This window comes from Lepus europaeus, chromosome 1 (assembly GCF_033115175.1).
Source record: "Lepus europaeus isolate LE1 chromosome 1, mLepTim1.pri, whole genome shotgun sequence".
NCBI lineage: Eukaryota > Metazoa > Chordata > Mammalia > Lagomorpha > Leporidae > Lepus > Lepus europaeus.
This window is the reverse complement of record NC_084827.1, coordinates 89419196-90546478: the sequence shown is the minus strand read 5'-3', so window position 1 is coordinate 90546478 and position 1127283 is coordinate 89419196. Positions and strand designations below refer to the sequence as shown.

The 1127283-nt window shown below is 39.6% G+C and overlaps 4 protein-coding genes and 1 long non-coding RNA gene across 17 annotated transcripts; 1 reads left to right on the top strand and 4 right to left on the bottom strand.

Moving 5' to 3' along the window:
* Positions 1-38646: 38646 nt before the first annotated feature.
* EPC2 (enhancer of polycomb homolog 2) lies at positions 38647-175298 on the bottom strand. 3 transcript variants are annotated; one of them, XM_062186536.1, is made up of 15 exons: positions 175097-175167; positions 129288-129386; positions 114976-115135; positions 80884-81029; positions 70469-70675; positions 65027-65175; positions 64113-64245; positions 61685-61876; positions 56000-56089; positions 54607-54752; positions 54157-54500; positions 44498-44634; positions 42032-42191; positions 40800-41133; positions 38647-39911 (listed from the first exon to the last, which is right to left on the bottom strand). In XM_062186536.1, exons 3-15 carry the CDS (start codon positions 115073-115075, stop codon positions 39839-39841), a joined length of 2211 nt encoding a protein of 736 aa, XP_062042520.1. In that variant the 5' UTR covers positions 115076-115135; positions 129288-129386; positions 175097-175167; the 3' UTR covers positions 38647-39838. The 3 variants fall into 3 exon arrangements, with proteins under 3 accessions (XP_062042520.1, XP_062042502.1, XP_062042511.1); XM_062186518.1 differs by lacking the exon at positions 129288-129386 and having other exon boundaries at positions 175097-175298; XM_062186527.1 differs by lacking the exons at positions 61685-61876; positions 129288-129386 and having other exon boundaries at positions 175097-175298.
* Positions 175299-302198: 126900 nt separating this feature from the next.
* MBD5 (methyl-CpG binding domain protein 5) lies at positions 302199-567008 on the bottom strand. Of its 5 annotated transcripts, none has more exons than XM_062186379.1 (14): positions 566906-567008; positions 542616-542711; positions 474777-474897; positions 379379-379552; positions 365679-366351; positions 362247-362349; positions 361046-361226; positions 353809-355944; positions 340475-341500; positions 338706-338914; positions 328733-329941; positions 316436-316509; positions 306400-306475; positions 302199-302942 (listed from the first exon to the last, which is right to left on the bottom strand). In XM_062186379.1, exons 5-14 carry the CDS (start codon positions 365789-365791, stop codon positions 302871-302873), a joined length of 5199 nt encoding a protein of 1732 aa, XP_062042363.1. In that variant the 5' UTR covers positions 365792-366351; positions 379379-379552; positions 474777-474897; positions 542616-542711; positions 566906-567008; the 3' UTR covers positions 302199-302870. The 5 variants fall into 5 exon arrangements, with proteins under 5 accessions (XP_062042363.1, XP_062042374.1, XP_062042354.1 ...); XM_062186390.1 differs by lacking the exon at positions 542616-542711 and adding an exon at positions 379789-379914; XM_062186370.1 differs by lacking the exon at positions 542616-542711.
* A 7730-nt stretch (positions 567009-574738) lies between these two features.
* LOC133756053 (uncharacterized) lies at positions 574739-803416 on the bottom strand. Of its 2 annotated transcripts, XR_009865507.1 has the most exons (4): positions 803299-803416; positions 749798-749840; positions 630179-630271; positions 574739-574882 (listed from the first exon to the last, which is right to left on the bottom strand). It is a non-coding gene; the product is annotated as an uncharacterized LOC133756053 (long non-coding RNA). The 2 variants fall into 2 exon arrangements; XR_009865508.1 differs by lacking the exon at positions 749798-749840.
* A 40-nt stretch (positions 803417-803456) lies between these two features.
* On the top strand, positions 803457-880615 carry ORC4 (origin recognition complex subunit 4). 6 transcript variants are annotated; one of them, XM_062186455.1, is made up of 15 exons: positions 804273-804387; positions 819223-819302; positions 829044-829117; positions 832679-832755; positions 833331-833421; positions 848943-849018; positions 850421-850506; positions 853381-853429; positions 854669-854820; positions 859481-859654; positions 868660-868746; positions 874092-874200; positions 875264-875359; positions 875433-875500; positions 879256-880615. In XM_062186455.1, the coding sequence occupies exons 3-15, from the start codon at positions 829061-829063 to the stop codon at positions 879442-879444; spliced, it is 1311 nt and encodes a 436-aa protein (XP_062042439.1). In that variant the 5' UTR covers positions 804273-804387; positions 819223-819302; positions 829044-829060; the 3' UTR covers positions 879445-880615. The 6 variants fall into 6 exon arrangements, with proteins under 6 accessions (XP_062042456.1, XP_062042465.1, XP_062042439.1 ...); XM_062186464.1 differs by lacking the exon at positions 819223-819302 and adding an exon at positions 804618-804802; XM_062186472.1 differs by lacking the exons at positions 804273-804387; positions 819223-819302 and adding an exon at positions 803457-803562.
* A 1328-nt stretch (positions 880616-881943) lies between these two features.
* Positions 881944-984048, bottom strand: ACVR2A (activin A receptor type 2A). Its single transcript, XM_062186421.1, has 11 exons — positions 983367-984048; positions 916575-916782; positions 913592-913701; positions 913238-913392; positions 898034-898177; positions 895677-895820; positions 894790-894935; positions 892206-892320; positions 889439-889577; positions 886437-886567; positions 881944-885658 (listed from the first exon to the last, which is right to left on the bottom strand). Exons 1-11 carry the CDS (start codon positions 983419-983421, stop codon positions 885464-885466), a joined length of 1542 nt encoding a protein of 513 aa, XP_062042405.1. The 5' UTR covers positions 983422-984048; the 3' UTR covers positions 881944-885463.
* Positions 984049-1127283: the final 143235 nt, after the last annotated feature.

Genomic DNA, 1127283 nt, shown 5'->3' with positions numbered 1-1127283 from the left:
ATCAGCCCTTAAGGCATTTGGATATGGCTGAGGAGCCCATGAAAGCATTATAGGCATGGAAAGCCAAGACAATCTGGGGAAAAAAAAAAAAGAAGACCTAAATGAAAGATCTCTGCGAGTGAGATCCCAGTGGAAAGAACGGGGCCATCAAAGAAGGAAGTACCTTTCTCTGAAGGGAGGAGAGAACTTCCACTTTGACTATGACCCTGTCGGAATAAGATCGAAGTCGGCGAACACTAAAGGCTTCCATAGCCTTGGCAACTCATGACTAGAGCCTAGGGAGATTACTGACGCCATAAACAAGAGTGTCAAATTGTTAAATCAACAACAGGAGTCACTGTGTACTTACGTCTCATGTGGGATCTGTCCTTAATGTGTTGTCCAATGTGAAGTAATGCTATAACTAGTACTGAAACAGTATTTTTACACCTTGTGTTTCTGTGTGGGTGCAAACTGATGAAATCTTTACTTAGTATATACTGAATTGATCTTCTGTATATAAAGATAATTGAAAATGAAAAAAAAAACTTGGTGTTAAATTGGAAATTGCACAGAAAATTAATCAATTCTTAAAAAAGTATCATGTAGGATCTCTGTCCTTAATTTGCTATACATTGTGATTTAATGCTATAACTAGTACTCCAACAGTATTTTTCACTTGGTGTTGCTATGTGAGGGCAAACTGTTGAAATCTTTACTTAATATATACTAAACTGATCTTCTGTATATAAAGAGAATTGAAAATGAATCTTGATATGAATGGAAGGGGAGAGGGAGTTGGAAAGGGGAGGGTTGTGGGTGGGAGGGAAGTTATGGGGGAGGGGGGGGGCCATTGTAATCCATAGCTGTACTTTTGAAATTTGTATTCATTAAATAAAAGTTTTAAAAAAAAAGGAGTGGGTATTTAACCTAGGGGTTGAGACACCAGTTAAGATGCCCACATTCCACACTGGAGTATCTGCATTAAATTCCCAGCTCCAACTCTGACTCTAGCTTCCTGCTAATGCAGACCCTGGGAGGCAGTGGTGATGGCTCTTGCCACCTACATATGAGACCTGGATTGGGTTCACATTTCCTGGCTTCAGCCCTGACCCAGACCTAGTCATGTGGTCATTTGGGGATTGAACAAGAGGATGAGAGGCACCCCAACTCTTCTGCCTCTTAAATAAAAGGTAAATAAATAAATATATATAAATTTTTAAGATTTATTTATTTATTTGAAAGTCAGAGTTATACAGAGAGAGAAAGAGAGACAGAGAGAGAGAGAGAGAGAGTGAGCTTGCATCTACTGGTTCGCTCCCCAACTGGCCACAACGGCCAGAGCTGCGTGATCCAAAGCCAGGAGTCCAGAGCTTCCTCCAGATCTCCCACGCAGGTGCAGGGGTCCAAGCACTTGGGTCATCTACAGGCCATAGCAGAGAGCTGGATCAGAAGTGGAGCAGCTGGGTCTCAAACCGGCGCCCATATGGGATGCCAGCACTGCAGGCAGCGGCTTTACCCGCTGTGCCACAGCGCCAGCCCCAAATATATTTTTTTAAGATTAGTGGTTTACAGGTCAGCGTTGTGGTACAGTGGATTAAAGCCCCAGCCTGCTGCACCAGCATCCCATATGGGTGGCACTAGTTCAAGTACTGGCTGTTCCACTTCCAGTCCAGCTCCCTGCTAATGCACCTGAGAAAGCATCAGAGGATGGCCCAAGGCCTTGGGCAGTTGTACCCACGTGGGAAACCCAGAAGAAGCTCCTAGCTCCTGGCTTCAGCCTGGCCCAGCCCCAGTCATTGAGGCATTTGGGGAGTGAAACAACAGATGGAAGACCTCTCTCTGTCTGTCTCTACTTCTCTATCTTTCAAATAAATTAAATAAATCTTAAAAAAAAAGATTAGTGGTTTAAAGGCTATTATTTTTTGTAAGTTTGGTCTGTATATACACATTTTGTTTTCTATAAGAGTAAGAAGACTAATCAATTTAAAATTGTGAGTTTATGTTTTCAAACACACAATGTATAAAGATGTGTGACATCAGCAACTGGAAAGAATGGGGGTGGAGTCATTAAAGCAGCAGAATTTTTGTGTGGTATATACGTTAAATTGGTGTAAATTCACATTAGAGGGTTGTAACATAAAGGATGAGGTGTTAGTCCATTGGTGATGCTGCTATAACAAAATTCCACAGGCTGCACAATTCTTAAAGAACAGTGACTTATTCTTTACACTTCTGGAGGCTGGAAGATGCTAGCAGTTTGGTGTGTGGTGAGTGCCCAACTCTCTGCTACCACGGTAGTGCCTTGTTTCCGTGTCCTTACATGGTGGTAGGTGGAGGGGCAGGAGCTGAATTGTCTCTGAAGCCTCTTTTATAAGGGTATTCATTCATTCGTTGGGGCTCTGCCACTTAGAGCCCAGGCACTGTGATGTGGGAAGCCCCATCTATTCAGGCTACCCCAATGGGAAATAAGTTGCAACCTGAATTTTGGAGGGGACACATTCAAATCATAACAGACATTAAATGTAATCTCCATAGTAACCACAAAGGAAGTAGTCAAGGAATATATACAGAAGGAAATGTGAAAGGAACTTAATGTTTCACTACTGAAAATTCAACAAAGTATAAAAGAGGACAGTAATGTAGGAAATTAGAGGGGAAAAAAACTAAAAATAATAGCTGGGATCAGGCCGGTGCCGCGGCTCAAAAGGCTAATTCTCCACCTGCGGCGCCGGCACACTGGGTTCTAGTCTTGGTTGGGGCACCGGAGTCTGTCCCGGTTGCCCCTCTTCCAGGCCAGCTCTCTGCTGTGGTCCGGGAGTGCCGTGGAGGATGGCCTAAGTGCTTGGGCCCTGCACCCCATGGGAGACCAGGAGAGGCACTTGGCTCCTGCCATCGGATCAGCGCGGTGCGCCGGCTGCGGTGTGCCGGCCGCGGTGCGCCGGCCGCGGCGGCCATTGGAGGGTGAACCAACGGCAAAGGAAGACCTTTCTCTCTCTCTCTCTCTCTCTCTCTCTCTCTCACTGTCCACTCCGCCTGTCAAAAAAAAAAAAAAAAAATAGCTGGGACCAGTGCTGTGGTGTAGCGGGTATAGCCACCGCCTCCAGTGCTGGCATCCCAAACAGGCGCTGGTTTGAATCCCGGCTGCTCCACTTCCAGTCCAGCTCTCTGCTGTGGCCTGGGAAAGCAGTAGAAGATGGCCCAAGTCCCTGAGCCCCTGCACCTGCATGGGAGACCTGGAAGAAGCTCTTGGTTCCTGGCTTTGGATCTGCCCAGCTCTGGCCTTTGCAGCCATTTGGGGAGTGAACCAGCAGATGAAAGACCTCTTTCTCTGTCTCTCTTTGCCTCTGCCTGTCTGTGGCTCTGCCTTTCAAATAAATAAAATAAATTTTTAAAAAAAGAAAATAAATAGCAAAATGACAGAAGTAAATCTCTCCTAATCAGTAAGTGCTTTAAATGTAAGTATATTAAATGTTCTAATTGGGGCCTGCATTGTAGCAGAGTGGGTAAAGCTGTCACCTGGAAGACATTGGCATCCCCTATGGGCAGCAGTTTGAATCTCTCTGTATCTCTCTCTGTATCTATTCTCTCTTTCTTTCTCTGTAACTCTGCCTTTTAAATAAATTAAAAAATCTTTAAGATAGATAGAGAAAGAGAGAGAGAGAGAGAGAGAGAGAGACAGAGATCTTCCATCTGCTGGTTCACTCCTAAATGGCTGCAAAGGCCAGGGCTGGGCCAGGACAAAGCCAGGATCCAGGAGCTTCTTCCAGGTCCCCCACACGGGTGCAGGGGCACAAGGACTTGGGCCATCTTCTACTTTCCCAAATGCATTAGCAGGAAGCTGCACTGGAAGTGGAGCAACCAGGACATGAACCAGCACCCATATGGGGTGCTGGCATTGCAGACTGCAGTTTAAACCACTGCACTAGAGCACTGTCTCCAAATAAATAAATCTTTATTTAAAAAAAGTTCAATCAAAAGAGAAACATTGGCATGGTGGGTCTAAAATATCCAATTAACAGGGCCAATGCTGTGGTGACCTAGGCTAAGCTTCAACCTGTGGAGCTGGCATCCCATAGGGGCACCAGTTCGTGTTCCGGCTGCTCCTCCTCTGATCCAGCCCTCTGATTATGGTCTGGGAAAGCAGAAGAAGATGGCCTAAGTGCTTGGGGTCCTGCACCCACATGGGAGACCCGAAAGACATTCCTGGCTCCTTCTTCAGCCTGATCCAACTCTGCCATTGCAGCCATTTGGGGAGTGAACCGATGGATGGAAGACCTTTATCTCCGTTTCTCCCTCTCTCTGTCTGTAACTCTATCTCTCAAATACATAAACAAAATCTTCACAAAAATCCAATTAACTGTGATATCTAAAAGAGACTCACTTTATTCTTCAAATTTTTATTTATTTTCTTTTATTTTATTTGAAAGGAAGCCAAGAGCCAAGAACTGCACCTGAGCTGACCACATGTGTGGCAGGACCCAAGCACTTGAGTTATCACCTGCTGCCTTCCTGGATACACATTAGCAGGAAACTGGAGCAGAAGGGGCAGAACTGAAACTTGGTTTTATTTATTTATTTATTTATTTGAAAGCGTTACACGGAGAGGAGAAGCAGAGAGAGAGAGAGAGAGAGGTCTTCCAACTGCTGGTTCACTCCCCAGTTGACCACAACGGCCGGAGCTGCGCCAATCCAAACCCAGGAGCTAGAAGCTTCTTCCGGGTCTCCCATGCAGGTGCAAGGGCCCAAGGACTTGGGGCCATCTTCTACTGCTTTTTCAGGCCATAGCAGAGAGCTGGATTGGAAGTGGAGCAGCCAGGCCTCAAACTGGCACCCATATGGGATGCTGGCCCCAGAACTGAAACTTGAACCAGGCACTGAGATAAGGGATGCAGGCATACCAAGTCACATCTTAATCACTGCTCCAAATGCCTACCCCAGGGACTCATTCTAGGCCAAGACCCAAATAGGTTGAAAGTTAAAGGGTGGAAAAGGACATTTCATGCAAATAATAACCAAAAAAGAGCAGAGGTGGTTAATCTCAGACAAAACAGACTTTAAATAAACAAGGTTATGAAAGAAAGAAATTTTATACTAATTTAACACAGCAAGATGATATAAAAATATAAATATTTATGTGTATAATAACAGACCATCAAAATAAGAGCAAAATTGGCAGAATTTAAATAAATGGTTAGTTCTACAATAATTGGAGACATCAATACTTCATTCCAAATGACAGCTATGACAACCAGATGGAAGGTACATAAGGAAATGGAGGCCCTGAACAGCACAATAAACCAACTAGATCTAACAGATAGACATGGAACAGTCTACCCTACAACAGAATATCTTCTCAAGTGTGTGTGGCACATTTCCCAGCTCTAACCATGTGCAAGGCTTCACATTTATTTGCAACAGATTTAAAATGATATCATACAGAGTATCTTCTCTGATAACAAGAAAGTGAAGTTAGAAATTAACAACAGAAGGAAATTTGAAACCTCCAGATTTGTGGAAACTAAACAATGCACTATTAAGCAACCACTGGATTAAAGAAGTCAAAAGGAAATTGGGAAATACAGATAAATGAAAACAAAAGCACAGCACATCAAAGTTAAGGCACATGGTGAAGACAGTGTTAAGAACAAAATTTATAACTACTAACATATTACACAAAAGAGGGATCTTAAATCAACACTCTAACTTTACAACTTGAGGAACTATAACACAAACTATATCAATAGCTAGCAGAAGGCAGGAAATCAAGAGAGATACATAAAATAGAGAATTGAAAACACAAGAGAAAGTCAAGGTAACCAAATGTTGGTTCTTTAGAAAAGATGTACACCATTAACAAAACTTCAGCTATATGGACCAAGAAAAAGAGAGAGAAGATTCAAATGAAAAATGAGGACATTGGTACTGATCCTACAGAAATACAAAAAATTATAAGAGAATATTATGAGTGATTGTGTGCCAACAAGCTGGATAACTTAGCTGAAATGGACAAATTTCTAATACACAATTTATCAAGACTAATCTAGAAAGAAATATAAAGTCTGAATAGATCTCTAACTAGTGAAGAGATTGAGTTGGTTATCAAAAATCTCTCAACAACAACAAAGCCTTGGACCTGAAGACTTCACTGAAATATTCCACCAAATATTTAAAGAAGAACTAACACCAATCCTTCTCAGTCTCTTAATTGAAACAGGAATAACACTCCATAACTCATTCTATTAAAGTTATCTAAGGATTGGGGCTGGCGCTGTGGCATAGAGGGGAAAGTCACCACCTGCAGTGCTGGCATCCCATATGGGTGCTGGTTCGAGCCACAGCTGCTCCACTTCCTATCCAGCTCTCTGGTATGGCCTGGGAAAAAGATGGCCCAAGTCCTTGTGCCCCTGCACCTGTGTGGGAGACCCAGAGGAAGCTCCTGCCTTCTAGCTTCGGATCAGCACAGCTCCAGCCGTTACAGCCAATTGGGGAGTGAATCAGCAGATAGAAGACCTCTCTCTCTGCCTCTCCTTCTCTCTCTGTGTAACTCTTTCAAATAAATAAATGAATGTTTTTTTAAAAAGTTGGACAAGGATAAAACAAGAAAAATACAGATCAATACCCCTTATGAATATAGATGCAATAATCCTTAACAAAATAGTAGGAAACAGGGTTCAGTAAATGCTATATACAAGGACTAAGTGGGGTTTATTCCTGGAATGCAAGGATGATTCAGTATATGAAACATAATACATCACAATAATAGAAGGAAGGACAAAGACCACATGACCATCTCAACTGATGTAAAAGTATATGAAAAAACTCAAAATGCTTTTGTGATCAAAAAAATTCCATACACTAGGCGTGGAAAAAAACTACCCAACGTTATAAAATCCACATGCAAAATATGTGTACATTGTCAAAGAGAAAACATTGTGTTCAATGGTGAAAGACTAAACATTCTTCTAAGAGCAGGAACAAGGCAAGGATGCCCACTTTGCTACTTCTATTCAATATATTACTGAAAGTTCTCTCTGGCATAATTAGGAAAGAAACAGAAATAAAAGTCATCAAAATTGTAAAGGAGGAATAAAATTATCTTTGTTTACAGATAGTAGGATTTTATATGCAACATACTCCCTAAAGATTTCACATAAGAACAGTTATAACTGGGGTTGGTGCTGTGGCGTAGCGGTAAAGCCACTGCCTGTAGTGCCAGCATCCCATATGAGTGCTGGTTCGAGCCCTAGTTGCTCCACTTCTGATCCAGCTCTCTGCTATGGCCTGGGAAATCAGTAGAAGATGGCCCAAGTTCTTGGGCTGCTGCACCCATGTGGGAGACCTGGAAGAAGCTCCTGGCTTCGGATTGGCGCAGCCAGGTCTCGAACCAGTACCCATCTGGGATGCCAGCACTGCAGGCACTGCTTTATCTACTATGCTATAGCACAGCCGTGCACGTACTCATTTCAAAGCAGTAATCAAAACAATGCGATATGGCATAAAGGCAGATATATAGACCATAGAATAGAATAGAGAAAACCCTCCCACACATGTCAATAAACATTACAAAAACAAAAAAAAATGCATTAAATATTTATATAATGAAATTGCCATTTTTGGTGTTAAGAATATTAGAATATTCACTGTAAGGAGTGATATTGCAAATATGAGATAAATACTGCATTACAGAGTTGACCATATACTCTCAGATTAAAATGACTACATACTTAAAAGACAAAAAAAAAAAAAACAAGTCTCACCAGAATTCAATTGGCTCTATTGAAAAATACAATAGAGTGGCCGGTGCTCACTCAGCTAATCCTCTGCCTGTGGCGCCGGCACTCCAGGTTGGGGCGCCGGTTCTGTCTCGGTTGCTCCTCTTCCAGTCCAACTCTCTGCTGTGGCCCAGGAGTGCAGTGGAGGATGGCCCAAGTGCTTGGGCCCTGCACCTGCATGGGAGACCAGGAGAAGCACCTGGCTCCTGGCTTCAGATTGGCACAGCGCCGGCCGCAGTGGCCATTTGGGGTTGAACCAACGGAAGGAAGACCTTTCTCTGTGTGTGTGTCTCTCTCTCACTGTCTAACCCTGCCTGTCAAAAAAAAAAAAAAAAAAAAAAAAAGAAAGAAAGAAAGAAAAGAAAAATACAATAGAGCAAATACAATAATCAGCCAGTCATTATTAGAATCTGAGGCAGACAGCTTAACAGAGAGATCAAGAAAAGAGTTGGTCAAAGAGAGCCCTGCTGAAAGTTCTCTCATCTCAGGAACACTGTGTGCATGCCCAGAGCTGTGCCCTCCAGGGAACAACACCACAGGCTTCACATCGATGAGTAAATAGACTTACGAAAACAGCCCAGCCAAGTCCCAGAACAATAAAACAAAGCACTACAAAAACAAGCCCGGGAGAGTAAGGACAGGAATCAATATTCAGCATTACTGTATACATATTACCTAAAATGTCCAATTTTCAATGAAAAGTTATGAGATATGCAAAGATCCAGTGAAGTATGACCCATGTTTTTTTCCATGTACAGGAGAAAAAAATCAGGCAACAGAAATTTTTTTGTGGGAGAGACCAGATGTCAGATCTAACAAAGACTTCAAAGAAGTCCTAAGAAATAAAGTAAAAGAACAAAAGTAAATCGTGCTTAAAGAAGTGAAGAAGATATAAAGACAATGTCTGATAAAAAATGTCCATAGAAAGATAGAAACTATTTTTACAAAATGGAAACCCTGGAGTTGAAATGTACAACAACCTAAATGAAAAATTTATTAGAAGGGCACAACAGAAAGTTTGGAGTAGCAGAAGAATCAGTGAACTTGAAGATAGACTGATAGAGATTATACAATGTGAAGAACAAAGTGAACCTACAATGGAAAAATAATTGAACAGAGCCTCAGAGAAATATGAGGCCTGGTCTTTAAGCACATATGTATAATGGAAATACAGAGGAAGCGAAGAAAGAGAAAGGAGCACAGAAACACTCAGAAAAAAATGGTGAAACCTCCCAAGTTTGCTGGAAAATACTTATCTACACATCCAATAAGCTCAAAGATCCCTAAGCAGGCTAAATACAGAGATCCATATGAAAACACATCATATTAAAAGTCCAAAAAGTTCAGGCCAGCACTGTGGCATAGTGGGTAAAGCCACTGTCTGCAGTGCTGGCATTCCATATGGGTACCGGTTCAAGTCCCCGCTGTTCCACTTCTGATCCAGCTCTCTGCTGTGGCCTGGGAAAGCAGTGGAGGATGGCCCAAGTCCTTGGGCTCCTGCACCCATGTGGGAGACCTGGAGGAGGCTCCTAGCTCCTAACTTCCGATCAGCACAGCTCTGACAATGTGGCCATCTGGGAAGTGAACCAGCGAATGGAAGACCTCTCTCTCTCTTTCTTTCTCTCTGAATCTCCTTCTCTGTGTGTGTGTAATTATGACTTTCAAATAAATAAATAAATCTTTTTAAAAAAAAAAGTCCAGAAAGTCAAAGATGAAGACAAGAACTTGAAGGTAACAAGAGAAAAACAACTCACCACACGTACGGGAACACCAGTGAGGCTAGCAACTGGACTTCTCAGCACAACCAAGGAAGGCCAGATGGCAGTGGGATGATATTTTCAATATTCTGAAAGAAAAAAGTCTATCAGCCAAGAATCTACAAGAGCAAAACTCCCTTTCAAAAACAGAGGCAAAATAAAGATTCTAGACGGCAAATAATGAGACTTAACCCTCAGCATAACTGCCTTACAGGGCTGGCACTGTGGCACAGGAGGCGAAGCTGCTGCCTGCAATGCCCGCACCCCTTATCGGAGCGCCAGTTCGAGTCCTGGCTGCTCTGCTTCCAATCCAGTTCCCTGACCCTACCATCCATGTGGCAGATCAGGAGGGAGGAGGTAGTTCCTGGCCCCAGACCTGTGGTCATTTGGAGAATGAACTGGTGGGTGGAAGATCTTTCTCTCTCTCTCTCTTTCTCTGTCACTTTGCCTTTCAAATAAATAAATATTTTAAAACTCAAATCATAAGATAATAATACATATATGGTAAGTCTTAGGAAGTAGAGGAAAGTACAAAAACAGAGAAAAATTGAAGAAACCAAAACTTTGTTCTTTGAAAAGGTCAACAGAATAGATAAACCTTTAGCTAGGCTAACCTAGAAAAAGAGAAAAAACTCAAATTAATAAAATCCAGAATGAAAGAGAAGACAATACCACTGACCTTGGAGAAATAAAAAGAATATATGGAAACATGATGAATAACTGTATGCCTACTAATTAGTTAATTTACATAGAATGACAAATTCCCATGGAAACATAAACTGCCTAAATAGATCCAAGAAGAAATAAAACCATGTGTGATATATCCACACAATGCAATATTATTCAGCAATAAAAAGAAAGGAAACGTTGATAAATCCTACAACATGGATTTATCTTGAAAGTAAGCAAGCAAAGGAGCCACTCACAAAGGAGCACACGTCACATGATTTGTATAAAATGATTAGAATAGGCAAACCGAGTGAGGCAGAAAGTGGATCAGGGATCGCCTAGGGCTGGGGAAGGTGGAGGATGAGACGGGATGTGAGGCCAAAGGGTTATGTGCTTTCTTTGGGGATAATAAAAATATCCTAAAATTGTCATGATGGTTGCACATATTTGTGAGTATACTAAGAGCCAATAAGCTTTCCACTTGAAATGGATGGCAGTATTGTATGTGAATTTTTTAAGGAAAAAAACCTGGTTTTGAGGCCAGTATTATGACACAGCAGGTGCAAGCTGCTTCTTACAAGGAAGGCCAGCACCCCCTGGCAGAGGGCCAGTTCAAGCCCCAGCTGTTCTGCTTCCAATCCAGCTCCCTGCCAATGTACCTGGGAAAGCAAAGTGGCCCAGGTACTTGGCCCACTGCCATTCACAGGGGAGACAAGGCTTGAGCTCCTGGCTCCTGACATTAGCCTGGTTCAGTCAGAGTTAAAATAGCAATTTGGGGAATGAACCAACAGATGGAAGATTGATCTCTCTCTCTCTCTGTCTCCTCTGTGTGTGTGTGTGTGTATGTCACTCTGCTTTTCCAATACATAAATAAATCTTCTTTTTAAAAAATGGCTTAATTTTTCAGATTCATTTGGAAGAATCTGAGTGCTGGAGGTTATTGCAATGGTTCAGAGACGAGATCAAAGTCCGAAACTGGAGAGAAGAAGGACAATAGAAATCAAGAGAAGGGGACAGCTGGTAGCCCTGGGGTAGGTAACAGAAGTGAACCACTAAGTAATAGTGATCCTAGACTTTAAAATCTAACTCTTACAGAATCTTTTTTTATTTGACAGATAGAGTTAGACAGTGAGAGAGAGAGAGACAGAGAGAAAGGTCTTCCTTCCACTGGTTCACCCCCCAAATGGCCGCTACGGCCTATCCGAAGCCAGGAGCCAGGTGCTTCCTCCTGGTCTCTCATGCGGGTGCAGGGGCCCAAGCACTTGGGCCATCCTCCATTGCCCTCCCAGGCCACAGCAGAGAGATGGACTGGAAGAGGAGCAACTGGGACTAGAACCCGGTGCCCATATGGGATGCTGACGCTGCAGGTGGAGGATTAACCAAGTGAGCCAAGAGTTGGCGGCCCCAACTCTTACAGAATTTTTAAAGGTAAACAAACTATAAGAAGATTGAAAACTGCTTCAAAAATCTCTTTGGAAGTACAAGAAAATGCCTATTAAAGGTACACACATACACACATACACACACACACACCATGCATGTGTAGTCACTCACTACCTGGTTAACTGATACTGGGGAAAAGGAGAGAGGTGCTGCATCACAAAGGAAAATACGGCTGTGGTGAAGAACGTAGGGCAGCTGGCCAGGTGAGACGGTGCATTCGCTCACTCGCCAGGCACTGAGCGTCTGATACACTCTGAATGCAGCCACGCTGAAGAGCCGCCTTTCGGGCATCTCATGGCTGGAGGGGGAAGACAATGCACAGGTGCACAGAGCTGCAGTACATGACATCCCATAGAGACAAGTGCTATGGAGAAAAGGAGGCGAGATAAGAAAATGAACCTGTGGCATTGCTTACACAAACACAGAATACTCCGAGGAGGTGGCACCCAAGAAGTCAAGACTTTAACGGTTCCAAATGTGCCCCTCGTGAGTGTGGGGGTGAGAGCACCCTACAGAGGGGCTGCTGCTGGCAAGAAGCCTGGGCGACAGCAAGAACAGTGAGAAGATGAGAGGAGCACAGCGCGCGGAGTTGAAGATGTTGAAGACGTTGATGGGGTTAGAACGCTCATCAGGATGATGCAGTCAGAGTGTGAAGCTTATGGTAAAAGTAATGGGAGCCACAGGAAGGTGTTAAACAAGGACATGACCGGATTCGCATTATAAAAAGATGGTGGAGAATGAGGAGGTTCTAGGTAAGCCCGGAGGCAGGATATCATGAGTTGAATTGTGTCTCCCAAGAAGATGGGTTGAAGTCATAACACCCCATTACCTCTGAATATGACTTTATTTGGAAGCCTGTTCTTTGCAGATTTAACCAAATTCAAATGAGGTCACTGAGGTGAACGCTAATCCAATGTGACTTGCGTCCTTGTAAGAAGAGGGAAATTTGCTCAGAGACAGACACACAGGGAAGACACAAAGAGCAGGTGGCCATGTGAAAATGGAGGCAGATACTGGACTTACAGTGCCTCCACCCAAAAGCAGCCAGGGGCTACTTGAATCCAGAGGAGGCAAGGAAGGATCCTGCCCCCACCGCTATCAGAAGCAGCATGAGCCTGTTGATACCCTCCAGCCTCCAAGGCTGTGAGACAGTAAACTTGCATTGTTTAAGCCACCCAGTTGGTAGCACCATGCTAGAGCAGCCCAAGGAAGTTAAGGCTCAGGGAAACCAGGAGGTGCCTCTTGCTGAAGTCCAAGGGCAGTAGGTCTGCAGACAGGGAGGCAGCAAGACAAGTTCTGATTCCCGACCTGACTGTGGCTGCTCCTCTGCTGGGCCTTACAGGCAAGAGCAAAACAGGAATGAGTTAGCTAGGAGCATGCTTGAGGGACACTCTGCAAGGAACTCCACAACCAAGAAGTCTGCAAATTCCAAAATCAAAGGGAAGCAATCCATCAGTGGAATCTCTTGGGGTTCTGGCATGTACCCAAGAATCAACAAGACTGGGTAACAGGTCACACACACTTTGCCTCTGTTTCTACGGGGGCAGAATGAAGACTCTTGTCAGGCTGAGATGTGTTTCAAGCCAAATGACAAGTTAGCCCTGGTCCATCATTGCATAAAGTATTCCTGCTCATCTTGAGAATTTAAGGAGAAGGCTGGAAAGAAGTTGGTCAGAGTGCACCTGCAGTGCGAGAGAGAACTGTACTCTTGTGCATGAGAGGCCGCCTGAGGGTGCAGGGGTTACACAGAGAGCGAGGGCTGCCTATTTAGGCACCACAGCAGTTAGGGCCTCATTCAACTCAAGAAGGTAGCCCCAGTCCACAATGGGAATGTTTAATCCAAAGGATTAAACTATGGCGCAGTAGGTTAATCCTCTGCCTGTGGCACCAGCATCCCATGTGGGCGCCCGTTCTAGTCCCAGCTGCTCCTCTTCCAATCTAGCTCCTGGCTTCAGATCGGCCCAGCTCTGGCTGTTGCGGCCATTTGGGGAGTGAACTAGCAGATGGAAGACCTTTCTCTCTGTTTCTCTCTCACTCACTGTCTATAACTCTACCTCTCATATAAATAAATAAAATACTTAAAAAACAAGCAAAAAAACCAAAGGAGCTTTGGGCAGATGCAAAGCTATCACTCATGCACCCAGCCAGAGCAACTTCACCCAGCAGGCATGAGAAATTAATTAGATTTTTTAAGAAGTGATTGGCATGGGTTTCTTTTTTTTTTTTTTTTTTTTTGACAGGCAGAGTGGATAGTGAGAGAGAGAGACAGAGAGAAAGGTCTTCCTTTTTGCCGTTGGTTCACCCTCCAATGGCCGCTGCAGCTGGCGCATTGTGCTGATCCGAAGCCAGGAGCTTCTCCTGGTCTCCCATGGGGTGCAGGGCCCAAGCACTTGGGCCATCCTCCACTGCACTCCCGGGCCATAGCAGAGAGCTGGCCTGGAAGAGGGGCAACCAGGATAGAATCCAGCGCCCCAACCGGGACTAGAACCCGGTGTGCCGGTGCTGCAAGGTGGAGGATTATCCTGTTAAGCCACGGCGCCGTCCGGCATGGGTTTCTAAAAGTCCAAGCAGGCAGAGTCAGTTAGTTGTTGAATATTTGCTGCATGTTAATATCACACCACCTATTTTGCAAACGTCATCTAATTTACCCCTCATCAAGTAGAGTAGCATTGTCCCGTTTTATAGACAAGGAAACTGAGACTTAGTGAAGTGAAGGAACCTGTCCCAAACCACAGAATAGCAGCACTGGACTTCTAACCCTGCAATAGCCTGGGAAAGCAGTGGAGGATGGCCCAAGTCCTTGGGTCCCTGCAGCCGCTTGGGAGACCTGGAAGAAGCTCCTGGCTCCTGGCTTTGGATCGGCCCAGCTCTGGTTGTTGTGACCATTTAGGGAGTGAACCAGCAGATGGAAGACTTTTCTCTTTCTCTGCCTCTGCTTCTGCCTCTCTGTAACTCTGCCTTACAAATAAACAAATCTTTTTTTTAAATGCAGACTACCAGGCCCATGCTGATCCTGCTTGAGTTCATTACAAAGCATCAAACTACTTCAGCAACTCTTGGACTTTTTCAAATTCTCTATCAGGAGCGCTATAACCTAAGCCTGCCAGCACTTCACTTTCTTGCACTGACCCATCTCTTCAATATCATGATTATGGTGGAAGCTGCCAAGGCACCTTGGCTCTGAGCGCTAATGGACACTGGGCAGCTGAGCAGCAAAGGATCAGCAAAAACACTTTTTTGGAGCACAGTGGGCCCTGGAACCCAGCCCTCTCCACCCTTCTGCCCCCTAGGCCTTGATTCCACCTGCTGTATGCACCTGCCAGCCATCTTCCTGTAAAGTCTTCCCACCCCTAGACAGAAGTGTGACTGGCAGATAGTGAGTCACCCAGGAAGCTCCTCCATCGTTGTGAGGTCTCACGGAGTGATCGTCAAACCAACATGACCAAGCGGGAAGAGCCAAGAAGACAAAAGACTGCAGCACCTCATGCCCAGCCCACCCTCCTCTCTGCTGAGTCAAGAGTGTCCTCAGAGCTCAGCCTGCCCTTGTGGAGGAGGGAGCACAAGTGAGGGGGCCTCTGCCTGGGCCTGGGCTGTTGAGCCCCGTCTTTCATCTGCTTGTGCTTGACTGTTTCTAAGGTGGCCCTAGATTCTGAATTCAACTCCAGCTGCAACCATTGGGATCCTTCTGTCACCTCCTTCTTGGTCTCAAACCCTGAATTCAGCCTCCAGGACTTAGACAGCTTTATACCAGTCCTCCCCATCCACAGATTCCATATCCCTGGAGTCAACCAATCATGGATTGAAAATATTTTGTAAAAAATTGCACTTGTCAGGGGCCAGCACTGTGGTGTAACAGGTAAAGCTGCAGCCTGCAACACCGGGCATGCCATATGGGTGCGGTTCAAGTCCCGACTGCTCCACTTCTGATCCAGCCCCCTGCCAATCAATGTGCCTGAGAAAGCAATGGAATGGCCCAAGTGCTTGGGCCCCTGCACTCATGTGGGAGATCTGGAAGAAGATCCTGGCTCCTGGCTTTGCATTGGCCCAGCTCTGGCAATTGTGACCATCTGGGGAGTGAACCAGTGGATGGAAGATCTTGCGCGCTCTCTCTCTCTCTCTTTCTCTCTGTGACTTTGCCTTTCAAATAAATAAATAAAAATAACTACAATGTTTACAGACTTTTGTCTTCATTCCTTAGGTGATATAGTATAACAACTAATTACATAGGATATATATTGTATTGAGTGCTATAGTCTAGAGATGACTCAAGGTATATGGGAAGTTGTGCACTGATTATATGCAAATACTACATCATTTCATACAGGGGGCTTGAGCATCCATGGATCTCAGTAGTCTGAAGAAGGAGAGTCCTGGAGCCAACCCTCTATAGACACTAGGCAATGCCTGGATATTGTTCTCCAAGTTTCTGGGCTTTCTTTTTTTAAGATTATTTATTTATTTGAAAGGCAGAGTTGCAGACAGAGAGACAGAGAAAGAGAGACAGAGATCTTCCGTCCACTGGTTCACTCCCCAAATGGCCGCAATGGCCAGAGCTGGGCTGATCTGGAGCCAGGACTCAGGAGCTTCTTCTGGGGCTCCCATGTGGGTGCAGGTGCCCAAGTACTTGGACTGTGTTCCTTTGCTTTCACAGGCACATTAGCAGGGAGTTGGATTGGAAGTGGAGCAGCCAAGGCTTGAATCAGTGCCCATATGGGATACCGGCAACACAGGCAGTGGCTTTACTAGCTACTCCACAGCGCCTGCCCCCATTCTGGGCTTTCATACTGCAATTCCATATTGCCCAGTCATCAGTTGCCCCCAACCAACCATCTGCCCAAGTCCAGTAGACAGCATCACCCATACCTGTTCATCTTCTTGGCCAGTGGCTATGACACAGGAGGCTGACAACCCTCTCCTCATCCACGTATATGCAGATCTCACCATCAGTCACATTTTGGTGACTGGAAAAGAAAGAACAAAATACTTGGCCATTTATCTCAAGCTGTTCATTAAAGTCATATCTTGGAAAACAGCAAGACATAGCTGCATGTACAAGCTCATACCTTGTCACATTTGTTGATTGAAAATAGCCCTCCTGGACTGTACCTCTGTCCACTCTTTTTTTTTTTTTTTTTTTTTTTTTTTTTTAAGATTTAGTCGCCAGCGCCGTGGCTTAACAGGCTAATCCTCTGCCTTGCGGCGCCGGCACACTGGGTTCTAGTCCCGGTTGGGGTGCTGGATTCTATCCCGGTTGCCCCTCTTCCAGGCCAGTTCTCTGCTATGGCCCAGGAAGGCAGTGAAGGATGGCCCAAGTGTTTGGGCCCTGCACCCGCATGGGAGACCAGGAGAAGCACCTGGCTCCTGGCTTAGGATCAGCATGATGCGCCGGCCACAGCGGCCATTGGAGGGTGAACCAATGGCAAAAAGGAAGACCTTTCTCTCTGTCTCTCTCCCTCACTATCCACTCTGCCTGTCAAAAAAAAAAAAAAAAAAAAGATTTAGTTTTATTTTCTTGAGAGGCAGAGTTACAGACAGAGAGAGGGAGAGACAGGAAGAAAGGTCATCCATCTGCTGGTTTACTCCCCAAATGGCTGCAATGGCTGAAGCTGAGCCAATTCAAAGCCAGGAGACAGGAACCAGGAGCTTCTTCCAGGTCTCCAACACAGGTGCAGGAGCCCAAGCACTTGGGCCATCTTCCACTGTATTCCTAGACCATCAGCAGGGAGCTGTATCAGAAGTGGAGCAGCCAGGACTCAAACGGGCACCCATATGGAATGTTGGTGCCACAGGTGGATGCTTAACTGGCTACGCCATGGCAGTGGCACCTGTCCATTCATTTTTTACCCAACCTGGTTAGTTACCTAGCTGCATGGTCCATCATCAAGATTTTCCCCATGACTCTCACGTCAGCTGCACAGAGGAGGCCCTAACATCTAGGAATAGGGGACTCCAAATAGATAAGTGGACAAAGGCCAGTTGACTAAGAGACATCAGACAGAAGCCACCCATGCTGGTTAGATTTGACACCACACATGCTTAGGGTGGGTGGATAATGTAAACCAGTCTCTGGGCCATCTACAAATGAGGCTGTGGGAGCTCCATGTGTAACCTGATTTGGGTGAAGGAAAACTTGTGAGCTCCTCTTCTTTATTGCAAACTCAACAACAAACAGCATGTCCTGGGTGGGATATCAGAAGCTGTTTCCTGGATGAGCGACAGACTGGCTAAGGTGGAGTGAGAGGGAAAGGAGCCCTTCAGTCATGTGACACCACATTGAGATTCAAAGGCAGACAGATAAAGCAAGAGGGCCTCTGCCAAGCAAGCAGTGATGAGTGAGGGCACAGGACAAGGAAAAGCACACCAAGAGGAGAGTATTGAAGGCAACCCATAAAGAGGAGGAAGACACAACATTGCTCCCATTACAGCTTAGAGAGCAGGCAGGAGCGTAAGCTGTAAGGTATGGTCTGACTTAAGTGCACCGCCTAAGTGATGATCTGGCTGTACCTGACTAGCTGGACAACCTTGGATACATTCTCTTATCTCTCTGAGCCCCATTTGCGTCATCTGGAAATCAAGGATGCTGCTGAGACTGTCACAGAGATTTCAGTGCCTGCTCACAGCCTGCGGCCGGCTGTTGATGTGGATGGTTTTGTGTGCACTCCCACTCCTGCTAACAACATGGCCCCTGAGCGGCAGGCCAGGTGCTTCTCTGAAGAGGACAACTGCTCTGGGAGCGTTGGGGAAGTTAGTGCCCATCAGCAACCCCGACCATGGGCAGACAGGAGCTGGGGGCATCACTGGGGGTGTGGGGTAGTTACCTCCCAGGCTTGGGACAGGAGATCCAGGATGCTCTGTGTTCTCCTTAGAGTCCTAAGGGGCTCAGGCCATACCCTCCATGACGGTCGCTGGATTGGCCCTCTCTCCTCCTCGACACCTCCCTGTGCTGCCCACGCTGCTGCCTGGTCTCACCTGTCCATAGACAAGGCCTAGCCACACCTGTGTCCCAGGCTGTCTGTTCCAGTGAGCCCAAAGGAAAGCAAATGCCTTCCTTACACAGCAGTTGAAAAGACTAAAGGTGATAATCCATGCAAAACTCTTGGGAGAAAAAGAGAGCAAAGAAAAAGGCAGCTCCCAACAGCCTTCCTCTGGTCTGGCACTCACAGTTGGGCTGTGTTATTCTCCCATGGCACATAAACCTCCTCACAGAACACAGCATCAGACAGGGTCACGTTGATACCAAGACACAGTGAAGTGAAAACAATGTCACTGTGCAAGCCGTAACCTGCCAAACCAATCTCTTGCTCTCGCTCTTCTGATTCCCTACCGATTACAGGGTTAGCTTCACTGGAGTCCGCCTTTCTGAGATAAGACTTGGAGATCCCAGGCAGAGAACTGCTTCAGTGCCTGACGCACCCACCCCATAGCACAGCCCCAAGTCCTTGGCCTTGCTGGAATTACAAGCCCAACGCTCACACCCTACCCCTGTCTGTTCTCCATACTACCCGAGACGTCCCAGCCAGCAGAGATGTGCCTGACAGCACAGGGAAGAAGGGCCAGGAGGAAGCCAAGCCCTCCCTCATCCCAGACCATTAGGTAGGCACCTACTTGACTATTTACCATGCATACATTGAGCACCTAGTGTGGGTAGAGTTCCAAGCAGCCTAGGGTTTGTGCAAAGAGGCAGGAAGATGGATTCAGAGATGTGATCTCCATTTTGGAGGATTTTGTGACCTAATCACGGAAAAGAACACATGAGAAACAGCTGGGGTTGATCTGGGTGGTAGGAGGGGCACAGCTCCTTGTGCTGAGCAGACTTTGATGTTATTCTTTTTACTAACCTCTGTGGAGCCGCAAAGCATTTGTAACTACATCACACTTAGTGCAATGTTTGCTGTCTACTTTTTAGACTTGCTTTAAAAAAGACATTCTACACTATTGATAAACATATTTAGGATTCTCTTCTGGAAATATGAGGACGCTTCAAAAAGTGCATGGGAAAATGAAATTAAAACAATGCACGGGGCCAGTGCCATGGTGCAAAGGGTTAAGCTACAGCTTGCAACACCAGGGTCCCTTATTGGAGTCGGGGTTCAAGCCTCAGCTGCTGTACTTCCAATCCAGCTCGCTGCTAATGTGCCTGGGAAAGGAGCAAATGATGGCCTGAGTACTTTGGCCCCAGCTACCCATGTGGGAGACACAGATGGAGTTCCAGGTTCTTGGATTTGGCCTATCCAGCCCTAGCCATTGTAACCATTTAGGGAATGAATCAGTGGGTGGAGGATCTTTTTCTCTCTCCACCATCTGTCTCTGTTATTCTGCCTTTCAAATAAATAAATAAATCTTTTCAAAAAATTTAAACATTTATTTATTTGAGAGGTAGAGTTACAGATAGTGAGAGGGAGAGACAGAGAAAGGTCTTCCATCTGCTGATTCACTCCCTAAATGGCTGCAATGGCTGGAGCTGGGCCAATCTGAAGCTAGGAGCCAGGAGCTTCTTCTGGGTCCCCCACTTGGGTACAGGGCCCCAAGCACTTGGGCCTTCCTCTGCTGCTTTCCCAGGTGCATTAGTAGGGAGCTGGATCAGAAGTAGAGCAGCTGGAACTTGAACTGGTGCCCATATGTGTTGCCGGCATTGCAGCTGGCAGCTTAACCCATTACACCACAATGCTGGCCCCCAATTTTTTTTTTAAGATTTACTTATTGGGAGCCGGTGCGATGGTGCAGTAGGTTAATCCTCTGCCTGCAGCACCAGCATCCCATACAGGTTGCAGTTCAAGTCCCAGCTGCCCACCTTCTGATCCAGCTCTCTACTATGGCCTAGGAAAGCAGTGGAAGATGGCCCAACTGCTTGGGCCCCTGCACCCACGTGGGAGATCCGGAAGAGGCTCCTGGCTCCAGCTGTGGTTGTTGCCATCATTTAGGGAGTGAACCAGCGGAATGGAAAACCTCTCTCTCTCTCTCTCTCTCTTGCTGTACCTCTCTCTCTGTAGCTCTACCTTTCAAATAAATAAGTAAACCTTTTTTAAAAAAGAAATATAATCATGTTTTTTTTTAAAGAATAGAACAAGAAGGATAGAGATAGGATTACTATTAGCACAGATACTGCCAATTGGACCAAAGGGAACAGAGATGGGACAAAATAAGAGAGAGCTTTCAGGCACTAGAATACAAGATGGCTGCTCCTCCATTTTCCAATGACATGTTCCTCGTTTCTGTCTGAGATCTCACCAGAATCACCTGTAGCCATCGTATTTCTTCTGTTAGTCCCTTCAAGGCAATTCACGCTTTTAAAAACTAACACCTCAAACCTCTTGTAACCTCGTCCCATCACCTAGTTCCAAAGCTAATTCACACTTTAGGGATTTGTAAGCAGCATCTTGTCTCTTGGTAACAAAATCTGCCTTAGGGTTATCCAGAGAAACAGACCAATAACATGTGCACAAGAGTACTTGGAAAAGTTTGTGAAAAAATGGAATTAAAAGATATTTACTTTGGGGCAAATAATTTTTGAAATTTATGCACAATTTTTCCATACTGAGCATTTCTTATGAAGTTTTTGAATTATTTCATCTATATCTATCTATCTATCTATCTATCTATCTATCTAAGAGAGGGAGAGAGAAATACATGTATTATACAGAATTGACTCACACAATTATGGAGGCTGGAAAGTCCCAAAACTTGCATGGTGAAGACACAGAAGTCAATGGTTTAATTCCAGTTTGAATCCAAATGTCTGAGAGCCGGCAGAGCTGAGGGTAGAGATCCCACTCGAAGGTCAGCAGGCTCAACACCAGGGAACAGCTGGTGTTTCAGGTTGAGTCTGAAGTCAGGAAAAACTCTCTCCCTCTTAGAGAAGGGTCAGTCTTTGTTCTCCTCAGGCTTCCAGCTCACTGAATGAGGGTTATGCACACTAAGAAAGGCAACCTGCTTTATTTAAATGTGAATTTAAATGTGAATCTCATCAGAAAATATGATCACAAAAACATTCAGAATAGCATTAGACCAAATACCCAGGAATTCTTTGGCTCACTCAAGTTGACACACAAAATTAGCCATCACAAAATTCCATGGACTTTTCCAAAGCAAACATGGAATTGGCCATCTAAGGAGTCCAAGACTCAAACTCCGAATTATAGATGTCATCCAACCTCCCATAATCTTTTTACAAATTAATTAGTTAATAACGAGGGACAGAGAGCAGACAGAGACAGACAGTAAGTTCCCTTAACTGGCTCACTCCCGCAGACACATGCAACAGCCAGCACTGGACCTTGCCACGGCTGGGAGTCAGAACTCAATCCAGGTCCTACACATGGGTGGCAGGAACTAAATTACTTTAGCCATTACCTGCTGTTTCCCAGAATCTGCATTGGCAGGAAGTTGGAGTTATGAGCCAGAGCTGGGACTCAGACCCAAGTACTCTGATTTGGAATACAGGCATTGTAATGGCTAGGCTAAGCCCCGCCTCTCTCCTGTAATCCTAATAAGCTCAATCATTGGAAGAAGGATGCAGAGTCAGAAGAATTTTGATTTCAGTGTCACTGAGGATCAGAGATTGGTGAGGATGAAGGATGGGATGAGAGGAACCACCCATGTTTTTCCAAGCATTGATTCCACCTAGACAGCTAACCAATGTCTGGCATTCCCCCAACATACAAAAGAGACGTTCCTCCACGGCAAGCCTCTTTGGGAGCAGGATGACCTGCTGTGGTCTAAAGGCTTTATTTAAAGTTCCTCGTCTTTGGCTGCTGTCATTCAGCTCTGTTACTTCTTGTCTGAAATGCTACCACCTACAGACCTCCTGTACATTTACTGAGGACTCAGACATTCAGTTTAGCATTTTACTGATAATACAAACCATAGTGCTAAGTATAATAATAGAGAGAATGTGAGTGACACAGACATTGTTCATATAAATGTCCATATAAGATGCATATGTTTTCCTCACAAGACCTATGATGTAGATCTAGCTGTCTTTGTTTCACGGATGGAAACTTCTTGCTATAATGTTGACAGTTTTCTGTCAATGATTTCCACACCATGTGTTTTTTTGTTTGTTTGTTTTTGTTTGTTTGTTTGTTTGTTTTGACAGGCAGAGTGGACAGTGAGAGAGTGAGACAGAGAGAAAGGTCTTCCTTTCGCCGTTGGTTCACCCTCCAATGGCCGCTGCGGCTGGCGCACTGCGTCCGGCGCACCGCGCTGATCTGAAGACAGGAGCCAGGTGCTTCTCCTGGTCTCCCATGGGGTGCAGGGCCCAAGCACTTGGGCCAACCTCCACTGCACTCCTGGGCCACAGCAGAGAGCTGGCCTGGAAGAGGGGCAACCGGGACAAAATCCGGCGCCCCGACCAGGACTAGAACCCAGTGTGCTGGCGCCACAGGCGGAGGATTAGCCTACTGAGTCGCGGCGCCGGCCTCCACACCATGTTAACCTCTTCAACTCTAATCCTTTCACCTGTACTCAGCAGCTCCCTCTCCATCTCTATTCTGGAAATTGTGATCCCTTACAATTCCCATTCATTTGTTCAATTCTTCACTCATTTATTCATATAGGCAATAAATGTCTGGTTTCATTCTGTCAAGAGATTTTATTGGCACAAACCTCTGCGAATGGAAAGCTTTTGAACCTGCAAGAGGACTGCATTAGCAGGGTGCTTGTTCTTGATGGAGGCACATTTTTTTTTAAACTATTTATTTATTTGAAAGGCAGAGTTACAGAGAGGCAGAGGCAGTTACAGAAAGAGAGAGAGGTCTTCTAACCGCTGGTTCACTCCCCAGATGGCAGCAACAGCTAGAGCTGTGCTGATCCGAAGCCAGGAGCCAGGAGTTTCCTCCAGGTCTCCCACGTGGGTGGCAGAGGCCCAAGGACTTGGACAATCTTTCACTGCTTTCCCAGGTATATCAGCAAGGAGCTGGATCAGAAGTGGAGCAGCCAGGACTTGAACCTGTTTAAGTTTATGAGAAATTACCAGATTTGCAAAGAGATTGGGCAATGTTACACTTCTACCACAGTGTGTGAGCATTCTAATTGCTCTACATACTCACCAACACTTGTGAAAAACCTGAGGGACCCTTACTCTGGTGTTTGGTGTGCTTTATGGCGAGTGTGGCTAAGAGCTAATTGCAGATCTCTTGCTTCTGTACACATCAGCTTTGCTTGCTAACGCTTGGGGGTAAGAATGTTGCCAACTAAAACCAAGGAACTGGGCCTGAGAACAAGAAACAGGGCCCGATCTCAGGCAGGTTTCACAGACGCCCTTCCCAGATGTTCCACCGAGATTAACGGGCAGAACATTCCGCGGGTATTCTGAGAAAATAGCCCCCTTACCCCTGCCCGGGGCAGCCACTCCCCATCTAAAAGGACCCAGTGAGTACCCATGGTAACCTTTAAACTAGCCAATCAAGCCAAACCCCGCGAAATATGTTAATCCTGTGGTTTTTGCCTTTAAAAGATGCTTGTAACTGCTGCTCCGGGCTTCTCTTTGCCTCTGGTGACAGGGAGCCCGTTTGCGCAAACACCTAATAAAAATCCTCTTGCTTTTGCATCTACCGGTCTGGAGTTTGAATCTTTGGGCGACCACCCGAGCACATTGGAACCCCAAACTTGGGGTCCATCACTTGGTATTGTCAATCTTTTGAATCCAGCTGTTAAAATGAAGGTGGAGTGATCTCTCATTATGGTCTTAACTTGCATTTCCCTAATATCCAATGATGTGTTGAACATCTTTTTCATAAACATGTTGGCCAATTGTATATCTTCTTTCATGAAATGTCTATGTCTTTTGACTCTTGTTGATTGTTCATCTTTTTATCATTAATTTATAGAAATTCTATATTCTAGGTATAAGCTCTTCATTAGATGTTTGTATTAAAAATATTTTCTCCTAATCTCAGTGCTTGCCATTTCATGTCCTTACATTTTGTTTTCAATTTTATTTCTCACTTCATATCTACAATCCAGGGTCTTCCCTCAATTGCTAACTGAAGCTCAAATAGAATATTCCATTTATTGAGCGCTAGCTCTGGGTCATCCACAGTGCTAAGCTCTCTATTCTCATTGGCCTCCCCTGCTATTCAGCACAATCCTAGGAGACAAATAACCCTCACCACAATGAACCCGTAGTGAAACAGAAACCAAACAGCTCCCTAGCATCCCCCAGCTCGACTTCAACAATGGTGCCAGTGCTGGCCTGATGTTTGAGTTACATGCCGGGCCCCCACCTCAGGAATTCTGATGTAATTGATCTGGGGAGTGTGGCCCAGGCACAAGCATTTAAGATGCATTTTACTTTGGAACACACAATAACTGGACATATATATGGGTACATCACAATAGTTCAATATATATGAGGGGTCTTCAAAAGGTTCATGAAAAATGTGTATTGTGAAAAAGCTGTGTGGATTTCAAAATCTGCACCAAATTAAATGTATCTGTTAATTCCATTCTCCACTAATTGTTTGAAAAACACTCTGTACAATGTGTAATGAGCAGATCAGACTGACAGCCATCACCATCACGCAAACGTTTGGCACTTTGTGCTAGGAGCTTTCAAAATCCTCTCTACTAGCTACTTTGAAATACACAATTAATTGTGATCCTCTGTAGTCACCCTACTAAGCAGGGGTATTTTTAACAAGCTCCTCTACTGATTCTAATGAATCAAATGTTGGATTCTAAAGGCGGTCTGTGTCTCCCGCTGTGGTGCTCACGGTTTGACTCCTGAAGACTGCCCTGGCTGCCGGCACAGAAAGAGTTAAACAGGCCATCCCAGAGGCCAGCACAGCTCAGCAGCTCCAGGCTGAGTGCAGAGAAAAGCAGCCACTGACGTACTTCTCACTGTGTGGAGATGCTTCGGGTTTTCATCTAAATCTGCTCTCTCCTCCACCCCCATCCTCCCAGGAGGCAGCCTACCCAGACGTCAGCTCACAAAAGCAGGTCCAATTCTGGAGGCTGCAGCAGCCTGGGGAAGCAGCCAAGGTGTCCTTGCAGACAGGCAGTCACAACTCGGAAATGACGACTGCACAGGGGTTTCACTGTTGCATGCAAATTGGTTCTTTGGCTGGCAATTTTCAACTTGCTGTCTTTTAATGAGGCTTTCTCGGCTCTCCCAGGAAAGCTGGTACCCGGTGGGGGAGGGGGCGCAGCTTTTTCTTTCCTGTTTCCACTGATACTGTTCTGGCCTGCAGAAGCTGAGCCCGGGGTTCCTGAAAAGCCAGCATTATCAGGAGGAGATGGAAAGAGAGCCAGGCAAGGGGGTTTTTCTGCAGACCCTTCTTGATTTTCTTCCCTGTGATGTTTATAGCTTGTAGCAATGAGCCCAGAAGATCCTTATTTGTTCTGGAATCAGAACCCTCGTCTCACTCAGTGGAGGATGGAGGAGAGGAGGAACTTAATGGATGCTTCTGCAATGCTTTGAAAATTACCATCATCACTTGAGTGTCAAAAACACACAGAGTGTGCAAAATAATATTGGATATTTGTTCCTAGCCAGCAAGCTTTTGCAGAGCAAAAGGGAAACAAAATGGTCCACCTCTGGACATCATATATCCCCAGAAATCTCAGGTGATTTTACTCTGCAGAACAGGGAGTGGAGCCAGGGGCTAGGGCATCTCCAGGGGTGGCTGAGGGCTGCAACACTGCATTTAGAGCGGTGGTTCTGGAAGTGTGGGCCCTGGGCCAACAATGTCAGCATCACCTGGGCCATGGTAGATGGGTAGATTCATAGGCCCTGTCCTGCACCTACCCAGCCCTCCACGTGATCCTCATGCTCCTTAAGGCTTGAGGATCACTGATGGAGAAGCTGAGCCCTGCTGGGTTACAGGCAACAGACAGGCAGGGAGGGCAGGGATCAAGCTATTTTCAGTCCCTTCTTTCCTGGTGTAAGTAGAGGTGGGGATGGGATTGGAAGAGGCCCTGGGGGCAACCCCACCTAGAAGCAGATGGAAAAAGTCTTGTAGGCCAGTTTCCTTTTGTTTCTTCCGGCACAATAACAGAGCAGCCACAGCAGTAGACTCCCGCCTTCAGTGTTGGAGGAACACACTTCTGGAAGGGCCACCTGGGAATGCCACAGTGAGAAGGTTTCTCAGGAACAGTCTTACAGCCCATGGACATGGTGGCCTCCCTTGGTCAGCCCAGGGCAGGTAGATCTTAGCCTACTATAGGCTGCTGTCTACAACCTGAACAGCTGTACCTGGTGGCCCTGCCCCGGAAACAGGAGCTTGAACCAACCAACAATATGTTTTCATCTTCAGAGCAAAGAAGAGATATGATGAGGTGGGCATTTGGCCTGGAGGGTAAGAAGAGATCCTGAGTTTGAGTCCTGGCTCTGCTCTAGTTTCCTGCTAATGCGCATTCAGGGAGACAGCAGGTGGTGGCTCAAGGAGTTAGGTCTCTACTACCCTGGCTCCTGGCTTTGGCATGGCCCAAACCCAGCTGTTGCAGGCACCTGAAGAGTAAACCAGCAGGTGGAAAATCTCTGTCTTTCTCTTTGTCTCTCTTTCTTTCAAATGAAATAAGTGATTGCTTAAGTATGTTTTTCACTAAGGAACTCTTTAAGATCTGCTCCAAGATTTGGTTGTTAATGAAGCAAAGCACTGTCCAAGCCTCCCTCATTGGTGGACTTTTTTCTACTAAGGGTTTGGCACACACTCATCGGGAAGTTGAAGAGAGTGTTGGGGTAGTCAGGAGATGCTGGCAAGGCTGAAAAACAAAATCATGCCCCAATTTCTTGAGAGAGAAACGAACCTGAGTTCCTGCAACCCAGCAACAGCCACGGGGCCAGAAGCAATCTGCAACACGTTGGAGCTGTTGCCGTCCGTGAGGCTCCTCCAAGGCTGCCCACGACCCCCAGCATGTCTTCCCTGCCTGGCACTGGCTGCTCGCTTGGAGACAAAGCCCAGGCAGGAGGAGGGAGCGGCCGGAGGCTTTCTCATGGCTCACTGTTGCTGTGCCGAGTGTCCGCTCCCACCACTCAGCCTCTGCGCTGTGTGTTCTTGCGTCCCTGCCAGTCCTGCAAAGTGTGTGTGACTCACAGCCTTCCTCAAGGTTAGACATTTTGGGCCTGGTGGTTATAAATTAGGACAAGAGGGTTCTTGGCACGGGATCCAGGAACGCTGGCCCCATGTCAGTGCAGGAAAGCTTCTCAGCTAATTGAGGCACAGGGGGAGCGGGAAGGCATTAGGGGCCAAGGCTTCTGTGCCAAGGACAGATGCAAAGCGGTCACCAGGCTCACTAATGGAAACCCTGAGGCTGGGCTGGGCTGGGGCGGGGCACCGAGGCAGGAAGAGTGACCTGGCAGAGAGCAGCAGAGGGAGAGGAGTCCGGGCGCTGCATCTGCACCCAGGTGCTGTGGTCAGGGTGTGAGGTGCACTGGCCCATGGGCAAACAGGATCTGTGAGCCTGGGTCAGGTCTGCAGTAGAGGGATTCAGGATGGGAAAGAGAACCCTCTGCAGAGCCCAGCAAAGGGACTATCTTGAAAAGAGCAACGATTTCTCTGTCCTGTTGTTAGGGACCATCTTACTCATTCGGTCCTGCAAGTTGCATTTCATGCCTGGTGTGCAGGTACCTGTGGCAGCAAGGTCCTTGTGTAGTGACCCGCAGGACAAGTATTGAGAAAGGGAAGCACATGTAAGGTAGCCTCCTTGAAAAGCTCAGAATGTTAGCAGCCAAGGGGTGACTGAGGGCAGAGGCCACTGTTTCTAGCTGGAGGATTTGCATACCTGAAGGTCAAGAGGCAAAACAGTCTGGAGGGTGGGCATCGTGGCGCAGCCAGTCAAGTTACCCCTGGGAATCCCCACTTCCCATGTTTAAGTCCCACTGGCTCTGCTTCCTTCCCATCCGTCTTCCTGCTAACGCACCTGGGAGGCAGTAGATGTCTTCCCTACTTGGATCCCTGGCGCCTATGTGGAAGACCCAGATGGTGCTTCCCGCGCCTAGTCTCAGCCTGGCTCAACCCCAGCTAATGCGAGCATCTGAGAATGAACCATTGGATGGAAGATCTCTCCCTCTGCCTGTCTCTTCCTCCTCTGCCTTTCAAATAAATAAATCTTAAAAAAAAAAAAAAGCAGCAAACAAAAAACAATGTGCCTGGCTCACCATGAGTTCAACACAGTCAATAATAATAATATGTGGATTTATTAACCACACTGGTGCCACATTTGTTTGGGGGCATGACTTTACCATCCTGACGTGTTCCAGGCAGCAAACATAGTAACATGAAAAACTCTCATCTAGTCACACAGCATTTGTGGGGCAAGTACAGTGCTGAGCTCACTGTGAGCAGGCAGCAGACAGCCCGGGAATCCAGGGAATGGCAGGACCGTACTGGCAGAATTACTCAATGGTAAAAGACTGAAATCTTTCCCTAGGATTAGGAACTTGACTCTGCTTCTGGCCATGGAATTCTAGTTTTCACCTCTGCTATTCAACATTGTACTGGAAGTTATAGCCAGAGCAAACAGGTATGAAAAAGAAGTAAAAGTTCTTTCAATTAGAAAGGGAAAAGTAAAACGTTGTCTTTCTACAAGTGATAGTTCTACATATAAAAAGTTCCAAAGAATCCATAAAAATAACGACTAGACCTAATAAATTCAGCAACGTTACAAGATACAAGATCAACATGCAAAAGTGAATTGTACAAAGAACAATCCATAAAGGAAAGTAAATAATTCCAGGAACCAGCATTGTGGTTCCGTGGGTTAAGCCTCAGCTTGAAATGCCAGTATCACATATAAGGGTGCTGGGTCCAATCCTGGCTGCTCTGATTCCAACCCAGCTTCTTGCTAATGCACCTGGGAAAGCAGCAGAAGGTGGCTCAAGTCCCTGCCACCCATGTGTGAGATGAGGATGGAATTCCTGGCTGCTGGCAACCCTTGGGAAGCACTGAATATGGCTCAAGGGATTGGGTTCCCGCCATCCACACAGGAGATCTAGATTCAATGGTATTTGCATTTTTGGGCAAACAAATGATGTGGCTTTTGATGTGAGCAAAGCATCCCCCCTTCCAAATGGCTTAATTGGAAAGCTTTGATAATCCATTCACTACCCGATCACTGCGATGTGGGAGCAAAGTCATGCTGAAAGCATGACGCAGGAAGGAACGCCGACTAGCCACGGCAACCTCTGCTGAGCAAGGCTCTCAGCTCACAAAGCCCTTGACAAAACCAGCAGCCATCCAACTGCGCCGATGTTTTTATGCTGGAGTACAACTGCTAATTCCAAATAAAGATAAGTGGAAAAATAGTTTTTGGGAATCTTAAAGCCTATTTTCTGCCACTGCCCGCCCACATGCATCTGCCGGACGGTGGCTGAGAGCCCTCTGAGAGGATGGCCACCGCATGAGGACGCCTCACAGGAAAATGAGTTTCTAAAGCTAGAGGGCAAGCAGTTTCAACATCACTTTTAAACATTTATTATTTATTTATTTATTATTTGAAAGGCAGAATGACAGAGAGGGTGAGAGAGAGAGAGAGAATTTTCCAATTGCTTGTTCATTCCCCAAATGGCTGCAACAGCCAGGTCCGAGCCAGGCTGAAGCCAGGCACCAGGAACTCCAGGTCTTCCAAGCGGGTGGCAAAGATCCACACACTTGGGCAGTTTTCTTTTTCTATTTTTGTTTTTCCCTGTGGGTTTGCAGCAAGGGCCTGGCAGTTGGGAGACAGGATCCAGTCTGAGTCTTTCCCTAACCCATCCTGTGATCAAACCTCTCCCCTCTCCGTACCATCACCTTTTTTTTAAAAAAATAAGATTTATTTATTTTACTTGAAAGTCAGAGTTACACACACACACACACACACAGAGAGGTCTTCCATCTGCTGGTTCACTTTCCAATTGGCCACAACGGCTGGAGCTGTGCTGATCTGAAGCCAGGAGTCAGGAGCTTCTTCCAGGTCTACCACGTGGGTGCAGGGGCCCAAGGACTTGGGCCATCTTCTACTGCTTTCCCAGGCCACAGCAGAGAGCTGGATTGGAAGTGGAGCAGCCAGCACTTGAACGGGTGCCCATATGGGATGCTGGCACTGCAGGCAGCGGCTTTACCTGCTATGCCACAGCGCCGGCCCTGGTACCATCACTTTAAGACTTTGGGACGTGAGTACAGGAGTTATATCCTATTCAAATCAGAGTGGTTTGCTAAAGTCAAGGACTCTGCACCTAACTCAATTGTGGTGAGTCAGGTGGGGAGAAGTAATAAGAGAAGAATGCAGAGAGGAGAGGAAGACAGGGCAAGACTATGGAAGATCTTACAGCCATGGTATGGTGCAACAGAAAGCAACAGAAGCTTTTTTTTTTTTTTTTTTTTTTTTTTTTTTTTTTTTTTTGACAGGCAGAGTGGACAGTGAGAGAGAGAGACAGAGAGAAAGGTCTTCCTTTGCCATTGGTTCACCCTCCAATGGCCGCCGTGGCCGGCGCGCCGCGCTGATCCAAAGGCAGGAGCCAGGTGCTTCTCCCGGTCTCCCATGGGGTGCAGGGCCCAAGGACTTGGGCCATCCTCCACTGCCTTCCCGGGCCACAGCAGAGAGCTGGATTGGAAGAGGGGCAACCGGGACAGAATCCGGCACCCCGACTGGGACTAGAACCCGGTGTGCTGGCGCCACAAGGCGGAGGATTAGCCTAGTGAGCCGCGGCGCCGGCAACAGAAGCTTTTTTAAAAGCAAAACAGTAACTCTGTTAAAGGATCACATTTGCTACCATGCGAACTGATTGGAAATGGACAAGAACGGAGTAGGGAGAAGTGTCATGACACCGCCGCAGTGCAAGGACACGGTGGCGACAAGATGCTGACAAGGACAAGGTGGTGACAGCCTTGACAAGGAGAAAAATGGAGGGATTCAGTATGTTTGGAGTGCCTGTCAAGAGACTGGTTAATCGGGGTGGGCGTTTGGCTTAGTGATTGAGACACTGGTTGAGACCTCCCTCATCCCACGTGAGAGTACCTGAGCTGAATACCTGGCTCCGGCTCCTGATTCCAGCTTCCCGCTAATGCAGACTCTGCAGGGCAGTCGTGATGGCTCATATAGTGTTAGGGTCACCCGCATGGGAGACTTGGGTTAGATTCCTGGCCCCTGGTTTTGGTCTGGTCTGGCCCTGACCACTGTAGGGACTTGGGGAGTGGAATCGTTGATGGGACCACTCTTGTCTCTTAAATTAAAAAAAAAAAAAAAAAAAGGGTTGTGGATGGATTATAATGGAGGTGAGATATTGGTTTGGCAAGGAAAGGAGAAATCAAGATCCCGAGGTGGGAAAGATAAGACTAGAGTGAGTGGTGTGGGATGGTCAGGAGGCAGTCACATGTTAGGGAAAATGCAGGAAAAAAAAAATCATTCCATTTTGCACATGCTACACTGTGGCTTGTGTGTGAAACTTCCAAGTAGAGGTGTCAACAGAGCAGCACATACAGGAGACTGGCTATCAAAGCCAAGTTCTGGGCTGAAGTCACCAGGACCCAGATGGTATAGAGGCCCAGAGGACCTAGGGAAACTGTGAGAAGTGTATCACGTGGGGTAAATGTTAGGCAAGCAAAATTCTCCCAGACGGGTACTCTGTCCTTGCAGTCAAGTACTACAGTAATAAACTGTGACTGGAAGCTTGCACTGACAGCTGTGGTCTAGAGCTGGAAACCTCCAGCTCTGGCAATGAATGGGCACTTGAAAAGTGGCTATCAGACGGCCAGGAGGATGACTCCTAGGATGACCTTCTAGGGGTAATCTGGGAACTGAGACTGCTGGAGATGGACACTTGTGAGGTATACTTAGAGAATCGAAATAACCACACTTTTATTCCATAATGAACTGCCAAAATAGAATCCCTCCCCCCTTTTATTTTGACAGGCAGTTAGACAGTGAGAGAGAAAGGTCTTCCTTCTGTTGGTTCACCCCCCAAGTGGCCGCTACGGCTGGCGCTGCGCTGATCCGAAGCCAGGAGCCAGGTGTCTCCTCCTGGTCTCCCATGCGGGTGCAAGCACTTGGGCCATCCTCCACTGCCTTCCTGGGCCACAGCAGAGAGCTGGACTGGGAGAGGAGCAACTGGGACAGAACCAGCGCCCTACCAGGACTAGAACCTGGGGTACCGGCGCCGCAGGCAGAGGATTAGCCTAGTGAGCCACGGCGCCGGCAGAATCCCCGTTTTTAAAGCATCCAATCTCAGACCTTTGAAATGGCAGAGAGCAGCATTTTGCTGCAAGTTCTTCCTAACCGTGGTGGGTTCCAGTGGTCCTGGAGCCTTTTCAGTGAGTGGCATTCTCCGTTATTTCCTTGGAGCGAATGACCCTGGGGAAATAATTTCCTCTCCCTTCCTTGACAGGTGGTGAGAAAGTAAATTCTGAACTTTTCAGTCCAGCCACTTGTTCACAGTCACAGCGACAGAACACAAAGTGTAGGCCAGTCACTTCCAACCTCTGTGGTAATCACCGCCTGGTGAGTGAGTGTCGGAGCAACGACAGCAGTAAACAAAAGAACTGAAATAAACTCCAAATACTAGCAGCTTCACTTTTGGAGATCCCGACTCCAACAGCCTGCGAGAGACTGACACACGTGTATTTTGAACAGCACTCTGGCGATTTTGCTGGGACTGGGTAGGATGTGTCCTCGGGCTTTCTTTCGTGTCCTTGATATTCTGCTTTTCACCTGGTCACTGGCAAGCTCTCACCACCATGCTTATTACGCATCTGTGCCTCCCTGGAGTGGCTCTTCTGGGCGGAATGCAACCCCACATGAACAGCCCCACCCCACCCCCACCCGGTCTCCCCTTTGCTCCTGTCTTCCCCTGCCCACAGATATGTCACTCTTCTTTTCCTCAGTCTCCTCCTTCTCCAGCAGATTTCAGCCATCCCAGCATCCACAAAGGCTTTGGGGCTGCTGCTACCAGTCTTCCCTCTAGGCCTGACTAGACATCCAAAATAGCAAAATGTCTGCACTGCACAGCTCTCTAAATTGTTCATTAAAAACATGTGAGTTCTACTGAAGCAGAGTTAATCCAAGATCCTGAGCTGGAACACTGGGGTGAGTGGTGGCGGCATGGAGGTAATCCAATTACACGGATGTTGCAGCACACATCCTACGGGGTTCCTGTGACTCCTATTGCCTAGTATCTATGCCTTGCATAATCCTGCTCTTGAGTGTGGGCAAGGCTGATGATCTGCATCTACCCAACAGACTATGGCAACAGTGAGACTTTGCAGATTCAGTCTGTAATCAGTTGACTGAATTCAACAATTATGCACCAAGGACCAAGGTCTTCCTTGAAGCAAGAGCCTCAAAGTAACAAACTCTCCCTTACTGGCTTCAACGCAATTACTGAGATCTGTAGCTGTAAGAAAAAGAATTCTGTCCCAACGAAGGAGCTTGAAAGTGGATGCCACCCCCTTGAGCCACCAGGTGAGCAAGGATTCCAGGCATCACCTTGATTTCAGCCTTGCACTAGATTCCTAACCCATATAATACATGTGCTGTTACCTAAATTTTGCAGTTTTTACTCAGCAGTAGGTAACTAACATAAATCTTTTGCAGTTTTTACTCAGCAGTAGGTAACTAACATAAATATCCTTTGCTGAAAGCTGAAATCCTGCATTGTCGCTAACCTGAGCTCATGTGCTCATGACAAAAGCTACTTCTAGCAGTAGGAAGGAGCACATGAGGCAGGTATTAAAAAAAGGAGCTGTGTGTGCCCTTGACCCACAGTGGCCCTGGGACTGAGCAGAGGAACACAGTGTCCTTCTGTACACTACTGATTAAATGTTTCCAACATTGCTAAATGGCAACATCATTGCTCTAGAATGTGCTATTTGGATACTTATGGTGCAATTGTGTGTGTGTGTGTGTGTCTGTGGTTGGAGGGAAAGTAAAGGTTGAATCTACGCTTGCCTGTGGTGTTCTCTGAGGGAGGATCAATGTTCAGAAAGATGTTATCTGCCGTGTTACTCTAATGAGTCAGCCAGTGTAGTGGGGGTTTTGTTCAAATATGCAGTGACAAAAGAGTTTCATGAGAATAAAAAAAGACATCTTTAAGTACACAAATGACTCAAGACTCATTTTGGAGGAGTCTAAGCTTAAAAATTCGGTACCAAACACATCACTACTGAGAAACTTGTGGCTTATTGTCTTCTTCCCAATATCAAAATTTCAAGCTTTGCAGTGTTACAGGAAAGAAGAAAAAATAAGTAGTCCCTTTTCAAACAGCAGGAAAACAAAAAGGAGTGTAGAAAGGTGCATAGGATTTGCTGTTACTGATGCTTTTGAATGGGGCAGTAAGTTGATGGAAACTGACAATGGTAAGGAAGGTGACTTTCTGGGGAAAAAAAAAAAAAAAAAAAAGAGCCACTTGGGAGACAGGGGTGCAGATTAGATTTCTATGTCATTGTAGCTAGAAGAGTTAAAGGTTATCTAATGCCACCATTTATTGTGTATGTGGACACAAGTTCAGATACACAGAGGTGATAAAATCAGCAGCCAATCAAGTGGTAGTGAAGGGATTCAAACGCAGCTCAACAAATTCTCTTGCTACTCTACCACATTGTATTTTCTCTCATGTTCCCTACTGTCCCATCCTCTAAAAATTAACATGAGTCTTGTATCCTTCCTTTTGAAACTTGCAATCACTGGTTAAAATAATTACTGCTGTACCATGAAGCTACACTACAAGATGCAATACAAATGCCCACATTAATGACTTAAAAAAAGATATCTAGAATACCTATATGCTCAGCCTTGGATCCCAGTTCATTTATTTCCTTGTTCAACAAGTGCCACTGGGGCCCTTTGCATCACTCCACCATGTTTCTCAGAGTAGCTCCTTTGATGGAGTTTCAGGAACTTCCAGATGGGGAAATTAAGGTTCACTAAATCCTGGTCCAGACTCAGCTTCCACTGCCTTATACTGACTGAGAGCTTTAGTACTTACTGGCTAGGCCTGACACACAGAGGAAGATTAACTGGTTTGGTTTGCTTGGATGGAAGGCACTCAGCATGGTGGTCTTCTAAATGAAATTTAAAACTCTGCTAGAGATGCCAAGAAGTAGACTGAGAAGCAAAGCACCTATGTGAAGAGGGCTTCTTTCATATTAAAGATGGGAGGCAGTAGTTACAAGAGTGATGACTATCCCGGTTTCTTTATCTTAACTTTCTCTGACCTGGAAAATGGCAAAAATAGTAATGAGGAGTAGGCATTTGACACAGTGGTTAAGACGCTGCTTGGCTGACGCCGTGGCTCAATTGGGCTAATCCTCTGCCTGCGGCCGGCACCCTGAGTTCTAGTCCCAGTTGGGGTGCCAGGTACTAGTCCTGGTTGCTCCTCTTTCAGTCCAGCTCTCTGCTGTGGCCTGGGAGGGCAGTGGAGGATGGCTCAAATGCTTGGGTCCCTGCACCCGCATGGGAGACCAGGAGGAAGCACCTGGCTCCTGGCTTCAGATCAGCACAGCGCTGGCAGTGGCAGCCATTAAGGGAGTGAACCAACGGAAGGAAGGCCTTTCTGTCTCTCTCTATTAACTCTCTCTCTCACTGTCTAACTCTGCCTGGCAAAAAAAAAAAAAAAAAAAAAAAAAAAAAAAAAAAAAAAAAGATGCTGCTTGGGAAGCCAGCATCCCATTATCAAGTGCCTGGGATTAGAGTCCTGACTCCACTTGTAATTCAGTTTCCTGCTAATGTCACACCCTAAGAGGCAAAAGTTGATGGCTCAAATACTTTGGTGCATGGACTGAACTCTGGGTTCCTGGCCCAGTCTCCACTATTATGGGCATTTGGGGAATGAACCAGAGAATGGGAGAGCTCAAATAAAGGAAAACAAATAAATTTAAAACTTAAACTTAGCAATAGTAAAAAATAAAGGCTAGTACTCCAGAACTGTTTGGACTAAAAAAAAAAAAAGTCACTATGAGAATCATCCAACTATAAGCAGAATGAACAGTTTGCTGCTGTCAGTGATGGTCAGTGATGAAAAACCTCTCTTTTTTACAGGATATAATATTCAGAATTACCTGAGATACCCTTACTTGTTAAGCTTTAGTAGTTTTTCAAGTCAACGAAGGGATGAAGGTCATTGTAGTCAAAGGTATATTACAGCCCAGTAACATCTGCTGCAAAGTATGGCATGATACTCAAATACCGGGGGTACTGTACATGAGGGAAGCTTCCAACTGTCAGTCTTATTACTTTCTGCCTGCCCACCCCTCAAACAACCTTGGGAGTAGTTAAGAAAAACAAGAAAACAAACAAAAAAACACTAGGCACAGTGGTAAATACTATATTCCTTAAAAAAAAAAAAAAAAAATCCGAACGTGCATGTATGTGTATTTTTAAAACATACACACTCAAGGGGCCGGTGCTGTGGCATAGTGAGTTAACGCCCTGGCCTGAAGTGCCGGCATCCCATGTGGATGCCAGTTCGAGGCCCGGCTGTTCCACTTCTGATCTAGCTCTCTGCTACAGCCTGGGGAAGCAGTGGAGAATGACCCAGGTCCTTGGGCCCCTGTACCCACGTGGCTCCTGGCTCCGGATTGGCACAGCTCTGGCCGTAACAGCCAATTGGGGAGTGAACCATCCATCAGATGGAAGACCTCTCTCTCTTCTCTCTGCCTCTCCTCTGTGTACTCTGACTTTCAAATAAATAAATCTTAAAGCAAAAAACACTCCAAATATTTTTGTTTCCCTTTGTCTTCTGTACAAGAAAAATACACAACATATCTCAAATGTTCTTATGAGTTCCACACTAATAATTACCTTGGAATACTGGGAGCAGAAGTGGGATGCTCTTTAGGAAGGTAGAAACATGCAGCTTATATATGCCAGTTTTTATATATTCTAAAGTAAAGGGTGTGCTAGCCATGAGTTGTATATTTATTAATTTTAGAAAAACTTTCCACCCTCACCCCCCTCCAAAGAAACTCCTTTTCCAAAGCTTCTAAATGCTTACTGGACTCCAAGTACCAATACTCATTTCTTCAGAAAACCAAGATATGGTGGTACTGACCAGTGTACAGCCAGTGTAAACGTAAGCTCTTTTTCCATTTAATGATATGAAAACAAGTATCTGTCACTTAAGTTTTTGAAAGCATTGAAAGAATGTATATGCAAGTAAATGAAATGCCATCCATGAAACAGTTACAACCACCAAAATAAGGAAGGCTTCTTTTTCTATTTTTACTTCAAATGGAACAAAGAAATTGGTCATCAGTTTTTGATAAGTTCTGGATTTGCCAACATCTCCAGAAACTGTACACATGGGTAGTTCTTTTGTTTTACTCATTTATGACATATATATCACATAAGGCAAATTCACGTCATGCTTTACTTCAGTAAAATGGGGGAAGCTTTCTCTGAAATTGGCACTAAAGTCGTAAGTTCTTAACAGCAAGGACACACATCCAACTATAAGCAGAATGAACACAGTCATCAAACATCAAATCAAATCACTTCCTTTATAGAATCAGCAACGAGGAACTCCAGAGGTAGTATGGCAGAAACGAGCATGGATCTATCAGGTCACAACCCATGAAGAAATGAAATTTATTTTTTTCCTATGCTTTTGACCATAAATTGCATTACACATATAGGACCTGAATAAAAAAAAAATCACTCGGAGCAGAAATCTTGGCCCATTAATTCAACTGACATATCAATTTACAACTCTCAGGACTGCAGGTATAAAAAAGATGATGTATAAAATTATGTAAGTTTGAAATGGTTTTCATCTCATTAAAAATATGTACATTTCCCAGTACTTGCTTCACAAACCCCCCCAGCAATAAATTCTAAACTTTTATTTATAAAATGAGGCTCATTTATGAGATTTCAATGACTGCTATACTGCAAAGTACTTACATTCTGTAAAATATTTTAAGAACTTTTCATATCAAAGGTAGTTTATATTGGATTATCTGAAACCCAATAATGCCCACAGCTGAGCTTATACTTCTTTTCTTTAATGCTTGGAAAGCACTATGAAAATGCAAAGTGCTGTTAAGTGCTATCACCTCCCTTGAATCTTCACTTTCACTGTGTGCACATTGTGAAATAAACACATATGCAGCATGTCCATGTTTGATATGTATTTTTTATTTCCCTGCAGTTTTCACTTATCAAGAACAAGTAACAGGGAAAGTTGTCTGAACTAGTGCATAAACAAACATTCTGAAACACCACTACACGTATCTAATTTACAAGAACCGTATAAAAAAAGTCACTAAAACACTACACTATGAAGGTGTCCAACGCTTACAGTCAGACTTTTTCCAACCCGTTACTTGCCTTGTAGCCACAGGAAAACTCTCCAAAATTGAAAAGACAATCTTGCCACAACCCTCCCCCCCTCCCAACACCTGGGATGGCTCGATAGCTAGACTTCCAGTAATTATTGCAATGATATAATGCAATACATACCTGGTAAAATATCTTTATGTGATGTGTTACAGTTTTAAAGCCAGTTAAAATATGTAGTCTTCAGATAAAATGTAATCCTTGAAAAATTTTCATATCCGCACAGTTTAAATGTGCTAGATGCATAATTTTTCCTAGTCCATTTTTCTGTGTAATTATTTTTTATAAACTGGTATTATAAATAGAAATATACATTCAAAATATATGGAAAAGTGAGTTACTACATTAAATTTGCATGTATCGATCCATCCCTTTCCCCTGCACAGTAATAGAAAATACTATTTTGCCTTGAACTTCATATTTGACAGTGAAATGCCACTAAAGTATTTACCAAAAAGTCCATCTAGTCAAATTGTGAAACAAAATGAACCAAGTGAAAACTTTACAGTTCCTTTAGAAAAAAATTACAAGAATTTCATTTCCTAGCTATGAATCTTTAACTTTTTAGACACAAAGTTGGATTTATTTTTACAAGATACAAAATGTAAACATGGCAAAATAAATAGTTAAAACAAGTGATGCAGGATCCCATTTCATGCTCATGATCCCATTAAAGAATTATTTTTTAAAATCCATTCAGTTGCAAATTCAAGTGCAAAAGCATGATGATGAATATCTACTATTCAAGTAACAGAAATAATATTGATGATACAAATAAACTATTTTACAAGGTAGTGATTTTCCCAATTTTACAAAATATACATTATATATCGATTTAACATCCGATATACTGTAGTCCATTTAGGTCCATTGGTACACTCTGTGACCTACAGAGTGTCGCCTTTTGCATTCAGCTGGAATATGAATGACTGCACACCATCAGCACAGGTCAAAGCCACATGTTTTAGGTTATGTCACTTCCATAGCTACTGTTGTCTCTGCTATTCCATTTAAACCCAATCTTTCTGGTTCATGGTTCTCTCTATAACAAGGCAAAGAGTGAAATAAACATTAATAGTCTCTACAATGTGATGTCACCACTTAATATTTACAGAAACATTTTTATGTAACTATAAATAAACATGACTTCTAAAGAACATTTCTCATTTTTCTAGAAAGGAATGAGGAGTCTTTCCTCAGCTTAGAAAATCCACTAACTCCTAATTACTTACTTGATTATCACTATTTACTCAGGGAAGGTTATAATTTAACATAGTATCTCAGGTGAATTCAATAATAAATTATTTATTAACTATTAGCACATAGGACAATCCAAGAGTTTTACAATAGATGGAGCATATAATACTCAAAGAGAATAATCATTAAGGTCACAATATTACTTAAATTAATTTCAGTGGAGTTTAGTCTTAAGGTCATCTACTTACTAAGCCTTGTGCGTGATTCACTGTTCACCTTTCAATAGTTACAGAAAGAAATATAAAAACACTTTATAAAGTTCATTGTTATAGATTTAGCTAATTCTGGAATATTCTCAATTTTAATATGCTACTAGAATAATTTTCTTTTTGTTTGTATGTAATGCTAAAGAACACATAAATTTTGATTTGAAATCTAAACTCTAGCACGGAATAATACCAAATCTAGTCTTCCAGACTGCATAAACTGCCAAAAAAAAAAAAAATAATAACAGAAGAGTAACTGGAGCTTCTAAAACATCCTCTGATGTATTTGCCATTTTTTTTAAAGGATTCTAGCTGGCATTTAAGAATATCCTTAACATCTGCTGCAAAGCAAGTCTGTCAACAGACTCGATTACTTGAGCAGTAAAAAAAGTCTTCCTCCTACAGGAAAGCCGGCATACACCCGAGAAAATGATACCTCTCACACTCACACACACATGAACACACACCTTGTTATGCTGCTGATGGCGCTGCTAGGAGTAACCTTTGGCACTCTGTCCATACTGGCAGCCACTGTGGCGAGTTTTAAGGCTGTTGGCGAGGGTGCTGAAGTCCGTGTATTGATATGCACATTGACTGGAGAAACAACGCTGACATTATTGAGGTGCACTGCATTTGTCAGGCAGGAATTGTTCATGGGAAGTGTTTGAGGACTGCTTGTGCACAACGCTGGGATTAAGTGGTTTGTTGTGGTGTGACCAACTGTCCTTACAAGCTGTACAGCTGAAATCCCTGGGCTAGATGATAAAGCCATATTGGTGGAATACAATGTTTTAGACGTTCCTGAAAGAGAAAAAAAAAATTAGTGTAATGGGCAGTTATACAACTTTGGAAAATTAGGAGTTATATATATATATGTTAATGTCAACATTTATATTATAATTAAATACCAAGTTAACTTTCTACATACAGGTCTCTCCAAAGAGTTTGTGACCATTAAGTACAATGCATTCACCTGTGACAACCCCCAAAACATCCTCTTTCTGTTTGCTTACCAAAGAGGTTTTGCTGCCTTCATGCCTACGCTTTGGAGGACCTTATCATACAACAGATGAAAATGACAGCTGAATTTCCTTAAGAATTTACATATGCATAGACACTGGTAAGAAAAGAAATTCAGGATCATGGGTATCTATCAAAGCAACTGGAAAATCCTAGATTCTGAGAGGCAGCCGAAGTTATGATGGCACAGCAAGTCATTGAGGACTCAGTAGTTCTAAGAAGCAGACAAAGGCTGACAGCAATACTGGATCTCAATAGAAGGAGTCAGAAGTATGCATGTGAATATGTAAGGGTGGGAAAGTAAACCAAATTTCAAACTTATTATTATAGACTGTCCTGGATTAAATATCACCTTTTAAATCAATGCTTGGATGATTCAACAGTAACCAGCCTGAAGGATTTCCTAAGATGTGAGGTAACTGACAGTCTGTGAGTGAAAACAGAAAAGATGTTCTACAGGTAGATATTCAATGTACACAGAAGAAACAGGGAACAGGTTCCACATGAATTCTATAGAACACCCAGCCATTCTCCTTTATCTTTCCAAAGAAATTCTGAAGCATACCGAATGACTTCTTAGATATATTTTTCCCAAGGATATAAAAGAACAAAGACCATACCACAACTCAGTGAGTTACAACTTCAAGTGAGTTAGTACACATGAAAACTGCAGCCATACCTGAAGGCTGGACAACACCGTTTATGTTGTTGTGGCCAGGGTTCTGTTCCTTGACTACCTCACTGCGACTTGGAACAGGTGCACTGACCACTGCAGATGCAGCAAAGTGGGCGCTGGCTGAGTCAAGTGTTTTGGACATACAGTCAGAGGTGCTTGAGCCCTATAAAATGGACAAAGTTAAATTCTCATTTTTTTAGATGCAATTTCATAAGCCTATTAAGGAATGAGGCAAGCCCAAGAGGTTACTGACTTCCTAATCTTTAACTGGTACACGTGTTTAGACTTACAGACTACAAAAACAGACTTATTTTTGGCATACGGAGCAGGAAGTAGCTAAAAACTGGCAAGAATTATTTCTAAGAATTAGGGGATCAAAAAACTGAAACCCTTCATGGTTTATTAATTTTTCCAATATATGTCAATGAGTGTTTATTTTTTCCCTGAAGATTTTATTTATTTGGAAGAGTTAATGAGATAAAGGGAGCCAGATCATCCACCTGCTGGTTCATTCCCTAAATGGTCACAACAGATGGGGCTGGATCAGGCCAAAGCCAAGAACCTGGATATCCATCCAAGTCTCTCAAATGGGTGGTAGGGGCACAAGTATTCAGGCCACCTTCTGCTGCTTTCCCAGGTACTTTAGCAAGGAGCTGGATCAGAAGCACAGTATCCTGGACTTAAACTGGCACTCAGATATAAGATGCCAGAGCTGCAGGTGGCAGCTCACCCACTGTGTCACAACAATGGCCTATTCTCAAGTACTTTTAAAAGCACTTCTTGGCTGGCGCAGTGGCTTAACAGGCTAATCCTCCGCCTTGTGGCGCCAGCACACCGGGTTCTAGTCCCGGTTGGGGCGCCGGATTCTATCCTGGTTGCCCCTCTTCCAGGCCAGCTCTTTGCTATGGCCCGGGGAAGGCAGTGGAGGATGGCCCAAATCCTTGGGCCCTGCACCCGCATGGGAGACCGGGAGAAGCACCTGGCTCCTGGCTTTGGATCAGCGAGATGCACCAGCCGCAGCGGCCATTGGAGGGTGAACCAATGGCAAAAAGGAAGACCTTTCTCTCTGTCTCTCTCTCTCACTCTCCACTCTGCCTGTCAAAAAAAAAAAAAAAAAAAAAAAAAAAAAAAAAAAAAAAGCACTTCTTGGGGCCAGTACTGTGGTACTGTGCGTTAGGCTGCCACCTGTGATGCAGACATTCCATATGAGCACTGGATAGAGTCCCAGCTGTTCCACTTCTGATCCAACTCCCTGCTAATGTGCCTGGAAAAGCAGAAGATGGCTTGAGTAACTGGGCTCCTTCCACCCACGTGGGAGAACTGGATGAAGTTTCTGGCTTCTGGTTTCAGCCTACCCAGCCTCAACCATCATAGCCATGTGGGGAGTGAACCAGCAGATGAAAAATCTTTTTCTCCTTGTTTCTCCCTGTCACTCTGCCTTTCAAATAAATAAAATAAATGTTCAAAAATGTGTGATAGGCTTGCTACTACAGGTAAAATGAAATCAGAGATGGCTAATCATCATTTTTGTCAGAGTAAAAACCTGACTTGGTCTAACCTTGTGAAGTAGGCTGAAAATGCTTTAGGCTGGTTATCCAAGAAAAAGCTAACACAGCTAAGTTTAATGTCCAGTCTTCCTTTATTCTGTATAAAGCTGTCTGTTACTATGCCAACAACCCAGGTCTGTACACGTCACAGTCACTGACGTTTTCATGGTGCTGGACTCAGGATCTTCAAGGAAGGTATATTCACTCTACAAATGAAATGGCTTGAGCTCTCAGAATATAACCAAGATTGAGTTAAGCTCAGTCACTACTTTACAAGTATTTCCAGTATTATTGAAAAACAAAACTGAAGACCTAAAATGCAAGGTTTGCTTATCTTTTTCAGGCGATTCAAACGTGAAACACATTCAGTTTTGTTTTTAGGGGCTTAAGACAACAGAAATTTATTCTATAAAGCTCTGAAGGCCCAAGTCCACAGCGAGTCTTGCATGAATAATATAAAGGTGGTGGCAGAGCTAGATCCTTCTGGCAACTAGGTGCTATGTAGTGTTTTTATTCTTATCCTTAGTGTCATGTCTTCATTTAATGTTGTCTATGGACAACTTCCTCTAGTGGTAATTATTTTCTACAGGGAAATGTGATTCACTGTTTATAATAGTTTAGGAAGGTGACAGGCAAGGTATATCTTTGAACAAAATCTTTTTTAGGGAAATGGAGGTAAGAGATGATGGTTTTAACAATATATAATTAGACACATACTCAATAACCCTGTCCCCAAAAACAGTTAACATTCAGAGATTACTCTATAAAAATTAGTTATTTAAAATTACATAAATCAAAGAAATCCAGGTTAGATTCCCCAAATTAAGATATCAAGGTTATTACCTGCTCCTTGATTAAAACTGAACAAAACTACACTATCACAAAAGAAAGGAACATAACCATGATTAAAAGACAGGCTCACCTGTGCTTTTGGATGTGTCTGTTGCGAGGAATGCTGAGATTGCTGTTTCTGCTGAAGCTGAGCAAGTTGCTGCCTTTGCATTTGAACTAACTGCTGTTGATGTGTCTGAAACTGCTCTTCTGTGATACCCCCTGTTACTGGTAAAGGACATTAATTTCAGAAATAAATATGTTTTAAAGTATTTTTAACAACTCTAGTAGAAAATGACAAACACTACATAATTAACATGAAAAATAATGAAATACACATTATCAGCAAAGAACCCAAGAGACATGACAAATCTTTCATTTGTTATAAGCTTTCATATACTGATATTCAAGACGTCCTTACTATCACATGCTTTGGGGGCTGGTGTTATGGTGCAGTGGACTGAGTCACTGCCTTTGACATCAATGTCTCATAGGAGCACCAGTTCAAGTCCTGGCTGCTCCCCTTCTGGTCCAGCCACCTGCTAATGCACATGGGAAAGCAGCAGCAGATGGCCCAACCGCTTGGACCCTTGCCACCTACATGGGAGACCCAGATGGAGTTCCAGGATCCTGGTTTCAGCTTGGCCAAGTCTGTCTGTTGTGGCCACTTGAGGACTGAGGTAGCAGATGAGATATTTCTGTCTTTCATTCTACCTTTCAAATAAATAAATACATAAATCTTAAAAAATAATTGCATGCTTAAAAAAGTTTCTGTATATGGTTTTATTGTACCATAAAGTACTACCATGAGGATTTTGTCATTCATTCAGACTTGGTATCTTTGAGATTGCTCTTAATTCTGTACATTACAGTGACCACATAATGAGAAAAACATTGATTAAAATAAATAATATTATTAGGTTACAGCCTTAATAATAAAACAGGACTGCTGGTTTTCATGACAGTGAAAACACTTTTCTGATTACAAATTGGAGAGCAAAGATGTTCACTTAATATAACCATAGGCCATAGTTTAAGCCAAGTCAATGCCTGAAAGAAATCCTATCTGTAAAAATATGAACTAGAATTCAAAGAAGCTTCATACAATTAAATATGCAATGCATTCTTGAATATAATCAACTACAAGGGTTTTAAAAGTTAATGAGAGGTAGAGGGTAGACATATGAACCAGAAGTTACGATGTGGTTTAAAACTCCCATGTCATATACATCAGAGTGTGTGGGTTCAAGATCCATCTTCCTTCCTGACTCTAGCTTCTTAATAATGTGGACTCCAGAAGAAAACAGTGACAGGATTCTTGCCACCCACAGGGGAGACCTGCATTGAGTCCATGCCTCCTGGATTTGGCTCCAGTTGGGGAGCTATTGCAATAATTTGAGGAGTGAACTAGCCAATGGGAGAACTTTAGAGAGAGAGTTCTCTCAAATAAAAAAAAGTTTTAAATAAAAATAACACATCTAAAATTTTCAATTAAAAGATCAGCTAATAATAGTTGTAATATGGAGAATTTCTCTTAAATATAAACAAAATTTATTTATCAATGTTTAAGTAGTCCACGGATAAGCTAATTACATAGAAGTACATTGTTAGAGTTAGGCAACAGTGAAACACTCCAGAGTAATTCTGTTCTATTTTTCTTTACTGTCTCCTTTCCTCTCTCCCAGCTACTTCACCCAATACATATTTATTGCCAATTATAATACAGAGGACTATGCCAAGAGTCCCAGTGAATACAGGAAAAAGTCAATCAAGAGGAAAGTCCTGCAGTAGCTGTGAAGCAGAGATACATGTAAAAACAATACCAAGTAATTTGTGTCAACCTCTACATGCAATGGAAGAATGCAATCTATATGACCTAAGGGAATTTATCCTAACTTAAGCTATTTAATTTCCCCAAATTTTTATATTTACTAGTCACAAATTAAAAAAAAAAAGTGATGACAAATTAGACATCTAACAAGTTATGCTTAGTATAGTCTATTTTCTGTGAAGTGTTGATTAACCCTCATAGATGAATAAAGCTTTATATATACTTCCATTTTTGCTCCACAACATTAAATTTGTATTGGACTATGACGGAAAAACAGTTCTTAATTTTCAGAAGTGTCAACAAATATGGGGTTACTGTCTGCTGACTTTAATACCAAAAATTTGATCCCTGATCCCATTTCTGGTGGAGAACCACTGACACAAACTTTATTCTCTAACATGGATATACTTTTAAAACTCGTTTTCATTTTTTCTCTTCCCCAACGGCTCAAGTTCTGTATGTTATATTTATTCTTGACATCCAGCTCTTTCATTACTATAAAGGTATTTTGTGCTGAAAACAAGAAAATTTCTAGAGAATTGTTCAGCATTATTTCAAATCCTTTGACAAAAATAGCAAATAGTAATCATGGCACAAAACTGGAACACACACTAGAATATCCTTTCTGACTCCTTTATCATTGTGAGATGAAAACAAAGTGGTAAGAAATGTATGGTTTTATTGAATTGCTGTTTTCAGAGTTGACTTACTGGCAAGTGCAGGGTAGAAATCTGACTGAAAGCACTTTCTCTATTAATTATTTTTTCCTTCATAAGTTACTGAAATACTTCCATAAGAGATTGGTTTGGGTCATCAAAAGGCAAAAGAAAGATTTCATAGAGTAGAATAAACCTGTTTAGGATTGAGATGTAGGATAGGGACTGTATGGGATGGGAGAGTACTGGCACAAAAGAGATGCTCCGATGTACAAAAGAGAAATCTCTGCTTCTCTTGCTTAGGGCCAAGCTTAGTTCTTTGAACTAACTGATCTTAAATCTACTATATCTCATGCCCCCAAATCTTATCAGTTTAAAAGTAACCATACATTTGATCACTTTGTAAGGTGATAATATTTCACTACTGTAGCTAGATGGGAAGTACAAATATAACCAGGTAATATATTCTAACAAACTAGTATAGTTATTACAGCATTTTCTCTTCTAGGGGCTGGCACTGTGGCACAGCAGGTTAAAGCCCAGGCCTGCAGCACCAGCATCCCATATGGGTGCTGGTTCAAGTCCCTGCTGCTCCACTTCCAATCCAGCTCTCTGCTTATGGCCTGGGAAAGCAGAAGATGGCTCAAGTCTTTGGGCCCCTGCATCCCCATGGGAGACCAAGGAGAGGCGCCTAGCCATTGTGGTCATTTGGGGAGTGAACGAGAGGATCAAAGAACTCTGTCTCTGGCTCTGCTTCTCTCTGTAGTTCTTTCAAATAAACAAAATAAATCTTAAATTTTTTTTCTCTTTTGTATATCCAAATATGTCACTCTGTACTAAGTAACATTTGAATACTTTTCCAACAGTCTTTTTTCTTTTCTTTTCTTTTTTTTTTTTTTTTAAGAGAAAGGGTTTATTGGTGGAGGAAACTAGACAGACCAAAGGGAAGGGGCGAAGAAGGAAAAGAGTGTAAGAGAGAGATCAAGAGAGAAAGAGAAGGAGAGATCAAGAGACAGAGACCAGTCTACTTTACACAATAGCCCTTGACCTCTCCATCTTCTATATATCTGACTCATTACATATCTTGTTAGATTTTCAGTTTGCTTTTATCCCTCAGATGAATCCATGTTCCTTTTCTTAGAATACTTGTCACCATCCTTGGAATGTTGATTTTGTTCTCCAAGGTCCCAGTCATCATTTCATCCATTATGTTTCAGATTGTGGTCTCTATATGGTACTCTGCCTAGGGTGACCTCTTACCATCTTTCCCTCTGATAGTGATACACCAAAAACTAACTCTGGGCAATTTCACAGATTCTACATTAATTTCATAATCATAGAGCTCTTGATTACTATTTTTTAAGCTTGGGCCCACACAGGCTTTCTTGAGTATATGTGAAATTTTTAGAAATATTTGCTAAACTATATTGCTGTTTCATTGATAAACAAAAAATAAAAACCTAATGGAAATACACATTGGATGATGACTTTTGTGCTTATGCCTGCCTTTGTTTTTTGGGGCTTTTTTTTTTTCTTCACAATCATTTAACTTTTAATGTAGTGTTTCTCAACCTAGGCTAAGATGATATATGCTTGGGAAGCCATGATTTTTTTTTTTCCCCCCAAAATACTGGTCCATATGAAATTTTCACAGTTTAATGAAGAATACCTAATGTTGATAGTAGAGATTATCAAAGAGTCAAAATGAATGTATTCTCCAGCATTTCTTCATCTATCAGGTAGGTCTTTATTACATTTAAACTTTTTTGCTTGTTTTAAAAGACAGATCTAGAAATACTCTGGGAAATGGAGAAGGCAGAATTCTATTTCAAATATTCCAGGTTATAGTGGGGAGTCAGGTGCAAAGTTTGCATAAACCAGTAGAGCCAAAGATAAACCTTCTAATTCAGGCTAGTTGACACTACCTGTCTAGGACTACATATATCCTGTAAATCTAACTCTTACAGCTGAAGGCAAAACTGCCCATATGGAGAGTGGGAAGGTGAGAGGGGCCAGGACTAAGAAACAACTGTATGTCAAGATAATGAAAACAGACTAAAGATCCAATTAAATTTCTGACACTCAAGTTAAATAGTTAAAATTGGAGCTTCATCACAATTTCCTTTAGTAATCAAACAAAAATCTTTTGATTCCTTAGGCCTGAATTTCTCATCTTTGGAAGCAACCCTAAATTCCTCCAAATAAATCCTTTTGAGTACATTAGCTATTCATTAAAGCAGTTTTAATCATTCTAAAACTTTTATGCTTGCAAATATTTTCTGACAAAAAAGAACAGGAAAAGAAACAATTAAATTAAAAGTCAGGAATTTCTCTAGAAAAATTGTATAGGCTGTTGATAATTTTACAAATTGGTGACTGACAATAACTGGAATTAATTTAAAAAAAGGTTGCTAGTATTAATCCAGTATATTAAGACAGATGAGAAAAAGAAAAAATACACTAATTTGCAACTGTGTATTAGTGAATACCAAGATTAGATGTAAATTAATCTGGCCCTACCAGTCTGAACAATCAAAGTACTTTTAGTTAAGAACTCTGAAATAGATTTTCTTGAACTTTGTATTTAAAAACATCACCTCAAAGAATAGTTAAAGAATACTGTAGTTTGAAATGACTAAAGACTATAAAGAATGCTGTATTTGCCATGTACCTTAAGTTTCTTGAAGGTAAGGATTTCTGTCTAGTAAAACTTTGCAACTTTTAAGCATTTAACAGTACTTTGTATATAATACATTCTAAATAATTATGTATAAAATTAATTTTCCTTGGCTATTCAGTGCAATCTACCTTTTCCTTTGTCTTGTTTTTATTTGAGAAGAGTTTCTCAATTAAGAAGATACACCTTTATTTTATTTACTAGTTAAGAGTACTTTTACTTTGAAATCAAAGACTTTGTAAGACATACAGTTCAATTTTCCTTTAAGTATATAAAAAATAATAAAATGTATTTTGGACATGATGTTTATGGCTTGGAAAATATTTTTCAGGGTTATTAACAACATGAAAGTAAGAAAATTCTTTTAACCAGCCCTCAAAAGTTCACATATGATGCAAACCTCTGGTTTTTAAGAATTAAAGAGCTTATGATATAAACAAATTTTATTATCAAATATATTAGGTTTCTATTTCTGATTAAACCTTTCATTTGCTGCAATTTCCTAGCTGTGAACAAAAATCAGTAAGAGGGGCTGGCGTTGTGGCACAGTGTTTGTTAAAGCGGCTGCCTGTGACACTGGCATCCCATATAGGCGCTGGTTTGAGTTCCCGCTGCTCCACTTCTGGTCTAGTTCCCTGTTAATGCACCTAGGAAAGCAGAAGACAGCCCAAGTGCTTGGGCCCTTGAATCCATGTGGAAGACCTGGAAGAAGCTCCTGGCTCTTGGCTTTGGCCTAGCCCAGCCCTGGTCATTATGTCTATTTGGGGAGTGAACCAGAGGATGGAAAAGTTCTGTGTCTCTCCCTCTAACTCCTTCAAATAAATAAAATAAATCTTTTTCAAAAAAAAATTCAGTATGAATAATTTGTATAACTCAGTGATATTCTGCCATGTCAAACTATGGTCCTGTGTCAGACTTATTACTCTTAAAAACACACATGCTTTCATAATCAAGCACACTAAGAATAAATGGAAGACAAAAGTCTTAAAGACATCTAGATTAAAAGAAAGCAAATACAGAAAATAAACCAAATACATGAGGATTCCATTCTTCTATGTGTGCATCAAAAGTAAAAATAAAACTTTCTAAAAAAAAAAAACCACAAAACTCCTACATCCTTCTTTTTATGTAAATGAGGAAATTCATAAAGATTTACTGAGCTGTAACTGAATTCTCTCAAAATTATCTGAGAAAACTATGTAATGAACACAACTGATAAAATGGAGACTTAAAATTACCATGGCTTTTCAGTTGTTACCAAATGCTGTTCAAAGTTTTTTCATCATGTATTTATACTCTGATGCCTGTATTTTTAAATAGGTTTATTAAAAACAAAAATCTTGTGGCCACAAGGACTAGCAGGGCCCGGCATGCAGAAAAGATAGCCTTTAAACAAAATCTTTTATTCTAGTAACAAATGATTAAATATGAAAGACTTGATTTCAAAATAGACTTCTAGTTGACCTCGGTTGTTTGCTGAAGCTTAGAATTTTTCAAATGAAGGAAATGATACAATTTTGAAGACATTAAAAAAAACACAGGAAAGATTAAACAGACAAAAAAGATTATTTTTTTCTGATGACAAGGGAAAGGCAAACATGCAAAAACCCCTTACTGTCTATGATGTTAACACTGTGCATTCATGATTTAAGTTCACCTAAGTAGTGCATGCATGATCAAAATGGTATTTTAAATGCATATTTTATGTTGATATATGTGTGGTAGTGTCAGAGAATTATAGAACTGATTATCATGGAGTTATTTAATTTACATTGTTATATTTTACATCAATACATATGTAATATTGATGATACAATAACAGACAACATATGTACATTTTCTGCAAAAGTCAAGTTAAATCTAGAGTTCATCTGGAGTATATAGTAGAAAGCTGCAAATATCTGGCCGTGTTCAAATTGAAAAGGAAAATACCAAACCATTTTTAAAATATGGTATGCATTAGTAGGGAAAAAATTCAGCCTATGACCAAATATAATTACAAATGCCTCTAATTATTTTGAGCAATGTTTGGTACAGGAATTCTTGTTTAAATAATTTGAGGTATGTTTTAGCGTTGGCTGAATATAAATTTGACCTAGTTATCTGTCAACTTCCTACTATCTTCAGAATTCTAAGAATCTTGTCATCTCTGCTCATATTAGGTATTTATCTACTTCAGCTTCAAAATCTCATTAAACTTCACAGACTCATGAACTTTATATAATGGGATGCCATTTTCCTTACCTAAGTTCGTTTGGGAGAAAATTAACCAACTAATATGGAGAAATGATATGCCAACTTCCAATCATTCAAACAAATCCAATTTTCCATTATAACCTTTAAACAGATAAATGTCTAAGTCAAGTTGGAAAACAGGCAGTTCAGTAACTAAAAAAGACTGAAAACTACTGAGATGAGAGTTCAAGTAAAAATGATTTAAAATCACTGTATAAAGAAGTTTAATATAATTTCACATCCTAAAGTGCATCATCCAGGAAATAATTCTAAAACACATGCTTTATAAAGAAAGGAAGGACATAAGTAGTTAGTCATGTCATATCTACTTTTGTCTGGATACCACACATTATTTATAATGTGCATGTAATAAGGACATTTAAAAGTTGTACACACTTGTATATATGTGATTAAGATTAACTACACAGAAAAGCAAATTAAATTTATATGTAAGATTCCCTTGATACTACACATTATCTACAACATACATAACATAAAAATACAATTGTTCCTAGGTATCCTTGGGTTCCAAATCCCGACTCAACCAATCTCAAAATATTTGAGAAAAAGAAAACAGAGTTTGTAAAGAACACATAGGTCATTTGGGGGCCACTATTCTATAAACAATATACTATACTGACTATTTTTGGAAAACATTTATATTGTGTTAGGTATTATATATAACCTGGCAATGATTTAAAGTATATCCAAAGATGTATGTGGATCATATACAAACACTACACCATTTTACATAAGGGAATTCCATGGATTTTAGTACCTGGTGGGGGGTCCTGGAACCAATTTCCTGAAGATACCAAGGATAACTGTATTAAATTCATTTGAGTAGAATGTCTCTTAAAATAGGAGGAAAAAATTTTTGATCTCAGTTGGAGAAGTAAGCTTTCCGACAAAAAGTACACCTATTCATAAGGAGCCTACTAAAAATCATTTTTTCAGAGAGGAAACTTTCAATGGTTCTCTCAAGGAACAATCCTTACATTTAAGCAAGTTAATACACAAAAGGGAAAATTTTGTACTATAATGATTTGGAGGCAAATTGTAAGTAGTTTACCCATGGAGAATTTTTAGGATTCTGTCTACACATACACCATACTAGGCACACACACTCAATAGGCAGATGGTGACTTATGACAGGGTTACCATCCCAACAAACTCATCATTAAACTAAAATGCATGTAATACACCAATATCTCAGCTTGGTCACACAAGGCTCTCTAGAGTATTGTCTGTTTATCCTCATGATTGGATAAACATTCTTTCAGTGGGAGCCGCTGTCACTGGTACTGCCCAGCATTTCAAGAGCTCATCCATCCACATAATGCTATTCCTGGAAAAGTCCAAAATTCAGGGGCCAGTGTGGTGGCATAGCAACAAAGCCACTGCCTGTGACGCCAGCATCCCATATGGGTGCCACTTTGTGTACCAGCTGCTCCACTTCTGATTCAGCTCCCTGTTAATGGCCTGGGAAAAGCAGCAGAAGATGGTCCAAGTGTTTGGGCCTCTGCTTCCCACGTGGAGACCTAGATGAAGCTCCTGGCTTTGGGTTGGCCCAGTACTAGCTATTGTGGCCATCTGGGGAGTGAACCCATGGATGGAAGATCTGTCAGTGTGTCTCCCTCTGTGTAACTCTTATTTTCAAATAAACAAATCTTTAAAGACCAAAATTCAAAATTCACAGTATACTTTCTGCTGAATGCATATTGCTTTCACCCCACCCTAAAGTTGGAATATCGTAAATCAATCTCAGTTGGGGACCAGCCATATATGTCAGTGGTTCTACAGACATCAGGACATTTTGGTTAAAATGTGAACCACAATAGGATTTGGATTTTTTTTTTTTTTCTGACAGGCAGAGTGGATAGTGAGAGAGAGAAACAGAGAGAAAGGTCTTCCTTTTTGCCATTGGTTCACCCTCCAATGGCCGCTGCGGCTGGCGCATCCCACCGATCCGAAGCCAGGAGCCAGGTGCTTCTCCTGGTCTCCCATGGAGTGCAGGGCCCAAGCACTTGGGCCATCCTCCACTGCCTTCCCGGGCCATAGCAGAGAGCTGGCCTGGAAGAGGGGCAACCGGGATAGAATCCCGTGCCCCAACCGGGACTAGAACCCGGTGTGCCAACGCCGCAAGGTGGAGGATTAGCCTGTTAAGCCACGGCGCCGGCCAAGGATTTGGATTTTTAGGCTGAAAAAAGAATACACTAAGTTAAGGTAAGATCCCTCCCGTGAGTGATGTTATAAAAATAAACCTTTGAAATTTATCATGAGTTTATTTAGTATATAATGAAAATTAAGGAGAAAATAGTTGATATACTCTTAGGAAAATGACAGCTTACCTGATATGCCATTCTTGCTGGTGTTCAATAAAGCTACAGATGCCGCAGAAACTCTTTTATTGTTCACAGTCTGCCCTGGTTTTCTTGAGGTACATTCTTCACTATCACTGTCCTGTAAATTTAGTAGCCTTGGCTGGAAACACTGTAGTCGACATGATCTGATATTGCTTAGTATTTCAGAAAGGGAAAGTCTATTTTCACAATGTTTACTGGAAGCATTGGTCCGAGAGAAATTAGAAGAAAAGTCTATAGTTTGGGAAGAGCTTGAAAAACCATTCAGCATTTCAGGGTCTATCTGTTTCAAGACAGGATCATGTTCTGTAGATATTCGGTCCATTATGACCCTGGAAAAGAACATAAAACCAAATATTAACTGGAATGGCCTAACATTTTTCCCTACCCTTTCTGGCAGCTTGTAAGCAAAAAGCCATGTCAAAACAAATGGTTTACCTTCCACCTCTGCCAATTCGCCTCCTTGCAAATCCTATACATCTTCTTGGGACTGTAAGTGTTGTAAGGCAATGCCTATACCTCAATTTATCCAATTCTGCCAATTCTGAGTTTTCACATGAATGGTTAGCCTGATCCAAACGAGGCTGCAAAGTAAAAAAAAAAAAAGAAAAACTCAAGAAGTAAATTTCAAGTAAATACAGTTAAATTATGATAAAAATAAACTAACAGCAGGAGTAGCTGAACAAACAATTTGCATCTAGATGTAAAACTGTAAACTGGGGCTTAAATTATTTTAAACAGATCAAATTTTACAAAATTGAATCAAAAGTACATCATACCAAAATTACCCAAACTGAATTAGCTTAAATATATCTAGGGTATATTATAAAAGATATGTATCTTTAAAGAATAACATGGCTTTTAATATCAATGTACAAAGTAGAGATGGTAAAATTAGTAATTTATAGGCTTCCTATTGAGGTAAATCAGAAGAAAAAACTTTTGGACTGAAAATTGCACTTCAAACACACACAGAAGTGTTAGAGTTTGAACTTCAAGTTGAAGTTTCCTTATTTTTTAAGAAACATTCAGCCTACTTCTTTGCCTTCCCATTCCTTTCATCATTCCATTTTTCTGTATCTTATCACTTCTTCCTTTCAGAATAATTCCCCCCTTTTTCATCAGCATGACCTATAAAGAAATTCCAAAAAAGAATTTCCTGTATCTCCTATACTAAAGACACACATCCTGAAAAAGTTGTCAATGTATATATTTACAAAATTCAACATGACAAATGGTCTCCATAAGCCATAAGTCATCCTTTGTAACTCTACAGTTGTAGTTTACTTGAAAATCTGGTCATTAGGAAGTAAGAGTCATTTCCCCATATAATGCTGCACAGAAACTTAATAATAGCACAGAGCAATTTGTAAATGTGTCAAGGAGTTGTAAACATAATTGCTAGACAAAATATTGCCATGAGGGAAGTTTAAAATTATTGTGTTCATTTGATATTTACTGAGTATGTATGCACAAGACAGGCTTGTATAATAATAAATTTCAATAAACATTCAGCAGTCATCAAATGTTTCTTCCAGGGCAAGCTTAGAGAATCCAGGTATCTCTAACAATGACACACTGAGCAATCTTTGCAAACTGCAGAAGCTATAATTAAAGCCTTCGAAGCTACATTTCTGAAATATGAGGAATTATCAATTTCCAAGTAAAGAACTCCATACCTTTCAGCATCTTTTACTGACATCCACTTAGGGGAGGTAAAATAAAAAATGCTGGTGCACTTCCCATTTTTAGATTAAGACTAAGTTATCAAATATGAGTTACCAGTTGATTCTAGTTCACAAAAACACCACAAAAAAAATTAAGTTCTTACAGCATAATACTGGCATCCTGCCCGTCTTCTGAAAGCACAGGGACCATCAGGATCATTTTCTTCTTCAGGTTCTGATACTGGGGATGGTACCTAGCCAGAAAAGGCATTCCATTTAGGGGTTACCAAAAGCCAAAAGATCAATGTGTGTAATGATCTAAAATTAAAAACTGATCACAAACAGTAAATCATTCCTATATTACATATAGTAAGCAGTGAACTTCCCAAAATATTTAATGATTAGCAAACATTTTTTATGGCCAAAAATCCTTATTTTTAATGGATTCATTTTTGCAGGTAAAGACACATGGTATTGCTTAATTGCTTCTGAACATGAAGTGGTACAGACTTAAAAATAATCAGTACAGTTTTTATATATCCCACCTATTTTTTTTGTAAATAATGTACATGGCCATATACACATACACACATTGATAATAACAATTAGGATTCTTCTATCAATTAACTTCACCTATTAGCAATAAAGCCAAAAGCTGGAAGTAAAAAAAGGACTATGAATACCACCTCCCCACCAAAGCCATAAAAGACATAGATTTTACTCAAGAGACGGTTTTTAAAAATTTCTTCAAAGATTTTACTTAGATGTTTATTGTTGAGGTAGAAAGATAGACAGGGCTCTCATCCACTGGCTCACTCTCCAAATGCCCACCAACTACTGGGACTGGGCCAGGGAAAGCTGAAAGCTAGGAATTCAGTCAAGATCTCCCTTGAGGGTGGCAGGAATCCAACTGCTTCAGTCATTACCTGCTGCCTGCCAGGGTCTGCATTAGTAGGAAGCTGGAGTCAGAAACTGGAATCAGGGATCAAATTCTGGCACTGTGATATTGGATTCAGGTGTCTTAAACACTAAGCTCAATGCCTACCCCTCCCTACTCATTTTTTTAAAAATTGGTTTTTAAATCTAGCAAATCCGAAGCAGAAAATCAGAAAAGAAGACTTGCTGAAGATAAGAAAACTGGCTACAGAAAGAAGAAAAAGAATAAACATTTTCAAAAGGTGTCACATAATCAAAAAAGCATTCTGCCCAGGCCATGGGATATCAGGCCAAACAGCCTATATAATCTGAGTGCACTGCTGGAACATCACGGATACATGAAAGCAGACTTTATAAATACCATAAAAACAGATTAAGGGCTAGTGTTGTGGCGGAGTGGGTAAAGCTGCTGCTGTGATGCCAGCACTCCATATGGGTATCAGTTCAAGTTCCAGCTTCTCCACTTCCCATTCAGCTCCCTGCTAATGGCTTGGAAAAAGCAATGGAAGATGGCCTAAATGTCTGGGTCGCTGCCATCCATGCAGGAGATGCAGATGAAGCTTCTGCCTGGCCCAGGCCTAGCCATTGTGGCCATCTGGGGAGTGAACCAGTTTATCTGTTCCTCTCTAACTCTGTTTTTCAAATAAATAAATAAACCTTTAAAAATATATAATCAAATACAGATTAAATGATAGACAAATATTTTATACTTGGCTGGCACTGCGGCTCACTAGGCTAATCCTCCGCCTATGGCACCGGCACCCTGGGTTCTAGTCCCAGTTGGGGTGCCGGATTCTGTCCCGGTTGCTCCTCTTCCAGCCCAGCTCTCTCCTGTGGCCCGGGAGTGCAGTGGAGGATGGCCCAAGTCCTTGGGCCCTGCACCCACATGGGAGACCAGGAGGATGCATCTGGCTCCTGGCTTCAGATCGGCGCAGCGTGCCAGCCGCAACACACTGGCCATAGCGGCCACTTGGGGGATGAACCAATGGAAAAAGGAAGACCTTTCTCTCTCTCTCTCTCTCTCTCACTGTCTAACTATGCCTGTCAAAAAAAAAAAAAAAATTTTTATACTCAAGTTTTAGTTAAGTTTACACTTATGGGTTAAAATTTTTTTAAAAGTTGTGGTACTGGGGCTGGCGCTATGGCATAGCAAGTAAAGCTGCCGCCTGCAGTGCTGGCATCCCATATGGGTGCCGGTTCAAGTCCTGGCTATTCCACTTCTGATCCAGCTCTCTGCTATGGTTTGGGAAAGCAGTGGAAGATGGTCCAAGTCCTTGAGTCCGTACACCCACGTGGGAGTCCTGGAAGTAGCTCCTGGCTCCTGGCTTCAGATTAGCGCAGCTCCTGCCATTGCGGCCATCTTGGGAGTGATCCAGAGCTCGCTCTTTCTCTCTTTGCCTCTCTGTAACTCTACTTTCAAATAAATAAATAAATCTTAAAAAAAAAAAAAAAAAACAACAACAACAACAAAAAAACACTGTACTTAAGCTTTAGTTATCTCACAATTTTACATTGCAGTATATATTCTTTCTGAAAAACGTTGGCTCAGCCATTTTTACTTGCCAATTTTTAAACCTCATAAATCCCTCTCTTCCTATTTTAACAGGAGAAATGGTTTCTTCACATTTTCAAACTGTGGTAATTACTAATGAGCAGGGTCATCAAAGGGAGAAAGGTATTTATTTGAGGTCCCAATACACCTCACCAACACTATGGGGAGACTCAGAACAGTAAGTTGAGGCTGACTCATTCCTGGGGAACCAATCCTCAAACCTGGAATTTTAAAAGAAATCCCAAATGTGAATTTCATCCTTGGGTTCCTTTGCAAATCACCCACCTTTTCTAAAATATACATAGGAAATACCACAAAGTTTCAGAAATTCTTTACATAAAATATTATCACCCCTTCTACCTGACTACCATTCCCCAAGGATGGGTTCTAGGAGATACAGGAAATGTGAGACACAAGGAAAAAGAACTGATGTCAAGAGAATCAAAGCAGGATTCAGAAGTGACAAGTTGGGGTGGGTGATGTGGTGCAGTGGGTAAAGCTGTGGCCTGTGATGCCAGAATCCCATTGGGGCACCGATTCACTTCTTGGCTGCTCCACTTCTCATCCAGCTCCTTGCTAAAATGCCTGGGAAAGGAGAGTAGGATGGCCCAAGTACTTGGGTCCCCGCATCCATGTGGGAGACTCATTAGAAGCTCTTGGCTTCCGCCTGGACCAGCACTGGCCATTGCGGCCATTTGGGGAGTAAATCAGTTGATGGGAAGATCTCTCTTCCTCTCTCTCTCTCTCTTTGTAACTCTGCCTTTGAAAAGAAGAAGGAAGAAGGAAGAAGGAAGAAGGAAGAAGGAAGAAGGAAGAAGGAAGAAGGAAGAAGAAGAAGAAGAAGAAGAAGAAGAAGAAGAAGAAGAAGAAGAAGAAAGCTTTTAGTTTTCAGTTCTGTTCTGCTGCAAACCAACTAGCTAAGTCTGGTTAAATGTTTGTTCCCTTGGGGCTACCTATTCCCTTGTTTCTTGTTCACTGGTCAGAGAAAAAGCATATGATTACTTTAACAATCTTTTTAGCAACACATGCCTAGTAAGAGCTACGTTCTAAGTAGCTGTATTACTAAATGATGCCAACTATTTGTAAGTACTTACTCTTTAGCAACAGGAGGTTACCATAAAGACCAATGAGGGTTGTCTGAGACCTCATACAAGGACTCAGAGGAATCTAAGAGCTTCAAAATTCAACTTTCATTTGGGGTACAGGGTTTCAAGACTATAAAATGAATTAGCAAAAAGAATTTGCAGCAGAAATGAAGCTCTCTTAATGCATGAGGAATACATGTCTAGTTAAACCTGAGGGAGCCCTACTCAGAATGGATGGGTGGAGTCTAGAATTAAAAGTTTCTACAGATCTTAGTATCCCAATGGTTGGGAATGTAAAGCAAAAACATCCCAGGTTCTCATTCGTTCCAGCAATTTTCTCTATATATTTACCTAATCATGCCATTTTCTTAAATTTTAAAATAATTTCCCAGTATGGTTAATGCAGAGAGGCCATCTGCCATTCCTTTTACCCCTCCTCTTCTGTGCTTTGTTCTCCAATAATGCCAGACTGTCAGCTGTTCCTTCTAATAATGCTGCTTTCTCTGCCTGGAGCCCTACTTTACACCTTCTATCTGGCAAAGTACTCTGTTAGGGTACCATATCCTGCATGCCTTCAAAATGGTCATCTGATGAAATGTTCCACTGTACTTGAAATCTCAGCCTGAGTTTAATTGGATGATCCTCTGACAAGTAATGGTCTTATTAAGTACTACTGAACAGCTTACAAAAAGAAACACATCTTTGTTCATTTGTTTAGTGTATATGAATGCCACAATATTATTCAGGGCAGAAAAACTAAATAAATCAGAGACAAAAATGTAAAAATAATACAAGCTAACCAAGGGGGGGCACATTTTATGCAAACTCTAAATTTTAAATGATTATAGCAATAAAGGATTTTTTAAAGTCTTATTTCTAAACACTATCTGTGATGCTGGTTTTTAAAAGAAAATTTCCTTTGGGGGTGGACATTTAGCCTACTGAACAATGCCTGTGTCCCACACATCAGAGTATGAGTTCAATGTCTGGCTCCAGCTCCTGACTTCAGCTTCCTGCTAATATAGACCCTGGAAGGCAGCAGGGATGGCTCAAGAAATTCCAGCACTCACGTGGAAGACCTGGATTGAGTTCCTGGCTCCCAGCTTGGCCCTAGTAGACATTTGGGGGAATGAATCAGGGAATGAGAGCTCTCTCTGTCTCTGTCTGCCTCTCAAATAAAACAAGTCTTTTAAAAATGTTTAAAATAGAAAATTTCCTTTAAAGAAAGTAAGTCAAAATATTAAAATAAGATAAAGCTGGTGGTTGGTTCAAGGTCTTTGTTAAAAGTATTTTTTAAGTTTCATATGTCATACAGGAAAAAAAGAAAGCATTGCCAGATTAGGTGATAAACAATATTGTTTCTTAAAAAATACCTTTTAGTAGACAAAATTCTTATTTTACAAATAGCACTTACAAAAATAAAATTTAAAAAATTATTCTGAAAGGCAGAGTGATGGAGAGCAAGGAGATAGAGAAAGATGTTCTATCTGCTGGTTCACTCCCACATGGCTGCCAATAACCAGGGTGGACCAGACTGAAACCAGGAGCCTAGAACTCCATCAGGATCCTCCACATGGGTGGCAGGGACCCAAGTACCTGAGCCACCTTCCACTGCATTCCCAGGCACATTAGCAGGGAGCTGGATCGAAGTGGAGCAGCCTGGACTCATACAAGGGATCTGATATGGGATGCCAGTGCAAGTGGTGGCTTAAACCACTGCACCTTAACACTGACCCCAATTAAAAAATTTTAAATTGCAAACATTTTTGCTGTCAAACTATTGTAATATTCATCAAAGACTTATTTTCATGAGTTAAAATCAATCAATTTTAAATAAACTTTAAATCTTTAGAATCAAATATCTAACAAACTAGTAGTATTTATGTTAAAAATTCTAAAATATAATGCTGGTAGAATGTGGTAAACAGGGAATTATTGTTGGTCAATATTTACAATTATGATTTAAAGGTATTAAAATACTGATAACCTTTGGTATAGTAATTCTATTTCTATTTTAAATACCAAAGGAAAGGAATATAATGTTCATTTGGGAAAAATGGAAAATCATCTAAATGTTGTACAATAGAAAAAATTCCATCCAACTGATGGAAAATAATAGAAATAAATATCATTTCAGAGCTACACATATAATGTGGGAAATGTTTATGTTATAACATTAGATGAATAAAAGTAAGAATCCAAACTCTAAGATGTCGATTATGTTTTAAAAACATAACAATATGAAAAACTAGGAGGAAATGTTTTAAAACCAGCACCTGTGGAAATTCATCTTCATCTGAGCTGTGAAAGTCATATTGCTTAATGTCACTCTTATTGATCACAGGCAATGTCTCAGGAGTGGGTTGCTGAGATGTTATCAAAGCCTCTGCTTTAGGCTTCTTTGGGTACTTCTTCTTTTGACGAACCACATCAGAAGCCTCTTCTTTCAAAGACAAATGATGAGAGTGCTGTTTACATGACGATTTTTCCCCCAAAAGGAAGAAATGAAAATCATTTTAGAAATCATAAAAACTATACTGTTCTTTAAAAAAACATACATTTTTATCTAGGAGGTGATTTTATTGTTTTTAATATGAAAAATTATTCTGTGATCATAAAATCAAACATGTTTTACTTTGTGCAAGTTGTGAAAAATAATTATGGTATTTAAATTTGCTTTTTTATACCATTAATAATACTTAAACTGTTTTCTAGATTGCTGTGATCACTTTGCAATCCAATGTGTAAGAATGATTTAAATTCAATTTTTATTTAAATCTACTGTATTAATTAATGATTAAAATTAGTAACTTATTATCGTTAAAAATAATTAAACTTGAATCATCAATTCATTTCAATGCTTATTTCCAATTTTTAAAAATGTTTGTGGGTGATAATTTTTTGAGACAAATAAGCTTATTGACTAGGAATAAAACTTCACTTTCTCAATCGTACAATTAATACCTCAACTGAACAACAATCAAAACTGTTTCCAAGTACTCTAGAGTTCTATGGAAGTACTTGAGAGGCCACAAACAAGGGGACTGACTGAAAGGGCAGGTTCCAGCCACCACCTCTAATTCCACAAAAGACTGTTTTTGTTTGAACATACCAGCATTCCTTTTAATAAAAATAAATTTACCACTTAAAAAAGTTGGAAATGGCTGTCCCAAGCACCAAGATACTAACAATATGATATGAAAAAATATAAAAATATTTAAGTTATACATTTCTTCATGTAGTCCAGATATTAAAATACATTAGAGTGAAAAACAGCACATACAATAAAAATGCTGCTTGAAAGGCAAATTATATTTAGTGATATAAATTGTCTCATACCATGGGTGTAATTATGGTATCATAAAAGAAAAACCCAACTTCTTAGAAGTTCATATTTTAAGGTGGGATGTATGACAAAGTAAATAGTTAACTCTATGTAATGAAATAAGACAAGAATGGATCCAATCTTATCTAAAATCATTATTTAGATAGGCTGAGAAATATCTAAAATAACAATTAACTCGGATAATAGAGAATGATTATCAATAACCATGGATTAAAATTTTCATATTCTAATGCATAATATTGGCTACTATAAAATGGATATTTACAAACAAAATACATGGCTGTTTCTGACTATAGAGGCCAGTATGATTTAAAGGAAATCAAGTGGGTGGGCTAGATGCCTGTGATTAATAAGAACTCATGCTTAAATCGACAGGAGTTGAATAAAGGAGGAGTCTTCCTGCTCCACATTCCATGCCCTTAAGAACAAACCCATGAAAAATATTCTGTACATTTTTAAAAGATGAATTTTCCACAAACATCCTAAGTCACTTTTTAAATCTTTCTACAGAGTGAGGCCCATCTGTCTAGATGCTTTAAGCTCCTTAAAATTAAAGGGTTCATTAATTTTCATTTAACCAAATGGAATACTTTAATGTACCAAAGAGTACTGAATAAATATTATTATTTAGTTCAAGAGATTAAATGACCACTGAGTCAAGATTTCAGGTTTTTTTTTTTTAGAAATTGTTTTTGAACTTTATTTTTAGTATGCTGGACAACATTCAGGAAGGATAGACTAGTTGACTGTACTAGTACTATTCTTATAAGAGTAAAGTCTGCATAACCATTGCCACAATTTCAGAGTGTTCCCCTCTCCACCCCATTTTTTTCCTCATCAATTCTCATCTTTTATTATGAAGAAACTGATCCAGAACTTAGAGGATTTTCTCAAGTCACTTAAAGGATATAACAATTGATAAGTGCTGATCTGGCAATGATGACGACAAAGAATAACTTCAAATAGTCTCAATGAAGAAAGCTTTAATTTTAGTTTGATGCTTGCCACCATGATGCAGGATTTGCTAAGGTTAATGACAACTAAGCTTTATTTATCTTTATTCTCTAGGGAAGCAGAAAGAATATTGGAAAGTGACATACTTTGGTATCAGACCTGGATTCAAACCTTGAAGGTGCCACTTACTAGCTCCAACACAGAAGTCACACAAAGGTAAAACCAACTTCAAAGGACTATTGTGAAGATTAATGAGTCAATATGTATATAAAAACACTTAGCAAAGCAGTTGGCAAATAATAAGAACTAAATGAATGTTAATTACTTTTTTCCTTAACCAACTGTATTCAGACAACTGCAGAAATTAATATTACCATACTTCCTTTTCCACAGAGGATATTCACCTTAGTTTTACATTCTTGGACTTTGTGATGGTTTCCATTATGAAGAGTTGCTGGAGTGGCATATAACTCTTTTTCTGACCTGCTGATTTTCACTTCATTAAGGATTTCACCACCATAGTCTCCTAAATGATATCTTAAAAAGTAAAAAAAAAAATAAAAATAAAAATACAAAGTTGCATAGTTTAACAATAATGGGAAAAAAGATATCTCAATTAGAACACGCCTGAACAAATACAGCTAAACATTAATTAGATTTTTAAAAGAGAAAATGTGTGAGAGTAAAGCAACACAGATTTGGGATTCAGTAAAAAATAAATAAATAAATAAAACAAACAACTTTAAAAAATGCTTAAGGTACAGAGAAAATGAATTTGTCATATATTTTATATTACCAAGTATTGAGAAATGATGTTTAATTACTTGCTTAGGGAATCACACAAAATTTTGTTAGATCTGGTTTAGTGTTTTTTTAATTATGCAGGAAAATGCCATTAGAAAACATATCCCGAAAAGAGCTGAAACAAAAAGCTTTGTCCACTTAGTCAGAAAACAAAAATCAAAACTTCATTTACTTGAAGTTTTCTTTAATAGAAATTTTTGATAGAGAGAACTGAACAACAGAATCTCTAAGTTCTTTTCTAAATAAAATTCAGTGATTCTTCCAAAAAGCAAAAATACTTAAGTGCATTAGAGGATCTATACTATATGCATAAGTATTTCAAATTAAAATTTTCATCTGGCAAAAAAAAATCAGTGCCACAAGTCTTTAAAAAATATTAAGTCGTTAGAGAATCAATATTAATTATCATAAAGCTTAGCCAAAATAAACTTAAAAAAAAAAAAAGTTCTTTTGGTTATATTTTGCCCATCATTTGGTTAAAACTTCTACTAATATGTAATAGTAGCAACGTTACCTTTTCTCCACAACTTCTAAGGTTAAGTGCAACAATTCTCGTTTTGTTTTCTCTCTTCTCTTAATCATTTCCAAAATTGTTATGGCTCTACTGAACTCTCGTCTCAGTTTCAACATCTTTTCATAAGAGGCTTCATCGTTCTTACGATTCTATTAAAAACAATAATTTTAGAATAAACAAACCATTTATCCATATTTCTAGCTCCACTCAACAAAATCTTATCCAAACCAAATCTATCCAATAAGGATGAAATGTTAAAAGCGGCAACATTAGAAAATCATCTAACAGCAACTATATAAGAGAACCTACTTAACTCTGAAAATAGAAGTAAAAGCAAGTAACTTTTTTTTTTTTTTTTTTTTTGACAGGCAGAGTTAGGCAGTGAGAGAGAGACAGAGAGAAAGGTCTTCCTTCCGTTGGTTCACTCCCCAAATGGCTGCTACGGCCAGTGCGCTGAGTCGATCTGAAGCCAGGAGCCAGGTGCTTCTCCTGGTCTCCCATGTGGGTGTAGGGCCCAAACACTTGGGCCATCCTCCACTGCCTTCTCGGGCCACAGCAGAGAGTTGCACTGGAAGAGGAGCAACCGGGACAGAATTTGGTGCCCCAACTGGGATTAGAACCCGGGGTGCCAGCGCCGCAGGCAGAGGATTAGCCAAGTGAGCCACGGCACTGGCCAATCAAGTAACTTTTGATTAATATTCAGAATACTACCACTTCACCAGCTGTTGAGAAGATGCAATGAGGCCGGCGCCGTGGCTTAACAGGCTAATCCTCCACCTTGCGGCACCCGCACACCGGGTTCTAGTCCTGGTTGGGGTGCCGGATTCTGTCCCGGTTGCTCCTCTTCCAGCCCAGCTCTCTCCTGTGGCCCGGGAGTGCAGTGGAGGATGGCCCAAGTCCTTGGGCCCTGCACCCGCATGGGAGACCAGGAGAAGCACCTGGCTCCTGGCTTCGGATCAGCGAGATGCGCCGGCCGCAGCGGCCACTGGAGGGTGAACCAATGGCAAAAAGGAAGACCTTTCTCTCTGTCTCTCTATCCACTCTGCCTGTAAAAAAAAAAAAAAAAAAAAAGAGAGAGAGAGAGAGAGAGAGAGAGAGAGAGAAGACGCAATGGCATGGAAAAGATAATTCTAATGGAAAGCTGTTAAAAAAAAATTTACCTGAAAAAAATCTACTACATCAGAAAATGTATTTCACTCTTATTGTAGAGTGAGGTATTTTTTAACGACAGAGATCAATGTACCCAAAAATAGCCAAAATCCTCCCTCTATCCAGCTCTGCAACTGGGCAATGGAAGGTCAAACATTCTACAATGTAAACATGAGCAATGCAAAGCCTTACTTCAGAAATTGACCTAAATACTGAAAGTAGGTTATCAAGCATCTCAAGATATGGGATTATCAGGCTTCAACATAATAATACCTCACTGTAGAGTAGAAAAGACATTTAGTTAAAATTATGAATTTCAGAATAGTGTTAAGTAGTTCTTATTCTCAAGCATAAGAAATAACCTCAGGGGCCAGCACTGTGGTGCAATGGGTTAACACCCTGGCCTGAAGCACCGGCATCCCATGTGAGCACCGGTTTGAGACCAGGCTGCCGTGGCCTGAAACACCGGCATCCCATATGGGCGCTGGTTGAGACTTGGCTGCCCTGGCCTGAAACACCGGCATCCCATATGGGCGCCAGTTCGAGACCCAGCTGCTCCATTTCTGATCCAGCTCTCTGCTATGGCCTGAGAAAGCAGTGGAAGATGGCCCAAGTCCTTGGGCCCCTGCACCCACGTGGGAGACCCAGAAGAATCTCCTGTCTCCTGGCTTTGGATCAGCACAGCTCCGGCCGTTGTGGCCAATTTGGGAGTGAACCATCAGATGGAAGACCTCTCTCTCTACCTCTCCTCTCTCTGTGTAACTCTGACTTTCAAATAAATAAATAAATCTTAACAAAAAAAAAAAAGAACTTCAACTAACTATAAGTGAAAGCCTATTAACTGAAGGTTCAGCTATAATTAGCAGCATCCATATGACTATAAAAATTACTATTAATACAAACTATCTTTTTTAAAATCAAACATTCGCGAGTACTTAACAATATAGCAGGCACAGAACTATTGGTTCAAAAATAGACCACTACCACACCTCAATTTATGTGCTCAGACAGACCTTCACTTAAATAATCCTTCTGTCTTTGAGTTAATAATTTAATATGGCATTAAAAAGAACCTGAAGAATGCCAGAGGTTGCCATTGGAGGCCACAAAGGAGAAATACTGAGGAAAAACTTTGTTTTGCATTTTTTTCTTTTGTGTATCTTACATTTGAAAAAAATCATCTACTGAAGATAAACTAAATAAAGTCCCTTATGGTACTACATACAGAATATTTTAAAATGCTAACTTAGTAAGTCATCCTTTTATCAAACCAAAAGCAAATTCGTCTTTCCCCTTCCCACTCAGTACTATGTGGCAACAGGCAAAACTGAAAGCTTAGTTGTAAGCAATCTGATTTTGGTGAACAGGCAGCAATAGCACTTTCCAATCTAAGACAATTTCACATCCACAGCAGCAAATATTAAAGTGGCTACTTTATTCAGGGTACTATTCATGCTTCCCACCCTCAAAAGGCACAAAGTCTAAGAATGACAGACACAGAATCCAAAGGTGACAAGCAATATGAGAAAAAAGGACACTGGCAGTTAGACACTGAACAACATTCCCAAGTGCAACAGAAGCTTTTCAGACTGGCCTCTTCCTCTATAATCACTGCTCCTCCTGTACACTGTTCTTTTGCCTTGTCTTACACATTTTCTGATCTCTTTAAGCCAAACTCACCACTGTGCCTAACTTCTCCTATCACCAGTCTTGTCCTTTCTACTCCTTTTTAAAAGTTACAAAAATAATATAAACAATTCCCATGTCTTTACCCAGATTCCTCAAAGGGTAGTATTTTACACTTGCTTTATCTCCATCTTTCTCTATGTATACACAAGGAAGGTGCTTTGAAAACTTCATGGAAAAAATGAATAAAAGCATGAGTTTATTTTGGTGCAAAAAAGGGTATGAACTACACACATAGGTTCTTCATAATATAATTATATCATACAAAAAATTCTTGTACCAAAGGAAACTAATACTTCTATTTTTATTTACAAGTTTTCTGAAATGCTTTCGTATACACATATAAATTACTAGCAGCTGTATTTTTAAATTTCCCAAGAAAAGTTGAAGATATCCTATCCCTTTTCCCCTAAACACTTTAGTATGTATTCTTTCTTTCTTTAAGATTTATTTATCTATTTGAAAGGCAGAGTTATAGAGAGAGACAGGGAGAAATAATCTTCCATCCACTGGTTCAATTCCCAGAAAACTCCCAACTGCCAGGGCTGAGCCAGGCGCTTCATCCAGGTCTCCCACACAGGTAGCAGGGTCCCAAGCACTTGGGCCACCTTCTGCTGCTTTTCCCAGGCCATTAAGCAGGAGCTGGATTGGAAATGGGAGCAGCCAGAACAGGAACCAGTGCCCAAGTGGGATGCCAACTTCGCAGGAGGTGGCTTTACTGGCTATGCCATTACGTTGGCTCCAATACATATTTTCTTTTCTTTTTTTTTCTTTTCCTTTCTTGACAGGCAGAGTAAGACAGAGAGACAGAGAGAGAGAGAGAGAGAGAGAGAGAGAGATCTTCCTTTTTCTGTTGGTTCACCCCCCAAGTGGCTGCTACGGCTGGCGCGTTGTGGCTGGCGCTGCACTGATCCAAAGCCAGGAGCCAGGTGCTTCCTCCTGGTCTCCCATGCGGGTGCAGGGCCCAAGGACCTGGGCCATCCTCCACTGCACTTCCGGGCCACAGCAGAGAGCTGGACTGGAAGAGGAGCAACTGGGACAGAATCTGGCGCCCCAATTGGGACTAGAACCCAGGGTGCCGGCGCCACAGGTGGAGGATTAGCCTAGTGAGCCGCAGCGCCGGCCTAAAAAAAAAAAAAAATAATAATATTCTCTTATATAACCACAGTGCAGCTATTAAGATCTGGAAGTTAATACTGACACAACTCAAGGCTCACGTTGTGACATAGTGGGTAAAGACACAACCTGCAAGCTGGCACCCCATATGGGTGCCAGTTTCTGTCTGGCTGCTCCATATTTGATCCAGCTCTCTGCTAATGGCCTGGGAAAAGCAGTGGAAGATGGCCCAAGTGCCTAGGTCCCTGCTAGCCACATGGCAGACCTGGATGAAGCTCCTGGCTTCGACCTTGCTCAGCCCTGGCCATTGTGATCATCTGGGAATTAACCAACAGATGGAAGATCTCTCTCTCTCTCTCTCTCTGTCTGTAGCTCTTTCTTAAAAAAACAAAACAGGCCAGCGCCACGGCTCAATAGGCTAATCCTCTCCCTATGGTGCCGGCACCCTGGGTTCTAGTCTTGGTCGGAGCGCCAGATTCTTTCCCTGTTGCTCCTCTTCCAGTCCAACTCTCTAGTGTGGCCTAGGAGTGCAGTGGAGGATGGCCCAGGTCCTTGGGCCCTGCACCCGCATGGGAGACCAGGAGGAAGCACTTGGCTCCTGGCTTCAGATTGGCACAGTGTGCTGGCCGTAGCAGCCATTTGGGGGGTGACCCAACGGAAGGAAGACCTTTCTCTCTCTCTCTCTCACTGTCTAACTCTGCCTGTCAAAAACAAAACAAAACAAACAAAAAAGCCCACATCCTTTGATGTTTAAGAAAATTGTATCCATAGAAAAGTGTTAGGGAAATTTTGGTTATTAACTAATAAGATAGGTCCTCCTAAAATATACGAGCCCTGACAGCTGTTATACTCCACAGCTGTCACATTAACAGCTGAGAAGCTTTCAGTGTTGTTAGAAACAAGAAACAAGTAGAAAACACTTAGCCTCCAATTATAATTCTTCATGCTTTTTACCTTTATATGTTCCTATAACTTTGCAATGTTAGAGAATTTATTCTCATGTGTGGTATTACTGTGAGTTATTAGAAACAGGAGGCAGGGAACACCTCCCTGTAACAATGCTTTGCTTCACAGTGTAGCATTCCACAGTAAGAGATTCTGTTTCTTTTACTTAAAATGCTAACTTACACTGCTTTTGAAAGCCAGATGGAGACAAGTCCATCAATTTAAGTCTGACACAACTGACAAATAAGATTCTACTGTCACTTTTGACTGCTGCCAGAACAGGCCTGAAAAACGAACCTTCTACTTCCCATGACCTCATTGTAGCTACTAGCAAGATCTACTTTTAAATTGCTTGCACAGTGGATACAAACTATAAACAACTGGCCAATAGAAGCTACTAAAGAACAGGATTTCTCACATGAAGTTCATCGCTGTCCTTAGTTTCCATTATATTCAAATTGGTCAAATTATTCAAGTTACTAGAAAAACTATTGGTCTTAAAAATACTACTAAGTTATACTTTATTAAATCTAATTTGTACACTACCTTTCGAGTTTGCATTTTCTCTGTTCTTCTCCGGAAGGCAACATAGGGATCATTGTTGGTTGAGCCATCTCTTTTCTCTTGCTTTATCTGAGGAATGAGGGAGGGCCCCCTGCAGTTTTTTCGTTTTCTCACCCAGTAGTCATATACAGCTTTAATAAGGTAATCATCTTCATTTAGCAGCAATTTTGCTTCTTGAAGTGTTACAAGCTAAATAAAAAATACAAAATGTTATCTATTATAGTGTTTGAAAAGGAGAAACCAAAGTTAAACAGCTACAGGAAAAAACATGACTACTTCTAACAATGACTAGATATTATGTGCCAGTTGAGAACACAATTGAACATAACACAGGACTCATTAATGAAAAAATTCATTCCTGGGGCCAATGTTGTAGCTTAGTGGGGTAAGCCCATATAGGCACTAGTCCAAGACCCACCTGCTCCAGTTCTGATCCAGCTCCCTGAAAACGCACCTGGGAAAGCAATGGAACGTGGCCCCCAGTGCGCTTGGGACCCTGCACCCACGTGAGAGATCCAGAACTCCCGGCTTTGGTCACCCCAGCCATGCCGTTGTAGTCATTTGAGGAGTGAACCAGCAGACAGAAGCACACTCTCTCTCTTTCTCTCTCTGTCTACACCTCTCTCAGTATAACTCTTTCAAATAAATAAAACTCCAGCAAAAAAAAAAAAAAAAGAAATTTGCCCCTAAATTAGTATTTTACCCCAAGAAGTAGTAAGTTCCAACCGCTTAAGATATTCTAGAAGACATCCGTGGTCCCTCAAAATTTTGATATTCTGTGCTTCTACATATTTGAGGATCACTAGTTTTCAAGTTTAGTAGTTACTACTTTTCAATAGAAACTACAAGCTACATAAATTTTTTTATCTGTTGCCAAACTGAAAGATGCATATTCTCTAATAAACTGCAGCTTACTTACTACACTGTGCCTCTTTTGGTACTGACAAAGGACAAGTAGCATGTTTCTTGAAGTTTCAATTATGTAAATTTAAATTACATATAAAACCAATTTCTCTAACCAAGCTGGTTAAGTACTATAGAATCTTTGTTAACACTCATTCTGTTAATGACACTGTCATGTTGGGGTCAATGGCCCAAGGATGGTTCTCCTGGGGGCTCTTACATGACATCACAGGGACTCACCTCACATTTCTCAAAGCAGCCAGCCAGCATAATGCTGACACACCTCAAACTAAAGTTCATAAAGATTTGGTCACATTTGTTGCCTTGCTCCTTCAGAAGATCAGGTAAGCTAATCGGCTTAGCAGGATTAGAGGGTTACAGAACTGTTGACACTGAACTTTAGAAAAAGATCATGTTATTTTATGACTGAGAAGCTTCACTGAAGGAATGTGATCCCAATCTTGTATATCTGTATTTTAGAGATAGATTCATTTTCACAACAAGTAGACACATTTCACAAGAAATGTTTCCCTACAACTTGGAAATGAAGGGGAAACTTTCCTCACTAAAATTATAATATTCAAATTGATCTGTATATTGTATAAAGTAATCTGAAGAAGCCAAGACTCACCAATACATTTCTCATGATTTGACTAATCCTGTTAGTACAACATCACAGAATAAACTGATCACTGGACTTCAAATCCTATTATGGTGATTTCTATGGTTAATTAACTGGTTTCTTATTATAATTTGGTTGCTAGATAACTTGAATTAACTATGTCAACTTAAGTTTTCTAGTCCATGTGACAATTATATTTACTGCTGTAAAATAGTAAGTGGTATTCTTTGGTTATTCAACATCTCAGTAGAGGAAGCTTAAATGCATCTGAGAAGGTAAATAACTGGGTCTTAAAAGTAGAGAGCCAGGGACCAGTGCTGTGGCATTACAGTATATAAGCTAAGCTTCCACCTGTGGTGCCGGCATCAGTTCATGTCCCTGCTTCTCCTCTTCCTATCCATCTCTCTGTTGACGGCCTAGGAGAGTAGTGGAAGATGGCCCAAGTGCTTGAGCCCCTGCACCTGTGCAAGATCTGGAAGAAGCTCCTGGCTCCTGATCAGCTCAGCTCTGGCCCTTGTCACTGCAGCCATTTGGGGAGTGAACCAGCAGTTGGAAGACCTTTCTCTCTGTCTCTTCCTTTCTCTGTAACTCTCTCTCTCAAATAAATAATATCTTAAAAAAAAAAAAAAAAAAAAGACATTGGAAGGCCAGTGCCTGGAACATGAAATCAAACCCAAAAAAAAAAAAAAAACAATTATTTCCAAACATTATCTTTAAGTGGATTATCTTCCTACTATTAGCTGAAATTTGTTGGAATGGTGATGTACACTCTAGTGTCTACAAGGACAGCAGAACTGCTTTCTGGATATAAAAATCCCGTTTCATGCTGACAGCAGCGCAGCGCCAGCTCTGAGGTGTTCTGAAGATCAAAGCAAACAATGCTGTGATATGGTACATGTGCTTCAGGTGTTTTAATTATGCTTCTGATAAAATTTTATAATCTTCACTAATTCAAGAACTTAACCTAACCTTAGACTGTGAAGGACAGTAAGGGATCTTTCCACCAATCGGAACAATAGCAAGTTTAGTTTCTTATATAACTACACTATCAAATTAACACTGCTTTCTAAGCTCCCACATGACATGTCTGGGATTAAAACACCCGCTCAGATTTCCTTCTCTGGTGTTCATTGTTCCACCTTGCCACACCTTTTTGCCTTAAGTACTCTCTTTATATCACAAGTAATAAGAATTTAATACCCACTCTACAGTTAAACATCCTGAGATTTCTTTTCAGTGTGAACTGTATTTTTTAAGTTAGCTACTCTTTTTATGTTAGATAAGAACCTTCTATTTTATGGGATAATATTTACAGATTGATTAAAATCAAGAGTATCTTTAGCTATCTTCAGGTAACAAGTAACCTTGCATCTCTATAGAGTATGGTGATGGTATCAATTTCAATGAGCAAGAACTATATCTACACAAAATAGTGACAAATTATGTCACATGATTAAAAATCCCCAAAGTCAGAACTGTACTGTGGTTTTTTTTTTTTTTAAAGATTTATTTATTTATTTGAAAAGCAGAGCTACAGAGAAACAGAGGCAGAGAGAGAGAGACAGAGAGAGGTTTTCCATCTGCTGGTTCACTCCCCAAATGACCACAACAGCCAGGGCTGAGCCGATCAGGAGCCAAGACCCTAGAGCTTTCCCTGGGTCTCCCACATTGAGTGCAGGTGCCCAAGGACTTGGGCCATCTTCCACTGTTTTACCAGGCCATAGCAGAGAGCTGGATCAGAAGTGGAACAGCAGAGACTCAAACAGTAGCAGCTTTACCCACTATACCACAGCGCTGGCCCAGACTGTACTACTTCTACACACACACACACACACACACAAAAGTTCTGGGGGCCAGCACTGTGGCATAGTAGGAAAAGCCACCACCTGCAGAGCTGGCATCCCATATGGGCCCCCGTTCGAGTTTCAGCCACTCCACTTCTGATCCAGGTCCCTGATAATGGCCTGGGAAAGCAGCGAAGATGGCACAAGTCAATGAGCCCATGTACCCATGTGGGACACCCGAAGAAGCTCCTGGCTCCTGGTTCCTTAGCTACAGCTGTTGTGGCCAATTGGGGAGTGAACCAATAGATGAAAGACCTCTCTAATTCTGTCTTTCAAATAATTAAATAAATTTTTAAAAAAAGTTTTGTCATTTTGTGTGTACTTTATCTAATAGAAAGCAGTAGAAACCCCAGTATTTGATAGAGTCTGAGGTAAATATTATTTCTAAGACAGCTCTGAGATATTTTGATTTACTTCATTTACTTATTTAAAAATATCATACTATTATCACAGAAATTATCATACTATATGTTTTTTTCTTCTAGATTACTAATAGCTTTATAATAAGGACAGGACTATTTAGTTTGCTCAGAGACAAAATCCCCAGTCTAGCAATTTCAATAAATAATTTTGAACGCACAAATGAAAAGTTACATATAAAAACTTTAAATTCATGAAACAATCAATTCTTAGCAGCTCATAGTTAGGTTCCAGCTTGAGAACAGATGAATTCATTACCTAAAGAAACTGACCTGACAATATGACAATAAAGGTAAGAAAAATTACAAATTAAGCAATAAGAGAACAATGTGAGGACTTGGGAAATGAGCATAGTGCAATGAAATTTATGGCAGAGTAGCAAAAGTCTTTCTCTGGAATTGCCTGAATTTCTTTCCAGTAAGGATAAATGATTCTCTTTCTGCTATTTTCCTTCTGTCCCTACTTCTTTCAAATATGATGGTTTATTATTTGTGTAATAACCCGAAATACTACTATAGGCAGGTTTCCAAATAACTATAATAAATACATTAAATTCAAAACAAGCAAATTGATTACTTTTCAACTTGGTTCTCCAAGAATGAATGATAGTTCAAAATCTGGTGAAATTATGATTCTAAATAGATAACACAGCAAACACTGACTTTTCAAATGATCCCTAACTTATACCATGCCACAAAATTATAGCAAATTAATCAGAAGAGAAAATATCAGCACTCAATTCAACCAAAAAATATATATCTATTGCATACTTTACATTTATTAAATTAAGGAGAACACATTATCTTCACCAAAGATCTGAAAAATGGAAATGGTCTTCAATAAGATTTAGTAGAATTACAAAATCGTGTCATTGGACAAGCACCCAAAAATTAAACCATGCACTATTTTTAAAAGGACATATACCCAAATCAAAGAAGAAAATATTTGTTTAAATTTTAAGGCTGCTAATGTCACAGTTAAATAAAATAATACTCTACTCTTTCATGCAGAAGTAACAGTAATCCATTAAAATATTATTCCACTTATCTTCGTGCTTGAGATAATATTTCAGAAAATCTGTGCTTTTTTTTTTAAAGATTTATGTTTTTATTTGAAAGGCAGAGTTACAGAGAGGCAGAAAGAGAGAAAGAGAGAGAGAGAGAGAGAGAGAGAGAGAGAGAGGGAGGGAGGGAGGGAGGGAGGGAGGGAGGGAAGGAGGTCTTCCATCCGCTAGTTCACTCCGCAATTGACCACAACGGCCTGGAGCTGCGCTAATTCAAAGCCAGGAGCCAGGAGCTTCTTCCTGGTCTCCCACGTGGGTGCAGGGGCCCAAGAACTTGGGCCATCTTCTACTGCCTTCCCAGGCCATAGCAGAGAGCTGGATTGGAAATGGAGCAGCAGGGACTCAAATCAACATCCATATGGGATGCCGGCGCTGTAGGCCCTATATGGCAAAAGAGCCAGCTAAGAGTGCAGCTGGCATTACCAGTTCTTATAGGGAAGCGGGTTCTGTCTTGCACCAAGATTCATCAAATGGAAGATTCTCCAAATATAGAATGGGATCAGTGAAGAGCAGCCTAGGAAAATACTACATGTCTATCCTTTTTACCTACTCTATTATCAACCTATGCCTTTCTTCAGTAGCTGTTCTAGGAAAAATTCATAGCTCTGGTTTCCCTTCTACTCCTGTCCCCAAGACAGGCAGAAATCTGGCACCAGGAAATAGAGGTGCCGCAAGTCACAGACCCTAAAACAGCTGGTAGTAGAACAGTAGTGGTCCAGATAAGAGGTAATAAAACTGGGAAAGTAGCACAGAGATGACAATCATGGTATTTTAGAACAAAAAACTGATTTAATAATACTCAGAAATGGATAATTACAAAGAGGACAAGCATTAAGGTGCAAGGTTGGTCTACTGAGTGAAAGCTGATAATGTCATTACTTGAGAAATAGAAAGCAAGCTTGGGAGAGCAGAGGTGTGTTTGGAAAAGCTGAACCTGAAATAAGTGCTCAGGGGGAGAGATTCCACAAACAGTTCTGGAGCTTAGTAGGTACAGGCATGGAATTCAGAACCAACAATCAACTGCTGGTAGGTTATAAGAAATGCTAATAACAGATAACAAAGGAAATTTTACCATATAAGACAAAGAGGAGCTGCCGGCACCGTGGCTTAACAGGCTAATCCTCCGCCTAGCAGCGCCGGTACACAGGGTTCTACTCCCGGTCGGGTGCCGGATTCTATCCTGGTTGCCCCTCTTCCAGGCCAGCTCTTTGCTATGGCCCGGGAAGGCAGTGGAGGATGGCCCAAGTCCTTGGGCCCTGCACCCGCATGGGAGACCAGGAGAAGCACCTGGCTCCTGGCTTCGGAACAGTGTGATGCGCCGGCCGCAGTGGCCACTGGAGGGTGAACCAATGGCAAAAAGGAAGACCTTTCTCTCTGTCTCTCTCTCTCTCTCTCACTATCCACTCTGCCTGTCCAAAAAAAAAAAAAAAAAAAAAAGACAAAGAGGAGCAAGAAGAGGTAATCAAGAAGAAAGGATCAGGAAAATGTAGTGATCAACACCATCCTATAGTATGCGGATATGAATTAGCACACAGGCTGAAAAAAGACTCTTCTTTTCTTAATCACAGTAGTCAATTTTTGTAAATTTAACAGCAGGAATTTTATCTAATCTACCATCCATTTTAAAATTTTGTCATCGGACTCAAAATCATCTACCCCTTGACCCAAAGATTCAGTCTCAAGTTAGGCAATGCAATTAGTTGTCACATCTGAAAGAAGATATTTTAAAGATTAACTCAAAATAATAACTTCAAAAGAAATTAGAACAGATGATTCCGAGTTTGGGGAGTCACTGGAGAGAGACAGATAAGTAATTTGGAATCATCTAGGGTAGCAGGGTAAGTTCAGATTTGGAAAACTTCAACTTAACAGATCTCCAAACAAAAAGCACCAAAAGAGAGGAAAAAAATTCTGGAGCTAAAAGTATATAATTAGTCTATACAAAAATGCTCACTGAGGTGATAATACCCAGAAAAACATAAAGTACTGAATTTCAAGGAACCATGGTGTTTACAGGAATTCAATGAAAAGAAGCCAGCAAAAGAAAGAAGTAAAGGCATAGGAAACAATAAAAACAGAAGGGAATAAATTGCATCCTAAAAAAAAAAAAAGATGAAGACACTTTCAATATATAAAGAGAGCAGAAATAAAATAGACAGATGGGGACTAAAAATAATCACAGCATTTCAGCATTTGGCAATAGAGATTTTCAATAATGACTTCAATGAATCAGTTTCCCACAATGATGGAGGCAGAACATTTACCTCACTCCATCTTTCATGTCTTTCTCTATGAACCTAATAAATACAGTTTAGTCACAAACTTAATTCCTAGCTCTAGGATCTGGTATTATGACAGCCCAAAAGGAAAAAAGATCCATGAACAGATCAAGGACTTGTAACAAAGATAGCCGTGTAGTGTCTTCAATCCTTGCTTCTAACAGGACCACCATCTACTCCCACGGGAAAACCTCCACGTTCATCTCTACCGCTGAAAGCAGCCGTTATCATGCTCTGTGCCTAGTCAATTGCTTGTCTCAGGGCAAATAGCTTATCCCCGAGTAAAGAGAACTAAAACAAAATGGTGCTGATCATAGGTGAACAGTTAACCATAATGTTTACATGTTTTTCTGCTTATGGGCCCCTACTTGGATAATATGTTCTATAGGGCAGAACTTCTTTCATCTGCCTTAGTCAACACATCACCTGTCTTGTTCACATGGGCATTAAATAAATATTACTCACTGAAACAGAGTAAATTACAGAACAGGAAGCTGAAGGCATCTGATGATAAATCTTAGCAACCAAGAGTAAATTCTGAATAATCACTAGAAAAATGTGCACCTAGTGGCTGGCACTGTAGCAAAGTGGATTAAACAGCTTGCAATGTGGCATCTCATTATTGGAGTGCTTGCTCAAGTTCTGGTTTCTTTGCTTCCCATCCAGCTTCCTGCTAATCCACCTGGGAAACCCATGGGAGATGGTCCAGTACTTGGGGCCCTGCCTCCCATGTAGAAGAACAAGGATGGAGTTCTTGACTCCTGGCTTCAGCCTGGCCCAGTCGTGGTTTTGCAGCCATTTGGAGAATGAACCAGCAGATGTAAGAGCTTTCTCTTCCTGTCTCCCTCACTCTAATGCTCCACCTTTCAAATAAATAAGTACACCTTGAAAAAAAGAAAAAAAATTTGCTTAAATCAAAAAAACCTGAAACTATATCTGATGCCACCGACCAAAATCCCAGGAAAACTGTGAGTACTAATTATAAAATAAATATCAATTTGAAAAAATTTCAAATTCCCAACTAAAAGACCAAGTACAATAATCTCTCAACAAACAGTAAGCTGAATTTTAGAAAATTCAGTTTTCAAAGTGTCTGTCTTTGGATAACACACTGGATATTGTTTCCCATCAAAGTGGGAGTGGGAAGTTGGGGGTAAGGAACTGGTGGCAAAGGCTAACTAACTAGCATGTATGTTTTAAGGATTTAAAGGACTTAAAGTTTTACACTGTTTTACCTATACAATTTATTATTCTCCCTTACCTACATTACAACTTAACAGTCTACTGTAAACAGTTTATTGTCACTCTATTATATCTATACTTCTTGAATATTAACAATTATCATATTAACACAACACAGGTACACCGAAAATTATTCTTTAAAATAGTTTATATTTTAAATATAATTATAATATCGGCACATGGTTATTAGAGTATATTTAGAAAACACAGTAGAACTAAAGACATAAAAATCACTAGTAATTTCAGCCTTCAGATATAACCATTGTTGGCACTCTGTTGTATTTTCTTATTTTTATTTTTTTAATTATCTATTTATTTGCAAGGCAGAGTTACAGAGAGGCAGAAGCAGAGAGAGAGAGAGAGGTTGTCCATCTGCTGGTTCACTCTCCAGATGGCCACAATGGCCAGAGTTGCGCATATCCGAAGCCAGGAGCCAGGAGCTTTCCCTGGGTCTCCCACACAAATGCAGGGGCCCAAGGACTTGGGCCATCTTCCACTGCTTTCCCAGGCTACAGCAGAAAGCTGGATTGGAAATGGAGCAGCTGGGATTCAAACCGGCAACCACAGGGGATACTGGCACTGCAGGTGTAGCCCCAGCAGCTACACCACTGCACTGGCCCCTTTTTATTTTTAATGCACATGTATAAACATTAATGCTTTAAACAAACCTCAAAATTTTCTAAATAAACAATTCTGTATCTCTTTTGAAAAGTAGTATTATATAATGAAAAATTTTCTATGGCATTAGGATGGAATTCAAAATGATGATTTTTAAGGAATGTATTCCATCCTACAATTTAAAATTTTCTCTGAACATACCTGTTCAAGAATCTGTTACATTTTCAGTAATTATTTTTATTACGAATGATTATCGGGCTGGCGATGTGGCGTAGCAGGTAAAGCCGCCGCCTACAGGGCTGGCATCCCATATGGTCGCCAGTTCAAGTCCCGGCTGCTCCTCTTCTGATCCAGCTCTCTGCTATGGCCTGGAAAAGCAGTGGAAGATGGCCCAAGTCCTTGGGCTCCTGCACCCACATGGGAGACCTGGAAGAAGCTCTTGGCTTTGAATCGGCGCAGCTCTGGCCATTGCAGCCAACTGGGAAGTGAACCAGCGGATGGAAGACCTCTCTTTCTCTCTGCCTCTCCTTCTCTCTGTGTAACTCTTTCAAATAAATAAATCTTAAAAAAAAAGATTACCAGAGTTGGGATTACTAATTACCTTCCAGAAAGACTACCATTTTTTGTCATATATAGAATGTCTCACTAAAAAAATTTTTCTATTACTTTGTGAATAATTTCTTCTCACTTAAAAATCGAAATGTTAGTAAAAACTGAAGTCCAAGGGCCAGTGCTGTGGTGTAGTGGATAAAGCCACTGTCTTTGGTGCCAGCATCCCATATGGGTACCAGCCTGAGTCCTGGCAGCTCCACTTCAAATCCAGCTCCCTGCTAATGTGCCTAAGTACTTGGGCCCCAGGACCCACGTGGGAAACCCAGAAGAAAAGCCCAGGCTCCAGGCTCCTGGGTTCAGATCAGCACAGCTCCAGCTGTTGTGGCCATTTGGCCATTCCACTGGATGGAAGGCTTCTCTCTGTCTTTACCTCTCTCTGTGTATAACTTTACCTCTCAAATAAATAAATAATAAATCTTTAAAAAAAATAAAAGCCCTAAATTCCACTTGAAATGATTAGTTTTTAACATATATTTGAACAACTGAGCAGGATTTGATATGACTGTCTTCCAGACCCAATCAACCAAATTTAATTAGTAAAGCATCATAAAGACAGTCCTTATAAAAAGGTCGAAGAAATATTTTTATCTAAAAAGGAAAAATAACAGTACTCTTCATACTCCTATTCAAGGAAATTATGCTTAAGTACTCAGTTCAATGAATATTATAAATAGAAATTCTAGGAAATTCAACAAACAGTAAAATATCACACACTCAGGTATAAAGAAAATGCAAAATAAAGGAGCAAACTGAGTTAACTATAAGCCAAGAGACATTTTTACACAGTACTGTACCTGATTAGAACTGGCTTTTTCAAGTCTGTCAATCATAATTTCAAATTGCAAAGGCTTAATTTCCATCTTTCTGTTAAGTCTATTTAATAAGGTCTCATCTTCTGAATCCATATCATAATCTGGTTGTTCGTTGTCTAGATTAAAAGCTAGGAAAGAAAAAGAAAAATACTTCAAACTGAGGAGAAATCATGAAGCTACATAGTGTTTATAGTACTTGATGACAGAATATCTTTAAATTCATATTCACTGACAAGTTCATTAACAAGTATCTGAAGAATAGTTTCAGAGATTGCACAATTGAAGAAAAAATAAATTTTGTTCTACGTATGATGTAAAGTTTAATAGAAAAGTAAAAATGTTAACTAAGAAATTAATGTATTATAAAAACAAAGTATCACAGTTATATGCTAAAATATAGAACAGCAATTATAAAAAATGTTGATATGTGGATATATCAACATGCTAGTCTGGAAGCATGAGAAGCTATGGAACAAAATGAAGAATTCAGAAATAAAGCACATAAGATATGACAGAAATGATGTTTCAACTCATTAAGGATAAAACATTATTTTTTAAGAAAGTGTTAGGGATGGCATTTGTCCCAAAAAGGAGCTGCTAGGCATGCCTGTATCCTGTATCAGAGCACCTGGGTTCAAGTCCCAGATCAACTTTTGATTCCAGCTTCCCACTAATAAGCACCATGAGAGGCAACAGGTGATGGGACTCAAGTAGTTGAGTCTCTGCTACCCATGTGGGAGACCTGGAGTGAGTTCGGGGCGCCTGGCTTTGGCTTAGCCTTGCTCTGGCTATTGTGTGCATTTGGAGAATGAACTGGCAGATGGGATCTCTTTGTCTCTCTCAGTCTCAGTCTCTGTCTCTCTCCCCCTCTCTGTCTTCCAAATAAATACATGTAAATTTATTAAAAATGGTGTTGGCATGGCTAAAAAAAAATTAGGCTGGAGTCCCACCCTATTCCTACCATCAACAACTGACATATTCAACAAAAGTTTATGGTAAAAATAAAATATAAAATTACTACAAGAAAATTGGAGAGAAAATGTTATAACAGCAAGTAGAAACTAGACACCACAAGAGTGATTAAAATTATATCAATTTTACTATCTAAAAATTTTAAATTTCTACATAGAAATTTAATAAACTAAGCCAAAAGACAAAGAATTGAGAAAAAATGTAACACATACATAAAGGGTTTATTTCCTTAAAGATTTCTTACAAAATTGTTAAGAAAAAAATCAGAAACTACAAAAACTGGCAAAGGATCTGAATTGTATTTTAGTAGAGAATAAATATCAATGATTTTTTAAGTCTGAAAAAAAAAACTTTGACCTTATTCATAATTAAATAAATGAAAATGTAATAAGCTGAGTTCCATTCACCACATAGACTATGATCTAAAACTTGATAATATACTATTTTGGAATGAATAGGTGTAGAAGCCCTGTGAAATACTTTGAAGATGAAACTACAAAGTGGTATTTAATTAAAAATACATTCTCTTGGACTTTCCAAATCTGCTTCTAGGAACTTATGCTATAGATAAATTTTAATTGCACAGAAACAAAGATACATACACATCTTCTACTTGTGACATTGTAAGAAATAAAAAAATATAAAATAAGCAATGTACATAGGGTAAGATAAATGGTTCATCCATACATGGGATATACACTGAAGCCCTGAGAAAGAATGACACTGACCTAAGTATACTGATCAAAAAACTGATCTTTGCAAACATTTAAGTGAAAAAAGCTCAAATGTAGAACACTAGAGATGTGCACTAAGGAATGTGCTTTTAAAAAGGTGAAGACGTATACACGCATGCATCTGCAAAGATACAGAATGTTTTTGAAAGGAAACAAAGTTGGTAATTTTCTACTTCTGGATAAGGGAACTATGGAAGCAGGGGTATGGTAGAAGGAATTAAAACTCTCTTTATTCCCTTTTGACATTTTAAAAAGTTATGGTTAGTCACTAAAATATAAAGAGGGAACACTAAACTGCCACACATTATGTACTAAAATTACAAGATTCACAACAAGACAATAAAAGAGAAACTAGTCACCAACAAGTTGGTTATCTAAAGGTTGCCTGCACAGCAATGTCCAAGTGAATATTCTACATTCACATCATATGAAATGTCCTAGCGTTCTCAGATTCACTATGACTTTCTTAAGGCAGTACAGAACACAGTAATAAGACTAGATATGTATATATTTATAATTTTAGTAAAATCAGCTTCCTTCTATAGGCAGTACTTACAGTCAAGGACTACATCTCATAAATCTGAACTCTGCTTCATTTTTTAAAAATTATCACTAGATAACAACAAAAACAAAAATAAATGGTAGCTAGCAATTACTAGGGACTAAGCAATGTTCAAAGTGCTTTTATATACATATTAACTGTCACAACTATACTATGTGATAGGTATTCAATGAATCTTACACTTTCTAAACTTCAAAAATGTCACTGTAATTAGCTTCTATTAAATATCAGACAATAAAGTTAATAAATCAGGGAAGTCAGTTAATGGTGAACTAGTAACAAGATTACTCTGTAAATATGATTCAATTAAAATATTCATTAATATAAAACATATTTCCTTATACTGCATACAGTTTTTATTACATGACTATCAATAACTCAAAAGTATGCTTTTAAAATGTCAATCCACTCTGCATTAAACTGATTATGTAAAACCCATTAACTATATATTACTAAAAATTACTCTTCTTTCCACAAAGGGATATATTTATAAATACACATACTGACAGTCCAATAATCTGTGTTTAGTTCACAGACTAACAATGCATAGTCAATAAAATCAGGTAGTTGATACAACTAGATGACATTTTAGAGAAAAATTTTTAAAAGTATTAAGCAGAGTTAACCCAACTGAATTTCTAGTTAAACAGATGTCTTCCTAAGTTCAAGGACAAGGCTTTACAAATTTTGCATGACCATCTTTTACATACCTACCTAATCTTACTCACCTCGTGTTCCTCCACCTCCTATCTGCTCTATCTTCTTATTCTATTCTTACAAAAGCCAGCACCCCAGCTTGTGAGGCACAGGAAAGGACAAGAAAAGCTGGGAAATAGTTTAGAAAAATTAACAGTGAGAATTGATAGGAGATCTGACAATGACCTCATATTATATCTATCATCCAAACAATCAAAAAAATTCCTTAAAAAGCTACGATCACTTTAGTCATTCTTTTTTTTTTTTTTTTTTTTTTTTTTTTTTTTTTTTTTGACAGGCAGAGTGGACAGTGAGAGAGAGACAGAGAGAAAGGTCTTCCTTTGCCGTTGGTTCACCCTCCAATGGCCGCCGCGGTAGCGCGCTGCGGCCGGCACACCACGCTGTTCCGATGGCAGGAGCCAGGTGCTTATCCTGGTCTCCCATGGGGTGCAGAGCCCAAGCACTTGGGCCATCCTCCACTGCACTCCCTGGCCACAGCAGAGAGCTGGCCTGGAAGAGGGGCAACCGGGACAGGATCGGTGCCCCGACCGGGACTAGAACCCGGTGTGCCGGCGCCGCAAGGCGGAGGATTAGCCTGTTGAGCCATGGCGCCGGCCCACTTTAGTCATTCTTGTATACCCTCTACACAGTACTTAGAAGAAAAGTGTGGGTTCTAAAAGTCATGAATAAAAATATCACTTCTTGGTGCCCGTGCTGTGGTGCAGCAGGTTATGTCCCAGCCTGAAGCTCTGGCATCCCATATGGGCGCCAGTTCGAGGCCTGGCTGCTCCAGTTCCGATCCAGCTCTCTGCTATGGCCTGGAAAGCGGTAGAGGGTGGCCCAAGTCCTTGGGCCCCTGCACCCGCGTGGGAGACCTGGAAGAGGCTCCTGGCTCTTGGCTTCGGATTGGAGCAGCTCTGGCCATCGTGGCCAATTGGGGAGTGAACCATCGGATGGAGGACACCCCTCTTCTCTACCTCTCCTCTCTCTGTGTAGCTCTTTCAAACAGATAAATCTTTAAAAAAAAAAATCACTTCTTAAGTATATAAATTTAAGAGATTCTTTTGAATTACAAGTAAAATGTCTTCTGTAAGCTTACCGCTACCTCATTTTTGAAAATCAGAAAGCTTTTTCCTGCTAAAAAATACATCTCAGGGGCCAGCACTGTGGCGCAGTAGGTTAAAGCCCTGGCCTGAAGCACCAGCATCCCATATGGGCACCGGTTCTAGTCCTGGCTGCTCCTCTTCCAATCCAGCTCTCTGCTATGGCCTGGAAAAGCAGTAGAAGATGGCCCAAGTCCTTGGGCCACTGCACCTGCATGGGAGACCCAGAAGAAGCTCCTGGCTCCTGGCTTTGGATTGGCACAGCTCTGGCTGTTGCAGCCATCTGGGAAGTGAACCATCGGATGGAAGACCTCTCTCTCTCTGTCTCTACCCCTCTCTGTAACTCTGTCTTTCAAACAAATAAAAATAAATCTTTTTAAAAAAATACATCTCAGAAAAAGATGGTCAGTTTTACAGACCAGTTATCCAAACAAAATAAGTAACCTCATCTCCCCCCCCACCTCCCCCCAAAAAAGAAGGGGAAGAAGGCAGGAGGGTTGAAAATTGCTGATGTAGTGGATCTACAGAATTCATGTTAGAATACGGTTAACAGGGAGCATGTCTGTGTGTGCATACCAGACCTCCCATTAACTCAGCAGTAAACAAAGAAAAATGAAGGAAGTTAACACTGTGTATGATCACTATGACAAAGGAAAAGGAAGTGAGAAAAAAGGTAGATCACAAAGTTCCTTGCAGTAGCCATCAAGGTATGAGATAGCTAAGGCTTCTGTTTAAGGAAATGGGTACTAATAGTTTAAATATTTAAAGTATTCACAAAGTTGACTGGCTATAGCTTAGAAAATATATATAGTTTAAAATCGGCTGGTAAAGCAGACATTACTTTTAAATTAAAGCAACTTTCAGAGATCTTCAGTATTTGGCCATATTTATTTGTAAGTTTCAAATAAGCATAGCTATTCTAGTGAAATATAGAGAAATCAGGAGAAGAAAGAATACAAGAAAATTGCACAGAACCAAAAAATGCCAAGATGATTTCAGACTAAAAGGAGCTTACCAAGCATGGTGCAAAATTGAGTAGCCAGCAATAAAATGCAGTACATAAGGATGGGCCAGTTACTGCCTATTTTTTCATTTTATTATGGATATTAATTACTACTACTACTACTACTACTACAACTACAACATAATATTATGCCTGTTACATGTTGCATGTTAAGGGGAAAAACACTTATTCCCCACATTTTACTCAAATCTCCAGGAGAGAAAAGAATGGAAAGGATACTTTCAGTTTCCCCCTGTTGTTTCTTCACTGTCAGCCAATGAAGAAGTGACTTAAATTGACTGGAGCACCTAAACACTACAACACCTTTTGGATGGACATCACATTTTCTCTGGTTCTTCCTTCCTTCATGGAGACTGCATTTTTTTTCTCTTAAAAACTTTATTTATTTGAAAGGCAGAGGCAGAAAGAAAGAGGGAGGGAGGGAGGAAGGGAGGGAGGGAGAGGGGGGTGGGGAGAGAGAGAGAGAGAGAGAGAAAGTCTTTCACTTGCTGGTTCACTCCCCAGATGGCTGTCAACAGCCTGAGCTGGGCAAATCTGAAGCCAGGAGCTTCTTCCAGATCTCCCACACAGGTGCAGGTGGGCCCAAGGACTTGGGCCATCTTCCACTGCTTTCCCAGGCCATAGCAGAGAGCTGGATCAAAAGTGGAGCAGCCAGGACTCGAATTGGCGCCCATATTGGGATGCCGCACTGCAGGCGGTGGCTTTACCCGATATGCCACAGAGCCGGCCCCAGAGACTGCATTTTCATCAGTCCTCCACTACAGGATAGACACAGCAGTTGACCCTACCTCTGGAAGGGGAAGACCCATTGTGAGCAAAAATCGGTAGGGCAAGTTTGTCTAATTCATAAGTTAAATATTAACAAAGTCCAGTGAGGCCATATAACTATATCTTACCCTCTAAAAGTACTTTCATTAATAATAAAGCTGATAGTGTACATGTCTATGTGTTTCTCAGTTACAAAGTAGAAAACGAAAAGAACGCTCTTGCCATCCTAAATCACCAATATTTTATTTTATAAGTGGCTATACTCTTTATTTTTACTCCAGAACAATCTATACTTCAGTTCCTAAGACATGGCCTCTGGACAATATGCACCCAACACCCAGAGTTTATTTCATTCATCCTCTTTTCTCTGGTTATTTACATAGCTAACCAATAGTATATGTAACAAAGTACTATATGTAAGCCAATAAAAAGCACTTTTAATTCAAGTGAGTTCTATAGCCCTCAAATGAGTTCTATAGTAACAACAACAACAACAACAACAACAACAAAAAACAAAACCCACAGCTAATAATTTCCCTATTTTGTGAGTTTAGAACTCCACATAAACCCAAATCTTCATCTAAAGATGTTATTCATTGTATCTGGACCATCCTCTCAGCCATGTTTGATACCACGTGACATTCCATTCCACAAAGAATTATACCACAGATGAGCAACTGATCCTCAAATTGCCAAAGTTTATGCCTGGGCAACATTTCCTTTAACAAAAATGTAACACAGAGATGGCTTCTGGTTAAGTAAGTCAGAATGCTTGTCTTACACATGCTTGTCTCAAAATCTCATTAAAACAAAAGCAATTTTTTTAGATGTCATAAATCCTCAGAGGTGATAGGAATTAAGAGAAAATTATAATCAAATATTCAGTTTAAAGTACATGGCTTAGCAGACAAGAAAATACTAAAATATAAAATGGCTGGGCAGGTGGGGAGGCAGACAGGTAACAAGAAGTGGGACACTTCTTCCCATCCAACGACAGAATTGCGGGGTCGGCCATAAGGCGTAGTGGGTAAAGCCACTGCCAGCAGTGCCGGCATCCCATATGGATGCCGGTTTGAGTACTGGCTGTCTCCACTTTCGTGGGAGACCCGAAAGAAGCTCCAGGCTCCCAGCTTCAGATCAGCCCAGCTCCGGCCACTGTGGAGTGAACCAGCGGATGGAATACATTTCTCTCTGCCTCTGCCTTTCAAATAAATCTTTAAAAAGACAGAATTGAAATCAACAGTTTCAACCCTGAAAGGGAGGTAGGATACTTCTGAAAACAGGGAGTTTGGCTGGAATTTTTTATACAAAAAGTAGACCTTTTCCTCATGCTGGCTATACAGAAAACTACTTTTCCTCCCATTGGTATCACATCAAAGGTTTAACCTACGAAAGTTGTTCCAGAAAGCCTGTGGTCTCTAGAGCCATTAGGCATGTTGAGGGCAAGTACACAGCTATTTATCAATGGAGAAAGTGCAGAGTAAGTCAAAATGCACAAGTTAAACAATGGAATCTCTCACCACGGCCATCCTACTCCTCCATCTCTCAACTCAGATACAAAGACAAAACATTGTTAGTCACTTAGAAATAAGACTGAAGAATTCCTCTATAGGAAAACCAGTCAATATCCTAAAAAAGATCAGATTAGGGGTTTCCTTCAAATACAAATAGCCAAGTAATACATATTTTCAGAAAAGATGGCAAAACAAATATTAAAAAGGATCAGAGAGAAAATGAGGACAATGCATGGGGGAGAAAAAATCCTCAAAGAGATTGTACTGAATTCTAAAGAACATCAGAATTTTTAACAGCAATACTGAAGTTAGAAGACAATGACACATGTCCAAAATTCTGAAGGATGAAAGTCTCCAGCCTAACATTTTTTTTTCCAGGAGAAAAGCTTTATTTATTTGAATGGCAGCCTAATACTCTTCACCCAGCTGAACTATCAATCAAGTATGAGGCTAGAATAAAAGTAATTTCACAAATATACAAGCCTTCAAAAAAAATTCACCTTTCATATAACCTTTCTTAGAAGCCACTGGAGATGTGTTCCATTTGAATGGAGTAAATCTAAAGGAAGAAAGCACAGTATCCAAGAATAGGAAAATTAAGCATGAGAAAAATAAGGACATTTTCAAGATGATGGATAACAACTATATAGCAAGTCTCAGAGCAACCAGTCCACAACAGAACAATGAAATGAATGGTTCCAGGGAAAAGAAGCCCATAGAAATCAAACTGATATACTTCTGTTAGAATACTTGGGGTAAATTTAACAATATATTTAGAAAAATTTAGAAAAAGCAGAAACAAAAATAATGAAACAATTGTCTTTGAGAATAAAACCTAGACAAGAAAGGAAACTACTGTCTCAGTTGTTAATATTTGCATAATACTGTACACATTGAACACAACTTTAATTAAGTGATCATTTTTTAAAAGATTATTTTATTTATTTGAAAGGCAGAGTCAGAGAGAAAAATGGAGGGAGAGAGATCCATCCCCTGGCTCACTCCCCAAATGGCCACAATGGTGGGGCTGGGCCAAGTCAAAGCCAGGAGCCGGGAACTCCGTCTGGGTCTCCCATGTGAGTGGCAGGGGCCCAACCACTTGGGCCATCTTCTGCTGCTTCCCCAGACACATTAGCAGGGGGCTGGATGCAGAAGTAGAGTAGCCAGGACCTTAAGCTGGTATTCACATGGGATGCTGGTGTGGTGTGTTGTGGCTTAACCCACAGTGCCATAATGCCAGCCCCAATTATGTAACTGTAGCCCTAAAATGAGGATAGACGTATGCCGAGTGGATACGAAATCTTGAGAACTAAACTCTCATTTTAAATAGTGAGAAATCAAGAGATGGGTCACTTTATGGGTCGGAGCTGTAGCATAGTAGGTTAAGCCTCCGCCTACAACAGCAGAGTGCCCACGTGGGCACTGGCTCGAGGCCCAGCTATTCCACTTCTGATCCAGCTCCCTGCTAACACCTGGGAAAGTAGTGAAAGATGGCCCAAGTGTTTGGGCCCCTGTACCCACATGGGAGACCCGGAAGAAGCTCCAAGCTTTGGATTGGCCCAGCTCCTGACACTGTGGTTATCTGGAGAGTGAAACAGCAGACTGAAGACCTCTTTCTCCCACCTCTCTCTGTATTTCGGGATGTCAAATAAATCTTTAAATGCTTTGATTAAGAACAAAAGGTACATTTTAAAATGAAACCCAAAAAATAAAACAGACAATAAGGTAGTTAGTGATGTAAATGAAGAGGTAAAAAAGTTATGAAAATATGGGCCATGGAAGACCACATCTGAAAGTAGAAGAGAAAAAAGTAAAATGTTAAGAATTCTAGTTTAATTTCACAGGCAGTAAGAATTCTTACTATAATCCATCTTTTCCCATTTTTTTGGCTTTAATTATTTGAGTGGTCTCCAACTTATGCTCAAAAGTATCTAAAACACTTCACCCTTTGCAAAAAATAAATTTCCCTGAGTTGATTTCAAGTCTCAAAGTTTATTTCAAAGCTGTAAATTTTAAGGCAGAACTATATTTTAAGTGTTTGTAATCCTAACTCTTTTCAGTGACTTTCAAGTAGCTTCATATTACCTTAATTCAGTTGCTGCTTACAAGTACTAAAATTCAACGCAATTCAAACTATTTCCAAACAGGCAGTTTTATATAAGCTTTCTCTAATCTTCATAAAACCCTGAGAAACCTAAGGCATTCTTCACTTAGCATACAATGAAAATCAGACTTCAGGGGTGCTTTCATTAATCTGTAGTAAACCACATGGAATTTGAATCCAAGCCTATTAGACTCTGAAACTCATGTTTTCCTTCTATTCCACCTTGCCTAAAATAAATATATTTCTATCTTTGACCAGCCTATGGTTTCTCAAACTTTAACACTAAACAGAAACCTGCTCACCATTTTCTGATCCAATGACAAGTGATGTTGGACCATCTTTTGAGAACCACTGCTCTAAATTCACAGTCTCTGCTATAAAACATTATAACTTTTACTTGTGCCTAATAGAAAACTTTGGAATTTTATAAATCTTTGTGGTTCTTGGGCTTCAGATAACTTTGAAAGATTATGAAAGAGCCAGAGTATCTCAAAGTTCAAAAAGCAACAATCTCTGCCTCCGTACGGAGCTCTCCAAGGTTCTGACTCTACCAAAAGGTCTAGATTAGAGATGCCACACCATGAGATTAGATTCTGAATGCTGGTAATTCTCCCAGACTTCCTAGAATTATAAAACCTGGCCACTCATAACCCTCACCCCCACCAATAAAAAAAAAGTGCAGAAAAATTCAAGGTCATATTTTCTACCAGGGCACACAGTGATCAAAGTCTTTCTTTTAACTAACTTAATCTTTATAAAGTTCCAGGTCTAAAACATAACCAAGATTACTCCTACTCTTTTTGATTAGTCAACTAACTATGCTCTTCTCCCACCTTGAAATATTCACATTTTACACAAATAACAAATATTAATGGCTAAAACTCATGACATTAATGATAGTTATAAGAACCACTGGTCTCAAGAATGGGCAAATATATCCTCTGAATCTTTCTAATAGAGATTTTCATCATTACAGAGGAGATAGAGCCCAAAGTATTAGACAGCATATAGGGTTTACAATAATTTTTAAAATAGTGATTTTTTTTTAATTAAGTAAATATAAATTAAAATAGTGATTCTTTTAAGAAGTCCAAGTATGTAAAAATGTACGTCATTCTCCCTCTATGCTTTTTCTTAATGTTTCTCTTCCTCCAGATTTTTACTCTCTTGTTCCTTTCTAGCAACCTGGCAGAAAACTAGGTAAAATACAGTAAGAGTTCAGAAGATAAAAATGCAAATGACCCCTAAATATTTGAAAACACACCCAATCTTATTTATAGAAAGAAATCCGAACTAAAACCATTTCAATGGAAACCAGAATAAAGTCTTGGAGTTTAATTAATAATAACGTACCAACACTGGCTTCTTAAATTTGACACAGGTATCATAGAAGCAGGAAATTTAAAAATTACATTGAAGGGGCCAGGGCTATGTGGCACAGTGGGTTAAATCTCCAGCCTGAAGTGCTGGCATCACAAATGGGCGCCAGTTCCAGTCTTGGCTGCTCCTCTTCTGGTCCAGCTCTCTGCTATGGCCTGGGAAAGCACGCGCATGGGAGAGCCAAAGGAAAATCCTGGCTCTTGACTTTGGATCAGCTCAGCTCTGGCTGTTGTGGCCATTTGAGGAGTGAACCAGCAGATGGAAGACCTCTCTCTCTCTCTCTCTAGCTCTGTATTTCAAATAAATAAATATAAATCTTTTAAAAAAATTACATTGAGGTATATCATTTCTCATCTATCAGATTAGTAAAATTCCAAAAACTAAAATCAATCCTTTGCTCAGGATGTGGCGAAACAACCAGTCTCAGTCATGCTGTTTTGCAAATTCTATACAGATACAACAATACCATTATGAATTCTGTATGTTCATGGGTTATTCACTGTAGTACCATTTGTAATAACTAGACTGGAACCAAACCAAATTTTCTTTTATAAGAAATTGGATCAAGATTGGCAAAATCAGGCCGGCGCCGCAGCTCAATAGGCTAATCCTCCGCCTTGCGGCGCCGGCACACCAGGTTCTAGTCCCGGTCGGGGAGCTGGATTCTGTCCCGGTTGCCCCTCTTCCAGGCCAGCTCTCTGCTGTGGCCCGGGAGTGCGGTGGAGGATGGCCCAAGTGCTTGGGCCCTGCACCCCATGGGAGACCAGGAGAAGCACCTGGCTCCTGCCATCGGATCAGCAAGATGCGCCGGCCGCAGGGCGCTACCGTGGCGGCCATTGGAGGGTGAACCAACAGCAAAAGGAAGACCTTTCTCTCTGTCTCTCTCTTTCACTGTCCACTCTGCCTGTCAAAAAAAAAAAAAAAAAAAAGAAAGAAAGAAAGATTGGCAAAATCAGACAATAGGTCATCATGCAGGAGCCAAAAAAAAAGAATGAGGACACACTGTACATGCTAATATGGGATGCTTCTCAGACTATATTCCTAAGTGCAAAAGGGGAAAAAAACTCAGGGTACCAAAAAGTACAGTTAGTGTGTTTTTGTGTAATAGGGAGTACCAAAATAGGAATTTCTGGGTTTGAATTTCCATAATGAAACCCTAAAAGAACATATGAACTAACAAAAGTGGTTCTTTAAAAGCAGAGGGTAGCTGGAGCAGAGTGGACAGGAGTTAGGTTGTTTTTACATACTTTTTTCTTTCATAATCATTTGAATTCATTACCTATTTTTAATAAAATAAGGTCACATTATTTTATAAATCAAAAACAACTTTGTGTTTTAAAAAAAATGTTTCTGGGGACCGGCACTGTGGTGAAGTAGGTTAAAGCCTCTGCCTGCGGTGCTGACATCCATATGGCTGCAGGTTCGCATTCTGGCTGATGCACTTTGAATCCAGCTCCTTGCTGATGGCCTGGGAAGGCAATAGAAGACGGATCAAGTGCTTGGGCCCCTGCACTCACAAAGGAGACCCAGAAGAAGCTCCTGTCTTCGGAATGGCTCAGCTCCAGCTGTTGAGGCCATCTGGGGATTAGATGGAAGACCTCTCTCTCTGTTGGGGCGCCGGGTACTAGTCCTGGTTGCTCCTCTTCCAATCCAGCTCTCTCCTGTGGCCTGGGAAAGCAGAAGATGGCCCAAGTCCTTGGGCCCCTGCACCCACGTGGGAGACCAGGAAAAAGCTCCTGGATCCTGACTTCGGATCAGCACAGCTCCAGCTGTTGCAGCTATTTGGGGAGTGAACCAACAGAAGGAAGACCTTTCTCTCTGTCTCTTCCTCTCAGTGTCTGTATAACTCTACCTCTCAAATAAAAAAATAAAATCTTAAAAAAAAAAAAAAAAAAAAAAAGGTGAACTATGTCATGAGGAAACAAGTAATCCCAGATTAAGGACTTTTCCACAAATTAGTTGGCCTAAGAAGCACAAAAGACTTAGGAATGTAGTCTGAAGGCCCATGACAAATGAAGGCAGTGCAATATTTTCTTTTCCTATAAAGTGCATTGTTAGCACAATTATTAAATTATGCATAAGGTCAGCCGGCGCCGCGGCTCACTAGGCTAATCCTCCGCCTTGCGGCGCCGGCACACCGGGTTCTAGTCCCGGTCGGGGCACCGATCCTGTCCCGGTTGCCCCTCTTCCAGGCCAGCTCTCTGCTGTGGCCAGGGAGTGCAGTGGAGGATGGCCCAAGTGCTTGGGCCCTGCACCCCATGGGAGACCAGGATAAGCCCCTGGCTCCTGCCATCGGAACAGCGCGGTGTGCCGGCCGCAGCGCGCTACCGCGGCGGCCATTGGAGGGTGAACCAACGGCAAAAGGAAGACCTTTCTCTCTGTCTCTCTCTCTCTCACTGTCCACTCTACCTGTCAATAAAAAAAAAAAAAAAATTATGCATAAGGTCAACAGTTTAGACAGATAATCATAACAATAACAATTTACTGGTTTTGGTAACCACCATGGTTATGCAAGAGAATGGCTGTGGCTCTAAGAAATATACAGGGCAGTATTCAGAAGTAAAGGAGCATGACACATACAACCAACTCTAGAATACAGTTCAGAGAATCAAATAGGAGAGACAGGAGAAAGAGAACAGAAGGACATATAGTCAGAGAGGGAGAAATAACCACTGTGAAATCTTAGCATTTTGTGAATCATGGAGAAGGATATACAGAATGCATTACACTCTTCTGGCAACTTTTCTATAATCTGGAAATTAGGCCAAATTTTTAAAAATGCAATTAAAGTCATGTCAAAATAAAAAATGAAAAAAAGCACAACTTTCTCAGAACTCATCTCTTACAGTATAAAATAAATCCAAGCCAATTCTACCATATCTGTAGATATCTAATATAGCTGTTCTCAAAGATTAAATTCTATATCCCAGAAAATCAGAAATTTTATGAATGTTTTGTCTCTTTTAACAACACATACAAAGTTGGGACCAGCACTGTGGCTTAGCAGGTGAAGCAGCTTGCAGTGCTGGTATCCCATGTGGGCGCCAGTTCGAGTCCTGGCTGCTCCACTTCCTATCCAGCTTTCTGTTATGGCTTAGGGAAGCAGTGGAAGATGGCCCAAGTCCTTGGGCTCTTGAACTCATGTGGGAGACCCAGAAGAAGCTCTTGGCTCCTGGCTTCGGATTGGCACAGCTCTGGCTGTTGCAGACTTCTGGGGAGTGGTCCAGCAGATGAAGGACCTTCTCTCTTTCTGCCTCTGCCTGTCTATAACTCTGTCTTTCAAATAAAATCTTAAAAAAAAATACATACAAAGTAGTAGTAAAAAAGAGATCAAAGAGATGAAAAATATTTCTTGACGTTTAATAAACTAACATAATTATGGTCAAAAGCGTTTCAGGAAGAGGTGAATCTGCTGACAAGGTCTCAATCATAAACTATGTTATCCTCCCAGAACCACCCATGTTCTCTTCAAAATAACTTAACGTTGCAATTCTGGATCCATCACAAATAGTTTCATTTTTCAGCATTAAGATTCCTATATTTCTCATATAACATCTTGGTTGACAGTTCTGCTTCAGTATCATCAGCCTAAAAGTTCACTAAAAATGTCTCTAGAAAGAGCAGCCAAATAATTGTCAGTTACTATATAAGAAGTCAAATTTTTAACTGAGGTTGGAATAAAAAATTTACTTTCTTTGTATCATCTAAACTGATATTATTTACACATTCTGGGCCAACTACTATTGATGAATAAACAAATAAGCTGCAATAAAATATTCTCTAATTTTTAAACTATTGTCCTAAAACTTTATATTTCAGAACATAATATAGCACCTGCTCAGATAATTTTCCTTTAAATGATGTGAAAAACAAAACTGAAAAGAAATTGAAAGGAAAAATTAAGTGGCAGGCAAACATTTGGCATGGCAGTTAAGCTACCCCTTGAGCTTCCCACATCCCATATCACAGTGCCTGGTTTGAGTCACAGCTCCACTCCCAATTTCAGCTTCCTGCTAATGTTCAACCTGTGAGACAATAAATGATGGCACAGGTGCTTGTGCCTTGCCATCCATGTGGAAAAACTTGAGAGTTATGGGCTACTGGCTTCAGCCTGGCCCAGTCCTGGCTGTTGTGGTCTCTTGGGAAATGAACTAGCAGATGAAAAATCCCTGTCTGCCTTTGAGGTAGATGGAAATAAATAAATAAACACTAAAAAAATAATATGTAAGTGTCACATGTGCCTCTGAATGGATTTTCTAAAATTCAATAAAATCCATAATATCAAAAGGTAAATCTTTATTACTACTGAAGACATTTATGAAAGTCATAAAAAAACAAACAAGAATAATTTTAAAGTTTTCTTTTTAGAAATCTTCAAGAATTAAAAAGACAAAGCCATAAATGAAAATAGTATTACAGCCCCTCCAAAAAATTAAAAATCCATTTCAATTAGAAGAAATCTATCATTACTGTGTTATCAGCCTCAGAAAATATGCAACCAATAAAAAATTATGAAGTTACAGATATTGAAAAACACATAAGCATTAAATTGTTATTAAAATTATAATGAGCAAATTTAAAAATTAAAAAGTCTCAGATCTGTTAGAGAATAAAGGTCACACAGCAAACCATTACCTCTGAAACTGGAGAGAGATAGGTGAATTCAGGGAATCACAACTCATGGGAACAGAAATCCACTAGCACAAACTTCCATGCGAATCAATAGGGAAAAGATGGGAGGCTGGAAAGCCAACTGCAAAGAACAAATTGCTGGAGGCTCAGTATGGACATGTCTGAGGGAAAAAAATTCCAGACATCCCAGTCATTAGGGGGCCCTCACATTTTTGAGTTTTACCTTCAGAAACTCACTCAGATCCTCAGAGTGAATATGGGGTGGGGGTGGGGGTCCCCTTGTGTTTCTAGTGGGTAGAAAGGAAAACTAAGCATTTTAAAATATGCTAGAGATACTCTATTCTAAACAAAGCCTGCTCTAAAGATAAATACTTTTATCAGAGCCTACTTGACCTGGGAGAAAAGAAAACTCCAGCTGCCTTTAGTTTTCCATGGGGGGGTGAGAGAGGAGGACAAGTGAAACACCAGTGAAGTTCACAGTTCAAAGACACAGGCTCACAAAGACAGATCCAATCAAAGATCATAAAAATGCTCTCCTTCCTACAAACAACTTGTAACTACATCATTAAAGTCCTATTGGCTGTAATTCCTTTTATTCAGTACCTCATGTCTACTTCTCAAGAAAAAAATTGCAAGGCAAGAAAACAGTTTGAAGAGACTAAACAAACAACAGAAAGACTCAGATATGACAAAAATGCTATACTCTGCCAACAAGAAAATCTTAAAGGCTATAATTAATATGCTTAAAGCTTCATAGAAAATGTAGCCAAAATATCAGGTCAGATCAAGCAATATAAGCAAAAATACAGGAATTCTAAAAATTAATAAAAAGAAATTACAGAGACCAAAATTACTACACTAAAACTGAAGAAGGCTTCTGATGGGCTCAACAGACAGGACAAGCTGAGAAAAGAAATCTCTAAGCTTGAGGTTACGACAACAGGAACTTTTAAAAATAAAAATCAGGGGCCAGTGTTGTGGCATAGTGCCTGCAGTTTGGGCATCCCATATGGGCACTGGTTTGAGACCCGGCTGCTCCACCTCCAATCCAGCTCACTGGGAGAGCAGTGGCATAGGATGGCCCAAATGCTTGGGACCCTGCACCCACGTGGAAGACCCTGAGAAAGCTCCTGGCTCTTGAATTCAGACTGGCCAAGCTCCAGCCGTTGTGGTCTTTTGGGAAGAGAACCAGAAGGTGGAAGACCTCTCCCTAACTCTGCCTTTCAAATAAACAAAATAAATCTTTAAATATAAAATAAAATAAATAAAATAAAAATCAAAGAAAGAAAAGATTAGGTAACGAACAATATTTCCAGTTACAAAAGTTGTAAACATGCCCAATAGGAATACCAGAAAGAGAAAGACTGAAGCAGTATTTGAAGCCAAAAAAAAAAAAAAAAAAAAAAAAAATTTAATAGAAAACTTTTATTTAATAAATATAAATTTCAAAAGTACAACTTTTGGATTATAGTGGTTCTTCCCCTCAATAACCACCCTCCCACCTGCAAACCATCCATCTCCTATTCCTTCTCTCAGCCCATTCTTTATTAAGGTTCATTTTTATTTATTTATTTTTTAAAGATTTATTTTTTATTTATTTGAAAGAGTTACAGGGAGAGGTAGAGACAGAGACAGAGGTCTTCCATCCGATGGTTCACTCCCCAGAGGGCCACGATGGCTGGAGCTGCACCGATCCAAAGCTAGGAGCAAGGAGCTTCTTCTGGGTCTCCCATGTGGGGTGCAGGGGCCCATGGACTTGGGCCATCTTGTACTGCTCTCCCAGGCCATAACAGAGAGCCAGATTGGAAGAGGAGCAGCCCGGACTAGAACCAGCACCCATATGGGATGCCAGTGCTTCAGGCCAGGGCTTTAACCTGCTGCGCCACAGCACTGTCCCCAAGGTTCATTTTAAATTATCTTTATATACAAAAGATTAAGTCTATACTGAGTAAGTTTCAACAGTTTGCACCCACAATGAAACACAAAGTATAAAGTACTGTTTGAAGATTAGTTTTGAAGGACCCTTACGGGGGGAGGGACAAGAAACTAGGCCTGGGCAAATATCAGGGGCTTCTTAAGAGGTTAGATGTTCCCCAGAGTCTAGCAGGCAGGACATTCTCTGGGAAGGAAAAGTCAATCCCCTTCAGAGAATCTCTAGGCACGCCCAGAGCAGAACTGCCCCTCCCCTCCGGGAAACCTCTGGGCGTGCCCAGAGCAGAGCTGCCCCTCCCCTTCGGAGTCTCTAGGCGCGCACTTATGATGTCACTGCGACCAGCCAATCCTGTAACACCTCAGCACTCTCCCTCAGCAGTCTCCGTCAGCATTCTCCGGTATGCTAATTGTCCCTCTGAACCAGCCAATCCCGTGCCACCTCCGCATTCTCCACCAGCATTCTTCGCCAGCATTCCCCCATATGCTAATGGTCCCTCTGAACTGACCAATCCTGTAACACCTCTGCATTCTCCGCCAGCATTTCACGCATGCGCATTAGGAATATGCTAATTCGTTGCCTATATAACCTGTGTGAAACTGCCGCTCAGGGCTCCTCACCACCTGAGGTGGGGGTCCGTTTGCGCAAACGTTCAATAAAAACCTTGTGCTTTTTGCATCAACTCGTCTGGAGTCTGGATCTTTGGGCGTCCTCCCGAGCAAGTGGGCATCTCTGCAACTGAGAGGTCCAACAGTTTTACCATTAATTCTCATAGTACACCACATTAAGGACAGAGGTCCTACATGGGGAGCAAGTGCAGTGACTCCTGTTGTTGATTTAACAATTGACACTCTTATTTATGACATCAATAATCACCCAAGGCTCTTGTCATGGGTTGCCAAGGCTATGGAAGCCTCTTAAGTTCACAAACCCCGACGTTATTTAGACAACACCATAACCAAAGTGGAAGCTCTCTCCTCCCTTCAGAGAAAGGTATCTCCTTCTTTGATGGCCCCTGCTTTCCACCAAGATCTCACTCACAGAGATTTTTCATTTAGGTCATTTCTTGCCACAGTTTCTTGGCTTTCCATGCCTGAGATACTTTCATGGGCTTTTTAGCCAGATCTGAATGCCTTAAGGGCTGATTCTGAGGCCAGAGTGTGAAGCCACAAAATTAATATCAGATACCAAACCACAGATTCAGGAAGCTCAAAAACACCAAACAGGATAAAAGTTGTATAAAAAACAAAAAACAAAAAACAGCACATAGACATACCATATTCAAACATCAGAAAAGCAAACATGAAAAAAAAATTGGGGTGGAAATTGAAGTTTTAATCCAAGGGGGAAACTCTATCTAAAAAGAAACAATATTTTTCTCAGAATGGAGTAAAACATTTGAAGTGCTATGAGAAAAAAAAATACCAACTTAAAATTCTGTACCCTGGTAAAGTTATCTTTCAAGAGTGAAGGAGAAATAAAAACTTTCTCAGATAAATACTGAGAGAATCTGTTGCCACTAAGCAAATCAATTTTCTTGCTTTGTAAGAAAAAATTTTTAAAGTTCTTTGGAAAGAAGAAAATACAGGCCAGAAATTCAGATCTAAATAGAGGAATCTCATCAGAGAATGAAAAAATTATTACCTAACAGGTAACAGTTTTTTCAATACAGCAGTCAGAGCAACAACATATTCAGTTATGCATGCTTACATGAACAAGCATTTTGCTTACACATAAGCATACCTACTTATAATGAATGACAGCAATGATACAGGGATAAGAGGGAGAAATTAGTAATACTGCATTATTATAAAGTACTTGGAACTATCTTTACAATGGCAAAATGTTACCTGTAAGCAGACTTGGATGAATTGTGTAAAGGTATAGTAGAAACTCTAGTACAACTACTAAAAAATGAAAGAAAAGTATAGTTGACTTTAAGAAGTAGGAGAAAACAGAATCGTAAAATTCCCAATTAAAACCACAAAAGACAAAACACAAAAACCAAGAATAAAGGCAATAGATTGTGTCTGGGAAGGCAGCAGATGGTGGCCCAAGTATCTGGGCCCCTGGCACCCATGTGAGGGACACCCAGATTGAGTTCCTGGTTCCTGGGTTAGGCCTGGCCCAGACCTGGCTGTTGCTGCTATTGGGAGAGTGAACTAGCGGATGGGTATCTATCCATCTCCCTCTCTCCCTCCCACCCTATCCCTCTCTCACTCTGACATTATGCCTTTCAAATAAGCATTTTAAAAAGAAAACAGTAGCAGATATATGGTAGATATTAATCCAACCATACCAATAATGAAATAAAATAGCAATGGCCTAAATACATTAACTAAGAGATTATCAGATCGGGTCAAAAACAAGACTCAGTTGTCTCTAAGAAATCTACTTTAAATATGAAGACATACAGATTAAAGAAAAGATACAGAAGGATATATTATGCTAATAAAAAACTAAGCTGGAGTAGCTACAAGAACTTAAGTTATATCAGACTTCAAAGTAAGGAAAGAGCTCTATTACATAATGATAAAAGAGTCAATACTCCAAAGAGGACATAACAATCCTTAACAGACACGTGTATCATGCACAACGTCTTGACCACTAAATGCTTACAACTGGGGCCATCGCTGTGGCATAGAAAGAAGGTGAAGCCTCTGCCTGCAGTATCTTCATCTCATATGGACATTGGTTGAGTCCCAGCTGCTGAACTTCAGCTCCCTGTATCTGGGAAAGCAGGAGGAGATGGTCCAAGTACTTGGGCTCCTCTACCCACATGGGAGATAGGGAAGAAGCTCCTGGCTCCTGGCTTTGGCCTGGCCCAACCCTGGCCGTTGCAGTCATTTGGGGAGTGAACCATAGGATGGAAGGTATCTCCCCCACCCCAATTTCTCTTTCTCTGCCTCTGGCTCTCCTTCTCTGCCAGTCTGCCTTTCATATAAATAAATAAAATATTTTGAAAAAAATGCTTAAAAATCATAGAAAGTATGAGCAGGCTTCAAGGAAAGGACTTGTGGCCTTGTTTTATCACTTTCATCCAACAGGTGTGGTCCCTTATACAAGTCATTTAGTCTAGTCTCTAACCACTGATTTGTAAAATCAGAGTATTAGGCCTTCCGTATAGTCCTCCACTGCAGAGGATTAGCATGGTTAAAAATTACCTGGATAATTTGTTAAAAATCCAGATTCAGGGTGCAGCATTGTGGCACAGCAGCTTAAGCCTCCACCTTTGACACCAGCATCCCATATGAGTGACAGTTCGAGTCCCGGCCGCACCACTTCCAACCAGCTCCCCGCTAATGCCCTGAGAAGGCAGCGGAAAGGGCCCCTGCAAATCCACGTGACAGACCCAGATGGAGTTCCTGGCTCCTGGCTTCAGCCTTGCCTAGCCCCAGCAGATGAGGTAATTTGGGGGTAAACCAGGAAATGGAAGATCTCTTTGTCTCTGTCTCTTCTTCTCTATCATTCTGCCTTTCAAAAAAAAAAAAAATACATATATATATATAAAAAATTCAGATTGCTTGGTCCCTACTCACAAAGTTGTTCATTGATCATTAGTCCTCAGAGCTAGAGAATCTGGGGTTTGAGAAGCACCACAGGGGCCAGACTATACAATTCCTTGGATCTGTAAAATTGTTTTATGGAGAACTATGAAGGGGGGGGGGGCACTGCAAAGTTTCATCTTCTAAATCCAAGATAAAGCTATTTTAACATTAGGCAAGCTTATCAACACAAGATTTTGGTTTTTTACTTTGCTGTTATATTGACAAAAGCTTACCTAGGTAGGATTGCAAACTTTTAACACTCCCAAAATGATGTTTTAAATGTGTAATTACCAAAGTACAAAACCTTCCAAAACTTTAGAATTTCTAAAACAATAAAAAAATATAGTTAATAAAAATAAGCTGGCTGGCTTTTTGAAAAGGTAATACTGATAAACCTCTACCCAGGCTAACCAAGAAAAGACAAACTATCAATATAAAAAACGAAACAGGGGTCATCATTAATGATCCTATGGACATTAAATGGATAATAAGAGTATACTTTGCTAAATATACAACTCCATGACCACAAACTGATAATGTGAACAAAATGGGCAAAAACATAAACTACCAAAACTGACTCAAGAATAAAAAACCTTTTCAATCCATGGGAAATAAAGAGATTAAAGAAAAGAAAAAAAAAAAAAACTTCACCCTCGAAAAGTACATTTAAAGAAAAAATTATATCAACCTCTACAATTGCTGCCAGAAAATAGAAGCCTTGCAAACACTTCTTCTCATTCCAATACCAGAATTACTCTAATATCAAAACAAAAAACAGACATTGTAAGACAGGAAAACTAGAACATGGCTCTCATGATCAGAGATGAAAAAATTCTCACCAAAATGATAGCAAACAATGCTATAATGAAGTATACAATAAAATCAAGTGGGATTTATTCCAGGGATGCAAAGCTCATTCAATATTTGGAAAATCAATTAATGTAATCTACTGTATCACCAGGCTAAAGAAGAAAAATCACATGAACACATCAACAGATCATAAAAAGCACTTGAGGGGGCTGGCACTGTGGTGTAGCAGGTAAAGCCTTATCCCATGTGGATGCTGGTTCGAGTGCTAGCTACTCTACTTCCAAACCAGCTAGCTCCCTGCTGATTTACCTGGGAAAGCAGTGGAAGATGGCCCAAGTGCTTGGGCCAATGCACCCACAAGGGAGACCCAGGAGAACCTCCTGGCTCCTGGCTTTGGACTGGCCCAGTTCCAGCCACTGTGGCCATCTGGGGAGTGAACCAGTGGATAGAAGATTTCTGTTCCTCTCTCTCTCTTTCAAAATAAATAAATATATCATTTTTTAAAAGCATTTGACAAAATCTAATGACCTTTTTAATCAAAAACTTTCAACAGAGAATTTCTTCAAGAACATTTATTTAAAAAAAAAAAACTACAGCTAACATTGTAATTGTAATAAACTAGATGCTCTCTTGCTAAGAAGAGGAATTAAGAGCACAGATATCCCTATCACCACTCTACTAAACATTGTGCTGGAAGTCTCAGCCAATGCAGTAAGGCAAAAGATGGAAATAAAAAATATACAGAGAAGGGAGACATGAAACTCTGCAGATGACAAGACTATGCAGAAAATTCCAAAGAACCAGCAAAAAAAATTTCCTATAAATAATGAAGTATGGCAAGCTTGCAGTATACAACGGTCAACTGCTTTTCTATAGAACAAGAATGCACACTTGGAATTTGAAATTTAAAACATATCATTTACATTAGCAACAACAAAATGAAATGGCATAAAATATAACATACATAGGATTTGTATGAGGAAAACTGCAAAACTCTAATGAACAAAATATCTAAATTAATGCAGAAATGTTCATGGATAAGATATCAACTGTTCTCAACACAATCTATACTTTCAAAACAATTTTCATAAAAATCTCAGAAAGTTATTCGGTGGACAGTGATGCACTGATCCTAAAGTTTATATAGAAAGGCAAGAGACCCAGAAGAGCGGAAATAATAGTGAAGAATAAAGTCAGAGGACTGACATTACTTGATTTCAAGACTTACAATGAAGCTACAAAAGTCAAGACAGCATACTGACAAAAGAAGAGATATAAAGATGAATGGAACAGATAATGAACCCAGAAATACACCCATATAAATCAGCCAACTGATCTTTAGAAGATTTAATGATAAAAGAATAGTCTTTTCAACACCTGGAGCTGGAATAACAGAACATTCATATGTAAAAAATGCAATCTAGACACTTCACAAACTAAACACTTCACAAACTAAGTGTCCACAATGGCCAGATTGGAGCCAGTCCAAAGCCAGGAGCCAGGAGCTTCACCCAGGTCTCCTTTGTACCTGGCAGGAGCACAAGCACTTAGGCCATCTTTCACTGCTTTCCCCAGATCATTAGCAGAGGGCTGGATCAGAAGTGGAGCAGCTGGAACATAAAACAGCACCTACATGGGATACTGACATTGCAGGTGGTGGCTTTACCCAGTGTGCACAATGCCTGCCCAGAAAAGTAAAATTTAAACTCTTCACAAAACTAACTCAAAATGGATTAGAGAAGTAAATGTAAAATGCAATCTATAAAACTTAACAGAAAGTAACAAGGGAGGAAATCTCAGTGATCTCAAGTTTGTGATGAGCTTGCCATAAAAGAAGAAAATTGATTAAGTAGACTTCACTAAAACTGGAAACTTCTGCTCTGTCAAAAACACCATGAGGGAATGCAAAGGCAGCTATAAGCATCGAGAAAGATATGCAAAACATCAAATAAAAAGGACGTGTATCTAAAATACAGAAAGAACACTTAAAGCTCAACATTGTTTAAAAACAAATAATCCAATTAAGAAATGGGCAAAAGATCTGAACAGACACCTCACCAAAGATACATAAAGGCTATTAATCATTTGAAAAGATGCCCAACATCCTGTGTCATTAGAGAATAGCACATTAAAACAACATTACCTCACATCTGTTATAATGGCAAAAATCCAATACCAAATGCTGATAAGGAAAGAGGGCAACAGAACTCTAATTCACTGTCAGTGGGAAGGCAAATGGTACAGCCACTTTGGAAGACAGTTCACCTCACACTGAAATAAAAACCTGTCCACAAATGTCTAGAGCAGTTTTATTCACAATCATGTAAAACTGTTAACCAACAAGATGTCTTTCAATGGATGAATGGATAAACAAACTGGTACATTCACATATATTCAACGAGCAAAAGAAATAAAGAAGGTGTTGTGGTACAGCAGGTTAAACTACTGCTTGGGATGCCTGCTTCCCAAGTTTTGAATCCTGCCCACATCCCAGGTTTGAATCCTGGTTGCTGAGGTTCTGATCCAGCTCTCTCTGCTAATGCACTTGAGAAGCAGCAGATGATGGCTCAAGTGCTTTGAGTCCTGCCACTACATGCGTTCCTGGTTTTGGTCTGGTCCAGCCCCTGCTGTTGTGTGTGTTTGCGGGGTGAACCAACAAATAGAAGATCTTTCTTTTTCTTTCTTTCTCACTCTGCCTTCAAATAAGTAAATGTTTTTAAATGAGTTATCAAACAATGAAAAGACATAGAGAAACTTGAATGTGTACTAGTCAAAGAAGCCAGTTTGAAAAGGCTATGCATTGTACGATTCCAACTATCTGACATTCTGGAAAGGTAAAATTAAAGAAATAGAAAAATGATCAATGGCTGCCAAGGAGTTTTAGGGTGGTAAAACTATCCTACAGGATACTGAACTGGCAGATCAAAATTCAAACTGCATGGACACAGAGTAAATACAGAGAGTAAACTGCAATGTTGACAATAGACTTCTGTTAATTTATTATAATAAATATGCCAACTAATGCAAGATATTATATAACAGCAGAGAAAAATGTGTGTTGAATGGAGTGTGTGTGTGTGTGTGTGTAATAGGATAAAAACTGTTCCTTTTCTTATAAATTTAAAATTCTTTGTAAAAATAATGTAAGCTTTTTAAAAGTCTAAGTTTTATTTTTTCTAGAGATGCATATTTCACCTCTTATTAATATAACAAAAGTATAAATACTCTTGGTCTAAATTCCTATTAAGGTAGAAACAAAAATCTTCAATTTCAGCCTTCTTAGAGATTCTTGCAGACTATGAAATGTTATAAAACTAATTATTTGTACTATTTTATAACTTTCAAAAATTATTAAGACTATTTACCTGGCAAATTGTTTATTCTGGTTAGTAAAAAATAAAAACACATGTCACAAATACCCACATATACAGAAGCACACATATAGTATAATGTGTAGGTAATCTTTGGGAGATAGGATTATTAATTTTTTCTGCAATTAACATTTTACTTTTCTGGGCGGGCATTGTGCACACTGGGTAAAGCCACCACCACCTGCGATGTCAGTATCCCATGTAGGTGCTGTTTTATGTTCCAGCTGCTCCACTTCTGATCCAGCCCTCTGCTAATGATCTGGGGAAAGCAGTGAAAGATGGCCTAAGTGCTTGTGCTCCTGCCAGGTACAAAGGAGACCCGGATGAAGCTCCTGGCTCCAGACTGGCTCCAATCTGGCCATTGTGGACACTTAGGAAGTAAACCAGTAGATCACAGATCTCTCTCTCTGTGTAATTCTTTCAAATAAATAAATAAATCTTTAAAATTTTTTTTTACTTTTCATTATAATCAGAAAAAAACTCAACTGCTCAAATCTTTCCCCTCTACTTTCTTAGTTGCTAGTTTCTAACAGAGAAACTGAAGAGCCAGTAATAAGAAATTAATATTTTGGGGGGTGATTATTTACCCTAGTGATTAAGATAGCCACACCCCATACTGCAGTGGCTGTGTTTGATGCCCAGCTCCAGCTTCTGACTTGTCTCCCTGCTAATACAGAGCACTGGAGGAAGCAGTGATGGCTCAGCTGGATCCCTGCTACCTACATGGGAGACCAGGATTGAGTTTGCAGCTTCTGGCTTCAGTTCAGTTACAGCCAGGGGCCATTAGGGGATCTAAGTGAACCAGATTAGAGTTCTCCCTCTCTCTGCCTCAAAAATAAAAATCAATCAATCAAAGAAATGCCTACTTTTGAACAAGATCCAAGTGTGTGTGTGGGGGTGTTCCTATGAGGAATAATCAGTCCAGTAAATAAAAAATACACATAACACACTTATGAACCTGTACACAGAGGTCAAAAACATTATTTGACTTTCTCACCATGTCTTTCATCCCTAACTGTGGAAGAAAATGTTTGTTTTATTAAAATTTCCAAGAAATAAGCCTAAGAAAATTATTTTTATAGGTAAGCAGTAAGTGGGGTATAGTAGAACAAATTTTCTTTATTCTGTTATGGAGAAGACAAGGAGACATACAAGATGTTGAAAGGTGTCAACACTCAAGACGACATGGTTATCACTGGACAACATCCCATGAAGATGTTTGTTGTTAGGCCTATTTCTGGTAACACCAACTAGAACAATCAGGTGCACTGGGTTATATCACAGGCTTTGAGAAGCCATATGGGGAAGGTTCTAAATACTTTAATGCCACGAAACATGTACCTTTATGACCAATCCTGCTTTTGTGCTATTAATCACATACCTAAAACATGTGCCATGATACATCAAATTTGCCTCTTATTTTTTATTTCTTTAACAAGGATCTTTACTGGGCTATATGTTTACTCAGTGACTGCAAACTCATTTCGTTTTTGGAATGTGGACATAAATAAATGAACACTGGCTGAAGGGGCGCTCTCCCTGAACTCGGACTTCTGTTATCTTTCTACCATATACCACCAAATGTTTTACTTTAACCCAAAATGCCTGGCATTACTTTAATATGTACTGTTTTCTGGGTCTGAGAACTTCTCTTTTTTCCTAGATTATAGCTACGGACACTGTTCTACCACTTCAGCCGCGCTGCCGCACTCACACTCTTGTCCTGGGAAAGGAGGCGATCACAGCTTCTGCACAACTTGAGAGAGGAAGACCCTTAGAGTCAGTGAATCTGAATGTAGGTTGCCTTGAGTGCCTGGCCTTGCTCACGGTCCCTCTGATCAGCTCCACCTGGGATCCAGTTTCACCTGGAATATATTCTCCACAAACTGATACAATTTGCTTTTATATTCATAGCTCAATACTTATTTGAATGTGTGATGTCATTTCATGGTATCTGTGTTCAGATTTTTTGATGCACATATGGCATTTTTACAACAAAATGATATTCCTGGAATGCATCCTTTTCATTAAGAAGTTTTACTATATAAATAATGACCATCACTTATTTTTTTCCATTTGAAAGGCGGGGGGGGGTATGGGGAGGGGGAGAGAGGGAGGAGGAGAGAGAAGAGGAGGAGGGAGAGGAAGAGGAAGAGGAAGAGAAAGGGAAAGAGAAAAACAAAGAGAAAGAGAAAATCTCTCATATACTGGTTTACTCCCCAAATGGCTGCAATGGCCAGGGGCTGGCCAGGCTGAAGCCAGGAACTTGGACCTTCATCCTGGTCTACCACATGGGTGGCAGGGGCCCAAGTACTTGGGCCATCCTTCATTGACCTCTCAGGCACACCAGCAGGAAGCTGGATCAGAAGTAGAGTAGCCAGGACTTAAACTTGTGTTCTGATATAGAATACAGGCATCACAGGTGACAGCTTAACTTACAACACTGGCCTGTTATGGATTTTTCTTCAACTCTTTCCAATCAAAACATGCTTTTCCAGGGCAAAAGGTCAATTGGTCATCTTTGTTTACGGAACAAAATATCAAGGGAAATCCCAGGGGTAATGAGAATGAAGTTGCATATTATACCAGCATCTAATTCACTCTTGTGGAAAACACAATGGAATATATGGGTCCACTGTACATTGAAGAAGTACAGCTTTTCCTCTTTCCAGTGCAATTTGACAGTGGTCAGCTTTATCAAACTGAGAAGCTAGCCTCAAGTATACAGCAGAATTCACAGACAGACAGGCATTTTCCCAGGGCTTCAGATCTTGGGAGGAAAACAAAACACAGAATTCAATTCCCTCTCTGTGAATTCCTCTTCTTGCCTTACATCATCATAATACAGAGGTGCTATCCCACCTATCCTTTTTCCTGAACTCTCAACTTAGGTGGTGAGGCAGTTCACTAATAAAGGAGTAAGAACAAGAGTGATTCTTTATTTCAAAACAAAAGACAAGGTTCCTGCTACCAATAATCATACTGAGGTCAAAACTGGACACAAATTAGCTTTAGAACACTTGTCCAGCATTTATTTCACTCTTATCTCAAATTCCCTCTTTTCTAGAATTCTAAGATACTTAAAACTTTAAAATATTATCACATTAAACAAAAAGGGTAATGAGAAATTAAGGAAAGAACTTATTCAAATATAAGCAAAGTCATTTCCTTAAGAAGAAAGTTTGGATCCTGCATTTAAAGAAGTTAATTAAACTCCAAAAGAAATGAAAGAATTATAAATATCTGGGTTGAGGTACACAAACTGTGTGTAATAGTAAAATGGCACATTTTCTGTGTGCAGTACTCAACTAACTAGTGTGTACAATCAGCCTAAATGAGAAAGGACTGGAGAGTCTTGGGTCATCAGAGACTATGTGCCTTCAAGATGCTTCCAACATGGTAAGAGTACACAGATATACTGTGATTAAGTTCTTCAGAATATCAATACAATAACGTGGAGAAATAGTGCTGAAAGGAGCAAAACCATTTATCTCACATCCATATCACCCCATTCCCTATAATCTCTGGCACTTTTTATCCTAAAATGATATTGCTGATGAAAAAGAGAACTCACCTTCTAATTTCTAACTTGGATACCACAGCAGGTCTCTTACTTTTCACTGTAGTACAAACTAATAATTTCAGGTTTATATTTGATTCTACGTATAATTTTAAGTACTATAAGACTGCCGTCTTTAAAATGCCAAAGTACATTTTTTGTCTTTAATCATCAATTCATTCACTAATTTAACTATTTAGCAAATAACCAAGCACCTACCTAATCATATGCTAGGTACTGAAACAGGCTGTGAAATTCAAAGATTAAAAAAGTGCAGCTCTCAATGAGCTTTGTAGCCCAGTGAGGTAATAAATGGCAAACAATCACAATTTAAGGTGGTCAGTGCCATAGGAAGGTGAGCACATGACAGAAGGCCTTCACACAAACAACGCCTAGAACTCTGCTGAAAGCACTCAGGAAGAAGCTTCTAAAGATCATTCTGGAGGCAAGTTGTACTTGAACAAGTAAATAAGTAAAGGGCCAGGTAAAAGCATGAGAAAACAAAGATTAAGAAAGGCTGGGGCCAGCACTGTGGTGCAGTGGGTTAATGCCCTGACCTGAAGCGCCAGCATCCCATATGGGTGCTGGTTCTAGTTCCGGCTGCTCCACTTCCAATCCAGCTCTCTGCTATGGCCTGTGAAAGCAGTACAAAGAAGGCCCAAATCCCGGAAGAAGCTCCTGGCCCCTGGCCTCGGATTGGCGCAGCTCCGGCCGTTGCGGCCAATTGGGGAGTGAACCATCGGATGGAAGACCTCTCTCTCTCTCTTCCTCTCCTCTCTCTGTGTAACTCTGACTTTCATATAAATAAAATCTTAAAAAAAAAAAAAAAAACAAAGAAAGGCTACAAGGAGCTTATTATTGTAGCTTAAAGCATTAGGGTCAGACAAAATAGGAGGAAAATGTGAATTGAGACTAAAATCTGGGACTGTACTAGGTAAACAAAAGTACTAAAGTGAATAAGATGAAGATACTGCTCCTGAGCTTACAAGCAAGGGGAGGAAAAAGACCCTTACACCATTCATTTCAGAAAGGTTGGTATTGTAGTGAAGAACACGATGTGGCTAGGCAAGTACAAAGTATGGCCTTATATCTCATACAAAGAAGTTAAAATTGTACCTCATGGGAAAGAGTTGAGAAATTCTGAAATGAGTAGTAATCACAACAGTGGCAGTACAGATGATGGACGGAACAGTACCAGAGCAATAAGGAGATTTTTGCCAAAGCTCAAACAATGTGAGGAGCCTTAAAAATTAACAAGATCACTGTATTCTGGTTAATTTTATTGTGTGTTTTCCTTGCCAACTAAATGGAAATTCTTTCAAATCCATCATTGAAAGATGAAAAGGGCGGGGCCAGTACTGTGGCGAAGCAGGTTAACACCCTGGCCTAAAGCGCTAGCATCCCATAATGGGTGCAAGTTCATGTCCCGGCTGCTCCACTTCCAATCCAACTCTCTGCTATGGCCTGCGAAAGCAGTAGAAGATGGCCCAAGTCCTTGGGCCCTGCTCCTGTGTGGGAGACCCGGAAGAAGCACCTGGCTCCTGACTTTGGATTGGCGCAGCTCCAGCCATTGCAGCCAATTGGGGAGTGAACCATTGGATGGAAGACCTCTCTCTCTCTCTCTCTCTGCCTCTCCTCTCTCTATGTAACTCTGACTTGCAAATAAACACATAAATCTTTAAAAAAAAAAAAGAAAAGATGAAAAGGGAAAGCATTTAACCTAGTGGTTAAGACACCTACATCCTTTATCATATCAGAGTGCTTAGGATTGAAGCAGCTTGGCTCCCAACTCCACCTTCTCTCATTAGCAGACTCTAAAGAGGTTCAAGTGGTTGTGTCCCTGATACCCATGGGGAAGACCTGTACTAAGTTCCCAGCTCCATTTGGCCTGGCCCAGCCCCAGATGCTGTGAACATTTGGAGAGTAAACCATCAGATGGAAACTTTGTCTCTCAAATTTAAATATTAGTAAGTAGGGGCCAGCACCGTGGCGCAGCAGATTAAGGCACTACCTACAGTTCTGGCATCCCATATGGGCACTGGTTCAAGTCCCGGCTCCACTTCTGATCCAACTTTCTGCTATGGCCTAGGAAAGCAGTATAAGATGGCCCAAGTCCTTGGGCCCCTGTACCCACGTCCTTGGGCCCCTGTACCCACATGTGAGACCAGGAAGAAGCTCCAGGCTCCTGGTTTCAGATTAGCACAGCTCCAGCTGTTGCAGCCATTTGGGGAGTGAACCAGTAGGTGGAAGAATTCTCCCTCTCTCTGCCTCTGCATCTCTGTAACTCTGCCTTTCAAATAAATTAAATAAATCTTTTTAAAAAATTAATAAGTAAATCATGAAATAGCAGTTTGATGGAATCTTTTATATACATAATGACAGACTATATCTACAGCATTTAAACACAAGTGGAAAAATAAAACTAAAAACTGCTGTAAGGGTTGGTATTATGACACAGCAGGTAAAGCTGCCACCTCATGTGGGCACTGCTCCAATCCAGCTCCCTGTTGATAGACTGGAAAAAAGCAGAAGATGGCCCAGATCTGAGCTCCTGCCACCCAGGTGGGAAACTAGAACGAAGCTCTTGGCAGCGGCCTGGTCTAGAGCTGGCTGTTGCGGCCATCTGGGGAATGAACCAGCAGATGGAAGATCTCTCTTTGTGTAACTCTGAGTCTCAAAAATCAATCAATCTTTAAAATAATGTTTAAAAAACTGCACATATTCTATGATATCATATAGTTAGACAGGGCATTTGCTGGCGGACTAGAAGAAAAACAAAGGTTAAAATAATTTCTATTAATTTTATTCTATTTTTTACAATAGAAAAAGATGAAATTTAAAACTGTTTATTTTATGATTGATTAATGTTTGATTATCCAATGTGCCTGACCCAGGTGAGTTACACCCAATTTTTGCTTCTCTTGGTTTCCTAGAAAAGTTTTAAGATGATCCTGACATCTAGCTCTACTGTTTATTAAATAAATAAAACTGGTTTAAGAGAATCCCTTAAAATTCCTATTATGAACATCTGTCTCCTTTCAAAACTGATACAAAGGCAAAGACAAATATAATATGCTAAAGGGAATCAAAGTCAAGGAGTACAGAGGAAATGAATTAAAGAATAACTTCTGTATGTGCCTCTCCTGAATGTGTCAGAGAGTCTCTGGAAAATGTTTCTACCACCAAAGGCCTTTTTAAAAGCCATTTGAAAACAACTCGGTCAGTCAACAAATATGAGTATCTACAGCCAAGTACTATACTCTGAAAAGAGAAAATATAGTCCTTGCAACAGAGTACAGTGAGTACTCTAACAGACGTATGGACAAGAAGATACTGTGATAAGCATACAGAGACAGAATGAGAAAGTCAAGATAAGTTCTGTAAGTAAGTTAGGTCTTAAATGAGCTATAAGAAGTGAAAGATAACTTGAACATAACATGTAAGGAAGTGTGAAATGTGAAACATGGCAATGTGCATAATTTCCAGTAGTTAATACAGCACAGAGTTGGGGAAGAGCCAAAGGAAATGATGAAAGGAAAAAGGCAGGGAACAAATCACAAGAGATCTTATATTTGTAACAGAGATTTTGATTATTACTGAATTCTATCAAATCTAAACCACCATGAATTACAAGATGCACCATTACTATTGTACTATAAGAAAAGAAAAAAAGCTTTATATTTGGGTCTTTAATAAATTTAACAAAAGGTCCAGCATTATTCAACAGTGAGCTAAGTTACTGTCTTACAACACAGGCATCCCGTATCGGAGCACAGGTTCAAGTCCTGACTGTTCCACTTCCAACCCAGTTAATGGCTAATGCACCTGAGAAGGCAATGGAAGATGGTCCAAGTGCTTGGACCCCTGCCACTACATAGGAAATCCAGATAGAGTTCTGGGCTCCTGCTTTGGCCTGGTCCAGCCCCAGCCATTGCAGCCATTTGGGGAGTGAGCCAAAGAATGGAAAACTATCTCTCACTCACTCACCCTGCCTATCAAATAAATAAATCTTTTTTTTTTTTTAAAGTTAGAGTTAAAAGTTTAATAGAATACTACTTTATAAACCTACATTACAAAGGGCTATCTCTTCACTGTAAGATAAAAAAGCAAACCAGCCATGGAGAAAGAGACAGCAAAGAATTTTTTACTTCTCAACTTGCCCTTAGGTGGAAGGAAGGAGATATGAACTCCTAGAAAGTCTGCAGCCTGAATTAAAGCTAATGCTATGGTCCAAAAACAAACGAAATAAAAAAACTAAGCAAATGAAGACTTTCAAGTGGTCTCAGGTTGATAGTGTCTCCAGGTGCCCAGCAGAAACATATACAAATCCTTCTCAGATGAGTAAGATTTCAATCCAAGACAGCAGCAATTTAAGATGTAATCTCATTTCAGAGGTGAAAAATATCTATCTTACTATCAATATGAAATAGTTGATCTTAGAGGCAGTCTTCAATCTGTGACGTTTCAGAATTACCTAGGTAATTTTTAAAAATACACATCACCAGGCTGTATATCCAAAGAATCTCAGGTAGGTAGATTGTAAAACAGAATCCTAGAATCTCTATTTTTGAGCAAGTTATTCTCTCTCTCTCTCTGTCCTCTTTCTCTTTCTACCTATCTACCTACCTACCTACCACAATCAGAAGATACCAAGACATTATTTATTCAAGGAGACAAGATACCCAGACACTAGCATCTATGTGAAGAATCAGTTGGAAACTTCTACTGTATTTATACAACACAGAACATTAAGTAGGATTTTAATCAGTATCAGACTTGATTAAATTTTAGTTTGATCAGGCTGACAATTCAGTAAGACCACTTGGGTGCAGGCAGACTTTGTAGAAATGACAGATTAGAGGAGAGCCAGGATGGGAAATAGAGGGCAGTAAATAACAGATTACTGAAATAGTTTTAAGGGTAGAGACAATGAGAGTTTAAATAGTAACAATGGAAGGAGGCAGAGAGATTTTTATAAAAAGCAGATGAAGGCAGAGGAGTAGGATGTAATCATGAAAAACTTCAGAAGACTCACCCCTATTCCTGGGCTTTAGAGCCACTGGGCCTCTGAAAATAAACTTCATTCAATATGATAATCCACCACCTTTTGGCTATATGATAAAGTATAAGTTCCATACAAAATCCCAAACTACATAAACAGCAAATGTTCCAAATGCTACTGAAAATCAAATGATCTTCAAGTTCAGATGTAAGCATTAAAGGATTTCAAACTTTAATGTTTAACATTTCTATAAAATAGTGTGTATGAATTGAAAAATTAAAATCTCTGGGCAACAGAAGATAAAGGATTTTCATTGGTTGATAAGTTTAAATTACAAACAGAAAACAATGAATTAAAACACTTACGCTGAATATGAATGAACTGTTTGGGCTGTTTAAACTCTCCTTTGTACAAGCGATTGTAATAGTTGACGTTGCTCTCTGCCTCAGGAACAGGAATGACCATGCTCTCTTTTTTTTCTCTAAACACTTGCTGTGCTGAAATAGCTCGCTGTAAATGATGTTCCTAGAAAATGTAAAGCAGGCAACATAAGTTGTTTTAGTAATATTAAATCAATGCATAATTCTTTAAAGTTACTTGCTTAGTAATTGCACAGTGCTCTAAGAGTCAATTATAAATAATCCCTTTATCACAGACTTATAGAAAACCTTGTCGGCTATCCTTTAAAATTTATGGCTCAGAATAATATCACCTCAGACTAGTGCAATTTTCATAAGAGAAATTTTTCAAGATTAAGCATATGCATTTAGAAACTAGAATTTAAAATTTCAATGAAAAGAAAATTGATTTCTCATTTGCTAAATTAATTAGGGTGTTTGTCACCACTGCCAGGTTGAGGAAAAGTATGCAAGTCATGGCAAATGAATTTATTTCACAGATTTTTAGTATTTTCTTTATCTATATACTTGAAATTTTATTAGTACAAAATGCCTAACAGTTCAAATACAGATACAATTATTTCAAAAGCTTATCAGGACATGAATACTATCAGGACATGAATATTTTAAATAAAGAATAAACAAAAAGTTCTTATAAAATACATTCAGGTTCTAGTTACCATTCATTATTTTCACAATTTATTGCAACAGGCTCCTAAGTGTTTTCCCTATTTCCTCCCTTGCCCCACTATGGCTCATTCTCAACAAAGCAGCTTTACCTTTTGAAAGGTAAATCATTCCCGGCCAAGATCATCACTCAAGTACCTACAAGACCCTGTATCTCTGACCTCATCTCCCAACTCTCAACTTCCCCATCCTTTACTTTAGCTACACTGCTGCTTTTTGCTGTTCTCAAATGGCCTGCTTACAAAATCCTTCACGTCTCATATACTTAGTAACATCTGACATATTAAAGATCTCACTTATTTATAACTCATCTTCCTCTAGCATAAAGCTCCAAGATGCCAATAATTTTTGCTCATTTTGTTAACTTTCATATATCCCTAGTGCCTCAATAAAGTAGCTGACACAAAGATGCTGCTCGAAACATTAACTAAATGAATAAGTGAAATCCTTACTACATATCTACTATAAATATAAGCTATGCACAACAATGTACATATAAAAGAAATGAAGGGCAAGCACTGGGCATGGTGGTAGAGATGCTGTTTGGAAAGAACACATCCTCACATGGAAAGATGTGGGTTGAACCCTGGCTTCACTCTTGATTCCAGCTTTGAGTACAGACCCTAGCAGGTAGCAGGTGATGGAGGGGTAAAGTAGCTGAGTCCCTGCCACCTATACGGGAGATTTTTACTGAGTTCCTGGCTCCTGGTTTTGGCCTGGCCCAGTTCCAGCCAGTTTAGGCATTTGGGAAATGAACCAAAAGATGGGAGCTCTGTCTGTCTCTCCCTTTCAAGTTTAAAAAAAAGAAAGAAAAGAACAAAACTAACATAAAAACAGGGACAAAACAAAGATACAAATCTAGGTTATTTATATTCACGTGTATATATATTCACAGGTATATTTGAGTATTCATATTCACATACATATTCACATACAAATTCACACATATAAATATATATACACAAAGTCCAAATTCTTTTCCTTTTTTTTATTTATTTGACAGATAGAGTTAGACAGTGAGAGAGAGAAACAGAAAGGTCTTCCTTCCGTTGGTTCACCCCCCAAATGGCCAGAGCTATGCCAATCTGAGGCCAGGAGCCAGATGCTCCTTCCTGGTCTCCCATACAGGAGCAGGCACCCAAGTACTTGGGCCATCCTCCGCTGCCTTCCCAGGCCACAGCAGAGAGCTGGACTGGAAGAAGAGCAACCAGGACTAGAACCAGGCACCCACATGGGATGCTGGCGCCGCTGGCGGAGGATAAACCAAGTGAGCCACGGCTCAGGCATCAAAGTTCAAATTCTTAACTCTATCATATTATTCCAATTTTTTTTTAAGTTCTACAGAGTCTAAGAAATTAGATGATTTTAATTTCATTCAAGCCTTTAGGGTATGAAAAAAGTTTGTGTTATTCAAAGAGAATCAGTACAATGATTCAAGATGAAAAGTTTATTTGCAGTAAGATATAAATAAAATTAAACTGAAGGTTCATTATATGTAAAACTATGCACTAGATTAATTTGATTAGAAGTCTTACTTTAAAAGGAAGGTAGGAGGTCGGCGCTTGGTATAGCAGTTAAGTTCTTGCTTGGGACACCTGTATCCCCTATCACAGTGCCTGGTTGAAATCCTAGTTCCTCCACTTTTGATCCAGCTTTCTGCTAATGTGTATCCAGGGAAGCAGCGGATGATGGCTCAAGTACTTGGGTCCCTGCCACTCATCTGGGGGTCCCAGATCAAGTACTGAGCTCCAGGCTTCAGTCTGGCCCAATCTGGCTGTTGTGGAAATTAGGGTAGAGAACTATTAGATGGAAGATCTCTCTGTCCACCTCTGTCTCTTCCTTTCTGTCTGCCTTTCAAATAAAATGAAAATATTTTTTAAAACAAAAAATAATAAAAAATAGTATGATGGAGAACAGATATCAAATAATAACAACAAAAGATCATTAATTTTATGATCTGCTAGTCATTATCAGTAAAGTAAGCAGAGAAGCAGAGGAGACAAAAACAAAAGAGAAAGAAAAAAAACACATTATGAGAAAGTGGGGAAACAACCTTCTGAAGACAAATGAACGTGAAGGCAGGGTAACTACTGAGACTCTCACCAACAGCATCAAGCCTCATTTGAGCCAATCAAATCGTATCTGTTTTCCCCCAAAATAATGTTATCCTATCTCACAGCATCTCCTTGACATTTTGCCTCAATAATTTACATCAAGAAAACACTAGCACAGTGAAGAAAAATGTTCTGCAATTTAAATGGAAGAACAAAAGTTCAGGAATAGGTAAATCAGGTAAGAAGCATGAAATGAGGCATAAGAAACCACAAAATATTGGTAACAAAGAAGTATAGTTTATCCAAAGAAGAAATAATTTACACATACGTATGTTTTAACAAACACTATATAACAATTACTATCCAATAACAGGTATTTTGAAATTCTTAACTTTGGGCACACTTTGGTCCAGCAGTTAAGAAACCACTTGGGATACTGGCATCCCTATGAGAGTACTTGATTTGGCCAGCGCCGTGGCTCAATAGGCTAATCCTCTGCCTGCAACGCTGGTACCTGGGGTTCTAGTCCCAGTCGGGGCGCCGGATTCTGTCCTGGTTGCCCCTCTTCGAGGCCAGCTCTCTGCTATGCCCTGGGAGTGCAGTGGAGGATGGCCCAAGTGCTTGGGCCCTGCACCCGCATGGGAGACCAGAAGTAGCACCTGGCTCCTGGCTTCAGATCAGTGCGATGTGCCGGCCGCAGCACACCGGCAGTGGTGGCCATTGGAGGGTGAACCAATGGCAAAAAGGAAGACCTTTCTCTCTGTCTGTCTCTCTCACTGTCCACTCTGTCAAAAAAAAAAAAAAAATTAAAAAAAAGAAAAAATTTTTTTAAAAAAGAAGAGAGTACTTGATTTGCATCCCAGCTCCTTTGCTTCTGATCCAGCTTCCTACACTGTGGGAGGCAACAGAAGATGGCTCAAGTACTTGGGTCCCTGACACCCACTTGGGAGATCTGGATTGAGTTGAGAGCTCCTGGCTTTAGCGAGGCCCAGATCTGGCTGTTGCAGTCATTTGAAGAGTGAACTGGTGAATTTAAGATCTCTGACTTTCATATAAAATGAAAAAAAGTTTAATCTTAACTTATTTAAGTTTCCTAACAACCTTGTGAGATAGGTAACATCACATTTCTTACACAAGTTAACTGATTTGCCCAAGCTTATTAGCTTGCTAATAAACAGCAGAGCCAGAATTGAAGCTATTAACCACATTACGCTGCCTCTCAAATAAATCAATGTAATAAGAGAGCTGAGACAGATCTATGTATAAATAAGAATTCAAGATAAAGACAGCACCACAAAATTAATGGGCACAGTCCAAACTGCTCAAGATATAAAGATGATAAAGGAAATGGCTACCTTATGCTCATATGCAAAAGGGGATTCCTTATAGGTTATATGTCTAAATGTGAAAGATAAAGCCATAAAGTTAACCAAACCAAACAACTGAAAGTATTTTTCTGGTACAGAAGCAGAAAAGAACTTATTAAAATTTTTAAGTACCAAACTATACGGCAAAAAAAAGATGACACTTATATAAAAAAAGATTTATTAAAACAGAATGTATTAAATTTATTAAATAATTTTATTTAATAATTAAATGACTAGAAATTTATTAAAGCAGAAATAAATTAATGAATTTATGACTAAATGGAAGAAGCTACTTTCAATGTATAATACCTAGAATTTGTAAGAAACTTCCAAAAAGCAAGAAAAGGAGAACTATTCCAAAGAAAAATGGATAAAAGACATAAACAGGCAACTTACAGAAAAGAAAACCCAAAAGGCTAACAAACATGTTAAGAGATATTCAAATTCATTACTGATCAAATAAATGCAAAATGAGATAAATTATACTTGTTAAATTGGGAAAAACCTGAAATTGGGATAATGCTTCCTAGCATCAGCAGGAATGGAAGTACACAAATTCCCACATGCATGACTATGGAAGCATAGACTGCCGCTACCATTTAAAGAGCAAAGTAATCTCACTGCCTATAACAAAATTGAACCAACACTGCCTTCAAGAGATTCATAAATGTTGAAATAGTAACATGAATGTTATCCCTCTTGCGGGCCACTCTCCACAGCTCCACTCTCCACACTCCCTTGAACTGTTCTCTACTTCTCCTAGATAATAAGGCATTCAGGTCCACACTGCTACTTACTCAGTAAACCTGACCATCTTTCTTTCTTTCTTTTTTTTTGACAGGCAGAGCTAGACAGTGAGAGAGAGACAGAGAGAAAGGTCTTCCTTCCGTTGGTTCACCCCCCAAACGGCCGCTACAGCCGGCGCACTGCGCCAATCCGAAGCCAGGAGCCAGGTGTTTCCTCCTGGAAACCTGACCATCTTAAGTAAAAAAAATAATAATAATAAATTATTTTTTAGAAATCCCTTTTATTAGTTCTCACGACCATGTATCTTTCCAGTGTAAGGCTTTTAAAACTTGTAGGTTTCATGCAGTTTTGTAATCAAACGGCTACTGACTTCTTTCTCCCACTGGACTGCATGCAAAATCTGTCTGTGTTGCATCCACTGCTCTGTCTCCAAACCTGGTGCACAGAAAGTTCAGACTTCTATATAATACTGAACCAAAAGAAGGCAGGCTGCCCACTACACATAACATAAAGTCTCGGGGCTGGCACTGTGAAATAGAGAGTAAAGCCACTGCCTGCACTGCTGGCATCCCATACAGATGCTGGTTGAAGTCCCGGCTGCTCCATTTCCAATCCAGCTCTCTGCTATGGCCTGGGAAAGCAGTAGAGGATGGCCAAGTCCTTGGGCCCCTGCACCTGTATGGAAGACCCGGAAGAAGCTTAGGGCTCCTGGCTTGCGACAGGTGTAGTTCCGGCCATTGTGACCATCTGGAGAGTGAACCAGCAGATAGAAGACCTCTCTCTCTCTCTGCCTGTCAAATAAATAAATAAATCTTAAAAAAAAAAAAAAGATAAAGTCTCATTCTGAGCCTGATAAACATGTCTCCTCTTCAATAGTCCAATCTATCATTCTAACACTGTATGTCTGCCAAGCATACTTCTTTAGAATTACAACAAACTTTTTGGCTATACTCCAATAACAGCATACAGGTTCTTGCTTTGTCTCTTAAAATGCTGGTCCTCTGCTGAATATAACTTCTATTTTCTTTTCCTGAATTCACACTCATCTTCCCACTAAGCTTGTTCTTCTACCTCATGAAAACCTCTAGAGGTTCAACTTTTCCATTTTGTTTACCAAAGTCCCTTGTTGCCCTCATTTCTTTATCCAGGTCTGGATTATACCTGTATGGTTAATACAACTGATCTTCTCTCCAGTGCCCTCGATTCCTCTGTGTTTATGACAATCAATCTGACTCCACAAATATTCCTATCCTTAAGCACCATGGAAATTTTTTAAGTGAACATTTGTCAACCCTCAGAAGAAAGAAATATTTGGTCTAGAGATACAAAAATGCACCAGAGTAAAACAAAGAATGGCTGACTATGCTGCAATGCATAAATGTAAAATTATCAGCAGTCATCCTTTCGACACATTTTAGAGCACCTGTTTGACACCAGATATTAGCCTGTCACTTAGAAATGTAACAGTGAATGAGAAACAGTCATTGTTATTAAGGAACTTACCTAGTAGAAGAGAAATATATCCAAGTATGCAATCATGTTTGAACATGACAAGTATGTCTCTTCTCAATGAGACCACTCATCTTGGAAGGACAGAGAAAGATGCCCAATTTCAATGGAGACTTTTAGGAACACCAAGGATTTAGCAGGACAAAACAAAAAACAACCCAGGCAGAGAAAACACTTGTCCAAAATGGACAAAGGTTCATTTAGAAAAAGGCAAGTAATGGAGGAAAGGACCCAGATTCATGAGATTTCCCAGTTTCAGTACCAGACAGAAATTATAAAGTTTTTAAAATAGGATTCCAAGTTTGAGCACCAAACAGATTTTTCCCAAACAATAAGAAAAACTTTTGAGCTAACTAAGAAATTATGAACATCACATAAAAACAACACAAAAATAGCATTAAGAAGCTAAGAAACTAGGCTTTTAATGAATAACTTCCAGCATTAAGCCTGTATTTTCACATCATTTTGCTGCCATCCTTGTTGCTACAGAAAATGCTGCAATATGCAATGCCACCTTAGAGTTATATAATGTTTTACAGTTCTCAGGGTACATCCACAATCCCATGCTTATTACCTTCTCACAATCTTGAGACGTATGGGTAGATATGTATCCCATTTTGTATATGATTCCCAAGAAACAATACACTCTCAGTTGTGGTATAATTGTATGAAACAATCAAATTTCAGAATTCTGATTGCAGTATTCTTTGTCTAGTCCATCCTTACTAGAAAAGGGTATAAAGTAAAGATGAAACATCATGTTCTTCTAATGCTAATAGCTACAGATTTGGATACTAAGAGGAAATCAGGTCAACTGGCTAACTGAAGAGATCCTTTGAAATACACTTCACTTTTTCTCAAGTGGAAAACATGTTTAGATATTATACAATTAGCAAAATGCATTTTTAATAGATGAGGATTTGATATTATTTGAATTTCATGAATGATAAAATTTAAAAACAGATCATTGGGTCTGGTATTCTGACACAGCAAGTTAAGTTACTACCTGCAATGCTGGTATCCCATATGTGAGCCACTAGTTCAAGTCCTAGCCGCTCTGCTTCTGACACAGCTTCCTGAATGTGCCTAGGAAAGCAGTGGAAAATGGCCCAGGCGCTTGGGCCCATGCCACCCATGTGGGAGACCAGGATGGAGTTCCTAGCTCCTGGATTTGGCCTGGCCCAGACCAGGCTGTTTCAGCCATTTAGGAAGTAAGACAGCACATGAGAATCTCTGTCGCCCTTTCCCACTCCCACCTCCATTCCCTAACCCTGTCACTCAGCTTTCAATTCATTTTTTTTTTTTTTTAAAGTCGGATGATTCTCTTCTTAACAAAACTAGCAGTTGCCAGAACTGCAGCCAAAAATTAAGAAGCCATGAAATCTTCCCACATTTTAACTTACAGATCAAATCTAGTGCTAAAAATAAACTCGGTTAGTTTCCATTGCCAGATACAATCTCTTAACTTTCCAAAAAAATCAACAGAAAACAAGAACAATCTGTTTTGTAAAAGACTATGTTTCATATAATAAATAGAACCAGTTGTAAATATATAGAGGAAAGGTAACTCCTGGCAGTAGATACTAGAGCTTTGGTCTATCTTTTTAGAGGACAGAGACAGACAGGGATAATGTCAATTCCTCATGACTTTGTGAATTAGTTAAAAATAGCTTAATTTTCTTTTCTTTAGAAAGCATTCTTTGGCCCACCAATTCAATTTACAGAATTCGCCCAAAGAAAATAAGTGAGCAGCAACAACTATTAAAAAAAAAAAACAAAAAAAACCCACTCATGGGGCACCACTCGAGCCTCAGGTGTTCCACTTTTTTTTTTTTTTTTTGACAGGCAGAGTAGAGAGAAAGAGAGAGAAACAGAGAGAAAGGTCTTCCTTTACATTGGTTCACCCCCCAAATGGCTGCTACAGCCAGCGCACTGCGCCAATCCGAAGCCAGGAGCCAGCTGCTTCCTCCTGGACTCCCATGCAGGTGCAGGGCCCAAGCACTTGGGCCATCCTCCACTGCCTTCCCGGGCCACGGCAGAGAGCTGGACTGGAAGAGGAGCAACCAGGACAGAATCCGGTGCCCCAACCGGAGTAGAACCCAGGGTGCTGGCGCTGTAGGCAGAGGATTAGCCAAGTGAGCTGCGGCGCCGGCCAGGTGTTCCACTTCTGATTCAGCTTTTTGTTAATGTGCCTGCAAAAGCAGTAGAAGATGATGGTTCAAGTGCCTAAGCTCCTTCTACCCATGTGGGTGACCCCCCACAGAGTTCTAGTCTCCTGGCTTGAGCTTGATCCAGCTCCGGCTGTCACGGCTATTGGAGGAAGACTGATCTCTCTCTCTCCCTAACTCTGACTTTTAAATAAATAAAATAAATCTTTTTTAAAAAAATGCTCTTCAGGCCGGCGCCACGGCTTAATAGGCTAATTCTCTGCCTAGCGGCACCGGCACACCAGGTTCTAGCCCCAGTCGGGTGCCGGATTCTGTCCCAGTTGCCCCTCTTCCAGGCCAGCTCTCTGCTATGGCCCGGGAGTGCAGTGGAGGATGGCCCAAGTGCTTGGGCCCTGCACCCCATGGGAGACCAGGAGAAGCACCTGGCTCCTGGCTTCAGATCAGCGAGATGCGCCGGCCGCAGCGGCCATTGGAGGGTGAACCAACGGCAAAAGAAGACCTTTCTCTCTCTCTCTCTCACTGTCCACTCTACCTGTCAAAAAATAAATAAATAAATAAAGGCTCTTCATGGGGGCCAGCGCTGTGGTGCTGCAGGTTAAAGCCCCAGCCTGCAGCACCAGCATCCCACATGGGCATTAATTCAAGTCACGGCTACTCCACTACCTATCCAGCTCCCTGTTAATGCCCTTGGGAAAGCAGTGGAAGACGGCCCAAGTGTTTGGCCCCTGCACCCACATGGAAGATTCGGAAGAAGGTCCTGGCTCCTGCCTTCGGCCTGGTCCAGCCTCAGTTGTTGTGGCCATTTGGGCAGTGAACCAGCGGATGGAAGATTTCCCTCTCTATCTCTACTTCCCTCTGTAATTCCGGCTCTCAAATAAATAACAAATTAAGAAAAAAAATTCTCATCATGGCATCACTCATAGGACCCACCCCCCCAAAAAAAAGAAAGCCTAAATGTCAATAAACAGGAACTTAGTTACATAAATACACACACACATACACACACACACGATCAAAAATTTTCACTAGGGGCTGGCGCTGTGGCATAGCCAGTAAAACCACTACCTGTAGGGCCCATATTCCATATGGATGCCGGTTCAAGTACTGGTTGCTCCACTTCCGATCCAACTCCCTGCTAATATGCCTGGGAAAGCAGTGGAAGAAGGGCCCCTGCCACATACATGGGAGACCAGGAATTAACTCCTGGCACCTGGCTTTGGATCGGCCCAGCTCAGGCCACTGAGGACATTTCAGGAGTGAACCAGCAGATGGAAGATCTCTGTTTCTCCCTCTAACTTTTTCAAATGAATAAATAAATCCTAAAAAAAAAATTCTAGTGAGACAACAGTCAAAAACCAACATAAGAGAGCTCTACTTACTCAGGGGGAAAAATGCTATGTATTAAAAATCAATTTGGGCCGGCGCCGCAGCTCACTAGGCTAATCCTCCGTCTTGCAGCGCCAGCACACCGGGTTCTAGTCCCGGTCGGGGCACCGATCCTGTCCCGGTTGCCCCTCTTCCAGGCCAGCTCTCTGCTGTGGCCCGGGAGTGCAGTGGAGGATGGCCCAAGTCCTTGGGCCCTGCACCCCATGGGAGACCAGGAGAAGCACCTGGCTCCTGCCATCGGATCAGCACGGTGCGCCGGCCGCAGCACGCATACCGCGGCGGCCATTGGAGGGTGAACCAACGGCAAAAGGAAGACCTTTCTCTCTGTCTCTCTCTCACTGTCCACTCTGCCTGTCAAAAAAAAAAAAAAAAAGAAAAAGAAAAAAAAAAAAAGAATCAATTTGGGGGCCACTGCAGTGGCACAGTGGGTTAACGCCCTGGCCTGAAGAGCCAGCATCCCATATGGGCACCGGTTGGAGACCTGGCTGCTCCTCTTGCATCCAGCTCTCTGCTATGACCTGAGAAAGCAATAGAACATGGCCCAAGTCCTTGGGCCTCTGCACCTGCCTGGGACACCTGAAGAAGCTCCTGGCTCCTGCTTTCAGATCGGTGCAGCTCTGACTGTTGCAGCCATCTGGGGAGTGAACCAGCGGATGAAAGACCTCTCTCTGCCTCTCCTCTTTCTGTGTAACTCTTTCAAATAAATAAATCTTTAATAAAATTAATTTTTAAAAAATTCTGCATTTTTAAATGAATGGAATCTCCATCAAAATATACAAAATCACTTTTATGGCTATTTGATTTTCTGAAAGTTTCCCTCAAAACCTACTATAAATACACTCAGCTTCTCCCATGGGAGGTAAAGAGAAAAGCAGAACATATAGCTCATGTTCCGGCTTTTCTAGGGTCCAAGGGACTGGGATACTTCAAATTCCTAGGGTCCACTGAAAGCAAAAGAAAGCACCTTGTAGCACCAAAGAATCTGCACTACTACAGATAGTAGCTGGCACAACTCAGTGGAGTCAGAAGTGCCAATTTGTGGCTTCTCCCTTTGGAAGGAAATAAAGAACATTAACATGTATCCAACATTCTGCCATCTAAGACTTGAAGCACTGACTTAACCAATGTACTTGCACAGCTGGGGGCAATGGAAAATAAAGAATTCAATAGCTTCTTGTAGCACCAAAGAATTGCAGGCAGACAGCACAACAAAGCAAGAGAATACAAATGTTTAAAAGAGTAGAATCAATATTTCTTTTTTAAAAAAACTCTATTTATTTGAGAGGCAGAGTAACAGAGACAAGACAGAGGTCTTCCATCCATTGGTTCACTCCACAAATGGCCACAACAGCCGGAACTGAGCCAATGCAAGCTGATCAGAAACCAGGAGCCTGGAGCTTCTTCTGGGTCTCCCACGTTGGTGCAGGGGCCCAAACACTTGGGCCATCCTAAACTGCTTTCCCAGACAAGATTAGCAGGGTTTGGAAGTGGAGCAAATGGCCAAGAAGCATAAAATAGAATGCTTCAACACCAGTAATCATCAGGGTAATGAAAATCAATCATAATGAGATATCACCTCCCATGTATTAAGATGGTCACTATCAAGCAAACACAAGATTACACATATTGGCAAAGATATGGAAAAATCAAAGTTTTGTGTTCTGTTGGTAGGAAAATAACATGGTTCAGCTGCTATAGAAAACAGAATGACTGTTCCTCAAAAAATTTAAAAATGCAACTACCCTATGATACAGCAAACCCACTTCTGAATATATATCTAAAAGAATCCAACAAAACAAGACTTTGAAAAGGGTATGTGCCCCCCAGATTCACTGAAGCATTATTCACAACAACCAAGAGGTGGAAGGAACCTAAATGTTCATGGAATGGATCAATGAATGGATAAAGAAAATGTGGTATTCTTATTCAGTCTCAAAAAAAGAAGGCAGTTCTGTCATATCTTGTAATATAGATGAGTCCTGAGGCTATCATGCTAAGTGAAATAAGCCAGCCACAAAAGACAGCTACTCCATGATACCATTATAAGGTATCTGAAGTAATCAAACTCATTAAAAAAGAGAATAGTGGCTGCAGGGACCAGGGATACAGGGATAACAGGGAGTTGTTGTTCAATGGGTACAGAATTTCAGTATTAAAAGATAGTTTTAGAAATCTGTTGTACTGTGTATATATAGTTTACACATCTGCCATGTACACACAAAGATGGTTAAGATGGCAAATTGTGGTTTTTATACACCGTCCCTTACCCAGAGCAAAAGTTACCCATATCAACTCTAAGACATATTTGGATAAAATTATTTCAAAATTGGGGCCGATGCTGTGGCACAGCGGGTTAACGCCCTGGCCTGAAGCGCTGGCATCCCATATGGGTGCTGGTTCGCATCCCAGCTGCTCCACTTCTGATCCAGCTCTCTGCTATGGCCTGGGAAAGCAGTAGAAGATGGCCCAGGTCCTTAGGCCCCTGCACCCGTTTGGGAGATCCGGAAGAAGCTGCTGACTCATGGCTTCGGATCAGCGCAGCTACGGCTGTTGGGGCCAAATTGTGGAGTGAACCATCAGATGGAAGAACTCTCTCTCTCTCTCTCTCTCAGCCTCTCCTCTCTCTGTGTAACTCTTTCAAATAAATAAATAAATCTAAAAAAATTATTTCAAAATTAATGTAAAATCATCAAAGCCTCCAACCAAGCAATAATCATGTTTTCCATTACAAATTAATGATAGCTACATATCATTTTATTTATTTTTTAAGATTTATTTTATGTATTTGAAAGACAAGAGTTACAGAGAGAGGTAGAGCCAGAGAGAGAAAGGTCTCCATCCACTGGTTCACTCCCCAATTGGCCGCAACAGCCAGAGCTGAACTGATCTGAAGCCAGGAGCTTCTTCTGGGTCTCCCACATGGGTGCAAGGGCCCAAGGACTTGGGCCATCTTCTGCTTTCCCAGGCCACAGCAGAGAGCTGGATCAAAAGCAGAACAGCCAGGGCTCAAACTGGCGCCCATATGGGATGCCAGCGGTGAAGGCCAGGGCTTTAACCTGCTGTGCCACTGCGCAGGTCCCAATATGTCATTATTTTTACAATAACTTACAGGCCAAAAGAATCATATTTCAAAAAACAAAATAAAAAGTAGCAATATGGGGCCAGTGCTGTGACACAATGGGTTAAGCTGCTGCCTGCAGTGCTAAAATCCCATATGGGTGCCAGTTTGTGTAGCTCCCTGCTAACACAGCTGGGAAAGCAGCGGAAGATGGTCCAAGTGCTTGGGAGCCTGCACCCACATGAGAGACCCAGATGAAGCTCTTGGCTTCTGCCTGGCCCAGTCCTGGTGGCTGCGGCCATTTAGGGAAGTGAACCAGAGGATGGAAGATCCCTCTGACTCTGCCTCTTCCTCTTTCTCTGTAACTCTGCCTTTCAAATAAATAAATATTAAAAAAAAAAAAAAAAAAAGGCAGCATTTCCAGAAACCTCAGTGAAACAAAAGAATGAGCATAGATTTTATATTCAGTTAAAGTGTCCATCTAGTATCAACAGTACAGAAAAAATTTATAATTCTGGAAGTAATTCTTGAGGGATCTAAGAACAGTGCTGTGCAACAGAAATGTAACACATGCCAGATCTGAAACACACATTTTAGATGTTCTAGTGGCAACATTTCAAAAATTAAAACATACCTATTTTAACTCAATGTACATATCCAAAACATATCATTTCAACATGTAATCAACCTGAAAACATACTGAGATATTTTATATTTTACTATGCCTAGTCTACAAAATCCAGGGAGTGCTTTCCATGCACAGAACATACCCATTTAGAGTATTCATATTTCAATTGCTCAATAGCCAGAAGTGACTAAGTGGTTACAAAAAGGATAGTGTAGTCCATTTTGATCTTAACCCTAACAAAGAGATGATGAAAAACTTCAGCAGTTTATTATATATTTCTCTCAAAGATAGGGAAAGGTCTGGAAAACTGACATACAAACATCTGCATAAAATCAAATATCAGAGGAGCAAGAGGGGAAAAGAAAAACAGAATGAATAAATGGTCACATGAAAGCTATGTAAATAGCAGTTATTGTATAGCAAGTTAAAGTATGTGGCTAAAAACTAACAGGCCAGGAAATAAAAGATTAACAGAAAACTAAAGACTTAAGAAAAAAAATTTAACACAAAAGTAACCACTACAGCAAAAATACAAACCTTCCCAAATAATACAACTATACATTGTAACATCTAAAACATAGCAAATATAACATAATACACAAAATTGTAAAATATGAAAAAGCTAAGTTTGCACATTTTCAGTCCTATCAATAAATGTGAATGGACTTAACTCACCTACTGATCTCAATTTTGTCCTGTAACTAGCATATAGTTGATTATATGCTGTATACAACAGAAGTGATCCCCACTCCCACCAAAAGTGGTTCAGAAAGGCTAAAAATAAAGGGATAGGCAAAAGTTTATCAGGTAAATAGAAACAATAAGAAATACAAGCAGATTTTAACACCATACAAGCAGAAATTCAATCCAAAAAGCATCAAAAATGACCCAAAAGACCACTTTTAATGCTAATATCCATGATTCACAACAAAGATTAAGCATTTAAGACTGTACATATACATCAAATAACACAGCAACCATTTTATGAAGCAAATCTTACAGGATATGCAAAGTCCAACAGATAAAAACACCCTAATAAGAGAAACTTTCATAAATACTCTCAGCACAAAACAAATCAAATATTCAAAAAAGCAAGGAGCTAAACAGCTTAGATAGATCTTAAAGCTATGCAAAGAGTTTTCACAAAGTTCACAGAAAATGTGCATTATCCTTTTAACTCATTTTCCACAAACTTTTTGAATTACCCCTTGTAAATCGAATTTTATACCCAATGTCCCACTTTCCTAAGTACCCATGAAATAGTCATCAAAACTGTTAATATATTAGTTAAGAATTAGAATGAGTAAGGTATTAAGGAACGGAATAGAAAGGATAAGGAAGGAGTGAAAACTCTAAATTTATGCTTTGGATAGTTCAAAGTTTTAGAACAACATTAATGTGTCACATGCTGAAAAAATAAATAATTAATATCAACAGGGATGTGAGAGAATCCAATATGGAAAATAAAGAGAAACCACAAATAAAACCCTGTATTATTCAAAATGAAAATTCATTCACATAGCAACAATCAAGGAGATAGGAAAGAACTTAAGTTCCTTCGGAAAAAAATGCCTTAAGGTTCGTCTATAAAACTCGGGTAATAATATAGTACCCATAGGAGTACTGCGATTACCATGTAAGTTAATTAATAAAGTATTCAGAATAGTTCAGGGCACACGCTAAAGGATGTTTTTTACTAAGAAAGGTATAATAATCAAAATAGTGGGGTTTAAGAAAAAGCAACAGGACTGCAAAAGTATCAAAGTTTGAGAATTAAAAAAAGCTTTCTTTAAACACTTACTTATAACTAAAAATTCCCAGAAAGCAACAAAGAACTTCCTCAACCCAATAAAGGGCAGGCAGCCATGGAAAACCTACAGCTAACATCATATTTAAAGGCCAAAGACAGAATGCTTTCATTCTAAGATCAAGAACAAGCCAAAGATGTCTATTTTCATCTTTATGAGTCAACATTCTACTTAAGATTCTAGCCAGTGTAGTTATGAAATAAAAAGAACTAAAGTCATACAGATCGGAAAGGAGTAGTATATCTTCTGCAGATAACATGGTCACGCAGCAGTAAATCCTAAGGAATCTCAACAAAGCTGTTAGAATTATAAAGTGAATGTAATAAGATTACAGTTTAATATTCAAAACTCAATTGTATTTCTGTATTCTATCAACTGGAAAATGAAAATATGGCATATACAACAATCAAAAATCACTAAATACTTGGAAACAGGTTAAGGAAGTGTATCAAGAAACTCCAAAGCATCGGCGCAGCACACTGGCCGTAGCAGCCATTTGCGGGGTGAACCAATGGAAAAGGAAGACCTTTCTGTCTCTCTCTCTCTAACTCTGCCCATCAAAAAAAAAAAAAAAAAAAAAAGAATCTCCAAAGCAACATCAAGGTAACATGCTCATGGACTGGAACATTGAAGACTGTTAAATTGTCCATTATCCTGAAAACTGATAAAGATCCAACACAATTCTAATCAAAACTTCCAACAGTGGGACAGGCATGTGGCACAGCAGGTTAGGCTGTCACTTGGAACATCTAAATCCCGTATCTGAGTGCCTGTTTGAATCTCAAACACTCCACTTCTGATTCTGCTAATGCACCCTGGAGGACAGCAGATGATGGTTCAAGTCTTTGAGCCCCTGCCACCTATGTGCCAGGCTCCTGGCTTCAGCTTGGCCTTGCTACTGTTTTTTCCTGTTTATTTATTTGAATAGCAAGGCAAGGACAAAGAAAGATTTTCCATCTGCTGGTTCACTCCCCAAATGGCAGCAACAGCTAAAGCTAAGCCAGGCTGAAGCCAGGAATCTGGAACTGCATTCAGGTTTCCCACATGTGTGGCAGCAACTCATGTACTTACAGCTATCTTTTTTTTTTTTTAAGATTTTATTTATTTGAAAGGCAGAGTTAAAGAAAGACAGAGCCTGAAAGAGAGGTCTTCCATCCACTGGTTCACTCCTCTAATGGCTGCAATGACAAGGGCTGGGCCCGACCAAAGCCAAAAGCCAGGAGCTTCTTCCACAGTCTCCTATATGGACGCAGGGGCCCAAGCACTTGGGTCCATCTTCTGCTTTCCCAGGCGCATTAACAGGGAGCAAGATCAGCTGGAACCGCTAGAGGTGCCACAGGCAGCTGTCAGCTGCTTTACCTGCTACACCACACACTGGCCTCTGGGCTGGCTTCTACTGCCTTCCCAAGTGCATTAGACAGGAGCTGGATTGACAGCAGAGCACCCAGGACTCCAGGAGGCACTCAGATATGGAATGCTTAGTCTGCTGCACCACACCACCAGTGGCATGACACTCTGCCTTTCGAAATAAATCTTAAAAAAAGAAAACAGCCAGAAAAATCTTGGAAAATTTTGATGAACTTACACATTATGATTTTAAGACATAAAAAGCAGACTACAGACTATAAATAAAAGAGTTGATAAACTAGACTTCATCAAAATTTAAGAGTTGTGCTTTTCAAAAAATCTATTCTAAGAAAATGAAAAACTGAACTTGAAAAAAATATTTACAATACATTATGTGAGAGGCCTTGTATGCAAAAAAAAGGATGAAATTTATTTATTTATTTCAAAGTCAGAACTAGAGAGAGACAGAGTTCTTCCATCGACTGATTCTTTCCCCAGATGGCTGCTGCAGCTAGAGTAAGGCCAAATCAAAGCCAGGAACAAGGAACTAAGAGCTTCTTCCAGGTCTCCCACATGGGTTGCATAAGCCTGGGCACTTGGGCCATCTCCTGCTGTCTGTACCAGGCAATCAGCACGGAACTGGATGGAAAGAAGAGCAGCTGGGACACAAACTGTACCCATATGAGATGCCAGCATCACAGGTGGCAGCTTCACCCTCAATACCACAACATATATGAAATTCTTGTAATTCAAAAAGAAAACCCAAATTTTTAAAAAATGAGCCAATGATATGAACAGAAACTTCACAAAAGATAGAGGACTGATCAGTAAGAACCTGAAAAGATGTTCAACATCTTTATTACATCAGGAAAAAGCAAAATAGAATCATAATAGGTTTTCACTATAAGCCCATTATAACTACTAAAATTTAAACTGACAATACCACCTGCTCTTGGGAGTGCCACGTAACGTAAGTACTCTAGAAAGCTGTTGGGAAGTTTCTTATAAACTAAATATATGCTTATCAAAAACTCCATGGGGGCCGGCGCCGTGGCTTAACAGGCTAATCCTCCACCTTGTGGCGCCGGCACACTGGGTTCTAGTCCCGGTTGGGGTGCCGGATTCTATCCCGGTTGCCCCTCTTCCAGGCCAGCTCTCTGCTATGGCCCGAGAGTGCAGTGGAGGATGGCCCAAGTCCTTGGGCCCTGCACCCCATGGGAGACCAGGAGAAGCACCTGGCTCCTGGCTTCGGATCAGCGAGATGCACCAGCCGCAGCGGCCATTGGAGGGTGGACCAACGGCAAAAAGGAAGACCTTTCTCTCTGTCTCTCTCTCTCTCACTATCCACTCTGCCTGTCAAAAACAAAAAACAAAAAAAACAAAAAACTTTATGGGGCTGGTACTGTGGTGTAGTGGGTTAAGCCGCCGCCTGTAGTGCCAGCATCCCATATGGGTGCCGGTTCAAGTCCTGGCTATTCCACTTCCAATCCCGCTCTCTGCTATGGCCTGTGAAAGCAGTAGATGATGACCCCAAGTCCTTGGGCCTCTGCACCTGTGTAGGAGACCCAGAAGAAGCTCCAGGCTCCTGGCTTCCGACTTGCCCAGCTCTGGCATTTGGGGAGTGAACCAGCAGATGGAAGATGTCTCTTTCTCTCCCTGTTTCTGTCTCTGTGTAACTCTACCTTTCAAATAAATAAATAAATAAATAATCTTTTTAAAAAATTAACTTATATAAAAAAATTCTAGCAATCACTGCTAAGTATTTACCTCAGAGAAATAAAACCATGTCCACATACAACTTGCATTTTCAGTGGAATTCTACTCAGCCAAAAACATGAAGTGGATATGGGCAGAGCATGGGGGGAGGACACCAAACTGCTGATATATAAATCATGGACGAATCTCAAAAGAATGTTAAGCAACAACCAGACACATGCTCTTACATAATATACAGTTCAATTTATATGAAGATATAAAACAGAGAACTAACCTATAGAGGGCAACACTGTGGTGGGATAAACCACTACTTCAACACCAGTATCCCATATCAGAACACCGGTTCCAGTCCAGGCTACTCTGCTTCAGATCCAGCTTCCTGCTAAAGTACCTGGGAAGGCAGTGCAGAGGATGGTCCAAGTGCTTGAGTTCCTGTCACCCATGTAGGAAACCAGGATATAGTTCTTTTACCCTGGCTTTGGCCTGTCCCAGCCAAAGATGGCTGTTGCAAACATCTAGAGAGTGAACTAGTAGATGGAAATCTCTGTCTCTCTCTCTGTTGTTCTGCCTTTCAAATAAATAGATAGACAGATAGATAGATAGATAGATAAATACATCTTTCAAAAAATTATTCTGGGGCTGGCGTTGTAGCGTAGTGACCCGGTATCCTGTGTAGGTGCCAGTTTAGGTGCTGACTGCTCCACTTCCAATCCAGCTTCCTGCTGGTGCACCTAGGGAAGCAGCAGAGAATGGCCTGGTGCTCAGGCCCCTACAACCCACATGGAAGACTTAGAGGAAGCTCCTGGCTCCAGCCTGGCAAAGCCCCAACCACTATAGTCATTATCCACTGGGGAAATGGTACAGCAGATGGAAGATCAATCTCCCTCTCTCTATGTAACTCTTTCAAGTAAGTAAATAAAATCTTAAAAAAATTAATCTATATTGATCAAAATTAGATCTGTGAATGCCTGAAACGGAAGTCAGAGAATATGCTTGCAAAAAGGTTAAAGGAAATTTTTGTGGGGAATGAAAACGTTTTGTGGCAAGCACTGTGGCATAATGGGTTAAGTCTCTCCACCTGTGGCACTGGCATCCCATATGGGCACTGGTTCGAGTCCCAGCTGCTCCACTTCCAGTCCAGCTCCCTGATAATGGCCTGGGAAAACAGCAGAAGATGGCCTAAGTGTTTGGACCACTGCACCCACATGGGAAACCTTGAAGAAGCTCTTGGCTCCTGGCTTCTGTCTGGCCCAGCCCTGGCCATTGCGGCCATTTGGGGAGTGAACCAGTAGATAGAAGACTTCTTTCTGTCTCTCCCTCTCTAACTCTGCTTGTCAAATGAATAAATGAATTTAAAAAAAAAATAGCATAAGAAGAAAGTATAGTTTGGAAAATAGAATTTTTTTTATTAAAACACAGACCTGGAGCCGGCATAGTAGCGCAATGGGTGAAGCCGCTGCCTGCAGTGCAGGCATCCCATATGGGTGATGGCTTGAGCCCGGGCTGCTCCACTTCCTATCCAGCTCTCTGCTATGGCCTGGGAAAGCAGAAGATGGCCCAAGTCCTTGGGCCCCTGCACTCACGTGGGAGACCCAGAAGATGATCCTGGCTCCTGGCTTCAGATTGGCCCAGCTCTGGCAGTTGCAGCCATTTGGGAAGTGAACCAGTGGATGGAAGACCTCTTTCTGTCTCTGTCTCTGCCTCTGCCTCTCTGTAACTCTGCCTTTCCAATAAATAAATAAATTTTAAAAAAACCACAGACCTGTGTATCATATAAATGTATTGTACTTTATGAAATTATACTTCAATAAAGTTTAAAGATTCAGAAAAACTGTGATATGAACAAAATAGAAACAAAAATGTTGGAAGGACGTATACACAATGCTGATGGAACTGTGACAAGCTAAACAGGCACTTCCAAAATTGAATGACAAAGTGAAAACTGGTATATTCTGGAGGAGAATTTGGTAATATATGTTTCCAAGGCTTACTAAACTTTCTAACAGTTATAACTTGAAACAACCTATCTCTAATGCTGAAGCAATTGTATTTTAATATATACATATCGGGGCCAGCACTGCAGTATAGCGGGTAAAACCACTGCCTGTGGTGCCAGCATCCCATATGGGCATCAGTTCAAGACCCGGCTGCTCCATTTTTGATCCAGCTCTCTGCTATGGCCTAGGAATGCAGTACAAGATGGCCCAAGTCCTTGGGCCCCTGCATCTGTGTGGGAGACCAGGAAGAAGCTCCTGGTTCCTGGCTTTGGATCCATGCAGCTCTGGCTGCTGCAGCCAATTGAGGAGTGACCCAGTGGATGGAAGACTTCTCTCTCTCTCTCTCTCTCTTTCTCTCTTTCTCTCTGCCTCTCCTTCTCTTTGTGTAACTCTGACTTTTAAATAAATAAATCTTAAAAGAAATATATATATACACATATCATGAATATAATAAACTGTCATTTAACACATTTGGGAAGATAATGTAATGATGTTTGAAACCGCTTATACACTAGGTAGAAAAAGCAGGAAATAAAATCAAATATCCAAAATAATCCCAAATATAGGAAAAGAAGTAGAATGACAGGTGAAAACACATATAGACATAGAATTTTTAAAAAGGCAGAAAATGCTGGAAAGAAATGTACCAAAATACTAAGTTGAGAAATTGTAAGTAGTTTTTATTTTCTTGTCTTAAGCTTTTCAGTGTTTTCTGCAATTTACTACAAGGGTACATACCACAAAAAGCAAACAGTACCAACCTTTAAAATCACTTACATTGATCTTGCAGTTCTTTCAGAATCAAAGAAGAGATAGAAGACAAAGAAGGCAGAAGAAACACTCCTAGGAAAGTCCGGATACTATTCTAACTAAACCTGCAGTTTTCTAGCACAAACTTTCTACACCTCACTTTCAGCCCCTGTAGCATAATAAAATTAACTGGAAAGGTCGAATATGGACTATATGGGAGACCAAAACGGCAGCAGGAATCAATTATAAAGCTTCTGCAGATGACTTCCACTCCAAGAAATATGAAGTAAATACAATGGAGTATCATTCAACCATAAATCAGAATGAAGTACGGATACATGGTACAACATGGACGAACCTTGAAAACACTATGCTAAACTCAAAGAAGTTAGGTAAAAATTTCATATATTGAATTACATCTTTGTAGGAAATATCCACAAATCCATAGAAAGTACATTAGTGATTGCCAAGGACTGGTGGGTGGGGTGCATAGGGTGGGACGTGCATAAAGAGATGGGGTTTCTCGAGGCCGGTGCCGCATCTCAATAGGCTAATCCTCCGCCCTGGGTTCTAGTCTCAGTCGGGGCGCCGGGATTCTATCCTGGTTGCTCCTCTTCCAGTCCAGCTCTCTGCTGTAGCCCAGGAGAGCAGTGCAGGATGGCGTAAGTCCTTGGGCCCTGCACCCGCATGGGAGACCAGGAGAAGCACCTGGCTCCTGGCTTTGGATCAGTGCGGTGCTCTGGCCGCAGCGGCCATTGCAGGGTGAACTAAGGGAAAAGGAAGACCTTTCTCTCTGTCTCTTTCTCACTGTCCACTCTGCCTGTCAAAAAAAAAAAAAAAGAGAGAGAGAGAGAGAGAGAGATGGGGTTTCTTTTTGGAATGATTGGAGCAAAATAGTGGTGATGGTTAGACAACACTCTGAATATACTGAAAACAGAGAAGTGAATACTTTAAAGGGGTGAATTTCATGTTATGTAAATTTTAGCTCAATTTTAAAATTGCAAAAAAAAAAATTAAAACCAAACCTACTGAAGCAACCAAAATAACCTGACAAAATAGATGAAACAATGGGTTTAAAGGACTACAAATAACAGGCAATGAAAAAACCGTGTTTTTTTTTTTAAGAAAAGGAAAACAAATGAGGTAAGCCTACAACCGCCTCACTTGACTGCCTTAAAAAGAGTTTCTATACCATGTTGCAGGAGAGTAAACTGGAGAGGACTTCATAAAACCCAGTAGACTTCATGAACTGACACAGAAATCAGAGAGTCCAAGAGGACCAAGGTAGCTAACATTTACAGGACAGAGTACCAAAAGAAAGAACTACTCAAGAAAGAACTCAAGACCTGCAGTATTCAGCAATGTACTGATCAGCACAGGTCTGTAAAGAACCAACCCAAAGCTGGAAAAAGAACCAACCATCCAGGAATGGTAGATTAACCCCTCAGCCTACACGCCAGCACCCCATACGGACATCAGTTTCTGTCCTGGCTACTCCTCTTCTGATTCAGCTCTCTGCTAATGGCCTGGGAAAGCAATGGAAGATGGCCCAAGTGCTTAGGCTCCTGCACCCACATGGGAGACCAGGCAAAACTCCAGGCTCCTGGCTTCGGATCAGCCCAGCTCAAGCCATCTGTCTCTTCTACTCTATGTAGTTATGCCTCTCAAATAAATAATTAAAAATAAAAAATAAAAGAACCAACCAAACATCCAAAAGGGTTAGAAGGCATCCAGAGCCAGGTAGTGTCTGTTGCCAGTAAGACTGGAGATGGGAGGGATGCCCAAATTCAAAGAACACTAGACAGAGTATTAGGCATGGGGTGGGCGGGGAGGACTTGACACACTACTGGAAAATAATTAACCCATGAATGACCACTAACTCCCTAACAAATCAAAAGAACAAAACCATCAAACTACTTCCATGTAACTTAACTGCATCCCAAAACCAAGCTCAAGGACAATTATAGGAATACAAAAATAACCAGCAAGCAAGAAGGTAAAATTGAATAGGTAAAAAGAATCATAAAAAGTAGTCATTTCAAAAGAAGGCAGAAAAAGAGGAAATAGGAACAAGAACAGAAGAAACACAGTATGATGACAGAGTCAACCATAACCATATAAAAATATTAAATATAAATGTTCTAAACATCACAATTTAGAGGCAAGACTGTCATACTGGAAAAAAAATCTAAGACTCAATTATAAGCTGCCTATAAGAAATGTAACTAAATTTGAAGGCACAAATATATATTTATTTATTCATGTGTATAATAGTACATAAATTTATTATAGATGTAGATATACTATGCTAACACTAGTCAACAAACAGTGACAGTGACCACCATGTTAACATCAAACATAGCTTTCATGCCACAGAATATCATCAGGGATAAAGAAGTATATCTTGGCCGGCGCTGCGGCTCAATAGACTAATCCTCCGCCTGCGGTGCCGGCACACCGGGTTCTAGTCCTGGTAGGGGCACCAGATTCTGTCCTGGTTGCTCCTCTTCCAGTCCAGCTCTCTGCTGTAGCCCTGGAGTGCAGTGGAGGATGGCCCAAGTCCTTGGGCCCTACACCCGCGTGGGAGACCAGGACCTGGCTCCTGGCTGCGGATCAGCGTGGTGTGCCGGCCACAGCGCACCAGCCGCAGTGGCCACTGAGGGGTGAACCAACGGAAAAGGAAGACCTTTCTCTCTGTCTATCTCACTCTCCACTCTGCCTGTCAAAAAAAAAAAAAGTATATCTTGTAATGCTAGGGGCCAATTTATCATAAAGATGTAACTCAACGCATTTATGCAAACTAAAAACAGAGTTTCAAAATACACGAAGCAAAAATTTATGGCTTCAAGTAAATACAGACAAATCCACAGTAACAGTCCAATGCTTTAATATTAAGCTTTCAGAAACAAATATAATTGTGAGAGAGAAAATAAGAATACTGTAGACTTTAACAACACTACCAACTTTACATTTCATAGACTGCTCCACATATCAAAAGCAATTACACCTTCTTTTCACATTTACAAAGAACACTCACCAAGACAGAGTATACTCTGATTCATACTACATATTTAAACAATAATTTAAAAGGATTCAAGTAATACAAAGTATGTTCTCAGACACAGTGGAATTAAATTATAAATTGGTAACACATCTTTGTGAAATCACTAAGTATTTAGAAACCAAGTAACATACTTCTAAATAACACATGGGTCAAAAAAGAAACCAAAAGGAAAATCAGAAAGCATTTTTGAACTACATAAAAATGAAAACACAATAGTTTACAAAATGTCAATAAAGCAGCACTCAGAAGAACTTACAGCACTAAACACCTATATTAAAATAGAAGAAAAAGCCTGAAATCAATGTCCTTCATGTCTACCTCTAGAAAGCTGTAAAAAAGAAAATTAAACCAAAAGTAAGCAAATCAAGATCAAAGAGGAAATCAATGAATACAAAACAGAAAAATCAATAGAGAAAAAAATGAAATCAAAAGCAATTCTTTAAGAAAATCTCTAACTGATAAGCTTCTAGCCAGATCGAGGAAGGGGAAAAAAGTGATAATAATTTGCAGTATCGGCAACAGGTGACATCATTTCAGAGACTGTTCCATACAACTCTAAGCCAATAAATTTGATACATTTAGCTAAAAAGGACAAACTCTTTGAAAGGAACAAACTACCAAAGCTCACTCAGGAAGAAATAGATAACCTGAATACCTCTGCAATTATTAAAGAAATCAGTTGTAGTTTAAAATCTCACATTAAAAAAAAAAAAAAAAACCCTCCAGGGACAGATGGCTTTGCCAGTGAATTTCACCAATGTTTGAGGAAGAAATATTTCCCAATTCATTCTATTAGTTCAGGGTTACTCTGATCCTAAAATTAGAAAAGACATTGGGAAAGGAAAACAAATATCCCTCTGAATACAGATGAAATCACTCTACCCAAAAAGTTAGCAAACACAATCCAGCATTAAATTAAAAGAACACATGACAAAATGGAGTTTATCCTAAGAATGCAGAAATGGCTTACATTCAGAGCAATAATTCACCATGCTAATACATTGTTAAAAAGAAAAGCTGAAACAGACTCAGAAACAGCATGAAAAAAGCCAACATCCATACTAAGAATTCCCAGAAAACTAAAAGGGAATTTCTTCAATCTGCTAAAGGGCATCTACAAAAATAAAGTCACAACTATATCACATTTAAGTGAAATACTAAGTATTTTTCTCCTAAAATTAGAAAGAAAACAAGAATATCAACTGTAACACTACAATACTATATGAAGGTTCTAGTCAGTGGAATCAGAAGACAAAATGAAGAGAAACAGAAAGGTAGGCAAAAACAACAGAGAAAACAGTGGGAGAACATTCAACTTGAGAGAGAAAGAAGTAAAAATTACCTTGTTTTTTTTTTTAACAGATCACATGATTTTCCCATATGGACACTGGTTCAAATCCCAGCTGCTCCACTTCCTATCCAGCTCTCTGCTAATGTGGGAAAGCTTCCCAAGTCCCTGGGCCCCTGCCACCCACATGGGAGACCTGGAAGAAGCTCCTGGCTCCTGGATTTGGTCTGGCCCAACCCAGGTCATTGCAGCCATTTGAGAAGTAAACCAGCAGATGGAAGATTTCTCACTCTGTCTCTCCCTTCTCTCTGTAACTCTGCCTTCCAAATAAATAAATAAATCTTTAAAAAAGAAAGAAAAAAGCCAGGATCATCAAGACAAATTTCTGAAACGTAATAGCATGGTAGTTTCTTTTAATATGCACTGAAACACCTGTCAAACATCCAACTTAGAGCAGTCTGATTCACTGGCTCTGGGAGCCCTGACATCTCATAGCTACAAAGAGTTCTGAAATATACATGTGCATTTATCTGGGCAATAGCAAAATCAGGCTTCTTGACTCTTATCAACAGATTTTTTTAATTATGTGACCAATACTTGTGGTAGCTAAAACACCAGAATCTTCCTTTTCATTTAGCACATATTTCACCTATATCAATCTTTTTACATTTTTCCTATTTAAGGATCTCTGAAATATTTAACTTTATAACCAACCTTGTCTTTTAGTCTTACTTACATAGTTGGCACTCAAAGAAAGTTTAGGGTTTATAAGAGTTAAAAGCAAAAGTAAACTACTTTAAAAACCCCAGACTGGGGCCAGCATTGTAGTACAGCTGATTAAGCTGATGCCTTCATCACCAGAGTCTCATGGGTGAGTCCCTGCTCCTCCTGCTAATGCACCTAGGAAGGCAGTGGAAGATGATGGTTCAGGGCTTGGGCCCCTGCCACCCAACAGGAAGACGCAGATGGTGTTCCAGGCTCCTGGCTTCCACCTGGCCTAGCCCCAGTCATTACAGTCATATGGGGAGTGAACCACCAGGTTAAAGATTTTTCAGTCTCTCTCCATCACTCTGTGTAATTCTGCCCTTTCAACTAAATTTAAAATGTCTTTTAAATAAATAAATAACCCAGATAATCAGCATATAGAATGAAAGTCCAACAGTAGCCCTCAAATTTTAGGGTACTTCAGTATCCCCTGAAAGCCTTGATTCAACACAGTGCTAAGCTAACTAATTCAGTAGTCTAAGATGAAATCAGCCAATTTGTTTTCTTTTCTCTGTTACTGTTTCAACTTAAAATTAAAACCAGACCATTTGTATTTCTAACAAGTTCCCATGGGATAATGATGCGGTGGATCTGAGACTACATACTTTGAGAACCGTTTAAAACACAATTTAAGGCAGCACTATTCAAACTGTGGTCTTTTATTTTCTCTTTTATTTAGTATTCCTAGTAATGTATTTTCATTATACTTGACAAAAGTATTGGTACTCAGTAAATTAAAATTTTTTATTTTTATTTATTTTATTACTCGAAAGAGAGACTGATTTTCCAAACACTGACTCCCTCTCCAAATGCTGTCAACAGCCAAGGCTGAGCTAGGTCAAAGCTAGGAGCTGGAACTCAATCCAGGACTCCTGCATGGTTGACAGGGACCCATGTACTTCAGCCATCATCTGCTGCCTCCCAGACTGCACACTAGCAGGAAGCTGGAATCAGGAGCAGACAGGACTTGAACCAAGTACTCCAATATGGGACTATGGGCGTCCCAAGTGGTATCTTTTTTTTTTTTTTTTTTTGACAGGCAGAGTGGACAGTGAGAGAGACAGAGAAAAAGGTCTTCCTTTTGCTGTTGGTTCACCCTCCAATGGCCACCGCGGTAGCGCCCCGCGGCCGGCGCACTGCGCTGATCCGATGGCAGGAGCCAGGTGCTTCTCCTGGTCTCCCATGGGGTGCAGGGCCCAAGCATTTGGGCCATCCTCCACCGCACTCCCTGGCCACAGCAGAGAGCTGGCCTGGAAGAGGGGCAACCGGGACAGGATCAGTGCCCCGACCGGGACTAGAACCCGGTGTGCTGGTGCCGCAAGGCGGAGGATTAGCCTAGTGAGCCGCGGCGCCGGCCCAAGTGGTATCTTAACCATTACACCAAGTAATGCCTCTAAAATTTTTTTAAAGATTGGTCTTCCACGGAGGTCAGAGTTGTAGTGCAGCAGGTTAAAGCCCCGGCTTGCAGTGCCGGCAACCCATTTGAGCAGTGGTTTGAGTTCCAGCTGCTCCACTTCTGATCTAACTCCCTGCTAATGCACCTGGGAAAGCTGCAGAAGATGGCCCAAGTCTTTGGGCCCCAGTACCCATGTGAGAGACCTGGAAGAAGCTCCTGGCTCCTGGCAATGGATCAGCTCAGTTCTGGCCACTGCAGCCATTTAGGGAGTGAACTAGCAGAAGACTTTCTCTGTGTCTCCACCTCTCTTTGTAACTTCCAAATAAATAAAAATAAATCTTAAAAAAAAGATTGGTCTTTCACCACAATTTCAGAACACACCAACATGAAGAACATGCGATCATATACTTCTTAAATATTTTAAGTACATAACTGTCTTTGTAAATGTTATATAATTAACTTTGCATCCCCCAAAACACATTTAAGCTTTTAGTTAAAATCAAGTAAACACATTTTAAAGCTTTTTTTTTTTTCCGGTAAAACCGTCTTTAAAGACATTTATCAACCAAATAATTAAGTGCCCATTTGCAATAAATTCCTTTTAGAATTTAATAGCAGGGTGAAGAGTTGATTCTTGTAAAGGAACAGCTGTGTTAAACTGTAAATGACTAAAAAGAACTGAATAACCCATGGTTTTAGTATCTTAACTACCTGGGAGGAGTCTGAAGAAAAAGTGGGAGTGGGAGGCTTAAATGGACTGAGTAACTAATATCTTAAACAGAAATATAAAAGTGAAAGCAGTCTTATCGTGTAGAAATATTTTATCATAAGCATTTTAACTACAGGAAGTTTGACTTACAAATCAATTTTTGGAATGAACTCAATTATAAGTTGTAAAACCCTTACTCCACAATGTTTACTCTTTTGTCCACATATTTAATTGCTGAGTTTTGAGAACTTGTTTCGAATTGTTAATTTCCTAATGCGGACTTCAAGATTTTCAAACACCTAGACTAATTCAGAAAAGTGACACCAAGAACATCAATGTAGTTTACTCTTAAATATTCACTCAACAATGAAAATTAGAGAACATTCAAAACAGACTAACATTTATCAGTATTATATTTCAGACTCAAAAAAACAAAACAATCCTACAACTCCCAATCCCTATTTGAGAATTTTATAGAATCATATCAAAGAACTCAGGAGTCTACAGCCAGAAAAAACACTGACAACTCCATCTCTCAGCTAGAGCTTCAAATGTGCATGTGAATAACTGGGATTTTTTGTTTAATATTTATTTGAAAGGCAGAGTTACAGAGAGAGCATCAGGGCGTCAACTCTTCCATCTGCTGGTTAAACTCCCCAAATGGCCACATCAGCTGGGGTTGGGAGACCAGAAGACCAAAACCTTGGGACATCTGCTGCTTCCTGCTGGATTAGAAGCGGAGCAACAGGGGCTCAAACCAGTGCCAATATGGGATGCTCATTTACAGATGGCAGCTTTACACACTGTGCCACAACACCAGCTACCTGGGATCTTTTTTTTAAATGCATGTTTCCATTTCACTTATCTAGAAGACACTTAAGGTTCAGCATTTTAATAAACTCTCAGCAGATGTCAAATAACACATAAAACCTTTGAGTACCAAGGCCCTAAACCATGTACATGAGTCAATAAAAGGTTATCTTTATGGAGAGCCACTCTAGAATATATTTTGACAGTTTTTAAAAAAGTTAAACCTGGCTAATGTAACTACCATACAATCAAGCCACTTCACCTTCAGGTGGAATTTATCTAACCAAAATAAATGAATGTAGATGTCCACATACAGATGTTCATTGTAGCTTTATTTTTAACTGTTAAAAAATCAGAAGAGTAAATGGTCAAACTGTGAAATAGCCATAAAATGGAAGACTACCAAACAATAAAAAGAAATCATTATTGATACATGATACAATATGTATGGATTTCAAAAAAAATATTGAGTGAAACAGGCCAGAACAAAGTATATACTGCATGATCCCATTTGTACAAATTTCTAAAACATGCACACTACTCATCTACAATGGCAGAAGGCAGATCAGTACTTGCCTGAAGACCGTGAAGGTGAGGGATGGGATCCATTCATTATCCTAACTATGGTAATGGTTTCACAGGAATGCACATATGTCAACAGTTCATTTTAATTAATATACACTTTAAATATCTACAGTCTGTGGTCAATTACACTAGCTCTAGGATGTATTTTTTTAAAAATATATTTTCTATAAATGGATGAATGAATAAACAGATTTGGGTATATACACATAATGATTATTTAGCCCATAAAAGAATGAAATTCTGTCATCTGTAGCAACATGGATGGAATTGGAGGACACGGTGTTAAGTGAAATAAATCAAGGCACAGAAAGACAAATACTGAATGTTCTTACTTACATGTGGAATCTAAAAAAGTTGATGTCAAAGAAGTAGAAAACAGAGCCTAGAATGGGTGTGGGGGAGGGAACCTGGAGAGAGGATAGTTAATGGGTACAGCTGAATAGAAGAATAACTTCTAATGATATGAATGACAACACTTAATTAAATATTTCAAAATTATGATGGTGGCATCTCATCCCAGTGAGAAAAATGAGTTTCAGACCAAAAAATGGCATTTTTACAACTGATACCTATTTGAGTGAAAAATCTGGATAAACAGAGCAGTGTATACTAAAACAAATCATAAAAACTGTAGGAAAAAACCTGAGGTACCTAGTGACTTGAGAAAGGGGGGAGTCATCTTAACTTTGATTCACAAAACAGCAACACTTTTAAAGGCTGAAACTATCAATATGAAACTCACTATATTATGCAATAAAAATATGCACTAGACCACCCCCAGTCACAGCAGTAACAAATTAGAATTGAAGCTGAGCCCACAGGAATTTCTTTAATGATCGTATCAATGCTTTAAATTCCCTTGCTCTATGCAACCACTATTCTTTCCTCTCAAGCTCCCTTTAATCAATGATCCACATGCAAACTGCCATTTTCTTATACCACCCATGTCACAGTCTACACTGACTAGGACTAATCCAATAATTGACAAGAGATTCTCTCCACAAATTTTTTTCACTCTGAGGGGAACTGATTAAAAATCTCTCTCCCTCCCTCACACACATACATGTACAGATGCCTACTCCTCATGTAAACCTATAGAGAAAAGCATGGAAGGATGGATATTCACCCAAAGGTTGGCCATAAACATCTCTAAGTGGTGTCTGTGTCTTCTTCACACTTTTCCTGCATAGTCTGAATTTTGTACAAATGAGCACACAGGATACTGTTATAAGGATATAGGTTGTGTATCACTAATCTGAAATTGCAAAATCCAAAAACACTTCTAATCCCAAGCATTATGGGTAAGAGATAACTCAACCTGGGAACTAGCACTGTGGTACAGCAGGTGAAGCCACCACCTGCAGCACTGGCATCCCATATGGGCACCAATTCAAGTCCTGGCTACTCCACTTCTGATCCAGCTCCTAACACCTGAGAAAGCAATGGAGGATGGCTCAAGTACTTGCGCCCCTGCATCAATGTGGGAGACCTAGAAAAAGCTCTTGGCTCCTCCTTTCAGATTAGCCCAGCTCTAGCCATTGCAGCCATTTGGGAAACGAACAAGCGGATGGAAGATTCTATCTCTCCATTCACCCCTGTCTCTCTCTCTCTGTAACTCTACCTTTCAAATAAATAAATCTTTAAAAAACTGTATTATTAAAAAGAGAGAGAGAGAGAGAGAGAGAGAGATCCTCAACCAATATTTCCAAAACCAGAATAAAACACACTGGATTTTAGGGGGATTCATTTTTCTGATTTTCAGAAAAATTATCTCAAAATATGGTCAGGCGGCTGAACACATTTCCAGTGATAATTGTGTGTTGCTTTACCACCCTACAGAACAAACACCTTCCTATGCTGCTTTAATGTCCTAACAGTAATAAAGGGAACCACAAATCAGCCAACTGCTTTAAAAAAAAAAAAAAACTTATTTATTTGAAAAACAGAGCAACATAGAAAGAGATGGGGGGGGGGGGCAGATAGACACACACACACACAAATTGTGGATCCACTGGTCCACTCCCCAAATGGCAGCAACTGCCAGGTCTGGACCAGGCCAAAGCTAGGAGCCAAGAACTCTATTCCGACTTCCCAAATGGGTAGCAGTGGCCCAAGTACTTAGACTATCCTCTACTGCATTCCCAGGTGTATTAGTATGGAGCTGAGCAGTGGGACTCAAACTAGAACTTCCAAATGGGAGGCCACCATCACAAGCAGTACTTAACCCACTGCACCACAACACCAGCCCAAGTCAGGCAACTTTTAATTATGCCATCATTTTGAAACACAATCCCACATGCAGACCAGATGAAGTACCCAACTCCTTGCTTTGGCCTGGCCCAGCCCCAGCCACTGCAGCCATTTGGGGACTGAATCAGTGGATGGAAAAATAAAAATAAATAAAATTAATAATCAGTAAGGAAAACTGCTCTCCACATCAGTGTAAATTCAGTCTAAAGCTCTAAATACCTCCCCAGACTGCTCAGAAAATTCAGGACTTTGTGATTCATATGCAATGAAGATGAACAATTAAAAAGGGTTATCTGCATTATCAACTAAAATATGATTCCTAACCCCCTCTGTCATTTACTCCCCAGTAAGAGTCCTCACAGTTAATTACTCTAAGCCTGATGATTTTCTGGAAGGGAAAGGGGAAATAGACATAAAAACTATGGTTACAAACAAATAACAACAAAAAACTCCAAGAATTTCACAGACCCAATTAAGTCTATCTACATACTATAGACCTCAGTTAAGAAACCCTGACATAAAGAGGACTTAAAAGAAATTTTTTCACAAGATATCCAGATTGTTTTTACTGTCATTAAGTGTGCTGAAAATATACAGCTAGAAATCACATTTCCAGTGTACTTGTAACTAGCTTTGTCTCTAGTCTTCTGCCATCACCACCACACCCCACAATCCACTCAATACAAGTATGATGACGTACCTTGAAAACTCTAGCTCTCCAGCAAGATTAAACCCTGTATACTCCAAAATGAATGGGGAAAAGAATACACACACACCATATATAGTTTAATATAACTTGGCACTTATTATGTTGTTGAACTAGTTAGAGTAGTGTTTTTCAAACTGTGGGCTGGACCACTAGTGAAAGATAAAATCAATTTCGTACATCACGACCAAAATTATTTTTTTTAAAGATTTATTTATTGGGGCTGGTGCTGTGGCGCAGTGGGTTAACATGGTAGCCTGAAGCTCCAGCATCCCATAGGGGCACCAGTTCATGTCCTGGCTGCTCCATTTCCTATCCAGCTCTCTGTTATGGCCTGAGAAAGCAGGAGAAGATGGCCCGAGTCCTTGGGCCCCCGTACTGGTATGGAAAGACCCAGAGGAGGCTCATAGCTCCTGGCTTTGGGTCGGCGCAGCTCCAGCCGTTGCGGCCAATTGGAGAGTGAACCAACGGATGGAAGACCGCTCTCTCTCTCTGCCTCTCCTCTCTCTGTGTAACTCTGACTCTCAAATAAATAAATAAATCTTAGAGAAGTCTTCCATCTGCTGGTTCACTTCCCAATTGGCTGCAACGGCCAGAGCTGCGCTGATCCAAAGCCAGGAGCCAGGAGCCTCCTCTGGGTCTTCCCACACAGGTACAGGGGCCCAAGGACTCTGGCCATCTTCCACTGCTTTCCCAGGCCACAGCAGAGAGCTGGATCGGAAGTGGAACAGCCGGGACTTGAACAGGCGCCCATATGGGTTGCTGGCACTGCAGGTGGCAGCTTTACCTGCTACACCACAGCGCCAGCTCCCGACCAAAATTATTTTTAACAAAACAGAACTAAAATGGGATAAAACACACAAGTACAGTTGATCTTCATTTATCTACAAAATCACCTATTTGCTAAATGTTATTTATGACACCAGAATTAATACTAGCAGCATCTTTGTGGTCACTCACAGACATGCACAGTAGAAAAAAAAAATAGAATAAAATCACCAAACACATATGTTCCCAGCAAAGGTAAAATTAAGGTGACACTCTGACTTCTTGTTTCAGCTGTTATGCTGTAAATAAGTAGCCTCTTCACATTCTATCTAGTGCCATGTTTTCCTATTTTTGTGTCTTTTGTGTTGTGATTTCACTGTTGATATGGGCCTCCAAGCGTAGTTAAGTGCAGTCAAGTGTTCCAAAGCACAAAGTGATTCGTCTTACAGAGAAAACATTACATAAGCTTCATTCAGATGTGAGTTTCAGTGCTGCTGGCTGTGAGTTCAATGTCCATGAATCAACCATATGTTATTTTTAAGTAGAAACACAGATAAAACAAAGACATGTATTAATCAGTTTAAAAAAAACTGTTGGGGACCAGAGGCTCATAGGAACATAACTCTGTATTTCCCCTAGGAACAATAGCTTAGTACTCAGTAGTTCTGTGCCCATGGTGATTTAATAGACAGTAACTACCTCAAATAGTGAAAAGTCACGTATCAGTGCATGTATATGTGTGTGTGTCAATGTGTACTTCATTGTGGTTATACATATACACATAAATCACAGTCAAAAAAAGTCTGAAAGCCAATGAATTAAGAGCACAAGGAAAGAAACACCAAAAGGACTGGTAAAATGGTAAGGCAGAAGACACAAATTATGGGCACATATGCCATTCTTTTTCTACCTAGATCAATCAATCCTGCTGAATTACAATCACCCATAAATTGTGATTGGTTGGTATATCAAGATAAAACCCACAGGTGTATTTTATAAAATCATTCCAGATATTCTGATGTGTGGCCATGGTAAAAGTCACTACTCTACGTCTTAAACTGGTAGTCCTCAAAGTTGGATCCCTAGACAAGCAGTATCACTATCATCTGGGAACTGAAAACTAGACCTATGGAATCAGACACTAGCAAGCCCAGTGATCTGTGTTTTAAACAGGCCTTCCTGTCTAAGTCTGATGCACACTCAAGTTTGAGAACCACTGACCTAATAAATCTTTTGATATTTCTTTTAGCGTTATTTTGAAAGCCCCAATGAATTCTACTGAAGTGGCTGAGTTATTTCAAACAAAGCTGAAGGGTATCTCTTCCTGACTGAGTATAGACAACCTTCTTCCAAGTACTTTGTAATTTATGGAAAGTGATTCCTGCAACTTAAATCAAAATAAGTAAAAATCAATGCATTACTTGTATAACAATCAAGCAACACTGTTTCTTTAGGCCACCCTTCAAAACAATTTCTTCTCAGAACTCTTAATAGGCTCTGTTTACAACACAATTCTGAAATGTCCAGAAAGACTAACCTACACTAAACTACAGAAATGTTTCAGTCCTCTAACTGGGTACCACATACTTCTCTACATGAAAGTAATGAGACACATCTAAAAATTCATGTCCCCCGCCCTCCCCCCCAAAAAAAACCACCTCATGGCATTCTGGTATACAGAAATCTTGATAAGACAAAATTGTAAAAACTAATTCATAACATAAATTTCCACGCAATCATGACTTTCACATTAACACATTACACCTCATACGAAGTTATCTCTGTACAACTCCTCACTCTCCTTTGGGACTATAAGTTGTTTAAAGAAAGGCACCACATCTTACTCCTTCTGGGTATAAAGCATATAGCAGGTTACTGCTCTCTCAGTCAACAAATATTTAGTGAGAAGCTACCATAGGCCATTCTGTGTACCACATGATAGAAAATATAAAGGTAACACTCACTCTGTGTTCCTGGAGCTACTACTAATTAAAATCAGAAATAACAGTGAACGTCAGAGAACGAAGTCTGCATGAATATCTGGCTTTCCAACATATTATCTGAAATAAGATAGTTTCCTTTAGCAAGAAACCCTGTTGTTGCCCTTCCAATTCAAGTTGCTACTTGAGGCTATAAATGTTGGCAAAACTAAATGACAAGTCTCTTAATCAATAGTTAAACTGACTTTGTTATTTCTATACATAATTATATAAACAAAATCCTATGCACAATTCAAGGCTTTACTAAGAATCGAATTCCACACAGGAGTAACAGGTTAAAGTTGGCTATCCAAACTCAAAAAAATCCAACAGAAAGCTACATTCTATCAATTCTCAATTCCTGAGACATTTTAAAGATTTTAAATCAAAATTGACTGACTTTTCAACCTCAGATTAAGAAACTAACTTGAAGATAACATATTACTCGTAAAATAAGTACAACAGAAATATTAGCCATTTTACCAAGTAAAAAACATTTATCTAGAAATTTTCTATAATTCTTTCCCTCTCTTACTTCTCCCCCTCCTCTCTCTCTGCAGTCACTGCCACTACTGAGTGTCTGTGGACCTGATTAAAGAAGGATGCTTCCTTTCTATGTATAACCTTTTGTGCTATTAAATTTTTTTTCTTTAAATAAATCATGTGGATCTACTATTTTTTAATTTTAAAAAGCTAGTAGAAAATATCTTAAACATGAAAATAAAATTTTCTACAATGGCATCTCCTTTACCGTGATGGGAATAAAAATCTACAACCTGCCTATATATTTGCGGCAAGGATGACACAGAAACAGTATCACCATTTGGACCATGGAAATTCTTGTGAAGGGTTCTGAATCTGAGATAACAGATCCCCAAAACATCTAAAGAAAGAACTGACAGGGTCCATGAATTTGGATGGGAAAACAATAATTTCTTTAATGTCACTAACTTCTAACAAATTTAACATTTCCTAAGGTCATTAATGTAAGCTAGACTGAAGTAGTGCTAACGACATCTATGACTAGCAATACCAATAGAAATCATAGATCTTTTAACATCATTATAGTGGTTCCACTTGTCAAAATAGTATTTGCATTCATCAGCACTTTGAATTTAAGATAACTGGACCCAATTCTAGATCCTGGGTTTGGTTTGTTTTGAAAGGCAGAGAGACAGAGAGACTTTCCACCTTCTGCTTCAGTCCCCAAATATCTGCAATAGACAAAGCCGGTCTAGACTGAAGTCAGGAGTAAGAACTCAGTCTGGGTCTCCCATATGGGTGGCAAGTACTTGAACCGTCAAAGCTGCCTCTCAGTGTTCACATTAGCAGGAAGCTGCAACTGGAAAGAGTTAGACCTTGAACATAAGCACTCCAATACAGAATGCAGGTGTCTCAGTGTTGTCTCAAATGCTGTGCCAAATGCCCATCCCTCTAGGTTCTGTTTTTTTGTTTTTTTTTTTTAAACTTTTATTTAATGAATATAAATTTCCAAAGTACAGCTTATGGATTACAATGGCTTCCCCCCCATAACTTCCCTCCCACCCGCAACCCTCCCCTTTCCCACTCCCTCTCCCCTTCCATTCACATCGAGATTCATTTTCAATTCTCTTTATATACAGAAAATCAGTTTAGCATATATAAAGTAAAGATTTCAACAGTTTGCCCTCACATAGGAACACAAAGTGAAAAAATATTGTTGGAGTACTAGTTATAGCATTAAATCACAGTGTACAGCACATAAATGACAGAGAGCCTACATGATATTTTTTTTAAAAAATTGATTAATTTTCTATGTAATTTCCAATTTAACACCAAGGTTTTTTTTTCATTTTCTATCTTTATATACAGAAGATCGATTCAGTATATACTAAGTAAGATTTCATCAGTTTGCACCCACATAGAAACACAAAGTGTAAAAATACTGTTTCAGTACTAGCTATATCATTACTTCACATTGGACAACCCATTAAGGACAGATCCCACATGGGATGTAAGTACACAGTGACTCTTGATGTTGATTTAACAATTTAATACTCTTGTTTATGGTGTCAGTAATCTCCCTAGGCTCTAGTCATGAGTTGCCGAGGCTATGGAAGCCTTTAGGGTTCGCCGACTTTGATCTTATTCCGATAGGGTCATAGTCAAAGTGGAAGTTCTCTCCTCCCTTCAGAGAAAGGTACCTCCTACCTTGATGGCCCCATTCTTTCCACTGGGATCACACTCGCGGAGATCTTTCATTTAGGTCTTCTTTTTTTTTTTCCCAGAGTGTCTTGGCTCTCCATGCCTAAAATACTCTCATGGGCTCTTCAGCCAGATCTGAATGCCTTAAGGACTAATTCTGAGGCCAGAGTGCTATTTAGGACATCTGCCATTCTATGAGTCTGCTGTGTATCCCACTTCCCATGTTGGATCGTTCTATTCCTTTTTGATTTTATCAGTTAGTATTAGCAGACATTAGTCTTGTTTGTGTGATCCCTTTAACTCTTAGATCTATCAGTGTGATCAATTGTGAACTGAAATTGATCACATGGACTAGTGAGATGGCATTGGTACCTGCCACCTTGATGGGATTGTATTGGAATCCCCTGGTACGTTTCTAATTCTACCATTTGGGGCAAGTCCGATTGAGCATGTCCCCAATTGTACATCTCCTCCCTCTCTTTTTCTCACTCTTATATTTAACTGGGATCACTTTTCAGTTAAAATTTAAACACCTAAGAATAATTGTGTGTTAATTACAGAGTTCAACCACTAGTACTAGAACAAAAAAATACTAAGAGGGATAAAGTATTACATTGTACAACAACAGTCAGCACAAGAGCTGATCAAGTTACTGTTTCTCATAGTGTCCATTTCACTTCCACAGGTTTCCCCTTTGGTGCTCAGTTAGTTGTCACCGATCAGGGAAAACAAATGATATTTGTCTCTTTGGGACTGGCTTAATTCACTCAGCATGATGTTTTTCAGATTGCTCCATCTTGTTGCAAATGACCGGGTTTCATTGTTTTTGACTGCTGTATAGTATTCTATAGAGTAAATGTCCCATAATTTCTTTATCCAGTCTACTGTTGATGGGCATTTGGGTTGGTTCCAGGTCTTAGCTATTGTGAATTGAGCTGCAATAAACATTAATGTGCAGACGGCTTTTTTGTTTGCCAATTTAATTTCCTTTGGGTAAATTCCAAGGAGTGGGATGGCTGGGTTGAATGGTAGGGTCATATTCAGGTTTCTGAGGAATCTCCAGACTGACTTCCATAGTGGCTTAACCAATTTGCATTCCCACCAACAGTGGGTTAGTGTCCCTTTTTCCCCACATCCTCGCCAGCATCTATTGTTGGTAGATTTCTGAATGTGAGCCATTCTCACCGGGGTGAGGTGAAACCTCATTGTGGTTTTGATTTGCATTTCCCTGATGGCTAGTGATCTTGAACATTTTCTCATGTGTCTGTTGGCCATTTGGATTTCCTCTTTGGAAAGATGTCTATTGAGGTGTTTGGCCCATCTCTTAAGTGGGTTGTTTGTTTTGATGTTGTGGAGTTTCTTGATTTCTTTGTACATTCTGGTTATCAACCCTTTATCTGTTGCATAGTTTGCAAATATTTTTTCCCATTCTTTCGGTTGCCTATTCACTTTCCTGACTGTTTCTTTTGAAGTACAGAAACTTCTCAATTTGATGCAATCCCAATAGTTAAATTTGGCTTTGACTGCCTGTGCTCCTGGGGTATTTTCCAAGAAGTCTTTACCTGTGCCTATATCTTGCAGGGTTTCTCCAATGCTCTCTAATAATTTGATGGTGTCGGGTCGTAGATTTAAGTCTTTAATCCATGTTGAGTGGCTGGGCCTCTGTGGCTGGGCTCACTTGGTTCCCTGCTCTTGCGGCTTCGCTCTCGCAGCTCCGCTCCTGCGGCGCAGCGTGGCGTGGCAGTGGGCGACCTTGCTCTCCCTGTAGGTCTTCTGTGTCACATCCACTAGATCTGGATGAGTTTCCTCTGCAGTTTTTTTTTCTGAGTCTCTTCCTGAGGGTACAGTAACTCCACTTTTGTTAAACTATCTTTTCCCGGACTGTTGGTGCGCACCCTCACTCTTCCACCATCTTGGCTCCCAGCTCTAGCTTCTGTTTTTAATATATTTTATAATAAAGCTCATATATTAAGAAATATTTTAATTTGATAATTATGTTTTAAAGGCTTTTTTAATATATGTTTACTCATTTGTTTTTATTTGAAAGACAAAGTAACAGTGAGAGAATCAGAGATTTTCTATCTACTGCTTCCTTTCCCTAAATGCCTTCCACAGCCAGAGTTGGTCCAGATTGTAGCCAAGAGCTCAGATCTCCATCCAGGTCTCCCACAAGGCAGCAGGAACTCATGTACCCCAGTCATCATCTGCTACCCTCCAGGTGCATTAGCAGGATGCTGGGTCAGAAGTGGATATGGTCTAAGATGTGGTCATCCCAAGCAGCAGCTTAACCCACAGCATCACAAAGCCCACGACTGAGAACCATGTTAATAATTAGTTTATCTGATTTTATTTTCTATATTTAAGAAATCATTCTGAATAGTTACACTAGATCACCAAAAGAGTGCCTGTCACAAAAAGTGTTAAAAAAAAAAAAAATAGGGGCCAGCACTGTGGCATAGCGAGTAAAGCCACCGCCTGCAGAGCCAGCATACCATATGGGCACTGGTTAGAGTTCCAGCTGCTCCACTTCCAATCCAGCTCTCTGCTATGGCCTGGGGAAGCAGTGGAAGATGGCCCAAGTCCTTGGGCCCCTGCACCCACATGGGAGACCCAGAAGAAGCTCTTGGCTCCTGGCTTCAGATCGGTGCAGCTCTGGCCATTGCAGCCATCTGGGGAGTGAACCAGCAGATGACGACCTCTCTCTCTCTCTCTCTGCCTCTCCTTCTCTGTGTAACTCTGACTTTCAAATAAATAAATAAATCTTAACAAAAAAAATGTCTTGAAGTGCAAGTAATAGAAAACATTAAAAAAAAAAAAAAGAAAAAGAAAAAAATAGGCCCATGGCGAGGGAGTCCTGGTGATGTAGGTAAAGCTAACATTTGTTCAAGTACCAGCTCCTCTGCTTCCCATCCAGCTTCCTGCTAATACATCCTGGGAGTCAGCAGATGATGGCCTGAATTCTTGGATTCTTGCCACCCACCCAGCCACCCACCCATCCATTTCTCTCCCTCTCTGTGACTCTGCTTTTCAAATAAATAAATAAACTTTTTAAAAACCTTTTTTAAAAAATAGGTCCCATTTAATTGAGAGAGAAAGCACTTCTGCATTATCCCAACTGGAATGCTGCTAAAAATTAACAGGCAGGAGACTGCCTGTTTTGCCCATTACTATCCCAACCATTACCAACCGACTACTGATGGAATGCTAATGGTGTCCCAGTTACTACGCTCTCATCAGTATCATACCTTCCAAAATTTCCAACCTTAAGTATTCACTTATATCTCTTTTCAATGACTTCTCTAGTGTGTGTACACTACCCACTGAACAGATTTATCACTAAAATACATTTCTCTCCCATGATTAACTAACCTATCTAATCTTAAAAAAAAAAAAGCAACTCTGAAAAACAAAATGCTTAATTATCAATTATTCAGGACCTTCTTACTATTCTAAGGTTAGTTGAAGATTTAGTTTCTTAGCCACTAATGTTCAGGGTCTTTAATTTTTTAAATCAAATTGATCATTAACTCCTCTTCCAGAAAACAGAAGGAGGGAAATAACATATTAATTTGTTAATGTCTGACAACTATGAAAATATTTAATTGGCATATGAAAAACTGTGATACCATATCTTGGAATAATTTTACTCTTCCAAACTTCCTATTTATAATCCTGTATAACTGAAAATTATCAGTAATAATAAAAGTATAGCAATTGTCTGTATTAGTTTTTATAAAAAAGTTATTTAAACCTCTGAAAGTACTCTTTGAGATGCTTCTCATTAAACAGATAAAAAATTAGGTCTAAGTGAAGTCAAGTAACTTATCTTGCTCACAGAAAAAGTGGCAGAGGACACCACTGGACCCTAAGTCACAATTTCAAAACTGCATCAACTTCATCAAATCAGTAATACAATGGACTGCTGCTCGTGATTCCTCATGTCCTCTGCTCACCAAAATTTAAACAAATAAAGAAAGTAGGGAAGCAAACACATGAGTTAGTGAGCTGTCCAGACAAACTGACTCTTCTACTCTGCATTCCTTTGACTTTACAGCAATACTTGCTGTCAGCCTAGAAGCTAACAGATACAAGGTAATGGTAATGAGAAGAATCTGGAAGTGACTGCCATCTTACTTCAGTATTAATTCCAGACAAAACAATCTTGCATGATGGAGTGGGCAAATTTGAAGTTCTGCTCCATTAAGCAATATAGACAAAGCAAATAATCAAAGATCAGCTTTACTATTAAAACCAAATAATCATGAGAGACTTTGTGCTATCTACATTGTGCTCCTTCATGGCTTACTGCCAACAGTCTCTCTTCATCTGTCCCCTAAGCACCCGTTACCAATTTTCTACTCCGACTCTAAAAACTAAGTGAAGATGCAGAACTCTGTTTAGGAAAAAAAAAAAAAAAAAAACCCTCAATCAAAATGGCCAAAGTCACACAGTAAATGCCTTATCATTCAAGAGGGAAAGTGATAAATGCCTGGATCACTATCCTGCCAGTCTTAGGAACTAAATAAAAACAAAAAGTGAAAAACATGAAGTATGAGAAAGTTAACTCAAGTGATATAGACCAAAACTAATACAAATGCCCACTTTCACCAATGCTACTCAATAAAGTTTGGGAAGTTTCAGCCAGAGCCATTAGGCAAGAAAAAGAAATCAAAGGGATATAAATTGGAAAGGAGGAAGTCAAATTATTCCTATTTGTAGATGGCATGATCTTATCTATAAGGGAACCAAAAGACTCCACTAAGAAGCAACCGGAACTCATAAGAGAGTTTGGTAAAGTTGCAAAGTATAAAATCAACACACAAAAATCAATAGCCGTGGGGCCAGCGCTGTAGCGTAGTGGGTTAAAGCCCCAGCCTGCACGCTAGCATTCCACATGGGCGCTGGTTCAAGTCCCGGCTGCTCCTCTTCCAATCCAGCTCTTTGCTATGGCCTGGGAAAGCAGTAGAAGACGGCCCAACTCCTTGGGCCCCTGTACCCACATGGGAGACCTGGAGGAAGCTCCTGGCTCCGGATCAGCTCAGCTCTGGCTGTTGCAGTCATTTGGGGAGTGAAACAGAGGAATGGAAGACCTCTCTCTCTCTTTCTCTGGCTCTACCTCTATCAGTAACTCTGTCTTTAAAATAAAATAAAATAAATCTTTAAAAAAAAAAATCAACAGCCTATGTTTACACAAGTAATGCTATGGCTGAGAAATAACTTGGAAGATCAGTACCATTCACAATAGCCACAAAAAAAATTTTAATATCTTGGAATAAGTATAACCAATGAGGTAAAGGATCAATTTTACACTACAGTGAAAATTACAAAATATTAAAAAAATAGAAGACACACACACACAAAAATGGAAATATCATGCATGTTCATGTATTGGAAGAATCAGTACTAAAACACCATATTACCCAAAACAATTTACAGATTCAATGCATTCCCAATCAAAATATCAAGGATATTCTTCTAAAATCTAGAAAAAAACTATGTCAAAATTCATATGGAAACACAAGAAACCCCAAATATTTAAAGCAATCCTATTTTTTTAATTTTTTTTTTTTTTACAGGCAGAGTTAGACAGTAAGAGAGACAGAGAAAGGTCTTTCTTTTTTCAATTGGCTTACCCCCCAAGTGGCCGCTACGGCCAGCATGCTACGCTGATCCGAAGCCAGGAGCCAGATGCTTCCTCCTGGTCTCCCATGCGGGTGTAGGGCCCAAACATTTGGAGCATCCTCCACTGCCTTCCTGGGCCATAGCAGAGCTGGACTGGAAGAGGAGCAACCGGGACAGAACCGGCGTCCGAACCAGGACTAGAACCCGGGGTGCTGGCGCCACAGACAGAGGATTAGCCTAGTGAGCCGCGGTGCCGGCCTAAAGCAATCTTAAACAACAAAAACAAAGCAAGAAGCATTACAATACTGGACTTAAAGACATACTACAGGACAGTTATAATCAAAACAGCCTGATAGTGGCAAAGATAGGCATGTACACCAATGGAACAGAATAGAGACCTTAGAAATTAATCTATGCATCTCCAACCAACTGATCTTTGACAAATGGTTAAAATCAATTCCTGGAAAAAGGACAATCTATTCAACAAATGGTGCTGGGAAAATAGGCTCTATGCATGTAGAAGTATGAAACAAGACCCCTACCTTACACCTTAAAATCAACTCGAAATGGATCCAGGATCTAAATCTACAATATGATACCATCAAATTGCTAGAGGAAAATGTTGGGTAAACTCTGCAAGACACAGGCATAGGCAAAGCCTTCTTGGAAAACACCCAAGAAGCACAAGCAATAAAAGCAAAAAAAAGGCAAATGGGATTACATCAAGCTAAGAGACTTCTGCACTGCAAAGGGAACACTCAACAAAGTCAAGAGGCAACCTACAGAATGGGAGAAACTATATAACTGATAAAGGATTAATATCCAAGATCTATAAAGAGCTCAAGAAACTCAACAACAAAACAAACAATTCAGTTAAGAAATGGACAATGACATGAATAGTCATTTTTCAAAGAATGAAACTCAAATGACCAACAGATACATGAAAAGACACTCAGGATCACTAGCCATCAGGGAAATGCAAATAAAAACCACAATGAAGTTTCACTTCACCCCAATTAGAAATGCTATCAGCAAAAACGAAAAAACAATAAATGCTGGCAAGGATGTAGGAGAAAAGATTTCCTAATGAACTGCTGGCAGGGATGTAAACTAGTACAACTGTTCTGAAAGACAGCATGGAAATTGCTCAGAAATCTGAAAATAGATCTATCATATGAACCCAGCCTTCCAGCCCTGGAAATTTACCAAAATGAAACAAAACCGGCATATTAAGAAGTTATCTGTAACCCCATGTTTATTACAGCTCAATTCACAACAGCTAAGAAATGGAATCAACCCAGCTTTCCATCAACAGATGAATGGATAAAGAAAACTTGGTATATATATACACTACAGAATACTACTGAGTCATAAAAAAGAATGAAATGCTGTCTTTTGCAACAAGACGAATGCAACTGGAAGCCATTATGCTTAGTGAAATAAGCCATTCTGAAAAAGACAAGTATCAATGTTTTCTCTGACGTGTGGCAGGTAACACAGAATACAAAAAAAAAAAAAAAAAAAGTACAGGAATGAAACGGACATCTTGTGATAAGACTGTCGTTGTTAGCCCTTGTTTATACTCTGGTGGTACTGTGGTCTTCTTACTTTTTACTTGTTGAATATTATGGTTAGTGGTGAGTTAAGCTTGTGATTATAGAGTGTATTGAAATTATTTCTTTGCAAAAATTAAAGAAAAAAAAGAAAGGAAGGAGACTGCGAGATGGAGAGGATGAAGGAAGGAAGTATTATTATCTTCCTAGAACTGTACCTATGAAACACATGAAATGTGTTCTCTTCATTTTGATAAAAAAAAATTTTAAGGACTTAAAGAATTCAGGAGACTTGCAACAGTGATTAAAAGTAGCAAAGATAAAGAAAATTTTATCAAAGAAAGGGAAATGGTCATATCCAAAACACAGACTGTATTGCTGATCTCTAGGAAAAATTAGTATTAGGTGGCAGATAAATGCAATCCTCAGAAAAAAGAACTCTAAGCCAAACTCACAGCATTTTGGCATTGTTAAAGAGTTAAGCCTAACTAATAATTTCCGAATATCTAGTGTCATATGTCAGTTCTTTTCCTCTACTTAACATTCCGGACAATATACTCAGTATACAGACATGTGGATTCAGATACAAGTAACTTCTGGAGCCAAAGGCATCTGTAAGGTCAATCTATTTCTATTTCACAAAAAAGAAATAATTTCTTCAAGGCCACACAAAACTCATCCCTGACTACTCTAAATAGTTAATACGTGGCCGGTGCCGTGGCTTAACAGGCTAATCCTCCGCCTTGCGGCGCCGGCACACTGGGTTCTAGTCCCAGTCGGGGCGCCGGATTCTATCCCGGTTGCCCCTCTTCCAGGCCAGCTCTCTGCTATGGCCCGGGAAGGCAGTGGAGGATGGCCCAAGTACTTGGGCCCTGCACCCACATGGGAGACCAGGAGAAGCACCTGGCTCCTGGCTTCGAATCAGCGAGATGCGCCGGCTGCAGCGGCCATTGGAGGGTGAACTAATGGCAAAAAGGAAGACCTTTCTCTCTGTCTCTCTCTCACTATCCACTCTGCCTGTCAAAAAAAAAGTTAACACGTACTGAATGCTACTACATGCCACTAACCGTTCCAAACACACAATTCATCTTTCCAAGAACCCCTTGAGATTTTGCAGATGACGATACACTACCCAAAGAACCTATGTAGTCTAACTCCAAAACAATGAACATACCCACTCCTTTATACTGCTTCTCAAATGATTGTAAATTGTTAGAGTTGAGGGGGAATAATTTCACTTGCTGCTGACAGCCTTTGGCTGCCCTGTTTCCTGGCCTTCCCACAACTTCATTACTCAATCCTTCTTTGGAGTCTGTGAGACAGTGCCCAGGATCTTCACTTGATCTTAGCCAAAAGGCCGAGAAGCGATAGTGCCCAGGATCTTAAAGTAACCAGACTTGATTTCTGTTACTTGAAACTAACCTACTCATCCCACCTACCAAATATTATAAGGCCTCATTTCTAGAGAACTGACACAGATGTATGTAACCTTCTACCAAAGATAAGTCATTTCTTTACATTTTTAATAGGAATGTGTTTACAAAAAGAATTCATCACAGTTTCTTTCAAAATATTCTTTTAAGCAAAAAATGTCATGCCTATCACACAATAAATCATAGAACAGTAAAGTTATAAAGGACCTCAGACATCATCTGGCTCTTATCCCTCTCATTTTACTGATGAAGCAGTGCAATGGTGAACCTCAGAACCCTAAAGTCAATCAGTCATGGGACCCGAGTTCAAAACTTGGCTCTACCATCTTCTATTCTAGGTGGGTGATCTTGGGCAGGTTACATATTCTCTTAAGTCTCAAGTTCTACCTCTGGAAGACAGACAATAGCACCAACACATCCTACCATTAGAAAGAGCTCTAAACCATCTACAAGTTTAACAAAATGTCTGGCACACAACACGCTAATATATACCAATAAATGTCAGGTGTGGTGATAGTGATAAACAACCTGAGACCCAAAGGCGGCAGGTTAAGTTCCCAAAGCATACAGGCCACTTAATTAAAGAACCAGAACTAGCAATAAAGACTACACACTCCTACCCAAGTGGTATTTCTTCTACACCACTCTAAACTCCTGAATCTAACACTGAAAACTATTATCTGGTATAATTCTACCTTTTTTTCAATCTAATATAATGTTTGTTTATTCATTCTGTAAATATTTACCAAGTGCCTTTTATGTTTTAAACAATATCTGTGCTTAAGAATACAGCAGGGAACAAAGGAGGGGGAAGAAAAGTAATAGATGTCTGTGTGGGCCCCTGCACCTGCATGGGTCACCCAGAGGAAGCTCCTGGCTTCGGATTGGCACAGCTCTGATTGCTGCAGCCATTTGGGGAATAAACCAGCGTGTAGAAGAGCTCTCTCTCTCTCTTCCTCTCTTTTTTCCCTCTCTCTCTCTGTCTCTCTGTAACTCTGCCTTTCAAAAAAAATAATAATTCTTAAAAAAAAAAAGATGTCTGTGTGTCCAAAAGAATAGGCAATGACAGAAGGATACCCTCTGGAAGTTCTTTCCATGAGGAAAGGATAGGTAAGGATTATAGGAAACATATACCATGAATAACCTTACTTTGTCTACTTAAATCTGCAAAACTTGTTGGAAATATCCCCAAACTCAATCAAACACTTGTTTCAGTATACACCTGACAACCAAATCTGAAAGCCCAAGCTTTTATTCTTCTCACCAAGACCCTTATTCCAGTACATTCCAGTAAGCTGTCTCTCAGCCCTCTCAAATATACTGACATTTAACTTTTTCTAATGCTCTTTTGATGTCTGTCAAGTTGACTTAACCCAGTAGTTTTTGTTAACTTTCCATAAACTGTGTTTTTGACCTGAATGACTCACTTAAGTTCTGTGAAATAAAGGTCTCTATCTTCTTTTAATCCTAACAACACTTCAGTACACAGCCTTACATACACTTTTGATATACTGACCCCTTTAAATTGTATCCCAGTATCTTATCTATGTGTCATCCGGCATTTAAGATAACACCTGACATGTCATTTGCTTTTGTTGAAAAAACACATCTGGGCCAGTGCTATGGTACAGCAGGTAAAGCTGCTTCCTGCCGTACTGGCATCCTATATGGGTGCCTGTTCAAATCCCAGCTGTTTCACTTCTGATTCAGCTCCCTGCTAATTTATCTGGCAAGGTAGTGGAGGATGGCCTAGGTACTTGGGCCCCTGCACCTATGTGGGAGACCTAGAAAAGGCTCCTGGCTTTGGATTGGCCTACCTCCAGCCACTGTGGCCAATTGGGGAGCGAACCAGTGGATGTAAGACCTCTCTTTCTCTCTCTCTGCCTCTCTGTAACTGTGCCTTCCAAATGAATAAATAAATCTTAAATTTTTTTCACTTTTATTTAATAAATATAAATTTCCAAAGTACAGTTTATGGATTCCAAAGGCTTCTCCTTCCCCCATAACTTCCCTCCCATCCACCACTCCCTCTCCCATTCCATTCACATCAAGATTCATTTTCAATTCTCTTTATATACAGATCAATTTAGTATATACTAAGTAAAGATTTCAACAGTTTGCACCCACACAGAAACATAAAGTGTAAAATATTGTTTGAGTACTAGTTATAGCACTAATTCACATTGTACAACACATTAAGGACACAGATCCTACATGAGGAGTAAGTGCACAGTGACTCCTGTTGTTGACTTAACAAATTGACACTCTTGTTTATGACATCAGTAATCTCCCTAGGCTCTTGTCATGAGTTGCCAAGGCTATGGAAGCCTTTTGAGTTCATGGACATCGATCTTATTTAGACAAGGTCATAGTCAAAGTGGAAGTTCTCTCCTCCCTTTAGAGAAAGGTACCTCCTTTGATGGCCCATTCTTTCCACTGGGATCTCACTCACAGAGATCTTTCATTTAGGTCTTTTTTTTTTTTTTTTTTTTCTTGCCAGAGAGTCATGGCTTTCCATGCCTATAATGCTCTCATGGGCTTTTTAGCCAGATCCGAATGCCTTAAGGGCTGATTCTGAGGCCAGAGTGCTGTTTAGGACATCTGCCCTTCTATGAGTCTGCTGTGTATCCCGCTTCCCATGTTGGATCATTCTCTCACTTTTTAATTCTATCAGTTTGTATTAGCAAACATTAGTCTTGTTTATGTGATCCCTTTGACTCTTAGACCTATCATTATGATCAATTGTGAATTGAAATTGATCACTTAGACTACTGAGATGGCATTCGTACATGCCACCTTGATGGGATTGAACTAGAATCCCCAGGCACGTTTCTAACTCTACCATATGGGGCAAGTCAGCTTGAGCTTGTCCCAAATTGTACATCTTCTCCCTCTCTTATTCCCACTCTTATATTTAAGAGATCACTTTTCAGTTAAATTTAAACACCTAAGAATAATTGTATGTTAATTACAGAGTTCAACCAATAGTATTAAGTAGAACAAAAAAAAAATTAAAAGGGATAAAGTATTAAGTTGTACATCAACAGGGCTGATCAAGTCATTGTTTCTCATAGTGTCCATTTCACTTCAACAGGTTTCCCCTTTGGTGCTCGATTAGTTGTCACCGATCAGGGAGAACAAATGATATCTGTCCCTTTGGGACTGGCTTATTTCACTCAGCATGATGTTTTTCAGATTCCTCCATTTTGTACCAAATGACTGGATTTCATTGTTTTTACTGCTGTATAGTATTCTATAGAGTACATGTCTCATAACTTCTTTATCAAGTCTACTGTTGATGGGCATTTAGGTTGATTCCAGGTCTTAGCTATTGTGAATTGAGCTGCAGTAAACATTAAGGTGCAGACAGCTTTTTGTTTGCCAATTTATAAATAAAATAAATAAATCTTTAAAAATTTTTAATGTAAAAAAATAGTGAAAGAAAAGAACACATCAGATTTTTACATTATCAATTTACAAAACTTCATTTTATATCCTTTTTAGAAACTCTATTATAAAACATGAGTTTTGTTTGCCAAAAGTAATGTTTTTAAATGTTAAGAATGAATATATTCCTCTGTACCCCATAATTCAAATTACTGATTAAGGGGCCGGCCCTGTGGCATAGTGGGTAAGCCACAGCCTGCAGTGCCAGCATCCCATATGAGCGCCAGTTTGAGTCCTGGCTGCTCCACTTCCGATTCAGCTCTATGCTATGGCCTGGGAAAGCAGTAGAAGATGGCCCAAGTCCTTGGGCCCCTGTACCCCTGTGGGATACCAGGAAGAAGCTCTTGGCTCCTTCAGATAGGCCCAGCTCTGGTCATTTGGGGAGGGAACCAGTAGAAGGAAGATTCTCTCTCTCTCCCTTTCTCTCTCTCTCTCTCTGCCTCAGCCTCTCTGTAACTATGCCTTATAAATAAATAAATCTTTTAAAAAATATACTGATTAAAATATTAAATGGGATGGGTGTTTGTTTTAGTCGTTAAGACACCAGTTGTGATACCCACATACCATATAGAATATCTGGGATCAATTTCTTGCTCTGACTCTGGCTCCTGATTCCAGTTTATGGCTATTGTAGATCCTGGGAGGTAGCAGTATGATTCAAGGGTTTGGTCCCAGCTGCCCATGTAGGAGACTTGGATTGAATTCCCATCTCCCAGCTCTGCCCCCAACTCCCATCCCCTCATTCCTCCACCCCCTGCTGCAGCCCCCACCACAGCAGGCACTGGGGAGCAAACCAGCAGATGAGAGCTCTGACTCTCTCTCCTCAAAGTAAAAATGTAAAGATAATGAAAAAACTAGGCAATACTTGGGGGAGAAATGGCAATTCACACCATTCATGATCTTTTCTTTGAAAATAAGTTGAATCACATAATTCACGTAGACATTTGTTCATTCTGGTATAAAGAAATTTCTCACACATATCTATATACATCTATGAGAATTAACACAAAAAAAGATTACTATTGCAGCCATACGTGTGTGTAAAAATAATTCCTATATTTAAAAAGGCCTCTGACTCAAGGGGGAGAAACAATTTAATATTTCAGCATTCACTGCACCAAAGTAAGCAGCCAAAGAGAATTCTTAGAAGAAGAGTTTACCAAATTCTGCTAATGAATTATACCTACAAACCCACGGTATGCACTAAGGTTTTTCAAAAAGTTCATGGAAAAGTATTAGTAACTCCATTTTCCCAAAAACTCATTGAAGTCCTCATGGATACACACACACACAGATATGCATACAAAGTTATATACACAGAGAGAGAAAAAGCAAACATAGCTCTGTGTGTAGAAAAAGAAACAAGTCCATTCAATACTCTTTTATCAAGCATATATTCAGGCACAGTTCCAGGTACTTGAAATATACAAAACACACAAAGATCTTTGTCCTTACAGAAATCAATTCTAGTAGAAGATAAACCTAAATAGTAAAGTAAAATAGTTTCCCACAAATTCCTGATATGCTTAAGATGACAAAAACACTTATAGTGGTGCAAAAACAGGAATAAACCAAGTTGAAAGACTGCTAAAAAAGAGAGATGCTCCAAAAATCTAAGAGTAGAAGTCAGAGTTAAGTGATAAGAAAACTATACTTCTTAATAATTTAATGGTCTGACCAAATCAATATAATCCTTTAAGGTTCCTAAAATCACAAAAAGTATTACTTATAAAAACCATAACAAACTTAACAGTTCATATGATAACCTTGCATTCTGTTAAAAATGATGAATATGGAGCATGGCGATTATGAGAACAGGCTTTTGTGATACTAAAAAATAGGCAAAGTTTTGAATTCTAGCCCTTCCAATTACTAGCACTAAGACATTTCAGTTTCTTCATTTATTAAAAAAAAAAAATTATCTCATTGGGCTGTTATAGGATTAAATGATAACCTGAAGCTGGAAACAATTCAAATATCCAACATGGTTGAATACACTGGAATACTATTGAGCAATAAAAAGGAATCAACACACAACACCACAAATCTTAAATGTGTTTCATGATGAACACAAGAAGACAGTAAAAAAGGGGGAAAAAAAAATAGGAAGAGACACTAAGATGACAGAATAGCGAGGGAGCTTACTGCTCTAGTCTAAGGGAAGATAGTTTAAAAAAAAAAAAAAAGCATGAAGAGAGTGCAATCTCAGGAAAGAGTTAGGGAGAAAACAGCAGAGAAACACTGTTCATCTTCATGGAGGGTGTGGACTCACACAGTTCCAGACCCCAGCAGCCAGGAGCTTCAGCACCAGCTTTGAAGAGTGAGGTAAGACCAGACTGCAGCATCCCAAGCCACTGGCGATAAAGCTGCAGGAAAAGCCTGCCATGAGTCCGGCTTGGGACCCTGTAGGGGACAGTATACCTGCCAACCTATAGAGAAAAAAGGAGGGACACGTTTCTCTCTCCTCAACCACTCAGCACCAATGTCCTGTAATTAGCCGAGAGGGTGCAGGTGCCATTTTGGACATACATTAACAGTTGTGCCAGCTCATGTCCACACCCCCAGCAACCAGCCAAAAGGAGATGATTGAGACTGGCTGGGAAAATTGACAGGGGACTAGGTGCTCAAGTGCTGGGACTATGAAACCACTGTGGTTGCTTGGAAAAATGTAAGGTATGGCTGGATCTTTGGAAAGTCACTGTGGGAGGCACCACATGCTCAGAGCTCCCTGACTGCCTGGTGAGGGTAAATGCTGCAAGATCCATGCTTACCCTGAGGACTGCACAGATATTTTGTGTAGTTCTTGTGGAAGTACCAACGTATGTCATACCCACTGTGGCTAGGCTAGTGACCAGGAATTGGTCTCCTTGGAGAAGAGGTTTAAAAAAAAAAAAAAAAAAGAAAGAAAGAGAAAAAGATTCACCACTCCCAATATGGATGCCAACTTAGACACTTCCCTCACCCTGGTGATACCCTGCACACGCCTCAGGGTATTCACTGAAAGAACAGACATTCCACTAAGCCACAGAGGCATAGTCCAAAGGTAAACACACCATCACATGGGTTAAAACAAAACAAAACAAAACCAACAAGTATCTCCACAAATGCCTAAAAATAAATGCAGCCATTCAAGAAACAAGAATAAAGAAGACAACATGATGCCTTCAAAGGAACATTACACTTCAATACTAGAATGTGAAAATAAAGAAACTGAAGAAATGTCAGAAACAATTCAAAAAACTGATCGTAGGAAGTAATCAGAAGTCCACAAATTAAATAAATACATAGATGACATGAAAGAACATTTTTCTCATGAAATTGAGATTTTAAAGAATCAAAATGAAATACTGGAAATGAAGAATTCAATAGAATAAATAAAAATTACAGTGGAAAGCCTTAACAAACTCAGTGAGGCAGAAGAAAGAATATTCAAGTTCAAAGACAAATCTCTGGAAACTCTATCAGACCAAAAAAGAAAAAAAGAAGAAGAAATTAGAAAACTAAAAAACAGTGTTGGAGATTTATGGGATACTATCAAACAACCCAACATACGGGTCTTAGGAGTTCCTGAAGGCTGGAGAGAATGGATTAGAAAATCTTTTCAGTGAAATAATTAAAGAAAATTTCCATAATTTGGAGAAAGAAAGGGGCATTCAAGTACAGAAAGCACATAAGAACTCCTAATAGACATGACCAGAAAAGATCTTCACCACAACACATTGTAGTCAAACTCTCCAAAGTAAAACATGAAAGAAGCTAAAACGTGTAAGAGAAAAACGGCAGATTATTTTCAAAGGATCTCCAATTAGACTCACAGCTGACATCTCATCAGAAATCTTACAGGCTTAGGAGAAAATGGTGAGATATATTCCAAGTCTTAAGAGAAAAAAACTGTCAGCTCAGAATACTGTACCCTGCAAAGCTCTCATTTACGAATGAAGGTGAAATAAAGACCTTCCATAACAAACAATTAGTCATCACTTATCCAGCCTTATAAAGAATGCTAAAGGATGTGCTAAACAGAAACACAGAACCATAGTCATCACTATGAAAGATGGAGAAGGCAGAACATCTCCAGTAAAAGTACAAAGGAAATCCAAAAGAAACAATAGAAATATTCATGGGAAAACAGCAGGGCCAAGATATTATTTATCAATAGTAAGCTTGAATGTAAATGGCCTCAACTCTTGAGTTAAAAGATACAGACTGAGGCCTTCAGTTTGGCACAACAGGTTACAGCCCTGGCCTGCAGCACCAGCATTCCATATGGGCATTAGTTGAAGTCCCAGCTGCTCCACTTCCAATCCAGCTCTCTGCTATGCCTTGAGCTTGCAGTAGAAGATGGCCCAAGTCCTTGGGCCCCTGCACCCTTCATGGGAGACCAAGAAGCTCCTGGCTCCTGGCTTCAAATCGGCCCAGCTCCGGACCGTTGCAGCCATTTGAGGAGTGAACCAGCAGATGGAAGATCTCTCTCTCTGCCTCTTCCTCTCTGTAACTATATCTTCCCAATAAATTAATTTTTTAAAAAGATACAGACAGGCTGAATGGAAAAAAAAATCCATCTATTTGCTGCCTACAAGAAACACAGCTCACCAACAAAGATGCATGCAGACTGAAAAGGGGGAAAGGATGGAAAAAGATATTCCACGCTAACAGAAAACAAAAAAAAAGCTGGGGTAGCCATTCTAATATCAAACAAAATAGACTTTAACACAAAAACTGTTAAGAGAGACAAAGAAGGGCCGGCGCTGCGGCTCAATAGGCTAATCCTCCACCTGCGGCGCTGGCACACCCGGTTCTAGTCCCGGTCGGGGAGCCGGATTCTGTCCCGGTTGCTCCTCTTCCAGGCCAGCTCTCTGCTATGGCCCAAGAGTGCAGTGGAGGATGGCCCAAGTGCTTGGGCCCTGCACCCACATGGGAGACCAGGAGAAACACCTGGCTCCTGGCTTCAGATCAGCGCAGTGCTCCAGCCGCAGCGCGCCGGCCACAGCAGCCATTGGGGGGTGAACCAATGGCAAAAAGGAAGACCTTTCTCTCTGTCTCTCTCTCAATGTCCACTCTGCCTGTTAAAAAAATAAAAAATAAAAAAAAAAAAGAGACAAAGAAGGGCACTACACAATGATTAAAGGATCAATTCAACAAGAAGATGTGACCATAATAAACGTATATGCACACAATTACAGAGAACCTGGCTATTTAAAAGAAATGTTAATGGATCTAAAGGCAGACATAGACTCCCACACAATAGTAATGGGGGACGTCAATACCCCACTTTCAGCAATGGACCAATCAGACAGACAGTCAGCCAGGAAACAAGAGTTAATCTACACCATAGATCAAATGGACCTAACAAATATCTATATAACTTTTTATCCTACAGTTGTAGAATACACATTCTTATCACCAGTGCGTGGAACTTTCTCTAGAGTACACCACATGTTAGGCCATAAAGCAAGTCTCAGCAAATTCAAAATCATCAAAATCATACCATGCAACTTCTCTGATCACAATGGAACAAAGTTGGAAATCAACAACTCAAGAATTTCTAGAACATATGCAAACACATAGAGACTAAACAACATGCTCCCAAATGAACAGTGGGTCATAGAAAAAATCAAAAGAGAAATAAAGAAAAACTGTTGGGGAACAGTTTTTTTTTTTTTCATACTATTTGTTGAACTCTTCAGTTAGTATAATCTTCTGTATATAGTTAATTAAAATAATTTTAGTAAAAAGTAAGCATGGGAATAGGAAAGGGAGGAAGAAAAAGGGTGGGAGAGCAGATGGGAGGGCAGGTACTGTGGGAAAAATCACTAAGCTCTTAACGTTTTATTTATGAAATGCAAAAAAACACCCTCAAAAAATAGGTTTGATTTAATTTATATGGACTTCTGGAAATGGCAAAACTGGTTTACAGTGAAAGAAAACAAATCATTTAGTTGCTTGGAACTAGCAGTTGAGAGAGACTGAAAAGGATATTTCCAGTATTGGAAATATTCTATATCTTGCTTCCATAGGTGTTCACTTTTGTCAAATCTCATTAAACTCTGTGTTCTAAATGAATACATTTTATTATATGGAAGTTGTACTTCAAAAACTATTTTAAAAAGATTAAATGAAAATGTATTTGGGGCATAATAAGTATCAATGAATGATAGACATTATCAGAAACATCGACTGCAGCTATGCAACACTTCATGGGGAGGTGGGCAGAATCACTGATTATCTGACTTTTCTGGTTTAGATTCTAAACAGAAATAAGTTTATAGTATTCGACCTACACCAAGTGCCACGAGGAGCAGTGCAGAAACAAAGCAGACCTTAGGAAGAAGACAATGAAAATATGGAAGAAGAAGTAAAATATGCAGACATGTTCAAAAGCTCAGATCAGCTCTTAGGACTGTTAGCAATGATAGTATAGACAAAACCTGGCCGGCGCCGCGGCTCACTAGGCTAATCCTCCGCCTTGCGGCGCCAGCACACCGGGTTCTAGTCCTGGTCAGGGCACCGATCCTGTCCCGGTTGCCCCTCTTCCAGGCCAGCTCTCTGCTGTGGCCCGAGAGTGCAGTGGAGGATGGCCCAAGTCCTTGGGCCCTGCACCCCATGGGAGACCAGGAGAAGCACCTGGCTCCTGCCATCGGATCAGCACGGTGCGCCGGCCGCAGCGCGCTACCGCGGTGGCCATTGGAGGGTGAACCAACGGCAAAAGGAAGACCTTTCTCTCTGTCTCTCTCTCTCTCACTGTCCACTCTGCCTGTCAAAAAAAAAAAAGACAAAACCTAGGTATTGTCAGAATGTAACTCAACATTGGGTCAACGACTATCTATACAAAGTCTTAATTATAGTCCAATAGCTACACAAGAGTCTTTAATTTTATTGGGGGGGGGGGTGTGGAGAGGGATGCAGGGAACTATCCACAAAGGCTTCAAAATGAAGCCAAAGGATTTTTGTCAATCAAGCAGGAAAGGATAGTTTAGTAACACCAACCAACAATTATAAATCCTTATGATTGTTAAAAAAATTCCAGGGGCCAGTGCTGTGGCTTAAGAGGTGCCACTATCTCATATGGGTACACGTTGGAGTCCCAGCTGCTCCACTTGTGATCCACCTCCCTATTAATGTGTCTGGGAAAGCAGTAGAAGATGGCCCAAGTATTTGGGCCTCTGCACCCACTCATGTGGGAGACCGGGATGAAGCTCCTAGCTCCTGACTTCCACCTGGCCCAGCCCTGGCAGTTGAGGCCATGTGGAGAGTGAACCAGGTGATGGAGGATTCTCTCTCTCTCTCTCTCTCTCTCTCTCTCAACTCTGCCCTTCAAATAAATGAATCTTAAAAAAATAATAAAAAAAAAAACTTATAAAGGTAAGTAAGGAGAACGCCTAGATCCTCGAAGTTGAACTGAAATACAACTCAAGCGAAATGCAAAAACATTTGTGAAATTTATGACATTTTACTGCAGCTTAGAACTGTTTATATCAAGGCAGTCATGACAGTGCCAAGTCTTCGATACACATGGTAACTTTAAAAAGAAAAATGAAAAATAAGATTCTAACTAGACATTCTAGGAAGCAAAAATCTTAGCCAAGGTTAGTTTAGCTTTCTTTTGGTTTTAAGAAACTCCACTTGAAACATTACAAAGCAGAAAGAATAGGACAGAGAAAAGTCCTCTGTTTCAACTCAAGTTCTATCCAAATCTGGATTTCTTCTTCCTTAAAACTGAGCAGACTTTAGAAGCAGACTTCTAAAAAGAATACAAGCACTAATGCCCTGGATTGAAAACCAAGTTTTATCGAAAAAGTTAATGACCAAACTGTGACAGGGCTTGTTAAGTGCTTATTTTTAAAAGAACATTTTAAAAATCTGCAAGTTTTCTCCTAAATTAAAATAATAAAACATATGTGACAAGCTTAAGACCAAGTAGGAGCTGACAGCAAAAAGCAATGTACCTTCCAGGGATTAACTGTTCATTCTAGAACAGGTTTCCTGACTCAGGTTCTAAAATAATAGGATCCAAGTAATTATGTACCCTAGCAGTTCTTTTTTTTTTTTTTTTTAAGATTTATTTATTTGAAAGGTAGAATTACAGAGAGGCAGAAGCAAGGGGGGAGGGGGGGAGGGGAGAGAGACAGAGGCAGCTCTTCCATCTGCTGGTTCACTCCCCTGACAGCCACAACAGGAGACTCAGACCCGAAACCAGGAACCAGAAGCTTCTTCTGGGCCTCCCACACGGGTGCAGGGGCCCAAGGACTTGGGCCATCCTCCACTGCTTTCCCAGGCCATAGCAGAAAGCTGGATGGGAAGTGGAACAGCCAGGACTCCAACCAGCACCAATATGGGATGCCGGCGCTGCAACCGGCGGCTTTACCCGCTACACCACAGCGCTGGCCCCATTATTGGTTCTTTTAAGCCTGAAAACCAACAAAAACTTTCAAATTTTGTTTTTGTTTTTGTTTTTTAAAGATTTATTTATTTATTTGAAAGAGTTACACAGAGAGAGGAGAGGCAGAGAGAGAGAGAGAGAAAGGAGAGAGAGCTCTTCCATCCACTGGTTCACTCCCCAATTGGCCGCAACGGCCGGAGCTGCGCGGATCAGAAGCCAGGAGCCAGGAGCCAGGAGCCAGGAGCTTCTTCCGGGTCTCCTGCGTCGGTGCAGGGGCCCAAAGACTTGGGCCATCTTCTACTGCTTTCCCAGGCCATAGCAGAGAGCTGGATCGGAAGAGGAGCAGCCGGGACTAGAACCGGTGCCCAAATGGGATGCCAGCGCTTTAGGCCAGGGCGTTAACCCGCTGTGTCACAGCGCCGGTAATATGTATAATTCTTATACATATTATCCTCTTATTTCAATCATCTTTCCCATGAAAAACTGAGCTTAGTTAGGAACAAATTTTATTTTAAAAAACAAAATTCTCTTATTCAGCTCTAAACCTTACGCTTAAATTTTGGGCTTTTATCCTATTTACTTTTTAATTTTAAAAACTGATCGTGCATCCTGATGTCACAGCTATATTCATTTTCTGCTGAAAATGTAAGACTTCCAGGTGATCAAACACCAAGGAGAAATGTGATTAAAATCACAGAGGAAAGTAGTAATAACAGGGTAACGTAATGAGGTCAGAACTCAAGCAGCCAATCAAAGGCATAAAAGCATTTCCTGCAATCTTAACAGTCAAAAGAGAAAACCAATCACGGAAACCTAGAGCTTTCTTTTGACAGTTACAGAGGCAAGAGAACCAATCCACACAGACCCGAGGTTGACAATAAGGCGGGACTGTGGGTTCATTGAAGAAATTCTTGAAGGTGCAGTTACTATGAACTTCGCATGCAAGGAACACCACTCCAGAGTCATAAACACTGTCAACCCAGAGCAAAAATTCAACCTTACGCAAAATTTAACCCAGAGGTGGGGGAAACAGCTTTTATGCTACAAGGCATATTATCAAAAACACAGCTGTCAACTTATATGCAGTAAATCCTCTACTTCTAAAAGGACCACCCTCCTCCAACCAAGGCCATGTCGCAGGGTCACAGCGCGGGGACAGCGCCGCGCCGGCGGCTCGTTTCGAGCATCCCCGGTTCCTCTCGAACGCGGCGCAGTGAGCGGAGGCCGCACCGGCGACGCCGGCAGAGCCCGGCCGCCCCGCGCCCCACATCCCGCATCCCGCATCCCGCGTCCGGCTCCAGCTGGCTAACCCGGCGTCCCGCTCGGGAGTCGAGGCCTCGGCCCTTTCCCCTCCGCAGGGCCGCACTCGCTGCAACAGCCCTGGTAGGGGCAGCGACATGACCTTCCTAGGAGGGGGAAGATGTTTGTTTTGAAAGCACTTTACTTTCCGTAAGTCATTTCAAACAGCACTCAATGCTAAACCAAACTTAAAACTAGAAGGAACTATACACAGACACACACACACACGCATATCTGTACCAGCCAAAGACACCCTCGCAATTAACTAATCCCGTGCCAGGGGACACTTTTTTTTTTTTTTGAAAGGTAAACAGAGGCCGTACGCCAAGTGCGCCCAGCGCAGCCCCTGCGCCATTCCCGGCCGCCGCTTACGGCAAGGCCCCCTTACGGCAGCGTAAGCGGCGCTGCGAGCTAATCACAACACTGGGACGCAACAACATGGCGGCCGCGGGCGGGCGCTGCGCCGGCCGAGAGGGTTTACGCTACTCCGCCAGCGTAGGGTCCCATGCGTTGGAGCGACAGCGGCGCCCTCCAGCGAGCGTAAAGCGCTCTGTGAATGGCGAGGCCCGACTGACAAAGGGGAGGGGGGAGGAGGGAGAGGGGGGGTAATAAACACTCGAGTCCCTACCGATTCCTCCTCCTTCTCCATCCCGGTGGGCATCTGGGGCACGGCCCGGTTGATGGAGACGCAGTCGTTGAGATCAGGCATGTCCTTGCCGCGGTAGATAGGCAGCGGTTTGGCGGCGTCCAGCGCCCGCGCTCGGAAGGAGAGTTTACTCATTGTCTCCCCGCCTTACAGGAACAGCCCGGGCGGCGGCGGCGGGGCGGGCGGGGAGGGGGGGAGGACTCCCGCCGCCTCCTCCACCTCCTTCCTCAGTGCAGCGCGGCCGGCCCGCTCCTCCTCCTCCTCCTCACTGCCCCCGGCCACAGCATGAGCGCCCACCCCGCCCGAAAACAGCCCCCCGCCGCCCGCGGCCGCTTCCACACACTAGATCCGCCGCTCGCCCGCCCGATCCGCTCCCTGCGCCATGGCCAACATGGCGGACATTACCACAGCGGCGGCGAGCGATCCCGGCAGCCCGCGCGAGAGCGCGCCCCCGCCGCGGGGACGCGCCTCGCCCTCTCCCTCCCTCCCTCCCTCCTTCCTCTCCCTTCCCCTCCCTCGCCTGCCCACCCACTCTCTCCGCCGCGCCGCCGGCCCGCGGGAACGTGCTCGGCCTCGGGCCGCTCCAGGGAGAGGGGGCGGCAAGCGGCGGCGGCGGCGGCGGCGCCTTCGGCTCACCGGCCGGCGCTCCCGAGGTGTGGCAGGTGCCAGGTGCGCGAGTTCACCCGCGCCCCAAAGCGTGCGCCTCTGCCTTCCCCGGCGCCGTCAGCGGGCTCGCTGAGTGCCCCTGAGGAAGGCGCCGGGCAAAAGGCGGCCGCGCCCCGCTGCGCCTGAGTGCAGAAGTCTGTGAGCGGGAAAAGATGTCGACCAGGGCCCCAGCAGCCACCGCCGGAGCCTGTGCTTTGGCAGCGCTCCGGGCGTCTCCGGGAGGTGCGAAAGGTCGGTCCCCTCGGCCCGCTCTGAGGGGCGCAGCTCTGCACCGTCTCGCCGGCTCTGAGGGTGCTTAGGCGCCCCAGCCCCTGTTCTCCGCATCCGCCCTCCAGTACCTGTCCGGAAGAGCTCTCCAAGGTATGGCATCCTCTCTCGTCCTCGCCTGCTCGGGCAGGATGCTCATGGCAGCCGTGAGGGCGCTGGATGGAGGCTTGCCGAATGCAACAAGTGAACTTGAACCTGTCCCTCAAACTTGAGTTATTTAGTGGATGATAGGTATTTCTCCGATTTCGAAAATAGCAGGGGTCGTCAAAGTTCAACTTAGAACGTTTGACCAAGGCAGCACACGTTTCCGAAGCGGCGGATGTGTGCGTGTGCTCCGCTGTGTTGCGGGGTCTGAAAGTTCTTGCCCTCATGATGCTTTCACGTCAGGGCAGATGGGAAGAGGAGTAGCAGTAAGAGACTTCATTAACTGAAGAAAAGCGCAGGGAAAGGGGGGGAAGGCATCCACAAAAAGTTCAAATTATTGAAAACTGTCCGGAGTTGACACACCAGTGCATGATTAATTACATCTACAGGCAATAATTGCTGTGAAAGTTCAGAGAAAGGAGACATTCACTTAAACAGGTTAGAGAAAGATCTCAGGCGGAAAGACAAGTTGACTCAATTAAATACCAGCTGTTACGGACAGCAATCTCTTTTAGCCAAGAATTTCTTGGTTAGTCTTCAAGCATTACAGATTCCTTTAAACATTGCCATAAACAGTATAACACATGTCCCATTTTCTAACAATCAATATTCTGCTTAGCTCAGAGAAACATGGTTGGTCTGCTAAAGTCCAACAATGAAAATGTTGATTCCTAAGGTGATTTCTATATGACATCAAAACTCTCATCTCTTCCTCCAGTACCTCCTCCTCCACTTCCTCCGTCTCTTTATTTCCATCTCCTCTGATGGCAGAGTGGTGAATAGGACTTGATGATAGTACCAGTTTGGCCCAGCAAAACTTGGAGCACTGTTTAGTGAGGGTTGAGTGTTTTACATGCACTTTGTTGTAGGGAACATGGAGATGTTGTGACTCACATCTTGTAATACCTTCCTCAAGCTTATGTGCATGTCTTACTCTGAGTGCTACCCTCTGGAGCCGGTCCATTCCTCTACAAGGAAGAGCAAGAATTTCTTGGTAGGGGGTTAGCACCAGGGTTTAAGCCTGAAAGGGAGGAAAAAAAAAAAAAGTAATGATTGAAAAAAATGAATGATCCAGACTTTTCTCTGGATGCCCAGCTCTTCTCAGGTTCAGTAAGGGTAGCTTTCTTTTAGTCCTTTCTCTTACTGTTCTGCTCACTCAGTAAAAGAAATACTAAACAGCTAATATACGCCAGCCATTATAGTAGCTTATATGCACTCACTCAATTAATTGAATTCCACTTCATTCTTAATATAACCTTATGAAGAAATATTCTAATTTTACCAATAAGGAAACATTCAAACAGGTAATTCAAGTTTCATTACTAATATTAAGTTTCATTGCTAATATACTAATACTACTAATAATATGTAGGTTCAGATCCAGGTACATGCTAACCTATAAAACTATTTTCAATGCTCTTTAGCCTATTAACCATTTAATGTCCCAAAGTTGCTGATCCAAAGTTAATTTCTGAGACCTTCCAACCAATGGGTAATAATGTGCATAACTCAGAGCCTAAAAATGCAGTAGCCCCGGGAAGGCAGGAACAACATCTGCTCTGCTAATCACTGTATCTCCAGTCCTCTGCTTCACATAGCAACCTTCTAATACTGTATTTGTTGACTGATACTCTTGAAGAAATGCAGTCATACTGACCCCATCCCACTCCAGTTTGGACTTCACATATCTTGCTGGCCTGTCATCTCACCTAAACATTGCCACCCGTATTTACTGTTGTGATGACCTACCTTGTTCAATTTCTTGCCTTTGGCCATAGGAATTTTAGAACAAAGTAACTAAATTGAAAGAAAAATTTTTGAAGCCTGAAATTCAAAATTCAACTATAGGGACTGTTTTTGCCATAGTCACTGTTTTATTGTTCTTTTACAATGACTGTGCAACAAATTTCTTCCCCAAAACTCCATTTTCTTCTTGCCCTTTAGGCAATGATTATAGAACTGGGAATAGGAACAGTTTAAGGCAAATAACACAATATTGTTCTCAACCAGGACAAGGCCTGTGTTTTCTTGGCTTCTAATTCAGGGCCCAAACCAGAATGGCTCTGTTTCACCTTCAGAGAGTAACTTTTATTTGTACATAAATACTGTTTTTCATAAATGTTATAATCTGCTTGTTGAATGCCTACATAATTGTTTGTGTTAAAAATAGAAAATATCTTTCCAACTTTTGAAGTGTAAAATGTCTTTATTAAAAATTGTTTCAAATAATTGTTCAGCCTAACAGCCTATTTTAGTTTCCACATACAATACACTGAGTATAGTCATTTTAAAATCAATCCACTTCAAATACGCTCTGGACCAATTCCAAATGGTATGCATGTAGCCCAGCAAATGTAATATATAAACACCCAAGAATTAATTAGAACCAGTTTTAAAGCCATATCAAAAATAAAAGCAGTGTCTAGATGTAGTCAAAATTAGAATAAATGTCAAGTAACTATAAGGATTGAGATTATATTCCAGTTTCCATTTCCCAGTACTATATTCAGTGCAGGCAGCTTCCAAATAATGGACAAATTGCTTTTTGAAAGGAACCTTAAAACTAGTCAACACAGTTGCTATTCAACTATTTCAGAGTTTTGTAAATGTCACGTTCTTTCTAATTGGCTCCCTATTTCAGCAAACCCAATTGAAACTTAATTGGGTTGGTATGTGCTCTGCATCTCCACCCCTCCCCCCTATGTTCTCAGGAATGAGCCTAGTACCAATAAAGCTTCCTTGTTTTCCATATGTAATTTGGATGTGGGGGTCTGTATTCATTACAATCAATTGGAATTAGTCACGTGGTTCCAGTGCCCTTTTACGGAGGCAGCTCTGATGTTTGAGATTTAGGGACAAAGACTGCACAGAAAGGTGACTTGCCAAACATCTACTTGCACCTCTACATTCAGCACAGTGGGAATACCAGATGGTAAATAAAAATTTGTAGCTGTGGCTCAGTGTTTCAGCAGCCTCTCTCCTCTCAGACCTGGTTGGAATCACAGGGTGCCACCTTGTGTATAAGCTGACGATTTACTTCCCAGTTCCACAAAGGATCCAGATAGACTCAAAAATAATCAGCCCCAAAGCTCTGCATTTTATTAACCAAGGAAAACTGAGATGTAATTGAAGGAAACAGATTGGAAAACACACAGCTCCAGAGAGTCCACCACACTCAATTTTGAATCACACCGACACCCCTTCCCATTTGTTGCCCCACCCCTGACTGGAAAATAGCACCCGATGCCTCACACATGGAATAGATTGATGCCACTCACTCCAGCTCTTAGAAGGGATACCAGAAATAAGTAAACCCCTGTGACAGAGCTAATGAAGCAGAGTTGGACAATTCTCTGTCCAAACAATAAGCAACCTCTAAAGATTTAATTTCAGAACGTTAGATTTCTGAGAGGCACAGAAATGAATCTGATTACTTAGTTTAGTAAAGTGCATGATAGGTTTTAAAAGTGGCTGAATATGAAATGGGAAAATGCAGTTGTTAGAGCAAGACTGTGGGAGGTAAAATGGAATCCTTTCTAATCCAGCTACCTTGCCCTTGAGGAATTCCAGACTTGGAGGAAACCAGCTTTCAATTCAGAGCAGTTGCCACTCAGTCACAGTCACTGTTGACTCATGGCACTAGCTGGACCTCTCATGTGTAAGTTTCAATAGGGAATTGGAGTGCAGATCTTGGAGCTTTGGGGGCTATGAGTGCACACCTGGGTTGGTCTTGTATAATGTATATGAAGGGACTTCAAAATGTGGAAAAATGGAATTATAAGATTATTTGGGGGCAAAATATTGTGGAAAAGCCATGCATAATGTTTTTATAGCACACATTTCCATGAACTCTTGAAAGACCCCTTTGCATTCTTCTCTGCTGCCTTCTCTGGCCTTGTCCACTGGCTCATCCTTTTCTCTTGAAGCATCTCTGAAAGGTAACTTGGAAGGTGGTTTCTCATTGTGAAAGCAATTTCACCTCACTGATTCGCTGGCACAGCTAAGACACAAGCAGGCTCAGAGCAGTGAGCTCACCGAGGTCCAAAGTGTTAGCTGAGAGGAGTCTATTGCTAGGAAACCTGGGCTGCCATTCAATCTATGGTTCCCCTCACCTATTTTTTTCTCTCTCCCATCAACAACGGGCTAAAGCTGATAAGCACAGATTTCTGATGGAATATGCAGCTGGAATCCTGGATTTTAAAAAACAATTGGTGAATTGATTTAGTAACAGTGTAACAGTATTGATCCTATAACTTTGTCCCCCCTGGGGCCAGCACTGTGGCGCAGCAGGTTAACGCCCTGGCCTGAAGTGCCAGCATCCCATGTGGGCGCCGGTTCAAGTCTCGGCTGCTTAACTTCCGATCTAGCTCTCTGCTATGGCCTGGGAAAGCAGTAGAAGATGGCCCAAGTCCTTGGGCCCCTGCACCTGCATGGGAGACCTGGAAGACACTCCTGGCTCCTGGCTTCAGATTGGTGCAGCTCCAGCCCTTGCAGCCAATTGGGGAGTGAACCATCATATGGAAGACCTGTCTCTCTCTCTGCCTCTCCTCTCTGTGTAACTCTGACTTTCAAATAAATAATAAATCTTAAAAAAAAAAAAAAAAAAGAAATGTCCATAAAATTACTATTGTGGATTCTGGAATTAAAAAAAAAAAAATTCCTCTCCTAGAACAAAATAGACCTGGTATTAACATATTGAGAGCCCCCTAAATTCCAGAGTGACTTGTTAGGAAGGAGGAAAGCAACTTTGTGTCTCCAGATTGGAAAACAGGTTTACTTATCTTGTCAGCTATTAAAGGTGACTTTGGCAAGGGAAGAAACAAACTGTTGGAATAAAACACGGCAATTACGTAGATATTTTCTGGCTCACCACACTGCTTACCTTGTCTCAGAATTCCAGGTAACTTGTGAGAGTACTGTAATGTGTTTGAAAGGCATTTGGTCTCCAAATTTCCTAGCATGGAATTAGAAAACCTTGTCAGCCTCATAGTTCATTGGATAAAACGGCTGCCCTAAACGGAATGTGCAAGTCTTCATGAATAGAGCAACTAGGTGATGTAACAGATATCTCTATAGTATCCTTACAGTAGATACAAAAGGGGCTTCCCAGCGCTGTTTCTGGTAGTGATCTTCCATCTAAACCGATGGCATCATAGTCAGTCCGGCCTGGATGTCTGAGCCTGCTAGCTCCACCCCCTGCAGAGCTGAGAGAGTGAAGGGATGTCATGGCCTTCAGGCACTCCTCCCTGAATAGTCTCAGCTGTCTGCAAATCAACTGTGCTGCTGAGAGCTCAAAATTGTGCTCTATTACAATGGCCTGAAGTGTGGCTTTTCTAAGGCTCAATTAATGGCACAGCTATATGCATTAAATGACCAAATGCTTTTAATGACCATGTTGTAGAGGATAGAGTAAACGGACTTTTCTGAAAAGAAAGTAACTTGGCTGGCGCCCTGGCTCACTTGGCTAATCCTCCGCCTCCGGGCTCTAGTCTCGGTTGCTCCTCTTCCAGTCCAGCTCTCTGCTGTGGCCCTGGAGGGCAGTGGAGGATGGCCCAGGGCTTGAGTCCCTGCACCCGCATGGGGGAAGGGGACGGGGGGGGGGGGGGGGGGGGGACGCGGGGCGCGGGGGGGGGGGGGAGGGGGGCGGGTAACCCGGCTGCTGGCTTCGGATCGGTGTAGCGCCGGCCGTAGCAGCCATTAGGGGAGTGAACCAATGGAAGGAAGACCTTTCTCTCTGTCTCACTCTCACTGTCTAACTCTGCCTGGCAGAAAAAAAAAAAAGTAACTTAACAAACACCAATGACTGAAAAGAAAGCTGTCCCTCCTGCTCTTGCAATGAGCAAAGGGTGTATCCACAGGTAGAGCCAAGAGGTAACGTGACCTTTGCAAAAGCAAGGTATGCATTGCTATCTCAGGTGAAGGTACTGGGTGCTGGGGCGCAGGGGAAAGGTGTTCTTGTACATGCTGTCCTCCATTTGATGGCAAATTTCTAGTTGTGGCTGTGCTTCTACTGCTTATGTCAGCCCCATCCTTGACTGTTCCTTGTTGTGGGCAGCTTTTGTAGTGCAGTTGGCCTTGCCCAGGCTGGTTCTGAATGACACTGAGTTTAGAGTCCACTGTGCCCTGGACCGGAGTCATACAGGAGCTCTTCTGTACCAAGTCCCCATCTTGGCCCACACTTACCAGCTCCTTCTAGGGCTGGTACACAAACCATGCATGCAGATGACCCAGCCCCACCAATTGAAGATAACTGCAGTGGATGTTGGTTTGAAGACCAGTTTTTACCACCATGTTGATTGACGCATTCCACTGAGCTCGGGACCACAATAGCTTGCTGCTCTGCTGACTTTTACAGCTCTTTCTCCTATTATTTCTCTATTTTGCAGGTAGGAAATGCCTAAATAGTATGTTTCAGCCTAGGTATGAATAGCCCCAGTCATTTAAAATGTGCCCATGTGGCTAATCAAAGAAAACAGCATTGAAAAATCTATTTTAGACATAAGGATAAGTCTGGAATATTTCACTAACATATTCTGCTTAGGGAGAGAAATGAGATTGCAGGGGAAAGGATGGTAATAAAGCAAAATCCTCACTTTTCAGTTTAAAAACCTCTGGATTGGTTAAATAATGATTCTAGAAAGATGCTTAAAAATTCGTGTTAGTTTTAAAGACTGGCAATACATCGTGCTTGAGCTGTGGAGAAAGACAAAGCTACTGGGCTCTCTGTGTCCTGTGACCCTTGTTTTGTTGCTTAATCTCTGTGAACCTCTGTGACTGCACAGTGCATGTAATATGCCTATCTCACAAGTTCCTTATGAGAAGCAAATGAAATAACATCATACTAATTGGCAAACATAGCCTGGCAAATAGTGGAGACCCAATCAGCATTAGAGCCACTGTTTCTGTTCCCTTCCTTCTACCTTATTTACATGGCTTGGGGTGATTAAAATTAGATAAAATTAGAACTGTAACACATATAAGATGAAATCCTGAGTTTCTACTCAGGTTTATGGTTCATCTTAAGTTTTTTAATTTAAAAATAAATTAAATGGAATGTCTTCTCCCTCCCCTCCCTCCCCCTCCCCAAGTTAACACCTCATGCCCTGGCCCTGTTTGGATCTCATCAACTACCCATGCAGAGTTGGAGTGGAACTGTTAACTCAAGTCATCATTGGCCGTAAGACTATACCAAAGAAATAAAATTAGATCTGCAAAATGGGAAGTGCATATATTTTTTTTTAATTATTTATTTACTTATTTGAAAGACCGAGAGTTCCATCCTCTAGTTCATTTGTCAAATGCTCACAATGACTGGGGCTAGGCTAGGCTGAAGCTAGGAGCCATGTCTCCCACATGGGTGGCCGGAACCCCCTCACTTGACCCAGTACTGTTGCCTCCCAGGATCCACAATAGCAGGAAGCTGAAGTCAAGAGCTGGAGCCAGGAATTGAACCCAAGTACTATGGTGTGAGAGGTGGATCTCTTTCCTGCTGTCTTCACTGCTAGGCCAAATACCACTGGTAGGTCATAGTTTTATTAAGAGAGATACGGGGGCCAGTGCTGTGGCACAGTAGGGTAATCCTCCAACTGAGGTGCTGGCATCCCATATGGCCATGGGTTCTAGTCCCAGCTGCTCCTCTTCTGATCCAGCTCTCTGTTACAGCCTGGGAAAGTAGTGGAAGATGGCCCAAGCACTTGAACCCCTGTACCTGGCTCCTGGCTTCAGATCAGTTCAGCTCTGGCCGTTGTGACCATTTAGGGAGTGAACCAGTGGAAGGAAGACATTTGTCTCTGTCTCTCCCTCTCACTGTACTCTCTCAAATAAATAAATAAAATCTTTTTAAAAAAAGAAGATACATATATCTAAATCTTAAATAAACTCTAAACTCTAAAACGTCAGATTTGTTTCCTATTTTCTTTTTCTTTTTTTTTTTTTTTTTGACAGGCAGAGTGGACAGTGAGAGAGAGAGACAGAGAGAAAGGTCTTCCTTTGCCGTTGGTTCACCCTCCAATGGCCACCGCGGCTGGCACGCTGCGGCCGACACACCGTGCTGATCCGATGGCAGGAGCCAGGTGCTTTTCCTGGTCTCCCCTGGGGTGCAGGGCCCAAGCACTTGGGCCATCCTCCACTGCACTCCCGGGCCACAGCAGAAAGCTGGCCTGGAAGAGGGGCAACCGGGACAGAATCCGGTGTGCCGGCACCGCAAGGTGGAGGATTAGCCTATTGAGCCACAGCGCCGGCCTGTTTCCTATTTTCTAAAAAGTTTCAACAGTAACTATGAGAGGAATCACATGACCTAAAACAAGATTTGCAGGAAGGAATCCCTCCTTTCCTCTATTCTTTTCTTTTTCCACTCTCCTTTCTTCTTCCCCTTCCATTCTCCTCTGATTTTAGGAAATTGTAAAGCTAATTTTAAAAGTTTAAGTTTCTGTCTGAATAGCAACATGTTTAGTTCCTGTTCAAAATCAGAAAAATATGGGCTACATACCCATGAAAAGTCTCATCATAATTCATGAACTGGTTGTGTCCAAGTTGAGTTCACCTGTGAAATAAGGCTTCTGTGTTCATAAGTGATAGCATAAAGGATATACCAGGGGTCATAAGACAGCACCTGTAACATGCTGTCCTCTCAGCGGAGGACTTATGAAGTAATGTACAAATGACTTAAAATGTACAAATGTTTAAATTTTAAAACAGGTCATTGCTATGTCCCCTTCTACACATCCACCTTGGTTTTAGAAAGAGCCAGACATCCCTTGCACCAAGCTGGATGACTAACATGAGTGAGCCACTTGAGTTAAGGTTTCTCTGCTATTGGAGGAGTCATAAAAAAAAAACAAAAGCAGGCAATGACACTGACTTTCTTCTCACTTGATTTCCCAAATACCATAAGCTTGCCCACGTGTCCACCTTGAACAGGGTCACAGTGATTTGGATGTGTGTATACTGGTGTGCTTAAACTGGGCCCATCACTTATGATCTTTTTGTTTATCATCCACTGATATCTCTATGGAAACTTAAGACTGGTAGTCTTGGTTTTCTGATTGCTGAGAGGTAAGAAAATTCTCGAAACAAGAGTTTAGTTAAAAAAAAAAAATTAAACATGTCCTGGGCTCTCTGACAAGATATTTATTCTTTATTATTTTTATGGATGTATGAACAACTCTGAAGACATTCTATTTGAACAAATTTGAATCAAGCTTGATTTCATTTGTTAATTTTAAGAAAGCCTTCAAGTCTGTATAGGGTTCATCACTTTTAGTATCATTGTAATTACAAATTATTTGCCACTACATCAAATAGAAGAAAGGGAATTGCCCCCAAATACTTAGAATTGAAAATGTCAACTTCATTTCCATCTCTAAACAAATATTTGTTTCCCACTTTCACAGTGGATGCTTATTTTCCATAGTCCAGCTAACAGCCCCAACCAAGAACAATTATTGGCTTCTCTTCTGCTCTGTCTGCCTGATCTATATCAATAAATTCCCAGAGAAGAGGTGCAATTACACACAATATAATCACTATCACAGCAAGCCCAGCAAGATATGGATACACAACCTGATCACCTGTAGAACACTGCCAATGTGGTTGGACAACATGATCGCTACACAGCAGAACCTTTCTGATGTGGATTACTAACCAGGCCATGACTAACTCACCAGGCAACTTGCATACATGCAAACTGCAACCTCCATCCCTGCAGGAACAGTCTTTTGGGGACACATCATATAATACCTACCTTCACACATGCGCTCAGATGTAGACATCACAAAGAAGGTCATTTAGCACTGCAGGTTCTGCCATAGAGAAATGTAGGACCCAGTGGGAACAGATTTGGCCTTGCAGACAAGATGTGATTGGACCTCCCAATGGGACTAGTAGCATGGCAGACTGCAGTCTAACTTTTACAAAATGCCATAAGAAAGATCCTAATGATGAAGGAAAGATCTATAACTGAGAAAAACACCTAACAAAGGAACCCTAAAGGAAAAGACAGGGAGCACCCTGTCTTCTGCTGAGTGTGGATTTTCTTGCATCCACACCACAGTGCCTGAGGCAGGAGAGAACATATTTCACATTATCCTGCTACTCTCATTAGGGCAGATCTTTTTGATGGAAGGTGCTATGTCTCAGCTGCTTTGATGTGTGTGAAAATACGCCCACTTTTTTCACGTAAAGTAATGCTATCAACTGTTGTATAGAATAAAAAAGAAAAGCCTTTTAGGCAAATAAGTGCAGTATTTCTTTTCTGCCAGCTTAAAGAAGCAAATGGATTTGCAAATTTGAAATAAAAATCACAAAATTTGAAACAAAATTAACAAAAAGGGGAGTAATCATTTTATTAAAAAAGCCTTTTATTTACTTTTAAATGATGCTACTCCCATTGATGCCAATTTGGCTGATCTGGAATGTGGCCCAGAAATGTACATTCAACAAATACGCCAGGTGATTTTATATCAGAATATTTTACAGGGCTTCACCCTATTGGTTCCTCTTCCTGCTTTGTCTTTAAGTTTCATCTTCTTCTTGCTCTCTCTGTGTCTCTCATCTCCTTTATTCCTCTGGCTCTACTCTCTTCCCTTAATTTTTTCCTTTTTCCTCCAGGTATGGGCAGGAGGATGCTGGGGGGATGACAGGCGGCAGGGATGTGGAGGTTGGTTGGAGAAGAAAGAAAATTCTGCCAATTTCATGAGCCTCAAGCTGTGTTCCAAAAACAGTAAAAGCTCTCACTGTATTCCCCAAGCCCTTTCATTGTGGCACAGAGATCATGCCACCCAATTTTCTACAGTCATGGTTAGTGAAGGTCATTGGAGCCAAAAGAAGATGGACAGAGATGCTGGATTGTGGGTGCAATTGTCCAAGTTGGGTTCAATCAACTAAAAGATACTGCATTTCAAATATTTATGGCAAACCCGAGATTAGAACAACTATTTTCTTAATTTCTCACCAATGCTCTTTTTTAAATTTTTTTTTATTTATTTTTAATTTTTATTTTTTTGACAGGCAGAGTGGACAGTGAGAGAGAGAGACAGAGAGAAAGTCTTCCTTTTTGCCGTTGGTTCACCCTCCAATGGCCGCTGTGGCCGGTGCGCTGCAGCCAGCGCACCGCGCTGATCCAAAGGCAGGAGCCAGGTGCTTCTCCTGGTCTCCCATGGGGTGCAGGGCCCATGCACTTGGGCCATCCTCCACTGCACTCCCTGGCCACAGCAGAAAGCTGGCCTGGAAGAGGGGCAACCGGGACAGAATCCGGCACCCCGACCGGGACTAGAACCTGGTGTGCTGGCGCCGCAAGGTGGAGGATTAGCCTATTGAGCCACGGCGCCGGCCACCAATGCTCTTTTTAAAAAAAATTTATTTATGTATTTGAGAGGTAGGGCCACCAACAGAGAGAGGGACATAGAGAGCAAGAAAGGCCTTCAGTCTGCTGGTTTACTCCCCAAATGGCTGCAACGACTGGAGCTGGGCCAATCCGAAGCCAGGAGCCAGGAGCTTCTTCCAAGTTTCCGACATGGGTGCTGATGCCTAAGCCCTTGGGCCATCCTCCACTGCATTCCCAGGCCATAACAGAGAGCTGGATCAGAAGAGGAGCAGCCAGGACACGAACCAGCACCCATATGGGATGTCTCTCTGTCTCTCTCTCTGTCTGCCTTTCCTCTCTCTGTGTAACTCTGACTTTCAAATAAATAAATAAAGATTTAAAGATTTATTTATTAAAAAGGCAAAGTGACAGAGAGATATCCCATTTACTGGTTCATTCTCTCCACATGGCTGCAACAGATTGGGCCAGACCAAATTCAGGGGCCAGGAACTCCATCCTGGTCTTCCACATGGTTGGCCAGGACCCAAGCACTTGGACCATTTTCTGCTACTTTCCCAGGAGCATTAGCAGAGAGCTGGATCAGAAGTAGAGCAGCAGTACTCCAATGTGCACTCATATGGGATGTGTGTCACAAGCTGTGGCTTACCCAACTGCACTACAGTCCGTGTTTAGATGTCCCTTGCATAACATAAGTAAAAAATATAGTTTTTAAATTTTTTTCTGAGTTCTTATTTTATTTTTTATTTTTTTATTTTTTTACTTTTATTTAATGAATATAAATTTCCAATGTACAGCGTATGGATTACAATGGCTACCCCCTCCCATAACTTCCCTCCCACCTGCAACCCTGCCCTCTCCCGCTCCCTCTCCCCTTCCAGTCACATCAAAATTCATTTTCAATTCTCTTTATAAACAGGAGATCAATTTAGTATATATTAAGTAAAGATTTCAACAGTTTGCACCCACATAGAAACACAAAATGAAACATACTGTTTGAGTACTAGTTATAGCATTAAATCACAATGCTGAGTTCTTATTTTAAACATATAAGAATTCATCAAAAGAATTAAGGCAAACACAATTCTTAGAACAGAAAATCTTTTCTCTTGGGCATAAAGCATCAGCCTTTGGTGACACAGAAAGAAGAAAGAAAAGAAAGGGAGCTGAAGCTAGGGAGTGGGGAGGGGGGAGAATAATGATCTAATCACCAGGCACTATCTAGGCATGTTAAATTGATTTGAGGCTGGCATTGTGGCGCAGGGGGTTAGGCCACTGCTTGATCTACACATATCCTATATCAGAGTACCAGTTTGAGTGCTGGCTATGCCACTTCCAATCCAAGATGCTGATACATCTGGGAAAGATAGATGATCATCCAAGTACTTGGGCCCTTGCCACCCTTGTGGGAGATGCAAATGGAGTTCCTGGCTCCTGGTTTCAGCCTGGCCCAGCCCTGGCTATAGAGGCCATTTAGGGGGTGATCCAGTGGATAGATTTGTCTCTGTCTTTGCTTTTCAAATAAATAAATAAATCTCTTTTTAAAAAAGATTTATTTATTTATTTAAAAGTCAGAGTCACACAGAGAGAAGGGGAGGCAGAGAGAGAGAGGTCCTCCTTCTGCTGGTTCACTCCTCAGTTGGCCGCAATGGCCAGAACTGTTCCAATCTGAAGCCAGGAGCCAGGAGCCTCCTCCGGGTCTCCCATGCAGGTGCAGGGATCCAAGGGCCCTGGCCATCCTCCACTGCCTTCCCAGGCCATAGCAGAGAACTGGATTGGAAGTGGAGCAGCCAGGACTAGAACCATCGCCCATATGGTATGCCAGCACTGCAGGCAGCGGCTTTTCCCGCTACGCCACAGCGCCAGCCACGAAGTAAGTAAATAAATCTTTTAAAAAAATATTTTAAAGAGGCCAGCACTGTGTCCTAGCAGGTAAATCTGCCACCTGTGACACTGGCATCTCATTTGGGCACCGGTTCAAGTCCCAGCTGCTCCACTTCCAATCTAGCTCCCTGCTAATGGCCTGGGAGAAGCAGCAGAGGATGGCCCAAGTGTTTGGGCCTCTGCCATCCATGTGGGAGGCCCAGATGAAGCTTCTGGCTCCTTCCTAGCTTTGGCCTGGCCCAGCCCCAGCTTTTATGGCCATTTGGGAAGTGAACCAGCAGATGGAAGGCCTCTCTCTCTCTGTCTCCCCACCCCTCCTTGTAACTCTGTCTTTCAAATAAATAAATAAATCTTTTAAAAGAGTTCTATCACCTCATAGAACATAAACATAACCTTTCTTTCTTTCTTTCTTTCTTTTTTTGACAGGTAGAGTGGACAGTGAGAGAGAGAGACAGAGAGAAAGGTCTTCCTTTTTCCGTTGGCTCACCCCCCAGTGGCCGCTACTATGGCAGCGCACTGCGGCCAGCGCACCGTGCTGATCCGTAGCCAGGAGCCAGGTGCTTCTCCTGGTCTCCCATGCGGGTGCAGGGCCCAAGGACTTGGGCCATCCTGCACTGCACTCCCGGGCCATAGCAGAGAGCTAGACTGGAAGAGGGGCAACCGGGACAGAATCCGGCGCCCCAACCGGGACTAAAACCCGGAGTGCCAGTGCTGCAGGCAGAGGATTAGCCTAGTGAGCCGCGGCGCCAGCCATAACTTTTCTTTTCTAACCCACACCTGATATTGGTGATGAATTAAATGTTGCCTATTAGAGAGATATTCAGAATGTGTAAAGCAGGTGTTATCCTCTTGTTCTGGGTAGAGGAAGACAAATTTTCTGGTGTCTTGGGAACCTAATCCCAACCTCCATGTCCCACTGCACTATACACATTTTCTTTTCCCAGGTATCAGAACCTGAAAGCTGTTGTCAATAGGAATCTTTATTCAAACTACGAGACAGACCTCCTCATAGAACTTCAGCCCGAATACTGAAGAAGGTGAAAAGAGGAAGCAGTGGGAAGAAACCCCAGAAAATGCCGTCAGACTTTCCTATCATGGCCCCATGATCATTATTCTTTTTTGTTTATTTTTAATTTTATTTGAAACTCACAGAGAGGGAGAGAGGGAAAAAGAAGTGGAGGGAGGGATGGAGGAAGAGAGAGAGGGAGGGAAAGAAGAAGGGAGGGAGGGAGGGAGGGAGAGAGAAAGAGAGAGAGAGAGAGAGAGAGAGAGAGAGAGAGAGAGAGAGAGAGAGAGTTCTTACCCATTGGTTCACTCGAGAAATGTGCAACTTCCAGGTCCAAGACAAAGCCAGGAGCTGGGGCCTCAATCCAGCAATCCACATGGTGGCAGAGACAAAGTACTTCAGCCATCACCTGCTGCCTTCCAGGGTGTACATTAGCAGGAAGTTGGATCAAAAGTTGAAGTAGAACTCAAATGCAGGCACTTTGATATGCAATGTGGGCATCGTATTAACCACTGTGCCAAATGCTCATCTTAGTCATTGCTCTTATTCAGAGATGATAGATATTAAAGGTACAAGATTCGCATAACACTGATGTACCAAATATATTTACTCAATTTTGATATCTATGCCACACTGACTTTATGTAAGAATTTAGATGACTCCTCCATCAGAACTGAACAGGAGATACACAGCTGAACATATTCAAACCTCTATTTTTCTGTTATCAACTCCAGGATAAAGAGAAGTTACTGGGGGCTGGCAATGTGGCTTAGTGGGTAAAGCTATAGCCTGAAGTGCCAGCATCCCATATGGGCAGCAGTTGGAGTCCCAGCTGCTCCTCTTCTGATCCAGCTCTCTGCTGTGGCCTGAGAAAGTAGTGGAAGATGGCCCAAGTCCTTGAGCCCCTGTGCTTGCATGGGAGACCTGGAAGAATCTCCTGGCTCCTGGCTTCGGATAGGCACAGCTCTGGCTGTTGCAGCCATCTGGGGAGTGAGCCAGCAGATGGAAGACCTCTCTCTCTCTCTCTCTCTCTCTCTCTCTCTCTCTCTCTCTGCCTCTCTGTAACTCTGCCTGTCAAATAAATAAATTTTTAAAATCTAAAAAAAGAGAAGTTACTGAAGAGAGAATATGTTAGAAACATTTCTTTTCCAAGGATACTGTTCCTTGAACTTTGTTCTCACTTCATTCATTCATTCAAACATTTCATAATGCCTACTATGTTTTCTGCTAAAAAAGGCTCTCAACTAAGTGCTTTGAAGATTCAACGATGAGAAATGTATTAGTCCATCTTTTCATTACTTTAACTAATATGCCTGAGATGAGTTTCTTCTCAAAAGAAAAGATTTATTTCAGCTTACAGTTGAAAGTTACATGATTGCGTATCCCCATAGTCCGGTATCTGATGGAGGCTGGTCATTGCAGGTGCAGAGGCATGATCACGTGATGGAGCAGGACGCAGAGAGAGAACAGCTAGGCAGAACTGGAACTCAAATAACCAAACCTTTTGCAAGAATCACCTCCCAAAGGCACACCCCCAATTAACCAAAGACCTCTCGTCAGCCTCTTCTTTCAGATGCCATCATTAGATCAAGTCTCTATCCTTAATCCATCAACAATTACCATTAAAACATCTGAGTTTAAGCAGCTGCATGGGCTTGGGGGGAGATAAGTCCTGCTGTACCCTTCACAAAAAAGCACCTGTCCTTAAGTGCCCAGTGCCCAGTGGAGGAAAGAAGACAAGTACAACATTACCAGTGTGCTATATAGAAAGTGATACATATCTACAGAGATGCCCAGGAAAATGCTATGGAGAGATTGCTTCTGGCTGATCACTTTGGGAGTGTGTCAGAGAAAGCTTTGGAGAGGAAGTACTGTGTGAGCCCTGAAAAAATGTGAACAGGTGGGAACAAGGCAAGAAGTTCATTCTTGGCAGAAAGAAAAGTGTGAGCAAACACACAAAGGAAGGAAGGAAGGAAGGAAGGATGCATTCCATTATCAGGAAGCTGAAGGATGGAGCATGGTGAGTGCAAAGATCTAGAAAATGAGTTGACAAAGCTCCCAGTCCTCGCTCTACCTATTAATGGCTATTTGGTCAAAGTAATGTATTTAGTTCCTCTCATTCTCAGTTTTTATTGTTGCAGATGGCAGAATAACTACCTGCCAACCCCATGGGGTTATTGTGAATATAAAATAGAGTGATTACGTTAGTGGGTGTATATGTCCAGAACAGGGAATCTTCACAGGTGGAATTAGAACTGTTCCACCCTTTGAGGACACAGCATCCTTTCTGGAGGATGCAGCAGCAAGGTGCCATCTCAGAAGCAAAACCAGCCCTCATCAGACACCAAGCCTGCCAGCACCTGGTTTGGGACTTCCTAGACACAAGAACAGTGAGAAAAAAACTTGCACTATTTTGTAAACTACTCAGTCTCAGGTATAGCAGCACAAACGGACTAAGACACAACTATAAGGAGTTTTTATTGATAGGTTGGGGGCCAATGATGGAGGGCCTTGCACAATCATGTTAAGGGGTTTGCATGAGTTACCTGCATCAGACCAAACAAGATTCTTCACCAAGTGTTCCCATTGCCGAGGGAAAGTCCAGTTATTTCTTTTATGCCATGGGATGTAAACTGGTATATCAGCTGTAAACACATTTGGTAAAGGACATACTCATCATTTATTTTATTAAATCAGCTTGCTTCAGATTCTTTTTTTTTTTTTAAAAAGGAGATTTATTTATTTACTTGAAAGTCAGAGTTACACAGAGAGAGGAGAGGCAGAGAGAGGGAAAGAGGTCACCCCTAAATGGCCGCAACGGCTGGAGCTGTGCCAATCCGAAACCAGGAACCAGAAGCTTCTTCTGGGTCTCCATACAGCTATTTGGTCAAAGTAATGTATTTAGTTCCTCTCATTCTCAGTTTTTATTGTTGCAGATGGCAGAATAACTACAGGGGCCCTTGGGAAGGGGCCCAAGGACTTGGGCCATCTTCTACTGCTTTCCCAGGCCATAGCAGAGAGCTGGATCAGAAGCGGAGCAGCTGGGACACGAACTGGCGCCCATATGGGATGCTGGCACCGCAGGCAGTGGCTTTACCTGCTACACCACAGCAGTGGCCCTCTTCAGATTCAATTCTAACGTAACGTTTTAGATTCCCCTGTTTTCCTCTCCTGTGGGCTGATATGAATGTCCTCTGTTCTGGATGTTGGGGCTATCATTTCAGTGTTCTACTCTCAGATCTCACTAGGTTATTCTTCCCAGCTCCGTAGATGCCTAAAGAATTCGATTCATTCCTGGTCTGGGGCCCACAATCTACTGCTTACCTCAGCTTACAGCCAATGCCCCTTCACACAGGTGAAAACAATTTACACTGATTAAGGGTAAGCATATTTATACAAGACAACATCTCAAAGGATCTTCAGTAGGAGTTTACCTCTCATTAGCTCTAGATTTTTGTTGGTTTTTATTTTATGCTTGGCTTTCGGGCTGTCATTAGCAATAGATTATTTGTAAAATTGAAACCATTCAAAATGAAGGTAAAATGAATTCCTTGTGCATGTGAATGTATTCCACTTCCTTCCTCTGGCCCACCCACTCACTGCTCTGTCTTGCAGCACCGTTTCTCTATGTTCAGATACTTTTACCTGTACCCCTGCTGATCTCCTAATTACACTGCTCTCCTAACTAGCCACCCTTGCCCAGTCTTGCCTTCCTCCCAACCAGCGTCCATAACAATGTCAGGATAGTCATTGGGACATGCAGATCCTTAGCTTCCTAAGCATGGCACACAGCTGTCCACACCTCCATGCCCTTATCCCCCTCCCTCACACCCCATGTTCCAGTGACCACATCCTTTATGTCATACCACACCCACTGCTCGCCAAGTGGGCCATGTTCTTTCACAGTTTCCTTTATCTTTCATATGCTATTCCCAGGAACTTCTGTTTGGTATCTTCATATTCCACCTGTAAGTCTCAGATCTGTCAACCCCTTTTCCATGACAGGAATGTCGTGCCATCCTCCCCCACCTCAGTCATCACTGATTCCTGCCTTCTCTCAGTGTTTCCTGCAGAATTCACTCGACTATCCATTATTCATATTGCATTATCCTTGTTTGTTTGATCATCTGTCTCCTTACTTCATCCTTGTGTTTTTACTTTTCCAAGCTCTGGCATTGAGGACAATTAAGCCTAATAAATACTTGTGTGTTTTTAAAAATAAGCATTTATTTGAAAGGCAGAAGGATAGAGAAAGGGAGAAACAGAAAGTAAAGGTCTTCTATCTGCTGGCTCACTCCCCAAATAGCTGTAGCAGCTGGGATAGAGCCAAGCCGAAGCCAGGAACCCAAACTCCAGAGGTCTCCCATGTGGAAGGCAGGGACCCAAGTTCTTGGGCAACTTGTGCTGCTTTCCAGGCGCCGTAACAGGGAACTGAATCAGGGCTTGAACTGGCACGCCAATATGGAATGCCAGCATCAAAGCAGCAACTTATCCCCCTGTACCACAATGTTGGTTGGTTGGTTGGTTGGTTCCCCCACTATAATAAATACTTGTTATGAAGGAATGATGTTCCCATGGTCCTCAACTTCTGAGAATACTCCACAAATCTTCTCTCTTTCATTGTTTCTCCTATACTCTCTTCTGTTTTGCTCTTAAAAATCACTGTTTCCATTTCAGCTCAACTCAGGTAGCCGTAAGGGGAACACAATCACAAATGTCCACTTTCAGGGAATCACATTACCAGTGGAGACAAAGTGGCCATTTTCTGTTTTCAAGCAATATTAGTATAGAGTGAAAGGAAAATCTTCACATCCATCAACTATATTTCACTCTGTTGCTTGAGCCAAGCTTTCAGTTATGTATACATTTTGGAGAGAAATTGTTTTGTTATATTCTTTCCTCCCTCTGCCTTGTAAAACAGAAGTAATGACAGAGGAGAAAAATAATGATGATATCCCAAGCAATTTCAACCAGAAATCCAGTTCAAATTTGGATGCATTCTCTGTGTCTAGCTAGGCATAACCTAGGTCTTGGCATGTGTTCCCTTTGGCTGCACTCATTTACCTGGTTCGTGTTTCTCAGCCTTGGCACCACTGACATTTATAGCCAGGTCATTGTGGTGGGCGGCTTTCCAGTGCATCTCAGCATGTTTCAGAGCATCCTTTGTCTCTACTCACTATATTCCAGGAGCATCCCCAAGTCATGATAACCAAAAATGTATCCAGACTTTGCCAAATGTCCCCTGGGGAGCAAAACCACCCCTGAGCTAACTGATTCCTGCTCACTCTTCAGATTTTAGCTAGTGTGTCCCCACCTCTTGGAGTCCTTCCTTGAGCCCACTGTGTAAACCACATGGCCTGGGACATGTTCTTGTAACATTGTATACCTTTCTTTCATAGCATGTATCAAGGTTTGCTGATGCCTGTGTGTTAGGATTCTCCAGGTAGGTAGATCCAATAGGTGATACAGATACAGACATGGATAGAGACATAGAAATGGATATAGATAGATACAGCTAGATGAGACAGAATTGGGTACAGAGCATTGGCTTATGTGATTATGGAGGCTGAGAAGTCCCAAGAGAAGCTGTGTGCAGGCTGGAGGTCCTGGAATATCAGTAGCAGGGCTCAGTCCAGCTCTGAGAGCTGAAGGGGTAATTATCAGTCTGATGCTGAGGTCTGAGGACCTGGCAGCAGAGGGGGTAGCTGCTGGTGTAAGCACTGGAACTACAAGGCTGGAGAGTCTGGAGTTCTGATGTCCGAGGGCTGGAGGACAAGAGAGCATCCTGCTTGCAGGAGAGGGAGAGGAAATCCTTTACTCTGCCTTTTTTTGTTCCATGGAACCCCCAGCTGATGGAGCCTTTGCACAAAGAGATGCTCCCCACTCAGTACCCTGACTCACATGCCAGTCTCCACTGCAAACTCCCTACAGACACACCCTGCAGGAATGCCTTCCCAGTTTTCTGGATATTATTGCTGAACCAAGTCAAATTGACACAAAGCTTATTGTTTTACTCCCAGGCAGAGACCTGTGCAAGCAGCAGCTGGGTCTGTTCTGCTCACTGTTATACTCCTTGCCCTTAGCACAATATCTGGCTGATACTATGTACCCCATAAACAAGCTATAATCTCTGCCCTTAATAGCCACCTTTTAAAAAATTTAGGGGAAACATAGGTGTGAGCCACTGGCCAGGCCTCTAAGGCAAAGTCATGTGGGAGCTTTTAATGGTCTTTTTTCTCTATAACTGAAGACAGCAGAGAGCAATCATGAAAATAACATGATAGGAAAGTCTCTGATGGGACCTGAAGCAAGGACAAAGGGATGGGAAGAGAGGCTTTGCTTCTGCAAGAATTGTTCTGGGGGGCTAACACTAGGCAGGAGCTGAGGTCACAGAGGCCCCAGACCCCAGGAACACACTTAGCATGTTCAGAGGCAGGACTTCACCGGCAAGTTAGGTGGCGGCAGCAGCAGCAGCTGTGGCCCTTAGAAGACCCCAGGACAAGCCAAAGGAGCACCTAGGAGATCTACCCCTGGCTTCTTTATCCAGGACTCAGTTTGAAGCAAAGTAAACATTTGTTTCTGTCCTTTAATGAATGAAAAACAGATCATTCTCCCTCAAGTAGATGTAAACAAAATAGGAACTAACCTATTTCCTCTTATCTGTCTGCTGGCAACATTTTTTCAAAACCAAGGGTCTTAAATTGTTCTCTTCTTCTCTTGGCTCTAAACTGTTTTTGTTTGGATTTGTTTGTTGTTTGTTTGAGGAGTGGTAGAGCCAGGATCTGGGTAGGAAAAAGACAAAGTTGATAAGGAATTGTTTACAGGGTGTGGTGGGAAAGCACAAGGGCTGTTCACTATCTGGGGTCTGCTAAGAGCGCGGCACTTTTGTCACCTCTAGGCCTCAATGTGGAAAGTAGGGGGGAGGAACTGTAGGGGTGGGTGGAGGAGGCTGGAAGGAAGGCTGCCTTCAAAGAATTGTGGCCTTCAGAAGAGATTGAGTGACCAGCCACTGAGGGAGCACAGAAGATAAATCAGTAGGAAACTTCTCCTCCTGGCCCTGCGCACCTTACAGCTGCTCTTGCTATTCATTGGTCGCAATCAAGTCCCAATGCAGACAAGGTCGCTGCTGATTCAGCCCACAAATGTGAGAACCCCCAGGGGTCCCAGGCAGGGAGAAGGGTGCAAACAGGATGAGAAGGAGAAGCAGAAACACCCAGCCCTGTATGTATATCGTTAGCCACCATGTCCAGGGGGTGGACTGTAAACTTATTTCAGATGTAACACTAATGCATTGACTTCGCAACATCGTTTTGTTGTTAACTGGAAGATGATGTACAGTATACTTTGAAAATAGACACAACAGAGAACCTGTGCATGGCCATATCAGAGACTTGATCATTTTCATAGTCATTAAAGTGGCTCAGACTAAAAACTAGGGCAGCACTAGCTTCTAAGCTCCCACTACACTCTCAAGTCTGACTGCATGAAACAGACGAATGCATGAAAGTTGCCTCTTCTGTAGGGATGTGAGAGGGCCACACAATGCTGCTATAAGCCTACTCCTTGTAGAAGGAAGTAGAAGAGGCAGAACTGAGAAGAACCACCCAGGCCTGAAGTATGAGCAAGAGTTTGAGGAAGAGTGTGTGTGTGTGTGTGTGTTCTGAAGGGAAGTTGGAGTAGAAGAAGCCGCGGCTCTTGAGATGAGAGAGAACTTCTGGCATGAGATGAGTCAAAAGGAATACTAAGATGTTATGTTGCCTGTGTGCCTTGCAATATTACACCCCTCCCCTTTGGAATTTTCTGAAATATCTAAGAGAAGATTTCCGTTGCTTCCCAATATCTATTTCAATGTGAAGCTGTTTGGACAGAGACCTCAAGTCATCCCAGCCTTTGTGTAGGCTACAGAGGCAAAGGATAGATGCCAACTAGACAAACAGCATGGGCACTCAAAGGTGCGGCTTCAATGCAATACCTTGAGAACTCTCTTACCTTCATCCCCATTTCCCAGGATCAAGGGCAATACAGAGCACAGCTAATACCAACATTGTAATAAATGTGTTGGCAGCCACACTTACAAATAGATTGTATTAGTCAGCTTTTCATCACTATAACAAAATACTTAAAGTCAGTTACTTGTGAAGGAAAAAGAGGTTCATTTTGTCTCAAGATCCTAGAAGTTCAAGTCCAAGATCAGGCATCCAATTAGTTTGACCTCTGATGAGGGTAACAATGGTAGAGTGTGGAGCGCAGGTGGAACAAGGCTCCCACCAGGAGCCAGGAAGCACAGCAACTAGTTTTATAAACCAACTCTGTAATGGCAGTGCGGCTCGCCTTCCAAGCACCGTGACTGAATTAAGTTTCAACCCTTCTATTACCAGTAACTTACAATGTCAGCGTTTGAAGTTCTGCATGTTTTAGGAGCCAAATCCTGTTCAAATTGTAGCAAAGACCCCCCTACAAGATAACAAAGCCTGCTGGGGATTCTAGTGCTGTCCAAGACCAGGACTTGGCTTCTGCTTGTCCCATGTCTCCAGTCCTGACCTGTGCCCCCATCTGTCCAGTTCACTGCTTTGCACTCTTTCCTGTTCATAACCTCAGCCTCTACCTGGCTGTGCCTTTGATGAGTCTTTTTTGCAAACCCTTGCCCTAGTGTGCCTATGCATTATAAAATGGCTTTTCTCAATGGTTTATTTATTTGAATGTTGTTTGGATTTTTTTTTTTTTACATTGTCTTGGCTCTAGACATATGAGGGAACCTCAACAAATTCATGGAACATTGAGTTAAAAGATATGTTTATTTTGTGAATCTTAATGAAGAATGAGATGGGAGAAGGAGTAGGAGGTGGGATGGTTTGGGGGTGGGAGTGCAGGTATAGGGGGAAGAACCACTATATTCTGAAAGCTGTACCCATGAAATTTATGTTTATTAAATAAAAGCTTTCTTAAAAAAGAGATATATTTATTTTGGTGCAAAAGCTTTGAAATCCATGCATTATTTTCCATATTATGCATTTCTATGAACTTTTTGAAGACCCTTTGTATACCATTCTGTATTATAACCAGGATCAGTCTGGGGCCTAATGTTAAACTAAGTTAAGGACACTGTCCTTTGGACACTTCAGCCTGGCCAATGCCAATATAGTACTGCTGGCATTTATTGTGTTTACTTCCTGTAAGCCCACTACTTTGCAGGAATTATCTCATGTAATCCACAGTACATATCTATATGAAAGGGAATACTACTTTTTCTATTTTACTGATGAAAATACCAAGACCAGGAAGGTTGAGTGATTTCCAGGCAGACAGCTGGCTGGTGGTAAAGCTGGGATTAGAAGCCAGGCAATCAGAGTCCCTAGCCCGTGGCTCTCCACTACGATGCTACATATGCCCAGAATATTTCTAACCTTCCAGGAAGAGAGTGACCCAAAACCTTCACATAAGTTATGCTCTCAGCTAAAGCACCCTCCCTCATTCTCTACACAGGGCGCTCCTTCTCAGGAGTCTCCATGTTTCCACTTCCGATTGTTCACCATTCTAAAGACTGCCTCCCCTATTTATATTCCCTCAGGCTTCCTGTTCTTCTGCTGGGTTGCATTTATCCCAATAAGCATTGCTTTGTATGTTTACTTCTTTAATGTCTTGTCTTGCTCTCTAGAGCTGGGCCTAGTCTGTTGCTTAGCACCAGATCTCTAACACTCAGATCAGTGATTTACCCCTAACAGGCCCTCAGTCAACATCTTTCAAATGAAGGAATAAATGCATAGACTCCCTCTGGCATTCTTCTCGTCTTAGAACTTTCCAAAGTTCCATACACTACCTAAACTGCTGAGTCCATGGCAAATGCTCTTTACTGTTTGCTTGTGGCTGAAAAAGCAAACCTTCTGCCTTTGATGGTAGATTTTATTGTCAGACATAGATAAACATCTTTTGAGGTCAATTTTGCATTGGGCATGTCTTAATTAGATAACACAACTGGACTTTGTCTCAAAATATCTTGTGATGAGAAAGTGATAAGATTGTGTATGTGTGTGTATGTCCTCGATAAGCTGCAGTGGGATTCTGACGGGTGCTGGATGGTGGCAGTCCAAAGCAGTGTACAACCTACAGTGAACAGCAGCGCTCTGTTGTTGGTTGCATAGGTTCTACCACATCTGGTCAAAATTAGCTTTATTGCTTCTAATTACATCTCCAATGTGCCTTGTTTAGCCTATGTCCTCAAACATTTCAGGCCTATGACTGCTGCATGTTTTTAAAAAATTTTTCATACAGGGAGAGTAACAGAGAAAGGAAGGAGGGAAAGAGGAAAATGAAAAGAGAGAGATAGCCATCAAGGTGGACTCTGAAGAGGGAAACAGGCCATCTTCATCACAACAAGGCAGTTTGGCTGTTGTCAGAATCACATTTTTCTGTCCTTCTGCCATCCTTTCTGGCTTTGAACAATGCAGGCAGAGTTCATCCCATCCCCCAGGAAGAGCACACACTACCCTGAGAATTAGGCTCACACCAAAACCTCACACCTGCATCAAGCAGTCTGCCTGAAACAGTGAAAGATACTGCTGACCAGCAGGCGTTGCCTGGAGACAGCAGAGGGCAAGCCATGGGGTGGACACAGTGATGAGATCCCAGAAAAGAATCAGCTCTTCCTCTGGTGCTGTCCCTTTGGTGATGACAAGAACCCTGCTGGAAACCCTGGTTGGTGAGATGAAATCAAGAGAATGTACTCAATCTGCCGTGCCAATGGCTAAGGGGGAAAAAAAATTATGAAACATGACCAAAGCAGTAGACGAGGAAAGGGAACCAAAATGCTTTTTCTCTCCTGAGGAAAGGCTTGTTGAAGAAAGCTGACCCCAGCAGAGGCTGCTCACTATTGCAAACATCATGGTGGCTTACATTTTAGAGTGCACCATCCTGGTGGGGGGTAGTTCCTCCTTTCATATTCGCCAGAGTTGCACCCCCTGCAGCCAAGTGAGGTGAGCAGAAGGCAAAGGTAAGCACCCCACTTGCAGAAATGCTGGGGGGCATTTTTAGCAAAAGGAAATGTGCACGTTGTGAAACTGTCCATACAGGTGCTCCACAAGGCTGTCCCTTGGTATAAAGCTGCAAGTAGGAGTGAAGGTGAATGTGGGCATTTTTAGAAAAATCTTTTTGATGTCACAGAAAACAAGAAGAATCTAACCTTTCTTTCAAATGTAGAACATTCACCATGAGAACATAAGGTATTCTGTTTTGGATGTTCCTGATGAGATTTTTGCATTTTTCTTTTCTTTTTTCTTTCCTTCAAAACAAGAATAAAGGCTTCTGCTGACTTTCAGGTTGCCTTAGTCTTCATTACTACAAAGGCACTGAGACTTGATGGTACACCTGACTCTAGTAACCACTATTTCATGGGTGCCTGGGTAACACCAACAGCATCTTGGACAATCTCAGCCCCGTGTGTCCCCAGAGCCAGAACTGGGCTGTCATCTACAACAATCAGAAAGACTCAACCCCTTCCAGCCCAGACTTCCAATCTGTAAAATGTGATAATAATATCTATTTCATGAGGTGTTGTAAAAATTGGTTGAAGGAAATATCACAGAGTTATGTACAGCATAAGTACCTGGCACATTAGTATAGGTTGAGCATCCTTTATTAAAAAATCCAGTGTATGGCCGGTGCCGCGGCTCACTAGGCTAATCCTCCGCCTTGCGGCGCCGGCACACCAGGTTCTAGTCCCGGTCAGGGCGCCGGATTCTGTCCCGGTTGCCCCTCTTCCAGGCCAGCTCTCTGCTATGGCCAGGGAGTGCAGTGGAGGATGGCCCAAGTGCTTGGGCCCTGCACCCCATGGGAGACCAGGAGAAGCACCTGGCTCCTGCCATCGGAACAGCGCGGTGCGCCGGCCGCAGCGCGCCAGCCGCGGCGGCCATTGGAGGGTGAACCAACGGCAAAGGAAGACCTTTCTCTCTGTCTCTCTCTCTCTCTCACTGTCCACTCTGCCTGTCAAAAAAAAAAAAAAATTCAGTGTATGAAATGATCCAAAATCTGAAACTTTTTGAGTACCAACATGAAGCCACAGGTGGAAAATTCCATACCATGAACCTTTGTTTCATCCATAAACTATTTAAAATGTTGTATAAAATTAAGCTCAGCCTATAAGGTGTATATGAAACATAAATAAGTTCCATTGGTTAGACTTGGAGCTCATCCCAAACATTTCATTATGTATATGCAAATATTCCAAAAGAAAAAAAAAGCTTGAAACCTGAAACACTCCTAGTCCCATGCATTTTGAGTAAGGACCTGTATAAGGTCTGATTAGAGCAGATGCATTTAGTGTTATGCTGGAGTTGATCAGTGTGAGCTCACAAGACCTGTTAGATTTTCAGAAATTTTGCCAACCAGTTGTTAAACCATTTTTAGCTTGGAGGGAATGTGCACACCACAGAAATCAGCAACCATAAATCAGGGTTCTTCCCCAGCTGGTGGCTAAAGATTTGTATCACACCATTTGCTCGCAATAAATAGGTGTGGTTCTCTTGGTTTTCAGTTTCCTATTTGCTATGCTTCTAAAAAATGTGATGAATTAAGCATTTGTTCTGTATCAATGTCTTCAAAATAATTTTTTTTTCACTTGGGCAGTGCCTCTGTTGGGTTAAAGCATCAGTGAAGAGATCGTGGGATTTGTTCCAACCATCAGCAAGCTTAGTGGTTATGGTGGATACTTTGTGCTGCTTACTCAACAAGTAAAGAACAACAATCATTCCCTCTTCCTGCCTCTCTCTCTCCCCATCAAAAAAACTAGATTCCTGGATTGCAGAAAAGGTGGGACCCAACCCTAATTCACAGCCCCACGGATAGACCATTGCTCTGGTTAATCACAGGGATGTCATTCTTCTCTACCAGCTACTGGTTTAGCAGTGGGCACTCAACTGAGTTCTGGCTTCCATTCTCAGATAGAAAAAAGTCCTTGGGGCATGGGCAAGGCATTTGGTTTAGTGGTTAAGCCACTGGTTGAAACCATCTGCATCACTTAACAGAATACCTGGTTGGAGTCCTTGCTCCATTTCCAATTGTAGCTTCTTCCTAATGCACAAGCTGGGCAACAGCAGGTAATGGCTCGAGGAGTTGGGTCCCTGCCACCTGCTGGTTGACCTGGATTGAGTTCCTGGTTCTCAGCTTTAGCCTGGCCCTGTCCCAGTCATTGTGGGCATTTGAAGAGTGAACCAGCAATGAAAACTCTGTCTGTCTGTTCTCTCTCTCTCAAATAAAAATCAAAATTAAGTTAAAACATTTTTTAAATAAAAAAGTTCCTAAATCCTCTTTCTGTCCATCTACTGTGAGATAAGGCTGCAATACCACATGACTATTAGGCAACAGGCAGGCAGGGAAAAAGCCAACTCCTGTGGCTATCTAAGCAGAAGTTAAGAATGTTTATTTCTGTGACATCATTGAGCCTTTGATTGAACCCTGGGCCTGCCTTTTTCCAGTAAAAAGTAGTGTAAACCATAGTGTTATCTTCTTGTTCTTTGCAGTCAAAAGCATTCCTGTCTAATACAGGGAGGGCAATATGTTGCAAGAGCAGCTATCTTTTCAGAGTTCTCCAGATTATTACTTATAATTGATACCTACTTATAAAGCCAGTCCTGGCTCTAATCTCAAAGAGCACAAGGCTCAGCACGAGAAAGGACATATCATGTGAAGGAGCAGATAGGTAAAGAATGTGGACTTCTCCCCACCCCTGTGTGGGTTTGTTTAGGGATTGCAACCGTGTTGAGCATGGCTGGATCACTCTGAAGCCCTTAAAGAGACCCATACATTGATATCTTCAGATCACACTCTCGGGATATCCCTCTTGCTATAACATCATAGGAATTTTTATATTATTCCCAGACTTATTTTTTCCTGAGTTATTTTGAATGCTTAGCATGAAGGATAACAGAAATTCACTCACAGCATTCAAAACAATGAGAGAGCATTTGAAAGAGACTGGAGATGGTAGTGGGATGCTCTAAAAGCTTTTCCCAGCACTCGGTCAGAGACAGAAAAAGCACACGTCATCATACATGTAAGACACTAAGACCCTGAAGAGGATGAGGTGTTCCCAGCCGAGGAAACAGGAAATGAAGCCATGGAGTACCAGGCCGTGTCGGAAGAAGCTGTGATTCCCCAGAGGGCTGGAGACTCTTGCAGCCACGTCCTGGAATGCGAGCAGCAACAGGGCAGGCAGGAGGAGGGCATTTTGGAGGCGGCAGCAATGTAGGCTGTGTTTCTGGAAGCAGAGGCAGAGAAACCCCTACACATCCAGATGCTACCCCAGCAGGTGGCTTTTCCAGACTTGCTATGGGAGCACTGGGCACAGGAGGCAGGACCTGGGCTTCAGGAGGGTGTGGAAATTGCCCCAGGATCGCCATCTCTCACTGCCTTGGTTGCTGGCCCATTTCCTCTGTGTGCAGCCTGTGATCCTGTCTGGTGCTGACTCCTTCCCGGACCCCAGAGACTGTCCATTTCGGAGGGCTCAGCTGCCAGGCTGGTGCCCAAGAGGGACAATGACGATAGTGAGAAGCCATACCAGGGCCTCAGCACTGGGAAATGGCAGGGAATGCGAGAAAGTCTCTGAATGGCCTCAGAGACTGCTGAGCGCTTATGAAGCCTGCCTTTCTCCTTGAGCTGAAAACTCCCACGGAAGTGAAAGGAACCTCTGTCTGATTTAGTTCAAAGGAGGGTTTGTAAAAAAAAAAAAAAGAAAAGAAAAAAGAAAAAGAAAGAAAGAAAAAATACTGAACTACTGACCATTATCCAAGTAGCTCCTTACTGGCTGATTTTCAGAGCTAAATATCTCAACTGCTTCCAAACATTTCTTTTTCATATTACTCAGAAATACTGGGGCAGGGGGCTGACATCTGATGCATTTTCAGTTTATCCATTCTGCTTCTCTCTGTTTAGGGAGGGAGCCAGCACTCAGGCCCTTTGAAAAGTATTTTTAGGGAACAACCTCTCTCTGAGAAGACTGTGCGAGATGAAATCAGCCTCAGGAAGGAGCAGGGGAAGGCACAGGATGCTTGCTACGTGGGGTTAATGAGCTCCATTTCTTGCTGCTGCAGGCCCACAAAAGCAGCCTGGCCCCTTGCTCACTGACAGGTAGAAAAATGGGCACCAGAGCCGGGCCTCTATTCTGGGGGTGTGAGTGGAATTTCAGAAGTGATGTGCAAATGATTAAGTATGACACTGCCTCACTTCTCTCACATCCGGGAAGCAGGCACAAAAAGTGTGTGTGTGTGTTTAAGCTATAATCATGCTACAATTACATCATTCAAAAAGAGACTATAAATAGTCTCAGTGAAAGAGACACATTCAAGTTACCTCAAACACACACACACACACACAAAGTGTATGGAGAGCACTTCTCCTATTCCTGCTGCTAGTGATCTAAGAAATTAGGGAGCTTGGGGTCAGTGCCATAGCACAGCAGGCTAAGCTGCCACCTGCAATGCTGGCACTACATATTGGAGCACCAGTTCAAGTCCTGCTCCCTGCTAATGCTCCTGGGAAGGCATCAGATGATGGCTTAAGTACTTAGGCCCATACTACCCATGTGGAAGATCCAGATGGAGTTCTTGGCTCCTGGCTTTGGACTGGCCCTGCCCTGGCCATTGCAGCCATTTGGGGAGTGAACCAGCAGATGGAACATCTCTCTCTGTCCCTCCCTCCCTTTCTGCCTTTATTTTTTCTTTTCTTTTTTAAAGATTTATTTATTTATTTGAAAGGCAGATTTACACACACATACAGAGAAGGAGAGACAGAAGCCAGAAGCTTCTTCTGGGTCTCCCACGTGGGTGCAGGGGCCCAAGCACTTGGGCCATCTTCCATTGCTTTCCCAGGCACATTAGCAGGGAGTTGGATCAGAAGTAGAGCAGCTGGGATTTGAACCGACGCCCTGTGGGATGCCAGAGAGACAAGCAGTGGCTTTACCCTCTGTGCCACAGCGCCAGCCCCTCTGCCTTTCAAATAAAAGAAAAAAAATCTTTAAAAAATATTTAAAAACAAAACAATTTGGGAGCCCAGGAAAAGCCTCATAGCCTAGCCACAGGTAGAGTAGGAACTGGAAAGGAGCCAGGGGGCTTGTGTGACACGAAGCTCCTCTTGGTGGGCTGCTGCCACCACCTCATTATTTCTGCTTTCTCTTATGTTTTGCTTTGTCATCCCAGTAACAGTTTCTGTGTTCCCTAAACTTCTCTGGCATGTGTGGCTCCGACTGTATCTCACAGTCTTCTCAGTGCACCATTCTGGCCCCAGAACTTGCTTCTCTCAGCCTCATTCACCAAGTGTTTCCTTACTCTGGTTTCTGGGAAGGAATTTGATGACCAGTTCATCGTTTGCCAAACAGCAGTCTTTTCTTATCTGTAGTTTCACTTTCCGTGGTTTCATTTACCCATGTTCAAACACAGTCCGAAAATATTAAATGGAAAAACCTGTTTTAAACAACAACATATTTTATTTTATTTTTTAAAGATTTATTTATTTGAAAGGCAGAGTTACAGAGAGGCCAAGGTAGAGAGAGAGTCTTCCATCCACTGATTCACTCCCCAGATGGCTGCAACAACTGGAGCTGTGCCAATCCGAAGCCAGGAGCCAGGAGTGTCTTCCAGGTCCCCCATGCGGGTGCAGGGGCCCAAGATTTGAGCCATCCTCTACTGCTTTCCCAGGCCATAGCAGAGAGCTGGATCAGAAGTGGAGCAGTCAGGTCTCAAACTGGTGCCCATATGGGAGGCTGGCACTGGAGGCAGTGGCTTTACCTACTATGCCACAGCTCTGGCCTCCCCATACCTTTTAAATGTCATGATGTCCTGAATAGTTTAATGAAATCTTGCACCATCCTGCTTCATCTCTTCTGGGATGTGAATCATTTCTTTGTCCAGCGTATCCATGCTATATACACTACCCACCTTTAGCAGCCTTTAGCAGTCCTTTAGCAGCCATCTCAGTTATCAAGTTGACTGTCAGAACATTGCAGTGCCTGGGTTTAAGTAACTCTTATTTTACTTAATGAGGTTCAGAGCACAAAACTCATGATGTTGGAAATTCAGATATGCCAAAAAGAAGCTAGACAAAGTGCTTTCAAGTGAAAAGATAAAAGTTCTTAACTTAAGAAACAAAGAAATCCCATGTTGAATTTGCTAAGATCTATAGTAAGAATGAATCTTGTGTTATGAAATTGTGAAAAAGAAAAAAGAAATTCTTGCTAGCTTTGCTTCCATGCTTTAAACAGCAAAAGTTATGACCCAGTGTGTGATAAGTGCTTAGTTAAGATGGAAAAGGCCGGGCTGGCACTGTGGTGTAATGGGCTAGGCCTCTGCCTGCAGTGCCAGCATCCCATACGGGTGCCGTTTTGTGTCCCGGCTGCTCCTCTTCCAATCCATCTCTCTGCTGGTGGCCTGGGAAAGCAGTGAAAGATGGTCCAAGATGCACCCATGTGGGAGACCTGGAAGGGGCTCTTGGCTCCTGGCTTCGGATCAACCCAGCTCTGGCCACTGTGACCATTTGGGGAGAAGATCAACAGATGGAAGACCTTTCTCTCTGTCTTTCCCTCTCTCTTTTCTGAACTCTGCTTCTCAAATAAATAAATAAAATCTTTAAAAAAAAGATGAAAAAAGGCCTTAAATCATAGAGTTTGTTCTTACGCATGGTTTTAGGCATCCACTGGGGGTCCTGGAACATATCTCCCGTGCGTAAGAGGTAACTCCCGAACTGCTGACCATACTGAGAACTGGTTGCTGTTGGGCACAGACAGCTGTGACCTGGGAATACAGAGATTCAAAATGTGGTAGTCTTCAACAGTCTCTTGCTTCAATTCAATGGGTAGAGCAGTTCCTAATCATAGAGGTGGGCCTCATGGTTGACATGTCCGCTACAAATCTGTGTCTGTGCAGTTAAAACATCTTCTTGGGACCGGTGCTGTGGCACAGTGGGTTAAAGCCCGTCTGCAGTGCCCCCATCCCATATGGGCGCCAGTTCAAGTCCCAGCTGCTCCTTTTCTGATCCAGCTCTCTGCTGTGGCCTGGGAAAGCAGTAAAAGATGGCCTGATTCCTTGGGCCCCTGCACCCGCCTGGGAGACCTGGAAGAAGCTCCTGGCTCCAGCTCAGCTCTGGCTGTTGCGGTCATTTGGGGAGTGAATCAGTGAATGGAAGACCTCTCTCTGGCTCTTCCTCTCTCTGTAACTCTGTCTTTCAAATAAATAAAATAATTCTTAAAAAAAAAAATCCTCTTAACTAATCGTAAGGATTTTCACTTGTTTTGTCTCACAGGACTAAAGATATGCATATGTATACATGAGTCTTATCCTGAGCATGAATAAAATAAGTGCCACAGAACATGCATCTCACTTGAAAGGTTACCACCTCACTGAGCCTTTCTTGACTGCTCAATATAAAGGTCCCGTTGCTGCTTGCTTCCCACTCCACTCTCCATTGCTTGATTTCCATCACAGTTCGTATTATCTGAAATTACATTATTTGTATTATAATTTATTGCCTCTCTTTCCCTCTACATCTCAAAAAAGGCCCCAGCAGCAGGGACTTGGCTGATCTTATTCACTACTTTATTCCACAGCATCTCAGACAATGATTGACACAGATAAATACTTGTTAAATAAACAAGTTAATAAATGAATGGAGTCAGTGATGAATGTGTAACAGATATGTAGTCTTCAGATCCCCAGTTTTAGTGTACATTAGCATTACTGGGTGCTTGTTAAAAATGCGGATTCCTTGCAAACATTCTGACTGAGTATTTGGGGAGTAAAGTCCAGGATTCATCATTGTAAACAACTCCTGTGAGTGATTCTTACGTGAGTATCCAAAGACAACATTTTGATGAACACTGCTGTAGTTGAACTTGCAAGGTCTTCAATTTGAAATTCCTCACCCAATCAATACAAGGACAAACATGAGATTATCAGGGGTTAGGGGGCAGATTAGAAGGAGCTCCATCTGTCATCAAGGACAGAAGAGATCTATGTCCCATCAACTGGTCTGTTGCTCCCAATTAAATTAGAAATTAGTGATCAAAAAAAGGTATTAAGTCCTCTTCGCAAATACCAGCAACTTACATTGCTTAGAATCTTCAGAGCACACCACCAGAATTTTTAATTTTGCAATTCACCAACAGATTTTATGCAAGTTAAGATTTTATAAGGATATATCTTTCCCTTAACAATAATTAAACTCGTTTTTATAGGATGCCCTCATATTAATTTTTCATTTTTTTATAAAATAACATAGCTTCCTAAAAAGAGAAAGTCCTTATAGTAGAAAATCCTCACAAAAGCCCACGAGGAGGGAATTCTTATTATTCCCACTTAATGGATGGAGAAGTTGAAGTACAGAGAAGTTGACTGACTTACAAGGTGATATGTATGGCTAGCAAGTGATGGAGCTTGGCTATGATACCAGGTAATTAGACTGTAGAAACTGTACATTTATTCCTTCAAGTACAAAAGAAAGATCTGATTGCTGGTGATTTCTTTTTAGCATCAAAGCAGTACTTAACGTCAGCCCTAGGCATTTGGCTGTGGTTAAGATCCGGGTTGGGATGCCTGCATCGCATACTGGAGTGCCTGGGTTCCAGCCCCAGTTCTGCTCTCCATTCCATTTTCCTGCTAACATGCACGTTAGGAGGCAGCTGGTGATGACTCAAGTACCTGAGTCCTTTCCATCCACATTAAGGCCCTGGATTGAGTTCCTGGCTTCTGGCTTAGATCTGGCCCTGGCCCTGCCATTGTATTTGGAAAGTAAACCAGTGCATGAGTGCTGTCTTTCTCTGTCTCTTCTTCTGAAATACACACACACACACACACACCATTTTTTTTTTTAAAGCTGACTCTAACCAGGAATTTCTGGTTATTTGAGCCAATGGTCCTCTTTTTGTTTAAGACTGAAGGGTTGTGATTAGTTGGAAGACTACTAATACCTACCTCAAGCCCATTTTTTTCTTTAGAAACAGATTCCTTTCTTACTATAAACCGTAACTATAAATTTCTGTGCCATATTGACATCTTTAATCAAGATACTCAGAACATCTAGTATATCATTGGCACTATGTAAACATGCTAGGTAAGTAAACACATTTATTTCTCTTACTGTTGAGCCCCTCCTCCTGTCCCTTCGTATTAGTCATCAGACTAATGGCTTATGCCCTGATTTTCCTTCTGGGTATGGTTTATTATTTGAGAAAGTTCTAGAGAAACAGAATTTATGGTCTGGAGCATGTCTTGGATTGAATCTTACAGCACTTTGTGTTACACTTGTATATTATTAGCCACAGAGAAAATTGAGTTTCTTTTTCCATAGGTTAGTGGCATTTTTGAATCTTTGAGTGTGCGTTTATGATCATTGCAGGGCTTTGACAATGTGCTGGTTAATCGCTACCCCTCCCCATCCATGCTAAGCGGCCTCACCTTGCATCATGGATGGGGGCACTCCCCTAGGCACTGCTTTATGGCGCTCCTCTGTCCTGCAGTTTCCTGATGCAAAGCATCAATACAAGGTCAGAAAGCCAGAGAACACAGGAATTGGGTTATTACTTATCATGAGTATTTGTAAAGTAAACCAGTGCATGAATGCTGCCCTTGGTAGTATAGTCTGTCAGTGTTTTTATCCCTGTAGACCATAGCTCCTATCAGTCTGGCTCTTTTCCACTGGTTTGGTTCTGTTTCCTGTCCTTGGACTTCAGGCCAAACTAAGGGTGAAACTATCTTCCCATTATTGCTGGTCCTTGGGTGCTTCAACATGGTAGACTGTATTTTCCAAAATGGCCACCACAAAATTTATCATCCCATATGCTCTTCCAGAACCTTTCTGCACCAAGAAATGGAATCTATGTACCCTCTTAAACCTGAGCTGAGGGGCCAGGGCTGTGGTGTAGCAGATTAAACCTCCGCCTGTGATGTCAGCATCCCATATGGGCACGAGTTCGAGTTCTGGCTGCTCAACTTCCAATCCAGCTCCCTGCTAATGCACCTGGGAAAGCAGCATAAGATGGCCCAACTCCTTGGGCCCCTGCACCCACACTGGAGACCCAGATGAAGCTCCTGTCTCCTAGTTTCAGCCTGGCCCAGCCCCAGCCCCCTGGGGCTATTTGAAGAGTGAACCAGCAGACTGAAGATCTCTTATCTCTCCCTGTCTTTCCTCCTCTCCCTATAAATAAAATCTTGAAAAAAAAGCAAAACTGAGCTGTTTCTTGTGTCTGCCTTGACAAAGACAATAGGAAACCAATGCAACTTCCCAGGTCAGGTCATCAAAGGAAATTGTTATGGTTTGAATATGTCCCCCCAAAAGTTCATATGTTGGAAGCCTAATCCCCAAATTCATATATGAATGGTATTTGGACAAGGGTCTTTGGGGAGATAATTAGGGCCAGATGAGCTCATGAGTGTACAGCCTCCATGACAGTGTTAGTGGCTTCATATGAAGAGAAATAGCAACCCAACCCAAATGGCCAAACAGGCCAGAGCTAGGCCAATCCAAAGCCAGGAGCCTGGAGCTTTATCTGGGTCTCCCATGTGGGTGTAGGGGCCCAAGCACTTGGGCCATCTTCTACTGCTTTCCCAGGCCATAGCAGAGAGCTGGATCGGAAGAGGAGCAGCCGGGACTAGAACTGGCGCCCATATGGGACGCTGGCACTGCAGGAGGAGGCTTAGCCCACTATGCCATAGCACCAGCCCATGAGATGGGATTTCTGATAGCACATTAGGACTCTCATCTTCAGGAGACTGCAGTTCAACACAATCTGGCAGAAAAGAAAATGTATAGTTTTATATAATTGAGAGGTCCTGTTGGAGAATGATTGAACTGAGGTATTAAAATGATGTCATCTCTTTCAGCATCTCCAGCATACTTTCCTTACCACTGGCTTCAATCTCTGGTGGGCTCCCTACTCAGGGTGGTAGAATGGCCAGTAGTTCCAGACTGAGCCACCCCAGTAGAAAGAGCACATCTCTTTCCTTCCAGCTCCAGCACAAAAACCAAGACTGTCTTTCATTTCACTCTCATGGCCATGGAGAATAGAATCCATTGATTAGGCAAAATTGGGCTATCAGCCTACCCTGAAACCATAAGAATGGACAGTAGGAGTAGAGAGCTCCCAAGAGGAACACTGGACTCCTTTAACAGAATGAAGAGGAAAGGATGTTGGGCAGGCATAAGCAACAATGTCCACTAAAATACCTCGGCAAGATAGCGTCACTCCCAGTTCCATGGAGTAGGAGGCATTTCATGACCTGATCTCTGCTGACTCACCCAGCCATGCCTCTGACAGTTTCCCCAGGTGAACATGTTCTTTGTTACCTCCCAGCACTGGTGTATTATTGGTCAATATTTATCAACTTCAGGGGCAAAAGAAGCCTAGATAGTGATTGCTAATTCCTGTTGTGTAAGTGCTCTCACCATGACTTCAAGAGATTGTGACCCTGTGAGTGTGGAGTTGGGACAACAGGGACTTGATTAGCTCTTCCAACCAGTACAGGCAGTTTCTGGCACACCACTTCCTTATGAGTCTTCACTCTTCCTGTTCTTTCTTCCTAAAATGACCTCCTCTATTCTCTCCGCTTCCCCACAAACAATCCAGGCCAATTCCTACAGGTCTTAAACCCATGGTCCAGCTGTTTCCATTTCTCCTGGAAACAGGGCTGCTCCTATCTGCTTCCATGTCCCCTGCACTTCCCTCAAGTACGGACACTCTGAGTATTTCCCATTATATGACAAACTGTGGCAACTACACATGTTATACAGGACCTGGAACATAGTAAGTAAGTATTCATGTCTATTGAATGAATGAATGAATGAATGCACTCTTTGAGTCTCATAAAATCTCTTCATGTGGCAACTGTTGACAGGACCTGGTATGAGGCCAGGTGGTACATATTCACTAAAGTTGTAAACAATGCAGCTTGGAAATGACTTTGCAAGGGGTGGGCTAGCTGTTCATTTTCACATCAGTAAGATGCTTATGCCCAAGTGATCAATAATTCACTTGTTGGCCCCAGCCTTGCTTTTGCCTTTGCTATCTGTGAATCTCCAGGCATTCAACAGTGAGTAACATGTCTGTGCGAACTGGATGTACTGCTTATTTTTGTGAGAAATCCTCACCAGAGGAACAACAAAGCCATTGGGATGATGTCACGTGCCCAGGGATGCTGGAGTGGTCAGGGGAGTGAGATAGAGATAAGGAGAATTCAGGAGGAAAACTGGAGGGATATTAATTTACTCCCAACATATTTTCTGAATTTGTAGAAGGTGAACATTCTATACTCCAAAGTTCTTTGAAGGATGGTATAATTCTGTACCCTTTTTATTGGAAATTATAGATAACAGTAGTTATCTATAGTTACCTATAATTATAATAATAATTATAATATAATATCTATAATTATAATAATATATATCAATAGTTATCTATAGAACATTCTGACTTTCACCAAAAACAAAAATGAAACCCAGGCATCAAAACTGATCAGTACCTCAAAGAAGGAGTCAGTTTCTACTTGTACAGGAGGTAGAGAGTAGAGCTTCTCTGCCTCCTGGCTACCCTAGGGAAAATACCCAAATGCACCTGTCCCTCTCTTACCTGGTGCCTCCACCCAAAGGGAGAGTTAGGGTGGGTGTACATGCACTGGAACACATTCGTGTGCACACTGGCTCTGGCAACAACATAGATAAGAAGTGGAGGACCAACAGCCACTGCCCTGTGAATGTGCCTCTCCACAAGCAGGGTCTCTGTGGAAAGAGAAGGGAAGGATTACTCCTTAAGCCTTAATATGCTCTGTAGCATCACTGTCACTGGGAGGGCTTTCTCTTTCCTCTTCTCAGTTTCACTGACTCCTCACACGTCTCTGACAGTTTCTAAAGCAAATGTACATAAGAACACTGGGGGCCAGCGCCGTGGCTCACTTGGTTAATCCTCCGCCTGCGGTGCCGGCATCCCCTATGGGCGCTGGGTTCTAGTTCCAGTTGCTCCTCTTCCAGTCCAACTCTCTGCTGTGGCCCGGGAAGGCAGTGGAGGATGGCCCAAGTGCTTGGGCCCTGCACCCGCATGGGAGACCAGGAGGAAGCACCTGGCTCCTGGCTTCAGATCGGTGCAGCTCTGGCCGTAGAGGCTATTTGGGGGGTGAACCAACGGAAGGAAGACCTTTTTCTCTGTCTCTCTCTCTCACTGTCTAATTCTATCTATCAAAAAAAAAAAAAAAAAAAAAAAAAAAAAAAAAAAGAAGAAGAAGAACGAACACTTCCAGAGCTCTATCACTGACAAGCCACACAGTTAGGTGGAGATAGAAAGCAGAAGTCATGAACTCAGTCTTTAAGATTTTCTAGCCCAAAGAAGTGGCTTTTTACTTAGGCCCATGATCCCCAAGGGCATCCAGGGGTATGCACTTCAGGGATCTTACGCATGCCTTAACATTTTTTAAAAGACTTATTTTATTCATTTGAAAGGCAGAGATACAGGGGGAGAGAGGGACAGAGAGAGCGAGAGAGCTCTTTATCCATTAGCTTAACCCCTCACTACAGATGGCTACAGTTGCCAGGGCCGGGCCAGGCCAAAGCCGGGAGCCAGGAACTTCATTCAGGTCTCTCACATGGGTTTAGGGGCCTCAGCACTTGGGCCATTTCTGTTGCTTTCCAGATACATTAGTAGGGAGCTGGATCAGAACTGGAGCAGCTGGAACTCAAACATGCATCCATGTAGGATGCCAGCTTTGCAGGCAACAGCTTAACCCATTGTGCCACAGTGCCAGATCATATGCTTTAACATTGAGTGAAAAATTTCAATTGTCTGAGGAGAGGGTCCATAACCTTCACTGGTGTGTCTCCTATAGATTTCCTCAGCATCAAGAGATGGGCCCAGTATTTAATATATTCATGCTATAGTCAAGGTGTCAAGGAAGTACCTTGATCTTGTAACAACCCTGCGTGGTGGTCACAGCTCAAAGGTATTAATGGCCTGAAGGATGAAACAGGTGAGCTTGGGCCTCAGATGAGGGAAGTTCATTTTTTAATTAATTAGAGGCAGAGAGAGAAAAGTTCACTTCCTAAGTGTCCACAGCAGTTGTGGTTGTGCTGGGACCAAAGTTGGAGCCAGGAATGCAATCCAAGACTTCCACATGGGTGCCAGGGACATAACTGTTTGAGCTATCATGGGCTGCGTCCTAGGGTCTGCGTTAACAGCAAGCTGGCTTCAGGAGTTAAAGCCAAAAACTGAACCCAGGGGCCGGTGCTGTGGTGCAGTGGGTTAACGCCCTGGCCTAAAGTGCCGGCATCCCATATGGGTGCCATTTGTAGTCCTGGCTGCTCCTCTTCCATTCCAGCTCTCTGCTATGGCCTGGGAAAGCAGTAGAAGATGGCTCAAGTGCTTGGGCCCCTGAACCCATGTGGGAGACCCGGAAGAAGCTCCTGGATCCTGGCTTCGGATCAGCGCAGCTCCGGCCGTTGCGACCATCTGGGGAGTGAAGCAGCAGATGGAAGACCTTTCTCTCTGTCTCTACCTCTCTGTGTAACTCTGTCTTTCAAGTAAATAAAAACAAAACAAAACAAAACAAACAAACAAACAAAAACACCTGAGCCCAGGTACTCTGATGTGGGACATGAAAATCTTGCCCCTTAGGCTGGATGCTTGCTCCCAGACAGGTAAAGTTTAAATCCAGACTCTGCCACTGAGTTGTTGGGAGACCTTGAACAAGTTATGTAACCTCCTTGACCTCCATGGACTTAGTTGTTTTTAGAGTTAAATCAATAATACACAGGGTTTTCGAAAAGTTAGCACACATGAGATAAACTTTTTTTTTTAAGTTTATGCTTTTGAAGTGGAGGAGGGGAGAGAGAGAGAGGGAAGAACTGAAATTTGCTTTCATCTGCTGACCCACTCCACAAATTGCCTCAGTGGCCCCCAGCAGGGGCTAAACAGGGAATACAGGTCTCCCAAGTGGGTGGCAGTGACACAGTAACCCAAGCTATCATTGCTGCCTGTGAAAAGCCACATAAACAGGAAGCTGGAGCCAGAAGTGGGTTTTCAATCCAGGCACTTAGATATGGGATGTGGGTGTCTTAACTGGCACCTTAACAGCTACACCAAACACCTGCCCTGGAACTGACTCATTTTTAAACAGTATCAATTATACTTTCCAGTGCTGTGTTCTATTTTCTTTTCTTCTATACTCAGCTACCTTTTCAGGTGAAGAATTTCTCCACTTAAAGCAATAAGGGGGGCCAGTGCTGCGGCATAGTGGGTAAAGTCGCGGGCCTGTAGTGCTGGCATCCCTTATGGGTGCCAGTTCGAGTCCTGGATACTCCACCTCTGATCCAACTCTCTGCCATGGCCTGGGAAAGCAGTAGTGGATGACCCAAGTGCTTGGGCCCCTGAACCCATGTAGGAGACCTGGAAGAAGCTCCTGGATCCTGGCTTCCCTTTGGGGCAGCTCCCACCATTGTGGCCTACTGAGGAGTAAACCAGCAGGTGGAGGATCTCTCTCTCTCTTTCTCTCTCTCTCTCTCTCTGCCTCTGCCTCTCAAATAAATAAATCTTTAAAAAAAATAAAGCAATAGGTCTAATTGTTCATCTGAAAATACCTAGTAAGTATTTATTTTCACTGTTTCTGAACTTTTTTGAGTCTCTGTAGTGTACTGAAATTTGGAAGAATTTTACTTGAGCAGCTGTTTAGAGGTTGAAGAAAAAGAATATGATCATATCATTTGAAAATCCAGTTGCATACTGTTCAAAAATAGCTTTATTCTATTCCCAGAGTTTTTGGACACCTTCTCTGTACAAGATATTGAAACATCATTATTTAATTTTTTCCTGTGGGAGAAACAGAGATATGTGAATCCCAAAGATATCAGCTAGCAACACAGCTGGGGGGCGAGGAACTCTGAAATCAAGTCCTTTGTCCATTGGGTGTCATAAAGCCAATAACAAAGTCAAAGTAGAGCATCAACACCACAAGCTTTATTCAGTGGCCAAAGATGGAGAAGCAAGAGCTTAGCTCCCAGCTGGGGTTGAGGAGTCACAGGATTGGGACAACAGGAACGAGGGGGAGGAAGATGCTATAAGTGGAGGGATACTTGGATTTTCTGGGAAGGAGGAAGTGTAATTCTCTTTTTGTCCTTTTATGATCTCTCCTGCTAGTTGTCATGATGATTGTCAACTGTCATGCCCTCATTGGGAGTGATTTGTAGCAAGGAAATGAGATAATACAACTGCAGATCTGCTTGAGGTCATATTGGCTGCCATCTTGAATCTTACCCATTCAAACCAGCTGGACTGGGTAGGAACTTTTGCCCTTAAGCCATCCTGTTCTTGAAGTGAAACAATGTTAGGATGGAGTAGAAATTTGACTAGGCTTGTGCAGGCACTGCCCTAGGTAACATAGCTAGGGGCCTTGATTCCATCAATTGTTGACAACCATCCTTCCAGTGTGCAGGCCACCACATGCACCTGTCCTGTCACCTATCCCTCCATCCCTGTCAACTCTACTGGCAGTCCAGCATCCAGCACTCCTCCTACAGGCATTCATCACTGACAGATGACTACGCTGGGTCTCACCTGTGGGGAAAGACTGCTTGTCCAAGAAGAATTTAGGGGCTACCATTGTGGCACAGTAGGTACAACTACCACCTGCAATGCTGGCATTGCATATGGATGCTGGTTTCAGTCCCGACTGCTCCATTTCTGATCCAGCTCCCTGCTAATGGCCTGGGAAAAGCAGAGGAAGATGGCCCATGTCTTTGGGTTCCTGCCACCCATGTAGGAGACCTGAATGAAGCTCTTGGTTCCTGGCTTTGGCCTGGCCCGGAGCAGGCCATTGTAGCCACCCAGGGAGTAAACCAGCAAATGGAAGACCTCGCTCTCTCTCTGTCTCTCCCTTTCACTAACTCTGCCTTTCAAAATAAATAAAGAAATCTTTAAAAATATAAATTAAATTGACTGTATCAGATACTTTTTTAAAAAAAGAATTCAGTTACATCTATTCTTTTGAACATGCTCTCTAAAAAGTGAGGGTACTTAGGGCAGTCTGTCCCTTCTCTGTTAGGTAAGGTGTCCAGAGGGGCTTCACACTGAGCTCTGGATTGTAATCCTTTGTTACTGGCCCATCTTCATCTCTAGCTGCCAGGGCTCACACTGTATCATGGTGCCTGGTATATATCAGATGATCCTCTATAAATTTTCAAAGAATTACTTCTTAAAGAAACTTAATATCTTCCCAAAATTTGAAAGAGATTGTGACTTGAGATGACTGAGCTACATTTGGAGAGAAAAGTTTCTTGAATCAAAAGTAGATCTGGGAGCTGGTGCAGTGGCATAGCAGGTAAAGACCCTCCTGCAGTGCCGGCATCCCATATGGGTGCTCCAGCTGCTCAACTTCCGATCCAGCTCTCTGCCATGGCCTGGGAAAGCACTAGAAGATGGCCCAAGTCCTTGGGCCCCTGAACCCATGTGGGAGACCTGGAAGAGGCTTCTGGCTCCTGGCTTTGGACTGGTCTAGCTCTGGCTGTTGCAGCCATTTGGGAAGTGAACTAGCGGATGAAAGACCTTTTCTCTTTCTCTTTCTCTCTGCCTCTCTGTAACTCTGGCTTTCAAATAAACAAATAAATCTGGGAAAAAAAAAAAAAAAAGATCTGGGGCCAGTGCTGTGGCACAGTAGGCTAAGCCTCTGCCTGCAGCACTGGCATCCCATATGAGCACCAGTTCATGTCTCAGCTGCCCCTCTTCTAATCCAGCTCTCTGCCTATAGCCTGGGAAAGCAGCAGAAGATGGCCCAAACACTTGGACCCCTGCACCCACATGGGAGACCTGGAAGAAGTTCCTTGCTCCTGGCTTCTGAACAGCCTAGTTCTGGCGTTGCGGCCATCTGGGGGAGTGAACCAGGGAGATCTTTCTCTCTGTCTTTCCTTCACTCTGACTGTAACTCTACCTCCCAAATAAATAAATAAATAAAACAAATAAATAGATTTTTGGGGCTGATATTGTGGTACAACAGATTCGGTGACTGCAAGGCTGGCATCCCGTATCCGAACACTGGTTCAAGTCCTAGCTGCTCCTCTCTGATCCAACTTCCTGTTAATGCACCTGGGCAGGTGGGAGATGGCTCAAGTGCTTGGGCTTCTGTCCCCAACGTGTGAGACCAAGGTGAAGTTCTCGGCTACTGGCTTTGGCCTGGGCCACGCTGGCTGTTGCAGCCATTTGATCAGTGAGCAAGCAGATGGAGGATTTCTCTCTGTGTGTCTCCCTCTCTCTGTCATTCTGTCTTTCATGTGAATAAACAAATCATAGAAAAAAAAAAAAAAGGAAAGAAGTCTTACTAAAGCCACACATCTGAGCTGTAATTCCCCAAATCTTTTCTCCTATGAAGTTGTATCATTAATATAAGAGACCCAAGTAAGGAAATAAGCCCTCCTGCTCACAGATGCTATGAATAAAGCAGGCAAGAGCTACAGTGTCACGGCAGAGTCCCAGCCCCATGTCACGGTATGACAGCACAATAAAGGCACTTCGGAGTCTTGAAGCAGTGAAGGCACCAGTTCCCTATCTCAGCAGTTCAAAGACACCTAACGGGCTTTCAAAAATACAAAGCCCCACAATATACCCCTAGAGATGTTGACTAACAAGGTCTGAAGTAGGGCACAGAAGTGTCTTGTGAGCCGATGGATCACTGGTGTGGCGACTTACTTCTGAGGGACCTGTAACAAGAGCTGAGAAGTCATGGGCAGTCTCTCTGAGACTCACTTCTAAGGCAGTGGTTGAATATGTATAAAGATCACCCACAGAACTCATTAAAATGCACATCCCATGCCCAGGTAGAAAGTGGTTAAGATGACAAAGGCAGGCACCAGCAAATATTGATGAAGATGTGGAACAGCTGGAACTCTCATTACATTGCTGACAGGAGCATAAAACTAAAAAACCTTTTGGAAAAACTGGCATTTTTCTTATAAAACTAAACATATACCTACCCAGGAATCATGCAATTCCACTCCAAAGTATTTACCCAGGAGAAGTGGAAGCATAAATTTACACAAAGACTTGTGCAATGCTTCTAGCAGCTGAAAAGTAGAGACAACTTCTGGTGGACACATCCCCCGACAATCCTCAGCCTGTATAATCCCCTCGAGTGTGGCTGACACTTGTGCCTCGCTTCTAACCAACACAGCAGAGGAGATGCGCTGTCACTTGTGTGAGTCCGCTCCATTCTGTGACGCCACGAGAACAGTCTGAAGGATTCTTTCCTGCTGACCCTGAAGGAGCAGCAGCCATACCCTGACTGCCTGTGGAGAGGGCCACATGGCAGGGATCTGCAGAGGGCAGGCTCCAGATGACGCCAGGAAGAAGCCAAGCTCCACAGTCCTTCAGCTGCAAGGGTCTGAATTCTGTCAGCAACCGTGTGAGTTTGGAAGAGGACCTGGAGCTCCAGTGCAGTGCAGCCTGCCTCACAGCATGGTTGCATCTTTCTGAGACCCTGGCAGAGGGACCCATGAAGCCAGTCACGGATACTGTGAGATAAGTCTGTTGTTTTAAGCTGCTAAGTCTGCAGGAATTTGTTGCACAACAAAGAAAACTAATAGACAACCCAAATTCCTCATTAGATTTTATTTTTAAAGATTTATTTTATTTATTTATTATTTGACAGTCAGAGTTACAGAGAGAGGTAGAGACAGAGAGAGAGGTGTTCCACCCGCTGGTTCACTCCCCAGATGGCCTCAACGGCCGGAGCTGCGCTGATCTGAAGCCAGGATCCAGGAGCTTCTTCCAGGTCTCCCACGTGGGTGCAGGGGCCCAAGGACTTGGCCCATCTTCCACTGCTTTCCCAGGCCACAGCAGAGAGCTGGATCGGGAGAGGAGCAGCCAGGACTAGAACCAGTGCCCCTATGGGATGCTGGAGCTTCAGGCCAGGGCGTTAACCCGCTGCGTCACAGCACCGGCCCCCCTCATTAGATTTTTAAATAACTTTTTTCATTTTATTTCAAAGGCAGAGAGACAAAGAAAGGAAGATCTTCCATCTGCTGGTTCACTCCCCAAATGCCTGCAACACCAGGGCTGGGCCAGGCTGAAGCCAGAAGTCAGGAACTCATTCCAATTCTCCCGTCTGGATGGCAGGGCCCTAAGCTCTTGAGCTATCATGCACTGCCTCCCAGAATACACATTAGCAAGAAGCTGATTTAGAACCCGACACTCCTACACCACACGCTGGCATTCCACGCAGCCTTGACTGCTGCACCAAACGATCACCCCCAAATTCCTTATTTGTGACAAGCATCTCCATAGCGTTCTAATGCAGAAGTCCTTTGACCACACTTTGAAAAACATCCCAGAGCAGCAGGTTATTTAGGGAAGAAGAAGCGAGGAATCAGGAACATATGGTTCCTTCTGACTCAACCAAGCTTTCTCCTAAGGGATCTGTATTATAATTAGAACAACAATGTCTCCCTTCCTTACTCAATCAACAAGCAACTTCATTCAGTCCGACGAATTATTTCTGATTACTTGCTATTAATCCTATTCAAAAAATTCACAAGTCAGCCATTCTTCCAAAAGTGCTAACATTTAATTGAACGAAAATGTCCATATATGTATGAAACTGTTCACAATACAAAGCAAATAAGATGCTTCCTCAAACTAGTTTTTTAATCTAGTTTTTCTTGATCACTTTCCAAAGTACTCCTGAAATTTAGAATTTCTTATGTCTGTGTATTTTAAAGTCACTTTTAATGGAATACTTAATAATTTTTTAAAAAGATTTTAATTATTTGAGATGTAGAATTACAGACAGAGAGAGGGAAAGACAGAGAGAAGGGTCTTCCATCCACTGGTTCATTCCCTAAATGGCTGCAATAGCCAGAGCTCAGCTGATCTGAAGCCAGGAGCCAGGAGCTTCTCTCAGGTCTCCCACATGGAAGAAGCCCAAGCTCTTGGGCCATCCTCCACTGCTTTCCCAGACCATTAACAGAGAGCTGGACTGGAAGAGGAGGAACTGGGACAAGATCCAGCACCCATATGGGAAGCCAGCGCTGCAGGCAGAGGCTCAGCCTACTATGCCACAGAGCCAGTCTTACTTCATAATAATCATTCATAGATTGTTCCTCCAGTCTTAAGGATTTTTTTCCTCTTGTATTCGTTGTTCTTTGTTAGCCATGAATCACACTGCTGAGAGACTTCAGCAGCTCTGGGTTGAGGATCATGGCAATAATGGTCCCCAGTTGCCTTTCCGATGCCTTTAGCAAAACCCTTGGTACTGTCCTGTGTTAAAGAACCAACGAAAAAATGTTATTGTAACCAGAGGTCCAACTGAACAGATGGAACACAGCAACCAATTCCCAGAGGCCGTTGGTTTTCATTGAGTTTATTTCACACAAGGAACTTTCTGTTAACTAAGCCCTGAATTTTAATCCTACTCAAAATATCTCAACCACTAGCATTCACATAAATTCACATTGGAAAACTTCTCAAAAATTTTCTACTTCATTTTCCTTAATTCCAGGTCACTCTCGGTATTTTATTATTATTATTTGACAGGTAGAGTTACAGAGAGAGAGAGAGAGAGAGGTCTTCCTTCCATTGGTTCACTCCCCCAAATGGTTGCTATGGCCAGCACTGTGCTGATCCGAAGCCAGAAGCCAGGTGCTTCTTCCTGGTCTTCCATGCAGGTGCAGGGGCCCAAGCACTTGGGCCATTCTCCACTGCCCTCCCAGGTCTCAGCAGAGAGCTGAACTGGAAGAGGAGTAACCGGGACTAGAACCCAGTGCCCATATGGGATGCCAGCACCTCAGGTGGAGGATTAACCAAGTGGGCCACAGCCCTGGACCCCTCAAAGGTATTTTTTGTTTGTTTGTTTGTTTGTAACAATGGGCAATAGAATGGTTGATGGTCTAAAAAATTATGTGAATAGGTTACCCTACTTTGGGGCTGGTGTTGCAACATAGTAGTGTAGTAGGTATGGAAGCTGCCTGCTACACTGGCATCCCATATGGGCGCCTGTTTGAGTCCTAGCTGCTCTATTTCCATGCCAGCTCCCTACTAATGTGCCTGGGAAAGCAGCAGAGGCCAGTGCAAGTTCTTGGGCCTCTGAACCTACATGGGAGACCTGGAAGAAGCTCCTGGCTCCTGGCTTCTGTCTGGCCTTGCCCTGGCTGTTGTGGCCATTTGACAAGTGGATGGAGGATCTCTCTAAGTTTGCCTTTCAAATAAATAAAATAAATCTTTAAAGCAAATGAACAAAAGATATCCTACTTTTCAAGCTGATTTTATTGGTAAATTCCCATTTATCTAGAATGCAAATCCAGGGACGTAAATGAAACAACATGTGAACAAAAAGGTATCCAGGGTAGAGAATACAAAGGGAATCTCAGGTCTAGAGAAAGGGAGGCCCTGGGGCCAGTGCTGTGATGCAGTGGGTTAATCCTCTGCTTGTAGCGCAGGCATCCCACATGGATGCCGGTTCAAGTCCTGGCTGCTCCTCTTCCAATCCAACTCTCTGCTATGGCCTGGGAAAGCAATAAAATATGGCCCAAGTGCTTGGGCCCCTGCACCCATGTGGGAGACCCGGAAGAAACTCCTAGCTCCTAGCTCCTGGCTTCTGGCTTTGGATCAGCCCAGCTCCAGCCATTGTGGCCTTTTGGGGAGTGAAACAGCGGATGGAAGACCTCTCCTTCTCTCTCTCCCTCTCTCTGTCTGTAACTCTGCCTCTCAAATAAATAATAAATAAAATCTTTAAAAAAAAGAAAGAGAGGCCCACATGGGCTTCAGTATGTACTGTTAGCTTTCTACATGGCTGCCAGAAGTAAAATTAGGTCTATGGTGGAAGGCACAGAGAGACTTTCTCAGTGCAATGAATAAGGAAATAGTTCCTTACAGTGTGAGCTACTGAAAGATATCATAAACTTCTTGGAAGGCTGTATGAGCTTTCTTAACTTCCATTAAAAATTACCACAAATTAGCAGCTTAAAACAACAGCCAGAGGTGGACATTTGGTGCAGCTGAAAAGATGCCACTTGGGACATCAGCACCCCATAACTAAGTACCTGGATTCAAGTTTTAGCTCTACTCCCAATTCAGCTTCCCGCCAATATACACCCTGTGAAAATGTGGTGATGAGTCAAGGACTTAGGTCCCTGCCACTCCTGTGGGAGACCCAGGTTGAGTTTGAGGCTCCTGGCTTTGGGCTGGCCCAGCCCAGGCTATTGTAGGTATTTGGGGAGTAGCTAAAAGATGAAAGATCTCTCCCTCTCTCTCTTTCCTTGTCTCCCCACCTTTCATATACATTAAAAGATGTCTTTAATGACAGTACTCTTCCCTTGCAGTTCTGTTGGTCAGAGTTCCGGGACAGTGCAGGTCTGCTGGGTGCTCTGCTCAGGCTCTCACAAGGTTGAAGTCAAGGCATCGGCAAGGCTGTGTTCTAGTCTGAAAGCTCTGACAAAGAATCTGCTTCCAACCTCATTCTGGTTGTTGGCCAAATTCGCTTCCTTGTGGTTGTAGGACTGAGGTCCTGGTTTCCTTGCTGGCTGCCTGCCGAGGTCTGGTCTTTTCTCTCAGAGGCTGCTTCTGACTTTGGGAAAAATCCCAGCCAGCACCAACACGACAAATGACAGAGCAGGGCCTGGACTCTACAGCTGCAGCCTTCATTTCCAGAGCTGAGGCCACAGCACCAGGGCCCACCTGCGTGTGCCCCGGTCTGTGAAGCATTCCTTCACACTTTCCATGAGCTCCACCCACCTACTTCCTTCCTTCAAGATTCATTTATTTGAAAGGCAGAATTAGAGAGAGGCAGAGAGAGAGGCAGAGAGAGAGAGAAGTCTTTCATCTGCTGGTTCACTCCCCAAATGGCCACACCAGGCTAATCCAAAGCCAGGAGCTTCTTCTGGGTCTCCCACATGGATGCAGGGGCCCAAGGACTTGGAGCATCTTCTACTGCTTTCCCAGGCCATAGCAGAGAGCTGGATTGGAAATGGAGCAGCTGGGACTCGAACTGGCGCCCATATGGGATGCCAGCAGCTTTACCCACTATACCGTAATGCTGGCTCCTGACCTTAACCTTTCAGTATAAATCCTCCTCATGCTTCAAAGGTCCCTGATAAATCTTCTGCCTCTTCTCTGATTTTCCACCTCCTACTGCTGCCTTTAAGGCCTCTTATCATTACATTGGCCCATGAATAATCCAGGATAATCTCCCTATTGTAAATTCAGCTGGCTAATCACCTTAATTGCATCTGCAAAGTCCTTACACACAAGTATCTAGATTAGTATTTAATAGCCAGAGACTAGAGACCTTGGGGGACATCTTTAGAATTCTGTGTATCACCTGAGTTCCTTGTTCTCAATGACAAAAATAATACTGGGGAGTGGGTGTTTGGCATAGTGGTTAAGACACTGGTTGGGACACCCACAATGCATTTCAGGAGTGCCTGGGTTGATCCCCATCTCTAGCTCTGTACTCCAGCTCCTTCCTAATACAGACTCTGGGAGGCAAGAGATGATGGCTTAAGTAATTGTGATTCTGCCACCAACTTGGGAGACTTAAATTGAGTTCCCAGATTCCAGCTTTGGCTTAGCTCAAAATATATCCACTGAAGTCCCTTTGGAGCCAGCCTTGGTGCCTTCTGATTTTGGGAAAAATCCCAGCCAGCAGCACAGAAGCCAACACGACAAATGACAGAGCCTGAACTGGGACTGGACTCTACAGCTGCAGCCTTTTGTGGGCATTTGGGGAATGAACCAGTGGATGGTAATTCTCTCTCTATATCCATTGCTTTATCTCAAAAGCAAACAAACAATAAATAAAAAATAATGCTAAGGAGAGAAGATCACTAGAGGAAGAGAAGTCAGCCCAGCTGTTGCTCTTTATGGGGCAGGATTACGTGGATAAGTACAGGGAAGCTTGCAGGTGTCACAGGGATTGGTGGTCGTTATTGGTATTGGTACAGGGCTTCAGTATGTAGCACTGGGGCAGGGATATTAATTTTCCTGCAGTGCCTGGGACAATCCTGCATAATGGAGATCTGTCCTTCCCGAAATTGTTAATGGAGCCCCACAGAGATACACTGGGCTAGGCAGAGCAGGCAGGTAGATCAGCACACACCTCTGAGTATAAGCCCTAACCATTAGCATTGAACGTTAACCTGTGCAACCTCACTGATTCCTAGGTGCTTTGTTTGTATCTTCCTCTCTTTGATAAAGAAAAGGAGAAACACAATGCAGTTGTCAGGGTAACCAAGCCTAAGCAGACTTCCTTGCTGGAACTGGCTCCTTTCAAAAAGGCTAAATGGCGAACTAGCAACCTAGGCATAGAGCAGGTGGGCCCTGGTGCTGTGGCCTCAGCTCTGGACATGAGGAGTCCAGGCCCAGTCCAGGCTGTGTCATTTGTCGTGTTGGCTTCTGTGCTGCTGGCTGGGATTTTTCCCAAAGTTAGAAGGCAGCAAAGCTGGCTCCAAAGGGACTTCAGAGGATACGTTTTGTCAGGGAGTGCCGTGCAAAAGGAAATCCTTGAAGGTAGAACTTGCTACGGTGGTGGCAACTATAGTGACAGCAGTGAAAATATGTCATTCCAGGAAGGCTGTCCTACCTAGCATGCTTTATTGTGAGATGCATGAAGGGTAAATGGGAATTACTAGAGCAAATAACAACAGTGGAGGCAAGGTGAGCGAGAGATTCTGGGGCAGAGGGGGTCAAAAAAGGAAGTAAGAGGAAACCAAAGGAGAGAGTTCGACACTGAGCCACACAAGGAGACAATTGCATGGTCCTCTGGTCCACTACAAGTGAGTCTGTGCCCATTTAGGAGTTAGACTGAGCCTGCACACTTCCTAGCTAATGCAAGGGTAATGGCAGTGTGACATTAGAAACTGTAGGAAACCTTGTGGAGTATAACATAAGGGGACTGATTTGCATGTGTGCATCACGGAACTATTCTTATTCCTTTTCAGTCATACCATGATTTCTTTTCTGGTGCCTCCTCATTTTCTTGACATCCAAATGCTGGAGAGCCTCTTTTATTTTTTCATCTTTATGTACACCCAGTGCCTTGGTGAGTTTATCCCAATTTGAATTTTTAAATGTCACCTATACACAGAAAACTCCCAAATTTATATATCTAGTCCAGACGTTGTCTCTGAACTCAAGCTTTTCATATTCAATTGTATACTCGAAATTTCTACTTTGAAGTCCAATTGTCATTTCAAATTGAACATACCTAAGATTGTCTCTTGATTGATCATCCCTCTTAAACTTGTTTCTACTCCTGTCTTCCCCATCTTAGTAAATGACACTCCATTCATTTGTGGTTAGATGACAGGATTCTGGATTTGGAATCCACCATATAAAAGTGTGAGACTTCAGGGAGGGTTTGGGAGGGCTGGGGTGATTTTGCATGTCAGGGAGGTATGAATGAATGAGGGTCAGAGGACACACTGTGGTAGCCAGCCTCCAGCATGGTCTTAACAATCTCTGTCCCCTGGTAAGTTCCTCTCATTTGTCCCTTCCCATATTGAATATGGCTACCTGCATAACTAATAAGATTTGTGTAATGATAGAAATGATCGTGTGTGATTAGACTAGATCTTACAGGATATAGCTACTCTCACCTTGGTTGTTTTGGAGAATTTGCTCTAGGGAAAGCCAGCTGTCATGGTATGAGGATACTCAGACAGCCCTATGAAGAAGTTCACATGGCCAGGAGGTGAAGCCCTTGCCAACAGCCAGCACCAACTGACAAGTGTGAGATCTTCTAGCCCCCATCAAGCCCTTAGATGACCATATCCATGGCCTATATCTGGACTGCAATACCCTGACTGAATCATCCAAACTAGCCACTTCTAAATTCCTGACCCACTGAAAACATACAAGATAATACATGTTTTTTGTTTTAAGCTACTAAGTTTGGGGTAATTCGTTATGGAGGAATGGAGAACGAACACACTTAGCTTTATCCTAATGCTTCTTTTTTTTTTTTTTTTTTCCACATTCCATGTCTAATCCATCAGAAAATCTTATTGGCTTTGCCTTGGACTCCATCCAGAATCTAGCCACTTCTCCCCCTCTCCACTGCCACCACTTGGACCACTGTCTCATGTGAGAACTTTGCCAATAGTCCTCCTGTTCTCCCTGCCTTCACTTCAGCCCTACCTCAGTCTATTTTATTTTCTTAAAGACTTATTTATCTGCTTATTTGAAAGTCAGAATTACAGAGAGAGAGGGAGAGAGACAGAGAGAGCAATCTTCCTTCTGTTGGCTCACTCCCCAAATGACCACCATGGCTGGAGCTGGGCCTGATCTGAAGCCAGGAGCCTTCAGGTCTCCCATGTGGGTGCAGGGACCTAAGCACTTTGGCCATCTTCCACTGCTTTCCCAGGCCATTAGCAGGGAGCTGGATCAGAAGTGGAGTAGCTGGGACTAGAACTGGTGCCCATATGGGATGCCGAAGCTGCAGGCAGAGGCTTAGCCCACTACGCCACAGTGCCAGCCTCTCCTTCCATCCTTAACATTTATCACCATCTGACACTGTTTAGGCTCAGGTCATTTCGGCCTCACCTCGGACTGTCAGACTGTTCTGATGGGCAGTTTTACCCAGAGTTAGCTAACAGGATGGCAGAGATTCTGTCAGATCTGCATGGTCGCCTAAAGGTTTCACCAGCCCAGTCTTGTTTCCCCTTTCTTTTATCATTTAAGAGTTTATTCCCAAATATTCTTTGGTGCTTCTAATTCTATCTCAGTGTCTGCTTCCCCAGAGACCAAACATGAAATATTGCTGTAAGCCCTTTGCATACATTAACTAACTTAAATGCTTGCTCTCACCAACCCTTAGCTTCAACTCATTAAACTTTCAAAATTTTTTATTAACTAAGTGTCCTAAATCCCTACTCTTTTTTTTTTTTTTTTTTTGACAGGTGGAGTTATAGACAGTGAGAGAGAGAGAGAGAAAGGTCTTTCTTCCGTTGGTTCACCCCCAAATGGCTGCTACGGCCGGCACTGTGCTGATTTGAAGCCAGGAGCCAGGTGCTTCCTCCTGGTCTCCCACGTGGGTGCGGGGGCCCAAGCACTTGGGCCACCCTTCACTGCCTTCCCGGGCCACAGCAGAGAGCTGGACTGGAAGAGGAGCAACCGGGACTAGAACCCAGTGCCCATATGGGATGCCGGTGCCGCAGGCGGAGGATTAACCAAGTGAGCCACATAAATCCCTACTCTTATCAGTAACACCATTCCTGGTTCTTAACCTTAAATCATGCCAAAACGCCCCAACTTTTTGTCTCCTAGAATTAGACAGTGGTGACAATGGCGCAGTCAGATGAATACACTGAAACCACTGAATTATTCACTTTAAAATGCTGAATTTTAGGGGCAGTCATTGTGGTGTAGCGGGTAAAGCTGCTGCATGTGATGCTGCATCCATACGGGTGCCGATTCAGATTCAGGCTGCTCCACTTCCTATCCAGCTCCATGCTAATGGCCTGGGGAAAGCAGCAGAAGATGGTCCAAGTGCTTGGGCTCTTGGACACACGTGGAGACTGGGAAGAAGCTCCTGGTTCCTCGCTTCAGCCTGACCCAGCCCTGGCCGTTGCGGCCATTTGAGGAGTGAACCAGTGGATGGAAGATCTCTCTCTTTCTGTAACTTTGCCTTTCAAATAAATAAAATACATCGCAAAAAATGCTGAATTTTAAAGAATGTGAATTATAGTTTTATTACAAAAAAATTCTTAAAAAGCAAGTAGTCAATAAACTTGGGAATAGATGATCACACTCACTAGCAATATTAGACATGCAGATGAAAACAACAGTATTCATTTGATTCATTTGATTCATCATTTGATTAGCAAAGATCTAAAAATTCATAATATATAACATTTCACAGTTGTAGAGAAACTCTTATATTTTAGTAGAAGAAGAGTAATCTGGTATAATGTGTTTCTAACTTTGAAAAACAACCTCACTTCCGGGAATTATTTATGTGCTTATACTTGCACATTTGCATAAAAACAAATGTTTAAAGCTATTGACGGTAGCACTGTTACCAAGAGTATAAAAACTGGAAACAATTTAATTGTACAGTCATATAATGGAAAGTTAAGCTAATGCTAAAACAATAAGGAAGGTTTATATGGAAATATTCCCACAATACACTGTAACGTTAAAAAGTCATCACAATTACACATGTATAATAACTACATATATAAAAATAAAAGTTATCTTAGTGCAAAACTTTTTGAAATCCATGCAGTTTTTTCATGGTACACATTTTCTTGAACTTTTTGAAGATCCCTTATATGCATGGATTTGGTTTTTTTAACCAAAGTAAATGTATTATTTAATTCCATTTTCCACAAACCTTTTAAAGTGCATTCAAATACACTTTCAAATACACTTACAAATCTTGTTCTTGTTCAAAATATCTGTATGTGTATACTTCTATTTGTAAAAATAAAGATTAGAGAAACAAACTGAAATGTTAAATGATGGTTGAGGGAGACAAAAACAGGATGAGATTTGGGAAAATGTTTAGTTCCTATTTATCTTTATTGTTTATAGTTTTAAAAATGATTGAATCTTCTGTAATCAAAAAATATCATGTTCACTAAAATTTAATGTCTTAGCAGCTCAAAACATGTATAAATTAGGGAATATATACAAATATTTAAAAAGATTTATTTATTTATTTGAAAGGCAAAGTTAAAGAGAGAGAGAGAGAGAATCTTCTAACCTATGGTTCATTCCCCAAATGGACAAAACATCCAGCACTGGGCCAAGTTGTAGCCAACAGCCCAGAACTCAATCTGGGTCTCCCTCATGGGGTGGCCAGGTCCCAACTTGGGACTTCTTCCGATGCTTTCCCAGGCATCAGAAGTGGATCAGAAGTGGGGCAGCCAGGACTCAAACCAGTGCTCATTTGGGACACTGGAGTGGTAGGCAGTGGCTTAATTCATTGTACCACAACACCATCCCAGGAATATTTTAAGATATTTTAAAGAGATCATATTAGAGAAGAAACTAAGACTTCTTAGGCTCTACTGTGTAGGTTATCCTGGAATCTTTTTTTTTTTTTTAAGATTTATTTTATTTGAGAAGCAGAAGGAGAGGAGCGAGGGAAGGGGGTGAGGGAAAGAAAGATGCTGGTTCACTCCCCAAATGGCCACAAGAGCCAGAGCTGGGCCAGACTGAAGCCAGGAGCATCATCTGGGTCTCCTACATGAGTGGCAGGGGCCCAAGCACTCAGGCCATCTTCTACTGCTTTCTCAGGCCATTAGCAGGGAGCTGGATTAGAAATGAAGCAACTGAGACTCAAATCTGTGCTCTGATATGAGATGCAGGTGTGAGAAGCAGCAGCTTAACCCACTGCTGCATGATGCTGGCCCCAGAATCTTTTTCTCTAGTACTGCTATATAACTGTTTATCACGGATAAATTTATAAGATTTTTTTCTCTAATGCAGTTATAAGAGTGTATGTCTTTTGTACCTAAAGTAAAAAGAGCTGGGGCTTAAGGAATGAAGAGGCTGCTGGTGGGCTGAAGGTAATCCTGTTCAGCATAGGATGGCCATGCTGGTGATGAATGATTGATTACTTACATCATGACAATTATCCATGACTTCACAGCTCCCAGAGACATTCTGCACATCCCAACTCACCGAACAAGAGGACCCAATGCTAGTCTATGCTTCTGAAGAGCAGGTTCCCATCGCATAAACCACTGTATGCCCAGAAACTAGCTCAGGCACTGCTTGCAATAGAGGTTTTCTAAACTGAACTGAACTGAACTGACATTGAGGAGAGAAAGGAGCAGAAAGATCCCTGCCATTCACATACCCTGGGTGGAAAGTGGGCACGGGGAGCAGAAAGGTGAAAACAGAGATACGGGCAGGGTATAGCCCAGCAGTTATGGCACCAGTTAGGGCACCTGCATCCCACATTGGAGTGCCTGGGTTTGATTCCAGCTCTCGCTTCCGACTCCAGCTTCCTGCTAATGCAGACCCTGGAAGGTAGCAGGTAAAGAATTGAGTAGTTGGATCCCTGTCACACATGTTGGAGATTTAGAATCAGTTCCATACTCTGATTTTGGCCTGGCCCAGTTCCAGCTTTGTGGACATTTGGGGGACAAATCAGCAGATGGGAAATCTCTCTCCTGCCTTCTCAAATAAATAAAGAATAAAAATAATAATCAAAAAAAGAAAGTAGGGATAGACATGAAGTCTTAATAGGATTTCAAGTTGCTCTTTCTCTGCTTCCCTCATCCTACCTTTACAATCTAGATAGAAATGCAAAAGTAGGGGGCCAGAGAAGAGTGACAGGAGAGAAATGGACAATGGGAAATGACAGGCAAGTGTCATCTAGTCTCTGTTTTCCAGTCCCAACTCTTTGAAGTGCAAGTCGAAGAGTATGAAATGCCGTCCCCCACTGGAATAAAGTTGCCAGGCATTTGATTTTTTGTCCTCCAATCACATTGAACTCCGTAAAAATAAAGAAATAAAGCCAACCACGATCTGGTCTATTATAATATTTAGCTGTGGTGCACCAGGAGGTTACTATCTGAAATTGTCACACTTTTCAAATACCTCAGCTGGTGACAAACATGGCTATCATGCAAACGGTCCAAAGTCTTCTCATAGCTGCCAAACGGGAGGTTTCAGGCTGGGGCTTGCTGTCGCTTTGAATTCTCACTTCATCTGAATTCTGCTCAGCTCACGTGAAATGCAGGCATCACACATCAAGAAAGACAGGGAGCCATGTGAGATTCTCTACAACACCTGGTGCCAGGCAGGTTGAGGCAGGCAGTTCTGTCACGCTGCCCTTGACAGGTTTGTGATAGCATCTTTTTTTGGTCCTTATGTTATTTACTGGCAAATTCGAAGAAACTTCGGCATTGATGAATACAAAAGAGCCACTGAGACTATCACACCACCACCACCACCCAGAACACAGACTTCGGTCCACCTAGAGCAGTGGAGGTGCTGGAGGTGGCTGACCCACCGCAGGTGTTCCGTGGATCGCAACAACATTTTAAAACAAAAGTACCTACAAGAAAATGAAAAATATCAGAGTTCATAGTTCATAGAAAATTCAAGAAATGTTTTCATGCAACCTAAGATTTAATTATACAAGCAAGGGCACTTCAAGAAGTTTGTGGAAAACAGAATTTAAAAATAAGCTTATTTTGGTGCAAAAATTTTTTTGAAATCCATATTTAGTTTTTTACATAATGTCCATTTTCCACACACTTTTTAGAAGATCCTTCATATAGGACCATGTATGTGTGTTAATGCATGCTGTAGTTTTTTCAAAACAATTTTTCTGAGGGAGCGTGAGCAGCAGAAATGCCATCTGCTGGTTCACTCCCCAAACACCTGCAACAGCCGGGGTTGGAACGGAGCCGGAAGCTCCGAGCTGGGAACTCAGTGTAGGTCTCCCATGTGTGGCAGGGACTCATCAACAGCCTTCATCTGCTGCTGCCCAGAGTCTACGTTAGCAAGAAACCGGAATCAGGAGCAGGAGTCGGGAACTGTACCCAGGTCCTCCAGTGTAAGATGCAGCCATCTCCACCAGTGTCTTAATTGCTAGGGCAAATGACTGCCCCTGTTCTAGGCTTGATATAAAATTAAATACCTTTCGTATAGTCACTACCAAAACAGTCTGAAAATCAACAGCCTTAGAGCAGAGGTTGGCCAACTACTGTCTACAGGCCAAATCCAGCTCACTGCCTGTGGTCAGCCTGCAGCTGAGATGAGTCTTTTGCATTTTTAAGCATTTAGAAAAAATTCACAAGACTATTTCATGTTGCAAAAAAATTACGTGAATTTCAGGTGTCAGTGTCCATGAAGCGCTCCTGGAACACAACAACACCCACGTGCTGGTGCATGGTGTGTGGCTGCCCTGGCAAAGGCTTGCTCATGGCAGCAGGCACTTTGTGACCCATGAAGCTTGAGCCCTTTACTAGCTTTATGAAGAAAGTACCAGCCCACCAGCCCCAGGTCTTCAGAACTCATTTTTATGATGTTTTCTCAAGGCCCTGTATCTGGTTGGTTGCTAGACAAAATAGGGAAAAGATCTTTCAGAGAAATGGACTATAGTACTTGGAGGTGCCATGGGCACTGCTCCCCACCTCCCTGGCTCCCCTTCTCCTGTCCAATGTGCCATGTCCTGGCGTCTATGTCTCCTATGGCCTGCCCTCTGGCTCCAGAAGCAGCTCTACCTTCTGGGGGTACCCAGGATCTCAGCAGCTGCAGGCAGACCCTTGCCTAAAACAAAGGGTCAGAAGAACTAATTCTCTTGCCTCAAGTCATAAGGACAAAACAGGGAAGTGTACCTTCCACACTCGAGGTTCCCCATGGGATCAGGCTAGGGTTCCCTTCCTCTGGAGTTTGCCTCAAACGTACCATTGATTGGCTTCTCTCCTTTTTCAGTCATGCTTGCCCTGTTCTCTCTTGGGTTTTCTGCAGCACTTTCTTAATGGTAGCACAGGATCCTAGTCTCAGGGTCCTCTCCGGGAAGCCAGAGGGAGAGGTTCATAAAAGGCAATTCTTTTTGACGAACCTCTGGCTTAGTGGGTGCCATTTACCACATCTTGCTGAAACTGACAAAGGGAAAAATGATAATCTCATTTCAGACAAATTTGCAATGCACTGTAATTTCAAATTATCTTGGAATCAGTCAAGAGAATTGGATTCTAATTCCAACTGATCCACTGGGGAAGTGATAATCACCATGAGACCCATTTTCCACTGTCTGCAAGAGTTAGACTAGCTAATTTTAAGGTTTCCTCTAACTCTCTGAGTCTTCTTGTGATGTGGGTGGCTTAAAACATCTTCTAGATGCTGACTAATCCTGATCAGGCCATCTAGCCAGCAGACCTGGCTGGGGCCCAAAATCGAGACTGGAACACATTATCCACGAGCAGAGGTGGTAGACCCATCCTTGGTGGGGTGGGGCAGGGGAGGCAGCAGCCTGCTCCCCAGTTGCAAGCAGACATTGGTAGCCAGTCAACAGTGCTTAAAGACTCTTCTCCCCTAATTTGGAGCCTTGAAGTATGATTTTAGTCTTTAAAACCTTGAGCCCTTTCCCATTTCCCAATCCTAGCCAGGACTCTATGCTGTATTGAAATTCTTACTGGGCACCCACTCTTTGGCTTACTGTTATTTTCTTGGCCTTGGCCATGACCACTGTGGCCCTTTCTGCACTGTTCTGTCAGGGAATCACAGCCCCTCTTTGTGAGACAAGAAAATCTCACAGATCACCAGCAGAGGATCTAGGTAGACATACAAGGGATTGGAAAATTCTGAAAAAGGAGTGAGAGTGATGAGAAGGCAAGTGACTGGAAGATGGCACCACTTTATTTTTGTCTTGCTTAGGTTTTTCTTTTTAAAGCTAATTTTAAAAACAGAGAGACAGAGACAGATGAAGATCTTCAAATCCCTTGGTTCACTGACCAGATGCTTCCAATCAGGGTGTGCGTTAACAGGAAGCTGGAACTGGGAACACAGGTAGCATTTGAAACCAGGTCCTCTGGTGGGCATCCCATGTAGCATCTTTTTTTTTTTTTTTTTGACAGATAGATAGTGAGAGACAGAGACAGAGAGGAAGATCTGCCTTCCGTTGGTTCACCCCCCAAATGGCCGCCACGGCCAGAACCACACCGATCTGAAGCCAGGAGCCAGGTGCTTCCTCCTGGTCTCCCATGCAGGTGCAGGAGACCAAACACTTGGGCCATCCTCCACTGCCTTCCCTGGCCACAGCAGAGAGCTGGACTAGAAGAGGAGCAACTGGGACTAGAACCCGGTGCCCATATGGGATGCTGGCATCGCAGGTGGAGGATTAATCAAGTGAGCCACAGCGCTGGCTCCTTTTTTTTTTTTTTTTTTTTATTAAAGATGTACCTATTTATTTATAGAGAGAGAGGGAAAGAGAGAGAAACAGATCAGATCTTCCATCTGTTGGTTCACTTACCAAATGGCCTCAATGGCTGGAGTTGGGCCAGTCCAAAGCCAGGAGCCAGGAGCTTACTCTGGGTCTCCCATGTGGGTGTACCTGGGCCATCCTCAGCTGCTTTCCCAGGCTGTCAGCAGGGAGCTGGATTGGAAGTGTAGCAGCCAGGGCTTGAACAAACACAGCACTGGGCCCCCCACCTGGCATCTTAACCCCTGTAGCCAACACCTGCACTATAAAAAATTTTAAACAACATAGAAGGATAGAAAATATTTTTTAAACCAGAGATTCTGGATATATTGCTTGAAGCCCATGAGTTCTTTACACAATTATTTTTAATTTTATCTATTCATCAGACTAGCCATGTCTACAAAGTTTTAAATGTCAGATGAAAGGACAAGGGAAAGTAAAAATCACTCAAAGTCCTGCATCTCATGCTGTGGCCTTTTGGCCATCCTCCTCTGGTTTTTGACCTCTGCTGAGCAGGGAAGCAGATGGGACTGCTGTAAAGCTGGTGAGTCAGAACACCAAAATGATGCTGTCACCCTCATGGTGAAGTCTTTACTAGTTATCAAGAAACATTTCTCTGGGGCTGACTCTGTGGCACAGTGGGTTATGCCCCTGACTGCAATGCTGGCATCCCACATGAGTGTCGATCTGAGTCCTGGCTATTCCACTGCTGACCCAGCTACCTGCTATTGCATCTGGGAAAGCAGTGAAAGATGGCTCAACTTCTTGGGCCAACGCCACTCATGTGGGAGACCTGGATGGAACCCCAGGCTCCTGCTTTTGGTCTGGTCCAGCCCTGGCATTTACAGCCATTTGGGAAGTGAACCAGTGGATGGAAGATCTCTCCATCTCTCTGTAACTCTGCCATTCAAATAAATAAATAATCTTTAAATAAATAAAAAAGGAAACTTCCATTTGGCTGTATTAATTTGCAATTGAGTGGAATTTTCATATACAAAGACTTAAGGTTTTGAAATTATTTAATGAATTGAGAATTCAAGTTGACATCCTGAACATTCACATAATTAAAATGAGTAATGCACTACTTTAATTAATGAGGGGTAATGAGAAAAGACCAAAAGCAGATTTAATATAAAGATGATTCATTGGAGCCACAAAACATGTTGGTGGTAGTGGTTTGAAACAAAGATAAAACTTGAATTATGGTGGTTTTCTAAATGATACAAATGATTCATTTTCAGTTTTTACCATTTATTTTTCAAACCTTGACTGTCAACTCTATATTGAAATATGCTTTCAATATCTGTGATAAAATAAAGCAGGTTCAGATAATTCCTGTTCCTCAAAATATTTAAAACTCAAAACAGCCAATCATAATTTATCAACCTTAATTGTAAGGTAATAAAGCCATTGTAGAGTTATCAAATGCCATAGCATTAAAACTGATCCACAGTTCTGGGTAAATGTTGTCTGGTTCCCTTAAATTTCAAACATATGCTTGAAGGTTTTCAGACTTTTGGAGCATAATGACAATACAAAGAGTACTATCAAAGCTAAATGTAAATGGGTTAATGTAGACTGGCATCTGAGGTTACATCTTTCTACAATCTTAACTTCATCAGAGACCTCATTTTAGTACAACATCATTTGTCAACCTGAGCTTTTATTGCATAGTTCTCTTGGCGTTTAATGTATAAATTGTCTTTGAATTTATATTTCTATTAGAGAGTACGCATTTCAGGCAGCAGTTAAACCTACCCACATCCCATATCAGAGTACCTTTGTTAGATTCTGGCTCTGGCTCCTAACTCCAGCGTCATGCTAAATCAGACACTGAGAGACAACAATGATGACTCAAGCAATTGGGTTCCTGTTAACCCACATGGAAGACCTGGATTGTGTTCTGGTTCCTGGCTGTGGTCCCAGCCAGCCCTAGTCATTGCAGGCATTCGAGGTGTGAGCCAGCATGAGACCTTCCTGAAAGTCTTTTTTTTTTTTTTCTTAGATGAGTAAAAAAATTACATTTTCTCTTTTCAGTTTCCAAGTTCCAGGGTCTTAATTCCCACTATTGTGGAGGCAGTATAAATGGATAATACCTTAAGCAAACAAAATGCAGCCCAGCCCATTTACCCAGATGACATGAAAGGGAAGCCCAGCTGTGCCCTGCCCTTCACCCTCTTTGGCAGCACACGACATGCCCAACACATCCTTGCATCCCCCAGAACCTGGCAGAGTGCTTGGCACACACATGAATGAGTGAGCAGGGACCATTCTTCTATGCGTTACAAACATGAGCAGGGTGACTATTCTATTATTTTTTAAAATTATTTATTTATTTGAAAGTCAGAGTTACACAGAGAGAGGAGAGGCAGAGGCAGAGAAAGAGAGAGAGAGGTCTCCATCCACTGGTTCACTCCCCAGATGACTGCAACCGCCGGAGCTGTGTTGATCTGAAGCCTAGAGCCAGGAGCTTCTTTCGGGTCTCCCATGTGGGTGCAGGGGCCCAATAACTTGGGTCATCTTCTACTGCTTTCCCAGGTCATAGCAGAGAGCTGGAATGGAAGAGGAGCAGCCAGGACTACAACCGGCACCCATATGGGATGCCAGCATTGCAGGCGGCGGCTTTACCTGCTACGCCACAGCACTGGCCCATATTCTATTATTTTTCTAATTCTTATTCCTAATTGGGCTTTAGCTTTAAGAGAAATCCTTTTACTGGGATAAATGCTTCTGTTTAGTCTTTCCATGGGAATGGTGACAAAATATTTTAAAAGATGAATACAAATTCTCTTTGAAGACACAATTGACTAACTTCTTGAAAATTAAGCTTCCCATTACCAAATATATTAGTCATCTTCATCCAGAGAAAAAAGCTTCAATTCCTGTTAGTAACTCTATTATTAAGTGAATGAGCACATTGAACTCCAAATTCTGATGAACTTGAAAACTCCATAATGTAGGGGACAAACACAAGGGAAATCCAAAAATGACTAATAAGAGAAATCTCTCTGAAATATCATCTGACCCCTTGTTATTTATATCCTTTAAACATTTTTTTTAAAAAGATTTATTTATTTACTTGAGAGGCAGAATTAACAGGGAGAGGTCTCCCATCCACTGGTTCACTCCCCAGTCTGAAGCCAGGAGCCAAGAGCTTCTTCTGGGTCTCCCATAGTGGTGCAGGGGCCCTAGTCCTTGGATCATCTTATACTGCTTTCCCAGGCCATCAGCAGGGATGCTGATCAGAAGTGGAGCACAGATGACCCAAACTGGAACCCCCTATGGGATGCAGGCACCGCAGGCGGAGGCTTAGCCCACTAAGCCACAGCACCGGCTCCTCCTTTAAATATTTTAAAATTCACATACCATCACATTCATTCCTCTGAGTTAAAAAGTAAATAGTGGTTAGTATCTTCACAAACTTGTACTATCACCACTAACTCCAATCACCCCAAAAGATCTTACCCCCAGCTCCTAGAAACCAGTAATCTAACTCCAGTTCCTTCTACATACCTCTAGTTAACAGTGCCTATATTTTCAATTGTGCTTCCAGTCACTTCTCTCTTCCATCCTTGGTAAGTTTTCTTGACTAAGCACAGAGAATCCAGGACAATCACTCTTGGTCATATTAATAAACAGGTGTGGATGTGAGAGATGGCTGAGACCATTGCCCTTGACCCTCTTTGGCAGCACACGGCATGCCCAACACATCCTTGTATCCCCCAGAACCTGCTGCAGAGGAGCGCTGATTGACAAGGAGGCTCCTGATTACAATGCCTGCAAGAGAGAAAACAGCAGAGCAGTTACTTTCAGAGTTAAGTGAAGTCCAAGACTGGTCTTAAGTTTGTTAGCGTAATACAAAACTCCACCTGCTGGCAATTTGTATCCAGTATTTCGGCTAGAACTGGAGCATGATGATTCAGGAGAGAGCTGCATAGGGAGGCGTGAGAAGGAAAAGCAGCTTCGGTGTCCGGGACTCTCATCAAGGTCTCCTTCGCTGTTGAACCTAAACAGTTTCACAGAACACTGACATCAGATAAGACCACTCTGTGATCCTGATGGATCAAGACAAAGACCTGACCACTCTCTTATGACTGAGATGGACCAAAACACTAACAACACCCAAAGCACAAAAATGACCAAACGTTCCCTTACCCTGCTTCTTCCTTAACAAACCTAGCGTTAGCTTACCTTCATTTCTCTCCCTTTCTAGAGAAGAGTTATGAGTGTGCTCAATCACAGAATTACCTCTGCCTCTTGACAGCATCTAATCCAGAGAGAAGACCAGCTCCTCACCCTTCCTCAAAACCGCACAGTACAAGCCCAGATCCTATACGCATCCTTTCTAATACCATGTGTTAAGATGCCCCATAGCCCTCCTTTATGTACCGAGTAATGAATCTCGCCTGTTCATTTATCTGTGAGTTACTGTGGGTTCTTGGCTAGAGGATATTGGCAAGGAAATACATCTTCTACAATGGAAATTTCAGAAGGCCTTGAGAGGGCTCCTGTTTGAAACTATTTTTTTTGGGTGATAGCTGTAGTTCCAAATAAGGATGTTATTCCTGAGGCTGGCATTGTGGTGTAATGGGTTAAGCTGCTACCTGCAAAGCTTGCATCCTATATTGGAGTCCCAGCAAGTTTGAGTCCTGGCTGTTCTGCTTCCAGTTGGGCTCCCTGTTGATGTGCCTGGGAAAGCAACTGAGGGTGGTCCAAGTATTTGGGACCTGGATGAAGTTCCTGTCCCCTGGCCTGGCCCAGTCTCAGCCACTGCAGGCATCTGGGGGAATGAACCAGCAGATTTGGAAGATACTTTCTCTCTCTCCTTCTCCCCTCTCCATTCTCTCTCTCTCTCTCTCTCTCTCTCTCTCTGTGTGTGTGTGTGTGTGTATGTTTCTTCTCTATTGGTCTGTATCCCAAAAACAGATGTTTTAAAAATTAAAAATGAAACACATACATAACTACAAAAACTTAGGTTTGTTAGTATTCCACCTAAAACCATTTCATCTACCCGCAGTGGCTGCTGTGTTATGCTTGGACGACTCTGAATTAGCTGATTCTTGTGTCTCCTTAGCTCCTGTTGTGGCGTTTCTGTGGCTCTAAGTCACAGGCACATAATCTGTCCCCTGAAGTTTAAAATCTAAGGGTCAAGGCTGCCAGGGATAAATAGCAGTACATACAATGATAAACACAAAAGCAGACCACAAAAATAGACCAATTCCTGTGGCTTTTAAGTAAGGATAACTGTTGCTATTCCTGAAGCTTGAAGTTTAATAAGTGTTGCTGGCAAAAAGCATCAGAACTTTTGAAACTTGGAAACATACATGGGGGATTTCAGATATGTTCTTTGCTCCAAACACACTTTCAAAAATTTTGTTTAGGAAATAAAGAGTGCAGATGTGTTCTGAATAGCCTGGGAAAAGCCTCTTGTGAAATATTCTAGAAATGACATGACCTCATCCCTTTGCTACCTCCACCCTGAGCCCTTTTGACTCAAAGCATTGTTGGTGGACATTGGGTGAGCCTGGTAACTTGTTGGAAAGGCAAGCTGTCAGGTCCCCATGGTAGCCCTGCTCACTTGCAACCTGTAGTTTCCTTTATCCCAAGTGCTCTGTGTGTATAAGTTTGCAAAACAATATTAAAAGCCACTCGGGCTTTGGCTTGTCTAAAAATAGTCCTTCACAGAGATATCCTAGGGCAGGTAGGAGGGAGACCAGAGGTCCCTGGTTGATCGAAAATGTTCGAATTTCAGGTGCCTCCCTGCCATGATCTTTGAAGGACAGCACATTACACAGAAAACTGAGAACCTGAAAGTTTCCATTATTTAGGTGGGGTGGAGGGGACCAGAGAGGAACAAACATCAGTTGAAACTAAAAATCAAAACCCCAAACCATAATTTGTGATCCTTCAGCTAACTGAGGGACCCAGGCTAAGACTAAGATAGCACTTATTGTTTTTCCTTTCTTCCCACCAGATCTCTGTTACCTCATCCCCCTGCACCTGCTGGCCTGGAAACACATCTGTCCCACATTGCAAAACAGCAAGAGCCACATGAAGGGAAAGATGCTTGGGTGGATTTATCCACATGAAAAAGACAATGAGCACTTTTACCTAGGGAAGAGAAACGCATTTCTGTGGGGGACCACTTTCCCTGGAAAACATTACCCAGAGGACCCTCTGATTGACCTTAGGACCCTGTTCCTTCTTTCCTTTAACTGATACTCAACAAATAGTGAATGAATGAATGAATGAATGAATGAAATCCCACCCTGTCATGGGCAGCAGCTCAAAAGCCTTCTAGCCCTCTAAGCTCCTGCAGAATTGTTAGATTCTTGCCAAAGACAATTTGATATTATGTTTTCTGCCATCTTAACAGCAGAATAAAACATTTTTAACAACTTCTATGGGCCAAGCAGAAATTGATTATAAAGAAGACCAAATGAAACCAGGTAATTAGAAAACAGAAAGTAAAAAACAAAAAGCCAGTTGTTGCTCCTAACCATGGAAATGCTGTTGTATTATATAAGCCATGATCTGATCCTTAGACACAAGAGAATCTTGTCTATTCTTAGCTTATTAATTCCTGTTCTATAAAGGGTGAATGTTATTACTGGATTATTATTTCTTGTAATTATATATAATAGGTGATTTTGATCAATCTGTATAAGAATAATATTTATTTGAAATTAAAGTCCCCTCAGCAAGCATGAGGGAAGGTCTCAAAAACATCATGGAAAATGCATATTAGGAAAAGATATGCTTAGTTTTCAAATGTCTTACACCAAAATAATCAAATATTTGAACTCCTTTTTCCATGAACTTATTGACATGTCCATACACATTTTGATGAGCACAGTTCAAACTCTAATTATTAATGCACTTTTGTTTTTTCCAGATACTTTCTAGCAAGGAGGAAGAGTGGGAGAGATCAGCAGCTGCTGTGTCCCTATCCTGTGCCAGGCACTCCTTGCTAAGAAATAAAGGTGGTTAAAACAATGAAGTTAAAATAGATTACAGATGAGCATGCTATGTGCCTGGCACTGTTTTGGACTAGTTTAACCCAGATATTCTAATGCAATGGTCCTCAGCTCCTGCTGTACTTTGGAATCCCTTGGGGGTCTTTAAAATTATTATTTTTTTATTAAAAACTTTTATTTAATGAATATAAATTTCCAAAGTACAGCTTATGAATTACTTTGGCTTCCCCCCTCCCATAACTTCCCTCCCATCCGCAACCCTCCCCTTTCCCTCTCCCTCTTCCCTTCCATTCACATCAAGATTCATTTTCAATTCTCTTTATATACAGAAGATCAGTTCAGTATATATTAAGTAAAGATTTCAACAGTTTGTCCCCACATAGCAACACAAAGTGAAAAAATACTGTTGGAATACTAGTTATAGCATTAAATAACAGTGTACAGCACAGTAAGGACAGAGATCCTACATGATATTTTTTAAAAATTAATTAATTTTCTATGCCATTTCCAATTTAACACCAGGTTTTTTTTTTTCATTTCCAATTATCTTTATATACAGAAGATCGATTCTGCATATACTTAGTAAAGATTTCATCAGTTTGCACCCACACAGAAACACAAAGTGTAAAAATACTGTTTCAGTACTAGTTATAGCATCACTTCACATTAGACAACACATTAAGGACAGATCCCACATGAGATGTAAGTACACAGTGACTCCTGTTGCTGACTTAACAATTTAACACTCTTGTTTATGGCGTCAGTAATCTCCCTAGGCTCTAGTCATGAGTTGCCAAGGCTATGGAAGCCTTTAGAGTTCGCCGACTTTGATCTTATTCCGACAGGGTCATAGTCAAAGTGGAAGTTCTCTCCTCCCTTCAGAGAAAGGTACCTCCATCTTTGATGGCCCCGTTCTTCCCACTGGGATCTCACTCGCAGAGATCTTTCATTTAGGTCTTCTTCTTTTTTTTTTTTTTTTCTTTTCCATGGTATCTTGGCTTTCCATGCCTACAATACTCTCATGGGCTCTTGAGCCAGATCCGAATGCCTTAAGGGCTGATTCTGAGGCCAGAGTGCTGTTTAGGACATCTGCCAATAATGCTTAGATCCCATTTTCAGATTTTGATTCAGTTGGTTGAAGTGGAACTCAGGACATCGAGATTTTTAAAAAACTCCCTACATGTGGGCCATGGTTGAAAACCACTGCTTTTAAACATATGAATTTATAGTATTGTACTAAAATCATCAGCATGTAGTTAGAATGGTAGATTTATTAAGAATTCAGTGTAATTATTGATTGAAAACATCATTCCTTATGTTTCTTTTTAAGATTTATTTATTTATTTGAAAATCAGAGTTACATAGAGGAGAGGTAGAGGTAGAGGTAGAGGTAGAGAGAGAGAGAGAGAGAGAAAGAGAGAGAGGGGTCTTCTATCTGATGGTTCACTCCCCAATTGGCTGCAATGGCCGAAGCTGTGCTGATCCGAAGCCAGGAGCCAGGAGCTTCTTCTGGGTCTCCCACGCGGGTGCAAGGGCCCAAGGACTTGAGCCATCTTCCACTGCCTTCCCAGGCCATAGAAGAGAGCTGGATTGGAAGAGGAGTGGCCGGGACACAAACTAGCGCCCATATGGGATGTCAGAGCTTAAGGCCAGGGTGTTAATCTGCTGTGCCACAGCGCCAGCCCCTCCTATGTTCCTTAAGAAATTTAATTAGACTTTGCTTTTCAGTCTGGTTTCCAACCTAATTGAGCAACTAGACTTCAACATTTTTGGAACTCACTAGCATGTGGTTAACATACCTTATCTATTGAGTATAATTTTTATGAGGTTCATTTTACTCTTCCCTTCAAGTAAGCATGTGAAACTAAGAAAAATTCTCTTTGTATGGTAATAAACCATGTGATTCATAACATTTCTTTGATTATCTCCTATTCCTACCATCCACAACAGGTACCATAGCACCGTATCATTTCCTCAAAACTAGGAAGTCATGAAACTCCACTGGCTTCACTGGTCTGTGACCATAGGTTACAGTGAGTCAGTCAGAACCTAGCACCTCACTAGCAGGTGAGTCTTAGCATAGAATGCCACTGTCCATCTCTGCAAAGCTGTGGAGATCCTTGGACCACCTCTCAACTCTCTGTACCCCTCACTTCATCCAAGGGTCCTCATTGCCAACGTTAAGTTATAACCAGATAGGGAGGTCAGGCAGGGAACATTCAATGGGGGGTTAGACACAACATTAGCCATGGGAGAAGAGAGCTCTGTGGACTTAAGTAGCCAGGGACTAAATTCTACTGTGAGAGTAACTGTCTTTACTTTGTACTTACAGTCAAACAATTGCCCTTCAAAGATTCTGCCCTCTTTGATATACTTGGCTATGTGGCACTGAACTCTTAGGAACTGAATGGAATTCTTATGGTGCGAGTATATTCTGCAAATATGTGTGTGTAAGTCTAAGTTGTGTTTAGATGTCACATTCTATGAAAGAGTTCCTTTGAAAAATTTGTGTTATCAGAAACTATGTAATGTACCTTGCTGTCTTGGTATGTACTATACAAGGTGTATTAGGTTGTGTTCTTACTACAGCATCAACTCACTACAACATAATCATTTATTAGTTAGGTTTCAATATACTGGGGACCAACTTGTTTTATGAAGCCTATAATACAATAGAAGATGGGGTTTGGCCTGATCAGACTCTTTGGTGGATGTCAGTCTCTTCCCCCAATATCGACATTTGACATTAGTTTTGGTAGCTGGTGTAAAAGGCTATAGGCAGGGTGCTATGGGAGGATGCTACTTGCTTCAGCACCAGCCTTTTCAGTTCTCAAGTATCTTACCTGGAAAGATTCTCACTCAAAGGGAAGCATCCTCTGTTTATCAGAGGGACACACAAAGAACAAGAACAAGCTGTGGGGACTCACACAAAGTGGCAGAATGTTTTTCAGAATCCTGGGGGACCCAGGTGCACTCCGATCTGTTCTATGACACAGAAATGAGGACACTGACAGGAAGAGGATCGCTTCAGTAGAAGGACATATTTGCAGAATTCTATCCACAAATTCACCTCCTCCTCAACTTGGCCCATCTCTCACAGATTCTCTTCCAAACCTTCTCTTTGTGATCTTGATTACATTTTGAAAATGCACCTGACTTCTAGAGTGAAGACGTAGGGCACAAATATATATCTATGCTATACAACATATAAAAAGACACAGATCCAAACATCTCGTCTTTTTGTTACTTATCATATCTCACCCCATTTCACCTGCAACCAAATAGCCTTTATCAATTTCCATCCTTTTTCTTTGCTCCTTCTTCATGTGATTTTGTAATAAGTTTTTCCTTGCTGTTCTAAAATCTCCAAAATTTTCAACCACTCATGTATCAAACCAACTCTTTCCTGCTATGAATATTTATCTTCCAGGGAATAATGATGGTGAGGAAAATTAGATGAGGTGACAACCATATTGCATTCATTTTCTTTTAAAGATTTACATTGTCTATATGAAAAGCAGAGTTGGAGAGGGAGAGGGAGAGCGGGAGGGGGAAGAAGGTAGCGTGGGAGAACGGGAGGGAGGGAGGCAGGGAGAGAGAGGGAGAAAGAGGAGAGGGGAGAGGGGAGAGGAGAGAGGGGAGAGGGAGAGATATTGAGATATTGAGGTTGAGATTCCATCTGCTGGTTCATTCCCCAAATGGCCACAACAGCCAGGGCTGGGCCAGGCTGAAGCCAGGAGCTTCTTCTGGGTCTCCCACATGGGTGGCAGGGGCCCAAGGACTTGGACCATCTTCTGCTGCTTTTCCAGGTGCATTCGCAGGGAGCTGGATTGGAAGTGGAGCAGCCAGGGCTCCAACCGGTTCCCACTTGGGATTCTGGCATTGCAGGTGGTGGTGTAACCCGCTAGGCCACAGTGTTGGCCCTGCCTTCATTTTGATATTAAACTTTCTCAGGCGTTTGTGGATAAAATACTGACCACATTGTTCACAGTTGGATATGCTTTTCCTTCATATTCCTAAAGCTCTGAGTTTCCTCACTAAAAGAAAATGATCACAATCCCCTCAGGAAACACCAAGGGTCTTAAAAAAAGTTCACAGAAAATGCATGTTATGAAAAAACCATGCACAGACTTCAAATATTTTTTTGTACCAAATTTATCATTTAATTTTCAACAAACCTTTTGAAGTCCCTCTTGTGCTCGAGAATTAGAGTTGGATACCACAGGAGATATAATAGTTTTCCAAGACTGCTTCAACAAAGTACTACAGACTGAGTGGTTGAAACCAACAGGCCTTTGCTGTCTCACAGTTCTGGAGGCTAGCAGTCCAAGATCAAGGTGTCATCCAGCGTGGTTCCTTCTCAGGGCTGTCAGGAAGAACCTGTCTATGCCTCTGCCCTAGCTTCTGGTGGTTGGCTGGCCAACCTGACCTCTGCTTTCATCTTCCCATGGTGCTCTCCTTATGTGTGCTTTCATCTCTAAATTTCTTCTTTTTCTAAGGATACAGTCCTATGGAATTAGAGTCCCCACTAATGACTTCAGTTTAATTTGATTAGCTCTGTAATCCAAATAAGATTATACTCAGAAGTACTGTTGGTTAGGACTTCAACCTACAACAGGGGATGACCTTCCGGGCTGTGTATGTGGCTGAACTGTGACTTGCTTCCTCAGCAGCTGACTTGACAAACAACGGGTAGTTCCTCCCAGGTTCATTCTGCCCTTTGAATACATGACATTGGTTCTCACTTGGTATCATCACCCTTTAAAGGGGACAGCCATGGCCAAAGAGAGTGGAAATAGTGACTTGGTTTCAAAGAACCTGCCCATCATCACGATGGGAGAACAAAAACACACTCATACCTTCCTTGTCTTTGTTCCTGACCCTCCTCCTCCCTCCACACTGCCTCCAACCCACCCCTTCTCCGAAGCCGTCTCTCCATTTTCTTCCGAGCCTCCTCAGAAGTCACTGTGGCTTCAGTCACTACCTGCTGCTTTGCAGAATGCGTCTTTCCCGAACACTCCAGTGCTGAGCCTTCCTGCTGTGAGCTCTTTGTCCTTCCTAGCAAACCCTGCCAGGAAGACACTCATGGACCCAGAGATGAACAGCAGGCCTACCTGTGAGTAAAGAGGTCGGTGTCAGGAGCTGACAATGCCACACCTGGGGGAAACATGCTGCAGTGAGGCGGAGAATCAGTGGAAGAGTCACTGTGGCCATCCAGAAACTCTGCTGCAGTGTTAGTTCATTTTTCACACCTGCTCGTGAGGTTTCTTTCTTGACTTCTCTGCCACAAAGGGCACCCGCCCTAATCACCTCACAGACAAAGCTGCCAAGCTGACTGGTGGTTGAAGTGGTTCTTTTGATCTTCAGACCCCCAGCAATTCAGCCACAACTGAACACTACGTAAGCACATGTTCTTGGTGCTCCAACATCAACCAATCTAAAAGCTAATTTTTGTATCCAGGAAACTTTTGTAAGCTAATACTGAGACCAAGCAAAGCAGAATGAAAATCATCTCCCCAAACGTCAGGGTATTAGACCTTCCAAAAAGGCAGTTAGGAGAGGAGTCAGAGAGACTAAGAACAGATGGAAGTGGGAAAGCACATTTGTTTGAGAAGATTCTAGTAAAGGGAAAAACAGAATGAGAGTAGTGAAAAGGGCACCCATTTTGGTGTAAAAGCCGTGACTTAGCCTGTCTGTACTTTGTCAATTTGTAACACAGGGAGAATAATTCCTGTCTCCAAGGTGAATATTAAGCGATATGCAGAATTCCAATATTTTTGCCCATATAGGTCATTTGGAGGCAAATTCTCCTGCCCGTTTCCACAGAAAGTATCCCAATGAAGTCTTGGTTCTAAGGCAGGAAAGGAAGAGACAGGAAATGATAAAGAACCAAAGTGAGAAGAGGAAATTAGCTGCTTAACGTGGGGGCATCTCTGTGCATGGGATTGGCCATAGTAAGACTGCGGCAGCAGGCATGTCCCAGCCTGAGGCTGCTATGGCCTCAGCTCTCTAATCCAGACCCTGTGCAGAGACATATCTGTCTGCATCTACACCTTGACAAGGAGTCAGTGTTACCATTCTGGTGCACAGGCGGAGGAACAGAGGAAACGGACCACTACGGCTCACTCTGTCTCCCTTCTCTCCTAATTATGTACTCCTTGTGTAGGGTGCTACAGTTGTTCCAGTATTGTCTTGTTTCCCCGTATGAATGATGAGCAGGGGGACTTTTATTTCTGTTATATGCGCTGCAGCTCCACAAAGATGAGGAGATAGTAGAGGATCCAAATATACTCTATTAACTGTATTTCCACTCTGCTCTCTGTCACTTGAATTAAACCCATTCTCTATTGAAAACTTGAATAACTGGATTTAATAGAAAAAAAGAGGGCTGGTTTGGAGGCAGTAGAGGTGAACTTTGGGGCTGCTGACCTACCCACACCTGCTGCCCATCACATGTAGTGGTCTGTGGCCATCAGCCTCTGCTAGCATTGTGGTGCAACACTTGACATAGTCTCCAACTGTTGATGTCCCCTGCTAGAAGTATCACATCTCCAAAGAGCTGAGGCCCCAGGACCAGCTGCAGAGGCAGGTGTTGGAGGAGATGATGCTGTAGTACATGGAAAAGTCAGATCTTCCCTCAATGTTGGCCCAGAAACTACAAGCTGAAAAGCATGACACAACAGAGAGGCACAAGATAACTCTTGAATATGATGGCTCACAGAATGACAGTCAGCTACAAGAACATTCCTGCTGAGAACTAAGCATCGAGAAGGACCGACTGGTGTGCATAAGAATCATAGGGACTTAGCACCACTGGTGACCAGCGCAAATGACCAAATGCAGCAGAAGGGCAGGAGCATGCAGGTGAAAGAAGCAAAAGTGGCCGAAACTTGCAGATTCTCTGACCCAGAGACCAAGTGCCTAGTACTGTACTGTGAACTTTGGGATGTAAGGACAGTCAGCCCAACCCTGGAGGCTGAATAGTAAGCCTCTTCCTGGGGGAAAACTACTGAAGAGAATCAGGAACTGGGCACTGGGTGGTGGTTAAGAAAGCACAGGATGCAGTTGCCTCAACATAGACAGTGAAAAGGACTCCAGGAGGCAGCAAGCCCTGATACAGGAGAACTTGAAGCAACAGCAAAGGAACAGGATGTTAATGAAGTCATTGTGGGCAAAAATCTCTGACCACAATGTGGAGAGCTCTCCCCTGAGAGTCAACAGTAGAGCAACCATGAGATGTTCTCTCTCTTCCTGCCCAGTTCCCTAGGAAGATGTGGGGACTCACCCTAATTCTTGTCTAGAAATGAGGGTATCTACTCCTGCCTTGTGTGTCTTTGATGCACATGACTGGCAAGTCAATACCAGCCATTCAGTCAGGCTCCCAGTTCATGGCCAAAGAAAGCATGGACTTAGGGTCAAGCTTTGGGAAGTATTTGGGGGCAAATGTGAGCGCAAGGGTTCCCTATCTGGCAGTAACTCAGAAATTATAAGCATTGAATTTGATCGTGCTAGGTCTTACCTCTTAACAGTAGCTTCAAATAATTTTGCAAGATGAATCTGTGAGATTATCAATTACTGCACATACTCGTGCGACAAGTTGGAAAGTGTTCTCTATTGCATTCCTATTGGACAAGGTGAGGATTGTTTTGGGAACTCACTACTGAAGCATGAAGCCCCGGAATTTGTGTAGTAGAGTCTACATAAAGACAGCACTTGCAGTTGCACATTGCAACACCACTTGCAATGATCCTGACTGTACAGAGCATTGTGTAATGAGTGGACACTTTGACAACAAATCTGTTTCTTAGAGTCTGGTCAGAGAGTGTATTCTGAGTAATGGAGCTGTTGGGAAAGAATACTGCCTTGGACTTAAATCTGGACAGGGCTGAACTCCTGAGTTGCTTCCGCATTGACCTGCTGGAAGTTATCAATCTACCAGTGAACCAGACATTTCCTGGATTCAAGTGCCATCTTCAGTAACAGGCCTGGTGAGGACCTGCAGTGCACTCGTGGGGAGTGGAGAAGGTTCTTTCAGAGCAGTGCAGCTCTTCCATCCACAGGGTGACGTGGTCCTCCTCCAGCTTGCACGTGCCCAGAAAAAGGCAGCAAAGCCATGTTGTGGGTGCACCCTTGACAGCCCCTTCAGGAAGAGCATGGAGAGTCCTGAAGTTCTGCCCTGGCAGGTGGTGGTATGACCTCCCAGGAAGAGTTCAAGCTATATGGTATGATGGCCTTTTTCTGAACAAGATTTCTAAGAATTTCGACCATTCTCTTTAACATCCCGGAGGAGGTATACTAAAACCACCTCACCCTGCAGGCATTTAGCAGAGGTTCAGGTTCTTCCCTTGATTTGGGTGAGAAACACGGGTGCTCTGATCTGCATCTCACGGGGGAGTACTGCTGGTCTCTTCACTGGGCAGCAATGCCCCAAACATCCCATACACGGAGCAGGCATTTGGCACAGTGATTAAGACACCACCTGGGACACCCACATCCCATTCAGAATGCCTGCTTTCGATCCTGGCTCCTCTGCTCCCAATTCCAGCTTTTTGCTCACAGATCTTTTTACTTTCTCTATGGTTCAACTTTTCCAGAATTTCACAAAGTTGGAATTACAGGGATATAGCCTTTTCAGATTGGCTTCTTTCACTCAGTAGCATGCATTTAAGCTTCCTCCATGTCTTGGTAGCTCATTTCCTTTCAGTGCTGAATATTCCATTGTTTGGATGCATCAGTGTATTTATCCATTCACCTACTGAAGGGCATATTTTTGTTTCCAAGCTTTGGCAATCAAAAACCTGCATCCAGCTGACTTTTTTTTTAAAGATTTATTTTATTTGGAAGCAGAGTGACAGAGAGAGGGGAGATCCTCCATCTACTGGTTCACACCCCAAATGGCCGCAACAGCCAGAGTCAGGCCAGTCTGAAGCCAGGAGTCCAGAACTCCATCCAGGTCTCCCACAAGGATATCAGGGGCCCAAGCATTTGGGTCACTTTCTGCTGTTTCCCAGTTGCATTAGCAGGGAGCCGGATCAGAAGTAGAACAGCTGGGACTTGTTGAACTGGCACTCTAATACGGAATGGTGTCACTGCAGATGGTGGCTTAACCTGCTGTGCCACCATGCCAGCCCCTCAGCTGACTTTCTGCCTGGAAACGAACTTTTCTGGGCCGGACAGGTCAAATGAGACCAGTGAAAGTCCCAGTGCAAACGTGCATCACTGAGCGCTGTTGTGTGGAGTCTGTGTTTGACAGACTCTGTCACTGAGGGCACGGAAGCTGGAGAACTGGCGAAGGAATCTCAGAAACACACCTTCTCCTCCTTGGCTAGCTGTGGGCTCTTTAGGGCAACAGCAGCAGCAAGCAGCAGGCGTGAAGGCAGAAGGCATACAGCTGGGACATTTTCTTCTCTCAGCTACTCTCACAGAGCCTGAAGACGGAAGACCCTTCCTCTCAGGACATTTTTGCTTTGGTCTTAAGTATGCCTCTTGCAGCATCTTTGGAAGACATCTTGTTAAACAATCCGTGGTTAACTACTGCCAGGAATGAAAACAAGAGTGTTCCTTCCACTCAATTCCTCCATGTCTCCTCACTGAGAGACTAAGGAACATTTCCTAGGCAGGATATGGCTTGACATCTGTCTTTTAAAATACACTTTAGCAGCCTACAGGAAAAGGTAGCTTTATCCGAAAGGAAGCTTTACTAACCTCAAAAGTCAATTCATCACATTTCAATTCTCTTCACCTTCTTTAATGTATCCTGATCAAGATCTATTACAGGGGCCAGTATTGTGGTGTAGCAGGTTAAGCCTCTGCCTGCAACGCTGGCATCCCACATAGGTGCTGGTTTGAGTTCTGGCTACTCCACTTCCAGTCCAGCTCTGGGATAATGTGTCTGGGAAAACAGCGGAAGATGGTCTAAGTGCTTGGACTCCTGTACCCACTGGGAAACCTGGATGAAGCTCCTGGCATCAGTTGGTCCAACCCTGGCCATTGTGGCTATTTTGGGAGTGAACCTGTGGATGGAAGATCTCACTACCTCTCCTCCTTTCTCTGTAACTCAGCCTTTCAAATAAATAAAAAATAAATCTTTGTTTTTTAAAGATCTGTTAGTCACCAAAAAAAGACACTGAGAGCAGGCAAGAAACGAAGTAAGAGAGAAAATGAATGAATCCGATGATGTCCCTTTGTGGATGTGGAGCCCAGCACAAATTGAGAAATTTCATATGTATATTTTAGCCAGATTTTCCACAGTGGGAAATGTAGAATCTCCATGATTTAATGTCAGTATTAGGGAAAGGGAAAAAGAGCAAGTAGGATATATAAAGTTAAATGAAGGATTGCAGATGCTTCTTCCCCATCATCCCGCAATCAGGCCAAAGCAGTAGAAAGAACAGGTCCCTCTCACAGGCAGGTTCAAGGACTTGGCTGCTGGTATCCTCTGCCCCTCCCCCAGTCAGAGCCTTCTCTGTGGGCAAGGAAGCAATGACAGGAAGCAACAGCACTTGTTCTATATTACAATCTATCCCTTCCCTACCCCCACCCTTAGACTAGTGTGTATCTCAGGCCAGAAAGTGTGACACCGTGAGTGTCAAGTGGGGCATAGAAGGGATGGCTGGATATACTTACTTCAGTCCTTCCATGCTGCTTGTCACACATGGGCAGGGTTGACCTGTCGGATGGAAGCTGCCTGTGTCACCTGGGAGTTTTCAGGTGGCTAAAGGACAAAGTGACCAAATATGCATCAGTGCAGTGGCCCATTGGCTGCATGGTTAGTTTTAGAGTAATCAGATTGCCTCATTCTCTCTTCCCTGCTGGTTCCAGAGGCCACATTATGAAGTGTGCTTTTCCTATTATAGACAACTTTACATCTCCAGACTGGAACAAGGGAGCAGAGGGCAGTCCTGCATGGTTCCCCCACCTCCTCCCTTCTGCTCCCTCTCCTTGCCATCACTCTCAGACTCCTTTTCTGAGTGCTTGGGGTTGGAGGAGGGATGTTTGTAGAAGGCCCAGGAGCCTTCTTGGACCAAGTTAGTTCCATGGAGGTACCATGTTGCCCTTACGAGTACTGACTGAGCCAGAATGTGGTAGTGCTGCATAACCCACCACATGCCAACAAGGTGCACAGTGGTGCACAGCTACCGACATAATCACACACCCACACTGCTGCCACCAGCTCAGGTCTGGGCCACATTGGTTTCACAGGGGACATTTTCAATGACAACTCACGTCTAGAAACTTTCAATCAATGAGGACAAACGTGCCCACACTCAGGCTCAGGGAGCACTCTGGTCTAACCAAAGGACAGCATGAACTGTGCTCTGTCATGGCATGGATAATTTTCTGGAACATTCTGCCATGCCTTGACCTAACTTGCCCTGTCCTTCCATTGGAAGCTGCTGCTGCTGCTGCTGCTGCTGCTTCTTCTTCTTCTTCTTCTTCTTCTTTTTAAGATTTATTTATTTGAGAGGTAGAGTTACAGACAACGAGAGAGAGAGAGAGAGAGAAAGGTCTTCTGTCCGCTGTTTCACTCTCCAAAATGGCCAGAGCTGTGCCGATCCAAAGCCAGGAGCCAGGAGCTTCCTCTGGTCTCCCACACGGGTGCAGGGGCCCAAGGACTTGGCCCATCTTCCACTGCTTTCCCAGGCCACAGCAGAGAGCTGGATCGGAACAGGAGCAGCCAGGACATGAACTGGCACCCATATGGGATGCCGGTGCTGCAGGCGGAGGATTAACCTACCGCGCCACAGCACTGGCACCTGGAAGCTTCTTCATCTACAAGCCCAGTGATCTCTTTTGGTCCCTGCCGTCTGGAAGAGGTGCAAAAGGACTAGATGCAGTGGAATGAGCAACAGTTATTGTCCCAAGATTAGACTGTTTCTGGAAAAATGTCCCCTCCTGGACAAGCTTCTGTGCACCAGGCCCTTAGGCTAGGCAAATGGCTGCAAAGGTGCGGTCCTGAAGCCCCACCATTAGGGGGTGGCATAGGCAATAATAAGAGCAGCTGCAGAGGCTGGCGCTGTGGCATAGTGGGTAAAGCTGCTGCCTGCAGTGCCAGCATCCCCATATGGGTACCAGTTCGAGTCCTGGCTGCTCCGCTTCCGCTCCAGCTCTCTGCTATGGCCTGGGAAAGCAATAGAAGATGGTCCAAGTTCTTGGGCCCCTGAACCCGTGTGGAAGACCCTGAAGAAGCTCCTGGTTTTGGATCAGTGTAGCTCCGGCCATTGCAGCCACCTGGGGAGTGAACCAGTGGATGGAAGACCTCTTTCTCTCTATGCCTCTGCCTCTCTGTAACTGCTTTTCAAATAAATAAATAGCAGCTGCAGATACAGCACAGAGGAGAAAGCAATGTTCTTTCCCCCCCACTTTTTTCTTTTCACAACAATGTTCCTCTTTGATGTAGAGGTGGTATGAGAGCCCCACCCCCCCACCCCGAGTAGACATCTATGTGGGACATGTGGGTGGAGAATGGTTTTGAGAATATGTTGATCAGATTATGGGTAAAAATACTAGGGACCCATTGCAACGGTTCCAGTAGGATGGCTGAAGGCCGGAGTGGAAGTGGCAGGAAGGCAGGGATATTGCCATGTGTCACATGAAACTGCTGCAGGACTCTCCAGTGAGGGCCCTGTGTGCCCTGGAGTTAGATGCTGAGGTTGAATTCTTTTTTTTTTTTTTTAAAAAGGTTTGAAAGGCAGATTGACAGAGAGAAAGAGAAGCAGAGAGATAACTGATCCATCTTCTATTCATTGGTTCAGGCCCCAAATGGTTTCAGTGACTGGGTCTGGGCCACACTGAAGCCAGGAACCTGGAAGTCCCTCCAGGTCTCCCATGTGGGTGCCAGGGACTCAAGTTCTTGGGCAGTCATATGCTGCTTTCCTAGGCCCATCAGCAGAGAGCTGGATCTGAAGCAGAGCAGCTGAGACTCAACTGGCTCTCTGATTATGGGATGCCAGCATCGCAAGCAGCAGCTTTACCTGCCGTGCCACAACACGGGCCTCTCAAGGTCACTGGCCTTTGCTAGCTGTGAGGCCTTGGTTAAGTAACTTAAGCTCTCTGGACCACAGATTCTTTATCTATAAAAGCAGAAACACAAGAACCTATCTTGCAGGCATCCCAAAAGGCAGTTTAACACACTGCGCCACAACGCCCACCCCTTGAGTTTTGTCTTTTCTTGCACTTCTATGTCTACTGGGCAAAATGGAAAGATTTCCATCACAGGAAGGGTAAAAGCAGATGTCCTAAAATTGTCACCTAGCCCCGATTTATTGATCACTTAATATACACCAGGGACTGGGCTGGTTTGAGCCCTGGCTATTCTACTTCCAATCCAAATCCCCAGTAGTGCACCTGGGAAGGCAGCAGAAGATGGACCAAATACTTGGACCTCTGCCACACACATGGGAGACCAGTTTGGAGTTACTGGCTCCTGGCTTCAGCCTGGCTCAGACATAGCTATTGTGACCATTTGGGGAGTAAACTGGCTGATGGAAGATCGATTCCTGCCCCGCTCCCTCTCCCCCCAGCCTTACTCTCTCCCTCTCTCTCTTGCTCTGCCACAGCAACCAGTCAATCAATCTTAAGCAACAACAGTAAAAAAAGACCCAAGAGAAGAAGAAGGAGGACAAAGATAGGGCTGGCAGAGTAAAGAGAAGGGGAGGGCCGGCGCTGCGGCTCAATAGGCTAATCCTCCGCCTCCTGCGGCGCTGGCACCCGGGGTTCTAGTCCCGGTCGGGGTGCCAAATTCTGTCCCGGTTGCTCCACTTCCAGTCCAGTTCTCTGCTGTGGCCCGGGAGGGCAGTGGAGGATGGCCCAAGTGCTTGGGCCCTGCACCCGCATGGGAGACCAGGAGAAGCACCTGGCTCCTGGCTTCAGATCAGCACGGTGCGCCGGCCGCAGCAGCCATTGGAGGGTAAACCAATGGAAAAGGAAGACCTTTCTCTGTCTCTCTCTCTCTCACTGTCCACTCTGCCTGTCAAAATAAAAAAAAAAAAAAAAGAGAGAGAGAGAGAGAGAGAGAGAGAAGGGGAGAGTTGAGAGGCATATTTCCAAGCCTCTGTGTGTCCAGGGAGCTTCTCCTTTCGAGAGGAAAGGAGTTCTTTATTCCAGAAAGCTGCATTTCCAAGAGTCTCACAGGAACCAAAATCTGAGGATTTCCAAGCAAGGCTACCATGCTGGAGGACATGCACCTCACCCAAACATGTCATATGTCAATCTAGGAAATGAATATTGTGTCCACGGAGGGGAAGAGGGGCCAGTGCTGTGGCACACTGGGTTAAAGCCGCCACCTGCTGTGCTTGCATCCCATATGGGCGCCAGTTCAAGTCCCAGTTGCTCCACTTCCGATCCAGCTCTCTGCTATGGCCTGGGAAAGCAGCAGCAGATGGCCCAAGTCTTGAGCCCCTGCAACTGAGTAGGAGACCTGGAAGAAGCTCCTGGTTCCTGGCTTCAGATAAGCTCAGCTCTGGTCATTGCAGTCATTTGGGGAGTGAACCAGCAGATGGAAGACCTCTTTCTCTGGCTCTGTTTGTCTCTGTAATTCTTTCCAATAAATAAAATAAATCCTTAAAAAAAAAAACAGATGGGAAGAGGTAAATGGGTGCTTGAAGAGGTCAGTGAACACACTCACACTTGTGTGTGCTATATGTGTTGCTATGTACAACACAGAATTTTTGTTGATTACATTTCTTAAGGTAAACTTGAAGATAATTTATCCAGCACTTCCTATATTCTCAGGGATGTCATCTACCATTTGACTGTGTTCCATACCCTTGATTACCTAGTATGCCTTGAAGGGGCTGCCACCAAAGAACAAAGAAAAGTTTCTTGGTAGACTAGCAGGAAGGAGATGGGCATTCCAAGCAGCCAACCTGTGGGCTCAGATCTGAGCACCAGCAAGTGAGTATTATCCAAGCATACAGTGCAAGGAGGGGGAGATAAAACTGAGAGCAAGGGCTCTGTCAATATGTGTTTCTTGCCCGGATACTGAACTTAAGAAGTCACAAGATGGTGTCGAGCCATGTAAGAACACAGTGGAGAAGGTTCAGAAAGGACTGTGATTAGATGATGGGGAAGCTACTAGGGACCTGCTGCTGAAGTGGATGGAAGAAGGCCTGAGCTGAAAGGGAAGGAAGCCAGACTATGGAGAGATTCACCTTTGAGAAGCAAAATGCGCAGAACCTGGAGACCTTGTTGAGGGTTAGGATTCCCTGGTTTCTAGCCTGGGTGGTTGGAGTGGATGATGGAGATCTGAGAGACAGAGGATGTGCAAGTGGGGGCACCCCTTCCTTCCCGGAAGGGGGGGGGGCTGCATGCACAGGGGAATGTGTATAGCTCTGAGTAAAAGGAATGCAGTCAAAGGCTCTTTGCAGAACCAACTGAAGAGACATTTAGCTTATCTGCTGTTTTATGTAACCTTGCCACCTCTCTTTTTCAGAGTGTGAATATTTAAAGACACTCCAAAGGCAGAATAAACAACCAGCATTTACTAAACGTTTCCTTGGTGACTTCTTTGGTTGGTTAAGTACTTTACCTTTATTACCTCATTTGAGTCTAAAGAGATTAAGCAATCTGCTTTAAAAACCTCTAGTTGATGAACGGTAGGACTGATACCACTCTAGGAGAATACAGGAAATTTCCAGAAAGAGGGAAGAAATTTACATTCTTGCCATTTCTGGTTGGTGGAAGACAGGCTGATAAAGCCTATAACACCTTACATGTATTTTATATGCTAATGATGTCAAAACAGGGTCCCAGTTTTTACCTCAAATTTCTTTCAAAACTTCTGCATTAGCAGCCAGGGCAGATGCTAGGATCTCTATCAACCTCTACTGATGGACGCACAAGCATCTGTTGGGCATCCCACCCGGCAAGCCTCTGCTCACAGGGAGGGTTTCCTCATGGTGCCCACACAAGGGGGGTACGGTTTACACAGGGGCCGCTGCAGGGGCTGTGTAACCACGTACCGTGCAAGTCCAAGTGCTGCCTGAAGGCTCTGAACTATGTTCTTCGGAAGCCCAGCTCCTAGTGTCCAGGGCCTCCCAAAGGGTGGGATGATTTTGTCCCCTAGGGGACATCTGGCAATGTGTGGAGATGTTTTTGATTCTCACAACTTTGGAGCCGGGGTGAGTGTGTTGCTAGCAGCAGAGGGCAGGGCTACTGCTCAACACCCCACGTGTGTGGACAGGACCTCCACAGAGAACAATCCAGCCCAACGTGCCAGTGGTGTTAACGATGGAGGAAACTGCTCTAGGGTGGTACTCATGCAACTACTTGATTTGGGTTTCATTTTTAAAACTCACCTCTAACAAAATAGTCACAAAAACAACAGATACACTTGAAATTACTACATATTAAATTTAACACACTGTACTCACCAAAGGATTAAGCTGTGCTGTGCTACCAAATTAAATAGTTTGTGGCAAACTCAGACTGAATATTCCTGGCATAATGATTGTAAAAGAGAACGATGTCTAGTAAGATTACTGACGATGAAAAACATCCAGGTGAGTTATTATTTTTAAAAACTAACCGCTTCAGGGGTCAGCATGTGGCACGGTGTGTTAAGCCACCACTTGGGATGATGGTATCCCATGTAGGAATCCTGATTTGAGTCCCAGCTGCTCCACCCCTGATCCAGCTCCCTGCTCATGCACCTGGGAAAGCAGTGGAAGATGGCCCAAGTATTTGGGCCTCTGTCATTCATGTGGGAGACGGAGTTCCCAGCTCCTGGTTTTGACCTGGTTCAGCCCTGGCTTTTGTGGCCATTTGGAGTGTGAACCAGCAGGGAGAAAACTTTCTTTGTCACTCTGCCTTTGAATTAAATAAACAGAAAACAAAAAACAAAAAAAGATCATTTCCAATTATTCATCACTGTGTATCAGAGTTTTCTCAATAACATAAAGAAATAAACCTGGAAATGGAAGCTGATGTAAGACTGCAGACACAGCTGGCGCTGTGGCTCAGTAGGTTAATCCTCTGCCTGTGGCCCCAGCATCCCATATGGGCGCTGGTTCTAGTCCTGGCTGCTCCTTTTCCAGTCCAGCTCTCTGCTGTGGTCTGGGAAAGCAATGAAGGATGGCCCAAGTGCTTGGGCCCCTGCACCCAGATGGGAGACCTGGAAGAAGTTCCTGGATCTTGGCTTCAGATTAGAGCAATTCCAGCTGTTGTGGCCATTTGGAGAGTGAACCAGAGGATGGAAGACCTTTCTCTGTGTCTCTCCCTCTCACTGTCTATAACTCTAGCTCTCAAATAAATAACTAAAATATTTTTTAAAAAAAGACTGAAGTCATCTATAATACTCAGTTTCACATTTTTTTAATTTATCAAAGTCTCACTTCACTAATAAATGGTAAATTTGAACCTGCCCACTTGAATTAATGAACTACTGATTCCATTTAAGGGTTAACAGACAAATACAGACCTGTGCTACCCAAATAGAGTCTGAGGTGCCCTGAAGAAGGCCTGGGACCCCAGGTCTGCCCCTCAGCCCAGCAGCACCTGAGAGCTACAGTCTACATGCAGAGTCTCAGCCCCCAGCCCACACTGTCTGGGTCAGGATGTGCCTCTCCAGCAGATCTCACCAGCAGTGGAGCTGGGAAAGTGCTGGTGCCTAGGCCCGCTCAGGAGCAGGAGCTGTTTAAACAGTTAAGGAGCATGAGCGAAGCAGGATTTCTGCAGGGCACGACCCAAATAAATTAGGCAGACGTATGGGGAGGCATACCAGGTGAGGAAAGGAGCAATAAGCCGAGTCCAGGAATAGACCCTGGCCAGAGGGTTCTAGAAGCACAGCACCCAGGAGTAATGTGGCAGCGCAGGGGTACTTGCGCAGAGAGGCCCCAGCAACTACCAGCTCCCCACGGGGGCTGCTGCTTCATTGAGGCAGCTTCAGGCCCGCCAGGCCGACTCTTTACCTTGTGGACAGAGCAGCCTCCGCCTGGATTCCAGGCCAGGATTGCCAGCCACTTCACCACCACGAGTCAATTAAGCCTTCCATGGCTGCAAGAAGTTGGGGCTCATTATCTCCAATTTCTAGATGGGGAGCCAACCACTTCCGAAGCTGCAATTACTGGAGGTCAGAGGGCACCGGAGGCAGGAAGTCTGGACTGTAGCTGCACATTCTCGGCGCCCCTTCTCCCCCCGGGGTCTCCCTCCTGAGGGGCGCAGAGGAGAGCTGCTTCCATAGCGGAGGGCAGGGCTGACAGGAGCCCCAGCAGCAACAAAGGGGCTGTGGCCGACACTGGACAGAAAGGAAAAAAAAGAACATGGCTTGTTCTACCCTCAGAGAAGAACCAGGCTGCGGGAGAGAAGTTGGTGGGCAACCTTATGGAGAGCAGGCGCCGAGCTGGGGAGGGCGGAAGGGGAGGCGGCTACCGAGGGAGGCTGCACAAGAGGCCCGCCGAGGCTGGAACTACGAAAGCCGTCCAATGGAGCAATGAGGGAACTTCAGCTGAGTCAAGAAACCCGGACGCTTTGTCAAGGATACCGACAGGCCTACTCGAAGCCCCGCGTGTCTGCCGAATTCTTTACAGGCCCACGCGGAAGACCCTGGAAACAGGCGTTGCAGCAGGGCGGGTGGTCTGAAGTGGCAGCCCTGACTGCCCCAGGAGCCTGTGCAGGCCGCTTGAAGGGCCAGTGAGGTTCTGAGCTAAGGCAGTGGGGCTGGCTCCAGTGGCGGGACAAGTGCCCAAGCGATGAAGGGGACATGCAGGGGCCAGGAGTGCCATCCCTCAGGGCACCTCAACCTCCCCAGTCTAAACATGGTACCTACAGCGGGGACCACCCCTCCTCCCCCCAGGCCTGTGCAGAGCCTGTGTTAACTCCAGTCGGGGCCCCTTAGCTCTGTCTCCAGGCTGATTCATCACCCACCCACCCCCCTCACCCCACCCCCGCCCAGGCCAAGTGTGAGGTTTCTGGGCCAGCTTGAGGCCCTGCCTCCCCTTGACGCTGCCCTTTGATTCCTGGTTAATGACTCCCAGCTGTGCGGGGGTCCCGAGTTTGTTCAGATTTTCTGGGCAGAAAAGGCTCTGAAATCTGAGCCCTTCTAGGGGGCTGTGGACACCTCTGGGATCACAGCAAGTGCTGCTGGTCTGCATCGGGGGCTGCACCATGGCCTGGGGCATGTGCTTGAAAGGTGGGCGAGGGGGCTGAGGTTGCTTGTGGCAAGACCACGGAGAGCCCCACCATGTCTTGGGTGCCTAGGCCTCCTGGCCAGGCTTCAGGCATGAGGTCAGTCCCCAACTTCAAGGACTGATTTGGGGAGCTGGTTTCAGTGTAAGGAGCCCGGGACTTCGCCAGAGCAGAGGGACATAGATTTCTTGCTTCTCCCCCAAATTATTGAAATTGCTTTTCAGGAATTGTGAAAACTTTCTAACAGCTGCAAAAATCCAGGGAGGGGGAGATACTAAGCTGAGACACCTGAGTATAGGAAGCACGTTGGGGGCCTTCTGCAAGATTCAGCTAGTGAGGCGGGAAGAGGAAGCAGTCATGGTAGAGAGACAACGGGGAGGAGCCAAGTTCATTGTTATATAAGGGGTGCTCCTCAGGCAGGAGCTGGTGAGGAACTTCTAGAATCCTTGGTGAAGGGGGGGAAACGGAAAAGGACACAATGAAGCTCCAACCTGATAGATTAGCTCAGCCCAAGCCCAGGCACCTGCTCCTGGTTCCTTTGGAGAAGCCACCAACCCTGGCGGGCTTGACTGGACTCCCAGCTGCCGAGACGGGCAGGCAACAGGACGAGGAGACTTGCCAGCTTGACCTTTCCAGGGGTCAGAGCCGCAGCAGGGCCTGGGTGATGTTTAACCTGACATCCTAGACAAGTTTGGTATTGCCATATGATAGAATGCTAGGCAGCCCTTTAAAATCAAACTCTAAGACTATTTAAGTAATGGGAAAAGTCTCATGATGTATTTGTAACTGAAAAAACTAGCATCTCAAACAGTAGACACAGTCCGGTTATATTGCTGACTGCACACATGTCCACACTGGAAGCACAGTATACTTGGCATTGCCCTGCATACCAGCACTGGTTCTCTGTGTAGTAGCACTGTTGGAAAAACCTGTTTTTGTGACTTTTTTTGTGCATTACAAATGTCCTGTAATTCACATGCCTGGCTTTTGTGAACAGTTGAGGACAATTGTAGCCCTGGTTCCATTTAAATTGATGGTTCTCTTAAGCTGGTAGTTCCATGTGACGTCTCAGAGCTCTGGACAGGTGAGAGGGGGGCTTGGTGGGCTCTGCCACTTGCCTGCCAGCGTCCATTCCCTTCTCTTTCTTTCTGCCAGAGCTCAGTGTTGGGCTCTGTGTCTGCTGTCGGCCCCCACACCTCTGCACTTCTCTCTTCATCACTCTGCAGCCTGGGAGGGAGGTTGGCTTCTCCAGACAACATCAAAAGCACTGGGTGGGTTTTCTAGTAGGGGATGGCAGCAAGAGATCAAAGAGAGACAAGAGCATGAGGCTGGGGTATTGATCCCTCTGACTTCCTCCCATTGGGCTAGCTGTGTCTCTCTTTTGAAGGCTATGGCTCCATCAGGCAGCCCTCTCCACAAAGCTGTCTCCGTCTCTGGAGAGGGGTGTTAATGGTAGCCCTCCATGTCCTAAAAAGTGTCCTAAAAAGACACCTCCATGTCCTAATCTCCCAACCCTGTGAACGTGACTTATTTGTAAACAGGGTCTCTGCAGATATAATCGAGCTAAGGATTTTAAGATGAAGAGAGCACATTGTATTATCCAGGTGGACCCTAAACCCAATGACAAGTGTCCCTGTAAGAGACATGAAGGGAGATTGACATATTAAACGTGTGACATTGTAAACATGGTTGCAGAGATTGAGCGATATGGCCACACGTCTAGGAGTGCCAACCACCACCAGGCACTGGAAGAGACCAAGAACAATTCTCCCCAGGGCCCCCAAAGGAGTGTGGCCCCTTGGGCCTCTAGAGGCAGTTCTGGAATTCCAGCCTCCTGTAAGTGGGAGAAGAAACATCTCTTTTTTTAAAAAAAGATTATTTATTTGACAGGTAGAGTTACAGACATGAAAGGGAGAGACAGAGAGAAAGGTCTTCCTTCCGTTGGTTCACTTCCCAGGTTGCGGCCGGCGCTGTGCCAATCCAAAGCCAGGAGTCAGGTGTTTCCTCCAGGTCTCCCATGCAGGTGCAGGGGCCCAAGCACTTGGGCCGTCCTCCACTGCTTTCCCAGGCCACAGCAGAGAGCTGGATTGGAAATGGAGCAGCTGGGACTCGAACCGGCGCCCATTTGGGATACAAGTGCTTCAGGCCAGGACTTTAACCCTCTGCGCCACAGTGCCAGCCCAACTCTCTTTAAAATCCTAACACCTTTGGAAGTGAATCAAATTAATTCACAACAATGAGTGATTCCTTTAGTTTTTCAAAGACCTCCAAGAGAAAGAGACAGAGGAATGACAATGAAAATGACAAGAAAATGTTATTTGGAAACGAGGGGTCTTGGAGACAAACAGAGTACTTTTGCCTCCCTCCTGGGTCCTGTTTCCTGTCTCTCCTGAGCCTTCCCATCTTAGAAAATGCTTCAATAGCAGCCAACTTCATCCAGTGAGATTTTCCAGGGTTGCTCCATGGAGCACTTTTTCCCTTGGAAAATTTTGTGTTCCAATAATTTGGAGAAAAGCTGTAAACTGAAAGCCCTTGGAGGTTAGCGTTTTAATGCCTCTGATAAGTCCTGCAGTCAGGAATCCTAATGTTGTATTCCCATGAGCCAGCGTTTTCCAACCTTTTTTGTGCCAAAAAAACCTCTTTAGTGCATATGTCTTAACACGTTCTAAGAAATGTTTACCTGATGCTCATGATTTTCCGTGAGTGTTAACGAGTTTTTAGATAAGACGGTCTCAATATTTCCTTTTGCTGTCTCCCTGCCTAATTGCAACCTCTGGCATATGAGCAAGGAAAGGAAGAGGCAAAGAGGCCACTCAGTGGTTTCTCGGGTTGTTTAGCAACCCACTGGGATGGGAGCAGATTTGTACCATTCCCTACCTTAGAGTCAGCAGAGAAGCCGTGGCTTTCAATAATCTAGGGTCTCTTTTCTTTATTAACCTGAAAACTTGGAAGTCGGCTTCTGCTGAGTTGTTTTCAGCACAACTTGGCCTCCTTTAAAGCAGTAACTTCCACAACAAACCCCTGTTCATTATTCTGTAATCTTTAGGAAGAGCCCAAACATCTCTCTTCCCCAAAGGGAGCTCATTATTGTCACTACCCAGAAAATATTTCAAATGGAATCATCGCATATAGCTGGATGTTCTGGATGTTGTCTGGAAGTCACCAAATTGACCAAGTATTTGAGACTACAAGACACAACACCCAAGGTCTCACAGAACTGGTCACAGACCTCAAAGCGGGTGTTCAAACTTGCTAAGCAGTATTGTTGTGTTGAAACCAGCATTCATTCTGGATGACTTTTTCATCATTTTTATCTTTAAATCTCCCACAACCCTCCCCTGCTTAAAAGGACACTATTAGGTATGAACACTCTCACTTTCCTGCCTGAAGTCTATAAGCACATCCAAACTTGCTGGCTCTTCCCTCTGCTCGGCGCTGTCCACCCCCCACCAAAGACCACCACCCTGCCACTGGACCTCTGAGAGGTCCCTTCTCATTCATGATTTATCAGCATCTCCCTCTCTGGGGGGTCATTCCAATTGCCACACACATGCTTTAGTAGCTCTCAAATGTTTCCTCTCTAATTTATATCTGTGTATTTAAATAATGTGACTATTTTTAGGTTATTTAATTTTAGACTCTTCCTATTATCTTCCTGTACCCCCTTCATACACATTTCTCTTCTTTCCATTCTCCCCATGTGTTTCCATCACTACTTCTAGCTAACATAATGCTCTGTGTTAGCATTACTATCAGTACATACAGTTGACCCATCTAGGCCAATACTCTTCTATGGATCAATTTTGGTTTTCTTGGGGTTATTGATTATCTCACTTCTCCATTGCTTGGTTTTCTAAGAATCTATTACTAACTTTTTAATAAGCATTCCAATCAAATTTTGAAAATCCTTCTCATGAGTCACAGGTAACCAATCACAATAACTCCTTCATTGTCAAGTCTGGTACCCTGGCTGTTAGGGCTAAGGAGCAGCTTAGCTGAGGCTGTGAAGTGTGATCTCTCCAGCGTGGTGGTTGTAGGGGAGTTGGACTTACCACATTACAGCTCATAATTCCAAGAGTGAGTGTCCCAGCAAACAAGGTAAAAGCCTCATGGCCTTTTAGAACTTGTCATATGTCACTTTCACTGTATTGAAATGGTTGAAGCAGTCAAAAGCCCATTCAGATTAAAGAGTTAGCAACACAAACCTTTCCTCTTACGGGAGGAATGCCAGAGAAGAGTGGCAGCCATATTTTAAAACTGCCACAGAGGTGTACACATACTTGCATTTGAATGGAAAATCTTTACAGGGAATCACAAGAAACCAGTAAGGGGAGAAACTGGGTGATGGGAGAGAGAGGCAGGAAGAAGACTTTCTCCTATAAATCATTTTATATATTTTTAATCGTGTCTTGTGCTTGAACTACCTTTTTAAAAATATTGGATAATGAAATCATCTTGACTATATCAGCTTTTCCTGGAGCTACACCTGCCCTTGAGGCTATGTGTGTTCCCAGGATATTCTAGAACTTTCTGTGATGATGAAATATCTTGGATTTTCACCATACAATATGGCAGCCAGTAGCCCCATGTGGCTACTTAGCACTTGAAACATGGCTAATGTGATTAAGGAACTGAACTTTTGACTTAGTTTAAATGATAATAGCCACATGTGACTAGTGGCTTCCTATCAAATAGCACAGCTCCAGAAGAAAGAGCTTATAAGAATGAGACTTGAGGCCAGCGCCGTGGCTCAATAGGCTAATCCTCCGCCTTGCGGCGCCGGCACACCGGGTTCTAGTCCCGGTCGGGGTGCCGGATTCTGTCCCAGTTGCCCCTCTTCCAGGCTAGCCCTCTGCTATGGCCCGGGAGTGCAGTGGAGGATGGCCCAAGTCCTTGGGCCCTGCACCCCATGGGAGACCAGGAGAAGCACCTGGCTCCTGCCTTCAGATCAGCGCGGTGTGCCGGCTGTGGCGGCCATTGGAGGGTGAACCAATGGAAAAGGAAGACCTTTCTCTCTCTCTCTCTCTCTGTCTCTCTCTCTCTCACTATCCACTCTGACTGTCCAAAAAAAAAAAAAAAAAAAAAAGAGAGAGAGAGAGAGAGAGACCTGAGATGGGGAGCTAAGATTCCTTGGGCCATGGTTGCCAAATATTTTTGCCCAGGTGCTTCTCGGGACACTCTTAAACAACTGTATGCCCCCTTGCACAAACTGAAGTTGACATCTAAATGCTTCATGCTTAGTTTCAAAATTTATTTTGTTTGGAGTTATAAAAGATTAAACATTTCATGAGAAGAAATAAGAAGAGGACTAGCTATAATTAGAATAAATATTTCATGAGCTGGTTTGATAAAATAAGTTTTAATTACTGAATAATGCAGACTGACTCAGAAAGAAACCATGTAAAAAATCCTCTCATCACTAACCTATATGGCTTCACTTGTTCTAAATATAGAGCCCTCACTGAGGGCCACGCTGCACCCTTGACAGAAAAACATATGAGACGGGGAAAGACAGGAAGCCCTGACGGGGAGAAACCTTGATGAATCATTAAAGAAGCCCCCAGAAACCAATATATCAATCCCCCCTGTTTTGGCTCCAGGAGGTTTTTTACACCCCTGAGAGCACTCCACAGCAAGATCATGATGGGTGAGGGGTGCGGGAACTGTTAGGAGATAGTTTTTGGAATCAGGACTTTGGAAATTAAGCCTCCAGAACTGGATTCCCTTTCTTTTTCTTTTCTTTTCTTTTCTTTTTTTTTTTTTTTTTAGAGATTTATTTATTTATTTATTTGAAAGTCAGAGTTACACAGAGAGAGAAGGAGAGGCAGAGAGAGAGAGAGAGAGAGAGAGAGAGGTCTTCCATTCGCTGATTCACTCCCCAGATGGCCGCAACGGCCAGAGCTGCACTGATCTGAAGGCAGGAGCCTGGAGCTTCTTCTGGGTCTCCCACGCAGGTGCAGGGGCCCAAGCACTTGGGCCATCTTCTGCTGCTTTCCCAGGCCATAGCAGAGAGCTGGATCAGAAGTGGAGCAGCCGGGACTCGAACTGGCGCCTATATAGGATGCCTTCCATTTGGAAGGCAAAGCTGGCCTTGGCATTCAGGTTCCATTGGCTGTTGCTGCTGGAGCTTCAAGAGAGACTTGCCCAGAAGGAAAAAAGGACGGTTCCCTGGTGCCTGGAGCTAAGGCAGGTTGTCCTGTCAGCGTCACTGCCACAGGTTTCTGGCTTCTTCTTCTTCTTCTTCTTCTTCTTCTTCTTCTTCTTCTTCCTCTTCCTCTTCCTCTTCCTCTTCCTCTTCCTCTTCCTCTTCTTTTTTAACAAGGCTTACTTTTGCTTGGGACTTTCAGGTCTGTTTGGAATGGAAGGAGGCAAACACAGGGCTGCATTCTTGTAGGACCTGGAGAGAATCAGCCAAGACAGATTTAGTTCCTCCTTACCAGCCTTACCTTCTCCTTCCCACGCCTCCCTCTCCATCCTCCAGGTCAGGTGGAAGAGAGAATGGGCACAGGGTTGGAGACCACTGTTCCCTAGGGAGGTGGGGCTGGATGGTTGGCACAGGACAGTGTTCTAAGTCATGAAGTGCTGAAGAGAGCACCCTCTGGGTGGGGCTGTTGTGTCTGACTTGGGTTTTCTCAGAATATGAAACCCGCGTGTGGTCAAAATTACTCTTAAAGATCCTTGAAACCAACCACTGAAGTGGCTCACAGGGTGGTATTTGTGTGCCACACTGGGGGCCAACATACTGTCTGCCAGCACATTCAGCTCAAGTTCGTGGTTTTTCTTCTGGATGAGTATGGATAAATCACTACTTTTTTGTTTGTTTACTTATTTGCTTGAGTTCTAGATGTGTAGGTGACACACATCCACGAGCCATATTGTATAAAAAGGATATTTCTTTAAACCTGAGAATCACACTTGGTACATAGGTATCCATACGAAGTCCTTAGGATTATGGACAAACTGAGGACTAGGAGCCCTCAGAGCCTTCCCAACACCAGTGAAAAACTCTCCCCTGCTCCTCTTCCTTGTCCCAGCAATCTGTGGCCGAATGTAAGTTGGACTTGCATGTGTCTGCATCTGCGTGGGACCTAGCTCTGTGACTATCCTCCGGTCATCTCAGGAAGGCGATGTTGATTAATTGCCGCTCCATGCCAGGTACTGTGCCAAGCAGTCTGCACATGTCTATCCAACAAGAGTTAACACAAAAGTCTCTCCATCCCACCGCACTCCCCCCTTTTAAAGCCCCCACTCCACCTGCAAAGTATTCAAGAAGACACCTTTGGCCCACTTCCTAACAATGGCGGGCTGGACACTGCCAGGAAGGGGCAAAAATGGCAGTATAATTGAGCACCTAATTGTCAGATAAGTATCTAAATGGTGCCTGTCCTGGGGGGAGGCAGAGGGACCCAGAAATACACAGTGGCTGAGTAAGCTGGGTTGACAAGGAAGATGGATGAGTTAAGTCTGGGAAAAGCAAGGCATTTCATTTGACAAGATCTTGATGACCCTAGGGGAAGATGCTGCAGCCAGCAATATATTTTCTTTAATTTTGTGCCTGGGGGTGACATATAGAACATCAATTAATAACTTCTACAGCATGTTATCAACTTGCATGTAATTGTCATTATAAAGAAAAGCAATTGCCTACTATAAACGTGGTTGGCTTAATAGTCTTTGAGACTTGTATCCTCTTATTCCATTGTGTTAACCTTGGTGGTTAATACTGATCCCTTCGTGGAAATCGATTCTACATTAACAGTGTCACGAGATAATTCACACACTACTGACTCTCTAACCCCATTAGGGCTCCCTCATTAAACTTTCACTGTCCATTTTCCAAAATACCACACAGGAGGGTGTGGCCTTGGCATTCAGGTTCCATTGGCTGCTACTGCTGGAGCTGCCTAAATAGCCCATCACTCTGCAGGGGAGAAGCAAAGACAAACAAGAGACAGGCCCCTCTACCATCCCATAGATGATGTCAGCTCCTCAGGGGAACCGTATTTCTGGTCCAACTCTGTCCAGTAACCATCTTCTGTGATAACTTGACTGGATGCTATATCACCTCTGTCGCTATATTTTACCTCCAGTTCCCATTATCAGGCTATCAGGAAGTTATTTATCTAAGTAGGAAGAAGGCTGATGTTTCCCTCTGTAACTCAAAGCCCAATGCTTTTGCCCTTTTCTTGGCATCAGGACACACTTGTTGCCAGGTGAGAAGGTCCAAGTACGATCTGCCTCACTATAGTTTTTGTGGGTTTATTAAATGGCTGGACCACTCTGCTTCTGCATGGGCAGTCATATCTTCTAAACGTATTCCCACACCCAAGCCTTTGCTCACACTATTCCTCGTGAAATGCTCTCCCACTCTTCCCTTTCCTTCAAGGTCTTAGTCTAGGCCCTGGCCATCTACCTACCACCTGCTCTCCTCACCCACATTGATGTCCTCTTTTTCTAAACTCTGAAAGCCACACACCTTCCAAGCTACCCAATTCCATGGCACCTGTTTCTGCCTTGGAGCTGTTAATGTGTTTCATGGATAAGCCTCAGCCACACCTTGCGATAGGCTTTACTGCCTATATAGCAATCAAGCTCAGAGCGTGTTTGGCCTCCAAACATGCAACTTTGTGAGCTCCGTGACTGCTCCGGGACTCTGTCCTGAACCATCAGATCCCTGGGTTTTGTTGACCAAAGTGGCTCTTGGAGACCCCACACTAGGTTGGTTCTGCTAGCAGAGAACTAGAGAAGCCCTCAACCAGCAGAGAAATTGAACTCACAGCATGGAAAAGAACCAGTGTAGGCCCTGCCTTCATTCTCTCTCTCACCTGCTTCCTCAGACAAAGGAAAAGTGATCTTTTCTTCGTCCTCTACCCGCTGACCACTGTATTCACTATTTCCAGCCCTGTCGTCCCCTCCTCCACCACTGCCAGAGTAGAGGAGTTTTAGCTCCTCCATGTGGGCAGGAGTGGAAAGGTGATCATTTAGCTATTTTATTCAGCAGTTTACTGGGTGTATGCTTTATGCGGGTGATCAATACAGAGCCTTGTCCTCAAGGAGCTTGCATGCTAGTGAAGGGAGCACGGGCGCCAACAATGGCCATTAGCAATACGAACACTATCCAGGCTGCTAGGGGGTGACTGAGTGCTATGGCAAATGACACCTGCCCTGGAGGAACACATAGGTGTGCAGTGAGGGCCACCAAACTACTGGAAGCTTTGTGAGTCACACAGTTCAAACCCCTAAAGCTCTTCCCCTTGGGGAAACATCACCTTTATCAGAGTCAAGGAGATTTTCAAGCAGGAACTGGGAGCTGGGTAAGGGTCATGGCGGGTGAAGGAAGAGACTTTCAGAAACAAAGTCCTGGGATATCCCCATCTTGCTGGTCTGTGCTCCAGGGGAATTCAGCCACAGTTCCTGCAGGGAAAGCGCGAGTGGTGGGAGGAGCGGATTTCTCCCTTTGGAGCACCACGTGACTCCTCCTTCCAGACACAAGTTCGTGCCCTTGAGCAGATCTTTGTGAAACACTGAACCATTCTTCAGGGGCATCCCCCAGCAAACTTGGAAAGGAAGTGAGAGTTCTTTCATCACCCCAAGTCCCCAGCTCCCGGGTTAACACACCAGACCTGCAGGTCCTGGCAGGGGGTGTCCACAGCCCTGAGCCTCTCAGGTCCACAGCGGTGTTTGCCTGATCGGAGAGTGGCACTCACACGTGCTGCAGTGGATTGCCTTTGGGGCATTGACGGTACTCTTTCCTTGGAGGAGAATTTATTTATTTATTTTTAGAACATCTGTGAGATGCTGAGAAAGGCCATTAGCGGCAGCAGGAGGCTGGACTATAGCTTTGCCACTGGACCGAGAGTTCTGGTGGCAGGGGCAGGAGGTAGCCTGTTGAGGACTCTGACTGGTGCCATGTATGAGAGATGGGATTGCTGGTCTCCTGCCTTATTCAAGTCTCCCATTTCTCCCATGCTTCTTAAGTAGCCTCGAAAACCAGCAGATGGTGCCCTGGAATTGAGCCTGAACAAGGCTGAATTGATTGGTCACTCATAAAGCAGACAGCTTCCGCTTAGTTTTCCAGTAGTGGCTGGTGTTGAACATTTAAGGAAGTGGCCAGTACGTAACTTTGGGGAAATCAAGTAGGGGTGTCCTGGGTTCTGCCGTCTCCTGCCCCCGCCACATGCAGTCAAGCCCCAACATTTCATCCTATCACCATCTTGGTCTCTGGTTGAATCGCCTTCCCCTTGCTACCTTCTCTGACCCTCCCTCCCACCTACACACACACTGCAAGTCATCACTGGGACAATCACAATAGCCCTCAACAGTCTCCCTGAATGGATTCCTGCAGCTCTCCATCTCCATTCTCCCTACAACAGCAAAGGTGACCCTTTAAAAATGCAAGCCTGGGGCAAAGAGGGTAAAGCCACTGGCTGAGATACTAGCAGCATCCCCTATGGGTGCTGGTTCGTGTCCCAGGTGCTCCACCTCTCCTTTTTTTTTTTTTTTTTAAAGATTTATTTATTTATTTGAAAGGCAGAGTTACAGAGAGGCAGAGGCAGACATAGAGAAAGAGAGAGAGGTCTTCCATCTGCTGGTTCACTCCCCAGTAGGCCACAGCTGCTGGAGCTGTGCCAATCTGAAGCCAGGAGCCAGGAGCTTCTTCTGGGTCTCCCATGAGGGTGCAGGGGCCTAAGGACTTGGGCCAACTCCTACTGCTTTCCCAGGCCATAGCAGAGCACTGGATCAGATGTGGATGCTGGCACTACAGGTGGTGGCTTTACCCACTAGGCCACAGTGCCGGCCCTGGCTGCTCCACTTCTGATCCAGCTCCCTGCTACTGGCCTGGGAAGAGCAGCAGAAGATGGCTCTAGTGCTTGGGCCCTTGTTACCCACATGGGAGACCCGGAAGAAGGTCTTGGCTCCTGGCTTCACCCTGGTCCAGCCCTGGCCATTGCAGCCATCTGGGGAGTAAACCAGCAGATGGAAGCTCTCTCTTTCTCTCTCCCTCTCTGAAACTCTCACGTTCAAGTAAATCAATCTTTAAAAACAAATGCAAGCCTGAACAGGTCTTTTTCTTCCCTGTAACCTATTGACTGCTACCTACGATGTTTCCAGTGCCTTTTGTCTACTTCTGAGTCCCCTCTAAGCTCCCAGTTCACCTTGAGTTGGGTAAACACACCCCATTCGCCCACCTCCGGCTCCTGCTTGAGCTCGTCCCTCAGTATGGAGCTGTCTGCTCCCCTCCCCTCCCCTCTTCTCCATGCAGCTGACTCCTTTCTGTCTGATCAGACATCGCTTCCCCAGGGAGGTTTCTGACCCTGCCTCCCCAGTTCCGTCCTATTGATGAGCTTGCGTGCAGTATCCAGCTCAGTTCCTACAAATACTCAGTATCACTGGAAACTTCTGCTTCGTGTGAGGGTACATCAAAAGGTGCATGGAAAATAGAATTAAAAGATGTTTATTTTGGTGAAAAAAGTTCAGAAATCCATGGGTAGTTTTTTTTATAATACCCATTCTCTATGTACTTTTGAAGGCCCCTCATGTCTTTCTTCCCCATTAGATTTGAAGAGAGCAGAGATTTTGTCCATTCTACTACTCACCCCATCCCAAGCACATCACCAAAGATCAGTAGCCAAACGCTGGGTGGAGGCCTGTGGAGCGCAGCACCTGCTGAGACTGCAGAGAATGGTGGCCCCAATTACGCCCTGGAGAACTAGCTGGCCTCTAAGCATCATGGGGCATCACACCTCCCCAAGTTCCTGGGGGAGACAGAACAGCGAGAGGACAGGTGTAGACAAAAATCAGGGTCCAATTTGGAACCTGGAAGCACGGCTGTTGCCTTGCAGAGAGAAAATGACTTATTAGAATTCAGGACATTCGCCTAGCCTGCAGACTTATTTCTTACTGTTTGTTCTGAAACGTGTGTGACTCAGAGACACAGATTACAGACTTGAAACAGAAAGCAAAGGCCAAGAAGAAGCCAGGCTGGGCCTGTTTCCTGTTTCCCAACAGTGGTAAGAGCACTCTCGCCACCTCCTTCTTCCTCAGTAGAGGCTGTCCAAGTCCCCAGGTCAGCACCATGTCCTGGGCTGCAGGCAGGGGTCTGGTGGGAGAAGCCACAGCTCTGACACCCAGGGGATGGGGACCACATGGAGCCCCTGGGTGGGCACTGTTGCTTCCCTTCCCTGGAGACAATGTGGGTATTTGGAGCTGTTCAATTGCCTACAAGATGTGGCCATAGAGGGGGGTGCCTCCCTCTTCAGGGCCACAGCAGCCTCCTCTGCACTCAAGGCCCCCTTCTCTTGACTAAGCCACAACCACCTGCAAATCCCTTCTACATGTCTCTCTGGAGAAACCAAGAGCTCACGTTAGCCTGGGGTTAGACATGAATGGGTGAAGCTGTTCTGTCAGGGAATGAATGGCTCACTCACTGGGTGGGTGGCAGTAAGGGCCAGGGAGGGGGTAGCCTGGAGTTAAGAGGACCCAGACCGAGATCATGGCCTCCTTCAGGTCAGCTTAGCCACCAGGACCCCGGGTGCCCTTCTACAGGGTAGATGGGGAAGGCTAGGGATGCACAGCTTAGGGACGGTCTGTCGGCAGGTGCAGGGGTGGTGAGTCGGAGCCCAGGCAATGTGACTCAGAGCTCTTTGCCTCTCTGAGGCTGGTTTTTCTATGGCATGTTGGATCTGGTTGTGGGACCCAACAAGGCATCATGGGGATCCCCTAGGACACAGGATACTTGGCATCAAGAGGCAACTGGCAAAGTCGTAAGCTCAAGGGCTGTGCTCAGGAACCTGCCCTTGTTCCTGCCTGACCCTGCAGCCTTCAGAGTGGCATCTCTCGTGCTGTCAGTCCTCCCTAAAGAAGCTTCCAGTGGTGCCCCCAGGGCCCACGTCAGAACTTCTCAGACTTTTCTGCTGAAGTGTCCCTAACAAGAGCGAATGCATGCCCTGAAGCTCCAGATATGAAATTTCTTTTAAGTTCCTTGCTCTATCTTAAAAATTCATGAGACTTTTGCATCTCACTCCATAATCTATTCATGCTTATTTAATATGAATATATTCTTCCCCTCAAATATTCAAATAAAACCTAACCGTTCTAGGAGGCTATGGCTGGGAAGCAGAGGCAGAGTTTGCCCCCTCACATCTGAAGCTTTGGTTAATTCTCCCCACAACCCTGTGAGGTAGAGACCTTTGTCAGTGGAAACAATCTTTACTATAAAAGAATTCGAGTGTTACAGAGGTTGGGGCAGGCATTTGGTCCAATAGTTAAGATGCAAGCTTGGGCACCCACATCCTGTATCCGAGGATTTGGGTTGGAGTCCCAGCTGCACTCAACTTCCTTCTAATACACACCTTGGGGCTCAAGTGGTTGGGTCCCTGACAACCATGTGGGATTCCGGATTAAGTTCCCAGCCCCTAGCTTTGGACTGGGCCTGTTTTGGCCATTGAAGACATTTGGGAAGTGAACCAGCAGATGAGAGATCTTTGTCTTTTTCTGTCTCTGTATTTCTATAGGTTTGCCTCTCAGATAAACAACTAAAAACTTTTAAAAACATGAAAAGCTTGGGGTCAGTGTAGCTTGTGGTGTAGCTGGTTAAGCCACTGCCCACAATGCCAGCATCCCATATGGGCACTGGTTCATGTCCTGGCTGCTCCAGTTCTGCTCCAGCTCCTTAATGATGTACCTGGGAAAGCAGTGGAAGATGGCTCAAGCAGCTGGGCCCTTGCACCCATGTGGGAGACCCGGATGAAGCTCCTGGCTTTGGCCTGGCCCAGTCCTGGATGTTGTAGTCTTTTAGGGGGTGAACCAGCAGATGAGATTTCTCACTTTTCTTTCTCTCCCTTTGTAATTCTGACTTTCAAATAAATAAATAAATCTTTAATAAACAATCAAAAATCATGAAAGGCTTTATAAGGCAGATTGTGAACATCCCCTACAATCTCCCTAAAAGAAACACTGGAAAACAGCAGCTGCAGTGTCTTTATTTCCACTGGCTTTGCCAAGCTGTTGAGCACCTCTGCGCATGGGTCTCTACTGTATGGTCACTTGCAGACATTGTCCCTGCCCTGGACACAGACAACCTCATGCCCAGATCCCATCCTGTTAATTAAATGTAAGATTTGGCCTGGAGCCAGCTCTGTCAGAAACCAAGAGAGGCAATAGGACAGCATCTAACTCCTTAAGGCCTTTGGTCTTTCTTTTGTAAGTAGCTGAGGTCCTGGTTGAATCTGACAGGATATTTATCATCTAGTGTGGCCACAGTCTGATAGCCAGGCACTCAGGGATCTGTTTGCATAAAGAGATGAGGTCATGTGGACTTCAATTCAGAGACTGGTAGGAAGGAAGGATGGAGCAGGCCATTATGAATTTTGCCCCCCTGCTCTGGATTGGGAGTGGAATTAAAAAGAAGCAACACACAAAAGGCAATGAGCCCCTCACAGTAGGTGAGACAGGAAAGAGTGGGACTTAGTATCAAGCTCCTCTTACGCCAATGTGTATCCATCTCCCATGGAGCACAGGTTGTTCCACCCAGCTCCAAACTTTACAGGAGCCAGAAGCATACCCATCCTTCTCCATGGAAAACCCCCTGCTGCCTGCATGCACAGCCGGAGCAGCCCAGTGCAACCTATGTGTGAGATTCCTGGGGTGGCGGTGGTGAGCAACCCCACCACTTTGAGCATGTCGTGTGCAAGAGGAATGACAGGCCACAGCTCAATAGGCTAATCCTCCGCCTGCGGTGCTGGCACCCTGGGTTCTAGTCCCGGTCGGGGCGCTGGATTCTGTCCCGGTTGCCCCTCTTCCAGGCCAACTCTCTGCTGTGGCCCAGGAGGGCAGTGGAGGATGGCCCAAGTCCTTGGGCCCTGCACCCCATGGGAGACCAGGAGAAGCACCTGGCTCCAGGCTTCAGATCAGTGTGGTGCGCTGGCCGCAGCGGCCATTGGAGGGTGAACCAATGGAAAAGGAAGATCATGGAAAAGGAAGACCTTTCTCTCCGTCTCTCTCTCTCACTCTCCACTCTGCCTGTCAAAAAAAAAAAAAAAAAAAAAAAAAAAGGAATGACAGCCGCTGTGTAGAGCACCAAGCTGGGTGCAAATCGAGGTGATGTGTGCTGGGTGGGGGGTGCCACCACACACCCCCACTGCATAAAAACCTCTGCCAGCTCTGCTCATTAGTGGGACCTCTTTCCACTGTGCTGTCCCTTGTGCTCCAACCTAAGCCCCCTAAGTAAACCTTGTCTGGGTTGCATGTCATTCTCTGATCAATGCCTAGTGAAAGGGAGTTAAAGTACCTGGGGTTGGTATCATAGGTCTACAGGTTAAAATACAACATGGGGCTGGGGTACAGGTCCTTCTCTCATGTCTGCAGAGTGAACAGGGGCTCAGGGGAAGCGACATGCCAGAGACCCTGGCCGACGGAGGCCTAGGTAGTCCTAGCTTCCTGGGTAGTGGTTAGTAGCTGGGGGTCTCTGCAGAGGATCCTGAAAGAGAAGTCGGTTCTTTTACTCAGAGGAGATCCTACCGGTACCCTCAGGGGGCTCAGAGGTGATGCCAGGGCAGAGGCAGTGAACAAGCATTGCTTAATGTTAATATGTGTGCGGCCTAACAAATATCTGCACCCCAGGAAAGGCTTGGGGAAATTGAGTTTAGAGGAAAATTCCATCAACCAAGCATTTCATCACATGATCTGTTTTGCCTATATATGTTTCTAAAAACAAAAACACATTGCAACGTACACCTTGTATCGAATGAATTTGCCCCTTCAGAGTGGCATTTCAGGAGACTGCACATGCATCCCAAGATGCTCGTGATACTTTCAGACATCGTCTTTGGGGAGCGACTTCAGAGCCATTTTCTGAGTCATCAGTTAGAGTCACCTGGGTTGATCACCCAAGTTATTCTTTAGCTTTGCATTTGAATACTTTCTGTTTGATTCCAAAAATAAAACCCTCTGTCAAATCATTACGCTCTTTTTTTACCCAGCCTACTTCTCTACAGACTGTAAATTTCTTGAACCAGTGGAGCATGTCTGGTTCATCTACAGCCACCCAAACCCTAGCCAGGCACATCAGAAATGTCTGATGAATATTCATGTCCGTGGTGTCCACGCCGCGGCACTATTTTCATCACTGTGATGTCTCATACACATTACAGACCCCAGGCATCACAGCATGCCTTCCTTTCTCAGCTGGCTTTTTGATATTAAGTAGCTAATATTTACTCCAGAAATGGAAGGGTTATTCTAAATCTACGCCCACCAAAACCCACGATAGAAATGCCTTCTGGAGCAAGCATCAACCGTTCTGCTTTTTTTGTTGGCTAACGTCGCAGAGAACAGTCTGTCAACAGTTTTCCCTACATTGCTTTTCTTTTTGGGGGCAGAGAAAAAAGATGAAAAAGCACAGCTCTGGGAGCACACAGCACAGAGAGCTGGCACTCCAGGGACTGATTATGTATTCACTTATTTATTACAATTTTTTAAAAATGGCCCAGCTGCTTTGGCTTACACAAGCTGGGCTGAGATATTCTACTCCATAGTGTTCTCATCTGTTGGTTACAACACTGAGTGAATTAACACAGTTTTTTTTTTTTTAAACTCTAAAAGAAGAGAATAAAAATGAAGTAAAAAATAATGTTTGTGCCTAATACTGGAATTTAGGCATTCAAGTGTCTCCCTGGCACGTCCATTGCTTGCTCTGCCTCCCCTGTGAGTTGGTCAATGGCAGCTCCTCCTGGTAGGGCTGTAGTTGAGAACCAGCTCACCTGGAATGTGCCAAGAGCGCACAGGTGTCCCTCATGTGACCCAGAAGGCGGGGTCTGGCCCTGTTCACCTGTATGCCATCAAACCTCCTGGGGGCTGTATGTGATTGGTAACCTTCTTACACGGCTGCCACATGGTTTCTATCCTTTCGCTATTGTGCCCCGTAAGTTATGATTTGGGTGGATGAGAGCAGCCCAGCTCCAACTGTCTTTGACAGAAGGCAGAATTTTATGGCTCATGGAACTGTGAGGTCCAGGGGTAGGTTGGCACACTCTGTGGCTTGGGTCTGCTAGGCAAATGGTGTCAAGATGGGCTTCTGTCATCTCTTGCCTTGGTCCTTGTTGTGTTGGTTTTTCTCTCAGATGTGCTCTTGTGGGAAGGCAAGATGGCCACCAGCTGCTCTGGTTGATATACTGCAAATCCACCAGAAAGTTAGCCTTCATTTCCCAATTGTGTGAATGAAATTCTGTGGTCTCACTGTCCTGGCTCCAAGCTGGATTTCAAGTGCCCATCTCATCCGCACCAGGCAGGTTCCACTTGGGCAATACAGAAACCTCTGTAGACACTGAAAGCAGAGAAGGAGTTAAGGCCAGTTTTGGATGCTTGCAAAATTGTTGGGTGGTTTGAAGAAGTGATTCAGGTGGACTCTTCAGAAATGACTTCCAAAGCACAGCAGAGCTGACCTGCTGTGGCGAGCTAGCGCCATGCCCCTCAAAAACACAGCAAGGTGGGGAGGGGATCAGCAGGCTACCATGGGAACAATGGAGTTAGGGATTGTGTGCCATGTTTATGACCCAGGGATCAGGAAGCCAGGAAGCTCAGGGCCCGTTGCCATTGCCACCAAACTGCTTCTCAAACCCAAGACACATGAGCAGGTGCTGGACTGCTGCTGTGGGGCCGAGGGTCTGCATGAGTCTTTGCCACAGAAAATGCTAAAGTCAAGGGAAGCCATCTCTGAGGCACATCTGCCTTCTAAATCTCATCTGAGTAGAACATTTTGGACAATAATCGACAGTAGGATTATTGCCTACGGAAGCGTTGGGAAAAGGTAGTTTATAGCTGTACAGCCCTTGTAAGTGTTGCTACACAGGAGAGGGTGTTGGAGAGGGATTGGCAACCATTTTAAGAGCCAATTTTCCGGCTGGCACCACGGCTCAATAGGCTAATCCTCTGCCTGCGGCGCTGGCACACCAGGTTCTAGTCCCGGTCGGGGCACCGGATTCTGTCCCGGTTGCCCCTCTTCCAGGCCAGCTCTCTGCTGTGGCCAGGGAGTGCAGTGGAGGATGGCCCAAGTGCTTGGGCCCTGCACCTCATGGGAGGGTGAACCAACGGCAAAGGAAGACCTTTCTCTCTGTCTCTCTCTCTCACTGTCCACTCTGCCTGTAAAAAAAAAAAAAAAAAAAAAAAAGCCAATTTTCCACAGGAAGAGGCTGGGACACTCCAAGGCCTTCATGGCTCCTGGGCCAGGGAAAGTTTCAGTCCACCTGTAGCCCAGGGGCTAATAGTGGGATGTGGTTGGTTGTCCAGTGGGAATTTGGATTGAAGGATAGCCATCAAACTCTTGCTAGAGGGAGAGGTAAAAAATTCTGGATGACAAAACTAAAAAGAGTCCCCTGCAAGACATACGATGATGTATCTTGTGGGGAACCGCAGGCTGGCCACCTGTGGGAACCTCCTCATCTACATGGTTTACAGCAATCGGTCGACCACAAGGCCTACGAAAACAACCAGGTGAAACAGATGAAACAGAATGGACTCTGCATAAACAACTAGGAAGAAGCAGGTGAAACAGATGAACTTTCAACCTGAGGCTATACGCGCCCTTTCATCTGATTGGACGATATCAGCATAAAGGGACATTGGGATCTGGGTGGGCCGGCGCGGCCCCTCCTCTTCTTTTCTCCTCTCCCCACTTTCCTTTTACCCCCACAAGTAAAAGTTCCTTGAGAACCGATGAACAGTGACTGTGTCGTGACTACGTGGGACCTTCTTTTACGAAGATACTCACCTACACTACTCTATTTGACTTTCATAAAAACCTCAGGAAGGAGGAAGGTTAAATACTACTACTCCCATTGTATACATGAAGAAGTCCAGACTCAGCGATCAAGAGCTCATCCCCGGAAATCCCTAAAGCTGGTGGGTGGCATTGTTTAGGTCCAGGCCCAGTCCGCCAGCTCAAATTCCATGCCCTTAGTTTGGGTGAGGATGCAGAAGACACTTCTTTCTGACACAAAGGGGCCAGCCCCAGCCCTTGTGTGCAGAGCCTGGGCATTCTGGCAGCTATGAACACACTGGAACCTGGGGGCATGGAGGACTCCTGTGTGAGGTGGGAAGTACGCACAGCTCATGGGTCTTTGCCTTCTCTTTATTATTTGAAGAATAAAACAAAGTATTTCATCATTGTTTGCTTGCTTAATGATGAGTGTTCCAAGATGACATGGTATCATTGTAAATATCTAAATTTAGAGCAGAGATGGGCCCCTGGTGTTCCCAAGCAGCAATATTTTTAGCATTAGCCATTCCCATATAAATGCAAAATCTTCTTTGATAATAGATCAAAGCAGACCCCTCCTCTCTGTCTTCCCCTAGAGCTGCTAACTTTCTGGGTTTGCATAAACCAGATTAGCACAGCATGGAGCTGTTAGCAAAAGGCCTCCTGGGGCAGCACCCGGGAAGCCAGCTCTTCCTCTGCACCCTTCTCACAGACAGACCACAACAGTGACAGATCCCACAACTGGACCACATGGCCTCCCAGAGCACCACATCTTGAAGAAGAGAGTTTGCAGGGGGTGGGGGCAGTGTTGTGGCGCAGCAGGTAAAGCTGCTGCCTGCAGTGCCGGCATCCCATATGGGCACCCTTCGGGTCCCAGCTGCTCCACTTCTGATCCAGATCCCTGCGAATGCACCTGGGAAAGCAGTAGAGGTTGGCCCAAGTACTTGGGCCCCTGCACACATGTGGGAAATCCAGAAGAGGCTCCTGGCTCCTGGCTTTGGCCTCACTCAGCCCCGGCTGTTGTGGCCACGTGGGAAGTGAACCAGTGGATGGAAGATTCTCTCTTTTTCTTTCTCTCTCTCATCCTCTTTCCCTCTCTTTCTGTAATTCTGCCTAGTGGGTCAGTAGGAATCTGGGGCACATTCTAGGGAAAAAGGGGAGGCCTAGGTCCTGTCCCCTGGAAGTTCTGCCTGTAGGTCTAACTGTAGACTGCCCGCAGCTGCTATGGGTAGATGACACGAATCCATGGGGTGAGAAGACACCTGCACAAGCAGCTTTTACTATACCCTTATTATCCATTATAATAGTGCTAGAAAATATTATCATTATTTTAATGTAACCTAAAGTGTAACCACATTAGCTTATTAGGCAACTAGTAGTAATAATAAGCAATGCTAAGTGTCTTTGACTTTATATATGTATTATGTTAGATGTTGAGCTAAGTAATCCAGTAACTACATTAAGTTGATTATTGTACGACCTGCACCACTGCCCGTTCCGGGCCCTCGCTATCGTACACTCCCCCTTTCCTCCACCTGGCCAGATGTGACCCTACCCTGACCCAGGTCCAGGAATGTAAAAGGGAGGTTTAAAGCTTGAGATAACAACCAGCCCCTACCCTGGAGTCTGCGGCGATGTTGGGACTTATCAGAAGTGTCAACTTGACCTAAGCATTCTCCTAAAGCCTGCTTGTACATGATAATAAAAGCTCTGTAAGAATTGGGCTCGGGGCTTCTCGGGGGGGCTTCCTCTCCTGGAGGCACTGAGAGGCCTGGGTTCGAACTCGGATTTTTGGGGGACCAGGGACTGCGTTCATAACAGGGGCAGTTGGGGTTAAGTCATGTTTGGGATTAAAGAGGTTCTTCCTTTGCATGCATGTGGTTGTGATGTAGGCAGGCATGCAGTTAAAACGGATTAGGTTTGTGAGCTGGAAGACCATGCCTTCACCATGCCCCTGTGTGACCACATGCCCCTACCTGGCCACACCTGTGCACCCACCGGCCAATTAGTTTTTTTTTTTTTTAATATTTATTTATTTGAAAGTCAGAGTTACAGAGAGAGGAGAGCAGAGAGAGAGAGAGACAGAGAGGTCTTCCATCCGGTGGTTCACTCTCCAATTGGCCACAATGGCAGGAGCTGTGCCTATCCAAAGCCAGGAGCCAGGAGCTTCTTCTGGGTCTCCCACGTGGGTGCAGGGTCCAAGGACTTGGGCCATCTTCTATTGCCTTCCCAGGCCATAGCAGAAAGCTGATCGAAAGTGGAGCAGCCGGGTCTCAAACTGGTGCCCATATGGGATGCTGGTGCTTTAGGCCAGGGTGTTAACCCATCGTGCTACAGTGCCAGCCCCCTCAGCCAATTAGTTTAATTAACCACTCCTTTGTGGAAGCGGATTAAAAGCCTGGGACACGGTGTGCCCGTCTCTTGCTTGCTTTGACCTTTTGCCAGTACAGGCTTGCTGCAGCCCTGCGCCTCCAGGGTGCCTGGCCTTTGGGCCACCCGCCCCATGCTTCCTGGCCTAGATGCTCCTCCACATGGCTGGTTCCTGGTACTCGGTATGAACCCAGATCTACCTCTCTCCTCTCTACCTCTACCTCACTACCTCTCTACCTCACTTTCCTATGCATCTTTTGCACTGAATAAAAGCTTAAAAATGTACCATGCTCCTTGTTCATTTATGCTGGTATTCAGAATTCTTCTCTTAATATTAGGCAAGAACCCACACTGGCTTATTAATATTGGGAATTTATTTTATTTATTTATTTATTTTTTTGGCTTTTTTTTTTTTTTTGTGACAGGCAGAGTGGACAGTGAGAGAGAGAGAGAGACAGAGAGAGAGAGAGAGAGAAAGGTCTTCCTTTGTAGTTGGTTCACCCTCCAATGGCCGCTGCGGCCGGCGCACTGCAGCCGGCGCACCGTGCTGATCCGAAGGCAGGAGCCAGGTGCTTCTCCTGGTCTCCCATGGGGTGCAGGGCCCAAGCACTTGGGCCATCCCCACTGCACTCCCGGGCCATAGCAGAGAGCTGGCCTGGAAGAGGGGCAACCGGGACAGAATCCGGCGCCCCGACTGGGACTAGAACCCGGTGTGCCAGCGCCGCAAGGCGGAGGATTAGCCTGTTAAGCCACGGCGCCGGCCATATTGGGAATTTATTAATAAGCATACGGTGCTATCATATGGCACCCCAAATTCCGGTTTCATATGGCGACCCAGATGGGACTTTCGGGGAACTGGCATCATATTTTAGGGAGCCAATCCTGATATCAGTTGGGCCTTCATGCTCCTAGAAACTTCACCATCCTGCAGGAGAGGGGCGTTTGTGAGAGATCCTGAGGTCTTGGGCAAGAATGCCCAAGGTGGACCAGTTTTCTCGTCATCCCTGGTGAGGCCTTCATAACATTCCACGCAGTGACAGGGTTGGTTCTCTTTTCTCTCACTGCTCCGTTATACCAAAGTTGAGAAAATACTCTGTCCTGAGCAGAATTCTGTCTTCCTTCCCCCAAACCTCAGGACCTCAGAATGTGACTGTATTTGGTGACAGGGGCTTTAGAGAGATAATTATAGTTAAATGAGGTCACCAGAGTTGGCCCTGATCCAACATGACCAATGAACTTAGAAAAAGAAATTAGGACACAGCCACATACAGAGGGAAGACGTGAGAAGACAGCTGTATAAAGAGATTTATTTATTTGAAAGGCAGAATGTCAGAGAGAGAGGGAGGGAGAGGGAGAGGGAGAGACAGAGTAAGAGTAAGAGAGAGTGGGACAGGACTTTCATCTACTGGTTCATTCTCCAAACAGCCAAGACAGTCAGGTCTGGGACAGGCGGAAACCAGGAGTCGGGAAATCCATCCAGGTCTCCCACATGGGCAAGGGCCCAAGTACTTGGGCTATCACCTGCACATTATCAGGAAGCTGGATAGGGAGCAAAGGAGCCAGAACTCAACCTAGCACTCCGAAACGGGATGCAGGCATCCCTAGTGGTGCTACAACATCCTGCTGTGCTGCAACACTGGTCCTAGATGTTCCTATCTAACAGGCACCCGATACTTCAAAGTTTCTTTAAACTATTTTTCTTGCTTGAGCCTAATTGCCTCCACTTAGAACATGGCTATGGAAACATTGTCACCAAGTGCTGCAGTCTCAGAAGAAGCCATGCTCTTGGTGATCTAGCCCAGAGCCTGGAGTGTCACACAGCAGTAGAACTTTCTCCAAAGCCTCCTGTTAGATCTTAAAAGCCCATGTGGGTTGTGCATTGTACTCTACAACATAGCTGTGTTCACGTCTATATTACAGCAGGTTGAATTACTTGTAATTCAGTTAAGCTGAGTAAATCTGATGCTCTGTGAAGATGTGTCATGTCTATTGAGGCTTCCAGTGCCTCCGACACATTACTGTGTCCCTTCAGGAGTCTACATACCCTGAGGGATTGGCAAAGATGTTGCCCAGGAATGTATAAGTCGGTTCACCTGTGTAGGAATAAAATATTACAGCTCCTCTTGCATGTATTTGAATGTTGCCATTTTAGTGTATGTTTTACATTATTACTATGCTATATATTGTAGTATGTAATTTAGTGCATGCACTTACATGTCACTAAATAAACATTCATGTAATACAGGTGCCTGCTCAACCAATTTTCACCTGAAAATCAGCACTACCAGAAATATTTGATGACCTTAGCCAGACCAAGTACCTGCAGCCAGACTTGGGTTTGGGCTGCCTGTGCTTATTTGGTGTGCTTGCTCTGTCCTTTCTTTTCTTTTTCTTCCTTCTTTTCTTTCTCTCTCTCTTTCTTTCTCTCTTTCTTTCTTTCTTTCTTTCTTTCTTTCTTTCTTTCTATATTTATTTACTTGAAAGTCAGAGTTATAGCCGGCGCCGTGGCTCAATAGGCTAATCCTCTGCCTTGCGGCGCCAGCACACCAGGTTCTAGTCCCGGTCGGGGCGCCGGATTCTGTCCCGGTTGCCCCTCTTCCAGGCCAGCTCTCTGCTGTGGCTAGGGAGTGCAGTGGAGGATGGCCCAAGTCCTTGGGCCCTGCACCCCATGGGAGACCAGGAGAAGCACCTGGCTCCTGCCTTCAGATCAGCGTGGTGCGCCAGCCGCGGTGGCCACTGGAGGGTGAACCAACTACAAAGGAAGACCTTTCTCTCTCTCTCTCTCTCTCTCACTGTCCACTCTGTCAAAAAAAAAAAAAAAAAAGTCAGAGTTACACAGAAAGAAAAGGAGAGGCAGAGAAAGAGAGTGGTCTTCCATCCACTGGTTCACTCCCCAATTGGCCACAACAGCTGGAGCTGTGCTGATCTGAAGCCAGGAGCTTCTTCTGGGTCTCCCACGTGGGTGCAGGGACCCAAGCCCTTGGGCCATCTTCTACTGCTTTCCCAGGCTATAGCAGAGAGCTGTATTGGAAGAGGAGCAGCCGGACTCGAACTGGCACTCATATGGGATGCTGGCACTGTATGTGGCAGCTTTACCCGTTATACCACAGCACCGGCCCCTCTCCATCCTTTCACCTTCCCTCCCTTCCCCATACCCCCCCACTCTCCATCTTCTCCTTTCTCCCATCCCTCTTCTCTCCACCCCACCCCCTTCACTTCTGTCACTTGCAGGTGAGCTGGGAGAGACAATGGGAAGCAGTTGCAGAGAAGCCCATATCTACCTGGAATCTGGAGGGTTTGCTTCTTCTGTCCGAAGAAGTCCTCAGAGACAGGCCCTCAGAAACCCTCCTAACTCTGTTCCTGGGCTGAGGTCTCGTGGCCACTCCACACCCCGTCCCTGCCACACTGGTCACCAGGAGGTGGCTGGAAGGACCCTGCTGTGCCCCTGGGTGGGTAAGAAAGGGGGTCTTAGGGCTCCTGCTGTCACCCTCTGGGTGGCAGAGCTGCTGCTCGTGGAGAGCTGGGCTCTGGTCTATCCCACATAAGCCAGGTGTACTTTGGGTACCAAAAGAGTGGACTTTAGCATCAGACAGTTCTGAGCTCAAATCTTGCCTTCTGCTCTCGAGAGCTCATTCATTTTCTGGCAAGCTGCTGGTGTTATGCTTCTGTGGGCCTTGTTTCCTTCCTGTGAAGCAGTGTGCAACCTGGGCTCACTGCCAGCTCTGCCACTCACTCACTGCCCTGGGCCTGGCAAAGCCACAGGAGCTGCAAGGGATAAAAACAGCTTCTGCCGTCTTGAGCGGCTGCAGACTCACCTGAGGTGAAGCATGCGATGCCCTGAGTCCAGCCCCTGGACACAGGGACCCTCCCAGGAGCACCGTCATCTCGGCTGCCCAGAGCGCCCACAAAGGCACTTGCGAGCTGCTGGGTCCCAGCCGTGGGGCGCTAAGGAGGAGCCTCAGCACCACCCTGTGCTGGGCTGTGAGAACCCCAGGGAGTGAGGCGGAGGGGCTGATTCCTGCCATCTGCTCCTTTTAGGGTCTGAGAAGCTGATGCAGGGGAGAAACTCCATGTGGGTGTTGGGTGACTTCCTCATCCACCTCAACTGATGGTGGTGCCTCTCTCCCAGGCTCTCTCAGAGACACGAGGGGCTGGCTCCCCATAATGTAGGGGCCATGGGGCCATGGCTGTGTGGCCAGGCACGCAAAAGAGCCCTTCTGTGGAAGGCTCAATGCCATTCCTTTAACTCAGTCCTGGGGGCCTCCCACGAGAGGGGGTTCAAGACCAACGGGGTGATCTCTCAGGTAAATGTATGCTGTGGAAGTGGCCATCTGTCCCCCTATGCTTCCATCTGTTAACCAGGCCACTGCTCAAAACCAACACACGAATCACAGCAGTGATGCCATGGCAGGCCTCCTCCTCCCAGAACAGGGCTTCCTGAAGTCCATCTTGCAGCGCCAGGAAAAGTCGGGACTCCCCATCCGCAAGCAGTGGCAGTGGGGCAGAGCCGCACCCAGGGAGAGCAGAGCCACAAGGCCACAGCGAGGCCAGACTGCTGGATCCCAAGCAGCACGGGCCCAGCTGCTGGAAGAGGGGCCTGTTCATGGTGAGGGCTTCTTCAGGAAGTCTGTTTGGCCCCAGATGTTCCGACAAACAACCAAGTTGACGGTTAGATCTGCTTTCCCAGAGGGCGTCCGGTCACAGGATAGGATGAGCAGACATGGAAGATTCTGGGCCTGGTTGCCCTAGCAGGGACCCCAGCTGGCAAACTTCAGCAAGACAGCTCCGACCTGTGGGCCCCACGCATTCCTGCTCTGCCAGAGCCCTGTGTGGCCAAAGCACACCCACCGTCCCTCACTGCCTGGCCTTGCACTTCCCTTATTGAACTGGTGCTGCTTTGCATGTGCAGATTCAAGATTCAGTTGGCAATGGTACCCCAGTACTTCTTTGCTAGGGGGGTACAGTGTGCTTGCATGTGTATCTGGCTGTGCTTCACAGTGCCTGGGACAAAGAACTTCCCTCAGGGGAAGTCTAGAGTATGTTGGGGAGGAACCAAGAGATTGCAGAGCCCGACTCCTGCCCATATACATGGAGAAACTGAAGCACAAAGTGACACTTGTCCAAGATTACGCAATTAGCTAATGGCAGAGTTTCTAACACTTCCTTACAAACAGCTTGGTTTAATAAAAATTAAAGACAGAAAGTGGTATAAGAATTGGAGATTTATGATATCAAAATGAACATCTACAACATTTTCTAAGGGTTCCATCATTTAAAATTGTTGCCCTGGGCTGGCACTGTGGCATAGTAGGTTAAGATTCCTCCTGTGGCACTGGCATCCCACATGGGCATCAGTTCATGTCCCAGCTGCTCCTTTTCCTATCCAGCTCTCTGCTATGGCCGGGGAAAGCAGTGGAGGGTGGCCTAAGTGCTTGGGCCCCTGCACCCATGAGACCCTGAGGAAGCTCCTGGCTCCCGGCTTCAGATCGGCCCAGCTCTGGCTGTTGTGGCCATTTGGGGAGTGAATCAGCAGGTGGAAGACCTCTTTCTCTGTCCCTCCCTTTCTCTGTCTGTAACTTTGCCTCTCATATCAATAAATACATCTTTAAAAAATAAACATAAATTGTTGCCCCTTTTCCCCCTTTGATTCTTGTGGTGAGTCAAATTACATCCACGAAGGCCCTACTTCCAAATAGTCACGTGGGGGCATCAATATATGAATTTGGGTACAATTTCGTCCAGGACATTCCCTGCACTCCCCAAAGTAGCGTTGCTTTGGCACAGATTTATCTTTGCCCACATGTTGTCAGAGGTCCTGGGATCAAGCCTGCCCCGACCCTGACTTGTCCAACAGGCCCTGTGTGGGCGGGGAGCACGCGAGGCCTTTTCTCTCTAACACCTTCAGTCTCTCCCACTCAGGGAGCTTGGTTCTCACCTGGTCTGGTAGGGTTCCTTGGGTCGCCAGGCCCTGAGACCCATTCAGGATAATGAGCTCAGTAAAATCCAGTGAAACTGAAAGGCCTGAGCCGAGCAGGGGCTGCACCCCAGCTGGCTTCAGGGCGCACTTCCCTCTCACGCCCTCGGCGAGGCAGGAAGGCCGGCAGCTGAAGCCAGGACTTGGCGCCTGCTTGTGTGGTTTCCATCACGGCTTTGTTGCAAGTCTTCTTGGTATAACTGGGCCTTGGCATCTTCATCTGCAAAACTGAGGATGATCATAGCACCCACCTCACAGGCTGGATGTGAGAAACGAGTGAGGCGATTCCAACGGAAAGGGCTTCATACCGCACTTGGCATGGAGTTAGCACTACAGGGTGCTTGTTAACGCTTACTCGCGGCCCCTCCGCTCTCTCCTTGAAGCTGTTCGCTCCTGCCCAGTTACTGCCTGACTTCCTCACGGCTGAGGCACGCACACGACCCAGTAACAGCCACATTCTTCTCATCAACTTGATTTTCAGCTCAAGGATCTGTTGTTGACGACATCTTTTGTCTGTGCCCCTGGGTTTGAAATCCCTAAAAGAAGGAATCTGATTGTTCCCTATTCATCTTGTTGAACCCAATCAGTCAAGGAAACTTGAGTTGCCCCCCTCCAATCAGGCCCCTGCCCAGGCCAATCATCTGGGGCTAGAAGAGTGGAGGGTAACCAATTCCCTCTGTTCCCAGCAGGCACTTGGGTGTGACTAGACTCTGTGAAGGGAGTGAAGAGAGGCAGACACCCTGTTCCTACGGCATCATCCTAGAAACAACCCCAACCTGTGGGCTTTCCCATCTGTGTGGGTTATTTCACTGTACACCATATTGAAAGAGAAGTCTCTCTCTTTTCTTTAAAAACAATTTATTTATTTATTTGAAAGTCAGAGAGAGAAGGAGAGACAGAGATGTTTTCCATCCGCTAGTTCACTCCCCAGATGGCCACAACGGCTGGAGCTGTGCATGCGGATCCAAAGCCAGGAGCTTCTTCTGGGTCTCCCACGTGGGTGCAGGGTCCCATGGACTTGGACCATCTTCTACTGCTTTCCCAGGCCATAGCAGAGAGCTGGATGGGAAGTGGATACGCCACTGCGCCGAACCCAAGAGAAGTCTCTTTTAATGGCCTTTCTAAACCCGCCCTAACCCCAGCCTCTGCCTTCCCACTCTAACCACACCTCCGAAGTATTTCCTTGAAGTCTCTAAATACTTCCTGGAAAGAAAATCCTCAGTTCCTTTTCTACTTGGACTCCCTGAGTCTTTGAGTGCATCCCACATGAAATTTCTTTTCCCATTTTCCATGCTGCTAACAGCTTACTTACTTCAGCCACTTCAACAGGGGCTTGGGTGTCTGATCTTCTGTCTCAGATTGTAAGCTTCTAGAAGATTGTGACAGATTGTCACAAAATGACTAAACTGTACCATTCAAGTGACCATTAGCAGAGAGAGGCTTAAAGGTATGCTGTAGGAAGTGTCATGGCAACCATAATTCCACACAGGGAGGGAACCCTGTTAAATGAATCCAATCCACACATAACCAATTCTTCCTATGACAAGGGGCATAAAGCCTTTGCTCCTTTTGGTGCTGTGAATGCGTCTGCATCTCCAGTGGGAAAACCAACCATCACCAGAATGGGAGCAATGGAGATAGGAGGCTACAGAAACCACCATGCAGGGCCAGGCTTTTCAGAGTTTTGTAGAGGGCATAAAAGGATTTTGTAGAAGATCATTAACACTGTGCATTTAAGGGCTATGTTTGTGCAAAGGCTGAGACTTATCAACAAGAATGCATGGCAAGAGGCAGCAGATGATACCAGAAAAGAACATGGGAAACCGAAAGTTGACCTAGATGAGACCAGAGCTATGCCTTCAACTAGACAGTGTGAGTAACTGCCACTTCCTTTTATGGAGGGACGCCAAAGGTAATCCTCAAGGTTATTTGTTGTTAAGTACAGAAAAAAAAATATAATATATCTATGTATATATATCTCATTCTCACCACAGATTGACCCAACAAATATTTGGAATAGATTTCAAAGATACACTGAGGCGTTGTTATATATCTGGACTGAATGGGCTCTCTTGGGGCTGGCGTGGTGGCACAACATCTAAAGCTGACACCTATGGCACCGGTTTGAGTCCCAGGTATTCTACTTCTGATCCAGCTCCCTGCTAAAGGCCTGGGAAATGCAACGGAAGATGGCTCAAGTGCTTCAGTCCCTGCATCCATGTGGGAGACCCGGAAGAAGCTCCTTGCTCCAGGCTTTGGCCTGGCCCAGCCTGGAAAATTTTAGCCATCTGGGGGAGTGCACCAGCAGATGGATGATCTCTCTCTCTCTTTCTCTCTCTTGGTGTCTCACTCTCTCTGTAACTCTTTCAAAATAAATAAACCTTAAAAAATGGGATCTCCACTCCCAATAGACTCCTAAATGAAGTTATTAAGAGGCCCTCGATGTAGAATTTTGTCTCACTGAAGTCTGTTTGTACCTGTGTACTATAAATGTAGTAGGTTCTCAGTCAGTCTTTGCTCCATGGACAGGATTCCTGGAACAAATCTGGTCCTTCATGCAGGACATTTTGCCACAGTGTCTTGACTTTCCATGCCGGAAATGCTCTCACGGGCTTTTCAGCCAGACCAGAATGCCGTAAGGGCTGATTCTGGCTAATTTGCTGCTGATTCAGTCTTCTGCCAGTGCACCCTGGGAGGCAGCAGGTGAGAGATCAAATTCTTGGTCCCCACCACCCACATGGGAGAACAGGATGAAATTCTGGGCTCCTGGCTTTGGCCTGATCCAGCCCTGGCTGTTGTGGGCACTTGGAGGGTGAGTCAGCAGATGGAGGACCTCTGTTTGTCTTGTTTTGTTGCTCCTCCTTTCAAGTAAAGGAAAATAAGTAACTAAACATTAAACACACACACACACGCACGCACACACACACACAGAGAAGTCTCAGTTTATCAGCATGAGCTGACTCTGCACTACCCTTGGTACAAAACTCAGCCCCTAAAATAACTCTAACAATAAATCCAATTATAAAAAACCCTTCATGATTCTTTGCAATTTCACTGAAGATTTTTGGAGGCACACAGGGAGATTGTGCCTCTGTGCAGCAGGGAGCATCTTTCTTACAAATCTTGAAAAAAAAAGATTTATTTATTTGAAAGGCAGAGATACAGAGAGAAGGAGAGAGAAAGAAAGATCTTCCATGTGCTGCTTCACTCCCCAGATGGCTGCAACAGCCGGGGGTGGACCAGACCAAAGCCTGTAGCTCCACCTGGCTCTTCCTCATGGGTGGCAGGGGCCCAAGCGCTTGAGCCATCATCTGCTGCCTCCTAGGATGCAGGAGGCTGGATCAGAAGCCAAGGTGGACTAAATCCCAGGCACTCCAACTCAGGATGCAGGCATTCTACTCAGGGGCTTAATCCACTATGCCACAGTGCCCATCCCTAGAAGCGTGGAAATGTACCCAATTGTTTTATCAAAATTGTCTGTCCACCTGGTGTATTCTTCATGTTAAAAAAAAATTCAGGTCAGAAACTTACCATGACCCAGAATTCTTGACTTTAAAGAAGGTTGGAAACAATTACTCTTCGAAAGGAAAGCTGTTCTCTGAAGCAGGCAGCACTTTGTTCTCCACTCGGAGAGCTCACGGCCCCTCATGACGGCAACTGCGTCGGCCTGGTCTCCTTGGGCTGATCTGGATGCCTTAAAAGCCGCCACACACACACACACACACACACGCTTGCCCTCTTCCTAGGATGCCTCATCCCCTGCCTGATGCCCTCGGACATCTGGGAAGAGCCACGAAGCCTAGAGAAAGGAGAGCAAGCAGCCTCTCCTCGGCTTTGCTGATTTAAGCGGACGATGGCCTGTCCAGACAGTGTTGTTTCCTTCACACTTGCTTTCCTCCAGCTCCAGTGATTTTTTGCTTCCCACTCTTTGCCAAATAAACCAGGCCAGTGAGGATCAGCAGGAAGGCACAAGCCCCTGACACCCTTGCTTATTTGGAAATCTGAAGGAACCGCCCCATTCTAAGTAATCCCTGTTGGATTGGAAAATGGAGACAGAGTCTGTGAGAGGTCAGAGGAGATTACCAAGGCCATCTTCCACGAAAGCTGTTTAAAATTAACTTGGCAGGGAGGCCCAGGTTCTGGGGAGACGCACCACAGTCCGGGGCCCAAAGCCTAGGGCATCCAGTGCTTCTGGCTATGCCCCCACAGGCGTGAAGCAGAGCAGCCCAGGGCCGGATCAACAGGCACTTCGCAGAGGCCCCGCCCCTGGGAGCTCAGTGTTCAGCTGCACCCGCCCCTCCACCAGGGTTCAACACACCCAGCCCCGTGTTTTAGCAAGATGTGTCCAAGTCGTCATCAGAGTCTGGAAAAGCCTAAGTAGAGGATTTGGACATACACTTTAAATAAATGGTAATCCTCCCCAGCACTGTCAAATATTACCACTTCAGAATCTAAGTCCTTCTCCTCCCTTTTTCAAAGCACTCCTTGGGATATTATCTATTTTCTTTTTCATGCTGCGCTTTTGAGTACAGCTAATCCTAGGATAGTGATGAACACTGACCCTTCCACCTCCCACCACTGCTCCCCATACTCCCAAGTCTTCTGGGAGTTTCCTGACTCTGGGTTGGGGAAACATTGTTCTTCTCTCAAGACTACCCGTGTCTAAATCAGGGAGGAGCACCTATGGTTAAATGTGAACAGCAGGACCCTCTTACAGCCCCACGGAAGACTGGTTTTCTCTAAGATGCACAAGGGCCTTGTCATTTCCCACCTGGGCAGGAAAGAGCACAGTAAGGCTTCGCCTGTATTTCTGCTAGTAACAACATCTAAGCATACATCACTCTTTATGCCTGAAGCTCTTCTAAATACTTCATCTACATTAACCTACACAATCCCCAAGCAATTTTACGAGACAGGTTTTGTTATCATTCCCGTTAGTTGGCCAACAAAGCTGAGACACTAACGAGGTAACCTACATAGCTACAGAATAGCTGAATTCACATCCTGGGAATCTGGTCCCAGGACTTTTTAAAGTCATCTTTCCTAAATCATGGGAGCCACTCAGTGGCAAAAAACAAGACCCCAAGTTTCTGTCTCTGAAGTTGAACATGCTTTTCCTTGCCCTGCCCCCTGCACCCCCTGGTTTGAGGGATGGTAGGTTGTGCACCCTTTTCACATCTTAAGCTACTTATTTGTAGGGCCAGTTCCAGATCCACTGAGAGCCTGAAGGTTGAAAGTTCCCCAATTCCACCTGATTTCCATTCTACTATGGTTACCACAGCCAACCCACTTCACATCTTGGGAGAAACAACTTTTTGATTTACTGGGAAATACTTTTGCTGGTCCACTTGTGCACGAGGCACAACAGAATCTCCCCAGGAACTACCCTTGGGCATGGATCCAGGAACCTGGGGCTGAAAGGAGAATCATCGCAGGCCTCTGCGAAGCTGGTTCTTCTGGTAGCACCCGTCCTGGGCAGGCAACCACTCTGCTGCTTTTCACGGCTTCCCTGGGAAGCACAGCAGCTCTGGACACAATACTTCCTTAGGTTTGTGGACATCTTCACTGGCAGGAGGCTCCCTTCGCTGATCTCAGTCTTTGGCACTATGGTTTAATAAACATTCCCAGAGTGCCTGCTAGGTGCTAATTGTGAAGAGCTTTATCTACACGATCTCATCCGATCCTTCACAGATTTATCTGAAGCTGGTGCCGTGATTCAGTGGGGTAAGACGTTGCTTGTGACACCAGCAGCCCAGAGTGCTGGTGTTGAGTTCTGGATGCTCTGCTTCCGATCCAGCTTCCTGTTGATGTTCCCGGGAGGCGACGGATGAAGGCTCAAGTTCTTGGGTTCCTGCCACCCATGTGGGAGATTCAGATGCAGTTCCTGGCTCCTGGCTTTGGCCTGGCCTAGACCTGGCTGTTGTGGTCAATTGGGGAATGTGTGAACCAGCAGACGGATGATCTCAGTCTGTCTCTTTCTCTCTTCGTGGCTCTTACAAATAATAAATTAAAAAAAAAAAAGTTATCTGTAGCATCTCATGCTTTATCAAGTTCACGAGGGAAGTGCTATTATTATCTGCCTTTTGTAGTTGAGGAAGCTGAGCACACCAAGGTTAAGTAACTTGCCCAAAGTAAAGCAAAACAAAAACGAAGCACAGACAAAACAAAACTAGTTAGTGGCACAGACTAGATTTGAATGTGTCTAGGTTGGGACCCTGCAGGGCCCAGTTCGTTATAATGAGCAGTCCTCCCCTCTCCCAGTAAGCGTCCAGTTCCTGTGGACAGGTCCCTGTGCTGGAGGGAAGGGCTATTTGCTGGCCTCTGGATCACTGGATTGAATGCTTTTTATTTCATTGCATCTGTGTTTTTAGTGCATAATTAGCTTTAAAACCCCCCATTGTTCGCTGAGTGTAGGAGGTGACTAACTGTTGTTGGGGATACTTTGGAGAGGCTGTATATAATCACAGGCTGGAAGGGATGAGGGAAGGCCACTGTGGTCCCCTCTTCTGGGAGGCAGAAATCCCTGCAGCCAGATGGCTTTGTTCTGTGCCCTGACCCCTGTGGGCCTGCTTTCCTGTGTTCCATAATCCTCAGTGCTCACCTGGCGCCTCCAGCACCTCGCACACGGCGGCGCTGCAGCTCCTCGTTTGCATGGGAAGAAGCGATCATGCCAAAGGCCCAAGCCTGGCCTCCACTTATCTGGGCATTCTGGTGAGGAGGCCTTGCTTCCTATTGCTTTAGCAAGATGCTCCGGGATTTTAAACTTTCCCAAATTTTGACTATCAAAGTAGAAACACTACTGCTTTCTCATAGGTACAGAAAAAACAGGAAATGATGTTGTTGGCAGCTAAAGATGTACTGAGTAGCATTTCTTTAGGACTACAGGTTGAATATCCTTTGTATGAAATTCTTGAAACCAGAGGTGTGGGGATTTCTGATTTGTTTTGGATGTGGGGATATTTGCATATACATAATGAGTTATCATGATGATGGGGCCAAAGTTTAAATATGAAATTCATTTATGCTTTCATATACACACGACACACATAACTTGAAGGTAATTTTATACACTTTTTTAGTGTGCCTGCATTTTGACTGGCCTGTCACATACATAAGGCCAGTTGTCACTTGTGGTGCCATGTCAGTACTTAAATGTTTCCAGATTTTTGGTTTTCAGACCAAGGATATTCAATCTGTAAAAAACTGAATTTATATACAGATAAACACACGTACCTCAAGACCAGGATAGAACTTGCTCAACAATATAATACAAAGAATTATGGAGGGTTTGGAATTTTTAAAAAAATTTTTTGAGGAAGTACATGCTTTTTAGAACTGCTGTACTTCCCATGATATATATATATATATATATATATATATATATATATATATATGTTCTTCAGTCTTATCCCCATCAAGATGCCCATTTTCAACACTGGCTAGAATAATCTTTCTAAAACACAAACCTGCTCATAACACCTTTACCTGAAAACCCTACAATAATTTCCCACTACTATACATTAAGTGCAAAGTCTTGAGATGACTTACCCAGACCTGTGACCTACAGCCATTCTTCCATGCTTCCTCTCACCTCCAAGACTTTGCACTTGCTGTTCTCTATGTCCTTACCATACTCTCAACCCTCCCCTACGCCATGCCACAAACATCCTTTGTCTAACTAGTTCCCAGTCATCTTTCTCTGATTCTTTGCCAAGCCCCATCCCCATTAAACTCAGTCAGCAGCCCCACGATGTGCTTCCATATCTTTTCCTTATTGTCGATCATACTTACACATTTATTTGGCTGTCTCCACCATCAGCTTGACAAGGGCAGAGAATGGACCTGTCTCATTTACCTTTTTTTTTTTTTTTTTTTGACAGGCAGAGTGGACAGTGAGAGAGACAGAGAGAAAGGTCTTCTTTGCCGTTGGTTCACCCTCCAATGGCCGCCGCGGCCGGCTCACTGCGGCCAGCGCACCGCGCTGATCCGAAGACAGGAGCCAGGTACTTCTCCTGGTCTCCCATCAGGTGCAGGGCCCAAGGACTTGGGCCATCCTCCACTGCACTCCTGGGCCACAGCAGAGAGCTGGCCTGGAAGAGGGGCAACCGGGACAGAATCTGGCGCCCCGACCGGGACTAGAACCCAGTGTGCCGACGCCGCAAGGTGGAGGATTAGCTTATTGAGCCGCGGCGCCGGCCTCATTCACCTTTGTATCATTATTGCTGTACACAAGGCATGGCACTCTGTCAATATTTACTGAGTGAATAAATATATCAATGATACCCACAACCTCTCCTAAATTGCTTCTTTCAGAACTCACAAGATGTTCATACAAAAACTGATGTATGAGCCAGACTGCTATTGATAGCTATTAGAATACACACATAACATGGTCCCCTTTGCCAAATTTGTCACCCTGGCTCAGAGCAGGCAGCTGTGCTATCATCTGGAAGTCTTCCATTACCTGAAGCTCCCTATCTGACCCGAAATGGGCTAGCAGTTTTCCCCAAACTCTGGCCCACATGCAATCAAGGAATGCTCTGAAGCCGTTACCTGGGAGTTCTCAAAACATGAGTGCATCAAATGAGTTCAAGGTGAAGCTGATGGCTAATGTATTTATTTCTTGAACCATGAGCTGAGACTACTCCATTGGCATAGATTTTGGCTAGCTGTAGGCATGAGTTTCCTGTCATTGACAACATACAAATACGCTTGTATTTTACACAGACACGTGTTCCTTCACTGATTCTGGGGTTTCTGAATCCCATTTTGTCCTCTGCCCCCATTCCTCACCACAGGAGACATTTGGTAACACCTCAAGTCATTTTTGACCATCATGATTGGGAAGAGTTCTACTGGCATTTAGTGGATTGAGGCCAGAGATGCTGCCAAACATCCTATGATGCACAGGACTGTCCCTAACGCAAAACTGATCTCGTCTCAAATGTCAGAGAGCCAGGGTTGAGAAGCTCTGAACTGAAGTGGCACTCTGTAGCCACCTGGGCTCAGAAGAAAAAGCTCTATTTCTGTGTGTAGTGTTTTCCAAGACATGTGGAATCAAAGTAGAAAAGAAGTTAAAAAGCAGTCAGAATGCTGGGGCTCTTCCCAGCTTAGACAGAGAGACGTGCAGCTTGACTCAAGTAGGACCACTCACTCTGGGTAGTTTTCCTAAGTAGATTCCTGGCATAGATCAATAAATGTGCTATGGAAATCTCACAGTGAAAGGCATTTAGCATGGGCTAGAACAGATTCTCGAGTGTGGAAAGGAGTTCTGGAGAAATCAAAACCATATTTGTTTTTCACATTGCAAACACCCAGGTCGCCTTTTTTCCTAATAGTATAACCATTTGAATAAAAATATCCACTTGCAATATGGGTGAAATGTAAACTGCTACTCTTCTAAACAGACAATCCAGTATATTTGTACTTAATCCATAAAGGCATGATGTTACAAAACACATTTGTATATTATGAAGCCATCTGGCATCAAATTTTCCAATTTATAGACAACTTTGTATTTACATAACAAATTATTAAATCAACCATTTTTCCGGTTTATAAAAGGTCACTGAGGTACACACACAGTGTGTATAAAAGCAGATAAGGCTGATAATACATATTTACAGCAGATACAAATTAATCTTTCATATTTGAAGATAATGCTTTTTATATATTTTTTCTATACCATACTCCCCATTGTTAGCAGGATTTCTCATGCTTGAGTTGATTATTGCTTTTGGCTCACTGATTTAATATTCACTTCTGGGTTGTTTACACGTACGCACGACTAATGTTCTTACCTCTTTGGCTAATGCAAATGTGATAGAGTGAATGAAAGAAAAAAATAAACAAAGTCAACATTACAGTTCTGGCTGGCTGATACTTTTTGTCTATATCCCCCAAATGAATCAAGTAATGCACAACTCGATTTATACACTACTCTGGAGAGTCTTGGTCTTGCATTACACCATTTGGGCATAAATGGGCAAAGTCAATAAGATACTAATAGATTTTCAGTAAGGTCTGGAATCTTGGCTTTCTTTTCATAAACAGCAATGCGATCAGCATCACAAGCATCTTAGATTTTGAAATTTTAACTCAACAATGCTTGTGATTCACAAGAGAACACTGCAAACTCCATGGCAGACGATCCAAGTTAACGATAACCTGCTGTCATGGTCCGAAATAACAAGGAATCATATCGTGTGCTGGAGAATCTTCAGAAAACTCACAGAAGGTGAAATAATCTCCCTCAGCTCTTCCCATGATTCTGCAGTGTTACGTTCAAATAAGAAGGCATTGTTTACTTAAGACATAGACATAGCAAAAACTTAAAGCCAGTATCCAAATAAAAAACTACAAGTGGCCCATGATATCACAAGGGATGGAGCTCTCCCATTCACAATGGGACTGAAAACTACAAACCAAACATGTTCCTTTAAATAAATAATAATCCTAGATTGCTTTTAATGCTACAAACAAGACAAATTACACAAGAGCTGCTCAGTTAATTTCATGTATTTGAAATATTTGGAAACTACGTAGAGATGCAGTTTATTCTACTTGTGCTTCCTAGGATTGTTAGGGATACAAAATAAAGTCAGATTTCCTTTTCCAGCAGGCACTATTATGTCCTTTAAAGCAGCAAAAAATTTTTCACTGTTTCCATTCTTGGATTTGTTTTAAAAAAGTTTATTTTGGGGAATAAAAAATTGCTAACATAGAAGTGCTAGACTTCATTTAAAAAAAATGAATTGGCTTCAGTACAGTGAGAAAGAAATGGCTCTATGGGCAAAACTGAAGTATGAGTGACCAATCTTTTAATTGTAAAGTAGGTGCAACATTTAAAAAAAATGTTACAGCACTGCATGACCTATAATGCTAACAATATTTACATTAACTGCTTACATGAAACCGTAAAACTGTAAGAGAGGGGAAAAGCCCCACGTGGACTGCAACAACTATACCTAGCACCCACATCAAAGCCATTAGGAACCAGTGAAATCATGGGCACAAACATACTTTACATGCTCTACTGATGTAAAGTACACAATGGCAGGGAAGCACAAACCAAATTCACTCAAAGTACCAAAAAGAAGGCTTGGACAACACAAACTCAGCCTGAAGACAAAGAATCAAAGACTAGAAAGTCTTCTAGATATCACACATCACACACAAACACACACATACAAACCCAACATACAAACACACATGTGGATCTATCTGAATAAACACAACTGTAAAGAAAAAAAACGTAGAAAAGCAGGTTGGTGCAAAAAAAAAAAAAAGGACATTAACGGTTTAAACATATCAAATACATCAACTTATAATTAAAAATGCATAAATAAAATACCCAAAAGATGCCTTCACGGGGCTGTATGAAGGGCTGGGCAGGCAATCCTACCATTACATAAAAGGCAAAGTGAAACTACCCTCTGAAGGAAGGGTTCCTGCTTCCAGGCCGTGAAGCCCAGTGTGGCCAGTTGCACTTCATGGGCCTTGGGGGGATAGGGGTGAAGGTGGGAACCGCAGGGACAGAGACACACAGGAGACCCAGAAAAGAACTAAGGAGGAGCTGTGGCTATCAAAAGTGAGCCCAGGTGGCATGTTCTGTGCTGTGGCCCCAGGAAACCAACTTGAGGGATGACCTTGGTCTCCTTTTTCCTGAGTTACTGGAACTCTGCTACATGACAGGGCTGAGGAGCTGGGGGTGGATGGGTGGGGAGGTGGTAGTCTTCAGGAGAGGCGGGGTGGTTTCAGAACCTGCTAGGGGAGAGACTCCCAGCAGCCTGAGAATGAGGCTGTTGAGTGAGTCCCCAGCTAAAGGACAAGGCAGTGTTCTCTCTCCAGGGGCTGGAGCATTTGGGGTGGAGGACTACGAATCCCATCTTTTGACCATCACCAGTGGAAGTCAGGCCGGAGACCTGAAACTTCGCTACCTGTGTAGGAGATAGGGTCACACCGCCACCACCAAAGCTGGGAACAAAAGACGGAAAAGTTTGTTGTGCTACATTTCTTATTAATTACCTTGTACTTTACAATGGCTCACAGTTTTAGGGTTGTATACTTGTAGTATTTTTCTTTCTACATTTGTTTCACATTTTTCCTTAATATAATATAAATAATTTGGTTAATAGATTTAACCTGCACATTTCAGCCACATGAATATATATAAGAATCTGTTAATGGTATAAATAATTCTTTAAATAAAATAAATCTGATATGTTACATAATACTGATAAAAAATTACCACTGCTAACAATTTTGTAAGCCACCTTAACTTCTGGGGTTAAGTAATATGGATCAATGGATTTGAAACTTGCTTTGATGATTTGTATTTATTTTTACTACTACAAAAAAAAAAAGAATTACAATCAACCTGCCTCTGATAATGGTTTCAAAGTGGGGCTTTTGCCTCCTTGTACGGAAACAGAAAGTTTTCCCTTGTCAGGTACAATTTGTAAGAGAACCCCTTTGTAATTCTGACCATCAGTGGTGATACGCTATCTAGTTCAACAGGTGGCTATCAAACACTAACTACAGAAATGGCTGAGCAAAATATTCCATCTAAGATTTTTTTTTATAAAACCTATTCTGTTTTAAAACTTAGGTAAAAAAAATATGCAACAAATGGTTGCAGCTTCTGCATTCTTGATTTAGACCTGTGAGCCCTCATCCCTTTAGAAATCCGCAAGGTTGCGATTTCCGAGACACCCAAAATTGAGTCCAGTGCTTCCAGGTAAGGTTCATTCCAAACAGACAATATAAATGGACACGCAGTGGTGTGCAGTGTACGTCGTAATTCAGGTATTACATCATCATGCCTTTTCTCTGCTGTTAAATACAAAAACAGCATCTTTTACATTATCATAGAAAAGCATTTAGGTTGTATTTTTATTTATCACTTTACACTGGTAGTCTCTGGTAGGTGTACTCCATAGAAACCAAAGAATTTTGTACACTATTTCTTTGTACAATAAAAGATAAAGTGTGCATTAGGTACGCTTGTACATGACAATATTGTACAATATTTACATTTCTGATATCACCATGAAATTCTGTATTTTTATATACAACATTGAAAATTCTTCAGAAACATCTGGACTATTTCTTATAATCACAATTTTAGCATTATAGAAAAAGAGTTTCTCCGTAATCTCTTGACCATTTCTCACTCTCATCATACAGGGGTTTTGATTGGTTTTCCAGCATTCATTATCCTTCCTGATCAAAAAAATCTGTATCACTATTTCTTTTAGCACCCTGTGGTGGTGGTAGCTATCTGCCATAGTTTAAATATTGATATAACATGGGCCATATCAATACCTATATACAGATATATCTGTGCCTGTTCCTTTGATAAACACTGCACATTAGTGGAGTAGTCTCTGTTATCTGGAGATCTTCCTCCTCTTGGGTTTGGGGGGTCTCATCTGTCTGTCTCCCTGTGGGATTTGGTGAACCTGGAAGTTAAAAGGCAGAAAAAAAAAAAAAAAGAAGTTGAAATCACAAGCAGCATCTAATTTCTGACCAACAAACAGGGTAGGTAACAGATTCTAGCTTCTACTTTCATCTCTGATATCCTGAGGCATTTAAAATTTTTACTGAGACATTAGTGAGCCCACAGTCACTGCAAAGAAATTGATAAGCTGAGCACCAGTCTGCGGACTCTGATAAACAACTGGAGGAAATCAGAAGCGGGAGACAGGCAGTTGCTATCCTCACCGCACATTTAAGAAAAAAAGTAAAGCCTTCCTTGTCATACATTCCTAGATCACCAATTCGTTAGACCGGAAAAGTAGGTAAAAACAAACACACTCTACTTAACTTCACAACTATGAAGAAGGGGCAAAGACAGTAAAAACAGCACACACAGCTCAGCCTGAGGATATTTATTTACCAGAAGAATCAGGATGGAAAAGAAACTGCCACCACCATCTGTTAGCAGATCTCAGAGTGGCATTCCAGGGCAATTTTAGACACTACAGCAGGAATTAGAGGCCTGGAGCAGGGATGAGCGCTACTGGAACATTACACAGCAGGTATGGTTTTGAGAGGCAGGGAGGAGATGAGCAGGTGCCTCACATTGTATTATGGCCACTGAGGAGTGGGCAATGTCACGACTCAGGAAAGGCGGAATGGGCCCAAGGCAGTGGTGTAGCAAATGCTTATCAACCTGCATTTGAAAACAAGCCTTCTGTAGCATTTGCCAATTTATGTGGTATAATTACTTGCACTATTGTCAATTTCAGCCTCCCTTCGCCATGTCACAGAACTTAGAGTTAGGAAAAGATGTGCACAACTAGCTCTTGGGATCCCCTTCAAGTTCAATTATGTTTAAATTCAATTATGTTTAAAATTCAATGTTCAAATTCAATTATGTTTAAAAAATAATGTCTAGAGGCCAGCGCTGTGGCTCAATAGGCTAATCTTCCACCTGCGGCACAGCACACTAGGTTCTAGTCCTGGTTGGGGTGCCGGATTCTGCCCCGGTTGCTCCTCTTCCAGTCCAGCTCTCTGCTGTGGCCCAGGAGTGCAGTGGAGGATGGCCCAAGTCCTTGGGCCCTGTACCCCATGGGAGACCAGGAGAAGCACCTGGCTCCTGCCTTCGGATCAGCGCGGTGCGCTGGCCGCAGCGCACTGGCCGCAGCGGCCATTGGAGGGTGAACCAACGGCAAAGGAAGACCTTTCTCTCTGTCTCTCTCTCTCACTGTCCACTCTGCCTGTCAAAAATAATAATAATAATAATAATAATGTCTAGAGGCCGGTGCTGTGGCAGAGTGGGTAAAGCTGCCGTCTGCTGTGCCAGCATCCCATGAGGGCGCTGGTTCAAGTCCTAGCTGTTCCACTTCTGATCCAGCTCTCTGCTATGGCCTGGGAAGCAGTGGAAGATGCCCAAGTCCTTGGGTCCCTGCACCTGTGTGGGAGACCCAGAAGAAGCTCCTGGCTTCGGACTGGCGCAGCTGGGAACCAGCGGATGGAAGACCTCTTTCTCTCTCTCTGCCTCTGCCTCTTCGTAACTCTGCCTTTCAAATAAATAAATAAATCTTTCAAAAAAAAATGTCTAGACAACAGTAAAGGCCAAGGCTATTTTGTCAAATGCAGAACTCATTTTAAAAAATAATAGCTGAAATTTTAAAATAATGCTTATGAGTTTCTCAAACTCACCTCTTCCTTCTAATCCACTCCATATATGTTAGAAGAAAAAAAAAAAAAAAACAAACACTACTGGGCTCTGGTAAAAAGCCATAACTGAAAACATTTTATAATTGAGGAAAGAAGGCTGCAAACTAGTAATCTTGGATCAAACATGGTCTGCAAAGGCATCTGGCATTTTGATATTGTTAAAATAGTTGCAAAATGAGAATCTGACTTCTAGATTTCTAGCCTCTCCTGAAAAATAAGGAGATATTACAACAGCAGAACAATTCCCAACACAGTGAAAGCACAGAGGGACCTCCTAGGGAGCACCCACAGCCCCTAGGTTGTTATCCTCATCACTCTCAACTGCCTGTGGGCCACTAGGGCCCAGGGTCCTGAGGCAGAGAAGTGAGATGATAGCCAAACCCATTCTCCACTTTTCCTTGGCAGGCATATTGTAAACTGTATTTCCTCATTAGTTAAGGAGGCCTTGTGACTGGGTCAGGCCAGTGGGAGAGTCACTAGAGGTTATAAGCTTCTAGATGGGTCCCTAAGGTTATAAGCTTCTAGGTGGGCAGTCTCCAGCATTCTCTTCTTTCACCTAGTAGGCTGGATGCAAAGGATATACAGAATAATCTAAGGTTGGAAGCCATGGTGGACATTAGATATAGAACGATTCTGGGCTTCTCAACCAGCACCGGACTCAGGTTAGCAATGGCCTTTACTGCGGTGAGTCCCCAAGACTGGGAGTTGGTAGGTAGCCCACCTGACAGCACATCTCCTTGGCATTTGTTAGTTCACTCAAATTAATGTTTTTCTTAATACTCAAACCACTCTACTTATTGATAATATTTGCCTGGCCCGAGAAGACATTTCAGGTTCACAATTTCTGCTATAGGCATTTCTGATCATTCTGACAGGACGTATCACATCCCAGGGCTTCAATCTACCCAATTCAATGGGAAATGATGAGTTGGATTACATAACCTCCGTACCAGTTCCAACGCTCTGTGAATCTATAACATACTCATCCATTAGCTACCGGAAGAGTTGTTTGAGATAACCTTTGCTCTACTTAACACAAAATGACATGTAAAAGAATTTATCTTTTGTTGCCTTAGATAATTCCCATTTTTAGAGATTACTGAAATTTTATTTTGTGTATTTACATTAGTCAATATGTAAATTACAAGCTAATGATTAAATTTATCACATTCAATATTATTAAATGCTTAGTTCAATAAAAGTGATAAGAAAAAGTAGACATCAGAGCATACATAGAGTATTAAATAATTTAACAACAGAAGTTTGTGCCAAATACTTAATTTCTAAGGTAACAAGAGAGGGAAAATGATAAGTGCCTATTCTCTAGATCCTGACCCTACTGTTCAATTTCATTTTTTATTCAATGGACAGGGTTAAATTTGCATTATTGAATATATAGGCAACAGGGTTTAAAAATATTTTTGAACTATAGTGGCACACAGAGTCAAATGCAGAAAAGTATAGTTTGAATATTTTGCTGTTTACATTTTAAAAGAATGTGATGTGTGAAAACTAAAGTTTCTTATTGCAGAAAAAAGACATAGTTAATACTGCTAGATTATTTTTTCTTAAATGACTTTCAATCATTTATGAATTCAGTCTTTTTTCTCCAACCTAGTAATTTAGTATTGCTAACGCCAGTTGCTTGACAATATTCAAGAGACTTTACCTCAAAAGTGTAATACAATTTATTTTCAAAGAAACATAGTATAATGGAAAAATAAATTAACTTACAGTCCCAGACATTTTGTCCAGTTCACTCATGGCCTCATGAATAGCAGCTTCTAAATGGTTATTTAGCTTTCCACTTCTGGAATTAACGAAATAACACATCAGATTAATAAATTAAAGAAATAAAATCATCTCAATTTAATTCCCTAATCAGAAAACAAAAGTGCCAGTTCTACCAGAGAAAGTCAATTTGTATTCACATTTGGAAAATTTAGATGACAAAACATCACTCTGGGATTCTCACCGCTGAATACTAATGATTACATTGACAAAAGTACTAAAAAAAATTGAACACATGGGGGTAGGGGGATGGATTCTTTCCCTTTCCACATGCTTATTCCACAATCTGGTGATTCTGGAAGAAAGTTGGAGCCAGGGTCTCTTTTTGCACCTGTGCAGTTCATTCTTCCTGATACCAACTTGGCCTGCTTTGCCTCTTGTCTGGCTTGGCTCTTAAGCAGCCAGGCTGTGTGCAAAAGGGTGGAGGGGCTGAACTGCGGGCTCTGGCCACTAGGGAGCTCCCTCTGCCCTCTTTGGAGCATCCCAGCTTCTGGAGTCAGTGAAGGCTGAAATCCTGGTGCACTTCCTATGTGGGAAACAGCTTAGCTGCACATGCAGCTCTGTGCCTTTCTCAAAGACCAAAAGGATGCAACTACTTGAACAACGAATGACCATTTCGGAGTGCCTGCTCTCCTCAACCTTTTCTCTCCACCCAGCCTTCCGTCACCAGAGTTTGGCCTGAGGAACACACATGGTACATCTGCCATTTTTGGAACTTACCCCATGAACTCCTGAACTAATTACTAAAGCCATGCAAACCTACACTCTCCACCTCTGTGGTTATATGCACTGCCCCTCCCAATTGTTCACTGGTTTTCCTCCTTTATGCATATGCATAATTACCCAACTGTTCTGAGTATTAGGGTCATTCATTTCATTCACCATGTTGCAATTACTAGAAACGCTGAAGAATTACTGGAAACCTTTCCATATCAGACTGTCAGCTTGGCTTTCCAAGAGTAAAGTCAGCAGCGACATGGAGATGGAGATTTGTGGAAGGATTTGGCTCACAGTCCCATTTAGTTTGGGTAGTGCAGTGTTCAAAAACACTTTGGAACTGTAGTGGGATGCGTTTAGGTGAAACTTTTTGGTTTACCAAAGTGCTCTGTAGGTTTTATCCTCATATATCAGGACCAGACATTCCTAAGTTGACTTTCTGTCTACACCTTACAATTCTGAGATTTCCTCTCCTAAGTACTATATTGGAGGCACATGATAAATGCTCCATGTATTTGCTAAACAAAAATTTTTGTCCAAAGCTAGCACAGATGGTCCTATGCTTTAGAAAACATGTATGTAGCAAACATGTATTTCAGTTTAACTGAAAGGAAAGATCAATGTATTGGTTTCAACCAAATTGTAAGGGCAACAGGACACCAGACCTCTTTTGTGGTTCTCCTACACAAGCCCCAGTTTTTAAATTGTTATTTATTTCCAGAAATTTAATACAGAGAAGTACACAGAATAAAAAAAAAACACTCTAACATATCTAACTTTCCAGAATGAACTGTCACTGAATTCTGTATTTCATTTGTCTTTCTTTACAAAGAAATCAAGAGTTCCCATTTGTTAACAATTCTTAGTCACATTCTCTCCCACCCTCCTCCTCAATTTCTAGTCTGTTTTTATATTTTAAAACTTATTTGAAATATCCATGAACAGTACAGTTCGTGTGTTTTATGTGCTTTTATATATACACAAAAGGTGTCACAATACACACACGTCTTTTTTCCACTAGCCACCATTTCTGAGCCCTGTTCAAGTTGCTAGAGTTTCATCCATTTCTTCTCACATCATCATGTGTGTATCGTCACTTATCCACCCTTTTTAGTTTTAAGGGAGCCTGGTCATCTTGTGGAGTCAGTCTAAGTTGTTTTCCCCTAGACAAGTTTCCTAAGCACGATCCTGTATGACAGGGTGGAAATCTAATCCCAGGACTCTGTGGGGCCATCTATGTTTGGTTGAGGCTGGACTGGGCCCCTTTTGTGGGGGGCTTGGTGAGGGGCTAGGCAGTATCTTTTATACATGGCCAAGTTGTTCAACATATCACACTTTGTTTAATGTGTTAAACAGATTTATCCCTAATATTTTTTTCAAAAGAAGATTTATTTATTTATTTGAATGGCTGAGTTAGAGAGAGAGAGAGAGAGAGAGAGAGATCTTTCATTCACTGGCTCACTCCCCAAAGGACTACAAGGGCTGGAACTGGGCCAGGCAGAAGCCAGGAGCCAGGAGTTTCTTCCAGGTCTCTCATGTGGGTGCAGGGGCCCAAGCACTTGGGCCATCTTCTGCTACTTTCCCAGGTGCATTAGCAGGGAGCTGGACTGGAAGTGGAGCAGCATATGGGATGTTGGGCTGCAGGCTCACTGGCTACGCCACAGCACCAACCCCCTAAAATGTCTTCTGTATTAAGAAGTATGATCGTTAAGTTTTAAAATAAATTTATTCATTATTTGTTTTTATTATAAGATCTATGGGTGTAAATTTATTATACATATCATGTTCTAACTATCTAAAAAGAGGGTAAAATATTTCAACGAAAAAACAATCAGAAAACATTGGGTTTCTCACCTTTAATCTTTATAACAAAAATTGCTTTGGAGAAGGCATTTAGCCTAGCATTTAAGACACCCATATTCCACACTGGAGTACCTGAGGTCAATTCCTGATTCTGGAATTCCTGTTGTCAGCCTTCTGCTAATGGTGCCTTGGAAGGAGGTGGTGTTGGCTGAATAAATTAGGCTCCTGCTGCCCACAAGCGGGGAACTGGATTGCAATCTTGGCCTAATGCAGGCACTTGGGGGGCGGTGAACCAGCAAGTGGGAGCTGTCTTTTTGTCTGTATGTCCCTCTGCCTCTCAAATAATAAAAAAACTTATTTATTGAATTTTTCTATGTGCCAAGAATTGTGTTAATTCTTTAAATACACTATCTCATTTAATCCTTACAACTAAACTAACTTAGTATAATGTTCTGCCTATAATAAACTTAAGCACTTAGTACAGGAAGAAATGAATACTTTGACAAAAAAAATACAAAATATGTGGGCATGAAGTTATCTGAGTGCATCATGAGAATCAAGAGGTGCCGAGAGATTCCCAGACTCACATCTGCTGGGCAAGTTTTACACTGGCTGGGTCGATAAAGAACAAACTTAAAAGAGGAGAAAAAAGCTCCATGGGTTCCTAAAATGAACAATTAGTCAAAATTCAGTCTTGCAGTCCAGAGGGCCCCCCTGTGGCATTCCCTTTACTATTTACTATTCCCCGCTGGCATTTATTAATAAACATTTTTACTAATGGACACTCTAAAACCTACTTGATTAAGCAATAAATGTTCATATAATCACATTTCTAATTATGAATGGAGATAATTGCCACTTCTCATCATCATTGCCTATATTGTCACAATTACCCTTATCTTCACTAATTAAAAAAAAAACCAGGTACACATCTATGAATGATACAAGAAATAAGAGGGAAACAAGAACTTGCATGTTGCTCTATACTGTCAGTTCAGAATTTAAATGATTTACTTTGTGAGATCTAAATAAGAACCCTGCATTCCAAAAATGCATGCAGATTTAAGAAATTTACGGACCAGTGTTGTAGCGTAGTGGGTTAAGCTGCAGCTTGCAACTCTGGCACCCCATATCAGAAGGCTGGTTTGAGTCCTACTACTCTATTCCTGATCTGCTCCCTGCTAATGCATCTGGAAAATAAAATTATCTTTTAATTTTTTTTTTTTTTTTTTGACAGGCAGAGTGGATAGTGAGAAAGAGAGACAGAGACAAAGGTCTTCCTTTTTGCCGTTGGTTCACCCTCCAAAGGCCGCTGCGGCCGGCGCATCTCGCTGATCTGAAACCAGGAGCCAGGTGCTTCTCCTGGTCTCCCATGCGGGTGCAGGGCCCAAGGACTTGGGCCATCCTCCACTGCCTTCCCGGGCCACAGCAGAGAGCTGGCCTGGAAGAGGGGCAACCGGGATAGAATCCGGCGCCCCGACTAGGACTAGAACCTGGTGTGCCGGCGCTGCTAGGCGGAGGATTAGCCTGTTAAGCCACGGTGCCGGCCCTTTTAATTTTTTTTCCAAAAACTTTTTGAAGTCCATCGTACACAAAAATTTCTTCGGTGACCTGATTTTTTTTGAAGTAGGAAAGTGATAAAATTATAAACTAAATTTTCACTTTAAAACCAAGAAGTAACACTGGGCACATTAAATTTCCTTTTTTTTTTTTAAATTACTTATTCAGGAGCTAGCATGATGACATAATAGGTTAAGCCACTGCTGCAATCCTGGCATCCCATATGGGTACCAGTTCGTGTCCCAGCTGTTCCACTTGCGATCAAGCTCCCTGCTAATGTGTCTGGGAAAGCAGCATTAGATGACCTAAGTTCTTGGGCCCCTGCACCCATGTAGGAGACCCAGATGAAGCTCCTGGCTCCTGGGTTTGGCCTAGCCAAGCTCTCCCTGGCCATTGTGGCTATCTGGGGAGTGAACCGACAGACAGAGATCTTTCTCTCTCTGTATCTCCCTCTCTCTCTCTGCCTCTGAAATAAATAAAAATAAATATTTTTTAAAAATAAAATAATTACTTATTCATGTATGTGAAAGAGCAACACAGAGAGTCGGAGAGACAGGGAGAGATTTTCTGTCTGCTGGTTCACTTCTCAAATGTCTGCAACAGCCAGTGCTGGACTAGGTCAAAGTCAGGAGCCAGGAACTTCATCCAGGTCTCCCACATGGGTGGCAGAGACCCAAGCACTTGAGTCATCATCCACTGTTTTCCCAGGCAGATTAGCGGGGGCTGGATTGGAAATGGAGTAGCTGGGACTTGAACCAACACTCTGATATGGAGTGCTGGTGTCACAAGTAGTGGCTTAACTTGCTGTGCCACATGCCAGCCCCTAACTTTGCCTTTTAATTCCATTCTCCAGAACATTTAGAAGTGCTCCCAGACAACATGTAGACAGATCTGGTCCTCACTTAAATGAAAATCATATCTAAAACTACAGGCTTTTTTTTTTTTCTAATAAAGCTATTTCTGCTTTTAAGTACAAAATTGTCCTGAATAATGTGTTAAATATATGTTAATATTTCTTAGGTGATTAGGATGCAATTAGCATATCAATTCAAAGATGTTTATTTATCATACAGTTTGATTGGAGTAAACTAACTAAACATCTAATATGGTGGTAGAATGTTTCAAGTAGCAAAAATATCAGATAATGTTATGTCTTTTATCCGTATGAGAAAAGAACTATTTACCAAATACCATTGCCAAGTACTATATTAAGGTTCTGTTTATATTATCTATATTATAACATACCCAAAAGCAGGCTCAGGAAGGCTAAACAACACATTCAAGGGCACACAGCTATGACATGGTGGAATAGGACGAGCACACAGGTCAAAAAGCAATCTCTTGGGGCCAGCATTGTGATAGCAGGTGAAGCTGCTGCCTGTAACGCTGGCATCCCATATGGACACCAGCTTGAGTCATGGCTGCTCCACTTCCCATCCAGCTCCCTGCTAACAGCCTGAGAAAAGCAGCACAAGGTGACCCATGTGTTTGGGCTCCTGCTACCCACATGGGAGATCCAGATGAAGCTCCTGGCTTGGCCCTGGCTGTTGCAGCCATCTGGGGAGTGAATCAGCAGATGGAAGTTTCCCTCTCTCTCTCTCTATTTGTATGTGTGTCTCTCCCCTCCTATCTTTCAAATAAATAAAAAAAGAAATAAAAAATAATTAACCTCGTAACCATCTTGCTCCAAATGCCACCTTTCTTTTTTCAGTCTTTCCCTCTTTTCTTTTTCCACTTAGTCTACAAAAGCAGTCAAGTATTTGTCATCTGAAAATTCTTCTGCTGTTTTTCAGAAACTTCTCGCCTTAAGGGTAGAAAAGAGAGTAAATAATTTCTACCTGTCCTGTCTACTTCCTTATTCTTATTCACTCCTCAACTCAAGGCCATTTTTTATACCTACAACTTTATTTGGCCAGCTGGTCTCCCTAAGGTTACCAGTGGCCTCCAAACTGACCAAGGCACTGGAGATTTTTCAATTCTTGTCTTACTGGACCTCTGTTGGTCATTTTATCATCCTGAAATTTTTCAGTCTTTTGCTTCTCAGATCCTACCCCTTTGTCCTGATTCTCCTCCTTTCTGACCATCCCCTCCCATCTTCCTCATTCTATTAAATGCTCAATTGTCCTCAGCCCATTGTTCTCTGAATTGGGTAAAGCACCTCTGTGTGGCAGTAGCCACTTTTACACTGTCAAATGCCTCTTTTTCCCATTTGCAGACTTACATGTCCAGCCTATCCCACGGGTACGCCATACTGCACTTGACCATTTCCCCCTTTAGTTCTCCAATTCAGTCAGTGTTTCCACCGCCCACCAAGTCGCCAGAGCTAAACACTAGGGCAGCTGTCCTTGATTGTTTACTCTCCTTCACATTGCATAGATTTTAACTCCTAAACATTTCTCGACCCCGTGCTTTCTCTTTCATTCTCAGTGCCTGCCTATTGGTTTGGATCCTCTTCCTTCCCGTCTTCTGCGGGCAGTCTCCCAGACGGCCTCTTTGTCTCCAGTACTATTTCCTTAAACCTCATCTTCCTACATCATCGTGTCTCAAAAGACAATCCAATCCCCACCCAGATGCTTCCAGTAGGATAAAAGATCCTGTTGGCTGTTAGGCGATTCCTGATCTTGTTTCTGCTTTACCTCTGACCACATCACTTGTAACTCCCTGTCTGATACTTCATATTCCCCCAAGCCCACCTGCTGATCTTATCCCACCCTACCTCATCTTAGTTTTTGCTTCCTCTCTCCAGCTAATACCTATGTGGCGTGGAGGGCCCGGATCATAGGAACCCTTCCTTTTTTTTTTTTTTTTTTTTTTTGGCAGGCAGAGTGGACAGTGAGAGAGAGAGACAGAGAGAAAGGTCTTCCTTTGCCGTTGGTTCACCCTCCAATGGCCGCCGTGGCCGGCGCGCTGCGGCCGGCGCACCGTGCTGATCCAATGGCAGGAGCCAGGTGCTTCTCCTGGTCTCCTATGGGGTGCAGGACCCAAGCACTTGGGCCATCCTCCACTGCACTCCCTGGCCACAGCAGAGAGCTGGCCTGGAAGAGGGGCTACCGGGACAGAATCCGGAGCCCCGACCAGGACTAGAATCTGGTGTGCCGGCACCGCAAGGCGGAGGATTAGCCTATTGAGCCACGGCGCTGGCAGGAACCCTTCCTTTACCTAGGTATAATACCATTTCTCCATGATCCCCAAATACACTACACATACAAAGGGTCTTCAAAAAGCTCACGGAAAATGTGTATTATGAAGGGTCCTGTGCCGTGGCTCACTTGGTTAATCCTCTGCCTGCGGCGCCTGCATCCCATATGGGCACCGGGTTCTAGTCCAGGCCATTCTACTTCCGATCCAGCTCTCTGCTATGACTTGGGAAAGCAGTGGAAGATGGCCCAAGGCCTTGGGCCCCTGCACCCACATGGGAAACCAAGAAGAAGCACCTGGCTCCTGGCTTCGGATTGGCACAGCGCTGGCCGAAGCAGCCATCTGGGGGGTGAACCAATGGAAGGAAGACCTTTCTCTCTGTCTCTCTATCACTGTCTAGCTCTACCTGTCAAATAAATAAAAAAAGTGTATTATGAAAAAATTATGCATGGATCTCAATATTTGATACACCAAAGTAGACATTTTATTTAATTCCATTTTTTTCCATGAGCCTTCTGGAGTTCCCTCATAATGCTGTCATTTTACATTTTAAATACTTGTTTGTGGATCTCTTTCACTAAAGTGTGAGCTCCAGGGACTGCAGCACTGTGCCTGACACAGATCTTTCCTTTATTTTGTAAAATTAATCTTCTTAAATTGGGAATAATAAAAAATGAGTAGGTTCAACACATTATTTATCAGTCATGTAACTTTCAACTAACTACTTAGGCTACTTGGGTCTGAGTGTCTTCATTTGTAAGTGGGCTCAGTGAATCTGGCACATCTTATGGTTTGGAGAATAAAATAATGAGCTTAAAATCATACATGCAAAACATAAATCATTGTACTGGACATCCACAAGGCAAGTCAGTCTACTACTTAGACAACAGTATCATACTTCAAGCTGCTTTCACTACCTCTTACTTCCTGTTTCTTCTTTTACCTCTCTGATCTGTACTGCAAAGGGGATTCCTTTACAGAGTGATCATATTATCTCACCAAGAACAGTAAGCTGTCTTTGAAGGAAGAATTTTTAAATTGTGGTTTGCTACTCATTACCTTTCAGAAACTGCTGGACAGCAAGTGTACAAGGGGAGATCCAGTTCATTTCAAGGAAGTGGGTCTAAATACTTGCAGGAGTAATTTCATTTCTGTGTTCACCCTGTTTTGCACATAATCCAGAAAACTGGTATACTTCCTTGGAGGAAACATTCTGGGAATCTTTTACACCAAAGAAATGGGTGCTGTTGAATGTTCTACAGCAATGAGTGCTCTGCAAATCTGTGACATAAGTAATTCATAATGCCCTTCCTCTCATCCATACCTTCTACTCATTTCACAGGCCTTACTCTATTGCTGATCCCTGCATAAGAAGTGTCATTTCAGGGGCCAGCGCTGTGGTATAGTGGGCTAAGCCTCCACCTGTGGTGCCAGCACCCTATATGGGCACCAGTTCTTATTCAGGCTGCTCCTCTTCTGATCCAATTTTCTACTGTGGGCTGGGAAAGCAGTGGAAGATGGACCAAGTCCTTGGGTCCCTGTACTCATGTGGGAGACTCAGGAGAAGCTCCTGGCTCCTGGCTTTGGATCGGACCATCTCTGGCCATTGCAGCCATTTGGGGGAATGAAACCAGTGGATGGAAGACCCCTTTCTGTGTCTCCCTCTCTCTGCAAAAAAATGTCTCTCAGGGATATCTTTTCATGGGACATGCTATTCATGGGAAGACAGTCTCCCTAAGATTTGGTGCCTTCTAAAACTTGGGGTAAAAACACTCCAAAGGGAAAAAGGGTGTCCTTCAACATATTATTGATACTATTATATAAGCTCTTTATGCAAGATATGCTGTTAACCAGTCTGGTCTCTGTTATAAATCTTGATGCACAAACATAAGTTAAAATAATATTTAAAAATGATTAAATACAAAAACACTAAGCCTATGTGTGGATATTAGAGGGGGGTAGAATGTGAGGGTCATTTTACAAATGAACAAAAATCAACATGGAATTCTTGATTGTTTGATAATGTGGAGTTAGCCACTGAATAGGTCTGTGAATAATATACTCTTAAATAATTTCCTATGTACATTTACAGAAGCATATTTATAGTTTTCCACCTTAATGTGAAATAACAGTTACAATATAAGGCTACATTTCATTACAGCAAAAACTGTGTTTCTAATATCATCTGCTTGTCCATACTACATCTACACAGAAAATAAAATTTTAAAAGACCCATGAATAACAATGGCCCAAAGTTCAACTTATTGTTATAATTACAAAGCAAAGTCTATACCCCTGCTGCAACAGAAAGTCATTAGTTGGCGTCACTTTGACTAATAGTAAATCTGTCAAAATTATTTACATGTGTACAACTGGGTGTATTTCCCTTCCCAAGTATCCGAATTGCAAGTAGAGAGACTTGCCACATTTCTAGAGCCTATTTAATTGCTACATGTAGAGAATATTGATTATACTTTCTTTCCCACTAAATGAGAGGGGTGGAGATGGAAGGAACGAAGAAAAAGCTGTTGAAGAAGCAAATCCCCACACACATGTAAGCATAACATAATTAAGAACAGAAAATCTTTTCTGTTGTAGCTAATTTGGCCTGTCTATAACGTCTTCCTTGGTGACAAGTCTTAAACTCCACTAGGGCAGGCTACAGCATGGACAAAATCAATGAGGCTGCATGGTCCCTTTTAAGGAAAACCAGTAAACTACATCCTTGAAAAAGAAAATGGAAAGAAAACCAAGTGCTTACTTTCTGTTCCTTTTCCGGGCTCGGTTGTAGGCTTCCAAACCTTCTGTTAGTGTCTTCAGCTTCTCGGGCTCCACCTGAGTGAAGGTATGAAGACCAAACCACATTACCCAGACCTGCAATATTAAGCACGGTTTTCACTTTCCTGCTGTACGAGCAGGAGCTGCACTGGGGAGGGGAGCCTTAACCTTCCCTGCCCCATCAGATGCTCTGTCCTGGCTTGAGAGAGGGCAATTCTGTGGCTCCAGGTGGCAGCAACACCGGTGGGAATGAAAGGCTGTTTGGCTTGGAAATTGTCAACATTTTGAAAATAATGTTGGGAACAAAACCTGGAATTTAAATAAGCTTCAATGAACAGAATCATATAAATCACAGCTCCTGGCTCACTTTCTCCACATCTGATGGCCAGCAACTGCACACGTACACTGCTTCTGAGGAAGACAAGAGTGCTGGTTAGTGAAGGGGAAAGCCTTTGGAGCCAGCAGAGTCTGAATCCCACCGTCTCGTGTCTGAGCATGAGTAAAGCACTTCAATGATCTGAGCCTCAGTTTTTTCCTCTTTAAAACAAGGGCAAAAACACCTACCTTCCTACTAGAGTCGCTTGAGCATGTAAATGACACAAGTCAAACTGAACACAGCCTGCCATGGAGCACCTGTTGTTACCTAGTGCTCTGTGGAGGCCACAAGACAAGTGTGGCAGTAGGCCATGCACAGCCACACTGAGTGGGGAGGGGTTGCTGCTGTGCCTCGAGGTCCTTTCTCCCGTCCTGCTTCACACTTCTAGCCCGTGAGATCTCAACAGAGTTTGGCCACCAAGTGAGCTTGTGTGTATGTACGTGAGAGGGGTGCCTGTATAAACGCCTTTGCCACAGGTACCCCCAAGGATCTCTGTCATGGGTCCTGAAGCCATGCCCTCCCAAGGAAAACAATAAATAGGAATAACTTGCATGTGACTTGCAAATAAAAACACCTTTAGAAAAACACTGCCATTTTTTATTGATCAATGTAAGTGAAACCAGTGTTGCTGGCTGTATAAACCCAGCTTCAAGACAAGGACCCTGGTTATACCCCAGTTTCTCCCTTCACCCCTAAGTCACTTCTATCTAAAAATCCAGAGGTTAGCTAAATGTCTCATGGATAAGAAAATAAACACCAATGAACAAAAAAGCTTGCTAATTTTTGCCATCATATTTTTGTGACTGATTTGTGAATAACATGTATGATTGCTTAAAATCTAGAAAACACTGATTAAAAAGGGGTTCCATTATCAAATCTGTAAGCAAGCATTTCTCATTATTCAATGAAAAAGAAGTCAAATAATGGAAATGTTTCATTTTTCATATTTTTATATTTTGTCCTAAAGAACCCAAAAATCTTTTTATTTTTTATTTTTTGACAGGCAGAGTGGACAGAGAGAGAGAGACAGAGAGAAAGGTCTTCCTTTTGCCGTTGGTTCACCCTCCAATGGCCGCCGTGGCTGGCACACTGTGGCTGGCGCACCGCACTGATCCGAAGGCAGGAGCCAGGTGCTTCTCCTGGTCTCCCATCGGGTGCAGGGCCCAAGGACTTGGGCCATCCTCCACTGCCTTCCCGGGCCATAGCAGAGAGCTGGCCTGGAAGAGGGGCAATCGGGACAGAATCTGGTGCCCCGACCGGGACTAGAACCCGGTGTGCCGGCGCTGCTAGGCAGAGGATTAGTCTGTTGAGCCACGGCGCCGGCCCCCCAAAATCTTAAACACACAAATTCAGTGGGGCACCTGATCCACTGCATGCTAGAACATGAAACAATGGTGCTGCAATGTCACATAGAGAAAAATGCCCTGTTGTGATGTCTAGAAAAGCTTAAGTAAGTTGAATGCATCCATACACTGGTAAACAAGAAAGGTGTCTGTATATTTTCACATTTCATGTTGGAAAGGAAGCTCCATCTTGTATTCACTTACATGAATGGACTATAAGAAAGTTTTGCATATTATTTGTATGTAATCAATAACTAATTCCACTTATATTTAAATGATCTTCTTGGTAATAGGAAGGGAGCTCTCTTTTAATACAAGGTTCTGTTAGACACAAATGATATAATAGTTGTGAGAGATCTCAGGATCTCTCAGGATCAGGCCATTGGATGGAGATTCACACTGAAACAAAGCATGCCATAGCAATGAAAACTTATCCCAGTTCAGGCTTATCCTTAATTAAAAAAACTAAGTTAGTTTGTTGGTGGGAGCATGAAATTAGTGAAGCCATTATGGAGAACAGTATAGAGGTTCCTCAAAAAACTAAAAATAGAATTACCATATGATCCAGCTATCCCACTTCTGGGTATATATCCAAAAGAAATGAAATTAGTATATCAAAAAGGTATCTGCACTCCTAGGTTTATCCTAGGTTTACTTGCAGCAATATTTACCATAGCCAACATATGGAATCAACCAAGGTACCCACTGATGGATGAATGGATAAAGAAAATGTGGCATATACACACATAGAACATTATTCAGTCATAAAAAACATGAAATCCTGTTATTTGTGGTAACATGGATGGAACTGGAGGTCATTATGCTAAGTGAAATAAAAGCCAGGCACAAAATGACAAATAAAAATGTCAATTTCATAGAAGTAGTATGCAGAATAGTGGTCACTAGAGGTTAGGAGAGGCAGAAGGAGGGGCAGAGAGGGAGCCTGGATAACAGGTGGCAAATACAGTCACAGAAGAGCAATGATTTCTAATGTTCCACAGCACAGAAAGGGAACTCAGTTCACAACAATCTACTATATGTTTTAAATAGAACTAGAAAAGAGAAACCCAAAGGTTCCTAACACAAAGAGATTAGCCTGATTTGATCATTATATACATAAATCAAATTATCACACTGTACATGGTAAATATGTACAATTATAATATGTTAATAAAAACTGAGATCAATTTTAGCCTATGTGCGTGTGAGAGGGGCCTAAGGAAACTGGCATCTGCAAAAGCCCAGCATCTACACGTCAAAGTCCTGCCCAGGCCCTGATAACCTCCCAGGTGGTCCCAGCCCTTCCCCATGGGGAAGCTCTCTCCTCAGCACCAAATGGGTCATCTGGCCTGATAACATAGAGCAATGAAACCACTACATCCTACCTCCATGTCAGGCATCCTAGTGGGGAGGCCCCTCTGCCAGGTGCTAGCAAACCTGGGGAGGAATTTCCCAATTTACACTCAGCAAACCTTTGTCCAGGAGGGTGGGGATGGGAAGGGGGGGAAGGAGGAAACTGGACCCTTTTCCTCTTATAGGCTTAGTCTAAACAAAGACTGCACACTCAGCTCTCCACTGAGCCGCCCACCTTGCCTGCCAGGTGTATTCTCTCCATTCAACCCTAGTCTGAGTGATGGGCACTCTCTGTTGGTTACATTCTGACAGATGCCCCGCCCCCAGTAAAACCTTGCTACCTTGCTCTCTCACGCCTGAATTCTTTTTTGCACAAAGACAAGAATCCCACGACTTCTCTCCGGTGACAAAACTATTTTTGTCTTCAATATTTATTTTAAATTAAATAAGAAATAAGGGACAGCAAAAGCATTTCTTGTGCATTTATTATACTTTATCCATCATTACAAACTAATATTTTTATTAAACTGCAAACTATTCTTATTGTTGTTATTTTACAGATGTGGCTCAATGAGTTTAAGTAACATGGTCAGAATTGAAGCTCAGGTCTAACTTCAAAGTGCTTAACCTATCTTCACCATACTAATTCTGACATATATTGAAATATACATTTTATATATGAATGGTTTACACTTACCACACACAAAATACAACCACACATGCACATTCAAAAACTTAGGTCAAATGATTTAAAATTAAGTTACATTTTTAAAGAACATTTAGATGATAACTAACTCAAATTTCTCTTCAAAATTTTTATGCTCGGATAATTTCCTAGTCATTTTTTTCTGAAATAATTCTCTACTATTCTTTCTTCATTTAAATCTTTCCTAAGGCTTTAAGGTACTCTCACAATGAAATATATTATTTAGGAAATATTCAATGGCCTTGAAAGAGAAGGCAATGATGGTGTTTTCTGAAACTAAATATAAATAGGATACACATCACTGTGCATTACTGACATAACAAGGTCATACATATCCAAAAGAAAATGCTTATTTTATTTCAGAATTTTAGTACTTTACCATAAAATATATATTAAGAGTGTGTGTTGTTTCTGGAAAATATTCAGATACATGAACAATATTCAGACAACTCTTTAAAGATACCCCAAAAATGGTATCATGGAAAAACAAAATGAACTCAATTTCTAGTCAAACAGAAATCATGTTTAATGGTTTAAAAATGGAAAACCACTCAGCTACTTTGCAAATCAAAAAAGTACTAGGAAATCAAATATATACATACAACATTAAAAAGTGTAAACACACACAAGTATTTTTAAGTCACACTAGAGGAGCAAGTCATTCAAGGTATGTAATAATTTTGTAATTATAATCTTGGATAGGAATTCCAGAAATTATTTAATTACTATCTTTGTGAGAAATTGGGAGAAGAATTTATCTTTACTCATAATCTGCCCACAAGGTCTCGTCTACTAATGATGATGCTGAGAGTGATGCCCATCATGGTATATGCTCTTTACACACATTATATATAAGAATCATAAAACGATGCCAGGAAATTATGTGCATTTATAGATCAAAATATAGCTCTATTGAAAATATACACATATACTGAACTTTCTGAATGTTAAAACTCTTCTTTCATTGAACTCTTTCAGATTCTTTAGCTATAATGATTCTTCAGCATTAACAGTCACATAGGCTGATTAATGGGGTCAGAAATGTACTCAGAAAGCCAGACTCTATTATATGGTGGAGGATTTAGCATTTTCCTGACAAAGGCTGAGTCTCCTGTCTGCTTATTTTGTCCACAAGGCACATACTAAAGATTTGGCAATTTAATTTTTATATGGGGCCAGCACCATGGCTTGTAGTATATCTCAGAAGTAACTTAAAGTCTATGACAAAAAGACACAAAGCTCACAGAGCCAAACTAACCCTCTAAAGTGAGCACATATTAGAAAACCTTGTATCAAGGATGCTAGATCACGTTTGTATGGAGCTAGTTAACTGGAGAGGATGTCAAAATTCCCTGCGGGCTTTCATCGGGATAACACCTCTTTTTGTGAATTCTTTGCTGCTATTTAATGCTGAGGTAAAGCTGTCACACAAAGGTCAAAGGATGGAGCACAAGCCCCATCACAGCTTCCATAACAGACAAGATGAATGCCTTCAAGCTCTCCTTCTCATTCTTCACTTCCCATTCCATCTGGACAATGCCCTGTTGTTGGGGGATTTATAAGGCAGCAAGTACCAAGTTTAGAGTTAGAGGACCAGGGTTGAGGCTGGCTCACGTGCCTATGAGTTGGGTCCTTAGGAACGTACTTCACTGAGCTTCCATTCTCTCATTTGTAAAAGGGGGATCATTACGCACATCATTGTGGGTCATTGACAGGACCTAAGAACACCATGAACATGAAGGTTCTCTATAGACACCAAAGCAGCCTTTCTCCCAAAGTGCTGTGGGTATTAGCGAAATTATTTTAGGTGGAACACAGACAGACGTTTTAAACATTTTAAATAAGAGTTATATCTTCACTTAAATTTATATTAGGGAAATATAAGTAATATATTTGAGTTCACACATTATATCTTAAGATAAGACTAAAGATGTTATTTAAATTTAAAAATTAGTTTGAAGAGTGCCCAGTAAATATGTGTTCAAAAAATACTTGTTGAATGAATAAATAAACTGGTAAATGAATTGAAGGAAAAGTGTTAGGTAAGTAACAGCATAAATAATACACAGTTTAACTGAAGCCTGGAAAATACAGCTCTATAGTAATAAGGAAATATGAGGCAAATATTAGATTTATTATTAGCGAACATTTATTAAATAGTAAATGTTAAAATAATAGTAAATATTTCAAAAATAACAACTCCAAACTGTAAAATCCTTCCAACTTAAGTGCAATATTTCACTATGTTTGAAATAGGAATTAATGATAAATAAAAAATTTAGGGTAAACATCTGATACAACTATAACAGAACAGATGAACCTAATTTTCCAAATGTAGTACAACAAAAATACTCATAGAGAAGTCCCTTAAAGAAATCCCCGACTTTTCAAACAAACTAACCAAATCCACAGCATCACAGAGTTAGGGGCACTATTGGAGGCAATTTTTGCTTTTGTTTTTTTTTTGGGGGGGGCTCCCGATTCTCTTCACTTTGGAGAAGAGTATTTTTGGGGCACCAAAAAACCGCATTTCAGTTGGAAGGTATATCTATTCTAAATGTGATGGCAAATTGCATAAAAATCCACAACATACAAATAGAACTAAATGTTTTGGGTGAACTATTTCTAAAAGTTCATGGAACAGAAGCCTGTATTTACCCTGGACCTGAGGTTCCACTTGTTGCTATCTACATGAAAACTGTACTGACAAGATCATGAACTCTGCGCTGTGTCTCGGTTTACCTGTGTGAAGAGAGATGCTCCTCTTCCTCCTTAATCTCACTTAGGAGACAAAAAGTTCACAGTAATGCACAACTCACGACAGTAAAGTTTATTCTCACCCAAGCTCTTTACTCAGCATAGTCTTTTTTCTTGATATCACATTTTTGATTTTTAAACTTATCTTTTAAGTTTTCATCAGGAACTGATTTTGTTAGCTGGGATTTTAACCTTCTTACTTTCCAAAATCATTTTGCCTCCCTTCTCTAGAAGATTCTGGTGCTGACAACCATTAACGGCACCTGTCAGCCAAAATGCAGCCCAAATACTGCAAATATTGATTGGGTACAATAAAAGGACTTGTTCCCAGTGGTCGTTAGGAAAAGGTATAAGGCAAAATAAATACAGAAAGAAGACAGAGAACGATAACACCAAAGAACACAATCAGCTAACTCTGTAATGAAGCACAGAAAGAACATTCTTCAAAGTAAAATGTTTCAGCATCACAGGAAGGCACACCTCTCAGAGTTAGTCTCAGAGTCTTAAGTTACACAAGCCCAGAGCAAGGCAAGCTGTCTCTGGTTATGCTCCACGCTGTCAAAATGTGTATGTCTGTGATGCAGCACTGATATACAGAAACCGAACGGCTCCCAAATAAATTTGGTTATGATTTTTTAAAACAATGACAAATTCTGTCAGTTTTGAAAGACTATTCAGAGAGTTACTTTTATCTCTAACTGCTAAATATTACAGTGTGGGAAAAATTAAAAATGTGATTCTAACCAGGAGCAACCCTACCCACTGACCCTTGGAAACTCATGTCTCCATTGAATCAAGTGGTACTGCACCAAAGCGTAGACCCTCTCTCCATATTCAGGAGCTGTCTCTCTACCTGTCCAACAACAAATGTTACATCGAAAAAAAAAGTTCTTTGATACCAAACCAGCAATAAGTTCTTTTTCAGTTTTGCCCCAGGTGCAAATACACATCAAAGGGAAGAGCAACAAAATGTGAAGACCAATGGGATAATGTTCAAAAAGAGCAAAAATTATCTACACAGAAAAAAAAGAATTTTAGTTTTTGATTATTATTACTTGAGAAGCAACTTTTTAGAGTAGTTAACGTAAGATCAAAGATGGTAATTATAAATATATTTTAGAAAACAAGCACTTCCCCATATTTTTAATAATTATTGAATAAGTACATGAAGATGACTGTTTTCCCTCATAGTTGCATATACTGAAACATGACTGCACATTATGGCTCGTAGGTGCAATAGGAGGGGTAGTGAAATCCTTCTCAAGATTTCTCTAACCTGATGCCAAGATTGAAAGTGCATCTATCTGACCATGACCAGGTACGGGAGCACAGCACTGAGCGCTTATTCTTGGCCACTGAGCCACAAAAAATGCAAGACTCATAGTTCAGAAGGAAATACGCACCAATTATGCAGAACAAATATAGCTACCTCCCAGAACGTGTTCCATTATAAACTGATAAGGAGTAGAAAAAAGCCTGAGAGTAGGGAGAGACCACTTCCTGAACAGCATGATGACAGGCACATATCCTTTAGTGTGTCACGTAGCTTCACTGCCAGGACAGTAATATATACATGACTCAGCCCAACTTTTGACAGACTGTTAACAATTCTTGCTAATTAATATTGTGCTTGTGGGGGGAAAGTAGAAAGGCAGAGGAAGTTAACACTCCTTAGAAACACTGAGGTAAGAGGGACTTTCAAGCTCACTCAATAAACAGTGCTTTAAACACTTTCAAATACAACTCTTGCTTGAAATTAATGGCTAATATTAACTTACAATCAGCTATATCAATCTGTATACAATATGCTGCAGAAAAATAATCATGAGCTATTTCATTCACTGAATATTAGTCCTTATAACCCTTCCATTCTCAACTTGGTTAATAAGAACTTTTTGCCAGGATAATGCATGGGTAAAGAATAGCTAAGGTCAAATGACTACAATTCCATAATGGTGGCATTAAAATTCATCAGACTGCCTAACCAAATAGTGTGAGGAGGCCAGTTTTTTTTTTTTTTTTTTTTTTTTTTTTTCCTGAAAGGAGTAGAGAGAGGTCTCCTGTCAGCTGATTTCCTCCCAAAATGCCTGCAACTGCCAGGGCTGGGCTAAGCCAAAGCCAAGAGACCAGTTCTCAATCTGAGTCTCTCATATGGCTGGCAGGGACCCAAGTGCTTGAGCCATCGTCTGCTACCTCCCAGGGTATGCATTAGCAGGAAGCTGTAATCAGAATTGGAACCAGAGCTTGGACCTAAGAATTCCAGACATGGGATATGGGTGTTCTCAGGCAGCTTTTCAACCACTGCACAACATGCTTGTCTCAAGACTAAAGTTTACTGAGCCTCTTTTGTGTGCTGAATAATCTTATCTATGGAGTCTCGTTTAATCTTAAAACATCATTCTGAGGAGGAATTAACATGTGACTTGAGAAGCAAGGACCCTGCAGCTCCTGGGAGATTAACAGACCTACAAAGGACCACTTAGGTAAGTGGAATTGGGATTCAGTTCCCATGAACCCCCAGAGCCCACACCTCTTTCTCCTACACTCTCCTTTCTCTCTGATTCTCTGTAGACTGTGCTTGTACGGCACCTGCTGCTCATACCTCCTGGGAAATCATCTCAGAAAGTGCTGACCTTTTCTAATGCTATCAGTGGCTCTGCTACATAAAATTCCCCACCAAAGATGAAATGCCCAAGTCATTTACTATCACGACCAACAATGTCTGCTAAAATAACTTCTAAACACTGTGGAGATCTCAGCTCTTGCTCTGGTCACTGCACTGGCCTCTCTTAGACCAGAGACCACTTGTGCAACCTGCAAGCTCGAGAAGTTCCCAGTTTGCTTTGAAATAGTAAATGTGCAATATTGCTAATTAATTATTTAGCTTTTCTACTTCAACTCTTCGAAAAACAAATCGAATTGGAAGTGTTGCTAAGAGCAGAGATTGCAACTGAAAATAATAAATGATAGGCTGGTGGATGGAGGGAGCTAATAAATGCATTCTAAAACCTGAGTTAACATAGATTTTGTCTGGTGGGATCTGGCAGGAGTTTGAATTAATTTTCTTTGATGGCCACAGAAATAGTACAGAAGTTGGGAGGCTAAAAATGGTTTTAAAATGATAACATGTAAGGAAATTGTTTGGCAAACTTTTTCTCCTGAGAAACTACAAAAACATAATAAACACTAGGGGATATGATCCCATATCCCTCATTAATAAGGTGGAATTAATAAGGTTTTACTGTAATAAACAAATTATTTATGGAGTTTAGTCTCTTTCTTTCTAGGCTTTATTAAAATGTTACAAATGGCCACAATATACGCAAGGGAACCTAAGGCACTGTTTAACTTTTTAAAACAGAAGTCTGGTTATTAAGGTACAAGGATCTCCTTATCCGACACTGTGCTGAGCCTTAAGGGCTCTATATAAATAAAATGTATATCATAATTGGTTCACTTGAACAATTTTTAAAAAATGTTCTCCTACAGGTCTTTCCCACACAGATCATGCTTTACCTTACAAGATAGTGAACACAGTTTTATCTTTCCTTGATGAACCAGGGACATTAATACAGCAAACAAAGGTCACCAGGCCTGAAATCAGACAAACCTGTGTTTGAATGTTTTTGGAGACCACTATTGGACTCACTGGGCATCATTTAATAAGGCATGAAGGAGTCTTTCCTTTGCTTTGTGAAAGACAGAAGGAAAAAAAGTGTCCGTGAAGTGGTACTTGGGTTTTTCAAGTGCAAAAGTGAGGGAGCTCCTGAAGAGACCAGAAGCTTCTAAGAATGTTAGAATGTTCACTAGAATTTTTAAGGCTGTTAAACCTTGCTTTCTAATGATAGGTAAATATGTCATGAATAATTTTTTAACACTTTATTACATGTTTTCAGTTTTTACTTCTAATGTGTATTTTATATCATGTTTTTGAATTACTAAAGATATTTTAAATGTATTTTGATAGCAAGGTTTTTACTTGACAATGTAAAATAAGGATGTCAGTCAAAGGGTGGAGGAATACATGAACTTACAGGCGCAATCTGATACTCTGCATTAGACATTAGTCATTAAGGAAGAAGACTCTGGATTTTAAAAACACTTGCTTATCTTATGGCAAATGAAAAACAGCTGCTTATTTAAATGAAGCAAAATAAATATTCCTTGGACTCTCAGATAATATATACATTTTTAAAATCATCTCTCCTAACAAGACTGGATAACTCAGTCACAGGAGTTTCCAGACACAAACTAATCAGAAGATTCAGACCACTGCTTAGTGTGAAATGTGTTTCAAATACACACCTTTATTCCCCCGACAGCAAAATATTGTTATTTAGACAAGCCACACAGGACAGAAGGAATGTTTCCAGGGAAAGGAGGCTGTAATCTTTAGTTAGGCTTTTTGTAAAATGGCCCATGAAAAATACTTGGTGTGTCTGCCTAGAGGTAGTAAAACTGTTCAGTGTCTACATCTAGTCTTTGCAGCAGTTCCATTCGCATCATAAAAGACCACTTTTGCTGTTTCTAATTATTTCTTGAATAAACTATCAAAATATTTAGGTTTATCAACTTAAAGAATGTTTGTCTGATCTCAGAAAGTACAGAGAGCAAAATGTTTGGAGAATAGGAGTATGGAATTAATTTTCTTATCAAACGCAGAGACATTATGCTCAGGGTGTATCCTGACAAGTATATATTAGGCATTATAAGCAAAGGTTTAAGGACCTCCTGGTCATCTGGAGAAAGACAATCCTTTCATTGTGCTGGCAAAAACGTTTTTGGTTTCCTGCCATTAAACCCAAGTGCCAGAGAAAGTCTAAGCGGAGTTGGACTAGTATTACACAACATACTCTTTAAGAGAATAATGTATACCTGTAAGAGTAATTTTTATTACCTAAGAAAATAAAAAACTACATTCGCTCTCAACATAGGAGGAGAATGTACATAATTATCTGCTTCTGGTAAGATGTAAATTTTTCAACCTATTTTAAACATTCTGTTTATTTCTTGCCTAGTGAGTCAATTTTACCATTTGTAAGGGAGGAAAAAAAAGGAAACCCAGAAAACCCCTACTAATTTCTTCTAAATTGAATGGTAGTTTCATGGAGCAGTTTTCATTTAATTTATATGATCAGATTGTGTTAAGTAGAACCAGACTAGGGGGTTAAACATTTCCATGTGTTACAAAGGCCCAGAACTTTTCCTGAAATGAGACACCATGTTGAACTTAGACCTTACCTGTTGATTCCAGAAACAGCTGCAACTCCGCCTAGATTTTATCCCCTCTCCAGCCCTCTGTGTCACATTTAAGCACACGTAGAAGTTGCTGTCCCCTGTCACCTTCTGTCATCTGGGAGGGCCCCTCCCTCTGCCACATTCCTGGACCACCAACAACTCCCAGATTCCCCCCCAACCCCCATTCATCACCACTGCCTTCCTCCTCTGTGTACGGAATGAAGAATTAATACATGCAGGGAAGGAAGGCAGCATTGACAAAATTCAGGAAACCTGACTGCAGGACTGGAACCTCCCTGGGCCTAGTAGGATCTGTACTTTCACAACTCACCCCTTGGGCACAGGACATTTTGGTGACCACAATCACCACTCCTCTCCATTTCATGCTCAGTGAGTCATGAAGAATCCTAACTTCAAATCCAAAGACTCCAGTGTGATGATAACAACATACAAATACCGATACCTGAACAAAGATTAGTATTTGACAATGGATAAAGATTGGTATACCTTCCCTTCCTCGGGGCTTTGTTGACATGAATTGTGAACGTCGTCTTCTCTTACTAATTTTCCAGGCCAGGAAGTCAGTCCCTTGATTTGGCCCCAGACCAAGTCGCCAACATTGAACGTCCTTGGTCTGTAATGTATCAACTCATTGGCAGAGGGGGAGTCTGGATTCCTCAGGTCATCTTCACTACTACTGCTTTTAGCGTCTGAAGGGCTAGGCACACACCCATTAATGCTTTTGGCATTGAAGTCTCCATTGTAATGGATGTAGTCTTTGACCAGAGAACTTTCCAAACTATTTGAGGAACTTGGAGACTGCTCCTCTAGGATCAGGTCTTGCTTTGCAGTGCTGAGCAGCTCTCCAAACGCCCGACTCTGTCGGGGTCTGTTCCCATTAATGTGTGCACATCTTTCCACAGTGTTCTCCAGTCTCTCCTTAAAACTCATCATAGTTCTTTTGTAGTTATTATACCTGAAATTTTCCTCCAGAATTTTATCCCCTTGACAGTTTCTTGGTGGTAACAGTATTGGGTGCTGCTCCCCAGGCAGAAATGGCAGTGTGGAGACATTGTTGGACCTTTCATGACAAGGACTACTGTGGATATGGCCTGGGTGATCTAAAAATTCCTCATACTTCCACCTGTTTCGTTCTCCTCTGGGGCTCTGCTCCCCATCCCACTGCTTTTTGGATGCGTGGCAACTTGCTGACTTGAAATACTCAAACCCATCGCCTTCGTTTGAGTTTTTCCCATGGTCTAGATTCTTGGGCAGCCGAGCCCCTCTTGCATTCCTCAGTCTACCATCATGATCAACACCTCCCATGTTTCGTCCATGAATGACAGCACTGACAGCACTGGAGAGATTTAATGGGTCACCAATTGAGGCAGTGAAGGCACTCATGGCACTCAGGGCGGGAATCGGGCTGATCTGGGTTGTACTGTTGACCGCAGTGGTGATGACAACCTGCATTCCTTTGCTGGCTGCATCGACAACTGCTTTGTAAATGGCATCTACAGAAGCATCACCTTGGCCACCCACAACGAGGCCATCCTTCATTTGCTGACCAAGAGATGGGTCAATCCTTGGTTGCAACTCACAAGGTGTCTCTTGGAAAGGTGGAAGCGCAGTGTTTGGATTCTCAGGAAGTGCTGTGAGCCCCGGCTGAGTGTTTATTCTTTTATTTAGAAGAGCTGCATCTTCCTGCATTCTCACCTTAAAGAAATAGACAGTAAGCAGTGAGAGAAGGAGAGAAAAATATAAAGCCCTTAAGGAAAAAGACAATTTTAAGATTTATCAAGAGATAAATATAAGGAGGAAATATAAAGAACAAGCTTCAAAAAATGAAATAAAAAGTCACTTGGCATACATCTTGATTATTTTCCCACTGTTTCTTTGGATGAAATCATTCGGCAGATTTAATTCACTTATTTTGTCCCCATCACTGCTAAACATTTTGTAATTCTGCTAAATAAAATTTGAGGCAGCTAGACATAAAAAGTTCTCAGGGGATGATTCCACCTATTCAGTGTCATTATAGGTCTTTGTAACTTGAGATTCAAAGAGAGAGTCAAGTCACAGATGGTCAAACCAAGGAACTGGATTAGGAAAATGATTTCTAATTTACTGATGTTTCTACTTAATGAAGTGAAATATAACATAAAACAAAACACATATACTCCATTCTCAACAGTTAAGTATTCTGATATGAGGTTATGGTTTTGAAGTCTTTAGATGGGACAGTAACACCTGCTCCTTAGCTTTATTAGGTGACTGGTGTAGGGACAGGCCCAATAATGACAATGGCTCTCTAGGAAGTGATTCTTAATGGGAAGAGGTAAAGGAAGACAATGGATGCTTCTCAGTGGAGCATGTCAGAATTTCAGTACAGGAAGGAGGAGTGCAGTCTGAAAACATCCTTGAGATTATTCTGACTTCATTAATATCCATTTAAGAATTATTGTTCCAGACCCTTGATATTTTGAATTTTCCTCCCAAGGATAATTTTCTTCCTGACTTTACATCTTTCCCTATTAAAGCAGAACCTGGGATCCATCAGCCTATCAACCACTCTTCTGCTACTCTCCCCTTGTCTACACCTACCAGATAAAATCCCCACATTGGATTAATTCAATTGCCTGTCTTACCTGCATCTACAGTGAGGGTGCTGAGTGTCTGTCTATAGGAATTATAGCTTCTAACCTCATCTGGGGGCTTGTGGCTGCTCATCAATCCTGTGATCCTCTAGTCAGATATCATTCTCATTCTCCATAACTATTCACATCTTCATCCGTTTCTTCAAGCCGGCTGCTATACCATCTCTGGCACTATTCTTAGTAGATGACCTTACTTAACAGAGAAAATGGAGCTCATCAGGTAAGAATTCTAATTTCTATGTTCTGATAGTTTCCTGACAGCACACACTTTTCTGCAAATGGACTTGTTTTAAATCCAGTCCTGAATCCCAATGTAAGAGTCCCCCACGTAGTCTGAGGCCTACATTTATGCTCTGGATCCCAAGTTCCTCCTTAGAGATCTTGCTTCATCTGTTCTCACTTTTTTCCTTTATGTTCAACCTCTTACACATTTAGCATAATGACTATATACTTGGCTTTCACATATTAAAAGTTCAATTAAAAGTTCACACTCAAAGTGATAATCCCCTCATGGCACTGCCCTATTTCTTTTATGTTCTTCATAATTAAATTTTAGAAAAAATAACCCACTCTTTTTAATTCATCACCTTTCATTCACCATTCCATCCACTGCAATCTGGCTTCCCACCACTCCACCAAAGCTGCCTCTCCCCAGTCACTAGTGATGACTTTGCTGCTAAGACTAATGGGCTATCTGGGGCCGGCACCATGGCTCACTTGTTTAATCCTCCACTTGCAGGTGCCGGCATCCCATATGGGCACCGGGTTCTTGTCCCAGTTGCTCTTCTTCCAGTCCAGCTCTCTGCTGTGGCCCGGGAAGGCAGTGGAGGATGGCCCAAGTGTTTGGGCCCCTGCACCCACATGGGAGACCAGGAGGAAGCACCTGGCTCCTGGCTTCAGATAGGCACAGCACTGGCCGTGGCGGCCATTTGGGGAGTGAACCAGTAGAAGGAAGACCTTTCTCTCTGTCTCTCTCTCTCACTGTCTGTAACTCTACCTGTCAAATAAATAAATAAATAAAGACTAATGGGCTCTCTTTAGCCTTTTTTCTTATTTTTCTCTTTGGTGACTTGGTTTAGTGTTTCCTCTTGCATTCTAAATTGCTTTATTACAAATACATAAGAACATTTTGTAATTGTCAAAAGATAAAAACATTTTCTGCACCACTATTCCTCACTCAAACCTACATTTTCCTACCCCACTGAAACCCTTTTCTTGTCTCATAGGCAGCCAGTGCTGGATTGCATCCTTGCAGAGACTTCTAACACATTGAAATGTGTAGGTATATACCTAGTGTTCCTCTCTCCCTCCCTCCCTTCCTATCTTCCTTCCTCCCCTTCTTTCTTCTGTTCAACAAAAATGAGATTCTACCATAGCACTGTTCTGCAATACTACATTATTGAAATCGTGTGATCTTACACATTTTTCATATAAGATTATGTATATCTGCCTAATATTTTCAATGGCCATACCATAACATATTTAACTATTTCACTTCTGATGGCAAGTAAATGGTTCAAATTTTTGATACCACGAATCATGCTATAATGAAATTCAGGTATGAGCTCTTTTGCCTTTGCTTTTCTAATTTTTTTTACTTATGAAAAGGGAACAAATTTCATGTATTTTATATATACATTTTTAAGAGCATAATGATACTTCCCACCCTATCCTCTCTCCTTCCCTCCTTCATGGACTGTTTTGCTTTCATTTGAAGATTTCTCTGAAATAGACAAAGAAGTTGAACTTCTTGGCCAAAGGACATGTGTATTTAAAAGTCTATCCAGGGACTGATTCCAAGATAGTGGAACAGGGAGGGAGCTTACTGCTCTCGTCTAGGGGAAGATAGTTAAAAAAAGGAAAGCGAGATAATGCAATCTCAGGGAAGAGTTAGGGAGAAAATGGCACATGAAACTCCATGCAAATTAGACAGACATTGTAGATCTACGTGGAGGGTGTGGATACACACAACTCAGGATACTAGCAGCTGAGAGCCTCAGCACAAGCTATGGAGAGTGAGGTGAGACCAGACCATAGTAGATCAACCCACTGGTGATAAAGCTGTGGGAAGAGTCTAGCATGAGTCCAGCTTAGAGTCCAGTAGGGGGTGGGGTGTATCTGCCAACACAGACAGTACAAAAAAGGGGGCACATCTCTCTCTCCCTGACTACCTTGACACTGGTGTCCTGTAACTAGCTGAGAGAGGGCAGGCACCATTTTGGACACATGTAACAGCTGCGCCAGCTTGTATCTGAATGTACAGCAACCAGCTGAGAGGAGAGTCTGGTTGGAGAACTGACAGAGGGCTGGGTGCTTGTGACTGTAGGAACTTTGTGTGCTGGACAGACTGTGAAAAGACTGCTTGCATGGGAGGGTGCAGGGTGTAGCTGAGTAGCTGAGTAATCACTGTGGGCAGCTCTAAACGCTCAGGGTTCCCTGACTGCCTGGTGAGAGACATTGCTGAGAGATCCGTGCTCACACTAAGGACTGCTCAGATCCTTTATGTGGTTCTTGCACAGTGTGAATGAATACTGTACCCACTGGGGCTAGAGCCTTTGTCTTCTTGGAGTAGAGGAGATAAGCGTGAGACTACACCAACAGAGCTGATCAAATCTACTCCTCTGCTAAAAAAAAAAAAAAAAAAAGGGCCGGCGCCGTGGCTCAACAGGCTAATCCTCCACCTTGTGGCGCCGGCACACCGGGTTCTAGTCCCGGTTGGGGTGCTGGATTCTATCCTGGTTGCCCCTCTTCCAGGCCAGCTCTCTGCTATGGCCTGGGAAGGCAGTGGAGGATGGCCCAAGTCCTTGGGCCCTGCACCCGCATGGGAGACCAGGAGAAGCACCTGGCTCCTGCCATCGGATCAGCGCAATGTGCCGACCGCAGTGGCCATTGGAGGGTGAACCAACGGCAAAAAGGAAGACCTTTCTCTCTGTCTCTCTCTCTCACTATCCACTCTGCCTCTCAAAAAAAAAAAAAAAAAAAAGGCATTTACCACACCCAACTTAGGTGGCACGTTGGACAGTCCCCTCATCCTGGCACTGAACAGAGCTCCCTGACCACACCCAGCACACAGCTCTGGGTAGTCACAGAAAGAGCAGACACTCCACTAACACACAGATGCATAATCCAAAGATAAAAGCCATAAAAGCCATCATAGGAAAAGAAAAAAAACAACAAGTATCTCTACAAATGCCTAAAAATAAACACAGAAACTCAAGCAACAAGAATAAGGAAGACAACATGATGCCTGCAAAGGAACGCAACAACATTTCAATACTAGAATGTGAAGATGAAGAGATTGAAGAAATGCTGGAAACAGAACTCAAAAAAATTGATCATAGGATTACTTAGAAGTAATCAGAAGCAAATCCATAAATTAAATAAATACACATATGACATGAATCAATTTTTTCCCATGAAATAGAGATTTTAAAGAGAAATCAAAATGAAATATTGGAAATGAAGAATTCAAAAGATCAAATAAAAAGTGTGCTAGAAAGCCTTAACAATAGACTTAGTAAGGCAGAAGAAAGAATATCCAAGTTAGAAGACAAATCTCTGGAAATTATACAGTCAGACCAAAAAAAAGAAAAGAAGAAGAAATTAGAAAACTATAAAACAGTGTTAGAGATTTACGGTATACTGTCAAACAACCCAACATATGAGTCTTAGGAGTTCCTGAAGGTGTGGAAAGACAGAATGGATTAGAAGGACTTTGTAGTAAAATAATTACAGAAAACTTCCCTAATTTGGAGAAAGAAAGGAACATTAAAGTATAGCACATAGAACTCCTAATAGACATGACCAGAGAAGATCTTTACCACAATACATCATAGTCAAATTCTCCAAAGTAAAACATAAAGGCAGCTAAAATGTGTAAGAGAAAAATGGCAGATTACTCTCAGAGAATCTCCAATTAGACTCACAGCCGGCATCTCATCAGAAACCCTATAGGCTAGGAGAGAATGGTGAGATACACTGAACGTCTTAAGAGAAAAAAAACTGTCAACCCAGAATACTGTACCATGCAAAGCTCTCATTTATGAATGAAGGTGAAATAAAGACCTTCCATAACAAACTGAAATTGAAAGAATTTGTCACCACTCATCCAGCCTTACAAAAGATGCTTAAGGATGTGCTACACATAGAGACACAGAAACATAGTCATCGCTATGAAAGAAGGTGAAGGCAGAAAATCTCCCAGCAAAAGTACAAAGGAAATCCAGAGTAAAAAATAGGATTATTTATGTAAAAATGGCAGGGCCAAGATGTTATTTATCAGTAGTCACCTTAAAAACTCTCCTGTTGGGGCCGGCGCCACAGCTCACTTGGTTAACCCTCTGCCTGCAGCGCCAGCATCCCATATGGGTGCCGGGTTATGGTCCCAGTTGCTCCTCTTCAAGTCCAGCTCTCTGCTGTGGCCCAGGAGGGCAGTGGAGGATGGCCCAAGTGCTGGGGCCCTGCACTTGCATGAGAGACCAGGAAGAAGCACCTGGCTCCTGGCTTTGGGTCGGCACAGTGCTGGCCATGGCGGTCATTTTGGGGGTGAACCAACAGAACGAGGACCTTTCTCTCTCTCTCTCTCTCTCTCTCACTGCCTCACTCTATCTGTTAAATAAAAACAAAAACAAACAAACAAACAAAAAAACCAAAAACCAAACACTCTCCTGTTAAGAGATACAGACTGGCTGAATGAAGTAAAAAACAAAACCCATCTATTTGCTGTCTATAAGCAACACATCTCACCAACAAAGATACATGCAGACTGAAAGCGAAAGGAATGGAAAAAGATAATCCATACTAACACAAACCAAAAAAGAGCTGGTGTAGCGACTGTTAACACAAAAACTGTTAAAAGAGATAAAGAATGGCACTATGTAATGATTAGGGGTTAATTCAACAGGAAGATTTGACAATAATAAACATATACACCTCCAATTACAGGTAACTTGGCTATTTAAAAGAAATATTAATGGGTCTAAAGCAGACATAAACTCGAATACAATAGCAATGGGTGACTTCAGTAGCCCACTTTCAGCAATGGACAGATCACTAGACAGAAAATCAGCCAGGAAACAACAAGAGTTAATTGATACTATAGACCAAATGGACCTAATGATACGTACAGAACTTTTCACCCTACAGTTGCAGAATACACATTCTGCTCAGCAGTGCATGGAACTTTCTCTAGGATTGACCACACACTAGGCCATAAAGCAAGTCTCAGCAAATTAAAAAAAAAAAAATCAAAATCATACCACATGCATCTTCTCTGACCACAATGGAATGAAGTTGGAAATCAACAACTCAAGACTCTCTAGAACATACGCAAACACATGGAGACTAAACAACATGCTCCTGAATGAACAGTGGGTGATAGAGAAATAAAAAAAAAAATTTCTGGAAACACATGAAGATGACAATACAACATATTAAAACTTATGGGATACAGCAAAAGCTGTGTTAAGAGGAAAGTTTATAGCAATTGGTTCTTACATCAAGCAACTGGAAGAGCACCAAGTAAATGAGCTATCAGTGAATGTCAAGGACCTAGAAAAACAACAGCAAATCAAACCCAAAACAGTAGGTGAAAAGAAATAATTAAAACTAGAGAAGGAATAAACAAACAAAAAAAACCCAATAGAAATGATCAGCAAAATGAAGAGCTGGTTTTTTGAAAAAAAAAAAAAAAAAAAAAAAAAAAAAAAAAAAAAAACCAGACACACGAAAAAGTGTTCAGGATCACTAGCCTTCAGGTAAATGCAAATCAAAACCACAATGAGGTTTCACCTCACCCATGTTAAAATGGTTTTTATACAGAAATCAACAAACAACAAATGCTGGCAGGATTTGGGGGAAAAGGTACTCTAATTCACTGTTGGTGGGAATGTAAACTGGTCCAGCCACTGTGGAAGACAGTATGGAGATATCTCAGAAATCTTAATATAGACCTACCATATGACCCAGCCATGCCATTCCTGGGAATTTACCCAGGGGAAATGAAATCAGCATATCTGTACCCATGTTTATTTCAGGTAAATTCACAATAGCTAAGATATGGAAACAATCCAAATGTTCTCAACTAAAGACTAGAGAAAGAAATTATGGTACATGTACACCATGGAATACTACATAACAGTAAAAAAAAAAAAAAAGAAATCTTGTCTTTTGCAACCAAATGGATGCAACTGGAAAACATCATATTTAGTGAAATAAACCAGTCCCAAAAGGCCAAATACCATATGTTCTCCCTGATTTGTGGTAACTAACAGAATACCTAAAAGGTAATCTATAGAAGTGAAATTGATACTTTGTGATGCAATGAATTTGAATAACACTTGTCTCAACTGTTGAGGAACAGTTTTTTTTTTTTTCATGCTATTTGCTGAACTTTTTACTTATTATAGAGTTAATCATATGTGTATACAGTTAATTGAAAATTTATCTTAGTAAAAAAATAAGAATGGGAATAGGTGAGGGAAGAGGAAGAAGGGTGATAGTGTAGGTGGGAGGGTGGGGTCTGTGGGAAGAATCACTGTGTTCCTAAATTTGTATTTATGAAATACATGAAGTTTGTATACCTTAAATAAAAGGTTTCCAACCCAACCAAAAATATCCATTTCCCTACACCTTTGTCAGTAATAGACAGAATCAGTCTAATGGACATATTAGTGCTGTAATTTGTGTAAATGCTCATTGTTTCATGTTTATTAATAGTTTATCTTGATTTTCTGTGAATTGTCTGTTCATATTGATTTCTCATTTTTCTATTCATTTGCTATTTATTTTTCTGATTTGCAAGAAGTCTTTTTATATTACAGGTGTAAAATATTTGGTATGTATTATGCAAATATTTTCTGCCAGGTTGCTACTTGTTTTTAATTGTTTGAAATATCTTTGATCCTTCTAGGTATTCAACTCTATTAACTTTTCCTTTTGACATTGTGGTTTTGTGTCTGCTTAGAAAGCATTCTCTACCTCAGGATTATATATATATTTTTTAAATTTTTTATTTTTTTATTTTTGACAGGCAGAGTGGACAGTGAGACAGGGACAGAGAGAAAGGTCTTCCTTTTGCTGTTGGTTCACCCTCCAATGGCAACCGCGGTAGGTGTGCTGCAGCTGGCGCACCGCACTGATCCGATGGCAGGAGCCAGGTGCTTCTCCTGGTGTCCCATGGGGTGCAGGGCCCAAGCACTTGGGCCATCCTCCACTGCACTCCCTGGCCACAGCAGAGAGCTGGCCTGGAAGAGGGGCAACCGGGACAGAATCCGGCACCCCGACTGGGATTAGAACCCGGTGTGCCGGCGCTGCAAGGCGGAGGATTAGCCTAGTGAGCCGCGGCACCGGCCCAGGATTATGTTTTTTAAAACCTTCTATATTTTCTTATATTTATTTAATGTTGTTTTCATTTAGCTCCTTAATCTATCAGAAATTTATTCACTTTGTAGAACCCAGGAAGACCATGTGGCTGAAGCCAGGAGGAGAGTGGTGAGAGCTTGGGCTGGAAATGCTGGAAGTGGGTGTGCTAAGGATGTGGGTCTTAGTCTGACAGCAATGAAAAACTGGAACTCATCAAGTAAGAATTCAGGATAAAATTTCAGTTTTTACCAACAGCTCAAAAAGGACTACTGAGATGCTTCAATCAAAATGAAATAACCTTCACACCAAAACCTGAAATTTTTATCAATGATTATGATTGAGAATTAACAATAAATAGAAGGAAAGAACACATAATCTTTTTCCTCTTTGCCTCAAATTAAGCATTTAAACAAATCCAGCCATTGTTTTTTTTACTGACGTGATCCTGAAAAGGAGAATACCTGAAAGTTCTGAAACAGACAAGCCATGGGATTACTGTTAGCTGGGCAAGGCATTGTGGTCTGTCCTTGGAATGCCTGGAGATTCTGGTACCCCTGGAGAAGTTGCTGTTGTTGCTGATTTGGAGGAAACATTTGATTGTTGTTTAACAGCGACTGTAGATGAGTCAGTTGATGGTTATTCAAAGTATTGTTTATTGATGACATATCACCTACAGTTTGGAAAACATAAAATATAAATCAATATGATTCTTTTGAAGTCCTACACCTATCTTTGTACCTGAAAATTCCTGAAACAAAAACTAAAAGCTAAACTTACTTGGGTAATACTTTTTCTTTTCTCCTGAATGTCTTATTAAGTGGTAAGGAAAGAGTAGTTTTATTAATTAGTTTTCCTTGCATAATTAGTTTTTTAATTTTATATAATGGAAGGGCTAACTATTCTTTGTTTTTTTTCTGTTAACCAATCTTTATATATTCAGCTTCAGTATTATATGGTTCCTTAAATCTATTTTTATTAAATCACCAAAATTAAAGGTTGAAATTATTCCCAAAGTGTTCTAAAAATTATAACTATTTGACAATTAAAATAAGTTGGCTTAATTAGGCTTTGTTTACAAAGTTCAGCTCTCAAGCCACAGTCATCAGTAAGTACCACCAAATAAATTGAGAGATTTGGTCAGAAACATGCACTTTGTTTTCCAGTAAAAAGTTGGTTACCTAATATTAAATTTGTAAGGAAAGCTAGCAACACAAAATAATTGCTGTCATAATTATTAAAAGCAAATATTGTATAACCATCATAATAATTACATTTATATTCAAAGTTATTGTGAAATTGTTTGAAGGGTAATGTCATAAAAATTGTCCTATAACTTGAAATATGTAAATCTGTAATGCTTTTCCGGTTATTTCACTGCAATGATTTGAATGCAAAATAGGACTAATCATGCTATACTTCAAAGGTATCCATTAAATCTGGAAATCTAAGAATTAACAAGGTTTTCACTTTTTTCTTTTTGTTTAACATATTGAAAATGCCCTTGACACCATAATGTACATTTGTCTCTTTCTAGACTTCATGACAGCCTCTTCACATTTTGTGTTCTTGTTATCAGCACCCACCAGTCAAAATGATTTTAACTTTTTTGTGATAAGATGATCTAAATGAAGAACTTCGTTTTTAAGACACAAAGGATTAAAAAAAAATAGTATCTCAGAAAACCTAGCAGCAGCTGGAGGGGCTGTTTCATTGATCTTGGGCAAGGTTCAGGTTTCAGTGTTTTATGTCTTGTTTCTTGTTTTGCTGGACAAGCATTTAGTTGTTTATTTAGGATTCACCTGGAAAATGCTTCCTCAAACCGTCTCCATCCACTGTGCAGCTGCTCATACTAACCCTGTGATGCCACATCAACTAAAATTCAAATAAAAGTTAGTTTTAAGATGTACCTGTGCTTCGTTATTTGAAAAATAAGACTCAGTTTAAGAGAATGATGGGTAGGTTAGGTTTAGGTGGCATCAGAATTAGAAGGCAAGAAAAAGCAGGTTAAAACGAGTTAGAATTGCTAGAATAGAGGGAAAGGGAAAAGTCATTCTCATGTTTGTATAACTACGGTTGTGTGTGGGTGTTGTTATATTTAGTTCCTTAAGCAATCTGTGACATAACGAAAACATTTTTAAAAATGGTGTGACAAAATGGAGTTTTTAAAAAGGAGAAAATAGAATTAGAAAAACGTTTCTTTTGTAACAATTTGTGAAAAAATTTAACTTACCAAGCAGACCTGTCCCCAGTAGAGGGTTAAGTAGCTGTGGCACCACAGAGTTACTGTTGAGTTTAGCTGGACCAGGTGTATTCCCAGCATTATTAGATATATTCAGCAATGTTTCTGCCATTGACACCACTGCTGTCCCACCAAGTGTTGAGACAGTCAGTGCTGCCACTGCTGATGATGTAGTGGTTGTGGTAGTGGTTGCCTGGGAGGAGGTTGCTATGGAAACCTCTGGATGATTAGCGGTGTTGGCCGATGCCGAGTTCAGGACACCTCCCAACAGCTGGGGATTCAAGGCCATTAATCCCGAGGCCCCAGTGACAGCTGGGAGGAACAGGGGGTTAAAAGTAGTGTCACTGCCTGCAAAGCTTGGTAAAGGGTTCCCCATGGGGCTGGTTAAAAGGGTCTCAGCTCGGCTGTTGTCTGACTGATTGCTTGGCAAATGGTCTGGCGGGACTGACATCTGTGTTAATGAGGGTAGAGGGGTATTTTGCTGTTGCAAAAGATCTGAGATGGTCAGGTTGAAAGATGGCAGGGGAAGCCTGGCTGCTGCTTGGGCTTGGTTCTGAAGCAGGGCTGCTAAGAGCTGAAAGTGAACAGGTTGTAATACCTGCCCATCCATGTCACCGGAGAGAAAGGCTAAAGCAGCGTTTACATGTGGATTGAGAAAACCTAAAGGGTGGAGGTTGATCTCAGACTTGCCTTCTCCTGCTGAAGGCTGGAGGATATTTAATAGATTCTGGTTTAGGAGATGCTGTTGATTCACTGGCAAAGAGATAGGTAGAGAACTGAGGAGGCTGGGGTTCAAGGGGTGTGGAAGATGGTTGTTTGAAGTGCTGTTGGATGGAAAATGAAGTGCGTGCTCCTGGCCAACAAAAGGAAAATCACTCCCAATGGGCAGCTGACTCTGCAGTGGGTTTCCAGCTGCGGTGGTAACTATGACGCCATCTTGAAGAACAGATGTTGTCTTTGTGATGGCAGGGTGGTTGGTGCCAGCTATGGCTATGGAAGATGATGGTCCTGGACCGCCTAAAAAGGAAAAACAAACAAACAATTATTCATTGTGGCTTTTAATCAAGGTTACTCATAAAAATGCATTAAGATACATTGCAATTTGTTAAATGTCACCCTGCTTGATTGTAACTAGATTAACTGTAACCAAAGATGGTTTGACATTTGCTAATGGGATGGGACTTAGGTTTAAATGTATTCTTCTTCACCTACTTTGCAAATAAATAAATTGAAGAAGTTTAGTATATTAAGACACAGCTGTTAACTATCAAATAGCTTTTCATAGCTGGATGAGGGGGAGATGTGATAATCAGTGTTGCACATTACATATATGTAACAAAGCATCATAAAATACATATTTTTTTCACTTAAAAATGCTTTTCATCTTGGTTTTACTAACCCCCCAAAAATATAAACACAAAAATAGAATGTGCACAAAAGCACAAGAAAATAAAAATCATCCATGAAGAAAACTACTATTAATATTTTAGTGTATAGCATTCTAGGTTTTTCCTATTTATCTATCTATCTATCTATCTATCTATCTATATACATATGGAGACATTTATTTATATAGAATGATATATATACGTAGCATATATATATATAAAACATGTATTTTTAAACAAACATAATATTACATGTATTTTAAAATCATAGTGCTATTTTGTAACTTTTCATTTATCCATGTATTATGAATATCTTTACATCTTAACTTCTATATACAGAACCCTTTTACTAGTGGCATGTATGGATCTATTGTAATTTAATAAATCCACAATCATATGTTGATGGTTTCCAATCCTTCACTGTTGTAATACTAACTATTGTTACCGACACTATTTTGTCCAATTATTTTCTAAGGACAAATACTTAAATGAGACATTTTGGAATTCCAGTGACAAAAGAGTTACATATTTTAAATACTCTGAGTACATATTGTCAAACCAGTCTTCAGTAAAATTGATCAATACACATTCAATTTACATTCCTATAAATAGTGTATGAGTGGTAATTTCTCATCAATACTCTTACTATACTTATAAGTATAATAGTATGAGTTTTATAGTACTATTATATTTAACAGTGAATAAAAATGATTAAGAATCTCTGTCGTTCTGATAGTATAAAGACACTTTGTACTTTATGATTCCTTACATTAGACCTAAATAGCATTTTTATTCTTGAAAGTCTTATACTAGAGGTGAAAATTTCAGGGAATTTATTTCAAAACATAAAATTTCAGCTGCTATTGTATTAGTGGTTCTCAACCTGGACACAGAATTATCTAGAGAAATAAAAACAAACCTGGGTCCTAACCCAGACCAGCTGGAAACTCATCTCTTGGGGTACAGAGTAGCCAGTACATTCTTTGAAATCACCCCTCATGCTGCAGATGCACACAGGGTGAGCTAGAGAAGGGCAGAATCATATTCTATTTTTTTTTGTAAAAGGTATTCCCCTAAAGAGGTGCATTATTTTATGTCATACATTTGATAAATATATTATTAAAAGTATATGCATTTAATTTCATTTAAAAATATTAAACATGTATATGATATCATGAACACCACCAATGACACTGGAAATCTCAAATGATTCAAACATCTTTGACCATGTTACCATGGAAGCCTTGTTCAAATACACAGCAGTGTTCTCACAGTTGTAATAGCAGTGCCAATATGATTTCATATCCCTCTTATTTTCACCTAATAGGATACCATAGGATTTTTCCTTTTAATATACAGACTTTGTATCCATATTTTAATTGTGTAATATATAAATTGACCACATTTATTCAATCATTATGTTAAAGTTAGGCATTTATATTTTGGCTTTTTTTATTATATACAACAGCAAGATGAACATCTTTTACAGATATTTTGTTAGAACCAAAAATAGTAAGTGAAAGATTTGTAATATGTCAAAATCTATACAAACAAAAGAGTTATAATCACGCCTATTGATATTAGTCATCAGTTTGTGTTGCTATGGTAACAACAGTAAGTATAAATCAGAACATTCATCACACCTTGCCAAATATCTCTATAACAAGAATTTGTAATTGTTCCAGTGTCTTCTTTAAGCTCTCACTTAAAGAATGAGATTTTTAAAAAAACCTTATCTTTGAAAATATATAAATATTTATGAAATATTAACATGAAATAATGACTATGTCCACCAAGAGTGGGGTAAGACATACCAAATGCTGAAGTAGGCAATTCTTTAAAGATTAATTCAGATTTGTTACAAAATAATCAACACCTTAAACATTTCATTGCTTCTCAAATCTTGCTGCTATTTCCATAAATACTTACTGTGCCTTATTTGCATTTGGAAATCATCTTTTTAAATGAGCTAATAAAAAGTGCTTACTAGCAATTGCTCTCAGTGGCAAGTTTTCCTATCTGCCAAATAATAATGACAGATTTAAATGCAGAGATCCCCATTCCTCTAACCACAGGCAGAGTACATTTTCAAAACACACTAGCATGTATTTGTACTAGCCATTAGCATGGCTTTGTAGGATGAATGTTTTCCTTAAGGTTATTAATACTTTTTATAATCTTTAACTTGCAATGGAGAAGCATCCAAATTTATGATTTAAGGAAGTTGCCATTTTGGGATAACATTATTTTAATCTAAATATTTTCAAGGAATTACATCGTGTTGCTAGTCTGAGCGAATTTTTTTTTTTTTTTTTGACAGGCAGAGTGGACAGTGAGAGAGAGAGACAGAGAGAAAGGTCTTCCTTTTGCCTTTGGTTCACCCTCCAATGGCCGCCGTGGTAGGCACACTGCGGCTGGCGCACCGCGCTGATCCGATGGCAGGAGCCAGGTGTTTCTCCTGGTCTCCCATCGGGTGCAGGGCCCAAGGACTTGGGCCATCCTCCACTGCACTCCCTGGCCACAGCAGAGAGCTGGCCTGGAAGAGGGGCAACCGGGACAGGATCGGTGCCCCGACCAGGATTAGAATCCAGTGTGCTGGCGCCGCAAGGCGGAGGATTAGCCTGTTAAGCCACGGCGCCGGCCCCTGAGCGAATTTTTGATTTACCAACAAGAAAGTAGCAAATACTCCAAACTTCTTAAAGGTACTACAAATATGTGGATTAAGATGCATTTTATTTTTTCTAATTTTCAGCAAATCAGTTCTACAAACAGTTACATCCTTCTTGCTAGACAACAGGATAGAAATGGTACAATAATAAAGTGCTTTCCTTTCCCACAGGAACTCAGAGTTTAGGCCAAGTGATAATCATGGAAATCTCCCTTAAATACTTATCAACAGCTTATTATGAACCAGGAAATTTTAAGACTCTTCACATATTAGCTAGTGCAAGTACAATACAATATGCAAAGAGCTGTGACAGATATGTTACAAGGGACAATTTAAAACTGAAGGAGTCAGGAAAACTACATAAGTGACAACATTTCACCTGGGAGATAAACAGGACTTGTAAGTAGAGACAAAAAAAAAATTAAAGACAAAGAAATAACAAAGTGGAAGCAGCATAATGAAGAGCTCTATTTCTCCCAGAGAAGTAAGACTGCAGACATCAGGTACTCTTTGCCCCATGCTTGCCACTCCCTCTAGCCATGATTAAACTTGCTGCCTTAAGCAAGCAGTGAAGAAATTTGAAATCATCTTTCTAAATCATTAAAGGCAAGAATCATTCATTTTCCTCTGTTTCTAAGACCTAACACTGTCTCTAACACGTGGTTGGCATTCAGAAGGTGTGTATTGGTTGAATGAATTGTGCAGTGATAAAACTTGTGCCTAACTTCTAGGAATCAGATAAACTTAATGCTGTGTGTGGGGGGGCACCTATATGGCAAGGTGAAAAGCTCTTTTCTAGTAGATTTGAGGGGCCTATTGCCAAAGAGATAAGGGACACTGGACAGGAGATGGCTGGAAGATGTTAAATTCCTTTAGAAGGCTTCCAGAGAACCCAAAAGGTTAAATAAATGTATAGAGGAAGAGGTTCACCCCAAGGTACCCAGCATTCGTATGAATTTTTACAGCTAACGATAAACTTGGAGATTGCTAATTTCTGAGTTACTTAATTTTGAATACACACTCTCTGGTGAAACCTACTTCATAGTCATGCATAAAACCTGCATGGCCTGTTGAAATATGGGCAGAAAAATGTTTTGCGAAAGCTGTTAACATTTTTTTTTTTTTTTTTAGCCAAGATGTTTTGTGCTTAATCCAATGAAAGGGATAGTTGCTAAGTTTTTAAAAAAGGCAAACTGTTCACTAAACATTAAGCAGTTATATAATCAAAAGGCAGCTGGGAGACTGGATCAGGTTAGTAAGTCAGAGAAACCCTTTAACTGGAAATAACAATTATTTCACACCAGCCAGCAGCATCATGAACTGGTGTAATTTCTTTCAAAAAGGACATAAGACTGGAAAAGCCCTAAAGCAAACTTGGTTGGTGAGAGATCACATGACTGCCTCAACATCCAGAGACAGATCATCCAGCAAGTTTGGAACTAGATTGCCCAGTTGGGTAGATTTATATAAATAGAACTCTGCACACATTTGTAATTTAAGGTATTTATTTATGTATGTGTGTTTTTGTATTTTAGTTGTGTGTAGCATCAGTAAACATTATTTAAAGAAATTTTCCTAATATTATTACATTTTTGAGATGTTTTATCTGCCTCATTTTAGAACTTGCTTTGCAATAAAGGTAATGTGGACCTCTTCACATTTACTTCTCTTCTGGGTCACCAATTTGCTTTGAGAAAAGTCATCGTTCATATTGTAGTAAAATCTTATTATGAAATTCTTATGTAGCTCTTATATATTAACGATATTGTTATACATATCTTTGCTTGTCTTATAAGAAACAGCATGTAGCTCAGACCAATGAAGGGTTTTAAAAATGCCATTTTACCAGCTTGATTTAGATCTCCACTTTGGAAGAAACACTACTTTATGCTTGGAAGCTTTTTCTAAATGAATATGCCCAAATGCAGATTTTTATCCATAAAACCCAAGAACTGAAGGCATGAGTCTTATATGAAGGTATTCCTTCACCATTTGGCCTTTACTATTTGCTTTGGTGAAGTGTACTTTCATTGCAAATAGGGTCAATGGTAATCTTTAATACAAATAAATGCTGTTAGAGATAAAACAAAAAATATCATGGTCTAGTGGGTCTAACAAATGTGATTCACATTTCAATCCCATTGAAATAGTGAAAATTTCTATTCTCTAAAATACTACCTTCTAATAACAACAAAAACCTGAAAGATAACTTTCATGAGAAGGTTGGATCTCTCAAAACTACCTTCTCAAACCTTTGTAATAGAGCATGGTAATGGGTATTTATAAAAATGTATCAATCTCTACCTTTGTGCTTTGGACTCTGATGTGAATTCCTAACATTCCTTTATCAGCAGGGCAAGGGAAGCCCCAGGACAAGTGGCTATTTGGTACCTACAAGGCAGGGAGGGAGGGACCCAAAACCCAACACACTCAGGAGGAGGTGGTGAAGCTGGTGAAGGGCACAGTGGCAGAATCTGAAGAAATGCTCTCCCTCCTGGACAGGGCCAAGTTGCTGGGAGGATGGCAGAGCAGTGGAAGAGACGCAGTGCACATCTTGGGGATGATCTCTGTGCGGTTGACTGTGGCAGGGTGGTCAGTCGTGCCAGTCTGGTGGTGGTAATGCAGGCAGAAAAGAGATTTTTCTTTCTTTTTTTTTTTCTACCAATCATGTTTTGTTTTTTTTTCTTAATACACAAAATTATTCTGAAGACTACTGGAATTTGAAAATGGTTCAGATTTGTTACTAAAGTAACAAAGATTCTCCTTTTTAAAAGCAAATGTATTTTTATCTCATGTTATTTAACCTGAAGAAACAAATACTAAGAAGAGCTGTTGCTCAGTAGGATTTCTGTTCTTCGAATATGCACCAAAATGCATATTGGTTAAAATGTTTCAACAATGTTTCAGCTGGAAATTTATCTCATTTTAATGGCCAGGGCAAGCTGAGTTTCTAGATTAATTCTGTAACCTTCTATTAAAGCATTTGACCTGCAGTACTAACAGTGTATTTAGTATAGCCTAAGTGCTCAATAAGTGCTTGCTCAACTGATTTCATTATGAATTTTTTAAAACAGTATTGAGACCTTGAGCGGGCTGCAAAAATATTTAGTAGCCCTGGCCAGTATTTTTTGACAAGTGAAACAGAACAGAATTTAAAAAAAATAAAAATAAAAAAAAGAAGAAAAGAGAACACTGTTTAGGTAGGGTATTATTTTACTGAAAATCTGTTTTTCGTAAGCTATGTATGTGACTACTTGGTCATATCTGTTAGTGGGAGATAAAATAATTTCATTGGGCCATGACTATTATTAAAAAAAAAAAAGAAAGAAATGGAATAAGATAGAAGGAGATTGAAAATATACCAGAGTACATCACATATAGTAAGGATTTTTTTTCATGAAATGTTTATTGTTACACATTAAAAACATGTTTAATGAATTATAATGAAATTTAATTACTTATTGTGGGAAGTAAAAACAGTTGAAGACCCTGCTTTAGGATCAGATATTTGAGTTGCTCAGTTTGTGGGGGTGGTCTAAGAAGCTGTGCACCAAGCAGCATGTTTATCAGACGGCAGGGCGCAAGGGGCCCCTGTGCCGTTGCGTAGCACAGCAGCTCTGCTCCAGCTTACCAGTGAATAATACTCCTAGACCCATGTCCATGGGTCAACAGACGCTATGCATTTCCAACCCCAGGAATACCTCAGTGACTCCTCCAGACCTCTGTTGTCTAGTTCCACATTTAATCTGTAAAAAGGTGAACTGTTACTTTGAATTTGTAAGATGTAGAGTTCTTAGGAAATAATTTTTAGTCTACTCTTTGCTTGACTGGTGTTAATGTTTTTAAGTTCTTGGATGGTAAGACCTTTATTTATGATTTGAGTTACTTTGTACTCTGGATATGTGGAACTGAAATCTATTTTGATGACACCACAAGAAAATTTTTTAGCACTATTTTTTAAGAGTCAAATTTCTGTAGAGTTAACATTACTCCACCGAATCTGAGAACTTTTTGAAACTGTTTAAAATGTTTTCAGATCATTTGATTTTAGTAAACAGCAGCTAGGCATCTCCCTAGAACTGAAGAATTTCTTTTACAAATAAGCTTAATGTATTGCAATGGAATAAATTTCTCCCAATCTTCACGCTGGGACAATTTATTTCTTGAAAGGTACAAAATAGATCAATGAATCAGCAAACATATCACACCACTCTGAGTTCTGTTATCACCTCTGATTACACAGACTCAATTTCTGAAGTCAAACAATCTTAACTCCTTTTGTACACAAAGAAACATTAACCCTGGAATATGTAAACAAAGTAAGTGGTGTAACCCTGATATTAAAAGACCTTCTTAAACAGCAAGACATTGTCTGTAGTAAAAATATCTTACAGCAAAGAAGAAATGGCTCATTTTGCAAAATTTTTGAAAAGACATAGATTGTTATCATACAGTCCTGAATTCAATATAGCTTTGTTGTTTGGTTAGAAAACAAGAACAAAGGGCAGCTTTTAACCTATATATCTTATGTTTCAGATAGGCTATATGATTTAGGCATTTAAAACTTTGGGGGGAAGTTTTTCTAAAAGCAACTGTTATTTTTTTCAGTCAAAACCTTCAACAGGCTTCTGCCTTTTTTTCCAGTCTACTTCAGCGTATATAAGACTAGATTATTTCTATATAATCTCCCCATATTTTGAGAGAACTTACATAGTACAATCCACCATTGAGCATTTTCACCCTGTAATCTTTCCACACATGTAGTCTCAAATTGAAATTAGAGCACGACAACTCCCTTTATTTTCTTTACTTGCAAATTCTGAGGATAAACAAACACATAGAACAAAAAACTCCTAAACTCATTACTTTGTAGTCTTTTACCAAAAAGTGTTCTTTCGTGAACTATTTCATTGTCTTATACCTACCATTTCAATGGCTGTCCTGAGTTTCAACCAAAGGTATTTTGTGCTGAAAGAAAACACTTTCTCTTGTAGAGCTAAAAAAATAGTTTTATATTTATATATATAAATACTCATGAACATATACTTATTTGTAGGTTTATTTATATTCTTGTTAGTCAATGTATATCTTTAAGAGTTAAGGCAAATAAATGTTTAAATTATTTTCTCTTCTGGCACAAACCCAACCTCTGCCCTCTCAGATGATGATATTTTCATTTGTTCAGAAGAGTTAATTAAATGTTTTCATTAGGAAAAAAGACTATAAAAAGCATTTTAAAGTGAAAAAACTATATTATAATCGATGATTATCATATTAAAAGGAGGTAGGGTTTTTATTAAGTATGTTAGCAGAATAATCTAAATCTTTTTTTCTTTGAAAACTGTGAAAAACTACAAGGCCACGGGATGGATGGGTTTTGAGAATATTGATGGGGCTGAGTTCTCAGTACTGGACTTAGTTACTGGCACAGGTGTTTTTGCTATACAGTAAGCAGGTGTGCAGTAGTCAGATGCCCCACAAGGCATCTGCCTTTTGAAATATGCCAGTCAAGGGCACTTGATTTTGTATTCCTCTCTAAACCAGAAAACCACAAGGCATGTGCTGGAACTACTTACACACTGAAGGTTATCACTCTGAAAACTGAAAGTTGCTTGAAATATAAACTACTGAAGGAGTTCCAGAACATATCTGCATTTGAGTGTTTTGAGTGAGAACCTGGAATTCTGGGGTTTGGCTGCCAGATCCACCAGAGCTTTGGTTTACACTTTGAGGAATGTCATCAACTATCCTACTGGTCAGATTCTAAATCTGTTATTATTAAATTTTACTTGCAACTTGATATTCAAAGAGCTAATAGAAACCTATAAACTTTACAAGACAAAGTATTTAGAATCTTTAGTAGAAAGGCGATATGAAAATACGTTAAAAACAATAGGGCCCTATATATTTTTAAGTTTCAGAAAAATTTTCTAAGTATTTCATATTTTTATCTGATTTTGATTTTATCTGCTTCCAATTTCCATACCTAAGTTGTTCATTTTCAATGTGTTCCACAGAATTCACGTATACATCCCCAAATTAATATATGAGTTGAGATAGAAAAATTCTCTCTAAAACAAGTTTTGAAAATATGTTATTTAATTAAGCCTTTTCAGAGCAGGTTATTTCTTGTCTTAATGCAGTGTTTTTGAATTATTGCTTAGGAGTAGCAAAAGGCACTGGATTGAGCAGCAAGTTGCCTGAGTTGTGTCTACAATTACCAGAGTAGGCCTGGACCATGTTACCAGTGGGTCTCTTTCACCCTCACCATCCTATCTCTCATTCTTGCACTGGCAAGACTAGAAAATCTGCAGTCATCTCTTTCAAAAGTGTTTTGACATGTCTTCTACCAGGAGACCCATTCTTATCTGAGTGAGGTGATAATTCCTTAAAAGAAAGATTTACAAATGCAATTCACAAATAATGAGTGGTTCTCTTGATATTCTGGACATTTCAATTGCACTGCAACAAACATTCTAATCATTATATGCTATAAAATCAGAGTCCAAAGGGGGAAGGCAAAACAACTGACTTTTGTCTAAAAGTACATCAGAAGTTTACAAATGTGACTTTAAACATGGATTAATGTGCTTTAATTTATTATCTATTGAGCAATTTAAAAGATTTAGAAAGGGTAAGCAATACTTCTCAGGATTTTCAATTAGCAATGTTTCAGATGCAGAACTTAATGCAACTGGGAAGAAAAATGGATTTCAGAATCAGATGAGCCTAAGTTTAGATTCTAAGTCAATTATGGATGATCCTAGATAATTATTCAAGTTCTCCAAGGCTCAATTTCCTCATCAGTGTAACGGAGACAAGAATACCTTAAGCTCTGGAAAACTGCCAGAGTGCAAATAATTTAGGCAAATCCCTTGACACATAATAAGTAGTCAGTGATAGCAATAAGCAACATTTTAAGAATAAAACGTGTTTTTCTTTCAATGTCTTACTGGTACACTAAGAATACCAAATAAAATTCTTATATGGAAAGCCATGACTGTCATCTACTGTTTTATTCTGAATTCCTGTTCTCCAGCACTCAATGATTATCTGATGGATGAATAAATGTCAGTGTAAATAGATATTTAGTCTGGGGAATTAGTACACTCAATTGACACAGTTCACTATATAGCAAAGAGAAACATGACATTAGAGACCTCTTCAATATTTGCTTCATGAAAAGAGTAACATTAATTAATCAGTCCATTTTTATAACCAGCTGCAAATCAGACCTATGCATGTTAATTAGCATTTAATTTTAATAAGTTTAATATTTTAAAAATTCTTACTGACCTAGATTTTTATTAAGTATACACTTCCTGTTAGCACACACATAATTGGTCACATCCCTATCATTACTAGACATTTATTCTTGCCCCTTTTAGCTATTTATATGCTAATGCATTTTAAATATTAATAAATTTTAACCTATGTGCTCTGACACCTCCAGTACCAGCAATCCAGGTCATATGTTTTACAGAGATACATGGAACAAGAAAATAAATGACCAAGACTAGATGAAATAAGTCTAAACTTGAAAATCAGAATATAAATAAATGTTGGTCTCTTCCATTATAGATGAATTGAAGTATATCATTATACTAAAATTCATACACTTTGCTCCTATGAACTTAGACCTGCAATGAAATAAACTGAGGTAAAGGGTATCATAATTATATAATATAAGGAGACTAAGAATGTCTCATCAAGATGACTGAAAATATACTCAATGAGTATGGTGTATTTTTAAATAGTTATAGGCGTTTTGTAACTTTAATGTGTGAAATGCATAAAATTAAATTTTTATTTGTGTCTAATTATTAAAAAAAAAGGAATGTGAATCAATGAAAACTTGGAAGTCCCTCTGATAAGCATCCTGCTAAACACACAAAAAATAAAGTTTTTTAAGATCCCTTAAACTAAAATTATCAAGAAGGCACTAAGCATTTCAAATATCTTCTAAACCTTATATTCTTTTTTAACAAAAGAGGTCACTGAACAGTTCATTAAATACTAGCATCAAAACATAAAATGTAACACAAATTGTGAAGGATGGTATAGGTATAAGTTGGCAACATTAGGAAAGAAAACTCTTGATTTTACTATCAGTAATAGACATGTAGGTTATAATGCTTTCCCAGAACAATGGTATAATACAATCTACACAAATCTACACAACAGCTTATTAGTAGAAGCCTCAGCAGTTTTCTCATTTCCAGTAGCAATCTGGGTTTTAAAGCCTGCTGTTTTCATAGATGCATAATAAGATCTCTACAATCATCTTTTATTTCCTCCCTGTCATTTCCCACAAATCTGGAATCATTAGTGTTGAGTTCTGAGTATTTTTCCTAATGTTTTCAAGGTCATACTTCTTACAACTCAATGAATTTACCTCTTCATGTTTCTGTACAGTTTTTGACAACAATTTCTGAGGACTCTTGCACAAAACATAGTTCTTTCTCTAATGTGTCTAGTTTTAAAATAAATTTGTCTTGGGTGAAGAGATATAATAAATTTGGGTTCAAATCCTTAAGGTCAATGGTAAAAATAATGATTTTGTTCTAGAAGAAAATTGTAAAACAATTTCAAGATCAAAAATTCTAGAAATCAGGTTGACAAGCCTTTTTTTATTAGAAAACTTAAATTATTACCTTTTTTTTTTAAAAAAGGAGTAGCCAATAACCATTTTTGAATTTTCTCAGACAAATAATAATAAAGTATAGCAAACTAGGATAAAAGAACACATTAGAAAGACAGTTTTCTACTTCATACAACTTCTAGTTACCTTTTCCTATCCATTTACCTATTTCTGTTCAGCAGCAAGAAAAAATATCCATTTATTTTTGCTTTTTTTTTGGGTTTTCCAAGATGAGCTTCATTTACCTGAATACAAACAAAAGCTAGGGGAAACGGCTTTAATATTGTCATAGACCAAGGTCATGTCTCATGAGCCAGGAAACCCTGCTTTCTATGGCTTCTTTTGCAGTCTAGAGACCAATGAATACACAACCAACTGAAAGTCGAACAATATTCAAAATGACATAGATTGACAACAAATAATGGAAGCGCTGAATTCCCTTAGCTGTTATTCTTTCCAAAGACAAAACCCTAGCATTCTGTAAATAAAATTATAAATACTAAAGAAACAGAGAATTTCACAAAGGGGAAAGGATCATTTCTCATCATAATAAATATTTTGGTACAAATTTTAAAAAAACGTAGAAAAGTTTAGTACCTTTGGGTACTTTTTTCTAATAAAACCATACCTGCTTCAGAACTTGTTTGATTATAGCTGCTAACAATGCTGTTTGGTATCACTGGAGTGGAGGACGTTGAAATTCTTGACTGAGGTGGATTGGGATGTAATGAATTTCCTAAAGCCATGCCCGACTGACTGAGCATCCCACAGTTCCCGCTAGCCTGAATCTGATTTATTAAACCTGCAAGATGGTGGTTAGGGACTGGACTGTTACTGTGAACAAAGTTAGTGTTTGCATTGTGGCAGTGCATGGTTTCCCCTCTTAAAGGTATGTTCTGTGTCAGTGAATTCTGAAGAACACTGGAGTTCATATTGGGATCTGGAAAATGCAGCTGGTTAGCAGAGCAAGGCAAAGCAGTATTTGAGCCCCCACAACCCGGGGTACTATTGCTACTCAAGTGAGAGCTTTGACAACTCATAGACTGTAGTAACTGAGACATTGAACTGATGGGAAATGAACCCTGACCCTGCTTCCTTAGCAAGTCGGGTGCAGGTTTAGGAACTGCAGAACTATCCATTTGAGACTGTCTGAGCAAACTCAACACTGTGGTAGGTGGCTGTTTTCTTTTCCGTAATGAGTCTTTTTGCTGAGACATCAGCTTATCTCTTAGTGCTGCTCGACCACTTTGCCCTTCACCTGTTGGGAGAAGCATGTTGGCAGTAGGAGGGAACATGGTGTTTAAAGTGCTATGTCCTTCAGTGTTGCCACTGCCGGCAACAGCTCCAGAATTGCTACTGCTGCTACTGTTGTTACCAGCAAGTTTGTTTTGATTTGCTAGCTGTGCTTTGGCTGCTGCTGAGAGTAAACTACTTGCTGGAAAGGAGGCAGCATTGTGCTGGTTCAAGATCTGATTTAAAGGCATTCCCAGCAAACCAGGCTGACTCTTTACAGAACCACTTCCGGCAGATGCAGTAGGAAAAGCTGCACTGCTTGGGGTGTTTAGTACATTACTCATTCCAGCAATTAATGGGTTAGGGATATCCTTGTACTGATGATGTCCATCGGACTTGGTAGAAGGGCTTGATGGCATTGATGGCCTTGGGGACCCTATTGTTGACCTTGGTGACCTGGGTGGAACCTTAATACCACTACAAGTGGCCTGGGGTCCTACAGGTGGCATCATGAAATTTCCATGATCTGATGATGTGGAAGATGAGCGTGATCTTTGGGGCGATGCCTCAATCCTTCCAATTCCAGTCCCCATCATGTGCACTGGGGATGTCACTGGAGAAGGGGACAGGGAGGTTGAAGCTGAATGCTGAACTCTTTGTACATGACTCCCGTGATTCATGTGGCCAGGTTTTACAGTTGGCAAAGGGAGATTACTTGGCAAAGGAACAACAGCAGGAGGCATGCTTACATTCATCACAGGTACCTGAGAGTGGACATTTGAATGGAAACTGGTTGGATTAATGATAACAGGGTTCTGATTCACTGGTTTACTAGGAATCGGGTCAAGAATGCCAAGTGGATCTTTCTCAGATGTTAATGGCTTTTTCTGAAGAGCACAAGAAGGTGGAGGTGGGGGGGGTGGGCCTTGGGGTGGTTTGTGGTGGAACATTGCTCGCGGTATTTCCATATTAGTCGAAAAATTACACATTGGTTTTTTCATTACTGGACTCTTTGTAGTCAAGGTTGGGGAAAGAGGTATATTAGTCCTTCCAGCCATTGCACAGGATGACTGTACAGGAGAACCGTGTAGCATTACTGAAGGTGGAGAAAGAGGAGTCCTATTCAGGTGAATGGGACTAGAATTGGGAGCTCCATGGAAACCAGGATTATTTCTCGTGAAAACATCAGGGCTTCCAAGCGGGTCAGTCCTTGGAGAGATTGAGCCATCTCCATATATCTGGGAACCTGATGATGCAGGGCTGGGCAGGCCTCCATGGCTGCCACGGAATGGAGATTTCTGTCCGTGTTCACTGCTGCCCAATCTCTGCCGGGGGTAGACAGGGTGGAGTTCTTGTTGCTGGCTTCCAGGCAGTTCTTGTACATATAACCTTCCCATGGCATTCGATGATCCAATCATTAACTTGAAAGGATTCTTACATTCTGGCATTACAGAATTTGTAATCCCTTCGTGAGACTTATTTCTCACTGATCTTGGAGTTGCTGCCCGTGAAGGTACTACTGGAGTTGCATCTGATGTGAAAGAAAAAACAAAAATCTGTTAATAGTCTTCTTTTGTGTTGGGGGAGAGAAGGAGAGAAGGAGATTGGGAAGACAGAGGGAGGAAGAACATCTGAAACAGAAATTTGAAAATAAAAGCTGTGATTCTATGCTATTAAAATTTTGCATTCTATATTGATGAATATTATTCTCCCTTAGTTGAACAAAGGTTCTTAGAAATTGCTCATTTTTCTTGTTTACCTGTTGAGAGAGCATAGGCATCTAAATCAAGACATAGTGAGTTAACCATTTAATAGCACTTAGAATATGAAAAATCAAGATTGACAGCTCAGATGGAAATGGTGATGTTACTACCTTGTTGGATTTGGGAATTTTAAGAACTGTTACAACAGAAAATCATAGTCTCTGTGGCACAATATATTTTTGGGTGCTTTACATGAATTGCTATTTCTACAATTTGTAACTCTATAAATGTTACCTCATTGAAACCCTCTCAGGCAAATACAAGTAATCTTTCCTTATCCCAACATTTTCACTTCAGTTTGCTCTCACTATGACAGTAAGACTTAATTTTTGTGAATTAAGTTAATGGAACTCCAAAACTTTTATAGTGGGAGTGGTAACAGAAACAAATGTAGTGATAATGCAATCATGCATAGCTTCACATCATGTCTGCAACACTGTAATTTATTTTCTCCTAATTAGTCATTATTGTGAAAACAACCTTAGTCAACCAACTTAGATAAAAGACTGCAATTCTTTTATTAGGACAGAATTCTCATGTAAAATTTAGTCAGAGTGTAAAACCTTCAATACTGGATTCCAATTGAGTATTCTCTTTTTACATGAGTGTATTTTGTCCTGTCTGGTTTTATGGAATCCCTTCAGTTCTTCTGGAGATCAGACAGAATATAGGCAACAAAAGCAAGCTGGCTCATCATACAGAATTTTCACTCTATCATGTCAGAACTCTTGGTTTCAGTTTTTTTTTTTTTTTAAACCCCTACAGATATTTAACTCTTTTATAAAGTTGTGCCTTCTTGGAGATGGCAAATAAAATTCACTTCAGATTAGAAGTACTAGCTATTGGTATTGATTGTTTAGAGAGCTGTGAGGAAAAAGATGCTGAGCTCTAGGTGGACTCCATGAGAAGATGCTAATGAGCCCATCATTACCAGGAGATGATAGTAGTACCATTCACACTATATATTTGCACCATTCATACTATATACTTTGTGTAACTATTTTATAACATATTTGCAAGTATGCAACAGGATTTATTTATTTTTTTTTTTGACAGGCAGAGTGGACAGTGAGAGAGAGAGATAGAGAGAAAGGTCTTTTCCGTTGGTTCATCCCCCAATGGCGCACTGATCCGAAGCCAGAAGCCAGGTGCTTCTAACAGGATTCATTTGTAATCAGAGGTATGCTTACTTACATGAATAAATATACATTTAAGATAAACTTCTATCTGCTAGACAGTATACTGGTCAAATAATAACAGTTTCTAAGGTAGTCGTTTTCACTAGCTAGGGAGTATTGAAGGAGTAAGAGAATGCAATGAATATTATGTGTTCGTGGGAAACACAGACTCTAATTCTAGCATGGTAGAGGTTCTTTGACAGAGTGATTTCTGGATATACTAAATGAAAAGTTCAGAACTCAAGATGTAAGAGAATACAGCAGATAAACTCAACTGAAGCTTATTTTTTAAAGAGAGATTTTTGAGGACTGTACTTAAAGAAGTAATACACAAAAAACATGCAGGACACTGTGTATGGCATATACTGAGAGCATAGTTACACCCATGAGCATCACTGGAATTATCACAGGATTGACTGTGCTCTTTAGTGACAAAATCATCTACCGGTATTTTTTTCTTGGGTATCGATGTATTTATATGGTTATCTACAACTCAGTGATTAAAAATTAGACATTAGGGGGACAGCATTGTGACGTAGAGGTAAAGCTGCTGCCTGGGACGCTGGCATCCCATATGGGTGTTCACATCCTGGCTGCTCTACTTCTGATCCAGCTCCCTGCTAATGTGCCTGGGAAATTAGTGCAGGGTGGTCCAAATACTTGGGCCTCTGCACCCACGTGGGAGACCCAGAAGAGCTCCTGGCTCCTGGATTTGGCCTGGCTCAGCCTTAGCTGTTGTGGCTATTTCGGGAGTGAACCAGTGGATGGAAGATCGATCTCTCTCTCTTCCTCTTTCTCCCCCCCCCCCCATCTCTCTTAACTGTGCCTTTCAAATAAATAAAATAAATCTAATAAAAAGACATTAGCATTTTTATGTTCAACTAACAATTTAGACACTAGAAAGGACTTCTTCCATACCTGGAAGAAAATAATAGACTACTGAATAAACAAACAAAAGTCAGGCTGATGTTATGTTACATTAGGAGTTAAGTATACAAGAGTTTGCAAGTGTAAATGCTACACATTTATGCTTTTGTGTATATTCAAGAAGACGTTTCAAAAGCACACACAGAAATAAAATAAGTGTTTATGATTTAAAGGAAGAGGCATGGAAACTACTATGTGAGGCTTCTGAATTTTAACTATTCCAGTCTCAACTTTATAACACAGAATTAGGAAATGGAATTAAATGCTATGTATGTAGCTAGTAAAATAATCATTATTAATCCAATAAACTATCATTTTAAAGGGAATGGAAACATATGCATTACTACCTGTACTAGTTAAATGTTTACATTTAATTTTTGTAATTAAACTTGTATGTATACACAGGGAAAAGGACCTACATCTAGATTCTTCTAGAGATTTTAGAAAGGCAACAAGAGATGATGAGCATTGTGGATCAGCAGGATAATCCACCATCTGCAGTGATAGCATCCTAAACGGGCACCTGTTCAAGTCTTGGCTGCTTTACTTCTGAGCCAGCCTCCTGCTAATGCACCTGGAGAAGCAGTGGAAAATGGTCCAAATGCTTGGGCCACTGCACCTGTGTGGGAGACAGGGCCGGAGTTCTAGGCTCCTGGCTTGGGCCTGACTCAGCCATGGCTGTTGTGGCCATTTGGGGGTGAACCAACAGATGTTGAGATCTCCATTCTCTTTCTCTAACTCTGCCTTTCAAATAAATAAATAAATAAATAAATTCTTTAAAGAAAAAAGAAGAAGCAACAAGGCATATTTTGCAGACACAAGTGAAACTCTTTGATGTTATGTTATATGAGAATAGCAGCAGATTAGATTTTGTAGAGACACAGATGCAAGATAATATGGAAAAATGGAAGCATAGCTCTATCAAGGTGGTAGAATAATGGTAATTTTAAAATAATTTATCACTTTAACTGAAAAAAATATACCTCACTAGAAGAAAAAAGTTTCCTAGAAGATTTTTTTTTCTTACATACCTTAGTGGAGCAAATTTTTCAGATTATTCCTGTTAAAGTTTAAAGGTTAGAGAGTTACTGGAAAGGAGCTCTATGTTGGCAACTCCAAATCTGTCTCTGCCTGCCATTCTCCCAGGAGTTCTAAGTTTGAATCTTCAATCACCTCTATTACCTGAATGATGTGGGAGCTGTTCTTCTTTCCATCCACAGCTCTCAACAATTTGGCCCTAATTTATCTCCACAGGTTTAATTTTCCACTGAAGTCAGATTGGTTTCCACATAATCCTTAATTATTCTACATAAATTCCAGTGGAGAATTTTCCTATTCTCCTCATTTGTCTGCATCCTGTTGTTTTCCAAGGCTGGTCCAAATCTGCCTTCTGCCAGAAAGGCTTCTCTGCTTGTTGCAGGTTTCACTCATCATCCCTATTTTTTAGATTTCTGCAGACTAGTATCACTGTCCTCCTACACAAATGCTTTGATGCTTAGACCCATTGTATTCTGATTATTATTTAAGTATCAAATTTATATTTATTAAGTAGTATTTTGGAGAGCTTCCATTTTCTAGCCCTTCCAAAAAAGGAGTTCTTCTGTCTCAAAGTATACTTCCACATAGTATACTTTAATCATAAAGGACAAAAGGTAACTTAACACTGGAAAACTCAGGTGGATACAAGCTTATCCAAGTAAACAATGTATCCAAGTGTGATAAAATGACTTCATGCGGCTCCTGAAGAGGACACATCAACACCAGTGTAAAATGTGTTTAATCCAGGCATAAGGATGGGGGAAAATCCAGCAGATCAACATTTAGGAACATCCTACAAAGCTGGCTTGAGCTCTTTAAAAGAAACTTCAATGTCATGAAAGATAGAAAAACATGGAGAAATTGATATAAAAACAACTAAATGCAGTGCACAACTTCTGATTGCATACTAGAGTTAAAAAGCCTGAATTTTAAAAAAGCTAGAGGACACATTCTAGGATAGGCACGGGGATTGAAATATAGACTGCATATAAGTAATAATATAGTATCTGTCAAATTTCCTGAATGTGGTGAGGTTGTGGTTATGTAAGAGAATGTCCATGCATACCAAATTACTTAGGGGTGAATTGTCAAAATATCTCTAACTTATGAAAAAAAATGTTAATTGGCCAATCTAGGTGAAGGGTATACAGATACTCCATGAAGTATTCTTGTGATTTTTCTGCAGCTTTGAAAATTTTATAAAAAAGAAAACTTGTGTGTGCATGTGTATGTGTGGCTCTGGGGAGAGGTACAGAATAAAAAATTCCCACCAAGATTTCTCTCTAGTAGGTGTTCAATGAATAAAGAGCTATTAAATGGCTCAAAGAATAAGAACTGCTAGTTCCTGAGAACACTGCTAAGTTGGCTTTGGGGACCTGATACCACACATTCTGTTTCAGCCCTAGAAAAGAGACTACATTTGTTTCCTAAAAACCTATGACAATTTTTCTTTTGTTAGCATACCTCTACACACCTTCACAGCATTTGTACGTGCTAATTAGTGTTTATTCTGATAACTAGATGATCTGGATGGGAAATAACCTCATGACAATTTTTCAGAGCTAATTTGTTATTTGTAGTAAAATGATAGAAGATTCAGATCCTTTAAAGCATTGTGCATGTTTGAAAAGTGGAATGGGAAAAAGCTTGGCAAAGGGATTGGTAGCGATTCCTAGAAGAGCAGAGTGGGGAGGAGGATTCCTAAATCCTGCACCATGTTACATACTTGTTCCTCCTCCGGGACTTGTGAGCACCAGAGAAGGATGTGGGGCTTCCATGCTTTTATGAAGTGTGGCCACTGCAATGATTTTTCTTTTATGTATGCATAGCTTTGTGACATCTTCATCTGCCTTAACATCTTCAGCAGTTCTCTGTTTCACAGCAGCTCCAGGATCAAAATTAAACACCTGGAAAAAGCACAGCCTTTGTTTAGAATATGAGAACATTTAACAAAAAGATTCTCTTGTTTAAAAAGAAAAAAAGTTGTGCATCAACTAAGCCATAAATTTCAATAAAACTTTCTCAAGTTTTTAAATGTATGAAATGTAACTTTATTTAACTTAATAAATACTTTTGCTGAACTCATGGGTTTTTGTGGCAAAGTTACATAATGAAAATTATCCTAATTCTAAGATAGCCAATATAAATATATGGAGAGGTATATTATCTGGTAATGTTCCCAATTTTAGATACCTCCTGATGTTAAAACAGCACAAAAACAAATGAGGTACAATTAAAAAAAAAAAAAGCAATAACATTTCTACATGCTTTTTCTTTGGTTTCATTTTATAACTATGTTTATATTACCTTTTCACTGATTTGAAAAAATCTAGTACTCTATTTAAAAGTAAACTTTACTTATTTATAAATCTTTTTTTTTAGAATGCAGTGACATAGAAATAAAAAAGGAAAACAATGTCTATTAATCTTTAGTTTTTCAATTAGCATTATGGTAGCGATTTAGAGACTAATGATCTATTTCTGTAGCAAATAATAGTTTAGAATTTTAAATGATTTTCTATGAGGGCTCAGGTTTGTGATTTTAGGATTATTTGTGGCAGATTTACCAACACCAGTGCTTACATTAACACTGAGAATTTGAGTGGTTATAGTAGTAAAAGAAAATATGCTCTATTAAATGCTGAGCATAATATAGCTCTAACAAAAAGGTACAATGGTAGTTTTAATGAAATATTCAATATGAATATAAGTTTATCACCTCTGAAAATGATTCTTGGATTTAACTATTTTCCACATCTTTAAGCATTCAAAAATGCACATGAAAGAGGTTTAATTAGATAAAGAATATGATGCATATGTGATTGGAGAAGTAATATAAAAATGAAATGCTAAATGAGAGAAGTCAATATATAAAATACTTAAAAATTAAAAAAAAAACTGCTGTAGCTCTATTGTGAAATGGTTACCTTGGGAAGAATAAGAGGACATTCCAAGCCACACTTGCATGTTCCATCAGTAAGCAGGTATGTTTTAACCTGCTCCAAGCAAGATAACAAAGACCCACTGGGACTGTAAAATAGTTTAAAAAAACATCAGGAAATAATTTTGACTGCACATATTATATGAAAAAGGCATAATTTATAGTCTTACTGTCCTTCACAGGATAATATTTTCCCTCTAGGGAAGAGTGCTTTCTTTGTCAATATTATGTTAGCTACTTAATTATAGCCTTTCACACTATCACTCTTTCTTGTGAACCAAAATATTTCTCAGGAAACTACAGATCTCCATAGAAAATTAAACAAAAGTATTTTGAAAACCAAAGGTGGAGTAAACATGTGAAAAATGCTATTCTTAAGAAAGGACAGAAGCTTGGCAAGATAAGAACAGGGAACAAGAAAAACTACATAAAAGTAATCACTGTCATTTTAAACCAAAAGATCTACTTTTGAAGCTCTTTAGGGAGAAGTGGAAATTTAGGAACACTTTGGGGTTCAACTCAGAAAGTTGGCAAGTCTATAAAAGCTGGTGCTAACAATTATTTCCCTATTTATCTTGGAGTCTAAAACCAAGTTGTCCCTATGTAAAAGCAAGTTTCTCTTTTTTCCTCCTCACTGTGTTCCTTTGAAGATAGATCAGTGTGGTCTAATTTAAAATATACAGAAAAGCCAAATAGTACAAAGGAGAGAGGAATCAGGCAGAGCTGACCTAAGATGGGGAACTTCTGAGGAAACAGGGTTTTAGGAGGCAGAGAGGTGATTTACATGTCTTTGGGCTAGTATTTGGGTAGGTGTTTTGATGTCACCACTCTTCAGATCATAAAAGTCAGTATGATATGTGAACACTGGTCAATTTCAATTCCACAGCTGAGTTACTAGTTGAGATGGCACCATTACTCTTTTGTTTTTACATACAGTGGGAGTTAGTTTAAAATGAGTAATTTGCATTTTAGGATTTCTATTTTTATTTTTACAACTTAAGTGCATATTATGCTTTGAAATTATTATATAGTTTTCACTTGAGATTATGTTTTACTTATGATTATTTACCAAACCTTCACTTAAGTCTTCTGGTCGAATATATCCAGAAACAGCACTCTCCATTTCATATAACAAGCACTAAGCTACTAGACATAGACCATTCTGCCTCTACAAAAACACAGGTAGTAGTAGTTTTGTATGTATAAATGAACTGTATTTTGTTTATGGGCAGTTATACAAATGACTTATGCATGTAAAAAATCTAAATGAAAATCTTCAACTTGGGCCAAATTATTTACTTTGCCATTTTCTTTGTTGCAAAGAATAATAATTTACATGTTTCAGACTGGAGTTTCACCACGGCATGTAGGGGCAACACGTTGCTTCTAGAAGTCTGGTAATTCAAATCAATAGTCACCAAAAGTTATCTTACTAATTTTTCACATGAAGAACTCATGAATTTGGTGAACAGAAACTGTGCAACATTTTACTTAAGAATGTATATGATAAATCCTTAGAGGAATTTGACTGCAACTCAAACCTAAAGACAAAAATTCGTAATCCCATTACAGTACTCTACTCAAAAATGCCTTCTCTTCAGTTGTAGCTCTTTAATTAACTTTCGGGAGCATTAATTAATGTAAAGAATAGTTTACAAGTCTTATGCATCAAGTTTAGAAGACTGGAAGCAGGTGGAAAATTTAATGTGTAGCTTCAATGCCACCAGGAGGGAAGAGCAGCTGGAGATTAACCTAAAAATTACAATCGAACTGTATGTTGAGACAGGAGCTACAGATGGAAGGCTAGCTTCCTATATATGTTTAAGTAGTAATATAACCAGTTATGTATAAACAAATCAAACCGTGCTGCTTTTAATTTAATTTGTAAATGTTTTATCTTATCTGAGAGAGTTAGTACACAGATTTGGATTTGGAGAACTCATGGTAACAGGGTTATCAGTTAGGGAATTCTAGTCAGATGTGGAAAATCATGAACAAGATAACTGACAGATTCTTAGACCTTAACTTGGTTTTTGATTCCCAGATTTAATTTGGATTTTGCCCTCAGCAATCTAAAAAACTGATTTATCTTTCATAGGATGGAGATGAAGTAAAAAAAAGCATCAAGATTTTAGAATCATTGCTCAATGCTGAATATCCATTTGCTGTTTACCAATTTGAACAACTATAAATACAAATAAATGACACTGGTATCTTGTTCTATTATAACAAAATATTTCTGTCTTTGTTAACACTGTTGGCAATAGGATTGCTTTGAGAAAGTTATCCGGAGAGCCACATTCTCTGCTTTCTTAGCCCTTCTTCTCAATTAACAATAGAGCACCTCTTTAATACTGCAGAAACATAAGACTTGACAAAAGAATTGGTAACTAAATTTACCTCATGACACACCTTACATAAAACCAGCCAACCAGACCAGGAGAGAATCTGAACTCTCTGAGTTGTTATGGCATGAAATTGGGTTTATGTAACCTAATTCATACAAATATGTCTTTGCAGAACTGAAGAATTCTATTGAAGTTGAGATATGAACGGCCACACTGAAAGTAATAACATCAATTTAATGGCAATATGATATCTTTTCAAAAGTTTGCAGTCTATCTACTTCTAAAAGTTTTTTATTACATTGCAAAGAAAGATTGATGGGATACTGACTTGTGACACATATACTGGAAAAGTACAAAGTAAGAAACTTATATGCCAATATTTTAAATAAACAAGACTCAAACTTCTTGCCAACAATATAGTTATGCCATTCAACTTGTTCTATAGGAGCTATACACCATCAAAATGTAAAAGAGCAGGCATTTGCATTTTATTTGTATGATTTTTTTACTTGTAAGATAAATAATCATCTCCATCATGACTTTTTCATTTTTACTATTACATAGAAATGGATACATTAAAAACTGTGCAGAAAAAACTAGGAAATTATTTTTAGTTAATATCAGGCATTAGGAAGTCTAATAGTTGAAACTGCCTATAGATAAATTACGATCTATTTCAGGAAAGCTAGTTGAAGCACTGTGAAGGAGATGTTAGTACTATGCAGGGATGCAGGTCTATTACCCTGTGACTATGGCAGTGACGCTTGTTTCTTTTAGAAATCTTCATGTTTTCTTTATCCTTGTTACAGAGATAAGCAGAATCATATATTATGTTCACACAATTAATACATGAAAATTCTCTCTGTTCATCTAAAGTACTTTACATTGCAAAAATAGAACAAAGAGTACTTATAGTTCTAGCACAGAGGTCATTTATTCAAATTTATTCCAGGTGCTGTCAGTCGCAATATTTTGTTCTCTCAAAAAAAAAAAAAAAAAAAAAACAACACTGCTTCCTTAACCTTGGGACTGAGACTTTGGAAGTAACACAGGTAATAATAAGAGCTCACCTGACATAATGCACTCCATTCTGATCCACACGACGCTGCCAACCCACAGGAACTTGTATAGCTGGAAGACCTCCTTCCTTGTCCCCTCCGTCACACTCTTTGCCTCCATTCATTTTCTGTGTCTGCTTGGGACTCTCCAAAGATATCAGCAATAAGATGATATCCTTATGTTATAGAGCATGATGGCCTTCAAAAATAGGCCAATGCAGCACAGTTTCCCCCAGACTCTACGAAAGACATTGGGAGGCTTCGGCTCAGTTTGGAACCAAGTCCTTGAAATCTGCCATCGGGAAAAATCAGTTTCCCATTATAATCTACATTAAATAACCAATATTTACTTCCTAAGGATGGCCTACATGGGTAAAAATGAATGTTTCCAACTAAAGAAAATCATAATTCACCAAGGCTGGTACCTGTCTGAAGCTGGGGAGGGAGGAGTGTAAAGTTTTTAGTTGTACATTTTGTCTTGAACCTTGACGTTGGACTAAAATAAATTCTATTGTTTGGAAACCTGTCTCATTTTTACAGTGTGAGTCGGTTAATATTTCCAGGTACTACCGGCTTTTATAGGCCACATTCTTTAAACTTTCTCTTTATCTTCCAATCTGAATCCAAGGTGTTGCAAGTTGGTTCATCTGATGTTTTCATGACTTCAAAATCCCAATAATGTAGCCTGAAACATATGTAAATATATAAACTGTACATTCAATGCTATAAAACTGAGAAGCTGTACAACTTTAAAACACAATAAGCTGTGAAGTGTGTACCTAACCAATCGGTGTTCCCTGCCATCAAAATCACGTCAAATAGAATCTGTTTTCTATTTCCCACTTGTTTCATTTACTCCAGTTAAGCCTATTTATTTGCTCTTTACTATGTAAAACTTTGTAATTACTAGAGACCTGTAATCATAGCATTACACATACACACACATACACACACACAGACAATCTCATTCAAACTTGAAATGTCTATTACCTCTTATGACCCATAAACAGCAAAGCTGTATGTTCACACCCATTCACTCTTTTTGATGGCTTCTTAATACTACATATACCCCAGTGAGTCAGTTTTCTTTTCTAGTCATTATTTTGGCCTACAGAAGAAAGGGGCTCTTTGGTGTTTTGTTATTTTTAGTAAGAGTCAAAAGGACATAAACTTACAGTATATTTCCAAATAAAAAAGGCTTTTCCTCAAAGTTATTGAACATTAAGAATAGGAGTTGCTTTTACAGTCAGTCACTAATTTTATAGGCTATTGTCTTAATTTATTAAGTCAGAAATTGCTATCTAGGGAAGTTACACCAGCTTGAAGTAGCAGTAATCAAGGCTAACGTGGAAGACTTACAGAGGTCCTCTTGATGGAACTGATTAAAAAAAGACAGGAGTAAAATTTTTAAAAGATTTACTGTTGAACACTGTGGAGAATGTGATGTTACTATTGCTAGTATTATTTTTTTGTTATAAACAAGCCTTTTTCTGAACAATTTAATATCTAGCATGTAGTCACATTGTTGGACTCATAAAATTGCACTATAGATTAAATGAAAAAAAATTATCTTAGTGTTTTCTGAGTGAGACTTGTGGTTTGTGATGAAAATTTTCAATGAGAGCATCATCTACAAATGAAAAGAAATGCATAAAAGTTTCCCAAATAACTTAAATGAAAGCTCTGGAAAACTTTGTTAAATAGCTTCTGATTCAAATGGAATTAGTAAAAGTTTCATAAAATTCAATAAAAAAGTTAACATTATTTTAGACAATGTGCTTTAAATATGCACTTATAACTTAACTGATGAGCAAATTAACTGTATAAACAGACATGTAACTAAAGGAAAAGCCTTCATGGATTCAGACATAAAGCTTAGTCATAACCTTGGCCCTTGAGAAAGGTTAAGAGTATTGTACTGAAGCAAATCCTTATTTTACTGGAAGACCAGGAAGTGTGGGGAAGGTAGGACAAACACTGCCAGCCAATGGGAAAAGGAGCAGAAATTTATTGGGTAAAATTTGGGATATAAAGAAAGGTACCAAGTAGTAAGAGTCCCAGTGGGTCTCCAGGTGATAATTTGCATCATTGGACCCACTCCACTATGTTTTCTGCTTCTTAGAGAAATAACTCACTTGCAGGCATAACCTGTTATTTCTATTTTCCTTTCATGTGCTTTTGATTGTGACTCCTGCTGTTTGCATGTGTGTTTACCTATGTGTCATTCAACGGCTAGTTAAGGACTCCACTATGTTCTAGGTTCTGTGCTAACTGCTAGGAGCACAAAGATGGTAAGTGCTGAGGTCTGAATGCTGTGTTCCCTGCCCCGTTCATGGGTTAAAATCCTAACCCCCCAGAGGATGGCATTAGGAGGTGTGGCCTTGGGGGAGGTAGAGTCTCCTGAGTGGGACTAGTGTTCTCTTCCTCTAGGTGGGGTTGTAGTCATGAGATGGCTATCTATGAACCAGAAAGTGAGCCCTAACTAGACACTAGATCTGCTGGTGCCTTGACTGTGACTTCTCAGCCTTGAAATTGGGAGAAATATCTTTGTTTTCATGAGCCATCTAGTTTGTGGTATTTTGTTTTGGCAGCCCAAACAATCTAAGACAGAAAGATATCATTTTGTCGAAGTCCAGTATGTTTGGCACTAATGAGCTCTTTGATGTGGAAGAACAGAAATGAAAGAGGAAGAAAGGAAGGATTAGTTCTTTTTCTCAAGGAGTTCCTGGCTTAGTGGAATTCCTAGTGATTGTGCAAGAGTTATGAATTTTCTGCCATCCTGGACTTCCAGTTTTGCCAAAGAGCAAAATCCTGATGACTGAACCTCTTTTGTTATATTACCTTTGTATGCTTCCATTACTATGTTGCTATTCCAAAGAAATCTCTTCACTGGTCTCTGATCATTAGACTAGGCCCACTTCTATTTTCTCTGCTTTTGAGTTTTTTGACCATTTTATGCCTACCCCCTTCTTGCTTTATTTATTTATTTATTTTTATTATTATTATTTTTTTAGTTTGCTTGCTCTTGAATGTGGCTGGCTCTTTCCGTTAAGTACTTTGAGGATCTGCTAGGCAACATTAGATTAATTCCTGCCAAATGTCTCCCTCACATTTCAGTAATCAAAAATACAAATATCTGACGCTGGGTTTTGCTTAACCCAGTGGTTCTCAAACATGATCCTGGGACAAGCATCATTATTGCCAGGAACATTTGGGAATTTCCAGGCTCAACCTCAAACTTAACTGCATCAGAGACTAAGGAGGCAAAGTGTGTGTATGTGTGTGTGTGTGTGTTTTAAACAAGTCCTTTGGGTGATTGACTCAAGTTTGACCCTCTAATGCTCCTGTCTCCCTTTTCAAGACAGGGCTAGTTTTACATCTTAACATTTCATGGGCAACCAGTGCTCTATTTTCCTTGTCCGGGACTTGGAGGCGAGATGAGAGACAGAGTCATCCCTCTTTGCTGATAGCACTTCAGCTTTTCAGTGGCAGCCCAGTTGTAAGGGCCTTAGGAACTGTGCACAGAGCAGAGGTCCATTAACTATACCATTGTGATTTATCTATAAGTTGGCATTGTTTTCCTCAACATTCATTTTGTGAATTTGGAAAACAGGAGTGTGAAGATAAAAATAATTGAATTGTAATGTCACTGCTGAATAATAACCACAGCAAACATTGATATATTTTCTTTTAAATAATTTGTTTTTAGAAAGTTATCAAAGGATGAATAAAAATGAGTTAAATATAATAAATAACAAGGTATCAGCATTTTAAACTCACAATCTAAGAATTTTGTCTTTTTTTCCTGATTTTTAAAAATAAGAAACACAGAAAATTTTAAAGACAAAGTTCCATACTTTCTCTACCCTGCCCCCACCCCTCCCTTCTGCCCCAGAAGCAACCACTATCATGACTTTGGTTTGGATACTTATTTTCCATGAACTTTCCGAAAACCTCACATATGTAAGTATTTCAATATTTTTTACACCAAAATAAACATCTTTTAATTCCAATTTCCACAATCTTTTTGAAATTCCCTTGGATATATAACTTATTTACTTTCTTTTTGTGGGTATAGCTTTTTCTCTCAGACTTCTGCAATCACAAACAAATCAGAGAGCTATTTCTATACATAAATCTGTGTCAGTCCTGATAATTCACTCTGAATTATTTGCTAAAATAGAACCATATAATTTTAGGGCCCTTGACAGATTTCTTAAAGTGCCAGGAGGGTGTCATTTTCAGAAAGCATTTCAGGCCATGCTTCCAGAATCCTGACACGCATGCATGCCTTTTTTTTTTTTTTTTTTTTTTTTTTTTTTGCTAAACATGCACATTAAAATCTATTCTATTCACCTCTAAGAGTCAGATGACTTTATTTGCTATTTAGGCCCATCATCCAAGATATAGTCTTTTTTTTTTAATAGTTTATATTATAAAAACTGAACAATATCTTCCCCTTACTTCCTCTGAAGACCCATTTTGTTTATATAGCATCATTTAAGTTTAATAAACACACTATCAAAAATATTGTGATATGATAGGCACCTCCATCTTACTAACAACACAAAGGATCCAGGGTACGTCTTATACTTAGTACCTAATTTATATTTTTTCACAAGCAGTTCTGTAGCAATAATAATGAAATTCAGAAAGTATGGGTGTGTGTTTATAGATGTTGAGATATTTGCCACAATTCTACCAATGCTTTCATTTTTCCTATTTTGTTTCAACATGCAAATTAATCTCTGAAAACTGGCTTTTAGTAAATTGAATTTCAGTTACTTGATTTTCTTCTTTATATTGATTGGCTCCTTCTGATCATTCAGAATTCAAATTATATGTCACCTACTCAAAAACACTATAATGTGAGGTGGGCATTTGGCCTACCAGTTGGGATGTTCACATCCCCTGTTGGAGTGCCTGGGTTTGAGCTGCAGCTCCATTCTTGATTATAGCTTCCTGCTAATTTGCACCCTGGGAGGCAGCAGTGATGGCTCGAATAGTTGCCTCCCTGCCACCCATGTATGCAACCTTAATGCAGTTCCTGGCTCCCAGCTTTGGTCCCAGTCAGGGGTCACTGTGAACAATTGGGGGGTGGATCAGTGATGGGCGGTTTACATGTTACTCTCTGGCTTTCAAATAAAGAAGATTTATCTAAATATCAATAGATATAGATAGACAGCAGACAAAGACTGACTGCAATGTAACACTAAGGACTGTTTCACACTTTGTTAATTTACTGATATTTCTTATTATCTGATTATTATCCCTTATCATTTGTTTACTTATTGACTACCTCCTCTCACAGGAATGTAAACATTCTCAGAGCAGGGAACTTGTCTCTCCAAGTCCCCCTTATATTCCCAGTTCCTGGAACAGTCCCTGGCATAGAGTAGGTACTTAAGTATTTTCTGATGATGTGCATATTCCAATTTGTCAACCTAATTTTATATTCTGATTTTTACCATTACAAAATTTCAGAAATACATATATCTAAAATGGGAGGTTTAAAAAAGAAGACAGTAAGTATGCATGTTGAAAAATAAAAAGGATCTTTGATCAAGATTTATGTCTAATGATTTTACAAACTCTGAGTGATTATTTCTGTATAGTAGAGTGTGATGGGGGCTGGCATTGTGGTATAGCCAGTAAAGCTTCGGCCTGCAACATTAGCATCCCAAATGGGCACCGGTTCATGTCTTAGCTGCCCCATTTTCCATACAAATCCCTGCTAATGGCCTGCGAAAAGCAGCAGAAGAGGGCCCAACTGCAACAAATAAACAAGTATGACAGGGCTTCGGAGTAAATTGATGTGGTAATGTTAAATTTTATTTGTTGGCCGGCGCCACGGCTAATCCTCCGCCTGAGGTGCCGGCATCCCGGGTTCTAGTCCTGGTTGGGGCGCTGGATTCTGTCCTGGTTGCTCCTCTTCCAGTCCAGTTCTCTGCTGTGGCCCAGGAAGGCAGGGGAGGATGGCCCAAGTGCTTGGGTGCCTACACCCGCATGGGAGACCAGGAGAAGCACCTGGCTCCTGGCTTCGGATCGGTGCAGCACACCACCCGTGGCGGCCATTTGGGGAGTCTACCAACAGAAAAAGGAAAACCTTTCTCTCTCTCTCTCTCTCTCTCTCTCTGTCTAACTCTGCCTGTCAAAAAAAATTTATTTGTTAACTGTATTAGAATTTTATTTAAGTGGTTCACATAAATATTTTAATTGGATTAATAAAGGAATCACTAAAATAAATAATACAGCATGAAAATTAAACATATTTCAACAGAATGCTAATTAATGCAATAGACATTTTTTTCAGTATGCTTTCCTGATATTCTTGTCAATTTAAGAACAAACTCATGGGGCCAGCACTGTGGTATAGTGGGTTAAGCTGCCGCTTGTAGAATTGGCATTCCACATGAGCACTGGTTTGATTCCCAGCTGCTCCACTTCCAATCCAGCTCCCTGCTACTGTGTCTGGGAAAGCAGTGGAAAATGGTCCAAGTTTTTAGGTCCCTGTCACCCACGTGGGAGATCCGGAAGAAGCTCTTGGCTACTGTCCCTTGGTTTCGGGTCAGCCCATCTCCAGGTTTTGTGGCCATTTGGGGAATAAATCAGTGGATGAAAGATTCTCTGTCTCTCCCCTTTCTCTATAACTCTGCCTTTCACATAAAATAAATAAATCTTAAAAAAGAACAAACTCACAAATTTTTGCAGTGTTAAATATTTTAAAAGTTATATCCAAACACCATGAAAACTAAATATCAGAGAATATTATATCATGAAAATAAGTAAATAGCTATTTGTCAACAATCTTTCTGAATAAAATCAAATGCCATAAGTTCTTCTGAATAATATCAAACAAATTTGATTAATGGTAAAAATAATGAGTTGGTTTTTGAGTCATGTGGTGTTAGGAGTATTTCTATTAAAAAATTTACAAATACATCACACAATCATCTTGTACTGAGTGGAGGATGCTTAGATACATAGTGGGATAGAATTAACACCAATGAGTCAAGATGACACTATGTAAATTAGGAAAAACACGGATATTTCATATGTTATAAGAGTCTAAATAATCACGTATACTTCTTATACTGTGATTATAACACTTAGCTCACAAAGTAATTACAGATAATGAAGAATTCCATTCTACTCTTATATTTCCAAGAGTGGACATCTCATATTCTGTCATGGAGAACAAGTTCCACATAAAACCTATCTCCATACTTAACATCCAAAACAATATATACTGACAACAACAGATACGATTGAATTAAAATACTAGCATTTGCACTTTGGAGGGTAAAGTCTGAACAGCTACAACCTATCATTTGATTGGATAATAAATGAATATACTTATAATCTTTCCACCATTATTACTTAAATTATGGTTGTGAGAGTAACCCTACATGGCATTTCCCATTCCTAGCTATCTTTCATCCACATGTAAATGATGCAAGCAGCTCCTTTACAGTACCTTGTTCATCCCCATGCAATCTTCCCTCAACTCTTTCACACTTTACCTATTTTATTTATGAACATACTTTGCAGTTATGTCATTTATTTTTTGGTTTTTACTTTGCAACAGATTAGTCCTATTTTTACTGTTCCCCCACTATGCTCCAATTTGTTTATCTTCCCTGAGCAGCCAGCACTGTGAAACCCCCCTCTTAGATATCTTTTGTAAGAGATCCATTACCTCTGCCAGTCTCCACTTACACTCCCAAACTAGCCCCAGTACATCTGTATTTGTTTCATACAGCTGTGTTGGGATTCCCTGGGTAACCATATGTTTCCTGATAACTGAAGTTCTGTAGTTTCAGATGGTTTTGCACCATCAGTGCAGAAGACTAAAAAAATTAACAACTTGCAAATGAGGGATCACATTTACGTAAAAAGGATACATTTTTCACAAACTCTGAAGGAATAGGGACAGGTTCCTAAGAGTGAGTCAGGGTAACAAGCATCCTGGCCTGTGACCATGTACACTTAGGAAGATTCTTTATACTACAGAATTCAGCAACTTATATCTTCTAGTCACATAAGTCTTCAGAGATGTACATGCTGAGCATGGTAGACTGCAAACAGCCACAACTATTTTGCAGTTCCTTCCATCAGGAGGTGGGATTATTACCCCAAATTGAATCTAGGCTGGCCTCGTGATGTGCTCTGACCAACAGAAGGTGATGGATGTGTCACTGTTCCAAGTTTTGAGTCTAAACCTCAGAAGGCCTTGCATCTTCTACTCTTGTTTCTCAGAATGCCATTGCAGTGTGAACAACCTGAGCTCACTCCCTTGAGGGTGACAGACCATGTGGAAACAGAGAAGTCCAGTGGTGCAGCCAGTCCAGTTGAAGCCCCAGACACATTACTGAGTGTGGACAACACCTTGTGGGGTGGGGAAGAGTTGGCACCGCTGAGCAAGTCTAAACTGTCAGCTCACAGAATTAAAAGTATTATTTCAAGTAGCCAAACACTATACTAGAAATAACATGGAAGTCTAAAACAGGATTATTTAACTTAAAGTAAATTATAACATGGAGAAGCTACGTAACATCACTGGTTAACAGCACCAGCCCTGGGGTTGGCACTGTGGTGTAGCGGGTAAACCCGCTGCCTCCAGTGCCGGCATCCCATGTGGGCGCCAGTTTGAGTCTCAGCTGCTCCACTTCCGATCCAGCTCTCTGCTATAGCCTGGGAAAGCAGTAGAAGATGGCCCAAGTGCTTGGGCCCCTGTGTCCGCATGGGAGACCCGGAAGAAGCTCCTGGCTTTGTATTGGCACAGCTCCGGCTGCTGCGGCCAATTGGGAAGTGAACCAGTGGATGGAAGACATCTCTCTCTCTCTCTCTCTCTCGATAAATATATATATGTAATATATATATACATTATATATGTATACATATATATAACATATATATATATATATATATATGTAACTCTGACTTTCCAGTAAATAAATAAATCTTAAAAAAAAAAAAGAGCACCAGCCTTAGAATCCAAGTGTCAGGGTTTGAATCTTGGATCTTGGCCCATATCCTTTATTAACTTGTAAATGTGGTAAAGTTTAAACATTGTTTTCATTATAAAATGGAGATAAAAATCTCATAGGATTTTTCTGGGAAAAATAGTAAGTTAATATTTATGTGAATAGCACATAGTAAATATCCACATTGCTATTATTTGTATATACTGATTAAAATCATGTTATAGAAAACTTAATGGCACTGGAAAGTACCGTGATATTATGTGGAAAAACATACAACAAAGCTGAATATATAATTATAATCTTAATTTACAAAAATGCTATTATGTAGCTATACGAACATAGTAGCACTATCCTTCCAGTGACTAGTTTATGTTCTCACATTCTCTTACATTTTCTTCATTGATACTTCAGATTTTCAAAATTTTCTTTAATAAAAATATATTGGCTCTGTAATAACAAAAATATTATTTCCAAAAAATTAAGTTATATATCTATAGAAGTGCTATTAATGTTTCCTTGATCCTTATACGAATCAAGGAAGCTTTTTATTAGAAATAATCACAGACTTAGTGTCCAGTATTCTGCTATTATTTCTTTCTGTTTTAGCCAAATAGAGAAAAAGACAGAGACTCAGAAAGAACCCTGTATTAACATGGATGACCTAAATACTAAAAAGAAAAAATTAAGGCTATCCCTTTTAATGGGTCTAAAATTTTTCAACTTGGAATACTAACTCCCATTCCCAAGCTCTTTTTCTTCATTAAGATAGCTCCTACTGATCTCAGTGTACTTGTCACTTTCTCAGAGAGGTCTTCCCTGGTTTCCCCAGTCTTTAATTGCCTTAAGTCTAAATTAGATTCACACTTATAATTCTCCCATCTATTATCCAGTTCTCTTCTTTCATGTGAATTATGACATATTACCGAATTTTCTGTTTGCCCTTGCCATCCAATATGATTGCAAAGAAAAAGGAGATGAGACAGAGAACTGCAAATTAAGACTTCCCTTTGTGACCTTGAAAAACATAAAGAAGTAGAAAGTGAGGCTCTGTATGCATTTGTAGAAAGTACTTACTATGCTTCCTTTCTTAAAAGCCAAAGAGTGAATAATCACTAGCTCTCAAATACATATTCTTAACATATTTTCAAAAAACTTTGAAAACTGTTTTAAGGAACAGTAATACTTCATACTAGAACATCTCTAAAGTAATCAATAAAATGTATGTTATGAAGGAAAAATTATTTCTGATTTATTTCTGTATGTTGGCCCTCAGCACATTTTATTTATTTATTTACTTATTTTTGATTTTCTGTACTATAGTGAAATTCCTCATAGGAAATATTAATAAAAATACTTGTATTTATTTACATAATCTATTTAACAGTATACTAAGCAAGTTTAAGGGCAATTTTAACATCTTATCCTTGCATTGCTAGTATTTTGGCTACTCCAGATAGAAGTTACAATATGCAGTTCAAGTCTCATACACACACACATACACACACACAGTTTCCTTCTTAAAATTGTACTGTAAGAAAATCATTGTGAAATACATGTGTGCCCACTTCAGGTTCTGCAATAAATCACACATTGCCCAGGGACAATAATACAGTCAGAGAAATGCATGGTTGAGATGATTTGATCATTGTGCAAACATCACAGAGTATGGTCACCCAAACAAGACTGTATGAGGCTGCTGCTGACTGAATACTGTTTTACAATAACCTAATTTTTTTAATGAGTAGGAGTACTTGAACACCAATAAAAAATAGTAAACATATAAAAGGTAGCAGTTGTTTGCTTTCCTTATCTAGTGTTATGTTCTCTAAAAAGTTTATGTGCTATACTTGCATAGAACTGGCAGTACAGTAGCCTTGGTTATACCAGCATCACCAGAAATATGTGAGTAATGTGTTGTGCTGTGATATTATAATGGCTACGATGTGAGTAGCTGATAGGAATTAATCAGTTCCATTTTACTTTTGAAAAAGAGATTTGTTTACTTGAAAGGTAGAGTGACAGAGAGGGAGAAACAGAGAAAGAGATCTTCTTTCTGTTGGTTTACTTCCCAGATGGTTGCAGCAAGGCTAGGCCATGTTGAAGCCAAGAGCACGGAACTCCATCTGGGTCCACAATGTGTTGGCAGGGACCCAACTACTTTGTCCATCATCTGCTGCCTTACCTTAGCAGGAAACTGGATCAGAAATGGAGGAGCCAGTACTCCAATGGGCATTCTGATACAATATACTGGTGTCCCAAGTAATGGCTTAACCCGTTGTGCCACAACACCCCCTTCACTATTGTACTCATAAGATGCAACTATCCACATGGTCCATTCTTAATGAAACTGCTATTATGCAGCACATGACTATATGTAGAAACAACTAATATCTACATATTCTTTTCCTTCAAAAACGTTTAGCACTCTTCAATTCATTTGGCAGTGGACACAAATTCTTACTTGAAGAAATCAGTAGCAAATAGAAGCAACATATACCCCCATGACCTTCAAAATTACATTACTATGAGTATCTGATTTTTAAATTTTATTTATTTATTTTATTTATTTTATTTGAAAGGAGGAGAGACAGAGAGAAAGAGACTTCCATCTGCTGGTTCACTCCCCAAATGTCCACAATAGCCAGGACCGGGCCATACTGAAGCCAGGAACCCAGAATGCAATCTGGTCTCCCACATAGGTGGCAGGGACCCATCTACTTGAGCCATCGCCTGCTGCCTCCTAGGGTGCATGTTAGCAGGAAGGTGAGTTTGAGGAAGAGTAGCTGGGATTCAAACCAGACACCTGGATGTGAGATGGAAGCCTTCCAAGCAGAGACTTAACTGCTGTGCCAAACACTCACTCTACTACGTCTACTTAAAATTTATTTTTTAAATTGACAGATAACATTCTATGTCTTTATCTGATCTAAAGTATGTATACACTGTGGATTAGTTAGATTTAACTAATTCTAACTAAAGTTTGGATTTCCCTAAAATAATTACTTCACATAGTTATTTTTTGGGTCACAGCATATAGTACAAAACAATCTTTACATTTTTCAATATTGCCAAATATTTCCATTAACTGTAGTAACTTTTCTATACAGGAGATCTCCTGATATTTATTCTTCCTGTCTACTTGGTAATTATGTATCCTTTGGCCAATTTCTCCCCATCTTCCCTTCCATCTAATCACTCCAGTTTCTGGTAACCACCATTATATTCTCTACTTGTAAAAGATCAATATTTAAAGATTCCATATATGAGTGAGACCATCTTTCTCTGCGTGTCTTATTTCATTTAACATAATGCCACTGAAGTTCATCCATGCTGTCACAAAAGGCATGATTTCATTCTTTTTTAAATGGCGGAATAGTATCCTATTTGTAAATACACCAATTTTCTTTATCCATTCATCAGTTGATATATGCTCAGACTCATTTCACATGTTAGCTATTGTGAACAGTGTTGCAATAAATGTAGGAGAGAAGATATCTCTTTGACATATCAGTTTCATTTCCTTTGGATAAATATAACTAGAAGCAAGATTGCTGGATCATGTGGTAGCTCTATTTTTAGTTTCTTGAGGCATCTCCATACTTTGTTCCATAATGGATATGCTGATTTACATTTCCACCAACAGTGTATAAGGATTCTCTTTTTTCTACCTTCTCTCCAACACTTATCTTTCTGATAAAAGCCATGCTAATCGGGGTGAGAAGATATCTCATTGTGCTTTTGATTTACATTTCCCTAATGGTGAGTATTTTTATAAACCTTGTAGGCCATTTGTATGTCTTCTTCAGAGAAATGTCTATTCAGGTCTTTTGTCCATTTTACAATCGGGTTATTCGGGTTTTTGCTTTGGAGTTTCTTACATAGTTTAGATATTATACACCCTTGCCAGGTGTATAGTTTTCAAATATTTTCTCCTATTCTGTAAGTTGTAACCTCATTCTGTTGGTTGTCTTCTCAGTTGTTCCTGCTTTTGAGGTCTTATCCAAAACATGTTTTCCCAGACCAATATCATCAAGCACTTCCTCTGATAATTTCAAACTCTTGGGTCTTACATTTAAATCTTTAATTTATAAGCCACGAAAATCAGGTTTCTCTCAAAATTAAAATAGGGCAACTCCTTAGTCTGAAGACACACCCAAAGACTTTGTCTCTGAGTATGAATAAACTTTTAGGAATGCTCAGGTCCAATCAGTGTTTGGTGAGGAGGAAAAGTGTCTTCCTGTGGATTTTAGCAAAGGGAGCCTACTAAGTTCCATGAAATGAGTGATCTTTTATTGTGTTTATGCAACTCACAAATCAGGAACAAAAGGAATAAATGGTTAGCAGTATCATATTTCAAGTGTCTCAAGGAGACTTCATGTAATATTTGAGTGATTGCAATCTGGAATACTGAGGGTGGCAGAGAAAATATAACAGCTAAGGAACACTTATGTCCTTGGGGTGGAGGGCAGGAGTTTCAATATCATAAAACAAGGCATAAAGTATTTAAGTAGACATATTGAAGAAAAGCAAAACCTGTAGAAAATAAAGTCTCTAATTTAACAGATAAGCAAAATATAAGAGCAGTTATAAACCAGAGGACTTTGTACCAAATCTCACTTCCAGAGTGTTTGGCTTATCTATGGTTTAAAATAATAATGTAAGTGAATTAATTGACAATATTTACATCAAAATATTTCACATGAAAATTTGCATTTCCTGCTTTACCTGAGAAACTGGACAATGTGGAAACACTAGGTCAACATTCCTGCCTTGCAACAATTATCTGGAATAGAGCAGTGGCTGCTCCTCCAGAAAGGACTTGGCTCTCCAGGTCACTGCAGTGGCTTCCTGCTTCATTCCCATCAGCCTGGCCTCTGTAGGCATTTGGGTTTCCAACTTCTGGAATAGAAAGGACCTTCAGATAAGGGTTGAAGGACTTGTTGTAGCCCTTGACAAGAGGTACAACCCATTTTTTTTTAAAAAATGACCACTTAACCTATACTTCACAGTTTCTTCCAAAATGTGGAGGATGAACTCTCATTAGATCACCACACATTACTAGTATAAGTAAGAGTGACATAAGCCAGCTACAACCACAAGCACACAGGTGACTATCTCAGTAAAATTGAACTGACCCAGAGTTCAGTGATTCCTGAGTTAGAGGAGATAAAGGGGTACACAGAAGTCTCACTGGAGTTCAACAGTCTTCCTTTCTTAACACCATCATTGGCAATATCACATTACCATTATCATAATTCATCCTGCAATGAAGGAATTATTAAACCAAATTGTACTATTACTTATTATTAAGATATGAACAATGCCACTGATTTTTTTCCCCCAGATTTAAATTATTTTCTTGTAGCAAATAAGAAAAATATTTCTGAAGGTCTTTGAAAGGTGTACCTGAGACCTTATAACCCCTTACTCCATCTTCTGGTCTTCAGGGAGGTATTGCTGCTCAGTTGTGTTAGAATGCTGCTACTCAGCCTGGGCAAATTAATCGGACAGTCTAATTCATTTTACTGTTTCCATGGCTACTGAACACTCTTCTGATTATTTGATGGATTTTATAGATAGATATTCTGATATTATTAGGTTGGTAACCTGGAGAGCAGGTACAAGTATTTCAGTTACTGAAAACAAATACACAAAAATAAATAAATAGATCATCTGGTATATAAATTATCTTTTCAAGGATAGAGGGTCTGTGATAGGCTTCAGAGGTCCACCACTCTCGAGAGCACTAGCAAAGTAAAATTAACTTGGAGGATTTAGGGGCCACATATTCTGTCTCATAGTTTCTCCACGGAGTACTCCTTCATCTCCTAGGTCTTTCCTGATAGAGAACCTAGTGTTCAAGGTTTTATCTGCTTTTGGTGCTACCTTCCTCTGACTACATTATTATGAGAATATTAGGAATGATTTTGGGCTGGAGCGGGACAGGTAAATGTGCAAGATGTGATGTGGCAGCATGCTTGAGCAGTGATACCTTCAGAAAGCAGCCAAGAGAGACAAAGGAGCAACTAAGGGAAACATCAGTAAGATTAAATGAGCACATTTCTATAATTCTCATACTAAAGCTATCCCAGGAATTATATTTTATGTGTTGAGTATTTACTGGGAACCAGCTATGTGTGAGGCACTATGACAGATACTGGGACACCAAACTTGAAAAAACCACAGCTCCCATCTCAAGGAGATTTATTATCAGAGAAATGGAGGATGGGAAACATAATTATAACATTGATTGGAACTGGGTATGAAAGGACCATGTATAAAATGCTAAGTGAGCACAAAGACACAGTTAATCTAGTTTTTAAGATGAGAGGTGTGGGTCTTGAAAAATTTCATGGCAAATGTGCAATTTTAATTCCATTTGTCCACAGACTTTTTGAAATAATCTAATATACCTAGGGATGTAAATAGCTAACAAGGGTAATATAAAGAGTAGTTACTGGCCAGCGCTGCGGCTCAATAGGCTAATCCTCCGCCTTGCAGCGCCGGCACACCGGGTTCTAGTCCCAGTTGGGGTGCCAGATTCTGTCCTGGTTGCCCCTCTTCCAGGCCTGCTCTCTGCTGTGGCCCGGGAGTGCAGTGGAGGATGGCCCAAGTCCCTGGGCCCTGCACCCCATGGGAGACCAGGATAAGTACCTGGCTCCTGCCTTCTCTCTCTCACTATCCACTCTGCCTGTCCAAAAAAAAAAAAAAAAAAAAGAGTAGTTACTAGGAGGGCTGACACATCACCTAACCCTTGCAAACAGCCTTAGTTCCAAAAGATTAAAATCAGAGATTTTACATTTCTGTCTGTTAATAACATTTTCAAAATTGCCATCATTTTTAGTTGGTAAACATAAAGGTTTCTTTTCTCCGACCCTTTAACCTTGATATGTGATAAGTGATGAAGCATTAATGAATATTTTCCACAGGAAGACGTAGGTGCCGGCCTCATGCCTGAAATAGAAAATGATGAGCTGACATCTAGATAAGCAAATATTGTTTTCTAGAAAAGGAATCAAAGAATGATGATTCACTTCAATAAGAAAGGAATATTAGATTGAGTGCTAAGAAGCAGGAGCCAAAATGAACGGATAAGGGTGAAGGAGTATCACCCTTGGATAAAGCAGTTTAAAACTGTTCGAAAGTACATCCTTTAATGAAAGAAGTCCATCAGTGAGGAAAAGATGACTATAGTGCCAAAGTGATTTCAGCCAAATGTATAAACAATGTTAACTAACATTTCTCTTGTCATCTTCTCTGAACTAAACTGAGTAGTTTATGTACACATGGATATACTCATTTCATCATCGTCACAACCCTGCAAGTCACGTGCTTTCATTTTTTCTATCCTAGAGTTGAGGAAACCAATGTAAGAAAAATTATGTAACTTTACCTTCTATTTTCCTTTCTAATAATTTGTCCCCTTGTATTTTTTCTACTGTAGTATTTATCATTATCTAACATAACTGATACAGTTTACTATTTATCCTATAATTATCTGTCTCCTCTGACAAGGATGCAAGCTCCATGAGCACATGGGGTTTAGCAGCCATCATAACAGACAAAAATTCCTGCTATTTTTGCTTTGGATTCAATAGCCTCTTGCAGGCTTTGCATTACATCTTATTTTTATTTCCCAAAAGATGAAGTACAGAACCTTACAAATGCTGGATCCAAAAATATTTGTTGATATTTATTGATACATTTATTTATTGATATATCACAATTCACCAGTAAGCATATACTAAGCCCTTGCCATGCTTAGCATTGAGTGTTAGTTACCACAAGATAGGGAAGTATAAAACGTGGGACTATATTTCCAAACTTAACACTTAGGAATAGAATTAAAATCAAAAAGGAATACCTACAGCATAAAATAAGAAGTCTTCACATTTCATTACTTCCATTCTTCAATCATTCGAAGCCTAAAACTGCCTATTCATCATTCCTCCTAAAACACCAGAGTATTCTCTGCATTTAACTCCTGGAAATGTCTGATCTGCTCACAACTCTATGCCTATTTATGTGCTGTTCTCTGGGCGTAAGAAGATTTCTTCCCACTTTTTAAAATATATTTATGTTATTTTCTAAGAATTTAATCAATTAATTAACTGTTCCTTTATTTGAAAGGCAGAGATACAGAAAGAGAGGAATGAAGAGAGATCTCCCCTCTGCTAGAGCACTCCCTGAAAGACTGTAAGAAGTGTGGCTGGGTTAAACCAAACCAGGAGCTGGGAATCAATCCAGTTCTCCTGTGGATGGCAGAGTCCAAATAAATACATGCAAATTAGTAGGAAAGCTTTCAGTCAGTAGTGCATAAAAATATAAACTACCAAAATAGTTTTATGATCTCTCAAGTAATATATTTCAAAAAGTTAAATGTTGTGTCCAACACTTGGAAAACCTTGAGGAAACTCCTATAAAATCAATGTTCTTTCGGGTTCTTCTAATCTATAATTTCTATATAAACTAGAAAAGCAAGACTTTATAAAAGTTCAATCTTGTACATATTTATTAATATTAAGATGTACCTGGAGGGGCCGGCGCTGTGGCATAGTGAGTAAAGCCGCTGCCTGCAGTGCCGGCATCCCTTTTGAGTGCTGGTTGGAGTCCCAGCTGTTCCACTTCTGATCTAGTTCTCTGCTATGGCCTGGGAAAGCAATGGAAGATGGTCCAAGTCCTTGGGCCTCTGCCCCCACATGGGAGACCTGGAAGAATCTCCTGGCTTTGGATCAGCGCAGCTCCGGCCGTTATGGCCAATTGGGTAGTGAACCAGTGGATGGAAGACCTCTCTCTCTGCCTCTCCTCTCTGTGTGTAACTCTGACTTTCAAATAAATAAATAAATAAATAAATCTTAAAAAAAAAAAAAAAGATTGTACACGCGGCAGGGAAGAGCCTAATCAGACAGAAGTAGAGAACTTGGGGCTGGCATTGTGGTGGAGTGGGTAAAGCCGCTGTCTACAACGCTGGCATATCACATGGACACTGGTTCCTGTTCTGACTGCTCCTCTTTTGATCCGGCTCTGCTAATGGCCTGGAAAAAGCAGTGGAAGAGTGCTTGGGCCTCTGCCACCCACATGGGAGACCTGGAAAAAGCTGTGGGGAACCGCAGGCTGGCCACCTGTGAGAACCTCCTTATCTGCATAGCTTGCAGCAATCGGCTGACCACAAGGCCCAGGAAAACAGCCAGGTGAAACAGATGAAACAGAATGGACTCTGCATAAACAACTAGGAGGAACCCGGTAAAACAGATGAAGTTGAGGCAGGATGGACTCTGCATAAACAACGAGGAAGAACCAGGTGAAACAGATGAACTTTCGACCTGAGACTATACGCGTCCTTTCATCTGATTGGACGATACCAGTGTGAACTGCACATGAAGAGAGCCGCTATTGGCTGTGGAGCGGATGCTCCACGGACTTGGGGTATACAGAAACATTGGGAATTGGGCTTGGAGCTGCTCCTCCTTCTCTTTTCTTCTCTTCCCCCCCACTCTTTCTTTCTGCCCCCATAAGTAAAAGTTCCTTGAGAACCGAGAAACAGTGACCATGTCGTGATTGCGTTGGACCCTTGTTGGCGAGGGTCCGACAAAAAGCTCCTGGCTCTTGGCTTTGGCAAGTCCCATCCCTGTCTGTTGTGGCCAAATAGGGAATGAACCAGTGGATGGAAGATACCTCATTCTCTCTCTCTCCCTCTCTAAGTAACTCTTTCAAACAAATAAATCTTTTTAAAAAGAGAACTAATGTAAGAATATCAAGCAATACAGCTTTTAAAAATTCTGTTTTTAGAAACTTTGCTAGCATGTCTACTGCTAAAAAATTATTTTTATTGTTAAAAAAAAAATCCCATCTCTCTGGTACAGGATGAGCTCAGAGGCACACAGCCTAAAAATTGCTTTGGTATCATGGATTCCTGACATCTCTGACATAAATATTGCTTGCTATAGGTATCTTATAATGCAATTTCACTCATATGTAGTTACTTGCAGATCATTAGATCTGTGGGATATAAAAATAACTTAGGATTTTTACTTTTATTTACTTGAATAGCATATTCTGATATGAACTCTCAAAGAAATTCCCTTAAGCCTCATTTAAATATTAACTGACTTGATCAAGGGGTTGGCATTGTGGTGCAGCCATATTGGAGTTTTAGCTGCTCTGTTTCTGATACAGCCCCCTGCCAATGTGCCTGAGAAAGCTGTGGAAGATGGCTCAAGTACTTGGGTCCCTGTCACCCACACATGGAACTGGGCTGGGGTACCTGGCTTCTGGTGTTGGCCTGGCCCAGCCCTGGCGGTTGCTCCATCTGAGGAGTGAACCAGTGGATGGAACATCTCTCCCTCTTTCCTCCTGTCTGCCTGTTTCTCTCTCTGTCAAATAAATAAATTGCCTTTCAAATACATAAACCTTGAAAAAAAATCCTGCATTTCCTTTTGGAAACAGTAAGAAATTTACCTCTGGTCTTACCAGCTGTAGGATTTTCAGTATCAGCTATACTGTTTCCAAAGCTGTCTGAGTCATAACATTTGGTGGTCTAACTTAGAAATTTAATAAAGTATTTTGTTAATGCATAAAACATAAGTATAAAAAGTAAATTATTATTTCCATGCAAATTATGGTGAAAGCAGACTTGTAACACCAGGCTCTTACTGCTCTGTAGCATGACTGTAAGTGATAATCATATACTGGATAGTTCTGTAAACAAAAATATCAACAAGTAGAAGAAAAGATTTTGAATGTTTTCAACATAAAGAAATGTTAAATAGAAGACAGATATCTTTATTCTGATTGGACATTATGCAATGTATACATGTGTCAAAACATCACGTGCACATATATAAATTATATGGGTCAGTTAAAAATTTCAAATTATTAAAAACAAGGTTGAATGAGATGAGAAATAGGAGAATGGGGGAGGGGTTAACATTTTTGAATAATTCTGCATTCAGACAATTTTGCAAGTTACCTTTGAGTTCTTATTCTCCTCCAAAGTAAAAAAAAAAAAAAAACAAAAACAAAAGGAAATATTTGATGCTATATATTTTGTGAAAAGATAATGCTGTACTTCAATCAGTAAAGTCATAAGGAAAGGCCTTGATCTATGACACAGCTTGTGAATGTTTCGTGTGCTGCTGTTCTGTGTACATAAACAAAGTCATCAAAGTGGGGTACAGTAAAGAGGCTTCCAAGCATTACTTTAACCTCCCTCAACAAGGTATACCTCAGTTCCACGGTTGCTAAATTATAAAATTGAAAACACTAACAAAATTTGAATAATAAACCGATCCATGTTTTGTAACAAGGTAAAAAAAAAAAAAAGACTGTTGACTGAACATATATTTAAAATATCATAAACTAAAGAAAGTTCAATTGTGGGACCAGTGCTGTGGTGCAGTAGGTTAAGCCGCTGTCTGTAGTATTGGCATCCCATATGGGCGCCAATTCGAGTCCCAACTGCTCTGCTTCTGATCCATCTCCCTGCTAATGTGCCTGGGAAAGCAGTGGCTCACTTGGCTAATCCTCCGCCTGCAGCACCAGCATCCCATATGGGCACCGGGTTCTAGTCCCGGTTGCTCCTCTTCCAGTCGAGCTCTCTGCTGTGGCCCGGGAAGGCAGTGGAGGATGGCCCAAGTCCTTGGGCCCTTGCACCCATGCAGGAGACCCAGAAGAAGCTTTTGGCTCTTGGCTTTGGCCTGGCCCAGTACGGGCCTTTGCAGCCATTTGGGGAATGAACCAGTTGATGAAACTTAGAGGATACTGTCTAAGTGTCTACAGTGAGGCCATTGCCTCCTGAATATTGGACCTGGCTGTGGTCCTGCTTCTGCCTAAGGAGGCCTTGTGAAGGTACACCTTCCTAAATGGAACATGGTGGCTACAGTAAGCAGAAGGCTATTGGGTTATTACTGGGTATTACTTTAAGGAAAATTCGTTATCATACTTCAAGAGCCTAGAAAATGAGCCAAGAACAACATGATCACCAGGAGCAACATGAATTTTTGCTTCCCACCATAAATATGTAACGTGATGCTTATACCTCCCCTTGCTTGTGCCTGCTTGTAATTTATTTTTACAATGATTAGTACAGCTATACATTGCTTATTGTTATGTTACTAGCTGAACCCTACACTAAATAATAAAAGCGCCGGCTGGAGCTATCTTAGCACTTATCTACAGCACTCTTCTGAAGAAGGCTCCCGGCTCATCATTTGAAACTCCACATGAAAGATCTTTCTCTCTCTCCTTTTTCTCTCTGTAACTCTGACTTTCAAATAAATAAATACATCTAAAAGAAAGGTTTAATTGTGAATACTTTCTATGGTTTTCTACTTTAAAAACTGTTTTAGTCAATAAAATAACTACAGGTTCAGATTGTGTTGTGTAAGAGTCCTTCTCTTTTGTTGGTGACTGAGAGTGAATTTCATGGTGGAATGATGATGTAATTTAGAATTTAAGGTTTATGTTCATTTCATTATCTTATTATTTAAAAAATAGTTATAAAAAGTTTTTCTCTGTTAGATAGATGATCTATTAGAGAGAAATAATAACTAAGAACAGATATATGTTAAAATGTCCATAAAATAAAAATGGGAGAATTACAATGAAAAACTGATCAATCTCAGTTTGAAAAAATGTTGGGGTCAGTGCTGTGGAATAGTGAGCTAATAAGCCTCTGCCTGCAATGCTGGCATCTCATATGGGTGCTGGTTCATGTCCTGGCTGCTCCTCTTCTGATCCAGCTCTCTGTGATGGCCTAGGAAAGCAGTAGAAGATGGTCCAAGTACTTGGACCCCTGCACCCGTGTGGGAGATCTGGAAGAAGCTCTTGGCTCCTGGCTTTGGATCAGCCCAGTTCTGACCATTGCTGCCATCTGGGAAGTGAACCAGCAGATAGAAGATCTTTCTCTGTGTGTTTCTTTCTCTCTGTAACTCTACCTCTCATAAATAAGTAAAAAAATCTTTAAAAAACGTCAACAAACATTTCTGATGGATAAGTCAACCGAGCTAGAATTAATAAATATGTACAAGATCTGAAATATACAATTAACACAATCTATGGGAAATATACAGGTAATTACATAAATCTATAAGAATTATAGACACACATTTTTAAAAAGTAGCATGAAATTGGGAAAATTAACATAATATATTGGTTAAGAGCATGCATTCTAGATCCACACTACTGGGATTAAAATTCTACCTCTCTAGGGTAGATACTGAGTATATCAGCTTAGTTGTCTGCATCCTATATTGGAATGCCTGGGTTTGAGTCCCAGCTCTGCTCCTAATTCCAGCTTCTTGCTAACACACACTATGGGAGACAGCAGGTGATGGCTCAAGTTCTAGAGACCCCGCTACTCAGGTGGGAGACCTAGACTGATTTCCAGGTCTTAGTATTAGGTTGGCCCAGCTATGGCTGTTGTGGGCATCTAGGGAGTTAACCAGCAGATGGAAATCTCAGTAAACCTACCTGTCTCCATCTCCTCCCCCCACCCCCCATGTGTGTTTTTTCAAATAAACTAAATAACTAAATAAAAATTAAAAGAAAAAACATTAACTCTGGTACCTGGTGTGTGACTTAGGACATGATACTTCACTATCCCTCAGTTTGTTTATCTCCAAAATGAATATAATAATAGTACCCACCATATGGTGTTGTTGAGAGAATTAAATACATTAAGATTTATAAAGTGTTCAGTGCCTGGCCTGAAGTAAGCACTAAATAAATTAATGGTAAATAAGTAAATAAATCAGTCAAATTGCTTGACCATAAATGAAAGTCTAATGACTCCAAACAAATGAAATCACGTAAGATATATTGTTTGATCAAATTCTCATAAAAATAGAACACCATAAGGAAATGATATCGACTAATACTCATGTGTTTGCAAATTTGGAAAATATTCATATGCTAGCAATATTGAAAGCCATTTTGATGTCAGTGATTTTAAATTATGGCAGAATGCCAAGTGTGACCTTATCTTGTAGAACATGACTTATCAGACAACACTATGGATAGAGTTGGACCTTCTGGCTTATTGAGTATAGGCATGGAAAAAGCAAAAAACAAAACAGATCATGTGATGCTTGCAACCTAATATTAAAATGTTCTAAACATATACACATATACACAGAGAGGGGAAGAAAGGTAGGATGACAAAATGTTAACTACTGTTGAATTTGTGTGAATTGAGTCCTTTGCACTATTGAAATGATTTCAAAATAAAAAGTTCTCAGACTGTAAGAAAAAACAAAAACAAAAACAAAAGAAGGCTAAGGTTTGCAAGCTGGGTGAGCAAAGACAAAGGGGCAGTGATGTTTGAGATACAATAACTTTGTTATTGAAGATATGAAAAATAGAATCTAATAATAAATAAATGCATGTAAGAAGTTTAAAAATATGCAGTAGTGGTACGAGGGGAGGAAGGAAAGGAACTGTGGGTATAAACAGGCAGAAAAAATAATGTGACCTGAAGTAGTTAAGATGTTGTAGAGATAATCATAGACCCATGAAAAACATAACACACAAAAATGATTAAATGTTGAGCCGGTGCCATGGTGCAGTAGGTTAATCTTCTGCTTGCAGCGCTGGTTCTAGTCCTGGCTGCTCCTCTTCCGATACAGCTCTCTGCTATGACCCGGGAAAGCAGGATCCTTACTTGGAATGCTTGGGCTCCTGCACTCACATGGGAGACTGAGAAAATGGTAAGGGAGCTATAGACATTTGGAAAAATAGCTCAAGTTCATCTTAAATTAATGGAGAAGGACTGAATTGGGTGGGAGATGAATAGGAACAGATAAAATCTTACGAAAAGTTCAAAGAAATGGGTCACCTCACAGGTGTTTCTGTAGAACTGGAGGAGATTGTTTTCGAATATTTAGAAAGACAAATAATTCTTATAGGAGACATGGTTAACAGACATAAAGAGATAAAACTATCAGTCAGTATGATCATTTACTTAGAAAATTCAAACTGAAAAATTAGAACCATTGAGAAAGCTAGCTAGATGGTGGCTGGATATAATACTAACTTATAAAACAAGAAGGGGAAATTGCCTTATCCAATATTATAGTATGTTAAAAAGTACTGCTGCAGGAATAGGCAAGTAGTTTCATAGAAGAGAGTAGCCAAAAAATAAACCCATATAAATGCAAATTTACTTCATGATAGTGGTAGTATTTTAAATCAGTGGGAAAAGGATGTCCAATTCAGTATTGCCATTATAGCAATTGGAAGAAACAGAGTCACTTCCATAACATATAGTTTACAAAATACATCCCAGCTGATTCAAAACTTAAATCAAAACCAAAAACTAAACCAAACAAAAATATTATATATTAAGAAAACACAAAAGAATATGTTTAATTCTGACATATTTATGATGGCCTTCTAAAAGAGATATGAAAAGCAAATACCACAATGAACAAAATTTGCAGTTGACTACATAAAACTTTAAAGCTTCTACTCAGTTAAGGAACCACTAACAAAACCTTGAAAGTCAGCTGATAGCCTGCAATGTATATAAAAGTGAAAGTGTTAATATGTGGAATGTATAAAAAGTACCTCTGAATCCACAGCTAGTGTTGTGATGTAGCAGGTAACACCACCACCTGTGACACTGGCATCCAACTTGGGTACCGGTTTGTATCCTGGCTGCTCCTTCTATCCAGTTCCTTGCTGGTGGCCTGGGAAGGCAGGGGAAGATGGCCCAAGTGTTTGGGACCCTGCTGCCCATGTAAGAGACTCAGTGAAGCTCCTCATTCCTGGCTTTGGCCTGGTCCAACCCTGGCCGTTGTGGCCATCTGGGAGTGAACCAGTGGATGGAAGATTTCTCTTTCTCTGTCTCTACCTTGCTTTTTTGTAACTCTGATTTTCAAATAAATGAATCTTAAAAAAAAAAAGCAAACCTATGAATCAATTCAGAACAAGACAAAAGAACCCAAAAGAAAAAATGGACAGAGAAGAGGACATACAAAAATGCCAGTAAGCATGAGAAATGATATTCAATCTTATAGTAATCAAAATATGAAATAAAGCCATAAAGAATTATAGATCTTAAAAGTTATTTATTTATATTTATTTGAAAGGCAGAGAAAGAGACAGAAGGGAGATCTGCCTACTGGTTTACTTCCCAAATGCCCCCAACAGCTAGGGCTGCACCAGACTAAAGTCAGGAGCATGGAATGCAGTCTCTTGTGGGTAGCAGGAACCCAAGCACTTGACCCATCATCTGCTGCCTCCCTGGGTGCACGTAAGATGGAAGCACCTGCAGTTGAACCTAGACATTCTGGTATGGGATATGGGCATCCCAAGCAGCTTCTTAACCGCTACGCCAAATGCTGGCCCTAGGAATACTGCTTTCCACTGAGATTTGTACAAATTTGAAAAAGATTGCTAAATTAAAGTTTTGTCAAAGGTATAGGAAAACAGTGTTATAGACTACTGGCAGAAGGACCAACTGTTTTATCTTTTTGGAAAGTAATATATCTTATCTATATGAATTTAAGATGTGCCTATATTTTGAAACAATAATCTGTCTTCTTCATCATGTCTGGAGAAATAATCAAGTATGCACTCAGAGGATTATAAAAATTGACACTCACATTTGACTTATTATTGTGAAAAATACAAAATCATCTAAATTTTATTATTTGTGTCTTAATCTTTAGACACTAAAATTATATATTCAAAAAACACATATTGACTATCTAGTACATGTCTAAGTGCTCAAAAAAAAAGGGTACATGGTATCTTCCTTTAAAAAATATGGAATAACTTTAGAAACCATATGGAAGATTTGCTTAAGTGGCATGAAGCAATCCTAACACTTAGAAAGAACAAAATTAAGCTTATTTTATCAATCTACACAAGTTGATTATTTACTCTCAAATATAGATTTTAACATACAACATAAAGGTATCTGAAGCCAATTACTCAAATTGAAAGCTGTTTTCTATGTACATTATCATGGGTTTGGATATTTCATAGCAAAAGGGCCTAGAACAATACATAGAAGTCATTATGAAAGCATTTGACTTTGTGCCTTTATTTTTATTATGTAAATGTCCTTGGAATTCTTAAGCTTATAATTCAAAGTTTTTCCTTGATGCATTCTTTAAAAAAATATTTTTTGCACCATTATAGAATGAAAACATGACAGTGACCTTGATACTAACATTGAACACATCAATGTGTTATATTTCAGTTTCAAGAACACTCAGCATGGCAGGAACTCTTGGGAATCTGGAATGACTTGGAGGTTAAAACACTATAAAGTTGACTTAGGAGGCTTTAGGAACATTAGAAGATGAAATGATGCAAGCAATTTTATCTCTGGGCAAGTCAATCTAATGCTAATGAAAAAATTTCCATGGCAACTCAATACAGAAGCAAAGGTGCAGAATAAAATGATAAGGATTTCTTTATTTCTAACTATAGTTATCATCTGAAAACTTTACTCTTAATTATAGTTTCTGTTTTTAAACTTCAATTGGGATATATTTTGATGCTTTAATTTTTATAGTTCTCAAGATAGATACTGAAGAATCAGACTAACCAATCTTCGCTGACAAATCAGTCTCAAATGACCTGCACACTCAATGTCTCTGAGACAGGTTACATAACATTTGGGAATATATAGTAATTTTAGTTCATAGCTAAGCAGCACTACTAGCTATTGATTCATTATTTTTGTCAGAAAGATATAAAAAATGGAATAAGAAAACAGATGTTGACATATAAATCATCTATTAAACACAGCACGCTAAAACATAACAATAAATTTTCACAGCAAAAACAACAGCAGATGAAAGGAATTTGGCAAATTAGTAAGAAAATAATTCTGAAAAGCTCAAAATTTCAAATTTAAAATAAATAATTATGTTATTTATTAGTAATAAATCCCAAGATGGGTCTGCAATGGTAATTCTAATATTGTAAGCATGATTATTCCAATAGATAATTGCAGTATAATCTGTATATTTTAAACATGAACACTTAATAGACAATACAATTTTTGAAAAAAAGTCAGGATATTCTAAGTGCTGTGATGTAACACTAGTATGAGACCAATGCTGAATGATAAAGACAAAAATCTCATTCTATTTCATATTTTCAACCTTGGTTTCCTATCAAGTATTATCAAATATCTGACTGCCATATAAATTCTATTTTTCTAATAAAATCCTGGCAGCTTTAATCTAATTCATATAGATGAGTCACTGGGAACATTTACATAACTAAGTCTTATTAATTTTATAAAATTATAAATTATAAATAATTAAAAATGAAATTTTATTTAGCAAAATGCTTGATACACAATACTGTTCATGTTAATCACCTTCACATTTTCAGCCACAGATTTATGAGAGTAAATGGGTACACTGAATCAATAATTCAGATAAAGAAGATTTCACAACACCTAGATGAACTCTATATGGATTTTAAATACTTTATTATTAAGAAAAATATTCATTGAAAAGTTACTTTTAAGTTTTATGATTTTCCTCCCTCCCTTCCTCCCTTCCTTCCTAATTAAAGATTTATTTACTTATTTATTTGAAAGAGTTACAGCAAGAGATGAGGAGACAGAGAGACAGAGAGGTCTTCCATCTGCTGGTTCACTCCCCAAAATGCTGCATTGGCTGGAGCTGGGTCAGGTCAAAGCCAAGAGCTTCATCCAGGTCTCCCATGTGGGTGACAGGGACCCAAGCATTTGGGCCATATTCCACTGATTTTCCCAGGCCATTAGCAGGGAGCTGGATTGCAAGTGGAGCAGCCTGGACTCAAACCAGAGCCTATGTGATTACAGCATCACAGGTGGTAGTTTTACCAGTTATGCAAGCTATGCAACAATGCCAGCCCATCTTTTTCTTTTTCTTTTTTCCCCTTTCCTTTCCATTTTTTTTTAAAGCAAGTTCTGGCAAGTTTTACTAAAGAAACATCTGTTCTGGCATGCTCCCAAATGATACCAGAATCATCTGGACAATGATAGTCAGTGTGCAAACTCTACTGTTTTCCACACACTGTGCCCAATTCAAAATTATTGCCACTGCAATGATAAATGCCAGTTTTGATCAACATGGTGTTGATCTGAATTTCTGTCTTCTTTGCTGCTACCATATTCTTGTCTTATGTGCAGGATGGCCCTCAAACAAAAGTAGCCACAAAAATGGCCAGGGAGCGAGAAAGTTGATTTTGTTTCTAATATACTTATTCACTCATCCACTCAAAAATACATAATTTAAGTATAAACTCAAATGTCAATATTTCATTACAGTGTACTATACATCATAGCGCAATGCACCAGGGCAACTGTAAGAAACAAGAGACCTGGATCCTTCTTTCCTGCATGTCACACTGTAGTGATGGACACAGGTAAAAAACCAATAAACATATACAAAAATAAAAGAATTGCAGGTCACATAAAGTACAACGGACTATGAGAGAATAAGGGTGCGGGGTAGGATGGATGGGAAGTTTGAGAGATGACCTGATGGAGTAGAAAGAAGCTGGTCATGAGAAGACATTCAGAGGAAGAGTATTCTAGGCAAAGGAAGCAGCATACAAAATGGTTAGAACTAGACAAGTGCATAGTGTGTTCCAGAAACTGAAGGAAGACCGCGGCACCAGATGAAGTTGGAGAAATGGGCAGGGAAGGAATCATGTAAGGCCTCAACAGCCATAATTATGTTTTTTAGTTTTATTTTTATTGCAATCAGAAAAGCCATCAAAAGAGTATAACAGAGGAGTGACAAACCTTATTTGTACTTAACAAGGGTATCTCATACTGCTGTGTTGAGAATGGACTGGGAGAAGTAATCTGCTAGAAGTCTTTATTACAAAAGCTGGTAGAATGACACAATTTTGGAGGCCTTGCTCAGAATTATGTTAGAACTGCTTCTCTGCATTTAACCTTGACAAATAACAGTACCCAAAATAGGAATAACGATCATGTTATCTTGAATACTGTAACACCCTGAAGTGCACACTGGGAATGGTAATGCAGTTATTTAAGATTTTGAAAAAGTATGCTTCAAATATTCAAATGTATATGGCCAGCATCTGTCATACAAAGACCAAAAGGATGTGAGGTTAAAAGTAAGAAAGAAATAAAAAGGACACTCTGAACATAAAGTAATTATTCAGCCCAATGTTGAAGAAACCAAAGATACTTGTACTGGCTCAAGAGGTTGTACAGGCAGTTTTCTAAATGGCTCAGGTAAAAGAAGCCATGCTTCAAAAGTAAGAGGAAAGGCATACAAGTGAAGAGGCAGCCCTTTAGCCTTAGGTAATTTGATGTTTGAATACTTCTCTGACTTCATTTTGTTCTACTTTCCCCTTAACAAATGACTCTCCCTCCAGTCACGGTGTCTTTCTCCCCTTGAGCACGTCAACCTGAGTCCTGAGTTTGGGCTTTTGCAGGAGTTCACTGTTCCTGGAATACTCTTGCAGCTTTTCTCACAGCTGCTCTGCTCATACTTCATACTCCATGGAGTACAGCATATAATATTGAGAAGCATCTTGCTTGGTAGTAAGCAATAAGTTAGTGTACACTAAAGACTGTTCTGGTATTCATTACTAATAGTAGCTCAAATATCTCCTTAAAATTCATGCTGTTTTCTTCATAGCACATATACTAAACTGAAATGATCTTATGTGTTATTGCCCTTCCACTAGAATTTTTTTTTTTTTTTGGACAGGCAGAGTGGACAGTGAGAGAGAGAAAGAGACAGAGAGAAAGGCCCCTCTTTACTGCTGGTTCACTCTCCAATGGCTGCTGCGGCCAGCGCACCCCGCCGATCGGAAGCCAGGAGCCAGGCGCCTCTCCTGGTCTCCCATGCTGGTGCAGGGCCCAAGCACCTGGGCCATCCTCCACTGCACTCCCGGGCCACAGCAGAGAGCTGGACTGCAAGAGGGCAACTGGGACAGAATCCGGCGCCCCAACCGGGACTAGAACCTGGTGTGCCGGCGCTGCTAGGTGGAGGATTAGCCTAGTGAGCCGCAGCACCGGCCCCTTCCACTAGAATTTAAGCTAAAGATCAAGGATTTTGTCTACCCTTCTTGTGACATTATCACTGATGCTTAGCATAACATCTGGCACATTATGTGCTTTCATAAATTATTAAATGGAAAGAAAGAGGAGAAATCAAAAAGATAAAGAAAGAGAAAATGAAAAGAGACATGACAAAAATGGTAAAAAGTCCGGAATGATACTCAGAAAATCCTAGGGGCTGGCATTGTGGCACAGTGGGTTGGGCTGCCACCTGTGATGCTGGCATCCCATATGAATGCCTGTTTGAATCCTGGCTACTCTGCTTCTGATCTAGTCCCCTGCAAATGTGCATGGGAAGGCAGCGGAAGATGGGCCCCTGCCATCCATGTGAGAGATCAGGATGGAGTTTCTGGATCCTGGCTTCAGCCTGGTCCAGTCCCTGCCGTTGCAGACATTTGGGTGGTGAACCAACGCATGGAAAATCTCTCACTCTCTCCATCTAACTCTGTCTTCTGTTCAAATAAATAAAAAGAAAAAAGAAAATCCTAAAGACACAAAAAGAAACTTTAAAGTTATAATTGAAACAAGAAGAGAAAGACTTTTACTTGGTCGGTAACTGTTAATAATAAAATGAAAATAAGAGAAAAAGCCCAGCTTTGTCTCTATCTTATTGATCAAAGAGAATAAATCTTATGTCAAAATGATAAAAATCAATTTTATTAAGAATAAATCACAGAGGACTTTGGCTTCTTGTCAAGATGGAAGAATATGAGTCAGATTTTCTCTCTTGCCTGAAGCGACCAAAAAAAAAAAAAAAAAAAAAGACAGACAAAATATGTGAAATGGTGATTTTTCTTCTTTTTTTTTTTTTTAACACACCACTGAAAGGCTGTGGTCTCTAAGGAAGAGCTAACAAATGAGGTGAGCCCCAAAACTCCCCTTGCTTACTACCTTGAGAGTTTCTAGGCTGCATACAGGTAAGGGGAACCAGCAGATTCCTTTATGTTGAGGAAATGTATCTGAATAATCAAGGGAGACAAAGGCAGTGCAGGTTTGCAGGACAGAGTGTGGCAGAAGAGATAACCACACAGAGAGAAACGTAGACATCTCCAGAGGGTTCTCTTTGAGTATTCATTAGAATATTGATTAGCACATACATGTAAGGAAAGTAATTCAGGTTGAAGAAAGATCACTTGAAAGGTCAGAGGGCATAATCCTGAGAAATAAAATACTCATCCTAACACATGGATATAGGATAGAATACTCAGAAGTATCTCACTCAGTAGTGGAGAATAAGTAGACTTAGACTAAAACACTGTTCTGGTAATGCCTAACAGGTCTTAGAAGCACGACCTGAAATGATCAAATAGTTTTTTTTCCTCATAACTGAAATGCAGTTCAGGATAAAGATTAAGAATATTTAAAGTCATAAATATCCACATCTCATTAAGAAAAAAACAATTACAATTGTTTAGAATTCAAAAAAAAAAAACAACAAAAAACCAAAAAATAGAGTTCCCAAAAAAAAAATCACATTTGCAAAGAAGTAGGAACATATACCACATATTGAGAAAGAAAATCAATCAATCAGGGAATAATGATGAATGGAAAAAGCCAATCCTGAGAGGTTATATACTCTGTGATTTTACTATATAATAGTTTTGATATGATAAAGTTTAGAAATTGATAACAAATTAGTTATTGATATGGTTAGAGATGGAGGGTGGGATAGGGACAAGTAAGAGGCGAGTGTGTTTATAGAAGGGCACCATGAGGGATTCTTTTGGTGATGCAACTAATTTTAACTTCGACTATGGAGAAAGATGCATGAACCAACTCATGGCATAGAACTGTACTGAACAAAACACACACACAAATAAATATAAGTAAAATTAGAGAAATTTGAACAAGAAGAACATATTGTATAAATATGTTTTGGCTGTGATCTATTACTACAGTTTTTTTTTTTAAAGATATTTTATTTATTTATTTGAGATGTAGAGTTAGAGAGAGACACACAGAGAGAGGTCTTCCAACCACTGGTTCACTCCCCAAAAGGCCGAAAGGGCTGGAGCTGAGCTGATCTGAAGTAAGGATCTAGGAACTTCTTCCAGGTCTCCCACATGAGTGCAAGGGCCTAAGCACTTGGGCCATCTTCTACTGCTTTCCCAGGCCATAGCAGAGAGCTAGATTTTAAGAGGAGCAGCTGGGACATGATCAGCATCCATATGAGATGCTGGCACCTCAGGATGAGGTTTAGCCTGCTATGCCGCAGTGCGAGACCCTTTTACTGCAGGTTTACAAAATGTTACCAGTGGGAGGAATCTCATAAAGGTACCCAAGATGTCTGTGTAGTATTCCTTACAATTGCATGCAAATCTGCAATTAAATCAATAAAAATTTCAATTAAAAATGATTGGAATTGGGGCTGGCACTGTGATGTAGCAGCTAAAGTGGGTAAAGCCTGTGGTGCTGGCATCCCATATGGGCACCAGTTTGTGTCCTGGCTGCTCCACTTCTGGTCCAGCTCCCTGGTGATGGTCTGGGAAAAGCAGCAGAGGATGGGCCCACGTATTTGGGTCCCTGCTACCCTCAAGGGAAGACCGGAAAGATGCTCCTGGCTCTTCACTTTGGATTGACCCAGCTCTGCCTTTTGCAGTCATTTTGGGAGTAAACCAGTGGATAGGAGATCTCTCTCTCTCTGCTTCTCCCTCTCCCTCTCCCTTTCTCCTTCTCTCTCTGCAACTCTGGCTTTCAAATAAATAAAAAAAATCTTAAAAAAAAAAGATTGACCCAGAACTGGCCCAGATTTCATAATTAGGAGATAAGAACATTAGTAATTATCATAACTATATTCTGTATGCTTGAAAATACAGACACATGCAAGATACTAAGAAAAAGATTCAAGTTGAACTTTCAGAGATGAAAACTATAATGCCTAAGATGAAAAATACATGGGATGGAATTAACAGATTAGATACTACTGAAGAAAAGATTAGTAAAACTGAGGACATAACAATAGAAACTATTTAAAATGAGACAAAGGTTAAAAAAGCAACAGAAAACAAATGAATAGAAAATGATCTATGTTCAAATGATGTGCTTTGTAATTCAAAAAAATGCAGTTAATATTGAGGGACAGAAACCATATAGTTGCTTGGGGACAGGAAGGGAAACAGAAGTGGTGTGAGGGGTTAAAAAGAAATATGTGGCCTGGCGCCGTGGCTCACTAGGCTAATCCTCCGCCTTGCGGCGCCGGCACACCGGGTTCTAGTCCCGGTCGGGGTGCCGGATTCTGTCCCGGTTGCCCCCCTTCCAGGCCAGCTCTCTGCTGTGGTCTGGGAGTGCAGTGGAGGATGGCCCAAGTGCTTGGGCCCTGCACCCCATGGGAGACCAGGAGAAGTACCTGGCTCCTGCCATCGGATCAGCGCAGTGCGCCAGTCGCAGTGCGCTGGCCGCGGCGGCCATTGGAGGGTGAACCAACGGCAAAAAGGAAGACCTTTCTCTCTGTCTCTCTCACTATCCACCCTGCCTGTCAAAAAAAAAAAAAAAAAAAAAAAGAAATATGTGGAAATCTCTTGTGGTTATGTATATGTTTACCTTGATTGTAGTGATGGTTTCACATGTATTAAAAACAGCCAAATGTACTTTTAAATATGTGCTGTTCATTGTATGTCAATTATATTTCAATGAAGCTATCAAATATGCAAATAAATAAAAACGCATAAATCTATCTTATACAAAAATTTCTATTAGTAAATGTGAAAGGATTGAGGAAAATGGAAAATCATTATTATAACACAAAGACTAATAACTGTAGTGGCTATGATACATGAATGATTACTTAAAATAGCTGGTGAAAGTTTAAGAAGAAAGAATAGTTGCAATTTCTTTAAGTATTTCCTTTCAAATACTTATAATTATGAAGTGGAAAAGTAGCAACTTTCCAGTGCAGAAATCTGATAGACATCTCCCTAAAACAAGTGATCAAGGTTAGCATTATCAACATCATGTGCCGTCTACAATAATGCTTTAATAAATTTTTATCACTTCCAAATATCTGCCCCCAAAATACATAATGTAAACCTAATCAGCAGAAAACATCAGAAGAACCCAAAACATCAGACAGATCTAAACTGAAGGACTTTCTACAAAATGCCTGAATAATACTGAAAACATCAAGATCGTTAAAAAATAAGGGGAGACTAAGGAATTCTAATAGATTGGAGAGAGTAAGGAGACATGAAAACCAAGTATGAGCCATGTACTGGAATGAATTTTGAAACAGAAAGAGAACATTAATGGAACTGGCAAAATGGGAAGAAATTAGATTATGGTTATGCCAGATGCTAATGTTAGGGGGAAAAGAGGTGAGGTGTATATGGAAATGCTGTGAGTAAAATTATTTCAAAACAAAACAACTTTAAAATAGATAGACCATAAGCCCAGATAGGTGAGGAAGTAGTAGTAGATCTTTCACCTGTTTTATATTAGGCCCAGCACTTTAACTCACATGATCTCCTAGAAGAAATGAATGCTAGAACCTCGAAGTGAAATGACTGGACTGATGATGGCAATCTTCACAAACTATAGACAGAAGTGATGCTGAAATCCTGGAGAATGAAACTGTTTCCTATATATGATATATTATTATATATAGCTGCTTTATATATAAATATATGATATATTATTTATTAATTTGAGAGGCAGCGAGAGAGATGCTCATCTGCAACTGGATCCAGACCAGAGACAAAGCCAAGAGCCTAGGACCTAAGTCCAGCTGTCCCAAGTAGAAGACAAGAAAGCAATCACTTGATTTATCATGGCAGCTTCCCCACATCTGTATTAGCAGGAAGCTGAAGTCAGGAGCCAAAGCCAGGCACTTCCATCTGGGATGTGGGCATCTTAACTAGGGTCTTGATTGGTAGGCCAAAACCTGCCACTCTTTTTTTTTTTCCCCAAAAGGGAAAGAATATGGAAAACCAAACTACAAACCAGCCAGGCTTAAAATCGTGCTTTTAAACTTTTTAAAGATTTCTAGATGGGATGAATGAGAAGGCAGTTTTACATGTGCTTAGAAAGGAAGGCCGTAATAACTAGGAGCTAGTTTGGCTTCATCAAGAACACATCATGTCAGACCAATCCAATCATTTTGAAAATATTACTTGGTTGGCAGTTCTGAAAATGCTCTAGACAGTATAAATTTAATTTCAAGAAGGCATTTGGCAAAGTTGTTCATAATTTCTTCCTCGGCCAGATGGCAAAATAAGAGCTAGTTAATATCTCAAAAATCAGATATTTTTTATTGACTGACTGTGACCATTCACAGATTTATGACTCAATGCCCAAGGTAAATTTTCTATTAGAGAGAGTTCTCTATTGGCAGATCAAAAGTATCTCTCTGCAGTTCTATCCAAATAAGCATGATTTTCTGTTAAGTAGGATGAAGACAATATGACACAAGCAGATATACTGAATCAGAAGAATGGATGCAGAAGAAAACTAGAATCCAAATGTCATTAAAGGGATAAAAAATCACCTTAAAACATGATGGAATTTATTTTTAAAACTGAAAAAAAAAAAGCATGATAGAGAGGCTGGCATTATGTTACAGAGGGTAAGCTACCACCCTTAATGCTAGTATTCTATATGAGCACTGGTTCAAGTCTTGGTTGCTCCACTTCTGATTCAGCTCCCTGCTAATGCACTTGAGAAGGTAGCAGAGGATGGCCCAAGTTTTCAGGTCCCTGCTACCCACAGGGGAGATCCAGAGGGAGTTCTGGGCTCCTGGCTTTGGCCTGGCTCAGCCTTGGCCATTGTGGCCATTTGGAGAGTAAATCAATGAATGGAAAATCTCTCTCTCTTTCTAACTCTGCCTTTCAAATAAATAAAGTTTCTGGGGCTGGCACTGTGGCACAGCGGGTTAACGCCCTGGCCTGAAGCGCCGGCATCCCATACGGGTGCCAGTTCTAGTCCTGGCTGCTCCTCTTCTGATCCAGCTGTCTGTTGTGGCCTGGGATAGCAGAAGCTGGCTCAACCCCTTGGGCCCCTGCACCCACATGGGAGACCTGGAAGAAGCTCCTCGCTTCTGGCTTCGGATTGGCATAGCTCTGGCCATTGCAGCCAATTGGGGAGTGAATAATTGGATGGAAGATCTCTCTCTCTGCCTCTCCTCTCTCTGTGTAACTCTGACTTTCAAATAAATAAATAAATAATAAATAAATCTTTTAAAAAATTAAAAAAGCATCTTTTAAAATATGATATAATTGTCAATGGAGGACATTTATAGTATAATAATGTAAAAAGAATTTTTTTTTTGCTAACTGCAAGTTCAGTGAATCTAGTCATAAACTACAGTAAGTAAAAATGCTAACAAAATCATACTTTTATAGATTATAAATGAGAATAAATCCTCATGATAAACGGAAATTCCAAATGTCCTTATAACAAGAAACTTTTTAAAAAATATTATTCCTCCTCTGCCCTCCTCAGATGAAACAGGAGCTGGGACCTCATTTTAACCAGTTTATGATTATGTTGGTGAACATGGGTGAGATAAATTCTTTCTTAGTAAAGTAGAAAATATTAGCCTATTATGCTGTAGGCCAGTATGGCAACAGAAGAGTGGCAGAAGACAAACATTTATTAAGCACTGCTAATAGATGTCAACAAGTCATTTTCCTATTGTGTCTTGGGTGCTAACCCTGCCTTACTGAAGGTTCTTGTAGAAAATAAGACAGTATACTCGAACTGGATAATTTGTAGAAAATTTTATTTACAAAATAAGTGCAAGCTTTAGGGGGACTGACAAAGGATACTGTATGATTTCAGAACTGACAATTCAGGAGTGCTATTATCATGCTTATGACAGGTAAGAGTAGATTGTAGGTATTGTTGTGCCTTTCATTAAAAGGATGCAGTCAACCTGTGGAAAACCTATAAGAGCAACTCAATCTCACTCTTTTATCACTTTCTGATAAAAAAAAGTCCTAATGTCTCCCTTTGGGCCAAACCTAACTACATGCAAAATGGCAAGAAACCTGTTTCATGCAGTGACTGCACAAAGCAAGGTAAAGAATAAGGATGGAACGAATCCCAGCTGACAGACAATGGTTGCCTATGAAAGGAATTAAAAAACATGTATGAATAGTCAGAAGGTTGTAAGCAGCACCATGGAAGTGTAGATTCATAAGAAACAGAGGAATACCACATTTGTAGAAGAAAATTGCCATGGATGTTAGAAATTGAAAAAAGGGCAATGAAATAAGAACTGGAAAACATTCCCTGAATATGACAGTTAGAAGTCAACGGTGCCCTTGTAGGGGCCGGTGCCATGGCTCACTAGGTTAATCCTCTGCCTGCAGCGCCAGTATCCCATATGGGTGCCGGGTTCTAATCATGGTTGCTCCTCTTCCAGTCCAGCTCTCTGCTGTGGCCCGGCAGGGCAGTGGAGGATGGCCCAAGTGCTTGGGCCCCTGCACCCACATGGGAGACCAGGAGGAAGCACCTGGCTCCTGGCTTCGGATCAGCTCAGTGCCAGCCGTGGCGGCCATTTGGGGGGTGAACCAACAGAGGAAGACCTTTCTCTCTGTCTCTCTCTCACTGTCTAACTCTGTCAAGAAAAAAAATACAAATAAATCTTAAAAAAAAAAAAAAGTCAATGGTGCCCTTGTTGAGAACAGTTCTTGGGATATAACAAAAGAGGAATCCCATTTTTAATGAAAAGAGGGATGAAGATGTGAGTACAGCAAACATTACTCTTTTGAGAACATTCGATGAGGTGAAAAGGACAATGAGTTGTCTTTAGCAAGGGAAAAAGATATGGTTTGGTTACTACTTTGTGTTAAAGGCTTGGTCCCTAGGGTGTTACCACTGGGAGGTGGGGCATGGTAGAAAGCTCTTAGGTCGTTGGGGGCTTTCCCTCAAAAGATAGTGATCTCATGAGTTCTTGTGAGGGTTGTGATAAAAGACCAGTCTGAGTCTACGCATTCTCTCTGCTTCCTGGCTCTGCATGTGATTCTGCCTTTGCACATGCCCACCCAGCACCTTCATCAGGGGTCAAACCTACGTGGCCATGTGATCTTAAACTTGAACCTCCAAAACTGTGAACTGAATATTTTTTTCTTTATAAAGACAGTTGTCTCAAGTATTTCATGATAATAATGAAAAGCTTACTAATACATAAAATAAGGATAATGAGTGGTTTTTGTCTTTTACAGTGGGAACCCAAATAAAACTGAAATATGGGGCAAAGGCATTAATGCAGTGAAACTGTATTAGGATGAGAAGGTCATTCGAGAGGCTTGGAGCCTAGTCTACCAATAGACCTCTAAGGAAAAATGTCCTGCCTTCAGCTGTTGCCTATGATCCATGGCTTATATGCTATGAATACTCACCCTTCATTACAGATGACTAATTGTAGGCATAGAAACTGGTTAGTGACATGTTACCTATTATGAAAAGATGACCTGAATCAACTAGATTCTCTTTATCAGGAGAACAAATTAAGAAATGTGGAAAGAATGGTCTGATTAGTGATGGAAACTCAGAGGACAGGATATTGGTATAAAAAGAATGGATGGTACTGAAGTGATGAGCCAAGCCTGAAGTCAGAGAAAACAAAACCATGAGTGGCTAAAAGAAGTATCTATAAAGTAGAACATGAAGAAGCTAGCCTAAAGAGCAGGAGTGGGGAACTGCCAGCCCACGGGCCATATAAGACCCACTAAATCATTTGGTCTGGCCCTGTCAGGGCAACTTCAGGCAGGACTTGAAATTCAATAAATCTATAGCAGGCTAATTTTTAAGTTGATGGTTTTGTATGGAAGTTGAAGGTTTTGTATGGCTTGTGAATGATGTTATAAATATTCAAGTGGCCCTTGGCAGTAGAAAGGTTCTCCACCCCTATTAGAGGTTTCAGAAGGCAGAGGTATGTAGACAGAGGCAGAAGTTCCAGAAGGGATCATGTTCTTCAAGAAAGACAGGGCCACAGGTCTACTGGCATCCTTTTACTAACTCCTCTTTGTTCTCAACACGACTGGGCTTTTGGTTCCTTATATCTCGAACACTAACACTAAGACACAGACTAACAACAAGACCATGAAGGAGTAGGAAAAGAGAAGTTAAAGTGGAAAAGCTTGGTCTCAAATGGGAAAGAAAACTTAATCTTTAGTGAACTTAGGGAAGGAAGTAAGATATCAATGCAGGAGTTGGGAGAAAATTCACCCCCCCTCAACTATATGTAAAGTTAAAATTAAATATGTTAAACATCCACCTAAAAAAGTTGAAAAAGGGACACAGAGCAAGTCCAAACAAACAGAAAGGAAAGAACCTTATAAGAACAAATAAAGAACTTGAATAAGTAATAAATAAATTGAAGAGTATTAAAAGACTACTCATCTCAGCGAACATCTGGACCAAATGGATTTGCCAGTAGGTTCTACCAAATTTTCAAGGTACAGTTAATTACTATTTCATGTAAGTTGTTCCAGAAAATATTAAAAAGTAAAAGCTGCTCATGTTATGTATGAAGCTAATATAATCTTGATTCTAAAACAAGAGTAGGCACCTATATGTTTTTGATGTAAAAACACATTTGTTATTTGTACATCTTACATCTGAAGATTCATAATATTAAGCAGTAGAAAGTGTAACATAAAGACAGCAATAAATTAACACTGCCGAAATGTTCATTTGAATAAGCATGAAGTTTTCCTTCTACAGTCAAAATAACAGTTTATCTTTTAATTCTCAGTAACTCCTTTTGCCCTGATTTGCCAACCTCCTCTCTGCTGCCACTGTACTGTATAACTGGTAGTAATCCCACAGTGTGTTGGGGTTGAACACAAACACCAAGAACATCTGCTTCATCTGTAGTCCATCTGAGAGGACACCAGACTTTCTCTCTCAAAGCTGGTAAACTTGAGGCTAAGACTTCCTGAACCAGGATAAACGTGAAAGAGGAGCAGAGAGTCATGGACAAGAAGGGTATACTGCTGGCCACTGGAATCTGGTTAACTTGAGTTGGAATAACTTTGAATAATTGGTTTATGATGCATAGGTAGGAATGAAATTAGCAACTTGTGGTTTTGATTTTGGGGGTGTACAATCTGTTGTCAATATGGCTTCAACATCATATTTCTGCCAATCTGTGAAGATAACATAATGTGAGAGATATCTGGAAAACGCAGATGTCAATCACAGATTACGTCACTTTATTGTGTTATTTTAACTGGTAAGGAGAACAGGGAAGTCTAGGTAAAGTATTGTTTCCTTTATTTCAGAATTTGACTCTGAAGATAATTTATTTCTTCACATTAGTGTCACAGGGAGTTGAAGAAGAGATCCTGAAACCCATGGAAAACAGATTACTGGACATAAATTCAAAGCATTACATGTGAATTCTTTCCTACAGGAGTGCCAAGCTTCTCAATTCTATAAAACATTCTGATAGCTTCTTTTTTCCCTTTACTCAGAAATTCACGAAGAAATGAGAGGTGAATAATTTGTTTGAATCCTTTATCTTTAGCTTTTTTGGTCTCTGTATAACAAAAATAATACTCAAATGCCTGTGGCCCATAATGTTTATGGAACTAACTAAATCCCCAGAATGCAAAAGAGAAATGAACTGTAAGTACCAGCAGATAATCACAGGTTATATTTAAGAGGCTGCAGTGTACTGCTTTTTTTTTTTTTTTTAACTTCTCCAAATTGTGATTACATTGAACAAAGGCAAGAAAGTGAATCAATCCTTCATTGTAACCATTATCCCATAAGTTAACATAGGACTAAAATATTTTTCTAAATAACCCAAGAGATAATTCCTAAACTCATTGTAATATGAAAGAGTGGGTCAGAGTTTATACATACTATCTATATGTAGGACTGATAAACACAAACCTAGGGCAGCCACAGTATGCAAAGGAATGAGAGAAGCTCAAGCTCCTTGGGCAAACTAGAGTGAGAGAGGCCATTTAGTACAAAGCCACAGCTGCAGCTAGATCACCTTAGTTTGTTGTATGACTTAAACTAAGGCCTAAAAGAACCATAAGACAGATATAATACTTTTTTTTTTCTTTTTTGACAGGCAGAGTGGACAGTGAGAGAGAGAGACAGAGAGAAAGGTCTTCCTTTTCTGCTGGTTCACCCTCCAATGGCCGCTGCAGCTGGCATGCTGCGGCCGGTGCACCGTGCTGATCCGAAGGCAGGAGCCAGGTGCTTCTCCTGGTCTCCCATGGGGTGCAGGGCCCAAGCACTTGGGCCATCCTCCACTGCACTCCCTGGCCACAGCAGAGAGCTGGCCTGGAAGAGGGGCAACCGGGACAGAATCCGGTGCCCCAACCGGGACTAGAATCTGGTGTGCCGGCGCCGCAAGGCGGAGGATTAGCCTATTGAGCTGCGGCGCCAGCCTAGATACAATACTCTTTTTTTTTTCTTTTAGATATAATACTCTTAAGATGTAATTTGAAGTAGGAAACACACCAAGAGACATAAGAACAGAGCTTGTACAATGCTCAGGCTATGTTGTACACCGCTGGTTCTTTTTTTTAATTTTACTTTTAATATTTATTTGTTTATTTGACAGAGTTAGACAGTGAGAGAGAGACAGAGAGAAGGGTCTTCCTTCCATTGGTTCACCCCCTCAAATGGCTACTACGGCCGGAGCTATGCTGATCCAAACCCAGGAGCCAGGTGCTTCCTCCTAGTCTCCCATGTGGGTGCAGGTACCCAAGCACTTGGGCCATCCTCTATTGCCTTCCTGGGCCACAGCAGAGAGCTGGACTGGAAGAGGAGCAACCAGGACTAGAAACTGGCACCCATATGGGATGCCGGCGCTGCAGGCGGAGGATTAACCTAGCGAGCCACGGTGCTGGCCCCATCTGAGGGTTCTTAAACTGTAGAGTGTTTAAGAATTTCCAGCACTGCTTGTTAACATGTAGTCTTCTAGGCCATAGTGAAGAAATTCTGATTATGAAGATCTAGGATAGCATTTAGGCACTTGTATTTTAGACAAGTACTTTCGGATAATTTTGATACAGGTGGAAGTCTAGATAGAACATGTTGAAAAACACTGGTCTATAATATTAAAAAGAAGGGGATGGCACGGTGGCACAGTAGGTTAATCCTCCACCTGCAGCTCTGGCATCCCAAATGGGCACCGAGTCAAGCTTGGCTGCTCCTATTCCAATTCAGCTCTCTGCTATGGCCTGGGAAAGCAGCAGAAGATGATGTCCCAAGTTCTTGGGCCCCTGCACCCGCATGGGAGACCAGGAAGAAGCACCTGGCTCCTGGCTTTGGATCAGCGCAGCTCCGGCTGTTGCAGCCATCTGGGGAGTGAACCAATGGAAGGAAGACCTTTCTCTCTGTCCCTCTCACTGTCTGTAACTCTACCTCTCAAATAAATAAACATCTTTCAAAAAATTAAATAAATAAAGGGTTTAAAAAATAAGATTAAAAAGAAGTAGAGTATTTGGGCAGTTCCCCAACTGAACTTGTTAAAAAACTAATTAAATAAAATCAGGAAGTTTTGGAATTTTGCTTCCTGCTGTATTACTGTATTGTCTACATTGTTCTTATCATAGATATAACTGTGGCAATAATAAAATGTGATATACCTCTGAAAAACCTGTTGTAATATGAAGTTTCTCTATATTATTAGAAAAACCGACATTTGTAATAAGTATTACCACTTCTACATTTAGAAAAAAACAAGTAATTTATACTTTGTGAGAAAAAAGTAAAACAAACTCATATAACATACTACATGAAATTAAATGCTCTACTTGTTTTTTTTTTTTTTTTTTTTTTTTTGACAGGCAGAGTGGACAGTGAGAGAGAGACAGAGAGAAAGGTCTTCCTTTTGCCGTTGGTTCACCCTCCAATGGCCGCCGCAGTAGCGCGCTGTGGCCGGTGCACCGCGCTGTTCCGATGGCAGGAGCCAGGTGCTTCTCCTGGTCTCCCATGGGGTGCAGAGCCCAAACACTTGGGCCATCCTCCACTGCACTCCCTGGCCACAGCAGAGAGCTGGCCTGGAAGAGGGGCAACCGGGACAGGATCGGTGCCTCGACCGGGACTAGAACCCGGTGTGCCGGCGCCGCAAGGCGGAGGATTAGCCTGTTGAGCCATGGCGCCGGCCTACTTGTTTGTTTTTTAATAACTCCACAACAGAGAGAACAGAAAAAAAGCCTATATATATATATATATATATATATATATATATATATAAAGGTCTGTAGTATTTTTTTAGAATACATGTTACATATCTATACCCCTTGAAGAATAAATGCGAAACCTAAGACAAAAGAATATTGTCTCTTTCAAGAACAATGATTTGTAAATACTTTTTTTAAAGATTTATTTTTAGTATTTGTTTGAAAGTCAGAGCTACATAGAGAGAGAAGGAGAGGCAGAGAGAGAGAGAAAGAGAGAGAGAGGTTTTCCATCCGCTGGTTCACTCCCCAATTGGCCACAATGGCTGGAGCTGCATCGACCCGAAGCCTGGAGCCAGGAGCTTCTTTCGGATCTCCCCTGCAGGTGCAGGGGCCTACGGGCTTGGGCCATCTTCCACTGCTTTCCCAGGCCATAGCAGAGAGCTGCATCGGAAGTGGAGCAGCTAGGACTCAAACTGGTGCCCACATGGGATGCTGGTACTGCAGGTGGTGGCTTTACCTGCTATGCCACAGCACTGGCCCCAAATATTCACTTTATCTGACAACTTTATCAATACATCTTTTAGATTTCAGGTTATTAGGCTTTACCAGAAAACAGAATAAATGAAGAAATATGCTTACTGTAGAAATTTTTGGAATCTTCCATTAGTTCTTCTAGATAATTTTCAAAATCAGGAAGATGAACATACATGTTTTAGACTGTAGTGCTCTTTGTGCTAAGAAGCCCAATTCTTCTTTCATATGTCCCCCTAAATATATTACTTGTGAAATATATAATGTCAAAAGAAAATCATTATAAAGTATAATGTTACATTTGGACAGGAAAAAGAGGTTTAAATAGTATATATTATGTGAAACTATCTTGGTATTGTTAAAAACCTCTCAATGCAGAGAAATATTAAGTCAGAGTCATTTAGTATGGACAAACCATGAAAACATCAGAAATATAGCTAAGATGCAAATGAAACTTGCAAATGTTTTTGTTTGTGTGCCAAAATATAAATTCACGTGATGAAAATATTTTTAAGATATGAGCTTTTCGGAGAGCAGCAAGATGGCAGAATAGGAAGGGAGCACGCTGATAGTCCAGGAAGAGACAGTTTAATAAAGTGGAGATACTGCAGGTTCAAGGAAGAGTAGGGGAAGAAACAGCAGAGGAAACTCTTCCAGAACTAGTGATTCACAGTGGACCTGCGTGGAGAGTGTGGGAACCCACGGTTCGGGACACCATCACAGAATCAACATACCAGCGCTGGAACGCGAGGTGAGTCGAACCTCAATAGCCCGAGACACCAGAGGGAAGCAGAAAGAGGAGACTAGAGGGAATGAGGCTTGAAACCCCATGGGGAAAAGTTCACTAGGCTAACTAGAAGAAAGAAGAAAAAAAAAAAGTGACCTATATGGACACGAGTTTCTCTCTCTCCGCTCACCTCTCAAAGGCGAGCAAGACAAAGAGCAGGCGCCATTTTGGACATACGTCATAAGAGGGGCGACCTCAGTCAGGACTGCACATGCCCTCAGGCAAGCAGAAAAACCTGACTGGGGGGGGGGTGTGAAATAACAGGAGATTAGAACCTACTGAATGTGTGGTGCTAATGACCTGAGACAGTGAAAAAAGAGACGGTGGGAGAAAGAACTCACAGAATTCACGTGAGTACTCTCCAGAGACGCTACAATTTGGTAACCTTGGCAACCCAGTGGGAGACTGCAGGAGAATTTGAGCCCACACCGAGGGCAGCACATATTCTCTGTGTGGTCCTTGGGAAAGAGCATCTTGGGAAAGGTGCTCCTGTGGGTACACCATTCGCCTGCTAACTACCTCCAATTCCACTCAGCTGTACGGAATTACTTCCCTTTTGAATCAAAAAAAAAAAAAAAGGAAGAGAGAGAGAGAGAGAGATTTACCACGCCTAACCTGGGAGTGTCACCTTTGGCACACCTTAACCCTGAGGAACCAAACAGAGCTTCTCAGGCCACACCCATCCCAAGCCTCTAAGGCTCCATCAAAAGCAGACAGTCCACTTAATACAGTCATAGTATAACAAGAAAAAACACCACAGCGAGGGAAGAAGAATCCAAAGATGCCAAGCAACAAATGCAGAAACCGAGGAAACAAGAACAAGGAAGATATTATGACACCTCCAAATGAACATGACACTCCAATTCAAGATTATGAAGATGATGAGATGGAAGAAATCCAAGATACGGATTTCAAAAAAATTTATGATAAGAACAATTAGAAGTTTTCAAAAACAAATGCTTGAGGTATGGAATTCCATACTGGACAGGATAGAAAATCTCCTTCGAGAAAACGAAATCTTAAGGAGGAATCAAAATGAAACGCAGAAACTAGTAGAACAGGAAAGTGTGATAGTGAAGAGAAATCAAAATGAAATGAAGAACTCAATAGATCAAATGACAAACACATTGGAGAGCCTTAAAAACAGAGTCAGTGAAACAGAAGAGAGAATATTGGACTTAGAAGACAGAGCACAGTCAAACCAAAGAAAAGAAGAGGAAATTAGAAATCTAAAAAATATTGTTGGGAATCTACAGGATACTATTAAAAAACCCAACATTCGGGTTCTAGGAGTTCCTGAAGGCATGGAGAGGGAGAAAGGATTAGAAGGCCTTTTTAGTGAGATACTTGCAGAGAACTTCCCGGGTTTGGAGAAGGACAGAGGCATCCTTGTACAGGAAGCTCATAGAACCCCTAATAAACATGACCAAAAGAGATCCTCACCACGACATGTTGTAATCAAACTCACCACAGTGAAACATAAAGATTCTAAAATGTGCAAGAGAGAAATGTCAGACTACTCTCAGAGGATCTCCAATTAGACTCACAGCAGACTTCTCATCAGAAACCCTACAAGCTAGAAGGGAATGGCGAGAAATAGCCCAGGTACTAAGAGAGAAAAACTGACAGCCCAGAATATTATATCCTGCAAAGCTCTCATTTGTGAATGAAGGTGAAATAATGACCTTTCATAGCAAACAGAAATTGAAAGAATTTGTTGCCACTTGTCCTGCCCTGCAAAAGATGCTTAAAGATGTGTTATACACAGAAACACAGAAACATGGTCATCAATATGAAAGAAGGTAAAGGAAGGAAACCTCACAGCAAAAGATCACAGGAAGTTCAAAGCATATATTAGAAAATATCTTTGGCAGAAGGAGGTACCTTTCTCTGAAGGGAGGAGAGAACTTCCACTTTGACTATGACCCTGTCGGAATAAGATCAAAGTCGGCGAACCCTAAAGGCTTCCATAGCCTTGGCAACTCATGACTAGAGCCTAGGGAGATTACTGACGCCATAAACAAGAGTGTCAAATTGTTAAATCAACAACAGGAGTCACTGTGTACTTACTTCTCATGTGGGATCTGTCCTTAATGTGTTGTCCAATGTGAAGTAATGCTATAACTAGTACTGAAACAGTATTTTTACACTTTGTGTTTCTGTGTGGGTGCGAACTGATAAAATCCTTCCTTAGTATATACTGAATCGATCTTCCGTATATAAAGATAATTGAAAATGAAAAAAAAAAAAACCCTTGGTTTTAAATTGGAAATTGCATAGAAAATTAATCAATTTTTAAAAAAATATCATGTAGGATATCTGTCCTTAATGTGCTGTACATTGTGATTTAATGCTATAACTAGTACTCAAACAGTATTTTTCACTTTGTGTTACTATGTGGAGGCAAACTGTTGAAATCTTTACTTAATATATACTAATCTGATCTTCTGTATATAAAGTGAATTGAAAATGAATCTTGATGTGAATGGATGGGAAGAGGGAGCAGGAAAGGGGAGGGTTGCGGGTGGGAGGGAAGTTTGGGGGGGGGAGGAAAGCCATTGTTATCCATAATCTGTACTTCAGAAATTTATATTCATTAAATAAAAGTTAAAAAAAAAAAAGAAACTATCTTTGGCAAATGGCAGGGCAAAGTTACTACTTATCAATAGTCACATTGAACGTTAATGGCCTGAACTGTCCAGTTAAGACACAGATTGGCTGAGTGGGTTAAGGAACAAAACCCATCTATTTGCTGCTTACAAGAAACACATCTTACCAACAAAGATGCATACAGACTGAAAGTGAAAGGCTGGAAAAAGATATACCATGCCAACAGAAATGAAAAAAGAGCAGGTATAGCCATCTTAATATCAGACAACATAAACTTTAGCACAAAAACTGTTAAGGGAGACAAAGAGGGGCACTATATAATGATTAAGGGATCCATTCAACAGGAAGATGTAATGATTATCAATGTATATGCACCTAATTACAGGGCACCGGTTTATTTAAAAGACTTGTTAAGGGACTTAAAGGGAGACTTAGACTCCAATACAATAGTACTGGGGGACTTCAATACTCCACTCTCAGAAATAGACAGATCAACAGGACAGAAGATCAACAAGGAGACAGTAGATTTAAACGACACTATAGCCCAAATGGATCTAACAGATATCTACAGAACTTTTCATCCTACACACAAAGAATTTATATTCTTCTCAGTAGTACATGGAAACTTCTATAGGATTGACCACATACTAGGCCATAAAGCAAGTCTCAGCAAATTCAAAAGAATTAGAGTCATAAAATGCAGCTTCTCAGACCATAAAGGAATGAAGTTGGAAATTAGCAACTCACGAATGCCTAGACATATGCAAACACATGGAGATTGAACAACATGCTCCTGAATAAACAATGGGTCACAGAAGAAATCAAAAGAGAAATAAAAAATTTTCTGGAAGTAAATGAGGATAACAGCACAAAATACCAAAACTTATGGGATACAGCAAAAGCAGTGTTAAGAGGAAAGTTTATATCAATAGGCGCCTACATCAAGAAAATGGAAAGACACCAAATAAATGAGCTTTCAATTCATCTCAAGGATCTAGAAAATCTGCAGCAAACCACAGCCAAATCTAGTAGGAGAAGAGAAATAATTAAAATCAGAGAAGAAATCAACAGGATTGAATCCAAAAAAAATTACAAAAAATCAGCCAAACAAGGATCTGGTTTTTTGAAAAAATAAACAAAAGTGACACCCCATTGGCCCAACTAACTAAAAAAAGAAGAGAAAAGACCCAAATCAATAAAATCAGAGATGAAAAAGGAAACGTAACAACAGACATCACAGAAATAAAAAGAATCATCAGAAATTACTATAAGGACTTGTATGCCAGCAAACAGGGAAATCTATCAGAAATGGATAGATTCCTGGACACATGCAACCTACCTAAATTGAACCAGGAAGACATAGAAAACCTAAACAGACCCATAACTGAGACAGAAATTGAAACAGTAATAAAGGCCCTCCCAACAAAGAAAAGCCCAGGACCAGATGGATTCACTGCTGAACTCTACCAGACATTTAAAAAACAACTAACTCCAATTCTTTTCAAACTATTCAGAACAATTGAAAAAGAGGGAATCCTCCCAAATTCTTTCTATGAAGCCAGCATCACCTTAATTCCTAAGCCGGAGAAAGATGCAGCATTGAAAGAGAATTACAGACCAATATCCCTGATGAACATAGACGAAAAATTCCTCAATAAAATTCTGGCCAATAGAATGCAACAACACATCAGAAAGATCATCCACCAAGACCAAGTGGGATTTATGCCTGGTATGCAGGGATGGTTCAACGTTCACAAAACAATCAACGTGATACACCACATTAACAGACTGCAGAAGAAAAACCATATGATTATCTCAATAGACGCAGAGATAGCATTTGATAAAATACAACATCCTTTCATGATGAAAACTCTAAGAAAACTGGGTATGGAAGGAACATTCCTCAATACAATCAAAGCAATTTATGAAAAACCCACAGCCAACATCCTATTGAATGGGGAAAAGTTGGAGGCATTTCCATGAGATCTGGTACCAGACAGGGATGCCCACTCTCACCATTGCTACTCAATATAGTTCTGGAAGTCTTAGCCAGAGGTATCAGGCAAGAAAAAGAAATTAAAGGGATACAAATTGGGAAGGAAGAACTCAAACTATCCCTCTTTGCAGCTGACATAATTCTTTATTTCGGGGATCCAAAGAACTCTACTAAGAGACTATTGGAACTCATAGAAGAGTTTGGCAAAGTAGCAGGATATAAAATCAATGCACAAAAATCAACAGCCTTTGTATACACAGGCAATGCCACGGCTGAGGAAGAACTTCTAAGATCAATCCCATTCACAATAGCTACAAAAACAATCAAATACCTTGGAATAAACTTAACCAAGGATGTCAAAGATCTCTACGATGAGAATTACAAAACCTTAAAGAAAGAAATAGAAGAGGATACCAAAAATGGAGAAATCTTCCATGCTCATGGATTGGAAGAATAAACATCATCAAAATGTCCATTCTCCCAAAAGCAATTTACAGATTCACTGCAATACCAATCAAGATACCAAAGACATTCCTCTCAGATCTGGAAAAAATGATGCTGAAATTCATATGGAGACACAGAAGACCTTGAATAGCTAAAGCAATCTTGTACAACAAAAACAAAGCCAGTGGCATCACAATACCATATTTCAGGACATACTACAGGGCAGTTGTTATCAAAACAGCGTGATACTGGTACAGAAACAGATGGATAGACCAATGGAACAGAACAGAAACACCAGAAATCAATCCAAACATCTACAGCCAACTTATATTTGATCAAGGATCCAAAACCAATCCCTGTAGTAAGGGCAGTCTATTCAATAAATGGTGCTGGGAAAATTGGATTTCCACGTGCAGAATCATGACACAAGACCCCTACCTTTTACCTTTCACAAAAATTCACTCAACAAGGATTAAAGACTTAAATCTACGACCCGACACCATCAAATTATTAGAGAGCATTGGAGAAACCCTGCAAGATATACGTACCGGCAAAGACTTCTTGGAAAAGACCCCGGAAGCACAGGTAGTCAAAGCAAAAATTAACATTTGGGATTGCATCAAATTGAGAAGTTTCTGTACTGCAAAAGAAACAGTCAAGAAAGTGAAGAGGCAACTGACAGAATGGGAAAAAATATTTGCAAACTATGCAACAGATAAAGGGTTGATAACCAGAATCTGCAAAGAAATAAAAAAAACTCCACAACATCAAAACAAGCAACCCACTTAAGAGATGGGCCAAGGACCTCAATAGATATTTTTCTTTTTTTTTTTTTAAATTTTTTAATTCTTTACAGGCAGAGTGGAAAGTGAGAGCGAGAGAGAGACAGAGAGAAAGATCTTCCTTTGCCATTGGTTCACCCTCCAATGGTCGCTGCGGCCAGCGCACTGAGGCCGGCACACGGCGCTGATCCGAAGGCAGGAGCCAGGTGCTTCTCCTGGTCTCCCATGGGTTGCAGGGCCAAGCACTTGGGCCATCCTCCACTGCACTCCTGGGCCACAGCAGAGAGCTGGCCTGGAAGAGGGGCAACCGGGACAGAATCCGGTGCCCCAACCGGGACTAGAACCCGGTGTGCCAGCACTGCTAGGCGGAGGATTAGCCTGTTGAGCCACGGCACCGGCCCTCAATAGACATTTTTCAAAAGAGGAAATCCAAATGGCCAACAGACCCATGAAAAAATGTTCAAGATCACTAGCAATCAGGGAAATGCAAATCAAAACCACAATGAGGTTTCACCTCACCCTGGTTAGAATGGCTCACATTCAGAAATCTACCAGTAATAGATGCTGGAGAGGATATGGTGAAAAAGGGACACTAACCCACTGTTGGTGGGAATGCATACTGGTAAAGCCACTATGGAAGTCAGTCTGGAGTTTCCTCAGAAACCTGAATATAACCCTACCATACAACCCAGCCATACCACTCCTTGGAATTTACCCAAAGGAAATTAAATTGGCAAACAAAAAAAGCTGTCTGCACATTAATGTTTATTGCAGCTCAATTCACAATAGCTAAGACCTGGAACCAACCGAAATGCCCATCAACAGTAGACTGGATGAAGAAATTATGGGACATGTATTCTACAGAATACTATACAGCAGTCAAAAATAATGAAATCTGGTCATTTGCAATAAAATAGAGGAATCTGGAAAACATTATGCTGAGTGAATTAAGCCAGTCCCAAAGGGAGAAATATCACATGTTCTCCCTGATCGGTGACAACTAACTGAGCACCAAAGGGGAAACCTGTTGAAGTGAAATGGACACTATGAGAAACAATGACTTTATCAGCCCTTGTCCTCACTGTTGATGTACAATGTAATACTTTATCCCTCTTAGTATTTTTTTTTGTTCTAGTACTATTGGTTGAACTCTGTAATTAACACACAATTATTCTTAGTTGTTTAAATTTAACTGAAAAGTGATCCTTCTTAAATTTAAGAGTGGGAATAAGAGAGGGAGGAGATGTACAATTCGGGACATGCTCAATCGGACTTGCCCCAAATGGTGGAGTTAGAAATGTGCTAGGGGATTCCAATACAATCCCATCAAGGTGGCATGTACTAATGCCATCTCACTAGTCCAAGTGATCAACTTCAGTTCACAGTTGATCACACTGATAGGTCTAAGAGTCAAAGGGATCACACAAACAAGACTAGTGTCTGCTAATACTAACTGATAGAATCAAAAAGGGAGAGAACGATCCAACATGGGAAGTGGGATACACAGCAGACTCATAGAATGGCAGATGTCCTAAATAGCACTCTGGCCTCAGAATCAGCCCTTAAGGCATTCGGATCTGGCTGAAGAGCCCATGAGAGATTCTCAGGCATGGAAAGCCAAGACACTCTGGCAAAAAAAAGAAAAAAAGAAGCCCTAAATGAAAGATCTCTGCGAGTGAGATCTCAGTGGAAAGAACGGGGCCATCAAAGAAGGAGGTACCTTTCTCTGAAGGGAGGAGAGAACTTCCACTTTGACTATGACCCTATCAGAATAAGATCAAAGTCGGCAAACTCAAAAGGCTTCCATAGCCTTGGCAACTCATGACTAGAGCCTAGGGAGATTACTGACACCATAAACAAGAGTGTCAAATTGTTAAGTCAACAATAGGAGTCACTGTGTACTTACTTCTCATTTGGGATCTCTGTCCTTAATGTGTTGTCCAATGTGAAGTAATGGTATAACTAGTACTGAAACAGTATTTTATACTTTGTGTTTCTGTGTGGGTGCAAACTGATGAAATCTTTACATAATATATACTAAATTGATCTTCAGTATATAAAGATAATTGAAAATGAATCTTGATGTGAATGGAACGGGAGAGGGAGCAGGAGATTAGAGGGGTGCGAGTGGGAGGGAAATTATGGGGGGGAAGCCTTTGTAATCCATAAAGTGTACTTTGGAAATTTATATTTACTAAATAAAAAAAATTGTAAAAAAAAAAAGCTATGAGCTTTTCCCAGTAAATACTTTTCTTTAATACTGTTTTCTAAAACATTTACAAAATAATCCACAGTTTTTTAATCCCACTGTGGAGGAAAAGAATACCTTGAAGTATAACTTGAGAGATTAAAATAATATAATTAAATAAAATAGACATAAGACTCAGAATAATTTCTTTTATTCTCTCTTCCATTACTGGGTTTATTAAAGATTTTTAAGAGTTTCAATTTAATATTTAAAATGTAGGCTTTTCAAATTTATACTGAGTAATTTGTGAATATGTCTTTTAAAGGATGTAACAATTTGTATCCTATATTGGGCATTTTAATTGTTTTTCCTAGAGAAATATAAAAGAAATTCCAAACATTAATATTAAGAACTTCAGAACACGAAAAAAGAGTGTGTGGGGGGTACATGATTTACTTACTTACTTATTTAATTAATTTTTTATTTGAAAGGTAGAGTTATAGACAATGAGAGAGAGAGAGAGAGATATAAAGAAAGGTCTTCCTTCCATTGGTTCACTCCTCAAATGAAAATTGAGCCGTAGTGACGGCTAGCACTGCACCGATCTGAAGCCAGGAGCCAGGTGCTTCCTCCTGGTCTCCCACATGGGTGCAGGAGCCCAAGCACTTGGGCCATCCTCCACTGCTATCCCACGCCATAGCAGAGAGCTGGGCTGTAAGAGGAGTAACCGGGACTAGTGCCTGGCACCCATATGGGATGCCGGTGCCACAGGCGGAGGATTAACCAAGTGAGACACGGCACCGGCCTACTTAAATTATTATAGATTATTGGGGCCAGTACTGTGGTACAGTGGGTAAAGACGCTGCCTGTAACACCAGCATCCCATATGAGTGCCAGTTCGAGTCTCAGCTGCTCCACTTCTGATCCATCTCCCTGCCAATTTGCCTGGGAATGCAGTGGAAGATGTTCGAAGTCCTTGGGCCCCTGCACCCATGTGGCAGACCTGGAAGATGCTCCTGGCTCCTGATGGGCCCAGCTCCAGCCATTGGGGCCATCTGGAGAGTAAACCAGAAGACGGAAGATCTCTTTCTCTCTCTATGTCTTTCTCTATCTGTAACTCTGGCTTTCAAATAAATAAATAAATCTCTAAAAAATTATTATAGATTGAATTCTCTCAAAATTCATGTTGAAGCCTTAACCCCCAATATAAATGTATTTGGAGACAAGTCCTGCAAAAAGGTAATGAAGGTTAAATGAAATCATAAGGGTAGAGTCATAATCTAATGGGACAGTTGTCTATGAGAACAGGCAGAGACAACACTGGTATGCACAGAGAAAGGCTGCGTGAAGATATGGAGAGGAAGTGTGCCACTCAATGACAAAGACCTCAGGAGAAATCACCTTGCCAGCATCTTGATCTTGGACTTCCTCCAGAACTGTGAGCAGATAAATATGAACCACCTACTCTGAGGTATTTTGTGATAGCAGCTCTAGAGAATTAATACACACTGTCCCTTGGTAACCATGGGAATTACTTTTAGGACCCTTTTGGTGAAGACACCAAAATCCATGGATGCTCAAGCTCTTTTAAAAAATGATCTAGTATTTGCATATAAACCACACAATCTTCCCTTTATTCTTTAGATTATTTCTATATTTCTTATAGTACTTAACATAATAAAAATGCTGTGTTATAATTGTTACATTGTGTATTGTTTATGGAGTCGTGACAAAAAAAGGGGGGATATTGTGGAGTAGTGGGCAAAGCTGCTGCCTGTGACATTAGGAGCCTGTATGGGTGTCCGTTCAAGTCCTGGCTGATTCACTTCCAATATAGCTGCCTGCTAACGTGTCTGGGAAAGCAGTGGAAGATGGCCCAAGTACTTGGGCCCCTATATCGGCATGGGAGACTGGGGTAAAGCTCCTGGCTCCAGCCTGGCCCAGCCTTGGCCGTTGAAGCCAGTTGGGGAGTGAAAAAGTGGATGGAAGATTTCTCTGTCTCTCTGTAACTCTGCTTTTCAAATAAATAAAACAAATCTTTTTTTTTTTTTTTAAAGGTCGTATATGTTCAGTACAGATACAGTTTGTTTCTCCTGAGCCTTTCCAATCTGTGGTTCCTCCATGATTATGGAGGGCTGATTATATAATTATATCATGTATGTAAGAAGTATGCAACATATATGTGATGTATAATGTGATAAGCACTCACAAACCCATAGTAATTGTCTAATTTCAAGCTCCTTGCTCCAGAAAGAATCATTTTCCTAAATTTTATATTCATCATTCCTTTGCTTTGGGGGAAAAACAGTTTTATGACATATATTTGGCCCCTTTATTTAGGCTGTCTAAACCCCTGCCATTACCACACTTTCTTAAATCTTACAGTTTTATAACAATTCTTGCTATCTGCTACAGCACATTCATTCAACTTATTCTTTACTAGTCTCTTGGCTGCTCTAAGATCTCTGCTTTTCCAGTAAAGCTGTAACCCAAGTCAGGTGCCTCAGAAATTCTGTTAAGATTTTTCAGTGTAATAAAACTGACATATGAATTAATTTGGAGCAAACTATTATCCAGAATACATTGAATCTAATATATTTGTGAAATATCCATTTACATCTTTAATGTTTAATTAATAAAGTTTACAGTTTTTCCACAGTGATCTTGTACAGTTTTGTTATTTTATTTCTATGTAATATCTTGTTGCTAGAGTAAATAGATATATTTTCTATCTTTTTATGTGTTAGAAATAAAACTTTTATAGGGGCAGGTGTTGTTGTGCGATGTGTTAAGTGGCTGCTTGGGATGGTCACATCCTATATCTGAGTGCCAGTTCAAGTTCCTGTTCCTTCTTTCTGATTTGGCTTCCTGCTATGGAAGATGTCTCTCTCTCAAGTAAGTAAATAAATCAATCTTTAAAAAAATGAAACTTTTGTGTATTGATTTTACAGTCAATCACCTTTCTAAACTTTATTTCCAATAATTGACCTGTAAATTAGCTTACTGAGTTACACAATCATGGCATGTACAAATGAAGGCAGTTTAATTTCTGCCTCTTCTTTGCTTATCCGTTTTTACTTATTTTCCATTCTTGACCTGACAATGTTAAATTATATGGTTCCAATTAAAAAAAATTCTTTCAGGATTTCATTGGGAAGAATGATATTTGTTTCATGTTGTTTTTTTCTTTCCCAAAGAAAACTTTTATTTAAGAAATACAAGCTTCATGTATTTCTTAAGTACAACTTTAGGAATATAGTTATTCTTTCCACCATACCCGCCCTCCTACCCACACTGCCACCACTCCTCCTCCTTCCTCTCCCATACTCAGTCCGAATCTCCACTCAGATCCATTTTCAATTAACTCTGTACACAGAAGACCAACTCCACACTAAGTAATGAGTTCAACAATTTCCATGAAAAAAAAAAAAAAACTGCTCCCTAAAAGTCAAGATGAGGACTGTTCAAAGTCATTGCAACTCGAAGTTAATTTCACTTTTTTTTTAGAAACTTAACTAATTTTAAAGAATCAACCAAAAATGATATATCTTCTGTGAGCACTTAGACATAACTATAACTTATGAGGAATAAGCATATTCTCCACTTAATACATTGAAAGAAAGTAAGTCCTGAGAATAAGTTTTATCATTAAGGAAGCACCTAAGAAAACAAGCAACAGTATTGGACATGTAAGCATAATTAAAACTTCTGAGACTTAAGAATATCCTCCACTTAATACACAAAAATGAAATAAATCTTTGAGAACACGTTTTACTGTTAGCTCTCATAATACAACTCTTTGAGGACAGAGGTCCTGCTTAGGAAGTTGGTGCTTTGTGACTCCTGTTGTTTCTTTAAAAATTAACACTATTATGTAGGACATCACATGATCACCTGAGGCTCTTGACATGAGCTGCCTAGGCTCTGAAAGCCTTTTGAGTCCACAAACTCCAGTAGTATTCAGACAAGGCCATAAGCAAAGTGAAAGTTCTTTTCTCCCTTCATAGAAAAGTACCTCCTTCTTTGATGGCCACTTCTTTCCAATGGGTCTCACCCGCCAAGGTCCTCCATGTAGGACATTTTTTGCCACAGTGTCTTAGCTTTACATGCCTGAAATGTTCTCGTGGGCTTTTCAGTCAGACCAAAGTGCTTTAAGGGCTGATTCTGAGCTCAGCATGCTACTTAAAGTGACTGTCATTCTATGAGTCCACTGTATGAACTGCTTCCCATGTTGAAGCATTTACTCCTTTTTAATTCTATTATCATAACCAGACACTTGATCCTATTTATATGATCACTTTAACACTTAATCTTATCTATATGATTACCTTGATGCTTAATCCTATTTATAGCCACGTGTTCTTGACTGATGCCTTTTGTCAAGTTAAGCACTTCCCTACTACTCTAATTTTGCTACAAGGTTTTAAATTTCTTTCATTCCATGAATATGCCAACTGATTACAAACAAATATCATGAGATAACACACTTCTTCCCCTATTCTTTAACATGTTAATATGCTGAGTAACACAGATTTCCCACCACTCCCACCCAACTCCCAATGCTAAACCACACTTTGGTTGCCCTACTTGGTCATGATATATTTTTCTTTTCTTTTCTTTTCTTTTTTTAAAATACATTGTTATATTTAGTTGGCTAATACTTTGTTTAGAATCGTGTATTAAAATTCATGGGTGAGACTGACTTGTATTTTCACTTTCTCTTGCTGTCTCTGTCTGGTTTGGATATTAAGGATTTGATATAGATGTACAAGGGGAGTTTGGAGATATTCTCTCTTGTTCTATTCTCCAGAAGAGTGTGTAAGTTTGAAACGACCTTTACCTGAAAAGTTAGAAGTCAGCTGTAATGATACAGCATAGTATTGCTGGTTTTTTGCTTTATTTTTTTTTTAAGTGAGAAGTCTATAGCTAAACATTTGATGTTTTAAATGGTTAGAGGTCTATTTTGGCTTTAATTATTTTCCTGAATCATTTCTGGTAATTCTTAGGAGTTGGTACATTTGCTCTAAGATTTCAAAATTAACTGGTATAAATTTGTTCACAGTAACCTCTATCTTTTAAATCTCCACCTGACCTGTAGGCATGAAAACCCTTCCCCATTTTTAATGATAATTTAATTTATTTTTGAATTTTCTCTTTAATTTTGAACAGATAAAAGTTTAAGAGACTTGTCTGCTTTGTAGATCTGTAAAGAATTAATATCAGGTTTTATAGATCTCACTTCTTCAATGTATGTTACATTAACTTCTGCTCTTGATCGTATCATCCTTACTTTTTTAAAAAAAATGTTCATTTTATAAACCATTCAGTTGAAAGCCTAAATTATTAAGTTTCAATCTCTTTTTTTTCTGATGTAAGAATTAAAGCTTCCATAGCCTATAAATTTTATATGTTTACTTTCTATCCAGAAAATCTATGACCAAATCTTTGTAAAACCTAATCACTTGGGGCCAGTGTTGTGGCATAGTAGGTTAAACCTCCACTTGTGATGCCAGCATCCCATTTGGGCATTGGTTCAAAGCCCAGCTGCTCGACTTCTGATCCAGCACCCTTTTCTCTAGTCATGCTTATCACATTAAAATTGATACCTTAGATTTTGTTTGGTTTCTGTCTTTTATAACTTTTTGCTAACTTTTCATTTTCAACCTTTCACATCGTTATGTTTCAGAGTGCTAATCATTGTAATTACTAATGAAGTTAGGTTTGTTTCAAGTATCTTACCTCTTGATTTCAATTGGTCCCACTTTTCCTATGCTTAAAGAAACTTTCAGCCTTACAAATGGTTCCTAAGTATGTGCTATGTACAGAAACAGAAAATGATAGAAATCATTATGAAAGAATGTGAAGGCAGAAAAATCTCCTAGTAACAATAGGATAGAAAATCCAAAGTAAACCATGGGAATATTTATAGAAAAATGGTAGGACCAAATTGTTACTTATGAATAATAATTGGGAATGTACATGGCCTAACTTTTCCAATTAAAAGATACACACTAATGAATGGATTAAAAAACAAGACCCATTTATTTGCTGCCTACAAGAAACATACCTCACCAACTAAGATACATGTAGAATGAAAGTAAAAGAATGGAAAAATATATTTCATGCTGTTGGAAAGCAAAAATATCAGAGAAAATAGACTCTAACACAAAAATTGTTAAAAGAGACAAAGAAGGGCATTATATAATGATTGAGGGATCAATTCAACAGAAAGATGTGACTATGATAAATATATATGCAGTCAATGCCAGGGCACCTGGCTATTTAAAACAAATGTTTAGGGACCTAAAGGGAGACATAGATTCTGATATAATAGTAATGGGGGATTTCAACACCCCACTTTCATCAGTGGACAGATTAATGAGAGAAAAGCAAGAAACAACAGAGCTAAACCTCACTATGGACCAAATGGACTTAACTGGTATCTATAGAATATTTCATCCCACAGTTGAAGAATACACATACCCTTCATCAGTTCATGGAACTTTTTCTAGGATACACTATATGCTAGGCCATAAAGCAAGTTTCACCAAATTAAAAAATATTGAGATCATACAATGCATCTTTTCTGATCACAGTGGAATGAATCTAGAAATTAGTAACTAAAGAATCTTGAGAACATATGCAAACACACAGAGACTGAAGAACATATTCCTGAATAAACAGTGGGTCATAGAAGAAAGCAAAATATAAGTAAAAAATTCCTGGAAACAAATGAAGATGACATTAAAACATATAAAAATTATGGGGATACAGCGAAAGCAGTATTAAGAGGAAAGTTTATAACAATTAGTGCATACATAAAAAAATGAGGGGCCAGTGCTGTGGTGTAGCAGGTAAAGCTGCCGCCTGCAATGCTAGCATTGGTTCCAGTTGGAGTCCTGGTTTATAACAATTAGTGCCTACATCAAAAAAATGAGGGGCCAGTGCTGTGGTGTAGCAGGTAAAGCTGCCGCCTGCAGTGCTGGCATTGGCACTAGTTGGAGTCCTGGTTGCTCTACTTCTGATCTAGCTCTCCACCATGGCCTGGAAGAGCAGTGGAGGATGGCACAAGTGCTTGGGTCCCTGTGCCCACATGGGAGACCTGGAAGAAGCTCCTGGCTCCTGGCTTCAGAATGGCGCAGCTCTGGCTGCTACAGCCATCTTTGGGTGTGAATCAGCGGATGGAAGACCTCTCTCTCTTTTTCTCTGCCTCTTCCTCTTTGTAATTCTGCCTTTCAAATAAAAAAAAATCTTTTAAAAAAATAAAAAATGAAAACGAATAAAATAAGTGAGCTATCAATGCAACTCAAAGAACTAAAAATCAACAACAAACCGAAGTCAAATTAGTAGGAGGAAAGAGATAATTAATATTAGGGAAGAAGTAAACAAAATTGAAACAAAAATTACAAAATATCTGTGAAATGAGGATTTTTTTCCCTAAAAATCTTTCATTTAAGGTATACAAATTTCATGTATTTCATAAATATAACTTCAGGAAGATAGTGATTCTTCCCATCATATCTGACCTCCCACCCATACTCCAGTCCTTCTTCCTCCTCCATCTCCTATTCCCATTCTTACTTTTTACTAAAATCTATTTTCAATTAACTTTATATACATAAGATCAACTCTATATTAAGTATAGAGTTCAATAAATAGTATAAACAACACTGTTCCTTAACAGAAGACTTGATTTATGGCCTAGCATGTGGTCCATCCGAGAGAACATTTCATGCACTGTTGAGAAGAATCTGTATTCTGCAACTGTAGGATGAGAAGTTCTGTGGATATCCATTAGGACCATTTGGTCTGTAGTGTTGGTTAACTACTGTTTCCTGGCTGATTTTCTGTCTAGTTAATCTGTCCACTGTCAAAAGTAGGGAACTGAAGTCTCCTATTACTATTGAATGGGAGTCTATCTCTTCTTTTAGATCCATTAACATTTCTTTTAAATAGCCAGATGCCCGAGAATTAGATGCATATACATTTACTATAGTCGTATCTTCCTGTTGAATTGATCTTTTAATCATTGCATAGTGCCCTTCCTTGTCCCTTTTAACAGTTTTTGTGTTAAAGTCTATTTTGTTGATATTAGGATTGCTACACCAGCTCTTTTTTGGTTTCTGTTAGCATGGGAGATCTTTTCCCATCCTTTCAATTTCAGTCTATGTGAATCTTTGTTGTTGAAATGTGCCTCTTATAGGCAACAAATAGGTGGCTTTTTTTTTTTTTTTTTTTTTTTTTTTTTGCACAGGCAGAATTAGCACAGCGCTGGCCTGACGCCAGGAGCCAGGTGCTTCCTCCTGGTCTCCAATGAGGGTGCAGGGGCCAAGCACTTGGGCCATCCTCTACTGCCTTCCCGGGCCACAGCAGAGAGTTGGACTGGAAGAGGAGCAATCGGGACAGAATCCGGCACCCCAACCGGGACTAGAACCCAGGGTGCCAGCGCCGCAGGCAGAGGATTAGCCTAGTGAGCTGCAGTGCTGGCAGGTTTTTGTTTTTTAATCCATTCAGTGAGTCTTTAACTTCCAACTGGAGAGTTAAGGCCATTTACATTCAAGGTGACTATTTACCTGGCACTGTGTTTCTCCATAAACATTCCTATTATTTACTTTAGATTTCCTTTGTACTTTTACTGGAAGATTTTCTGTCTTCACCTTCTTTCATAGTGATGACCATGTTCTCTGTGTAGCAATCCTCAAGAATCTTTTGTAAAGCTGGACAAGTGGTGACGAATTCAATTTCTGTTTGTTATGGAAGGCCATTATTTCACCTTCATTCATAAACAAGAGCTTTGCAGGGTACTGTTTTCTGGGTTGGCAGTTTTTTCTCTTAAGACTTGGAATATATGAAGTCATTCTGTCCTAGCCTGTAGGTTTTCTGATGAGAAGTCGTCTGTGAGTCTAATTGGAGATTCTCTGAAAGTAATCTGGTGTTTTTCTTATGCACATTTTAGAATCTTTTCTTTATGTTTTACTTTGGTGGAGAGTTTGACTACAATGTGTGGTGGTGATGGCCTTTTCTGGTCATGTCTGTTAGATCTATATGCTTCCTGTACTTGGACGTCCTTTTCCTTCTCCAAATTATGGAAGATTTCTGTAATTATTTTACTAAAAAGGCCTTCTAATCCATTCTCTTTCCATGCCTCAGGAATTCCTAAGACTAGTATGTTCGGTCATTTGAGAGTATCCTAGGAGCTGGCGCTGTGGTGTGGTGGGTTAAGCAGCAGCCTACAGTGCCAGCATCCCATATGGGCGCCAGTTTGAGTCCTGGCTGCTCCACTTCAGATCCAGCTCTCTGCTGTGGCCTGGGAAAGCAGTAGAAGATGGCTCAGTTCCTTGGGCCCCTGCACCTGTGTGTGATACCCAGAAGAAGCTCCTGGCTTCTGGCTTCAGATTGGCACAGCTCCAGCTGTTGTGGCCAATTGGGGAGTGAATCAGAGGATGGAAGAGCTCTCTCTTTATCTGCCTCTCCTTCTCTCTCTGTGTAATTCTTTTGAATAATAATAAAAAATATCTTAAAAAAAAAAAGAGTATCCCAAAAATTTCCAACACTGGTTTTTAGTTTTCTACTTTCTTCTTTTTCTCGGTCTGACTGCGAAACTGCCAGAGATTTGTCTTCTAACTTAGATATTCTTTCTTCTGCCTCACTGAGTCTGTTAAGGCTTTCCACCACATTTTTTATTTGATCTATTGAATTCTTCATTTCCAATATTTCATTGTGACTTCTCCTTAAAAATCTCAATTTCATGGGAAAAAGGTTCATTCATGTCATGTATGGATTTCTTTAATTCATGTGTTTGCTTCTGATTATTTCTAAGTAATTCTATGACCAATTTTTTGAATTCCATTTCTGACATTTGGTCAATCTCTTCATTTTCACGTTGTAGTATTGAAGTGTTGCTGTGTTGCGTTGAAGGCACCAAGTTGTCTTCCTTATTCTTGTTTCTTGAATTGCTGTGTTTATTTATTTTTAGGCATTTATGGGCATTGTTTTTTTTGTTTGTTTGTTTGTTTTTTGTTTTGCCCCTGTGATTGCTTTTATCTCTGAACTATGCCTCTGTGGCTTAGTGGAATGTCTGCTTTTTCAGTGAATACTCTGAGTCATGTGCTGGGAGTGGTCAGGGAGCTCTGTACAGTGAGCCAGTGTGGGAGGAGTGTCCAAGGTGACACCCAAATTTGGCATGGAAAATCCAGCTTTTTTTTTTTTTTTTTAAAATCAGAGGAGTAGTTTATTCTGCTCTGTTGGCATAGTCTCACATTCACCTCCTCTTCTCAAAGGAGACCAATGCCTGGTTGCTAGTCCCAGTGGGTATGATATTCGTTCATGCTGCCACAAGAACCACACAAAGGATCTGTGCAGTTCTCACTGTGAGCACAGATCCCACAACAATGACCCTCACCAGGGAATCAGAGAGCCCCAAGCATGTGGAGCCACCCACAGTATCTACCAAAGACCCAGCCACACCCTGAGCCCTCACATGCAGCCACACAGTGTATTCATAGTCTCAGCACACAAGACTCCCACAGTCATGAGTACCCAGGCCTGGGTCAATTTTCCCAGCCAGACTCAGGTATCTTCTTTCAGCTGGTTGCTGGGCATGTGGACACGAGCTAGCCCAGCTGTTACTTATGTCCAAAGTGGTGCCTGCCCCTCCTCAGCTAATTATGGGACACCTGTGCCAAGAGGTTGGGGAGTGAGAAATATGCCCCACCTTTTTTTCCTTTAGGTTGGCAGGTATACTGTCACCCACAGAGCTACAAGCTAGACTCATGCCAGGCTCTTCCTGCAGCTCTATTGCCAGTGTCTTGAGCTGCTACAGTCTTGGCTCATCTTTCTCTCCAAAACTGGTGCTGAGGCTCTCAGCTGCTGGGGTCCCGAGTTGTGCACATCCACACTCTCTACATAGATCCACAGTGTCCCTGTAATTTGCATGGAGTTTCCTTTGTCATTTTCTCCCTAACTCTTCCCTGAGATTGCACTCTCTCCAAGATTTTTTTTTAACTATCTTCCCCTAGACTAGATTTTACTAGTTTCCTCCCTATTCCACCATCTTGGTGTCTCTTGGTGTTTTGGAAAATAAATGAAAATGAGAAACCATTCTCCCAACTAACCAGAAAAAGAGAGAGAGAGAGAGAGAGAGATAGAGAGAGAGAATGAGAGAGAGAGAGAAGACTCAAATAATAAAATTAGAGATGTAAAAGGAGATGTAACAATGGATACTACAGAAATGAATCATCAGGAATTACTAAAAATAGCTATATGTCAACCATTTGGAAAATCTAGAAGAATGGATAGATTTTTGGACACATACATATTACCAAAATTGATTCATGAAGACACAGAAAACCTAAATAGACCAATAACCAACACAGAGATTGAATAAGTAACAAAGACTCTCCAAAAAAAGAAAACCCCAGGAATGGGTGGCTTCACTGCAAAATTCCATCACACAGTTAAAGAAGAATTAATTCCAATTATTCTTAAGCTATTTAAAACAATTCAAGGGTAGGAAATCCTCCCAAACTCCTTATATTAGGCCAGCATCTTAACTCCAAATCAAATATAACAACAACAAAAAAAGGACTATAGACCAATATCCATAATGAACATAGGTGCAAGAATCCTCAACAAAGCACTAGCTAATTGATTCCAACAACATTTCAGAAAGATTATTGCATTAAAGAAATAGAAGAAGACACACAAAAAAAGTGGAAAAATCTTGCACGTTCTTGGATTGGAAGAATTAATATAATCAAAATGTCCATACTGCTCAAGCAATTTACAGATTCAATGTGATCCCAATCAAAATATCAAAGATATTCCTCTCAGATCTAGGAAAAAAAATGATGCTAAAATTCAGATTTCTTTTCTAACTCTTTCTGTTTTTCAAATAAATGAACAATGTTTTAAAAAAATTTTTATTGTTTTTAAAAATTCACTGGTACAGTTTTTATTATCTATCTGAAACATTTTATTTTCTTCTTTTATTGGATTTAACAATCCATTTTGGTGGACACACTGTAACTTTTACTATGTGTACTGATGATCCCTGCTGTATCTCTTTTCTGACTCTCATACTTTTGTTGTGTAATATTTTATTTTGGTCCTTTCTTTCAGCCTCTGGAACTAGATAAATCATATCAATATTATCAGTAGTAATGGTATTTTATAGAATTCTTTTTGGGTAAACATTTGCCAAATTTTTACTCACTTTCTCAGACTTTCCTTTTAGAATATTTCTTGAATATTTTTCTTAATCAATTCCTTTGAGAAGTTTCTTTAGTTTATGACTGCTGTGGTAAACTGTCCATTTTTAATTTTTTTCACTCTTGGCTTGAAAGAAAATTTTGCTATGCATTCAATTTTAGGTTGGCAAGCAGTCTGTTTTAGCACTGAAAACACCCTTCCATTTTTTTCCCTAGATTATATTGTTGCTATTGCGCATCTGTCCATTTCATTGTTTCTTTTTATGAGGTCTGTATTTTGTCCTCTCAAACTGCTTCTGTATCTTTTCTTGACTTTGATGACTGGCATTTATCACACTCTCTGAAGCTATGGATTTATTTTTATTTCTCTTGCTTATTACACATTGTGCTTTCACTATCTGTAAACTCCTGTTATTTACCATTTCTGGAAAATTGTCAGTAGCTCTTCAAATATCACCTGTCCTTCATTTGCTTTGTTTGACTGTAAGTCTGATTAGCCTCAGATTTCCACATTTTAGTGTACAAATGCCTACCTCTTTCACATTTTTCTATAATTTATCTATTTATTTTTTAAGGATTTACTTTATTTGAAAGTCAGAGTTACACAGAGAGAGGAGAAGCAGAGAGAGAGAGAGAGAGAGAGAGAGAGAGAGGGAGGGAGGGAGGTACCCCATCCGATGGCTCACTCCCCTATTGGCTGCAACAGCTGGAGCTGTGCCAATCTGAAGCCAGGTGCCAGAAGCTTCCTCCAGGTCTCCCATGCAGGTGTAGGGACCCAAGGATTTGGGCCATCTTCCACTGCTTTCCCAGGCCACAGCAGAGAGATGGATCAGAAGTGGAGCAGCCGGGTCTCAAACCGGTGCCCATATGGGATGCCGCTGCTTCAGGCCAGGGCATTAACCTGCAGGGCCACAGCTCCGACCTCTTGTCTCTTTCTTCTTAAAGATTAATTTATTTATTTGAAAGGCAGAGAGAGAGGCAGAGAGAGAGAGAGAGAGAGAGAGAGAGAGAGGAGGAGAGAGAGAGAAAGAGGTCTTCCATCTGCTGCTTCATTTCCCAAATGGCTGCAATGGCCAGAGCTGCTCTGATCTGAAGCCAGGGGCCAGGAGTCTCTTCTGGGTCTCCCACGTGGGTGCAGAGGCCTAAGGATTTGGGACATCTTCCATTGCTTTCCCAGGCCATAGCAGAGAACTGGATCAGAAGTGGAGCAGCTGGGACTCAAACAGGTGCCCATATGGGATGCCGGCACTGCAGCCAATGGCTTCACCCAGTACGCCACAGCACCAGGCTTCTATCTTGTCTTTTTAAACATCTTTCAATTCAGGAATCCTCTCTTAGTGTTATCTAAACACCTAGACATTCCACTCTGTTAATCAATGGTTTATTTATTTATTTTTTAAGAGTTATTTATTTGAAAGGCAGAGCCACATACAGGCAGAGAGACAGAGATGTCTTCTATCTGCTGGTTCACTCCTCAGATGGCCCCAATGGCCTGAGCCATGCCGGTCCAAAGCCAGGAGCCAGGAGCCTCTTCCGTGTCTCTCTCCCCACGGGGTCTCTCTCCCCATGCGGGTGCTGGGGTCTGAGCATTTGGGCCATCTTCTGCTGCCTTCCCAGGCCACAGCAGAGAAGTGGAGCAGCTGGGACTTGAACCGGTGCCTACATGGGATGCTGGATCTGCAGACCAGGGCTTTAACTCACTGCGCCACAGCACCGGCACCAACAGTTTATTTTTAAAGCCCTCATTCTCACTCTTCCATATGCTACCTTATAGTACATAGGGATGAGAATCTGCAATGCCTGGCTCTACTGACCAGTTTCCTATTGAGTTTTTCAATAAGAAGTACTAGCAGGAGGACTGAGTACCTCCTTTAAAATTGGGCATAAGATGATTCTGGAATGCAGCAGCTTGGGAAGGGGCAGTAACTCTGTTAATTCTAGTCCTTGTTGAGTTAACACTGTCTTGCTTGATCCCAAATGAATCGAACCAGGATCTTAGTGGATTGGCTTGTCAGCTTCAACCAAGGAATGCTATTAGCTTTTGAGCTCTGAATATTATCTCACAGTCCCTTTTATTTGCCTGCCAGTTTTCCTGTCTTTCACTCTTCTGTTCCTTTCTAGTAACCTTTGTGGCCAATTCCCTGTATTGAATACTCTCTGTTTAAAATACCCAGAATAGTTTCTCTTTTCTTGACTAATTATAATGTATCTATTCATTGAAGATTTGTTTTCCACTTCAACAATTATATATATTTTTAACTTTCTTTTAATGAATGTAAATTTCCAAAGTACAGCTTATGGATTACAATGGCTTTACTTTTATATGTTCAAATATGCCCGATTCATCTTAAATAGTCCAGATTTGCTTTTACATATTCTGTATAAATTAATTACAATGTCTTGGGTTCTGAATTGGTAATTTCTCATTTTTACTCTGAATCATGGGTGGCTTTTCTTACATCTTTGTTAGCTTTTGTGACTGGTTGACATAATGTATAAACCAAACCAAACCAAATTAAATCCACATAGAGGCTAAAAATAAGTACTTCTTTCAGATGCTTCATCTTGCTATTGAGTCACAGTTTTCTTTATGGTTATTTTCACTAAGTCCTCTTCACGTGTTTTATATTTTTACTGTTTATACTTCAATTGCAGTGCAAGGTTTTCTATTTCTCTTGCTGTTGAGATTTTATTTCTACCTCTGGAACCTACCTTGTAATGAAATACTATTAAACTGCACACAGGACTTGCTAGTTCTCTACTAGGAAAGCCCTTCAGAGTAACTAATCTGTTATACTGCTGAATGGATCCCCTAATGATTTTCTACTTGGAAAAAAAAAAAACTTCTATGGTATTAGAATGTTTTCAAAATGAGCATTATTTTTATAATAAAAATTCTAGTTAAAAATTTTTAACACAGTAATATAGACATTAGCAAGATTATATTACACCATTTTTTGAACTATTTCCTTTAATTTTAACAATAAAGAAGAAAGTAGGAATATCAATTTCTTCTGTTTAATCATAAAATCTTCATATGATGTAGCTCAGATTTTCCAAATTCCATTCATTTGGTGCAATTACATGTAAAATTTAAATTGAACGTTATTAAAAATAGGAAAATTCAAGCCACAAAAATCTTTTAATTTCCAAATGAGACATTATGTTTGCAATTACCTCATCATGAACAAGTTTTTTCCTATACATGTTACTTAAGCTGTGCTAGACCTTAACTGAATTTTAATTAGATAGTGGCACCATGGAGATACACTCAGATAAAGCAAGCCAAAATTAATAATTTACAAAATACATTGATTAGATTTAGTGATTAGTTAAAAAACAAAGTAACACAAACTTTTTTTTCCTTTTCTTTAGTAAAGCCTTGAATATTCCTGGTAAGGAAAAAAGTTCTAACAAAGCTGATGAGCCTATTTATGATATGGTATAAAAACTGAAAGCACCCTGATAAAAAGCTGAATTATTTATTTTACTTAAAAGCAAGAGGAAAAAATTTAATCATGCTCTCATACTTGCAAAATTAGACAGTAAAAGAAATGTCTAAAGTAAGGAAATTAGATTAATATTCTTCAATTTTGGAAAGGCATGCTCCTAAACTCTTATAACAGGTTAGCAGTTTTGGAGGTTAATGTGAAAAAGCAGCAATATGATTCAGGTCAACTTGGAAATTTATCAGGAAACCATATGTCATTAAACTTATTTTTCTATTACTTTATCTTTGGTTAGACTAGTTAAGAATTAACATATAAAATGATTTTACTTACATATGCTATCATTTTTTAAACAAGTGGAAATATGTTTAAATTAATGCATACTGCAGAATGCATTAAAAGAAAAAGGCAATTCATATGGCTTATCTCCAGTTTCCTGCATACACTCTGAATTACAAAAGGAAATACAGAAAGGTTATTTAAAGAGGGTTCTCAGGCTCAATCTCAGTTCTGGTCTCCATAATACCTAATTTCTGTATGGAGCAACATCTTTTCCAGTAAAATCAGTATAATGATAAAATGGATACTTTTGTTTCCTTTGTTCCCCTGATAATCTTAAGAAATATATAGTCATTACATTTACCAAATATCAGCAGGACAAAGTATAAATGCTTTCTCTCTTCCTTCCTGTAGGTCCTAAAGAGCAACCCCCTCCTTGAAGATTGAAGAACATGTGGAATATTTATACCGTCCATAGTGGCAGAAGACATACAAAAGGAGGCTTTTGCAGGAAGCACTGTGAATTATAGGAAGTCTCCAGAGAAGAGATAATTTAGGGGAAACAGTGAGAGAGACATAATTACAATAAGAGTGGTCAGACTGTAAGAAACACAGAGGAAGCCAACCAAAGTGGCATCTATTTACCTGCCTAATTGCCCACTGAGCAAAGACAACATATATCTGACTGGTTTCTCAACAAGCAGTGATTTTATACTCTAATGAACATTTGTTAATGTTCAAGACAACTTTTTTCTTAATAAACATATTTTATTGGAATGTATCATGAATATTTATAAGTGTAGAAGTCATATATGTAGAGTTCAATGGATTTTTACAAAACTAATATATCCATGTAACCAGCAATGGACCAATAAAAGAGGACAAGCACCTCAGAAACCTCCCTTAAAACTCCAGTGAGGATAAGTTTGGTTATTACGGGTGTGTTTGTGCTACTGGCATATGGTGGGGGAAGCCAGGGATGCTGCTAACTCTCCTGCAAAGCACAAGGCAGATCTCAATAACAAAGAATATTTGGTCTACAATGCCAATAGTGCAAAGGTTGAGAAACTGTCATATGACACTACATGTGCTTCCCTCTTTCAGTACAAGCATGGATGATTAGGTTAAAAGAGCTAGCATTTGATCAAAGTGATTCACTGAGAAAATGATTTGGATGTTTACCTAAGGCAAAAATAGCGGTAAATTTCCCACAGAAAGGAAATTTCTGACCTCGGGCCATTTAAATGATGCAATATAGACTTAAAGTGAAAATTGTTTTAATTCATTGGTATCTATGGACATCTGCACCTGTGCCCTCTCCAAAGTTTTGTAAACTTTCCATATATGTTCGTAGCTTTCTAGGAGATGACTTCAATCTTCTTGGGGCAAAATTGAGAAAACTAGCATTCCCTGACTGTCTTACAGCTAGGCAAGTACACTAGGACCCAACAACCAATTTCCACAAAATTTGATTTGAAATGGGAAACAAATAACCTGAAGATGGAACTCTTCTTGGGAGACTTGCTTTGTTAGAAAAGGAATCAGGCTCTTTGAGGATGAGAGTATGCAGACTAATAGATCATAAGTGCTGGATGCTAGTGGAAACACGGTTTTTGGTAGAATAGCTGTGGGAATGTGCTTGAACGATGATACTGACTGAATACCGTTAGAGCCAGCTTTCTGTCCTGTTGATGTAATTAACTGCTTAATTAACACCTTTTGGCACATCTCTTTTATTGTTAATTTGGTTGGAGAGGGTTGTATTGCTAGTAATAAGAAATCTTGAATGGCAGAGGAATATAAAATACGAAACACATTTCTTCCCTAAACTTTTTTGTATCAAGTTACTCAAGATTCTTTGACATGCTACCGAACTATGGTGTTTTGGATGTTGTATGTGTGATCTGTGTGTCCTGAGTTGATATATAGCAGTTTAATCATAAAAAGCCCAATAATTAGAAGAAATGAGACAAGTATTTCCATAGAAAAAAATAACTATTGTTTTTAGATATCTAATGCATATGACAAGATTGTATTTTTATTAACATTTAACATATAAAATACATTCAGTAAATCAATAATATTTTTTAAAATTAAAAAAAACATTTCTTTGAAAGGTGGAGATTGAGTGAATGAGTGACAGAGATAGAGATCTCCCATCTGCTGGTTTATTTTCCAAATTTCTGCTACAGTCAGGGCTAGGCCAGGCCAAACACAACCAGGATCTCAATTCAGGTTTCCTGACAGGGATCCAAGAACTTAAGTCATCACTTGCTGCCTTCCAGGGTATACATTAGAAGTAAACTAAAACTAAGAGCACAGTGGGTACTCACACCCAGGCACTCTGATATGACATTTTAACTGTTATGCCAAATGTCCACCCTAGTAAATTGGTAATGTTTGTAAGACTTATGTTTAAAATTATTTGGATCAGAAAACTTATATATTTCTAGTCCTATCTTTGGTAATAAAATCACTGACTTCCACAACCACCCAGTAGCAGTGAAAGGCTCATACTACATACCACCATAGCATACTGTGTTTACCTTTATCATGTTATAGTTTATTGTCAAGGTTTGCTTGCTTTAAACAACTTGAGAATGGGGAATATGTCTTTTATGTTAATATGCCTGTCTATAGTACTTGGTACACACTTGTACATATATGCTTTAAGCTGAATGAATGAATGAATGAATGAATACAAGTCAAAGCACCTTTGTCAATAGGTTATTCAGTCAACCAACACCAAGGGTGAATTTAATGTGCTGGTATAAAATATTGTAACACTGGTGGAAGAAAAAAAAAAAGTCACATTTCTATTTCTGATGTAGCTATTTCTTTCAACTTTTAAAACTTGGAGGAGCTCAGAGAATGAAAAATGGTCCTCAAATTAAGTGTAAGATGATAAAACAATCTGATGTAATGAATAGACCTCAACTAGAAATTTGGTGCCCTTTTTTTTTCTACTTTATGAATTTCCTACTAAAAGATCACAAAGTTTAGGGAAGCTTTTGTAAAATCCTGAAAATTTTGAAGTTCTGGAGTTAATCTAGTATTTATAGTCTAGCTTCCTAGATTGTTCTTTTCTCCATATGCTCATTGTTGAGATAGCATGACCTTATGTTCAGATTACAGAAACACAGAAAGAAAAAGGTTCTCTTTTTAAATATGCTATAATAAAAACTCTGGCTCCATATCTTATTATGATACAGTTAATTCTCTAAAGAAATTTCAATGAGAAAAAAATAGGTCAATATTGATGCTAAATCCTTTCTGTGCAAATAAGAGAGCTTCAAGATTTAATTCTATAAAATAATTTTACATGGTGACATTTGACCTGTTCTCACAGAAATTACATAGTCATTAAAAGGGCAAGAATATTAAGATGTCTTATTCAAAACATTTTGAATGCAAACTATAAAATTATTGGTGGAATTGTTTTTTAGAAAGCTTTTATTTAATAAATATAAATTTCATAGGTACAGCTTTAGGAATATAGTGGTTCTTCCCCCCATACCTGCCTTCCCAGGAATTTTTAAAAACCAAGATATAGAGAAAAAATAAAAACAATTCATTTAATACAATGTTATGCATTTATCTTTCCTTAGACAGCTATTAAATTTTCTGTGATGCACCAATATTTTGTTCCTCTTAATATCTGGAATGTCAATATTTCTTCTTATACAGGACATTAAAACAGTTCTAAAATTCTGCTTCAAAATATTTGTTCCCTAGTTTACCACTCTAACCTATACTTCTGCTTTAGATTCTTAGACTAAATAATTGTACCAGCTGATAGCTGATTCTACAAGTCTTTTTCTCTTGACTGTCTATTAAATGGCAACTATCTCTAAAAAATTAAATAATGCAATTTACTCTTCTGGATTTTTCTCTAACTTAGCAACTCTCATTATAAAAAAAACCAAAAAGTAGTATTTGAAAGAGAAAAACAACACATTTTTTGGACTAAAGACTAAATAGATCATAAACAGAAAGAATGTAGAATTTACATCTTGACAAAAGTAAAGGAAGTAAAATGAAATACAAACACACCTATGGTTCCAGGTCTGAAAAATTATGATGCACTAAAAATATTGAAATTGTGACCATTTTAATAATGCCCCCCCCCCCAAAAAAGACTTATTTTTTTACTAGAAAGGCAAAATTACAGAGACTGTGAGACAGAGGTCTTTCCTTCTTTCTTGTATTTTTTTTAAACTTTTATTTAATGAATATAAATTTCCAAAGTACAGCTTATGGATTACAATGGCTTCCCCCACCCCCCAAACTTCCCTCCCACCCGCAACCCTCCCCTTCACCACTCCCTCTCCCCTTCCATTCACATCAAGATTCATTTTCAATTTGAGACAGAGGTCTTTCACACATACTGATTCTAGTCCTGGTTGCTCCTCTTCCGATCCAGCTCTCTGCTGTGGCCTGGGAAATCAGTAGAAGATGGCCCAAGTGCTTGGGCCCCTGTACCCACATGGGAGACCCGGAAGAAGCTCCTGGCTTTGGATCAGCGCAGCTCCAGCTGTTGCAGCCATCTCGGGAGTGAACCAGAGTTTAAAAGACCTTTCTCTGTCTCTACCTCTCTCTGTAACTCTAACAAATAAATAAAATAAATCTTTAAAAAAAAAAGAAAGCCAGTTCAAGTCTGGGCTGCTCTACTTTAGAGAGAGAATGGATGTAGTAGTTTTGTGTTGACTTTGAAATAGCTGTTTACTTAAATCCTCTAAGTACATTCACTTAAAGTATCAATGCTCTAAATTCATGCAATATTTAATATAAAGAATTTAACGTGGTTCAAAATACACTATAAATGGCCTTTTCTTTTTCTAAGCAAATTGGGTATAGAAGGAACATTCCTCAATACAATCAAGGCAATTTATGAAACACCCACAGCTAGCATCATATTGAATAGGGAAAAGTTGGAAGCATTTCCACTGAGATCTGGTACCAGACAGGGATGCCCACTCTCACCACTGCTACTCAATATAGTTCTGGAAGTTTTAGCCAGAGGTATCAGGCAAGAAAAAGAAATTAAAGGGATTGAAATTGGGAAGGAAGAACTCAAACTATCCCTCTTTGCAGCTGACATGATTCTTTATTTTGGGGATCCAAAGAACTCTACTAAGAGACTATTGGAACTCATAGAAGAGTTTGGCAAAGTAGCAGGATATAAAATCAATGCACAAAAATCAACAGCCTTTGTATACACAGGCAATGCCACGGCTGAGAAAGAACTGCTAAGATCAATCCCATTCACGATAGTTACAAAAACAATCAAATACCTTGGAATAAACTTAACCAAGGATGTCAAAGATCTCTACGATGAGAATTACAAAATCTTAAAGAAAGAAATAGAAGAGAATACCAAAAAATGGAGAAATCTTCCATGCTCATGGATTGGAAGAGTAAACATCATCAAAATGTCCATTCTCCCAAAAGCAATTTATAGATTCAATGTGATACCAATCAAAATACCAACGACATTCTTCTCAGATCTGGAAAAAATGATGCTGAAATTCATATGGAGGGACAGGAGACCTCGAATAGCTAAAACAATCCTGTACAACAAAAACAAAGCCAGTGGCATCACAATACCAGATTTCAGGACATACTACAGGGCAGTTATTATCAAAACAGCGTGATACTGGTACAGAAGCAGATGGATAGACCAATGGAACAGAACAGAAACACCAGAAATCAATCCAAACATCTACAGCTAACTTATATTTGATCAAGGATCCAAAACCAATCCCTGGAGTAAGGACAGTCTATTCAATAAATGGTGCTGAGAAAACTGGATCTCTATATGCAGAATCATGAAGCAAGACCCCTACCTTACACCTTACACAAAAATTCACTCAACAAGGATTAAAGACTTAACTTTACGACCTGACAACCATCAAATTATTAGAGAACATTGAAGAAACTCTGCAAGACAAGCACAGGCAAAGACTTCTTGGAAAAGATCCCAGAGGCATAGGCAGTCAGAGCCAAAATCAACAACTGAGATTACATCAAACTGAGAAGTTTCTATACTGCAAAAGAAACAGTCAGGAAAGTAAAGAGGCAACTGACAGAATGGGAAAAATATTTGCAAATTATGCAACTGATAAAGGTTTAATAACCAGAATCTACAAAGAGATCAAGAAACTCCACAACAACAAAACAAACAACCCATTTAAGAGATGGACCAAGGACCTCAATAGACATTTTTCAAAAGAGGAAATCCAAATGGCCAACAGACACATGAAAACATGTTCAGGATCACTAGCCTTCAGGTAAATGCAAATCAAAACCACAATGAGGTTTCACCTTACCCCAGTTAGATACAGAAATCAGCTAATAACAGATGCTGGCGAGGATGTAGGGAAAAAGGGACACTAACCCACTGTTGGTGGGAATGCATACTGGTAAAGCCACTGTGGAAGACAGTTTGGAGATTCTTCAGAAACCTGAATATAGCCCTATCACATGACCCAGCCATCCTACTCCTTGGAATTTACCCAAAGGAAATTAAATTGGCAAACAAAAAAAGCTGTCTGCACCTCAATGTTTACTTACTGCAGCTCAATTCACAATAGCTAAGACATGGAATCAACCTAAATGCCCATCAACAGAAGACTGGATAAAGAAATTATGGGATATGTACTCTATAGAATACTATACAGCAGTAAAAAAAAAAATGAAATCCGGTCATTTGCAACAAAATGGAGGAATCTGGAACACATCATGCTAAGTGAAATAAGTCAGTCCCAAAGGGACACATATCATGTTCTCCCTGATCTGTGACTATTAACTGAAGCACCTAAAAGGAAACATGTAGAAGTGAAATGGACACTATGAGAAACAATGACTTGATCAGCCCTTGTCCTGACTGTCGAGGAACAACTTACTATTTTATTCCTTTTAGTATTTTCTTTTTCTACTTAATACCATTGGTTGAACTCTTTAATTAACACACTATTATTCTTAGGTGTTCAAATTTAACTGAAAATAGATCTCTATTAAATGTAAGAATGGAAATAAGAGAGGGAGGAGATGTACAGTTCGGCACATGCTCACTGGGACTTACCCCTAATGGTAGAGCTAGAAACGTGCCAGGGGATTCCAATTCAATCCCATCAAGATGTACCAATGCCATCTTACTAGTCAAGGTGATCAGTTTAAGTTCCTGGGATGAAGTGTCAAAGGGATCACATAAACAAGACTAGTGTCTGCTAATAATAACTGATAGAATTAAAAAAGAAAGAATGATCTAACATAGGAAGCAGGATACACAGCAGACTCATAGAATGGCAGATGTCCTAAACAGCACTCTGGTCTCAGAATCAGCCCTTAAGCCATTCAGATCTGGCTAAAAAGCCCATGAGAGATTCTCAGGCATGGAAAGCCAAGACACTGTGGGAAAAAAACCACACACACACACAAACAAACAACAACAACAAAAAAACCCTAAATGAAAGATCTCTGTGAGGGAGATCCCAGCGGAAAGAATGGGCCATCAAAGAAGGAGGTACCTTTCTCTGAAGGGAGGAGAGAACTTCCACTTTGACTATGGCCTTGTCTAAATAAGATCAGAGTTGGCAAAATCAATAGGCTTCCATAGCCTTGGCAACTCATGACAATAGCCTTGGGTGATTACTGACATCATAAATAAGAGTGTCAATTGTTAAATCAATAATGGGAGTCACTGTGCACCTGCTCCCCATGTAGGATCTCTGTCCTTAATGTGTTGTACTATGTGAGTTAACAGTAAAACTTCTACTCAAACAGTATTTTATACTTTGTGTATCTGCGTGGGTGCAAACTGTTGAAATATTTAGTTAGTATATAGTAAGTTGATCTTCTATATATAAAGATAATTGAAAATGAATCTTGATGAAGAATGAGATGGAAGAAGGAGTGGGAGATGGGGTGGTTGCGGCTGGGAGGGAGATTATGGGGGGAAAAGCCATTATAATCCAAAAGTTATACTTTGGCAATTTATATTTATTAAATAAAAGTTGAAAAAAATGACCTTTTCTTGAAGGAGTGAGATTATTAGTCATACTAGTAGTTTGCTTCATAATTTTATCAATCTGGATAAACAGTGAGGGCTAAGTTTCTAAGGGTTGCCCTTCCAATAGGAATGTTCTTTGCTTACATAGCTGGAACAACTTGTTCCATTATAATGAAATTGCCTGGCTTTTAGTCAGAAATTTCAAGTTTTAAAAGGTATTATGATATTTTGTTTTGTTATAAATTCAAGTTTCCTGAAAAGTTACAAGAATAGGATGAGAAAGTCTCATATCCTTTATCCAGATTCTTCAACTGTTTATATTCTGCCCCATTTGTTTTGCCATCTAAGTCTACCTTCCTAAATTATTATTCTGTAGTCTCTGAGAGTCAATTGGAGCAGTATATAAATTTACCTCTTGATACTTTAGTGTACATTCCCTGAGAACATGGACATTCTCTTACATAACCACTATGCAAGTACCAAAATCCAGAAATGTAATTTATCTAATCCATAGTCCATATTCGATTTTTATAATTGTTCCTATAGTACCCTTATAGCATTTTACAGATCTTAAAATCTCTACCCCAGAAGCTAATCCATTATCATACATTACAGTTAGCTGCCACGTCTCTTTAATTTCCTTTAGAAGGGAACTGCTACTTAGTTTTTCCTTGTCTTTCTTGACCTTGACAATTTTGAAGAATATAGGCCAGTTATTCTGTTAAATGTGCTTCCATTTGAGTTTGTCTGATGTTTTTTCATGATTAATGTTAGGTACACATCTTGCTAAGCATACTACAGAGGCAATGTATGCCCTTTCCAATGTATCATATCAAGAACATGGAGGTCGACGCTGTGGTATAATGGCCTAGGTTGCCGCCTGTGGCGCTGGTATCCCATACGGGTGTTGGTTCAAGTCCCTGCTGCTCCACTTCTGATTCAGCTCTCTGCTACTGCCTGGGAAGGCAGTGGAAGATGGCCCAAGTGCTTGGGCCTGTCTACCTGCTTAGGAGACCCAGAAAAAGCTCTTGGCTCCTGGCTTCAGATTGGCTTAGCTCCAGCGTTGTGGCCATTTGGGGAGTAAACCAACAGAAGGAAGAGCATTTTCTCTATCTCTCCCTCTCTCTGTCTGTAACTCTACCTCTCAAATAAATAAATAGAATCTTAAAAACAAAACAAAGCAAAACAGAAGAACATGAAATGTCAGTTTAATCCTGTATTGGTGATGTTAACCTTGATTAATTTGCTAACACAATTATCACTGATTTTCTCTACTATCAAATTACTATGTTTCTTTTCTAACCAATAAATAATCTCTGGGGAAACATTTTGAAATTATTTAATATGAAAATTTAGCCACTAAATTTAGTATCCACTGATGATTTTCTAACTCCACTATTCCTTCTATTAGTTGACATTCTATTTTTTTTAAGATTGATTTATTTATTTGAGAGGCAGAGTTATAGACAGAGAAAGGGACAGACAGAGAGATAGAGGTCATCCATTTGCTGGTTCACTCTCCAAATGGCCGCAATGGTAGATCTGGGCAGATCCAAAGCCAGGAGCCAAGCGTTTCCTCTGGGTCTCTCATGTGGGTGCAATTCCACTGCCTTCCTGGGCCACTAGCAGGGGACTGGATTGGAAGTGGAGCAGTCAGGACTTGAACCAGCTCCTATGCGCAAGTGGAGGCTTAACTCACTATGTTACAGCCCTGGCAGAGAGTTGGCATTCTAATGAAGTCTTTCTATCTCTTTCATTTATTTACTTACGTGTATTCATTTATATTGCTATAAACTAATGGGTGATTACTTAATTTTGTGTATTAGAATTCATTATTATTAATTATTTTGATGCTCCAATTGTTTTAGATTTGACTAGTGGGAAACTTTTTTTTTTTCAAATGGGGTACCTTTTAAAAAATATTATTATTTATTTGAAAGGTAGAGTTACAGACAGGCAGAAGCAGAGAGAGAGAGAGAGAGAGAGAGAGAGTTAGAGAGAGAGAGAGTTGTCCATTACATTGGCTCACTCCCCAAATCGCTGCAACAGCCAGAGATTGGCTGATACGAAGCTAGGAGCTAGGAGCTTCTTCTGGGTTTCCCACTTGGGTGCAGGGGCCCAATCACCTGGGTCATCCTCTGCTGCTCTCCCAGGCACATTAGCAGGGAGCTGGATTGGAAGCAGAGCAGCTGGGACTCAAACTGATGCCCATATGGAATGCAAGCACTGCAGGCAGCAGCTTTACCCACTGCATCACAGTGCTGGTCCCAAAGTGGAATACCTTTGAGATGACTCTTGCCCCCAAGTATTTGTCATCATTAATCTTTCTTTAAAAGGCAAACAAAAACTAATTTATATTCTACTTTACCTCAATAAAATATACTTCCATTATTTTCTTTCCAGCAGAAAGTTACAATAAATTCAAAATTAAAAACATTCCAGAAGAATATGCTAAAAGAATAACTACACTGATGATTCAAAATTAAGTTACAAAACACAACACTGTTCCTATTTTGGAAAATTATTTCTTCTTAAGCTATTATCATTAAATATAGTTGTAGTGTGTTCAACTTGGTAAGGAAAATGTATGTATCCTTTTAGAGTATTTTATCTAGAAATCATAAAGACTAACACAATATAATGACTTTAACAACCTTTAAATATTCTTAAATCACACATATTATTTTTAATTACTTAAAAAGACTCAATGTGGAGTTGTTATAAGATAATGCCATAACCTGAGGCACTTTTCCTCACAAGCAGTCCAGTGACGTTCTTTGATTATAAATATGTAGCCCTCTGTCTCTTTTTTTGAAGGAGAAAAATGTAAATAGATAATTTAAAATCATTGAACTGTAACATTTCATAATTAGAAGGAGGCTTGCAGTATATTTCCCAAACTACATTTGGAGGCTCACTTCCTATAAGTGGTACTGATACAGGGTAACAAGACACCTTTAATACCATATTCATCTTTTGGAAATTCACAATGCATATTAACTCTAGCTATAGAAAATTAAACCCAGAATTTCCCAAATTCAAGCATAGATTTTTAATTTTTGAGAAATTAATTATTAATATCAATGTGGGAAACAATAGTCTCTTTTTTTCACAGGAGGGCTATCTTGTCTATCATCTTATTGATATGATGGCAGCTCCATAATAGAAGAAACAGTCTCCTCAATACTGACAGTCCTGTTTGTCTTCTAAAAGCATTGTGTTTCCCATATCAACTCAAGGTCACTTTTGGATCTTTTCCATCAGAGTTCTCTTTACTAAAAACTACTAATTAGAGAATATAAACACTGTGAAATACTCTTACTCATGCCTGCAGATTGCTGTCCAAAACATGGGATCAGCAACACACCTTTAAAAATAAGTAACTATGATAAAATTCTTATTTGATTATAAAAATAATGTGGGCCCTTCTGTGTTACAGTCTGAATCCTGTATAAAGCTGTAAAAGTTACATTAGTAAATACTGTACAAATTCATTCACTCAATTCAATCTATGTCCTCCCTTAAAAAATGGCTTGCAATCTCTATTCAAACACAATTGACACAGAACAATTTCCTGAACTGGTGTCCTTGAGAACACTTCCTCAATGGACAGGATCTGACATACTACAAAACAGTATTTGATAGTCAAACAAATTTGGGAAATGTTGGGTATATAGATTTCTTTTCTCCAGGAGTTCTCAGAAGCTTTTATATGAAAGGCGTTACAAATTTTCAAGCAAGAGAAATATGAGTAATATGTGTGTGTATATTTTAATTCTCCAAATTTATGCTCTACCTTCATGATGCAACATTTGTAAGACAGTTGTAAGAGTCACCAATTTAGGAAACAATAGTTTGGAAGAAAGGAAGAATGAAGTCAACAAGAACTGGAGGCAAATCAGAGCTAGATCTACTGCTGACTCATATGAAGTTTCTAGTCCCACTTCCCCAAAAGGTATTATTAAGATGTTCTGCCTCATACTCTCCGGAATTCTACATCTGGCCACTCTCTTGCATTTGTTTATCACATCTGATTCTTTTCAGCTTCTACATACCCAGCGGCATTCCTTACTTATTTCTGTATCTCCTTGGAACTCAGATTTGGTTCCAGGGAACTGAGTTTCTGGCTCATACTTGTAAACTTCTTAATACTGATTCTGGTCATCTGCCTGGTACCTTGTAGTTCTCCCTGGCTATATCTAGAAACCATTTTCTTTCTATCATCAAAAACTACAGAGATGACCTTTAGCACTACTTCTACTTCTACTTCTACTGAGAATTGTGATGTAATCTGTCCTTTCTTCTATTTTATATTTTTCTTTTTTAAGCCTGTCACTTTCTCATAGGATTTAATTGTTATCGCAACCTACAGGGTCAGTGTTATTTCATTTCTCAGTGGCAAAGGCTCAGATTTTTTTTTTTTTTAAATTTGACAGAGTTAGATAGTGAGAGAAGGGTCTTCCTTCCATTGGTTCACCTCCCAAATGGCTGCTACGGCCGGAGCTACGCCCATCCGAAGCCAGGAGTCAGGCGCCTCCTTCCAGTCCCCAATGCGGGTGCAGGGGCCCAAGCACCTGGGCCATCCTCCACTGCCCTCCTGGGCCACAGCAGAGAGCTGGACTGGAAGAGGAACAGCCGGGACTAGAGCCAGGCACTCATATGGGATGCCGGCGCTGCAGGCGGAGGATTAACCAAGTGAGCCATAGCGCTGGCCCCCTATTTTATATTTTTTTCTGCAATGATTATAGAGAAAACAAATCAGATTGCTTCAGTACATACATGATTCTCTACCTGAAAGTCAACCATCTTTGTGGACACCTTAATTCAATCAATGTTTTTCTTTTAGGGTTTTATTTTTTACCCAGAAGTATTAAAGGATGAAACAGCTTTCCACACCGGGAGAATATGGCTTCCTAAATGTAAAAGCTGATTTATTGGAGGAGATGCTCATATCAAGATGACATTTGTTAAAATTCTCTTGATGAACATAATTTTGTAATGCAGACTCCAGATATTTTATTTTTTAATAATTTAACAGAGTTCACTCCAAATTAGGAAATGGCAGATTAATTGTGCATTATAGGGGTTTAGATTTCTAAATTTAGCAGATTACTATAATTCTAAATATAACATAAATAATTAATAAAAATCATAATGAGTTTTATTTAGCATGATCTAAAATTTAAAACTGAAAATTGATTATATGTGCATTTAACATGAATTATAAAAACACTGCTTTTCTGTTTGATCATTTTTGAAATTTTTTCAATACTATGTTAATGCCAGCTTGAAAAATGATTGCATAGATGATCCAAGACCTTTTGAAATACCAGCAATATTAAACAGTATGCACCCTTTAATTCTACCATGTGAAAGCAGAATGTTTCTGAGGTTTCACGGTAAATATCAGCAATGCAGCACACTCTACCTTGATTTTCAATATCTAGGTCACATGAACTACTTTAAATGCAGTGAACAGGAAAAAAAAGCAAGATTTCTGTACAGCCAACAGGAAATCACAACAACATCCAAATTATGGAAAAAAAATTCAGCCTAACATTATTTTAAATATTATAATTCTTACATAAAATAAAAGTGCCCTAAAAATGAACTTCTCATCTATTATGTAAACTGAATAAAACCTCTTAGGGGTGTTATTTACTTAATAAAATGTCTTTTGTTTTTACTGCTCTCTCAGATAGTGTATGCATGTATGAACAGTCAGGAATAGATAAGAAGGACATTTACTGAAAATAATTGTATTGTTAATCACAAAGCATATGCAATTTCAGGAAAAATCCTGCAGTAGTTAGCAGTAATCAGAAACTACAGCTTCTACTTACAATAAAGGCAAATACATATGATAATACTGATATCTGAAATTACTATCTTGTTATTTACATGAGAGAGACTAGCAGGGCTTCCAATATATTTTAATTATGAAAAAACACACACTGCTTTTTCAATTTTTTAACTATAAACTATACACTAGCTCATATTTGGAGCTTAGAATGGTGTTTACTATACATTTATTTTTTTCCCTGAAATCTACAGCATTTTGTTAGGTTATGGATTTAACATTTGTTCTTGCCCTTTCTCCAAGTTTTTATGAGAATAGGAAGTAAATATGTTTCTCAGCAAAACAAGAAGCCTTTCCCTGATGACTAGTGAAGCTGAGCATTTATTCTTTTACACATTTGTTGGCCATTTGTATTTCTTCTTTTGAGAACTGACTATTGAAGTCCTTTGCCCATGTCTCAACTGTAATGTCAATTTAAAATATGTTACCTCAAAAACTGAAAAAAAAAAAAAAAAAAGACAGAGAGAAGGAAGGAGGTGGGAGGGAAAGGGGGGAGGGAAGGTGGAAGAGAATATCATTATATTCTTAGAATTGTATCTGCAAAGCACATTGATTCTGCTAAAAAAAAATAATTAGAAATTTTAAAAAGTTAAAAAAAAATCAAGGCCCTAATAATGTATAACAAAACCACTATGCATACATTTTTATACATGGATAGCTCTTTTTAAGGGTGACAGAGTAAAAACAAGTTGTCTAAGTGCTTTCTTCTCAAAATAATTAAGGGCATTATACATGTGTCAGTACAACAGTTAAGATGAGTAACACTGAGAAGTGGGTTTGTAAAGACAGGACTTTGATAAAGAGATTCATCCCTATTAGCATAAAGATCTATAGAACTAAGCGTAACCTGTGTATGTTTCTTTAATGGCATCAAAGCTTCTATGTTATCTTTTAATGAAGTGCACAAAGGAGTTGTTTGACAGCCAAAAGGCTGGAGGACATTTTCAAATCTAATGCTCCACTGGTTGGAAGTACCAAAATTTTCATATACATACAAGTTGGGGAATTAGACTAGAGAATTTACTCTCAGGGGCTAGCATTGTGGTACAGCAGATTAAGCCATAGCCTGCAATGCCACCTGCAATGCCAGCATCCTATATGGGTGCCAGTTTGAGTCCTGGCTACTGCACTTCTGATCCGGTTCACAGCTAACACAACAGGGAAAGCAGCAGAAGATGGCCCAAGTATCTGGGCTTCTGTGTGGGAGACCCAGATGCTCCTGGTTCCTGCCTTCAGTCTGGCCCAGCCCAGGCCACTGCAGCCATTTGGTTAGTGAACAGCTGATGCATGATTTCTCTCTCTGTATGTCTCACTCTCTCTTTCTCTGTAAATCTGCCTTTCAAAAAATAAATCTTTTTTTTTTTTCAAAAAATTTACTCTTATTATGGAGATATTCTAGAGGTGGTTTTAAAGTGGGTATATAAGAAAAAGGAAGAAAGGCAAAAATAAACATTATATATTTTATCTTATTTTAGTCGTTATTGCTTTCTTATGAGATAGTAGTCTAATCTTCAATGTCATTACTAACTGCAAATAAAGGCCTATAAACTTCAAGGCAAGTTTAAGGCTAATTTACTGCTTTTCTATGGAATATAACATTCTATTCAAGGATAAGATTTGGGGTAGGAGCAAGTGATCCATGAAAAGTACTGCCACAGTAAATGGAGATTAGATTATTTCTGAAGACAGTCACTTTATTTTTGGCCTGAGAATAATTATATTTGCTTTAAATAAAAGAAAATATTTAACTTATTTATTTGTAGCTAATAATATATGAGTTATGTCATTGTTTTAATAAATAGTTTTATTACTTATATCTTGGTTGGGTCATATGCATCACATAATTACATGCTAGAAAATCTAATCTGTTAGCTAAACTGCTATAATTCAAACTCTTTCTAGAGTGACTTTTGTAAATTGTAAATTTATAAAATTTGTAAATTTTTGTAAATTGTCATTTCATCTGGTCATTCTTTTGCTTACAAACTTTCAATGATTTCCAGGTAAAGATGGCAGGTAGACCACACATGTTTTTACTTCTTTTAAGGCTACTAAAATGACAGGACAGTAATAAAAAATAGTTAATACCAGGACAGCTAGAGGACAGGCTGTTAACAGATGAGAGACTTTAAGACATTTAATGTGAGCTGGGCACAGGACACCTCCACCTATAGCAAATGGACCCACTGATTTGTAAAGCCACGCAGAGGCTCAGTGGTTCAGTGATGCCTACTAAGAGGGCAGCAGTGAGTGGCAGTGATAGGAGGGGATGAAAATGGGGAGATTAACTGAATGTCTGTAGAAGGAACAGCATCCCTATCCACTGAGGGGAGGCATTTATTCCCCAAGGAAAAATCAAGGGATTCCCTTGTAAGAAATCCTAGAACAAAGAATAGCTTAGGTATCCAGCGCTGAGGGGACTCTCCACTGTGTGTAATGGTTGGTTCCCTGGCCCATGCCCCCCAAAGCTCCTGAAATCAGGAAAGGTAAAGCTTCCAATCAGCTGTTTACCATCTCACTGTCAAATATGAACCAGTACACAAGGGTTGCCAGGTAGTTCAAAAAAGCCTTTTGCCATAAAAATAAAAAGTTGTTGAAAAAAGATATTGAATTGAAAGAAAAGGTTTGGGGGCCAGCGTTGTGGCACAGCAGGTTAATGCCCCGGCCTGAAGTGCCGGCATCCCATGTGGGCACTGGTTTGAGACTCAGTTGCTCCACTTCTGATTCACTCTGCAGTGGTCTGGGAGAGCAGTGAAGGATGGCCCAGGTCCTTGGACCCCTGCGCTTGCATGGAAGACCAGGAGGAAGCTTCTGGCTCCTGGCTTTAGATCGGCACAGCTCCAGCTGTTGCGACCAGTTGGGGGGTGAACCAGTGGATGGGAGACCTCTCTCTGCTTCTCCTTTCTCTGTGTGACTCTTTCAAGTGAATAAATAAATCTTAAAAAAAAAAAAAAGAAAGAAAGAAAAGGTTTGCTATGGGGAAAAAACTGAACTTTGAAAAGAAAGAAACTGACTGATATCTTCAGAGACAGCAAGAAAATATTATCTGTAAAACAGTAATAATGACAATGATTATAAAGATATATGAGGTCCACTACATTCTAGATACTGTTTTAGGTGTTAACTTACTTCACTCTCAGAATTCTGAGATAGATAAGTTGTTATTTCCTTTTCTGATTAGGACAGAGACACACAGATTTTTAAATTGCTCAAGGTTACAGAGTTATTAAATTGTGTAAGATAAATGAATGATCTCTGTGAGTGAGATCCCAGTGGAAAGAACGGGGCAATCAAAGAAGGAGGTACCTTTCTCCGAAGGGAGGAGAGAACCTCCACTTTGACTATGACCCTATCGGAATAAGATCAAAGTCAGCGAACTCTAAAGGCTTCCATAGCCCTGGCAACTCATGACTAGAGCCTAGGGAGATTACTGACGCCATGAACAGGAGTGTCAAATTGTTAAGTCAGCAACAGGAGTCACTGTGTACTTACACCCCATGTGGGATCTGTCCCTAATGTGTCATCTAAAGCCAAGTGATGCTATGACTGGTACTGAAACAGTATTTTTATACTTTGCGTTTCTGTGTGGGCACAGACTGATGAGGTCTTTTCTAATTATATACTGAAGTGATCTTCTATATATAAAGAGAATTGGAAATAAAAAAAAAAAACAACCTGGTGTTAAAATGGAAATGGCATAGAAAATTAATTAATTTGAAAAAAAAATTATGTAGGATCTCTGTCTTTAATGTGCTGTACATTGCTATTTAATGCTATAATTAGTAATCCAATGGTAGTTTTTTCACTTGATGTTGCTATATGGGCAAAATGTTGAAATCTTTACCTAATATATACTAAACTGATCTTCTGTATACAAAGAGAATTGAAAATGAATCTTTACATGAATGGAAGGGGAAAGGGAGCGGGAAAGGGGAGGGTTGCGGGCGGGAGGGAAGCTATGGGAGGGGGGAAGCCATTGTAACCCATAAGCTATACTTTGGAAATTTATATTCATTAAATAAAAGTTTAAAAAAAAAAAAAGATGGGGATTCAAACAGAAACTGGTCTGTTAGTCACTACCTTTTTGTACTTAAAATGAGTGACAAACAGAAATCCCAGGGATTCCTAAAGATTTTTTTGGAAAATCAAAACTTAGAATCTTCCAATGAATTTGTTTGTTTGGGAACACTGCCAAATTAACAACAAAAGGAACATACAGCATCATTGGAAAGACAAGAAGGTCAGTCCATGTGGTCCATCCTAGAGTAACAGTAGTTACAGAAGGAAACAGCAAGACCAAAAGGGAGGGAGTTGAATAGTACATAATGCAAGATGGGTTTCTAGGGATGAAGGACACACCCTTAAGAAAGTAGCACCAAATAACAACACAAAGGGAAAAAGCCTGTGCCAAGACACATACTTGGTACTGAAAAATACCAAGAAGAAACAAGAATAGGTCCTAAAAAATAGCAGATGGTCTCCAAAGGATTAACTCAGCATTCTGTATAAGGTATTTTTTCCTCCTACGGCCACTATTTTGGGTCCAGGAATCAAGGATTAGAAATGAGAGTGGGACCACTCACCATTATTCTGTGATCCACTAGTAAAAATTCACTTCTGGTTCCTGTGACTTTATGTTCTGCTAGCCTACAACTCTTAGTTCCAGGGGGAGCAATGCTTCCACCAGGAGACACAATGATCTCATCGCACTAGAAATTAGGACTGCCAACTGGCTTCCAGGCAACTCATGCATCCGAGTGAACAGGCTAAGAGAACTGTGATGGCTGGAGTGACTGATCTGGACTACCAAGCAGAAATGGCCCGACTGTTCCACAGTAGAAATAAGGAAGAGTTTGTCTGGAACACAGAAGATTTCTCAGAGTGTCTCTTAGTATCACCACACCTTGTATTTAAGGTCAATGGAAAGCCGCAACAACCCAATCCAGGTAAGCAGATGAGTGGCCCGGACTCTTCAGGAGCAAAGACTTGGGTCACCATGACAGGTAAAGAACCAAAACCAGATTAGGTTTTTGCTGAAGGCAAAGGGAATACACAATGGGTAACAGAGGAAAGTAATTTTTTTTATAATTTTTATTTTTTGACAGGCAGAGTTAGACAGTGAGAGAGAGTCAGAGAGAAAGGTCTTCTTTTTTCCGTTGGTTCACCCCCCAAGTGGCCGCTACGGCCAGCGCGTTGCGCCGATCCGAAGGCAGGAGCCAGGTGCTTCCTCCTGGTCTCCCATGCGGGTGCAGAGCCCAAGGACTTGGGCCATCGTCCACTGCACTCCTGGGCCACAGCAGAAAGCTGGACAGGAAGAGGAACAACTGGGACAGAATCCGGCACCCCAACCGGGACTAGAACCTGGGGCGCTGACTCCGTAGGTAGAGGATTACCCTAATGAGCCGCGGTGCCGGCCCGAGGAAAATAGTTATAATACCAGCTATGACCCCATGACCAGTTACAGAAATGAGGACTGGATTTATCATGAGTATTTCTTCCTTATTTTGTTTAAAACACATTTGTGTGTACATGCACATATGAGAGTCCTTCAAAAGGTCTGTGCAAATAGAGGTAAAACACGAGCTTATTTTGGTGCAAAAAATTTTGAAATGCATGCATATCAGGGGCCTTCAAAAATTTTATTCAAAATGTGTACTATGAAAAGACTATGCAGGGTTGGCATTGTGGTGCAGCAGATTAAGCTGCTGTCTGCAATGCCAGCAGCCCAGGTGAGTGCAGTTTGTGAGTCCTGGCTGCTCCACTTCCAATCCAGCTTCTTGCTAATGTACATGGGAAGTCAGCAGAAAATGGCTCAAATGCTTAGGCCCCTGCCGCCCACATGGATGACCAGGGTAGTGTTCTTGGCTCCTGGCTTTGGCCTATTTCAGCCCTGGCCATTGTAGTCATTTGGAGAGTGAAATGGCAGATGGAAGATTTTTCTCTGTCTTTCCCCTCTCTATAATTCTGCCTTTATTTTTTTATTTTTTGACAGGCAGAGTTAGACAGTGAGAGAGAGAGAGACAGAGAGAAAGGTTTTCCTTCTTCCGTTGGTTCACCCCCCAGTGGCCGCTGTGGCCGGTGCGCTGCAGCTGGCGCACCGCACTGCTCCAAAGCCAGGAGCCAGGTGCTTCTCCTGGTCCCCCATGCGGGTGCAGGCCCCAAGGACCTGGGCCACCCTCCACTGCACTCCCGGGCCACAGCAGAGAGCTGGATTGGAAGAGGAGCAACCAGGACAGAATCTGGCGCACTGACTGGAACTAGAACCCAGTGTGCCGGCGCCGCAGGCAGAGGATTAGCCTATTGAGCCGCGGCCCTGGCCAAATTCTGCCTTCCAAATAAATAAATATTTTAAAAGGGAAAAGATTATACAAGGATTTCAAAAAAATTTTCTGCACCAAACTAAATGTAATTTTAATTTCATTTTCCCACAAACTTTTTGATGTACTCTCACATATTGTTTCTGTTCTCATTTCTTTATCATGTAACATAGATTTCTTTAAATTAGTATTAAAATACTGTTCATTCTATAGTTTTAAATTTTAATATATTTATTTGCAAGGCAGAGAGGAGGGATGGAGGAAGGCGGGGCAGGGAGGGAGGGAGAGAGAGAGAGAGAGGTCCTATCTGCTGTATCTGCTGGTAAACTCCCCAAATGCCTGTCAACAGCTGGGTCTGAGCCAGGCTGGAGTCAGGAGCCAAGAGCCACAAAATAACTCATTCTGGTTCTCTAATGTGGCTGCAAAGGCCCCAAGTACTTGAACCAGTACCTGCTTCCTCCTGGGATGCACATAAACAGGTAGCTGGAACTGGGAGTAGAGTTAGGACTTTAACCCAGGCACCTGATATAGGATGGAGGTATCCAAAGTTGCATCTTAACCATCATGCCAAAAACTCACCCCAAAAATTGCTAATTTTATATTATAGTATTTAAGTTGTGAAATACAACAAGAAGAGAAAACATCACCCAAATATTTTATCTACTCTGTAGTGGAAGGTATTAGTGTGCTATTGATTATATATAAGAAAGTTGCATTATGTTAGTTGATTTTATTTAAAGATTAGGTGTGGGTTTAAGGAAATGCATATGGATGCCACATTGGCAAGGGATAGATTTGTGATTGTTACTTTTGCTTGGCAACTTGACTGGATTAAGAACACCTAAGAACTAGCAAAGCATTATTTTTCCATATGCCTGTGAGGGTACTTCCAGAGGAGACTGGAAAGTGAATCTGAGTGGATTAAGTGGGGAAGATGTACATTCAACATTGGTGACAGCATCCAATTATCTGCGGACTAGCAGAGACCAAAAACAGAACAAAGGTAAGTTAGCTGATGTCCTGCCCTTGGACATCAAAACTGCCAGCTCTCAGCCTTGGGTCTCTGGGAGTCTTACTAGAAATCCCCTGGATCTGAGGCTATTACACTTGGACTGAACCACGCTACCAATATTCTAGAGTCTCCAACTTGTACAGCTTTTGCTGTGGGACTTCTCAGGCTCCCTAACTACATGAGCCAATTCCTCTCAAATCTTTTCTTCCTCAAAGCTCTGTCTTTATCCACCACTCTTATTGGTTCTCTCTGGAGAAATCTGATAAATATATGCTGGTATTAATTTTAGAACAGGGTGGAGGGCCAGCACTGTGGCACAGTGGGTTAAACCTCTGCCTGCGGTACCAGCCAGCTCCCTGCTAGTGCTAGTGCACTTTGCAGTGCAAGATGGCCCAAGTGCTGCACGTGGGACACCTGTAAGAAGCTCCTGACTCCTGGCTTTGGATAGGCCCATCTCTGGCTGTTGTGGTCATTTGGAGAGTGAACCAGCAGATGAAAGACCTCTTTCTCTATCTCTCCCTCTCTCTGTAACTCTGCCTTGCAAATAAATAAATAAATCTTTTTCTTAAATAAAAAAAAAAGAACATCATGGTGGAGCACGTGTTCCAAGTTCAAAGTAAAAAGATTTGTAACCTAGGATCCCAAACTAGAATAAAGATGGCAAGCAGTTATTGAGTAGCAATTGCTTTTCTTCAGTGTATTCTTTAAAGGTGGTGCCTTTCCTACAACTTTCAACATGAAGACTGTTGATTCTATTATAAAATAAGCTTGTAGAAATGACATAAAATGTAAGTTAGTGTCTCCTGTAAAGTAGGTAGTCCAAAACAGCACTTAAAAAAAAAGATTTATTTATTTACTTGAAAGGCAGACTTACATCTAGAGGGAGAGATCTTCCATCAGCTGGTTCACTCCTAAGATGGCCACAGGGCCACCTTCGGCTGCTTTGCTAGGTTCACTGGCAGGGAGCTGGATTGTAACTGGAGCAGCCAAGATATGAACTGGCATGCATCTGGGATGTCAGCATTGCAGGTGGAGAGCTTAACCAATTGTACCACAATGCCAGCCTTGTGAAACAGCACCTTCGGCCAGCGCCGTGGCTTAACAGGCTAATCCTCCACCTTGCGGTGCCGGCACACTGGGTTCTAGTCCCAGTTGGGGCGCCGGATTCTATCCCAGTTGCCCCTCTTCCAGGCCAGCTCTCTGCTATAGCCCGGGAAGGCAGTGGAGGATGGCCTAAGTCCTTGGGCCCTGCACCCGCATGGGAGACCAGGAGAAGCACCTGGCTCCTGGCTTTGGATCAGCGAGATGCACCGGCCGCAGCGGCCATTGGAGGGTGAACCAACGGCAAAAAGGAAGACCTTTCTCTCTGTCTCTCTCTCTCACTATCCACTCTGCCTGTCAAAAAAACAAAACAAAACAAAACAAAAAAACAAAAAAACACCTTCCAGTGTGTTTTCTTTCTCTCTCTTTACTACAGATGCTCCCATATCCTATCTTCTCCCCTTTTACTGTTTCAGGCCCTGTGCCAAACCTTCTGATGTTACAACCTGAGTACATTTCTCATGAGAGTAACTATACAATTATTAAGTAAACTGAAAATAGATCTTTGTAAAAATTAAGAGTGGGAATGTGGGTGGGAGGAGGAGGAAGGGTTGGAGCGTGGGCAGCAGGGAGGAAATGTCACTATGTTCATAATTCTGTATATATGAAATGCATGAAACTTGTATAACTTAAATAAAATTTTAAAAAATGATGAAAAAGAATTGCATTTATGAAGAAAAAAAGGGAAAATGTTAAAAAATTGATCAACCATATATTCTTTTTTAGTAGGTTGCTAAGGGATGTTTCATTTCAGAAGGATGTATAATGTAAAAGGAAAAAATATAGTGTTGCAGTAGTAAGAGTTGTCAACCAGAAAAGCAGGAAAAGGGAAGCCCTAGGATGACAGATGTGCAGCCAGAGGGTGTTAAGACTCTGGGAGAGTAGTTCTCAGGGAAGAGAGAGAGAGAGAGAGAGAGAGAGAGAGAGAGAGAGAGAAAGAAATGAGAATATGGCAAAAGAAAAATAATGCAAGAAAAACAAAAGGCAATTAGAAATATCAAGAAAATTAAAATATTGATGTATTATATAAGTAGGGAAATACTAATTAAAGAACACTACTATTTGGAACTGTAATTAATCATTAATTAAAATAATACTTATCTAGTGTCAGGTGGGTATATGGCACTGAGAATACAGTAAATATATAGAAAATAACTGACAAAAAACAAATTAGTTGGACTAGTATATCCAATTAGCTTCTCTCTCTCTCTTTTTTTTTTAAGGATTTTCCTTTCAAGCTGCTGCTGCTTCTTCTTCATCATTTTTTTAAAAAGATTTATTTATTTATTTGAAAGGTGGAGTTATAGAGAGAGAAAGAGGGAGATACAAAGAGAGTGAACTTCCATCCACTACCTTATTCCCCAAATGGCCACAATGGCCAGAGCTAAGCCAGTCTGAAGCCAGGAGCCAGGAGCTTCTTCTAGGTCTCCCATGTGGGTGCAGGGGCCCAAGACTTGGGCCATCTTGCACTGCTTTCCTGGGTGCACTAGCAGGGTTCTGAAGTGGAAGAGCCAGGACTCAAACCGATTCCCATATGAGATGCCAGCAGCGTAGGCAGTGGCTTTATCCCCTATGCCACAGCGACGGCCCCTAATTAGCTTGTCTTACTGAAGCTTTATAGATCAGTAGCAGGAGAGTGACAACAATCTTAATAATTAAGTAAAACAGGAGCTGACATTGTAGTGCATCAGGTTAAGCTGCCGTTCGTGTTGCTGGCATCCCACACTGGAGTGCTGGTTGGAGTTCCACTGCTTTACTTCTGATCCAGCTCCCACTAACGTGCCTGTGAAAGCAATGGAGGACGGCCCAAGTACTTGGGCCCATGTCACCCATACAAGAGACCAGAATAGAGTTCCTGGTCCCTGGTTTCAGCCTGGTCCAATCCTGACTGTTTTGGCCATTTGGGGAATGAACCAGTGCATGGAAGATCTCTGTCTCTCTATCTCTCCTCTCTCTGTCACTCTTTCAAGTAAATAAATAAATATTTAAAAATAATTAAGTAAAATAAAATATATAATGTACACTAATAGCATGAGCTTTAAAGAAAAAGCAGAACAAGGAAAGTACAATGAGAATACCAGATAGGGGAGTTGCTATTTAATATATAGGATGGTCAGGGGATGGCATTATGATGCAGTTAGTTGAGCTGCCCTTGGGAAACCTACATCCCGTATCAGGGTGCCTGGTCTGAGAGCTACTCTGCTCTTCTGCTCCAGTTTCCACTAATGTGCCTGGGAGGCAGCAGAGGATGTCCCAAGAGTTTGGGTTCCTGCCACCCATGTGGGAAACCTCAGTAGAGTTCTTGCTATTGATGGATGATCTCTTTCTCTCCACCACCCCCATCTTTGTCATTTGGCCTTTTATATAAACAAATAAATAAATAAATCTTTCACAACCACAACAATAACAAAAACAAAGTAAGATGACCAGAGAAAGGCCTTGCTGAGCAGCTGCCACTTGGGTCAAGAATTTAAGGAAAGAAGAGTATCAGTAATGCAGTTCTGGGTAAACTTATCTTCCAGGTGATGGGAATAGCAAATGTAAAAGCTCTTTTCACACAAAAATGTAAATTAATTAGGGTTATAAAGTAGATATAAATAGCATCTATTTTAGAAATACAAGTGAAGGAGAAGATAGGTGTATTAGTGTCTTCATTTGACAGAGGGGATCTTCACAAAGCAGCCTCTATAATTCATAGAAGCCAAAATGAAGGTATTTATTTATTATCCACAGATCAACAGAGAAACCAAATATGGAGAAGAAATCAAACGAACAGCGACAGGAACAGAAAGGGTGGATGGAGGTTGAGTGGGGTGAGTGACTGCATGCCTCTTTAATTTGTCTGTGTGTTTATTTGTATGTGCCCGCATGTTAATGTATGATATCTAAGGGTGATAAATAAAAAATGTGAGATGGAAGAAAATGACTTTTATGTGGATTAATAGAAATGAATATCAATGTTACAGTAGAAAGACAAAAGAGTCTTCAGTGGGAAAAGCTGAGCCCCAACTCTATTGATTTTAATCATGTGTTTATATTAATTTGATGTAAACACATACCCTCTTCAGAGGTTTATCCATTTCTCTTAGGGTAAATATCAGAATCCCGAGCAGGGCCTACAGGGCACTGCCTCGCTGACAAGCCTTACCTCATGCTGCCCTCTCTGCTTTAGCTATACTGATCTCCTTTTAGTTCCCTGAGCAAACCAGCCCTTGGAAGCTTCTGTAAATTCTACTCTTTCTATCTAAAACGTTCTTGGCCCAATATCCCAACATACTGGGCTGACTTATCCATTAGGCACAGAATCTATTTAGAAGCTGACGAAAATGAAAGGCTGAGAATATTCCCCCTGTCCTTGTCTAGACATTGTTTCTCTCTATCCATCTTGATAAAATCCAGATTGACTAAACAATGGCTACAAATCCACAAGAACAACTCCTCTCTCCTGCAAGAACCATACTTCATCTAACTCTTCCTTAAATTAGCTGAACTTTAGCTGATCCCCTCATTAAAGCTCTGTACATTCCTTCTTCCTTCAAATTAGAAAACACTTTTGACACCTCCTAATGCCTAGCACTTTTGAGGCTTATGTGTTCTGGCTCATTTTCTTCCATACTGGGGCATTCAATGAAGTAATACAGAATAAATAGCTGCTACATAAATTATAGGATGTGTGCTTTGGAAGAATTAACAATTTTTTTTTGACAGGCAGAGTTAGACAGTGAGAGAGAGAGAGAGAGAGACAGAGACAGAGAGAAAGGTCTTCCTTTGTCCGTTGTTTCATCCCCCAAGTGGCCGCTATGGCGGGCGCGCTGTGGCCGGCACACTGTGCCGATCCAAAGCCAGGAGCCAGGTGCTTCCTCCTGGTCTCCCATGCGGGTGCAGGGCCCAAGCACTTGGGCCATCCTCCACTGAATTCCCGGGCCACAGCAGAGAGCTGGCCTGGAAGAGGAGCAACCGGAACAGAATCCGGCGCCCCAACCGGAACCAGAACCTGAGGTACCGGCACTGCAGGCGGAGGATTAGCCTAGTGAGCCGTGGCGCCGGCCCTGAATTAAGAAACTTTTGAGAGTAGTCTTGCAAATCTAAACATACTAAGAAATACCTAGCAAAACAATGAGAAATAATCCTAATATTACTGAATTATAAATTGACTCAGTGTTTTTATTTGTGCTAAAAGAAGGGGTTATGGGTACAGACACTCAAACATTGTAGGCGACTAGCATGTGGCTCTGTAATGAGTTTTTGTTACTACACTTGAATTTCTTGCATTTGGATTTTTGGAAAGACTTAAAAGTCACCAGAAAGTTGTCCAGTTTTTCTATCCTGCTTCTCATTCAGAACTGGTTTGCTTTCAATTTACACAATAGCCCTTAGTGGGAGCAGTCTTCAAAAAAGTTCATGGAAAATGTATATCATGCATGTCATTTCCAAATTTTTTCAGCACAATAATCTTATCTTGCAATTTCATTTTCCACAAACTTGAAGATCCTGTGTATAATATTTGACACACAGGCCGGTGCCGTGGCTCAACAGGCTAATCCTCCACCTTGCAGCGCCGGCACACTGGGTTCTAGTCCCAGTTGGGGCGCCGGATTCTATCCCAGTTGCCCCTCTTCCAGGCCAGCTCTCTGCTATAGCCCGGGAAGGCAGTGGTGGATGGCCTAAGTCCTTGGGCCCTGCACCCGCATGGGAGACCAGGAGAAGCACCTGGCTCCTGGCTTCAAATCGGCGTGATGCGCCGGCCGCAGCGGCCATTGGAGGGTGAACCAATGGCAAAAAGGAAGACCTTTCTCTCTGTCTCTCTCTCTCACTATCCACTCTGCCTGTCAAAAAAAAAAAAAAAATTGACACACAGTGGACCCCGAGTAGTTATTTGGTGACAGGGCTTGTGGTGTAGCAGGCAAAGCCGCTGCTTGCAGTGCTGACATCCTATAATGGTGCTGGTTTGAGTCTTAGCTGGTCTACTTCCACTTGCTAATGGCCTGGGAAAAGCAGAAGAAGAAGGCTCAGGTATTTGGGCTCTTGCCACCTATGTGGGAAATCTAAATGAAGCTCCTGGCTCCTGACTTAGGTTTGGCCCAGCCCTGACTGTTGAGGCCATCTGGGGAGTGAATCAGTAAATAGAAGATCTTGCTCTCTCTGTCTCTCCCTCTTTGTCTGTAACTCTGACTTTCAAATAAATAAATAAATAAATCTTTAAAAAAATAGTTACATGTTGAATAAACTAAACTGATATTTCAAACCAGAGAGCTTCAGTTAGGAATAGGAAGATGATGGGTAGTTTAACAACATCAGTTGCTCTGTACAACTTTTTGATTTATTTTTAGTCATTATATTTAATTTATTCTCAAAGAGAAACAAAGACTATAACATTTTCTGTTTTATCAAGAAAATAAGAGAACTGATGTTAAAGGATAAAGAAAAACAGTCTTAGTAGATGAAAAACACTACCCTAAATTCCACGTTTTTATAAGTGGAATACATTTTCAGTCCAATTTCCTGATTCCAGATTTACTTTTCACCATTCAATCTCCTATGTAGACCCTTCTTGACTCAGTTTCTTCATTTTTAAAAATGATTTATTTATTTATTTGAAAGACAAAGTTACAGAGAGGCAGAGACAGACAGAGAGAGGTCTTCCATCTGCTGGTTCACTTCCCAGATGGCCGCAACTGCCAGAGCTACACAGATCCAAAGCCAGGAGACAGGAGTTTCTTCTGGGTCTCCCACACAGACGCAGGGGTCCAAGGACTTGGAACATCTTCCACTGCTTTTCCAGAAAGCTGGATCAGATGTGGTGCAGCCAGGGCTCAAACTGGAACCCATATAGGATTGCCGACACTGCAGGTGTGACAGCTTTACCCGCTATGCCACAGTGCCAGTCCTAGTTTCTTCATTTTCAAAATGATGATAATAAATGGAATTATGAATTAGAATATGAGCCAGAATAGTGCTAGCTATTCTTCTTCATACTATTAGAAGATTACTACTATACTATTTTGTTACTATTATCCTCATTATTATTCCACAAACAGGGTAAGTTAAGTAAGTGTTTTGGTTAGTTCCCTCCCTTTTACTGTTTCACATGAGTGCATTTTACAAAGGATTGGAGTCATTCACAGAAATTTTAAGGCCCAAAGTTTTCATGAAAGAAAGAAAGGAGCTATCAAGATGAAAGCAAACTGAAGTTTATATAACTGGAAATAATTAACCAGGAATTCTAGACTTCAGGGCTATCAAAGTGCCCACACTAACTAGTTCATATTTTTATATGATATAATAAGGTAGAGGAATATTTCTAGTTAGGAAGAGTAAATCAGAATACTTTCAAATATAAACTTCCCATGAAAATCAAATAAATGTGGGACATGGAATTCATTCTGTTTAAAAGATGCTTTAATAGCTGTTCAACATAGTTGCAGACAATTTTCAATAGTGACTACTTTCATGGTGTATAATTTTTATTCCTGGTGGCGCTGTGGCATAGCAAGTTAAGGACCTGGCCTGAAGTGCCAGCATCCCATATGGGTGATGGTTCTAGTCCCGGCTGCTCCACTTCTGATCAGGCTCTCTGCTATGGCCTGGGATAGCAGGAGAAGATGGCCCAAGTCCTTGAGTTCCTGCACCCATGTGGGAGACCAGAAGAAGCTCCTGGCTCCTGGCTTTGGATAGGCTTAGCTCTAGCCATTGCGGCCATCTGGGTAGTGAACCAGCGGATGGAAGACCTCTCTGTCTCTACCCTTCTCTGTAACTCTGCCTTTCAAATAAAGAAAATAAATCTTTAAAAAAAATTTTATTCCTAATTTTTTCTGCAGATCAATAAAAATATGTGCCCCCAAAGAGTAAAAATAAAAGAAAGTAACACTACATGGAAAGCCTACTTGAGCTTTTTCTTTTGGTAAACATTTATCTTATCATTAAAGCTTCAGACTCCTGAGATGATTCTTGGAATAAAGTGAAAGACTCAGGTTTGATTCCCTCTGGTATTTCAAACAGAACCCTACAACCAAAGGAGCATTTTTTGAGGATGAATGACTGGCTAGGAGCACTAAGGCCTTGAGGCTTTGCCTGAGGCCAACAATCTCACCTAAACATGATTCTCAATATCCCAGAAAAACCCTAAGCTGAAACTGTGATTGCTATTTACAGCTAAACTTGCAAATGCATTTTTTGAACATCCTTTCTTTTGCTTTCATTACTTCATATTTTGATTAATTCATGTGCATCCTCAGATACCAACTGCAAGCATCAAAACCTAGAACAGCCAATCTGTTTTACGTGACGGCTGTCTGTACTCACTTATAAAAAAAGATATGCTAATAATAAAAATGCCTAAGGACTTCATTATCTCATGCATGCAAGTGGATAAAGTCCTTCAAGGTGATATGAAAAGCAGTAATAAGGAGGAAGAATTTGGTAAATTTAGAATTTTATAATATACTTTTCATAAGTTAGCTTTTCTTTTAAAAGCCAAAATAAGTTTCATAAGTGCAAAAGTTAGTTTAGGCATGCAGCAGTCTCTCAATAGCAGCGAATTACCCAGAGTCAAATCATGTCATAAATTAATTAGATCTTTCATATTTTCTTACATAAAACATAAAAAATGTACTAATTTTTAAATTTACCCAGCTAAAACTTTCCATTCTTTAATTTCTAGGATTGACCAAGGCAATCCTTTCCCTCTTCTTCCAGTAACTCTGCTTGATTTAATAGTGAAATGCAACTTCTTATTGATTATTGCATTTAAGAATCTCCTTTCCCAAATCACAATGAGTGGTTTCCTCACACCTGTTAGGATGACTATTAAAAACACACAAAAGATAAAGTGTTGGTGAGAATGAAGAGAACAGAGAAAACTTGTGCACTGTTAGTGGGAAGATTATATATATATATATATACACATACATATACATATATATATATATCTCCCCCAATGAAACACTATTCAGCCTTACAAAAGAAGTAAATCCTGTAATTTGCAACAAAACAGGTGAAGCTAGAGACATTATGCTGACTGAAAAAAAGCCAAGCACAGAAAGACAAATAGCACATGCTCTCACTTACATATATGGAATCCAAATGTGTTGAACTCATTGAAACAGAGTAGAATGGTAGTTGTCAGGGAGTAGGGAATGGTCATGATGAGACTTTTTTTGTCTCTTTTTTATTGTTTAAGTAAAGAAATTATTTAAAGTATATGTTTCATGTATTTCATATATACAGATTCAGGAACATAGTGATACTTCTCATCCTATCCTCCTTCCTTCCCATGCGCCAATCTTTCTTACTCCTCCCTCGTCTATCTCCACTGTTAATTTTTACAAAGATCTATTTTCAGTTTACTTTATACTCATAAGGTTAACCTTACACTAAGGAAAGGGTTCAACAAATAGTATGAAGAAAAAAACCACCGTTCCGCAACAGTAGAGGAAAGAGCTATAAAAAATCATCGAACCTCAAAATGTCCATTTTGCCCCAATACATTACATTCTAGATACTCAGACAATGCATTACATTCTAGGTACTCAGATAATATAAGTTCTAAAGATCATTGGTATGGCATGGTGATGATAATTAGTAACAATGGGTCGATTCCAAGATGGTGGAATAGGGAAGGTTGTACTGCTGCAGGCTAGGGGGTAAATCCCCTCCCACCAAAAAAAAAAAAAAAAAAAAAAAGGAAAAAGAAAAAGGAGCAGAAAGTATATTTTCAGGAGCGAGTTAGAGAGAAAACCACCATGGAAATTCTACGGAAGGAAGAGAAACACTGGAGAGTGAGGTAAGATCAGACTGCAGCAACTGGGGATATAGCTAGATGGAGAGCTTGGCATGGCTTAAGTCAGCCTGGAGCCCTAAGGGGTCAGGGTACTTGCTAACACAGTAAAAAATAAGGGGCACATTTCTCTCTTCCCAAAAACTGTTAAAAGAGACAAAGAAGGGCACTATGTAATGATTAATGGATCAATTCAACAGGAAGATGTGACCATAATAAATGTATATGTACTCAATGCCAGGGCGCCTGACTATTTAAAACAAATGTTAATGGATATAAAGGGAGACATAAACTCTAATACAATAGTAATGGGGAACTTCAACATCCACACTTCCATCAATGGATAGATCAACTAGACAGAAAATCAATAAAGAAACAACAGGGCTAATCTACACTATGGACGAAATGGGCCTAATAGCTACAGAACCTTTAATCCCACAGTTGCAGAAAACACATTCTTTTCATCAGTGCATGAAATTATCTCAAGGAAAGACCATATGTTAGGCCGTAAATCAAGTCTCACATCCAATTAAAAAGAAACTGAAGTCATATCATGCACCTTTCCTTTTTTTAAAAAAATTTTTTTTAAGATTTATTTTATTTATTTGAAAGAATTACAGAGAGGTAGAGGCAGAGAGAAAGGACTTCCATCCACTGGTTCACTTCCCAGATGAGCTGTGCCCATCCGAAGCCAGGAGCCAGGAGCCTTTTCCAGGTCTCCCAAGTGGGGGCAGGGGCCCAAGGACTTGGGCCATCTTTTACACTATCCCAGGCCATAGCAGAGAGCTGGATCAGAAGAGGAGCAGCCGGGACTAGAACCGGTGCCCATATGGGATGCCAGTGCTTCAGACCAGTGCATTAACCTGCTGCGCCACAGTGCTGGCCCCATCACGTACCTTTTCTGACCACAATGAAATGAAGCTGGCAATGAACAACTCAGGAATCTCAAGAAAATATGCAAACACATGGAGAGTGAACAACATGCTCCTGAATGAACAGTGGGTCACAGAAGAAATCAAGATAAATCAAAAAATTTCTGGAAATGAATGAAAACAGCACAACATATTAAAAGTTATGGAGGGTCAGTGCTGTGACGTAGTGGGTAAAGCTGCCACCTGCTGAAATACCTGCATCTCATATGGATGCTGGTTCTTGTCACGGCTGCTTCACTTCCAATCCAGCTCTCTGCTATGGCCTGCGAAAGCAATAGAAGATGGCCCAAGTCCTTGGACCCTGCACATGGGAGACCTGGAAGAAAGCTCCTGGCTCCTGGCTTTGAACTGGCCATCTCTGGCTGTTGTGGCCACCTAGGGAGTGAACCAGTGCATGGAAGACCTCTCTCTGTTTGCCTCTGCCTCTCTGTAACTCTGCCTTTCAAATAAATAAATAATTTTTTTTTAAATACCTATGGGATACAGCAAAAGCAGTGCTAAGAGGGAAGTTTATATCTATTGGTACCTACATCAAGAAATTAGAAAGGTGCCAGATAAATGAGCTATTAATGTATCTCAAGGACCTAGAAAAACAACAATAAACTAAACCCAAAATTAGTAGGAAGAAAGCAATACTTAAAATTAGAGAAGAGAGGCTACCGCTATGGTGTAGTGGGAAAAGCCACTGCTTGCAGTGCTGGGATCCCAGATGGGCAATGGTTCAAGTCCCGGCAGCTATACTTCCGATCCAGCTCTCTGCTATGGCCTGGGAAAGAAGTAGAAGATGGCCCAAGTCCTTAGGCTCCTGCCCAAGGTGTGGGACACCAAGAAGAAGCTTCTGGCTCCTGGCTTCGTATCAGCACAGTTCTGGCTGTAGCGGCTATCTGAGGACTGTACCAGCAGATGGAAGACCTCTCTGATTCTCTGCCTCTCCTTTGTGTAACTCTGACTTTCAAAATAAATAAATCTTTTAAAAAATATTAGAGAAGAAATAAAAAAAACTGAAACAAAAAAATCAGTGAAATGAAATGCTGTTTTTTGAAAACATAACAGAATTGATATATCATTGGCCAAACTAACCAAAACAAAACAGAGGGAGAAGAACCAAATCAATATAATCAGAGATGAAAAAGTAAATGTAACAAGATACCACAGAAATAAAAAGAATAATCAGGAATTACTACAAATAGCTACATGCCAACAAATCTGAAAACCTAGAGGAAATAGACAGATTCCTGGACACATAAAATCTACCAAAATTGCACCATGAATACACAGAAAACCTAAATAGATCGATAACCAAGATAGAGACTGAATCAGTAATCAAGACCCTCACAACAAAGAAAAACCCAGGACTGGTTGGCTTCACTGCTGAATTTTACCAGACATTTAAAAAACTAATTCCAATTCTTCTCAAGCTATTCAAAACAAATGAAAGGGAGGGAATCCTCCCAATCTCCTATGAATTCAGCATCATCCTAATTCCTAAAAAAGAAAAATGAAACAACAGAGAAAGAGAACTATAAACCAATATCCCTGATGAACACAGATGCAAAAATCTTCAATTTAAATATTAGCTAATCATTTACCAGGACCAAGTGGGATTTATCCCTCGTATGCAGGGATTTTTCAACATTCACAAATCAATACTGTGATACAGCACATTAACAAATTGAAGAACAAACACCATATGATTATTTCAATAGTTGCAGAGAAACATTTGATAAAACATGCTTTCATGATGAAAACCTTAAGCAAATTGGGTATAGAAGGATCATTCCTTAACACAATCAAGACAATTCATAACAAACCCACAGCCAACATCTTATTGAATGGGGAAAAGTTGGAAGCATTCTCACTAAGATATGGAACCAGACAAGGATGACCACTGTTACCACTGCTATTCCACATAGTCCTGGATGGTTTGGCCAAAGTCATCAGGCAAGAAAAAGAAATCAAAGGGATACAAATTGGAAAGGAGGAATTCAAACCATCCCTATTTGCAGATGACATGATTCTCTATATATAGGGATCCAAAAGACTCCACTGAGAGACTACTGGAACTTATAAGTGTTTGGTAAAATAGCAGGATATAAAATCAACACACAAAAATCAATAGCCTTTGTAAACAATGATAATACCATGGCTGAGAAAGAACTTTTAGATCAATCTCATTCACAATAGCTACAAAAACAATTAAATACTTTGTAATATATTTATCCATGAAAGGAAAGGATCCCTACAATGAAAATTACAACACACTAAAAAAAGTAAATAGAAGATACAAAGAAAATAGAAAAATCTTCCATGTTTGTGGACTAGAAGAATTAATATCATCAAAATGTCCATACTACCTAAAGCAATTTACAGATTCGATATGATCCCAAGAAGAACACCAGAATCATTCTTCTCAGATCTAGGAAACTGGGTGCTGCAATTCATATGAAAACAAAATAGATTCCAAATAGCTAAAGCAATCTTTTTTTTTTTTTAAAGATTTATGTGATTTATTTGAAAAACAAAGTTACTGAGAGAGGTAGAGCCAGAGAGAGAGAGAGTCTTCCATCCTCTGGTTCACTCGCCAAATGACTGCATCAGCCAGAGCTGAGCTAATCTGAAGCCAGGAACCAGGATCTTCTTCCCGGTCTCCCATGTGGGTGCAGGGGCCCAAGGAATTGGGCCATCTTCTACTTCTTCCCAAGCCATAGCAGAGAGCTGGATTGGAAGTGGAACAGCCCCGACTCGAACTGGTGCCCACATGGGATGCCGGAACAGCAGGCCAGGGCTTTAACCCACTGTACCACAGTGCTGGTCCTGCTAAAGCAATCTTATACAACAAAAAACAAGGCAGAAGCATCATAATACCAGATTTGAAGACATACTACAGGTCAGTTGTAATCAAAGCAGCCTGGTACTGGCAAAAAATAGATGTTGAGACCAATGGAACAGAATAGAAACTCCAGAAATCAATCCATGTCTCTACAACCAACTTACCTTTGACAAAGGAGCTAAAATCAATCCCTGGAGCAAGAACAGTCTCTTCAACAAAGGGTGATGGGAAAACTGGATCTCCACATACAAAAATATGAAACAAGACCTCTACTTTATGCTTTACACAAAAATCTGCCCAAAACAGATCAAAGACCTAAATCTACAATCTGAAAGCATAAAATTTAGAGAATTTTTGGGAAATTTGACATTTGATTAGGCAAGAACTTCTTAGAAAAGACACTAGAAACACAGTCAATCAAAGCCAAATTTGAATATGGGACTATACCAAGCTGAGAAACTTTTGCACTGCAAAAAGACACACTCAACAAAGTGAAGAGGCGACTGACAGAATGGCAGAAAATATTTTAAAACTATGAAACTGATAAAGGATTAATATCCAGAATCTATAAAGAGCTCAAGAAACTCAAAACAACAAAACAAATAATCTAGTTAAGAAATGGGCAAAGGACTTGAACAAGCAATTTTTAAAAGAGGAAACTCAAATGGCCAAGACACATGAAACTGCTCAGGATCACTACCCATCAGGGAAGAGCAAATCAAAACCACAATGAGGTTTCACCTCATGCCCATTTGAATGGCTTTTTTTTTTTTGGACAGGCAGAGTGGACAGTGAGAGAGAGAGACAGAGAGAAAGGTCTTCCTTTGTCCGTTGGTTCACCCTCCAATGGCTGCCGCAGCCGGCGTACTGCGGCCAGCTCACTGTGCTGATCTGAAGGCAGGAGCCAGGTGCTTCTCCTGGTCTCCCATGGGGTGCAGGGCCCAAGCACTTGGGCCATCCTCCACTGCACTCCCTGGCCACAGCAGAGAGCTGGCCTGGAAGAGGGGCAACCGGGACAGGATCGGTGCCCCGACCGGGACTAGAACCCGGTGTGCCGGCGCCGCAAGGTGGAGGATTAGCCTAGTGAGCCGCAGCGCTGGCTTTAATGGCTTTCATACAGAAATCAATAAACAACAAATGTTGGTGAGGATATGGGGGAAAAGGTACCCTAATCTGCTGTTGGTGGGAATGTAAATTGGTGTATCCATTGTGAAAGACGGTATGGAGATATCTCAGAAAGCTGAAAATAGTTCTACCATATGACCTAGCATTTGCACTCCTGGGAATTTCAACGGAAACAAAATCAGCATATGAAAGAGCTATCTGTACCCCCACATTTATTGCAGCTTAATTTACAGTAGCTAAGATACAGAATCAACCCAGATGTCCATCAACTGATGACTGGATAAACAAATTATGGTATATATACACCATGGAATACTACTCAGTGGTAAAAAAAAAAAAAAGGAAATCCTGTCTTTTGCAACAAAATAGATGCCATTGGAAATTGTTAATCTTAGTGAAATAAGCCAGTCTCAAAAAGATATACCATATGTTTTCCCTGATCTATGGTAACTAACAAAATACCTAAAATGTAATGTATTGGAGTGAAATTGACAGTTTGAGATTCCACGATTATTTACAGGCTTTGTCTCTACTGTTGAAGAACAGTGTTTTTTTCTTCATATTATCTGAACTCTTAATGTAGGGTTAATCTTATGAGTATAAAGTATACTGAAAATAGATCTTTGTAAAAAATTAAGAGTGAGAATAGGAGAGGGAGGAGGATGAAGGATGGGAATGTGAGTGGGAGGGAGGGTAGGGTAAGAAGTATCACTATGTTCCTAAATCTTTATATATGTAATATATGAAATTTGCATAACTTAAATAAAATTTAAAAAATTAATAACATGTACTGCAAACTCAACACTAAAACACGATGCTGTACAATATAGATATATGTAGATTTAATCTCTCATTTATACATTAGTAAACATAGTGAAAAGCTCTCTGAGGAAGACATGTGGGACCAGCTGCAGAGTCCTTTCACCTGCTCCTGCTCCTGCCTCATTGCTGTTTGCTCTCGCTAAAGAACCAAGCTGTTCAGGAAGCAGTGTTGCAGTCATGGCTTTTAAAGATACTTGAAAGATGCCTGTGGAACCAGTGGTGGTCATTTGCTGAGTTGGCCTCACCCTGCCCAGAGGAAAAGTGAAGTCTCTGGAGAAGGTGTGTGCTGACTTGCTCAGAGCAGAAAGGAAAAGAATCTGGAAATGACAGGACCAGTTCAGATGCCTATCAAGACACTGTGAATCACTAAAAGAAAAATACCTTGTGGTAAAGGTTCTAAGACATGATCCCCTTCAGGTGAAAATCCACAAGTGGCACATTGATGTGCACAGTCTTTCTGAGATTGTTAAACAGATTACTTCCATCAGCACTGAGCCAGGAGTAGAAGAGGAAGTTACCATTCCAGATACCTAAGTCAACCAACTAATTTCATAAATTGCTTACTAGTTGTTAAAAAAAAAAAAAAGAAAAATGGGGAAATAATCTCCCTCAAGAACAGTGATTGAAAGCTAAGAGTTACATGTCTCAGACCTCCTGAATCAGAGTCAGATTCCTTACCTCTATAAACGGCATAATAATAGTTCTTATCTCACGGAGATGTTATTGGGATTGAAACAAGTGATTATAAGTATTTAGTCTTATACATAGTATATTCAATGGTTGTCAATTATCAATGTTTAGAATATTTTATTTACTTCCAAAATGTCTTCAGGGAATATTGAAAAAAAATTTTTTTGTGACTTTGGTTTTCCCAATCATAAAAGGAAATAATTTAATCCTATTATTTCAAAGGTCCTTTTTTTTTTTTTTTTTTTGATAGATAGTTTGACAGTTCGAGAAAGAGAGACCAGAGAGAAAGGTCTTCCTTCCATTGTTCACCCCCCAAATGGCTGCCATGGCCAGAGCTACGCCGATCCGAAGCCAGGAGCCAGGCGCTTCCTCCTGGTCTCCCATGCAGGTGCAGGGGCCCAAGCACTTGGGCCATCCTCTGTTGCCTTTTCAGGTCACAGCAGAGCTGGACTGGAAGAGGAGCAACCGGGACTAGAATTTGGTGCCCATATGGGATGCTGGCACCGCAGGCAGAGGATTAACCAAGTTGAGCCATGGCGCCAGTTCCAAAAGGTCCCTCTTAATGGTAATAATTTATGTGACATTACATAGCTGCCATAAAGGTACAACTTATTTTTCCTCTCTGCTTTTTACAGTAGTGCCAATTTCAATTTCTAGTAGAGACTAATTTTGTTTTTGTATTCTTTGAAAAAGAACCACATCTGACAATACTTTGTACGTTTTCTAGCATTAATTATCATGGGATACTTTCCTAATTTCCTGATTAGCACAACATTCACAATCAAATTCTACAGAAGACCTTAAGAACGTCTTTAAAAATAGACACTAATCACACAAAATAACTCGCAAAAACATTTTTACATGCAAAATTTTGTATTTAATCCAAGATTTTTTTTTTTTTAAAAAAATCTTATGTTTCTGGAGAAAGTTTTACTCAAAAGACTTGAGAAAATCCATGCCCATGACAACAAAATTTACAATTTAGGACAATACATTCTCAGGATACAAAATGAACTTATATAAAGGTGCAATGATTTATAGATTCTAATAAGACATAACTTCAGTATAAAAAGAAACAGAGGCTTTTTGTATATGTTCAACATTCTGCTTTTAGTATATGAAAGATAAGCAATATTTTTGTCACAGATATTTAATATAATTAAACTTTTAAAGGGGATATTTAAAAATAGTAAATTAAGTAACATTAATCTTAGTCAATGCTGATGTTTGCTGTAACATTATAAGTATGTTATGGTGGAAGTCAGGGATTTCAGCCAAACTAAGGCAGACATAAAATATGGGTTAGGTAAAATTACATCTAAAGTCAGCCATACACACTAAAATAATAAAAGATGAAATGATAGAATGTCTGAGTTTTGCTTCAGAATTATACAGGAAATAGAAATGAAATAAGATTAGCCATTAGTTCTTAATTAGTTAAACTAAACAGGTACATGGGAGTTCTTTATACTATTTTATCTTCTATGATTGCAACTTTCCATAATAAATAGCAGAAAGAAAAAATAAAGCCAAGGTACAAACACCAAAACTATAAACCATGCAGAAAATGATAGATGTGATCTCATAAAAATGCCAACCTTTTATGGCAAAAATAAAGCCATATAAAACATCAAATAAAATACCAAAACAAAATATAAAGTGAAAATTAAAAAATGGGAAGGCATAAGTGCAACAGATATGATTAATAGATTTAATATTCTTAATATGATTCCTGAGTCTTATCAATCAAAAAAAATCACAACAAAGGCTCCATGAAGTTTGGCATGGGGCATAAACAGCATACTCATAAAAGAACTCAAAACTCAAATAAAAAGATACTTGTCTCATTAGTAATGTAAATGAAAATTAAAAATACCATGCCATATACATTTCTCATATCAGCTTTATTTAAAATTAAGAACAGTTAATACCAAATATTGACAAAAACTTCAGAGTAAGTAGCATTCTCATATCATCACTCACTGTTGGTGAGAATGTAAATTGGTAGAGTTTTCAAGTTACTTAACCTTTGATCCACAAATTTGTTTAAAAAAGGATGTATTTATTTACTTGAAAACATAAAGCAATAGGGATACAGAGGGATACAGAGGGAGAGAGAGAGAGAGAGAGAGAGAATCTTGCATCTGCTGGTTCACTTCTGAAATACCCACAAAAGTCAGGGCTGGACCAGGCTGAAGCCTGGTGCCAGTTACTCCTTTCCTATGTGGTTAGCAGGGACCCAAGTGCTTGGACAATTACCTCCTGCCTCCCAGGTACATAATCAGAAATCTGGATTGGAAGTGGAGGCAGGACTTGGTCCCTGGCACTCTGATATGGGATATGGGTGCCCTAAGCAGTGGCTTAACCACTGCACCACAATATCCACCCTTGCTTTGAAAAAAAAAAAAAATAGTCCTAGGATATTGGCAAAACTGAGTGGAAAGTAGATGGATTTCCCAAATAGTCCTTATCCTCAGACTAACTCTCTATTATTAACATCCTGAGGACAGATGTTATTTCAAGAAAAGATCTATGGTCAAGTAAGTTTGATTTCTAAGCCCTCAGTATACCAAGTATGTTTGTATTCATGTTATATTATATGCCATGGAATACTTTTATCAGAAAGCATATTTAGGTGAAAAGATTCTGCAATACTTGCATTTGGAAATGGTTTTATAAAATCATCAAACATGAGTACAAGGAATGAGTACAAGTAATATTTGCCACAGGAAAAACTGGAAACATCCCAAATATTAAATAATAAGAAAGTAGTTACATGATTTATGTTATATCTTAAGCTGGAACATTAACAACAACTAAAGATGATACAGATGATATTTACCAATAAGCAGGGTAGACAAAGAGTATTTACATTCTATGTTTTCTATCAATAATTATTATGATTATATAAATACACATATTATACCCAACCTATACACATATATATTTGAATTCATTCTGAGAAACATAAAACAAAATCTAAACAGTAGTTTTCTCAAGGTAGTAGGACTACCATATTTTTCTGGATTACCTTTTTTAAATACAATGAACATTTTTAACTTCATAATAGAAACAGTTTTTAGAGGCAACATATTTAAGCCTCTTAACTATTTGGAGATGCCTGACATTTTAATCTATAGACATCAAATGCTTTCCATGTTCAGTAAAAAATTAAGTCCACAGATAAGAAAACTATATCCGTATGGAGAGTAAACTTAATTCCTACCTTCTGGAGAGAAAGTGATGACAACATAACAAATGTTGTGGGATCCAGCTGTGTAAGGGGGTAGCAGCTCTCCAGATGCTCTATGCCTTTACGGGCCTTTGTAAGGGAGTACTTCTTCTCTCTGTAACAGAAGTGACATGGGCACACTCATTTATTCAAAGGCTGATTTACAATTTATTTAATGATGCTATTTGCTACTTTTGCATTTCCACACATCAATAAAGAGCTAATCATGGTATAAGTAACTTCATCCTTAAGAATACTATTGTTAATTAATATAAATAGTAAAGAAAAATTACTATGCTGTTTATTTTCAAATGTTTGTTAATATGTGCAGAAATATAATAATTTAACATTTTGTCAATGAACATAGTAATGTAATTTTGGTATATCTATGACCTGGCAGTGTGCCTCTGTATCTCATTTAATATGCCCAATCCTTTTCATTCAGTATTCAAAAATGTTTAATGAATAGTCATGAACTCTGTGTCAGGCACCATGTGAAGCATAAAGATGCAATGGTGATCGCAACCATGATATAAAGTAGCCATTTCTATTCCCACTTTTAAATGGGGCAATTGAGGCTTTGAGATTTGATCTCAAATAGCCTAACTTCAAAGCTACTCTACTATAGCTCAATTTAAAAAAATGTTTATCTAGGGTGGCACAGCAGGTCAATGACATGGCCTACAGTGCCAGCATCCCCTATGGGCACCGGTTCGAGTCCTGGTTGCTCCACTTCTGTTCCAGCTCTTTGCTGATGTTCCTGGGAAAAAAGCTGGGGATGGCCCAGGTCCTTGGGTCCCTGCACCTATGTGGGAGAGCTAGAAGAAGCTCCTGGCTCCTTGCTTTGACCTGGCCCAGCCCAGTCTTTGGGGCCATTTGGGGAGTGGATCAGCGAATGGAGGATCTCTCTCTCTTTTTCCTTCTTTCTGTCATGCTGCCTTTCAAAAATAAATCTTAAAAAAAAAAAGCTTATCTAGTTCCAAGTCTTAACACCATGAGTACCAGCAACAACCAAAAACCACAAAACTCCAAACCTTTTATGTTAAAGTGAAGAAACCACCAAAGAATAATTACCAATTTCAATGCAGTATGAAATATATACAAAATATTTTTATATGGCCTTTATGACTTGTAATACCGCCTAAATTAATATTCACACAGTACTATAGCATAGGTGTTAGCATTCTCATTGTTCAGGCCTGGGGAATGTCTGGCCTGTGGGCTGAATAAGCAAAATCATTTGGTCTGGCCCTTCCAGGGCAGCTGCAGGCAGGACCTGAAATTCATTAAACCTACAGCAAACTGACATTTAAATTGATAATTTTGTATGGTCATGTATGATGTTATAAATATCCAAATGACCCTTGGCCGTAAAAAGGTTCCCCTCCCCTGGTTTAGATGATAACAGTGTGGCTTACAGGGAATAGTGACATAGTAAGCTTAAGTCTAGGTCTTCTGAATTTGTTCCTAAAATCAAAAGGAGTAAGGAAAATTTTATATGTTGAAAAGAAATAAGGCAGTAAGAACAATAACTCCATTAAATAGTCTGATAAACTTATGCACTGAAACATACTACACACACAGTCACACACCTACATGGTAGTAATAGGGGAAAGTAACTATCTAGGAAGGAGAAACTGAACGAAAGTCATCTTCAAGTACAGATTGCAGCTATGCAGGCTGCCTGCTTTTAAGTGGGGTCTCACAGATAAATAGTAGGAAATATTGCCACTTGCTGTATGACTCTGGGAAAGATATTTATCTTCTCTGGGTGTCAGTTTCCTTATTTGTAAATGGAGATAACAATACTTAATGAGTAGGGCTTTAATAAAGATTTATACTCTTAAAGCACTTACTATACCTGGCACAATATAAATGCTATCTATATGTCTTTTTATTTTTTTAAACAAATACCTGGATGGGGTTAATTTTACATATATATATATGTATATATTAAAGATTTTATTTATTTGTACTTACTTGAAAGTCAGAGTTACATAAAGTGGAGGAGATACAGAGAGAGAGAGAGAGAGAGAGAGAGAGAGAGAGAGAGAGAGAGAAAGAGAGATCTTCCATCTTCTGGTTCACTCCTCAAATGGCCACAATGGTTAAGGCTGTGTGAGGCCAAAGCTAGGAGTCTGGAGTTGGGTGTAGGGGCCCAAGAACTTGGGCCATTTTCCACTGTTTTCCCAGAAAAATTAGCAGGGAGCTGGATCAGAAGTGGAGCAGCCAGGTCTCGAACCAGCACCCATATTGGATGCCAGTGTCGCAGGTGGAGGCTTAATCTGCTATGCCATAATGCAAGCCCTGGGTTAGTTATATTAATAGAGCCTCCTCACAGAGCATATTACCATCAGTCAGAATTTTAAAAAAAATTATTTTTTGACAGGCAGAGTTAGACAGTGAGAGACAGACAGACAGACAGAGAGTTATAGACAGTGAGAGACAGACAGGGAGAAAGGTCTTCCTTCTGTTGGTTCACTCCCCAATGGCTGTTACGGCCTGCACTGCCCGAATCCGAAGCCAGGAGCCAGGTGCTTCCTCCTGGTCTCCCATGCGGGTGCAGGGACCCAAGCACTTGGGCCATCCTCTACTGCCCTCCTGGGCCACAGCAAAGAGCTGGCCTGGAAGAGGAAAACCGGGACTAGTACCCAGTGCCCCAGCTGGAACTAGAACCTGGGGTGCCAGCGCCGCAGGTGGAGGATCAGCCAAGTGAGCCAAGGCGCCAGCCCTATCAGTCAGGTTTTACATCTGTTAACATCTTCAGTAATCCTTACTTTAGTCCTGGGAGGTAGATATCATTACTGGCCCTCAGCTCTCCAAGTTGTTAAAAACAAACTTAAAGAAACTGATCAACTGAAAAGGGACCATTGTTTACTAATATCAAGTACATCTTAAAAACCAAATCACATAGCAATTGCCTCATTAGTACACAGTTAAAGCAAGGAGAACTGCAAACTCAGATTGGACCTTCCATCAAGCCATAGCTTGTTTAGTGTGTTAAGAATTGCCTCTTACCTTTGATATGATACTTTGAAAAAGTAAGGCATAATCAATGCAATATTCTTGCCAAAAATGTTTAACCTGAATTTAATAACTAAAAAATTCAGAAAAATTCTAAAAAAGGGCCATTTTTGCTAGCAATTTGGTCAATGACTTAAACAGGTATTTAGCCTGGAAGTTAAGCCTGTGTCCCACATCACAGTGCCAGGGTTTGATTCCTGGTTCCACCTCCTGACTCTAGATTCCTGCCAATGTAGATCCTGGGGGCGAGCAGTGATGGCCCCAGTTACTGGGCTCCTGCCCCTTACGTGGTAGACCTGGATCATGATTCTGGCTCTTGGCTCCTTCTGTGGCCCAGCCCAGCCATTGTGGGCATTAGGGAGTGAACCAGTGGATAGAAGTTTGCTCTGTATATCTGTGTCTCTCTTGCTGTCTCTTAAACACATCAATAAAATTTAAAAACCATGTAAATGCCAAGAAGCAAAGAGAGTACAACTTTTTTTTATATATCAAAGGGGATTAAATCGATTATGGCAACCAAATGCAATGTATGAACTTTGACTGGATCCTGAAACAGGAAATAAAAACTGTAGCTATATTACTGGACAACTAGAAAATTTTAAACACGGACTTCAAGAATCTTCATCAGTAGCCCATTTAAAGCCATCTTAAGTGGCTAATTCCTCCTGATAAAATTATTATAAATGTGCATGCATTTGCAGTCATCACTATTTTTTAAAGACCTACTCAGTGTGATAAGCCTGCAAACAAAAAATTCTTGCAAGTAACAGACCCAAAAATATATACTTGGCTTGGCCAAAGGGGTCAGGTGAGGGTAGAGAGGACCCTGCTATCTCTGTTATCTCAGTCTGGCAAGTTAACAAAACAGCTACACTATCATCTGTTATATTTTGAGACGCAGACCATCTGCCTACTGAAACATTTTCCTTTCTAATAGAAGGGAAAAATTCCGAATGTTGGAGCAGGTTGGCTGCTTTATTCTGCCTTCAGTAAAGACCTACAAGAAAGACTGGCAGCTCAGGAAGCAGAGAAAGGAAAAAAGACGGCTTTGCTAACAGAGCTACTTTCTGTCTGTGGCTAAGAATCAGGTAATCTGGAGCCTAGTAGGATTCAAGAAGCCAAATTATAAAGGCTTTATAATTATCTTGTATTTATTTTGTAAATAGGTTATTTATGTGATACAGAATTTGAAAGACATAAACAGGCAGTGAAAAATCTCTTTCTGTCTTGTCCCCCAGCCATTTGTTTTCTTTCCCTGGAGGCAACCCCTGTTACCAGCTTCATGTGTCCTTCCAGAGATGTTCAATGCACTGCCATATCTACACATATATTTCCAGAAATGGAACAGGCTGTGCACAGTGTTCTATACCTTGTTTTCTTCAAGGCAATTGTCCATATCAGTATGTATAGAGCAGCCTTATTTAAAAAGCTTCATTATATAATGCTTATATGATTAAAAAAAAAAACCAGAATAGACAAGAAGATAAAACAATATAACCCATTACTCATTTATATAAAGTTTGTACCATGTATATGTATATAAAGTTTGGGGCCGGTGCTGCAGTACAGTGGGTTAAGCTGCTATCCCATAGAGGTGCTGGTTTGAGCCCTGGCTATTTCACTTCTGATCCAGCTCCCTGCAAATGTACTTGGGAAAGCAGTGGGAAATGGCCCAAGTGCTTAGGATCTTGCAACCATGTGGGAGACCTTGATGAAGCTCCTGTCCCAGCCCTGGTCAGTGTGGACGTTTGGGGAGTGAACCAGCAGATGGACAACAATCTACCTCCTTGCTCTCTCTCTTTGTCTCTCCCTCTCTCACTGTAACTCTTTCAAATAAATAAACAATTAAATCTTAAGGGAAAAAGTACATAAGAATGTAAGAGGAAATAACAGATTTTTTTCTCATGCAAAGGAATAATACTGGTCACTAGGTAACAAAAAGCTGAAAGGGCTGTAAATGAAGTATCCAAATTATAAGGTACCAAAGACAGTGGCTGAGGAAGTACCTGGGAGGGTTTGTCTAGAAATTTCTCTGGATCAAGCATTCCAGTATATTGTGGCAGAGCATATGAAAAGTTACTGAAGCCTTTGTCCTGGGAAGGGTGCCAAAATGACTAAGACTGCACTAGAAGATGTAAAGGAGATGGGTTTGAAGAAAAGGGGTGAGGAATGTTAAGTCTTTGCAACTGGACAGCATGGAAAAACCATGACAATAGACCCAGGATATGAAGTTCAGAGGTCAGGAAAGAGGAACTATACTTACAGAGATGCTAGCATATGATACTGAAAGGCCGTGGGCAAGCAGTAATTCATCAGGGGCCAACAAGGAGAGAGAAGAGTGTGTAAACTCGTATTCAGCCATTAATGTCTGACAGGGTGAGTCTTGGGATTCGAGGAAGAGTAGAAGGAAAAAGAAAAAGTAAAAGGGGTAGAATCCTAGTTTGAAGCTTAAATTTACTCAATTTTTAACTCAGGAATGAACAAGTAACTTGAAATGGGCATAATAATGTTTTCTTTTATCTGTGGAAACAGTGGCTGGGGTGCCAGGAAGAGAGGTTGGTGAGACAAGTCAATTTTACATATAAGTAAATGATGTTTTACACACTTGAATTTACATGGGCAGTTTGTAGGGATGTTACAATGGGTGTGTGGAGATATTTAAATGATGTAATGATACAATTTTCTGATAGTAATTTTTCTCTGACTTCTCTCCAAGTTTTGGAAATCTTCACTGCATCATCATATATAGAAACTAAACATTCTGGCTTTTCTTATACAGTCTTACCTCCAAAGAGTATTAGCTGTCGAGAAGTGAATCCTGAGTTCAAATTCTACCTTTGTCTCTACTAAGCTATATAAATTTGAGGAAGTCTCCAAGTTTTTATCCATAAGACATAGAAGTAAAAATTATTTTGTGTATATTTTATGTGAGATAATAAAATGTATATTGCACGTTGCTGGCATACCTAGTTTCTCAAAGTTTAAATTATGTTACTTATTTTTTGATTTGGAAAATTGGATCATCTTAAACATTCTGACTACAAGAGTCTGAGTTCTGTAATAAATGAATTCTAGTTATTGCTCCCAGGTTTGAGGAGTAATATACATCTCCTCAGGCTGCACAGGAAGCAGGTCTGAGTCATAATAAAAGCACTTAAATACAAATTATATGATACATAAACAGAAACAGCTCTAACTCTTACCCTGAGATTGAGTGTAGGGGTTGGATATGGTAATTTCCTGTTTTTTTTTCCCAAATATAAATTATCCTTTTTAAGGTATTTAACTCAACTCTAACAAATGTTTAAAAGAAGAAACTACATGTGAGATAATAACAGCACTAAATCTTGTTAAAGATAATAGATTAAACACAACTATTTAACTTCATCTCCTTCCAAAATCACATCAAAATAATATTTCATAAAGAAAGTATAAACAAACAAGGAAAAGGAAAATGAGATGCATTTGAGTAACCAAAACTTTGAAGTCAGAAAGCAGGACGACTGCTAACTGACATGGAAGACAATGCAAGGTGGATCCTAAACTAGCAGTGGAAAAAGTCAGGAAGCAATTGTATCTGAACCACACATTTTCCAAAAGACTTAAGGACTAGTGGTACCCAGTTCAGTCATCCTTCTGTATCTAGGGGTTTCATGTTGTTGGATTCAATCAACCACAGAACAAAAATACTTGAAAGGTAGGCACTGTGGTGTAGCAGGGTTAACTTACTGCTTTGGACACTCATACCCCATATTGGATTGCTGGTTTGAGTCCTGGCTATTCTGTAATTCCACTCCAGCTTCCTGCTAATGTGCCTGGGAGGTAGTGGATGATGGTCTGCATACTTGGGTTCCTGAAAGCAACTCACTTCCAAATACAGATTGGCAATGCATATCCTACATGGAATCACCTCCCTTTCCTTATGCATTGCTGCTTCTCTTTCCTTATAAGGCAGCCTGGGATAGGATTTCTAGTAAGAAGATCTGGGTTTGGGTAGGTCATTCAGCTTCTCTGAGTATCCATTCTCTCATCAGCAAAATGGAGATGACAATCCTTGCTTTGCCTCCTCACCATTCTTTCCTGCTGCTTCTGGTAATTGCATACAGATTTTCATTTAGACAGCTCACCTCAGCTCCAGACATGGACCTAACTGCCAAGATCAATATTATCCTTCACTCCTCATCTAGGGATGAGCACTCAACAAAACCATAGCCAGTGATCCTCAAAACAATCAGGGACACCAAGTGTGGAAACGATAATGGCATCAATCCAGAGGGAAAGACATAGGAGCCTCAAGTTAGTCTTTTTGAACGGACCTGCATCCTGTTTTGGCACAAAACAGTATATCTCTGAGTGTGTATGTGTGTGTGTGTAGCAGGAAGGAGACAGAGGGAAGTGGGGGTAGGAGAATGTTCTTCTCTGAAATCAAAGGAGTCTTAACTACTATCTACCTTATAGGAATTATCTGCAATGTTTCTATATCAACTGATATAATGAATATAAAAACATCTGGTAAACTTAAAGCAGTATAAAATGTTATCATCATAATTTTTAAAAAATAATCCCATTTTTTTTCACAAGGCAAGCTATAAGTAATTTTTATAAATATCAAAGTACTCCATTAAAAAGTTGGTATTATTTATAAATATATATTTTTCTATACAAATATAAGAATGCATGAGTGTTCAAATCATTGTAGGTTATGCATCTGACAGCAGCTCTTTTGGTTTCCTTATCCATAAAATATAAAATGTTAAGCTAGCACCCCCCCAAAATCTCTATTTTACTCTTTTTTAAAAGAAGATTTATCTGTTTATTTATTTGAAAGGCAGAGTGACTAAGAGAGAGAGAGAGAGAGAGAGAGAGGGAGAGAGAGAGAGAATCTTCCATCTTTTGGTTTACCCTCCAAATGCCAGCAACCTCCAAGGCTGGGGCAGGCCAAAGCAAGGATCCAGGAACTCAGTTTGGGATTTTGATGAGAGTGGCAGGAACCTAAGTACTTGGATAACCATGAACAGCTTCCCAGGAACATTAGCAGGAAGCTGAATGGGAAGGAGGGAGTAGCTAGGACTCAACTGGCAAATGGGTATCCCAAGTGGTGGCTTAACCTGCTTAACCACCATGTTGATCCCTCCTATTATATCCTTTGATATTAATGTTCCACAGACCTGTCTGAAACATTTAAAAAATATATACAGTGAATACTAATTACTCTCAAATGAATGATATCAGGGTTAATTAGTAAATTCTTGGGAGGTACACTTTTTAAAATTTATAAATAAATTGTAGGGAAACTGAAAAAGGAGACCTAGCACATACAGAAGGTAATTTTATAAACTTTCAAATAAAATTCTTTTTAGTCAGAAGAAAAAATAGAAAGTAAATGGATGTTCCAATTGAGCTCACAGACTTTAAAAAAGGCAATGGTTTTCTTAAATAGATCATTCTCCTCATATCTATAGGATTAATCTGACTGGCAATTCTTTTCTTTCTGGTTCAATTTTTGCTTCATTTCTCAGAAGCTGAATGTATGCAATTGAAATATATGTTGTTTTACAGCATTGGTTCCATTGGTAGGTCCTTCGTCTTATCTCCAGATTATGATTCATTGCGTAAATGATAGAAAATGAGGTAGTGAGGTTGATTTTTGGACTTACTCTTAACTGTCATGAATATAATAAAGTGAAATTCATCATAAGCATGATGGCATAATTTTTCTCATGATGAACAATATCTAATGAAAAAGGGAAAAAACCCCGAGCTATAAAGGCATACTTTTCAAGGAAAGAAAATAATGAAATAAGGATATTATTTAATTAAAAACAAGTTATAATGTCAGGGTCACTAGAAAAATTTCAATGCCAATCAAAAATAGTACAGATTGTTAGTCAAGAAAATGTTTAAGTTCTAATCCATTAAAACCAATTAACTTAGCAGATTCCAAGATAGCCCAATTCTGTTCACTTTCTCTTCTATAAAGAAAAACCAAAGTGATGGTGAATAGCTGCATTTCAAGAGGCCAGGCTGCTGCAGCTTGGTGCCATGTTGAGAATGAACACTGTAGGAATTAATGTTGCTATAGAGGACAGAAACCATTGCATATTCCCATTCCTGGTCTCCACAGACATTCCAGTACACAAGCACAGGAAGCTGCAGACTTACAAACCCAAGTAGACTTAGCAGTGGGTATTAGTCAGCCTTTGCCACTATAAATAAATCCCTAAGCTACTTAAGAAAGGTTTATTTTGGCGCACAATTTTGGAGGTTGACAGTCCTTAGGCAGGCCCCACTGGTTTGGCCATCTAGTGAGGCCAGAAGATGGCAAAGATGGAGTGGAGGAACGATCACATACTGAATGAAGGAGCAAAGAGAGCAGCTGGGCCCAATTCGGTTTTTATATCCAGTCTTCTTGTGAGGGCTCCCCAATAACTTAAGGATCTCCAGCTTGGCCCTCTTCCTGGACATCATAACTAGATTAAGTTTCTACCCTTTTTGGACCATCAACTTGTGACTGTCTGCTTGATTCAGGAGCCACACCCTATTCAAACCATAACACAGCACAACTGTAACTATCAGCCATGCCCATGCAGTGTCTTGTGATACAGGGGACACTGTTCAGCTTGGTGGTAGCTGTCACTCTGAAACTTGAAAGATCAAGACATTTCCTCTGAGAACTGGGACCTATTCCCATGTGCTTGCTGCTGCCACTGTCACCACAGCCAGTTGCCTGTCAATCTGTGCCACAGCTGGATCTACGAGTGTGGATCCACCACTGCTGAGAGTGCTTGCTCGATACTGGCACTGCTGGGATTGCCTTTGGCGGACCACACCAACAGTGGATCTCCAGCAGTGGTACACTGTGCTTCTATTACTCTGATGGGATGCCCACACAGTGAGTGTCCCACTCCTATTGCTGTGGGTACTACATCCACCTGAGCTTGAGTGCCTATACTCTGGCACGGCCCTTGGAGATTGACAGACTCTCAAACACCACAGCTGCACACCATGACCAAAGTCATGGATTATAAATAAAGAAAAGATTACACAGCAGTGTCTGAGTAGAACCAAAACCAACAGAGTCCACTAAACTAACATCTTAAAACACATCTTTAGAAGGAAGTCTTCTCTATGAAAGTTACCTTATAAAACTGGTAGAGAAATCTGATCTGCCAAATGTGCAAATCTCATACAGAGATATAAGATATGAAAATGCACAGAAACATTAAACTTTCAAAGGAATACAGTTAGCTTTCTAGTAACAGGCCTCAAAGAAAAAGACTGACAATGGGCCAGCGCTGTGGTATAGTAGGTTAACGCCCTGGCCTAAAGTGCCGGCATCCCATATGGGTGCCGGTTCGAAACCCGGCTGCTCAACTTCTGATCCAGCTCTCTGCTATGGCCTGGGAAAGCAGCAGAAGATGGCCCAGGTCCTTGGCCCCTGCACCCACATGGGAGACCAGGAGGAAGCTCCTGGCTCCTGGCTTCTGGCTGTGTATCTCTCCCCAGCTTCCCCATAACAGCACCCACTACCTGGCTGAGAAAGGGCGGGTGCTTTTTTGGGTTTGGGTGGGAACTGTGGAAAACTCCATGCTTGTGCACAGCAACTGGCTGAGAAAGGACGCCTCCTTGGCAGTACTGGCAGCAGGGCAGGGAGAGCAACATTTGGCCAGCAGAGGGAAAAATCTGCAATCCCTTCTGATTTTGAGCCCGGCTGGGAGGTGTCTGGGCCCCCAGCCTCCCAGGATCAAGATGCTAGGTGGAGCTGGCTTGGGGAGCATCTGCCTCTCTGTTGACTAGTCAGAATGGTAGGTCAGAGCCAAACCTCAGCACTCAGCAGCTGTGGGAGCCCTATACACTGAGACTGTGGGGATTCAGTGGTTACATGAGAAGGTGTAGGCTGTGGTTGGGTCTCTGGGCAATCACTCTCAGAGCTCTTTGCTTGCTTAGGGCAGGTCACTGCAGTGGGAACTGCGCTCACAGTGAGGACCGTGCAGATAATTTGCACGGTCCATACAGTGGCACAGAACACACTGGGGGCTAACACCTGGTGTTGCTCAGTGTGGAGAGGAGCTGAGGTGATTATACCAACAGAGGTGAGCATTCCCCCTTTCTGTTAACAAGAGGAGATTTACCAAGCCCAACTTGGGTGTTACTCTGGATACTTGTCCCACCCTGGAGCTCTGACCAGAGTTCCCTGGTCACACCCACTACGTACCTATTGGTATTCACTGAAAGTGCAGAAATTCCACTAAGCCACAGAGGCAAAGCTCAAAGATAAAAGCCATCAGAAAAAAAATCAATTCTACCAATACCCAAAAAGAAACACAAAAATTCAAGAAACAAGAATAAGGGAGACACCATGACCCATTCAAAGGAACACAACATTTCCATATTAGAATGTGAAGATGAAGAGACTGAGAAAATGCTGGAAATAGAATTCAAAAAATTATTCACAGGATTACTCAAATGCAGTCAAAAGCAAATCCATGAACTAAAGAAATAAACATAACATAAATGAAATTTTTTCCCATGAAATTGAGATTGTAAAGAGAAATCAAAATGAAATACCAGAAATGAAGAATTTAATAGGTCAAATAAAAATTGTGGTGGAATGCCTTACAGCAGCCTTGACAAGGCAAAGGAAATAATATTTGAGATAGAAGACAAGTCTTTGGAAATATTTCCGTCAGACCTAGAAAAAAAAACAACCAATATTAGAAAACTTAAAAGCAGTGTTGGAGATTAAAGGGATACTATCGAATGACTCAACATATGATTCTTTTTTTTTTTTTGACAGGCAGAGTTAGACAGTGAGAGAGAGACAGAGAGAAAGGTCTTCTTTCCGTTGACCTAGTGAGCCGTGGCGCTGGCCTCAACATACGATTCTTTGGAGCTCCCCAGGGCATGGAAAGAGAATGGACTAGAAGGCATCTTTAGTGAAATAATTATAGAAAACTTCCCCAAGGATGTCAAAGACCTCCACAATGAAAATTACAAAATATTAAATAAACAGAAGACATTAAAAAAATGGAAAAGTCTTCAATCTTCATAGATCGGAAGAACCAACATCATCAAAATGTCCATACTACCAAAAGCAATTTACAGACTCAGTGTGATCCTAATCAAAATACCAATGACATTCTTTGCAGATCTAGAAAAAACAATGCTAAAATTCATACGGAAACATAAGAGACCCTCAGTAGCTAAGGCAATCTCATACAACAAACACAAAGCCGGAGGCATCACAATACCTGATTTCAAGACATACTACAGGGCAGTTATAATTAAAACAGCCTGGTACTGGCCAAAAAACACAGACACATAAACCAATGGAACAGAACAGAAACTTCAGAAATCAATCCAAGCATCTACAACCAACTTATTTTTAACAAAGGAGCTAAAACCAATCCCAGAGCAAGGATAGTTTCTTTAACAAATGGTGCTGGTAAAACTAGCTCTCTACATGCAGAAATATGAAACTAGACCCATACCTTACACCTTACACACAAATTCACTCAAAATGGATTAAAGACCTAATTCTACAACTGATACCATCAAATTACTATAGAACATTGGAAAAACTCTGTAAGACATTAGCATAGTCAAAGACTTCTTGGAAAAGACCTCAGATGCACAGCCAATCAAAGACAAAATTGACAAATGGGATTACATCAGATGAGAAGCTCCTGCATTATAAAACAAAAACTCAGCAAAGTGAAGAGGCAACTGAGAGAATGGGAGAAAATATTTGCAAAGTACGCTACTGATAAAGGGATAACATTCAGAATCTATAAAGAGCTCAGGAAACAACAACAAATGATCCAGTTAAGAAATGGGCAAAAGACTTGAACAGGCATTTTTCAAGAGAGGAAATTCAAATGGCCAACAGACATTTGAAAAAATGTTCAAGATCACTAGCCATCAGGGAAATGCAAATCAAAAATCACAGTGAGTTTCACCTCACCCCAGTTAGAATGGCTTTCATATAGAAACCAACAAACAACAAATGCTGCCAAGGATGTGGGGAAACTGGTACCCTAATCTGCTGTTGGTGGGAATGAAGACTGGTGCAGCCACTGTGGAAGATGGAATGGAGATACCTCAGAAATCTGAATATGGACCTACCATGTGATCCAGATATCCAACTACTGGGAATTTACCCAAACTAAGAGAAATCATCATCTGAAAGAGTTTCTGTACCCCTATATTCATTGCAGCACAATTCATAATACTAAGAAATGGAATCAACCCAGATGTCCTTTAATGTTGACTGGATAAAGAAATTATGGTATATATACACTATCATGTACTACTCAGCTATAAAAAAAATCTGGTCTTTTGTAATAAGACAAATGCAGAAATAATTATACTTAGTGAAGTAAACTGGTCTCAAAAAAGACAGATATCATATGTTTTCCCAGATCTAAGGTAACTAATAGAGTACCTAAAATGTAATGTTTAGGAGTGAAATGGACATTTTTTTTTATTTTTTATTTTTTTTAGACAGGCAGAGTGGACAGTGAGAGAGAGAGAAAGAGAGAAGGGTCTTCCTTTTGCCGTTGGTTCACCCTCCAATGGCCACTGTGGCTGGCGCGCTGCGGCCAGCGCACCACGCTGATCCGATGGCAGGAGCCAGGTGCTTCTCCTGGTCTCCCATGGGGTGCAGGGCCCAAGCACTTGGGCCATCCTCCTCTGCACTCCCTGGCCACAGCAGAGAGCTGGCCTGGAAGAGGGGCAACCGGGACAGAATCCGGAGCCCCGACCGGGACTAGAACCTGGTGTGCCGGTGCTGCAAGGAGGAGGATTAGCCTGTTGAGCCACGGCACCGGCCTGACATTTTGAGATTTGATGATTGTTCACATCCCTTGTCTCTTCTGTTGAGGAATGGTGTCTTTTTTTTTTCTTCCCACTATTTGTTGTACTCTTTTACTTAGTGTAGAGTTAACTAGATGTAAAACTAAAAGCAGATCTTTGTAAAAATTAAGACTGGGAATGTGACAGGAAGGAGGAAGAAGGGTTGGAGCTCAGGTGGGAGGGAGGGTGGGTGGGAAAGTATCAGTATGTTCCTAATTTTGAATATATGAAATACATGAAACATATATAAATTAAAATTAAAAATAACACAAAATAAATCAGGAAACAAAGAGAGCACAAGCACAGAAGTGAAACAGCGAAGAATCAAACATGGATAATACAGAAATCCACCAAATTACAACTATAAACATGAAGAAGAAAAGAAAAAAGCATATTCAAACCACACAAAAGAAAGTTAACACAATAGCAGGAGATTCACATATCAATAATATTCTTGAATGTAAATGTATTAAATTCCCCATTTAAAAGATATAGATTGAATGGATGAAAAAAAGTGAGATGTGATTATATGCTGCCAGAAGGAAAACGCACACCATCAGCAAGGACCCATACAGAGTAAATATGAGAGGATAGAAAAAGATTATTTCATGTAAATGGACACCAAATCAAGCATGAATAGCCATATTTATATCAGACAAAATAGACTTTAAAAAACTGCAAAAAAAAAGACAAAGATTACTATATAATGATCAAAGGAATAATTTAACAAGAAGATATAGATTGAAAGGTATACGCAATTCCAGCACACCCAATTTTATAAAGCAAAAATTATTAGATCTAAAGAGAAACATAGGCTTTGACATAATGATGGTAGGTGTCTGAACCATCTTACATCAATGCACAGAGCAGCCAGGAAAAAATCAAGAAACATCAGAGAGACCTGAAACAATCAAATATTTAGAGGAAAACATAGGGGAAACACTGCAAGACATTGACATAGGCAAAGATTTCTTGGATAAGACCTCAGAAGTGCAAACAATAAAAGTATAGAAATGGGATTACAGTAATCTAAGAAAATTCTCCAATCAAAGGAAACTCTCAAAAGTCAAGAGGCAACTGACAGAATGGGAGAAAATATTTACAACTGATAAAGGATTAACATCCAAACTACATAAGGGGCTCCATAAACTCAACAACAATAAAACAGTCTAGTTAAGAAATGGGCGAAAGAAATGAACAGACATTTTTTTAAAGGATGAATTGCAAATGGCCAACAGACACATGAAACAATAATGTTCAGGATCAGTAGCCATCAGGGAAATGCAAATGAAAGCCAGATGAGATTATTTCACTCCAGTTAGAATGGCTATCACACAAAAACTGAAAAATAACAAGAGCTGGTGAGGATGTGGAAAAAAAAAGTAAAAAGTAGAAAGACCACTGTTCTGCAAGAATGTGGACAAAGGCTTAAACAATAATAAATTCCAAGATGTTAATTTCACTCATATACACTAAATACTTATTTATGTGCTCTGTATACTAGCTACCACAAATCAGAGAAAACATGATATTTATCTGTTGGGTTCTGGCTTATTTCACTGAGCATATTGGTCTCCATTTCCATCCATTTTGTTCAAAAGACAGGAATTTCATTCTTATGGCTGAGTAATATTCCATTATAAATATATACTCTATTTTCTTTTTCTTCTAAAGATTGTATTTATTTATTTGAGAGGTAGAGTTATAGACAGTGAGAGAGAGATACAGAGAGAAAGGTCTTCCCTCCACTGATTCATTCTCCAAGTGGCCGCAACGGTCAGAACTGAGCCAATTCAAAGCCAGGAGCCAGAATTTTCTTCAAGGTCCCCTATGTGGATGCATGGGTCCAAGGACTTGGGCCATCTTCTACTGCTTTCCCAGGCCATAGCAGAGAGCTGCATCAGAAGAGGAGCAGCCTGGACACAAACTTGTGCCCATATAGGATGCTGGCACTGCAGGCAGAGAATTAACCTACTGGGCCATAGCACCAGCCTGTACTTTATTTTCTTTATCCAAGCATCAACTGATGGACATCATGGTTGATTCTATATCTTAGCTACTGTGAATTGAGCTGCTGTAAATATGGGGTACACATAACTTTTTCATATGCTGATTTCATTTCCTTTTGGTATATTCTCAGGAGTGGAATAGCTGGATTTTATGGTAGATTTATTTTTACATATCCAAGGAATATCATGCTGTCTTCTACAATGGTTGAATCAGTTTACATTCCCACAGACACTGTATTAGGGTGCCTTTTTTCCCACATCCTCACCAGCTCTTGTTATTTTTCTAAATATCACTAAATATCATTAAATAAGGAATAATAAAAATTCTTCCACTAAATAAAGAGTAAAAAAAATTAAGAAATTTAACTTCTTATGTAATGAACATCAAGTCTTAAGAACTTAGAGTATTGACTGGGGCATTCATGAAAAGCTTAGTCTTGAAATATTAGAACTTCAATAGATAGAAATGAGGGGAAAAGATATTCTAAGTAGGTAGAAAAGATAAAAGCAAAGATGCATGGTGCTATACAGTACAAGAGAAGACATCTCTCCAAGGCAGTGTCTTGTACCTAGTGAGTATATAGTAAAAAAAATTTAGATGAGTGGATGGATGGATTTATTAGAGGATTAATGCAGGGAAACATCAAGTTACAACATGGAAGACTGGACTGGGCTCAGATAATTGAGGTTCTTAAATATGAAACAAAGTTATCTAAAACATATGTTGTGTACCCATGGGGAACTGGAAGGCCCAGGATAAATATGAAGTAATTTCTTGACTCATCAATTTCTTTGAAAATTTGAAGTGCAGAGTGAATAATTTAAGTGATATCCTATTTAAAAAATTATTTTTATGTCAAAATAAACAGATGTATTTTGGAGTGGGTTGCAAGTATTATGTGAATTTTTAAGATAAAACATGGGACTTCAAAGAAATGTTAAGCTCGAGTGAGGTGCTTTCTGCTATGCTACCAGGTCCTAGTGGGTACCCATTTATAACTTGCTTGCAGTGGATATGTAGAGTCATGAAAGGGATTTGAGAAAGACAGCAACAGGGTTAAAGTGATGATTTAGTTACATTACTCTACCAGCATGATGCAGGTTGGCCCAGAACAGGGAGAAGAATCTGAATCCTAACTACAGAATCAGTGAATGATTCCTTTTAACAAATTTTAATCAGGCTTTTCCAAGCATTCTTTCCAAATAGGTCCCAAGTTGGGCTCTGTCCTTAGTCAGATTCTGCCTGTTTAGTCCAATGCAGCAAGAATACTGTTGGAGCAGTTTAGTGAAACTGCTGATATCTGATCAAATTCTCATTCCCCACACTCAATATTTTATCATCTTGGTGTGCTTTCTTCTATAATCCTGTCATGTCAGTCCATCCAGTGAGAATTACCTTTATCCCTATTTCCTCTTAGTACTTTGTCTCTCTTGACCTCGTCCTGTTCCTTGGGGATACATTGCTATTTGTCTTGTTGGAGACCTAGTTGAGTACAATCTCTCAAAACTGCAAGTTTCAGCCGGCGCCGTGGCTTAACAGGCTAATCCTCCGCCTTGTGGCGCCGGCACACCGGGTTCTAGTCCTGGTTGGGGCGCCGGATTCTATCCCGGTTGCCCCTCTTCCAGGCCAGCTCTCTGCTATGGCCCAGGTGCTTGGGCTCTGCACCCGCATGGGAGACCAGGAGAAGCACCTGGCTCCTGGCTTCAGATCGGCAAGATGTGCTGGCCGCAGTGGCCATTGGAGGGTGAAACAATGGCAAAAAGGAAGACCTTTCTCTCTCACTATCCACTCTGCCTGTCCAAAAAAACAAAACAAAACAAAAAAACCTGCAAGTTTCCACTGTACCATCTCCTTGAATAAAATCTTCCTTACTGTCTTTAACACGTGTCATGAATACATTTTCTTTGAAATAGACATATATAGCAGCTATTAGACTGGAGGGAAGCTTTACAATCTCCATTAAAGAAGGTAGTGTTTCAATGATTTTTGTACTACATAATATATTAGAATTAATTCAACAATGCTAGAATATCTTTATACTGAGGAGCTTTTTTACTGTTGGCTAAATATTGCTTCATGTCCCAGATTGCTTGGGTTTAAATTTTGGCTCAGGCACTTACTCACTAGATGACTTTTGTACAAGTTACTAAACTGCTCCTTGGCTCCACTTCCTCATCTGTATAATGGGGATAATCATAATATTATCTACTTTATTAGACTGCTATGAGGATTAAATGAGTTATTATATACAATGCACTTAAAACAATGCCTGGCACAAGAAGTCCTAGCTGTCATTATTATTAGTGGTGATAGCATTACTTGTATTGACTCTCACCTTTCCTGAGATTTCAAGTTCCCAGAAATCTAGGATACTTACAGTGTGAATGTATGGCTGAAGGGAATCCTTGAATATCAGTTAAGAGACTGTTGAGGACATTGAAAACATCAACTTTGGGCCTTGAGTTCATTGGGTTTCTTTTTAAAATGTCTCTACCAAGTATTTTCAGCATTCAAGAAAATTAAATTTATTTGAGAGAAGTAAGTATTTTCTGTTACAAAAAAATTGTTGACAATAAAGAAAAGGGAGAAGAATGTATCCACATCTATTCAGAATGGGGAAATTCAATGATTACAGATATACTGTATATTATGGAGTATTACAATGCAGTAGAAGGTTTTATTAGGCTTTATTACATCATATTGAATCCTTTTTGATGACCAAAAATGGTAATTTCATATGGTTTAACCTAACATTTCCTTAAATGTACTTTAGGTAAAGAATATATACTTTTATTTTTCTTAATTGAATTTGATACTTCTTTTTGTCAGTTAAAATAATCAAGAAACAAAGCAACAATAGCAAACCAAATCACTCTTACATAAACCAACACTCTGGAACTTGGGAAAATCCTTTGTCTCTACCTCTGATTCTTCCCCTTGCTCCAGCTGTGTTGCTACGGTGAGCAGGCTGGCACAAAGACTGCCCTACCAACTCTGCATGCATTACTCACCAAATGTTGCACCTTTGCTTAGGACATTTCTTTCTCGTGTATGCTTAGAAAGATTTTCTGGCACAGTAACATTTTTCTTCAAAATTTAAAGGCTTATGATTAATGAATGAAACACCAAATTGCTTGAATTATTGTTTAATGTCTTTTGTAATGATTTGAAGGATTTGCTACGTTTCAAATGGATGTGCTTAGAAAATCAGTGGCCACTCCAATTTATTTGGCTAGCCATCTGCAATCATTATTTCATTCCCTGAGACCAACTGAAATACAAATAATACCTTCAAAATTTTATTTTTAATAGCTCTTTAAATAAAGAGAATACTATATAAAATAGAACAACATTGTTCATGTTTTAGTGATGTATATCCTTTTTCAAATTTCACTTTTAGTTTCCCAAGAAATTCCCTCTTCAAAACAAAATAGAATTGCTTTAACATCTGGATGATAATTATGATAAGATAATTATGATAAGATAATCTGTTATGCATCTATATGAAAGTAAATAAGTAAATGGACTTCATAAAAATGTAGGTATCTTCAATTAACAACAGCTTTTTTTTTTTGACAGGCAGAGTTAGACAGTGAGAGACAGAGAAAAAAGTCTTCCTTCCGTTGGTTTACTCCCCAAGTGGCCGCTACGACCGGCGCACTGCGCCGATCTGAAGCCCGGAACCAGGTACATCCTGCTGGTCTCCCATGCGGGTGCAGGGCCCAAGCACTTGGGCCATCCTCCACTGCCTTCTGGAGTCACAGCAGAGAGCTGGACTGGAAGAGGAGCAACCGGGACAGAACCAGCGCCCCAACCGTGACTAGAACCCGGAGTACCAGTACCACAGGCGGAGGATTAGCCTAGTGAGCCGTGGCACCGGCCAACAATAGCTATTAATAATAGCAAGAAGCAAGCAGAAGATTTTGCTTTGGTATGTTCTGTGTCTTGGCTAGTTTCAATGGTTAAAAAGCTGTTGGGTAGGGAAGGGAAGTCTTTATTCTGCACTGCTCCAAAAGAAAAAAATTGAGGATTAGTAGAACAACATGGCCACAAGGCAGGGATAAACTTTGGAATGACTCAGAACCTCTTAACACCATGAGCATGTCTCAAATGAAGTAAAATCATCAGTATTTCTCTACCTCTACTTTATTCTCCGTGCAACAATGAGGAACTGTTTTCATATAAAAATAGGGAGACAAGTGGGCAATTAAACCACTGCTTGGGGCACCCATATTCCATCTCACAGTGCCTAGCTTAAGTCTCAGTTACCCTGATTGAGATCCAACTTCTTGCTAATGTGCATCCTGGGAAGGTAACAGTTGATGGCTCAAATGCCTAGATTCCTGTTGCCCCTGTGGGAGACCTGGATGGAGTTCCTGACTCCTGGCTTCAGCCCGGCCCAGCCCTTAAAGTCAGCACATGGGGAGTGAACAAGTGGATAGAAGATACCTCTCTCTCTCTGTCACTTTGCCTTTCAAAAAAGTAAGTCTTTTAAAAAACACAAATCTGAGCAAAACATTTGGCAGTTATAAAGCCTCAATAGCAATAAAACTGTCTTCACAAGGTCTTGTAGAGTTAATATGATCCAGTTACTTAATTCCTCCAGTAAATTCTATCCTTTGACAGCCTTCACCAGAGAGTTCATTTTATCTTCTAGAAACACTATCCCTTCTGTTCCTCTGTGTTCCTCCTGGTTTATCAGCTTTCTGCTATGTCTTCTGCTTAGATTACTTTTACCTTCTTTCTTGTTCAGTTAACCTATATTCCACTGGCAATTTACTGTAAGACAATATTATCTACTGCTACATTGGCCTGTGAATAAAGTGCTATGGGGGGCGTAGAGCTGTGATTGTTTTATTTGGTGTCCCTGGGTCTTAATTACCAGAAACTGAAACCAACTCAGCAGAAAATTTCTGTAATTTCAGCAGAAAATAAATGTTTTAAGGGATAGGAAGTACCTACAGAATTCTCTAGGAAACTACAGAATCAGCTTTGTGGGACACTCAACTAGGAAGGGAGCCTGAAGTGTACAATGCTACTGTCTGGAAGCTGCAGGATAGAAGCTGCTACTAGAATTAACTTTTCTATTATATCTGGCAACCGGAAAAAGCTGTGACTATAACTTCAAAAATGAAGACTGTAGAAATGGAATCTATAGTTTTGTTTTTTCATGTCTCTAATTTTTCCTGCAATGTCCCTAGTGGGTATTCTAGGTTGCCAGAGTCTTATTTATGGACTTATGGCCAATGTGTAAAGGTGTCTGGGAAATAAAGTTGTTTTGAGCCTCTAGGGCAGAGAATATCACTGATTCAGAAAGCAGAATATTCCCAAAGCACGGAAAGGGGAATCTGATACCACTTAATCCTGAATAGAAACAAATATACAGCAGATTAGGCATAATCTAGAGAATTGAGAAAAAAGATCTTTCTGGAGTTAATATTTTAGCTTGTCTAGTTATTTTTGCTTTTGCTAAGCAAGATTTTATCAGATAAGGTAAAAGCAATTGATTAGAGGGCGCTGTAGAGAGAGAAAAGAGAATGGAAATGGTTCTTAAGAGGTAAGTAGTTTTAGAATCAATTGAAGAGGGTTTTTATTTATTGTTTTTAATCTTCAAATGTAAAGCTAGATATGGATTAGGTTCCTGGCACCTGACATGATGAGAACATTCTGTGGCAATCACTAACCACTTGGTCAAGTATCTATAAAATCAAAAGCAACAGTATATGAAATAAATCATATGTTTGGATAAAGTAGTAAGTTGTTGGCCTAGTATAGGTGGAGCACAGGGAGAATATTAGAAATAAAGCAAGAAAATAAACTGTGAGAAAATTGGAAAGGTTATGAATGACGTCCTGAACAGTTTGCAGGCCCCTAGACATTCTGAAAATGGCAATCAGAGAACAAAGAAATCTGTTAATGCTATGAAACAAAGCCCCAACACAGTGTCTTAGATGCCAGATGGTAGAGAGTATCAGTTCCTAGTCTCCTTTAGACTCCTTCCCTTGGCTTAAAGTTTCCTTGTCCAGCTTTTATAATTGCAAATCAAACTCTTAGAAAAATTAGCTCATTATATTGAAGGAGTGCTACAGCCAGCCCTATGAGATCTCTAAGCCCCTATACACTAGACCTCTAGTCAACAGATGTATGAGGCCATTAATTTGCCTTACAGATAACATCTTGATGCTCAGTCTTGTCTTGAGAGGTGACTTTTCTAGGAACTCCAGCCCCCAGATTGGTAACTACCACCTGTATGTAGTCCCTGGATTCACTGGTGCCCACTCTGCCATCATCAAAATTCCCTAAGGTACAGGATATTGTCAACCAGTCAAAGGTAGGCCACAAGCACTGCAGACCAACTAGGAACTTGGGCACAAGTTAAATATGCATCTCTCAGCCCCAACTTCAGTCTGTATGAATCTTCACTCTTAACCTTTTGGTTATGGGTGACAGATGCCTGGCTCCTTGCTTACAGTTTGCAGTAAGCATCTCCTTTCTTCCACCACCCCAGGGTCAGTAATTCACTTTCTGCACACTGGGTGAGTGGACCAGTTTGGGGGGGGTTCTATAAGTAACTTATCCAAGCACTTCTGGGGAGCTTTATAACACCTTCATTTGTATAAAATACAACACTCTAGTAAATACAATAGGAAAGGAATGGTAACATTAAACAACAAAAAAGATTCCCAAGGAAATGGAATAAATTGAGCCTTTTATTCTTCTTGTTTGCATGTGCACAAAGGCTTAATCAAGCTATAAATCCAGATCTGTTCTTCCATGTTTCTTGGGTAAATTAAAAAGGAGGACTAGCAGTCAATGGAGATTGGATAGGGAGAAGTAAGGGTTGCAGTGTAGAGCAGAACTTTTAAAATTCTAAAGAAATTTAGACAAAGTTTTTAAAAGAAAGTTCTTTAAACAGGACAGAGCAAAGCTCATATTTTGCCATGCAGTGAAGCTCTGGGAAGAAAATGGCTGTTGGAGAAAAGAGGAGAGTATGGCTTGGTCAGTTGTACCTAGTTTGGGAAATCAGTTTCTCTCAGAAAAAGGGAATAAGAAGGGACCAGAATTTAACTGCAGCAGACTAGAGCATTTGTGCCTGAAAACAACATAATATTCCACCAACAATTAGTGGAGCTTAACAGATGTATGTGATCAATAAAGGGGCAAGCAGCATAACAGAAATCAAAGGGTCAGAGAGCTCTGTTACAACCATTGCCATCCCAAGGTTACCATATGCAAGGGCAAGGTTGTGTCCCTTGAGAAGTAACATCTAAAACCCGACTCATTTGGTAAAACTCCATTAAAATAGTTCAGCAGAATCACTAAATCACCTAATCACAGAGGACTATCAGTAGTCTTCGGGCAAAGGACCCTTGTCCAGAGTTGTCACAATATGCTATCTAAAAAGATCAGTTGTCAGCAAAATATTGTTAAGACATGCAAAGAAACAGCAAAGTGTGATTCATATTCAGGAAAAAAGTACTGAACAAAAACTGGCTACAAGAAGGCCTAGATGTCAAGATTTAGCACACAAAGACATTAAAAGAGCCATTACAAATATACTAAAAATAACTAAAGAAGATCATGCTTAAAGAACTAAAGGAAAGTATGAATACAATATTTAACAGGCTTAGAATATTAATAAAGAGATAAACATTTAAAAGAGCCAAATGGAAATTTTGTATTGAAAAAGACAATGAATAAAAAATCGACTAAAGGAGATCAATGGCTATTTGCACTGGCAGAAGAAAAAATTGAGTGAACTTGAAGATCAATCTATAGATTGATAGAAAGTAGGAACAGATTTTTAAAAAGGCATAAAGTTGAATAGAATTTCAGAGAAATGTAAGACACTACTAAACATCACAACATATGCATAATCAGAGTACAAGGAAAAGATACTAAATTGATCTTCTGTATATAAAGAGAATTGAAAATGAATCTTGATGCAAATGGAAGGGGAGAGGGAGCGGGAGAGGGGAGGGTTGCGGGTGGGAGGGAAGTTATGGGAGGGGGAAGCCATTGTAATCCATAAGCTGTACACTGGAAATTTATATTCATTAAATAAAAGTTAAAAAAAATAATAATATTAAAGAAAATAATGGATGGAATTTTCCCCAATTATTTTGAAGTTTATTTATTTATTTATATTTATTTGAAACACAGAATGACAGACAGAGAAAGAGAGAGAAATCCTGCATCTGCCCAACAGCTGTAAATGCCTGCAATATCCAGAGCTGAATCAGGCCGAAGCCAGGAACTCCATCTGTATCTACATGGGGGTGACTAGGAGCCAAGTACTTGAGCTATCACCTGTTGCTTCCCATGGCACACATTACCAAGAAATTTGACTGGAAGTGGAGGTGGGACTTGATCCTAAGCATTCTGATATTGATACAGACATCACAAGTAGTGGCTTAACCAGCTGCACAACAATACCCATCCCAGAAGTTCCCCAAATTTGATAAAAAACATTACTCAGAATGTCTAAGATGATGGAACAAGGACATAAGTCTTGGCCATTTTTGCTCATTTCCCAAGAGATAAATAAAATCAGAATTTATCCCTTGTCCCTGAATTCAAATTCGGTCTCACACCCTATTGTCTGCCCTCCCACCCCATTCTTCCTCAGGTTTGGAAGCTGGTGGACTAAACTTGAAAGACTTGCATGGAGCAATTCATCTCTGCCTCCTGCCCCCACACCCACCCACAGCTAGCCCACGTAAAATATAAAAAAGCCCAGTCCTTGGGGCCTTGGCCCTCTGCCAAGTGTTCAACCTGTGTGTACACTGGCAGTTGGTCACTCACCTCTGCAGATTTATTTTCTCTAAATAAATGTGGTCTGGCTGCAAGTTTGTACCCTGTGTCCTCTCTGTTTTGCACCCTTTTTCTTATACAAGAAGCTTGAAAATCTCTAAGCAGGATGAACAGAAAGAGATCTACACCAAGACTTAGCCAATTAGGATTAACAGATGACTTTTCATTAGAAATAATGAAGACCAGAAGGCAGTGGAATGACATAAATAAAGCACACTGAGATAAAACTTATCAACCAAGACTTTCTATCTAGCCAAACATTCTTTAAAAATAAAAGAGAAATAAACAAACTTCAGTGAAATCATTGTTAACATACCTATCAGATAAGAAATTCTAATGAAAGTTCTCCAGGACACTAGTTGGTGATTTGACTTCAAACAGAAAGAACACTAGTAAAAGTAATTATAAAGGACAGGGTGACGTCTATTTCTCTCCTTTCTTAAGTGATTTAAAGGGAGTTTTACAGAATAATATTGTAGAATAAAGTTTGTTGTGCCTATAACATCTAGAAATATATTTGACAATAATATACAGGGACATAGCATAGGCATTTGACAAAATTCAATATATTTTCATGTTAATTGGAGGGTGAACCTATGGCAAAAAGGAAGACCTTTCTCTCTGTCTCCCTCTACTGTCCACTCTGCCTGTCAAAAATTTAAAAAAAAAATACTCATAGACATAGAAAGGTATTTCCTCAACAGTTATGGACATCTATGAAAGTGAGTTCTTCCCTTCATCAGGAATAACAAAAAGGATGTTCATTTCCTACTACTTCTATTCAACACTGTACTGGAGGTGCCAGGAAAAGTAGACAAGAAAATGAAAAGAAGAAAAATCATATCTATTTCAGATGACATAATCTTGTATACAGAAAGTTCAAAGGAATCTTCTAAGACAATGTAAAAATTAATAAATGAATTCATCGAAATTACAGGATGTAAGATCAATATACAGAATCAGTCATATTCTCTAAACTAGCAATGAGTGAATGATCTGAAATGAAGAAACAATTCCATTAAAACTGTATCAAAAGAAAAACACTGAAAAATATATTTGGGCAGGCACTGTGGCGTACTGGATAAAGCCACCTCCTACAGTGCTGGCATTCCCTATGGGCACTGGTTCGAGTCCTGGCTGCTCCACTTCCAATCCAGCTCTCTGGTATGGCTTGGGGAAACAGTAGAAGATGGCCTAAGTCCTTGGGCCCCTGCACCCACGTGGGAGAGCCGGAAGAAGCTCCTGGCTCCTGGCTTTGGATCAGCGCAGCTCCGGCCGTCAAGGCCAATTGAGGAGTGAATCAGTGAATGGAAAACCTCTCTCTACCTCTCCTCTCTGTGTGTAACTTTGACTTTCAAATAAATAAATAAAACTTTTAAAAAAACTATACTTAACAAAGGAAGTGTAAACTGAAAAACAGAGGGTAGAGTAAGAAGGGAGCAGAATAAGATGCTCCACTGAGCATCTTCCCAGAGATATCAATTTTTTTGTTTAAGATTTATTTATTTATTTGGAAGGCAGAGTTACAGAGAGGCTGATGCAGAGAGCAAGCGAGAGAGAGGTCTTCATTTGCTGATTCACTCCCTGGATGGCTGCAACAACCTGAGCTGGGCTGATTTGAAGCCAGGAGCTAGGAACTTCTTCTGGGTCTCCCATGTGGGTACAGGGACCCAAGGACTTGGGCCATCTTCTACTGTTTTCCAGTCCATTGCAGAGAGCTGGATCAGAAGTGGAGCAGCCAGGACTTGAACAGGAACCGTGAACTAGCTATGCCATAGCACCAGCCCTGAGACACTAACTGAAAGCTATTCATGTACCAAGTCACCTTTATAAGTACTCAGAAAGCCAAGTGAGGGAACACAATGCCTGGATTCAGTATAACCCTAAGAAAAGATGCATGGGAGAAGGCAAGAAGGAAAGAATTAACCATATCACTCTTCCCTGGGCTCCAGAACCCAGCATGGGGAGATATGCCATAGGGAATGAACTTAAGTCCTTAGATTTGAATGAACTTCAGTCCTTAGAGTTGAATCCCTGTGTCCTCCTGTGATAAAATTCTATCATGGGGGCTGGAATTGTGTTGCAGTGGGTTAAACCACTGCCTGTGAGTTCCCAGCTCTGGGATTTGGCCTGGCTGACCTCATAGTTGTGAGCATTTGGGGCAATGAAAGCAAATGAAAGCAAATGAAAGACCTTTCTCCTCCCTCCCTCTTGCCCCTGCTCCTGCTGTTTCTGTCTCTTTCAAATAAAATGAAAAAAAAAAAAATTCATTCAGACAGGGCCTCATGGCTCCTGCCCACAGAACTGTACCTGCAGACTTAGCATTTGGATCTTCTGCAGCCAGGAGGCCAGAAAAATACCTCCACCACATCTCTTCCAACCTCACTCAGGCTGCAAGGGAAGCCAGACTATAGCTCCTACAGAGTAAGGCAGAATAAGGATTTTAGCACTTTGCTTCATAGTTCACTGCCCAGACTGTTGCAGAGAAACCCCAAACTGATAAAGGCTAGTAAAACCCAGCATTGAACATAATCCTAAATATCCCTTGTCCCCAGGTCGGTGTCTGCAGACTGGACCTGCTTTAATTCCATGGCTTCACTTATGTCTTACATCCCAGCCAGAATCACCAGTGGCTGTTAGTGGGCTCCTGGCATGTTCTAGTACCATGGTGTTGCTGGTCACAGGATCAGGCATTGGGCTGGGTTTATTAGTAGGCATCCTGCAAGTACTTCTGAGAGAATGAAAGTATTAAATGACTCTATCACATTTTCAAATAAAAAAATACATACATAGAATAACTGATAAAATAAAAAATAAGACAACTATATGCTGCTCTCAAGAACTCTAAAGACACATATGAAATGAAAATAGAAACAATGAAATAACATATTGCATGGAACCCCAAATAAAACAGTAGTTGTACTTATATCTGAAAAAAATGTATTTTAAATTAAAAGCAGTAAAAAGAGACAGGAAAGGTTATTATATAATAATAAAGGTCTAAACTCAGCAATGAAAGTAGCAATTATAAATATATATGCATCAAATAATGCAGCACCTGAACACATAATATAAAGTATATATTAACATACATAAAGGGAGAGATAAAGTTCAGTATAGTAATAGTGATGGACTTTAACGTCTCTCTTTTAGAAATGCACACACCATTCAATCTACAAAGAAACAGCAGAGCTAAACTGCACTCTAGTTCAACTGGGCAAATATCTCTAGAACTTTGCATCTAACAGCTGCAGAATAAACCCTGTTCTCAAGAGCATATGGAACATTGTCCACGACAGATAATATAGTAGGTCACAAAATGAGTATCAACAAATTGAGAAAAAAAAAAAAAGGAAAGAAATCATACTGTCTTATCACAATGCAAGCAAACTATGAATCATTAATAAGAAAAACTTTAGAATCTATATAAATAGATGGAAATTAAACAACTTACTCCTAAACAACCGATAGTTCAAGGAATAAATTAAGAAGAAAATTAGAGATTTATTGAGATGAATAGAATGGGAAACACACATAGCAACAGTTATGGGATACAGTGAAAGTAGTACTCTGAGGGTGATTTTTGGCAATCAATGCCTGTATCCAAAAAACAGAAAAATCTCAAAGACCTAACTGCTGCCCCCATGAATGAGGAAAAATAAGAATAAATCAAACCCCAAATTAGTACAAGAAAGGAAATAATGAAACTCCAGAGCACAAATAAATGACATGGAGAGAAGACCCTCCCCACAAAAATCAATGAAATGGTAAGTTGGTTTTATGAAAAAATAAACAATATTGACAAACTATTAGCTAGCCTAAGAAAAAAGGAGGATCAAATACATAAAATTAGAGATAATTTGATGCCATAGAATACAAAAAACTGCTAGAGATTAGTATGAATAATTACAAGCAACAAGTTTGACAAGCTAGAAGAGATGGACAAATTCCTGGACTATACATCTTTTCAAGATTGAATCATAATAGAACAGAATGGCTAAATAGACCAATAATTAGCAGTGAGACTGAATAAGTAATAATATCTCCCATTGAAGAAAAGCTCAGGACACTAATGTAATCCAATACAACTCCTGCATTATAAAAAAAAAAAAAAAGAGAAGAATGTTAGTAAAATGGCGTAGTCTTATCTATGACACCATCCTAGGCTGTAGCCCCCGTTGCCACTGCTGGTAGCCAGGTAGGCCACATGGCCCAACTGCCGTTGTCAAGCTCCACCCCCATCCTAATGGGATTCGATGCTCCTGCTTCCCTGCCCATCCTCTGACAAACTTTTAAATTTTTTTTTTTTTTTGACAGGCAGAGTGGACAGTGAGAGAGAGAGACAGAGAGAAAGGTCTTCCTTTTGCCGTTGGCTCACCCTCCAATGGCCGCCGCGGCCAGCGCGCTGTGGCCGGCGCACCACGCTGATCCGATGGCAGGAGCCAGGGGCTTATCCTGATCTCCCATGGGGTGCAGGACCCAAGCACTTGGGCCATCCTCCACTGCACTCCCTGGCCACAGCAGAGAGCTGGCCTGGAAGAGGGGCAACCGGGACAGAATCCAGTGCCCCGACCGGGACTAGAACCCGGTGTGCCGGCGCTGCAAGGCGGAGGATTAGCCTAGTGAGCCGCGGTGCCGGCCTGACAAAGTTTTAAAAGGACCTGCTCCTGAACACGTGTCTCTCTCTCTCTTCCTCTCCATCTCCTGACCTTTGTCTCTGTTTCTCTCTCTTACACTCTCCTTCATCCTCTTTTCCTTCTTTGCTCCTTCCCTCCAGTCTGTTGGGTTTCCCCCAATAAACTCTTTCCCTTAAAAAAAAAAAAGCCTAAGAGAAGATAGCTTCACTGTTGCACTCTATCAAACATTTAAAGAATCCTTCTTAAATTACTCCAGAATTGGGGGCGGCACTGTGTTGTAGAAGGCCAAGCCTCTGCCAGTAGTGTTGGCATCCTACACGGCTACTGGTTTAAGTTCTGGCTGTTCTAATTCTGATCTAGCTCCCTAATAACGCTCCTGGGAAAGAAGCAGAAAATGGCCCAAATACTTGGGCTCCTGTATCACATTGGGAGACCTGGATCTAGTTTCTGGCTCCTAGTTTTGGCCTGGTCCAATACTGGCTGTTGGAGCCACTTTTAAGGGGAACTATAGATGAAAGGTCTCTTGGTTGGTCTCTCTCTCTCTCTGCCTTTGGCTCTCCCTCTCTGTAATTCTAGTTTCAAATAAATAATAAATCTTTTAAAAAATTATTCCAGAATATAAAAGAGGAAGAAATCCTTCCAAACTCATTCTTGAAGTCAGCATTTTCTTGATACCAAAATCAGACAAAAACACAAGAAAAGAAAGCTACAGGCTAATATCTTTGATGAACACAAATGCAGAAATCCTCAAACAGATATAGCAAATTGAGTCCAATAACACATGAAAAAGGTTATTGATCACAATCAAGTGGGATTCATCTGATGGGTGCAAAGATGGTTCAATGAGTACAAATCAATAAACGTGATACACAGCATCAACGGAATGAAGGAAAAAAATCTTATGATGATCTCAATGATGTAGCAAAGACATTTCATTACTTCATGATAAAACAAATTAGGTATGGCCGGCGCCGTGGCTTAACAGGCTAATCCTCCGCCTTGAAGCGCCGGCACACCGGCTTCTAGTTCCGGTTGGGGCGCTGGATTCTATCCCGGTTGCCCCTCTTCCAGGCCAGCTCTCTGCTATGGCCCGGGAAGACAGTGGAGGATGGCCCAACAGCTTGGGCCCTGCACCCGCATGGGAGACCAGGAGAAGCACCTGGCTCCTGGCTTCGGATCAGCGAGATGCGCTGGCTGCAGCGGCCATTGGAGGGTGAACCAGCGGCAAAAAGGAAGACCTTTCTCTCTGTCTCTCTCTTACTATCCACTCTGCCTATCAAAAAAAAAAAAAAATTAGGTATAGAAGGAATGTACTTCAATATAAGAAATGCTCGGCCGGCGCCGTGGCTCAATAGGATAATCCTCCACCTTGCAGCGCTGGCACACCGGGTTCTAGCCCCGGTCGGGGTGCTGGATTCTGTCCTGGTTGCCCCTCTTCCAGGCCAACTCTCTGCTGTTGCCCAGGAGTGCAGTGGAGGATGGCCCAAGTCCTTGGGCCCTGCACCCCATGGGAGACCAGGAGAAGCACCTGGCTCCTGCCTTCGGATCAGCATGGTGCGCCGGTCGCAGCGCGCTGGCCGCGGCGGCCATTGGAGGGTGAGCCAATGGCAAAAGGAAGACCTTTCTCTCTGGGCCGCCGCCGGGGCTCACTAGGCTAATCCTCCACCTTGCGGCGCCCGCACACTGGGTTCTAGTCCCGGTCGGGGTGCCGGATTCTGTCCCGGTTGCCCCTCTTCCAGGCCAGCTCTCTGCTGTGGCCAGGGAGTGCAGTGGAGGATGGCCCAAGTGCTTGGGCCCTGCACCCCATGGAAGACCAGGAGGAAGCACCTCGTTCCTGCCATCGGATCAGCGCGGTGCGCTGGCAGCAGCGCGCTGGCCGCGGCGGCCATTGGAGGATGAACCAAAGGCAAAGGAAGACCTTTCTCTCTGTCTCTCTCTCTCACTGTCCATTCTGCCTGTCAAAAAAAAAAAAAAAAAGAAATGCATATATAACAAGCCAACAGCTAACATTACAGTGAATGGGGAAAAGCTGAAGGCTGTCTCTCTTAGATCTGGAACAAGACAAGGATGCTCAATTTCATTACTTTTATTCAATACAGTACAAGGTCTTATCAGAGCAGTTAGACAAGGGAAAGAAACAAAGAGTATCCAAATTGGAAAGGTGGGAGTCAAGTCAAACTCTAACTTTTTGCAGATGATATTATCTTAACATACAGAAAAACCTTGAAGATTCCACATAAAAGCTATTAGAAATAGCAAATTTCAGGATACAAAGTCAATGTGAAAAAATCAGCAGTTTTCATGTACCAAAAGTGATTCATGTGAAAAAGAAATCAGAGAGGGGCCAGGGCTGTGGCATAGCGGGTAAAGCCACCACCTACAGTGCCAGAAAAGCATATGGGTGTCAGTTCGAGTTCCGGCTGCTCCACTTCCCATCCAACTCTCTGCTCTGGCCTGGGAAAGCAGTAGAAGATGGTACAAGTCCTTGGGCCCCTATACCCATGTGGGAGACCCAGAAGAAGCTCCTGGCTCTTAGCTTCGGATTGGGGCATCTCTGGCATTGCAGCCATTTAGGTAGTGAACTGGAGGATGGAAGACCTCTCTCCTTCTCTCTTTTTGCATCTGCCTTCTGTAGCTATGCCTTTCAAATAAATAAATAAATCTTAAAAAAGTAGAAGTAAGAGAAGCAATCCCATTGTCAATAGCTCAAATAAATAAATACCTAGGAATAAATTTACCAAAGTGGTGAAAGAGCTCTACAGTGACAACTATAAACAACTGATGAAGGGCACTGAACACAAAGAAATGGAAATCCTGTGTTCAAGGATTGGTATAATCTACACTATTAAAATGTCCATCCTATCCAAAATGATTAACAAATTCAAAGCATTCCCTAATGATATATCCGTAACATATTTTATAGTACTAGAAAAAGCACTATTAAAATTTGTATGTAACCAAAAAAGGCCCCAAATAGACAAAACAATCTTGAGCAAAAAGAACAAAGCAGTAGGTGTTATGCTACCTGACTTTAACATATATTATGAAGCTACAGTCATTAACACAGCATAGGATATATAAAAAATTGGTACCTAGATCAATGGAACAGAATATAGATTCTAAAAGTAAACTAATGCACTTAGAGGCAATTGAATTTTGAAAATGATTATAATAAGAACATGAACTGGAAAAAACCCACTCTTCAATAAATGTTGTTGCAAAAAGTGTATATCTACATGCAGAAGAATGAAATTAGACCCTTATCTCTCACCATATACAACAATAAACTCAAAATAGATTAAGGACTCCAATGTAAGACCTGAAATAATGAAACTACTAGAAGAAAACTTAGGAAAGTGTTTCAGGAGAATGGAATGGCAAAGATTTCTTGGCTTAGATCTCAAAAGTACAACAAACAAAAGCAAATCAGACAAATATGATTTTATTGAAGTCAAAAGTTTCTGAACAGTGAAAGAAACAATAAAGGGTGTGAACAGACAACCCAGAGAATGGCAGAAAATATTTGCAGGTTATGTATCTGACAAGAATTTAATAACCAGAAAATATTTAGAACTCACACAATTCAATGGCGAAAAACCAAACATTCAATTTAAAAATGAGCATAAGATTTAATCAGACATTTTGCAAAGACAGCCAGCCAAACGGTCAAGAAGTATGCGAAAGAATATACAACATCACTAATCATTGGAGAAGTGCAAATCAAACTATAATGAAATCTCTATTAAAAGACCAGCTGGCTTGAGAAATTGTTACATTTACCTTAAAATTCACAAGGAAATTGAAGAGACCCAGTACAGCCAAAACAATCTTGAAATACAAGAATAAATCTGAGGGACTAATACTCCTTTATTTCATGTGTATGAAAGCCACAGTAATCAAGACAGACACACAGATCAACAGAATAGAATTGAAAATCCAGAAACATATCTTCACATTTATGGTTGACTGAATTTCAACAAGAGTTTCAAGACAACTCACTGGACAAAGAATAGTCTTAAACAAATGTTGCTATGAGAACTAGATATCCAAACTGACAAAATTTGGAGCCATTCCTCACACCATACTCAAAAACTTTGCATTGCTTTTTTTATAATATGCAATTTCCAGAAACTTTCTGAAAACCCTTTGTATACAAGGATTTCAAAATACTGTGCACCAAGATAAACTTATGTTTTAATTTTATTTTTCCATAAATTTTTAAAAAATATCCTTGTATTTAAAAAATTTAATGGCCGGCCGGCGCCGCGGCTCACTAGGCTAATCCTCTGCCTTGCGGCGCTGGTACACCGGGTTCTAGTCCCGGTCGGGGCGCTGGATTCTGTCCCGGTTGCCCCTCTTCCAGGCCAGCTCTCTGCTGTGGCCTGGGAGTGCAGTGGAGGATGGCCCAGGTACTTGGGCCCTGCACCCGCATGGGAGACCAGGAGAAGCACCTGGCTCCTGGCTTCGGATCAGCGCAGTGCGCCTGCCACGGCGGCCATTGGAGGGTGAACCAATGGCAAAGGAAGACCTTCCCTCTGTCTCTCTCTCTCACTGTCCACTCTGCCTGTCAAAAAATTAAAAAAAAAAAAATTAATGGCCCAACTATACTAGCATGTGCAGAAGATGAACAACAGTGCCTGAAATAAGAATCTGATATGAGATGCATTTCAGAAAATGAAGTTTTGTGCCAGAGGGGTTAGAGCCACACACTGAATACAACAGGTAGGACTCAGCATCCATTAGGTAAAAGTTGAGAGGGGCCATTCTGGCTGGTCTTGGAAGAACAAAATGAACAACAAATAACTAGTAGGGCAGGAGTCTGCAGTTGCCACACTAAGATGGTTGGACATTTAGGTTAGTTTTGATAAGGCAAGAGAGATCTGTTAAGGCATGGTATAGAGACTGATGAGTTGTTTTGAAGCCTAATTCATCAGGAAGGAGAAAGTCATGTCAAAGTAACTGTGAATTTGATCAGGTGTGCAGTATTCTAAACTAGTTCTAGTTCTCTCTCTCTTTTTTTTTTTTAAATAAAATCCTAAACCTTGTTAAAATACAAGAATCTCATTTTTTACATTTTAATTTTAATTAATTTTTAACAGGTTCAATATGATTTGTAGATACAAGTCTAAGAACATAAAAGGATCTAATTTTTTAAAAAGATTTATTTATTTATTTGAACAGCAGAGAGGGAGGGAGAGAGATCTTCCATCAGCTAGTTCATTCTCCAAATGGTTGTAATGATTAGGGGTGAACCAGAGTGAAGCCAGGTGCCCAGAACTCCATTCTCATTTTTCATTTTTAAGAAACATGTTTTGGGGTGAGTGTTGTGGCACAGTGGACTAAGGTGATGCTTGGGATGTTGTGTCCAATGTTAGATTGCCTGGGGTTGAGTTCCAGTACTCCACTTTTTGGGAGTTAACCAGCACATAAAAGATCTCTCCTTGTCTGTCTCCCTCACTCTGTCACTCTGCCTTTCAAATAAGTAAATAAATCTTTAAAAAAAAAAAAAAAAAAAAAGGATGGGCATGGTGGTGTACTGGGTACAGTTGCTGTCTGCAATGCCAGCATCCCATTATGGGTGCTGGTTCATGTCCCAGTTGCTCTACTTCAGATCTAGCTCCCTGCTAATGGGCTGAGAAAAGCAGCAGAAGACGGCCCATGTTTGGTCCCTAGCTACACATGGGGGAGACCTGTAGGAAGCCCCTGTCTCCTGGCTTCAGCCTCCCTTAGCCCAGGCTGTTGGCAGCCATCTAGAGTGTGGATCAGCAAATGGAAGGTATTTCTCTCTCTCCCTCTCTGTGTGGTGCATGTCTGTCTCTCCCCCTCTCTTTGTTGCTCTCTCAAATAAATAAATCTTAGAAAAAATTATAAAGAACCTTTTCTTAACCTTCATGACAGAAGTTGTTATTCTTTCCAAAATCATTGGAGAGTATATATGTAGGAAGGTACTTCAAAATGTTTGAGGAAAATGGAATTAAGAGATAGTTTTATAATTCCTTCCTTTTGTAGTACAGCAGGTTAACTTGACAGTTGGGATGCTGGTATCTCATATCACAGTGCTGGTTCAAGATGCCCTACTCTGCTTCTGATCCAGCCTCTTGCTAATGAACTGGGGGAGGCAGCAGATGATGGTCCAAATGTTTGGGCCCCTGACACCATGTGGGAGACCAGAATAGAGTTCCTGGCTCCTGTCATAGGACTGGCCCATTTCTGGCTGTTACAGCCATTTGGGTAGCGAAGCAGTGGATAGAAGATCCTCTCTCTTTCTCTCCATCATTGAGCCTTTCAAATGAAAAAATCAAGAGGCACGTTTAATTTGGTATAAAAATTTTAAATCCATGCACAATTTTTTTCAAAATATGCAATTTTCAATGAACTTTTTGAAGATTCCTCATATGCACAGATTGCAAAATTTTCTGCACAAAAAATAAACTGACCTTTTAATTTCATTTTCCTGAACTTTGTTAAGGACTCTTACATCCCTTCTTTTGTGATACTATTTATAGCTCTAAACAATTTAATACAACTGATTCAGAATCAGTAGTTGAGAAAGGAATGGGATTTCAGGGAGTTAAGAAAAGTGATATATGACTACTACTCAGTACATATACAAAGCCAGTGAGACCAACTAAAACTTGAAATAGAGAAAATTGATGAGGATTATAATTCAATAGATGTCAAAAGAACAATAATTTGAATATCAAAATGTTGGAGAGTTCCTTAGGAAAACTGAAAAATCTTCCGATTGCTTTGCCAAAAAAGAACTTCTTTCTAATTATGCTAGAATGTTAAACATTAAGGGTAGGATGTCGTACTATGTTATCATCAACTTTGTTAGAAGTTACTAAAAAGAAAATCAAAATATCATTTCTTCTTTTTTGATTTTCTTTATTCCTACAGCTAAAATCTTAAACTGCATTTAAACAGATTTTGGTTTAATAATTTTCATAATAAAACCTTCCCTCCCATAATTTCATGCCCTATCTGCTAGAAATATTTGGTTTCTATTTCACTTAGATTCCTTTTCTTGGTAGCAATTATTGTTATATAACAAAAATAATAAAGGACAAGACAAAAAGGGGAATTTAGATTCTTAAATAATGAGTACAGCCAGATCAAGTGAATGCTTTTTTGACACAGATGCAAACTTCATTAGGCTCATAAACAAAGCACCCATAGCTCTCATATACCATTAACAAAGAAATTTCCATCATTTTCAATCTTTGTTTATACCATGATAGATTTCAATTCAGAGAATGTAGGGGTAGTGCTAAAAAGTGATTAAAGCTCACCTAAATAAACAGGGGTCTGCAAAGTCTGGAAGATTAAAATCAATGAGAAGTTATATGGTAAGTCAGCTCATCAGCTCAAGATCGAAATGCCAAAGAAATATGATCATAACTCTGATTAATCTCACTGCAACAATTTTTAGCAATGGAAATTTTTTGTAGGTGTATATTAAAAGTCAAACGAAGCAGTTACATAATAATCAATATATCAGGTAAAAGAAAGAAGCATTTGGAAAGAGATACAAATCAATAAGTTTTCCAAGATGGTAAAAAAAAAATTCACTTATAAAAAGAACAAAATATCCCTGCTTTATGTTAAGTGGTTCAACAATTAGGACAAATAACAGATTTCATGTTTGTAAGAATACTTTAATCATAATAATTATAATTTTAACTGAATTTTGTTAAATATTACATATGCAACTGAAAATTCTGTTAATAAAACAAATGGTTGCTGATAATAAAGCAACACTTTAACTAAATTATATAATATTCATAAGAATAAGAAGAGAAAAAAAGTAAGTGGAGTGGTTGGGTATAAACATGTAGTGAATTAGAATGCATGCCCCAATCAATAGCTGTGATGTGATAAGAAATTATGGCTAAATATTTTTTTTATTCAAGAGGAGCCAGAGATTTGGATTTTAATGTATTTTATCCCAATTTTAGAAGATTATGTAAAGTCCATGATACAAGCCCGTTTGCTGAATCTGGCCTGCAGGCTAGTGGTTTGCAAATCTGATATCAGACATGCTATTTTGCTATTTTGGTATGGCTTATTTACATGTACAAGAAGGACAGAAGATAAAAAACACTTTAGTCCAATTTTTCTCATGTCAATTCCATTAAAATACATTCTTTTGGTAAGTTTACAAATGGAAATTTAAAATTATACAAGTTTTTTAATGAGCTTTTATTTCCAAATGTTTTGATATTAGGTGGGAGGCAGAAGAGAAAAGTTCTATGTAAATGAGAACTTGAACACTCAGTGAAGACCAGTTAGTTAAACATTTCCATCTCAACCACGTGGAGTTGTTCTTTTTCTGCTTTCCTTCAGTTGTATCTTAGTTATTCAAAATGAAAGACTGCTGTAAACTAAGCTGTTTTGTTCCAGGAGCAGATGGGGAAAGTAGCTGCTTCAAAGTGTGATTAAAATATGAGGCCTCTGTTTAGTATTTATTTTTCTTTTTAAGCTTCAGATTTTAGGCTTAAGCAACTTCAATCAAGGGAAGAAGTACCAGACAGCTGCTGCAGCTCTAGTCCACCACTTATGCTAATGCATGCAAACAAATAATCAACTCTATCTTTTGCTATGGCTGTGAGGAAAAAGTCACTCATATGTTATTGGGGGAGTGGAGACTGGATTTTACAACCTTTATGGAGGGTAAATATCCACTGCCCATCAAAATTAAAAATGTATTCACTGTTTTGTTTTTTGAGTACGATGATCGTTACACAAATCATATGTATTAGAATTTATAGAACGTGGGGCTGGTGGTAGGTGTAGCAGTTAAAATGCTACTCATATCCTATAATGAGTGCCTGAGTTCAAGTCCTGGCTTAGCTCCTGATTGCCGCTTCCTTCTAATGTGCACCCTTGGAGGTCGCAGGTGATGGACCAAGCATTTGGTTCTCTGCCATCAATGTGGGAGATGTGATATAGTTCCAAGCTCATATGTCAGTTTGACCTAGCCCTGGCTGGCTCTTCCAGGTATTTGGAGAGTGACCCAGTGGTTGAGAGGGATCTCTATCTGTCTTGAAGTTTCCCTGCTTTTCAAGTAAACAAACAAATAAAATAATTATAGACTGCAAGATCAAAACAGAGAAAAAATTGGTTGTACTGCATGATAATTAACAAAATAAGGAAGTGAGCATAGCATATGCATAGCACATAGACATCAAGTTTGTGGTGGCTAATTTCAGTTCAATAATCTCAACACCTTAAACACAATTTCCATCCATGATATCATCTAACTTTATGATCATTCAATGGAGATAGGAACTAATCTCCATTCTTTATAGTGGAGGATATGGGTGGACCTCACGAACAGGGGAAGTGACTTGCCCAAAGCTACATGCCGAGAGTGACCAGCAGGTTCCTCCTCTGATGTTCTTCCTCACTATCTGTTGTTTTGAGGTAGTTAAAGACTAAGAGATGAAAGAAAATGCATTTACTCTAAGTCTCAGTAATACTACCTTTGGAAATTTCCCCTATAGATATCTTGCATGTGTATAAAATGACAACACACAAGGTTATTCACTGTACCAGTGTTTGTATCAGAAAATACCGAGAACTCAAGTGTTCCTCCATGTGGGGCTGCTTAAATAAACTATAGCATAAACTTCTAACGGAATACAATGCAGCTCAAATAGGAACGAAACTGTATATGTACTGAGACAGAGACATATCTAATAGTATTTTTAGTATATTACCATTTGTACAAGACGGAGCAAGAATATGTGGGTATCTATATTGTTATGTTTGTATTTGTATAAACAAATGCCAGAAGGATTCAAAGGAAATTAGTAGTAGCAGTGAATATAAAGGGTTAGTGGCTGAGGCTGGTGGAAACAAGATACTGATTGTGTATTTTTGCTCTGATTTTGAATTATGAGAGGAAATGTAAGAAGGTAGTTAATAAAGAAGTGGACTGAAAAGCAGCTGAGTAAAGCTACAAGTTTACGTAGGGAGCTTTTCACTCTGCTGACAGAAGCTGCCATTTTATTTTAACCTTTGTCCTGCCCTAGCAAGAACAAAGCATGTTTCATTTACAGATCTTTCTGCCACATTTAACTGTGGAGAAAGAGGAGAGGAACCAAATTGAGGACTCAGGTGGAGAACATGTTTCTTGTGACTTAAAACAGAGCCATCAGCTTAGTTCTTAGACTCACAACAGGTAAAAGTTGATGTGAACAGGAAAGGAAATGTCTGCTCAACATAATTCAGAACTAAAGATTTCTTTTATTTCTGTTTCAAATTGCTAAAAACTCAATATTATATGCTGTGGCTGAAAGAGAAAAAATTCTAATCATTCTTCACAGGACTCTCACAAAAAATTATTCCTTACTACAAAACATGCAGGAAAGGTTTGAGATGCAACTTACCATGCAGGCTCAGGGGCACATCTTTTCCCTGACAGCTCTGTAAAGCAACTATAATGAAGACAGTAACCACAGCTTACACACTTGGTGATTCTCAGTTTACAGACTGCAGTCTCAAACCTTATTTCATTTAATTTTTCAAACACCCTGGTATGTGGGTATTATCATTTCTCTTTTACAAATGAGAAAACCAATGTTCAAAGAGGTAATCTGATATAATACCTTTTCAGTGAACTGCAGAAGCCAAAGTTTAGCCCAAATTTTTACAGCTTTGTATAGTTTTCAATGCCTGACATATTTGTATACCTGATTAATAGAGAGAAAGCTAGTATAATTAATAGAGAGATAGCTAGTGTAATATAGTAATATATATATATCTGAGGAGGGAATAAGTCAAAAAAGTCAATCTATGAGGAAAAATATACAGTAGTGAAAATTATCTTTGAAGATCATCTGAATCACTTAAAAAATTATAAGACATTCAATGTGTGAGGTGGTTAAAAACCTCAACACTATTTCATTTAAAAGTAAAAATAGGGGCTAGCACTGTGGCGTAGTGGTTAAAAGCTGCAGCCTGTGGTGCTGGCATCCCATATGGGCGCCGGTTCAAGACTCAGCTGCTCCACTTCCAGTCCAGCTCTTTGCTATGGCCTGGGAAAGCAGTAGAAGATGGCCCAATTCCGTGGGCCCCTGTACCTCATGGGAGACTTGGAGAAAGCTCCTGGCTCCTAGCTTCGGATCGGATCGGCTCAGCCCCGGCCATTGTGGCCAATGGGGGGTGAACCAGAGGATGCAGGACTTCTCTCTCTCTCTGCCTATCCTTTCTCTGTGTAACTCTGACTTTCATATAAACAAATAAATCCTTTTTTAAAAAAAGTAGAAATGCATGTCACATATAATAGTATATATCTAAAATATAATTTTATTCAACACATATTCCACAAGAAAGAAGGCTACAGGTGAATTTATACATTAACCATGTAAATATTGCAACTCCACTGTACAAATAATGGATAGCATTCACTGAAGGCTCACTGTGAGTCATGTACTATGCTAATGCTTTAGATATTCCCTTATTTATTCCTTTAAAGATAACTATGAGGTAAATAAACTGTCATAAATACAGATATGGAAACAAAGACTTATAAAGGTTGAGACACACAGGAAGCAAATGTTGATGCCATGACTTGGACCAATTTAAGTCTAGAAGTCATTCTTCCATAACATGAAGTCGCACTTATATTTGTGTTTTAATGTACTATATCTGTGCCCTAAAGAAGATGAGAATGAATCTTACAAAAGCCAAAGATGATGGATTTGAGAAAAATTCACATCCAATTTCTAAATTCTTATGATAAACTACATTGCTAGGACTTCTGGTCAACATGGGATGAAAGTAGATACATTACAGACTTCTCTGTTTCCAGAACTCAGCAACTATAGATGAAATGTAAGATAAATTTTATATATACATATATATATATAGACATTTATATATATAAATGTAAATGATGAAGAGGAAAAAGCAAGAGACAGAACTGTACTAAAAATAAACTCACCATGTAAAATAGAAAGGAAAGACTGACATTGTATACTTGTTAGGCTCAGATCTGGTAGCAGTTACATTTAAAAAAAAAAAAAAACTTCTGGCAAAACACTTGATCCAGTCTCAGTGCATGAAATCTGCACTAAGGCATGACTCCTCAAACTGAGAAAATAAGCTGGAGAAAGCTGTGGGACTCAATTTTAAATAAAACCAAGAAAAAAAGGAAGAAAACAAAGTGTAGCTCCTAAGACTTAGGCAAAGTCTCCTATGACTCAGTGATTAGGATAAGTAGAAGATATAGAAAAAAAATTCTCTCCACATGAACCTGCAAATTAATTTCACAAGCACTTGAGGAAAAGTTAAGAAGGTAAATGACCACAGCAGTTAGAAAAGTACGTAGGGTTAAAAAACAAGGGTAAAAAAGGAAAAAAGGAAGATGAAATATATATACAGAGCAATCAGAAAACATCTTAGAGAGGCTAAGATCCATAAAGAAATAAAGGAAGAAATAACATTTAAACATAAAAAAAAGAAATTTTAAAACAAAAGCAACAAGAAAAGTTGACAAGACATGTACATTAAAATACAATAAAAATGAGTGGAAATGAAAAGTCTGTTAATTAGAAAACTCTAGTAGACACTAGAAATTCTATATTGGATATAGTAGAAAAGAGTAAACCGCAAATAGAAACTGAGGAATTCACTGAGAATGAGATGCAGATATACAAAGAGACAAAAAACTGAAACAGCAGTTAAAAGTCATGGAGGACAGAGGCCTTAACATACACCAAAACAAATTTTAAAAATAGAATACAGAAGGCATGGCAGATGAAAAAGTTTGGAAAGATAATATCTGAGATATATCCAGTACCAAAGATCAATACCTTAGATTTAAAGCATTATCATCAACAAATACAAAGAAAGACATAAAAATAAATAGGCATCTTGTCAAGCCACCTTAATCAAGTGAAATCACTTTACACACATATTTTTCCAGATATCCTATCAGTCTGTCTCTCTGGAGAACCTTGACTAAAATAAATAGAATTCAGGGCAAATAAGCATAAAAAGAGAAAAAGATGCATCATTAAAAATGTATGAACCTATGAAGATTTAAAAATACATTCTAGATATACTGAAACACATAGAAATTATACAAAGAAATGGAAAAATTGACAAATATTGCAAGACATTGCTACACACACACACTCCACTGCCACCAAGAAATGATAGATTAGACAGGTAAAAAATTAATAATAGATTTGAACAATACAATTAACAAGACTTACTAACACCTACATGTATATAAAATTCTGCACCAAAAAATAGAGAATTCAATCATACACACAAAGACCATTCACAAACATGGATCACACGCTAAACCTCAATTAATATTGAGTTAGGCTAATGCCTAACTCAACAAATGTCACAGAATCAGAATTACATAAGGAGGATACAGGCATCTCCATGGATATATTAACCACCAAGCCAAATGTCAGCTCTTGGTAAGTGTTTTAAATTATGTGAGTACATGTCCCTGTTCCTAGCAGAACAGGAGACAGTGAGAGTGGGATCAAAAGCAGAGCAGCTAGGACTTGAACCGGAGGATACAGGCATCTCCATGGATATATTAACCACCAAGCCAAATGTCAGCTCTTGGTAAGTGTTTTAAATTATGTGAGTACATGTCCCTGTTCCTAGCAGATACATGCTGAAGTACTTAGGTACTTCTCTCAAATGGTTTAGTCAAATAGTAAGTGATACATGTACACATGGTAAAAGATAAATCAAATATGGCAAATGTTAACAAATGGCAATCTAAGTGAAAGATGTAATGGTAATAATTATGCTAGTCTTACACATTTTCCATAACTCTTAAATTGCTCAAAAAGTTGTTAGAAAACAGTAAAACCTAATAAAAACATAAATGTCCAAGAAATATTTCAAATTAAAATATTTTTTCAATAAAATGTAAGGAAACTCTGAAGTATAAAAAATGAAATCAGAAATCACTGCTCTTAAATGTAAAACATGACTATCAAATTTATAACAGGCAACAATGCTGTAAGCAGAAAATAGATGACTTAGAAGATGGTTATTTTGAGGATATCAGCAGCCTAAATACACTGTGAAGGTAGGTTTTTTTTTTTTTTTTTTTTGACAGGCAGAGTGGCCAGTGAGAGAGAGAGACAGAGAGAAAGGTCTCCCTTTTGCGGTTGGTTCACCCTCCAATGGCCGGCGCGGCAGGCGTGCTGCGGCCGGTGCACCGCGATGATCCGAAGACAGGAGCCAGGTGCTTCTCCTGGTCTCCCATGGGGTGCAGGGCCCAAGCACTTGGGCCATCCTCCACTGCACTCCCTGGCCACAGCAGAGAGCTGGCCTGGAAGAGGGACAACAGAATCCGGTGCCCCGACCGGGACTAGAACCCGGTGTGCCGGCGCTGCTAGGCGGAGGATTAGCCTGTTGAGCCACGGTGCCGGCTGAAGGTAGGTTTTAAAAGTGATAATGTTTAAGTAGACTCTGAGTGAAGTAGATTAAATGTGAGGGAGAAAACTGTGAGATCAATACTGCAATACATGTTGGAGTTTACAGTCTGATGTCCTGCCAACCCCATAATCATGCAAGGCAATTCCTTAATCTCTCTTTCTTTCCTTCTCTCCTCCCCTCTCCATGTATGAATATATTGTTGATTGTTTTCTTAGGAGAACCCTAATATACAGAAGATAAATCCAGTAGGTCTAACACAATAAGAATTTAAGTGAGACGATAATAGATGGAAGGGAAGTAATAATCAAAGAAATAATACTGAGAATTTTCCTGAGATTATGAAAGCATAAATTTTCAAACTGAAAAGGGCTTGCTCAAATGTAGCCAAAAAAGGCTGTCACCTAGTAGAACTTGATGTTATGTACAAATTTACAGAATAAAGAGTTAAAGAATAAAGAAAAAACAAATTCTTGTATGGGTATCAGCAAAAAAAAAAAAAGGTTATTTTTATTTTTATTTTATTTAAAGATTTATTGGTGCAGTGGGTTAACACCCTGGCCTGAAGCGCCAGCATCCCATATCACCGCCGGTTTGAGACCCACCTGCTCCACTTGCGATCCAGCTCTCTGCTATGGCCTGGGAAAGCAGTAGAAGATGGTCCCTCTACTCTCTCTTTGTAACTCCGACTTTCAAATAAATAAATAAAAATTTACACAGACAAGGAGCCCATATGGTACCCATATGGGATGCCAGCACTGCAGGCGGCAGCTTTACTTGCTATGCCACAGAGCCGGTCCCCAATAAAGGTTTTTTTTATTTTTAAAGCAAAACAAAATGTAGAATGATATCAAACTTTCCTTATATAATCATATGTAATAAAAGATAACAGAACTCGGAGCCGGTGCCGTGGATCACTTGGTTAATCCGCCTATGGCCTCAGCATCCCATATGGGCACTGGGTTCTAGTCCTGGCTGCTCCTCTTCCAGTCCAGCTCCTGCTGTGGCCCAGGAAGGCAGTGGATGATGGCCGAAGTGCTTGGGCCCCTGCACCTACATGGGAGACCAGGAGGAAGCACCTGGCTCCTGGCTTCGGATTGGCACAGCGCCGGCCATGGCAGCCGTTTTGGGCAGTGAGCCAATTGAAGGAAGACCTTTCTCTCTGTCTCTCTCTCTCACTAACTCTGTCAAATAAAAAACAAACAAACAAACAAACAAAAAAAGTTAACAGAACTCAATTAATTTTAAAAAGTAAAAAATCTCTGACCAAGATTTATTTCTAAGCCTATCCTAGTTTTATCTTTAGTTTTCAGATACAAAAGTATATCACAGTCATTCAAGGACCCAGGAACTTCACCATCCTTCCTGAAAATTGTAACTTAAAGGCAAGGGGCCTGCATTGCTGGTATTCCATATGGGGGTCAATTTGTGTCCCGACTGCTTTACTTCCAATCCAGCTCCCTGCTAATGTGCCTGAGAAAGCAGTGGAAGATGGCCCAGGTCCTTGGGCTCCTGCATTCACACAGGCCACCTGGATGAAACTTCCGGTTCCTGGCTTTGTTCTGGTCCAGACACAGCCCTTGTGCCATTTGGGGAGCAGACCAGAGGATGGAAGATATTGCTCTCACTGTCTCTCCCTTTGTCTCTCTCTGTAACTCCACCTTTCAAATAACATAAAATAATATTTTTAAAATAGAAAGGCAAAGTATTTTAACTATGAGGACGTATTAGCAAGAAATTCAGTAAAACTTTGGGTTACGTCTAATTTAGCATGGCTCCCAAACTTAACCCCTATACACGTGTCCTCAAAGCAGAAGAAAGATATCATGAGGACCCAACCTCCCACCCTTAGCCCAAGGTGTCCCTGCCCTTCCTTAAGGATAGCTAATTAACCACTTATCAAAAGGAATTCATGGAATGGAGGGAGTGGTGCAAATGATCCAGGAAGATTCTCCAGTAATTAATATCTAAATGGCCACTATCTTCTCACGGGGCCTCCCTAAAAGACCGGGTCTACATGCAAATAGTAGTTGCCTCCTCCCCTGGACCCAAAGTCCTTTAAAGGACTGATTGATTCTGGTTGGGGTTACACCCCAGCATTTTCAGGTCTCCTGGCTGGGCACCAAGCTCCCACTGCCGGAATGGTGTTGGCTGAGAAACACAATTTCTAACGGGGAGCCAGTCCCCTGCCCTTTTGGAGTCCTCACGAGCTGAAAAGCCAGAGACCGCACTCTTCTTGCTTCTCAGCTCAGCTCTGGGAATGTTGGTCTGGCCCACTCAGCTGCCTTTTTGTGGGGACTGGCCTGACACACAGGACTGGGAGAAAGGTTTGGAGTAACCTTACAATTCAGGCCAAGGCCACTGTCTGGTGTTTTTCAAGGACTCCCTGACTGGACACCAGATCCCAAAGGCCTGTTAGGATGTCGGCTGAAGACTTCATTCTGTTCTTCCTTCCCGGAGGTTAATCTGTTGGTGAAACTGGGCACAGCCTGCAGTGAGGCCAGGGGCTCCCAGCTCCATGCCTCGGTGAAAAATGTGTTGTCATTTTCCACACCACCACCTGGCCTGGTTACAAGGTAGAGGATGAGAAGTTAGCGTAAGTGAGTTACAGAAAGTGCCAGCCCCTCTACTCTGACTCCCTGTCTCAGAACGCTGTCTCCTAACGGACCTCTGGCCTCCATTTCCCTGCATGTGCACGGATATGCATTAAGTTCTTTTCCACAGTGTCAGAGTCCCTGGTTCTACTCACTGAGCCACCAGCGTTCTGCTGTCACTGCTTGTGACTGTTGAGATTTTAATCCCAGTGGAGTTTTTTCATCAGGTGACAATTGCCCCACTGTTTTAATTTTGCCTGGGGGTTTCTAGGCAAGAATCTAGGCCCAATAACTTCAGATGCTATTGAATACACATGGATTAATCCACATTATGACTTCTTGAGACGCCTCTTGACCTGACTCCTCATCCCTGAGACTGGTTTGAGTGACAGCTTCACTATTAGACATGTCCAGTATTGGCTTTTGGTTTTAGAGTATAAGGTTAATGTCTCTTTGCAGGGCCTCCAGTTTTTCTCTACCCTGCCCCTTTGTGGGCTCATACAGGAGCTCCTTGTAGTAACTGCCCTCTTCTACCACCTATCAGATTCTCCTTAGGAATCTCTGGAGGGGTGCCCACCTGCTCTGGTGGATGCTCTCTCCTATTAAAATCTAACAGTAGGGGCCAGTGACATGGCGCAATAGGTAAATCCTTCACCTTCAGTGCTTGGCATCCCATATGGACGCCGGTTCTAGTCCTGGCTGCTCCACTTCCAGTCCAGCTCTCTGCTATGGCCTGGGAAAGCAGTAGAAGATGGCCCAAGTCCTTGGGCCCCTGCACTCATGTGGGAGACCCGGAAGAAGCTCCTGGCTCCTGGCTTCGGATTGGCGCAGCTCTGGCCATTGCAGCCATTTGGGGAGTGAACCAATGGAAAGAAGACCTTTCTCCCTGTCTCTCCCTCTCACTGTGACTCAAATAAAATAAATAAAATCTTAAAAAAAAAAAAAACACAACAATGGTGAACAATCTCCAGTGGACTTCCTGTCTTGCACATGGATCCCTAGCCTACAGTAACCCTTGAGACCCACCTCACATCTGCTAAACCTTGTGTTTCAGAGGCAGTCCCAAGTAGCTGACTGCTGACTAGGCATCACAGGCCTAAGGTGTTTTTTTCTTTGAGTAAAAGGAGTAGAATTTGATATAAATATAACTTTGACCTTAATTCAGATAGAGGTATGATATAGTCTCAGCATCTTCAGTCATCTAGGTGTAATCGCTAAATGTAAATCGGTTAAAGCAAATAAGATAAATTTGTCTAGATGTAAACTTTGGTACTCTTGGCACCTTATATACTGTGGAGAAAAAACTACTTGGTTTGCTAACATATGTTTCATAAATTGTCCATATGAAAATAGTTCACCACTTGAAAGTAACTAAGCTAAAATTTGATGTGTTAACTTATTTAAAAATGTCTTAATTTGGAGACATCTAAAGGGTTATTTCAAAATGTAAATCAGGAGAGGTTAAGAAGGAAACAGTGTTCTTGGTAAGGAAGGTTAAGAAGGAAAGAGTTTTTTTGAATAAAGATAGGTCATGGTTTGTAAGAAGCACATTATCCCAATGGCTAGTTTTAGACTAGAATGGAAATTACAGGACGTTTCAAGTAAGTTGAAGAAGGTGTGTGGAAGTCACAGAAGGTTATGAAAAAAAGAAATTTTTGGATACAAAAGCCATTAATCTATTTTTCTTTGACACAGAATCTGATCCTCTGTTAAAGCAATAAGGTTTTTGCAATGCATATATGTTAGTAAATATTCTAAAATAATGTTAAAAATCTGGTTTTTTTGAAACTGCAGCATTTCCTTTTAATAGTTTTGTTTAATTGGTGACTCTCTGTCAGTTTTCTAACTAGCTCCAGTAAGTAAGCTATTTTCTCTTCCCTAGTTATGACTCTGTTAAAATATTTCCAAGTTATGGGATAATTCCATGTGCTAATTTAAGTTTTATTTACTTAATTCTTGGGATGACCAGAGACAGGTTGTGTGTTCTGTTGAAGTTATCTATTGTGTTCTCTTAATGTCTCTGTTAAATTCTAATTGTTAAAAAACGAAAACAGGCTGGCGCCGTGGCTTAACAGGCTAATCCTCCGCCTTGCGTCGCCGACACACCGGGTTCTAGTCCCGGTTAGGGCGCCGGATTCTATCCCGGTTGCCCCTCTTCTAGGCCAGCTCTCTGCTGTGGCCCGGGAAGGCAGTGGAGGATGGCCCAAGTCTTTGGGCCCTGCACCCACTTGGGAGACCGGGAGAAGTGCCTGGCTCCTGGCTTCGGATCAGCACGATGCACTGGCCTCAGCGGCCATTGGAGGGTGAACCAATGGCAAAAAGGAAGACCTTTCTTTCTGTCTCTCTCTCTCTCACTATCCACTCTGCCTGTCAAAAAAAAAAAAAAAAAAAAACCGAAAACAGTAGAGTTTTTTTGTTTTTTTTTTTTTTAATTAAGAGCTATGGGTTGCTATATGTGCTTACTTTAAAGCATTTGAGTAATCATTTTGTTTCAGTGATCAAATTTGGTCCATATTATGTCGTGATGTAAAGGGATCCTATTTCAATCAGATATTTTGAGTCTTAACTAATATGGTTATTTGGATTAGATTAAAGGCACTGTCAAGATGTGAAGTGGTACTAAATTTTGTTATGATAATGTAAATTGCTACTGATACAAATGTCCAAAATTCTAATGATCTTGTATTGTTATCAGACATGATGATTATTTTAATGAAAAAGGCCCAGAGGCCTAAAAGAGTTAAATGTTTGATAAAATCCTACAGGTGCTTTCAAAAATACTGCATGGAATAAGCAAGTGCCTATTTTTGTTAGTTAATGAGTTTATAATTTTAAACATGGCTATTTAAAGCCTTTGTCACCCACAGTTTTGTATTCTCCAAACCATAAAAATCAGATGCACTGCTCATGATGTTAAAACATTTTTTTTTGGTTCTATGTTTAAATGTGTCCTTTTAGATTCCAAAGGATCTCTTTTTACCCTGACCTCTATTGTGTTCAATATTCTGGGACAGTTCTGTAAGCAGATAAAGCCAATAATGTTCTACAGTTTCCAACTTAAAAAAGTATGGTTAATTCAGATTATTAAGAGCAGAAAGTATTCTAATTGGTTGATGGTAATAAGAAAAACAGCTAAAGATTTTAGAAAACTTACTGAAGCTACTCTATTGTTAATCTTGTATGTTATGTTACACATATGCACATAGTATATGTCTACATGGGAAAATTTATTAAGAGTTCTGTTTTAATTGGCTTATAGATAAAATATCACTAGTAAACGCAAGCTGCTAAATTAATCAAAGATACCTTTTTGGCTCGTGTGACCTAAATTTCTGTACCAGATGTTATAAATTTATTGATATTTGCACTTGGGTTTACTGGTAAAAGTTATACTTCTGTTAGATATGTAAGCAATGTTTCCAAATACATACACTACTTCTTGAAATTTATAGAAGGCATTGGACTTTCAGGTAAATGTTTTCCTAAGTTGTTACTTAACCATTAAAATTGTTTGCTAGTTTTCATTTGATATTGTTATTGTCAGTAAGCAATCTGGGAAGCCTAACTTGTTCCCTCATTTCTCTATTCTCTTAAAGAAAGCTAATTCTATTCTGAAGAACTCTTTAGAATGTACAATGTGATGTTTAGACCTTATAAAAGAGATGGCTAACATTTTTCTGTAATAATAGCATTGCCAAAATGAGAACTTAAATTATGATTCCACAGCTAGATTTACTTTGCCATAGGCACAACAAACAGGCAAAACCTCCCCACCCCCACCCCCCCTTTTTTTTAACCAAACAAAGGGAGCTTTACTAATGACTTAAAATTTAATAAATAAGGTGGTCATCATTTTTGACATAGCTTTCCTCATGGGCATTGTCTACCTCAAAGAAGAACCACTATCAGAACATGCCTGTGACTGTAAATTTCTAGTTTAGGCCACCAAAGATGAGGGTGGAGCATCCCCTTGACTTGCATTCTCTTAAAGGTTTCCTCTGGTCTGTGTTAACAAAAAACAGGAGGAAGAGGAAGCTAGGTTGCAGAAGTAATATAAAGATAGGTGGCAGGCCAATTAATGGCTGCTTTACACAGTGATGTACCATCAAAGAGACCCAACAGGCCAATATACTGCACTGGTTTTCCATGTGGAAAGCCAGGGCTTCAGCAGAAGTCAGCTTAAGAAGAGCCTTTGGCAGCTATGCCAGCCAAGACTTGGGTCACTGAAAACGGACCAGTCCTGAAGTCGGAGGGCTCCAGGTCAGAGCCACGGGCCTTGTTCGCAGAAGCTTCCAAAGTAACCACCGCTATCAAGAGGATGGCCAAGTAGGGTCAACAACATTGCATGCAGAACTGTATATTAACTAATAAATATTTTCCTTTTAGAAATGCCACCTATCTTCTCTTTAAGCCAGTTCTCCTCCCAGGCCAGCTAGGTAATGGAAGTTACCAGGGTGCCTGTGAAGAGATATAGATGTGTCTGAGCCTCATAACTGAAAAGGCCTTAAACCCATCTGATTATTTTCAAGCCCTTCCTGTTAGTTTGTATTTGCCTCTCAATGAAAAAAACTTGCTCATGGTTTAGACACTTTTCTTAGGGCCTCTAACAATGACTCTTTTTTTTTTTTTTTTTTTCCAAACTGAAGAATTTATTTCTCTTTAATTGGGTTTCAACAGCTTTTTGGTTGTGTTTCTTTCATTTTTCTTTCCTTTTTTTTTTTTTTTTTTTTTTTTTTTGAGGTAGCTTTAGCTTAGTGATGGAAAACTGAGCTTTTTTTTTTTTTTTTTAGATCCGGTGATTTTAGATCCTGTGAGTTTAAACTGCTTGTTAGATCTGTTTTCTCCAGACTTAAAAAAGTAAAATTCTAGGTGGCCACGCACATGAACCCTCTGATGGAAGCAGTTTCTGCAAGCTGGCACTGCATCCCCCTGCAGAAACCACCTCCTGCTGCAACCCTGCCTAGACTCCCCTTCCTAAAGATGCCCCTTTCAGCATGAAGCAGCCAGAGTGATCATTGCCCAGTTCCCACTAACAGATGTTAGGGTTTCCATCTGGCAGGAGTCAGATAGGTTAATAGGGAATCCCAATGGAATGTGGGGTGTGTAAAATGTTTGCTTCCTTCCCCCAAATGTTATCTTTAACAAGAACTAACAGGCTGTCCTCCTTTTACCATGAGAATAGCAAGGGAGTTCCTCAGAGCTCCCACCCTTAGCAGGCCAGACAGAATGGAGAATTGTAAATGAGGTTTTCTTGATGGTTTTTTGTCCCTACCTGGTAACTGAATGCCAATCTAATGGACAAGTTTTTTCTCCTTTGAAATTGTACTTAAAGCCCAACTGCCACCAGTCCCCGTTGGGTTTTCCTCTCTTGGAAGCCCACCTCCACAAGGCTCTGGCTGGAGGTCCTTGATTCTAATAAATAATTTAAAATCGAAGGAAGGAAGGGAGGAAGGGAGGGAGGGAGGGAGGAATAGTTAAAAATGTTGAACTTGGGGTCTTTCTTCACTGTGCTGCAGTAGGCTAAACTTTCACCTGTGGTGCCAGCATCCCATACAGACACCAGTTCCTGTCCTGGTTGCTCCTCTTCTGATCCAGCTCTCTGCTGGAAGCAGTGGAAGATGGCCCAAGTGCTTGGGCCCCTGCATCCATGTGGGAGAACCTCTTGGCTCCTGGCTTTGGATTGGCCCAGCTTGGCTGTTGTTGCCATTTGGGGAGTGAACCAGTGAATGGAAGAACTTTCTCTCTGTCTCTCCCTCTCTGTCTGTGGCTCTCTCAAATAAATAAATAAAATCTTAAAATAGGAAAAAGTTGAACTGATTATCAGGGGCTTAGGTAGGAAAGGGAACTGTGGAGCTATTGGTTAATGGGTAAAAGATTTCAATTAGGAGGGATAAGATAAAGTTATTATACAACATGGTGACTATAGTTACCATTTTTCATTATAATGAAAAACAATGTATTATAAAATTTAAAATTGCTGAGAGATTAAATTTTAAGTGCCTTCCAAACAAAAAAGGTAAATATGTGAAGTAATACATATGTTAATCAGCTTGATTTAGTCATTTAAATATGTATAATATTTCACAGCATCATTTTGTATACTATATATAATTTTACTTTGTCAATTAAAATAACAATAAAATATGCAGTATTAATAGCATACCTGAAGAAATGAAAACAAAATTATGTAGGCAAAGTGTGTTATTTTAAGATGATGCAAAAGTACATGGAGTGGATATTTGACCTATCAATTGAGACATCAGTTAGGATGCACATATCCCATATTAGATTGCCTGAGTAAAATACTTGGCTTTGGCTCCCGATTCCATCTTCTTGCTAATACAGACTCTGGGAGGCAGTAGTGAAGGCTCAGGTACACGTCTCTGTCACCAGGTAGGAGACTCGGACTAAATTCACAGATCTGTTACTGGCATTTGGTGACTGAACCAGTGAGTAGGAGTTCTGTCTATCTCTCCCTCTCTGCCTCTGTCTCTAACAAATTTTTCTTCTAAAGAGTACAGATCCACCATGAAGATGCAGTTTTATGAGACTGAAGAAAATTTTTAAAAAGATTTATTTATTTATTTTGAAAGAGTTACAGAGAGTGAGAGATGTTCCATTTGCTGGGTCACTCCCCGGATGGCAGCATCAGCCAGCACTGGGCCAGGCCAAAGCCAGGAGTTTCATCTGGGTCTCCCATGTGGGTGGCCAGGGTCCAAACACTTGAGTCATCTTCTGCTGCTTTTTCCAGGTCATTAGCAAGGAGCTGGTTTGGAAGTGAAGCAGCTGGAACACAAATTGGCACCCATAAAGGATGCCAGAATTGCAAGCAGTGGCTTTACCCGCCATGTCACAACACTGGTCCCTGTTTTATGAACTTTTATACTACAAGCAACATGGCACTGAGACATGACACAAAAGATATTTGAAATTAAAGGAGAACATGAAAAGATGGAAATAATTGTTTTGGGAAAAAAACTTCTTTCACATAGTCATTTACAAATCAAGCATCCAAAAGTAAATTACAGAAGTAACCAATATGATAGATGTATATAACTGTGACTATAACAGAGTACATAATTATCTCCAAACATCCGTGGAATGTTTACCAAAACTGATTACATTCCATACTACAAAAGAAATTTCATTGTGCTCCAAAAATTAAAATTTTATAGGCCAGTCACTGATCACAGGGCAATAAAACTAGAAATTACTGACTAAAGATAAGGAGAGTAAATAAAACTACCTAGAGACTAGAAATCAATCTCCAAGTGGAAATCAAAACATCAATTAAAGATTCCATATTTTAAAAATAACAATAAAGGCAGTCACAGCTCTTAAGATGGGTTTCTGTTATGTGATGATAGGTTGAGCTCATATTCCTATCTCTTCTCTTTTGAGATCTCATTAAATCAGCAGTAAAGAAATAAAATTTTAAAGGGAAAACAAACAATAAGGGAAAGGGTTGAGGGGTCATCTATCAGTGGAAAAGGAGTGTAACAATTCAGAAGGAAGAAAATTAGAAGGGGTAATGAGTGATGAAGTACAGCAGTTAACGGGATGGTAGAAGGGAGAGACTAACTCACTGAAAGAAAGACAGGGAAATCAGAAACACAAAGTGTTCTGGACTTGAGTAGAGATGTGCAGTGTTGAACAAAGGTGTGGATGGACTTCAGACCTATTCAGGGCCTCAGAATACTCAGCAGACAGGTAACCTCCTCCATTAAATTTTTTTTTTTAATTTTATTTTCCGTTTACTTGAAAGGCAGCAAGGGAGAGAGGGAGAGGGAGAGGGAGAGGGAGAGGGAGAGGGAGAGGGAGAGGGAGAGGGAGAGGGAGAGGGAGTGGGAGAGGGAAAGGGAGAGGGAGACAGGGAGAGAGAGAGAGAGAAAGAGAGATATCTTCCATCCACTCTTATAGTCCCAAATACCTGCAACAGCTAGTGCTGGGCCACACCAAAGCCAGAACTCCACTCCAGTTTCTCATGTGGTTGGTAGGGGCCCAAGCTATCACCTGCTGTCTCCCAGAACACATTAGCAGGAAGCTGCATGGGAAACAGAGGAGTCAGGACTTGAACTGGCACTCTGATATTGGATGTGGGTGTGCCAAGCTGCAGCTTAACTGCTGTGCCACAACACCTGCCCCTATACCAAGATTTCAAAGGAAAAAGGGGAGATTCCTTCTCAAAAGGAATGGAACATACTAGAACCAAGGTGACTAGAATGAGAGGCAATTCTATGCCCATCAGAAACGATAGCATCTTCAAATTTAGCGGTTGTAAAACATAATAACTATCTTCACATACTCCTCATCTAAGGGAAACTAGCTAATGTTCTGTGTTCAGGTACACAGAACTCAGAGCTTATTTGCTAACCTATTTAAAAAGTAAAAAGGAACCAAGAATCATCAGTTTGAGATACATATCACAAGGAAGAGAAAAAGATAACAAGTGAGGAAAAACTTGATCATTGAGTAAAGGGAGATTATTTATAGAATGCAAAACCTCTAATCCATAAAACAAGAAAGACTAACAATGGAATAAGAAAGTGCTCTTGGAAATTAAATATATGACTGACCAGTTTAATAGGGGATTTGGAAATAAAGTTGATAAAAATCTTCAAAAACTAGAATACAAACACAAGACAGGTAAAATATGAGAAAGAAGTTAAGAGGTAAATAGGACAGATTATATAAGGTTAAAATAAAATGAATGGGGTAAAAAAAGAAGGGAAATATAGAGGGAAAATAATCATAGACTAATAGAAGATAATTTTTCAGAGATAAAAAGGACTAAGACTTCAGATTGAAAGCCCCTTTACGAGTACGCCAAGAAAAGTCACTGGAGGGAAATCATGGCTGGACTTTATAAAATTTTGGATCACTAGCTAAAGAGATCTTACAGGTTTTTATACAGAAAAAAAAGTCACATATCAATCATTTGATCAACAATGTTAAAGAAACAGAGATAAATCTTAAAAATTGTGAGAATGATTTTTAACTTTGGTATCCAACAAAAGGAGTTCTCAAATAAAAAAAGTAAAATAGATTCTTTTTTTTACATGCAAAGACTTGGAAAATTTCTCTCCTATGTATCCTTTCTTGGATGCATATTTCACTTGAGCTGAGCACTCCTTTAACAACAGAAGAAATCAAGAAAGAAGAAGGGCAAGGGATCTAAGAAAGACAGTACTTCATTCAGGTGCACAGATTAGATACTTACATGTTTCAGGGTCAGACTAACAAATATAATCGAGCAAAGGGAGAATAAAAGAAGTGAGAATAAGTAAGACAAGAAATAAAAGAAAAAAATATTTCTAACTGCTGATATACATTGCCAAAAGAAAATTTAGTAACAATTTAAGATGGCAATGGGCATACAGAAATGTGAGGAAATGGGAGAGAAAATTCAGTTTCCTTTTGTTTTATTACAACTGAGTGACATCAGTACTGACTACTTAGAATTCATTAGAAAATAGAAGTTTACATATATGTATATGTGGCAAAAATTAGAACAGGACATAAAATTTGCAAAACATCAGAATAAAAGACCAGTCTGAGAAAAAATAGAGAAAAGATGAACAAATACACAAGAAAATAGAGTAGAAAACCAAACCACTGAGGGGGCAGGATTCAATGTTAATTTATCAATAGTCAATAATATGTACTAATGAATTTTATTCCTCCATTAAAAGACAAAGACTCCAACTAACAAAATAGATAGTGACATAATATTAAAAACTACACAATTAATATGCTAGAGAGATGTTACAATCAGAGAAAAAAGATGAATCATAGCAATGCTATCAGAAGAATTATCAGAATTAAATACAAAATTCATTAAATAGGATGAGAATAATACTTAAATTGATCAAAGTTAAATTTCAAGGAAAATATATAATACTCTCAAAGCCTTGTCTCATAAATTATGCTTTATATATATGCACAGGCACACATAAATACTGTGTCATAATACAAAGAGAAATTTATCTATAACCACAGTGGGAAACAAAATATAGGGCTCTAACAAATCAACAAATGAGTAGTCAAAAATACATAACAGAAATATCAAGCTTCATGAACAACAGAGAATACATATTATTTGATGCCAATATAAGTGATGGTTATTGAGCATAAAGAAAATTTTAATGAGTTTTCCAAAGTAGAAATTATGTATACCACATTATGTGAAGAAATAAAATATAAACCTGTAACAAAAGGACGGCTAAAACTGTATTCTCTTTCAACTTAAAGGAAAACATTTTCCTAAATAATACCTGTATAGCAGAAGTTAAAAAGTAAATCACAGACTACTTAGTAGTGATCAGCATAAAACTTGGAGCTTTAAACTCATTCATTAAAATACAGAAATAAATAAAGGGCAGGTGGGTAGCTGGGTTAGGATGTCCATGTCCCATGTCTTAGTATATCAACTCAATACTCAGCTCTTACTTCTGACTCTGAATTCTTGCTAATACAGACCCTGCAAGGCAGTGGAAATGGCTCAAGGAATTGGGTTCTTGCCACCCACATTGGAGACCTGAATTCAATGACCTGCTCCTGGCTTTGGCACAGCCAACTCCCAGCCATTGTGAGGATTATGGAGGCTGGCTTTGTGGCATAGCAGGTTAAATCACTACCTGCAATGCTGGCATCCCAAATGGGTGCCCGTACGAATACTGTCTGCTCCACTTCTGACTCCACTCTCTGCTAATGTGCCTGAGAAAGCAGCAGACGAGGACAGGAGTGCTTGGGTCTCTGCACCCATGTGGGAGACCTACAAGAAACTCCTGGCTCCTGGCTTTGGCCTGGCCCAGCTTGGGCCATTGCGGCCATCTGGGGAGTTGACGAGTGGATAGGAGATATCTTGCTCTCTCTGTCTCTCCCTTTCTCTTTGTAACTGCCTTTCAAAGAAATAAAATAAATCCTTAAAAAAATACTAAAAAAAAAAAATCGGTAGATGGGTGCTCTTTCTCCCTCTCTTGAATAAGTAAAATTTCGAAAAAGAAATAAAATTTGATATACATGATCCAAACATTTAATCCAAGAAAACATAAAAGGATAATTTAAATATGAAAAAACAGAAAAAAAGGAAGCATAGATTAAAAACAAGAAGAAATGAAACAAACCCAAATGTAGATGTAGCTAAACATATGAACTGGCTCTTTAAAGACAAGTAGAACAGATGACTGTCATGATATTTTAATATTTTCCATGCCTATGATGGGAAATTTAATGAAATATATCATCATATTAATAGGTGAAAAAGAAAAGCCATATAACTATTTTTTGAGTCTTTCAGGAAGGATTTATGTTTATTTTTGCTGGCTACTAGAGGGGGACCAAAGGTTTGGGATCATCTAAAACTCCTTTTAAGTTTTTCTTTTTTTAAGTATCATGTGTGTATTGTGAACTTCAATAGCAAACTCCAATAGTAGCCCTTGTTTATGAATGATCAAGGAGATGTCAATTCTTGGTGTCATTTTAAACAAACATATTTTTCTTAGAGTGTTGAGGAAAGTAATAAGCTGATTTTATTTTGTACCTTTACAATGAATAGGTAGAGATTTGGAGTCTGTGCTGAGAAGACCTTAAGTACAGATGCTCTACCTTGGATGAATTTTAATCTTGCTTCCTGTTCCTCTTTCAACAGGAGGCCACAAAAACTGTAATCCAGGGTTTTTCTAGTTCAGCAAACACTCTCAAGCCTCATCTCTCTAGACACTATTTTCTCTGTTGTAGCCTTGTAATAGTCTCCATCTTTTCAGTTCACAGTTGCATGCTAACACAATTTTTGTAACTTTCACATCTTTATTAGTTATTTACCCCGAAATATCAGGGTACCTAGCTCACCATTCTAATAATACATAAAAGTTAAAATACCTTTATCTTCCTCAGCTTTATTCTTTATTTCTTTTAAAATGTATCTATTCCTTTCCTACCTTGGCTTCAAAAAACACACGCTCAAAATAATTTGAAATGTTAAGGCAGTATAAAAGTAAAAAAAAAAAAAATCACAGCCCTCTTTTCCAACTTCCACATAACTCTTAGGAAAAGATATTGTTAATAGTTCGCTCTCATATTTAGAAGACTTACAAAGTGTTTTAACATACTATCTACCTTTCAATTTCAACAGCCCAATTGTGGATTCCAAGTAGCTATTAAACTCAAATAAGGGACTCAATTTTCTAACTGGTCTTGGGCCACTATCTTTTCTATTTGTATATACAGGGAAAGAATATCTCTTTCGAGGGATCAAATGAACAATTAACGACATCTATTATCTTTAATATTTTCAATGTCTACTTATCAAAAAAGATAGTGATTACACATTTTTAAAAATATAAGCTAAAAATTGATTATATATTTTAAATCCTTACTGATTAATACAAAATACTCCTTCCACGGGGGTTATTTATTGTGAGAAAAAGCATGCAGATCTTTGTTTTAAAGTTTGTGTATTTTGTTCAAAGAAGTTGTAAATGTGACTTTTAGGGGAGATTCTGGAAACAAAGGTGTAGGTTTTTTAAGAATTACAATGCAGGGAGCCAGCTTCACTCGTGAATCAGCTCCCTGCTAACGGGTCTCTACTCCATGGGAAGTAGCAGAAGATGGCCCATGTACTTGGGCCCTTGCCACTCAGGTGGGAGAGCAGATGTTACAGCCATCTCAGGGAATGAACCACTGGATGGAAGATCCCTCTCTCTGGAGCTCTGCTTTTCAAGTAAATAAATCTTTTTAAAAAAGAATTACAAGGCATTACTGGCAAAGACGAACTGCAGTCCTACAGGAAAACTTGCTACAAAATTTAATCATGACATTAACTGAATAAAAATTTAGTTAAACCAAACAATGCTTCAAAGAATAGTGATGGAAACAGGAAAAGGAATAGGTGGAAAAATTTATATGCATGTTATAAAGAACTTATAGTGGGAAATGGGAGGAAAACTCTAGGTAATAAAAATTTTGTATAAGAAAGGAAATACAATATACCACTTGGTTTTACAGTAAATGGTATTTATATAGGATCAATAAGGTAAATATTTGTTTTTGTTTTGTATTTGAAGAGTGGGATGACACAGAAGTATGAGTTGGTATAAGTGAGCTAAGTCATCATCTATCACAACAGAGAAAAGTTCCTATATTTTTTACATATAAATAATGTTGAATTTAGGTAAACTTAGAGATAGAAGTAAAAACTACATGACTTAGAAATAGTTTGGTAAATAATAGAGAATACTTATAAGTAGTTACCCCTAGTGCATTCCAAGGGAGGGGACACTCAATACTACTTAACATGTGCATATAAGACATGAATAAAAATCTAGAAGGGAAAAATGGGGAAGGCCATAAATGGAACCTAAGATTGAGCCTGCATTCTTACTCCACTTCTGTGTTTTAGCATTCATCGGACAGGTAATATGTTACAATGCGTATTGGATTAAGATCCACTCAAATCTGAACTTGAATTGTTTTTGCAACTGACTAATTTGAAAGTCTTTGTGTAAGTCACTTAGGATTTTGAGAGCACATTTCTCTTTCTATATAATTAGGAAATAATAATTTCTATCATGTGAAAACTACTGGTAATCTAAGTGAAGTATAGGACACTTAAAATGCTCTATTAACAATAAATTATTATTTCTCTTCTCATCAATAAAAATGATAACTATAATAAATCTTACATTTTGAAAAGTTTCACTCTCATTTGGAAATATGAATCACATAACTATTGGGAGAATTTTATAATCTGCACTTCACAGTTGAGCAAAAAAGGAGGTGTTAACATGCTCAGATTCTCTAAGGTAGAATTTAAACTTGAAACAAAACTGGATATTCTCAGTTTGCTTGCTCTCTCTCAAAAATAGTTCTGTCTAGAGATCCTTAAGATGGTGAAATAGCAGAAGGATATACTGCTTTAGGCTAGGTAAAAAGAGCAGCAAAAAAAGTGGAGAAAGGGTATTCCCAGGGGAGAGTTGGAGAAAAATTTGCAGTGGAAATTCTACAGAAGATAGAGTGATGCTGTAGATCAGCTTGGAAAGTGCAGACTCATAGCTACAAATGCAGACATAACACATGATCCCCAAAGCTGAGAGCTGGAGGAAGAGCCAGTTTTGGAGAGAAAGGTGAGAGTAGATAGCAGTAACTTGTGCCACTGGCAATACAGTCAGAGGGAGAGCCTGGCTGAGTCCAGCCTGGAGCACCAAGGGGGACAGCATATCTGTCTAACTCAGCAAAAAAAGGGCACATTTCTCTCTCTCCTTCCTCCTACAACTGTGCCTGGTAACTGGCAGTGAGAGGGTACCATCTTGAGACACATAGTGGCTGCACCAGCTCAGGTGCCCACACTGGCAATGGGTGGGGAGAAGCCACCATTCTGAAACCAGTATTGGCTGGGCTGGCTCTGGTGTGAGCCCAGCAAATGGAGGGGAGAAGTCGCCATTTTAAAATGAGTAGTAGCTGCAGCAGCTCTTGTGCACATGTGTGATCCAAGGATTTTAGCAGAGGGAAAATTCCACATTCTCCACTGACTTTGAGTCTGGCAGGGAACTGACATGGGTCTGGGGTCCAACATGTGACAATGAGGCACCCGCAGCCTCTCAAGGTATCACAGGCTCCGGGGGTCAAACTACCAAGGTGAAGCACCCACAGGCAGCTGATACTCCATAGACAGGATAGGCCACTAGTGCAGAGTGGATCCTTTGTACTCTGTCACTGTGGGAGCCTTATGTGCTGAGGCTGTGGGAAATCTGTGACTACACAATAGGATGCAGGGTGAAGCTGGGTCTCTGGGCAGTCACTGTGTGTAGCACTAAAGGCTCACAGCCCCCTGACCGCCTGGGAGTTAGTCACTGTAGTGGGATCCATGTTCATGAACTGCATAGATCCTTTGCATAGTTCATGTGGCAGTGTGGGTGAGTGTTGCATCCAGTGTGGGCTAACTGCGGACACGGTCACCTTTGAAGAGCAGAGGTGAGGGTATGATTATGCCAAAAGAAGCAATCATGCCTGCCTTCTTGCTGACAATGGGCCATCACGCTCAACTTGGGTGTTACCCTGAATACTCACCCTACCCTGGTACATTGGCAAGAGCTCCCTGGCCACACCCAGCACACACTTCTAGGTATTCACTGAAAGAGCAGACACAAGTCACAGAGGCATAGATCAAAGACAAAATCCATCAGAGGATAAAACCAACAAGTAATTCCACAAATGCCTAAAAATAAATGCAGAAACTCAAGAAACAAGCAAAAGGAACAAAGCATGAAACTCCCCAAAAGTATAAACAATACTTCAGTATTAGAATGTGAAAATGAAGAGATTGATGAAATGCCTGAAAATGAATTTAAAAGATTAATCATAACATTAAGCAATGGGGAACAAATTCACAAGTTAAAGAAATCCATACATGACATGAAAGAAAAATTCTCTGAGAAGATTGAGATTTTGAAAAGAATTCAAGCTGGGGAATTAAGATAGCAGAGTAGGGAGGGAGTTTGTTGCTCTAGTTTGTAGAAGACAGTTTAAAAAAAATGTCAAGAGTGCAGTCTCAGGGAAGAGTTAGCGAGAAAATGGCAGAGGATGCTCTACCCAAATTGGAGAGACATAGTGGACCTTCATGGAGTGTGAGGACATGCACAACTCAGGACCCCAGCAGCCAAGAGTCTCTGAATCAGTGCTGGAGAGGGAGTTGATACCAGACTTCAGCAGTCCAAGCCACTGGTGAAAAAGCTGCAGAAAGAGCCTAGAGGGAATCCAGCTTGGAGCCCTGTGGGAAATAGTGTAATTAGAAATAATAATTAGAAAACCTGACAAACTAGAGGACAAAAAACAAAGGAGGAGGAGCATGCTTTCTTTCTTCCTGATCACCCTGCTACTCCCCCGTTTGTTTTTGTAACAAGCTGATAGAAAGTGCCATTTTGGATATATGTAACAGCTGCACCAGCTCATGTCCCAGCTCAACAACTAGCCAAGTGGAGACTCCTGAGTATGGTGGGGAGAACAGACAGGGGACTGGGTGCTCATCACTGTGGGAGGCTAGTGTTCCAGGACTGAGAAAACAATAAGGCTGTGTGGGAGGACTCAGGATGTGGCTGGGACTTAAGGCAGTAAATGTGGGAGGCTCCACGTGATCAGAGCTCCCTGGTAACTCAGTGAGGAACACTGCTGGGGAATCAGCTTATACTGAGGATTGCACAGATCCTTTGTGTGGTCCTTGTGGCAGAGTGGACAAATAATATACCCACTGGGGCTAGCACTCAGGCACTAGCTTCCTTTGAGGAGCTCAGCTGAGTTGAAGCCAGCAGACAAGAAGACATCTCTGATTTAAAAAAAAAAAAAAAGGTTTACAATGCCAAATCTAGGTGTGTCACCTCAGACATGCTCTTCACCCTGGAGCACTGAACAGAGCTCCTTAGCCACACCTACCACACATCTCTAGATATTCCTTAAAAGCAGACACTCCAGTAATCCACACAGACATAGTCCAAAGATAAAAGTTGCTACAGTGAAAACACAAAGAAGAAATCAACGAGAAGCTCCACAAATGCTGAATAACAAATGCACCAATTCAAGAAACAAGAATAAGGAAGACAACGTGATGCCCCCAAAAGAACACAACACTTCAATACTAGATTGTGAAGATGAAGAGATTGAAGAAATGCCAGAAATGGAATTCAAAAAATTGATCACAGGATTATTAGAGGTAATCAGAAGCAAATGCATGAACTGAGATCTTAAAGAGAAAGCAAAATGAAATCCTGAAAATGAAGGACTCAATAACAAATTAAAAATGCAGTGGAAAGCCTTAACAACAGAATCAGTGAAGTAGAAGAAAGAATATCTGACTTAGAAGACAAAGCAGAGAAAATTATACAGAAGACCAAATGCAAAAAGAAGTAATTAGAAAAGTAAAAAAACACTGTTGGTAATCTATAGGATATTATCAAACGACCTAACATAAGGGTTCTATGAGTTCCAGAAGCCGAGGAAAGAAAGTATTAGAAGGCATTTTTTTTGAAATAATAACAGAAAATTACTCTAATTTGGAGAAAGAAAGGGACATCCAAAGACAAGAAGCACATAGAATTTCTAATAGACATGAGTAGAAAAGATCTTCACCACGACATATTGTAATCAAACTCTACAGAGTAAAATAAAAAAGAAGAGATTTTAAAATGTGCACAAAAGAAATGCCAGATTACTTTCAGAGTGTCTACTATTAGACTCACAGTAGATTTCTCATCAGAAACCCTACAGGCTACGAGAGAATGGCAAGATATATATGCCAAATCTTAAGAGAAAAGAACTGTCATCCCAGAATACTATACCTGCAAAGCTCTCATTTATGAATGAGGGTGAAATAAAGACCTTCTATAACAAACAGAAATTGAAAGAATTTGTCACCACCTATCTAACCCTGCAGAAGATGCTTAAGGATATGTTGCACACAGAAACACAGAAAGATGGTCATCACTACAAAGAAGGTAAAGGAAGGAATTCTCCCAGTAAAGGTACAAAGGAAATCCAAAATAAAAAATAGGAATAGTAATGGAAAAATGGCAGGGCAAAGTCATTACTTATTAATAGTCAACTTGAATGGAAATGGCCTCAATTCTCCAGTTAAAAGAAACAGACTGGCTGAATGGATTAAAAAACAAAATCCATCTATTTGCTGCCTACAAGAATTACATCTCAAAAGGGGATTCCAATACAATCCCATCAAGGTGGCATATACCAATGCCATCTCACTACTCCAAGTGATCAATTTCAGTTCACAATTGATCACACTGATAGGTCTAAGAGTCAAAGGGATCACACAAACAAGACTAGTGTCTGCTAATACTGACAGAATAAAAAAGGGAGAGAACGATCCAACATGGGAAGTGGGATACACAGCAGACTCGTAGAATGTCAGATGTCCTAAACAGCACTCTGGCCTCAGAATCAGCCCTTAAGGCACTCGGATCTGCCTGAAGAGCCCATGAGAGTATTTTAGGCATGAAAAGCCAAGACACTCTGGCAAAAACAAACAAACAAACAAACAAACAAAAAAAACACCAACCAAACAAACAAAAACAAAACAAAACAACAACAACAAAAAACAAACCTAAATCAAAGATCTCTATGAGTGAAATCCCAGTGGAAAGAACGGGCCATCAAAGAAGGAGGTACCTTTCTCTGAAGGGAGGAGAGAACTTCCACTTTGACTATGACCCTGTCGGAATAAGATCGAAGTCGGCAAACTCAAAAGGTTTCCATAGCCTTGGAAACTCATGACTAGAGCCTAGGGAGATTTCTGACGCCATAAGCAAAAGTGTCAAACTGTTAAGTCAACAACAGGAGTCACTGTGTACTTACTACTCATGTAGGATCTCTGTCCTTAATGTGTTGTCCAGTGTGAATTAATGCTATAACTAGTACTCAAACAATATTTTACACTTTATGTTCTGTGTGGGTGCAAACTGATGAAATCTTTACTTAATATATACTAAATCGATCTTCTGTATATAAAAATAATTGAAAATGAATCTTGATGTGAATGGAATGGGAGAGGGAGCGGGAGATGGGAGGGGTGCGGGTGGGAGGGAAGTTATGGGGGGGAAAAAGCCATTGTAATGCATAAACTGTACTTTGGAAAATTATATTTACTAAATAATATTAAAAAAAAAACAAACAGACTGATAGTGAAAGGTTAGAAAAAGATATTCCATGCTAACAGAAACCACAAAAGAGCTGGTGTGGCCATCCTAACATCAGACAAAATAGACTTTAACACAAGAACTGTTAAAAGGGACAAAGAAGGACTCTATGTAGCGATTAAGGTATCAATTCAACAGGAAGCTGTCATTATTATAAATGTATATGCACTTAATTTCAGGGCACCTTGTTATTTAAAAGAAATTTTAAGGGTACAGTTTATAAACTTGCCATGGGACCCCAAATCCCAGTTAGGTGGGTGGTACTAAATGCCATCTTAAATGTTAAAGTGATCATATAGATAGGATTAAATATTAAAGGGATCATATAAATAAGATCAAATGTATGATAATAATAATAGATAGAATTATAAAGGAGAGATATTACAATATGGGAAGCAGTCCACACAAAAGACTTATAGAATAACAATTGCTTTAAAGAGCACTCTGACCTCAGAATCAGCCCTTATGGCATTCTGGTCTGGCTGAAAAGCTTATGAGAACATTTCAGGCATGGAAAGCCAAGAGACTGTGGCAAAAAATGTCCTACATGAAGGGTCTCTGTAAGAGACCCCAGTGGAAAGAAATGGCCATCAAAGAAGAATGTAGTTTTCTCTGAAGGGCAGAGAGAACGTCCACTTTGCTTCTGGCCTCGTCCCAATACTGACAGAGATTGTGGATTCAAGAGGCTTCCATAGCCTTGGCAGCTCATGTCAAGAGCCTTGGGTGATCACTGATGTCATACATAGAGTGTTAATTGTTACATTAACAACAGGAATCACTGTGTACTTACTCACAATGCAGAACTTCTGTTCTCAATGAGTTGTAGTATGAGAATTAACTGTAAAACTTATTCTCAATTTTTATTTTGTGCGTGTGTGTATAAACTGTTGAAATCTTTACTTAGTACAGAGTTGGTATTCTGTGTATAAAGTTAACTGAAAATGAATTTTAATGGAATATGGGACTGGGAATAGGAGTGGGAGGAGGATGTGGGGTGGGAGGGTGGGTATAGTGGGAAGAATCACTATATTCCTAAAATTGTACTCATGTAATCTGTACTCATTAAAGAAAAGATTTCTTTGGAAGAAAAGAAATCAAAAAGAAATATTAGAAATGAAGAATTCAGTATGTCAAGTAAAAAAATACAGTGGAAAGCCTTAACAACAGACTTGTTGAGGCAGAAGAAAGAATATCCAAGCTAGAAGACAAACGTTTGGGAATTTAACAATCAACTCCAAAAAAAGAAAAAAAGAACAAATTAGAAAAATAAAAAAACCCAGTGTTTGAGATTTATGGGATAGTATCAATTGACCCAACTTTTGGGTCCTAGGACTTCCTGAGGGTGTGGAAACGGAGAAAGGATTTAAAGGCATATTCAGTAAAATAATTACAGAAAAATTCCCTAATATGGAGAAATAGTGGGAAGTCCTAAGTAAATAAGGCACACAGAACTATCAAGAGATGTGATCAGAAAAGACTATCAACATGACATATTATAGTCAACTTTCAAAAGGAAAACATAAAGAAAAGATTCTAAAATATGCTTGAGAGAAATGCCAGATTACTTTCAGAGGATCCTCAATTGGTATCACAGCTGACTTCTCATCAGAAACCATATAGGCTATGAGAGAATGATTGAAACTTAGTCCTAGTTATTAAAGTAAAAAAACTGTCAACCCAGAATACTGTACCTGGCAAACCTCTCATTTATGCATAAAGGTGAAAGACCTTTCAGAACAAATGGAAATGGAAAGAATTTGTGACCACTCATCCAGACTTACAAATGATGCAGTAGGATGTGCTATACAAGGGAACACAGAAAGACAGTCACCATTATGAAAGACTGTAAAGGAGGAAAATCTTCCAATAAAAGTAAAAAGGAAATCCAAAGCAAACAATATTTACCAAGAAATGGAAGGGGAAAGTTGTTACATCAATAGTAACCTTGAATGTAAATGGTTTCAACTCTCCAATTCTCTAATTAAATTATCCAGTTAAAAGATACAGGCTAATGAATGGATTAAAAAACAAGGCTCATATATTTGCTGTCTCCAAGAAAAACACCTCACAACAAAGATACACATCAGCTGAAACTATAAGGATGGAAAGATATTCCATGCTTATGGAAAGCAGAATTTAGCAGGTGTAGCCATCCTAATATTAGATAAAATAGACTTTAACAGAAAAGCTGTTAAAGGAGACAAAGGCCATTATGTTATGATTAAGGAAACAATTCAACAGGAAGATGTGACTATAATAAATGTGTATGCACCCAAATGCCAAGGGGTCTTGCTATTTAAAGCAACTGTTAATGGATCCAAAGGGAGATACCGATTTGGATACAATAGTAATGGGGGAATCCAACACTACACTTTCATCAATGGACAGATCAATCAGACAGAAATTCAACAAAGAAACAATAGAGTAATCTACACTATAGACCAAATGGACCTAACATATCTATAGAACCTTTCATCACACAGTTGCAGAATAAATATTCCTTTCATCAATGGATGCAACTTTCTCTAGGACAGATCATATGCTAGGCCTTAAAGCAAGTCTCAGCAAATTCAAAAAAATTGAAAACATACCATGCTTCTTTTCTGACCACAATGGAATGAAGCTGGAAATCAACAATTTGAGAATCTCTAGAACTTATGCAAACAAGTGGAGACGGTATAATATGTTCCTGAAAGAACACTGGGTCATAGAAGAAATCAAGAGAAATAAAAATTTTTTTTCTGGAAATGAATGAACATAATACAACATATCAAAACTTACGGAATACAGCAAAGAGGGAAGTTTATAGCAACTGGTGTCTACATGAAGAAATTGGAAAGGCATCATATAGATGAGCTATCAATGCATCTCATGGACCTAGAAAAACAACAAACCAACAAACCAAATTCCAAATTAATAAGAGGAAAGAAATAATTAAAATCAGAGAAGAAATAAAATTGAAACAAACAAAAACAATATAAAAGATCAGTGAAACATAGTTGGTTATTGAAAAAAATAAACAAAGTTAATATACTGTTGGCCCAACCAACCAAAAAAAAAAAAATAGAGGGAGAAGACCTAAATCAACGAGATCTGTGATGAAAAAGGAAATGTAACAACAGGTAACACAGAAATAAAAGGAATCACCAGGAATTACTACAAAGAGCTATATGTCAACAAACTGAAAAATCTATAAGATACAGAGATATTCCTGGACACATATAATCTATCAAAATTGATTCATGAAGACATAGAACATCTAAACAGACCAATAACCAAAACACACATTGAATCAGTAATAAAGACCCTCCCAACAAACAAAGGCCAGACGGTTTTACTGTTGAATTCTACCAGACATTTAAGGAAGAATTAATTCCAATCCTTTTCAAGCTATTCAAAACAAATGAAAGGGAGGGAATCCTACCAAATTCCTTCTATGAAGTCAGCATCACCTTAATTCCTAAAGCAGAAAAAGAAACAACACAGAAAGAGAACTAAAGACCAATATTCTTGATGAACGTAGATGCAAAAACCCAACAAAATACTAGCTAATCAAATTTAACAACATACCACAAAGACCACTTACCCAAACTTAGTGGGAAATATAACTGGTATGCAGGGATAGTTTAATAATCACAAATCATTTATGTGATACATCATATTAACAAACATAATAAAAATTGTTATGATCATCTCAATAGCTGTAGAGAAACATTTTATAAAATACAAAATTCTTTGGTGATGAAAAACTTTAACCAAACTGGGTTTAGATGGAATATTCCTCAACACATTCAAGGCAATTTATAATAAACCCACAGTCAGCATCTAATTGAATTGGGAAAAATTAGAAGCATTCACACTAAGATCTGGAACCAGACAAGGATGCCCACTCTCACCATTGCTATTCATATAGTCCTGGAAGTTTCAGCTGGAGCCTTTAGGCATGAAAAAGAAATCAAAGGGATACAAATTAGAACGGAGGAAATCAGACTATCCCTATTTGCAGATGACATGATTCTATACATAGGGATTCCAAAAGACTCCACTGAGAAACTACTGGAACTCATGAAAGAGTTTGGTAAAGTGGCAGGATATAAAATCAATACAAAAAAATCAATAGTCTTTGTATACACAGACAATGCCTTGGCTGAGAAGGAACTTCTAAGATCATTCCCATTCACAGTAGCTACAAAAAATTTTAAAAATTGTGGAATACAGTTAATCTAGGAGGTGAAAGATCTATATAATGAAAATTATAAAACATTAATGAAATAAATAGAAGACACACAAAAAATGGAAAAATCTTCCATGTTCATAAATTAGAAGAATCAATGTCATGAAAATGTCCATACAACTGGAAACATGCAATCCCAATCAAAATACCAAAAACATTCTTCTCAGATATAGAAAAAATGATTTTAAAATTCATATGGAAATACAAGAGACCCAAAATAGCTAAAGTAATCTTATACAACCAAAACAAAGCTGGTGGCATCACAATATCTGATTTCAAGACATAATACAGGGCAGGTATAATCAAAACAGCCTGGTACTGGGAGAAAAAAAAAAAAAAAGGAAAGAAAACAAAACAAAACAAAAAAACCAGACACGTACACTAATGGAACGGAATATAAACTGCAGAATCAATCCATGCATCTACAACCAACTTGTCTTTAACAAGGAGCTAAAATCAATTGCTGGAGCAAGGACAATCTCTTCACCAAACAGGGCTGGGAAAATTATATCTCCCCATGCAGAAGTATGAAACAAGAGCACTACCTTCCACCTGACACAAAAACCCACTCAAAATGGATCAAAGCCTTAAATCCATGATCTGATACCATCAAATTACTAGAAAGCATTGGGAGGAGCTCTGAAATATATTGGCAGAGGCAAAGACTTGTTGAAACAGACCCCAGAAACACAACCAATGCAAGCAAAATTGATACATGGGATAAAATCAAGCCGAGAAGCTTCTGAACTGCAAAGAAAACATTCAGCAAAGCAAAGAGGCCATCCACAGAATGGTAGAAAATATTTGCACACTATGCAACTAATAAAGGATTAATATCTAGTATCTATAAAGAGTTCAAGAAACTCTACAACAATAAAACAATTCAGTTAAGAAATGGGAAAAGGACATGAATAGGCATTTTTCAAAACAGGAAATTCAAATGGCCAACAGACACTTGAAAAAATACTCAGGATCACTAGCCATCAGGGAAATGCAAATCAAAACCATAGTGAGTTTTCACCTCACTGAAGTTAGAATGGCTCTCATACAAATCAACAAACAACAAATGATGGTGAGGATATGGGGGAAAAGTATCCTAAACACACTGCTGAAAACTACATTGGCAAAGCTACTGTGGAAGACAGTATGGAGATAACTCAGAAATCTGAAAATAGATCTATGATATGACCCAGCACTCCCACTCCTGGAAATTTACCCAAACAAAATGAAATCAGCAGTTGAAGGATTTATCTGTACCCCCATGTTAACTGCAGCTGAATTCACAATAGCTAAGATAGGGAATCAACTCAGATGTCCATCAATGCATGACTGGATAAAGAAATTATCGTATATATACACTATGGAATAGTTCTCAGTGGTTAAGAAAAGAAAAAAAGAAATCCTGTTTTGCAACAAAATGGATGCAACTGGAAACTATTCACTTGGTGAAAATAAGCTAGTCCCCAAAAGACAGATATCATATGTTTTGCCTCATCTGTGGTTACCAATAGAGTACCTACAATGTAATGTACCGAATACAAATTGACATTTTGAGAATCAATGATTGTTTACAGTCCTTGTCTGTACTATTGAGGAACAGTGATTTTTCTCATACTATTTGTTGAACCCTTAGTGTATGGTTAATCTTATGCATATAAAGTAAAATGAAAATAGATCTTTGTAAAAATAGGAGAGGGTAGAGGAAGAGGATAGGAGCATGGGTGGGATAGAGGATAGGGTGAGAAATAGCGCTATATTCCTGAATCTGTATATTTGCAATACATAAAATTTGTATACCTTGAACAAAATTAATAAAAAAAAATAGGTATCTCTGAGAACATTACATCCAAGCACTTGAGAATATAAATTCCTCTCAACTGTACATGGGCAATTCTTTAGGAACAATCATGTGTTAGGCCACAAAACAATACTGAAGAATATTAAGAAGACAGAGATCTTTTTTTTTTTTTTCTTTTTTTTTTTGGACAGGCAGAGTTAGTGAGAGAGAGAGACAGAGAGAAAGGTCTTCCTTCCGTTGGTTCACCTCCCCAAATGGCCACTACGGCCGGCGTGCTGTGCCGATCAAAAGCCAGGAGCCAGGTGCTTCCTCCTGGTCTCCCATGCGGATGCAGGGCCCAAGTACTTGGACCATCCTCCACTGCCTTCCCAGGCCACAGCAGAGAGCTGGACTGGAAGAGGAGCCAGAGATCTTATCAGATATTTTTTTCTGACCACAGAAGTGTATAACTTTAGTTTAAAAATTATAGAAACTTTAGAAGCTTTACAAATACATGGGAAATTAAACAACAGTTTCCTGAATAAACAATGGGTCAATGAATTGAAAATGGAAATGGAAACACAAGTTACCAAAACTTTTATGATACACTAAAAGGAGTTATAGAAGAGAGGTTTATAGTAATAAATGACTACATATTGAGCAGAAACATCTCACATAAACAACCCAACACTGCAACTGAGGGAACTAGAAAAAAGAACAAAGGAAACCCCAAATTAATGAAAGGAAGGAAATAATAAAGATCACAGCAGAGGAGTGGGCATTGTGGAGCAGTTGGTTAAACTGCAAGCTGGGACACCCACATCTCATACTGGAGTGCTGGGTTTGAGTTCTGGCCCTTCTGCTTCACCTGCAGCTTCCTGATAATGTACTCTGGGAGGCAGCAAATGATGGCTCACGTTCTTGGGCTCCTGCCACCCATTTGGGAGATAGGTCTGGAGTTCTGGGCTACTGGCTTCAGCCTGACCCTGCTCCAATTTTGTGGATATTTGGGAAGTGAACCAGTAGACAGATTTCTCTCTCTCAATGTTGCTCTTTCAATTAGATGGAGAAAAAAAAAAAGATGAGATCAGAAATAAATAAAATAGAAAACAGAAAAACAATATAAAATCTCAATGAAATAAGAGTTCATTTATTGCAAACTTTAAAAGAAAACTAGAGATGGCTCAAAAAAGTCACAGATGCCAAATGAGATACTACAACAGATATCTCAGAAATACAAAGGATCATGAGAAACTATTAAGCATAATTGCATGACCACATATTGGGAAACAGAAGAAACGGGTAAATTCTTGGAAACAGATAACCTAATAATATGGGATTATGAACACAAAATATGAACAGACCAATAATGAGTGAGAAAGTGGAATCAGTGATAAAAAGCCTTCTATCAAAGAAAAGTAAAGGAACTGACAGCTTCACCTCTGAATTTTATCACACATTTATTGGAAATATTATCAATTCTTCTCAAACTATTCCCCATCCCCTCCTAAAACAAACAAACAAACAAACAAACAAACAAACAACAGTGTGTGGAGGAAGAAACAATTTAAAACTCATTCCATGATGCTAGAATTACTCTGATATCAAAACCAGGCATAACACAGAAAGAAAATTGTTGATGTCACTGTATCTGATGAACACAGATGCAAAATTTCTTAACAAAATACTACCAATCCTAATTCAACAGTGTACTGAACAGATCATTTCTTATGATCAAGTGTGATTCATCCAAAGGATGCAAGGATGCTTTAATACACACAAACCAATAAATATGATACATTAACTGAAATGAGAAAAATTATATCAACTCAATGAATGTAAAAAAAAGCATCTGACAAAATTCAACATCCATTCATGTTAACAACTCTCAGTGAATCAGGTATAGAAGATACATATCTTAACACAATAATGACCATATATGACAAACACACAACTAAAAATGAAAATTTTTCCTCTAAGATCTGGATTAAGACAAGAATACTCACTCTATTACTATTCAACATAGTAGTAGAAAATTTAGTCATAGCTTCTAGGCAGTAAAAAGAGGTGAAAGGCATTCAAATTGGAAAGGAGGAAGTCAAGCTTTTTTAGAAAACTTTAAAATCTTCACCCATAAAAGTTAGAATAAACAAATTCAGCAAACTTTCAAGAAACAAAATCAACATGTAAAAATCAACATCATTTCCATATGCTAATAGTAAATTCTCAGAAAAATATCTAATTTTTAATAGCTACAAAAATTTTGTTACTTAGATACAAACTTAACCTACATAAAAATTTCTCTATATTGTAAACCATAAAACATTGGTAGAAAATTGAAGATACAAGTAAATGGAAAGATATTCCATATTCATGAATTAGAAGATTTAATACTGTTAAAATGTCCATACTATCCAAGGCAATCTTTAGATTTATTCAATTCCTACCAAAATAATAACAGCATTCTTCATGGAACTACAAAAACACAACCCTAAAATTCATATGGAATGACAAAAGACCTGTATTAGCCACAACTATATTGAGCTTAAAAAAAGAAAAAGAAAAAGCCTGACCTCAACATATTCTACAAAGTTACAGTAAGCAAAAGAGCCTGGTACTAGTGTAAAAAGTCCACACAAGAGTCCATACAGGAATAGACAATCTCTTCAACAAATGGTGCTTGGAAAATCAGATCCATATCCAGAAGAATGAAATAAACTAGGTGCTTATCTCTTCCCATATTATTAATATAACATTGTTAATAATAACAACAAAAAATTGAAGGCCAGCATTATGGTGCTGTGGGTTAAAGCTGTTCCTTGCGAGGTCAGAATCCCAAATCAGAATTCTGGTTTGAGCCCTGGAAGATCTGGATGGAGTTCCAGACTCCTGGCTTTGGCCTGGCCCAGCCCTGGCTGTTGTGATCATTTGGGGAATGAACTAGCAGATTAAAGATTTCTCTTTCTTCCTCTCTCCATCTCTCTGTAACTCTGCCTTTCAAATAAATAAATCTTTTTAAAAATTTGAATGGAATGGATTAAACATTTAAATCTAATAACCCAAGCTATGAAACTGCTACAGGAAACACAGGGGGAAATGTTTAATGACATTGGATTGAATTAGAGTATTTTTAAAAATATTTATATTTGAGGCAGAATGAGAGGGGAGGGAGGGAAGGAGGAAAGGAAAGGGAGAGAGGGAGTTATGGAGGGAGTGAAGGAGGGAGGGAGGGAGAGGGAGAGGGAGAAGGAGAGGGAGAGAGAGACAGAGAGAGAGAGAATGAATCTTCTCTACTACACTGGTTCAGCCCCTAAATCCCCCCAATAGCCACTGAGAGCAGAGCTTGGACCTCAATCCAAGTTTCCCACATGGGTGGTAGAGACTTAAATATTGGAATCATCATCATTTGCTGCCTCCCAGAAAATGCATTAACAGAAAGCTGGATCAGAAGCAGAGGCAGCACTTGATCCCAGGCATTACAATAGTGAATCTGGGTATCCCAATTGGCAGCTAAACCTGCTGTCTATGCCACAGCACCTACTTGTGGTCCAAGCTGTCTTTTTTAAAAAAGATTTATTTATTTATTTATTTGAAAGTCAGAGTTACACAGAAAGAGGATAAGCAGAGAGAGAGGTCTTCCATCCAATGGTTCACTCCCCAATTGGCCGCAACAGCCGTAGCTGAGCCAATCCGAAGACAGGAGCCAGGAGCTTCTTCCGGGTCTCCCATGCAGGTGCAGGGGCCCAAGGACTTGGGCCATCTTCTACTGCTTTTCCAGGCCATAGCAGAGAGGTGGATGGGAAGTGGAGTGACTCGAACTGGCGCTCATATGGGATGCCGGCGCTTCAGGCCAGGGCATTAACCTGCTGTGCCACAGAGCCGGCCCCTAAGCTGTCTTTTTAATTTGTTTCTTGAGAATACCTCAAGGGCACATACAACAAGCAAAAATAGGTAATAAACTGACATCAACTGAAAAGCTTTTGCATAGCATAAGAAATAATTAACAGTGAAGAAACAATCTATAGAATGTCAGAAAATATTCATAAACTATACATCTGGCAAGAGGTTAAAACTCAGAATATACAAGGAATTCAAGCAAACAATATGATTAAATATGGGCAAATAACATAAAATAATAGACATTTCTCAAAAGAAGACATACAAATAGCCAACAGGTGTACAGAAGAATGCTCAAAACTACTAATCATCAGGAAAGTGCAAATCAAAACAATAATAAGACCTCATCTCACACCTGTCAAAATGGATATTGAAAAAACCCAAGAAATAACAAGTACTGGAGAATATGTGGAGAAAAAGGAACATTTACGTACTGTTGGTCAGAATGCAAATCAATAGCCATTGCAGAATACACTACAGAAGTTCCTGAGTAAAGGGAAATGAAATATGTATAGAATCATGAAATCATGGAAAAATAGAAGGTGCAGTTTAAGTTTATTTTGTTGTATAGTTTTTTTTGAAATCCATTCTTAGTTTTTTCCTATATACATCTTCCATGAAAATTTCTGGAATCCTGTACACAGTGGAATACTATTCAGCCATAAAACAGATGGGTCCCGTCCTCTGAGACAACACAGATGAATCCAGAAGGAATTATTTTAAGAAGCATACTACATCTTCTCACTCACATGTGGAATGCAAAAAATCTTTGCCTCACAGAAGTCAAGAATCGAACAGTGGTTATCAGAGGCTGAGGAGGCTGGGTGGGGGTAAAAGTACAAATAGATACAAAATGCCAGTTACTGAGGAGGAGTGAATTCCAGTGCTCTGCTGGGCACTGGGGTGACTACAGTGAACAATCATACACTGTGTATTTCAGAGGAGCCAGCAGAGAAATGATAAATCTTTTAGGCGATGGGTATGCTTATTACCCAGATTTGATAATCACACTTTGTACTCTTTATTGAATCACATTGAACTCTATAATTATGTACAATTATTATGTGTCAATTAAAAAACTATTCCACTTCATGTAATCAATCAGTGAATAGGAAAAAAGAGAAAAACAGGACCATAGACTTTTTAGGTTTATAAGAATGTTTTCACCAATAAATTTCTTTCACTACAATTGGTAATAAGATAATTAATAGTGGAGAAGATAGTCAAAAAGTTCCAATCAGAATATAGTTGAGGGGCCGGCACTGTGCTGTAGCAGGTCAAACTGCCGCCTGCAGTGCTGGCATCCCATATGGGTGCCTGTTCAAGTCCCGGCTGCTCCACTTCCTATCCAACTCTCTGTTATGGCCTGGGAATGCAGTAGAAGATGGCCCAAGTCCTTGGGCCCCTGCACATGCATGGGAAACCCAGAAGAAGCTCCAGGCTCTTGGCTTTGGATCTGTTTAGTTTCGGCTGTTGTGATCAACTGGGGAGTGAACCAGTGGATGGAGTATCTTTCTCCCTCCCTCCCTCTACCTCTCCTTCTCTCTCTGTATAACTCTGACTTTCAAATAAATAAGTAAGTCTTTTAAAAAAAAAGAATATAGTTGTGAGCTTAGGTACAAGTGCACTTATAGTAGAATACTGAAAATCATTTACATTTAGTTGTGATCATTTACATTCTGACCTTAATTCTTCATTGGTATCTAGGTTCTCATAATTTTGTAAAGCATGTTCCAAAGTTTATCTTTCCTTTAAGATGACAGAGGAGAACAGACAATTACATATGTGGGTGTTTATGAAAATGTTTATTATGAAAAAATATGCACAGATTTCCAATTTTTTGGGTGCCAAAATAACTTATTTTTTAAATTTCATTTTTCCATGAACATTTTGAAGTCTCCTTTATACAACTTACAGGAATGTGGGCTTTGTAACTTTTCAAACCTTATGACTGATCTAGTTGATTGATGGGGTCAGATCAAGAAAGCCTTGTTCTAGTCCCTATATCTTAAGCACTGTATTTAGGATACAACTACCTATCATGAACAAACTGTGACAGGCTAGACTTGCAAACTGTCTATTCATCACTGTTTCACCAGTGCCTACCACAGTGTGAGTAACTATTTGTTCAATGAATAAATAAATGAATAAAAGAGTAAATAATAATTCCCAAGTTCTTATCTGAGTTTTCAGTACACAGACACAAAATTATCAAGTACAAAGTTAAGTAATTAATTTATAACTCAAAACATTTTTTTTTTTTGACAGGCAGAGTGGATAGTAAGAGAGAGAGAGACAGAGAGAAAGGTCTTCCTTTTTCCTGTTGTTTCACCTTCCAATGGCTGCTGCGACTGGCACACTGCAGCCGGCGCATCGCGCTGATCTAAAGCCAAGAGCCAGGTGCTTCTCCTGGTCTCCCATGCGGGTGCAGGGCCCAACCACTTGGGCCATCCTCCACTGCCTTCCCAGGCCACAGCAGAGAGCTGGCCTGGAAGAGGGGCAACCGGGATAGAATCCGGCGCCCCAACTGGGATTAGAACCCGGTGTGCCGGCGCCGCAGGTGGAGGATTAGCCTATTGAGCCGCAGCACTGGCCAACATAGTTTTCTTTAGGTAAAAAAATCAAGTAATTGTAGACCGAATGAAATGGTACCTATCTGGAATAAAAATTCTTCTACTTATGCACATGTAAAGTCAGTGATACAGTTTAATTATTAGTGTTTCATAGTGAGGTACTTTCATCCATCTCTTATCAATAAAAAATGGAGTAGTTATAGTAACTGTAACAATTTTTCTAAGCTAACCTATGATAGCCACCATAATATGGGCTTTATATACATTATGTCATTTATTCTTAAGAGCAAACTTACAGGGATTATCATGTTTTACAGAAAAAGAAACTGGAGTTTAAAGAAATAATTTGCCCAAAGTCACAAAAATGTTAGAACTCAGATAAAAATCATTCTTATTCTAAAATAATTGGTTACCTGCAGAAATAGTTAATACACATATACAACTCACACTACAGCTAACTAGCTCTTCAACCCAGGCATGAGAGAATATTCACCTATTCTTTCAACTTATTGAACTCCTGTTATGCTCCAGGCACTATACTATTCTTGCACAAAGATAACTTGTGATTCTGAAATACAATTAAAAAGTAGCACATACCAAGTCTTCTTTGCAGTCTTATTCTTAGTAACTAGTGATTTTCTATCTAGATATATCTCTGTGGGATGTGTATAATTTTGTTTGTTGTACTAATCCACACTCTTCTTTGAGGAAGAATGATACAGATTTATTTTTTAATCTCCTAAACTGACTAGCTTAATGATTTGCTCACAAATATTAATGAACACTGCTTAAAAACAAAGAAAAATGTGCATAAATTGAATGAATTTTCCGTGACTGAGAGAAAATTAAAGTAAAAATTATATCTTCAAATCATGTATCAATTATCCCATAATTTTAAAAAGTCACATAAATAGCAAAACAAGAGTTTTATTATTTTAAATATTTTATTTTACTGATAAGTTTTTATTTTATTGTTGTTATAAAAATTGTTAATTTCCATGAAACATATATAAAATGTATTCTGATGAATTTCACCTTCTATGTTAAATAGTCTTCATTTGCTTTTCAGATATTATAACCTTAGGTAATGTTCTTTTTATAACATGGCCTTCTACTACAAAACGTATTAGTGTATATGATTGCTCCAGGATAAAAGATTCCATTGTAAAAAGCATAAATAACAATGTTTCTTTTTTTTTTCAAAGCCACTATTATGATTAAAGAAACACAGGCAGACTTGATTCTGTAAGTATTATATATTAAAAAGGAAACCACATCCTGACATGAAATATTTTATTTCCTCATCTGACACTGCAGTTTGCTTCTTACTTAGATAAAAATAAAATCAATTTGAAAGGACAGATTTTAATCTCAGATGTTACTTGAGCATTTTGGGGTGGTGGTGGCAAAGAAATACATGCAATTCATACTATGTATTAGAGATCAGAATCTGGGGCTAAGTTTACATGATTGATGGATTGTTATTTGAACAGGCATAAATGTGAAAAGCAATTGTAATAATGCTTACCAGAGAGAGGGAGAGAGGGAGCTAGAGGAGGAGGGGGAGGGGGAGGAAAGAGGGAGAGAGGAAGAGAGGGAGAGGGGGGAGGGAGAGAGTTAATGCAACCTCAGCTAGTTCCCCTTTTATCTTCAGCATTATATTGCTTCCACTATGGCAAAATGTATCTGAAAAACCACACACATATCCTATGTATTTCTTAAATTATAAGAAAACAACATATAAGCACACATTCATAACATAATTCTAGCAGACAGTCTGGACACTAATGTTAACTATTCATAGAAAAACCCATTCAATAACCAATTTCAGAAACTGCATGTTTGCCCAGGGTACAAATCATTCATTTTTTGAGTTGCAAGGAATCTCTGATGATAGAATAGTCATTAAATAGTGGTGTATGTTTTATTACACTCTATACCAACCACATAAACAAATGCTACCAGAATTTGGGGTGCCATACAATTTCACCATATGCTTGCTAATAAATCCGCAATATTAGTAAGCCCAAGAGGGTTCCTGCCTAATATTTAGAGAAGAATTCTAAATACCGGCACAGATAAATGAGGCAGCATGGTACGTTTTAAGCTTTATTTAGTGCGAAAGATGCATAGGAGAGTGAGAGCTTTATTAAGAGAGAGAGGTAAATCTGGGTTAATACTGAGCACCAGGAACCAGCCAGCCACGTGGAGGCGAATCTAGGCCAGAAAGCCTAGAGGATGTGGCCCAAAGGCCACGTGCCCTGGAGGCACAGGGCTACAGCAAGCCCCCTCCTGGCAAGAGGCCAGGGAAGAAGCGAAGGGCTGGACACACTGTGTCCCAGGCTTTTAACTCACTTCCAAGGGGAGTGGTTAATTAACCTGATTGGCTGGTGGGCACCCAGGTGTGGCCAGGTAGGGGGATGAGGTCACACAGGGGCATGGTGAAGGCGTGGTCCTCCAGCTCACAAACCTAATCAATTTTAACCTATATGCTTGCCTACTTCACTACTGCTATCCCAGGCCACAGCAGAGAGCTGAATTGGAAGTGGAGCAGCTGGGACTTGAACAGGAACCCATATGGGATGCCGGTGCCTCAGGCTAGGGCGTTAACCCACTGCACCATAGTGCAGGCCCCTCCATGTGGCTTTAAAATCTGACAATTCTTTAGACTCAGTCTTCTTATGCAGAGAAACAAAAAAAGCTACAGAAGTATTTTCTGATCACCAGTTTGCTGGTTTGAAATGCACCCAGAAGAGACAGCAACATTTCCTGTATCACTGAGTATGCTATGATTGACCCTTGTTTGGCTGCTCCTCCTGTGAAATATTATCACAATGTATTGGGATAACACTGAAACTGGGACCTCTGGGTAACACAAAATTAATTTATACTCCTGGTACCCAGTGGTAACACTCCATAGAGTAATATTTGGCCTTCCGGTGTTTTAAAAGAACTATGTTATTAAAGTGCCACATGATTTACAGGTATTTTTATATTTAATATCTAAAAGCAGTTCTTTGAAGTAGAAATGACCACTTCTACTTTACATACGGGGACAGTGATGATCAGAAATTTGAAGTATGACACTAATAAATAGACTCAGGAACAAATCTAGGTCTAAGTGGTCACACCAGTGTGAATAATGAGTTTAACCGCCAATTTTAGTTATTTATTTATTTTTTATAGAAAGAGCTAGGAGTTCCAATTCTGGTTAAAAGTGGAATGATTTGAATCACAGTCACTCAGAGATAACAATTATAAACTATGGAAAAATAGTGAAACAAACAAAAACAACTATTTGAAGACATACTGAAGAGTGACTGAAGAGTGATCAAAAGTCACTTGCACAAAGATACATGGGCTAAAACAGGATGAGAGAGGATTTGACCTTCGAAAGAAGAGAATATCGCCCAGCAAAGATTTATTTTTACATGGCTTTTCTCTGAGGTCCAAAGTTTTGAGAACAGGTAGAATTTCAGCAGAAAACCACAGCATTATTGAATGGAGGTATCAGAGGCCAGAATTCAGGGTTGAGAGAATAGCTGAAAATTGAAGGTAGAGGAAGGGGTTCCAGAAAGGGAAAAACAAAGGGGAGACCTACAAATTTTTCATATGAACTCCCACCTAACCTGACCTCTGAATGCCTGGTTAAGCTTCCAAGGAACCCAATGGTGGAAAAAAAAAACAAAACACACACAAAACAATAACAACAACAACAAAACAGCTGAGACAGGGATCTGCTGCATTCACTACATGAGGCAATTCAGGATTCCCACAGAAATACTAGAAGGTCACATTTTAGAAGAAAGATTATATCACTAAGATTTTGGGAATTACCCCAGGATTAAGGTCAAGAGCAAAACAGACTAATGCAAAGACGACATAAAACCATGCCTTGACTAGATAAGGTAACAATCAGTTTTTAAGTGTTAGGAAAAAGTCAAAAAGCTTCAACGGAAGAGAGAATCTAGCACCAGAGAAAAATATGACCTAAGTCCTTAGAAAAAAGCAGTCAAAAGAACAGACTCTGAGATGGTTCAGACAAGTATTTTAATTTAGCTATTATCAAGAACCTAAAGTAAAAGATCATCATAATTAATACAAAATTTGAATTGCAGCAGGGAAATGGAAGCAATACAAAGAATCAAGTGTACATAAAAATCAAAATGGGGGGCTGGCACTGTGGTGTAGTGGGTAAAGTGCTGCATGCAGTGCCAGCATCCCATGTGGGCACCAGTTCAAGTCCCAGCTGCTCCACTTCTCATCCAGCTCTCTGCTATGGCATGGGAAAGCAGTAGAAGATGGCCCAAGTCCTTGGGCCCCTGCACCCACATGGGAGACCCAGAAGATGCTCCAGGTTCCTGGCTTTGAATGGGTGCAGCTCTGGCTGTTGCAGTCAACTGGGGAGTAAACCATCGAATGGAAGACCTCTTCTCTCTCTGCCTCCCCTTCTCTCTCTGTATAACTCTGACTTTCAAATAAATTAAAAATAAATCTTTAAAAAAACAACAGATAATAATGGAAAATATAATCTTACATATATTCTATCAATTTTTTTTTCAAAAGAAGTGAAATCAGATTATAGAACTGAAAAGGACAAATTTTTCACAATGAAAAATTCACTGGATGGGATTAACAACACAGTGGAGATGGTAGGGAAATCAACCAATGAATTGAGGATAGATAAACAGAAATCACTAAAGAACAGTGAGAAAAATATTGAGGGAAAAAGGGATTTCAGGAACTCACATATCCATATAACAATAACAAAACTGACTAATCAATCCTGTTTGTATTGGAAGTTGTAGAAGAAGAGAAAGAAAATGAGGCACGAGAAATATCTGAAGAAGTAAAAACCAAACTTTCAGATATTTGGTAAAAACAAAATGAATACAAAACAAAACAAATAAACCAAAACCCTCACAGATCCAAGAAACTGAGCGAATCTGAAGCAGAAAATATCAAAAGAAAATTACATCTAAGGACGTCATGTCAAACTACTGAAGACCATAGATAAACAGTAAATCATAAAGTAGCCACAGAAAAAAGAGGGATTTTTTTTGTCATTTAATTTATGTAACTCTAGGAATTCAGTTATATGGTTTTGTTTCACCTTCTAAGAATATTACACTTTGTAAAAACCACTTTTTTCAGCCAGCGCCATGGCTTAACAGGCTAATCTTCCGCCTTGTGGTGCTGGCACACCGGCTTCTAGTCCCGGTTGGGGCGCTGGATTCTATCCTGGTTGCCCCTCTTCCAGGCCAGCTCTCTGCTATGGCCCGGGAAGGCAGTGGAGGATGGCCCAAATCCTTGGGCCCTGCACCCGCACGGGAGACCAGGAGAGGCACCTGGCTCCTGGCTTCGGATCAGCGAGATGTGCTGGCCGCAGTGGCCATTGGAGGGTGAACCAACGGCAAAAAGGAAGACCTTTGTCTCTGTCTCTCTCTCTCTCTCTCACTATCCACTCTGCCTGTCAAAAAAATAAAAAATAAAAAAATTTAAAAAAACCACTTTTTTCTTCACTTGGAGCTATGAAAGTTATAAATGTTAGGGTTGGCGTTGTGGTGTAACAGGTTAAGCCTCCACCTGCAATAAGGGCGCTTGTTTCAGACCAGGCTGCTCAACCTCCAATCCAGCTCCCTGCTGATGCACCTAGAGTAACAGTAGAAAATGGTCCAAGAACTTGGGTACCTGCATCCACATGGAGACCTGGAAAAGCTCCTGGATCCTGGATTCAGCCTGGCCCAGCCCTGGCAGCTATGGCCATCTGGGGAGTGAACCAGAGGATAGACGATCTCTCTGTCTCTTCCCCTCTCTCTCTGTAACTCTACTTTTCAAATTAATAAAATAAATCTAAAAATAAAAGGGATCATTTCTTAAAAAAGCAAATCAGAAAAACACAAGACAGTTATAATGTTATGTGTTACTGGAGGTAATAAAAGTATTAATGGATCCCACAAAATAAAACCAATTATATTAAATATAATTCTAAATATACTATCTAACTAGATAAGAAAACATTAGAGATATAAATATTAGAAGAGGAATTTATATTATTATTTACATTATGAGATGAATATACACCTGAGAAAGCCAAGAAAATTAATGAAAAACTGAATTTAGAAGAGTGGCTAGTTATAAAATTAACATATGGAAATTGATGGTATTAAAAACAAAACAAATTATTATGAAAAACACAAAGATAAAACTACTTGGAATAAACAAAACTACATATATATGACATGTATATTATTTTCAGGATATATATAATCAATATTCATAGATGTTAATTCTGCCTAAATTAGCTTGTCACTTTAATAAGATTTGAATTATAGTATCAATAATATTTAAAAATGTTTTTATGTATATAAAGTGAACAAATTTCATGTGTTTCATATATACAGATTTAGGAGATAGTAATACTTCCTATCCTACCCACCCTCCTGCCCATGGTTCTCATCCTCTCTCCTCCTTCCTTTCAATTTTTACAATTATATACTTTCAGTTTATTTTATATTTGTAAGCTTAACCCTCCACCAAGTAAATAATTCAAGAAATAGTAAGTAGAAAAAAAAAACACTGTTACTCAACAGTAGAGACAATGGCTGTACAATAATCAAATCTCAAAATGTCAATTTTGCTCATATACATTACATTTTAAAAAATTTATGTATTTGAGAGGCAGTCTTATAGAGAGAAGGAGAGACAGAGAGAGATATCTTCTATCCACTGGTTCACTTCATAAATTATGTGGACACGCATAAATGACCACGGACAGGCCAAACCAAAGACAGGAGCCAGAAGCTTTGTCCTGGTCTCCCATGTGGGTGAAGGGGTCCAAGTATCTGGGCTATTCTTTGCTGCTTTCCCAGGTGCATAGGCAGGGAGCTGGATGAGAAGTAGAGCAGAGATTCGATTAAGATTAGTCTAGAAGATAGTTTATTAAAAAAAAGTGGAGAGAGTGCAGTCTCAGGGAAGTTAGGGAGAAAACAGCAGAAGAAACCCCATGCAAATTAGAGGGACTCAGGGCCAGTGTTGTGCAATAGCGGGTAAAGCCGCTGCCCACAGTGTTGGCATCCCATATGAGCACAAGTCAAGTCCCGGCTGCTCCACTTCTCATCCAGCTCTCTGCTGTGGCCTGGGAAAGAGTAGAGGATGGCCCAAGTCCTTGGGACCCTGCACCCACATGGGAGATCCGGAAGAAGCTCCTGGCTCCTGGCTTCGCATCGGTGCAGCTCCAGCCATTGTGGCCATCTGGGGAGTGAACCAGTGGATGGAAGACTTTCTTTGCCTCTCATTCTCTCTCTGTGTAACTGACTTGCAAATAAATAAATAAATAATCTTAACAAAAAAAATTAGAGTGACTCAGCGGACCTACGTAGAGGGTGTGGATACGCATAAATCAGGACCTCAGCAGCACACAGCCTCTACACCAGCTTTGGAGAGTGGGTTGAAATCAGATTGCCATAGCCCAAGCCACTGGTGATAAAGCTGCAGGAAAAGCCTGGAGTGAATCTGATTTGGAATCTTGTTGGGGATAGTGTACCTGCCAAACTAGAGCAGAAAACAAGAGGGGGGGCACGTTACTTTCTCCCCGATCATCCTAATGGTGCTCTGTAATAAGCTGATAGAGAGAGTGTGCCATTATGGACATACATAACAGCTGAGCCAGCTCCTGTCCGGGTCCAGCAACCAGCCAAGCAGAAACTCCTACGTCAGGCAAGGAGAACTGACAGGGGCTAGGAGCTCGTGACTGTGGGAGGCTTGAGTGCCAGCACTGTGAAAACACTGAAGCTGCATGGGAAGACTCAGGATATAGCTGGGACTTTGGGCATTCACTGTGGGAGGCTCCACATGTTCAGGGCTCCCTGGTTCCATGGTGAGGGACACTGCTGGTGATTCTGCTTACAATGAAGACTGCATAAATCCTTTGTGTGGTACTTGTGGAAGCACAGATGAATATTATACCCACTGAGGCTAGCACCCAGGCACTGGTGTCTTTTGAAGAGAGGAAGTGAGCTGAGTCTACACCAACAGAGCAGGACAGACCTCCCCTGTGATAAAAAAAGATTCACCATGTCCAACCTGGGTGTCAGTCACCTTAACACTTCCTTCAACCTGGAGCACTTAATAGAGCTCTTTGGCCAAACCCACCACAGGCCTCTAGGTATTCAATGAAAGCAGACACTCCACTAATCCACACAGACATAGTCCAAAGATAAAAGCTGCCACAGCAAAAACAAACAAACAAACAAACAAACAAAGAAGAAACCAACAAGTATCTCCATGAATGCAGAATATAATAAAAGCACCAATTCAAGAAAGAAGAAGGAACACAACATGATGCCCCCAAAAGAATATAACACTTCAATACTAGCTTGTGAAGATGAAGAGATTGAAGAAATGCCAGAAATGGAATTCAAAAAATTGATCATAGGATTACTTAGAAGCAATCAAAAGGAAATGCATGAACTAATTAAATCCATACAAGACATAGAAAAGTTACTCCCACAAAATTGAGATCTTAAAGAGAAATATAAATGAAATCTTCCAATGAAGAATTCAATAGAACAAATACAAATGTAGTGGGAAGCCTTAACACAGAATTGGTGAAGCAGAAGAAAGAATATCCAACTAGAAGACAAATTGCAGGAAATATACAGTCAGACAAAAATATGAAGAAGAAAATAGAAAACTAAAAACAGTGTTGCAGATCTATGGGATGCTAACAATTAACCCAACATACATATTCTAGGAGTTCCTGAAGCCATGGAAAGAGAAAAAGGATTAGAAAACCTTTTTAGTGAAATAATAACAGGAAACTTCCCTAATTTGGAAAAAGAAAGGGACACCCAAAGATAGGAAGTCCATAGAACTCCTAATAGACATGACTAGAAAAGATCTTCACCATGATACATTGTAAGTAAACTCTTCACAGTAAACCATACAGGAAAGATTCTAAAATGTATATGAGAGAAATGCCAAATTACTTTCCGAGGATCTCCAGTTAGACTCATGGTAACTTCTCATCAGAAGGCTACAGGCTTGAGGAGAATGATGAGATATATTCCAAGTCTTCAGAGAAAAAAACTGGCAACTCAGAATACTGAATCCTGCAAAGGTCTCATTTATGAATGAAGGTGAAATAAAGACCTTCCATAACAAACAGAAATTGAAAGAATTTGTCACCACCCATCCAGCCTTGTAAACAATGCTGAAGGATGTGTTGTACACAGAAATAGGGTCATCATTCTTAAAGTAGGTAAAGGAAGAAAATTGCACAGAAAAGGTACAAGGGAAATTCAAAGTAGAAAATAGGAATATTTAAGGAAAAATGGCAGGGCAAAGTCATTACTTATCATTAGTCACCTTGAATTTTAATGTCCTCAACTCTGCAGTTAAAAGACACAGAATGGCTGTCTGGAGAAAAAAAACAAAACCAAACACCTCTATTTGCTGCATACAAGAAACACTTCTCACCAACAAAGATGCACACAGATTGAAAGTGAAAGAATGTAAAAAGATATTCTATGCTAACAGAAACTACAAAAGAGCTGGTGCGGTCACCCTAATATCAGACAAAATAGACTTTAACACAAGAACTGTTAAAAGAGACAAAGAAGGGCACTATGTAATGATTAAGGTATCAATTCAACAAGAAGCTTTCACTATTATAAATGTATATGCACTTCGTTTCAGGGTACCTTGTTATTTAAAAGAAATTTTAAGGGATGTAAGGGAGTCATAGACTCAAATACAATAGTAATGGGAGACTTTAACAGCCCACTTTAAATAATGGACAGGTCAACCAGACAGAAAATCAGCAAGGAAACAACAGAGTTAATTGACACTATAGACCAGAGGGACCTAAAAGGTAATTACAGAACTTTTCTTCTTCCAGTTGCAGAATACAGATTCTTCTCAGCAGAGCAAGGAACTTTTCATAGAATAGACCACATGGTAGGCCATAAAGCAATACTCAGCAAGTTCAGAATAATTGAAATCATACCATACATCTGATTGCACTACAATGGAATGAAGCTGGAAATCAGCAACTCAGGAATCTCTAGAACATATGCAAACACATGGAGACTGAACACTATGCTTCTGAATTAACAGTGGGTCATAGAAGAAATCAAAAAGGAAATCAAAAAATTTCTGGAAACAAATGAAGATGACAATATAACATATGAAAACTTAAGGGATATAGCCAAAACAGTGTTGAAGAGGAAAGTTTATAGAAAATGGTGACTATATCAAGAAATCAGAAAGGCACAAAATAAGTGAGCTATCAATGCTTCCCAAGGATCTAGACAAACAATAGCAAACCAAACCCAAAACTATTAGGAGAAAAGAAATAATTAAAATTGGAGAAGAAATAAACAAAATTGGAACCAAAATAACAATACAAAAGATGAGCAAAATGAAAAGCTAGTTTTTGAAAAAATAAACAAAATTGATATACTATTAGCCCAGCTGACCAAAAAAAGGAGACAGAAGATCTATAGCAATAAAATTAGAGATGAAAAGAAGAAATGTAACAACAGACACCACAGAAATAAAAAGAATTATCAGAAATTACTACAAAGAGCTGTATTCCAACAAACCGGGAACCCAAGAAGAAATGGGTAGACTCCTGGATAAATACAACCTACTTTAAATGAGCCAAGAAAACAAAGGATACCTAACAGACCCTTAAACAAGATGGAAATTGAATCAGTAATAAAGGCCCTCCCAACAAAGAAAACCTCAGGACCGGATGGCTTCACTGCTGAATTCCACCAGACATTTAAAAAGAACTAACTCCAATTCTTCCTAACCTATTCAAAACTATCGAAAGGGAGGGCATTCTCCCAAATTCTTTCTTTCTATTCTTCCTTCCTTCCTTCCTTGACAGGCAGAGTGGACAGTGAGAGAGAGAGACAGAGAGAAAGGTCTTCCTTTGCCATTGGTTCACCCCCCAACGGCCGCTGCGGCTGGCGCACCACACTGATCCGAAGCCAGGAGCCAGGTGCTTCTCCTGGTCTCCCATGCGGGTGCAGGGCCCAAGGACTTGGGCCATCCTCCACTGCCTTCCCGGGCCATAGCAGAGAGCTGGAATGGAAGAGGAGCAACTGGAACAGAATCTGGCACCCCAACTGGGACTAGAACCCGGGGTGCTGGTGCCACAGGCAGAGGATTAGCCTATTGAGCCACGGCGCCGGTCCAAATTCTATTAAGCCAGCATCACCTTAATTCCTAAAGCTGAAGAAAGCTTAATTCCTAAAACTGAGAAATAGGACTACAGACCAATTTCCCTGATGAACTAGACACAAAAATCCTCAACAGAATTCTAGCCAATTCAATTAAACAACACATCAGAATGACCATTCACCCGGATCATGTTGATTTATCTTTGGTATGCAGTTATGGTTTAACATTCACAAATCAATTAATGTGATGTATCACATTAACAAACTGCAGAACAAAAAAAATATGACTATCACAATAGATGTAGAGAAAGCATTTGATAAAATACAACATCCTTTCATAATGAACCTTAACCAAACTGGATATAGATGGAACTTTACTCAGCACAATCAAGGCAATTTTTTTTTTTTTTTGACAGGCAGAGTGGACAGTGAGAGAGAGACAGAGAGAAAGGTCTTCCTTTTGCCGTTGGTTCACCCTCCAATGGCCGCCGCGGTAGGCGCGCTGCGGCCGGCGCACCGCGTCGATCCGATGGCAGGAGCCAGGTGCTTCTCCTGGTCTCCCATGGGGTGCAGGGCCCAAGCACTTGGGCCATCCTCCACTGCACTCCCTGGCCACAGCAGAGAGCTGGCCTGGAAGAGGGGCAACCGGGACAGGATCAGTGCCCCGACCAGGACTAGAACCTGGTGTGCCGGCGCTGCAAGGCGGAGGATTAGCCTAGTGAGCCGCGGCGCCGGCCAATCAAGGCAATTTTTGACAAACTTATGGCCAGAATCCTATTTAATGGGGAAAAGTTGGAAGCATCCCATTGAGATCTGGAACCAGAAGATTATGCAAACTCTCACCATTTCTATTGAAGATAGTCATGGAAATTTTAGCCAGAGCCATTATGGAAAAAAAAAAAAAAAAAAAAGAAGAAGGAAAGAAAGAAATTAAAGGGATACAAATTAGGAAAGAGGAAGTCAAAGTATCCCTATTTGCAGATGACATGATTCTATATATAGGGGATCCAACAGACTCCACCAAGACTGTGGGAACTCATAGAAGAGGTTGACAAAGTAGCGGGATATAAAATCAATACACAAAAATCAACAGCCTTTGTATACACAGACAATGCCACACTGAAGAAGAACTTCTACGATCAATCACATTCACAATAGCAATAACAAAATAATCAAATACTTTGGAATACATTTAAACAAGGAATCAAAGATTTCTTTGATGAGAATTATAAAACCTTAAAGAACAAAATAGAAGAGGATAAAAAAAAATGGAAAAATCTTCCATGTTCATAGATTGCAAGAATCAATATCAAAATGTCCATACATCCAAAAGCAATTTACAGATTCAATGTGATACCAAACAAAATACCAAGGACATTCTTTTCAGATATAGAAAAAACAATGCTGAAATTTATATGGAAACACAGAAGACCCCAAATACCTAAAGCAATCTTATAAAACAAACATCACAATACCAGATTTCAAGACATACTACATGGCAATTATAATCAAAACAGCCTGGTACTGGTACAAAAACAGATGGATATACCCATGAAACAGAATACAAATCCCAGAAATCAATTCATGCCTCTAAAACCAACTTATATTTAACCAAGGAGCTAAAACAAATCCCTGGACCAAGTATAGTCTCTTTAACCAATGATGCTGAGAAAACTGGATTTCCACATGCTGAAATATGAAATATGAATCAGGACCTCTACCTTACACCTCACATAAAAATACATTCAAAATGGATTATAGTCCTAAATCTATGACCTGATACTGTCAAATTACTAGAGAACATTAGGAAAACTCTTCAAGATATTGGCATTGGCAAAGAATTTTCAGAAAATACTCCAGAGGCATAAGAAAACAAAGCCAAAATTTACAAATGGGATTATTTCAAATTGAGAGGCTTCTGCACTACAAAAGAAACACTCAGAAAAGTTGAGGCAACTGACAGAATGAGAGAAATTATTTGCAAGCTATTAAGCTGATAAAGGATTAATAACCAGAATATATAGAGAGATTAAGAAACTCAACAACAACAAAACAAACCATCCAGTGAAGAAATGGGCAAAGGACTTAAACAGACATTTTTCAAAAGAGGAAACCCAAATGGCCAATAGACACATGAAAAAATGCTCAGGATCACTAGCTGTCAGGGAAATGCAAAGCAAAACATTACATTCTTTTGTACTCCATTAGTTTCTTGTTTCATCCATTTTGTTGCAAAAGACAGAATTTCACTATTTTTACAACTGAGTAGTATTCATTATGTATATAACACCACATTTTCTTTATTTAGTCATTGGTTGATAGACATCTAGGTTGATTAGCTATCTTAGCTATTGTGAATTGAGCTGCAATAAACATGGGATACAGATAACTGTTTCATATGCTGATTTCATTTCCTTTGGGAAAATTCACAGGAGTGGGATGGCTGGGTCATATGGTAAATCTTTTTTGAGAACTTGAGAGAGGATCGCCAAAGTTTCTGGGCACCTGCAATCGCGTAGGGGACCTGGATCAGCGCAGCTCTGGCTGTTCCGGCCATCTGGGGAGTGAACCAGAGGATGGAGGACATCTCTCTCTCTTTCTGCCTTTGCCTCTCTGTAATTCTGTGTTTCAAATCAATCAATCAATCAATAAATCTTTTTAAAAAAATAAATAAAAGGAGTAAGTACTAGAGTAGCCATTTGGGATATTCAACATATTATAAAAGCCCTGTAGTTAAAGAGTTTAGTCCTCAGGAGGAAGAGAGAAAAATTCTAACGAAAATCCTGAAATATATCCCAATGTCCTTAACATTTTAATACTCAGATAAACATGTATTTTAAAAATATATCTATTTACTTAGGAGGCACTGGGGGCAGGGAAAATAAGAGAGAGAAACCTTCTGTCTACTGGTTTACTCCTCAAATGCCTACAGGTGTTAACATGTTTTATAATTTTGGACATTAACACTCTGGAAGCCATCAAAGAAAAAACTGATAATGTGACTAAGTGAAAATATAAAAATCTCAGTATGGGAAGAAAGAAACCACCCCAAACAAGGGATAAGTACAAATTAAATGAGAGAAAAATATTTCAAACAGATGAAAAAAGCTGTACATTTTATTAGTGTACAAAGAGTTCTTGGAAAAAAATAGAGAGAAATAGCAGAAAGAGCACTAGCAAAGAATAATATATTAGCTATGTTTGTTTTAAAAAAGGCTACAAAGGCATTTATGTAAACGTAACATATATATGTGCATACATGCATTTTCAAGTGGATAAAATATTTCTCAAATGATACAGGATAGTTAGACAAATTTTACCTTTTATGTTATACTTTTTTATATTATTTTAAAGACCATGAGTATGTATAGCTTTTATAATTCAAAAGGAAAACTTACCACCAGTATATATTCATTCTTCTAAAAAAACACAGCAGTAATAGGCTGATTGTTCAAACTTTCTATAGCGTCTCTCTTCTCTTACTGACAGTGTGATCTGTTAAGTTCTAATACAGAGTAAAATATTTTTAAAATGAGTGATTTACTAAAATCTAGTAAAACACAGGCATTAAAACTCTACAGTAAAGGACGATAAGTAATTAAAGAGAGCTCATTTTTACTTGCGAACTTATTTTTCTATCCACAAATTGCTTCTGAAATATACAGAAAAAAAGGAAGTAATTATTGCTGTTTTCATTTTGCTTCTTTGAAGTTCAGAACTAGAGAGCTTTCTTGAGGAATTCATTTCTCTTCACTATCTGGGACTCTGGAGTAAATCGACTTCCATCCTCCATGCCTCTTCATACTCAGACCTCTCTTAAGGATGCAGCTTCCCTGACCACAGAAGAGGTTTTTTTTTTTTTGTTTTTTGTTTTTTGTTTTTTTTTTTTTAAATAGGAAACTGGCCTCTCACCCCAAGGTATTGACTATTTACAAGCAATAGCTGCATCAAAAGCTATGCTGTTCAGTATTGGAGCCAAAAGGCCAAGAACAATAACAGTAATTAACATCTGGGCTTGATTACTAAATATTGTACAGATTTTTTTTTTTTTTAGAATTATTTATTTTATTTGAAAGGCAGAGCTACAGAGCGAGAGGGAGACATGGAGAGAGAGATCTTCCACTCCCCAGATGGCTACAAAAGCCAGAGCTCAGCCAGGGTGAAGCCAAGAGCCAGTAGCTTCATCCCGGTCTCCCACATGGGAGACAGCGGCCCAAATACTAGGGCCATCTTCCACTGCTTTTCCCAGGCCGTTGGCACAGTGCCGGATCAGAAGTGGAGGAGTTGGAACATGAACCTGCCTGTATAGAGGTGACTTTACCTGCTATGCCACAGAGCTGGCCCACTCTACAGAATTTTCAAGAAGTTTCTTCTCAAAGACTCAAGATCCAGATGACAGTTTATCCAGTAATCATGATAGTTTTTTTAAATGTTGACTTATTTATATTTCATCTATTTGAAAGGCAGAATGAGAGATAGAGAGAGATATCTTCCATTCTCCAAATGTCTGCAACAGCAAGGGTTGGCAAGGTTGATGCCAGGAGACTGGACTGCATCTTAGTCTTCCATGTGGATAGCAAGGGTTTAAGCACTTGAAACATCACTGCTGTCTTCCAGGATATATTAGCAGGAAACTGGATTGCAAGTTGAGATGCCAGGAGTTGAACCAGTACTCTAATGTAGGATGTGGGTATTGCAAGCAGGGCTTAACACTCTGTGATACAATGCCTGCCTTGATAAAAGAATTTCTGTCTAAACAATTAACTATATTGGAATTCCTACTTCATAAATTTGTTAATTCCTAAATAGTAATAGAAATAACCAATGCATGTATAGACAAAAGATTACTATCTCATTTAATTGCCTTCATGTTTTATTGTAGGGGTTATCAAACCTAATATGTTCTATTTTTGTTCATATCCATATGTTTTATATTTCAGTATAGTGTTTAGCCTGTAAAATTTTTAAAAGATTTATTTATTTATTTTGAGAGTCAGAGTTACATACAGAGTCAGGGAGAGACAGAGAGATGTTCCATAGCTGGCTCACTCCCAAGTTGGCTACAATGGCCAGGGCCGAGCCAGGCCAAAGCCAGGAGTCAGGAGCCAGGAGCTTCATCCGGGTCTCCCATGTGGGTGTCCAAAACACCTGGGCATCTTCTGCTGCTTTTCCAAAACCATGAACAGGGAGCTGGATCAGAAGTGGAGCAGCAGGAACTGGAACTGGTGCCCATTGGGGAATGTCAGCTCAGCAGGTGGTGGGTTTACCTGCCATATAATAATGCTGGCCCCACACAAAGTTTTAAAAATATATAGATGAAGGACTGACACTCAGAAACATAGCAAACTACAGTTGGAAGACAATTTAGAGCTTTTCAAATGTATAACAATTCCATAAAGCATCCCCATCCTATCCCTAATCACCACCACAGCCACCATTTTTATACTCCCAGAAAATGGTTACTCAGTCTCTCTGGGAATACCTTACTGATTTTAAATCCTCCACTTAAACCTGTCCAATTCAACTTTAGACAACCCCCCAGCCTTGGAATGTAGACATTTGAGGGCAAAAGTACAATTCATAGCATTTTTCCAAGGTATTTTTACTACTAATCAGGGTTATTTATTTTGTTGTTACTGTTATCTTCCACACTAAATCTTTATGGCTTTATATGCTTATTTATTTCCTTAAATTCCTTGTCAAATTTTCCAATTTATAGTTCTCTTTATTAGATCAGCATATCTGTATCCAAATCTGTTATTTCCAGTAGCTGTAAGACATATTTTTATGCAAAATCCTACTACTCTTGTGTAATCCACATTTCTAAAGATTCTGACTCTGTGAGTTAAATGATGTTCAAAGAAGCATAGCAGAAATTATATCCTAGAGATAGGGTTCCCTAGGTTACACTGAAGCATGGTCCAGGAGAACTATTGCTATAGTATTTTAATCCATCGTTTTGAAAGTCACTCCTACACCTCAAATACATACTCAACTATTTACTTATCCACACACTTTACAGTTTTTTGGCAAAGTTTCAGCTTTCATTTGGAAAATGAAATGCAATTATAAACCAATGCCTGAGGTCTTAAAGTTCACTAAAAAGTTTTGGGAGATAAAGAAAATATATCCATTTTATAGCATTGCATCTAGTTGTTGTCTCTGCTTTTTATATCAAATTCAATGAAAATATTTGACATGAAAGACACATAACTGGGTTGGCTTCAGAAATGTCGTATCCTTCAAGAGCTCTCCTGGATGTTACTGTACGCATAGGGCTCATAATTTTCTTCTTTTGATTCATAAAAATTCATTGAGTGCTTACTATATGGAAAGACTAATTTGAAGCAGGTTTTACTTGCAAGAAAACTATTTTTTGGAAATTTTGTGTGTTTCACGCAAGATTATAAACCCAGAGGATTCCATAATAAGATTTTGTAATACTTCACTTCCTTTCCTATTCAGAAATTCAAAGAGGAGAAAGCACACAGAAAATTCCCTTTTGGGAGTGCTAAAGTAAGTGTATACACCTGTGTAAGCTTTAGTATATGAAAAATCTTTGACAATTGCCTAACAATTATGGAAGATGGCTAAAAAGAAAATGTAATATAAAGCTGTACTGATGAACTATATTCCAGATATTAAGTTATACATTAGAAAAGCATCTTCACTAGAATAAGCTTTTCTACAACAAGCAGTAGAATTAATGGTAAAGATAAATAATGAACATGATCATTTTGAAAGGTCAACAATTTTCCTCAATTTCAACTTAAAGTGAATTTCTTAGTAATGAAAATAAAAAATAGCGAATAAATAAGCTTAGCAGCGAAATATTATCTGAACTTGTTTACAAAGTATTACTTTAGTATAATTATAAATGCAATCATTTGTCCATCTCTGAAATCTTTGGGAAATCTCTTATTGATACATGTGATATGTAGCCTTTCATCATAAATCCATAAGCTTATTATTTGAGGTCTTATGTAAATAATTTAATTCTAGTGCTATTTACAAGGAAAACACAGCTTTTGAGTAAACAGGAAAATGATCAAGAAACTAAGCTAAAAATGCAGTGCTATCCTATACTCTTAAGCAAAACAATTACAGCTACTATAGAGACCATGTCATATCACAAAAGTAACAGCCTGTTTCCAGAGGTTGAACAGAAGAAAATTCTCTACTTTTCAAATCTACTTTTTACTCCCTAAATTTATATTTAAAAAAAAAGACAGGGTTTGTGAGTTGAATTAGGTTCCCCCAAAAGTTATGTTCAAATCCTACCCACAGTAACTATGAATGGAACTAAATTTGTAAATACTGAGTAACCTTTGCAGGTATCATCATGTTGAGGTCAAACGGAAGTAGGGCAGGCCCTAATCTAGTAAGACTGGGGCCTCAGATGAAAAGAAGAGACAATGACACACAACAGAGGTGGAGACTGAAGTGACATATCTATCAGTCACAAATGCCAAGGATTATCAACAACATGGAATAAACTCTTCCTAACAGACTTCAAAGATCATTGTGGTGTTGAAAACTTAGTTTTCAACCTTCAGTCTAATGAACTGCAAGAGAATGAGTTTTTCTTATTTTAATCTACCAGTTGTGGTACTTTGTTACATCAGACCAGGAAACTAATAGAATAAAATTATTTGTTTACTTTTATTTTCCTAGTGTGAACATCAAATCATTTTCTTAGACTAAATAAACATCTGCTTAATGTGTATATATAAGATAGTCCCACACAGAAAATTCTTCAAATCACTCTGCTCTGTAAATGAAATATTTCTCTAAATAATAGTGGTTAACATAAAGTTAAAATTTTAATGAGTCTATGAACACCCTAAAATTTTACAAAATTTGGATGTTCACAGTTTCCATGTAACTGAAATTTAAGAATCAGTGGTATAATGCTTTTTGTTTGTTTTAAAGATTTTTTTTTAAATTTATTTGAAAGGCAGAATTAGAGGAGAGAGAGGGGGAGAGGAGAGATTGATCTTTCATCTGCTTGTTCATTCCCCAAATGGTCAGGCGGGCCAGGTGGAAGCCAGGAGCCAGGAGCTTCTTCCAGGGTCTCCCCTGTGGGTTCCCAGGCCCAAGCACTTGGGCTATCCTCCACTGCTTTCCCAGGTCATTAGAGGGAGACTATCTGAAGAAGAGCAGCTAGGTCTTAAATTGGTCCCCATATGGGATGCCAAGGTCTCAGGTGGAGGCTTAATCTGCTACACCATAATGCCGGCCCCTGTAACATACTTTTAATGGTGACATCTGCATCATCAATTGCATTTTAATATTGTTAAACAGGAATTTTACATTGTTGGTCGGGATGCTTCAGTGTGAACAGAATTTGATAGCACTATAACAGATCTAAAGACACAATAGAAATCTCACATGAATATAATAGACAAACCTATGATGTTTTTATAAGAGTTCAGCTTGCTATGGGTAAACTTGTTTGCATTCACTTTGTAAAAGTGGATTAGCTCTATCATTTATTTATTGAATTAGGTATTAAGCAAGTACTCTTTACTTATATTACTTATCCAATTTAATCATCACAATTATATTATTCTTAGCACCAAGAATTTAAAGTTGTATAAATTGGGGGTCATAGAGAATCAATGATTGGCTGAAGGTCACAATGTTGGGTGAGTGGTACAGTTGCAGGTAATCGGTGGGTTTCAATCTGTTCTGTGAATTCGTTTTCTTGTATACCAGGTTTATAAATCATAGCTACCATAGTCCAATTGCTTTCTTTTTTTTTTTTAATTTGACAGGTAGAGTTATAGACAGTGAGAGAGAGAGAGAGTGACACAGAGAAAGGTCTTTCTTCCATTGGCTCACTCCCCAAATGGCCGCTACGGCTGGCACTGCGCTGATCTGAAGACAGAAGCCAGGAGCTTCCTCCTGGTTTCCCATGCGGGTGCAGGGGCCCAAAGACTTGGGCCATCCTCCACTGCTTTCCCGGGCCACAGTAGAGAGCTGGACTGGAAGAGGAGCAACCGGGACTAGAACCAACGTCCATATGGGATGCCGGCGCAGCAGGAAGAGGATTAACCAAGTGAGGCACGGTGCTGGCCCCCCAATTGCCTTTCTAACCCCTAAAAGGTGTCACCACTATAACTTGTAAATAATTCTAATGACATGGGAAATAAAATATAGTAATCTGGATTATTCTAAATATTAGTGGCTTATTAATAACATGATCAAAAATAGAATGAATTAACTGAATAAAGGACTAAGCTTTTATTATGTAGACTAAATATAAATTAAAGCTATCTAACAGATATGTTGCAGTGGCAAAGAATAACAGTGCAAAGTAAGATAAGTTATGAGGATGAGTGAAAAGGAAATACTAGAGAACAAAATTTTGTATAGTACATTGCTTATGGACAAGCATAATTTATGAGAACTCTTTCACTAATTAAGCAATGGTTAATTTTTAGCACCTCCCCCAAAATACTTAAGTTAGTTATATCAAATTAAAAAAAGATTTAAATAATGTTTAAAGTGTAATTCTGTGAACAGAAGTTTTAAAAACAGTCACTTAATGAAAGTACATAAAAGACTGTAAGAAAGAATTTCTTACACCTGAGAGCCGTTATACTAAATTGGCTTGCTGAAGAAAGCCAGGGAATGTGTTTCTTTGAAGATTCATACAAACAGAAGGCAACATTATCAGTGGTTCAGAAAGGTTCAGGTGTGTCTGTGCCATCAGGCAGCCAGTGGATAACTACACTTCATGGTTTCATAAAGCCCAGTGACTGCAAAATAATACCATTGTTAGAACTGTGCGGCATGCCAGCGCCGCAGCTCACTAGGCTAATTCTCCACCTGTGGCGTCGGTACTCCGGGTTCCAGTCCCGGTTGGGGCACTGGTTCTATCCTGGTTGCTCCTCTTCCTGTCCAGCTCTCTGCTGTGGCCCGGGAAGGCAGTGGAGGATGGCCCAAGTGCTTGGGTACCTGCACCCGCATGGGAGACCAGGAGGAAGTGCCTGGCTCCTGGTTTCGGGTCGGTGCAGTGTGCCGGCCGTAGCAGCCCTTTGGGGGGTGAACCAATGAAGAAAGACCTCTCTCTCTCTCTCTCTCACTGTCTAATTCTGCCTGTAAAATAAAAATAAAAAAAATAAAAGAACTGTGTGGCAAGGCAGCATAGCTGTTTCTCTTTGGTGATCAGGACTTGCTGTCCAAAAAGTTGCAGAATAAATTGATTGTAATTAGATGAAATTTTCCCCAACAGAAAAGAATTAATTTTAATTCTAGTTACTGAAAGAAAACTCAGAAACTCTTCACTGGGTTTTCTAAACATTTATAGACTTCTTTACTTACAGAAAACCTTCCTCTATGTACAGCTTGAAAAGTAGACATGCTTACAGAATGACCTTAGGTCTATGAGTTGAATTAACACTACAAATGAAATTCTGAGCATATCCATAGTTTCTGTTTGTATAAACTCTGCTGGGAAATTCCATTTTAGTGCATTGTACATAATGTTTAAGAGTTCATTTTTATACAAAATTTTATCTACTTAAATCTTAACGAATATGGGGAGGAATGCAGACCCCTTACCATGTTTTTCCTTTTAAATAAGGTCAATTTCTTTTCAAGCAAACCTTTCCTTTAAATGGTAATGTAATTAAATTCAAGTTTGAAGATGGCATAGTGGCCCAGGACCCTTGCCTGACGGCTCTTCCATGAGTAGGTATGAAATGAACTACATGTTAAATGTAATCTTTTGATGTAGAAGTCTCACAAAATTTAGGCTGTGATAGAAATAAAAGGCTGGCTTCTCAAGATTTTGGAGCCCTTTAGAATAGTTGTTAAAGATAAGCAAGTAAAAAAAGAGTTGGGATTACTTTTAAAAAAATCATAAAAGGCACAACTCTAAAGTAAGTAGAAAATAGTTTCTCATTTTCCAATCTATTTAGTATTTGTAGTTACATATGTCCAGGATAGATACAAAGAGCCTTGTTTTATAATATTGATATTTAATTTGTTATTTATATTCTTATTTTGTATTTAGGTATTTAATGCCAATTTATTCAATATAATACTCCAGAAAGGGTAAAATCATGTTAATATAACGGACACACAACAGTGCTTAAGAAAAAGAAAGAAATAACTGTGTTTATAAAAACTTTCATATTGAAGTGATCTTTTGGTTAATTCCACTTGTTTCTATATAGTTAATAACAGAAAACTCATAGCACAAATATTTCATTGCTTGCCTCCAAAAAATTGTTGACATCCTCTGTGGCCATCTACCAAGGTGGTCATTCCTCTGTGTCTGATGGAATTAGAGAAATATCAGGATTCTATGTACTGATGAAGAAAATAGTTTGTGCTCTTCGTTTCTTGTATTTATTTTCTTGGTCCTATTAAAAGGGAAAGAAGGGCAAATTTACTAATTATGAACAGATACCCAGTGATTCAGTAATATTTTTACATTAATATTTAAGGACATTTTGATGCATTTTCTGAGGTTTCATCTAGAATCCAGTAACTTTAGAGTCTAACACAAAGGACTATAAACTTAAGACTGCAACTAAAAAGAGCTCTGTCAACCAGATGATTCAATCTCTGTATTTTATACTACTGGAGCTAAAATCCAGAGGTTAAATAACTCAACCAGAGTTACAGCCAGTCAGCGGCAGAGCCAATGTGTGAAACCAGTTCTTGGTACTCCAAGACTATGGCTCTTTTCTCCAATTGTCTCTCAGCAGGCAGAAAGGAAGTATTTTTAAGAATAAGGAGGAAGATGGGGAAGAACATTATCACCATAATGTTAATTTTTTTTTTTTTTTTTGGACAGGCAGAGTGTACAGTGAGAGAGAGACAGAGAGAAAGGTCTTCCTTTTCCGTTGGTTCACCCTCCAATGGCTGCTGCGGCTGGTGCGCTGCGGACAGCGCACCGCACTGATCCAATGGCAGGAGCCAGGTGCTTATCCTGGTCTCCCATGGGATGCAGGGCCCAAGCACTTGGGCCATCCTCCACTGCACTCCCAGGCCACAGCAGAGAGCTGGACTGGAAGAGGGGCAACCGGGACAGAATCTGGTGCCCCGACCGGGACTAGAACCCAGTGTGCCGGCGCCGCAAGGTGAGATTAGCCTATTGAGCCAGGGCGCTGGCTCATAATGTTAATTTCTCACCCTAATGCTTAGAGAAAAATCCAGCACAAGGAACAACAAAGATAGTATAATAATACTTAGGTTATTAATTTATAACACAGTTGCTTATTGAAGACATTATTTAAGATATTATTTTATTAAAAAGTATGGCCAGTAACTATTAAATTTCTAAATTTTATTCAGAGACATAATCATTTATTTTTATCTTATTTTTTTTTAAGATTTATTTATTTATTTGAAAGTCACAGTTACACAGAGCCAGAGAGAGAGAGGTCTTCCATCCACTGTTCACTCCCCAGTTGGCCGCCACAACAGCCAGAGCTGTACCGATCCGAAGCCAGGAGCCAGGAGGTCCCTCCAGGTCTCCCATGTGGGTGTAAGGGCCCAAGGACTTGGGCCATCTTACACTGCTTTCCCAGGCCATAGCAGAAAGCTGGATCAGAAATGGAGCAGCTGGGACTCAAACCAGCACCCACATCGGATGCCGGCACTGCAGGTGGTGGCATTACCTGCTATGCCACAGCGCAGGCCCTATAACAATCATTTATTTTGCACAACTCTTATTACTATAACAAAGCTATCCACAGAGTAAAGGTGATATATATTTTTAAAAAGCTGGATTCAGGACACTTTTTTTGCTCCAAATCCTCCTAGGCTTCCCATAAGATTTATAACATTTTTAGGTGTCTAAACTCCTTGCTCCTCTCTGATCATTCCTCCTTTTGCATGGTAACCTACAGCCTTAGTGGCCTTCATGGTCTTTCTCAAACATGCCAAACTCACTCTTGGTTTAGGTGTTTGAAGCTGGTCTTCCCTCAGACTGGAGTACCTCCAGACAGCCTCTTCTCTGTATCCAATGACTAAAATAGTCTCTCTCCCTGAGAGCTCCACAGCATGGCTCTGGGATCTGTTCTACAGTCACTTCCAAAGAGGCTTCTCCCACCATCCCAGATAAATAACTTCCCTCTGGAGCCCATTGCCCTGTACCCACTGCCCCTCATTCTTTTTAGTCATATCTGGTTCATTTCTCCTCATAATATTTATGACTCTTCAATACCACAATTGTACAGCACCATAATCCCTTTGAGAGCCAAATATATTTTAGAATTTAGTATTTTTTGAGTTTTTAAAGGCAATATAGTACATACTGTAATTATGTAATATATTCTTTACCTTCATCCAAGACGTCTGTAACAGCACTCTGAAATATGGGAAGATCCCTGCAGCAAAACATATACTCACTCTAAGCGGGAATTTAAAAGACTACAAATAGTCCAAGATCATTTTTACTATTAAAGGAGTTAAGATTAGGTCAAGTTTTTTGATTTTTGAATTGCAGATAAAGGAGTTTGGGACATACTACATGTTAGTTTCGTAATGTGTTTGTTTTCCCTATACACTGTATACCACAATAGAAATTTCTTTTAATTAAGTGGATAAATGAAGGCCTCTGTAAGGATCAGTTTTTCAGCCAGTGCTGTGGCTCACTAGGCTAATCCTCCGCTTGCGGCACCGGCACCCCAGGTTCTAGTCCTGGTTGGGGCGCCGGATTCTGTCCCGGTTGCTCCTCTTCTAGTCCAGCTCTCTGCTGTGGCCCAGGAGTACAGTGGAGGATGGCCCAAGTCCTTGGGCCCTGCACCCACATGGGAGACCAGGAGGAAGCACCTGGCTCCTGGCTTCAGATCGGCACACCAGCCGCAGCGGGCACTCGGGGGTGAACCAACGGAAAAAGGAAGACCTTTCTCTCTGTCTCTCTCTCTCTCTCTCACTGTCTAACTCTGCCTGTCAAAAAAAAAAAAAAAAAAAAGATTAGTTTTTCAATTTTTACACTTTAAGTAAATCATATACTACAGTCACTTCTCAATTAAAGAAATAGTTCTTAAAAATCTTTTAAATGTTTCCTAAAATTATTTCTGTTTATAGTTCACTGAAAGGCAGAAGAATAGAAAAAAATATGATAAACTGTTTGTGTGAAAACTACAGAAATAAATAACTGGGCCATATGAAGAGTAGGAAGAGTTCTCAACTAGAATTCTAGACATCTCTGTTGGCTTCCTTGCAATTCCTTTTTCTATTTAGATAATTATTTATTTTAATTTCCTCTATCTTCCATTCATCCAGCTTTTTCTCTTTGAGTGTAATACACATGTATATTCGTACATATATCTGTGTGTGTGTGTGTATTTCTTCATGTGAAAGGCAGAGCTACAGAGAGAGAGAGGCAGAGACATACATACACAGAGAAATAGCAAGATCTTCCATTCCCTGGTTCACACCTGAAATGGCTACAATGGTTGGGGCTGGACCAGGCCGAAGCCAAGAGCCTGGAACTCCATTCATGTGTCCCACAAAAACATAGGGACCCAAGGATTTGGGCCATTTTCCATGATTTTCACAGGCACATTAGCACAGAGTTGGATTGGAAGTGGAACAGCTGGAACTGGAACTGCACCCATTTGGGATTCTGGCATTGTAGGCAGCAGCTTAACCTACTGTAGTACAACATTGGCCCCTCTTTGAGTAAGATATATATCTCAGCATTTTGGCTTAATTTACTATCTGTGAAATTAGAGAGTAGAACATGATGATATTTAGTAGCTCCTTGATTTTAATTAACAGTTAAGTAACTATGGTAGCAACCAATTTGACTATCCTAGAAGTTGGCTGATTAGCCTTAAAGATATAATCTTCTTGGGCTGGCGCCATGGCTTACTTGGTTAATCCTTCGCCTGTGGCGCTGGCATCCCATATGGGTACCAGGTTCTAGTTCCAGTTGCTCCTCTTCCAGTCCAGCTCTCTGCTGTGGCCGGGGAAGGCAGTGGAGGATGGCCCAAGTGCTTGGGTCCTTGCACCCGCATGGGAGACCAGGAAGAAGCACCTGGCTCCTGGCTTCGGATCAGTGCAGCACTGGCTGTGGCGGCCATTTGGGGAGTGAACCAACGGAAGGAAGACCTTTCTCTCTGTCTCTCTCTCCCTCTCACTGTCTAACTATCTGTCAAATAAAAAAAAAAAAAAGATAAAATCTTATTAACCAAAAATACAACTTAAACAACACATTGCCTTTTTAATTTCATTTAAGAACATCTGACTCCATCAAAGTTAACATTTTCCAAATATCTATTTATGTTATAGTTATATAATATTTAATTTTAGGTGTGTTTGAGCCCCCGTACTCAAGTGGGAGACCCACATGGAGCTCCTGATTCCTGGCTTTGATCTGGCCCAGTCCTGGCAGTTTTGGCCACCTGGGGAAGTGAACTGGTAAATGGAAAACATCTTTCTGTCTCTCCTTCTTGCTCTGTAACTGACTTTCAAATAATTTTTTTTTAAAAAAAGATAATGTGCATTTTCCATGAGCATTTTGAAGACCTAATTAACCTTATGACAACTCTAATAGGTAGGCACTAAAAATTAGATTAATTCTCTCTTTTCTGCAACATATCACAGTGGAAACACATGTATCTTTCTGTACTTGGATACTGTGCTTTGCCATGTGATTTCCTTTGGCCAATGGAATAATTGTAGACATTATATAATAAGAGTTTTAAAATATGCTTGTGCAATCGGGCCTATCCCCTTGGAGTCCTGTCTTCCACAGTAAGCACAAATGTTTCAGGCAACTGCTGGTTCAAAGGAGATGAGAGATAAGTGGTACAGCCTTAGACCTATCCTCTACTTAGAACCACGTTCACTAAATACAACAGGGAACAGACCTACTTCAGCTCACATGCAAATACCTAATCAAGAATTCCTTCCATTTTTACATATAATGAAAATGAAGGACAGGAAATGGGCAAGTATCACAAACTTGCACAACTAGTAAGTGGTAGAAATGGGATGCAAATTTGGCTTAAGAATCTATAAACTTTTTTTTGACAGGCAGAGTGGACAATGAGAGAGAGAGAGACACAGAGAAAGGTCTTCCTTTTCCATTGGTTCACCCCACAATGGCTGCTGCAGCCAGCGCACTGCGGCCAGTGCACCACGCTGATCAGAAGCCAGGAGCCAGGTGCTTCACCTGGTCTCCCATGCGGGTGCAGGACCCAAGGACTTGGGCCATTCTCCACTGCACTCCCAGGCTACAGCAGAGAGCTGGACTGGAAGAGGAGCAACCGGGATAGAATCCGGCACCCTGACCGGGACTAGAACCCGGGGTGCTGGTGCCATAGGCGGAGGATTAGCCTATTGAGCCATGGCGCCGGCTGAAGAATCTATACTCTTAACCCATATTCTATTTTGCCACTATACTATACTGGCTATATTACATGGAACTAAACCATTTATAAATATGCCAGAGGGTAGTTAGGCACACATTAAGATGTATAATCATAAATGTTGTCTATAAAATTGCCAGTGGACAAAGCTGTCTTGCAGTTTGGAGTGGAAATTTTTTATCTTAAAATATTAAAAAAGCTGGCCGGCGCCGCGGCTCAATAGGCTAATACTCTGCCTTGTGGCGCCGGCACCCCGGGTTCTAGTCCCAGTCGGGGCACCGGATTCTATCCCGGTTGCCCCTCTTCCAGTCCAGCTCTCTGCTGTGGCCAGGGAGTGCAGTGGAGGATGGCCCAAGTGCTTGGGCCCTGCACACAATGGGAGACCAGGAGAAGCACCTGGCTCCTGCCATCAGATCAGCGTGGTGTGCCAGCCGCAGCGCGCCTACCGCGGCGGCCACTGGAGGGTGAACCAATGGCAAAGGAAGACCTTTCTCTCTGTCTCTCTCACTGTCCACTCTGCCTGTCAAAAATAAAAAAATAAAAATTAAAAAAAATATTAAAAAAGCATAAATTAAAGGCAAACAAATGTTTTCAGGAGGAAGATTAGTACATCTACATGATGGACATTTCTTGGAGGGCTATCTTTTTTTCTTTCTTTTTTTTAATCTTTTTTTTTATTTGAAAGGAAGAATAACAGAGGGAGAGGAAGACAAAGAGTTCTTCCAGCCACTGGTTCACTCACCAAAGGGTTCCAGATAGTCAAAAGCCAGGAGCCAGGAACTCTGTTCTCTGGCATGGGTGATAGGGGCTTGAGAAATTGGACCATCTTCTGTTGGCATTCCAGGTGTATTAGCAGGGAGTTGGATCCAAAGTGGAACAGCCTGGATTGGATGCCAGTGTTACAAGGTAGTGCCTTAATCTTCTGTGTCACAATCCTGGCCTGATCTTGGGGTGGTTTTCTAGCTCTTAGTATAACAAATGGTGGACATCTGTGTTGACAACTCTACCATATGATTCCACTCTCAGATTGTGGCTAACTGGTTCAGGCATGAATCTGTGATTCAATCTGGATCAGCCAAGTATTTCTTCTAGTACTTTCAAATTTGGATGCATGACTGGGAGCTCCCATCAAAAGTTCTACTTGGGAGAAAGCTGATGTCCCTACAGCTATCCTTGTTCCTTTCCTTCCTATCTGTCAACTTATTGAGATACTTCATTATCTTCCCAGAAAGTGCCACTTTTTATATAAGCTTTTTGAAATATGTTTTGCCTGTTACAAATAAGAAATTTAACTGGGGAAGATGTTTAGCACAGTGGTTATTTGCGCTTGGGATGCCTGCATACCACATTGGATGGCCTGAGTTTCAGCTCCTCTGCTTCCAACTCAACTTCCTGCTAAGGCATGGCCTGGAAGGCAACACGTGATGCTTCAAATACTTCGGTTCTTGGAAGACCTGGATAGAGTGGGCATTTGGGGAGTGAGTGAGCAAAGGGAAGATCTTTGTCTCTCTGCCTTTCAAGTAATGTGAACATTGATAAAAACCAATGAAATTTAACTAAAACTGGCTAAAAATAACACAATTGTTAATGTTTTTTAAAAGTACAAAAGAAAGGTATCTCAAAGAGATGAAGTAAAGCTCATATTTGCTTTAAATGCTATCAAAGTAAGTTTGAAATTGATAGTTATATATTGTATTCCCCTGCATATTAATTAAAAATTCTTCCATATTTAAAAAACAGGGCCCATGGGCCCTCAAGGGGTCTGTGGCAGAACTATATTTCAATGAAGTTAAATATTTTCCTTTGTAATCCTATGTATTGCATTTTATGAACTAAAAACACATTGTTTATACTGAGCTTTCTATAGTCATTTTGATAATACAAGGCAAGTGAACATATGGGATTATGTTTATCAATGATTTACTTAGAAACAATTAATGAGACCCAAATATATTCCAGATATTCTTTCATGTGCTGGAGATACAATAGGGACAAAATAGACAAAGTTTACCCTCATACAGTAATAATAAGAAAGAATATCTGGAAACTGGCAGTGCGGCATAGTAGGATAAGCCTCCACTTCCAGTGCTGGCATCCCATATGGGCAGTGGTTTGTGTCCTGGCTGCTCCTCTTCTGATCTAACTCTCTGCTTATGGCCTGGGAAGGCAGTATAAGATGGCCCAAGTGCCTGGGCCCCTGCACCCTATGTAGGAGGCCTGGAAGAAGCTTCTGGCTCCTAGCTTTAGATCGGCCCAGTTCCAGCCATTGAGGCCGTTTGGGGAGTGAACCAGCAGATGAAAGACCTTTCTCTCTGTCTTTCCCTCTCTCTGTAACTCTATTTCTCAAATAAATAAATAATTTTTTTAAATAAGAAATAATATTTGGACAATAATGTGAAGCTTTCATAGTAATGAACCTGGTATATCCAGCACTATGAAGAACATAAGAATAGTTTAAAATGTAAGGGTGATAAAAAAAAAATGCCTGGAATAAATGTATGTGCAATCCATAACCTATATCTAGTCTTGAAGAGTGATATATCAGCAGAGAAGAGTGTTTTTAAAAGTTGATGGGAAATAGAATTAAAAGATAAGATTATTTTGATGCAAGCTATTTAGAAACAAATCCATAGTTATTTTTTTCATAATATGCATTTCCCTTGAACTTTCTGAAAACTCCTTATCTGTAGGGAGGCCTCCTAGAAGTCATATGTAAGAGCAATAATAATTACAACAGTGCTATGGTAATAGCTATAAATGGCAATAGTAAGCTAAAAGTAAGTGATATAAATTATATCTATTACTATAATAATATAATTCCTTACTACTCCTTTACAATGATCAGGTAAGAAAATGGAGCCCCAGAAATCTGAGAAACTTGATGACTTTGACTAGTAGTAGAAGCAGAGCTACAGCCTGGTTTCCAAGTCTCCTAGTTTTATTCCTATTATACTACATCATCATAACCAAAGACAAAGAGTTTCACAGTGTCAACAGCTGAACTACTTGTGAAGTGGGACAGAGGAGCAACAATACTGAGGTCACACACACAGAAGCTACAAATTGAATAGCTTTTTTTTTTTTTTTTTTTTTTCTTAGTAAGGCTTAAGTTTAGATCAGCATGACCTTGGGATGCAGTGGTAGAAGTGGTACTGCAGGAACTGAAGAATGTATTACTAAAGCAGATTTTTCCAATCAGTGGATTTAACCATTTAGAGCAAGAACTGCTCAACTTCAGCCCATAGAACGAATCCAGTCTGCCTATTGACTACTTATTTGAAACTAGAAATACAAAGATTTAAAACTGTTGTCAGTAAGGATCTTTTAATGGATATCTAGAAAGAAGGGTGAAGTCTAGTAAATGCTTGCCTAGAAAAAGCTGAAAAGTTAAACATTCTCCTTGACAGATAACTGAATACTCCTTTTCTCTAAATTTCCAGATATTCTACACAATCTCTCACCTAAAACCTGTGGGAGCCAGACATGTTTCAGAACTAAGAATTTTTTAGAGTTGTGAATCCATAACTTTTAAACAAACATAAAAGTTTAAAACATAAACACACATTTTTAATGTTTAAAATAGACATCTAAGACTGCTCTATACCAAATTATAATTTCAGGCTACTTGATGTTGAACATTAACAACAATGGAAGAGAATGGACTCCCACGAACTGATGAATAAAGACAAAGTAGTATATTTATATAATAAAATATTATTATATTTTAAAAGAATGCAGTTCTAAACTACAACACAGATAAACCTTAAAAAAACATTAAAGCAAATGAAAAACACAAAAGGCTATATGTTGAATGATTCCGTGTCTATGAAAATGTCCAGAATAGGCTAGTCCATAGACACTGAAAGTAGCCTAGAAATCCCAGGACTGGTAGGAGAGGAGGATGCTGTGAAGAACTGTTATAAATGTTCTAGAACTGGATACTAGTGAATGATGCAGAACACTGTGAATATACTAAAAAGGTAACAAATTGCACAATTTAAAATATAAACTTTATGCCATATGAATCACTTCTGAATAAAGCTAACATTTTTTCTTCAAATGATAATTCACTTTTATCAGAGAACTCATTTAAAATAATTTCCCAATGAATTATAATAGGGAAACAGATCTATCTGTGACTCTGAATAGTGAAAATAAGGTTCCTTGGAAAAATCTAAACACAAAACACTAAATTTAAACATGGAATATATATAATTAGTATAGATAAAGAAAAACAGGAAAAGAAGCCAATAGTACAATAAGGCTGGGTTACAGTGTAGACTTATTACAAAGATAAAAAATACAAAATATCTAGTAGTAAAAATAGCTATAAAGAGTTAATCTTGCAATTTTCTTTCTGAATCTAAAGTCTAAACTCTTTTGATTCCAATTCAGGTTAGGGTGTATTCAAAAATGAATCTAAAGCCACTACAATAGGATCACTTAAACAATGGCTTTTTAAAATTGGAAAAAATAAAAAATGAAGATTCAACCAAAAGAAAGAAAGAATAAAGAAACTAGAATCTATCTGTTTTTTTAAATTTTTTGACAGGCAGAGTGGACAGTGAGAGAGAGAGAGACAGAGAGAAAGGTCTTCCTTTTTGCCATTGGTTCACCCTCCAATAGCCGCCGAGGCCGGTGCGCTGCGGGCAGCGCACCACGCTCATCCGATGGCAGGAGCCAGGTGCTTATCCTGGTCTCCCATGGGATGCAGGGCCCAAGCACTTGGGCCATCCTCCACTGCACTCCCTGGCCACAGCAGAGAGCTGGCCTGGAAGAGGGGCAACCGGGACAGAATCTGGTGCCCCGACCAGGACTAGAACCCGGTGTGCTGGCGCCGCAAGGCGGAGGATTAGCCTAGTGAGCCGCGGCGCCGGCTTCTGTCTGGTTTTGAACAAATCTCAGTTTCACACTTAAAATATTAATTATAGAGAAAAAACGAAACAAGAAACAAGTGAAGATATGGACAACAAAGTCCACCAAAATATATTCATTCATTTGGGTCCAGACTGATAATCTAGCAGGCTTGGGCAGAAGATATTAGTCTCCAGAACTGATACACTGGCTTGATAATCACAGTATAAACACCTGTTGAATGATCACTTCCACTGGCAGATCACTGCTTGTCATCAATGACAGAAAAGTGTAAAGAGGGAAATTTACTTTACAAGATTAGGAAAGTCTACAGTGATTGTACAACTACACAGTTTCAATCTTAAACAATAAATCACGTTACTATGAAAAGTTTAGAATAATCAAAAAATAGTATATACAAGCATACAGAAAGAAATCACCATCTTTTACTTTTTTAATAATTTGTATGTTTTCTTCATATTGCACAATTAATTATTAAAAAATTAGGTAAATTGACTGTAAATCTGATTACTATTATATGATCATGAGTTAAATTTAAGAAACTTCTAGCATTTACCCTAACACCTGGTAAATCATAACAGGTTTTCAAAAATGTTTCACTACTTTGTGTCTTCAAGGTGATAACATAAATTTAATATTATAAAGATTTTAATAATATTAAAATAAAGTATAAATGTAATTGCATCTAGGTAATTTTGCCAAATGTGAGCTTGCCAATCACTTTATAAGATATACTATCTCTTTAACAATCTAGGCAAAATAATGCACCATGTCTGAGTATTAGATGGAAATAATTCACCAATCTTTCACAGAAGTTAATCTTTTCTTTAACATTGGGGTTAGAAAGGTAGGTAGACATTATATGAGATAATATAGCAACAGCAAATGTTTTACATAAAAATATGTAGTACTTATTTAGAATGTAGAAATTTGGCTAACGGTTAGAGCTTGAAATAAGGAGTTTTGTGGGTTTTTTCTTTTTGAAATAAAAATGAAATTAAGATCTTCAATACTGGGGCCTGTGCCGAGGCTCACTAGGTTAATCCTCTGCCTACGGTGCCGGCATCCCATATGGGTGCTGGGTTCTAGTTCCAGTTGCTTCTCTTCCAGTCCAGCTCTCTGCTGTGGCCCGGGAGGGAAGTGGAGGATGGCCCAAGTACTTGGGCCCCTGCACCCACATGGGAGACCAGGAGGAAGCACCTGGCTCCTGGCTTCAGATCAGTGTAGCTCCGGCCGTGGTGGCCATTTGGGGAGTGAACCAACGGAAGGAAGACCTTTCTCACTGTCTCTGTTTCTCACTATCTGTAACTCTACCTGTCAAATAAATAAATAAAAATCTTTAATTTAAAAAGATCTTCTATACTAATATGCATGGATTTCAAAACAATTTGCATGAAAATCAACTTATCTTTCAATTTTATTTTCTTTGACATCTCTGAAGTATTTATCAAGAATAACACATTATGATCAAATCTTGTTAGCCTTCTAAAGGTCATCATCAGAATTTTAAATGGAATTGAAAAGCACTGAAAAAATCAATGCCTTTCTTCAACAGATAACAGTTTCTGTTGTATATTAGACTGGGTAATTGGTAAATGACATAAATTTATTTTCCTAGTTCTGATGGGTGGGATCAAGGCACTAAATGGTTTGATATCTGGTAACAACTTCTTTCTCACAGACAGCACCTGTTTTGTGTTCTCATTTGGTAGAAAGGTTGAAGAAATACTTTGTTAACAGTTTGTTTATTTATTTATTTATTTGAGGGGTAGAGTTGCAGAGAGAGGGAGAGACAGACAGAAAGGTCCTTGATCTGCTGGTTCATTCCCCAAATTGCTGCAACAGCCAGAGATGGGACGATCGGAAGCCAGGAACCAGGAGCTTCACTTGCGTCTCATGCAGGTTCAAATGCCCAAAGCCCTTGGGCCATCTTTCACTGCCTTCCCAGGCCATAGCAGAGAGCTGGGTCAGAAGAGGAGCAGCAGGACTTTAACTTGCACCCATATGAGATGCTGGTACCACATCACCTGCTAAGCCAGAGCATGAGACCCCTTGTTAATAATTTTGCAAAGATATTAATCTCATCTTGAAGGAGCCTGCCCTCATAATTCAACCACTTCATCAATACCATGCCTCTTGATATTATTTCACTGGGGAATAGATTTTAACAAGAAGTTTTGGTGGTCACAAATATTCAGACCATAGCACTAAGTAATACACAAAACTAAAAATATGAAATAACAAGGAAATATATGGGGGCCAGCACTGTGGTGTAATGGGCTAAGCCTCCACCTGAGGCACCATATGATCGCCAGTTCTGATCCAGGCTGCTCCTCTTCCAATTCAGTTCTCTGCTATGGCTGGGGAAAGCAGTAGAAGATGGCCCAAGTGCTTGGGCCCCTGCACCTGTGTGGGAGATCTGGAAGAAGTTCCTGGTTCCTGGCTTTGAATCAGCCTGGCTACAGCCATTGTGGCCATTTGAAGAGTGAAACAGCAGATGGAAGACTTTTCTCTCTCTCACTCTCTCTGTGTGTAACTCTACCTCTCAAATAAATAAAATCATAAAAAATAAAACAATCAGGATACATACATTAAAACAGTCATGTAGCAAATTCAGCTACTTGGGATACTCCTATGTTGACATATCAGTTTCAGAATACAATGAAAATTATGTATTCAGATAAATCAAGTGAATAAGTTATATAATGTCAATGTAATTTCAAAGATAGCAGGTAAAGCCACCGCCTGCAGCACCAGCATCACATATGGGCGCAGGTTCAAGTCCTGGCTACTCCACTTCTGATCCAGCTCTCTGCTATGGCCTGGGAAAGCAGCAGTAGATGGCCCAAGTTCTTGGGCCCCTGCACCCACTTGGGAAAACTGGAAAAGACTCCAGACTTGGCTGGCGCCGCGGCTCAATAGGCTAATCCTCTGCCTGCGGCGCCAGCACACCGGGTTCTAGTCCCGGTCGGGGCGCCGGATTCTGTCCTGGTTGCTCCACTTCCAGTCCAGCTCTCTGCTGTGGCCCGGGAGAGCAGTGGAAGATGGCCCAAGTCCTTGGGTCCTGCACCCGCATGGGAGAACAGGAGAAGCACCTGGCTCCTGGCTTTGGATCAGCGCGGTGCGCCAGCTGCAGCGGCCACTGGAGGGTGAATCAATGGAAAAGGAAGATCTTTCTCTCTGTCTATCTCTCTCACTGTCCACTCTGCCTGTCCAAAAAAAAAAAAAGACTCCAGGCTTCAGATCGGCCCATTGCCAGCTGTCGCAGCCATCTGTGGAGTGAACTAGAGAATGGAAGACCTCTCTCTCTCTCTCTGCCTCTGTAACTCTGCCTTTCAAATAAATAAATAATGCTTTAAATTTAAACCTTTTTTTTTTAACTTTTTTGTTTTTTTTTGGACAGGCAGAGTGGACAGTGAGAGAGAGAGAGACAGAGACAAAGGTCTTCCTTTTTGCCGTTGGTTCACCCTTCAATGGCCGCTGTGGCTGGCGCATCTCGCTGATCCGAAACCAGGAGCCAGGTGCTTCTCCTGGTCTCCCATGCAGGTGCAGGGCCCAAGGACTTGGGCCATCCTCCACTGCCTTCCCGGGCCATAACAGAGAGCTGGCCTGGAAGAGGGGCAACCAGGATAGAATCCGGCGCCCCAACCGGGACTAGAACCAGGTGTGCCAGCGCCGCAAGGCTGAGGATTAGCCTGTTAAGCCACAGCACCGGCCTAAATTTAAACCTATTAAAGAAGGCAGATGGAGGAAGAAAAAAACAAAATAAAGTACCCTAGAATACTGTATGTCTTTTCCATTACATGGAATAAAGACTACATAAAATTGATTAACCAATGTGTACTAAAGATAGTAAAGTTTGTTTAAACTTGTCAATAGCAGAATATTTGAAAGCACTATAGACAGGAACTAAACAATATTTGAGTATAAAAAATTTTGTAATATTGGCTAGAACCAACCAATTAAAGTCTATACCACAAGTTCTCTCACCTAATATCTCCTTCCTAATGGTAGAATTAGACTTCCTTTGCCTTTCCCTTTATCCAAATGTTCCTTATATTTTAAGACTTACAGCACTTACAGCAAGCCCTGACTTTTCCATAAAATGTCATTGTATCCATTCCAGCTAATAGCATCTTCTCCTCCTGAAGACACTTGGTAAAGAATACTATCCATAGAGGTCGGCCGGCGCCGTGGCTCAATAAGCTAATCCTCCGCCTTGTGGCACGGGCACCCTGGGTTCTAGTCCCAGTCAGGGCGCCAGATTCTGCCCTGGTTGCCCCTCTTCCAGGCCAGCTCTCTCTGTGGCCAGTGGGTGCAGTGGAGGATGGCCCAAGTCCTTGGGCCCTGCACCCCATGGGAGACCAGGAGAAGCACCTGGTTCCTGCCTTGGGATCAGTGCAGTGCGCTGGCCGCAGCGCGCTGGCCGCGGTGGCCATTGGAGGGTGAACCAACGGCAAAGGAAGATCTTTCTCTCTGCCTCTCTCACTGTCCACTCTGCCTGTCAAAAAAATAAAAATTAAAAAAGAAACCTAGGATAATAAAAACATTAAATAAAAAAAAATACTATCCACAGAGGCCAAGGTTATGGCATTTGCAATGCTGGTATCTCATAGTGAAGTGCCGGTTCCTATCCTGGCTGCTCTGCTTCAAATTCAGCTTCCTGGCAATATTGCCTGGGAAAGCACTGGAAGATGGCCCACGTACTTGGGACCTTGCCATTCATGTAGGAGATGCAATGGAATTCTGACTCCTGGCTTTGCCCCATCTCAGCCCTGGCCATTGTGGCCATTTGGGGAGTGAACCAACAGATTGAAGCTTGCTCTCTTTTTCTTTCCTTCTCTCAATGATACTGTTTCAAACACATAAAATAAAACTTGACAAAAAGAATAACATCTATTAAACACTGATGAGACACAGTAAAAAGTAAACTGATTTTTCCACTGTCACATTTTCAAAGACATAATTTATTCAGTAAAAAATTTGTGCTAGTGATAAAAATTCAAAGAGCACAGAAAGGTGTAAAGTGAAAAATAAAAGTCCCGCCTCTTCTTACCACATATGAACACTATCAATAATGTCTCTCATGTTACAATTTCATAGACCTGTCTTAGAAACTCTTAGGATAGATATGAACCTGAAGAGTCCAAGATGGTGGATTAAGGAACAACATACTGTGCTAGGCTAGGGATAAATAGTAAAAAATTTTAAAAAAAGTGTAGGAAGTACACTCTTAGAGGAGACCTGGAGAAAAAAAAACCTATGAGAAATCTGTAAGAGGAAGACAAAGACTGTGGACCTGTGTGGAAGGTGCAGCAGGAACACAACACGAAAGCTCCAGCTGAGAGCTGGAGCGGGCGGCAGCTTGGAAACAGAGGTGAGACCAGACTGCAGCAACCTGTGGTGGTATCACCAGAGGGGAAGTGTGGCATGAGTCTGGACTGGAGACCTGGGGGCTAGGTTGCCAGTGGTTTTCCGTGGAACCAGTGGAATTAGAGGGGGTACATTTATTTCATCCCAGCTTCAACACAACAGCTCCTGCTGCTCGGCTGAGAAAGGGAGGGCACCATTTTGGGTTTGGGCAAGAGCAGCAGAAGACTTTGTGTGCGAGCACAGCAGCTGGGTGAGACAGGACACCAACTTCTCGGCAGTACTGGTAGCAGTGGTGGAGGGAGAGCAACATTCGGCCAGTGGCTCTTGTGTATGCATGTAATCCAGACATTGTAGTGGAGGTAAAAATATGCAGTCGCCACTGATTTTGAGCCTAGCTGGGAGGTGGCTGGGCACCCACATAGGACTGTGCACTGCCCCTATTCTGCTAGTATCAAGGACACCTAGGTGGAGCTGGCTTGGGGAACATCTGCCTCTCTGTTGACTGGACAGGCTGGCAGGGCAGAGTGAAACCTCTATACCCAAGAGACTGTGGGAGCCTGATGTGCTGAGACCGTGGGGAGTGCAGGGTGCAGCTGGGTCTCTGGGCAATCACTGGATGTGGCTCTACAGGCTCAGGGGCTTCTTGGTTGCCTGGGGTGGGACATTGTGGTGGGAACCATTCTCACAGTGAGGACTGTGCAGATGATTTGTGTGGTTCATATGGTGGCATGGATGAGTATTGAACACACCTGGGATTAACACCTGGGCACTGCTTAACCTGGAGAAGAGGAGGTGAGGTGGTGATAATACCAACAGAGGTGAATATTTCCCCTTTCTGTTAACAAGAGGAGACCTACCATGCCCTAGTTGGGTGTTACCCTGGATACTTTCCCCACACTGGAGCACTGACCAGAGATCTCTGGTCACACCCACCATGCATGTCTTGGTAATCACTGAAAGTGCAAACATTCCACTAAGCCAGAGAGGCATAGCTCAAAGATAAAAGCCATCAGAGAAAAAAAAATTAACTCCATAAATGCCTAAAAATAAATGCAGAAATTCAAGAAACAAGAATAATGAAGATAATAGGATGTCTCCAAAGGAACACAACAATATTTCAATATTAGAATGAGAAGGTGAACAGATTGAGGAAATGCTGGGAATGGAATTCAAAGAATTAATCATAGGATTACTCAAAAGCAATCAGAAGCAAATCCGCAAAATAAACCATACATGACAATTTCCCATGAAATTGTTATTCTAAAGAGAAATCAAAATGAAATATTAGAAATGAAGAATTCCATAGATGAAATAAAAAATGCAGTAGAAAGCTTTAACAGCAGACTTGGTGAGGCAGAAGAAAGAATATCTGACTTAGAAGACAAATCTTGGGAAACCTTTCAGTTAGAACAACAACAACAACAACAAAAAACACCAAAAAGAAATTAGAAAACTTAAAAACAGTGTTGGAGACTTATGAGATACCATCAGACGACCCAAAATATGAACTAGAAAGCCTATTTAGTGAAATAATTACAGAAAATGTCCCCATTTTTGAGAAAGAAAGGGACATCCAAGAACATAAAACACATAGAACTCCTTATAGACAGGTCCAGAAAAGATCTTCACCATGACATTATAGTCAAAGTTTCAACAGTGAGTATGATTCTGAAATGTGCCACAGAGAAACACCACATTACTTTTAGAGGATCACCAAGAAAGAATCACAGCTGGTTTCTCATCAGAAACTTTACAGGCTAGGAGAGAAAAAGAGACATAGTTCAAGTCTTAAGAGAAAAAAAAACGTCAATGCACACTACTGTAACTTGCCTAGATCCTATTTATGGATGAAGGTGAAATAAAGACCTTCAATAATAAGTAGAAATTGAAAGAATTTGTCACTACTCGTCCAGCTTTACAAAGATGATTAAGGATGTGCTACACACAGAAAAACAGAAAGATAGGCATCATTATGAAAGAATGTGAAGGCAGAAAATCCCCCAGTAAAAGTACAAACAAAATCCAAAGTAAACAATAGGAATATTTATGGAAAAATGGTATGGCAAAGTCATTACTTATCAATAGTCACCCTGAATGTAAATGGCTTGACTTTCTAGTTAAAAGATACGGACTGCCGAATGGATTAAAAAACAAGATCCATCTATTTGCTGCCTACAGGCAACACATTTCACCAACAAAGATACATGCAGACTGAAAGTGAAAAGATGGAAAAAGATAGTCCAAGTTAATGGAAAACAAAAAAGGGCAGGTTTCCATCCTAACATCAGACAAAATAGACTTTAACACAAAAACCATTAAAGAGCCAAAGAAGGGCACTATATAATGATAAGCAATCAATTCAACAGGAAGATGTGGCTATAATAAATGCATACACACCCAATTACAGGGCACCAGGATATTTAAAGGAAATTTTAATAGATCTAAAGAGAGACATAGACTCCAATACAATATAAAGGGAGATTTCAACACCCCACTTTCATCAATGGATAGATCAGCTAGATAGAAAAACAGAGAAGCAACAGAGCTAATTGACACTATGGACCAAATGGACCTAACTGATATCTATGGAACTTTTCACCCTAGAGTTGCAGAAACACATTTATCTCATCAGTGCAGGGAACATTATCTAGGATAGACCATTTGCTAGGTCATAAAGTAAGTCTCAGAAAATCAATCATATATATATATATATATATATATATATATCATTAACTTTTCTAATTAACAATGGTATCTTTTCTCCAAAATTTTATTTATTTTTATTTGGAAGGCAGACAGAGATAGAGAGAAATAGTCATTAAGGAATCTTCTATTTGCTGGTTCACTTCCCAAAAAGCTGATAGTTGCTATAGCTATAGGTGGGTCAGGCACTCAATCTAAATCTACCCATGTGTGGCAGGGACCCACTTACTTGTGCCATCACCTGTTGCCTCTTAGGGTGCACATTAACAGGTAGCTAGAATCAGAAGTAGAACTGGGACTCAATTCTAAGTACTTCAGCATGTGATGTGGGCATCCCAACTCCTGTGTAAATGCTCACCCTCATCCTTCCAATTTTACCACATAGATCTACCTCCTTACAGAGATGTTGAGGCACTTGAGTATGGCTGGGGAAAATCCTGTAACCAATGACTGAACTCACTTTTAAATTCATGAAGAACTTCAGTAGGCTCTTCAAGTTCCCAGGCAATCACAGTACATTTCCTTAGTCCAGTTTCCTATTTTCTTAAGAAACATTTTTACATCTTCTCCTTTAGTCCTCTCCCTCACACTCCCCATTCAGTCTGTCAGGAATCCAGTTCGCTTAACTTCAAAGTACATTCACACTGCAGCTACTTCTCAACACTTATCATGATATTTCTCTGGTCTAAGGCACCGTGATCAGATTATCTCCCAGCATTTTAACCTTACCCTGGTGAGTCTGTTGGTTATATAGCAGAGTAAGCCATTTAAATGTTAAGTCAGCTCAAGTCACTAATTTGCTAAAACAAATAGACAAACAAAAAACCCTCCAATGAACATCACTATCTTTCTGACCTCATGTCCTACCTATTCCTCTTAAATTGCTCAAGTCTCTCTGGCCTCTTACCCTGCTGTTTAAGCTTTCTGTCATACTGCTCTCTCAAAGTTCTTGTTAACGCTTCTAATTAACCTACAAACTCTACATGGACATACACAAAACCAACCTTCTAGCTTCCTTTAAGTCTTTGCTCAAATATCCTCTTTTTCAATGACAACTACCCTGACAACCAAATTTAATACTGAATACCACTCCCAATCCTACTGACACTGCCAATACAACTTAACCTGTTTCATGTTTCTCCCAAAGGCCAAACTGTCTTCGTCTTCTTCTTCTTCTTCTTCTTTTTTTTTTAATATTTTATTTATTTGTTTGAGAGGCAGAGTTACAGAGGGCGGGAGAGGGAGAAAGGTCATCCATTCCCTGGTTTACTCCCCAAATGGCCTATCCAAAGCCAGGAACCAGCAGCTTCTTCCAGATCTCCCACGTGGGTGTAGGGGCCCAAGGACATCTTCCACTGCTTTCCCAGGCCATAGCAGAGAGCTGGATAGTTAGTGGAGCAGCTGGAACTCGAACTGGTTCCCATATGGGATGCTGAGACTGCAGGCGGTGGCTTTACATGCTACGCCACAGCGCTGGCCCCTGGATGCAGCTATCTTACTAACCAGCGTTAGTAAATGCCCACTCCATATGATGGTTATTTTTTGATATCTGTCTCCTATCAGGAGAATGTAAGCTCCAAAAGGGTCAGGATCTTTATCTGTTTTGTTCACTGATCCCAAACACTGAACACAGCGCCTGTTTTAAAGTAGGCCTTTTCTCTGATTCTCTCTCTCTAACTCTGCCTGTCCAAAAAAAAAAAAAAAAAAAAATCCTCCGCCTGTGGCGCCGGCACACCAGGTTCTAGTCCCGGTCGGGGCACCGGATTCTATCCCGGTTGCTCCTCTTCCAGGCCAGCTCTCTGCTATGGCCTGGGAAGGCAGTGGAGGATGGCCCAAGTGCTTGTGCCCTGCACCCGCATGGGAGACCAGGAGGAAGTACCTGGCTCCTGGCTTCAGATTGGCACAGCACACCGGCCGTAGCGGCCATTTGGGGGATAAACCAATGGAAGGAAGACCTTTCTCTCTGTCTCTCTCACTGTCTAACTCTGCCTGTCAAAAAAAACCAGGTCTTCAATAAAAATTTGAACAAAAATTTAATCATTTCATTTGATAGTTAATACTCTTAGTTTAAACATTTTAAAAATATTAACTTGACAAATGCTCACCTGCTCCTTAGCCCCTCTCTGACATAATATTATCATTATTCTTCATGTGTAACTACTATAATTTTTTTCATTAGTATGCAAAGATACATGAATATTCTTTTCTGTAGTATCTTTGAGCCAAAAAGTAACATCTGAAATGTACATTTCTGCATTTTAACTGTAAAAAAAAGAACAGACCTTGAAGATTCTTCATATTATAATCAATGAGAGGAGCTGGTGCTATGGTGTAACTGGTAAAGCTGCCACCTGCAGTGTCCCATTTGAGAATCATTGCAGAATCCCATTTAAGCATCATTTTGTCTCGGCAGTTCACTTCCGATCCAGCTCTCTGTATGGCCTGGGAAAGCAGTAGAAGATGGCCCATGTCCTTTGGCCCCTGCATCTACGTGGGAGACCTGGAAAAAGCTCCTGGCTCCTGGCTTCAGATTGGCCCAGCTCTGGACATTGCAGTCATTTGGGGAGTGAACCAGTGGATAGAAGACTCTCTCTCTCTCTTTCTCTCTCTCTGTCTCTCTGTAACTCTGCCTTTCAAAATAAGCAAGCACATATAAGTTTATTCAACCTTTGTTAAATAAGTATTGTAAAATAAATACTTCATTTCATACAAGGATGAGTATATCTGGAGGATAAATAGCTAGATTTATGGAAAAAGTGTTTTTCTAATTTTGATAGACATTGACAATTATCCATAATGCCAATTTACACTTCCGCTAGGACTGTAAAAGAATCCTTGCTTCTTTTAGTCTTTTTTTTTTTTTAAGATTTATTTTATTTATTTAAAAGAGTTAGAGAGGTAGAGACAGAGAGAGAGGTCTTCCATCTGCTGGTTCATTTCCCAGGTGGCCACAATGGCTGGAGGTGCGCTGATCTGAAGCCAGGAGCCAGGAGCTTCTTCCAGGTCTCTCATGTGGGTGCAGGGGCCCAAGGACTTGGACCATCTTCTACTGCTATCCCAGGCCATAGGAGAGAGCTGGATCTGAAGAGGAGCAGGCAGGACTAGAACTGGCACCCATATGGGATGCCGGCACTGCAGGCCAGGGCTTTAACCTGCTGCGCCAAGCGCTGGTCCCTGCTTCCTTCAGTCTCTCCAACAGCATTATATGAAACTTCAGGATATCTGGAAATTCTATTTTTCAAATTTTTATTTGAGAGGCAGAGGTTCACACACACACACACACACGACACTTGCATTCACTGGATTACTCCTCAAATGCCCACAGTAGCTGGGGATGGGCCAGGGCTGAAGCAGGAAACTCAAGAACACAATCCAGAACTTTTGTGTGGGTGTCACGAGCCCAGTTATTCGACTTATCACTGCTGCCTCCCAGATCTGCATGAGCAGAATGCTGGAGTTAGGAGTGAGCTGGGAATCCTAATCAGGTACTCTGATATGGGACCTGGGATACTTAAATGCTAGGCCAATCTTCAGCTCCCCATAAACTCTGAAGGTGAAATGTATTTTGCTGCAGGTTAGATCTGTTTTTCTCTTATGAGAAGTGAGGTTAAAAGATTCATACACTTAAGAGCCATTTGTGTTTCTTTAATATAGACTGTATCCTTTGCCTTTTTTGACAGCATTGTTAGTCTTTTACTGTTTTGTATTTTTATCTAGTTATATTTCAGAAAACTCAGCCTTTTAAATATAAATCCTAATTTTTAAAAATGGTAGTTTAGGCCGGCGCCGCGGCTCACTAGGCTAATCCTCCACCTTGCGGCGCTGGCATACCGGGTTCTAGTGCCGGTCGGGGCACCGGATTCTGTCCCGGTTGCCCCTCTTCCAGGCCAGCTCTCTGCTGTGGCCCAGGAGTGCAGTGGAGGATGGCCCAAGTGCTTGGGCCCTGCACCCCATGGGAGACCAGGAGAAGCACCTGGATCCTGCCATCGGATGAGGGTGGTGCCCGGCCGCAGCACGCCAGCCGCAGTGGCGATTGTTTGTGTATGTGTGCTTTAACATGATCCTGTTTATTAATCATTTTCCCTTATGGCTTTGGGATTAGAAATTTTTTTTTCCTCACTGAAGTCGTAGGCAAAATGTTTTTCTTTTACTTCTGTGTCTTCACATTTTATATTTAAATATTTGGTGTACAGTATGAGGTATGTATGCAACATTTCTTTCCAGAAGACTACAGAGCCAGCTTAACAATATATACTTGAGAGCGGCAAGATGGCGGAATAGGAAGGGAGCACACTATTAGTCCGGGGGAGAGACAGGTTAATAAAAGTGGAGATACTGCAAGTTCAAGGAAGAGTAGGGGAAGAAACAGCAGAGGAAACTCTTCTGGAACTAGTGATTCACAATGGACCTGCTTGGAGAGCGTGGGAGCCCAAGTTCGGGACACCAGCAGCAGACTCAATGCACCAGCGCAGGAATGAAGGTGAGCCGAACCTCAATAGCCCAAGACACCAGCGGGCAAGCGGAAAGAGGAGACTAGAGGGAACGAGGCTTGAAACTCCGTGGGGAAAAGTTCACCAGGCTAACTAGAAGAGAGAGAGGAAGAAAAAAAAAAAGTGACCGATACGGACACGAGTTTCTCTCTCTCCTCTCACCCCTCAAAGGCGAGCAAGACAAAGAGCAGGCGCCATTTTGGACATACGTCTGCACCAGCCCTGAGCCTAGCAGAAAAACCTGACTCTGGGGGGAGGGGTGAAATAACAGGAGATCAGGATCTAACTTGGCAACCCAGTGGGAGACTGCAGGAGAATTGGAGCCCACACTGAGGGCAGCACAGATTCCCTGTGTGGTCCTTGGAAAAGAGCTTCCAATCTCTGGCTCCTGTGGGTATATCATTTGCCTGCTAACTACCTCCAATTACGTTCAGCTGTGCGGAATTACCTCCCTTTTGAATCAAAAAAGAGAGAGAGATTTACCACACCTAACCTGGGAGTGTCATCTTTGACACACCCTCAACCCTGAGGAACCAAACACAGCTCTCAGGCCACACTCATCTCAAGCCTCTAAGGCTCCACTGAAAGCAGACAGTCCACTTAATATAGAGCCATAGTGTAACAAGAAAAAACACCACAGTGAAGAAACCAACTATCTCCAACATGCCATACAACAAACGCAAAAACCGAGGTAACAAGAACAAGGAAGACACTATGACGCCCCCAAATGAAAAAGACACCCCAATTCAAGATTATGAAGATGATGAGATAGAAGAAATGCAAGAAGCGGATCTCAAAAAATTGATAAGAACATTAAGAAGTTCTCAAAAACAAATTCTTGAACTACAGAAATCCTTAATGGACAAGATAGAAAATCTCTCTCGTGAAAATGAAATATTAAGGAGGAATCAAAATGAAATGAAACAACTAGTAGAACAAGAAACTGTGATAGTGACGAGAAATCATAATGAAATGAAGGACTCAATAGATCAAATGACAAACACATTGGAGAGCCTTAAAAACAGAATGGGCGAAGCAGAAGAGAGAATATCAGACTTAGAAGACAGAGAACACGAAAGGAAACAGGCAAACCAAAGAAAAGAAGAAGAAATTAGAAATCTAAAAAATATTGTCAGGAATCTACAGGATACTATTAAAAAACCCAACATTCGGGTTCTAGGAGTTCCTGAAGGCATGGAGAGGGAGAAAGGATTAGAAGGCATTTTCAGTGAGATACTAGCAGAAAATTTCCCAGGTTTGGAGAAGGACAGAGGCATCTTAGTACAGGAAGCTTATAGAACCCCTAATAAACATGACCAAAAGAGATCCTCACCACGACATGTTGTAATCAAACTCACCACAGTGAAACATAAAGAAAAGATCCTAAAATGTGCAAGAGAGAAACGTCAGATTACTCTTAGAGGATCTCCAATTAGACTCACAGCAGACTTCTCATCAGAAACCCTACAAGCTAGAAGGGAATGGCGAGACATAGCCCAGGTACTAAGAGAGAAAAACTGCCAGCCCAGAATACTATATCCTGCAAAGCTCTCATTTGTGAATGAAGGTGAAATTAAGACTTTTCATAGCAAACAGAAACTGAAAGAATTAGTTGCCACTCATCCTGCCCTGCAAAAGATGCTTAAAGATGTGTTACACACAGAAACACAGAAACATGGTCACCAATATGAAAGAAGGTAAAGGAAGGAAACCTCACAGCAAAAGATCACAGGAAGCTCAATTTCTCTTTGACATAGAATTAATCTCTGATGCTCTGTTAAAGCAATGTGTAAAAGTAATTTATTATGTTCTCTTGATGTCTGTTAAATTCTAATTGTTCAAAAACAGCTGAATTTTTATTAAGAGCTAAGGGTTATTTAAATATGTGCTTATTTTCAAAGATTTGAAGAATCACCTTGTAACAATGATCAAATTTGGTCTATGTTATGTCATGATTTTAAGGAATCTTATTTCAACCAGATATTTTGGATTTTGAGCCTTCTTGGCATTCTTGACAGGCATTCAAAAAATCAAAGTTTCAAACAATCTGGTCTCTAAAATTTCCAGTAAATCCTGGACTTTGGTTTTTCCAGGTTGGGCCCAACTGAAAAAATCGAAGGACCTATGTCTCTCATCTTATAGAGACACCAACTAATCAGTCTATTTGGATTATATTAGAAGGACTGTCAAGATGTGATGTGGTACCAGACTTTAAGTTTCTATAATGGAAAATGCTATTAATACAAATGTTTGAGAATTAAAAAGTCTAATGATCTTGTGTTACTCGACATGATAGTTATTTTAATGAGAAAGCCCCAGAGGCCTAAAGGGTTAAATACTTGTACAATCCTACAGGTGCTTTCAAAAATACTGTGAAGTAAGCAAGTGCCTCTTGTTGGCTGATGAGTTTATAATTTTAAATATGGCAACTTAGAGTCTTTTGTCATCCACAGTTACATATGATGTGCTGCTCATAAAACTAAAGCGTTGTTGGTTCTGTGTTTAGCTGTACCCCTATAGGTTCCTATGGACTTTTTCCAGCCACTTCTATTGTATTCAGTACTTTGGGATGGCTCTGTAAACAGATGAAGCGAATAATGTATTAACAGTACCAACTGAGAGAAAGTATGGTTAACTGAGGTTACTAAAAACAAAAAGCAATTCAAATCAATTGGCAATCTACAAAAAGAGTTAAAGATTTTAAAAGTTATTATTAAAATTGCTATATTGGTCTATTATGCTATGTTATATGTGTGTACATATTGTATGTCCACATGGGGAACTTTTATTAAGAGTTTTATTTTAAATGGCTTATAGATAAGATTGTCCATAAATTTAGGCTGCTATAATTAATCAAAGATACATTTTAATTGGTGTGACCTGAATCTGTGTATCATATGTTTTAAACTTGTTGGTAGAAAGAAACTAAAAACATTTTATATGGTTGTGCTTAAGTTTACTGGTTAAACAAACTACACCATGTTAGATATTTAAGAGGTGTTTCCAAATACATGATTCTTAAAATTTATAGAAGGCATTGGACCTTCTGGTAAATGTTTTCTTAAGTTGTTATCTAATGGTTGAAACGGTTTGCTAAGTATTCATGTGATATTGCTATTGTCAGCAAGCGATCTAGGACTTGCTCCCTCATTTCTCTATTCTAAGCCCAACTTGTTCTTTCATTTCTCTATTCTCTTCAAGGTAGGAAACTAATTCTATTATGAAGGAATCTGTAGGACGCACGATTTAATCTTTAGACCTTATACAAGAGATGGCTAACATTTTTCTGTAATAGCATAGCCAAAATAAGAACTTAAATAATAATCTCATAGCTAGATTCTCTTCACCATCAGCGAAGTAAATAGTAAGTAGAAAAAACCTCCCTTCAGACCAAAGGGAAAGAAAGTTTTAAAGTGAGAATATAATTTTCCTCATGGGCATTGTCTACCTTAGAAAAACTACTACAGAACATGCCTGTGACTATAGACTTGTAGTTCAGGCCACCGAAGATTAGAGATGGGACACGGGCACTCCCTTGACTTGCATCCTCTGGTCTGCTTTAACACAAACCAGGAGGAAAAGAAAGCTCGGCCTCAGAAGCAATGGGTTGCAGGCCTATTAATGGCTGTTCTGTACAGTGATCTGCCCTCAAGGAGACCCAACAGGCCAGAACACTGCAGTGGCTTTCAAGGTGGTAAGCCTGGGCTTCAGCAGAAGTCAGCTTGTGAAGAGCCCTGGCAGCTCTGCCAAGAGTTGGATCACTGGAAATGGACCTGCTCTGGAGTCAAAGGATGCCCAGGTCAGAGCCACAGATCTTATTGGCTCTAAGCTGAAAAGCCCTTCACTCAGCCCAACTTCCAAAGTGACCACTGCAGCTGAGGGGATGGTCAAGTAGGGTCAGCAACATTGCAGGCAGAACTGTAAATTTCTTGTTAGAGATGCCCCCTGCCTTTACCTGGCCAGCTCTCCTCCCAGGCCAGCCAAGTAATGAAAGTCAACAGAGTGCCTTCCCCTAGGAGGTTCATACCTCCCTTAGGATATACCCCATGTGAAGAGATAGATAGGTCTGGGCCTCTGAATTTACAAGGCCTAAAGCCCACCAGATTATTATCAAGCCCCTTCTATCAAGTTCTATTTGCCTCTCAATCAGAAAAATTAGTTGTAGCTTAGACAGCACCTTTCTTAGCTCCTCTAATAATGACTCTGTCCTTTGTTCTAGGCCCTGTCTAGTGTACTTGGGCCTCATTCCTTTGTAATCATAACCTCTACTCTACCACCAATGGCTCTACTCCCAACCTGTGTGTACGGATGTTTCTCTTCCTCACTTAATGCTGTATAATTGTTCAAACCTGGTAAATGCCACTCTTAGGATCACTGGTTACTATCCTCACTCTGTCTTTTATGACCTTGTCTAAATATGATCAGAGTCGGCAAACTTGGAAGGCTTCCATAGCCTTGGCAACTCATGACAACAGCCTAGGGTGGTTACTGGTGCCATAAATTAGAGTGTCAATTTGTTGGGTCAACAACAGGAGCCACTGTGCACTTGCTCCTCATGTGAGATCTCTGTCCTTAATGTGCTGTACATTGTGATTTAATGCTATAACTAGTACTCAAACAGTATGTTTCACTTTGTGTTTCTATGTGGGTGCAAACTGTTGAAATCTGTATACTAAATTGATCTTCTGTATATAAAGAGAATTGAAAATGAATCTTGATGCAAATGGAAGGGGAGAGGGAGCGGGAGAGGGGAGGGTTGAGGGTGGGAGGGAAGTTATGGGAGGGGGAAGCCACTGTAATCCATAAGCTGTACACTGGAAATTTATATTCATTAAATAAAAGTTAAAAAAAAACAATATGTACTTAATAATTCTTTTTTTTCCACTGACATGTCAACCTTATCATTTACAACATTCTGCATTTATTACAATCTTTGGGAGTTGGTAATGCTGTACATTCTAGCAGTACAAGTAATAATGCTGCCTTTTGTAAATAGTGCTAAATGAGAGAATTACAGCTTAAAGAAGATGATGTGTAGTTATCGCAGGAGTGTTACTTTCCTGATTTTTCCCAAGGACGGTACATGGCTAGTAACATTAACTATAATGGATAGGAAGTTAATTCATTATATACTGCAGTAGGTTGAATGATGGCCAAAAATATCATGTACTGACTTTTATGAAGAAAAAGGGTCTTTCCATGTGTGAGGAAAGATTTGGGAATGTGGAGATTGTCCTAGATTATCCATGCAGGACCTAAATACAAACACAAGGGTGATTATTAGAGACAAACAGATATACACAGAAGGAAGGAGACAATGTTGCCATGGTGACAGAGACCAAAGTGATGTTTCTGTATGCAGAGAAATGCCAGTAGTGGTCAGAAGCCAGAAGAGGTGATGAAAAAACTCTCTTAGAACTTTAGAGAATGGCCTTGCCAAACATTTTAATTTTGGTTCTGTGATACTGATTTCAGACTTCTGCCCTCTGGAAATGTGAGAGAATCTATATACTTTACATTAAGTAAGTATAAGTAAGTAATTTGGGGTCATTTGTTACAGAAGTCATTAGGAACAAATAAACAAACAATATGCAATAGGACTGCCTCCCACGGTGCAAATTAGCAGGAAGCTAAAATCCAGAAGAGCTGGGACTGGAATGCAGACAATCTGAAAAAGAAGCACATATCTCACTCTATGTTTTAACTGTTGCACCAAATAACTAGCCCTTTTGCCACATACGCTAATGAATTTTGTTATTTGTGGTAGCTACTCAGTTGATTTTGTTTTGGGTGATGAGTTAAGGTATACAAATATTTCTTCTGCATGTAGTGGGTTCATTTCATTTCTTCTTTTGCTTTCTTTTCTTTTTTTTTTTTTTTTTAACTTATAAGATCTTTCTCTTGGGCTGTCCACTCAATACAATATTAAATGATAGTGGGCCGGCACTATGGCTCAATAGGCTAATCCTCTGCCTGTGGCGCCGCCCACCGGCTTCTAGTCCCGGTTGGGGTGCCAGATGCTGTCCTAGTTGCTCCTCTTTCAGGCCAGCTCTCTGTTGTGGCCTGGGAATGCAGAGGAGGATGGCCCAAGTCCTTGGGCCCTGCACCCGCATGGGAGACCAGGAGAAGCACCTGGCTCCCACCTTTGGATCAGCGCGGTGCGCCAGCTGCAGCGCGCCGGCCATGGCGGCCATTGTGGGGTGAACCAACGGCAAAGGAAGACCTTTCTCTCTGTCTCTCTTTCTCACTGTCCACTCTGCCTGTCAAAAAAAAAAAAAAAAAAAAGGAAAAAAAATGATAGTGGATGCATTGCAGTGTTACTGACTTCTGTGTACATGCTTTTAGTGTTTTCTTATTTCTCCATCACCCCAACCCCTGACTGATCTGTTTTAGGGTGAGAGGAAAATATACTTTCCAAGTCTAGTTGTGTTTCGGTTTTCTATTGTGTCTGATTACTTTTGCTGAACAAGTATTTATGCCATGGCATTTGATTTATAGATACTCAAAACAGCTTCTACATTGTGAAATGTATTCTTTACATTAAGAAGTGACAATGTTAATCTCATTTAATGTTTATGTGGACTGAATTCCTCTCCTCTGATATAGGATTTAATCAGAAATCTATTTTTGAAAAAACCAATATGCCACTTAAGGTTATCGACACTAATTTTATCCTCGGTTGATTCCCATTAGTACAATATTAAATGATAATTGGGACACAGCACATTTGGAAGAGAAGTGGTCTTAATTCTGTTATTATTTTATTTTCTACATTTTTAAAGAAAATATTTTTATAGGTATTTCATCTTGTTCTCCATGTGCAGTTTCTCTGGATCTTTGTTCCAATAGTTTATATAAACTATTTATATTTTAAAATATAAGTTATATATTTATCCTTCAGGAAACTTTGTATTTCTAAATTAATTTATATAATTTATATCTTAGTCCATTTTTTAGTATTGAGATATATTAGTTCATTCCTGGGCTTGCTTTTTCCTTCATCATATTTCAGTTAATAATAATTTTCATTGTTTTTCTTTGCACTATTAGATAATGCTTATTCTTTACAATCTGTCAGCTGTAATGGACGTTATTTGCCTTTTAAGTATTAAAAAATGAAAAATTAAAACAAATGTGTGAACTGGGAAAAAAGGCAGAAAATTTGTAGAGGTGGTATATCCTTTTTATTTTTAGGGAATATAGTATGTACATTTTGTTCCTTAGCTCTAATTCCCATACTTCTGTCTTCATTTTATAGTTCATTCTTTTCTGTGCCTGCTACCAGTCCTTCTATGGTAATTTTTCTAGTTATTTCCATCTGATTGGCAGTAGTTCATTTTCTAGTAATTTTTTCAAGGGCACATTTGAACACTGTTGCCTGAGTTCAAAACTGTTATCTTTATACTTCAAGACAACATTTTCCTTTCCACAAGACCCTGCAGATGTTATTCTACTTCCAACTGGCACTAAATAGTGATGTGGATAAATAACAGACAAGCTTGACTTATTTCCCTTCCTTTTATCAGTGACCTGATCATTTGTTCTACATGTTTAAAGTCCAGTACGTTTCTGATAACATGTTTCAGTACAAACAGTTTTAAGTCAATTATCTCTGGCCCAGGATGTGATCTCTGAGTAGGTTGATACAAATTGTCCTCTATTTTATAAAAATGCTAACCAATTTTATGTTAAATATTCATTTCTTTATATTACTTTGATTTCTTTAGTGTTAGTCTCTATGTATACACCCAGCAAATCCTCCTGTTGTTTTACAATGTCATTTATAGACTTTTTTTTTTTTTGCTTTCTTGACTGTGGGTTTTTCTAACAGAGGTGTATTTCATTTGTTTTCTCCTTTCTACCCTTCCCTGTCCTCTTTTCTCTCTTCCTCCACTTCTCCCTCCTGCCTGTCTTCCTTCACACAGAACACCAACCACTACATATGTTTAGAAAGGTAAGTACTCAGGTTGAATTCTCACACTGTAAATTAGGTAAAAGCGGATCTCAGCCACAAATCAAGTGGGAGACATGTGAAAGAAGGTAAAGAAAGGCAGTCTTTGAGAAATGTATCATTGGGAAAGGGCCCTGCAGAGCAGATCCCAGAAAATTAAGTATGCTCTGAAGGTATATAACAGACCCCAAATTCAAACAGTGGTGCTCATCATCAGAGTTATGGGAACATAGATGAGCTGAGTTGTCAGCTAGACTTAGGTTGAGAGAGGCAGAAAAGATACAGATACACAAAGAAGTCACAGGCAAGTCCTTTTAGGCAGGAGTATTTTGAGAATGAGGCTGCAGAGATTACCTGCCAGTGAAGGGTAGCAAAACTGGTGCAATATTTTGGACTCTCCCTTACCTCACCCCTCCATCCCAACACACACACACACACACACACACCTCTTGAAAATAGCAAAGAAAGGCCAGTGCCACGGCTCAATAGGCTAATCCTCTGCCTGCGAGCTGGCATCTGGGGTTCTAGTCCCGGTTGGGGTGCTGGATTCTGTCCCAGTTGCTCCGCTTCGAGTCAAGCTCTCTGCTGTGGCCCGGGAGATCAGTGGAGGATGGCCCAAGTCCTTGGGTCCTGCACCTGCATGGGAGACCAGGAGGAAGCCCCTGGCTCCTGGCTTTGGATCGGCATGGCGTGTCGGGCACAGCGCAACAGCCATAGTGGTAAGTACTGTTTGAGTACTAGTTATAGCATTAAATCACAATATACAGCACATTTAGAGATCCTACATGAGGAGTAAGTGCACAGTGACTCCTGCTGTTGACTCAACAAATTGACACTCTTGTTTATGGAGTCAGTAATCACCCTAGGCTCTTGTCATGAGTTGCCAAGGCTATGGAGGCCTTTTGAGTTCACTGACTCCGATCTTATTTAGACAAGGTCATAGTCAAAGTGGAAGTTCTCTCCTCCCTTCAGAGAAAAGTACCTACTTCTTTGGTGACCTGTTCTTTCCACTGGGATCTCACTCGCAGAGATCTTTCATTTATTTATTTATTTATTGCCAGAGTGTCTTGGCTTTCCATGCCTAAAATACTTTCATGGGCTCTTCAGCCAGATCTGAATGCCTTAAGGGCTGATTCTGAGGCTAGAGTGCTTTTCAGGGATATAGTCCTTCTCTAAGGCAAGAATAGAAGCTACTGAAGCACAGGCATCATGTCTTACTGTGATTCTTGTATTTAATAAAGTTCATAGCAAGGTACTTTCTTGAACAAAGAAATATAACCATAGAAAACCATTCTGATTATGCCAGTGGCTGCAAGGTAATTTTATTAGGCAGCAGAAGAAATTATATAAACATATACATTTTATGCAGTAAAATCAAAAAGGAAAATGATGAGGAAACAAAACAAATTCTTATATCTAATATGAGGGAACTTCAAAAGGTCTCTGATCCAATTCCTTGCTAATGGCCTAGGAAGGCAGCAGAAGATGACAGAAGTGCTTGGTCCCCTGATCTCTCTCTCTCTGTAACTCTTTCAAATGAAGAAATAAATTAAAAAAAAAAAGACTTTCATAGACTTCTTACAATATATGAAAACTTGCTGCCAAAACATAAAATCAGGCTGGCATGGTGGCACAGGTAAGCCACTGCCTGCAATGTCAGTATCACATATGGGCACAGGTTTGAGCCCTGGATGCTGTGCTTCAGATCCAGCTCCCTGCCAGTGTGCCCAAGAAAGCAGTAAAAGATGACATGAGTGCTTGGGCCCCTGCCACCCATGTGGGAAAACCCAGATTTCCAGGCTCCCAGCATTGTCGTGGACTATCCCTGGCAGTTGCAGCCACTGGGGAGTGAACCAACCAATGGAAAATCTCTCTTTCTTTTTCTCTCCTTCTCTGTAACTCTTTCAAATACAAAAAAAAAAAAAAAAAAAAAAAAGAAAAAAAAAAAAAAAGAAAAAAAGAGTAAAACAACATAAAATCAATACAGAAATCTTGCTGTAGGTTTAATCTCTATGTGAAAAAACCTCAACTTGGCAATCTATGAGTACTTAAAATATAATAAATGAAAGCATACAAAATGGTTTATGTGCATTATTTCATTTATTCCTTATCACAACCTGAAATAGTTAATGCTTGTGTTCGCATCTTATACAGAAAACTGAAGCACAAAGACACTGAGAAATAAAGCTAGGTATTCAGTACTGGTGTTGTTGTGAGACCATGAAAACTCAGGGAGTTGAGGTGGTAAACACAGAAGATACAATATACACATGCACACACACACGATTCAATTTGGGTAGAAATTTCAAAAATTAAAATCAAAACAACTCTAAAGTTTCACTTGATATTTTAGCAAAAAAAAAAAAATCAAGGAAAATATTAGTAGCTATCACTTTTGCAGGAACAGTGATGGTCAGTACCAACAACAGAAATGTCAAATATTGTAATTTATTAGAATTTAGTGTAGCCAAAGATTAAATTTTTTTCTCTCTTTTTTTGTGTTTCTTTATTTTTATTTATTGACAAAGAGTAGTTGTACATATAAATTTCCTAAGTAAAGATTTTGAATTACAATTGCTTTTTCCCCCCTATAACTTCCCTCCCACCTGCAACTCTCCCATCTCTCGGTCCCTCTCCTAATCCATTCATATCAAGATTCATTTTCAATCTTTATATACTGAAGATCAATTTAGTATATATTAAGTAATGATTTCAACAATTTGCACCCACACAGAAACAGAAAGTGAAACATACTGTTTGAGTACTAGTTGTAGCATTAATTCACATTGTATAACACATTAAGGACAGAGATCCTACATGAGGAGTAAGTGCACAGTGACTCCTGTTGTTGACTTAACAAATTGACACTCTTGTTTATGGCATCAGTAATCTCCCTAGGCTCTAGTCATGAGTTGCCAAAGCTATGAAAGCCTTTTGAGTTTGCTGACTCCCATCTTATTTAGACAAGGTCATAGTCAAAGTGGAAGTTCTCTCCTCCCTTCAGAGAAAGGTACCTCCTTCTTTGATGGCCCGTTCTTTCCACTGGGATCTCACTCGCAGAGATCTTTCATTAGGTCTTCTTTTTTTTTTTCCCTGAGAGTGTCTTGGCTTTCCATGCCTAAAATACTTTCATGGGCTCTTCAGCCAGATCTGAATGCCTTAAGGGCTGATTCTGAGGCCAGAGTGCTATTTAGGACATCTGCCATTCTATGAGTCTGCTGTATATCCTGCTTCCCATGTTGGATCGTTCTCTCCTTTTTTATTCTATCAGTTAGTATTAGCAGACACTAGTCTTCAAACATTAAATTTTTAAAATGCAATGGCATAATAGCAAGATATAGAGCCTGAAAGAAAAAAATCCAAACCACATGTAACAGCAAAATGTTGTAAATAATCAAAATCTAAATTTGAAGTACGCAAGAATGAAGAGGAATGTGTTAGTTTGTTAATAGAATGCACAGCTATTAAAATGATGTCTAAGGAGAAAGATTTACCAGGCTGTGCTCCACAGTAGGGTAGGTAGACAGACACAGGAGATAGTCTTGCAGTGTGAATGCTCTATGATCTTGTAGCAGGTACTATAGGCTTTCCCACAGTGAGAAATTTTCCTTTTCCAGGCTTATCTGAAAACAGAACCTGTTGGTCCCAATCAACTAATCCTACATAACAAACAACTCTTTGCTTACAAGTTTAGGCAGAGTTCAGCAGGGATAGCATGTCTTCATCCCACTTGGGGCTAGTGGGGGCCACCTGAAGGCTCTAGACTGGAATCATCTGAAAACTTGCTCAGCCACATGCCTGGTTGTGCTTGTAAACCCTCATGTAGCTTGGGTAACATCAGAAATATTTCTATGGTCAGTTACAGGAAATATAATTAGCCACACTTTTTTTTTTTTTAAAGTGCTATACCTATTTTGATAAATGTGGATAAAGACACATCACGTGCTGCTATATATATGTTAAATATTTTGTTTTTACACACACACTTCACTTTGCTTACAGAAAAGTCCTCTGACACAGTAAGAGAGTCTCAAACACTGTGAGGCACCATTCATTCAAATTCATATGAAATAACCATAGGACTCAAAGCAGAGTCTAGCCCACAGATTTCCCACTGACCACTTATGTGAACAAACTGTGTAGATGCTTACATTTCATAAAACACAACAAGTTTCCAGAGAATGAGTATTAACAGTATTAGTGATGAAAATAAATCTTAATTTGAAATATCTTATGGAGATATGCCCATTTTGGTAGTTAAAACTCAGGGAAATAAACCTTATGTAAGGGACTGATTCTTTTTATAACAATGTCTTCTAAATTTTCTTTCTTTTAAATGAAACTCTTTCAGAATGTTTCCCCCATGTAGTTAAAGGCATTAAATAAAGGAAAGCAAAAATACTTTAATGCTGGTAAAAATAGCTTTAAATAGCTACTTCTAATTATCTTCCCAAGACATAACAGTTTAAGGCAATATAAATGAAAGCAAAGTGGAAAGATCTAATATCTATGAAATTTAAAGCTTAGTAAAAAATAAAAGTACTACCAAAAAAAGTTACGTCCTAGAAAGACTTTCTCAAGAACCTGCTGAAGGACTTGCTCTACAAAATGAGAATGCAACAGAAACCAGATTTAAGAAACAGTTGTGGGGCTGGCGCTGTGGCATAGCGGGTAAAGCCGCCGCCTGCAGTGCAGGCATCCCATATGGATGTTGGTTCGAGTCCGGCTGCTCCACTTCTGATCCAGCTCTCTGCTATGGTCTGGGAAAGCAGTAGAAGATGGCTCAAGTCCTTGGACCACTGCACCCATGTGGGAGACCAAGAAGAAGATCCAGGCTCCTGGCTTCTGATCGGAGCAGCTCTGGCCGTTGCGGCCAATTGGGGAGTGAGCCAGTGGATGGAAGACCTAGGTCTCTGTCTGTCTGTCTGTCTATGTCTCTTTCTCTCTTTTTGCCTCTCCTTTTCTCTCTGTGTAACTCCGACTTTCAAATGAATAAATAAATATTTAAAAACAACAACAACAACAAAAACAATTGTTTCAACACAGGAGAGACAAAGGGAATCCTGATGAAATAGAGATCCCTGGGTGATCTGTATAGTCAAGAGCTGGCAGCCAGATCTCAGTGCAGTAGTGTGACAAAAAAACCTAGGGCCCTAACCATCAAGATTCCCACTGATATGTTAATCGATCCCCTCCTCTCTCTTTACTCTTGTTCAGAGGTTTATGAAGTTTATTGAACTATCTTTTAGTTTCACGTGTTTTCCCATTTGTTCAGTTTATTTCCTATTTCACTAATTTCTGCTTTTATATTATTTCCTTGTTTGTTGTTACTTTGCGTTTCATTTGCTTTTCTTTTTAACATTATCTATTTCTCTCTAGGGACTATTTAACAGCATTCCACAAATTTTGATATGTTGTGCTTTCATCATCATTCCAGTTCAAAGTATTTTCTCATTTCCCTTATGAATTCCTTCTGACTCATAGTTTTGAAGTGTCGCTTTTTAATTTCCAAATATTTGGGGGGTGGATTCTAATTTTTTAGTTATTGGTTCATAACTTTATTCTGTGTTGTGAAGAGAACATATTTGATATCAAATTTTTAAAATCTATTGGCATTTGTTTGATGTCTCAGAGTATGGTCTATCATGGTGAAGGCTCCATGCACGCAGGGAAAAACCCTGTACATTCTGTTGTTATTGGTTGCATGTTCTATAAATGTCAACTTGCTCAGGTTAGTTTTTGGTGTTGTTCAAACTTTCTATTTATTTATTGGCTTCTAACTACTTGCTCTAATAATAATTCAGAAAAGGAGGCTGAAACAAATAACTACAATCATGGATTTATATTTGTTCTTTCAACCTTTACAGTTTCTGTTTCAAATATTAAGATGTTTCATCCCACTACTGGGAATTTAGACAAAGGAAATGAAATCAGCATATGAACCAGTTATCTATACCCCCATGTTTATTGCAGCTGAATTCACTGTAGCTAAGAGATGGAATCAACCTAATGCCCATCAACTGAAGACTGGGTAAGAAAATTATAGGATATGTGCACCATGCAATACACACAAGGGTAAAAAATGAAATTAGGTCATTTGCAAAAAAAAAAAAAAATGGATGAATCTAGAAAACATCATACCTAGTGAAATAAGCCAGTCGCAAAGGGACAAATACCATATGTTCTCCCTGACCTATGGCATTTAATAGAGCACCTAAAAGGCAATCTGTAGAAGTGAAATTGACACTTTGAGGAGCAATGACGTGAACAGCCCTTATCTTGACTGTTGAGAAATAGTTTTTTCATATTATTTGTTGAATTCTTTATTTTACATAGTTATTCATATGTATATAAAGTCAATTGAAAATAGATCTTAATAAAAAATAAGAATGAGAATAAGTGAGAGAGGAGGATGAGGGGTGGAAGTGTAGGCATGGTGGAAAGAATCACCAAGTTCTGAAAGTTGTGATTATGAAGTATATGAAGTATATGGAGTTTGTAACTGTAAAGCTGTACAGTTCTGCATACATTCCTACAAAGTTACTTCTAAGGGTACAGTTTAAAAACTTCCCATGGGACCCCAAATCCCCTGAAACTGGGTGGTAAAAACAGCATTTTAAGTATTAAAGTGATCATATAGATAGGATTAAGTGTCTGGTAATAATAATAATATATAGAGTTAAAAAAGAGTGAATGCTCCTACATGGGAAGCAGCCCATACAACAGAATCATAGAATGACAATTGCTTTAAGTAGCATTCTGACCTCAGAATCAGCACTTAAGGCATTCTGGTCTGGGTGAAAAGCCCACAAGTGCATTTCAGGCATGGAAAGCTAAGACGCTGTGGCAAAAAAATGTCCTACATGAAGGACCCTGGAGGGTGAGAACCCAGTGGAAAGAAGTGGTCTTCAAAGAAAGATGTACTTTTCTCTGAAAGGAAGAGAGAACTTCCACTTTGCTCATGGCCTTGCGTAAAAACTGATGGGAGTTTGTGGATTCAAAAGGCTTCCATAGCTTAGGCAGCTCATTTCAAGAGGCTCAGGTGATCATGTGATGTCCTACATAATAGTGTTAATTGTTAAATTAACAACAGGAGTCACTGTGCACTAATTTCCCATGCAGGACCTCTGTCTTCAAGGAGGTACTATATGAGTTAGCAGTAAAACTTGTTCTCAAAGATTTATTTTGTTTTAGTGTATTAAATATAGTATATTCTTATGTCTCATGAGTTTTAATTATGCCTAAGTGTCCAACTCCATTGTTTGTTTTCTTAGGTGTATCTTAATGATAAAATCTGTTCTCAGTACTTACTTTCTTTTAATGTATTAAGTGGAGGATATTCTTATGTCTCATAAGTTACAGTTATATCTAAGTGCTCCAAAAAGATGTATTATTCTTGGGTGCTTTTTTTTTTTTTTTTTTTGACAGAGTGGACAGTGAGAGAGAGAGAGACAGAGAGAAAGGTCTTCCTTTTCCGTTTGTTTTCCCCACAGTGGCCGCTGTGGCCAGCGCGCTGCAGCTGGCACACCGTGCTGATCCGAAGCTAGGAGCCAGGTGCTTCTCCTGGTCTCCTATGTGGGTGCAGGGCCCAAGCACTTGGGCCATCCTCCACTGCATTCCCAGGCCACAGCAGAGAGCTGGACAGGAAGAGGAGCGAGTGGGACAGAATCTGGCACCCCGACCGGGTCTAGAACCCGGGGTGCCGGCGCCGCAAGGTGGAGGATTAACCTATTGAGCCACGGCGCCGGCCTCTTGGGTGCTTCTTTAAGGTTAATTAAGTTTCTAAAAAAAAAAAAAGTAAAGTTAACTTTGAGCTATAATGACTTTGAACAGCCCTTGTCTGGACTGTTAAGGAACAGTCCCCCCCCCCCCCCCCCCCCGTGGAAACTGTTGCATTCTTTAGTTAGTATAAAGTTGATATTTTGTGCATAAAGTAAATTGAAAATGAAAAAAATAAAAGATGTACTGTTAAATGGACATACATTTAGGATAGTATGTACTGTCTGATGATTATTAAATTTCTTCTTTATCTCTGGTAAAACTCTGTTGAGACTGTTTTTTTTTTTTTGCCTAACATTAGTTTTTTTTTTTTTTAATTTTTCTGAAGTGCTTGTCTAGTATATTTTTCGACATCCATTTACTTTTAACCTACCTGTATCTTTATGTTCAATATGTACTTTTCTATCCAATATGCTGGGAGTCGGTACACCACAAAAAGAAAAGCCCAGCTGCATTTTACATTTAAAAAAATTAATTTGAAAGGCAAAGCAAGAGAGAAAAAGAGAGAGAGAAAGAGAGGATCTCTTGCATCTTCTGCTGGTTTATTCCCCAAATGGCTTCTACAGCCGGGAATGTACCAGCTAGAAGCCAAGAAGCCAAAAATTCCATCCAGTCACCAATGTGGGTGGCAGGGACTCAGTACTTCAGCCATCATCTGCTGCCTCCTGGGAGCATCAGAAGGAAGATGAATAAGAAGCACAGGTGGGGGCAAGACTTGATCCGAGGAACTATGATATGGGATGCAGGTGTCCCAATCTGCTGTGCCAAAATGCCCAGCACTTACATAAAGTTTTATTGTGGGCATAGACATAATTGTTTACATTTTGTGTATGACTGCTTTTGAGCTCCAACAGCAGAGCTAAATAGTTGTGACTATAAGCTTAAAATGTTTACCATGTGTCCCTATAGTAAAGTTTTCCAAAACTTTGGAGTCTACATGAGAGTACTTCAAAAAGTTCAGAGAAAATAGAATTAAAAGATAAGCTTGTTTTGGAGCAAAAAGTTGAAAAAAAATTCATGAGTTGGTTGTATCTATTGTCTTGCTATTTGTTAACCAGTTGTCCCACTGGTTGTTTCATTCTCAGTGTAAGCCTCTTTTAGAACTAATTAAATTTTCCGTATTCCAATTTACTTCCTCTACTGAATTATTTGTTATATTTCTTTCCTTCTTTCTTTTCTTTTTCTTTTTTTTTTTTTGTTCTTTAGTGGTTGCTCTAGGGTTTAGGTATTAATCTTTATTATAGTCCAACTTTAAATAACAGTATACTACTCTATGAATAACATAATAATCTTAGGACATTATACTTTGATTTCTGCTTCCCATTCTTTGCACTCTTGTCATAAATTTTACATATATTATAAACACAATGTTCTTATTTTTGTTGTTTTTTACTTAAAGTCAGTTATCTTAAAAAATTTCGATTATGAGAATACAAAATTTTATGCCTACCCTTATGCATATCATCTCCGAGGCTTCTCATTTTTTTGCATATAGTAACAGTTTTTATTGTTGTTGGGTTTTTTTTTAAAGATGTATTTATTTATTTGAAAGGCAGAGTTACAGAGATGCAGAGGCAGAGCGAGAGGGAGGCTTTCCATCCAGTTATTTACTCCCCAAGACTTAACATTCATGTACAACAGATTCACTTCTATTCAATTTTCTCAGCTCGTTTATTTTTATCTGAGAATTTCATTACTTAGATATTTTTACTGGATATAGGATTTTAGGTTTATCAGTGAGATCAATGCTGATGTCATTCTGCTGTCTTACTTGCATCATTTCTAATGTAATATCAGATCACTTTTATCTTCTATATTTTATATATAATATATATGTTTTTCTATTTGTTTTATGACTTCACCACTGGTTTCAGCAATGATGTATTTTGGTGGTTTTTTTCTTCCTTTTTGGAGTTAGTTGAGTCTTGGATTTGTGGGTTTCTATTTTCACTAATTATGGAAAATACCAGCCATTATTTCTTCAAATGCTTTTTTTTCTGCCCTGCCAGCACTGCTAGAACTCTAATTACATGGTTCTTATATCACATAGTACCAAAACACTGAGGGGATGTTTGTTTTTTCAGTTTTCAGACCCTCTCTTCAGTTTGAAAACATTCTTTAAGTCTTGATCTTTTCATTTATTGAATGCATTGATAATCATATCCAGTTGATTTCATTTCAGATGTGGTATTTCCATGACTCTTTTCATTATTTTAATACTTTTCTCTAAATGCTTGAAGATGTGTACCATTTGCCCTTTTAAAGAGTTTGCAAGGGGGCTCTTGTGTCATAGACTGTAAAGCTGCCACCTGAAATGCTGGCTTCCCATATGTGCACTGGTTCAAGTGCCAGATTGCTTCAAATTCCTGAGAAAGTGCTTGGGCCACTGCACGCATGTGGAAGAAGTATATTAAGCTCCTGAATGCTGGCTCTGGTCTGGCCTAGCCCTGGCTGTTGTGGCCATTTGGAGAGTGAACCACCAGATGGAAGTTCTCTCTCTTTCTCTCTGTAATTCTTCCTTTCCAATAAATCAATCAATCTTTTTCCCCCAAGAAAGTGTTTGCTAATTTAATTACTACCATCATTTTTGTTCTGCTTGTATTGACTGTCTTGTTTCTTCATTTTTTATTTACATTTTCCTACTTTCCCACATATCTCAGAAATCATGGCTAGGTGTACACTATGAAGGTTGTGTTAAATATCTGAAACTATTTGCCTTATCATTTGCCTCCTTGTGTCTATTCTCTATTTGGTTAAAAACTGTAAGGAAACAAAATATGACTAACTTTTCCAAAAACATGATAGCAAAATATTTTGCTATTTAATAATAAATACTTTAATTTTAATTTTAATCCCTTTACTTCTCTTTAATCTTTTGAAGGCCATCTGATTTTTTTCTCTTTTCATGGTAAAAATTTAATTAATTAATTAGTTTTTTAATAGAAACCTTTTATTTAATAAATATAAATGTTGAAAGCAAAACTTTTGGATTATAGCATTTTTCCCCCCTTAACCACCCTCCCACCCGCAAACCATCTCATCTCGTACTCCCTTTCCATCCCATTCTTCATTAAGATTCATTTTTAATTATCTTTATATACAGAAGATCAACTCTATATTAAGTAAAGATTTCAACAGTTTGCACCCACATAGAAACACAAAGTATAAAGTACTATTTGAAGACTAGCTTTACTATTAATTCTCATGGTACAACATGTTAAGGACAGAGGTCCAACATGGGGAGCAAGTGCACAGTGACTCCCATTGTTGATTTAACAATTGACACTCTTATTTATACATCAGTAATCACCCTAGGCTCTTGCCATGAGCTGCCAAGGCTATGTAAGCCTCTTGAGTTTACAAACTCTGATCTTATTTAGACAAGGCCATAATCAAAGTGGAAGTTCCTTCCTCCCTTCAGAGAAAGGTACTTCCTTCTTTGGAAGGCCACCTGATTTTATTGATGTTTGAGGCCTTATTATTTTTCCTTCATAAATATGCATCTATAATACAGCTTCCAAGATGGCATAATAGGGAGGGAGCTTACTGCTCTAGTCTAGGGAAAGACAGTTAAAAAACAGTGGAGAGAATGCAATCTCAGGAAAGAGTTAGGGAGAAAACTGCAGAGGAAACTCCAAGCAAATTAGAGAGACATGGTGGATCCATGTGGAGGGTGTGTACGCACACAGCTCTGGAGCTCAGCAGCTGAGACCCAGCATCAGCTTTGGAGAGTGAGGTGAGAACAGACTGCAGCAGCCTAAGCCACTGGAGATAAAGCTGTAGGAAGGGTCTGGAGTAAGTCTGGCTTGAAGCCAAGTATGGGACAGTGTACCTGCCAATGTAGTTAAAAGAAAGGAGGGACATGTTTCTCACTCCCCAACCACCCAGCACTGGCATCCTGTAACTAGCTGAGAGAGGGCAGGTGTCATTTTGGACATATAAAATAGCTGCACCAACTTGTGTCTGTGTGTCCAGCAATCAGCTAAGAGGATGCCTGAGTCTGGTTGGAAGAATGACAGGGGTCTGGGTGCTCGTGACTGGGAGCCTTGTTTGCTGGGACAGTGAAAACACTGTGGTGACATGGGAGAGTACAGGGTGTGGCTGGGTCTTTGGGCAGTAACTGTGGGGTGGCTCCAAATGCTCAGGGCTTCCTGATTCCCTGGTGAGGGTCACTGCCACAGGATCTATGCTCATATTGTGGACTGCATAGATCCTTTGCGTGGTTCTTGAAAGCACAGATAATACTGTAACCACTGGGGCTAGTACCCAGGTATTGGTCTCTTTGGAAGAGAGGAGGTGAGCCTGAGACTATGCCAACAGAGCTGATTAAATTTTCCCTCTGATTAAAGAAAAAAAAAAAAAGAGATTTACCATGCCCAACTTGGGTGTCATCTTGGCTACTCCCCTCATCCTGGAGCACAGAACAGAGATCCCTGGCCACACCCAGCACACACCTCAGGGTACTCACTGAAAGAGCAGACATTCCACTAAGTCACAGAGGCATAGTCCAAAGCTAAAATCCATCACAGAGGGAATAAATCAACATTGGGGAAACCCTGCAAGACACTGGCATAGACAAAGAGTTCTTGGAAAAGACCCCAGAGGCACAGGCAATCAAAGCCAAAATTGTCAGAATGGGATTACATCAAATTGAGAAGTTTCTGCACTGCAAAAGAAACACTCAGCAAAGTGAAGAGGCAACTGACAGAATGAGAGATATTATTTGCAAACTATGCAACTGATAAAAGATTAATACTAGAATATACAAAGAAATCAAGGAACTCTCCAACAACAAAACATATAACCCAGTTAAGAAATGGGCAAAGACTTAAACAGACATTTTTCAAAAGAGGAAATCCAAATGTCCAAGAGACACATGAAATAATGCTAAGGATCACTAGCCACCAGGGAAATACAAATTGAAACCATAATGAGGCCGGCGCCACGGCTCACTTGGCTAATCCTCCACCTGTGGGGCTGGCATCCTGGGTTCTAGTCCCAGTTGGGGCGCCAGATTCTATCTTGGTTGCTCCTCTTCCAGTCCAGCTCTCTGCTGTGGCCCGGGAAGGCAGTGGAGGATGGCCCAAGTGCTTGGGCCCTGCACCTGCATGGGAGACCAGGAGAAAGCACCTGGCTCCTGGCTTTGGATTGGCGCAGTGCGCCGGCCATAGCGGCCATTTTGGGGGTGAACCAACGGAAAGGAAGACCTTTCTCTCTGTCTGTCTCTCTCTCACTGCCTAACTCTGCCTGTCGAGGAAAAAAAAAAAAAAAAAAAAAAAGAAACCACAATGAGATTTACCTCATTTCCTGGTTAGAATGTCTTTCATATAGCAATCAACAAACAACAAATGCTGATGAGGATGTGTGGAAAAAGTACCCTAATCCACAGTTGGTGGGAATGTAAACTGGTAAATTCACTGTGGAAGACAGTTTGGAGATACCTCAGAAATCTCAATATAGACCTACCATATTAACCAGCCATCACACTCATGGGAATTTACCTAAACCAAGAGAAATCAGCATATAAAAGAGCTATCTGCACTCCCAAGTTTAATGGAGCTCAATTCACAATAACTAAAACATGGAATCAACCCAAATGCCCATCAACTGAAGACTAGATAAGGAAATTATAGGATATCTACACCATGGAATAATACATAGTGGTAAAAAAAAAAATGAAATCCTGTGGTTTGCAACAAAATGGATGAAACTGGAAAACATCATACTTAGTGAAATAAGCCAGTCACAAAGGGACAAATACCATATGTTATCCCTGACCTGTGATAACTAATAGAGCACCTAAAAGGCAATCTGGAGAAGTGAAATTGACACTTTTGTTGAATTCTTTACTTAGTATATAGTTAATCTTATGTGTACAAAGTTAAATGAAAATTGATCTTTGTAAAAAATAAGAATGAATAGGACAGAGAAGTGGAAGAGTGGCTGGGAGGGTGGGTAAGGCGGGAAGAATCACTATATTCCTAAAGTTGTATTTATGAAATTTTTGAAGTTTGTATACCTTAACTAAAATGTTTCTGGGAAAAAAATATGCATCTACTCTCTTGTTGACAAACTACATGAAAGGATTTTGTTGCCTTTCACTTTCTTTATCCTCTCTGAATTTCACTGTAGTACTAAATTGAAACCAAATCAGGATGTAAATGCCAGCTGCAATTCTAATTTTCCAAGTCATAATATTCATTAACATGTATAAGGATATATGTTCAAGTAGGCATAATACTGTTTTGCTAAGAATGCTACAATTGGAGGCAAGGAGGTAAAATCTGAGAAGTACTTTAATTAGATATGTAAATAATGCTAAATATATATAAGGACTATCCAATGCAAGGTCACCTAATCAAGAATCATAGAATACACAAAAAAACCACAGGAAAATTGTCAATGGAAACAGAACAAAAAAGGAAAGCAATGATGTAACTTGTAAAAACTCTGAAATAGCTACTTGTGCATAAAATCAAGCATTAAAATAATAAGCAGATGGGGCCAGCATTGTGGTATAGCAGATGAGGCTGCCATCAGCAATGCCAGGATCCTATATGGGTTCCAGTTATAGCCTGGTTGCTACACTTCCAATCTATCTCCCTGTTAATGCAGCTAGGAAAGTAGTGGAAGATGGCCAAAGTCTTGGGGCCCTGAACCCAGATGAAGCTCCTGGCTCCCAGCTTCAGCCTGGCCCAGCCCTGGCTGTTGCAGCCATTTGTAGAGTAAACCAGCAGATGGAAGATTTCTCTTTTTCTGTCTCTCTCTCTTTCTGTAATTCTGCTTTTCAAATGAATAAAATAAATATTTTTAAAAAAGATGATCAGCATCATAGAAAATACATTTTATTCCAAAAGTAAGAGGTCAGGAAAGCCTTCTGTGTAAATGTTATTATCTACTGTGATATCCATTATTCCTTACATATCTAAGGGAAATGTCTGACCTTTCACATGAACTAGTTTCCTTATTTTGACAAAGAAATGAAGTTATAGAAGCCAATACTTTTCTCTTAATTTCAAACTATCAGATAAAAATCAAGTGAACAAGTAGAGAACAAAAATGTGGATTATATGCTTGGCACATCAATACCTCACATTCTAATGGATTCCTGTGGCTTTATCTATAGCTACTTGTTTCTTCATTAATTTGCAGTACAAAAGCAATACCTACTTATTATAGAATTTAGGGAAGTACAAAAATGGATAGCAAAAACAAATTTATCCATCACTTTATATCAAAAGATAAACTTAGTTACATTTTGGCACATGTGTGTGCAGATGTCCACTCTTTAAAAAAAACAAAAATGAGGGACGGAATGTGACGCAGTAGGTTAATTCTCCACCTGTGGTGCTGGCATCCCATGTGGGTGCAGGTCCTACTCTCGGCTGTCCCTCTTCTAATACAGCTCTCTGCTATGGCCTGGGAAAGCAGTAGGAGATGGCCCAAGTGCTTGGGCCCTGCACCTGCATGAGAGACCGGGAAGAAGCACCTGGCACCTGTCTGCGGCCATCTGGGGAGAGAACCAATGGCAGGAAGACCTTTCTCTCTGTCTCTCCCTCTCACTGTCTGTAACTCTCAAATAAATAAATAAAATCTTAAAAAAAATAAAAATGAATAGCAAATTATTCAGAATATCTTATTCTATGAGCAAGCATTTATGTAATCCCTATTGTTAGGTATTTTTCTGTTCCATCTTCATGGTTAAATAATTATTGATAATGCACTTAAGAGAAATTTCTGGAACTATGATCTCTGGGTCAAAGGGTACATACCTATATATTGTTTTTGTTAGAGTTTCCTGTACAAAATAGTAGTAAGATGCTAGAATAGTACAACTGCTGGGTCCCTGTCCAAACATCAACTCTAGTAGGAATGATAGAGAGAAAGAAAACTAAAAACTAAAACATCCTGAAAATTCCTAGAGAAGGAAGGGTCATGAACTGGTAAGTATACTAGATTGGTGGCTTGGACTTGGGAATCTGCTGTTCTAGGGCAGGAGACAGCCCTTTCCAAGGCTGAGAGGATAAGACAAGGAAATTAATTATTTAGAGTTCTACTTTTGTTTCTTCCCCAACATGAGATAGAAAATGTTCTCCCATTTGCAGGATCTACAACTACTACACAATTGCTCTCAAGCGTAAACAGACTGCTGATGGAGAGCTGAGAAAAATAGGTGGGGACTAACAAATCTTGGATAGTCATTTCTCTGCCTTTCCTACCAAACTCTGAGTTGGTGCACTATAATCACTAGTTTTGGATATTGCTTCTTCCTGGGGGAGTGAGAGAGTAGGGAGAGAGGATGGTAAAGCAGAGACTTGAGGCATCATTGTGTTGACTTGAAAAATTACTGTGATTTCTCAGGTGGCCAAGTCTTTTCAACCTACCTTCTATCCTCTGAGCTCATTGAGAATGACACAGATTGGGGGCTGGCCTCTCCATATATGTCAGATGCCAGAGTAGTCAATATCACCAGGGACAATTGATGTTATAGGTCAAAGTATCAAGACATTTAGGAATCACAACTATTTCTAATAATAATAATAACATCAGTAAAAATTTATCAACATACTGGCACACATATTCTAAGAGAAACAGGAATGTTAGATCTGATGACACAAGAATTTAAAGCAGTCTAATCATCGTATTAAGATACATGGGAAGATTTTAACATAATAAGAAGAAAAGAACAAAAAAGCAAGCAGAAATATTAGGTATGAATAATATAATACTTGAGGCATACAGATTAATATTAGACTTAAAATTATTAATATATTTGGAGGATGGTTTAAGGAATCCTTTAAAGAAAGGATAAGGAAATAAAAACATGAAATAAAGGCTAAGGTACTAGCAGTGATAATATCTGAATAAAAAAGACTTAGAGATAAAAATGAAAATATAAGGGAGGATATATTTGAAGAAATGGAGATAAATATGACCAAAAGACCATGGATTTTCAAAGTACTGATGGAGTAAAATTTAAGTTTAAAATTTTACAGTCAGCTATGTAGTCATTCACATATAAGATATGATAATGCATATTTTTATGCATACAAAGTCCTCAGAAAACAATTTTCGATGAAATACTCAAATAGAAAAGATAAATACAGAAGATGCTTAAAAGATATACGAAGTAATGCTGAAAATATATTCCAGTACATTTTTTGTTGTCTTTTAAAATAGCTAGGGATAAACAAAAATGAGAAAATATGAGTAAAAAAGTTTAGAACTTAAAGTAGGTAACAGCAACATTCTGGAGAAGGAGGAAGTGAAGGAGACAAAGGGATGTCAGAATTTGCAAGAATCTTTTTGGGCAGATATATAAATATCAAGGCTTTTTTTTAAAGTAAGGAAGTACTAAAAGTAAAAAGAAATAAAATACAGGAAAAATTGAAGCATTTAAGATCACAGAAATGCACTGAAATATATAAAAATTAACATTATATATTGACTAGTTCAACTTCTTATTAGTGTATCTATGGACTCCTTGGTTACATTTGCTACTCTCTTTGCTACTCCCTTTTATTTTTATAAGTGGAAACACCTTCAATTTTTCTTCTGTTACAATAAGATTCAAACTCTAGAGATATTATGAAAATATTATAGAGTGAACTACAATTATGTATATACTGTAAAGGACAGAAGATCAGATAAGGCTAATTTTTCCTCTAAAATTTATCTTCCCCTGAATATGGACACCTTATTCTTTTATCAGAATATTTGTTTTTTACATAATCCTGATACATGTAAGCAGTGGTATTGCAACAGTTTTAAGAGATGTAAGAGAGTCAATTCAGTACATTATTAACCCAAGTTTCTAGTTACAGAAAGGCAGAAAAGTGTTGAAGTGCAGGGCTGATAAATGTAGGTGGCAACAGAAGTTTACTTGAAGCAAGACTGGACAGAGTGGAGCTTAGTGCTGAGTTTTAGAACACTAAATTCCTGTTTGGTCCAAAAGGAAGGTGGCCATCATATGGCTCAGCTGGACTGGGGCACTGAGATTACATGGTTACTTTCTGACTCAAAGGAAACTGGGTCTAGGTTATACCTACATGTAGGGAGATGCTGCTATCAACACTCACATGAAAGGGAGTAGAGGAAACTGAGAAGCAAACTCCAACAGACCAATAAGTATTGAAGATACATATATATAATAATCAAAGACTTATGCCCACAGCTAGACAGCTTTATATGTGAGCTTTAATTTACATTAAATTTATATTACTTCAGAAAATAAAAGGGCAAAAGCTGCCTATCTCTTTTGTAAGATTAGTTTAACCCGAATTGCACAGCCAGACAGGAAAATGAAGAACATTATAGCATATCACATTTGGAATGTAGATTCTGAGATCCTCAATAAGATATCTGCTAACCAAGGGGCCAGCTCTATGATGTAATGGGTAAAGCTGCTGCCTACAGGGCCGGCATTCCATATGAGTACAGGTTCGAGTCCCTGCTGCTCCACTTCCTATCCAGCTCCCTGCTAATGCACCTGGGAAGGCAGTGGAAGATGGCCCAAGTGCTTGGGCACCTGTATCCATGTGGGAGACTTGGATGAAGCTCTTGGCTCCTGACTTCGTTCTTGCCCAGCCCTGGCCGTTGCGACTATTTAGGGAACTGAACCAGTAGATAGAAGACTTCTCTTTCTCTCTGCCTCTGCCTCTCCCTCTCTGTAACTCCACCTTTCAAATAAATAAATAATTAAAAAATATATTTGCTAACCAAACAGAAAATTATATTAAAAGTAATATATCATGGGGCTGGCTCCGTGGCTCAGTAGGTTAATCCTCTGACTGTGGTGCCAGCATTCCACATGGGTGCCGGTTCTAGTCCTGGCTGCCCCTCTTCAAATCCAGCTCTCTGCTATGGCCTGGGAAAGCAGTGGAGGATGGCCCAAGTCCTTGGGACCCTGCACGCATGTGGGAGACTGGGAAGAAGCTCCTGTCTCCTGGCTTCAGATTGGCGCAGCTCCAGCTGTTGTGGCCATCTGGAGAGTGAACCAATGGAAGGAAGACCTTTCTCTTTGTCTCTCCCTCTCACTGTCTGTAACTCTACCTTTCAAATAAATAAATAAAATCTTAAAAAAAAAAAAAAGTAATATACCATGATCAAGTAATACATCACCGTATAAATTAGAAATGCATGAAAATTTAACATTAGTAATTCTAATAATTCACAACATGAAAATATCACTGGATATGTACCATGTAGTCATGTAATATATACCATAAAAAGCATTTGATAAGGCTCACAGGTATGTATAAGATGCATAGCAAACCAGAAATAAAATATTTTTTAAAAGTCATTTATTTACTTAAGACGCAAAGAAAGAGAGCAAGCTCCTATCTGTTGGGGGTGTTGGTTCACCCCCAACACGTCTGCAATGGCTGAGGATGGACTGAGGCTGAAGCCAGATGCCAGGAACGTACCACTTGGATGGTAGGAAAACAATCACTTGAGCCATCACTGCTGCCTCCCAAGTTTTGCATTAGCAAAGTTGGAGTCAGGAGTGCCAGGCATCAAACGCAGGTGTTCTGCTGCTGGCATCTTAACTGTTAAGCTACACACCAGTCCTAGAAGAACCATTATCAATTTAGTAAAAGATATAAACTAAAAAACTTAGTAAGTATTATATTTTATTGAGAAACTTCATATGCCTCTCCTTTAAGACTGGGTATAAGGTGAGGATGCTTCACTGTTACAATAGCCCTTTATTTTTATTTATTTATTTTTTTGACAGGCAGAGTGGACAGTGAGAGAGAGAGAGAGACAGAGAGAAAGGTCTTCCTTTGCCGTTGGTTCACCCTCCAATGGCCGCTGTGGCCGGCATGCCGTGGCTGGCGCATCGTGCTGATCCGAAGGCAGGAGCCAGGTGCTTCTCCTGGTCTCCCATGGGGTGCAGGGCCCAAGTACTTGGGCCATCCTCCACTGCACTCCCTGGCCACAGCAGAGAGCTGGCCTGGAAGAGGGGCAACCGGGACAGAATCCGGCACCCCGACCAGGACTAGAACCCAGTGTGCCAGCGCCGCAAAGCGGAGGATTAGCCTATTGAGCCGCTGTGCCGGCACTATATATATATATATAGCTCAAGGTATGGAAAAGAAGTAGTAGTTTATATATACAGAAGAGGAGGGTAGAAATAAAATTGTCATTACCTGTAAATGGTATGATCACGTATCTAGAAAAAAGAATAACCTACGAAGATTTAAAAAGCTCTGGAATATTTTTACAATCAAAATCAATGTTGAGGCCGGTGCTGCGGCTCAATAGGCTAATCCTCCGCCTTGTGGCGCTGGCACACCGGGTTCTAGTCTCGGTCAGGGCACCGGAATCTGTCCCGATTGCCTCTATTCCAGGCCAGCTCTCTGCTATGGCCCGGAAAGGCAGTGGAGGATGGCCCAAGTACTTGGGCCCTGCACCCCATGGGAGACCAGGAGAAGCACCTGGCTCCTGCCTTCGGATCAGCGTGGTGCACTGGCCTCAGTGCGCCAGCTGCGGCAGCCATTGGAGGGTGAACCAACGGCAAAGGAAGACCTTTCTCTCTGTCTCTCTCTCTCTCACTGTCCACTCTGCCTGTCAAAAAAAAAAAAAAAATCAATGTTGAAAAAATTAGTAGTCTATATTAGTGTTAGTAATAAGCATCAAGAAAATATTGTCAATGGAGTATTTAAAATTTGAATGTCTCCATAAACATCATTCATTTAAAACATGGAAATGTACATATATATAAAAATAATATTAAAGCTGATAAAAATTGATATTTAGAATTACAAAATTTTTAGAATACATTATTAATCAAGAGACAGAAATGCAGGGCCAGCACTGTGGCATAGCAGGTTAAGCATCTGCCTGCATTGCAGGCATCCCGTATTGGGCTGGTTTGAGTTTTGTCTGCTTCACTTCGAATTCAGCTCCCTGCTGATGGCCTGGGAAAGCAATATGGGGTGGCCCAAGTGCTTGGGCTCCTGCACCTGCATGGGAGACTTGGAAGAAGCTCCTGGCTCCTGGCTTCTAATCGGCCTAGCTCCAGACACTGTGGCCATTTGGGGAGTGAATCAGCAGATGGAAGATTTCTCTCTCTGTCTTTCCCTCTCTCTATCTGTAACTCTGCCTCTCAAGTAAATAAATCATTTTTTAAAAAAGAGATAAAAATGCACATTAAAAGTGAATATAGACTATAAATAAGCAATTTCAGAAGAGGGAAGCCAAAAGGTGAACAATTATGTGAAGAGATATTCAAACTCATAAACAATTAGAGAAATCTAAATCAAAATAATGGGCTATAAAATCGCACACATTTAAAAACACGAGAATGTTAGATTCACCTTAATGTTTATTGCAGCTCAATTCACAATAGCTAAGACCTGGAAACAACCTAAATGCCCATCAACAGTAGACTGGATAAAGAAATTATGGGACATGTACTCTATAGAATACTCTACAGCAGTCAAAAACAATGAAACCCTGTCATTTGCAACTAATTGGAGAAATCTGGAAAACATCATGCTGAGTGAAATAAGCCAGTCCCAAAGGGACAAAGATCATATGTTCTCCCTGATTGGTGACAACTAACCGAGCACCAAAAAGGAAACCTGTTGTAGTGAAATGGACACTATGAGAAACAGTGACTTGATCAGCCCTTGTCCTGACTGTTGATGTACAATTTTATACTTTATCCCTTTTAGTATTTTTTTTTGTTCTACTTAATACTATTGGTTGAACTCTGTAATTAACACATAATTATTCTGAGGTGTTTAAATTTAACTGGAAAGTGATCCCTGTTAAATATAAGAGTGGGAAAAAGAGAGGGAGGAGTTTGGGACATGCTCAATCGGACTTGCCCCAAATGGTAGAGTTAGAAACATACCAGGGGATTCCAATTCAATCCCATCAAGGTGTCATGTACCAATGACATCACACTAGTCCAAGTGATCAATTTCAGTTCACAATTGATCACACTGATAGGTCTAAGAGTCAAAGGGATCACACAAACAAGTCTGCTAATACTAACTGATAGAATCAAAAAGGAGAGAACGATCCAACATGGGAAGTGGGATACACAGCAGACTCGTAGAATGGCAGATGTCCTAAACAGCATTCTGGCCTCAGAATCAGCCCTTAAGGCATTCAGATCTGGCTGAAGAGCCCATAAGAGTATTTTAGGCATGGAAAGCCAAGACACTCTAGCAAAAAACAAACAAACAAACAAAAAACACCTAAATGAAAGATCTCTGCGAGTGAGATCCCAGTGGAAAGAACGGGGCCATCAAAGAAGTAGGTACTTTTCTCTGAAGGGAGGAGAGAACTTCCACTTTGACTATGACATGACCTTGTCTAAATAAGATCGGAGTCAGCAAACTCAAAAGTCTTCCATAGCCTTGGCAACTCACAACAAGAGCCTAGGGAGATTACTGATGCCATAAACAAGAGTGTCAATTTGTTAAGTCAACAACAGGAATCACTGTACACTTGCTCCTCACGTGGGATCTCTGTCCTTAATGTGTTGTCCAATGTGAATTAATGCTATAACTAGTACTCAAACAGTACTTTACACTTTGTGTTTCTGTGTGGGTTCAAACTGTTGAAATCTTTACTGAATATATACTAAATTGATCTTCAGTATATAAAGATAATTAAAAATGAATCTTGATGCAAATGGAAGGGGAGAGGGATCGGGAGATGGGAGGGTTGCGGGTTGGAGGGAAGTTATGGGAGGAAAAAGCCATTGTAATCCATAGCTGTACTTTGGAAATTTGTATTTGTTAAATAAATATTTAAAAAAATGAAAAACTAATGGAACAAACAAAAATCGCACACATTTTAAAACATGAGAATGTTAGAATACATTAAGGCTTGGCGAAGACAAAGAGGTTACTGCTGGTGGCAGTATGGATTGAAATATTTATCTGGGGAAATATCTGATAGCATTTGGTCAAATTAAGAATAAAGAAATACCCAATTAACTAGACATTTTGCTTCAAAGATATTTTCACAAAGTTCCATGACTGGGAAGTCCATTATGAAGATGTTCATCATGGTCTTATTTTTGGTGACAGGGAATTAAAAACAACCTAGGTAGCAACCACTGAAGGAAATGGATAATAGAAACATAGTACCTACAACCACAGAATACCATGCAGCAGTCAGATACAACGTACACACAGCAACATAAATAAATATTAAAATGTAACACCAATAAGGTAAAATACTAACATATAATGAAATACAGAGCACAATAAAACTTATGGCATATTTAAATTTTAGGTACATAAGTGTGGGGGGGTGGTAGATATAAGTTAAATATAATCAACCTTGGGATGATACTGTTGAAGCACAACAGATGGGCACAAGGTGATTCATAGTATTGTTCTCTCTTTTTTTTGGTAGAATGACACACAGAGAGAGGGGGAGATAGAGACAGAGATCTTCCTTCCACTAGTTCACTCCCCAGATGCCCACAACAGCTGGGGCTGGGCTCAGCCCAAAGCCAGGAGCCAGGAACTCATACAGGGAACATTAACAGGAAGCTGGATTGAAAGCAGAGGCAGCAGGACTTGAACTAGCATGCGGATCTGGAATGTGGGAATGTATATACAACAATGATCAGACAAAGAGAGAGATTTTCCATTGACTGGTTCACTCTACAAATGTCCATAATAGCCAGAACTGGGTTAGGTTGAAGTCAAGAGAACAGAACTCCATCTGGGTGTCTCGTGTGTGTGGCAAGGGTTCCAGCACTAAGCCATCATCTGTTGCCTCTAGGATGCATAAGCAGGAAGCCTGACTGGAAGTGGAGAAGCCAGGACAGGACCTGGCACTCCCCTATGGATACAGGCATCCCAGCACCAGCTTAACCTACTGTGCCACAATACCTGAGCTTTAATAACTGTTTTAAGTAGTAAACTCTATTTATGAGGGACCTTCAAAATTTTCAAGGAAAATGGTTATTATGAAAAAACTATGTATACATTTCAAAACATGTACCAAAAAAACCCCCTTAACTTTAATTCCCTTTTCCAAGAACTTTTTGAATTACCTTTGTGCAACAGAACTGAATTAAAAGCAAGTTTATATCACTTATCTTTCCATGAGAAGTCATTTCTAACAATAATATTGATCACAGAAACTAGGAAAATCAGGAAGCTGCTAACCACATATTAAGGAGAGGAAAAAAACCCAAACTATCAGGCTCTAAGTACTTGTACTCTAAAAGAATAAAGCAAAATGGAACAAAGGAAAAAAAAAGCCAAAAAAGTTCCTGTAACTAGAATCTGTAAACTCTTTCTACTTGGCTTACAGTGGCAAAGATGCTATTTCCTTTCCCCCTCAAAGGTAAATGCTTAGGCTGATATTGAAATGGGCTTTTCAAATCTTTATTTCTGGTTTCTTTTGAAAAAATCCTTATATTTGATAGTATAGTCTCTCATTCCCACTTAGCAAAGACACTAGAGAAGAACAGGAGTTCATCTTACAGGTCATATATTCTCCAGGCTTCCATTGTCCCACCTGTTAGGTAATATTATTTAAAGTATGCTTGTTCCTCTTGTAACTCAACTGAACTTATATCAAAATATAGTAACAAATTTTCCTAGTCATATAAGCAGCCAGCCATGGGAAGCATCACAGCCATGCTAAGTTAGAGGATATGCTTGGTCAGGGGAAATCTTTGGCAAGTTATGAAATAATGAAAAGGTTTTTATTAATACTCAATGGTATTAATACTGTGAGAATGTGAACCTATTTACAGGGAGTTTTGGAGTGGGTAAAGAAAAAACTTTACATTGTTAAGATTCATTAAATGCAACACTGTACAGTGGATGAAGGAAGTTTTTGTTTAATTATTTTATCAAGTAACTGAGTGGTGTTCACTGGTACGACAGGAGCTAATTTATTTATTTTTTATATATTTAGTTTATTTGCTTTTACCCATAATATTATATAATTTTTAAAATCAGATGCCTATTATATATGAAATCTGATACCGCCTGAGAAAATGGTATTAGGGCATGAAAATTTGTACCTGAATATAAATGAATGTAGTTGTGAGGTCACTTAGATGGGTTCACTGCTAAAAAGAAAGCTTAGAAAGAAAAAAAATCATTATCTGGCAACTTGAATCATTTAAATTAAATTATTCATGAGGTTACAGTTATTACTCACCTTGAGTGTCTAACTTCTAAAGATCTTGTCTGTAAACCATAAAGCTTCAATATCTAGTTCCCACATGCAGAAACTCCCATCCTCAATGTTCATCTAAAACACATAGAAAAAAAAAATCCATGAATTTGAGGTTATAAATATTATTTCATTTTTTAAACATAAAGCAAATCCATGTATTTATTCTTCATGAGTTTCTTTAATACATTTGGGCAAAGAAAGGTGTGCATCAAAAGGCATGATTTTATGTAAATAAACACAATAACATTGAGATTTCCCCTTCCGAATAATCTGAAAGTTCTGTGGAACACAGATTTTGATATATGTTATAAAGTTGAGAACTGAATATAGACCTAATTTTATCTGGGCACATAGTTTCCATGAAAATTCTTCATAAATATACTTTTAATACATTGATTCTCATATCATGTATGGACACAGTCCAACATTATTACAAAACATACTCTTGATTACACTTGAGTTGACTTTGAGAAGACCCCAAATCATAGAAATCACTACCTCAGTATTTTGTGCTCATAAAAAGTGAAATTTCAATTCCCCCTATCACTTAAACTTCCCGATCAGCATGGTACACCAACTTAATATAGGCAAGGAGGTAGCTAGCAAGGCAGAGCTGGGGTCAGCCTAATCTCCTTATAATCCTGGTCTATTTCATCCAATATACCCCCACAGTTTCCATAAAATCATCACCCAGAACTGACACTGACTAAAAAATAACCAACATGGCTGCTGACTGCATGCTTGTGATGACCTATAACTAAATCAGATATTATTACAATAAAATCACCACGGTAACACTCCTACTCTCATCACACACCTGACTCTAACCAAACTTCTGAGAATTCCAAAGAAAACCAAGGAAATGGGCAATACTCCAACCTGCCCGAACACTGCCCCCTATGAATATTTAATTAATTCATCCCAGACACCATCTCCACGCCTCCATTTCATATAAAAGAATGGCACTGAACCTCTTTGGCACAGCTTTTTTGAGCATAACCACACTCCCTCTCGAGTGTGCAGTTTTGCTTAGCTAATAACCAAACCACTATGTACATCATATCCTCAAATTCTTTCTTGTGTTGGCAGCAAGAACCTGAACCCAGCCACCCCAGGATATCTGTGGAGTCGGCCAGGGGAAAGGTGAAAGCCCACCCAGAAATCAGCTAATGTGTTTTTCTCCCAACTCAACCTCGCTTGCACTAGAGTCTTGTTTTCATTCTGCCTTCTTCTCCTCCTTCACTCTACAGACTAAATTCTCTTAATCCAAATGAATTTGCTCTCTCCAACCCCTTTTGGAAGTGGGAAGGCTGACAGCCGAACCATGCATATTGAACACCATTGGGTCTCCATGAAGAAAGTATATGTATGAGTGGCTCAGACTTGCACCCAAGCTGTGCAGTAACTGGAAAGTTTCCTTGTTTTGATACTATTTGGCCATGGATATTCTACATGGCCTGACCTCTCTTTCATCTATGCCATCTAAAACACCAGCTTTTTGGCACCATTGGGATGAATGCCCCATTACACATTTTACCACCCTTACCAATGAGGTGTTTCATTCCACTGCAATAAGCATATGTCTATATATGGAAAAATCAATTTTTGTACTCCCAGGAACCCATATTGTCTCTGTGGATAAGCCTTTGGAATATGGCCACCCTCATGTTCTTGGACCCAAAATAAATGTGATCAGGAGATCATGCCACTCACTCATTTGGTACAGTGTTACTGTCTCCCATATTCATGGCAATGGCTAGAATGAGGGGTCTGGATGTGGTACTGGGACATGACTGATGGGTACTCTAAGGAGCAGTCCATTCATGAGTTTCTCTGTATTCTTCTAAAGAAGGTTCCTCTACCTTCCTTTCTTTTGGTCACTTTCTGGATTCTCTTAATGTTCATAGCAAACCACAACAGATTGCACTTGAAGCATTAAGCATGTTACATTTTGCTAAAATGCTAAAGATGAGGTTTGATATCTCTTGATCTTCCATCACCAATCCTATACCCCTTCTTTTCTGCATGGAAATACTCAGAGGCTGTGGATGCTTGGCCAAAATGAAGGGATCTGAGGGTGCTCAATCAGGTTTCAATCAATCAGTTCACAAGAGGGTCCACTGGATGTGTGGTTGTGCTCTTGGGACTCCAGAACTGATATAGACCACTGACAATGCTCTAATAGAGTCCAGGCCTATTCATTCCACTATCTTTTTTTGTCCCTCCCTAGGTTATGAAAAAGCTCTTTCAACCATGGGTAACAATCTGTCCATTCCCATTGACTCAATTCCTTAAAATTGGGAAATCATTAAAGTAGATATTTTGAAAAAGAAAATACTTATTTTCTTTTGCAACATTATCTGGCCCCATTACAAGACTGACCAAGGGAAACCTAGTCACAAAAGGGAACCCACAACTTTAATTTTATCCTCCAACTTGACTTCTTCTGCAAAGGACAAAAAAAAAAAGGTCAGAAATTCCTTATGTCTAGGTCTTTATGGCACTATTTCATAACCCTACTCAGGTACTTAGGGGGAGCTGTAGGCTCTTTTATGCCTATTGCCTCTTATAGATAACAGATTCAAAAGAGCACCAGATAGATCTGGTGGATGAGCTGCTACTGAGTGGTCCTCCACTACCCAGAACTCAACCATCTCCCTCGTATTTCATCACCAAAACTGTCATTAGGGGGCAATGAGTCCTCCCCTTTTTCTTCATGCCCCAATTTTGTTTCATCTGCTATCCTACTGCCTTCACCCTACAACCTCTCCCTGGAGGACCGCCTAGCCAGAAGCACTTTCAATGGGACATCCTATTATCCAGGTACAAGTTAGCTTTGCCATCTGAAAGGGGTGGCTAACAGTCGTGTTGGCACAATTAGAGTACATGTTCCTTTTTCCATGACTGATGTAAATAATTGTAAAGAAAAGCTAGGGAAGTTTTCAGAATATGCTACCAAACTTATGGAGGAATTTCATGCCCTTACTCTGACCTTAGAATTGACCAGATGTGATAATGTTTTTTCCTCTTTGTGCACCCTTGAAATAAGAGAATGGATCTGGGCCAAGCCCCACACCCATGCTGACTTCTTGGCAGCCCAGCAGACTGCCAACCCCCTAGATGAAGGCTTAAAGAGTTAAAATGCTGACCCATTTGAATGGATGGGAAAACAACACAGGGCCTTTAAAAAGATGAAAGGTCTGGTGCCAACAATCCCTGCACTAAGGATTCCTAATTTAGACAAGCCTGTCACCCCGTTTCTAGCTGAAAAAAAAAAAAAAAACCAAAAAAACAAAAAGTGGGTATTCTTCCATGACAAGTGGCCTATTTTCCTAAACAGCTGGATTCTGTGGCTACAGAATAGGCTGGATGCTACTGCACTTTTGGTAGAGGAAAACTACCAAATTGACTTCAGGCCAGTCTCCTGAAGTTCCAACTCCACACAAAGGATATCTAGAGATTAAAACTATACCAATGGCTAACAGGAGGATACTCACTGAACACCAGACTCTCCTTTTAAATCTGCCATAGGTAATTCTCAAAGCATGCCAAGTCCTCAATCCACTCTTACACCTTCTGAGGATACTGAAAAGCTGGCTCAGTCTTGTGTAAAGTTCATAGAATAGGCCTACTCCAATAGACCTGATTCGGAAGATGAACCTCTGGAAAGTCTAGACGTGAATGATTCACTGATGGCAGTAGTTTCATAAAGGAAGGGATTAGTAAAGCAGGATATGTCACAGAAATTGACAGCCAAGTTGTGTCGGTCCAGTCACTACCACACAATACTTTGGCTCAAAAGGCTGAATTTATTGCTTTGATTAGATAAATTAAATCTGGGAAAAGACTGGAGAGTTAATATTCACACAGACTCCAAATATACTTGCCTTGTGCCACAAGCACACGTGGTAATTATGGAGAGAGAGAGGTTTTCTGATTGGGAGAAATTTCCCCTCAAGGATGCTGCATTTCCTGATAACATGCTTTTCTTCCTTCTTATTCCATAGGTCAAAAAGGAGCAAGAGTATGAACCATGTCAGAGAAAGGAAAGCCCATGAATACTCATCCCATCTTCTTCAGGAAACTGCCATTGTTAGGAAATCCTGCCGGTAAACTTTCCCAACAAGGTAACAAAAGGTACTACAGATCATGAAGTTGCTTTAAGAAACCCATCTGGTCCTTTGGGTCATGTAGCCCAGACTGCTGGACAAGCTCTAGAACAACTAAAAGATTCTTTAGTTTCCCTAACTAAAGCTGTCATAGACAATTAACTAGCTCTATATTACATATGGCTGAACATGGAGGAGTATGTTCAATGAGTAATAAAACCTGCTGCACTTAATTCAATAAGATAGTAAAAGGGTTTATGATCAAGCTTGGTTCAAAGATTTTGGTAAGGGAAGTTCTCTGACTTCTACCACATGAAAAGTGCTCTCTCTCCCTTCTCTGACATGGTTCCCACTCTTGATCTTTTTGGCCCATATATATTCATCCTAACAGTCAAATCTGTGTTTTCCCAAATCCAACAGTTTCATGTAAAGATGACAGTTATATAGAGATGTTAGCCATAACCAATGACTGGTGATAAACCTCTAGATCAGCTGGCAGGATTACAAGTTAACACAGCATACAGAACTTACAGAAGACAGACCTTCCTCTCTTCACATACTATACATTTTGAAAGACAAAAATCTGAGAGGAAAAGATGAAATAGACAAGAGAAGCTAAAGTCATCAAGTCCTTATAATCCCACCTACTCCACCGAAGTCCCTGCCCCTTTTGTTCTGTGGAAAACCATAGTCTCCATGAAACCGCTGCTGAGAACCAGCACTGGCTGGAAATAAACACAGCAGCTCACTATAATTTTGCAATGACCCAAACTGAATTTAAATATCATTATAATAAAATTACCATGCTTACACTCCTACTTCCCTCATGCATCTGATGCCATGGCACTTCTAAGACTTTCAAAAAAGTTAAGGAAATCGGTGGTACTCAAAACATCTGCTGTGAATCTCCAATTTCGCAACAGAAACCATAACTTTGTTTCCAAATTATATAAAGAGATAGTGTGGAATCTCACTGGGTGCAGGTCTCTGCCAAACATGCCCATACTCTCTCTCAAATGTGTACTCTGCATAGCTAACATTGAATCCTATTCCTCTGCTAACCTTTTCCTATATACTTCATCTTTGAAATATTTCTTGCATGGGCGACAAGTATTTAGACCTAGCCATCCCATCATAAATCTAGTAAAAAAAAAAAAAAAAAAAAAAAGACCTTGTAAGAGAAACTGCCTTTTAGTGACAAATAGGATAAAACAGAGAAAATAACCTTTGCCTAAAGAAATGGGTTCTGTCTTCCTTGATGATAAAATTAGGAAACAGGATTTGGGTGCTACAGTGCCATACTTTAGAATGTCTGTGCGTGTGCCAACTGAAAAAATCGAAGGACCTATGTCTCTCATCTTATAGAGACACCAACTAATCAGGCTATTTGGATTATATTAGAAGTACTGTCAAGATGTGACGTGGTACTAAACTTTAAGCTTCTATAATGGAAAATGCTATTAATACAAATGTTTGAGAATTAAAAAGTCTAATGATCTTGTGTTACTAGACATGATAGTTATCTTAATGAGAAAGCCCCAGAGGCCTAAAGGGTTAAATACTTGTACAATCCTACAGGTGCTTTCAAAAATACTGTGAAGTAAGCAAGTGCCTCTTGTTGGTTGATGAGTTTATAATTTTAAATATGGCAACTTAAAGTCTTTTGTCATCCACAGTTATATATGATTTGCTGCTCATAAAACTAAAGCGTTGTTGATTCTGTGTTTAGCTGTCCTCCTATAGGATCCTATGGACTTTCTCCAGCCACTACTATTGTATTCAGTACTTTGGGATGGCTCTGTAAACAGATGAAGCCAATAATGTATTAACAGTACCAACTGAGAGAAAGTATGGTTAACTGAGGGTACTAAAAACAAAAAGCAATTCAAATCAATTGGCAATTTACAAAAAGTTTAAAGACTTTAAAAGCTATTATTAAAATTTCTATGTTGGTCTATTATGTTGTTATATGTGTGTACATATTGTATGTCCACATGGGAAAATTTTTTTTTTAATTGAATATTGGGTTTCTTTTTTTTTTTTTTTTTTTTTGACAGGCAGAGTGGATAGTGAGAGAGAGAGAGACAGAGAGAAACGTCTTCCTTTTTGCCATTGGTTCACCCTCCAATGGCTGCTGCGGCCGGCGCATCACGCTGATCCGGAGCCAGGAGCAAGGTGCTTCTCCTGGTCTCCCATGCGAGTGCAGGGCCCAAGGACTTGGGCCATCCTCCACTGCCTTCCCGGGCCACAGCAGTGAGCTGGCCTGGAAGAGGGGCAACCGGGATAGAATCCGGCACCCCAGACGGGACTAGAACCCGGTGTGCCGGCGCCGCAAGGAAGAGGATTAGCCTGTTGAGCCACGGCGCCGGCCCACATGGGAAAATTTTATTAAGAGTTTTATTTTAATTGGCTTATAGATAAGATTGTCCATAAATTTAAGCTGCTAAAATTCATCAAAGATATGTTTTAATTCGTGTGACCTGAATCTCTGCATCATATGTTTTAAACTTGTTGGTAGAAAGAAACTAAAAACATTTTATATGGTTGTGCTTAAGTTAACTGGTTAAACAAACTACACCATGTTAGATATTTAAGAGGTGTTTCCAAATACATGATTCTTAAAATTTATAGAAGGCACTGGACCTTCTGGTAAATGTTTTCTTAAGTTGTTATCTAACAGTTGAAACTGTTTGCAAAGTTTTCATGTGATATTGCTATTGTCAGCAAGCGATCTAGGACTTGCTCCCTCATTTCTCTATTCTAAGCCCAACTTGTTCTTTCATTTCTCTATTCTCTTCAAGGTAGGAAACTAATTTTATTATGAAGGAATCTGTAGGACGCACGATTTAATCTTTAGACCTTATACAAGAGATGGCTAACATCTTTCTGTAATAGCATAGCCAAAATAAGAACTTAAATAATAATCTCATAGCTAGACTTATTTCGCCATCAGCGAAGTAAACAGTAAGTAGAAAAAACCTCCCTTTCAGACCAAAGGGAAAGAAAGTTTTAAAGTGAGAATATAATTTTCCTCATGGGCATTGTCTACCTTAGAAAAACTACTACAGAACATGCCTGTGACTATAGACTTGTAGTTCAGGCCACCGAAGATTAGAGATGGGACACGGGCACTCCCTTGACTTGCATCCTCTGGTCTGCTTTAACACAAACCAGGAGGAAAAGAAAGCTAGGCATCAGAAGCAATGGGTGGCAGGCCTATTAATGGCTGTTCTGTACAGTGATCTGCCCTCAAGGAGACCCAACAGGCCAGTCCACTGCAGTGGCTTTCAATGTGGTAAGCCTGGGCTTCAGCAGAAGTCAGCTTGTGAAGAGCCCTGGCAGCTCTGCCAAGAGTTGGATCACTGGAAATGGACCTGCCCTGGAGTCAAAGGATGCCCAGGTCAGAGCCACAGATCTTATTGGCTCTAAGCTGAAAAGCCCTTCACTCAGCCCAGCTTCCAAAGTGACCACCGCAGCTGAGGGGATGGTCAAGTAGGGTCAGCAACATTGCAGGCAGAACTATACATTTCTTGTTAGAGATGCCACCTGCCTTAACCTGGCCAGCTCTCCTCCCAGCCCAGCTAAGTAATGAAAGTCAACAGAGTGCCTTCCCCCAGAAGGTTCACACCTCCCTTAGGATGTACCCCATGTGAAGAGATAGATAGGTCTGGGCCTCTTAACTTACAAGGCCTAAAGCCCACCAGATTATTATCAAGCCCCTTCTGTCAGGTTCTATTTGCCTCTCAATCAGAAAACTTAATTGTAGCTTAGACAGCACCTTTCTTAGCTCCTCTAATAATGACTCTGTCCTTTGTTCTAGACACTGTCTAGTGTACTTGGGCCTCATTCCTTTGTAATCATAACCTCTACTCTACTACCAATGGCTCTACTCCCAACCTATGTGTACTGATGGTCCTCTTCCCCACTTAATGCTGTATAATTGTTCAAAATTTCTCTACAGACAAACCCCTCTACCTAGAAAAGATGAGTGACTTTTCTTCCAGTCTTGGCTGGAATCAGCTTTCCAGTCTGTTGGGTGTTCCCCAATAAACCCTTTCTCTTTAAAAAAAAAAAAAAAAAAAAACAAAAACAAAAGAGGGAGGTGTCTTTCTCTGAAGGGAGGAGAGAACTTCCACTTTGACTATGACCTTGTCTAAATATGATCAGAGAGTTGGTGAACTCGGAAGGCTTCCATAGCCTTGGCAACTCATGATGGGAGCCTAGGGTGGTTACTGGTGCCATAAACTAGAGTGTCAATTTGTTGGGTCAACAACAGCAGTCAACGTACACTTGCTCCTCATGTGGGATTTCTGTCCTTAATGTGCTATACATTTTGATTTATTGCTATAACTAGTACTCAAACAGTATGTTTCACTTTGTGTTTCTGTGTGGTGCAAACTGTTGAAATCTTTACTTAATATATACTAAACTGATCTTCTGTATATAAAGGGAATTGAAAATGAATCTTGATGTGAATGGAAGGGGAGAGGGAGTGGGAAAGGGGAGGGTTGTGGGTGGGAGGGAAGTTATGGGGGGGAAGCCATTGTAATCCATAAGCTGTACTTCGGAAATTTATATTCATTAAATAAAAGTTAAAAAAAAAAAAGAATGTGTGTGGGTGTGTCTTTTTTTTAAAGATTTATTTATTTATTTATTTGAAAGTCAGAGTTGCACAGAGAGAGAAGGAGAGGCAGAGAGAGAGGGCTTCTATCCACTGGTTCACTCCCCAATGGCCACAATGGCCAGAGATGTGCCAGTCTAAAGCCAGGAGCCTGGACCTTCTTCCAGGTCTCCCATGTGGGTGCCGGGGCCCAAGGACTTGAGCCATCTTCTACTGCTTTCCCAGGCCATAGCCGAGAGCTGGATGGGAAGTGGAACATCCGGGACTTGAACTGGCACCCATATGGGATACTGTCACTGCAGGCGGAGGCTTTACTGGCTACGCCACAGTGCTGGCCCCTAGAATGTGGTTTTGAGCATGTTTTAAGGCAAACATAAATGGCTTTTCAACTAATTAATATCATTAGTGTAGATGCTTATTTCTTCGCTGCAGCTGTATATTAAAAACACTTGGTACACTTTTAAAATACATGAAAGACTCAGTTACACACTGTATATTAGATAGGGCCAGGGCCGAGAGATTTTTAAAAAGCATTACAGAATGGAATCTTTTCTTTCCTTCCAGTTCAGGAACAATTTTGCAGCAACTATTTGGCTTAGTTTCTACACATTCATACAGTGTTAACTTCCAAATAATTCTGTGTACAAATATCTATGAAAAATGCTGAGGGGCCAGTACTGTGGCATACTGGGTAAAGCTGCTGCCTGCAATGCTGGAATCCCATATGGGGACTGGCTCATGTCCTGGCTGCTCCACTTCAAACTCAGCTCCCTGCTAATGGCCTGGGAAAAGCAGCAGAGGATGGACCAAGAGCTTGAGCCTCTGTTACCCAGGTGAGAGACCTGGAAATAGCTCTGGTTCCTAGCTTCAGCCTGGCCCAATCGCAACCACCAGATGGTTCTCTCTCTATCACCCTCTCTCTATAACTCTTTTAAATAAATAAATAAATAAATCTTCTTTTAAAAAGTACTGAGATTTTGCTAATCTGACTACTATATAAAGTGACTTCAAAGTTTCATGACACCCATAAACATACCTCAACAGCCATGTAATATTGTAGGATCACATGCATGACTTAATTGGCAGTGAATGTCAAATGTAATAAAAAGGTAAGACTAAAATTTAGAACCCTAAGGGTCATGCCCAGAGATTCTTACTCAAAGAATTAGGCTGAGTTCAGATTCTGTTTTTCACTGGAATATTTGGGGATTAAATGCAGAACTACAGTCTCTGTAAAACAGTGCTCTGAGCATTTATAAATGCTGTTACTAAACTCTCACTATTAGCAACTGTAAACACACTTACTGAATTTTATTTTAAGATTACATTTCTAATATCTTCTAAGATTACATTTTGAGATCTCTTATAGAAACTGACTTAAAATATAATGACACCTTTATGATTGAAATATGGCAATGTATGTATGCAAGAGGAAAACATGCTTTCTGTATCCATGCATTATCAGCATTGTATCCAAACATAAACTTCATAGGTGAAAATTTTCATACCATTAGCAGTCTACAACATTAATAGTCCTCAAGAACTACTCATTCTGATTTTACTTTTAACAAAAATTCCAATTCACAAATTTCATGGATGGTTGAATGGAAAGAGATCATAACAAGAAACTATAAAATAAAAATAAAAACATTACTGTCTGATAGAAATTAAACATGCAAAGGATTAACAATATTTTTAGTCTCTGCATTTTAAAAGATCCCAAGTTTCTCCAATATAAAAAGATCTTTAATCATGCAATCTATGGAGGATTTACATTCTTAACAGTTTTCATCACAGAAAATAAATTTAGCCTGAGCATATCCAACTCATTGCTTAGTACCAGTTAAAACTATTAGTAGCTTTAATCTAGGTTACTCTTTTGGTGGACTTTAAGTTACTTTTATTTGTGTTGCTAAGCAGCTATTTTATTTTTGTGACAAAGAGCAGCAGTCATTATAGTGTATGCTTAAGTCACTTTCAAAAACAAAGATCCAAAGCTAATTCTTAGTCCTGTGCTCCAAATTGAGCCTTAGTTCCATTGCAAACCTGTCCAATCTGCTTTCAGTAAGAAACTATATTTAAAGTATATTACGGCGTTCCATTGTATAGTAAGGTGACTATAATGTGAATACACTGTGTATTTCTCTATTAAAAAAAGAACAAAACTAGGAGATAGGTTTTTAGATGCTTTTATTATAAAGAAATGTTAAATGATTGAAAGGATAAATACATTCACCATGGTTGGATATTACACAATGGATACATGTAACAAAATGTCACACAGTATCCCATAAAAGTGCAGTTTTTGTGTGTGTTAAAATTTCTTTAAAAATTAACAAAAAAAGCCTGAAGAAACCAAACTTCTGTCTATGAAAGTTTTTTATTTTTAATTTTTTAAAATTTTTTTGATAAGCAGAGTGGACAGTGAGAGAGAGAGACAGAGAGAAAGGTCTTCCTTTGCCGTTGGTTCACCCTCCAATGGCCGCCGCGGCTGGCACACCACACTGATCCAAAGCCAGGAGCCAGGTGCTTCCTCCTGGTCTCCCATGGGGTGCAGGGCCCAAGGACTTGGGTCATCCTCCACTGCACTCCCGGGGCACAGCAGAGAGCTGGCCTGGAAGAGGGGCAACCGGGACAGAATCCAGCGCCCCGACTGGGACTAGAACCCGGTGTGCCGGTGCCACAAGGCGGAGGATTAGTCTATTGAGCCGTGGCGCCGGCCTGTCTATGAAAGTTGATAATGGCTGGCACCGCAGCTCACTGAACACAGTGCCTGTTTTAAAGTAAGCCTTCTTCTCTCTGTCTCTCTCTCTCACTGTCTAACACAGCCTGTCCAAAAAAAAAAAAAAAAAAAAAAAAAAATTCTCCTCTGGGGGCGCCGGCACACCGGGTTCTAGTCCCGGTCGGGGCGCCGGATTCTGTCCCGGTTGCCCCTTTTCCAGTCCAGCTCTCTGCTGTGTCCTGGGAGTGTAGTGGAGGATGGCCCAAGTGCTTGGGCCCTGCACCCACATGGGAGACCGGGAGAAAGTACCTGGATCTTGGCTTTGAATCAGCATGGTGTGCCGGCCGCAGCGGCCATTGTGGGGTGAACCAACGGCAAAGGAAGACCTTTCTCTCTGTCTCTCTCTCTCTAACTCTGCCTGTCCAAAAAAAAAAAAAAAAAAAGTTGATAATAAACAGGGTATTAATAGTATAGGGTACTTTTAAAGGTTCACGGAAAACTGGAATTAAAGGATAAGTTGCTTTTGGTATAAAGGTTTCAAAATACATAAATATGCACAATCTTCAACCAGTTTATAAAGATAGTATATTATGAAAAAACCATGCATGGGTATCAAAATTTTTGCACTCCAATAAACTTATTTTGATTTGATTTTCCAACAGACTTCCTGAAATACCCTTGTACAGGATGCATTTTAATGAGAGAAATGAAAAGGTTTTTTTAAATCCTCTCATCTATTTTCTCATTATAATTTTCTTTTTTTAACTATATTTTTATTTTTTTAAAGATTTATTTATTTGAAAGGCAGAGCTACAGAGAGGCAGAGGCAGAAAGAGAGAGAGGTCTTCCATCTGATGGTTCATTCCCCAAATGGCTACAGCAGCTAGAACTGAGCAGATCCAAAGCCAGGAGCCAGGAGCTTCCTCCAGGTCTCCTACGTGGCTGCAGGGGCCCAAGGACTTGGGCCATCTTCTACTGCCTTCAAAGGCCACAGCAGGAAGCTGGATTGGAAACAGAGCAGCCGGGAATTGAACCGGCACCCTTAAGGGATGCCCGTACTGCAGGCTGTGGCCTTACCCACTCTGCCATGATCCTTCTCATCATAATTTTCTAAAAATGCCCATCTAATCTGGACCAGGTATTCTTCTGGTGGAATGATATGCATTTTGGTTCTGATAGTTCATCTATATTGTATACATTAGTTTGGGAATGCTAGAGAGTGACTTTTTTTTTTTTTCTGTACATTCATTAGAGAATATCTTGAGAGCTTTTAGAGAGAGAAAGGAGTAAAACTTATTGATAAATGTATGTTTATATATATATACATACACATTATATTTGTGTATATATAGATATTATATATAATAATAGATATTACCAAGAAGATGGATATTAGCATTCTGGTAATAATAAATTCAACTTTAGCTTTGTTATCTGATTGGGCATGTCAATGAGAAGACTATTATGAGCTAATCAATTTGCAATCCAGTGAATGGACTGGCAGCTCATTCATAACTCTAATTTTATATAGCATCTCTCTTACCTCAAAAATAAGAATCTTGAAGATCAAGGATTGAGAACTCAAGGTTTATAAAATAAATACATTGTGAAGGCAAACAGGATAAAGTGACAGTGATCCTATGTCAGTAAGTTTACATTCACTAAAAGAGAACTTTGACAGCAAATGGAAAATCTGATCAATGAGTAAATTTGAATTTACTCATCATTTTCATTTATTCTTCCATGCTTGCTAAAACCTTTCAATAACTTCTTTTGTAATGTCATAGAAATACTATAAACCTACCTTACTTTTACTAATTATATATCTCTCTTTTTTTTTTAATCTAGGTAGGCAGTTATTTGTTAGTGACTAACAGATGAAATAGTGACTTTGATGTTTGCCTCCATTCAAATATTGGCCTCTTTAGAAGATTATAATTAAGATTAAGTTTATGGGCCAGTGCTGTGGCATAGTGGGTAAAGCCTCTGCCTGCATTACTGGCATCCCATGTGGGCACTGGTTGGAGTCCTGGCTGTTTCGCTTCTATCCAGCTTTCTGCTATGGCCTGGGAAAGCAGTACAAAAAGGCCTAAGTGCTCTGACCCTGGCTCCCAGGTGGCAGATCCAGAAGAAACTCCTGGCTCCTAGATCCTGATAGGCCCAGTTCCAGCCCTTGTGGCCATTTGGGGAGTGGGCCAGCAGATGGAAGACCTCTCTCTCTTTCTGCCTCTGCCTCTCTGTAACTCTGCCTTTCAAATAAATAATAAATGCTGTTACACTGAAAAAAATAAAAGGAATATGTTTATATTCTCTTTTTTATGTCTTCTTGGATTCTCTTTCTTGTTGCTGAGTCCTGATTGAGTGGTCTCTCTTACACATTTATAGTACCATGCCCTTCATTATGGGTATCAGTGAAGTGCAGTTTGAAATTCTAAATTTACTTTTCCACAGTAGCAGTCTTTATCTTTTTCATAGCTTCTTTAACTCATCACCACTGACACACTTCTGTTTTCTTTTCTTAAATATTATATTCTTCTTTTACTCATTATGATCACCAACAGAAGTTGCCAACCTTTCCAGATTGCTAGGAATTAAATATTTTTCAATGCCAGAAAGTTCTACAAAGAAGGAAAAGGGAAGGGACAAAAAACAAAAGTGAGTGATCTTGCTGATTTCACTGTTTAGAATTATGCTAAATCTCTGTGTAGAATTACTGAATAAGAGACTGGGACACCCAACAAGGAAGTTAGGCATGAGATGGTATCCCGAAAGTCCCTGTGAATCATGGTAAGGCCTTTCCAACTCTAAGATCTGATGATTCTAATCACAGAAAATGTATGAGCAAACAAGAGGAGAATTTTTTGAAAAATGCATTCACAAATTAAACACCAAAGCTGTACTGCCTTCTTTTTTGGAGACAGACAAAAGAAATTCATAAGCATGTAACAAGATATCATCAGTTTTTAAAATCTAAAGCAATATGGCAAAATACAAGGCTGAGCTGTACCAGTTAGCCGAGTATTACCTAATATTTAACTAACTCCAATTGGTGATGGGCCAACATGATAAACGGACAAAACCAGAACAATAACAACAAAAAAAATCACCAAATAAAAAACTGCGAAATAATTGAGGTTTTGCTCAACAACAAAAAATGATGGTTTTGCTTATGATCAAGCAGAAAATGGGCCCATGACCCTGTGGGGCAAGAAAGAGGCTGATACTGTTGTTTTTATGAACAAAAATTAGGATGGCCTACAGAAGGTTCATATATTTTCAAAGTGCTGTGACAACATTCTTGAACACTGGAAACATAACACATTGCTGTGCCAAAGAAAAATACTCTTCTAAAGGTAAATTTCATTAAGCTATCATAAATCTACTCCATTGGATGAAAAGAAATCCAGATGCAGAACACAAACCATTAGGCTTTATTTACATGGTGATAGTGAAGATAATCATAGGTCTAAAAATAATTCTACTGTGTTGAGCTGATCAAATTACCATTGTGTTGTAATAACTACAGCATAAGTACTAAGTTAGAAATAAGAAAATGTCTTCTGAGAAGACTTTATTTATATAAAGAAAAAGAAAATCATTTAAGTTAAAAATATTAATGAGCTATGGTAGGTTGATTAATTAGTACTTGTTAATTAAGACTAATTTGAGAAAAAACTAATTAGAGGGAAGACATGTTTAAATTAAGTTATCAAGAACTTTTAAATAAATACAATTTTAAAGTAGGTGCATAACAGACTAAAAATTACTCTCAGATATATTTTAAAGGAGTACATTTAAGATGCAGCTATTTAGTATTAAAACTAGCACAAAAACTGCTTATATGCAAAGATCATTTTACACTATATGACTTAAAGATGTTCTGTATTATGTAAACATCCACCTAATATTTATGACATTGATAATAAAAAGCACAATTTTTTATGCAATGCAAAATGACTTTTAAAAAATTAGTTATGTATTTATTTGAAAGAGAGGGAACGAGATCATTCATCTGCTGGCTCACTCGCCAAATGGCGGCAACATTCAGGTGTGGGCCAGGTTGAGGCCAAGAGCCAGAAACTTCCCCAGTCTCCCACTTGGATGGGTGGCCAGGGTGGTTGCCTTCCCAGGTGTGCTAGCAGGAAGCTGGATCAGGAGCAAAGCTGCTGGACAGTCAACAAAATCAAACCTAAACAAATGGGACTATATGAAACTCAGAAGCTTTTACACAGCAAAGAAAACAATCAAGAGAGGGAAGAGACATCCAACAGATGGGGAAAAGAGTATTTTTAAGTTGCCTATCTGACACAAAAAAATCAGCAACTTAAAAACTCAATACCAACAAAAATATCCAAATAAAATAGTGGGCAAAGGACCTCAATAGACAGTTCTCAAAATAAGAAATACAAATATATTTAAAAAATGTTCAACATCACTAGCCACTGGGGAAATGCAAATCAAAATGAAATATCATCTCACTCTTGCCAGAATGGCTAAAATCTAAAAGACAAAGAATAACAAATATTGGTGAGGAAGTAAAGAAAGGCGACCAATTATACACTGTTGGAGGGAATGTAAATTAGTGTAGCCACTGTGGAAAACAGTATGGAGATTCTTAAAAAAAAAAAACAAACTAGAAATAGATTTGCCATATGATCCAGCAATCCCACTACTGGCTATATATCCAAAAGACATGAGAGATATTTGTATCACCATGTTTATAAGCAGCATTGTTCTCAAAGGTCAGCATTGTTCAACCTAAGTGTACATTATCAGATGAATGGATAAAGAAAATGTGGTATATAAACACAACAGAATATTAGTCAACTATAAAAAACAATGAAATTCTACCATTTGCAGCAAAATGGATGCAACTGGATGATATCATGTTGAGTGAAATAAACCATATACAAAAAGACAAATATCACATGACCTCCCCTATATATGGGAATAAAATTAAAGGAAAAAGAAGAAATAAAAAAACTCAAAAAGAAATGCCTGTGTATATCAGTATTGTTGCATACAGTTTTGTAAAACTTTGTTTTATGCCTTTGTCAAACCAATGGTTAAGAATGTTATACTAAGATAGTTTCATGATCTGTGATCACTTTAAAATTTACTGTACATAGGTGAAATGATCACTTTTCCTTTCAGTTCTTTTTAGTGTCTTTTTGCTTTTTACTTGTTAAATTTCATATTTGGTGAAGCATTAAATTTTTTTACTGTAATATAAAGTTAAAGGAGAGAGGGGGAATGTGGGAGAAAGGGAAAGGGATAATGGGAATATCATTCTAAGAATTGTATCTATTAAATCTATCAACTAATTTTTAAAAAATTTCTTTAAAAACTACACTGAATCTATTAAAAACTAGTTAAAATAAAAAAATAAATAAAAGTAAAACCCATCAAACAAAAATGAAGTAGAACAACTGAGACTTGAACTGGCACTGCGATATGGGATGCCTGTGTTCCAAGTAGCAGCTTAACCAACTGTGTCACAACACCATCCCTCAAAAGTGAATTTTAAAAATGATCAAAACCAAAAACAAAACTTCAAAATGGTGCGCCAGTGCCGTGGTGCAGCGGGTAAACCTGCTTCATGTAGCGCCAGTATCCCATATGGGCACTGGTTCAAGTTCTAGCTGCTTTGCTTCTGAGTCAGCTTTTGCTACGGCCTGAGGAAGCAGTAGAACATGGCTCAAGTCCTTGGGCCCCTGCACCCACATGGGAAACCTGGAAGAAATTCCATGCTCCTGCCTTTGGATCAGCCCTGTGTCGGTCATTGTGGCCATTTGGGGAGTGAACCAGCACATGGATGACCTCTCTCTCCCTCTCTCTCTCCCTCTCTGCCTCTGTAACTCTGCTTTTCAAATAAATAAATAAATCTTTAAAAAAATCCTTCAAAATGAAAGAGTCCTAATTATTGGAAATAAGCCCTCAAAGGATGATACTTTAGACCGCATAGCTGCCAAAGAAGCAGCAAGTAGCTACATCTTGGGAAAATATTAAGGAATTACAAAAAAGTGGAATATAGAAAAAATAAAACAAAAATGAAAATTTCCAACATAGTTAAAGCAAATTCTACAATAACTTACAATAGGCACAAGAGAATAGCAGGGAAAGGTGTTAGAACTTTGTGTAAGCAATGAAAAATTTCCACACGTCAAGAAACTGAAAGAATGAAATAAGAAGCACAGGAAATGCAAATGCACATAAGAATAGGAGTACAAGAGGTAAGTTCATATGACTCTAGCATCAAGATAGCTGGTGCCTTGTGGAAATACTCGACTTTGACTTTCTGTAGATTTTTGGTGCAGGCACGCACAACAGCAAAATAAACCACATAATGTGAGGAATTCTGTGAGACAGCAGTAGTGCCTGATTTATCATGTCTGGAAACAGCTATCTTTACTAACATAGCCGGATATTTCAAATCGTACCAAGAATAGCTCAATATCACTCCCAAACTGCCCAATATGGAAGAGATTTGTGAGAAAACAACACATTCATTGATTTAATGACACATAAAATCCTTATCAACAAAAAACGTCTGGTTGACATCAATTACCTACAAGAGTAAACAAAGATGGGATCATTACTGACTCATTGACTGATAATTAGGAAATCAAAAAAATGAAATCAGAATACAAGAAGCTACAATGATAAAGGGCATGTGAGTCACTCTCACTTATCAGAAATTTTTTTTAGGTTTAGAGCATTATCCTGTCATTTTCAAAAAATACAGAAAATAAATGGAGTATCATTTTAGATTTCATAGGTGAAAATCTGAAAGTAATACAGAAAACAATGTGAAGTATTTCCAGACACTTGCTGAATCTTCTCTGTGCTTATAAACAACCAAAAATGACTATGCAAAGAACTAACAAAATGATTAAATGAAAACATTATCAGTTTTTTGCTCTATATAAGTAAGTTAATACTTCGTTTCACATACAGTTTCAAATGATCTTTTCGGTAAATTAAATAGTAAGTGTTTCCTATATTGTTGGCATTTACAATGCTATGATTTACCAGTGATTCCTCAACATTAAGAATATAGCTGTGGAGACCAGATCCAAGATAGTAGAATGGGAAGGGAGCTTACTGCTCTAGTTTAGGGGAAGACAGTTAAAAAAAAAAACAAAAAAACAAAAAACAACAACAACAAAAAACGAGAGAGTACAGTCTAAGGGAAGAGTCACGGAGAAAATAGCAGAGAAACTCCATGCAAATTGGAGGAACACTGTGGACATATGTGGAGGGTGTGGACACACACAACTCAGGACGCTAGCAGATGAGAACCTCAGCACCTACTATGGAGGGAAGTGAGACCAGACTGCAGCAGGCCAAGGGGGCATGCGTCTTTCTCCCTGACCACCCTGCACCAGTATCCTGTAACAAGCCAAGAGGGTGAGCGCAATTTTGGACATTAGTAACAGTTGCGCCAGCTTGTGTCCATGCGTTCAGCCAACTAGCTGAGTGGAGATGCCTGAGTCTGGCTGGGAAATTGACAGGGGGCTGGGCGCTTATGACCGTGGGAGGTTTGTGTGTGGGGATTGTGAGAACATTGTGGCTTTGTGAGAAGGCTAAGGGTGTGTCTGAGGCTTTGGGCAGTCACTATGGGAGGCTCCACAGCTCAGGTCTCCCTGATTCCCCGATGAAGGTCATTGCTGCGGAATCTGAGCTCACACTTAGCACTGCACAGATCCTTTGTGTGGTTCTTGTGGCAGCGCAGATGAATATCATATCCACTGGGGGCTAGTACCCAGGCACTGACTCCTTTGGGAGAGGAGGTGAGCTGAGACTAGGCCAAGAGAGCTGAATAAACCTTCCCTATGATTAAAAAAAAAAAAAAAGACTTATTATGCCCAACCTGGATGTTTCCTTGGACACTCCGTTCACCCTGGAGCACACAACAGAGCTCCCTGGCCACACCTACCACCCACCTCTAGGTATTCACTGAAAAAGCAGATGCTCCACTAAGTCACAGAGGCATAGTCCAAAGATAAAAGCCATACATAATAAAAAACAAAACAAAGGAAAAAAGAAACCAACAAGTGTATCCACAAACGCAGAGTAATAAACACAGCAATTCAAGAAACAATAAGGAAGACAACATAATGCCCCGAAAAGAATACAACACTTTAATACTAGAAAGTGAGGATGAAGAGACTGAAGAAATGTCAGAAATGGAATTCATAAAATTGATTGTAGGATTACTTAGAAGTAATCAGAAGCAAATGTACAAACTAATGCAATCTATACATTACATGAAAGAAAATTTCTTCCATGAAATTGAGCTCTTAAAGATATCAAAATGAAATCTTGGAAGAATTCAATAGAACAAATAAAAAATGTGGTGGAAAACATTAACAATAGACTCATAGCAGAAGAAAGAATATCCAAGTTTGAAGACAAATCGCTAGAAATTTTACAATCAGACAAAAAAAAGAAGAAATCAGAAAACTTTAAAACAGTGTTGGAGATCTATGGGATGTTATCAAATGACCCAATATATGGGTCTTAGGAGTTCCACAGGCGTGGAAAGAAAGAATGGATTAGAAGGTCTTTTTAGTGAAATAATTACAGAAAAGTTCCCTAAGTTCAAGAAAGGGACTTCCAAATACAGAAGTACACAGAACTCCGAGTAGACATGACCAGAAAAGATCTTAACTATGACAAACTCTTCACAGTGAAAGATAAAGAAAAGATTCTAACATGTGCATGAGAGAAAACACCAGATTACTTTCCAGGATCTTCAACTAGACTTACATCTGGCTTCTATCAGAAACCCTACAGGCTGGAAGAGAATGGTAAGATATATTCCAACTATTAAGAGAAAAAAAACTGTGAACCCAGAATACTGTACTCTGCAAAGCTATCATTTATGAATGAAGATGAAACAAAGACCTTCCATAAAAAACAGAAATTGAAAGAATTTGTCACCACCCGTCCAGCTTACAAAAGATGCTTAAGGATGTGCTACACATAGAAACACAGGAACACGGTCATTACTATGAAAGAAGGTAAAACAGATAATCTCCCAGTAAAAGAACAAAGGAAATCCAAAGTAAATAAAAATAATATTTATGGAAAAATGGCAAGGCCAAGTTGTTACTTATCAATCTTCACCTTGAATGTAAATGGACTCAACTTCGTAGTAAAAGATACACTGGCAGAATGGATTAAAAAATAAAACCCATCTATTTGCTGACTACAAGAAACATATCTCACCAACAAAGATACACGTAGACTGAAAGTGAAAGGATGGTAAAAGTTATTTCATGCAAATAGAAACCAAAAAAGAGCTGCTATAGCCATCCTAATATCAGAAAAAATAGACTTGAACACAAAAACTGTTAAAAGAGACAGAAAAGGGCACTATGTAATGGTTAAGGGATCCATTCAACAGGAAGGTGTGACTGTTTTCAGCATATATTCACCTAATTACAGGGTCCATGGCTATTTAAAAGAAATGTTAATGGAGCTCAAAGGAGATATAGACTCCCATACAATAGTAATGGAGGACTTCAATATCCTACTTCCAACAATGGACAGATCAACCATACAGAAAACCAGCAAGGAAACAATTGAATTAATTGACATTATAAACCAAATGGACCTAATAGATATCTACAGAACTTTCCATCTTACAGTTGCAGAGTACACATTCTTCTCACCAGTGCATGGAACTTTCTCTAGGATTGACCACATGCTAGGCCACAAAGCAAGTCTCAGCAATTAAAAAAATCAAATTCATACCATGCATCTTCTCACAATAGAATGAAGCTGGAAATCAACAACTCACGAATCTCAAGAACATATGCAAACACATGGAGACTGCATGACATGTTCCTGAATGAACAGTGGGTCATAGAAGAAATTAAGAGAAATCAAAAAAATTTCTGGAAAAAAATGAAGACAATACAACATATCAAATTTTATGGAATACAGCAAAAGCAGTATTAAGAGGACAGTTTATAGCAATTGGTGACTACATCAAAAAATTGGAAAGGCCATGGTCCTATGGAATGGGGAAAATTTGGAAGCATTCCACCTGAGATCCGGAGCCAGACAGGGATACCCACTCACATCATTGCTATCAATATAGTCCTGGAAGTTTTGGCTAGAGCTATTGGGCACAAAAAAGAAATCAAAGGGATACAAATTGGGAACGAGGTAGTCAAATTACCCCAATTTGCAGATGGCATGATTCTCTCTCTATATATATGGATCCATAAGAATCCACTAAGAGACTATTTGGAACTCATAGAAGAGATTGGTAAAGTAGCAAGTTATAAAATCCACACACAGACAAATCTACAGCCTTTGTATACATAGAAAATGCCATGGCTGAGAAAAAACTTCCAAGATCAATCCCATTCACAATAGCTACAAAAAAATATCAAATACTTTGGAGTAAATTTAACCAAGGTTGTCAAAGATCTGTACGATGAGAATTACAAAACATACAGAAAGAAATAGAAGATATGAAAAAATGGAAAAATCTTCCATGTTCATGGATTCAAAGAATCAATATCATTGGCCCTGGCGCTGTGGTGTAGCAGGTAAAGCCGCCGCCTGCAGTGCCAGCGATCCATATTGGTGATGGTTCGAGTCCCAGCTGCTCCACTTCTGATCCAGCTCTCTGCTTTGGCCTGGGAAAGTAGTGGAAGATGGCCAAAATCCTTGGGTCCCTGCACCCGCATGGGAGACGTGGAAGAAGCTCCTGGCTCCTGGCTTCAGATAGGCCCAGCTCCGGCTATTGAGGCCAACTGGGGAGTGAACCAGTGGATGGAACACCTCTCTTTTTCTCCCTGAGTCTCCTTCTCTCTATGTAACTCCGACTTTCAAATAAAATAAATAAATACATACTTAAAAAAAGAATCTATTTCATAAAACATCTATAATACCTAAAAAATTTACAGATTCAATACGATAACAATCAAAATACCAAGGATATTATTCTCAGATATAGAGAAAATTATGCTGAAATTCATATGGAAACACAGGATATCCGGAGTAGCTAAAGCAATATTATACAACAAAAACAAAGGAGACAACACAACACCAGATTTCAAGATATACTACAGGGCAGTTATAATCAAAACAGCCCGGTACTGGTACAAAAACAGATGGATAGACCAATGGAACAGAATAGAAATGTCAGAAAAAAAAAAAAAAAAGTATTGACAACAAAATTCAAAATGGCATTCAGAAATTTTATATAGTCAATTGTAACATTTGTTATATTAAAATTACCTAATTTTGTTATGGTTGATTGGTCAGCATTAACAGTGTGGCTGTTAAAATACTAAACAGCAAATGACTTTGTAATTAATTTGAAAATGGCCATTGCTCTAAGCTCTCCTTCTTTATGGAACTCTCCCCCACTAAGACTCTTCAATCCTCCCTACGAAACGTTAACAACTAGTACAGCAAGAGCTTTCAGGTCTCTATATCCACTAACTTGGAGGTGACTATGTAATACCACTTAATAGTACTATTTTAAACTTCCCCTGATAGTAGGATAGGGATAGTAGCAGAAGCTTTGAGCTTGGCTTCACGCAGGCTCTGTTTATACCAGGTCTACTGGGCAAATCACTGGACCTTTCTGAAACTGTATCTTCTCTTCTTACAAGGAGGAAATTACTAGATAACAGGAATGTTTCCGGATTACAGAGAATGACATGAAGTGCTTAGCAGCACAGAATAGGCATAACGTGCACTTTCTCTTTACCTTATTGGAAATACAATAAATACTTCATGGAAACATAAGTAAAAAAAATCACAGTCTGATACTTAAAAATGGCTGTGTTTCAAATATCCACATTCAAAGTCAGTAGTCTGGTAACTAGAACTCATTTTCTCCAAAATAATAATTCTATGAAAGGTGGTCATATATCTCAACAATTTTACACATCCAATTTTATCTATACTGTACAATTTTCATAACTGAAAACAGTAATATTTTTGAGTATTTATATATGCCACATAGTATTCTAAGCATTGTGCAAGTTATTTAATCCTCCAAAGAATCTTGTGGGAGAGTACAACCTCATCAGCTCCACCTAACAGATGAGGAGACTAAGGGAAACAGCTGAAGTGCTGTAGGTCAACAGCTAATAAGTGGAAGAGCCAAGAAGACCCAAGCAAAAAGGCTTCCAGATGGATGTTCATAATTACTATATTTTGTTGTTAATTATTTGAATAATAAAACATTCTTATTTTTAAAAAGCAAATAATTTTATAAAAAATACATGGTAGCTTCTCAACTTGTGATATAGAAAAAAAATCTGGTCAATGAAAGAATAAAAAAAAGATAAACTGAACTTAGGTTACATGTTGGTGGCTTGTGGAAAAGCAGGCTGAGGAAGGTAAGATTTGTGTATATATAATGTGGACGGTCTGCTGTCTAGGGCTTTAATGCTATCATTGGTTCTTCACATCTAATATTTCAGACAACATTATTTTTTTCTTTTATTCCCTTTTCTTATTTACATATCTGTCATTGCCTCTTACAAGATGTTACTTACAGTTAAGAAAGCCTGATGTCACTAACACAGGCTTGATCTCTCCCTCTTGTTTCAGAGGAAATGTCTTTTTTAAACAACAGATTGCAAACTGGCCTTAGTTTCAATTGGCCAGGGATCCCAAATAGGAGCTATCAACAGCAACAAGGCTCTTCCTCTTGCATTGCACTTCTTTTTTAAAAGATTTATTTATTCATTTGAGTTACACAGAGAGAGAAGGAGAGGCAGAGAGAAAGAGAGAGAGAGAAAGTCTTCCATCTGCTGGTTCACGCCGAATTGGCCTCAACGGCCAGAGCTGCGCCAACCGGAAGCAAGGAGCCAGGAGCTTCTACCAGGTCTCCCATGCAAGTGAAGGGGCCCAAGGACTTGGGCCATCTGCTACTGCTTTTCCAGGCTACAGCAGAGAGCTGGATCAGAAGTGGAGCAGCCAGGACTCGAACTGGTGCCCACATGGAATGCCAGCACTGCAGGCGGCAGCTTTACCTGCTATGCCACAGTGCCAGTCCCTTGCCTTGTACTTTTTAAATTCAGTTTTTGAATTTAAAATGGTTTCTATTTTACTATTCTTAGCATTTTTAGAATGTTCTTAATACTTTCATTTGATCATTTATTATTTTTTTTAAGGATTTATTTATTTATTTGAAAGGCACAGTTACACAGAGAGAGAAGGGGAGGCCAACAGAGAGGTCTTCCATCCCCTGGTTCACTCCCCAATTGGCCTCAACAGCCAGATATGTGCCAATTTGAAGCCAGGAGCCAGGAGCTTCTTCCGGGTCTCCCACGTGGGTGCCGGGGTCCAAGGACTTGGGACATCTTCTACAGCTTTCCCAGGCTACAGCAGAGAGCTGAATCAGAAGTGAAGCAGTTTGTATTTAAACTGGCACCCATATGGAATGCTAGCACTGCAGGCAGTGGTTTTACCCACTATGCCACAGCTCTGGCCCCGCAGTTTATTATATCTTAGTATCAAGATGGTTGTTAAGTATTTTATTAGTTTATTTGGTGTGGTAAGTTCTTTGAATATTAGTTTTTAGTGACCTAGGCTCTTATTTCTTTACTTTTTAAAATTGTTTTCAGTCTTTAACATTTTTAATTAGGCATTTAAAAAACATTGGGGCCAGTGCCGTGGCGCACTAGGTTAATCCTCTGCCTGCGGCACTGGCATCCCATTTGGGCGCCGGTTCTAGTCCCGGTTGCTCCTCTTTCAGTCCAGCTCTCTGCTATGGCGTGGGATAGCAGTGGAGGATGGCCCAAGTGCTTGGGTCCCTGAACCCGCATGGGAGACCAGGAAGAATCACCTGGCTCCTGGCTTCGGATCAGTGCAGTGCCGGTGGTAGTGGCCATTTGGGGCGTGAACCAACGGAAGGAAGACCTTTCTCTCTGTCTCTCTCTCTCTTATTGTCTCTAACTCTACGTGTCAAATAAATAAATAAAAATCTTAAAAAAAATTAAGGTTTATTTTAGTTTAGATCACAGGTCTCAGTAAACTTTGTTAGAAGTATATTCTTTATTTTGGCTAAAATGCATTTTTCCTTATTTCTAATGTTAAGACTTCAGTACTTAAATTGACTGTAGTATTTTAAGGTTTGACTTAGAAGTTTAATAAAAGAGTGACTGTGTAAGACCCTTTTACTTACTAACCTTTGAGAATTTTTACTAACATCTGATGGCTAGTAATTTAAATTTTAGGTCACACACACACACACACACATACACACAAAGGAATCTACCATACTAAACACATTAAGTCCCAAAGAAACTCAAATAGATTATCCTTATAGTTATTATTCTTTCCAAATGATTTATCCTAACAACATAAAATACTAAATGTGAAGAACTCTAATTGTTGGGTTGTTAGACAAGTTTTTCAGTTGGAGTTCCTCAGAAGCAGATCCTGAGACTGGCAAGGATGTGGGGATCATATTAACAGGAGAGCAGGCAGCTAATATAGGACAAATTATTAAACTAGCTATGACAGAAGCCAACTGAAGGTTAATCCCATGGGGAAAACTCTGGCAAATGGTGTAAAACACATGTGTTAAAATTGCCTAAACCATGGAAGCAGGGGTGTTTGCATGCCAATGACTGGCTTACAGCAACCCAAAGGCAAACTTAAAACTTGGATGCAGAAGCTGGCCTTTGGACGGCTTATAAACAAAAGGGCAAGGAGCTCAAACAACAGTATGTGGAGAACACCCCACATCATTTACCACACAAGCAAAACCATTAGGCCTCCAGTATCATGACAGCAATAATTCTGATGCAGCCAATCTAGCACAGAATGTTGGTAAAATTCTGGTAAACCATTTTTGCCTGGAAGCTAAATGTATTTAACAATAGTTAAGCATTATTAGTAATAAAGTAATTGTTAACTTCTTCTCAATTCTAAGTATTAACAAAAAAATAGGAAACCATAGATAAATTCGAAGAATAATATTAGGCTGTGGCCTCTTTGAATAATTCATGATTACTGCAATAGCCCAAAGTATAGAAAAAACAATCACCCACCAGAACAAGAGCCAAAGATGTGAAGCACCAACCAAAATGATCAACCTGGCTGTTCCCTTAATTATAAATGGCTACATTCCCAATGCAATTTGAAAGTAGATGCTGTTAAGGAAAAAAAAAATTAAGTATGCATTAAAAGCATCTGGATCCTTAAATATTTTTCTCAGAGTAGACACAGTATTCCTCAACCTAAGTAAAACTTCTCTAAGCTTTGATTTTCCCTCAGGTTCAAGCCCTTCTTGGTCCCTCTTTGATAATCTTTTGATGGGAATCTTGGGGTTTCTTTTCTTGTGGATTGTTTCACAGCATTATGTTTTTGGGGACAGGTAATCAGTGATGAACAGGAGGCCTCATGTCCAGATCCTAGAATCACCAGAATGCCAGGGTTTCTTTGATCACTGTGATGCCAAGTCTGATAAAATATTATTTCTGGATCTTTACTTTGTTCAATATCTTACTCTGGAAAACAGCTTACAGTTGAATGAATGACTACAATAGACAGGCTAGCTAAATCTTGAGCACTTAAGTTAGAAAGGCGTGGCTCTGGTCATATGCTGGCTACTGATGTGGATTTACCAGAGTATGAAGGTATTCAGAAAGTTCAGGAAAAAGGCCAAGTTTATTTTGGTACAAAAAATTTTATAATCCATGCATAATAGAGGTCTTCCAAAACCCAATGGAAATGATTAAATAAAAAACGATACATAAGAATGCAATGAAGTTCTAAAAAACTTTCAATTCAACCAACTTAAAAAAAGTTGGCAGTTAGAAAAACCCACTGGGCCGGCGCTGCGGCTCACTTGGCTAATCTTTCGTCTGCGGTGCTAGCACCCTGGGTTCTAGTCCTGGTTGGGGCACTGGATTCTGTCCAGGTTGCTCCTCTTCCAGTCCAGCTCTCTGCTGTGGTCCGGGAAGCTAGTGGAGGATGGCCCAAGTCCTTGGGCCCTACACCCGCATGGGAGACCAGGAGGAAGCACCTGGCTCCTGGCTTCGGATCAGGGCAACACGCCCACCGCAGCGCACCAGCAGTGGCCATATGGGGGGTGAACCAATGGAAAGGAAGACCTTTCTCTCTCTCTCTCTCTCTCACTGTCTAACTCTGCCTGTCAAAAAAAAAAAAAAAAAAAAACAAAAAACAAAAAACAAAAAACAAACAAACAAAAAAAACCCAAAACATTGGGACCCCCCTCATCACTCTTGGTCATTGACTGGGAGCAGCCATGGAGAAACCTGATGTCAGTGCAATCATGGTGGCAAATCCAGAGAAGCACCAGCTGGAACTGTCAGTCACTCACGCTCCCTTCGACAGGAGTTCTGGGCAGTGCATTTCACAGTCATCACCTTTGATTTGAAATTTGTTAAGTGTTTAAAAGCAATGAAACAGAACCACAAGTGGTCTTTAACCGCAAGACCTGACTACATAAATATGTGGTCTCAGGCATTTTTCAAGGTTCTATGTTATAAGGAACATACACACCATAATCCATTTTTGTCAATTATCACAAAATAACTACCTTTTATACCTGGGTGGAAGAGGGAGGAGAGCTAACTATATTTGGTATGTTTAAATTGTCATAAACAAAAACAAAGAAAGCTATATATGGATTTTAAAAATTATAGCAAAATAAGCTTATCTTTAAATTCCATTTTCTATGGACTTTTTGATATACTTTCATGGTAATCTTCTGAAAGCTATGTATATCAGTAAAATAGATAAGTGTATGTAAACTAAATGTCTATACAAAGTCCAAAATTTGTATCTATTAAATTAATCTGTTATTTTTACTTTTTTGCAAAGAATATAGGAAAAATAGTGGAAAGCAGGTGTATGTGTGAGAAAATGAAAAAATGTTATTACCTCTTAAAAGGTGCTATGTTATGAATTGTTCTCTATGAGTCAGTTATATGCATTTATTTAATCTGAATTATATTTTCAAAACATAGTTGCCAAGCATGGGTCTACTACTACTTCAGAGTACAGTGTGCCCCAGAATTTGTCAGGGCACCTCTGCTATGGCTCTATGGGATTCTAGAGTTACTAGAGTTACCCTTAGAGTGTAGGAATGGCAGGAAGGGTTGGGGTAATTCTGCAGAGGTGACACATGTAGGAGGAAATGAGAATTTGGGGAGACTTGGAAAAGCAATACAGTGCATTAAACAGTAGACACCTAGTAAAAAGGCATAAAAATCTGTTTTTTTCTATATTCTAAAAATACCACTCTGCAATATAAAATTATATGCTATTAATATTCCTTACTAAAACAACTATTTTATGGAGAGAATAACTAATTTCTTCTTACCTCAAATTTTATTAACAGGAAAAGAAATTCAAAACTAAGAAGAACCATAGCAATGCTGAAAATCTTGCTTCCTTTTTAAGAAAAAGAGAACACAGAGCTAAAAGGTTGACTTTCTAAAGGTCATAGTGACAGAAGAAGAGTGAGGATTTAGGTCTCCTCATTTCCTCTCAAAAGCCCTTTTCACAAATAAATTAAAAATACTATTACTATTGCTTTTTCTTTCTTTTGTGATTTTCAGCGCTTTTCATTTGAGTGCCAAAACCTAACACTTTCAACATAAATGATACCTATAGAAAGTATTATTAGCATTGTATCACCTCCCAACATGAACACATCTGAAATCTGCATACCTCAACTTTCAAATCATTTCCCTACTAAGGGAATACTTGAGATAAACATTTGGATAAGCTATATATATTAGGAACTAGGCCTTGACCACATTCTTAATCATTAATATGAAATACATCTGATTTTCTGTAATTTTTTTAAAAAAGATTTATTTCTTTGAAAGGCAGAGTTATGGGGGGAGGAAAGGAGGGAATGAGGGAGTAAGGAAGAGGAGGAAGAAGAGGAGGAGAGGAGGAGAAAGAGGATGAGGAGAAAGAGAGAGAGAGAGAGAGGGAGAGAGAGAGAGACACTAATTTTCCATCCTCTGATTCATCCCTGAAATGGCAAAATGGTCATTTCATTCAAGTTTCCTATGTGGGTTGCAGGAGCCCAAGCACTTGGTCTATCTTCTGATGCTTTCCCAGGTGTATTAGCTGGGAGCTGGATTGGAAGTGGGGTAGCTGGGACTTGAACAGGTGCCTTTATGGTATGCCAGTATAGCAGGTGGGGTAGTTTTACCCACTATACTATACCAAATGCTGACCCTTGCAATTCTACTTAAATTTACATTAAGATATCAATTTCACAGATTAACTCATGTTCTAAAAGGCATGCCTTCTAAAAGTAAGGAAATTGAGAAAAGGGAACTCACAGACATAATACATTTTTAGAAGATTTTTCCAGCACTCTTGAAGCGTTATTTATTTATTTATTTATTTAGGTCTACTGTTTTTATTAAGGCTTTCATTCCTCTTCCAAGCTAAACACAGATATGAAAAAGTACTTTTATGGTTGTTTACTAATCCATAAAAGGTTTCAAGGTAACCATACAATCCTACTTTATTAGCAAATAGTCTAGGTATATGGCTTGTTGGCTTGGATGTGAAAGAAGTCGGAGGAAGTTCCAATCTTCTAAAAGCTGGCTCAGAAGGAAAGTCAACATGGAGATTACAAGTCTCCATCTAGATCCAGTGGGGCAGGGGTAGTGGGGAGGCCCATTTGCAATTGGAGATATAGGAAGCATTTATATACTCCCACAAATGCACAACTGTTTAATTATGTTGAGCGAAACAGCTTTGGACAAAAAATCATGACAAAATAATACTATTTATAGTGCAGCTTTTATAAGAAAATGTGTTTTATGTCCCTTCTTTCAAGTCTGGGAAAATACCTTCCTCTGGTTGTGGATACTCTATGGGAAGAGGCAACATGGAAACTCAGACAATCATCCTTCCAGTCCAGAGGGAGTTCTACAGGCATAGCATAAACGCAGCATTCATCATAAACCAGTGTTCAGAACGCAGAATGTCCTGACTCATAGTCCTAATGAATGAGAAAAAATTGCAACATTTTAGCCACATGAATTCAAGGTTTTGAAGGGCCAGGAATGAAAATATTTTTTTCCAATCTGAGAAGAATTGATTAGATTTAGTTAGCATTTACTAAATTGATGGTTTATTCCATCTACTTTCTCAAAGGGGCAGGTGTTGTGGTGTAGTGGAAAAGCCATTGCTTGTGATGCCAGCAATCCTTATGATTGCCAGTTTCAGTCCTGGCTGCTCTGCTTCTGATCCAACTCCCTATTAATGTGCCTGGGAAAGCAGTGGAAGACAGTCGAAGTAGTTGGGCCCCTGCCACTCATGTGGGAGACAAGGATGGAGTTCCTGGCTCATGACTTCAGCCTGGCCCAGCTGTGGCTATTGCAGTTATTAGAGAATGAACCAGGGGATGTAAGATTCTTTTTCTCTCTTCTTCTCTGTCACTCTGCCTTTCAAATAAATAAATACATTTTTTAAAAAAATAGCCCTTAAAAGTATGTTTATTATCATCCTCATTTAGGAGATGAGAAAACTGAGACTAACAAAGACCAAGCCTCTGCTCTGGAGGACAGTGTTGAAGCTGAAATCTCAACCTAAAGCCTAGTTCTCTCTCTTTATTAAGATTCATTTTTTATTTATTTTAAAGGCAGGGTTAGAGAGACAGAAGGAAGAGAGAGTTTTTCATACGCTGCCTCACTCCCCAAATGACCCAAAGGCCAAACCTGGGACAGTATGAAGCCAGGAGCCCAGAGCTGCTTCTGGGTCTCCCATGTTGGTACAGTGGCCTGAGACTTGGACCATTGTCCTCTGCTTTTCCAGGTGCACTATCAGGGAGCTGGATTGGAAGTGTAACAGCCAAGTCTCAAACTGGCACCCATATGGAATGCTCGCTCACATCACAGGCAGTGGCTTAACCCACTGTGCCACAGCACCAACCCCCTATGGTTCTCTGTTCTATCTTGCCACATTTTCTGTGCTTTCACAAAACTGATTTACAGTTGTGCCAAAGTTTAGATTTAACAATATTTTTAAAAAAATTTTATTTGTCCCTGTTTTATTCCAAAGTGATCAAGGTAGCTTAAAAAAATCAGTACCATTTGTTAAAATGGAAATAAGTGAAAAAATTGAGGCAAAGGAAAATTATAAACAGCAAAAGTTTAATAAAGAGTTGTAGGAGACACATTTTTTTAAAAAATTGTTGTGTTGATGGTACAATGACATTAACATATACGACCTGCATTACTAAAATAGAGGTTTGTTCAAAATATTATTAACAAAACAGAAATTGAGTGACAGGCCCACCAGTGTTGTAAAGTATGAAGTCTTTAAAATTCTCTTCTCTATGTATTCCTCTGATTTCAGTGATGTAGTTGTCAACAATTACCCAAAACTCAGTGATGCATCCATTTCCTCAAATAACCAGGATGGTTTGGTATCTGTGAACATTTTCCTTGTGATCTAGTTCCATTTACTACACAGTTCTTATAAGTAGATATATATTACCGATTCCAAAACAGTAAATTACCAAAGTGGGGAAGGAGCCACGATGTGAACCATGGGGTTAGAGGTTTTAGTTATTTTGTATCTAACAGAGTAATTAAGAAAGTCTGTGGGAAAACTACTGCAATGACCAAGAGCACCTACATAGATGTTTCCAAGTCCCAATATATTCATGCCCAGAGACACATTAAGTCAAATCAGAGTAACTCACTTCAACAAATTACATTACCAACCAATGTTAGTCATATTATATGTGGAACATAGGAAGAAGAAATCATAAACAAGTAAGACTTCTATGTATTTACCATTTCTAAAATAACACCGATAAAATTAATTTTGAACATATTTTTATTATTTATTAATTATAATTCAAATCAGTCATCTAGAGATGCAGAAATTATTCATTTATCATAGTTCAAAAATAGTGTATAGTATAACATGACTTACTACAAGCCTGGCTTTTATCCTACAAATGCTTTTGATCTTACTATAGAAGAGATCCCTCACTATTGTGAGGAAAGCTGACACTCCTCAACTAAGCCAAAGGGTTATATATCCAGTGTGTCTGTCAATACCTAAATTCACATGCCTCTAATGTGATTAATGGGGTGGAAAATGTGCAAAGGGAAAGAACCTGACATTCCAGGTGCTTCACTTCTAGGCAAGACATTGCAAGATCTTGTGAGGGGACAAATTACATACAGCATATATTTAAAATTATCTCTGCCTCCTACTTTCTTTCTTCCCTCTCTTGCTTGATTCAGAGATAGAGGTTTGATATAGTATTTCTTGGTTCTCCAAACAGACTATAGGAAATAAATAATATCATTAGCCTAAGAATGAAACTTAAATATTATGACCAAAATGTATTTCTGAAGGAATACTACATGCTTACATGACAAAATGTTTTTTTGTGTTAGTCTAACCAGGCTTTTGAAGTTTAAATTAATTTATGAACTCTCTGGTTGTGTTTCTAAATATATGTAAAACTGAGTTTATATTTGTTGTTGAGACTTATATGTTGTTGATATTATATAAACATCATAGCTCCTTTATTAAAATAGTAATATAATGTTTTTATATTGATTTGATAACATTGTTTACACCCTAGTATGTGAAAGACTAGTTTTATTGCTCTTGGATGTTTCCAGAACAAAGAGATGGGAGTATAAAATAAACACAGAGGTACAAATACTATGAATACTAAAAACAGGAAATATAAATAAATCTTTGTAATTCATAAATAACTGACATAAAGCAAATTAAATTTTGGTGTACTAAGATTAAAAAATGAATACTAGAGAATTTACATGGAAGTCCATTTCTAATAACAACTTTTAACCAAAAAACTCATAACACATTCTGCTTATCTTTCTCTAAGATATTTCCTACAATACATCCTTAGCCTGGGAATGATCCCACACAACAGCTTCCTGTCATACTTCATATGGATCTCTGGATATGCCATCACCATTGGGAAACTCCCCGTTTTGAGTCCCAAGAACTATATTGCCTGTAGTATGTCATGGCCATATCATCCCAACTGTTTGCTGTGACATCAGTGTGTATTTGCACATTTATATAACAACCTTGCATACCGCTCCAAAATCAGGTGGGTGAGTAGTATCCTAACAGAGATATTCACAGTTCAGATTGGTTGTGTTCTGTATGCTCAGAAAACTCCACAGATGTTTCTTATGCACAGACAGATTTGACAGTCAATGTGCATCACACACTTTTAGAACACACAGATGAATATAAAATAGTAAATATATTTCATTTTGAGTGTCAAGTCTGATTGCTCAATAGTAGCTGCCCAGCACACCAGGTTAAGAAAATCACTCAAAGTAATTTCAAGTTGAGACATTCTGGATTAAAATCCTGTCTTTGGTACCAATGACCTGAGTGATATTTTACTTCAATTTCCTTATATGAAAATAGGGATAATACTGGTATTTACAGGATGATTGAGGATTAAAAAGGGTTGCTACACAGAAAATTTAGAATGGTGCCTGGCACATGGAAAGCTTGAAAAATATTAGCAATTGTCATGGGAGGGACATTGTGAGTACTGAGTATTTCCCAGTTGAGACCTGAGAAACACTCTTGGTGTTTTTTAATAAGTATAAAGTTATATCTGTGAGAAGAGATATTACATACACTAGTTCAGAATCACACAACCAAACTAATTTGCAAACTGAGGACTATTTGTATTTGAGGCTTTGTGTCATAATTCAGTGTGGCACAGTGGAATAAAAGCTACATGGTACAGGAAAAAAAGTACGGAATTGGAAACAAGATACTAGTGTTTCAGAATTAACTACCTGTATAAGCCAGAGGAATTCATTGGATTGTTTTGTTTCCTCATCTGTACAGAGGGCATAGGAACAGTTTTTGTTACACAATGTTTACAACCTTTCAAGATTACAGGAGATAATGGCTGTAAAAGTATCTAGTATATGGAAAAACACATAGCTAAATGTTCAATCAATTTTGTGCTCCAACTAGCCACCAAAATCTTATTTAAGTCTTACTTAAATGATAGTATAAACAGTCAAGTGCAATTTTCTTTTTATTTTTAAAAATGATTTATTTAATTTTTTTGAAAGAGTTACAGAGAGATGCAGAGCCAGAGAGAGAAAGAGGTCTTTCATCTGCTGGTTCACTCCCCAAACGACCACAATGGCTAGAGCTGAGCTGATCTGAAACCAGGAGCCAGGAGCTTCTTCTGGGTCTCCAATGTGGGTGCAGAGGCCCAAGGATTTGGGCTATCTTCTACTGCTTTCCCAGGCCATAGCAGAGAGCTGGATGGGAAGTGGAGCAGCCAGGTCTAGACCCGAAACCCATATGGGATGCCAGCACTGCAGGCCGGGGTTTTAACCCACTGCGCCACATTGCAGGCCCCTCCAGTATAATTTTCAAATTCAATATAGTAATAGCCTTTTCTCTTTCATGACTCTGTACCACAAACATTAAGGCACTAAGTAGAATAAACAAAGCATTGACAAAATCAGAACCCCAGTGGTCGGAGGTCTTAAAACAAAGACAAGCAAGAAAGGAATAGAATACCTGCCCTTTGAACCCCTGGGACAAGGGCATTTTGTACTTGGCGGAGCTCAAAGAAGATAAATTTTGTCCAGTCTTTTCCTATAGATATTTGTTTTACAAAACTGTCTAACTATAAATTTTGAATCCAGTATTTTTCAAATAAAAGTTTCTCTTGAACATTCCTCATATTATTAAAAATACATTAATATTACTTTCAATGGCTGTGTGGTATTCAGCATAGGGATGAATATTATATAATCATTCCCTTTCTGTTAAACACTGATGTTGTTCAAAAATTTGTTGTTATAAATAATACTGAACTAAACATCCTTATTAATATTTGTGAATTACTTCATTAGAATAAGGAAAATAAAAGTAATGTATGAAGCTGAAATTCAGATATAACTGACCATTCTTTAAAGGTTTAAACCATTCTTTAAAGGGATCAATTCATGGCATTTGCTGCAACTATCACCTATAATTAGTTCTGAAACATTTCTGTCAGGATGAATATTTTGAAGTTTGAACGGGTATAAACATTTAAAAAATTTCAATAGATATTGTTGGGGCCAATGCTCTGGTGTAGCAGGTAAATCCACTGCCTGCAGTGCCAATATGCCATATGGACGCCAGTTTGAGTCCAAGATGCTCCACTTCTGATCCAGTTCCCTGCGAATGTGCCTAGGAAAGCTGTGGAAGATGGCCCAAGTGCTTGGGCGCCTGCACCCATGTAGGAGACCCAGAAGAAGCTCCAGACTCCTGGCTTAGGGATCGGCTCAACTCTTGCCGTTGTGGCCACTTGGGGAGTGTACCAGCAGTTGGAAGATCTTTCTCTCTCTGTAACTCTCCCTTTCAAATAAATAAATAAATAAATAAATCTTTTAAAAAAGGTAATAAAAATATTATAAAAATATTTTTAGACTGTCTTCTAAAAACAAAATGTTAGGCAAATTTATATTTTCTTCAGGGGCATAAATGAGAGTTTTTTATAACACATTTATTTCTATTCGTATTATTAGTATCCAAAATGTTTTAAAGACCATTTAACAGTGAAAAAGGGTTTTAGAAAATTCTATTTTCTTCAGTTTCACTGATTACTAATATGGCTTTAACTTTTTAAAGTATTTACTTGCTATCCATGTTACTCCTTTTCAGCAATGTCCACAGTGATTATTCCAAGACAACATCCTCTGAAGTATCTACAAAAGCTTTGATGGTGGATGCTCTAAGGCTTCTAAAAAAAAAGGAAATGTAAGCTTGGCTAGAGGAGAGACACTGTTTTAAGGTCTGAGGAAGTGCCAGGAAGGCTACTCGTGTGCTTTTATTGACTTAAATAACTATTTTGTTGAAATCATTCTACCGTCTATGATAAAACACTACACTCTCAAAAGATCAAAATCAGAACTGAAAAACTTTAAGATTACAGTAAAGAAGAAAGGAAAACAATATTAATTATTAAATCATATTAGCATGTTAACAATATTAATAAAAATTAACCATCAAACTACTAACATTGATATCTATAATGTTGATTAAATTATTTAGATGCTTATTGGTGACCTTGTCATTCTCTGTGACAAAATGAAAGAATTCCAAAAACTGTAAAATCGACAATAATATATCAAGTATGATAGGGACAGGTCCTTATAGAATATCTCCCTATGTGTGTGATATTGTGCTAGGTGTGGAGACAGAGCAGTTAAACTGATAGATATGCTTTCTGTCTTCATGAAGCTCACATTATAATATGATTGACTGCTATCCCATAAATAAGAAGCATGCTGAGCACTATCATAATATTTTGATTTAAGTGAGCTATAAGTTAGCAATTCTTTTCTACAAATTATTAAAAATTTTTTTCAAAATCAACCAAGCCTTCCTTTATAGTAATTAAATTCACTATTTATTAAGCATAGCTAAGTGACAGTAGCTAATTCCCTATGCTAGGTACTAAGTGTACAAAAAAATAAAAACAAAAAACACCCCCAAACCTTAGACTCTCAAAGAGCTTGTACAAGTGGAGAGGTTTAACACATTAAACGTCATCAATCATAACAAAAAATGAAAAGATCACATAGGGCTAGCACTGTGGCACAGTAGATTAATCCCCTGCCTGTGGCGTCAGCATCCCATATGGGCACCGGTTCTAGTCCTGGCTGCTCCTCTTCCAGTCCAGCTCTGCTATGGCCTGGAGAAGCAGTAGAAGATGGCCCAAGTGCTTGGGCCCCTGCACCCACGTGGGCAGGAAGAAGCACCTGGCTCCTGGCTTCAGACTGGCACAGCTCTGGCCTTTGTGGCCATCTGGGGAGTGAACCAATGGAAGGAAGACTTTTATTTAATAAATACAAATTTCCAAAGTACAGCTTTTGGATTATTGTGGTTCTTCCCCCTATCACCACCCTCCCTTCTGCAAACCATCCCATCTCCTACTCCCTCTCCCATCCCATTCTGCATTAAGATTCATTTTTAATTATCTTTATATACAGAAGATCAACTTAGTATATACTAAGTAAAGATTTCAACAGTTTGCACACACACAGAAACACAAAGTGTAAAGTACTATTTGAGTACTAGTTACAGCATTAATTCACATTGTACAACACATTAAGGGCAGAGATCCTACATGGGGAGTAAGTGCACAGTGACTCCCGTTGTTGTTTTAACAATTGACACTCTTATTTATGACGTCAGTAATCACCTGAGGCTTTTGTCATGAGCTGCCAAGGTTATGGAAGCCTCTTGAGTTCACAAACTCTGACCTTATTTAGACAAGGCCATAATCAAAGTGGAATTTCTCTCCTCCTCTCTGTACCAGCCTCTCTAACTCTACCTCTCAAATAAATAAACAAATACATCTCTAAAAAAAAAGAAAAGATCATACAGATGTGGGTGGCAGCCAGAAGAGGAAATGACGAGTTCTATTTTGTATTTTCGGGGGTGAAGATTCTTATAGAAAATAATATCTGAGACTAATTTTTAAGGACTAATATGAATTTATAAAGTTAGCAAGGGTCAAGGAGTATTTGGAGAATTTTCCACGGCCTAGAGATTTGAAATCTGTCTTTGAGGGTGTGGCTGTGGCAGTTCTTCACCAATACTGACAATGGTAGGAATGGGACTTGTGAGAGCCAATGCTGAAGAGGCAAAAGCCAGATTAAAGCACTTTGTGTGCTGTTTTATGGAGTTTGATTTAAAGTCTGTAAGGAATCATTGGTGGGTTTAATGATAATTTTGGTGGCAAATGGATTAACCATTTTAGTAGGGCCTGAGGATACTATGTAGGATGTGGTTCCTACAAACTAATCCTAAATCACTCTCGTTTGTCCTCCATATGGTAACAATAACTGCTTGAGTTCCATTTTCTGAGCACCTGGTACCATTGCCTGAACACTGTTTTCTCTTTTCGGGTCTAACCTTTTACATATCAACAGAAGTATAATTTTCTACCATAAGTTTGCACTAACCCTCATATATGTGAGCTACTGACCTACTTCCCATGTGCGAATAGAATTGCTTGTTCTCAAGATGCTTATTATGCTATCATGTTATGGTTTTCTATGATTTACTATTTTGTAAGAGGAATGCTCATTTCTAATTTTGTGACCATTTTATCCATAATATCAGGCAGAGGGAATGAAACAGAAGGTATTAAGTAAGATTACAAAAAAAGAGCTTAATATGAGGTGTGAATCATGTAGCAGACCAGTTGGGTGACCAATCATAAGGCCCTGAACTAAGGCATAAGTATTTAGAATGAAGAGCATAGGCATGAATTAGAGAAGAGGATGGGCAATACAGGAGTCAGAATTAATAAAATGTGACTAAAGAGTTTTCAAAGGAGTAGAAAAAAAGAATGATAGAAATTAAAGAATGAAGGACAGCTTCCAATTTTCAAAAAAATGGGTTGACAGGGGGGCAGAGCCAAGATGGCGGATAGTGAGGATGTGCGCCGATAGTCTGGAAAATAAAGTTTCATAAAAGTGGAATTACTGTAGCCTCAGGAAAAGATTCAAGAAAAAAACTGCAGAGGAAACGCTTCCGGATCTAGTGGATGTGACACAGAGGACATACAAGGAGCCCACCGCGTGGAAACCCAACCGCGGGAGCCGAGCCGCAGAATCTCCCCAGCACGGGAACGAACGGGAGGGGACCCAAAGAACTCTGCTAAGAGACTGCTGGAACTCATCGAAGAGTTTGGCAAAGTAGCAGGATATAAAATCAATGCACAAAAATCAACAGCCTTTGTATACACAGGCAATGCCACAGCTGAGGAAGAACTTCTAAGATCAATCCCATTCACAATAGCTACAAAAACAATCAAATAGCTTGGAATAAACTTAACCAAAGACGTTAAAGATCTCTACGATGAAAACTACAAAACCTTACAGAAAGAAATAGAAGAGGATACCAAAAAATGGAGAAATCTTCCATGCTCATGGATTGGAAGAATCAATATCATCAAAATGTCTATTCTCCCAAAAGCAATTTATACATTCAATGCAATACCAATCAAGATACCAAAGACATTCTTCTCAGATCTGGAAAAAATGATGCTGAAATTCATATGGAGACACAGAAGACCTCGAATAGCTAAAGCAATCTTGTACAACAAAAACAAAGCCGGAGGCATCACAATACCAGATTTCAGGACATACTACAGGGCAGCTGTTATCAAAACAGCATGGTACTGGTACAGAAACAGATGGATAGACCAATGGAACAGAATAGAAACACCAGAAATCAATCCAAACATCTATAGCCAACTTATATTTGAACAAAGATCCAAATCTAATCCCTGGAATAAGGACAGTCTATTCAATAAATGGTGCTGGGAAAATTGGATTTCCATGTGCAGAAGCTTGAAGCAAGACCCATACCTATCACCTTACACAAAAATTCACTCAACATGGATTAAAGACTTAAATCTACGACCCGACACCATCAAATTATTAGAGAGCATTGGAGAAACCCTGCAAGATATAGGCACAGGCAAAGACTTCTTGGAAAATACTCCAGCAGCACAGGCAGTCAAAACCAAAATTAACATTTGGGACTGCATCAAATTGAGAAGTTTCTGTACTTCAAAAGAAACAGTCAGGAAAGTGAAGAGGCAACCAACAGAATGGGAAAAAATATTCGCAAACTATACTACAGATAAAGGGTTGATAACTAGAATCTACAAAGAAATCAAGAAACTCCACAACAACAAAACAAACAACCCACTTAAGAGATGGGCCAAGGACCTCAATAGACATTTTTCAAAAGAGGAAATCCAAATGGTCAACAGACACATGAAAAAATGTTCAAGATCACTAGCAATCAGAGAAATGCAAATCAAAACCACAATGAGGTTTCACCTCACCCCGGTGAGAATGGCTCACATTCAGAAATCTACCAACAGCAGATGCTGGAGAGGATGTGGGGAAAAAGGGACACTAACCCACTGTTGGTGGGAATGCAAACTGGTTAAGCCACTATGGAAGTCAGTCTGGAGATTCCTCAGAAACCTGAACATAACCCTACCATACAACCCAGCCATCCCACTCCTTGGAATTTACCCAAAGGAAATTAATTTGGCTAATAAAAAAGCCATCTGCAACATTAATGTTTATTGCAGCTCAATTCACAATAGCTAAGACCTGGAACCAACCCAAATGCCCATCAACAGCAAACTGGATAAAGAAATTCTGGGACATGTACTCCATAGAATACTATACAGCAGTAAGAAACAACGAAACCTGGTCATTTGCAACAAGATGGAGGAATCTGGAAAACATCATGCTGAGTGAATTAAGCCAGTCCCAAAGAGACAAATATCATTTGTTTTCCCTGATCAGTGACAACTGAGCACCAAAGGGGAAACCTGTTAAGTGAAATGGACACTATAAGAAACAATGTCCTGATCAGCTATTGTCCTGACTCTAGATGTACAATGTAATACTTTATCCTTTTTAGTATTTGTTGTTGTTGTTGTTGTTCTAGTACTAGTGGTTGAACTCTGTAATTAACACACAATTATTCTTAGGTGTTTACATTTTAACTGAAAAGTGATCCCTGTTAAATTTAAGAGTGGAAAAAGAGAGGGAGGAGATGTACAATTTGGAACATGCTCAATCAGACTTGCCCCAAATGGTGGAGTTAGAAATGTGCCAGAGGATTCCAACACAATCCCATCAAGGTGGCATGTACCAATGCCATCTCATTAGTCCAAGTGATCAATTTCAGCTCACAATTGATGGCTCTGATAGGTCTAAGAGTCAAAGGGATCATACAAACAAGACAAGTGTCTGCTAATACTAACTGATAGAATCAAAAAGGGAGAGAAGGATCCAACATGGGAAGTGGGATACACAGCAGACTCATAGGATGGCAGATGTCCTAAACAACACTCTGGCCTCAGAATCAGCCCTTAAGGCATTCGGATCTGGCTGAAGAGCCCATGAGAGTATTGTAGGCATGGAAAGCCAAGATACCATGGGGAAAAAAAAAAAAAAAAAGACCTAAATGAAAGATCTCTGTGAGTGAGATCCCAGTGGAAAGAACAGGGCCATCAAAGAAGGAGGTACCTTTCTCTGAAGGGAGGAGAGAACTTCCACTTTGACTATGACCCTATCGGAATAAGATCAAAGTCAGCGAACTCTAAAGGCTTCCATAGCCCTGACAACTCATGACTAGAGCCTAGGGAGATTACTGACGCCATGAACAGGAGTGTCAAATTGTTAAGTCAGCAACAGGAGTCACTGTGTACTTACACCCCATGTGGGATCTGTCCTTAATGTGTTGTCTAATGTGAAGTGATGCTATAACTAGTACTGAAACAATATTTTTATACTTTGTGTTTCTGTGTGGGTACAAACTGATGAGGTCTTTACTAATTATATACTGAACTGATCTTCTGTATATAAAGATAATTGGAAATGAAAAAAAAAAACCTGGTGTTAAATTGGAAATCACATAGAAAATTAATTAATTTTAAAAAAATATTATGTAGGATCTCTATCTTTAATGTGCTGTACACTGTTATTTAATGCTATAACTAGTACTCCAACAGTATTTTTCACTTGGTGTTGCTATATGGGGCAAACTGTTGAAATCTTTACCTAATATATACTAAACTGATCTTCTGTATATAAAGAGAATTGAAAATGAATCTTGATGTGAATGGAAGGGGAGAGGGAGCAGGAAAGGGGAGGGCTGCAGGCGGGAGGGAAGTTATGGGAGGGGGGAAGCCATTGTAACCCATAAGCTGTACTTTGGAAATTTATATTCATTAAATAAAAGTTTAATAAATGAAAAAAAAATGGGTTGACAAAACGAATACAATCAATCATGCTTCCTATTATTTCTCATAGCTCCTCTCACTCAAGTACCATGAGTGTTTCTCCAAAATGGGACATGCCTGCCTCACAAGTTGTTGTTGTTTGTGCAACCTGAAACAACCTTTCCCCCAGATGTACACAAGGTTCACTTCATCACTTCCTGAGATATTTGCTCATATGGTACATTTTTTCGGTGTTGACCACTCCAATCATTCTACTTAGAACTGTAACCTTAATTGTCATTTCACACTCCTTAGCAATTTCCCTGCTTTCTTTTTCTTTACAGGAATATCAGAGAAACAATAGATTTTGTTGTATCTCTTTCACAGAAAAATAAATTCCCTAAGAGGTAAAGGTTTGTTTGTTTACTTCACTGCTGTAGCCTCAGGGCCTAGAAACTAGTAGATACTCAATAAAAATGTGTCAAATTGATGATTGAATGAACAGTGTTGCCCATGTGGACAGAGAGCCAGAAAAATAAATATAGACGATAACTCTAAGTTCATTTTAAAATAAGCTTAATTAAGCTGTCTTTGGGACATCTAACCAGCGTGCAGGGAAAAGGTTTCAGTTGGTGCTATCAAGCCGGAAATATCCTGAGATAATGTTTGGATGAAAAGAGAATTTATAAAACTCATATACACTGGGAAACACCAAATATTTAAGGAATGGGCAAAGGAAGATCTAGCAGGGAAGTGTGAAAAGTAATGACCAGATAGGAAGGCTGTTAGAAAAGGAAATATTAGGATTTTAAATGGTATCAAATACATAGAAGGACCCAGAGGGTTGTATAATAAGGCCACTATTGACTTCAAGAAATGCAGCTTTAGAGGATTGTAAAATATATCATTTACTAAGCATGTACTTATATTCTTTATGTGCAAAATACATTATGTCTTTAATTCTCCCAACCATAATGTCAAGTAGCCATATTCTTATCTAAATTTTATGGAAGAAAATTGGGCTCAAAGAGGTTAAGTGCTTCATGTTTACTTAGATGGCTAAAAAGTTAAGAGAGTAAAAGATTGAGCCATGAGCCATCATAATAATGTACTTTAAAATAATTTATTCATGTGACACTGTTGATATGAATTCTATATAAATTAATTTCCCAGGTCCCAAAAGCGTTCTACTCTTAGCATCTATACTCTTATCCTTTAAAGAGCTATAGAAGAAAATTTGAAATCTTATAATTTAATTGCTAACTCAAGAATGTCATTATGAATTGCTGAAATTTGTGTGTCTTTGGGATCTCCTAAGTTTTCTAGTATTGATGCTTTCATTTTACAGTTTGTCAGCCTATATATTCAGCAAAACCTTATGAGTTGAGTTTTATTATTAAGGGAAAGGCTTGAAGAGGTTAAATAACGTATACAATGTCAAACACCCTGTCAAAGAAGAAGTTTTAGATCTCTGGGCCTTCAATTCAAAAACTCACATATTTAACTCTAAAGGTCACCCGCATCCTTGGTTTCTGCCTCTCTTCCTCCATTTTCAAAGACCACAAAGGTCAAGTCCTCTTGAATGGAATCAATGACCTTCTGCTTTTAAGGACCTTTATGATTACAAGGGGCTCACCTGGATAATCCAGGCAGACCTTCATTATTTAAAGTTAGTTAATTAGCATCTTTGACCCCATCTGTAATATCAATTTCCTTTTTTTTTAATGTAAGAATACTAGTTTTCTTTAGGTAGCCACTATTCTGCCTACTATAAAAAACAGAAAATCTCTCAATTATAGCATAATGTGATTCTACTATTAAAAAGAAATGATGGTATAAATTTTGTATATTCTCTTATTGAAGGACATGGTAGGAAAGAGATACTAGGCAAACTGGGAAATGCTAAATTGTATTACAGCATCTAATAGAAAAAAACGGATTTTAAAAAAGTTTGATTTATGGGTCTTAAAAATTAATCTTCAAATATCCTAGGCAATAATATTTCACAGTATATAGCTATGGTTCTCAAACACAGTCTTTTTTAATAAAAGTAAAAGTACCTTCTTGTTAAGTCTTCATCCACACTTGAATCTTCATCTTATGCCCTCACAATTTACAAACTCTTGATTTGCCCCAGGATGCCATTTGGCCTATATATTTACATATACAATATAAAATTATGCTGATTGAATGAAAACAGTTGTAATTAATTCATTTTAAGTAGTGAGAGCTACGTTTTCAAAGTTAACCATCACAACTAATCTTCCAGCAGCAGAAATACATGAGGGAATGATTTTTAAGCCAGGAGCTGGGAAAACTTTGGTATTACCATGGCTTCACCTTCTTTTCTTTAAATTTATTTTTTTTAAATATCTTTCATTGTAAGGCCATTTTTAACATACATTTATTTATTTATTTGAAAGTCAGAGTTACAGCAAGAGGGAGAGAGAAGCAGAGAGAAAGAGGGAAGAGATCTTCCATCTGCCAGCTCACTCCTCAGATGGCCACAATGGTCAGGGCTGGGCTAGACCAAAGCCAGGAGCCAGGAGCTTCATCTGGGTCTCCCATGTGGGTGCAGGGGACCAAACACTTGGGCCATACTCTGCTACTTTCCAGGTAAATTAGCAGGGAGCAGCCAGAATTTGAACCAGTGCCCATATGGAATGCTGGCACTGCATACAGTGGCTTAACCTGTTGTACCACAGCACCAGCCCCCACCTTCTTTTCTTTACCATCAACTTTTCTTTCAATTGTCCAGAGAGTAATTTAATACTATTTAATCATTCATATATAGCAAAGAGGAACAGATAGCCATAAATGCTTAAAATAATAATTCACAAATTATCAAATAAAGGGGGGAGAGGAATCTCTGAATTAGATAATAATTACAAACTAGCTTTTATTTCGACATCAACAGAAAAGCAAATTATATAACAATAAATATTTAAAAACAACATAAATAAAACTCTGAAATTCTACTGACAAAATAAGATGTAAACTGAATATTATATCTTGTTCTTAGAATTATATTAATACTAGAAGGATGACATTTAGTCCAAAATTAATGTGTGTGTATGTATTTGCTGTAGTGGTTCTCAAAGTATGATGCCCACAATCAGCAAAATCAACATCATCTTTAGAATTTATTACAAATATTAATTCTTAGGCCCCAATCCAAACTTCAAGAATCAGAATCTCAAAAGGTGAGGCCCACCATATTACGAGGAGACTTAAAAAATTCATGGAAAAATGGATTTAAAAGACAAGTTTTCTCTCTTTTTAATAGTTTCATTTATTTTCATTTTATTTGAAAGTCAGAGAAAAAGAGAATGATCTTCCATCTGCTGATTCACTCCCCACATACCAAGACTGAGCCAGGATGAAGTCAGGAGCCTGCAACTTGTTGTAGGTTTTCCTAGTTTTTAGCAGGGATAAAAGAAATTGAACCCTTACTTGCTGCTTCACAGAATATGTATTAGAAGGAAGCTGGATCAGAAACAGAGGAGCCACGGTTTGAACCAGGCCCTATCATACGGGATGGGAGCATCTCAAGTAGTGACCAAACCACTGTGCCAACACCCAACCCTAAAAGATAAATATTCAAATTCAAGCATTTCAATGAACTTTGTATGTTTTCATAAGCCTTCTATATCCTGATTGATGTATTCAAAAATTTGAGAACTACTGATTTAGCATAATCTCAACAAAAGCAATAACAAAAATGGCACCACAAAAAGGAAGTAGAACTAGACAAAAATATTCTAAAGGTCAATGGAAATATAAGCATTAAAATTTTGGAACTAGAGATGGAATACATTGTTAAAGATAACTAATAGAAAAGAAGTGAGAGTTTAGAAATATTCTCTTTATATAAAATAATTTCCTACATGAGAATACGTTAGTACTCATAAACAAACAATGGACCAAACATCAATCAATCAATATAACAGTAGGTTACTGGAGGGACTGTGAATAAATATGTATGAACTGAGAAGAAGCAAAGGCCTGAGCAAGGAAAAAAAAAAAAAAGAAAAAACAGGAAAAAAATGATCAGTTGGAGAGATATCTGCAGTATATAAAACAGACAAAAAGACCAGTTGCCCTGTCAAAGAATTATCCCAAATCAAACTTTATTTTAAATTAAGTTGAAAAATAAGTAATAAATTTTAATTTAAATTGAATTATTTATTTATTTTAAAGATTTATTTATTTACTTGAAAGTCAGAATTACACACACAGAGAGAGAGAGAGAGAGAGAGAGAAAGAGTCTGCCATCCACTGCTTTACTCCCCAGTCGGCCACAACGGCTATCCAAGCCAGGAGCCAGGAGCCTCCTCCGGGTCAGAAGCCAAGGACTTGGGCCATTCACTACTGCTTTCCTAGGCCTTAGGAGAGAGCTGGATCAGAAGTGGAGCAGCCAGGACCCAAACCGGCTCCTATATGGGATGCCGGCACTGCAGGGGGCAGCTTTACCTGTTACGCCACAGCACTGGTCCTTACATTAAATTGAATAATTTTAAAAAATGAATGAAAGACACAAAGAGGCATTTTCCCCTGTAGTATGTGTGGTGAGTGGAGGAAGACAGTATACAAGTACATGAAAAGGGGCCAGTGCTGTAGTGCAGAGGGTAAAGCCACCGCCTGCAGTTCCCGCATACCAACTGGGCCCTGTATCAAGTGCTCCACTTCCAATCCAGCTCTCTGCTATGGCCTGGGAAAGCAGTGGAAGATGGCCCAAGTCCTTGGGCCCCTGCACCTGTGTGCGGGACCCTGAGGAAGCTCCTGGCTTCAGGTTGGTACAGCTCTGGCCACTGCAGCCATTTGGGGAGTGAACCAGTGGATGGAAGACCTCTCTCTCTCTCTCTCTCTCTCTCTATCTTTCTCTCTCTCTCTCTCCTCTCTCTGTGTAACTCTGACTTTAAAATTAATGAATAATTTTTTAAAAAACGAAGTATATGAAAAGAAATTCATTTAATTTAGAGTTAAGGAAGAGAAAATTTAAAAAAATAAAGAGGTATCTTACAATCATTGAAACAGGCAAAGCACAATTGATAATACAATGTGGCATAAGTGAAGGGAAGTAACCAATTTTTTTTTCTTAAACCACAGAGGTATAAACAGATGAAACTTTACTGTGGGTGGCAGAGGGGTGAGGGAGGCAATGTAGCAACATCCATCAAAATCTAAAAACAGGCCGGCACCATGGCTCACTTGGCTAATCCTCTGCCAGTAGCACTGGCACCCTGGGTTTTAGTCCCGGTTGGGGCACCAGATACTAGTCCCAGTTGCTCCTCTTCCAGTCCAGCTCTCTGCTGTGGCCCGGGCAGGCAGTGGAGGATGGCCCAAGTGTTTGGGTCCCTGCACCCACATGGGAGACCGGGAAGAAGTACCTGGCTCCTGGCTTCGGATTGGCGCAGTGCCGGCCGTAGCGGTCATTAGGGGAGTGAACCAACGGAAGGAAGACCTTTCTCTCTGTTTCTCTCTGTCTACAACTCTCTCTGTCCCTCTCTCTCACTGTATAACTCTGCCTCGCAAAAAATAAAAAATAAATTCTAAAAACAAAAACATCTTATATTTCAAAGGTAGGATTTTATCCTATAACTATACCAGCATACACAGTAAAAAAGAAAAAAAAAGATGCAAGAATATTTACTCCATCATTGTTTAAAGTAACAAAAACAGATGATCAATCCAAAGGTTTGATAGTAGAATATATATAAATTATTGATTATCCATCCATGAAATAAACCACCACCAAAGAACAAAACAAAAGCAACACAAAAAACTAAGGCAGCACTGTGTATTAACATGGATCAAGCTCTCTTACCAAGTCAAACACAAAACATAATTAATATCTAATATTCTCTTACATATATAAAAGAAATATTGATATTATCTCTATACACATATATGCTTCTCTAGGCACCTTTATGAAGAATACACAATAAATGTTAGCATTAGTTAATGTTCTGGCTAGAATCAGAGGGACTAGATAGTCAAGGTAGCAATCATATTCACAATACTCTTTATTGTTCTATTTGTAGTGGTTGAATTAATATTTAAAACGTCAATTTTTGGAATGGCAAGTAAAGACCTCCAAAAATCTGTTTCTGTATAAAAAAGCAATGACAACACTGGCAAAATTATTGTCTAAATCATCTTTTATAGAACTCTGGAAATTAACTAAAGGCTTGCAACAATCCAAGGAGTATTTATTCAAGCAAAATGGCTGAATCTCTATAAGAAAAAAATCTTGTGGCATTTTAATTTGTTCTAATCCCATTTCCCTTTCTAGTTATGGAATAATCTGAAAGCCGAGAGCTTCACTACTGTGGTAGCTGTGTAAACTATCAGTCTAGCAGTCACTGAGAAGCTGGAACAGTTCTAAGACTTCTACTTTTGGAAACAATTTTAAGAGTCCCCAAATGTCCACTCTCAGAGAAATGTTGACCCATCTGGCAGCTCACTAAGCTTTTCTCAGGGGTGGTCTTCTGTTTCAGCTAATTCAGAACTGCCTTGTGCAAACAGTTGCACCTCGCAAGTATTGTCAAAAACAATCAGTGGCAATCACTGGAGACAGCTTTAACAGTTGGGGCTAACAAGAAGTAGATCAAAGAAATGATGGGAAAAACTGAGGGATGAAACTTCTACAAGGATCTATGAAAAACTCTAACATCCTTCTGAGAATCTATCTAAAGAACCATACATATGTACAATACTTTGCGCATGATTATGAAAGACCTGAGATGCCTCTAATCTCTCGCATCTGGTCAACTTGAGGCTCTGTGCAAGCAGAAAGTCGGAGCCAAGGCTAAAGCAGAGTTATAAACTGTCTGCTCACAGAGCTCTAAAGAAATGCCCCTAACACACCAAACCCTCTGGCAAAGGCTGGTAGACATACTGGTTTAATATACCATTACTGACCCTGAAAGTAATAGAGTAGAAACTTAAGTGGTCACACACAACAAAGAAGGATAGGCTTTAAGGAACAAAAGATCATTTAAAAAACACATAGAAACACTAAGAACACCAAATTATAATGACTAAGGGAAAGGGGGATGGGCATGCAATTTCCAGAATTGGCAATTACATTATTCAAAATATCCAGCTTCAACAACAATTTATGAGTTATTCAAACAGGGAGATATGGCCTATACATGAAAAATAAGTCAATGGAAACTGTCTCTGTGGAAGTCCAAATTTTGGAATTTTTAGATAAAGGTATTAACTCTCTTATAACAGATTTTTTTTCAATGAATTACAAGAAATGATGCCTAAGAACTAAAATATGCAAATAATGGTTCATCAAATAGAGATAGTGATGAAAATTTTTTTAAAGATTTATTTTATTTATTTGAAAGTCAGAGTTACAGAGAAAGGTAGAGACAGAGAGAAAGTCTTCCATACACTAGTTCACTCCCCAAATGGCCACAACAGCTGGAGCTGAGCTGATCCGAACCCAGGAACCAGAATCTTATTCTGAGTCTCCCACAGGGGTACAGAGGCCCAAGTACTTGGGCCATCCTCTGCTGCTTTCCCAGGTACATTAGCAGGGAGCTGAATCATAAGTGGAGAAGCCGGGACTCAAACCGGTGCCCATTTGGAATGCTGGCTCTGCAGGCTGGGGCTTTAACCTACTGCACCACAGAGTGGGCCCCCCCAAAATACTTTTTTTTAAAATAGAAAATCTGGAGTTAAAAAAAAAATGTGGAACTAAAATGAAACACAAAAATTCACTAAAACTCTGAACAGCATATTTGAGTTGGTGGAAGGATCAGTAAAGCTAAAGTTCACTTGAGATTATCCTGTATAAGCAGCAAAAGCAGAAAGAATAAAGAAAAATTACCATAGCCTTAACATACTCGTGGTATCCCTACACATACATAACAGAGGTCACAGAAGGAGATGAGAGAGGAGAAAGGAACAGCAAGAATATCTTCAAGATAAAATGACTAAAACTTCCCAAAAATAAATTTAAAACATAAGTAATCTGAACATCCAACCAGTTCTACTCACAAGTAGTATAAACTAAAAAAAATACATACCCAAACTTATCACAGTCAAGACATCAAAAGGCACAGAGATAATCTAAAAACAGCAAGACAGCAAGATAGGAAGATCTTTCTCTCTCTCTCTATCCACTCTGCCTGTCAAAAAAAAAAAAAAAAAAAAAAAAAGCAAGAAAAGCCTTATCACATACAAGATAGTTACAATAAGATTTAGAGATAACTTCTCATCAAACACTATGGAGGATGAAAGGCATTGGGATGATATATTCAAAATGCTGAAACAAAAAAGGCTGCCAAGCAAGAAATTTACATCCAGGAAACTATTCATCAAAAATAGGGAGAGTTCAAAATCCTCCCAGAAAAACAAAAGAGCATATGATTAGCAGTTCCTTCCATGAAACAAGGAACAGAACCTTTTAGGCTCATATGAAGGACTCCAGACAGTATTCTCCACAAATAAATAAGGAGCACCAGTGAAGGCTGCTACATGGGTAATACAAGACAGATTAAGCCACCACCTGCAATGCTGGGATCCCTCATCAGAATACCAATCCAGTGCCCTGTTAATGTGCCTGGGAGAGCAGCGGATGGTGGCCCAAGTGTTTGGCTCCTGCCATCCATGTGGGAAAAACTTGTTGGGAGTTTTTGCTTCCTGGCCTTAGCCCAGCCCAGGTCAACCCTTTGTCGCCACTTGGGGAGTGAACCAGGGGATGGGAGTTTGATCTTGCTCTGTATCTCCCTCTTTCTGTCTGTCACCCTGCCTTTCAAATAAATCTTTTAAAAAGAATACATATAGTTTTCCCTGTAACTTTTCTTCTCATAATTTAAAAGAATATATAAGTTTAAAGTGTGTAGGTAGGTATATAACGTAAAAATATTGTTTGCATGACAGTAATAGTACAAATTAGAGGAGTAGGTAATGGAAGTATACCACAGTTTGTGTATTGAAATTAAGTTGATATTAATCTAAATTAGATTATTCTAGATTAAAAGGTTAATCACTAACTCCAGGGCAACTACTAATAAAATAACTCTTACACACACAGGAAAAGAAATAACAGAGTTAAAATGTTATGTTAAAAACACATATCAAACTGAAAAGAAGGAAGTGATAAAGGAATGTGGGGGAGATCTTAGACACATAAAAACAAATAGTAAAATGACAGATGTAATTCCTATCATCAATAATTACATTAATTGTAAGTGGAACATACACTTTAATGAAGGACAGATGTTGGCAAAATTGATTTAAAAAATGATCTGATTATATACTGTCAATAAGAGATGTACTTTTGACTCAAAGGTTGAAAATAAAGGATTAGAAAAATATGCCATGGAAATAAAAATCAAAAGTGAGCTGGAGAAGATATATTAATACTGCAAAATAGGCTTTAATATAAAAATTTTACTAGAGACAGACATCTTACAATAAAAAATATTCATCAGAAAGACATAAGTATAAGATACGTATATGTACCTAACAACAAAGCTCAAAAATACATGAAACAAACACTTATAGACTTGAAGGGAGAAATAGAGAATTTAACAGAACTAGTTGGAGACTTCACTATCTCATTTTCAAGAACAGGTAGAATAAGCAGAAGATCAACAGATAAATTGAAGACATGAACAGCAATATAAACCAACTAGGCTTAACAGACATCTATATTTATCATACACTCTACTCAATGAGAGAATAACATTCTTCCTGAGTAAACATGGAAATTCAGAAATACATGGAAATTCACAAATATATGGAAAATAACTGACATTCCTATATAACCCACAAGTCAAGTAAGATAACACAAGGAAAATTTGAAAATTCAATAAATGAATGGAAACAGAATCAGACTGCATCAAACTTACAGGATTCAGCTACAGCAGAAATTAAACAAATTATAACTATATGTGCCAACATTAAAAAAAATTGAGCCAACATCTTAACTTTTCATCTTTTTCTAGAAAAGGAGGAGTTAACTAAAAGTAGCGGAAGAAAAGAATAAAGACTAGAAATAAATGAAAAATAATAGCAAAACAAGAGAGAAATCAATGAATCAATAATTGGTATAGTTGAAATTCTTAAGGTAGGCTAAAAAAAACAGAGAAGACTCAAATTACCAAAAATCAGGAATAAGATAGCGACATCACTGCCAACTTTAAAGACATAAAAAGAATTAGAAGGATATACTATAAACAAATTTGCAATGACTCAGATAATCTAGATAAAAGCATTAAGCATTTCATTTTCTGTCATTGTTTTTCAATCTTCTACAAAGTATCTTATCAATACAAACTTAACTCACTGTTAAAAAAATTGGTTATTTTATTTTAAATTGAATTTTTTAGCAAGGCAATACACATAATGTAGTTTCTAAAGTAAAATCTAGTAAAGAAGGCTTACAGTGAAAACAGCATTACCCTGCTGCATTTCTGTCAGGGGTAGGGAACATCTGGCCTACAGGTTGCATATGGCCCATAAAATCACTTGGTTTGTTCTTGCAAGGCAACCGCATGTAGAGTTTGATATTCGGTAAGTCTATAGCAAGCTAATTTTTTTTTTTTTTTGACAGGCAGAGTGGACAGTGAGAGAGAGACAGAGAGAAAGGTCTTCCTTTTGCCGTTGGTTCACCCTCCAATGGCCGCCGCGGTAGCGCGCTGCGGCCGGCGCACCGCGCTGTTCCGATGGCAGGAGCCAGGTGCTTCTCCTGGTCTCCCATGGGGTGCAGAGCCCAAACACTTGGGCTATCCTCCACTGCACTCCCTGGCCACAGCAGAGAGCTGGCCTGGAAGAGGGGCAACCGGGACAGGATCGGTGCCCCGACCGGGACTAGAACCCAGTGTGCCGGCGCCGCAAGGCGGAGGATTAGCCTGTTGAGCCACGGCGCCGGCCTATAGCAAGCTAATTTTTAAGTTGATATTTCTGTATAACCAGTGGATGATCTTATAAATATCCAAATGACCTTTGGCAGAAAAAAGGTTCTCAACTCCTGCTTATATCCTAAGAGGTAGTTAACTGTCCTCAACTTTTCTGCCTTCCTGCTTTAGAATTATCCTCCACATTTCTTCTCTTTAAAAAAACTAATATATTTGAAGAATTGGGTGGAGGGAAGGAGAGAAGGAGAGAGGGAGGGAGACAGAGGGAGAGGGAGAGGGAGAGGGAGAGGGAGAGGGAGAGGGAGAGGGAGAGGGAGAGGGAGAGGGAGAGAGGGAGAGGGAGAGAGAGCGCAAGTGATAGAGAGGTAGAGAGATATTTTTCCATCAGCTGGCTCAATTCCTAAATGCCCACACTGCCTGGAAACAGGGCTCATATGTGGGTGGTAGGTACCCAAATATCTGAGCCGTCATCTGCTACCTCCCGGAAAGGAGATAAAAATCAAATCCAGCTACTTTGACATGGGATGTATGTATCCAAAAATGGTGGCTTAACCTCTAGGCCAGAACCTATCTCTAACCTCTATTTTTTTGGTAAAGATTTATTTATTTATTTATTTATTTGAAAGTCAGAGTTACACACACACACACAGAGAGAGAGAGAGAGAGAGAGAGAGAGAGAGGTCTCCCATCCGATGGTTCACTCCCCAATTGGCCGCAATGGCTGGAGCTGCACCGATTAGGAGCCAGGAGCTTCTTCCAGGTCTCCCATATGGGCGCAGGGGCCCAAGGACTTGGGCCATCTTCTACTGCCTTCAAAGGCCACAGCAGGAAGCTGGATCTGAAGAGGAGCAGCTGGGACTGGAACCGGTGTCCATATGGCACTTCAGGCCAGGGCGTCAACCCGCTGCGTCACAGTGCTGGCCCCTCTAACCTCTATTTTTAAATGATACTTTATAGGTCTATTTCTTCATTTACCAATTTTAAACACTATTATTATTATTTGCATCTCCATCATGTATTAAGACTTAGATAATCTGTATCACTATTCCACATTTCCATACACTTCTGATGCCAAAATGACATTACAATATTGTGTCAAATGAACAGCCAATGTCTACACTACCATGGTATAATACAAAATGGATGCTACTGGAGAGATTATTATATTAACTGAAATAATGCAGACTCAAGAAGAAAAACATCATGTTTACTCTTATTTGTAGTAGTAAATATAGCAGTATTACTATGGTTTTAATGATCTGTGATTAAAAATTAGTATAAATGAATGAAGTCATCTTTTCATTTGGTTATGGTTCATAGGCCAGGCCTATTTTTTGCTGAACTATGGTGTTTTTGATTTTCACTTGCTGAATTCTTTATATAAATTAAAAATATATTATCTCAAAAATTAAGAAAGAAAGAAAGGTAGGAAAGAAGGAAGGAAAGAAGAAAGAAAGGAAAAGAAAGAAAGGGGGAGGGAAGAAAGAAAGGAAGTATTATTTTATTCTGAATTGTATCTACGAAATACATTAAATCTGTTCCTTTTGTATTAATATCACATTAATTTGAGAATGGATAAAAAAGGAATACTTAAAAAAAGAAAAAATAATGAAAGAAAAAAAAGAACTAGCACCATGACTATTATTTTTCCTGTAGTTATTAATTGCGAGATTTTCTCACATTGAACTTTCTATGTACTAATCACAGATTTTATGTACTTTTCCAACATACCTTCTATCTTCATACCAGTATTTTTCTCTATATACTCTAGAATCAATTTCCATTGTTTTTAGGGTACAAGCTAGATGTGGTTTCACTCTTGATTTACTGAATAAGATCAGTACTGGAACTTTTCTTTGTCTTTCTTCTGAGCTATATTCAGTTATCAACTTTTTCAGGTTTTTTTTTGATCTACCTTTTGATTTAATCATCATCTAGAAGAATCATGTTCTCCAGAAGTTCCCTCAGAAACTGAACAAGAAGTATTTGGGTGTGGTGGTAGAACTCTCTTCATTCTACCATCATATTTGATTTGGCTGGATAACAAATGCTAAGTAATGAAACTGGCTCTCTTACAATTTTGAAGAAATAGGTCTATAATTAGAATATTGGAGAACCAACACCTGTTCCCTCCTTTGAATGTGAACAGTTCCAACTTATTGTACTAGGTAAGTGCTTAAGATCTTATCTTTAATCCTGGTACTCTGAATACAGTGGGCATATGTTAAAATATATATGTGTATATATATTATATATATTTTAATATATAATATAAAAAAACAGAGATGGGCATTTGATGTAACAATTAAGATGCTGCTTAGGATACCCATATCAGTGTTCAAGTACTGACTGCTGCCCTGATTAACTTCCTGCTAATGTGTACCCTGAGAGGGAAACAACTGATACCTCAAATGCATGCACTGCCTTGCACATGGGAGACATGGATTGAGTTCCTGGCTCCCAACTTCAGCTTGGCTTAACTTGGAGTTGTTAACGGCATTTTGGGAGCGAACCAGTGGATAAATCTCTTTCTGCCTTTCTCCCTCTTTGTGTGTGTGTGCCTTTCAAATAAATTCTAAAAATAAATTTAAAATATTTAAATAAAGAAATTATACCATAAACAAAAACTGAATTAGAAACCAAAAAGATGAGAGAAAAAATTATGGACTGGTCCAAGAGAGTGGAATAGAAAGCCAAGAGATTAAAAAGAAAGTGCAAACAGAAACAAACAAACCAAACCAAAAAATATTTTTTCTTTCTCTTCATATTCTTTGAACTCTTCTGATTAATATACGGTTAAGTATACGATCATTAAGTAAACTGTAAATAAATCTTTGTAAAAATTTTAAGAGTGGGAATGTGAGAGGGAGGAGGAGGAAGGGTTGGATCGTGAGCTGGAGGAAGGGTGGGTAGGAAGTGTCACTATGTTCTTAAGTCTGTATATATGAAATACATGAAACTTGCATTACTTAAATAATATATTTTTAAAAAGCAAAAAGCAAAAAGAAAAAGAAAGTACAAGAAAACACATGATGTGAGTGGGTTGGACTTGTCAACTGATAGACTTCACTGAACATTAATTTGGTTAATCAGCTAAGATGGACAATTTATAGGTATATTTTCACCTGTCAAGTCCTAAAGATCTTGTTTGAATATTCAAGAGAACTCTTCAGTAAAAAACTACTTCCTTACTTTGTTTTACTATACAAAGGTGATATATCGATTAAAAATCTATATTAGCAGTTTTTCCTAAACTTGCATTAATCTCCAAATGTTCATAATGAGGTATTTTCACGTAATTTGACCAATTCTTTTCAAACTATTCTAAAAACTGAAGGAGGAAATACTTTCAAACTAATTTTTAAAAGGCCAATAACCCTGACACCAAAGTCAAACAAGGACAATGCATAAAATGACAAGCCAATATCCTTGATGAATAAGATGCAAAAATCCTCAACAAATATGAGCAAACCAAATTCAACAGCATATTTAAAAGATGACTCACCATGATCAAGTGAGATTTATCCTCAAGATGCAAAAATTGTTCAACATATATGTCAATAAATGTGATCCATCGTATTAACAAAATAAGAGGACAAAAACCACACTGTCATCTCAACAGACTCAGAAACGGCATTTAACAAAATTTAGTATCTATTTGTTCTAGAAACTCTCAAGTCACAGAAATACTGTACCTAATGGCAAAAGGCAACAAATAACTAGCCCAGAGCTAACAATACTGAATGGGGAAAAGATGAGAGCTTTTCCTCTAAAATCAGAAACAACACAAGGATGCCTACTCTCATCACTTGATTCAACATAATATTGGAAGCTGATAAAGGAAAGAATTGAAATTGTTTCTGTTTGCTGATGACATGATCTTAAATATAGGGAATTCTAACCATCTTCCAGAAAAGAAGCAACTTCCATAAAGTTACACATTATAAAATGAGCATAAAAATCAGTAATGTATTTATAACAATGAACTATTTGAAAAAGAAATGAAGAAAACAATCCCAATTACCGTAACATCAAAGGATATTTGAGGGCCAACACTGTGGCCTAACAGGTAAAGCTGCCACCTGCAGTACTGGCATCCCATATGGGTGCACGTCTAGGCCCAGCTGCTCCATTTCTGATCCAGCTCTCTACTATGGCCTGGGAAAGCAGTAGAAAATGGCCCAAGTTCTTGGGCCCCTGCACCCATGTGGGAGACCTGAAAGAAGCTCTAGGCTCCTGGCTTCAGATCAGCCGAGCTCTGGCCGTTGCAGCCATTTCTGGAGTGAACCAGAGGATGGAAGACCTCTCTCTTTTTCTATGCCTTTGCCTCTCTGTAGCTCTGTCTTTCAAATAAATAAATCTTTAAAAAAAAGTATACTTGAAGGTAAATTTAATCAATGAAGTGAAATATTTGCACACTGAAGACTATAAAGCTATCTTGAATAAATACAACAAAGCTAGAAGTACTGCACTCTCTGGTTTACAATATAACATAAAACCAAAAAGCAGACACATTGACCAAAGTTGCAAGGTAGAAATCCATAAAATAAACCCAAGAACTTAAGTTCAACTGATTTTTCTTAAAGTACTGGCATATTGAAACACACACACACACACAGATACATGGGAGTGGGGGGGGGGGGGAGAGAGAGAGAGAGAGAGAGAGAGAGAGAGATATCTTCCAACCAGTGGTTCATTCCTCAAAAGTTTACAACAGCCAGGACTCGGTCAGGCTGAAGCCAGGAACCCAGAACTCCAACCAGGTCTCCTTCTTGGGTGGCAAATACTTGCACCATTTTCTGCTGTCTTTCCAGGCACATTAGCAGGAATGCTGGACTACAAGTGGAGTAGAAGGGACTTGAACTGCCACTCCCAAACTGCATTGCAAGAGATGGCTTAACTTGCTGTGCCATGATACCAGCTGTGGGTCAACTGATTTTTGACAAAGATGCCAAGAGCATTCAATGGGGGGATTTACAGATTCTTTAACAAGTAATGTTGGATATCTACACACACAACAATGAAATTGTACAGTTGTCTAACATCATATACAAAAATCAACTCACAATGGATATAATATAGAACCTGAAATTTTAATGCTTCTAGAAGAAAACATAGGGAGAAAGCTTCACAATATTGGTGGGGCATTACTTTCTTAGATAAGAGACCAAAATGTACAGGTAACAAAACTGAAGTACACAGCTAGGATTGCAACACAGCACAAAGCTTCTATATAGCAAAGGAAGTAATTCACAAAGTGAAGAGGTAGCCCTGGGGTTGGGAGAAAATATTTGTAAACCATACAACTGAAAGGGGATAGCTCCTGAATTATTTAAGGAATCCAAATATTTCAATGGCAAAAAAAAAATGCAATTTGAAAAATGGGCAAAGGATCTGAATAGATACTGATTTTTTCAAATGAATAGAAATGAATGTCTATCAGATATAAAGATCTCAACATCTTTAATCATTAGGGAAATATAAATTTAAACTACAACAAGATAGCATCTTACCCTTGTTAAAGACGACTGTTCTCAAAAAGATGATAAGTGTTGGAGGGAATGTGGAGAAGAGGGAACGTGCGTACAATGCTGGTGGAAATCGAAATTAGTATAGCCAATTTGGAAAGCTGCATGGAGGTTCCCCCAAAACCAAACAACCATAGAATTATCATATGACTCAGCAATTATACTTTTGTGAATATATCCAAAGGAATTAAAATTGGGATGTTGGAGGGATATATGCACTCATATGTTCATTTTAACATTAATCACAATAGTCAAGAGATGGAAGCATCATAGGTATCCATCAATAAATGAATGGATAAAGAAATTGTGCACACATACACTACGGAATACTACACAACCCTTAAAAAGAAAAAAACCCTTGTCATTTTCAACAATGTACATGAAATTCAAGGACATTATAATGAATGGAATCAAAACGGCAAAGAATGACAAATACTGTATGATATCACTTAAACGTGGAATCTAAAATAGTGAATCTCAGCAACTTAGAGCAGAAAGGTGGTTACCATGGGCTGGTATTTTGACATAGTAGATTAAGCCGCCACTTGTGATACTGGCATCTCATATCAGACTGCTTATCTGAGCCTATTTGGCTTATCATCTAGCTTCCTCTAGTTATGTGCTTGGGAAAGCATGGGTTGATGGTCCAAGTACTTGTGCCCCTGTCAAACATGGGAGGTTCAGATAGAGTCCCAGGCTCCTAGTTTTAGCCAGGTCCAGCTCTGGCTATTGTGGCCATTTAGGGAATGAGCCAGTGGTTGGAAGATCTCAGTTTCTCCTTCTCTCTGTCACTCTGCCATTCAAATGAATAAATATTCTTTTAAAAAGGAGAAAAAGGTGGCTACCAGCTGCTAGAGGGAGAGAGGGAGAAGGATGGGGAAAGGAAAGATGTTGATCAAAGGGTACAAATTTTGTTAGATGAGAGGAAAAAACTTTGGTGATCTACTGTATTGAGTGGTGACCACAGTTAACAAAAATGTGTATTTGAATGTTGCTAACATAGAGTTTTAAAATAAGATTGGTAGAGATGGTGAATATGTTAATTAGCTTGATCAAATCTCTCTACAGCATATATGTAGATGAAAACATCACATTGTTCCCCACATATCCAGTTCTTATTTGCCAACTGAATTTTCAAAAATCCCTTAAATTATTTTATAATTAAATTTGGTTACACTTTTATATATGTCAATTTAAATGCATTACTCAAGATAAAGTTCAAATTATTTCAGACACTCCTACAGATTTTCACAATATGTTAGGTTTCATACATCCTTACCAACCTACTTACCACATATGTATTAGGAAAAAAAAGTACTTTAGGTGACACAATATTTTAAAATCCAAGTTTTAGATAGCCCTGATTTAGATAAATATAGAACTAGAAAGGATTTGGAGATATCACTCCAGATCTACTACCTTGTGCTGTAGAACAGGAAGCAGAACTTGGGTAATTCACTCAAGAGATTAACTAAATAGGGGAACTGTGACTAGTTAATTACTTTAATAGGAGAAGCAAAAATGCAAATAAACTCACCAAAAAAAGAGGTCAAGTATTTCAAATTAATGTATCATACAACATTTTTATCTACGGCAAAACAACCTATACTCTTACAGTATTTAATTGATACCAAAATCATTAGTAGTCTTTGGCACTTTTCATTGAAATATTTAAAAATCACATTATTTTTCCACAATTCAAAACAAAAATTCACTGTCATTATACATAGACAGACTGCCCATAGGATGAAATTTTAAAAAGTGACAGCGCCAATATAATGTGGCGAAAAGTATACTGAAATGGAAGTAAAGGCACCTGGGCTCTTCTCTACTAGCAATATTTTGAATCTGAGCAAATCCTTTAACTTCTCTGGGTGTCAGCTCTGTCTAATACTTAATAAAAACATTAGACTAATTAATCTCTAAGGGCCTCCCTAGATTGAATGTTTAATTACTTCAATGCAACTATTTCCAAGGTAACAATATTTACTAATCCATAATTTAGGCCATACTTAGTTTTACAATTCTGATGTTTAGGTTTTTTCCACAATCACTCATTGTGCTATCACTACCGTAAGGGATGGAAAATGAACTGAATGTGTTGGGGCCCACCAAGCCAGGGAAGAGCAGGAACTGAAGTTCACAGGTGCACAAGTACATGTTTAGTCTGGTGAACACACTGGGAGGTAACAGGATCACAGTCTAATATTAGAGAAGAAATCTTGGGAGGAAAGGCACAAGTGTGAGGAGTTCTGTACTTTTTGTTGTCTGGGGAGAGTGGGCATAAAAAAGACTGATATATAATTATTTTGTCTACATACACCAAAGCCTAGCTTTCACACTGGTCTGTTTTTGCATTATAGACCTAACAAATATCCCATCTACATATTACCTCAAAAGAAAAAGTTTAAAGAAATGATCTTGGGGTCTATGCCGTGATATAATGGGTAAAGCCGCCTCCTGCAGTGCTGGAATCCCATATAGTGACAGTTTGAGCCCTGGCTACTCCACTTCTGATCCAGCTCCCTTCCAGTAAGCCTGAAAAGCAGTGGAAGATGGCCCAATTGCTTGGGCCCCTACACCTAAGTGGGAGATCCGGAAGAAGCTCCTGGTTCCTGGCTTTAGACCAGTTCTGCTCTGGTTGTTGTGGCCATCTGGAGAGAGACCCAGCATGGGAGACTTCTCTTTCTGTCTCTCTCCCTCTCTCTGTCTCTGTAAATCTGCCTTTCAAATAAATAAATCTTAAAAAAATATCATTTGAGATATAAACTCAGGGACTCAATAGTTTCCCCTTCACCAATATATGTCTTGAACCTAGCCTCTAATTTCATAATCAATAGGGTACAAGCTAAATTTTCTAAAAATCATAATTCAAAATTTTTGAGACATCAAATAAAAATATCTTTAAATGATATTAAGAGTCATTAGATATTAATTTAGATTTTAAAAATAAACAAAAAGACCAGAAACTGCATTTTCTGAGGTTTCCAAGTGATGTAGCTGAATTGTTACCTTGACATGAAATATCAATTGTTTAATATTCTCTTAAGGTAAGTATTTAGCAAGATGTCAAAATCCAATGTTTTAACAGTTCTTTCTAAAAGATTTATTCTGTAGAGTTAGGAGACATAAAATTTGGTGCTTTGAGTTACCTGAATACTTTCTGGAACTTGTTTTCCATACCCATTCAAATGTCAGGTCATTTTTATTCAACTTTCTTATCTAAAGCATTCAAATTTTCCTTTACATTCCCACTTCCTCAACTAGTCCTAAATCACACTATCTCTTGATTAAATTAGTATAACAGTTTCCTAGCTTCCTACTTTTTTGTTCTATAGTTAGCCCCTTACATGCAAATTTCCCCATTATGTTCCCTTAAGCAACATTCTGCTATTCAGGAATAAGTCACATTAGACTATATGTTACATTCCAAACAATTTGTATACATTCTATTTTAAGAATGTTTTATTCCAAACGAATTAAGCAAAGTTACTTAATAAATATACTTTTTCCCTGATAATCTGAAATTTAAGCTTGAAATCTAGGGCTATACTGACTGAACTTGAATGTGACTTTGAACACCTTCATCTATCAAGTGCTTATTTTTCACATTTTAAAAGTGAGGATAACTGCAAGAATACCTCAGGATTGTCCTATAGATAAACTACGAAAAAATACATACAAGTCTTAGAACTCACATGACAGTGTGTATGAAGCCTTTGCACAGGATTTTCATGTATAAGAAAATGATGAAAGGTAGTTACTGCTGGTGGCACTACATTTTATTTTATTTTTTTTGTTGTTGTTGCTTATTGTTACAAATATTTAAGTATTTTATTGTTTTCTAAGGCTTAGTTCAATCCTCTACCTACTTCTGGACTCTGCCTGTGTTAAGTATTTTTTTTTTAAATTTATTTATTTATTTGAAAGGCAGAGTGACAGAGAGAGAGAAACAGAAAACTTCCATCTGCTGATTCACTTTTTTTTTTTTTTTTTTTTTGGACAGGCAGAATGGGCAGTGAGAGAGAGACAGAAAGAAAGGTCTTCCTTTTCCGTTGGTTCACCCTCCAATGGCCACCATGGCTGGCGTGCTGCAGCCGGCGTACCGCATTGATCCGAAGGCAGGAGCCAGGTGCTTCTCCTGGTCTCCCATGGGGTGCAGGGCCCAAGCACTTGGGCCATCCTCCACTGCACTCCCTGGCCACAGCAGAGAGCTGGCCTGGAAGAGGGGCAACTGGGACAGAATCTGGTGCCCTGACCAGGACTAGAACCCGGTGTGCCGGCGCCATAAGGTGGAGGATTAGCCTATTGAGCCATAGCGCTGGCCTGCTGATTCACTTCTAAAATGCTTGCAACAGCTGTTCTAAGTCAGGCTGAAGCTAGGAACTCCATCCTGGTCTCCCACATGGATGGTAGAGACACAAGTACCTGGACCCTTATTTGCTACCTTACCAAACAGCTGGAGTGGAAGCAGAGTATTGGACACTCAACCAGCACTCCCATAAGGGATGCAGGTGTGTCAAGTGGCACAACACTTGTCCCAGTAGTCTGTCTTCTAAGAAATAATTTAAAATCTCAACTTGACATTTATATATAGTTTCCTCCATTACATACTATGAGGTGGAGCTTTAGGATGGATGTTGGAAGATATTTAAGATTTTAGCAGACAAAAATGGAAAAGGAAGTTGTTCTAGGAGTAGGGGAAATCACAAAAGAAGCAAGGGAGGAAAACTACAGGGAACAGTTGGGCTACACAGATGCAGCACAGGATAAAACAGAAATAATGGTTGAAATGATGGGCTCAAAATTAGTTGGAAAAATGGGTTTAGCAACTGGAAAAGTCAGTAGTGAGAAACATTATGAATATTTCAGAAAGACTAAACCTAGCATGCACGAAATGCAAGTGCCATGCAGTAAGCAAGTAAGCAAGAAAACTGGGAAGCAGATACCTGTTGGCTACAGATAGGAAGATTTAGGGAACTTGGACAAAGGGTCTAAATGAAAATAAGAGTTGTAATTCTCTAATTATTATGTATTGATAGATTCAATTCAATTAAGAAGGGGTTGGATTCAATGAATTGAACACAAGACTCTTGTATTGTGGATTTTCTAAGTAAGATTTCTACTAAAAACCAGCTAGTATCTAACCCAGTTACTTACTTTGACTAGCAACTAATAAAACCTCACATTTTAGTCATGTAACTTTATGGACCTAATGATTATTCCTGCCTTCTTTTAGAAAGAGAATTAAAATCACTTAACCAAATATTTTTCTGGAAAGAGATCCCAAATCTCTGGTGATGGCCACAAAAATAAATGTACCCAGAAAGAGACTACTGTTTCATGATACTCTACTTAATTCATTCATTTATAAATGTTCCCAATATCCTATTTCCTGAAAACATCTATTTTAAGCCAAAATATCTATTTCTCTTGCTATTTATAACTTGTCTGTGGCCATTCCTTCCCCTGATCTCCACAAAATAAATTCAAGCTGAAGATATAGAAACACAGAATATAGTTCTTCATCTCAGGTTCTTTATTTGTTAAAATAAGATATAATAATTACAGTACATGTAAGATGATAATTCTGTAGTTCTGGGAAAAAATTGAACTTTGAAGTTAAACAAATTCTTTTCATTTAACTTGCTGGGAAAATGGCCACCTGGGATCCTGTCCCTGATGTTTTCATCTCAGGATTCTGATATACCCCCTCTGGTGAGCATTATTTGGTGATCACACAGCTCAGAAAATGTGCAAGGCCATGAGACATGCTGGGATTACAGAAAGAAGGATGAAGTACCCAATTTTGTTCATTTTAGAGCTGACAGAGGCTCAAAGAGCTATGGTTGAGGGGCCAGAGGTATTACTGAAAGTCACAGGGTCCTGGAGAGATCTTGGCTTTTGCTCTTAGTGTGTGCCTGCCAATGTGTGTGGTTCTAGGTGGTCTGGATGGTGTTAGTCTAAGACGTTCAAGCAGGTACAAAAATGGTCAGAGTTGCTCTACATCCCTGAGTAAAACTTAAACCCAAATATCCCTGTATTTCAAGAAACCAGAAGTAAATGCCAATTTTTACATCTAATGCTCACAGAGCAGAGAATCCGGGACTCTCAAAACTCAAAAGCTGTACAGAACAAATTTTAGGAAAGTGACACAATATGCTACTTATGAAGACCCAATAATTGAAGAGAAAAAATAAACAGAGGCTCCTGTTGGAATGGCATAGTCAGAGGAGAGAGAAAAAAATTTGAACAAAAGCAAAACAGAAGAATGGCCAGCTTTAAAACATTCTAGAATTTTAAAATGTGACTTTTAAATTCAAAAAGAAGTAAAACAAGGGTCCTGCTGAGCCCACAATTAGTGGCCTTTAAGACCAAATGGAAGAAATATTTCAAAATATAGAGTTAACTATAGAGAAGGGAAATCTTTAAGGAAAACAGAATTGACAAAAACCTCCAAGGGAATCTCAAGTATGAAATAGGAAAAAAAAAATCAAAAATAGATTTGGGAATAAAGAAATGACATAGTAAAGTTCCCTGGTTTGAAGAAATGAGTTTGTGAATTTATATTCACAAAAAGGAGGAGGAGGTTTCACTAAGTTCTAAGTAGACTGATGAAAATGAAGCATGCAATCTTGGTATTTTGGAGAAATTCCTACATTCTAGTCATTTAGAGAAACTATTACAAAATTCCAGAAGGCTACTTACAAAGGAGAAATAATCATATTTGCACTGTATATCAGATGTTTAACACTGAAGCTAGAAGATGGTGAAATACTGAGAACAGAGAGAAAAGAAGTGCTAGCAAACAATATGCACAACCACATAGTTTTCCTGCAGGTTAGACGAAAAACAATACTGGATATCCAAAGATTGAGAGATAATAGTACCCATATACCCTACCTGAGGAAAATACTCAAGTAACTGAATGAAACTATGTATGAATTAGAACAGAAATCTCAAAATAGAGGAAGATAAAGAGAAAACAGTGCAATGTTTCATAATATGCATCTTCAAACTAAAAGGATAATGATTATTTGTAATATAAAGGTTAATGAAAGATTCTTAAAAGAGATAAATGGAAAGAGAAAAAGCTGCTAAATCTAGAACCAAAGTTTTGAACTAAATCAGCAAACTGAGAAGTTAAAAGAGGTGGAGAAAAGTAAAGGCACCCTACAAATTTCATTTGGGAATGAGAAATGGTGAATTAAAACGTTCTAAAGCTTTTAGATGTGAGAGGGAAACAGAAAGTACTAGTGAGGGGTTATTTGCTTTCTGGCTTTCATATAATTTCATATAATTGTGGATAAGTATGTATTAGGTATGAGTGTTAGAATAAAAAGCACAGGATTTCCACATTATCAAGTTAGAAAGGGAAATAAATTGCATTTACATTCTGGAAGCTTCAGATGGGATAAAACACAAAATACAGCTATAGGATATTTTTTAGAAATAATGTGAAATACTGAGTAGCTTCCTCACTTTAGGGCCAAGAATTTCTTTTTTTTTCTTTTTTTTTTTTCTTTTTGACAGGCAGAGTGGACAGAAGAGGGAGACAGAGAGAAAGGTCTTCCTTTTTGCCATTGGTTCACCCTCCAATGGCCGCCATGGTAGGCGCGCTGCAGCCCGCGCACCGCGCTGTTCCGATGGCAGGAGCCAGGTGCTTCTCCTGGTCTCCCATGGGGTGCAGGGCCCAAGAACTTGGGCCATCCTCCACTGCACTCCCTGGCCACAGCAGAGAGCTGGCCTGGAAGAGGGGCAACCGGGACAGGATCGGTGCCCTGACCGGGACTAGAACCCGGTGTGCCAGCGCTGCAAGGTGGAGGATTAGCCTACTGAGCCGCGGCGCCTGCTAGGGCCAAGAATTTCAATGTACTGTACATCTAAGTCTTTTCTACCTCCCTCCCTACCAATATATATGTCACTTAGCACTAAAGTTAAAATAAGAACCAGGCTTGATCAACAGTAAGTCAAATCAAGTTTAGTTCAAAGACCAGTTGAAACTTAGCCATTAGCAGAACACATTTTTCTTTTCATATTCTGGGATATCCTAGGGGAATATTTTCTTTTGGGAATGTCAATGAAATCATAGCATCAGACAGGGTATCTGCTCTCATTATCTTTGCACTGAAAACAAATTTTCATAAAGTTTTCAGGCAGCAATTTTTCTTTTAAAATATGTTAAAAATACTATTTTTTTCTGAAAATAGTATTTTTATTTAAACATACCATTTTCTATATTTGACAACCAAAACAAACAAACAAAAAAGGAAGAATACATGGAAATGTTCAAGTAGGAAAGCTTTTCCAAATGAAAATCATGCCTCAATCTGCTACTCTGAATAATTTACTTGGCATGGTACAACCTGTAAATTTAAAATCTATAAATTATATCGCAATATACCAAATGTCTTGATGTTTTATTTTATGTCATTTTATTACTCCTAGAAAAAATTATACAAAGTTGTCCTAAAAAATGCACATATGCACTTTTTTTTTAAAAAAGATTTATTTATTTATTTAAAGTCAGAGTTACACAGGGAGAGAACGAGAGGCAGAGAAAGAGAGAGAGAGAGAGAGAAGTATTCTATCCACTGGTTCACTCCCCATATGGCCGCAAGGCCATAGCTGCACTGATCCGAAGCCAGGAGTTTCTTCCGGATCTCCCATGTGGGTGCAGGGGTCCAAGGACTTGGGCCATCTTCTACTGCTTTCCCGGGCCATAGCTGAGAGCTGGATCGGAAATGGAGCAGCCAGGACTTGAATTGGCGCCCATATGGGATGCCGGCACTGCAGGCCACAGCTTTACCTGCTACGCCATAGCGCAAGCCCCATGTATGCTCTTTATCAGACATTTTAGTAAACTTGTTGGTTTTCTTTATGAATGATTGCCTAATGCCTCTAATTTATGTGTATTCTGAGACACAAACTCTGAACTTTTTACAACAATAACACTCTGGTGAACGGCACTGTGGCACAGTGGGTTAAAGACCCAGCCTGCAGCACTGGCATCTTATATAGGCACCAGTTTGAGTACCTGCTGCTCCACTTTCAATCCAGCTCCCTGATGATGCACCTGGGAAAGCAGTGGAGGATGGCCCAAGTCCTTGCGGCCCTGCACTCATGAGGGGCACCTGGAGGAAGCTGGCTTCCTGGCTTCGAATTGGCTCTGCTCTAGACATTGGGTCCATTTAGGGAGTGGAAGACTTCCTCTCTCTCTCTACCTTCCTGTGTAACCCTTTCAAATGAATAAAATATATCTAAGAAAAAAAGTAACACTCTGGTAAAGCACTATCAATATCCTCACTTTCCAATAAAAATCATGTTGCCTTAAATTTGAGCCATACAATTACTTTTAGGTGTCAAGGATAGTACGTGAACATACAAGATCCAAGTAAGATTACCAAGTCATTCTTCAGATAAGGCTTCACTGCTGCCTGCGATTTATATAAATAAACCAGAATTCTTACGGAATTAAGTAGTATGCTTATAAAGAACAAAGTACATAGTATCTATAGCCTACAAATCCAGGTAACAGTTTAAAAGAAATCATTTCAAATTTTAATATTTCATCAAAATTCAAAACAATCTATGATGAAATTATGATTTTAAAAGTTTGCCAGTCTAAGCTCACTTCACTATCCCAGTCCAGAGGACTGATTACAGATGAAATACCACTTCCACTCCTGCATAACTTTCTCAGAGATTTGTTTAGGAACTGTCTCATGCTTAGTCATCCTCCAAATATGATTTTATGAGCCAAGCAGTTAGTTATTTTTGTTTTATGCAATATGAGAAAAGAAGTGTGAGTATTCCTTTTTAAGCAATATAATTTGATTTTTATGTGTATTCAATATTAAAAAAACAGTTCATTTTTACATTTCAGAATTGCCATATGGATGTATTTCACTGAAGACTCATTCTTATTGAAGGCCTGGAGAATTTCTGTTTACAATAAAGTTGAAAGCAAAGAGGATAATTTATGTATCATCTATATGTATTTTATTTCCCATCCAGTTTTTAAACAGTAGACTTTAGGTATCTAGAAAAATAAAATTGTGAAACAGCAGAACCCAAAAATACATATAAAATTCTTTTTGTAATCCTCTATTAATATGTATTTATTGAGCACTTTCATTGCGCCAAGTCTTGTGCTCAGCACATTACCTCATTTGAACCTTGTAACAGATCTATTAAACAGGCACACTCACACATAACATTGGGCAAAATCAGAGTTCAAGTCAGATTTAAAAGTACTTTGAAACAACATAAAGGTCATTTATTAAAAACATTTAATCCTAATCTGTCTAGTTCCAAAACAGTCATTAGTTACTACCTTACATTAAAAAAATGAGCATGTATACACACATATCCCTTAGATGAAGAGGCCATCATGCTGAAAGGACAACATGTTACTCATAGGTATCTATAAAGGAATCAGGAACTGTAAGTTAAAAATTTTTCCAGATAGCCAAAATATAGAACTCTACACACCACTGAAAATATTTAAAGGAATTTTCCTAAATGCACACATAAACTTGCTATTTTCTTAATATTCTGAAGATAATATAACTTTCCTTGATAATGCAAGTTACTTTCTATGAAAATTGGGAATTATTCTGGCTAACAAATTCAGTCAATGTTCTGTGGTTATAGTGGTGACCTCAGCTGTCAATGACTGGACTGCAATTTGCAGTGATAGGATTCAGATAATCATGCTTTTGATTTCTTAAGTCTTTTTTCTAACAATTTTTCTATTGCTTCTTATAAGCTGGCTACTATAAGAATGTCCATGTCTGTTGGAAGTATCCTCACTCCATAAAAAAACATTCCTCAAGCAATTGCAGGATGGGAAAGCAGAAAAATAAGCTGATATTTCAACCTTTCTCCCTTCTTCTAATCCACAAATATTGTTTATCTATTTTAGGTGCTAGATGCTAGCAAAAATTAGATTTTATAACTGTGAAAATTACTGATAAACAATTTTCCTAAAATGCTTTTGTCATTATTGAGGCATTGAGCTATCTAATACATATTTCAAGATGAATTTATAGTTTCCACTTAATGCTTCATTTCTTGATTGTAAGATGGTATCTTTCTAGACAGAAAGAATGACAGTGGTGATGTAAAAGGAGTTGCCTTATAAATAGAGGAGTTAAAAATACAATGTGATTACTGACGTCATAAATAAGAGTGTCAATTGTTAAATCAAAAACAGGAGTCACTGTGCACTTACTCCCCATGTAGGATCTCTGTCCTTAATGTGTTGCACTATGTGAATTAACGGTATAACTAGTACTCAAACAGTACTTTAAACTTTGTGTTTTTGTGTGGGTGCAAACTGTTGAAATCTTTACTTAGTATATACTAAGTTGATCTTCTGTATATAAAGATAATTGAAAATGAATCTTGATATGAATGGAATGGGAAAGGGAGTGGGAGATAGGATGGTTGCGGGTGGGAGGGAGGTTATGGGGGGAAAAGGCCGCTATAATCTGAAAGTTGTACTTTGGAAATTTATATTTATTAAATAAAAGTTAAAAAAAAAAACCCAAAATACAACATGAAAAAATCTGAAAGGCTGTTTCATTCATCCATTAAAGATTTACAGAACAATCACTACATGTCACTCAGTATGTGTAGACATTGGTAGTATAAAGATGACCAAAACAGTCATTGAGCTGAAAAAACAAGGGTGGCACAGGCATTTGGTATAGCAGTTAAGAAACCTGTATCCCATATCAGAGTGCCGGGGTTTGAGTCCCACCTCTGCTCCCAATCCCATCTGCCTCCTGCTGCTCACTTTTCGAGGCAATAGATAATGGCTGGAGCACCTGGGTCTCTGCTACCCACATGAGACAGGAATTGAGTTTCTGGTTCTTAGTGTCACCCTGGCCCACCGTGGCTTTTGAGGTCATTTGGGGAGTGCAAATCCAGTAAATGTGAGCCTTCTCTCAAATAAAAAAAAAAAAAAATCCTCAGAATCTAATGTTTGTAAAAATAGTGAAAAAAAAAGCAATATTTTAATTAATAAGCTCCCATTACTTTTAATTTTAGCATACGGACAAATGATTATTGCAGTTAGTTGATAACTTGAGGCCATAAATCTTCTTTATAAAAACATCAACAACATAAGTTCTTTTGAGTAACCTTTATATTGTATTTTATGACAAATAATTCATTCATCTTTATTTTAACAGGAAATGAAATGTTATGGATGAATGCAGTTTTTAGGTAAGTGAAGCTTCACTTACATGCTCCAAGTATTCTGATTCTAATTACCCTTGGTGAGCATGTTTAGCAGGTCTCTGGCCTTGCCCATGAGAATCATTAACCATCATTAAGCGAGTAAATTCCTGCTGCTGCTCACCTTGGTGTATGCTAAATGAGAAGGAATGGGATAGCAAATCAAATCCTGCAATTTGGCAGGTCCTTCCTTGGGATTTCTAATTGGAAATTCACTTTTTTTTTTTTTTTTGACAGGCAGAGTTAGACAGTGAGAGAGAGAGACAGAGAGAAAGGTCTTCTTTCCGTTGGTTCACACCACAAATGGCTGCTACGGCCAGCGTGCTGTGGCCGCCAATCTGAAGCCAGGAGCCAGGTGCTGCCTCCTGGTCTCCCATGCGGGTGCAGGGCCCAAGGACTTGGGCCATCCTCCACTGCACTCCTGGGCCACAGCAGAGAACTGAACTGGAAGAGAAGCAACCGGGACAGAATCCAGCGCCCCAACCGGTACTAGAACCTGGGGTGCTGGCGCTGCAGGTGGAGGACTAGCCAAGTGAGCCGCGGCGCTGGCCTGGAGATTCACATTTAACATTATTGTTTTCTCCTTCTACAGTGTCTAAACATATATGCATGTCTCTCCTGATCAGAATTCCTGGGATATGCTTTGGTAAGATAATTACATTTGGTCTGTAAGACAGGTTTCTGTGGTCCCCAGAATGACTTTTATTTATATCACATAAATTGTAATTTGTTAGACCATCTCAAATAAAAGTTTAAAACTTAGTGAAAATTTGGCCGGTTGCTCCTCTTCCAGTCCAGCTCTCTGCTGTGGCCCGGGAGTGCAGAGGAGGATGGCCCAGGTCCTTGGGCCCTGCACCCGCATGGGAGACCAGGAGAAGCACCTGGCTCCTGGCTTTGGCTCAGCACAGCGCGAAGGCTGTTGCGGCCACTTGGGGGGTGAACCAATGGAAAAAGGAAGACCTTTCTCTCTGTCTCTCTCTCTCACTAACGCTGCCTGACAAAAAAAAAAAAAAAAAAAAAAGAAAAAACAACAGTGAAAATTGTCTTGTGTCCAGACGTTCATAGTAACAAATGGAAATATTCCTGTTATAGTAAACAACATATCAAAAAATAATTGTGCATGTTTCCAGTGATTACTTCATCACTTACCCTACTATTCTATAAAAAAAGGATACTCTAGAGGCATCTGAGGGATAGAGATTGCTATACTGGCTAAGCTATTACAAATACAATCTATGTGTGAAAACTGAAATCCATCAGAATAAATCAGAGGTGAAGCTATTTACTTAATTGAGCTAAAATTTATAGTAACCTTTTTTTCAGAATAGCAATGATGGGTACACTACTCTTAGGAAATCATACATGGATTTGAAGCTAATATTTTCCTAAATGTTCAGATAATATGCTTTTAAATTATACCTAAGCATCCTATAAATGCTAGTACAAAAAAAAAAATGAAGGTCCATATAATAAATTAATTATGAGTACTAAATTCCAGTATTGCCTATTTTTTTTTTAAAGATTTTTATTTATTTATTTGAAAGTCAGAATTACACAGAAAGAGGAGAAGCAGAGAGAGAGGTCTTCCGTCCAATGGTTCACTTCCCAGATGGCTACAACGGCCGGAACCGTGCTGATCCGAAGCCAGGAGCCAGGTGCTTCTTCCCGGTCTCCCAGGAGTGTGCAGGAGCCCAAGGACTTGGGCCATCTTCCACTGCTTTCCCAGGCCACAGCAGAGAGCTGGATCAGAAGAGCAGTTGGGACTAGAACCAGCGCCCATATGGGATGTCAGCGCTTCAGGCCACGGAGTTAACCTGCTGCGCCACAGAGCTGGCCCCTATTGTCTATGTTTAACCAGTGACGTACATCTGTAATCTTTGAAATAAGAATTACTTTACTATACATTGACAGAAAAGGGAAACAGATATAGAATTCTGCCCTCAAATTTCAAAATTTTCATCAAATGTCAGATTTATAAAACCTATTATCCCTTTCTGTCTCTCTCTCTCTCACTATCCACTCTGCCTGTCAAAAAAGAAAAAAAAAAAAAAACCTATTATCAATCAAATCTACCTTGTTTTAATGATCAGTGACATTTTCAATACTGTGGCAATCTTCTTTGCACAACACATTAGTTGTTCACCTAATGTTTTAAGAGATCACTATGATCTAAATCAACACTTTGAGAAATTTCTTATGTTTCCCTCAGCCATTGTTTTTTCCATTTGCCAGGTCAGAAATGGCAACAGTGCTTTGCTGCTTTCAACTCTCTTGGAATGTGAAGGTCTTTAAAATTGGATGGATGAAGATAATTTTAAAAATGACAAAGAGCAATGGGAAATTGCTACCCCCAAAATAAACACAGATCCTAGAGGTGAAAACTGCACTAAATCTTATATTCGAGGAACCATTCAAGCAGATGCTACATTACCTTTCTTTTTTTAAATCAGGAATTTTGACAGCATGGTAAAAAAAAGTACAAAAATTTAATGTACATGAAATCCTTTAATTTTAGCTAAGGTTTTCCTAGAACACAGGTAGAAGTGATGCCCTAGATTTTTGGTGATAAAGTCATTTTCCAATATTTAAGGAGTAGCTCATTGGCAATATATGCACACACACATGCATGTGTATATAAGCATGTGTGAGTGAAAATTTATGCATTACTTCATTACACTATCATTTTCAGCTAATGATATAAAAATGTGGTAGGAAGGAAAAAGGGTAATCCTATGAAAAAAGAAACTTGGCACTCAGTTTGTGTTCTACATTTATTTAATGTGTGACACTGTGCAACTGTTTGTCATTAGTCTTCAGGGTACCAGAATCTATTCTGTCAAAAATTGCAGAACTACTATAAAGATCAATAATAAGCATATTGTATGTATGTATATATGAAAAGTAACACATGTAGACAGGATTTTTAAAGTGGGATTTCTCAACTAGGAAGTTACAGTAATTTGTAATTTATAATTAAGTACCAAAGTTTGCAGTTCAGTATTTCTTCAGTAATGAGTGTTAATCAGGTTACTACAAAAAAAAAAAAAAAAAAAAAGTGTTACACAAGGCTACTTCACGTAAAACAGAATTAGAAATTTATTCAGAGGCAAAGATATCTGAAATGTATGTGTTGTTTTTCCATATTATGCATTTATGCATTTTCCTTAAATTTTTTGAGGATACTTGGAAATGTGATCACTATTCATCATGAATTTATGTTGGATAAGGGACTGAAAACTGCCATTTAAGGATAAAGAGCTGGAGGAGAGGAGAATTGGATGGATACTATCATTGTTCCTATTAGTAAAACAACCAAGGTTAGGGCGTCTCCTTCTTAATACTGTAATACACAAATGTCATCCTGAGAAACGAAGTATAAACTTCAAAAAATAAATGGGAAAATTAAATTAAAAGGTAAGTTTATTTTGGTGCAAAATTTCTTAAAATCCATGCAGTTTTAAAAATAATATTCATGGGTCTGGCACTGTGGCGTAGCAGTAAAGCCAACACCTGGAGTGTGGACTTCCCATATGGGCGCCAGTTCGAGTCCCGGCTGCTCCACTTCCAATCCAGCTCTCTGCTATAGCCTGGGAAAGCAATAGAAGATGGCCCAAGACCTTGGGCCCCTGCACCCATGTGGGAGACCTGGAAAAAGCTCCTGGCTCCTGGCTTCAGATCGGTGCAGCTCCAGCTGTTGTGGCCAACTGAGGAGAGAACCAGTGGATGGAAGATCTCTGTCTCTCTCTCTCTCTCTCTCTCTCTCTCTCTCTCTCTCTCTCTATGCCTCTTGTTCTTTCTCTGTGTAACTCTTTCAAATAAATTAATTAATCTTAAAAAATAATATTCATTTCCCATTAACTATTTTAAACTCTCATACAAAGGATTGCTTTGTTTTTACCTTTTGCTGTTTGAGGAAAATGTGGGGGGAAAGAATGGGGAGAAGCCACTCACTATTAGAATTAACACAGGCACTCTGGTTTTCACAAATTTAAGGTAATACTAGCCATCTAATAACTACAATTATATTTCCTCATCTAAAACTTTTAGTAATTTTTCCTTGGTAAGGTTACCTATTCCTTGACATACAATTCTGAAAACCCTAGATGGCTGGTTAACACATCTTGAATATATCTTTGTATTAGTTCTTGCTTATTTTTTGGTGGCTTTTTAGAGAGGAAAACTTGTATCTGTATTGCCAACATATATTTCATAGTAAAGAACTTTTCATAGCCCACCTTTAAAAATATTTGGAAACAAAACTTTATATAGCATGATCCACGCTTTTGAAACTTATTGACCCATTTAGTGACAGTCACAACCCTTGTGTTAGCTACATAGTACTAGACCTCAAGAAAGCCTTGCAGGAGGCTGAGAATAATACATAAGATATCAGCAGTACAATGAGCTAAGTGCAGAAAGGATTTCAGCATGGTTATCAGGCTGAGCCCTGATGTTGGAATGGGAACGTAAACAATCATGAAGGGTATTTCCAGCAGAGGGGCTGCCATATGAATTTACATACTACATTCCATGTTTGCCATGCCCACATTTACCTTTTAGAGAGATGACCTAGGTGACAATAAATAGAACTTGTGAGCACTTACGTGAAATGAAAAAACACAACATTTGAGGTAGAAAAGAATGTTTATAAAGCCATTTTAGGCAATAGTAAACAAACCCCCCCCCCAAAAAAAAAGTAAGACATAAAATTAAAAGTAATAAAAAAAAAAAAAACCCTCACCCTAAATAAGGGACTACAGTAATTAAAAAAAAAAATACCAAAGACATACAGAGTAATATGCAGCAAAGAGAAAGAACTAATTACTGTATTTTCTTTGAGTCTAATATGCTAACAATGGTCAAATTAGTGCCAGCATCCCATAAGGGCACCGGTTCTAGTCCCGGCTGCTCGTCTTCTGGTCCAGCTCTCTGCTATTGCCTGGAATAGCAGTGGCAGATGGCCCAAGTCCTTGGGCCCCTGCACCCACGTGGGAGACCATGAGGAAGCTCCTGGCTCCTGGCTTTGGATTGGCAGCTCCAGCCGCTGCGGCCTATTGGGAGTGAACCAGCAGATGGAAGACCTCTCTCTCTGTCTCTACCTCTCACTGTAACTCTGTCTTTCAAATAAATAAAATAAATGTTTTTTTAAAAAAATATGACCTGGATTCAGATATGTTAAAATGTGAAATGGCTATCTTAGTCATAAAGAAATAAGGAATCTGAAATTTCTGTATTTCAAAAGCATCTTATGCTTATAAAGCATCTTCTAGCATAATATATATATCCCGATCCCAATTATATATAAAAAAGACCTGTGTTTGTGTGTATTTATATATATATATATCATATATATTATTGTTTATATTTATTTATAGATGACTCTAAATATCCATGAGGGATTGCTTCTAGGACTTCCAGCATACATGGATATACTTATAAAAATTTTGTATTTATATATGAAATTTGCATATAATCTACTCATATCAGCTTATATATCTTAAGTCATCTAAAAGATGAATACAATGTAAACACTCCATAAATAGCTGTTCTATTGTATTATTTAGACAATAATGAGAAGAAAACAATCTACACATGTTTAGTACAAACACAATTTTTAAAAATATTCTTGACCTTTAGTTGTTTGAATCTGTGGATGTGAAACTCGTAGATACACAGGGAAAACTGTTACATTTTCTTGATTTGAAATATTATAAATATATGTATGCATATTCTGATTTTCAAATAGTATTAATTCAGTATCAGTCTTTCCAGGAAAAATTCTTTAAAATTAACATACCCATAAACTGTACTTGTAAAAACTCCCAATTTCAGAAAGATTAAAATTAGGACAGTTTTGCATCTAGAAATAGAAGAGAGTAATGCCTGTATACAGAAGAAAAATATTTGTGCAGAAGAAATGTAACGTTAGTACTACAGAGAAGATCTTAGTGGGGAAAGTAGCACCTATTTTCCACTGCCTCTTGAAATTCTTTCAGTGATTTTTTTTAAATCAACACAAATAAGCTTGCTCTTAGTTTTTTTTTTTTTTTTTTAAAGGATTTATTTTATTTGAAAGGCATAGAGAGAGAGAAGGAGAGCGAGAGATCTTCCATCCACTGGTTTACTCCCCAAATGGCTACAACAGCTTGGGCTGAACCAGGTCAAAGCCAGGAGCCAAGAGCTTCATCTGGGTCTCCTACATGGTTACAGGGGTGCAAGCACTTGGGCCATCTTCTGCTTTGCCAGGCACATCAGCAGGGAGCTGGATCAGAAGCCGAGCAGCCGGGACTTGAACTGGTGACCATATGGGATGCCAATACTGCAGGTGGAGGCTTAACCTTCTACTCTACAGCACCAGGCCCAAATGTATTATTCTTGAAATTAAAGTTTCTTTTAGAAAAACACTATAGACATTTAAGTTAATTACCATTATGGAAGTGATTTGTCATTTGTCTTTACTTCCTCACTTTTCTGAGTTTCTGCTTTTCTAAATGTTATACAGAATCTTTTTCTCTGGATCCTCTTCTAATGCTCAACTTTGCATACAAACTCTCTAGTTCCTAACTGTCTTCTTCCTGCAGAGATACCTTCTCAGCAGACTTCACCTATTTTAATGGGTCAACTCTTATCTGTTCAGCATCTGTTCCTAATCTCTCCTGTGTGAAAAATAGATGTCTATTTCCAGCTGTCTTGTGAACATTGCTAAGTAGGCAGCACATAGTCTATGTAGAATGAGCACACTCAAAACAAAACCCATATATTTATTCATCACTAATCTATGCTCTTAATCTTTACCATCTCCTCCCAGCACTCTCCATTGCTCACCCTAATCTGGCTATCCTTAGTTGCCCTTACCTTTGGAAATATATGTCTCATATATGCTCCTCAAATTCACTTATCCAATGCTTCTTAAACAAAGAAAACAATGATCAAAGAAAATAAAATGTAGCTTTGAAGGTGATTAAAAACTGCCAAAAATGAACTGTATGCTTACATAGCACTTCAGTTTACAATGTTGTTTTCACATCTTTAGTATTTAACATAGCTATTAACTATTTATTTTACACTTTTAGTCTTGCATAGCTTACTAAATCCAGGCAGAAGAGTTAATTTAATCAATGGTAGAGGTGTCTGTTAGGTTTCATTAAATCATTGTGAGGAGCAATGATTTAAAAAAAATTAAGAAAATGAAACACTTCACTGATGTAGCTTTTAAGAAATGAAATGTCTGAAATAACTAATTTTCTAGATAACTATCTCTTCAAATGTCAAAATTTTACAAAATATAACCATTTATGAAGAAAAACATTCTAAAATCATATACGTTCCTACCTCCATAAATAGAAAGGCAAAGAATAATTTTAACTTCCTTGATAATTGCAGCCCATCTATCAGGATACATCGTCAAAATATCACTTGCAGTTTTCAGAAAGATCCTCTCTTGTCCACCAGAATACCTTTACAAATCTTTATAATCAGGTATCACTTCTAAACTTTGCTTTAACAAAGTATTTTCGTGATACCTATTTTCAGTGCTCTAAGGCTCTAAATCTATTATTTTACCTTTGTACCTTATTAGTTGTGCCCAACGGTCACTTGCACAATTTTTTTCTGATCAAAAGTGGGGAGGTCAGTTAAATCTACAAATTTATAAGAATGATTTAAAGAATTATATTGATCCTATGACTGTAGATCATATGCACTGGTTGTCCATTATGTAAGGAAATTAACATGCTGAAACTAATTTTTGCATAGTTGACTCCAAAGAAATCTAATGATTTTGATTTTTGACATTTCTTTGATCTATACATCTAACTTATACCAACAGGAAATAAGAAAGCACTATCTGTCCCTTTCTCTTCAATTTACATCCAAAGGAATTTTTAGAACACAAAATCATTTTGGTTACTGATATAAAAAGCTTAAAATTTTTAAATTTTAGGATATCTTTAATATGTCTAGCTAGCCAAGATACAATATACTGCTTTCATATCTATTCAGTCAGGTTCTTTACGGAAGTAGTTTAGCTAACTATATTTCAAAACCAGGAAGATACCTCAAATTATTTGAAGTGCATATTTTTTTAAAGAAACATAATTTGAAGAACTAAAGTCATCGGTAGAATCAGGAAAGACATAAACTTAAACATCTTCCAAAAACTGAACAAGGGATTCTGAGTTGTGTATCACTCAATTTTGTAGGTGTTAGATTTGTAGCCATAGACAAGTTGAACGGAACATTCTACAACTAAGAGAAATGTGTATCATCATAAAAAGGCCAGGAAAATGAAATAAGGATTTGGATAAAATGCAACTTACTTAAAGAAGTATCTTTCAAATAAGCTGCACATGTAAAAATAATATATTGTAACTAATTTACATATAAATGATGATGCTTCTTAAGAACAAAGATGTATCAGTGCTTATAAGGGCTGAATATTTTACTTGTAAATACTTTAACCTTTATAATGCCTATAATATAGGCACTACAATCAAACCTCATTTTACAGATGAGGAAACTTAGGTGCAGAAAAGTTGCCCAAGTTCACACAGGTAGAAAGAGGAATTGCAAGACTATGCTGTTAATATAACTGAAGGATATTCTGGCTACTTCAGTCTTATATGCTGTGGATTCTAAAATACAATATGTCAGATCTATTATGCGAATGTAGAAATAAGTATTTTGAATTCATGAAGTTAAATGTCACAATACAAACTTGGAACAAGATAGGAACTTCTTCAACCTGATAAAGAGTATCTATGAAAAAAGCCCCAGAGCTACTGCTGTCATACTTATTGGTGAGACGCTAGATTCAACCCCTGTAGCACTAGAAACATGACTTTTGTCACTTTTATTCAATACCATATTGGAGTTTCTAGCCAAGGCTATTAGGCAAGATAAAGAGTTAAAAATAGCTATATTAAACATGAAGAATTAAATCAACCTTTATTTGCAGAGTACAGAATTTATGTATAGAAAAATCCTAAGAAGTCAAGTAAAAAAACTATAGAACTGATAAATGAGTTCAGTAAACTACCAGGAAACAGGTCCAATATAAAAAAAATCAATTTATGTTAGTACACTAACAATAAAAAAAATCTGACAGTGAAATTAAAACTATGTTAGCATTAAAAAGAAAATGCTAAAAAATAAATTTAACTAAAAAAGTATGAGTTATGCTTTAAAAACCACATAGCATTGTTGAAATATTTTAATGAAAAGCTAAATAAACAGAAATGTTATTCTCATGAATTAAAGACAATATTATTAAAATATACTATTTCCAAATTGGTCTACAGGTTCAATACAAATTCTTTCAAGACCTTCACTAGTGATTTTGCAGAAATTGCCAAACTGATTAGAATTTCACAAGGAAATGCAGAAATAAGTGAAGCCACCATGAAAGAGAGAAACAAAGTTAGAAAAGTCACCTTTCACAATTCAAAGCTTACTACAAAGCTATTGTAATCAAGACATGGTGGCATATGATGAGACACACAGACTAACTGAACAGAAATTATGTCAAGAAATAAATCATTGCATTTATAATCACCTGCTTTTTGACAAGGGTACTAGGACTATTGAAGAGGAAAAATAGTCTTTTCAACATATGTTGCTGGATCAACTGGAGAGCCACATGAATAACAATGAAGTTGGACCCCTTCTTTATACCCCAGAATTAGCTCAGAATTGGTCTTGTACCTATGCTAATCCAAGAGGCAAAGCTATAAAATCTTAAAAGAATAGGATAAGTACTTCTGATCTTGGCTTAGGCAAAGCTCTCTTTAGACACACACCCAAAAATGGGGAACAAAAGGAAAAAAAAAAAAAACAAATTTGACTTTTTCAAAATTAGAAACCTTTGTACTTTGAAGTGTATCATCAAGAAAGTGAAGACATCCCCCAGAAGAGGGGAAATTATTTTAAATCATGTAGAATAAAGGATCATTATTCTGACTATATAAAGAATTATGGTAACTCAGTAATGAAGACAACTCAATTAAAAGTGAGCAAAGTATCTACACAGATTTTTTTTCCCAAAGAAATTATAAAATTGGTTTATATGGACAGGAAAAACAAGCTCAACATCACTAGTGATTAGAGAAACTGTACTGAGATGCCACTTCACTAAGACAGCTACAAAAAAAATTCTAAAACAAATATTTGTGAGGACATGGAGACCAAATCACCCTAGTATGTTACTACTGGAGATGTAAAATGGCACAGCTGCTTTTCAAAATATTGTGGAAGCTCCTTAAAATGTCAAAACATAATGTTAGCCAGCAATTCTACTGCTGGATATATACTCAAGAGGAGTAAAATGTTCCCCCAGATACTTGCATACAATATTCATACTATACTCTTTAAAAAAAAAACCTTTTATTTAATAAATATAAATTTCGAAAGTACAACTTTTGGATTATAGCGGTTCTTCCCCCCATAACCACCCACCTACTCCCTCTCCCATCCCATTCTGCATTAAGATTCATTTTTAATTATCTTTATATACAGCAGATCAACTCTATACTAAGTAAAGATTTTAACAGTTTGCACCCACACAGACACACAAAGTATAAAGCACTGTTTGAAGATTAGTTTTACCGTTAATTCTCATAGTACAACACATTATGGACAAAGGTCCTACATGGGGAGTAAGTGCACAGTGACTCCTGTTGTTGATTTAACAATTGACACTCTTATTTATGACATCAGTAATCACTTGAGGCTCTTGTCATGAGCTGCCAAGGCTGTGGAAGCCTCTTGAGTTCACAAACTCCAAGCTTATTTAGATAAGACCATAATCAAAGTGGGAGTTCTCTCCTCCCCTCAGAGAAAGGTACCTCCTTCTTTGATGGCTCCTTCTTTCCACTAGGATCTCACTCACAGAGATCTTTCATTTAGGTTTTGTTTTGTTTTGTTTTGTTTTGCCACAGTATCTTGGCTTTCCATGCCTGAGATACTCTCATGGGCTTTTTAGCCAAATCCAAAAGCCTTAAGGGCCAATTCTGAGGCCAGAGTAGCAGCTCTACTCTTAACAGCAAGAAGCAGAAACAATCTAAATGCATCACCTGATGAGGGAAGATGAAATACTATTTGTCAACAAAAAAGAATACAATTAGGATTTATACTACATGGATGAATCTTGAAAACATTATGCTAAAGAAGCTAGCCATAAAAGTAACATATCACATTATTCCATTTTTTTAAAAGATTTTTTATTTGTTTTATTTTTTTTTTTTTGACAGGTAGAGTGGACAGTGAGAGAGAGAGAGACAGAGAGAAAGGTCTTCCTTTTGCCGTTGGTTCACCCTCCAATGGCCGCCACGGTAGGCGCGCTGCGGCCGGCGCACCGCGCTGATCCGATGGCAGGAGCCAGGTGCTTCTCCTGGTCTCCCATGGGGTGCAGCACCCAAGCACTTGGGCCATCCTCCACTGCACTCCCTGGCCACAGCAGAGAGCTGGCCTGGAAGAGGGGCAACCGGGACAGGATCGGTGCCCCGACCGGGACTAGAACCCGGTGTGCCGGCGCCGCAAGGCGGAGGATTAGCCTAGTGAGCCGCGGCGCCGGCCAAGATTTTTTATTTGTTTATTTGACAGGTAGAGTTATAGACAGTGAGAGGGAGAGACAGAGAGAAAGGTCTTCATTCCATTGGTTCACCCCCCAAATGGCTGCTACAGCCGGAGCTAGGCGGATCCAAAGCCAGGAGCCAGGCGATTCCTCCTGGTCTCCCACATGGGTGCAGGCATCCAAGCACTTGGGCCATCCTCCACTGCCTTCCCGGGCCACAGCAGAGAGCTGACTGGAAGAGGAGCAACCAGGACTAGAACCCGGGGCCCATATGGGATTCCGGCGCCACAGGCGGAGGATTAGCCAAGTGAGCCATGGCGCCAGCCCCATATTATTCCATTTTTATGAAGTCTAGTATAGGCAAATCTATAAGGAAAGGTAGTAAATTAATGATTGGCTAGAGTTGGGGGTACGAGTTCACAAGAGGATGGGGAACAATCACTAATGATGGATGTGGAGTTTCTATGGGTTGTAATGAAAACATTCAATAGTTAATTTTGCTGATTGTTGCACATCACTATGAATATATTAAAAATGAATGAATTGTGTAGTTTCAATTGGTGAATTACATAATTTGAGTTATGTGTGAATAAAGCTATTAATTTCAATCACACCATCTTATCTTTAAACTATTTGTGTATAAAATTACTCTTAGGGAGAAATGTCTTACTTGTTAAAGACTATAAAGAATAAAACTATTTATATCCTCTTTGTCTCAGTTTTCAGTCTTGCAAAATGGGGATAACATCTACCTTATTGGGTTCTTATGAAAATTAAATGAGATAATCCATTTAAAGTACATAGAGTATTGCCCAACACACAGTAAGCACTCAACATGATGATGATGAAGTCAACAACAGTGGTGGTGGTTTACATTCAAGCATTCCTTTACATACAACGGCAAGTCATGTTTCATTCTTCTGTTTAGTCTTTCTAATTATTTTAAAAGGATGTTAACTTTATACTTTCTTCAACTGACTTTAAAAAATATGTATATGTCTTGGATTGGAAACTATTAACAACTGCTTTCTGTTAAGCTTCCATGTGAGATCTAATTGAGAAAAATGGTAAGTGGGAAACCACTTAGCAGGGATGGGGTATATCATGGGCCATATAAGGACCACAAAATCATTTGGTCTGGTCCTACCTAGGCAACTGCAGGTGGGATTTCAAATTTAATAAACCTACAGCAGGCTACCTTTTAAGATGATAATTTTGTATGGCCTACAAATGTTGTAAATATCCAAGTGGCCCTTGGCAGATAAGAGCCTCCCCACCCCTGATTTAATTTGTCCATTATTCTAAATATTTTACGTTTTTTGGTTAGACAAAATATAAGGCTATACACTTGGGCTATTTATATCTTAGGTCACTGCAGAAACTTAATCTGTGTAATTGAAAAGGAATAAGAAACAGCAATAAGAGATCTATTTCTGCATGTATTGCTTAAGTTCTGCAGAAACTGTATCTATCTACTACCCTTGTATCATTATTTCCAGTGATGATTTCACATTGTAGAAAGCTTTTTTTCTGCTTCTCCTGTGGGTAACTTCTTTTATGAAAAACGTTAATGAGAGAAATGATATTTCTGGAAAATTTTATGTAAGCAATATCTATCAACCGTTTAGGTATTACACTTAAGTAAACATTAATCATTAGAAGGATATAAAATCAAACTATATTATCTGGCTGATATTCTATGAAAAGGTACCAAATAACAAGGAATGACTTATCTGACAATTACAATGAATGGAAAATAATTGATCTTCTATTCCAGCAATTTATCAGATTCAGTAGTTAAAAACTCATTGTATCCAGCCTACTCTGGAAGCCAGAAATATGTGTGTGCTGCACAAGCCTGAGAGAGCCAACAACACTAACAATGGATCTACATGAATAAAGATTACTGGACAGAGAGTAGTGTCAGCAGTTCAAAGAAAAAGATCACTCTCAATCAGTGTAAATGGTATCCAAAGAAGAGATATAATGTACAAAACTGCAGAGGTGACTGAAATTTTCTAATTTTGTTTTATTATATTTCAGAGATACTGTATCAATAAAAGAGAAATACAAGAATACTTCAAAAGTTTGTTGAAAAGTATAAAACACATACTTTTTTTTTTTCTTTTTGACAGGCAGAGTGGACAGTGAGAGAGAAAGACAGACAGAAAGGTCTTCCTTTTTCCATTGGTTCACCCTCCAATGGCCGCCGCAGCCAGTGCGCTGTGGCCAGCGCACCACACTGATCCGAAGCCAGGAGCCAGGTGCTTCTCCTGGTCTCCCATGGGGTGCAGGGCCCAAGCACTTGGGCCATCCTCCACTGCACTCCCGGGGCACAGCAGAGAGCTGGCCTGGAAGAGAGACAACCAGGACAGAATCCGGCGCCCTGACTGGGACTAGAACCCTGTGTGATGGCGCTGCAAGGCGGAGGATTAGCCTATTGAGCCGCGGCGCCGGCCAATACACATACTTTTGTGCAACAAATTTTTCAAACCAATGTATAGCTTTTTCAAAATATTATCCTCTAGTGTATATGGGGATTTCTAAACTTTGTGAGCCAAAATGAGCTTATCTATTAATTCCATTTCCCCCTTTGTATTCTACCAAGGAAAAGGAACAAATAAAAATAAAACAAAAAAAATTAATCTAAATACCTAATCTACAACATGAAATTTAGAATTTCTCCACATACTTAGGTATTATGTTTAAACTCAATTAAGCTGAAAAGCAATGGTTGAATTCCATCACCATTTCCATTTCTAATTATTAGATGCTTAGTCTTCATATTTGCTGCTGGCAGAAAGTAATAATTGTACTAAGATTCTGATGTTTGGCAGGACATTTCAAAGTCAAGCAGGAAATTCCTTGTTGAGGGACGATCCTGGGTACTACAGGAGTCTGGCAGGCATCCCTGGCTTCTGACTACGGAATACCAGTACTGTTTCTTAAGGATGGTGATAACCTAATAAGGACCCTATAATTTCCAATATGTTCCATGAAGAAGGGGAGGAGGAGCTGTTTTAGTCACATTAAACAATTATAGAGATAAAAATTTAAAAGTAGAAAGAAGTAAAACAATCTCTAGGAGAGAATACATGGAGATTATAGCAACATTAGAGTAGCGATTTCCCTTCTAGGTAAAACACAAAGCCTAGAAATCATAAAAAAGAAGAAGAAGAAAAAAAGATTGACAAATTTTACCAAAGAAAGCTGTGAAACTTATATGCAGTAAAAGATAAAATAAAGCAAGACATGATAAATTAGAAAAAATATTTATAGCTTACAAAAAAGAACAGTAAATATTCTTAATATAAAAAAATCCTACAAATCAATAGACATGCTAATCTGAGAAAATAATAGAGCTCATGAGAGTATTGTAGGCATGGAAAGCCAAGATACCCTGGGGAAAAAAAAAAAAAAAAAAAAAGAAGACCTAAATGAAAGATCTCTGCGAGTGAGATCTCAGTGGAAAGAACGGGGCCATCAAAGAAGGAGGTACCTTTCTCTGAAGGGAGGAGAGAACTTCCACTTTGACTATGACCCTATCAGAATAAGATCGAAGTCAGTGAACCCTAAAGGCTTCCATAGCCTTGGCAACTCATGACTAGAGCCTAGGGAGATTACTGACGCCATAAACAAGAGTGTCAAATTGTTAAGTCAACAACAGGAGTCACTGTGTACTTACTTCTCATGTGGGATCTGTCCTTAATGTGTTGTCCAATGTGAAGTGATGCTCTAACTAGTACTAAAACAATATTTTTATACTTTGTGTTTCTGTGTGGTTGCAAACTGATGAAATCTTTACTTAGTATATACTGAATTGATCTTCTGTATATAAAGATGATTGGAAATGAAAAAAAAAAAACCTGGTGTTAAATTGGAAATCACATAGAAAATTAATTAATTTTTAAAAAATATAATGTAGGATCTCTGTCTTTAATGTGCTGTACACTGTTATTTAATGCTACAAATAGTACTCCAACAGTATTTTTTCACTTTGTGTTGCTATGTGGGGGGCAAACTGTTGAAATCTTTATTTAATATATACTAAACTGATCTTCTATATATAAAGAGAATTGAAAATGAATCTTGATGTGAATGGCAGGGGAGAGGGAGTGGGAAGGGGGAGGGTTGCAGGAGGGAGGGAAGTTATGGGGGGTAAGCCATTGTAATCCATAAGCTGTACTTTGGAAATTTATATTCATTAAATAAAAGTTAAAAAAAAAGAAAAAAGAATGAAATAGGAAATTTACTGAAAGAAATTCAAATATTTTAGTAATAGGCACAAAATAGGGGCTTTACATGCATTACCTCATCTGAAAAGAATACAAAATTCTAAAAGAGGTTTCAAAGGTCATATCAATCTTATAGTGAGGTCAATTAGCTTGCTATATTACATAGCATGTCAGTGGTGGAGGTCTTATCATTGCTCACCAATAACAAATAATTCCATTATTACAGGCATGCTTATTTTATGTAACTAATGATAAACATACATTTGTAAAAGACAAGACAATCAGAGTGCCCACTAATTGTAACTGAGGAGGAAAGGCATAAATAATTATAAACAGGGAACAATTTAATAGAATACAGTACCTCTATACCATGGAATATCATTTCACAGTCAAAAAGAATAAGGAAAGTTTATATGCAATAGATTAAGATTCCTTTTGTGCAAAAATTTTCGAAATTCATGCATTTTTTTCATAGCATGCATTTTCCAAGAACTTTCTAAAGAAGTCTTATTTGGTAGAATGTCCTATGCTGTTACATAGATAGAATTTTTAGTTTATATTGATAATTTTTATTAATTTATATTGGCAATTTCTAATAAGTTATTCCTAACAGATGTAGATAACTTATTACCACCTATTAACTATTTTTAGGCCTTTTAAGAGGAGTTCTTAGACAGTATTTAAGCCAGCACAATATTCCTTATTTGCTTTCTCTAAAAAGTAAACTATTCAAATATGGAGTACGTAAGAAAAGCGGTTAAGCAATACATATCAAAATTTTAAACACTTAACTCCTCCTTTCCTAGACACTGCCTTTTTTTATCCAAAAGAAACTGCCCAAGATTTATTTCATACTACCCTTTAGTATATTAAAATATTTGAATCAACAGTGGGATGTTATTTAAAGAAGTCCTAACAACTACACTGATGGTATAGCCAAATAAAATGGTGATGGTGAAGAAAATCTAGAAAGATAGTTACAAAATACTGTTTTAAAAAATCAGATAGCAAAATGGCATTTATACTATGAATTCAGTTAAAAAATCAAAATCCCTCAGGGCCGGCGCCATGGCTTACTTGGTTAATCCTCCACCTGCCGTGCCGGCATCCCATATGGGCGCCGGGTTCTAGTCCTGGTTGCTCCTCTTCCAGTCCAGCTCTCTGCTGTGGCCCGGGAAGGCAGTGGAGGATGGCCTAAGTGCTTGGGCCTCTGCATCCGCATGGGAGACCAGGAAGATGCACTTGGCTCCTGGCTTCGGATAGGCGCAGCGCTGGCTGTAGTGGCCACTTGGGGAGTGAATCAACGGAATGAAGACCTTTCTCTCTGTATCTTTCTCTCTCACTGTCTATAACTCTACCTGTCAAATAATTTAAAAAAAAAATCAAAATCCCTAAAGTAAATTATTATCCCTGCATGGCATAATTACATGTTATTTTTATTTTTTATTTTTGTCTTTTTTTATATGTTTTCTATATGAAAAAAATTACTTGTAATAACAAAATCAGTTTAAAACAAAACAATCAAACTTGTATGTCAGGTACAAGTTTATCTTCACATTTTTCATTTAGAGAAGAAAATTGGGATACAAAAGCAAAATAATGAGCTCATCATTCATTATTCCAGTTTCACCATCCTATCCTACTAACTTTTCCTAGCCACCACTTCCATTGTAAAACATGGTTGCTCAAAACAGAGTGAAGCATACTGAGGCAACTCCAGTCCCCTCAATCGGAAAGTTTAAAATGGTTTGTCTACACATGTAATTTTAAGCTCTCAAGCACCTCTAAAATTAGGGATTTCAAGAATATTTAAACTAGAGATTACAGAGTGTCCATGATAAATGGTAAAAATATCAATAACACAAATTTGAGAGAACATACTATAAACAAGAAAGTTTTCCACATGGTAATATCCCCTGCAGATGAAATACAATGCTCTTGACACTAACAGTTAAACTTTATGAGCAAAAGGGATGCCTCAATAAAGCACCTTTGAATGAATTATTTTAAATAGGAAGAAGCTGCAGGTCATACAATCCATTTCTCGACGGAATCTCAAAAGTTAGAGTTTGTGTGATAAAAGAAACAATCTGTGGCTACAGTTTGGAAGTGAATACCTGCAGAAGGCAGATTATTAAAGGGGGACATGATTGATTCCACTGTATGTTAAAGTAGAAGCAATATTGGGGACAGTTATCTGGGTATCCAATCTAATGACATTTCTAGATGACCAAACAAGTGCTTGAGTTTTACAGCTAGTTAGTGGCAGGACTGTGCTCCTAGGATTTCAGCCCAGAGTGAAAGATTATTTTTTTCAAATTCAGCAGTATACTAAACCAAATGAGATTGATGAGTCAAAAAGAGAACATAATGGAAGATTTAAATAAAAATCAGGTATAATGGGTGTCAAAAGAGAGTGAAAATAATTACTTGAAAATTGCAAATCTGTTGAGAATCGTATTGAAAACTACTTTTATTAAGTATCGAAAATCACAAATTCAAAAGAAGTTCGAATGATAAATCTACATGCTCATGTAATTTTGTGGTGAGTAAAAATTCAAAGATATTCATTTTGCACCATGTAGAAAGTATTTGGGACAAAGGTTTCAAAGGTTTTCTAGGCCATTTTAGGAAAGTGTTCCAAGAAAAATTAATAAATGGTATAGTATTCTTAAAAAAGGAAAGGCCATTTTAGTTCAGGATATTTATGACGTAACAGAACCACTGACAGAAAACAGACATTCCATGAAAGTGCCTTGGGGAACAGATTTCAATAGAGATTCCAAAGAGTCTCACAAATGCTGTGTGTCCACACGAACACACACATATTTCTTATATAGGCTGAAAAAATGTGAATTAAAACAAATTGCTGGAAAAAAATTACTTCAAAGGTGATAAAATTTTCATTATAGGTTAAACTTTTATGATGTTACATATTAGAATTACAAGAACATATTTCACTTTCCCAATTTTTTTGAAAAATTTCAAATCTAAGGAAAGTTCTAAAACAGTACCCAGTTGATACCCATTTATTTTTTACCTAGTTTAACCAATCTCTAGTTTCATGCCACATTTGTTCTCTCTTCTGAGTATTTATTTATGTGTGTATATATATCTGCATATACAAATATACATATTTTTTCTTCCTGAACGATTTGAATGGTTACACTTATTCTGAAGACACACACTTCAATATGTATCCCCTAAAAACAATGACATTGCCCTACATAATGATCACATGTAGGACATTGAAAATTGACATTTAATAGGATATCATTTAAATTTAAAATTTTCATTTTGGGGCCGGCACTGTGGCTTAGAGGGTAAAGCTGCTGCCTGCAGTGCTTGGCATCCCATATGGGTCCCAGTTTCGAGACCCATTTGCACTAGTTCTGATCCAGTTTCCCTCTAATGGCCTGGTAAAAGCAGCAGAATATGGCCCAAGTATTCGGGTCCTTGCATCCATGTGGGAGACCTGGAAAAGACTCCTGGCTTCAGTCTGGATCAGCCCCAGCCATTTAAGCCAGCTGGGGAATGACCTAGGGGATGGAAGACCTCTTTCTCTGTCAGTCTCTCCCTCTCTCTCTCTAAGTCTGCATTTCAAATAAATATAAGTAAATCTTTTTTTTTTTTTAAAGAAGACTTTAATAGGATTTGTTCAAAAAATGACTTTAAAGGATGCAAAATAAACTGATTTCCTTCCCCACTCTGGAGCCAGTTAATTACTTCTATAGGTTACTAGAGGTTTAGTCTCTACAAGGCTAAACCAGAGAGGTCTTAGATTCAGAAACACCACAAACTTAAATGTGATGAGGTGCCTTGTTAATACAGTAGGATTAAGTAAGGATCTATGCTATTGCCACTCCCTTTCCATTGACTGCCTCCTAGAATGCTGGCATTCAGGCTTTGACTCCAGAAGCAAAATACTGGAAAATTCCTCTTTGTGTAACCAATTGTAACGGCTCAAAAATAAATATCTTCAAATACTGATATTTGGTGATCTTTCAAGAGGTCAATTCAATGCTTACTCAACTGTCAGGGAAGCAAGCTCTTCTCATGGCACAGACAGTATACAACTATAAAATCAGAAAAACAGTGAACTTGGAGAAATTGTTAACAATTCTGGGAAAGGAAAAACTTAAAAATGGTATTTAAAATAAAAAACCTCACAGAAATAAGAAAATATATTGTATGTACCAAGAATCAGAAGCTACAGAAAAGAAACTCTAAGCAAATAGAAAAGGTTTATCAGAAACAATAAAAATATCATAAGTTTAAGTTTAGTAGATAAAATCTTTTTATACGTGGACAGAGAAATGAACAACAGGGAGAAAAAAAGAATAAACAACCTAGGACTAGTTGAAGAGGTTTGACTTCCAAACATGATGAAGGCCAAATGGAGGCCGCAACAACACTACCAACAATAACAAAATAAGAAAACAAGAACGGATATTAATAACATATGAGCAACTTCCAGATAGAATATGTTTAGCTAACAGGCAAGTCAAAGAATGAAAATCAAACAAACAACAGGTTCATTAAGAAAGTATAGAACACCAAGGAGAAAGAAATTATAGAAGATGCTTCTGGAGACTTAAGAGGGGAGCTCTTATGCATAAGATGAGAATCTGAGGGGTACTGGTCTTAAGAGAAACACTGGATATTCAAAGAAAATGGTCTTACAAATTCTGAAATAGTTATGGGAACTACAAAACAGAATTAATGCAAACTAATTTCCATTCCTATTACCATTCACAGAACAGTTTCAAAAACACTATCAGAAAAGAGTCAAACGAGAAAATAATCAGGCAAAACTGGACAGAATTTTGGCTCAACCTCTACCAATAAATTATTGTGCTTCTTTGATTCAACTTCATCATTTTAATGGGAGGCGAATAATGCTTACCTCATAGACTTCTAAGAATTAAATGTGATTACTTCTTGAAATGGACACTATAAGAAACAATGACCTGATCAGCTTTTGTCCTGACTCTAGATGTACAATGTAATACTTTATCCTTTTTAGTATTTGTTGTTGTTGTTGTTGTTCTAGTACTAGTGGTTGAACTCTGTAAATAACACACAATTATTCTTAGGTGTTTAAATTTTAACTGAAAAGTGATCCCTGTTAAATTTCAGAGTGGAAAAAGAGAGGGAGGAGATGCACAATTTGGGACATGCACAATCAGTCTTGCCCCAAATGATGGAGTTAGAAATGTGCCAGGGCATTCCAATACAATCCCATCAAGGTGGCATGTACCAATGCCATCTCACTAGTCCAAGTGATCAATTTCAGTTCACATTCGATGGCTTAGATAGGTCTAAAAATCAAAGGGATCACACAAACAAGACAAGTGTCTGCTAATACTAACTGATAGAATCAAAAAGGGAGAGAAAGATCCAACATGGGAAGTGGGATACACAGCAGACTCATAGAATGGCAGACGTCCTAAACAACACTCTGGCCTCAGAATCAGCCCTTAAGGCATTCGGATCCGGATGAAGAGCCCATGAGAGTATTGTAGGCATGGAAAGCCAAGATACCATGGAAAAGAAAAAAAGAAGAAGACCTAAATGAAAGATCTCTGTTAGTGAGATCCCAATGGAAAGAACGGGGCCATCAAAGAAGGAGGTACCTTTCTCTGAAGGGAGGAGAGAACTTCCACTTTGACTGTGACCCTACCGGAACAAGATCAAAGTCAGCGAACTCTAAAGGCTTCCATAGCCCTGGCAACTCATGACTAGAGCCTAGGGAGATTACTGACGCCATGAACAGGAGTGTCAAATTGTTAAGTCAGCAACAGGAGTCACTGTGTACTTACATCCCATGTGGGATCTGTCCTTAATGTGTTGTCTAATGTGAAGTGATGCTATAACTAGTACTGAAACAGTATTTTTACACTTTGTGTTTCTGCGTGGGTACAAACTGATGAGATCTTTACTAATTACATACTGAATCGATCTTCTGTATATAAAGATAATTTGAAATGAAAAAAAAAAAACCTGGTGTTAAATTGGAAATGGCATAGAAAATTAATTAATTTAAAAAAAATATTATGTAGGATCTCTGTCTTTAATGTGCTGTACACTTTTATTTAAAGCTATAACTAGTACTCCAACAGTATTTTTTTCTTTTCACTTTGTGTTGCTATATGGGGGAAAACTGTTGAAATTGTTACCTAATATATACAAAACTGATCTTTTGTATATAAAGAGAATTGAAAATGAATCATGATGTGATAGGAAGGGGAGAGGGAGCGGGAGGGGGGAGGGTTGTGGGTGGGAGGGAAGTTTTGGGAGGGGGAAGCCATTGTAACCCATAAGCTGTACTTTGGAAATTTATATTCATTAAATAAAAGTTTAATTAAAAAAATGTGATTACTTCTGTGAAGCAAAAAAAATGTACTTGATAAGCTATAGCTGTGATTATTAACTTCAGAATTATCATTTTTATTATTTTAATTGATGTTCTATCCATTATAAATAAATGTTTAAAAAGTAAGTATTTAAGCAATTGGTGAAAATATTTTAAACAATACCTTAAGCAATTAGGATATAATCATCATCAAACTGAAAATTACAAACCCATATAGAAACATGAGAAATACAAAACCATGCCAAGGAAAAGAGAAAGGGGAGGGTTGCGGGTGGGAGGGAAGTTATGGGAGGGGGGAAGCCATTGGAATCCATAAGCTGTACTTTGGAAATTTATATTCATTAAATAAAACTTTAATAAAAAAAAGTCAAATTATATAATGCATATGTAAAGGTACCAACATTGCGGCATAGTGAGTTAGGCCACTACTTGTAACACTGGCATTCCATATTCCAGTTTGAGTCCTGGTAGCATAGCTTCCAACCTAGATCCCTGCTAATTTACATGGGAAAGCAGGGGAGGACAGGCCAAGTAATTGGGCCACTGCCATCCATGTGGGAGACCCACATGGAGTTCCAGGTTCTTGGCCTGGACCAGCCCCATTTCTTTGGCTAAATGGGGGCAAACCAGCAATTAGAACACATCTTTCTCTTCCTCTTCCTCTTTCTCTCTCTCTCTCTCTCTCTCTCTCTCTCTATTTCTCTCTTTTCTTTCTGTTACTCTGGATTTCAAATAAATAAATATAAAAAAAGATTATATGTATAAAATTATTTCAATCACATAACAATATTTACTGTGCATTAGAATTAGAAGGCTAATATGAAAAAAGTAAATAATTATGTTCGAGTACTGATATTATAAATTCTTGTTTCTCATTTAAGAATTAAATGTTATCTCTTTTTAATAATGTTCAATCATTGCAGAAAATATGAAAAAGTTAAAAGAAAATGTTTTGAAAATCAAACAAAAATCTCTCCCAAGAGATACAACTTAAAATTTTTTAAATGTTATTTGAAAGAGAGAGGGAAAGAGATAGATAAAGAGAGAGAAAGAGAGAGAGTTTTCCCACCATTTGTTCACTCCTGAAATGCCTGCATAGCCAGGGCTGGGCCTGGCCAAAACTAAGACCCAAGAACTGAATCCAGGGCTACCCACATGGGGGGCAGAGACCCAGCTACTGCAGCCATCATCTGCTGCCTCTCAGAGTGTGCATTAGCAGGCAATCTGATAGGGGTTGCAAGCATTGCAAGTATTAACAACTGCTATCACAGGCCTGCTGCAAGAGATGTAAGTTTTAACACTTTTTAAAAAACCACAAACTCACAGCTTCATTGAGGTATAACTGAATTACACAAAATTGCATATTTTTTTTTTTTAGGTTTTATGACCAAAATTTATTGTGAACTCACAATGTAGTATATTATGCAATTAGAGCTTATGATTTGACAATTGACTTTGATATCATGGGTCACTTTATAGCATCACAATCATGGCCTAATCATGGTACTTTTATAACATCACAATTTATTATGACTGTGCAATGATTGGTTTATAACATCACAATTGAATGTTTAGTACATCACACCAGTTGTTTATAATATTGTAACTTTATTACAAAATGATTATGTTGTCACAATATTTCATGGCAACAAAATCGCTTATAATCACAAAGTTTGTGACATCACAATTGATTACAACATATAATTATTTTTTTTAACTTTTATTTAATGAATATAAATTTCCAAAGTACAGCTTATGGATTACAATGGCTTCCCCCTTCCATAACTTCCCTCCCACCCGCAACCCTCCCATTTCCCACTCCCTCTCCCCTTCCATTCACATCAAGATTCATTTTCAATTCTCTTTATATACAGAAGATCAGTTTAGTATATATTAAGTAAAGATTTCAACAGTTTGCACCCACATAGAAACACAAAGTGAAACATACTGTTTGAGTACTAGTTATAGCATTAAATCACAATGTACAGCACATTAAGGACAGAGATCCCACATGAGGGGCAAGTGCACAGTGACTCCTGTTGTTGACCCAACAAATTGACACTCTAGTTTATGGCGCCAGTAACGACCCTAGGCTCTCGTCATGAGTTGCCAAGGCTATGGAAGCCTTAAAGATGTGTTACACACAGAAACACAGAAACATGGTCATCAGTATGAAAGAAGGTAAAGGAAGGAAACCTCACAGCAAAAGATCACAGGAAGCTCAATTTCTCTTTGACATAGAATTAAAATCTGATTCTCTATTAAAGCAATGTGTTAAATAATCTATTATGTTCTCTTGATGTCTGTTAAATTCTAATTGTTCAAAAACAGCTGAATTTTTATTAAGAGCTATGGGTTATTTAAATATGTGCTTATTTTCAAAGATTTGAATAATCACCTTGTAACAATGATCAAATTTGGTCTAGGTTATGTCATGATTTTAAGGAATCTTATTTCAATCAGATAGTTTGGATTTTGAGCCTTCTTGGCATTCCTGATAGGCACTCAAAAAATCAAAGTTTCAAACAATCTGGACTCTAAAATTTCCAGTAAATCTTGGACTTTGGTTTTTCCAGTTTGGGCCCAACTGAAAAAATCGAAGGACCTATGTCTCTCATCTTATAGAGACACCAACTAATCAGGCTATTTGGATTATACTAGAAGTACTGTCAAGATGTGACGTGGTACTAAATTTTAAGTTTCTATAATGGAAAATGCTATTAATACAAATGTTTGAGAAATAAAAAGTCTAATGATCTTGTGTTACTCGACATGATAGTTATTTTAATGAGAAAGCCCCAGAGGCCTAAAGGGTTAAATGCTTGTGAAATCCTACAGGTGCTTTCAAAAATACTGTGAAGTAAGCAAGTGCCTCTTGTTGGTTGATGAGTTTATAATTTTAAACATGGCGACTTAAAGTCTTTTGTCATCCACAGTTATATATGATTTGCTGCTCATAAAACTAAAGCGTTGTTGGTTCTGTGTTTAGCTGTCCTCCTATAGGATCCTATGGACTTTCTCCAGCCACTACTATTGTATTCAGTACTTTGGGATGGCTCTGTAAACAGATGAAGCCAATAATGTATTAACAGTACCAACTGAGAGAAAGTATGGTTAACTGAGGTTACTAAAAACAAAAAGCAATTCAAATCAATTAGCAATTTACAAAAAGAGTTAAAGATTTTAAAAGCTATTATTAAAATTGCTATATTGGTCTATTATGTTATGTTATATGTGTGTACATATTGTATGTCCACATGGGGAAATTTTACTAAGAATTTTATTTTAATTGGCTTATAGATAAGATTGTCCATAAATTTATGCTGCTAAAATTAATCAAAGATACATTTTAATTCGTGTGACCTGAATCTCTGTATCATATGTTTTATACTTGTTGGTAGAAAGAAACTAAAAACATTTTATATGGTTGTGCTTAAGTTGACTGGTTAAACAAACTACACCATGTTAGTTATTTAAGAGGTGTTTCCAAATACATGATTCTTAAAATTTATAGAAGGCATTGGACCTTCTGGTAAATGTTTTATTAAGTTGTTATCTAATGGTTGAAACTGTTTGCAAAGTTTTCATGTGATATTGCTATTGTCAGCAAGCGATCTAGGACTTGCTCCCTCATTTCTCTATTCTAAGCCCAACTTGTTCTTTCATTTCTCTATTCTCTTCAAGGTAGGAAACTAATTTTATTATGAAGGAAACTGTAGGATGCACAATTTAATCTTTAGACCTTATAAAAGAGATGGCTAACATTTTTCTGTAATAGCATAGCCAAAATAAGAGCTTAAAGTATAATCTCAAAATTGCATATTTTTAATGTATACAATGATTAGAACACTTTTAACCCTTTGAGATTAATAACAGTTGTACATATACCATCATTTAAAAATTTTTTGATGTAGATTTTAGTTTACATTTTTTTCCCCAAATAATCAAAAGAACTTATTCCCACAACATAAATACATTTCAAAATCATCTTTCAGAAGCACTACTTAGCATTTCATTACATGGATATTGCATACTCTCCCCATTCTCTCATTATGAGGCAATTCCAGGTTTTCAAAATTCCAATTTTCTATAAAGTGATGATGAATTGTGCTAATTCTTTGCACATATCTTTGATTTCTTTTATAAATTCTTGGAAATCAACTTTATGTATTACAAATAGAAACATTTTAACAATCTAGATATACATTCCCAAAATTGTATGTATGGGAGCTGTGGCAATTAGCATTCTTGCCAAGGATAAATGTATCTGATTCTTGAATGCTTACTGATTTTGAGTTTCAATTGTAGATAAGAAAAATGGTATTTTATTGCCATTTCTTGCCATTTCTGGTGATTCTGAGTATGTTATCCCCAAGAAGCAGTTCTTCTTTAGGAAGCATCTGCTTATATCCTTTGTCAAGTTACTTTCTTGATACACATGTTCAGAATTAATTTGGGATTTTAGTCTTGGCTTTGACATTCACCGTTAGTATAAAGGATTACTATTTCCTGTAATATAAGTACCACTTACAAGCAACTAAAATACCAGGAAGAGTATATATTAAAAAAAAAATCTGTTATAATGTACCCATGAACCAACAAAAAATGGTAAGGACTATTGAGGACAAGATTAAGTGAAGACTGGTATTCAGAAAGGTACAGCAATTCTGAGATTTTTTTTTTTTTTTTTTTTTTTACTTTCAGAATATTTGCTGGATTAAGTGAACTGCGCATTAATTTTTGTTGCCTCAGAGAATGAGATATCCAATAGCATATGGTCCATAGTGCTGGGACCACAGTTCATTGCTCACTTACTGTAAGCTAGATATAAGTATTTGATCATGACAAAAGTAAAGACTTACAGAACTTACTATATTCAAAGTACTCAAAGACAAGAACTATGAAATCCTGACAGATGCACAATAAGAACTTTAAAAAAGGCAGTATTATCATCCTGATAGTAGAGACCAAGTCAGTGAAGTACAGAAAGGTTATGTAATTTGTGCTTGGTTAGTAGAAGAACCAAAACTGCAAATCCTGAATCATATGCTTTTAAGCAATATGCCATACTACCCAGTCCTCTAGCACCCTTCTCCACTTCCCAACCTGGTGAGATCCTTATTGTTAAAGAAATGCAAATAAAATCATCTGGACAGAATTTTGGTATTAGGTAAAGGGGGAAAATAAATCTGCTCTGAGAATTAATTTTTTTAAAAATTTATTTATTTTCTTTATTTGACAAGGAAAGAGAGAAGGGCACACTTATCTACAAGTTCATTCCCCGGAAATGAACTAGAAATTGGAGCTAGGCCAGGCCAGTGCTAGGAGCAGAGAGCTCAATTTAAGTCTCCCATATGTGTGGCGAGGACTCGGCAACTTGAGCCATCACCACTGCCTCTTATGGTCCCCATTAACAGGAAGCTGGAAGCTGGAACCTGGATTGGAGCCAGAATTCGAATTCAGCACTCTGACTTCAATGCAATCATTCCAAGAAGCATCTTGACACCCAGGCCAAAAACTCACCACATCTCTGACAATATTAAACCATAAAGTAGCTCTTGGTGAAGTTTGTAGTCTGAATTCTCACATCTCATTTCTTACACAAAAGCTCAAGCCAAGAATTTCAGATGATCCAATATCAATACTATTATACTAATATTGTTCATAATATCTGATAAAAACAAAGCAATATTTTCTTGAAAAATCCACAGTTATCAGATATCAAAATATTTTCACATATAAAGTTTAAAAAATGAATAAAGATTGGAAAAAAAGCTCTTTAAATTCATTTTAAAAAATACTACATGTGAAATAAAAGAATCAAAAGATTAGAAATACCACAACTGTACACAAAAGATGTATAATATGTTTTAAGAAAGACTTAATAACATAAAGAAAGAAAATGAATACTGAAAAAACAGAAAACAATTTCTAAAAATCCAAAGTTCAATCAGTAAAGCAAAAAATGAATGAAAAGTTAAATTCTAATTTTAATATAGTTGAAAATAGAATTAGAGAACTAGAATGAGAAGTTAATAAATTATGCTACATGTAGTACTGAGAAGTAAAGAGCTATGGAAAATAATTTGAAAAGATCTAACACATACCTGAATTAGAATTTGAGCAAACAGAGGAGGTAATGGTTAAACTAGAAGAGATAATATCTACAAAATTGCTGTGTCTAAAGAAAAACATCAATGTAAACATTCAAGAATCCCAACAAATTTCAACTAGAATAAATAAAAAGAATCTACGCTGTTTATATTAAAGTAGAAAAAAAAAAAAAGAAAAGATTTTAAACAGAGGTCTGACAAATTACATTCAAATGGCCAATAAATTTTTAGTAATTGAGTTCTTCTAAGAGATAGATAGGAGCCAAAGAATAGGGATTTAGACTAGCAGTTAAGTTGTTAGCACCCCACACTAAAGTATCTGGATTCAGTTTCTGGTTCTTGCTCCTGACTCCAACTTCTTGTCAACTCAGAAGGTGGGAGTGATGATGGTTCAAGTAACCAGGATCCTGCCATCCATGTGGGAGACCTGGATTGAGTCCCAGCTCCCAGTTTTGGCCCTGATCCAGCACAGGTCCATCCCTGGCCAGTGTGGGTCAGCAAATGGAGTTTGTTCTCTGTCTCTCTCTGACTCTGGCTTTCTACCTCTCAAATAAATAAAAAAATTTTAAAATTAGAACATCCCAGAAGACAGACAATGACTTCAACACAGTAAAAGTAGTTCAGATATAGCCTAAAATCCTATACCCAGAAAAAAATAACATCTAAGAATGATAGTGAAATACAGGCTTCATCATTCTAATATCCTCAGATTTGGGAAAAGAAAAATAACAGATGGAAGATTGGAAATGCCACAGGAATGATGGGAAAAAAAGAGTATAAAAAAAGCAACATTATACATAAAGCAACTATAGTTATTTCTTACATTATTAAAACTGACAAGATTAAATAAACACAACAGAAATACATAAAACGAAGAGAACAATGAATAGCATGAACTGAAGGCAAGAGAAAAGAAAGAGAAACAAATGGCAGAAAAGTAAAAACAAAATAAAATGGTAAAAACAAACTCAAATAGAATAGTAATTACAATAAAGGTAAATGTACTATTTTTGTGGCATAAAACAAAAGCAATATTGGATGAGAATTTAATCAGAATAAATGTCCTTACTAGAAAAAAGGATGAAAATTAGTGATCTGACAATTGATCGCACTGATAGGTCTAAGAGTCAAAGGGATCACACAAACAAGACTAGTGTCTGTGAATACTAACTGATAGAATCAAAAAGGGAGAGAATGATCCATCATGGGAAGCGGGATACACAGCAGACTCATAGAATGGCAGATGTCCTAAACAGCACTCTGGCCTCAGAATCAGCCCCTAAGGCATTTGGATATGGCTGAAGAGCACGTGAGAGTATTTTAGGCATGGAAAGCCAAGACACTCTAGAAAAAAAGAGGGAAAAAAAAAAAAAAACCTACATGAAAGATCTCTGAGAGTGAGATCCCAGTAGAAAGAACGGGTCATCAAAGAAGGAGGTACCTTTCTCTGAAGGGAGGAGAGAACTTCCACTTTGACTATGACCTTGTCTAAATAAGATCGGAGTCAGCGAACTCAAAAGGCTTCCATAGCCTTGGCAACTCATGACTAGAGCCTAGGGAGACTACTGATGCCATAAACAAGAGTGTCAAATTGTTAAGTCAACAACAGGAGTCACTTTGTACTTATATCTCATGTGGGATTCTGTCCTTAATGTGTTGTCCAATGTGAATTAATGCTATAACTAGTACTCAAACAGTATTTTACACTTTGTGTTTCTGTGTGGGTGCAAACTTATGCAATCTTTACTTAATATATACTAAATCGATCTTCTGTATATAAAGATAATTGAAAATGAATCTTGATGTGAATGGAAGGGGAGAGGGAGCTGGAGATGGGAGGGGTGTGAGTGGGAGGGAAATTATGGGGGGGGGGGAGTCATTGTAATCCATAAACTGTTTTGGAAATTTATATTTACTAAATTAAAAAAAAATGCTGCTAGCAGAACAAAACAAAAAAAATTTAAAAAAATAAAAATGTTATTCTGTAGAGTAAAAATAAAAAAAAAAAAGAAAGAAACCTAGTGATCTGAGATTCCAATAAAGTAAGTTTGATGAGAGAAACAAAATAAATTTAAAACAGAAGAAAGGAAATAATTATGTTCAGAGAAACTAATGACATAGAAAAAAAAAACTAAACAGAAAAGGGAGAGATGGAGGGAGGCTCACATAAAGCTGTGCGGACATTAATAATAAGAGGATACTTAAACAATTTCATGTCAACACAGTTGATGTAAATGAAATGGACAGAATCCTAGAAAAAGATAATTTACTAAAACTGAGTCAAGATGAAATAAAAAAATCTAAAATAATACTATTAAAGAAATTGACTTAATAGTAAAATTGTTTCCATGAGTAAAATTTATGTCTAGCTGTACAATTTCAAGTTTTATTTAAACTGTATGAGAGTAGGTATATTTGTTCATAAAGTGGGATAGTTCTCAATTAAGGTAGATCACAAGAATTATGAGTACTATTTTATAAGCATTTGATTCAAGGATTATACGAAAAAGTACACATAAGGGCAATGTGTAAACTTGAAAGTGTTATAAAAACTGTAAATATTATCCACTACTGTTTAGATTTAAATCACAAAATCTATAACACTAAATATAGACACACTGCAAAATGTCAAGTTTCTGCCACAAGGCAAATCTTCCTTAGCTATTGGCATCCACTAAGTAAGGTAATAAAAATTGCAAAATTTGCTGCAAAATAATATAAATCAAGAACTAAAAATTTTTAAACACAAATTTTTAAATAACCAAAATTGTGTGTTAAAACATTACTGGCAAAGTTACAGACTTTAAGTTAAATAACAACTGCTGTTTTTGTTTTTTACAATGGGCTGAAGATGTTAAAAAAAAAAAAAAATCTCGCTTTTCACCAAGATGTCACTGAAGGCGAAGAAGGAAGCTCCTGCCCCTCCTAAAGTCGAAGCCAAAGCAAAGGCCTTAAAGGCCAAGAAGGCAGTGCTGAAAGGCATCCACAGCCACAAGAAGAAGAAGATCCGCACGTCCCCCACCTTCCGGCGGCCCAAGACACTACGCCTCCGACGGCAGCCCAAATACCCTCGGAAGAGCGCCCCCAGGAGAAACAAGCTTGACCACTATGCCATCATCAAGTTCCCCCTGACCACGGAGTCTGCCATGAAGAAGACAGAAGACAACAACACCCTGGTGTTCATTGTGGATGTCAACGCCAACAAGCACCAGATCAAACAAGCTGTGAAGAAACTCTATGACATTGATGTGGCCAAAGTCAACACCCTGATCAGACCTGACGGAGAGAAGAAGGCCTATGTGCGGCTGGCTCCTGACTATGATGCTCTGGACGTTGCCAACAAAATTGGGATCATCTGAACTGAGTCCAGCTGGCTAATTCTAAATGTATATTTTTCCACCATTAAAAAAAAAAAAAAATCTCAGGATGGGGTGAACCAGCATACAAAGATACTGGCTCATTGTTTCATGGGAAATGATTTCCTGCTGTTTTCTTCCTGTAATATATAATATATGAATGTGTGCTACATAGAATACCAGTAAATAAATCTATTCTTTTTTTTCATATATACATTCATTCAACAAAGATGTTAGTGCACAAGATTAGTTGCTGATAATAAAAAGATGAAAAACAGTAAAGCTTGCAACAATCATACAGTTCAGTGAGGAAGAAAGCTGGAGAAGTACTATGAAAGAAGTCGGCCCAGGATGCTACAGATGTTTACAGAGGAGATATACCTAATGAAAAACAAAGGACCAGAGAATGTCTCCTGAAGGAATGACTTCTAAGCTGCATATTTTATTTTGAAATCAAGCTTCAGAGATTTATACCTGACTAAAATACAAAGAAATTTTTAAAAGCCATGCCATCTTGTTTCTGTTCCCCATATACTGGCATAACTAATAATTTAAGAACAAAGCTGGGGGCCGGTGCCATGGCTCACTTGGCTAATCCTCCGCCTGCAGCGCTGGCATCCAGGGCTCTAGTCCCAATTGGGGCGCCGGATTCTATCCCGGTTGCTCCTCTTCCAGGCCAGCTCTCTGCTGTGGCCCGGGAAGGCAGTGGAGGATGGCCCAAGTCCTTGGGCCCTGTACCAGCATGGGAAACCAGGAGGAAGCACCTGACTCCTGGCTTCAGATCAGCGCAGGAGCGCACCGGCCGTTGCGGCCACTTGGGGGGGTGAACCATTGGAAAAGGAAGACCTTTCTGTCTCTTTCTCACTGTCTAACTCTGCCTGTCAAAAAAAAAAAAAAAAAAGAACAAAGCTGGGGATGTATGATGCGATGAGAAAGTTGGGCGTAACTCTGATACAGAGCAAAAAAGGCACTTCACTAAATTCTGAGGCTGTTTTGAAAACAATGGTTCTATTCATTAACTTGTCCCCTTATAGTGTAGAATGTGTCAGGACTTTAACAGTTTGTGTGGCTTCCTGGAAAGGTTCCATAAGCTAAGAGCACTGTCTGGCTCTCCCATCTTCAGTGACTGGTTTCTGGGAGAGTTTCTAACACCATTGCTTCTATCTTTACTTTTCTATGGCTCCACCAATATTTACTTACGAGTCACTACATTAAGTATTAAAAAATTTTCAAATCTGCAATGTTTTCAATTACACTAATTTTGATCTCTGTAAGAAATGCAACCCTATGATTAGAGATATGTTACCTGAGAAGGAAAGAAAATCACTGAAGGAAAGCAAATAACAAAGTGACCAAGTAGCAACATAGTTGGAGTTATATTTGGCTTTGGTACAACACAAATGAACAGTATGAATTTCATTTTCTTCATATTACCTGAGGAATTTATTCTAAGGCAATAGTCTGATTTCTTACAAAATTAGTTATATTTCCTCATAAGAAACATTATACTCTGGTTAAACTTTTCCTTCTATTGTTGGTGACTTACAATGTTCTAGTCCTGTAAAACTTATAATAAATTATGCTTTTCATAGGTTTGTTTTTTTTTTTTTTCCTTTTAGATTTAACATTTGAAAGCCAGAGTGACAAACAGGGAGAGAGATCTTCCATGTACTGGTTTACTCCCCAAATGCCAGCAACAGCCAATGCTAGCCCAGGCTGAAACTAGGAGCCAAGAACTCTATCCAGGTATCCCACATAATTGGCAGGGGCCTAGGTACTAGAGGTATAATCTGCTGCTTCCCAGGATGCATTCTCAGGAACCTGAACTGGAAGCAAAGGGGACCGGGGGGTGCGACTCAATCCCAGGCACTCCAATATGGGATATGGGCATCCCAAGCAGTGGCTTAACTCAAGTAGCAACTTAACTTGCTGTGCCATGGTGCCAACCTCCTCTTAACTTTTTTTTATACACTTTTTTAGTAGTAACAAAGAGCTAAAACAACAACAAAAAAACCTCATGCAAAACATTCAATCTGCCAATGAACAGACTGTGAGTTTGTACTAGTAACTAGTGTTTTGGTTTGGTAAGTCTTCCAGTAATGTCTTCATTTTACATTTATTGCTAAGTGTTTATGTACATAAAAACTGCTCAACATATTTGCATGACTATATAATCATATATGCTCATGCGCACATACATACACATCACATATTTATAAATTCATACATTTATAGATATGAATTTACATCTAGTTGAGTAAAATAAGCAAAGCAATTTAATTCTGACCACTCATACAAGTGTTAAATCAAAATTAAGGTAACTCAAAACTCCTGCAAAAAACCCTCAGATAATGATATAATTGAAAGAACACAGAATTTGGAATTAGGCAGATCTGGCATAGAATTTTCCTGTTACTAACCTTGTCACTAACCACATTGTTAAAGATGGTAACAATCTACTTAATTTCCAACAGTCTCAGCTTTCTCCTTTGTGAAACAGAGAAAATATCATGTACTATTATTAACACCTGTGAGGATTAAATGAGGTAATAAATATAAAGAATCCAACAAAAATAATGGACATGACTATCTTCTCCACCCACATTTTAATCAAACTTCTGGGAAGTCTTTTCCAAGTCAGTGACTCTCTGATTTGGCCAAAATCAGGGAGTAGGTGAAAACAATACACTGTTTAACTTTTAGCCCAGTTAAATTCCTAGAATACTTTTTAGGTAGGAGAAGGGAGGACAGAAGAACTGAAACTATGAGTTGGTATAAGTGGGCTCAGTAAATGAGTTAAGAAGGGCAAATGAGGAGTTGGCATGGTGGTTCAGTGGGTTAAGCTACAACATGTGATGCCAGCATTCCAATGGGAGTGCCAGATTGAGTTCTGGCTGCTCCAGTTCTGATCAAGCTCCCTGCTAATGGCCTAGGTACTTGGACTCTGCAACCCTCACAGGAGACTAGAAGTAGTTCCAGGCTCCTGGCCTGAACCAGTCCTGTTCGTTGTGACCGTTTGAAGCAGAAGTTGAAATATCTTAATTTATCACTTAGCCTTTCAAATCAATAAATCTTAAAAACAATCTAGGCCCTGTCTAGTGCACTTGGGCCTCATTCCTTTGTAATCATAACCTCTACTCTACCACCAATGGCTCTACTCCCAACCTGTGTGTACTGATGGTCCTCTTCCCCACTTAATGCTGTATAATTGTTCAAACCTGGTAAATGCCACTCTTAGGATCATTGGTTACTATCCTCACTCTGTCTTTTATGACCTTGTCTAAATATGATCAGAGTCGCCAAACTTGGAAGGCTTCCATAGCCTTGGCAACTCATGACGACAGCCTAGGATGGTTACTGGCGCCATAAACTAGAGTGTCAATTTGTTGGGTCAACAACAGGAGCCACTGTGCACTTGTTCCTCATGCGGGATCTCTGTCCTTAATGTGCTGTACATTGTGATTTAATGCTATAACTAGTACTCAAACAGTATGTTTCACGTTGTGTTTCTATGTGGGTGCAAACTGTTGAAATCTTTATACTAAATTGATCTTCTGTATATAAAGAGAATTGAAAATGAATCTTGATGCAAATGGAAGGGGAGAGGGAGCGGGAGAGGGGAGGGTTGCGGTTGGGAGGGAAGTTATGGGAGGGGGAAGCCATTGTAATCCATAAGCTGTACACTGGAAATTTATATTCATTAAATAAAAGTTAAAAAAAAAAAACAAAAGAGGAAATGAGAAATGTCTTCATTTCAGATTTATTGGTAAGTATGTATGCATATAAAAACTGCTCAACATATTTGTGTGTCTATATATTCATGTATGCTCATGGCCACATACATACATACCACATACAGAACAATTCTGTGCACAAAAAAAATCAGCCAACCAAGGAAAAATAGTGATGTAGTAAGTTGTACTACTAACTTAAGCACCAATTTCACTGAAAGAATGCAATTTTTCTAGCTTAATATTTTGTTTATATCGGCTGGCGCCGTGGCTTAACAGGCTAATCCTCCGCCTTGCGGCGCCGGCACACCGGGTTCTAGTCCCGGTCGGGGCACCGATCCTGTCCCGGTTGCCCCTCTTCCAGGCCAGCTCTCTGCTGTGGCCAGGGAGTGCAGTGGAGGATGGCCCAGGTGCTTGCGCCCTGCACCCCATGGGAGACCAGGAGAAGCACCTGGCTCCTGGCTTCGGATCAGCGCGGTGCGCCGGCCGCAGCACGCTACCGCGGCGGCCATTGGAGGGTGAACCAACGGCAAAAGGAAGACCTTTCTCTCTGTCTCTCTCTCTCACTGTCCACTCTGCCTGTCAAAAAAAAAAAAAAAATTTTGTTTATATCATAGCTGAAACTAGCAGAGAGCATAGTACAATAAAATATAATAAAAATAACTATCTTATCCAGCTAGATGACTTTATAAGATGATAAAACAATACTGAGATTCCTGTACTTGAAATCATTATAGATTCTTAAAGGATGTTTATTTAAGTCCAGTTATATGTCTAACGTGATAATATATAGGTGCTAATTATACTTTTATCATTTTAATTAAAAATCTGAATTTTCAACAGAATCATTTTATTTTTTTCATACTTTCTTTAGCCTTCATCTCCTTTTGCACATAACACAGGCATGAGGCTACTAAAATTTAGAGCCTACCCCAAAAGTAAGACTACAGACACCATGGATGAATAACTAGCAAGTAAGCTAAAACTAAAAATGAGAATTAGTGACTACTGTCCATTCAGTGGATCATAGATTTGTTTTTACGGGTGAACATTTTTTTAAGTGACGAATGTTCAAGTATGTCATGGCTTTACAAAGATGTCAATCAATCATTTGCCTATATTCTCTTCTTATAATGTGACTGACCCTCTGCCTACTAAGAAGCAGGTTCTTTGCTCCCTTCCTTTGACTATAGGCTAGGGTTTGTGACAGTTGCAACAAAGAGAGAATGGCAAACAGATGCTACAAAGTCTTTCAGTACTAGGTCACAAAAAGTATAAAGCTTCCACCTAGTTTTCTTCTTCTTGCTCTTGGGAACTGGTCACAATGCTGTGAGGAAGCCCAAACCAGACTATGAGGAGACACTATATGTACAGATTATTTTAGAGAGGAACAGAGCATCCAAGCTACACATGAATGACAAATGCTGCAGATAATTTTTAGCTTCATCATTTTCTAGTCCTCAAGTTGAGACTTCAAACATAGAACTGAGATAAGCCATCCCCAGTGTGCTCTCTCTGAATTCCTGATCCAGAATTTGTGAGTATTATACATGGCTTCTGTATTCTAGTAATTTTGGGCAATTTTTGATGCAGCATTAGAGAACAGGAATAAAAGGTTTCTACAAGAAGGCTGAGATCTTGACACTGGATTGCTATATGTAGAGTCTTGTACTCATATGAAAATAAGAGTATTCCTCTGATAATAGAGGCAAAAAGGAGGTCACTATGGGATCTAATTTTCATAGTCAATATATGATTATTTGCTTTTTTTAAAAGAACATTCTACTCCAGCTATTCCTTCAGTCTGCGATATTCCCCCTAGTGATACAACTTTCACACTGACCTTCATTTGGCAAACTCCTACTCCTCTTAAAGGTCTCAGGCCTTATTTCAAAAGCCATTATTCTCTCAGAAGAATCTGGATTCTTCTGAAAGAAACTGGATTCTTCTGAAGGAAACTGGATTATTACCTGAGTGAGAAACAAATTCCTTCTGTGGCAAATCATGTGAAGATTTCTGGGTTAATTGGTTACCGCAGTTAGCCTAGCCTACACTTACTAAAAACAGTATAAAGCTGCAGCTGCCCGGTTCCACAGGAACTACTTAACACAGTATGGTATTCCTAATTTGTCTTTCCTGTGGGACTTTCACCACCTTAAGCAAACGTTCTGTATCCCTCTGGCTCATCACTGTGTTTCAACTCAAGCAACATGATCAAAACAGAAAGGACTAAGAAAATATTTTCTACATGAATGAATGATCAATCTATGCTGTTTAGAATACAGTAGTACTACCACTTTAAACCTGAAACTATTACTGCACACCAGGTAATTTAACTGCTGGTATTCTTACATCTTTCCATTTAGTTAAAAGCATCTATGAATTTTGTATCTTTTCATTTAACATAAGCATGTTTTATAACAACATGCATCATTTATAATGAGTACACAAAATTCCTTTATATATAAATCTCTTTGTAACCAATAATCCCTGTTCTTGGACATTTAGGTAGCTTCTTGCAATCAATTTTAGCTGCAAGATTGTTTCTATCCTTGTTCAACTTATATTTCAAGTAATTTTCCCCATGTAGTTTAAGGATTGCATATTCTTTTTATTCTACAGTGTCCTAGAAAGTTTGAATTTTTTCTTAATATTCTTTTTAACTTTTTTTTTTTACTTATTTGACAGGTAGAGTTATAGACAGTGAGAGAGAGACAGAGAGAAAGGTCCTTCGACTGGTTCACTCCCCAAATGGCTGCCACGGCCGGCGCTGTGCCAATCTGAAGAAGCTAGGAGCCAGGTGTTTCTTCCTGGCCTCCCAAGTGGGTGCAGGGGCCCAAGCACCAGGGCCATCATCCACTGCCTTCCCGTGGCACACCAGAGACTGGACTGGAAGAGGAGCAACCAGGACTAGAACCCAGCACCCATATGGGATGCCGGTGCTGCAGGCAGAGGATTAACCAAGTGAGCCACGGCGCCGGAACTCTTAATATTCTTATACTCCTAATGGTATGCCTCGGCAGATGCACTGAAATAAATAAGCACTGAAAATAGGTATTGATTAAATGTTAATGAAGTTTTCAATTCTAAAACAAAGGGTACTTCTAGATATCATGTTAATGAAACTTTTGAACAACGAAATATAACCCCAATTATATTACCATTAAGAGGAACATAGTAAAAATGGAGCACAGTACAGTCTCTGATAATTCTTATTTTTTTTAATACTCCCAAGATAACTGAAGATTTGATTTTAAGAACAACGAGAACTAAGGAAAGCACCATGGCTTAGTGTCAGGAGATTGGGGTTGAAGTTTTGGCTTCCTTATTCAATATTGCACAGCCTTCAAGTACATTCCTTAATATTTTTTTATTTGTATAATATTTTAACATTAGGTTGTGAACTTTATTTTTATATGAAAGGTAAAGAGAACAAAAGAAAGAAAAAAAAGAAAGCCCAAGTGATCAATTTCAATTCACAATTGATCACACTGATAGGTCTAAGAGTCAAAGGGATCACACAAACAAGACTAGTGTCTGCAAATACTAACTGATAGAATCAAAAAGGGAGAGAATGATCCAACATGGGAAGTGGGATACACAGCAGACTCATAGAAAGGCAGATGTCCTAAACAGCACTCTGGCCTCAGAATCAGCCCTTAAGGCATTCAGATATGGCTGAAGAGCCTATGAGTATTTTAGGCATGGAAAGCCAAGACACTCTAGAAAAAAAGAGGGAAAAAAAAAAAAAAAAGGAGGACCTAAATGAAAGATCTCTGTGAGTGAGATCCCAGTAGAAAGAACGGGTCATCAAAGAAGGAGGCGCCTTTCTCTGAAGGGAGGAGAGAACTTCCACTTTGACTATGACCTTGTCTAAATAAGATCAGAGTCAGCGAACTCAAGAGGCTTCCATAGCCTTGGCAACTCATGACTAGAGCCTAGGGAGACTACTGATGCCATAAACAAGAGTGTCAAATTGTTAAGTCAACAACAGGAGTCACTGTGTACTTACTCCTTATGTGGGATTCTGTCGGATTCTGTCCTTAATGTGTTGTCCAATGTGAATTAATGCTATAACTAGTACTCAAACAGTATTTTACACTTTGTGTTTCTGTGTGGGTGCAAACTGATGAAATCTTTACTTTATACTAAATCGATCTTCTGTATATAAAGATAATTGAAAATGAATCTTGATGTGAATGGGAGAGGGAGCGAGAGATGGGAGGGGTGTGGGTGGGAGGGAAGTTATGGGGGGGAAAAGCCATTGTAATCCATAAACTGTACTTTGGAAAATTATATTTACTAAATAAAAGTTTTAAAAAAACATTTAAAAAAGAGAGAGAGAGAAAGAAAGAAAGAAAGGTAGGAAGGAAAAGAACAGACACTTTCTATTTGCTGGTTTACTCCCCAAATGCCTGCAAAGTCAAGGGCTGGGCCAGACTGAAATCTAGAGAGCAAAATTCAATCCAGTTCTTCCAAGTGAGCTGCAAGGATTGAAGTACTTGAACCATCACCTGCTGCCTCCCAGGACGCCGTTAGTAGGAAGTTGGAATTAGCAGTGGAGCTGGGATTTAAACCCAGGCACGCTAATATGGGAAATGAGCACCCCAAGGAGTTTCTTTGGTTTTGTCTTCCTTCCTTCTTCCTTCCTTCCTTCCTTTTATATATATATTGTATTTGAAAGTCAGAGTTACACAGAGAGAGAGGGGAGGCATTGAGAGAGAGAGAGGTCTTCCATCTGCTGGTTCACTCTCTACTTGGCTGCAATGGTCGTATGCGTGGATCCGAAGCCAGGAGCCAAGCACCTCCTCCGGGTCTCCCATGTGGGTGCAGGGGCCCAAGAACTCAGGCCATCCTCTACTGCTTTCCCAGGCAATAGCAGAGAGCTGGAATGGAAGTGGAGCAGCAGGGTCTGGAAACAGCGCCCATATGGGATGCCGGCGCCTCAGGCAGGGGCATTAGCCAGGGTTTTCAACTTTACATCATTGACTTTTTTAGACTAGATAATACTTTGTTGTAACAGGCTATCCTGTGCCCAAGATTTTAATAGCATTATGAACTCTACACACTAGATGCTAGTACTAATAATCTGACTATTTCAGGTCTGGATAGCCAAAAACATCTCCAAATACTGCCAACTTTGCCCTGAGGCAATCATTCCCAGTTGAGAACTGCTACTTTAAGGTAAGGAACAACAATACTGTATAATTCTATAACTTTGCCATTTTAGCAAATTATCACCCAACTTTTTTCCAGAATGCCTAAAAAATTACCAGGCTAAATGTTTATAATCCATCTGTATCATTTCCTTTTCCTTCTCTGTTCTCTTGTAATTTGCTTTTTTTTTTTTTTGACAGGCAGAGTGGACAGTGAGAGAGAGACAGAGACAGAGAGAAAGGTCTTCCTTTGCTGTTGGTTCACCCTCCAATGGCCGCTGCAGCCAGCGTGCTGCGGCCGGCGCACCACGCTGATCCGAAGCCAGGAGTCAGGTGCTTCTCCTGGTCTCCCATGGGGTGCAGGGCCCAAGCACCTGGGCCATCCTCCACTGCACTCCTGGGCCACAGCAGAGAGCTGGCCTGGAAGAGGGGCAACCGGGACAGCATCTGGCGCTCCTACCAGGAATAGAACCCGGTGTGCTGGCGCTGCAAAGCGGAGGATTAACCTATTGAGCCGTGGTGCCGGCCTAGTAATTTGCTCTTAAATGGCCCAAAGCATATCAAAGAAAGAAAATGGAAACGTGTAAATGTTAAACTTATTATCCAAAGTTTGGGTAATTAAAATTGATAATATTACTCTTTTAAATCTTAACAGTATTTCAATTAGTTTTTCTGTATTCTCTGTGATACTGTATTCTCTGAATACTGTGCATACATTCATATACTGCTCCTAATATTTATACTATACTATACACTTTGAAAACAGTTTATTAATGTAAAATCTAATAATTAAATGGTCCCAGCTTTCATAAGAGAGGCGTGAGTTTTAAGCATCTCAGTATATAAGTCTTCAACAACCTTAACAGGTTCAAGATTCCACTGAAAAGACCAATTTTAACAATGCTGAAAAATCTACATTGAAATAATGACTTAGAAATCAACATTGTATTGAAGCATCTTTAAAATTATATTTTAAGAGGCAGAAACTTAAGGTAGATACTACCTTAGATCTGTAAAAATTGTTTTATTTCTTCAATAACTATAATATAAAACCTTTACGTGTCCTTGTTTTTAGAATATTTTTAAATCTAATTGGGAAAAATTTTGTAATTTCAGTGTAGATGGGTCCTCTGACTAGACATGTCACAAGGAGTTGGTGGTATCTCAATGGGAGAACAGAAGCATGGAAAAGGTAAATGAACTGTCCAGTATTAATGCTAACAGAGGTCTTAGTACGACTTCAAGTCCAAAAGTTTCAAGTATTACACAAGTATGTTTTCTACAACATGAAACTATGTCTTGAGTTGTAAACAGTTATAACAGTACACACTTATTATATTTCTAAGTCATGCTTTCAGTCTTATTTGTGTTATCTTTAAGTAGGGGGAAAAGTCTGGTGCTGAAAATGTAAAAAATATGATTTTTTATATACTATGAAAGTAATGAATTAAAAAGGAACTATTTGAATAAATACAGAGTAGAATACACAACCTTGATTGGGATGCTCTATTAAATAAATATGGCAAAGTTAAAAATACAGATAATATACCATGGAGAAAACCACATAAGTGTCATTTCACTTCACTTTTTTTTTTTTTTTTTTTGACAGGCAGAGTTAGTGAGAGAGAGAGAGAAACAGAGAGAAAGGTTTTTCTTTTCCGTTGGTTCACCCCACAATGGCCGCTGCAGATGGCGCACCACACTGATCCAAAGCCAGGAGTCAGGTGCTTCCTCCAGTTCTCCCATGCGGGTGCAGGGCCCAAGCACTTGGGCCATCCTCCACTGCGCTCCCGGGCCACAGCAGAGAGCTGGACTGGAAGAGGAACAACCGGGACAGTATCCGGCGCCCCGACCATGACTAGAACCCGGGGTGCTGGCGCCACAGGCAGAGGATTAGCCTAGTGAGCTGTGGCATTCATTTTTAACAAAGTTTGTTGATCCCCAATTTTACAGAGGCTATGATTTAAAATAATAAATAATACCCAAATGTAATCAATCTTCACTAAAATATTTTCCACTTAATAGTAAACATGACCCAGTATGTCAAAAGTCATAATATCTTTCATAAGCAAAATTAACTAACCAACTAATACATAGCTTTATGAATGTTATATGTTTATGATAATATTTTGGAACTAAGACTCCTTAACATCTTATACAGCACAAATATGAATGGTTAGGAAGAGCAAAGGGGTAACAAAAATAGACACAAAAATAGATTCAACAAGAAAGCTAAGTATTGTTTTCAAAATTTTAGTACCACTCTGAGATGTGATGATTTTGAACAACCCTTGTCTTCACTGTTGAGGAACAAAACTTTTTGTTTGCTTTTGTTCTTTTTTCTTCATAATGTTCAGTAAACACTCTAATTCATGTAGGGTTAATCTTATGAGTGTAAAATTAACTGAAAATAGATTATGGTAAAAACTAACAATGAGAGATGGAGGAGGAAGAATGCTGGGATTATGGAGAGGAGGAAGGTAGGGTGGGAAGAATCAACACGTTCTCAAATGTGTGTATATGAAATGCATGACACTTGTATCCCTTAAATTAAATAAAATAAAGTGAATGAAAAAAAGATTCAACTTTCAATTAATATTACTAGTGATGGAAACTAGCAAACATGTTAACAGAACTCATGTTCTGGGACTGAACATACTTAAATACAAATCATTACTCTCTGCATATAAATGACTTTGTGCACATGACAACCATTTTCTAACACATTTCCTCATTAGTTTGTTGTGAGGATTATGTAAGGTCATGTTTACACAGGGCAAGAAGCATAATACCTAATAAATGTTGGTTATAATTATTAATAAGATTTCTACAGAGGATAACCTATTGATTTTTTTAGAAAAACACCAAACTATTTAAAAATTGTGCCAATATCACCAGAAAAAAAGTAAGATTATTGTACTCTTTTTTTAGGTTACAAAACCACAAGGGAATTCTGTAACAAAGACAGTGTTCTCCTGAAATCACAACCAGATTAAGTGCTAGAAGTCTGAGTTGTAGATATGAAAGATGAACACATTATGCGTCAACTATACAGCAAACCCCACAAGTTCAAGTACATTCTTTTCCCACTAATCCTAACACTTTAGGGAGCTCAGAAACATAGTATTGACGCAATAAACATCTTTTGAATAACTGAATGAATAACCAGGGAGAATATAGAAGGGTATGTGAATGAATAATGAGAAATAAGACATCTGGCCGGCGCCGTGGCTTAACAAGGCTAATCCTCCGCCTTGCGGCGCCGGCACACAGGGTTCTAGTCCCGGTTGGGGCACCGATCCTGTCCCGGTTGCCCCTCTTCCAGGCCAGCTCTCTGCTGTGGCCAGGAAGTGCAGTGGAGGATGGCCAAAGTGCTTGGGCCCTGCACCCCATGGGAGACCAGGAGAAGCACCTGGCTCCTGCCATCGGATCAGCGTGGTGCGCTGGCCGCAGCGCGCCGGCCGCAGCGCGCCTACCACGGCGGCCATTGGAGGGTGAACCAAAGACAAAAAGGAAGACCTTTCTCTCTGTCTCCCTCTACTGTCCACTCTGCCTGTCAAAAAAAAAAAAAGAAATAAGACATCTAAGATAGGAGGTAATTCAGTGTGAGTTACTGGTAGTCCTAGGCAAATGGCAAAGGACCTAGTGAGTTCAGAGAAGCTGTTCCAATCAAAATTAACATTAGAGTGGTAGAGGATCAGAGAAATGAAAGTCAGCTTCCTCCTAGTCTAAAGGACCAATAAGAAATGGACCTTTGATTTTGCATATGAAATGTTTTCTCAAAGAGGAAAGCTGTATGGAGGGACACAGCAACCAAAATGGAGGAGGATACGGAATACATGAAAACACAACAATCTAGAAGAGTCTAACATGATTTATAAAGAATCATGCTAAACTGAATAAAGGGGAATATATTGACTATAACAAAGATTAAATTAAAGTAACATAATCTTTCAAGATGGGTAGTAATTGCTGTTTTCTATCATTTGTATTCTAAGATATGTAGAATTTCCTGACAAAAGCACAGAACCTACTACAAGGCAGTAGGTTCTATGTAAGAAAAACATAAAGATTAATGTCATGATGCTGGTAGAGGCTCACAGAAGGGTGCCTCCTCAGGTCATTTAAGCATGTACAGGATCATCTGGGAAGCCTTCTGAGTGGATGCCACCCTGTGTTGTGCTGCCACACAAGCAGAGCTGGAATTTTGAGATACTGCTACCACTGGTCTGCCCTATTTACTGTAGTCTCTCCTTCCTCCTTACACCCAGAGTGTTTTACAAAAAGCAATGGTGTGGGCCAGCGCCATGGCTCAACAGGCTAATCCTCCGCCTTGCGGCGCCGGCACACTGGGTTCTAGTCCCGGTCGGGGTGCCGGATTCTGTTCCGGTTGTCCCTCTTCCAGGCCAGCTCTCTGCTATGGCCCGGGAGTGCAGTGGAGATGGTCCAAGTGCTTGGGCCCTGCACCCCAAAGGAGACCAGGAGAAGCACCTGGCTCCTGCCTTGGGATCAGCGCAGTGCGCCAGCCGCAGCGCACTGGCCACGGAGGCCATTGGAGGGTGAACCAATGGCAAAAGAAAGACCTTTCTCTCTGTCTCTCTCTCTCTCTCTGTCCACTCTGCCTGTCAAAAAAAAAAAAAAAAAAAAAAAGCAATGGTGATATAATTCATTATCACAGTTGGGTTTACTTGGCTCCAACTTGCTATGCTGTTTATCGTATAGTTCAAAGCATATTTAATACGTATAATAAGTCTAATATTGCTCTAATTTTATAGCGTAAACCAAAAGACAATGAGGGAATCTAAATAATATATATTAGGAGTAATCCTTGCATATATACTTAGTAGTGAACTGCATATCTCCTTCATCTGTTTTTTATTTGCTCATTCAACAAATAATTTCTTTAGCTTCTACTTTGTACCAGGAACTACTCTAAATGCAAGGATACAATTTTAAAATACAGAAAAGAATGCCACCTTTGTGATGCTTTTATTCAAGGGTTTGTTACAGAGAATGAGGAGTTTTGGAGAAGATAATTAACAAGTTAACAGTTTTAAACCCTTTTTACATAAAAACTTACTGGACATCAATTTTGAAAATTGCCTGTCTGACAGTTTGAGTTGTGAGCTGCCTGTTACGCTGATATACACTCTAAAGAAAGCATGATCTTTGGGTACATGAATTATCTTTGTATTTGATACAAGTGCCTTTGAAACACTTTCCATAATTAGAAACTCCAAATGCCTTTCTATATTTAATGGTAGCTTCTTATGCTGCATTTTATAAAACATTTATCCTTCTCATTAAAACAATAAAACTAAATTACAGAAAAACCATAATCTATAAGAAAAAATGCCCTACTCAAGTACATTCATACATTCAGGATTTTCATATATTACTTTCTAATATTCCTAAATCTTTACATAGCTACAAATTTACTAGGTTACAATCATAATATAAAATAATGTTATATAAAACGTACTGTTTTATTTTATTTGAGTTTATTTTGAGCATTTTCATTATTTCATATTTTGTTTACTAGATTCAGAAATTAGGATACAAGCAAGGACATATATTTGCCTTTTACCAGATCATTTACTTATTTTATAAAAGATTTATTTATTTGTTTGAAAAACAGAGAGGGCAGGGGGAGGGAGAAGGTGATCTTCTATCCACTGGTTTACTTCCCAAATGGCCACAATAGCCAGAATTGGACCAGGCTGAAGCCATGAGCCAGAACTCAGTCCAGGTCTCCCACATGACTGGCAGGGGCCCAAGCACATGGGCCATCGTCCACTGCCTTACAGGCATGTGAGCAGGATTAAGAGCCAAGCAGCTAAGGGAGGGATGGCATTGTGGCAAACTGGGTAAAACCACTGCCTGCATCCCATATGGGTACCGGTTCTTCTGAGTTACTCCACTTTCTATCTAGCTCCCTGCTAATGGTCTGGGAAAGCAGCAGCAGATGGCTCAAGTGCTTGGAGTTCTGTACCAATGTGGGAGACCTGAAAGAAGATCCTAGCTCCTGGCTTTAGCTTGGCCAAGCCCTGGAGTGGTGGCCATGTGTGGAGTGAACCAGTGGGTGGAAGATATTTCTGTATGTCTTTCTGTCTCTCAAATAAATAAATCTTTAAAAAAAAAAAAAAAAGACAAGTAGCTGAAACTTGAACCATCACTCAGATTTGAGATACTGATGTAGCAAGTGGTTCTTAACCTGCTGCTCCACAAAGCAAAAGGAAGAGAGAAATGCTATAAAATTATATCAAAAAGATCCCTAACATAAGAGAGATGAATCAACATTAAACATGTCCCCATAATTGTGTCTTGGAAAGTTTCGTTCTGGAGTCATTTGTTCCAATCTGTGTAGTATTCACCTCCATGAATAATTAAACTGTTAATAAAACGATTCTGATAAAATAATTAATTACAATTAGCATTAACTAAAAGAGGTTCACAATTACCAATAAAAATGCTACATTTATAACACAGAAATCAGAAATTTGAAAGGGTTAAAGAATATAGTAAAAGTAACAATGGATAAGATATATTTACACTAGACTTCTTTAGCTACTGTAGAAAATATAGTCATGCAGTGGGCAGTTCACTTTACAAAAATTAACAATAAAATCTATGCAAGGAAAGTAAAACTTTAAATGAATCCATAATTACATCATGTGATAGTTGGTAGCCATGAGAAATAAATTATACATAATCCATAATAAAAACTTGAACATTTGCTGTATATAGTGATCTGCTCGTCTACAAACACTCATGAAATGATGCAAACAAGTAAACAAGCACTAGCTTGATATATAAGACAGGTGTACAAGGTCAGAGCTAAATTCAAGTCACTAGAATCATAAACTTAAGTCAGGACTGTCATCCTATCATAATCTGTCTAAAATTCAGGAATCACCTGGAAAATCATGCTTCTTCACTATAAAGGAAAAGAATCTAATGCTTTCAAATGAGTTAAGAGTGACAGTTAAGGGTTTAAGCTCTGAAGCAACGAATACTTATAAGGATTCTTCTCATATCTATAAAAATTTCCTGTCTATTAAGCAACTCAGCAGGATAGAAGATGACCTTGTCTAAGATTAGAAAGCAACTCTACAAGATAGATGACGACCTTGACCAAGGTTGGAATTCTACAGACAACAGGTACTTGAAGAACTGACAATTTATATTCCACATATCAGAACACCTTAAGTAGATCCCAAAATTGGTGTGGAATTTGGCAGAGTTAGATAACCTAATATGGATCCCAAAAGTGAGGATATAACTAAATTGACTACTGATGGACAATGAAAGCTCAAGGCATCTTTTTCATTGTTCACTCTACCTTCCCACTATAAAAGTGTCATATTTTGCAGACTTTCCATCCAAAATTGCTTTAGAACAAACCAGGTTTGTTTTATAACACTATCCCTTTCAGTCTGAATCAGAATATGCTCTACTTTTATCCTGAACTTAAGCACCACATGTGATTCTTGCTTGTCCTTATATCTCCACGAGTGCCTTACACATAGCAGTACTTTCTACATACTGTCTTTGAATCCTACATACTTGGGAGTTACAGCCTCCTATTAAGTTTAAAATTATAATTATCACAAGGGTAGCTTATTCCATAGCACAGAAAGTAAGAATCTATCTACCTTTCTATGTATTTTCTTTCATTCACTGACTTTTGAATTCCAAATAACAAAAATGTTAGGTCATTTTCCTTAAAGAAGCAGATATCCTCAAGGTTGCTTTATCTTCTGTTCCAAAACATATCATCATTTAGTATCTGCATATATGCTTCTTAGGGATCTGTCCATCTCGGAACTACATAACTATGCATTAAAACCAATAGGCACTCCTTGATGCTAATGCCCAGTGAAAGACAACCCAAGTGCTAATAAAATCAACATTCTAACATTATGGAAAAGACGTACATTTTCATAAACATGTAGTATCAGACTGAAGAAAACAGGTACAGTAGTAAGAGATATTGAGAGCTTACAAGACAACTTTGTGCCTTTTGTCTTGTAGTAGGCTTGAAGTTAATTAGTTTGAAGAGCTCCAACTTTAAGTACAGATTGTATAGGATAGACACCAGCAAACTATTTTCTTTAAAGGGTTAGAGGACATATATTTTAGGCAGTTCAGGCCACTTACAGTTTTTGTTGCATATTCTTCTTTGTTCATTTGTGCTCTCAACCTTTAAAAAACATAAGACATTTTTAGCTATGGGCCATAAAAAACAGGCCGTGGGCCATATTTGGCCTGAGAGTGTTGGCTTGCCAATCTACTCTATTCACAGAATTATGCCTTCTGTCCCTAATATACTGTGAAAACCTAGAGAAGAGGGGTGGAATGTGTTTTATTCACTTTAATTTTTCCATTGACTATTACAGTGACATGCATAAAGCAACTATTCAATAAGTGATATTTAAGTAAATATATCTGTTAGCAGTCACAGACAGAATTATTACTTAATATATTAGTACATATAATGATTTAATTATTTGTACTTCTAACAGTTGATCCGTCTCTCCTAGGCACCTAGTTTTTGCTAATTCGTAAAAGTAATTTCATTTATTGTGGATGATTCCTATTTCAGAAATTATTTTAACTTTTTCTAATGCTTATATTTCACCCAGTGCTTCCATTTAACAATAAATATACTTACTAGTCTTGTATTAAGGATCTATATCTATCTATATATAATGAAATAGGATGCAAGCTATATTTAAAATATCTGATTGTGAATCTTTGCCATATGAAGTACTTAAGGAGAAAAATTATCTGTGTCACTCTCAGCACAATGCCTAGTGCACAGAAGGCTTTACTGGTTGTTTGTAATAAAATACACTAATTTTGGAGTTTAATGTATTTGAATTTCTTTACTCCCATATGTAGGATTCCTTTCCTCCCCTTATTCCTGTAATTTTCACTATTGTGAAAATTTTTTCTCAAATTGTCTTTTTTTCTTAAATCTGCTGTGCTCTTTTTCTAACTAAGAACCACAATTTAAAAAAATGTGACCTGTCCTCTTAACCATCACAATATTGACTTTCTAAGACTGTATTTGTAAAGCAACTTAAGACAACTATACAGATATTATTTACAATCAAATAAATTGATGAATTACTAGTGGCTCCAGAGTGCTAGCACACTACTTACTTTGATCATTAATAAACTGTGAGTATTGAATCAAAAGTAGGTAAGAATTTTAAGATGTGGATCTTTAAATAGTGAGACCAGTACTTTCTAATAAATTTAAGCCTTACAACATAAACTATCATTTTCTAAGATCATTAACAGTTAAAGTACACATATAAAATTAAGTCTAGCCAACCCTGAGAAAAAAAGATTTATGGGCCGGCGCCGTGGCTTAACAGGCTAATCCTCCACCTTGCGGCGCCGGCACACCGGGTTCTAGTCCCGGTTGGGGCGCCGGATTCTATCCCGGTTGCCCCTCTTCCAGGCCAGCTCTCTGCTATGGCCCGGGAAGGCAGTGGAGGATGGCCCAAGTGCTTGGGCCCTGCACCCGCATGGGAGACCAGGAGAAGCACCTGGCTCCTGGCTTCGGATCAGCGAGATGCGCTGGCCGCAGCGGCCATTGGAGGGTGAACCAGCGGCAAAAAGGAAGACCCCTTTCTCTCTGTCTCTCTCTCTCACTATCCACTCTGCCTGTCAAGAAAAAAAAAAAAAGAAGTCTTTGCCCTTGTGGAGGTAACATTCTAGTAGGGGTGGAAACACAGAGCATTCAAATAAATAAATTAATTAATAAAAAATTTAAAAAAAAAAAGATCTATGGAATGAGAAACATTTAAGAGTATATCGGCCGGCGCCGTGGCTCAATAGGCTAATCCTCCACCTTGCGGCGCTGACACTCCAGGTTCTAGTCCCGGTCGGGGCGCTGGATTCTGTCCCGGTTGCCCCTCTTCCAGGCCAGCTCTCTGCTGTGGCCAGGGAGTGCAGTGAAGGATGGCCCAAGTGCTTGGGCCCTGCACCCCATGGGAGACCAGGAGAAGCACCTGGCTCCTGCCTTCGGATCAGTGTGGTGCACTGGCCACAGCGCGCTGGCTGTGGCGGCCATTGGAGGGTGAACCAACGGCAAAGGAAGACCTTTCTCTCTGTCTCTCTCTCACTGTCCACTCTGCCTGTCAAAAAAAAAAAAAAAAAAAAAAGCTAAACTTGGACTGCAATTGGAAAAATTGGAAAAGTAAATGATGTATGACAATAATTAAGGGCAGTTTTTAACTTATCAGTGTGACATCAGTATTGTTTTTTATTTTTTATAGATTTATTTATTTGAAAGGCAGAGTTACTGAGAGGAAGACATATACACAGAATGTGATGGAGAGATTTTTCCATCCACTGGTCCACTCCCCAAATGGTCACAATGAGCGCAATGGCCAGGGCTGTGCCGGGGCAAAGCCAGAAGCCTGGAACTCCATCTATGACTTCCATGTGGTGGCAGGAGCCCAGGCACTCAGGCCATACTCTGCTGCTTTCCCATGTCCATTAGCAGGGAGCTGATCAGAATTGCAGCAAGTGGGACGCAAACCTACACTCATGGGATATCTGCATCGCAGGTGGTGGCTTAATCTACTGTGACATAATTCCAGTCTCTATTGTAGATATTTTAAAGAGCCATTGATGAAAAAGTTCTAAGACTGAATGACATATCCCTTTTAAGAAAACTAATTCCATTTCTCTCAGTCCAGTCTAGTGGTTTAGGTAAGATAATCCATGGGATATAGCTGTTGGTCTTCCAGATCCCCATTCTTGTTTCAGACAGCAAATCAGTTTGTAACTTTGCCTCTCATTACTGAAGAAACAAAGAAATAAACTTGATTGAATCTTCAAGTCCTACTTTACCTAAGGATGAATTATAGCCTTGCCATCTTTGGTCACATCCCAGCATATAATCCCCTCTCCTATAGTCTCTATTTTTCCTTCGTTGCCTCATTGTATTTGTAAGCTGCCTCTCCCCTGAGCCATCTTTGCATGCATCTCTTCCCATAAAAATTTTCATACTTTATCTATCACTGTTCCTATTATCAATTAACATTTGATAATCCCTTATATCTTACTGTCTTCACAAAATGCTCTCTCTAGACACCTCTTTAAGGGAAACACAGAGGACAGCTTTCCTCTGGTGGCCCTTTCTAGAGAAACTTTTATTTACCCAAAGACCTTTTTGTAACAGAGTCTGGAGAAACACTGAGTCAGGATTCTTTTAGCCACTCTTAATCATTTCCAAATCATGACTGCTGTATCCTCATATAAAAATTCTATTCTTGGCCGGCGCCGTGGCTCAATAGGGTAATCCTCCGCCTTGTGGCGCCGGCACACTGGGTTCTAGTCCCGGTCGGGGCACCGATCCTATCCCGGTTGCCCCTCTTCCAGGCCAGCTCTCTGCTGTGGCCAGGGAGTGCAGTGGAGGATGGCCCAAGTGCTTGGGCTCTGCACCCCATGGGAGACCAGGAGAAGCACCTGGCTCCTGCCATCGGATCAGCACGGTGCGCCGGTCGCAGCGCGCTGGCTGCGGCGGCCATTGGAGGGTGAACCAATGGCAAAAAGGAAGACCTTTCTCTCTCTCTCACTGTCCACCCTGCCTGTAAAAAAAAAAAAAAAAAATTCTTTTTTTTTTTTTTTAATTTATTTGACAGGTAGAGTTATAGACAGTGTGAGACAGAGACAGAGAGAAAGGTCTTCCTTCTGTTGTTTCACTCCCCAAATGGCTTCCATGGCCGGCGTTTAGCTGATCTGAAGCCAGGAGCCAGGTGCTTCCTCCTGATCTCCCAAGCGGGTGCAGGGCCCAAGCCCTTGGGCCATCCTCCACTGCCTTCCCTGGCCACAGCAGAGAGCTGGACTGGAGGAGGAGCAACAGGGACTAGAACTGGTGCCCATATGGGATGCCGGCGCAACAGGCGGAGGATTAAGCAAGTGAGCCATGGTGCCGGCCCAGTTCTACTCTTTTGAGGTGTACTGTTTTCCAGTTGTATCCACAACTCCTTTCAAAAGGAAACACAGGGTAGGCATTCAGGAAGGCAGTTAAGGCACTGCTTGGGATACCTGCATTCCATATCATAGTGCCTGGGTTTTCAGTCCTGGCTCTACTTCCAATTTGAGATTCCTGCTACTGCACACACTGGGAGGCACCAAGTGATGGCTCAAGTAGTTATGTCCCTACTATCCACATGAGGGACCCAGGAGCAGTTTTGGGCTCCTGGCTTTGTCCTTGCCTAGCCCTGGCTATTGTAGGTATTTGGGGATTTGCTGATGGGAGATCTCTTTGCCACTCTCTCTCTTTCAAATATATAAAAATAATACTTATAAAAGGAAACAGTATCCCTTATAAAACTACTTAGCCAGAATGCTCACATTAGCTTATTTTTTCCTCATCAATTAAACTTATTAGCAGTCCAACAAACATGAAGTTAAACACTAGATAAGTTTATAGAGAAAGAGGAAGTATCCAAAGGAATTAGAAATAACCTATATACAAAATACAAATGGAAAAGTTCTTCTAACATTGAAACAGTTGGTGAAGGTAAACAGATTAAGCAGTATAACTGGTTATTGCTGCTGTGCAGGAGTTAACACCTCAAGATTGATAGAGATAGGAAGGAAAATTTAAACTCAGAGAAATGGAGGAGAGAATAGTCTGTGTGGTGATTTATTTACAGAACACAAAAGCTTTGTTTTACCTAATTAGAAAAATTAAAAGTACTCAATGTAAAAAAATTTGTGCAAGGAAACAAAGACTCTATGGTATTTATTATGTCAAATAATATTATGGTTAGTGGTGCATTAAGCCTGTGATTATGGAATGGATTGAAATCATGTTCTAGCAAAAACTGAAAAAAAATAAGAAAGGAAGGAAGGAGGGGGATTGAGGGAAAGAGAAAGGTGGAGAGAAGTATGGTTATCCTCTTAGAATTGTAGCTATATTGTATTAAAATTGTAGCAATACATGAAATCTGTTCTCATATTAATAAAAATTAAAATAAAATAAGCAGGATTAACAGTTTTGTGAAAATAGAATCATGCTATAAATGATAGGCTATTTTAACCTGTTGTTTTACAAATGAGGTACATTTCCATATCAGCAATTCTATATGGCATAGTATTTAATAGCACTTGTTCTAGAATCATACAGCCTAGATCCATAAGCTAGCTTTTTCCTTACATCTATGTGACTTTGAGTTAATTATTTTTCTTTTTCTCATGTAAATAATTTTTAAAATCATGATGAGTAAAAATAGTATCTATTTTGTAGGGCTGTTAGGAGAATTCACTGAGACATGGCATGCTAATTCTTTGGACACTCTCTAGCATACATGTACTGCTCGGTAAGTATAATTTTTTACTTCCACACCTATAGAAACCATCTGTCTACCCAGTGGGTCATTATAAGCATGTGTCATTCATATTTAAATACTCTTCTATTGATACACATTTACAAAGTTTCTGCACTAGCAATGCCTCTAAATATAAGATTGGCTGAGAAGAGTGGTTAAGAAGATTGTATATATAGTTTTAATTTTATCATTAAAAACTAATATGACACTGAATTTTAAAATGAATTTCTCTCTTTATATATATATTTTACAGGCAGAGTGGACAGTAGAGGGAGACAGAGAGAAAGGTCTTCCTTTTGCCATTGGTTCACCCTCCAATGGCCGCCGCGGTAGGCGCGCTGCGGCCAGCGCACCACGCTGTTCCGATGGCAGGAGCCAGGTGCTTCTCCTGGTCTCCCATAGGGTGCAGGGCCCAAGAACTTGGGCCATCCTCCACTGCACTCCCTGGCCACAGCAGAGAGCTGGCCTGGAAGAGGGGCAACCGGGATAGGATCGGTGCCCCGACCGGGACTAGAACCCTGTGTGCCGGCGCCGCAAGGCAGAGGATTAGCCTAGTGAGCCGCGGAGCTGGCTTAAAATGAATTTCAAAACTAACATTTTTAACAATGGTTCTATACCTTAACTCCAAGAGATTAATTTGCACATTAAGAGAAAATATTTAAGAGACTCTGCTATTACCTCCCCTGCTAGCCCCAACAAAACTGTAACTAAAATTAAGACAACAGTGACCTTTCTTCTCTTCTACACTGACTTCATCAGCATAGTAGGAGTCTTCATCTGACCATCTCATTGGCACACAGTATAGAAAATCATCACAGTGAGAATCTCACATGTCTAAGAAGTGAAGGCTATTTAGATTAAGTCTGGTAAGAGGAGAAATTCTTGGTTAGTTCTGTAGGAGGGGTCTAAGCCCTTGGGTTTGCAAAGAAGCCTAGATAGGGTATTCACTCTAGTGTCTATCATTTTTATGTCCAATATCATTTTTTTCTTAAAAGGTAAACTTTATAGCTATATATGTATACTCCAGAATGTTAACAAAATAATACTAGAAATTTATATTTTTAATTAAATTCATATAATTTAGAAATATTATACTTCAAAGTTTCATAAACATTTACCATTATCAAAGGGACATAATACCCTCATTAAGATTCAACTGAACTAGTAATAAAAGGCACATAAAAATTTGGAATGATAAAGGTTTTGAGTTAATAAATAAATTTTATGCATTCATAATAAAAGGACCTGTTACAAAAAATAAGGGGCAATCAAGGGACCCAAATAATTTATAAATGTCTGATTCCTGATAAAACAGGAATTTGTTTTGCATCTAAAAATATGTATACCTATAGTTGACACATTATGAGATGGTACAAGTAAGCTTACTATAAACTAATGATGATTTTCAGGTAACCATGTATGTTTATGCAGGTCCATTATCTAAATGTGTTTGTCATGTGAATTTCAGTTGGTGTCAAGACACTGTATATATTACAACAAATGTTATCATTATAATATGATAATATCAGCAGCATAGAACCTATCTTCAAGTTGGAATACTAAATTTTCTAAGTAAACACTGATATATAAAAATTAAAGACAGATATGTCTATTTAGCTATAATTTATTTGCATCAGAAGCTAAGAATGCCTAATCTTGTTTACTTTTTAAAAAAATACAATGTCCAATGAAACAAAATCTTTTCCACATATTTCGAATTGGGTTTTAGAACTCATTAGAAACATTTGTAAAATCTAAACTTATGTAAAATGTCAAAAAAACAATGTTATATTATTATCATATTTTCAACCAAAAAGAAAATTATCCAACACAGTACCCTCTGAAATATTTTTAGGACAAAAATATCCAAATTGTTATTTAAAAGAGTTTAAAAACAGACTGCATTTTAAAGACAGAGGAAAGTCTCAAAAGAACTCAAGGAGAGAACTGGGTAGTGTTGAATGATCAGGGAGAACATACATCTTTAATAATCTGGGTCCTCCATCAGGTAAGAACATATTGGGCAAATCTGTTAGCTACAATACTATAAGACAATAAACTTGATTTGAGCCCCAAGATCTATTATTTAATGACTACATAACCCTACCAGGGTTATGTATTTAGACATACCAGGTCTGTGTAAATCTCTACAAGTCAGTTTCCTAATCCCCACAAAAATGTGTTCAAGAATCATTGCATTACTAGGGGTTTAAATGAAAATATAAACTGACTCAGCACAACACCTACAACTCAGTAACTGACAGGTCCTATGGCACAGCCGATTAAGCCACAACCTAAAGCGCCAGCATCCCATATGGGTAATGGTTCCAGACCTGGCTGCTCCACTTCTGATCCAGATACCTGCTAATGTACATGGGAAAGCAGGGAAGATGGCCCAAGTCCTTGGGCCCCTGCCACCCAAGTGGAAGATCCAGAAGAAGATTCATGGCTCTGGCGTGGCCCAGCCATGGCTGTTTTGGCGATTTGGGGAGTGAATTGGCTCATGGAAGATTGATCTCTCTCTCTCTCATTCGTCTCTTTCTGTACTCTTTCAACTAAATAAATAACTTGCAAAAAATGTGGCTTCCAAACACTTCATACATTTACATGTACATGTACATAAAACTCAACCATACATACATATATAAACAGAAAAAAATACTGCAAATGAATACTGATGCATATTTATATACAGAGGATAGTTGTAGTTTGACAGAAATGGAGACTATCATACCCTATTAGGCCAATATCTGTGACTTTAATTTTGAACAAAAAATGATTCTCAATATTTTAACATATGTTTGTTGTTCTGTTAAATTCATACTTTAGTTGGCAGGATTATTAGTTTGTGGTATTATAATTTTGACACTGCCATTTAAAAAGATTGCTGTAACATCTTGTTACATTATTTCTGTATTCCCAATTTCACACTACTGATGTTATCACACCGTTCTATAATTTTAACAATATAAAAAGTGTCAGATAGTACCAGAGGAATGGCATGAGGTTTACCAAAGCAATGAATAAAAGATTCCCAACTTATTCTTTATTTTTTTATTTTTAACAGGCAGAGTTAGTGAGAGAGAGAGAGACAGAGAGAAAGGTTTTCCTTCCATTGGTTCACCCCTCCAAATGGCTGCTACGGCCAGTGTGTTGTGACAATACGAAGCCAGAAGCCAGGTGTCTCCTCCCGGTCTCCCATGTGGGTGCAGGGCCCAAGCACTTGGGCCATCCTCCACTGCGATCCTGGGCCATCGCAGAGAGCTGGACTGGAAGAGGAGCAACCAGGACAGAATCCGGCGCCCCTACCAGGACTAGAACCCGGGGTACTGGCACCACAGGCGGAGGATTAGACTAGTAGACTAGTGAGCCAGGGCACTGGCCTATCTATTTACTTTTAAAAGAGATTCTCTTAATGATTTAAGATATAACAATTTTGGTGATGATTTTGAAAAAGCAGTAGAACTAAGTCTCCGTCAAATCACTGAAATATATATTGCATGTGTATGCATGTATATCTACACACACATACTGTGTACATATGAATATTATTATTAACATGTAGAGGCACCAGTTGTTTAACAACCTTTTCTCAAAATAGAGAGCTATGGGTCCGGCGCCGTGGCTCACTAGGCTAATCCTCCGCCTGTGGTGCCGGCACTCTAGGTTCTAGTCCCGGTTGGGGCGCGGGGTACTAGTCCTGGTTGCTCCTCTTCCAGTCCAGCTCTCTGCTGTAGTCTGGGAGGGCAGTGGAGGATGGCCCAAGTGCTTGGGCCCTGCACCCGCATGAGAGACCAGGAGGAGGCACCTGGCTTCTGGCTTTGGATCAGCGCAGCGCGCCGGCCGTAGCAGCCATTTTGGGGAAATGGAAGACCTTTCTCTCTGTGTCTCTCTCTCTCTAACTCTGCCTGTCAAAAAAAAAAATAAATAATAATAATAATAGAGAGCTATGTTAATTGATGGAAGGGCTTCAGAGAGTGTCAACTCCTTTCTCCTTTGATTTTACTCTTTATTTTTATAATTATTTAACTAATGAAGACACTGAAAGCTGGTTTTTCATCGCTTTTTTTTTTGTTTGTTTTTTGTTTTTGGACAGGCAGAGTGGACAGTGAGAGAGAGAGACAAGAGAGAAAGGTCTTCCTTTTGCCGTTGGTTCACCCTCCAATGGCTGTTGCGGCCGGTGCGCTGCGGCCGGTGCGCTGCGGCCGGTGCGGACAGTGCGCTGCGGACGGCGCACTGCGCTGATCGGAAGCCAGGAGTCAGGTGCTTCTCCTGGTCTCCCATGCGGGTGCAGGGCCCAAGCACTTGGGCCATCCTCCACTGCACTCCCGGGCCACAGCAGAGAGCTGGACTGGAAGAGGGGCAACCGGGACAGAATCCGGCGCCCGACTGGGACTAGAACCTGGTGTGTCGGCACCGCAGGCAGAGGATTAGCCTATTGAGCTGTGGTGTGGGTCTCACCGCTTTTTATAAACAGAAACCTCACTACAAATTCTCTAATAGCAGATATTGTGACATGGCTACTAAACACACTTATATACCTTAAGAAGGCATTTATATAAATGGTAAACCCAGAAAAAAGCGCTGCCTACATAATCAACTATTGTGAGCAATTAAGAGAGATTCCTGGCATTAAGAAAACAAAAATAAATGCCAACAATAACCCACTGGTCAAACAAAGAAGATTATTTTATTTTGTAGAATGCTATTCTGTATTTTAAAATGATGTTGATGAACATGCATTGATATGAAAATACATTCATGATGTATCAAGTAAAAAAGGTTCACAACAGTAAGTACATTTTTATTCAATTTAAAAATAAGAGAAATAAGTGTACCTCTTCATCTCTCTCACTTCCTCGCTCCCCTTCGTCTTTCTCTGTATATACATGCATGGAGCAACAAGAGGTATGGAATGAAAAACATGCATAGTAATAGGGTGTATCTCTAAGTAATGGCATCGTACATTTTGAAACTTTTGTCTCATATTTCCATACATTACAACTTTTCCAAAGAGAACTAACACTGTTTCTATACCATACACACACACACACACACACAATTTAATGAGTAAATCTAGCATTAGTTGAAAAGTTCAATTTTGGTTGAAGTTTCTTCCAGTTATTAAAAAAACTGTTACATAATCTTTCACTTATTATACAACCCATCACTTAAAAACAAGGGACAGTAAAGCTTCCTTATAATGGCTTCAGAGGCAAAATCTTAATATAAGAATATAATAAGTGTAGTAGTCAAATTGGATAAAGAATTCATAAACATTAACAGAAAAGTGATCTGTGTTAAACATAGGAGTGAATAAGAGAGGGAGGAGATATATAGGTTGGCACATGCTCACTCGGACTTACCTCCAATGGTGGAACTAGAAATGTGCCAGGGGATTTCAAATCAATCTTACCAAGGAGGCAGGTTCCAATGCCAGTGCACTTGGTAAAGTGATAAGTATAAATACACAACCGATCAAAAACATAGGGTATGTGTCGAAGAGATTTCACAAATAAGACCAGTGTAAGCAAATAATGAAGGATAGCATTAAAAGAGAGAGAATGATCCTGCGGGGGAAGCAGGACACACAGCAGACTCATAGAATGGCAAATGCCCAAAACAGTACTCCTGCCTCAGAATCAACCCTTGGGACATTCGGATCTGGCTAAAAGGTCCATGAGAGTCTCACAGGCATGGAAAGCCATGACACAGTGGCAAAAAACAATCTAAATGAAACACCCTGGTGAACAAGACCCCAGCAGAAGGAACAGGCCATCAAGGAGAGAGGCGCCTTTCTCCGAAGGGAGGAAGGAACCTCCACTGTGACACGGCCTTGACTAAACAAGTTCAGAGTCGGTGAACTCAAGGGACTTCCATAGCCTAGACAGCTCATAGCAAGAGTCTTGGGTGATTGCTGACGTCATAAATAAGAGTGCCAATTGTTAAATCGACAACGGGAGTCACTGGGTACATGCTCCCCACGTAGGATCTCTGCCCTTAATGTGTTTTACTATGAAACTTAAAAACACCACTAGTCAAACAATACCCTATACCTTGTGCGGTTGTGTGAGGGCAGCCTGTTGAAATCCTTGCTTAGTATATACTAGGTTGATCTTCAGTATATGAAGGTAATTGAAAATGAAACTCGATAAAGGGTGTGATGGGAGAGGGAGAGGGGAGGGCCACGGGAGGGAGGGAGGTTGAGGGGGAAGCCACAACAATACAACAGTTGCACTTTGTAAATTCACATTTATGAAATAAAAAAAAAAGAAAGAAAACCATAAAAAAAAGAATACAATAAGTGTAGTAGTCAAATTGGATAAAGAATTCATAAACATGATACAGAGTAACAATATAGTGAAAAATGAAATAAGGTTCCCACAAAGTGCTAATTAGTTACAATTATATCAAGTCATTTCCTCACTTTTTAAAGTGATCTCTAAAAACTAAAACCAAGAAAAAAGAACCAATCAATATGTGATCAGGAGAAATATTTGATGAATGAAACCTTGCACTACACAGCCACAGGAGACTTTCTCCAACAGAAGTTATAGGCTAGAAGTATTCCTCCTACAACCTAGTGTAGAAAGAGCTCTTAGGACTCAGAAAATACGGGTCTATATCACAAAGAGACAGTATCAACATGAAATAACTAATTTAAAATCTTTGCTTTGTTTTTTCCATATAGTCTCTTTCTTCGATCCAGGAACAAAGGGCAGCCAGATCTGGCATGACTACTAAGGGGTCTTCTAAGGTTTAACTGAACATGCTGGGTTACGGGACAACCCTAGGCCACTCTGGACACCACTCTACCCAGAAGGTCATGAAGTAAGAATGGAGACTTGTCAGCAGGACAGCCTTGGGTACACCTCTTCTTCAGGAATCTCTGAGGCAGTCTAATAATGGTTCAAACACTCATCTGGGAGCTTTCTTTTTTGTCCTCCTAGATCATGGCTTGGATGCCAGCTGAGATTCACAGGCAGCAGCCAAGAGCGCTGCATTGACTTAAGGGCTTCATGTCCAGCCAGGGCCAATGTTTCCTGTAACAACTCCAAATGCATGGTTTCCAGAATCCCTTGAAGGAACATGTCCATTTATGAGTTACCACATGTAAAGAAGCCCAAAGATATGGTCTCCTGTCAGGGTATTTACAGTGTTACTAGTCCAGATGAAGTTTACCACTTAAGGGATCATTTCTACCGTATGCAATGTAGCCTAGTAACTTAGCTGACATACTGTCCTTATCAGATTACCAAGCTAGAGAATAAACAGGCCAAATTTTCTTACTTACTGGGTGGAAGGGAATTGGAGGAGAAGATAGTTTAAGACAGAGCAAAGGAGTTGAATGAGATGTTCTTTTCTCCCCTAACAATAGCCACTTCTAAGTGTTTTAATTCCAGGTAATAGATGCATAAAAATAGAATCAATTCATTTTTTCATCTAAATGAATCTATAAGGTACAGATTTATTTTAGGGGGTTTTAGAAGATTCAGAACTTCAGAAAACTTTTTTTTTTTGGACAGGCAGAGTGGACAGTGAGAGAGAGAGACAGAGAGAAAGGTCTTCCTTCCAGTGGTTCACCCCCCAAAATGGCCGCTACAGTCGGCGCACTGTGCCGATCCGACGCCAGGAGCCAGGTGCTTCCTCCTGGTCTCCCATGTGGGTGCAGGGCCCAAGCACTTAGGCCATCTTCCATTGCCTTCCCGGGCCACAGCAGAGCGCTGGACTGGAAAAGGAGCAACAGGGACAGAATCCGGTGCCCCAATCAGGACTAGATTCAGAAACCACAGCACTGAGGCCAGTGCTGTGGTGTAGCAGATTAAGCTGCTCTCCATGATGCCAGCATCTATAATGAGCATTGGTTTAGGTGCTGGCTACTTTGCTTTCCATCCAACTTCCTGCTAATGCACATGGGAAGACAACAGATGCTTGTAAAGTAGTTGAACCCCTGCCACATATATGGGAAACTAGGATGAAGTTCCCTGGCTCCTGGGTTCAGCCTGGGCCCAGTGCCATTTGGGGAGTGAACCAACAGATGGCAGATCTTCCTCCCTGTATGTCATTCTGCATTTCAAATAAATAAATGAATAAATCTTAAAAAAAAAAAAAAAGACAAAGAAAACTTTATGTCCTGGCAAATAATATGTTTTTGGAACTTTATGTCCTGGCAAATAATATGTTTTTGGAACTGAAGATTTTTATTTTGCCCTATGGTCTAATGATAATTTTTAAAGAAAATCAAACACAAGGGTAATTCAAAAAGCTAGCGGAAAGATGGAATAAAAAGATAAGTTTATTTTTGTGACCAAGATGAAATCCATGCATAAATTTTCAAGTACAAAATTTCCAGGAAGTTTTTAATGATCCTTATATGAATAGATTTCAAAAATTTTTTGTATTATAAAGTTTTTTGTTTTTTGTTTTTTGTTTTTTCTTTTTTGAAAGGCATGGAGAGAGAAAGTGACAGAGACAGAGATATTTCCCATCTGCTGGTTCACTCTTCAAATGCTGACAACAGCCAGAACTGTGCCAGGTTGAAGACAGGAGCCTCAATTTAATCCAGATCTTCCACACGGATGGCAGGAACTCAAGCACTTTAGCCATCACCTGCTGCATCCCACAGTGGTCATTGGCAGGAAATCAGAAACAGGAGCAGAGCTCGCACTTGAACCCAGGCACTCTGATAGGCATTGTGGGTGTCCCAAGTGGTACCTTAACTGCTGTGCCAAATGCCTACCCCAAAATTGCCTTTTAATCTTATTTTCCAACTAACTTTCTGAAGTACTCTAATAAATATGCTTTAATTATTATTGTTACAAACAAATTAAGGGCTGGCTTTTAATTAGGAGTTGAAAACTTTTTTTGATGAAGATATATTGAAAATTCATATACATTTCAATATGTAGCACAGATCTTAAGAGTGGGTACTTAATAAATGTACCAAATTAATAAATACTCAGAGTAGGTACATTTCGTATTCTATTTTGCACCTATTATGAACTGGGTCAAAACTTGTATCAACTAGAATTTCTGGCCATTAACAAGAGTAGGTATTGCACTCTTAAATCTATAGTCATTGCAACACACATTTATTGGACGCCTCTGTGTGTCATGTTCTGCAATATGTACTAGGAATACCACTTGCTTTCTAGGTGTTCTCCAATAATTCTAATAAAATGACAGAGAACAAAGAAAGCAGATGTGTAACATACGTGTCCTGAAGGAGGACAAAGGACGTCTTTCAAACAGGATGTTTAAGCCAAATCTTAAATAAGAATGAGACAAACATGGGTAAGTGAAGTACATTCTATAAAGAAGAAATAGGTTGAGCAAAGGCCTGCAGGTGAGAAATAACACAATATTATGTGGTAGATCTAAAAATAGTTTAGTACCACTGAGGGAAATACTAAATGCTAAGGATAGGAAGTAAGAAATGAGGCTTCATCATGAGATAAACATAAAATACTTACCTCTTAACAAAATGGAATTTTACTGACAAGTGTATAAATCTATCCAATGATAATAATGATGTAAATGTCCCTTGTCTCCTTCTCACCTCTAAAATTTTAACAAATGGTATATGCTTAATTTTGGAACATACAAATTAGAGATTTCTATTAACACACATCAATTAAATTCTTCTTTGCATATATTCCAAGCAATGAGCATAAACAGAAAGAAAATCTTTTACCTTGAAGAAAGCTCATGCGATTCTCAATTTACAGTGTTTTTTACTTAAAAGCCTATAATCTGGCTGGCGCCATGGCTTAACAGGCTAATCCTCCACCTTGCGGCGCCGGCACACCGGGTTCTAATCCTGGTCCCGGCGCTGGATTCTATCCCTGTTGCCCCTCTTCCAGGCCAGCTCTCTGCTATGGCCCGGGAAGGCAGTGGAGGATGGCCCAAGTGCTTGGGCCCTGCACCTGCATGGGAGACCAGGAGAAGCACCTGGCTCCTGCCTTCGGATCAGCGAGATGCGCTGGCCCGCAGCGGCCATTGGAGGGTGAACCAACGGCAAAAAGGAAGACATTTCTCTCTGTCTCTCTCTCTCTCTCTCACTATTCACGCTGCCTGTCAAAAAAAAAAAAAAAAAAAAGCCTATAATCCACAGAATATTCAAATTTAGCATTTTATTTTGTAATCTTCCTAGTCTCCAATTTCCATGTCATCCATGGTTTACCTTATAGGCAGTCATTTACTTTAATAACATTCAACCTTGAAGTAATCCATAATTTCTTACATTATACTATGATATTCCTACATTAATTTACTTTGGCGGGGTATTTTTCCTACATTTTGTTGAAGCATGATCTTAACTGTTCAAAAAACTGCTTATGACACTGCTGCTACTGCTGAAGGACAGTCTGATTTTCACCAAAGGACAGAGAATGCTCACAATCTAGAACACAGACATATCTCACAAACTCACAACAGGTGACACTGCTCCAACCTCAGAAGTATTCTCACACCACCTTTCTTTCTCTACTGCCTTAATGACGCCGTGAAATACTAGGCTGTCTTAAAATAGGAGCGCCTCATTATGAAGGCTGGAAGGAGATCTGCTAGGCCATTCTTGAAGCATGTCCACAAGACAGCAAAGATGTTTTACTCTTTCACACCTACTACTACAAACAGGTGGGGCTTATGTATGTGAAGACTATTAAACACTTAATCTTCCCTTGGAAAGTTGTAATGCCTCAGATATTGGCTGTGCAACTCCATCTCTACTACATTCTAAAGCAGGGGAAGATTTTCATCTTCCTCTTGGGGTGTAGGGCCTGAAAGTAGCAAGACGAGCAGAAGCCATAATTTCAGAAATCACGAAGGACTGTAGTATGTGATTTCAGTTCTTGGTATGTTATCAGAAATACATTAATATAAAAGTAGTGAGCTATCTATATGGAAGAACTGTCAATATTATAAGTATTGTTTTCCATAACCAATTATTAAAGGAATAAAGGAAGGAAAGAAGAAAAAGAAAGTAAGGAAATAAGAGAAGAATGAGTCTTCAATAATTTTTCTAGGTGCTTATCTGAGATATGCTCCTATCATTTGTTACTGAGTAAGAGAAGTAGGGCAAATTACAGCTATAAGATTTGTAAACCCTACACAACATAGCTGGGACTGGGCAGAGCTGGGTCTAGGGGAAATGGTGTCCCTTAGAGAAATATAAGTAGCACTCAAATGAAGAGTCTCTCCAGGGTTTTGAAAAAGAATGAAGGTTTGAAAGACTAGACCTGTGGCATAGCAGGTTCAGCATCTACCTGTGACGCCGACATCCCACATGTCAGGTCCTGGATGCTCCTCCTGAGATCCAGTTTGGGCCCCTGCACCCAATTGGGAGCCCCGGAAGAAGCTCCTGACTCCTGGCTTCTGGCTTCGGAAGGGCCCAGCTCCTTGGGAAGCTGTGGCCATTTGGGGAGTTAACTAGCAGATGGAAGACCTTTCTCCCTGCCTCTCCCTCTCTGTCTGTAACTCTCTCTCAAGTAAATATATGAATCTTTAAAAAAAATGTAGATTTATTCAGGCAAGCACCAATTTCTATATTATCTCATCTGGTAGGAGGGACAATAAGGAAGAAATCATTGTATAGTGGTGACACTTGAAGATAAGTAGCAGAAGCAGTAAGTTTCTTGGGGATCTACTCTGAAAGGAAGGAGCAAATGGAATAAAGGATTTTTTACCTGGGAAGGGACAGACCCCAGGAAAAGGATGTATGCTAGTATTAGGTCATCAACTCTTCAGACTGAGTGAACAGGAGTCAATGGTGGGAGAATGCTATTAGTGTACTTATAGACTCAAGGAGGGCACTTGAATACTAGGCTAAAATAGAAAAGATTAATCTTGATGCCTTGATTCAGCAACAAGGTTGGATACGGTCTGTAAAACAAAAATCTTAGCTATCAGTAAATAAGAAAGCAGAAATATTATTTGGTATATTGGTAGGTTTTTCAGAATATGTAAATTGAACAGCGGTGGCAAAAAGGCTCCTACCAAGATCACATTACAAAAAGTGAGCCATTGTTCACACAAGCTGTATCATCCAAAATGTGCATTAGTACAGGAATCAGCAAACTAAGCCTATTGTTGTTAAAAAAAAAAAAATAGGTTTAGGGGAATGGAGGCCTGCCCATTCATGTATATACTGTCAGTGGCTGCTTTCTCTAAAAGCAGAGTTTGGTATGGCTCCAAAGGCCTAAATATTTACTATCTGGACCTTTATAGAAAAAGGTGCTGAGCCCTGCATTGCAGTAACATAATCTGGAAAGAATCCTAAGGATTTGCAACTTCCATTCCGGTCATTATTTTGATTCTATTTCTGAGGCAGATTAAAATCTACATGTTTTTCAAAGACAGTTCACACCAAAACACAAACAACAAATGAATAAAGGCCCTAAAACATCAGGAAAAACAGAAATTCAAAACTCCTAAAGAAGCCGGCGCCGCGGCTCACTAGGCTAATCCTCCGCCTTGCAGCGCCGGCACACCGGGTTCTAGTCCCGGTCAGGGCACCGATCCTGTCCCGGTTGCCCCTCTTCCAGGCCAGCTCTCTGCTGTGGCCAGGGAGTGCAGTGGAGGATGGCCCAAGTTCTTGGGCCCTACACCCCATGGGAGACCAGGAGAAGCACCTGGCTCCTGCCATCGGAACAGCGCAGTGCGCGGGCCGCAGCGCGCCTACCGCGGCGGCCATTGGAGGGTGAACCAATGGCAAAAGGAAGACCTTTCTCTCTGTCTCTCTCTCACTGTCCACTCTGCCTGTCAAAAAAAAAAAAAAAAAAAAAAAAAACTCCTAAAGAATAAATTAATTCTAAAGAAAAAACAACCCTTTCTATAATCCCTAAAAAATTCCAAAAGTAATATGTACTTCAAATTTGTTTAAAAATGTGTAGTTTTTATCTGGATTAATAGTAAATACTTTTACCAATATTTTTTAAGATACTAGAACACAGAGAAGCTAACTGAACTTCTTGAATTATGTCACAGGACCCAGTGAGTCTAACTACTCAGAAATTTCTGCAGTCTCCAGGAAAATCTGTAACATTTATTATTTGCTCACTCCCTATTTTCAATAATGAAGGGTGGTAATTACACCTATGCAAGAAATGTAAGAAACTGAATTCATCCTTTATTTATATTGATATGTATTGAAGAAGCTTTCTAGATTAAAATAAGAATCTGGAAATCTTTTCCTTTTGGAGTTGAAAAAAGCAGTAGTAAATTAGAGAAATCCACAACTGAGTTATGTCAATGAGGAAATCAAAATAATATCTAAAGAATTATGACTACATACTTAACAAAACTCAGGAATGAGCTTATGATTCCAATAATTATTAAAAATGCCTAAACCAAAGTTTAAACTAGATATTTACTTCCTGTAAAAAACACTGTTTACTTGAATTTGAAACAAAGAACATCTTAAGCAAATGTTTTTACATTACTCTGAGCTTCATAATTTACTAAACAGATGTTACCATATTTAGGTAATCAATAAAAATCATTCACAGGGGCTGGCGCATTGTCATAGTGGGTAAAGCCCCTGCTTCCAGTGCCAACATTCCATGTCGGTGCCAGTTAAGAGTCCCAGATGCTCCGTTTCCAATCCAGTTCCCTGCTAATGTGCCTAGGAAAGTAGTGGAGGCTGGCCCAAGCACTTGGGCCCCTGCACTCACGTGGGAGACCTGTATGAAGCTCCTGGCTCCTAGCTTGGGCCTGGCCCAGCCCTTGCCATTGCGGCCATTTGGGGAGTGAACTAGTGGATGGAAGACATCTCTCTCTCTGTAACTCTCACTTTAAATAAATAAATAAATAAATAAATCTTTAAAAATTCTACATTTTGAAAGGGCTCACATTTTTTTAATCAGTGTGTCAAAGTTCAGAAAGTAAGCAAATACTGAATAAACCATCTAACTGTTTCAAGAACATTATGGAAGTTTTTTTTTAATAAATTAAAATTCTAGGAATTATCATCATTTTAGAATCTTGCAACTGTCCTCTGACAAAGAAAGCTAAAATGATCATTATTTTATGTGTGAATATATATTACATCTGCTCATCTGAAGGTTAAGACAGTAAACAATTCTTTTAATTGCAAATTAATACACAAAAAATGGGAAAGATCTTCAGCCAACATGACAAAAATGTTAACATGTATACTTTATCATACACTCATATACATTTTTGAAGTAAAAATAAGTCCTCAATAAGTATCAACATTAATGTACATGAATAGATACTTAAAAAGAGATGGCATAAAATCTATAGGAAATGTTTAAAATCCCAAGGACACAAGAAATAAAAATTAAAGATTTAAACTGGAGAAAATTTAAAGTTTTCACTGGTATAGACATTCTGATATATTGCTAGTTTGGATGTGTAAATTAGATTCACTTTTTCCAAGAAGTAAATTGATGATATAAACCAGCAAGTTCAAAATTTCTCAAATTATTATTCTGGAATTTCATTTTCAAAAATTTTAGTCTTTGGAAATAGAAATGTCAAGAAAATCTTACACAAAAACAAAAACACTGACTGTTTCTGTATGTACTACCTGGATTTGCCAAAGTGAACATGAAGAAGACTAACAGAGGAAAGAGAAAAAGAATTGGCCACTGTGAATAGTATTATCAGCTACATATAATTACAACAATCTTGTAATTGTAGATCACTGAGATTGCATCTCTAAGAAACAAGCAGGATATGGTATAGGGAAAGAGCACATGATAAAGAGTATCATTCCAAATAAAAACAAGGATTGTAAATAAGCTTAGAAGAATGAAAAATTAGTAGAAATTTTATGTATTTGATTTTTACATACTCTGATAATATCAAAACTTAAAAATGACTTCAAAAATGGGGCTGGCATTGTGGTACAGTGGATAAAAACACTGTCCACAATGCTGGTTCAAGTCATGGCTGCTGTAATCTAGTTCCCTGCTAACATGGCAGAAGCAGTGGAAAATGGCCCAACGATTTGGACCCCTGACCCCACCAGGTGAGACACCCAGATGAAGTTCCTGGTTCCTGGCTTAAGCCTGTCCCACCACCCTAGCTGTTGCCGTCTGGAAATGAACCAGTGAATGGAACATCTCTCTCTTTATTTCTAACTCATGTAACACTGCTTTTCAAAGAAATAAAATAAATCTTTAAAAAACAACCGAGTCACTCTAGGTTTGGGGATGCCTTTTGCAGTGGAAAAGAAAATGTATAAAATACAAAAGAGAAAAGGGATGATAAAAATGTCAGTATCAGAAATAGTCCTAATTATTTAAGTTTTTCACAATCTTAATGAAAGTATATATAAAGCCTCTGGTTAGCTGATTAACATACAGTATAATGCCAAAGTGGTAAACCACATAGCACAATAATCTCTCAGTCTACAAAAAGTAGGTAAAAATGGTACTATGGGGGTCATTATTGTGATACAGTGGGGTAGTCTGTAGCTTGAAATGCTGGCATCTCATATCAGAGAGTCCCAGTTTGAGTCCAGCTGCTTCACTTTTGATCTAGCCTCCTATCAATTAGCCTGGGAAGGCAAGGAAAGATGACCCAAGTCCCTGGGCCCCTGCCCATGTGGGAGATTCTGATAGAGTTCCTGGTTTCTGGTCTTAGCCAGGCTCAGAACTGGTTCTTGTGGCTATCTGGGAAGTGAGCCAGTGGATGGAAGACATCTCTGTTTCTGTCTGTCTTTCCTTTTCTCTCTCTCTCTCATTCTTTCTTTCAAATAAACAAATCTTTAAAAGCTGGTACATGATTTGATTACAATAACACATTTTGAACATATGACATAAATATACTTACAGAACAATATAATCATACTCTATTAGTCATCATAAAAAACAAAGAAATAATTATTTCCCATTTCCTTGGTGAATTACTCTGTTCAAAATTGTAATAAAATTCTAGACATTATTATGGAGAATACTACAAAAAAGGAATAAATATATTTTACCTTAAACATTTCAGTGTATTTTGAAATATTTGAGAACATAATCAATTTACAAAAATATACAACATTTTTTTTTCTTAAAAATATACAACATATAAGCAGACTAACAACTAAATCTTACTACTGTGGTATGAAAATTTATCAAGTGTCATAAGAATGAATGACCAAATTGGTTTTGTATGAATCATATAATGAAGATTTTTAAATTAAAAAAAAAGATTTATAGAGTGTTCTTCTCCAGTGGGACATTTTTAAGGCATGGCTCCATACATTTGAGATCTCAGAAAAGCATCTCATCAGCCAGCAAGAAGCAAGATTCCTCTCTGGTTCTGTGCTAGAAAAATCCTTTAAGGAATTGGAGGAAGGTCCTTTGGTATTTCTTCATTGAAAAGTAATTTAAATGTATTTAAATTCAGACTATTAAACAACACTTTAATTATGCTAGTATATTTACATAGCTCACTTAACATTAATTGAATTTCCACTAACCTAATACATTAAGGTAAAACTGTCTTACTAAACACAACTTTTTAATAATAAAGGTGATGTCAAAAGGGCAGAAAAGGTGTTAGTGGGTACTGTATTATTAAATGTACACATTTTTGGTATATATTGAAACCAAGCAGTCAACAACATTTTTTTTTCAATTGTCCGAATGTATAAGGGTCAGCACTGTGGCATAGAGGGTAAAGCTGCCGCCTGCAGTGCCTTAAGAAACTCTTGGCTCTGGGCTTTAGATCAGCCCAACTCCCGCCATTTGGGGAGTGAACCAGCAGACAGCAGATCTATCTCACTCTCTGCTCTGCCTCTCTGTAACTCTTGACTTTCAAATTAATAAATATTTAAAAAATATATGCATGTATAAGTGATGCTAGAATATACATATTATGCAAACTACTTTTTACATAAGCAAAGAATACCACAATAAGTTATTGTAAAAAGCTCTTGCCAGGGTTCTTCAAAAAAAAGTCTTCCTTTTGTTAATGCCTCTAAAATCAGCGATATCACAACAAAGTTATATTACACAGGAAATTTGAGATTTTAAAAATCTACATAAAAATCTTCACTTAATTACCCATTCACCCATCCTTCCAACATCCATCCATCCAACATCCATTCAATATAGTACATAAACCACTTTCATTGTATTCTAATGGCTTAATTTACAGACTGAAATAGCCAAAAGAAACTCCGATCAATCTCATATAAGGTCGCTATGTTCTTCTGGAACGCTATGCTCAAAAAAAAAAAAGCTTCCTGACAAGACATATTTAAACTAATAACTCAACCAGATTCTTTGCTTAACAATCATTCTTTGACTACATCTTTTAAAGTCAAACAGAAATAAGTTAAATCTATTTGAGCATAACTTCAAGTACTGTGTCTGTCCTATATAGTAGCTGGAAATAACAGAAAAATATGCAAAGAGATAGAATCAAACTTTATGAAAATACTGCTCAATAATTTGTAATGATGCAATTAAACTAAGAGGAAATTAGAGTGGAAAATATTAAGTATAAATAAGTAATAGCCTCCAAAAAACTTCCCAAAAGGGAACTGTAATACAAATAAGTGATAGCAATCTGGTTCAACAAAAATATTTACATGAGGCTAGTGCTGTGGCACAGCAGGATAAGCCTCCCCCTGCAGTGCCCACACCCTATATGGGTGGTGGTTCCTATCTCAGCTGCTCCTCTTCTGATCCAGCTCTGCTCATAGCCTGGGAAACCAGTGGAAGATGACCCAAGTGCTTGGCCCCTACACCAACGTGGGAGACCATGAGGAAGCTCCTGGCTCCTGGCCTCGGATCAGGTCCGCTCTGGCAGTTGTGGCCATTTGTAGTGAACTAGTAGATGGAAGATCTCTCTCTGTCCTTCTCCTTCTCCTTCTCCCTCTCTGTAACTCTGCTTCTGAAATAAATAAACCTTTTTTAAAAATTTACATATTAGAACATACCAGTTCACTGATGGCCAAAACCTGCTATTCAATGACAAACAGAAATAAAAACTTAGACAAATATAAAGCTGGCAGCACAGGGATGATAAAGATTTGAATTCTGGCTGTTCCTACTCCCTAGCTGGGAGATATAACAATTCAATTGAACATTTCAGTCCTGGTTTCATTATCTGGAAAATATGGACATTATCTGATTTTCCAGGTTTCTATGAATATCCAAGAAACTGTGTCAGAGAAAACAGCTTACCATAATGCTACATAAGTGTAATACATATAACAAGAAGGAAACGGGGTGAGAGGAGGGAAACAAAAGGAAAAAAATACTGACCCGAATCAAAAGAAAAGGTAGAGAGGTGCGAGTAACACCTTTCTGGCTTAAAACAGTACTCCAAGGAGCTGTCATTTGAGTGTAGCAGGTAAATCTGCTGCCTGTGACACCAGAATCCTCTAAGTGCTTGGGCTCCTTCTACCGTCATGGGAGACCTGGATGACGCTCCTGGCTTCTGAATGGCCCAGCACTGACTGACTGTTAAAAGCCATCTGGATAGGGAACCAGCTGATGGAAGATCATTTTCTCTCTTTCTCTCTCTCTCTCTCATTCTCTCTCTCTCTCTAACTCTGGGCTTTCAAAATCAATAAACAAATCTTTTTTTAAAAAAAGCAGGACTCAAAATATTCCTTGTGGAGCTAAAAGTATTTAAAATACAGAACGAAGAACAACATCCTTGAAAAAATACCTTCTGGAATGAACTGTGGCTAATATTGAAGATTTTAATATCTATTCTTTAACATCAATAAACCTACAACAGATTTATTGTAGGACTCCGAAAATATAACCAAACAAATCAGAAAGTAGAAAAAAAATGGCAACTCAATTTAGAATCTAACATTATTATAATCTTTTTTAACTTTGAAAATAATTCTGTGGATATTCTCTTCAAGCAACTGCTAATCTCTAGGATATAAGGTTCAAGAAAGAGGAGACAGAAACTGTGGCACAAAAAGGCTGCTACTTGGGATGCCTGCATCTCCTGTCAGAGTGGTGGTTCAAGTCCCAGATGGACTCGGATTCAACTTGCTGCTAGTGTATCACAGGAGGCTATAGACAATGGCTCAAGTGTTTGGGCCCCTGCCACCATATGGCCCTGCCCTGGCTGCTGGAGACATTTGTGGTGTGAATGAGTAGATAGAAGGTCTATCTGTCTGTCTCTATCATTCTGCATTTCAAATAGATGAAAATGAGTAGATATTAAAGATTCAAGGGAGAAACCTATATAATAACAATACTGTTAAAGCATATGCCTAAATTACAAGCCCTAAAGCACACCCATTCATCCATTTATACTTACATGCATATATACATACATACTACCGTATGGGAATCTAAGAATTATAATCCTACTAGTTAAGTGACAAGGTCTTCATATGACCCACACGCTATGACCATAATGTCCTTCAAGGTATATTATGTCAGTAGCAAAAAAAGATCCTTTTACAGACTTGGGGCAAAAACCAACACACAAAATCAGTTCTAAAAAGCACTTCTGATGAATTAAGGAATCACTGAAGAAATCACAATAGAAACCATATAATATTTAGATGAAAACAATAATAAAGCCTGTATATCAGAGCTTTCAAAATGTAGCTAAAACAATATTTGAACATATGTAATTGCTTTAAATGTTTAAATTTTAAGATAGAAGGCTTAAAATTTATGAAAAATGATCTAAATTCTCAAGTTTAAAAGGAGGCTCTTAGAGACTAAAATACCACCTCTTGAGATGCCCACATTTCATACCAGAGTGCCTGGGTTTCAAATCCTGGCTCCTGATTCTAGAATCCTACTAATGTGCACCCCAGGAGGCAGCTGGTAATGGCTGTAGTATTCTTGGGTCCCTGCCATCCAAATGGGAGACCTAGACTGAGTTCCTAGCTCCTAGCTTCAACCTGGTCCAGTTCTGGTCATTATGAACATTTAGGGTGAGAATCAGAGAACAGGAGCTCTCTGTCTCTGTCTTTCTGCCTCTCAAATTAAAAAAACAAAAAAAAATTAATCATCAGAACAGATAATGAGTAAAGTATATATAAAAAAGGCAGAAAATACAGTTCTAAAAATAAATGAAACAAAAAGTATAAAATAAAAAATGCAAATACTAATCATACTAAAAGCTGACTCTTCAAAAAGATGAATAAATCGTAAATCCTATTACAGGATAATAAATCATCAAAGTATAAATAAAAAATATTAGATATAAAAAATAAAAGAACAGGTTAAACAGATAAGAAAACATTGTGAAGAATTTTATGCCAGTACATGTAAAAATGCAGAAGACATTATTAACTCGTATAAAAATACATTGTGGGGGCCAGGGCTATGGCACAGCGGGTTAAAGCCCTGGCCTGAAGCGCTGGCATCCCATATGGGCACCGGTTCTAGTCCCGGCTGCTTCTCTTCCAATTCAGCTCTCTGCTATAGCCTGGGATAGCAGTAGAAGATGGCCCAAGTCCTTGGGCTCCTGCACCCACGTGGGGGACTGGGAAGAAGCTCCCGGCTCCTGGCTTAAGATCAGCGCAGCTTTGGCTGCTATGGTCATATGGGGAGTGAACCAGCAGATGAAAGACCTCTCTCTCTGTGTCTCTACCTCTCTCTGTAACTCTTTCAAATAAATAAAATAAATCTTTAGAAAAAATACATTGTGTATATTACCTAAATTACAAACTGAGATGCTCAATAGTCCTTTAAGGACTAAAGTATGAGGGTACTTCAAAAAGTTCATGCAAAATGGTATTAAAAGGTAAATTTATGTGATACAAAAAATTTTGAAATCCATCACAGCTTTTATATAATCTACATTTTCCATGAATTTTTTGAATGGTTGCCTTTTCATAGACTTAAAAATTTTTGCACCAAGTTAACTTATCTTTTAATTTTATTTTTCATGTACTTTTTAAAGTCCACTTGTGGAAAAAATAAAAGTAAACTTCCCAACCCTTTCTATTAAAAGGACAATTATAGGCTAATCTCCCCTCATAAACAGAGTTGCAAAATACCCAACACTAAACATTTTTAAACTTTACCTGTAATTTATAAAGAAGATATAACATACATAAATTGGTTTTTGCTCAATGTAGAAAATTGCATAAATATAATTCACTGAATTAACAAAGGAGAAAAGAATATAATCATCTCAATAAATGCATTTAATATAATTCATTATTTGTTCATGGTATAAATTCTTATACTATCAATAGAAGAGAATTTTAAAAATCTAATTAAATGCATCCATAAGCAAAGTAAGGCACTCTTAAAGTTTATATATAGAAAGCTTTTTTTTTTTTAATGATCAGCAATATTCCAAGAATATAAATAGCAGAGGAGATTCTTGCACAGACAAGAAAGAAAAAAGAAGAAATAAAAGGTATGAGAGTTTGGAAATAAAGTGGTATTATTTGCTGAGATTATTCATCTATTTAAAAATAGCTCCCTCTAAATACCGACGGAGTTTGTAGACTCAAAAGGCTTCCATAGCCTTGGCAGCTCAAGTCAAGAGCCTCTGGTGATCACTGACGTGAAAAATAAGAGTGTTAATCGTTAAATTAACAACAGGAGTCACTGTGAACTTACTCCCCATGTTGAACCTCTGTCCTTAATGAGGTGTACTATGAGAATTAACTGTAAAATCTGTCTTTAAACTGTACTTTAAACTTTGTGTGTCTATGTGGGTACAAACAGTTTAAATCTACTTAGTATAGAGTTGGTTTTCTGTATATAAAGTCAATTAAAAATGAATCAATGAAAAATGGAATGGGAGAGGAGTAGGAGGTGGTATGGGAGTGGGGTTGGGAGGGTGGGAATGGGGAGAAGAAACATTATATTCCTAAAAGCTGTACATATGAAATTTGTATTCATTAAATAAAAACCTTCAAAAATTACGCCTAGCGGCGCCGGCACACCAGGTTCTAGTCCCGGTCAGGGCACCGATCCTGTCCCGGTTGCCCCTCTTCCAGGCCAGCTCTCTGCTGTGGCCAGGGAGTGCAGTGGAGGATGGCCCAAGTGCTTGGGCCCTGCACCCCATGGGAGACCAGGATAAACACCTGGCTCCTGCCATCGGATCAGCGCGGTGCGCCGGCCGCAGCGCGCTACCGCGGCGGCCATTGGAGGGTGAACCAACGGCAAAAGGAAGACCTTTCTCTCTGTCTCTGTCTCTCACTGTCCACTCTGCCTGTCAAAAAAAAAAAAAAAAACCTTCAAAAATTAAAAAAATTAAAAAATAAAAATAGCTCCCAAAAATTTACAAATAAATTAGAATAAAAACAATGTTTTTCCAATTTTCTAATCAAATAAACAGCCAATTTCATTTTTGATTACAAACAAGGGGTATAAAATTCATGAGAGTATGCATACTATATGTAAAAAAAAATAGAAACTTTTAAAACACTGAGAGATATTAAAGAGCAAAATATAAGAAATATTCCTAGACTAATTAAAATAACAAGAACAAATCCAATCAAGATGTCCAGAAGTTTCTATGCAGATAATGATAAACTGATTATGAGATTTCAAAGGAAGAACTCCAAATTTTGCACTATCAGATGTTAAGACTTATTTTAAAGTTATAGAAATTAAGGTAAAGATTATACAAGCTGAGCACTCAAATATAATAGTGAGTCCAGAGGTTTGATATATACACACAGGAAGACAATGTAAGACAACATTAACTTTGAAAAACAATGGTAAAGGAGAATCTACTTGATAAATAATGATGAGGTTGTTAATCACACAGAGGAATAAAAAGATTACATTCTCATCTCAAACTCTACACCAAAATCAGTTCAAAGTGTTGGTGGATAAAGGATCAAAACATGAGATAAATACATTTAAAACATAGCTTCCTGCTAATGAGCTTGGGAAGCAGTGGATCATGGCCAAGTATTCCTGGTTCCTGGTTTCATACCGGTGTAGCTCTGATTGTAGACATCTGAGGAGTGAATCAATGGATGGAAGATCTCTCTCTCTCTCTGATAGTCTACCTTTTAAATAAATAAATAAATCTTAAGAAAAAATAAATAAAAATAAGAAATTAAAAATCAAATCAGTAACAACCTTCCACGACAAGGAAAAGAAGGTGCAAACTAAATCCACATGATAAAGAAAATAACAAGCATTACAGTGGACATATGAAATTAATAATAGAACAAAAGAGAATAATCAATGAGACAAAAAATTATTCTTTGAAATGATCAATAAATTTGACAAATCTGTAGCTAGACTCACCTTACCCTCCCCACCCCCCCAAAAAATATGGTAAAGGCTCAAATTAATGAAAGCAGTGACATTATTACTGATTTTATAAAACTGGAAAGAGTTAAAATAAACTAATACAAGTAATTGTATGCCAACAAATTAGATAATCTAAATGAAATGGGCAGATTCTTAAAAAAAACATGAACTACCAAAACTGATGGAAGAAGGAGAAAATGAATATAGTTATAAAATGAAGAAACTGAATCAATAATCAAAACATTTCTAATAAACAAGCCCAGAACCAAATGGCTTCACCGGTGAATTATATCATTTAGGTCCTCTTTTTTTTAGGTTTTTTTTTTTTTTTTTGCCAGAGTGTCTTGGCTTTCCATGCCTAAAATACTCTCATAGGCTCTTCAGCCATATCTGAATGCCTTAAGGGCTGATTCTGAGGCCAGAGTGCTGTTTAGGACATCATATCAAACATTCAATTAACAATTAATGCCAATCCTTTTCAAGCGCGTCTCAAAATCAAAGATGAAAGAACATTTACTAATTCATTCTATGAGACTGGTATACCCAGATACCAACATCAAAGAAATCACTAGAAAACTACAGACCAATATCTCTTAATCTCTTTTGAATGTAAATTCAACAATCCTCAACAAAACACTATAAAAATCCAGAAATAAGGCAGCACCGCGGCTCACTTGGCTAATCCTTCACCTGAGGCGCTGGTACCCTGGGTTCTAGTTCCAGTTGCTCCTCTTCCAGTCCAGATCTCTGCTATGGACCAGAAAGGCAGTGGAGGTTGGCCCAAGTGCTTGGGCCCTGCACCTGCATGGGAAACCAGGAGGAAGCTCCTGGCTCCTGGCTTCGGATCGACACAGTGCGGCCGATTTGGGGGCCACTTGGGGGGTGAACCAACGGAAAAGGAAGACCTTTCTCTCTGTCTCTCTCTCACTAACTCTGCCTGTCCAAAAAAAAAAAAAAAAAAAAAATCCAGAAATATATTAGAAGGATTTCAAATGACAGCAGGTGGGATTTACCCCAGAAATGCAAAGTTGTTACAAAACATGAAAATCAATGAGTTTAATACCATTTTAAAAGAAGAATGGAAAAAGACACCCATATGTTCATCTTAATAATGCAAAAAAATCATGAAACAGAATACAACACCCTTTCAAGGCTATACACATATAGAGAAAGAAAAAAAAAAAAAAAGCTAAACTCTCAGACTAAAATCAAAAGGAGACCTCTTCAACCTAAAGCAACAGCTATGAAAAACCCATAGCTAACATTATGCTTTACAGTAACACCCTGAAAGATTTCCCTCTAAAATCAGGATCATGAAAAGGACTTCTCATATCTCTTCTGTTCAACATGGTGCAATCTAGCCAAGGCAAATAGGAAAAAAGAAGAAATAAAAAGCACCCAGATTAGCAAGGAAGGAGTAAAAGGCCGGAGCTGTGGCACAGCAGGTAAAGCCACCACCTGCAGCGGCAGCAACCCATAAAGTTGCAGTTTTGATTCCCAGCTGCTCCACTTCCAATCCAACTCCCTGCTAATGCGCCTGGGAAAGCAGTAGGAGATGGCCCAAGTCCTTGGATCACTGCACCTGCATAGGAGAGCAGAAGGAAGCTCCAGCTGTTGTGGTCATCAGGGAGTCAACCAGTGGATGGAAGACCTCTCTCTGCCTCTGCCTCTCTGTAACTCTGCCTTTCAAATAAATAAATAAATCTTAAAAAAAAAAAAAGATAAGAAAGGAAGAAATAAAAGCTATCTCCATTTGCTGATGTAATGATATTATCTATAAAAAAACACTGATGAATCCATTAAAAAATTGTTAATGAATTCAGCAAAGTTGCAGAATACCACATCAACATGCAAGATGCCATTTTACTTGTAAATACTAGCAATGAACAAACCAAAAATGAAATTTCTCAAAAAACTCTATTTAGAACAGAATCAAAATTAATAAAATATTAAGCAATTTTTTTAAAAAAAAAAAAGATTTATCTACTTATTTAAAAGGCAGAGTGACTTTTCAAAGGAGAGAAATCTTTTATTCATTGGTTGACACCCTAATGGCCACAACAGCCAGGTTTGGGACAGGTAGAAGCCGGGAAACAGTAATTCAATCCTGGTCTCTACCACAAGTAGAAGTAGCCCAAGTAATTGGAACATCTTTCAATACCTCCCCAGGCACATTAGCAGGAAGCTGGATTGGAATTGGAATAGCCAAGACTTGAACTGGCACTCTGATATGGAATGTCACTGTCACAGATGGTGCACTAACTGACTGAGACAATGCTGGCAGCACTTAGTAAAGAATTTAACCAAGAGGTACAAGACATGTACATTGTAGACTATAAAATACTGCTTAAAGAAATTAAAGAAGATGTATATGAAAACATGTACATAAATAAACCCAAAGACTCAACACTAAAACTATCAATATTTTAACAGCCTAAGTATATTTTTTTTTCCAGAAACAAAGCAGCTGATCTTCAATCTTAGAAAAACAAATAACCAGCCAAAGGAAAGTTGAAGGACTTACATTTCCTGATTTCAAAACGAAATATACAATGGCAAAGTAATCAAAACAGTGTGGTACTAACATAAAGAGAAACAAATAGACCAGTACACTAGAACTGAGTCTGAAATACATCTATAATCAACAGATTTTTTTAAAGCAGTCCTGAAACTGGTATTCTCATATGTTGCGGGTAGGAAAATAAAATGGTATAACCATTTTGAAAAACAGTCTGGCAGTTACTCAAATGTCAAACACAGTACCATGAGATCTAGCAATTCTTACTTGTAGGAATATCTAGTAGTATAGCATACACAAAATGTGTACATGGTTATTTATAAAAGCATAAGCTATAATAACTAAAAATGAAAGGGCCCCAAATATCCATCAAATACCGATGAATGGATAAACAAAATGAGGTATATCCTTAGATGAAAAATGAATGACATGCTGTTCCTTTGCTCCTCCTACCTTACCCTTTGTCTGAGCAATGTTCCTAAACTGGGCAAGAATCAATGCCAGATGAATATACTACCCCAGCATCCCAGCTTGAGAAAGGGCAATTTTTCACACAGCGCTTTCTCTCATACCCACTAAATGGAATTCATTTTCCTTTTCTCAGAGGAGGGAAATTATAATTTAAGACTCTTTGGGGAACTTTTCAATGATGGAGATTCCCTTCGTCCCTTCCCTGTTTTCCACTCCCACCTTTTTCTCTTTTAGAGGTTGTCTTACTATTCGTCTTTTTCTGAACAAGTCATGTTACCTTCACCTCAAAAATCTGCCCTTGATTGTTCAGGTCACAGTCATCTTTGATGAAGATTTTCCAATTTGGAAATTTCCTATTTCCTCTTTGGGGACTCCTTTTTTCAGTCTTTATTTTCTCATAAACCAATCCACAAAAGCATGACTTAAGCTGTATTATAATTTTGATTATCAACAATAGGCATACACACAACACACACACACTTATATATCCTAAGGAAATTATAAATTCAAGGGCAGTAATTTGAGTCTTGCTCTTCTTTGTAATCCCAGCACCTAATAAACAGTAACTGTTTAATAAATTATTTCTTAAATAAATCATGGAAAAAAGTCCTATCAGAAGCCAAATATATGTTAACATTTCTTGAGTCCTATCCAGATCTTCTTATGAACAAGACAGTGGGTCGACAGCTTTGTATGCATTACCTCTCTGAACCTTCCTAAAACTTTGGAAGGTAGGTACACTTAATCTCAGGGTAGACTGGCACTAAAAGGAAATAGAAGACCATCTTTTCATAACATTAAATGTGTGTACCACTTACTTAGAAGGGGTAAGTTAATTCTGCCCAAGGGTGGCCAGAATGATTTAAGTGACACTAAATTTGGAACCTGTAGTAAAACTATGTTGATGGAAGTGGATGGTTATGGCAAGAGACATTGTACTGGAGACAGCACACGTGTAGAGCCAAGGGGACCTAAAGAAACACAGCATATCCTGAAAAGGAAATAATTCAGTGAGCTGCAACAAAATATATAAAGGTTAAAGTAATGGCTGAAGAGGTTGGAGGTCTAAATTGAAGATGAAGTCTAGCTTGGAGGCTAGACTGAAATTAGGATTTCACGTTAAAGATCAAAGTACATTCTTGAAGGATTTTAATTATGGTAGTGACATAACTAGATTTACATTTGGGAACAACTGAGCAACAGACAGAATATGGACAAGATATAAAAGAAAAAGCCAGACTCAGATTAATTGAGGAGACTACTTACTATAATTCTTTAGTCAAGAAATGAGTTAAAGCAGCAGTAATATGCATAATGTGAAGACAGAACAGAACAGACCTAAAGGTTAGAAAACAACAAAATTCTACAGGATTTGGAAATGGGCTGAGTATGGAAGTAAAGGGTGGCAAAAGGCTAATATATTTCAAATTTCAGAACTGGGGAAAGCAGGGATGACACCATCCAAAAAAGTAAGTTAAGAGTTGTTAATGAAAATAATTATCTAAGTGCTGAATTTGAAGGATCCTTGGGACTTACTGATAAACACTCAGGCTAGGAAGTAAACATATGCTTAAATGTCAAATTATTTTGGTGTGTTTATGTGGACTTTTCAGCCAATGATAATCTTTGAAGATCTTCTGGTTTATCTCATTTTCAACTTCACCAGCATATAGTGAGCCCTCATTAAAACCACAAGCTCTGGTAAGCTGATTTGATTTGTATGGACTATGATTGTTTACATAAATTAAGATACAATTTTATTATATATTCTAGAACTAGGAGCATAAGTCTTCAAAATTTTTACATACAATGAACCCAAATATGCTAAATAGCATAAAGGCAATGAGGAAAAAAGAAATGACATCTAAGGAATGCCCTTGAGACAGCCACCAAACACTAGACCCTTAATTTAGTTATCTGTAGAAAAGGATCACAAGATGTATCATCCAGATAAAGATTAAATGCCACACACACACGCACACACACAGCGTCTTTAACTATACTGGCCACAAAGTGGGTTAGTATTTCTCTTTCCTTCAAGTAGCCTTCAGTACCAGGTGGGGGTGAAGGAATCTATTCATTTAGCTATCCATATTTAATCCTGTTTTTAATGTGAACAGTTTGGACACTGAATTTTAAAGTCACTTTCAAGAGTTAGTAAAGCATAGTGAGTGGTTAAGAAGTACTGAAATTAAATCCAGTTCAAAATTTACTATTTGTTTAACTTTAGTTGAATTAATTCACCTAAATAAATTTTCTCTCATTTATAAAATGCAAAAAAAAAAAACTGTACTAAATTTGAAGGTGACTGTGGATTAAATGACAGAACACATTTGTGAAGTATGTATTTATTATGTACCTAGAGTGCTAATAAAAGAGTTAGCTGCTAATGCAGTCATTATGCTCCTTTGTAAAATATCAAAATATAATGTGCCTCTTATTGCAAAGGTAAAACATTAGACTTGTTTGTGTATTTGCATGAATGTATTTACCCTTTAGGAACACATGAGGAGAAAAGTCAAAGGGAACCAAGAAATAATTCAACAGCTGCCAAAAAGTATACCCCCAAAGTTGCATCATCTTCCAGTAAAACAAATGAATTTTCAGTCAGAAATAAGAGGTAGTGGTAAAATAAATTTTAATATTTGTAGAATAACTATCTAACCTATTATTTTTATATAAATTCAGATGACCACAGCTGAAATAAAAACTGTTTATAGAGTATTTTTATGTATTTTGCCAGATATAAGAACCTTGGGAATAACCTATTTCACATGGCAATATTTACTGAACTATTTTTTTTTTAGGAAAGAAATACACAGATTAACATTAAAAGTGTTTTTATTATACAAATGAATATAACAGAAGCAAGTATTTTCCCACACAGAAAATGTATTTCTAACTTACCCACTCATCATAATATTAATTTCCCCTTAGCAGTAAATGTTCTTTACTGAGCCACTCATATTATTTAATCTGATTTATTTTAGCCCCCCAAAACATGTGTGATGAAAAAGGTGACTAAAATAGCTGGAATAATCCTTGAATAGACAATTCGTTATTCTGTGTTTAAAAAAGTAATTCATAAGAAGAGTGGACTTATAATCAATCTCTCAGTGCCATGGTACAATAGTATTATTCTCAATATTAAATTATTTAGTTCCACGGGCATACTATAATTTCAATACTTTGAAATGACATAATGGCATGTCCCTACAGAAGTGAAATTCAATTCTGAATTATCTGTGAAGTAAACTAGAAAAAATAAGTTAAGACTGCTCTAGGAGAAAGATGTATGTAAAAACAAACAAAAAGTATTATTTTAACATGGGGCATGCAATTAATAATTTAATGAATGTATAAACACAATGAAGATATAATTGTGTTACCAAAACTAATGCTGGAGTTGGAAAAATGAAGCACAACAACATAAAAAGCTGGTTGTATTTTAAAAAGCTATCATTGTCATTTACAACAATGATCATACTTGTGAATTTCAATAACTATTATGAATACCATGAACTATATATATCAAACCAACAGTTTTATTGAAGTAGACCACAGAAATATAGAATTAAGAGAATCAGACAGCTGGACTTTCCACACTACATATTCCATATACTACACAAGCTTAGAATTAATGGATATGACTTTGCTCATCATTTTGAAGAACTAAAGAATGGATAGGCTTTTGACCTTTTTGCCCTTGAGGTGCCCACATCCTATATCAGCCTGGTTTCATGTTCTAACTCTGTTCCCAATTCCAGCTTCCTGCTGATGTGCACCCTGGGAGGTAGCAGGTAATGGCTCAAGCAGTTAGGTTCCTTATATCCAAGTGGGAGTTGGCAATTCTGGCTTTATCCTGGTTCACCCCTGATAACTGTGGGCATTTGAGAGGTGAACCAGTGGATGGATGATCTCTCTTGAGTTCTTTTATCTTTCAAATAAATAAAAACCCTCTCTTGAGTCTTTCTTACAAATTAAAAACTAAATTGGATATTATCTGCCAATAAGGTGCTTTGAATATTAAACATCAAAGTAGATAATACTGTAGTATTATAGACCACTGCATTCCCAAACACACTTTGTCTCAAACAAAATAAGAATAGAAGAAACATAACTGACAGGCCAGCACTCTTGTACTTAATTGATACCCATTATTAATGTCATTTTAACATATAACTCTTTGTACTACCGTAACTCATTATTCCCTGCACTGTTTTCATAGAGACGCTTCAAACTACTCTCAAAAAAATTAAACTATATACAGCAGTAATTTACTTAATAAGATGAATATATTCAGAAGTGAGATATAAATGAAGTTTCTACATGCAGAATAATTTTCCATTAGTTCATAATTAAAATTTCAGAAATGATTTTTTTCTTAGTTCTGATTACTATTCAAGCAGCAGTGACTTCTGACATTTTCACACAGTTTTTCTGTGTCTATTTTAGCCCAGGGTAGGAAGCAGTTTTACAAACAGGTATAGCAGAAGAGCTTTCTATTTAAAGGAATTCTTCAGTGAAAACTTTTCACCACCTATTTTATAGATACTGTATGATCTATTTTTCATGTAACAAATTTCTTAAAAAATGGCACCACAATAAAGTAAAAACAGTATGTGTTCCTTTGAGACAAAACCACAAGTACATGAGAAAAAAATTACATTTAAAACATACAGGAGATATACTATAACTATGACACAAATTTATGAAGGGGGATACTTAAAGGTTTTTCTTCTAAATTAAAGTATGTTTATATCACTGTAATACATCCAGAAAAATACGACGGTTTTTTGGATGACTGTTTCTAAGGTTGTAAAGCAGAATTCTCAGTTTTTAACTCCCAGCTATTATTTTTGACTATAGTCTGTTGCATTATCTTTCTCCTTTGCCATATGCATTGTAGGTGGGATGTTTCCTGTTGTTACTATGTCTAGCACTGCAGACTCAACTTTCATATTTATTTACTTTTCATACCTAAGAACCTATAATTGTATTTTGCCCCAAGTCAAAGTAAGTTGCTAGGATGGGTAATTTTGCTATTTAATATTCTTTTTTTTATGGAAACAAGAAACCAACTTTTATTAATCTAGACAAACAGTAAGAACCAAATAAAGAATATAATGGAAATAAGGTAAAATCACTTTTCTTACAAAACTTCATTTCTATCCATCAGTTTAGTCAAAACCTCAAACATGATAATAGTTTTTCTGATTTATTATGAACTCTTTTCTTATCAGACACACCAAGGATTGCTCTATAGTAACAGAATTTTAAAACAGTAGCAGATCAAAATGATCCCAGGAAAAAAGATGTCCTTAATGTCCAGGATTCCTCATTTTTCTTATTTCTAGCAATAGACAGACAGTAACTTAGTAAGTTCATGAAAATTAAACAAAACAACACTATTTTCTTAGGAAAAACACTATAAAATCCAGAGCAGTTTTGTAGAGATGAGATTTAGGGGTCATGGCACCAGCATACCTGGCTTCCAAGAGAATGCTCTTGTAAAATTTTGTGTAAGTATGGACTTAGCAAAGATCCTGAAAAGCATAGTAAATGCTAAAGTAGAGGGAAAGAAATTCAAATAAAACAGACACTGAAAAAAGTTTAGAAAGTCTGACTCTTCATATGATAATTGAATATATTCAAGCTCAAAGTGGTTTTACAGTAACCTTACCTGAAATTCCTGTCTTAGATTCCCAGTTTATTTCACATAGTAAATATAAGTAGATTAGGAAGCAAGTAACCTCACACCCAGACACATTACTAGCTATATGACCCTGGACAACCCACTGACCTTCACTAGGTCTCTTACCCTCAACAAAATTGAGAGAGTAAAAAAATTATATGTGTCTTTTATTACCACTGAGAAATGTCTATCTTACAACTCAACCTACATCCATTTCTCTCTTGCTCTCTCTTTTTGGTACCTGAAAGAACTGTTCATTCTTTTGTAATGTATGTCACTCTTAAAAGTATTTCTGTATTACTGGTCATCACTGTAGAGACTAAAAAACTGCATGGCCCTTCCCTGTTTTATTCATTGCTGAATACCAGGTAACAAAAGTTAATTAATTTCTCTTGACTGAGTAATTCAATGAATATTTATATTTTTATATCAGTAGGAAAAGCTCGAGATTGCTTCTCTTTTGCTAACTCTATAATATGAATCATGTAGAACAGTATGTTTTTTACTTTGAGAAAAATTTGTACCTATGAAAAAATTACTATTCTTTTTGTCTCTTAGTAGTTGATGTTAGCCTTAATAGCCTAAAATGTCTATAATTTACTCAGTTTAAGAGAATAATCCTTTGCAAAAGTCAAAGCTTTCAAGACATATTTAAACAAACTTGACATCTTTAAGCAGAAATTCAAGGTGGTTTAATCATATCAGGACTTACAGAATAAACCTCAATTAGAATTTTGGGTGATTAGGTTCCCTGAATCTATGTAATCTGATCAATAGAAAGAACTGAAAACACCAAAAAATATTTTTAAAAATTTTGGACAATTTCTTTATAACATTTGAATATTATTTCATGCGAAAAACTGGAGGGACACTGTGAATATGAAATCAGTCAATACCTTGCTATTTTAAAGAATTATAGAGTTATATTTGTTTTCTTTTCTAGAATAAAAGTGGCCTTTATGTGGAAATCTCCATATATGCAGACAATATTCAGAGCAGAATATTAAATTTAATATTATTTAAAAATTTAAATTTTTGAAATTAAAATTTCAAAAAATTTAATTAAATATTAAATTAATAAGGTTTTTAGTTTTAATTGGAAAATTCAGTCTGCCTTTACATAAAACCTTTATTTTGGTTACAACTGTTAACATGAAGTAAAAATCTGAAATTAAATGTATTTATCTAAATAATCATTTACAATTCTCTCTGAAAGGGATGATTCTGAACTTTTTGATTGTCATCATATATTACTTTCTGAATTTTAACCTGTGAGAAGAAAGTTAATCACTTTCTTAAACTTACAGATACTAGGATATATTCTAAATAAGAATAAACACCTATTTAAAATGTTCTTTAAGAAATGTTAATAGGGGCCAGCACTGTGGCATAGTGGATAGAGCCACCGCCTGCAGTGCCAGCATCTCATATGCCTTCAGTTTGTGTCCGGGCTCCTCCACTTCCGGTCCAGCTCTCTGCTCTGACCTGGGAAGGCAGTAGTAGATGGCCCAAGTTCTTGGGCCCCTGCACCCACGTGAGAGACCTGGAAGAAGCTCCTGGCTCTTGGCTTCAGATCAGCACAGCTCCAGCTGTTTAGGCCAACTGGGGAGTGAACCAACGGATGGAAGATACCTCTCTCTCTCTGTCTCTCTCTGCCTCTCCTTCTCTCTATAACTCTTTCAAGTAAATAAGTAAATCTTTAAAAAATGTTAACAAAAACAGATACTATACACCTTATAAATCTAGTGTTTTTCAAATTTCAGTGTGCATATTCCTTTACACTTCAGAGTCTGTTCAGAGAAACAAAACAGAAAAAATCATAAAATTTCTAGGATGGTTCCAAAAGCAATATTGAAAAATGAATTAATGCTAGTGATACCTTATGTCTTATAAACAAGTAAACAAATAAATAAATTCAATTCTGTAGTTATTTTTAGATATGAATCTGTTTGATAATCTGTTTTCAATGCTTGATATGCTATACCTGAGAATGTCAGAAAATTACATTCAAGATCACTTGATGAACAATGTTCAATATTCAATGGGTTGCATTGGTACAACTGATTTACCAACAGTAATGTGACATACCCTGTCAACGCAATTAATACTTGTATATACATTCCTTCATACAATTTAATATATCTTTGTGCTACTACTCTTATTGAAAGTGATTTAATCTATTTTTATAATGACTTTACTATATTGGGTACTTCTTTAACCTCTAGTTAATAATTAGGCTATTAATTACTTAATACAAAGAGAAACTGTGGTCCAAAGAGCCTTAAAACTGAACATCAACATAAAATCAAGACAATTTTATTGAAGCTAGAATTAAAAATTATATTTCTTCAATTTTATATTTAGAAGTTACTATTCCAAGGAGAGGGAGATGTTTAATGCAGGCATTATGATGCCCACCTGAGCATCCTATTGGGAGTGCCTGGGTTCATGTTCCAGTTCCACTTCTGATTTCAGCTTTTGGGGAATACACACCATGGAAAGGTCTAGGTAATGGCTCAAGTACTTGGGTCCCTGCTATCCACGTGGGAGACCTAGATTGAGTTCTGGCCTCCTATCTTCAGCTTGGCTCAACCCCAGCTGCTGTGGGCGTTTGGGAAGTGAACCAATAAATACAAGATCTCCTCTCTTTCAAATAAACAAAAATATATAATATCTTTCAAGATGTACTTTAAGTACAATAAGATGTATTTTAAGTGATTTACATCAGTATTCACATACACAAGGCTAGTATCATGGCCTGGAAAAGTTAACTTAGTAATTTATAATCACTTATGACTTTAAGAATTACTCTAAACATAACAAAAATTGTAGCATATGTAATGCTATCATTTTGTAATTCTACTTTTCATACCAATAAATGAAAGAACTTATAAAATGTACTCAAGGGCTGGTGCCATGGCTCGCTTGGTTAATCCTCTGCCTGCGGTGCCAGCATCCCATATGGGCACCGGGTTCTAGTCCCGGTTGCTCCTCTTCTAGTCCAGCTGTCTGCTGTGGCCTGGGAGGGCAGTGGAGGATGGCCCAAGTGCTTGGGCCCTGCACCCACATGGGAGACCAGGAAGAAGCACCTGGCTCCTGGCTTCAGATCGGCACAGCTCCAGCCGTAGTGGCATTTGGGGAGTGAACCAATGGAAGGAAGACCATTCTCTCTGTCTTTCCCTCACTGTCTATGACTCTTACCTGTCAAAAAAAAAAAAAAAAAAAAAAAAGTACTCAAATAACTGAGACACATGAGTACTCTCTAAAGTATTCATGAAGATGGAATTAAAATCTAAGTTTATTTAGGTGCAAAAAAATATTGATCCATGCATATGGGCAATTTTCAAAAAAGTTCACAGAAAATGTCTATCATGGAAACTTTATGCCTGGATTTCAGAATTCTTTTGCATCAAAATAATTTATCTTCCAATTATATTTTTCCATGAAGTTTTTGAGGTCACCCATATGTTCTAGATTCCCAAATATTCAATTTGTGAACGTGATGCTTTCTACTCTCTCTTTACCTTGATGTGCTCTAGATATCATAATATACCATATATCCAGGTTCCAGTTGAGGGTCTTCTGAAGTTTCCCTACTGAATGTGAACCTTTTAAAATCTTTGGTTATGATATTCACTATTAGAGTGCACTTGAAGGCTTTTTGTCTTCATTATTCATAGTTTAGTCAGTCAGATCCACAGTATTCTGCATTCTCTTTTGAACATAAGAGATATCATCTTTAATCCCTATCTTCCTTTTATTTTTTAATTTCTACCAGATTACATTTAGGGTGCTATGTGATAATCACTAGTTTCCAATGTTGTCCTATCCAAAGTTAATAGGGTATTTTGGAGATCTGACACTATCACTACAATTCTACAGGAAAACACGTAATGAGTTTTAAATTGAAATAAAAATGAAGTCTTGTAACATAACTTTTTCATATGTAATAGAAAGCTCTCTCCATTGAGAAAGAAGAATTTTAGTGAAAATATAAATACAACCCTGAGAATAAAGAAAAGGCAGGCCTACAATGACCTACAGTTTCGCTGTTACTGAACTCCCTAATATCTTTCTCCATGTATCCTGTTGCTTTAAACTTCTAACTCTGTTTAACATTAGATAACAGGGTACTTCCTACTCTCAGGATCTTCATACATGCTGTTCCTTCTTTCCAGAAAGCTCTTTTCTTCATCTTAATCAAGTCAACACTTACTCATTAAATTATCAGCCAAATAAACACTTAAAAATTTTCATTTGATCTCAATGAAAGGCTAAACTCTTCTTATAAAACCCACATATTAAATATCACGTACCTCTCTCTCTACAGCAACTGAAATAGTTCCAACTTCGTATTTAATTGTATGATTTTTGATTAATACAAGTATCCTTTTCGATCTCTGTGACATAAGTTCCAGAAGACCAAGACCCAGATCTATTTTTGCTCATTAGCACTAAGAACAAATAATCATCATATTCATACTTGTTGAAGAAAGACTGATGGCAAACCATTAGTAAAAGAGAGGTAACAAACACTGAGTCAATAATAACAATAAAGTTTTGAAAGAAAAATCACTATAACTGTTCACCTGAAAACAAAACACAGAGCCATATATGGTAGAACTGTTTAAACTTGCCAGTTTACAAAAAAAAATAATAATGTTCAGAGGTAGATGGAATTGTGCTTTACATGATAGGGCTAACAGGAAAGAAGTAGGATGCTGACAACTTATAACATAAATGGAAAAAATATAAGCTGTATCTCTTTTCTACTTTTGGCATTTATTTATATACAAGATTTATAGCTTTAATTGCATATCATTTACTACTGATCCCAGGGACCAACCTGGGAATGAATTTTAATTATGAAAGGAAAAACAACCTCAGCTGATATTCTTGCATAACATTTCGCTATTTTAACTAGTGTTTCATTTCTAACTCATATTTTGAATACTTATTTCAGACTTCAATGGATTTCCTAGTCATAATTGCAAAGAACAACTCATTTCCTAATGTTTTGTGCAAGTTATTTCCGTATTTTTTTCTTCTTATTTCTTCTGACCTAATTCTGAAAAATAATTTTTTTTACATAAACATAAGGTACATACATGCAACTACTTCCCTAATTTAGCAGCTACTCTGAATTTTAATTCCAGCTTTCAAATTAATAAAAATAAGATTCTCAATTCCTTCACCCATTGGAAGTTTTATCTGTACCTGAATATCATGTTCTGTGATCTCTCCTAGTATCTCTCCTCTACCCAAATCTTGATTAGCTCTACAAAATCTAATTGCTTCTTTACAAGGCATATTTACATACTCAGTTTGATGTTACCTTACAAAGGTTCCTAAAGTGTTTTTCAAGTACATGTTTTAGTCACACAAGAAAACTATTTAGTCTTCAAAGCTGTTTTATTTTTGTCCTCCATCTAAACCAGTACCTGAATATAGAAAACATTACAGAATGTTAAGTGACTGTACCATCTGTACTTTGAGTGAACATATAATTTGGATCACTGATTAAAATAAGAAAAGTTCACCTTAGACCCATATATTATACCTCATGTTAGACTGAGACTGACTGTATATCACTTCACAACTGACATCCTTCAACACCATTAGCACTCCAGTCTCCATTTTCTCAGGCTACTGAGAGGTGCATTTCTCACTAAGAAGCAAAATATTTAAAAAGTCAGGATAGATTATTTCCATTGTTCCTTTCTCAACTGAGTAGGCTTTTTACACTGTTAGAAAAGATTAAATCAGTCTTAGACTTTATTACATATCAAGTTATCACAACTGTCAGCAAATACTAAAGTCTAACCAAGGTATTCAAAGAATATATTCATGTGACTATTTGGCTAGAACTGTAATTAACTTGGCTCTTTTTTTCCCCCTCATTCCTTTAACACTTAAGTATATTTTTCGTCACATAATTATTATATGAATATAAGCTATTATTAAAAAGAAACCCAAGTAGTACTGAAATATATACAGCAAGGTTATACATATAATAGGTTATTATTGAACATATATATATATATATATATATGAACAATAAGTTTGTCCTTACCCTTTCAGCACACACAATTGCTGTATATCAAGGATATAATTTGATATATATCTTCCAGTCATTTTCTTAGTGTATTCCTAGTTCATAGGAAATAGAATTGAGAGACAAGTTTATTTTGGTGCAAAAGAAGTTGTGAAATTAATGCAGTTTTTTCATAGTAGAAATTTTTCATGTATTTTCTCAAAACTCCATGTGTGCATGGATTTCAAAATTTTTTTGCACTAAATAAACTTAAAATTCATTCCATATTCCATGAATTTTTTGAACTATATTTTTATATGGTATATATTTTATGGATATATGGTATATATAGTAAAAACATGTATTATATCCCACATAAACATACAAGGGGTCTTCAAAATATACATGGAAAACCAAGTATTTTGAAAAAAACTGCATGGATTTCAAAATTTTTGAAAAGTTCATGGAAAGCTGAATTAAAATGTAAATTATTTTGGTAAAAAAATTTTGAAATCCATGTATACTATTCTTAAACATTACATGTGTATTATTACACACTTTTTTTACATAATTTGGTTTACACTATTCCTTTTATTCTATCATTTTCTTTCTACTTAGCTTATTATAGAGGTCTTCCGATTTACTTAACTTACAAATCTAAATTTTGCATGGTTGTTTTTAGTTCGTATCCTCACATACCACTGGTAGTTCTTTAATTTTCTTATATTATTCCTAAATAAATCTTGTTTCTTTCAGTGGTCAGGAAAATGAGTCATGTGTAAACCTTTACACTGTATTATTCACTGTATTATTTCTTAATTAAAAGTGTGCTAGTGGCAATTAATTTGATACAGTATGATTTTCCATCTTTTCTAAATATTTTATACCTGCTATAAACAGTATTTAATGAAAATATGTATACATAAAGAATGTATGCATTATGTCTATATCTGCTATAAACTTAGATTCCAATAAAAATGTATATACATACCTAAAGAACGTATACATTTTACCAATCAATATCTAAAATTAAAGAATACATTCAAGTTTTACAGAAAAGAAAGATGCATATAGCAAATATGCCGATTAATTAGAAAAACACACTTAGAACTCAAATAATTTTTTAACTGGCAAAGGTTAGTGGTAAAAAATAAAAAGCTGCTAAAGAAATGCTTTAAAGACTTCTTGATTACCTTTAAAAAAATTTAGCACTATGCTTAAAACATAAAAACTACAAACAGCAAGAGCAGTAACACAGAAAAGTAACGTAAGATTAAATTTAAGTATTACCTAGATTCCTTTCACATCTAAGAGTAATGTACTAATAGCAATATACTGTTATGTTTTTATGCTGTGGTTTTCCAATCAACTGGATTGCAAAGTAACATCTGTCATAGACTGTATCATGGCCAGTCCTGTGGTACAGCAAGTAAAACTGCTACCTGTAACACGGGAATCCCATATGAGCACCAGTTTGAGACACTGCTGCTCCTCTTCTGATCCAGCTCCCTGCTAGTGTATCTGGGAAATGCAGCAGAAGATGGCTAAAGTACTTGGGCCCCTACATTCACATGGGAGACCTAGAAGAGGCTCCAATCTCCTGGCTTCAGTCTGGCACAGCCCTGACCTTTGCTGCCATTTGCAGAGTGAACCGGTGGATGAAAGATCTCTCTCTCTGTAACTCTGCTTTTCAAATAAATAAAAAACAAATCTTTAAAAAAAAAGAATATATTAATTTTAAAACAATTAAGATGGACTATTTAAATTGAGATATATGCATTAATATAAGTTGTTAAGACTTCTATTACCCAAACAAATTGTTAAATCAAAATACTTTATTACTTCTGGTAGAAAAACAAGCTTCCTTTTACACATCTATGAAAGAATTCAATGCTAACATTTCATAAGAGAAATATTCTCAAGAAGTGGTAGAATTAGGAAAGCCTAGTGATGCTTGTAGCTGGTATGAGTTTCCTGATATATAGTAGGCTTAATACTGTAGCTTTAATTGAAGTTTGAATATTGTAAACAGTTAGACGTCTGGCTCTGGCCTGCATTCTAATACCATCAGCAGAACAGGGATGGGAAGCATAAACAAACCTTTTAACTAGATTACAGTCTCTAAAATGACCAAGAAATCCTTCAGCACAAACTACAGTGTAATAAATGTGGAAGGAGGAAAATGATTTCAGAATAATGCTTTAAAAATAACATTAAATTTCTTATTAAGAATGATTTTCTACATATTCTGATGTTACTTAATATTAATGATAAATTTTACATTTAACTTCCAAATAAAATTCCTTTTATTCTTACTCAGTAGTTGTGTTTTACATTGGTATATCCTTTTTTTTTTTTTTTAAAGATTTATTTATTTTATTTGAAAGAGTTACACAGAGAGAGGAGTAGCAGAGAGATAGAGGTCTTCCATCCACTGGTTCACTCCTCAATTGGCCGCAACAGCCAGAGCTGTGCTAATCTGAAGCCAGGAGCCAGGAGCCTCCTCAGGATCCCCGACATGGGTGCAGGGACCCAAGGACTTGGGCCATCTTCCACTGCTTTCCCAGGCCATCAGCAGGGAGCTGGATCGGAAATTGAGCACCGGGATTTGAACCTGGTGCCCACATGGGATGCTGGCACCGCAGGCAGTGGCTTTACCTGCTTTGTAACAGCACTGGCCCCCTGTCTCCCCCAATTATTGTCACATACAGTTTGAATTATTCTTTTTAGATGCTAATATTAAAAATGTACAGATTAGGTTAATTAATGGCCAACAGATTAGTAGATACTTCACAACGTGTGTTAAAAAAAATAGCTGTGAATATAAGAGTGAACCTAAATAGAATTTGGCACTTAATCTTAAAACATATTTTAGGTTTACTTCTAACTTGAGATAGAGTCACTAAATTAAAAAACAAATGTAGTACAGGAATATAAGTTTTAACATTAACACCTCACAGAAAAACTTCTTCTTAATGCTGGATTCCTGGTTGGTTGGCAAAAACAAACCAAACGAAACAAATTAAAAAAAAAAAAAAAAAAAAAAACCTCAGTAAAACAAAAATGTACAAAAAATTGTTCTCCATTGTAGAGTTGCTGACTAACTTACAAAACTCACCTGAGTCCTTCAAAACAGTATGTTCTAACAATCTACTCAGTAAAACGAAAGTTAATTATCAGTTTTCTAAGAAAAGGTTTTATAGGTCAACAGAAATACTCAAACAAAAATTTGCAACATACAACTCTGAATGAAGTATAAGTTTTAAACCATGTTCGCTATCATTAGCGATTTTCTTTTCCATTATCCATTATGTACAACTACATTTAGAAGACCTACCTAAGTATGTTAACCCTGGATCCTCCTGGTCTCTTTCAGGAGTGATATAGACACATTATAACTTCTGAGATGTTTGAAATGGAAATGCTGAGTAGAATCTTCAGTTTTAACTGGCTTATCTTTAAATTATCTACAGAAATTATTTGGGTCCAGAGACTAATTCTATCCTGCTCACTATTCAGATTGTTTTTGTAAGCAATAAATCATTTGTAAAAAAATTTTGTCTTTGAAATACAATATTATAATTTGTAAAAGTACAACTTCTTTAGCATTTAAAAGTATTTCCAAAATCTGTGGGCCTCGAAGTTTATATGATGATAATCAGTACAAGCATATATAAATGAATGTGTATGTAGTTGAGAACATTAAACTTACTTGATAAATAAAATAGAAAAACAAATTTTTTCATTTCTCTTTTCTCCTATAAAACAGTGATGTAGACATCAATTCTGATTAGCTGGTTGAAAAACAGATTTTAATTTAGCAGCAATTTTAAGGAACAACTAACTATGGGGCAACTTAGTAATCTAGAGAATTCAACAAGTTGTCCACTCTTTTTTTTAAAGACTTATTTATTTATTTATTTATTTATTTATTTGAAAGTCAGAATTAGAGAGAGAGAGAGACAGAGACAGAGAGACAGAGATCTTCCTTCTGCTGGTTCACTCCCCAAATAGCTGCGAAGGCCATGGCTGGGGCAGGCAGAAGCCAGGAGCCAGGAGCTTCACCTGGATCTCCCACGAGGGTACAGGAACCGAAGCAGTCGGGCCATTCTCCACTGCTTTCCCAGGTCCATTACCAGGGAGCTGGATCAGAAGTGGAGCAGCCAGGACTCAAACCACTGCCCATGTGAGATGCTGACACTGCAGATGGCAGCTTAACCTGCTATGCCACAGCACTGGTCCCAAGTTGTTCGTTCTTATGCTAAAAACTATTTCTGGGGGCAAGCATTTAGCCTAGTGGTCAACATGTTAGTTAAGATATCTGTGTTCTGGGACTTGTGCTGTGGCTTAGCAGGTAAAGCCACTGCCTGTGATGCTGGCAATCCCATATGGGCAACAGTTCATGTCTGAGCTGTTCCACTTCTGTTCCAGCTCCCTGCTACTGGCCTGGGAAAAGCAGAAGACAGCCCAAGTCTTTGGGTCCCTGAACCCCTGTGGGAGACCTGGGTGAAGCTCCTGGCTCAGTCCTGGCCTTTGTGGCCACTGGGGAATGAATCAATGAATGGAAGATCTCTCTCTGTCTCTTCCTAGCTCTCTATAACTCTTTCAAATAAATAAATAAGTAAATAAATATATTTTTAAAAGATCCCTGTGTTTTATATCTGAATAACTGGGTATGATACCTTGGATCTAGACTGCAGCTTCCTCTAATGATAGTCCTAATTACTGTTTTTGCCTTCCATAAAGGAGACTTGGATTGAGTTCTCAGCCTAGTCTAGTCCCGGCCTGGTCCAGCCCTGGCCATTGTGATCAGAGATAGGAATTTTCTTTTTCTCTGCCTCTCAAATATTTTTTTTTTTAATTTTGATTTTCTGTAGTGCTAAAAATATATTAAACTTAATTCTATGTATGTAATATAATAAATATTAGGTTTTATGACAAGAGTCTAGAAGATAATGTGTACAAACACATCAAAGCACTAAACAGAATAAATTCCCTTTTGTTTAGTGATTTTTCACTATCAACACATTTACATAAAAGTTTTATAATAAATACTCATTGGGCCATATATTGTTGGATCCTCTAAACTTCATGTAACAGAACACTAAACCCTAATCTCTGCAATTTAAAGGAAATTCAGTATCTAGAAGGCCCAAACGTTATTTTGTCATATAAAGTGAAGACTGACTTCATGCATACTTTAAGTTGCCTACTTGTCTACATCTATATTTCTTATAAAGTCTGGGGATTACTGTTTGTTTTTCTGACCTTGTAAACCTCCAGAAATGTTCTTAACACAGTATCAATAAGCTATCAGGCCATAGTTTTACTAATGTTTATCAAGCATAGGTTGATAAATACTCTTTACTGTGACTGTGTCTTCAATTAGGAAGTGTCAAAGTTAATGTGCTAGAGTACTTTGCTGCTATATAATGACAAAATGCTGTTGCTTAGTAATCAGTTTCTGAATTTGTAACATGGGGAACATAATGAAAGTTCACAGGAGCACCCTAACGACTGATTGGAATTGATGTGTTTATCACATTTCTGGGTAGTATTAAATGAAACTATGACTATTTATAAAAATAGAAATTTAGGAATGAATGTGAAAGAGATCAGAATTTACCACTCACAAATCTATTTGTGTTCCTAGTATACTACACTCACACAGCCACCCCTTCCTTTTTAAAAACTATGAACCAATAGTATTCTAAAAGTTAAGACTTTAAGGAGGACAAATTTAATCCAATACTTTTTCTTTCAACAAACATTTCTATTACATATGAAAGCCATGGCAAAAATTGAGATAAGATTATTTTTGAAACATTCATCTACTAAGAAACTTCCAAGTAATTTTACTAAAGCTAAAGAAACCATACCAAAAATAAAGATTTAAAATCACTATAGATTTAGAACTAGTACTGGGAAGTTCTGTGTGAGAATCTTGGAGTAATTTATCTAAAATATAGTAAAAACCCCAAAGCTCCTAAGTATTGTGCATTAATTACTGCACAATAATTAAATCATGTTAGTTTTGCATGATATATAGTAGAAAATATTTTAAAAGTCAAAATGAAAACATATAACGTCTTTCAATTCAACCATGTAAGATTACCTTCTATATGAGGTATGAAATTTACTTTTGAGAAGAAAGTTTAAGTTTGGAGAATTTGCATTTAGTGTTTTCGAAAAAAGTAATGAATTAATTTAATAAAGAGTGTAAATCACATTCAAATAATGGAATTATATATGGCTAGCAATAAAAGTTCAGCAATGATACCCACATGGACTTTATCGCTGTCCAAAATGAATGAACTCTACATAGAAGACAACCTTAAAATATAGCATTAAGTGGAAAATTTTGAAAAATATTTTTCTAACAAAATGCAGAAATATCCTACTTAACATATATCTTCCCACCTAACAGTATCCATTTAGTTAATATAAAATTCATTTAGCTAAAACATCAGAATAAAGATATGACAAATACACTTACAATTAAGATATTCTTTCACATTAACCTATAACAACCACCCTTGTTTTCAAATACCTAGCACAATGCCTGATAGACATCATAGATGTTTAATGAATAGCTAAATACAATCTGTTTTGCACATACATTCAAAATCCAGACAAGTTTACAAAGGTACATAAGTTGGACATAGGCTTTCTGGCTGACTTCATAGGGTCCCACTGATGACTAGGAGTAAATCTTCATATCCATAGAAAACTGGAAAGTTGATAACTGTCTGGGTAAGGATCAAAAAAACAAAGTCAGGGAAATGTGTTACCTAAATAACTGTTGCTTTATAGAGATGGTAATATTAGTCTAATCATTCCAATAACCCATTGCACTAGTAACTCAATAAAATGAAATTTCAGTGTACCCTAAACAATTACAAGTATTATTTTTAAATGGATTTTCTAAATCATTGCTTATAGAAAATAACTTACTTTTTTTCAAATTATACACTGTACAAGGATTAGAAAGGAACATGTTTTTACTTCTTATTATGAATGCTATGTTGTTAACGGTATTTAACTTGGTTGTTAATTAGAAAAAGAGAAAGCTACAGCAGAGATTAAAAAAATAAAAATAAAAACAAATTCTCTTGAAAAGAATTTCATAATAGTGAAAATTATAGCAAGAAGGAGAAGAAAGGAATACCGCAAACGGAAATAAAGAAATTCAAACACATTAAACTCCAAAACTAGTATGTTTTATGACAAACAACCAGTAAGGCCTACTGTGTACTAAGCTTTGTCCTTAACTAGTTCATGTGGCAAGACTCACAAGTAAATATTTAAAATGCAATTTGAATTCTATTTCTTAATATATGTATATACATATATACATACACACATATATGTATCTCCTTAACACAAGACTAGCAAGTATATTTATTGAAGCACAGGGAGAAACATAAGCATTAGAGAAAGTTAAAAAAATAATTTTTAAAATAGAACCATTAACAATGAGTGAAATTATTACTTCTTAAAAAATCAGTGAAAAATTACTGAATTATAGACAGGCTTACAGCTTTAAAGCCATTTACCTTAATATTCTTCCACATAAAGCCCTAAAATGCTATACACAGAAATCATGCATGCTAGTTTTAAGCCTGACAAAGCAAATTGAGGTAGTGTAGCATAGTGTCAAGAGACCTGAATCCTCCAGACCTCCTCTGCCCACTTGCAGGCCTTGCAACCTTGGGGAAGTTCTTCAAGCTCCCTGAACTTCAGCAGTATGCAACATGAAGAGGTGGATAGGAGTGGGCATTTGGCCCAGCAGCTAAGATTTCACTTAGGACACCTGCATCCAGTACTGGTGTGCATGGATTCCAGTCCTGGCTCCACTTCAGATTCTAGCTTCCTGTTAATGCACACTCTGGGAAGCAGCCAATGATGTCTCAAGAAGTAGGGTCCCTGCCACCCACATGGGAGCCTAGATTGAAGTCCAGGCTCCTGGCATTGTTTTGGCCCAGTCCTGCCATTATAGGAATCTGGGAAGTAAATCAGTGCATGCAAGATGTCCCCCCTCTGCCTCTCTGCCTTTCAAATATAAATAAATAAATAAATAAATAAATATTTAAAAAGAGCTGGGTCCATCTGACTTCTAAGATATCACCTAGTTGAAAAATCACCACGCCAAAAATCCATAGTTTTTAGTGCTTAAAAAATTAGCTGTAATAAAAAAAAAAAACACAATAAAAAGTTTTCAACATAAATCATTATTCAATTTGGAGAAAGTCTAGAATCTTCCAACAACCATAAAGGGTCATCTGGGGGAGCGGGGGAGGATAAGAAATGTTTTCAAGGAAAAACAGAAACAAAATAAGTAAAGGTATTTGAGTAAATTTTTATTCAGCTGCCTGCTGGGCAACTACCACTTCAATTATCTACACAATTCACTTACTTAAAATGTATTCTTCACTAAGTTCTACTTTCTATCTGTTATGTTAGGGTTAGAGGATAAGAAATCCTAGGTGGCCTGGAATAGTAGTATTGATGTTGGGAGAAAAATTTGAGCTGGCACAAATTTCTATTTAAGTATACCAATTATATCTCACAGTAAGGGAAGAAACTGTTCAAATTTCTAACAGAAAGAGGGAAATAAAGCCATAGTATTTACTGCTACACAGCTTTTTTCCTCCTGTGTGTAAATGTCTACTTTTGCACACAGTTTGTAATTAAAATTTTCCAGAACATGTTTCCACATATGCAATGCTTTTCTGTTATTAAAATGAGTATGTCATATCTTTCCTTTACCATGAGGAAAGTAAAAAAATTAAAAGTATTATCATGCCCTTATAATATTTGTCAAATATCTTTCTAGATTTATATTTCTTCAATCCTTTCTAGCTGATCAAATTGCTGTTTTCATATTGCCAGTCTGATCACAAAATTGCTGCTTTACAGAGGAATATTTTTTGCTGACATAAATTATGGGATCAGAGATACCAATGCGTTACAAAAAAAAGAGGGAGGGAGAGAAAGAGAGAAAAAAAAAATGAGAGGTGGGGGAGAGGGAGAGAGAGAATGAATGTGTGCATCCGTCTTCAAGGAAAAGATAAAGAAATATATGTATGAAACAAAACGCTAGTTTCCAATGTAAGCTCTGGTAAAAAGCCTACACCAGATAAAAATACTTTCCAGCATTTCTGAAATAAAATACAGCACTGAATGAAATTTGTTCACTAAGAACATACCACGTAAAAATGAACAGTGATTTTTATCAAAATTGCTATTTTATAAATCTAAATGTGGATTTACCTTTCAGTTTATATGTAACTACAATTAGTGTACCAACTATAACTTCATGATTTCTTTGACTTATACAAACATTTTAAAAATCTGTCTCCTTTTACATATAGTGAGCAATTTGGTTCAGTACCCTGAGAGATGAAAAACTCATCTCAATTTACAACACTAAAATAAATAATTCAGTTAAAACTAAAAGTGGTACCAATCCAGCAAACTATTGATGGAGAGGTCTGGCCTTCCATGAAGCCAGGCAACATGAAGTTTTCAATGAGGATTACTTGTTCAGACAAGTTACAAAGATTATAAAAATACTCAGATTAATTACAAAATAGTTCACATTCTCATCTTATGGAAAATAAATATCAGGAACATATGTGGGAAGAGACAATACCAGTGGCATTTAAACTTCAAGCATTTTGAGCTCCTAACTTTATACACTGATACATCAAACAAACATTAACCAAAAAAGCCATAATACAAGTCAAAATCCAACCAAAGGCCTCTATGAACTAAAAATCTGAAATTTTCTATGCAAGTCAGACAAGATCAAAAAATGGAAAATTCAAACCCTAAAGCCAAAACCAATCAAGTCTTCAATCCTGAAGTCAATATCCAAATCACATACAGGACCAAAAAGGGGGGAAACACTCAGGTCTACAAATAGATAAGCAGTTCCAATACAATTCAGATCCCGACATTTTCCCACTCAGAAACAAATGCAGTGGAGCTTTTCCTAGGAAAAGAGAAAAAAGCTCTCCAAATGAATTTTTTAAGTGACATCTAGAAAGTGTGCCTCTTTCTGTCTCTTTCCCTGGCGCCTCATTGGAGGAAGGAGGGGGTTGTTTTTGTATTCTCCCCCAGTGGAGCAAGACACAATCAGATGTTAGCTGGAGGAGAGAAACCACTTTTGACAACAGCAAATAAAAATAAAAGTGCCCTTCCTCCCCTGACAGGATGGACACCCCACCTCACACGCCCCTCCCCACTCCAACCCCTCCTTCACTCACCCCCCCCCAGCACCACCCCCTCCTCACCCCGGAGCGCCACTGCGTATGTGGTTTGGTGCTACTGTTGCCCCGGAGTGAAAGTCAGAGCCAGAGGAAGGCAATGAAGCCCCCACAGACACACTTACCTTTCCTGCCCCCCACTTTTGAGTGCCTTCCCTGGAGCTGTGGAGGATGACACAAAGGGTAATAAAGGGGGGGAGTGGAGGAGGAGGAGGCGAAGGAGGAGGAGGAGAGCTGGGGAAGTGGCTGCTCCTGGGTGTAGTGAGATGTCTCCAGCCAGGGCCAAGCAGCAGCAGCAGCAGCAGCAGCAACAGCAGCAGCAGCAACAGCAGCAGCAACAGCAGCAGCAGCAGCAGCAGTAGCAGTAGCAGCAGCAGCAGCAGAGAAGGGTCTGTGTTGCTAAGAGGCTTTTGGTCTCTTTCTCTCCTCCTCTCACGGCCAAAGAGGAGGAGGGTGGAGGGGGCTCGAGAGGGAGGCGAGTGGAGGGGTGAGGGGGTAGGAGTCGTGGATGGGGATTTTCGAAGAAGAAGAAACTCCTTCTCCTTCTCTCTCTGGCTCAATCCCCCTCTCAGGGCTCGGGGCTGGAGGGTGGGGGAAGGAACTCAGTCGCCTTCCCCCAACCCCCCTCAATTCAAGGTTGAAGTGGGGTAAAATTAGTGTCCTGTCCCTTTAAAAATAGAAATAAAAGGTGCCCCCCCTCTGCCACTGCCTCTCTCTTCATCATCAGCTGCTGCTGCTGCTGGGGTCTCTCTGCTTGGGGGGGAGGGGGGGTTCGGGTAGAAGAGACTGGAGGCACTCACTGCGCATGTCACTCTCTGACGGGAGGCTGGTTGGTTGAAGGCAGGAGGAGGGGGAGGGGAGGAAATGAGATGTTTTCCCAGAAGGCTCCGAGGCGCTCGCGACCCGGAAGACATTGTAGCAGGGGGTAGAGGGGCGGGGGCGGGAAGGAGGAGGAAGTCGCTTCTCTTTAACACCCCCAGCTCCCTCCTCCCTCCTAAGAGAAAGTGGAGGAACGGAAGTGGGCGTGGACGGAGGCCCAAGGAGGTCACGTGCTTGCTCTGGGGGCGTGCGGGGTAGGAGAGGCTGTGCGTGCGCGGGGCATGCCGGGAGTAATTGTTTTACCGTTGGCAGCTGCAGGTGGAGCCCAGTAGAGAACGCAGCGAGGCGGTCTTGGAAAGCGGTCCTTACAGTCGCGGGATCCCCGCTTTGTCCTGGTAAAGACACGCTTTCTTGCGCGAGGTAATAGGGGGGTAGGCTGTCCTCACAAGGACGGTCAGGGGAGCCGGTGGCCAAAGGCAAACCGAAAAGGGGCGGATAGAAGGTTGTGGAGACCGAGAATGTGGCAAGTGGGCAGGCTTGTGTAGGCCGGGCAGGCCAGGACCGGTCGGGATCCTTCTCTCTCGTGACCTCACCATAAGCCTGTCTTTACGTCTCTGACGAGTAGCGGGAGTCCTGAGGACGCTGGGCCTGCAGCGCGGTGCTGGGTGAGATGCACGGTGGTCCGGGTTCGAGAGAAACGGGATCTCTGCCGCCTCGGCAGGTGACTGATGACTTTCACAGAGCTGGGAACCTCACCAGGGAGAGAGACAACCCTCGCGTGTGCATTTTGACTTGACCAGAGCATTGCTTGTAAGTGGCTGTGCGCGCTTCTTCGCTGAGCTCACAGCCTTCCTTGGGCGGCTTGCAGGAAGGAGCGGGTAGCGGACCCTTGAGTAGAATTTCTCTCCATGTCTTCTGTTGTTGCTGTAACAAAAAGCCAATGCTTGTTCTCAGAGAGGGATATGCAGTTGTGTAGCTGTTGATACTGAGTTTTATGGTTGATAGAGACGGGTCTTAGTCAGATTTTCTCTACCAATACCGTGGGTGGTAGATTTTTTTTAAAGGGTTGTTTGGTCTTACCTTTCTGTGGGTACGTGCTGTATTTTAAGCTTTTGGTTTCTCAGTTAAATGCTACCTGTTTTTGTTGGAAATAATGTTTATACCTTATAAGGGTTCAGCATTTTTTAGGAAAGGATTTGTAAAACTTTCATAGTGAAACAGCAATTTCTTTTTCACTTTCGTTTTATATGATCTTAATTTTAAAAATCCCAACCTTTGAGTTTTCTTCTTTATAAAGATACTTTGAGGAATCATCACTTATGTATTTTTTCAAAACTACGAATTGAAAATTCCTTCCGTTTATTGTGTTGGTATTATTGATTGTGTGGTGTGACCTTTTTAGGGTACACTATGGAAGTCACTGATTACATACTGTAAAACTTTGGGCCGTGGATCCTATTTGTGCATTATTGCTTAGTGCTTACTGCTCTCTATTTGTAGTCATGTCAGATAGATTCAAAACTAGATTCCTTTGTACTGAAACTGAATATTTACCACAGTAGAAAAAGTACAAGGCAATTAACGTGCCTTAGAATTTTTAAATTTTTTTTATGATAAAATACTAAATATGCAGAAAAGTGCCACAAACATATGCATAGTATAATGTGTAACTAAAGTGAACTCTGTAATCACTACTAAAGTCAAGAACTAGAATATAAGTGGCACCAGAGGAGCACCTGTCCTCCATTCATTCCTGACATCCTCCTTTACACCTCAGAGGGTGACATTATCTTGATTTCTGTGGTAATAATTTTCCATGGTTCCTCCTAGTATTTTTTTTTTTTTTTTGACAGGCAGAGTGCAGAGAGAGAGAGAGAGAGAAAGGTCTTCCTTTTGCCATTGGTTTACCCCCCAATGGCCACCATGGCCGGCGCACCGTGCTGATCCGAAGCCGGGAGCCAGGTGCTTCTCCTGGTCTCCCATGGGGTGCAGGGCCCAAGCACTTGGGCCATCCTCCACTGCACTCCCTGGCCACAGCAGAGAGCTGGCCTGGAAGAGGGGCAACCGGGACAGAATCCGGCACTCCGACCGGGACTAGAACCCAGTGGGCCCACACCACAAGGCGGAGGATTAGCCTAGTGAGCCGCGGCGCCAGCCAGCTCCTAGTATTTTTTTAATCACATATGTCAGCATTCCTAAACAATATACACTAGTTTTGCTTTTCTTTTTATTTTGTGAAAATTGACTTATATATCATTTTGTATCCTTTTTTCTCTGAGACTTAACTGTTAATGTTTATTGAACTTAACCTTGTTCAAATATTTTCATTGCTGTATGGTAATGTTTATAATGTAACAGTACTATCTTTTTAGGAATAAGTGGAGTTAACTAGTCTAATTATTGGTGGACATTTGTATTGTGTTCCATTCTTAGCAGTTATGCACAGTGCCACAATGAATGTCCTTATACTTGTAGTATTCTTATGCTCATAACATGCATTTACATATATTTATCTTCAACATCACTTTGTTTAGTCAAACTTCTCTATCACTGGATATAGCAGTTTATATCCTCACAATAGTATATGATAGATCCCTTTATTTCTACCATCCAGCTAACAGTTATTTTTCATTTTTTGCGATTCTGAGGAATGTAGCTTTATGTTGTTTTACTTTATACTGTTCTGGTTACTAATGATATTGAGCACTTTCTCAAAAACATTTTAGTTATTTAGGTGTCCCTTTTTTGGAATTATCTCATTGTCTTTTTAGGTCTTTCCCAGTTTTATATGGGGTTTTCTGTTTTACTTAAAGATTTGTAGCAATATGGCAAATATCTTTTCTGTGCTTGCAGTATCACTCTCTTCCTAGATCATAGCTTTGTCTCCTTTTAGTCCCTTATTGGTTTATATTCTGCTAATGTTGTTATTTGAATTTTATATGTAGCCATGACTTCAGAAAACAACTTCTGCAGTTACCATACCCATTATGGTGCCAGTGGCTGCATGTGGCTTTTGAGCATTTGAAATTTGGCTAGTGTGACAGTCTGGGTTGTGATGTTTGTAAATGTAAAATAAATACCAGATTTCAAAGACTTAATATGACAACATTTAAAAATATCTGTCCTTTTCATTTTGATTACAAGTTGAGATTATAGTTAATTTAACATTGTTTTTTTGAAATATAGTTGTTACAAAATGTAAAATTATTTTATATATTTCTGTTGGCCAGCCCTATTTTCTGCCATCAGTATTAGTTCTTAATATATTTACCCCCCTCTTTGTTCTTAATTCCTTCATTTATTTTGGGATCTTTCTATTTTCATGTGAGTATACTCTTTAGAAATATATTCATCAGGGGCCAGAACTGTAGCTTAGTGGGTGAGGTTGCCACCTGCAGTGCCGGCATACCTTATGGGCAGCAGTTGGAGTCCAGGCTGCTCCACTTCCAATCCAGCTCTCTGCTATGGCCTGGGAAAGCCCCTGCACCCATATGGGAGGCCCGGAAGAGGCTCCTGCCTCTCTGTAACTCTGCCTTTCAAATAAATAAGTAAATCTTAAAATATATATATGTATATATACCCATTAGACATTCCATTCTGTTACCCAGTTCTCTTAAGTTTTTGCTTATCTTATAATGTCCTTGTTTTGCCTTAAATCTTTAGGAGTATATTGGGGATATTAAATTATACATTTGTGGTTATTTATTTTTTACTGCCTTGAAGATAACACTCTCCCTATTTTGGTTTTTATTCTTTATTTTGAGAAGTCAACTGTCAGGTTCTTGCTACTTTGAAGGGAATCTGTCTTTTAGCATATTTTATTTGTCCAATGTTGTTGTTGTTGTTTTTTTTTTTTTTTTTTTTTTTTTTTAAGATTTATTCATTTGAAAGTCAGGTTACAGAAAAGAAGAGGCAGAGAGAGAGAGAAAGGTCTTCCATCCACTGGTTCACTCCCCAAATGGCCACAACTGCCAGAGCTGTGCTGATCCGGTGCCAGGAGCCCAGAGCTTCTGGGACTCTCACGTGGCTGCAGGAGCTCAGGATCTTGGGCCATCTTCCCCTGCTTTCCCAGGCTATGGTAGATAGCTGGATCAGAAGTGGAGCAGCCAGGACTTGAACCAGCACCCATATGGGATGCTGGCATCACAGGCAGCGGCTTTACCTGCTATGCCACAGCGCCAGACCCCATAATTTTTCTTCCATTTCTCTAAGATGTTTTTGTGTTGGTATTTTTTTTCCTGCTTTGAGTTCACTGGGATTCTTAACTCATTCATCAGTATTTTTAAAAAATATTGGCCATGTCCATCTGTACTGTTTCTAGTTACCTTCTGAAAATGCCAGCTTTTATTGGCTTAGTTTTTGTAGTTCATTTATTGTCTATGCCAGATAATTGTAGTTTCTAAATTTTTGATGAATCTGTTTCTGCCGGTTCATTTTTGTGTCTGTGTGTGTGTGTGCGTGCATGTGCATGCACACATATTTGTCTTCCAAGTATTGTATTAGAAAAGAATATATAGGGGCCAGCGCCTGCAGTGCCAGCATCCCATATGGGTACCGGTTTGAGTCCCGTCTGCTCCACTTCCTATCTAGCTCTCTGCTATGGCCCAAGTCCTTGGGCTCCTGCACCAGCATGGGAGACCATGAAGAAGCTCCTGGCTCCCGGCTTCGTATCAGCTCAGCTCAGGCCGTTGTGGTCACTTGGAGAGTGACCCAGCAGGTGAAAGACCTCTCTCTCTCTGTATCAGTGTGTGTGTGTGTGTGTACCTCTTTCAAAGAAATAAATAAATCTTTTTCAAAAAAGATTATACAAGTCTATATGAGTCATAGTATAATAGTATCTTTTTAAAAAAAATTTTTTTTTTATTGGAAGGAGTTATACAGAGAGAGGAGGAGAGACAGAGAAAGATCTTCCATCCTTTGGTTCACTCCCCAGTTGGCTCTAATGGCTGGAGCTGGGCCAATCCAAAGCCAGGAGCCAGGAGCTTCTTCCAGGTCTCCCACGTGGGTGCAGGGGCCCAAGTCCTTGGGCCAACTTCTGCTACTTTCCCAGGCCATAGCAGAGAACTGGATCAGAAGTAGAGCAGTTGGGACTTAACTGGCGCCCATATGAGATGCCGGCACTGCAGGCGGCAACTTTACCTGTTAAGCCACAGCACTGGCCCCAATAGTATCTTTCCTAAGAAGGTGCACTTTTCTCAGAAAGATACTTAGGGATGCTACTAATCTCAGGTCACTTGCTGGATTTTTAAGATTTGGGATTCCTTCTGTTAACACACATAACATTAAACAGACTTGAATTCATACTTCTACTTTACTTCCAATCTTCCTTTGTTTTGATGATGTTGCCCTTGAAGTCTCAACTTAAATTAGGCTGTGTTTTATCAGAGTCTCCAGCTGTGTTGTGAGGCCCTGTTTTGACTTTTTAAAATATCCTAGCAGAGTTAGTAGCAGCTCAGCTTTATTCCTCAGCCTTTTCTTTTGGGTAGACAAATGCTCTTGTAGCTGAAGTAAGAGTGTAGTTTACTTCTGGTTTACTTTCTCCTAGATTTTGGCATGTAATTTCACACTGCCTTATTTCTTTCATCCTCACTTTGAAGGTTTTTGTTCTTCTTGTTGTCATCCTTAGCAGGAGTGTTGGTCCAGTTTGGCATTGCAATAAATGGCATATTCATCTCTCTTTCCTTTTTTTTCCTTAGATTTGATTTTCAGATCTTTATGCTTCTAATCAAAATTTTATGTTTAAACTTAACTCATATATTTGTTTTATTTTTCTAAAATCATGTTAGCCTATTTAGTATAAGAAGTGAAGTTAATGAAAAGCTTACAGTTTCAAGAGTGGAAGAATCTAATATATTATTCAAGTTTCAAATACATCTGCATGTCTTAATAATAAAAAAATAGCTCTTTGTCACAGATTGAGTTCTTGAAAGTATTTCCTGTTGCATTGCTCCATGGTGGACAAAATGACTGCACCTTTATTCCCTTACTTTGCTTATTCCCATGAAGGGTGTGATGTTAGACAAAGTGGATTCCATGTCCTTCATTTCTCCCCACCACCACTAACACACCACAAAGCAAACACATTTAGAAATTTTTGGCTGATTCCTTTGATATTAAAGTTTCAAATCTCTAAAAAACATCTTAGCCAGCTGCCTCTTTTTGTTTCAATTTTAGGCATTGTCAAATTAATACTGTGGACAGTGCACATTTAGATTATTTCCACTTACATTCCTTCCTCTTCTCACTGATGTGATAGTTTTTTGTAGATAACTTTTCTGTGTTTGTATAGTTTACACATGCCATTAGTTGGGCCCTAGCCTGTCTGCTGGTTTTCAGCTTATCCTCTCCATGTATTCAGAAGTTCAAGTAATTTCTATTTAACCACCATTATGAAATTTCTCCTAGAACCTTTTGATCTGCTCCAGTTTAAGCCCTTTGCCTGATATGGTTGCCACTTGTACATCCTCCTATTGTGCATCCTGTTTCCTATATTTTGTGTAATCCTTTGTCTTCATTTTGATTCTTCAGTCTTCAGTGGATTTCTGAGAAGCTTATGTTTTGACATGTTGTATTTGTTTAAGTGTCTATTTCAAAGCAGCTGTAAGTTTGGCTGGATGTAGAATTATAAGTTGGAAGATTTTTTGGAGGATTATGAAAGAATTCTTATCATCTGGTCATTCTGAAACCACTTTTATTTCAAATACTTTACATACTTTTATCTCCCCCTGGAAGCTTTTACATTCTGTTTATTTGAAGTTTATGGAATCTGCTTTTCTGTATTAAAGTTTTGAAATGTGAAAGTAATATGATTTAACTCTATTTACCAAGCATTTTATTAGTCCTTCATTCTAGCAACTTACCTGTTAGCTCTGAGAAAGTTCCTGGTTTTTTGTTTGTTTGTTTGTTTGCTTGTTTTTTTCCTTTAATTTTCTTACTTCTGTGTATTTGATTTTGGAACTTATTTAGTTGCTGTATTTCCTGGTCCTATTTCTTATCTGCCATTTTCTTTACATTTTGTGGAAATTTTACTTTACTTTTTCAGACCTTTGAGACTTTCACATTTGCTATTGTGTTTTTAATTTCTGAAAGCCATGTTTTTGGTGTGTTTTATTTTTGATGACATTCTGGTTTTTAATATCACTAGGAATTTAATTAAAGTTTTAAGAATTTTGTCTTGAAGTTTATTTCTCCATGCCTTCTGTATTTCCTCAAAGTTACACTTTCTGTTAGTATGTTTTGGGTTTTTTGTTTGTTTGTTTGTTTTTAAACCTTGAAGGCTTTCTTCAGCTGAGTTTTGATCCCTGATTGTGTTCAAACTGATGTTAGGGGCATTAGAAAGCTGTTTCAGGAGGCCAGTGCTGTGATGCAGTGGGTTAAAGCCCTGGCCTTAAGTGCTGGCATCCCATTTGGGCGCTGGTTCTAGTCCCAGCTACTCCCCTTCTCATCCAGCTCTCTGCTATGGCCCAAGTCCTTGGGCCCCTGTACCCGTGTGGGAGACCCAGAAGAAGCTCCTGGCTTCGGATTAGTGCAGCTCCGGCCGTTGCGGCCATCTGGGGAGTGAACCATTGGATGGAAGACCTCTCTCTCTCTCTCTCTCTGTCTCTGTCTCTACCTCTACCTCTCTCTGTAACTCTTTCAAATAAATGAAATAAGCCTTTAAAAAACAATAAGAGGAACGGCGCCACAGCTCACTAGGCTAATCCTCCGCCTTGCGGCGCCAGCACACACTGGGTTCTAGTCCCGGTCAGGGCACCGATCCTGTCCCGGTTGCCCCTCTTCCAGGCCAGCTCTCTGCTGTGGCCAGGGAGTGCAGTGGAGGATGGCCCAAGTGCTTGGGCCCTGCACCCCATGGGAGACCAGGAGAAGCACCTGGCTCCTGCCATTGGATCAGCGCGGTGCGCCGGCAGCAGCGCGCCAACCGCGGCAGCCATTGGAGGGTGAACCAATGGCAAAAGGAAGACCTTTCTCTATCTCTCTCTCTCACTGTCCACTCTGCCTGTCAAAAAAAAAAAAAAAAAAAAAAAGAATTACACAGAGAGAGAAGGAGAGGTGGAGAGAGGTCTTTAACCTGCTGGTTCATTCCCCAGTTGGCCACAGTGGCCAGAGCTGGGCCAGGAGCCAGGAACTTCTGGGTCTCCCACACCAGTGCAAGGGCCCAAGGACTTGGGCCATATTCTGCTGCTTTCCCAGGCCGTAGCAGAGTGCTGGAACGGAAGTGGAGCAGCCGGGTCTTGAACCGGTGCCCATATGAGATACCGATGCTGTGGCCTAGCAGGTAAAGCCACTGGCCACATTAACTGCAACATTTTTTAAGGGAGAAATCCTGATGTCAATATCTTTAGGTGTTTGAAAAACTTCCTCTAGGGCTGTTAAGATTGGTCTGAGAAGAATTTTCTAATCTCCTGTCAATGATTCTCCTCGGGAACAGTTTGGCTCCCCAGGGGAAATTTGCCAGTGTTTAGAGAAATGTTTTGTCTGTAGGTAGGTTGCTACTGAAAACTAGTGGGTAGAAGCTGGGAATGCTGCAATGTGTAGGGCAGCTCTCATAATGAAGAATTATCCAATGTAAAATATCAGTAGTGCCTACCTTGAGAAACCTTGCTCCAGATGATAAAACTGTCAATGCTCTCAGAACACATTGGAAGAAAAGAGCTTTAGAATTTCAACAGTGAATATATGAACACTTTTAATATTCCCCCCCTCTCAGATTCCCCCTCTCAGTTTTTTTTTTTTTTTTTTTTTTTTTTTTTTTTTGACAGGCAGAGTGGACAGTGAGAGAGAGACAGAGAGAAAGGTCTTCCTTTTGCCGTTGGTTCACCCTCCAATGGCCGCCGCGGTAGCGCGCTGCGGCCGGCGCACCGCGCTGTTCCGATGGCAGGAGCCAGGTGCTTCTCCTGGTCTTCAGTTTTTTAATATTTTTTTGTCTGTGGTACTCACACATTCTGCTAAGTCTCCTGTTTCCCCAGTGTAGACTGTTTCTGTTTTAACCTATAAACAAAAAATGGCTTGTCTTCTAGGGGCATGAAATAGAGGCTCCCCTTTAATTTAACTTAAACCATGTTAGATCTTTTTGGTGACAGATTTATCAATCAATTCTAGCCCAAATTAAAAGACTAGTTATCAGTGAACATGGTATTACAATGCTGATAATATTTGGACAGGATTGGCTAGTGAGACTGGTTACCTTGTGGTTTTTAGTACATGCATAAATAGGAAAATAAGGTACAAGTTGAAGATTATAAACTAGAAAGTATATGAAATCTGGAATTGTTGGTTTTTCCCATCCTTTTATTTCAGTTTTATTCAACTCCTGTACAAAATACTGACCTTCAAACACATTTATTGGAATTAGTACCTTTCCCTTATTTCTTTTTCTTTTTTTTATTTTTTATTTACTTGACAGGTAGAGTTAGAGACAGTGAGAGACAGACAGAAAAGTCTTCCTTCTGTTGGTTCACTCCCCAAATGGCCACTACAGCCAGCACTGTACCGATCCAAAGCCAGGAGCCAGGTGCTTCCTCTGGTCTCCCATGCAGGTGTAGAGGCCCAAGCACTTGGGCCATCCTCCACTGCCTTTCCGGGCTATAGCAGAGAGCTGGACTGGAAGATCAGCAGCCAGGACTATACCCCGGCACCCATATTTGATGCTGGCGCCGCAGGCGGAGGATTAACCAAGTGAGCCATGGCACCGGCCCTCCTTATTTATTTTTATCTTTAAACCCATATTTGCCCACCTGCCTCCTCCGGTGAAACATAAAAAAATATTAATCCTGTACTACTTTCATGAGGAATAGGGAGATTGAGAATAGTATAAAATTTGACTTTTCAGCATTAAACTTGTGAGTCTGTTATCTTTTATTTTGCTACATACACATTTTAACTTCCTCCAAAATCTGTTTTCATATTTTACCATTTATAAAAATATATATTTTTGTTTTTAATCTAGATAATCCATAAATTCAGTTTATGTTCCTGTCTTTTTTTGTTTGTTTGTTTTGTTTTTGACAGGCAGAGTGGATAGTGAGAGAGAGAGACAGAGAGAAAGGTCTTCCTTTTTGCTGTTGGTTCACCCTCCAATGGCCGCTGTGGCCGGCGCATCGTGCTGATCCGAAGCCAGGAGCCAGGTGCCTCTCCTGGTCTCTCATGCGGGTGCAGGGCCCAAGCACTTGGGCCATTCTCCACTGCCTTCCCGGGCCATAGCAGAGAGCTGGCCTGGAAGAGGGGCAACCGGGACTAGAACCGGCACCCCAACTGGGACTAGAACCCAGTGTGCTGGCGCCGCAAGGTGGAGGATTAGCCTGTTAAGCCACAGCGCCGGCCAATGTTCCTGTCTTAAGATAACCACTTCCAGAGTTTGTGTATGTCTCTGTCATTTTTTAATAATACCAAAAATGTTTCCCTAAAATTCTGGGTGTAGCTAATACCCATTAGACTTATTGGAATATATAACACAAAAGCTGTATTATCACCATGTGTTGCAGCATCATCCTGCTATAATGTCTGGCAACTTTCATGCTTTTAAAAATTTCCCTTAAAACTCATACATATTTGTGACATGTTTATTATTTTCTTTTTATTTGAAAGGCAGAGAGACAGAGACAGATCTTCCATCAGCTGGTAAACTCCCTAAATGACCCCTACAGCCAGAGCTGGGCCATGCCAAGGCCTGAAGCCCAGACTCAGTTCAGGTCTGCCATATGAATGACAGGAACTTAAGATCTTAAACCATCATCTGCTGCCTCCCATGGGGAGTGTTAATAGGAAGAGGATTAGAATTGAATTAGCTGAGACAAACCAGCCACTATGATACTGGATACAGGTGTCCCAAGTGGGGACCTAACCACTGTACCACATGCCCACCACTTCTGACATATTTAAAAGTTAAAACAAATATCCTAATTAGCACACAGAAATTTATATAGTCAAATTAGTTACAAAAACAATACATATTGGGGCCGGCACTGTAGTGCAGCAGGTTAACGCCCTGGCCTGAAGTGCCTGCATCCAAATTGGGTGCCGGTTCAAGACCTGGCTGCTTCACTTCCAATCCAGCTCTCCGCTGTGGCCTGGGAAAGCAGTAGAAGATGGTCGAAGTCCTTGGGCCCCTGCACCTGTGTGGGAGACTCGGAGGAAGCTCCTGGCTACTGGCTTCGGATCGGCGCAGCTCCGACCGTTGGGGCCAGTTGGGGAGTGAACCATTGGATGGAAGGAAGATCTCTCTCTCTCTCTCTCTCTGCCTCTCCTCTCTCTGTGTAACTCTGACTTTCAAGTAAAATAAATAAATCTTTTTAAAAAAATACATGTTTAGTGTAAAACTAACAGGAAAAGATGAGAATCACCTATAATCTCTGTTCCTAAAAATAATTTTTTAAGATGCTTATACGTATAATTTTAGTCTCTTAACTTTGTTCTTATATATTTATTATCAGAGTAGTATCATATAGTTTTGTTGTTTACATTTAAAAGGAATAATATGTAGACACCGTCTTTATATAAAAAACCTTTAAAGAATAATGGTATTATTTGCTTGAAATTGCCAAAAATTTCTTTCCCAACTTTTGAGACTTACGTTTGTGGATAGAGCCATGATTGGTGTTGACAAAGGAGAATACAATATAAAAATTTTCTTACTTTGGTATTTAAATGCTCTTGAGGCCTCTGATTTCTTAAAAATAACAAATACACACGAAATAGATGAATGAGTTTTAAAGCATTATTTTAGTAGCTAATATTTCCCTTGAATTACCTTTCATTGTTTTGCCAACCTTGCTGTAGGGACACAATCTGCTAAGGCAGGTATTTCCCATACATTTTATTTTACTGAGATTTGTGCCTCATTTTGTAGGTTGTCTGCCTTACTGGCTTAAAAGTAAGTATCTTTTGTACTTATATTTCATTTTCACAAATCTTCCCTAAGATTGTGTAGATCACCTGGCTTTTTTACTGATTGTCGTAAATAAGGGTGAACTATTTTTCAGGCCTAGACTTCTACACATATTTTGGATCTCAGCAGTTGACTATGGGGCTGGTGCTGTAGTGTAGCAGGTAAAGCCACCATCTGCAGTGCCAGCATCCCATATGGGTGCCAGTTTGAGACCCGGCTGCTCTGCTTCTTATCCAGCTCTGCTGTGGCCTGGGAAAGCAGTAGAAGATGGCCCAAGTCCTTGGGCCCCTGCACCTACATAGGAGACCTGAGGGAAGCTCCTGGCTCCTGGCCTCAGATTTGCGTAGCTCCTGCCATTTAGGCCAATTAGGGAGTGAACTGGAGGATGGAAGACCTCTCTCTCTCTTTCTCCCTTTCCCTCTCCTTCTCTCTCTGACTTTCAAGTAAATAAATCATAAAAAAAAAGTTGACTTTAAGCTTTATTAAAAAAAAAAAAAGAAAGCTATAATCCTAAAGCTGTACCTATGAAAATTGTATTCATTAAATAAAAGCTATCTTAAAAAAATGTTGCCTGCAATGGAAAGTAAAACTTAGGCCTTTGATCCTACCTTCCTTCCATTGTCCTTCCTTTTTCCTTGTTTCTTTCCTTCCCATGATTGATGTGGTCTGTTCAGGTTTTTTAAAATTAATGGGCTTTTGGCCGGCGCCGCGGCTCACTAGGCTAATCCTCTGCCTTGTAGCGCCGGCACACCAGGTTCTAGTCCTGGTCGAGGCGCCGGATTCTGTCCCGGTTGCCCCTCTTCCAGGCCAGCTCTCTGCTGTGCCCCGGGAGTGCAGTGGAGGATGGCCCAAGTGCTTGGGCCCTGCACCCCATGGGAGACCAGGAGAAGCACCTGGCTCCTGGCTTCGGATCAGCGCGGTGCGGCCGGCTGCAGCCCGCCGGCCGCGGCGGCCATTGGAGGGTGAACCAATGGCAAAGGAAGACCTTTCTCTCTGTCTCTCTCACTGTCTGCTCTACCTGTCAAAAAAAAAAAAATTAATTAATGGGCTTTTAAGAGGATTTTTAGGTTTAAAAATTCTCAAATGCTTTGAATTAGATAGGTTTATAAAAAATTGAGTAGAAAGTAGGAAGTTTTCATATGTCTGTTTTTCTTCCACTCCTTTACTAATTATTAACTTAGTCTGGCCTATTACTAGCAGTATGCCGTGGTGTGATATATTCAATATTAACAATTGCTAAACTGATGTTAACATTATTATCAATAAGTTTAATTTTCTTTAGGGTTCAGCCTTCTTGTTGAATATTCCATGGGTGTTGGCAAATTTGAAATTACATAGATCTACCATTACAGTGTCATACAGAATGGTTTCACTGCCCTTTGAAAATAAATCTCCTTTGTTCCACCATTCTTTCCTTCCCTTGAACTCTCGACATCCATTGGTCTTTTCACTCTTGTCCTTTTGCCTTTCCAGAATCCAATATAGTTGGAGTCATACAGTATGTAACTTCTTCAGATTCTTTTTTTCACTTAGCAATATGCATCAATGCGTCTATGTTTCCTCCATGTCTTTTCATAATTGATATTCTTTTTTTTAAAAAAAACATTAATTTATTTGAAAAGTGGAGTTGCTCTTTTGAATCAACATCTACCATGTTTGTTGCTATTTCTTTTCTCTATCTTTACTCTTAATTTTTTTCTGTATATGTCCGCCATTATTTTCTGCTTTCTCTGGTTTTCATTATGCTTTTAATATGTTTTGTTTTTTTCCTCACTCAGCCTATCATATTCATATTCATACTTCTTATTTACTTCTTTTAGTGATTGCCTTTGAGTTTGTTGTATACAGTTACATCCAATTCAAGTTCACTTTCAGATAACACTATACCATTTACTGGATGGTGCAATGTACCACCAGTATTCTAAATCCTCCACCCCATCCTTTAAAACATTTTTATTCATTGCACTCATCTATAAACCATGATTACTGATCACATTTTAAAATTTTATTTAATTAATTTTATTTGAACCACAAAGAAAAATCTCCAACTACTTGTTCACTCCCCAAATACTTACAACAACCAGGACTGGGGCAGACCAAAGCTAGAAGCGAGAAACTCAATCCATTTCTCCTATATGAGTGACAGTGACCCAAGAACTTGAGCCATTATCTTCGGCCTCCCAGGTTGTACATTAACAGAAAGCTGGAATTAGGAGTGGAGCTGGGATTTGAATCTAAGCACTCAGGTATGGGATGCGGATGTCTCAAGCAGCATCTTAATTCCTATGCCAAATTCCACTGTGAAACATTTTCCCCTTAATATATACTTTTTTTTTTAATTCTTAAAGGTTTTTTGTTTATTTTAATGTATTTGAAAGAGAGAAAGAGACACAAGTGTAGAGAGATCTTCCATCCACTGAATCACTCCGCAAATGCTCACAACAGTTAGAGCTGAGTCAGTTTGAATCCAGGAGTCAGAAACTTCATCTGTGTATCCCATGTATATGGTAGGGGCTCACACACTTGAACCATCATCTGCTGCCTGCCAGTATGCATTATTGAGAAGCTAAATCAGAAGTAGAGATGAGACTCCTTCCCAGGCATTCCAGTATGGGATGGTGGACATTCCAAGTGGTAGCTTAGCCTGTTGCATCACAGGGCTGCCCTCATTCCTATTATTTGAACAAATGCTTATCTGCTAGATCAGTTAAGAATATAAGAATAACATTTATTTTAACTTTGCTTATTCTTTCTGTAATACTTTTCCTTTGTTTATGTTGATCTGAATTTCTGAACTACATAATTGCTTTCTAACTTTTTTTTAAACATGTCTTGCTGACAACACAATTCCTTCAATGTTTGGGAGAGTCTTTTATTTGTCCTTCATTTTTTGAAGGATAATTTCACTTGATCCAGATTCTAGATTGTTTTATTTCCGACATATTAAATCTCTTGTTCCACTTTCTTCCTGTTTACATGGTTTTTGAAGAGAAGTCTGATGTAAAACGTCACTGCTCCTCTACAGGTCAAGTGTTCCATTTCCTCTACCTGCAAGATTTTCTATTTGTCTATGATTTTTCTGCAGTTTGAATTTGATATACTTTTTAAAAAAATTTTGGGGGTCTACCTTACTGAATGTCCTGGTTCTGTGGTTTGGTGCCTTTATTTTGAAAAATCCTCAGTCATTCAAAGGTTTTCGTCTATTCGTTCTAGTTTTTCCCTTATGCATGTTATATCTTTTGTAGTCATCTCATGATTCTTAGCTATTCTTTTCCATCCCTTTCATTCATTTTTTTCTTGTTGCATTTCAGTTTTGCAAGTAAAATTTATTTATTTTTTTTGACAGGCAGAGTGGATAGTGAGAGAGAGAGAGACAGAGAGAAAGGTCTTCCTTTTTGCCGTTGGTTCACCCTCCAGTGACCGCAAGTAAATATTTTACTTACTGATTATTTTCTGGATCATGTCCCTGTTGAGCCCATCAAGGGTATTCTTTATTTTTGTCACAGATTTTGACTTTTAGCATATCTTCCTGAGTCTTTCTCAGAATTTCCAGCTTTCTACTTACATGTAACAAGGATACTTCAAAGAGTCATGGAAAAATGGAATTAGAACGTTTATTTCGGTGCAAAATATTTTTGAAATCTGTGCGAATCTTTTCATAATATACATTTTCCATTAACATTTTGAAGACCCCTTGTATACATGGGTTTTTAGACCAAAATAAACTTAACTTTTAATTCTATTTTCTATGAACTTTTTGAAGTAATATCATACTATTTGTAGTTGTTTTTAAATTCCCAGTCTGATAATTTCATTATCTTATTATATCTGATCCGAATGCAGCTCTGGCTCATCAGTCTCTTTAAGGTGTTGCTGTGGATTTGTTCTGAGAGGAGGAGCGTGGTGGGGGCAAGAGGCGCAGAGTCACCACAAAGACACTGGGAGTCTGGTGAAAGTGGGCCAGAGGGGAGCAGCCCACAGACTCGTTTATTTCAGTTGGTACAGCAGCTTAAATAGCGGAGGCAGCCAATCCAGTCAAGGGGCGTTTTATGCCCTAACCAATCACAGCCCATTGCCAAGCAGGCTCTGTTGCCAGGTGGTTTCCCAGGGGCTTTCCCAGGGAGTTTCTGAAGCCACTCCTGAGTAACTGATGCTCACTTGCCAGCAGCCATCTTGGCATGGACTTCTCATTCCACCACATTAAGGTATGTCTTTTTTTTTTTATATGCTTTACATTTTTTGTTTATGGTCAAACATGTACACTTGATATAAGGAACTGAGTAAAGAAGTATTTAAAGATTTTATTTATTTATTTATTTATTTGAGAAGTAGAATTACAGAGAGGGGAAAAGACACAGAGACAAAGGTCTTCAATCCACTGGTTCACTGCCCAAATGACCACAGCTTTCAGAGCTGAGCCAATCCAAAGCCAGGAGCCAGGAGTGTCTTCTCGTTCTCCCACAAGGGTGCAGGGCCCAAGTACTTGAACCATCTTCCACTACTTTCCCAGGCCATAAACAGAGAGCTGGATTGGAAGAGTAGCAGCTGGGGGGCAGGCACCATGGCACAGTAGGTTAATCCTCTGCCTGCGCACTGGCATCCCTTATGGGTGCTGGTTCTAGTCCTGGCTGCTCCTCTTCCCATCAAGGTCTCTGCTGTGGCCTGGGAAAGCAGTATAAGATGGCCCAAGTGCTTGGGGCCCTGCACCGGCATGGGAGACCAGGGAGAAGTGCCTGGCTCATGGCTTCGGATTGGCACAGTGCCAGATCAGCACAGTGCCATCCATAGCAGCCATTTGGGGAGTGAACCAACAGAAGGAAGACCTTTCTGTTTCTCTCACTGTCTGTAACTCTACCTCTCAAATCAATTTAAAAAAATTTTTTTTTTTTTTTAAAAAAGAGCAGGAGGCTTTATTGATTAGGTATTAACTAGTGGAGATAGCCATTTTGTAATCCTTTGGAGAAATAAGTCCCAGATTTTTGTGTGTGAGCCTGTATCCTTTACAGGTGCTTCATTCCCTCCTTCTCCTGAAGTGTTTCAGGAAGACGAGAGAGGACTGCAATTGGATATTTCCTTTCCCCATATCTATTAGGCTTTGATAAAATTCTACTTAGGTTCTTCCCAGACTGATTCTCTTAAAGCCAAGCTTTATTAAGGGAAACAGTGCTCTGGGTGTATTTCATTATGGCTACTTTTTCCCACCTTCTGCTGAAACAGGAGGAGTTTTTCTCTGATCTTCACTGTAATAATCTGGTAGATTCTGGGAAGTAAAAACTTAGGACTGTTGAAACCTCCCTTAGAATAAATTGCCTTGGAGTTCATAACTGTCAGACCTCTTCATTGAGCCTTCATTGACACCCCAATAAGGGCTCCAGTGTGATTTCTGCTTCTGTTCCTGATAAGCTGTGAATATCTGCCTGTGTCTTTCCAGTTTGAGGGAAAACAGTTGGTTCTGTGACTTCTGTTTTTTCCTGGATCTATGTATGAGTTGCTTTCAGTTTGTTCAGCCTTTCGCTTGTGACAAGGTTGTCAGCTTCCAATTGCCTTATATGAGAGACCTTGAAACTTTTATAATTTTTTTGTAAAAATTTTATGAAAAACTATGTATTTATGGGATTTTTTGTTTGTTTGGAAAGAGTGACACAGAGAGAGAATCACATTATTAAGAAGCTGGATCAGAAATGGATGGCTAGGATTGGAATCAGGCACTCTGATTGGGGATGCAGGCATTCCAAGTGGTGGCTTGATTCACAACACCACAATATCCCCAACTCCTTGAGACTTTTTGAACCAAAAATTACTCATTAATCTTTATTAATAATACAACTAAATTAACCAAGGCTGATCAACTAATTGCTATGTTGAATAGTCTTTCACTATGTATATGTATCATACTAAGTTATCCAGTCTCCAACTACTGCATATTTTCTTTGTTGTAACCACTATAGTAAACACGCTCATAGTGTATATCTATGATTATTTCTTATGGAGTAAAGTCCTAGAGATAGAGTAGCTGGATAAAAGACTATGGTGATGTGGGTCTGGCATCTTAATTTTCAATCCAGGTTCTTGCCCCTCACAGAGGTAAGAATTCTAAGTGGAGGCATATATAGGTGTAAGTGAGAACAGGATTTATTTAGCAGTGAGAGAGAAAACACGTGAGTGTGGGCTACCCCACATGGAGAAATATCCATTATGAATGGACCAGAAGGTTGCCCCTGAGAAAAACAAAAGCCTGAATAGTACCTCCAACCCACCTCAGGAACAAAAAGAGAGCCTCCTCCCTGTTCTCAGCCTTTTTTATGAGGTAGGATATGGTACTTTAATTGAATAAGCAAATGGGGTGGGGTCTTAGCATGTGTGAAGCTCTCTAGGATTTTTATGGCACCTCTATGTGGAGCTTAATATCCATGTGGTATGAAGGCATCTCTTCCTTCCTAGTCTTTGATGAGGCACAGGTTATATTCTGGGAAGTTGGGCATTGCAGACTGACAGGTAAAGAGATAACATATTGCAGGGCTGGCAAGAATTTCAGCTCATCTAGGCCTAACTAACCACCTGCCTATTTACACCATATTAGTGATCAGGTGCTTCTACCATGATTATGTCTTACTTCCATTAACCGCAACTCTATCACCTGTGACTATTGACTATTAACTAAAACAAAAGACTCTTTACTTTTGTATGCCAAAATGGAATCACATTTACTCTTTTTAAGAGAGAACACTTTTCCTGTATAATAAATAATTGGTTTTTAAATTTGAGATATTTGTTTTGTTATTTTGCATTAACATCACTTTATAATTTAATGATTTTGCCACTTATAAGTGTGAGTTAAAAAGGGAGTAGAACATGGTAAACAATGGAACATCTCCATTTACCCCATTAATATTACAAACACTGAAATAAGAGTTTTTTATAATTTTTTGGATAAAACAATGAATTCATAACTAATTTATTTTTCCAGTGGCAAAATTTTCTGTTTGGGAACTAAAATTGAGCATTTTTCAGATTGAAGGACTCTTACAGTCTTGTTGGGAAGAATGGTTGTTTTTAAGCTCATTTCCTATGGTAACCACATAAAATTGGATCAGAAGGACTTTTTTGTTTGATTTCTTTAGTATTAAATATTAGTAGTGATAATGGGCTTCCTCTTCATAATTTTATTTGGAGCATCTAATACTTGTTTTTCTTTTTTCTTAGAAATATACAGTACATTGACATTATCTGTAGATACCCTATTCTGCAGTAGAACTACTCACTCACTATCCAGCTTTAACTTAATATTTGTCAGTCAGATTTTCCCCAGCCTTCCCCACTTCCCTCCAAGCTGCTGGTAACCACCATTATATTTTTAACTTATGTTAGACCACCTGTTTTTAAATTTTTTTAAAAAAGGTTTATTTATTTGTTTATTTGAAAGGCAGAGTGTGGGCTGGTGTTGTGGCACAGCTGATTAAGCTGCCACTTGCAGTGCCAGCATCCCATATCAGAGCACTGTTTACAGTCCCTGCTGTTCTGCTTCTGATCCAGCTCCCTGCTAATGTGCATGAGAAAGCAGCAGATGATAGCTTAACTACCTTGGATCCTGACTTTTATGGTTTAGGAAGTGAACCAGTGGAAGGAAGATGTCTTTCTCTCTGTCTTTTCCCCTCTGCCTCTCAAATAAAATAAATCTTAAAAAGGGGGTAGGGAGGGAGAGATCATACATCCTTGGATTCATGCCTCTCAAATGGCTACAGCAGCTAGGTTTCAGCTAGGCCAAAACCAGGAGCCAAGAACTCCATCTCAGCTTACTACATAAGTGCCAGAGGCCCAAGTAGTTGAGCCATCCTCCACTGCCCTCCCAGGAACATTAGTGGGGAGCTGGATCAGAAGTGGAACCGCTGTGACTTAGCCAGCATTCTGATATGGGATGCCAGATTGGCATGCAGCGCCTTAACTTACTGTTTCACAAGGCTGGCTCTCACCTATTTTTTAGACTCCATGTTTGAGTGAGATCATGTGATATTTGTTTTTCTGTGCCTGGCTTTTTTCACTTAACATAATGACCTTCAGTTCCATCTATGTTTTCATAAATGACAAGATTTCATCATTTTTATATGGCTTATTAATATTCCATTGTATATATGTTCCACATTCTCTTTAGCCATTCATCAGTGGTTAGACTCTTAGGTTGTTCATTTCTTGGTTATTGTGAATAGTGGTACAATAAACGTGGAGTGCAGATGTCTCTTTGACAGACATCTGAGTTTGTGACTCAAAGTCTATTTCTTCTACATATAGCTATCCTTTCTTTCTGTTTCCATTAAGAGGGAATATTTTTTTCATTCCTTCACTTTAAGTAGATGTGTGTCCTTAAAGGTGAAGTGGGTCTCTTCTAGACAGAATATAACTGAATCTTGCTTTTTTTTCCTATGCATCTGCTCATCTTTTGATTGAAGAATATATTCATTTACATTCAGAATAATTATCAATAGATTAAGAACTTACTACTGCTATTTTTTTTTTTTTTTTTGACAGGTAGAATTAGAGACAGTGAGAGACAGAAAAGTCCTTCCGTTGGTTCACTCCCCAAATGGCCTCCATGGCCGGTGCTGCGCCAATCTGAAGCCAGGAGCCAGGAGCTTCTTCCAGGTCTCCCATGTGGGCACAGGGGCCCAAACACTTGGGCCATCCTTCACTGCTCTCCCAGGTCACAGCAGAGAGCTGGACTGGAAGAGGAGCAACTGGAACTAGAACCTGGCACCCATATGGGATGCTGGCGCCGCAGGCAGAGGATTAGCCAAGAGAGCCACGGCGCCAGACCCAACTACTGCTATTTTATTAATTGTGTTCAGACTGTTTCATAAATCCATTCTTTTTTCTTCTTTTGCTTCTTTTATGGCTAATGCAGATTTTTGCTATATGGTAACCATAAGATGTAGATAAAACATTTTCTCTTTAAAACATGTTATGTTAAGCTGATAATGTATATTTGATCGTACATAAAAGTTCTGTAATTTTACTACCTCCACATTTGAATTTGAAGGCTCAATTTACTTTTTTAAATATTATATTTGCCTTAACAGATTAGTGTAAGTCTAGTTATTTTTGTTGTTTCTGTATTTTAACCTTTGTTTAGAAATATAAGGGATTTACACACTACCAAAATATTAAGAGTACTCTGAATTTGACTACATATTTACTTTAACCATTTTTTTTTAACTTGAAGAACTCCCCTTTAGTATTTCTTTTGGGTAAGCTTGGTGTTGATGAACTCCCTCAACCTTTGGCTAAGAATGTTTAATTTTAATACTCTGAATATATCACTGTCCTCTCTTCTGACTTGTAGAATTTTCTGTTCAGAAAACCACTAATAGTTATGGAAGTTTGCTTGTATGTGACAAGTCTCTTATATCCTGTTGCTTTCTAGAATCTGTCCTTATTTTCTTTTCATTTTTTTTTTTTAAGATTTCTGTTTGTTTGAGAGAGAGAGGTACAAAGAGGGAGAGACAAAGAGGAAAGTCTTCCATCTACCAATTCACTCCCCAAATAACCGCAAGCAGCTGGAGATGGGTCAATCTGAAGCCAAGAGCCAGGAGCTAGGAGCTTCTTGCAAGACTTCCACATAGGTGCAGGGTGAAGTTGGGCCATCTACTGCTTTCCCAGGTTCATAGTAGAGAGCTGGATCAGAAGAGGAACAGCCTAGACACAACCGGTGCCCATATGGGATGCCTGCACGGCAGAGAGTCTTAGCCTACTATGCCCCAGCACATAGTTTAATTATAATATATCTTGGTATATTCTTAAGGTTGATCCTTCTTAGTGCCCTTTGAGCTTCATGAATCTGGTGTTTATGTACCTCTTAAGATTTGGAATGTTTTTTGATAATACTTCTTTCTCTTTCTCTTTTTTTTGGGACTTTGATAATTTATATATTACTGTCCGAGAGTACCCTTATATTTTCCTGACTCTTTCTTGTTCTTTTTCTCTTGTTCTTGTAATTGGGTCATTTCAAATGACATGACTTCTGCATGATCTGGTCTGCTGATGTGGTCTGCTGTTGAAACTTTCTATTGAATTCTTCAGTAAAACTCGTCATTGAAATTTTCATTCATGTCACTGTGTTCTTCAGCTCCAGAATAATAGTTAACTTTTGGTTTCTGTTATTATTAAAGTTCTCATTTTGCTCATGCATTATTTTCCTAATCTGAGTTTTCAGTGTTTTCTGTTACTTCAGTGAGCTTCTATAAGATAATTATTTTGATTTCTTTTTCAGACAGTTTGTAGATCTCCATTTCCTTGGGGTCAGCTTCTTGAGCTTTATTTAATTTTCTTTTGTTAGGCCATATTTACCTGATTCTGTGTTATCCTTATAGCCTTACATTGTCATTCTGTGCATTTGAAGGCGCACTCTTGTCTTTACAGACTGGTTCCCTATGAGATTCCTGTATCTTGGTCCAGTGGAGTTGGAACTGAGTCATGTGACTGCTGCTGTCTCCTGGATATTGGACCTATTATCCAGGATTGTAGCGGGTGTGAATTCTGTTTGGCCCCTATGGGTGGACTGGACTGTCTCCAGAACCTTGGTCCATATGGGTAGCACTGGGATAAAGGTGTGCAGAAAAATATGACTTATTTTAAGTCCCTGATAGGACTTCTGCTGGATCATTAGGCAGGCAATACTGCCAAGTTCATGGTGAGTGGGACTGGAAGTAGGTTGCAGTGCTGCTTCAGATCGACAGCCAAGACCAAAGTTTTTAAGCCTACTTCTGGGATCATGAACATGTGTGTTTCCCAGTAGGTCCTTGAGTGGGCAGACCTACTCTGAAGTCTGACTGAGAGAGGCTAGAACAGCTTTACTGGGCAGTTTCATGGTCTACTGTAGGACACAGGTTGTCTGCCTCCAAGGGCACAGATGGGCCTCCCTTCCCCTGGGATGTGAGTAGGCAGACCTGCTCTCCATCCACAGCTGAGAAGAAATGGGAATGAGATTCAGTGTTGTTTTAGGATCTAATGTGGGATTGAAGTTGGCAGGCCTGCCACATGGACACAGAAGGGCGTGTCTCCTGTCTAGTTTGTGCCTATGTAGTATTGCTCTGAGGACTGTCGAAGAAGGGCGAGGTCCAGGATTCATAGCTGGTTGACCATTTGCCAGGGATTGAGGTTGGCAAGCCTGTTTTTAGTGGCACAGACAAGTAACTCTCCCAAGAGTTCTTTGTACAGGCATGATTGCTTTTGTCCCAAAGCCAAGAGTGGCAGTGACCGAGGTTCAGGAAAGTTGGGATCTATGTGGGACTCAGTTTGGAAAACCTGTCCCATGGACTCAGACAGGTATGTCTTTTGGATTTTGAGGGGAGCAAAACTGATCTCGACCACAATGAGAGGGCTAGAGCTAAGTTTTGAGAGTTGATGTTTCTAGTCTGTAAGGCAAGTGTGAAAAATGGGGGGTGGGGAGTGGGAGTGGGGTGCTGTCTTATGATGCAGTAATGTGTTTGATACTGTTACCTAAACTATGAGGCTAGGAGTCAAAATCATAATGGACTGTGGCTGAGTCCTTGGAGACAGGTCCATAGTCATCAAGTCTGTTTCCTGAGCGAGGGGTCTGCCCTCTCAAAACTATCTTTGTAGGCCTTGACTCCATCAGGATTTTATAAAGTGCTCCCCCAATTGGAAGGTTCTCACAAAGGTACTTTTATCTGCACAGCTACAAAATTGTTGCTCTGTGGGGATACAAGCAAGGATGAGGCTCTTTATTCCCTCTTGGTGCTGTCATGGTCACCTTGTAGTATTGTTGGTCATTGGTGATTTGATGGTAGGCCAGCATGTCTTGAATTTTATGAGTTCTGAAGATCAGAAGTTCTGAAATGGTTTTCACTGAGCTAAAATCAGAGTATCAGCAGATCTATGTTCCTTCTGGAGACTCCAGGAGAGAGCAGAATGCATTATTTTAAAAAGTATATGCTTGGTTTATTTCAAGTTTTGGCTCTTCCACTTACATACTGTTTGGTTTTGGTCAGGTTACTTAACCTTTCTGTGTCTTGTAATATTAAATGGGGTTATAATATTATTTATTCTGTATGGTTATTTTGAGGTTTAAATTAGCAGAGCATTTATAATAATTCTTAGTTCCTAAGTAAACATAGTTTATGCTATTATTTCCTGATTGTTAAAGTACTCCTACTCATAGTCATTGCTAAGAAAATTAGTTCTTATAGCAATGGGATTTATCTGTGAGTATGTTGCCCTCTAGAAGTTTACAAAATTTATAATATGGTTCATTAGTATTGCTTCTCATTCCACATATCAGTTCATTGTCAACTTTGTCTTGAGATTTATGCTAAAATGTTTGAAATACGAAAATGTACTAAATTTGGCGTCACAAACAGAATTTTTTTTTTTTTTTTTTTTGACAGGCAGAGTGGATAGTGAGAGAGAGAGACACAGAGAAAGGTCTTCGTTTTTTGCCGTTGGTTCACCCTCCAGTGGCCGCCGCGGCCGGCACATTGCGCTGATCCGAAGCCAGGAGCCAGATGTTTCTCCTGGTTTCCAATGCGGGCTCAGGGCCCAAGCACTTGGGCCATCCTCCACTGCCTTCCTGGGCCATAGCAGAGAGCTGGCCTGGAAGAAGGGCGACCGGGATAGAATCCGGCACCCCAACCGGGACTAGAACCCGGTGTGCCGGTGCCACAAGGCAGAGGATTAGCCTGTTGAGCCACGGCGCCAGCCTTAAACAGAATTTTGTTCACTGTAATTTAATTATGGAAAAAGAAATATAGACACTCATGGCTGTTTACAGAGAATCATTTAATCTCATCTGTAATAACTGTATGGTTGTTGAGTGGAGCAAGGAAGGGAAGAGATGATCTTGTGGATTGGGTAGGTGAGAGCAATATTCTATATATAGGAATTATAGGTTGAAAAAAAAAAGGAAGGAAATAGGAATAGTAGATTTAAGAGAAAGGTAGGAGTAGTTGTAAATACTGTATAAAATTTGGTATGGCGATGTCAAATTAAGCCTGTAGTCACACAAACAGGACCCAATGAGCATTTTTAATGTTTGATAACTGTAAGCATTTTTCACACTTAAAATTATATTTATTTTAACTGTAGAATAGGAAACTTAAATAATTTCACTAAGCCAATAGTGTATATTATATTCATGCTAAATTTTCTTCTTTTAAGGATTTGAATTTGTTGAAATGAGCAATCGTAAATCAAAGAATAACAACTTAATGCATGCAGAATGCCTTTCACAGGTTAGTATGTATTTTTATTAATCTGAAGGTCTGTTACTATACAAAAGTGACCAGAAAACTAGTCGTCATCTTAAGTTGAATTTGTCCCTTAGCAGCTAGTAAGATTCACATTCTCTTCTTAAGGAGATACCTGTGCAGGAACCTAACAACAATCATCTGGAAGCAAATCTTTCTAAACTATTAGTTAAAATTAATTTCCGCATCTACAAATTTTGTTGTTCTTGACCCCTTTCTGCCAATGAATATTGTTAGTTTATTATTAACACTACTATTTAATTTCATCTTTTATAAGTCTTTGGCTAGTTGGAACACTAATTTTTACTCTTGTTTTCCTAAAAGAGACTTAATTTCAATTTAGTTAAATGTTATCTTCAGAGTATAACTATTGGACTTCTTTTGTTAAATTTATTTCTAAGAAATTAAAAATAAAAAATTTTATTTCTAGGTGTTTTATTCCTTGTAATACAATTGTAAATGGGATTGTTTTATTAATTTCCTTTTTGATAGTTCAGTGCTAGTGTATAGAAATACCATTGATTTCTGTTTCTTCATGTTGTATCTGGTAACTTTGCTAAAATGACTTAATAAACAGCTCTACTAATTTTTTAATTTGTTCTACTAAGTTATGTTGCTTTTTTGTTTTTTCAAAGGAAAGGATTGAGATTTGTCTTTTTATTTCTAGTCTAGATAGAGGAACACACATGATTAATAAAGTCCTTGTGTGTATGTACATGTGCACTCATTTAAATGTTATACGGGTATTAGCTATTATGTATACAGTTTCTGAATTGTTACAAATAATTGTCTTATTTAATCATCAAAGATTTTATTACCATTTTGTAGGTAAAGAAGTTGAAAATTAGGACTTTACCTTCTTAAATTCATATTACTGTCTCTTCTGGCACCAATCTCTTTGTTCTGTCTTCTTATTTGTAGTGCTAAATATGAATTGTTTTATTCCCAGTGAATTAGGTCTTTTTTGCTTAAGGTCTGCTACATTGTAAAGCAAACTAAGATTCATCTCAGGTACATGAAAGAAAAATCAAATAATTGTGGAACCTCTTATTTTAGTAAATGTAGTCAAATTTGAGATGGTTCCCCAAAGTTTTTGTCCCTTCCTAAAGGAAGGAACACTGTATTTGCAGCAGATCCAGAAAAGTAATGACTTTAATGGTCCCTTTTCCAAAACACTGCTAGATTGTGTGACATAATTCTTTACAAATAAGTCTAAGTACCTGATTGCATGGTGAATTCAAACTACAAGTGTACTTCAAAAAAGTTAGTGGAAAATGCGTGGGAGACCTAGATGAAGCTCCTTTCTCCTGGCTTCAGACTGGCACAGCCCTGGCCATTGTGGCCTTCCTAGGAGTGAACCAACAGATGGAAGATTCCTGATTATCCCTCCCTCTGTAACTCTGACTTTCAAATAAATAAATCTTTGAAAAAGATTTTGATGAAAAAGTTCTGACATCCACAGATAGGTTTTTCATAATACACATTTCCATGAGTTTTTTGAAGTTTCTTTATATACACAGATTTCAAAATTTTTTGCACCACAATAAATTTATTTTTTAATTTTTAAACATTTATTTGAAAGAAAGGACATCAGAGAGAATGTGGCAAGGAAAGAGATGGTGGTGGGTGGAGAGGGGAGAGAGAGAGATCTTCCATCTGTGATTTCACTCCCCAAATGGTTAACAACTGCCAGGGCTGTGCTAGGGTGAATCCAAGATCCAGGAACTCCATGTGGGTGGCAAGGGCCTAAGTACTTGAGCTATCATCTGCTGCTTCCCAAGCACTTAGCAGGAATCTGCATCAGAAGTAGAGCAGCTGGAATTGACCTGGCACTCTGATATGGGATGTCAGCTCATAAGCAGCAGCTTAACCTGCTATGCCACAACACTAGCCTCTACACTTATCTTTTGATTCTAATTTTTCATAAACTTTTTGATGTGCCCTTTATATCACCTTAAAATAATTTTTTAAAGATTGTATTTATTTATTTGAGAGATAGAGTTACAGACAGTGAGAGGAAGAGACAGAACGAAAGGTCTTCCTTCCATGGTTTACTCCAGAGCTGTGTCAATCTGAAGCCAGGAGCCAGGAGTTTCTTCCTGGTCTCCCACGCAGGTGCAGGGGCCCAAGGACTTGGGCCATCTTCTACTGCTTTCCCAGGCCATGGCAGAGAGCTGGACTGGAGGAGGAGCAGACTCGAATTGGCGCCCATATGGGATGCTGGCACTGCAGGCAGAGGATTGACCTACTGAGCCACAGTGCTGGCCCCAAAATAAAATTTTTTTTTTGACAGGCAGAGTTAGACAGTGAGAGAGAGAAAGGTCTTCCTTTTTCCGTTGGTTCACCCCCTAAGTAGCCGCTATGGCTGGCGCGCTACGCCAATCCAAAGCCAGGAGCCAGGTGCTTCCTCCTGGTCTCCTATGCGGGTGCAGGGCCCAAGCACTTGGGCCATCCTCCACTGCACTTCTGGGCCACAGCAGAGAGCTAGACTGGAAGAGGAGCAACCAGGACAGACTCTGATGCCCCAACTGGGACTAGAACCTGGGGTGCTGGCGCCGCGGGCAGAGGATTAGCTGCAGCGCAGGCCAATAATTTTTCTTAATTCATTTCAATAATTCCATACTCCATAGCCTAGGTAAATGTGGCTTCTGGCATGCTTGCTTAAATACCAGACTACTACATTTTTGCAGTTTGTTTCTTGAATTTTACTTTCTTGTGAATTTTTTATCTATTTGAGAGTTAAGGAAAGAGTGCACACTCGCTCTAATCCCCTGGTTTACTTGTAGATGCCCACAGGGAGATTGAAGCCAGTAGCTAGGATCTCAGACCAGGTCTCCCATGTGGATGGCAGGATCCCAATTATATCACACATCAGTACTGCCTCTCAGGGTGCACATCAGCAGGAAGTTTGAATCAGGAACCAGAGCTGGGAATCTATTCCAGGCAGTCTGGTGTGGGACATCCTAAATTTGGCATTTCTTTCAAGTTATTTACAGTGTCTATTAAAGCATGGTTTAGCATTTCTTTCCAATTATTTGCAATATCTATTAGGTATGGATCATGCCATTTTAATATACTGTGCTCTGAGCCCAACAAGTTCTTAATAACTGTATGAACTATAAAGTGTATTTGTTTTCTTCAACAGTTTGTAGTGTTTGAAGCCAATTTAGATGTGATGTTCTGTAGAGATTATGTAGTTCATGAGCATTTTTAGATTGAAATGCATTATAGATATTCTCCTGTCTTTGTTACTTGGTTGTGATGTTATACATTCATTTGCATGCATTAAAACAGTCCTCAAATTGCTTATTTAATTCACCTTCTTTTTGAAATAGTAACAACTGAATTTTCATCCTTTATCTGGGCTTTGAGTTAGATTAAGAGTGCAATTTATAGGTCATGAAAATGGTGCCAGAATTCTTAAGGACAAGTTTTTAAGGAGGGTTCAATTGGCTCATTAATACCTGATTCTGAAAGCTATAAATGTATTTTCCCTTTCATTTTTGATTACAAGTCTAATACTTATATTTATTCTATTTTCATCAGGTACAAAGAATTTTACGTGCAAGATTTTGTCACCAGAATCCACATAGTAACCTATTTGGAGTGCAAGTACAGTACAAGTAAGTCTGTCTAATTCATTATCTCTATAAATCTACTTATAAATGTCCTTCCGGTTTTGCAAAATAAAATATGTACACAAATTTGATCTTAAATGTGACTAATAAATACTTTCATAGAATCATAATACTTTGCTTTATAGATAAACTGAATATTATTACATATGAGTAGGTAAAGATATTCTCCTGACAAGAAGGTCTTTTAACTCTCAATCTTAGTATGTTTCTGTTGTCTGCTCAGAAAATTCTGATCTTCTTGCCCTGAATCCTTGGCAGCCAGCTAGAAAATAATGGCTGTAGTGTTAGTGGGAAAGGGGATATAAATGCAAAGGTATAAGTGCCAAGTTGTCCTTTACCATCATAAAATTCAAATATATTAAACTTTCTAGGTTTTCTCTTGAGGTTTCCAGAGAATCAGTATATTCCTGTTTATGACTATTTGGAACCTAAGTCAAGTACCCTAAGGGAAAAAAAGAAAAAGGAATTTGTGTATATTAATATTCAGTTCTTAAAAAGTACTACCTAGCCAATTATTCCAGCTTTATTTTTTAAGTTTCTTCCTGTTTATGTCATTTTAGACATTTGATTGAGCTGCTAAAAAGAACTGCTATCCATGGAGAAAGTAACTCTGTACTTATTATTGGACCTCGAGGATCAGGAAAGACAATGGTAAAACTTGTTAATTTCTAGCATTTCTTTGCTTTGGTGGGCATATGATGATTCTTATTTTACATAGTATGAAAATGTGTTTCACTTCATTGTTTTGTTTTTTTCCTTTTTTTCTTTAATCATAGAAGGTAAGCAAAAACCTTATATTTTCAAGATTTATTTATCTATTTGAAAGGCAGAGTTAGAGAGGCAGAGAGAAAGAGACCAAGCTAGTGAGCTTGCATCTGCTGGGTTACTCCCCAAATGGCCGCAATGGCCAGGGCTGGGCCAGACTGAAACCAAGAGCCAGGAGCTTCATCCAAGTTTCCCACTTGGGTGGCAGGAGCCCAAGCACTTGGGCCATCTTCTACTGCTTTCCCAAGCCATTAGCAGGGAGCTGGATTGGAAGTGGAGCAGCTAGGACTCAAACTAGTACCCATATGGGATGTTGGCGTTATAGACAGGAGCTTTTCATGCTGGCCCCACAGTGCTGGCCCCCAAGGTGAGCATACCTTTTTTTTTTTAAACCATATTTCCTCCTCCTGACAAATTATCAATTATGTTTGTTCCATCATAGTTTTTGTCCTTCAAAAATTAGAGATTGTAAAGATTTATTTATCTGTCTGAAAGGCAGAGTGACAGATCTTCCTTCTGCTGAGTCACTCCCCAGATGCCTGCTACTGTCTGTGCTAGGACAGGCCACAGCTAGAATCTACTGCTTCCAAGATGCCTTAGCAGGAAGCTGGATTGGAAGTGTGGAGTAGCTAGAACTTCAACCAGGCACTCTAATATGGGATGCAGGCATCTTTAGTGGAGCCTTAACCTACTCTACTACAACATTTGCCCCTTATCCTCTTTTTATAAGTCTAAGAACTATCATGCCATACATTTTTTCTTTTGACTGTTTATTGTTTAAGTCTAACATTTAGCAATTTTCTCATACATACACTCAAATCTTTTTCTTTCTTTCTTTCTTTTTTTAAAGATCTACTTATTTATTTGAGAGTTAGAGTTAAAAAGAGAGATCGATCTTCCATCTGCTGGCTCACACCCCAAATGGCCACAACAGTCAGAGCTGAACTGATCCGAAGCCAGGAGTTTCTTCCAAGTCCTCGACATGGGCCATCTTCCCCTGCTTCCCCAAGGCCATTAACAGAGATCTGGGTCAGAATTGGAGCAGCTAGGACTCAAACTAGTGCCCCTATAGGATGCCAGTGCTGCAGGCGGAGGCTTAACCTACTATGTCATAGCACCAGCTCCAATACACTCATATCTTACACTCAGAATTCTTTTCTACTTTCCCTCATTTTGTGTTTGTTTAAATTTATTTATTTATTTATTTATTTATTTATTTGAAAGGCAGAGTTACCGAGAAGAGAGAGTCTTCCCGCCACTGGTTCGCTCCGCAAATGGTCACAGTGGCCAAGACTGGGCCATGCCAAAGCCAGGAACCAGGGATTCCCTATGGGTCTCCCACATGGTTGGCAGGAGCCTGAGTACTTGAGCCATCTTCCCCTGCTTTCCTGGACATATTCACTGGGAGCTGGATCAGGAGTAGAGCAACCAGGACTTGAACTGGCTTCCCTATAAGATGATGTTGTTGCACGCAGCAGCTTAACATGCTATGTCACAGTGCTGGCCCCTCTGTTTTCCTTCTTTATCACATTTGCTTAGTTACCTCAAATATTTCCCCTCATTCTCTCTTCTCACATGCTTTATTCAATATAGGAAACAATTAATTGGATCTTGACACTTGAAAGGATTATTATATAATTGGAAATGGGTAGACTATATGAAATATTCTATGCAGTAAATTTAGATTTCTAATAGACTTTTTAAATATTGTTAATAAGAGTGAAATTACATGTTTTTATTCTTTAAGCAATATATGTTGATTTCTTATATATAACATGAGGAAATTAGAATTTTACTGATATTTCCCATTTCTAGTAATGTTTAATATATAAATTTGGAATTTAGATCTAGATAAAAATTTTTAAAATTTCAAAAATTTTCTAGTTTATCATAATTACATTTAAGGTAATTTTTTGGTTTGATTTCTCATATCCTCTCTCTAATCACAGTATTTTTTTATTCCCTTTTTTTTTTTAAGATTTATTTATTTATTTGAAAGAGTTAGAGAGGGGGAGAGAGAGAAGAATAAAGATCTTCCACTCACTGATTCACTCCCCAGATGGCCACAACAGCCAGGGCTGGCTCAGGCCATAGCCAGGAGCCGGGGGCTTCATCTGTATCTCCCACATGGCTAGTAGTGGCCCATACACTTGGACCATATTCTGCTGCTTTACCAAGGCAATTAGCAGGGAGCTGGATTGGAAGAACAGCCAGAGCTCAAACTGGTACCCATATGGGATGCTGGTATTGCAGGTCACAGCTTTACCCAGTGTCCCACAATGCTGGCCCCTTTTGGCTTTTTATTAAGGTTTTCCTTTGTTTTGTCCTCAGTGCTATTTAGGAACAGGTCTTTATGCTTTTGACCTATTGAAATATTTTAAATACATAAAAATTATTTTTACATAACTTACAAGTCTGGACATTGAATTCTTGTGTCAGTTTTCTTTCCTTGGGACTATATAGATTTTACTCAACTCATGTTTTGTCGGGAAACTCCAAGGAGAGGTTTCATTTTTTTCTTTATAAATTATCTGTTTGAGTAGACAGTATATTACACAGTCATCATACCCTCACATTTTAGTTACTTGATACAACAGAAGTTTAGAGCTGCTCTTATTCTATGCTCAGCGTGGATCAACAAAGGGCATTCTTCTTTGTAGTTACTCAAGTTGAGGTTACCTCAGTGTGTTCTTCACAAGTGCTCCTTTGGAATGAAGTGGCAAATCATGCAAATGCTGTTAAAAGGTTTTACCCAGAAGTGATCAGGTTGTTTTTTTGTTTGTTTTTTGTGATGGTCTGCTTTTTTTTGCCAATACCCTGGACAGTCACGCAGTACTAACTGCTCTGAACTCAGTCCTGGGCCACGAGGCTGCACACTTCCTTGCAAGTGGTCCTGTGCAGGCAAATCTACTTTTTTTTTTTTTATTGTGTGTGTGTGTGTTTTTTTTTTTTTTTTTTTTTGACAGGCAGAGTAGACAGTGAGAGAGAGAGAGAGAGAGAGAAAGGTCTTCCTTTTGCCATTGGTTCACCCTCCAATGGCTGCCGCGGTAGGCGCGCTGCGGCCGGCGCACCACACTGATCCGATGGCAGGAGCCAGGTGCTTCTCCTGGTCTCCCATGGGGTGCAGGGCCCAAGCACTTGGGCCATCCTCCACTGCACTCCCTGGCCACAGCAGAGAGCTGGCCTGGAAGAGGGGCAACCGGGACAGGATCGGTGCCCCGACCGGGACTAGAACCCAGTGTGTGCTGGCGCCGCAAGGCAGAGGATTAGCCTAGTGAGCCGTGGCGCCGGCTTTTTTCTTTTTTAAAGACTTATTTTTTTACTTCAAAATCAGAGTTATACAGAGAGAGGAGAAGCAGAGAGAAAAAGAGAGAGGTCTTCCATCCGCTGGTTCACTCCCCAATTGGCCACAATGGCTGGAGCTGCAACGATCTGAAGCCAGAAGATAGGAACAATTTCCGGGCCTCCCACATGGGTGCAAGGGCCTAAGGACTTGGGCCATCTTCTACTGCTTTCCCAGATCATAGCAGAGAGCTGGATCGGAAGTGGAGCAGTTGGGACTTGAACTGGCGCCCATATAGGATGCCCGTGCTTCAGGCCAGGGCATTAACTCACTGTGCCACAGCGCCAACCCCCAGAAGTGATCATTATTTATCTCTTCACTATTCAATGGCCGGAGTAAGTCACATGTTCACTTCTAACTTAAAGAAAGTAAAGTACCTAGAAGGGAGGTCAACCATAAAATATTTGGTAAATGTTAGTAAGGACTGCCAAAACTAACTTGTTATAGATTTGTATGTGATTTTTCCCTTTCTGGATGCTTCTAGAATTTATTTTAGAAATGTGAAAATTTCAAGCACCATGTCTAACAGTTAATGATTAAAAAAATACTGATATTCTGGAAACCTTTTTAGTATGAATTCAGGCTTTAGTAAATGATAGCTTTTTCCCCCAATTTTCATTATTAACTTTGGAATACACATTATCATATTAACAGTTAGAGAACATTTTTAGGTAATAGTTTCTTTAATTCTTCAATAAACTCCATAGTGATACTTTTGTAATAGTGGATGGAAAAATGAGATTAGAAAGTTAGTACATTCAACATGTTCAGTAGTCAACTCTACAACTTTAAACAAGTTGGCTTTACAACAAAGTAGGTTAATCTGTGTGATTTGCACATCAGTGTGTGTTGAGCCTAAACATACAACTGCAGCAGCTAGTAGCTAAATTTATTCAAACTTACTCCCTAGAAGTTTGTTGCCACAGACACGGGAAAAGTTGGGAAAAAAATCTAGTAAACATTAATAGAAGTGGTAAAAATGTTCAAATAGGCTGGCGCCGAGGCTCAATAGGCTAATCCTTCGCCTGCGGCGCTGGCACACCGGGTTCTAGTCCCAAGTCCTTGGGCCCTGCACCTGCATGGGAGACCAGGAGAAGCACCTGGCTCCTGCCTTCGGATCAGCGCGGTGCGCCGCCCGCAGCGGCCATTGGGGGGTGAACCAACGGAAAAAGGAACACCTTCCTCTCTGTCTCTCTCTCTCACTGTCCACTCTGTCTGTCAAAAATAAATTTTAAAAAAGTTCAAGTAAATACAGATGAAGGAAATATCACGGCCGGCGCTATGGCTCAATAGGCTAATCCTCCACCTTGCGGTGCCGGCACACCGGGTTCTAGTCCCCGGGGCACCGAATTCTGTCCCGGTTGCCCCTCTTCCAGGCCAGCTCTCTGCTATGGCCCGGGAAGGCAGTGGAGGATGGCCCGGGTCCTTGGGCCCTGCACCCCATGGGAGACCAGGAGAAGCACCTGGCTCCTGCCTTCAAATCAGCGCAGTGCGCCGGCCGCGGCGGCCATTGGAGGGTGAACCAATGGCAAAGGAAGACCTTTCTCTCTGTCTCTCTCTCACTGTCCACTCTGCCTGTCAAAAAAAAAAGAAAAAAAAGAAAATAAAAGAAATATCACTTCATTAGTAAATTGGCTAGATAGAAATATTTTTTAACAGAAGAGTTGAACCAGTAGTCTAAAGAGTTCCCACATAACTCAACCCCCAACAGATGTGCACAGAGTTCCCACTGTTACTAACATCTTGCCTTAGAGTTGTTATAATTAAGAAACCAATATTAATAAATTTTTATAAACTGAAGTTTGAAGTTTAAGATGAAGTTAATTAACTACATCAGTTCTATAGGGTTGACAAAATGGGTAATAACATGTGTATATACACCATCACAATATCTTTGAAAATAGTTTTCCTGCCTTAAAAATCCCTTGAACTTTAACCATTCATTCTTCTACTTCAGCCCTCGACAACCACTGACCTTTTTACTGTCTCCATAGTTCTGCTTTTTCCAGAATGTTACACAATTGGAATCTTATATGTAGCCTTTCATATTGGCTTCTTCCACTTAGCACTTGAATTTATAGTTCTTATACATCCTTTTGTGTCTTTTTAGCTCATTTGTTTCTTTCTTTCTTTCTTTCTTTTTATTTATTTGAAAGTCAGAGTTAAACCGAGAGAGAAGGAGAGGCAGAGAGAGAGAGAGAGAGGGGTCTTACATCTACTGGTTCACTCCCCAGTTGACTGCAGCGGCTGGAGCTGCACCTATCAGGAGCCAGGAGCTTCCTCCGGGTCTTCCAAGGACTTGGGCCATCTTCTGCTTTCCCAGGCCATAGCAGAGAGCTGGATCAGAAGTGGAGCTTCCAGGACTGGAACCAGTGCCCATATGGGATGCCGGCACTGTAGGCAGCAGCCTTACCTGCTATCCCAACAGCACCGGCCCCAGCTCATTTCTTTTAATCACTGAACAGTATTATGTTGTGTTTGCATATACCATGGTTTATTTATACAGTCACGTTTGGAAGGACATCTTTCAAAAAAATTACTTATTTGAAAGGCAGAATTAGACTGAGAGAGAAAGAATGAGAGATCTTCCATCCCCTGGTTCACATCTCAAATGGCTGCAACAGCCAGGGCTAGCTTGAGTGACAACCAGAGCCAAAATCTTCATCTTTGTGCAGGAGTCAAGTATTTTGGCCACCTTTTGCTACTTTCCCAGATTTATTAACAGAGAGCTGGATGGGAAGTAGAGCATCCAGGACAAGAACCAGGGGCCCTCATGGGATGCTCGCATTGCAGACAGTGGCTTAACCCCCTACTACACAACACTGGACCCTGAAGGATATCTTGGTAGCTTCCAGTTTGGCAGTTATGAATGCAGCTACTACATGTGCATTCATGTTTTTGTGTGAATAAAGTTTCTTACTCAGTTGGATAAAATACTTTGGAACATGATTTCTGAGCCGTATAAGGCTGTTTGGCTTTGGACAAAGCTACTAAACTGTCTCCTAATGTAACGTCCAACTTTTGGTACCGCAATGAATGATATTTCTTATTGCTCCACATCCTTACCTGCATTTGGTATTGTCATTATTTTTAATTTTAGTCATTCTAGTAGGTATGAACTGGTATCTCCTGATATTTATTTGCTCTTCTCTAAGAGCGTCTTTTCATGTTTATTTTTCATCGGTGTGTCTCTGAGATGTTTGCCTTCATAACATTTTTTAATTTGGTTATTTTCTTTTTGGTAGGTTTTAAGAGTTCTTTGTGTATTTTTGGTTTTCAGTTGTGTTTAAAAATATTTCCTCCCTGTATATGACTGGTCTTTTTATTCTGTTAACAGTATCTTTGGCAGAGGGGAAGTTTATAGCCTTACTACGTCCAGTGAGTCAATTTATTCTTTCATGGATAATGATTTGGTGTTTTTTTCTAAAACCTCATGACCAAACTTAAGGTCACCTAGTTTTTTTTATGTGGTCTTCTAGAAGTTTCATAATTTTGCCTTTTATATTTAAGTCTGATTCATTTTAAATTAATTTTTATGAAATGCTTAAAGATTATATCTAGATTCTTTTTTTTTTTTTTTTTTTTTTTTTTTTTTGCTTTTGGAATATACAACTGGGAAAAAGACTCTTTTCTCAACTAAATGGCTTTTACTTCTTTGTCAAAATCAGCTGGCTATATTTGTGAGGATTTATTTTTCTGTTTGCCAATATCAGATTGTCTTGATGTATTGTAATTAATGACTTGAAGTCAGGTACTGTCAGTTTTCTGACTTTGTTCTTTCCTTTTGTTATTTGGCTATTCTGGGCACTTTGTATTTGCATACTACATTTAGAATCAATTTATCAATATCCAGAAGATATTAAGAATCCTTATATTGAATTACTGGGATTTTCGGAAGAGTTGACATCTTAACTGTATTGAGTCTTCCCATTCATGAATGTCTTTCCCTTTATATAGGTATTTCATCAGAATACTTTTTGTAGTGATTTTCTTATACCTAAGTACTTACATTTGTGAATCATGCTGTGTTTTTAGTTTTATTTTCCAAGGATCTGTGCCAGTATATAGGCTTTTGTATATTACCTTGTTTCTCACAACTTTGCTACAGTTCCTTGTCAGTTGCAGGAAGTTATTTGGTTCATTTTTGGGGATTTTCTAAGTAGGCAGTCATGTTATCTGTAAACAAATGCAGTTTTACTTCTTCATCCCATACCTGTATACTTTTCAGTTTCTTTTCCTTGTCTTACTGCATTAGTTATTTTTAGGCTATGTGTAAGAGTTGATCATAAAATTAACTGATATTCAAGGGATAGGTATTGTTGTACAGTGGGTTTAGCTGCCACTTGGTAAGCCTGCATCCATATCAGAGTGCTGGTTCAAGTCCTTCATCATCTACTTCTGATCTTGTTTCCTGCTAATTTATTTTGGTTTTCCTGCTAATATATAGTGGTTTAATTCTGGGCTCCTGGTTCCAGCATGGCCTACCCTTGGCTGTTCCAGGCATTTGGAAAGTGGACCAACAGATAGAAGATATCTGTCTTGGTTTGTTTATGCTTTCCTCACTTTCAAATAAATAAAAATATATAAACATTTAAAATTAACTGATATTCTGTATATGCCCTGTTAATATGAACTTAAGCCTTTCTTCAGTAAATAATAGTTTATTTTGAATATTTGCTTTCATTTCATCTTGTCCTTTTTTAGCATTAGAAAGTATCCAGTTACTAAACCTTTGTTTTCTTTTTCTCTGTGCCTATATTCCTTTGTCCTATCCCTCAACATTCTACCATATGACCAATGTGATTTCCTTCACTGACAGTTCTATTTTTTATTGCTGCTGTATTTTTCTTAAAAACAACCAAAAAAAGAGATTTATTTCTTTATTTGAAAGTCTAATGTGATATTGCCTTTTAGTTTTCAAACAGCTCTTCCTTCTTGTCTAGTTCCTTGTCATGCATTTTATTAGTCTGTTTTTTGTTTATCTAAGTCTGCCTTAAATAAGCCAAAACATTTATTTCATAAATACACATTTTAATAGTGGTTAATCTTTTTCATTAGTTTGGTGTTCTTTCTTTCATCTCTTTTTTAAGCTTCTGTGTTTTTTATTATGTATATTAAAGTTTAAAAGAAATATCATTAAAAAGTTACAGTATTTATCAGTTAATAAAATTGATAGATTATTCTTGGCCAGGCTGAATTTAGTTGTTTTTATTTCTTAAATCAGAGCCCCATTCTGGTACACTGAAGCCATTCACCTAGTATGTCTTCAGTAGATCTGGAAGAATTCCCTATCTAGTGTTCCATTTTGTTACAGCTCAGTTTATTTCTGCTGTACTTTAATATTGAGAGATTGAAAAGATGAAGAGGAGTCTTTGACTTGTTCCACTTTTATATTTTCTTATTTAGGCAACATTACACTTAGATATAAAAAAGATTGAATAAATTGTGAGATATAGATTATTCTTAGACAAGAACTCACCACAACATAATTATAGATATTCAAATTTTTTTAGAGATTTACTTATTTATTTGAAAGTCAGAGTTACACAGCGAGAGGAAGAGACAAAGAGAAACAATTCTTCCATCTGCTGGTTCATATCGCAACAGCCAAGGCTGGGCCATGCCAAAGCCAGGAGCCAGGAGCTTCTTCCAGGTCTCCCACGAGGGTCCAGCCGTCCAAGCACTTGGGCCATCTTCCACTGCTTTCCCAGGCACGTAGTAGAGCTGGATTGGAAGTGGAGCTGCCAGAATGCAAACTATATGTTCAAATTTAAAAATGAGAACATAGTACACTTAAAACACTATTGTGGGAGCCAGCATTGTGCCTGGTGTGTTTAGCCGCCCTTATGAACACCCGTTCAAGTATTAGCTGTTTCATTTCCAATTCAGCTCCCTGCTAATATACCTGGGAAGGCAGCAGAAGATGGCCCAAGTGGTGGTGCCCCTACCACTCATGTGGGAGACCCAGATGGAATTCCAGGCTCTTACTTCGGCCTGGCACAGCTCTGACTGCTGGGTCCATTTAGGGCGTAAACAACTGGATGGAAGATCCCTTTGTCTCTCATTATATGCCCTCTCCCCTGCCCATAATGCAGCCTTTGAAATAAATAAATAAATAGATTGGTAAATCTTTAAAAAAAAAAAAAAAAAAGATAAAACTATCTTTGACCAAACTATCTGAAACACAAAAAATTCTAAACCTATAATTAATTCAAAAACATAATAGTGTGGTTTGTTCTATTCTGAAATTTCATTTAAAAAATAGCTGATTCTAAATACAAGGTTAAGCCCCAGAATGTACTCTTCTTCTTTTTTTTTTAATTTTTTAACTTTTATTTAGTAAATATAAATTTCCAAAACAGTTTATGGATTACAATGACTCCCCCCCCATAATTTCCCTCCCACTCACACCCCTCCCATCTCCAGCTCCCTCTCCCATTCCATTCACATCAAGATTCATTTTCAATTATCTTTATATACAGAAGATCGATTTAGCATATATTAAGTAAAGATTTCATCAGTTTGCACCCACACAGAACATAAAGTGTAAAATACTGTTTGAGTACTAGTTATAGCATTAATTCACATTGGACAACACATTAAGGACAGAGATCCTACATGAGGAGTAAGTGCACTGTGACTCCTGTTGTTGACATAACAAATTGAAACTCTTGTCTAAGGCGTCAGTAATCTCCCTAGGCTCTAGTCATGAGTTGCCAAAGCTATGAAAGCCTTTTGAGTTTGCTGACTCCGATCTTATTTAGACAAGATCATAGTCAAAGTGGAAGTTCTCTCCTCCCTTCTTTGATGGCCCGTTCTTTCTACTGGGATCTCACTCGCAGAGATCTTTCATTTAGGGTTGGTTTTTTTTTTGTGTGTGTGTGTGTGTGTGTGTTTTGTTTTGTTTTTTTGCCAGAGTGTCTTGCCTTTCCATGCCTAAAATACTCTCATGGGCTCTTCAGCCAGATCCAAATGCCTTAAGGGCTGATTCTGAGGCCAGAGTACTGTTTAGGACATCTGCCATTCTACGAGTCTGCTGTGTATCCTGCTTCCCATGTTGGCTAGTTCTCTCCCTTTTTGATTCTATCAGTTAGTATTCGCAGCCACTAGTCTTGTTTGTGTGATCCCTTTGACTCTTAGACCTATCATTATGATCAATTGCAAACAGTAATTGATCACTTGCACTAGTGAGATGGCATTGGTACATGCCACCTTGATGGGATTATATTGGAATCCCCTGGTGCATTTCTAACTCCACCATTTGGGGCAAGTCAGCTGAGCATGTCCCAAATTGTACATCTCCTCCCTCTCTTATTCCCACTCTTATATTTAACAGAGATCACTTTTCAGTTAAAATTTAAACACCTAAGAATAATTGCGTGTTAATTACAGAGTTCAACCAATAGTATTAAGTAGAACAACAACAACAAAAAATACTAAAAGGGATAAAGTATAAAATTGTACATCAACAGTCAGGACAAGGGCTGATCAAATAACTGTTTCTCATAGTGTCCATTTTACTTCAACAGCTTTCCTTTTTGGTGCTTGGTTAGTTGTCACCGATCAGGGAAAACATATAATATTTGTTCCTTTGGGACTTGCTTAATTCACTCAGCATGAGGTTTTCCAGATTCCTCCATTTTGTTGCAAATGACCATGTTTCATTGTTTTTGACTGCTGTATAGAGTACATATCCCATAATTTCTTTATCCAGTCTACTGTTGATGGGCATTTGGGTTGATTCCAGGTCTTAGCTATTGTGAATTGAACTGCAATAAACATTAAGGTGCAGACAGCTTTCTTGTTTGCCAATTTAATTTCCTTTGGGTAAATTCCAAGGAGTGGGATAGCTGGGTTGTATGGTAGAGTTATATTCAGGTTTCTGAGGAATCTCCAGACTGACTTCCATAATGGCTTTACCAGTTTGCATTCCCACCAACAGTGGGTTAGTGTCCCTTTTTCCCCACATCCTCTCCAGCATCTGCTGTTGGTAGATTTCTGAATGTGAGCCATTCTCACTGGGGCGAGGTGAAACCTCATTGTGGTTTTGATTTGCATTTCCCTGATTGCTAGTGATCCTGAACATTTTTTCATGTGTCTGTTGGCCATTTGGATTTCCTCTTTTGAAAAATGTCTATTGAGGTCCTTGGCCCATCTCTTAAATGGGTTGTTTGTTTTTATGTTGTGGAGTTTCTTGATCTCTTTGTAGATTCTGGTTATCAACCCTTTATCTGTTGCATAGTTTGCAAATATTTTTTCCAACTCTGTTGGTTGCCTCTTCACTTTCCTGACTGTTTGTTTTGCAGTACAGAAACTTCTCTATTTGATGCAATCCCAAATTAACATTAGCCACAATAATCACAATAGCCACACAAACAGTCAAATACCTTGGAATAAACTTAACCAGGGACCTTAAAGATCTCTACGAGGAGAATTACAAAACCTTAAAGAAATAGAAGAGGATACCAAAAAATGGAAAAATCTTCCATGCTCATGGATTGGAAGAATCAATATCATCAAAATGTCCATTCCGCCAAAACAATTTATAGATTCAGTGCAATACCAATCAAAATACCAAAGACATTCTTCTCAGATCTGGAAAAAATGATGCTGAAATTCATATGGAGACACAGGAAACCTCGAATAGCTAAAGCAATCTTGTACAACAAAACCAAACCAAGAGGCATCACAATACCAGATTTCAGGACATACCACAGGGCAGTTGTAATCAAAACAGCATGGTACTGGTACAGAAACAAATGCATAGACCAGTGGAACAGAATAGAAACACCAGAAATCAATCCAAACATCTACAGCTAACTTACATTTGATCAAGGATCCAAAACCAATCCCTGGAGTAAGGACAGTCTATTCAACAAATGGTGCTGGGAAAATTGGATTTCCATGTGCAGAAGCATGAAGAAAGACCCCTACCTTTCACCTTACACAAAAATCCACTCAACATGAATTAAAGACTTAAATCTATGACCTGACACCATCAAATTATTAGAGAATATTGGAGAAACCCTGCAAGATATAGGTACTGGCAAAGACTTCTTGGAAAAGACCCTGGAAGCACAGGCAGTCAAAGTCAATATTAACATTTGGGATTGCATCAAACAGAATGTACTCTTCTACATAGACTTTGCTTGCAGACAAACTTCCTCGATGGTTAAACAGGTTATTTCTTCCAGTTGCATATTGGTGAATCTTCCGTTTACTGCAATACTTTTTGGTGATCCTGTAAAATCCCTGGATGCTGACAAATTTAAGAGAGTTGTCCTGGTATGTTTATAAAATTAATTTTTAGCTGCATAAGATAAAGAAACCGAATTGGTTATTTTGGTCAGTGTACTATTAATAGCCAGAAAAAAATTTTAATGTAAAATGTAGTTTAAAATTTTTGAAAAGATGACAGATCTTAGAAAAAATAGCTTAAATGGTATGGTTGATTACCTAGCTAATTATGCCACAAATTTTAGCAGTATCCAGGTTGAAGCTAAAATAATTATTTGAAGATGCACAATTAATTTATCATTTCAAGCCATACACACCCACTGTAAAACATTAGTGAGCAGATTCAAGCAGAACATAGTAAGCTGGTGTTTAGAATAAGGTACGTGGATGGGGCCGGTGCCGTGGCGCGCTAGGTTAATCCTCTGCCTGCGTGGCGCCGGGATCCCCTATGGGTGCCAGTTTTAGTCCCGGATGCTCCTCTTCCAGTCCAGCACTCTGCGGTGGCCCGGGAAGGCAGTGGAGGATGGCCCAAGTGCTTGGGCCCCTGCTGCCGCATGGGAGACCAGGAAGAAGCACCTGGCTCTGGATTGGCGCAACGCTGGCCCTAGCGGCCATTTGGGGGGTGAACCGACAGAAGGAAGACCTTTCTCTTTGATTCTCCCTCTCACTGTCTATAACTCTACCTGTCAAATAAATAAATAAAATCTTTAAAAAAAAGAATAAGGTACGTGGAGAGAATGCTATAATCCTATCTAAGTCTGTGTATACATGTTCTTGCTATACATATACATGTATATAAGATGGGGTTATTATTAATGTATTCTTCGTTCATTATGCAAAGAATTTAGAATGTTTTTCAGGAATTCATCAAAACATAAATTGATACATGAATTAAAATCAGAGCCAAAGAAAATTAATTACAAGTGTTTTTCAAAAAGTTTGTGGAAAATGGAATTGAAAGATAAAAGAGTGCAAAAAATTTTTGAAATCCTTGCAGGTGGGAGGGAAGTTATGGGAGGGGGAAGCCATTGTAATCCATAAGCTGTACACTGGAAATTTATATTCATTAAATAAAAGTTAAAATAAAAAAAAAGATAATTGAAAATGAAAAAAAAAAAATCCTGGCAGGTGTTTGATAACACGTATTTCCTGTGTTTTTTAAAGAGCCCTCATGTAAGTAAAAGAGATGAGGGAAGAATCACTGTGGATTGCTAAGAAAAACATGCTCAAAAGAATATTTTGTGGAACCAAGTTTGTATCGTGTTAGGGATATGGGAATACTCTTGTGATAGAGACTGACCTGATCCAAAGGCAGGGAAGTACCACTTTTGTTTCAGACAATTCTTCAGTGTCACTTCTTAGTTCTACTAGTAGTCAAGTGTCATACTAGTGGAATGACAGTTTATATCCTGAGATTGCCCCCTTTCTTAAGGACCTAATCTACCTGTGATCCAGGTAGGATTCCCTGGTATGTGAATAAACCAGACAGAGCTGGCATATTTAATATTCTCTTGTGCAATCTAAGATAATGTTGATACTTGCTTTTTTCCTTGTGCACAAATACAGTAGAGTAACAAATAAAAGTAGCATATTGTGAATTTTGTTTATGAAAGTTCACTCATTGTCACACTGTGTTGAATGACCCTTTTGTTTTCATTAAATTTTAATGATCCCATCTAATTTTTTTTTCAGTTTATAGTCTCTTTCCAGGACCATTTATTTTTTGATAGTTCCTTCCTCTTCTAATATTGGAAATAGTACTTTATAATGACTTTTCCTTTAAAAAAAGATTTCAACTTTTCTTAATTCTGTTTTCAATTTTTTAAAAATTTATGCAATAATGATATGAAGAGATATGATATTGTAATGCAAGAATGATAGTGTCACAAATCAAAGAATGTCAAGTGGTGTAGAAATACGTTTAATTATGAGAATGTGAATCTGTAAACTGTTTAAGGTGATACTATGCTCTGAGTATAACTATTTTAGTAGTCATTATTATAGGGAGTAGACTTCATAGCATTATTATAATTGGGAGTAGACTTTATAATCATTTAGTGTTGTTCTGATATACATTATTAAATAACTTTTAACTGATTTTAATGATGTTTGATAGAGCAGATGTTAAAGAGATAAATAATGTACTAAGTCATCAAATTCATGAGGGACTACAATTTAGAGTCTTGTGCAAAGAAATATATCTTAGGGGCCAGTGTTGTGGTATAACAGGCTACCACCTGCAGCACTGGCATCAATTTGAATCCCAGCTGCTACATCTCCAGTCTAGCTCCCTGCTAATGGGACTGGAAAAGCAGCTGAGGAAGGTGCAAGTGCTTGGGTCTCTGCTCCCACGTGGGAGACCTGGAAGAAGCTCTTGGCTTTGACGTGGCCGAGTCCTGGCCATTGGAGTCATTTGGAGAGTAATCAACAGATGAAAAATCCCTCTCTGTCTCTCTCCCTCTCCCTCTCCCCCTCGCCCCCTATATCCCTGTCTCCTTCCTTCCCTCCCCCTCTCTGTCTCTCTAACTCTGTCTTTGAATAAGTAAAATCAATTCTAAAATAAAAAGAAATATATCTTAAAACTTGAGGCATATTTGTAGGCTTATTAGATATTTAGATAGATGGTTTAGTGAGTGTGATTAACAGTCCTGGCTCTGATATCTTAAGAAGAAAAAGATATAAAAAAATGTAAAAAATTAGAAGATCTTATTTGTTTATTGAAAGAAACAATTTGTTTATGTTCTGTTCTCATTTATAGTTTAAAAAAATTTTATTTTCATCTTTTACATATTATTAAATATTCAATAAACTTTTCATATTTGTTTAGTTAATAAATCATGCTTTGAAAGAACTCATGGAAATAGGAGAAGCAAGTGAAAATATATTACAAGTTCACCTAAATGGTAAGTATATTATCATTTTCCATTGGAAATGGTATTAACCACATGGGGTTCTTACATTATTAATCTAAACCCACTTGTATGTTTTACATCTGTAGTGATAATTAGGTTATTTTTGACAGGCAGAGTTAGTGAGAGAGAGAGACAGAGAGAAAGGTCTTCCTTTCTGTTGGTTCACCCCCCAAATGGCTGCCTCGGCCAGTGCGCTGCACCGATCCGAAGCCAGGAGCCAGGTACTTCCTCCTGGTCTCCCATGCGGGTGCAGGGCCCAAGGACTTGGGCCATCCTTCACTGCCTTCCCGGGCCATAGCAGAGAGCTGGACTGGAAGAGGGGCAACCGAGACAGAACCCGGCACCCCAACTGGGACTAGAACCCAGGGTACTGGCGCTGCAGGCGGAGGATTAGCCAAATGAGCCTCGGTGCCGGCTGATAATTAGATTTTAAAACTTAGATCCATGATAGCAACTTTTAGCATATGGTAAACAATAATTTTAGAAATTAAAATCATAATAGTGCTAGACATGTGGTCTAGTGGTTAAGACACTGTTTAAAACATCCACATCTCATATTAGAGTATGTAAATTCGACTCCAGCTTCTGATTCTAGCTTCCTGCTAGGAAGAGGTGGTGGCTCAGATAGCTGGATTCCTACCACCTACTTAGGAGAACTGGCTTAAGTTCCAGGTTCCTGGCTTCTGTCCATCTCATCCTCAGCCTCAGCCTTTGCTGGCATTTGAGTTCATAAACTGAACCAGTGGATGGCAGTGCACTGCCTTGTCTGTGTGTCTCATTCCTTTAATCTCTTTCTACCTCAAATAAATTACAAACTAACAATAAAAGAGGCACATAAGAATTGTAGTTTTGTCTTAATAATACTATCTCCAAGGAAGATTGTTTTTTGTCTCTACGAGATATGTCATTATTGTTAAGTTTTGAAAAGGAAGTACTGTAAATGGGTTTGACTCTTCATTCCACTTAAATTTTTTTTTAATTAATTAATTTATTTGAAAGAGTTACAGAGAGAGAAGAGGCAGAGAGAGAGAGGTCTTCCATCCGATGGTTTACTCCCCAGTTGGCCGGCAACAGCCTTGGCTGCAGCGATCCGAAGCCAGGAGCTTCTTTCGGGTCTCCCATGAGGGTGCAGGGGTCCAAGGACTTGGGCCATCCTCCACTGCTTTCCCAGGCCATAGCAGAGAGCTGGATAGGAAGTGGAGCAGCCGGGTCTCGAACTGACACCCATATGGGATGCCGGCGCTTCAGGACAGGTTGTTAACCTACTGTGCCACAGCGCCGGCCCCTCCACTTAAATTTTAAAATAGTGGAAAATAGGCTTGACTATAAAGTGATCTGTGTCAAATGCATATTTCATTTAAATTAAATACTTTTAAAATGGACTTTATTTTAGGACTCTTGCAGATCAATGATAAAATTGCTCTAAAGGAAATCACAAGGCAGTTAAATCTGGAAAATGCAGTTGGAGATAAAGTTTTTGTAAGTATCTGCAGTTATTTTATTAAACTTCAAAGTAAAGTCTCTATAACATATATATTTTATATTTCTGGACATTTAGATTAGGAGTTCTAGGATTATAAACCAAAATTTGCCAAATTTTCATAATAATATATAATGTATTAGGATACTTGCATTTGGGTGTTTTTGGAGTAAGATTATACTAGCCATAAAATAGCTGAAAAGTCAAGGTTTAGATCAGATACTCTTTAAGTTTGCTTATTTATGTATAAACTAAATACTCTGATTCTCCATTCTATGCTCTAGTACACTTGGGTAGCAGAGCATAGTGAAAAATGTGCTAAATTTGAAGCTACAATAAGTGATTTTAGATTTTTTTGTCTTACTACCAGTTGACTTCCTAGTGATCCTGGATTAATGAATGTCTCCTAATTTAAGATTCTTTATGTTTTAAATGGGCATTATTTTATATGTATTTCACAGGACTATTGTAAAGAATACAGGAAACAATAAACATTTAAGTTTTTATTTTATTTTATTTTTTTTAACAGGCAGAGTGGATAGTAGAGAGAGAGACAGAGAGAAAGGTCTTCCTTTGCCATTGGTTCACCCTCCAATGGCCGCCGCGGCAGGCGCACTGCGCTGATGCGAAGCCAGGAGCCAGGTACTTCTCCTGGTCTCCCATGCAGGTGCAGGGCCCAAGCACTTGGGCCATCCTCCACTGCCTTCCCGGGCCATAGCAGAGAGCTGGCCTAGAAGGGGGGCAACCGGGATAGAATCCGGCGCCCTAACCGGGACTGGAATCCGGTGTGCCGGTGCCGCAAGGCGGAGGATTAGCCTGTTAAGCCACAGTGCCGGCCAAGTTTTTTTTTTTTTTTTTTTTTTTAAAGTACTTTGAGTAGTAATGTGCTATAAATCTGTTCTCTCTTACTATCATGTTTTCATAAATTTATCCCTACCTTACTGTAACAGCTTGAATTCTCAGGAAAGTGAACATCAGTAAAGAAACTGTTTTAAATGTTTTATAACTTTCATTAAACTTTTTACCTATTGCCTAATTTATGAGATCTAAAAAAGCATGATTAATGTACCTGCCCTGATTTTCACAATGAAATTACCTGTCCTCATACTAGTTAGTGCAATTGAAGTAGGTTACATACATTCCAAGTTCATTTTCTGGTCACTGGTAATTACGTAGTGCTGCCATTATAACTTTGTGACCTTATGCTCCCTCTGCAGTGCTGCAGCCATAGTGTGTAAGATTCCTAGCATTCAGGATTCTAATTTTTTAATGTGCATAAAAATTGGAGTGAACCATATGTTCTCATTCCATAGTTTGTAGATCTTTAAAGTACAAGTTCAAAATGTCCCTTCTATAAATTTTAATATTCTACCTCTTATTTACAAAGCAGTGTTGAAATTAGTGCCCTGTGTAATCAAATAGAGTTCCCATTGAATGAGTTCAGTTTGGCTTTTGGTTTCCATGGGCTCTGGATAGCCTTTTCTAACATTCCTAACTGAAAATATTCATATTGAACTTATATGAAATGAAAGACAAAATTTATCATCCTATCCTAATCCTGTTGTCATTCTTCATCACATGTAATTGGTCATTCATTGCTACGGTTCTGGATCTGCAAATTCAACTTACTATAGGTTAAAAATATGTAGGAAGGAAATTGTAATTGGGCTAAATATGTACAATTATTTTTTTTTTGTCATTATTACCTAAACAGTACAGTATAAATAGTGCAAATGTATAGGACTTACATTGTACTAGATATTACAAGTAATCTAGAGATGATAAATAGTATAACAGAATTTCTGTAGGTTATATTCTATGCCATTTTATATAAGGGATATTCAAAATGTTCACAGAAGATACATTTTGTAAAAAAAATTTTGGCCGGCGCCACGGCTCAATAGACTAATCCTCCACCTCGTGGCGCCGGCGCACCAGGTTCTAGTCCTGGTCGGGGCGCCGGATTCTGTCCCAGTTGCCCCTCTTCCAGACCAGATCTCTGCTGTGGCCCGGGAGTGCGGTGGAGGATGGCCCAAGTGCTTGGGCCCTGCACCCCATGGGACACCAGGAGAAGCACCTGGCTCCTGCCTTCTGATCAGCGCAGCGCGCCGGCCACAGCACGCCGGCCACAGCGGCCATTAGAGTGTGAACCAATGGAAGGAAGACCTTTCTCTCTGTCTTTCTCTCTCACTGTCCACTCTGCCTGTCAAAAAAAAATTGTATGCCCTTCAGTTTTTTTCACCAAAATAAACTTGTCTTTTAATTCTGTTTTAATTCTGAATTTTATGGAAAGTTCCTTCATATATTTATATATAAGTATATACTCAACATTTTTTAAAACACAGCTCAACCTTTTAGTAACTTTGAACACTAATTTCCCAACAGATTGAAAGGTTATATGCCAATTATGGTTATTATTATGGTATGTTGTATTTATTATGTTATAGTAAATTTTGGGCAATAGCTTTTTCCCTACCTTAGAAATGGTGTCAACATTCAGCATACAGTCATCACAATATGTGGAAGGTCGTACTCTGCCCTCAATCTGGAGTATCTGGATAATTATATCTAATAACTTGTTAAAAATCATCTATAATATTAAGGTTGTATTCTAAAGTATTCTGGTTATATCTATGTAAAATTATAAATATGACATAGTATTGATGGTTTTGGTGTAGTATCATCTCTACTTTTATGTTTGAGTTTTAGATCGTAATACACATTCTCAGACAGTTGAAAACCTGACCACTAACTCTGGTTTACTAGGAAAAAATTTTCATATAGTGTCTACATAAAGTCTGAGAGTCAGATAGCCCATTTTTATTCTTTATTTCACTGGACTTCAAATCGTGGTATCTTATTTTGTTACCCAGGGAAGCTTTGCTGAAAACCTTTCATTTCTTCTGGAAGCTTTAAAAAAAGGTAAGTATTTAACTTGTTTTGAGCTGTCGAAATATATTTGTTTTTAATTTTACTTTTCTCCTGAATAAAGGTAATACATACATATTTCAAAGAGTTACAGAGAGAGAAGAGAGATTTTTATCCACTGATTCACTCCCCAAATGGCCATAACGGCCATGGCTGGGCCATGCTGATGTCAGGAGCCAGGGGTTTCTTCCAGGTCTCCCATGTGGTGCAGGGCCCAGTTCTTGGGCCATGTTCTGTGCTTTCTCAGGCACATTAGTGGGGAGCTGTATTGGAAGTGAACCTGAACCAGCTTCCACATGGGATGCCAGCATTGCAGGTGGTGGCTTTACCTGCTATGCCACAGTGCCAGCCCCACCATAATTTTTTAAGTTACTGACTTTTGTTTCTGTCTTTTTAATAGTTAGGAAATGCTTAGATGATCATGCAGATACTTCCTGGCGTGAACTTTAATGAGTAGAATTCTGGAAAAAAAGCTTTATACTTAAGAGAAACCATATTTCTAAACTCTACCTTAAAAGGTGATTCCAGCTTCCTGGTAATGTGTACCCTTGGGCAGCAGCAGTGATGGCTCAAGTAGTTAGGTCCTTCCCACTCACATGGGAAGCCTGGCTGTAGTTCCTAGCTCCTGCTTCAGCTTGGCCCAGCCTCAGTGTCAGTGGATATTTGGGGAGTGAACCAACAGATAGGAGATACCACTTTCTCTGCCTCTCTCCCTTTCATAGAAATTAAATAAATAAATACCAAATTTAAAATTGTGGTTCAAAGAAATTAAATTTTAACTTGAACTTCAGTAGTCTCAACATTGTTTATTATTTCTATAGTAAAATATTTTGCATTTCTACTAGTGAAACAGTTCTCTTTTAAAGCAATTTTATTCATTAGTTAGTGACTTTATATTTCAATCCCAGTGTGTTTTGGTTCTATATAGGTATTGAAAAACCTTTGCCAGTTTTATAATTATTAAAGAAGAATTACATTTGCATAATTAGTCATTTAAATTATTTTAAAGTTTTTTATCCACAAACTGGATTCTAGTAACTAGACTATTAATTACCTGAGGGAATAATTTTTTCTGTTTAATGAGTGTACATGCACTGGTAAGTACCCTACCTAAAATAAGTTATAACTGTGTGCTTTTTGAATTGAGGCTTACTGAAATGTAGTAGATACTTTGGGAATTTGAAAAATATTTACGTAATAGCTCATTAATATGAAGCTTTTCTTTCATCTTAGGTGACCGTACTAGCAGTTGCCCTGTGATCTTCATATTAGATGAATTTGATCTTTTTGCTCATCATAAAAATCAAACACTCCTTTATAATCTTTTTGATATTTCTCAGACTGCACAGACTCCAGTATCAGTTATTGGTCTTACGTGTAGACTGGTAAGTATTTCTACTTAAAAAATGGAGTTTAGTATTTACAAAATTCAAACTTAATTGACCATATAATTAGTTTTTTTTTCTTTTATGTTGGTCATTATATTAAGGATTTTCAAAATTTTATTCCAACAATGCATAGTACATTGATCCTTAAATTGAGGAGAACCTATAGCTACCTATACACTAATGACCACCTTCTTCCCAATGAAATAACTACAGGAAAAAAATGTAATTGGATTATGCTAATTTTATTTTTACACTTAGGATTCTTTTAATATTTTTAAAATGCTTGAAATCAACTCAAAAAATGAATTATCCTAAATTTGTAATTATGCATCTCCAGAAATGGTAGAGATTCCATCTAGCAGTTACAGCAGAGTGGTTTCTTCATTCCTTGGAAGATTTTGGAATGATTTTAACCTTAATTTCAATGTCCTTGTCACTTTACTTTGTGAGGGAATTATACATAGTGAATCTTATGTGCCATTGGATAACTAGACAGGCCTTTTTATGTTTGCTTTTTTTCCTCGCATAGTATGAACTTGTGAATTCAAGTAAAACTCTTCTCCCATACCATGACTGCCATCCCTCCAATGCTTTTTCCATCTTTTTTACTCTCCTTTCCTGGCAGGCTATATCAGGCCCATTTACTTATTCTCCTTTCCTACAGTTATTTTTCTTCTTTAGAAAAGTGTAAGTCATTGTTCAAGAGTCCTCTTTCCAGTGCTGTTTATCTACAGAGTCACTGTCTTTGTACCTCCTTTCCTTGCACTCTAGAGCTTATGATGTATACCTTCAGAATAAGCCTCCCTTATAGAGCATCTGACTAATGGCTCTCTATTGTATGTATTCCAACCTTGCCAAAAGTATGAGATATCACAGGGTTAAAGGAAGCACCAGTTTTCATATCTAAAAGATTATTTTTACATAGAGGAGGCAGTGGCAAATTTTATTGACTCAGAGTAACTTGCAGTTTTCTCAGAGTTTTCTTTGTTTTTGTTTTAAGATTTATTTATTTGAAAGAGTTACAGAAAGAGTAGAGAGAGAGACTTTCTATCTGTTGGTTCATTCCCCAGATGGCCACAATGACTAGGACTAGACCAAATCAGAGCCAGGAGCTTCTTCCAGGTCCTTCCACATGGGTGCAAGGCCTAAGCACTTGGGCCATCCTCTGCTGCTTTCCCAGGCATGTTAGTAGGGAGCTGGATCAAAAAAGGAGCAGCTGAGACTCAAACGGGCACCCATTTGGAATGCCAGTGTCACAGGTAAGGGCTTTACCTGATAATGCCACAATCCTGGCTCCCAGAGATTTATTTTTATTCTGTATGTATAATTCTCCAACTGCATAGTTCTTTCAAGTGTAATTGTATCTAGGTATTCATATTTACGGAGAACAGAAGGATGGATGGAGCAGTAATTGCCTGGGAGCAAGCAGCCTTTTTGCTGTGCAAGGAATTCCGGCTTTATTTTTTTCCTTTTATTTAAGACGGAGTGACAGAGAAAGAGAGGGAGACAGAGACAAAGAGATCTTCTAGCCACTGGTTATCCCCAAAACAGTCTCATAAGCCTAGGCTGGACCAATGCAAAGCCAGGAATCAGAAAACCCATCCAGATCTCCTACAAAGATGGCAAGGGTCTAAGCACCTGAGGCCTTCATCTCCTGCCTCCAAGGTGCATCAGCAGGGAGCTGAATCAGAAGAAGCAAAACAGCTGAGACTCAAACTGACACCCCAACATGGAATGCTGGTACCACAAGTGGTAGCCTAACTCATTAAACCATAATGTTGCACTGTCCTCTCCTGTCCCCCGTTTTTCAAACTGAACCCTATATCCCCACATTGCTAACTTGTGTTGATATTGCTATCTACCACTAAAACATCTTTTACTTCCATTTCCATGACATTCCTATGTTTGGACTCTTAATTATTAATTGCATAGAATATAATTTTTATTGTCTTTTTAGCACCTACCTGTATGGTTAATTTAGAAGTCTTCCCTAATAGAAAATTTTAGATGTTGAATATTCCTCTCTCTCTGAATATCATTTCTTTCATTTTTAATTGTCATACTGACACTTTTCCTTGACGTTTAAAAGCATTCCACATTTTCCATTTACCATTTCCTTTCCTCTCACTCCAAGCTTTTCATCGTTCTAGTCATCTTTCACAAACTAACTATTATCCCATTTTGATCATTTGAATTGTTTCTTTTGTGCCTGGTTTCCTTACCTTGCTATTATGAGAATTACCTGGCTACATTTAAAAATTTTATTTCTGGGCTTCTCTGCATGCTCTTTTGAAATAATTTATTATAGAAAATTTCAACAGTACGCATTGAAGAGAACCAAGTAGTAATCCCTGATTTCCATGGCTTCAGCAGTAACAACAAACTAACTCTTGTTATCCTTCACTGAATCCTGCCATCCCTGCCAGTCATTGTGTCATTTCATGAGTGTTTTTAGAAGATAAAAATAGTCTTTTTGTCTGACTTCTTTCACTTAACATAATGTTTTCAAGATATATCCATAATGTAGAATTTATCAGTTTTTTGTTCCTTTTTATTGCTAAGTAATGTTCCATTGTATAGCTATTCCACATTTTGTTTATCTAATCACAAATTGATGGACATTTGGTGTCTTTACATGTTTTAAGTTACTATGAATAATAGTGCTATAAACATTCATGTATATGTTTTTTGGTGGATATACATTTCTAAAAAGATTTATTTATTTGAAAGGCAGAGTTAGAGTGAGGGAGAAACAGAAAGATCTTCCATCTGCTGGTTCACTCCCCAAATAGCCACAACATCCAGGACTGGGCCAGGCCAGAGCCGGGAACTTCATCCAGGTCTCCCACATGGGTGCAGGGACCCAATCACCTGGGCCATTCTCCACTGCTTTCCCAGGCAGGGAGATGGATTGGAAGTGGAGCAGCCAGAACTCCAACTTGTGCCCATATGTGATGCTGGCACTGAGGGCTATGGCTTTACCTATTGCACCACAGTGCTGGCCCTGTTGCATACACTTTTACATTTCCCTTGGTTGTATAATTAGGAGTGGAATTGTTAGCTGATTTAGGTTAATTCTGTATACCATAAAATCTTTTGAAAGATTGTTCAAGCTCAATGTTAAAAATATATTTAAGGGGGCCAGCACTGTGGTGTAGCAGGTAAAGCTGCCGCCTACAGTTCCAGAATCCAATGTGGGCACTAGTTTGAGTTGTGGCTGCTCCTCTTCCAATTCAGCTCTCTGCTGTGGCCTGGGAAAGCAGTAGAAGATGGCCCACATCCTTGGGCCCCTGCACCTGCGTAGGAGACCAGGAAGAAGATCCAGGCTCCTGCCTTTGGATTGGCACAGCTCCATTCATTGCAGGCATCTGGTGCATGAACCAACGGATGGAAGACTTCTGTCTCTCTCTGCCTCTGTCTCTCTGTAACTCTTCCTTTCAAATAAATAAATAAATCTTTAAAAAAATTAGAAATGATAGTTCTTATCCATCTGTAAGGAGACTTCCATAAGTTCATGGGAAATGTATATTATCTTTTAATTCCATTTTTCACTCAGTGTTTGATGTTTCCTCATACATGACAAAGACAACTTCCATACTGTGCTCCTGATATCTGGGGCAGTTTGAATGCATATCAGTTTTGTGGGAGTATTTCCTTCATTCTTACAAGTAGGATATGTTATCTTTTGGCATCTAGTGTTCTTTGCCAGTAAACTTAGTATCTAATTTCTCCTTAAGAAAAATGGCACAGGGGCCAATGCCATGATATAGTGTGTAAAGCCTCTGCCTGCAGCACTGGCATCCCATATGGGTGCTGGTGGAAGTCCTGCCTACTCCACTTCCAATCCAGCTCCCTGGTAATGTGCCTGGGAAAATAATGGAGGATGGCCCAATTGCTTGGGCTCCTGCCCCAACATGGGAGACCTGGAAGAAGCTTTTGGCTCCTCCTGGTTTACAGTTAGCTCAGCTGTGGCTGTTGTGGCCATTTGGGGAGTGAACCAGCAGATGAAAAATATCTCTCTCTAGCTCTGTCTCTATATATAAGTCTACCTTTCAAATAAAATACATTTTTAGAAAAAAAGAAGAAATGATACAAATACAAGTAGTTTTTAAGAATATCACTATAAAAAAACAAAAAGGCAGATTCCTTCCCAGTGTTATACTGTATTCTTACCAGTTTGCTCTTCTGCAGTTGATTCCTATAGCTGATTGTGGTAGTTTAATTTTATAGATAGCTTAGCAAACTGAAGTTTGCCTCATTACACCTCCTGCTTCTTGAGTCTTTGTTACATAAAACTGTGAAGATGTTTAAATTTTTATGAATGTAATAAGCTCACTGTGTTTTGTTAATTTGTTATTTGAATTCTTCATAGAATGTATCAAATTTCCTTTTATTTTTACTGAGGAATATAACTAATCATTAAATTGTCACAATTTTTCCTTAGCAATCATTGTAGATCACATTAGCTGAGAATAATATAGGAAAAAGACATGGCATCTCCAAGCCTGCAGGCGGCTGGAAATGTTTTAATTTTCATGGTTTTTTTTAATGTTTAATAATGTATTAAAGAATAAGCATATTAATTAGAGGTGGTAGTTTACTTATACCTATAACATTGGTGTAATTGTCTTAACAAAGATTTATATTTGTTTTTAAGGATATTTTGGAACTCCTAGAAAAAAGAGTGAAGTCACGATTTTCTCACCGACAGATACACTTAATGAATTCGTTTGGTTTTCCACAGTATGTTAAAATATTTAAGGAACAATTATCTCTACCTGCAGAATTTCCAGACAAGGTTTTTGCTGAAAAATGGAATGAGAATGTTCAGGTAACCTGAAGGCAATTATGTTAAAGTAACTTACATGTCCTTGTATACCAAACAAAAAAAATTAAAATTACAAATTTTAAGAATTTGTGCATTAACTCTGGTGTTACTATGGTTTAAAAACGTAACCACAAGAATGCAAATTATGCACTTTGTTTTCTTATTTTCTTCTATTAAAGGCAATTGAAATATCTCCTAAATTCAAGCCTTAGGACTTATATCAGTAATATCAAGTAAACTTTAATGAGATTTGTGTGTTATCCAAATCTGCTTTATATTGTAGAGCATTTTATTAATGAATTTGAAAAGTAAAAGTTATTTTCTATCTTTTGCAGCTTTGGCAAGTTACTCTGTTAGTGGTTTATATATATCCTGTGCAGCTTTTTTTCCACCCTCAGTTCTCATAAACAACTACAGCTGTTTTTTTAAAAAGATTTATTTATTTATTTGAAATGCAGAGTTTATAGAGAGAGAGTGAGAAAAGAAAAACAACAATTGAGCATACCCTGGTTCATACCCCAGATGTCTGCAGTGGCCAGAGCTGGGCCAGGCTGAAGCCAGGAGCCTTGTACTTGGGCCATTTTCTGATGCTTTCCCAGATGCATTACCAGGGAGATGGATTGAAAGTGGAAAAACCAGTGAACCAGTGCTCATAGGGGATGCCAGAGTCACAGATGGTACTGTTCAATCCACTGCACCACAATGCAGCCCCACAATTTCAGCTTTTATCTCACTGGATTATTTTTTCCCAGAAACCTTTTGTTTGAGGAATATAAACTTCATATGGTTCATAATTACAACTTTAGGAACATGGTGATTCTTTCCACCATTCCCACCCTCCACTTACTCTCCAAGCCCTCTTCCTCCTCTCTCTTCTATTCCCATTCTTTTTGATCTATTCTTAGTTAACTTTATACACATATGATTAACTCTATGTTAAGTAAAGAGTTCAACTAAAAAAAACCTGTTCCACAACAGGTGAGAAAAAGGCTTTTCAAACTCATTGCTTTTCAGAGTGTCAATTTTACTTCTATAGATTACCTATTAGGTGCTCTATTAGTTATCACAAGTCAAGGGAGAACATATGGTATTTGTCCTTATCAGACTGGCTTATTTCACTAAGTATGATGTTTTCCAGTGTTATCCATTTTGTTGCAAACAACCAGATTTTTTTTTACTGCTGTGTAGTATTCCATGGTGTACATATCCCATAATTTCTTTATCCAGTCTTCAGTTGATGGATATTTGGGGTGATTCCATATCTTAGCTATCATGGATTGAGCTGCAATAAACATGGAGGCACAGATAACTCTTTCATATGCTGATTTCATTTCCCTTGGGTAAATTCCCAGGAGTGGGATAGCTGGAAAATGTGGTAGGTCTATATTCAGATTTCTGAGGTATCACCAAACTTTCCTCCATAATGGCTATACCAGTTTACATTCCCACCAACAGTGGATTAGGGTACCTTTTTTCCCACATCCTCACCAGCATTTGTTGTTTGTTGATTTCTGTGTGAAAGCGATTCTAACGGGGGTGAGGAGAAACTTCATTGTGGTTTTGATTTCCATTTCTCTAATGACTCGTGATCCTGAGCAGTTTTTCACGTGTCTGTTGGCCATTTGGATTTCCTCTTTGGAAAAATGTCTGTTTAAGTCCTTTGCCCATTTCATAAGTAGGTTGTTTGTTGTGGAGTTTCTTAATCTGCTTATATATTCTGTTATTAATCCTTTATCAGTTGCATAGTTTACAAATAATTTCTCCTATTCTGTTGGTTGCCTCTTTACTTTCCTGTGTTTCTTTTGCAGTACAGAAGCTTCTCAATTTGATGTCATCCCATTTGTAAATTCTGACTTTTTTTTAAAATATTTATTTACTTATTTATTTATTTTGACAGAGTGGACAGTGAGAGAGAGAGACAGAGAGAAAGGTCTTCCTTTGCCATTGGTTCACCCTCCAATGGCCGCCGCAGCTGGCATGCTGCGGCCGGCGTACTGCGCTGATCCGATGGCAGGAGCCAGGTGCTTCTCCTAGTCTCCCATGGGGTGCAGGGCCCAAGGACCTGGGCCATCCTCCACTGCACTCCCTGGCCACAGCAGAGAGCTGGCCTGGAAGAGGGGCAACCGGGACAGAATCCGGCGCCCCGACTGGGACTAGAACCTGGTGTGCCGGCGCCGCAAGGCGGAGGATTAGCCTAGTGAGCCACGGCGCCAGCCCTAAATTCTGACTTTGATGGTCTGTGCCTCTGTGGTCTTTTCCTTTCCAAGAACTCTTTGCATGTGCCAATATTTTACAGGATTTCCCCAGTGTTCTCTAATAATTTGATGGTATCAGGTTGTAGATTTAGGTCTTTAATCCATTTTGAATGGACTTTTGTATAAGGTTTAAGATAGGGGTCCTGCTTCCCAGCATCATTTGTTGAAGAGACTGTCCTTACTCCAGGGATTGATTTTAGCTCCTTTGTCAAAGATAATTTGGCTATAGATGCATGGATTGATTGCTGGCATTTCTATTCTGTTCCATTGGTCTGTCTTCGTACCAGTACCAAACTGTTTTGATTATAACTGCCTTGTAGTATGTCTTGAAATGTGGTATTGTGATGCCTCTGGTTTGTTTTTGTTGTGTACGATTGCTTTAGCTATTCAGGGTCTCCTGTGTTTCCATATGAATTTCAGCATCACTTTTTCTATATCTAGAAGAATGTCTTTGGTATTTTGATTGGTACTGCATTGAATCTTAAATTGCTATTGCATTGAATCTCTAAAATTTTCGGTAGTATAGACATTTTGATGATATTGATTAGTATAGACATTTTGATGATATTGATTCTGCGAATCCATGAACATGGAAGATTTTTCCTTTTCTTTTGTATCTCCTATTTCTTTAATGTTTTGTAATTCTCATCATACAGATCTTTGACATCCTTGCTTAAATTTATTCCAAGGTATTTGATTTTTTTTTTGCACCTATTATGAATGAGATTGATCTTAGAATTTCTTTCTCAGCCATGGCATTGTCTGTATATATAAGGGTTGTTGATTTGTGTGTATCTGCCACTTTACTAAACTCTTCTTTGAGTTCCAGTCGTCTCTTAGTGGAGTCTTTTGGATCCCCTATATATAGAGTCATGTTGTCTTCAAATAGGGATAGGCTGATGTCCTGCTTCTGAATTTGTATCCCTTTGATTTCTTTTTCGTGCTTAATGGCTCTGTCTAGAACTTCCCCAATCAAGAGTATCCTGGCTGTGGGTTTGTCATAAATTGCCTTGATTGTGTTGAGTAGTGTTCCCTCTATGCCCAATTTTATCATGAAAGTGTGTTGTATTTTATCAGATGCTTTCTCCGCATCTGTTGGGATAATTATATGTATCTCAACAGATGCAGAGATAATTATATGGTTTTTGTTAATGTGATGTATCACGTTGATTGGTTTGTGAATGTTGAACCATCCTTGCATACCAGGGATAAAAAAACTTGGTCCAGGTGAATGATCTTTCTGATGTGTTATTGGATTTGCTTACCTGATAAGAATTCTCTAGGAACAGTTTATACTTGATACCCTCACATTATCACTCTCTTACCTAGTCCTGGAGCAGATATAAACTCTGGATTTTTACCTCTGGATCCATTTTTCAGTGCCTCACAGACCTGCTACATCTGATTGTCTCATTCCAGTAGTATGTTTCTCTGATTGGTAGAAATTCAAATGGAGCCATTCTAGAATATCTACACTCTCCTAGGGATTTAATTTCTATCCCTGCTCACTCTTTTATTCTGAAGTTACTACATAACTTTAAATATTTTAAGTAATGTAGAGATGATTTGAACTATGTGGAAGGATTGTATAAGTTATATACAAATATTAGGCCATTTTATATATGGGACTTGAGCATCCATGGATTTTGGTGTCCACAGGACGTCTTGGAACCAGTCCTTTACCTTCTCTGCTCTCCTCCCCACACCTTGAGAATACCAAGGAATGACAGTATATAAGTTAAGAGAATGATGAGGGATTACTGGTAAAGCATAACTCTGGATTCTTTATAAAATGTTAACACTGTATTTAGGATGGTTCAGCACTAGTTTTCTGAATCGCAGTTAAAGACACTTGTAATCCCCCAAACTTAGAAGCAGATGCTAGAAATGAATGTGAGCAATACCCTTTTTTTGTTTAATCTTAAAACCAGTGCCATAAAGTAGAGCTAGCACCACTAAGATTTGTTTCTCTTTGTTCTAATGTTTACTTTTCCTAACCAGACCACTTTGTACCACCACCCTTTAAAATATGCATAAGTTTCACTTGAAAAACCTGTCAGCACCATGGCCAGAGTCCCTGCCCTGCAAGGAAAGGGGATGGGCTCTATTAAAGGAGCTGTCCTTCGCTCAGTGCTGATTATCCAGGTTTTGGGTTTTTGTTTTTTTTTTTTTTTTGAAAGATTTATTTATTTATTTGAAAGGTATAGTTACAAAAAGGGAGAGGGAGGGACTGGAGGGGAATAAATCTTCCATCCACTGTTTCACTCCCCGGATGGCCGCAAGAGCCAGTGCTTGACCAGGCCAAAGCCAGGAGTCAGGAGCTTCATCCAGGTCTCCCACATGGGTCTAGTGGCCCATGCACTTGGGCCACCTCCTATGGCTTTCCCAAGCTCATTAGCAGGGAGCTGTATAGGAAGTAGAGACTCAAACCCGTGCCCATATGGGCTGCCAGCGCTGCAGACAGCAGCTTTACCCACTATGCCACATTACCATCCCCCTAGCAGTTGTTTTTAATAACAAGGTTAAACCAAAAGCAGTAGTATAGATAATAAATCACCCATCGAGTCTCATCTAATAAATATCTTCAGTATAGAATTACCCTAAACAAACTCTTTGATTTCAAGGTTTATTTTAGCACTCAAGTTAGTCAGATAAATAAGCAGAACAGGCCCCATCTCAGCACAGCTGAGAATTCTCTGGAAAAGAGCAATTTTAAAAATTTTAGCTAATTCTCCTCAAAGGAAATTCCCCAAAGCACTTCAGCTAAGTTCAATTGATTATTGATAATAGCCTTATCCTCGTATTTCATAGTGTTTGAATATTGAAGGAATTAAAAATAAAATGAGAGAAGTTTTTGTTAGTAGTGGCTAACATTTAGATGACATAGACTTTTTTTTTCTAAACAGATAAAGTAATTATGGAAATAAAAAGTAATACCTTTTAGAAAAAGAAGGAGTTGGAGCCAGAGCTCTAAAAGTATAGAGGTAGGAAGGCAAAACACAGGGAACCTTTTGAAGTATTTTATCAAAGAAAAGCAAATAGGGATTTTAAAAGTAATTTACAGAGTCTGCCCTGTGGTGTAGTGGGTAAAGCCTTCCAGGTGCGGGTTAGAGTCTCAGCTGCTCTATTTCCTATCCAGCTCTCTGCTATGGCCTGGGAGAGTAGCAGGTGATGGCCAAAGTGTTTGGTCACCTGTACCCTGGTAGGAGAGCTGGAGGAAGCTCCTTGCTTCTGACTTTAGTCTCATCCATCCACAGCGCTGTGGCCATTTGGAGAGTGAACCAGCGATGCAAGACTTCTCTCCCTCTCTCCCTCCCTCCCTCTGCCACTGCCACTGCCATTGCCACTGCCACTGCCTCTGCCTCTCTGTAACTGTGCCTTCCAAATAAGTAAATAAATATTTTAAAAAAAATAACATATTTCTTGAAGAGAAAATGGTTTCATCAGTTATTTTTGTCCCAAGTTGTTTTCTTTAGTTTTTCCTGGGAAAGTGCTCTGATTTTATTACTTTAGCTTTATAGATGATTTAATATGATCCAGCACAAAAGCCATGACTATAGTTTGTCCATGATATTTAGTTACATGTTTCTTACATTTCTTACATACTGAACAATGAAAAATAGTTCGAAAAGCTAAAATTGTTATCTATAAAAAGTTTTCTTTCTGAGGCCAGCACTTTGGCATAGCAGGTAAAGCCGCCACCTGCTGTGCCGGCATCATATATGGGCACTGGTTTAAGTCCTGGCTGCTACACCTGTGATCCAGCTCTCTGCTATAGCCCAAGTGGAAGATGGCCCAAGTCCTTGGGCACCTGCACCCAGTGGGAGACCCAGAGGAAGCTCCAGGTTCCTGGCTTCGGATCTGCCCAGCTACAGCCGTTGTGGCCATTTGAGGAGTGAACCAGCACATTGAAAACCTCGCTCTCTCTCTGCCTCTGCATCTGCTTCTCTCTAACTCTGCCTTTCAAATAAATAAATAAATCTTTAGGGGAAAAAAATGTTTTGTTTCTAAAGATTTATTTATTTATTTTAAACTCGGAGCAACAGAGAGAGAGAAACCGAGAAAACAAGTCTTCCATCTGCTACTTTGCTCCCTGAAGTGGCTAGGGGCCAGGAGCTTCATCAAGGTCTCCCAACTCTGTGTCAAGGGACTGAGTACTTGGGCCATCTTCCATTGCTTTTCTCAGTCCACTAGCCTTACCTGGATCAAAAGTGGAACAACTGGGATAAGAACACAACCACATTGGCTTTACCTGCTACACCACAGTGCCAGCCCTATTTCTAAAATGTTTTTATTTATATTTCTTAGCTTTATTATTTTATGTTCATCCTCTGGACTTCAAAATATATTTGCCTTTATTTATGATAAAAATTTATAAACGAAAAAAGTACCTTTAAAATGTAAACAGAGGTTGGTGCTGTGGCATAGTAGGTTAAGCCTCTGCCTGCAGCGCTGACATCCCATATGAGCACCAGTTCAAGTCCTGGCTACTCCACTTCTGATCCAGTTCCCTACTAATGGCCTGGGAAAGCAGCAGAAGATGATCCAAGTGCTTGGGCTCCTGCACCCATGTGGGAGACCTGGATGAAGCTCTTGGCTCCTGGCTTTGGATCGGCTCAGCTCCTGCTGTTGCAGCCATTTGGGATGTGAATCAGCGAATGGAAGGCCTCTCTCTGTAACTGTGCCTCTCAAATAAATAATAATAAGAAGTCAATTCAGAGAATCACCTGTTCTACAGAGTCTTCTTCCAGTCTTTAAGACTGTTTGTTTTTTAAAAAAAATAGTCAACAGCTAAAAGTAATATTAAAATAGTAGGAACTATAACTAAAATAGTATCTAGGATAACATATTTACTGAGAAAATACTAGAAATTCCTTTCAAATAGAATAGAACTTACTCCTGAATCTGGTTTTTTCTTGTAGTGCCAGACGTAAAGACATGCAGTAATAGATGTAGAAAATATAGAAATGCTTAGTTTTCTGGGATTTTTTTTTTTTTTAAATAAGGAAATTGAATTCTTATTCCATGCCAATGAGTTTTGAAAAATTCCATGAATCTTCCCCGAGCCCTTCTTGGAACTGCTGCCTCTGAATTTAGTCTTCTTTCATTTAATCTTTTCTCATTACCAAGTACTTTTCACTTTTCATTCAATCCTAATTCATTGCAGATACGTGGCTCGTTTAGGTATTGCTTTCTCAAAGGACCTTACTGATCTCTGAATTTCTAAAGCCTCCTCTTAAAATGTATCTTAATTTAGAAAAGTAGACATTGTTGATCATCACCTTTGGTCTTGAAGTTTTCCTCTTGTGTTCTGGATCACTTCTCTCTTGGGTTCTCTTCTGTCTTCTTTACTCTTTATTTTTCCATCTGTACTGTAAGTACTGATAATCCAAGGTTTATTTTTTTACCTCATTATACTGTTTGTGGTTCATTCTGCTCCTATATCATCTTTAACTTTTCCTTCCCTCTTTCAGTCTTTTCCTTCTCTTCTCTCAATCAGTTAATTCTCCATCAGAGATGCCTTCTATAAATGTCTTAATTCTCTTTTGTCTTTGTACCACTCTGTTATTTCACACCCTCCTTCACCATTGGGTGAAATTGCCTCCAACTAACTTTTTCTGCCTTTTTCTTTCCATATTCTTCATTTGCCAATAACCGCAACTCAAAAGTGCCTGTCAGTATGCAACAGTCCTCCTATATGCTTATACAGTTCCCATAACTGGAATGTTCTTCCCTTTTTTTTTGCCAGGCAGAGTTAGACAGTGAGAGAGAGAGAGAGAGAAAGAGAGAGAAAGAGAGAGTGAGTTATAGACAGTGAGAGAGAGAGAGACGGAGAGAAAGGTCTTCCTTCCATTGGTTTACTCCCCTAATGGCCGCCACGGCCGGCACTGTGCCGATCCAAAGCCAGGAGCCAGGTACTTCCTCCCGGTCCCCCATGCGGGTGCAGGGACCCAAGCACTTGGGCCATCCTCCACTGCCCTCCCAGGCCACAGCAGAGAGCTGGACTGGAAAAGGAGCAACCAGGACTAGTACCCCGAGCCCCAACCGGGACTAGAGCCCAGGGTGCTGGTGCCGCAGGCGGAGGATTAGCCAAGCGGGCCACGGCGTCAACCCCCTTTTCATTTTAACATAATAAATCGTGCAGCTTAAATGTTCTTGTAATACTTTTCCTCGTTTTCTCAGGCACAGTAGCTCTCATTCTCTGTGCTCCAGGCTGCATTAGTGTGACTGTGTAGTTTCCCTTGTTAGACTAGAAATTTTGGAATAGCAGATTAATGTTAAAGGATATGAAGAAAATCAATGGACTTGAAATTTTCTTGTGATTTTAGCGTTGAAAACCACAATATATGAAAACTGAGTCAGTATCAGATAGAGTTAAAAAGTATACCAACCAGTGAAGCACAAGATTATATTTAGTGTGGTTTATTTTTTTATTTATTTAAGAGAGAGAGAAAGACTGACACACAGAGCAATCCTGTCTGCAGGTTTACTCCTCAGTTGTGAGAAATCTCTTGGGCTGCGCTGGGCCAAAGCTGGGAACTCAGTCTAGGTCCATGTGGTGGGTGGCAGGAACTCATCACAGTTGCCTCACAGGATCTACGTTAGCAGGAAGCTGGAGTCAGAACCCAGAGCTGGGTTAGCAAATCCAGATACTTTGATATGAGGCACAGGCATTGTAATTGCTAGGCTAAATGCCCACCCCATATATTACTTAGGTTTTAAACAGCATTGTTCTGTTGTTATTTTCTTTAGTGTCTCTCAGAAGATAGAAGTGTGAGAGAAGTACTACAGAAGCATTTCAATGTCAGCAAAAACCTGCGGTCGTTACACATGCTATTGGTTGGTATTGGTTTATCAGTCACTATCTTTAACCAGGTGATTAAGTTTTCACAGGAAATGATCAAACCTATAGATAAATTTGGGAGAACTGACATGCTTACCACTTTGAGTGTTCCAATTCCTGAATATGTTACGTATCTCATTTTACTTAATCTTTTTTGTAATGTTTTTCACCACACAGATAATAAATATATTTAATGTTTATACTTAATTAATTTTCTTTGATGCAATTTTAAGTAGTTTTTTTTTTTTTTTTTTGAAAGGCAGAGTGAAAGAAAGTGAGGAGGGTGGAGACAGAGAGATCTTCCATCTGCTGGTACACTCCCCAAATGGCCACAGTGGCTTGGGCTGGTCTTTTCTAAAGCCAGGAGCCCAGAGCTCCATCCTAGTTTCCCACATGGATTGTAGGTGTTCAAGCACTCAGGCAAATCTGCTGCTTCCCCAGGAGCATTAGCAAGGAATTAGATCGGAAGCAGAGCACCCAGGTCTCTAGCCAACACGTCAGTATAGGATGCTTGGCTTAAACTACTGCACCACAATGCTGGCCCCTCTAAACAGCATTTTTAAATTTTGGTTTTAGTATTCTCATTGTTAGTATACAGGAATGTGATTGTTTTGATCTGCTATGATTTTGCTAAATTTAGTAATTCTATGAATTTTTTTTAAGATTTTTTGGGATTTTCTATGTTAACAATCACAATGAATAGAGATGGTGTTACTCGCTTTTTTTAGACTGTATGCATTTTATTTTTTTCTTTTTAACAAAATTTTATTTGGAGCCAGGGCAGGAGATTGGAGCAAGATCTTCCATCTGCTGGTTTACATCCCAAACACCAAATATCCTCAGCAGCTGAGGGTGAGCCCAGAACTCAAACCAGCTCTCTCCTATGGGTGACAAGGATGCAAGTACTTATGCTATCTAAAATCTGCTGCCTCACAGAGCATGCAGTAGCAGAAAGCTAGGTTGGAAGCGAAGGAACTTGTATTTGAAGCAGGCACTCTGATACGTAATGTGGGTGTCCCAAAGGGCAGTTTAATAACGTGTGTATGTGTATCCTGATTTTCTTTTGTTTTATTGCAGTGCCTAGAAATAACTCTACAATTAAAGTAAATTTCCTTCCTCATTCTCAATCCTATAAGGAAAGCTTTCAGTCTTTTACTATGAAATATGATGATATTAGTTATGTATTTTTTATACATGCTCTTTAAACATTTGAGGTAATTCCTCGTCATTTCTAACTTGCTGAGAGTTTATGAGTGGATGTTGGATTTTGTCAAATGCTTACTCTTAATCAGTATAATATGATTATATAATTTCTCTGTAACCTGTTGATTTGCTTGGGTTACAATGATAGATTTTTGAAAAATGAACCAGTATCTTATACCTGGAATACATTCTATTTAATCATAGTCTTTCACCAAGTAATTGCATCTAACTTGAAACAATATCAATTAAAATTACTTTATTCTGAAAATTAAAGAACTTCTTCCTTCTTCCTAACAGTTTGAAATTAGTGTAGTATTTCTAGAAAATTCTTTGGCAAATACCTTTCAAGGAGAAAATAGCTTTGGTTTTAGGAGTTTCTTGGTCAACATTCAGTAATAGTAATAGGACAATAATGATAATTGCCAATATTTCTTGACCAACAAGAAATATTACTATTATTGTTAATTTACCTACATTACTAACCTCTACAATCTTATTTTTTTTCCTTAGGTACTTTTATCCTTACCCTTGTAGAAACTGAGGCACCTTGACACTAAATAACTTGATAAAGATCTCAGAGATATTAGTCAGCAATGCTTGCATCTAAGGCTGTCTGACTTCAAGTTTCTTTTTTATTCTAACATGGTTTTGCCATGTTCATTACAGATTGCCTTCCCTTTTCTTGTTTCTGCTAAGGAAATTTAAGTCTTTTTTCTTTTTATATGGCTTCCTGCTTATTAGTTTATCTCCTGTCCATCAATCAAAAGTGCACTGATATTTTCAGCACCAGCTATGTTTTTAAAAAGAGATTTAGTTATTTATTAGAATTTCAGAGAAAGAGAGACAGAGAGAGATCTTCCACCTGCTGTGTTTCACTCCCCAAATGGCTGCAACAGCCAGGGCTCAGCTAGGCTGAAACCAGGAGCCAAGAGCTGCTTTCAGGTCTCTCACATGGGTGACAGGGGGCCATACACTTGAGCCATGTTCCATTGCTTTCCCCAGGCCATTAGCAGGGAGCTGGATCAGAAGAAGAGCAGCCCGGACACAAACTAGCACCCGTATGAGGTACCATTGTTGCAGGCAACAGCAACTTTGCCTGTCATGCCACAACACTAGCTCCTCAGCACTAGCAACAGCTGTTTTTATCATGAAGGAATTTGGTTAATAAGAATTTTTAGAGTAAAAAAAATACATACATATATATATGTATCTCCCATTATTCTGGGAAAGTGTCTCTGCCTCAGTATTGTCAACAGGAACAACTATTATTTTGCCAGTTTCCTCTTAAATTTTTAATGCATCATAATGAATTAAATAATAGCTTGCTTAGTAATGTAGACTTCTACTTTGTTGGGTTGCTTGCTCATATTCTTAGCTTATTCCTTTTTCTTACTGTGGAAGATCTTTACATTTGAGAAGATTACAGACAAATGCTGCAATTAAACTTTTCTACTAGTCTGGTGTGTGTTAGCATTTACATGTTATGTTATAGTATGAATACAAAAAGTTTTTTTTTTTTAATTATCCATTTATTTGAAAGGCAGAGTTAGAGACAGAGTGAGATCTTCCACCCACTTGTTCATTTTCCAGATGGCCACAACGGCCGGAGCTGGGCTGATCAGAAGCCAGGAGCTTCTTCCAGGTCTCCCACGTGGGTGCAGGAGTCCAAGTACTTGGGCCATCTTCCGCTGCTTTCCCAGGCACACTAGCAGGAAGCTGGATCAGAAGTAGAACATCTAAGACTCAAGGCAGGATCCATATGTGATACTGGCACCATAGGTGGCAGCCTTACCTGCTAGGGCCCCAAAAGTTACTGCTTTTCATATAAATGTGTATAGTTGCTTTGGAGATCCATTTAGCTAAGTAGGTAACTAGAGAAACTCAAAAGCACAAGAAGTCTGATATAGGATTGCTGATTGCAATCATGTTTATAATCAGGGAAAAAATTGAAATGACATGTGCATCAATAGAAAATGAATAATGGATATATCCAAAGGAATACAGTATAGCAGCCAAAAATTAATAAAGTAGAATTGATACCTCAACATGGATAATTCTGTTAATAGATGGTCAGTCAAAAGATAGTTGTGAAACTATAATCCAGTATTTATATGATATTTGAAAATTATTCTGTTTTCTAGGAATACATATTGATGTTTATTTTGTGTGGAGAAGTCTATAGAGATTCTAGGAGGAGAGGGGCTTCATCTCTGTAAAATCACATTAAACTGGGAAAGGGGCCACAGATAATGCATTGTATTACTCTGTTGTCTTTTTGCGTGTTAAAAAGTGTATTTCATAATGAAAAATGAAGGGCATGTGTGGCACTGCAGCTTAAGCTGGTACCTGGGATTGAGTCCTGCTTCCATTTCTGATCTAGCTTCCTGATAATGTGCATCCTGGGAGGGAGCAATTGAGGGCTTAAGTACCAGAGCACCCCCACAGGAGACCTTGATAGAGTTCTGGGTCCTGACTTTGGCCTGACCCAGTCCTGACTGATTGAGGCATTTCAGGATGTGAACCAGTGGATAGAAGATAGGTATGTATGTGTCCCTGTCACTCTACCTTTCAAAATAAATAAAAACATAAAAGTGAAAGGAAAAAAGAAACATCAGAAGAAGGGAAACAGCTACTGGTGACCTGGTTTCCAGCCAGGCAGAGGATGAAAGACAAGGATTGCCAAACTCTTCTGCTTGAGTAAGGCACCTGTGCCTGGGTTTTGATGGAAGATAGAGCTTCTAAGATAAGTATATCCCAAATATTGCATGGTATATACTTTTACTAAGCAGTTTCTCATTGTTTATTCAAAATTCAATTCTAACCTGATGATATCAGGAGATTTTTTTTGTTCTTTTTGAAGATTTTTGAATTATTTATTTGAAAGGCAGAGTTACAAAGAAACAGGGAGACAGGGAGCTAAAGAAATCTTCCATCTGCTGGTTCACTCCCCAAATGGCCACAACAGCCAGGGCTGGGTGAGGCCGAAGCCAGGGGTCAGGTGCTTCCTCTGGGTCTCCCACATCTGTGCAGGGCCCCCAAGGGCTTGGGCCATCCTCTGCTGCTCTTGCAGGTGCATTAGCAGGGAGCTGGTTCAGAAATGAAACAAGCAGGACAAGAACAGGTGCCTATATGGGATGCCGGCATTGCAGGCAGTAGCTTCACCTGCTACACCACAACCCCGGCCCTGATGATACCAGTTTTTATCTGCTAACCTTAAATGACAAAATTTAACTTTTATGAAAAATTTTATGTATATAAAGAAAGCAAAAAGAAATCTCAAGGTATTTGTGCAACAATATTAGTTAAATAAGGAGTAGGCTCTGCTTTCAAGGAGAATTAATTTCATGGTATATATATTCTTTTTTTGTACAAACAGAAAACAGCTGACTTCTATCTTATACTAACTTTGGCTGGTTGATTAGCATTTTTACTTTGTTTCTTCTCATCACCCTACGCTTTAAAATGTTCTTTTGAGGGGTAAGTTACACATGAGGAAAGGGGTAGGAAGAGTGGGAAGAATTTGTTCATATTGTACATTTGTAGAGTTATATGAAATGAGTTGAAATACTGTGTTTATCCTAGACAGCTCATGGCAAGAGCCTTGGGTGATTGCTGAGGCCATAAATAAGAGTGCCAATTGTTAAATCGACAACGGGAGTCACTGGGTACAGGCTCCCCACATAGGATCTCTGTCCTTAATGTGTTTTTTACTATGAAACTTAAAAACAACACTGCTAGTCAAACAATACCCTATACCTTGTGCGATTGTGTGAGGGCAGCCTGTTGAAATCCTTGCTTAGTATATACTAAGTTGATCTTCTGTATATGAAGGTAATTGAAAATGAAACTTGATGAAGGGCAGGATGGGAGAGGGAGTGGGAGAGGGGAGGGGCGCGGGAGGGAGGGAGGTTGGGGGGGGAAGCCACAACAATACAAAGTTGCACTTTGTAAATTCACATTTATTAAATAATAAAAAGAATTTTAAAAAATACTGTGTTTATTAGACCTAAACTGGAGAATACCTTTGCCAAGCATTAATATTTACTTTCTCTTAGGCATAAATTATGCAAATTCAGAAGTTTTGCCCTCTTATGATCTCCATAATAAGTAATCCTTTCTCTATTCTACGTTTGCCTAGATGCTTGCTTTAAATCGAGTAACAGCATCTCATCCATTTGTGACTCCAGCAGATCTTATGGAGGCTAACCAGCTGTGTAGCATGGATTCTAAAGCCAATATTGTACACGGTGAGAAGCCTAATTTAATCATAATTTTTTGAGGTTATAAAAAGTTTGAATTTAGATAATATTTTTTTTCAAAATTAACATTGGCATCATTTTATGTTAAGAATATTTTATATTCATGGAGAACCACTAGCTCAGTTCTTTTTTTTAAAAAAAAGATTTATTTATTTGAAAGAGTTACACAAAGAGAAAGAGAGGCAGAGAGAGAGAGAAAGAGAAGTCTTCCCATCCACTGGTTCACTCCCCAGTTGGCCACAACAGCCTGAGTTGAGCTGCGCTGATCCAAAGCCTGGAGCTTCTTCTGGGTCTCCCACGTGGGTGCAGGGGCCCAAGCCATCTTTCACTGCTTTCCTATGCCATAGCAGAGAGCTGGATCAGAAGTGGAGCATTTGGTACTTGAACCGAGGCCCATATGGGATGCCGGCACTGCAGATGGCTGTTTAACCCACTGTGCCACAGCGCTTGCCCCTAGCTGAGTTCTTAAAAAGGCATTACTACTACTATTTAAAGTGATGGAAACTTGACACTTCCCATGCCACTTTGGAAACCCAGGCAAGACTGTGTTGCTGACATTCTCATTAAACCAGTGCCACTGAAGAGCATTCACTCATTTTTTTATCATTTGAGATTCATTATCCCTTTTGAGTGTCTGATAAACATTTTCTTTCCCGGGAAACAGTACACAATTTTGGATGTGATCTGAAGAAGTTTAGGGATTCTCAATAAATCCCACCCAAGGACCTTTGTGATTTAAAAACAGCAATTGCAGTTCCTATATATTGTTTACTATGGGCTATATCATGAATGTTTGGTAATCTTGTCTCTAATCCTTGTAATTTTTCTCAGTGTAGAAAGTACCTTATTTTTCAGATTATGAAAAATTAAACCCAATGTGGTTAAGTAACTTAAGTTTGTAAAGATAATAGTGATGGAAACCATTTGGGTCTAGGAGAGGCTTGGCCTCCAGCCCATGAAGCTATGATCTTTGACTCTAGTATGCTCTTCAGAAGACAGTATAATCTTATGTCTCTTTAAACTACAACTCATAGTTTTTATTTTACTGTAGGTCTGTCAGTTTTGGAAATCTGTCTTATTATAGCAATGAAACATTTAAATGACATCTATGAAGAGGAGCCCTTTAATTTTCAAATGGTCTATAATGGTGAGCTAAGACTTTGATTGTTTCTGTCTTCTCTTGCTTGTGTGAAGGTTCTGATATTTTCATTTCTTTCCAGAGTTTCAGAAGTTTGTTCAAAGGAAGGCCCATTCTGTTTATAATTTTGAGAAACCTGTTGTCATGAAGGTAAGATTGGTTTGCTATTTTTTAGACAAGTAGCTTTTACATACAATTTGATTGTAAATATATATATCAAAGTTGCACTTTCAGACATTAAGTATTAGGGATTTTTTTTAAAAAGACAAAAATTTTAAAATGTGTCAGTAATTTGAAGGCAACTAGTTCTCTTTTACAGTTTGTGGTGTTGCACTGCCCTCTGCTGTCTATTCATAGCACTTGCATCCTTAAAAGGAGCTACTCATTACAGTAAAAAAAACAAAAAAAACAAAAAAAAAACACCACATTGCTGTAATCATCTCATTCTAGTCCAAGAATTGCCTGTCATCACACCAGTAAAAGATAAAAATGCAGACAAGAGTCATTTAAAACTTTACAATTATTTATTTCACATTTAATTTATTTGAAAAAGAAATTACCCGCTACACAAATGCTCACAATAGCCAGGCCTGTGCCAGGTGAAGCCAGGAGTTGGAATCTCCATCCAGGGGCCCAGGCACTTGGGTCATCGCTAGCTGCTTCTGAGGGTATGCATTACCAGGAAGGTACGTCTGAAGTGGAGATGAAACTGGAATTTCAGCACTCTCATATGGGACGCAGGCATCCCAAATGGCTACTTTACCCACTGCACCACAATGCCCACCCTCTTAAGGTATTATTTAGAGTACTATTTTTTCACTATAAAGATAATGTGAATATATGATACAGTTTTAGATTCCATTCTACCCATAAGACTTAAAAAGGGGGGATTAGCTCGAACTCAGTATATAAAAAATATTTTAAACACTATAGTCAGTATGAGAAGTTATTATTGAAGAATGTAGCTTTACTTCCTTTTATAGTAAATCTTTGAAATTTTGTGTATGTTTAATTTACAGCACATTTCAAGCCTCTAAATATTCATTAGAAATACTTGCTCTATAGAATCCGTAAAATAGGGACCGGCGCTGTGGTGTAGCAGGTAAAGCTGCTGTCTGCTGTGCCGGCATCCCATATGAGTGCCGGTTCAAATCCCGGCTGTTCCACTTCCAATCCAGCTCTCTGCTATGGCCTGGGAAAGCAGTGGAAGAAGGCCCACATCCTTGGGCCCTGCACCCGTGTGGGAGACCCGGAAGAAGCTCCTGATGCCAGATCGGCACTGCTCTGGCTGTTGCGGTCATGTAGGGAGTGAACCAGTGGATAGAAGATCTCTCTCTTTGTCTCTGCCTCTCTGTAACTCTGCCTTTCAAATAAATAATTTTTCTGGAAAAAAAAAAGAATCCATAAAATATATAACTGAGAAAGTAATTTATATATTGAGATTATTCCAGACATACAGTTTTCTGATTGAGCCAAGTATTAGTTTTTAAATTTAGCGAATAACAGATAAAATTAAAAATTGAGTCCTCTGTTTCAAGTACTTGAATGCTCAATATGGGCAATAAAGAAATGATTTATTTTATCTGAAAGGCACAAAGATATATCTTCCAACCATCAGTTCATTCCCTAGATGCCTGCAGCAGCCAGGGCTGGGCCATGCTGAAATCTAGAGCAAAGAACTCTATCTAGGTCCCTCACATGGGTACTGGGACCCAAGTACTTGAGCCATCATCAGCTGCCTTCCCAGGCACATCAAGAGGATGCTGCATCAGAAGTGGAGGAACAAGGACTTGAAACAGCCTTGTGATATTAGGTGCTAGTAATCAGAATTTTATTTCTTGTACCACCAAAAAATGGGAGTGCAGAGAATGCTGCCATTTTTTTCAAAAAGAAATCAGAAGTATTTAGCATCACACAGGTGGTGTTTTTCCCTCTAATTACACATCTCATAGTTTTTGGGAGTTGTAAAAGTGGAAAGTTTGGGGCAGGTGCTGCATCTATAGCACTGGCATCCCATATGGGCACTGGTTTGAATCCCAACTGCTCCGTTTCCCTACTAATGCACCTGGGAAAGCAGTGGAGGATGGCCCAAGTACTTGGGCCCTTGCGCCCACATGAGATCTGGATGAAGCTCCTGGCTCTTTGTTCCTAGCTTCAGCCTGGCCCAGCCCTGGCTGTTGTGACCATTTGGGGTGTAAACTAGTGGATGGAAGATCTCTGTGTCTTTATTTATTTGAAAGAATTACAGAGAAAGAAATTTCTTTTAAAAAGTGGAAAAGTTTACCTAAGTGTTCAAAAATTGTTTTTATTATTTATTTTTTGAAAGTTACTTTGACCTCAGGGAGGTAGGGCGCTGAGAAGGGAGATCATCCATCTGGTTCACTCCCCAAGTGCTTGAGACATTCTGGGATACAGAAGGTCAAAGCCTGGAACCAGGAACTCCACACCTGGGTCTCCTACATGGGTAGCAGGAGCCTAAGTATTTCAGCCATCTTCCACAGCCTCCCGGGCTCCACATTAGCAGGAAGCTGAATAGGAAGGGAATAGTAGCTGGGACTTGGAACCAGGAAATCTGATATAGGATGCAGGCTTTCCAAACAGCAGCTTAAACCACTGAGCCTAGTGCCTATCACAGTATTTAAATTCTTAAAAATAATTTGCAACCGCTCAATTCTGTAATTTAAGTAAGGAAAATATTTTGCTGCCTAAGAGTAGTTTAAATCTTATTTTATTGAGCCCCAACATCTGAAAGTTCCAGCATTTTCTCACTATCAGAAATCAGTGGTATCTGTTTATCTTTGTGGAAGAATTTTGTGATAGAGAATATATTCCAACAGCATTTTTAAAATTTATTTACTTACTTGAAAGGCAATTATAGAGAGAGAAAAGGAGAGACAGATCTTCCATCTGCTGGTTCACTTCCCAAATAACCGCAATGACCAGTTTAGCCCATTGCTTCTTCACTTTCTCCATGTGGGGGCAGAGGGCCCTAGGATTTGGGCTGTCCTCCACTGCTTTCTCAGCCACATTCGCCAGAAGTTGGGTCAGAAGTGTAGCAGCCAGGACTTGAACTGGCGAACATGGGATGCCGGCACTGCAGGCAGCAGCTTTACCTACTACACAACAGCACCAGCCCTTCAAACAGTATTTTTACGTAAGCTATAAGAAGGGAATGCTCATGAATCTTTCAGTGTATCACTAATGGTTAATATGTTGCCATTATTCTTTAATATCCTAACAACATACCTAACACAAAAAAATTAGAAGCCACATAAGAACCTGAATATTAGGGTAAGAGAAAGCAGATAGTAAATAGCCCTGTTGGAGAGGGATGATGGAAAGAGACAATGTCAGCCAGACATAATAGTATCAGGAATTTGTTAGCTCTAATTCATGCCTGCATTACACTGTTGAAAAAATTACTTACAGTATTAGCTGCACAGACTTGGCATGATCAGGAGTTGCCTCCCACGTTAAACTTTTACCCAGCAGAGTCTTTTAAAGGTAGAAACAAAACATAGGTGCAGATTTGAGCAACCTAGGTGATAAAATGTCTTTATTATTAGATTCTTGGGTTCTTAAAGAGAACTGGAAACACTTTGTCAGTTAATGTACCAGAAGGAATCGATTTAGAATGTGGTTAGGAACAAAACCATACTTTGCAGACTGAAGTAGTCTGTCCTATTTGCATTCAACAATACAGACATAGAAACTGCACTGAGACTGTTTTACCAGAGGTAATGAAACTTTTATGGGGTTTATGCTAGTTGTTTGTAAACCCAATTGATTTTTGCTAAGTTTTATTTCCTGGTATTCTGTTCTACAAATGACCAAAACCATAAATGTTCTCTGGGTTACATTTTTTACTTTCTACCTCTACTCAACTTTTTTCTTTGATCTTTCAGGCTTTTGAACACTTACAACAATTAGAACTAATAAAGCCCATCGAAAGAACTTCAGTAAATTCACAGAGAGAGTACCAGCTGATGAAGCTACTTTTGGATAATACTCAAATTATGAATGCTCTGCAGAAATACCCCAACTGTCCTACAGATGTTAGGCAGTGGGCGACATCCTCACTAAGCTGGTTATGAATATAACTTCAGCTTTGGCATTTTATGCATTCCTCTATAAAGAACTAAAAAGTTATTGTTTCACAAGATATGACATTTTCTTATAAATATTTTTGTATTTATTAGAGATTGTTGGATGTGTTAAGTGTCTTGGCTGTGTCTTTTCTTACCTTTGAATCCTGTGCAGTTACTTGATTTATAATTCCAGTGATTGATTTAGATTATGCTTAAGTGACATATTTTACTCAAAAGAATAAATGCAACTGTTTTAGGGGTTAGACTATATGCTTATGTAACACTTGCATTTATGCACTCTATTTGAAGAGTTCATTTCAAATTAGTAGGCAGATGTTTTTACAGACCATAAACTAAAGCAGTGAAGAAACAATGAATGGTAAAAATTGAGGTATTAGAAGTAATCTTGTGGTGTAGTAGAGTGCTATAACTTTTTTTCCTTACATATTCATGAATTCTAATTCAGCAGACTGGCTAGCTTAGCCAGAGAATGGTTCACATGGAAGAACAATGCTTAAAAAGTCTGAACATTTTTGTCTGGTATTCATGATCTGTATCTGAATCCTTTGTAAGATTTGTCTTTTAAATGTAGATTCTTGAGCCTGCCTAGACCAAAAGAACCAAAATTTCCCTGTTTATATCTTGAGATTCCTAGAAAACTACTCCCATGAATAATGGGAAGTATTTGGCAGTTAGCTGACTGTAAATCACTAATGTGAATGTAGAAATGTAATTCTTAGCATGAGCTAGAAATTCAGGGATCTAAGTACTAACACAGGGTTTCTAATAAAAATCAAGTTTACTGAGCATTCAGTATTAGTGATTTCAGTTGTTTAAGATTACTTAATTGCATATTGTGTTCATGGGAGAAAGTTTACAAAATACCTGTCCTTAAGTAGCTAATAACTCATTCTTCTGTAAGAATTAATGTTTTTTTACAAATTGGAAAACTAGGGCTGAGTCCAGAATCAGAATTAGAAATGACGGAGAGGTCCTGGAATTCAACTCAGGTTTGACTAACACCAAACCCGGATGTTCACGAATGGGTTCCCTGTCAAGTATTTCTTAGAGTAAAAGGAGTACGTTATCTGGCTTTTAAAAGTAAGATTTCTGTGCAAAAAAAGGCAGCTCTTCAGTAGTACAACCCATTCTTTTGTATACATAGTGATTCCTTCCCCACAAAGAGTTCTGAGTCTCAAATCACTGTTACTTTTCAGTACTATCTCATTAAGGCTAAGGCTTGGGTAGTGTTGCTGTGTCATAGTGTACACATTTTTAGGGGAATAGTTTTCCAAAATATTTAACCACAGTAGCATCAGTATTACTAAAAGCAAAGATTTTATACTTGAGCTGCAACTGGTCCTTAAAAAGTTGCTGAACTATTTGAAAAGCACTGTCTGCCCGAAAAGCAAACAGTCTAATGGCAAAATTTTATGAGCTTAAAATGCCACTTAAAAGACAAGAGACGTTATGTGCCTCCCTGGCAACATGAGATACAGAAGATCAGTCAACAATAGGTATACAGATTAAAAAACTATAAACAGCAAGGTGGGCCTTCATTTTCAGTCATTGAGTTAAACAGTTACAAAGCAACTTAGAAAAAATTAAAACTAGTAAAAGTCAAACTAGTGAAGTTGAATGCCTACCTTCCCAAGGCATTTTTGTGGGCAGGAGGGATTTTCGTGGTCTTTCCATATTCCCTAATATAAAGACACTAAAATATAGTATTTGTAAAATGTTTGACCTAACTTCATCTCTTAAATTGTTAAACTATCATCTGTGAAATAAAAACATCTGAAAAGTTATCATAAAAATACCTTTTAAGAACAATGTAAACTTATAAGGATCACTTAAAAAGATACTGTCTTCATTTTCTAGAGGAACAACAAAACAAAAAAACTGTCATGAACTCAGGGTCTCAAGGTTGAAAAGCAGCTTATGTTACCTTAGGGTCAGTCTTATTCCTGTTCCAATCAAGTGGCACAACAAAAACAGAATCTTGTACCAGGACCTCTGATTTCACATTCTTTGAAGAATTTAATTTTGTGTGGTCCAAACATACCGTCTTTTAACTTGATAAAGAATTAGTGTTTTTGCAGAACACACTGTGGAAAATGATTCAGTCTTTTCTGTAGAAATCCCAGGCACATTTCACCATGGTTTGCATTTTCAGTTGGTTTAAAAACCTATGCAGGTTCTTTCAAATTATCTTTAACTTAGGGACCTTCATCTTTAGCCTTAAAAATTAATACATTGGTTTGAACTAAGATACAGTGCCAGTAAGCCTTGGCTTCCTAATACAAGCAGACCAACATACATACTCAGGTGGAGATGCAATCTGCTTAGACACAATGGAGGGAAATGCCACAGTTTACAAAATTTCATTCTTTCACCACTATCCCCATTCTTGCAAATCTCGAGGTGTAAGCCTCACTAAATTACAAAAGTACTATGCCCTTCTATAAGAAGAATGTATAGCTAAAGAAAAACTGCATATGCAAATCATACCATATTCATTTTTTATTTAACTTGGGGATGGAATGGGGATAGCATACATTTTATTTGTACAATATTTAACAATCACTTATCCAAGGTGGGGTTTTTTTTTTTTTTTTTTTAAGCTTTCTGTTAAATACTTGCAGAAAAAAATAGCAAGTACAATTTGACAGTAGTACAACAACCTGTGCCCAAAAACACTGACAGGAAATACAGAGTAAAGCTAAAGTAATTGCTTACCAATATTTTGAGAGGTAACAAATAGGATATGGGTTGAGACTGCATAAAAAACGTACTGCTGGTTGAATATCTGAGGTAAATGATGTTCAATCAAGATGCTACTTGTATCATTTTGCCCATAAATTGGTAAATAATTTTATGCACATTATACCAAATATTCTTAAAATGTAATTTTTCAAAAAAAGTAAGAAAGAAACTGGAAAATACCTATGATGCTCTTAGGAAAAAAAAAAACTCACTTTATTCCACTAAACTATCATCTGGCCAAAGGTTTTTCCCAACCACCTTCATTTACGTGATGTAGCTGTTAACTGAGGAGTGAGGAGAAGGGACAGAAGGGATTCACTTTTTAATTTCATGATACAGGATTCTATTTTTAAATTTTAAGAATTTTTTTCCTTCCCGATTGTGTTTTCAAAACATCACCATGAAAGTGCAAGTTCATGGGACCAACAATTGTGAGGCACAGTCTCTGTTCTGGAATTCACAAGGTACCTGGAATAAACATTCAAACAAGAATCACGTATCACATGCTGAAAACTTCCTAGCATCTAAAATACATACAAGAGCTGCGCAGGGCATAGACTTCAAATAAAGCCAAACACTGGTTAATCCATCAGTCCTATGGCAGTTGATCATAAAGCATTCCTTAAAAGGAGATCTGGGCAAGATAAAGAGTATAAGTTAGAGCAGCAGCTCTGATAGGTATCAGAAAGGCAAAACACAAAAATCATGAGGAGCACCATACAAATGAGGGAAAAGTTAATGGGGGTCTCAGTTTGCCCCAAAACAGATCACCATTTTTCTCATTCTTTGATCTTTTTTCCATAATCCCTAGCTGAAACTTTCTCTTAACTTGCCCACTTTGTACTAACTGTAAACCAAACACCAAATGCCCTGCAAAAGAAAGTTTTAACAAGACTAGATATCAGGACAGGTAGTCACTGGAACATTCTTATTTTACTGCTTATAAAAAAGGTTTTCTATTAATATAGTTCTCAAATGGATACAAGTTTCAAATTGTTTAGCTAGAGGTAAGCACAATATCCAGGATTTCTAAAAATTGTTGCTAACATGAAGAGAAAACATTTTATATTGTGATTAGCTGGTTTTATAAAATTTATCTCTAGTACTCACATAAGCCAAACATTCATTACAATATCCCTTGTTTATTTTTTTTCTTTTAAAAAGAGGGTTAAATGTTTGCAGCTGGTAGAAATTTGTCATCAGGAGATCAACAATTTTCTTACGTGCATTCTCAATGTTTTCCCTTCTTGATTAGTTTTATAATAGAAGCAAAACCAAAGCAAGAAATTGAGAAGGAAAATACTTTGTAAAATAAAAAACGGAACTCATCATTGAAATGGGAATTCTTAGGAATACAATAAAACCCTGGGTACATATGTGACCAAGAGCACAAATATTTCTCTAGCTGTATAGTGTGTGGCACACAAACCAGAATGCTGTTACTCTTCTTTCCCCCCTGCTTAGAGTCTGTCAACCTATGTGTTATTTATAAATAACAATTTATTATTCCCAGAGATTAAGTGCATGGTATGTGTAAAATGTAGTGTACTGTGTGGTAAAATAACCATTAAGATAACACATTCACAGTGAGATCCTGATAGTGACTTGTAAAAAATTCTTTTATAAAAATCAACCTATGGATTTTTAGATGACCTGACAATAGTACATAACATAATACTGGCTATTTGTTGGTTAGTAATCTAGAAATTCAGGAAATTGTTTTAGTTTTGGCCCATGTAAATTTGAGCACAAATCCAATTATATCCTAATGTAATATTGATTTAAAAATTACTTTGGCACCTACCTACCATTAATTCCATTTTGTAAGCAAGGATAAGGCATGAGCTATCCTAAGTTAATATCAGTTAATAGTGAAAACAATTTTGGAGAGGAGGCTAGGCTATGTTACCTATATCAACATTGGTTACCTCTAAATGTCATTGCATATTTTAAGTTACAGGTTCAACTCATCCCTGATTTGTTTTAAAGCAGTAACATCTGAAATCTGTGCTTAAAGTTTATTATCACTATCCTAGGATAATTCTTTACATATCACAGACATCAAATATTACTCTGACAAGATGGCACCAAGCAGAAGTATACTGATAGAGTTAACAAGTCTCAAAGCAGAAAGTGGGGAATTTTGGGTAATGACATTTCCTGAGGTGATCCTAAAACAGTGATTAAGAACGTCCCACACACTGTTGAGTGAAATGAAATACACTACAATTTTACATATATAAATAGGAAAAAAATATTTTAAAAGCTAAAATAAAGAGCTTTCCAGTGTCACAGCTCACTTAAAAATTTAAATCATGCTTTAAGTTTTCAAATATTCCCCAAACACAGTACATCTAAAAAAATACTTAGGAAAGAATGCAGTATTTTGGGACCTGGATATAAGATGAAACTTTAAAACTTGGAAGGATGAGGGAGATGACACGATTTTTTTCCTTTCAAAAAACAGCACTTTTTTCTCCTAAATTACAAGCCAGCACAAGAAAAGCTAAAACACTGCTTACGAATGGCCACTTAACATTGGCACTAAGCATAGCTTACCTGTTTTTCTTAAATAACACAGTGAATTTGTAATACCTTGTTACAAAACATGGATCGGTTTATTATTCAAATTTTGTTAGTGTTTTCAATTTTATAATTTAGCAACCGTGGAACTGAGGTATACCTTGTTGAGGGAGGTTAAAGTAATGCTTGGAAGCCTCTTTACTGTACCCCACTTTGATGACTTTGTTTATGTACACAGAACAGCAGCACACGAAACATTCACAAGCTGTGTCATATTGGCATTACAATAGTCATTGATAGAAACAACAACAGCAAATGCAATAAAAACAAGTTACCCTTTTTAAAATCTGAAATGAAAAGTTTTTGATTTAAAAAAAAATAGCAGTAGTTCATTTAAGGAATTAGTGTCTTCTGACAGACATTAAGAAATCTGATGTCAGTTTTCAAACACTCAATTAGCCAGGTCCAAACGATCTTTGATTTGGAGAGGGCCACATTCTTTGAGCTTTTTCAAAACCTTCTTTACAGTTTGCAACTTTTCTTAGTCTTATGTCCTTCACATCTGTGCTGTAGGCAATGCAATGTCTCCCAGAACCACATTTTCCAACAAGGGTTTTCTTTCTTAAATTTCCAGGATCCATCCTACTCAATTCACACAGAAAATAAACTGTAAGCAGTTTCGTTAGCTCAGCAGCTCCAGTTCAGAGTCCCATTTCTCTGTGTACAGATGGTGCAACCATCATAGACTAGATTCTTTGGGAGGAAAGTCAACATTTGTCACCATCGTGACCACTGTTACAATGTCCTCTGTGGTAATGATATTTGTTAGTCTTTGCATCTGAGTAATTCTTTCACCTACACATCCAGCTGATAACCTGGCTTCTGCATCGTGATCCCAACATTCTTCTATCGTTTCACAGAGCATTGCCATTCCCTAAAAGAAGAAAAACACTGTCAAACACCCCGTCAATTTTTGTTTTCTATGAGGGAATGGAGTAAAATTTTTGTGAAGAAACTGCTGTTCTGTTGTTCAAAAGTTTAAGTTTCAAAATTAAAGCATGCACTTTTCTTGAGTACTGTGTGCAAGATTGAAAAGCACAAACACTGTTTTCTGTTTTAGCACTGGAGACTATCATAAAAATGTGTTGTTGTTTTTTTTTTTTTTTTTTTTTTCTCTTTTTAAAGGTAGAGTTACAGACAGTGAGAGAGAGAGACAGAGAGAAAGGTCTTCCTTCCGTTGGTTCACTCCCCAAATGGCCGCTACAGCCGGCGCTGCACCTATCCGAAGCCAGGAGCCAGGTGCTTTTTCCTGGTCTCCCACGCAGATGCAGGAGCCCAAGCACTTGGGCCATCCTCCACTGCCTTCCTGGGCCACAGCAGACAGCTGGACTGGAAGAGGAGCAACCAGGACAGAATCTGGTGCCCCAACTGGGACTAGATCCCGGGGTGCCAGCGCCGCAGGTGGAGGATTAGCCTAGTGAGCTACAGCACCAGCCCAGACATTGCTTTCTAAGATTCTGACTCCTCAGTCTTCCTTACGGGCATATACCACCTAGCTGTAACTCTACTGCATCTAGATTTCTAGTTAAGAACATCCTGGATGACCATCGCTCTTTCAGAAAATCCTCCTGGAAGAGAAATGTGCAGAGAAATCATTCCTCTGAAAAACGTTTTATTGGAATTTCAAATGAAAAGCTAACTCTATAACTTACAGCATGTTTCTGCCAATAATCTCTTAAAACAGGCCTCTTTTTTTTATGCACAACAACTTCCTGCATGTCTTCAAGAGATGGATGCTGGCCAATTTCCTCCTCAAATGGCAACATATACTCATCTACAGGTCCTGAAATGTAAAAAGGAAAAATCATTAAAATCTTCCTGACTTCCAAAGTGGTATAAACTTTCCAAAATGTATTCTATCACCTTTTTCAAACTGTTTATATGATAATGGCAGCAGGAAAATGTTCTTACATTGCACTTAAATCAAATTTATGGGAAATTAAAAGGTCTGTGTGACTGAGCATATCACCCTGTTAAGGACTGTGTCTAAGGAATGCCTATACCCGTCAGTATGCAGGGCACAGAGAACAAAAGATGTTTGTAAATCAAAGATGTAATATCCTAGAAGGCACACATCCCTTGCATTTCCTATCATGTATTATCAGTGGTGATTCCATCTCTGGAGACTAAGTTCCATCCCTTATGCCATCTTATTCTCTGGGATACTTAAATCCCTGCATGTCCTTCTCAAGGAATTAGGCACTTCAGTCACACCTCTGTTGCAGTCCCTCACAAGAGCTGCCCAAAGCACTTTAAAAAAAAATACATACACACACACTCTCCAGCCAAGGTTCCCAATAAATCAGAAGTTGCCTTCACAGATAACAAGATTTGTTCAATCACATGATCTTTTTTTCTAGGCCTACTCAGATAAATAAGCAAAACCCAGTTAGGAGTTAATAACTAATATTTGATAGGCACTTGACCTGACCAGAAACTTGACATAATTTCCCTTTGTCTTCCAAGGGTGAAGGAGGAATTACCTCTGCTTTACAGATTAATAGCTCAGGAAACATAAGAGCATGCTAAACATAAGTTGTTAAGTGGTAGAGTTTGAACCCATTTCTCTGAGGTCTGCAATCTGCATTGCATTGTCTTCCCCTTGACAGACCTAAGCCACCACTGAGCGATAGTTTGCATATGTATAGACATAAACTTTGTGCAAGCCCCTGAAATGCACCAAATACTCATGCACAAAACAAAGAATCCTCAAGGGGTCATCTAAATCAACCCGCTTGATGACTGAATGTTTAGTCTCTAAGCACCTCCAGTGGCTTAGAACACCAACATCTGAAGGTGTTCAGCCCTTGGGTTCACAGGTCAGCAGCATCTATATGGGTAGCTTGTAAGAAAAGTAGACCCACAAACCTCAACCTAGACCTACTGAGTCAATTTTAACAAGATTCCCAGAAGCCTGGTATGTACCTTAAAGTTTGAAAAATCATCAGATTTAACCATCAGCTACTAGCCTTCAACAAATGTCAAAGCTCCTGCTTTAGCAATATTGTTCATATTGTCCCCAATGCCCCAGGTTTTGACTTAAGAAGTCAGACACCTGACTTCACAATTAAGGATTCCATAGCACATGTAAGGTATTTAAGAAAAGTCAGCATCTATTCTTTTTCCATGAAAACCTCCTCACAAAACAATTTCTCCTCTAACTCCCAAAACACCCCTCTATGTACCTCAGGTATTGCTTTCATCCAAAACTATACACTAAATGCATATGTATGGGGCTCTGAGCTAGATAATTCACACTTACCTTACTCTAGGGCTAACTGTCCAGAACATATTTTAGAACCTTAACTATTTTCCTTAAGGGTAGGGCTTTGTATCTCCTGTAACACTTAATAGAATGGTCTTATAGGGAACAAGTATATTTAAAAGTTCTTATATTTCCTGTAACCTTTGCCACCTGACCTTCTTCCACAAATGCATATAATAAATGTAATGCCTCTTTTCCACTCAAACTCAAGTTATTCCCAAACTGCTGCAGCTTTACTTAGATTTTGGATCCACTTCTAACCCAAATCCCTACTGTTGGAAGAAAAAATGAATTTCTGAGCATTCTATGAAGCTCCCTTTTAAAGTATAGTATCCCAACTCAAATTTCATCTTGCAGGGGTAGTCTGTCCTACACCCAGAGCCTACTACAGTGCTCCAAAGATAACATATTCTAAGTAACACAGATTATGTCTGTTATGTCACTGTAAAAATTCTACACTGTTTCTTCTATGTACTTCTGACAGTTACAGGAAGATTTTAGGCAATTATATGTAATTATAAAACCTAGGCCCATGTCATTTACATTTTAGAAATACAGTGGTCAGGAAGTTTGCCTTATATTTTCCAAAAAAGCACTGCATCACATTAGAAGAAAGGAGAACCCTAAACATGGAGTACCTAGAATACTAGTTTGGTCAATCATAAGAATACACAGTCTGTGGGTTTACAAAAAAATAATAAATAAGCAAATACTTATAGGACTTGAATAAGGACTTCAGTAGTAAGAATAAAAAACAGGAATTCTTTACAATCAAGGTGCTGTGGTAGACAATGTAATTAGGATACAGGTCAGACAAGAAGGCAGAAATTAACCTGTGGCATATCCAAAAAGCACATTCACAGTGCTGCGTCTTAGACAACAGAGTGTAAATTTAACCTGGTTAGTTAGGTATATGCTGGCAGTGCTGAGTGTGGCTAGTCCCTCCCACCCTGCAAGTATCTGTCACCATGAGCACTGACTTGAGAACCCATACCCCCTTTTCCACAGCAGTGGCCCCCTCCCTATAATCTGGATCAGAGTTGGAAATGAGGTTTTTCATCATTTACCAGCTTGAATGTAGAGCAAGCAAGCTATTTCATTTCTGAGTCTCAATTTCCTCATCTGTTAAACTGAGATGGTAACTACCTCCAAAGCCGTTTTAGGGTAAGCCAAAGGTATAGGAGATATCCAGCGAAACACCTGACAAGGTAACGGATCACTATGTATCAGTTCCTTTCTGCTGTCCCATGCTTGGTTCCCTGCTTCCTGAATTCTCTACCACCTTTTGGAGTCCACTAAAAATTCTTTTATAATTTTAAAATACTACCTTTGGATGTAATCATGAGTAGTAGGCATATGTACCTTTTTTAAAAAATATTTTTCCCTTACCATCTGCAGCAGTACAGCGAGAAGCCAGTTCCCACAGGACTAATCCCATGGCGTACATATCTATCCTCAAAAATGCATCCCTTTGGAAGTTTATAGCACCCTCTAATACCTCTGGAGCCATATACCTCCGGGTACCAACCTGAAAAAGATGTTGAAAGCAAACAGTACTCATTCATTAACTTTAAGAACTAACATTTTATGATTTTGTAAACAGATTCAAAACCAAATATGGTCTATTACCCATGTAAGGTAACTTATGACCACTGGAACTAAACTATGACCATCAGACCACAGAGTAAGATCTTAACTGGGCACACTTCAAATATTTATCAACAGATAATATGCTGGTACAGGCTTAGAATTTTTTCTTCCCACACTTGATCTTAGCCAAAGATCATGGATTTATAAATGGATTATAAATCAGTGATGATACATAAGATCATGGCTGAGAAGCAATAAACTTTTTCTTCCCTTACGAAAAGTAATCACAAGAACTGAATAATGATTTTTGTCGGGAGGATGGAACAAAGAAGAAAGCTGCGTCCTTTTCAACTGTACCTTTGGATGTTGCTTGAAACATACTGAAAAAAAAATATTTTGTAAAGGCTTTTTTTTCCTCTGTGTTAAAACTAAACATTATATAAAAATTATTGTCCAAGAATTAGCCAGGTAAAGGATGGAGAAACTTTTTTTTTTAAAAGTTCTATTTGTGGGGCCGGCGCTGTGGTGTAGTGGGTAAAAGCCGCCACCTGCAGTGCCAGCATCCCATATCGGCACCAGTTTGAGGCCTGGCTGCTCCATTTCCGATCCAGCTCTCTGCTATGGCCTCGGAAAGCAGCAGCAGATGACCCAAGTCCTTGGGCCCCTGCACCCACGTGGGAGACCAGGAAGAAGCTTCTGTCTCCTGGCTTCAGATCGGTGCAGCTCCAGCCATTGCGACCAACTGGGGAGTGAACCAGCGGATGGAAGACCTCTCTCTGCCTCTCCTTCTCTCTCTGTGTAACTCTGATTTTCAAGTAAATAAATAAATCTTTTTTTAAAAAATTTCTATTTGTACAAAATCAGTGTATTTATTTACTCACAAATTTTTGGAGTCCTTTATTTATATCTGTCCCCAACAATTTTGTATTTCTTAGTACTGTAACCATGGCTACTAAGCCAGTACAGCTTTTGGTTATGCTTAACAACTGTCATATCTGAATGCTTTGGGGGAAAAAAAGCCTTGTGAGGGTAGCTGGGTAGACCACAGTATACCTGAGCTTTAGTGGACCTAAGGAACAGCTTAGATAGTGGTATTTCCTGAAAGCTCCATCCACAAGCAACTGTAATGTCTAGACTAGAAGCTGAGCAATTAAATACCAACCTACATATAACAGATTTTTTAAAAATAAGGAAAGATCATTAAGACAATGAAGTTCAAGTTTAACTCATTTAATAAGAACCCTTTAACAATAGAAAAACAAGCACCTTTGCTAACTGAGTAACTATTTTAATTGTACTAAAATTTACTTTTCTCTTAAATATATTATGCCTTATCTTTTTAGTGTAAAATGGCCTCTTTTTCATAAATCAATGATACATAAGATCTGTATTTCTTCGCCAGTGTTCTTTGTTTGCAATATATAAAATGTGCAGTATCCAAGTCCCTTCAAATAGTTATGACTATTTTCTAGCCCATGAAATCCAATCAAGGGGCCACCATTATATGCAATTAGTTCATTTGACCATATCAAGTAACTGGGTCATGACGGAGTTAAAAGATGGCACCAATGGAGCCCCAATTTTTTTCTCAAGCAAAAAGGAGGGCTTATGAAGTATCAAGGGATGAAATTCCCCTCCAAATTTAGTATCATGACGGTCAGTCACAAAATAAGCTTATAACCTGGTCTTTCTCCACAATCTCCATTTCAATAGTATTCTCTAGAAAACTGCCTCCATTTCAAACACATTTGCTATCAACTTTTCTAGAGCTGTAAAACTGCTGACAGTGTCCTAAACTAAAAACACAGCTAAGAATTAGCTGACAAAATAATATACCTGATTTGAAAGATGAATAAATAATAATGCCAATGCCTGAATCATTTGGTTTGTAGGAAATGTTACTTTTCTGGTCAAACTGGTTTTCATAATTAAAAAGTAATGTAGCCACCCAGTTTCTGAGAATAAATGAATGGATAATGTTTGTTTTGCCTCTTTGACCTTCCTAAAGGTTCTCATATCTCAGATCTTTTTGTACAGACCCTAACTATTGTCAGACACTCATTCATGGCTTTGTAAGTCCTCTGAGCTCTTAAAAGAACTAAGAGAAAAGCCAACAGGTTGATTAAAGAGTTGAGGAATAAAAAGAAGAAATTATAATTACATGGAAAACTGAGCAGGGGATCTTAAAACATCACAGCAAGAATAAATAGTAACTGATTATTCCTTCACTCCTCTAAAGACAGTGAAATAATCAACAGTTAAACTACAGTTACTATTCAGAACTCCTTAAGAGAGAGGTCTATTACAAGGTGTTAGATTCTTCTTTGATCAGTTAGAAAAGTCCCATAATATTTTTCTAACGATTGTTTCACAAAGTGGTTGATCTAAACCACCTGAGTCCTCTACCACCATCTAAAAATCTCTTCTTCATAAGCTTTCAACATGCTATTCTATCATATACTGATTTAATCACTGCTGCCACAGATTTAGATCCCCTCAATCCTAATATGCCACCTAGGAAAAAGTGAGGCAAGCTTATTTTTACATGCGTCATCATCATCCTTACCTGTCCATGGGTATCACCTGCAGACTTGCCAGCTTCAAACTTTAACGCCAACCCAAAATCAGCAATGCAAGCTGTCAGATTGTTTTTTAACAGCACATTTTTACTTTTGATGTCCCTTGCAAATAGAAAGATAAAGCATTCAAATTATGTTTTTAAGTTACCTTTTAAAAACTTTTTATTAAAAGTGTGAAAGAAGGAAAATATGTATGCTCCAGAAGAAGAGCTGTTTAAAAGTATAAAATACAGAGAAAGGGCAAGAATGAACAATTTAAATAGAGTGCCCTATACAGCCTGAAGCACACGAGTACTGTGACAGATCCTTATCACCACAGGGATAACAGAAAGGAGTCTTCTCCATAAAGCAGTTTTCTAAAGAACTACACTTCCAAAACACATGTGGTCTGTATGACTCCCACCTATCAAACTCAAAACTGTTATTTGTTAAGACAGTAAGAATATTTCAAAGTTTATGGTTATAAACTTCCATAGGAACTGAAATTAAAGGCCAAAGTGAAAGAATTTTCAAAACATAGCTAAGTTAGTGCCTTTTGCATATTGGTAAAGACAAAATCTTAGAATGGCCTCTTATTTTGCTAGTTCTTATATTTTTTTACCTAGTTGTAGACAGGCATCTCTTGGAATATTAATAAATAAAAACATTTTTACTATATGCTTACACTGTTCTAGCTAGATCCTGGTGATCTGAAAAGGGTAACTTTTAAAACAATAAGCTATTCTCCTCTACACATCCTAGAGATTACAATACCCTAGCCAAATGCATTTGTGCCATGAACAATGGTTAACTTTATGGGGATAGACATTTATACCAAGAATGGAATACGGGAAAGACAGGTAGACACAAATGCTACCAAAAAAAAAATCACTTTTTTTTTTTTTTTGGACAGGCAGAGTGGACAGTGAGAGACAGAGAGAAAGGTCTTCCTTCTGTTGATTCATCCTCCAATGGCCGCTGCAGCCGGCACACCGCGCTGATCCGAAGACAGGAGCCAGGTGCTTCTCCTGGTCTCCCATGCAGGTACAGGGCCCAAGCACTTGGGCCACAGCAGAGAGCTGGCCTGGAAGAGGGGCAACGGGACAGAATCCGGGACTAGAACCCGGTGTGCCGGCGCCGCAGGCAGAGGATTAGCCTATTGAGCTGCAGCGCCGGCCAAAAAAATCACTTTTAATATTAAAAGATTTTCAAGGTCCCTCTTTCAAACAACTTGGAGGACTCCAAAGGATTTGCTCCCTTTATGGCAAAGATGGGACAAGGAAATCCAGCAACAAGTGATTAGATTGCATGAAGATAAAGGGGGGGAGGCTCTGACAAGAATATCACTAAAGTTTCAAAAGATCAGAATCTACCTTATTAGAAGTATATTTAAGGCAATGCCTCCCAGCAACATAAAACACAAACTGTTGGCACTCAATTAACTATCTGATTAATAAATTGAATTATTGCCTACTTTTAACACAACCATCTTTAAACTGGAGATGACAAGCTGAATGCCATGTTCAAGGAATTTAAAACCATGGCAAACAGAACCCCGCATTTAAGAAACACTTTTCCCTTTAAGGGTATGACAATTATTGAGGCTCATTACTATTTATTCACTGGACAGTTGTTGAAATGATGCCTCCCTCTATGTTAGCTCAATGTAAAAATCATGTGATCATTCAAAACACAGGAAAGACAATCAAAGCCTCTCCTTAATTACATCATACCTTTCCCTATTTACAATCATATTTAACATAAAACATGTTTTAAAGTAAAAGAATTTATTTTCCCTTTGAGATCCAGAAAATATACTTTCATTTGCAATCTTGCTTTCAAAATGGAGACAAATTAAAACACAAAGAGATAAACTTTAGTTCATGTGAATGGAATTAAAATTTTATTTTGGTCAAAAATTTTAGAAGTCATGTAGAGTTTTTTTCATAATAAGCATTAAGTGAACTTTTTGAAGATCCCTCATACATGTGAATTTCAAAAATTCTGCACCAAAATTAACTTATCTTTTAAATCCATTTTCCATGAATTTTTGAAGTACCCAAATACTTCCTAGCTAATCTCAAGGTTAATCTTTTAAAAAAATGAAAATTGGGGCTGGTGTTGTGGCATAGTGGGTAAAGCTGCCTCCTGTGATGCTGGCATCCCTTCTGGGTGCAGTTTTGAGATGTGGCTGCTCCACTTCCAATCCAGCTCCCTGCTAATGCACCTGGGAAAGCAGTGGAAGATGGCCCAAGTGCTTGGGACCCTGCACCCATGTGGGAGTTCTGGAAGTTCCTGATTCCTGGCTCCGGCCTGGCCAAGCCCTGGCCACTATAGCCATTTGGGGAGTGAACCAGTGGATGGAAGATATCTTTCTCTCTCCTCTCTCTCTCTTTCTCTGTGTATGTGTGTGTGTGTGTCTTACTCTCTCTGTGCAACTCTAATAAACAAATCTTTTTAAAAAAATGGAAATCATCTGCCTTGACAGCATGACTGGCTAACTAGGGAAGTAAATTTCACCATAGGTGTTCAAAGTTTAAATAACATACGTATGCTAAATTACTTGAGAAAACAATATAAATGTAGCTCTACCTGTGAGATATGGCAGGTTTGTGGCCATCTTTTAGGCCAGGTATATCCTCATGTAAATATGCTAGTCCTCTCGCCATTGTTTCTGCAATATGACACAGTTCATTCCAAGAGACCACATTAGCCTTAAGAAAGTCTGACAATGAACCCTAAAGAAGCAGGGAAAGGGGAAAGAACAAAACAAAAAACTCATCATCTTGACAAAGCAATATGTACAAGGATACTTAAAAAAAGTTCATGGAAAATGGAATTAAAAAAAAAAAAAAACCCTGAAATTCATGCATTTATCTCATAACACACATATTCTGTGAACTTAAAAAAAAACCTTTGTTACATTGGATTTCAACAATTTCTACACCAAAATTATCTTTTAATTCCATTTTCCATAAATTTTTTGAAGTACACACATGTTTTAGCAATAATCACTCTGTAAGCTAATGAAAGATCAAAGATTATATAAATTTCCTGACTGATTTTGTCACTAAGCTAGATTGATTGAGGGATTCTGAAACAGAAATATGAAGTTGAAAAATAGTTCATATAATCAAATTAGATTATAAATGGTAAATGCAAATTACTAAGCATTGTCTGTATTAAAGTAACTATTTATATAAGATGTAATTACTGCACAAGAAACCAAAAACAAAAGACTGGTATCAATAATATAAGTAGAGAGTTAGGATAACATGGTTTCATCTTCGCTTTTCTATTAAAATAAATTATTTTTTAAACAGATTTTTACATAAGAGTGACTTATATCTTTAAGTTAAATATTAATCAACTATAATAATGTGATACCTCTAAAAAACAAGTCTGAGGGATTTATAGCTAACATTAATTAGATTAGGCCAACTCTGATGTTACTAAATTAAACTACTGAGTAGCTTTACCTTTTCATGAAATGCTGTGATTAGCCAGAGATCCACATCAACACTGGTGCCCCGTTTTTCTGCACCAATGAACTGCAGTATGTTCTCATGCTTCATTCCTGGCAAACTATAGACTTCATATTCATTTTGCCATGACTGTTTGTCCTGCAGTTAAAAAGAAAGAATGGTGAAAATGCAAAGAACACAGTTAAATAAATCATGTCTGGGAGATTACTCAAATTCAAAGTAAAACAAAAAATAAAGCCAACTCCTTAAAAGATTCTTTGGTTTTGTCCTATTTTTTAATGAATGAAAGCTCTGACACAGGTAACAGTTCCATATGAAATGTCTGCCCTGGTCCATTCCCTCAAAACATACTTGTCTGTGTATCGAGTTCATAAACACAGGAGATGATCAGAAATGCCGCACTTCTGTATTTCACAATAGCAATAATCGCTATTACAAATTTCATGGTATGAAGTTATTTGTATCACTCTTTAGGATACTATTCCTGAAAAATAGAATTCAGGTAGAAGGACTTCATCTAAATCAAACAATTTTCTTCAAAAACTACCATAATACCAAACATTCTTTTAAAAACGTTTAGCATGCCCTGCAAAGTCAAGTAGGGAGCAAGGGGCATACATACGCAAATACGACAATTCAAAACATCACACTGCTATTTAAGCCTGCAAGTGATGTATGTCAACTACATCAACTTATAAGAAATTAATTTCTACTCACTAAGAAAGTCATAGGCACCAGAGAAAAAGGGTCAAGAACCCTCTAGATCCGATCTAAGTCTGAAAAGTGCTCTCACATGAACCTTTGGCAAGCTACATAAATAATCTTTTTCCTCTTTAAATTAAACAAGGATCTGTGGGGTCTGTCTCAGAGAGTTGTTGTATCACATGTATACATGGGCAATATATTGTACATATATGAGTGAGTACTCACATAGGTAAAGCACCTTGACCTAACACAAAAAAGGCATTCGATAAAATGTTACCTACTGTTATTACTGGTACTCTTAAATTAACATCATCGCAAATGCCCATCTATAATTTAAAGATTCCTCACACTTTGAAATAACCTCTTCCCTGATCTTATTTATGAATCTGGCACAACAGAATAAACTCTCTCCCAGAACTACACTATAATTTATAATACTGTAGTTTACAGTATCTGCATTTCACCAAAAAGAAATAAATAAGATTAACAAACCTCTTCACAGATTCTATGAGATAAGCTTCAGAGAAAGTAAAAAGGCTAAAATCTAGGTATATTAAGACAAAGAAATTGCTTATATGCTATCTTTCGTATCATCCAATCCAGCCAGGACTTCAGTCCCAAAAATATCATTAACTAGAGGAGTACATAAAGGAAGATGGAGTTGTCCTACATCTATACTATCATGGAAACAAAACAAAAGACAGCTCAAAGGTATATTAGATCAGGATTTTATAAGAAGTCCAGCCAACCTTTGAAATAAAAACAATTTAACACCAAACCACTTGGAGTCTTGATTCCATTGCCTTTGAAAATTTACCAAACAACAAAACTAAAATGATTACTTAAATACTCAAAGTACAATGAAAATAAAGTGGTCTGGTAATATACCTCTAAACAGCAATTCTAAAATAAAGCACACTACTCCTTTGCTCTTCTGTTTTTTTTTCTGAAAATATCAAGGGGATACTAAAATTTAACCAATAGACAACAAGGTTTCATTTAATTGGAATCCTCATCTTTATTTAGCGTATCTGTAGATTTCCTACTGGCAAAAGATCTCCTACATGTTCATTTTTTGTAATTCTACCACTTCAAACAAACATAATGATTATTGTACTAATAATTCCATTTCTTAGATGCGAAGGGAAACATAAAAGAGCCAAATGCTTTTCCCAGCACTACAAAGAACCATCGTGAAGATATAGCCTGTGTTTACAGACTTTTTGATTTATGATGACATAGCCAGTTCCATCTTTTAAAAACATATATGCAGGCCGGCGCCATGGCTTAACAGGCTAATCCTCCGCCTTGCGGCGCTGGCACACCGGGTTCTAGTCCCGGTCAGGGCGCAGGATTCTATCCCGGGTGCTCCTCTTCCAGGCCAGCTCTCTGCTATGGCCCGGGAAGGCAGTGGAGGATGGCCCAAGTGCTTGGGCCCTACACCCCATGGGAGACCAGGAGAAGCACCTGGCTCCTGGCTTTGGATCAGCGCGATGCGCCGGCCGCAGCGGCCATTAGAGGGTGAACCAACGGCAAAAAGGAAGACCTTTCTCTCTGTCTCTCTCTCTCTCACTGTCCACTCTGCCTGTCAAAAAAAAAAAAAAAAAAACATATATGCAGATTAAAAACCTGTAATAAATATATACCTGTATTGGAAATATTTTGACAGCTACATATTCGTTGAGCAACTGGGCTTTCCAGACACAACCAAATCTTCCCCTTGCTTTTACTTCTAATAACTGTAGTGGCTTCAAACCTAGTAATGGAGAAGGTGGGGGTGGTCCCGGGTCCTAAAGATAAACAACAATAATACTGTAAATAAGCAGAACATGATACACATCAATTCTGAAAATGAGAAAAAAAAGTTACTGAAGAATCAATTGACAGAAATGGCAAACACATATGGATGACATTAACTTCAATCTCTGCACTGAGTTCTCCAGCATTACTAGTTCTCTATAAAAGTTACAAGGCAGGCAACTTGATGTAAGAGTTTTCATAATAATATTTTGGCATTATTACTATATGTGTACAGCAAGAGAAAAGATCTAGATTCTTTTTTATTCAGTTTCCTTAATTTCCCCTACTATCAGTTTCTGTGAACTTTAGAACACTATTTCATTGTTTTCCTCCAGTTTATAGTTCTTTAGAGGTTGAAGACTAGTAAACTGCCAGAAATAGCAAATAATGCCTATGACTCAAAGGAAACCTCTTTTCAAAATATGCTACCTTCTCTAATAGCTGTTTTTTCTTCATTAACCTCAGAAATACCCAGACATTTTCAAACATATTGCAGATAAGTATAACAAATACATAGTATACCAAAGAAACACACTGTGATAGCCAGACTGTTGTGTTCATTCTAATATTAACACATTAACAATTCATCACTTTTCTTATAATGATCTCTCAATACTGATCTGAGATACAAAATGTTTGTATTCTGGGGGCTGATTGGCAAATAAAGTACAAATAAAAACCCAGAAGTGGCCGTCATAGATTAGAAGGTATGGTCAATGAAAGAGAAGTAAACTGCTATAATGTTTTTAAATAGAGCAAACACAGTAAATAAATAAGAGTACAGCATGTACAGTCACAAGGGAGTCCTCCCTATCCAAAGCAGAATGGCGACACTTCATTGAAAGCATTCCATTAGTTCATTATCTACAAGTAACGCAAGAAAAGAAGCCTTTTGGAAAACTTCCAAAGAAAGGCAACAGGAATGTTTCAAGAGCTGCCTAAGGAGTATCATGAGGAGGAGCTGCAATCTCTGCAGCAAGAACAACCGCTATGAAAGCCCTGGACGGCACTTCAGACACATGGGAATGGCATGGCACCTTCGATCAATAGACCGCCCTTTGCCTTTGCTTTCATCTCCTCCTCTTCTACCACCTGGAAGACTGTTAAGGCTTTTTTTGCACATCAGTCAGTCCATGGTGCCACTCAGAAGTTTGAAAAGTTTATATCTACATTAGAAAGACCCTCAATAAAACAAAAATTGCAAGGTATTTAATAGGGAAAACAAAAAACAAAAACACTTGTAATTTCTCCTGAACTAGATCTTCATCAAATGGCTAGAGACTCCCATTTTAAAGCTGTAACATACACTGTAAGACTTTCTGTGACTCACTTCAAAATCAGATATCTATTTTGAAATGTATGCAAAATTGTTTTTCTTTCTCATTCCAAACACCAAGTTAGTAAAGTCAGAGTGTTTTCATTTAGCAGAGCAGTCAAGCAGGGCATATACAAATCTTATACTTCTCAGTGGAAGGAGACACAAGAATCTGGAAACTACCCTGTCCCCATCTCATTCTTTAATGCATCAGCCCTACCTATAATAAGAGACTCTACTGACAGGAGTAGACTGCTTCTAGGAATGTGAAGATGGCAGGAAGGGTTGAAAATTACTTTTCTACAGGCAAAGAAAACCATTCAGTACTCACATAGAACTACTACATAACAGCATTAAGGAATAGTTAAGCTAAACATTAAAAGTTAGAAAGGCAGAGTTTTCAAAGCATGGATGCCAAAACTAAATTATACAGAAAAGGGCTGAAAGCTGAAGAGAGAAAATAACCATAGGAAATAATATGGCTCTAAATTGAAATACTATATTTAGTAACTTATATAAATTGACTGATATTTCTCTAGATAACATATACATTATCCATTCTCTATTCTAAAGGTTGCTAACCACATGGTTATGATCATCTTATAATAATACAATGTAGATGTCTTAATCCATATCTCAAATTAACAAAATACAAGCTGTTCAAAGTACATAAGACTAGCTTTAATTCTAGGAAACATATATAACTTCCTTTGTTAAGAAAGAAATGATCATTAAATGATTTTCCAAATGTATTTTGTTTATGTTTATATTTAACTTCAAAGTTACCATAAATTTTCAAGGCTCTGTTCAGCAAATTTCTAAACTACCATTATTTCAAAAAGAAATCCTGAATCACCCTCCCAACATAACAACTATATTCAATATTGTATCATAATGGTCAGAAGATACACTGTTGTCAAAATTAGTTTAAGGTAGTAAGCTTCAATTAAAAACAGCAGCCAGTTTTCAAAGAGTGAAAGAAAGGTCTATAAAGGTACATAAAGTATGGGGTTCAAATATGAATAGCTGTGTAGGTTATAACTGCATAAAATCTCTAACATTAATCACTATACCTTTATAATGAAAAATTATTAGAATGAAGCTTTATATGTCTAACAAAACTATTCAAATTCCTTATCCTTTAAGAATATTAGAAATGATTTTTAGTTTATTAGCATCCTTATACTAACTTATCCACAAAAAACCTAGACATTTGGTTTACATCTTTAAAATATATGGACCCATGGAAACAAATACAGACTTAAACATCATATATAGCTGTAACATTCTGATGCCATCCATAAAGCATGGCTTTGCCCTGCTACACAGAGAAACTCCTTTTGGTGTGGCATCTATAAGGACTCCAAAATTCCTAAAACCTTTCCCTAGGTCTCCAGTTCTCTTGAAATATTCATGCTATTTTGTAAAATTAAAACAATAGGTATTAGAACATATTTCCAATTACATTTGTTCTTTACCTATCTGTATGTGAAAATTATGACATCAGAAGATATCATGCTGAGAAAACATTCTGAAATGACAATGACTGAATATAGATCCCCAATCCCAATGCCATCACCCAATATTGTTACTATAATCAATAAAGAAAGAATGCATTATTGGAGGTGGGGGCACTGCAAAGTCATCTGTGATCATTTTACTTCTTCTGAGTCCTCCACCTGAAGAGTGAATTCTAATCTAGTTATAGCCTGAACCCTCCAGATAGCAAATCATCATCCTGTTATACTTCTGCAGCTACTTCATCTGCTGAAGACAGCAAAGATGAAACTGTGAAAAATATAGATTTCACATTAAAAGATAATGGAATGGACCACAAAGCTAGCCCTTGTTAAAAATGAGTACATACTGGCATTTAATTCAATGATACATTATAAAAATTAACCAATACAAGGGTTTTAAGGCTATGGGAAGCATTAGGTGTTAACTTCTAATTAGGTAAAATAGTTGTTTCTATATTCTACTTCAGATAAGTATAAGTACTGTTAACAATCCTTTAAAATTAAAAGCTGCTACTATGTCAAGTCAACCTTGTTTTTAATACTATATTGGAGGAAAAACTTTCATAATGTAAAGTTAGAAACTATAAAGGATGCACAGTAAAGCAATAATAACAACAAAAAATCTAAGGACAAGATGTTTATTAGGCATCCACAAAAGTTCCACAACCATAAAACAAACATCAATGCATCTTACCTCTATCATTATATGAAAGGCGTGCTTGTGAAGAAAAAACACAGGCAAAAGAAATTACGATTCATATCCATAATGAAATGAAAAATGACACATAAGTTACAAAAGTGAAGGAAAGAGAATAATGATTTAACTTTTCAAAAAGTTGGCAATGATTTAATGCATATTTTTAAAATATGGATTGGGTATACTTTCCTTACAAACATAGGAAAGTAACATAAAAAAAAAACCCAAATTTTGGATATTACCTACTAGATAAGGGGGTACTAAGCAAATTCTTGACTCTAGCATAACCCAAGTTACCTGACCCAATGGACTTCAAGTCAGCAAATGAACTTAAAAATTTTTTTTTTCTAAGAGACTATCATTTATTTTTTCTAAAGAGATTCTAGAGTCAAAACTGTAAGATAAAATGGGCAATTTCACTGAAGACATGTGTAAGAATTGGTTTCTGGACACCAGAGGGCAGTATTGCCTTTAACAAAACTAGCTAGCAGCCTTGAAGAAATTTACACAAAGCTAGAATAAATCTCAAAGATCACACTTTCTGACAGTTATGTTAAGGAACTCTAGAATTTCCTACTTCCTGAACTGCCTCATTCTCTTTCCATGGAGGACGGCAGAATCCTAACAGTGACAAAGAAAAATGTTTTAGTGGCTAGTTAAGTGTGTGCAACATAAATAATGCACTATGGGAAGAAAATAAGACAAGGTAAGAACAAGATCATCAGAAGTTTATAAAACATAGTGATAGGCAAGGCCTATTTTTATCCTATTTGACCAGCCACATCAAGTAAAGAAGTTAAGCAGTGGTGGCCCTGGCAATGAGTATCCACACTTATTTATCACAATTTGAAGATACTTAGATACTGACAGAGAATAAGTAAGATTTTCATTTTTACAATCATCACAGAACAGGTACGAGCTCAAATTGAAAATTAAGAGAAATCTTGTCACTAGAGTCAAGGAAGGCTACGAATTCCTCTAACGGATGATTATATCCCCAGTTTCCATATTTCTACAAAGAACAACAGCACTGACAAGAATTGACAACTCATTTATCTATACCAGTTGCAACCTAGTTTTTCTTCCTTCCTGATTTTTCTCCTGTGATAATGATTCAAGACTATTATATTCAACCAAATGGCTGAGCTAATCCTACTATTGAAACATCAGTACTCCAGAGTTAAATTCATCCCTTGAAAGAAATGCAAGCCAACTGAGTAACTACAGACTACAGCTTCCCAAGGTTCAAGAATCTCTTCAATCTTGTTTAAACACAGGTGCTTTTAGAGATAAAGATGGCAGTGTACTAACATTGTGCAAGGAGGTGCCATCCAAATAGATTAACACACACACACACACACACATAATCCCTGCTCAATACACTTTCCAACAAATCAACATTAGAATAGAGTGATCCAAGCTAAACAAGAAGCATCAAGAACAGGACTCAGTGCATAAACTATGCCATGAAATAAGAAGGATCAAGACAAAATTCAAAAAATTCACTGAAATCAACAAATACATTAAAAAAAAGCTTAAGTATATCTTTGCTTAATATACTTCTCATAAATGACCATGAAAATAACCAAAACGGCCCAAGTTAAACAAGATACCAGTCATCAATGTATAAAATGTGACCAAAGAATGGTCAAAGCAAAAAATCTGCAGAAATAAACATCACTGTCATATATAAACAGATAAAAAATAACCAAAAATAGTCTGAATTCACAACATGAAAAATACAGCTTGAATATTATGTACTGTAACTGTAGCTAACAGTAAAAATCAAATCAGCATTAATGTCAAGTAATTAGGGTTGTGGAAAAGAAAGAGACTTGCTGCTTATTTCATAAGTAGGAAAGAAATTATTGCCAAACATCAGATAATAATGATTAGCTTTCTAATCATTCATTCATTCATTTATTCAGCAAATGTTTATTGATTGCCTATTCTGGGCCAGGAACTGGCTACCTATAATCTAACCAATATGGGAAAGTAGTTCTGTTTATTGAGAAAAAGGTTTGAGACACACACTCATGATCTTTGAATGGTAATTGTTCAGAGACATGTAAGTTGGAGATATTTAATAGGTAGTTAAAAATACAGATCTGAAATACAAAGAAATCTTTCTATAGATTTTTGTTTATATACTATAAATATGTGTATATGATACATATTATAAGATTTCTTTTATTTACTACTTAAACCATCCCAAGATGTCCTTATCTCTAAAGGAAGGAGAGACAGACCACTGAATGAACAGCCTAGCTGATCTTTTTTTGTACACTTCACTCAACAATCTCTTAAAACTATGAAGAATTAAGGTCCTTCAACCTACAGTATGTGAAAATTGACAAATTCTGGAATTTCTCTTCTATTAGTCATCTAATTATCTTACATTCTAAAATATTTTCAATTTGTTCATTTTTTAAAAAGACTATTGCCAAGCACAACAGAATCTATAAAGAAATAATACAATGTGTGTTTAGGACAAATGTTTCTGACCTGCATAAGCCAAGATATAAAAGGGTACTTGAAAAAAAATTCAAGGATAATGTGTTTCAAGAAAAAATCTGCATGGATTTTGAATTTTTTACACAAAAATAAACTTCTCTTTTATTTCCATTTCCCACAAACTTTTTGAAGCACCCTGGTACATTAACAGATTCAAAAATGTTGACATTGTCAAAGGCATAGTCATGATCCTACACAATTTTACCTTCAAAATTCTTGTGTGATAAATTATCTCCTGCTTCCTACAGTTTCACTCATCTTACTCCTTCTGAAAACAAAGCAAAGATCAAGGAGAATGAACCAAGCATTCTGGATAGCCCTAAGAAGTGGCTAGCAACTCAGGGTAGCTAGCACCAAGGCTGCAAATCTAAAAGGGATGTAGGTGTGCCCATTTCTCCTGCCCAGTGCTCAAAAGCATCAGCTTTATGATAGCTATAAAAGACATTTTTAAATTTACTTTAGCATTTGAATCCTGCAAGCAAAGATGAAAATAAGGAAAAGGACCATTAATAAGTTCTGATATGGTAAAATAAGTCTCATTACAAAGCTATATATACTGACTCTAAAAATTATTTTAAATGTAATTTATGTATTCTGATCCCTTCATTGTATTTTGTTTTTTATAGATGCCACTTAATTATTAATTTTTAAATAAATATATGGATTTTTAAAACTTATTTCAGAACTAATTATTTATTGAAATAAATCATTCAATCAATGGACAATAATCCTTGGCTGTAAATGTCCAGGCTTTGCCACTCAGTAGGGAACTTGAAATCAAATAACTTCACCTATATGTGCTTTAATTCTTATCCACAAAATGGACTTGATAAAGCAGAGCCTATTTCATGGAGTATAAAGTGCTTTGTATACTTCTTGACACAGTACTCAAAATGAAATATTTTATTACCTTATGTTAATTTCAAAGTATTAGCTATAATACACATCAACAACAGTTTCAATAAAAGGATTCCTTTTGGGGCCGGCACTGTGGCATAGTGGGTAAAGCTGCCACCTGCAGTGTCAGTATCCCATATGGGCACTGGTTTGATCCCCAGCTGCTCCACTTCCAATCCAGCTCCCTGCTAATGTGCCTAGGAAAGCAGCAGAGGTTGGCCCAACTGCTTGGGCTACTGCACCCATGTGGAAGACCAAGAAGAACATCCTGGCTCCTGGCTTTGGATTGGCCCAGCTCTGCTACAGTTATCTGGGAAGTGAACCAGTGGACGGAAGACCTCTCTCTCTTTGCCTCTCTGTAACTCTGCCTTTCAAATAAATAAATCTTAAAAAAAAAAAAAAAGATTCAAGTTCAATGTTGATATTGTTACTATTAGCAATAGTGACTACCCCTTAACTAACCATTTAACACTAACCAAGCCCCACACATGGGGTTCTTCTCCCAATCACTTCTTTCCTCTACTCTTGCCTAAAATTATTGAAGCAACTCCCTTCTTACTCTCTCTACCATTGACTTACAAGCTGCAAAGTCAAACAACCAACTACTCAACCTGTTTTTAGTTCAACTACATATTAGCTGAAGGCTCAAGAAAGGCAAGAAAGGACTGTATCTGTGCCTCTTTTATTCCCTGTCCACAGGATATTGGGCACACAATAGGCACTCAGGCTTTTGATGAGGAGGTAAGCCCAAACAATAACAAACAAAGCTAAATGCAGCCCATCTACTATAAGCAGCTTTCACTCACAAATGGACTTTTTCACTTCCATTATCTTAAATTAATAGAAAAAACTTCACAGCAATTAAGTAGCTAGCACCGAAGGAACAAGTCTAGGATGAGGTCCAGGAAATGAAGATTAAACAGAAAAAAGCGAACTCACTTCTTCCTATCTACCATCTCCTTGGCAGATAGGAAAGAGGATAAATTATGTACTCTGATCTTCATGCATCAGCCCCATATGTAAATTAGCATAGAAGGCCCAGCACAGCCCAAACAAAAACTAAACTCAAAGTTTAAAAATTTAAATGGAAGTCACTTCTAGAAATAAGGTATATTGATTAATATACAGTTTTTATTTTTTTTCAATTGTTGATAAGGCTTACAATGTTTTTCCTTTCCCCCTTACTCTTTTTTTGTTTTTTATATGAAATTTTAGCCTGTCTCCAAATGGCCCGGTCTGAGCATTTTTAAGTAGACTAAATTATATATGCTTGATGAGAATAATTTCTATGGATAATTTATGACACTTCTTCCTATGATTTGGATATATTAAAGGAAGTTATAATTTAAGCTTTTGACACAAAAATAATATACTGCCAGGATACAAAAATAACATCCATAGTAGCCCTGTACTATTATTAGGCACATACCAAAAAAAGATGCTCATGAGTAAGACAATAGCATTCTTTTTTTTCCTTTCTTGAGACACAGGCATTATATCACCACTGTTTTAATATGCTAAAATAAAACTAAAAAAAGCTGTGAAATGTAGGTTCTATCTGTTAGAAGAAAACCAACACAGTCTCTAAGCTAATAAAATACTATGTGATACATGGAAATATACACTATTTTTACTCAAAATAAAATAATTTCATTATTTCATGAGTTTACAATACAGCCCCATTAAATTTCACCAAAAAACATCATTTGAATGAGATAGATTAATATATATATTTAGCTAAAAAAGCTGCCCTCCATATAATGTCAAAGAAGCTAGTTGTACAACTACTTTCTATAAGCTATAAACAAGAAAAATGCATACATTCAAATGAGATTGAGAGGCTGGCACTGTGGCGTAGGGAGTAAACCGCTGCCTGCATTGCCAGCATCCCATATGAGCACCAGTTCAAGTTCTGGCTGTTCCACTTCCAATCTAGTGTTCTGCTATGGCCTGGGAAAGCAGAAGATGGCCCAGGTCCTTGGGCCCCTGCACCCACGTGGAAGAGCTGGAAGACACTCGTGGCTCCTGGCTTTGGATCAGCACAGCTCCAGCCATTGTAGCCAAATGGAGAGTGAACCTGCAGATGGAAGACCTCTCTCTCTCTCTCTGTCTCTCCTTCTCTCTATATATAATTTTGACTTTCAAATACATAAATAAATCTTTAAAAAAATGCGATTGCAGAAAGTGGCAAAGAATACATACCAGCGTGTAAAAATTGGTTATTTCAAGAAAATGATAAAGAATAAGAGCAAAGGGGTTCTCTCTTTTTTGACACACTTTTATAAAGAAAATATATCTCCATACAAAAAGTATGTATTTATAACTACCTGTTTAAGTAGAAGAGTTTAAAGAGAGGGAGAAAGTGAGAGAATATGTTCATAACTCCAACTATTTAAATCTATAAGGTAAATTTCTCTGCCCAGGTAGTTAAACCCATTTCAAAATGTGTTTCTGTGGATGTAATATTTATTCTGTAAGTAGAACTTAAAATTAGTTCTTTAAGTATTCTAAATAAAATTCAATCAATTTCCCCTATATCCTCTCCAATAAGGAAGTGGCATGCTGTCTTAAATTGACTTGGCTGAATAATGTTATCCTTTACTTTCAGAGTCTCATTCATTTTAAATGGGTACATATATGGAACCCTGTCCATGAGGAAACTCCTACAAAGCATTCAAAAGATGGCTTGGATCCTCAGTGGATTTGTTATTTAATGCTATGCCAAATTACTATCTATTATTACTTTAATATTATGGACAAGAGGATTATTCTATATGCCCAACTCAGATATCCCAAACATCTGAGAGCCTTCAGGTCTTACTGAACCCACACCTAGGTAAAATGTCATGATGTAAGGACCAAAGATGTTGATGTAATTTACGAAAGTATTAATGTTGACATACTAATCAGCTATTTATATAGCCTTTAAGAATGAACAAGAAGCTAACTTCGTACTTTGTTAAAGGTAGGTCATTTCTTTCTCCTAAAATTCATTTTCTTATCAAGTTTTTTTTGATCAGGACAAATATAGATCTTATAAGCAGGAAGCTTGACCTCACATGTGGTTATAAAAGCAATGCAAACAGTTTTACTGAAACCACATTAACCACAATAAAACTTCTTAATAATAGAGTCCATCAATTCCCTTACATTCATGACTCACTGTCACTAGAAAAACCAGTTTGCTTTCAGTCTACTCAGTGCATTTTATAAAAGCATCTTTCTACATGTGGAAAGATAGTTTCAGCACAGGCAAAAGAAAAGTGACCTGGGTAACACAAACTGATAGGATGCTTCAGTGTGCCATTAGTGAAAGAACTGAATAATGTCATTCTCTTACAGAACTCTTGAATTCTTCAACTTCTTTTACATCCCTCAAAAATATGGCCTCAGGTTATCTCAAGGCAAAGCGCTAAAGCACCTGAATGTTTATTAAAGGAATCCTTGCCCATACGACTATCATTTCAGCATCTACCTCTATATGCAAAAACCCTATCCAGTATTTCAGCACTTAATAAAATAGCTATTAAATACTTATACTGTATAAGATACAGTAGCAAGTATAATGTATGCCTTGTATTTAAGGAGCTTACAGTTTAGTGGGAGAATGGAACATGGACACAAATTAATATGAGCCCTTATCAACTGGAGTTGCACATCTCAATCACAGAAGAAAGAAAATGCTTTCTCAATTCTTTCAGGAATAGTTCATAAATCATATAATGCTGAATGCCTATGATGAATGGTTTAGAGTGTGATGGGAAGAAAGAATGAGAAGGCAAAGTATGAGGAGTGACATGTCATGCTCTAAACACTGTTCTTTGCTATAGATCATGCGATGCTCTCAAACATTTTAAAGCACAGAAGTACCATTAAAAAAAATGTAAAATTGCTATTCCAGTAACAGTTCAGAACAAAGGAAGAGAACTGGCAGCAAGATCAACCGGGAGATCCCAGCGTAAGAGCACAGCAGGTTAAGCCACCACTTGGAATGCTCACATCCCATACTGGAGGGCCAGTTTGAGTCCCAGCTGCTTCACTTCTGATCCAGCTTCCTACTAATGTGTCTAGGAAGGCAGTGGAAAACAGTCCCAAGTACCTGGACCCTGCTATACATGTGTGAGACCAGGATGGAGCTCCTGGCTCCTGGCTTCAATCTGGCCCAGACCTGACTGTTACAGCCATTTGGGGAGTGAACCATAGGACGGAAGATTGATATCACTCTCTTTTCTTCCTCTCTGGTGTTTTTCCTTTTAAATAAATAAATGAACAAATAAACCTTAAAAAGATCAACCATGAAATTATATAAATAACCTCAGCCTCAGGTATAATAATGCCCTTAATTATAATAGGATTAATAAGGATGAAAAGGTAAATGAACAGGACTTGATAAATGATAGAGCCACAAAAAGCTGTCACTAAGATTTTTTATCCAGAATGATTGGGAAGAAAGTGAAAACATGAAAACAATAGTAAAAGCACAAAGCACAGTGCTTAAGAGCTACAAAGAGGGGCCAGAGATGTGGTACAGCAGGTTAAAGCCCCAGACTACAGTGCCAGCATCCCATGTGGATGCTGGTTCGAGTACCAGCTGCTCCACTTCCAATCCAGCTCTCTGCTAATGCGCCTAGGAAAGCAGTAGAAGATGGCTCAAGTTCTTGGGCCTCTGCACCCACGTGGGAGACCTAGAAGAAGCTCCTGGCTCCTGGCTTAGGATCAGTGCAGCTCTGGCCATTGCAGCCAACTGCAGAGTGAACCAGCAGGTGGAAGACCTCCCTCTCTCTCTCTCTCTCTCTGCCTCTCCTTCTCTCTGTAAGTCTTTCAGGTAAAATAAATAAATCTTTAAAAAAATGTGCTGAAACTTTTTTTTAAATGAAAACTACATTATGTCCTACTATCTATGACTTGCTTTTGTACTATGTGAAACAATACTAATGCGAAATGCTGCTATTACTCAATTTAGTAGTCACACAAGCCATTCAATAATGAAAGGCAGGAAAATAAATGAGCCTACAGATGATTTTCAGACTACCAAGAAGCTTAATGAATGATGTGAAACACCAAAAGCATATGCTTTCTGAAAAGAGAGGTAGGACAATATAAGTACTAAGAGTTAAAGCTTTAGGGGCTGGTGCTGTGGCACAGCAGGTTAAAGCCGCCGCCTGCAGTGCTGGCATCCCATATGGGCACCTGTTCAAGTCCCCGCTGCTCCACTTCCCATCCAGCTCAATGCTATGGCCTGGGAAGGCAGTACAAGATGATCCAGGTCCTTGGGCCCCTGCACATGTGTGGGAGATCTAGAAGAAACTCCTGGCTTCAGATTGGGGCAGCTCCAGTTGTTGTAGCCAGCAGGAGAGTGAACCATCGGATGGAAGACCTCTGTCTCTCTGCCTCTGCCTCTCTGTAACTCTGCCTTTCAAATAAATAAATAAATCTTAAAAAAAAAAAAAAAAAGTTAAAGCTTTAATGTTAAGAGGGCCTTGGTTCAGATCTTAGCTCTGACACTTGTGTGTCTTGCTATGTCTCAACTTCTTTATCTATAAAATGGGGATTTATATTACATAAACCACCCTCTTGATATAAAATTAAATCAGGGCTGTGCACACCTGCCTAGTCACCACAATCACCTGTGAAGTTAATTAATAACATAATATGCCAGGTCTCATTCCATACTTTCAGGTATATAATCCAGAAGTACCTATCTTTTTTTAACAAATTCCAAAAATTATCTTTACATATCAATCTCACATTTTGGAAATGCTTAATCAATAAATGGTTGATATAATTATTATTCACTTTTCAAATAAAAGATAAAACTAAAGCATTTGTGACTAAATGGTCACTAAGTAGCCTTGAAGAGCTACAGTTTCATAAACCTCTATCAAAAATGAGACTGAAAGCATGATATCATAATACTTTAGAGACAATGGAAGATGACAAAAATGAAGTTCGACAATGATGACAATGCCCATTTTCCACAACACAGACAAAAGGAAAGCAAAAAAGCAGACTTGTCATATTCCACATAATGTAGCTTTACCATGCCAAGTCACTCCATGCAAAAAAAATCCATAAACATATCCCTTATTTTTCAGCAATTCATACAGTTCATGTAAATTCATGACAGAAGAGTGCAAGTACTAAATAGATGTGAACAATAACATTAACAATAAAAATCTAAAACCCTCAGAATGGATACTCATGGAAGAACCTTGATTCTTATTTATAAATAACAGTATCTTTCCCTTCCTAAAACCCTAAATCCTTGAATTAATTAGCATTTTTAAGTAATGTGATCTCATATATAACATATCAAGTCTTTTTAAAAAATGCCTTAGTTTCACTTTTGTTGTATCAATAGTATATGTAAATCAATGTTATCCATAAGATCACATTGCCATCTTAAAACCCCTTTATATGTAGTCATAAATGTGGTTTCTAGCTTGTTTCTATCTTTCTACCATATCACAAGTCTAGGGTAAGGTGAACAACTACAATCACACTAAATACTTTCTCTTCCAAATTTAGATACTAAAACACATTTTTAAAAGGTTACCACAGACAGAGGTAAAGTGTTAGCCATTCTATGTGCATTTGGTATAAACTATAAACATTAGACAGTCTTTTAAAATACTTTTTACAGATGATTTTTAATAAAAACACATATAGTAACTAACGTTGAAAAGTATGAAATATCTGAGGCAAGCATTTGGCACAGTAGTTAAGACACCACTTGGAATGCCTGCATTCCATATCAGATTGTCTGGGTTCCAGTCCCACCTAGCTCCACTCCACATTCCAGGGAACCGTAGGAAGCAGCAGTTATGACAAGTACTTGAGTCCCTGTCTCCCTTGTGGGAGACCTGGATTGAGTTCCTGGCTCCAGTTAGCCTGTGTTGCTGCATTCGTTTGGAGTATACCAGCATATGGGATATCGCTCTCTCTCTCTCCCCCTCCCTTCCTCCCTCATCCCCACCCCTCGTTAATAATTTTTTTAAAAGTTAAAAATATTTAACCTCTACAAAATTCAGAGTGTGTTTACCTAATTTACTAAGCAAGGTATTTTACCTTTGGGTTTATTTCTCCATACACACATCTTAGAAAGATTAAGCGGATCAATGATCTAATGCTAACAGATTGCTACAAGTACTGAAAGAAGTGTGTTATGTAAATAAAGCTTAGAGAGAAGAAGCTGTTTTGGTCATTAAATTATAGAGCTTCACCATTTTTTTTTTCTATCAAGTTTTAACCATTAATCCTACTGGTATTAAAGAAACAAAGTTAAACCAAGAGATCCACAAGACCAAGGTAATCTGATCTTAAAAAGTTAAACACAGGAAAAACTAGAATTTAGAGATGACTCAAGCTAGTAAAAGCCAAAGTTATCAGCTTTCTGGGCATGTAGAATATTAACTAATTCCATGAAATGTCTTTGTTAAGCACTGACCAATTATCTACATGATAGACTATGAGGATAACTTAATGAATTTAATCTACTTTCAGAAATACTTATGGTGGGGTGCATGAGAATCAAATACATTAAGAGGTTTTTAGTCTTCAGTACACATTTGATGGGCTAAAGAAAAAAATTACACTTCAACATCAACAACAACACGTGATAAAAAACATTGGCTCTTTTACTCCCCTTCCCTAAAATAACTTTTTTGTTAGTGTATCTTCCCAAAGCCCTTATAAAACCTCTTTTACTCTTTTTTTAGATACCTTTTGGGCCTATCTCCATAGTTAAAAGGTAGTTTACAGATGTAAAAGAGGATAAAAAAGAAAAAATGGTTATGACACCACTTCTCCATCATTACTTCTCAAAAAGTAAAGTGTGCACCCCACACTTAAAAGTATTAAAATAAAAACTCCCAAAATAACAGGAATGGGAATACCCCTCATTCTACTCTACCCCTACCCTTAAATAAGAAAAGCTTAGAATGTTGCAAATTCACAAGTTCACCAAAGTAGTTATAATTCCCATGATGATAAACATTCAAAAATTAACTTCAAAAGAAAATAATCTGTATTAATCTAGTTCCATCACAGTAACATTCCTTAAAAATATAAAATTTAAAACAGTACAAAGGGTAGGACAATAACTTACCTGAGTTGGAACAAGTACAGGAGGGTAGGCCATCTTGTGATGCCTGTACACCCAAAATGCACAAATGACAATCCCCGCAATTAACATAAGTGGCACCAAGGAATAGAGCAGGATATTGTAATAGGGTGGTTTAGGTGTAACTGGATTTGAAGTGGCTGTAGAAAAGGAGGGGAAAAACAACTCACATTTTTGTCCACAAAATTCCATACTAAAATATCATAGTGTCAAATTTGGGAGAAAAAACAAAATATGAGGCAGTTATTCAGAGTCATGTACTCCATCATTAATTTTCTAATATTCTTTGTTTCCAATCTACTAACTGAACAAATTTATGTATTTTCTCTGTGAACTTACGCTGAGTGACTTCCATCTCCGGAAAATAAGAAAACTTTTCATTACACATGTTGCCCTCGCAGCAACAAAAATATACTTCAGGGCTGTCTTTTTTTTCTATACAGTCAGTCCTACAAACAAACAGAGGAATAATAATCAAAATAAACATTATGTTGTCCCTATAATAGGTGTTTTTTTTCTTCTCAGATATAAAATATTGAATGAGTCCATCTGTATTCAACTTCAAGACTTTTATTAATGCCCAAGGATCAATTCTGTAATTTTTTTTTAAGATTTTATTTTTATTTATTTGAAAGGCAGAGACAGGGAGGGAGAGAGAAAGAGAGAGAAGAAGGGGTTTCCATTTGTTGGTTTATGCCCCAAATGGCTGCAATAGCTGGGACTAGGCCAGGCTGAAGTCAGGAGCTTGTTTCAGGTACCTGCACATGGGTGCAGGGTCCCAAGTACTTGGGCCATCCTCCACTGCTTTCCCAACCACATTAGCAGGGAGCTAGATTGGAAGTGGTACAGCGGAGACTCAAACCAGGGACTGCAGATGGCAGCTCCATCTACTGCATCACAGCACCACCCCTGATCAATTCTTAAAAGAAACAAATGTTTCTGAACTTCTGTTACTAAATCTCATGAGAAAAAAAAAAATCATAGGTTGATTTTATAACAATCACACTGATTCCTTGAGACTATTGCTTTAGTTTGGTTTTCAATGAGCATTCTAAAGCAACCATCATTTTTGTTGTTGTAATTATTAGGAAAGTTTAAAGAGAAACATAAAGTCAATGAAGCAATTTGGTCTAAGAATGCTTTTACTGACAGGAAACAGCTTTCTCATTTTGTGAACACAAAATCCAAAAACTATACATAAAACTATTTGTATGGGCATATACACATATACACATATACACACTAAACATTGCAAGCCCATATATCTCTTGGGCAGAACATATTTCAACATCCGAGACCCAAACTAGGTTTGGGAATTAATAGTGTCATGTTTTTATAGCAGATTTAAATTCCCTGAACACAATGAACACAACTGAGATAAACAACAAGTATAAAACAAATATGTAACATTAAATATATAGGATCTAATAATGCAAACAGACTGAAATTAAGTTCATTGGGAAAAAAGGCACCCTACTCAATAGGAAGTCACTGAAAACACATGAATGTGTAGTCTCTAGAGCAAACCCTAATGAAACAGCAAGAAACAGTTATATCTACATTTTTTAATCAAACTTTTAAATATTGCTAATAAACATCAGGTGCACTTAAAGACCAATCTTACCAATAAAGCGAACTTTTGTGATGATTATTAGAATAAGGTTGAACTCAACTCCTAAGTGAAAAGCTCAAGAAACATGAGGGAGACAGTAGTTGTAGCAAATGAAATTTTAAAATATAACCTATGAGTATACAAAAACCTAGTTGCCGAAAGATAAAACAAATCAAAGCTAAATGTTAATTTATAAATATAAATGCATAAATTTAAAAATATTTAGAATCACACCTCAAATTGTAGATGAACAGTTAAATACACTAATTCAAAAGAATTACCTTTCACTATCCAATTTCATCTTTTATTACTACCTTTCCTTTCATACACTTACATTCTTTGACTTTTCTTGCCCTTTTTCTTCTCTTACTATCTGTATTACTGTTCAATCAAAATCAGAGCATAAAACCAAAATTTCACTTATTTTTAAATCAGCCTTCAACCCCCCAAAACAAAGCTGCTGAAGTAATTATCATTCCAACAGCAAACATTTGCACTGAATAATGCACTCCCCCATCCAGATCTCCAGTGAAAAATGGCTCAGTACCCTTTTCACCACTGCCTGCAGTTCACATAAATGAAATATGGTTTTTAGTAATTTTTCACCACAAAATGTAAGAATTCTTGATTTCAACTCATGAAGACAGTTTTGGACAAACATGACTCTCAAATCTCATCTCCCTTCCCCTCTGAATTTCTTCTATTTACCTTTCATGACACCACCTATCACTTGATGACCATTTCTGTTAGTAGAGGGGTTAATCAGAAATGCAGCTAAAACATATAATCGTAGAGGGATAATCCCTGGGAAACTCACAGACTTAAAACTATATCCTAAATACTAAATATATACCTAAATGACTGTTTTAATCTCTCAACAAAAGTAGAACTAATTCATTTTTTATGGGCTCAGTAAATGCGTTTTTCTATCAGTCACAGCTAACCAATCACAATTTAAAGATAACAATTCAGGCTCCTAAAAGTAGACCCACAGTATCTACAATCCAGTGTATACAGCAGCACTTTCTGGGTGCAAATGTCAGTCTTCAGCACCCACCGCAGTGGAAATCTTGTGGCCCAAACAGTTGATGCGATCAACCCAACATCTATGGGACTCTTCACAGAGAGAACATAGGCAGTCAATAACATGACCACTGTATTTTATTTCCAGTACAGAATAAAACAACTCAAACAATGTATTGTAAATAAAATGTAGCTTTCTATAGGGACTCTGTGTTCTGATGTAATTCTGAATGTCAAGTTAAAATGTCTCTTGGGGTAAAGAACAAAGGCCTCCTCCACAAGAAAAAAAAAAGGGAGTATGGTGTAACAAAATCAATTTCTTTCAGATACATAATGAAGGAAACTTAGAATACTACAATTAAGTTTTATTCTCCAAGAGGATAGATTTTCCAACAGATACACTCTCTTTTAAAGTGGTTTAAAAGTCCTTTCTTCCTTAAAATTGCCATTAAAAAGTAAAGACCTAACAATGTAGGGAAAGTGATTCTTTTCTAAAAATTCTCACTTCTTAGTAAATTATTCAAAAATATCAAAGATAAATATAAATATGTTTATCTTACTTCTTTAAATATATTTTATCAACAGAATATATCATAACACTCTTCATAATCTTTTGTTTCTCCTTTAAAAAGGGGACAGTGATGAGAATTATTTAAGACTATCTTAACAAATAAAATGCATCCTTACCTATCATAGCAGTTGATATCATCCAGCCAACAACCTTGTTTCACTATTTCGATGGAACCAGAAATATTCTTCCAAGTAGCAAAACAATGCCGCCGTTTATCTTTGTCACCATAACAGGGTTCAACACCAGTCTGATTAGTTCTGTCTCTTTCCCAATTAGCGTTAAAGAAAAGACACTCCTGAGTTTCTGATCTACCAAGTATAGCACCTATAAGACAATAAAACAACAATGTATTATGTTAGCTCTCTTTTTTTTAAAGATTTATTTATTTATTTGAAAGCAAGAATTAGAGAGAGAGAGAGAGAGAAGTCTTTTATCTGCTGGTTCCTTCCCCAAATAGCCGCAATGGCCAGAGCTACACTGATCAGAAGCCAGGAGCTTCCTCCAGGTCTCCTACATAGATGCAGGGGCCCAAGTACTTGGCCATCTTGTACTGCCTTCCCAGGCCATAGCAGAGAGCTGGATGGGAAGTGGAGCAGCTGGGTCTTGAACCGGCGCCCATATGGGATGCCGGAACTGTAGGTGGCGGCTTTATCCACTATGCCACAACACTGGCCCCATATATTAGCTCTTAAATAAGAGTTTGTCTTCCAACATAGCAACTGCAGATGTTCCTAAAAATCTCATCTTCCCAGTGTTACAATTTTGGGTTTAGGTCTTCAGGTTAATCTCTTTATATTAAGTATGAAAATAATAATGGGAAGTGACCAAATATTTCAAAAGATTTCTCTGGACAATGCCAGTTTCACTTAAGAATGTCCTTGATGAAAAGCAGAATTTGTTAATTTTATTAAATCTCAACCCTTGAGTAGAGTTTTCAATATTCTGTATGACAAAAAAGGAAGTAAGCAAACATGATTCTCCTGCAGAGTGGAGTACAATGACTGCTTCAAGAAGCAGCTTTTACATAACCACGCTGTATACTCAACAAATCACAGCTATTAAGAATTGGTTATCTAGCAGTTGAGTTCCCAGAAGTGAGCCAGGTGGACCTGTTACTTCAAGTAAAGCAAACAATTGAATGCACTGACAATGATAATACCTGAGTTTCCAAGTACAAATAAGGATTTGGGAAAACTATCTGCTACCAGGATGATACCTTGTGAATATTTAAGAACGTTTTATGAGATCACTGATGAGATTAACAATGTAATTTTTTAAGCTTAAATAATGAAATGTATGAATATTTAGAAATTCTATAAATTCAGAGAAAATATTTACTAAATTAACTGTGTTACAACAGCATTCATGGTAAAAAAAATCTATTCAATATGTGAGACAGATCAATACATTTCAATGTTACAAAGGACAAAAAGTTCATTAATGGTTTCAAAGCTTACACTGAAACTAACTTTTAAGGAAATTATGTCTTATCTGGAAAAGCAAGAAAACTGGAATATTCAAAAATATTTTTAAAAAGAAAAGATTTAATTTACTTTAAAGAGTTACAGAGAGAGCAATCTTCTACCTACATGGGTGCCAGCCACCCAAGCACTTTGCCCAAGCCTTTGGACCATCTTTTGCTGCTTTCCCAGGTGCATTAGCAGGGAGCTGGATCAGAAGAGGAGCAGCTGGGACTCAAACTGGTATATGTGATGCTGATCTCACAGGTGGTGGCTTAACCCTGTACCACAATGCATGCTTCCCAAGTAGATTTTCATGTAGAATTTTTCTGTTCTAAGCAATTCTTCAGCAAAACATCTATCTGACTCTTTTGCCCATTAAGGAAATTCTGACATTGTTTTATTATTTGTGAGGTGTCTTTATATATTCTGAGTGTCAGTCCTTTTCTAGAAATGTATTTCGTAATTATGTTCTCCCAGTCTTTTTCCCCCTTTCACTTAGAAAGTGTCAAAATTCTTATTTTAATGAGGTTCAGTTTATCAACTCTTTGTTTTTTAGTTTATATGGTTTGCATTCTAAGAAATCTTTTGTATGTCTAAGTTTTGTAGTGCAAAATTTTTTCGTTTTCTTTTGGAAATTTAGAAGTTAGGTTTTATGTTTAGGTCTGTGATACACTTAGACTTTTTGTATGTGGCACAAAATAAGATGATTTGTCCATCCTTCCTCTTTTGTTTTTTTGGCATGTCAGTGTCCAGTTGTTCCAGCATCAATTATCGAAAAGACTATGAATGGTGCCAGCATTGTGACATAGTGGGTAAAGCTGCCACCTGGGATGCCAGCATACTGTATGCACAATGGTTCCTGTTCTGGCTGTTCTACTTCCCATCCAGCACCCTGCTGATGTGCCTGGGAAAGGAGCAGAAGATGGCTCAAGTGCTTGAGCTCTTGCCACCCACACCAGAGACCCAGATAAAGCCTCTGGCTTTGGCCTGGCCCAGTCTTGGCTTTTGTGAACATTTAGGGAGTGAACCAGCAGACGGAAGATCTCTCTCTGGCTCTCCCTCCTTCTCTGTAACTCTGCCTTTCAAATAAACGAATACATTAAAGAAAAAAAAAAGTAAAGCTACTCAACACCATCAATCATTACAAAAATATAAACTAAAACCAAAATGAAATATTTATTAGAATGATTAAATACTGGAGCTGGTATTTGGCACCTTGATTAAGTTGCCTGCATCTTTTATTGGAGGGCCTGATTGGAATTCTGGCTACTCAATTTTCGATCCAGCTTCCTGCTCATGCACACCCTCGAAGGCAGCAGGTGATGGCTCAAGTATCTGGGTCCCTGTCATACCTGCCACCCATGTGGGAAACTTAAGTTGTTAAGTTGTGGATTCGGCCCTAGCTGTTGTGGGACATTTGAGGAGTAAACCGGCAGATGGAAGATCTCTTTCCATCCACATCTCTCTCTCTCTCCCTCCCCCTCCTACTTTCAAATATTATGGAAGTAAACAAGATTTTTAAAAAATGACTAAAGGGGCCAGCACTGAAGTGTACTAGGTTAATCTGCCTGCAGCACCGTCATCCCATATGGGCGCAGGTTCTAGTCCCAGCTGCTCTTCTTCCAATCCAGCTCTCTGCTGTGGCCTGGGAAAGCAGAAGGCGAAGGCCCAAGTCCCTGGGCCCCTGCACCTGCATGGGAGACCCAGAAGAAGCTCCTGGCTTCGGTTCAGTGTCACTCCGACCACTGCGGCCATTTGGGTAATGAACCAACAGATGGAAGACCTCTCTCTCTCTGTCTCTCCCTCTCACGGTCTGTAACTCTACCTCTCAAATAAATAAAATCTTAAAAAAAAAAGACTAAAAAACAACACAAACATATTAGGGACAATAACAAATGTTGCTAAATATGCAGGCAACTGAGACTTTCATACTTTGGTGATAGGGATGCAGAATGGTCTGGCCACTTAGGAAAACAGTTTTACAGCTTAGTAGTTAAATATACACCTGACATACTACCCAGCAAACACATTTCTAGATATTTAATTTAAAAATGGGAGAGCGGCAAGATGGCGGAATAGGCAGGGAGCACACTATTAGTCCGGCGGGAGAGAAAGTTTAATATAAGTGGAGATACTGCAGGGTCAAGGAAGAGTAGGGGATGAAACAGCAGAGGAAACTCTTCCGGAACTAGTGATTCACAGTGGACCTGCGTGGAGAGCGTGGGAGCCCAAGTTCGGGACACCAGCGGCAGACTCAACACACCAGCGCTGGAACGCGAGGTGAGCCGAACCTCAATAGCCCGAGACACCAGCGGGCAAGCGGAAAGAGGAGGCTAGAGGGAACGAGGCTTGAAACTCCGTGGGGAAAAGTTCACCAGGCTAACTAGAAGAGAGAGAGGAAAAAAATAAAAAAGTGACCGATACGGACACAAGTTTCTCTCTCTCCGCTCACCTCTCACAGGCGAGCAAGACAGAGCAGGCGCCATTTTGGACATACGTCATAAGCAGGGCGACCTCAGGTCTGCACCAGCCCTGAGCCTAGCAGAAAAACCTGACTCTGGGGGGAGGGGTGAAATAACAGGAGATTAGGATCTAACTTGGCAACCCAGTGGGAGACTGCAGGAGAATTGGAGCCCACACTGAGGGCAGCAGAGATTCCCTGTGTGGTCCTTGGGAAAGAGCTTCCGATCTCTGGCTCCTGTGGGTATATCATTTGCCTGCTAACTACCTCCAATTACGTTCAGCTGTGCGGAATTACTTCCCTTTTAAATCAAAAAAAGAAAGAGAGATTTACCACACCTAACCTGGGAGTGTCATCTTTGACACACCCTCAACCCTGAGGAACCAAACACAGCTCTCAGTCCACACTCATCTCAAGCCTCTAAGGCTCCACTGAAAGCAGACAGTCCACTTAATATAGAGCCATAGTGTAACAAGAAAAAACACCACAGTGAAGAAACCAAATATCTCCAACATGCCAAACAACAAACGCAAAAACCAAGCTAACAAGAACAAGGAAGACACTATGACGCCCCCAAATGAAAAAGACACCCCAATTCAAGATTATGAAGATGATGAGATAGAAGCAATGCAAGAAGCGGATCTCAAACAATTGATAAGAACATTAAGAACTTCTCAAAAACAAATTCTTGAACTACAGAAATCCTTAATGGACAAGATAGAAAATCTCTCTCGTGAAAGTGAAATATTAAGGAGGAATCAAAATGAAATGAAACAACTAGTGGAACAAGAAACTGAGATAGTGACGAGAAATCATAATGAAATGAAGAATTCAATAGATCAAATGACAAACACATTAGAGAGCCTTAAAAACAGAATGAGCGAAGCAGAAGAGAGAATATCAGACTTAGAAGACAGAGAACAGGAAAGGAAACAGGCAATCCAAAGAAAAGAAGAAGAAATTAGAAATCTAAAAAATATTGTCGGGAATCCACAGGATACTAGTAAAAAACCCAACATTCGGGTTCTAGGAGTTCCTGAAGGCATGGAGAGGGAGAAAGGATTAGAAGGCATTTTCAGTGACATACTAGCAGAAAATTTCCCAGGTTTGGAGAAGGACAGAGGCATCTTAGTACAGGAAGCTTATAGAACCCCTAATAAACATGACCAAAAGAGATCCTCACCACGACATGTTGTAATCAAACTCACCACAGTGAAACATAAAGAAAAGATCCTAAAATGTGCAAGAGAGAAAAGTCAGATTACTCTTAGAGGATCTCCAATTAGACTCACAGCAGACTTCTCATCAGAAACCCTACAAGCTAGAAGGGAATGGCGAGACATAGCCCAGGTACTAAGAGAGAAAAACTGCCAGCCCAGAATACTATATCCTGCAAAGCTCTCATTTGTGAATGAAGGTGAAATTAAGACTTTTCATAGCAAACAGAAACTGAAAGAATTTGTTGCCACTCATCCTGCCCTGCAAAAGATGCTTAAAGATGTCTTACACACAGAAACACAGAAACATGGTCTCCAATATGAAAGAAGGTAAAGGAAGGAAACCTCACAGCAAAAGATCACAGGAAGCTCAATTTCTCTTTGACATAGAATTAAACTCTGATGCTCTGTTAAAGCAATGTGTTAAAGTAATCTATTATGTTCTCTTGATGTCTGTTAAATTCTAATTGTTCAAAAACAGCTGAATTTTTATTAAGAGCTATGGGTTATTTAAATATGTGCTTATTTTCAAAGATTTGAAGAATCACCTTGTAACAATGATCAAATTTGGTCTGTTATGTCATGATTTTAAGAAATCTTATTTCAACCAGATATTTTGGATTTTGAGCCTTCTTGGCATTCTTGACAGGCATTCAAAAAATCAAAGTTTCAAACAATCTGGTCTCTAAAATTTCCAGTAAATCCTGGACTTTGGTTTTTCCAGTTTGGGCCCAACTGAAAAAATCGAAGGACCTATCTCTCTCATCTTATAGAGACACCAACTAATCAGTCTATTTGGATGATATTAGAAGGACTGTCAAGATGTGATGTGGTACCAGTTTCTATAATGGAAAATGCTATTAATACAAATGTTTGAGAATTAAAAAGTCTAATGATCTTGTGTTACTAGACATGATAGTTATCTTAATGAGAAAGCCCCAGAGGCCTAAAGAGTTAAAATACTTGTAAAATCCTACAGGTGCTTTCAAAAATACTGTGAAGTAAGCAAGTGCCTCTTGTTGGTTGATAAGTTTATAATTTTAAACATGGCGACTTAAAGTCTTTTGTCATCCACAGTTATATATGATGTACTGCTCATAAAACTAAAGCGTTGTTGGTTCTGTGTTTAGCTGTCCTCCTATAGGTTCCTATGGACTTTTTCCAGCCACTTGTATTGTATTCAGTACTTTGGGATGGCTCTGTAAACAGATGAAGCCAATAATGTATTAACAGTACCAACTGAGAGAAAGTATGGTTAACTGAGGTTACTAAAAAGAAAAAGCAATTCAAATCAATTGGTAATCTACAAAAAGAGTTAAAGATTTTAAAAGCTATTATTAAAATTGCTATATTGGTCTATTATGCTATATTATATGTGTGTACATATTGTATGTCCACATGGGGAAATTTTATTAAGAGTTTTATTTTAAATGGCTTATAGATAAGATTGTCCATAAATTTAAGCTGCTAAAATCAATCAAAGATACATTTCAATTTGAGTGACCTGAATCTGTGTATCATATGTTTTAAACGTGTTGGTAGAAAGAAACTAAAAACATTTTATATGGTTGTGCTTAAGTTTACTGGTTAACCAAACTACACCATGTTAGATATTTAAGAGGTGTTTCCAAATACATGATTCTTAAAATTTATAGAAGGCATTGGACCTTCTGGTAAATGTTTTCTTAAGTTGTTATCTAGTGGTTGAAATGGTTTGCTAAGTATTCATGTGATATTGCTATTGTCAGCAAGCGATCTAGGACTTGCTCCCTCATTTCTCTATTGTAAGCCCAACTTGTTCTTTCATTTCTCTATTCTCTTCAAGGTAGGAAACTAATTCTATTATGAAGGAATCTGTAGGATGCACAATTTAATCTTTAGACCTTATAAAAGAGATGGCTAACATTTTTCTGTAATAGCAGAGCCAAAATAAGAACTTAAATAATAATCTCATAGCTAGATTCACTTCGCCATCAGCGAAGTATACAGTAAGTAGAAAAAACCTCCCTTTCAGACCAAAGGAAAGAAAGTTTTAAAGTGAGAATATAATTTTCCTCATGGGCATTGTCTACCTTAGAAAAACTACTACAGAACATGCCTGTGACTACAGACTTGTAGTTCAGGCCACCGAAGATTAGAGATGGGACACGGGCACTCCCTTGACTTGCATCCTCTGGTCTGCTTTAGCAAAAACCAGGAGGAAAAGAAAGCTCAGCATCAGAAGCAATGGGTGGCAGGCCTATTAATGGCTGATCTGTATAGTGATCTGCCCTCAAGCAGACCCAATAGGCCAGTCCACTGCCGTGGCTTTCAATGTGGTAAGCCTGGGCTTCAGCAGAAGTCAGCTTGTGAAGAGCCCTGGCAGCTCTGCCAAGAGGTGGATCACTGGAAATGGACCTGCCCTGGAGCGAAGGATGCCCAGGTCAGAGCCACAGATCTTATTGGCTCTAAGCTAAAAAGCCCTTCACTCAGCCCAGCTTCCAAAGTGACCACTGCAGCTGAGGGTATGGTCAAGTAGGGTCAGCAACATTGCAGGCAGAACTGTAAATTTCTTGTTAGAGATGCCCCTTGCCTTTACCTGGCCAGCTCTCCTCCCAGCCCAGCCAAGTAATGAAAGTCAACAGAGTGCCTTCCCCTAGGAGGTTCACACCTCCCTTAGGATATACCCCATGTGAAGAGATAGATAGGTCTGGGCCTCTGAATTTACAAGGCCTAAAGCCCACCAGATTATTATCAAGCCCCTTCTATCAGGTTCTATTTGCCTCTCAATCAGAAAACTTAATTGTAGCTTAGACAGCACCTTTCTTAGCTCCTCTAATAATGACTCTGTCCTTTGTTCTAGGCCCTGTCTAGTGTACTTGGGCCTCATTCCTTTGTAATCATAACCTCTACTCTACCACCAATGGCTCTACTCCCAACCTGTGTGTACTGATGGTCCTCTTCCCCACTTAATGCTGTATAATTGTTCAAACCTGGTAAATGCCACTCTTAGCATCATGGGTTACTATCCTCACTCTGTCTTTTATGACCTTGTCTAAATATGATCAGAGTCGGTAAACTTGGAAGGCTTCCATAGCCTTGGCAACTCATGACGACAGCCTAGAATGGTTACTGGCGCCATAAACTAGAGTGTCAATTTGTTGGGTCAACAACAGGAGCCACTGTGCAGTTGCTCCTCATGCGGGATCTCTGTCCTTAATGTGCTGTACATTGTGATTTAATGCTATAACTAGTACTCAAACAGTATGTTTCACTTTGTGTTTCTATGTGGGTGCAAACTGTTGAAATCTTTATACTAAATTGATCTTCTGTATATAAAGAGAATTGAAAATGAATCTTGATGCAAATGGAAGGGGAGAGGGAGCGGGAGAGGGGAGGGTTGCGGGTGGGAGGGAAGTTATGGGAGGGGGAAGCCATTGTAATCCATAAGCTGTACACTGGAAATTTATATTCATTAAATAAAAGTTAAAAAAAAAATGGAAACATATGTCCATGCAAAAATCTGCATATGAATGTTTACGGTGACCTTATTTATTAACCTCTAAAAACCAGAAACAACCCAGTGCCCTTCACTGGTAAATGGACAAGCAAACATCCATGCAATGAAAAGTACTGTTAGTTGCAATGAGCTGGATGGATCTCAAACCTATTATAATGAGTGAAAGAGATATTCAAATGGTGATACTATATGATTACATTCATACAGTATCTAGGAAAAGGCAAAACTGAAGAAATAGAAATTATATCACAAGTTGCCAGAAGCTGGGGGGGGTGATGGGAGCGGAGGTGATTCAAAATGACATAAGGAAGTTTCAAGGGATGATGGAAATATTCCTCACAAGTGGTGGTATATGACTGTAGAGAGCACTTCAAAAAGTTTGTGGAAAGATAAAATTTGAAGACAAGTAATCAGTGCAAAAAAAAACCAAACATTTGAAATCCACACACCTATGCCCAACTGCATGGAGAAACAGACACATGAATTCATCTCATTATAAGCTAAACTCATTTTTCTGAGTCTAGTAATCAAAAGTATACAATTCCTCACACAAAAGTTTACAAAAAATACCACAGAGTTCAGACAGACATTTAATCTCAAGGCACTGTTTCATTTTCACACCATTCCAATTTGTGTAAAAGTAAGTGGAAGCTAATATTGCTTTCTCTTTTAAAATAAAAACAAAAAAGCAGACATATAAAATCACACTTCCAATCATCAAACATGAAATCATGAAATAAAAATGCAGAATTTAATCCAGCTGCTGTGTTTTTGTATATTTGTAATAAATAAGAATATGATTTATAGTTGATAGCATTAATCATTAAATAGTTTCTATCTTTTTTACATTTCAATAAAGTAAATGAAATTGATCTTAAAAAAAAAAAGAAAATCTCAACATTTCACAAGTTTTTTTTTTGTTTTGGAAAATATTTTTCACAAAAATCTGGTTTACTTACATGTAATGGATTTATTAGTGCTATTTTAACAGGGCCCTGCACCTGCACCTGCATGGGAGACCAGGAGAAGCACCTGGCTCCTGCCTTCAGATCAGTGCAGTGCGCTGGCCACAGCACGCCGGCCATGGCAGCCATTGGAGGGTGAACCAATGGCAAAGGAATACCTTTCTCTCTGTCTCTTTCTCACTGTCCACTCTGCCTGTCCAAAAAAAAAAAAAAAAAGAGCCTACAGAAATCTTAAAACCAAAAAGTCCAAGAACAGCTGTTCTATAGTATACCAGCACAGACATAACTATTAACTGCTAGTGTCTGTAAGCAGCAACAATGCCACGGAATCCCTCCCATCTCTGACAGAAATGGTATAAATCAATGTATAAAAATTGTGCTAGTAATACAATGTCAACTGTAGCTGACTCTACATCATCTGCATTGCTAGTACTACTTATCTGTATGCAAACAACAGGCATTTTCCCAATCACTCCTTTTCAGAAACTTGTTGAAAATATGAGCAAATTGTTTCCTTTTTCTTTATTAATAAATCCAAAAGCAATCACTCCCTTCTCATACTGCCATCTTTTTTTTTTTTTTTTTTTGACAGGCAGAGTTAAGACAATGAGAGATAGAGAGACAGAGAGAAAGGTCTTCCTTCCATTGGTTCACTTCCCAAATGGCCGCCATGGCTGGCACTGCACCAATCCGAAGCCAGGAGCCAGGTGCTTCCTCCTGGTCTCCCATGTGGGTGCAGGGCCCAAGCACTTGGGCTATCCTCCACTGCCCTTCCAGGCCACAGCAGAGAGCTGGACTGGAAGAGGAACAACCGGGACAGAACCCTGTGCCCCAACCGGGACTAGAACCTGGAGTACTGGCGCCGCAGCTGGAGGATTAGCCAAGTGAGCCACGGCACCGGCCTCATACTGCCATCTTAAACATAAATGGCAAACTTTATCTGCATAGGTCCAGACTGTAAATATTTTAGGCTTTGTAAGTTATACAGTCTGTTGTAACTACCCAACTCTTCTCTTCTTCTGTAGCACAAAAGCATGCATAGACAGTGAATAAATGATCATGATTATATTCCAATAAAATTTTAATTATGACACTGAAAATTGAATTTCATGCAATTTCTACATCTCGTACCAACATTTTTTTAAAAAAGATTATTTATTTTATTTGAAAGGCAGAGTTACAGAGAGGCAGAGGCAAAAAAAGAGACAGAGAGGGAGGGTGGAGGGAGGAAGGGATCTTCCATCCACTGGTTCACTCCTCAAATGGCCGAAACGGTAATAGTTGGGCTGATCCAAAGCCAGGAGCCAGGAGTTTCTTCCGACTCTCCCACGGTGCAAGCACCCAAGGACTTCATTCAACTTCTACTGCTTTTCCAGGCTATATATAGCAGAGAGCTGGATTGGAAGTGGAGCAACTGGGCCTTGAACCGGCCCCCGCGTGGGATGCTGGCACTGCAGACAGTGGCTTTACCCACTATGTTACAGCACCAGCCCCCCTCTAACATTATGTTTTTTGAAAATTTTTTAACCATTTAGAAATGTAAAGGTCATTCTTGAATTTAGGTTGGTACTTACGGATGTGTTTGTCACCCAAAGTTCAGGTACTAGATGTATGGTGGCAGTGCTAAGTTGGTAGATCATTAAGAGGTAGGGGCTTGGGGCCGGAGCCTTAGCTCACTTGGTTAATCCTCTGCCTGAGGAACTGGGATCCCATATGGGTGCCGGTTCTAGTCCCAGTTGCTCCTCTTCCAGTCCAGCTCTCCGCTGTGGTCCGGGAGGGCAGTGGAGGATGGCCCAAGTGCATGGGCCCTGCACCCGCATGGGAGACCAGGAAGAAGCTCCTGGCTTCGGATCGCCGCAGCGCCAGCTGTGGTGGCCACTTGGGGGTGTGAATCAACAGAAGGAAGACCATTCTGTCTCTCTAACTCTATCTGTTAAATAAAATTAAAAAAAAAAAAAAAAAAAGAGGGGCTGGAGGAAGGTAATTAGGAAAAGGGAGCTCCACCCTCATAAGGGAATTAATGCAAGTATCACAAGTGCGAATTTGTTCCCAAGAACGGATTATTAGACAGTGAGTTTGGCTGTCTCAGTTCACTCTCTATGTGCTTTTTAGATGCCTCCATCACTTGATGTCATCTGCTATGAAGCCCTCTTCAGAGCCAAGTAGATACTAGCATCATGCTCTTGAATCCTTACAACTGTAAGCTTAGTAAACTTCTTTTCTTTATGCATGACCCAATCTTAGGTACTTTGTTACAGCAGCACAAAATGGACTAGCACACTTGGTTGTTCTGGTCCCATAGGTTATATGGTCTGCCATGCCCCGTCTTAGCATCCTAATTCCAACAGTCTGGCTAATCTGACTTTTCTGTTATATCTCATTGTACAAGGGAATCTTGTGAATTATCACCCATTTAACTCATGCTTGAACATGAAAATTATTATTAAAATTTTTCAGCTTCAAAAGGAACAGTCCACTGAAGCACAGCAACAGCCCTTAAATTAAACTAAACAAAAACTTGAACCTGGCCTAGAGCAGAAGTGCCAAATAGTTTTCACCTTTGGTGTCAATTTCAAACAATGTTGAGTGGCTACCTGGAGCATAATACCAAAAAGAGTTTTCAGAATTTTTTTGAAAGGATTTTATAGTACAGAAGGGAGGGAGAAACATCAGTGTATTATATTCATCTCTCCTAGTACAGATAAAAAGATAAACTATTAGCATTTATTTATGAAAAATTATTTTCATACTTTCATTTGGTTGATATTTTTCATAGGTAGACAGAAAATTACAGAAGGGGAAAACCTTGACAATCTCTCAACCCTCCACAAACTGATTCTGTAAAATCAGTCACTATCCCATTATATAACTAAGTATTAAATACAACAATATTACAATTATAAAAATCAAATGACATTATTTATATATTCTTAAGTTCACTTAAGCCAGTTCTACAAGGATGTCAAAGTTACTTACATATATTAAGCGTTTTTTTAAGATTCATTTATTTACTTGAAAGTCAGAGTTACACAGAGAAAGAAAAGGTAGAGAGAGAGAGGTCCTCCATTGCTGGTTCACTCCCCAATTGGCACCAATGGCCAGAGCTGTGCTGATCCAAAGCCAGGAGTTTCTTCCAGGTCTCCCACATGGGCAAAGGGGCCCAAGGGCTTGGACCATCTTCCACTGCTTTTCTAGGCCATAGCAGAGAGCTGGATGAGAAGTGGAGCACCCAGGACTCGAACCAGCGCCCATATGGGATGCCAGCACTGCAGGTGGCAACTCTATCCATTATGCCACAGCATCAGCACCATATATTAAGTTTTTTTAAAATTTATTTTTAAGGAATACAAATTTCAAAAGTTAACTTTAGAAATATAGTGATTCTTCCCATCATAACAGCCCTCTCACCCACAGGTAGACTCCCACCCTTTTTCCTCCTCCCTCTCCCCTTGCCAGTTCCATTCTCCATTAAGATTCATTTTCAATTAACTTTGAAAAGCTCAACAGTCTACACACACACACACACACACACACAAGGATCTCTATGAGTGAAACCCCAGTGGAAAGAAGTGGCCATCAAAGAAGGATGCTCTTTTCCCTAAAGGGAGAAGAGAATTTCTACTTTGCTTATGGCCTTGTTCAAATACTGACGGAGTTTATGGACTCAAAAGGATTCCTATAGCCTAGGCAGCTCATTTCAAGAGCCTGGGGTGGTCACTGACATCATACATAAGAGTGTTAATTGTTCTCTTTCTCTCTCTCTCTGCTGCTCCTTCTCTCAGTGCAACTCTTTCAAGTAAATAAGTAAATCTTTGGAAAAAAAATAAAAGGGCGTTAATTGTTAACAAGAGTCACTGAGCACTAACTCCCCATATATTAAGTTTTGTTGGCATCTCCTATCAAATTTTCTGAAACTTAATTTTATGAAACTTTCCATCTCTACCTATAGATTTAGTCTATCAGAGTATCTATAAATAGTTAATACTTCATTTGCAAAAAAATATAACTAAATATAAAAGTTTTGCATACATGGTTTAATACAGTGGTTCTTAATGATGTGCATCAGAATCTCGTTTTTTTCACATTCACATTTGAGTACTCAGGTCCTGGGAATAGGTGGCTGAAAAGTGCATTTTGGAGACAAATATATACACACACTACATTCATAATATGCACACACAAATACATACACACAGTATCTGTGTGTTTGTGCATTGCTTTTTTGCTTTTTTTTTTTTTTTTTTTTTTTTTGCAAAGACTCACTGTTGGCTTAATAGCCTACACTCTGAATATGGAATATAGTTCACAAACTGTGACCGTGAATAAGCTACCAAATCTCTACTTTATTTATACAGATAAAAGTAAGCATACTGATTACATTTCCAATCGTTTACGTTTGAATTCATAATTCACAATCAGTCTAATTATGTTAAATTAATAAATCTAATCACTTAATCCAGCATCAGAATCTATTTAGATAATATTTCTATATTCAAAGAAACACTCATGCATTAATGACTAGTACTGAATACTTCATTTTTCCTCCCATAAATAAAAATAACAGGACTGGAAATCTGCTTGAATACTGGGCAACAAAATAACCCTAAAGAAGTCATGTTCAAATCTAAAACAGTTTTCCTACAAGCAAATGTAAATTTCATCCAAGTAACTGCATCTGAGGACAATCTAAGTTTTGTTTCTTAAAAACATGGCAATATTAACATTAATATACCAACATCAATTTTACATAATCTCTTCCAGAAACAGAAAGAGGGACAACTTCCCAACTAATTTCATGGAGTTGGCATTATTTTGATACCAAAAACAAGCAAAGGCAGTACATGCATGCATACACACACACCCACATAAATTACAGACCAATAGCTCTCATTAATTTAAATGCAAAAGTCCTCAACAAAATTTTAGCCTATAGAATTTAACAATGTATTTTAAAAAGGGAAAGAAATGTACTACATCAAAACCGAGCACAATTTACTTCAGGTACGTTAATTTGATTAGATTTGTGTCAACGATGTAGTATAGCAGGTAAAGCTGCTGCTGCCTTTGATGTGGGCTTCCCCTGTGGGCACTGGTTCGAGTCCAGGCTGCTCCACTTTGGATCCAGCTCCCTGCTAATGTGCCTGAGAAAGCAACGGAGGATGACTCAAATATTTGAGCCCCTGTTCCCAGAGAGACCTGGAAGAGCTCCTGGTTCCTGGCTTCAGACGGCCCAGCTCCAGCTGTTGCTGCCATTTGAGGAGTGAACCAGTGGATGTAAAATTCCTCTAACTCTGCCTTCCAAATAAACAAATAAATCTTTTAAAAAATTTTCTAAACAATGACGTAATTGTCCATGTAGCAAATTCCAAAGAATAAAAAACAAAAAAACAAAAACCAAAAAAAAAAAAAAAAACAAACCCTACTAGAACCAATGAGTAAGTTCAGTAATGTCCCAGGATATAAGACCAACACACAAAAATCAACTGCATTTCTAAACAGACAATGAATGAATGGAACTACATTTATAAGTGTAGTATCAGTTACAATTGTTCTAAATATATTATATAATCTAACAATACAGGTATGGGATCTACACCATGAAAATTATAAAATGATGAAAGAAATCCAAAGTCTAAATATTTTGAGAGATACGCCATGTTCATGGATTGGAAGACTGAACACAATAAAGATGTCAATTCTTCCTAAATTGATACACAGGTTTAGTGAAGTTCATATCAAAATCTCAGGAAACTTCTTTATAAACAAGTTTTTCCTTAAAAAAAAAAAAAAACAAAAAAAACCTTAGAATGAAGTCAGAGAAACTATTCCCCGCTTTCCTGATATTAAGGCTTAACATGTAGCTGCAGTCATCAAAACAGTATGGTACTAGTAAAGCGACACGCACATCGATCAGCAGACCTGACAAAGAATTCAGAAATAGATTCACATGATTAAGTCCAACTGATTTCTGACAAATGAGCAAAAGCAATTTCAACAGAGGATAGCTTTTTCAAAAATAGTTGAGAGGGCTGGCATTATGTTGTAGCAGGTAAGGCTGCTGCCTACAACATGGACATGCCAAATGAGTGTTGGTTTCTGTCCTAGCTGCTCCACTTCTGATTCAGTGCCCTGCTAATGCACCTGGGAAAGCAGCAGAACATAGTCCAAGTACTTAGGCCCCTTCCACTCACATGGGAGACCTGGATGGAGTTCCAGGCTTCTGGCTTCAGCCTAGCCCAGACAAAGCCATTGCAGCCATTTGGGGAGTGAACCAGTAAATGGAAAACCTTTCTGTCTCTTCCTCTCTTTCAAATAAATAAATCTTAAAAAAAAAAAAAAAAAAAAAAAAAAAAAAAAAAAGGAAGAAAGAAAAAAAAAGTGCTGGAATAACTAAGGCATGATTCAAGCATACACATCCTGAGTGTCCATCCCTTGCTATCCACCATGATTTTAGTAGTTCTTGCAAGCCTACTTCTTACAGAATACCTCCCAAACTAACCCGCAGACATGGGACACATGTCAAGTTTTCCCAAAGCCCACATAACACTGAAAGTTCTTTTATAAGGATTCCTCCTCCTCCAAAGTACTAATTGCTTACAATTCAATATAAAATATTTTGTATATAATTTTTAAAGTGTCTTTTTTTTTTTTTTTTTTTTCTGAGAGGCAGAGGGAGCTCCCACCTGCTAGTTCATTCCCCAAATACCTGCAATGGTCAGGGCTGGGCCCAGATTAAAGCCAGGATCCACAAAATACTATCCGGCTCTTCCAAATAGTTGGCAGGGACCAAATAAGGTGAACCATCAATGTTGCCTACTAGGGTCTGCATTATCAGGAAACCTGACAGGAATCGGATCCAGGCATTCATTCCAATTTGGGATATGGGCATCTTAACTCACATCTTAACAACTAGCTTAACAACTGTCCCTATATTAAATGTGTTTATTGTTATTACTTAGTTGTCTATGTACAAAGGTACTTCAAAAGGTTCACAAAGCTGTGGGCTTATGGTGTAGTGGTTAAGTCACCACTTGTGATGCCCACATCCCATTACCACAGAACCTGGTTTGAGCCCCTGCTACTTTGCTTCCAACCTCAGCTTCCTGCAAATATATGCCCTGAGAGGAAGCAGATGATTGCTCATGAACTTGTGTCCCAGTTACCCATGTGGGAGACCAGGATGGAGTTCTGGGTTCCCAGCTTCACCATGGCCCAGCTGACTGTTGTGGCATTTGGAGAGTGAACCATCAATGCAAGATTTGCTATTGCTCGTTTCAAATATAGACATTTTTAAAAATTCATGGAAATGAATTAAAAGATGAGTTTATTTTGTGCAAAAAAAATTCAAAATCTATGCACAGTTTTTTCATAATATGACTTTTACATCAACTTTTTGAAGATTTCTTGTATGCATGGATATCAATTTTTTTGCATCAAAATTATTTTTAAAAATTATTTTATTTATTTGAAAGGCAGAGTAACAGAGAAAATCTTCCATCTGCTGGTTCACTCTTAAATGGCTACAGCAGCCAGGTCTGGGCCAGGCTAAAGCCAGGAACCAGGAGCTCCATTCAGGTTTCCCAGGTGAGTGGCAAGGCCCCAAGTACTTGAGACAGCATCTGCTACTCTCCCAGGCACACCAGTAGGGAGCTGGATCAGAAGCAGAGCAGAGAGAACTCAAACCAGCACTCAGATATGGGATGCTGGCATCAAAAGTGATGGCTTAATCCACTGTGTCACAATTCTGGCCCCAAAATACACTAATCTTTTAAGTCCATTTCCCACAAACCTTTTGAAATACCCTATATGTAATTTTATGCATGAGAATGTAATTTGGGAGTTAGATTCAAAGTGTTCTCACCACAAAAACATAAGTATGTGAGGTAATGCAATAGCTTGATTTAGCCATTCCACAGTTATATATGCTGTACACATGTTGTACATGCTAAATATATACGATTTTGATTTTCAATTAAGAAATGATTTAAAATAAAAAGAGCAATGGATACCTGCTGTACCAACTGAAGGTTGCACAAGTGTCAAAGGGCTGAATTGATATGTATTCATTTAAATAGAAGATATAAGGTGATGATAGACAGGCATGCCCTCGATCACACTGTCAGTTTCTTGCTGACAAATGGTGCTTTATTCAAGACTGAATCATTATTATCTACCATGATGTTTGAAACTCAGAAGGCACTCAATATTTGGTGAATTAAGCAACAAATATATGTAGTCAATCACAGAATATCTGGATGTAGCTTAATCTGAAATCAACAAGCTATTTTCTGCTGTAACTTTTCCATATAGTTTCCCCTCCTAAAGGTTTTATTGTTTCCTAAAATATAGCTATGGTTGGATTATATAATTCTCTATATGATGGAACCATTTGATCACTACCATTATGAAGTTTGCATGACCTGCAGCTTTGAATCAAATAAATGCAACACAAGTGTTCCCCCCAAAAATGCCATAAAGTCTAAGACTAATATTACTTGCCCTCCAAACACAAACAGTACTTAATGAATAATAAAATACAAAAATGCAATTAAAAAGCTGTATAAAAAGCCGGCACCATGGCTCAACAGGCTAATCCTCCAGCTAGCGGCGCCGACACACCGGGTTCTAGTCCCAGTCGGGGTGCTGGATTCTGTCCCAGTTGCCCCTCTTCCAGGCCAGCTCTCTGCTATGGCCCAGGAGTGCAGTGGAGGATGGCCCAAGTGCTTGGGCCCTGCACCCCATGGGAGACCAGGAGAAGCACCTGGCTCCTGGCTTCGGATCAGCACGGTGCACTGGCCGCAGCGCGCCAGCTGCGACGGCCACTGGAGGGTGAACCAACGGTAAAGGAAAACCTTTCTCTCTGTCTCTCTCTCTCTCTCACTGTCCATTTTGCCTGTCAAAAATAAATAAATAAATAAATAAATAAATAAAATTTTTAAAAAGCTGACTAAAACCAATCAACTACTAAAAACAAGGATGAAATTAAAGGATCTCTCACAATCGTGAGTCCACTTACATTTTTTCTGATAAGTTGATAATGACCTGTGATGAGCCTATCACCTTATAATATTACTAGGAATGCAACCAACAATAAACAGGAAAAAAGGAAAAAGACTTGTTTTGGCAACTAACAAGCCTGAAACTCCTGGAAAAATATTATAATGATGTTTGAAACTATCAATAAGCCACAGAGAATAAAGTAATAGTATAAACAGTTCAGCAGCTGAATGCATTCTCCACACTTGTACCTCCCACAAGCAATTTCCTCCTCTAGAATAGATTAGTAAAGTTCTGACCATAACAAATTTAACATCCAAAGAAATCCTTGTACCCCTTTTCAAAGGCCATTCCTACTATTCTACAATCAGACCACATATCCAGAAAAATGGCTGTGGAGGTCTGATCAAATTGAATGATGTTTTTAATCAAAGACATAGTACAATAAAAACAAAGTAGTAACAAAAATACTACACAAATCAATTATTTTAAGTAGTTGGGAAATTATGGTACAGTACAAACTTTCATGGCATAAAAGAACCCTACAATAAGTAAATGTATGCAGGATTTTATTGGTTCAATAAGTATTATTCAATTACTTCTCAACTGTACTAGGTAACCATCCAATCCCCCAGAAACTTACAAGCTACCACAAATGAATGAGTATCAGGCAATATTCAATATAAGGAAATCCCCCAATTTTCCTCAATAAGATTTTATTTTCATCAAGTTAAAATATACAAACCTTTAACTAGTCATGCGTCCCTGAATGACAAGGATGTGTTCTGTGAAATATGTCGGGTGACTTTGACCTTGTATGAATATCACACGGTGTACTTATCATGTATACTCATGTATATATAGTCTGTTGTTGACTGAAACGTTGTTATATGGCACATGACTGTATATTTACATGACAGTTCAATGCACAGTTTCTATTAATTTTATGAACTTTTATTAAGCACAAAGTGATTTTATTCAAAATTTCCATTCATCTTAAGTATTATCTTGTTACTTTAAGTTATTGAAAATTACTCTAAAATGAATAATCTTAACTTCCATTTCTTTTGAGAAACAATATGTTTGAAGTCACAGGTAATACTATAATTAAAAATGTTCTTCCAAGCCACAAATATCCATTATCCAGTATTGTGACAATTGTTTTTTAAAATTGTTCTTCAGGTAAATATTGTGATCTTCATAAATTAATCACTTACAGTAATGCTTTTAAAAGTGATCATTTTGAAGGCTATTTTTATAGCAAAATATCAGTGTAACTCCCTGCTACTGAACAATTTCTAACCTATTTAAACTTCTGACCACACCTCCCCTGTCCTGAAAGTCTAGAATAGTATGGAAAAAAAAGGGTTGATGGAGGAAATGGGACTAAAGAGGAGTATCAAAGAGAGGCAGAACTAAGGTAAACAGAGGCAGGGAAGGTGATGATCAAAGAATATGAGTGACAAGACTGCCCTCAGTGAACTGGAATGTTATATATTTTTAAAGACTTATTTGTATATTTATTTGAAAGGGCGAGTTAGAGAAAGCGGGAGATAGAAATCTTCTATCTGCTGGTTCCTTCCCCAAATGGCCACAAAAGCCAGAAGCCAGGAGCTTCTTCCTGGTCTCCCACATGGATGGCAGGGGCCCAAGCACTTGAGCCATCTTCTGTTGCTTTCCTAGATGCATTAGCAGGGAGATGGATGGAAAGTGAAGCAGCCAGGACACTAACCTGAACCCATATGGGATGCCAGCATCGCAGGTGGCTGCTTAACCCACTATGCCACAAAGCTGGCCTCCAGGAGTGTTATATTCTATAGTGTTGGGTATAGTCAGGACAGATTTGAAAGACATCAAAAGAACAGAAGTAATGTTTGGGGCCGGTGCTGTGTTATAGTGGGTAAAGCAGCTGCCTGCAGTGCCAGCATCCCATATGGGCACTGGTTAGAGCCCTGGCTGCTCCACTTCTGATCCAGCTCTCTGCTATGTCCTGAGAAAGCAGTACAAGATGGCCCTAGTTCTTGGGCCCCTGCATCCACGTAGGAGACCCGCAGGAAGCTCCTGGCTCCTGGCTTCGGATCAGCGCAGCTCCGGCAATTGGGGGCAAATTGTGGAGTGAACCATTGGATGGAAGAACTCTCTCTCTCTCTGCCTCTCCTTCTCTGTGTAACTCTTTCAAGTAAATAAATAAATCTTTAAAAAAAATTCAAGTAATGTTTTCAAAATTAATCAGAAAACAGTGAGTTGTGTTGGAATGGAAAGAAACTCAGGAAGCCATACTAACTGAATAAAAACCAAGGGTTTATAATATACATGCTGACTAAATAGCAACAGATACCAAAAGTATTGGTAAATTAGAATACAAAGAGATTAAGCTTTGCTTTTCACAGCCCCTTATTTGGTCTCCCTAAGTATAAGAAAGTTAAGAGATTAAAATGCTTGCTTTATTGGGTTGAGTGGTTGCTATTTATAAACATTTATCTTTTACCTCGACAAAACAAACTTGCTTCCATACATATTTATCCTATGTTTCCGTGTTGCTAACTCTCTTCCTGATATTTAGTCTTTCTGTCATGAAAGAAATATATTGTCCAAGAGAAGTTGGATATCTTCAAAGATAAGGCACAACAGAAAATTGTTTCTGCCCACAGCCACAAAAACGTGTGAGGTATCTATAAATGCCCAGATTTTAAGATTAAAACAGTTCTACACAGTTCTCTGGCACTCATTCAAAAGATAATTTACACCCAAACAGGTACAAGTAGATACAAGTTTTACCAAGACTGTGCAGAGGAGATTTCTCTAATTAGACGTTCATTTTGCAGGGACAGAGGGAGATCACTGAGACTTTAACTACAGGACAATACACCTGTAAGACTAAATGGACAGGGCAAGTGCTGTGGCACAGCAGGTTAGGCCACTGTCTGTGGGGTTGGCATCTCATATGGCTGCCAGTTTGAGTCCTGGCTGCTACGCTTCTGATCCAGCTCCCTGCTAATGTGCCTTGGAGGGCAGCAGGGGATTGCCTGAGTGCTTGGGCCTCTGCACACATGTAGGAGACCAATAGGAAGCTCTTGGCTCGTGGCTTTCGCCTGACCCAGCCCTGGTTGTTGTGGCTATTTGTAGGATGAACCAGTGGAGGAAACATCTTCTCTCTCTTCTCTCTCTCTCTCTCTCTGTAACTCATCCAAATGAATAAACAGATTTTTAAAAGAATACATATTTTTTAAAACATGCAAAAGCCAAAAATTAGGCATAAATTTAGAAGAGTAAGAGATGAAAGGTAAATTACCAGAATAAAGATAGATGAAGGAAACACACACACACACACACATACACGCACAGTGTTTCTACTTAAAACAACTTACAAGTCTCATTTAAACTGAAAATCACAACCCTCATTAGGGTTTTTAGTGTTTTGTTTATTTGGGAAGATAGGGACCTTCTTTTTTTAGTCAATCATCAAACTTTGACGTACAAAGAGTAAAAATGGATCACTTCTGCTTTCGATGAATGTGAAATAACATCCTTGAGGAACTAGGAATGCCAACTGAAAAACTTACCAAAGGCATGGGGTGGCGGGGAACCTCACCACAAATGTTTTTATCAAAGCAGTATCTGGCAGTTTAAACCAGCAATGGGAGAAAATTAAATAATATAGCTGTATTACAGTTAAAGAATGTAAACTGATGAGTCACCATGGCATTAATTAACAAAGGACAAAGATTCACTGATCTTTATTTTTAAAAATCACCAACAGCTTTTTTTTATACTGGTAATTATGTTGCTTTGACTCATAAGAAGCAAGATACCTAGCACTAAAACAGAAACAAATCAAAAGTTCTTGTTTATTACTTTTTTGTGCTACATACTTTCTTTCTCACTTGAAAAATAATTTTAGTAATGTGTTTCTATACAATTATAAACACCTTTCAGGCCTTTTGATATCCTTTATTTTACATATTAATACACCTCCTAGATGCAGTTACCCTCCCTATTTGCCTGTCCTGGGTTGTTTTTAAACATTACAAATAGTAACACTGTCCAATCTTGCCAAAAAGCCCAAAATGTCTCTAAAACACTTCTGAGACAAGTTTGAAATATGAGGAAACAGAGCAAGTTTTCAAACAAAATTTCTGCATGGCAGTGCTATATTCTAAACCCTGTCAATCTAAATTTTTATTTTAAACTGAACACCTTCCTAATACCAAACCATCACTTCTAAAAGAACACCAATGTATCTGGTATTTTTCCAAGAATTTTTGTTTTTTGCCTTACCGATTATATACCCCATGGCTGACACTTACTATGTGTTTCACCAAATGTGTCTAGGAGTTTGACAAAATATGACAAGATTCTGTCCATCTTACATAAGTAATATAATGTATTTAATATTACTAAAGGGGTTGGTGCTGTGGCGCAGTGAGTTAAAGCCCCAGCCTGCAGCACCAGCATCCCATATGAGTATCGGTTCAAGTCCCAGCTGCTCCACTTTTGATCCAGCTCCCTGCTAACGCACCTGGGAAAGCAGCGGAGGATAGCCCAAGTGCTTGGGCCTCTGCACCCATGTGGGAGACCCGGAAGAAGTTCCTGATTCCTGGCTTCAGCCTGGTTCTGCCCTGGTCCCTGGTCATTGCAGCCACTTGGGGAGTGAACCAGCAGATGGAAGAGACCTCTCTCCTTCTGCTCTATCTCTGTAACTCTACCTTTCAAATAAATAAAAGAAATTTTAAGGAAAAAAATTACTAAATTTAAAACAATAAATATAAACTAAAAATATAAACACTGTATGTTGTGGCACTAGTCTGTGCATACACGAGTGTAATAAACAGAATAAAACTATCTAGAAGTCAATATTTAACTACTGATTATATAAGGATTCCTAAGGCTCATTCCCAACAAATTAGAAAGGTAAGCTACTAAAATGAATTTCAACATTAGCACATAGAAAACAACTTTCCCCCACAGAGACAGCTCCAAATAAGTAATATACAGTTACTCTGATACAAACCAAGATTTGAAGAACTACATTAATTCCTCAATCCTCTTAAAAAGCCTCAACATAAGGTTTTTGATCTCCAAAGAGAGAAACAAATTTGTAATGGTAGAATTTCTTTTTATAAAAGGAAGCAACCACCCTTCAAAAAAAACAGCTTATAATTTGCCTATTTCTAAACTTAACAGTAGCTCCAGTTCAATACCAAAAGGTCCATGTTTGTATTAACAAAATTTTTAAAGGACCTCATTTTTTTCTCGCTTCCCTAACTACAGAAGGTAGTCTACATTAAGGCTGTGCAATAAAAGATACTAAATTGCATTCAATTACTAAATAACAAGACATTCATTAGTCTTTCTACAAAAAGACCTAAAAGAAAGAAAAATTTTCTTTAAAAATCACAGCAAAACAGTAAGAGAGCCTCAAGACCCTGAGCAATCATCTTTAAAGGTAATCATTCCCACATGCTTAAGGAATTACTTGACATCTGGGTGGGCAGAAACATACTTCATGTTGGTATTATTTGGTCGGTAGCCCAGAACAAAGCAACCAAAGATCTTCACTTTACTAAATACTAAAAGTATATGAGGAATAACAGGAACCAGGAAAACAGCAAATCACACAATCCCAAATATATCATTGAACTGAATAGCACCTGGGACCACATTTAAGATTGCTTTGTTAGGATAAGCCAAGAAAGACTGACAAATTTCCAGACCTCAACCTCTGGTGTCTTTTTGATCATTAAAAAAGGGAAAGGATGATGATTTTAAGAAAATAGTGGCTTTCTTCTACTTTTCATCAAAATAAGTAGGCTTCATTTCATTCAAAACATTATAGCAGAGAGATTTTCTTTTTTTAAGATTTGTTTATTTTTCTTGAAAGTCACAGCTACATAGAGAGAGGTCTTCCATCCACTGGTTCACTCCCCAGATGGCCGCAATGGCCAGAGCTGAGCCAATCTGAAGCCAGGAGCCAGGAGTTTCTTCCAGGTCTCCCAAGAGGGAGCAGGGGCCTAAGGACTTGGGCCATCTTTCACTGCTTTCCCAGGCCATAGCAGAGAGCTGGATCGGAAGTGGAGCAGCTAGGACTAGAACTGGTACCCATGTGTGATGTCAGCACTGCAGGAACCAAGTACTTTCCTCTTCACAATGTCCACCCATGGTAGATAGCTTCAAAATTACTTTGGTACTGGGCTACACAAATCTAAAAGGACACTGTCTTTCATCCATGTAGAATAGTATCTTCTGCCTTCCACAACTGTATACTGCTGATACACTATGTGCCAGGCTCTTTGACACCTACATACTAAATACAAATAGTGAAGAAGAAAGTAATTTCAAACTCAGAGAAATCTCTAACCCCAATCTAGGAAAAAAGGGGGAGGGGATAAAATACTGCTTTCCAAAACAAAACAGTGGAAGTAAGAGAAAAAAATTCTTCAGATACTTGTGAACCTCTTTACAGCATACTCTAATTTCACCTGTGAAGTAAGAAAGCAGGAGCGATAACCAGATCATAAAAGTCCAGGGAATTTCAAATATACTTCTTTATCAATGTAGTTTAGAGAAAAAAAAAATCAGATAAAACAGACTTTTGTCTTGAAACTGCATTCAGAAAGTTAAAAAATGTATAAAAATATAAAAATTGAGTGAGATATCCTGATTTGGCACACAAAAATGCTTCCTAGTCACCACTGCCTGATAGTGGAGAGCAGCAGCCCTATCAAAACTCCTTACTGGTAGGGAGTAAGGACACCTTAGAAAGTGAATAAACACTCTATAAAAGCACTCATATTGCCATAAAAAGAAACCACCCATTCAGACTAGCATTCTTAATAAAACAATAAAAATCATGTCAGATTAAGTTGTACAGATAACTGAAATGAAAAAAGAACAGAGTCAGGTGAGAAATTTAAGTCATAAGCAATAAAGTCAGAAAATCTGAGCTAGTTTTTTTTTTTTTTTTTTTTAAAGAAGGTGAGTGCCATTGTAAAAAGAAAGTTATTCCTTCAAGTCACCTGTTTCTCTTCCTGGACTGCTAACAGTAGTAGCCTCTTTAACTGGGTTTCCCAGTGTCCACTTGACCTCAATCAATCAGTTTTTCATCTAGAAGTCAGAGAAATCCCTTCCTAAAGCAAACAAAATTGTCACTCCCCTAGCTTAAAAGATATTCAACGTTTCCTACTGCTCTTGGCTTTAAAATCAAAATTGTTAACAAATCTTATGAGGCCTTCTACAATCTAGCTCATCTTCAGCCTCAACTCACACCTATCATATGAACTTGTTTGAACATCAAACTTTTCCCAGCCCTTTGAGACAACAGATTGAGAAAATAGGAAAAAAAAAATTGCTATGATTTGAACATCTGTCTCTTCAGATGATGAAACTGAATTGTCAATACAATAGTATTGGGAAGCAGGGCCTAATGAGAGGTATCTAAGTCATAGGTTAATGCTATTCTAAAAGGGCTTTCAAGAGTGAGTACTTCCTATTTCTTGTCCTTCTACTACGTGAGGATACAAGACCCACATCAAATGTCTGTGCTTTGATCTTGAACTTGCCAGCCTCCAGACTAGTGAGAGAATAAATTTCCGTTCTCTATATATTACCCAGTCTCAGGTATTCTGTTATAGCAAAATAAAACAGACTAAGACAAATTTAAAGAAAAATGATCAGTTCACGAAGTGAAAAAAACACAAAAATCATTTTGAATTTGCAATTAGTTCTTAAACCACTGAGAACACAATTTGATTGCATTAGTAAGTTTTCAAGCTATATATTTATCTACTCTCTTCTTCATTCAATACTGAACTCTAAACTCCTAAGAAATTAAAATAATCAATTTCTATAATATTTTTCTAACCATTAACTATCTCTCTCAAAAGGAAAACTACCTAATCTATTTAATTCATAAGAGAAAAAGGAAAGCCTTCAAATCTAATAATCCTTCTCTGAAAGTCTCTCTATTGCAATAACACAAAACATTCACTTTTTTTTTTTTTTTTACAGGCAAAGTGGGCAGTGAGACAGAGACAGAGAGAAAGGTCTTCCTTTGCCGTTGGTTCACCCCGCAATGGCCGCTGGGGCTGGTGCGCTGCGGCCGGCACACCACGCTGATCCCAAGCCAGGAGCCAGGTGCTTCTCCTGGTCTCCCTTGCGGATGCAGGGCCCAAGCACTTGGGCCATCCTCCACTGCCTTCCCGGGCCATAGCAGAGAGCTGGCCTGGAAGAGGAGCACCCAGGATAGAATCCTGCGCCCTGACCGGGACTAGAACCCGGTGTGCCAGTGCCGCAAGCGGAGGATTAGCCTATTGAGCCATGGCACCGGCTGAAACATTCACTTTTCTACCAAAACCCAATAAAAGCCCAATACAAGAGAAAATTAAACAAAAACAGTCTAAATCAAATGAACATGTAAATGTACTTCACAGTTCCTGACCTCTTGTTTAATAAAAAAGTAAAAGTCATGTTTTCAAGTCATATTTGCCTACTTCAAAGATAAAAATACTCATCTAACACCTTTCAACAATTAAAGTTGTTTTATACATTAGCTTGCCTAGATATTATGAGGACTCATAAGAGTAATAAAATCAAATTAACAAGCATTTTACTTAATACCTCAAAGTGTATTTAATATAAATCTTTCAGATCTATGATTTAAAAACATTTCCACCAAAGCTAGCTTTATTCTTTGTTTTTAACCCAAAGGAAAAATTTTTTCCCCTAACACTATAAAGTCTTGCTGTATTAATAATGCCCAAAATCTAACTAAAAGATAATTTTGTTCTACATTAATGGTACCTCAATATATTTTTCTAAAACTTAATGGAAAAAAACATATATACTACAGACAATACCTTTGTCTCTGTCTCTGTACCAATAAAGAAATACCATCTTAAAAGAGGAAAAAAAAAAAAAACTATGATAAATGTTAACATTAGCAGATTTAAGCAAGGATCGCAGTTAGAGCAGAACATAGTCTAGACTGGTCTCCTTCAAGAAACTCTCATATGAATATCTGTAAAGCATATTACTCAGATTTATTCTGTAAATTTTGTCAACTTCATTGTAAAGCTTTCATTCGAAATGTCACATTTACTTCCACATTAGTAACAAATTTCACTTTCTATATGAATAAACCATTTTCTATGTCACCACATATAAAACAATAAAACTAGGAAAACTCCTGTTTACCAAGCTAAGAGAGAGAAAGAAACTTTTTTTTTCAGGTATATGACAGATAACCTTAGAAAAATAGTGCATAGTGAAGGTAAACTGTTTTTAAGTCCAATAGTGGACTAGAGTTAACAAACTAATATACCTTTATTTATGTTCTTTCTGAATTTGCAGTGTCACACTTACCCAGGGGTCATGGTGCTCTTTTCCACACCATTCTAACTTTACCATGTATGCCTCTGGAGCGAGCACCCTTATTTATGATCTAATGAAATATTATGTCTTGAAAAGAATTTTGTGAGTTTTGTTAGTCCCTCTGGAATGCCATCCCACCATTCTTCCATATCATCCCACACAGAAATGTTTATATCCATCATACTCTTTAAAAAAAAATTACGTAGACCTATAACAATTACTAGGGACATTCCCAATCTCCTACTTGTGAAACATTTAAACTGGAGACAAAATATTCCGACTACTAGGCCACTGATAAATAATAAAACTCAAAGAAGTTCAAATAAGACGGTATTCTGCTTCAAAATGAAAGTTATTTTTATAATGCTAGGAACTAAGTAAAGCCACAGCTGGTCAGTTTTTAGGTTTAGATCTACCCTCACATGGATGCCTGAAACCAAGATGTGTGTAGCAGAAAGTAAAAGAATTCAGACACAGCAGCTTAATAATAATGCTACTCCTCCTTTTTATGTTCAAAATGGTATTTGTGCACTGAGAAAATGGGAAAGAGACAGGAGCAATCAGAAAGAAGAAAAGGATAAGGACAAATGCAGTTGAAAGGACAAGGGGCACAACTGCATCCATCAGAGTTGTTCTCAGTGAAGCAGCCGGCTGGCGTGTGAGTCAGGCATCAGCAATTCTAATCCCTGGCCCTTCTACAAAATTTGAAGACCAATTCCTGAAGGCATTCACACACCCTCTTGCCGTTTATCACTTATACTCCACCTGCTCCAACTTCCAGCAAAAAACAATTTTGCTTTTTAAAAACAAATTAAGAAAGTAGAACAACAGCAATAAAAGCTACAGCCCAACAGGAACTCAGATATCTACAGGTTTTAAAATCTTCAGAATCGGCCGGCGCTGCAGCTCACTAGGCTAATCCTCCGCCTTGCGGCGCCAGCACACCGGGTTCTAGTCCCGGTTGGGGCACTGATCCTGTCCCGATTGCCCCTCCTCCAGGCCAGCTCTCTGGTGTGGCCAGGGAGTGCAGTGGAGGATGGCCCAAGTCCTTGGGCCCTGCACCCCATGGGAGACCAGGAGAAGCACCTGGCTCCTGCCATCGGATCAGCGCGATGCGCCGGCAGCAGCACGCCTACCGCGGCGGACATTGGAGGGTGAACCAACAGCAAAAAGGAAGACCTTTCTCTCTTTCTCTCTTTCTCTCTCTCTCTCTCTCTCTCTCTCTCTCTCTCTCACTGTCCACTCTGCCTGTCAAAAAAAAAAAAAAAACAAACCTCATGAATCTAATGAAGACAGCCACAGTGGTAAGCAGATGACAATCATGTCCCTAGTTGCTACCCAAAGACATCAGCCTTTAATGTTAGCATTTTTAAATATAAATAAATCACTTATGGCTACACCTAACACCTAGAAGAGATGCTGAGAAAAGGCAACAGCAGTGATATAAGGAAAATGGGTTTTGGGGCCAGTGTTGTGGCGTAGCATGTAAAGCTGCCACCCGCGGTGCTAGCATCCCATATGGGCACCGGTTCAAGTCCCAGCTGCTCCACTTCAGATCCAGCTCTCCGCAATGCCCTGAGAAAGCAGTGGGGCCATTGCACCCATGTGGGAGACCTGGAGGAGGCTCCTGACTTGGCTTCAGATCGGTCCAGCTCTGGCTGTTTGGTCATTTGGGGTGTGAATCAGCAGATGGAAGCCTTCTCTCCCTCTGCCTCTGCCTCTCTGTAACTCTGCCTTTCAAATAAATAAATAAATCTTTAAAAAAAGAAAATGGGCTTTATCAAACCAAGCTTTATTTTTTTGGTTTACTTTGGTACTTTGGTATTTTTAATTTTCTTTTATACACTATTTTATTCATTTTGCAGTTTCACTATATAATAAAAAAGTCAAGAAAATGAAAAAAAAAAATCACAGGAAGGACAGAAATAACTAAATTGTTTAAATGAGAAACAGCAAAAAGAACCAAAAGTGGGGAACTGACCATGGGAATGAAGGCAAGGCCAGTATCATTTTATCTTTTAAGAGGTGAACATGGGCCAGCGCTGTGGCGTAGTAGGTAAAGCCACCATCTGCAGTGCCAGCATTCCATGTGGGTGCTGATTGGGGTCCCGGCTGCTCCACTTCCAATCCAGCTCTCTGCTACGGACTGGGAAAACAGTAGAAGTTGAAGCTCTTGGGCCCCCTCATCCGTGTGGGAGACCTGGAAGAAGCTCCTGGCTTGGGATTGGCACAGCTCCAGCTGATGCAGCCAACTGAGGGGGTGAAACAGTGGATTGAAGACCTCTCTTTCTTTCTGTGTAACTCTTTCAAATAAATAAATAAATCTTAAAAAAAAAGAGGTGAACACAAGTGCCATAAAAGATGCTTGCAGACATATAGTGCTAAGCATACAATAAAACTCAACAATTTTCCTTAACAAGAACAGCAGATACTGCCTGTCTACTCTATTTCTTTTTTGTTTGTTTGTTTATTTGACAGAATCAGACAGTGAGAGAGAGTCGGAAAGGTCTTCCTTCAGTTTGGTTCATCCCCCAAATTGCCACTATGGCTCGAGCTACGCTAGTCCAAAGCCAGGAGCTTCCTCCTGGTCTCCCATACGGATGCAGGGGCCCAAGCACTTGGGCCATCCTCCACTGCCTTCTGGGGACACAGCAGAGAGCTGGACTGGAAGAGAAGCAACCGGGACTAGAATCCGGCACCCATATGGAATGCCAGCGCCGCAGGGGAGGATTAACCAAGTGAGCCATGGCGCTGGCCCCTTTCTACTCTATTTCTGCTGCCCTATTTATCTGCTACATAATCTCAAATTTTCTCTAATGGATCCTGGGTTTCTGGATTCCTGAAACTAACCTAAAAGGGAAGTCTAAGAACAGACTCTTTTGAGAACCAGCCATCTCCTGATTTTCCTTTTTATAAAAATGTTTTGTCAGCTATGACTTGCAGAAAGTGGGTGTGTCCCTTCATTTGATATACCTGCATGATTTTCTATGGAAAATACATAAACACCCATGGAGTTCTAATACGTAATATTTATGTTCATTTTCAAGCTAGAAGCCTATCATTCCCAATTTACACAAAAGTCACAGCCTACAATTTATGCTCCTGGAGGCAATAAGAAACAGAAATGTTTCTCAAAGCATGGGTCCTGAACAACCTCTTGTTAAAAAATATCAAGGGGCCAGCACTGTGGCATACCGGGTAAAGCTGTCGCTTGCAGTGTCTGCATCCCATATGGGCGCCAGTTCAAGACCCAGCTGCTCCACTTCCAATCCAGCTCTCTGCTATGGCCTGCAATAGCAGAAGATGGCCCAAGTCCTTGGGCCCCTGCACCCACATGGGAGACCCGAAAGAAGCTCCTGGCTCCTGGCTTTGGATAGGCGCAGCTATGACCGTTGCAGCCATTTGGGGAATGAACCAGCAGATGGAAGACCTCTCCCTCTACCCCTCTTTCTCTATCTCTCTCTGCATCTCCTCTCTCTGTGTAACTGTGACTTTCCAGTTAAATAAATAAATCTTTAAAAAAAAATATCAAAATGCAGATTTGGGGTCCATTCCATATCCACTTTATCAGATTCTCCAAAAGTTTATTGTTCATTTGGGGCTGTGCATATTTCATATTTTTCCCAGGAAAATAAGAAGAGTTTATTAACTTATATGTAGGAATTACATGAGAATGTTTTTAAGCATGAAACACATTTTGAGTAACACAAAGTAGATGCTCACTAATAGTCTGTCCTCTCTGAAAATGGAGAAAATGGGGAATTATATTTTTGTCTCCAGAAAGTACACTCATAATGAGATGGGGCTTTTGCCTCTGGATTGGTAATTTTATTTTTTGAGGGCAAAAGAGGTTAACTGATGGAGAAAGATTATTAGGTGGATTATAAATCCACCAGATATTAGTTTATGTCAAAATCAGTATCCTCAGAGAACTGGTTTCAAAATACCTAAATTTGCAGATGCTCAAGTTCTGTATATAAAATAGGCAGGCAATTGGCTCAGCAGTTAAGCACTGGATGCACACATCCAACATCAGAGCACCAGCATTCAAGTTCTGTTTCCATTTTCAATCCAGCTTCCTGCTGATGCCCACAAAGGGAGGCAGCAAATGGTGTCTCAAATACTTGGGTCCCTGACACTGTTGTGGGCATCTGAGCAGTGAACCAGCACATGGAAAATACATTTCCCTTCCTCTCCCTCCCTCTCCCTCTCCCCGCCCCTCCCTCCCTCTCCCCACTACCTTTGAAAATAATGTGTTTTTTTTTTAATTTTTAAAGACTTTAAAAGTAAATAAATAAAATGATATACTGTTTGCATAAGACCTGTAAAATCCTCCCATACTCTTTAAGTCATCTCTAGATTACTTATACCTCATACTACGTAAATTCTAGTTATGTTGTATTGTTTGGAGAATAATGACAAGAAAAAAGATCTGAACATGTTAAGTACAGACATATTTTTAAAAATATTTCAATCCATGGCTAGTTGAATCTGAAGATTCAGAACCTATGGCTACAAAGGGCCGACTGTATTCACCTGGTTTGAATGTAAATAATCCTGTGTAGCTGCTATGCAACTAATAAAAGCAAAAAAGAATGGAGACAGGCAAGATAAAACAAGCTTGTAATACTGAATACAAGAAATCTGGAACCAAAAGCTACTTTTTTTCTTTTAAGATTAGTTTATTGAAAGGCAGTTAGAGAGGAGCAGAGGCAGAGAGACAGAGAGGGTGAAAAGTCTTCCATTCGTTGGTTCACTCCTCAAATGGCTACAACAGGCAGAGCGGAGCAGATCTGAAGCCTGGAGCCTGGAGTTTCTCCCAGGTCCCCAAAGTGGATACAGGGGCCCAAGGGTTTAGGTCATCTTCCACTGCTTTCCAGGCACATTAGCAGGAAGCTGGATCAGAAGTGGAGGAGCAGGGACTCAAGCCAGCACTCAAATCAATGCCAGCATTGCAGGTGGCTGCTTTATCCACTACGCCACAGCGCTGACCCCACCAAAAACTACTCAATAAGAACTGAGATTGATCTACTACAGAAATCATTATAAATGAGAATCACTGCCCTTTGGGTATTACAATCTATTAACAATCTAAAACTTGAAATGCTTTTCCCCTTAAACCTATTTTTACAAAGCTAAAAATATTTGATCCTCACAACAGTCTTACAAAATGAAAAGGAATAGATATGGTTATCCCTAGCCAGCTCCCACTCTACCACTGCAATACAATGAGTAAATTCATACTTGAATCAAATCTTAAGAGTCAGTCTTTTTTTTTTTTTTTTAAGATTTATTTATTTGAAAGTCAGAATTACACAGAGAGAGATAGAGAAAGAGGTCTTCCATCTGCTGGTTCATTTTCCAATTGGCCACAACGGCCAGAGCTATGACGATCCAAAGCCAGGAGCCAGGAGCTTCTTTGGGTCTTCTACACGGGTGTAGGGGCCCAAGGAACTGGACCATCTTCTACTGCTTTCCCAGGTCATAGCAGAGAGCAGGATCGGATGTGGAGCAGCCAGGACTTGATCCGACCCACATATGGGATGCCGGCACTGCAAGCGGTGGCTATGCCACAGCACCAGCCTGGAGTCATTCTTTCTGATGGTTCTTCTACTGGATGCAATATGCAACAGCTATCTTGAGTGCTAAATAAAACTTCCTTGATTTTACCATCAGATATTGAGTAGGCCTAAGGTAGAGTCCAAGAATTCACACTTTTATTCACTATTTAAGAGTGACTCTCATCCTATGAAATCCTCAAACCACAGTTTGAGAACAATTCAATTCCAAACTAAGTCTCAGAGAAATGAAGTCCATCAGGTCATCATGTGGTGGGCTCAATCTTGGATATCTGTTCTCATTTTCACTATGAACAGCATTCACCAAATGAAACTTAGAAAGACCTTTCTTTACTTAAAAGGAATTGTGTGTAAAGAAGTTTTCCTATACTTTTAATCAAGAGGTTTCACCAAGTTGAACTCTTTTTTTGGACAGGCAGAGTGGATAGTGAGAGAGAGAGAGAGAGAGAAAAAAAAAGGTCTTCCTTTTTGCCTTTGGTTCACCCTCCAATGGCCGCTGCAGCCGGCACATCGTGCTGACCCGAAGCCAGGAGCCAGGTGCTTCTCCTGGTCTCCTATGTGGGTGCAGGGCCCAAGGACTTGGGCCATCCTCCACTGCCTTCCAGGGCCACAGCAGAGAGCTGTTCTGGAAGAGGGGCAACCGGGATAGAATCCCGCGCCCCAATCGGGACTAGAACCCAGTGTGCCAGCGCTGCAAGGCGGAGGATTAGCCTGTTAAGCCACAGCGCCAGCCACCAAGTTGCACTCTTAAAATTGCTTTAAAAGTAACAGCTTACATCTGATGTAAACATGTTTTCCAAAAAAACGCAAAAGTAACTTGTTTCTATGTGGACATCCCAAACTAAGAGTAAAAACTCCAGCTGAGATCACTATTCACATAATATCATCTAATCCATATAATTCTAAGAAGTACACTCTATTTCTGCCCATTTTATGCATGAAAAAAATGATGCCTGGGTGGCTATACAAGCTAATGAACACAAATTTAAGTGGCCCTGGACTAAAGAGCTGAGCCCTTATCTATGCTTACTTACATCCAGTGACCAACATCCTCTTACTCACTGCTTAAGCAATAAATTTTGATATATAGTATTTTGCATAATCTTTCATTGGCTCTTAGGTCACTAAGAACTTTGTCCAGTTTTTACTTCATAAAAATCAATCATTTACCTCAGACAATTCCTCTCTACTAGATTAGCATAAATCATCCTCTTTACCTCTATGCTACTGACATTATTCTCCTACAATCAATTTTATCTGATGATCTCAATGTTTTCTCTTGGGTGTTATTATGAATAACTACCTCTCTCCTCCAAACTAATGACAGCCTAAGCTAAACAGCCCCTGGTTGGGAAAGATGTTTTTCTTAATAATCAATTACTTTGGTCTTCTTACACACCACTGGCCATTAGCAAGTTCTGGCATTTCCCACTCACTGTTACACCTTCTTTTAAATCTCTGCTGCTTTCATCTTCCAGATGATTCCATCATCATGTACCAAAGCTTTTTCACATCAGTTCCCTAAAACTGATGTACATACCATTTCATACAGAATTCTTCTCACAAGGTCTATCTTAAAAATTAATGGTTGCAGGCCGGCACCGTGGCTCACTTAGCTAATCCTCCGCCTGCGGCACCAGCACCCCGGGTTCTAGTCCTGGTTGGGGCGCCGGATTATGTCCTGGTTGCTCCTCTTCCAGTCCAGCTCTCTGCTGTGGCCCGGGAAGGCAGTGGAGGATGGCCCAAGTGTTTGGGCCCTGCACTCGTATGGGAGACCAGGAGGAAGCACCTTGCTCCTGGCTTCGCATCGGCGCAGTGCGCTGGCTGCAGCACACTGGCCGTAGCGGCTATTTTGGGGGTGAACCAATGGAAAAAGGAAGACCTTTTTTTCTCTCTCTCTCTAACTCTGCCTGTCCAAAAAAAAAATTAATGGTTGCTCTCCCCATGTCTTTACCAATTTTCTAGTATAGTCACATTTTACCAAATGCCTTCTCTAGACTTGAGCTGCCCAGCAAACTGGCCACTAGTCATGTGTGGTGTACTGAACCTTAGATATGTGACTAATCTGAATTGCAATGTGTCAGAAGTGTAAAATACATTTCAAAGAGTTAGTACAAAACAACCACCTCACTGGCAGTTGTCATGTAGGTTATATGTTGAAATATTTTGAACATGTTGTATTAAATACAGTATGAGAATAACTTTTTTAAACTTTAAAAAATGTGGGCACCAGACAATCTAAAACGTCATTTTGTGACTTAAAATAATGGCTTGCTTTTTATTTCTTTTGCAGCACTGCTCTAGACACTCCATCATCCTAAGCTTAACTGGCCCAATACCCTCATTATGACACTTGGTATGAGAGGCCATTTTAGAATGTTCAATCATCTCCGCAAAGCTATAACAGTTAGTTCATCTGACTGAAAACATGCAAAACAATGTTTCATCACAAAATAACACATGTGTGCATTTCAAAGAACACATCTGGAAATGAAACTACCATGAATATCTCCAAAGTTGGAAATCTAAGTCAGGTATCAATAAATGAGCTATTCAAATGCACATAAATCAGCATGACTACAAGTAATCCTTTGTTTATAAATTATTTTCTGGAACTTTTCTTGTTGCTTTATCAGTACTTAAAGGTACTGAGAGTTAGAAGACATGTTAATAAAGGTGAGGAGTGGGAGAATCATTGTAATTTTCAGGAGGAATTCATTCAATAACATCTGCCATAAACCGGCTCAACCAGATGACCAGGAGACAGTGCAGGTGACTCAGCTTCCTACTACAGTCATCTAGTGGTATTTTTGTTAAGGAAAAAGTCAAACCAATATTTCTTTAATTGTGTGATCCATGAAATGCATCATAACTTTCTTGAATTTGAAGTGGTGGCCATAAACTAAAACATCAGAAGAAAAACCTTAGTCTGTTACTTTCATACTGGAAAAGAAGCAAGACAGAGGGATATCTGTTTGGAAATAATCTGAAATAAAAGTACAACACAGGGCTGGCACTGTGGCACAGCAGGTTAAACTGCTGGTTTGAGTCCAGGCTGCTCCACTTCCAATCCAGCTCTCTGCTAACGCACCTGGGAAAGCAGCGGGGGGCCCCTGGACCCACGCAGGAAATCCAGAAGAAGCTCTTGGCTCTTTTCTTCTGCCTGACCCAGCCATGACCTTTGGGACCATTTTGGGAGTGAACCAGCTGATAGAAGATTTCTCTCTCTCTTTCTCGCTCGCTCTCTGTCTCTCTCTCTCTCTCTCTCCCTTCTTCCCTCCCTCCCTCCCTTTCTCTGTGTAATTATGACTTTCAAATAAATTAATAAATCTTTTTTAAAAATTACATCACAGTGTAAACTATCAGGGCTTTAAATCAACTGCTCACAATCTGTTTGATTATTCCATGCAGTCAACTTTCCACTTAAGACATAATAAGAAGCTTTTCACATTAAGGCACGTTGTACTTTTTAATAGGGCTTTACACAGAATGTTTAATGTGGAAAAAAATACTGTATAAATTCTTGTTAGAAGCAAAACTGATAGATGAGACACATTTAAGAAGTTAGCTATCAACCATTAAAAGTTAACTGTGATAGAATACACACATACCAAACCATAAGTTCCGTGTTTTCAACACTAATTCAGAGAAGGAACTGGAAAGCATGTCAGATCTGTCACTACCTGCATCAGAAGCAAGCAAACTTCACACATCAGAGTAGACACTCAACAAACTGCTATTTCCTACTCAGGAAAAAGACCAATGAACAAGTAAAGTCATAAGGAATGTAAAGGAAAGAAACAAAAGAACAGAAAAATTGACAAGATGTCAATTTGAAGAAGATGGCAATTTAAGTAGCTCTCTGAGTGACCCCAAAAAGCAGGAGGCAAGTTTGTCTTCCAAATGAAATCTTAACAGATGGTTAAGATGAGTTTAGTCCTCAGAATATTTATATAATGACTTTTTCAATATCTATTCTGTTCAATTCCACAGAATTTGAAAAGATAGTACAAGGCATAAGAACAGCTGTTCTACAGTTTTGCTTGCTAGAACTTACCCAGAGCAGACCACACAGCTTTTTACTTTTTTCTTCACAAAGTATTTATATGGCTGATATTAAAATATATTTATCATTAAATATATCATATCTATATAAATGAAGAGGTGCCTAAGCTAAATATTCTGTAAATTTTCTTACTTAAATAAAACCCTGACTTATTAAGTATGCCAAATTATTTTTTGATATTTCCTCAAGTGCTTAAAATTTAAGTATTAAAATGGAAGGAAAATGATTAGCAAGGCAGGGACCCAGCAAACACCACTTAAATTAATTTAATCAGTATTGATGTTCTTAACACTGACCAAAAAGGGAAAGAAAATTTTAATAAATACTTAATTTTTTTTTTATTTATTTGACAGAGTTAGACAGCGAGAGAGAGAGACAGAAAGGTCTTCCTTCCGTTGGTTCACTCCCCTAATGGCCGCTACAGCCAGAGCTACGCCGATCCGAAGCCAGGAGCCAGGTGCTTCCTCCTGGTCTCCCATACTGATGCAGGGCCCCAAGCACTTGGGCCATCCTCCATTGCCTTCCTGGGCCACAGCAGAGAACTGGCCTGGAAGAGGAGCAACTGGGACTAGAACCCAGCACCCATATGGGATGCCGGTGCTGCAGGCGGAGGATTAACCAAGTGAGCCATAGCGCCAGCCCCTAATAAATGCTTAATATAAGATTCAGCAAGTTCTAGAGCCAGTGGACTTTTGGCACAGCAGGGAAGACAGCTTTCCACGTATGAGCTTGGAGCACAGGAAAGGACACAGGACTTCAGGCGACAGCCATACCCAAATGCTCCAGAATAAGCAAAATATACCCCAAGAAACAGGAGTATTCCTGCCTTTTGGGAATCTGCCATTCACTCTGAATATCAAACATACCAAAAACTTGGAAATAATTTAAAATAATGTGTGTACTTATGGACAAGCAAAGTATATGAAAAATGTGAAGACAGACTAAAAGGGATAAAGAGGATTAATTAGAAAAGCTTCATAGGAGAAGCAGTATATGAAAAAGATTCTGGCTATATTTGGAAAGTATAAAAAGAAGTACATAAAGAAGGAAAAGGGTACTCAGGGAAAAGAATGGCACATATGCAGAAAGCAGTCTGTACTGAGAAGTAATGAAAAAAGAAACTCATTAAAAGGAAAGAAGGAAAAACGAGGTCTCCTTCATGAGATAGTGGATTAAACAGGAGAATGAAATGAGATAAATCAGGGTAAACAGATTTTGCAACTAAAAGACTCATGATAATTATCTGTAACAAAGTCACTGCATGGTGACTTTATAGGTTTTCAGGCCTGAAGGTGTAAGGGTAAAAACCTCCAATATTTAATGCCAACTCCATCCTAGGCAGCCCACAGCGTACTAGTTAGGCCAAAGAAGCATACAAAATCTGACATCTTCTCTCAAGATGCAAACACTTTACTAAAAAAAAAAATAATAATAATAATTCAGAAATGATAACTTCAATTCAGCATTCTAGCAAGGTATACTTTCCTCAAAGACTTAACACAAAAGGGGGCATGCACAAACAGTTATTTGAGATTAAAAGTAACAATTTTGATTAAATAAGCAATGGCCACATACAATATCAAAGGAAGAAAAAAAGCCAACACTGAATTTGATGCTACAGAGTTACTACTATGACCAAGAGGCATTTCTGAATATTAAAAGTTTTCTTATACTTAGGACTTTTCTCCCTCTACTGAAAGGTTTTTTGCTTTTGCTTTAGAATTCATATACTCTTTCTCATCCCTCCACACACCCTCCTCTCACACACCTCACACATATCTCCCTACACTTCCCTCTTACACATCCCATGTATCTTCACATCCCCACAGACCTTCACATCCCCACACACCCCCTCATACACCCCCAAACATCTCACTAAGGCTTTACATTGACATTCAAAGCCCTAAACAATCTGATAATAATTTACCATCTCACCCTAAGTCCCATGCCAGCTCTAATTCCTACAGTGCAAATATGTCATTCTCACTGTCCCACTCTATAGTTGATGCCACTACCCTTACTTTTCCATCCCTCTTCCACCCTGCCCCTAAATCACTTTCCCATCTATCTACATGTTAGATCAAGGTTCACTGAAGTTCCATTTTCTTAGTGAAGCTTTCCAAGCTAATTTGCCTCTTCATTTTTCTTTGTCCCAAATTTCTTAGTTACTCAGCTGGTATTCAGCTGGTTTCTCATGCAACTCAACATTTAAATATAAACTATATTGTAACATTTACTGTTGATTTATATATAGAATTCTCTCTTCAACTAGAGCACAAAGCATGGACCAAAGCTTTCTGTTTTCACACAACACAAGGCACATCCCTTCTGAATGGCTATTACCCTGCATACTACTTCCCTCTTAGACCTAATCATGTCTAATAGTTCCCCAAACACAGTCAATCACTGGCTTTCCTTCTACAACTTCACAGTATCACATTTATACATACCCACACACATAACACTGAGAAGATCTTATAATCATAAATTGGATATTGCCTTAAGGGAATAAACAAAGGGCAAAAAGGGACAGACAGTCTCCTTCATGAATGATACAAAATCAATTTTAAGATTTTTACCAATAGCTTGGAAAGGTATATGAATAATAAAACCTCCAGATGCACAGATTTCAATAAGTAAGTCTAAGCAGTCAGTTATCAAGCCAAAATGGAGTAACTTCAGAAAGTTCTCTAAGTGATATATAAGTAGATGAATATTAAAACACTTTCTGATACTAAAGGAAAAATTCCACAAAATCTGTATTACATGATTATCTCTGAGAAAAAAAAATCTAGACAACATCAAGGATTGTTTTAATGAAAAGACAATGACAGAAAGTACCAATATATCTAAAAAGGGCAAAATCTTATAATCTTTAGAAAGGAAACCAGAAAAAGAACAAAACAAAAAGCATAAATTACTAAAACCTCACACACAAGTAAAGACAGAGTTATCTACATATGATACCTCCAGAAGATAAAAAGCCATTTCTCAAAATGCAAGAACTGATGCTACCTCCCAGTTTATCAATCCACAAGAGTTGCCCATTGCTATGTGGGGGAGGATGAAAAGGAAAAGAAAAATATTAAAGCAAAGCACCCAAGGGTCCATTTCACTTGCACCCAACTTATTTTTTCTAATTCTATCCTCCAATACATTTTCCCACTTCTTTCCTGTCTAAATGGAGTATTCAGCATATCTACAAACATCACCATAATTACTTCTTAAATTCTCTTGAATACATGATATTCTGGCTATCTTGCACAGACTTCTTCTCATCAAAGGCCACTTGCTGGGGCTGGCACAGTGGCGTAGCAGGTAAAGCCACTGCCTGCAATGCTGGCATCCCACATGGGTGGGATGGACTCAAGTCTCAGCTGTTCCACTTCCAATCCAGCTCCCTGCTAATGCACCTGGGAAAAGCAGTGGAGGGCCCAAGTGCTTGCGCTCCTCCACCCACATGGGAGACCTGGAAGAAGCTCCTGGCTCCCAGCTTTGGTCTGGCCCAGTTCTGGCCATTGCAACCATTTGGAAGTAAACCAGTAGCTGGAAGATCTCTCTGCTCGCTTGCTCACACTTGCTCTCTCTCTCACTGTGTGTGTGTAGCTCTGCCTTTCAAATAAATAAACTAAATTAAAAAAAAAAAAAAAAAGACACTTGCAGAAACCTACCACTCTCCTCAGGTCCAATCTTATGCTGCTATCTCCCTAAACAAGAAATGAGTAACAACTCCACCAGTACTGACCACACAGCAAGGATGCAGAAGAGTTAGAAACCCCCCTAGAGACCTACTGTGAAGAGGGAAGACTAGAGAATAAGTCAATAATTTGGAAGTGCAACAGTAAGTGAATGAGTAAGGTGCTACAAGGAACACAGAAGGGAATACCTAACAACTTGTCACGAAGAGGTAAAACTAACTTCAGAAGTACAAAATGAGTGCAATGTGCAGGCTGAACAAGAATGTGGGAGAAGAGAGTTTAAAAGTTTTTAGTTTCAAAGTGTCAAAGTGGAAGAAATGAATGCCAGGAAATGAAGTCAGAAAAGAGTACCTGGGATACTATACGTCTGTCAAAACCCCTGACTTTCATCATCCATAGGTGAACAAGAATCAATGAGCAGGGTTTCAAGAAGTTGAGTGCTGAGGTCTGATATTTCTTTTTAATCATTTATGATAGGTCTTTAGCTTCAGTGATCTTCTCGGCTTTTACCAAAGAATGCAGAAGACAGGTTTACTCTCTCCATGCCTGGTGTTTTTCTGTTTGCTTTGCTCTGTTGCAGACTGGGGGAGGAAAGGGTCCATTTAAGAGTTCAACAAAACATAGTAAGGGTGGAATAAAACACTGGTGAAGGGAATGGAAAAGGCAGCATAAAATGAATAGAATGAATAAACATTTAGAAGGTCAAAATGTCAAGATTTAGTAATTGGAAGAAATGAAAGAGGCAAGTTTCTGGCTCTAATTTTACTCTTCCTCTTTCTGTAAACTCTCTCCTGAATCCACCCCTCAAACACACACATCTCAATTCTTGCTTTCCTCCATATCTCTTTACATCTTTCTCAGCCTACATTCCTCAAAAAGTAACAGACCACAGCTGAAGCCATTTCCTCAACTACATTCACTCCTTATCTTGTACAACCCGGCTTTCGTCTCTATCACTGCAGTGAAACTTCCCTTCCTAAATTAAAAATAATCTCTAGTTGACACGCCTAGTAACTTAACTGGCTCTTCCATACTTGATCTGGCAGTACTAAATACTCCCTCCATATAGATTTCTTACAGTGAAACTACCTGTTTTCTTTATTGCCACATCTTGGTCTTCTCCAAAAGTTCTTCCTCATCTTCTATTTTCATTCTTTATTCTGCCTAGATGATTTCGTGACTGTACATCTATGCTAAACACTCAAATCTCTCCCTCCAGTTTAGATCTACATCTACTAACTTACTTGATTTCTCTATCAGAATAAGCCACTGTACTTTTGACCTCGGGGTAATAAAAATTTGATGCATCTCTCAATTCTACAGGGACCTACTTCTTCTTCTTCTTCTTTTTTTTTTTTTTTTTTTTGACAGGCAAAGTTAGACAGGGAGAGAGAGAGAGAGAGAAAAGTCTTCCTTTTCCGTTGGTTCACCCCCCAAATGGCCGCTGTGCCAATCCAAACCCAGGAGCCACGTGCCTCCTCCTGGTCTCCCATGCGGGTGCAGGGCTCAAGCAGTTGGGCCATTATCCACTGCCTTCCCGGGCCACAGCAGAGAGCTGGACTGGAAGAGGAGCAACCGGGACAGAATCCAGCACCCCAACCAGGACTAGAACCCAGGATGCCAGCGCCGCAGGCAGAGGATTAGCCAAGTGAGCCGCAGCACCGACCTGCATCTCTCAATTCTAAAGTAGGGATCTGAAAGCACTCCTCTGTTCAAAATGGCTCCTCCAACAGCGTGAAATTAATACTCTTTTTAGCAAATCAAGCCCTTTACCTTCTGATCCCTACCCACCTCTCCAGACCCAGCCTCCAACACTGTTGCATTTCCCATAAATTGTTATCTAGATTTCCTCAACTAATTCCAGTTCCTCAACTATGTAACAATTATTCATGCCCTCTTATAAACTGTTTCCTCTGCAGCAGTCCAGCCATTTTTGTCTCCTTTAACATCTCTACTCCAAGTACGGCCCCTGAATCAATAGCATAGCATACCTGGGAGCTTGTTAGAAATGCAGAACTTCAGGCCCCACTACAGATGTATCAAATAAAAATCTACATTGTAACAATATCTCCAAGTGATTTACATGCACATTAAACTATGAGAAGCACTGCTTCTCATGAGAGCATGATCACTACTGAAATATACAACAGGCAACACAGAACAAGGGCAAATCCAGCACGCACCAGTTCCAGAGCCATTGTGTAATTATTCCCTTACTCATACTCAGTGAGTGGAGATGGCTGTTATTAACTCCTGTTTTCACAGTCACTTCTCTCCCTCTAAACGTAATGCTTGATACCACTTTGCTGGCATGACATTGCCTCTACTGGACTATACTTCTCACCCTTTGCTTGAGGCCAAGTAGCTTAAGGCTTTGGGGAATTTCCCCATACAGAGCTATGTCACCAGGAGGGAACAAACTCATCAGGCTGGACAGAGACAACAAAAAACTTGACTCCCATTTTATTTACCTGGTGAATTTCTAATCATCTCTCACGATCACATCAAGCACTGCTGTGAGAAAATAGTACCTAATCCCCTTCAAACTAAAGAGGCTGCCTTTTCCTGTAATCCCAAAACACTCTAATGTAGATATGATGTGTTGCCTAATTGCTGGTTTACTAATGATTCTCCTCCAAACAGGCTGTGAATTCTCCTGGGTAAAGACTATGTCTCATTCAACACCATAGTCCTAGACCTGACATATACTTAATGTTTACAGGATGACTAATAAATACGTCTAAGCCTCAAGAAGGAGATCAAAGTCAGAAATATATTATTGGACATCTCCAACATTTAGTTAAAACTAAAGATGAAGCAATGGAATTACTCTAGCAGGAAAGGGTATATAGAGTAAAACATCCAAAAGTAAGATTAAATTCTGAGAAAAGGCAACAGGAAAAGGATGGGCAGGTGAATATTAAGTTCATAAGGAGCTATAATCAGAATTGGGATGGTAAAAGGACAAAAGGATTTCAAAAAGGAAAAGCAGACAATAGCACCGAATTTACAGAAAAGTCAAATTATAACCAAGTTTAGACAACAACAACTCTTCAGACAAGGAAAGTAAAAATTTATTAATCTTGAGGCCGGCATTGTGACACAGCAGGTTAAGCTAGTTTGAGTCCCAGTTGCTCCACTTCTAACCCAGATCCCTGCTAATGTGCCTGGGAAAGCTGTGAAAGATGGCCCAGGTCCCTGGGCCCTTGCCACCCATGTGGGAAACCAGGAAGAAGCTCCTGGTTCCTAGCTGAGGCCTGGCCCAACCCCAGTAGTTGTGGCTACTTGGGGAGTGAGCCAGCAGATGGTAGATTTCTCTCTATCCGTCTCTTTAATGTTTCCAAAGAAATAAATAAACCTTTAAAAAAAAAATCTATTAATTAGCCGGTACTGCGGCTCATTTGGCTAATCCTCCAGCTTCGGCGCAGCCACCCCGGGTTCTACTCCTGATTAGGGCACCAGATTCTGTCCCGGTTGCTCCTCTTCCAGTCCAGCTTTCTGCTGTGGCCTGGAAGGGCAGTGGAGGATGGCCCAAGTGCTTGCCCTGCACCCACATGGGAGACCAGGAGGAAGCACCTGGCTCCTGGCTTCAGATCAGCGCAGCTCGCCGGCCATGGTGGCCATTTTGGGGGTGAACCAACGGAAGGAAGACCTTTCTCTGTCTCTCTCTCACTGTCTAACTCTGCCTGGCAAAAAAAAAGAAAGAAAGAAAGAAAGAAAAAAAATCTATTAATCTTTGCGGTAATTATCCCACTTACTTCAGATTAACAATGGGTTAAAGAGAGGACAAAAGAGAGATATTGAGCCATTTCAAGAAATTGGAAAGTGAGAGGAAAAAGGGAGACTCTCAATAATTTATTCAAAAAATATTTATTGAGTTCTGGCCACTAGGAATGCAGTGATGGACATGAGGACTATAATCCTATCCTCATGGTGCTTTTATTTAGTAGCAATAAATTAAGGAAGAAATGAGGCCAAGAAGGACAAAAAAACTAACTGAAAGAGAATCTGAAATGCACCTCTCACCTAGCCAAGTTTTTTTTTTGTTTTTGTTTTTCGACAGGCAGAGTGGACAGTGAGAGAGAGAGACAGAGAGAAAGGTCTTCCTTTGCCATTGGTTCACCCTCCAATGGCCGCCGTGGCCAGCACGCTGCAGCCGGCGCACTGCGCTGATCCGAAGGCAGGAGCCAGGTGCTTCTCCTGGTCTCCCATGGGGTGCAGGGCCCAAGAACTTGGGCCATCCTCCACTGCACTCCCTGGCCACAGCAGAGAGCTGGCCTGGAAGAGGGGCAACTGGGACAGAATCCGGCGCTATGACCAGGACTAGAACCCAGTGTGCCAGCGCCGCAGGCGGAGGATTAGCCTGTTGAGCCACGGCGCCAGCCACCTAGTCAAGTTTTAAAGACAACAAAGCCTTCAAAAAACACTTGGTGCCATTAATTTAATAATGTGTCAAATATTTTTATATTATACTTTCAGAATATTTAGAGTATAAGGTTTATCCCTCCAACATAACTAGTTTCTGAGATACTGGCACACTGAGAAGTGCAGAGTAGATACTTAGGCTGAGTTAAATTTTAACTAAATGGGCCGGCGCCGTGGCTCAACAGGCTAATCCTCCGCCTGCAGCGCCGGCACCCCTGGTTCTAGTCCTGGTCGGGGCGCCGGATTCTGTCCCGGTTGCCCCTCTTCCAGGCCAGCTCTCTGCTGTGGCCAGGGAGTGCAGCGGAGGATGGCCCAAGTGCTTGGGCCCTGCACCCCATGGGAGACCAGGAGAAGCACCTGGCTCCTGCCATCGGAACAGCACGGTGCGCCGGCCGTGGTGGCCATTGGAGGGTGAACCAACAGCAAAGGAAGACCTTTCTCTCTGTCTCTCTCTCTCTCACTATCCACTCTACCTGTAAAAAATTTAATAAAAAAATAAATTTTAACTAAATGGATTATGGGCATCATATCAGTTTTTCTATAAATTCAGTCCCTTCAAATCAAATCCTCATGGATTTATTATTTGTTTCCACTATTAAAATACAACTTTTCATCCATAATCTCTAGTCTTAAAAAGTACAGAAAAAAGAGATTTTCTTCCTATTCTCCCCAGTTTCTGCAAGTTAGTTGATAATTTAACGTAAGTTATAGAAAGAAAAGTTAGGTCCCTGGAATTGGGGAACTAAAGCATGTGTTATATATTTTTATCAATCTTAGTATGAATATGGGGTAGGCAACCACAATCCTAATGACAGAGCCATGTATACTTATCCAACATGTTATTCCTCATATAACCAGAATAGGTAGCAGTACCAGCTGAGTAATTAATGACCACTAGCTTTAAATTATATTCTTGAGTCAAAAAGAACATGAATTTGCTTTCTTCTACATGAGCAAATTTCAATTAACTCAACTTCTCTGAATCAAGGTACACATTTTAAGAAGATACATTTACTTTGAACATTTGATTCACTACTCAAATAGTGATCAGAGCAAATGAATCCTGACCTAGTTCTTATTCTGGCTCATTGTATAATCTAAAGGAACAACCTCTGCTTCTCAGCCTTCCAAAAGCTATGTACAAACAATTACTTTCATCTCAGAGCTACAACAGTCACAGAAGCCACAGTAGATCAACACCTCAGTTTGACAACTCAGCATTTTTTACTGCATCATGGGTTTCAAGGGCTGTCAGCAACAGAAGCAGCTATTATTGGAGTAAAGGGATGAAAACTTGGCCAGTGAAATTCAGTCATACTGCCCTAGAACTGGTAACTCATATTTAAATATACATTTCAGAGCATTTGATTCAATACAAAGAATAGATTTAAGCCCCGAAATCCCAGGTTAGATACCTGGCTCTATTTAGTTATATGGCCTTGAGCAAATTACTAAGTCTCAGTTTCCTCATCTATAAAATGGGGATAGTATTTACCTTGCAGAGTGAGTCATGCACACTATCACTACAACTTAAAAGCACTTAGCCCAGAGCATGCTGTAAGTGGTAGTTGTTAATAATGTCAGTTTTAACAAATCATAATCATTAGCAATATCATTGTTATTCATAATGGCTAGACTATGACATAACTTGCCAGTCCCAATTTTGACTAAATAAATGTAATAAGGTAAAAATATAAAATTCTGGCACATGTGTAATAAGACTGACCTAATTAAGGCTCATTATGAGACAATTTTAAACATTCCTAATCAAAAAGCAAAAGTGACTGAGAAAAGCACTTCTGCAGCAACCAAGGGCAGGATTTACCTGCAAATTTCCTTCAGGCAACAATTAACACATGTGGATTTATGGTTGCCATCAGGCTAGCCAAGAAAGAGGAAAGCAACATCTGTCCTAGAATTAAAGCTCACTCTGATGCTTCTGATTGCTATATTGCTACTTCCGACTCCCCAGGCTCTAAACATGGGTTTCTCAAAACGGAGTACAAAGGATATCTACAAAGCAACCACCTCTATAAATCACTGCAAACATTTCCCTCACTAAGGGTGGGAGGTGGCAAAAGAGGACTCTCTAAAAGCTGGCATGTATTCTTTATTTTTACAAAAGAGGCCTGAACTTAAAAACTGACTTTTAGCTGTAGTTTCACAGATTAGTGACTTCAGACAACTTATATTATCTCAAGGTCTGAATTAAAACCACCATCCACATTCAAATTCATGGAGTCTATTTCATGCTGGATCAAGTAGGAACATACATGAACTCACCTAGAAACCATATAAAGCATTAATAAATGGAAGCTATTTTCCTAGAAATGATGATATTCAGATACCTGAAAACAAGATAAACTTTTGACATTTCAGTTATTCCCCTAACATATCCACCTCCCTTTATCTCTATGTTTTGGAAAAAAAAAAAGTTCTGAGGTCTTCTTATTGGGGAATAAATTACTGAATGACATGCTATTCCACTCAGTAGTTTTCTCAAAAAGATATCTCCTAAAATCTTTATTAGAAAAAAATAAATAAATTACATCATTGGAAATGTGAGCACTCCTCCCTGAAAACTAATGTTCTAGAATTGAAGCAGAGTAAAAAAATAAATACAAGTATTGCAAATAAACTTTATTTGCATTCTGAACAAAACAGCATGGCCATCTGCAAACATAGTTTCTCACCAAACATACAGGAATGCCCTGAGTTTTAAATTCATTACATTTTATCTTCCTTGTAGTCAATTAACAGTTAAGCCAGACCCTGCTAGGAAATAACAAGAGGCATTAGCAATTAATATTTGCTGAGTTATTTAGAAGGCTACATGTGAGAAATTTTTCAAAGCACTTTATGTATTAACTCACTGATATTTTACAATTGTATAAAACAGGTACCATTATTATCTCCATTTTCCAAATGAGAACCAGGCAATGTGGTTCCAATGCTCTTAGCCTACACTTAATCTATAAAAAGTTAGTTAGCAGATAGATGGACAAATTAACAAGCAATTATAATACAGAATGCCCTAGAAGTAAGCAATGGGCTAGAAAATATTAAATGTATCTTCAGATACTACTAGTTGAAACTCATTCCATACGAATTAATAATTCTCATTACAAAGCAAGAATCCCAACAAAGCCTGGGAAAGATGGACACATTTTGTTAAGGGTCTGTCTTTATTCCATCCAATTAACCAGGGATCTGTCTGCTGTGAATTTGTCACTATTCTAGCAAAGAATAATAGTATTTCCATCAATCTTCTCGCCAAGACAATTCCAAATCAGGTTAAAGATCAGAATCAGCATAAATGAATTTTCACCATACCTGTTACCTCAATATATAAGAGAAATAAAGATATTTTAAAGACAGATATTATGATTTTTAAGTATTTAATGTAGGTAACAGGACTAATCAAGTATTGCTTGAGAAGGTTTCCTTTAATACAACTTTTAAAAGAATTATTTTCAATTACCATATCAAAGCTACCAGTCTCCAAAGTCAAGACTTCTGCCTGTAACACAATTAGTAGCAGGCCCTGTTTCACCTACACCCACTTGTAAACTGCCACCTGGAGACAGCCTTCCCATCTGGGTGGCCAGGTGGCCTTGCTACTTGGGTTTCTCTCATTCCCCTGTCAGGTAAAGATATGATTCTATTGTTCTTCCTCAAAACACCTCATCCTCAATTCCTTGCTATTTCTAACATGAGTTAAAAGCCCACCTGGTGGTGAGACATGAAGGAGTAGAAATAGCAGTCCAGAAGAGAATAACTAAAGGCAAAATCCCTCCTTACACACTATCTTCCTTCACACATTATCTTCACACCAGCCCAGTGGCCCCATCCTATCACTGAAGCCAATCCTCTGGTTTAAGAAATGTGATGGCTCAAGTAACAAAAACTGCCACCCATGTGGAAGACCTAGACTGAGTTTCTGGCTGCCAGTTTTAGGCCACTAGAGGCATCTGGTGAATAAACCAGCAGATGGAAGTGATATTTCCCTCTTTTTCTCTTTGCCTCTCAAATTGAATATTTAAAAAAAAAAAAAAAGTGAGCTTATTAAAATAAAAACAAAGAATTCCGCTGGGCTTATTTTTGTCCTCCAAAACACAAAGAAAGTCATACACAACTTTTTTTTTCTGTCTGATTCTCAGTTATGAGGCTTATTAGCTGCAGAGCCTTGCTTTCTTATCTATAAAACAAGTAACTATCTCATAAGGCAGTTTTACTAAAAATACACTGCAGCAAGAATTCAGGTTTTCAAATTTTTCCGAAGACAAACCACAATAAAATATACATTTTTCAGGGTAAAGCCACCACCTGTGCCACCAGTATCCCACATGGGCACCGGTTTGAGTCCCGACTGCTCGCTCCACTTCCAATCCAGCTCCCTGCTAATGACCTGGGAAAGCAGAGGCAGAGGGCCCAAGTGTTTAGGGCCCTATACCCACATGGGAGACCTACAAGAAGTTCCTGGCTCCTGGCTATGGTCTGGTCTAGCCTGGGTCATTGCAGCCATTTGGGGAGTGAACCTGCAGATGGAAGATCCACTTCTCTCTAACTCTTCCCTTCAAATAAATAAATATTTAAAAAAATACATTTTTCATTGTGATTTAGTGCATATACATACACAATAACACATATAATTGAAATTTCACAAAAACAGTGTTATCCTTTACTGTGTGTGATTCATTCTGGCATTTTCTATTTTCCTTCTTATTTGTTAGTGGTGACACTTTCATGACCTTATAGGTTGTGACTGTAGTTTGAAAAGAAACTACTTTGCCCTCTTTTCTCTCCTTAACTTTCTCCTTCCAGTCCTCCTCCCTAATCACATATGCAAAACTCTTTAGTTTTGTTACCACATCACACTAAAGGAACCCCTAAAAACAGAGTACTTTCTCAGATGCAAGGTCCAGGAGGTAGAAGAGAGATCAGGAAGGAAATTCTTCCAGTATGGGGGAGACTTTGTGCTTCTTCTGTTCCAGAAGAATACTAAATCCATTTTCCCTCAGAGACAGTGCTGTTCCTGGGGGGTAAAGTTGTATAGTATTGCCAGAATGCAACACAGGAAGTAAAACAGACTTGTAGATTGGTCTGAAAACTTTTTTTAAAAGATTGATTGATTGACTTACTTGATAGGCTGAGCAACAGAGAGGGGAAGAGACAGAGATCTTTAATCCATTGGTTCACTCCCCAGATGGCTGCAACAGCCAGAACTGGGACAGGCTGAAGCCAGTTGCCCAGATCTCCATCTAAGTCTCCCATTTGGGCTATCATCAGCTGTCTTCCTAAGTACAATGTTAGGTAGCTGGATTGGAAGTAGAATAGCCAGGACTTCAGCCTGCAGCTTAACCCATGGTTATACAATGTGAGCTTTTGTTCTAAAAACTTAATACATAAGAAAATATCTACTACATTACAAAGTTTCTCAAATATAATATATTTTTAAGTTGGAGGAGGGGTGCTACCTATAAATGTTCAAGTGATTGGCAAACCACAGCCCAAAGGTCAAATCCAATCTGCAGCCTGTTTTTATACCCCCTGAGAAATGTTTTTTACATTGTAAATGCTTGAAAAAATTCAAAAGAAATTTTTGCAACACATGAAAATTATATGAAATGCAAATTTCAGTGCCCACAAATAAAGTTTTACTGGAATATTGTCATACTGATTCATTTACATTTTGTCTATAACTACTTTTGTGTTATAACTGGCAGAGCTGAGTAACTGCAAAAGAGACTGCCTAAAATACATACATCCGGTCCTTCACCAAAAAAGTTTTCAGATCCCTGTACTTAGTGCTTGGAAGTATTCAACATCCATTCACAAATATTTGGTAATATTATGTGCCAGGCTCTGGAGGGAGCCACAGGAATCAGTTATATATATTCCTTCTCGAAAAATATTGATGGAAGGTGAAAAAAAGCTCAGAGAAATATAAAACAATTGGTTTGTTGTAGGAATTACTCAAGATCCAAAGTGGCGAAAGATGGAGTTAGAGGGAAGCTATAACGTGTAGCACCTTTAAGATCATCATAAGGAATAAACATTCCTCTAGTATTTTGTATTCAGATGGTTATGGAATTAAGCTCTTTACTGAAATAAAAATGAATGTTCAACCACTGAAAAAAATCCCAAATTCAATTAGATGTGTTATGGTTTACTTGAACCCCTCCTGTTGCTCCCTATTCCTTGAAAACATCACTGTATTAATTAAATATATATATATATATATATATATTGACAGGCAGAGTGGACAGTGAGAGAGAGAGAGAAAGGTCTTCCTTTTTGCCGTTGGTTCACCCTCCAATGGCTGCTGCGGCCGGCGCACCGCGCCGATCCGATGGCAGGAGCCAGGTGCCTATCCTGGTCTCCCATGGGGTGCAGGGCCCAAGCACTTGGGCCATCCTCCACTGCACTCCCGGACCACAACAGAGAGCCGGCCTGGAAGAGGGGCAACCGGGACAGAATCCGCTGCCCCGACCGGGACTAGAACCCGGTGTGCCGGCGCCGCAAGGCGGAGGATTAGCCTAGTGAGCCGCGGCGCTGACCAAAATATTTTTAAAACTTTCATGTGGAGTGTGCATTAAACCTAGTAGTTAAGACATGCTTGCATCCCACACCCAGTTACCAGCTCAGCTCCTGATTCCAGCTTCCTGCTAATGCAGACACTGAGACACAGCAGTGACAGCTCAAGTCACTATGTTCCTACCACCCACATCAGAGACCTGGATTGTGTTCCTGGCTCCAGTTACAGTCCAGCACCGGCTATCATGAGCATTTGGGGAGTGAACAAATGAATGTGACAGCTCACTTTCTCTCTTGACCTCTCAAACAAATAATTAAAATGCTTAAAAGTTTCATGTGTGTGTGTGTGTGTGTGTATATATATATAATCATATCTATTATGACTATGCTTGGACTTGTGTGTGTTGCCTTGGATCCTCACTGTAATCTTGTGAAATATGCATTATAAATTCCACTTTACAGATGAAAAAAAGGTTATGGAATTTCCTCGAGTTCTCATGGTGTATCATCATATAGAGAAGCCCAGAACTCACGTTTAATCCCTGTAGAACGTTTGCTGTTTCTATTATACCAGCCCAAGAATAGAGTAATTACTTTTACTGAATTTAGAGATAAAAGTTCTTATTGGAGATAAAATTTCTTAGGTATGCTTTCTGGAGAAAACCATTCTTGCCAACAATCAGCTACATTTGTACCAACAATATTAGCTTTTATTTTTATTAACTAACCCTTATTGGCAAACCAAAAATGTTCCAGGCCGGCGCCGCGGCTCACTAGGCTAATCCTCCGCCTTGCGGCGCCGGCACACCGGGTTCTAGTCCCGGTCAGGGCACCGATCCTGTCCCGGTTGCCCCTCTTCCAGGCCAGCTCTCTGCTGTGGCCAGGGAGTGCAGTGGAGGATGGCCCAAGTGCTTGGGCCCTGCACCCCATGGGAGACCAGGATAGGCACCTGGCTCCTGCCATCGGATCAGCGTGATGCGCCGGCTGCAGCGCGCTACCGCGGCGGCCATAGGAGGGTGAACCAACAGCAAAGGAAGACCTTTCTCTCTGTCTCTCTCTCACTGTCCACTCTGCCTGTCAAAAAACAAAACAAAAAAACAAACAAACAAACAAAAATGTTCCAATGATAGAAAATTCTATAATCTGTAACAGACTCTGCTATCTACTCTCCTGTTCTCTAGCTTAGTGACTAGCCGATTTCCTTCCACATCATGAATACAGGGCTAGATATCAATTATGAAAACACTGCTTCAATCAGAGTGGCTAAATATGTTGCCAGACTTAGCAGAAATTACAATTACTGGTACAGTTCTTGGGCTACAGTAGTAAAAGATCAGATCTGTAGATGAAAGCTCAAAACTATCCTTTCTCAGATTCAAAAGAAAAAAGGTATAAGTACCCTCCTCGCCTCTGACCCTTTTACTTTTACTTCATGCTTCAGAAGTGAAGAGCAGCTTGAGTAGTTCGCTCTTCACAAGAATCGTTCTGATACAAGCAAGTACAGGAGGAAACAGCAACTGACAGTTTGTCAGGCCCTCTCAGCAAAGTCTCCTAATTGAATTGCTTCTATTATTCTAGCCCTCTGAGCTAACAAACAACAGAATTAGAAATTAATTTATTAATTCTATATTCGAAAAAAGTTTATTTATCTCTAAAGAACTGAGGAAGGGGCTGGCACTGTGGCACAGTGGGTAAAACCGCCACCTGCAATGCTGGCATTCCATATGGGCACTGGTTCGAGTCCCAGCTGCTCCACTTCTGATCCACCTCTCTGCTATGGCCCCTGCACCCACGTGGAAGACCCAGAAGAAGCTCCTGGCTTCAGATTGGCACAGTCCCGGCCATTGCGGCCAACTAGGAAGTGAGCTAGTGGATGGAAGACTGACACACACTCTCTCACTCTTTCTCTCTCTCTGCCTCTCATTCTCTCTATGACTCTAACTTTCAAGTAAACATAAAAAAAAAAAAATTAAAAAATAAATTAAAAAAAGGAACTGAGAAAGAAAGAAAAGGTTACCAGGTAATATCTGTTGTATAATATTTACATACACACACACACACACACAGAACAAAAGGGTAGTCAGTGATTATTCAATTATTTTTTTCCGTTTTGAAAAGCATTTTACTCTACTTCTGAATGCCTGCAATCAAATTTCTTTACTATTACCATGCCCACTAGTTGTAAGTCATTTTCTTAAAACTGCTTTTACTCATTATTTATCATCATTCTCTTATACTCTTTGACTCTTCATCTCTCCCCATATCATAAGGTGAATGCAAGCAAGTTCATTTCAAATCTTAGTTTAAATAAAAAATAATTAGCAAATTCTATTCACCAGTTCTAAAGAATGACACTCCACTACCAAGAAACACAAAGTCTAGTAACCAGCTCTTTTTCTAGAACTATTTTAAGGTAATAATAAAATGGTTCATAATATTTATAGGGTAAAATTGCACCTATTTATAGAAGGAATCTTCCCAAAGATAGTCAGCTTCAACTGCTTCCAAAATGAAGGAGACCAAATGAAAAGAGGCAGCCACCATTATATTTTTTAAATTCAGTAAAGTTTAATACTCTTGTGGTTTCACCTATGTATACAATGCAGCTTTTCCTAGCCAAGGATGCTACTACTGAACTTCTGTTATAAAAGGGATTTGATCTGCTTGCAACAAGTACCACCTCCCCCACCAACACTACAGGACTGAAATTTTTCCACATAAAAATATTCAAGCTGGCTACCTAGAGTTAGATGCTATAGGCCTTAGTAAAACTAATAGCTGGAAATATTAACTATTTATCCTTTAAGTCCTTGATAATCAAATAAAAAAAAGACATCAAATGGCTAAAAATTAAAAAACAAACTGAGTTTTGGGGCTACTGCCTGCAATGCCAGCATCCCATATGGGAGCCAATTCAAGTTCCAGCTCCTCCACTTCCTATCCAGCTCCCTGCAAGTACACTTGAGGAAAGCAGCAGATGGCCCAAGTGCTTGGGCCCCTGTACTCATGTAGGAGACCAGAAGGAAGCTTCTGACTCATGGCTTCATCCTGGCAAAGCCATTGTGGTCATTTGGAGAGTGAACCAGGAAATGAAATACCTCTTTCTTTCTCCCTCTCTTCCTCCCTAATTCTAACTTTCAAAAAAAAAAAAAAAAATACACTGAGTTTCTTCTTATGAATCACTGACTATGCCAATATTACAAGTTGGAAACAATGTATGAAAAAAGAGGTATTTGAGGCCAGCGCCACAGCTCACTTGGCTAATCCTCCACCTGCGGTGCCAGTACCCAGGGTTCTAGTCCCGGTCAGAGCGCCGGATTCTGTCCTGGGTGCTCCTCTTCCAGTCCTGCTCTCTACTGTGGCCCGGGAAGGCAGTGGAAGATGGCCCAAGTGCTTAGCCCTGCACCCGCATGGGAGACCAGGAGAAGCACCTGGCTCCTGGCTTTGGATCGGTGCAGCGCGCCAGCCATAGCAGCCACTGGGGGGGGGGGGGGGGGTGAATCAACGGAAGGAAGACCTTCTCTCTCTCTCTCTCTCACTGTCTAACTCTGCCTGTCAAAAAAAAAAAAAAAAAAAAGAAGAAGAGAGAAAAAAGAGGTGTTTGAAATGGAATAAAGACAAAATTTCAGTAAGAAATAGGCATACTTAAGAATATAAATTAGCAGATGCACAAAACCTAAAGATAAGAATTTGTCACAAAAATTCAGTAACTTTTGGTTTGTATTTTATTACCTTTTGGGGGATTTTTTTTTTTCTGAGACGTTATATTCACAGTTCTCATTTGCTTAAGAATCCCTATCCATTTTTTTTTAAGCAATGATGAGTAGGAAAAAATGGTGTGACTGAAAAAACATAAGAGGAAGACCAATATGTGTAGGCAAGCTTTACAGTACAGAGAATATCCAACCTAGAAGGATCCTAGACAGTCTCTCTGGCTTATGTTGATGAACAGGCTTCTAACCACGGTCTCACCTCTTCACTCCTACATATTTCCAATATATCTTTCAGATAGCTGCCAGAGTGATCTCAATGAGTAACACAGATCTAGTGCTCCTCAAAAGTCTGCTTCCCACTGCCCTTTGCATTTTATCCTAACTCCTTCTTGTTAAAGCAAAACCCTACATAATCTTTTCCCTATCTCTCCAGTCCCAACCCTGCATTCATTTCTTAAGGCAGCCAGTTAAATATTTATTGAGCTTCTACTTGGTGCCAGAAACTGCTATGCTCTGAAGGTGCTGTGATGAACAAATCAAAAGCATCCCTCTTCCCCATCTTATACTCTAGCAGTGGCAAGGAAAATTAGTAAGCAGGCAGATAAATAAATAACTACTATAGATTGTGGCACGTGATATGATGCAAACAGTTATCCACTCAGCACCCTGTTTCTATCACAACACATATCACAATCTGTAATTATTTCATTCATCTGACTACTTACTTTATGAATTTACCCTCCATAAGGGTGTAATCAGGTTTTATTCACTGCTGCATCAAAAGAATTTAGAACAATGCCTAGCATGTGCTTCAATATTTATTTGATATTGAATGAATACCTATTCTATCCTCTAATTTAGGAATAAGTGAAGTAAGGGCTTAATGGTTGTCAAAGGTCAAAGAAGAGTCAGTAGGAATTTGAATGATAAACTGCTAAGAAGTAGTCCAAATTAAACCACATTCAAAATATTGATCTCGGGGCCGGCGCTGTGGTGTAGCAGCTAAAGCCGCCGCCGGCAGTGCTGGCATCCCATATGGACATCGGTTCAAGACCCAGCTGATCCACTTCTGATCCAGCTCTCTGCTATGGCCTGGGAAAGCAGAAGAAATGGCCTAAGCTCTTAGGCCCCTGCATCCCTTTGGGAGACCTGGAGGAAGCTCCTGGCTCCGAATCGGCACAGCTCTGGCAGTTGCAGCCAATTGGGGAGTGAACCAGTAGATGAAAGACCTCTCTCTCTCCACCTCTCTCTCTGTGTAACTCTTTCAAAGTAAATAAATAAATCCTTAGGAAAAAAAACAAAATATTAATCTCAAAATTTGAATGATTACATTGAAAGCTTAAGCACATAATACCTAAAAACAGACTTGATTATCTTCCAAAACTTTAGTTCTACAATAAAAAGTTTTAACACACTTGAGTAAAGTTGTCTAAGAAAAACATATTTAATTTCCAACCAATTAAATAGAGATAAAGATTTACTCCAATGTTTCTTTTTAATGCATGCTAGAACAATGAGACCTTAAAGTATTCCTTGTAAACAACCATTATATCTGAATATTCTAAATATTTCCTGGCACCTCTCTGATATTCTATATTGACATTTTCTTTGGCTAGGTCATGTGGTCAGAATATTATTTCACGTTAACTGATGAGTAATTTTACCTGCAAATTAAAAAATTACCTCCCAGGAAATAGATCTACATTTTTCAAGTATTTTACATCCTGTATCTTTTTAAATTAACTTAGATTAAAAACGAACATATGTACGTAACATCTCCTCTGAAGTAGCTACTGTGTTACATGGCACATTGTTTCATTTAATACATCTCGGTTTACAAATTTAAAAAGTTAATCTCAGAGTTTCAGAATATTGCCAACATCTAATAACCTGCTCATGCCCCTTCAAACTGAAATACTGTAGTGCCTTGGAGCAAGCTAGATTTAATAAACATAGTCATAAATATGAGAATACATATTTTACCAGTAATGGTCTCATTTCTATAAAGTATAAATTTTAAAATTAGTAGTTATAACTAGGAAGAGTTCTCACTCCACACTTTCTGAACAGACAGGCTTACTTTTTATTGCAGTATGTAAAGACTTGATTAGTTTTTTTAAAAAAAGATTTATTTATTTGAAAGCGTTACAAAGAGAGAAAAAGAGAGGCAGAGGCAGAGAGATAGAGAGAGAGGTCTTCCATCCAATGGTTTACTCTCCAATTGGCCGCAATGGCCAGAGCTGCGCTGATCAGAAGCCAAGAGCCAGGAGCTTCTTCTGGTCTTCCCACGCAGCCCCAAGACTTGATTAGTTTTAAAAATCTTTTAGAAGTCAACCACTCCCCCTATGTATAGCCAGATCTTCTAATCTAGATCTTCTTGCTTTACATTTATTTTCTTCAGCAACATTAGGAAATAAAATGATTTCCAGGGGCCAGTGCTGTGGCGTAACCAGTAAAGCTGCCACCTGCAGTGCTGGCATCCCATATGGGTGCCGGTTCGAAACCTGGCTGCTCCACTTCTGATCCAGTTCTCTGCTATGGCCTGGGAAAGCCGTAGAAAATGGCTCAAGCCCTTGGGCCCCTGCACCCATGTGGGAGACCAGGAAGAAGTTCCTGGCTCCTGGCTTCAGATCAGCACAGGAGTAAACCAACTGATGGAAGGCTCTCTCTGTGTAACTCTTTCAAGTAAATAACTAAAATACATTTTTTTAAAAAATAAATTAAATAAAATGATTTCCAGTGTGACTACAGGCAACCAAACAAAAAACTGCTATCTAGTCCAAAAGAAAGGTTTAGGCTGCAGCCTTAAGATAGCACTTACTAAGATCAAAAAAGCATCTGGGGCCGGTGCTGTGGTGCAGCGGGCTAAAGCCCTGGCCTGAGGCACCGGCATCCCATATGTGCGCCAGTTCTAGTCCCGCCTGCTCCTCTTCTGATCCAGCTCTCTGCTAAGGCCTGGGAAAGCAGTAGAAGATGGCCTGGGAAAGCAGAAGATGGCCCAGGTCCTTGGGCCCCTTCACCTGTGTGGGAGACCCAGAAGAAGCTCCTGGCTCCTGGCTTCGGATCAGCTCAGCTCTGGCCATTGTGGCCATCTGGGGAGTGAACTAGAGGATGGAAGACCTCTCTCTCTGTCTCTACCTCTCTCTGTAACTCTGTCTTTCAAATAAATAAAAAATCTTTTTAAAAAAAAGTATCTAAGGTACTTCTATAGAACAGCATAATTTGCTCTAAGGACAATGCCTCACATAGATTTCAAAGAACATAATCTGGATGACCAGTAAGAGAAATTACTGGAATTACTGGAATTTGACCATTATTTAAGCACAAACAATGTACTGAGCCACTAATGCTTAAAATTCTCTAAGTAGATAGCACAATGGAGACACATCCATCACACAATGACTGCCCCTATAAGAGTACTACACTTTTATTCTTCCCAATCTATGACTGTATCATCACCCTTGCTTATCCTCTCAATCCATTTCTATCTGTGAATTTCCTTAGTTATGAAAATGCTTTCTATTTTCAGCAAGCTCTCTCTTTACAATTATCTCTTAGCCATCCTGTCTTAATCTTCAAATTGCATTTCTGTCCATATCTATGTATGTCCATCAGGATCTGCATCATCTACTCCTATATTTCCTTGGTTCTAATTATTCTTTATCTGGACTTACCCTCTCAACTAAGGCTCTCGTAAACCTTCAAGCAATTAGGAATATCCCTTCAACACACAAATCTCTTCTTCAGACTTGGTCAAAATTTCTCCAAACCAACTTATCTTCCATCATGGTCAAGTTTACTCTCAAATGTCTTCTGTGTTACTGATAAAATTTTGTGCCTTTTCCTTCATGTTAACATGAATATCTTTAACTGCCTGCTAATACTTTTTACCCTGGTATTAGGATCTATCTCCTCCAGCAAATCGTTCCTAAATGGAAAAAAAAAATCCAAACTCCCCAAAATCTAATTTTGTTTCAGTGCCTTCATGTGTGCTTAATTTATCCAACTAGTCCAGCAGAAAGAACAGCTCAATCAGGGAAAGTCCATGTTATCCCCTTGGGGCGCATTTTCCCTATATTCTGTACATAGGCACACATTCTCTACTTTGAAGTAACTAAGTTTTTGAAGTAACTATATTTTTCAGTGCAGTTTGTTTTCAATGCATATATTTGTATTGCACATATTTACTTGGGATGTTTCCTTATTTCAGAGAGTACTAAATAGGCAAAACAGGGGATTGTTGAACTATTGTCAGTGTTGTTTAGGAGTTTACAATCCATTAGTTGGTCACTGAATCAATTAATTGGTCATAATCCACATTTTAAAATGAAATAGAGTATTAAACTAAATAAAGTCCTGCACACAGTAAGGGTAAACAGTTCATGCTATCTGGCTTCTGTATATACACACACAGACTATTACTATTACATAGGAGGCAAGTCATGACATAATATATAATTATTACTGTAGGTTATGGTCAAAAAAGTATGAAAGCCATTGAACTTGAATATCAAAGATTCCTTTTAAGTCTATACAATTCAAATTATATCAAAAGATTTAATCTAAGGCTCAGAAGACAAAGTATTTTTTTAAAAATGAAGAGGATATTAAAACAACAAATTCATTTTTTAATAAAATGTCACTATTCAATTCCAATTTTAAAAGAACATAATTATAAAGCTTTTAGAGTAGGAAAAATCAGAGATCATCAACCCAATATCATCACTTCAATACATAAGAGGAAAAACCTGGCCCAAGGTGGTGAAATTGTTTCATTTCATTCATTCAATAAACGTTTGCTGACCACCTATGGTGTGCCACTCTCCAGGAATGGATCTGTAGATAAAGGGAAGATGTCTTCAAAGAGTATAACCAGGAAAGTGAACATTTACATAATGTAAAATAGAAACAGGCATGTAAACATTTTGCAATAATTACTGAAATCAAGGTTATTTACAAGGTGTTGAGTGAACAGAAGGCAACTAATTCAATCTGGGTTGGGTAGCAGAGAAAAATCTAAGGAGGTGATAACTTCTCTGTCTTAGAAACACAGAGGTAGCACTAAAGAGAAAAAAATAACATATAAAAGGTACACACTGATACACAATAAAGGAAGAAGCATTCAGGAAACTGCAAGTGAAGTTTGTTATGGCTGGAATATAGTACTCACGTTGATCAGGAGCAGAGGCAGAATAGCAACCATTTATTTACAGTAGGCAGTATTAAGACCGCATTTGCAGTTGAGAAAAGTGAGGCCCAAAAGTGAAATGATTTGATCAAGACTAAGTTGTGAAGCCAGAACTTAAACTAAGGAAGTCCAACTCCAGCATGTACACTCTTAACTACATAACAAGAGGTAATAGAAAAAAGGCAGGAACTAAATGATGAAGGACATTATATGCCATTCTAAGGCTTTAGATTATATGCTAAAGGTGACTCACAGTCAGTGAAAGGTTTCAAGCAAGAGTGACATATTTAGATTTATTTCTTAATGAGGTCACTCTGGCAGCTATGTGGATGGATTAGGAAGAGAGGAAGTAGTGACAGGAAATCATCTCATCTTAGCTAGAAAGGTAGTACAATAATTCAGGTAAGAGAAAATGACAGATAAGCCAGATAGTGGCAGTACTGGCACCAGAGGCCAGGTCATCTAACCACCATGACCATATTCTTGGTCACTATCCCTAAGAATCTCCCATTTTTACCCCTTAACTCTACCATTTGAACAATTCATGAAATTCAACCTCAGAGACAGCATATTTCCTTTAAATCCTTTATTCAACAAAACCTGACCATTATATGCTTTGGATATATGAAAGTGACTAACATAAATCTCACTGGAGAATGACGGAAAGTCAATTGCTATCTCCAATAGTTTTCTTGCCTTCTTCCTCTATACACTATTCCTGGAACTTTCATGTTCAATAGTCAATTTGAAATCAATGTTCTGTCTAGACATGACTGTTATAACCTAACAGAATTAAATCTACCACAGAGGAAGTCTAATGAGGTCCTATCAGTAGCAATAAATATATATACTCTCGAGTCTGGTAAAATTTTGGCCTAAACAGAGATGATGAATGAATAAAAATAAGTGATACACATTTGAAGCAACAGAGACATAAGGAAAATCTAAATATTAAGAAGGGAATAAGAGCAATCTAAAATTCAAGTCATCTAATTTCCAAGAGAGTAACACTACTTCCGTGTGTGTGTGTGTGTGTGTGTGTAAATGAGAGAGAGAGAGAGAGAGAGAGAGAGAGAAAGGAGGAGGAGGAGGAGGGAGAAACGGAAACCAGCAAATGAAAGAAAAATGGAAAAGTTTATCTACTCAATTCTCAAGCATCCTAAATCCAACCCGTTTTCATTTAAACTACAGGTATGTCCCACATGAGCCACCCATGAAACTAAGCAACGGCTAGGTTTCCTAGCAAGCAGCCTATATTATTCAGAAGTTCAGAAGGGATAGAGTAGGGGAACAGTAAAAAAGGGAGACAAGTGGAAAGAAAACTAAAATGAAAGAGAAAGAGATATGGTATGTTCCAGAACATGGAGCAATAAGCAAAGGCATACTATTAACCCCAGTATCATATCTTGCCAAGATTATCTATGATCTGAGAGACACCATGACAAGTAGCAACAGAAGAGAGCATGAAAAGACAAATTTAAATCACAGTTACGACACATCAAAGATGAGAAATGGAGAGTACTTAACAAAAGTAAAAATGCAACAAGTAAAGCCTTAGAATCTGAGGAGCAACTTAAAGATTATTAAAATCTCATCCTGTTTAGTTATACATCACTTCTCAAGAACAGCTAACAGAGATTCTGGTGGACTCAAAAGGTGAAAATGTCAGTAGTATTAGAAGGAAGTTATGAGGAGGTGTGTTAGAGAGAAAGAATGAACTTATTTGCATACTTTTTGTGGGAGTGACTTCAGAATTTTTCTCTCAATGGCATAGTGCTACTTACTTTGTTAAGAATTTTACTGTCATTTTTAATCTGGCTAGTCTGGCTAATTTCCAGAAAACTACAGTTCAAAACAAAGTAAGCACATATTATGGTCAAGATTTAACCTTCAAAAGGGAAAAAGACCTGTAATATATCACAGAGTATTACTTGGAGTACCCTAAATGAATCTAATAGGAACAAAACCCAGCAAATGATTCTCAAGAGAATGCTGTAATTAAGAAATCATCATAAAAGTTTCTTAAAGTTAGTAGACAAAAGAAATAATCCCTTTTTTTAAAAAATCAAATTTCCTTGAAACCACTCAAGGAGTATGTAACAGTGAACATATCTGTTCCATATGATACTTATGACACTTTCAATCACCATGTTAAACACACACACACACAAACACACACACCTGCCTTGCAGTCCAGTGATTTCAACAAGGATAAAATGAAACATCCTTAAAGATGATGATTATTACAAAAAGAATACAGGATCAAAAGCAAGTATTATTAAATTTGATATCCTGACCTATCATTCATCATATCCATGAGCATATCTTCATGAGCATTCTATCAATTAGATGATTGAAGAGCTTATCCAAAAGCCATAAACAATATTTTTAATAAGGTATAACAGGATAAATAACATACATATCTATTGTTGTTTCTCTAATCATATTCTAATTTTAAAAGATAGTGAAAATTTTCAATTCAAGGTCACCTGGAGATCATCAACACCATGTACTCATAAAATTTAGATGACTGCCTTTGACGGGAGTGGGGGGTGAGGGGGCAGTGATGGCCTTTTACTAGTGGACTAAAATTAGAAGTTTCAAGAAGGTTTACCAATCTTGACACTATGGACATTCTTAGCCAGATAATTCTTTGTTCCACTCCTGTGCACTGTTGGATACTTGGCAGCATCCCTGCTATTATATTTGAATTTGATCACAGACATTTGAGAGATTCTGCCTTTTAGAAAACTCATCACTAACTATCTAATACTTGTTAGCCAAAGTTAGAAGAGTCTGTACTAACTCTCCCTCCAACCACACATACTCACTGACACACACATTATTGCCTAGCTGAACTGAATATGCAACATAACCACAACATTTCCATCTTATTTCATCAAATACAATGACCATACCTCTCCAGCTTACAGCAAATCCAAAGGAATCGCAGAATTCTCAACTTACTTCAATGCAACTCAAATACCACAACAGCTGCATCACTCTAGGTAGAATAAACCTAAGTACTAGGACAAGTACTAAACTCATCCTCATATTTTAACAAACTATGGGAAAAGATACAAATTAACCATGATGCTTTAAAAAGAAAAAAAAAATTGAGGAGATTCCCTGTTTGGAAACACAGTCTGAGGAGGGATACAAGGAATGAAAAAAATTCAAAGTCAAAGGAAATTCGAAAACATTCCAGGATGAGGGCAAAACTCAAAATGTTTCTCCTGGACTGTAAGAGAAGAACATTATCTAGTTGGTCATATCCTGTAAGAATAATCAGCATAATCAGCCTCCAGAATACATACAGAAACTAAAAAAATCAAAGTCCACAAATTACTAAAGGAAACAGTAAACATCCACCCTTAACACCTGTAATAAACTGTTCTTTCCCACTATTCCCATTTGATTTTAAACCAAATATCCAAAGACTGAAAACTGACAACTTGACAAATTTTTTAAATTCTCAAAAAATAGCCACCCTCATGCTTCCAGTATGTCAAATTACACATGACATAGAAAAATCAATTAGAAGGAGAAAACACAATAATCCCTTTTTAAGAGGGCATTTGATGCATAACAAAGTTCTTTCAAAAATCTGAGACTTTAAATACTAAAAATTTTCCTGTATAGATTAAGGCTTTTAAGATAAATTCAATTGTCTTCAATAGAATCACAGAGTTTAGTTTAACCTAGAATTAAAAAAAAAAAAGCCTATTCAACAATACTTAATATTAGTTTAATATAAACGATATCTACATATGTGTTCTATAGCAACAATATCACTACTTCAAAAATCTAACTATTAACTTCCTGACCCGGTGAAAAATAATCCTCCAAGAAACTAATGCTCATTCCTTTTACTTCCAAATCAAGCAGAGGAAGCTGTAAGATCTGTAACCACAACCTGCTTTTTCAGAAGTAAACCTTGAGACAGCTCAAGAATAACCTCCTTTAACCAATTAGTGTGACTCAGGTGGGTTTGAGAGGAAATAATGTCCACAATTCCTTGGTCAGTGGCCATGTTGCCCCTCCTCCTCAAGGGCAACAGATCAGAAAAAGGATCTTAACAAGATGAGTTCACCAGCCAGAACATACAGGGACAGAAGAGAAAGATTACTATGGGAAAGATAAAAACTACATGGCTAAGTCATCTCACAAAAGCAAGAGGTTTAATGTTATCAAGGCCTTCATTCATTTCAGACACACCATTGTTTAGCTTCCTCCGCAAACCATGCACAAAAAGAACTGTCAGCCTGCCTTAAGCATGTTCCTTCTTCCATTTAAACAGACATGATTCTTTTGGTTAATCTCTGGCAATGATCGCCATTTCACAACACATTCAGCCCACCCGGAACTGATCAATACCACTACAGACATAAGACTAGACTTTATCCATTTATTAACCACAAGGAAATGTACCATTCAGCAAAATTCTATACATTACAAGATTCTATTAAAGGGGGGTGGGGGTGGGGAAGTCGGAGGGAGGCACACACACACACACACATCACAGAGGTACACAAAGAAAAGGCTACCACCCTCTAATTTTCCTGTGGCAGAGGAGATAAAGACATAGCCACGAAACCTGTCAATTCTTCCCACCACCCCCCCATGATTCTATTTCACAACCTAGCAAATGGATATTGAATATTATGCTAAGCAGATTCACTACGACTTTTAAATGGTTTCATCTATGGAACTAACTCTCCTGTTATGTATGTCTTCACACCTTTGAGCTAGATGCTGTATCCATTTACAGGAATTCAAATACAAAAGACTAGATAGTTTCTCCAACCACTGGTTGCAACCATACAACGTCCTCACAAAACGTAAATTTCGAATATAAAATGGCCAGAACGTTCTTCAACCCTGGGCTAGAATCTATTTCATGAGTATAGCACATTTAACAGCACAAACAATTTCACACGGGCTGTTCTAAAGCGAAAACAATGCTTCAATACAAAGCGCTTCAGATAAGTATTCCGTAGGTAAGCAGAATCTATGCCTGAAAACAGCACACAAATGGTGGTCGCCAGCCAGCATATTACCAGCACACCAGCGGCATACCTCTCCTGCACTGGGTGGTGGTCAACACTCCAACAACAACAACTACAACTATTTTTAACACCGCTGGACACTCAAGTTGAAGAAAAACGTGAGGGGAGCCCCAGATTACGATGTAGTAATGGTGCATTGTTTCTCCCGGTCAAAACCTAAGTAGCAACGGAGTTGATCGTGACAGTCGACGGTGAAGCCCTAATTAAAAGGCGAGGCAAAAAAAAAAAAAAAAAAGAAAAGAAAAAGAAAGAAAGGAAAAGAAGCCCTGTTTTGGGAGAGCCTGCAGCAAGTGACATTTCGGAATGCTCCTTTCGGGTCTCAACCTTTGCAGAAATTGTCACTTGTGGTATTTGCGGCTTCACTGCAACCCAACCAGCGCTGTCATCCAGTGTTATGGCCACAAACCATGACTTTCTCACTTCCACAACAACACAGCACTCGCTCTTATCAGCTCGCCAACCCGACTCAAAACCAGAAAAAATTCATGGAGGTTTCCAGATCACAATCAGACCTGGGGGTGGCAGCCGAGGGGCTCGGCGTGCGGGAAGCCTCCCCGGGCTCGGCGGGAGCTCTCCCACCCGACAACAACCGCCGCCGCCAGCAGCGCCTGTCGCGGCAGCCCCGCAGCCCCGCCGCGCCGCGCCGCGCTCCCCGCACCTACCTGAAGAACAAGAGATAAGAAAGACGGCGAACGCCAACTTTGCAGCAGCTCCCATTTTCCCGAGGCGCCAGGGAAGCCGTAGCAAGTTCTCGCTAGATATCCAGTCCCCTGGGTCTTCCTCGGAGACAAACCTCCTGGTGTAAAATCAACCGTCATAAAACATATTCGGAAGCCCCGAGAGGAAAAAGAAAAAAAAAAAAAAAAAACACGTTCACGGGGTTTAAAAAAAGAAAAAAATAAGGAGGAAAAAAAGAGCACAACAATAAAAAAAAAAAATGCACCACGGGGGAAAAACCGCCACACACACGCACAACACACAAAACCAAACAACGAAAAGCCAACAACAACAAAAGCGGGTTTAAATCACTGTCAAAATCACTGTCAGCTGCGCTCGCCTCTCGGGTCTCTCGGAACAAAACGCCAGGCTGAGGCTAACGAGAAGGCGGCGGCGGCGGCGGCGTCCGCTGCCGCCCGGACAGTCCGGGAACCGAGCTGGGTCCGACGTCCGGACCGACCTTCAACCCGGACACCTTAAGTCCGCGGACCACTGGCGACCGAGCTCGTAGCGGTGGCGGCCGAGGCGGCAAAGGCGCTGAGCAGGGCGGCGGGAGTCGGCGGCGACGGGGCTGCAGGCGGCGGCCAAGTTCTGGTCCAGGCTCTAGCTCCGGCTCCGGGCTCCGGGCTCGGCCGCGTTTTCGGTCTCCTGGCCTCCGCCGGCCCCGCCCCCCAGACTTCCGGTTCCGGCCCGAAGCTGGAAGCCAGGCAGCGGAGGAACGCTCGGCGGCGGCGGCGGCTGTGGCGGCGGCAACGGCGGCGGCGGCCGGGCGCAGCGCGCGTGCCGGGCCGGGAGCGCGAGGAGATTGTCGGGGAAGCGCGGCGGGAGCAGGGGAGGGGTGGGAGCGAGGGCGGGGCCGAGTGGATGGCGAGGAGGCGGGGCGGGCCGAGGCTCGATACCGCGAGGCCTCGGCGTCCGGCCTGCTTGGGTGAGAGAGCCCGCGCGACAAAGGGTCGCGGGCGCCTCAGAGTCCCTGAAGCTGTGGCTGGGTGGATGGGGCCGGAGACCTACGCGCCGGGCTTCCGAATCGCGCCCCACTGGCTTCCTGAATAGTCAGGGGGCGTCCAAGAGGAACGAGGACCCCGCCGTGGGGCGAGTGGCCAGTGACTCCCGAGGGGCGTCTGCGGCTCTCCGTGCTCCGGAGGGGCTCCGCCCGCTCCGCCCCGAGCTTCCGAGAGCCGAGTCTGTGGAGCCGGGAGTGGGAGCCGGCCCGGCGCGCTCGCCGCGCTGCCCCTGCGAGCTGCGTTGCGTGCGAGCTGCTGTCTGCACCCCCAGCCTCAGCTCTGCATCCCACCAATGAGGCTAACACAGAAGCGTTTTGTCTTTCAGCTAAAAAAGAAAAAAAAAAAAAAAACCTCACGGAGGAAGGGCTGTCCACCCAGTCTGAATACCTACGCCAATTATCACCATGTGCGATTTGAATCCGTTCCCAACGTCCCTTTTGTACACAAAGCGTTGTGCTTGAAAATGTTCCTCAAGTGATAGGTTCGCAAATATTTGTTACACTTCGAAGGGAAAAACTGGGGGTTTCGATCGACGTATTTGACAGACAAGTGTTTACTGTTTCAAATTTTAGCTCGTTTAGGGCCTATTTTTACCCCTTAATCCTTGTTGATTGCTTACAAGGTGCTGTGCTAGGCACGGAATGGGATCCAAAATGTAAAAATAGGCTCCCTACCTCAAGGAGTTCAGGGTATTTACTATATTTGAAGTTGGCTGCAGAACGTAAACTAAAGACTATTAAAGGTACCAGCTCTGTCATTTACCACACAAGTGAGCTCTGTGCCTGAAGTGTAGCTCCCAGAACTGTATGCTCAATGATTAATAAATAATTGTATAAATGACTAGGGATGACTGCCTTTTATTTAAAACAGTATCTGCATTTAGTCCATAGGTTTTTGGTTTTTTAATAATAGTAAAGCAACTAAACATATGGCTAATTCACATTTTACTTGTGGTTTACCAATTCCCGCATTTTTTTCCACAAACGCAAGCCTTCTCACCTGTATTTTATAGTGTTTTATCTCTCTCTTTAAATTACTCTATTTTGGCCTATTACGTTCATCCTGTAATTATCTGTCCATTTCTACAACTTGTCAGGATTATTATTAATCGTTGTGGCTCTTTAAACTCTCTCCAAGATTTCTATTCTTGACTCCTGATGCTCAGAATTTGATATTGTGCAACAGTTAAATTCCCAAGTTGGTCTTCAAGGTGTCTGATAGGATGTTCTGTAGTTTTCCTGCCTTTATGAGCTGGTCAGAGGAATATATATGAATTAAGAGTTGTCACTTGTGGTTCTGGATTGAAAGATTGTATTTTAATTTAAAACCACTAAACTTTCAGTTCATTCAGGAGTTTCATGTTGGTTATAACCTAGATGGGGCCCCACTGTTGTCTTATCTCTGCATCACTTCAATATTTTTTGAATTGTGAAAACAGAGTAAGTGGATTAACTGGAATAACAAGTAACAGAATTGAAACTTGAAAATATATTCCTCATCTTAATACCCAAATTTGCGGTATAAGAATAGGGAACGTGAAAATTACTTTCCTGTGGTATTAGAAGAGCAAGTCAAAGTTTCCACTAGAGGATTTTTTTCTAGCAAAGAGTTAAAATAATCTCAGTAACAATAGTCATCCTGTCCCTAAATCTGTCCGCCCCACCCTGTGTGTTTTGAGAATTCAAAAACTTAAGTTGAAAAGTGTGTGATTAACTCCCGCTGGGGTTCCAAACCTTAAAAAAAAAAAAAGAAAAGAAAGCTTCAGTTAATCCTACTGTGGATCTTTACTCCCTGTTTTCTGGAATCACCTTTTCTTATTCACAAATCCAAGAGTTTCCTAACAATGCAAGCTGTACAGCCTAGGAAAGTGAGGAAGGACAAAACGAAATGAGAAAGTATGAGATAAACAACTTCAGCTAACACCATTCATTACTCCAATCCAAGTTCTAGCCTTGTATTATTCCAGTACAGGAATGCCAAGTCCAGAGTCGAGCCAAGAACTTCAGTTCAACTTCAAGTTACTCCCAGGAAGAATCTTATGAAGCCAGTTCAATCTTGAGATTCAAGTTTGTGTGGGCTGGGTGAGGACACAGAGGTAAGTAAGTAACACAAACTGCTTCTATAATAAAAGGTAATTCCTGTTTTGTGTTACAAACTCACATGTTGGGGGCCAGGAGGTGGGCATTTGGCATAGCAGTTAAGACTGGTTAGGATGCCCCGTCCCACATCAGAGTGCCATCTGGGCTTGGGCTCCTGATTCCAGCTTCCTGCTAATGCAGACCCCGGGAGGGTTGAGTTCTAGACTCTTGGCTTTGTGCCTGGCTATTGCAGGCATTTAGGGAGTGAACCAGGAGATCGAGGTTCTCTTGTTCACTCACTTGCTCTCTGCCTCTTAAATGATTTTTTAAAGAACTCTTATGGCTCAAAGAGAGACAGAGTTTAAATTTTCAACTCATAAGTAAGGCTGGAATTGAATTGAGATAATATGAACTTGCCTTTGAGATGCGGTAGTGGGCCATGTAATGTGGGAAAATTAGCCTTAGGGTAATTCACTCGATCTTGAACACACCAACATCCACTTATGAGCAAAATGTCATGTATCTTCCTTTTTTTTTTTTTTTTTTTTTGACAGGCAGAGTGGATAGTGAGAGAGAGAGACAGAGAGAAAGGTCTTCCTTTTTGCCGTTGGTTCACCCTCCAATGGCCACTGCTGCCGGCGCATCTCGCTGATCCGAAGCCAGGAGCCAGGTACTTCTCCTGGTCTCCCATGCGGGTGCAGGGCCCAAGGACTTGGGCCATCCTCCACTGCCTTCCCGGGCCATAGCAGAGAGCTGGCCTGGAAGAGGGGCAACTGGGATAGAATCCGGCGCCCTAACCGGGACTAGAACCCGGCGTGCCAGCACCACAAGGCGGTGGATTAGCCTGTTAAGCCACGGTGCCAGCCCCTTCATTTTTTTTGAAGAGACTGAAAAACCTTTGGTATGAGGGATAAGTTTCCCTTAGATGAAAGACATAAAAATATTTCTACATTCTTTTTTTTTTTTTAAGATTATTTATTTGAGGGGGCAGCACTGTGGCATGATGGGCTAAGCCTCCACCTGTAGCACAAAGTTTTTTTTTTTTTTTAAGATTTATTTATTTGGGGCTGGTGCTGTGGCACAGCCGGTTAACTGCCTGGCCTGAAGCACCGGCATCCGATATGGGCACCAGTTGTAGTCCCAGCTGCTCTTCTTCTGATCCAGCTCTCTGCTATGGCCTGGGAAAGCAGTAGAAGATGGCCCAGGTCCTTGGGCCCCTGCACCCGCATGGGAGACAGAGAGGAGGATCCTGGCTCCTGGCTTTGGATCGGCGCAGCTCCAGCCATTGCGGCCAGTTAGGGAGTGAACCATAGGATGGAAGACCTCTCTCTCACTACCTCTCCTCTTTCTTTGTAACTCCGCCTTTCGAATAATAAATAATCCTTAAAAAAAAAAAAAGACTGATAAAAGAGTACCTTTTCTAATCATTAATTCTAATCTAATCATTTCTAATCTTTTTTTTAAAAAAAAAATATTTATTATTCGAAAGGCAGAGTTACAGAGAGGCAGAGAGAGAGAGAAGTCTTCCATCTGCTGGTTCATTCCCCAAATGGCCACAACTGCCAGAGCTGGGCCGATCTGGGTCAATCCAAAGCCAGGAGCCAGGAGCTTCTTCTGGTTCTCTCAGGCAATTGCAGGGGCCCAAGGACTTTGGTCATTTTCCACTGCTTTCCCAGGCCATAGCAGAGAGCTGGATCGGAAGTAGAGCAGCCAGGACTCAACCAGTGCCCATATAGGGTGCCAAAACTGCAGGTAGCGGCTTTACCTGCTATGCCACAGTGCTAGCCCCAACACCAGTTCTTATCCCTCTGCTCCTCTTCCAATCCAGCTCTCTGCTATGGGCTTGGGAAAGCAGAAGATGGCCCAAGTGCTTGGGCCCCTGAACCCACATGGGAGACTCCAGAAGGCCATTTGAATGAACCAGTGGATAGAAGACCTTTGTCTCTGTCTCTCCCTGTCTTTGTAACTCTCTCAAATAAATAATAAAAATCTTTAAAAAAAAAAAAAAAAAGGCTATTTGAAAGGCAGAGTTGCAGAGAGAGAGGCAAACAGACATTCCATCTGCTGGTTCACTCCTCAAATGGCCACAGCATCCAGGTTTGGCCAGGCTGAAGCCAGGAGCCTGGAACTTCATCCAGGTCTCCCACATGGGTGCAGGGGTCCAAGTACTCAGGCTGTCTTCTGCTGCTTTCCCAAGTGCACTAAAAGGGAGCTGGATTAGAAGTGGAGCAGGTGGGACTTGAAGCATTGCCCAGATGGGCTGCTGGTGCTGTAGGCAATGGCTTGACCCAGTATGCCAGAACTCTGGCCCCTAAAAATATTATTGCTGCTTTTAGCTACTACAACAATCTCTTTTCAGTTAACATGAGTCTTCCTGAAGTGATATAAGTAACAAACTTCTTACACCAGTGCTCTAAGGCATACATGGGGCACAAACTTTGTAAGTTAAAGGAAGGCAGATAAGGATCAACATATCTTTCTTGAATATCTTCTTCTCCCTAAGTGCCTATGGTGGGAAGAAAACTCCCTACATCCTAGCTTTTGCTGTTTATTCCTTTCCTGCTTATATCCAGCCCTTGAATTACACTGTGCCAATGGCCCCCAAAAGACACATACTAAGAAAAATAAGGATGTGGGAATGGATGAAGGGTAAAGCACTAAGGCAAAATATTTTAGGGCAGGAAAATGAGCAGAGTTCAGAGAAACCAGCATGATGGAAATAATGTATCCAACACTTTATAAAAGCTACACTAACCCAGTTAGTAATATAAATCTCAACAACCAATTGGTTTCTCTGTGACATCCCAGAAGTAACATTTGACTTTTTCTCCCCATTATCATCCCCTTCAAAATCAAGTAAATGTGTGGAAAACAAAAACAATAGACTTAATTTGGAAAGGATTTCCCACCCACTCTGTAATCCATATCCACGACCACAGATGCTTAGTCTTCCTGAACAGGTACTAAGACTAAAGTCCTCCCTAGACTGATAAAAGAGTACCTTTTCTAATCATTACTAAGCAGCTGACAGGACCCCTACTCACCCTTCAGTGCTTCTGAATTCAGATGCTATACTGACCTGCCTCCCAGCAGCTGCAAATATATATGAAGTGAGGAGGAGGAAGAGGTGGGAGGCAAGGTGTTGGTTTGGAAAATAACTGGTAAAGATTGTGTCACTGACTTAGTGTTTTTCTTAGGGCTAGATGCTAAATACATTGTAGTAGGTTGGGTATTCCTCAACGAAGAATGATTCAGGTTTCGTTAAAGACATGTACTACCTTAAATCAAATGAAAGTATGATAATCAACACTACTCAAAGTGTACTTCTTAAACTGCAGTTCTCAAGCCAGTCCTGATCTCAAACTTTTATTGATTTTCAGTGAGATGTATCTGGATGTTGACAACTGTTTAGAAAGTTGTGGAGAGACAGCATAATTTTGTTTGTTGAAACTAAAAATTTTAAACTTAAGTTTTGTTTGTTTTTATTTTGTGTTTTCATTAATTCATTTTAATTATACTTTCACTTAACAAAAGTCTCATAGATTGGATGTTCAACATAGAGAATCTGAGAAGTGTTAGAGTAGAGAAAAGGCTGATTCTCAAAATCAATGCCCTCTTTGCATTTCAACAAATGCTTAGAATGTTCATCAAAGGTTTGATGTTACAATCCTGAAATGTTCTGTAATGTAAGATTGCATGAAGGTCACTCATTTTCATTACATTGTCCATCTGTATTTATGATAGTCATTTATCCAACAATTATTAGGTACAAGATTTGTATTAAGTTTTGATTGTGTAAGTGACAAATGAAATGGATATAATCTCTTACCCCCCTCTGAATTTACAATATCATGATGCAGACAGAAAAATAGCAGTAAATAAGTAATTAATAAACAAACAGGGTTATTTACAAAAGAGGTAAGGAAGAGAGAGAAAGAGGACCTATTTAGAGAGAATGATTTCAAAAGGAATAACTAAGCAAATGGCATTTAAACTGAAGCCTGAAAGATACAAATGAGATAGCCATGGAAGAAGCAAGTGAAGAAAAAATCATGTATACAAAGCCTGTGATGTGTTTAAGAAATCAAAAGAACACTCGTGGCAATGAGAAGAGCAGTGTAAATAAGAAGAAAGGAAAATGGGCCCCAGATCATACAAGGTCGTATAGACCAAAGTAAGAGTCTTATATTTTATTCAAAGTGAAGCATCAAGCCATTGGAAGGTTTTTAAGTAAGGCAATTAAGTGGTCTGGTTTATATTTAAAAGATCACTTTCTGTTATATGGAGATGATTGCAAATGTTTAAAAAAAAAAAAAAAAAGGAGGAGAGACTAATTAGAAGGGAACTACAGTAAACCAGGCAAGAGATAATTGTTCTGTGAACTTATATGGAAAGAAGTGGGCAGATTCACAATGTATTCTGGAAGTGGAGTCTACAGGATTTACTCATGGACTGTATTACTCCTTTTTTTCTTGAGCAAATGAGTGGAGGTGGTATTTACTGAAATGGAGAAGATTTATGCTGTGAAGCATGTTATTCAACAGAGATTGGTGAGATGAATAGTGGGAAGATTTAGTCTTGAAAATGTTAAATTTGAGATGCCTGTGAGATACTCAAATTGAGAGGTTAAGTAAGCAAGGGAATGTATGTGAATGAAATTTGGAGGAACATAGGATGCTATAGATATAAATTTGTGAACAATCAACATATGAATGGAGTATAAGACTCCAGAAATTAATGAGGGACTGGCGCTGTGGCCTAATGAGTAAAGCCGCCGCCTATAGTGCCAGCATCCTATAAGGATGTCAGTCCAAGCCCCAGCTGCTCCATTTCTCATCCAGCTCTCTGCTATGGCCTGAGACAGCAATAGATGATGGCCCAAGTCCATAGGCCCCTGCACATACATGGGGGACCTGGCAGAAGTCCCTGGCTCCTGCTTCAAATTGGCACAGCTCTGGCTGTTGTAGCCATCTGGGGAGTGAACCAGCATATGGAAGACCTCTCTCCCTCCCTCCCTCCCTCCCTCCCTCCCTCCCTCTCCACTCCCTCTCCCTCTCCCTCTCCCTCTCCCTCTGCCTCTCTGTAATTCTGCCTTTCAAATGAGTAAATAAATTTTAAAAAAAAGTTTATGGAAAATTGAATGAAAAGATTTTTATTTAAAAAGAGGAAGAAAGAAAAAGGAGAAAAAGAAAGGAGAGCACCTAAATAGGGAAGAGAAAGAAAGAATTTTAGCAATCAAATTGGGGAATAAATGCCAGAAAGGGGATGAAGAAATGGCATCCAGAAAGATAAGCTTAAAACCTAAGGGAAAAATGCTCCAGTGTTGTGGTACAGGGAATTAAGTCATCACTTAATGATGCCGATATCCCATATGAGTGCCAGTTTGAGTCCCTGCTATTCTTCTTATTCATCTTCCTGCCTGAGAATACAGAAAATAACCAAAGTGCTTAAGCCTCTGCCAACATGTGGAAGATCAGGATAGAGGTTCTTTGTTCCTGCCTTCAACCTGGCCCAGACTAGCAGATAGAAAATCATTCTCTCTTCCTCCCCTTCTCTCCCCTCCCTTCCCCTTTCCTCTCCCCCTCCCTCATATTTTCCCTTTCAAATAAATAAATCTTTTTTTTTAAAAGGACTAGGAGAGAAATAAGTTATACATGAGAGTTTTTATAAAAAAGAGAAATAGGATCACTATTGAATTCTATAGAGAGACCCAGTAAATTGAAGAACAAAAATATGACAGACCACTGGACATGATATCATGTAGAGAATGCATGTCTTTTTTCCCCCTGTGATTTGGCCTTTAATAATTCTAAAAAAGAAAAATATGTTTAAAATGACAGTGCAGTGTGTCTTTATTGTCTGACATGCAGACTATTCCCATCATATTTTACTAGTATCTACAAGCGTGTCTTTTTTTTAAAAAAAAAAAGATGTATTTATTTATTTGAAAGTCAGAGTTACACAGAGAGAGGAGAGGAGAGGCAGATAGATAGAGAGAGAGAGAGAGAGAGAGAGAGAGAGAGGTGTCTTCCATCTACTGGTTCACTCCCCAGTTGGCTGCAACAGCCAGAGCTGCGCCAAACCAAAGCCAGGAGCCAGGTGCTTCTTCCTGGTCTCCCATGAGGGTGCAGGCACCCAAGGACTTGAATCATCTTCTACTGCTTTCCCAGGCCATAGCAGAGAGCTAGATCAGAAGTGGAGCAGCTGGGTTCCGAACCAGCGCCTATTTGGGATGCTGGTGCTTCAGGCCAGGATGTTAACCCACTGCACCACAGCGCCAGCCCTAACATAGTATGTCTATCAATAGTTTCAGCAGAAGCCAGACAAATATTTGAGGAATCAATGGTAACTGAAAATTTGAATATGGAAAGCTGGGTGTGGTTTATAGATTGTAACAAGTGTGTCATACTAATACAAGAGGAAGTTGGGTGAGGGATATATGGGAACTCTGCACTACACAATATTTGTTTTGTAAATTCAAAACTATTCTGAAATAAAAAATTTAAAGTAAATAAATTAACAGCAGGAAGATGAACTAAAATTATTTAGTTTATGTCTATGAAAAGAAACTATATTAGCATCTAGTTAAGGAAACAGAAATCTGGGGGTTGGCACTGTGGTGTAGCAGGTTATACTGCTGCCCGCAACACCAGTATCCCATATGGGCATCCGTTTGATTTGCATCTGCTTCACTTCCAATCCTGCTCCCTGCTAATTTGCCTGGGAAAGCAGTGGAAGATGACCCAAGTGCTTGGGCCCCTGAACCCATGTAGGAGATCTGGAAGATGTTCCTGGCTCCTGGCTTTGGTCTGGCCCAGTAGCCATCTGGGGATTGAATCAGTGGATGGAAGATCCTCCTCTGTCTCTCCCTCTCTCTGTAACTTCACCTTCCAAATAAAATAAATTTTAAAGGAAAAAAAAAAAAAAGAAACAGAAAGCTAATGAGACTGTTTTGCTTTGGATTTTGCCTTTAGTGACTCCTATATCATACCTTGAATTCATACAAACCATCATATTCAGCCAATATTATTTGCCAATAAAATTCAAACAAATGAGACAGAGGCAGGAGGGAAATGTGGAATTAGAAGATTCTTCTATCATTTCTGTTTTCAAAAAAAATCATAAATTATGTTTGTAAACTGGTAAGTGTGGTACCTTAAGAGGAAAGATTGAAAAGGTAGTAGAAGAAACATAGGAAATCAAATGTCCACAATGCTTGTTAAGGAGAAGCTTCAAAACATGACATAGTTTTGATCTTTGAGAGGAAGGTGGCTGCTCCTTTCCATTTTATTCTTTTTAGCAGGAAGGAAAAGGAAACAGGAAGGAGAAGGAAGTGAGTTTAGAGAATTGAACACTGGAGGATGATAGTAATCCCGGCTGAGCACTCTTAATTTCTCAGAAATATAAAGCAAAAGTGTTAATCTTAAAATGAAAGGGGCATGATGAAAATGTGTGGAGTAGTTCTGAGATTGGAGAGAGAGGGATGAAGGATTATAGTGGAATTGCCAAGGCTGAGTTTCCATTAGATTGGAGATCATGTGTTTATTGGGACTCCTTTCTACCCGACTGTGTGGTTACTTCCTGCAACACACAGGCGTTGTGAGGCACAGAGAAGTTAGATGATTGTGTTGTCACATAGTTGAGTTTGTTAAGCCAATGATTTTGAGAAAGAAAGGGATAAAGAAGTTTTGGGAGTTGTATCAGAGTCAATTTGAGTTTTGTTTTGTTTTGTTTTTTTGACAGGCAGAGTGGACAGTGAGAGAGAGAGAGAGAGAAAGAGAAAAGTCTTCCTTTTCCATTGGTTCACCCCCCCAATGGCCGCTGCGGCCGGCGCGCTGCGCTGATCCGAAGCCAGGAGCCAGGTGCTTCTTCTGGTCTCCCATGCAGGTGCAGGGCCCAAGGACTTGGGCCATCCTCCACTGCCCTCCCAGGCCACAGCAGAGAGCTGGACTGGAAGAGGAGCAACCGGGACAGAATCTGGCACCTGGACCAGGACTAGAACCCGGGGTGCTGGTGCCGCAGGTGGAGGATTAGCCTATTGAGCCGTGGCGCCAGTCCCAATTTGAGTTTGATAATAAGCAAGAATAGCCTGGAAGAGGCTGTTGTAGGTAGAAAAAAATAAGAGCAATGGATTAGGGGAGAGGACCCAGGCAAACTTTTAAGCAAGTGAGCCCGATGGATCAGAGCTATACTTGGAAAATAGGAATTAACCAGGTTTTGGAGAGGAACTGTGTCAGGTGATGACAATGGCAATTGAGTTTTCATTGTGATGATAGGAAAAATGGTCACTGGTGATGAGAAAGTCCAGGAATCAGGATATCAGAGTATCCAAAGAGTTGGATAGGTCATTTACAAGTATGTTGAAATGACCTGTAATATAATGGTGACAAAAACTGAGCTGGTGAGTGAAAACTTAGACTTCGAGGATGTGAGGTTGTACATGACATTTCTCAGTGTTGTCTATAAGAAGAAAAGTTATTTTCAGGGTTTTTATATGCATTCTTACTAGGCTTCCAGTACAACTTTGTGATACAGGTAGTTTGATGATGTTATTCCTATTCTGTAGAGAAGGAAGAAACTTGAGCCTCAGAGAAACCAAAAATATACTAGGGGCATTTATAAGGAAACATATGGTAAAGACAGACAGTATATTGCACCATATTTTAAATTAAACTCATATTTGTGCAATAAATTGAGGCCCATTTATTAAATATTTAAAAGCATTCTTTGTACAAGGCTCCCTTTTAATGCATCTTAGGCATAAGCAAATTTTGAATTTCTTTGCATATAAAAAGATTCAATCAATATTAATTCAGAAGCATGTATTGTACAAAGTAAGATAAAAATGCCAGAGAAAAAAATGATCTGAATATTTGCTGCCTTCATAATATGAGGAGAACATTTTTGAACCAGTATTGAGATAGAATAATCATAAAGTTTTATGAATAATTATTATTTAAAACTATTTCTAAACAATTAAGAATAAGAAAAGGAATAGAATAAATGTCAACTTATTGGTATTATTTTGAGGAAATGTAACTTTTTGTAAATTAATGATAAAAAATAACATCTATATGTGATATATAATGCTTTTTTAAAAACTTTTATTTAGTAAATATAAATGTTCAAAGTACAGTTTATGGATTACAATGGCTTTTTCCCCCCCATAACTTCTCTTCCACCCGCACCCCTCCCATCTCCCACTCCCTCTCCCCTTCCATTTACATCAAGATTCATTTTCAATTATCTTTATATACAGAAGATCGATTTAGTATACATTAAGTAAAGATTTCATCAGTTTGCACCCACACAGAACATAAAGTGTAAAATACTGTTTCAGTACTAGTTTTAGCATTAATTCACATTGAACAACACATTAAGGACAGAGATCCTACATGAGGAGTAAGTATACAGTGACTCCTGTTGTTGACTTAACAATTTGACACTCTTGTTTATGGCGTCAGTAATCTCCCTAGGCTCTAGTCATGAGTAGCCAAAGCTATGAAAGCCTTTTGAGTTTGCCAACTTCGATCTTATTTTGACAAGGTCATAGTCAAAGTGGAGGAGGTCAAAGGTACCTCCTCCTTTGATGGCCCATTCTTTCTACTGGGATCTCACTCACAGAGATTTTTTTTTTTTGCCAGAGTGACTTGGCTTTCCATGCCTGAAATACTTTCATGGGCTCTTCAGCCAGATCCAAATGCCTTAAGGGCTGATTCTGAGGCTAGAGTGCTGTTTAGGACATCTGCCATTCTATGAGTCTGCTGTGTATCCCACTTCCCATGTTGGATCGTTCTCTCCCTTTTTGATTCTATCAGTTAGTGTTCACAGACAGTAGTCTTGTTTATGTGATCCCTTTGACTCTTAGACCTATCAGTGTGATCAACTGTGAACTGAAATTGATCACTTGGACTAGTGAGATGGCATTGGTACATGCTTCCTTGATGGGATTGAATTGGAATCCCCTGGCACATTTCTAACTCCACCATTTGAGGCAAGTCCGATTGAGCATGTCCCAAATTGTACATCTCCTCCCTCTCTTATTCCCTCTCTAATATTTAACAGGGATCACTTTTCAGTTAAATTTCAACACCTAAGAATAAATGTGTGTTAATTACAGAGTTCAACCAATAGTATTAAGTAGAACAAAAAAAAAATACTTTTTACAATTAAAAATAAGGAGCTGGTGCCATGGCACAGTAGGTTAATCCTCCTCCTGTGGCGCCAGCATCCCATATGGGCACCAATTCTAGTCCTGGTTGCTTTTCTTCTAGCTCTCTGTTGTGGCCTGGGAAGGCAGTGGAGGATGGCCCAAGTGCTTGGGCCCCTGCACCCGCCTGGGAAACTAGGAGGAAGCACCTGGCTCCTGGCTTTGGATCTGCATAGCTCCGGCCACAGCGGCCATTTGGGGAGTGAACCAACAGAAGGAAGACCTTTCTCTCTGTCTCTCTCCCTCACTGTCTGTAACTCTACCTGTCAAATAAATAAATAAAATCTTTTAAAAAAAAACTATTAAAAATAAACACTAGTGTGGATGTTGTGGAGCAATGGGTTAAGCTGCCCCATCAGAGTAATGATTTGAGACCTGACTCCTCTGCTTCTGATCCAGCTTCCTATTAATGCATCCTGGAAGGCAGCAGATGATGGCTTAAATGCTTGGGTCCCTGCACCCACTTGAGAGAGCTAGATGGAATTCTGGGCTCCTGGCTTTGGTCTTGCCCAGTCTTGACTTTTGTGCGCATTTGTGGAGTGAACCAGCAGATAGATGATCTCTCTCTTCTCCTTTCATCTCTTCTTCTCTCCTCTCCTCCTCTCTCTCTCTTTCCATCTCTTGCTGTGCCTTTTAAGAAGATGGAAATAAACATTTTTTAAAAAGCTAATGGGGGAAAGAAAATTATTTTCCTATGTATTTTTTATTATTATCTTTGTTTTCCCAGGCTTTACTACACTGGATTTTTCCACCTGTTTAAGCATGCAAATTAAACAAAACACTTAACTGCACTTTATTGTGCTTCATTTTAAATTAGATCAGAAGAATTTTAATCAAAGAGGTAGTAATGCTTTAGGGGAAAGTGAATGGTAGGAATGTTTATAATAACTTTAACTGGTCAAAATATATTGTATTTCTTTTGTATTTAAAATCAGTTAATATTCATTGTTCTTGCAAAGAAGTGATAATTTTATCCCATTTTTCAGGTAAACAAATACAAAGGTTAAATGGCTTGCCCAGGGGCACAAATTGAATCAGTAGCAGAAGTGGGATTGTAACTCCATGCTACTGACTCAAAGCTTAGTCCAATGATCCATGCTGTTTCTTAAGTAGTAAGCATATTAATTGTCCCTGCAAGCAGGAAACAGAGCTCTAAATGGAGCATGTCCCATCCAGAAGAGCTATGCAACATAGTGAAGGGACCTACTTCTTTTACTTAGTTAAAAATGCACACAAAACTGTCAAGCTCACCTTTTTGTTAACAAGAAGTCTGTTACAAATTCAACAAAATAATATAAAAGTATATGTCACAGAAAGGCACTAAATTTTATAGTCATAAAATCAGATGTTTTGATTTTGGTTTTCAATTCTGACTTTTGTTAGATAAGAGATATACTGAACAGTGAACTTGCTGAACCAGGTAAATATTCAGATAATTTAGAAATCCATGTACCATTTGTCGGGGCCAGTGCTGTGGTGTAGCTGGTAAAGCCGCCACCTGCAGTGCCAGCATCCCAAATGGGCACCAGTTCTAGTCCTGGCTGCTCCACTTCTGATCCAGCTCTCTGCTGTGGCCTGGGAAAGCAATGGAAGATGGCCCAAGTTCTTGGGCCTCTGCACCCATGTGGGAGACCCGGAGGAAGCTCTTGGCTCCTGGCTCCAGATCCATTGCAGCCATCTGGAGAGTGAAACAGCAGATGGAAGACCTCTCTCTCTCTCTCTCTCTCTCTCTCTCTCTGCTTCTCCTTCTTTCTCTGTGTAACTCTGACTTTCAAGTAAAATAAATAATATTTTTTACAAAAAATGAAATCCATGTACCATTTGTTATTTGGGCTAATAATAGAAAAAAAGTGATTGTACAAATTTTACTTAATATTTCAAAAAATGCTTTCTTGACTCATTGTATTTTAAGATCACCCAGGTATATAATCTTTTTAATCAACTCTAACTTGGCAGTTTTAAAAAAACAATGAGAAGATTTTTTAAAAAGTATTAATTAAGGAAAATACAAATTTGAAAGTGAATGGATTTACTTCCATTTCTGGCTATGATAAAATGGCTTGTATTGCATTAATTCTGTTAAGTACAGCTATTAAAAACTACATGAACAATAATTGTTTGAAGTCACTAGAAAGGAATTAAGGAATCAGTACTAGAGGGACAAAGATCCCAGAGAGGACAGAAATTTAAAGAAGTAGGCCACAAATACACCTAAACTTTTCTTTCATATTTGCAGATTTATGCATGGATAATAGTGGATAAGAAGAAAGTAGCATTCTAGGGTTATGACACTCTCCTTGAGTTAGGGAGACAAATGTTAGAGTTTGAGGCTGCCAGTGAGAGGACTTGAGGAACTGATATCTGGGAGTTTAGAAAACAATAGAATAGTAAGCACAAAGTTCTGTGCAGTCTCTACAAAGTATGTACTGACTCCTTAAATATACAGAAAAATGCAGAGAAATCAATCATTAAGGAAAGTCTGGTATATTAAAGTACTGAGCTGATATTTTGGCATCTAGAGTTTTTGGCAGACCAAGATGGGAATTTTTGGAACTATTAAGGAAGGAGAACCCCAATGAAACCTCAAGACTTCAGATGAAAATCTAAGCACCTTACCTCTTAAAAAATAAAGACTACACTGAAATTGATGAACCTCTAAATAAAAACAACCCAAAACTCAGCCTAAAATTATATTCACTATGGAAAAAAATAAATTTCTGTAGGATCTTTGCAATTTTTCACAATGTCTAGCATTTGATTAAAAAATTACCAACCCTGTAAAAACCTGAACCAAATAGAAATGCGACCAGCAAAAATTATAAAAATGAACACACTTTACAGTGACATTATGAAAGGTTAACATAGTATAGAAAAGAATAGTAGGATATGTGAACAGAATTTTAAAGATTTGTGATACCTACAATTGGAGCATGATTTGAACAAAAGCAGCATTTGAAAAACTGTTGGCAACTAATTTTACAAAAATGCTAAAAGAAAGAAAATCATGAATCCAAGAGGCTCCACAAATCACATGCAAAATACATTAAAGAGAACCACACCCAGAATATCATATTCAAGTATCTATTAAAAAGGAATAGCAGAATATTGAAAGTAATCAGAGGAAAAATACACATTAATTTCAGAGGAGCAAAAATGAGACCTAATGCTGACTTTTCAACAGAGATTATGTTATCCAGAAGACAATGGAATATTTTCTTTAAACTTCTGAAAGATAGACCTGTCAAGGAAGATTCTATACACTCATAAGAAAGCCTGTCAAAAAGAATGTTAAATAAATACATAAATAAATGTTAAATAAATACATTTTCTTAACACTTTTGTTTATGGCATCAGTAATCACCCTAGGCTCTTGTCATGAGTTACCAAGACTACAGGAGTCACTGTACACTTACTCCTCATGTAGGATCTCTGTCCTTAATGTGCTGTACATTGTGATTTAATGCTATAACTAGTACTCCAACAGTATTTTTCACTTTGTGTTTCTATGTGGGTGCAAACTGTTGAAAGCTTTACTTAATATATACTAAACTGATCTTCTGTATATAAAGAAAATTGAAAATGAATCTTGATGTGGGGAAGGGGAGGGTTGTGGGTGGGAGGGAAGTTATGGGAGGGGGGAAGCCATCGTAATCCATAAGCTGTACTTTGGAAATTTATATGCATTAAATAAAAGTTAAAAAAATAAATACATTTTCAGATAAGCAAAAGCATAGAAAATTTGTTCCTAGCAGACCTTCACTAAAAGACAGTTCAAAGAGATTTTGTTAATGTTTAAAAATGGAACTACAGGGGCTGGCACTGTGGTGTAGTGAGTAAAGCTACCACCTGCAGTGCCAGCATCCCATATGGGTGCTGGTTTGAGTCCTGGTCACTCCAGTTCAGATTCAGCTCTCTGCTATGGCCTGGGAAAGCAGTAGAAGATGGCCCAAGTCCTTGGGCCTGTGCCCCTGCAGGGGAGACCCAGAAGAAGCTCCTGGCTCCTAGCTTCAGATTGGCACAGCTCCAGCAATTGTGGCCATCTGGGGAGTGAACCATCTCTCTCTCTCTCTCTCTCTCTCTCTCTCTCTCTCTTTCTCTCTCTCTCTCTCCCTCTCCCTCTCTCTCTTTCTCCCCCCACCCCCCACCTCTCTGTAACTCTGCCTTTCAAATAAATAAATAAATCTTTTTAAAAAATGGAACTACAGAATAAAATTAAGAAAACAGAGAAAGATAAACATATACATAAATCTAAATGTAAAAAAAGTGTAGTAATATATTGGGAGTTTAAAATATGAGGAGTCTTCAAAAAGTTCATGGGAAATGTGTATTATGAAAATAGTGTATATGGATTTAAAAATTTTTGTATCAAAATAAATTTATCTTATAATTCCATTTTCCATGAATTCTTGAAGTATGCTTACGGATCTAGGATTAAAATACATGACAACTATAGCACAAAGTGCAAAAGGGGGATTCAGTTCAGGCTTCTAAGACAAGATACCATGGACTGGGTAACTTAAACAACAAACATATTTCTCATAGTTCCTGAGGCCTAGAAATCCAATATCAAGTTTCCAGAAGGTTTATCCTTTCTTGTACATGGCATTTTCATGTCTTCACATAATAGAGAAAGAATATGCTCTAGGCTCTTTTCGTCTTCTTATAGGGGCACTAATCCTAAAGTCAGAGTCCTCCCCTCATGAGTTCACTCAAACACAATTACATCCCAAATGACCCACCTCCAAACAAAAACACACTGAGGGTTAGGGCTTCAACATAGAATTTCAGGAGCACAGAAACATTTGGTGCATTAAAGGAGTAGATGAAGTTAAGGTATTGCAAGGTCCTTACATTTTCTTAAGTTTTTTTCCATTTTTTTTTTGATAGGCAGAGTTAGACAGTGAGAGAGAAAGAGACAGAGAGAAAGGCCTTCCTTTTTCCGTTGGTTCACCCCCCAAATGGCTGCTACAGCCAGCATGCTGCAGCCAGTGCATTGTGCCGATCTGAAGCCAGGAGCCAGGTGCTTCCTCCTGGTCTCCCATGTGGGTGCAGGACCCAAGCACTTGGACCATGCTCCACTGCACTCCTGGGCCACAGCAGAGAGCTGGACTGAAAGAGGAGCAACCAGGACAGAATCCTGCACCCTGACTGTGACTAGAACCTGGGGTACTGATGCCGCAGGTGGAGGATTAGCCTAGTGAGCCATGGTGCCAGCCTTTACATGTGTTTTAAAAATTATTACTTTACTTTTTGCTAAAGGCAGAGAGAGAGGGAGATAGAAGAGTTGAAGAGAGAGAGGGTCTCATATTCGCTGGTTCTCTCTCAAAAGCCTGCAATAGTTGGGGCCAAAGCCAGGAGTCAGAAATTCAATCCATGTCTCCTATATGGATAGCAGGAACCTGACTACTTGAATCATTATGGGATGCCTCTCAGGACACACATTAGCAAGAAGCTGGGATTGATAGCAGGGCCAAAACCTGAAACGAAATACTCTGATATGAGATGTGGGTCCTAAGTGGCATTTTTAAAAAAATTTTTAAAACATTTAAGGTAAGCAAATTTCATATATACAGATTTAGGAGCATAGTGAATGCTACATCAAATGCCCACCACTAATTTTTCCATTTTAACATAAAATTATTCATGATTTGTTGTATAGTTTTTTTAGTTCTTTATACATTATGCATATTAATTCTTTATCAGATGAATAGTTTGCAATTTTTTCTCCCATTCTGTAATTATATCTTCACTCTGTTGAGTTTTTCCTTTGCTGTGCAGAAGCGTTTTAATTTGATGTAATCCCATTTGTCAAATTTTATTTTTGTTATCCGTGCTTTTGGAGCAAATCCCCCCCCCCCCAATATTTTCCAAGGCCAAAATCCTGTAGCCCTTCCCCTGTTTTCTTTTAGCAGTTTTATAGTTTGTGGACTTTTGGGGACTTTGTGTGTCCTGCACCTTACTGTTTATCAGTTTTAACTGCTGCTGCTGCTGTTGCTGTTGCTGTTGCTGTTGCTGCTGCTGCTTTTCCATCTTCTTCTTGTTTCCTTCTTCTTCTCCTTCTCCTCCTCCTCCTTCTTCTTCTCCTTCTTCTTCCTCTTCCTCTCCTTCTCCTCCTCTTTCTTTCTCCTTTTCCTTCTCTACCTCCTCCTCCTTCTTCTTTTTGTGGAGTCCATAGGACTTTTTTCTTTTCTTGTTTTTTTTTTAAAGATTTATTTATTTATTTGAAAATCAGAGTGACTGAGAGATATTTTCCATCTGTTGCTTCATCCCCCAAATGACTGCAAAAGCCAGGTCTGGGCCAGACTGAATTCAGGAACCAGGAATTCGATCCTTGTCAACCATGTGGATGGCAGGGACTCAAGGAATTGGGCCATCTTCTTCTGCTTTCCCAGGCACATTAGCTGGAAGGTGGATTAGAAGTCGAGCACCAGGAACTCCAGCCAGCACTCTGATATGGGAATACTGGTGTTGCAGGCAGTATCTTTTAACCTGCTGTGCCACAATGCCAACCCCTAGAATTTTCTATTTGTATTCATCTACAAATACGAGTGGTCTGATCTCCTCCTCCTATTTGTATGCCCTTTATTTCTTTGTCTTGCTTTATTGCTATGACACTGAAAGCTTTAATTTTGATGAAGTTTCATTTATTTGTTTTTCTCTTTCGGCACTTGTAATTTTGATGTCAAAGCTAAGAAAACATTGTCTTGCTCCAAATACCAGTTATGCCCATGTTTTCTTCTAAGGGATTTATAGTTTTAGGTCTTACTTTAGATCTCTGAGAATTCTTAAATTAATTTCTGTATATGGTGTGTGGTGTGGGTTCAACTTCATTCTTTCACATGGGCTATCTAGTGGTCAGAACTGTTTGTGAATAGACTGTTCTTTACTCACTGACTTGTCTTAAAAATCTTGACAAATTCAGTTGATCATAAATGTAAAGGTTCATTTCTGGACTCTTGATGCCTTTACCACATTTTGCAATCCAAAAGTGTTAGTCTTTTTTTTTTTTTTTTTTATTGACAGGCAGAGTTAAACAGCGAGAGAGAAAGAGACAGAGAGAAAGGTCTTCCTTTTTCCTTTGGTTCACCCCTCAATGGCCGCCACGGCCAGTGCTGATCCAAAGCCAGGAGCCAGGTGCCTTATCCTGGTCTCCCATGTGGGTGTGGGCCCAAGGACCTGGGCCATCCTCCACTGCACTCCTGGGCCACAGCAGATAGCTGGACTGGAAGAGAAGCAACCGGGACAGAATCCGGCGCCCCAACTGGGACTAGAACCCAGTGTGCCAGTGCCGCAGGTAGAGGATTAGCCTATTGAGCCACAGCACCGGCTCGAAAGTGTTAGTCTTATAGCAGGTTCTTGTTTTAAGGTTGTTTTGACAATATTTAGTGCCATGTAAGTTTTTAGATTCAGTTTATCAATTTCTGCAGAAATTGATTTTGATAAAAAACTGTGTTCCCTTGATAACTTTGGTAATATTGCCATCATAACAATATTAAATTTTCCAATTCATTTTCATGAAATGTCTTTCCATTTGTTTAGGTTTTCTTTTATTTCTTTAAACAATGTTTTATGGATTTCAGTATTGTGCTTCTTTTTAAAATTTATTCTTAGGCAGTTATTTCTTTTTATGATATTGTAAATAGAATTGCCTTCTAAATTTTACTTTCAAATTGTTCATGCTGGAATATAAAAATGCAGTTTATTTTTTGTATTGATTTGTATCCTATACTCTAACTGAACTTCTGTATTAGTATAAGAATTTGTGTATATGGGAACAAACACTCACATTCTATATGTTTTCTATATATGAGAACAGGTCATTTGAAACTAAATATAGTTTTACTACTTTCTATATAATCTTGATGTATTTGATTACCTTTTCCTTGCCTAATTACTCTGATTAGAATCCCCAATAAAATTTTGAATAAAAATGGCAGGAAGAACAATGGCTTTGCCACAATAATATTACTGGTCATGACCTTATCCTGTTCATAATTTCTGTGGTGGCCCTGGCTCTCTCTTAAAATCATTCATATATCAAGCAGAACAAAATAAGGGAAAGCAGTAAGGTGGGGAGAGAGCTTGATACTTTTGTGACTGTCTAGAATGTTGAATATGTAACTAAATCTTGTCCTTCAAAACCAAGATAGAAGGAAAACTTCAGGTGATTGCCTGATAAATGTACAAGATAAAAGCAAATGGGAATTGGACCTGAAAAATTGAGGTGGTAGATTTTTGTTTTGTTATATTTTCTCATAGGGCATTAAAAATTATGTGCTGATTTATATGTCATATATTTTTCTTTGAGTTTATAATTTAATAAAGATGGTATAAATAATAAAAAAATGGTATAGTATGTCAGTGCATCGAGAAAAATTTCAATGTAGTTGTTAACTCCTAATTAGAGTTCATAATCATTAAGACCTGAAAAAAAATGGCAGGAAAGGGTATTTGTGCCTTATTCCTCATCTTAGTGAGGAAACATTCAGTCTTTCACATTTAAATGTGATGTCAGCTACATGGTTTGTGTAGGCCCTTCATCAGATTAAGGAAGCTTCCTTCTATGTCTGCCCTTTTGAGGGTTTTTCATGAAGGACTATTGAATTTTATCAATGCTTTTCCAGCATTTTTTGAAATGATCATTTGGCTTTTTTGTCCTTTATTCTGTTTGTATGATACATAACCTTAATTGATTCTATTTTTTTAATTTATTCATTATGTTTATTTAAATGGCAGAGTTACAGAGAGAGACAGAGACAGAGAAGAGATTTTCTACCCATTGATTCACACCCCAAATGGCCACATGGTCTGGGACTGGCAAAGCTGAAGCCAGGAGCCTAGAAGCTGGAACCTAGAATCCCATGCAGGTCTCCCATATGGTGCAGAGACATAAGTACTTGGGTCATCTTCCACTGCTTTCCCAGACGCAGTAGCAGGGAGCTGGATCAGAAACGGAGTAGCCTGGACAAGAATTGGTGCTCATATGGGATGCCAGCATCACAGGTGACAGCGTAACCAGCTGTGGACAATGCTGGCCTTGCATTGATTGATTTTAGAATGTTAAACAAACCTTGCATTCCTGGGAAGAATCTTATTTGGTCATGGTGTGTAATCATTTTTATATGTTGCAAGGTTTGATTTCCTAATATTTTGTTGAGGATTTTTGTATCTATATTTTAAAGGAATAGTAGTTCGTGGGTTTTTTTTCTTATAACATCTTTGAGTGGTTTGGTGTGATGATAATACTGGCCTTGTAGAATGACTTGAGAAGTCTTCCCTTTAATTTTTCGTTTAAAGATTTGTTTATGTTATTATTATTATTTTTTTGACAGGCAGAGTTAGACAATGAGAGAGAGAGAGAGAGACAGAGAAAGGTCTTCCTTCTGTTGGTTCACCCCCCAAAATGGCGCTGCGCCGATCCGAAGCCAGGAGCCAGGTGCTTCCTCCTGGTCTCCCATGCGGGTGCAGGGGCTCAAGCACTTGGGCCATCCTCCACTGCCTTCCCGGGCCACAGCAGAGAGCTGGACTGGAAGAGGAGCAACCGGGACAGAATCTGGCGCCCCAACTGGGACTAGAACCTGGGGTGCCGGTGCTGCAGGCGGAGGATTAGCCTAGTAAGCATGGTGCCAGCCTATGTTATTATTTTAAAAAATTATTTGACATAGTTATAGACAGTGAGAGAGAGAGACAGAGAGAAAGGTCTTCCTTCCATTGGTTCACTCCCCAAATGGCTGCCACGGCCAGCACTGCACCGATCCGAAGCCAGGAAGGAGCCAGTCACTTCTTCCTGATCTCTCACGTGAGTGCAGGGGCCCAAGCACTTGGGCCATCCTCCACTGCCTTCCTGGGCCACAGCAGAGAGCTGGACTGGAAGAGGAGCAACTGGGACTAGAACCTGGCACCCATATGGGATGCCAGTGCCTCAGGCAGAGGATTAACCAAGTGAGCCACGGTGCCAGCCCATTTATGTTATTTGAAAGGCAGAGTTACACAGAGAGAGGAGAGGGAGTGAGAGAGAAAAGTCTTCCATTTGCTGGTTCACTCCCCAGTTGGCCATAATGGCCGGAGCTGTGCCAATTCAAAGCCAGGAGCCAGTAGCTTCTTCCCGGTCTCCATACGGATGCAGGGGCCCAAGGATTTGGGACATCTTCTACTGCTTTCCCAGGTCATAGCAGAGAGCTGGATCAGAAGAGGAGCATCCAGTACTTGACCCGGTGCCCATATGGGATGCTGGCACTGCAGGCGGCAGCTTTACCTGCTATGCCACAGCGCTGGCCCCTCCCTTTAATTTTTAAAAGAGCTTGTGTGAGATTGGTATTCTTAGAATGCTTCATAGATTTCACTGGTGAAGTCATATGAGTCTGAGCTACTAATTCAATCTCTACTTGTTATAGGTCTGTTGGCACTTTCTATTTCCTCTTGAGTCAGACTCAGTAACTTGTCTTTCTAGTAATTTGTGCACTTCATATTGCATTTCTAATATGATGGCATATGATGTTAAAAATATTTTTATAATTATTTTTGTTTTTGTAAAATTGATTGTGATGGGTCATTTTCTCCTCTTTGAGTTTAGTAATTTGAGTCTTTCAGGTTTTGTCTTATCTTGTTCTCTGGCCAAAGGATCATGAATTTTGTTGAGATTTTTAAAGAACCAACTTCTATTGTAGTTTCTCAATTTTTCTGTTCTGTTTCCTTTATTTAATCTTCAACCTTTCTCATTTCCTTCTTGCTCATTTTAGATTTATTTTTCTTATCTTTTTCTAATTTCTTAAAGTAGAAAGTTAGACTATTGATTTAATATCATTATTCTTTTTCAAATATCCTAACTTGTCACTATACATTTTTTTCTTAGCACTGCTTTCATCACATGGCATAAGTTGTTTGTGAATTTTCAAATTTTCCTTCTGTTATTAACTGTTAATTTTACTTAGTGTGGCTGGAGAATATATTTGTTATGACTTTAATAATTTCACATGTATTGAAGCATGTTTTCTGGATACACAGTCTATCCTAGAAAACTTATTCCATGTGTACTTGAGAAGAATATGAATTCTGCAGTTTTGCGTGAAATGTTCCATAGAAGTATACTAGGTCTGGTTGTCATCCTATCTGGTCCTCTGTTTTCTTATTCATATTCTTATTGTTCTATCCATTGTTTAATGTGGGATATTGCTATTTTAAACTATTATCTTTAAACTATTTTTTTATTTCAAGTCTGCAAGCTTTTATTCCATGTATTTTGGAACTCTGCTGCTGTATGCACATATCGCCAGGCCATCCTGCTGAATTGATCCATTTATTGAGTTACAGGGAGAGGTAGAGCCAGAGAGAGAGAGAAAGATCTTCCATCTGCTGGTTCACTCCCCAAATGACTGCAATGGCCAGAGCTGAGCTGATTCAAAGACAGGAGCCAAGAGCTTCTTTCGGGTCTCCCATGTGCGTGCAGGGGCCCAATAACTTGGGCAACCTACTGCTTTCCTAGGCCATCGCAGAGAGCTGGACTGGAAGAGGAGCAGCTGGGACTTGAACCAGTGCCCATAAAGGGATGCCGGCACTGCAGGCCAGGGCTTTAACCGACTGTACCACAGCATCAGCCCCTGACCCACTTATTGTTATCAAATGCCCTTCTTGGCTTATAGTGATCATTTTTGTATTAAATTCTATCTAATCTGATATTAGCACCTCAATCTAGGTGTCATTTGCTTGCTAGATTTCATTGGTTATAGTAACCAAACATTTCTACCATCTTTCATTCTCCACCTCTCTATTTTTGAACTGAATACATTCAGATAACTCATATATGCAGCATTCCCCTGGATCATATTTTTTTAAAGATTTACTTATTTGAAAGTCAGAGTTACACAGAGAGAGAAGGAGAGGCAGAGAGAGAGAGAGGAAAAAAAAGGAGAGAGAGAGAGAAAAAGAGAGAGAGAGGAGAGGTCTTCCATCTGCTGGTTCACTCCCCAATTGACCGCAATGGCTGGAGCTATGCTGATCTGAAGCCAAGAGCCAGGAGCTTCTTTCAGGTCTCCTATGCAGGTGCAGGGGCTCAAGGACTTGGGCCATCTTCTACTGCTTTCCCAGGCCATAGCAGAGAGCTGGATCAGAAGAGGAGCAGCCAGGACTAGAACTGGGGCCCATTTGGGATGCTGGCACTGCAGGCGGTGGCTTTACCCACTGCCCCACAGTGCCAGCCCCACAAACCATTTTTATACGTTAAATCACATCAACAGAGTTTATGATTATTTTTTTATGCAGATAGCTTTTGAATCATACAGGAGAAGAAAAATGCTTCCAAAAAATCAATTTTTACTCTGTCTTGTGACAGGTGATTATTTGTCTAGGGATGAATACATATTCATCATACTTTGGATTCATTGCACAGATCTACAAATTAAGTTTTTTTTCAAATTTGGAAGTGTTTGAACTTTTTTTAAAAAAATAATATTACTATGCCTTTCTCTTTCTCTTTTCCTTCTGATATTTCTATTATGCATATGTTCACACTCTTGATGGTGTCTTATAGGTCTCTGATGTTCTGCTCATTTGACCTAATTTTTAAAAAATATCAGAATGAACAATGTCAGTTGTCCATTCTTCAGGTTTGTTTATTCTTCTTTTTTTTTTTAACTTTTATTTAATGAATATAAATTTCCAAAGTATAGCCCATGGGTTACAATGGCTTCCCCCCTCCCATAACTTCCCTCCCGCCCGCAATCCTCCCCCTTCCCGCTCCCTTTCCCCTTCCATTCATGTAAAGATTCATTTTCAATTCTCTTTGTATACAGAAGATCAGTTTAGTATATATTAGGTAAAGATTTCAACATTTTGCCCATATAGCAACACAAAGTGAAAAAACTACCATTGGATTACTAATTATAGCATTAAATAGCAATGTACAGCACATTAAAGACAGAGATCCTACATAATTTTTTTTTCAAATTAATTAATTTTCTATGCCATTTCCATTTTAACACCAGGTTGTTTTTTTTTTTCATTTCCAATTCCCTTTATATACAGAAGATCAATTCAGTATATAATTAGTAAAGACCTCATCAGTTTGTGCCCACACAGAAACGCAAAGTATAAAAATACTGTTTCAGTACTAGTTATAGCATCACTTGGCTTTAGACGACACATTAGGGACAGATCCCACATGGGGTGTAAGTACACAGTGACTCCTGTTGCTGATTTAACAATTTGACACTCCTGTTCATGGCGTCAGTAATCTCCCTAGGCTCTAGTCATGAGTTGCCAGGGCTATGGAAGCCTTTAGAGTTCGCTGACTTTGATCTTATTCCGATAGGGTCATAGTCAAAGTGGAAGTTCTCTCCTCCCTTCGGAGAAGGGTACCTCCTTCTTTGATGGCCCCGTTCTTTCCACTGGGATCTCACTCACAGAGATCATTCATTTAGGTCTTTTTTTTTTTTTTCCATGATATCTTGGCTTTCCATGCCTGCTATACTCTCATGGGCTCTTCAGCCAGATCTGAATGCCTTGAGGGCTGATTCTGAGGCCGGAGTGTTGTTTAGGACATCTGCCATCCTATGAGTCTGCTGTGTATCCCACTTCCCATGTTGGATCTTTCTCTCCCTTTTTGATTCTATCAGTTAGTATTAGCAGATACTTGTCTTGTTTGTGTGATATCTTTGACTCTTAGACCTATCAGAACTATCAATTGTGAGCTGAAATTGATCACTTGGACTAGTGCGATGGCATTGGTACATGCCATCTTGATGGGATTGTGTTGGAATCCCCTGGCACATTTCTAACTCCACCATTTGCGGCCAGTCCGATTGAGCATGTTCCAAATTGTTCGTCTCCTCCCTCTCTTTTTCCACTCTTAGATTTAACAGGGATCACTTTTCAGTTAAAATTTAAACACCTAAGAATAATTGTGTGTTAATCCAAACATCTACAGCCAACTTATATTTGACCAAAGATCCAAATCTAATCCCTGGAATAAGGACAGTCTATTCAATAAATGGTGCTGGGAAAATTGGATTTCCACGTGCAGAAGCTTGAAGCAAGACCCATACCTATCACCTTACACAAAAATTCACTCAACATGGATTAAAGACTTAAATCTACGACCCGAAACCATCAAATTATTAGAGAGCATTGGAGAAACCCTGCAAGATATAGGCACAGGCAAAGACTTCCTGGAAAATACTCCAACAGCACAGGCAGTCAAAACCAAAATTAACATTTGGGATTGCATCAAATTGAGAAGTTTCTGTACTTCAAAAGAAACAGTCAGGAAAGTGAAGAGGCAACCAACAGAATGGGAAAAAATATTCGCAAACTATACTACAGATAAAGGATTGATAACCAGAATCTACAAAGAAATCAAGAAAATCCACAACAACAAAACAAACAACCCACTTAAGAGATGGGCCAAGGACCTCAACAGACATTTTTTGAAAGAGGAAATCCAAATGGCCAACAGACACATGAAAAAATGTTCAAAATCACTAGCAATCAGAGAAATGCAAATCAAAACCACAATGAGGTTCCATCTCACCCCGGTGAGAATGGCTCACATTCAGAAATCGACCAACAACAGATGCTGGAGAGGATGTGGGGAAAAAGGGACACTAACCCACTGTTGGTGGGAATGCAAACTGGTTAAGCCACTATGGAAGTCAGTCTGGAGATTCCTCAGAAACCTGAACATAACCCTACCATACAACCCAGCCATTCCACTCCTTGGAATTTACCCAAAGGAAATTAATTTGGCAAATAAAAAAGCCATCTGCACATTAATGTTTATTGCAGCTCAATTCACAATAGCTAAGACCTGGAACCAACCCAAATGCCCATCAACAGTAGACTGGATAAAGAAATTATGGGACATGTACTCCATAGAATACTATACAGCACTAAGAAACAACGAAACCCAGTCATTTGCAACAAGATGGAGCAATCTGGAAAACATCATGCTGAGTGAATTAAGCCAGTCCCAAAGAGACAAATATCATTTGTTTTCCCTGATCGGTGACAACTGAGCGCCAAAGGGGAAACCTGTTAAGTGAAATGGACACTATAAGCAACAATGAACTGAGCAGCTCCTGTCCTGACTTTAGATGTACAATGTAATACTTTATCCTTTTTAGTATTTGTTGTTGTTGTTGTTGTTCTAGTACTATTGGTTGAACTCAGTAATTAACACACAATTATTCTTCTTTTACCAGCTCAAATTTATATATTGTGCTTCTCTGGTTGATTTTTCATTTTAGTTATATTTTCTAACTATGAATTTTCTATTTAATTATTTTAAAAAGATAGCTTCTATCTCATAGATATTCTCTATTTGATGAAATGGCTTTCTCATTCTTTCTTTTAATTCCTCAGCCGTGATTTCATTTAATTTTGGGGAACACGATGATAGTGGCTGATTTAAATTCTTTTCTGAAAAAGCTCAACATCTGGGATTCCACAGAGAAAGTTTCTGTTAACTACTCCCTCTGATTCCCACACAACCCCACCCCTGTTCCATGTATGGGCTATATTTCCCATTTGTTTGCACATCTTATAATTTTTCATTGTTGTTGGAAATTTTTGTGTAATGTAAAGTAGGAGTTTTAGAAATCAGAATTCGTCCTCCAGGGTTTAATGTTGTCATTCTGTTGCTAGTCTTTTTTGTGTAGTGACTTTCCTTGGTGCTAATTCTCTACCATTGCTATTTTTTTGTTTCATGTGACTACTAAAGTCTCTGTTAGGTTGTAATAGTGGCCAGCTAAGAATTGCAGGAAGATTTCCTTAAATGCCCTGAAACAGTAAGTCTCCCAGATTTTGCCCAGAGGCTGTGTTTGTGTTTGTGTTGGGGCATGTTTTCAGTGCTCTGGTATTTTATTACCCTGCCTTAACCTTTCCTTCCTGCTTGCACAGAGCCTCAAGTTGTGCTAGAGGTGAGAGAATAGGGCATTCCCAGGTCCTAGAAGGAATGTGTTGGAGCTTTTCCAGGCCTACTGTGCACATCTCGTTCTCCAGATTTTTCCTTTAAGTTTTTTTGGCAAGCCTCTTAGTTGTCTCAAATGCTATCTCTGCCTTAGACAGCTATGATGTTAATCAATTGCCACTGAGTGCTTTTAACAAATGCCTTGGGTATAGAGCTCTCCTCACTCAGTGAACTATAAGTCACTGAAAATGAAGACAAGTTTTGTGAATGGAGCTTTGTCCCTGAGCTGCCAGATAGATCATTAGTGACAACTCACTGAGGAGTTCTGGAGAGCTCCAAACCCATCCTGTGTTTGCTTGGGTGGTTTGCACATCCCATGGTGGCTGCAGTGCTGCAGATTTTCACAGCTACCACATTCCTGGACAGAGAACTATGGGAATAGGGCAAATTAAAGCACCATAAAGTTCAGTGTTCTTAATAAAACTCAGTTGTTCTTTAATTAATGCTACTTAGACTGTTGCAAGTCTTTGGTTTATTTCTAGACTTCTGAAAAAGGTAACTTTGACTTTCTACTAGTTTTCTTACTACCTTTCTGTCAATGGTGATGTTTGGATATCCTTACTCAAGCCAATCCAGAAGTGCTTCTGTTTTGGTATTTTCTCAAGGCCAAATAGTAGTCTACAGCAATAAAAATAATCAAACAATTGCTTTGTGCAGCAACACTGATGAATTAGAGAAATAATATCAATTCATAGAAGCCAGCTACAAAGAATACAAATGATATGATTTCATTATGTGAACTTCCAAAACAGAAGTCAGAAGAGGGAGTGCTAACTAGGATGGGGCATGAAAGAATATTCTAGGATGTGGATAAAACTGTATCTTGATCTGAATGTTAGTTACAGGTATATTGGCTAATTAAAATGGTTGAGCAATATGTACACTTTGTGAACTTTACTATATGAATGTATACTCTCATACAAAACTTCCAAAACAAATAAAAATGCTTAGCTACCTTTAAGGCCCTTCTTCAATTCTTGGATATGTTCTATGGCAGATTTTTTGCACAAGGAGTGAAAGGTTTCACATTTATAGTTAAAGAGATTCATGTGTGCCACTGAAGCATAGGAACGACTTGTTTCTAATGGTAGTATTACTAATAGGAAAAACTTACATGTCTACAATGTTGTATAGCTTTTAAACTGCTTTAACATTATCATACCATCTGTACGACTTGAAGTTGGATTTCAAATGTTACATTTTCCAAATGGGGAGTCTCAGATGTAGAGTTACAGAATTTGTGAAGAGTAGAGTCAGGATTTTCTTATTCTTAGATTATTATACTTTTCTACCATACTTACTGCTAAGTCATTTATTTAGAATGCTGCTGGCCATTAACATCAGAATTAGAGAGGTTCTCAAGGCTTTACAATTGTCTATCAATTAATTCTTTTTTTAAAAAAAAAGGTTTGCTCATTTGAAAGGCAGAGCTACAGAGAGAAAGGGAAAGACAGGGGAGGTCTTCCATCTACTAGTTCATTCTCCAAATGACTACAACACCTGGGGGCCAGGCCCAAAGCCAGAAGCCTGGAACTCAATCCTGGTCTGTTGTATGGGTGGCAGGGGCCCAAGCATTTGGGCCATCTTCTGTTGTTATCCCAGGTGCATAAGCAGGAAGCTGGATCATAACTGGAGCGTCTGGGACTCGAACCAGCTCTTATATGGGATGCTGGTCTCACAGAGAACGGCTTAGTCTGCTGTACCACAATACCAGCTCCATATCAGTTAATTATTAAAGAATATTAATCCTTGATTCTATAGACTAGTTCAAGATTCCAGTAATAAGAAGAATTTTAAACTTCCACTTTTAGATCTTCTTGGGAGATAGACTATCTGTCACTCAGTTTACACATATCTTTTTTTCTAAGTATATTTATTTATTTGAAAGACAGAGCAATGCATACACACACACAGAGAGAGAGAGAGAGATTTTTCCATTCCCAGGTTTACTCCTCAAATGCCCACAAAAGCTAGGGCTGAACCAGGCTGAAGCCAGGAGCCAGAAACTCCATCACACTGCCCGTAGGCCTCCCTCGTGGGTGGCAGGGACTGAAGCACTTGAGCCATCATTTGCTTCTTCCCAGGATGGACTTTATCAAGAAGCTGGATGGGAAGCAGAGGTGGTACTGGATCCCAGGCACTGTAATATGGGATGCAGGCATCACAGATGGTGGCCTAACTCACTGGAACACAATGCCTGCCCTTGACACATACCATGTACTGAAATTTCTCAAAGCGCACTCATTCTAATATCACATGTTTTATGTTAAGGGAGTCATTCCATGATTACGCTAAGTATTCCTGTAACTTACCATGTCTTCTACTCAGATGCAGAATGGTTGATCTCAGGTCTGTGATTCCTTTTTAGATATTTGAAGAACATTAGAACCTATCCTTATCTTAATAATAGTTTTCTGATCTTGTCATTTCATTGACTCTACACTTCCTCTGAGAAACAGTACTTTGATTAAGACCTGACTAGTGGTTAATATGAAGATTTTGTTGTTGTCTTATTGTTTCTGGTGCATCATGACTACTAGAAGGTATTCTTTCATGTTGGTGCATATTTGTAGCATCTACTTCCTTTCTTTAAGTGATTTGATCTGCATTTGTTCACATTAAAGATCATTAGACTTGGTGAAGATGACTTTGAATATAATGATTATTTATTTATTTATTTATTTTAAAGTCAGAGTTGCAGAGAGAGAGAGAGAGAGAGAGAGAGAGAGAGAGAGAGAGAAATAGATCTTCCATCCACTGTTTCACTCCTCAGATGACCTCAGCATCTGGGGCTGGACCAAGCCACGGCCAGGAGCCAGGAGTTTCTTCCAGGTCTGCCACATGAGTAACATGGGCCCAAGCAGTCAGGCCATCCTTTGCTGCCTCTCCCAGGCCATTAGCAGGGAGCTGGATCAGAAGTGGAACAGCCGGGACAAGAACCAGTGCCCATAAGTGATGCTGGAATTGCAGGTGATGGCTTTACCTGATACGCGATAATGCCATCCCCAATCATGTTTTCTTAAATAATAGGCATGTCAGATAACTTTGCATCTTTGGCTAGTTTCATAAGAAAACTCTCAGTTAAAAATTATGAAATCCCAAGTGAGGCTAATAAATAAAGCAGGACCCACAAAACTGCTATGTGTTTGTGGATTGCTACTAGAAAGCCTTAATTTATTTTTCAGGCAAATGAAGTATAACACACAAATGAGAAAGTGCTATTTATAAAGAGAATAAAAGGCTTGGAAAACATATTTATGATTTTGCAATTTAATTCTAAATGATGAAACACCACTCTAACAGAAAGGAACTTTAACTGGATTTTCTCTGCCTTTCATCTTGAGCAAAAACACAACCTTCTCAACCTCTTATACATTTAAAAGGAAAGAGATGTCTTTTCCAAATATCTTTGTGCAGCCTGACACCCCTTCCCCTCTCTGCAGCACACCTTTACTATTATAGTCGCCAAAATACAGTACACAAACCCTAGTCAATCCCACAACTGCTACTACTATCCTCTTGGGCAATTTCAGGAACACACCCTAGCTATACAAAATGAGTTGCTGTTGAGTATTGCTTCATTAGCTCCACACAGCCTGAGAGCAGTAAACCATCTCTCCAATGCTGTCATATCTTTTACTTGCTGCTCTCTCCTTCAACCCAAACTCTTGAAATCATTCTTTTCTTTCTGGTTCACTTTACTTTTGTTCCCAAGCCAGAGGCAAACAAATTTTTTATGATTTATTCTTTTATTTGAAAAGAAGAGCTACAGAGAGAAAGAGACACACACACACACAGAGAGAGAGAGAGAGAGAGAGAGAGAGAAAACCTTCCATCTGCTGGTTCACTCCCCGAATGGCTGCAATGGCCAGGGCTGGGCCAGGCCGAAGCCAGGAGCCAGGAGCTTCATCCAGGTCTCCCATGTGGGTGCAGGGACCCAAGGATTCCACTAATTTCCCCGGTACACTAGCAGGGAGCTAGATCAGAAATAGAGCAGCCAGGACTCAAACCAGAGCCTGTATGGGACACTGGTGCTGCAGGCAGCATAATGCAAGCCACCAATTCTTCTTCTCTTCCTCCTCCTTCTCCTCCTCCTCCTCTTCCTCCTCCTCCAGAAAACTTTATCTTTGAAGATAGAGAATCCTTTTCTTCCTGGATGAGCTTCAGGTCAAAACTACAGTCCTTGCAGCCATCTGAGTTTCCAGGCTGTCTGTCTGGGTTATTGGGATGGAACCCACAGAAATTGCATGATCTCTTTTCTTTCCTTTATTTTGAATATGTGGAAACCCGCAGAGGTCTTCCGAGCTCAGCCTTGAAAGATCAGCCTTTCCTGGGAGTGTGTTTCCCTTCATGTCTCATGTTATTTACTGTGTGGACCCAGAGCTTTTTTTAAAACCCGGCTTCCTCACAGCAACCACAGCAACACAGTAATCCCACACTGTGTTATTCCTTCCTCACCTCTAAATACAAACACCAACAACCAACCTGAATGACTCTCAGGGATCATTCATCACTTTACTATTAAATCTTTATTTTTTCCACTACATTATCAAATAGTACATTCTATCTCAATCATACTTTAATCCTTGTCTCTGGATTTAGATCCAGTTTAGAACCAAGGGGTAATTTGGAGGATAGCTAATAAAACGCTCATAGCAAAAAGAGATTGAGAATGTGTTTACTGTTATTTACTTTAAGGGAAACTTTAAACATAGACAAAAGTAGAGGACTGTTAAATTGAACCCTCCAGGTATCTATCACCTAACTTCTACAATTATCATAGTCAGTTTATATTTACTTTCAAGAGAAATATTTTAAATCCCTCTATTGTATTAAAATGTTTTCTTAAGAATTATCCCCTAAGACCATTCTGCTTTTTATTTCTAAATCCATTCTTGAAATCAAACTAAAATACCAGAACAAAATAGTGGTGGGAAATAAAAAATACAAGCAAATTGAATAGAGGGTTTTTAATCCCTGGGGTAGCTGTTTCATATTATCTTGGCCACATGAGGCAAGTTACAGTGCAAAGTGTGTTATAAATTCTCCTCAAAAACAATGGCTGAAGGGAATTCTGGATTATTGGAGTTCACTTTTCTTTCATCACACTACTGTTGTCATAGTTACCCAGCACTGTGTTCCTCAGTGAAACCTCTGGACAGAAGATTGGATAAGTTTCGATCTAGGCAAGTTAAGGTCTAGGAACATCTATTGATGGTGAAGTATTAGCAGCTGAAGCAGCTGCACCACGAGGAAAGAAGCTTCCAAAGAACTAAAATAGTACAGTCTTGTTTACCCCACTTCGAAGCAGTTGAAGTATTTGGCAAAGTTGCCACTGAAGCATCATTAGCCATGGCTGTGCTTCCAGAGCAGAAGAATCAGTGGCAACTAGTGGAAACTTGCAATGAGGTTGTTCTCTTCACATCTTTACTGATGTTCTGATGAAAGAATTCAGAGTGTATTATTAGTCTCAGAGAGAGCTGAATTAGGTAGTTTGTTAATATCTTAGAGCTGAGAAATGACCTTGATAAGTTGCCAAATGTTAGTCTGAAATCATGGTGTGAAATCATAGGAGACAAATAGAAGGTAAGGCTTAAGTGTGAAGGAAATCCCACTATTGTTTGACACTATATTTTTCATTTGACAGACTTGTACTAACTCTGTACATCCATCTTGGCCAGAAATCCTTTACATTTCATATACAAGTTGGAAGAATTGGCAACATTAACAGCAAAATCAACAAAAGTAGAGCGAATTTCCGCTCTCAAAATAGTATTAAAAGATATGAAAGGGGCCATCGCTGTTGTGTAGCTGCTTAAAGCCCTGACTTGCAGTGCTAGCATCCCATATAGGCATTGATTCGAGTCCCTGCTGCTCCACTTCCAATTCAGCTCTCTGCTCTGGCCTGGGAAAGCAGTAGAAGATGGCCCAGTGCTTGGGCCCCTGCACCTGTGCGAGAGTCCCGGAATTGTGGCCATTTAGGGAGTGAACAAGCGGATGGAAGACCTCTCTCTCTCTCTGGTTCTGCCTCTCTCTGTAACTCTTTCAAATAAATAAAATAAATCTTAAAAAAATATAAAAAGGCACTATGAGGCTTTTTTATATTGAAGAAAGATTTAAAAAGAGAATGACAAAGAACAAATTATATTGCAACATAATTCCATTTGTTTTAAGCGAAACAATAAAAATAAGTAGAAAATGTCAATGAAGAATGTTCTTCCCACCCTGAGTGTAGCAGGGAGCCAATCACTTTAGCCATCACCTGCTGTCTCCCAGGGCGTACATTAGCATGAAATTGAGAGGGGGTCAGAACTCAAACCCAGGCTCTCTAGTATAGGATGCCGCTGTCCCAACTGGCATCTTAACTGCTAGGCCAAACACCGGCCTTAGTGGTGTACTTTTTAGTGTATCATCTATCAATGAATATGACTTTTAGTGGACTGTCCCTTCACCCTAACAGCAGATGGTGTGCTTATGACTAGGGCTGTAAGGAACAGCTCTTCTGTTCCCCTTCAAACTTCCCTATCCTTTCCCTAAAATATCATTCAATCATGTCATTAAAAAATAAAATCAAAGGCCATGGTCAGAAATTTTGCTCTACTCAGCCCCCCATTTACACAGCTCTCTTATACTCACACATAGAGCTGTATTCACTTCATATTTTCAGAAAATCTCTCTTTTCCCAAAAAGTTTCACACAATATACACTATTTTATATATTGTGGTTTTTAATGTTTTCTTTTAAGCATTGCTTGTATAGCTTGGTGATCAATACTAGCTTCTGCATCTTTTTTGGGGAAAAAAACCACTGTGTACCACTGCAAAGTACAGTAACTTTTTTTTCTTTTTTCTTTTTTTTAACTTTTATTTAATGCATATAAATTTCCAAAGTACAGCTTATGGATTACAATGGCTTCCCCCCTCCCATAACTTCCCTCCCACCCACAACCCTCCCCTTTCCCGCTCCCTCTCCCCTTCCATTCACATCAAGATTCATTTTCAATTCTCTTTATATACAGAAGATCAGTTTAGTATATATTAAGTAAAGATTTCAACAGTTTGCACCCATATAGAAACACAAAGTGAAAAATACTGTTGGAGTACTAGTTATAGCATTAAATCACAATGTACAGCACATTAAGGACAGGGATCCTACATGAGGAGTAAGTGCACAGTGACTCCTGTTGTTGACACTCTTTTTTTTTTTTTTTTTTTTTTTTTTTTTTTTTTTTATTTTTGACAGGCAGAGTGGACAGTGAGAGAGAGAAACAGAGAGAAAGGTCTTCCTTTTGCCGTTGGTTCACCCTCCAATGGCCGCCGCGGTAGCGCGCTGCGGCCGGCGCACCGCGCTGTTCCGATGGCAGGAGCCAGGGGCTTATCCTGGTCTCCCATGGGGTGCAGAGCCCAAACACTTGGGCTATCCTCCACTGCACTCCCTGGCCACAGCAGAGAGCTGGCCTGGAAGAGGGGCAACCGGGACAGGATCGGTGCCCCGATCGGGACTAGAACCCGGTGTGCCGGCGCCGCAAGGCGGAGGATTAGCCTGTTGAGCCACGGCGCCGGCCTGTTGACACTCTTGTTTATGGCATCAGTAATCACCCTAGGCTCTTGTCATGAGTTGCCAAGGCTATGGAGGCCTTTTGAGTTCACTGACTCTTATCATATTTAGACAAGGTCATAGTCAAAGTGGAAGTTCTCTCCTCCCTTCAGAGAAAGGTACCTCCTTCTTTGATGACCTGTTCTTTCCACTGGGATCTCACACATGGAGATATTTCATTTAGGTTTTGTTTTTTTTTTTTTTTTTTTTTTTTTTTTTTTTTTGCCAGAGTGTCTTGGCTTTCCATGCCTGAAATACTCTCATGGGCTTTTCAGCCGGATACGAATGCCTTAAGGGCTGATTCTGAGGCCAGAGTGCTGTTTAGGACATCTGCCATTCTATGAGTCTGCTGTGTATCCCACTTCCCATGTTGGATCGTTCTCTCCCTTTTTTGTTCTACCGGTTAGTATTTTCAGACAGTAGTCTTGTTTATGTGATCCCTTTGATTCTTAGTCCTATCATTATGATCAATTGCGAACAGTAATTGATCACTTGCACTAGTGAGATGGCATTGGTTCATGCCACCTTGATGGGATTGAATTGGAATCCCCTGGTATGTTTCTAAGTCTATCGTTTGGGGTAAGTCAGCTTGAGCATGTCCCAAATTGTACATCTCTTCCCTCTCTTATTCCCACTCTTATATTTAACAGGGATCACTTTTCAGTTAAGTTTTAACACTTAAGAATAACTGTGTATTAATTACAGAATTAAACCAATAGTATTAAGTAGAACAGACAAAAAAATACTAAGAGGGATAACGTATTAAGTTGTTCATCAACAGTCAGGGCAAGGGCTGATCAAGTCACCATTTCTCATAGTATCCATTTCACTTTAACAGGTTTCCTTTTTGGTGCTCGGTTAGTTGTCACCAATCAGGCAGAACATATGATATTTGTCCCTTTGGGACTGGCTTATTTCACTCAGCATAATGTTTTCCAGATTCCTCCATTTTGTTGCAAATGACCGGATTTCATTGTTTTTTACTGCTGTATAGTATTCTATAGAGTACATATCCCATAATTTCTTTATCCAGTCTACTATTGATGGGCATTTAGGTTGATTCCAGGTCTTAGCTATTGTGAATTGAGCAGCAATAAACATTGAGGTGCAGACCGCTTTTTTGTTTGCCAATTTAATTTCCTTTGGGTAAATTCCAAGGTGTGGGGTGGCTGGGTTGTATGGTAAGGTTATATTCAGGTTTCTGAGGAATCTCCGGACTGACTTCCATAGTGGCTTTACCAGCTTGCATTCCCACCAACAGTGGGTTAGTGTCCCTTTTTCCCCACATCCTCGCCAGCATCTGTTGTTGGTGGATTTCTGAATGTGAGCCATTCTAACCAGGGTGAGGTGAAACCTCATTGTGGTTCTGATTTGCATTTCCCTGATTGCTAGTGATCTTGAACATTTTTTCATGTGCCTGTTGGCCATTTGGATTTCCTCTTTTGAAAAATGTCTGTTGAGGTCCTTGGCCCATCTCTTAAGTGGGTTGTTTGTTTTGCTGTTGTGGAGTTTCTTGATCTCTTTGTAGATTCTGGTTAATAATCCTTTATCTGTAGAATAGTTTGCAAAGATTTTTTCCCATTCTGTCGGTTGCCTCTTCACTCTCCTGACTGTTTCTTTTGCAGTACAGAAACTTCTCAATTTGATGCATTCCCAATAGTTAATTTTGGCTTTGACTGCCTGCGCCTCCGTGGTCTTTTCCAGGAAGTCTTTGCATGTGCCAATATCTTGCTAATTTTAACCATTCTCCTATTTGATGGGCACTTGGACTACTTCCAATTTTAAAATTTCAAACAATATTGGTACGGATAACATAGTATCATTTTACATGTGGACAAATGTGTCTATCTTATATATTCCCAGAGGGACAATGCACTTTTGGTTTTGACAAGTGTTGTAAAATTGCCTGCTGTCAAGCTTGTACACATTTCAACTCTCCCAAATGTACAAGAAGGCCTGTTTTCCTACAAATAATAAAATGTGTTACCAGGCTTATAGACAATTATGGTATGACAGTATAGTTTTTTTGTTTGTTTGTTTTTTGTTTTTTGACAGGCAGAGTTTGACAGTGAGAGAGAGAGAAAGAGAAAGGTCTTCCTTCCATTGGTTCACCCCCCCAAATGGCTGCTACCGCCGGCGCTGCACCGATCCAAAGCCAGGAGCCAGGTGCTTCCTCCTGGTCTCCCATGTGGGTACAGGGGCCCAAGCACTTGGGCCATCCTCCACTGCCCTCCCGGGCCACAGCAGAGAGCTGGACTGGAAGAGGAGCAATCGGGACAGAATCTGGCGCCCTGACTGAAACTAGAACCTGGAGTACCAGCGCCGCAGGCGGAGGATTAGCCTAGTGAGCCGTGGCACTGGCCAACAGTATAGTTTTGACATGTATTTTTCTAAGTGGACCTGATCACCTACTTATGTTTATAAGCCATTTCCACTTTATTTCCATAATTTGAATATATATTTATACTATAAATATATATTTTATTATAAATTATTTTATAATAAAATGCCAGTTGTGACATTTTTATTGTAAATATATATGTTTATATTATAAATATATATTACATATATTTGTCTATTTTTCATTTATGTGGTTTGTCTTTTATTGGTTTCTGGTAGCACTTCATGTATTAGAGAGATATGATGATAATTTCTCAATTTGTCATTTGTCTTTTAAATATTTTATATTTTTATGTTGTTAAATTTATTATTTCTTTTATGTTATGGATGCTGAAATTTGAGTTATGATTATAAAGCCCTCTCCACTGCAGTGTTTAAAAGGAATTCTGGTACATCCTTCAAATACTTACATGGCCTTGGTGTTTCATAGATAAATCTTTGACTCATTTGAAATTCATCCTGATTTTACTGAAGTGTGCCCCAGACTGCATCCATTAAGATTCCTCCTGCCGGATATTAGAATTATATGAGAAGGCTTCAAATAGCTCATGGGAAAATGGAATTAATACACATTTTCCAGGAACATTTTGAAGCGTCCTCATTGACCTGAAAAACTCAAGAGACTTGACTAGAAAAACTATTTAGCACACACAACAGTGAGACAAAAATTAATATGTGGAAGTCAAACAACAAGCAGTATAACTAGGTACTGGAAGAAAGTAGCCATGTGATAGGGAAAAAGGTACCATTTCCCTCAGTTGTTCTAGCATCCTGTATTGAAATGTTTATTTCTACCCCACCAATTAGAAATGCTATCTCCACCACTTCCTGGGTTTTAGTATGCTTTTGTAATTCTTGTTGAACTTTTGGTAATGTTCTACTGATCAGTTTGTTTATTGATGAACCAGTCCCATATTGTTTAATATTCATTATATATGAATATATGAGGATGTTAGTTCCCTCTCATTGCCCTTTATTCTCCAGATTTTTCTATTTTTTGGTTAATTGTTTTTTATGTAAGCATTATAATCAGTTTGACTATTTTTTAAAAACCCATTGTCAATATTTTTCAGTGGAGTTTATGTTGAAATGATGGATTAGCTCAGAAGGATTTAACAGCTTTTTTATGTTAATTCTACAAGCTCTTTTGTTAAAAAATTTTTGAATGTAGTGTTTAAACTTTGTTAATTATTTTTAAAAGATTTATTTATGTATTTTAAAGTCAGACTTTCACATAGAGAAGGAGAGACACAGAAAGATCAGTCTTCCATCAGTTGGTTTATTCCCCAGATGGCCACAATGACCAGAGTTGGGTCAGGACAAAGCCAAGATCCGGGTGCTTCTTCCAGGTCTCCCACATGGGTGCAGGTGTCCAAGCACTTGACCATCTTCCGCTGCTTTTCCCAGGCCATTAGCAGGGAGCTGGATTGGAAGTGGAGCTGTAAGAATATGAACTGGTGCCCATATGGGATGCTTGCATTGCAGGCAGTGGCTTTACCTGCTACACCACACCACTGGTGCAATTTTTAATTTTTTAAATTAAGTTTATTCCTGTGTATTTTTTTTCTGTTTAAAAGATAATTTTCTTACATGACATATTTATACTGCTTGTTATTTGATTCGTATATTTAATTGTGGGGCCCACTACTTTCCTAAATAGTTTTTTCTGTCGAGTCTCTTGAGTTTTCCAGGTAAATAATTGTAACACCTGCCAGGAAGAGAGGAGACTGATTTTTCAAGGTCTAGTGTTTTCTTTTAACAAGGAGTTTCTGTTTGACAAGTTTCGGGAAAGGTGAATACTTTTGAATTACGGACACTCCTTGATCAGCCCAGGTGATGCTCAGTGTTCAAAAGTGTACAATTGTTTTAGAAGGGCTATGCCAGAATACGAAATTGTATTAATACAGAATATTGCCTGATTATCCTAATCTTAGTCATCATACTTGTCATCACATCTGACATTTATATGGCACTTTCTCATTATTTTAGAGAGATAACTAATACAAAGCTACCTCTTTGTTATGACAATTGTTGCAAAAATTTAAAAAATATCTCCGGGATACCCATGTAGGATGCAATGGAGTTTAACTTAATTCAGTACAGCAAAGAAAAAAAATCCAATTAAATACCAACAACTCCTTTCAGGCCTTATAGTAGGATTGTGTTTAAGTAGCATAAGTGAGTTGCTTTGTGTTTGTGATGGACATAGAAATCCTCCTTTCCAAGCCCTCCTGACCTAATAGTGATCTCCATTGTTGATCTTCAGGGCCTGATGTCTCATCTGTTTAGTTTGGCTTTTTATTTGCCTTTCATTGACTTTGCGGCCAAGCCTGTTTTCTTTGTTTGACATGTTAGCTCATATGTATAGCTGAAATCAGTCATTTAGTGATGGGTATAGAGCTTTTCTAAATAACATATATTGGATTTGGTGAGAGACTATATTATTTCCTAGTAAATGGACAGGCAAATATTTGATTTTTGAGTAATACCTTGCTACATTTTTGAAGGAGTTGTACAACTCTTTTGCTAGGAGGCACAGACTTCTGGTGCTTTTTCTATACACAGGTCAGATTGTGACTGCTTGTCTTCTTTAAGCACATCCTAGGACATTAGTGTCCTTAAGTGCTAGTTTCCAGAGAATTGCAGCTATCACTCAAGTCTTAATACTGAGCTAGCCATTATTATAATGTGCGATTTGTGGTGACTCTTTTCATTTGATGTGCATCACAAGTTGTGCCTTGTTTCCAACTCTCAGAAACAATATAAATGCATATATTAGGCAGTTGTGTCAATACATAAAAGTATTATAATAGAGTAACTAAATATCATGAATATATGGATTTTACCTATTGATACTGGAATACTCTACTAAATTCAGTTTTATTGCCTTGTTTCAGGTATGGTTGAATTTTAGTATTTTACCCCTCTTCTATGAATTTCTTTGGAGAAAACCAAGATGTAAAATGCTCAACTTTTATATAATGTTTAGTTTTCTCTGAAACATTACTTCTGAAATAGAACCAGTGAAACCAGATCAGTTAACATGAAGAACTGAAATCTTGGGCTCTTCATAGTCTCTGTGTTAACCAGAAGGCATTGGATATTGGAAGGCCCTCATCAATGGGAAACACTTGATGTCTCCAAATGGGAATTCCTTACTTAAATTTTCCTTAGGAATCTCTGTTTATGGGATAGACCTTAGGAGATGGTAGAAAGGGCATTGTCTTATTTTATAGTTATCTTTGTTTGCCAACGTATTTGAAGTTTCAAAATTCAGAAGTGATTCTGGTTGTCTCTTATTGTGTGATTAAAAAGTCACAGGTACTTACTTGCAAATGTTTCCTAAGAATATTTCCTTATATCTGGCAAGTGCTATGGCTTTTATACTTTTCTTTTCTGTGCTAGCTGTTTTAAAGACAGTGGTTATTGGGGCCAGCGCTGTGGTGTAGCATGTTAAACTGCCATCTGCAGTGCCATCATCCCATATGGGCACTGGTTCGAGTCCCATCTACTCCACTTCTAATACAGCTCCTTGTTAATGGGCTTGGGACAGTGTTGGAGGTGCTTGGGCCCCTGCACTCATGTGAGACCCGGGTGAAGCTCTTGGCTCCTGGTTTCTGCCCAGCCAACCCCTGGTCATTGTGGTCATTTGGGGAGTGAACCAGAGGGTAGAAGATCTCTCTCTTTTCTCTCTGTCTCTCCCTCTCACTGTAAATCTGACTTTCAAATAAATCTTATGCCATGCATCTTTCATAGGAAAAAAGACTTGAAGACCAGAGGTAGAGCCAAGCCTAGGTTTCTCCCATGGCAACAGGAAGCAAAGGAAGGCCCTTCCTACCGCTGTACAGTTGACAAAGACTGGAGAAGTCTTCACTAAAGAGGCCTTTAATTTTATTTCTGCAACTCTTTTGCTATGTCAATGTTGTCTAGATTGGTATAAAATCAATCAGCAAGAAGTTGAAATAATGTCTTTTTTTTTTTTTTTAAATTTTTGACAGGCAGAGTGGACAGTAGAGGGAGATAGAGAGAAAGGTCTTCCTTTTTGCCATTGGTTCACCCTCCAATGGCTGCCGCGGTAGGCGCGCTGCAGCCGGCGCACCGCGCTGTTCCGATGGCAGGAGCCAGGTGCTTCTCCTGGTCTCCCATGGGGTGCAGGGCCCAAGCACTTGGGCCATCCTCCACTGCACTCCCTGGCCACAGCAGAGAGCTGGCCTGGAAGAGGGGCAACCGGGACAGGATCGGTGCCCCGACCGGGACTAGAACTCGGTGTGCTGGTGCCGCAAGGCGGAGGATTAGCCTGTTAAGCCACGGCGCCGGCTAGAAATAATGTCTTACATTTTGGATGGTGGGAGTGTGGGGCATTAGGTAGACCACATGGATGGGGATGAGCAGATAATTTTTATTTTTCAAATTTAGGCCGGCGCCATGGCTTAACAGGCTAATCCTCCACCTTGCGGCGCCGGCACACCGGGTTCTAGTCCTGGTTGGGGTGCCGGATTCTATCCCAGTTGCCCCTCTTCCAGGCCAGCTCTCTGCTATGGCCCGGGAAGGCAGTGGAAGATGGCCCAAGTGCTTGGGCCCTGCACCCCATGGGAGACCAGGAAAAAAGCACCTGGCTCCTGGCTTCAGATCAGCATGATGCGCCAGCCGCAGCGGCCATTGGAGGGTGAACCAACGGCAAAAAGGAAGACCTTTCTCTCTGTCTCTCTCTCTCTCTCTCGCTATCCACTCTGCCTGTAAAAAAAAATATATATTTTTCAAATTTAATAGCTTTTAAAAGACAGTTGTATGTATATAACATGACTTTACTCCTACCTCTTCTGAATTGTTTCTTCCTTATGTTTGCCCCTTTCCTTTCCTACTTGGTGAGAATTGGCTTTGTGTTCAATAACCTTCCTGTTGTATGGGAAGGTACATTAAAATTTTTTTAAAGATTTATTTTATTTATTTGAAAGACAGAGTTACAGAGAGAGGTAGAGACAGAGAGAGAGGTCTTCCATCCGCTGGTTTACTCCCCAGATGACCACAATGGCCGGAGCTGTGCTGATCAGAAGCCAGGAGCCAGGAGCTTCTTCCAGGTCTCCCTTGTGGGTGAAGGGGCCCAAGGAGTTGGGCCATCTTTTACTGCTATCCCAGTCTATAGCAGAGAGCTGGACCGGAAGAGGAGCAGCTGGGACTAAAACCAGCGCCCATATGGGATGCCAGCGCTTCAGGCCAGGGTGTTAACCCACTGCGCCACAGCACCGGCCCTGGTACATTGAAATTTATTTCATGGTTCTGCTCTGGTCAGAGGTCATAAAGGGATTGGACTTCATTTTGACTGCTACTACATCAGTGACAGCCACAAATGGAGGAGCAGATAGGGTTTTCGGAGAACTTTCTCCATTTATAATCTCCTGATCTGCCTGACTGTATAAGTCTTCCATTCTCATCAGCACTCAGCCTTTTGCCTGGTCCACTCAACGTTTTTCCTTCTAAAGGCCAGGATTTATAATTTTTATACATTTGGAATCCTAGTCAGGCATTGAACTGTAGTCTTTTACACCTTTTTTTTTTATTATTATTATTGTTGCTGCTACTGATGCCTTTTTTTTTTTTTTTTTTTTTTTTTTTAAATTTCAGAGTCATTGAACAAAGAATGAACTCTGGAGGTAGATATGTCAGGACTTGCACCCACATGCTGGTGACTTTTTGTTTTAAAGATTTTATTTATTTATATGAGAGGTAGAGTTACAGGCAGAGAGAGGGACAGAACGAGAGAAAGATCTTCTATCTGCTGGTTCACTCCCCAAATGGCCGCTACAGCTGGAGCTGAGCTGATCCAAAGCCAGGAGCCAGGATCTTCCTCAGGGTCTCCCATGTGGGTGCAGGGGCCCAAGCACTTGGGCCACCTTCCACCACTTTTCCTGGCCATTAGCAGAGAGCCGAATTGGAAAAGGAGCAGCTGGGACATGAACTAGCACCTATATGGGATGCTGGTGCCTCAGGCAGAGGCTTAGCCTACTACACCATAGTGCAGGCCCCTGTAATGATTTTTTTCACTTCTTAAACAAGTTACACAGCATGTCATCTGTAAACTGATTATAATAAGAACAAATATGTAAGACCTACTATGAAAATTCTTGGAGATAATACTTATAAAGTGTTACGCAGAGCCTAACACATGGTTGGTGCTCTATACCTATGAGTTCCTATTAAATTTATCTGAGATATTAGCATGCCTATATATTTATGTAAAGGAACTTATTTTTTAAAACACATATGTACGTACTTACAGTCATTCATAAAATATTTTTTGTGTACCTTCCTTGTACCAGGTACAGGTATAAGAGCTGAGAATATGTTGCAAATTAAACTGAGAATATTCAGCAAGTATTAAATTTGTGCAAGAATTTATATCTTTATGGGAAAGACAAACAACAAATGAAATAAATATGTGAAATAAATAATATGTCAAGTGATAATCACTACTATAGTGAAGTATGTTGTGCCAGGAGAAGGTAATATCTGAATATAGACTTAAAGAGTTGACAGAGTGAGCCATTTGAATATCTGGGGAAGAGGTGATGTTCGGTACTTACAGTGAAGCTAAGAGGCTAGTTTGTGTGGGGAGGAGTAGGAAATGCAGCCAGACAAGTAGCAGAGGCCACAGCATGTGGGACCTGGTAAGCAATCTATGGACCTGGATGCTACTCTGTGTGAAAGCAGAACCAACAGAGGGTTTGAAATAGAGGAATAACATGACCTGTCTATGGTTTAGGAAGAAACAGTCTGGCTGCTGTGTTGGGAAAAGAGTGTTAGCAAGACCAGGACAGAGGCAGGGAGAGCAATGAAGAGGCCACTGCAGTGATCCACAGGAGCAGTGGTTGTGGCTTGACCAGAGCAGCAGGTAGCAGGTAGCAGAGGAACTGGTGAGAAGTGGTTGGAATCTGAAACTGAAGCTGCCGGTCAGCTGAAAGAGAAGGACTGAAACATTAACATAATTGGAGTGGGAGTAAGGAGGAGATCTTAGTTTGGATTTAGGTGTGCTAACTTTGATATTAAAATGCCTATTACATTTAGAAATAGAAATGTTCATTAGGATATTAAAGTTGATGTACTACCAAGGGAAGAATATAGGTAGCAAGAGCCTAAGCCCTTGGGCCCGCCAACTTGAAGAGGAACTAAAGACCAGGAGGAATTATCTGATTTACAAATATGTTGCTTGTAGTGAAAGTGTAGGCTATGGAGCTGCCCATATACCCCCTAGCCTGCTTATGCTCCAGCTTCCAGATAAGAAAGAAATTGGTGTTTACTTGTTGAACCATTGCTTTTTTGGCCTACGTGACAGCAGCCAGACTTGTATCCCAATGTATCCATGGCCCTCCTGATAAAGGCAGGTGCACTAAAATATTATGGTAGCTTTATTTTATTTGTTGATAGAGAAAACACATAATGACAGGGAAATATTATAAATGCAGGAAGGTTTAAAGTGATTTTTTTATTAATTACCACTACATAAATTTGAAAAGTAACAGTGTTGACTTAGATGAGCTGTAATACTATTCATTCTATTGGTAATGTGTTAAATTGGCCTATGAATTTAAGCCCTCTTTACCAAACCTCTCCCCCTAAGATCCTTTTTAAAATCCATGTACCTAGGCCTTAGAGTTAAAAATCAGATTGAGTAGTATGGAAACCAGCTCAGAAAATGCAAATATAAGTGTACTCCAAAAAGTTTGTGGAAAATGGAATTAAAAGACACATTTATTTTGGGGCAAAAAAAAATTTGGTATCCATGCATGTAAGGAGTCCTCAAATAGTCCATGAAAAATGTATATTAATAGTAAACTATACATGGATTACAATTTTTTAAACCAAAATAGAGGTAAAATTATCTTCTAGTTCCATTTTTCCATGATCATTTTAAAACACTTTTGTAAAATTTGAAATGCCAGTAAGTTATAAAGCTATTGACTGTAACTATAAATGAAGAGAGTTGAGACCCAAAGGGTTCAGTATTTGTTTGGACAGTGAAGTGACTTCCCTAATGTTACTCTGCTGCTTTCCCATTGCATAGCAGTCATTCCACTTGGGTAGGTGTTTTTCCCAAATTCTTGTCTAGCCAGAGCCTGGGAATGTGACCTTATTTGGAAATAGAATTTTTGCAAATGCAATCAAATTCAGATGCGGTCATACTTGACTAGAGTAGGCCCTAACCCAATGACTGGTGCTCATATACGAAGAGAGAAATTTAGACACAGACACATCAGGAAGATAGCTAAGTGAAGATAGAGGCAGACATTAGAGTTATGCTTCCATTCAAGGAAACACCAGAGATTGCTGGCAACAACCAAAAATGAGGAGCAAGGCAAGAGTCTTTCTTGGAGCCTTTTAAAGGGAGCATGGTCCAGCCAATACCCAGATTTTGGACTTCTTGCCTCCAGAATGATGAGGGTATGAGTTTCTATTGTTTTAAACTGCTTGGTTTTTGTTTTTTCATTACAGAAGCCCTAGGGAACTAATACAGTGTAATTGATCCTGCCGTCAGTTGCAGACTGGGATGGCATTCAAATGTTTAACAAGCAGTACATGATCCATTCAAACAGAAGCAATGTCTGCTGTATGGCTGGAGCAAGATCCAACTGGATTCTTGCTTTTCAGATGTTAACATTTTAGTTGCTGGAAAGTGGAAAAGTCAGTCATTCCAGGCTCTGTTGCTGCCGTGGTGAAGAATGTTAGGAGAGAGGAAAGACTGAAAGCATTGATTTCTGATCCTCTGGTCTAGAAGCATTTCTGTGTTTTAAACACCTATATGGTTCTTTCAGTGTGTACGAGGCCGGTGCCCTGGATAGTCTAAACCAATACATCTTTCCTTATTGCCTCTACAAATGACTCAAGAGTGACCCAAATTGGGCCAATCAGAATGAAGCTCAGGACTTTCATTCTTTGTCTGGGGGAGAACATGCCTTCTCCTGGGAGATGTGAAGAAGAAAGAATATGGCTCTTGTTGTTGCTGGCTGAAACTGCGCTAACTGGAAAGAAGCTAGCCTAAGGGCTGAACCAAAAATCAGAGAATGGAAGAACTCAGACAACTGTAGTCAAATGGACTCAGAATGCTGATTATTTGCACCTGAGTCTTTCATAGCCTCTGGACTGTTACATGAGCCAATACATTTCCTTATTGTTTGTGCAAATTTAAGTAGGTTTTCTGTTGTTTGTATAAAAAACAAAACAAAACAAAACAAAAACAAAAACAAAAAATCCTAACTGGTACAGTCCCTGTGACTTTCTCAGTTGATATTTATTAGGTTGAAAGATTTTATTGCAGTGTCTGATAGCATAATTATTTTTATAATTACCTTTCACCTTTGTGTTCTGTTCATGAAAATGTGAGATACAAGATAGATTTTTAAGCAAATAGGACGTTGCTGAAAGACTACCATAAGACTACTATGAACCAATTTGCCCTAAATTCTTAGAATACAACTCAAAAATAAACAAGTGAATGTGCACGTACACATACACACATATACACACACGCATACACACACACTTATACACATCTCTACATTCTTTACCATGTATGGTAAGAACTAGGTTATATAGATGCAATGGATGGGCAGAATGACATGAACAAATGAGACAATCTGTACTTTATGGAGGGTAGTGGAAAATAAAAGAGGTACTCATTCTAAGAAATATAGTTTTGTGAATAGAATTCTTTTCCATAAGAATAACTCCCAAAATATATGAAATGGTAGTACAAAGGCCAATTTAAATACAGAGGTTAACAAAGAAACAGAAATGGAGAGAGATGAATAGAGGGGGCCAGGGAAAAATCATAAAGTTAAACTCCTTTTCTCTATCTCATTCTCCAAAATAAATCTTTCCTTTGCAGTTCTTGGTTCCATTTCAAAAACAAGGTTAAAGAGGGGGAAGAAGCAAAGTGCTGGTATTCTCTGTGCCCCACTAAAAGTGAAAATTCTGAATTGACTCAGTTGCTTTAGGTTGCCTTGAATTACATTCATGTATTTACATTCTGGATTTGAGGCTTTTGCCTTATATTCATCACAGCAGTTACTGTCTATACATTGTAAACAATAAGTATTAAAAAGATGCAGTTCCACAGGCCATCAAGGAGAGAGGTGCCTTTCTCTGAAGGGAGGAAGGAACCTCCACTGTGACACGGCCTTGACTAAACAAATTCAGAGTCGGTGAACTCAAGGGACTTCCATAGCCTAGACAGTTCATAGCAAGAGTCTCGGGTGATTGCTGACATCACAAATAAGAGTGCAAATTGTTAAATCAACAACGGGAGTCACTGGGTACATGCTCCCCACGTAGGATCTCTGTCCTTAATGTGTTTTACTATGAAACTTAAAAACACTACTAATTGAACAATACCCTATACCTTGTGCGGTTGTGTGAATGCAGCCTGTTGAAATCCTTGCTTAGTATATACTAAGTTGATCTTCAGTATATGAAGGTAATTGAAAATGAAACTCGATGAAGGGTGGGATGGGAGAGGGAGAGGGGAGGGCCACGGGAGGGAGGGAGGTTGAGGGGGGAAGCCACAACAATACAAAAGTTGCACTTTGTAAATTCACATTTATGAAATAAAAAATTAAAAAAAAGAATATTATACCAGTGTGTGGGGGAGATGCAGTTCCAGACTTAGCCAACATTTCAATTCCTTTTGATCAGTTTTGAAATTAGTATGTTGCAGTTAATAATACAGAAAAATAATTTTAGAAAGGAAATGATGAAAATGATGAATTAGCTTGCCCCAGCATGCAATTGATGCTAACTCATTGGTGTCTGAAGAATACTGAACTGAGATTTTATCAATACATGCAGTACCATACATCCACTATTTTAGTTGCTAATTAGTATTCAGGTGTGCAGTGGAATACATGAAATTAAATGCTAATGCTGTTTCATTTGTGATTTAACATGGACAAGTTGTTATGATATGCAACATTAGCTTGTCTATGCACATGTATAATTGTTGGTTTTTTTCTTTGCAATCATAACATCTTCATGTATTCATTTGATTTGATCTTCTAAGGGCATGATATGAATAAATCTTCTTGGTATAAAAAATCATTACCTTCTGTGGATTAGAAATGGAAGAGGCACCTGAGAGTCACCTTTAAAAGACTTCATAAGAGGACTTAGTTTGATTGACCTCCCCATTACAGAAATTTTAGTTTTCCCCCTATTTTCTTTCACTTCATTTGTGATTAAGAGTTACATAAAATTGTGAGCCACCTAATGGGAGTAGTTTTATAAATATTGCACATCATTTTATGTTCTTCAGTCTGTACTACCCTTATCAAGTATTTTCTTGTTAAAAAAAATTTCTGAGTTAATGTATGAGGAAGTGACTAGCTCCTTTAGTTAGTTAGAGTTCTCTTCCCTGAAGAAAATTACTATAATGGTTACTTTTGCTAAAATGCAATTACTGTCACTGTAACAATCAATCATATTTTTATATAAGAACTTTAACAACTTTTGAATGCATTAAGAAAAGTAAATGAAAAAGACTCAGTATGAAATAAGACTAGACACTCTACCCTCCCCCTATTCCTGACATCTGGTGATAAAAAAACTCAGCTACTTCACTTGTAATGCATTTTAATGCCTTATCTAAGATCACTGTGAAAGTTATAATACAGGAGTAAGCTCATTTATTAGAACATCATTGAAAGATGCTATGTGTATTTAGCAACTAGTAGCTGTCATTGTTTCTGGTGAATGCACTTTAATTCTAACCCAACAGAATCCATAGCCCTCAAGTTTTTCCAGTTAACGCTAAACATATCATTTGAAAAAGCTTAGCATATGTTATACAGTTGAAAACATCTCCTCATGAAAAATAGAATTTAGGAAATATGATCTGTATCAGTTCTCAGTTTTAATAAGGAGATCAAAGGTTGAGATAAAAAAGTGGGCATTCACATACAAACAGAAAATATTTCTGTACTCCTCCTAAGTATCTGTAATAAATATACTACTCATGAAAGTAGAATACCGGCTGGCACCGTGGCTTAACAGGTTAATCCTCCGCCTTGCGGCACCAGCACACCGAGTTCTAGTCCCGGTCGGGGCACCGGATTCTGTCCCAGTTGCCCCCCTTCCAGGCCAGCTCTCTGCTATGGCCCGGGAAGGCAGTGGAAGATGGCCCAAGTGCTTGGGCCCTGCACCCGCATGGGAGACCAGGAGAAGCACCTGGCTCCTGGCTTTGGATCAGCGTGATGCGCCGGCCGCAGTGGCCATTGGAGGATGAACCAATGACAAAAAGGAAGACCTTTCTCTCTGTCTCTCTCACTATCCACTCTGCCTGTCAAAAAAAAAAAAAAAAAAAAAAAGTAGAATACCAAAAATGACATGAGATTATTTCTACTCCTTATATAGTATTGGAAATTATTTAGATAATTCATTTTGTATTGTTATTTACTAACATGTGCATTAACAATATAAATACATTTGTAAATGATTTTAATCAAAATATATCAGATAATAACATATGTGAGTACGACATTATTTTGAGTAGCTATTGCACTAAAACATGACATTAGTAACTAGTAGCACAGGCAATCACAGTTCTGTTCTCTTCCTAATCCATCCCTATCCTGCCCTCAACCCCCATGTCTATTTCTTGTAGTTTTCCCTAATACCTTTAATGATAATCCCATTTAACTAGTCTCCTAATCAGGACACATGAGAGGTATTTTGGTTCCTTCCTCTTCCTTAGCACCTTCGTTCAATCTATTGCTTAATTTTCATTCTAACATGGAGAAACTTCTGTAGACTTCCACTGTCTTAATTAAGGCCCATTGTCAGCCTTCTCTGTAACCTCCACAAGGTTTCAATGTAATCATCCCCTTCCACCTGTCACTTACCCTTTCGCCTGATTCCACTGTTATCTTTCCCAACTCCTTGACAGGACATACTATTCCCACCTCATTCTATCTGCTCTCATTCCTGTTGCCTTTCCAAGCATTCCTGTCTACTGCTCCTGTCCTGTCAATGACCCAAATAATCTACAAAGCCCTATAACAGTGCATGCTGCCTTTTATTCCTGAAGTATCCTTTTCTAGGCCTCTGCTTAGAACATTCCTATTTCTCCATCAAGATTTTCATCTAAAAGACCTTCTCTGATATGCTCAGAAAAAAGTGAATGTTTGCTGTCATGGTAGGTTGGACACAATTAGATTATAGCACTTTGTATTTCTTGAGTTTTCTTTTTTCTTCCACTTCACTGGGAACTTATTCAAAGCAAGGACATTCTTTTGGTATTTCTAGTGCTTTGCTCAGTGCATGGCACAGAGTAGCCCCTCAACACAGAGTGAAGGAATTGAATGAATGAGTAAACCCTTTACTACTTTTAGTTGTGAACCAGTTTCAGTTTTATTATTTATGGATTCACATACGTCTGGAAACAAAGCCATTAAAAATATAATTTTAAGTCATGCTGTAAAAATTAGCTATTACCAATTTACCTGAAAGCAAAATCCATTACAATTAGGAAATATGTCTTTTATACACACACACACACACACACACACACATATATATATATATATATACACACACACACATACAGGCTATGAATGACCAATATATAATAGCTGTTATGCAAGATTGTTTGTTAATAAAAAAAAAATCTCAGGGAAAACAAACCATTCCAGGATTTATGTTGGACATTAGCTTTCTCTATTTCCCCCAAAGCTAAAGCTGTTCATTTTGTGGCAATTCCTTTAGTATATTTTGAATTGGGACAGTAGCAGGCCAATGCTATCCACAGAAAATTGCATTTGGTTCTATAGTCAATATGTGTAGTTTCTTCCCCCTACACTCTGTCTGTTATCAGAGAATTGATAAAGGTGCTTCCCTGTGCCACTGCCATGCTTTTTAGAAAATGGAAAAAAATAGCAACCTAGACGTCAACATCTTTTTAAATTAAAGGAGATCTTAGGATTCTTTGGTTTAAAATATATGCCATTTAGGCACCATTTTAGTCCAAGCAGAATCCCTGTGCTCTTTGATGAGTTGTTCCTTCCTCACACCACAAGTTTTGGTGGAAGAGCCAGTCCCAGTTTGGATTGCTAGCTGCCTATGGTGTTTGATCCCATTGGTCGGTGTGTGACTCAGACGGGACAACTTGGAGTTCTCCCATGAGAATGGTCAAAGTGTGTGTGTGTGTTGAGGAGCAGGGGGGCAGATGGAGAGAATTTCTTTGGGGAAATACTGGCACCAACATTGTCTGCTCTGTGGAGACAGTCTGCTTGGAGTCACAAGATATGAATCTGATACATACAAAGCAGCAGAGAGCAGCATAGTTGAGAAATGTTGAGCAAACCCTAATGACACTATTTGTGTGCCTGAACCAAGCCATGCCTGAAGGGGGGAGTCATCCTTGAATTTCCAGGTACAAATCAACATTCCCTCTTTCCTGCTAGCTTCAGTTGGAGCTCTATCACTTGTAACCAAACTATACATTAGAACGACCTTGTGCTGAGAACAACTAAATGTGAAGATTCTCTAAGTATGAAAAATCAGTGCCAAATAAATGAAAAGTACTCAGGATCTGTCACTGCCCCCTAAAAGGTGACAGTGAAAGGAAGCTGAGCAAGAAGTTTTTGGACAGAAATTCTTTGATATCTCTCAGTATTTTTTTTTCACTCTATTGCTCTTGGAAGTTCTAGCAAATTATTTTATTTCATATTTCTTATTTTAATTAATTCATAGTAAGAGTTCTAAAATAATCTGATGACTTTCTCCTTCATCAAATACCCTAACTTCTCTCTCTTCTCAAATAGATCCAAGCTAGGCTTGGCCATGAGAATTCTTTCTTTTTTTTTTTTTTTAAGATTTATTTATTGTGGCCAGTTCTATGGTGCAGGGGTTTGGACCATGACCTGCAGTGCTTGACATTCCATGTGAATGCCAATTTGGTTTCCCACTGCTCCTCTTCCACCTAACTCCCTGGTGGTGCATCTGGGAAGGCAGCAGAGGATGCCATGGGCCCTTGGGCTCCTGCACACTTGTGGGAGCCCAGGAAGAGGCTCCTGGTTCTTGGCTTTGGCCTGGTCCAGCCCTGGCCTTTGTATCCATTTGGGAAATGAACCAATGTATGGAAGATTTCTCTCTCTCTCTTTTAAAGATTTACTTATCTATTTGGAAGTCAGAGTTACAGAGAGAGAATGGCAGAGACAGCAAAAGAAAGAGAGATGTCTTCCATCCACTGATTCATTCCCCAAATGACCAGTAATGGCTATGGCTGGGCCAGACCATAGAAAGGAGCATCATCTGTGTCCCCTCTGTAGGTGCAGGGAACCAAGCACTTGGGCCATTTACTGCTTTTCCCAGGCCACCAGCATAGAGATTCATTGTAAGTGGGGTAGCCAGGACAAGAATTGGAACCCCTATGGCTGCAAGCATTGCAGGTGGTCATTATACCTCAACATTGGGCCCAAGGCCATGAAAATTATTATGCAGGATTTGGAAATAAAGGACAGCCAGGTTTAGGCTTTGAAGATTTGAAGGGCAGGAACTGTTACAGTTTGTACATGTCAGGGATCTGTCATTGGCAAAAGGGTGGCAGCTGGATACCCAGATCCCCAAGCCTCCCCACCCCACAACCCCTGCCAGCTCCCATGAGACTCTGCCAGCTGCCCAGAGTCCTGGGCTAAGAACACTTAACAGCCCTGTGATAAAGGATGCTGGCTGATCCTACAAGTCACCCAAATTGTAGGGATTGGAAGTTAGCTTTCAGTTTCCTTGAATTTATCATTTTCACTTGGTCTCCCTACTTTATGCTCATCCGTGCTTCCAGACTACTAATCCTGGGGTTCAATTCCAGACCTGGAGACAACAGACACTACAACTGTTTGGGGAATTTTTAAAAGTTTGTGAAAAAATGGAATTAAAAGATAAGCTTATTTTGGTGTCAAAAACTTTTGAAACCCATGCATTCAAAGTTTTAATAAAGCTCATATGAAATGCTTATTTTGAAAAACCTGCACAGATTTAAAAGTTTTGCACTAAAATAAACTTGTCTTTTAATTCTATCTTCCATAGTTTTATGTTTTTTTCGAAACAAATGTTGATTTGAGCAGGGGTACAGGAGGAAGACAGAAAGAGCTCTCATCCACTGGTTCACTCCCCAAATGTTCCCAACAACTGGACTTAGCTGGGCTGAAGCTGGGATTCATGAACTCAGTACAGGTCTTTGATGTGCATGACAGGAACCCACTCACTGAGTTATCACTGCTACCCTGTAGGCTCTGTGTTACTGGGAAATTGGAGTACCAGAGCAAGGAGTCGAACCCAGATACTCAGATATGGAACATGGTGTCTTAACTGGAGTCTTAACTGCTAGGTTACTCCATCAACTTTTTGAAATTTAGTCATGTAAGCATTAATACCTGTAAAACTGAATTCCTCACCCTTTATTATTCCTGTTAATACTGCATGACTTGTCAAACCATAACTGATGCCCACGTGGTCTATTTTCCATTTTTTTATATATTTGAAGCTGTATGAGAGCTTAGCTATTATTGGGAAACAATTGTTGAGATTGAAAGAATTTAGGCTTTATACTCAGTCTGATTATTCTTTACTTTCCTCCTCTTACTTTTTAAAAAAAATATATTTATTTTATTTATTTGAAAGACAGTCACAGAGAGAGGAAGAGAGAGAGAGAGAGAGAGAGAGAGTTTTCCATCCATTGATTTACTCCCCAGTTGGCTGCAATGGATGGAGCTGAGCTGATCTAAAGCCAGAAGCCAGGAGCTTCTTCCAGGTCTTCCACATGAGTGCAAAGGCCCAAGGACTTGGGCCATCTTCTACTGCTTTTCCAGGTGCATTAGCAGGCAGATGGATCGGAAGTGGAGCAGTTGGGACTTGAACTGGTGCCCATAAGGGATGCAGGTGCTGCAGGTGATGGCTTTAACCAGCAGCATCAGAGCACGGGTCTCCTCCTGTTATTTATTATCTGACCAAGTTATTTAATTTCTTGATGCCTTATTTTTTTCTTTTTTTTTAACTTTTATTTAATGCATATAAATTTCCAAAGTACAGCTTATGGATTACAATGGCTTTTTCCCCCTCATAACTTCCCTCCCACCAGCAACCCTCCCCTCTCCCACTCTCTCTCCCCTTCCATTCACATCAAGATTCATTTTCAATTATCTTTATATACAGAAGCTCAATTTAGCATATATTAAGTAAAGCTTTCAACAGTTTGCACCCACACAGAAACACAAAGTGTAAAATACTGTTTGAGTACTAGTTATAGCATTAAATCACAATGTACAGCACATTAAGGACAGAGATCCTACATGAGGAGTAAGTGCACAGTGACTCCTGTTGTTGACACTCTTGTTTATGGCATCAGTAATCACCCTAGGCTCTTGTCATGAGTTGCCAAGGCTATGGAGGCCTTTTTGAGTTCGCTGACTCTTATCATATTTAGACAAGGTCATAGTCAAAGTGGAAGTTCTCTCCTCCCTTCAGAGAAAGGTACCTCCTTCTTTGATGACCTGTTCTTTCCACTGGGATCTCACTCATAGAGATCTTTCATTTAGGTCATTTTTTTTTTTTTTTTGCCAGAGTGTCTTGGCTTTCCATGCCTACAATACTCTCATGGGCTTTTCAGCCGGATACGAATGCCTTAAGGGCTGATTCTGAGGCCAGAGTGCTGTTTAGGACATCTGCCATTCTATGAGTCTGCTGTGTATCCCACTTCCCATGTTGGATTGTTCTCTCCCTTTTTTATTCTATCAATTAGTATTGCAGACACTAGTCTTGTTTATGTGATCCCTTTGATTCTTAGTCCTATCATTATGATCAATTGTGACCTGAAATTGATCATTTGGACTAGTGAGATGGCATTGGTACATGCCACCTTGATGGGATTGTATTGGAATCCCCTGGCATGTTTCTAACTCTACCATTTGGGGTAAGTCCGATTAAGCATGTCCCAAATTGTACATCTCTTCCTTCTCTTATTCCCAATTTTATATTTAACAGGGGATGCCTTACTTCTTTCAACTAAAAAATTAGGAAAATTTATCTACCAATAAATTTGCTGCTAGTATTCACAAAGAAAAAAATTAGGTTTTCCACTAGACTGTTGTTCACTACTGTTGACTTATCATCTACCTCAATTGCAACAGCATACCTACTATATATAATATTTTCTAAATTGATGAATAAATTGGTATGTGACTAATACATCCTAATCTCTTCTCATCTTTTATTTGAGAAGTTATAAATTATTACTCAGACATTATTTACTCTCTTCCTTCTCAAACACATCTTTTGGAAAAGTATATTTCTCTATCCCATTAATGTTGATGTAGGCCATGTGACCTGCTTTTCCCAGTGGTATCCAATTCAGGCACTCTGATATGGGGTGCCAGCATCCCAACCAGTCTATTTAACTACTAGGCCAAATACCCACCCTTAGATAATAATTTTTTAAAGGTTTATTTATTTATTTATTTGAAAGAGTTACACAGAGAGGAGGGGCAGGGAGAAAGAGAGAGAGGTCTTCCATCCGACAGTTCACTCCCCAATTGGCTGCAATGGCCAGAGATGAGCTGATCCAAAGCCAGGAGCCAAGAGCTTCTTCGGGTCTCCCACGTGGGTGCAGGGGCCCAAGGACTTGGGCCATCTTCTACTGCTTTTCCAGGCCATAGCAGAGAGCTGGGTTGGAAGTGGAGCAGCCAGGACTCGAACTGGCACCCATATGGGATGCTGGCACTTCAGCCCAGGGCGTTAACCTGCTGTGCCATAGCGCCGGCCCCTTAGAGAATAATTTTTAATAACTATTCCTACTGAGTCTGTTGGATCAGATTTCAGATTTTCCATCCTTAGGCTAAAGAATCTAAATACTTTTAATTATCATTATGCATGTTCATCCATACGTTTTTCACATTTCTCATTTTATTCTATGAAGACTGTGGATAAAGGAAGTTCTGATTTGAGTCAATTTCAGTGGAAAAAACAGTAGTCTGGTACATAGTATTTATTTTATTATTTTGTCTAGTAATGTTCCTCATCTTGTCTTTCTCTATTCTTGGCCAGTGACTTAGTAGGTAGGATTGACCTTGTCAGGGCCTTAACTGTTTTATCAATGTCTCATCTCTCTGGCCCTCATGACTGGTTAAATTAGGCATGTGATCCAACCTGGACCAAGGAGATCTTGAACTAAAAATGTGTATTTTGCTATTGAAGTCTTTCTTTACTTGACTGGTATGGTATGAAGTTGTCAGGCCTGCAGCTGCTGCAGATGGGGCCACAAGAGGAACAATATGTGGGACTGGGGGATAAAGTTGACAGCAAGAAAGTAGAATGTAGAAATGGAAAATAGAGATAAGCTGGCTTGTTGGTAAGATCAAGGGAGCTGCTAAATCAATCCTCACCTGAAGTAATTTAACTCCTTAAGCTTAATAAATTTATTTTATTGTTTAAGGTCATTTGAGTTGGATTTTCTGTCAACTGCAACATAAAGAGTAATGCACTATGTGCCACACCCCTATTTATATGCCTAATACTCAGGTGATCAGTAATGCCTCTGAGAGGTTTTCTGTTTGTTTTTTCAAAGGTACAGCCCTGCTTTACCACTGTGGCACATTCAGTTGAATGCTTGTTTCTCATTATTACTTTTCCTTCCTTTTTTATTTGGGATGTGTAGCAGAATAAGGATCCCTTAATTACACTTTCAAAACTCTTTCCTAAGAAAATATAGTATTAGACATACAATAAAAAAGCATACACATACTTATCCATATATTATTGTACAGACAGCACAATATCAACTGTGTAGAAACATACAGGAAAATATTACTTTCATGACAAAATCATAAACATTATTCAGCTACACCTCCTTACCATGAGCTGTTAAAGTAGGGCATTGTTCTTCATAGTCAGGAAGTACTCCCTCACTATCTACATCTTCCTTGTGGCACTTACCCTATGCTCATTTGTCACACAACTATCTCAGTTAACAACCAGATTGTGATCAAACATTGCAGTGCATTAATTCTCTAGTGAGACAAGTTAGAATATAGTGTACCCTGCTGTTTTGTCACATTTCCCTCTTTTTATTGTACCTTTCTTTTAATATCACCAAATTTGGGGCTTTTATCAAAATGATTGACTCCTAAATTGGAAGATTTATTTGATGGTTAGGCTCCATATCTTGAATTAGCAAGTTCTGCTGAAGATTTCTAAGTGATTGTGAACAGAGTTGTTATCAATACTGGCCTTGCCTAGCACGTGTGTTAGGTACAAGGTTTCTCATTCCTAGAGTTGGAGCTACGAAACAAAGCAAGAGTGAAAGAAAAACCTTTCACTCTTGAAGGTAAATGTAAAATGTCTTAATGATTTTCTATGCACTATCTAATTGTTACTAAATTTTATTGTTCCTATCTAGACATATACCTTTTTTTTTTAAGATTTATTTATTTTTATTTGAAAGTCAGAGTTACACAGAGAGAGGAGAAGCATAGAGAGAGAGTGGTCTTCCATCCGCTGGTTCACTCCCCAGATGGCCGCAATGGCCGGAGCTGTACAATCCAAAGTCAGGAGCCTGGAGCCTCTTCCAGATCTCCCACGTGGGTGTAGGAGCCCAAAGACTTGGGCCATCCTCCACTGCTATCCCAGGCTACAGCAGAGAGCTGGATCAGAAGTAGAACAGCCGGGTCTTGAACCGGCACCCATAAGGGATGCTGGCACCTCAGGCCAGGGCATCAACCTGCTGCACCACAGCCCCGGCCCAACATATACCTTTAAATTGTTAATTGTCTTTCTGACAAAGCAAAGGAAATGAGTGGTTCAAATTGGAGAGCTAATCAGGCTGACATTAACCTAATAAAAATTTCAAAATATCATTGGCGTGGTCAATTTATAAACTCAGTGCCTAGTTTGCTTATTTGAAATTGTCATCATAGGGGCTGGTGCTGTGGCGCAGTGGATTAATGCCCTGGCCTGAAGCACCAGCATCCCATATAGGTGCCGGTTTGAGTCCAGGCTGCTCTTCTTCCGATCCAGCTCTCTGCTATGGCCTGGGAAAGCAGTAGAAAATGGCCCAAGTCCTTGGGTCCCTGCACCCACAAGGGAGACCTGGAAGAAGCTCTTGGCTCCTGGCTTCGGATCGGTGCAGCTCCGGCCATTGCGGCCATCTGGGGAATGAGCCATCGGATGGAAGACCTCTCTCTCTCTCTGCCTCTCCCCTTTCTGTGTAATTCTGACTTTCAAATAAATAAATAAATCTTTTGAAAAATTGTCATCATAGTCTGTTTATATCTCCAGGAATATAGAAGTGGTAGAACTGCTGATGAGGATGGGATGGGTGGGTAACAAAATAGTATAGTTCATATGTCTTCCTAGTATGTGATATAATAGAAAGCATATTATTTACATTGAGAAATTTTCCAGTGTGTTTGACCATACATGGCTTTTTAGGGCTATTCTTATTGCTTGGGGAGTTGGGGGTGGAGGTGGGGGAAGGCTATGTGACAAGAGAAGGAAGACAAGAGAAGTAGAAAAGAGCCTTGGAAATTTGGTTCAGTAAGGAGTTGAGAATTCTGTAGCTTTCTGAAAGATGGCTATTAAAACATTGATGATATAATGGAGCCACTGTTTTAACATGGTGACAGAGATAAAATTTATATTCAACAATTAGCTTTTTCTGCATTTTATTGAAAGAGATGCTCAAGGTCACTATTTGAACCAAAGTATAAATCTAATTCACAGTAAAATGAAACAACTTATTGCAAAATGATACTATACTTTGATTGAACCTAGATGTTGTCATGTATTTTGGTACATTAAATTATAGTAAATGAGCATTGCTTGTTCTAGCAAGATATTTGTAGTAATATACTCAAGTATAGATGCTAGACAAAATTGAAAGAATTCTTTTTCCTTGCCAAAAATTCATAGTAGAAGCTCAATGGATTTCGTGTGCATAAAGAATGCTTGCTATTTACTGAACTTACTATATTTTTGAAATGATTTATATTGACCCCCATTAGTTAAGTTTGGGTTCTTTCTGATATGAGAGTTTTATTATGCTTATTCTTAGCTTATAAAACACACACACACACACACACATATATCCCATTAGGTACTTTACATAACTACTGAAGAATTTTACATATGGTATTTTTTTCCTACTCAGTCAGATTTAACAGTTGTTTTAAAGTTATTAACAGATAAACTGACAAATTAAAAATTCAAAAATTTAACTGTGGTTAGTGTCAGAGAATATTTTTAATATATGTGCATTTAAAATAATTATCAAGCATTAAAATCATCTTGAAATATATTAAATCTCTCATTTTCCACAAATCTGAAATGGTGCCAGCGCTTTAGTTCATTTCTATATTCACAAATAAGCATGTTTAAGACTTCTCAGGTGTCTGGACAGATTGTATCCTAATAAGTGTTCATGAGCCTTTAACTTACAATCTTCTTCTTAAGAAGTTACTCTTGGGGTGCTGACGCGGTGGCATAGCAGGCATCCCATATGGGCGCTGGTTCATGTCCCAGCTGCTCCTCTTCCCATCCTGCTCTCTGCTTATGGCCTGGGAAAGCAGTGGAAGATGGCCCAATTGTGTGGACCCCTATACCCACGTGAGAGTCCTGGAGGAAGCTCCTGGGTCCTGGCTTTGGATCAGCCCAGCTCCAGCTGTTGCAGTCTTGTTCAAAGTCATTAACCTCTCTTCCCTCAATTTCCTCATCTCTGAAATGGGGACACATAATTACGCTTCATATGGGGCTGTTGCTGTTGCCAGGATTAAATGAGCTGATAAATGTAAACCTCTTAGAATTGTGTCTGGCATAGTGGAGACTTGATAAATGTTAGTAATTTTTATCATTGTTGGTGATTTTGTTACCCTTTCTCTATGGTTGATTTAAAACAATTCAATTAATTTTACTTTATTGTGCTTTCAAATCAAAATCTGTCACACCAAGGATACATTAAGAGTTCAAGGCCTATATTATTCATTTAAATGGAAACTTCAGAATATCTAACCAGTACTTTCGATAATACTTTCTATTGCATCACATAAAAAAGACAATTAGTTAGTGAAAATGAGATTTTCTTCATCCATGTCATGAACATTCTGATAAACTCAAAATAAAGTATTTAATACACATGTTACAGAAAGCATATAATTCTAATATAATAACTTTCTTTCTTATTCCCAGGGTGCTTGTGATGTTTAATTAGTTAACATTTGAAAAGTGCTTTGTGGATTAAAAGTGCTACATAAATGCTAAATCTTCATTGTTACTAACAAAAGCTCAAGTTTGAAAGAACACATCAAGCATATTGTACAAAGGAATTGTATTTTATTGTAATTTTTGCTTTTCAACTCTGTAGAAAACTGCCATTAAAGTTTATTCTTTTAAGAGATAAAAGCAGAGCACTCTCCCTGGAAATCGCAGTTAACCCGGTGATAAATGGTGGAACATTGACTAAGTCACCTACAACCAATGCCTTTCATTTTCATTATCAGTGAAGTGAAGATAATCATACTTAAGCCCCATCTACCTAATCCAGATTTGAAAAGAAAGACTCTTCTAAGGTAAGGCTGGCTTTGAGCTCTTTGTAGGACAGTACTATTTATAGTTGTAGTGATCATTGTTCAGTAGCACCCCATTCTTAGTATACCTGGTAGGGGCAAGGGTAGCTTGCAGGGCTGGGCCATTCTCTCTCCATCACCCATCACCTTCTCTTAAAAAGAAAAAGTGGATAGGCACAGCAAATTGGAGCATCCCTCCACTGCAATATCTACCTTAGAGAGATCATCCAGTCTCCAGATCCAAGTAAAATCCACTTCAAAAAGAGAACTATAATTGTAGATATTAAGTGGGTAAACTGGATGGTAGGCGGATGACATTGCAATAAAAATGTATTTTTTAAAATAGCCAGAATGAGAAAGTGTGTGTACATGCATATGCATGCATGTGTATGTGTGTATGTGTGTGTGTGTATGCCTGCTTCTTTGGTCAGTTTCCAAACCAAGTGGCAAACCTACTTCTTCACTGACCCTGTTTCTCTTTCCATTTTTAGTCGTTGATGGATTATGCAAAGTAGTGTTGCCAGTTAAACAAGGACCTGGATGATCTCTTCCTTCTTAAGAGCTAATGGCTGACAGTGAAGAAAAGTTTTTTAGGCTCTTCTGTTTTTCATATGCCACTAACTTTTCTCAGGACTTTTGATGATATGGTGTTCACTCATCAAAATTTCCTTTCTCAAGTCAATTTCTTACCCCATCTCTAGCTGTTGGTTTTGACCTTTTATCCTAGCAGTCCATTCCTTCAGCTCAGTGGTACTTAACTGAGAGTTCCTTATGGGCATTTGGGAATAAGAGGATGCATTTTGGAATCACTACAGTGAGATGGTAGGAGTAAGGAATGATGCAAAGATTTTGCATGAGCCATCAGCCTTGCACAACAAAGAATTATTCTACTCAAAATGTCAGTGGTATGTGTGGTGAGAGACTGATTGTATCTACCTTAAGAATGATTCCTTTTAACACGTAAATGTCAGAGTTGCCATTGTCACTCAGAATTTACCAAACATTCCAGATTATTCCCTTGGAATTAGTTTTGACATATGGGATGGTAAGAGATGGTGGGAAGAACATAAGCATGTGATCTGTCTGAAGATGAGGCTGTCACAGGGGCAAGGAAAATGGGAAAGGAAGCATCAGTGGCACTGTTGGCTGACACAACCACTCCCAAACCATCTTCATTAAAGGGGCCGGAGAATCCAGCTTCATTTTCCTTTCAGATGGGTGACCAGTGACAAGATGCTGACCAATATACATAAGTAGGAACCTGCTTGGGGTTAGAATAGTGGTTGCTGGAAAAGTATTCCTTTTATGGTAAAAGGGTGGCTGGTGTTATAGCTTCTATTTCTTCCTTTTCCTGAGTATGAACAGGATGTTCAGAGTCATTGCTCAAGCATAAGACAAAAACCATGAAGTGGAAAAGCCAATAGGTTGAGTGTGGTGAAGGGGAAGGGGAAGATACTCAGCACGTACTTGGGCAACTGAATTAACCCTGCAACACTACCCTTGATCTTGCTATTGAGAAAAAGAAGTTCTTTATTACTTTGAGCCAGGTGATTAGGATTTCTATTGCTTGTAGCTGAAGACATCCCTAACAATACAGAAGAAAGGGAAGAAATTGCATGTATATGCATAATTTTGCATACATTCATAGCTGCCCACTTGCCATAATATTTTGTCCATTAGGATTACCCTTTTCTTGCACCAAAGAGTAGCTACACTGTGAAGGCTCTCGTTTAATTTCAACATTTACTGAATGCTTATTATTTGAAAGGCAATACACCAGACATAAAATATATAAGGTATGCTCCCATCCCAAATTTTGAGACTAAAAGAGGAGACAAATGATTTTACTACATTATTTTTATCTGATTAACATCATTTATTTGGAAAGCCTAGAACATGATTTGAAAGTAGGATAGAATGGAGACAGGGAGGCCAGGTAGGAAGTTACTGTTGTCATTGAGATTAGCACAGTGTCCATAGCACAGTCTGACTCAAAAGATGCCATTGTTCTGTGTCTGAATGTATGACATAAGGCAGAGCTTCTGTGTTGTCAAGGATACTCTTCTTCTTTTTCTTTTCTTTCTTTTTTTTTTTTTTTGAACAACTGGTCTTTCAACTGCTTTCCTATGTTTTCATGACCTTGCTTGCTCAAACCTCCCATTCCCTATCAACAATGGATTAAACACCTGTGGTGTGCTTAGTGGGCAGAGGGGTGCTGGGTGGTTAGGGGTGTATATTCTGGTTTGGATTCTGGCTCTTCTACTTACAAATGTGGATGTGAACTTTGTTTTTTTTTCCCATTTGCATTTTTTAAAATTCACTTTATTTTTTTTAACTTTTATTTAATGAATATAAATTTCCAAAGTACAGCTTATAGATTACAATGGCTCCCCCCCATAACTTCCTCCCACCAGCAACCCTCCCCTCTCCCACTCCCTCTCCCCTCCCATTCACATCAAGATTCATTTTCAATTCTCTTTATATACAGAAGATAAGTTTAGTATATATTAAGCAAAGATTTCAACAGTTTGCCCCCACATAGCAACACAAAGTGAAAAATACTGTTGGAGTACTAGTTATAGCATTAAATAACAGTGTACAGCACATTAAAGACAGAGATCCTACATGATATTTTTAAAAAATTAATTAATTTTCTATGCTATTTCCAATTTAACACCAGTTTTTTTTTCATTTTCAATTATCCTTATATACAGAAGATCAATTCAGTATATACTAAGTAAAAATTTCATCAGTTTGCACCCACACAGAAACACAAAGTGTAAAAATACTGTTTTAGTACTAGTTATAGCATCACTGCACATTAGACAACACATTAAGGACAGATCCCACATGAGACGTAAGTACACAGTGACTCCTGTTGTTTATGGTATCAGTAATCTCCCTAGGCTCTAGTCATGAGTTGCCAAGGCTATGGAAGCCTTTAGGGTTCGCCAACTTCGATCTTATTCCGATAGGGTCATAGTCAAAGTGGAAGTTCTCTCCTCCTTTCAGAGAAAGGTACCTCCTTCTTTGATGGCCCCGTTCTTTCCACTGGGATCTCACTCGCAGACATCTTTCATTTAGGTCTTCTTCTTTTTTTTTTTTTTCCCAGGGTGTCTTGGCTTTCCATGCCTACAATACTCTCATGGGCTCTTCAGCCAGATCCAAATGCCTTAAGGGCTGATTCTGAGGCCAGAGTGCTGTTTAGGACATCTGCCATTCTATGAGTCTGCTGTGTATCCCACTTCCCATGTTGGATCGTTCTCTCCCTTTTTGATTCTATCAGTTAGTATTCGCAGACACTAGTCTTGTTTGTGTGATCCCTTTGACTCTTAGACCTATCAGAATCATCAATTATGAACTGAGATTGATCACTTGGACTAGTGAGATGGCATTGGTACATGCCACCTTGATGGGATTGTATTAGAATCCCCTGGCACGTTTCTAACTCTACCATTTGGGGTAAGTCCGATTGAGCATGTCCCACATTGTACATCTCCTCCCTCTCTTTTTCCCACTCTTATATTTAACAGGGATCACTTTTCAGTTAAAATTTAAACACCTAAGAATAATTGTGTGTTAATTACAGAGTTCAACCACTAGTACTAGAACAACAACAACAACAAAATACTAAAAAGGATAAAGTATTACATTGTACATCAACAGTAAGGACAAGAACTGATCAAGTCACTGTTTCTCATTGTGTCCATTTCACTTCAACAAGTTTCCTCTTTGGTGCTCAGTTAGTTGTCACTGATCAGGGAAAACAAATGATATTTGTCTCTTTGGGACTGGCTTATTTCACTCAGCATGATGTTTTCCAGATTCCTCAGATGTGAACTTTGACAAGTCACTGAACATCTCTGCACCTTAATTCTATCATCTATAAAATCGTGATAAAATTGATACCTATTTCATAGTGTTGTTGAAATGACTGAATGCAATAATGCATGTTAAGTGGGTAGAACACTGCCTGATATATAGTATGTGCTCAACAAATATTGACAATTATGGGTACAGCATTGGGTAAGGTCATTGGGAATGCAAGGAGGAATGCCAAGAAACTTGAGGTCACAATCCTGTCATGTAGTGGGTTAGCAGATTGGAGAAGGGATATGAAGGGGGCAATTCAGTTTATTGTCATTGCCTGAAATTAGGGGCAGAATTGAGATAGATCTCACTGAAACAACTCTAAATGCAGGTCCTGGCTTTGTATATAACTCAAGCCAGGTTTTCTAAGTAGTGATTCTTAATGTTCAAAAACCTGTATCCCCCAAACTCTTGTTTGCCAACATGAAGCTAAGAGTGCAGTTACCATGGGTAATTTTCCCAAGGCAGCAAGGAGGTGAGCCTTGGACATAGATCCTGTGAATAAGGCAGAGTATATCCCGATTACTCCTTGGGATTGAAAAGGATGTAAAGGGTATATATAAAGGGTTCAAAAAGGTTTTTGGTAGCATATTCTCAATACAGCATGATAGAAAATAGACAAACATTTAGGGTAAAAATAAAGAAATAAGTAGGAAAGGGAGATTCTGTCTCAGCTAAGGGTACTTGAAGAAAATTTTCTGGATTCTCTTAAACTAGAAGCAGAAAGCTGAGATAATTCAGTTTTAAATTAACAGAGGACTGAGATACTTTATATGAATGGTTGGTCTTTGCCTTCATTGTTCTTTTCATAAAGGTGGCTATATTTTTTTCTTTGTCAACAATGACTGTAGTTTTATATAAATGTATCGTTTATCTTGGTGCTCAGGAATGCATATATCCCACATCAATTTGTTAATGTATGAGTATTCTGAGATTGGATTACATCATTACACCCACATAAATATGTAAACTTCATGCTGCATTTATTTAACACAACAAACCTCAGCTACTAAAACATCCTTTGTTCCTTTCTCTTTCCACCACATGATACTGTTTAGAGGAGTGTTTTGGTTCCAAGCACATAAGACATTTTAAAAATAAACGAGAATTTGTTTGCCTTGTGAGCATGTAGGTTGTCTACATGAAGCGTTAGAAAAGTCACTCTTTGGGGATTAACGCTTTCATTTGAACAGAGATTTGCAGTTAATGTACAGTAAGTTGTTGAAAGTGGTTGCCTGGCATCGTTAAGAATTCAAATAGCTGAGGTTGGAGAAGTTTTGTCTTTGTATTTTTTTTTCCTTTCTCCAGTTATCACCCATATGTACAGGACCACAGACAGATCCCATTGACTTAGCCCTGAGTAGGGTTGGTTGGACCTGTGACAGCTCCCTACCTGTTTCTACCACCTCCATCCGTGGGCGTGCATTCCAGGGCAGAGAGGAGAAGGCGAGGAAGGGAAAGCTGACTCATCACTCATTCAGAAATGGAACTGCAGAACTTCATTCTTCTCCACCCGAAACTCACGCAGGCGTGCTTCCTTGAGATTTTACATCTTCTGAGGTTAGATGTAGGACAGATAAAAGTGCTGATGAGGAATTGTGCAAAAGCCTTGTCATTGGTGCAGAGAAGCTCTGTTGCAATGAACTGAAGAAGGATCATGACAACAGGATTTTCTTTTTAGAATGTTTGTTGTTTCCAGTAAGATTTTAGATTAGCTTTTTTCCTTTTTTTTTTTTTTTTTTTGGTAACACAGTGAAGATGTTGAGAAGAATTTCTGACAACAAAAAGATTATTAAGGAGACTTTTATCTCTACAGGGTTTTTTTTGTAAGATTCATATACATGTTAATATTAATTCAATTGGCAGTGAGGTTGTTTAAATGGAAAAGAAAGGGAATAGTTTCTTCATTTTTGTGTGATAAGAAAACAGAGCTAAGAAACATTGCAGATAATCAGTATGCTACTTTTGTTCTGTAATTAAGAAAATTGATATTGTTGAAATACCTATGAATGTGTAGGTACTTTCCAGAAAGGAAGGGAAGAAGGAAGGGTCTAATTCTGCTTCTTTCATCTTGATGTTATATAATACAGATCCTTAAATTATTTTTATTTGAAGAATAAATTAGGGGCCGGTGCTGTGATGTAGTGGGTAAGCTGCAGACTGCAGTGCCAGCATCCCATATTAGTGCCCATTCAAGTCCTGACTGCTCTACTTCCAATCCAGCTCTCTGGCATGGCCTGGGAAAGCAGTAGAAGATGGCCAAAGTCCTGGGGCCCCTGCACCCGAGTGTGAGACCCGGAAGAAGCTCCTGGCTCCTGGCTTCAGAGAGGCATAGCTCCAGCAGCTGAGGCCAATTGGGGAGTGAAACAGCGCATGGAAGACCTCTCTGTCTTTTTCTCTTTGCCTCTGCCTCTCTGTAACTCTGCCTTTCGAATAATAAAATTAAAAAAAGAGTAAGTTAAAAATACGAAGCTTAACTTGCTGATGAATACATGTATGTGTGTATAAGAGAAAGGCAGTGAAAATGCCTTAGTCTTTGTCTTTTCCTTCTTTGAGTTGACCTCATCCATACTGAAAATATGATGCTCAACTCAACTCCTTTACCTAAGTGCATTTACATGTAGGTTTGTAGTTAAAAAGGAGGAATGAACGATTAATTTACTTTTTTTCAGAAATCAGGAATCATTGAAATTAGAGACTTTTATATCATTATACTCACATCCATGGCCAGTTTTATGATTATTCCCCATGGTTCTTCACACGTACTTTGCCCCATCACACTATGAATTGTTTGACTGATTGGATTTCCCATAATTGGCATAATAAAACACTTTATGATGGAGTGAGGGAAGACATCTCAGCTGCTGGGCCTTAAATGTTATGGGAATGTTTGAGTGTAGGTGGAGTATCCTTTTCTGTTCTTGAGGCTCATAAACAATGATGAAGATATTTCTGATGTTAGTATTATATGACATTTGAGTATGAAAAACCTACATGGTACCGTGGAAAAGTGTGCCAAGAGAATCATAAGATAATGCTGCAGGCCGGCGCCGTGGCTTAACAGGCTAATCCTCCGCCTTGTGGCGCCGGCACACCGGGTTCTAGTCCCGGTTGGGGCACCGGATTCTATCCCAGTTGCCCCTCTTCCAGGCCAGCTCTCTTCTATGACCCGGGAAGGCATTGGAGGATGGCCTAAGTCCTTGGGCCCTGCACCCGCATGGGAGACCAGGAGAAGTACCTGGCTCCTGGCTTTGGATCAGCGAGATGTGCCAGCCATAGCAGCCATTGGAGGTGAACCAACGGCAAAAAGGAAGACCTTTCTCTCTCTCTCTCTCTCTCTCTCTCACTATCCACTCTGCCTGTCAAAAAAAAAAATAATAATAATGCTGCAGGTACTTTGAGTCTTACAACTTACCCATTCCCGTCTCTCTCAGAAGCATTTAGAACCTGTCTGGGCTACTTCTGAATGATGTGGAACCCTTCTGTGACCCAACCACCAACTCACAGGGAAGGCAGGTGATTTTCATGCGTAAATCTAGTCATTATTTTTCTTCTAGACCAATTTACTATCAGAGATGCTTTATAAGGTCAGTATTGTGGCATAGCATTTAAAGCCACTGCCTGCAGTGCTAGCATCCTAGTTCATGTCCTGTCGGCTCTACTTCTGATCCAGCTCCCTGCTAATGGCCTAGGAAAAGCAGCAGAAGATGACCATAGTCTTTGGGCTCTTGACACGCACATGGGAGGCCTGGATTAAGCTCCTGGTTCCTGGCTCCTGGCTTTGGCCTGGCCCAGTGCGGGCTGTTTGTGGCCATCTGGGGAGTGAACCAACAGATGGAAGATCTCTCTCTCTCTCTTTCTTTGTCACTCCCTCTCTCTCTGTCACGCTGACTTTCAAAATAGATAAATAATTCTTTAACAAAAGATGCTTTACAAAGCATTGTGTTTTATCATCTCTTTCTAATCCAATGTTGTTTTTTTTTTAAGATTTTATTTATTTTATTTGAGAGGTAGAGTTACAGACAGTGAGAGGGAGAGACAGAGAGAAAGATCTTCCTTCTATTCGTTCACTCCCCAGATGGCTGCAACAGCCGGAGCTGCACTGATTGGAAGCCAGGAGCCAGGAGCCTCTGTGTGTAGCATCGATAACAGACTAGTGATCAGCTCAGGTCGCTATAACAAAATGCCATGACTGGATGACTTAAAGAACAGACATTTGTTTCTCACAGGATGGGAGGTCCCAGATCAGGATTCCAGCAAGAATGGGTTCTGTTAAGAGACCTTTTCCTGGTTTCCAAATGGCTGCCTTCTTACTGTAGTCTCACAAAGGAAAGGACAGACTGTGTGATCTCTGTCTTCTTACACAAGGACAGTAATCCCATCACCATGACCTCATATAAATCTGTTCATCTCCCCAAAGCTCTTGCTCTTGACAACTTTTTATTGGGAGCTAAGGTTTCAGCATATGAATTTTGGAGGACACAAAAAGTCCAAAACAGAATTCAACCAATATTTGTTCAGTAAGAACCTGAATGGAATGTTTTAGAGCCAATGATTCAAGTAATAATTTGGGAAAGTATTTTGTAGACAGAGTAATATGTAAGTGAGGGAAGATTCTTTTTCCTCTGCTTTTGCCTCAATTTTTTGTTGAAATAACACCAATTCCTGGTCTTAGTGGAGAGTCATTCCCACTCCCAATTTAAGCTACCCAACTTAAGCAAGTCCGTTTACTAACAGAGATACTTTCACGGATTCACCAAACCCACTTCCTTTTTATCCCTGGCAGAAAGCTAAACATTTCCCTACCTCTCTGGGATTTAGGTGAAGCCTAAGTGGATATGATATACCATCAGAGGCCTTGAAGTCTTTAGGCTTTGCCCCTGCGATCTCCTATAAGATTCTCCACATTCCCTCCTTCCCCATCAGCGTGACATCTGATAACCATCTGCTGATTCACTCCCCAAATGGCTGCAATGGCCAGAGATGCGCCGATCCAAAGCCAGGAACCTGGAGCTTCTTCCGGGTATCCCACTGGGTGCAGGGGCACAAGCATTTGGGCCATCTTCTATTGCTTTCACAGTCCATAGCATAGAGCTGGAACCAAAGAGTTGCAGCTGGACATCAATTCCTTCCCACATGAGATGACAATGCTGCAGGTGGATGCTTAGCCTACTATGCCACAGCGCCAGCCCCACATATTTTTTTTTTAAAAGATTTATTTTATATCTTCGAAAGGCAGAATTGTAGATAGATAAATAGAAAAGATAGATAGACAGAAAGAGATCTATCCTTTGCTGGTTCACTCCCTGAATGGCTGCAACAGCTGGGGGTGGGCCAGGCTGAAGCCAGGATCCCACAACCCCATATGGGTCTTCCATGTGGGTGGCAGGGACCCAAGCATTTGAGCCATTTTCCACTGTCATCCCAGGTGCATTATCAAAGAAGTGAAGCAGAAGTGGAGCAGCCAGGACTTGAACTGTCACTCTGATATGGAATGCTGGTGTTCCAAGTGGCTGCTTAATTCGCTGTAAAACCATGTCATCCCTAAACCACAGATTTAAATCTTCCCACCGTTGTTGATGCTGAAAGTCTGAGATCAAGGTGTTATTAACATTGTTTGTTCTGAAGGATCTGTTCAAGGCTCCTCTCCTTGCTTTGTAGATGGCTCTCTTCTTCCTGTCTTCATGTCATCTCTCTCTGTCTCTTTCCAAATTTCCCCCTTTACAAGGACACCAGTTATGTTGGTTTAAGTCTCATCCTAATAACCACATTTTAATTGAATTGAATCTGTCAAGACCCTATCTCCAAATCTTCACATTTTGAGATATTGGAAGCTAATATGTACATGATGAATTTTGGGGGGTACACATTTAAGCCCAAACAGAAACTATATGTTAAAATTAGAGGGGGCCTAGATGGCCCCTGCCATTCATATGCATTGATGGTGCCATGAGCTAGAAATTTTTATTATTTAACTCACTGAGGTTTTGGTGTTACTATAGCAGCTTTCTTTTTATTTTTTCTATTTTTTTGACAGGCAGAGTGGACAGTGAGAGAGAGAGACAGAGAGAAAGGTCTTCCTTTTGCCGTTGGTTCACCCTCCAATAGCCGCTGCGGCCGGTGCGCCGCGGCCAGTGCTGCGGCCAGCGCATCGTGCTGATCCGAAGCCAGGAGCCAGGTACTTCTCCTGGTCTCCCATGCAGGTGCAGGGCCCAAGGACTTGGGCCATCCTCCACACTATAGCAGCTTTCATATCTTGGCCAAGATAGAAATCGCTACCAAGACTCGGGGGAGGGGGATACAAGTTTATAATAAAATGTGTGGCACTGGCTTACCAGTGTGTGTAAGTGTGGTGGTGGGGAGGGAACAGAAGCAATGAAACCATATTATCTGCTAGAAATGGTAATCTATGTTATATAGTGAGAAATGGTTTGGAAAAACTGTCACCTCTTATATTTTGGGAAGCAATGACATCCTTACTGAGCAAATAACGCTGGAGGAAATGGTTGAAAAGAAGCAAAGTGTTAATGTGCATTGACTACTGTTGGCTGCATTTTGAAAAACATTTTGAAAATAGATACCATTAGGAAAGCATTGGCCACTTAGCTAGCAGAAACAAAAGGAAGAACTTATTTATCGAATTGTTGGGGTGGTTAAAACACCAGTAAAGTAGATCAGAAGTATCCCATGCTTTTGAGGGAACTGTATCACCAGAGAAACTGAAACCATGGATGAAAAAATCCTTAACTGTTCAAGTAGTAAGACACTCTTGGCCTTCCAAGTTTCTCTAACAGAAAGCAGCCTGTAATAGCTATGCAATCTACAAAAGGGAATACTCCCCAGAGCCGTTGAAGACATAGCCAAAGAAGATAAACAAGGAAGAAGCTTCCAGAGGGCAAAGGTGGTGGTCATGGGTAAAATGGCCAGAGGAGACTACCAAAGTTCAGAATCAGGATCTGCATAATAAAAACTTTCCCTACCCTCATTCCAGGATAGAAAGCCCTCACAGTGCCCACTAGGATTCTAGAACTGCTTGAAATCATGTCTACTTCCCCTTCCCAAATGGAAGTGTGGCTAGTGGTCATTTGTGCCCATTCCACCACTGACTTCTGCGACTGTGTATTGAGCAGCAGATTACTTGAGCCCCCTCTGTTTTTCAAGAACTTGAGAAAACCCATGTGGACCTGATGGAGAGCCTGAGTATGATTCAGAGATCTCAGGCTTTGTGCTGGTGCAGTGACTCAGTTGAGCTTTTCTGCCATGGGGAGCTGGTAATTTTGTACTCTGTATGGGAGGAGGGGGTAGAATGGATATGTGGTTACCAGGAGGGTAGAAAGTAGCAGAGACACTATCATGCACTACCAAATCTGTGTTCTTTTCTAACTAGACATATGGTAAAATTATATTTCCTGGCATCTCTTGAAATTAAGTGAAGCCATGTAATTGAGTTCTGACCAGTGTAGTGTGGATAGGAGTGGTATACACCTCTGCTACACCTGACTTCCAAAATGCCTAATGAATCCTCCATATTCCCTCCTTCCCAATCCTGTGTTTGGATGATGCTTGGTGATCTTGACACCATTGTTGAAAAGTGAAGAGTCCTGAGATTTCTGAATGAGTATGTGGAGTGCAATCAAGCCTCCCATAGACCTTCATCCTTTGCTCTACTTTTAGCCTCTCCTTCCCCCCAGTCCTCATTGAACTGTGACACAAAGGAGAAAGACACTGTTCCTGTGTTAAGTCACTGAGATTTGGGGACTGTCTCTCACAGGGGTTTAGAGAGCCTGACAACAGCCATTGTTGCTCCTGGGGGATCCTTTGAGTCCTCCATTAATTCCTTCTCACATTCCCCACAATAGCCTCTTCTGTGGGCTCACAGATTCAATGGAGTGATGGAAGATGCTGCCAGCATACCCTCGTATTGAAGGTCCCAACTGACCCAATCTCTCTGTAGTCTATATATTCTATTTCCTGACCAGTGGTCTCTTGAACTTGTTCATTAGGACTTCTGTGTAGACTACTTCAGTGTTTAATCTCTCTCCTAAATCCCAAAGCTCAATTTCCAACTGGTTAATGGATATCTCTCTGAAATCCATTTGAGTCTGCTTTACAGGTTTTAGAAGCACATTGCTGCAGTCATTCGTTCCCCCTCAAAAATCTGTGCCTCCTTTTTCAGCCCCGGTGATCATACATCTTCCCCTAATCCAGTTTGAGATTTGAAAGTCATTTTCAGCCTCTCCTGCCATGTGACCCTCGTCTGCTCTCTTAAAATCTCATGCCTGACAGTTTTCCTTTGTTGTGTCAAATCTCTTCCTTCTTTCCCCTTCTTCGTTAATGATGACTTTCCGTCTCACTTCTGGTCCATTAATGGTTTCACATGACTCTAATCTAAACCCTAGCAACTCCATCCTTATGGTGTGTTCAGAAAGATATATTTTAAATTGTGACTGGATCATGATACTCCTTTTTTTTTTTTTTAAAAAAAGAAAGATTTATTTATCTGAAAGGCAGAGTCAGAGAGAGAGAGAGAGAGAGAGAGAGGGAAATCATCCTTTGGTTTACTACCCAGATGGCCACAATGGAAAGGGCTGGGCCAGGCTGAAGCCAGGAGTCAAGAATTCTATCCAGATTTCCCATAGGAGGAGTAGGGGCCCAAGTATTTGAGTCATATTCCACTGTTTTTCAGGTGCATTATCAGGGAGCTGTACTGGGAGCAGAGCAGCCAGGTCTAGAACCTGTGTTCCAACATAGGATGTTGACATTGCAAGTGGTGGCTTAACCTGCTGTACCACAACATTGGCCCCATGACACTCCTTTTCAAAGAAGCGTTGGTAGTACTTCATTATCTACAGAATAAATCCATACTCTTCAGCTTCACCTTGTCCATTTAGCCCAACCTGTTCTTATAGTCAGTCCCTTCATGCATACTTCCACCACCTAATTCCTTTGAGCAGGACCAACCCACAATAACATTCTCCATCCTCCATTAATACCACAGGTTGAGAATCCCTAATATGAAAATCCGAAATCCCATATGCTCCGAATTCCAGTGATGTTTGAGCAGCCAGTGCCATAAGTGGAAATTACACACCTGACCTTACATGACAGGTCACAATCAAAATGTAGATGCACTAAAATTATCACATAACATTACCTAAAGGTTATTTGTATAATAAGGTGTATTTGAAATAATAAATTTTATCTATCTTAAATAAATTAAGTTTATTTAAAAATAAACTTAGAAATAATTTTTTTATAATATTTTTAAAATTTATTTATTTGAGAGAGTTACAGACAGTGAGATGGAGAAACAGAGAGAAAAGTCCTCCTTCCGTTGGTTCACTCCCCAAATGGCCACAACAGCCAGAGCTACGCTGATCCGAAGCCAGGAGCCAGGAACCTCACCATAGTCCCCCATTCGGGTACAGGGGCCCAAGCACTTGGGCCATCTTCCACTGCTTTCCCAGGCCACAGCAGAGAGCTGGATTGGAAGAGGAGCAGCCTGGACTAGAACCAGTGCCCATATGGGACATTGGTGCCACGGGCAGAGGATTAACCTACTGCGCCACGGCGCTGGCCCCTAGAAATAATAATTTTTAAGAACTGTTGTATTGGACTTGGATCCTAACTTCAGTATCTGAGAAAATCCAAAATCCAAAACAGCTCTGGTCCCTAGCATTTTGGACGAGGACTATTCAACCTGCATGGATCATTAATAAAGATTCAATCACCAGCCGGCGTCGCAGATCACTGGGCTAATCCTCCGCCTGCAATGCCGGCCCCTGGGTTCTAGTCCCAGTTGGAGAGCTGGTTCTGTCCCGGTTGCCCCTCTTCCAGGCCAGCTCTCTGCTGTGGCCCGGGAGGGCAGTGGAGGATGGCCCAAGTGCTTGGGCCCTGCACTCGCATGGGAGACCAGGAGGAAGCACCTGGCTCCTGGCTTCAGATCGGCACAGCGGCGGCTGTAGCAGCCATGTGAGGGGTGAATCAATGGAAGGAAGACCTTTCTCTCTGGCTCTCACTCTCACTGTCTAACTCTGCCTGTTTAAAAAAAAAAAAAAAAGATTCAATCACCAGCGAATGGGCTATCTACCTCAGAGTTATTTGAGATCTTTTAAAAATTATATTTTCTGGCCACACCCTCCTAGATATGGTGATCCTTTTAATCTATTTCACACTAAGTATACCCATGCAAGTAATCTCTTTTTATGAGTGTGACTAAGAGTAAGAAAAAAATGTCGTAGCTTTAAAAGCAATAGAGATTCCTGAGTGTTTTTGTGAATTATCAAATCAGCATCTGTAGGGGTTGTCTTTTTCAAAATATTTCAGATTGCTACAGGTTTGGAAATCACTGGCAGTCAAGTTAAGACTAAAATGCCGTAGAATAAAGTAGTAAATAGATACCCCCAAATAATACCAATAGAAGGGAAAAGGAAATGTTATATGAAATCAGGGAAGATTTCTTTGAGTCATCATGTTTACCAAAAGTTAGATACACTAGGATCTGAACTTTGAAAAAGAAACGTTCTCTTTTTATTCATGCAGAATCCTCACCATTGTGAAGAAAATGAATTATGGGTAAGTGACTTCCTTAAAGTAGATGCATTGTTAAAATATACATTAAACTTAAACTACACTATGATAAATGTCATAGCTAGCAACAGAGAGAGCATATGTGCTCAGGAAAACTATCCTCTCAACAGACAAGAGACAAAAGCACATTGGCAAGTGATTAAAGCAGGAAGACATGAGGAGGCGAGAAGACAAAGGCATTTGTGTCCAACTGGCTATGCAAGCCAACTGGCCATCTTGTCAAGTGGCAAAGTCAAAGAGAAATGAACCATTAGGGACTCTACTGTCTCTGACCTAGACCTTATGTTTCTGCCCTGAATGAAGAAAGAAAAAACAACAATCAAGTCACTCATAATGACAAATGAACAAAGTGATAGTGGAAGAGACTTTGACTTGTTAACGACTCTGTGATGAGTCAGCCTCTCTAGTCTGTCCTCAGCATATGAATAAGAGAATTATATCCACTTTTCTTTTGTTCTTGGCTGCAGCAGTTGGTAAGCCATTGGATGTCTCATAGTAAGAAATGTACAGCCAGATGCAATCATCATGCAAAGGTCATGTTTTGAGATATAAGAAATTATTTGGATCCAAATTATTTTCTGTGATTTTTTTTCTCTTTATCTATGAAGATAATCATTTCAAGGAATTCCATATCTTGAAAAGGGTTAACAATATAGTGTTTTGAAACCAGATCTGGTCTGTTTTTCAAGCTGTGCTGTATTTAGAGATATATTTAGTTCTGCAGATGTCTTGAGTCTGTCATTGGAATTGGACTTTCCCATCAAAACCAGACACTGCTTCTCGAGGAGCCAGAACAGGGTGCTCAGAGCTGTTCGGTAGGACCATTTCCATTTTGTCTTCCACTGAGAAGCAGCAAGGATGCTAAAAAGCTGGTATAGTTATTCCTTCCTGGTCTAGTCCCAACAAGTCATCTCCCATTGGTAGTGCACTGTAGGTGATAGAATTTTTATTTAGGCATTACCTTGAATAAGAAATGTCTTCAACAATTGTGTAATTTAGCCTAAAAGTCTTAAAAAGATGTAGACATAGGAATTTAAAAACATAAACAGGAGATTTATTTATATTCTTTACAGAGAAGCATCATTGTAAATGTAAATGAAGTGGGGGAAAGAACATGATGTAACAGAGAAAAATGTCTAAGATTCTGAGGGTTCATGGTTCTATAATGAGCTTCTGACTAGGCAAGGGATGCAGAACTTCAAGTTATATCTAAGGCTGATAAAAACAAATACATTTTTTAAAAAAAAAAATTGGAGTTCAATTTTGAAATGCTCTGGGAATCGAGTGAGGTAAAAAGCCTGGCATAGATCTCATCTGACTGAATAGATGAAAAAAAATCATTCAAGGGAAAATGGCTTTCTATAGCTATTGTGTTATTTTGTCCAATCCTCCCCCCTACAAGGTGTGATTTACATAACAAAGTTAGCAAAAAAAAAAAAATTCCAGGCTTAATTATCACTTTCAAAATAGAACCTGGAAATCAGCCATTGGAAACTGAAGATTCCAGATTGTTTTTTAAAAAGCAAATCTTGAGTTAAGTTCAAATGTTACCTTTAAAACTGGATTGTATCATTTTGCCACATCATATCAAATGCCTTTTTGGCATCAAAGAAAGCATCTCCCAAGCCTATTCATAATTCAAGTGCTGTCAATTTAGGTTATGCTCAAACTTTAGCTTTTTTAAAGTTAAAAAGATAAAAGGCAATTATATCTACATTGTTTCTAGTGACAATTTGTTCAATTCATCCATGTGGTTTACTACACAGTCTCTTCCACTTTGTAAAAACTAAGACAGTAGTGGGAAACCAAAACTGTGTTTTTTTCTTTAATGTATGTTTCAATGCAAAACAATTGAGTTGTTAAGAGCACAGGCTCTGAGTTCAACTGTACAGAGTTATATTCTGGTTCCCTTACTACCCAGCCGTGAGTCTTTGAGCAAGTTTCTTTAAAAAAGTGTGTGTTTGTTTATTTATTTATTTATTTATTTCAAAGGGCGTGGGGGGAGGGGGGAGAGGAGGAGAGAGCAAGCGAGCGTGAACACATACTTCAATATACTGGTTCACTTCACAAATGACTGTAATGGCCTGAGTGGGAGTGGGAGTGGCAACTCAATCCAGGTCTCCCAAGTGGGTGTCAGGATTCAACTACTTGAAGGAACCATCACTGTTGCCTTCCAGGGTGTGCCCTAGCAGGAAGCTGGAGTCAGGAACCAAAGGTGGTAGTAGAGCCCAGGCACTCTGATATGGGCAGCAGGTGTTCTAACTGATGTCTTAACAGATCAAACTTTGGGTAAGTTTCTAAATCTCTCTGTACTGCAGAGAAAACAGAATGTGAAAACAGAATAATTATAAGACTTCACTCATGGGGCTTGTTGAGAGGATTATGCAAGTCAATACATACAAAACATTTAGTTCAATTCCTACAAATAGAAAGCATTCCGTAAGTACAGATGTTCCTCAACTTAGGATGGGGTTACATCCTGGCAACTCATTGTAAACTGCAAATATCGTAACTTGAAAACACTGAATACACCTGTTGGATGTCATAGCTTGGCTGCACAGTGTACTGCAGAGTATTGGTTGTTCCCTCTTGTCAGTGCCTGGCTGATTGGGGGCTGTTTCACAGCCATTGGCCAGCTTCATGAGAGAGTATCCTATTGCATATCACCAGCCCAGGAAAGAACAAAATCCAAAATTTGAAATTCAGTGTCTACAAAATTCATTTCACATTTGCACCATTATAAAGTTTAGAAATCATAAGTTGAACTATTCTCAGGTAGGGACATTCTGTATTTGTTATATTCTATGTATGAGTACTCCCTATATGAGGACACACTCTGGAAAATTCAGAACTCTGTCTACCAGAGAATACTAATCAACCCTCATCATACACACTAAGCTAGTTGAGAATTTTTCTTAATGTGGAAGTGCTAGAAATTAGTACACAAAGATCTGTTAAGTGTGGATATAATTTCAGCAATTTTCTTATAAATTTTTTACAGAGTTAACTAATTTAGATAAGAGTAGCAGATATGAGTGTTTATAATAACCTTTCTTCAATACGAGGATTTCCCCCTCCACATTTGGATAATAGCCTAAGTTGATTGTACAGTTTGATCAGTAAATAATGTTTTCTGAATTCTTGCAGAAAACAAGTATTCTGCTGGTATCTGTGGACAGGGGGTAGTGGTGATTTTAAAAAGTCACATATAAAAATATATACCCAATACCAATGCTACTGTATGAGAAGTTAGACACTTAGTAATTTTATCTCTGTCACAAACCATTGGGAAACCAATAAGCTTCAAACTATACTGTGAGTAAAATGTAAATTTATTGTGTTGAGAGGCCAGTGCTGTGGTGTAGCAGGTAAAGCTGCTGCCTGCAGTGTCAGCATCCCCTATGGGCGCCAGTTTGTCTCAGCTGTTCCACTTCTGATCTAGCTCTCTCTCACGGCCTAGCAAAGCAGTAGAAAATGGCCCATGTCCTTGGGACCCTGCACTCACATGGGAGACCCAAAAGCAGCTCCTGGCTCTTGGCTTTGGATCAGCTCAGCTCTGGCCATTGTGGCCATCTGGGGAGTGAACCGATGGATGGAAGACACTTTCTCTCTTTTTTTTTTAAACTTTTATTTAATAAATGTAAGTTTCTAAAGTACAGCTTTTGGATTACAATGGCTTCTCCCCTCCCCCCATAACTTCTCTCCCACCCGCAACCCTCCCATCTCCTGCTCCCTCTCTCATTCCATTCACATCAAGATTCATTTTCAATTATCTTTATATACAGAAGATCGATTTAGTATATATTAAGTAAAGATTTCAACAGTTTGCACTCACACAGAAACACAAAGTGTAAAGTACTGTTCAAGTATTAGTTATAGCATTAATTTACATTGTACAACACATTAAGGACAGAGATCCTACATGGGGAGTAAGTGCACAGTGACTCCTGTTGTTGACTTAACAATTGACACTCTTGTTTATGGCATCAGTAATCACCCTAGGCTCTTGTCATGGGTTGCCAAGGATATGGAAGCCTTTTGAGTTCACCAACTTCAATCTTATTTAGACAAGATCACAAAGTGGAAGTTCTCTCCTCCCTTCAGAGAAAGGTACCTCCTTCTTTGATGACCTGTTCTTTCCACTGGGATCTCACTCACAGAGATCTTTCATTTAGGTTTTTTTTTTTTTTTCCTTTTTTGCCAGAGGAAGACACTTTCTCTTTATCTCTGTCTCTCTGCCTCTGCCTCTCTGTAACTCTGTCTTTCAAATAAATAAATAAATCTTTTAAAAAAATTTGCTGTGCTGAACTGTTGAGCCTGGGAGTTGTCTACTGTATCAATTGTAGTTAGTTACCTTCACTAATAAAGTTGCACTCTGAAATCTTCAGGAGGATATGAGATTTGGAACTGCTGTACGTTCCACCATTGTTGGAGGATCCCTGGGAGGCCCTGCTTCAAGAGCAGAGAAAATAAAACCCTTGGTTCACATTTTGAAATTTTGTTGAACATCTGCTACATAAACAGATATTATATAAGAATAAGACAGAGTTTTGTCTTTAAAGAGTTTGTGGACAGCAGCAGAGGTAATGATACTGCTAACATTTACTGAGTGCTTATTACCTGCCTTGTTTTCATTGTTTCCTTTAATCCTGACAAAGCTCTTCTAGGTGAATGGTTATTTATATGCCAATTTTAAAGAAGAGGAAAATGAGAACTACACAAGTTAAAGAACTTGCAAGTATTTGGAATATAGTGTTAACCTTGCTATAAAGAAAAACATGCAAATGAAATACAGTGGGATTGGCCGGTGCCGTGGCTCACTAGGCTAATCCTCCGCCTGCAGCGCCGGCACTCCGGGTTCTAGTCCTGGTTGGGGTGCCGGTTCTGTCCCGGTTGCTCCTCTTCCAGGCCAGCTCTCTGCTGTGGCCCAGGAGTGCAGTGGAGGATGGCCCAAGTGCTTGTGCCCTGCACCTGCATGGGAGACCAGGATAAGGCACCTGGCTCCTGGCTTTGGATCGGCACAGTGCGCCGACCGTAGCGGCCACTTTGGGGGGTGAACCAATGGAAGGAAGACCTTTCTCTCTGTCTCTCTCACTGTCTAACTCTATCTGTCAAAAAAAAATACAGTGGGATTAAAGTTAAGTGAAGGCCTACATTGCCTATGGTATGGTAAGCATTATGTTTGTGTATATCTATATTTACTTTTATCTATACCTATACATCTATATACAAAATTTACATTTAATCTAAATAATATTACCCCAAAGATATATATAATAATCCCTAGATTGCACAGAAGTCATATAGGAGCCAGAGAGACTAAGTGATTTCCCCTATATCACTCAGTTAGCAGTCACGAAACGAGCAATTGTAGTTTGTATCTTTCTGGCTTCCAAACCCAAGTTTTTACTGCTATATAAAGTGGTCTGTACAAGGCAAGAAAAAGAAAAGTGCAAGTGTTAGGGGCAGATCATGGTGGACTTTGAGGGTGATGAGCAATCATCACAAGATTTGGGTAAAGGAATTTCACATGGGTTTAAGAAAGAGCAATCTGGTAGCAGTTAGGAAGAATGACTCTATATAAAAATTTTATAAATTATGGTTACTATAATACTTAATTTACTTGAGAGCATCATCAAGATGAAGGCCATAAATGAAACAATTCATTATCCCTGTCCCGTTTGGGAACTTGGATTTTGCATCTTCCCTTTTCTGCAGAGATAGATAACTCATGCTCTTGTCTCACCTGATCTTGAATCTAGATTTCATGAGAGTGCCTTGTTCAGACTACACCATTGACTATGTGCACTTATCCCATGTAAATAATTTCCCTATTATATTGTCACCGACCTGTGGCTATAGTGGATACCCTCATATCAGTGTGGTAATAGAGGCATCCCCTGTGCACCACTATAGCATAAGAAGTGGCACATGTGCTAATCTGACAGAATTACCCGTGCTATATTGTTTATCTAGCAGGATATTAGATTGATTAAGAGCTAGGTCTCTAGATAAGAATTTCCTGGATAAGAATCCTGCTGTGCTACTTACTAGCTGTTAAGTATTTTCTCAAGGTCATTCAGCCAAATACATAATTGGAACATGGTGAGGCACTTGCTATAATAGAGCAACAGAAAATACAGTGGGAACTAACTCTCATTGAATGAGTACAGTGCAAAGAGTATGCTGCATGCCTCATTTATATCATTGTGTTTAATAAGAACATGCAGGCCATGTGTACTTACAAGTTTTCCATATATACTCTAGCACTTAATGAGAATGGAAGACTTGGAAGGTGAATATTATTCCCTGAGGTTGACCTTTCTGGCATTGGTTTCCTTATCTTTATAAGACAGTAGTAGTAAATATCCTTTAGGGTTGTTATGAGTAATAGATGAGTTAATCAATTACTATGAGCTTAGGGTGTAGTAAGCTCTCAGTCAGTGTTAACTATTACCTGATGAATCAAAATAAAAACTTCTGGGCTTTTGGACCTAATGATAAAGTATGAAAAGACCATATTGATATAGAAAAAAAATAAATCCAGCAGGGAGAAAACAGAACCATTTTTCCAGTTGGTTTATTAGATTAAAGTAGAGCAAGCTGACGAGCTGCAAAGATTGCACTGTGTATCTATGACCACAAGTACAGAAATAGCACCAGTTTTCAGATTAAACAACCTCGATAATTTATTGAAAAATCTCATAAAATGAATACTTTAAGCAATTATATGTTCACTGATTAAGCCACAGAAACTAAACTTTAATGAAAGAAAATCAACTTAACTCTTAAGTGTACCAGTCTAATGGAAGCCGAGTCGGAAAATGCTAAATTTAAATTCCACGAAACTGAAAAATAAGCAGATGAAATTGCCTGTAAATATCAATTGGATGTCGTTTTGATTTCTTAACTAGCTTTATACATGTAAATAACATCGATTTGCATAAAGAGAATATTAGTCACATGAAAATGCAACCTTATCAAGAAAACCTTACAGGAAAATAACCTGTAGAAAGAGAGACAGTGCTCACCAAATCAGACTGAGCTGAAAACATGAGTGCCCTGTACTCTCAAAGATGGGATTCCTCTAATTAAATATTAGAATATTTAATATTTTCTCTGCTAGTCATAAAGTGACCCTTGACAAATCAGAATGACCAGAGTGGTCTGTTTCCCCATGTTGAGGCATGGCCCAGGGTGGGTTGTGCTAAAACTGGTCATTTCTCCTCTATCATTTAAAAATACAAATCATTCAACCTTCACTCTTCTTCAATAGCTGTTCAATAAAGTATATACTGGTAATTTTAATTTCTTCTTTCAATTAGATGTCAATTCCAAGAGGGAAATATCATAGATAAATTTCAAACTATGTATTTTCTTACTACTGAGGAAAATTTGGTTAATTTTCCTATTTCCAATCATTTTCTTCATGTGACTAGATTTCTGTGTTGCTTTTGTGCTTGGAGCCCTTCCTCAAATGTAGATAGTCAATTTGGGGAAAGGATGAACTCCCAGCACTTTGGAACTAAAACAGTGGGTTATAGGTTGGAGACAGTGCGAATAAGAAGACAGTTCTAACGGCCAATACTAAAAATCACCAAAAATTCAAAATTACAAAGCATCCAGGAGACTCATTAATGAGGAATTTATATATGTACCAGTAACATAAGAACCAATAAAAATTACACACATTTGGTTATATTGTTTTGTCTCTTTAAAATCTAGCATCAACATCCACCTGTGGGGAGGTGGTGATGGAGAGAAAGTCGCTTGAAAGAGTGTGTGTGTATGTTTGTGTGTGTCTATGTAAGAGAACCAGGGTCAGAGCTGGGAAAAGCAGGGACCCTCCTTTGCAAGAGTTTATTTCTTTTATTTTAAAAATTTATTCGTAAGGCAAAACATCTACCTAGTCAGCCAGAGAGAGATTTCTCATACACTTGTTCACTCCCCAAATGCCTACAAGTGCTGAGTTTGGGTTGTACCAAAGCCAGAAGCCAGGAACTCGATACAGGTCTCTAACATGGATGTTAGGAACCCATCTTCCCATGCCATCACCTGCTACCTCCAAGGGTTTGCATTGATAGGAAGCTTGAATCAGGACGGTAGTCAGAACTTGAATTCAGGCACTCTATATGGGATGCAGGTGTGCAAATTGCAGTTTTTTTTTTTTAATATTTATTTATTAACTTCAAAGTTAGAGTTGCATAGAAGCAGAGGCAGAGAGAGAGAGAGAGAGAGAGAGAGAATATTCCATCCTCTGGTTCACTCCCCAAATGGCCACAACAGCTGGAGCTTCCCCTGGGTCTCCCACACAGGTGCAGGGGCCTAAACACTTTGGCCATCTTCTACTGCATTCCAGGCCATAGCAGAGAGCACCTGCACCAACTTGCATTTTTTAAAAAGATTTATTTACATATTTGAAAGGCAGAGTTGAGAGAGAGAGAAAGAAAGAGAGAGAGTCAGAGAGAGAGAGAAAGAGACACATAGAGATCTTCCATCAGATGGTTCACTCTCCAAATGACTGTGATGGCTGGAGCTGGGCCAGACCAAAGCCAGGAGTCAGAGGCTTCATCCGGGTCCCCAATGTGGGGGCAAAGGCCCAAGCACTTGGGCCATCTTACACTGCTTTCCCAGGTGCAGTAGCGAAGAGCTAGATCAGAAGTTGAGCAGCCAGGACACAAACTGGCACCCGTATGGAATGCTGACACTGTGAACGGTGGCTTAACACCTTGTGCTACAGTGCCATCCCCTCAAATTGCGTCTTAACTGCCTTGCCAAATGCCTGCCCTGGGAAAGGTTTAATTATTGAGATGTGTCTGTGGGGTGTGTTTGACTCTCAAGGAGAAGGCTGCATTCCTAAAATTTTGGTATTTGTTTTCCTTCCCTTCTGAAATTCCACCATTATTTTAGAAAAGAATCTGCTCAATTCTCTGCAATCTAGTGAGCACTTCTTGTGGAAGCTAAAAGGCTGTTGTGCTAAAAGAACAAAATTGCAGCCTGCCCCAACTTCTCCCAGGTTCCAGTGGTGCTCTGTGTTCCGGGTCAGGGTCTAATAACCAAAGAGAGCCCCAAGAGACATCAGCATGGAGGAAGGGACTTGTGGAGAGGACATGCGGTAGAGCAGCTGTGACCTCACACGATGACAGAGGACACCATTGTCCTGGGGAGGAAATGGGCTGCAGAGAACTCCCAGGTTCCTTCCAAACATACCACTGCTGGGCCCATGGCTAGCTCCCCACAACCCCATTTCCACATATGCTTCTTAGGATGCATGTTACCCCTAAGTGATGTTGCCTCCCTCCTTTTATATCTCTGGAGTGTTGGCCACTCATTTAGAGTTAATATACATTTTTGTGGTTAAAAATGTGTGTGAAGATGTCACTTTTCAAACTTCACCTTTTCAGTAAGACCTCTGGACACATTATTTATTGCTAACCTCTTGCCCACCAACATTCCTTATCCAACTTCCTTGATTTATTTTCTCTACGGTTCTTACCACTATTCTCAAAAATATTGTGTTTTCATTATCGATCATTTCCCTTAATAGAAAGCTCCATGAAGGCAGAGATTGTATCTTTTTCTGCTTATGGCCGTGTTTCTCCAGTGCGTGGAATAATCTCTTGTGCCAAGTGATGGTTCACTAATAATTTGAGGGACACTGATGTGGATGAAAATTAAACATTCCTGTGCCTTTCTTCCTATGTCCCAAGCTCGCCGGTAAGTCCCAGTCTCAGGAGTCTAGCCCCTCTGGAAGGCTCATTTCACTCATGGAAGAACTTGGTTCTTCACAGGCATAGCTTTCCACTCCTAGTTGTTTCCTTTTGCAAACTCTGCCTCAAATGTTACTTTGGTGCCTTCATTCTCCCAGGATCCTCTTAGCTGTTCAAATGCCCTCCTATTTGCTGAAGATAATATGTTTGTACAGCCAAACAAGTTATTCTGGCTTCCCCTTTGTTGGTCTCCATCAGAGATGTCTCTCCTGCAGCCATAGATGGATTTCCTTTTTTGCTGACTTTCCTGAATCTTTTTTTTTTTCTGTTGCTATCTCCAATGTTGCCTCCATCATTCAGTTTGCCATGAACCATGTGTAAGCTCTTCACTCCCTTCCAGAACGAGTGGATGTTTTCAGATTCTGATTTGGGAAAACAAACAAAACAACCCCAAACCTAACACTGCTCCTTGAAGGACATGCACCTGGATTGGATTAGCTCCTCCTCCCACTCTGATATCCTTGGGAACTGAGAAAACAAGAAGTCCTAACTGGCCAGTGCCACTGACAGTTCTGTGGATTAGTGTGTGGAACACCATCAAAAACTTTCTTGCTCAGCATGTCATTGTGGCTCTGAATCTGAACCCACTGGTTCTTTGCCTTCTGTTACAAATCTTGTGCTTAGAACTATTTCTGTTCTATTCTTGATCCTTGGTTTTGATGCTTTGGGCCATCTGGTGCAAGACTAGGACTTTGAAGCCATTTTGGCCACAGCCTCAAACTAGCTCTGCTCATTCTTCTCTTAGATTCTTCTTTTCATGTGGCTTGGAGATTGAGCCCAAATGGTTCCTATTCCAGCATTTTCATTCTCTACTGAGGATCTTAATTATCAACCAGGGTGGAAGAGGAATGGGCAATGAGAAGTCAAACACTGTAATCCATGTGTGCTGCAGCACTTGCTCTGCTGATGGCAGATACTCCATTGACTCCAAGGAAATTCAGACAAGCACTGTACAGACTCATGACATTCATCAGCATCATGCCAGCACCGCCCCAGACCAACTTTCAAAAGCTGGGAAACCTTCTCTTCTCCGGTCAGACCTAGGTCATGGGACTATCATGTTGAAACATATTTGCATTGTCTTTGGAACTTGGCAATTTCCTGTCCCTGGCAGCATTCGTCTCCCCAGGAAGATCAGTGGGATGGGGAAGTCTAGAGGGGCCATATATGCCTTTGGGAAATAAGAGACTGCACATCACTAAGCTCTGCTTACTTGGGCTCTCAGTCTTGGAGCATTTATGACACACTTCTGGCTGGTATCAAGAACAGCCTTGGGAGTGAGAAGGAATGTTACACTATTCACTCTAACAGCAGCTCCAGCCAGGTCGGTGAAAGGTGTCAACGGGTAAAGGATGCTCACACACCATCTGTCTACTTGGAAGTCTTGCTGTCATCAGGGCTGGGACCTCAATAATGCTTCTGTTTTTGTATACAGAAACTAAACAATCTCTTACTCATCTATTAACTTGAGTTTTAACATATTTATAAGAAAACATTTACTAAGCACCAACTAGGTGCATGTTGTTGGGGTGGGAGATAGGAGGTCTGAAGCTTATAGTTGATAAGACTTGTTTCATGCTGTCCAAAGAGCTTGCTGTCTTGTTGGGGGACAGAGAAGTGCAGAAATCATACAAAAGAATAAAAAAGGGGCAGAGCAAGTGATGAACGGGGGTTTGAGGATAGAAGTAGCCACCATAAAATTTCCAATATGAGCATTAGTGGTACAGTAAATGCAGCTTTCATTTCTTTTGCAAAAGGAAGAATAAAAATTCTGTGATCTTTTTTTATAAGACTATTAAGCTAAACTACTTCCAACAACTTAGAGAAATTTGGTTATTCATGAGAATAACACCTTTTCTAAAAGAAATATAGTTAATTTTCTACTCTTCTGCAAAGGAGGTCATTAATTATACATTTTAGATTTCATCAATTTCAGTGAGATGAGACTAACATTTTAACTAGATGTCAAGGAAGACATAAGATATTAAGTTAAATACACTAGATGACAATAAATAGTTATAAGAAACATAATTCCATTACTCTCATAATTTTCTCACTTAGGTGTCTAATTGAAGGCCTGCGGTTTACATTTAGTCAGTCAAGTCAATGTATAGCAACCCCGAGAGCTCTAAACAAAAGCTTCTAAATTACTGAGTGATTTCTGGATGAAGGACAGATGGATGGCTTTTTTTTTTTTTTTTTAAGCACTTAAATAAACAAACCTAACAAAAACACTGGCATCCACAGTAGTAACTATCTATCTGCAATAGAGTCCACATACCTCTTAACCTGCTCCCACCAGGAGCTTACTATTTTTAACAGAGGAACTTGTCTGGAAGAAGTTGAATGCACATGATCCTGTGTTTTGGTGGTTCTCATAACTAACAAATATAGGAAAAAGAAGGAAAAGCTAACAGCCTTATCTGCTGGTGAGCTTGGTGGATTATCCCAGGTTACTGTTCTCTGTTCATCTTTTACTGTTTTTCAAAAATTGCTCTCTGTTTGGATAGCCCCCCATGGGGAGAAGCAGGAGATGTCACAGGATGCTCTCCCCAGTGCTCCATGGGGTGTCCAGAGCCAGCTTTCAGTTTTCACAGTCTTCTGCTTACTTGGCTCAGATTCACAAATGGAGAAACTTTGCTTTCTCAAATTATTTTTTCTCAGGAATCCAATGAAAAATATTCGTTATTTGAATTGTTTTTATTAAATCAGAAGGGAGTGGGAAACATTCACTTCCAAATGAAGATTTAAGTTGATGGGTTTCTAAAATATGGTTTTGGGATTAAAGGTTTCTTTAAATTCTTTGAATCACACATATGAGATGAACTTGGAATAGTTTAGGCAATCACATGATGAGTGATTGATACATGTGGGCTCCAACTGTTAATCCTGCTTTCTTGTCCTTGGTCCATCCTGGGAGTTCAGCAAAAACAGTGACGATGTGGAAGATATGTAGGGAGACCGGAACTACAAAGTCAAGATGGTAAACCAGGGAGTTTTGATTTTGGTCTTGCATGAACTGTTCAGTCTGTTCATACACTAACCCCCTTACCCCATCATGTTTTTATTTGTCATCATTTTTATATTTGTACTCTTCCTGCCAGATCATAAGTTCTTCAAGAGGTATGGTTACTATCTCTTGCTTCTTGTTCCCCCAATACAGAATCTATTCCAGTACTGTACACATCATGGCTGTTTAACAGATAATTGCTAACAGACTGACCTTTTCCTTCCTAGTTACTGATGGAAATTGGCTCTTGTTCTGTTTTCTTTTTTCCCCTTCATGTTGCCCTGTGCAAAATCAATGACCTTAATCTATGGTGTTGTACATAAGGAAAAGAGATGTCCAGAGTTTACACAATTTGAAATAACAAAGAAATGGGTCACCCAAACAGAAATCCACAATGTGGAGATTTTATGAGCAAAGGAAGCATCTGCTTTGTAAGTGGCCACCTACTATTGAAGACTGTCACTTATTTATTTCTTGTATCCAACTATTATGTACTTGATTTTCATCAGAGTGGTTTTGAAAGCTCTTTAACAACAAATTCATCATTTAAAAGGCTTTTTTAGAGTTTCTCCCTCTCTTTTCAATGTGATGAACAGGCAGTAAACCGTAAGATTCCTGTTAAAGGTGATTGAAGCTGAGATGAATAACTGATGTATGAAAGGACAAGAAAGGACCCTTTCGTATTCTTTAAGCAGCAGCAGCAATTACAATTTTTTAGGTTTTGGAGAGCTTCTCTGCTTTTTCTTTTTCATTCTGTCATCAATTTTGCTTTATTAGAAAACAAGTAGGCCGGCGCCGCAGCTCAAAGGCTAATCCTCTGCCTTGCGGCGCCGGCACACTGGGTTCTAGTTCCGCTTGGGACGCCAGATTCTGTCCTGGTTGCTCCTCTTCCAGTCCAGCTCTCTGCTGTGGCCCAGAGGTGCAGTGGAGGATGGCCCAAGTACTTGGGCCCTGCACCCACATGGGAGACCAGGAGAAGCATCTGGCTCTTGGCCTTGGATCAGCGAGGTGCGCCGGCCACAGTGGCCATTGGAGGGTGAACCAAGGGCAAAAGGAAGACCTTTCTCTCTGTCTCTCTCTTTCACTGTCCACTCTGCCTGTCAAAAAAAAAAAAAAAAAAAAGTACCCATCCATTTTTTTATATGAAAAAAAGTGTTTCTTAATTGTGTTTACGTTGCAAGTCAACAATGCCAAATAGCGTGATTAGTCTGATGTAATAAGTAAATTCTTTCAAGTATGTGCAAAGGCTACTATCCTTCCAGTTTTCAATTTTTCTTACCTCCTCGAGTTTCTTGGGTAAAAATTCTTCTTGGTTTCTCAATTGCTATTAATTTTTTACTGTAGTTATTACTGAAAAAGGAAGGTCAGGAGGAGAAAAATGAAATCACCTGAGTTGTGGCTTATCTTTCAGATGGGCAATTGGAAAAAATTAGATTCAAAGAAATTGGTATTTAAAAGACCATTTTAGCCATGTCTTCACAAGGAAATACTACATCTGGCAGCATGGAAAAAATAGAGAAGTCAGACTTTTCAATTTGATAAGAGATTTTCCACATAATTGTACTGTAATATGAAGACTAGAAAAGTACTGATTCCATATGCAAAACGGTGAAGATAATCCCACTGACTCTTTCTAAACGCTTCAGTTCAACTTTTCATTAGATGGTCCCTGTTGATTATTTTTACTTGAATAATAGCTTGAATTAGCTAGTTCTAGTACATATAATTGCTAATATAAGCAGAGTCATAAAGTTTCCAAAAAAGTATTTAGTTAAGGCAATTTGGGAAATGAATATGAATTTCCTTTCATCCTCTTTGTTCTAAAGTTATTTAGAAAAAATGAATTTCAGAAGAGACAAATATATGCTGATTGAAAATATCTTTGCTGTTGGGACTGTAGACTGTCTCAAATTCACTGGAAATATAAGATTTTTTTAAGGCACATTTTTATACATACCCAAGAAACTGATCAGTAACAATTCAAGCAAAGCATGATATAATCAATATTGTTTGTGTGCCCTGTGCAAGTATGAATCAGGAGATGTGTACCTTGGGTAAGTATTTAATGGGAGTTGTACATTGTAGGTGAGTATGCATTGGGAACTGTGAACCCTGTGTGAATATCAACAATTGTGTTAGGCTCTGGTCACACAAGGTTCTTTCCTAGAGAGGTTATAGGTTCTGGAGCTAGAGAGAGAAAATGGCCTTTAAATTGGGGTGAGCATTCCAGGGCTTCGTCTTCTGTTACTATTTGTTCTAGTGACTAACAAACACATTGGACAGACCGCTTTCTGAGAATGAGCAGGAATGATCTTATTCTTGGATAAGGGATATAGAAAAGAAGTCCTACGTACCTTTGGACTTTGATTAAGTAGGACAAGAAGCTATATTTCTCCATCTAAATTGAGAAAATGGATAGGAGACTAGAAAAGCAAAGGGAATCAGTCATGTGTATGAGATGAGGGGGATGAAAAAATGAGATTAGAAAAGAAAAGAAACTGGCATGTATGTTCATCTTTACATTTTTGTACTTTAAACCTAGCGATCTTAAGGGCATTAAGGGCAGGGTCTTTTTTTTTCTTTCCTGTTTTAAACCTTCAGTAGTGTTCAGGAATGTGAATTCAATAACCCAAGCAATAAACTCTGGTTCTATTCAATTTGAAAAACTTAGTCTCTTAGCTTATTAACATGGCTAGGAAGACTAAAATATGCAGTTACTGGTGGTGAATGGAGAAGCTGAGAAAAGTATGTAGTTTAGCAATAATAGATGTACTTATTGTTTTTATCTGTGGATTAATAGTTATATATGATAAGTTAATTTGTGTCCAAGCATACGTATCCTTGAATCTCCTTCAGACACAAGGATGGCTGATATTAACAAGGATAGAAAAAAGCAAATTTACAAATTTACACATTTTCTCCATAGCACATATTTAGTTAAGAAACTGAGGGATCAGAGTTGTGGGCCATGAAAGTATGTTTGCTTTTCACACCAGGGTGCCGAGTTTACCAGCACTTGAGGAATTCAAACAGAAACTTTGCTTGTTAGCCAGAGGCAAGGTAAGGGCATAATTAAATATGTGTCTAGTGAATAGAAAGATAAGTTTAGACAAAGCTCATACACATTTCTTTAAGTGCCTATTGCACCAGTTTCCATCCTTCATTTATGAATTAGTGAGGGTTTTTAGTTGCGAACCACAGAATCTATTCTGGATAGTTTAAAATGAAAGTGATTTACTAAAGTAGCTCAGCTCCTAGAATCTCTTCAAGGGCCATCAGGCCAGGTTTGAATGCAGAGCCTTCTCCAGTTACACAGTCCAGCGCTCTGCCACGCCCCATGCCGCAAGATTGCTATTACCCAGACACCACTTCTGCCATGCTTCACATTGTACTTGCTCCACATGCCACAAATCAACTACAAACACCTCCTGAAGAATCAAGTCCTCCGTTATCCTGTTACCAGAAGACCAGTCTCCCCACATGTGGCCACATATTTGAGTTGCTGCCTTCCACATGCTTCACTTCTCAAATCTCCTGTGGGTGTCTTTGCTTGGTGGAATGGAGGTCTGATACTGTTTAGCTGCAGGTGTGTCTGGAAAGAGTAATAGTTTTTGTTTTGTTCTTTTTGATTCTATTTTTGAAGAGGCTAGATGTGATAATCTATCAAAATATTGAGTGTTCACAAGATATCAGGTAGCTATGAAAAATAAAGTTCCAAGGGTTATGACTAAATAACCTCAGTGAGGACACATTTGTTCCAGGATGAGCTAGAAATTAAATTAGTGATCTACTAACTGGTGTATCAACTGAAAGTTGGGAGCCATTTTTTTTTTGGATTGATGAGTCAGATGTGGCCAAATCATAATTTCCAAGTTGGAAACATCCAAAATACTGAAGTATAAATTTAACATGAGATATTCATTACCTATAAAGAAAGTAATAAAAATGTACTGAAAGGCATAAAAAAAAAGAAGAAATGGAAATACAAATTTATCTTTTTTTCTGGCTAGACATACTTACTACATGTACAGGTGAATCATTTCAAACTCAATCTGGACAAGAATGATAACCCTAATCAGTTTGCAAGTGAGTTTTTGGGTTTTTGGAGGGAACTTGACTAACTGATTCTAAAGATAATCTTGAAAACATAAAGACAGCCAACAATTTTCTGAAAATATATAATAGCCAATGAATATAATAGCCAATAAGATTCTGAAAAATAAAATGATGAGGGCTAAGTAAAGGCATATGGCTCTTTAGTGTAGGAATAAACAAAAGGATGAGATATAACAGTGACTCCATATGTAATTAGGGAGGCTCATGTAATTAGGTGACTAAAATATATGGCAAAGCTGGAAATGCAAAAAAGATGGGTTATTTAATGAATAGCATTAGGAAACAGAGTTTAAGGAATAGAGCTAGGGAAATAGAGTTAGTTATTAGGGAAAAAAAGAGCAATGCTGACTTCACTCACTCTATTAGCATAAGTTGCAAATGGATCAAGTATATAATATAAAAATTAAACCACAGAACTATAAGGAAAAAGGTGCTGTGTATTATATACTCCTACAGTGAGGAAAGGTTTTCCTCATCAAGACCACACCTACTCATACATACACACATACACATTTATACCTAGACCTTAAAGAAAAAAAAAAAACTTTTATAGTTAAATATTTCAGTACAGGAAAAAAAATAAGGACCTGGGGTCAGCATTATGGTGCAGTGTGTTAAGCCACCATCTCTGGTACCAGCATCCCATATGAGCCTCAGTTCAAGACCTGGCTGACTCACATCTGATCCACTTCCCTGCTAATGTGCCTGGGAAAGCAGCAGAAGATGGCAAGAGTGTTTGGGTCCCTGTCACCCATGTGGGAGACCTGGATGGAGTTCCAGGCTCCTGGCTTCAGCCTGGCCTACTCCCAGCCATTGTGGCCATTTGGGGGAGTGAACCACTGGATGGAAGCTATCTTTTTCTCTCTCTGTCTCTCCCTCTCTCTCTTACTGTGCCTTTCAAATAAATAAACGCTTAAAAAATTATTTGAGAAAGTACCCATCTTCTGATTTGCTTCCCAAGTGCCCAATAGTTGGGATTAGGCCACAACCAAAGCCAGAGCAGGCGACTAAATCTAGGGCACCATGTGGGTGCTAGGAAGTCCACTACTCTGCTACTTGAGCCGTCACTTCTGCCTCCAAAGTTTTGCATTAGCAGGAAGCTAGAGTCAGGAGCCAGAGCTGGAAATTGAACATAGGCACTCTGATGAGAGGTGTGGGCATCTTAAATGATGTTTTAATGGCAGGGCAAAAACCTGCCCCATAAACTTATCTTTTAATGCCATTTTCCCACAAACTTTTTGAAGTACCCTTGTATAAAGACTGTGACTATCTCTTCCATTATTTAGTTCCCTCACAGAATTTTCATTGTCTATGTGTCTTATAGTACCTACTAAAATTATGCAGAAAAATTAAGATTTGATTAATTCATTTGACAAGTTTTTTAAATTCAGAGAACCGTATTTCATTTTTAAAAAAATTTGTTATCTACTGTGTTAAGCTTTGTGTATTAAACATATTTCCCTTGATTTGCTTTTCTGTAAAAAGTAATGAAAAGTTTACTGGGATTATGCAGACTTGTCTAGCTTCTTTCACTTTCCTAGATCCAAGGAAGAAAGGCAGGGTTTTAAAACAGGGGATTGTGTTCCCTTCAGATTGTTATTCTAAATCTGACTTGATAGCGGAATCCAAAGTACATCATATCCCAGATAAAGCTAGCTGCTTGCCAGACTGTGCTGTTACAATTGAACTGTGAATGGCTCACATCAGCACATTCTGTCAACTTTATATAAACCCCACTTTATGTAACATGATTATAGATCCCCTGAACTGCTCTCTACCTGCAGCATGCACACCGATTGTCTTGATGTTGCTTTTACCAAATGTGAAAAGCAGCAAGGATTGGTGTTCAGGACACAGGTGAGGGTAACTGCCTGCTACTGCCTGGCTGTTTCATTCTTCTAGATGCCTGTTACCCTGATGTGCAAAAAGAGAATACCTATATTCTTTTTCACTGCCCCTCCTCAGCCATTAATCCTTGATTCCTACGTTTACCACATCCAGAGATGTGTTGGGACTGGCTAACTTTGACCAAGATCCTGAGCACTCCATAAGAGGAACATGTGATTCATGTGGTCAGCACATCCATCTGTGTATGCAATCTATCCAGGAGAGCTTTACTCTCTAGTTCTCATCGACAATATCATTCCCTCTTGTGTAGGATCAGATTGACCTGCTTTTGTGGAGAACTCCTGGGAGGTTCAGTTCAGATTAACAAGGAAATATTGAATCTATGCTGTGTGCAAGCCCTGAGTGATGCACTAGGACACCCAAACCCAGTAATGCAAAGATCCCTATTTTTGTGAAGATGGCAGTCCAATGGAAGAGACAGGAAAAAAAACCCTCAGAGTTTCAATGTAGCATAATTCATACCAAAATAAGACTTCTGGCCACTGAGGAGGCACAAAAGAAAGGTATTCAGTGTAACCTGGCATCCAAGAAAGGTTTCCCAAAGAGATGATAGCTGAACTAAGTCTTGAAAGAGGACAGAGAATTGTTTAGGTGGGAAGGGAAATTTGCGCGAAAAGAACTTGAGAAATATCACAGACATGGGAAGCAGCATGCGAAAATGGACAGAGTAACTCAGAGGATTTGGAATTACTGCAGGGGAATCTTTTAGGCATGGAATGGTGGGAGACAGAATGAAGAATCGTGAATTAGATTATAAAGGACTTGGATGACATGCTTGGGTTTGATTCTGCAGGCCATGCTGAGTCCTTCATTCCTTGCTTTCTTTCATACCCATATTCTATCCTTAAGCAGATCCTCTTGGCCAGATATTCCAAATGCGATCCTCATCAATGACCTAGTCTAAGCTACCATCAACCTCCACCTGAGTCATGGCAATAGCCTCACAATCAAGAGGGGAATTGGATCTCCTCACTTTCATTTCTGCCCCTCCAAAGTCTATCCTGCACATAGAGGCAAGAGTGTTTCCTCTAAAGCACAAGGTAGATAATGACTTACTCCAGTGCTCAAACCTCCAATGACTCCCCATCTAGCAGAACACCGGCATGCTTACCAAGATCTGAAAGGCAAGGCTTTGCTTGCATTGGCTTCTACACTCCTCTTCCCTCTCATGGCAGATTCTCCCTTCATTCCCCTGTGCTCAGAAAGGGTTCTCCTGGAAACTGTTGCTAAAACTTGCCCCCAGCTGATCTCTGTTTCTCTCTCTCTCTCTCATATTTATGAGTATATGTGTTTGTATTCTCTTCTACTTATTGTCAGTCACCCACATGAATATAAACTTCAAGAAGGCAAAGATGTGTCTGCTGTGTTTACTGTTGGAACACTGAGGATTTGTTGAATGAATGAAATGAGTGAATCAATGAATTAATCTAGGACCATTCAAAATTTGAGAGTGAAATGATCAGGCAGATCACTGCCTCTCTAGTACAGAGGATGTATGCAAGGAGGGCAATCTGGGTTAGGGGAAGTGGGTAGGAATGAGTTAGAATGACCACTTGCAAGCTCTGGTGTTAGTCCAGGTCAACAGTATGAGGGACTGAACCAAGGGATTGGTATTTGGCAAGAAGAAAGAGGTGTTTGTGAAGTGTTTGAGAAGTGTTTTCAATGATAACATTTGCCAAACATGATCAAATGACCTCTGGGCCTCCCTTCAGAGCCTTGGCTACAAAGGGGGATGATAAAGGATGCTGGAACTGGAAATGGTCCAGAATCAGAGGGGATAGAATGATGTTTCCTGAATGCCTTCCAGGACTAGGGCTTTTCCATTTCAGCATTTCCCTGGGTTAAACTGCCAACGCATTCATGTGTCCCTTGTGAAGTGCACAGGCATTGTCTTCCTGTGGCTCTGAACAACTACAATCACTTGGATGTATTTTTGGCACCAGATAGATGTTCAATAATAGTCTTAATGATAGTTTCTACAACAACTGGGTTTACCCTGGAGGCTTCCCATCTCTCTAATGACTAGGGCTAAGGCTGCTTAGTTTGTAAGCTCTGGCAAAATTATAGTGTGAAATGGTAATGCCACGGGCTGTTGTACAAATTATAACAGGTATGTCTCTTATGTAGCCCTGAACAATTTATCTGAGTCCAGTGCCTCTAGAGCCTTCAAGAACAAGACTTCAAAGAAGATGCTGCACTATTGTAAATCCCACAACTCATACACCTTACAGGACAGGAAGGGCGCGCACATTGCCTAACTTGGAGAAGTGTTTGATCTGCTCCAAATTTTTGCAAAAGTATTTGATCTGGTAAAATTGAAACTTAGTAAAATGTCACAATTTTGTTTTCAACATGGTTTGGGAAAGTTCTTTTTAGCTTATTATCCTAGCCAAAGAAAGAATCACGTGGATCTCAAATCTATAAACTTTCAAACCAAGAGAGATTATGAAATTATTTTGGATGATTGGGACAGAGGTCTTTCCAAAGGGAAGGTTTATCACATGGGTGATTTAAAACACTACTAAAATTGCCTTTCCAAGCAATGACCTAGAAATCTGACAATGTGATAATGAATTCTCAAACAAATAAAACAAACAAACACAAAAATCACATTGGAACATCTCACAATTGGCAGGATAAAAACTGGCAACAATAATTTCTGGAGAAGTGAGTTGGATCTTATAGCATTAAAATGAGTTTGGGGACTATAACATGAAGTCAACACTTTTGTGAGAATTTTGGAATGCTTGATTTCCCACAATCTCATCATTTCTCTGCCTGACAATTGTAATTATTCTTCATCAACTTGACAGTCAAATTTGCTTCCTGTAGTGATAATATACCTGCTATCCTGACCATATTGGAGAAATAGCTTTTTCTTTGATAGATTTGCTCATTCTGAAGCTAACTTTCTCTGTTGCTCTAACCACTCTCTTAAATTATTCATTAACTAATCACCATTTGTGCTTCTAGCAGTAGATTGTAACTTCCAGAAAAATGAGAAGATACATAATTGTCTCCCTGATCCTAAAACAAAGACGACTTCCCTTATGTTGCAAATTAAAACTAAATAATGACTGGGTCAAGACATGACATAGTACTTCAGAAAATGTTGGACATTATTGTATGTTTCTAAAGCATCCAAGATCATTAAGCAATCATGGATTTACCATATGAGACATTGTGAAAGATTCTAATTCTGTAGAGGCTGAGAAAAAATGCATGGGACAGTAAAGCCAGGTCACATTGTCAAAAAAAACAAACAATTTTAAGGAACTTAAAATAATTATAAAGCAAAATCCCTGGTGGTTATAAAAGATATCCATTTAAAATGCACACTCCTAATTATTTATATAAGAAGTTTTAAAAAAATTATTTATTTGAAAGGCAGAATTACAGAGAGACAGAGGCAGAGGCACAGAAGAGAGAGAGAGAGAAGGAGAGGGAGAAAGTCTTCCATCCCCAGGTTTACTCCACAATGGTTGGAGCTGCACCAATCTGAAGCCAGGAGCTGGAGCCAGGAGCTTCTTCTGGGCCTCCCCTGAGGGTGCAGAGGCCCCAGGATTTGGGCCATCTTCTGCTTTCCCAGGCCATATCAGAGAGCTGGATTGGAAATGGAGCAGCTGGGACTCGAACCAGCACCCATATGGGATGCCAGCACTGTGGGCAACACTTTACCTGCTATGCCACAGTGCCGGCCCCAACAATTCATGCTTTATCTCTTCCAGCTTTTGGTGACTATTGACTCCTATGGGCATTCCTAGGTGGCATCACTCCAATCTCTGTCTCTGTATTCACATTATCTTCTGCTCTTCCGTCTCTTAGGATACTTGTCATTGAATTTAGGGCCTACTTGGGTAATTCAGGATGATTTTATTACAAAACTATTCCTTAACATTTGCAAAGTCTCCATCTCCAAATAAGGTAATATTCAACCCACTACACCATTTACTGAAACGGGTTACTTGTGGGTAAAGCGGGTGGAATGCATACTGTTTTTCATTTAGCAGAGATGAGACCTGATGTGGACTTGAGCTGTTGAATTAAATCATCAGGTGTTATTATTATTACTGAAAGCATTCATTATGTTGATCCTGTGAAAAGCACTTCATAGAATCTACAAAAATCCAGCATTCTGCTCAAATTTATCCACTCTCCATCTTCATGATATACTTAAAATAAGTGAATTCTTCACATTTGAATTTTGCTTCCTCTCTCTTCCATCAACTTATGGTTTGTTAGGAAGGCATTTATTTATCCATTTATTCAACATATATTTATTTATTCAGTGTCTAGAGTATGCAGCCAATTCAGAGACACAAAAATAATTAAGAAGTAATTTCTATCATTAGAGAACTTATATATAATAATTTGGCTCAAACTAGTGTTTATTCTCCCACATTCTGTCTTATTGTGTCTTGTTAAGCACATAGCTTAATTTCAGTAGTTGTTTTGTGAGTGAGGGCACAGGCAACTAACCCTGCTAGAGTTAAAATGGACTTCATCTTGCTTTTATTTCCCAGCCCCTGCCCCCACCCCTACCCTGACAAAGTTTAGTCAATTATAGATTGTGAGCTTCAGGTTCCAAGAGTGCTTCAAAATGCAGGAACAAGACACCAGAATGAATACACAGTGGGCGGAATCAGTTTATTTGGAGGAGTTTTTCCTAGAAATAACCCATCCTACACTCTGATTTTAAGTGAGAGTTTACTGAAGAGACAGAAGTGCCGGGAAACAAGGACCACAAAATGTAACTGATGTAAAAGAAACTATAATCTTGGAAATGGAAACGTGTTAGTGACAAACAGTCCTATGGGGCTCAGGAAAGGGAATGTGGTGAGAGTATTTTGTGGTGTTTACCCATGACTGCCCTGCAGGAAGAGACTGGACTTGATGTCACTAATTTTCTGAGCGCTTGAAAACTGATGAGTTCCCTGATTTCTCAGACAGCTTGATACCAATAATTCATGGGGCTGCCCAACCTCCTTTGCAGTGAATCTGGGCCCATGGAAGAGACACAAGGTTATAAGTAATAAAGAGCTTGAGGACTATTCCTGGCACAAAATGTAAGCTCCAGTAAGCTCAGCTATTATCATAAATAAGTGTTTTATTTTCCTTGCTACGTTGTCCTTTTCTTCCAGGGTGATCACACTGCTGGGAGTTGGTAAAACTTGACCTGGTGGCCGGCGTCATGGCTCAATAGGTTAATCCTCTGCCTTGCGGCGCCAGCACACCGGGTTCTAGTCCCAGTCGGGGCACCGGATTCTGTCCCGGTTGCCCCTCTTCCAGGCCAGCTCTCTGCTATGGCCCGGGAGTGCAGTGGAGGATGGCCCAAGTGCTTGGGCCCTGCACCCGCATGGGAGACCAGGAGAAGCACCTGGCTCCTGGCTTCAGATCAGCGCGATGCGCCGGCCGCAGCGGCCATTGGAGGGTGAACCAACGGCAAAAAGGGAAGACCTTTCTCTCTGTCTCTCTCTCTCTCACTGTCCACTCTGCCTGTCCAAAAAAAAAAATCAAACTTGACCTGGTCAAGAAACTATCAGTCACTGTTTCTGAAAGATCTACTAGTTTTCTCCTTTTGTAACAACAAGAATGTTCCTCACTTTGAAATACAATTTGTTAATGATTGTCCATGTTATCACCCAATTACTGTTTTCTCATTTAATCACACTAAGATCCTGTTCTTCAAACATGTTTCACTGACTCTATGGCACCTACGGAGCAGTCTAAACATCTTAAGGAAGCATTCGAGACCAGCTTGTTACCATTTGACTCCAATCTGATTCCAACTCACTTTTCCTACCACTCCACCATATTTTCTCCTAGGCTGTCACCACAGTAGATTTTTTTAATCATCCCTCCTTTACCAACGAAATGTTCTCTTACCTCTGCTCCTCTGTGCATGTGCATCTTTCCCCTGAAGGACCCAGCTTCCTATAGTTATTCTTCTCCTGTTATAATCCTTGCCATCACTCTAGGGCCAGCTCAAAGACGGTCTCCTGGACCAAAGAATTCCAGTTCCCTCTCGCCGGAAATGAGCACTATAGAAAATGTACTGTTCCATGTTTTGTGACACTTGCCATATCACAATGATTTGTCTATTTGCAGCAATGTGGTATCACAGTAGAGACCTAATACTCTTTGTAGACAGACAGACAAGCCCTGCTTACTAGTTTTCTAACCTTGAACTACCTCCTTAAATTCTGTGAACTGAGGTTCTCATCTATAAAATAAGAATAAGCAGACCTACTCTATAGTGTTAATATGAGGATTGAATGAACTCATATATTTGATGTAGAACTCTTAGCATAATCTCTGGCACATTATGTGAGCTGTCTATATTTTATTTTACTTTTAATATTTGTTTGAAAGGCAGAACATCAGAGAGTGAGAGAGAGAGAGAGAGCGTTTTTATCCACTGGTTCACTCCCTAAATTCTCACAATCAGCAGGGCTGAGCCAGGCAGAATATAAAGAGCCAGGAACTTCACATGGGTCTCTCACTTCAGTGGCGGGGGCCTAAGTCCTTGAGCATCATTTGGGTCAGAAGTGAAGGTGGGACTCAATATGGCATACAGGCAACCCAAGAAGCTGCTTGCTTGACCTGTTGCACCACAATGCCCACCCTGATTGCATTTTATTTCTCTTATTATATCTTCCTCTACTTACAAGTTTGTAATTACTTTGAGGTCTGGGACCATGTTGTTTGTTCTTATAATCTACTCAGCATATTGTCTGGCATATATACTCTTGTTTGATAGATTTGTGAGTGTATATCATATCAATTTTGCCTCTTCAATGACCTAATAAGTTTCTGGAAGCCAGAGACAATTCACCCTTTAATGAAAAGCTGATATAATGAAAATACGGCCAAGCAGAAATATAATTCATTCAGATGCCCGCTGCTAGGAACAGTTCTTACCTGAGTTACTCATTTTGAGCAATGGAATCTTAACTGCTACTGTTAGCTGAGGTCTTGATGTTCACTGAATCCAAAGGTTGAAGGAATTATTTGAGTCGAGAATAACTTAACACATGCTATGACGTATTATCATATTTAAAATTCAGTTAAACATGAATATAGATCCTATAAATGACAATGAATATTGAAAGCTATTCTGATGGTGAAATTCATCCACCCACTTGAGGGAACTGGGGAGACCTTAGATGAGTGTGGATCAGAGTAACATCTCCAACTTAGTGCTGATCCCTTTGCATGACTCCTTTTTCTGTTTCCTGTACTCTCCATACCCTACATTTGTCTGCCTTAGAATGGACATGCATTGCCTCAGAGTCAGGATTGCCTTTAGAAAAGGATATTTGGTCGCTACATGTGCAATTCCTCAGGGAGTCTTCAAGCAGAGTTTTTATAAACCATTTCTTTAGATAATTGCATCAAGTGCACTTTGTATCAAATTAATAATTATGTCATGAGAAACTTGACTCATCTAGGATTGGTCTAGGTCCTTGTCTTCATGTGAGAAAGAATTCAAGGAGACATAGGTAAAGGTGAGCAGAGAAGTAAGCTTTATTTTGAGGTACGGGGGAAGTGCATACTAGGGAGGGTGGACAGCCTGGAAGGACAGTGTTACAATGAACAAAGTTTGGGGTTGTCCTGTGGGATTGGAGGCACAGGGAGCAGCGTCTGGCGTGGTATTTAATTGAATATTCAAATACACTGTAGTTTGTTGTGGGACTTTAGCACTTCCTATTTCCACGCCCATTTTGGAAATCTTGGTAGCGTCATGGCATCAGGTGCCTAATGGGAAAGGGTGTGCCAGACATAGTAATTTTATTATAGTGACCTAGAAGTCATTTTTATTGCAGCCATATTGGATATTTCTGGTCAGTGCCTCTCTTAAGTGGCAAAACATTGGCAGCTGTGGTTAGCATGGAAGCTGATGAGGTTTGGGCAGGACACAGGGGCTGTGGTGCACATGGGACTGCAGTGTAAGCACTGGTAATCCTCAGTTCCTTTCTGCTGGCTATCTTTTTGCCTATATCAATTGCAACCAATATAAGGAGAATCCCTCTGCCTCCTTTAAATTCTGAAATGCCCTTGCCTCCATTTTAGTTTCTGGAATGGAGTTGTTTGCAAATATTACTGCAAGTTGGCCTTTCCCAGAGTTTTTTGATCTGCCCTATATTGAGGGGCTGGATATAATTAAATGTACTTCTTTTTTTTTTTTTTTTTTTTTTTTTTTTTGACAGGCAGAGTGGACAGTGAGAGAGAGAGACAGAGAGAAAGGTCTTCCTTTTGCCGTTGGTTCACCCTCCAATGGCCGCCGCGGTAGGCGCGCTGCGGCCGGCGCACCGCGCTGATCCGATGGCAGGAGCCAGGTACTTATCCTGGTCTCCCATGGGGTGCAGGACCCAAGGACTTGGGCCATGATTTTTTGACATAAGAAAGCAACTACTGGCTGGATTTTACCTGAAATATAATCCACAATTGTGTGGAAATCATTTCAATGGCTTCCTGGTGTCACTGTGGAATATCTTCTATGCTATCCTTATTTTTAAAAATATAAACACTGCTTACCTTACATGGTACTATTAAATTCTCAATAAACACTTATTGAGTAAGTTTCAAGTTTATATTTTTATTCTTAGAGTATACAAGATGTCTGAGTCCTGTAAATAGCAAAATTCCTAAATACTTAACTATATAAATCACAGGATCTGGAAGTATATTGTGACAGTCACATAACCCACATATCACCCTCAACAAACGAGGCTTATGCAATTAGATATCACTATGAAAGTGGAAAGATTTCTAATTGTATTAAATCTAGTCATAATAACATTACCATAGTTTGAAGGAGTAAATCTTAAGATGAAGGTGAGATGATAGGAAGAAATTAATAAGAAATTTGAAGTCATTTAAACTTTTTCTCTGGTGGGTGGTTCCCCAGTGTCTGTCTTAATTCTTCATCAGTCAGATGATATACATTATACATGGTTTTACAACATTAACGCAATCTCTCCCATAGACACTGGGATTTGTTTCTAGCAATAAAACTGATGTTTTTGTTTATAAAAGATAACTTTTGAAAGGGAAGGAGAGGTCGTGATTCAATCATTTTCACAGCTGGGTAGAAATTAATTTTAGCTTATGTTAGAAAAATTAAGATTTGTAATATTCTTTTTGCTTTGAATAAATAGTATATTAGCTTTACTAATGAGTCTCTAGTCTTCTTGTTTCAGGTTAACAAATGGAAGAAACTGAGAAATATTGAAAGTGTAGGTCAAGAACACACATGGAAATGCAACACAAATCAAGTATCTTGATTTCTAATCCAGGGTACTTTTCATTATTTCTATAACATTTCCAATTATGAAATATTCTCATAAAAGACTAATATTATGGACTGAATGCTTGTGTCTCACTACAGTTGTTATTTTGGAGTCCTATCCTCCGAATGATGGCATTTGGAGATAGAGCCTTCCAGAGGTAATCAGGGTTAGATAAGGTCATGGAGGTGTGGCCTGGTGATGAGACTAAGGTTCTGTGTAGCAAGAGATAACAGAGAATTTGCTGACTTTCTCTCTGCCATGTGAGGACACAATGAGAAGGTGGCCTCCTGCAAGGTAGGAAGAGAGTCCTTACCAAAAACTGATGGTGCTGGCATGCTGATCTTGGACTTCAGACTGGGAAGCTGTGAGAGAACACATTTCTGTGGTTTAAGCCACCCAGTCTATGGTATTTTGTTATGGTAGTTGAGTAGACCAACAGGAGAGTACTTCAAAAACTTTTTTGGAAAATGGAATTAAAAGATAAGTTTATTTTGGTGCAAGGATTTTTGAAAACACGCATAGCTTTTCCATAATATGCATTTCCATGAATTTTTGAAGACCCCTTGTATAATCAGAATAAGAACAAACACTTTTTTTCTCAAGGTCAATTTCACTGTTTTCCCATTGATTTGATGTCGTTTCAAGTATTGATGTTGCAATTAGAAGGTGAGAAGGAAAACAGAAGTATCTTCATCTTTGAAGTGAATGCTAAGTTTCTGTGACTTGCAAATTTACAAGTAGACAGGTGTATTGCATGATTTATGGGCAAATCCTAGTCTTGAGCCTGCCTTAGAGATGGGGCTGCTTATGCAAACAAAGATTAATTTGATTAAAAAGAATATTTATTACACCTTAAATTTTCTCTTTCAAGTGGAAATATGTTATTCACTACTGAGTATTCAGAACCAAATTGGGAGATTCCTAATTATCTTGGTCAAAGGAGTTAGTAGCAGAGAGTTTTTGCAATTCTCCTTATGCAGGACATCCATCCACGTTATTGCACCAGCTTCCAATGAGATAAGAATTATTTGGTGAACAAAATTAGGTCCAACAACTTCAACTCAATCCAAAAATTTATCATTTAGGAAGGAACTAATATCTAAACTTGTTGTTTCTGTCTACTCTTTCATACCAGAAAAAGCTTTCTCAATTTTCCTATTGTAGTCATATATTAATGGATAATATATGTTTGGGGAGGGAGACATTGTGACTAATTTTTTTTTTTGGGGATTAAGAAGTGTCAGGACAGGTCCATTTGTTTTTGTTTAAATCCAAAGTAAATGTATAGAGAGATATTTATTGTATTATTGATTGTAATAGATAAATGTCTGGAAAGACTATTTAACATGTACTAGTTAACAGTGGGAATCTCTGGGAAATAAGGCTGTGTGATATTCTTTTCTCATACTTTATATTTTTCTGATTTAGCACTATATGTATTTTTTAATTTATTTGATAGGTAGAGTTTTAGACAGTGAGAGAGAGAGAGAGAGAGACAGAGAGAAAAGTCTTCCAAATGGCCGCGATGGCTGGCGCTGCGACGATCCAAAGCCAGGAGCCAGGTGGTTCTTCCTGGTCTCCCATGTGGGTGCAGGTGCCCAAGCACCTGGGCCATCCTCCACTGTCCCCCCGGGCCATAGCAGAGAGCTGGACTGGAAGAGGAGCAACTGGGACTAGAACCCAGCGCCCATATGGGATGCTGGCACCGCAAGGTGGAGGATTAACCAAGGCACCGGCCCCTAGCACAATATTGTTAAAGCAAAGATAGCCAAGAGAACTTAAAAAGCTTTGTGTTAAAAGTGATGATTTTAAAATCAATGGAATTTAAGTCAGAAATAAAAAATATTTGCATTTGGAAAAAAAGAGGCATTTAAGAAGTAGCAATAGAGACATACTTAGAATATAATGTAGGTTTTGTTATAAAAGTGGACCAGTGGAGAAAAAAAATTAAATCTGAAATTCTCTAAATTACTTCTTTTAAGATTTCTTCTGTTGTAAAATGGTGCTTGGATGCTAATAATAATGGTGTATCTAATCTAATAGAGTTTTATAATCAACCAGTTAAAGTATATGCTTTCATTTGAGCCCAATATGAATGCTCTCTAGTAGGCAGACCAAATATAACTTTTTTTTTTTTTTTAAATCTGCTCAGGAAGCAACTGAGGCTCACAGAAATTAAAGGAACTGTCCAGGCTGGAAGGGTGAGAAATGCCTGGTTCAGAAACAGAAATACAGAAAGATCAATGTTCTTTGTAGCAGAGAACTCTAATGGACTACCATAATTTTCTGCTTATTTTCTCTTGAATATCCACACCTTGCCACCATTCCAGAGAACTTGCTCTTATCAAAGCCACCCAGCATCTCCATCTTGTCCTAGCATCAGTCAGTTTTCAGTTTCTATCTCACTTGGCTTCTCGGTAGCACTCCTTCCTTAATTTCTTAAATACTTTTTGAGTGGGTAGTAGCTACATATGGCATAAAATCCAAAAGGTACGAAAGGCTCTAAGCTGAGTTTAAGTCTCCCACCTCACACAGTTCCCATGACCAAAGACAAGCTTGTGGTAAGTGGATTATTGTGTATCCTGTCAGAGATATTCTAGGAACGTTATATCTGTATTCTTTTATTTTTGTATATAAGAGATCATTAATATCCTTAAGACACTAATCTAAAAGTTGACTTTTCTTTAAGGAACCTTCCATATGATACAAATAGTTTTGTCATTCTTTTAAATGGCAGAATGATATCAATTTTTGAGATGGATTACAATTTACTTAACGAGTTTCCTGATGATATATATTCATGTTGTTTCCAAAATTTTGCTATAAAATATAACTCTTCAATGAAGTCCTGTATGTTTGCTATTTTGCACGTCTAAATCTACTATAGGATCAATTGCCAGAAATAGGCTTGCTTGGTCAAAGGGTATAGGTAGTCTTGAAAGTTTAATATTGCTAATTTGTTTTCCAGTGAGAATATACCAATTTATTATTTTTTTATTTTTATTTATGTATTTTTTGACAGGCAGAGTGGGCCGTGAGAGAGAGAGACAGAGAGAAAGGTCTTCCTTTGCCGTTGGTTCACCCTCCAATGGCCACCGCGGCCGGCACACCGTGCTGATCCGAAGGCAGGAGCCAGGTGCTTCTCCTGGTCTCCCATGGGGTGCAGGGCCCAAGCACTTGGCCCATCCTCCACTGCACTCCCGGGCCACAGTAGAGAGCTGGCCTGGAAGAGGGTCAACCAGGACAGAATCTGGTGCCCTGACCAGGACTAGAACCCGGTGTGCTGGTGCCACAGGCGGGAGGATTAGCCTATTGAGCCGCGGCGCTGGCCGAGAATATACCAATTTATACATTCTCCCACCCCAGTGTCGAGACTGTTTCCCTATAGCCTCACTAAAATTCTGCTGCTGTAATATTATACCACAGAATGGGCAATTTACAAAGAAAATAGATTTGACACACTGTTCTGGAGGCTGGCAAATCCAAGAGCATGGTGCCAACAACTGGCAAGAGTATGTGTGAGAGAATCAGAGAAGTCTGGCTGAAGTCATCCTTTTATCAGGAGCGCACTCCCACAATAACCAATCTATTCCTGAGATAATGGCCTTAATTCAGTGACTTTCTTCCTACTTAGAACCAATTCCAAATTGGAACCCCTGTGCACTGTTGGTGGGAATGTAAAATGATGCAGTTGCTATGGAAGACAGTATGGCAGTTCCTGGAAAAATTAGAAATAGAATTACCATATTATCCAGCAATTCCACTTCTGAGTGCATGCCTAAAAGAATTTGAAGCTGGTTCTCAAAGAGATATTTGTATCTCCGTATTCATAGCGGCAGTATTCACAATACATAAAGGTATAAGCAACCCGAATGTTCATTGACAGATGCATGGATAAACAAAATGTGGCACACACACACACAAAGGACTATATTATTCAGACTTTAAAATGGAAAGAACTCCTGTCACATGCTACAGCATGCATGAACTTTAAGAACATTAGACTATATGAAATAAACCAGTTATCTGAAGAGATACTGTAAGCATCCACTTATATGGAGTAGCTTAGAGTAGTCAGATTCACAGAGACAGAAAGTAGAATGGCAGCTGCCAGTTATTGTTGGGAGGTGGAAAAAGGAGTTGTTGTTTAATAGAAATGGAGTTTCAGTACTACAATATGAAAAGTTTTGGAGATTGGTCATACAAAAATATAAACATACTTAATACTGAACAGTACACTTAAAATGTTAAAATGATAAATTTCATGTTTGTGTATTTTACCACTATTAAAAAACCTTAATCCAGGGGCTGACACTGTGCCATGGCAGGTAAAGTTGCCACTTATAGTGCTGGCATCCCATGTGGGTGCCAGTTTGAGTCCTGGCGGCTCCACTTCCAATCCAGCTCTCTGCTATGGCCTGAGAAAACAGTGGAAGATGGTCCAGGTCTTTGGGCCCCTGCACCTGTGTGGGAGTCCTGGAGGAAGCTCCTGGCCCCTGGCTTCGGATGGGCGCAGCTCAGGCCATAGCGGCCAACTGGGGAAAATGAACCAGCAGATGGAAGACCTTCTCTCTCTGCCTCTCTTCACTTTGTGTAACTCTGACTTTCAAATCAATAAATAAATCTTTTTTTTTTTTTAAAGCCCCTTATTCTTACAGAGTGGACTGAAATATTACGTGGTGCTGTGTACCTCTGATGATACACTCTCAATTTTGCTACTAAAGATAGTAGTTCTAATGATGAGATTGGCCAAATTCTTTCATAATGCAATTGTCCTAAATTCTGGATTTAAAATGTTACTATGTTAAGACACACATACGCTCATTGAGACAATTTATACAAATGTCATCTTTTTTTTTTTTTTTTGACAGGCAGAGTGGACAGTGAGAGAGAGACAGAGAGAAAGGTCTTCCTTTTTGCCGTTGGTTCACCCTCCAATGGCCGCCACGCGGTAGGTGCGCTGCGGCCCGCGCACCGCGCTGATCCAATGGCAGGAGCCAGGTGCTTCTCCTGGTCTCCCACGGGGTGCAGGGCTCAAGGACTTGGGCCATCCTCCACTGCACTCCCTGGCCACAGCAGAGAGCTGGCCTGGAAGAGGGGCAACCTGGACAGGATCGGTGCCCCGACCGGGACTAGAACCCGGTGTGCTGGCGCCGCAAGGCGGAGGATTAGCCTAGTGAGCTGCAGCGCCGGCCACAAATGTCATCTTGTTGTTGAATAGCTGTTAAGAAAAATTGGTGAAAATTCAAGACATGGTTCGTTTCTTTGAAAGTTGATTGCAGGTGTTTCTCCCCCTCCCCCTTGGGGACACACACACAGACATTGAGTTCATGCAGACTCACAGCTAGATCACACATTTTCTAACCATTAACTTCCTCTGAAAACATGTATTAGCTAATAAGCCAATGCCTTCCCTGTGAGACACATGTGTCTGTCTACACTTCCCCTTTTTATGTCTAAAAATCACATTTATAGTGCCAAATATCATGGTCAGACTTAGCTGTTTTTACTTTTAGAGCATTCAGTAGTCCTCCTTTACCTGTATTTTTTGTTACTGATGGCCAATGGTATTCTGAAAGTATTAATGGGAAAATTCCATATTTTGAGAAAGAGAGAGAAAAAGAGACCATGTTCACATAACTTTATTTATTGCAGTATATTGTTATAATTGTTTTACTTTATTATAGTTATAGCTATTATATTATATTTACTTTATTATAGTTATAGCTACTAATCCTTTACTATATCTAATTTTAAAATTGAACTTCATTGTAGGTATGTATGTACAGGAAATAGCATGATATACATGATATATATATAGGTTGGGTACTCTCCTTGGTTTCAGGCATCCATTAGGGATCCTAGAACATATTCTCCACAGATAAAGATGGGCTGCTCTATATCACATTGCATTTGAAAAGAGTATCTTCATTACTTTATATATTATATTAAAACATAGAAGATATTTCAATTATTAATAGGAAGACATCTTTTGTTATTTCATAGCCTTTTGGCATATGGAATAGATAATTCCATGATCCATTATTTCCCATTAATGAAAGTTCATGTTGATTTGATTTTGATATTGTAATATATTATTTTTAATAATATTTATTTATTTTACTTGAAAGTCAGAATTACAGAGAGAGGTAAAGAGATGGAGGAAGAGAGAGAGAGAAATCAATCCTTCATCTGCTGGTTCACTCCCCACATGGCCTCAATAGGCCTGGGCTGGGCCAGACTGAAGCCAGGAACCTGGAACTCCATCTGAGTCTCCCACATGGGTGTAGGGGCCCAAACACTCAGACCATCTTCTGCTGCTTTCCTAGGTGCATTAGCAGAGAGCTGGATTGGAAGTGGAGTAGCCAGTACTTGAACTGATGATCACATAGGATGCCGGCACTGCAGGTTATTGTTTAACCTGCTGTGCCACAATGCCAGCTCCATTGCAATGTATTATTACTGATTCTTAAAATCCAAAGTTTTGGAATGTTTTTGGTTGATACGGTATAAATAAGTGCCAGGAAGTGGAAACATCTCTTTGTTCTAAGATAGAGACCCATTGTGGAAATATGAGGCCAGGGAGAGTGATTCATTGCTTTCTGTAAAGCTTTCCTTCAAACAGTGGCTCTTTTCTAAATTGCAAATACTCCAGAGACGTAGGTGTAGTATATTGAGTAATTCACACATTATTATTAAATAATTGATTGTGTCTTTTTTTTATCATAAAGACTAGAGGGGAGGTAGTGATGGAGGACTTATGAAAGACAACCAGCTATGGATGATCCTGATCAGATGAAGGTTAGACTGCATACGATTCTCCCTGCTACCTGAATAGGTAGCCAAAGTCTTCATCCTTTTAAAAACTAGTTTCTCCATTGCGGGTTTAAGCTTTGGTGATACATACAAGGTGAAATGAAAATCTGGGAAAATTACCTAAATTATTTCATTAAAAAGAAAACTTCATTAAGGCTAAACAGGGCCTTTTTGTTTAAATTATTCAACAGGGCTAACTACATTAAAATGATCTAAAATGGTCTTGCCCTCTCTCTCACCTTATCTGTTTAGAGACGCGTTACACTGGGTCAGCTTTTACCCTGTATGGATCGATTTGGGGACAAAATAGTCAATTATTTTTTTCCACAGAGTGTCATCTCAGCACTGAGTACATAACAAAACAAATGCTGCTGGTTTCTCACTGCCGTATTTCACTGTAAAGTCTGGAGAAGTCTGAGCCTCAAAAATTTAATGATCCTAACTGAGCTTGTGATCAGTCCATTTCTGGAGTGACCATCCACTTGGCATCTTATTTTTTAATGTATTGCCTTCAAACACTGCTTTGCTTTGGGATGATCAACAGTGCCAGTTCATTGCGGAGTAAAGAAAAGCAAATTGAGCCAATGGGTTGCTAGTTAACATCTCCTGTGTGTGTCCTATGTGCTGGGTATTTATTATCTCATTAATCTGGGGGAAATTGTAAACAGTGCCGCGGCTTCAACCCTTGGCAGTTTGGCGCTCTGTGTGCTTCAGCGTGCTCCATGCTGGAAGACAACACGTTGGCCAGGAGTGAGGGCTTGCAGCTCAGATTGGTGAGTTTTGTAACCTCATGTGCCTTAGCTTCCCTCTCTGTAAAATCAGAGTATTAACATTTCCTCTCTCGTATGATTTTTGGGAAGATAGAGAGTTAATATGAGGGTACTTCCAAAAGTTTGTGGAAAAATGAAATTAAAAGGTAATTGATGCTGCTACGTTTTGAAATCCATGAGTAAAGCACATTTTCCATAAACTGTATGAAGGCCTCTCATACCTGAAAAGCACTTCTGGCACACAGAGTAAATTGCTTAATAAATATTACTTCTATATTATGAACCTAGAGTCCCTACAGCCATGCAAGCAATGCTTCCCAAAGGGATTTTGTGGAGGTCCTTGTCTTTTGTCATTGAATTTATTTCTTCTTTCATCTTTCTTTGAAAATTTTTTATTTATGTGTTTATTTGAGAGGCAGAGAGAAAAAAGAGATGGAGGACAGGAGGGGAAGAGAGAGAGCTGCCATCCACTCAGTCATTTCCCAAATGCTGATAATGGTCAGGTCTGAGCCAGGCCAAAACTGGGAGCTGGGAATCCATCCCAGGTCTCCCACGTGAGTGGTGAGGACCCAATCATTTGAGCTGTTACTGCTGCCTCTTAGGGTCTGCATAAGAATGAAGCTGGTGTCCAGAGCCAGAGCAAGGCAATGAACGCAGGCATTCTGCTGTGGGATAAAGTCTTCTTAACCAGCATCTTACCTGCTAGGACTGTCTTCTTCTCCCCCCATCTTTAATCGCTTCTGTACCACTTCCATTCATCCACCATATACATTCTTAAAAAGTTGAGATTGGCTTTGGGACAGCAAATTCTGGCAGTCTTAAAAATCAAGATCAAATGAACTATTTTGGTTCAGGTAGTGCCATAGGCATATTTCTTATCCTTTTTACTTAAAAATTAGCACAAAAAAATGTCATGATGGTGATATTTGTGTAGCATTGTGCCATGCTGACGTATTTTATAGTCATCTCATCTGATACAACAGACTTCTTCAGTGGAAGACCGCAGGTGTGACTTCCGCCAATTGAAGTGGTGGTGCAGAGCAGTTAGATGAAGTGCCGAGGACCCCTCATTGGTGGGGAGGGGGTGCTGGCATAACCCCCCTGAGCCAGAGGTAGTAGAAGCTGAGGGCAGGAGTAAGAGAAAACTTTAGTATTACCCTGGCAGCTTGAGTTATTGGGGAATGTTAATGTCAGCCTTGGGGGCAGTGGACAGAGGGGCTGAGGAAACAGAAAAGGAAAAGCAAAACCAAACAGAGAAAAGAGGTTGATTAACTGGGAAGAGTACTGTGTTCTCACAGCAGGTGCTTCCAGGTTGTTGAAGATTCGCATCTAAAAATGGTTGTTCCTCAATGGCAGGGTGTTTACGGGGTCCCTAATTTCCCCTCATGGTACTTAGTGTAGTATTGTTGAGTGCCTAATGAATTGTTCTCTCTTGCACAAAGAACTTTCTACGGCAGCTACTGTGAGCTTAACTGATGGAAAATGGTTCATTTATCCCATGGAACAGACTGCAAGACCTCCTATGAAGTCAAGGAATTGGATGAAAATGATGGGTATTCTCTGGGGTGTTTGAAATTAGAGCTCTGTGGCCCAGAAAATAAACTGTGATTCAGTACAGATACATTTATGGAAAATCAATAAACACTGTGATTAAACTGCAGATAGGATTCCATCAGAGAGAACAATTCAAATACTATGCAAAGCTTTTTTTTTTCTTCTTCTTCTTTTCTCAAATCTCTACTCATTGTTGCAGGTAAAAATTTCATTTTAACCAGACACATGAGTTAGTCAGATGGTTTTTCTAAATTCTGATCATGTCACAGTGAAAACCAAGTGCTTCAAAGTGTGGACAGTTTACTCCTCACCTACCTTACTTAGTTATGCTCTCTTTGTAGTAAGTTTCCTAACATGACAAGTCTTTGGTGTGGACATGGGTTTTCTTTTTTCATTCAAGAAGCAATAGTTGGGTCAATGTTATAGTGCAGCAGGTTAAACTGCTGCCTGTAATGCTGGCATCCCACATGAGTGCCATTTTGTGTCCTGGTTGCTTTATTTCTGATTCAATTCCCTGATAATGCACCAGGGAAAGCAACAGAAGGTGGCACAAGTGCATGACTCTGTGCCACCCATGTGGGAGACTTGGATGGTGTTCTAAGCTGCTGGCTTCAATCTGGCTAAATCCTGGCCATTGAAAACACTTGGGGAGTGAGCCAGCAGAGGGAAGATCTGTTTGTCTTTGCCTGTTTGTTTCTCTCTGTAACTCTGCCTTTCAAACAAATAAATAAATCTTCAAAAAAAAAAAAAAAAAGAAGCAATTGCTATTGTGTGGGAACCATGAGGCTAATGTTAAGGATATCCTGAAAGAGTTCTTGCTCTTGAAGAGGCTAAACTGTTTTGGCAATAAGAAGATTGTGATAATGATAAGGGCTCTGAGAAAGGCAAGCCCAAATGATTTCAGGAAGTCAGGAGAGGTGCAATGAGGGGAGTGTTCAATCTGTGCCAAGTTCTATAGCTGATCTCTCACTCAGATAGATATAGTTGAATAATTCCCTGTATATGTAACTTCATTAAAATTATCTGAAATTGCCTTGCTCTCAATTTTACCACCAGAGCTGAGGAACTGAAGGAAGGGCAGGAGGAGGAGTTGGTGAGGGTGATGAGCTGACCCACATGGGGCTCAGCATGTGCAAAGCTATAGAGATGGGAAACACTCAGGGGCTGAGCATGCTGTCAGGGGTATAGATGAGGTCTGGTAAGAGACATGGCACAAAATAGACTGGAAATGTGGGCAGAGTTGATCTTAGAGGTTCTTGTCTGTCATTCCAATTGGGATGCCAAGCGGGAGCTATTGGAGGATTTAAACCTCATGTTGGCATCAGGGGCAGGAAGAAGGGGACCAAAACGTGTGAGTAGAATGACTGTGTGCAGAGGCAAGTAGGCGATGTGCATCTTCAATCACATCCTCTGGCTGTTGGGAAAGGAAGGGCTCACGGGATGGCATGACTGAAGGCCGTAGGAGACGACTTGGGAAGCCCGATGGATTTGTGACAGCAGGAATGGGGAAGAGGGGAGAGGGGTGAGCAACAGTAGAGTGAAAGCATTCCCAGAACTGGGTGATTGGCTCAGTGCAGGTGTGTGAAAGAGAGAAGAGTCAAAGACGACTCACAGATTTCAGTCTTGAGAATCCGATGGCTTCTTGTCCTAAGACAGGGTATGTTGAGGGAAGAGAAAGTGCGAAGTGTTAGAACCACTGGGATTAGCATTGCCTGCCTGCAAGGATAAATGTCATGCTGTCGCTTTCCCGGCTTTCTGGAAACTGCCAGAGAGTTTTGGTTTTGACAGTCCTGCCTGCTTCACTCTCACGCCCATTGCTGTTTTCTTTCACCCTCCCTGGCTCTGCTAATGCTTTCTTTCCTGTCCTCCATGCTCCACCTCCACCAGTGCACCCCCACAGAGACTCAGCAAATGCACAGTTACAACAGAGAGAACAAACACTGAGCCAACATTTTTGTTAAATAGCTTGACTGCCTTGTGGACAGGGATTTGTCAACACATCTGTTCTAAAGAATTTTCTTTTAATAGATTTTTTTTTGTCAAAACCAGATCAGCAAAGCACTGTTACTATGGCCTATCCTTGGAGACCTGGAAATTGCTGCACTAAACAGAACTGATTAAATGATAGTTTACCTGTTTGGGATGAAACTAACAATCTGTTCTTGAAAATTGTTGCTATTATTGGGCCAAAGGCAACTGGGGAGAGAAATATATCCTTTCTTATACTCTAGGGCTAAGATCTGTGTTCTAGGCTATAGCCAATGGGGTTCCTCCTTCATTCAGATAAGTACACCCTATGAAGGTTGAAGGGCATGCCATTCAGGACAGGTGGAGCTGTAAGAGGGAGTACGAAGGCTGACCACCAGTGTAACTAAGGACACTGCCAGATATGGAGCTAGAGCATAGGCTGTGCGAACAACACCTGGAATCACCATGTATGAGCTAGCATTTCTCAGTATGCTTCATGTGACGCAGTGTGAGTGTGCTTAAAAACCCAAGAACATGGAGAAGTTGGACACTGTAGCCATGTGTAAGTTCAGGAGCTATGTGACAATGTTATCTGGCCTCAGGAATGACATGGGACAAGGGATACTCTCAGCTCTAGCATTCTTTCACAGTGGAAAAGATGCAGGGGTCTGCCTGGTCCTTGTCCAGATCATAGACACATGCCTTGCAGGTAGTGTGCAATTATATGTTTTCCATCCAGGTAGTGCGACACTGTGATTAGAAGCAGGGAATCTGGTCAGACAGGGTCCAGCTTGACCCTGCCTCCATCCCTTGCTTTCTAGCAGTGTAGCTTAGGGAAGGTTACCTAACTTCACCATGCTTTACTTTTCTCTCTGTGTAGGAAAGTAACATCACTCTCCAGGGCACCAGGTTGCTGTAGTGAGTAACTGAGGAGAGCTGTTAATAACATGCAGGTGCCCAGGTGCCTGGCATGGAACCTGCAGAAGATAGTTTAGCTAATCCTCCATAGGACACCTCTTGGTATTCCTGTCAAATCAGAAATCAAAGGCCACCAACAGTCATAGAAAGCAATCAAGAGAGCTACAAACTGCTCCTTTGGACTGAGGGGCTCTGTGTGTGCCCCTTAAGGGATCAGTCCTTTTGGGATGTCCTTCTCTAGTACAGCTTTCTCGCTTCACACAGGACCTGTGACTATTATAATTGTCTTTGACTCAGACTTTCCATGTTACTCTTGTGAAAATATATGGGGTAAACTTAAAATGTGTGCTTTTCCCTCCCATGTGAATCAATATGGTTTAAAACAGCCTTTGAAAAATACAGAACTTTCTTCCACATCTAAAATGAATCTGAGAGGAGTTACCATGGAGGAAGAAGACAGCCCTCCATCTGCATGTCTCTTGGAAGATTTTTCCCTTATGGGTCAGAAGTCCTTTTCTCTGAAGTAGTTTGCTGTTTTAACCTGTCAAGTGTAGACCTTCTCCACTCCCAAACTTCGCTAAAACAGCTGAGGTAGCAGACTGTTCTGTAAAGGAGGCATGCCTCAACATGGCCCTGCTTTCTTCTTTTTAAAACATTATAAGTTTATTTATTTGAGAGAGAGAGAGACCTGATTCAAATCTCTAAATGCCTACCTGGCACTGGGCCAAGCTCAAGCCAGGAGCTGGGAATGCAGCACAGGTCTCCCATATGGGTCACAGGAAACCAATTATTTGAGCCATCAACACTGTTTGCCAGAGTCTGCACTGGCATGAAGTTGGTCAGAGTTGAAGCCAGGTATTGAACCTAGGCACTCCATATGGAATGCAGGTGGCATAACAGGCATCTTAACCACTAGGCTAATGCCTGCCCTGTGTCCTTTTTAGTAGTTTATTGCCAGCCAGCATCTATCAAACCTAGAGTTGTCTCCTCACTATGAAGTTTACTCAAATGTAAATTTTAACATTAACATGTCTTTATCGGTATGACATTGAAGATTGCCATTCTTTCAAAGATTTTGTTGTGTTTCCTTCTTTCCCTCCAATTAAAATACACCTAGGGGGCATTTTTTCAAGAAGTATTCTTCATTCCATAGGTGCTTGTAAGTGTTTCTGGAAAAAATAAAATATTTCTTTGTGACAAGATTGGTGAAATGCTAGAAAAACAGGTTAAGTTTGTTCTCTAAAGAATTTATCAGAACATTTAACAGGGTAATATTCATTATAGAGGCAATTTTTCCCCTGATTACTTTCCCACAAACTGTTTTATTCACAGAATATCTCTGATGACTAGGTTTTGGGGGAAATGCACTGGGAAATGATGTCCTAAACAAGAACATAAGCAGAGAAGGGAGGAGATACATAACCAGAAATAAAAATTGCCAGAACCATTTTACATATATTTTTAAGATTTTTATATTTTATCTAAAAGGTAGAGTTACAGAGAAGGGGAAAGGTACAGAGAAATCTTCCATCCACTGGCTCACTCCTCAAATGGCCACACTGGCCAGAGCTGGGCCAAGCCAGAGCCAGGAACTCCATTCAGGTCTCCCATGTGGGTGACAGAGGCCCAAGCATTTGAGCCATCTTCTGTTGCTTTCCCAGTACCGTTGTAAGGGACCCGGATCAGAAATGGAGCAGCGGGGACTTGAATCTGCACCCATAAGACATGCCAGTATTGCTGGTAGCAGCTGAACCTGCTGTGCCACAAGGCTGGCCCCACATGTTTTCTTACAATTGATAATTTGACATTTACCCTGCATCAATGAATCCAGGACTTTTGATCAATGTGTGCCTCAGGCCAAGAGGTGACGGGAGATGGATCATCCCTGGCACACTTTGTATAGCAGCCCATCTGAGAAGTGTCTTTGCTCCCCAGCTTCCAAAGTTATTCTTAGCAGTTGGCAGCATTGTGTGGGAGCACAACCTGAAAATGGTGTGAACTAGCCCAATCCTACAATTAATTCTAACACTGCTGTCCAGGGAGTTAGGAGATGAGGGGAAAAGCCACAGGGCATTTCCAAGATGGGCATAGTGTTAAATTGCACTAGAGATAAGACAGGAAGATGTAAAGTGTGGGGTAGCAGTTGTGCTGATTTGCTTATTAGACATGCAGAACAGTGGATCATCTCCTTGGTTAGCGCCAGTGTAACCAACCGTTAAGAAGGAGTCATGTTCCTTTTGTTCCCATTCAAAGCATTCGCTGATTCACTCAAGAAATATCTGTGGGTTGTCTATGGAGTGGCAGGTACTGTTATGACCCCCATGAGCTATCACAGTTACAGAAGAGTTAAATTTCCTAATTTAATACTTGTATTGTTTGGTTTCATCTGTACAAGATCCTCACTTAATTGATGACAAAATTACGGTGCTGAGAGAGTGAGACTACAGATTTTCAACTCTAGAACACTGAAAAACTTTTATTTAAACATTTATTTTTACTAACAGATAAATAAATTTAAAAGGTTAATCTGTTTGACTGTAAAGAGTGGTAGCAAGGAACAGAAGCCAGCTGGAAGATCTACCTTCCAGCTCTGGTCTCTATCACCATATGCTACTTGGGAAGCTGGTCTGAAGAGGAACAATGTAGATAGCAGAGGTGTGATACTCAGACAGTGGCTGTTGTTTCTGCCCCAACAGAGCTGGAATTTGACACCGTCAGTTCAAGTTGCTAACTGAAAATCCAAAAGCAGCAATGGCTTAAGGGTGGTGCCAAAGGATATTTCTCAGGGTAAAGGGGGAAGGGACCCCCATTAACTGAGAAGGATGAGATAAATGGTCCCTGAATTCCTGCTAGCATCTTGCTGGATTATAAAAGCACAGTGGATGTGCTCCAATTTAAATTTGGCCAGACGCTGGGAGATTAAGTTTCATGACACAAGAGGTTAGCATTGCAAACCTTGTAAGTTCTCCATGAGAAGATGAAATTCATATATGTCATTGCATGTAGGGAAAAGACTTTAGGAACATATTGCTGTTATAAACAACATTTGAAATCAATATTTTATTTTCCCTTGATTGCAACACTAAGTCTAGGAATGTCAGGGAGAAAATGCACTTTGTGGACTACAGAGAAGTTGGTTAAAAAATCTTTAATTGCTGCAAATCTATAAAGAAAGCATACAAAGCAAATAGAACAAATTTTATATTTCAACCCTCCAAAAATTTAAATTATCTGAATGCATAGATTGCTTGATTAAACTGGATGAATGAAAGGTAGATTTGATGACTATCAATCTACAAACATGCATTGAACATCTACTATGAGTGAAGCACCATTAGTTGGTATGAGTTATAAAGATGAATAAATCATGGTCCTTGTCTTTAAAAAATGTGTACATGAAAGATGACAAATGCTTTCATACAAAGTAGGAAATTTCTTTTTCATTAAAAAAGTATGGCTTGTTTGGGAGAACAAAATATTTCTCACTGTAGGATATATAATAAAAAGTAGTAGCCCAACAACTGTAGCCTTTTCAAATATTGAGTCTTAAGAAACTGGTTAAAGATGTACCACTGATTATTACAGAATTACATGATTACCTTTGGGAAACTTAACTTTGTGTGGATGAAAAAATTCAAAATGCCATTTGCAGTATGGTCTATATTAATGCCTGTTATTTTTTGAGATGATGTTATACTGGCTCAGATCTTTCTGAAGTCGGTCCTGACATTTATAAGGGAGCAGTTAGCTCCTTTGCAGACAGCAAGCTCACCATCCTTGCATACTTGTATCTAAAATAGTCCTAAAATTCTCTTTATTGCCTCTACACTGTTTCCCAAAATGAAGCATGAGATCATGGTAGTATTTAGTTATTGGTTCAGTTTCCTGTCTTCCTAGATCTTTTTTAAGCACGTATGTCCTAACAAAATGCCCTCCTAGCTTAATGTCTGATCATGTGATCAGCTATTTACAATGTGCTGCTGTTCTAATTTGATTGTTTTTGATAACATAAGAGGACATTTAGTTGTATGACCTGTGGTAAGCGCAATTTATTGCATGCAGCCAGGGTCTTCTGAGACTGTGCAGTGGCACAAAACAACCGACTAAACAGTGACATTAGGTAAGAAATGAAGTCAACCCCTCTATAAATGAATTACCTCCAACTTTCTTTCCTTGTTGATCATGCAGTTCTAAATGACAGAGGCACAAAAATTTCAGTCTGTAAATGTACCAAGTCATGCTTTGTCAACTTTATTTAAAAACATTAAATGTCCATATTGCTATAAACCAGATCTTATTTGCAAAATAATATATGCATTTACAAATAAAAATATTTGATTTTTCCTTATAGTATTTGTGGTATTAGTTACTTAAATTCTCATCTTAGAGCTCATGCTGAAGGTTCCTTTAAGGCAAACTTGTTAAATACCAATCCTCAACCTTATTATGAGTCTACTATGCATACACAATGCATTCCACACTCTGGCAAGATGCAAGTCACTGCACCCTAATAACAACATTCTTACATAGAACATTATGTTTTTTTCTTTGTAGTAATAAAATAGTCCCCTGAGTTTGCATTATCTGGTTTTGTGAAAAGTTTTGAGGATTTTAACCTCTGACCTTAGAGAATTGGTTCTGATTTTACTGAAAAACATAGCAGACTCTTAGACAAACCTCCATGAGTGGCTATTTTTGTTCGTAGTTCTCAACAGGAACAAGTAAATACTGCAGTATGAGTTATTTTAAAGTGTTTTAAAATAGTGTTTGTTATTTCAAGGCATTAACGAGTAAAATCTTCTTAGAAAATACTGGTCAGTTGTGTTTATTGCCTTATGTCAACACGCTTGTCATTTTGAGAAAGTGTCACAATCCTAGAAGAAGATGGTTTGCACTCCTTGTGTCACATTCTAATCTGAGAAGTGTCCTGTGTATCCCTGTGATCTCTCAAAAGATCTGTGGCTGCACAGCCTAAGCATTGTGTTTCTCATAGAGTTAAGTGCAGGCCTTTGGGAAGGGTTAGATTCTTTTCTTCAGCAAGGTAATTGCAAGTTGGGTAGTTAATATGGGAGAATGGAATGGGTTCTTATCTGTAGTTTTGTTTTCCCCTTTTATTGTCTTTCCATTGTTGACATATTGAGGGGAAGCCAATTAGTGAAGGACATGGACATAACACAGAGCCAACCTTAGGAGACCTGGATCTGTCCACAAATGCTATGTGACCTTGAATTTTAACTCCTTCAGCCTCAGTGTCCTCATTTTGTGCAAAGAAAGGCTTGCAAATGGAGGCTTAAATTGAATGTGCACTGATGTTGGATTTGGGCCACATTGACTTTTCAAAGTCAGGGAATTTCATGCAAGACTTTTAGCATCACTTAACAATTTGGAAGATCTAGCAACAGGGGGCCTGTGTTCTCAAACAGCAGCAATTTCTTGGGTCTTGTAGATTCCATAGTTTATCATCCTTGGCTTTTATGGGGCTTTGTTCCCCTGTCCTTCTAAAATAGTTGACTCTGGGTTTTGTTTCAAGGAACAACACTGTGGGAAAAGTTTAAGTTACTCTTAAATTCATTAAGTTCATTAGACAAGTTACTTTTCTTTTTCTGTATCATAAGATCTTAGTTTTCCTGTGGCTCCTTTCTGATCTTGTGCTCTAACAAAAGCTACAAGTTCTATCTGGGTAAGAATCATCTTACTTTCTCCCAGATCTTTAGGGGCAGCAGTGGGGGAATAAGCTTATTTATAATTTTCATACCTTTGTTTATTTTTTCTCCTTCTGTAATTTTACTTCTAGAGGTACAATGTAAAATTATTTGCTTCTGTGAACATTAGAGATATGATGGCATTCTATCATGAAATCTAGACAGTATGTGGACCTGAGAATAGAATAGCAAAACTTAGTTTCTGAAGTTTTCCTGTGCTTGTTCACATTTTTGGTTACTGCACTGTATCTAATCAGATTCTTGCAAAGCAATGTTATGCATGCAATGATTGTCCTTAACTCTCTTTAGAGACAGAGCCCAGCTGCTGTGGTGAGGGTTAGCTGCTTCTTATGGCTTGGGATCATCTTTCATTAAAAATCACAGATGGCAGTCTAGCCTTCCCCACAAGAACTGATAGAAGCAAAGAGGGGATGTATGACCATGAAAAATTTCATCAAGCACAACATCCCTGAATCATGTCGTTTTCGTGCATCTTCAGTTGAACCCTTATTCCTAATTCTTGGATGGAATCAATAGAGTCAACAAAAATCCAGGGTAGTAAAAATAACCTTTAATTTCCAAGTGGAAATGATCAATGAAGGTAACTTAGTTCTCATTGATTCATTAAGAATTGAATTTGTGTAGAAAAAAGTATAGGTAGTGACACTGGAGTGAGGGTCTAGAGAGACAGTATCTAATTGCTGAAATAAAGCATTGGTTTCTTGTTAGGTTGTTGTAACACACATACTCTAAGGAACTTTAAAATGAAGGAAACATTTGTTATGGTCAAATGTGATCCTTGAAAAGCCTAGTTATTGACAGCTAAATGCCACCTAAAGATAATGTGTATTTTCTAAGATGGTTCTCTTTTACTGGGTGATTAAATTGTGAGGTGTCATTGAGCCTAAATGCAAATTTTTCTGCTCCTGCTTTACTGGACAAGCCCCCAGGACTACACTGGATCTAATGCAAATTAGAAAATTTCTACCAACTGACTCTGGTAAATATCTAGCTTGAAACATAATCCTCTCAACATGGAAGTCCTGCAGAAAAACACAAAAATAGGAGCTTTGACTCAGTTTCAGAACATAAGAAACAACAGGGTTCCTTATGGTAGCGTTATTACTCAATGTAGAGAGCAGATTGACCAGATTCTGAATTTGTGAATTTCTTTTCCCTTTCTCTTTTTCTTCTCATCTCTTGTCTGGGTTCTCTTTGCTCAACATTGGCTTGGCTGAAAGTGAAAGAGAACACCCCAGGTGCACTTTCTACCTTGGTGCTTTTGCCCTATTCATTTCCCCAAGTCTCTTACTGGGTTGAAGAATGTTGGAAGCATCAAGGGGTACATTTTGTGAGGCACACAGGCAGTGAATAACTTGAGTAGAAAAGGCTGGTGAATTGATCCTGCTTCATATCTGACTAAACCTTTTAACAATTCCACGGAAAGTGGGTGGAATATTTTGAATATCTTGTGATGAAATCCTAGACACGATTCCACACATAAAAATGTCTGAAAGAAGACATTTTTGTGGTTGTTAGCTTCAAGCTCTTTCATGTTCAGTTAGGATTGGGTCTTCGAAGTGTCTTAATACTATAAATAACATGGTAAAATTTTTATAACAAGTTGTTCTCTGGGGTATCTGGAGGCCTCATGGTCTGTTGTAGGATTATCATCTGTCAGATTGTTCAAGAAGGGTCACAGCTAGTCCTGGGGAAGGAGTTTGAAAATGATTTATCCACCAGCAGTTAACAAAACTGAGGTCAGGTTGGTGACTATTTTATAACTTTACTTATTTTTAAGCTTGGAAGGGGACTTGAGGTCATTCATACTAATGCCTTCATTCTACAGATGAGAAAACTGAGCCCACAGAATATAAGAGCCACACGTTAGGTTACATAACTTTTAGCAGTGGAACCAGAATGAATTCTTGGTTCCTAGCCCAAGGCTTTGCTATTAGGGCCTGCTGCCTTAGATTTTCCCACCAGATCAAGCTGCTGGCTTGGGTAGAATTTTAATAATTGATATTTCATTTTTGATAAAAGTTTGTTTTGTGAAGGCTGCATCACATTATGTACTTTTAGCACTGTAAAAAGGAGCTTCATTTGAATGTCCTGGTAGCATACTGCACCAACTCAGTGTACCAGCTTAGCCAGCACAGTACCATCACTAGGCTCCAAGAACACTATGTAACTTGTCCCACCTGATGCTAGCCCCTATCTGTCATGTTCAGCTTTAATTTTGAAAGGCTGTCCAATTTCCCCCGTATCTGACTAATTTTACAGAAAGATGCTGTCTTTAGTGTCTGGTGATTATCAAGGACTCCTTCCCCCAAACCTGCTTCAAATCAATGCACAGAAGTAAATGAAGTTATTTTTTCCATAGAAAATGTCAGTATAAATTAGAGCACATTGTGAAAGAGTTGACCATTATGTTGAAATACCTAGCTTTACATAAGAAGTGCTATTGTGCTCAATTTTTTGGAGCCAAAACCAAGTATAGATTGACACCTATCCTTTGGGTTTCTTAAGTTGTCTTTGAATGTTAAACATCTTGAAATTTTGGTAATTTCAATTTACCTCTTTTTTTTTTTTTTTGTGAAGAGAATCTTTTTTTTTTTTTAAGAAAGAAAAGGGAAAGATCTGAACACAGAGAAGGTCCATCTCAGAATATCTATGACTTAAAGACAACAACTGGATGCCCTCTCTCTTTGAGGATTATTTCTGGGTCTGAGCAAACCTCATGGGTTGCAGTTACCACAGAAATTGTGGCCTGGAAGAAGCAAGAGATGGTGATGGAGGGGAAAGAAAAAGGAGACTAAGAAAAGGGAAAAGGAAGGAGAAAAGGAGGTAGAGACTGGGAGTAGCAGATACTTCCAAGTATGCTTATAGTGAGATCTCTCACTCCCCGGTTATTTTTGTTTAAATGTTTTTATTGATTTACAACTTATCTTCCATAAAATTCTCCTAGTGCAAGTGTACAATTCAACAGTTTTTAATATTTTGATTTATAATTTCACTTTTTTGGCCTCCATTGTTTCTGAAAAGAAGTTTGTAATTAATTGCATTGTTGTTCACTGGTGCAAGATGCTTCTTTCCTGATGCTTCTCATCCAACAGTTTGACCCTCATATTTCTAGGAATAGATCTCCTTGTATATATCCTACTTTGGGCTCATGGGGATTCCTGAATCTGCAGATGACTGTATTTCCTTTCTTAAAGCAATCAGATTTCGGAAGCTTGAATTTTGTTTCTTCACAGTTTATCTGTCTGTCTTGTTGTCTCCTCTCCTGAAATTGCCTTTGCGTACATGTTGGTCACTTAATATTGCTCCATAGATCAAGTCTCTGTTCAGTTTTCTTCACTTTTTTTAATCTCTGTTCTTCTGAGTAGATAATTTCTATCAATCTATCTTCAAATATCCATATTTTTTGCCATGCCACATCTTCCATGAAACATTCTGATGAATATTTCATGTTAATTGCTGTACTTTTTCATGCCACAATTTTCATTTTTAAAAATGATTTGTAGTTCTTTATTGAGATTCTCTTTTGCTGAAGCATTGTCACCATATTTTCATTTAATTCTTTAAAAATAGTTTTCTTTAGTTCTTTAAACAGATTTACATTAATTGTTTTCAGGTCTTTGTCTGCTAAATCTAGCATCTGTCCTCCCCCAGGGACAGTTTCTATCAACTGCTATTCCCTGAGTATGGGTCATAATTGCTCATTTCTTTGCATGTCTCATAATTTTTTATTGAATAGTAGACATTTTAAATAATCTTATAGCAATGCTGGGTTCTTACTCCTCCTGAGGTATTTATTTTTGTTTATTTATCTTTTTTTTTTTTTGACAGGCAGAGTGGACAGTGAGAGAGAGAGAGAGACAGAGAGAAAAGTCTTCCTTTGCCGTTGGTTCACCCTCTAATGGCCGCTGCGGCCAGTGCGGTGCGTACCACACTGATCCGAAGGCAGGAGCCAGGTGCTTCTCCTGGTCTCCCATGGGGTGCAGGGCCCAAGCACTTGGGCCATCCTCCACTGCACTCCCAGGCCACAGCAGAGAGCTGGCCTGGAAGAGGGGCAACCGGGACAGAATCCGGTGCCCCGACCGGGACTCGAACCTGGTGTGCCGGCGCCGCAAGGCAGAGGATTAGCCTACTGAGCTGCAGCGCCAGCTATTTTTGTTTATTTAATAACTTGCCTAGACTAAATCTATGAAATCTGTGTCCTCTGTAATTTGTGGCCCTAGATTTTGTCACTCAGCTTTTGGTTTGTTTGTTTGTTTGTTTTACTTGTTTTTATTTTTAGACCTGGCTTCTTAGGGGTCCTTTCTGTGTCTACATGATTTAATGTTCAGCCAACTATTGGTCAGTGGTTGTGCCCAATACTGTGAGCCCCGAGGGCTTCAAGTGCCCACTAGGAGATTTGGTGTAGTCCAGGAAACATATTCAAATTTCGGGTCATTTTCAAGTTGGCATCAGCTTTCACTTTCTGCTGGACTCTCTTGGTTCTCTTCTTCATGTACCTAGATCTAGTTCTGTCAACCAAGATTGTGCGGATGGCTGTGCATGTGCATAGCCTCTGGTCAATCCAGGATATTTTAAGAGTTGTCACTTTCCCTCTGAATGTCTCATTTTCTACAACTTCCTGTTAAAAATCTGGCCAGTCTTCCAGTCCACTATTTGCCCTCAAACAGGCCAGAGCACTGGCCCTTCTTTGCCACTTCTTTGCTAGAAGTGTTCCAAATCAAGAGACTCCCCTACAGTATCAGTGAACGTTATTTTCATAGTCTACCCTGCTCTGGCTGAACTACTGGGCTCAGAGTTGAAAAGGGAGTGACTGTGAACTTTATGCCATAAGCTTCTGTTGGTCTTACTCAAAGTTAAGTAGCTTTCATGAATAAATGCTTCTTGGTTTATTGTGTGTTTTTATTCAACTTCCAGAGTGCTAAGATGGTTGTGTATGACTGTCCAGCTTTATTGTTGCTTTTGGGAGAAGGGATTTTATGACCCCTTTATCCTGACGAGGCTCTCAATCTTAATTTTAATGACAAGACCTATACTGAAGATGGCTTGCCAATACTGTTTGCCCATGGGTATAAAAGCTTGGTCCATGTTCCAAATGTCATGCACTATATTTGACAGTATGTCCAAAAATGGGAAATACTCCATGTATTACTCATCCTTCCAGAAGCAAACAGGCTTGGAGCTCTCCCTGCACCTCTTCTTCTGTTTTCTTGTAAACACTCAGTGTTCTCATTTCTCAGCACTGACTACCGATGTGCAGAGGATTGCTTTTCTTCTTGGCGACAATAGGAATCATTTAGTTTTCACACTGAGAGATTAACAATGGAAGGATATCACCTTTCTGCTTTCTTAGTATTAAATATTTTAAAAATTAAGTATATTTACCATCTAGGAAGTGCTTACTATGTGTCAGATACCTTGTTAAGCAATTCACAACAATTTTATATATGGTTATCTTCATCACTGAAGATTAGAGAAATGAAGCAACATGCCTAAGGTCACTTAATCAATAAGTTGTGGAGAAAGCATTCCAATCCAGTTTTGTTGGATACCTAATTCCATGTTGTTGACAGCCATGCTATACTCCTCCAGAGTACCACTACTACTACATATCAAACACACAAATTAGGTCTCTACTTGACTTGTACGTCTGACTTCTAACAATGTGGTATTGCAAGATGATGTACCCATGGTGATTCAGGTTTCAAAGGAAATGTTCCTTCTCTGGTGTTTCTTCACTGGCTCATTGAGTTTACTTGTACATTGAGTATTGGAGGAAGGAATTCAGGAAATTATGCTTTACAAATATGTTTCTAAATGTTTAATTTTTTTTTTCAACTGAAGTGAACGCTAGTCACAGGTTGACTCCTCTGGGAATCAGACTCTGAAATGGAGTTGAGTGAAAAGGACATTTATTTGGGAGTACCTTTGAATCAATACCTTTGAAAAAAATGGAAGGTGGAAGGATTGGGTAGAGGAAAGAATTTTAGCTATGATGCAATTTCAACCGAGTTCTTAGCCCTAGGAAGAGCTTGAAGGTAAAGGATAGGGGAGTGGCATTGTAGTGTAGCAGGTTAAGCTGCTGCCTGTTATGCCGACATTTCATATGGGCACTGGTTTGTGCTTGGCTGCTCCATTTCTGATCCAGCTTCTAATGGGCTGAGAAGGGCAGCCGAAGATGGTCCAAGTGTTTGGGCCCTTGATATCCTTGTGGGAGACCTGAATGAAGCTCCGGGCTCCTGGCTTTTCCTGGCTCAGTTGTGGCCATTGTGGTCACTTGGAAAGTAGACCAATGGATGGAAGATCTCTCTATTATAACTCTGACTTTCAAATAGATAGGTGAATGAATCTTTTTTTTTTTTAAACATTTATTTATTTACTTGAAAGTCAGAGTTACACAGAGAGGAGAGGCAGAGAGAGAAGAAAGAGAGGTCTTCTATCCGTTGGTTCACTTCCCAATTGGCCTCAACGGCCGGAGCTGCACCGATCCGAAGCCAGGAGCTTCTTTCGGGTCTCCCACCTGGGTGCAGGAGCCCAAGGACTTGGGCCATCCTCTACTGCTTTCCCAGGCCATAGCAGAGAGCTGGATCAGAAGTGGAGCAACCAGATCTTGAACTGGCTCCCATATGGGATGCCAGCGCTTCAGGCCAGGGCGTTAACCCGCTGTGCCACAGCACCAGCCCCAAGGTGAATGAATCTTAAAAGAAAAAAAAAAAAAAAGTGAGGATAACTTTTTCAGAGGTGAAGTGGAGAGGCTGGGCTGTTTATATCCCCTTTGATCTATCCCTGGGTGTGGGTCATCCTGGGGAAGTGTATGACTTTAGGTAAGGTTTTTTGTTCCCTGGCTGGAGCAAGTCCTACAAACTACCCTCTTGAGCGATTGGCCAGTAGCACCTGCCCCTTCAGGGGGATCAGGGCATGTCACTGGAGCACCCAACACAACTGTTCATATTCATATGCTTTTCTACCTGTGATTCTTTATTCTCTCATCTACTTAACATAATTTTTCAGAGTGAAATTTTTGCCAGTCATTGTGAGATAGACTGGGGATATGATGATGAAAAATCTGTACGGGGTTCCTGTTCTTACAGGTTATTGCCTGCAGGAGGCTATTTGTATTTAATCTTCCTTGCAGTCTCTTGTTTAATCAGAAATTGGTTCTAGGTCAGTAACTCAGGGTGGCCTAATGTAAGCCAATTTTAATCGCTTATTCAAACCTTCAGCACATGATTGCTATTTCTCATATCCTTTTAAATTAGTGGATATCTTTCTTAGATAGAATTATGCTAGACTATGGTTAGAAGATTTTACCATTTGTAAAGTGACAATTACCAGTTTAATGGAGTGTGAGTGAAGGCAATGGAAATCCTGTATTTTAAAAAAAGCATTAAAATTAGTCATAATTTTTGATAGGGGTGATGGCAATAGTTAAATTTGTTACTTGAGATTACCCTAGCTTCTGTTACTTTCCTTAAGAAAAGAGATAGAATATGTTCTAATTGTAATTACTTTTGGTAATTATTTTTATCCTAGGGAGTAAATTATTAATTAGGGTATGCATTATAAATAACTTTTTTATTAGGTGATTTCTGTCTAACAATAGTTTCTAGTTTTTTTAAATTAAATTATGTCTCTTGGATTTATTATTAATAGCTTTGGACTATGTTAAAAAGTATCCTAGGGGTGGGAGTTTGGCCTAGCAGTTAAGATGCTAATTAATAAGCTCATGCTCCACATTGGAGTGCCTGGGTTCGATTCCTGGCTCTGGCTCCTTTCTCTAGCTCCTTATTAATGCAGACCCTGGGAGACAGTGGTGACAATTCAGGTAACTGAGTTTCTGTTACTCACATGGAAGACCTGGATTGAGTTTCTGAGTCCTGGCTATGGCTTGGCCCAACCTTGGACTTGGCAGGCATCTGTGAATGAACCAGAGTTTAGGAAATCTCTCTCTCTGAAATAAGTAAACAAAAATAAAAATAAATTGGGAGACTAATCTGATTTCCACCTTAGGCAACTGGAGAAATGATTCTGCCTACTGAGATAACTGGCGAGTCTTTTGTAACCAGTAGGAGTGACTCTGGGTTAAGAACCATTGCTCAAAGGAAGCTTCATTTTCACATTTTCTTCACTAGGGTAATTCACTATAGATTTTCCATCAGTTAGCCTCACCATTACATATGTGTCAGGAGGAAAAGAGTCTGGTCTTTGACAGATCCAAAATAACAACTAGAAAGGATTTTGAATGTTTCCAACACTAAGGAATGATAAGTGTTGAGGTAATGGAATGCCCATTATGCTCATTTGATCATTACACACTGTATACATGATATTGAAATGTCGCACTGGACCCCACAAAGATGTACAATTACTTTGTGTCAGTTAAAAATAAAAATACATAAAAAAACTGGTCTAGGCATAAAAGGAATCAGAAAGAGGGTTAGAAAATTCAGTGCCATTAACTCCAAGTGATAAAGCAAATAAATTAATGTATCATCAACACTTTCCTTGTTTCTGTGTAAATGCAGTACTCTGGCTAAAACTGAGTCTTTTTAAAGAACACTTTATAGAAATAAACTGAAAAAAAATAAAATAAAACCAACCAGCAAAAACTTGTTTCTACTAAACTGCTATTAAAACAAAACTATTTAGAATTGGAAATCAGTTTTCTTCAGTTTACCTTTTGAATATGAATCTTTTATTTTGAGGAATTTCTTTGAAAGGAAAAAAGATGTTTTGGAGAAATACACATGTCATATGTTATAATAACACCTCAGAACAGTCAGACCCTCATACTCAAAGCCTTTACTAGGGCTACAGTGAAACCTATGACCATTTATACTAAGCAGATAAAGACAGACCTATTATTTGCACCTTTCACACTAAGTGGATAAATAAACAGCTGCAATCAGTTGAGGTCAGGTTTTCCACCTGAGCAGTCATCCCTGAACTTCGAAAAAACATTATTTTTGAAGAGTTTTTTTTTTTTTAACTTTTATTTAATGAATATAAATTTCCAAAGTACAGCTTATAGATTACAATAGCTTTTTCCTCCCCATAACTTTCCTCCACACGCAACCCTCCCCTCTCCTGCTCCCTCTCCCCTTCCATTCACATCAAGATTCATTTTCAATTATCATTATATACAGAAGATCAATTTAGCATATATTAAGTAAAGCTTTATTTTTGAAGAGTTTTTAATGTTGCTTGGATTTCAGAATTTATGATTGTGCACCTGAGTCAATCATGTTGGATTCCCACCCCATCCCCAACCAGTGTGAATTGGCTTCTATTTCTAAAAACCTAAAGAGTTAATTATTCTTAGAAAATATTCTGAGAACTCCTTTCTTAAATAATGGAATTAACCCTTGCAGCAAAGTTAGACTTTTGACGAGGGTGCTGGTGCCTTGGAGAAGCTGGGTAGGACAGGGACTTCAGCCAGAGTTGGCTTCTTACACTCACTCCACAAAGGAGGGCTGCTAGTTTGTGATTAACAGATGGACGTGTAGTTCTCCGTTAGGTTTCCGACTTGTGGGGAAAGTCTTTCAAACTGGCTTATGTGACAGCGATGGCATCCTCTTGGTTTAATACCCTTTTCTTAAGTGTGACAGGATGACCAAGAAGCATGAAGCAAACTATCACTATAAAGCAGAAGAATGGGGGTCAGCATTGTGGTGTAGTGGGTAAAGTCTTTGCCTGCAGCACCAGTTCATGTCCAAGCTCCTCCACTTCCAATCTAGCTCCCTGTTAATGCATCTGGGAAGGCAGCAGAAGATGACAGGGGCCACTGCCATTCACGTGGGAAACCCAGATGGAGTTCCTGGCTCCTGCCTTCGGCTGGGCCCGGCCCTGACCATGTTAGCCATTTGGGAAGTGAACCAGAAAATAAAAGATCTCTTTCTCGCTCTGTTTCTCCCTCTCATTCTGTAACTCTGCTTTTCAAATAAATAAGTCTTGAAAAAATATATAGAAGGATAAATAGAAAAAGAAAACTAAAGGAAACTAAAATCATTTAGGAAACAATAAAATTAAAACAAAAACAAAAACAAAAACAATTCCTGGAGGCTGGTGTTGTGGTATAGCAGATAAAGCCACTGCCAGCAGCACTGATATCCTATATGGGAGGCGTTTTAAGTTCCAGCTACTCCACATCTGATCCGGCTCCCTGCTAAAGGCCTGATAAAAATAGCAGAAGATAGCCCAAGTGTTTGGGCCCCTGCCATCCACATTGGAGACCTGGAAGAAACCCCCCATTCCTGGCTTTGGCCTGGCTCTGGCCTGGCTCACCAAATGCTGTTGCAGCCATCTGGGGAATGAACCAGTGGATGGAAGGTCTATCTCTCCCTCTCTTTCTCTGTAACTCTTTCAAATAAAATAAAATCTTTAAAAAAAATCTCAGAGAAAATCAAGAAAAATACTACATAAAATAAGAGCAGTCAGAAAATTAGAGCTCTTAAGGAATAAAAATATTATTGCCATTATAAAAATAATTTAGTGCAAGAGTTGAAAAATGAAGTAGAGGAACTCTCCCAGAATATAAAGCCATACTAAGAAATAGAAATATGTGAAAGCACATGAGATAAGAGGACCAACTTAGGAGGTCCATCATCTTCCCACCCCTCCAAAAAAAAAAAACAAACAAACAACAAAACAGAACAAAATAAGATAAAACCAGAGATAATGAAGGGGAAGGAAATAAAGCAGCAAGAGGAAACACATGAAGGATCACCTGCAAGGACTACCTGCTGAAGGTTTTGCAGAAAGAGGAAGAACAGGACCTGGTATTTGCCCTCAGGGGCTCCAGTGTGGGGGAAATCAGATCTGCCACATTTGGTGTTTGTTCTATGTGTGGAGTGAACTGCGGTTACTTAATGAATTTAGAGGTTTCTCTCTGCATCATTCTAACCAACTGTTGTTGGTGCTGATGGGGAGCAGAGGGAGAGCATGCTGCATGGTGTCTCTATCAGAAAAAGACAAAATGTTAGATTCAGACTCTGCTAGCATTTATGAAGGTACTTTAAGAAAGAGCTATGACTGCCCTTATGGTCTCAACGGTGCAGTGGAAAAGCAGCTTGCAATATGGCATGAAGTTGTGGTCTTCTTTACTTGAAGGAAGGTTCTTCAAAAAGGTCTCAGAAAAGTGGAAAAGATAAGTCTGTTCTAGTGCAAAATCTGAAATCCATGCATAGTTTTTCCATAAGATACACTTTTTTCCTGAACTTTTTGAAAACCCCTTGTATGTGCATGTAATAATCTAGGATATAGCCTACCTTTTAGTGATGGTATAATGATGGATTTCTCTTCTTTATAGTTTTCTATGCTTTATGAAAGAAGATGTTTTTATAATTAAAAACAATAAAGTAGTTTTCACTGGGGATTGGGTTCTCTTTTGCATTTTAATTGCAAATACTGAGAAGACAAGCTCCTGACAACCTGGGAGCCTACCTTGTGAAGACAGTGGACGGGGGTGCAAGAGGGGGTGGCAGTAGCTTATGAAGGTAGGTGGGATAGGTGGGGTCCTCTGTGGCTGTGAGAACCACAAATGAGTAGATTATAAGGAGCCTAAAGCTAAAGCTAAAGAGAAGCTTCATCAGCTTCATGTTCACCCAAGACCAGTACTTACACATTTCATAATTAAATAGTTTTCTTATTTTTTAAAGATTTATTTTATTTATTTGAAAGGTAAGGTTGACAGAGAGAGAGAGAGAGGAGAGATTGAGAACAATATCAAGATTGAGATATAGATTGAGACATAGAGAATCTTCCATTTGCTGGTTTATGTGCCAAATGGTTACAATGGCAGGACTGAGCCAGACTGAAGCCAGGAGCTTCTTCCAGGTCTCCCACATGGGTGCAGGGGCTAAAGCACTCTGGCTGTCTTCTGTTGCTTTCCAAGGTGAATTAACAGGGATCTGGACTGGAAATGGAGCAGCTGAGACTCAAACTGGTGTCACAGGTGGAGGTTTAACCTGTTAAGTCACAACTCCGGCCCCGCATAGTTTTATGCAGAAGACATAGTGCTTGAGGGCCAATGCTTTCCAAGATATTTCTCCCAAGGTGTAGCAGAGGCAGAACCAGGATTGACAGAATTGAGAAAGGGCCCAGCTAGCATTTAGGAATGAGAGGGAAGGAGAGAGGCCAGGGTTGATAATGAAGAGACTGGGGCATGGTTCACATAAGACATTCTGTGAGTTCAGCGATCTCTTGAATTTATTTAAAAATAGATACTGCTTTATTGACCATCCCAGCATCCCTGAGGAACGTTTCTGTAGTTAATGCCCCCATTGTCATCGTGAGGATACATTTATTCTGAAAAGATCTATGTGGAGGGCTATCTTAGGCATTTTCCAAAGCAGGCAAATTAAGTAGAAATGGCTCCCTCTGTTCTAAGAGCTCGCAGATTATTAAAGATCACAAATTGAAAGCTTACTTTATGTAAACAGAATTGATAAAACGTAGCTCCTCACAATGAAACCCTGGAAGGCTATGAGAGGATACAACTGGTTAAAATCTTCCTTAGTGAAATTTGGGGCATAACCCTGGACTGGAATGAGAGAAAGTCTTGGAGTTTCATGACAGCTCCCAATGCAGCACTGTTAATCACATACCATCTCATATAGCAATGACAGGGTATTGTCATCGAATTATCCACCCAGGCTAAACTTTTTTTTTTCTTTTCCTAAACAGGCTTTGTGTTTGTAAGATTAAAAATAAATAATTCAAACTCTAAAAGTTATTTTTCCCTACAAAAACACTATTGTGGATTTTTTTTATTTGAAGGCACAGTATAACAAAAGCAGGAGGAAGGTAGAAAAGGCATGGGAAAGTCGATTTAGGAGATAATGTATTGCATTTAAAGAACTTGAATGCCATTACTTTTCATCACTTAACTTTTCAAAGAACACTTTCAGCTTCCTTATTTGCATGTTTCATTGTTTTCCAGCCTTTACACTGTATGCTTAAAATGCAAATGGAATAATATAAGAATAATGAGAAGTAATACTTGGAAGTGTTCTGAGAAAATGTTGCAAAAAGGGCCTGGTTTCCATCTGATTGAAAGGAGGTGAGACTTGGGAGAGCAGTCAGACTAGATGTAATTTTGTCTTAAACTCTAACTAGAAGTACATTGCCATCTTCGTTCTCCTTTGTAATAATGAAAGCTAGTTAAAATTTCTCTTTCATGCCTCCTTTAGCCTTGCTCCATTTCTTTTATCTTTCACATTAGGTACCTATCAATCACTTAACCTCAATTCAATGAACATTTACTCAGCATTTATTAGCTAGTTGTTGCCACAACTAGAATGTAGAATAAATAGTTCTTTATGATGAGAGGTAGGGTTTGGTTTAAGCACAAACATAGAGAAGCATTTCTATCCCTTGCTCCAACATCTTTGATGTTTAGGTTCCCATTGAATAGGCTCAGAAAATCAGACCTCCAGTCTTCCAATACCAGTTCTGACATTTCTTAAACATGCTACTTTGGGCCCTACTTTCCTCATTAGTGAAATCAAATAATAATAGCACCTTTCTCATTGGGTGGCTATGATGTTTACAAAAAAATACAAAGTGTTCTGAGAAGTACTTCTTACATACGTACAGTGTGCAGGCTACTATTCTCAGCACTGGGTAAACATCCAGGAGACCAGGATACTCTCTTTGCTTTTGGCTTGTGGCACAGCAAGGGAAGCATAGAGTTATCATCCCTTTAATGTACCTGGGGCTGATGAGTTTCCTAGTACATGGTTCTTTGGATATTGGCAGTGTCAGTCAAATCTGGATGAGTTGCTCACCCTAGAGATGGAGGAACATATGTTAGTTGGCTATAATCTCCAACCAAGTGCATCAAGTTGCATAGTAGAGGCACAAAGTTATATTGCGGCACAGGGTAAGGCACAGCAGGTTCCTTGTTAGAGACGAGGGAAAGGATATGCCATGCACTGAGGAAGCAAAGGTGTGGAGGTGAGAAAGCACCAGCGCATCTATGGAGGCCTGAAGCAGTTCGGTGTGGGAGGCATGAAGGTGTGTGAGAGACTGGAGTAAGTTAAAGGTTCCAGGAGGTGTGGTCCTTGAGTATCATGCTCCAGTCTGAGGATTTGTCCAGAAGTAATGGGTCCAAGTGCCTGCAGCACAGAGCTATGGTGGGTATGTCTCAAACCTTACTCAGGCCCGCCCTCCCTCCCTCCCTCCCTCCCTCTCTCCTTCCTTCCTTCCTTCCTTCCTTCCTTCCTTCCTTCCTTCCTTCCTTCCTTCCTTCCTTCCCTCTTTCCTTCCTTCCTTTCTTCCTTTCTCTTTCTTTCTTCCTTTCTTCCTCTCTCTCTCTCTCTCTCTTCCTAGATTTTATCTTATTTATTTGAAAGGCAGAGCTAGAGAGAGAGAGGGATAGACCGAGATCTTCCATCACTGGTTCATTCCCTAAATGGCCACAATGGCCGGTCTGGACCTATCTAAAGCCAGGAGCTAGGAGCCTCTTCTGGGTCTCTCACATGGGTGCAGGGGCCCAAGCACCTGGGCCACCCTCCACTGCTTTCCTAGGCCATTAACAGAGCTGGATCAGAAGTGGAACACCCAGGTCTCGGACCGGTGCCCATATGGGATGCCTGTGTGTGACAGGATGGGGCTTTAAGCTGCTACACCACAATGTTGGCCCCCAAATCCTACTTTTCCAATGAGAACATATGTGCTCACTTCAAATAGATCCAAATTAACAATTGGTCATTTTCCCTTATTTAAATGTATAAGGTGGGGCTGACGCTGTGGCATAGTGGGTAAAGTTGCCACCTATAGTGCTGGCATCCCATATGGGCACTGGATAGAGTCCCACCTGCTCCACTTCTGACCTGGCTCTCTGCTATGGCCTGGGAAAGCAGTGGAAGGTGGCCCAAGTCCTTGGGCCCCTGCGCCCACGTGGGAGACCAGAAGAATTCCTGGCTCCTGGCTTCAGATCAGCACAGCTCCGGCCATTGTGGCTTTCTGGGGAGTAAGCCAGCGGATGGGAGACTTCTCTTTTTCTCTCTGCCTCTGCCTCTCTGAAGCTTTGCCTTTCAAATAAAAGAAATAAATCTTTAAAAAAAATACTTAAAGTAATCATATCATTTCCCTGTATCAATATTTAAGATGGCCTTTTTTAAATCAGATAAAGGTGCAAAATAGTTTTTTTTAACCTTCCAGGTTTAAACTTGGGGTGTTCTTGCCTCTCCTCTTACCCTCTTAGCTAATCCGTGTGTTGATTTTTGTGTTCACAGCCATGCTTCCTTCCTCTCTATTCCCAAACTCCATTCAAGACACACTTTTAAGTGATTTTTGTTCTCAACTTCTCAGTACTCTAAACCATCCTGAATATTGTGCCCAATTAACCTTGCTAAAAGCATTTTTGTTGTGTCAGGTTCCTATTCCAGAACCTGTTATGGCTTCCTATTAACACCCGGATTTAGGCAGCTCTTGTCAGCCTGCCTTCAAAATTTCCCTATCAGTGGGTTCCTCCCTATAGCACCACAGGTTTCTGTCACACTATTTCTCAGAAACCATTTGTACTACTAGACTCGCCTTCTTTTTGTCTTTAACTCAAGGATTCCAGTCCTCCATCTGTTTCAAGCTGCTTCTCACACATGGAATCAAATTCCTCTGCCTTCTTTTCCTGTTTAAATCCATAGCTAAATTCCAAGGAGAATAATTCTTTTTAAAAAAGATTTATGTATTTGCTCAAAGTTCAGAGTTATAGAGACAGAAGGAGAGACAGAAATGTTCCATCCTCTGGTTCACTCTCCAGGTGGCTGCAATGGCCAGGACTGAGCCAGGCTGAAGTCAGGAGCCAGGAGCCAGGAGCTTCATTCAGGTCTCCCACATGGGTGCAGGGGCCCAAGTACTTGGATCATCTTTTGCTGCTTTCCCCAGGCCATTAGTAGGGAGCTAGATTGGAATTGGAGCAGCCAGGACACAAAGCAGCACCCATGTAGGTTTGGCTTTACTCACTATGCCACAACCCCAGTCCTGTCAAGAAGAGGAACTCTATGAAAAGCATAGAGTTTATAAATGAGTGGGTGTTCAATCAGTGGATCATGTACTCTTGTTCTCTTTTGTAGTGTTCTCCAGCTGTGTCTTACATGTAGAATGATGCCCTCATTCACAATGCTCAGGCAGGTATGGCATCCCATCTGACCCTCACCACAGCCCTGAAGAGTGGTTAAGTAGATGCTCTTATATGTGATTTTCAGATGAAGATTCAGAGAATGGCTAAGGTACTTGCCCATGTTGATATGAATAGAAGGTAACAAAACTGGTTCTGGAATCTAGGCACTCTGGCTCCTAACAGAGTGATCTCACTATTTCTTGTTGCTCTGATTCTTTGAAGCATATCTTGACTGCAACAAGAGCAAAAGCTCCTTGAGAGAAGTGGGCTGTTACTTAGCATTGTCTTCAGCTCCCTTAGCATGTAGTTGAGTCTTGGGCCCAAATATTGTATTTGTTAGCTACTTTGTGAGCATACTGATAATGTTCTGAATTATGATCTCTGGTTTTGTGGGCTTCATTATCTAACTCTGTGAAACAGATTCTTAGTTCTTGATCCTTTTTGGTGTATGTTCTCCTCACGTTTGGGAGACGTCATAGGACAAGCTCTGGTCATAGCTGTGAGTGGTGGTTCTCCAGGTTCTCTTTTCCTGCCTCCACAGCCATGGAAGAGCATCTGAATACCAGAGTCTAGGTGGCAGAGATTCCTATCCCGAGGCTGGGAGAGAGCGTAGCTGCTCGGGAAAGTTGCCATGATCTGCCATGACCTTTGTATGAGCTCATCATTAGTGTCATGCAAAGTCTCAGAGCTTGTAGTTTAGTTTGCTGCTATTGTTGACCACAGCATAGTCCCCCCTATGCTGATAATACAAATTAAAATGTTTAAGGAACACACATCAGCATCTCAAATCTTCAGAGTCTCCCTGGGGAATAAAAAAAAAATAAAAATAATTGTTCTTCTTGATTTATACTTGGAGCAAACAAGGGTCCAAAGGGGGTCAGAGAATGACTTGATATACTCCCAAATAAGTCTCAGCCTCAATTGGATGATCTTTGCCATATACTTAAGGAGTAGAAGAAATGTGATTACATGCAGAAAAATGGGGGCTAATACCACACACCAATACTCTTTGCATCTACAATAATAGCCTCCACTCAGCCCTCTACGCCTTGTAACAGATGACAATATTCCCTTTTCTATCTGATTTCCTCCTTCTTAATCTTCAGTTGGAGCCTTTCCCAGGGTAGGCTTCATGGGAAGAGGCATCATTTATCACCATGCTGTGTAAGTGACACCAGTCTGATGCAGTGGCAGGATTGAAATGGATGCAAAAGTTGTCATTCTAAAGGGGAGCATATGGGGGTGGGGAGAGAGTGACAGAAAGACACACACACACACACACACACACACTGAATAATCTCATCTTGATTTTCAGTCCAATAACAATAATAATGGCTTTTCCATTGCTTTCATGTTTAACACTGTCTTATGCCAATTCCTACCAGTAACCCAATCACTAATTGTTCATTGAAGTTTCCCAAAAGAGCTGAGGACCCTCTTTCCATTTTATTTCCAGTTTTGGTTAAAATTTAGGTATCTCTATTTTCCTAATCCATATCTTTATAATACATAAACTTTATTTATTCACACATATACGTATACACATGATGTACAGTATTTTAATTTTTTTCTTTCTTTTTTGAGGGGAGGTTTAGGTAGATGGAGGACAGGAGGTACTAAGATATTGAGACTCCGGAGACTCAAACTGATTTGTCTGTTTAAGTCAGCATGGCCTACCAAGGAGTTACTGATGTTTCTTGCAGCATTATACAGTTGCACATATTATTAAATCCATATTTTAACCTCATAATTTCAACTACCAGGTAAAAGCTGGCAGGTGGGCTAAAAAGATGTATCTTGGGGAAATTTCAGTTGCTGAAATAAAAGATACCGGTAGTCTCACAGAAAGTTCCATGAAACAAATTTAAAAAATGTTACATTGAAGACTGGTAATTTAGGAAGTAGCTGCCATCTGGTTATGGTCAAAATAGCTCCTTCTGATGCCCTTCAATGGTACAAATTATTGGCAGACCTCAAAAACCAGTACAGGATTCCATTTTGAGATCAGTTTCCTTTTGCCTTCAGGACTTGTGTACAGAGAAATCATGACTAGAGGAAACAGAAGATGAACTGAAGTGCGGAGAGAGCATGCAACCAAAAAGTGATGTCATTTGGCCAGTGCTTAACATGAACAGAATTTGGATGAGAGGACATGTGGCTGTCAAAACCTCGGGCATTAATTTGAATTTTTGATTTTACTCTAGCCACCAGCACTCCTGACATTCCTGCTTGTGGGCTAGTTAATGATGTGAGTACTGTGTTCCTGCTAGCAACCAAGAAGCTTCCTCCAGGAGGGACATGGGCATCACCCATGGAAGACACCACAGAAGACAAAGGTGACCAGAGTGTAGTTTCTTGTTTTTAGGTACAGAGAACTCACACTTTTATAGGGTCCCACAATTAACGTGGGGGTAAACACATTGCATGGGTTGGGCAGGAAGCTGAGATCTTGATTTGTAGGGAATGCCATGTGATTTGGGCATCAACATGTAAAAGAATGGAATTGTTCTTCATTTATAGTTGGAGCAAACAAGGGCCCAAAGATATTCAGAGAATGACCTTGAACTACTCCCAAAATAAATCTCAGTCTAAACTGGATGATCTTTGCCATATACTTAAGGAGTAGATGAAATGTGATTACATGCAGAAAAATGGGGGCTAATATTACACACCAATCCTCTTCGCTCCTCCAATAATAGCTTCTACTTTCAGCCCTACCCCACCTAACAGATGACCATATTCCCTTTTCTATCTGGTTTTCTCCTTCTTAATCTTCAGTTGGGGCCCTTCCCAGGCCCTTCTAGTGAGAAGAGGCATCCTTTATCACTGTGCTGCCCAAGCAACATGAGTCTGATGCAGTGGCAGGATTGAAATGGATGCAAAAGTTGTCTTAAAGGGGAACATATTGAGAGAGATAGAAAGAGAGAGAGGGGGAGAAGAGGAGGAGAAAGGGAAGGAAGTATCATTATATTCTTAGAGTTGTATCTATGATATCTGTTGTCTTTATATTAATGAAAATAAAAATAATAAAAAGTAAATATATGCTGAGTTTGTAGTTTATAGGCCAACGGAATCTTAGTACATTGATCACATTACTGCGTCACTCCAAGCAGACTATAAAGGGATGGTGTGTGACTCACCTTCCCCTTCATACTGCATAACTAACTACTTGACACCTTGTTCATGTATTCTCAATCCCATATTCCCTGGTTTTTGAGCTTAGTACTTTCTTTCCCTTTCCTCTAAGCTCAGGTCTTCTCTCTTTCCCCTTACATCTTCTCGTCTGTCATCCTCCTAATCTCCTTCCTTGGTTTCCAGCACTGGCCTTGCTCTGACCCCTATTCTGCTGCCCTGTCCCAGTGATCTGTGGAGTCAGAAACCAAGGAACCCAATTAGTTTCTTAAAATGCAGGCTCTTCAGTAATGGAGTGATCTTGGGTGATCTTGTATGTGAAAAATAATTTGCATGTTTCAATGGATATTTAATGAATGTAATTTATGCAGATTAAAAATACTTTTAAAGTACTTTTGAATCAATTTTTAAAAATACTTCAGATTAATTATATAGAATATTGGGAGAAAAAAACCAGCATTTACCTTGCACTGGGTTCCAGTTACTGTTTTCTGGTTTTTCCTCAAAATTGTTAAAAAATACTAAAAATTTCTTCTAAGCATGAAATTGGGATAAAAATTGATATAAAATTTGTCCATAGAAAGTCTATAATATTAAAGAATTACTCTAAGCCATCTCAGAAATGCACTTGTGAGTTTCTTGGGGTCCACTTTAAAGACATGGGTGCTCACTCTCCAGAAAGTGGAAATGGAGACATCATTAGGAATTCTTGGCTTGGGGGTTGGAAGATACTGTGTCCACGTTAAGACTCACTATACAGAGAAAACCACCAGTTGTTTCAAAGTTCATCTTTAGCGAACAGTCTCAGGGACAGGTGTTCTGTTGACTAGCAGTAAGGGTTCTTCTCACATGGACAGCTCTGTGTGGCTGTGCTTCCAGGTAAATAACAACAGAGATTTACTCATGATTGGTTAGTGCTTCTTCTGAGTGATCCCCAGGAGGTCGGTCAAGATTGAAATGATTTTAATAAAGTCAAAGCTGATTTTTAGCTGAAAAAATGTGCCTGTAGTAGAGCAGGCTAATATCCACAAGAATAGACCCCGAAAGAGACATTGTGGATTAAACAGAAGTTTCTTTCTGGCTCACATGATGACTGGGCAGGTGAACAGGTCAGCAGGGAGGCTCTCTTCATGGAGTTATTGAGGGGGTGCAGGCCAGTGGAGGCCATGCCATCTTTGACATGTGGCCTCCAGTGTTGCCAGGTGAGAGATGAAAAGGCTATAGAGGAACATAAATGGAAGACTCTTGTGGGTCAGGCCTGGGAGGGACACCCATCACTGCTGCTCTCATTCCACTGCTACATGGCCACAACTAACTGCAGAGGAGGGTGGAAAACACAGCCTACTTGTGTTCCTAGGAAAGAGTGGAGAACATGAGTTTTAGTCAAGTTTTTTGTCAGTGTCCATTTATCAACCAATGGCTGTTGTAAGCTGTAGGAAGAGACACAGGTCATTCAAGGGA

What these genes read in the sequence shown, in the direction of transcription:
- EPC2 (XM_062186518.1), bottom strand. Translation starts at nt 175,249, where the DNA reads ATGAGTAAACTCTCCTTCCGAGCGCGGGCGCTGGACGCCGCCAAACCG. An exon ending in CAGCAAGAATGGCATATCAG is followed by an intron (nt 44,635 to 54,156) that starts GTAAGCTGTCAT and finishes GTCCTTTACCAG; the next exon opens with TAACAGGGGGTATCACAGAA. An exon ending in GCCATCAGCAGCATAACAAG is followed by an intron (nt 39,912 to 40,799) that starts GTGTGTGTTCAT and finishes GCCTTGTTATAG; the next exon opens with AGAGAACCATGAACCAGAAA.
- MBD5 (XM_062186379.1), bottom strand. Translation starts at nt 365,791, where the DNA reads ATGAATGGAGGCAAAGAGTGTGACGGAGGGGACAAGGAAGGAGGTCTT. An exon ending in GTCCTCTTATTCTTCCCAAG is followed by an intron (nt 361,227 to 362,246) that starts GTAACCATTTCA and finishes TGCTTTTTCCAG; the next exon opens with GTGTTTAATTTTGATCCTGG. An exon ending in AAAGCCCCGAGGAAGGGAAG is followed by an intron (nt 316,510 to 328,732) that starts GTATACCAATCT and finishes ACCTTCACTCAG; the next exon opens with GTGGAGCCCGAGAAGCTGAA.
- ORC4 (XM_062186472.1), top strand. Translation starts at nt 829,061, where the DNA reads ATGAGCAATCGTAAATCAAAGAATAACAACTTAATGCATGCAGAATGC. An exon ending in TTGGTCTTACGTGTAGACTG is followed by an intron (nt 854,821 to 859,480) that starts GTAAGTATTTCT and finishes TTTGTTTTTAAG; the next exon opens with GATATTTTGGAACTCCTAGA. An exon ending in TAAAGCCAATATTGTACACG is followed by an intron (nt 874,201 to 875,263) that starts GTGAGAAGCCTA and finishes ATTTTACTGTAG; the next exon opens with GTCTGTCAGTTTTGGAAATC.
- ACVR2A (XM_062186421.1), bottom strand. Translation starts at nt 983,421, where the DNA reads ATGGGAGCTGCTGCAAAGTTGGCGTTCGCCGTCTTTCTTATCTCTTGT. An exon ending in GGAGATGGAAGTCACTCAGC is followed by an intron (nt 913,393 to 913,591) that starts GTAAGTTCACAG and finishes CCTTTTCTACAG; the next exon opens with CCACTTCAAATCCAGTTACA. An exon ending in TCACAGCATTTCATGAAAAG is followed by an intron (nt 894,936 to 895,676) that starts GTAAAGCTACTC and finishes CTGCTTCTTTAG; the next exon opens with GGTTCATTGTCAGACTTTCT.